Raw genomic sequence first — 1000492 nt, forward strand, 5'->3', positions numbered from 1 at the left:
CCTGTGAGTAATAAATGAGGGTCGGCAGCAGATCATTCCCCTCTTCTTATTGAAATAGACATCTATACTCAGCATATTTATGATGGAACTAGCTGAAGAGCTCGGCGTTGCCTGGGCATAGTAACTAACTGTGGTTAGTTAAAACACCTCACTTCTCTCATTTTCCCATCACGCCCAGGGGCGGATTATCAGAGGGTCAATATGGGCGGTAGCCCAGGGCCCAGTGGTCTGGACCGCGCAAATTGTCTGAATGCCCGCCGGCATTTGTGTGCCCCCGGGCCCGGTGGGCAGAGAGAGGGGGTCCGCATCGGGCCCCTTCTCATCTGCTCACCAGGCCCTTTCCGGCGCTGCGGCGTTTTCCTATTGATGTGCGGGCGCGCACCCGCACGTCAATAGTTAACAACAACAGCCGCCAGCCAATTGGAGGCTGGCAGCTGAAGTCGGCCGCTGCACACACGTCGCCGGCGTCTGACGTCATTGTCAGTCGCCGGCGAGTGTGCGCTGCTGAAGGGAGCTCACTGCCTGGAGCGCGGACAGGTGAGGAGACTGTTTTTTTGTTTTTTTTTATCAGTTAACGGTGGACACACTGGGGGGCAATGCTGGAGGACACACTGGGGGGCAATGCTGGAGGACACACTGGGGCAATGCTGGAGACACTGGGGCAGATTGCTGGAGGACACACTGGGGGCAATGCTGGAGACACTGGGGCAGATTGTTGGAGACAGCGGGGCAATGCTGGAGACAGTGGGGCAGATTGCTGGAGGACACACTGGGGGCAATGCTGGAGACACTGGGGCAGATTGCTGGAGACACTGGGGCAGATTGCTGGAGACAGTGGGGAAATGCTGGAGACAGTGGGGCAATGCTGGAGACAGTGGGGCAGATTGCTGGAGGACACACTGGGAGCAATGCTGGAGACAGTGGGGCAATGCTGGAGACAGTGGGGCAATGCTGGAGACAGTGGGGCAGATTGCTGGAGACAGTGGGGCAATGCTGGAGACAATGGGGCAATGCTGGAGACAGTGGGGCAGATTGCTGGAGGACACACTGGGGGGCAATGCTGGAGACACTGGGGCAGATTGCTGGAGACACTGGGGCAGATTGCTGGAGACACTGGGGCAGATTGCTGGAGACAGTGGGGCAATGCTGGAGACAGTGGGGCAATGCTGGAGACAGTGGGGCAGATTGCTGGAGGACACACTGGGGGCAATGCTGGAGACACTGGGGCAGATTGCTGGAGACACTGGGGCAGATTGCTGGAGACACTGGGGCAGATTGCTGGAGACAGTGGGGCAATGCTGGAGACAGTGGGGCAATGCTGGAGACAGTGGGGCAGATTGCTGGAGGACACACTGGGGGCAATGCTGGAGACAGTGGGGCAGATTGCTGGAGACAGTGGGGCAGATTGCTGGAGACAGTGGGGCAATGCTGGAGACAGTGGGGCAATGCTGGAGACAGTGGGGCAGATTGCTGGAGGACACACTGGGGGCAATGCTGGAGACACTGGGGCAGATTGCTGGAGACACTGGGGCAGATTGCTGGAGACAGTGGGGCAGATTGCTGGAGACAGTGGGGCAGTGCTGGAGACAGTGGGGCAGATTGCTGGAGGACACACTGGGGGCAATGCTGGAGACAGTGGGGCAGATTGCTGGAGACAGTGGGGCAGATTGCTGGAGACAGTGGGGCAGATTGCTGGAGACAGTGGGGCAATGCTGGAGACAGTGGGGCAATGCTGGAGACAGTGGGGCAGATTGCTGGAGGACACACTGGGGGGCAATGCTGGAGACACTGGGGCAGATTGCTGGAGGAGACACTGGGGCAGATTGCTGGAGACACTGGGGCAGATTGCTGGAGACACTGGGGCAGATTGCTGGAGACACTGGGGCAGATTGCTGGACACACTGGGGCAGATTGCTGGAGACAGTGGGGCAGATTGCTGGAGACAGTGGGGCAGATTGCTTTAGACACTGGGGCAATGCTGGAGACACTGGGGCAATGCTGGAGACACTGGGGCAGATTGCTGGACACACTGGGGCAGATTGCTGGACACACTGTCTGGGGGCAATATGCTGGACATACTGCGGCAGATTGCTGGACACACTGGGGGTAATATGCTGGACACACTGGGGGTAATATGCTGGACACACTGGGGGCAGGACTGGAGGCATGGGCAGAATGGAGACACGGGGTAGAATGAAAGACATGGGGCAGGATTGGATCATGGGGCAGGATGGATACGATGGAGACAGATGGGGCAGGATGGGGAGATCATATGGGGTAGAATGGATACTCATGAGTGCAGGATGGGAGAACATATGGCTGGAGCCAGGAATGAGACACACGGGGCCAGGATGGGGAATATTATTACCATAGGGGCTAATTAAGGGATATTATTACTGCAGTGATGTATTTATTTTATTTTTTGAGTGTACTGTTTTAAATGGGGGGGCGGTCCTGTTACTGTGCAGAGTGACACTATATCGCCTTTTTTTCTTCATGTGGTGTAATTTAGAAGTAATGTGTTCTGCAAGCGGAGCTCGAAATAACTGTGTTATTTCCTGCAGAAACGAGTCCTGGCTGGAAGAAATGATGGCAGTCTGTGCTGGATGAAAGATGAAGGACTTCACCTAGAGACGTCACTGGTGAGTCAGTGTTACTTATACACTGACACTATACACTGTATACTATATACAGAGGTCCTGTGTACAATGTCACCAGTGATCACTGTATTACCTCTACACAGACACTGCATACTAAGTACAGATCTCCTGTGAATACTGGCACTAATGGTGATAGTATTGTGTTTTTTTTTTTTTATTACTGATCAGTATTGTAGTATTCAGTCACTATGTGGTGGTAATATGTGGTCTGGAAATGGTGTTGTGGTATTTGTCCCTTGTATGTGCTATTTGGTCACCAAGTGGTAATATGTGGTCTTGACATGGTGCGGTGGTATTTGTTCCTTGTATGTGATATTATTCGATCACTGTGGTTGTAATTTGTGGTCTGGTCATGGTGCGGTGGTATTTGTTCCTTGTATGTGATATTATTCGATCACTGTGGTTGTAATTTGTTGTCTGGTCATGGTGCGGTGGTATTTGTTCCTTGTATGTGATATTATTGGTCAAGATATACCTAAATTGTATTGCAGATTTTAACAAATATTTAATAGGTTACAGTAGAGTAGGGCCCGGCCCTTTTTCTGGAATAATCTGGTTCGGGTATATCATGACCCCCGTCACATGACCCCCGTCACATGACCCCCGTCACATGACCCCCGTCACATGACCCCCGTCACATGACCCCCGTCACATGACCGGGGGGGGGCCCACAGTGTTTGAACAGCCCGGGGCCCTGGCTACCCTTAATCCACCCCTGATCGCGCCTCTCATTTTCCCCCTCACATCTCTCATTTTCCCCCTCAGATCTCTCATTTTCCCCCTCACATCTCTCATTTTCCCCTCACTCCTCTCAGTTTCCCCTGCACACCTCTCATTTCCCCCTAACACCTGTCATTTTGACCTCACACCTGTCATTTTTCCATCACTCCACTATTTTTTCCTCACTCCTCTCATTTTACACTCACACATTTTCATTTTCACCTCGCTCCTTTTGTGTTCACCTCACATTTTCCCCTCAATATATACCTGTATGTCATCTCCTGTATATAGTATATACTTGTATGTCATCTCCTCTGTATATAGTATATAGTAATACCTGTATGTCATCTACCCTGTATATAGTATATACCTGTATGTCATCTCCTCCTGTATATAGTACATACCTGTATGTCATCTCCTGTATATAGTATGTACCTGTGTGTCATCTCCTCTTTTATATAGTACAAGCTTTGTTATACTGAGAATGTCCTTTGTTGCCTATATTAACCAGTCAGAGCTCAGATTAATTAACTGTAGCAAAATAGAAGCTGAGCTCTAATTGGTTGCTATTGGCAGCCTGATAAATCCCCCACCAAGATGCCCTCCCCCTGGCAGTATATATTGGAGCGCACCGTCAGGGCAAGGGGGTTACTTGGTACCGGGTCCTGTGGTTCACAGGGGGATGTCACGGTGGCTGACCCGGTCCGTGGCCCTGGGACGTCCGTATAAAAGGGAAAGGTCTTTAAAGGGATAAGGTTTATGTTCGTGACGCCACCTGTGGTATTCGGTCAGGGTGACCGACGCTGCTTTAAGGGGTCCGCTGGGGTGATCTTATGGCAGCCAGATGGTATACTTTCCCACAGGTAAAGTATATCCCCAGGGCTCCTCAGTGTGTAGATGGTAGAATGTTGAGAGGTGCAGTGAAGAATGAGGACACAGGATTGCAGTCTCTTTACCTTGTTTACTGTTGGTTTTAGCAGCCACAGTCCAGGGCACCAGATCACAGGGCAGGTAGAGTCCGTCCGGCTTGGAGGCAATTCCAGAGTCCCCTTGTTAAGGTGGAAATCAATAGCCTTCCTTCGTGCTGTAATGGTGTAGTCCCTTACTGCATGTTTCAAATAAGGTCCTCACAGATGTTGTCTCTCTCTCTCTCTATGTCTCCCATAGTCGGATAGGACAAAACCCATATGACTGGTGGCTTGAGGCGGTTAATAGGGACTCTAGCATGCCCCAGCCTCTGAGGGGTGCCACTGTGCCTCCTGGGTGTTGGTGCGGACAGGTAACGTGCAATTAGCCATCCTTTCGGTCTATGAAGTAAGGCGTAGAGGTCCTTACTACCTCGGTGTTCTGGCTACCGGCGTTATCTGTGCCTCAGAAGGAGGCAGCCTGCTCGGGGCTGGTCCCCTTCTGGTATCCTCTCCTGTGCTTTGCTTTCCTGCATGCTCACTGCAACATATTCTGCTTTCTGAAATGTCTCCTTCCAGGAGCTGTAGCACTTCAGGCTACACGGCTCCTCTGCTTCCTTTCCCTCTGTCTCTCTGACAGGAACTGAACCCTTTCCCTCCAGATCAGGATGTTCTTATAGGGGAGTTCACCTTAAACAGGCTTAGAGCTCCCCTTTCTGGTCTGGAGTTTGAACATGTTGCATGCATTGTGTTACCTGACAAAGAGTTCTCCTTCGTTGCCTCCAAACGTAACATCACTCTCCCCGTGAGGAAAGCAACATTACTGTGACGACCAGGACGCTGGGCACCACAATATTATCTCACACATACACATAATAGACAGATCATGTGACTGACAGCTGCCGTATTTCCTATATGGTACATTTGTTGCTCTTGTAGTTTGCTTATTAATCAGATTTTTATTTTTGAAGGATAATACCAGACTTGTGTGTATTTTAGGGCGAGTTTCATGTGTCAAGTTGTGTGTGTTGAGTTGCGTGTGGCGACATGCATGTAGCGACTTTTGTGAGATGAGTTTTGTGTGGCGACATGCGTGTAACAACTTTTTGTGTGTCGAGTTGCATGTGACAGGTTAGTGTAGCAAGTTGTGTGCAGCAAGCTTTGCGCATGGCGAGTTTTGCGCGTGGCGAGTTTTATGTGTGGTGCATTTTGAGTAGGTGCAAGTTTTGTGTGAGGCAACTTTTGCATGTGTTGCAACTTTTGTGCATATGGCAAATTTTCCGCATGTGCAAGTTTTGCGTTTGGCGAGTTTTCCATGAGGTGAGTTTTGCACGTTTGGCTAGTTTTGCGTGAGCCTAGATTTGCATGTGGCGAGTTTTGCATGTGGCGAATTTTGCGCGTGGCGAGTTTTGAGTGGCGACTTTTGTGTTTCGACTTTTATGTGGCGAGGTTGGTGTATGTGTGGTGAAATGTGTGCTGAGGGTGGTATATGTATTCAAGCACGTGGTAGTGTGTGGCGCATTTTGTGTGTGTGTTCATATCCCCGTGTGTGGTGAGTATCCCATGTCGGGGCCCCACCTTAGCAACTGTACGGTATATACTCTTTGGCACCATCGCTCTCATTCTTTAAGTCCCCCTTGTTCACATCTGGCAGCTGTCAATTTGCCTCCAACACTTTTCCTTTCACTTTTTCCCCATTATGTAGATAGGGGCAAAATTGTTTGGTGAATTGGAACGCGCGGGGTTAACATTTCGCCTCACAACATAGCCTATGACGCTCTTGGGGTCCAGACGTGTGACTGTGCAAAATTTTGTGGCTGTAGCTGCGACGGTGCAGATGCCAATCCCGGACATACACACACGCATTCAGCTTTATATATTACAGTAGATTAGGAGGAATAGCTGTCAACTGACAGTCATATAATGAGTGCCGGGCCGCTGCTCCCCCCCCCCCAAATAGCAAAAAAAGAATAGTTCATGTTAATATCCAACATGTCTTATCCTTCTCTTGCCTGTCCTTCATCAGGGGATAGACAGGAGGCTTTCAAAACAGATAAGGAAGTTGGTAGATCTCACCGAGATCAGCTAGATCTACTGGCATTGAGTGTTTATTGATACCCTTAAGGTACCTTCACACATAACGATATCGTTAACGATATTGTTGCTTTTTGTGACGTAGCAACGATATCGTTAAGGAAATCGTTATGTGTGACAGCGACCAACGATCAGGCCCCTGCTGGTCCAGAACTTTATTTCGTCGCTGGATCTCCCGTGGACATCGCTGGATCGGCGTGTGTGACCGACGCTCACAGCCAGTACATGACCGCGTATCGCCAAAACAGGGTCTTTCCCGTACTCAATCTTCCTGACCCCCACCCCATCCCCAGGGGGCCATTCTCCCCTTCTCCTGTAAATTTAAATTAAACACCAACACGTAAATTTCTTTGGATAATTTTGGCCACAGCGGCCATTTTATTAAACAAACAATAACATAAATAACAACATATATACCATATGTAAAAACCTGGAGGGGAGGGTTCTTGGGGGTAAGAAATCTGGCTCAAAAATAGGCATAAAGCCACCACCAACTTTAAAACCAAACACTTCTTTACCCTCAGCCGTGACCACCAGCTCAAGGGCACCATGTAACCCATTTCGGGCAAACCAAAACCCCAAAGCTCCCGAGGTAAATTCCCCGTCCAGAGCCCGTAAACAAAAGCCAGATCAACCCCGTAAAAACGTCATCACCACCTCCAAGAACCCCACCCCCCGCCAAAACTGCCACTGTGACAATGATAACGAAAACTCCCCTCTGGCAATAACTGATTAAAAAACCGAGATGAGAAAAAACCCAACTCCCCGGCTACCCCTCCATCAAACTGTTCACTTAAACTAATCCACAATAAAGGGAGGGAGGGTGGGCTTCTCTCCTGATGATTCACCTCACAAGTGATCCTTCCCGCACTTCTCCAGCCCCTGCCTCCTTTCCCCACTAGGTCCACCCCTTATTCAAAAATTTCCACCAATCACCTATAAGATCCCTTTTTTTTTATTCAAAACTCTAAAACTCCCTTCTTGGCAACGCAGTCATGTGGGGGCTTTCATCCAGCTGCGCCCATTACAGCCCCCCTTCTGGAGGAGAGCAGAGAAGCTGAGCGCCAGGGACAGACAGCGGTAGGTAAGTATGAAGTGTTTTTTTTTTTTTACTTTTACGCTGGTAAGCAGGGTAAACATCGGGTTACTAAGCGTGGCCCTGCGCTTAGTTACCCGATGTTTACCCTGGTTACCAGGGGACTTCGGGATCGTTGGTCGCTGGAGAGCTGTCTGTGTGACAGCTCTCCAGCGACCAAACAGGATCGTTGTCGGTATCGCTGCAGCGTCGCTTAATGTGAAGGGGCCTTTACCCATGATCAACCATGTACAGCCGTTTATACAACATTTTATTTTCATATGATAAAGAATCTTATGAGCAAATCTGTAAACACATTGTGGGGTTGTCGGACCAGAAAGCCTGCAATGTGTGCCATCCTTGTATTGTAGTTCTGAGTAGGTCTGTTGTCTAGAAGTCAGGAGGAGGGGGGAAATCGTCCGGATAAGTCGTGCTCTCCATGGTATCGGCTGCAAGATTGGAAAAATAAAGAAACTGATTAGAATAAAATATGAATTGTAAAATAGTTTACCATTGTAACTTTCCATTAGGAAGCAATTTATGGTGGTATTATTTTGGTGGTATGTAGAGGTATTATGTGGACTCTGTGCCATCTCTATTTGCATAGTAAGTACCGTAACTTGTATATCTATGACTGTGTCATGTGTACGCAGCATTATTTGGATATTCCAGAGTGGGATTACATTGTTTGGCCACATTTTGGGATAAACTTTTTTTTTCTCAATTCTTAATGGTGGAGCAGAGAATCGGTGGCTCCCTGCACTACCATTATATCCAACAAAATAGCATGCCAAAGATCCAAATACAGTTTAGCCCGGGCCTTGATGCTGCCGTCCTTGGACAGATGTACAAGCCCCCAAATACAAAAGTGTCCCGCTGGATCTGAGGCATGCTGCAGGATGTTAGCAGAGACCAGTGGGGACAACCAGAGCTGGAAAGCTTAGAAATGAAGAAATAGGTACAGCATTTCTTTAATTTAACCCATTTTCTGCTCTTGGCTATTTTAAACCTTAGAAAAGACTTCACTACTTTATCCAGTGAAACAAAGTTATTACCTTTGCTCAGTGATAAATTATAGATCATGGGGGTCCTACCACTTGGACCATCATAGTTTGCCAGAACATCACACTTTTAGGCCAGCATCACACTTGAGAGGAATACGGACGAGGGAGAGGCGCAAAAACAACGCATTGCACACGGACCAATGTTTCTCTATGGGGCAGCTTCCATCAGCCATATATTTCTCGGTCGTATTTTACGGGCTGAGAAAATCGCAGCATGCTGCGTTTGTCAGCATATTGCGTAAAAAATCCGCCAATAAAAGTCTATGGGGGCGAGAAAAATACGGATTACACACTTGCGGATTACACACTGTGACTTGTGAGAAATACGCATCGGTGTTCTATAGAAAAGCCGGTAATTCAGTGCGGTATACAGTAAAATCACACTGACAGGCTAGAATAGAATAAATTGAATGTCTACACATAGTATAGGTATATATATACAGTACAATCCAAAAGTTTGGACACACCTCATTTAACCCCTTAGCGACCCCCGATACGCCTTTTAACGGCGGCCGCTAAGGGTACTTAAACCACAGCGCCGTCGGATTTTCTCTTGGGGTCTCGGCTGCCGGGGGTAGCCGAGACCCCAGAGAACATGATTTGGGTTTTTTTTTACCGACCCCACTTTTGCGATCGCCGGTAATTAACCGTTTACCGGCGATCGCAAAAAAAAAAAACGCGATTTCTTTTTAATTTCTCTGTCCTCCGATGTGATCGCACATCAGAGGACAGAGAAAAGGGGTCCCCGATCGCCCCCCGATACTCACCTATCTCCCCCGGTGCTCCTCGTGGCTCCCGGTGGGCGCCGCCATCTTCAAAATGGCGGGCGCATGCGCAGTGCGCCCGCCGGCCGGCCCCGGCATGATCGGGGTCTGTTTTACCGACCCCTGTTTTGCGATCGCCGGTAATTAACTGTTTACCGGCGACCGCAAAAAAAAAAAAAAAAGCAAAGTGTAATTCTCTGTCCTCTGATGTGATCGCACATCAAAGGACAGAGAAATAGGGGGATTCGGGGACCTTATTATATTCACCGGTGTCCCTGGTCCTCCTGCTGCTCCTCCTGGCCGCCGGAGTCTTCTGGGGAAAAGAAAATGGCGGGCGCATGCGCAGTGCGCCCGCCATCTGTCTCCATCTGCCGGCCGGCAGGAGAAGAGCAGTTGGGGCTAAAATTAGGGTTAGGGTTAGGGCTAGGGTTCGGGTTAGGGCTAGGGTTAGGGCTAGGGTTAGGGCTAGGGCTAGGGTTAGGGCTAGGGCTAAATTTAGGGTTAGGGTTGGGGCTAAATTTAGGGTTAGGGTTGGCGCTAAATTTAGGGTTAGGCTTCTTTCACACTTACGTCGGTACGGGGCCGTCGCAATGCATCGGCCCGACATACCGACGCACGTTGTGAAAATTGTGCACAACGTGGGCAGCGGATGTAGTTTTTCAACGCATCCGCTGCCCAATCTATGTCCTGGGGAGGAGGGGGTGGAGTTACGGCCACGCATGCACGGTCAGAAATGGCGGATGCGACGTACAAAAAAACGTTACATTGAACGTTTTTTTGTGCTGACGGTCCGCCAAAACACTGATCCAGTGCACGACGGACGCGACATGTGGCCATCCGTCATGATCCGTCGGCAATACAAGTCTATGGGCAAAAAACGCATCCTGCGGGCACATTTGCAGGATCCGTTTCTTGTCCAAAACGACGGATTGCGACGGATGCCAAACGACGCAAGTGTGAAAGTAGCCTTAGGGCTACGGTTAGGGTTGGGGCTAAAGTTAGGGCTAGGGTTGGGGCTAAAGTTAGGGTTAGAGTTGGGATTAGGGTTAGGGTTTGGATTAGGGTTGGTATTAGGGTTAGGGTTGGCATTAGGGTTATGCTTGGGATTAGGGTTAGGTTTGGGAGTAGGGTTAAGGTTAGGGTTGTGATTAGGGGTGTATTGGGATTAGGGTTAGGTTTGAGGTTAGGGTTGAGATTAGGATTAGGGGTGTGTTGGATTTAGGGTTTTGATTAGGGTTATGGTTAGGGTTGACACGGGTTGTTTTGGGGTAAGGGTTGTGATTATCGTTAGGGTTAGTGATTAGGATTATGGATCGGGTTGGGATTAGGGTTAGGGGTGTGTTGGGGTTAGGGTTGGAGCTAGAATTGGGGGGTTTCCACTGTTTAGGTACATCAGGGGGTCTCCAAAAACGACAGCCAATTTTGCGCTCAAAAAGTCAAATGGTGCTCCCTCCCTTCTGAGCTCTGCCGTGCGCCCAAACAGTGGGTTACCCCCACATATGGGTCATCAGCGGACTCGGGATAAATTGGACAACAACTTCTGGGGTCCAATTTCTCCTGTTACCCTTGTGAAAATAAAAACTTGGGGGCTACAAAATCTTTTTTGTGGAAAAATTTTTTATTTTTATTTTTATGACTCTGCATTATAAACTTCTGTGAAGCACTTGGGCATTCAAAGTTCTCACCACACATCTATATAAGTTCCTTGGGGGGTCTAGTTTCCAAAACGGGGTCACTTGTGGGGGGTTACTACTGTTTAGGTACATCAGGGGCTCTGCAAACGCAACATAACGCCCACAGACCATTCTATCAAAGTCTGCATTCCAAAACGGCGCTCCTTCCCTTCCGAGCTCTGCCGTGCGCCCAAACAGTGGTTTACCCCCACATATGGCGCATCAGCGTACTCGGGATAAATTGGACAACAACTATTGTGGTCCAATTTCTCCTGTAACCCTTGTGAAAATAAAAACTTGGGGGCTACAATATCTTTTTTGTGGAAAAAAAAATATTTTTTATTTTCACGACTCTGCATTCTAAACTTCTGTGAAGCACTTGGGCATTCAAAGTTCTCACCACACATCTAGATAAGTTCCATGGGGGGTCTAGTTTCCAAAATGGGGTCACTTGTGGGGGATTTCTACTGTTTAGGCACATCAGGGGCTCTCCAAACGCGACATGGCGTCCGATCTCAATTCCAGACAATTCTACATTGAAAAAGTAAAACGGCACTCCTTCTCTTCCAAGCTCTGCGGTGCGCCCAAACAGTGGTTTACCCACACATATTGGGTATCGACGTACTCAGAAGAAATCGCACAACAACTTTTGTGGTCTAATTTCTCCTGTTACCCTTGTGAAAATAAAAATTTGGGGGCAAAAAGATCATTTTTGTAGAAAAAATGCGATTTTTTATTTTCACGGCTCTACGTTATAAACTTCTGTGAAGCACATGGGGGTTCAAAGTGCTCACCACACATCTAGATAAGTTCCTTAAGGGGTCTAGTTTCCAAAATGGTCTCACTTGTGGGGGGTTTCCACTGTTTAGGCACACCAGGGGCTCTGCAAACGCAACATGGCGTCCGATCTCAATTCCAGACAATTCTACATTGAAAAAGTAAAACGGCACTCCTTCCCTTCCAAGCTCTGCGGTTCGCCCAAACAGTGGTTTACCCTCACATATGGGGTATCGACGTATTCAGGATAAATCGCACAACAGCGTTTGTGGTCTAATTTCTCCTGTTACCCTTGTGAAAATAAGAATTTGTGGGCGAAAAGATCATTTTTGTAGAAAAAATGCGATTTTTTATTTTCACGGCTCTACGTTATAAACTTCCGTGAAGCACTTGGGGGTTCAAAGTGCTCACCACACATCTAGATAAGTTCCTTAAGGGGTCTAGTTTCCAAAATGGTGTCACTTGTGGGGGGTTTCCACTGTTTAGGCACATCAGGGGCTCTCCAAACGCGACATGGCGTCCGATCTCAATTCCAGCCAATTCTGCATTGAAAAAGTCAAACGGCGCTCCTTCACTTCCAAGTTCTGCGGTGCGCCCAAAAAGTGGTTTACCCCCACATATGGGGTATTGGCGTATTCAGGAGAAATTGCATAACAAAATTTATGGTTACATTTCTGTTTTTACACATGTGAAAATAAAAAAAATGGTTCTGAATTAAGATGTTTGCAAAAAAAAGTTAAATGTTCATTTTTTCCTTCCACATTGTTTCAGTTCCTGTGAAGCACGTAAAGGGTTAATAAACTTCTTGAATGTGGTTTTGAGAACCTTGAGGGGTGTAGTTTTTAGAATGGTGTCACACTTCATTATTTTCTATCATATAGACCCCTCAAAATGACTTCAAATGTGATGTGGTCCCTAAAAAAAAATGGTGTTGTAAAAATGAGAAATTGCTTGTCAACTTTTAACCCTTATAACTCCCTAACAAAAAAAAAATTTGTTTCCAAAATTGTGCTGATGTAAAGTAGACATGTGGGAAATGTTATTTATTAACTATTTTTCGTGACATATTTCTCTGATTTAAGGGCATAAAAATACAAAGTTTGAAAATTGCAAAATTTTAAAAATTTTCACCATATTTCTGTTTTTTTCATAAATAATCGCAAGTAATATCGAAGAAATGTTACCACTAACATGAAGTACAATATGTCACGAAAAAACAGTCTCAGAATCAGCGGGATCCGTTGAAGCGTTCCAGAGTTATAACCTCATAAAGTGACAGTGGTCAGAATTGTAAAAATTGGCTCGGTCATTAAGTACCAAATTGGCTCTGTCACTAAGGGGTTAAAGGTTTTTCTGTATTTTCATGACTATGAAAATTGTACATTCACACTGAAGGCTTCAAAACTATGAATAACACATGTGGAATTATATACTTAACAAAAAAGTGTGAAACTACTGAAAATAAGTCTTATAGTCTAGGTTCTTCAAAGTAGCCACCTTTTGCTTTGATGATTGCTTTGCACACTCTTGGCATTCTCTTGATGAGCTTCAAGAGGTAGTCACCGGAAATGGTCTTCCAACAATCTTGAAGGAGTTCCCAGAGATGCTTAGCCCTTGTTGGCCCTTTTGCCTTCACTCTGCTGTCCAGCTCACCCCAAACAATCCTGATTGGGTTCAGGTCTGGTGACTGTGGAGGCCAGGTCATCTGGCGTAGCACCCCATCTCTCTCCTTCTTAGTCAAATAGCCCTTACACAGCCTGGAGGTGTGTTTGGGGTCATTGTCCTGTTGAATAATAAATGATGGTCCAACTAAACGCAAACTGGATGGAATAGCATGCCGCTGCAAGATGCTGTGGTAGCCATGCTGGTTCAGTAAGCCTTCTATTTTGAATAAATCCCCAACAATGTCACCAGCAAAGCACCCCCACACCATCACACCTCCTCCTCCATGCTTCACGGTGGGAACCAGGCACGTAGAGTCCATCCGTTCACCTTTTCTGCGTCGCACAAAGCCACGGTGGTTGGAACCAAAGATCTCAAATTTGGACTCATCAGACCAAAGCACAGATTTCCACTGGTCTAATGTCCATTCCTTGTGTTCTTTAGCCCAAGCAAGTCTCTTCTGCATGTTGCCTGTCCTTAGCAGTGGTTTCCTAGCAGCTATTTTACCATGAAGGCCTGCTGCACAAAGTCTTCTCTTAACAGATGTTGTAGAGATGTGTCTGCTGCTAGAACTCTGTGTGGCATTGACCTGGTCTCTAATCTGAGCTGCTGTTAACCTGCGATTTCTGAGGCTGGTGACTCGGATAAACTTATCCTCAGAAGCAGAGGTGACTCTTGGTCTTCATTTCCTGGGGCGGTCCTCATGTGAGCCAGTTTCTTTGTAGCGCTTGATGGTTTTTGCCACTGCATTTGGGGACACTTTTAAAGTTTTCCCAATTTTTCAGACTAACTGACCTTCATTTCTTAAAGTTATGATGGCCACTCGTTTTTCTTTACTTAGCTGCTCTTTTCTTGCCATAATACAAATTCTAACAGTCTATTCAGTAGGACTATCAGCTGTGTATCCACCAGACTTCTGCACAAAATAACTGATGGTCCCAACACCATTTATAAGGCAAGAAATCCCACTTATTAAACCTGACAGGGCACACCTGTGAAGTGAAAACCATTCCCGCTGACTACCTTTTGAAGCTCATCAAGAGAATGCCAAGAGTATGCAAAGCAGTCATCAATTTTAAAAGATGGCTACTTTGAAGAACATAGAATATAAGACATAATTTCAGTTGTTTCACACTTTTTTGTTAAGTATATAATTCCACATGTGTTAATTCATAGTTTTGATGCCTTCAGTGTGAATGTACAATTTTCATAGTCATGAAAATACAGAAAAATCCGTAAATGAGAAGAAGTGTACAAACTTTTGGTCTGTACCGTTTATGTCACACACACACACACACACACACACACACATATATAATACAGAGCTAGATAACTTAAAAGCCGGTAATTCAATTGCCGGCTTTTGCTATCTCCATATTAAAGGGACACTGTCACCTGGATTTGGAGGGAACAATCTTCAGCCATGGAGGCGGGGTTTTGGGGTTTTTGATTCACCCTTTCCTTACCCGCTGGCTGCATGCTGGCTGCAATATTGGATTGAAGTTCATTCTCTGTCCTCCATAGTACACGCCTGCGCAAGGCAAGATTGCTTTGTGCAGGCATGTACTACGGAGGACAGAGAATGAACTTCAATCCAATATTGCAGCCAGCATGCAGCCAGCGGGTAAGGAAAGGGTGAATCAAAAACCCCAAAACCCCGCCTCCATGGCTGAAGATTGTTCCCTCCAAATCCAGGTGACAGTGTCCCTTTAAACCCGACAGGATATGAGACATGGTTTACATCCAGTAAACCATTGCATATCCGTTATATTTTTACATATTCATCACTAATAATGTTAGAAGTGTCTGTGTGCAAAATGTGGGAGCTCCAGGTGTTAAAATAAAGGGTTAAATCATGGAAAAAAAATGGCGTGGGCTCCCATGCAATTTTCTCCGCCAGAGTGGGAAAGCCAGTGACTGAGGGCAGATATTAATAGCCTGGAGAGGGTCCATGGTTATTGCCCCCCCCGTCCCCCGGTTAAAAACATCTGCCCCCAGACACCCCAGAAAAGGCACATCTGTAAGATGCGCCTTTTCTAGTAGTTAGCCTCTCTCTTCCCACTCCCGAGTAGCAGTGGGATATGGGGTAAAAAAGGGTTAATGTCACCTTGCTAATGTAAGGTGACATTAAGCCTGGTTAATAATAAAGAGATGTCAATAAGACACCTATCCAATAATATTAAAGGGTTAATAATACACACACACATTATGAATAAAGTATGTTAGTGAAATAAATACACATGGGGTTTTAATATCTTTATTGTACGCTCAATCCAACTGTCGACCCTCGTTCTTCTGAAAAAAAAGGAAAAAAAACAAAAAAACAATATCCCTTACCTGTCTGCCGTACAGTCATGTCCCACGATATAAATCCATCTGAAGGGGTTAAATAAATGTACAACCAGGAGCCTACTAATGCAGCCGCCCCTTGCTGTAAAAACTGGGGAATGAATGAAATGCAGCTTCATTGACTTGCGGTGCTGCGCCCCCTGTTGGCATAAACTCATATGAAATCTAGCGTGGGAATATGCGGGAGCCCACGCCAGTTTTTTCCGTGATTTAACCCTATAATTAAACACCTAGAGCTCCCAAATTTTGCACACAGACACTTCTAATATTATTAGTGAGGAATATGTAAAAATATAAGGGATATGATATGGTTTACTTTATGTAAACCATGTCTCATATACTGTCGGGTTTGATAAGTAGATAGCAAAAGCCGGCAATTGAATTACCGGCTTCTATGCTGTCTAGCGCTATATGAAATATAAATACATATATATATATGTATATATATATATATATATATACATATATATATATATATATGTGTGTCTCACTGACATACCGTATATACTCAAGTATAAGCCAAGATTTTCAGCCCACTTTTTTGGGCTCAAAATGTCTCTCTCGGCCTATACTCGAGTTGCTGTCCCAGGGGGTCAGCGGGGGAGGGGGAGCGGCGGCTGTCACATACTCACCTGCTCCTGGCATGGTCCCTGCATGTCCGATGGTCTCTGGGCAGCTCTTCCTGTGTTCAGGGGTCACGTGGTACCGCTCATTAAAGTAATGAATATGAACGCATATTCATTACTTTAATGAGTGGTACGTGACCGATGAACATAGGAAGATGCCGCCAGCTCCAGGAGACCATCTAACAGTGAGACGCTGCCAGGGACTGCGCCGGGAGCAGGTGAGTATAACGGGGGAGGTTGAGCATTGCGCGATATTCACCTCTCTCCATTGCACCGTTGTGTGCCGGTCCGTCTTCTGTCCTCTGGCTGTGACTGTTCAGGTCAGAGGGCGCGATGACAGGGGTGGAACGGGGAGAGGTGAATATCGCAAGTACTGGGGGCCTGAGCGACGAGAGGTGAGTACAGAGGGGCAAAAAAGTATTTAGTCAGTCAGCAATAGTGCAAGTTCCACCACTTAAAAAGATGAGAGGCGTCTGTAATTTACATCATAGGTAGACCTCAACTATGGGAGACAAACTGAGAAAAAAAAATCCAGAAAATCACATTGTCTGTTTTTTTTAACAATTTATTTGCATATTATGGTGGAAAATAAGTATTTGGTCAGAAACAAAATTTCATCTCAATACTTTGTAATATATCCTTTGTTGGCAATGACAGAGGTCAAACGTTTTCTGTAAGTCTTCACAAGGTTGCCACACACTGTTGTTGGTATGTTGGCCCATTCCTCCATGCAGATCTCCTCTAGAGCAGTGATGTTTTTGGCTTTTCGCTTGGCAACACGGACTTTCAACTCCCTCCAAAGGTTTTCTATAGGGTTGAGATCTGGAGAATGGCTAGGCCACTCCAGGACCTTGAAATGCTTCTTACGAAGCCACTCCTTCGTTGCCCTGGCGGTGTGCTTTGGATCATTGTCATGTTGAAAGACCCAGCCACGTTTCATCTTCAATGCCCTTGCTGATGGAAGGAGGTTTGCACTCAAAATCTCACGATACATGGCCCCATTCATTCTTTCATGTACCCGGATCAGTCGTCCTGGCCCCTTTGCAGAGAAACAGCCCCAAAGCATGATGTTTCCACCACCATGCTTTACAGTAGGTATGGTGTTTGATGGATGCAACTCAGTATTCTTTTTCCTCCAAACACGACAAGTTGTGTTTCTACCAAACAGTTCCAGTTTGGTTTCTTCAGACCATAGGACATTCTCCCAAAACTCCTCTGGATCATCCAAATGCTCTCTAGCAAACTTCAGACGGGCCCGGACATGTACTGACTTAAGCAGTGGGACACGTCTGGCACTGCAGGATCTGAGTCCATGGTGGCGTAGTGTGTTACTTATGGTAGGCCTTGTTACATTGGTCCCAGCTCTCTGCAGTTCATTCACTAGGTCCCCCCGCGTGGTTCTGGGATTTTTGCTCACCGTTCTTGTGAACATTCTGACCCCACGGGGTGGGATTTTGCGTGGAGCCCCAGATCGAGGGAGATTATCAGTGGTCTTGTATGTCTTCAATTTTCTAATTATTGCTCCCACTGTTGATTTCTTCACTCCAAGCTGGTTGGCTATTGCAGATTCAGTCTTCCCAGCCTGGTGCAGGGCTACAATTTTGTTTCTGGTGCCCTTTGACAGCTCTTTGGTCTTCACCATAGTGGAGTTTGGAGTCAGACTGTTTGAGGGTGTGCACAGGTGTCTTTTTATACTGATAACAAGTTTAATCAGGTGCCATTACTACAGGTAATGAGTGGAGGAAAGAGGAGACTCTTAAAGAAGAAGTTACAGGTCTGTGAGAGCCAGAAATCTTGATTGTTTGTTTCTGACCAAATACTTATTTTCCACCATAATGTGCAAATAAATTATTAAAAAAACCAGACAATGTGATTTTCTGGATTTTTTTTTCTCAGTTTGTCTCCCATAGTTGAGGTCTACCTATGATGTAAATTACAGACGCCTCTCATCTTTTTAAGTGGTGGAACTTGCACTATTGCTGACTGACTAAATACTTTTTTGCCTCACTGTATGTGATTTTTTTATTTTAATTGCAGCAACATCATATGGGGCATAATGTGTGGAGCATCTTATGGGGCATAATGTGTGGAGCATCTTATGGGGCATAATGTGTGGAGCATCTTATGGGGCATAATGTGTGGAGCATCTTATGGGGCATAATGTGTGGAGCATCTTATGGGGCATAATGTGTGGAGCATCTTATGGGGCATAATGTGTGGAGCATCTTATGGGGCATAAAGTGTGGATCATTTTATGGGGCATAATGTGTGGAGCATCTTATGGGGCATAATGTGTGGAGCATCTTATGGGGCATAATGTATGGAGCATCTTATGGGGCATAATGTGTGGAGCATCCTATGGGGCATAACGTGTGAAGAATCTTACGGGGCATAACGTGTGGAGCATATTATGGGGCATAATGTATGGAGGATCTTATGGGGCTAAATCTATGGAGCATCTTATGGGGCATAATCTATGGAGCATCTTATGGGGCATAATCTATGGAGCATCTTATGGGGCATAATCTATGGAGCATCTTATGGGGCATAATCTAAGGAGCATTTTATGGGACATAATCTATGGAGCATCTTATGGGGCATAATCTATGGGGCATAATCTATGGAGCATCTTATGGGGCCATCAACCTTTATGCAGCATTGTATGGGGCAAATGTTTCTATGGAGCATCTTATGGGGTCATTATTAACCTTTGTGCAGCATTATATGGGGCATATTTTAATATGGAGAATCTTATGGGGCGTATTTTGTGTGGAGCATCTTATGGGGCCCATAATGAACTTTATGGAGCATTATATGGGGCTCCTGATTCAATATGGATATTCAAAAACACTTAACCTACTGAGGTCTCAATTAATTTTACTTTTATTGGTATTTATTTAAATTTTTGAAATTTACTAGTAGCTGCTGCATTTCCCACCCTAGGCTTATACTCGAGTCATTAAGTTTTAACTGTTTTTATGGCAAAATTAGGGGGGTCGGCTTATACTCGGGTATGTATGGTATATATATACATACATATATATATATACTAGATGGTGGCCCGGTTCTAACGCACCGAGTATTCTAGAATATGCATGTAGTTTATTTATGAAGTTTTCAGAATAATGCAATTTATACACAGGATTCGGCCGGCCGGGTGGACTGCGCCTGTCGCTGATTGGTCACGCCCGGCCGTGAACATCAGTGAAGCCAGTGCCGGCTCCAGGTTTTTGAGGGCCCCGGGCGAAAGAGTCTCAGTGGGCCCCCCTCTTTAATACATACCACGATTCATGATGCACAGATACAGCAGAGAAATATAGCACAGCCAAGTAGCGTATAACACAGCCCACATAGTATATAACACAGCCCACGTAGTATATAGCACAGCCACGTAGTATATTGCCCAGTCACGTAGTATATAGCACAGCCCATGTAGTATATATCACAGCCCACGTAGTATGTTGCCCAGCCACGTAGTATATTGCACAGACACGTATTATGTAGCACAGACACATATAATGTAGCACAGACACGTAGTATATAGCACAGACACGTAGTATATTGCCCAGCCACGTAGTATATTGCACAGACACGTATTATGTAGCACAGACACGTATTATGTAGCACAGACACGTATTATGTAGCACAGACACGTAGTATATAGCACAGACACGTAGTATATAGCACAGACACGTAGTATATTGCCCAGCCACGTAGTATATTGCCCAGCCACGTAATATATTGCCCAGCCACGTAATATATTGCACTGCCACGTAGTATATAGCACAGAGACGTAGTATATAGCACAGACATGTAGTATATTGCACAGCCACATAGTATATAGCACAGAGACGTAGTATATAACACTGTCCATGCAGTATATAACACAGGCCACGTAGTATAGAGCACAGCGATGTAGCATATTGCCCAGCCATGTAATATATACCACAGCCACGTAATATATACCACAGCCCACGCAGTATCTAACACAGTCCACGTAGTATATAGCACAGAGATGTAGTATATAACACAGCCCACGCAGTATCTAACAGAGCCCATGCAGTATATAGCAATGTGGGCACCATATCCCTGTTAAAAAAAGAATTAAAATAAAAAATAGTTATATACTCACCCTCCGTTGGCCCCCCGGATCCAGCCAGGCGTTTACCGATGCTCCTAGCGACGCTCCGGTCCCAAGAGTGCATTGCGTTCTCACAAGATGATGACGTAGCGGTCTCGCGAGACTGCTACGTCATCATCTCGCGAGACTGCAATGCATGGACCGGTCACCGGAGCGTCGCGAGGAGCGAGAAAGGCCTCGGTTGGATCCGGGGGCTGACGGAGGGCGAGTATATAATGATTTTTTATTTCTTTAATTATTTTTAACATTAGATCTTTTTAGTATTGATGCTGCATAGGCAGCATCAATAGTAAATAGTTGGTCACACAGGGTTAATAGCAGCGTTAACGGAGTGTGTTACACCGCGGCATAATGCGGTTTAACGCAGCCATTAACCCTGTGTGAGCGCTGACTGGAGGGGAGTATGGAGCGGGCGCTGACGGCAGGGGAGTAGGGAGCGGCTATTTTGCCGCCGGACTGTGCCCGTCCCTGATTGGTGCGGCAAAACGGCCACGACCAATCAGCGACTTGGGATTTCCGTGACAGACAGACAAACAGACAGACAAACAGACGGAAGTACATTTCAAAAACCTGACCTGCACATCCAAACATAGACTGAGTGTGAACAGGTGCTGAACCCAGAGTCGCCAACTCGTATATAGTTAAATAAATAGGGCAGCACACTGCAGCGCCAAAACATGCAAACTTGAAAAAACGAAATTTGAACTGCATTACTGCACTAGAAATATGAAAAATGAGAGCTTTTAGCGCACAAAAATGGCCAATTTTATGTGTACCTCGTAGCCACGTGGCTACGAGGTACACATAAAATTGGCCATTTTTGTGCGCTAAAAGCTCTCATTTTTCATATTTCTAGTGCAGTAATGCAGTTCAAATTTCGTTTTTTCAAGTTTGCATGTTTTGGCGCTGCAGTGTGCTGCCCTATTTATTTAACTATATACGAGTTGGCGACTCTGGGTTCAGCACCTGTTCACACTCAGTCTATGTTTGGATGTGCAGGTCAGGTTTTTGAAATGTATTCTCTAGCCTTCTGATCGTGCACTCCCCGCCTCCTAGCTTCAGGTGTTTTAATTATAGTAGGTCCAATACCCCTCCACATAGAGAGAGAATTTGAGTCCAAGAAGAGGTTTCACATGTACCCGTTCAGATGGAGACGTTTATTCTCAGTGAGGTAGGTCAAACGTAGGACCTCGTAGAAGAGAGATGCCTCACGTGGCTACGAGGTACACATAAAATTGGCCATTTTTGTGCGCTAAAAGCTCTCATTTTTCATATTTCTAGTGCAGTAATGCAGTTCAAATTTCGTTTTTTCAAGTTTGCATGTTTTGGCGCTGCAGTGTGCTGCCCTATTTATTTAACTATATACGAGTTGGCGACTCTGGGTTCAGCACCTGTTCACACTCAGTCTATGTTTGGATGTGCAGGTCAGGTTTTTGAAATGTATTCTCTAGCCTTCTGATCGTGCACTCCCCGCCTCCTAGCTTCAGGTGTTTTAATTATAGTAGGTCCAATACCCCTCCACATAGAGAGAGAATTTGAGTCCAAGAAGAGGTTTCACATGTACCCGTTCAGATGGAGACGTTTATTCTCAGTGAGGTAGGTCAAACGTAGGACCTCGTATAAGAGAGATGCCTTACGTGGCTACGAGGTACACATAAAATTGGCCATTTTTGTGCGCTAAAAGCTCTCATTTTTCATATTTCTAGTGCAGTAATGCAGTTCAAATTTCGTTTTTTCAAGTTTGCATGTTTTGGCGCTGCAGTGTGCTGCCCTATTTATTTAAACAGACGGAAGTGACCCTTAGACAATTATATAGTAGATATACCGTATGTTTTCATGAATATTTGAGCCCATGGATCCATTCTATGTCCGTTTTGCAAGCCTTCTCGCCGTACGGATGCCATACGGAAGACACACGGATAATATTTGGAGAAAAAAATTGCATCCTCGCATTGAATACAGATCACTGTTCAGGAACTTTTCTGCGTATCTCGGCCGTAAAGTAAAATACGTTAGGTATGACGCCGGCCACATCCTCATTAGCAGCAGTGGGCATAAAAGTGCCCATTTGTAGTGAACCTCGTGAATCCCAGTGCTCGTTCCCCCACCGATCGCTTCACTAGATATCCCCTGTGTGTCATTCTCCTCCATTTACATAGTAGGTATAGTAAAAGCTGATTTGCATTGTGAACCCTGTTGCACCCAATTCTGGCATCTTTAATGTCCATCTACCTTTGTGATGAATAATAGTGAATGTAATCTTAAAGGAATGCAAATCTGAAGCAGCTTGCATCTCTCGGATCCATATTTTATTAGATAAAGGGATCTTCCAGTAAGGCAGTAAGTTGTCATCTATGCTTATGATATGTGGTCGCTACTAGATCATTGATGACACTACTGAGACCTTCAACAATGGCAAAAATGGGTGACTTGTGTCCCTGTTAGAATGAAGCAACCATTACGCATGTGCAGGGTTCAGCCATTCATTTTATATGGAACTGCCAAAAAAAGTAGGATACAAGTTCCCTGTACTTTCCATCAGTGGGGGTCTTAGCAGAATCTGTACATTTTAGCAGTTCTCTTACTGCTTCTCTTATACTGACACCTAGTGGTTACAATGCATTTAGCAAGGTGTATGTTTGTATATTTTATATTATTATTATTCATTTATATAGTGCCATTTATTCCATGGCACTTTACACGTGGAAGGGGCAATTATAGACAAGCACAATAAACATGAGAAAAACAAGGCACACACAAGTACAGAGGGAGAGAGGACCCTGCCTGCGAGGGCTCACAGTTTACAGGTTTATTTATATAGTGTTTTTTTTTTACATATACATAATGTAATTTACTGTATAATTTTACATAGTGCTATCTGTGGCAGTATCATGGCTAATGGTGCATTTACAGAGACCGCGTAGGCTGCCATAGTTTCTGATAGTGCAAGTCCTGTTTACACAGGACCATGTACCACTGAGAACAACGATCTTTTATCCTGCACAAGTTGGCAGCCTGTTTATATGGCAAGAAAAATGTGAAGCGAGGGTTTTTAATAACATTTGTTCATGGCCTTTAGGCTGTGTTCCCACAATGAGTTTTTAGTGAGTTGCTGTGTATTTTCGCTACGTCAAAAACGCAACGATCTTACAGCTCCAGCAAAGTGGATGGCATGTATAGAAATCTCACACCCACCGTGCTTTTTTCTTACTCGGCGTAAACTGACCTGCGGTGCGAATTTCAAATCCACAAATGTCAATTTTTCTTAAGTTTTATGTGCGGATTTCCCCAGACACTTGCACTGGATGAGGAAAATCGACAGGGAAATAAACACACTTGTGTTTTTAGTGTGTGTCCGCGGCAGAAGTGCAAAAAAAACCCACATGTAATCCGCACATGACTGTTTCGAAAAAAGGTTTGTTAAAGCCAAATAGCAGGAAGTATAAAGAACAAAGCAGCTTTATTTAAAGCATGACACACCAAAAAGAGAAAAAAGCCACAGCGTCAAAAACAAAATGAAAAATTAAACAGAATTTCCATCATAATGAACGCCCTCCCCTGAGTTTATCTTAGGGGGGTCGCATGAGAACACAGCCCCCTTACAACAGGTTTATTTATTGGTTGTTTATGGTAAACATTAAAGGGTTAATATGGTGGTTTTTCTTCTAAGTAAGCTGTGCAAGGCACGAGCAGGTTTAAACCGGTTTATGCAGGTTCATCTTCTGTGAGTTTCCCGCAATTTTTAAGCATTTTGATTGGTTATCTGATTTTGTGCGGGAAGAATTCGTTGATATATAATCAGCTGTTTTGGGACCGTTTCATCAATCGACCTCAGGAAGATCTGAAGACCGGAAGACGTCAGATGGAAGCACTGATGGAACAGCTGCTGAGGAGGGCCGAAGAGGAGGGCGGCGCCGAGTGGCTACAAAGCTGCCTGGCTATAAAACCTGCTATATTACCTATCTCCGCTCCGGAGGCTATCGCAGCTTGTGGTCCTCGGTCTCCGCTCTCTCCAAGTGTCCCTCCAGCGTCTCCGGCACCTCAACGTTCTTCACGCAGCTCCGCAAGGAACCGACAGCCGAGGAGATCTTTTTCGCCGCCGCCATCTTCGTCAGCTGACCGGACCCGTGACAGTCGGAACAGGAACAGGAAGCCATCGCGTCTGAACTCTCGCAGCCCACTGCGCGACTCTGCCGGAATTCATCAAGCGACGCCCCCGTCATCATCTTCCACGGCCACTTCCGCCTTGGCGGCACGGTGGCGCAGTGGTTAGCACTGCAGCCTTGCAGCACTGGGGTCCTGGGTTCTAATCCCACCCAGGACAACATCTGCAAAGAGTTTGTATGTTCTCTCCGTGTTTGCGTGGGTTTCCTCCGGGCACTCCGGTTTCCTCCCACATTCCAAAGACATACAGATAGGGATTCTAGATTGTGAGCCCCATCGGGGACAGTGATGATAATGTGCAACCTGTAAAGCGCTGCGGAATATGTTAGCGCTATATAAAAATAAAGATTATTATTATTATTATTAACTCACGGTGGAAGCCGGCCGGCAAGCAGAGGACACATCGGCGGGGATCCATCTAGCTATCGCACCCATAAAAGAGGTGCGATAGCCCAGGGAGTGCCGGCGCCTGAACCACAAAGGATGAAAAAAGCCGCTACAAGAAAACCGAGTGCTGCCTGCGCTGCAGCGGCCGCCTGGAGATCCATATCGCCTGGCTCGGATGAAGAGCAGGAGCTCCCTTTGCAGCAGCATTCGCCCTCTGATACGGGCTTGAGTGCTTCTGCTCCCACAGACAAGGACGACATCAGACCGGATAGGGGTGAGATTTTAAATGTGCCCCTGTCTGTCCCCCCTATTGATCTAAAATCGATGGTAAAAGATATTATTAACGAATATTTATCTAAAGGGTCTCCTCAGATCTCTTCAGCACCTGCTGCACAATGTGTTGCAGGTAGGGTTAATCTTATACAAAAACCTGGTCTACCTGAGGTATTTTTAAAGGAGTCCCTTACATGTGAATTGTCACCACTTGGATTCCATCTGAGCTCTGCGTTAAAAGAGCAGATATGGAATAGGGAGTATGTTGATTTATTCTCATTACTGCCATCTGTAAAAGAACTGCAGCATAGATATGAGAGGAAGGATGAGACGGAGGACAAAAGGAAATGTTCTCAAGTTAAATCATTTAACAATTGGCTTCAAGCCTTTTCTATCTATGCTGCAGTTCTTGGAGAAAAATTCCCTAACATATGTTCAGGTCTCTTTCAGCATTTGGATACTATTTTAGAAGCCTATAGGAATTTTGGGGGCATGGCTTGGCTCATCTATGATGAATCTTTTAGGCAAAAGCTAGCCATGCACCCCGATTTATCCTGGGGCAAGAAGGACATAGGACTTTGGATTAACTTGATGCTGCCCCAAAAATTCTCGTCATCTAGACAGGGAGTGGCTGCTCCCGCTAAAAAAGGAGTCTGCTTTGCATTTAATGAAGGCAATTGTAAATGGGCCCTTAATTGCCGTTTTCGGCATGAATGCTCCTTTTGCGGAAACAGCCATTCCATGTCCAAATGTTATAAAAAGCAATTCCAATCTGGTCAACAAGCCCTTAAGGAATCCATTCCAAAGGGCCCCGACTCCGGTGAAGCTACAAAATATGGTGCCGTGGCTAGAGGTATTTCCAGATCGGGAGATTAGCTCAATGATTTTTCAAGGTTTTTACTATGGATTTTTTGTTCCGCAGTTTAAAGGGGTTGGTTGTTCTTTTGTTCGGAACTTACCATCTGCTTCCGAATTCCCTTTAATTGTGAAAGAAAAAATCTTTAAGGAAGTTGAGTCGGGTAGGGCAGCTGGCCCCTTCGATTCTCCTCCCTTTGTTAATTTTAGGATCTCCCCTCTTGGGGTAGTTCCTAAAAAAGAGCAAGGCTCCTTTCGATTGATACACCATTTGTCGTATCCGAAAGTAGCGTCACTTAATGACGAAGTTGACTCATCTTTATGCTCTGTTAGGTATTCTTCTTTTGATGAGGCTTTGGAATTATTACAAAAATTTGGTTCTAATGCTTTGATGGCTAAATCAGACATAAAATCGGCATTTAGACTCTTACCAGTTAATCCAGATGGGTTCAATTCACTTGGTTTTTGTTTTAATAATAAATTCTTTTTTGACAAATGCCTCCCTATGGGTTTTTCGTTATCATGTTATTATTTTGAGTCATTTTCCTCGTTTTTGCATTGGGTGGTCCAATTTTCCCTTTCTGATGGCGGGGTTCTTCACTACCTAGATGACTTCTTGTTTATAGGCCCTAGTAGTTCAAATATATGTAGTTTCCTTCTTGATAGGTTCCTTAAAATTTGTCTCCATTTTGGCGTTCCTATTGCCGTAGAAAAAACAGTCTCTCCCTGCACTTCGTTGGAATTTTTAGGCATTCATATTGATTCCTCCAGCATGACATGTTCTCTCCCTTCTGACAAGATAGATAAAATGTGCTCCTTAATTAATTTATTTTTAACAAGGGAAAGTGTTACCCTTAGGGAGCTTCAATCTCTTTTGGGTATGCTAAATTTTGCGCTTATAATCATACCTATGGGTCGTGCTTTTTCCAAGCGTCTTTATGAACTTACATCCGGTCAGTCTTCTCCTCACTCTCTCATATTTTTGAGTAAAGAGGTTAAGGATGACTTACGGATTTGGCTGCAATTCCTGCGTAACTTTAATGGAAAAAATTTATGGCAAACACCTTTTGCCTCTGATGAGGATCTGGGTTTGTCCATTTTTACTCATGAGCACTTAGGTATGAGCCTTTCATTTTTTTCTTACTGGGCCTTTGAGTCTTGGCCCCAGTCATGGGTGAATGCTAAGGTCACTAAAAACCCATCATTTTTGGACCTGTTTTCCATTTTTTTAGCTATTCAGTTTTGGGGCGCTCATCTTTCCAACAGGCGAATCTTATTTCACTCTGACAAACAAAACTTGGTTTTCATGTTGAATACCCTTTCATCAAAGAATAGGCAGTGTTCCATCATCCTGAGGCATCTTACTCTTATTTGTTTGAAATTCAATATCTGGTTGAAGGCTGTTTTTTCTAGCAATATTAATATTTATAATGCGCAGTTTATTTGTCACCGCCAGGCGTCTCGTTCTTTGGATCAAGTTCCAGAAGAGGTCATGGGAAGATCAATTTGTCCTCGGCAGTTATGGGACTTGATTCAGGTTTAATTCAACATTTTGTGAAAAATTCTTTGGCAGAAAAAACTTGGGCCGAATATTCGGCTGCTTGGAAGTTATGGGTTAATTTCTGTCAATTACACAATTATCTCTTCAACGAGTCAGACCCGGCTGTCGCATTATTTTTTATTGAGCAATTAGTAATAAATGGTTCATCTTATTCTGCCATATATAAGAATTTAGCGGGAATATCGTTTTTTCTTAAGGCCTTAGGTAAGAAACCTTTAACTGAGTATTTTTTAGTTAAGCAGTTTTTAAAGGGTTTTAAGAAAGCTACGTTTTCTGCAGATCGTCGCCGCCCGATATCAGTTAACATTTTAAGAGACATTTGTCTAGCCCTTTTCACAGTATGTGATGATCAATTCGAGGCCTTCCTTTTTTCTGCGGCTTTTTCTCTTTCATTTTTTGCAGCTTTACGGGTGTCTGAAGTTGTTTCTTTAAGTAAATCCTCCCCATCGGGTTTGTTTTTTGAGCATGTACAAATAGTAGATCGCTGCTTGCACTTATTTATTAAAAAATCCAAGACAGATCAATTGGGCAGAGGGTCATCGGTAAAGCTAAATTCTGTGTCAGATTCGATTATTTGCCCAGTTTTTAATGCTACGAGATGGTTGGCTCATCGGCCGAATTTTCTCGGCCCATTTTTCGTACACAGGAATGGGCAACCTGCGACGGTGTTTCAATTTAACTTTATCCTTAAAAAGGCATTAGAGCATTTAAATCTTGGTGGTCAAAATTTTTCTTCCCATTCATTTCGTATTGGTGCGGCTACAGAAGCAGCCAGTTTGGGCCTAAATGAAACCACTATAAAGAGAATTGGTAGATGGGAATCTAACCGCTTTAAGCTGTATGTCCGTCCAAATTTATACTATCATTAACGTGTTATTCATTTCTTAGGTATCATCACAATATGGATCATCGGACATTGCTTTGTTTATTGGGCGGAGAAGAGGGCTACCGTAAGAGGTTATACACAGAACTTATCATTTGATAGTTCCTCGTTACAGATTTTTTGGCATAGCAGGAGGGGTATGGTTTGGCGGGACTTAATTTTGGAAATGCATAGACTAGCAGAAAGAAGCCCTCATCCAAATTTAGTCATTTTTCATTTGGGGGGTAACGATTTGGGGAAAATAGCTACTCTTGACCTTTTAGCATTTATTAAAAAGGATCTTTGCTTGCTAAAAACAGAATTTTTTGATTCAACTTTTGTTTTTTCGGAGATCGTACCAAGACTTTTATGGCTTCAAAATAATACTCGTTTTTTGGAGCGTATAAGGAAGAGGGTTAATAGAGCGGTCCAGAAATTTATGCCTTTGATTCATGGGTTTTCTTTTAGGCACTCTAATCTTGAGGATCCGGTTCCTGGGCTATATAGGAGGGATTGGGTGCATTTGTCGGATGTTGGCCTGGATATCTTCAATTTAGATCTCCAGGCCATTATTGAACTTTGGCTGCGGCGTTTTGGGGGGGCCATCCCTCAATGAGGTCTGGCTTTTGGGAAAATCGCCCTTTTGGGTGGATTTGGACAATTTCATGGTATTTGGTTTTTAAATTCATGGAAAGCTTTTAAAGATTTAGTTAGTTATAATTTATTTAAATTATTATTCTGGTTACTCAAAATAAACGCAACGGCCAAAAAATTATTTATTCCAAACCTATATTTTGTCTCTTTGTTTTTATTTATTAGCAATAAGTGGGGCTTGTGTTACCATGAACGCCCTCCCCTGAGTTTATCTTAGGGGGGTCGCATGAGAACACAGCCCCCTTACAACAGGTTTATTTATTGGTTGTTTATGGTAAACATTAAAGGGTTAATATGGTGGTTTTTCTTCTAAGTAAGCTGTGCAAGGCACGAGCAGGTTTAAACCGGTTTATGCAGGTTCATCTTCTGTGAGTTTCCCGCAATTTTTAAGCATTTTGATTGGTTATCTGATTTTGTGCGGGAAGAATTCGTTGATATATAATCAGCTGTTTTGGGACCGTTTCATCAATCGACCTCAGGAAGATCTGAAGACCCCACCCGCCCTCCCCTTTTGGACTGTTAATTCCCCTTTGCCGTGTTGTTTGTTTGTGGGAAAATCGCCCTTTTGGGTGGATTTGGACAATTTCATGGTATTTGGTTTTTAAATTCATGGAAAGCTTTTAAAGATTTAGTTAGTTATAATTTATTTAAATTATTATTCTGGTTACTCAAAATAAACGCCATGGCCAAAAAATTATTTATTCCAAACCTATATTTTGTCTCTTTGTTTTTATTTATTAGCAATAAGTGGGGCTTGTGTTACCATGTGCAGAAATGTGGAAGGTCTGTGGCATTAAAAACTCACCATAAGCTCATGTGGGAACGTAGCCTAAAGGAGTAGAATTCTACATATATAACGTTAGCATCTGTACCTGACGTACCATCCTCCCCCGGCCATAGCACACTTGTCATTTCAGAGTCTGGAGGTGGTGGAAGGTCATCTGCTGAAGGTCCTGTGCACGCGGGGGATGTGAGGCCTACAAAAACAGATGCCGATAGTCATGACTGCATAGTCAGCTCCATTCTCTGTCCATCTCTGGAGTTGTCAGTTTCCATTGAGATATTCTAATTCTTAAAGTAGTCGAATCAATACATGAAAGTTACACCGAACGGGTAAAAATAAGAAACAAGAGAATATTACTAAACCACAAAGGACTTTTCCTGCATATAGCATCAATGGCATGGCCAGAAATGTAACATGACGCACATAGGAACCAGGGCAAGGTGTGTAACAGCTTTCTCCACCCGCCTTCCATGTACCAACACTTGTGTGTATGAGGCAGGGGAGTCTCAGGACCCCCAACAGAACCTCAACTGCGGCCCATTCATTCACTATCGCTATGCCCTTACACCCATCCACTGGAGGGACCAGAAATAATTGTTGGTGGTCCTGTTGGTAAATAAGAGGACAACGGCATTCCCTTGATCGGTGCCGCTCACATCTATGTTTCGGTGACTGGTACTACAGTTTAGCCACATTAATTGAATGGGTTGAGCTTCCGTAGAAGACACAGTCACACTGACACAAGTGCCAAAGCTTCCCCAGTCATCAGATCGCATTTATATCTCTAAATACATGTGTGGTCAGGTCAAAGGACTAGTATAAGACTTATATTCCTTCTGGAGACCTTACAAAGGACATGGGGCACCCATTATGTGTAGAGAAAAGGCGATTCCAGCAGCTAAATAGGAAAGGGTTCTTTACAGTTAGAGCAGTCAGACTGTGGAATGCCGACCACAAGAGGTAGTAATGGCAGACACTACAGTATATCAAGATTTTAAACAGAGCTGGATGTTTTTGTCATAATAAATGGCAATTCTGTGGATTGATCACATAGAATTAGACTTCCATTGATTCTCAGTTTGCGTATAAAACCAGATACAGTATATCTCTCTTTAGCCCCAACCAAAAGTACAAAGGGATAAGAAAGGTTTTTTTTTTTACCAAATCCAAGATAACATACCATTTCCTATTGGCCAAGGTGAATGATATTCTGCATTGTCAATAATTGGCGGTGGTGGAAAACATTCATCAACACTTTGTGGAGATTTACAAATGGATATTTCGTTGTCTGAAAAAAAGAGCAAAAAAAGTCAACTAAAAGACAAATCAAATAATGGCACATCAGAAACCTGACTGTACTGCCATCTAGTGTTGAAACTATTGATGAGCAGTTTGGACTATTTTTGGCGAATCAGATTATTAGTCTCCGCTCACTAAAATCGAGGTGGGATCTCTTTTGGATCACTTTTTAAATAGGTGTTCACAGGCAGGAGAACGCAATATTTATGTTATAATCACCCAGTCCTGAAGTAGTCAACACCTCGCCCACCTGTCACTAGCCAATTCTAGATGGCCTTTCAAGTTTTTGACTGGTAGTGCAGGCTGGGTGGGTTTCGGTCATATTGGCAACTACACATCGTCATTTTAGGCTACTTTCACACTAGCGTTTTCTGCAATCCGTCACAATGCGTCGTTTTGCAGGAAAAACGCATCCTGCAAAAGTGCTTGCAGGATGCGTTTTTTCCCCATAGACTTGCATTGACGACGCATTTGCGACGGATTGCCACACGTCGCATCCATTGAGCGACGGATGCGTCGTGCTTCTGCGGACCGTCGGGAGCAAAAAACGCTACATGTAACGTTTTTTGCTCCTGATGGACCGCTTTTTCCGACCGCGCATGCGCGGCCGGAACTCCGCCCCCACCTCCCCGCACCTTACAATGGGGCAGCGGATGCGCCGGAGAAATGCATCCGCTGCCTCCATTGTGCAATGCGCTAAACGCTAGCGTCGGAATCTCTCCCCGACGCATTGCGACGGGGAGATTCCGACGCTAGTGTGAAAGAAGCCTTACCCCCAGTGTGATCCATTTATAAAGTGCAAGTTGCTCTCATTGGGCTGGAAGGGGGCTCTCATCGCTCACAAAGGTTCTAACTCATCAAGTTGACTTCATTGCAAACGACCCATCACTAGTTGAAAATGCAAATGTGAATGTTGTTTCCTGAGACATGGTATATTTCAGCTAAGTTGGGATATGCTCACATTGGTCAGATTTGTACATTGCGTATTTTACTGCAAAATTCGGGGCAGAAATCTGAGCGTGACCGGCTGGATTTGTGCTGGGAATAGGGCCATGAAATGGGGAAAATTTGCATCAGACTGATCTGCTTTCCTGATCTGAGCCAGGGCAGTAGCACGCTACATGTTCTTGTATATTTTTTCTCTGAACTGATGTTTTCTCTGAACTAAATGTTTTGTTGGATAGGTATGAGTAGATCCAGGAGAGGGCAAGGTCTTTGATGCCAAGGGAAGAGAGGATTTGTAATAGGAGGGAGTGTCGAAGGTAAAGGACAGGCCTAGAAGGAGGAGTACAAAGAATGGTCTTTTAGCGTTTGCTGCAGATCATTAGTCATTTTGGTGAGGGCATTTTCGGTGAACTGATGGGGCAGAAGATGGATTATAGGTCATCAAAGAGTGAGTTAGATGAAAGATGGGAGGAAAATTCAGCATGGACATAATGTTCAAGAAATTTTAAGGCGAACGGGAGCAGCAATATGGGATGGTAGTTTGACGTAGTGGTCGAGTCAAGGGATGGTTTCTTCAGGATAGATGTGATCATGGCATGTTTGGAAGCACAAGGGAAGTTAACAGAGGTTAGCGATAGGTTGAAAAGATGAGTTACGGCTGGGATATGCGTGGTGGTGAGGTTGGTGAGGAGGTGGGATGAGGTCAAGTGCACAAATGGTGAGGTGCGATTTTGAGAGGAGATGAGTGAGATCTCCTTCAGTGATGGTGGGGAACGAGGTTGTGGGGGAGGGGCAGTGTTCTTGTATACATACAGTATGAGTTGTGGTGGATGGGCAGGTAAGACATGTCTTGCTTGGTCGACTTTATTTTTTAAATACGCAATGTTTTCTGCAGAAATAACAGATGCCAGAGGGGGCAGTGGAGGGCAGAGGAAAGAGAATCTCACTGCTCTGCTGCCCGCCCGCTATGGGGCCCCTGAGCAGGCAGGGGCCCAGTGCCAGCAGTAGGTCCCCCGCCCGTCATTACAGGTTCAACTGCATCGACATCTAGCCGACACTGACAGGGGGTTGCAATGACGTCACTACTCGGCACTCGCGGTCCGGAAACGTGCAGTCGCTCAGAGCAGTAGAGGAGCCAGGAGGAAGAGAGGTGAATAATAGAATTATTCTTACCGTTAATTCGGTTTCTAGGAACCTTCCACGACGGCATACGGAGGTTGCCTCTTTGCCCTAATGGGGAACAGGAAATGGAGAGGTTAAAAGGCCCTCCCACCTCCCTCTCACCAGTGACTTATAACTGAAAACCATAGCACCGATTTACCTTGAATCCCAGATTTTAATCCAGGAGTATATAGGGAGGGAACTAGCGCCGTCGTGGAAGGTTCCTAGAAACCGAATTAACGGTAAGAATAATTCTATTTTCTCTAGTCACCTTCCACGACGGCATGCGGAGGAATACCAACTAATTTTGGCGCTAGGGAGGGACAACGGCCTGGAGTACTTTCCGGCCGAAGGCTAAATCCTTGTTGGACATTACGTCTAGTCTGTAATGTCTGGAGAAAGTATGCAATGAAGACCACGTGGCTGCCCTGCAGATTTGCTCTGTTGATGCACCTGCTCTTCCTGCCCAAGAGACTGAGGTAGATCTAGTCGAATGAGCCTTGATTCCCACTGGAGGAGTTTTATCTTGAGCGAGATATGCTTCTGCTATTGCTTTCTTTATCCAGTTGGCAATAGTGCTTTTTGCTACTTTCTTTCCTTTATTTTGTCCTGATGGATGGACAAACAGATTCTGATCAATTCTGTAAGAGCTGGTCTGCTCTAGGTAAAATAATACAATGCGTCTGACATCCAGAGTATGAAATTTTTCTTCTTTTGGATTTGTTGGATTCTGGCAAAAAGAAGGTAAAATGATTTCCTGAGAGCGGTGGAAATCTGATACGACCTTTGGAAGAAAGGAGGGGTCAAGGCGCAGTATTATAGAGTCATCTCGGATAGACAAGTATGGTTCTCTCATTGAGAGAGCCTGTATTTCTCCTACCCTCCTTGCTGAGGTAATGGCCACTAGAAAAATTGCTTTATAAATCAGATTTTTCTGCGAGCAGGAGGATAATGGTTCAAAGGGTGCACCTGTAAGTCCTTGTAATACCAGATTCAGGTCCCATAAAGGTACTGTTATTTGTTTTTTAGGATTCATCCTAGAGGCTGATATCATGAACCTCTTAATCCAGCGATGATTTGCCAGATCCTGGTCAAATATTGAACTGAGTGCGGAAACTTGGACTTTTAGGGTGCTCGGCCTGAGGCCTATTTCTAAGCCTTTTTGCAAAAAATCTAGAATTTGCGACAGATTCGGATTAAAGGGATCTGGTACTTCGGGAAGACAAAAGGATGAGAATTTCTTCCAGATTTTATTATATATAGCAATGGTCACCGGTTTCCTTGATTTTTGAAGTGTGGAAACCACTGCTTCTGATAGTCCTTTGGCTCTCAACACCTGGGCTTCAGTAGCCATGCCGCCAGATTCCATTTGTGGACGTCTAGGAGATGTATTGGTCCTTGAGAAAGAAGGTTTTCTTCCATCGGAAACTGGAATGGCCCATCCACCTGTAAATCCACTATCAGGTTGTACCAACTCTTCTTTGGCCACAATGGGGCTACCAATATAGTTGGTGTTCGTTCTTCCCGAACTTTCTGCAAGACCTTTGCCAATATCGGAATTGGTGGAAACGCATAGGCCAGTCGAAAATTCCATTCCTGGGCCAATGCATCCACTCCTCTGGAGCCGTCTCTGGGGTTTAGGGAGAAGAAGGCTTCGACTTTCGCATTTTGCCGGGATGCAAAGAGGTCGATTTCTGGAAGACCCCATTTGTTCACCAGCATCTCGAAACTTTGGTTGCTCAAACACCATCCTCCAGGATGTATGTCTTGACGGCTTAGATAATCCGCCTGAGTGTTGGATGAGCCTTTCAGGTGAACTGCCGTCAGGGATAACAGATGTCTTTCTGCCCAGGAACATATTCTGGCAGATATGTTCTTCAGGTTGTTGTTTTTTGAACTGCCCTGATGTCTGATGTGAGCCACCGTGGTCACATTGTCCGAATATATTCGGACATGATGTCCCTTGATAAGATGACCCCCCATCAGAAGGGCTTCTTCTACAGCTTTTAGCTCTCTGTAGTTGGATGATTTCCTGCTCGTCGATTGGTCCCAGAGCCCTTGAAAAGGGGTGCGATTTATCATGGCCCCCCAGCCTCTTTTGCTGGCATCTGTTGTGACCGTAGTCAGAGGAACCTGAGTCCAACTGACTCCCTTTTGTAAATTTTTCGGAGTCATCCACCACGCCAGAGAGGCCTTGACACAGCCCGGTGTGTACAGTCTCCTGTTCAAAGATCTGGGCTGACCATTCCAATTCTGCAGGATATGTGCCTGAAGAATCCTGGAATGGGCTTGGGCCCAGGGTACCGATTGGATGCAAGCTGTCATCGATCCTAGCAGAGACATGCCTTCTCTGATTGTAGGGGATCTGGTATCTCTGAACATCTTGACTTTTGATAGTAGAGTCAGACGATGTTCCAATGGGAGGAAGGACATTTGTCTTGCAGAGTCCAGAAGAACTCCCAGGAATTTCCTGCATTTGGAGGGTCGTAGGTGAGATTTTTCTAAATTCGGCACCCATCCCAGAGATGTCAGAATATCGAGCGTCTTTGATACATGAGACTCCAGAGATTGTTTGGTGGGAGCCACTAACAAAAGGTCGTCTAGGTATGGCACTATACAGACGCCTTGCCTCCGGATGAAGGAGACTACTTCCCCCATTACTTTGGAAAATACTCTTGGAGCAGAGGAGATCCCAAACGGAAGGACGTTGAACTGATAGTGCTCTATCAGACGTCCCTTCTGCACTGCAAACTTGAGATACTGGCGATGTCTCTGATGAATGGGGATGTGAAAGTATGCATCTTTCAAATTGATAGTGGCCGTGTAGGAGTGCGGGCTTATCAAGGGAATCGCATTTTTCACTGATTCCATCTTGAATTTTCGGTATTTGACATGCCGGTTGAGGCCCTTCAGATTTATAATAATACAGGACTCGCCCGATGGTTTGGGAACCAGAAATAGACGAGAGTAGTGACCCCGATCCCTCTCTGATTCCGGAACCTGGGATATCACATTTGACATCTTTAGGGTCCTGAGACCCGACTCTAGAGTGGACTGGTCTTTCACGGAGGGAAGGGAGGTGATTTTTAGACCCCGTGGGGGAGAGGAAATGAGTTCTATTAGAAGACCCTCTTTGATGACTTTGAGGACCCAGGAGCAATTGGTGATTTTTTGCCACTGGAGTATAAATTCTGAGAGTCTCCCCCCCACTGGGTCGAAGTCACCGCTTCTCTTGTTGAGACTGCTGCTGCTGTTGCTGAGGGATAAGGATGTTTCTCCCCCCTCCCTTCGGGTAACTCCACCTCCCAGACTTGCCTTTCCCTCTCTGAGAGGTTTGGCCCTGAAAGGGACGAAAAAACTTCTTTTTGGGAGGTTTTTGCTCTGGGAGGGCTTTCTTTTTATCGGTTGCCTTCTCCAAGATGTCATCCAGGGAAGGCCCGAAGACATAGTTACCTTTAAATGGTATGGCGCATAATTTGGCCTTGGAGGTGATATCACCAGACCACATTTTTAACCAAAGCGCCCTTCTAGCCGAATTGGTCTGTACTGGCAGCAATTCTGATGGTTTCCATAGAAGAGTCTGCTAGGAAACCCGTGGCTCTAAGGAGACTGGGTAGCGATTTCAACAATTCAGCTCTAGATGTACCCTGGGATATATGGGATTCTAGTTCACCTAACCAACGGAAAAGTGCTCTAGCCACGCAGGTTGAAGCAATGTTGGCTTTGAGGGCTACCGAGGAGGTTTCCCACGATTTTTTTAACAGACTTTCAATTTTTCTGTCCATCGGGTCTTTTAATTAAGACGAGTCTTCGAACGGAAAAGCCGGTCTCTTAGCCACTCTTGCCACCTGTGAATCAACTTTCGGAACATCCCATTTGGTCAAATCTCCTTCTAAGGGGAATCTATGCTTCATCTCGGATGGAGTACTGAGACGTTTTTCAGGTAGTTCCCACTCTTGATCGATCATATCGGATATATTTGAGTGGATCGGGAACCCCACCCGTTTACCCTTGGATATACCGCCAAACATCTGGTCCTGTATGGACTGTGGCTCTGGCTCTTCCTCCAGCCCCATAGTACTGCGTACAGCAGCTACTAAATCTTCAACCCATTCTGAAGAGAAAAGATACTTCCTAACTTCAGAGGTTATAGGGGACGTTGGTTCCTCCCGTCTACCCGAGGATGAAGCATAGGAGAGGTCTGATTCAGATTCAGAATCCTCCTCCTGGATTTTCCTTTTTTTAGCTGGGGAGGGTGGCTGAGGGGGTGGGAGGGTAAAGGCCGCTAGGGAGGATTGCACCTCTTGTTTGACCAAAGAGCGTATTTCTTCTAGTAAAGAAGGTTGCTCTGCCCTGACAATCTTGTCAGTACAGGTCTTGCAGAGTTTTTTCTCCCAAGATGGTGGCAGCTTAATGTTACAGATGGCACACTTCTTTTTTGTAGTAGTTTTGGGGGTAGACTTTTCTCCCTGCAATGAGAGGGGAGAGAGAGTCATGCTAATAGTAATACCCCCAAATACTATCTAAGGACCCCTTGTCCCTGCGGCACTTACTGTGGCACGGGCAGCGCTGGGCTCTGCAAGTGCAGGGCAGGTACTGCTCTCCATGATAGGACAGTCTTACCTGAGACGTCTTCTGGCAGGTTTTATGCTCTGTGGCATGTCCCAGCCCCCAGCGATTGTAAAATTCCTCCTCCCCTCCATGGTCCAGGGTGGAGGACGCCGTCCTGCACGAGATACCGCCGGCGGAAGTGCCTCCAGGGCGCCCAGAAAAGACCCGGAAGTGACGCGCGCGATCACTTCCGGGTCGCCAGCGGCATGTGGAGGAGAGGACACCGGAGAGCTCCAGGAGGACTCCGGATAGGAACGCTAGCCTGCTTTGCCCTCACGGGGGCGCGGGAAGGCTAGGACCAGGTCCCGAGGACACCGCAGCGCGGCGCGACGGGAGCAGCATAAGCGGGAAGGGGAGATAAGAAACGACCCCATGCTGCCCGGTTTATAATTAGGCAGAGCCTGTGTAGCAGTAGTTACCGGCCACCACTGCATACGAAGTAAACCTCTCCTGTCCCATGGGGAACAGGAAAGACACTGGTGAGAGGGAGGTGGGAGGGCCTTTTAACCTCTCCATTTCCTGTTCCCCATTAGGGCAAAGAGGCAACCTCCGTATGCCGTCGTGGAAGGTGACTAGAGAAATTGGATTTATTTTTTATGGGGACGCATCATGCTATAGAGGCATAAAGGGGTGCAATATACTATACAGGCTGCCTGTGGGGGTGCAATATACTATACAGGCTGCCTATGGGGGTGCAATATACTATACAGGCTGCCTATGGGGTGCATTACACTATACAGGGTGCCTATGGGGGTGCATTATATTAGGGGCTGCATTATAGTAAGAGTCTGCTTATGGGGAATATATTATACTATAAAGTCTGCCTATGGGGGTTACACTATACTATATGGAGGTCTATGGGAAGTGCAGTATACTATATTGATGATTGTCTTGTGCGTTATACTATATGGAGGCTTACAGGGAGTGCATTATAGTATATTGAGGATTGTCTGGTGCATTTTACTATATGGATGCTATCTAGCGGGCCATGATACAGTGTGGAGATTACAGTGACGGGCCATCATACAGTGTGGAGATTAGTGTTAGAGCTATCAAACAGTTTGGGAGATACTAAGGGGTCAGTATACTGTATATACAGTACAGACCAAAAGTTTGGACACACCTTCTCACTTAATTTTTTTTCTGTATTTTCATGACTATGAAAATTGTAAATTCACACTGAAGGCATCAAAACTATGAATTAACACATGTGGAATTATATACGTAAAAAAAAAAGTGCGAAACAACTAAAAATATGTCTTATATTCTAGATTCCTCAAAGTAGCCACCTTTTGCTTTGATGACTGCTTTGCACACTCTTGGCACATAGCTTTGATGCCTTCAGTGTGAATTTGCAATTTTCATAGTCATGAAAATACATAAAAATCTTTAAATGAGAAGGTGTGTCCAAACTTTTGCTCTGTACTGTATGTAGTGAGGGGGCATTAGACTGTATAAGAGCGCATTATACTGTGTAGAGAGGGGAGACACGGGACATTATTAAATGTAAAGAGGGTACTTATTTTATAGGGGACCTTCAGGTTACTGTGACTGTCAAAGCGGCACACAGGGCATTATTACTTTCTAGGGGAAGAAATGTGGGCTCTGTTTTCTAGGGCACTTGCACCCAGCATTACTATATTATAGAGAGTTGCTTTAGAATTTAGAGGGCACATAGTACCACACAGCAGGCGAAGTAATAGGGACACCTACGGCAGCAACGGCTCAGTATTGGGATATCAGCAGGATGAGCAGTTTGTGCAGGTCGGGAATAGTCCCATTGGAGACAGTGCTGAAAATATGAGACGTGAACTCTGTCTTTGTTGCATTCTCTGTAGATGAGTCCTGGCTGGAAGCAGTTGTCATGTCGGTCTGGGCCAGATGGAAAAGACGGGGAAAGTGAACGATTTCATCAGAAAGAACGTCAGCTGCAAGTCATTATCTGTAACTGTGCTGTGATTTCTAATATGTTCTGTAGGACTGTTATTTACTACTGACCAAATGGCGGTAATATAACTATTGGACTTTATATAGAGATTTTTTTCAGCAACAGCGCGATCATCTACTGAGGTTCTCCTCCACTATTAGGGTGCGTCATCCAGTTATAATCAAGGTTACCTGGTTAGGGGCCCACTCAGAAGTTTTGCCCCCCCCCCCCCGAGCCAAAACCCTAGCCACGCCTCTGCTAGGTGTGCAAGGTTTCTGCTGGGGTGTGCTAATTTATGAAGTTGGAGGGCAGGTGAGAAGGAAAGGGATAAGAAAGTGAGTACATCGTAATCAGAAAGGGGGAGAGGTGAGGTTGTAAGGTTATATAGGGAACAGAGGTGGGTAATGATAAGGTCAAATGTATGTCCCTCTGTGTTGGGTGGCTGCAGAGGACCACTTAGTAAGACTAAAAGATAATTCTAAAAATTATGTTTGTTTGATGCAAAAGCAACACTGTGCATTATCACAAGAGTACCATACCCACAGTGAAGCATGGTGGAGGCAGCATTATGCTTTGGGGATGTTTTTGGCAGCTGGAATTTCACCTTTCAGGATAACAAAGGCACTAAGCATATCTCCAAATCAGCAAAAGAATGACTTGGCCAGAAGATCAAAGTTTTGGGATGGCCCAGCAAGAGTCAAGTCATAAATCCAATTAAAAATCTGTGAATGACCTGAGAGAGGGATCTGTAGATCTGTATGTAGGAGATGTCCAATTTGACAGCTACGGCAAAGATTGCCAATTCTAATCGTGCCATGCTAATGCTAGAGACATGATGGTAATAGAGGTGAACTGCTATACTAAAACCATGAGGAGGTATGGAAGATAATGCAATAAAATTAATAAAGCCAGTCCTGTGGGCAACAGATTTGCCCATGTTAGATTGAACCCAAACACCTACACAGGCCTATATGCTTTTTAGCAGCTTACATACAGACCAGTATATTCAATAGGAATTTATTCTAAAAATGCATAATTTCCAGTTTATAAATAAAGGGCATTACTATTATAGACACTAGCAAAGCTTTGAAAAACTTTCCTTGCAGTACAGTCATCTTTCTGCCTTTGCATGCCGCATCTCCAAGACTTCTGGCTGTGTCCAGGCCTTGAAAGTCACAGTACGCCATAAAGATGCGACTATGCCGTTGCAACCTTATGATGCTCCGTACCCTCCAAGGCCTTGACGTGGCTGTAAGTCCTAATCTATAGTGTCTTCTGTGGCCAAGAGATGCAGAGTGCCCGATGACAGAAGAGGACCATATTGCAGGCTTCGAGCAGTGGGGTGGCTGGAGCAATCAGCAGTGGGGTAAATATTAGTTTTTTCTCTCTTTACTGTCCCAACTTAAATCCATACAGTATATGAGTTAGGAACAAAGCTACAGAAAATATCTAGTTTGCAACCTATATATATATATCTGCATGGCAACCAAAATTGGCAACCATCTCCTCTGTACAGTTCCCTCTTCAGGCCAACCCATAGATTTGCTATTGGAATCACCTCTTAGCCACAACTTTGATCTTCTCATTAAACTGTTCTTGTTATGATTTGGAGGTATGCTTAGGGTCTTTGTCATGCTGAAAATTTGAATTCCTCTTCATCGATAGCTTTTTAGCAGAGGCCTGAAGTTTTCTTTGCAAAATTGATTGACATTTGGAACTGTTCAAAATTTCTTCTACCTTGCCAAAAAAAAAAACAATCTCAAAGCATAATACTGCCTCTGCCATAATTCACTGTGGGCATTGTGTTCTTTTGATAATGCGTGTGTTAGCTTTGCACCAACATACCTTTTGGAATTATTGCCAAAAAGTTCAACCTCAGTGTCATCCTATGATTTCCCATACGTTTTTGGTAAACTTGATGCAAATTTTGGCAAAACATAGCTGGGGCTGTTTTGCTGCCTCAATTTCTAAGTGAGTAAATTTTTTTCAAATTAAATGAAAAAATGTCCAATGCTCAGAATCTGACATGTATTTTCTACAGTGAATAAAATATGGCTATAAGAGATTTCCAAAACATTACACTCTTATTTTCTTTACAGTTTACATAGCATCCCAACTTCATGTACAGAGTGCAAGAGCTAGAAGGACGGCTTCAGTTTTCTTCATTTGGATTTTGTCTGTTATGCATTATTCGCTGCTATATCCCAGTTTTTACAGGGCAAGTGTTTCCAGAACAAGATCAAAATACCTTTCATAAAGGGAGCAGAGAGCCACAGTGAATCATTCTCGACAGATTCAGGAGGAGGAGGGAGGTCACTGCATGGCAAAGAATAGGGGTCAGGGAAGTTGGGACCTGGAAAATAAAGGAAGTGAAAGTCAAAAATAAAATATCGGTGGGAAAATATAGAAATATAGAAAGTTTAAGTGAAAGTAATGTAGCAACAAGCAAAAGTCTTTAAATCCTTTGTGTTTAGAACATTTCTGGCAATGGTGTATTTTCCTGTACTGTAATCAGATGAGAAAAGTATAGTACCAGATGACCAAATTAGTATTAATCAAAAAAATTGCAAAACTAATATATACAATAACTTTATTTCAAAACCAAAAAAATGGGATTAAAAACTAGCACAACGCCCAAAATCCCTATAGCTAGGGAATGGCTAGATAAAAATCTGGCCTATTGGTTAAAGGGCAAACGGGTGGGAGCAGGATAAAAAACCCTATACGTCCCTGATTACTCCCTGCCTGTCAGCGGAGGTTGGCACCCTCTTGGACGCAATATGGCGCCCCCGCTCCTCGACGGCTAACCCTAAAAGCCCACCAGAGTGTTAACAGATATTAGCACATACGAAGTAGGTATAACAATCACCTCCCCCAGGTAAAGTTTTATAAATCTTAAATGCTTATAGCCGCAACACTAACTCAGATAAGGAGATCTAATATTACCAAGGGCGCAATACAACTGGTATATAAACATTCAAGCGGTGCCCCGATTATAAATGTACAAATGGTGAAATACCAAAAAAAACAAACAAATAAAAGACCAGATACACTTATCTGTGTTCAGGTCTCGCCTCTACGCGTTTCCCCCCCATGATATGGTTCTTCAGGAGGCGTATGGGTAAGTCAAAATCCGTGTGCTAAGGACACATCAGAGATAGGTGCTGTGCCTGGTTGTAGGCATCTACATAGTTACAGTTATTATATGGGTTTACTCATCAGGACATAAAAAACATTTGGTCCTTAGAAAAAGGTTTGTAAAGTAGCTAAATATAACTTGAGATGAACAACAAAACATGACAAATTACACCATGTCATTTTATTTATTTACCAAAATCTAGGTCAAAATGCTAAAATATTGTGTAATAAATTAACTACCGTATATACTCGAGTATAAGCCGAGATTTTCAGCCCAAAATTTTGGGCTGAAAGTGCCCCTCTCGGCTTATACTCGAGTCAAGGTGGGTGGCAGGGTCGGCGGGTGAGGGGGTGAGGGCGCTGAGGCATACTTACCTAGTCCCAGCGATCCTCGCGCTGTCCCTGCCGTCCCACGGTCTTCTGTGCTGCAGCTTCTTCCCCTCTTCAGCGGTCACGTGGGACCGCTCATTACAGAAATGAATAAGCGGCTCCACCTCCCATAGGGGTGGAGCCGCCTATTCATTCCTCTAATCAGCGGTGCCGGTGACCGCTGATAGAGAAAGAAGCTGCGGCGCCGAAGACCAGGCAGAGGGACAGCGCGAGGATCGCCAGGACTAGGTAAGTATAGCATATTCACCTGTCCTCGTTCCAGCCGCCGAGCGTCGCTCCATCTTCCCGGCCGGCGCCTCCATCTTCCCGGCGTCTGCGCTCTGACTGTTCAGGCAGAGGGCGCGATGACGCATATAGTGTGCGCGGCGCCCTCTGCCTGATCAGTCAGAGCAGAGACGCCGGGAAGATGGAGGCGCTGGAACGAGACGCCGGGAGCTGCAATCAAGGGAGGTGAGTATGTGTTTTTTTTTTTTATTGCAGCAGCGGCGGCGGCAGAGATTTATGTGGAGCATCTATGGGGCACAGTGAACAGTGCGGAGCACCGTATATGGCACATCTATGGGGCACAGTGAACGGTGCAGGGCACTGTATATGGCACATCTATGGGGCACAGTGAACGGTGCAGGGCACCGTATATGGCACATCTATGGGGCACAGTGAACGGTGCAGAGCACCGTTTATGGCACATCTATGGGGCACAGTGAACGGTGCAGAGCACCGTATATGGCACATCTATGGGGCACAGTGAACGGTGCGGAGCACCGTATATGGCACATCTATGGGGCACAGTGAACGGTGCGGAGCACCGTATATGGCACATCTATGGGGCACAGTGAACGGTGCAGAGCACCGTATATGGCACATCTATGGGGCACAGTGAACGGTGCAGGGCACTGTATATGGCACATCTATGGGGCACAGTGAACGGTGCAGGGCACTGTATATGGCACATCTATGGGGCACAGTGAACGGTGCAGGGCACCGTATATGGCACATCTATGGGGCACAGTGAACGGTGCAGAGCACCGTATATGGCACATCTATGGGGCACAGTGAACGGTGCGGAGCACCGTATATGGCACATCTATGGGGCACAGTGAACGGTGCGGAGCACCGTATATGGCACATCTATGGGGCACAGTGAACGGTGTGGAGCACCGTATATGGCACATCTATGGGGCACAGTGAACGGTGGAGAGCACCGTATATGGCACATCTATGGGGCACAGTGAACGGTGCAGAGCACCGTATATGGCACATCTATGGGGCACAGTGAACGGTGCAGAGCACCGTATATGGCACATCTATGGGGCACAGTGAACGGTGCGGAGCACCGTATATGGCACATCTATGGGGCACAGTGAACGGTGCAGAGCACCGTATATGGCACATCTATGGGGCACAGTGAACGGTGCAGAGCACCGTATATGGGCACAGCTATGGGGCACAATGAACGGTGCAGAGCACCGTATATGGGCACAGCTATGGGGCACAATGAACGGTGCAGAGCACCGTATATGGGCACAGCTATGGGGCACAATGAACGGTGCAGAGCACCGTATATGGGCACAGCTATGGGGCACAGTGAACGGTGCAGAGCACCGTATATGGGAACAGCTATGGGGCACAGTAAACGGTGCAGAGCACCATATATGGCACAGCTATGGGGCACAGTGAACGGTGCAGAGCACCGTATATGGGCACAGCTATGGGGCACAGTGAACGGTGCAGAGCACCGTATATGGCACAGCTATGGGGAAATATGAACGGTGCAGAGCACCGTATATGGCACATCTATGGGGCACAGTGAACGGTGCGGAGCACCGTATATGGCACATCTATGGGGCACAGTGAACGGTGCAGAGCACCGTATATGGCACATCTATGGGGCACAGTGAACGGTGCAGAGCACCGTATATGGCACATCTATGGGGCACAGTGAACGGTGCAGAGCACCGTATATGGCACAGCTATGGGGCACAATGAACGGTGCAGAGCACCGTATATGGCACAGCTATGGGGAAATATGAACGGTGCAGAGCACTGTATGGCACAGCTATGGGAAAATAATGATCTATTTTTATTTTTGAAATTCACCGGTAAATGCTGCATTTCCACCCTAGGCTTATACTCGAGTCAATAAGTTTTCCCAGTTTTTTGTGGCAAAATTAGGGGGGGTCGGCTTATACTCGGGTCGGCTTATACTCGAGTATATACGGTACATCCTTTACAATACTTTCTTAAGAATATAGAGAGAAAGTGGCAACTAGGTTCTGCAAATCAGACGACCTTTAATAATTACAATTATCATTGTTCATCAGCAAGTGTGACCACATCTATAAAAGCAGAAGTTTTGTCAGTTTGCTGGTCTGGAACTGTCACGATACCTGGGTATTAATGCTGCAGGGAAAACTGCACCCAGCAACAACGGAGCTGAACCAGAAACCGGGTAACAAACATGAACACCAACGGGACCTTTCACATGAGACAGAGTGGCCAGGTAAAGCAGAAGGACCTACGATCATGTGACAGAGTGGGAGGCGGTCAGGGGGCGGAGCCAGACGCCGGAGAAACAGAGAAGGAACAAGCATAAAGAATAGTGAAAACAAGCCGAGGTCGTAGCCAGGAGATTACAAGATACCAACAGTGAGAGTCAGAGAATTGTCAGAAGCCAAGCCAAGGGTCAGTAATCCAGGAAAGCAAATAAAGCATGTGACAGCAAGACACAAAGCAAGCCAGCACACACACTACAGAGGTTAAGCATACAGACTGCAGAAAACCTACAGCTAACAAGGATACCAGGTTAGGAGCGAGTATAAATAGCCCTCCCATCTTGAAAGAGAGGCTAAGAACATTAACCCTTGAGAGTGCAAGACATAACATTGTCCTAACCATGACAGGAACATTTGGGTGTGCATTATTGCACTGTCAAGGAGAAGAGACATCATTCTGGTTACAGGACAATTTTTAATAAATTTGGAGTCCATCATTCACGACAGTTGACATCCAGGAGTGGACGTCCCAGCATATTCAAACAATTGCCAGACTGTCAGTCACCGTCATGACTGCAATGCTTGTGCAAAAAACACAAGAGCTAAAGCTCAGACTTAAAAGGCCTCAGCATATAAAATGTTCAAGTTCATGATAGTACATTTAGAAAAAGACTGAACAAGTTTGGCTTGACTGGAAGCTTTGCCAGGAGAAGGCCTCTTCTTCCTAAAAAAACATGGCAGCATGGCTAAGATTTGCAAAGTTGCATGTACAAAGCACAAGACCTCAGGAACAATGAGCCCAAATCATCAAGATCGGTGTTGTTCACGCTGGTCTTGATGAGGGGGTGTGCTGGAGTCAGACCCTCCTGATTCCTGTCAAGGTGCATGCCTCTTCATGTATCTGGAACCTCTGACGATTGGCATGCATATGTGGCACCCCAGGGTCCTGGTCGTCACAATAATGTCGCTTTCCTCATGGGGAGAGTGATGCTACGTTTGGAGGCAAGAAAGGATAACTGTAACCAGGTACCACAAACATGCAACACATTCACACTCCAGGCCGCCAGGGGGAGCTTTTGATCTTATTTACTAGGTGACTCCCTATATATATATATATATATATATACTGGTAGTCTGTGGAGATAGGTGAGAAAAGTTCCAGAGAGCAGTCTGAGGAGGATAGAGGGTTCACAGAGCTGTGCATGCCCCCAGAGTTGCAGCTCCCAAGAAAGAGACATTAAGAAAGCTGGATATGTTGCAGTGAGCGTGCAGGAAAGTAAAGCACAGGAGAGGTACCAGAGGGGGACCAGCCCCGAGCAGGCTGCCTCCTTCTGAGGTGCAGAAATCCGGTAGCCGGAACACTGATGTTGTAAGGACCTCCACGCCTTACATCAGAGATCGGCAGGACAACTTATTGCACATTACCTGTCCACACCCACACCCAGGAGGCACGGTGACACCCCACAGAGCCGGGTCAACTAAGAGACCCTATAAACAGGCTCAAGTCGCCAGTCATACGGGTTTTGTCCTATCCTATCCAGGGGACAGAGAGAGAGAGAGAGAGAGATAACATCTGTGAGGATCTTATGAGAAGCTTCTAGCAGTAAGGGACTACACCACTACAGCGCAAAGGAAGGCTTTTATTTTCCACCTGGATAAGGGGACTCTGGACTCTGGACCTGGAGTACTGGACTCTATTTGTGGTGTCCGGTACTCTAGTGATACTGTCTTACTGCATTGCAGGGATTTCCTGTTGTGTACCCTGTATTTGCCGGGGGATTTATGTTTTATTTCCCTGCATTACTTTTTCAGTATCACCATTACATCGTTTGAGAGGTGCTACAGTGTTTATATATCTTTTATAACATTGTTTTTTTTTTTTCTTTCCTCTCAGAGTACATTTGTAGCTCACAATATATGCCAGTGTATATATATCAGCCTTATTGTGATATTGTTGGTTCTCTAGCCTATAGCAGCACAGGTATTCTACTTTTATCTTCACTTGTTTTGTTGTTCTTTTTCTTGTTTTTTGTGGTGTTATTATTGGTGGTGGCTTCTTTTTGGAGGGATTCCTTTTTAGGGACTTCAGGGTCAGTCTTCGTTGAGCGGGGGCGCCACATCGTATCCCAGGGTGCCAACCTCCGCTGTCAGGTAGGGAATTTTCCAGGGACAGGCACATCTATCTTCCCTAGCCTTTTCATATATATTTGCATATTTTTTCTGGCATCTTTTTTGTATACCAGAGACCCTGCTCTCCTGTAGGATCCCTCTTACTGGTCTATTTGATATTTTTGATATTTTTTCTATATATTTTTAATTACTCAATTAAAATTCATCATTTTAGGTCTTGTGTCAGTTTTTTGGTTTTCTCTGCTTCATAAAGGAACCAGACTTATACCCCGAAGTCTTAGTGACCAGGCGTGATGTAGAGGCACACTTAATGGAGGGACACCCGGACAGGGACCTCTATCCTGGAGACAGTGTTACCTACACTCGATATTGGTGAGACAAGGGGTGGTACGCCCTCCATGTCCATACATGTGAACCCAAGGTCATAAAACCACCATCTCGGGGCCTGGAGCCATAGCCACCACCGGCTCCATACTACCCATCATCGCCCCCACCTGGCCAGGTGACCCCTGCACCAGTCACCATGTGCACAAAGGCCACGCAGACAAGAATTGGACAAACCCCAGTGGGCACCCAGACGCCTGTTCAGAGCGTAGACGAGCTGTATGTAGTACGTGGGGATCACCCAAATCCACAAGTATTGCCACAGCCCAAGTAAAATACGACCATCTTGAAAATGACTGTAAATAGTTAATTTAACTCTTTGCTGTTACCAAAAGTTTATTGAACCCGAACAGGGTTTACACTTAAAGGGGTCCCACGTTAAAAGGGATCCTCTGTTTGCCAAGTTCACTTACTTCACAAGTTTCATTTTGCTTAAAGACACTGGAGTCATGGACAGTGAATGGCTCACAAACTTTGCTCTTAAATAGTTGCACCTTTTTAAAGGTGCTTTCTACTGGTTTCACAAAGGAGCTTTTAAAGAGACTATATCTAATATTGCTTTGAAAGTTGTTTTGTTTTCCAGAGACCTGACGAAAAACCCCTTTTGCGCGGCAGGATTCCAGGTCTGGATACACGCCTTGTAGCCCGCCCAAGTCCAACATTGGGGGTTAATGACGGGTCCCTTGCTTCGTTGCTGCTGTTCTAGAGTTAATGATTTACTTGAATATTAATTGCACTACCTCAGTATTGAAAGAAAAGGGACTTGAATACTATTTGCGCCCTTAAAGGGAATGTTTACTTGTTGCATTTTCTTAAAGTGATAATGTTTGAAAGTTAGATAACATTGCATTATATATAGCAGTTTGTACATATGATAGTGAGCTAGTATAGTGAACCAGAGTAAATTGAAATCTTGAATACTGTATAGTAAATAAAAATAAAACTGAGACTTGAATTTAGACAGATAGCTATGAAGATAACTCATGATGATCTACTTTTGAATAAAATGAACGAGATGCAGTAAACCCGTGGGGGTTAGTCGAAAGTTTTGCACTTGAAGAAGAGTAAAGACAAAATGCTTGTTTTGCACTTTGAATCTGTAAGATAGTATACCAGTAGCGGGTAATAGCAATTCATAGTTAGTTATTGTATTGTTTTCTATTCCCAAAAGTATGCATACCTTGTAAATATGTTCTCGTAACGTTCAAGTGTCCTCACCTCCCATAAAGGGAAGCTCTAGTTTCCATAATATTAACTTGTTTTATAAGTTTACAGCATTCTAAAAATTGTATGTCTTTTTGCTTTAACATGTATTGTTGTTCTTCTTTTCCCAGTCCGGGAGTACTGGATTTAACGGGGGGGTGGGGGTTGTTGTGTGGCGCCCCAGGGTCCTGGTCATCACAGTAATGTTGCTTTCCTCATGGGGAGAGTGATGCTACGTTTGGAGGCAAGAAAGAATAAGTGTAACCAGGTACCACAAACATGCAACACATTCACACTCCAGGCCACCAGGGGGAGCTTATGTGACTCTATATATATATATATATATATATATATATATAGTCACCTAGTAAATAGTAGTAGTAAATAGTAGTATATATATATATATATATATATATATCTGGTAGTCTGTGGGGATAGGTGAGAAAAGTTCCAGAGAGCAGTCTGAGGAGGATAGAGGGTTCACAGAGCTGTGCATGCCCCCAGAGCTGCAGCTCCCAAGAAAGAGACATTAAGAAAGCTGCATATGTTGCAGTAAGCGTGCAGGAAAGTAAAGCACAGGAGAGGTACCAGACCTGAGCAGGCTGCCTTCTGAGATGCAGAAATCCGATAGCCAGAACACCAAGGTTGTAAGGACCTCCACGCCTTACATCAGAGACCGGCAGGACAGCTAATTGCACATTACCTGTCCGCTCCCACACCACACCCAGGAGGCACAGTGACACCCCACAGAACCGAGTCATCTAAGAGACCCTATAAACAGGCTCTACTCACCAGTCATGCGGGTTTTGTCCTATCCTATCCAGGGGACAGGGAGAGAGAGAGAGATACTGTAACATCTGTGAGGACCTTATGTGAAGCTTCTAACAGTAAGGGACTACACCACTACAGCGCAAAGGAAGGCTTCTATTTTCCACCCGGATAAGGGGACTCTGGACTTGCCTCCAAACCGGCCGGATCCTACCTGTCCTGTGATCTGGTGCCCTGGACTGTGGCTGCTGAAACCAACAGTAAACAAGGTAAAGAGACTGCAATCCTGTGTCCTTGTTCTTCTCTACCCCTCTCACCATACCACCATCTACACACTGGGAAGCCCTGGGGATATACTTCAGCTCTGGGAAGTTATTCCATCTAGCTGCCATAACATCACCGCAGCGGACCCCTTAAAGCAGCATCGGCCACCCTCACCGAATACCACAGGTGGCGTCACGAACAATAGACTTTTCCCTTATACATGAGCGACCCCCAGGGTCACGGACTGGGTCGCCACCGTGACATCCCCCTGTGAAGAACACCGGACCCGGTACCGAGTACCCCATGGTCCTGGCGGGGTGACTCACATATCAGTGCAATACGCCAGAAATCTCACTGCAGTCAGGTACTGGAGTGAGATTTCTGGCTTAGAGAATGCCACAGCACATCATGGATTATTGGGCACTTTGTGGTTATTGTGTTGACCATTAATGTCTCTGAATACCAGAAGTATCCTAGAGTCAAATATGAGGCCATCTATTCAAAAGCTAAAGCTTGGTCGCAACTGGGTCAGCAACTCTACATCAAAATGGCTCAAGAAGAAATGAATGAAGGTATTGTAATGGCAGATTCAAATTCCAGACCTTATTCTAATGACATCCTTTGGTTAGATCTTATGAGAGCTGTGCATAAACGAACGCCTAGAACCTCAGTGAGGTAATAAAGAAGATTGGTTAAAATTCCTCCAGAAAGATGTGAGAGACTGATAGTCATACAGAAAACAATTCCTTCAAGTTATTGCTGCTACAGGATGTTCTACAAACAATTGATTCATTGGGTGTACTTAATTTCCACACTCTGATTCTATACTTTGGCCTAGTTGATGGTAAATAAATAATGACACTGTAATTTGGGTCTAAGGGGTATCGTTTCTCCTTATGGAGAGTGACATACCATCTCTGGCTTGTCAAGGTAAGGAGGCTTATTCGCCATGCAATGCTCCTCTGGGAAATATAATATGCAAATTGCCTCTTCTGAGAGAAAGAGAACTTAAACTCTATAGCGCCACCTGTTGGAAATAGCGATCCTACAAGTCACAATCAACCCTTTAACGAGTCGTGCAATATGACTTAGGATAAAAGCCAAATCAATATCTCAATTCGCAGACACGGTGTTTCGGGCTGTTGGCCCTCGTCAGTGCGAAGCATGAGAACTAATTTGGCTAGGTGAGAGGCTCTGGACTGGGGTCTAAGGGGTAACGTTTCTCCTTATGGAGAGTGACATACCATCTCTGGCTTGTCAAGCTTTGTCATGCTTCACACTGACGAGGGCCAACAGCCCGAAACACCGTGTCTGCGAATTGAGATATTGATTTGGCTTTTATCCTAAGTCATATTGCACGACTCGTTAAAGGGTTGATTGTGACTTGTAGGATCGCTATTTCCAACAGGTGGCGCTATAGAGTTTAAGTCCTCTTTCTCTCAAAAGAGGCAATTTGCATACTGTGTAATTTTTCACTTGTTGATTTTCATCTCAGGTTACATTTACCTAATTGTGAGACCTTCTATGGATCAGATGTTTTTTTTTATTATGTCCTCTTAACATATAGAACTATAGAATTCAAAGAGGATGTACTCAGTTTTTCTGAGGACTGTATGCCATAATAGGAATCTGTGAGTTGTGTTATATACTATCTTTCCACTAGATGGTGACATACTACAGCACAATAAATAGGCGGCATGCACGGAGCGCAAAAGCTGGAAGGGTTGGCTTCAGTTTCCATCTTTTGGACTCTGCCTTTATTGCATTATTCATTAAATTACCTGTTATAATGGGAGCGGGGAACCACAGTGACCCATTCACGTCAGATTCTGGAGGAGGAGGAGGGGGAGGGAGGTCATTGCACAGCAAAGAATAAATGTCAGAGAAGTTGGAGCCTGAAAAATGAAGGAAATGAGAGTCAAAACTGAAATAGCGATGGGAAAATATAAAAACTCAAGCATAAGTAAAAGCAAGAAAGAGACATCTTTACATCCATTGTGCTTAGGACAGTTTCGCCAGTGGCGTATGTCGGGGACTGTAATCGGAAACATTTCTATAATAATAATCTTTATTTTTATATATGGCGCTAACATATTCCGCAGCGCTTTACAGTTGGCACACATAATCAGAGATGAAGGACTATAAACAGTATACTCAAGAGATTAGCGGCTGTCAGTCACTGCCATGACTTCAAGGATTAGATAAGAGCATTGTACTGGAACTTAACGGGGTTGTCCATGTATTTAGGATAGGTCATCATTATCAATCCATTGGGGTCTGACACCAAACACCCCCATTAATTGGCTGTTATTAGTGAACAGACAACGTACAATGGTGGTTTGAGTGATCAGTGGGGGATTTCAGCAGAGGTGGACGCTGACAGTGGAAGTTCCCTGTGTAGGATGTCTGTCACCCCCCCCCATGCCCCACCTGTGTATACACACGCACATACAAACACACACACAGCGATATACACATACACGTGCATATTCACATAAGGCACACACCCACATATATATATGACACACACATATATAGACATAGTAACATAGTAACATAGTAACATAGTTAGTAAGGCCGAAAAAAGACATTTGTCCATCCAGTTCAGCCTATATTCCGTCATAATAAATCCCCAGATCTACGTCCTTTTACAGAACCTAATAATTGTATGATACAATATTGTTCTGCTCCAGGAAGACATCCAGGCCTCTCTTGAACCCCTCGACTGAGTTCGCCATCACCACCTCCTCAGGCAAGCAATTCCAGATTCTCACTGCCCTAACAGTAAAGAATCCTCTTCTATGTTGGTGGAAAAACCTTCTCTCCTCCAGACGCAAAGAATGCCCCCTTGTGCCCGTCACCTTCCTTGGTATAAACAGATCCTCAGCGAGATATTTGTATTGTCCCCTTATATACTTATACATGGTTATTAGATCGCCCCTCAGTCGTCTTTTTTCTAGACTAAATAATCCTAATTTCGCTAATCTATCTGGGTATTGTAGTTCTCCCATCCCCTTTATTAATTTTGTTGCCCTCCTTTGTACTCTCTCTAGTTCCATTATATCCTTACTGAGCACCGGTGCCCAAAACTGGACACAGTACTCCATGTGCGGTCTAACTAGGGATTTGTACAGAGGCAGTATAATGCTCTCATCATGTGTATCCAGACCTCTTTTAATGCACCCCATGATCCTGTTTGCCTTGGCAGCTGCTGCCTGGCACTGGCTGCTCCAGGTAAGTTTATCATTAACTAGGATCCCCAAGTCCTTCTCCCTGTCAGATTTACCCAGTGGTTTCCCGTTCAGTGTGTAATGGTGATATTGATTCCCTCTTCCCATGTGTATAACCTTACATTTATCATTGTTAAACCTCATCTGCCACCTTTCAGCCCAAGTTTCCAACTTATCCAGATCCATCTGTAGCAGAATACTATCTTCTCTTGTATTAACTGCTTTACATAGTTTTGTATCATCTGCAAATATCGATATTTTACTGTGTAAACCTTCTACCAGATCATTAATGAATATGTTGAAGAGAACAGGTCCCAATACTGACCCCTGCGGTACCCCACTGGTCACAGCGACCCAGTTAGAGACTATACCATTTATAACCACCCTCTGCTTTCTATCACTAAGCCAGTTACTAACCCATTTACACACATTTTCCCCCAGACCAAGCATTCTCATTTTGTGTACCAACCTCTTGTGCGGCACGGTATCAAACGCTTTGGAAAAATCGAGATATACCACGTCCAATGACTCACCGTGGTCCAGTCTATAGCTTACCTCTTCATAAAAACTGATTAGATTGGTTTGACAGGAGCGATTTCTCATAAACCCATGCTGATATGGAGTTAAACAGTTATTCTCATTGAGATAATCCAGAATAACATCCCTCAGAAACCCTTCAAATATTTTACCAACAATAGAGGTTAGACTTACTGGCCTATAATTTCCAGGTTCACTTTTAGAGCCCTTTTTGAATATTGGCACCACATTTGCTATGCGCCAGTCCTGCGGAACAGACCCTGTCGCTATAGAGTCACTAAAAATAAGAAATAATGGTTTATCTATTACATTACTTAGTTCTCTTAGTACTCGTGGGTGTATGCCATCCGGACCCGGAGATTTATCTATTTTAATCTTATTTAGCCGGTTTCGCACCTCTTCTTGGGTTAGATTGGTGACCCTTAATATAGGGTTTTCATTGTTTCTTGGGATTTCACCTAGCATTTCATTTTCCACCGTGAATACCGTGGAGAAGAAGGTGTTTAATATGTTAGCTTTTTCCTCGTCATCTACAACCATTCTTTCCTCACTATTTTTTAAGGGGCCTACATTTTCAGTTTTTATTCTTTTACTATTGATATAGTTGAAGAACAGTTTGGGATTAGTTTTACTCTCCTTAGCAATGTGCTTCTCTGTTTCCTTTTTGGCAGCTTTAATTAGTTTTTTAGATAAAGTATTTTTCTCCCTATAGTTTTTTAGAGCTTCAATGGTGCCATCCTGCTTTAGTAGTGCAAATGCTTTCTTTTTACTGTTAATTGCCTGTCTTACTTCTTTGTTTAGCCACATTGGGTTTTTCCTATTTCTAGTCCTTTTATTCCCACAAGGTATAAACCGCTTACACTGCCTATTTAGGATGTTCTTAAACATTTCCCATTTATTATCTGTATTCTCATTTCTGAGGATATTGTCCCAGTCTACCAGATTAAGGGCATCTCTAAGCTGGTCAAACTTTGCCTTCCTAAAGTTCAGTGTTTTTGTGACTCCCTGACAAGTCCCCCTAGTGAAAGACAGGTGAAACTGTACAATATTGTGGTCGCTATTTCCTAAATGCCCAACCACCTGCAGATTTGTTATTCTGTCAGGTCTATTAGATAGTATTAGGTCTAAAAGTGCTGCTCCTCTGGTTGGATTCTGCACCAATTGTGAAAGATAATTTTTCTTGGTTATTAGCAGAAACCTGTTGCCTTTATGGGTTTCACAGGTTTCTGTTTCCCAGTTAATATCCGGGTAGTTAAAGTCCCCCATAACCAGGACCTCATTATGGGTTGCAGCTTCATCTATCTGCATTACAGAATCAAATGCATTTACACATTATGAACATGTGCTACATGTATTATGCAGGTATATATGCAGTACATGTGTAAGAGTATGGCAGAACACCCCGTGAAGATGTTATTGATGGAATTTACTAAATTGTTGATTTTTATGTGTTTGATAATAGTTGATGTGAGTGTTAATGTATTATTGCTGCTTCTTATGAAAATATGTTGGGGAAAGTGGAATTAACATTGTAGCTGCAGAGCACAGAGAAGTTGAAGGGAATCTGCCATGTGAAAAAAATGGTATTAGCTTGGATGTATGGGGTTAATCTGCAGGTTAATAGCATTCTGAAGGCATGATGCGGCTGCCACTCTAAGACCATGGCTGCCAGGAAGAAATGACCTTTATTTCACCTGGCAGCCTACAGCTTTCAGTCATAGAGGGGCGGCAGGGTCGACTTCTGTCACCTCTTGGTACATAGTGAGCAGCAGCTATAACCACGCCCTGACACTGACTGACAGCCAACTCAGCGCTGATGCAATGTAGAGCCAGTAGTCAATGTCTAGGATGTGGTTACAGAGGCAACGCACTATGTACCAAGCAGCGGCTGAAACCACACTGGAAATGCCTCTATGACTGAAGCAGCACACTCAGAATGCTATTAACCCCATATCTGCAGGTTTATAGCGTTTTTTCACAACAAGTTCCCTTGAACACTTGGCCTAGCCCTGTACCAGGGAGGAGATTAGGGGTGCAAAGAGGGGATGCTTCACGGTTAGTTAGTGGTTGGTGTAACACGGAGAAGCAAGAAGTGTAGCCGCATACTAGGTGCGTTCAAAGAAGAAGAATTCTGAAGTAGCAAACCTTAAATAGTACCTATATCAGTGGCAGTCTGGATATTAATACGAACATAACATCCAGGATCCTGGAAAGTGGAACAGACAAGGAAGGAGAACTCAGCTGTCGTAAGTACAGCCAAGAACCAAAGATATAGCGGGGAGTTTGTGGGGACCCTGGACAGCTGGAGGAGTGGGGCTAAAGAAGCAACATGCAGGCCGGACTTGGAAGCATTAGTTACAGAAGAACAGACTTCACAGTCTGGGGTATGGCTTCCGCACGGAAGTGGGCTTTGGTCACTAAAGGTCTAATAGAAAGCAGAATGGAGTATTCAAGTCAGGCATGCTGTATTGCAGAAATGTTATTTACAAGTAACGTGCTGCCATATGAAACAGATATGTCTGTACCTCTGTGTATAACAGTAGATGTGAAAGCCAAGCTTTGTACCTGATACCTTCTGTATATATGATACAGCAGTTTCACCAGAAAAGTTAACTTAATTTTCACAAGATGAACAGAATGCTTCATTGCTATTGATTGTTTTACATCATGATTTCCTTTGTCATCTGAGGGTATGTAGTGGAAAACATCTGAAGGGAGTAACATCACACAAAGTCCTAGAGGAACCCATGTCACTGGTGCTTAGGGTCACAATAGAATATATTAGCCTATGCGACCCTTAGGCTAGGTTCATATTGCGTTAGTGCAACCCGTTTAGCGCTAGCGCTAGCGGGTTGCGCTAACGCAATGTTTTTAATGGGGCCGCGTCCCGGGGTCGCGGTAACGTCCCCGCTCTCGCAGATCCCCGATCTGCAAGAGCGGGGAACGGACCGCGGGCGCGCCTCGGACGCTGCAAGCAGCGTCCGCGGCGCGCCAGGAAACACCGGCGCGTCGCATAGCGCGTGCCGAACATGGCACGCGCTAGTGCTGCGCGTTCCCATTGCTGTGAATGGGCGCGCTAACGGACGCGTTGCACGGCGTTAATTTCGCCGTGCAACGCTGTCCGTTAGCGCTTTCCCATTAACGCAATATGAACCCAGCCTTATACATACATATATACACACATATACACAAGCATTTATAAAATATGCATATAACATGCATATATACATATTACACATGCATTTGCACTAAAATTATTTTGGTTTTTACCTTCCATATTCATACCATAACTGTACCAGTCATAGATTTTTATCTTTGAGGTCTAGCTTTTACAGGACAGGCACCAAAAAAATGCACAAAAATGCACAAAAAATGTAAAAACATATATATACAGTTACGTCCATATATATTTGGACAGATACAACATTTTTCTAATTTTGGTTATAGACATTACCACAATGAATTTTAAACAAAACAATTCAGGTGCAGTTGAAGTTCAGACTTTCAGCTTTCATTTGAGGGTATCCACATTAAAATTGGATGAAGGGTTTAGGAGTTTCAGCTCCTTAACATGTGTCACCCTGTTTTTAAAGGGACCAAAAGTAATTGGACAATTGACTCCAAGGCTACTTCATGGACAGGTGTGGACAATCCCTTCGTTATTTCATTCTCAAATAAGCAGATAAAAGGCCTGGAGTTGATTTGAGGTGTGGTGCTTGCATTTGGAAGGTTTTGCTGTCAAGTAAAAATGCGGTCAAAGGAGCTCTCCTTGCAGGTGAAACAAGCCATCCTTAAGCTGCAGAAACAGAAAAAACCCATCCGAGAAATTGCTACAATATTAGGAGTGGCAAAATCTACAGTTTGGTACATCCTGAGAAAGAAAGAAAGCACTGGTGAACTCATCAATGCAAAAAGACCAGTGGTGGATGATCGCAGAATAATCTCCATGGTGAAGAGAAACCCCTTCACAACAGCCAACCAAGTGAACAACACTCTCCAGGAGGTAGGCGTATCAATATCCAAATCTACCATAAAGAGAAGACTGCATGAAAGTAAATACAGAGGGTTCACTGCACGGTCCAAGCCACTCATAAGCATCAAGAATAAAAAGGCTCGACTGGACTTTGCTAAAAAACATCTAAAAAAGCCAGCACAGTTCTGGAAGAACATTCTTTGGACAGATGAAACCAAGATCAACCTCTACCAGAATGATGGAAATAGAAAAGTATAGCGAAGGCGTGGTACAGCTCATGATCCAAAGCATACCACATCATCTGTAAAACACGGCGGAGGCAGTGTGATGGCTTGGACATGCATGGCTACCAGTGGCACTGGGTCACTAGTATCTATTTATGATGTGACACAAGACAGAAGCAGCCGAATGAATTTTGAGGTATTCAGAGCCATACTGAGTGCTCAGATCCAGCCAAATGCAGCCAAACTGATTGGTCGTCGTTTCATACTACAGATGGACAATGACCCAAAACATAAAGCCAAAGCAACCCAGGAGTTTATTAAAGCAAAGAAGTGGAGTGGAATATTGTTGAATGGCCAAGTCAGTCACCTGATCTCAACTCAATTGAGCATGCATTTCACTTGTAAAAGACTAAACTTCAGACAGAAAGGCCCACAAACAAACAGCAACTGAAAACCACCGCAGTGAAGGCCTGGCAGAGCATCAAGAAGGAGGAAACACAACGTCTGGTGATGTCCATGAATTCAAGACTTCAGGCAGTCATTGCCAACCAAGCACTAAAAATGAACATTTTATTCAAAATTATTGAATCTGTCCAATTACTTTTGGTCCCATTAAAAACAGGGTGGCACATGTTAAGGAGCTGAAACTTCTACACCCTTCATCCAATTTTAATGTGGATACCCTCAAATGAAAGCTGAAAGTCTGAACTTCAACTGCATCTGAATTGTTTTGTTTAAGATTCATTGTGGTAATGTCTATAACCAAAATTAGAAAAATGCTGTACATATATCTATAATATAAAGCTGGGAGCATCACTCTGTCTGAAGCCTTTATAGACTGGACCCCACAGAGTGATGTAGCCAAGGAGATCACGGTATGCCTACCCAGCACAGCGAGAGAGATGCGCGCGGCCAAGGAGATCGCGGCATGCGTAAGCACTGAACGCATACCGCAATCTCTCCGGCACCTGCAGCTCTTCCTGTGTTCAGCAGTCACGTGGTACCTCTCATTAAAGTAATGAATATGGACGCGACTCCACTCCCATAGAGGTGGAGCGCATATTCATTATTTTAATGAGCGGCACCATGTGACTGCTCAGCACTGGGAAGGAGCTGTAGGCCCGGGATGACTGAGAAGCAGGGATGTGCCAGGATGGGGTGAGTATGACAAGGGAGGGTGAGCCATGCTATATTCACCTGTCCCCGTTCCACCGCCGCGCTGTGTCTTTCGCATCCTCTGGCTGTGACGTTCAGGTTACAGGGCACGATGACGTGGTTAGTGCGTGCCCTCTGACTGAACAATCACAGCCAGAGGACCTGGAAAACACAGCGGCGTGCGGCGGTGGAATGGGGAAAGGTGAATATCGCAAGTGCCGTGGGCCTGAGCCAGCGGCAACACCGGCACCTGACCCCCATAGCATGCCGGTGTCCCCTCCTGCTCAGGCCCCTGACACTCGGCGCCCAGCGGTGAGAGGTGAGTATGTCTTTTTTTTTTAATCGCAGCAGCATATGGGGCATATTATGCTATGGAGCATCTTATAGGTCCATCAACCTTTATGGAGCAGCATATGGGGCATATCATGCTATGGAGCATCGTATAGGGCCATCAACCTTTATGGAACAGCATATTGATCATCTTATGGGGCAATCAACCTTTATGGAGCAGCATGTGGGGCATATTATGCTATGGAGCATCTTATAGAGCCATCAACCTTTATGGAGCAGCATATGCGGCATATTATTGTATGGAGCATCTTATGGGGCCATCATTAACCTTTGTGCAGCATTACATGGGGCTTTTTTTTTAATATGGAGCATCTTATGGGGCCATTATTAACCTTTGTGCAGCATTATATGGGGCATATTTTTGTATAGAGCATCTTATGGGGCCCATCATGAACTTTATAGAGCATTATATGGAGCATATTTTGTATGGAGCGTGTTATGGGGCCCATCATGAACTATATGGAGCATTATATGGGGCGTATTTTGAATGGAGCATCTTATAGGGCCCATCATGAACTTTATGGAGCATCTTATGGGGCCCATCATGAACTTTATGGAGCATTATATGGGGCGTAATTTGTATGGAGCAACTTATGGGGCTCCTGATTCAATATTCAATTCAAAAACATTTAACCTACTGATGTCCCAATCAATTTCACTTTTATAGGTATCTATTTTTATTTTTGAAATTTACCAGTAGCTGCTACATCACCCACCCTAGGCTTATACTCGAGTAAATAAGTTTTCCTATTTTTTTGTGGCAAAATTAGGGTTCTCGGCTTATACCCGAGTATATACGGTACCTATCTGGTATTGCTGCAGGGTCTCTTCAGGCCGGAGGCCGGGACATGAATCCTCTATCGGAAATGGTGCATGCGTATAGTGCACTTCAGGCGACATTTTGTAAGTTATGCATCCGGGGATGAGGATTGTGGCCCAGGAGGGTTGTGGCGCCGGAATCGGCACCTGCACAGTCTGCACTTTCCGGCGCCATTTTTAGATACTGAATCTATATATAAAATACGTCACAGGAGCAATGCAGCCACTTTCTACTGAATATATATAGAAAATACATCAGCGCAGCAGGCCAGTGACTTTTTGCTGCACATGACGGAATAAGGGCGCAGGATGTGAGCAGCACATTACAGAATGGGGGTGCAGGATGAGAGCAGCACATGACAGAATGGGGGCACATGATGGGAGCAGCACATTACAGAATGGGGGCGCAGGATGGGAACACCACATGACAGGATGGGGGCGTAGGATGAGAGCAGCACATGACAGGATGGGGGCGTAGGATGGGTGCAGCACATGACAGAATGGGGGTGCAGGATGGGAGCAGCACATGACAAGATGGAGGAGCAGGATGGGAGCAGCACATGACAGGGTGTGAGCACCACATGACAGGATGGATGGGGACGCAGGATGAGAGCACCACATGACAGGATGGGGGTGCAGAATTGGAGTAGCACATACCAGAATAGGGGTGCAGGATGGAAGCACCACATGACAGGATGGGGGTGCAGGATGGGAGCATCACATGACAGGATTGGGGTGCAGAAACGGAGCACATGACAGGATTGGGGCACAGGATGGGAGCACATGACAGGATGAGGGCACAGGAAGAGAGTAGCACATGACAAGATGGAGGCACACAAAACAGAATGATGGCGCAGGATGGGGGCTGCACATGACAGGAAGGGGGTGCAGGATGGGAGTAGCATACGACAGGATGGGGGCGCAAAATGGTAGCACATGACAAGATTAGGGCACAGGATGTAAGCAGCACATACCAGGATGGAGACCATATACCAATATAAATGTAGAACGGGTTCAATAGCTAGTATAAATATATATATATATATATATATATGTATATATATATATACACTAGCTATTATAGCTAGTATAAATATATATATATACAGTTAGGGCCAGAAATATTTGGACAGTGACACAATTTTCGCGAGTTGGGCTCTGCATGCCACCACATTGGATTTGAAATGAAACCTCTACAACAGAATTCAAGTGCAGATTGTAACGTTTAATTTGAAGGGTTGAACAAAAATATCTGATAGAAAATGTAGGAATTGTACACATTTCTTTACAAACACTCCACATTTTAGGAGGTCAAAAGTAATTGGACAAATAAACATAACCCAAACAAAATATTTTTATTTTCAATATTTTGTTGCAAATCCTTTGGAGGCAATCACTGCCTTAAGTCTGGAACCCATGGACATCACCAAACGCTGGGTTTCCTCCTTCTTAATGCTTTGCCAGGCCTTTACAGCCGCAGCCTTCAGGTCTTGCTTGTTTGTGGGTCTTTCCGTCTTAAGTCTGGATTTGAGCAAGTGAAATGCATGCTCAATTGGGTTTAGATCTGGAGATTGACTTGGCCATTGCAGAATGTTCCACTTTTTGGCACTCATGAACTCCTGGGTAGCTTTGGCTGTATGCTTGGGGTCATTGTCCATCTGTACTATGAAGCGCCGTCCAATCAACTTTGCAGCATTTGGCTGAATCTGGGCTGAAAGTATATCCCGGTACACTTCAGAATTCATCCAGCTACTCTTGTCTGCTCTTATGTCATCAATAAACACAAGTGACCCAGTGCCATTGAAAGCCATGCATGCCCATGCCATCACGTTGCCTCCACCATGTTTTACAGAGGATGTGGTGTGCCTTGGATCATGTGCCGTTCCCTTTCTTCTCCAAACTTTTTTCTTCCCATCATTCTGGTACAGGTTGATCTTTGTCTCATCTGTCCATAGAATACTTTTCCAGAACTGAGCTGGCTTCTTGAGGTGTTTTTCTGCAAATTTAACTCTGGCCTGTCTATTTTTGGTATTGATGAATGGTTTGCATCTAGATGTGAACCCTTTGTATTTACTGTCATGGAGTCTTCTCTTTACTGATGACTTAGAGACAGATACACCTACTTCACTGAGAGTGTTCTGGACTTCAGTTGATGTTGTGAACGGGTTCTTCTTCACCAAATTAAGTATGCGGCGATCATCCACCACTGTTGTCATCCGTGGACGCCCAGGCCTTTTTGATTTCCCAAGCTCACCAGTCAATTCCTTTTTTCTCAGAATGTACCCAACTGTTGATTTTGCTACTCCAAGCATGTCTGCTATCTCTCTGATGGATTTTTGCTTTTTTTTCAGCCTCAGGATGTTCTGCTTCACCTCAATTGAGAGTTCCTTTGACCGCATGTTGTCTGCTCACAGCAACAGCTTCCAAATGCAAAACCACACACCTGGAATCCACCCCTGACCTTTTAACTACTTCATTGATTACAGGTTAACGAGGGAGACGCCTTCAGAGTTAATTGCAGCCCTTAGAGTCCATTGTCCAATTACTTTTGGTCCCTTGAAAAAGAGGACGCTATGCATTACAGAGCTATGATTCCTAAACCCTTTCTCCGATTTGGATGTGGAAACTATCATATTGCAGCTGGGAGTGTGCACTTTCAGCCCATATTACATATATAATTGTATTTCTGAACATGTTTTTGTAAACAGCTAAAATAACAAAACTTGTGTCACTGTCCAAATATTTCTGGCCCTAACTGTATATATATATATATATATATATATATATACACTAGCTATTGAACCCGTTCTACGCCCGGGTGGTGAGCATTTATATTGGTATATGGTCTCCATCCTGTCATGTGCTGCTCCATCCTGTGTTCCCATCCTGTCATGTGCTGCTCCATCCTGCGTCCCCTTCCTGTCATGTGCTGCTCCATCCTGCGTCCCCATCCTGTCATGTGCTGCTCCATCCTGCGTCCCCATCCTGTCATGTGCTGCTCCATCCTGCGTCCCCATCCTGTCATGTGCTGCTCCATCCTGCGTCCCCATCCTGCCATGAGCTGCTCCATCCTAGGCCCCCATCCTGTCATGTGCTGCTCCATCCTGCGTCCCCATCCTGCCATGAGCTGCTCCATCCTGCGCCCCCATCCTGTCATGTGCTGCTCCATCCTGCGTCCCCATCCTGTCATGTGCTGCGACATCCTGCGTCCCCATCCTGTCATGAGCTGCTCCATCCTGTGCCCCCATCCTGTCATGAGCTGCTCCATCCTGCGTCCCCATCCTGTCATGTGCTGCTCCATCCTGCGCCCCCATCCTGTCATGTGCTGCTCCATCCTGCGTCCCCATCCTGTCATGTGCTGCTCCATCCTGCGTCCCCATCCTGTCATGAGCTGCTCCATCCTGCGCCCCCATCCTGTCATGAGCTGCTCCATCCTGCGTCCCCATCCTGTCATGTGCTGCTCCATCCTGCGTCCCCATCCTGTCATGTGCTGCTCCATCCTGCGTCGCCATCCTGTCATGTGCTGCTCCATCCTGCGTCCCCATCCTGTCATGTGCTGCTTCCATCCTGCACCCCCGTTCTGTCATGTGCGGATCCTGTGCACATGCTACCTGATTCCTTTCCGCCGCCATTTTCTTGGTCCTCCTGCTGCCGGAATCGGCGCCTGCGCAGTCCGCGCTTTCCGGCGCCATTTTGTTGAAGACACATTGCAGTGTGTCTTCAAGAAAATGGCGCCGGAAAGCGCGGACTGTGCAGGCGCCGATTCCGGCAGCAGGAGGACCAAGAAAATGGCGGCGGAAAGTTATCAGGTGGCGTAAGTAACAAATTGCTGTGGCATGAACTGCCACAGCATCATCAGGTGTCCCCACGTCACGGATCATAAATGTCCCCCTGCTCCCGGCAGTCCGCGCTTTCCGGCGCCATTTTTTTTTTCCTGACACTGGCTATAATGTAACGCTAGGAGCATCGCGCCTGCGCAGTCTATAAAGGCTTCAAACAGAGTGACGCTCCCAGCGTTATATTATATATATATATATATATATATACAGTTAGGTCCATATATATTTGGACAGAGACAACATTTTTCTCATTTTGGTTACAGACATTACCACAATGAATTTTAAACAAAACAATTCAGATGCAGTTGAAGTTCAGACTTTCAGCTTTCATTTGAGGGTATCCACATTAAAATTGGATGAAGGGTTTAGGAGTTTCAGCTCCTTAACATGTGCCACCCTGTTTTTAAAGGGACCAAAAGTAATTGGACAATTGACTCCGAGGCTATTTCATGGACAGGTGTGGGCAATCCCTTCGTTATGTCATTCTCAATTAAGCAGATAAAAGGCCTGGAGTTGATTTGAGGTGTGGTGCTTGCATTTGGAAGGTTTTGCTGTGAAGTAAACATGCGGTTAAAGGAGCTATCCATGCAGGTGAAACAAGCCATCCTTAAGCTGCGAAAACAGAAAAAACCCATCCGAGAAATTGCTACAATATTAGGAGTGACAAAATCTACAGTTTGGTACATCCTGAGAAAGAAAGAAAGCACTGGTGAACTCATCAATGCAAAAAGACCTGGGCACCAACGGAATACAACAGAGGTGGATGATCGCAGAATAATCTCCATGGTGAAGAGAAACCCCTTCACAACAGCCAACCAAGTGAACAACACTCTCCAGGAGGTCGGCGTATCAATATCCAAATCTACCATAAAGAGAAGACTGCAGAAAAGTAAATACAGAGGGTTCACTGCACGGTGCAAGCCACTCATAAGCATCAAGAATAAAAAGGCTCGACCGGACTTTGCTAAAAAACATCTAAAAAAGCCAGCACAGTTCTGGAAGAACATTCTTTGGACAGATGAAACCAAGAACAACCTCTACCAGAATGATGGAAAGAGAAAAGTATGGCGAAGGCGTGGTAAAGCTCATGATCCAAAGCATACCACATCATCTGTAAAACATGGCAGAGGCAGTGTGATGGCTTGGGCATGCATGGCTGCCAGTGGCACTGGGTCACTAGTGTTTATTGATGATGTGACACAGGACAGAAGCAGCCGAATGAATTCTGAGGTATTCAGAGCCATACTGTGTGCTCAGATTCAGCCAAATGCAGCCAAACTGATTGGTCGTCATTTCATACTACAGATGGACAATGACCCAAAACATAAAGCCAAAGCAACCCATGAGTTTATTAAAGCAAAGAAGTGGAATATTCTTGAATGGCCAAGTCAGTCACCTGATCTCAACCCAATTGAGCATGCATTTCACTTGTTAAAGACGAAACTTCAGACAGAAAGGCCCACAAACAAACAGCAACTGAAAACCACCGCAGTGGAGGCCTGGCAGAGCATCAAAAAGGAGGAAACACTGTGTCTGGTGATGTCCATGAGTTCAAGACTTCAGGTAGTCATTGCCAACAAAGGGTTTTCAACCAAGTACTAGAAATGAACATTTTATTTAAAATTATTTAATCTGTCCAATTACTTTTGGTCCCTTTAAAAACAGGGTGGCACATGTTAAGGAGCTGAAACTCCTAAACCCTTCATCCAATTTTACTGTGGATACCCTCAAATGAAAGCTGAAAGTCTGAATTTCAACTGCATCTGAATTGTTTTGCTTAAAATTCATTGTGGTAATGTCTATAACAAAAATTTGAAAAATGTGGTCTCTGTCCAAATATATATGGACCTAACTGTATATATATATATATAACACCAAAAACTGATTCAAATAATAGGCAATTTCCTGATGATAGCTTTCCTTTAAGACCAATTTCACCTGGTTGTACAGCAATGTGACATATCGATTATAGATAGTAAACTCATCCCAGATATCACACATCTCCACTTACCTGTCTCTAGTGATCGTTGGCTCTGAAGTGTAGAAGATTCTTGGTACTCAGGTGGGGGCAAAGGTAAGTCACCATTTATTTCAGTAGAATAAGCGAAATTAGGAGAAATTGTATCCGGACTTCTGTATTAATAAAGCAAATAAATACTTGTCACTTAATGTCCTTGTAGAGTAATAGGAGGAGATATAGGGGGTTATTTGGAGTAATAGGAGGAGATATAGGGGAGGTTATATGGAGTAATAGGAGGAGATATAGGGAGGTTATATGGAGTAATAGGAGGAGATATAGGGGGTTATTTGGAGTAATAGGAGGAGATATAGGGGGTTATATGGAGTAATAGGGGGAGATATAGGGGAGGTTATATGGAGTAATAGGAGATATAGGGGTTATATGGAGTAATAGGAGGAGATATAGGGAGGTTATATGGAGTAATAGGAGGAGATATAGGGAGGTTATATGGAGTAATAGGAGGAGATATAGGGAGGTTATATGGAGTAATAGGAGGAGATATAGGGAGATTATATGGAGTAATAGGAGGAGATATAGGGAGGTTATATGGAGTAATAGGAGGAGATATAGGGAGGTTATATGGAGTAATAGGAGGAGATATAGGGAGGTTATATGGAGTAATAGGAGGAGATATAGGGAGGTTATATGGAGAAATAGGAGGAGATATAGAGAGGTTATATGGAGTAATAGAAGGAGATATAGGGAGAGGAAAGGTTAGACACTTTTCCTGAACACTTTGGAGTTACGCTGTGGGACAGCATCACACTGGTATATGTGTATAGTACAAACATATACACACATAGAAAAAGAGAAGCGTCAAGCTATATAAAGGGGACCACCACTTGAATATAAAAGTATACATTTTATTAATCAACTAAGGAAACAACAACACCACTCTATTAAAAACAATTGCAACCAAAACCCAATTTCATTTGGGTTTTGGTTTTAATTGTTTTTAATAGAGTGGTGTTTTTGTTTCCTTAGTTGATTAATAAAATTTATACTTTTATATTCACGTGGTGGTCCCCTTTATATAGCTTGACGCTTCTCTTTTTCTATGTGCATACTCCTTTTAGGTCAAGCTTGGGTTGACCCCCTTATTGCAATTTTTGGCTATTTTGCATTGATGGTGCCCTCCATCTCTTGTTTATACAAACATATACACATGTGGTCAAAATTGTTGGTACCCTCATTTAATGGCAGAAAAACCCACAATGGTCACAGAAATAAATTGAATCTGACAAAAATAAAAATAAATAAAAAAAGTCTATGAAAATGAACAAATGAAAGTCAGACATTGCTTTTCAACCATGCTTCCACAGAATTTAAAAAAAATAAAACTCATGAAATAGGCCAGGACAGAAATGATGGTACCCTTAACTTAATCTTTTGTTGCACAACCTTTCGAGGTCATTACTGCAATCAAATGATTCCTGTAATTGTCAATGAAACTTCTGCACCTCTCGACAGGTATTTTGGCCCACTCCTCAAGAGCAAACTGCTCCAGTTGTCTCGTGTTTGAAGGTTTGCCTTTTCCAGATGGCATGTTTCAGCTCTTTCCAGTGATGCTCAATGGGATTTAGGTCAGGGCTCATAGAAGGCCACTTCAGAATAGTCCATTGTTTTCCTCTTAGCCATTTTTGAGTGTTTTTAGCTTTGTGTTTTGGGTCATTATCCTGTTGCAAGAACCATGACCTGCGACTGAGACCAAGCTTTCTGACACTGGGCAGCACATTTCTCTTTAGAATCCCTTGATAGTCTTGAGATGTACCCTACACAGTTTCTAGACACCCTGTGCCAGATGCTGCCAAGCAGCCCCAGAACATAACAGAGCCTCCTCCATGTTTCACAGTAGGGACAATGTTCTTTTTGCTAGATGAAGCAGCACCTTCTACATGCAGAAAGACCCGACACAGACAAAGGCAGCCCTGGCACACTATGCAAACACGCTTTCTTCAGCTTTGCTCAAGGTGTGCAGAGTGGCAGTGGAGAAAATCTCTCTTAGCAGAAGACTTCATCCACTATAAGTTCATGCTCAAAACCTATAACTCTGCCCTTTATCTGGTCAAACAATCCTACTTCACCACCCTCATCACCTCACTATCCAACAACTCAAAATGACTTTTTGAAACCTTAAACTCCCTCCAGAAACCTAAAGTACAGGCCCCCATCACCAACCTCAGCAGTGAAGATCTGGCCACTTATTTCTCAGAAAAAATCAACCACATCCATCAGAATATCTCAGCGCAATCTCCTCAGTGCCTGGATCCCCTTCCCTGCCGCACCTCAAGCTCACTGGACATCTTTGAGCCTGTTTCAGAAGAAGAAGTTTCCAAGCTCCTCGCTTCTGCTCGGCTTACAACCTGCAACAGTGACCCCATTCCTTCACATATCCTCTCACCAGTGGTCACCACTCACCTGACTAAAATATTTAACCTCTCTCTTTCTTCCGGTATCGTTCCCTCCTCATTTAAACATGCCATCATAACCCCTTTACTTAAAAAGCCATCCCTGGACCAGAACTGCACTGCTAACTACAGACCTGTCTCTAACCTTTCCTTCATCTCTAAACTCCTGGAACGCTTGGTCCACTCCCGTCTGATCCGCTATCTCTCGGATAACTCTCTTCTTGACCCCTTACAATCTGGTTTCCGCTCTTTACACTCCACTGAAACTGCACTCACTAAAGTCTCTAATGACCTAATAACAGCTAAATCCATAGGTCATTGCTCTCTGCTGATTCTCCTTGATCTCTCTGCCACATTTGACACTGTGGATCACCAGTTCCTCCTCACTATGCTCCGCTCCATAGGCCTCAAAGACACAGCCCTCTCCTGGTTCTCCTCCTACCCCTCTCTGTCCGCTCATTCACTGTATCTTTTGCCAGCTGCTCCTCCTCTCCTCGTCTCCTTAGGCTACTTTCACACTAGCGTTAACTGCAATCCGTCACAATGCGTCGTTTTGCAGAAAAAACGCATCCTGCAAAAGTGTTTGCAGGATGCGTTTTTTCTCCATTGACCAACATTACGCGACACATTGCGACGGATTGCCACACGTCGCAACCATCGCGCGACGGTTGCGCCGTGTTTCGGCCGACCGTCGGCCGCAAAAAACGTTCCATGTAAGGGTACGTTCAGACTAGCGTTGTGCTAGTGTGCGTCGGCGCCGCGTCGGGCGACGCAGCGGCGACGCACGCATCATGCGCCCCTATGTTTAACATGGGGGACGCATGCGTTTTTGCTTGTTGCGTTTTGCGACAAATGCGTCTTTTTTGCCGCAAGCGTCGGACCAAGAAAACGCAGCAAGTTGCATTTTTCTTGCGTCCGATTTTCGGCAAAAAACGACGCACGCGTCGCAAAGCGCAGCGTTTTTGCGTGCGTTTTGCCGTGTTTTTCGGTGCGTTGTGCGTCGCGTCGGTGACGCAGCGGCGCACAACGCTAGTCTGAACATAGCCTAACATTTTTTGCAGCCGACGGACCGTCTTTTCCGACCGCGCATGCGCGGCCGGAACTCCTCCCCCACCTCCCCGCACCTCACAATGGGGCAGCGGATGCGCTGAAAAGCAGCATCCGCTGCACCCGTTGTGCGGTGGAGGCAACGCTAGCGTCGGTAACCTCGGCCTGACGCACTGCGACGGGCCGGGCCCGACGCTAGTGTGAAAGAAGCCTTACTATCGGGGTTCCGTAAGGCTCAGTCCTAGGCCCCCTCCTCTTCTCTCTTTACACGGCCCCTATTGGACAAACAATCAGCAGATTTGGGTTCCAGTATCATCTCTATGCTGATGACACCCAATTATACACTTCTTCCCCCGACATCACCCCTACCCTAATTCAAAATACCAAGGATTGTCTGTCTGCTGTCTCTAACATCATGTCCTCCCTCTACCTGAAACTAAATCTCTCCAAAACGGAACTTCTTGTGTTTCTCCCTTCTACTAACCTCACTCTACCCAACATCGAAATTACCCTGGAGGGTTCAACCATAACTCCCAAACAGCATGCCCGCTGTCTTGGGGTCATATTCGACACCAAACTTTCCTTTACTCCCGATATCCGATCACTCACTCGCTCTTGTCACCTGCATCTTAAAAACATCTCCAGAATCCGACATTTTCTCACCATTGAAACTGCTAAGACTCTTACTGTCGCTCTCATTCATTCCCGTCTGGACTACTGCAACTCTCTTCTGATCGGTCTCCCTTTTACCAAACTTTCTCCTCTCCAATCCATCTTGAATGCTGCAGCCAGAGTCATATTTCTGTCCAGCCGCTTCACCGATGCCTCCATCTTGTGCCAGTCATTACACTGGCTACCCATTCGCTACAGGGTCCAGTATAAACTCATCTATCTCACCCACAAAGCTCTCCACAGTTCTGCACCGCCTTATATCTCCTCTCTCATCTCTGTCTATTGCCCTACACATGCCCTCCGTTCTACAAATGACCTAAGACTAACATCCCCTGTAATCCGAACCTCACAGCTCCGTCTCCAAGACTTCTCTCGTGCTGCGCCAGCTCTCTGGAATGCACTTCCCCAGACGATCAGACTGATATCAAGCCCTGACCTATTCAAGCGCGCTTTGAAAACCCATCTCTTCAGACAAGCCTACCACATCAGCTACTCAGTAAACTAACTTTGCCCTGTTCCCTCCTTCCAAATATTACTCTGAATCTGCACCCTACTATTTATCTGTCTCCACACCCTCCATACACATGATAACTGCACTTGATACTTGACTATTGCACTTAAACACACGGGCTGATGACCGGATCATGCAGCTTTGTATGAAAATTCCTATTTATTATAATTGCCAGACCTGAAATAACAAGCACTTTTCACCTATTGTGTCCCCCCATTTCCTTGTAGATTGTAAGCTTGCGAGCAGGGACCTCACTCCTAATGTCACTGTTTAAATTGTCTTAACTAGTACCGAATGTATTGTTTGTACATGTCCCCGCTTAATTGTAAAGTGCTGCGGAATATGTTGACACTATATAAATAAAAATTATTATTATTATTTTCTTGGTATGCTTCATTTTTTCGCCTGTGAACGTAGAGCTGATGTGCTTTGTCAAAAAGTTCCATTTTTGTCTCATTTGTCCATAGGACATTCTCCCAGAAGCTTTGTGGCTTGTCAACATGTAGTTTTTTCAACAATGTCTTCCTTGGTCGTCTCCCATGAAGTCCACTTTGGCTCATACAAGGATGGATGGTGCGATCTGACACTAATGTTCCTTGAGCTTGAAGTTCACCTTTAATCTGTTAAGAAGTTTTTCTGGGCTCTTATGTTACCATTCGTATTATTCGTCTCTTTGATTTGTCATCAATTTTCCTCCTGCGGCCACATCCAGGGAGGTTGGCTACAATCCCATGGATCTTACATTTCTGAATAATATGTTCAACTGTAGTCACAGGAACATCAAGCTGCTTGGAGATGGTCTTATAACTTTTACCTTTAACATGTTTGTCTATAATTTTCTTTCTAATCTCCTGAGACAACTCTTTCCTTTGCTTCCTCTGGTCCATGTTGAGTGTGATACACACCATGTCACCAAACAGCACACTGGGTTTCTGTAACCCTATATACAGGCCCACTCACTGACTCCAAGATTATATACACCTGTGATGTTAGTGGACACACCTTGATTTAACATATCCCTTTTGTCACATTATTTTCAGGGGTACCATCATTTCTGTCCAGGCCTATTTCATGATTTTTTTTTTTTATTCTGTGGAAGCATGAGTGAAAAGCAATGTCTGACTTTCATTTGTTCATTTTCATAGATCTTTTATTTATTATTAGTTTTGTCAGATTCAAGTTATTTCTGTGACCATTGTGAGTTTTTCTGTCATTAAACAAGGGGTACCAACAATTTTGACCACGTGTGTATGTAACACCCCAGTTTCCTTGGAAGCGAGGAAGGATCCCTTTATCAGGTATTCAGCACATACAACACTGTTTTGACTCCAGGCCAGAATGGGGAGCTCTGAACCCAGTTTCCGGGGAGCTTCCCTAGATATATATTCTGGTCTGGAGGAGGAGTTAGCTAGTTAGTGAGAGGAGCCTGTGAGAGACACAGAGGAAAGGAGGGGTCGTGCAGCCACAAGAGGTGCTGCAGCTCCTGTGAGGAAAGCAGGGGCCATGCAGACCGAGTTCTACAGGTCCTGGAAAGCAAAGGATGGAATAAGTTGTAGAGAGCTTGAAGGAGGAAAAGAAGCAAAGGAGAGTGAAAAGCTGGAGAGAGAAGCTGCCACTGAGCCTCCTCCACGTTGAGCGCAGCTATTGGTAGCCAGAAGACCGAGGTTGTGGGGGTAACTCTAAGCCCAACAGAAGAAACCAGCGGACAGCAGATTGCAAGCTACTTGTCCACCACTGACACCCAAAGACACAGTAGCAGATAGAGCCCGGGTCATGATAGAGATCCTGTAAAAAGGCTCGAGTTACCTGTTGTACAGGTAGTGTCTTACCAACAAGGGGGACAGAGAGGAAACGTGAGGACCTTGTGTGAGGCCTAAGGCAGCAAGGGAGTACAACTAATGAGCGAGTATACTTGTTGCTTGGGTTTTCCCGAGCAAGTTTGGGTGGTCTCCGAGTATTTGTGACTGCTCGGAGATTTAGTTTTTGTTGACACAGCTGCATGGTTTACAGCTACTAGCCAGCCTGAGTACATGTGGGGTTGCCTGGTTGCTAGGGAATCCCCACATGTAATCAAGCTGTCTAGTAGCGGAAATCATGCAGCTGCGGCAAGGAAAACTAAATCTCCAAGCAGTCACAAATACTCGAAGACCACCTGAGCAACGAGTATACTCGCTCATCACTAACTACAACGCAGCGCTATTAGGAAGGCTTCAAACCCCACCTGGTAAAGGGGGATTCCAGATTCGCTTCCAAGCCGGCCGGACTATACCTGTACCTGTGATCCCGTACCCTGGACTGTAGCTGCCTGAATTCATCAGTAAAGAGGTAAAGTGTTATGAAAGGCAATTCAGTATCACAATGGACATGGAGGTCAGAGCACATACAGTGATCTGACAATAACCCAAAATAATAGAACGAGCTCTGAGACGTGGGAACTCTGCAGACCGCAATCCCTAATCCTCTCCAAACAACACTAGAGGCAGCCGTGGATTGCGCCTAACTCTGCCTATGCAACTCGGCACAGCCTGAGAAACTAACTAGCCTGAAGATAGAAAATAAGCCTACCTTGCCTCAGAGAAATACCCCAAAGGAAAAGGCAGCCCCCCACATATAATGACTGTGAGTTAAGATGAAAAGACAAACGTAGGGATGAAATAGATTCAGCAAAGTGAGGCCCGACTTTCTTAACAGAGCGAGGATAGGAAAGATAACTTTGCAGTCTACACAAAACCCTAAAGAAAACCACGCAAAGGGGGCAAAAAGACCCTCCGTACCGAACTAACGGCATGGAGGTACACCCTTTGCGTCCCAGAGCTTCCAGCAAAACAATTAGACAAGCTGGACAGAAAAAATAGCAAACAAATAGCAAAGAAGAACTTAGCTATGCAGAGCAGCAGGCCACAGGAATGATCCAGGGAAAAACAAGTCCAACACTGGAACATTGACAGGAAGCCAGGATCAAAGCATTAGGTGGAGTTAAGTAGAGAAGCACCTAACGACCTCACCAGATCACCTGAGGGAGGAAACTCAGAAGCCGCAGTACCACTTTCCTCCACAAACGGAAGCTCCCAGAGAGAATCAGCCGAAGTACCACTTGTGACACAGAAGGGAGCTCTGCCACAGAATTCACAACAGTAAAGAGACTGCAACTTGTGTCCTATGTTTCTTTCTATACCATCTACCATCTGTCCCTACTACACCGGGAGCCAGGTACGGACTAGGGCTGAAATTCAGCCCTGGTATTTCAAGTCACACAGGCCCATGTTGTCTTCGTCCCCAAGCACCAGAACAATATTTCCAATGATAATTGTGGCCTGCTGGGGTAAGTGATGGAATCAGTGACTTTGTGCTCCGATACAACTCTTAACAGTATGTGCATCTTGAGAACACTGATTCTGCTAGCAACATAGCAGACAAGGCAGCCCACAGCCATACAGGCCCTTCTGGCATTTGCCAGAATTGCCAGATGGCCAGTCCGGCCCTGCCGGGAGCCCTGGGGACCCAGCTTCACCTGTGGGAAGCCATACCATCCCTGCTGCCACAACATCACCCCAGAGGACCCCTTTGAGTAGTGTCGGTCACTCCTAACCGAGTACCACAGGTGACGTCACAAACAAACTTTATTTCACAAAGCCCTCTAAAGACCTTTCCTTTAACATGGGTGCCCAGGGCCACGGACCGGGTCACCGCCGCCGTGACTCATCCCTTTAAGTACCGGTCCCAGTACCGAGTACCCCATGGCCCTGGCGGGCATCACATGTACATAGGAGATAATATTCTGTGGATGTTTGTATAGGTTAATACTAATGTTAAAAAAATATTAAAGCCAAGTTCAGTACTTACACTGGACACTGAAACTTTTGTGCTGGGATATATGGAGGAGTTACAGGATCCCTAATTCGAGAATTTCTTCTGTAAAAAAAATGCTATTTACCAAAAACAATTATATTATTGAATCCTACTTTACTCTTTCCTTATCAGTCATCAGTCACATAGTATTGTCCTCAAGGGAACAGAGTTTATTTTTCAAGTGCAGTCCAGGCAGGTTTGCCAACCTACTATTCAATTTTTCTTTGACAACTGGACCAAAATTGACGGACACAGTACAAATAATTTTACAGACATTTGCCAAGTTTCTTAATAAAGCTACGCCCTTGATAAAACCAGACCCACTGATAAAACCATGCCCAGTGCGATGTCCACAGTAATGCAGAGTAAGATCACATACTGAGAATTACACCCAGTATAAAGGATATATAAATACATTTGGGAAAATAAGTATTTGATACACTGCTGATTTTGCAAGTTTTCCCACCTACAAAGAACAGAGAGGTCTGTAATTTTTATCGTAGGTGCACTTTAACTGTCAGAGACAGAATCCAGAAAATCACATTTTATGATTTTTACATAATTAATTTGCACTTTGTTGCATGAAATAAGTATTTGATGTCATGATCTGTTCCAGGGTTTAATCCTGTCTGCCCTTTTTCTGGGCGGATCAAGTCAAGGGTTAACTTTGCTCAGCCTCATTCTGGGTTCAGGTTTGCTATTTAGCTCCTATGCATCCTGCTGACTTTGTCAGCTATAGTTCTGCCTTCGGCGTGTGAACCTGACTCTGGTAGCCCTAGATTTGTCCTGCTGTGATCCCTGACTTGCCCCGTGTCTGTTGACTTTCCTCTGTCTGCCCTTTTCCCAGCGTTTCCCTGTTTGTCGGTTTGATTCTCTGGTTTCAGACTTGGCTTGTGTTCGGACTTGCTTCTGCCTTCTGACTTTGTCTTATCCGCTCATGACCGTTTCTGAACCTCCTGGCTTGTTCCTGACCATGTGTACTTCTGATCCCCTTAGTACTTCTACCTCTGTTTTTTTACTCGGCTTGTCTGACCACTCTCTTGCCACTTGTGGCGCCTGTGCTGCTGCTCTGTGGTTATTCTCTGTGTACGCAGTCTCACTTCCCTCTCAATCTCCCTCTGGTGGAGGATACGCTATACTGCACCGCAGCAGCATGACATTTGATGCAATAGAAAAACAGAACTTAATGTTTGGTACAGAAATCTTTGTTTGCAATTACAGAGGTCATACGTTTCCTTTAGTTCTTGACCAAGTTTGCACACACAGTAGCATTACTCCAGCAAGAAGAAAGACCTCTATTCCAGCCTCCATTGCTGTCTTGCTCTGCACCAGGATAACCTTTGAGATAGGGGTCATCCGGTCAATGGACACCTGTAGCTGGACGTCATGAAAAGACCTTCAAATGGTTTATGTGTAGACTGGATATTGTTTCAAACAATTTTACTTGCAGTACGGAATGGATTAATGGTTGTATGAGTGGTGCGGCCATTTCTCCAAGGTGTCCCAGGATCCATTTCTCAACACAACACAAGGCCGCATGTTGCTTCTGCTACTGTGAGAAGCCATAAAGGGGTTGTCCAGGCTTGGGTGATCTTCTTTCCTCACGCCATCATCATTCTTCTTCTGGTGAGGTCCTGTTTGTACTGCATGTGGCAGCCTCTCTAGCACATGCGCAGTACAAACATTGGAAGAAAAGTGAAAAAATCACAGGCTGTGCATTTTTATGCTGGATGCTACGGACAGCAGGGAAAAGCACCAGGTTTTTACGGGCTGTGCGTAAATTACTGATGGTTAGCAACCCAGAGTCCAGGGAGAGTAGGACTAGTCACATGTGCATGCCCAAGGTGGCATGATGGGGGTGTATAATTGTGCCAACAGCTCATATTAGTGGCAGCTACGGTGCCAAAGCCATATAGACTTTTAGGTATAGTGCCCATAAGTAATGCAATATGGTAATTCCAGTGAATCTTCAATCTTGCAAATAGGAAACTTAAATAGGCCCCATCTCTGTGGTGCCTGTGGTGCCAGTGGTGTTACCCTCTTCCCCATTTCTCCCACAGCACAGAAGTCTCTCTTAGCTTTTAAATGATCCTAGTACTTGAGTATAATACATGTGCATACACTATTACCGCTCTCAGATATGGAGAATTCATGTATTTACCATAGCCTACTTACCCAAGTGACCCGTGTGTCTGGCCCATGGTTTTCACACTAATTCTCCGAGACATCGTTCCAGTTCTAGATAACTGTGAGTCAGAATCCTAAGATATTGGAAACAAATGGAAGTCCCCATCTTATAGTTATTAGTATCCACAGTTAGTTCTAATCTATAGAGCCAACAGTGAGAGCTGAAGCTTCTGGCTGGATGCAAAATATAGCACTGGCTATTGTTATAGGACAGATGGGTTACTTGATTGTCGTTTCTTAGAAAAATTCAAAATCCATGAAAAAGAAATCTGGTCCTAGATCAAAGGGGAATCTGTCAGTAACCGTACATATTGCCCAAACTGTAGATATTGGCATGCAGGTCGTTGACAGCGAAATCTGTCATTTTTTTTACATCTTCTATCTGTTGCTGCATTCCCAATAAATTAATATTTTAATTTATTCTCAAATGAGGCACTAAAGGGGTATTCCCATTTCCAAGATCCTATCCCAATATGTAGTAGGTGTAATAATGATAATAGTGGCAAACACCGCCAATTAGAAATGTATTATAGTTTTTCTGATGCGCTATATCTCTTTCCTCATGGGCAAGCATTGCAGAACCTTATGTATCCATGGTTACGACCACTAGCAACTAGCTAACTAACTGTCACAACATCAGTGGTTGTAACCCTGGATACATAAGGTCCTGCAGTGCCTGCACAAGAGGAAAGAGACATAGCGCATCAGAAAAACTATACTACATTTCTAATTGGAGGTATTTGCTACTATTATCATTATTACACCTACTACATATTGGGATAGGATCTTGGTGATGGAAATATCCCTTTAAGTGCTCTGGGTATGAAGGAGCAGGTAACAAGCCTCTGCCTCCTAAAGTTGTTTCCTCACCTAGCATGAGCCTCTGTAGCTTGTTTCATAGCTCACTATCTAATTTCCTTGCCTGCCTCCTGAGGTTGTTTCCAACTACTACCGGCCTTTCTAGCTTGATTGATAGCTTAATGTCCATTTAAGAGAAGATTTGAGTTCTAGGAAACATGATCAGATATAGGCCGGGGTCACACTTGTGAGTGCAATGCGAGAAACTCGCATCAATACCCGGCACAGCCACTAGTACCCAGGACCGGAGCGTTCAACTGCATAGAAATACATGCAGCCGCACACTCCGATCCCGAGTGCCGGCGCCAGTGCCGTGTATTGATTCGAGTTTCTCGCATTGCACTCGCAAGTGTGACCCCGGCCACAATGTAATTCTCATTGCAAGGACACTTGATCTATACAAAAGGGTACTTCAAGAACATTTGCACCATTGAAGATTGTCTCATGCTCTGGCGGAAGCATCATGTTTGTACATCATATGGGCACCCTATAACAGTAAAGCAGATATGTCACCAGATTTCACACTACAAGCTATATATTTATATATGTACCTTGTATATATTTAATAGATATCATGGACCTGATGAGGCTGATGTACTTACCTTGAAATTCCATATTAAAATGAACCAGATAGATAACTGAGCAATTTCATCTGCACTCATAACATTTTCATTCTTGTATCAAGCAAACAAACTGCCAGGTAGAATTATATATCCATTTTCACATGGATTGTCAAAGTAAGTACACCAGCCTCATCAATTCAAATCAATCAATTCTATTTAACAATGTATGTGGATTATTTTGTCAAATTTGATGGTGGATCAGTTTAAATTTCTCCTGTGGTGCCGCTACTACTGCTGGTTCTTCCACAGAATACATCTCATTACCCTGTGACCTGCTTACTATTAGGTGACTCTTCGATAAATATATATACAGCTCTGGCAAAAATTAATAGACCACTGCAAAATGTTCAGTTTGTCTGATTTTTCTCTTTATAGATATATTTTTGAGTAAAATGTAAATTGTTCTTTTATTCTATAAACAATAACAACATGTCTCCGAAGTTCCAAGCAATACATTTTTATATTTATTTTCTGAAAATGATAAATGGTCAAAATAACAAAAAATGCATTGCTTGCAGACCTCAAATAATGCAAAGAAAACAAGTTCATAATCATTTAGAAGCAACAATACTAATATTTTAACTCAGGAAGAGTTCAGAAATCAATATTTTGTGGAATAACCACGATTTTTAATCACAGCTTTCATGTGTCTTGGCATGCTTTCCACCAGTCTTTCACACTGCTTCTGGGTGACCTTATGCCACTCCTGGTACAAAAATGTAAGCAGTTCTTCTTTGTTTGATGGCTTGTGACTATCCATCTTCCTCTTAATTACATTCCAGAGGTTTTCAATGGGGTTTAGGTCCAGAGATTGGGCTGCTCATGACAGGGATTTGATGTGGTGGTCCTTCATCCACACCTTGATTGACCTAGCTGTGTGGCATGGCACATTGTCCTGCTAGAAAAATCAGTCCTCAGAGTTGGGGAACACTGCCTGAGCAGAAGGAATCAACTGTTTTTCCATGATAACCTTGTATGCGGCTTGATTCATACATCCTTCGCAAAGATTAACCTGCCCAATTCCAGCCTTGCTGAAGCATCCCCAGATCATCACCGATCCTTCACCAAATTTCACAGTGGGTGCAAGACACTGTGGCTTGTATGCCTCTCCAGGTCTCAGTCTAACCATTAGACAACTAAGTGTTGGGCAAAGCTGAAAATTAGACTCATTAGAAGATTACCTTACTTCAGTCCTCTATGGTCCAATCCTTATGGTCTTTGGCAAGGTTCAGCCTGGCTCTCCTTTGCTTCTCATTGATGAAAGGCTTTTTTCTAGCTTTACATGACTTGAGCCCTGCCTCTAGGAGCCTTTTACGAACTGTTCTTGCCGTGCACTTCACCCCAGCTGCCATTTGCCATTCCTTTTGCAGATCACTTGATGTCATCCTGCGATTGCGGAGTGACATTCGAATAAGATGACAGTCATCCTGGTCAGTGGAGAGTCGTTTTTGCCTCCTGCCGGTCTGTAGCTTTGTTGTCCCCAATGTCTGCTGCTTTACCTTGTTGTAATGGACTGCCGTCTTAGAAATTTTAAGCATGGAGGTAACATGACACTCACTGTGTTCATCTGCTAGTAAAGCCAGAATTGAGCCCTTCTTTTCCTCACTCAAGACTTTTCTTTTCAACTCATTTGGCATGGATGTTATTTTTTCATTGCTTTTACTTTTGGGATATTACTAGCACTTGTTTTGCCATCCAGTTTGTCCTATTGCAAAAGGATTGTGAAAACCACAGCAGGTTTTTTTTATACTTTCCTTTGTTAAATAAGATTTGGTTCAGGTGATCACCTAATCAGAAGCACATTAAGTAGAATGAGGTGTACTCTGGTTGGAATTCAACTGACACTGGAATGGAATGGCTGTCAGACATGTAGAGAAGCTGATTTTTATAAAACTGTGCAGTGGTCTCTTAATCTTTGCCAGAGCTGTATATATATATATATATATATATATATATATATATATATATATATATATATATATATACATACATACACACAGTATTATATATATATTTATTTAACCCTTTAATGTAGAAAAAGTTCTTATTCAATGCTGACATTGGCTGAGCCTGTGTCCAGTTGGCTGTGTACAAAAAATTATGCACATTTATAAATTGTGCGCCCCTATAAAAGTGCGCTAGTTGACTGCCTAATTTACTTATGCATGTGTGAAGTACACCGCATGGTGATAAGGACCATTCATTGATCACCTATTTGAACCCATAGACGTATGTCTTTAATCTTGATGCTATTTTAATAAGAATACTGGAATGTTTCTTTCATGCTGTCTCTGCATCTTAGACTCGGTGATGGGAAAAGTTTGCTGCACATTTCTCCCTTTGTATAACCACTTCTCCTTTTGGTTATTACTCAATGCTGCTGTAGTGGTCTGGATGGCGCCTCTCAGTACAGCTGACGTTATTATATCAGTGACGTTGCGTCTGATAGCAGAAAGTAATATCTTGTTATTACATGGTTCAGATCATTTTGTAGAGACTGATTTTTTCATTTATGAAACAACACTGTCTGTCAGAAATAAAGAATGTGTTTACATGAATGGTTATGTTTTGTAATTTCAAACTTCCTGGTTGTCTAGGGTAGAGAAATGATTCATTGTAAATTCCCTGATAATCTAAGGTAGTAAAAGGATTAGTTGCAAATTCCTTGTTGCTTTGGGGTATCCAAAAGATTCATTGTAAAGTCTCTAGTGGTCTAGGGTAGTGAAATGATTCCTTGTAAAGTCCCTGGTGGTCTAGAGTAGTGAAATTATTAATTTTAAATTCCCTGGTGGTCTAGGATAGTGAACGGATTCATTGTAAAGCCCCTTATGGTCCAGGGAAGTGAAATAATCAATTGTAAAGTCCCTAGTAGTCTAGGGTAGTGAAATGATTCATTGTAAATTCCCTGGTGGTCTAGGGTAGTGAAAGGATTCATTGTAAAGTCCCTGGTGGTCTAGGGTAGTGAAAGGATTCATTGTAAAGTCTGTGGTGTTCTAGGGTAGTGAAAGGGATTATTGTAAAGTCCCTGGTGGTCTAGGGTAATAAAATGATTCATTCTCTAGTAGTCTTAAGGCTCCCTAAAGTGGTTTGGACCTGCCAATGTCGTTCAGCCGACAAGCTAACGTGTATGGGAGCACTGGCCAACTGATGGTCAGGAGAGTTGTTGATTACGATTTGTGTTCCAGTACCATCTCTATGCTGACGACACCCAATTATACACTTCTTCTCCTGATATCACACCGACCTTTTTAGAAAACACCAGTGATTGTCTTACTGCTGTCTCTAACATCATGTCCTCTCTCTATCTAAAACTGAACCTGTCAAAAACTGAACTCCTTATGTTCTGTCCCTCTACTAACCTACCTTTGCCTGACATTGCCATCTCTGTGTGCGGTTCCACCATTACTCCCAAGCAACATGCCCGCTGCCTTGGGGTCATACTTGATTCTGACCTTTCATTCACCCCCCACATTCGATCACTGGCTCGCTCTTCTTTTCTGCATCTCAAAAACATTTCTAGAATTCGCCCTTTTCTTACTTTCGACTCTGCAAAAACTCTTACTGTTTCACTTATTCATTCTCGTCTGGACTATTGTAACTCTCTACTAATCGGCCTCCCTCTTACCAAATTCTCCCCTCTCCAATCTGTCCTGAATGCTGCAGCCAGGATCATATTCTTCACCAACCGTTACACCGATGCCTCTACCTTGTGCCAGTCATTACACTGGTTACCCATCCACTCAAGAATCCAGTACAGAACTACTACCCTCATCCGCAAAGCACTCCATGGCTCAGCACCTCCCTACATCTCCTCCCTGGTCTCAGTCTACCACCCTACCCATGCCCTCCGTTCTGCTAATAACCCGAGGTTAGCATCCTCAATAATCAGAACCTCCCACTCCCGTCTCCAAGACTTTACACGTGCTGCGCCGATTCTTTGGAATGCACTACCCAGGTTAATACGATTAATCCCAAATCCCCACAGCTTTAAGCGTGCCCTAAAAACGCACTTGTTCAGACTGGCCTCAACGCATTGACCTAACTTTCCCTGTGTGGCCAATTCAAAAAACTTAAACCATAATCAGGTTCCTCGCATCATGTTCTCACATGCTTTATGCATTTAATAGCCCTCTGTGTCTGTACTGTTACACACTTAGGCCGGCGTCACACTCAGCGTACGAAAATACGGTCCGTTTTTTACGGCCGTAATACACAGTAATTGTCCCAAAACACTGTTCCGTATTCAATGCGAGGATGAGATTTTTACGCACAAATTTATCCGTGTGTCATCCGTATGGCATCCGTATGGCGATTTTTTTCTCGCAGGCTTGCAAAATGGACATATGATGGATCCATCGGCTCAAATGTTATTAAAAACATATATACAGTCATATATATATATATATATATATATATATATATATATATATATATATATCAGTGAGACACATATATATATTTATATTTCATGCAGCGCCAGATAGCAGAAAAGCCGGTAATTCAATTGCCGGCTTTTCCTATTTCCTTCACAAACCCGACATGATAAGAGACCTGGTTTACATACAGTAAACCATCTCATATCCCTTATTGTATTACATATTAGGGGGGTCCTATAACCATGGTCCCTCTCTAGGCTATTAATATCTGCCCTCAGTCACTGGCATTCCCACTCTGGCAGAGAAAATTGCGCGGGAGCCCACGCCAATTTTTTCCGGGATTTAACCCTTTAATTTAATAGCTAGAGACAGGAAATTTTACAAAGAGACACTTGTTACATTAGTAAAGAGGAATATGTAATAAAAGAAGGGATATGAGATGGTTCACTGTTTGTAACCATGTCTCATATCATGTCGGGTTTGTGAAGGAGATAGGAAAAGCCGGCAATTGAATTACCGGCTTTTCTGCTATCTAGCACTGAATTAATATAAATATATATATATATGTCTCACTGACACACACACACACACATATATATATATATATTTATATATATATATATATATATATATATATATAACTATTCTATGTGTACACATTTATTCTACCTATTCTATTCTGTCAGTGTGATTTTACTGTACACCGCACTGAATTGCCGGCTTTTCTAGAGAACACCGCTGTGTATTTCTCGCAAGTCACACTGCTGGTCCATGTGTAATCCGTATTTTTCTCGCCCCCATAGACTTTCATTGGCGTTTTTTTTGCGCAATACGGTGACAAACGCAGCATGCTGCGATTTTCTACGGCCGTACAAGACCGTATAATACGGATCCAAAAAATACGGCAGATAGGAGCTGGACCATAGAGATCATGAGTAAGACTTCATAGTTGAAACGCGTTGATCCTCCTCACTGGTGTGCCAGGTGTTTGCTATGTAAAGATTTTTCTTGTTGAAGAACTTTTTATCGCTTTAGTTGTCTAATAAAGTCTCACAAAGTCTGAACTGCCTCCACCTCCAGCTGGATCATTTCTCTTTTTGTCTTCATTTGCTGTGGGCGCTCACCCCGAACCGTGCTGGGCATTGGTAGGTCTGGGGATTTCATCTAAGACCGGTAAGCTGACTACATTCCTTTTTTCTATAGAGAATCATTGGGCCGTGTGCAATGCGTATTTTCTGGATGTATTTTCTGCGCTCATACGTCCATAAAACTCTCTAGTGTGACGCCGGCCTTAGGCTGATAACCGGTTCATGCAGCTGTACATGAACACCCGATTCTTACCCTATGGCTGGTCCAACCAAGAAAGCAATTGTTACCATCCACCTCTCGTGTCACCCCTATATCCTCATGCGAGCAGGGCCCTCACTCCTCTTGGTATCTGTTTTGGTATGTGTTTCTTGTTTTGCTGTAATGTCTGTACAAGTCCCCTCTATAATGTAAAGCGCTGTGGAATATGTTGGCGCTATATAAAATTATTATTATTATTGCGCATGTCTATTTTGGTCTAACAATCGCATTGATTACCAAGATAAGCCACCAGCCGATATTTCAGCCAGCAGCATTCTTATACAGAGCAGTTCGAGCAAAGGCTCCTGTGTATGGGAGTGTCGGCTGTTGGACAAACGAACGACGCATCAATGCGTTGTTCGGCTGACAGTCATTGTGTATGTATGGCCAGTGTCAGGTACTGACTGAAATAATTTTTAGTTGTAAATTACTTGGTGATCTAGAGTAGTTCAAGAATTCATTGTACGTAAATTCCCTTGTGTTCTTGGATGGTAAAAGAATTAATCCTCATTTCTCTGGTGACCTAGTACTGTGAAATGATTCATTGTAAATTCCCTGATTGCCTTTAGTGGTCAAAGATTTGTTCTTAATTCCCTGGTGGTCTAGGGCACTGAAAGGATTCATCATGTGATTCATTATAAATTTCCTGGCAGTCTAGAGAAGTGAAAGAATTCATAGGCAAATTCCCTGATGGTCGACGGAAGAGAAAGGATTAATTGTAAATTGCCAGGTGGTCTTATAGTAGTGAGATGTTTCATTGTGAGTTCCCTGGTTGTCTAGGATAGGGATAGGATTCATTGTATATTCCACTTTCAAGAAATCTAGATCATTTTGGGGGCTTCCATGCCAGATAAGGTAGTTGCTCAGTGTGCATTTTGGGGGGCTTCCATGCCAGATAAGGTAGTGGCTCAGTGTGCACTCCTCCCTATAAATTCTATTGCAATCCGTCAGTATTACAAGCCCACTAATCGCTAGAAGCATCAATTTGGGTGCTTACTTAGGTCTATTGTTAATGATCTGTCATCTATAGTGACAACATCATAGTGGTCATGTGACCCCGGCCTTATATTAAGTATCTGCCCCCTCTACCCCAGTAATGAGCAGATAGTAGAAGCCTTACCATTATCCCATGACCAGTATTATCAAGAGAAGTGAAGCTAATGGGCATTCTGGAATAAGAGCCCAGAGGTCTGCTGTTCTGTCCACTTTGGATTTTCGGGCTGAGTTGAACTTTTTTGGCTTTTGTTATCTTCCCAATTTTCTGGCGGGCAACTTTTTCCACGTGGATGTCTAGTAACTGCAGATATAAATCATTTGCATTCCCTATGTTACTGAGTAATTTATGCTCTATTTTAAGCAAATATAGCTGGAAAGTATTGCAATATTTCTATGTCCTTACCTTGTTCAAGTTTTCTTCAAAATCAGCATATAGATATCTAAAAACCATGAGGAATTGATACACAAAGTAGATTTCATAATTCAGTACTATTTCTAGGTACTAGCTATATGAAGAAACAGGTCTAGATGTTCTTAGAATTCCTAAATATAGACAAATAGAGATGGGGTAATCCCTGCTTAAAAGTTCAGGGTTCATACTGGACAGTTAGTGTCCGGTGCTAAACTTCCCTCGGAAGTCCGTTTTATTGTTCAGAGTGCTGAGGGAAGTCTGGGAGGAGAGGGAAAGAGAGAGAGAAAATTTTCCTGCTCCAAAGTTCAGGTCTCCATTGTTTTCAATAGGGTTCGGATTTTTGGATCAAGTTCAGGAACAGTTCCGAAACGTACCTTGGACTAAAGTTTGGGTTAGGTATCAGAATCCGAACTTCCACTGGTCCGCTCATCCCTACTTAGGATAAGAAGCCACCTACAAGCTCCTTATTCCGAGAAACATTGCTTGGCCTAGAAGTCTCCCTGTATCAAGTTGGCTCTCTCCACTATGAGAAGCCTTACTTCTTAAAGGGTTTGTCCAGTCATGGGGTACAAGTCTGCAGCTGCTCTATCCACACTCCACGATGTGAGGATTCTCAGGCGCTGAGAATGGGCCATCATGTGACCACAAGGTTGTGATTTGCAATCTTCCGGCCACAATTCAAGACGTGTCTGGCCTGACGAAATACACGCACATTGAGCGTGGCAGCATACATCTAGTCTGCGCATGACTGCTTGTATGCAAATTGCATATACCACGTACCTGCTGATTCTGGCACCAAAGAATCCCCACAGCATGCAGTGCGAGCTCTGTGAGGATTCACAAGGAGTGACTGCAATCTTGTACCCAATGGTCAGACAACCACTTTATATATACAGGCAGACATTTTTTAGCATGACGCAGCAGTATTGTTTGGATCCTCTTGGTAACTGACCTGAGAAACATAGCGGATTCTTACTTCCTCCTTCTGCAGCATTAGGCTCTGTACCTCTAACATTTCCGACACATGGCGGGCAGCCACTCCTACTTGACAGGCCACACTGGCCAGCGTCTGTGTGACTAGAGACATGGTGCTCTCCAGGGCCTTACGCTTGTCAGGAGCCTGAAACACAGCATGGGGAAAAGCAATGAAAGGGTTTTTACCGATATTGCTATAAAATAAATAATAAATAATATTTTAGAAAGTGATATGAAAAATGTCTCTTCAGAGAGAGAGAGATTCCTTGAACTCTAGTACCATCTATTAGAAGCTGCAATCCTAAAAGTTAATATTGACCCCCTGCCACATGACTTAAGATAAAAGCTAAACCACACACTCTATTTGCAGACACATGTTTCAGGTGAGTTTACCCATCATCAGTACAAAGCAGATCTTATTTGGTTGGTTAAGGGGCATTTAAAGAAGATCTAAGGGTAATGTCTTTCCTTGTGCATCAGAGAAACTGGTGTATAGACAACTAGTATGGGTACTATTGAGCTTGATTGTGCCAAATTTGCTGTCAGCTCAATGACAATCTGCTCTGCAGCTGAAAGCCTGAATGATGGGAGACATTGATTCCTAGGTAGCAGCTGCCTATCTATATATATATATAATTGTCTAAGGGTTTAATTGTCTGTCTGTCCTGGAAAAATCACGTCGCTGATTGGTCGAGGCCGCCAGGCCTCGACCAATCAGCGATGGGCACAGTCTCCCGCGAATTCTGGAATCATCATTGTCCTCCACTACGTGGCTGGGCAATATACTATGTAGACATGCATCTTCTAGAATACCCGATGCGTTAGAATCGGGCCACCATCTAGTCTACTATATAATTGTCTATGGGTCACTTCCGTCTTTCTGTCCGTCTGTCTGTCTGTCACGGATATTTATTGGTCGTGGCCTCTGTCTGTCAAGGAAATCCAAGTCGCTGATTGGTCGCGTAAAAAAAGCCACGACCAATCAGCGATGGGCACAGTCTGGAAGAAAATGGCCGCTCCTTACTCCCCGCAGTCACTGCCCGGCGCCCGCATACTCCCCTCCAGCCACCGCTAACACAGGGTTAATGCCGGCGGTAACAGACCGAGTTATGCCACGGGTAACGCACTCCGTTACCGCCGCTATTAACCCTGTGTGTCCTCAACTTTTTACTATTGATGCTGCCTATGCGGCATCAATAGTAAAAAATCTAATGTTAAAAATAGTAAAAAAACAAAAAACCTGCTATGCTCACCCTCCGTTGTCCGCAGAGCTGGCCGCCATCTTCCGTTTCCGGCGATGCATTGCGAAATTACCCAGAAGACTTAGCGGCCTTGCGAGACCGCTAAGTCATCTGGGTAATTTTGAAATGCATCCTGGGAACGGAAGATGGCGGCAGCCACGCGCTCATCGCCTGCCGAAGGGGAGTATGTTAGAACTACAATGGGCCCTCGGATCTGAAGGTGAGTATGTTTATTTTTTATTTTTTAACCTGTGACATACGTGGTTGGGCAATATACTACGTGACTGGGCAATATACTACGTGGCTGGGCAATATACTACGTCACTGTGCAATATACTATGTCACTGGGCAATATACTATGTCGCTGTGCAATATACTACGTGGCTGTGCAATATACTACGTGGCTGGGCAATATACTACGTGGCTGTGCAATATACTACGTGGCTCTGTGCTGTATACTACGTCACTGGGCAATATACTACGTCGTTGTGCAATATACTACGTAGCTGGGCAATATACTACGTGACTGGGCAATATACTACGTGGGCTGAGCAATATACTACGTGACTGGGCAACATACTATGTCACTGGGCAATATACTATGTCACTGGGCAATATGCTACATGGCTGGGCAATATACTACGTGGCTGGCCAATATACTATGTCACTGGGCAATATACTACGTGGCTGGCAATATACTACGTGGCTGGGCAATATACTACGTGGCTGGGCAATATACTACGTGGCTGGGCAATATACTATGTGACTGGGCAATATACTACGTGGATATGCATATTCTAGAATACTCGATGCGTTAGAATCGGGCCACCATCTAGTCTCCTATAAAAGTCTGTAGTTATTATTGGGTCCCTAGAAAAACTTGTGTTCCTCAAATAATGCAGTGCCTACCATTTCAGATCACAGCCTGCATCCGAGTTTTCTGAAAGAAATGTTTAGATGGGAGTTTATTAGAGGTGGCCAGATCCAATAGTTTATGTAGTCTATGGTGCAACTTGTCTTTACACAGTCTTGTTCTCCATCAGTAAAGCACAATGCAGATCAGCTGCACAATATACCTCTTTCTGAAGGACTCCATCTGTAAATGCATGATATGGACAGCCCATTGGTTTTAATGTTAAAAGTGCAATGCTTTATTTCCCCTGTGAATGAGCTACAGAGAAACTTTACACTTACCAAATCCCTGCACATTACAGGGATTCAATAACAGAGCAGACTATCTCCAATAGTAGTTGAGACAATTAGTGAATGATTGGTGACTAGTGATGAGAGAATGTGGTCGGGGATATCCGGATATCATTCGAGTACTTGGGTGCTTGGATGTGCTCGGCACTCACCGAGCATTGGCTGGTGCTCAGATTTAATACTCGAATCCCCTCCTCGTATGTTTGGCGCCTGTTACACAGCCAATAAACAAGCAGGGATTGCCTGTTATTGACTGATCACATTACCTCATCAGAGGTTATAAAAGGACCAGCGTGACCATGCTCAGCACACTTATGCCATTACACCGCTCAGAGACAGTTCTGATAAGAGGGAGAGAGTAGTTGCCCAGGCTACTGTATGCACCGTTTAAGGAATCAGTCCTCTAGTGGTGATACTTTGCGTAACCATCATAATAAAAGTCCTTCTAAGGGCTAACCTTGTGCTTAGCTGTTTCCAGCGTCGGACTGGAGCACCTTGGGCCCACCAGAGAAAATCATTCTTGGGGCCCACTATGTAGCTACATAGAAATAGATACAAGACCACCAATTATGCGGTAAAAAGCGCTAATATCAGGGTATAATATAAGGTAGTTCACGTCTTAATAATGTAGCAAGGGTTGGGGTAGCCTCCTCACAGAATATAATGTAGCCCCCTCATAAAATATAATGCGGTCCCCTCTCATAGAATATAATGCAGCACCCCACAAAATATAATGCAACCCCTTCAGGTATGACAGTCCCCACCATAGAATATAATGTAGCACCCCCATAGGGTATAATGCAGCCCACCTCATATAGTATAGTGCAACCCACCACAGAATATAATGTAGTCCCCTGAGAGAATGCAGTTCCACCACAGAATATAATGCAGCCCCCCCATAGAGTATACTGTAGCCCCCTCATATAGTATGATGTAGCCCCCCATAATATAATGTAGTACCCTGAGTATAATGCAGTCCCCCCACAGAATAGAATGTAGCCCCCAAGGGCCTTATTTAGAGTTTCTGCTGCCCTAGGCACTTTTAGCGCTGCCTCCCCCTTTGGTGAGTATCGGCATAGACTTTGGCAAGAATCGCTGATGTGAAAGTCGCCTTTTGCAGTAGATTGGGCAGTTTTTCCGCATCTGCCGTCTAACGGATCACTTACAGCAATACTGCGTTCGGCCTCATTCATTCCCTATGGGATTTGCGGCACTTGCCGTGATGTGGCAAATGTGGTACCATACCTCCCAACTGTTGAAGAAGGGAAGGAGGTATAAAGTTTGCGGCGCGCTTAGTGCGCTGCGGCAAATTTTGGGCCACGCCTCTTACCACACCCATTTCACAACTAGTCACACCCATATCTACGTCCCAACCACACCCATTTAGCACTGCTGATCACACTGTTTTATACACATTAATTATAAACAAAAAAAAATATGGCCACACATAATGCTCAATACTGTATAATGGCCACACACATGATGCTCCATACTGTATAATGGCCACACAGTGCTCCATACTGTATAATGGCCACACATAATGCTCAATACTGTATAATGGCCACACACATGATGCTCCATACTGTATAATGGCCACACAGTGCTCCATACTGTATAATGGCCACACATAGCGCTCCATACTGTATAACGGCCACACACAGTTCTCCATATTGTATAATGATCCCACATGATGCTCAATCTATATATATAATTGCCTAAGGGTTTTTCCGTCTGTCTGTCTGTCTGTCTGTCTGTCTGTCTGTCTGTCTGTCTGTCCTGGAAATCCCGGCTCTCTGATTGGTCGAGGCCGCCAGGCCTCGACCAATCAGCAACGGGCACAGTGACGATGATGTCATAATGGTTGCCATGGCGACAATGATGTCATAAAGGTTGCCTCGACCAATCAGCGACGGGCACAATCTGCCGCGAATTCTGGAATCATCATTGTCCATATACTACGGGGACATGCATATTCTAGAATACCCGATGCGTTAGAATCGGGCCACAATCTAGTACTGTATAACGGCCACACATGATGCTCAATACTGTACAATGGCCCCACATGATGCTCAACACTGTATAATGGCCACACATGATGCTCAATACTGTATAATGGCCACACATGAGGCTCAATACTGTATAATGATCCCACATGATGCTCAATGCTGTATAATGACCCCCCCTCCTGTATGCATGGCTCATATTCCCCCTCCTGCATGCATGGCTCATATTCCCCCCCCCTGAATGCATGACTCATATCCCCCCCCCTGAATGCATGGCTCATATTCCCCCCTCTATGCTTGGCTCATATTCCCCCCCTGAATGCATGGCTCGTATTCCCCCCCGAATGCATGGATCTTATCCCCCCCTGTATGCATGGCTTATCTCTCAACCCCCCCCGCTCCCATCTTGCATGGCGCGCCGGCTTATGTCCTCCTTCAGAACCCCCATGTGTGTGACAGCACCCCCTCCTTCCCCACAGACCCCCCCATGTGTGTGACAGCACCCCCTCCTTCCCCACAGACCCCCCATGTGTGTGACAGCATCCCCTCCCTCCCCACAGACCCCCACGTGACAGCACCCCCTCCCTCCCCACAGACCCCCACGTGACACCACCCCCTCTTTCCCCACAGACCCCCATGTGACAGCACCCCCTCCTTCCCCACAGACCCCCACGTGACAGCACCCCCTCCTTCCCCACAGACCCCCACCTGACAGCACCCCCTCCTTCCCCAAAGACCCCCACGTGACAGCACCCCCTCCTTCCCCAAAGACCCCCACGTGACAGCACCCCCTCCTTCCCCAAAGACCCCCACGTGACAGCACCCCCTCCTTCCCCAAAGACCCCCACGTGACAGCACCCCCTCCTTCCCCACAGACCCCCATGTGACAGTACCCCCTCCTTCCCCACATTCAAAAGTCACCCTGCTCTCTGTACAGCCCCCATGTAGGAACGTCCGCTTATCTGTGCCCCCACAACCCTCAGATCAGCCCCATAGAGTACTCCTGTCATGTACAGAGCCCCCACCATTACGCTGCTCCTCAGCCTCTCTCCACAGCACAGGAGATCTCCTGCTATCAGCGCCGCACTGGAGGATGCCCCGCCCCCGTCCCTCATACTCACCTGACCTGACCCGTCCCTCAGACTCACCTGTCCTGTCCCACACACCGCGCGGCCGCGTAGACATGGCTCCAGGCTCTGTCCCGACTTCCGGTGCAGCACCTTCTTCCTGCTTGAGCGGTCATGTGATACCGCTAATTAAGGTCATGAATATGCGCATATTCATGACCTTAATGAGCGGTACCACGTGACCGCTCAAGCAGGAGGAGCTGAGCTGCAGACGCCGAGACCAGCCATCGCTGGAGCAGGGTGAGTATCGTCTTCAAGGAAGGAGGGTGGGAGGGAGGTGGGAGGGAGGTGGGGGGGCCCTGGAGCAGTGGGGGCCCACACAGCAGGTGTCAGTGCCTGGGCCCACCAGAGAATCCTCCGGTTCTCCGGTGGGCCAGTCCGAGCCTGGCTGTTTCTAAGCTATACATTCTGCAGTTAGCCTAGGGATAGCTGCCGGAGCATGCAGAGTGGCTGAATACAGCTTCTAGGCAGGGCTTAGGGCTTTGCAGTCCATTGTTAAATATATACGGTAGCTGCTGCACGAGACCACATTTATTTTTTGGGTGAAAATATTGACTATTTTGTCATAGATACATTTTAACGTGCTTTGTGGTAAATTACAGTGGTATGAAACTCCAAAAAAGGATTAAAAATATTTACAGAATGGAATTCATCATCCATACAGTTTAAAATGCTTTGTGTGAAATAACAATGGTTTGAAATAATTTAAAAAAAATGCTTGGCCTGCTACAGGTGACCAATTTTTGTGGTCTAAAAATGAATTATTGTCATCCATACAGTTTAACTTGCTTTGTGTGAAATTACGGTTGTTTGAAATAATAAAAAAAAACGCTTGGCCTGTTACAGGTGACCACATTTTTTTTAATTAAAAAATGTATTTTCAGTTAATCATGTAAACTTAGTTTCCAGAGACCTAGTAATTAGAAAATGCGTAAGGCGTTCGGTAAGGGACGGGGAAGTGGAAGTGCTGATGATGGTGCATGCAGATGGCTAGAATGTGACTAGAACAGTCACACCTGTTGCTGGAGCCTTTATGAGTATAGGAGTACCATAACCATACTTTGCTCACAATATTTGAATGAGATACTACAATTGGTGCCTTCAAGAGTGTATGGGTGACCATGCTTGTAATTTTTGGCAGACTTTGCACTTAGTGCATAGCCTTTATAAGTCTAGGAGTACTACATAACAATTTGAACAGAATGTGTTTGAGGAACTTCTTTATGTCTAATACAGGGTGTTGTCCTTCTGCCATCAAATTTTTGGAAGTTTTTGCCTCCTTCATAAATTTCCATTTTTTAATTAGGATTTTAATTTTGATTTACTTAAATTTTTATTTTTTAAAATCCTTTTAAAATGCTGCCTTATATACCATTCATTATACGGTGGCGCAGTGGTTAGCACTGCAGTCTGTCTTGCAGCGCTCGAGTCCTGGGTTCAAATCCCACCAAGGACAACATCTGCAAGGATTTTGTATGTTCTCTCCGTGTTTGCGTGGGTTTCCTCCCACATTCCAAAGACATACTGATAGGGAATTTAGATTGTGAGCCCCATCGGGGACATAGATGATAATGTGTGCAACCTGTAAAGCGCTGCGGAATATGTTAGCGCTATATAAAAATAAAGATTATTATTATTAAAGAATGTCTCTTAACATATATTTTACTGTAAACTCCAATTTATCTTCAGTTTTGAATGTTTTATTGTCAGTCCTTAAAGTACAGTAAAAGTGTGACGCCATTGTTCTCAGGAGAGATCTGGGAGCCACAGATGCTTCCAGGGGTCTTCCCTATATTGTTCTCCTCCATTCAGCACTTCTTCCATCCATTTCAATATTTTCGCTGTCCCATAGACCTATTTGTAGGGTCTGCCAGAGAAATGCTCAGATTTCCCATTGAGTCCATTATAATCCGAGCATTATGAATTTCATCGGTTCGAGAAACAAGTGTCAGATCATTTTAGTGCTCACCCAACACTACTGGTGACTGCTAGAGATGAGCGAACCCGAAGTTAAAAGTTCGCAGTTTATACGAGACAATTAGTGTCCCGTGCTAAACGCCGAACACAGACTTCTCATCGAAGTCTGTTGCAATGTTCAGAGTTCCGTGGGAAGAGAGAAAGAGTGAGGGAGATATTTTCAATGGGGTTCGGGTTCTGGTTCAAGTTCGGGTACAGTTCTGGTACTTGAACTGAACTTTGGAATAAAGTTTGGGTACCAGAACCTGAACTTCCACAGGTCCGCTGATTCCTGGTGACTGCATAGGGAATGTAGTTGTGGACCTTGCTAAAGCTGATAATGGAGGAGACCTGCTAATACCGCGTTAGTAGCTGTCACATTTAATAGATGTCTTAACAGTATATGGATGGTATGCTAAGCCTATGGATTAATGGCCTCTACATAATGTTATACAGATTGGAAGGGAGATGGAGGATTCATACAGCTAATACCATATATATCTGTATTCTTTAAAATCTTTCCTTTCATGACCATTTGCTATATACTGAGCACATATTGATATTTTACGCTGACATATTTACTTCCAAGATGGAACAAGGGCAAAGGCTAATCTGCATTAAAAAACAATACTATATACTGGGAGTATATAGCAAACAAAACTTTATGTCCTGCATGGTTATTACTCAGTGTCCTGTTTGCAAACAGTATATGTCATGAAGCTATATTTTGTGCTACCAGTCTATTTGTGATGCAATATTTAATTAGCAAAGAATAACATATTATGACCACTAATAAAATTCTGTGATAAAAAGCAGCACTTTATAACATAATAACATATAATACAATTTTCTGACTTTTAGACATATGTTATGTCTTTGTGGCATAGATTATTTGTTGTAGCATGGGATCAAATTTAGCAAATATTGACCTCGGCTCTGAAAAATGTACTTTGGTACAATGGAACCACACAGAGTAGTCTTCTTGAAATGGTTTAGCTATAGCTATAAATACCTCCATGTCTTTCAAGGTTGAATATGGAAACATACTTTAATTACTCCTTCTCCTTTATACCACCCATCAACACCATATGAGTAAAGTTGGTACTCAATGACAAACTTGAGAGATGATCCTACAAGTTGTCCCACCCACACCCAGTAAAACTACTTACGGCTTCTCAAGCCTGGTATCTCAAACACTCCCTTGTCAAACCTGGCTTCATTCTTGGAGTCAGTGGTTTTCTGTTGTCATCTTACCTCCATGTAGTTGTTTTCACAGTAATCAGCAACATCCTGCAGGTTCCGGTAGCTGTCCCTCAAGGCTTGCCTTGCTGTAGACACTTCTCTGTAAATGTCCTTCATTTCGTGTCTTGGTGAAGAGACATCTGGAGTCTTATTCATCAAGTAAGCCATTCTGCGCCTTCAAAGCATCTTAACAGTGACTCTGAGAACAACAGACGGTGCCTCTGAGACACTTCCTCACATGAAACCACAATGTACTGTGTCGCCTGCAGTAGATTCACCAAATGTCATGCTTCTCTGTCATTGCTTCATGCTTTTCTTACATGTTCACAGAGTACAATTTAATAAGTCAGGGGTTTTTGCAGCAGAGAAATAGACCAGATTTAAGACCTACTTCTCTCTTGGATGAATGAAGAAGTGAATGAAGAAGTAAGAGACAAAACCTCCACCAAGAAGAACAACCTATGACAATATTCTGACTCTCATGAAGTTTTTTTTCTACCAGATAACATACTATTTGAGGTTAGAATGTTGTATTTTTCATATTGACGTCCTCTTTTTCTTCATCGGTGGCCCTCTGACACTGATGGCTATCTACATTATAGATGAGATTATTTATTATTTAAGCCCTCTATATAGTAGTTAAAGAAGACCAGAAGTTTTACACTTAAAACTCAGAACATTTTTGGTCAATTGAGTTAAATACAGCGTGAGATGACTTTTTGACTTCTCAGATGCCCATGATTCTCTGTTCTTTGATTACAGCCTTAAACAAGATTCTAGTTTCCTTGTAGATTGTAAGCTTGCGATCAGGGACCTCACTCCTAATGTCACTGTTTAAATTGTCTTAACTCGTACCGAATTTATTGTTTGTACAAGTCCCCGCTTAATTGTAAAGTGCTGCAGAATATGTTGGCGCTATATAAATAAAAATTATTATTATTATTATTATTATTATTATTATTATAGCAGTCCTGAATTTTCCAGGTATGTCCTTACATTTTTTTAAACAATCCTGGTAAGTTCTGGCATGTCCCAAGGCAAACAGGGCTAAGGCTACTCAAACCTTGCTACTCAATATTTCTGCATTGATGCCAATTTATTTTCTTAACCTAAACCACATTTCGGAGGGTTTCAGCTTTCAAAAGAATAATTTACGGTATATACAGTACAGTAACCAATGGATGAATTTAGCGTCAGGTTATAAGCTTTTATTTACATAACATGGATAAGCAGGCTCGGACTGGCCCACCGGGGAACCGGAGAATCCTCCGGTGGGCCCTGGCACTGACACCTGCTGGCAGGGCCTCCCCCCGCTCCAGGGCCCCCTCCCCCGCCGCCGCCGCCCCCCCCCCCCGCCTTGAATACTCACCCTGCCTGCTCCAGCGATGGTCTCAGCTTCTGCACTGCAGCTCGTCCTGAACGAGCGGTCACGTGACACCGCTCATTAAGATCATGAATATGCGCATATTCATGATCTTAATGAACGGTGTCACATGACCGCTCAAGCAGGAAGAAGGTGCTGCGCCAGCGCCGCCGCCAGGAGTCGGGACAGAGCGCGAGGGAGGGATGTCGGCACGGCCGTGCAGTGGGACAGATGAGTATGAGGGACGGGGGGACGGGGGGAGGAAGGAGGACATAAGCCGGCGCGCCGAGCAGGAGCGGGTGCGGAGAGAAAAGCCTGCATACAGGGGGGAATATAAGCCATACAGGGGGGGATATAAGCCATGCAGGGGGGAATATGAGCCATGCAGGGGGGAATATGAGCCATACAGGGGGGAATATGAGCCATGCAGGGGGGAATATGAGCCATGCAGGGGGGAATATGAGCCATACAGGGGGGGATATAAGCCATGCAGGGGGAATATAAGCCATGCAGGGGGGAATATGAGCCATACAGGGGGGATATAAGCCATGCAGGGGGGAATATGAGCCATGCAGGGGTGAATATGAGCCATACAGGGGGGAATATAAGCCATGCATACAGGGGCGGAATATGAGCCATTCATACAGGGGGGGGATATGAGCCATGCATAGGGGGTGGGGAATATGAGCCATGCATACATGGGGAGATATGAGTCATGCATACAGGAGGGGGTAATATGAGCTATGTATATGGGATAGGAGGGAGATGAGCCATGCATACAGGAGGGGGGGGGTCATTATACAGTATTGAGCATCATGTGTGGCCGTTATACAGTATGGAGCATCATGTGTGGCCAATGGACATTATACAGTATGGAGCATCATTTGTGGTCACTATACAGTATTGAGCATCATGTGTGGCCATTATACAGTATGGAGAACTGTGTGGCCGTTATACACTATGGAGCACTATGTGTTGGTGCAGCGTCGGACTGGAGCACCTTGGGCCCACCAGAGAAAATCATTCTTGGGGCCCACTATGTAGCTACATAGAAATAGATACAAGACCACCAATTATGCGGTAAAAAGCGCTAATATCAGGGTATAATATAAGGTAGTTCACGTCTTAATAATGTAGCAAGGGTTGGGGTAGCCTCCTCACAGAATATAATGTAGCCCCCTCATAAAATATAATGCGGTCCCCTCTCATAGAATATAATGCAGCACCCCACAAAATATAATGCAACCCCTTCAGGTATGACAGTCCCCACCATAGAATATAATGTAGCACCCCCATAGGGTATAATGCAGCCCACCTCATATAGTATAGTGCAACCCACCACAGAATATAATGTAGTCCCCTGAGAGAATGCAGTTCCACCACAGAATATAATGCAGCCCCCCCATAGAGTATACTGTAGCCCCTCATATAGTATGATGTAGCCCCCCATAATATAATGTAGTACCCTGAGTATAATGCAGTCCCCCCACAGAATAGAATGTAGCCCCCAAGGGCCTTATTTAGAGTTTCTGCTGCCCTAGGCACTTTTAGTGCTGCCTCCCCCTTTGGTGAGTATCGGCATAGACTTTGGCAAGAATCGCTGATGTGAAAGTCGCCTTTTGCAGTAGATCGGGCAGTTTTTCCGCATCTGCCGTCTAACGGATCACTTACAGCAATACTGCGTTCGGCCTCATTCATTCCCTATGGGATTTGCGGCACTTGCCGTGATGTGGCAAATGTGGTACCATACCTCCCAACTGTTGAAGAAGGGAAGGAGGTATAAAGTTTGCGGCGCGCTTAGTGCGCCGCGGCAAATTTTGGGCCACGCCTCTTACCACACCCATTTCACAACTAGTCACACCCATATCCACGTCCCAACCACACCCATTTAGCACTGCTGATCACACTGTTTTATATACATTAATTATAAACAAAAAAAAAATATGGCCACACATAATGCTCAATACTGTATAATGGCCACACACATGATGCTCCATACTGTATAATGGCCACACAGTGCTCCATACTGTATAATGGCCACACATAATGCTCAATACTGTATAATGGCCACACACATGATGCTCCATACTGTATAATGGCTACACAGTGCTCCATACTGTATAATGGCCACACATAGCGCTCCATACTGTATAACGGCCACACACAGTTCTCCATATTGTATAATGATCCCACATGATGCTCAATACTGTATAACGGCCACACATGATGCTCAATACTGTACAATGGCCCCACATGATGCTCAACACTGTATAATGGCCACACATGATGCTCAATACTGTATAATGGCCACACATGAGGCTCAATACTGTATAATGATCCCACATGATGCTCAATGCTGTATAATGACCCCCCCTCCTGTATGCATGGCTCATATTCCCCCTCCTGTATGCATGGCTCATATTCCCCCCCCCCCCTGAATGCATGACTCATATCCCCCCCCCTGAATGCATGGCTCATATTCCCCCCTCTATGCTTGGCTCATATTCCCCCCCTGAATGCATGGCTCGTATTCCCCCCCGAATGCATGGATCTTATCCCCCCCTGTATGCATGGCTTATCTCTCAACCCCCCCCCCCGCTCCCATCTTGCATGGCGCGCCGGCTTATGTCCTCCTTCAGAACCCCCATGTGTGTGACAGCACCCCCTCCTTCCCCACAGACCCCCCCATGTGTGTGACAGCACCCTCTCCTTCCCCACAGACCCCCCATGTGTGTGACAGCATCCCCTCCCTCCCCACAGACCCCCACGTGACAGCACCCCCTCCCTCCCCACAGACCCCCACGTGACACCACCCCCTCTTTCCCCACAGACCCCCACGTGACAGCACCCCCTCCTTCCCCACAGACCCCCACGTGACAGCACCCCTCCTTCCCCACAGACCCCCACCTGACAGCACCCCCTCGTTCCCCAAAGACCCCCACGTGACAGCACCCCCTCCTTCCCCAAAGACCCCCACGTGACAGCACCCCCTCCTTCTCCACAGACCCCCACGTGACAGCACCCCCTCCTTCCCCACAGACCCCCACGTGACAGCACCCCCTCCTTCCCCACAGACCCCCACCTGACAGCACCCCCTCCTTCCCCACAGACCCCCACCTGACAGCACCCCCTCCTTCCCACAGACCCCCACCTGACAGCACCTCCTCCTTCCCCACAGACCCCCACGTGACAGCACCCCCTCCTTCCCCACAGACCCCCACGTGACAGCACCCCCTCCTTCCCCACAGACCCCCACCTGACAGCACCCCCTCCTTCCCCACAGACCCCCACCTGACAGCACCCCCTCCTTCCCCACAGACCCCCACGTGACAGCACCCCCTCCTTCCCCACAGACCCCCACGTGACAGCACCCCCTCCTTCCCCAAAGACCCCCACGTGACAGCACCCCCTCCTTCCCCAAAGACCCCCACGTGACAGCACCCCCTCCTTCCCCAAAGACCCCCACGTGACAGCACCCCCTCCTTCCCCAAAGACTCCCACGTGACAGCACCCCCTCCTTCCCCACAGACCCCCATGTGACAGTACCCCCTCCTTCCCCACATTCAAAAGTCACCCTGCTCTCTGTACAGCCCCCATGTAGGAACGTCCGCTTATCTGTGCCCCCACAACCCTCAGATCAGCCCCATGGAGTACTCCTGTCATGTACAGAGCCCCCACCATTGCGCTGCTCCTCAGCTTCTCTCCACAGCACAGGAGATCTCCTGCTATCAGCGCCGCACTGGAGGATGCCCCGCCCCCGTCCCTCATACTCACCTGACCTGACCCGTCCCTCAGACTCACCTGTCCTGTCCCACACACCGCGCGGCCGCGTAGACATGGCTCCAGGCTCTGTCCCGACTTCCGGCGCAGCACCTTCTTCCTGCTTGAGCGGTCATGTGATACCGCTAATTAAGGTCATGAATATGCGCATATTCATGACCTTAATGAGCGGTACCACGTGACCGCTCAAGCAGGAGGAGCTGAGCTGCAGACGCCGAGACCAGCCATCGCTGGAGCAGGGTGAGTATCGTCTTCAAGGAAGGAGGGTGGGAGGGAGGTGGGGGGGCCCTGGAGCAGTGGGGGCCCACACAGCAGGTGTCAGTGCCTGGGCCCACCGGAGAATCCTCCGGTTCTCCGGTGGGCCAGTCCGAGCCTGTGTTGGTGGTCATTATACAGTATGGAGCACTGTCTGGCCATTATACAGTATGGAGCAATGTGTGGCCATTATACACTATGGAGCATCATGTGTGGCCATTATACAGTATGGAGAACTATGTGTGGCCATTATACAGTATGGAGCATCATGTGTGGCCATTATACAGTATGAAGCATCATGTGTGCCCATTATACAGTATGGAGCATCATGTGTGGCCGTTATACAGTATGGAGCATCATGTGTGGCCATTATACAGTATGGAGCATCATGTGTGGCCATTATACAGTATGGAGCACTGTGTGGCCATATTTTTGTTTGCTTATAATTATTGTAGTAGCACTGCAGTTGGGACGTGGATATGGGTGTGACTAGTTGTGAAATGGGTCTGGTCAGAGGCGTGGACTAAAATTTGCTGCGGCGCACTACGCGCGCCGCAAACGTTATATGTCTTTGCCTTCAAAAGCTGGGAGGTATGGTACCGCATTTGCCAGATCACGGCAAGTGCCGCAAATCCCATAGGGAATGAATGAGGCCGAAGGCAGTGTTGCTGTAAGTGATCCGTTACGCGGCAGATGGAGAAAAACTGCCCAATATGCTGCAAAATGCGACTTTCGCATCAGCGATTCTTGCCAAAGTCACTGCCAATAGTGTCATACTCACCAAAAGGGGAGGCAGCACTAAAAGTGCCTAGGGCAGCAGAAACTCTAAATACGGCCCTGGGGGGCTACATTATATTCTGTGAGGGGGCTACCCCAACCCTTGCTACATTATTAAGACGTGAACTACCTTATATTATACCCTGATATTAGCGCTTTTTACCGCACAATTGGTGGTCTTGTATCTATTTCTATGAAGCTACATAGTGGGCCCCAAGAATGATTTTCTCTGGTGGGCCCAAGGTGCTCCAGTCCGACGCTGTGGATAAGCGACATAACTTCTGTCAGGGAGTGTACACACAAAAATTGCAAGTTTCATTTTGAATTTGCCAACAGACATGTGGGAAACTCCCCAAATGAATGGAGGAAGGTGCTGTGATCAGATGAGACAAAAATGTTACTTTTTGGCTTCCAAGGTAAACGCTATGTGGCGGAGAAGATTGCTGGTGCACAATACAGGGATATTCTTGTTTCAGTCTGTCAGGGATTTGAGACTGGGTTCACCTTCCAACCAGTGGCGTAGGAAGGGGGGTGCGGGGGGGGCGGTCCGCCCCGGGCGGCACAATGCTGGGGGCGGCCGGCGCTGCAGGAGAAGAAGATAAAAAAAAAAAAAAAAAAAAAGACGCCCCTTTAAATCTTCGGGCGGCGCCGTCCGCCGCCATGACCAGGGCCAGCTCCCCCCACCCCCGGGTCCCGCCCCCGCCCCCGCCCCCCGCTCTATACTCACCTCTCCTGGTTCCTGCGGCGCCGGCAGCTGCAGCGTCCTCTGACTCTGCGACGTCTCAGAGCAGAGGGCGCGATGACGTCACTACTGTGCGCGCCGCTCTGCCTCTCTGTCCTGAGCGTCGCAGAGCCGGAGAGACGCTGACTGCACCGGACCTGCGCTGGGAACGGGAGAGGTGAGGATTTTACTTTTTTTTTTTTTTTCTTTATGTCTGACTGTCTGGGGCTGGGGCAATGCTGGACACACTGGGGCAATACTGGAGACCATGGGGCAGATTGCTGGACACACTGGGGCAGTACTGGAGACCATGGGGCAGAATGCTGGACACACTGGGGCAATACAGGAGACCATGGGGCAGATTGCTGGACACACTGGGGCAATACAGGAGACTATGGGGCAGATTGCTGGACACACTGGGGCAATACAGGAGACCATGGGGCAGATTGCTGGACACACTGGGGCAATACAGGAGACCATGGGGCAGATTGCTGGACACACTGGGGCAATACAGGAGACTATGGGGCAGATTGCTGGTCACACTGGGGCAATACTGGAGACCATGGGGCAGAATGCTGGACACACTGGGGCAATACTGGAGACCATGGGGCAGAATGCTGGACACACTGGGGCAATACTGGAGACCATGGGGCAGAATGCTGGACACACTGGGGCAATACTGGAAACCATGGGGCAGAATGCTGGACATACTGGGGCAATACTGGAGACCATGGGGCAGATTGCTGGACACACCGGGGCAATACTGGAGACCATGGGGCAGAATGCTGGACACACTGGGGCAATACAGGAGACCATGGGGCAGATTGCTGGACACACTGGGGCAATACTGGAGACCATGGGGCAGAATGCTGGACACACTGGGGCAGTACAGGAGACTATGGGGCAGAATGCTGGACACACTGAAAACTGGAGACCATGGGGCAGATTTCAGGACACATTGAGGCAATGCTGGAGACCCTGGGGCAGACTTCTGGACATACTGGGGCAATACTGGAGACCATGGGGCAGATTGCTGGACACACCGGGGCAATACTGGAGACCATGGGGCAGAATGCTGGACATACTGGGGCAATACAGGAGACCATGGGGCAGATTGCTGGACACACTGGGGCAATACTGGAGACCATGGGGCAGAATGCTGGACACACTGGGGCAGTACAGGAGACTATGGGGCAGAATGCTGGACACACTGAATACTGGAGACCATGGGGCAGATTTCAGGACACATTGAGGCAATGCTGGAGACCCTGGGGCAGACTTCTGGACATACTGGGGCAATACTGGAGACCATGGGGCAGATTGCTGGACACACCGGGGCAATACTGGAGACCATGGGGCAGAATGCTGGACACACTGGGGCAATACAGGAGACCATGGGGCAGATTGCTGGACACACTGGGGCAATACTGGAGACCCTGGGGCAGATTGCTGGACACACTGGGGCAATACTGGAGACCCTGGGGCAGATTTCTGGACATACTGGGGCAATACTGGAGACCATGGGGCAGATTGCTGGACACACCGGGGCAATACTGGAGACCATGGGGCAGAATGCTGGACACACTGGGGCAATACAGGAGACCATGGGGCAGATTGCTGGACACACTGGGGCAATACTGGAGACCCTGGGGCAGATTGCTGGACACACTGGGGCAATACTGGAGACCCTGGGGCAGATTTCTGGACACATTGAGGCAATGCTGGAGACCCTGGGGCAGACTTCTGGCCACACTGGGGCAATGCTGGACACTGGGGCAGATTGCTGGACACACTGGGGGTAATATACTGGACACACTGGGGCAATGCTGGACACTGGGGGTAATATGCTGGACACACTGGGGCAGACTGCTGGACACACTGGGGAAAGGCTGGACACTGGGGCAGATTGCTGGACACACTGAGGGCAGATTGCTGGACACACTGGGGGTAATATGCTGGACATACTGGGGCAGATTGCTGGACACACTGGGGGTAATATGCTGGACACACTGGGGCAGATTGCTGGACAACATGGGGGTAATATGCTGGACACACTGGGGCAGATTGCTGGACAACATGGGGGTAATATGCTGGACACACTGGGGGCAGGACTTGAGGCATGGGCAGAATGTAGATACGGGGCATGATTGGAGACACGGGGCAGGATTGGATCATGGGGCAGGACGGATACGATGGAGGCTGGTGGGGCAGGATGGGGAGATCATATGGGGTAGAATGGATACTCATGAGGGCAGGATACGACAACATATGGCTGGAGCCAGGAATGAGATAAACGGGGCCAGGGTGGGGAATATTATTACCATAGGGGATAATTAAGGGATATTATTACTGCAGTGATGTATTTATTTTATTTTTTGAGTATACTGTTTTAAATGGGGGGGCGGTCCTGTTACTGTGCAGAGTGACACTATATCACCTTTTTTTCTTCATGTGGTGTAATGTAGAAGTTGTGAAAAATTAAGTAATGTGTTCTGCAAGCGGAGCTCGAGATAACTGTGTTATTTCCTGCAGAAACGAGTCCTGGCTGGAAGGAATGATGGCGGTCTGTGCTGGATGAAAGATGAAGGACTTCACCTAGAGACGTCACTGGTGAGTCAGTGTTACCTATACACTGACACTATACACTGTATACTATATAGAGGTCCTGTGTATAATGTCACCAGTGATCTCTGTATTACCTCTACACAGACACTGCATACTAAGTACAGATCTCCTGTGAATACTGGCACTTATGGTGATAGTATTGTGGGTTTTTTTTTATTACTGATCAGTATTGTAGTATTCAGTCACTATGTGGTGGTAATATGTGGTCTGGAAATGGTGCGGTGGTATTTGTCCCTTGTATGTAGTATTATTCGGTCACTATGTGGCCTGGTCATGGTGTAGTGGTATTAAGTCACAGGTGTGGCATGTGGGGGTGACACCATTAGGCCCAGTTTAAGTTCTACAAAACAGGAAAACCATTTTTGGTAACCTTTGTGTGTATTGAGCTGGGGGGGGGGGGGGATGGGGGGGGGGATGGGGGGGGGGGGCCGCCAAACTCGGGATCAGCCCCGGGCAGCAAAAGCTCTAGCTACGCCTCTGCTTCCAACACAACAAGGATCCAAACAATACTGCTAAAACAACACTCAAGTGGTTTAAGGGGAAACATGTAAATGTTTTGGAAGGGCCTAGTCAAAGCCCAGACCTTAATCCAATTGAGAATCTGTGGTCAAAACTGAAGATTGCGGTTCACCAGAGGAAACAAACCATCTAAGGCCTCTTTCACACTTCTGTTTTTTCCAATCAGTCACAATCCGTAAAAATGTTGAAAAGACAGATCCTGTGCAGATTGTAAAAAACGGATGCACTGGGTCCATTTTTTTTTACGGATCCGTCGAGGCTATGTGCACATGTTGTGTATGCGCCTTCGCCGCATTTTTCCGCTGCGAAAACGCATACTCAACACAACCCATGTTAAAAATAATAAGATAAATAAAAAATCATGAAATTCTTGCCTTCCGATGTCCCCCACAGCCTTCCCGTGGCCCCCGCAGCCTTCCCGATGCTCACGATGCTGCCAGTATCTCCCATTCCCAGTAATGCCTTGCGAGACAATGACCTGTGATGACATAGTGATCTTGCGAGACCGCTACGTCATCGGGTCATTTCGCAAGGCATCACTGGGAACGGGAGCTGCCGGCATCATCGCGAGCTGCGGGGGCTGCGGGAAGGCTGCGGGGGATGCCAGAATATAGGATTTTTTTTTTTGTATTATTTTTAACATTATGTATTTTTACTATTGATGTTGCATAGGCAGCATCTATAGTAAAAAGAGAGAGAGCGAGAGAGAATTTCCCTGACGTGGAATTCTTCTGTGCATGCTCAGTTTCATAAGACAGTTTCCATCGCTGGATTCCTGCTTTTGACAGTTAGCGATGGATCCTGCGTCCATAGGCTTCCATTCTAGCCAACGACAGACAGTGGAGGATCCGTCGCTGAGCCATTTTCTGACGTACACAATACAGTTTCTATGTGCATTGTCTCTGCACGACAGACAGCAATTTTACGACAGATCCAGCACACAATGGATGAAACAGAAGGCCATACGTCGCAATCCGTCGCTAATACAAGTCTATGAGAAAAAAATGGATCCAGCAAAAACATTTGCTGGATCTGATTTTTTCAGAAAACAACGCATTGTGACGGAAAAAGAAAGATGGAAGTGTGAAAGAGGACTAACTTGAAAGAGCTGGAGCAGTTTTGCCTTGAGGAATGAACAAAAATCTCAGTGGCACGATGTAGAAAGCTCATAGAGACTTATTCAAAGCAACCTTCAGCTGTATTTGCTGCAAAAGGAGGCTCTACAAAGTCCTGACTTTAGGGGGTGAATGTGTGGTATGCAGACACAAGAATACCATGCCAGGGGTATTCTTATTACTGCTTGTGGCTGTGTAGTGCGGTGCGGTGCTGTCGCCACAGGTGAGGCAGTTGTCTCTTTTTTGGACCCAGCGCACCACATACGGTAACACTTTGGCCAGCATTTTTTAAAGCTGGGAAATTTGCATGATAGTGAACAAGATAAAACCCTCACAGGCTAATTAAGGTTTGAAACCTTGGTCAAATTTATCTAAGCACACAAATCTCCAAGGGTGCCCAAACTTTTGCATTGGCCCATTTTCCAGTTTTTTAATGTTTAAAAAGTGAAATATGACTATATATATATATATATATATATATATATATATATATATATATATATATATATATATATTTTTTTTTTTTTTTTTTTTTTGCTTAAAATACAAAGAAAATGTCATTTTTAACATTAGCTCTTTTAGAGATCATTTCATCTTCAACTTCCTTACCATATATTTGAGTATAAGCTGAGATTTTCAGCCCATTTTTTCAGCTGAAAGTGCCCCTCTCGGCTTATATTCGAGTCATTGTCCCAGGGGGTCGGCGGAGCAGGGGGAGCGGCAGCTGTCACATCATACTCACCCCCTCCCCGCACGTCTCTGCACCTCCCTGCTTCTCAGATGGTCCCTGGCGCCCGCAGCTCTTCCTGTGTTCTGCGGTCACGTGGTACCGCTCATTAAAGTAATGAATATGGACGAGACTCCACTCCCATAGGCGTGGAGCGCATATTCATTACTTTAATGAACTTTACCATGTGACCACTGAACACAGGAACAAGCTGCTGACACGCGCCAGAGACCATCGGAGAAGCAGGAACGTGCAGACCGCACCAGGAGGGGGTGAGTATGCCGGGGAGGGTGAGCCATGCGATATTCACCTGTCGCCGTTCCACCGCAGCGCTCTGTCTTCCGCATCCTCTGGCTGTGACGTTCAGGTCAGAGGGCGCGATGACATGGTTAGTGCGCGCCCTCTGCCTGAACAGTCACTGCAGAGACCCGGAAGACACAGCGGCGCGCGGCGGTGGAACGGGGACAGGTGAATATCACAAGTGCCGGAGGCCTGAGCCAGTGGCGACTCCTGCAACTGGCCTCGAACGACGAGAGGTGAATATGTAATTTTTTTTTTAATCGCAGCAGCAGCACATGGGGCGTATTGTTCTATGGAGCATCTTATGGGGCCATCAACCTTTATGGGGCATATTATTCTATGGAGCATCTTATGGGGCCATCAACCTTTATGGGGCATATTATTCTATGGAGCATCTTATGGGGCCATCAACCTTTATGGGGCATATTATTCTATGGCTCATCTTACGGGGCCATCAACCTTTATGGGGCATATTATTCTATGGAGCATCTTATGGGGCCATTATTAACCTTTGTGCAGCATTGTATGGGGCATATTATTCTATGGAGCATCTTATAGGGCCATCAATAATCTTTTATGCAGCATTATATGGGGCATTTTTTAATATGGAGCATCTTATGGGGCCATCATTAACTTTGTGCAGCATTATATGGGGCATATTTTTTATATGGAGCATCTTATGGGGCCCATCATGAACGTTATGAAGCATTATAAGGTGTATTTTGTATGGAGCATCTTGTGGGGCTCATCATCAACTGTATGGCGCATTACACTGTGTTCTAAATTATTTTGCAAATTGGATTTAAGTGTCATAAAGATTTAATTGTTATGTTTTTCAGTTTTGTAGATGGTATTGTGTCTCAGGGCTCAATGGATCACTGAAATCAATCTTAAATACATGTGATAATTATTTTTCAAGGTGATTCTAATTAAAGGAAAACTACTTAAAAATGATGTTCCACATTATTAAGCAGGCCACAGGTTTCAAGCAATATGGGAAATAAAAACGATCTCTCTGCTGCTGAAAAGCATTAAATAGTGCAATGCCTTGGACAAGGTATGAAAAAATTAGATATTTCACGAAAACTTAAGAGTGATCATCATACTGTGAAGAGATTTGTGACTGAAACAGAGCACACACAGAGTTCAAGCAGAGAAAGGCATAATGAGGAAGGTTTCTGCCAAATTCATTGGATTAAAAGAGCAGCTTCCAAAATACCATTGCAAACCAGCAAACAGATATTTGAAGCTGCTGGTGCCTCTGGAGTCCCTCAAACCTCAAGGTGTAGGATCCTTCAACGGCTTGCTTTGGTTCTTAAACCTACAATTCGGCCTCCCCTAAACAGTGTTCACAAGCAGAAACGGTTGCAGTGGGCCCAGACTTACATTAAGACTAATTTCCAAACAGTCTAATTTACTGATGAGTGTTGAGCAACCCTCGATGGTCCAGATGGATGAAGTAGAGGATGGTTGGTGGATGGCCACCATGTCCCAATAGCAAGGAGGTGGAGGAGTCATGTTTTGGGCCGGAATCATGGGGAAACAGCTGGTAGGGCCCTTTAAGGTTCCTGAAGATGTGAAAATGACTTCTGCAAAGTATATAGAGTTTCTGACGACAACTTTCTTCCATGGTATAAAAAGCAGAAACGTGCCTTCAGGAGCAAAATCATGTTCATGCATAACAATGCACTATCTCATGCTGCAAAGAATACCTCTGAGTCATTGGCTGCTATGGGCATAAAAGGAGATAAACTCATGGTGTGGCCCCCATCTTCCCCTGACCTCAACCCTATAGAGAACCTTTGGAGTATCATCAAACAAAAGATCTATGAGGGTGGAAGGCAGTTCACATCAAAACAGCAGCTCTGGGAGGCTATTCTGACTTCATGCAAAGAAATACAAGAAGAAACTCTCCAAAAACTCACAAGTTCAATGGATGCAAGAATTCTGAAGGTGATATCAAAGAAGGGGTCCTATGTTCAGTGGCGTAGGAAGGAGGGTGCGGGGGGGGGGGGCGGGCCGCCTCGGGCGGCACAATGCGGGGGGCGGGCATCTAGCCCTGCTGGCACAAGCATCTTTTCATTCAGTGCAGGGCCAGGCAGTGCAGGCACATCAGGGTTAAGAATGCAGCGTGACTTTGTTTGTGGGCGGAGAGAGCACTTCTCCTGCTCTGCTCTCCCGCCCGCCCCTCGCTGGCTGCTGTGAAGTGAACACTTATTAGGACAGGCAGATTCCGGAGGAGCTCCTTCCTTGCCGCCCTGAGTGAGTGCGATGTATCTTTGTATTCTGACAGTCTGGGTGACCTGGGGCGGCCACAGCTGATATATATATACTTCAGCAGCCGCCCAGGCCCCCAGCACCTGTCCTGTATGTGTATATACTGTATCTGTACAGCCTGCATGACAGTATATATAATATATATACAGGACAGGTGCTGGGGGCCTGGGCTGGGCGGCTATTGAAATATATACACTGCACAGTACCACCACTCCCCTGTATATATACACTGCACAGGACCACTGCCCTGTATATATACACTGCACAGGACCACTGCCCTGTATATATACACTGCACAGGACCACTGCCCTGTATATATACACTGCACAGGACCACTGCCCTGTATATACACTGCACAGCACCACTGCCCTGTATATATACACTGCACAGGACCACTGCCCTGTATATATACACTGCACAGGACCACTGCCCTGTATATATACACTGCACAGGACCACTGCCCTGTATATATACACTGCACAGGACCACTGCCCTGTATATACACTGCACAGCACCACTGCCCTGTATATATACACTGCACAGGACCACTGCCCTGTATATATACACTGCACAGGACCACTGCCCTGTATATATACACTGCACAGGACCACTGCCCTGTATATATACACTGCACAGTACCACTGTCCTGTATATATACCCTGCACAGTACCACTCCTCCTGTATATATACACTGCACAGGACCACTGCCCTGTATATATACACTGCACAGTACCATCACTCCCCTGTATATATACACCGCACTGTACCTCTCCTATCCTGTATATATACACTGTAGAATTTACAATAGCTGTCACTCATGTTAGAAGTGAAATCTGGCATTGTACTATACCTAGATTTCTCTGCCGTATCTGGGCATCATGAATCGTGGTATGTGTTAAAGGGGGGACCCACTGAGACTCTTTTGCCCGGGGCCCTCAAAAACCTGGAGCCAGCCCTGGGGGTGGGTCACTGGGCCGGCGCTGCAGCTGTTTAATGCTATTGACGTGCGGGCCTGCGCCCGCATGTCAATAGTTAACAGCCGCCAGCCAATCTGAGGCTGGCAGCTGACGTCAGTCCCAGTGTACATGTCGCCGGCGTCTGACATCATTGTCAGTCGCCGGCGAGTGGACGTTTCAGCTGCGTGGAAAGAGCAGGAGCGCGGTCAGGTAAGCAGAACTTGTTTTTTTTTTTGCAGTCCCGATCATGTGATGGTAACATTCACCGGCGAAACAATTTAACTTCTCCATCTGAGGTCTTATTCCTGCTGGGGGGGCGCCAAGCTCGGGAACAGCCCCGGGCGGCAAAAGCTCTAGCTACGCCTCTGCCTATGTTAACATGTAACTTGGCCTATTTTGATGTTTTGGAGTTAAATAGCTTTTTTGTTCAGTGAATGTGACCTCCTAATGCTGCAAATTCCACAAATGAGCATTTTCAGTTCTTTAAAACATATCAAATGTTTGGAAATTCTACTGTGCCTAATAATTTGGAACAGTGCATTTTGAGTTTTTATTCATTTTGGAGATTATACTGTTATCATTGGGAGGTTTCTTCAATAAAATTTGATGTATAATCTAACGGGTGATGACTTTTATTAGACTGACTGTCATTTGCACCGACCATTTTGGAAAATCCGAGAAAAATGTCATTTGCATAATAATTTGGAACATGGTGTATATGGGGCTCCTGATTCAATATGGATATTCAAAAACACTTAACCTACTGATGTCTCAATTAATTTTACTTTTATTGTTATCTATTTCTATTTTTGACCCAGTAGCTGCTGCATTTCCCACCCTAGGCTTATACTCGAGTCATTAAGTTTTCCCAGTTTTTTTGTGGCAAAATTAGGGGTCTTGGCTTATACTCCGGTCGACTTATACTCGAGTATATACGGTAACTATTCACAATAACAGTAATTTTCACTAGGGGTGCCCAAACTTTTATATGCCATAGTGTAATGCACCCCATAGTAATCCATAAAGTATAATGCACCCAATAGTCATCCATGTGCTTGTATAGCCACTGATTTTTTAAAACATAAGTACATACTCACCTACCGTGCATGTCCTCTTGTGAAGCCGGCAGCTGACTATGTCGTATGATGTCACTGGCATGGGCCCTGTCACATGTACTCCGATGTCAGCTGCTGGCCTCTCATTGACTGGCAGAATGTATTGTAGCACACGTACTAGATGGGTTTGCGAGAGGCAATACACTTCAACTGGATGTGCACCCAACGATGCACATCTAGTTGAAGTATATACCGGTATCGGCGGGCTCCTGACTTGCCGGGCCTGGTCACAGCAGTCACAGTCATTACACCGTTGGCTACAATCCTGATCAGCAAGTATCCACACTTGCTCCTCAGTTCCGCGCCCTGTTCCTTCCACTTCTGGCACACTTGCATTCGTGACACTCACTAGTCCGTCATACTAAGTCCTGCTTAAGAGTTCATGACTCATCATCCTATCTAAGGACACCTCTGCGGAAGGCCACACTGTTTCATCAGTCACTTCTCTTCAGGATCACACTATCTTGTCCTTAGTCTCCTCTCACTTAGGGTCACCCTTCTATGCAGCTCTGCTCACTTTACTCTCCAAACCCTATCTAAACAATTAAAAGGAACTCCCTCACTTTCCCTAATACTAACTCCATCCTTTGTAGACTAGTCCCAAACTTTATCGTCACTTCCTATAAAAGAGTCAACTATTTACATCTTACACTACCTAACCTACATATTATGCCTGACATTACTATACACTATAATACCTTACATTATCACATCCTACATTACATAATACTTATAGTAAACACTACATTACAACACAATTCATGACACAACATATACAGACATATGATATGACATAACACACATTACAATACAACAAAACGCGATTGGTGTCTTCAGGGGTAGGAACGAGACAGTGCAGTCCACCTTCCTTTTCAGATGTGCCAGTTATTTTACACAGCCAAGAGTGGAAAATAGTTGGGTACTCATTTCCTTGCCACTGTTGTGATATGAATTACCTCAAGATGATAATTATAGCAAATTCTAGGAGAACAGGAGAGCAGCCGGCGTTGAAATCAAACTTTGGTTTGGTTCTTGTTGTGCATAAAGCTTTAGGGTACATTGTTGTACAAATGTATAGGCATAAACGTAACATGACAGCAGGAGATTCTCTGGATAGTGGCATGCTGTAAAACTGTAAAACTAGAAAATTGAGCAGGAGCATAAGTTGTTATACGTGCAATGTGTACGAACACGTTCACACTGTGGCCAGTTCATGGATGACCCAAGAAAACCCAAGAAGAAACAAGGCAGACTGATTTTCTAAAACATAAGTAAATATTCACCTTCCCATAGGCAGGTGTTCGAACAGTCGGGCCCCCGTCCTGCTTTGCCCTTATCTATGATGAGGTGGCTGACACAAGGTAAGGTTTTAATACTAGAGACTAGGGTTTAGCAAAATGGATCGGACAAATTCAAAAATCGCCGACTTTCGGCAAAGTCGGGTTTCAGGAAACCCGACCCGATCCTAGTGTGGGATCGGCCATGAGGTCGGAGATCTTCGCGCCAAAGTCGCGTTTCGTATGACGCTTTCAGCTCCATTTTTCAGCCAATGAAGGAGGACGCAGAGTGTGGGCAGCGTAATGACATAGGTCTCAGTCCCCACCATCTTAGAGAAGGGCATGACAGTGATTAGCTTGCTTTCTGCAGCGTCACAGGGGCTATAAAGGGGCGTGCACGCCGACTGCCATCTTACTTCTGCTTATCTTAGCATAGGGAGAGGTTGCTGCAGCTTCATCAAAAGAAGGGATATAGTTAGGAAGGGAAGATTAACCCCAAAACTGCTTGTGCTGTAGCGATTTCCACTGTCCAACACCACCATTTGTTTGCAGGGACAGTGGAGGCTATATTTTTGTGTATCAGCTCTGTGGCTTCTTAGGCTGCCTTATAAGGCTCCCTGATAGCTGCATTGCTGTTTGTATGCCGCTGTGCAAACCAACTGCTTTTTTAAAAGCAAAAATCCTGTTGCTCCTTTCTGCACAGTTATCTTGTTTATTTGTCCACACTTTTGTGTTCAGCAGTCCTTTTTATTGCTGCCATACTTTTCCTGAGATCATTGTAGGGAGATTAAAATTATACTACAGTCCTGTATTTTTTCATATATCTTCCAGCCACTTTCTGCCACTTACATTGTGTAGTGTTATACACTGGGCCTGAGTTTTAGTTCAGTCTCCCCCCAAAAAAGTGAGATTCAAATTCTCACAAAGTGGATATACTGCAGTCCTGTTAGTTTGTCGTATGTCAGCCAGCCACTTTCTGCCACTTTCATTGTGTTGCATTACAGGAGCTCGCTTGCCCTGCTGCTAGTGTGCTATCAGAAAGAGTCTTCAGTGCTGCTGGTTCAATACTGACCGAAAAAAGGACACATCTAGCTACCCAGAATGTTGATGATCTAACCTTCATTAAAATGAACCAATCATGGATTTCAAATTATTTTGCCCCACCTTCTCCTGCTGACACGTAGCTTGCCTGAAAAATGTCTTGCTTTTGGCCTCCTCTTACTGATTGCTCCAATTCCTCGATTTGCAGCTGCTGAATGTCCACCATAGGCCATTTTTATACCTCCCTAAATGGGCTGACTCCCCCCACAGGGCCGTGGTCACCACCTGGCGCAAGCACCCGTGCGAGTGCCGTTTGCCTGGACAGGTGGGTGAGCCCACTCTTGGGCGACGGCACTGGCACAGGGTCCCTCATAGTACAATGAAGTATCTCTGACGGTGGTGGTGCACAACTAACGTCAGACACACAGTCGTAATATGAAGGGCCCTGTGCCAGTACCGCCGCCCACGAGAGAGTGTTCCCCCCCAGCTCGAACAGTGCTCTACCACTTGCAATACTTACCTCTCCCTGCTCCACCACTGTGTAGTCTGTGCTGTTAAATCCTTCAATGGCACTGCCAATACAAATTTGTTAAAATGATAGATGATAGTTAAAATATACAGGGGCCCTGGCCTCCATTTAGACCAGTTAATACTTTGCGCCTACTACCACTGTCTGCTGCTCAGCAGAGGAGCCCACCCCAGTACCTAGCTATGCCGCCTGTTTAGTCCTGTTACAAATTTTGAACTGCTTTTAGCCTACTTTTGTATTTTGGGCCTACTAACTGTGTCTGCACCACTCGTTACAGTTGTCCTCCACTGAACAAAGCTATGCCGCCTGTTTAGTCCTGTTACCAATTTTGAACTGCATTTAGCCTACTTTATTATTTGGGCCTATATCTATGTTTCCTCCTCATCCTGCCCATTGCCCAGCCACTGCTAGATGAGTCTGCTGGTACATTGACCCAGACCGCTACATTCCCCTTGCACTTTACACAGCCTGAATCTGACCCTGCTGAAAGTCAGGTTCCCCTTCCCGCATATTATACCACCTTACACGGGGACAAAGAGGAAGGTGCAGATGAAAGTGCAGGTTCCTTCATCAGGTGGGGGGGCATACTCGTTGGCGACGTCACTGGCACAGGGCCCCTCATAGTATGCAAAAGTGTCTCTGGCAGTGGGAGGCGCCACCCACCATCAAACACACCACCGTACTATGAAGGGCCCTGTGCCAGTGCCAAGTGCCAACGAGTGGGCCCCCCCTGCTTGCTCAGGATCACAGCACTTGCAAAGTTGAAATATTTACTGTTAGGAGTTGAGTTTCCTCTGCTGCACAGGGGGAATCTCGATCAGTGTCTGCTGCGGTCTCCCATTCTGCATCGGCCGCAGTGCAGCCTGCTCAGCGGAGACGTCGCTCCCAGCGTCTCACTGGGACTGATGCTGTGCATAGGGTTACTGCTGCCTCTCCAGGCTCTGCTGTTGTACCCTGCACTGATCTGCGGCGAGCAGGCTTTTCTGGTTCTAAGTCCTGCTTTGCACACACTGAGCATGCCCAGGGCAAGATCTCTCAGTGGAGATCTAGGGTCACATGCTCAGGTACTGCAGCGACTTCCATTGGTCCTTTTCACGGATGGTCCTGCAGGTGCTAGGACTAAGTTCTGCTTTGCTCTGAGCATGCCCAGGGCAAGATCTCTCAGTGGAGATCTAGGGTCACATGCTCAGGTACTGCAGCAATTCCATTGGTCCTTCTTTAAAGGGTCCTGTACGTGCTGCAGCTATATAAGGCTTGCATGGCCGCACGGCCATGCGCTAATATCATATGTGTTTTGGCTTATGCCAGTGGATACTATACCACTCTGTTCTATGTGGTGTGAAGCTGTTAGCATTGGGACTGTACACTCAGGCAGGCAGCTAGCGTCAGTGGGGGCAATTAGCCTAGTTAGGGCTTTAGCTCCCTGTACAGCGCGACTCTGTGAGACAACAGAGTTCGCTACCAGTTCACACGGGGTAAAGCCTAACCCACGTGTGAGCTCAGAGTCCATCCGCCTTTACTTAGCAGCAGATATCTCTGCACGGTGGATCCCGGGCTGCGAACGCACCTTGTAGCTATCTACCTATTACTCGGTGCGTTCCGCTAGCCCTAACACTTACCTCTCCCTGCTCCACCACCGTGACGTATTCCGCATTCCCTGGGCCCACGAAAATCTTGAGCCAGCCCTACCCTCCCACAACTTTAGCCAAATGACCCCCTGTTTTCAATGCCTAACTATTATTATAAAGTAGTAAATTAAGATTGACAAGCTTAAGAAATAAGAATTGATGTTTTTGGCATTAAAATGGGCACTGCAGGTGTTTTCCTGTCCTCCGCTCTCTGCCGACTTTGATTCCTCATTGACTTGCATTGGGTTTCGTGTTTCGGTCGGCCCCCGACTTTTTGAAATAATCGGCCGATTTCACCCGACCCGACTTTTGTCAAAGTCGGGTTTCGCGAAACCCGACTCGATCCTAAAAAAGTAAAAGTCGCTCAACTCTACTAGAGACAGGATAAGATCATCCCTTTGGGTACACCTTATCGCGGTGGGATGACTTTTAAATTAAAAAAAAAATGAAAATAGTGTTTACCAAGTACCCTATGTTATTTCCATGTACTATTACTACTTACTTATTTACAGGGTTTTTCTCTTAGGTTTTGTTTGTGGTATACTCTGCAAAACTCTTCACGGTTTTGGATCTGTATCTACCTCCTTGGTGTTTAGGCCAACACACTACACTTTACTCCTTGACTCTACAAAGCAGTATTCTCTGCATTGGGCCTCAATATCCAGCTATGCCTGGTAAAATCTCTCTCCTATTTAATATAGCAGAGTAGCCCTCATACTTTACTGTTGCTGCTTCATCCACTTCAATATAGGGCAGCCCCCAAATGAGTGTTCTAACTGTCCACCCTCCTTGAGGGTATGCAGGCTACATGGCGCTAGACTTGTCTACTACTCTTACATCATTATAAGCAGTGGACTCCGACTCTTCTCACCTACCCCATCTGCTCAAAGTAACTGCTCCAAACTTCAACCTGTGTTGTAATCTACATGTAACTTTACTCAATCCCACAAACTAGAAACATTTGTGGTGTGAGCATATCAAATTGGGTAAATTTGCTACTCTGGTTAGGTATCTCATTATCATGTGGGTGTATAAAACTACAAAGTTATGAATTCTCAAAGGCACATGCACAATAATAACATAGATATCATACAAGTGCTTCTCACTAAACTAGAATATCATCAAAAAGTTAATTTATTTCAGTTCTTCAATACAAAAAGTGAAACTCATATATTATATATAGTCATTACAAAATACAAAAACACCTGCAAAGGCTTCCTAAACATTTAAAAAGGTCCCCTGGTCTGTTTCAGTAGGCTCCACAATCATGAGGAAGACTGTTGACTTGGCAGATGTCCAGAAGGCAGTCATTGACACACTCCACAAGGAGGGTAAGCCACAAAAGGTCATTGCTAAAGAAGCTGGCTTCTATTATAATATGTGATGGAGCATTCAGGTCTGGTGTTCTTTCCTTGTTTCCACATCTTTTAACTTTTAAAAAAATGTCTTTTGTATTATGCTTTGTACTGTCATATACACTTGTATTAGAAAAAAAATTGCACTTCTAGTTGCAATTCTTTGTCCTCCAGTTCTTAATTGATTATATGGAGTGAGTCTCTTAGGTGAGTGGCTCTGATGCACCCATAATAGTGCTTTGACCCACATACTGCATGTATCTTGGTTTATGTGTATTCATAATGTTGACTCATGTAGGGAAAAGAGACCTCCTATTTTTACATAGAGCTTAGAATGATTCAGCTATTCAGTTTTTAATCCCATGAAGTCATAGACCTAATGAAAAAGAGAATAATTAACAGGGTAGAAGAGTAAAATGAGTAATTGTAAGTACACAGTGCTGTATAATATGATGATTGCAATATACTAAAGTGGTTGTTTGGTCTAAAATGAAAGTGTACAGTCTATTATGATGCGGTGGTCTAGGAGCAACATGGAACGAGCCCTGAAGGAAGTGGTAACTGTACTGACCGCAGTCCCTAAGCTCAACACAACACTAGAAGTAGCTGTGGAATGCTCCTAACTCTCCCTAGGCATCTCGTCACAGCCTAAGAGCTAACTACCCCTAAAGATAGAAGCAGGAAAGCTATCTTGCCTCAGAGAAAATCCCCAAAGGATAGATTAGCCCCCCACAAATAATGACTGTGAGTGGAGAGGGAAAAGACATACACAGAATGAAACCAGGATGAGCACAGGAGGCCAGTCTAGCTAAATAGATAGGACAGGATGGAATACTGTGCGGTCAGTATTAAACACTACAAAAAATCCACGCAGAGTTTACAAAAATCTCCACACCTGACTAAAGGTGTGGAGGGTAAATCTGCTTCCCAGAGCTTCCAGCAAGACAGAATTAATTCATACAGATAAGCTGGACAAACAAAGAAAGCACAGAACGGATAAGTCCACAATCTATGGACAGAAAAGAGCAAGCAAAAACTTAGCTTTGCTGAACTGGTCAGGATAACAGGGAAATCCAAAGAGATGTGAATCCAACCAGGAACCATTTACAAGTGGCACTGGCTGAAGGAAAGAGCCAGGCCTAAATAGCAGAGCAGAAGAGACGATAAGTGGAGGCAGCTGATGACAGCTAACTCCAAGGAGCAGCCATACCACTTGAAACCACAAGAGGGAGCCCAAGAGCAGAACTCACAAAAGTGCCACTTACAACCACCGGAGGGAGCCCAAGAGCAGAATTCACAACAGTACCCCCCCCTTGAGGAGGGGTCACCGATCCCTCACCAGAGCCCCCCAGCCGATCAGGATGAGCCAAATGAAAAGCACAAACCAAATTGGTGGCATGGACATCGGAGGCAACAACCCAAGAATTATCCTCCTGGCCATAACCCTTCCACTTGACAAGATACTGAAGCCTCCGCCTCGAAAAACGAGAATCCAAAATTCAACCTCATATTCCAACTCTCCCTCAACCAACAGCGGGGCAGGAGGGTCAACCGAGGGAACAACGGGCACCATATATCTCCGCAACAAAGATCTATGGAAAACATTATGAATGGCAAAAGAGGCTGGAAGAGCCAAAACGAAAAGACACCGGATTAATAATTTCAGAAATTTTATAAGGGCCAATAAACCGAGGCTTAAACTTAGGGGAAGAAACCTTCATAGGAACATGACGAGAAGACAACCAAACCAAAACCCCCACACGAAGCCGGGGACCAACACACCGACGGCGGTTAGCAAAACGTTGAGCCCTTTCCTGAGACAACGTCAAATTGTCCACCACATGAGTCCAAATCTGCTGCAGCCTGTCTACCACAGAATCAACACCAGGACAATCAGAAGGCTCAACCTGTCCAGAAGAAAAACGAGGATGAAAACCAAAATTACAAAAGCAAGGTGAAACCAAAGTAGCCGAACTAGCCCGATTATTAAGGGCAAACTCGGCCAACGGCAAGAAAGACACCCAATCATCCTGATCAGCAGACACAAAGCATCTCAAATAGGTCTCCAAGGTCTGATTAGTTCGCTCAGTTTGGCCATTAGTCTGAGGATGAAACGCCGAAGAAAAAGACAAATCAATGCCCATCCTAGCACAAAAGGCCCGCCAAAATCTAGAGACAAACTGAGAACCTCTTTCAGACACAATATTCTCCGGAATGCCATGCAAACGAACCACATGCTGAAAAAATAATGGAACCAGATCTGAGGAGGAAGGCAACTTAGGCAAAGGTACCAGATGGACCATTTTAGAGAACCGTTCACAAACAACCCAGATAACAGACATCTTCTGGGAAACAGGAAGATCCGAAATAAAATCCATGGAAATATGCGTCCAGGGCCTCTCAGGGACCGGCAAAGACAAAAGCAACCCACTAGCGCGGGAACAGCAAGGCTTGGCCCGGGCACAAGTCCCACAGGACTGCACAAAAGCACGCACATCGCGCGACAAGGAAGGCCACCAAAAGGATCTAGCAACCAAATCTCTGGTACCAAAAATCCCAGGATGACCAGCCAACACTGAACAATGAACCTCAGAAATTACCTTACTAGTCCATCTATCAGGAACAAACAGCTTCCCCACTGGACAGCGGTCAGGCCTATCAGCCTGAAATTCCTGAAGCACCCGCCGCAAATCAGGGGAGATAGCAGAAAGAATCACCCCCTCCTTAAGAATGCCAACCGGCTCAAGGAGAATCAGGCGAAAAACTCCTAGAGAGGGCATCAGCCTTAACATTCTTAGATCCCGGAAGATACGAGACCACAAAATCAAAACGGGAGAAAAACAGGGACCATCGAGCCTGTCTAGGATTCAGCCGCTTGGCCGACTCGAGGTAAATCAGATTCCTATGATCGGTCAGGACAACAACGCGGTGTTTAGCTCCCTCAAGCCAATGTCGCCACTCCTCAAACGCCAACTTCATAGCCAACAACTCCCGATTGCCGACATCATAATTGCGTTCCGCAGGCGAAAACTTTCTGGAAAAAAAAGCACACGGTTTCATCAAAGAACCATCAGACTCCCTCTGAGACAAAACGGCCCCTTCCCCAATCTCAGAAGCGTCGACCTCAACCTGAAAAGGAAGAGAAACATCCGGCTGACGTAACACAGGGGCAGAAGTAAATCGGCGTTTAAGCTCCTGAAAGGCCTCAACAGCCTCAGAGGACCAATTCGTCACATCAGCGCCTTTCTTCGTCAAATCAGTAAGGGGCTTAACCACACTGGAAAAGTTGGCAATGAAACGACGATAGAAATTAGCAAAGCCCAAAAATTTTTGAAGGCCTTTCACAGATGTGGGTTGGATCCAGTCATGAATAGCTTGGACCTTAACAGGATCCATTTCTATAGACGAGGGAGAAAAAATAAAACCCAAAAAAGAGACCTTCTGAACTCCGAATAGGCACTTAGACCCCTTCACAAACAAAGCATTATCACGAAGGATCTGGAACACCATCCTGACCTGCTTCACATGAGACTCCCAATCATCGGAAAAAATCAAAATATCATCCAAATATACGACCATGAATTTATCAAGATAATTGCGGAAAATATCATGCATGAAAGACTGGAACACAGATGGAGCATTAGAGAGCCCAAATGGCATCACAAGGTATTCAAAATGGCCTTCGGGCGTATTAAATGCAGTTTTCCATTCATCACCTTGTTTAATACGAACAAGATTATATGCCCCTCGGAGGTCAATCTTAGTAAACCAACTAGCCCCCTTAATGTGAGCAAACAAATCAGTAAGCAAAGGCAAGGGGTATTGGAATTTGACTGTGATTTTATTAAGAATACGATAATCAATACAGGGTCTCAAGGAGCCATCCTTCTTAGCAACAAAAAAGAAACCCGCTCCCAATGGTGACGAAGAGGGCCGAATATGCCCCTTCTCCAAAGACTCCTCAACATAACTCCGCATGGCGGCATGCTCTGGCACAGACAAATTGAAAAGTCGGCCCTTAGGGAACTTGCAACCAGGAATCAAGTTAATAGCACAATCACAGTCCCTGTGCGGAGGAAGGGAACTGGACTTGGGCTCATCAAATACATCCTGGAAATCCGACAAAAACTCAGGGACCTCAGAAGAGGGGGAAGAGGAAATTGAAATCAAAGGAACGTCACTATGTACCCCTTGACAACCCCAACTAGTCACCGACATAGTTTTCCAATCCAGCACCGGATTATGTTCCTGTAACCATGGAAAACCCAGTACAACAACATCATGCAGGTTATGCAACACCAGAAAACGGCAATCTTCCTGATGTGCAGGAGCCATGTACATAGTCATCTGTGTCCAGTACTGAGGTTTATCCTTGGCCAAGGGTGTAGCATCAATACCCCTCAAAGGAATAGGGCTCTGCAAAGGCTGCAAGGAAAAACCACAGCGCCTGGCGAATTCTAAGTCCATTAAGTTCAGGGCAGCGCCTGAATCCACAAATGCCATGACAGAAAAGGACGACAATGAGCAAATCAGGGTCACAGATAAAAGAAATTTAGGCTGTATAGTACTAATGGTAACAGACCTAGCGACTCTCTTAGTACGCTTAGGGCAATCAGAGATAACATGAGCAGAATCACCACAGTATAAACACAGCCTATTCTGACGTCTGAATTCCTGCCGTTCTGTTCTAGTCAAAATCCTATCACCTTGCATAGGTTCAGGACTCTGCTCAGGGGATACTGCCATATGGTGCACAGCTTTGCGCTCGCGCAGACGCCGATCAATCTGAATGGCTAGAGACATCGATTCGCTCAAACCGGCAGGCGTAGGAAAGCCCACCATAACATCTTTAATGGCTTCAGAAAGACCTTTTCTGAAAATAGCAGCCAGAGCCTCTTCATTCCATTTAGTGAGCACAGACCATTTTCTAAATTTCTGGCAGTATAACTCTGCCGCTTCCTGACCTTGACACAAGGCCAACAGGGTTTTTTCTGCATGATCCACAGAATTAGGTTCGTCATACAATAATCCGAGCGCTTTAAAAAATGCATCTACATTCAGGAATTCCGGATCCCCTTATTCAAGGGAGAATGCCCAGTCCTGAGGGTCACCACGCAGCAAGGATATGATGATTTTAACTTGCTGAATGGGATCACCAGAAGAACGGGGTTTCAAATCAAAAAACAATTTGAAGTTATTTTTAAAGTTCAAAAACTTGGATCTGTCCCCAAAAAACAAATCAGGAGTAGGAATTTTAGGCTCCAAAGCCGGAGTCTGGACAACATAATCTTGGATACTCTGTACTCTTTCAGCAAGTTGATCCACACGAGAAAACAAACCCTGAACATCCATGCCAAAGCATATATCCTGAACCACCCAGATATCAAGAGAAAAAAAAAGACAAACCAGAGCACAGAAAAAAAAATGGTTCAGAACTTTCTTTTCCTTCTTTTGAGATGCATTTAATTCATTTTTGGCCACTTGTACTGTTATGATGCGTTGGTCTAGGAGCAACATGGAACGAGCTCTGAAGGAAGTGGTAACTGTACTGACCGCAGTCCCTAAGCTCAACACAACACTAGAAGTAGCCGTGGAATGCTCCTAACTCTCCCTAGGCATCTCATCACAGCCTAAGAGCTAACTACCCCTAAAGATAGAAGCAGGAAAGCTATCTTGCCTCAGAGAAAATCCCCAAAGGATAGATTAGCCCCCCACAAATAATGACTGTGAGTGGAGAGGGAAAAGACATACACAGAATGAAACCAGGATGAGCACAGGAGGCCAGTCTAGCTAAATAGATAGGACAGGATGGAATACTGTGCGGTCAGTATTAAACACTACAAAAAATCCACGCAGAGTTTACAAAAATCTCCACACCTGACTAAAGGTGTGGAGGGTAAATCTGCTTCCCAGAGCTTCCAGCAAGACAGAATTAATTCATACAGATAAGCTGGACAAACAAAGAAAGCACAGAACGGATAAGTCCACAATCTATGGACAGAAAAGAGCAAGCAAAAACTTAGCTTTGCTGAACTGGTCAGGATAACAGGGAAATCCAAAGAGATGTGAATCCAACCAGGAACCATTTACAAGTGGCACTGGCTAAAGGAAAGAGCCAGGCCTAAATAGCAGAGCAGAAGAGACGATAAGTGGAGGCAGCTGATGACAGCTAACTCCAAGGAGCAGCCATACCACTTGAAACCACAAGAGGGAGCCCAAGAGCAGAACTCACAAAAGTGCCACTTACAACCACCGGAGGGAGCCCAAGAGCGGAATTCACAACAACAGTCACTGTGTGTGACTGCAAACTTGTGAATCCTCGCACAGTGCACTGCAAGGATTCGCCATTTTCTGCCCCAATAACGGAGGTCAGGTATGCAATATGCATACACCCACACTTGTATTGAGTGAAGCCATGCCCAATAGATCGGTTCTGCACATGGGATACCTGACCACCTATCCCGGGGCAGAGAATGGCAAATCCTCGAAGAGCACAGCGCGTGCTGGTAGGATTCAAAGGCTTTTCATTTTAGACCGGACACCCCCTTTACGAGGATAAAAACTTTGAAGAGAGTGCTTGGTAAATGGTCTGCAGTGTAAATCTAGTCCATAATGTTATTTTTGTAGTTTATCTTTCCTACCTTTTGCAATTAGTCTCTCTGTACACTTGGTTCCCTTTTGCTGTTACTCATCTTACTCTGGTGTTTGACCCTTATTGGAACCGGCTTTAGTGGCTTTGGTAGAGATGGTCTGTATTGGGGTCTCCATCTTCCGATGCTCCAGCAGTTTCCCCTTGCTATATGTGTAGATAGAATCCAATTGATTCATCCCTCTGTCTCTGCAGCACTGACACTCTACAGTATACAGCCACACAGTGTCGGGGCCAGCATAAGTTACGCGTGTATTTTCTATATGCTCATTGATATGTGTGTATATGTGTATATAGTATTTATATGCCTGTCTAACGTGTGGAATATGTGTGCAAAATGTATATGTATGTGTGTGTATTATACATATACTTGCCTTATGTGAATATTCACGTGTGTATGTACATATGTGCTTGTGTATACTCAGGTAGTGCAACATAGAAGGGTGGTCCAGACATTTATCATACAAAGGGAACCTTCGCGGTTAATGTCTGCCCCTGCATGAAAGGTAGATGCTGCAGTAGCATTTCTGTGTGTTGTAGTGTTAGGCTACATTCACACTAGCGTTTTTTGACGTACGTCGCAATGCGTTGTTTTGGAGTAAAAACGCATCCTGCAAAGTTGCCCGCAGGATGCGTTTTTTCTCCATAGACTTTCATTAGCAACGCATTGCGACGTATCGCCACACGTCGCATCCGTCGTGTGACGGATGCGTCGTGTTTTGGCGGACCGTCGGCACAAAAAAAGTTCCATGTAACATTTTTTGGTGCGTTGAGTCCACCATTTCCGACCACGCATGCCCGGCCGGAATTCTGCCCCCTCCTCCCCGGACCTTACAATGGGGCAGCAGATGCGTTGTAAAACTGCATCCACTGCCCACGTTGTTCTTTTTTTTTCACAGTTTGTGTCGGTACGTCGGGCCGACGCATGGCGTCGGCCCCGTACCGACGCTAGTGTGAAAGTAGCCTTAAGAGTTAAAATGAGGGGTCCTTCATTCATAATCATCATTAAATAATTAGAATGGCTGCAAATTAGATCAGCTATAAAGAGTGATTGTTATTGGGGAGGACGGACCCAGCACATTCTTATAACACTAACGGTATGTGCACACGTAGATATAACCCCTGCGGATTTTTCCGCACCTGTTTTGAGAAATCCGCAGATAAAAAGCACTGCGTTTTACCTGCGGATTTACCGCTGATTTTATGCATTTTTTGTGCGGATTCCATCTGAGGTTTTACACCTTCGGATTCCTATTATGGAGCAGGTGTAAACCGCTGCGGAATCCGCACAAAGAATGAACATGCTGCGGAATAAACAACGCTACGTTTCCGTGCATGTGCACTGCGGATTTTGTTTCCATAGGTTTACATTGTACTGTAAACTCCTGGAAAACTGCTGTGAATCTGCAGCGGCCAATCCCCTGCGGATCCGCAGCCAAATCCGCAGCGTGTGCACATACCCTTACAGCCCATAGATATCAATGTGACTTTTGTAAGGCTTTATTTCCCCTGTGGTGCTGCTGATAAATTAGTGTTAGGCTCCTTCACAGTTACAGCTGTAAAACACCTAATTATCAATTTATTGGAATTATTGGGAATATATAAAAAAAAGTCCCTTAAACCTACATACTAGTTGCAAGTGACTGGCTCCAAATTCAGCCCCGAATAACTTTATCTCTCTTTATGTTGCAGCTGATACAAGTAGTAAAAATCGTTATTTATTTTATTCAATTATACAGTGTATCGCTAACAAATTCAAGAGTGCTGTACAGAAATCGTCATCACTCACTTTATTCCCTGACCCCCTTTGGATTCACAATCTAATTTCCAAAATTTTGTACTGGGGGAAAGTGATTTATGTGTAGGAAATCCATGCAGGCATGCACATTCCATGCAAATACAGGATCATATACTCCCTTCATGAACATGAGGACATCACCATTGTAACATGTATGTCTTTGCATCGCTGTACCTAGAATGGAGCCACATAGTAAAAAATAATTTCTCTTGGTTATGGTCCATGGCATCTCACTCCCTCATTTTTGGGCAACAGAGCCCAGCATTTGTCTACCTCCCTCTCACATAATTTAAGGCTAAATGGTGTGATAGGACCTTTCTTTAAAGAATAAACTTTTTTTTTGTATTGATAACTGCATATGGGATATTCGCTGATGGAGTCTCTCTGTTCTCCACCATGTTACTCCAACAGGAGAATTCCAAAAAACACACTGAATATATTGCACAGATCTCTGCCAAGCAGCAGTTGAAAGTAGCTTCTAAAGGAGCATGAACTGGGGCTTGAAACAGCACTGCAATTTGGGAGTGATAAAAGCAAAATAACGTAATTAAGTGTACAACAAAAATCTATAACTTTTTAATATTTGGAAGATAATTAAATAATATTACAAAAATGTAGCTACTCTTTAATGTTGAGGCTTACAGTATTGAAGAGTAGCTTTGTGCAGCACAATGGGTGCTTAGTCCTTTTCAAATCAATATTGTGACGATTTTGTCAACATATTTCCAAAAACTGAACAGAAAAAGGAACAGATAAGGCAAATTTTCTCCAATAGTCCCCTTATAGGGGACATTCAGGGGAAGGGAAGAACTAAATATCTTGATTTGGGGGATTCCAATGTTGTTAATATACAAACCTTCACTGGATTTCCCCTATCTTGAGCCATATGAGCAACCTCATTGGATAAAGAAATTAATTATATCAGCTTCTATCAATGTTTTAATGACGCACAAGCATTCTAAAATCTCAATCAGTAATCTGCCCATAGCAACAATGGCACACAGAGCCAATATATCTCTTTTAGCCTCCATCTTATTTATTAAAGGGAAAGAGACAATAATACTAAGTGGACTAGACGTGGCTGCAGCTTGTTTAATGAGCAGAGGTTGAGCAGAGACAGCATTAATTATAATGGATAAAGGGATACAAAAAGCCCCCTGTAATTCTAATGATTGCATAATATATTGCATAATATATAATAGAAACGGTCCTATATGTATGGCAACAGTATCTATACTGAATAATTATGCAGTTGCTCTAGACATCATTTTTTTAATTTATCTGCATAGATGTATATACTGTATATCTCGACAGAGCTTTAAGCAGGTTAGATGCTAAGCCCTTTATCAGATTAGGATTAAAGAGGATATTCCATCTGTGGTCTTCAATATCGCCAGTCTCAATGAGAGTGATGAGACATGAGAGGAGATAGAAAGGCCTGGCTCTGTACATAAAGACATCCACGTTCTCTATATGCATTTAGATCAACAGCAACATGCCATCTTCTAAAGAGCTTCCTTGAGTTTTCTTCACAAAAAAGTCCTACTCTTGAAGACCACCATCAAAAAGATCCAGAAAACTAGGGCTGCTATCCCAGTATCTACAAAAGGTGATAATCTCAGGGCGCTGTTGTGAAGACCACTAGTTACCTTCTTTATTTGGGACTATATAATCGGTGGGGTTCATATAAAGTTGTAAAATGGCCCAAGACATGACAGAGAAAGACCTTCTGAAGATGGAGGTTGAGCAGCTACGAAAAGAAACCAAAACAGAAAGGGTGCTGGTAATGTATCAGCCTTTTCCCATCACAATTATTATGTTTATTCATTCGCATCTATGTGTCTCTGTGTAACTGTATGTTTGCTTTTTTCATGTTCTCTTGTGTAGTTGCATGTCCTCTTGTATTATCTTCTGTAGTATAGTTATTAGTGATGAGCGAATATACTCATTACCCGAGATTTCTCGAGCACGCTCGGGGGTCCTCCGAGTATTTTTTAGTGCTCGGAGTTTTAGTTTTTAGCGCTGCAGCTTAATGATTTACATCTGTTAGCCAGCATAAGTACATGTGGGGGTTGCCTGGTTGCTAGGGAATCCCCACATGTAATCAAGCTGGCTAACAGATGTAAATCATTCAGCTGAGGTGAGGAAAACTAAATCTTTGAGCACTAAAAAATACTCGGAGGACCCCCGAGTGTGCTCGAGAAATCTTGAGTAACGAGTATATTCGCTCATCACTAATAGTTATACATTTTCTACTTATATGGTTCTCCATGTAGTCGTATGTTTTTTGTTTGTGTTGTTTTATGTTCTTTAGTGTCGTTGTATATGTTTTAGTTGTAAGGTCCTTCATCTAGTTGATTTTTGTTTGCGATATAATGTGTCCTTTAGTGTAGTTATACATTTTTAGTTGTACGGTCCTCCTTGTAGTTGTATGTTTTTTGTTTGTGTTGTTTAATGTCCTTTAGCATATGTGCACACGTCAGGATTTCTTGCAAAAATTTTCCTGACAAAAACCGGACATTTCTGCCAGAAATTCGCATGCTTTTTTTGTGTTTTTTAATGTGTTTTTGATGCGTTTTTTGTGCGTTTTCTGTGCGTTTTTCCCAAATGCATAGAATAGCACTCCCACTCACACACCACCTCCTCACCTCACCCCCTATCTGTCGGAGTCCCACAAGGTTCAGTCCTAGGGCCCCTGCTCTTCTCCATTTACACCTTTGGCCTGGAACAGCTCATAGAATCTCATGGCTTTCAGTATCATCTCTATGCTGATGACACACAGATCTACATCTCTGGACCAAATATCACCTCCCTACTGACCAGAATCCCTCAATGTCTGTCCACTATTTCATCCTTCTCTTCTCTGAAACTTAACATGGACAAAACAGAATTCATCATCTTTCCCCCATCTAATGTGACCCCCCCAACGAATCTATCCATTACAGTAAATGGCTGCCCACTCTCACCAATCCCACAAGCTCGCTGCCTCGGGGTAATCCTTGATGCTGATCTCTCCTTCAAACTACATATCCAAGCCCTTTCCACTTCCTGCCGACTTCAACTCAAAAATATTTCACGAATCCGTTCATTCCTCAACCAAGAATCTGCAAAAACCCTAGTCCATGCACTCATCATCTCTCGCCTTGACTACTGCAACCTCCTGCTCTGTGGCCTCCCCTCTAACACCCTCGCACCCCTCCAATCTATTCTAAACTCTGCTGCCCGACTAATCCACCTGTCCCCCAGCTATTCCCCGGCCTCTCCCCTCTGTCAATCCCTTCACTGGCTCCCCATTGCCCAGAGACTCTAGTACAAAACCCTAACCATGACGTACAAAGCCATCCACAACCTGTCTCCTCCATACATCTGTGACCTCGTCTCCCAGTACTTACCTACACGCAACCTCCGATCCTCACAAGACCTCCTTCTCTACTCCTCTCTTATCTCCTCTTCCCACAATCGTATACAAGATTTCTCTTGCGTATCACCCCTACTGTGGAACCCTCTACCCCAACATATCAGACTATCACCTACCATCGAAACCTTCAAAAAGAACCTGAAGACCCACCTCTTCCGACAAGCCTATAACCTGCAGTAACCACCGATCGACCAAACCACTGCACGACAAGCTCTATCCTCACCTACTGTATCCTCACCCATCCCTTGTATATTGTGAGCCCTCGCGGGCAGGGTCCCCTCTCCTCCTGTACCAGTTGTGACTTGTATTGTTTAAGATTATTGTACTTGTTTCTATTATGTATACCCCTCCTCACATGTAAAGCGCCATGGAATAAATATTGCTATAACAATAAATAATAATAGCAGGAAAAACGCAGAAAATCCGCAAAACTAATGAACATGCTGCTTTTTTTACCGCGATGCGTTTTTTTTCGCGGAAAAAAAATGCATCATGTGCACAAAACATGCAGAATGCATTCTAAATGATAGGATGCATAATGTATGCATTTTTAATTAATTTTTATAGCGTTTTTACCATGATTAAACGCAAAAAACCTGAACGTGTGCACATAGCCTCAGTGTAGTTGCACATTTTTAGTTGTATGGTCCTCCTTGTAGTTGTATATTTCTTGCTTATCATGTATTGTGTTCTTTGGCGTAGTTGTACATTTTTTAGTTATATGTTCTTCCCTGTAGTTTTATGATTTTTTGTTTGTCTTACATTATATTCTTTAGTGTAGTTGTACATTTTCTTCTTGTTTGGTCCTCCATCTAGTTGGATATTTTTGATGTTATTTTGTGTAGTTGTTTGTAGGTTATCATCTCGTATGTTCTCTTTTCTAGTTGTATGAACCCTTGTGTTCCAGTTCTCGTTACATTTTCTCATTTTTTTTGCGGAAGAGTGCGTTCTTTTGTATTGTGTCATTTTGCATAATTGCATGTATGTTCTCATTTTATTACCAATATATGAATATCCCCATGTGTTTTAAGTTTTCACTTTTTTCTGCAGGTGTGTTATATTCTGTTTTTTTATTTGTATCTTCTTTTGGGTAATTGTATATAATTGTATATTTTTCTTGAGGAACAGTAAGTTCTCTCTATATGTGCATGTAATTGGATATCTCATACATAATATACAGTATACAGAAATTCAGAATCCACCAAACATCTTATTTATTATTACCTTTAGATAAAGTAAATGCATATACAAATGTGTATTTAAAGTAAAAGTCTTTCTATTTTCAAGTGTTTTATATAAAAATACAGAAAATCAAAAAAAGATCTCTATATACTTTATATCACAATCCCTTTAAAGAAAAAGTATCATTAGCATTAAAACTTGATTCAAACAATAGGTCATTATCTTAACATAGTTTTAGTGTTTTTGAATTGTTAATGATATTATCTTTATTATTAAAAAAATCCTGAAGTTGTAGCAATAGCCACTAATCCTAAATTGACACTACCTGTTCTACAGAGATTAGTTCAGTAGTCATTTCTTGATGGCAGGTAGCATAGGACCAGCCATTGACAACTTGTGCTAGACTCTGCTCACCACCTCCCTCCACAGTGACCTATGCACAGGTCAGAGATCATACCAAGAACATACCTAGAAGTCAATCAGATGGGTTGGCTGCCTCATACTCATGTAAGGAAAATAGAATACGGTACATTTATTTATTCCTATAGATAACAATGCTTATATAGATAAAAAAAATCTTCAATTATAAAATAACAGAATAGAATATATTTCACTAATCTATATTCATCTATTTTTTTATTCTCTGAGACAAAGCATTTCTTTTAATCATTGCGTTTCAGAAACAATAACTTCTACCTGTGTGAGGGCTTCGGTATTTTTGTTTTTGGAACAAGAGTTGCATTTTTTTTATGGCACCATTAGGGGGCACATATAATGTACTGTATGCTCTGATTGCCCAATGATTCACTGCAACACTCATTATTGCAGTTTGTAGACATGCAAAGAGAATAGAGTAATACATCCACCATGGAATAAATTTGTCACAAAATGTTATTATAATTAAAACAAAAAAGGCGCTTACATATTACTGGCATAGTTGCTAAGTGACAGAATTATAGCAAGAGAAAACAGGTGCAACAAAAAGTACAACACCACTAAGCAAGTTAAAGGATATTTTTGTTTCCATAGATATGAATATAAAGTGACAGTGCAGTAATCGATCCAATCCATGTCAAAATAAAGTGACAGTGCAGTAATGGACTCGGAAACCCTCATGTGGTCACGTCAGCATAAATGCAGTATAACCTCGAGTGAGTTATTTATCCAAAAACTGAACATCAGGCCACAACCTGTAAGCCCCTGGAAAAAGCCCACGCGAAACGCGCATCGGGGTGGTGTGTGCGCACTCCTTACAGTCATGGGTAAGAGGATTATCATTATGTGACCAGGTTGTGGCCTGATGTTCAGTTTTTGGATAAATAACTCACTCGAGGTTATACTGCATTTATGCTGACGTGACCACACTGGGTTTTCGTATCCATTATTGCACTGTCACTTTATTTTGATATGGATTTGGTGGGAGTATATCCATAGTTATTGTGATGAGTGGTTTGGGCAATTAGCCGATCACCACTGTTTGAACTATGTGGTCTGTGCCTAAGATTTTGTATTCTACTCATTACTGCAGTGTATTATTCACCGTCACTGTTTTACAGATACTTAATGTTCCCTGTATAGGGCATCTAATAAGCAAATACATATGGACAACATGGGACCTTTGCTAGGCCAAAGGTTACCATGACATATCATAGATACAAGACCAATGGGTCACATAATGTGGAAATAGCTATTTGATACAGCAGACATCTGCTGCGCAGAACATTATTGTTGGATGTTCTCAGAACTGAGAATATCTTAATGGTCTATGACCCTTAAGTTACCATTTTGAATATACATGTGGGCATAGAACTATGTAGCAGTCACAACCAGGTCCTGGTGCATTTTGCCTGTAGGCCTCTTTGCAACCTATGAAGACACCAGTAATACACATGGTGCATAATTTATTGGACCACTGTGACAGATTAATAACGGGGGCCTAGGAACCTAAAGTAAAGCCTCAGTATGACAATACATCAGGAAGCCAATACGTTGATTTGACTATTACCAATTGTTCATGACTTTCTGTAGCATTGGCCTACAGTGTACTTTCCAGAAGATAATTCACTTGTGCTGACTATTGGTTGTCACTAATTCATTTAGCAACTTCCTACTTTATTGTGTTCCTTAATCTCCCCTTACAGTAATAAAAACAGAACTTTTACTTGTTTTTCTGCAAATTTCTTTCATTTTCCATGCGAATCTAATTGAAATAAAAAAAATGCCTAAAACTTAAATATTGCAGTTTTTAGACTGACGTGGACACTGGGGTCATATAGCTGTGGATGATCCCAGCAGATGATATTAAACAGCTCCTCCTCCCTCTCCAGGCACAGCGATGTTTGCACATGTCACCAGCATGCCCACAAGCACACTCCCATACAAATAAAAGTAAACACCCATAGGTCTAATCTATAGTTTACGAGATGTTAGTCTTTTTTAGCTAAAAATAAAGGACAACTCCCACATCTTGATAATAAATCGTGGAAATGTATTCTAGTCAGGCCATTTTTGGTTACACATCAGCCTTTTTCAAGTGTTTTCGGTCTGTCGGTATATGTTACTGAAGTTCTGCAGCCCTCGTGTCATGTATTATCCCCTCAGGCCCTGCTTTAGGTATAGCTAATTGGCTATATATGGCTTTTCATCAAATTTTTTTAGTGAACCCTTCCAGTGTCTGTAAGGTATGCAACAGAATTTCATTGACGACTCTCCTGGAATCTTTAGTAGAGTCCCATGGTAAAAAGAAGACCATATGGACACAATGGCCTCCTCAGACTTTTTATGCAGTCAACCACTTTGTAGTCTTTAGGATAGGCATGCAGAAAAGGCACTGGTCTTGGAAAATTATGGTGTAAAACACCTTATGAGGTGACGTGTTTTGTTGCTTGGTGTTCTTGTAAACGTAAACCACTTATGAATCAAGCGTGGTTGGGGCATTTTATGGTCATGGTTTATAGATTAACATAGGCAACATTTATTTTGTTCTCTTTAAAGGTCTCTAAATCTGCCCAGGAAATGAAGACCTATGTGGAATCTCTAGCAACAGAAGATCCCTTGATTAAAGGAGTACCAGAAGATAAAAACCCATTTAAAGAGAAAGGTGGCTGTTCGGTTTCCTGACACTTGCACAAAACCGGATTCCTGGAGCCAAGCAATGAACTTTTCCCATTGTAGCCCATTCATTAGAGTAAATTGTGTTTGCCTGTAAGATTTTGGAAACGAGGCTTCTCCTTTGGCTTTCAGAAGAGGATGATGAGATATGTAGTAGGAATGTCAATCAAACCATATTTCACTTACGATTGGATTTTTCAAAGTATCTGTATTAAAACAGACCAATACCTCAATATATCTGAGAATTTATTATATTTTACATTGATATACAAATATACTGGGTACAATTAATCAGATCTATGAGTCGGTGTCAGGCCTGGTCTATAGTTGGGCATTCCAACTATAGATGTCTGATAGGTGCAGATCCTGTCTTTAGGACCCGACCATACAGCAGGAGATGTAGCTATTCTGGAGATTGGTGGGTTCCAGAAATGGCTTATGCATAACGTACTGAAGTAGGAATGCTTCTTCAACCATAGTGTCTCAATTGTCACCACTTCCATGTAGGACACTTAGACCAGGAGTAAAGCCCTAGTCCTAATCCGAAATATCCCTTCAAAGAGTGAGTGGTTTGTTGCTGTCCATTAGTTCCCAGCACAAGGGTAAATGCCTGCTTTTGCTCACCCTACCGCTCTGATATTCAACATTTGCACTGGGTTAGCCAGTATTAGCGCTTAGTCTCCTGTCACCTATTAATGAAGAAATGATCTGAGGACATGGGTCATGGTCTAATTTGTTAATCAGCTATACTAGGAAGTATGAGCTGATCCCATCTGTTCACACAGATTAGACCACAAAGTAAAGATCACTCCACTCATATGACACTATACGTATACCCTCGACCTAATCACATCACTATATAAAATAAGCACAGTGGGAGTCAAATGGGGTGAGTACATTTTGCAACTGTTATTTGTTCCAGTACATTTGATTTTAAAAATACAGCAACTTTTAAAATAGTCTTTCTTAATAATATCCTACCACATTGTGTATACAGCTCCTATGCAGACCTATGTGTTACCAATTGCAAAGCAGCCCCGTACATAGCCTTATGCTGCTGTGTGTTACTTACCTCCCAACACTTGTGATTTCCGATCAGACTTGTCCCATTCTTCCAGAATGTCAGAGCTTACATGTCTTTCTATTTCTTCTCGTGTCATAGGAGGATTGAACAATCCCTGTCACTAATCACTTGGTTAAGTCGGACTTCTCAGGCTAAGTCCTGATACCCTGATATTAAACTGGAAGTCTTGAGTAATCTTATTGGGGCTTCTTAGTTTGCCTGCCACAGACTTTCAGATTTATGTCAGTCACTGCAGATGGAGTGTGACCTAATGACAATGACACAAGCTAAAAAGAATAAAGATTGTATATAAACACTCCATATACTGTGCACAAGCATTACCTGGATGTGTTATCAAAAAATCATACGGTAATTATCCTAAGGATTTAACAGTGCATGATTACCAGTGTATAATGGGTTAAAAAATGCATTCTATTTTTCTATGTACAAATTGCCTTTTCATACAGGAAGAGGAATAGAACTCTCGTGCCATTTATTGGCAACATTGACTTTATTTTATAAGCCTTGCCACATGACATGATAAAAGGAAACCCTGGCTAAAGCTCTTCTATAAGGACAAGCACTTTGAGTGCCATGGATTTGTCAGAAGATGGCTGTAGCTTGACCTGGGCGTGCAAAAGACTTCTGATAAAATATCAGTATTGTGTTGTATGGAATAATACATAGTAACATAGTTAGTAAGGCCGAAAAAAGACATTTGTCCATCCAGTTCAGCCTATATTCCATCATAATAAATCCCCAGATCTACGTCCTTCTACAGAACCTAATAATTGTATGATACAATATTGTTCTGCTCCAGGAAGACATCCAGGCCTCTCTTGAACCCCTCGACTGAGTTCACCATCACCACCTCCTCAGGCAAGCAATTCCAGATTCTCACTGCCCTAACAGTAAAGAATCCTCTTCTATGTTGGTGGAAAAACCTTCTCTCCTCCAGACGCAAAGAATGCCCCCTTGTGCCCGTCACCTTCCTTGGTATAAACAGATCCTCAGCGAGATATTTGTATTGTCCCCTTATATACTTATACATGGTTATTAGATCGCCCCTCAGTCGTCTTTTTTCTAGACTAAATAATCCTAATTTTGCTAATCTATCTGGGTATTATAGTTCTCCCATCCCCTTTATTAATTTTGTTGCCCTCCTTTGTACTCTCTCTAGTTCCATTATATCCTTCCTGAGCACCGGTGCCCAAAACTGAACACAGTGCTCCATGTGCGGTCTAACTAGAGATTTGTACAGAGGCAGTATAATGCTCTCATCATAAGTATCCAGACCTCTTTTAATGCACCCCATGATCCTGTTTGCCTTGGCAGCTGCTGCCTGGCACTGGCTGCTCCAGATAAGTTTATCATTAACTAGGATCCCCAAGTCCTTCTCCCTGTCAGATTTACCCAGTGGTTTCCCATTCAGTGTGTAATGGTGATATTGATTCCTTCTTCCCATGTGTATAACCTTACATTTATCATTGTTAAACCTCATCTGCCACCTTTCAGCCCAAGTTTCCAACTTATCCAGATCCATCTGTAGCAGAATACTATCTTCTCTTGTATTAACTGCTTTACATAGTTTTGTATCATCTGCAAATATCGATATTTTACTGTGTAAACCTTCTACCAGATCATTAATGAATATGTTGAAGAGAACAGGTCCCAATACTGACCCCTGCGGTACCCCACTGGTCACAGCGACCCAGTTAGAGACTATACCATGTATAACCACCCTCTGCTTTCTATCACTAAGCCAGTTACTAACCCATTTACACACATTTTCCCCCAGACCAAGCATTCTCATTTTGTGTACCAACCTCTTGTGCGGCACGGTATCAAACGCTTTGGAAAAATCGAGATATACCACGTCCAATGACTCACCGTGGTCCAGCCTATAGCTTACCTCTTCATAAAAACTGATTAGATTGGTTTGACAGGAGCGATTTCTCATAAACCCATGCTGATATGGAGTTAAACAGTTATTCTCATTGAGATAATCCAGAATAACATCCCTCAGAAACCCTTCAAATATTTTACCAACAATAGAGGTTAGACTTACTGGCCTATAATTTCCAGGTTCACTTTTAGAGCCCTTTTTGAATATTGGCACCACATTTGCTATGCGCCAGTCCTGCGGAACAGACCCTGTCGCTATAGAGTCCCTAAAAATAAGAAATAATGGTTTATCTATTACATTACTTAGTTCTCTTAGTACTCGTGGGTGTATGCCATCCGGCAGGGCCGCCATCAGGGCATGACAGCCGTGAATGGCGTATGGGGCCCGGTGAGCAGAGGGGGCCCGCATCGGGCCCCGTCTCATCTGCTCACCGGGCCTCCCCTGCAGGCGCTGCGGGCGGCACACTATTGACGTGCGGTTTATTGGCTGGTCGAGAGGGTGCGGAGGAGTTCTTTATGGATTGCAACCAGAAGAAGATTTACTTTTAATAAGCACAAAGGCATTGGAAACTAAAATTTATTCTCTGGCAGAGAGAGAAATTAGACTGTATTGGACAATTAAATCTCTGAAATCCTATGTTGAATGTGGACGAGTCCCATGAGGACTCCGTGTCTATAAGGAGATTTCTCAGTTTTCGGACGATCCCTCCTTTCAGAGGGCATGGGAAGAAATTCATCTACAATGCTCACGCAATTTGTTGACATTAGTTATTGCACAGAACGAAAAGGAATATACCGTCCTTTGTGAACAATTAGATAAAGCAAAGGTTGAGCTTAATTCACGAGTCTCGGAGAATCAAAATAAATTATTTTTTAAAAAATTGGAGAAAAAACTCGTCTTAATTCAGATGGAAACGAAGCAAAAGAAAAAAGACAAATTTTTAAGGGATAAAAATGATTTCGCCACGGCAGACATTTTTTCCTGGAATAAAAATAAGAGAAAAAATTTCCAAAGACAATATCCCCCCAGGAAATCCAACAGACGCAGGTCACAAAGAGATGGATGGGTGACCGATTCAGATTCCAGTGGCATCGAGGAACCAGTGGAGAATGCAACGCCAGCTAGTGTACCATCAAGGGGAATCAGCCCTTTAGAAAAAAGACTCGACGGGGGGGCCGAAAAAAGTACACAGAAAAAACGCAAGCAGGTCTCCTGGAGGAAGTAAGGGCTAATGAACTCCAAATAATAAACCTGTCCAATAAAAGTCTTCTGCGCAAAAGAGGGTGCTATCTTTAGGTTTGAATTTTTGTATGCCAAATGAATTTGACCTCACGGACTTTAAAATCGACCTCTTTAAAGCGACGCGAAAACTACACTTACAAAAACATTATTCCAACAGAAAAAATCAGGCTGATGTGCCTAATGTTATATCTACAGAAAGTCCCGTTGCCATCGGTAACCTGGGGTTTATGGCTTTTCCTCCAGCTGAACCCCACGATATTGAAGATGCCTGGCTACTCGCTAATCTTAGTGATCCACCACAAGAAACTGAGGAATGCAATGTAACTATTAATAAGGATATCAATTTCAGACCCTTTTCAGGTGGTATACGGTCTACGTTTATGCCGCCCGTTTCTCCAGGTAACGCGATTGACTTATTCCAAGATCTTGTAGTAAAAGATGTAGAGGCCATCCTATATCGTAAACCTAGGAAGAACCTAACTGATGAGGAGGAAAAGGCTATACGTGAAATGCAGCGGTGGGATGACGTAGTCATCAGAAAGGCAGACAAGGGGGGTAACCTTGTTATTCTGGACAAAAATTATTATATCAACGAAGCCATGTCTCAATTGAATGATAAAACTACTTATGTCACTCTTGATTCTAATCCCACTGAAAAATTTAAAGAGAAATTAAGGACATTATTAAACAAATATATAGCTAAGGGTACTCTATTGAAAAATAAAGCTGAAAAATTACTTCCTAACCATCCTATTATACCCTGTTGGTACAGTCTACCAAAGATACATAAACATGCTACTTGCCCGCCTGGGCGTCCTATAATAGCTGGCATTGGTTCTTTGACAGAACCCCTTTCCCACTTTCTGGATTGGCTACTGAAACCACTGCTGCAAAATATACCGTCATTTATTAAGGACTCGGGAGATTTTTTGATTGCTTTGCAATCATTAGACTGGCAACCCACGTTCTCTCTGACTTCAATTGACGTGGTCAGTTTATACACCAGGATACCACAGGATAAAGGCATTGAAGCTATAAGAACTGTGTTGCTGAATACTGATAAGGACCGAGACTTCATTGCGTTTATCATAGAGAGTCTGGAATTTGTCTTATCACATAATGCCTTTAAGTTTGGTGAGAAATGGTTCCTTCAACGCACTGGAACTGCGATGGGGACGCCCGTCGCTTGTGTATTCGCTAATCTATTTTTAGCTGTCTTTGAGGAGAAATATATAACGGCCGTGACAAATCCCTTTCTAAAGTTTATACGTTTGTACCTGAGATTCGCGGATGACATTTTTATTGTCTGGGATGGTTCGGAACATGTGTTTAATTCTTTCGTTTCCCATCTTAATACTATAAATGATGACAATATGCAATTTACTGCCTGTTTTGGGGGGAACGAATTAGAGTTTTTGGACGTGAAAATTCAGATATTAGATGGCATGCTCACTACAAAAGTACATAAAAAATCGTCTGCTACTAATAGTCTTCTTCACTTTAATAGTGCCCACCCATTCCATACCAAAAACAGTATACCCTATAGTCAGATGGTGCGATATAGAAAAATCAATAATAACGAGGAATTCTTCGGCCAACAAATTGCAGAGTTAAAGACTAATCTCCTAAAAAGAAACTATCCATCAGATATTTTAGCAAAAGCGGAACGGAGGGTGGTGCAATTAACTCAAAACGATTTATTAAAAAGACGCAAAATAACACCAAACGTCTCCCCTAATAAGCAGCACAGGTTCACATTTACGTTTACCCACAGTCCGATTGACAAAGAGATCTACGCTGCCATCAATAGAAATTGGCACATTTTTCAATCTGATAGAGAATTATCTTCTCTGACTATGAATCGCCCAAGGTTTGGGTATAGGCGCACGAGAAATTTAGGGGATTTACTGATTAAAAATCGTCTCCCCACAATAGAAAATAATTGGCTCACGAAACATCAACCTACGGGTAATCACAAATGTGGCAACTGTAAATTCTGCCATTTAAGACTTCTGAAAAATCCGATTCGCATAGGCTCAGTTTGTCATACAGTTAGAGACTTAATTACGTGCAAAACTCCATATGTGGTCTATTTAATCCTCTGCCCATGCCAGTTTTATTATATTGGTAAAACAATACGTCCCATGGTCACGAGATTTAGTGAGCACTGCAATTCTATAACGTCCGGGAAGGGTCGCCCGCGCTTTATTAAACATATGCGGGATCACCACAATGCGAATCCAAATGTGTTACAATTCGCAGGTCTTGAGGTGGTTAAAAATCCAGTAAAAGGTGGTGACCGCAAGAAAATTCTATTACAGCGCGAGGCACGTTGGATCATGGAGACCAATGCGCAAGGGCCCATTGGTCTCAATGATAAACTGGACATGACAAGATTTTTGTAATATTTTTGTAACATTTTTGTTATATATTTTTGTAGCAATATTGTTGTAATTATCATGTGCTGGCTCCCTCATGTTATGTGGCTCATAATGCCGATTTGTATTTGTGCTTGTTAATCTTGTTTCTTGCACACAAACCAATGTGTTTTTTTTTTTTTTAATCTCACACCTGTTCACATCAAGCTGCCTAGTTCCCTATAAAGGAAATGGTGATTTTAATTGTGCACATGGACCCGTGGAAGCGCACAAGCGCGAAACGATCGTAGTCCTGTTCTTTCTCCCCGCACCGCTGATCTCTCCCAGCCGCCTCTCCTTACTATGTCCGTTGTTACGTTATGATGAATAAAGGACTTTGATTCGCAATCTACCTGGGTGAGTGCCGCATTTTCCTTTTTCTCCTTGGATATTCATTAATGAATATGTTGAAGAGAACAGGTCCCAATACTGACCCCTGCGGTACCCCACTGGTCACAGCGACCCAGTTAGAGACTATACCATTTATAACCACCCTCTGCTTTCTATCACTAAGCCAGTTACTAATCCATTTACACACATTTTCCCCCAGACCAAGCATTCTCATTTTGTGTACCAACCTCTTGTGCGGCACGGTATCAAACGCTTTGGAAAAATCGAGATATACCACGTCCAATGACTCACCGTGGTCCAGCCTATAGCTTACCTCTTCATAAAAACTGATTAGATTGGTTTGACAGGAGCGATTTCTCATAAACCCATGCTGATATGGAGTTAAACAGTTATTCTCATTGAGATAATCCAGAATAACATCCCTCAGAAACCCTTCAAATATTTTACCAACAATAGAGGTTAGACTTACTGGCCTATAATTTCCAGGTTCACTTTTAGAGCCCTTTTTGAATATTGGCACCACATTTGCTATGCGCCAGTCCTGCGGAACAGACCCTGTCGCTATAGAGTCCCTAAAAATAAGAAATAATGGTTTATCTATTACATTACTTAGTTCTCTTAGTACTCGTGGGTGTATGCCATCCGGCAGGGCCGCCATCAGGGCATGACAGCCGTGACTGGCGTATGGGGCCCGGTGAGCAGAGGGGGCCCGCATCGGGCCCCGTCTCATCTGCTCATCGGGCCTCCCCTGCAGGCGCTGCGGGCGGCACACTATTGACGTGCGGGCCCACTGTGTCCAGCATTTCAGTATGGACCATCATGTGTGGCCGTTATACAGTATGGAGCATCATTTGTGGCCATTATACAGTATTGAGCATCATGTGGGATCATTATACAGTATGGAGCATCATGTGTGGCCATTATACAGTATGGAGCGTCATTTGTGGCCATTATACAGTATGGAGCATCATCTGTGGCCATTATACAGTATGGAGCATCATGTGTGGCCATTATACAGTATGGAGCATCATTTGTGGCCATTATACAGTATGGAGCATCATTTGTGGCCATTATACAGTATTGAGCATCATGTGGGATCATTATACAATATGGAGAACTGTGTGTGGCCGTTATACAGTATGGAGCGCTATGTGTGGCCATTATACAGTATGGAGCACTGTGTGGCCATTATACAGTATGGAGCATCATGTGTGTGGCCATTATACAGTATTGAGCATTATGTGTGGCCATATTTTTTTTTGTTTATAATTATTGTATATAAAACAGTGTGATCAGCAGTGCTAAATGGGTGTGGTTGGGACATGGATATGGGTGTGACTAGTTGTGAAATGGGTGTGGTAAGAGGCGTGGCCCAAAATTTGCCGCGGCGCACTAAGCGCGCCGCAAACTTTATACCTCCTTCCCTTCTTCAACAGTTGGGAGGTATGGTACCACATTTGCCACATCACGGCAAGTGCCGCAAATCCCATAGGGAATGAATGAGGCCGAACGCAGTATTGCTGTAAGTGATCCGTTACGCGGCAGATGCAGAAAAACTGCCCGATCTACTGCAAAAGGCGACTTTCACATCAGCGATTCTTGCCAAAGTCTATGCCGATACTCACCAAAGGGGGAGGCAGCACTAAAAGTGCCTAGGGCAGCAGAAACTCTAAATAAGGCCCTTGGGGGCTACATTCTATTCTGTGGGGGGACTGCATTATACTCAGGGTACTACATTATATTATGGGGGGCTACATCATACTATATGAGGGGGCTACAGTATACTCTATGGGGGGGGCTGCATTATATTCTGTGGTGGAACTGCATTCTCTCAGGGGACTACATTATATTCTGTGGTGGGTTGCACTATACTATATGAGGTGGGCTGCATTATACCCTATGGGGGTGCTACATTATATTCTATGGTGGGGACTGTCATACCTGAAGGGGTTGCATTATATTTTGTGGGGTGCTGCATTATATTCTATGAGAGGGGACCGCATTATATTTTATGAGGGGGCTACATTATATTCTGTGAGGGGGCTACCCCAACCCTTGCTACATTATTAAGACGTGAACTACCTTATATTATACCCTGATATTAGCGCTTTTTACCGCACAATTGGTGGTCTTGTATCTATTTTTATGTAGCTACATAGTGGGCCCCAAGAATGATTTTCTCTGGTGGGCCCAAGGTGCTCCAGTCCGACGCTGATCACAGGTCATTGTCTCGCAAGGCATTACTGGGAACGGGAGCTGCCGGCAGCATCGTAGGCATCGGGAAGGCTGCGGGGGCTACGGGAAAGCTGTGGGGGACACTAGAAGGTAAGAATATCACGATTTTTTATTTATCTTATTATTTTTAACATGGGTTGTGTTGTGTATGCGCAGCAGAAAAATGAGGCGAAGACGCATACACAACATGTGCACATAGCCTCGACGGATCCGTCAAAAAAGTGGACCATTTTTTACAATCTGCACAGGATCCGTCTTTTCAACATTTCGATGGATTATAGGGTTAATAGCAGCGTTAACGGACTGCGTTACACCAATCAGCGACACGGGTTTTCCGCTACAGACAAACAGATGGAAGTGGACCTTAGACAATTATATATAGAGATTTTTTTACAACCTCAAACATATACTTGTTCCAGATGTTAGTGTAAATTTGCATTGCGTGTGGTAGAGGAAAATCAATAAACAACATCACATTTCCTTGGATGCGTAATATCAAGGTCTAGCACTCAACTTCAGTAACCGTAGAAACAATTGTAACCGTAGAAACGATTTATTAGTAGCACAAGAAACGTTTCAGTCCCTTGGGACTTTCATCAGTCACGTGCCTACGTAGGCCAGAGAGGCAAATCCAATATATCAAGAAGCAAGCTGGAGAGCGCATGAGATATGGTGGAAAATGTCCACCTGTCGGGTAAATGACCCGTGACTTAAGATGCTGGATGGGGAGGGGAAGAGAAACCACCTCGAGACACGGCGTCCACCGCAAGTCTCCAGCTTGCTTCTTGATACTCCATTTATACTAGGGCGTCACACATATGCGCCATATCTATCCAAATCCTATTCAGTTATATTGGATTTGCCTCTCTGGCCTACGTAGGCACGTGACTGATGAAAGTCCCAAGGGACTGAAACGTTTCTTGTGCTACTAATAAATCGTTTCTACGGTTACAATTGTTTCTACGGTTACTGAAGTTGAGTGCTAGACTTTGATATTACACATATTGACGGTTTGGGAACCTAAGTCTTAGCACCATTTTGTGAGCTGTGCACACGGTGTTTTCTCTTCACGTGTAATTTCCTTGGATGCAGCTTGGTGGATTCCCCATAATGCCTTGCAGTTACCACATCACATCGGTATAGAACAGTTAGGAATGACTGTAGATGGTGAATGTACTGTACAGATAGTGATAGTAAAGGGGAATTTATACTACAAAATAATAGTGAAATGCATGTTGTTAACCCCTTTCTGACATTAGATGTACTATCCCATCGAGGTGAGGTGGGCCCCTATGACCACCGATGGGATAGTACGTCATACGCGATCGGCCGCGCTCACAGGGGGGAGCGCGGCCGATCGCGGCCGGGTGTCAGCTGCCTATCACAGCTGACATCCAGCACTATGTGCCAGGAGCGGTCATGGACTGCTCCCGGCACATTAACCCCCGGCACACCGCGATCAAACATGATTGGGATGTGCCAGCTCAAAGCAGGCACTGTGAAGCCTGCAGTGCTCTGAGACATATCGGTGATCTGACAGAGTGCTGTGCAAACTCTCAGATCACCGATCTGTGATGTCCCCCCCTAAGACATAGTAAAAAAGTAAAAAAAAAAATTTCCAAATATGTAAAAAAAAACAAAAAAACCAATCCTAAATAATGAAAAAAAAAATATATTATTCCCATAAATTCATTTATCTAAATTTAAAAAAACAAACAATAAACGTACACATATTTAGTATTGCCGCATCCGTAACAGCCCGACCTATAAAACTGGCCCACTAGTTAACCCCTTCAGTAAACACCGTAAGAAGAAAAAAAAACGAGGCAAAAAACAACGCTTTATTATCATACCACCGAACAAAAAGTGGAATAACACGCGATCAAAAAGACAGATATAAATTACAATAGTACCACTAAAAACGTCATCTTGTCCCGCAAAAAACGAGCCACCATACAGCATCATCAACAAAAAAATAAAAAAGTTATAGTCCTGAGAATAAAGCGATGCAAAAATAATTATTTTTTCTATAAAATAGTTTTTATCGTATAAAAGCGCCAAAACATAAAAAAAATGATATAAATGAGGTGTCGCTGTAATCGTACTGACCCGAAGAATAAAACTGCTTTATCAATTTTACCAAATGCGGAACGGTATAAACGCCTCCCCCAAAAGAAATTCATGAATAGCTGGTTTTTGGTCATTCTGCCTCACAAAAATCGGAATAAAAAGCGATCAAAAAATGTCACGTGCCCGTAAATGTTACCAATAAAAACGTCAACTCGTCCCTCAAAAAACAAAAATCAAACCCCCCTTCATCACCCCTTAGTTAGGGAAAAATTAAAAAAATGTATTTATTTCCATTTTCCCATTAGGGCTAGGGTTAGGGCTAGGTTAGGGTTAGGGCTAGGGTTGGGGCTAGGGTTAAGGCTACAGTTAGGGTTGGGGCTAAAGTTAGGGTTGGGGCTAAAGTTACGGTTAGGGTTTAGATTACATTTACATTTGGGAATAGGGTTGGGATTAGGGTTAGGGGTGTGTCAGGGTTAGAGGTGTGGCTAGGATTACTGTTGGGATTAGGGTTAGGGGTGTGTTTGGATTAGGGTTTTTAGTTATAATTGGGGGGTTTCCACTGTTTAGGCACATCAGGGGCTCTCCAAATGCGACATGGCGTCCGATCTCAATTCCAGCCAATTCTGCGTTGAAAAAGTAAAACAGTGCTCCTTCCTTCCGAGCTCTCCCGTGTGCCCAAACAGGGGTTTACCCCAACATGTGGGGTATCAGCGTACTCAGGACAAATAGGACAACAACTTTTGGGGTCCAATTTGTCCTGTTACCCTTGGGAAAATACAAAACTTGGGGCTAAAAAATATTTTTTGTGGGAAAAAAAAGATTTTTTATTTTCACGGCTCTGCGTTATAAACTGTAGTGAAAAACTTGGGGGTTCAAAGCTCTCACAACACATCTAGATGAGTGTTCCTTAGGGGATCTAGTTTCCAAAATGGTGTCACTTGTGGGGGGTTTCTACTGTTTAGGTACATTAGGGGCTCTGCAAACGCAATGTGACACCTACAGACGATTCCATCTAAGTCTGCATTCCAAATGGCGCTCCTTCCCTTCCGAGCCCTCCCATGCACCCAAACAGTGGTTCCCCCCACATATGGTGTATCATCGCACTCAGGACAAATTGGACAACAAATTTTGGGGTCCAATTTCTCCTGTTACCCTCGGGAAAATACAAAACTGGGAGCTAAAAAAATAATTTTTGTGGGAAAAAATTTGTGTTTTATTTTTACGGCTCTGCATTATAAACTTCTGTGAAGCCCTTGGTGGGTCAAAGCGCTCAAAACACTGTTATGACCTGGTGGTGAGGACAATAATGGACCTGGTGGTTAAGAGCACACGGAATGACCTGATAGTTACTAATAATACAGGACAAGCTCTGAGACGTGGAAACTCTGCTGACCGCAATCCCTAATCCTGTCACACACACTAGAAATAGCCGTGGATTGCTCCTAACGCTCCCTATGCAACTCGACACAGCCTAAGGAACTAGCTAGCCCTAAAGATAGAAAAATAAAGCCTACCTTGCCTCAGAGAAATTCCCCAAAGGAACAGGCAGCCCCCCACATATAATGACTGTGAGTGAAGATGAAAATTACAAACATAGAGATGAAATAGATTTAGCAAAGTGAGGCCCGACTTACTGAACAGACAGAGGATAGGAAAGGTAACTTTGCGGTCAGCACAAAAAACTACAAAAAGACCACGCAGAGGGCGCAAAAAGACCCTCCGCACTGACTCACGGTGCGGAGGCGCTCCCTCTGCGTCCCAGAGCTTCCAGCAAGCAAGACAAAAATCAAAATAACAAGCTGGACAGAAAAAATAGCAAACAGAGAAAAACAAGCAGGAACTTAGCTTCTGCTGGGAAGACAGGTCACAAGAACGATCCAGGAGCGAACTAGACCAATACTGGAACATTGACAGGTGGCATGGAGCAATGATCTAGGTGGAGTTAAATAGAGCAGCCAGCTAACGAATTAACCTCGTCACCTGTGGAAGGAACCTCAGAAGCCGCAGCCCCACTCACAACCACCAGAGGAAGCCCATGGACAGAACCAGCCGAAGTACCATTCATGACCACAGGAGGGAGCTTAACAACAGAATTCACAACAGTACCCCCCCTTGAGGAGGGGTCACCGAACCCTCACCAGAGCCCCCAGGCCGACCAGGACTAGCCAAATGAAAGGCACGAACCAGATCGGCAGCATGAACATCAGAGGCAAAGACCCAGGAATTATCTTCCTGACCATAACCCTTCCACTTGACCAGGTACTGGAGTTTTCGTCTCGAAATACGAGAATCCAAAATCTTCTCCACCACATACTCCAACTCCCCCTCAACCAACACCGGGGCAGGTGGATCAACAGACGGAACCACAGGCGCCACGTATCTCCGCAACAACGACCTATGGAATACATTATGGATGGCAAAAGAAGCTGGAAGGGTCAAACGAAATGACACAGGATTGAGAACCTCAGAAATCTTATACGGACCAATGAAACGAGGCTTAAACTTAGGAGAGGAAACCTTCATAGGAACATAACGAGACGACAACCAAACCAAATCCCCAACACGAAGTCGGGGACCCACACAGCGCCGGCGGTTAGCGAAACGTTGAGCCTTATCCTGGGACAATGTCAAATTGTCTACCACATGAGTCCAAATCTGCTGCAACCTATCCACCACAGTATCTACACCAGGACAGTCCGAAAACTCAACGTGCCCTGAAGAGAAACGAGGATGGAAACCAGAATTGCAGAAAAACGGGGAAACCAAAGAAGCCGAGCTGGCCCGATTATTAAGGGCGAACTCAGCCAAAGGCAAAAAGGACACCCAATCATCCTGATCAGCAGAAACAAAGCATCTCAGATATGTTTCCAAAGTCTGATTAGTACGTTCGGTTTGGCCATTTGACTGAGGATGGAAAGCCGAGGAAAAAGACAAATCAATGCCCATCCTAGCAAAAAAGGATCACCAAAACCTCGAAACAAACTGGGAACCTCTGTCCGAAACGATGTTCTCCGGAATGCCATGTAAACGAACCACATGCTGGAAAAACAATGGCACCAAATCAGAGGAGGAAGGCAATTTAGACAAGGGTACCAAATGGACCATCTTAGAGAAGCGATCACAAACCACCCAAATGACCGACATCTTTTGAGAGACAGGGAGATCCGAAATAAAATCCATAGAAATATGCATCCAGGGCCTCTTCGGGACCGGCAAGGGCAAAAGCAACCCACTGGCATGAGAACAGCAGGGCTTAGCCCGAGCACAAGTCCCACAGGACTGCACAAAAGTACGCACATCCCGCGACAAAGACGGCCACCAAAAGGATCTAGCCACCAAATCTCTGGTACCAAAGATTCCAGGATGACCAGCCAACATCGAACAATGAACCTCAGAGATAACTCTACTAGTCCATTTATCAGGGACAAACAGTTTCTCCGCTGGGCAACGGTCAGGTCTATCAGCCTGAAATTTTTGCAGCACCCGCCGCAAATCAGGGGAGATGGCAGACAAAATTACCCCCTCTTTGAGAATACCCGCCGGCTCAGGAACACCCGGAGAGTCGGGCACAAAACTCCTTGACAGGGCATCAGCCTTCACATTCTTAGAGCCCGGAAGGTACGAAATCACAAAATCAAAACGGGAGAAAAATAGCGACCAACGAGCCTGTCTAGGATTCAACCGTTTGGCAGACTCGAGATAAGTCAAATTCTTGTGATCCGTCAAGACCACCACGCGATGCTTGGCTCCTTCAAGCCAATGACACCACTCCTCGAATGCCCACTTCATGGCCAACAACTCTCGATTGCCAACATCATAATTGCGCTCAGCAGGCGAAAACTTTCTAGAAAAGAAGGCACATGGTTTCATCACCGAGCCATCAGAACTTCTTTGCGACAAAACAGCTCCTGGTCCAATCTCAGAAGCATCAACCTCGACCTGAAACGGGAGCGAAACATCTGGCTGGCACAACACAGGGGCAGAAGAAAAACGACGCTTCAACTCCTGAAAAGCTTCCACAGCCGCAGAAGACCAATTGACCACATCAGCACCCTTCTTGGTCAAATCAGTCAACGGTTTAGCAACACTAGAAAAATTACCGATGAAGCGACGATAAAAATTAGCAAAGCCCAGGAACTTTTGCAGACTCTTCACAGATGTCGGCTGAGATCAATCATAAATGGCCTGGACTTTAACAGGGTCCATCTCGATAGTAGAAGGGGAAAAAATGAAACCCAAAAATGAAACTTTCTGAACTCCAAAGAGACACTTTGACCCCTTCACAAACAAAGAATTAGCACGAAGGACCTGGAACACCATTCTGACCTGCTTCATGTGAGACTCCCAATCATCCGAGAAGACCAAAATATCATCCAAATATACAATCAGGAATTTATCCAGGTACTCTCGGAAGATGTCATGCATAAAGGACTGAAATACTGATGGAGCATTGGAAAGCCCGAATGGCATAACTAGGTACTCAAAATGGCCCTCGGGCGTATTAAATGCTGTTTTCCATTCATCGCCCTGTTTAATACGCACAAGATTATACGCACCACGAAGATCTATCTTGGTGAACCAACTAGCCCCCTTAATCCGAGCAAATAAATCAGACAGCAGCGGCAAAGGGTACTGAAATTTGACTGTGATCTTATTAAGAAGGCGGTAATCAATACAAGGTCTCAAAGAACTATCCTTCTTGGCCACAAAAATGAACCCTGCTCCCAATGGTGACGACGACGGGCGAATATGACCCTTCTCCAAGGATTCCTTTATATAACTTCGCATAGCGGCGTGTTCTGGCACAGATAAATTGAACAGTCGGCCCTTAGGAAACTTACTACCAGGAATCAAATTGATAGCACAATCGCAATCCCTATGAGGAGGTAGGGCACTGGATTTGGGTTCATCAAATACATCCCGGTAATCCAACAAAAACTCCGGGACTTCAGAAGGGGTGGATGACGAAATAGACAAAAATGGAACATCACCATGTACCCCCTGACAACCCCAGCTGGACACAGACATAGGTTTCCAATCCAATACTGGATTATGGACCTGTAGCCATGGCAACCCCAAAACGACCACATCATGCAGATTATGCAACACCAAAAAGCGAATATCCTCCTGGTGTGCAGGAGCCATGCACATGGTCAATTGGGTCCAGTACTGATGCTTATTCTTGGCCAAAGGCGTAGCATCAATTCCTCTCAATGGAATAGGATACTGCAAGGGCTCCAAGAAAAAACCACAGCGCCTAGCAAACTCCAAGTCCATCAAATTCAGGGCAGCGCCTGAATCCACAAATGCTATAACAGAATAAGATGACAAAGAGCAAATCAAAGTAACGGACAAAAGAAATTTCGACTGTACCGTACCAATGGTGGCAGACCTAGCGAAACGCTTAGTGCGCTTAGGACAATCGGAGATAGCATGAGTGGAATCACCACAGTAAAAACACAGCCCATTCCGAAGTCTGTGTTCTTGCCATTCAGCTCTGGTCAAAGTCCTATCACATTGCATAGGCTCAGGTCTATGCACAGATAATACCGCCAAATGGTGCACAACTTTACGCTCACGCAAGCGTCGATCGATCTGAATGGCCAAAGACAGACTCATTCAGACCAGCAGGCATGGGAAATCCCACCATGACATCCTTAAGGGCTTCAGAAAGACCCTTTCTGAAAATTGCTGCCAGCGCACATTCATTCCACTGAGTGAGTACAGACCACTTCCTAAACTTCTGACAATATATCTCTACCTCATCCTGACCCTGACACAGAGCCAGCAAGATTTTCTCTGCCTGATCCACTGAATTTGGTTCATCATAAAGCAATCCAAGCGCCAGAAAAAACCCATCAACATCACGCAATGCCGGATCTCCTGGCGCAAGGGAAAATGCCCAGTCTTGAGGGTCGCCACGTAACAAAGAAATAATGATTTTCACTTGTTGAACAGGGTCACCTGAGGAGCGAGGTTTCAAAGCAAGAAACAACTGACAATTATTTTTGAAATTCAGAAACTTAGATCTATCCCCAAAAAACAAATCAGGATTTGGAATCCTAGGCTCTAACATCGGATTCTAAACCACAAAATCTTGAATGTTTTGTACCCTTGCAGTGAGATTATCCATACAAGAGAACAGACCTTGAATGTCCATATTTACACCTGTATCCTGAACCACCCAGAGGTAAAGGGGAAAAGAGAGACAAAACACAGTGCAAAGAAAAAAAAATGGTCTCAGAACTTCTCTTATCCCTCTATTGAGATGCATTAGTACTTTGGGCCACCTGTACTGTTATGACCTGGTGGTGAGGACAATAATGGACCTGGTGGTTAAGAGCACACGGAATGACCTGATAGTTACTAATAATACAGGACAAGCTCTGAGACGTGGAAACTGCTGACCGCAATCCCTAATCCTATCACACACACTAGAAATAGCCGTGGATTGCTCCTAACGCTCCCTATGCAACTCGACACAGCCTAAGGAACTAGCTAGCCCTAAAGATAAAAAAATAAAGCCTACCTTGCCTTAGAGAAATTCCCCAAAGGAACAGGCAGCCCCCCACATATAATGACTGTGAGTTAAGATGAAAATTACAAACACAGAGATGAAATAGATTTAGCAAAGTGAGGCCCGACTTACTGAACAGACAGGATAGGAAAGGTAACTTTGCGGTCAGCACAAAAAACTACAAAAAGACCACGCAGAGGGCGCAAAAAGACCCTCCACACCGACTCACGGTGCGGAGGCGCTCCCTCTGCGTCCCAGAGCTTCCAGCAAGCAAGACAAAAATCAAAATAGCAAGCTGGACAGAAAAAATAGCACACAGAGAAAAACAAGCAGGAACTTAGCTTCTGCTGGGAAGACAGGTCACAAGAACGATCCAGGAGCGAACTAGACCAATACTGGAACATTGACAGGTGGCATGGAGCAATGATCTAGGTGGAGTTAAATAGAGCAGCCAGCTAACGAATTAACCTCGTCACCTGTGGAAGGAACCTCAGAAGCCGCAGCCCCACTCACAACCACCAGAGGAAGCCCATGGACAGAACCAGCCGAAGTACCATTCATGACCACAGGAGGGAGCTTAACAACAGAATTCACAACAAAACACATCTAGATAAGTTCCTTAGGGGGTCTACTTTCCAAAATGGTGTCACTTGTGGGGTTTTTTAATGTTTAGGCACATCAGTGGCTCTCCAAACGCAACATGGCGTCCCATCTCAATTCCTGTCAATTTTGCATTGAAAAGTCAAACAGCGCTCCTTCCCTTCCGAGCTCTCCCATGCGCCCAAACAGTGGTTTACCCCCACATATGGGGTATCAGCGTACTCAGGAAAAATTGTACAACAATTTTTGGGGTCTAATTTCTTCTCTTACCCTTGGGAAAATAAAAAATTGGGAGCGAAAATAATTTTTGTGAAAAAATATGATTTTTTATTTTTACAGTTCTGCTTTATAAACTTCTGTGAAGCACTTGGTGGGTCAAAGTGCTCACCACACCTCTAGATAAGTTCCTTAGGGGGTCTACTTTCCAAAATGGTGTCACTTGTGGGGGGTTTTCAATGTTTAGGCACATCAGGGGCTCTCCAAACGCAACATGGTGTCCCATCTCGATTCCAGTCAATTTTGCATTGAAAAGTCAAATGGCGCTCCTTCGCTTCCGAGCTCTGTCATGCGCCCAAACAGTGGTTTACCCCCACATATGGGGTATCGGTGTACTCAGGACAAATTGTAAAACAACTTTTGGCATCTATTTTCTCCTGTTACGCTTGGTAAAATAAAACAAATTGGAGCTGAAGTAAATTTTTTGTGAAAAAAAGTTAAATGTTCATTTTTATTTAAACATTCCAAAAATTCATGTGAAGCACCAGAATGGTTAATAAACTTCTTGAATATGGTTTTGAGCACCTTGAGGGGTGCAGTTTTTAGAATGGTGTCACACTTGGGTATTTTCTGTCATATAGACCCCTCAAAATGACTTCAAATGAGATGTGGGCCCTAAAAAAAAATTGTGTTGTAAAAATGAGAAATTGCTGGTCAACTTTTAACCCTTATAACTCCCTAACAAAAAAAAATGTTGTTTCCAAAATTGTGCTGATGTAAAGTAGACATGTGGGAAATGTTACTTATTAAGTATTTTGTGTGACATATCTCTGTGATTTAATTGCATAAAAATTCAAATTTGGAAAATTGCTAAATTTTCATAATTTTTGCCAAATTTCCGTTTTTTTTCACAAATAAACACAGGCACTATCAAAGAATCACTCAGAATCACTCAGAATGTCAGAATCGCTGGGATCCGTTGAAGCGTTCCAGAGTTATAACCTCATAAAGGGACAGTGGTCAGAATTGTAAAAATTGGCCCGGTCATTAACGTGCAAACCACCTTTTGGGTAAAGGGGTTAAAAATGCTCGCTTCATGATTATATTGCTGTGTAACCAGGCTGCCAACTTGTGCTGCAAAGGGATATCATTGTTTGTTCTTGGTGGTGCATCACTCTAGGTAGACAGGTCTTGTATGCCGGGAACTATGGCAGCCCGTGCACACTGAGCGATCTAGTGTAGAAAGTTCGGTGTGCAATCTTTAATTTTGGTTCTGCTTGTGTCAGCAGACATTCAAATGACTGCTGATTGGTAATAGATTACCGATTGGCAATCGTTCATGTAAGGGGTTGTGGGGCTTGCTCATACAGCATGCATCTATTGCTGCAATTCAATTTGTCTATGCTCCCTATACATTCACTTCAGTGCAATGATTTTCTTCATTCTTGTTTGCATTTTTATTTTTATTTGTCCATTTTGACATTTTTTTGTTGTTTTTTTCCTGTGAATTTCTGTAACAAAGTGTGCATATAACACACAGAACTGATTTCTGTATTTGTTGGTATTATTTTCCATTTACCACCCAATAATTGCTGTAATTGTTTGGGGCTTTATCCAGTAGCTTTTTGTTGCTCCAATTTGGGAGCTGGTAATTAAAAAAAAAAACAACCAATAAGGAGAACTAATAGAATTTTTTTTAACACTGCGACAAAGTGTGTGTATCACATAGACTAATTTTTGCACCTGTTTTGTTGTTGTAATTCGTTTTATGCCACCCCAGTATATTTGCAGCCTGTTGATAGAAAGTTTTTGGAGTTTACCTGCCGGGGATTTTTTATGGACCACAGGTTGTTAAAAATCAATTGCTTTTTCCTTGTAAGCCACTTGTGTATAAACAGTTGTAATTAGAAGCAGTGAAATCCCTGAAGAGCCCTTGCACAATATGCCATTAATGTGGAGATGCTGCCATTTGTTGGCCAGATGAAATCAAGCGGAACCAAATTGTAATGGAAGATTTGCAGAGGGAGTGATTTTGTGTGCTGGACCTGATCAGGTTGTAACGCTCGCGCCGAGACTGGTTGGCGCGGGCGTCTGAGGGTGTGGCCCCCCCTGGACCACAGACCAAACTTCCCTGGAAGGGGCGTAACTAAGTAGCTTCCTAGGTGTTTGCTGGAGCCTCTGATGGTGAGGTCAGACTTGTGCAGTAGGAAGCCACCAGGTGCCACTCCAGGGTGGAGTCTGACTGTGGATGCTGATCCCACCGGGGACGAGACACAGGCAGCCAGGCACGGCTGTGACACTGGTTGACGGATGGGTACGGCAGAGGCCCTGATGGGCAGACTGGCTTGACGGAGATACAGGCAGACAGACGGGCACGGCTGGCACTCAGGCAGACAGGGTTGATACTCTGGTAGGAACTGGTATACAGGCGGGTGTATGGAAACAGGTAAGAACCTGTTCAGACTGGAGAGTATATGGAAACAGGTAGGAACCTGTATGGCAAGTTGCTGAACAGAGGTAGAGCAAGAGCGGATGCGAAGCAGAACCACAGTAGGTGGAGTAAGAGCAGGAAGGAGAAGGCAGAGCTAAGAGCAGAGAAGGAGAAGGCAGAGCTAAGAGCAGAGAAGGAGAAGGCAGAGCTAAGAGCAGAGAAGGAGAAGGCAGAGCCACGTGCAGAAACGCAGGAGGCGGAGCCAAGAGCAAGAAACGTAGAACCGCAAGGAGCAGAGCCTCAGAGCGAAGCCACAGAGTGCAGAGCAAGGTCAGAGTGCAAAGCAAAGTTACAGAGAGCAGAGCTGAGAGCAAAGTCACAGAGTGTAGAGCAAGGTCAGAGTGCGGAGCAAAGTCACAGAGAGCAGAGCTGAGAGCACAGAACCACAGGTTGTGATAGAAATGAGCAGACAGAAGCAGAGCCACAGACAGTGGCGAACAGAGCAGAAAGATAAGGCGGAGGTATACACAGCAGAGTGGGAAATGACTAATGACAAAGAAGGAGCAGGAACGGACATAGAACAGAGTTCAGACAGGAACGGACACAGACCAGAGTTCAGACAGGAACGGACACACAAACAGAACACAGATTAAGGCCTGCTAATTGTAGCCCTCTGAGACAGGAAACAGACACGACCTGGCAGCTCAGTAGCAAGTGCTAACTGAGGGAAATAGTTTGCTCAGGCATCCTCCAATGGGCGAGGATGCCTTAAGTATCAGAGGCCTCAAGGCTATTGGCAAGGGGCACCTTAGGGAGGTGCACAGTCTCAATAAGAAACCAGAGTTGCTGGCACCGCCCCCCTATGCACACAGCCAGGAAGTGTACACAGAGCAAGCGGCCATGAAGCACATGGCATGGTGACGGCAGCAGACAGATCTCACAGCATGGCACAGGGTGAGTGAGTAGATGTAATAGGCAGGTAGGGAATGGAAGGCCATGCAATGATGCCGGCAGGGTTGTTACACAGGTGACACACAGGAAGGACTTCCTTGATATAAAAGCCCTGCTGTCAAACCACAGGCAGATTTGGCACTAGAGAAGAGACTGGAGCAGACATGCTCCAGGGATGTTGCTGAGACCAGCAAAACAGGCCTTAGCAGAGAGTCTACGAAATTAAGTGTTGGCCATCACCTGACAAGGCCCGGATTCTACACAGAATGACTTAGAGTTCTAGAACCAGTAGAGATAGTGAAGCAAGCACACGATCAATTATGATAGAAACAAGGGGTCACTTTATTACTAATATTTCTAGAAAAATACAATAACAATAATAGATAACATACATATATTCAAATACAAATAGTTGCATATAAATAGTTACGACAGAAATGGAATAATAAAACCCTGCCAACCATGGACTATACTGTATAACAACAGAGACACAATACTGGGGCCACCCACTCCTATCTATGCTGGTATTACAAAATTACTGAAGGTAGTATAAATGATGGTTATACTGCAGTAAAATATCCCCTCACATGAAGTTGGAGGTGGGCCATAAAACATGTATACGTCCACTAGTATGGTATCAACGTCCTGCCATAAATAGGCCAATACCCATCAGTCATATGAGAAATACGCCTCCCGTCGCCTGCGGTTGTTCCAGAAGGTCCAATAGGAAAGTGAGGCCATAGTTCAGTATGTTAATGCATTGCAGGAAGTGACAGCCCATATCACCAATAAGACCCAAGACAGGCACCGAGGACTGGGTCCATTGAACGAAGTGCTGCGCGATCACCTAGTTGCTGGACTGAGAGATCCCTCGAGGCAGATCCTGAAAGAGAGACTACACTTGAATCCTGATCTGCGATTCCTTGAGTTCGGGGCTGAAGCTAGAGTACTGTAAAGAGAGGCCCCTGTCCTGATGGTCACGGTCTGGAGTCATGAAGGGAAAGATTCCTTTGCTTTTCCAAGTTTATTGTCATCTTTGTTTGAATGTTAATCTGCCTAGTTACTAACCCTAATTTTTTAGAGTCACTTTAAATCACTGTATGTAAATAGAAATATAATCATCCCTGACTGTTTCCACCTTGTGCCTCTGTGCATTACATCCAGACACCTGCATTACGCAGTGGCAAGGAAGGCATTTGCCTACAAACAAGTTTATTTTTTAAGTGTTTTTTTTTAATTTATTTTTAAAAATGTAAAAAATTCAGAAAGAGAAAGTGTATTATAAAACAAGTGATGTTACCATCTGTGACAATTTGGTTACCTATGAGGTCATTTTTACTTTGACAAGGCTATATTTTTATTTGTTAAAGAGCTTGACAGAGGTTGGATACAGTCCTAGCTAACATAAGAGAGTCATACATGCCTTTTCAGTGGAAGTGGAGTGGAATGCTCTGTTGATGGTATGTGACTGCTGATGTCATGCTGACTTACAGCCGGCTCCCCGTTGCCTAACTGCAGGGAGCCAGCTGTCAATCAGCATGCCATCAGCAGTCATGCCCCTCAATATGGCAGCCTGGAAGAACAGCAGCTCAGTAGAATCGCCGACAGGAGTGGTCTGTTATCATTCTGAGCCGAAGCCATGCAGAACAGGCAGATTAAATTATCCAGGACAACCAATTTAACATTCAAGAACCTTGTGCCAATGCTCAAACGGATTGTTAGGGTTGTTTGTCCAGAAGCAGCACTACTCTCAGGATGTTCTCAGGCTGTGTCTGTTCTTGGAAATTGGCTCTATTAGCAGCTAGGTCAGAACTGCAATTCTTCCCAAAAGACATGAGCGAATCGGTGATATCAGACAATTTTTTTTTAACAACATATCTATTAAATTTGTCATGGACACTGGAGCTATAGGTGTGGGATCTATAGTGGATGTTGTATGCAGCATTTGCTGTTGCATCACCTTCTCGCTCTCTGTCTAACATTATCAGCAAAAATATGGTTTCTGTTCCAGCTCGATCTAGGTTAATTAGACTAATTACTCTGAATAAGATTAATGCCCTGCAAGTCCTGGCTCTGCTCCCATGTTACAGCACAAATGCGGAATGTTTAGGCAAATGTCCAAGCCACAGATAAGCAGCGTGTAGATGACATACTAATAAATAGCATGTAAGAGTATTTTTTGATCAAACACGTATTTTCCTTGTCTCTCATTTGTACATATATTTTTGGGGAGGGGAATGCAAAGGAAAAAAATTGTTAATTCAGAAATATCCTCCAGACACAACTGATGCATAGGAATGAAAATCCACTGAAGTAATGACATATAATGTCCAACTGGCCAGTATGATATTCAGGAGATATTTAAGGACACTCCAGATAACATTAATCCTACACAAGACATGGAATAAATGTCCATACAAAGTAATTAATATCAATAAAGTTTATTCAAACATGAAGGCATAATACAAAAAAATGCAAAAAAGAAAAAAACAGAAAAGGCTCAGGTGTAAAGGCTATCAATTCATCAAATATGTATCAGAGTAGGGAGACTCTGGGCCAGTAGATCACCATAACACCACGATTGTATGGATAATTAAAGTGCTTAGTGTATACATAGTGCAACAATGGTGCCCTGTAATTGTAATACTGTATATGCACACACCCAAATTTTGGGAGTGAACTTAACAGGAGTCAGTGCCAAAGTTAGCAAGGTATAGAACTTAGTAGCTAAGGTGGAAATGCAATAAATGAACCAAAGGAGCGCTCACAGTAGATGTGGTGGGAAAGTAATAAAAGAATATAATAATATACTATAATTTTCCGCGTGGTATAAGATACTAGTGAGCCGGACCAACGTAAAGGAAATGGACAGTCGGAGAATAAAATACTGAAAGCGAAAGAGAATCACAAAATCGACCATAAGTCCAGTATAAAACAATTTTTATTTGTATAAAATTTCAGGTAAAAACAACAATTTATAGGGAAAAAGAAACCAGTGCAAATATAGCTTGTAGGTCACAGTGCCTTAATCTATGTGGTATAAAAATATTGTATTCATAAGAAAATGGGGACGTATATCCAGGAGGCAAGTATTGTATATATAGTCCACAGAATTGTGAGAAAATATTAAGGGATCACACTCAGTAATGCGAGTGAACAGTAAGATATCAGACTAGGGTTGAGCGACCTTGACCTTTTTAGAGTTGAGCCGTGTTTCGCGAAACCCGACTATCTTAAAAGTCGAGTCGAGTGGAATCGGCCGATTATCGCGAAAATTCGGGGATCGACGAAACACGAAACCCAATGCAAGTCAATGGGGGAGCATAGTCGGCAGTGAGTGGAGGCCAGGAAAACACCTACACTGCCCATTTTAATGGCAAAAACATCCATTCTTGTTACAGAAGCTTGTCAATTGTAATTTAGCTTATAATAATTGGAAGGCATTTGAAATTGGGGGTCATTTGGCTAAAGTTGTGGGGGTTAGGGCTGGTTCAAGTAATTAGTGGGCCCAGTAAATCTGGACCACGTCACGGCAGTGGAGCAGGGAGAGGTAAGTATTTCAACTTTGCAAGTGCTGTGATCCTGAGCAAGCAAGGGGGGCCCGCTCGTTGGCATTGGCACTGGCACAGGGCCCCTCAAAGTACAGCGGTGTGTTTGCACGGCGGGGGCGCCTCCCACCGGCAGCAACACTTTTGCGTACTATGAGAGGCCCTGTGCCAGTGACGTCGCCAACAAGTATTCCTCCCCCCACCTGATGAAGGAACCTGCACTTTCATCTGCACCTTCCTCTTTGTCCCCGTGTAAGGTGGTATGGTATGCGGGAAGAGGAACCTGACTTTCAGCAGGGTCATAATCTTGCTGTGTAGCGTGCACGGGGAAAGTTGCGTTATGGGTCAATGTACCAGCAGACTCATCTATCACTGGCTGGGCAATGGGCAGGATGAGGAGGAAACAGATATAGGCCCAAAGAATAAAGTGGGCTAAGTGCAGTTCAAAATTGGTAACAGGACTAACCAGGGGGCATTGCAGTGGAGGACAACTGTAATGAGAGGCTGACACAGAGAGTAGGCCCAAATCAGTAAGTAGTCGAAATGCAGTTCACAATTGGCAACAGTAGTAAACAGGCGGCACAGCTTTGTTCAGTGGAGGAGAACAGCAAGGAGTGGCAGACACCGATAGTAGGCCCCAACCCAACTAGTAGGCCAAATGCAGTCTAACATTAACAACTACTTAACGAGAGCCTGAAAATGGAATTTCAGGACAGGAAACCAGGAGAACAGCAAGGAGCGGCAGACACTGTTAGTAGGCCCCAAACCAACTAGTAGGCCAAATGCAGTTGTTCCATTTAACAACTACTTAACGAGAGCTAGAAGATCGAAGCTATGGAGAGGCAACCTGGAGAACACCTTGGAGCGGAAGACACCGTCTCTATGACCCAGACCCAACTTGTAGGCATAATGTAGTGTTGTTTCAACAACTACTTAACACGAGCATGAAGATTGAAGCAATGGAGAGGCAACCTGGAGAACACCTTGGAGCGGAGGACACCGTCTCTACAACCCAGACCCAACTTGTAGGCCTAATGCAGTGTAGTTTGCAACAACTACTAAACGAGAGTAGGAAGATCGAAGCAATGTGGACGAAACCTGGGGAACACCTTGGAGTGGAACACACCGTCTCTACACCCCATACCCAATTTGTAGGCCTAATGCAGTGTAGTTTGCAACAACTACTAAACGAGAGTAGGAAGATCGAAGCAATGGAGAGGAAACCTGGGGAACACCTTGGAGTGTAACACACCGTCTCTCTACACCCCATACCCAATTTGTAGGCCTAATGCAGTGTAGTTTTCAACAACTACTAAACGAGAGTAGGAAGATCGAAGCAATGTGGACGAAACCTGGGGAACACCTTGGAGTGTAACACACCGTCTCTCTACACCCCATACCCAATTTGTAGGCCTAATGCAGTGTAGTTTTCAACAACTACTAAACGAGAGTAGGAAGATCGAAGCAATGTGGACGAAACCTGGGGAACACCTTGGAGTGTAACACACCGTCTCTCTACACCCCATACCCAATTTGTAGGCCTAATGCAGTGTAGTTTTCAACAACTACTAAACGAGAGTAGGAAGATCGAAGCAATGGAGAGGAAACCTGGGGAACACCTTGGAGTGTAACACACCGTCTCTCTACACCCCATACCCAATTTGTAGGCCTAATGCAGTGTAGTTTTCAACAACTACTAAACGAGAGTAGGAAGATCGAAGCAATGTGGACGAAACCTGGGGAACACCTTGGAGTGTAACACACCGTCTCTCTACACCCCATACCCAATTTGTAGGCCTAATGCAGTGTAGTTTTCAACAACTACTAAACGAGAGTAGGAAGATCGAAGCAATGTGGACGAAACCTGGGGAACACCTTGGAGTGTAACACACCGTCTCTCTACACCCCATACCCAATTTGTAGGCCTAATGCAGTGTAGTTTTCAGCAACTACTAAACGAGAGTAGGAAGATCGAAGCAATGGAGAGGAAACCTGGGGCACACCTTGGGGCGGCAGACACCGTTAGTAGGTCCTATCAAAGTAGTAGCCCCAATGCAGTTTTAAAATTCCTAGAGGCTGAAAACAAGACTATTGACGCTCTGCTTTTTTCAAAGGAGGACAGCTGTATGGAGTGGTGCAGACAGACACAGGTAGTAGGCCTTAAACCAAAAATGTGGCTCACTGCAGTTTAAAAAAGGTTACAGGGGTACACAGGCAGCATTGCTCTGAGCAGTGGAGGACAATTTCAATAGTGGACCGCAGACAGACTTTGTACGCCTACTATTAAAAAAAGGATGCTCTATGCAATTAAAAATAGGTTCCAGGGGTCCACGGGCAGCAGTGGTGTGGTCAGTGGACGAGTATTGGAAGGAAGGACCGCAGACAGGCGTAGTAGGTCTAACATAACAAAATTAGGTTGTAGGCACTTTAAAATTGGTTCCAGGGGTACACGTGCAGCAGTGGTGTGGTCAGCGGAGGACAATTTGAATTAAGGACTGCAGACAGACTTTGTAGGCTGTCCCCTGTGGACCATGCATCCAACACATTAACCCAGTGTGCCGTAATGGACACGTAACTTTTTGTGGACATGCCTACTGGTCCATGCGTCTCTTGTCAGGTGCACCTTTCTACTGTTTGATTGCCTGAGTGCTATGACAATGCAGACTTTTTCATGCCGGTGGAGGGCTGGGATGGATTTTCTCGCAAAAGAAATGTCGACTGGGTAGCTTGAACCGTGGTACATCGTAGTTCATCTGGGCTTTCTAAATATAAAACAAAGAAAAAAAGGAGGCTCCATGCACTTTCAGCTGGGTTCTAGGGGTACACGGCCAGCATTGGTCTGGTCAGTGGAGGCCTAGTGGAAGGAGGGACCGCAGACAGGCTTCGAAGGCCTAACATAATAGATTAGGGCTGTAGGCACTTTAACATTGGTTCCAGGGATACACGGGCAGCAGTAGACTGGTCAGTGGAGGCATAGTGGAAGGAGGGACTGCAGACAGGCTTCGAAGGCCTAACATAATAAATTAGGGCTGTAGGCACTTTAACATTGGTTCTAGGGGTACACGGGCAGCAGTAGACTGGTCAGTGGAGGCCTAGTGGAAGGAGGGACCGCAGACAGGCTTCGAAGGCCTAACATAATAAATTAGGGCTGTAGGCACTTTAACATTGGTTCCAGGGATACACGGGCAGCAGTAGACTGGTCAGTGGAGGCCTAGTGGAAGGAGGGACCGCAGACAGGCTTCGAAGGCCTAACATAATAAATTAGGGCTGTAGGCACTTTAACATTGGTTCTAGGGGTACATGGGCAGCAGTAGACTGGTCAGTGGAGGCCTAGTGGAAGGAGGGACCGCAGACAGGCTTCGAAGGCCTAACATAATAAATTAGGGCTGTAGGCACTTTAACATTGGTTCCAGGGATACACGGGCAGCAGTAGACTGGTCAGTGGAGGCCTAGTGGAAGGAGGGACCGCAGACAGGCTTCGAAGGCCTAACATAATAAATTAGGGCTGTAGGCACTATAACATTGGTTCTAGGGGTACACGGGCAGCAGTAGACTGGTCAGTGGAGGCCTAGTGGAAGGAGGGACCGCAGACAGGCTTCGAAGGCCTAACATAATAAAATTGGGCTGTAGGCACTTTGAATTCTCTTGCAGGGGTACACAGGCAGTGGGCACCATTGGTGTTGTCAGCGGCGGCCGATTGTAATGAGTGTCTGCCAGTTAGTAGTCCCAAAAAATCAATATATGTTAATGTCTCGCATTACAACAAAAAGAAAAACCAAAAGGGTGCAATCATTAGGCACAGGGTTGGGCTCCTCTGCGTAGTTTCAGACCTAGTAATTTGGCACAAAGTATTTACTTGGGTAAATATAGGACACTGCCCCTGACTATGTTAAGTACCATCATACATATCAACACAATGGTATTGTCAGTGGCAGTAATTTACGGATGCCAGCGCATAGACTAAACATAGGTGTAACTGTGAGAGATAATTTTGCAAGTGGTAGAGCAATGTTTGAGCTGGGGGTGGGGGAACTCTCTTGTGGCCGGCGGTACATGCCCAGGGCCCCTCATGTTACAACAGTGTGTCTGACGTTGGGTGCGCACCACCACCGCCAGAGACACTTTATTGTACTATGAGGGACCCAGTGGCAGTGCCGTAGACCAAAAGCGGGCACACCCACCTCTTCAGACAAACAGCACTCTCACGGGTGCTTGCGCCAAGTGGCGATACCACGGCCCCGTGTGGGGAGTTTGGCCATTTAGGGAGGTGTAAACATGTTGTATGCTGGACAATCAGCTGCTGCAAATTACGAGATTGGTAAAGTCATTCAGAGTAGTCCACAGGCAATGCCTTTTCATAGGAAAGCTAGGTGTCGGCCGGGCAAGGTGGGGCAAAAGAATTCGAAATCCAGTTGTGGTTCATTTTAATGAAGGTTAGGTCATCAACATTTTGGGTGGCCAGACGAGTCCTTTTTTCAGTTAATATTGAACCTGCAGCAAGCTCCTGCAATGCATATTCTGCCAATTCTGGCCAGGTGTCTAATTTGGATGCCCAGTAATCAAATGGGAATGACGGTTGAGGTAGAACATCGATAAGTGATGAAAAATAGTTAGTAACCATACTGGACAAATGTTGTCTCCTGTCACTTTGAATTGATGCAGCAGCACCTGTCCTGTCTGCGGTCCTAGCAAAATCACTCCACAACCTGGTCAGAAAACCCCTCTGTCCAACGCCACTTCTGATTTCTGCATCTCTAACACTTCTGTTCTGCTGCCCCCTGCTGCTCGTGTGAGAACGATCACGGGCGCTGTGTGCTGGGAATGCCTGAAGCAAACGGTCAACAAGAGTTGATTGTTTGGTTGCTAATATTAGTTCCAAGTTCTCATGTGGCATAATATTTTGCAATTTGCCTTTATAGCGAGGATCAAGGAGGCAGGCCAACCAGTAATCGTCATCGTTCATCATTTTAGTAATGCGTGTGTCCCTTTTGATGATACGTAAGGCATAATCCGCCATTTGGGCCAAACTTCCAGTTGTCAAATCAGCGGTTGTGCTTGGTTGAGGGGCAGTTTCAGGCAAATCTACGTCACTTGTGTCCCTCAAAAAACCAGAACCCGGCCTTGCCACGCCACCAATTTCCAGTGGCCCCGGAAAAGCTTCCTCATTAAAAATATACTCATCCCCATCATCCTCCTCCTCTTTGCCCGCTACCTCGTCCTGTACACTGCCCTGACCAGACAATGGCTGACTGTCATCAAGGCTTTCCTCTTCCTCTGCTGCAGACGCCTGATTTTTTATGTGCGTCAAACTTTGCATCAGCAGACGCATTAGGGGGATGCTCATGCTTATTATGGCGTTGTCTGCACTAACCAGCCGTGTGCATTCCTCAAAACACTGAAGGACTTGACACATGTCTTGTATCTTCGACCACTGCACACCTGACAACTCCATGTCTGCCATCCTACTGCCTGCCCGTGTATGTGTATCCTCCCACAAAAACATTACAGCCCGCCTCTGTTCGCACAGTCTCTGAAGCATGTGCAGTGTTGAGTTCCACCTTGTTGCAACGTCTATGATTAGGCGATGCTGGGGAAGGTTCAAAGACCGCTGATAGGTCTGCATACGGCTGGAGTGTACGGGCGAACGGCGGATATGTGAGCAAAGTCCGCGCACTTTGAGGAGCAGGTCGGATAACCCCCGATAAGTTTTCAGGAAGCACTGCACCACCAGGTTTAAGGTGTGAGCCAGGCAAGGAATGTGTTTCAGTTGGGAAAGGGAGATGGCAGCCATGAAATTCCTTCCGTTATCACTCACTACCTTGCCTGCCTCAAGATCTACTGTGCCCAGCCACGACTGCGTTTCTTTCTGCAAGAACTCGGACAGAACTTCCGCGGTGTGTCTGTTGTCACCCAAACACTTCATAGCCAATACAGCCTGCTGACGCTTGCCAGTAGCTGCCCCATAATGGGATAACTGGTGTGCAACAGTGGCAGCTGCGGATGGAGTGATTGGGCGACTGCGATCTGTGGACGAGCTCTCGCTTCTGCAGGAGGACGAGGAGGAGGAGGAGGGGGTGTGAACGCCTACAGCCAACTGTTTCCTAGACCGTGGGCTAGGCAGAACGGTCCCGAAATTGCTGTCCCCTGTGGACCCTGCATCCACCACATTCACCCAGTGTGCCGTGATGGACACGTAACGTCCCTGGTCATGCCTACTGGTCCATGCATCTGTTGTCAGGTGCACCTTTGTACTCACAGATTGCCTGAGTGCATAGACGATGCGCTCTTTAACATGCTGGTGGAGGGCTGGGATGGCTTTTCTCGAAAAGAAGTGTCGACTGGGTAGCTCGTAGCGTTGGTACAGCGTAGTCCATCAGGGCTTTGAAAGCTTCACTTTCAACTAACCGGTAGGGCATCATCTCTAACGAGATTAGTCTAGCTATGTGGGCGTTCAAACCCTGTGTACGCGGATGTGAGGATAAGTACTTCCTTTTTCTAACCAGAGTCTCATGTAGGGTGAGCTGGACTGGAGAGCTGGAGATCGTGGAACTAGCGGGTGTGCCGGTGGACATGGCAGACAGAGACGGTTGGAGACGGTATTGTTTCCGCCTGTGCCCTAGATGCAGTGTTTCCTACTACGAAACTGGCGATTCCCTGACCCTGACTGCCTTGGCCTGGCAAAGAAACCTGCACAGATACTGCAGGTGGTGCAGAAAATGGTGGCCTTACACTGACGGAAGGGATGTAGCGTTGGTGACTAGCTTCATTGGCCGAGGGTGCTACAACCTTAAGGGACGTTTGGTAGTTAGTCCAGGCTTGCAAATGCATGGTGGTTAAATGTCTATGCATGCAACTTGTATTCAGACTTTTCAGATTCTGACCTCTGCTTAAGGTAGTTGAACATTTTTGACAGATGACTTTGTGCGGATCAATTGGATGTTGTTTAAAAAAATGCCAGACTGCACTCTTTCGAGCCTCGGATCCCTTTTCAGGCATTGCAGACTGAGCTTTAACCGGATGGACACGCTGTCTTCCAACAGTTTTTGGCTTTGCCACGCGTTTTGTCCCATCTACGGGCCCGGCAGATGGAACCTGTTGCGATGTTGATGCCTGCTGCGGCCCCTCCTCCTCCGCTTCAGAACTACTGCCACCTGCACCCTGTTCCCCCAATGGCTGCCAATCGGGGTCAACAACTGGGTCATCTATAACCTCCTCTTCTAGCTCGTGTGCAACTTCGTCTGTGTCACCGTGTAAGCGTTCGTGACGGGGCAACATAGTCTCATCAGGGTCTGATTCTGGATCAGTACCCTGCGAGGGCAATGTAGTGGTCTGTGTCAAAGGACCAGCATAGTAGTCTGGCTGTGGCTGTGCATCAGTGCACTCCATGTCAGATTCAACTTGTAATGGGCATGGCCTGTTAACTGTTTCACTTTCTAAGCCAGGGACGGTATGTGTAAAGAGCTCCATGGAGTAACCCGTTGTGTCGCCTGCTGCATCCTTCTCTGTTGTTGTTTTTGCTGAAGAGGACAAGGAAGCGACTTGTCCCTGACCGTGAACATCCACTAACGACGCGCTGCTTTTACATTTATCAGTTTCAAAAGAGGAGGCAAAAGAGCTAGAGGCTGAGTCAGCAAGGTAATCCAAAACTTGCTCTTGCTGCTCCGGCTTTAAAAGCGGTTTTCCTACTCCCAGAAAAGGGAGCGTTCGAGGCCTTCTGTAGCCAGATGACGAACCTGGCTCCACAGCTCCAGACTTAGGTGCAATATTTTTTTCCCACGACCACCTGGTGCTCCACTACCACTACCATCATTACCAGCTGACAATGAACGCCCACGGCCACGACCTCTTCCACCAGACTTCCTCATTGTTTTAAAAACGTAACCAAAGTAACGGTATTTGTTGCTGTCAAACAACTTACACGGTGAGCTATAACTTCAGTATGATTTAGATATCCCTTTACAGGTGGGTGAGACCGCAAGGAAAATCAGGCACAATGTTACACACTCTGTTTTCGGTGGCACCAAATGAGAGAGATGCCACACACGCAGGACTGTCACTCAAGCAGAAATGTCAATATTCATCTCCCACTTTTTTTTTTTTTATTTGTTCAGGGAGAATTTAGAAACCAAATAAAAAAAAAATAGGCTTTCTATGGCCCACTATTTGAGAGACAGAGAGATGGCACACACAGGAGTCAAGACTGGCACACAAGCAGAAAGGGCAATATTAATCTCCCACTGTTTTTTTTTTTATTTTTTCAGGGAGACTTTAGAAACAAAATAAAATAAAATGATTTTTTCAGGAAGAATTTAGAAACCAAATAAAATAAAACGATTTTTTCAGTGAGAATTTAGAAACCCAAAAAAAAATAGGCTTTCTATGGCCCACTATTTGAGAGAGAGAGATGGCACACCCAGGAGTCAAGACTGGCACACAAGCAGAAAGGGCAATATTAATCTCCCACTGTTTTTTTTTTATTTTTTCAGGGAGACTTTAGAAACCCAATAAAAAAAAAATAGGCTTTCTATGGCCCACTATTTGAGAGAGAGAGATGGCACACCCAGGAGTCAAGACTGTCACACAAGCAGAAAGGGCAATATTAATCTCCCACTGAATTTTTTTTTATTTTTTCAGGGAGACTTTAGAAACAAAATAAAATAAAATGATTTTTTCAGGAAGAATTTAGAAACCAAATAAAATGATTTTTTCAGGAAGAATTTAGAAACCAAACAAAATAAAATGATTTTTTCAGGGAGAATTTAGAAACCAAATTAAAAAAAAATAGGCTTTCTATGGCCCACTATTTGAGAGAGAGAGAGATGGCACACCCAGGAGTCAGGAGTGGCACACAAGCAGAAAGGGCAATATTAATCTCCCACTGATTTCTTTTTGATTTTTTCAGGGAGAATTTAGAAACACAATAAAAAAAAAAAAATAGGCTTTCTATGGCCCAGTGCCCACTATTTGAGAGAGAGAGATGTCACACCCAGGAGTCAAGACTGGCACACAAGCAGAAAGGGCAATATTAATCTCCCACTGATTTTTTTTTATTTTTTCAGGGAGACTTTAGAAACAAAATAAAATAAAATGATTTTTTCAGGAAGAATTTAGAAACCAAATGAAATAAAATGATTTTTTCAGTGAGAATTTAGAAACCAAATAAAAAAAAATAGGCTTTCTATGGCCCACTATTTGAGAGAGAGAGAGAGAGATGGCACACCCAGGAGTCAGGAGTGGCACACAAGCAGAAAGGGCAATATTAATCTCCCACTGATTTCTTTTTGATTTTTTCAGGGAGAATTTAGAAACACAATAAAAAAAAAATAGGCTTTCTATGGCCCACTATTTGAGAGAGAGAGATGGCACACCCAGTAGTCAGGAGTGGCACACAAGCAGAAAGGGCAATATTAATCTCCCACTGATTTTTTTTTTATTTTTTCAGGGAGAATTTAGAAACCCAATATAAAAAAAAAAATAATAGGCTTTCTATGGCCCACTATTTGAGAGAGAGATGGCACACTCAGGACTGGCACAGAAGCCCAAAGGGCAATATTAATCTCCCACTGTTTTTATTTATCAGGGAGAATTTATAAACCCCACAAAAAAAAACAGAAAAATGAAAAGGCTTTCTATGGCCCACTATGTGAGAGAGATGGCACACACAGGGATGGCACTCTAGCAGAAATGCCAATCTTAATCTCCCACAACTTATTTTTTTAGGGAGAATTAATAAAAAAAAAAAACAGGGACTGTCCTACAATTACTATCTCCCTGCAGTAATCTCAGCCAGGTATGGCAGGCAGCAATAAGGAGTGGACTGATGCACAAATTAAATAAAAAGTGTGGACAAACAAACAAGATAGCTGTGCAGAAAGGAAGGAACAGCAGGATTTGTGCTTTGAAAAAAGCAGTTGGTTTGCACAGCGGCGTACACACAGCAATGCAGCTATCAGGGAGCCTTCTAGGGCAGCCCAATGAGCTACAGCGCTGAGGAAAAAAAAATGTAGCTTCCACTGTCCCTGCAAACAAAAGGTGGTGTAGGACAGTGGAAATCGCTACAGCACAAGCGGTTTGGTGGTTAATGGACCCTGCCTAACGCTATCCCTGCTTCTGACGAAGCGGCAGCAACCTCTCCCTAGGCTCAGATCAGCAGCAGTAAGATGGCGGTCGGCGGGAACGCCCCTTTATAGCCCCTGTGACGCCGCAGACAGCAAGCCAATCACTTCAATACCCTTCTCTAAGATGGTGGGGACCAGGACCTATGTCATCACGCTGCCCACACTCTGCGTCCACCTTCATTGGCTGAGAAATGGAGCTTTTCGCGTCATTGAAACGCGACTTTGGCGCGAAAGTCGCGTACCGCATAGCCGACCCCACACAGGGGTTGGGTCGGGTTTCATGAAACCCGACTTTGCCAAAAGTCGGCGACTTTTAAAAATGAACGATCCGTTTCGCTCAACCCTATATCAGACCATTATGTCTCATTGATAAACAATCAATTATAAAACAACATAAATAAAGTGAGTATAAACCTCCAAAAACATATAAACTATGTGAAATAACCAGTGTCTGTCAGAATCATAAAACCACCATTAATCAACACATACAAAACATTTAGGTGTGATACCTGATCACAAAGTGACAAAAAATAATAGTAATGTAGTGAAGACAATAGGAGATAATAGTGAAGGAGGAAGGATTGGATACCAGTATAAATGTTCACTCACAATCTGTCTATGGATCCCGGGCTCCTGGATGGCGTCCTCCTCAATGCGTGTTTCAGCTCTTTTGCCTTCGTTTTTGACGTTGTATACATTCCAATAAAATAATATGTTGTTAATAACACTGTTTTACAGCCAAATTGGTTTAGTTGGTTCAGAGACGAAAACATATCCCAATATGTAGTATTGGCTGTAATAATAATAATATTAGCAAATACACTATTTGCTTATACACTAACATTAAATGATTCAGAAATACACTCTATACATTGTTAATGTGGTAAATGACTATTCTAGCTGCAAACGTCTGGTTTGTAATGCAATATCTTCATAGGTATATAGAAGCCCATTTCCAACAACCATCACTCCAATGTTCTTATGGTACTTTGTGTTTTCTAACTGGGTAAGAAGGCTAATGGATGGTTAAAATACCCTTGAAATCCCTTGTGCAAGTATGTTAGCACAACTGAAAACAGTTTGGCTGATTAGAGAACATGTAAACCTGATCTTACTTTGAGCTAGTTGAGAATCTAGAGCATTACATTTGTTGGTTCCATTAAACTCTCAAAATGGCCAGAAAAAAAGAACTTTCATGTGAAACTCGACAGTCTATTCTTGTTCTTAGAAATGAAGGCTATTCCTTGCCAGAAATTGCCAAGAAACTGAAGATTTCCTACAATGGTGTGTACTACTCCCTTCATTGGAGAGCACAAACAGGCTATAACCAGAGTAGAAAGAGAAGTGGGAGGCCCCGCTGCACAACTGAGCAACAAGACAAGTACATTAGAGTCTGTAGTTTGAGAAATTGACGCCTCACAGGTCCTCAACTGGCAGCTTCATTAAATAATTCACACAAAACGCCAGTGTCAACATCTACAGTGAAGAGGCGACTCCGGGATGCTGGCCTTCAGGGCAGACTGGCAAAGAAAAGCCATATCTGAGACTGGCTAATAAAAGGAAAAGATTAATATGGGCAAAATAACACAGACATTGGACAGAGGAAGATTGGAAAAAAGTGTTATGAACAGACGAATCCAAGTGTGAGGTGTTTGGATCACACAGAAGAACATTTGTGAGATACAGAACAACTGAAAAGATGCTGGAAGAGTGCCTGACGCCATCTGTCAAGCATGGTGGAGGTAATGTGATGGTCTGGGGTTGATTTGGTGCTGGTAAAGTGGAGGATTTGTGCAAGGTAAAAGGGATTTTGAATAAGGAATGCTATCACTCCATTTTGCAACGACATGCCATACCCTGTGGACAGCACTTGATTGGAGCCAATTTCATCCTACAACAGGACAATGACCCAAAGCACACCTCCAAATTATGCAAAAACTATCTAGGGAAGAAACAAGCAGCTGGTATTCTATCTGTAATGGAGTGGCCAGCGCAGTCACCAGATCTCAACTCAATTGAGCTGTTGTGGGAGAAGCTTGACCGTATGGCAAGCCAAACCAACTTGTTGGAGGGGCTTCTGGAAGCATGGGGTATAATTTCTCCAGATTACGTCAGCAATTTAACTGCTAGAATGCCAACGATCTGCAATGCTGTAATTGCTGCAAAGGGAGCATTCTTTGATTAAAGCAAAGTTAGAAGGAGAAAATTATTATTTCAAATAAAAATCTTTTTTTTGAACCTTGTCAATGTCTGGACTAGATTTTCAATTCATTTGGCAACTCATCTGATTAATAAAAGTATGAGTTTTCATGGAAAACACAAAATTGTCTGGGTGACCCTAAACTTTTGAACAGTAGTGTACCTCCAATTAGAAATGTAGAGTTAGAGTTTTTCTGATTCAGTGTGTCACTTACCCCACATGCAGCACTGTTATGGGTTTACCATGACAAAAAAGGGCCAGATGACTGATTAGAAGCACTTTGCCTTCGTATTAAATGGTGCAGGTTTTTTTTAGCCATGCCTGAGTTAAACCACAAAATGACCCTTTCCACCCCAGAATAAAAATGCTCCCCTTTACGCCGAACTACCATTGGACCAAAAGAACGTGCAGCCCCACACATCTTTATCGATTTCTTGGTCAGGGTTGGACACTGACAGCTTGGGGCCCCTGTGCAAGAAATGTGTCTAGGCCCCCTTCCTTTTATGGCAACAAAGCTAAATATATACAGTACAGACCAAAAGTTTGGACACACCTTCTCATTTTAAGATTTTTCTGTATTTTCATGACTATGAAAATTGTACATTCACACTGAAGGCATCAAAACTATGAATTAACACATGTGGAATTATATACTTAACAAAAAAGTGTGAAACAACTGAAATTATGTCTTAGATTCTAGCTTCTTCAAAGTAGCCACCTTTTGCTTTGATGACTGCTTTGCACACTCTTGGCATTCTCTTGATGAGCTTCAAGAGGTAGTCACCGGGAATGGTTTTCACTTCATAGGTGTGCCCTGTCAGGTTTAATAAGTGGGATTTGTTGCCTTATAAATGGGGTTGGGACCATCAGTTGTGTTGTGCTGAAGTCTGGTGGATACACAGCTGATAGTCCTACTGAATAGACTGTTAGAATTTGTATTATGGCAAGAAAAAAGCAGCTAAGTAAAGAAAAACGAACGATCATCATTACTTTAAGAAATGAAGGTCAGTCAGTTCCACAAATTGGGAAAACTTTGAAAGTGTCCCAAAGTGCAGTGGCCAAAATCATCAAGCGCTACAAATAAACTGTCTCACATGAGGACCGCCCCAGGAGAGGAAGACCAAGAGTCACCTCTGCTTCTGAGGATAAGTATATTCGAGTCACCAGCCTCAGAAATCGCAGGTTAACAGCAGCTCAGATTAGAGACCAGGTCAATGCCCCACAGTTCTAGCAGCAGACACATCTCTACAACAACTGTTAAGAGGAGACTTTGTGCAGCAGGCCTTCATGGTAAAATAGCTGCTAGGAAACCACTGCTAAGGACAGGCAACAAGTAGAATAGACTTGTTTGGGCTAAAGAACACAAGGAATGGACATTAGACCAGTGGAAATCTGTGCTTTGGTCTGATGAGTCCAAATTTGAGATCTTTGATTCCAACCACCGTGTCTTTGTGTGATGCAGAAAAAGTGAACGGATGGACTCTACATGCCTGGTTCCCACCGTGAAGCATGGATGAGGAGGTGTGATGGTGTGGGGGTGCTTTGCTGGTGACACTGTTGGGGATTTAGTCAAAATTGAAGGCATACTGAACCAGCATGGCTATCAAAGCATCTTGCAGCGGCATGCTATTCTATCTGGTTTGCATTTAGTTGGACCATCATTTCTTTTTCAACAGGACAATGACCCCAAACACACCTCCAGGCTGTTTAAGGGCTATTTGACCAAGGGAGAGAGTGATGGGGTGCTACGCCAGATGACCTGGCCTCCAAAGTCACCAGACCTGAACCCAATCGAGATGGTTCAGAGTGAAGGTAAAAGGGCCAACAAGTGCTAAGCATCTCTGGGAACTCCTTCAAGATAGTTGGAAGACTATTCCCGGTGACTACCTCTTGAAGCTCATCAAGAGAATGCCAAGAGTGTGCAAAGCAGTCATCAAAGCATAAGGTGGCTACTTTGAAGAACCTAGAATATAAATCATAATTTCAGTTGTTTCACACTTTTTTGTTAAGTATATAATTCCACATGTGTTAATTCATAGTTTTGATGCCTTCAGTGTGAATGTACAATTTTCATAGTCATGAAAATACAGAAAAATCTTTAAATGAGAAGGTGTGTCCAAACTTTTGGTCTGTACTGTGTACAGTATATATTGCCACACACACACACACATATATATACACAGTCTCCTTTATTATGTATATTGCCGTCCATTATTATACAGGGTCCTCTCTTGTTATGTACAGTCCCTTACATATTGGATTATAATACTGTCCTGTCTTATTAGCTGTATAATGGAATGATGGCTGATGAAGCATGGGAAAGCTTCATTTCTAATGGAGGAGCTGATGGACTGGTTGTCTGGTCACCAGCTCCTCCATCATCAGTCATTTTATATCTAAAAAGAGAGAGGACTATGTAATAAAAGAGGGCACTCTGAATAACAAAATTAACAAGAATACAGTGTGTAAGAGATAGTACTGTACATAACAGCAGAGGAAGCTATATAATAAGGGATGGCACCATATATAACTAGAAAGGATGGTCCGAAATAAGGGACGATGTTATACATAATAAAAGAGGAAACTATGCAACTAAGGATGGTATTATACAGAATTAGTGAGTAGACTATATACTAAGGGACTGTGTTATACATAAGTACGTACACTCTATACTAAGGGACTGTGTTAGACATAATAAGCGATAATAATGTCTTCCACCTCCCCCTGTTCCTAAGCCCATGATAAGCCCCCCTTCCTCTCATCCAAATCCTCAACACACCTCATTGTCCTCCCCCGCATCCCATTATTCTCCTCTCCCCACCCCATCATTGCCCTCTTCACCACCCCATCATTGCCTTCTCACCACCACTATCATTACTTTCTCCCCACCACCCTATATCATTGCCCATTCCATCACCTCTATCATTTCCTCCTCCCCCACCACCCCCATCATTGCCGCCCTTTCCACCACCACCATCAGTTCTTTCCACCACCATCATCATTGCATTCTCCCCCACCACCCATTGTTCTTATCAGGAGAAACCACCAGGTGGCACTCCCCAGTGGTTTATGCTGCCCTGACAGTGAGAACCCAGAGTCTCAGACAGCCTGTGACAGCTATACTCACAGCACCCGAGAGCTGGGCAAGAAAACACCGTAACAGCTGAGCTGGAGTGAGCAGAACGCCAGGTAGTGAATGTACTGAAAGGACCTGTGGTCACGTGACAACAGGGGGCGGGGCTTAGAGTCCTGTAGCAGGAGTATGCAGGATACTACAGAAACAAAGGGTACAGGAGAAGGGAAAGGGAGTCACCGGACACCAGGGAAAGGATGAGGCAGAGGGAGGCGCAATCCAAGACAAGCCGAGGTCAGTAAACGGGAACGGAAACGCAGTACACAAGGAGCAAGGAAATAAAGAATAGTCAGGGACGTGGCAGGAGTCAGAAAACCAGAGAAGCAGATACACAGTACAGAATCAGAAGGCAAAATCACACCAGGGAACAGAACAGAGTCAGAACCATACAAGCAAGCTACAATACTGGCACAAGGCACAAGCAAACAGAGGTCAACACACTCAGCCAATAGCAAAAGTATAACTGACAGAGATTGAAGCTTCCCAGGACTATAAGAAGCTCACCCTGAACCAAAGAGAGGCCAATAACAAGCCCCAGGTGTGCAGGTCAGAGCCTGCACTGATCAACACATTAACCCCTGGCGTGCAGGTGAAACCCAGCACTGGGATCATGACAGTACCCCCCTCTCAACGGGGGCCTCTGGACCCCCAGGCTTCCCTGGGTACCTGGCATGAAAAGCCCAAACCAGACGATCCGCATGTACAGAGTGAGCAGAGACCCATGAACGATCCTCCGGTCCATATCCCTTCCAGTGGACCAGGTACTGCAAGGAGCGGCGCACTCGCCGAGAGTCCACAATATGTCCGACCTCGTACTCCCAGTGACCCTCCACTAACACTGGAGGAACAACAGACTCTGAGTCCTCCTTGACAGACCCCATGGGTTTCAACAAAGATTTCTGGAACACATTAGATATTTTTAAGGACGCGGGAAGATGCAACCTATATGCCACTGGATTGACTATCTCCACAATCTCGTACGGACCGATGAACTTCGGTCCCAATTTAGCTGATGGTACCTTCAAATTGATGTTACGTGTGGAGAGCCAAACTTTCTCCCCCACCTGAAACATGTGTCCCAGGGCTCTCTTCCTGTCCGCAAAATATTTATACCTCCCCTGGGCCCGAGAGATATTACGCTGGACTTCAGCCCAGATATTTTTTAACCGTTGAACAGACCCCTCAGCTCCTGGACAGCCGGAATCCAATCGAGAAAATCCCCCAAAATTGGGATTAAACCCATAATTGATCAGGAATGGGGACATGTTGGTGGATTGACTCACCCGGTTGTTAAAAGCAAATTCCGCCAACGGTAACGCATCACACCAATCCTCCGGTCTGGCGGAGGTCAGACACCTAAGAATCTGTTCCAGGGATTGATTGGTGCGTTCCGTCTGACCATTGCTCTCCGGGTGATACGCTGACGAGAAGGAGAGTGAGATGCCCAATTTCTTACAGAATGCCCTCCAAAATTTGGCCACAAACTGCACCCCTCTGTCAGACACAACATTCAGGGGTACCCCATGCAAATGGACCACATGCAGCACAAACAACCTTGACAAAGTTTCTGCTGAGGGCAATGCTGCCAAGGGAATGAAATGGGCCTGTTTGGAAAACCTGTCCACCACCACCCAGATCACGGTATTACCCCTGGAAGGTGGAAGTCCGGTAATAAAGTCCATGGAGAGATGAGTCCATGGTCTATCAGGAACCGGTAAAGGTATGAGTTCCCCAGCCGGCCGGCTATGCGAGCTTTTGGAACGGGCACAAACACCACAAGCAGAAATGAATCTCTTAACATCAGACCCAAGTGAAGGCCACCAAAACACCCTGGCTACAGCCTCTCTAGTGGCTGTGATACCGGGATGAGCACTGAGCCTAGACCCATGAAACTCCTGCAGAAGTCTAGGCCGCAATAAATCTGGAACAAACAATTTATCCCCTGGTCTAGCTGTCGGAGCTAGGAACTGAGCCCTCAAAATTTCTTGTTCCAACTCAGACGAGATCCCCGCTACTACCACCCCCGGGCGAAGAATGGAGGACGGCGGCTCGGGGGGAGACACCGGGTCAAAACTTCTGGACAGGGCATCCGCTTTAACATTTTTGGACCCCGGTCGAAAAGTAATGGAGAAATCGAATCGTGAAAAAAAAAGTGACCAACGGGCTTGTCTAGGAGTAAGCCTCTTAGCAGATTCAAGGTATGCTAAATTTTTGTGATCCGTGATAATAGTGATAGGGTGAGCCGCCCCTTCCAAAAAGTGCCTCCATTCTTCGAATGCCAGCTTGACCGCAAGAAGTTCTCTATTGCCTACATCATAGTTTCTCTCGGCGGAAGAGAACTTCTTGGAGAAAAAGGCACAGGGTTTGAGATTAGTGAGGGTGACCGGACCCTGGGACAACACTGCCCCCACCCCCACTTCAGAAGCATCCACCTCCACAATAAAAGGTCTGGACGGGTCAGGCTGAACCAACACCGGGGCTGACATGAAACATTTCTTAAGCGCAGAGAAGGACTCCTTAGCAAGTCCCGACCAATTTTTTACGTCTGCACCCTTCCGGGTAAGATCCGTCAGTGGTTTAACCACTTGTGAGAAACCTTTAATAAATCTCCGGTAGTAGTTCGCAAACCCTAAAAAGCGCTGGAGCCCCTTGAGATCTCGAGGCTGAACCCAGTCTGCAATTGCCAGCACCTTCTTAGGATCCATGCGAAACCCCATACTGGACACAATCAGCCCCAAAAAAGACAGTTCTTGAACGAAAAATGAACATTTTTCCAATTTCACAAACAATTGGTTCTCTCTGAGTCTCTGGAGAACTGTCCGTAGATGTTGCAAGTGAGACTGACTGTCCTGGGAATATACCAAAATATCATCCAAATAAATGACAACAAAACGGCCTATCAGGTCTGAAAACACCACATTGATAAAGTTCTGGAAAATAGCAGGGGCGTTAGTTAACCCAAACGGCATAACGAGATTTTCAAAGAGTCCCTCTGATGTGAGGAACGCCGTTTTCCATTCGTCCCCTTCCCGAACCCTTATCAGGTTGTAGTCCCCCCGGAGATCTAATTTGGAGAACCATTGTGCCCCTGATAACTGGTTACATAAGTCTGGAATGAGGGGAAGCGGATAAGTGTTCCTAACTGTTATCTTGTTAAGTTCCCGAAAGTCAAGGCACGGCCGCAAACCACCATCTTTCTTCTTCACGAAGAAGAATCCTGCTGCCACAGATGAAACAGAAGGCCTGATATGCCCTTTGCGGAGACTCTCAGCAATGTACTCCTTCATAGCTTGACGCTCAGGACCAGACAAATTGAACAACCGAGCCTTAGGTAACTTGGCTCCAGGTACTAAATCAATGGCGCAATCGTATGGTCTATGTGGTGGCAGCGCCTCAGCCTCACTTTCGGAAAACACGTCTTTGAAATCCTTCAGGTATTCCGGAATACCCTCCAGACCGACAGACGACACAGATATGGATTTAACAGAGTTAACATGAGGTTTCAGATTACAACATTTATCTTTGCATCCCCATTGAGTGATCTCCCCCATCACCCAATCAATGGTAGGATTACGGTGTTGAAGCCAAGGCATTCCCAGTACCAGTCCCGCAGGCAAATTATCTAACACAAGACAACTTAATTTTTCCACATGAGTGGGGCCCACTCTCAGAGAAAAAGGTTCAGACCTGAAACAGATACCGTCCCGAGTAAGAGGGGATGAGTCAATCGCCACCAGTTTAACAGGATCCTGAAGCCTAACTGTCCCTATCTTATGAAGAGTCATAATCCGGGTGTCAATCAAGTTAACAGCAGAACCACAGTCAACAAAGGTGGTAGTCTGAACAGGACCACCACCAAGTTCCAGTTCCACCTGAAGCACAATTTTTGCAAGTGAGGAAAACCGTACCTGAAGGTCTGGGTAGCCTCCTCGACTACTACCCAGACCTATTCGTTTCCCGCCACCTTGGAGGATGACGGACAGGATGGGCAGTCCTTCCTCCAATGTCCAGATTCCCCACAATAGAAACACAACTGCTTCTCCTGGCGACGTCTTCTTTCCATCTCACAGGTGACCGTGCTCACCTTCATAGCCGCAGGATGAGTCCGGGTCTCACCTCCACTGGAAAATAAGGAAGTTTCGAGTTGCATAACGCCTCTTGCCCGCAGTCTGCGATCCATGCGAACCGCTTGAATCATGGCATCCTCCAGGGAGTCAGGTGGAGGATGAAGTGCCAGGGCGTCCTTCAGACGTTCACACAGGCCTCTACGGAACAACCCCCGAAGGGCGGCATCATTCCAAGAAACTTCGGCTGTCCAACGTCTAAATTCAGAACAGAACCACTCTGCCGAGCGCTTCACCTGACAGACACTCATCACCTTGTCCTCAGCCAAACGCACTCTATCCGGCTCATCATAAATATGCCCTAAGGCCTCAAAAAACACATCCACAGACATTCTCTCTGGGGCAGAAGAGGAAAGAGAAAATTCCCAGGCTTGCGGGGACCCCCTAAGCAGGGACATAACCACCCCCACCCTCTGTTTCTCATCCCCAGAGGAGCGGGGACTCAGAGAAAAGAAAAGCTTACAGCCCTCCTTAAACACTCTAAAATCTCTTTTGTTGCCAGCAAACATATCTGGTAACTTAACCGGGGGTTCGGGTGGGACTAAAAAGACATCTCTAGCCCCCGGCTGCTGAAACCCTGCGGATAGCGCCCCCTGAACCGAGTCCACAACCTGCCGTTGGGACTGGGCCAGAGTTTGGTGCTCCAAATTTAGGTTCTGCAGCAACTGAGTCAAGTGTTTCACCTGCTCAGATAAAGCATGCAGCAGGTCCATGCTGCAGGGAAAAAAAAAAAAAAAAAAGTTTAAGGTCAGTTTTAATGTCAGGAGAAACCACCAGGTGGCACTCCCCAGTGGTTTATGCTGCCCTGACAGTGAGAACCCAGAGTCTCAGACAGCCTGTGACAGCTATACTCACAGCACCCGAGAGCTGGGCAAGAAAACACCGTAACAGCTGAGCTGGAGTGAGCAGAACACCAGGTAGTGAATGTACTGAAAGGACCTGTGGTCACGTGACAACAGGGGGCGGGGCTTAGAGTCCTGTAGCAGGAGTATGCAGGATACTACAGAAACAAAGGGTACAGGAGAAGGGAAAGGGAGTCACCGGACACCAGGGAAAGGATGAGGCAGAGGGAGGCGCAATCCAAGACAAGCCGAGGTCAGTAAACGGGAACGGAAACGCAGTACACAAGGAGCAAGGAAATAAAGAACAGTCAGGGACGTGGCAGGAGTCAAAAAACCAGAGAAGCAGATACACAGTACAGAATCAGAAGGCAAAATCACACCAGGGAACAGAACCGAGTCAGAACCATACAAGCAAGCTACAATACTGGCACAAGGCACAAGCAAACAGAGGTCAACACACTCAGCCAATAGCAAAAGTATAACTGACAGAGATTGAAGCTTCCCAGGACTATAAGAAGCTCACCCCGAACCAAAGAGAGGCCAATAACAAGCCCCAGGTGTGCAGGTCAGAGCCTGCACTGATCAACACATTAACCCCTGGCGTGCAGGTGAAACCCAGCACTGGGATCATGACAGTTCTTTCCACCACCTCCATTTCCTCCTCCCCACCACTCCCATTATTGCCCTTTCCACCACCACAATCATTGTATTATCTCCCACCACCCCATCATAGTTCTTTCCACCACCTCCATCATTGCTTTTTCCCCACCATCCCATCATTGTCCTTTCCACCACCTCCATCATTTCCTCCCTCACCACCCCCATTTTTGACCTTTCCACCACCACCATCATTGTCCTTTCCACCACCATCATTATTGCATTCTCCCCCACCACCCCATCATTGTTCTTTCCACCACCTTCATCGCTGCTTTTTTCCCCGCCACACCATCATTGCACTTTCCACCACCTCCATCATGGCTTTCTCCTCTACCACCCCATCATTGCCCTCTCCATCACCCCCATCATTGCCCTTTCCACCACCTCCATCACAGCCTTCTTCTCCACCACCCCATCGTTGCCTCCTTCTCCACCACTCCCATCATTGTCTTTTCCACTTCCACCATCATTTCCTCCTCTCCCACATCCATCATTTCCTCCTCCCCCACCATTCCCATCATTGCCCTTTCCACCACATCCATCATTTCCTCCTCCCTCACCATCCCCATCATTGCCCTTTCCAGAACATCAATCATTTCCTCCTCCCCCACCATCCCCATCATTGCCCTTTCCACAACATCCATCATTTCCTCCTCTCCCACCATCCCCATCATTGCCCTTTCCACCACCACCATCGTTTCCTCCCACCTCAACCCCCCCATATTGCCCTTTCCACCACCTCCATTATTGCCTTTTCCCCTACCACCATCATTGCCCATTCCACCAGCTCCATCATTTCCTCCTCCCCCACCAACCCCAACATTGCCCTTTCCACCGCATCCATCATTTCCTCCTCCCCCACCATTCCCATCCTTGCCCATTCCACCACTTCCATAATTTCCTCCTCCCCACCATCCGCATCATTGCCCTCTCCATTACCCCATCATTGCCCTCTCCTCCCCTACACACACAGAGACAGCACCATTCACATCTCTGCACATTCCCCCGCAGCGCTACACACACACACAGCACCTCTTACACACACAGCACCTCGGCGCTGCTGTCTGTGTGAGAGGAAGATTGCCCTCATTATTAGCCACTCTGCAGGGGCCCCCCTCCACCTCCGGGCCCCGATGCAGCCGCACAGGCTGCACATGTGTTATGTCTGCCCATGTTCTCGATTCATTCATACCTTGGATCCCTTGATTCTGGGCTCCCTGCAAATTGGAATAGCTCCTTATGTCTCTGATGAAGATGGCAGTCCATGCGGATGGCCAGAAACATGGCCGTCTCAAGGGAGACTGTAGTCTCATGTAGGCACAGGCATAATTTACCTCTATAGATAACCCCTGATAAAACTAGCTATGGAGTGTGGGGTCATTCCACTTTGTATCGGTGGACCACCTCTGAAACTCAGAGTAATGCTCTTCTGCCGGCTGGTCTCCCTGTCAAAGCTGTAGGATACAAAAAATGATTGAAGGTAGGCATCACCAAATATTGTAAGGATCAGCCTAATGCATGCTAAATGCTAAATAGTATAGGCCAAACAAAGAGAATAAAGAAATAGGCAAACCACTAGGATCACCTTTTAAATGTTTATTAATCAAAATATATACATATAAGCCACAAAAACAGATAAAAACAGGTAAAAAAGCATAAAGTCTGTCTAAACAATCAATGATTAACAAAAACTGAAAGAACCATCCATATCTCGTTATTAGGAAAGTGCATGCAAATCGTAATGAGAAATAATATACATTAATCAAAGATACATGATCCTAATATACAAGGATGAAACATCAGAACCAATAAATAGTAAACAGTGTGCTGCCAGACCAATAAGTAGCAATCTGTAAGGCCCAATACTATAAATGACAATAAAATTTAAATACATTGATGTAAATGTGTCATACAACAAAGAGCCTTATAGGTAACTAGATGGTGGCCCGATTCTAACGCATCGGGTATTCTAGAATATGTATGTATGTATATAGCAGCCACATAGTATATAGCACAGGCCACGTACCAAACAGTATATAACACAGTCCACGCAGTATATAACATTGACCACGTAGTATATAACACTGCCCATGTAGTATATAGCAGCCACGTAGTATATAACACTGCCCACGTACTATATACCACAGCCCACACAGTGTATAACACAGCCCACGCAGTATATAGCACAGACCATGCAGTATATACCACAGCCCACGCAGTATAAAACACTGCCCACGCAGTATATAACACAGCCCACACAGTATCTAACACTGGCCACGTAGTATATAACACTGCCCACGTAGTATATAACACTGCCCACGTAGTATATAGCAGCCACGCAGTATATAACACAGCCCACATAGTATATAGCAGTGTGGGCACCATATCCCTGTTAAAAAAAATAATTTAAATAAAAAATAGTTATATACTCACCCTCCGGCATCCAGCTAAGCTGTGTCGATGCGCGCGCGGCTGCCGCCAGCTTCCGTTCCCAGGATGCATTGCGAAATTACCCAGATGACTTAGCGGTCTCGCGAGACCGCTAAGTCTTCTGGGTAATTTCGCAATGCATCCTGGGAACGGAAGCTGGTGGCAGCCGTGCATGCCTCGGAGAAAGACGGAAGGTGAGAATAGCAGGTTTTTTGTGTTTTTTTAAATTATTTTTAACATTAGGTCTTTTTACTATTGATGCTGCATACGCAGCATCAATAGTAAAAAGTTGGTCACACAGGGTTAATAGCAGCGCTAACGGAGTGCGTTTCTTGCGGCATAACGCGGTCCGTTAACGCTGCCATTAACCCTGTGTCAGTGCTGACTGGAAGGGAGTATGGAGCGGGCGCCGGGCACTGACTGGACGGAAGTAGGGAGGGACTAATTCTCGGCCGGGCTGTGGCCGTTGCTGATTGGTCGCGGCAGCCAGGACAGGCAGCAGGCGAGACCAATCAGTGACGCGGGATTTCCGAGACAGAAGTTGCAGACAGACAGACGGAAGTACCCCTTAGACAATTATATATATAGATAGAAGATAACAATACCATATTAAATCTATAATGTAGTAAAGGCTGTTATATATTCCAATCAAATAGATCTAACGTCCCATAAGAAATCTCTGCATAAGTAGCAGACCCACTACCAAGCTACACTGCCAAAAGGGTTGTCTGTGCGAGATAATCAAATGTTCAGCAGCCCATAGAATCACTTGCAAGTGTAAACCTGTATCATGAAGGGGATGGACCCATTTTATTTGTTTGACTCGGCCAGGGAGATGTGGTCAGAGTCATCATATACAGGTCCTTCTCAAAAAATTATCATATAGTGTTAAATTTCATTATTTCCCATAATGTAATGATTACAATTAAACTTTCATATATTATAGATTCATTATCCACCAACTGAAATTTGTCAGGTCTTTTATTGTTTTAATACTGATGATTTTGGCATACAACTCCTGATAACCCAAAAAACCTGTCTCAATAAATTAGCATATTTCACCCATCCAATCAAATAAAAGTGTTTTTTAATAACAAACAAAAAAACCAACAAATAATAATGTTCAGTTATGCACTCAATACTTGGTCGGGAATCCTTTGGCAGAAATGACTGCTTCAATGCGGCGTGGCATGGAGGCAATCAGCCTGTGACACTGCTGAGATGTTATGGAGGCCCAGGATGCTTCAATAGCGGCCTTAAGCTCATCCAGAGTGTTGGGTCTTGCGTCTCTCAACTTTCTCTTCACAATATCCCACAGATTCTCTATGGGGTTCAGGTCAGGAGAGTTGGCAGGCCAATTGAGCACAGTAATACCATGGTCAGTAAACCATTTACCAGTGGTTTTGGCACTGTGAGCAGGTGCCAGGTCGTGCTGAAAAATGAAATCTTCATCTCCATAAAGCATTTCAGCCGATGGAAGCATGAAGTGCTCCAAAATCTCCTGATAGCTAGCTGCATTGACCCTGCCCTTGATGAAACACAGTGGACCAACACCAGCAGCTGACATGGCACCCCACACCATCACTGACTGTGGGTACTTGACACTGGACTTCAGGCATTTTGGCATTTCCTTCTCCCCAGTCTTCCTCCAGACTCTGGCACCTTGATTTCCGAATGACATGCAAAATTTGCTTTCATCAGAAAAAAGTACTTGGGACCACTTAGCAACAGTCCAGTGCTGCTTCTCTGTAGCCCAGGTCAGGCGCCTCTGCCGCTGTTTATGGTTCAAAAGTGGCTTTACCTGGGGAATGCGGCACTTGTAGCCCATTTCCTGCACACGCCTGTGCACGGTGCCTCTGGATGTTTCCACACCAGACTCAGTCCACTGCTTCCTCAGGTTCCCCAAGGTCTGGAATCGGTCCTTCTCCACAATCTTCCTCAGGGTCCGGTCTCCTCTTCTCGTTGTACAGCGTTTTCTGCCACATTGTTTCCTTCCAACAGACTTACCATTGAGGTGCCTTGATACAGCACTCTGGGAACAGCCTATTTGTTGAGAAATTTCTTTCTGGGTCTAACCCTCTTGCTTGAGGGTGTCAATGATGGCCTTCTTGACATCTGTCAGGTCGCTAGTCTTACCCATGATGGGGGTTTTGAGTAATGAACCAGGCAGGGAGTTTATAAAAGCCTCAGGTATCTTTTGCATGTGTTTAGAGTTAATTAGTTGATTCAGAAGATTAGGGTAATAGGTCGTTTAGAGAACCTTTTCTTGATATGCTAATTTATTGAGACAGGTTTTTTGGGTTATCAGGAGTTGTATGCCAAAATCATCAGTATTAAAACAATAAAAGACCTGACAAATTTCAGTTGGTGGATAATGAATCTATAATATATGAAAGTTTAATTGTAATCATTACATTATGGGAAATAATGAAATTTAACACTATATGCTAATTTTTTGAGAAGGACCTGTATAACGGGGAGCTTCTCCATTTGTTGTAGGCTAAAAAAGATAACTATATATCAATGCGTGCAAAATGTAATATCTATTTATGGGTCACTTTTTTCTAGATTGTAATATTTGACCAATACAGTCTTTCCCTTAATTTCCTTACAGCTTCTTTGACTTCTTGGTTCCGTAAACTATAAATCAAGGGGTTCAAAGCTGGAATCATAACTGTATAAAATATAGAGGCTACTCTGTCCTGACCCTCAGAGTAAGATGTTGCTGGTCGTAAGTACATATAGAACAAAGCCCCATAGAACATGCTAACAGCTGTGAAGTGTGAGGCACAGGTGGAAAACACCTTAAGTCTACCTTGGCCAGACCTTATCTTAATGATGGTAGAAATAATGTAACCATATGAGATGAGGATAATCACAAGGGAAAACCAAGATGTAAGTATCCCAAAAATGACAAGTAGAAGCTCATTAATGGTGGTGTCAGAGCAGGAAAGTTTCAGAAGAGGTGGGATGTCACAGTAGAAGTGCTTGATGATATTTGAATGGCAAAATGTCAATGAGAAGGTTTTGGTTGTGTGAACCCAACCATTGGTGATACTGCCAACAGAGGCAGCAGCTACAAGTTTAGCACAAACCTGGGCATTCATGGTAACATGATATATAAGAGGACTAGAGATGAGCAGTGTTCGAGTCGAACTGTTCGACAATTTCTAATTCGAGCTGTTTTGGGCAGTGTTCGAGTCGTTCGACAAACCCAAACAATTTGCTTAAAATTCAGCTGTTCGAGTTTCTGTTCGATAACTGTCCGTTCACCAAAAGCCTAGCTTGATTTGCACATCAAAACTGTTTATCATTGTTAATAGACTGTTTCAGTGTATAATGGCAGGGGGGGGGGCGGGGGATAGATCTGTGCTGAAATAACGCCGATCTCTTTATTTTTCTTTCCCGCATTTACAGTGGGGCGGTGCGGTCTCTCAGCCTATCAGCAGTGCACACACACACAGCAATGTGCATGTGATGTACACAAGCAAGGGCATGTGTCATTGGCTGTGTATGTCACATGCCCTCCTTGCCCTATTTGAACCAGCCATTTGCCCCGTCGCCACCATTTCCTCACTGCTGCAGCTTAGTGTTAGACGGCACCACTGCTGCTGTGGGCGCTATATAGACTAAGAGTGTTTTTTTGGAGTGAATTGTCAGAGAGATAGGTTTATGGAGTCGGAAGGAGTCGGGACTAGTTGTAATATCAGCCCGTTTCAGGGTCGGTTACAGCAGTTCATAGCACTGTTTGCCAAGCAGGTCTGTGCCAGTGCTGTGCAAGTGTTTGTCACAGCATTTGGTGTAATCTAGCTCAGTCAATCCTTTTGGGCTAGTAGCATTGTCTGATAGTCATCTGAGTAGCCCGCCTGTGAAGCTAGCTACACCGCCTGTGTATCTCAATTTTCACTGCATCTAACCCAGTTAATAGTTTAGGGCCTAGGAGCAGTGTCTGCATGTCAGCAGAGTAGCCCGCCTGTGAAACTAACTACACCGCCTGTGTATCTCTATTTTCACTGCATCTAATCCAGTTAATAGTTAAGGGCCTAGGAGCAGTGTCTGCACGTCAGCAGAGTAGCCCGCCTGTGAAACTAACTATACCGCCTGTGTATCTCAATTTTCACTGGATCTAATCCAGTTGATAGTTTTGGGCCTAGGAGCAGTGTCTGCACGTCAGCAGAGTAGCCCGCCTGTGAAGCTAACTATACCGCCTGTGTATCTCATTTTTCACTGCATCTAATCCAGTTGATAGTTTTGGGCCTAGGAGCAGTGTCTGCACGTAAGCAGAGTAGCCCGCCTGTGAAACTAACTATACCGCCTGTCTATCTCTATTTTCACTGCATCTAATCTAGTTGATAGTTTAGGGCCTAGGAGCAGTGTCTGCACGTCAGCAGAGTAGCCCGCCTGTGAAACAAACTATACCGCCTGTGTATCTCTATTTTCACTGCATCTAATCCAGTTAATAGTTTTGGGCCTAGTGCCACAGTTTGGCCACTCAGTTCTGCTCGGTTTTCATTCATCGTTTGTTGTGCCAACAACTACAGATACAGAGTTGCCAATTAGTTAAGCACTAAAATGAGTGGCAAAAGGCCTGCTGCTGGTGGAAAGGGGAATAGGCCTGCTGCTGGTGAAAAGGGAAAAAAAGGCTGTGTCCATGGGGTAGGTGGTAAAGCAACAGTAACATCTGCAGAAGAAAGACCATCTTCCAGCCAAAGTAAGATGTCTACTTATTTTCGTGGACAATCTGATATGATCCCTTTCTTACGACCATCGCTTCAAGAATCGCAAAAAATTCCTGATGAGGCACAAAAACAGCAGATGCTTGAACGGATATCAAGTGCTCGTTCAAGTGGGCCATCCTCTATGTCAACTTCAACATCACAACTACTCCAGTCCTCAGAGTTGTCACCCCAATCGCACTTGCTTCCTCACAGCTCCCAAGTCGCCAGCTGCCCGTCTGAGCATGGGGTAACACACATGGATGAGTCTGTAGAGCTGTTTACGCATACTATAGCCTGGGAATCAGAGGTCTGCTCCAGAGCTTCTGTGAATCCAGATGAGGAAATGATCTGCACTGATGCCCAGAATCTTTGTGAGTCGGATCCAGGCACAGATGAAGAAGGTTCTGAGCATAATGTAGACCCTCATTCTCAAACTGTAAATCCTGTTGGTGGAGACAATGAGGAAGATGATTATAAGACTGAGATACCTGATTGGAACGAAAACTTGACTTTTCGGTCGGGGTAGGAAGAGGTTGGCTCTGAGGACGACAGGTGTGAGAACACACAGGATGATGATGACGAGGTTGTGGACCCCACTTACTGTCAACCCCCAGACCGCCAGTCCATGAGGTCAGCAGAGGAGGTGGAGGAGGATGCTAGTGAAGAGTGTAACGACGAGGTAACGGTGCGCCTTCCTGGACAGAGACGGAGTACTGGAAGCACGTCAACAACTGCATCCTCAACCCCAACTGTGCCTCAGACCAGAAGTCGTGGTGGCTCTTCAGGTCGCACGGGCTCTAAGCCTTGCATAGCCTGGGCATTTTTTGACATTGCACTGGATGACCCAACTCATGTTATCTGTAAGATTTGTCAACAAAATCTCAGTAGAGGCCAAAAAATGACTAGCTTGAGTACTTCATGCATGAACCGTCACATGGATATGACGCATAGGTTGCAGTGGTAAGCTCACTGTGCTACAATGCAGCCTAGTGGGCCGGGTCAACCACCGTCTGCCCCATCAAGTGCATCCGCATCCTCTTCATCCTCTGTGACTGTGGGGACAGCAGTTGCACATGGTTTTGGACGCAGACCTTACACCTTTTTACCCGCAACAGCCAGTGTGATTGGCAGGTTTTCGGGACATTTGCAAGTGGAAACACCTGCTGTTGTTGAGCGCTCTCCGACATTGACACCACCTTTTGATCAAGGCAACATAACATCTCCGCCTGCACCTTCCTCACAGACCAGCAGTTTGCCGGGGACACCCTACTCAACTCCATCTAAGCACGACAGCCAGCCCTCAGTCCCACAGATGTGGACAAGTAAAAGACCATTTCCTCCTAGCCATGACAAAGCTAAGAGGTTGAATTTCTCCATCTGCAAGCTGTTGGCTACAGAAATACTGCCTTTCCGCCTGGTGGACACAGAGGATTTTTGAGACCTTATGTCTGTCGCAGTGCCCCAGTACCAGATGCCCAGTCGCCACTACTTCTCAAAGAAAACTGTGCCTGCGCTACACCAGCATGTCGCTCACAACATCACCGCTTCCTTGAGAAACTCTGTGTGTGACAGGGTGCATTTCATCACAGACACTTGGACGAGTAGACATGGACAGGGGCATTACAGGTCGGTGACTGGGCACTGGGTAACTACGGCAACATCAGGAGAAGGGGCTGCTGTCTAAGTCTTGCCATCCCCACGAGTTGCTCGTCGATCCTCTGTATCTAGAAGTTCCTTCACTGCTTCTGCCTCCTCAACCTCCTCTTGGTCCTCCACTTGCACCCAAAGCCTGTCTGGTAATGCCACCCAAGTTGTAACTGCGCAGAAGGAATCCTGCACACCTCCTCACTATGATGTCACCAGGGCTCAATGGCATCAGGCAGTGTTTACATTGAAATGTCTGGGAAATGTGAGTCACACAGCTGAGGAGTTGTGGTCAGCTCTGGAGACCGAGTTCCATCAATGGTTGTCTCCACTCAACCTGCAGCCAGGGAAAGCTGTGTGCGACAATGCTGCAAACCTGGGTGTGCCCCTTCGCCGGGGCAATGTCACACACGTGCCTTGTATGGCTCACATTTTGAACCTGGTTGTCCAGCAATTTTTATCCCACTATCCCAGACTAGATGGGCTTCTGCAGAGGGCATGGTCGCTGTGTGCTCACTTCCGCCATTCACATCCCGCAGCTCGACGACTTGCATCTCTACAGAAGTCGTTGGGCCTGCCAGTTCACCGGCTGAAATGCGATGTGCCCACACGGTGGAATTCAACTCTCCACATGTTGCAGCGACTGTGGCAGCACTGACGAGCCCTGGTGCAATACGTTATGACATATAGCCTGGGCCAACGAGATCAAGAGTTGGGGCAAATCATGCTGCAGGAGTGGTCTCAGATCAGGGACCTATGCACCCTTCTGCACAGTTTTGCCACTTTTAGCATGACCATTCCGGTGATTTACATGCTGGAGCACACCTTACACAGTGTTTGGAGTCAGGTGGTGGAACAAGAGGAGGAGGAGGAGGAACAGGAGGAGTCGTATGCGGAAGGGATCATATCTCCAGGGTCAAGAAGGTTGGCAGCACCAAGGCGGCTGGCATTGGAGGCTGGGGGAGAGGGATTACCGAGGGCGCATGGTAGCAGCCAAACTGTTGAGGAAGGTGCAGGAGGCGAGGAAGAAGTGGAGGACAAACTGGCGCTGGGCATGGAAGACTCATCAGATGAGGGAGACCTTGATCAAATTTCTGTTGTGCGAGGTTGGGGGGAGAGGGCAGACGAAGGAAGCATGATTCTCACCTCGCCACCACCAAGACAACAAGGACTTGGTCCTCCTGGATGCGCAAGACACATGAGTGCCTTTTTGCTGCACTACCTGCAACATGACCCTCGGATTGTCAGAATCCGAAGTAATGTCGACTACTGGGTTGCCACACTCTTAGATCCCCGGTACAAAAGCAAATTTGGCAAAATAATTCCTGCCATAGTGTGAAGGAACAAATTATGAAAGATTCTCCATTTTGTGCTTTGACTACATTTTCTGGTTGGTTAAAGATAAATTCTGTTATTCCATGAAGTAACTCTGTCCTGTTTCTCATGAACATTTTTGTTATTCAACTAGGCTATGGTTTATAATTGGTACAAAGACCTTGAGTATTCTAACTCGAGCCGAGCCAGATAAGAGACTCGTGGGTGTATCGCTATACAAGACTGAGGCACCTGTTAGGCCACATTCTCACGCTCCTTTTTATCCTGCGGGTTCTCCCGCAGCGGATTTGATAAATCTGCAGGGCAAACCAGCTGCGGTTATCCCTGCAGATTTATCGCGGTTTGTCCTGCGGGTTCCGCTGCGGGATTTACCCCTACTATTGATGCTGCATATGCAGCAATATGCAGTATCAATAGTAGTGTTAAAAATAACACTTCCAGCTAACAGAAATAATCCATACTGACAAGCTGGACAAATATAGAATGCACAGAACAATAAGTCCACAACATGTGGACTGAAATGAGCAAAGCCAGAACTTATCTTTGCAGAACTGGTCAGGAAACCAGGAGAATCCAAGCAGAGATATGAATCCAGCCAGGAAACATTGACAAGTTGCACAGGCTGAAGAAAGAGCCAGACTTAAATAGCCGAGCAGAAGAGACGATAAGTGGATGCAGTTGATGACAGCTAACTCCAAGGAGCAGCCATACCACTAGAAACCACAAGAAACCACAAGATGGAGCCCAAGAGCAGAACTCACAAAAGTGCCACTTACAACCACCGGAGGGAGCCCAAGAGCGGAATTCACAACAGTCATCTTGGGGAGACTAAAAGCTTGATGACTTTTGAAAGTCACCTCACCAACCGTTTTAAAAAACTCTGGCGAAATTGATACCATTTAAGTGGTGTCTGTGGCCGAATTTTTGGAACAAATTGAGACTTTTATTTAGTCCCCTTGCTGAGTTTTACATGATGTTGCCATCGTCAATTCCAGGTGGGTGGGGTCGTCTGCAGAGTTGCTTACTCATACTATGGCCTGGGATTCAGAGGTCTGCTCCAAAGCTTCAGTGTCTGCTAGCCAGTAGAGTAGCCCAGCCACCCACTGCCTGCTTACCTAAGTACTATATTTAATGGCATCTGGCCCAGGAAATCCTTTTGGGCCTAGTAGAATTTGGTGCTAATCAGCAGCGTACCCCACCCATGAAGCAAGCTACACCGCCTGTTTACCTAAGTACTATTTTGCAATGGCATCTAGCCCAGGAAATCCTTTTGGGCCTAGTAGAATTTGGTGCTACTCAGCAGCGTACTTCACCAATGAAGCAAGCTACACCGCCTGTTTACCTAAGTACTATTTTGTAATGGCATCTAGCCCAGGAAATCCTTTTGAGCCTTGTAGAATTTGGTGCTACTCAGCAGCGTACCCCACCCATGAAGCAAGCTACACCACCTGTTTACCTAAGTACTATTTTTTAACGGCATCTGGCCCAGGAAATCCATTTGGGCCTAGTAGCACTTTCTGCTACTCAGCAGAGTACCCCTCCCATGAAGCAAGCTACACCGCCTTCTTTCTTTCTCAATCTAACCCCTTGGCTCTGGGGTGTCCACTCTCCCTCCAGCTCTCTCCTTCTCACAGGTGGACTACCATGTGTTTTCACACTGTGGCGAATCTTTTGGGCCCAGGCATAAGAAGTCATCGAGGTAATGGATAATATGTGCCGCCTTACAAACATCCATGGCGACACATTCGAGGAAGCAACTAAACACTTCAAATAGTGAGCAGGATATGGAGCACCCCATGGGCAAACAGCAATCTATGTAGTATGCTCCTTCACAGAAGCAGCCCAATGGGAGGACACTATTCGGAGGCACAGGTAGCAACCGGAACGCCCCCTCAATGTCTGTTTTGGCCATTAGGGTGCTCCTTACCAACTTCTTGACCCGCCTGATTGCCTCGTCAAAGGAGGTACAGTACATAGTACTGTACTTGGTTCCCACGTCGATGTTGTCGTTTACTGACCTGCCCCTTGGATATGACAAATGGTGGATTAGTCTGAATGTATTGGGTTCATTTTTTGGCACAATTCCCAACGGGGGTACCACTACGTCTTCTAAGGAAATTGTTCTGAATGGACCCGCCGCTAGGGTTGAGCGAAACGGGTCGGCCACTTTCAGAAGTCACCGACTTTTGGCAAAGTCGGGTTTCATGAAACCCGACCCGACCCCTGTGTGGGGTCGGCCATGAAGTCGGCGATCTTCTGAATGTGGTATCGGAATTCCGATCCCGATTTCCGATATGTTTGCAATATCGGAAATCGGTATCGGAATCCATATTTAATGTAAAATAAAGAATTAAAATAAAAAATATCGCTATACTTACCCTCTGACGCGCCCTGGTACTAACCGGGAACCTTCCTTCCTTCGAATCAGCGCTTCCAGGACCTTGCGGTGACGTCGCGGCTTGTGATTGGTCGCGCGGCCGCTTATGTGACCGCTCGCGCGACCAATCACAAGCCGCGACGTCAGGCAAGGTCCTGCAAGCGCTGATTCGAAGGAAGGAAGGCTGCCGGAAAGAAGCAGGGCGCGTCCGAGGGTGAGTATATACCTAATAGGAATATACTCACCCTCGGACGCGCCCTGCTTCTTTCCGGCAGCCTTCCTTCCTAAGAATCAGCGCTTGCAGGACCTTGCGTGACGTCGCAGTGACGTCGCGGCTTGTGATTGGTCGCGCGAGCTGTCACATGGGCGGCCGCGCGACCAATCACATGCCGCGACGTCACCGCGACGTCACCGCAAGGTCCTGGAAGCGCTGATTCGAAGGAAGGAAGGTTCCCGGTTAGTACCAGGGCGCGTCAGAGGGTAAGTATAGCGATATTTTTTATTTTAATTCTTTATTTTACACTTAAATATGGATCCCAGGGCCTGAAGGAGAGTTTCCGCTCCTTCAGACCCTGGGAACCATTGGAAACCCAATGCACTGCATTGGGTTTCGAGTTTCGGCCGACCCCGACCCTGACAATTTTTTATAGGATCGGCCGATTTCACTCGACCCGACTTTTGAAAAAGTCGTGTTTCGTGAAACCCGACCCGATCCTATAAAAGTAAAGGTCGCTCAACCCTACCCGCCGCCATTCTACCTAAAGATATTTCTTTTTTATTTTATTTTTTTAGCGACATATGGGTGTTGGTAGGGTGATTTTAGATTTTTACTCCAGCCTTTCTTGATTTTAGAAGGGCATGACATGCCTATATCTGTCATCTGGCAGATGGCAGAATAAACTTTGGAGCTGTCTTTTCACAATTGCTGTGGTGCTGTCCTTTTCTTCATGTGCTTCTGGATTTACCTACTGGGATGGATCCCCTGGTGAGGACATGCACTCTGCTGTCCATAGAGACATTGCCATTATAGGGTGCGGCTTTACTATTTATATTTGATACATGCCTATATCTGTGTCTCCTCCTCCTTTTACTCCTCCACCTCTTTTCTTTTCGCATGACTATATGTAGTTGTGATTTTTCCATGTGTTTGTTGTGTCTTCTGAGCAGTTTGTTAGCTTTTGGACACATTTTAAGGTGTTTTCTATGTGTTTTCCATGTGTTTGTATGTGTTTGTCTGCCATTGGTTTCAATGGGGTTCGACGGTGTTCGTCGAACGTTCGATGAACAAGTCATCGAACGCGTCCCTGTTCGACTAACCGAACCGAGCCCCAACACTAGGGAGGTAGCTCAACACTAAAGAGGACTACATATGGCATTATACCTATCATATGCCATAATGCCCAAGAGGAAGCACTCTATTGCCACAAATGTCACAAAGATGAACATCTGAACAGAGCAACCAACCAAAGATATGAGACGATATTTATGCAGGGAATTTACCAGCATTTCTGAGGTGATGACCGATGAGTAACAAAGGTCACAGAATGAGAGGTGCTGTAGGAAGATATACATGGGGATATTCAGATTCCGGTCAGTCTTGGTGATGACCATTATGATGACTGTGTTACCCAATACAGTGAAGATGTACACCATCATGAAAAATACAAAAAGCATCATCTGGACATTTAGATTATCGGTGATTCCAGAGAGGACGAAAAATTGTGAGAACTGTGGTTTAATCCAAACATTATCATTCTGTTGTAAAGAAAATAGGTTTCAAGATTCAAAGAAGCTTTATTGGCAGGACCAGATACACATCAGTTTTGCCAAAGCAAGTGTATAAAGGCAATAGGGATAGGGACTGTGGGGATGTTGGGTAGAAGCTGTAGGGAAGGTGGATGGGAGCAGATCCATTGTGGGGGTTATAGTCCATGGCATAGGGGAGGTGGATGGGGCAGATCCATTGTGGGGGCTATAGTCCATGGCATAGGGGAGGTGGATGGGGGCAGATCCAGGGTGGGGGCTATAGTCCATGGCATAGGGGAGGTGGATGGTGCAGATCCATTGTGGGGGGTATAGTCCATGGCATAGGGGAGGTGGATGGGGGCAGATCCAGGGTGGGGGCTATAGTCCATGGTATAGGTATTCATCAACTAAAATATTTAAAAAAGGCAATGGTTCATTGTATTTTTTTTAAAGTTTGTATACTTTTGCAATACTTTTTACTGTAGCAATGTATCTAAAATATAAAACCAAGCAACTTTTTGTTTCAAGGCCTACCTTTATGTAAATACTGCTCCAATGAAAATTAATTCTATTATGCACACAAAACAGTAGAGCCATTGAATCAGTGACAAAACTCTTGTAAAAGTGGAAATACCCTTGAAAACTTTAGCTTGTTTAGTCAGGTACATTTAGTGCTTTGTAAAATGATTCATACCCCATGAACTTTTCCCCACTTTTTCAGGTTACAAACACAAGCGTAAATGTATTTTATTAGGATTGTATGCGATATACCAACTGATATAGCAACACAAAGTAGCAAGTATTTGTGAAGTGTAAAGGAAATGATACAGGGTTTTGTTATTATTTTGCAAATATAATCTGAGAATTGTGACATGCATTTGTTTTAAGCCCCCAAGTCAATAGTTTTGTTGGAAAACCTTTCTCTGCAATTACTGCTGTAAATCTTTTGGGGTATGTCGCTAACAGTTTTGTACATCTAGAGCTGAATTTTTTACCCATTTTTCTTTGCAAACCAGCTCTAGCTCAGTGAGATTGGATGGTGGCGTCTGCGAGCAGAAATTTTCAAGTCTTGCCACAGATTCTCAATGGGAATAAGGTCTGGACTGTAACTGGGCCATTCAAACACAAGTTTTGGAAAAATAATATAATGTAAATACAAAGAAACATAAGAGCAGTAACATGGATTGGTCAGAATAAATATTTCATGCTTTCTCTTTTTGATCACATCATTTACACCCATCTGGTCACCTCTTAAAGATAGATTTTGAGTGTTTTGTATACACCAACTTTCCTAAGCTCTAACAATACACTGCCCCCCCAATGGACATAACTGATCAGAGGACACATTGACCACTGTTGCCTTCTTTCCACTAACTGGCCTGGTGCTTCTATGAAGACTTTCTTAGGTGCCATCCTTAGGCTATGTTCACGTTGGGTTTTTGCATTGTTTTTTTTCCAGTGTATTTTTCATGCAAATTTTCAGCTGTGTTTCACAGTACCAGGAAAGTCAATGAGATTTCAGAAATCTCACGTACACACCATGCTTTTTTCCTGCCTGTTTAGTCATAAGAGCTTGGTTTTTGTAAAATGCGGCATGTCACTTATTTCGGCATTTTTCCAGCGTTTTTCAGCAATTGAAAGCAATGAATAGTGCAAAAACGCTGCAAAAAATAAGCAAAAATGCAGCTATGCTGAAGTTTAACATTTTTCCTGGAAAATGCCTTTAAGCAAAAACACGTAATATATCTATGTCACATACAGATTCTTGATGTGGCTGGTAATAGTAGAGTTAACATGCTTACCACATTGGCATGGTGATCACAGGCACTTACCTTTAGGGCAGTTGTCATAGGGTGTAGTTTGTCAGCACCTTCTTTTATATTAAACAGGTAGGGGTTATCTTTTCTATTGAGTCCTCGTCTCTTGCTCCAACAAATGAGTTCCTTCTCCTGAGGAAGCAATTATTCATCAGATTCTACAAACATGTTACTATTGCATTACTATTATTAATATAGTGTGTTCCCCGTGGCCATGGATACATTGGGAATTGAAAGCATTTGACAATGGACCTTTGACATTGAGATTGTATGATCTGTCGTTTTTGAGTATATGGACGTCATATCACATGGCAACCTAAATATCTATACCATGGCTGCATAAATATTTATCACATGGCAGCCTAAATATCTATACCATGGCTGCCTAAATATTTATCACATGGCAGCCTAAATATCTATACCATGGCTGCCTAAATATTTATTACATGGCAGACTAAATATTTCAATGGTGGCCATATAATAGTGCAATATCTGCTGATCACTGAAGGGTTTCAGGAGTTGTGCCCACAGTAATCATTGAGCATCCTTTAGACAATGGATTGTGGTATTCAGGTATATAGATATCGAGGGGCAGCTGCCCTTACTCAGAGCCCTACTTTATATGAACGAAGAGCCGTTAACAATGTCCCAGTCTATCCATATAATACATTCTGGTCATTTCTTTGAATTGATGATACAGTAGCATATAAAAGTTCAGGGACATCTGGTCAAAATTACTGTTATTGTGAACAGTTAAGCAAGCTGAAGATGAAATGAAATCTAAAAGGCCTAAAGTTAAAGATGACACATTTCCTTTGTATTTTATAGTGATGGGTGAGCACTAAAATGCCCGGATGCTTGTTACTTGGGTCGAGTAAATTGAAATGCTTGGGTGCTCGACCCGAGTACCGAGCCCAATGTAAGTCTATGGGAAACTTGAGCATTTTTCGGGCGGCCCCCCAACGGTCTGCAGAGGGACTAGAAATTGCGGAAATCAATGAGAACAGTGCTCAAATGGCATGGCAACAGCATGGGGAAGACCCCTGGAAGCATTTCTGACTCCCAGGTCACTGCTGTGAACAATATTGTCAGAGTCTTACGCCACGTTTACAGACTCACAAAAACGAAACCAAAATAGATTTTCCTGGGAAATATGTTAAGGAACATTCTCTCCAGGGTAATGACTTGTATATAAGGCAAAATAAATAACCAAAACCAAAAATGCTCCTCCACGCCTTGGGCCATGTTCACACGTAGCATTTTTGATGCGTTTAGCATTGCTTTAAACCAAGACAAATGCATCCACTGGGAAATGTCATTGTAACATTTAACAACCTTATTTGGGCATGTGGTGTGTGACACATAATCAGATATATCCTCTTTCATTTATGAAGGGGGGACTCTGAAAGTCACAAAGCCTATTTTTATAGGGCCATCAGGCAGCCTTTACTATTGTTAAAGGGCCAGCAGTCGTTCTTCACTATTCTTAGAGAGCCATCAGCCGGGCTATTCTTTGTTGTTCCAATTATTAAAGAGTGGGTCTCCTATACTGTTATTGTGTATGCAGTGAGTGGCAGGGCTGCCCAAAATTTGGACACACCCCAATACCCCTTTGAATAGACGTACAGGAGAGCCTCCTGAAAATAACGTTCCCATTATTAGGCAGTGGGTGTCCCATACTGTTTGCCTATGCAGTGAATGCAATGGCTGCCAAAAATTTGGAGGCATCCAATGCCCCTTGGAGGAAACGTGGAGGAGGGCCTCATAAACAATGTTCCCATTAGAAAGGAGCAGGTCTCCTAAACTTGTAATACCCATGCACTAAGTGTATGAGCTGACAAACATTTACCCCTGGGGGGTATACCTGAATATACTGTATACCAATTTTTTTATGGGCATCATAAAGACCCTTTTAAAAAATTATGTGAGTGTTGCATCGTGGACCACAGTCACTCTGGTGATATGGTGGTGGAGGAGGAGGAGAAGGAGGAGGACAACAGCAAACAGCCAAAATAAGGAAGCGTATACCCATGTGTGGGTGTGAAGAGATGCATGGGAATAGACCTCCCAAAAAAGACACTGGATTTCAATTTATGTTATTCTGCTATCATTCAGTAGTGTTGAGAAGTCTGGCCCAATCCAGCCCTTGTTCATTTTTATAAGAGTCAGCCTGTCAGCATTTTCAGTTGACAGGCGGATGCGCTGCTTAGTTATAATTCCACCAGTGGCACTAAAAACTCACTATGACAAAATGCTAGAGGCAGAGCAGGCCAGGACCTCCAAGGCATAGAGAACCAGGTCATGCCATGTGTCCAGCGTGGATATCCAATTATTATAAGGAACAGAGGAATCATGGAGGATGTTGGTACGGTCAGCAAGGTACTCCCTCAGCATCTTTCCAAACTATGCACTCCTTGTGAGATTACCCTACGCACCAGGGCCCGTGAGATGGGAGGGTCTGAGACAGTAGCGTAGCTACCAGGGGAGCAGAGGGTGCGGCCGCCCCGGGCCCACAGCTCACAGGGGCCCACCTGGAGCTACACTTCACTTAATTAGCTCTGTGGTAGATCAGATCTCCCTGCTCTAACTCGGGCAGGGGCTGGAGAAAGGCAGTGAAGCTATGCCCCCTCCCCCCAGTGCTGACACTGTACCTGTGTCCAACAGACACACCCACATTGCAAGCTCAGTGAACGTGTCTGCGGCAGAGAAGTCAGGACCATGGCGCTGGGTCTTCGCTCCAGAGAGGAGCAGGACAGGGGACACAGTGCTGTAAGTAACAGCTCACACTTCTGCCTGTACAGCCAGAGGTGTCTGCACTGTGCAGGGAGGAGGTGACAGGACGCTGCTTCTCTCCTGATAAGTCCCTTCCACATGCTGTATCTGCACTCTCGGAGACACTGTAGATTTATGGTCACTTTGAGTGCAAATCGCCCAAGCATCACCCGATCTGTAAAAAACTTCAGAGCAGCTAATACAAATCTAATGGTTCCTCAGATAGACAAGACTTGACATAGGGTATACGTGAGTTCCGTGACCTGGAAAAAAATTCCCCCAATCCCCTTAAACAGGCCCCATAACCATCTAAAGAATAAACTTCTATCATACACAAAACAGACGTACATATGTTGGATTTAATTGGCCACAGCAGCCATTTTATTAAATAAAAGATAACATAACTTTTATAACAACCCAGAATAGGAGGGGCGGTCCTCGAAGCCCCAAAGTTATAAAACTCAGCATCCCAAAATTCCACAATGTTCAGCCCAGGATGAGTCTTACCCCCAGCCATAAAGCACCAGCTCAGGGATAGCTAACAACCAAACCTGGTCCACCGAACCCACCCCCATGCCAGGGGCCCATAAATCCACCTCACGCGGGATAACCGTACCGCGCCTTGTTAAATTCTCTTATGGGGGGTCCAGGACCTCTCAAGATCCCCCCCATTGAACCACCATTTACCATTTCCACCGACTTCGAAGACCTCCACCCCCACCAAACTGCCGTGACAATAACCTAACAGCATTCACAGAACAAAATAAATACATTTAAACGCCTCTTAAAACAGAACCCAAAACCTCGTGGGTGACTTCCCCCCCATTACCCTAATCAAAAAAGGGAGGGTGGGCGGGAGATTCCTCACTTGTCACGCAGGCACCTAAAATGGATGCCTGCGTGAGGAGCGTGCCCCTTTTTATGTGCCCTGTTGTGAGTTCTGTTGTCGGGCTCCCTCCTGTGGTCATGAATGGTACTTCGGCTGGTTCTGTCCATGGACTTCCTCTGGTGGGTGTTTCTGAGTTTCCTTCCACAGGTGACGAGGTTAATTCGTTAGCTGGCTGCTCTATTTAACTCCACTTAGATCTTTGCTCCATGCCACCTGTCAATGTTCCAGTATTGGTCTAGTTCACTCCTGGATCGTTCTTGTGACCTGTCTTCCCAGCAGAAGCTAAGTTCCAGCTTGTATTTCTTGGGTTTGCTATTTTTCTGTCCAGCTTGCTATTTTTATTGTTGTCTTGCTTGCTGGAAGCTCTGGGACGCAGAGGGAGCACCTCCGCACCGTGAGTCAGTGCGGAGGGTCTTTTTTGCGCCCTCTGCGTGGTCTTTTTGTAGGTTTTTGTGCTGACCGCAAAGTAACCTTTCCTATCCTCGGTCTGTTCAGTAAGTCGGGCCTGACTTTGCTAAATCTATTTCATCTCTGTGTTTGTATTTTCATCTTTACTCACAGTCATTATATGTGGGGGGCTGCCTTTTCCTTTGGGGAATTTCTCTGAGGCAAGGTAGGCTTTATTTTTCTATCTTCAGGGCTAGCTAGTTCCTTAGGCTGTGCCGAGTTACATAGGGAGCGTTAGGCGCAATCCACGGCTATTTCTAGTGTGTTTGATAGGATTAGGGATTGCGGTCAGCAGAGTTCCCACATCCCAGAGCTCGTCCTTTATTATCAGTAACTATCAGGTCATTCCGTGTGCTCTTAACCACCAGGTCCATTATTGTCCTGACCACCAGGTCATAACAGTACAGGTTGCCCAAAGTACTAATGCATCTCAATAGAGGGATAAGAGAAGTTCTGAGACCATTTTTTTTTCTTTGCAGTGTGTTTTGTCTCTCTTTTATCCTTTACATCTGTGTGGTTCAGGACACTGGTGTAAACATGGACATTCAAGGTCTGTCCTCTTGGATGGATAATCTCACTACAAGGGTACAAAACATTCAAGATTTTGTGGTTCAGAATCCGATGTCAGAGCCTAGGATTCCAATTCCTGATTTGTTTTTTGGTGATAGATCTAAGTTCTTGAATTTCAAAAATAATTGTAAATTGTTTCTTGCCTTGAAACCTCGCTCCTCAGGTGACCCTGTTCAACAAGTAAACATCATTATTTCTTTGTTACGTGGCAACCCTCAAGACTGGGCATTTTCCCTTGCGCCAGGAGATCCGGCATTGCGTGATGTTGATGCGTTTTTCCTGGCGCTTGGATTGCTTTATGACGAACCTAATTCAGTGGATCAGGCAGAGAAAATCTTGCTGGCTCTGTGTCAGGGTCAGGATGAAGCGGAGATATATTGTCAGAAGTTTAGAAAGTGGTCTGTGCTCACTCAGTGGAATGAATGTGCCCTGGCAGCAATCTTCAGAAAGGGTCTCTCTGAAGCCCTTAAGGATGTCATGGCGGGATTTCCCATGCCTGCTGGTCTGAATGAGTCTATGTCCTTGGCCATTCAGATCGATCGACGCTTGCGTGAGCGTAAAGCTGTGCACCATTTGGCGGTACTATCTGAGCATGGGCCTGAGCCTATGCAATGTGATAGGACTTTGACCAGAGCTGAACGGCAAGAACACAGACGTCGGAATGGGCTATGTTTTTACTGTGGTGATTCCACTCATGCTATCTCCGATTGTCCTAAGCGCACTAAGCGGTTCGCTAGGTCTGCCACCATTGGTACGGTACAGTTTAAATTTCTATTGTCTGTTACTCTGATTTGCTCTTTGTCATCCTATTCTGTTATGGCATTTGTGGATTCAGGCGCTGCCCTGAATTTGATGGACTTGGAGTATGCTAGGCGCTGTGGTTTTTTATTGGAGCCCTTGCAGTATCCTATTCCATTGAGAGGAATTGATGCTACGCCTTTGGCCAAGAATAAGCCTCAGTACTGGACCCAATTGACCATGTGCATGGCTCCTGCACATCAGGAGGATATCCGCTTTCTGGTGTTGCATAATCTGCATGATGTGGTCGTTTTGGGGTTGCCATGGCTACAGGTTCATAATCCAGTAGTGGACTGGAAATCTATGTCTGTGTCCAGCTGGGGTTGCCAGGGGGTACATGGTGATGTTCCATTTTTGTCTATTTCGTCTTCCACTCCTTCTGAAGTTCCAGAGTTTTTGTCGGATTATCGGGATGATTTTGATGAGCCCAAAGCCAGTGCCCTACCTCCTCATAGGGATTGCGATTGTGCAATTAATTTGATTCCTGGTAGTAAGTTTCCTTAGGGCCGATTGTTCAATTTATCTGTGCCAGAACACGCCGCTATGCGGAATTATATAAAGGAATCCTTGGAGAAAGGCCATATTCGCCCGTTGTCATCACCGTTAGGAGCAGGGTTCTTTTTTGTGGCCAAGAAGGATGGTTCTTTGAGACCTTGTATTGATTACCGCCTTCTTAATAAAATTACAGTCAAATTTCAGTATCCTTTGCCGTTGCTGTCTGATTTGTTTGCTCGTATTAAAGGGGCTAGTTGGTTCACCAAGATAGATCTTCGAGGGGCGTATAATCTTGTGCGTATTAAACAAGGCGATGAATGGAAAACAGCATTTAATACGCCCAAGGGCCATTTTGAGTACCTGGTTATGCCATTCGGGCTTTCCAATGCTCCATCAGTATTTCAGTCCTTTATGCATGACATCTTCCGAGAGTACCTGGATAAATTCCTGATTGTGTATTTGGATGATATTTTGGTCTTTTCGGATGATTGGGAGTCTCATGTGAAGCAGGTCAGAATGGTGTTCCAGGTCCTTCGTGCAAATTCCTTGTTTGTGAAGGGGTCAAAGTGTCTCTTTGGAGTTCAGAAGGTTTCATTTTTGGGGTTCATTTTTTCCCCTTCTACTATCGAGATGGACCCTGTTAAAGTCCAGGCCATTTACGATTGGACTCAGCCAACATCTGTGAAGAGCCTGCAAAAGTTCCTGGGCTTTGCTAATTTTTATCGGCGCTTCATCGCTAATTTTTCTACTGTTGCTAAACCGTTGACTGATTTGACCAAGAAGGGTGCTGATGTGGTCAATTGGTCTTCTGCAGCTGTAGAGGCTTTTCAGGAGTTGAAGCGTCGTTTTTCTTCTGCCCCTGTGTTGTGTCAGCCAGATGTTTCACTCCCGTTTCAGGTTGAGGTTGATGCTTCTGAGTTTGGAGCAGGGTCTGTTTTGTCGCAAAGAAGTTCTGATGGCTCGGTGATGAAGCCATGTGCTTTCTTTTCTAGAAAGTTTTCGCCTGCTGAGCGTAATTATGATGTTGGTAATCGTGAGTTGTTGGCCATGAAGTGGGCATTCGAGGAGTGGCGTCATTGGCTTGAAGGAGCCAAGCATCGCGTGGTGGTCTTGACAGATCACAAGAATTTGACTTATCTTGAGTCTGCCAAACGGTTGAATCTGAGACAGGCTCGATGGTCGTTATTTTTCTCCCGTTTTGATTTTGTGGTTTCGTACCTTCCGGGCTCTAAGAATGTGAAGGCTGATGCCCTGTCAAGGAGTTTTGTGCCTGACTCTCCGGGTGTTCCTGAGCTGGCGGGTATTCTCAAAGAGGGGGTAATTTTGTCTGCCAGAGTTATCTCTGAGATTCATTGTTCAGTGTTGGCTGGGCATCCTGGAATCTTTGGTACCAGAGATTTGGTGGCTAGATCCTTTTGGTGGCCGTCTTTGTCACGGGATGTGCGTTCTTTTGTGCAGTCCTGTGGGACTTGTGCTCGGGCTAAGCCCTGCTGTTCTCATGCCAGTGGGTTGCTTTTGCCCTTGCCGGTCCCGAAGAGGCCCTGGACGCATATTTCTATGGATTTTATTTCGGATCTCCCCGTCTCTCAAAAGATGTCGGTCATTTGGGTGGTTTGTGATCGCTTTTCTAAGATGGTCCATTTGGTACCTTTGTCTAAATTGCCTTCTTCCTCTGATTTGGTGCCATTATTTTTCCAGCATGTGGTTCGTTTACATGGTATCCCGGAGAACATCGTTTCTGACAGAGGTTCCCAGTTTGTTTCGAGGTTTTGGCGATCCTTTTGTGCTAGGATGGGCATTGATTTGTCTTTTTTCTCGGCTTTCCATCCTCAGACAAATGGCCAAACCGAACGAACTAATCAATCTTTGGAAACATATCTGAGATGCTTTGTTTCTGCTGATCAGGATGATTGGGTGTCCTTTTTGCCGTTGGCTGAGTTCGCCCTTAATAATCGGGCCAGCTCGGCTACTTTGGTTTCGCAGTTTTTCTGCAATTCTGGTTTCCATCCTCGTTTCTCTTCAGGGCAGGTTGAGTCTTCGGACTGTCCTGGTGTAGATACTGTGGTGGATAGGTTGCAGCAGATTTGGACTCATGTGGTGGACAATTTGACATTGTCCCAGGAGAAGGCTCAACGTTTCGCTAACCGCCGGCGCTGTGTGGGTCCCCGACTTCGTGTTGGGGATTTGGTTTGGTTGTCGTCTCGTTATGTTCCTATGAAGGTTTCCTCTCCTAAGTTTAAGCCTCGTTTCATTGGTCCATATAAGATTTCTGAGGTTATCAATCCTGTGTCATTTCGTTTGGCCCTTCCTGCTTCTTTTGCCATCCATAATGTGTTCCATAGGTCGTTATTGCGGAGATACGTGGCGCCTGTGGTTCCATCCGTTGATCCTCCTGCCCGGGTGTTGGTTGAGGGGGAGTTGGAGTATGTGGTGGAGAAGATTTTGGATTCTCGTGTTTCGAGACAGAAACTCCAGTACCTGGTCAAGTGGAAGGGTTATGGTCAGGAAGATAATTCCTGGGTTTTTGCCTCTGATGTTCATGCTGCCGATCTGGTTTGTGCCTTTCATTTGGCTCATCCTGGTCGGCCTGGGGGCTCTGGTGAGGGTTCGGTGACCCCTCCTCAAGGGGGGGTACTGTTGTGAATTCTGTTGTCGGGCTCCCTCCTGTGGTCATGAATGGTACTTCGGCTGGTTCTGTCCATGGACTTCCTCTGGTGGGTGTTTCTCAGTTTCCTTCCACAGGTGACGAGGTTAATTCGTTAGCTGGCTGCTCTATTTAACTCCACTTAGATCTTTGCTCCATGCCACCTGTCAATGTTCCAGTATTGGTCTAGTTCACTCCTGGATCGTTCTTGTGACCTGTCTTCCCAGCAGAAGCTAAGTTCCAGCTTGTATTTCTTGGGTTTGCTATTTTTCTGTCCAGCTTGCTATTTTTATTGTTGTTTTGCTTGCTGGAAGCTCTGGGATGCAGAGGGAGCGCCTCCGCACCGTGAGTCAGTGCGGAGGGTCTTTTTTGCGCCCTCTGCATGGTCTTTTTGTAGGTTTTTGTGCTGACCGCAAAGTAACCTTTCCTATCCTCGGTCTGTTCAGTAAGTCGGGCCTCACTTTGCTAAATCTATTTCATCTCTGTGTTTGTATTTTCATCTTTACTCACAGTCATTATATGTGGGGGGCTGCCTTTTCCTTTGGGGAATTTCTCTGAGGCAAGGTAGGCTTTATTTTTCTATCTTCAGGGCTAGCTAGTTCCTTAGGCTGTGCCGAGTTGCATAGGGAGCGTTAGGCGCAATCCACGGCTATTTCTAGTGTGTTTGATAGGATTAGGGATTGCGGTCAGCAGAGTTCCCACGTCCCAGAGCTCGTCCTTTATTATCAGTAACTATCAGGTCATTCCGTGTGCTCTTAACCACCAGGTCCATTATTGTCCTGACCACCAGGTCATAACAGTGCCCCCTCCCCGCAGTCCCGTAGTTCCACCCCCTTCATTCAAAAAATGCCCCTTAAGCCACCCCTCAAATTCCGGTTAACCCTTGCCTCTGTACCCCCTCTAAACTGCTCCAGCTCCCCAGGTCCCACGTAACCCCATCATGGCAGCCTCCCCTTAAGTGCCGTGGGCCCCCCAGTATGGCCTTTCTTGACATAGGGTATACGTGAGTTCCGTGACCTGGAAAAAAATTCCCCCATTCCCCTTGAACAGGCCCCATAACCATCTAAAGAATAAACTTCTGTCATACACAAAACAGACTGAGACATATGTTGGATTGAATTGGCCACAGCAGCCATTTTATTACATAAAAGATAACATAACTTTTATAACAACCCAGAATAGGAGGGGCGGTCCTTGAAGCCCCAAAGTTATAAAACTCAGCATCCCAAAATTCCACAATGTTCAGCCCAGGATGAGTCTTACCCCCAGCCATAAAGCACCAGCTCAGGGATAGCTAACAACCAATCCTGGTCCACCGAACCCACCCCCATGCCAGGGGCCCATAAATCCACCTCACGCGGGATAACCGTACCGCGTCTTGTTAAATTCTCTTATGGGGGGTCCAGGACCTCTCAAGATCACCCCCATTAAACCACCATTTACCATTTCCACCGACTTCGAGGACCTCCACCCCCGCCAAGAACACGAATGGCCTGACACCTTAGCCATTCATGTCCCTCCACACCTTCAAGCTTAATTCAATGCCACTGTGGATAGCCAAACACCCCATATCATTTCCCACCGCGTTCAGGTGTACGCCATCGGCTCTCCAGTAAGTTCCTTGACCCTATTCCAAGTCCACATGTCTCACGGCCAATGCGCCATTCCTCACCATGAACCGAGATATGGCCCTGTTTATTTTGATCCGGGCCCTATTCACCCCCTCATGAGATCTAGCACCTCGCCACCTTTAACGCGGAATGATGTCGGACCACACCAACAACACCTTTGGAAACATGACCCAGAACTTCAGGATATCAAATTCAATATCCTTAATCAGCTCCCTACAAGACCCTTTAGCCAAATCATTCCCCCCTAGGTGAATCACCACAATCTCCGGCACTCTATCCAGTCTAACGAAACGATGGAATTCAGGTAACCATTCCTTCCAGACCATCCCCCTTTTACCGATCCAACGTAATGTCACTGTCTCTCGAGAAAGACCCAATTGACGACCGTCCGGACGAACTGCAGAACGCAACGCAGCCCACACAACAAATGAGTGCCCCATGATCCAGACGAGCACCGGATCAGCCCCTGCAACAAAGAAAGAAAGGCAACAAACAATTAACTCATCACAGCATCTAACTCACAATAGGTTTGGGCGAACATACGACCGTAATCTTGAAGATTCCCACCTCCCAATTCTCCGAACCACATCCTCGCCAAGGCCCAACCTAGCGGCCTCAGTCGCTGCCCCGATCCTGAAGGAGTGACCGCTATATTGTGCTGCAGGTAAGCCCGCTGCCGCCAAACATTTCCTAAATACAGAAATAAACTGAAAACGGGACAAGAAAGACCCATTTTCGTGCACCAAGAATGGCTAGTCTAACACACCGCCCTTGTACTTCTTCACGGATGCCACCGGGCACACCGGGGATCCTTCAACATTGAACAGCACTACTTTGCACCCTTTCCCATACACATCCGTTTTTGAGGCCTTAAGAAACACCACCACCTTGTTCCCCTCAACATCAACGTTTTCTCTTAATAAAGTACCTTTTTTACTAACGGACGGGCTAACCAACTCACCTAACCGAAATGCCCCGAAGAAGGCCAAAGAAAAGGCTGCCTGGAACAAAACTACTTCCCATTCGGAAAAACACACCTCCTGCACCTTCCGCCCAATGGCTGAAAGCACCTCATAAGACACGGGTCGCCGACCGTCCGAAGCCTTCCAGCCTTTCTTCCAACCCCGAACAACTTGCCGACCCAAAAAGGATTTTGTTATATCCTTACACTCCCTGCATTTAAGGGTGAAGGCTAGCTTATTCAAACGTGTAACAGACCAACCTGCCTCCCAATGATGACCTAGGAAAAACAACAAACCATACTCCTCCTCTATATCCTGATCCAAACTTGACATCCAGAATTCCCACAGGCTCCAAGCCTGATTGTAATGAGACCAAGATGAATCCGCGAGCGATTTGGTAAATAACTCCGTTACGGCCCTCGCGGCAGGTTCCACAATTCCACCGGACAATCCAGACCCGCGCTCTCCGCCTGGGGTGCCAAATCCCGGAAAAGCTGCCACTGAAATTGAGAAAGAGCAACAACTATTGGATCAGGCGCTGACAAGCTAACTTCAGATACAATCCATAAGTTAAACATAAGACCCAGGAAAACCAAGTGCTGCAAGACCTTCACTACTGCAGGTGTAGCCGCTGACAACGAGTTTACCGCCGTCACCGTTCCTACATGCTCACAATGAAAAGAAATCTTCAAATTCCTCAATTTGTCGCCCCACAGGGCCAACGCAACTACCCTGGGGAACAAATGCAGCAGTAGCCGATTGTTTGTCAACCCTTCCTCCTTCCATTCTTCTGGCCAAGCCACTGCTGACCAGCTACCACGAAAGAACAGATTAAAGCCACTCATTTCAATGACATGAACCAAAATGCCCAAGGAGGTGGCATCTGCCACAGGCTGAATCCACAGAGATCTGCCATTGTACTCGTCAAGAAAAGCCGCCCACACCTTCAAATCGTCCCAAAACTCTTTCTTTATCCTGATGAAATGCAAAGGGGAATTCACCCCTACTGTTGCCAAGGATAGGCGGCGGCAGAACGCTCAACCCATCTGCATGATCCTACATGCAAAGTTCAGTTTCCCTAACAACGATTGCAAACTGCGCAAATTTATCTTCTTCGAACCAATCGCATTAACCACATCCTGACGCAACGCGGTAAGCTTATCTGCAGGTAGCCTACACTCCATTGCTACCGTGTCAATTTCAATGCCTAGGAAGCTCAACACTGTCACCGGACCAACTGTTTTGTCCTCCGCCAAAGGCACACCGAAGTTTTCTGCCACACTCTCCATTGTGTGCAACAAAATCGAACAATCTGCTGATTCCGCTGGCCCTATAAACAAAAAGTCGTCTAGATAGTGCGAACATGAGCGAATCCCAGACAAATCTTTCACCATCCATTCTAGGAACGTGCTGAAGGCCTCAAAGTAAGCGCATGAAATTGAGCAACCCATGGGAAGGCAATGATCAACAAAGAAGCCGCCATCCCAAAAACAACCTAATAAATGCAAACTGTCGGGATGAACTGGCAACAAGCGAAAGGCCACTTCGATGTCGGTCTTTGCCAACTTAGCCCCCTTTCCACATGCTCGAACCCACTCCATTGCTGAATCGAATGATAAGTACGACACCGAACTCAACTTGGGATCAATACCATCATTGACCGAAGATCCATTCGGAAACGATAGGTGATGGATTAACCTAAATTTATTAGGTTCTTTCTTAGGGACCACGCCAAGAGGTGACACCCTCAGATTTGCAATCGGAGGGGCGACAAACGGGCCTGCCATTCTACCCAGAGCAACTTCCTTATTCAACTTATCCGACACGACCTCCGGGAATTGTAACGCCGATTTCACATTTTTTCTTTTTGAACTAACGTCCTGCTCAACATAAGGAATTTTGAAACCCTCCTTAAAACCATCGCGCAATAAAACTGCAACTGACCTATCAGGGTATCTACTTAAAAAGGCCTCCATCACGACCCACTGCACCAGAGTCACTCCTTTTTTCAGCTGAATCTCCAACTTTTTGCCTGTTACCTCTGAAACATTTTGAGGCACTATGCACCCCCCCGCACGATGAACACTCGTGCCTAAATTTACACTTGCTCCCGAATCTGCATACCCCATCACTGAAGGCGAAACACAGTCCCTTCTGCAAAGCCGCCGAGTGTCCTGACTGTTCCGAACTCCCGGCGCCCCCGTGAAAAGGCTGGCTGGTCTGATCTAAACGGGCCGGGACCATAACTCTCATCCACAACGCTATGTCCTTGTGATCCCACCTGATATTTGGCCTAAAAGCTTTCCACTGACGAAACTGTTCGTCATAGCATAGCCATCCCTGTCCCCCATAGGTCCTGTAAGCCTCACCTATGGCATCTAAGTAACAGAATAACGCCGAGCAATTTTCCGGGGCCTTCTCCCCGATTACGCTAGCTATAATAGCGAAAGCTTGCAGCCAATTTGAAAATGATCTAGGAATCAGCCTATATCTCCGTTTCTCCTCATCTTCTTTTTTATAGTCCTCCCTTCTAAGTCTATCCAAGTTAAATCTCTCTAGGGGTAAAAGAGAAAATATTTCTATGTACTCCCCTTTCCAGATTTTTTCACTAACTTCTTGTTTTAAGTGTGCCCCTAACGGGCCCTCAAAGCAGACATAGACCTCCCCCTAGCCGCATCATCCAGTTGCGAGACGTCTGTTATGATACGGTGACCTTGGAGCAGCATGAAAACTTTCACTGGAGTAGGTGGTAACTATACTGACCGCAAACCTGATCTTAATACCGCAACTAGAAGTAGCTGTGGAGTGTACCTAACAATCCTAGACACCTCGTCACAGGCGGAGGACTAAATACCCTTAAAGATGGAAATAGGAATACTATCTTGCCTCAGAGCAGAACCCCAAAGGATAGACAGCCCCCCACAAATATTGGCGGTGAGTCGGAGAGGAAAAACATACACAGGCAGAAAAACAGGATTTAGCACACGAGGCCACTCTAGCTAAAATAGGACAGGATAGGACAGAGTTCTGTGCGGTCAGTATTAAAACCCTTCAAAAATATCCACAGCAGAATATACAAAAACTTCCTCCATCTAACTAAAGATGTAGGAGCGTAAATCTGCAACTCCAGCGAATCCTACAATCAGAGCAGGAATACAATCAAAAACAAGCACACAGCAGTGTGCCACAGAAAAATAAACATACACTTATCTTTGCTGAAATAGCAGCCTAGCAGGAGAAGCCAGGCAGAGATCACTCATATCCCAAAAGACATTGACAACTGGTAAGGGCCAATGAATCCTGCACACCTAAATATCCCAGTCAGAACTGCAATTAGCAGATACACCTGTCCAAGACAGCAGCCCAGAAACAACTGCCATCTGCTACCACCAGAGGGAGCTCAAAAGCAGAATTCACAACAGACGTCCTCCTTTTCCTTATCCTGCAAAGCTCCTTCACCTGACCCATCAATTCCTGACCCGGGCCCTACGTATAACGCCGGTGCTGCTCCGCTATTCTCCCTTGATGAGCCCCCAGTATTTGATGCAGGACCCACACTGCTAGACGTACCCATAATCTCGATCAACTCTCTGGACCCCTCAAACGATCCCGTATTTCCTAACCAAGCTGTTGACGGCAAAGACCCTCTGCTAAGCCCGGACCCCCACAAGCCTGCTAGCTCCCCTAAACCTCTAAGGATTAAACCCATACCCCCACTAGCAACTCCCGAAGTAATATCAGTATTCCTAGCTTCAGGGGAAACTAAGCCTGGCATATTAATCATAGGGAAAATGTTCTCACCTAGCTGCCTGGGTGCTGTGAGCCCAGCAGCCGAAGATCCAGCTCCCAGCCGAAGGTGTCCTGGATCCAGTCCGGCTTGATCCACGATGTTGACCGCCGAACTCCTGGCGGCTGTATCCGTGTACTGGCGATCCGGTGATGCTGTCGACTGCCCTGGCGCTGCGGATGGGGAATAGGCCGAGCCAGCATCCTGCCACCCGCTGGAAGATGTGTGGCTCCTTGCCACGGATACGTCCCTTGCACTGCCTCCCGAAGCGACGGAATGTTGTCTGCCAGAAACCGGAAAATCCCGGATACCACCAGCAGGGGGCGCTGTTCCAGGAAAATCCCGGCCACCACCAGCAGAGGGCGCTGATCCAAGAAAATCCCGGCCATTACCAGCAGAGGGCGCTGATCCAGGAATATCCCGGCCATTACCAGCAGAGGGCGCTGATCCAGGAAAATCCCAGCCATCACCAGCAGAAGGCGCTGATCCAGGAAAATCCCGGCCATCACCAGCAGAGGGCGCTGATCCAAGAAAATCCCGGCCATTACCAGCAGAGGGCGCTGATCCAGGAGAATCCCGGCCATCACCAGCAGAGGGCGCTGATCCAGGAAAATCCCGGCCATCACCAGCAGAGGGCGCTGATCTTGTCACATCCTGGCCACTACCAGCAGATGGCGCAGCTGCGCTGAAAACTCCGGAGCTGTGCGCTGCAGAGGTCCGCACGCTGATGCCAGAGCCAGCCGACTGCCGCCCGCATTGTCCCTGGCGCTGCGGGGCCACCGCACCTGACCCCCGTCTCCTCGGCTGTCGCTGCCTCCCACGCTGAGCGGCGCCAGCGGACATGCTGGCGGCCGCAGTTCCGGCTCCTGCTCCGGTCGCCCCTCGCCGCCCGGACACAGAAGGAGGGGAGGAAGGATCCGCCCCCGTTGTAGGCCCCGCCGCACTGGAGGATTCCTCCCGGCGCTGCGCTGTGAAGTGCTTACCGGAGGGTCCCCGGAGGGGCTCCTATTTTGGCGCCGGGCCCTGGGGATCACGTCAGGGCTTAGGCGCGCCGGAGGCCTAGTCCTCCGCGGCCGGCGCCCGTCCTGCTGTGCCTGCGATGGAGCATCCGATCTCCCCTGGAGAAGGCTGTTAACAGAAGCATTCAGCCAATCTGTCCGCTGGGAGCTGGCTGCCGCCCGGAGACGCTGGAGGATCGCTTCAACTTCCATGCTGGTAAGTGTGACAGAGATTCCTCACTTATCACGCAGGCACCTAAAATGGATGCCTGCGTGAGGAGCGTGCCCCTTTTTATGTGCCCCCTCCCCGCAGTCCCATAGTTCCACCCCCTTCATTCAAAAAAATGCCCCTTAAGCCACCCCTCAAATTCCGGTTAACCCTTGCCTCTGTACCCCCTCTAAACTGCTCCAGCTCCCCAGGTCCCACGTAACCCCGTCATGGCGGCCTCCCCTTAAGTGCCGTGGGCCCCCCAGTACGGCCTTTCTGGTCAGTAATTTGCACTGATGGACGTGACCCCAGCTGCGGGACCCCACAGATGAGGATATAGGTCTCTTTCATATATATATATATATATATATATATATATATATATATATATATATATATATATATATATATATATATATATATATATATATATATACACACACACACACACGTCTCCTTTTTATATATAGGAAAGAAACCTATATCCTCATCTGTGGGGTCCTGCAGCCGGGGTCACATCTATCAGTGCACATTACTGACCAGTCTTGTCAGTATATATACCTTTCATTTAGGCTTTCACACTAGCGTCGTTCGACGTACGTCACAATGCGTCGTTATGAAGAAAAAGCGCATCCTGCAAAGTTGCCTGCAGGATGCGTTTTTTCTCCATAGACTTTCATTAGCAACGCATTGCAACGGATTGCCACACGTTGCATCCGTCGTGAGACGGATGCAACGTGTTTTTGCAGTCCATCGGGACAAAAAAACGTTGCTTGCGGCAGCGGATGCATTGTAAAACTGCATCCGCTGCCCCTGTTGTGCTTTTACTTCACAGCATGCGTTGGTACGTCGGCCCGACGCACTGCGACGGGCTCATACCGACGCTAGTGTGAAAGTAGCCTTACTTATATGAGATCATACAGACATTGGACTGGTAGGATCCTGACCCCTGCTATAGGAGATATATGTATATATAATGTAATGCAGTCCTATAGCCGGGATCAGGATCTCAGTCCAGTGTCTGTATGATCTCATATCAGTAAATCCAAGGTTATAAACACAAAACCCCATTATAAAACCTTTTATTAAAAAAAAGTTATGGGTGAGTTTATACAGTATGATAAATAGCCAGACAGAAGAAAAAAGCATCACAAGTAAGTGTGTATAGAAAATCACATATGGTTGCGGGCCCCTGAACATATACTCAGTCTAGACAACAAGACCCCAAAGGGGGAGAAGGGAAAAAGAGAGGAGCAGACGAGCCAGGGGGTGTACTTTCTTCTTTAGATTGGTAATATTCTACCTTCCCCTCTTTCTTCTGGTTGCCTCTTTTCCTTTTCCCTCTTTCGAGTCTTGTCCAAACAAAAGTATTTTTTTAGGGTTACCTGGATATATTCAGTGAGCTATACCCATTCACTGGCCTCTATACACACCCACTGGCTGTTTCTATTTTCTTCTATTTAGCTCTTTGACCGTGACGTCATGGAAGGTCCTTCTCGCATAGCATCCTTGGCACCGGAGCCTGCTGCTTGCACTACCGAGGACACCGCGCACGTCGGAGGGTGAGAATAACATTTTTTTTTTATTATTATTATTTGTAACATTAGATCTTTTTACTATTGATGCTGCATATGCATCATCAATAGTAAAAAGTTGGTCCCACAGAGTTAATAGCTGCGTTAATGGAGTGCGTTACACCGCGGCATAACGCTGTTCTTTAAGGCTGCCATTAACCCTGTGTGAGGGCTGACTGGAGGGGAGTATGGATCGGGCACTGACTGCGGGGAGTTAAGAGCGGCCATTTTGCTGCCGGACTGTGCCTGTCGCTGATTTGTCGTGGCAATGGTTGTGGGCATTTTGCCACGACTAATCAGCGACTTGGATTGCCTTGGGCAGGCATGTACTACGGAGGACAGAGAATGAACTTCAATCCAATATTGCAGCCAGCATGAAGCCAGCGGGAAGGAAAGGGTGAATCAAACACCCGAAAACCCCGCCCCTATGGCTGAAGATTGTACCCTCCAAATTCAGGTGACAGAGTCCCTTTAACATGTAGACCCAAAGACCTCTCTAGCGATGTAAGTCAATAACCTGCAGGGTGCAATCATCGGAAGTGAGCACACAGCGACTGTGCTTTCTGCAGCTGTGTATCTGAGTCACCCACCATGGCAATGGGGATACTCGATACCGGGTCCGGTCATTCTTAAAGGTGATGTCACAGTGGCTGCGACCCGGTCCGTGGCCCTGGGTGCTCGCTTAAAAGGGGGAAGGTCTTTAAAGGGATTTTGATATAAAGTCTATTCGTAATGCCACCTGTGGTTCTTGGTCAGTGACCAACACTGCTTAAAGGGGTCCTCTGGGGTGATGTTGTTGCAGCAAGATGGTGACGCTTCCCAGAGGTGAAGCAGGACCCCTAGGGCTCCCAAGGTGTTTGGCAATGAGGGTGTACGCCGTTAAATAAGGACACAGAGTTTGAAAGTCTTTACCTGGTTTACTGGCAGTAACAGTCCACAGCCCAGGGTACCAGGAACGGTGATGGCATGGCCCGGCCGGCCTCGAGGCAAAGGTAGATCCCTGTTATGAAAGGCAATTCAGTATCACAATGGACATGGAGGTCAGAGCACATACAGTGATCTGACAATAACCCAAAATCATAGAACGAGCTCTGAGACGTGGAAACTCTGCAGACCGCAATCCCTAATCCTCTCCAAACAACACTAGAGGCAGCCGTGGATTGCGCCTAACTCTGCCTATGCAACTCGGCACAGCCTGAGAAACTAACTAGCCTGAAGATAGAAAATAAGCCTACCTTGCCTCAGAGAAATACCCCAAAGGAAAAGGCAGCCCCCCACATATAATGACTGTGAGTAAAGATGAAAAGACAAACGTAGGGATGAAATAGATTCAGCAAAGTGAGGCCCGACTTTCTTAACAGAGCGAGGATAGGAAAGATAACTTTGCGGTCTACACAAAACCCTAAAGAAAACCACGCAAAGGGGGCAAAAAGACCCTCCGTACCGAACTAACGGCACGGAGGTGCACCCTCTGCGTCCCAGAGCTTCCAGCAAAACAATAAGACAAGCTGGACAGAAAAAATAGCAAACAAATGGCAAAGAAGAACTTAGCTATGCAGAGCAGCAGGCCACAGGAATGATCCAGGGAAAAACAAGTCCAACACTGGAACATTGACAGGAAGCCAGGAACAAAGCATTAGGTGGAGTTAAGTAGAGAAGCACCTAACGACCTCACCAGATCACCTGAGGGAGGAAACTCAGAAGCCGCAGTACCACTTTCCTCCACAAACGGAAGCTCCCAGAGAGAATCAGCCGAAGTACCACTTGTGACCACAGGAGGGAGCTCTGCCACAGAATTCACAACAGTACCCCCCCCTTGAGGAGGGGTCAACGAACCCTCACCAGAGCCCGCAGGCCGACAAGGATGAGCCACATGAAAGGCACGAACAAGATCGGGAGCATGGACATCAGAGGCAAAAACCCAGGAATTATCTTCCTGAGCATAACCCTTCCATTTAACCAGATACTGGAGTTTCCGTCTAGAAACACGAGAATCCAAAATCTTCTCCACAATATACTCCAATTCCTCCACTACCAAAACAGGGGCAGGAGGGTCAACAGATGGAACCATAGGTGCCACGTATCTCCGCAACAATGACCTATGGAATACGTTATGTATGGAAAAAGAATCTGGGAGGGTCAGACGAAAAGACACAGGATTAAGAACCTCAGAAATCCTATACGGACCAATGAAACAAGGTTTAAACTTAGGAGAGGAAACCTTCATAGGAATATGACGAGAAGATAACCAAACCAGATCCCCAACACGAAGTCGGGGACCCACACGGCGTCTGCGATTAGCGAAACGTTGAGCCTTCTCCTGGGACAAGGTCAAATTGTCCACTACATGAGTCCAAATCTGCTGCAACCTGTCCACCACAGTGTCCACACCAGGACAGTCCGAAGACTCAACCTGTCCTGAAGAGAAACGAGGATGGAACCCAGAATTGCAGAAAAATGGCGAAACCAAGGTAGCCGAGCTGGCCCGATTATTAAGGGCGAACTCAGCCAAAGGCAAAAAGGACACCCAGTCATCCTGATCGGCAGAAACAAAGCATCTCAGATAAGTTTCCAAGGTCTGATTGGTTCGTTCGGTCTGGCCATTAGTCTGAGGATGGAAAGCCGAGGAAAAAGACAAGTCAATGCCCATCCTACCACAAAAGGCTCGCCAAAACCTCGAAACAAACTGGGAACCTCTGTCAGAAACGATATTCTCTGGAATGCCATGTAAACGAACCACATGCTGGAAGAACAATGGCACCAAATCAGAGGAGGAAGGCAATTTAGACAAGGGTACCAGATGGACCATCTTAGAAAAGCGATCACAGACCACCCAAATGACTGACATCTTCTGAGAAACGGGAAGATCTGAAATAAAATCCATAGAGATATGTGTCCAAGGCCTCTTCGGGACCGGCAAGGGCAAAAGCAACCCACTGGCACGAGAACAGCAGGGCTTAGCCCGAGCACAAATCCCACAGGACTGCACAAAAGTACGCACATCCCGCGACAGAGATGGCCACCAAAAGGATCTAGCCACTAACTCTCTGGTACCAAAGATTCCAGGATGACCAGCCAACACCGAACAATGAACATCAGAGATAACTTTATTCGTCCACCTATCAGGGACAAACAGTTTCTCCGCTGGACAACGATCAGGTTTATTAGCCTGAAATTTTTGCAGCACCCACCGCAAATCAGGGGAGATGGCAGACACAATTACTCCTTCCTTGAGGATACCCGCCGGCTCAGACAAACCCGGAGAGTCGGGCACAAAACTCCTAGACAGAGCATCCGCCTTCACATTTTTAGAGCCCGGAAGGTACGAAATCACAAAGTCAAAACGGGCAAAAAACAGCGACCAACGAGCCTGTCTAGGATTCAAACGCTTAGCAGACTCGAGATAAGTCAAGTTCTTATGATCAGTCAATACCACCACGCGATGCTTAGCTCCTTCAAGCCAATGACGCCACTCCTCGAATGCCCACTTCATGGCCAGCAACTCTCGGTTGCCCACATCATAATTTCGCTCAGCAGGCGAAAACTTCCTGGAAAAAAAAGCGCATGGTTTCATCACTGAGCAATCAGAACCTCTCTGCGACAAAACAGCCCCTGCTCCAATCTCAGAAGCATCAACCTCGACCTGGAACGGAAGAGAAACATCTGGCTGACACAACACAGGGGCAGAAGAAAAACGACGCTTCAACTCCTGAAAAGCCTCCACAGCAGCAGAAGACCAATTGACCACATCAGCACCCTTCTTGGTCAAATCGGTCAATGGTTTGGCAATACTAGAAAAATTGCAGATGAAGCGACAATAAAAATTAGCAAAGTCCAGGAACTTTTGCAGACTTTTCAGAGATGTCGGCTGAGTCCAATCATGGATGGCTTGGACCTTAACAGGATCCATCTCGATAGTAGAAGGGGAAAAGATGAACCCCAAAAATGAAACCTTCTGCACACCAAAGAGACACTTTGATCCCTTCACAAACAAAGAATTAGCACGCAGGACCTGAAAAACCGTTCTGACCTGCTTCACATGAGACTCCCAATCATCCGAGAAGATCAAAATGTCATCCAAGTACACAATCAGGAATTTATCCAGGTACTCTCGGAAGATGTCATGCATAAAGGACTGAAACACTGATGGAGCATTGGCAAGTCCGAATGGCATCACTAGATACTCAAAATGACCCTCGGGCGTATTAAATGCAGTTTTCCATTCATTGCCTCGCCTGATTCGCACCAGATTATACGCACCACGAAGATCTATCTTGGTGAACCAACTAGCCCCCTTAATCCGAGCAAACAAATCAGATAACAATGGCAAGGGGTACTGAAATTTAACCGTGATCTTATTTAGAAGGCGGTAATCTATACAAGGTCTCAGCGAACCATCCTTCTTGGCTACAAAAAAGAACCCTGCTCCTAATGGCGACGATGACGGGCGAATATGCCCCTTCTCCAGGGATTCCTTCACATAACTGCGCATAGCGGCGTGCTCTGGCACGGATAAATTAAACAGTCGACCTTTTGGGAATTTACTACCAGGAATCAAATTGATAGAACAATCACAATCCCTATGCGGAGGTAGGGTATCGGACTTGGGCTCATCAAATACATCCCGGTAATCAGACAAGAACTCTGGAACCTCAGAAGGGGTGGATGACGAAATTGACAGAAATGGAACATCACCATGTACCCCCTGACAACCCCAGCTGGACACCGACATGGATTTCCAATCTAATACTGGATTATGGGCTTGTAGCCATGGCAACCCCAACACGACCACATCATGCAGATTATGCAATACCAGAAAGCGAATAACCTCCTGATGTGCAGGAGCCATGCACATGGTCAGCTGGGTCCAGTATTGAGGCTTATTCTTGGCCAAAGGCGTAGCATCAATTCCTCTCAAGGGAATAGGACACTGCAAGGGCTCCAAGAAAAACCCACAACGCTTAGCATATTCCAAGTCCATCAAATTCAGGGCAGCGCCTGAATCCTCAAATGCCATGACAGAATACGATGACAAAGAGCAGATCAAGGTAACGGACAGAAGAAATTTTGACTGTACTGTACCAATGGTGGCAGACCTAGCGAACCGCTTAGTGCGCTTAGGACAATCAGAGATAGCATGAGTGGAATCACCACAGTAGAAACACAGACCATTCAGACGTCTGTGTTCTTGCCGTTCAACTCTGGTCAAAGTCCTATCACACTGCATAGGCTCAGTGTTACGCTCACGCCCTGACTGGTGGGCGTGAGCTCGGGGGTTTTGTGGCCCCACTGTGCCACAAACCAGACTAACCTGGAAGGGCGTGACTATGACAGCTGCCTGGGTTTTCACTGGAGCCTCTGATGGTGAGGACAGGCTTGTGCAGCAGGCAGCTGCCAGGTGCTACTCCAGGGTGGTGTCTGGCTGTGGCTGCTGATCCCACTTGGGAGACAGGAACACCAGGATTGGTGCGGGCATTAGGCAGGACTGGCAGAAGAGCACGGCTGGAACACAGACGAGTAGGCTGGCACGGCTGAGACAGGGCTGGCAGAGACACGGCAGAGAACACAGGGCTGGCAGAGACACGGCAGGAAACAGGACTGGCTAGGACAGCAGGAACACTGGACTGGAAGGCAGGGCAGGAACGGCAGGACTGGCAGGAACACAGGATTGGGAGGCACGGCAGAGAACACAGGACTGGTTGATGTGGTATATGAAGGAACAGGTAAGGGCCTGTTCACACTGGACGTGCAGGTACAGATATGTAGTTTGGAACACAGGGCTGGCAGAGACACGGCAGAGACACTGCAGAGAACACAGGGCTTGCTAGGACGGCAGGAGACACAGGACTGACTTAGGACGGCAGGAGACAGGACTGGCTAGGACGGCAGGAAACACAGGATTAGCTGATGAGATATTAGAATCAGACTGCACTCAGATGACACCCGAGTGCAGTCCAATTTTGAGTGAGATGAAGGAACAGGTAGGGATATATAGTTAGGAGGAACAGGTAGGGACCTGTTCACACAGGAGAGGAGTGCAAGACTGCAGATAGGAATGGAAAAGCAGCAAGCGGTAGCGTAGCGACAAAAGCTGAGCAGAGCCACAAAGAATGTGGAGAGAAGCTGCAGCAAGAGATACTGCAGAAGCTAAGCAAAGTGGAACCGCAAGGATTGCAGAGAGGAACTGCAGCAAGAGGTTTCTGCAGCAACGGGAGCGGAGCAGAGCAAGACGGAGCAGAACCGCAGAAGTGCGGAGCAGCGGCAAAGCCACCAAGATGCAGAGCAGGCAGAGCCGCAAGAGTGCGGAGTGCAAGCAGACCGAGAACACAAGGAAAGACACAGCAGGGAAGGAAGCCACCCACAAGGAGACCGAGACAAGACTAAGGGTACCGTCACACTATACGATTTACCTACGATCACGACCAGCGATATGACCTGGCCGTGATCGTAGGTAAATCGTAGTGTGGTCGCTGGGGAGCTGTCACACAGACAGCTCTCCAGCGACCAACGATGCCGAGGTCCCTGGGTAACCAGGGTAAACATCGGGTAACTAAGCGCAGGACCGCGCTTAGTTACCCGATGTTTACCCTGGTTACAAGTGTAAAACTAAAAAAAAACAAACAGCACATACTTACATCTGGTGTCTGTCACGTCCCTTGCAGTCTCTGCTTCCCGCACTGTGACTGCCGGCCGTAAAGTGAAAGTGAAAGCACAGCCGCTGTGCTCTGCTTTCACTTTACGGCCGGCAGTCACAGTGCTGGAAGCAGAGACGGCAAGGGACCTGACGGACACCAGAATGTAAGTATGTGCTGTTTGGTTTTTTTTAGTTTAACGCTTGTAACCAGGGTAAACATCGGGTAACTAAGCGCGGTCCTGCGCTTAGTTACCCGATGTTTACCCTGGTTACAAGCTAACGCATCGCTGGATCGCATCGCTAGATCGCTAGATCGGTGTCACACACACCGATCTAGCGATGACAGCGGGAGATCCAGCGATGAAAGAAAGTTCTAAACGATCTGCTACGACGTACGATTCTCAGCAGGATCCCTGATCGCTGCTGCGTGTCAGACACAGCGATATCGTAACGATATCGCTGGAACGTCACGAATCGTACCGTCGTAGCGATCGAAATGTTATAGTGTGACGGTACCCTAAGTACAGACAAGGCAATGGAACAAGACACAAGGACAAAGACACAGGGACCAGGATATTCTGCCTCCTGGAGGGCGGACAAAGATAAAGGCAAATGCACAGAGAAAAGCCTCCAGAGAGGGAGCAACACAGAGCTAGACCTGGCAAACTCAGAAGCAAAACACTAACTGAGCAAACACATTGCACAGGCCCAGACCACAGGGTGGAGCTGCACTATATACAGGAGGCCGCTCGGTAATTGGTCAGGAACTGATTGGACAGGTGCACCTGATTCCTATAAGAACCAGAGAGTTCAGGCGCCGGCCCCCTATACACATAGCCATGAGGCATGCACAGAGCAGAGGAACAGACTATGGAGCTGGCCAGAAACAGAAACCACATCATGACCTGGAGCAGTGGGTAAGATTGTGTGAGAGATGTGAGGTCATGCCGTGATGCCAGCAGAGTTGTTACACTCAGGTTTAAGCTCAGGTAATACCGCCAAATGGTGCACAGATTTACGCTCACGCAAGCGTCGACCGATCTGAATGGCCAAAGACATAGACTCATTCAAACCAGCAGGCATAGGAAATCCCACCATGACATCCTTAAGGGCTTCAGAGAGACCCTTTCTGAATATAGCTGCAAGCGCAGATTCATTCCATTGAGTGAGTACAGACCACTTTCTAAATTTCTGACAATATACCTCTATCTCATCCTGAGCCTGACAAAGAGCCAGCAAATTTTTTTCTGCCTGATCCACTGAATTAGGTTCATCGTACAGCAATCCGAGCGCCAGGAAAAACGCATCAATATTACTCAATGCAGGATCTCCTGACGCAAGAGAAAACGCCCAGTCCTGAGGGTCGCCACGCAAAAAAGAAATGACGATCCTAACCTGTTGAACTGGGTCACCAGAGGAGCGAGGTTTCAAAGCCAGAAATAGTTTACAATTATTTTTGAAACTCAGAAATTTAGTTCTATCTCCAAAAAACAAATCTGGAATAGGAATTCTCGGTTCTAGCAAAGAATTCTGAACCACAAAATCTTGAATATTTTGAACTCTTGCCGTGAGCTGATCCACACATGAAGACAGACCTTTAATATCCATTGCTACACCTGTGTCCTGAACCACCCAAATGTCTAGGGGAAAAAAAAGGCAAAACACAGTGCAAAGAAAAAAAAATGGTCTCAGAACTTCTTTTTTCCCTCTATTGACAATCATTAGCACTTTTGGCTTCCTGTACTGTTATGAAAGGCAATTCAGTATCACAATGGACATGGAGGTCAGAGTACATACAGTGATCTGACAATAACCCAAAATCATAGAACGAGCTCTGAGACGTGGAAACTCTGCAGACCGCAATCCCTAATCCTCTCCAAACAACACTAGAGGCAGCCGTGGATTGCGCCTAACTCTGCCTATGCAACTCGGCACAGCCTGAGAAACTAACTAGCCTGAAGATAGAAAATAAGCCTACCTTGCCTCAGAGAAATACCCCAAAGGAAAAGGCAGCCCCCCACATATAATGACTGTGAGTAAAGATGAAAAGACAAACGTAGGGATGAAATAGATTCAGCAAAGTGAGGCCCGACTTTCTTAACAGAGCGAGGATAGGAAAGATAACTTTGCGGTCTACACAAAACCCTAAAGAAAACCACGCAAAGGGGGCAAAAAGACCCTCCGTACCGAACTAACGGCATGGAGGTGCACCCTCTGCGTCCCAGAGCTTCCAGCAAAACAATAAGACAAGCTGGACAGAAAAAATAGCAAACAAATGGCAAAGAAGAACTTAGCTATGCAGAGCAGCAGGCCACAGGAATGATCCAGGGAAAAACAAGTCCAACACTGGAACATTGACAGGAAGCCAGGAACAAAGCATTAGGTGGAGTTAAGTAGAGAAGCACCTAACGACCTCAGCAGATCACCTGAGGGAGGAAACTCAGAAGCCGCAGTACCACTTTCCTCCACAAACGGAAGCTCCCAGAGAGAATCAGCCGAAGTACCACTTGTGACCACAGGAGGGAGCTCTGCCACAGAATTCACAACAGATCCCTCTCCCAGGTGAGGTCCGTAAGCTTTTCCTACTTGCGTTGATGTGCGAGGTCCCTGCTGCCAGAAGCTTGCTGGCAAGGTACCCCTTCCTTCCCCTGTCCTGGGACAGCTACCTGTATGGCGGGCAACTTGAGCCATTTTACAGGGTCTCTACCACGACCTGGGCTCTTCAGGTGCTGCTTCACCTCCAGGTGTGGTGTGGGCAAATCACATACAGTTCTAAGCCCTCCGGTTCTGCTAAGTGTCCTAGAGTCCCACTAAAGCCTCAGGCTCCAAGTGCCTGGTCTCTGCGCATCATCTCTGAGGGTGCCTGGTCACAGTTCCTCTCTGAGGCCTTTTCCACTCCTGTGCTTCTTCCCTCAATTGCTCCACTGCATACAACAACCCCTCGGGTTCTAGTCCTTTCCTGGTCCTGACTGCACGACTCTGTAGTCTGCACTCTGCTCCAGACTTCCTTTCTCCTCAGTGTCTCTCTCCAACTGAACTAACTCCTTCTCCAGACCAGAACACTTAAAGCTGAGTGAAGCTTCCCTGAATCCGGGTCCTGAGCTCCCCCTTCTGGCTTGGATTTAGAATGTGTTGTATGTCGGTGCTCACCTGGTAAAGAGAATCCTCCTTGCCTGCAAGCATGATATCACCCTCCCTGAAAGGAAGTCAACATCACTGTAACAACGGGTTACGTGGGGTGTTACATATCCAGGCCGGGATAGTAGCGGAGAATTTGCTGTATTACCAGGTTGAGGATATGAGCTATGCAAGGCACATGTGTGAGGTTGGCCATCGTTGGGCCACCACCAGGTTTGCACTGCTATCACACACGGTCTTCTCTGGCATCAGGTTCAGTGGAGACAGCCATTGCTGTAACTGGATAGCTGTCCACAACTCTTGAACTCTGTAACTGCGATCTCCAAGGCATATTAATTTTAATTGTGGTGAGCCCTGGTTGAGCAGTGTGGAGGTGGGGAGGATTTGCCCTGCACTGTTGGAATGCGTGCCTCATTAAGGCTACGTTCACACTTGGGTACCGGGGCTTTCCAGATGGCTGCGTACTTCCTCCCTGAAGCTCTGCCCACTTCCGCACTTCTTCTGTTTAGGTCCACCTACTTCTGCATGTGTCCTGGGTTCCCGTGCGGTCGGCGGGCGCATCAAAACGACGCATCCGCATATTCTGCATACCCAATGTTAAAGCCACGTAGTATATTGCCCATCGACGTAGTATATTACCCAGTCACGTAGTATATTGCCCAGCCACGTAGTATATTGCTCAGCCACGTAGTATATTGCCCATTTATGTAGTATATTGCCCAGCCACGTAGTATATTGCACAGCGACGTAGTATATTGTCCAGCCACATAGTATACAGCACAGAGCCACGTAGTATATTGCACAGCGACGTAGTATATTGTCCAGCCACGTAGTATACAGCACAGAGCCACGTAGTATATTGCACAGCGACGTAGTATATTGTCCAGCCACGTAGTATACAGCACAGAGCCACGTAGTATATTGCACAGTGACGTAGTATATTGTCCAGCCTCGTAGTATATAGCACAGAGCCACGTAGTATATTGGCCAGTGACGTAGTATATTAACGAGCCACGTATGAAATCACAAAGTCAAAACGGGCAAAAAACAGCGACCAACGAGCCTGTCTAGGATTCAAACGCTTAGCAGACTCGAGATAAGTCAAGTTCTTATGATCAGTCAATACCACCACGCGATGCTTAGCTCCTTCAAGCCAATGACGCCACTCCTCGAATGCCCACTTCATGGCCAGCAACTCTCGGTTGCCCACATCATAATTTCGCTCAGCAGGCGAAAACTTCCTGGAAAAAAAAGCGCATGGCTTCATCACTGAGCAATCAGAACCTCTCTGCGACAAAACAGCCCCTGCTCCAATCTCAGAAGCATCAACCTCGACCTGGAACGGAAGAGAAACATCTGGCTGACACAACACAGGGGCAGAAGAAAAACGACGCTTCAACTCCTGAAAAGCCTCCACAGCAGCAGAAGACCAATTGACCACATCAGCACCCTTCTTGGTCAAATCGGTCAATGGTTTGGCAATACTAGAAAAATTGCAGATGAAGCGACGATAAAAATTAGCAAAGCCCAGGAACTTTTGCAGACTTTTCAGAGATGTCGACTGAGTCCAATCATGGATGGCTTGGACCTTAACAGGATCCATCTCGATAGTAGAAGGGGAAAAGATGAACCCCAAAAATGAAACCTTCTGCACACCAAAGAGACACTTTGATCCCTTCACAAACAAAGAATTAGCACGCAGGACCTGAAAAACCGTTCTGACCTGCTTCACATGAGACTCCCAATCATCCGAGAAGATCAAAATGTCATCCAAGTACACAATCAGGAATTTATCCAGGTACTCTCGGAAGATGTCATGCATAAAGGACTGAAACACTGATGGAGCATTGGCAAGTCCGAATGGCATCACTAGATACTCAAACCCTCGGGCGTATTAAATGCAGTTTTCCATTCATCGCCTCGCCTGATTCGCACCAGATTATACGCACCACGAAGATCTATCTTGGTGAACCAACTAGCCTCCTTAATCCGAGCAAACAAATCAGATAACAATGGCAAGGGGTACTGAAATTTAACCGTGATCTTATTTAGAAGGCGGTAATCTATACAAGGTCTCAGCGAACCATCCTTCTTGGCTACAAAAAAGAACCCTGCTCCTAATGGCGACGATGACGGGCGAATATGCCCCTTCTCCAGGGATTCCTTCACATAACTGCGCATAGCGGCGTGCTCAGGCACGGATAAATTAAACAGTCGACCTTTTGGGAATTTACTACCAGGAATCAAATTGATAGCACAATCACAATCCCTATGCGGAGGTAGGGTATCGGACTTGGGCTCATCAAATACATCCCGGTAATCAGACAAGAACTCTGGAACCTCAGAAGGGGTGGATGACGAAATTGACAGAAATGGAACATCACCATGTACCCCCTGACAACCCCAGCTGGACACCGACATGGATTTCCAATCTAATACTGGATTATGGGCTTGTAGCCATGGCAACCCCAACACGACCACATCATGCAGATTATGCAATACCAGAAAGCGAATAACCTCCTGATGTGCAGGAGCCATGCACATGGTCAGCTGGGTCCAGTATTGAGGCTTATTCTTGGCCAAAGGCCATGTCACAGGTTAAAAAAATAAAAAATAAACATACTCACCTAATGATCCGAGGGCCCCTTGTAGTTTAACATACTCACCATTCTGGTCGCTGCTCCTCAGCGTCCCGTCTCTCCGCCTCCTGGGATCCAGATGGGCACGCGGCTGCCGCCATCTTGCATTCCCAGGATGCTTTGCGAGACCGCTAGGTCTTCTGGGTAATTTCGCAAAGCATCGCTGGGAAAGGAAGATGGCGGCAGGCACGAGCGCCTCAGCGGACAACAGAGGGTGAGTATAGCAGGTTTTTAGTCTTTTTACTATTTTTAACATTACTTTTTTTTTACTATTGATGCCGCATAGGCAGCATCAATAGTAAAAGGTTGGGGACACACAGGGTTAATAGCGGCGGTAACGGAATGCTTTACCCGCGGCATAACGCAGTCCGTTACCGCCGGCATTAACCCTGTGTTAGCGGTGACCGGAGGGGAGTATGGAGCGGGCGCCAGGGACACTGACTGCGGGGAGTAAGCAGCGGAGCACCGGGGACACTGTCTGCGGGGAGCAGAGTGCCGGGGACACTGACTGCGGGGAGCGGAGCGCTGGGGACACTGACTGCGGGGAGCGGAGCGCCAGGGACACTGACTGCGGGGAGCGGAGCGCTGGGGACACTGACTGCGGGGAGTATGGAGCGGGCGCCGGGGACACTGATCGTGGGGATTATGGAGCGGCCATTTTCTTCCGGACTGTGCCCGTCACTGATTGGTCGTGGCTGTTTTGCGGCGACCAATCAGCGACTTGGATTTCCATGATAGACAGAGGCCACGACCAATGAATATCCGTGACAGACAGACAGACAGAAGGACAGACGGAAGTACCCCTTAGACAATTATATAGTAGATAGTAGAAAATACTGTTTAAAAGAGCACAGTTACATGCAGTCAGATCAGCCAGTGGACATCTAGAACCAACATGTTTCGGCCTGTAACAAGGCCATAGGGCTCATACTCAGGGCCGGCGTCAGCACCGGGCATACCGGGGCAAGTGCCGGGGCCCTGAACAAATGGGGGGCCCACTCGTGGCCGGGATACCAGGGGGCCCGAGCCGCTCCCCCAGCAGCTTTGGCACTACTTGAGCTCAGCCATCACTTAAATAAACATGGCCGCGCACAGTGCACTGTGCAGCGATGTCTCTGCTAGTAATGACGCGGCCGGGCAGACACACAAGCAAAGTTAAAGGCACAGTGTCTGCCTGACCGCATCATTAGAAGCAGACACAGCTGCAGCGTGCACTGTGGGTGGCCATGTCTGTTTAAGTGATGGCCATCGATCAAGCAGCGCTCCCTCCATAGCCACATGCCACAGGACCCTGATTGGTGACAAGCCAGGGGGAGGTGAGTGAGGCTTGTGTCTGTCTGTATGTCTGTGTATGCCTGTATGATGTGCATATCTGTCTATATCAGTGTGTTTGACTGTACATATTTATGTATTTTTGTGAATTTGTCTTCAAATATATGTATGTAAATATTTGCGTATTTTATGCATGCATGTCTGTGTATTGCATGTGTGTGCATGTCTGCATATTGTATGTGTGTGCATGTCTGCATATTGTATGTGTGTGCATGTCTGCATATTGTATGTGTGTACATGTCTGCATATTCTATGTGTGTGCATGTCTGCATATTGTATGTGTGTGCATGTCTGCATAGTGTGTGTGTGCATGTCTGCGTACTGTGTGTGTGTGCATGTCTGCGTATTGTGTGTGCATGTCTGCGTATTGTGTGTGTGTGAGTGCGCATGTCTGCGTACTGCAGATGTGTGTGTATGTCTGCGTATTGTGTGTGTGCATATATGCCTATGTGAAGGATGAGGGGGAAGGCTAGGCCCTGTGTAGTATATCTTTATTTCTCCACCGTATCTGTGCATCATGAATCGTGGTATGTGGGCCCACTGAGACTCTTTTGCCCGGGGCCCACAAAATCCTGGAGCCGGCCCTGCTCATACTCACCTGCGAGAAACTCAGATGAATCTCGCATGTTAATACCTGGCACTGCACCCAGCACTCAGGAGCGGAGCGTGCAGCTTCATGTATTCCTATGCGGCCGCACGCTCCGATCTGAGTGCCGGCAGCAGCGTCGGGTATTAACATGCGAAACTCATCCGAGTTTCTAGATCTGAATCCTACCAAAGTACCGGGCAGGAAATATAACATTTAAGACCAAAAATAAATTTTATTATCCGATCCAATCAAGACCACCCATTCTGGACCAATTTCAGAATGTGGTGGAACAAGAACTTACTAGGTTGGACGTTGATAAAAAAAAAACTCCCTCGAACAATCTAAGTAACAAAGAAAGACTAGCTCTTAGATAAAAATATCATTATATGTAAAGCTGATAAAGGCAGCGCTATAATCATCCTTGATACTGATTTATATCTGAAATGCAATGAGCTGATATTGAGTAATACTGACATCTATGATGTTTTGAGGAGTGATCCAACTGCATTCTTCCAAAAGGATCTATTGGTGTTCTTGAGAAAGGGTCAGGAGAATGGGGTTTTATCACAAAAAAAATCTTTGATTATTTGTATATTGATACACCCATAATTCCTATTCTCCATTCCCTACCCAAGGTACATAAACCGGACTTTCCTCCCAAAATGAGACCAATAATATCGGGCATTGGGTCGGTGAATGAATGACTAGGAGCTTGGATGGATTACATGTTTCAGCCACTTGTAAGGGAGATCCCTGGATACATTAAGGACATATATGGATCAAAGTGTAAAATAGGTATATAGCACGGATAGGTGTCATTTTATTTTTTATTAAGTAATAGTGGATAACATATACTGTATTGCACAGATACATTTACGTTTTGACATTCTACTTAATTTTAAAAATAAATAAAAAATATCAATACATACCGTTCACATACAAAACCATTATATTCCACTAAAATCCCGAATCCCATCATCTGGAATTCTGTGCCCCAACACGTCCGGTTATCCACCACATTTGGATCCTTCAATTGGACCCTGAAAACCCACCTCTTCAAAGAAGCTTAGAACCTGTATTGACCACACGACCACCTCAACATCATCGGAGCTACTGCAACCCCCGACCTACTGTATCCTTCCCCATAATCCGGTAGAATGTAAGCCCGCAAGGGCAAGGTTATCTTCCCTCTGTACCAATCTGCCATTGTTAGTTTTGTTTTCTGCAAGTGATATTTGTATTTTGATGTAACCCAGTCTAAGGTACAGCACCATGGAATTAATGGTGCTATGTAAATAAATAATAATAATAATAATAAAATCTTATTTGCAAATAATACCAGTACAAATGTTCCACAGTCTATTACCGTATATACTCGAGTATAAGCCGAGAATTTCAGCCCATTTTTTTAGGCTGAAATTGCCCCTCTCGGCTTATACTCATTCCCAGGGGTCTTCAGGGAAGGGGGAGCAGCAGCTGTCTAATAATACTCACCTGCTCCTGGCACGGTTCCTGCAGGTCCCTGGTTCTCCGGGCGCTGACAGCTTCTTCCTTTATTGAGCGGTCACATGGTACCGCTCATTACAGTACTGAATATGGACCCGAATCCACTCCCATAGGGGTGGAGCCGCATATTCATTACTGTAATGAGCTGTACAATGTGACCGCTCAATACAGGAAGAAGCTGTCAGCGCCCAGAGAACCAGGGACCTGCAGGGACCGCGCCAGGAGCAGGTGAGTATAATGGGGGCATATTCACCTGTCCCACGTTCCACCGTTGGCGCCGCTCTGTCTTCCACGTCCTCTGCAGTGACGCTAAGGTCAGAGGGTGCGATGACGCGATTAGTGTGTGCGCCGCCCTCTGCCTGAACAGTCAGTGCAGAGGATGCACAAGACGGAGCGGCGCTGACGGTGGAACGGGAAAGGTGAGTATAGCAAGTGCCGGGGGCCTGACCAACGAGAGTTGAGTATGTCATTTTTTAATTTTATCGCAGCAACAGCATATGGGGCAAATATCTCTATGGACCATCTTATGGGGCCATGTGCAGCGTTATATGGGGCAAATATTTCTATGGAGCATCTTATGGGGCCATAATCAGCATTTGTGCAGCATTGTATAGGGCAAATGTCTGTATGGAGCATCTTATGGGGCCATAATCAACATTTGTGCAGCATTATATGTGGCAAATGTGTCTATGGAGCATCTTATGGGGCCATAATCAACATTTGTACAGCATTATATGGGGCAAATGTGTCTATGAAGCATCTTATGGGGCCATAATCAGCATTTGTGCAGCATTATATGGGGCAAATGTCTGTATGGAGCATCTTATGGGGCCATAATCCGCATTTGTGCAGCATTATATGGGGCAAATGTCTGTATGGAGCATCTTATGGGGCCATAATCCGCATTTGTGCAGCATTGTATGGGGAAAATGTCTCTATGGAGCATCTTATGGGGCCATAATCAGCATTTGTGCAGCATTGTATGGAGCAAATGTCTCTATGGAGCATCTTATGGAGTCATAATCAACATTTGTGCAGCATTATATGGGGCATATTTTAGTATGGAGCATCTTATGGGGCTCATCATAAACTGTATGGAGCATTATATGGGGTGTATTTTGTATGGAGCATTATATGGGGCCCATCATGAACTGTATGGAGCATTATATGGGGCTCCTAATTCAATATGGATATTCAAAAACACTTAACCTACTGATGTCTCAATTAATTTTACTTTTATTGGTACCTTTTTTTTTTTTTTGACATTTACCGGTAGCTGCTGCATTTTCCACCCTAGGCTTATACTCGAGTCATTAAGTTTTCCCATTTTTTTGTGGCAAAATTAGGGGTCTCGGCTTATACTCGAGTATATACAGTATATATATTGAATTAATTTGTAGCGTGTATGGAAATATCCTAATATGTGAAATTATATACTTTTTGTAATGTTATTTATATAATATAATATGATTCTATACTATCGTGCTATTATATTTATGTATAGGTTTGTGAAAGGTTAAACTAAGATCAAAACTAAAGGGTCACTTTAGATCCTCCCTCAACAGCTTGGCGCCCGAACGTGGGGAACGCTTCTGCCCCCGGAGGACAACAAGACAAAGGACCCTCGGACCAGACACAGGCACTGGAAAATTGGGACTGATCATCCCCCACAACAACCATGGTAAGTTGGCAGTTATACTGTTCAGACTGACTGGTGTGGTTTTCCTGTGTTTGCTGCTGCAAAGAGGATCTGAGGTTTGTCCCCGATGGTGGGGTGATTCTTGGGTGGAATCATATAGAGATGTAGTTCCGTTGGGGGCCCAGTGCTCGAACTGTACCTCATAAGGGACGGATACCCCAGATTGACCAGTGATGTAATTCTCTTTATAGTCAAAATATCCTGAAATCCTGATCATTGTTAGAATCAGGCGCGGTGAGGTGATCGAAGATTGGTTAGGATGCGTAACTCAGGAATATATAGATATATTTGTATATGTCCAGAGGTGTCCGGAGGGCAAGTCTGAGACGCCCTCCTCCTTTCACCGAGTACCACGTTTTTGGGTTGTCCCAGTGGGGGACAGAGAGACCTGGTGGAACAAATCGTACGGCCGCTCGGTATTGTGCACAACTAAAGTAAGGATATTTAGCTCTAAAGGAGAATCAGTTTCCGTGGAAGAAAAAGAAAACTTTGAATTTGTGTGATGGATCTGATACTGTTAGCCCAAAGACTGGGAAAGAAATCTGTTAGGAATGCAGGAAAGATATTCTCAAAAATGTTTTTTTTAAGGTGGTCTGGCTCATGAATTGTGTGATGAAGGTTTTGTAGAAATAAATTAAGTCTGAGAACTGCTGTATTCTGTTTCTGTGTGAAAGACACTATGTTCTTATCTCTGCTGAATACCTGATGGGAGGGGGGAGTCAAACCGCTGTGGTGATTTGTTTGTGATTTTCTCCTCTGTTCTTATTTCTGTTGAGTCTCTGGTATGGAGGGGGCACGTAGCTGCACTCAAGATTCTCTGTATTTTCTGTCCTTGGTGTAGTACACGCCGGGAGATCTGTGATTTGTTTAAAACAACAGTATTGTACTGAAGTAGAAAGAAATATTGTAAGTTGAAGTTGGAAGTAAACTATGGTGCCTATTTTTAGAGGAAATTTGTGAAAGATGTGGGAACAATATTGAAAAAGGCAAACATGCCAGAGTGTGGATGTTTGGATGTACAAAAAAAGGCACATGAATTATGTGATGAAGGGTATGTGGAGGTAGAAGAGGAAATGAGTTCTGACTGCCTCTGTTATTGCTACGTTGAAAAAGGAGAGCTGTCTACTTCTATGACAAAGTCTGGATGTTTTGTGGTGCAGGAAGGCATTGAGAAAGTGATTGAGAGTAATGTGTCAGAAAGACAAACAATTAAAAATGATGATCTGGAACAGAGGGTCTCCCTGCTAGATTCTAAGGTCCCTCCCCAGGAAATTAAGCCTCTTCTCCTGACTGTAAGCTCCGTGCCCCTCAACCCCAAAGCACCAATATATCCCAGGTTGCCAAAACTCAGTGCACTCCACCCTATGATCCTGCCGGGTGGATTTGTGATGTATGTGGAGTTACTAATTCTCAGTGGAGACAGGTCTGTTACAATTGTGAAGCAAGAAGACCCGGAGTTGTAGCCCCCACCTTTCCCTTGCTAAACGCTGACGGCACTTATTATCAGCCACCACCAGCACCAGTCCCTGCTATGCCTAGCATTGCTAGTGATTATGTGTATCCACCCCCTACTACTTTAGTCACCCGGTCAGAGACAGGATACACAGAGGAGATAGAAGATTTCCAGGAAATGTATTTCAATGTTATTCCTGGACCCAACCCTCATGATGTTCTCTTAAGGATAGGGACAGGGGATCTTACGAAGCAGCAAGTTGGGGCCATAGTAAATGCCGCAAATAATCAACTCCACCATGCTGGAGGACTGGCCGCAACGATTTCACAGAAAGGTGGACCCATGATACAGGAAAAATCTAATTCATATATACAAACGTATGGCCAGGTGGAAACAGGACAGGTCACAGCAACCAGAGCAGGACAGCTGCCGTGTCAATATGTAATACATACAGTGGGGCCACGATATGATCCTACCAACATCCCTAGATCCCAACAATAACTTACCGAGGCTGTCCAGAATGCAATCCTGTATGCCTCCTCTGTCCCCCTGGTATGATGCCTCAATGTACAATGGCCATCCCATTAATCTCTGCCGGTATCTTTCAATATTCCAGGAAGGATGCTGCCATGGTCATAGTATCAGCAATAGAGCAATGTATACAGGAAAACCCCATAAAATTGGAGGAGGTCCGATTTGTACTTGACAGCCGCCTAACAGCCCATCAGGCAATACAATCTCTAACTGTAACAGAGTCTCCTGCCCCACTTCCACTGCAGATGCCTCTTGTGTCCGTACTACCGCCACCTCCTCCCGCCCCCGAGTCAGTAATGTCCGAATTTGAAGAGGATGATGTGGGAACTACTCTTGACAGGCCAAAATATGCCCCCTTTTCTCCATCCCAAATAAACATGCTTTGTAACCAGTTACCCGATCCAGAAACCTCCCCCATGGCCTTCTATAGGCAAATGGCAGCAAATCGAGAGATTTATTCCACTCTCTGAAGAGATTTATTACACTTACTTTGAGTAAAAGCTGGGGAGGGATATTTTCCAATTATTGAGCGTGGCATAACGTATAATGTGAATTTGGATGGGGGAACCTATGAGAGTGCTGTTGATTTCTGCAATGTTTTAAAAGTTTGGGCACAAGATAGACTAGCGGACCAAGCTACCTGTCTCACAGATGTCACACGAGTGCCGAGAAGTTCTATGGGCTTCTTATGGTAGTGTTTAAAGATTTGGGGTTCTCACTATATAGTAAAGCCCATTCACACCTTTTTGGCAGCTTTAATGTCCGGCCTCAAACCTGAACTGAAAGAGGCAATAATGTCGGTCAGACCCAATATTGAAAAAAAAAAAAGTTTTCAGAAGAATTTAACCTGTTTTGCATCAGCAGGGAAATCAAAGGTTAAACCAGTAGCTGCAGCGATTCCTGCTCCAATTCCAGCCCCCACCCCAGCTACAAGCACACAGCTGGTTCCTTATCAGTCGCCGGAACAGCAACAGAGGCAGCGGATTCCTGTTCCTGCCCTCCCACCTTACATGAATCCAGTCCCCTACTCAAATATCTCTTTTAACCCTATGTCTGGGAATCTCGCTCCCCAGCCCTGCCGCACCAGTTCTCGCAGTGTTGGCATTGTGCCCGACCCGGTCACTTTCAGAGAGATTGTCATACCCTAATTACAGACAGCCCTAAAATCCTGATAATCGCCCATACTGAAGGGGTGGCCAACCAGGGTCTGCCATCACAATGTCCTCCTCCCAACCTGGGGCATGCTCATCTGTCACACTTCCTGTCGGGGACACCCTTGTTAAGTTCATGGTAGACACTGGGGGCAGATTTATTATCACAGTTCCGCTCCAGAGTACAATTCCAGGATGATGGTCAGATGGTCCTCATGTTATATAACCCCTATGCAGATAAAGATAGTGAGGAAATCTCTATTTTACACGCCCTTCCCACAGTTATGATGGCCCTGATAGGCCCAGATCCATCCCCAATCATGCCTGTAGAACCAGTAAAAGTGTTTCTCAAACCTGGTGCCCCTTTTCCCAAAGTCCATCAATACCCTTTGAAACATGATCAGGAGCGGAGCCTCAAGGGGCAAATACAAACGTTACTCGATAATGGTGCCCTGGTACCTTGTGTTTCCCCATGTAACATGCCCTTGTTTCCCTTTAAGAAAAAACCCCCACCCGGCCAACCCCCTGTGTACCGGCTGGTACAAGGTCTACGGGCAGTTAATTGTTGTGAATTCCGCTCTTGGGGTCCCTCCGGTGGTTGTAAGTGGCACTTTTGTGAGTTCTGCTCTTGGGCTCCTTCCGGTGGTTTTAAGTGGAATGGCTGCTCCTTGGATTTAGCAGTCTGCAGCTGCTTCCACTGATTATCTTTCTGCTCGACTATTTATGCCTGGCTCTTCCCTTCAGCCAGTGCCACTTGTCAATGGTTCTTGGTTGGATTCACATCTCTCTTGGATTTCCCTGATATCCTGACCAGTTCAGCAAAGATAAGTCCTTTCTTTGCTCTTTTCTGTCCACATGTTGTGGACTTATTCGTTCTGTGCATTCTATGTTTTGTCCAGCTTGTCAGTATGGATTAATTCAGTTAAGCTGGAAGCTCTGGGAAGCAGATTTACCCTCCACACCTTTAGTCAGGTGTGGAGATTATTGTAAACTCTGTGTGGATTTTTGTAGTTTTTAATACTGACCGCACAGTATTCCGTCCTGTCCTATCTATCTAGCTAGACTGGCCTCCTGTGCTACATCCTGGTTTCATTCTACGTATGTCTTTTCCCTCTCCACTCACAGTCATTACATTGTGGGGGGCTATCTATCCTTTGGGGATTTTCTCTGAGGCAAGATAGAAACAGGAAAACTATCTTTAGGGGTAGTTAGTTCTCTGGCTGTGACGAGGTGCCTAGGGAGTGACAGGAGCATCCCACGGCTACTTCTAGTGTTGTGTTGAGCTTAGGGACTGCGGTCAGTACAGGTACCACCTCCTTCAGAGCTCGTCCCATGTTGCTCCTAAACCACCAGTTCATAACAGTACAAGTGGCCCAAAATGAATTAAATGCATCTCAAAAGAAGGAAAAAAAAATTCTGAGCTTTTTTTTTTCTGTGCTCTGTTTTGTCTTTTTTTTCCTCTTGATCTCTGGGTGGTTCAGGATTTATGCTCTGGCATGGATGTTCAGGGTTTGTTTTCTCGTGTGGATCAACTTGCTGCAAGAGTACAGGGTATCCAAGATTATGTTGTTCAGACTCCGGCTTTGGAGCCTAAAATTCCTACTCCTGATTTGTTTTTGGGGACAGATCCAAGTTTTTGAACTTTAAAAATAACTGCAAATTGTTTTTTGCTTTGAAACCCCGTTCTTCTGGTGATCCCATTCAGCAAGTTAAAGTCATCATATCCTTGCTGCGTGGTGACCCTCAGGACTGGGCATTCTCCCTTGAATCAGGGGATCCGGAATTCCTGAATGTAGACGCATTTTTTCAAGCGCTCGGATTATTGTATGACGAACCTAATTCTGTGGATCATGCAGAAAAAACCCTGTTGGCCCTGTGTCAAGGTCAGGAAGCGGCAGAATTATACTGCCAGAAATTTAGGAAATGGTCTGTGCTCACTAAATGGAATGAAGAGGCTCTGGCTGCCATTTTCAGAAAAGGTCTTTCTGAAGCCCTTAAAGATGTTATGGTGGGCTTCCCTATGCCTGCTGGTTTGAGAGAATCTATGTCTCTAGCCATTCAGATTGATCGGCGTCTGCGCGAGCGCAAAGCTGTGCACCATATGGCAGTGTCCTCTGAGCAGAGTCCTGAGCCTATGCAATGTGATAGGATTTTGACTAGAACAGAACGGCAGGAATTCAGACGTCAGAATAGGCTGTGTTTTTACTGTGGTGATTCTGCTCATGTTATTTCTGATTGCCCTAAGCGTACTAGGAGGGTTGCTAGGTCTGTTACCATCAGTACTGTACAGCCTAAATTTCTTTTATCTGTGACCCTGATTTGCTCATTGTCGTCCTTTTGTCATGGCATTTGTCGATTCAGGCGCTGCCCTGAACTTAATGGACTTAGAATTCGCCAGGCGCTGTGGTTTTTCCTTGCAGCCTTTGCAGAGCCCTATTCCTTTGAGGGGCATTGATGTTACACCATTGGCCAAGGATAAACCTCAGTACTGGACGCAGATGACCATGTACATGGCTCCAGCACATCAGGAAGATTGCCGTTTTCTGGTGTTGCATAACCTGCATGATGTTGTTGTACTGGGTTTTCCATGGTTACAGGAACATAATCCGGTGCTGGATTGGAAAACTATGTCTGTGACTAGTTGGGGTTGTCAAGGGGTACATAGTGATGTTCCTTTGATGTCAATTTCCTCTTCCCCCTCTTCTGAGGTCCCTGAGTTTTTGTCGGATTTCCAGGATGTATTTGATGAGCCCAAGTCCAGTTCCCTTCCTCCACATAGGGACTGTGATTGTGCTATTAACTTGATTCCAGGTTGTAAGTTCCCTAAGGGCCGACTTTTCAATCTGTCTGTGCCAGAGCATGCCGCCATGCGGAGTTATGTTAAGGAATCTTTGGAGAAGGGGCATATTCGGCCGTCTTCGTCACCATTGGGAGCGGGTTTCTTTTTTGTTGCTAAGAAGGATGGCTCCTTGAGACCCTGTATAGATTATCGTCTTCTTAATAAGATCACGGTCAAATTCCAATACCCCTTGCCTTTGCTTTCTGATTTGTTTGCTCAGATTAAGGGGGCTAGTTGGTTTACTAAGATTGACCTTCGAGGGACATATAATCTTGTTCGTATTAAACAGGGTGACGAATGGAAAACTGCATTTAATACGCCCGAAGGCCATTTTGAATACCTCGTGATGCCATTCGGGCTCTCTAATGCTCCATCTGTGTTCCAATCTTTCATGCATGATATTTTCCGCAATTATCTTGATAAATTCATGGTTGTATATTTGGATGATATTTTGATTTTTTCTGATGATTGGGAGTCTCATGTGAAGCAGGTCAGGATGGTATTCCAGATCCTTCGTGATAATGCTTTATTTGTGAAGGGGTCTAAGTGCCTATTCGGAGTTCAGAAGGTCTCTTTTTTGGGTTTTATTTTTTCTCCCTCGTCTATGGAAATGGATCCTGTTAAGGTCCAAGCTATTCATGACTGGATTCAACCCACATCTGTGAAGAGCCTTCAAAAATTTTTGGGCTTTGCTAATTTCTATCGCCGTTTCATTGCCAACTTTTCCAGTGTGGTTAAGCCCCTTACTGATTTGACGAAGAAAGGCGCTGATGTGACGAATTGGTCCTCTGTGGCTGTTGAGGCCTTTCGGGAGCTTAAACGCCAATTTACTTCTGCCCCTGTGTTGCGTCAGCCGGATGTTTCTCTTCCTTTTCAGGTTGAGGTTGACGCTTCTGAGATTTGGGCAGGGGCCGTTTTGTCTCAGAGGGATTCTGATGGTTCTTTGATGAAACCGTGTGCTTTTTTTTCCAGAAAGTTTTCGCCTGCGGAACGCAATTATGATGTCGGCAATCGGGAGTTGTTGGCTATGAAGTGGGCGTTTGAGGAGTGGCGATATTGGCTTGAGGGAGCTAAGCACCGCGTTTTGGTCTTGACTGATCATAAGAATCTGATTTACCTCGAGTCGGCCAAGCGGCTGAATCCTAGACAGACTCGATGGTCCCTGTTTTTCTCGCGTTTTGATTTTGTGGTCTCGTATCTTCCGGGATCTAAGAATGTTAAGGCTGATGCCCTCTCTAGGAGTTTTTTGCCTGATTCTCCTGGAGTCCTTGAGCCGGTTGGCATTCTTAAGGAAGGGGTGATTCTTTCTGCCATCTCCCCTGATTTGCGGCGGGTGCTTCGGGAATTTCAGGCTGATAAGCCTGACCGCTGTCCAGTGGGGAAGCTGTTTGTTCCTGATAGATGGACAAGTAAGGTAATTTCTGAGGTTCATTGTTCAGTGTTGGCTGGTCATCCTGGGATTTTTGGTACCAGAGCTTGGTTGCTAGGTCCTTTTGGTGGCCTTCTTTGTCGCGGGATGTGCGTGCTTTTGTGCAGCCCCTGCCGGTCCCTGAGAGGCCCTGGACGCATATTTCCATGGATTTTATTTCGGATCTTCCTGTTTCCCAGAAGATGTCTGTTATCTGCGTTGTTTGTGACCGGTTCTCTAAAATGGTCCATCTGGTACCTTTGCCTAAGTTGCCTTCCTCCTCAGATTTGGTTCCATTGTTTTTTCAGCATGTGGTTCGTTTGCATGGCATTCCGGAGAATATTGTGTCTGACAGAGGTTCTCAGTTTGTCTCTAGGTTTTGGCGGGCCTTTTGTGCTAGGATGGGCATTGATTTGTCTTTTTCTTCGGCGTTTCATCCTCAGACTAATGGCCAAGCTGAGCGAACTAATCAGACCTTGGAAACCTATTTGAGATGCTTTGTGTCTGCTGTTCAGGATGATTGGGTGGCTTTGTTGCCGTTGGCCGAGTTTGCCCTTAATAATAGGGCTAGTTCGGCTACTTTGGTTTCACCTTTCTTTTGTAATTTTGGTTTTCATCCTCGTTTTTCTTCGGGGCAGGTTGAGCCTTCTGATTGTCCTGGTGTGGATTCTGTGGTGGACAGGCTGCAGCAGATATGAACTCATGTGGTGGACAATTTGACGTTGTCTCAGGAAAAGGCTCAACGTTTTGCTAACCGCCGGTGTGTTGGTCCCCGGCTTCGTGTGGGGGATTTGGTTTGGTTGTCTTCTCGTCATGTTCCTATGAAGGTTTCTTCCCCTAAGTTTAAGCCTCGGTTTATTGGTCCTTATAAGATTTCTGAAATTATTAATCCGGTGTCTTTTCATTTGGCTCTTTCAGCCTCTTTTGCCATTCATAATGTTTTCCATAGATCTTTGTTGCGGAGATATGTGGTGCCCGTTGTTCCCTCGGTTGATCCTCCTGCCCCTGTGTTGGTTGAGGGAGAGTTGGAATATGAGGTTGAGAAAATTTTGGATTCTCGTTTTTCGAGGCGGAGGCTTCAGTATCTTGTCAAGTGGAAGGGTTATGGCCAGGAGGATAATTCTTGGGTTGTTGCCTCCGATGTCCATGCCGCCGATTTGGTTCGTGCTTTTCACTTGGCTCGTCCTGATCGGCCTGGGGGCTCTGGTGAGGGTTCGGTGACCCCTCCTCAAGGGGGGGGTACTGTTGTGAATTCCGCTCTTGGGCTCCCTCCGGTGGTTGTAAGTGGCACTTTTGTGAGTTCTGCTCTTGGGCTCCTTCCGGTGGTTTTAAGTGGAATGGCTGCTCCTTGGATTTAGCAGTCTACAGCTGCTTCCACTGATTGTCTTTCTGCTCGGCTATTTATGCCTGGCTTTTCCTTCAGCCAGTGCCACTTGTCAATGGTTCCTGGTTGGATTCACATCTCTCTTGGATTTCCCTGATATCCTGACCAGTTCAGCAAAGATAAGTCCTTTCTTTGCTCTTTTCTGTCCACATGTTGTGGACTTATTCGTTCTGTGCATTCTATGTTTTGTCCAGCTTGTCAGTATGGATTAATTCAGTTAAGCTGGAAGCTCTGGGAAGCAGATTTACCCTCCACACCTTTAGTCAGGTGTGGAGATTTTTGTAAACTCTGTGTGGATTTTTGTAGTTTTTAATACTGACCGCACAGTATTCCGTCCTGTCCTATCTATCTAGCTAGACTGGCCTCCTGTGCTACATCCTGGTTTCTTTCTACGTATGTCTTTTCCCTCTCCACTCACAGTCATTACATTGTGGGGGGCTATCTATCCTTTGGGGATTTTCTCTGAGGCAAGATAGTTTTCCTGTTTCTATCTTTAGGGGTAGTTAGTTTTCTGGCTGTGACGAGGTGCCTAGGGAGTGACAGGAGCATCCCACGGCTACTTCTAGTGTTGTGTTGAGCTTAGGGACTGCGGTCAGTACAGGTACCACCTCCTTCAGAGCTCGTCCCATGTTGCTCCTAAACCACCAGTTCATAACAGTTAATGCAGTTACTGTTCTAGAAACTCCACATACTCTCTTGTCCCAGATACCTCAGGATGCTGCTTGGTTCAAAGTCATCGACCTTGCCAATGCCTTCTTCAGCATTCCATTACACCCAGATTGCCAGTTTCTGTTTGCATTCACTTATCAGGGACGACAATTGACGTGGACAGTTATGCCACAAGGGGTCCAAAACAATCCCAATCAGTTTGCAAAAAATATGGGCCAGTGTCTTTTACCCTGGCAGTTAGAACACCCCTATGTCACGCTGCTTCAGTATGTGGATGATCTTTTGTTGTGTGCACAAACAGAGCAGGAAGCCATTGGTGCCATTGTTAGCCTCCTCAAGTATCTGGCAGATCTGAACTGTCCGGTATCGGCCTCGAAACTTCAGTTCTGCCTTGGTCAAGTGACATTTTTGGGTCACTTTCTCCTTCAGGGTGTCAATAAAGGCACGGATGATTGACCTCGTGGAGACCAAAACATCCAACACCGTGATCCAGAACACTGCCTCCAAATATGCAAATGCATGTAGAGGAGCTGCGGAGACACCATCACGTGTTTCTCAACGCAGGCAGTGAATAGCCAGGCCTTTCCCCGGGAAGGAACAACCAAGGGAAGAGCAGCATCCAATAAAGGAAAACCACCTATGCCAAGCATGGTATCCATCCACAGACAGCTTTTTCGGGGTTTTTGCCCCTCATCAGTGTAGAGTAGGAAACTGGCTATCAGGAGCAGTGCCTAGTAGAAAGTCTATAAAGGCACGGGTGATTGACCTCGTGGAGACCAAAACATCCAACACCGTGGAGACTCCTGTAGTGAGACGAGGACGGTGAGCTGACTAAAATTTTTTCTTTTATAATGTTAACCCCTTCATGACCTTGGGATTTTTCATTTTTCCGTGTTCGTTTTTCACTCTCCTCCTTCCCAGAGCCATAACTTTTTCATTTTTCCGTCAATTTGGCCATGTGAGGGCTTATTTTTTGCGGGACAAGTTGTACTTTTGAACGACATCATTGGTTTTAGCATGTCGTGTACTAGAAAACGGGAAAAAAATTCCAAGTGCGGTGAAATTGCAAAAAAAGTGCAATCCCACACTTGTTTTTTGTTTGGCTTTTTTGCTAGGTTCACTAAATGCTAAAACGTACCTGCCATTATGATTCTCCAGGTCAGTACGAGTTCATAGACACCTAACATGACTAGGTTATTTTTTATCTAAGTGGTGAAAAAATAATCCAAACTTTGCTAAAAAAAAAAAAAAAAAAATTGCACCATTTTCCGATACTCTTAGCGTCTCCATTTTTCGTGATCTGGGGTCAATTGAGGGCTTATTTTTTGCGTGCCGAGATGACGTTTTTAATGATAGCATTTTGGTGCAGATACGTTCTTTTGATCGCCCGTTATTGCATTTTAATGCAATGTTGCGGCGACCTAAAAAACGTAATTCTGGTGTTTCTAATTTTTTTCTCGCTACGCCGTTTAGCGATCAGGTTAATGCTTTTTTTTAATTGATAGATCGGGCGATTCTGAGCGCGGCGATACCAAATATGTGTAGATTTGATTTTTTTTATTGATTTATTTTGATTGGGGCGAAAGGGGGGCGATTTAAACTTTTATATTTTTTTCACATTTTTTAAACTTTTTTTTAAACTTTTGCCATGGGAGGCTAGAAGCAGGCACAACTCGATCGCCTCTGCTACATAGCAGCGATCTGCTGATCGCTGCTATGTAGCAGAAATGGATGTGTGCTGTGAGCGCCGACCACAGGGTGGCGCTCACAGACACCGGTGATCAGTAACCATAGAGGTCTCTAGGACCTCTATGGTTACCATCCTGACGCATCGCCGACTACCGATCATGTGACGGGGGTCGGCGATGACGTCATTTCCGGCCCCCCGGCTGGAAGCGGTAGTTAAATGCTGCTGTCTGCGTCTGACAGCGGCATTTAAGTAGTTAATAGGTGCGGGCAGATCGCGATTCTGCCCGCGCCTATTACGGGCACATGTCAGCTGTTCAAAACAGCTGACATGTCCCGGCTTTGATGCGGGCTCACCGCGGAGCCCTGCATCAAAGCAAGGCTTCTGACCTCGGACGTACTATCCCGTCCGAGGTCAGAAAGGGGTTAAAGATAGATACGCAGGATGCATGCAGAAGTAGGCGGACATAAACAGAAGAAGTGAGGAAGTGGACGGAGCTTCAGGGAGGATGTATGCAGCGTAGCCTAAGAGAAGTTGAGGTTTCAAGTGGAGGACATAGAGGAGGTGTGGAAGCAGTGGAGTAAGTGTTAGATACAGAGGTTTGTCCCTCAAGCCTTGGGGATTCCAAGATTTGAGAAGCAGCTCCTTAACCACCTGCCCCACAGCCAACAGTCAGCCAGTGCCCAGTCGGTGAGATATAGCACCCCTGCAGATTTTTAATCGTCCAGGTGTCAGTGGTGAAATGCACCCTGGCAGAAATACATTTTTTCATGGAACAGGTGATGTTGTCTGTGACATGCTGGTGCAGCGCAGGCACAACTTTCTTAGAGAAATAGTGGCGACTGGGCAACTGCTACTGGGGGAATGCGATGGAGATCAATTTTCGAAAAACGTCTGTATCCACCAGTCGGAAAGGCAGGATTTCTGTGGACAACAGATTGGAGATGGTGGAATTCAAGCTCCTAGATTTGGCATGTGTAAGAGGAAACATTATTTTACATGACCACAACTTCAGGACCGAGGGCTGGCTGCTATGTTCAGAGAGGGTGGAGTAGGGTAAACGGGACAAACTGGACTGTGAGTGAGGTGCAGGCTGAGATGTTATGCTGGATTGAGAAAGATGTGTAATGTTAGGTAACACAAAAACAGCAGGCATATCCACTTCAATAACAGCTGACCGGCTCTCACTCACCCCAACTGTAGGGGGTAAACAAGTGGCGTTTCTGCGGCCGGAGACTTGTGTGACAACACTTGGCATGGTGATGGAGAAGGAGGAAGCAGCAGATGTGTTTGATGGTAAGGTCGGTGGTTGTCGTGACCTGGTAGTTGGCATTTTAGCACAATGAGATTCCAAATCAAAGGCATGTTGATTGCGTATATGCCAGTTCATGCATGTAGTTGTCAAATTATTGCAATTTTTGCCTCTACTGAGGTTTTCTTTAGAATCTGGCAGGCAACATGAGCTGGGTTATTTTTTGCAGTCTCAAAAAAGGCCCAGGCTAGGCAACTCTTGCCGCCCCTGTGAATTGCAGACTTGCAACTGCTGCTCGCCACAGCCAGAGTTGACAGTGTTTGTCATGGTTGCATCACTCCAGGGCTGTGGAGCAAGCCGCAACATAACCTCTTCATCTTCCTCCTCCACTTCCTTTGCTGAACTACTTAGCTGTGTGTCTCTGGGTTCAAACCAAGTGTGATCTACAACCTCATGATTATCCTCTCTGTTCTCCCACTCCTCACCCTGAGAGTCACTCTCTTCCTCTTCCTGCCCTGACATCACAGTACAATCCACGTGGCTTCTGGTATGTGAGTCTCATCAGAATCATCTCCACCCCCCACCAAATAACGTCTGGTGACGAGGGTCTGGATTCTGCTTGGACCCTACTTGGTCTGGCCTCGGATCCAACATGATTAATTTTGGGCATCAGTGCAGATGCTTTCCTTCTCTGGATTTTGTGAATCTTTGGAGCAGACCTTTGATGGCCATGGAATAAAATATGTGAACATCTCTGCAGAATGGCCTACTTGTGGTTCCCCACAGTCAGCTGGGAATTTGGAGATTTGTGGTGTTGGGGGAAACAAGGGTGATTGGGGTGCTTCCTCTTAGGATTATACTGTGTGTGAAGTTAAGGTGGAGGAAGAGGAGGAGAGGCCACTTGATGCAGTGCTTGCCATCCACTGGAGCACATGCTCTTTCTGATCTACAAGGTAGACCGCTGTGCAGCTGCCAAAGAAAGGGAGTGGAGTAGCCCATCCAAACACAAATGTCATCAGGGAGCTTTGGATAGGACAAGACGGTGATTGTTCAGTTAAGCTTTAATAACATTAACACTAGTGATGAGCAAGTATACTCTTTGCTCGGGTTTACCCGAGCACGGTCGGGTGGTCTCCGAGTATTTATAACTGCTCAGAGATTTAGTTTCTGTCTCCTTAGCTGCATGATTTACAGCTGATAGACAACTTGAATCCATGTGGGGATTCCCTAGCAACCAGGCAACCCCCACTTGTACTCAGGCTGGCTAGCAGCCGTAAATCATGCTGCTGCATCAATTAAAACTAAATCTCCAAGCAGTTACAAATACTCAGAGACCACCCGAGCGTGTTTGGGAAAACCCAAGCAATGCGTTCACTCGTTCATCACTAATTAACACCTAATCCATGTACACTTCGACGACCAAGCCTATTCCCCCTTAAACCATGACCTCATGTTGTATGTACCATTGCACTCTTGTAACCTGTTGTTTCACAACCTTAGGACCACTCCTGTCAGTCACCTGTCAGTAAATGACCAATCATTATACCTAATTTGGACGTGTCCGTGTGTCTATGCACATTGAGTCATCCACAGCTAAACAGTAACTTAGGTACCCATAGTTACTATCACTAGCAGCTAACTGCCTGGGCGTAACCATGGATACCTAAGAAGAGGATCTCTCCCTGGTGGCGAGTTAAGGCTTAAGCCTTTTTTGCAACACTCAAGCAACACTGAGGCAACAGTGTGAGGCAACATTGCAAAGATGGATCAAATTGAGCGCGCTGCTGCAAGTAGAGAAGCGAATCGCATACGGATGCGTAACCTGCATCTTAATGAAACAGAAGACAGACAAAATTGTTGAAGAACTGCTGATGAAGCCCGACAGAGGGTAGCCAGAGCAAGAGAAACAAATGAAGTAACTGAATCACGTAGAGCATCTAATGCTGCACGACAATGAGCAACACGCAATGTACAAAGTGATACAAATATTTCACAAAAACGAGAACAAGATAGAATACGTGTCCAAAATGCAAGAGCAACTTGACGACGGCAAGTTACATTTGCCGCTAGAGGACTTCTCAATCAAATTGATGAGACACGTATTGAAGAGCACTATGCTGGCAAACTGACATTTCGATGTAAGTTCTGCCAATATAAAAATTTCAAAGATGAAATGGTGCAGGACAAAACATTCCCTTCTTGCAGCAAGAGAGGGCACATCCAATTACTTCCCATTTGTATGGATGATCAATTAGTCAAGTTGATGAAAGGAGAGCATCAGCACTTCAATAACTTTATGGCTAATATAAGGCAATACAATAGCTCGTTGCTTTGGCATCAATGGGAGCACAAGTAGCGCCACCTCCTGGGCATGGTCCATACTGTTTTTGAATTCATGGACAAATTTACCACAGAACTGCCCCATTGCTTCACGCTGTGGGTAGTACTCCCATGTTGGCCCAGATTTATATCTTGGACAGTGAGGAAGCATTAAGTACAAGAAGTCAAGCAAATAAAAAGTGCCTTCAAGCACTGCCATCATCTCTTGGACTGAAAATGAAAGCAATTAACCCACTCGCAAGAGCCTTTCACAATGATGAGGGAATTTGAAATAGAGGAAGAGAGGATTGCTGAATTAGAAAATCGCTATCCACTCGAAATAACAATGTCAATTATAAATGACTACAATGATGACCAGAGGCGCTACAATGCACCAAGGTGCAATGAAGTAGCTATAATTTATCAAAATGCAATGGGTGAACCCCCACGTAATAGGAACTTCAGAGTTCACCTCAAAAGTGAAAACCAAAATATTCAAATCAGCTTTCTTCACAGAAAGTGTGATGCAATGACATATCCACTACTATTCCCATATGGGGACAGTGGATGGACAATAAATTTGACAACTCCAATTGCCCTAAATGTGCAACATCAAGGAATTGGTGACATTCATCTACCATTCATACCAGAGCATCAAGATTGACAAGAAAAAAATCACCCTGTTGCAGTACTATGCATACAGGCTTGCCATTCGTGACGAGTTCAATCCCCTCTTAAATGCTGGGAAGTTGACGCAACAATTTATCGTTGACAGTTACATCAAAATTGAATCCGACAGGATCGAATATATAAAACAAAATCAAAAGGCATTACGCATCAACAGTTATGCCAGCGTTATGGATCACATCCATAATGCTGCGTTACACCTAGGGCTAAAAGCTGGGACACCAGTAACTTTACGGTCCACTTTCATTGGAAGCCAATCAATGTTGACATATGTGATTCAATAAAAAGTGTTAAACAATATCTTTTCAAATATGTATACAAAGGACATGACTGTGCCAACATCAAGTTTGATACATTAAACTGGAATGAACCAGCCATGTACCTAGATTCTTGGTGTATAAGCGCCCCTGAGGGCATGTGGAGAATCATAAAAAATAAAATGCATGATGCTTCACATACCATTAAAAAGCTTGCTGTTCGCCTTGAAAACATGCAGCAAGTGTTTTTCGAAGATGGTAATGTGGATATGGTTATTTCTTACTCAAAATCCTCTACTCTGCAGGCTTATTTTGAGCTAAACAGAGTTGACGCTTCTGCCCGTCAGAATTTGTACAGTGAAATCCTTGAACACTATGTCTGGGATAGAAAAGCTGTACCAGAAAGATGGAAAAAACGATGGGCTCAATTTGGGAAAACAATTGCCCGAATGTATACAGTCTCTTTAACAGATGGTGAGCTGTATTACCCAAGACTCCTTTTACTTCACATAAGAGGAGCAAAGTTTTATGCTGACTTAAGGACTGTCAATGGAGTCATACATGACACGTATAAAAATGCGTGCATTGATCTTCATCTTTTGGAAGACGATTCCCAATGGGAAGACGATTCCCAATGGGAAGACGGTATAATGGATGCAATCGCTTTCCAAATACCCTACCAAGTTCGTCAATGATTTGCTATAATTTGTGTCTAAGGGGAACCAGCTAAACCATTAGCATTATGGCAAAAATATAAAAACGAATTTACGGAGGATTACATCCGGCGGTATACTCCAGAAATTGCTGAGCAACTGGCTTTTTGTGATATTAATTAAGTGCTCTTAAGCAATAAAAGGTCCTGTACCGACTACGGATTGCCAACTCCAGTAAACGTTCAAGATGAAACACTGGCCCAACTGAATTATGCTGTAATAGAGCAGGAGGCTGAGCAATTGAAAACTATGCCTAATGAAGCTCAGAAATTGGCTGTGATGCAGCATTGACTGCTTGCATAATTGCATTGAAAGCTAGATGACACTAGCTCACACTGTTCTTTTCTGGATGGCCCAGGAGGCAGTGGGAAGACATTTTTGTAAATCTGCTTGCACAAGACACTACAAACAGAAGTCTATTTGCTCAGTAGCCTCCACAGGATTGGCGACTACATTACTGCAAAACGGTAGCACCTACCATTCCAAGTTTGGCCTTGGAGTTACAACAAATGAGACCCCAGTGTCAAAAATTAAACCAACCTCACTTTAAGCAAAGGAGCTTAGGGAGTCATCTGTCATTTGAGACGAAGTAACAATGACTCCCTGTTTTCATATGAACGCGTGGATAATTTGTTACAAGACATATGTGGGGAAAAAAGATCATTTGGTGGAAAAGTTTTCATAAACGGTGGTGACTTTTGTCAAACCCTACCAATAGTGGAAGGTGGAAAAAGTGCCCAAATTGTACAGTCCACCATTAAATGCTCAAAATCCTGGAATCCGTTTTCACGGTTCCAGTTACAACAGAATATGAGGACGTCTCAGGACGAAGTTGAGTACAACTCATGGTTACTGAAACTTGGCAATGGAGAGTTGTCAAATGTATATGGTCTACCAGAAGACACAATTGAAATCTCGAATTCTTTTATTGAAGAGGGTGATTTAATTTCAGCTATTTTTGGCGACTCAACTGAGATACCGATGCAATGGTAGAAGCAATTGTCAATAAAGCAATTCTTACGCCATTGAATCATGACAGTCACACCTTGAACAACAAAATTCTTAGTCAAGTTCAAGGTGAACACTCAACATATCGCTCCTTCGACACAATTGCGGAAGAGGAGGGTGTGATTCTTGCAGATTACCCTGTAGAGTTTCTTATCTCTTTGAATTCCACTGAGATGCTTCCTCATGAACTAAAGCTGAAACCAGGAGCTGTAATTATGCTCCTGCTTAAAGCATGGCCTTTGTAATGACACAAGGCTTTATGTGAAAAGCTTAAAAGCAAACGTTATTCATGCCATTGCTTTAAATGGGAAAGCAAAGGGTCAGACAGTTCTTATTCCAAGAATTGACCTGATTTCCAAAAATAAAACCTTGCCAGCCCAGATGCGACGGCGTCAGTTTCCTGTCATGTTGGCTTTTGCAGTGACTATCAATAAATCTCAGGGACAGTCCTTGGATATTGTAGGAATTTATTTGCCTCTCCCAGGGTTTTCACATGGGCAGTTATATGTGGCTTTCTCCAGGGGAAGGAAAAGCCAGCAAATAAGGGTCAAAATATTTGAGACACAGAAGCAAGGTAAACATTCCTAACGTTGACAAATGGTTTACTGTCAACTGTGTGTACAAAGAAGTCTTATATTAAGCTTTTTAACAATTGTAAAAGCCAAAAAAATGTACACAAAAGCGGGACTAACTCCTAGCCGCAGTCTGCAGACCAAACATTGGGCATGGGCAGGGCCTTCGGGGCAGATCTCAAGTGCACTCAACCATGTGAAATAGCTTACGCTCAGGAACATTGAGGAATAGCACTATTGGATAGCTCTACCCGTTCATTTCCTTTAGGAATAGGGATATGGGATAGCTCTACCCATTCACTTTCTTCATGGATAGTGCGATCGGATAGCGCTACCCGAACAGTATTTTTCGGACTATAAGATGCACCGGACTATAAGGCGCACCCAGGTTTTAGAGGTGGAAAATAGGGAAAAAAAATATTTGAAGCAAAAAAATGTGGTAAAATATTTAATAACATAAATAACATACTATTATATGTGGTGTTATTATATATAATAGTATGTTATTATGTTGGAAGCTGCGGGACCAGTGTGGTGTCTGTACAGTACTATATGAAGATGCTGGACGGTGAGTATAAGAATGGGGGCACAGGGCTTATATTGAAAGCACCACTCCAGCACTGCAAAATAACACTGGAGTGCTGCTTTAAAATCCCATGGGAGAACTATAACTCCCAGCATGTCCTGCAGATCCTATGACATGCTGGGAGTTATAGTTCACCAAAGGAGTGGCAGAGTGCTTTATTGTGTTTTGTAAAGACTAACCTCTTAAATGTGGCAGCCAGCCACACTGTGGTGAGGTAAAAGCATCCCATGACTGCACACAGAGCCTTCCCTCGTTTCCTTTCCACAGCACAGGTTATGAGGAAGCTGCAGATTCTAGTGGAGAGCCTGAAAGACCTGTGATGATGTCAAGAAGAGGGAGGGCTCTGAGCTGCCATGTGATGCTCCAGCCCACCCACTCCTGACATCAAACAGGTCCTGTTTGTGCACAGCACTTGACGTCCAGCCCAGGCATGGCAGGCAGGTATGCAGCGATCTCCTCTCTCCTCTGGCCCCTGCTGCTGCTGCCTCCTCTCCCCCGGACACACAGACCTCCCCAGCTGCTGCAGGAATCAGCGCTGGAGAAGCCATGTGTGTCCCTGCTTAAGTGCAGTATTCATTTGCTGCTCCCATCTCACCGCTCAGCTGATAGGTGGGCGGGGAGCCGCTAATGAATATTCACTGCACTTAATCATCGGGACCACATGGTTTCCCCAGCACTGATTCCGGGCAGCAGGGACATCCTGAAGTGGGACAACAGTGCGATCCCACTCACTGCTGCCCCCCTCCCCACATGCTACATCCGTACCATAAGACGCACCCACACCTTCCTCCCAAATTTGGAGGAAAAAAAGTGCGTCTTATGGTCGGAAAAATACGATAACTACAGAGCTTTTTCATACACAAGGTAGGAGTGGCAGGAGAGGTGCACCAGGTATTTAAGTTTGCTATTAGTCTGTACATATGCCAATCTGGTGCGTGGGTACACCCCATGGCCAGGTCAGTCTGCTGTGTGGTTACACCACATTGCGAGGTTCATAATCAAAGGGCGCGCAATCACTCGTCACTATTTATTTTCTTACATAGTGTGCCTGAACAACACTAATACCGAACGATTTTTAAGTGGAAATGTGGCCTTCTGATTCCTCACTGCAACACAGTTTTATCACAAACTATTTGGATTAGCAAATAGAGCCTACTGGCTGAATTCCTCTATTAGGCCTAATTTTTAAGAGGAAATCTGGCCTAATGATTCATCACCGCAACCCAGCTTTTGCCCAAATGATTTTGATTAGAAAATGGAGCCTCCTGAGATTGCAACACAATTTTTGCACAATGTAGTTAAATGCTGGAAGATCGATTTCACACAGGACAGGATCCTATCTAGCTAACTGACTTTCAGCAGCAGCAGCACTAGCAGGAGCGACGTCTCTGCACCGTTACACTGAAAAAATGGCGCCAGCAAAACATGGCCAGGGACATGTGACTTGGGAAGCCAATCACAGAAGACCCTGTGCCATGACATTGTGGATGGTTTATGTGCCCTGATTGTCTGCCGGAATGTACACACATTAAGTTATTAAAGAAAAAAATGAAAAAAAAAATTACACTCCGCAGCTCCTCTGACTTAGACACCCCCCTCCCTCATTAAATATGTTCCCCCACTCATCATACACCACCACTCTACTAGACAAAGTGAAAACAAAAGCATTAGTGGAAAAGCGATCATTTTTCGATCTGTGACCAAATTTTGCTGGCTTTGAGTAAAGATCCTCGGGAAACCGAACACGAATTCAATTGTGCTACATTAATGCCGAATTTGATATTGGCGAAAGTTTTCCGAACAAGTTTGCTCTTCTCCAGTTACACCTTGTCAATGCTCTGTCACTATAGAAACTAAAATACATGAGTGCACAATGTTGTATGACATACAGGTTATTTAATTTTTTATAAATTTTTAATAAAGGTTATGCTTTAGCATCCCTTTCAGTGAGTCCTATTAGCTTGAGAATTAACACACCCGTCAGTGATCTAGTATCCTTCATAATGCCAGCATTATCTTACTGCTGGTGTAAATTTCACTTTCTAGCACATGGACAGTAAAGAAATTGGACATTCTCAAATAATTTGGCACGTTTTACCATCGGAAGCTATGGTTTTACACTAGTGTATGAAATGCAGGTCTTAATAAATCACCTCCATAGAGGTATCTTTAGAATGGGTCTCGTGTTGTCCTCTCTGGAATGGATTGGTGTCCATATATGTGCAAATCTTTCTACATTGACTTCTATAGGAATTGCAAAAAAATATGGCAGAGCATACTCCATTCTTGAAGTAAGTGCTGGTCCCATTGAGAAAAGTTAGAACGTTGTACAATAAATGTCAAGAATATAGAACATACAGTATATGTTAATAACAGCAATATTACAGTTATCATTAATACCTAGCAATCAAAGTGACCCATCAGATTTAAACATTTCCAGAAAGGAGAGGTAAGAAACAAAAACATATTGGTTCATCGAGAGAAAAAACACAATTCTTCATTGCTACATGGTAATAGCCAGACTCCTATAGAGAATATAGTGTACGATTTTGCTGTCTCTTCATTCCTTGTGCTATAAGAGCTATAAGACAATGATGAAGTATAATGGAGAACAACAAGTAAATTTAAACGTAATCTGTCACCCCCTGGGACGTTTATGACCTATTAATATGGGCACAGAGGTAATAGAAATGTTATACTAGTCCTACCTGTATGCCTCACATTAATGGTCTTGTTGTGGAGAAATGTAGAAATACTACCCCCCTCCGATGCACTTCAGTTATGGCCTGGGAATACTGTGCTTGGGCCCCCTCATGCCCTCAGAAATACATACCTTATCCTCCCTTCTGTGGGCACTGCATTCAGGAACCTTCTGTGCTGTCCCTGGAGAGTCACAGTGACCTCGGTGTGAGCGCCGATAAAGTGCTCTCCCCACTTTCTCCCTGCGTAGTCAGCACTAGGAACCATGTGTACATAGTGAGGATTAAGCAGGGAGGAAGTGGGGAGAGCACTCTGTTGACGTGTAAACTGGAGGTCACTGGAGCGGAAGTCACCGGCGCCTGTGCAGAAGAATCCTGAATGCAGCGCACATAGAAGGGAGGATGCGGTATGTATTTCTGAGGGAGTGCAGGGTGCAGGCGTAGGACTCTGGGGCCATAACTGATGTGCATGAGTGGAGGATAGTATTGTAAGGAGGACAGGAGGCAGGAATTCTCCCAGGCACCTTACACCCCAGAGCATGGAAGAAATCATTAGAATAAAGACAGAATATAACATTTGTCCTAGTACGAGACATACAGTTAGGACTAGTGTAACATTTTTATTACCTGTATGCCCATGTTAATAGGTCATATATGTCCCGGGGGTGACAGATTACCTTTAATAAATTTGATATTTACAAGGGAAATCGCTTCTGTAGGTAGGTTAGTGCTTGACAAAACAGCTCAGCCGATTCTTAAAATAAAGTAGGCCCAGCTTAAACTTCTGTTGGTCTGCAGTATTTTCCCGGAATGAATTGTACTTTTTGAAATCTTCCTCTAATGCTTTATCTTTTGGTGTTTCCTTCTTCTGGTGTCCAATTGAAACATGATTACAGGACCCAACTTTTAAACGTCCCAAAGCATCTATGAAGAACTCTGAAAGTGCAAGAAAAAATATTTTAAAAAGGGAGGCAATAGTGTATAAGACAGAGGCAGATTAAGAATAACAAGGGCCTCGGGAAGTTTAGGGTGCATGAGCCCCCCAGCACCCGATGCATCACATCACATGTCACATGATATTTTTGGGAGGTCATTCAACAGGTCATGTGATGAACACTCAGGTGCTCTGGTACACATCTGTAGACACCAAATATTTTTCATTATGTACAGCGCCAAGCATAACAATAGAGGATACAATGTAATAAAGGATGGGGATATACATAACAAGAGGGGATGCTACAGAATGTGAAATTTTTACAGCCCTGGAAATAACAAGAGAAGACCCTAAGGCAGTGTTCCCCAAGTCCGGAAGTCCGGTTCTCAAGAGCCACCAACAGGTCATGTTTTCATGTTTTGCTTAGTATTGCACAGGTGATAATTGCATCACCTGCACAGGCAATAATTCCATCACCTGTGCAATACTAAGGAAATCCTGAAAACATTACCTGTTGATGGCTCTTGAGAACCGGAGTTGGGGAACACTGCCCTAAGGGAAGGCACTTTAAATAATAAAAGAGTTTCTTTTGCAAACAAAAGTATTACTCCATTCATGTCTCTGCAAATAAAGCTGCATTTACACTGAAATTATGTCCCCTACTCACGCCAGCACATGTCCAAGGCCATTTGAAGTTTGCCAATTACCATTTGGATGATCAAGAGAAGGCATGTGTTGAGATGAGACCAAAATAGAACTTTTTGGTATGAACTCCACTTGCCGTGTTTGGAGGAAGAAGAAGGATGAATACAACCCCAAGAACAATGTCCCAGCAGTGAAGAATGCCAAAAGTACCAATGCCTGCTTTAAAAACAACAGTATCACTATGCTTGATTGGCCAAAAAACTCGCCTGACATTAACCCCATAGAGAATCTATGGGGTATTATCAAGATAAAGATGAGAGACATCAGACCCAACAATGCAGATGAGCTTTAGGCTGCCATCAAAGCAACCTGGGCTTCCATAACACCTCAGCAGTGCCACAGGCTGATCGCCTCCAAGCCATGCTGCATTGATGCACTAATTGATGCAAAAAGAGCCCTGACCAAATATTGAGTGCATTTCCTGAACATATATTTCAGTAGGTCTACATTTCAGATTTTAAAATCATTTTCCAAGCTGTAAGCCATGAATTTTCATTGGCTGTAAGCCATAATCATAAACAGAAATAAATACTTGAAATAGATCACTCTGTTTGTAATGAATCCATATAATATATGAGTTTCACGTTTTGCATTGAAGAACTGAAATAAATGATATTCTAATTTTGTGAGGAGCACCTGTATATTGCCCCAAAACTAATATAACATACTGCCAATTCTTACACCCCACCCCCAATTCATTATAATGTAATATATTTTCATCCATCCTATACCCAAATTCATAATATATTGTGCTCTCACTCATCTTTGTTTCCCATGTGGGAAATGTAACTTATTAAGTATTTTGTGTGACATATCTCTGTGATTTAAGGGCATAAAAATTCAAAGTTGGAAAATTGCAAAATTTTCTACATTTTTGCCAAATTTCCATTTTTTTCAAAAATAAACGCAAGTCATATAAAATAAATTTTTACCACTAACATGAAGTACAATATGTCACAAGAAAACAATGTCAGAATCACAGGGATCCGTGGAAGCGTTCCCCCTTGGGGGTAAAGGGGTTAGTTATAACATACTGTGCTCTCACCCATCCCCCATCCCAATTCATTATAACATACTGTGCTCTCATCCATACTAATTTATTATAACATGCTGTTCTCACATCCATCTTCTAATCCCCTTCCTGGGATAATGTGCCCCATCCAGGTATATATGTCCCCCATCATGGTATATATGTCCCTCAGCCAGGTATATACAGTTGTGCTCAAAAGTTTACATAGGCTTTCTTGGCCTTTTTTTCAGAGAATCTACTATATAATTGTCTAAGGGTCACTTCCGTCTGTCCTTCTGTCTGTCTGGCTCGGATATTCATTGGTTGCGGCCTCTGTCTATCATGGAAACTCAAGTCAATGATTGGTCTCGTCAGCTGCCTGTCATGGCTGCCGCGACCAATCAGCGACGGCCACAGTCCGATTAGTCCCTCCATACGCCCCGCAGTCAGTGCCTGGCTCCTGCTCCATACTCCCCGCAGTCAGTGCCCGGCGCCCGCTCCATACTCCCCTACAGTCACCGCTCAAGTGACCAAATTTTTACTATTTTGATGCTGCCTTTGCAGCATCAATAGTAAAAAGATCTAATGTTAAAAATAATAAAACAAAACAAAAAACCTGCTATTCTCACCTTCCGTAGTCCGACGATGTGCTCGCGCCTGCCGCCAGCTTCCGGTCCCAGAGATGCATTGCGAAATTACCCAGAAGACTTAGCAGTCTTGCGAGACTGCTAAGTGATCTGGGTAATTTTGCAATACATCCTGGGAATGCAAGATGGCAGCAGCCGCATGCGCATCGCCAGAGGTTTGCTGGATCTACGCTGGATCCCGCCGGCGGGTGAGTATATAACTACCGTATATACTCGAGTATAAGCCGACCAGAGTATAAGCCGACCCCCCTAATTTTGCCACAAAAAACTGGGAAAACTTATTGACTCGAGTATAAGCCTAGGGTGGAAATGCAGCATTTACCGGTGAATTTCAAAAATAAAAATAGATCATTATTTCCCCATAGCTGTGCCATATAGTGCTCTGCACCGTTCATATTGCCCCATAGATGCTGCACAGATGCCCCATATATTGCTCTGCACTGTTCATATTGCGCCATAGATGCTCCACATAAATCTGTGCCGCTGCTGCTGCAATAAAAAAAAAAAAAAACACATACTCACCTTTCTTGATTGCAGCTCCCGGCGTCCGGTCCCGGCGCCACCATCTTCCCGGCGTCTCTGCTGACTGATCAGGCAGAGGGCGCCGCGCACACTATATGCGTCATCGCGCCCTCTGCCTGAACAGTCAAAGCGCAGACGCCGGGAAGATGGAGGCGCCGGGAAGATGGAGCGGCGCCTGGCGGCTGGAACGTAGACAGGTAAATATGCCATACTTACCTAGTCCTAGCGATCCTGGCGCTCCCCGCCTTCCTCCCCGTCTTCTGTGCTGCAGCCTCTTCCTGTCAGCGGTCACCGGCACCGCTGATTAGAGAAATCAATAGGCGGCTCCACCCCTATGGGAGGTGGAGCCGCCTATTCATTTCTGTAATGAGCGGTCCCACGTGACCGCTGAAGAGGGGAAGAAGCTGCAGCACAGAACACCGTGGGACGGCAGGGGGAGCGTCAGGATCGCTGGGACTAGGTAAGTATACCTCAGAGCCCTCACCCGCCGACCCCACCGCTACCGTGACTCGAGTATAAGCCGAGAGGGGCACTTTCAGCCCAAAAATTTGGGCTGAAAATCTCGGCTTATACTCGAGTATATACGGTATTTTTTATTGTAATTATTTTTTTTAACAGGGATATGGTGCCCACACTGCTAAATACTACGTGGGCTGTGTTAAATACCGCGTGGCTGCTATATACTACCTGGCCAGTGTTAGATACTATGTGGGCTGTGTTCTATACTGCGTGGGCTGCGTCATTATACTACATGGCTGCTATATACTATGTGAGCAGTGTTATATACTACGTGGCTGTGTTCTATACTGCGTGCTATATACTACGTGGCCACTATTAGATACTATGTGGGCTGTGCTATATATTACGAGGCCAGTGTTACATACTACGTGGGCTGTGTTATATACTGTGTGGCTGGTATATACTGCGTGGCTGCTATATACTGTGTGGGCTGTGTTATATACTACGTGGGCTGTGTTATTTACTGTGTGGTCTATATTAACGCATCGGGTATTCTACAATATGTATGTATGTATATAGCAGCCACATGGTATATACCACAGGCCACATAGTACTCCTATATACTACGTGGCCTGTGCTATATACTATGTGGCTGCTATATACCACCGATCGACCAAACCGCTGCATGACCTGCTCTATCCTCACCTACTGTATTCTCACCCATCCCTTGTAGATTGTGAGCCTTCGCGGGCAGGGTCCTCACTCCTCCTGTACCAGTTGTATTGTTTAAGATTATTGTACTTGTTTTTATTATGTATACCCCTCCTCACATGTAAAGCACCATGGAATAAATGGCGCTATAACAATAAATAATAATAATACCCCATTTCTTAATACCATATATTGCCCCTCTAACATCAATGGCAGCTTGAAGTCTTTTGCGGTAGTTGTGAATTTTCTCAGATGGTAAAGCTGTCCATTCTTCTTGGTAAAAAGCCTCCAGTTCCTGTAAATTCCTGGGCTGTCTAGCATGAACTGCACACTTGAGATCTCCCCAGAGTGGCGCAATAATATTAAGGTCAGGAGACTGAGATGACCACCCCAGAACCTTCACTTTGTTCTGCTGTCAATGACAGGTTGACCTGGTGTTAGGAGTCGAGTTCCTGCCGCTGCACAGGGGGAATCTCGAACCATGTCTGCTGCGGTCTCCCATTCTGCATCGGCCGCAGTGGAGCCTGCTCAGCAGCGATGTCGGTCCCAGTGTCTCACTGAATCTCATACTGTGCAAAAGGTTACTGCTGCCTCTCCAGGCTTTACTATTGTACCCTGCACTGGTCTGCGGCGAGCAGGCTTTTCTGGGACTAAGTCCTGCTTTGCACACACTGAGCATGCCCAGGGTAAGATCTCTCAGTGGAGATCAAGGGTCATGCTCAGGTACTGCAGCAACTTCCATTTGTCCTCCAGGAAGGTCCTGTACCTGATCAAGTTCTGTGGCAGCCTTCCATTGGTCCTTCTTGGAAGGTCCTGTAGGTGCTACAGCTATAAAAGGTTCTCATGACCGCACGGCCATGCGCTAGTATCAAATATGTACGAGCTCAGCGCCAGTGTGGTCGTGTGTGTGGTCAGGGACTCGGCTGAAATAAACCCCTAGAATGCTGGCACCTCCGGCGAGGAGTTTTGTGTATGCAGTCAGGGACCCGGCTGAAATAAGCCATTAGAATTCCGGCTCCACCGGAGAGGAGCTGCGTGTTGGTTGGACTGCATGACCACTGTCGGCTCTACACAGTAGCTGTGTCCCCTGTGAGCTAAACAGGGCACAGCGCTCTCTTTACTACGGGCTCTGTGAAGTAACAGAGTTCATTTGTACTAGTTTGCTTCGCCGCCTTGCTTAGCAGCAGGTTCTTTCCTGCACGGTGGATCCCGGGTTGCGAACCCACCTATCTCAGCTAATAAATATATTCGGTGCGTTCCACCAAACCCTAACACCTGGCCTCATGTTTTGGATCATTGTCATGTTGGAACGTCCAAGTGCGTCCAATGCGCAGCTTCCGGGCTGATCAGTGCAAATTTGCCTCCAATATTTGTTGGTAACGTGCTGCATTCATCTTTCTTTCAACTTTGACCAAGTTTCCTGTGCCTTTGTAGCGCACATATCCCCAAAACATCAGCTATCCACCTCTGTGCTTTACAGTAGGAAAGGTGTTCCTTTTATAATAGGCCTTGTTGACCTCTCTCCAAATGTAACGTTTATGGTTGTGGCCAAAAAGGTCAATTTTGGTCTTATCATTCCAAATTACCTTGTTCCAGGAGTTTTGAGGCTTGTTTCTGTGATGCTTTGTGTATTGTAGGCAAGATACTTTGTGGCATTTGCACAATAATGGCTTTCTTCTGGCGACTTGACCATGCAGCCAATTTTTCTTCAAGTGCCTCCTTATTGTGCATCTTGAAACAGCCACACCACTAGTTTTCAGAGAGTCCTTTATTTCAGCTGATGTTATTTTGAGTTTTTCTTTGCATCGCAAACAATTTTCCTGGCAGTTGTGGACAACATTTTTGTTGGTCTACCTGACCGTGGTTTTAGTTTTACAGAGCCCCTGATTTTCCTTTTGTTAATCACAGTTTGAATGCTGCTGACTGGCATTATCAATTATTTTGTGTATCTTTTTGTATCCCTTTCCTGTTTGATACAGTTCAACTATCTTATCTCATAGATCCGCTGACAATTATTTTGCTTTCCCCATGACTCACAATCCAGAAATGTCAGTGGCTGGATGAAAGATGCAAGAGTCTGTCTGGATCCCAGAAACTCACTCAGCTTTTATGCACACACACTGATTACAATCCAACAGGTCACAGGTGAGGATGTTACCTTTAGTAGCCATACAAACTCATTTGTGTCAACTTCTGTACATGTTATCAGGCCAAAATCACCAGGGTCATTTGGATGTTTTGAGTTTTCATTATGATTTACAAAGAGAAAACATAGCAGTTTGACAATAAATGGCTTCACCCAACCACTAACCATGACTGGAGAAAAACTTTTGGTGTTAGCATTCATATTCTCTGAAAAAAAGCGAAGAAAGCAAAAATTCTGCCAGGGTATGTAAAGTTTTGAGTACAACTCTATGTACTCCATCCAGATATACAGCTCTGGCAAAAATTAAGAGACCACCACATCAAAATCCTGTCATCGGCAGCCCATTCTCCAGACCTGAACCCCATTGAAAACCTGTAGAATGTAATCAAGAGGATGATGGATAGTCACAAGCCATCAAACAAATAACTGCTTAAATTTTGGCGCCAGAAGCAGTGTGAAAAACCGGTGGCAAGCATGACAAGACGCATGAAATATGTGATGAAAAATCATAGTTATTCCACAAAATATTGATTTCTGAACTCTTCCTGAGTTAAAACGTTAGTATTGTTGTTTCTAAATGATTATGAACTTGTTTTCTTTGCATTATTTGAGGCCTGAAAGCACAGTTTTTTTTTAAATTTTGACCATTTCTCATTTTCAGATAAAAATGTTGTCAGAAGTTTGCAGACTAAAAAACAATTTACATTTTTACTCAAAAATATATCTCCAAAAAGAAAAATCAAACAAACTGAACATTTTGCAGTGGTCTCTTAATTTTTGCCAGAGCTGTAAATGTGCCCTATCCAAGTATTTGTATGCTCCATCCTGCTATAATGTGCTCCATCATTGTATAATGTGCCTCATCCAGTTACATACCATATTTTTCGCTTTGTAAGACGCTCCGGATTATAAAACGCACCCTAAATTTTGAGGAGAAAAATAGGAAAAAAAAAACTTTTTTTAATATATTGGTATTGGTGGGGCTTCTTATAATCCATGCGTCTTATTGCTTACCGGGGTTGTGGCTACGGTGAATCAGGGTCCCAGGGTCGCTGCTGGAGGAGGAAGGAGTGGAGCGTTGCTGCAGGCTGGGATGAGGGGGTGTGCAGGTGTCCTGTGCTGCAGGGGGGCTCCTGTGCTGGAGGGGGGCTCCTGTGCTGCAGGGGGTCTCTGGTGCTGCAAGGGTGTTTCCGGTGCTGCGGGTGTGTCTCCAGTTCTGTGGGGGGCTCTGCCAACACTTTGAGAAAGGTCAGAGCCCCCTGGCAGTTCGTCCATGCTTTCCTGTGCGGTGGACTTTGGGAAAATGGCCGCCAGGAGGTGGCGCAAGCGCAGATGGAGATCTTGGGACCAAGATCTCGAGAGATGAGATCTCAGCACTAAAATCTCATCTCCCGAGATTCCGGCGGCCATTTTCCCGGAGTCCGTTGCACAGGAAAGCATGGACGAACTTCCGGGGGGCTCTGGCCTTTCACAAAATGTTGCCAGAGCCCCACGCAGCACCGAAGAGTCCAGCATCACCCTGGGCAGCAGCAGACAAATGCGGCAGTGGCAGTGGACACCCCCTTATCCAAGCCTGTAACGGTAAGCGGTATATCCGCTTTGTAAGACGCACCCCCATTTCCCCCCCAAATTTGGGGGAAATAAAGTGCGTCTTACAAAGCGAAAAATACAGTATGTGCACCTTCCTTGTCTATATGTCCCTCTTCCTGATATAATGTGCCCCGTTCTCGAATAAATGTGCCCCATCCTGGAATAAATGTTCCACATCCTACTAATATGCATGTTTTATGAGACATGGGGAGGCTATGTGGGTCTCCTGCTGATCATGAGGAGGCTATTTGGGTCTCCTGCTGATCATGGAGAGGCTATGTGGGTCTCCTGCTGATCAATAGGTTTCCAAGTGGGTCTCCTGCTGATCATGGGAAGGCTATGTGGGTCTCCTACAGATCATGGTAAGGCTATGTGGATCTCCTGCTGATCATAGGAAGGTTATGTGGGTCTCCTGCCAATCATAGGGAGGTTATGTGGGTCTCCTGCCGATCATTGGGAGGCTATGTGGGTCTCCTGCTGATCGTGGAGAGGCTACATGGGTCTCTTGCTGATCATGGGGAGGCTACATGGGTCTCCTGCTGATCATGGGGAGGTTATGTTGGTATCATGCTAATCATTTGTCGGCTATGTCAGTCTCATGCTGATCATGGGAAGGGTATGTGGGATTTCTTACAGTATATAAGGGGCTGTTATGGTATAAAGGGGCTGTGTGTGAGCTCTTAGGGTATGTAGGGGCTGGGTTCTCATTCAGTATATAAAAGGGGCTGTGCGCCGGCACGAATGATATATAGAAGTGGCTGTGTGTGGGATGAAACGATATATAGGATGTCAGCATATTTAATTCTGCTCAATAGTAAGTGATACAATTAATATGAATATACAATAATTATAATTAATGTGTTAATATTAATAATGAGCAAAATTATTTTCAGCCTATTTGTACGGCCATCCACAACAGTCACAGTCTCTCATGTGGCCCCTCAAAAAAATGAATTACCTGTCCCTGCTCTACACCATGGCTAGATTGTCAAACCTTTAACCCCTTCATGACCCAGCCTATTTTGACCTTAATGACCTGGCCGTTTTTTGCAATTCTGACCAGTGTCCCTTTATGAGGTAATAACTCAGGAACGCTTCAACGGATCCTAGCGGTTCTGAGATTGTTTTTTCATGACATATTGGGCTTCATGATAGTGGTAAATTTAGGTCAATAAATTTTGCGTTTATTTGTGATAAAAACGGAAATTTGGCGAAAAGTTTGAAAATTTCGCAATTTTCACATTTTGAATTTTTATTCTGTTAAACCAGAGAGTTATGTGACACACAATAGTTAATAAATAACATTTCCCACATGTATACTTTACATCAGCACAATTTTGGAAACAAAATTTTTTTTTTGCTAGGAAGTTATAAAGGTTAAAATTTGACCAGCGATTTCTCATTTTTACAACAAAATTTACAAAACCATTTTTTTTAGGGACCACCTCACATTTGAAGTCAGTTTGAGGGGTCTATATGGCTGAAAATACCCAAAAGTGACACCATTCTAAAAACTGCACCCCTCAAGGTGCACAAAACCACATTCAAGAAGTTTATTAACCCTTCAGGTTCACAGCAGCAGAAGCAACATGGAAGGAAAAAATGAACATTTAACTTTTTAGTGACAAAAATGATCTTTTAGCAACAATTTTTTTATTTTTCCAATGGTAAAAGGAGAAACTGAACCACGAAATTTGTCCAATTTGTCCTGAGTACGCTGATACCTCATATGTGGGGGTAAACCACTGTTTGGGCGCACGGCAGGGCTTGGAAGGGAAAGAGCGCCATTTGACTTTTTGAATGAAAAATTGGCTCCACTCTTTAGCGGACACCATGTCACGTTTGGAGAGCCCCCGTGTGCCTAATAATTGGAGCTCCCCCACAAGTGACCCCATTTTGGAAACTAGATGCCCCAAGGAACTTATCTAGATGCATAGTGAGCACTTTAAACCCCCAGGTGCTTCACAAATTGATCCGTAAAAATGAAAAAGTACTTTTTCACAAAAAAAAAATTTTCGCCTCAATTTTTTCATTTTCACAAAGGCAATAGAATAAAATGGATCCTGAAATTTGTTGGGCAATTTCTCCCGAGTACGCTGATACCTCATATGTGGGGGTAAACCACTGTTTGGGCACACGGCAGGGCTCGGAAGGGAAGGCGCGCCATTTGACTTTTTGAATGGAAAATTAGCTCCAATTGTTAGCGGACACCATGTCGCGTTTGGAGAGCCCCTGTGTGCCTAAACATTGGAGCTCCCCCACAAGTGACCCCATTTTGGAAACTAGACCCCCAAGGAACTTATCTAGATGCATATTGAGCACTTTAAACCCCCAGGTGCTTCACATAAGTTTATAACACAGAGCCATGAAAATAAAAAATAATTTTTCAAAAATGATTTTTTAGCCTGGAATTTCCTATTTTGCCAAGGGTAATAGGAGAAATTGGACCCCAAATGTTGTTGTCCAGTTTGTCCTGAGTACGCTGATACCCCATATGTGGGGGTAAACCACTGTTTGGGCGCACGGCAGGGCTCAGAAGGGAAGGCACGCCATTTGGCTTTTTAAATGGAAAATTAGCTCCAATCGTTAGCGGACACCATGTCACGTTTGGAGAGCCCCTGTGTGCCTAAACATTGGAGATCCCCCACAAATTACCCCATTTTGGAAACTAGACCCCCAAAGGAACTAATCTAGATGTGTGGTGAGGACTTTGAACCCTCAAGTGCTTCACAGAAGTTTATAACGCAGAGCCACGAAAATAAAAAAAAAATTTCTTTTCTCAAAAATAAGTTTTTTAGCCCAGAATTTTTTATTTTCCCAAGGGTTACAGGAGAAATTGGACCCCAAAAGTTGTTGTCCAGTTTCTCCTGAGTACGCCGATACCCCATATGTGGGGGTAAACCACTGTTTGGGCACACGTCGGGGCTCAGAAGGGAAGTAGTGACTTTTGAAATGCAGACTTTGATGGAATGGTCTGCGGGCGTCACGTTGCGTTTGCAGAGCCCCTGGTGTGCCTAAACAGTAGAAACCCCCCACAAGTGACCCCATTTTAGAAACTAGACCCCCCCCCAAGGAACTTATCTAGATATGTGGTGAGCACTTTGAACCCCCAAGTGCATCACAGACGTTTACAACGCAGAGCCGTGAAAATAAAAAAACATTTTTCTTTCCTCAATAATGATGTTTTAGCAAGCAATTTTTTATTTTCACAAGGGTAACAGGAGAAATTGGACCCCAATAATTGTTGCGCAGTTTGTCCTGAGTACGCTGATACCCCATATGTGGGGGTAAACCACTGTTTGGGCGCACGTCGGGGCTCGGAAGTGATGGCTGGATTGTAATATTTCACCAGTTTTAATAGGTGAAATATTACAAATCGCTCTGATTGGCAGTTTCACTTTCAACAGCCAATCAGAGCGATCGTAGCCACGGGGGGGGGGTACCCCCCTGGGCTGAAGTACCACTCCCCCTGTCCCTGTAGATCAGGTGAAATTGGAGTTAACTCTTTCACCCGATCTGCAGGGACGCGATCTTTCCATGACGCCACATAGGCGTCATGGGTCGGATTGGCACCGACTCATGACGCCTACGTGGCCTCAAAGGTCGGGAAGGGGGTTAAAAGGTCAACTACAAGAGGCCAAAAGAAAGACAGATCAATGTTTGGTTTGACAGAAAATGTAAAGCCATACGGAAGAACAGCATCAAAGAAGAAACACAGAAGGCAGCCACCAGAAATACAGGTTGCACTGGTTAAACTGTTTAACATTATGCTGAATGTCGGCTAATTCCCTCATAACTGGAACTAAAGGTACCGTCACACAACAATATCGTTAACGATATCGTTGCTTTTTGTGACGTAGCAACGATATCGTTAAGGAAATCGTTATGTGTGACAGCGACCAACGATCAGGCCCCTGCTGGGAGATCGTTGGTCGCTGAGGAAAGTCCAGCACTTTATTTCGTCGATGTCTTCACTGGTAGCCAGGGTAAATATCGGGTTACTAAGCGCAGGGCCGCGCTTAGTAACCCGATGTTTACCCTGGTTACCAGCGTACACGTGAAAAAAAAAAAACCAAACACTACATACTTACATTCCGTGTCTGTGCACTGGCGCTGTGCTTCTCTGCACTGGCTGTGAGCGCCGGCCAGCCGGAAAGCACAGCGGTGATGTCACCGCTCTGCTTTCCGGCTGACCGGCGCTGACAGTGCAGAGGAAAGCACAGCGCCGGAGGACAGACACCGAAATGTAAGTATGTAGTGTTTGTTTTTTTTACGTTTACGCTGGTAACCAGGGTAAACATCGGGTTACTAAGCGCGGCCCTGCGCTTAGTAATCCGATGTTTACCCTGGTTACCAGGGGACTTCAGGATCGTTGGTCGCTGGAGAGCTGTCTGTGTGACAGCTCTCCAGCGACCAAACAGCGACGCTGCAGCGATCGACATCGTTGTTGGTATCGCTGCAGCGTCGCTTAGTGTGACGGTACCTTAAGGCATCATCACACCCATCTACAAGAGTGGGGGGTAGGTATTGTTCTGTCCCCACTTAAGGCGATTGAAGGTATGTAGTATGGCGATGTGTGAGAAGTCTTACCTTCATGTCCTTGAAGAGGGGCACACAGGATCAGGTGTCGTTCCTGGGTGGATGGATTCAAACGTGAGAGCAGAGAGATGAATCAGTGGTGGTTTATTTGAACCATAACCCAAAGACATGAGGTGGTACAATGCAGATGGTACAAGTAACCATTATTGTGTTTGTCTTGTAGGTGTTCACCCCTGGAGCAACTACTGAGCTCAAAAGACTTTGCTTTCTGCAGCCCAAAAAGATGTGTACTTCTCACACAGTATTCTGTCCAGCAACATAATTGCTGTCTAGAGTTTAGTCATTTTTGAGTCTCAGTTATTACACTGTATTTTCTGTTTATATTAATCCTTCCTATATTTTTGTATTGTAAGGTAGCAGCACCATCTGCTGGTGGTTTAATATATACATTCTAGCTTAGTTTGCAATGTATTGTGGGATTTTTCCTGTTGCGTTGTGGTCTTATTATGACACTGTGACGAGAACAGCATCCATTGTTCCTGTATGCTCCTGAGGAGAAAGCACACCTTTCATGTTCTGCATGCTCCTTGTACACAGCCTGCTCTAAGAATAGTTGGTAAGCCACAATCTATGTGTTACAGTCCTGTGTTTATCAGTACGTTTGCTGTATTAAATAGGTAATCATCAGCTTGTATATTACCTCATGTTACTGTGTATTGCATTCTGTATTCTATGCATTGTACAGTTATATAGTCTGAAATGCTCCTGTTATTGCATCTTATAGTTTCACCCTTTCCTGTCACATCTACAATCAATAAAAGAAGGTTACAACTTTACAGACTTTTTTTCTTACAGAAGACGGGGGTTTAGCTACATGTCTCATTACATACCGTGCTAATGTGCATGAGGACAGCACACACGGTGACTGGAAGAAAAAAATGAAAATGGATGCCAGGAAGTGAGTTCATACACAAGTCTGCAGGGCACTCGCATGTGCTAGAAAAAAATTAAAAGGAGTGAGGGAGTGACACAAAGCTTCTGGTCAGTAGGTGGCAGCAGCAGACAAGTATAAAAAACAAGCCAATAATACAACAGTAAATTGAAAGTTATGAAATGGATATGAAGGGAACAGCACACTACCCATCTGAAATTCACTTTGGGGATTTCACTACTACAGTCTATAACAAAACAATCTGTAAAGGAAAAGCATGTTAAAATGCAACATTAAACATAACTCAAGTCCATATCAAGTGGAAGACTCAAAAGGTTCAAAACAGGTACTATTCACCCCACAGGGATACACTCAACAGGCGACAACAGAACAAGTTCGTGGATGGGTCTTGTAAAAGTCTTTGCTTCACCTTTCCTGACTACCTTCAAATCCACCTTCCAAACATTGCCATCCTTGCTTGGGAGTATCTCAGTAATTAGTCCCATAGGCCAGTCAGACCTTTCTATGGGTTGGTATTTCATGAGCACCAGGTCCCCATCTTTGAGGTTCAGCTTGGGGTGTCTACACATCCTTCTCTTTTGAAGAATGACAATATACTCCTTTCTCCAACTGTTCCTGAAATAGTTTGCCAAGTATTGAACACGTTTCCAATGTTTCTGATAGATGTTTGCATGGGTAAATTCTCCGCTAGACATTACTGCGTTGTCGGTCTTTTGAGTAATGAGGATTGCAGGAGTCAATATGGTTGGGCTTCTGCATCCATGCTTACCAGCATGATGGGTCTTGAATTAATGATGGCTGACACTTGAGCTAGAAGGGTGACTAGAGTCCCATGTGTGGGTCTTGAGGAGTTGACGTCAACTAGCATGGAGTTCAGGATGTTGCGTGAAATCCCAATCATTCTTTCCGAAGAGCCTCCCATGTGAGAACTATGGAGGGGTTGAAGATTCAGGAGCAACCCTTTTCTGCCAGCTGATCTTGGATATGCTTGGTGTCAATGTTCAGTTCTCTACATGCTCCAACAAAGTTGCTTCCACGGTCAGACCTCAGCTGTTTTGCAAGTCCCCTGATGGCAAAGAATCTGCTCATTGCATTGATCAGGCTGGAAGTGTCCATGGATTCTATCACCTATCTATTACGATTTCACATAACGGCCTGGATGTCTTCCTGGAGCAGAACAATATTGTATCATACAATTAGGTTCTGTAGAAGGACGTAGATCTGGGGATTTATTATGATGGAATATAGGCTGAACTGGATGGACAAATGTCTTTTTTCGGCCTTACTAACTATGTTACTATGTTACCTTGATGTGAGCAGCCCGTACACTCATGCAGGTGAACAGTACAGCCCAATGCTTACTGTTTGCATGGACAATGTGGGTCCTGCGTGTGGTCACCATCCATGGCCCAAACATGTCTAGACCAACGTAGGTGAAAGCTGGCTCTGTAGATAATATTAATAATAATAATGTAGACCTACTTACAGCCAAAGCTAACGGACAATACTCTGTACTCCTCCATCCAGACCTGTCCTCTGCTTTCGACACAGTTGACCACTGCCTCCTACTACAGATCCTCTCCTCCTTTGGCATCAAAGACCTCGCCCTATCCTGGATCTCCTCATACCTTTCCAACCGCACATTCAGCGTCTCCTACTCCCACACTACCTCCTCATCCCACCCTCTCTCTGTTGGAGTCCCCCCAAGGCTCTGTGCTGGGACCCACACTCAGATCTACCTTTCTGGCCCAGACATCATCTCTCTGCTGTCCAGAATCCCGGGTTGTCTATCAGCCATATCCTCCTTCTCCTCTCACTTCCTCAAACTCAATGTGGACAAATCTGAACTCATCATCTTTCCTCCATCTCATAGATCTTCTATCCAAAAGACAGAGTAAATATGATATAAACTTTATTAAATAGTATAAAGAGAAGAAAATATAGCTGTACAACATAATTTAAAAAGCATGAAAATCATGCTAAACATATAATAAAAACAATATTGAAAAGAGGGGGCATAGCATGCCAAACGGCCAATACAATCAGTCATTGGAAAATGTAATCAGAAATTAGTAATAAGGGTAATGCTGCCAATAACAATTAATACAAAGAGAGTCAATACATATATACTTTACAGTGAAAGTGCATAGTGCATAATATAGGATATTACCATATTGGTAGTAATAATAATGTCCATAGGCAACATACACAAATAGAATATAATATGGTAGGCATTAATCTATGATAAATACTGACCAGTATGTACACGCCGCCCCCTCACTGCACTGCAACCATTATTACCAATTTCTGATTGAATATGCCAATGACTGATTGTACTGGCGGGTTGGCATGCTATGCCCCCTCTTTTCAAAATTGTTTTTATTATATGTTTAGCATGATTTTCATGCTTTTGAAATTATGTTGTAAAACTATGTTTTCTCCTCTTTATACTATTTAATAAAGTTTATATTATATTTACTCTGTCTTTTGGATACTTGTTTTTTTCTTTTTGGATTTCTAGTGTCTTTTGGTGTCCTATTTTGTTACCTTTATTTGTATCATTGGTATTTCTTTTCTATGTAGGCATATATCTTCCATACCTGACCTATCACAATTAACGACATCACGCTTTCCCCCGTACCGGAAGTACGCTGCCTTGGAGTAGCCCTTACTCTGCCCTTTCCTTCAAACCGCACATCCAAGCTCTTTCCATCTCCTGTCGCCTCCAGTTCAAAAATATCTCCAGAATCCATCCTTTCCTCATCCGTCAATCTACTAAAATGCTTGTGCATGCCCTCATCATCTCCCGCTTTGACTACTGCAACATCCTTTTCTGCGGCCTCCCTGTTAACACCCTTGCATCTCTCCAGTCCATCCTTAACTCTGCTGCCTGACTAATTAATCTCTCTCCTCGCTACTCCTCCGCTTCCCCGCTCTGCAAATCTCTTCACTGGCTCCCATTCCCTCAGCGTATCCAGTTCCAATTACTAATACTGACCTACAAAGCCATCCATAACCTATCTCCTCCATATATCTCTGAACTAATCTCCCGATATCTTCCCTCATGTAATCTCCGGTTCTACCAAGACCTCCTTCTTTCCTCCACACTTATCTGCTCCTCACCACACCACCTCCAAGACATCTCCAGAATATCCCCCATCCTCTGGAATTCTTTGTCCCAACACATCCGACTATCAACCACATTCGGATCCTTCAGACGGAACCTGTAAACCCACCTCTTCAGGAAAGCCTACAGCCTGCGTTGACCATGCTGCCTCCTCACTACTACTGAAGCTACCACCTCACCAACACCGGAGCTTCTACAACCCTTAACCTATGGTCTCCATCCCCACCATCCTGCAGAATGTAAGCCCGCAAGGGCAGGGTCGTCACCCCTCTGTATCAGTCTGTAATTTTTAGTTTGCTTACTGTAAGTGATATCTGTAAGGCTACGTTCACACTAGCGTTGCGCCGCCCTGCGTCGGCGACGCAACGCGCGACGCACGAAAAAACGCGCACAAACGCACGCAAAAACGCGCGCGTTTTGCGACGCGTGCTTCGTTTTTTGACGAGAATCGGACGCACAGAAAATGCAACTTGTTGCATTTTCTTGCGTCCGACGCTAGCGTCGTAAACGACGCAAGTGTCAAAAAACGCCACCCAAATAACGCACGCGTCCCCTATGTTAAACATAGGGGCGTGTCGCCGCTGCGTCGCCGCTGCGTCGCCGGCGCAACAGCGACGCACATTGGCGGAACGCCAATGTGAACGTAGCCTTATTTGTATGTAACCCCTTCTCATGTACAGCACCATGGAATCAATGGTTCTATAAAAATAAATAATAATAATATGTCTGCAGGCAAGTCAGCCATTTGTTGGTATAGTTGTCTCCCTCTCGTTTTTCGACAGTGTACGCAGTCATGCAGTAGTTTTGCCACACATTTCTGCATTCCAATAATCCAGAAGCCTGAGGATCGCACCTGACCTCGGTGATTTGTCTGCCTTGATGTTGGGTCATTTCATGATGGTATCGAATCAACAAGACTGTGACATGGTGTTTGCTGGGACTGATGAGAGGATTTTGTTCTGCAACTCCAAGTTGGGCCTTCTTCAAATGAACACCAACTCTCAGTAAGCCAGAACTGTCCATAACTGGGTTTAAATTGGCGAGAGGGCTTCTTATTGGAATCTGCAGTTTATTGTGTTAGCACTTCCATTCTGTGGCAAATTGTCCCTGTTGGAGATGACATATTATGAGGGACTTGCTGTGAGAGATGTCCTCAGCGGAGAGGGGCCTGTGGCAGATATGCCAACCGTGACAATCCTTATCTTCAAGGTTATTACGATAACATCTGGCGATATGCACTAATCTTGCAATGGTCCTGAGGAGTCTTCTCCAGGTGGAGAAACATTCGAAACGCTGGCAACCAAGGCCGGTGACCATGACGTTAACTTCTGCTCGGACTTCTGGGTTGTTATCTGGATCTTGGATGCTGAAGGCTTCCTGTACACGTTCATCTGTCTGTCTCAGCAGAAACTCGGAACCTGTAAGCCAAGAAGGGCTAGCAAAGGAGCCTACCTTGTGGCGTGGTCTGCTGGGTTCAGTTCAGATGGTATGTAATCCCATTGTTCAGTTTTAGAGGCTCTCCTGATCCTTTCAATGTGGTTACCGACGTATACATAAAACCACCTTGTTTGGTTGTAGATGGAACCTAAAACAACCTCACTGTCTGTGTAATATTGGACTTAATCTATGTCGACACTCAGTTCTTGTTGTACTTAGTCGGCGATCTTCACTGCCAACATGGTCCCACACAGTTTGAGTGTGGGAATGGTGTGATTGGGCTTCGGGGCTAGTTTAGCCTTGCCAAAGACAAATCCAACATAGTTTTTCCTGTTGGGTTCTATCACTTTCAAATAAACAACAGCTGCTATTGCCTCTGTGGAAGCATCTGAGAAGACGTGGAGTTCCTTCTTTATACTAAAGGCGAGTGAGGTTTCGACGTAGCGTCTTGGGATATGGATGTTGTTCAAGCTGCACAAAGTCTATTTCCAGGCTTCCCATTTTTGTTCCTTGTCAGGAGGGAGTAGGTCATCCCAGTCCTTGACAGTTTCAGAGAATTGTCTCATCAGGTTTCTGCCTTGTATGGTGATGAGCCCTACGAATCCCAGGGTGTCGAATAAGCTGTTCACTACAGAAAGGACACCACGTTTTGTGAATGGCTTGTCTGAGCAACTTACTTGAAATCCGAATGAGTCAGCAGCAAGATCCAATCTGATGCTCAGGCTCCTCTGCATGGGAGGACTATCTAGCCCCAAGTCGATGTCCTTGAACCGGAGCGCGTGCTCACCTGACTCGATGCCTCTCATTACAACCAGGCTGTTCAAAGCAATTTTGTGTAACCTGAGTTTAGCCTGGAACAGCATACCTTGAGTTCTTTTGAGCAAATTGATTGCTGCTTCTTTGGTGGGTAGTGATTTTAGCCCGTCATCTACATAAAAGTCTTTCTTTACAAAGTCTCTGGCATCTGTTCCGTACTCTGACTCTCCCTCTAATGCAATTCTCCAGAGGCCATAAGTTGCAAGTGCGGGTGAGAGGCTGTTTCCAAATACGTGGTCCCTCATACAATATTCCACCATCTCTTTATTGGTATCATTGTCCTTGTACCACAGAAATCTGAGAAAGTTCCAGTGGTCTTCTCTGACTAGGAAATTGGAACATCAGTTCAATGTCAGCAGTGATGGCAACAAGCTATTCTCTGAACCTCATCAGTACTCCTACCATGTTGTTTGTTAGTTTGGGACCTTTGAGGAGAACATCATTAAGGGATACACTTTGATGCTTGGCACTGGAGTCAAAGACACCCCTGATTTCATTTGATTGGGTTTCTGCGGGTAGTATACTCTGAATAAAAGGCAAATACCATCACTCTTTGCTCTTCTTTAAGGATGGGGCAGGTTCTGTATGTTTTTTTCAGAATATCTTGTCCATAAAAGTGACGATGTGCTCTCTCATTTCAGGCTTGCTGTTCATGGTGCACTGAAGAGGGCTTGTTCCCGATTGTTTGGGAGTCTTACCCTGGTAGCTCGGAAGGGTAATGGAGAAACCCAGTAGTTGGTTTCATCTTTAGGAAGCTCGCAGTCCATTATTTTGATGAATTCTTTGTTCTCTACTGACAGGGCTACCTTATCATCATCATCATTAGTTGTTTGAAAGACTGATATTCCCAAGTTGTTACATAGAGAAGAAGTGCTGCCAGGTATCTGTGTGGGTTCTAGAGACTTCTCTTTCACCCCGTAATGAGGACATGGCTTGATGAAAGTTGTGCGTCCATCTCCACGCACGCAAGTCTTGCAGGAATTAATTCCTGAGCAATCTACACATATATTTAATATGACTACCCACTCCAAGTCCAGTCTTTGGGCGTATGGTGCATAATCCGGCCCATTACACTGTTGATGGAGCAGAATCTCAGTGTTGACGTCCATAGGAGGAACAACACCGGTTAGGTGCCTTAGGTGTGGTTGATGGAATGCGGCTTCAGGAGTAGGAATCTCGTCCCTGTGATTGGGTATCTGGTCACATTCAATATGGGTTGTTAGAGGTATTTTGGTATCTCCATTGATAAGAAAAGCAATGAATCCCTGAGCTTTTTTGCCGCTAGTCTCTAAGCAGCCTGAGCAGGTGTTTAAGGTGTAGGGTTCTGATGGACCTTTAATTCCAACGGCTTCAAAGAACTTGGGTCCTGCTAAGGACCGGTTGCTTTGGTCATATATGATGGCATAAATCTTAACCTCCTTTTCTGAAAGCCCCTCTGGATAGACCTTGATTAGACATATTCGAGCACAACATTTCTCCCTTCAGCCATCACCACACACATCATAGCATGAGACGTCTGTGGCAGTGTTAGTCTGATTCTAGGGCTCCCCATTATGACTTGGAATGGGAGTGGCGGTGGCAACTGCAGCCAATGAATCTCTAATGATTAGGGTTGAATGCATAGCTGAGGCGTGTTTTTCACTGACACTCCTCACACTTAATGACAGCTTTACTGTCCTTGGCCATGTGCTCCAGTGAAGCACAGCATCTGAAACAAACCACAAGTTCGGTGAGGACTTTCTCGCACTCCTGTAGGGTTTTGGATCAAAACCCCCTTCCTCAATTGAAGGATTTGTCTCCCGATGATGTGGTATACTGTTTACTTGTAGGCACTGCAGGTGATGGGAGATTAGGCTTTCTAATACTCACAGTGTTGTTAAAGTCTCTACGTTTCTGTATGACTCCTTCATACTTTGATGATGTTGAAGTTGCAGTGTTGAACTCTAGGAAGTTGAGGCTGGGGTCATTCCTCATCTGGGACTGCTCGTCGGTGAACCTGCAGAAGTAAATAAATGGGGGGAAGGTGACATCATGCACTCTTTTATACTTTGTGAGTGACGTTGCCCACTTCTCCTGCAGACTGTATGGTAGCTTCACCACAATTGGGTTCACTCCATGAGCTGTATCCTGGTAACCCAGGCCAGACAGACGAGGGTTTCTTTTGGTGAGCTCCAGCTCCATGAGAAAATCACTTAGGTCATGAAGCTTGTGGACTTCTTTGAGGTTGATCTTTGGGACGTTCTGAAGTCTCGAATAGGGCTTTCTCTATTGCTTCTGTGCTGCCAAAGGTGCATTCCAGTTACTCCTGCTTGTCCCACATAGACAGTTCTAAGGTTCTTGATACAGTTTGTAGAGTTTAAGCCCAACCATTTGATCATGAGGTCAAGCTCCTGCTCTGTGGTTAGATTGAGATTGGCTGCCTTGAAGGTTGCTTTCCAGTCCCTGTAGCTCTCTTCGTGATCATCGAATTTTGAGAGCCCGGTGTTGATTAGCTCTCTGCTCACCATAGACCTGGCAAACTCCGACATATCGGATTTCTCACTGCTTGTTGCCATGACAAGTTGTGATGTGTATGGGCTGCCTGGTGTGAAAGGGTGAGATGTTCCCAGGTAAAATTATGTTGCTGCAGGTTTGAGCTGTGGCTGAGCCTCTGATTCTGATGACTGCTGCTTGAGCTGTGGAGGTGGGTCAGGAAAGACTTGACAGCCAGTTTGCTGTAGTGACTGTGTTTGAGAAGACACCTCCTGGTGACTTATTAACTTGCTCGGGTGCTGTGGGAAGGACCGGCGCTGCAGGTAGAGCTGACTTGGAGGTCTCAGCGTTGTTGGCTTGGGGGGTGTTGCAACCTGGGGTTGACTCAGGTAACTGGTTCAGCACAAAGTCTCTGGTGATCAACCGGATCATCTATTACTTGTGGTGGCGAGTAAACTGGATCAGGACCTTGGCTCAATGCTTGCTCGAGTAGCTTCACTTCAGCTAGCGCAATTTCTTCTACAATCTGTGAACAAAGAATCCTTATCCGAGCCTCCGCTTCTACTTTTTTTCTGTGAAGGAACGTCTCATCTTGAATTGTTCTGCTTTTATGCGAGCCTCTAGAATTCTATTGCTCAGGGCTAAGCTTCTTGTGGATGATGCTCTGGATGACTAAGAGGAGCATCTAGATGAGGTTGTTTTGTGACATCTAGTTTCTTGCTGGTGACAGATACGGTATCCAGTTTTGTCATTGACATCTTGTACCTTGGCGGCTCTTTCCCTGTACACCGATTCTGCCTTGCTCAGGTCCGAAAGGGCTTCTTCGATATTAGAGCCGTTAAGAAAGGTAGTGTACCTTGCAAACAGCCTCTAGTATTTTTCTTGAGCTGTGTTCAGTTGTTCAACGGCGGCTTATAAGCTTGCAGCGTCACCTGAAGAGGATTGAAGTCTTGACATGTGGCAGGAAACCCTTTCCCATAGCTCTTCCAGGTTATCACATAGCTCATCCTTCATATTACGATTGTTTTCAATAGCCTTTGTTGTTGGTTTGACAGAGTGTCTTTGTCAAACAACTTGGTCTGCTGGAAGCATGGGTTCTGCTTCCTGGTATTCATTGGGTTGTATTTGCTCTGTTTCAGCAGTGGGGAACTGTGCAAGGTCTTTTTCAGCCATTTTGATTTAACCCCTTTCTGACCTCGGACGGGATAGTACGTCCGAGGTCAGATCCCCTGCTTTGATGCAGGGCTCTGCGGTGAGCCCGCATCAAAGCCGGGACATGTCAGCTGTTTTGAACAGCTGACATGTGCCCGTAATAGGCGCGAGCAGAATCGCGATCTGCCCGTGCCTATTAACTAGTTAAATGCCGCTGTCAAACGCAGACAGCGGCATTTAACTACCGCATCTGGCCGGGCGACCGGAAATGACGGCATCGCCGACCCCCGTCACATGATCGGAGGTCGGCGATGCTTCTCCATTGTAACCATAGAGGTCCTTGAGACCTCTATGTTTACTGATCCCCAGCAGCTGTGAGCGCCACCCTGTGGTCGGCGCTCACAGCACACCTGATTTTCAGCTACATAGCATCGATCAGCAGATCGCTGCTATGTAGCAGAGCTGATCGCGTTGTGCCTGCTTCTAGCCTCCTATGGAGGCTACTGAAGCATGGCAAAAGTAAAAAAAAAAGTAAAAAAAAATGTGAAAAAAAATAAAAAAAATATAAAAGTTTGAATCACCCCCCTTTCGCCCCAATCAAAATAAATCAATAAAAAAAATATAAAATCTACACATATTTGGTATCGCCGCGCTCAGAATCGCCCGATCTATCAATGAAAAAAATTTGAAATGCCAGAATTACGTTTTTTTGGTCGCCGCGACATTGCATTAAAATGCAATAACGGGCGATCAAAAGAACGTATCTGCACCAAAATGCTATCATTGAAAACGTCATCTCGGCACGCAAAAAGTAAGCCCTCAACCGACCCCAGATCATGAAAAATGGAGACGCTACAAGTATCGGAAAATGGTGCAATTTTTTTTTTTTTAGCATGTTAGGTGTCTATGAACTCGTACTGACCTGGAGAATCATAATGTCAGGTCAGTTTTAGCATTTAGTGAACCCAGCAAAAAAGCCAAACAAAAAAACAAGTGTGGGATTGCACTTTTTTTGCAATTTCACCACACTTGGAATTTTTTTCCCGTTTTCTAGTACACGACATGCTAAAACCAATGATGTCGTTCAAAAGTACAACTCGTCCCGCAAAAAATAAGCCCTCACATGGCCAAATTGACGGAAAAATAAAAAAGTTATGGCTCTGGGAATGAGGGGAGTGAAAAACGAACACGGAAAAACGAAAAATCCCAAGGTCATGAAGGGGTTAAGGTGCGCTGTTTCTTTAAGAAACTGAACTTTTGAATTGGGGCTGGAAATAGCAGTGCAGCTTCGGTAAGACTCCCTGATAAGATTCCTAAGGTGTTTTTAGAGAATTGTGGGGTTTTGCACTCCCACAATCTTCAGTGATGTGGTATAATATACTGCAAGTCTATGGAAAGAGTATGGATGGCAGGAAACCTCAAGCGCATAGACTATTCCTTTACAATGTAGACAGGTGATTCAGGCCCGGCAGACAAGAAAGCCTCCCTTAGACTTATCCAGGTGCTAGGCAATCTGTTGCTAGATAGATTCCCGAGTGAGGTACTGGGGTCTTAGGGATTCTGAAGCTGGGTATTGGGCTTAAGGCATTCTTTTTACTGTTCTGTCCTCACTTAAGGCGATTGAAGGTATGTAGTATGGCGATGGTGTGAAAAGTCTTACCTTCGGGTCCTTGTAGCGGTGCAGACAGGACCTGGTGTCGCTCCTGGGTGGATGGATTCAAACGTAAGCGCAGAGAGATGAATCAGCGGTGGTTTATTTGAACCATAACCCAAAGACATGAGGTTGTACAATGCAGATGGTACAAGTAACAGTTACTATGGTTGCATTGTGGGTGTTCACCCCTGGAGCCACTACTTAGGTCAAAAGTCTTTGAAAAAAAAAAGAAAATGAATGCCAGGAAGTGAGCTCATGCACAAGGCTGCAGGACACTCCCACATGCTAGAAAAAATGTAAAAGGAGGAGCGAGGGAGTGACAAAAAACTTCTGGTCAGTAGGTGGCAGCAGCAGACAAGCATGATAAACAAGCCAATAATACAACAGTAAATTGAAAGGGATATGAAGGGAACAGCAGAGGTATGACCCTGCCAACTACAAAGGCATATGTCTCAGCAGCAACCTGGGAAAACTGTTCCACAGCATCCTGAACAAAAAGATCCTCAGTTTTCTCACCTTACACAAAAACCTTAGCAAATGCCAAGCAGGGTTCAAGCCAAACCACCGCACTACTGACCACATCCACACCCTGCACAGCCTCGTACAGAGCCATGTCTACAACACAAAACACAGGAAGATATATGTATGTTTTCTGGACTTTAATAAGGCCTTTGACTTAGTGTGGCACTGGGGCCTGTTTCTGAAACTTCTGGAATATGAGGAAACGATCTATGATGTCATCAAAAGCTCATACACCAAGAACTGCTGCAGCAAGAGTGTGAACAGTAGAACGGCTGATTTCCAGCAGAGCCGTGGAATCAGACAGGGCAGCAGCCTAAAGGTACCTTCACACTCAACGATATCGATAGCGATCCGTGACGTTGCAGCGTCCTGGCTAGCGATATCGTTGAGTTTGACACGCAGCAGCGATCTGGATCCTGCTGTGCCATCGTTGGTCGGAGCTAGAAGTCCAGCACTTTATTTCGTCGCTGGATCTCCCGCAGACATCGCTGAATCGGCGTGTGTGACGCCGATTCAGCGATGTCTTCACTGGTAACCAGGGTAAACATCGGGTTACTAAGCGCAGGGCCGCACTTAGTAACCCGATGTTTACCCTGGTTACCAGCGTAAATGTAAAAAAATAAAAAAAAACACTACATACTTACCTTTCGCTGTCTGTCCTCCGGCGCTGTGCTTCCCTGCACTGTCAGCGCCGGCCAGCCGGAAAGCAGATTACAGCGGTGACGTCACCGCTCTGCTTTCCGGCTAACCGGCGCTGACAGTGCAGAGGAAAGCAGAGCGCCGGAGGACAGACACCGAAATGTAAGTATGTAGTGTTTGTTTTTTTTATGTTTACGCTGGTAACCAGGGTAAACATCGGGTTACTAAGCGCGGCCCTGCGCTTGGTAACCCGATGTTTACCCTGGTTACCAGGGGACTTCGGGATCGTTGGTCGCTGGAGAGCGTCTGACCAAACAGCGACGCTGCAGCAATCGACATCGTTGTTGGTATCGCTGCAGCGTCGCTTAGTGTGACGGTACCTTAAGGCATCATCACACCCATCTACAAGAGTGGGGGGTAGGTATTGTTCTGTCCCCACTTAAGGCGATTGAAGGTATGTAGTATGGCGATGTGTAAGAAGTCCTACCTTCATGTCCTTGAAGAAGGGCACCGCTGTGCTTTCCGGCTGGCGCTCACAGTTAGTGCAGAGAAGCAGAGCGCTGGAGGACAGACAGCGGAAGGTAAGTATGTAGTGTTTTTTTTTTTTTTTTTTTTTAACGTTTACGCTGGTAACCAGGGTAAACATCGGGTTACTAAGTGCGGCCCTGCGCTTAGTAACCCGATGTTTACCCTGGTTACCAGGGGACTGGCATCGTTGGTCGCTGGAGAGCTGTCTGTGTGACAGCTCTCCAGCGACCAAACAGCGACGCTGCAGCGATCGGGATCGTTGTCTGGATCGCTGCAGCGTCGCTAAATGTGAAGGTACCTTAAGTCCAATGCTCTTCAACATTTACATCATTGAGCTGGCCACCTCTTTAGAATCTTTCACAGCACCAGGTCCTACACTGCATGATACCCAGGTGAAATTCCTGTTTTATGTAGATGACCTACTGCTGCTTTCACTAACTAACAAAGGCCTCCAAGACAACCTGAAAATCTTGAAGAAATTCAGCTCCACATGGGCACTACCGATCAACCCAAACAAAACCAACAGCATGTTCCAGAGGAGAAAGACAGGACCAGACAAGCACCGATCATTTGTGCTAAACAGCTGTGCTCTTTCACACACAAATGGACAAATACACCTACCTGGGCTTGGAAATTCACTAGTCAGGGAGCTTCAAACAAGCCATATAGACCCTGAAGGACAAGGTTTGCAAAGACTTCTATGCCATGCAAAGGAAACTCTACCATCTGAATCCACCAGTGAGGGTCTGGCTTAAAATCTTCTATGCTATAATCGCCCCAATGCTCTTCTATGGCAGCAAAGTCTGGGGCCCCAAAACATACCAAGACTGATCAAGGTGGGATGTCAGACCAACAGAAATATTACACTTGGAATTCTGTGAGCACCTTCTCCAGGTACATCGGAGTGTAACAAGGTGGCACAGGGTTGTAGTCATGGGCGAGTTCACTACACAACAGTCAGTGAGCACCCCGGCACCTTGTACATGAAAAGATAAAGGCCCTTGCACTGCATGTGCAGCATGCACCACAGCACACTCACAGGCTCTGTCAGATTCCCCTCAGTTGCTGCCATGCTGGCTCCGCATTCATGAGCTCCTCAAATCACTTCAGAGACGAGGTCTTTTTCCAAAACTTAACTTTACTAGACAGCAGCATATTCATCTCACAGACAGCACAATTCAAACACAGCAACATGTTATCTGCATTCTTCACATCAGTAGCACAATTAACACAGGGCAATGTTTCCTGTACTTTCCCTTCCTTTCCCATATGGGCAGACTCTAGTATATCTGTCATTTCTCTCTCTTTACTCTTGGCGTTTACGGTTGTACCTCTAGCCAGACTCTGTCCTGTCTGCGCTTTCCTTTCCTCCGGGCAGCATCTTTGGACAGTTCGTGTCCCATCTATACCTTCAGCATCACCAGCTCCCTGTCAGCCCCTTGTCTGGTTCCAATAGGGAAAGCTTCCAGGAATGCCATCTCAGCTGCTCCCGCCCTGGTCTTAGACCCCAGATCCTTCTTGGGGATGGTCATGTTGAGCTGGTGCCCGACTGCACTATTCTTCAGCTGAGGGGCTCCTTACTGCCATCTGCAGACTTCTACCCCACAGCCTGTAACTGTCTCACTGAATGCGTTCTGCTCCTTGGGCAGACTGCTCGGGTGTCTGACAGAACCAGGAAGTGTCTGTCCTATATCTCCCTGCTCTGTGCTGCTCTGCTCTGTGCCCTTCCCATCTACTTAACTCCATGCTACCTGTGCCTAAACTAATACTCTTATCTATCCTATTTTCTATCTCTAATGTGCCCCCTCTATTCTAATCCCCTATGGTCCTATACTGTACCTAAGCTTACACACAGTATATAACAAATGCATCACATCACATTACAATACATGACACACATTAATGAACATTAGGGAACAATGAATATTACATTAGCATTAGTGAACATGAATAACTCAGGGTGTCGCACTTGACACATGTGCTCAGTGTTCAGGCGAGAGGAAGCACACGAGTGTCTCTGCCACCTCCTTACAGGAGCACCTGCAACAAACTTGCTATCGGGCCGAGCTGGGCAGATTCCCTCTACACCTAGCAGTTCTGAACAGAGTGCTGTCATTCCAGGCTCACCTACATAGTAGCAATCCAAGCTCCCATCACCATAAAGCCCTGCTACATATAGTTGGGCCAACACAAACCAGGACCCCAGAACAGCTCACCAAAACCAAACCAGACCAACACACCATTCACAGCTGCCTGACAAAAGCCAGCATCAGGAAAATGGTAGACAAGGGCGAGAAGAGATATGTCCATGACTGGAGAAACAATATCACCATTTCACAGAAACTGACGATGTACCAGAGTGTATGGAGAGACTACACTCTGGCTCCATAGCTGGAGAAACTCACAACCCAGGGACTGCCAGATCCTGAGCCGGTATAGACAATCTGTCTGGCCAGTAAGTCCGGTCAGCACAGACAGAACTATAAGGGTATGTTCACACTATGCGGTTTTTACTGCGGAACCGCGGCGATTTTGCCGCTGCGGGTCCGCAGCTGTTTTCCATGCAGGGAACAGTACAATGTTACCCTATGGAAAACAAAAACCGCAGTGCACATGATGCGGAAAAACCCGAAAAAAACTGCGCTGAATTGCTGCGGAAAAAAAGAAGGACCATGTCACTTCTTTGTGCAGAATCGCAGCGATTCTGCACCCATAGAAATGCATTGATCCGCTTACTTCCCGCATGGGGCTGTGCACACCATGCGGGAAGTAATGCGGATAATGTGCGGGTTATACCCGGGGTGGAGGAGAGGAGACTCTCCTCCAGGCCCCGGGAACCATATTTGTGTTAAAAAAAAAAAAAGAATTAAAATAAAAAATAATGCTATACTCACCTCTGAAGTCTCAGCGCTGCACGCGGCCGTCCGGTCTCAGGTTTGCTATGCGACCAGGACCTTCGGTGACGTCGCGGTCACATGACCGTGATGTCACCGAAGGTCCTGGTCGCACAGCATCTTTGGAACGGGACCGCCGCCTGCAGCGCCGAGGAGATCGGGACGTCAGAGGGTGAGTATATATATCAGTATTTTATTATTTTTAACATTACTATTGATGCTGCATATTGCTGCATATGCAGCATCAATAGTAGGGGTAAAATCCCGCAGCGGAACCCGCAGGACAAACCGCGATAAATCTGCAGGGATAACCGCAGCGGGTTTGCCCTGCAGATTTATCAAATCCGCTGCGGGAAAACCCGCAGGACAGGACGCAACGTGTGAATGTGGCCTAAGCCCAAGGAGGACAGACTGTGCCCACACTGCGACCTGGAAGCCCTGGAGGATGAGATCCACTTCCAGCTACAGTGCAACAAATACTCAGCAGTGAGAGGCACTAACTTCAGGAGACTCTTCAATCTCTTCTCGGATTTCAGCTCCATGAAAGAGGAAGAGAAAACATTTATCCTGATGGGGAACAATGAGAGCATGGTGGAGTTAGCAGCGCAGTATGAAAGAGCATGCCATAGACTATAAGAGAACTATGATATGCCATGGACTTCCATAGCCTCCACCCTGGATGTGCCCCCATAGATTGTTCATCTAGTTCCCTCCTCTCATCCCCACAGACAGATATAGGATGGATGGATGGATGGATGGATAGATAGATATTTTATAAGCCCATATATGTTTGATGCACAGTTTAAGGAACAGAGCAATGGGACCTGGGGAGTTTATCCAAAGTGTAACAGATGCTGCAGAAGATGGCTGAATGCTTTCCCCGAGTTGAGGAGTAGTGATGGATAGTTTGCGAATGAACCAAGACAAAGAGCTGACTCCCTGCTGTGAACATTGGGAGTCATCCTGGCAATCCAGTGAGGGCCACTGAATTCTCTGATTGGTTCTCACAGAGCGTTAAAGTCCGGTGTTCGGTGAAAGCAACTCCACATACCCGAGCCACACTTCGCTCACTCATCAATTTAATTGGCTGACTGCAAATGGGCGCCCCCTGTTCTTGGACTAAATAGAGACCAATATCATGGAGCGGGCAGCTAGAAATAGCCTGGAGCAGGCCACGCTCTCTGCTATTATCATGAAAGTAGTTATTCCTTACAGAGGGATGCTGCACACTGTGTGATGAAAACTTAGCAACAGTGAAAAAATTAGAGCCAGGGAAGAAAATTAAAGTGTGTAACATGTAATCCCTTTAACGCCTCGATGCGTTTTCCCATCCATGCGGTTCATCAGGAGGCACGTAATGTAGAGCCAGTTATTCAGTAGATGTGAGGTGCCATGATAGAAGGACAGACCCAACTGCAATTTTTTCTTGTATCTTACTTTTCCAATAACCACAAATTGTACTTATGTGTGCTTTTTGCGTACTTATGTGGTTAATTGTTTTTGTTTAATCATGCTGAAAAGCTAGTTTCTTGGCCCCTTGGCCCTTTTTATACAGGTCTGCAGTATTTGTGAAGGGCTCATGAGATACACTCATTGTATATGGGTCCCACAAGATATGTATATGAAAGCACAATGAATTATATTGGAAGACAAGTACAAAGGGTATTGTTAAACTAGGGTGCCAATTTTCACAATAACCTATTGCTTTTTAGATAATAATCACTATCCCTTCATTTCTTTTTATTGCTCATTGTTTTCCCACCTTTAGTATAATAGTAAATCAACAGGACAAGCTGGGGACAGCCGTCGTTGAGTGGGGTCGCCAAAAAATCGTACCTACTAGGGTGCCAACCCCCACTGTTAGGAAGGGACAGTAGGCAATTGTAGGGATAAGCTAGGTTATTGTTAGACCTATTTATTGCTTTGCACTGGGATGGGATTTTTAATCTTTTCTCATTAAAGATATATTTTTAAAGGGATTACATGTTACACACACACTGTGTGATGCAATGTCCCAGAAGGAAGGGGTGAGGGGGCAGTGAGAAGCAAATCGTGTCACACGGCATTACAAGGGTTGTAAAAACAATTAAAGGGAACCTGGCACCCCCAAATTCGAAGGTGAGCTAAGCCCACCGGCATCAGGGGCTTATCTACAGTATTCTGTAATGCTGTAGATAAGCCCCTGATGTATCCTGAAAGATGAGAAAAAGAGGTTAGATTATACGCACCCGGTGGCGGTCCTGCTGCGGTCCGGTACGATGGGCGTCACGGTCCGGTTTGGGGCCTCCCATCTTCTTACTATGATGTCCTCTACTTGTCTTCACGCTGCGACTCTGGCGCAGGCGTACTTTGCCTGACTTGTTGAGGGCAGAGCAAAGTACTGCAGGTGTTGTGCTTCTCTGACCTTTCCAGGCGCCTGCGCACTGCAGTACTTTGCTCTGCCCTCAACAGGGCAGGGAAAGTATGCCTGTATCGGAGCCGCAGCATGAAGACAAGAAGAGGACGTCATGGTAAGAAGATGGGAGGCCCCGGACCGGACCGTGACGCCCATCGGACCAGAACCGTAGCGGCACCGCCCCTGGGTGAGTATAATCTAACCTCTTTTTCTCTTCTTTCAGGATACATCGTGGGCTTATCTACAGCATTCCAGAATGCTGTAGATAAGCTCCTGATGCTGATGGCCTTAGCTCCCCTTCGATTTTGGAGGTGACAGGTTCCCTTTAAAGTGCACTGGGCATCTCATCTTTATAGTATTGGAGTGCCGAAACAGTAATAAAAAATGTGCTTATCTCCCCGGAGTACCCCATTAAAAAAAAAATATTACTCATCTTCCCCTGTACAGCCGGCTTGGTAGACTGTAGCTGACTTCGACGTTCCCGTCATGGTGCATGGCATTAGCTACCAGCCTCTGATTGGCTGGCAGCATGTGTTGCAGCGCAGGGAGTCCGTTCCTGGAGGAAGGCCATTATTGTTTTGATGCTTAAAGCATTTATACTTACCAACTGAGTCAATTGAGGGATGGCTGTCTGGCTATTCGCAGTTGGCTTATTCGCTTATTCGCAGTTGTTTTAATGGCCTGTTCAGTCAGACCGATCAGTATTGTATGGGCATAGAACGATTAATTATTAATACGATTGTTCTGCAAACATAAAAACTCAGTTATCGGCAGCACACCTCTTGTTTACACAGGACAATGTGCTGCTAATAATTAATTCAATGCATTAAGGATCCAATCACCCACTTTTGAGCATTTTGCTCATTTGTCTGGGTAATTGCTGACATGTTTACCCCAACCGATATTGGCTCATCTAAGTGAACCTTTAGGGAAGAGTCCTATGTTTGTGGACTCACTTTATTGGAGAGATCAAGGTACCTGGGCTGTGCTTCTGGAAATGAAGAATTCTCGATGGAATGAAATAAGGATTTTATTAACCTACGTGTTTTGATACTGGACTGGCGCCTTTTTTAAGTTAATCTTTTTTTTTACCTTTAAAAAGGTGCCAATCTGGTGCCAAAATGCATTGGATGATAAAAACCTTAATTCATGCTATCGAGGATTCTTCATTTCCGCAAGCGCATTCCAGGTACCGTTTACAATAACCGCTAAAGTGAATTGCTATCTAGAAGATTTTTTCTTCCAGCCACTGGGCTGCAGCTGCAAATTCTATAGCTTTTAGGTGTGGTGTCCACTACCATCACTCTCACCCTCTCTCATTTCTCTTGTGGTATTGCCTTATTGTGCATTTCTGTCATAACCAAACCTCAGCATGTTTGCAGACTCGTATGAGCCCATCTTCTCACTGAAGGCAGATGGTGAGATTCTGGCTAAAATACTAGCCACTGAATTAAAAAGTGTGATGAAAGATTGGATACTAAAGACCAGGCTGGATTTATGATTGGAGGATCCACATTAAACAACCCAAGGAGATTATTTTTGCACATTCAGTCGTTGCTCTAACTAAGATTGTAAATAAAACTAAGATTCTTTATGTTGTATAGATTTATAAGGCATTTAGAACATTAACCTAATTCTGCAAAGAAACTATCCAGAGAAGTAAACACAGCCAAGATAAATTTGGACCAGTAAAAAAGAACATGATATTTAGCAGTTGCCACCATTCCGAATACGAAGGTCTGTTTCCTAGCTATATAAATTGAAAACATAGTTGAGTTTGATAAAAGGGTCAGCAGGATTGTGCACAGTAACCTACAGACAGTGCCAGGTCAGCACCATTATACTGATTAAAATTGTACCTTGGTTGATGAAATCTGTATTGTAATTGTTGTTTAATCTTTATTTTCAGTTTTGAAGTAACAGTATGCTCGTGCTCTGGGGCGGCCTGTGGAGGGGTCTTCATGTGGTTCTCTGCTTAGCTATTTATACTGATGGCTTCTGACAGGTCACTGATCCCTCACTGACCTGCCCCCTATTTTACATAATGATAATTATATACGAGTGATTGCGCGCCCTTCGGGCGCGTGCGGTGATTACAACCCACGCAATGGGGTATACCCATGCACCAGACTGGTGTATGTGCAGACTAACAGCAAACACAAATACCTGGTGCACCTCTCCTGCCACTCCTACCTTATGTGTGAAAAAGCTCTGTAGTTCATACTGTTCGGGTAGAGCTATCCGATCGCGCTATCCATGAAGAAAGTGAACGGGTAGAGATATCCCCATAGCCCTATTTCTAAAGAAAATGAACGGGTAGAGCTATCCAATAGCGCCATTCCTCAATGTTCCTGAGCGTAAGCTATTTCACATGGTTGAGCGCACTTGGGATCTCCCCCAAGGCCCTGCCCATGCCCAATGTTTGGTCCATAGACCACGGCTAGGAGTTAGTCCCGCTTTTGTGTCAAACATTTTTTGGCTTTTACAATTGTTAAAAAGCTAAATAAAAGACTTCTGTGCATGCACAGTTGACAGTAAACCATTTGTCAACGTTAGGAATAAGTTTACCTAGCTTCTGTGTTTCTAATATTTTGACCTTTATTTGTTGGCTTTTCATTTCCCTGGAGAAAGCCACATATAACTGCCCATGTGAAAACACTGGGAGAGGCAAATAAATTCCAACAATATCCAAGGACTGTTCCTGAGATTTATTGATGGTCATTGCAAAAGCCAACATGACAGGAAACTGACGCCGTCGCATCTGGGCTGGCAAGTTTTTATCTTCGGAAATCAGGGCAATTCTTGGAATAAGAACTGTCTGACCCTTTGCTTTTCCATTTAAAGCAATGGCATGAATAACATTTGCTTTTAAGCTTTTCATATAAAGCCTTGTGCCATTACAAAGGCCATGCTTTACGCAGGAGCATAATTACAGCTCCTGGTTTCAGCTTTAGTTCATGAGGAAGCATCCCAGTAGAATTCAAAGAATTAAGAAACTCTACAGGGTAATCTGTGAGAATCACACCCTCCTCTTCCACAATTGTGTCGACAGAGGGATATGAGTGTTCACCTTGAACTTGACTAAGAATTTTGTCGTTCAAGGCCTGAACGTCATCATTCAATGGCGTAAGTATTGCTTTATTGGCAATTGCTTCTACCGTTGCATCAGTAATCTCAATTGAGTCGCCAAAAATAGCTGTAATTAAATCAGCCTCTTCAATAAAAGAATTTGGGATTTCCAATTGTGTTCTTCTGGTAGACCATATACATTTGACAACTCTCCATTGCCAAGTTTCAGTAACCATGAGTTGTACTCAACTTCGTCCTGAGACGTTCTCATATTCTGTTGTAACTGGAACCGTGAAAACGGATTCCAGGATTTTGAGCATTTAATGGTGGACTGGACAATTTGGGATCTTTTTCCACCTTCCACTATTTGTAGGGTTTGACGAAAGTCACCACCGTTTATGAAAACTTTTTCACCAAATGGTCTTTTTTCCCACATATATCTTGGAACAAATTTTCCACAGTGTTCATATTAAAACAGGGAGTCATTCTTACTTCCTCCCAAATAACGACAGATGACTCCCTAAGCTCCTTTGCTTGAAGTGAGGTTGGCTTAATTTTTGACACTGTGGTCTCATTTGTTGTAATTCCAAGGCCAAACTTGGAATGGTAGGTGCTACTGTTTTGTAGTAATGTAGTCGCCAATCCAGTGGAGGCTACTGCGCAAATAGACTTATTTTCTGCTTGTAGTGTCTTGTGTAAGCAGTTGTACAAAAATGTCCTCCCACTGCCTCCTAGGCCGTCCAGAAAAAAAACAGTGTGAGCTAGTGTCGTCTAGCTGCGATGCAGCATTGACTGCTTGCATAATTGCATCGAAAGCGGATTTCTGAGCTTCATTAAGCATAGCTTTCAATTGCTCAGCCTCCTGCTTTATTACAACATAATTCAGTTGGTCCAGTATTTCATCTGGAATATTTACTGGAGTTGGTAATCCATAGTCAGCACAGGACCTTTTATTGCTTAAGAGCACTTCATTAATATCACGAAGAGCCAGTTGCTCAGCAATTTCTGGAGTATACTGCCTGGTGTAATCCTCCATAAATTCAGTTTTATATGTTTGCCATAATGCCAATGGTTTAGCTGGTTCCCCATATGCACAAATTCTATCAAATAATTTGTGAAGTTGGTAGGGCATTTGGAAAGCGATTGCATCCGTTTAAGGTCTTCCCATTGGGAATTGTCTTCCAAAAGATGAAGATCAATGCATGCATTTTTATACGTGTCATGTACGACTCCATTGACAATCCTTAAGTTAGCATAAGACTTTGCTCCTCCTAAGTGAAATAAAAGGAGTCTAAGGTACCTTCACACTGACCAACTTCACAACGATATCGCTAGCGATCCGTGACGTTGCAGCGTCCTGGCTAGCGATATCGTTGTGTTCGACACGCAGCAGCTATCTGGATCCTCCTGTGACATCGTTGGTCGGAGCAGAAAGTCCAGCACTTTATTTCGTCGCTGGATCTCCCGCAGACATCACTGAATCGGCGTGTGTGACGCCGATTCAGCGATGTTTTCACTGGTAACCAGGGTAAACATTGGGTTACGAAGCGCAGGGCCACGCTTAGTAACCAGATGTTTACCCTGGTTACCAACGTAAACGTAAAAAAAACCCCAAACACTACATACTTACATTCCGGTGTCTGTCCCCCGGTGTTCTGCTTCCCTGCACTGTGTGAGCGCCGGCCGCCGTAAAGCACAGCGGTGATGTCACCGCTGTGCATTATGGCCAGCCGGCGCTCAGTCAGTGCAGGAAAGCACAGCGCCGGGGGACAGACACCGGAATGTAAGTATGTAGTGTTTGGTTTTTTTTATGTTTACGCTGGTAACCAGGGTAAACATCGGGTTACTAAGCGCGGCCCTGCGCTTAGTAACCCGATGTTTACCCTGGTTACCAAGGGACTTCGCATAGTTGGTCGCTGGAGAGCTGTCTGTGTGACAGCTCTCCAACGACCACACAGCGACGCTGCAGCGATCGGGATAGTTGTCTAGATCGCTGCAGCGTCGCTAAATGTGAAGGTACCTTTAGGTAATACAAGTCACCATCTGTTAAAGAGACTGTATGCATTCGGGCAATTGTTTTCCCAAATAGAGCCCGCCGTTTTTTCCATCCTTTTAGTGCAGCTTTTCTATCCCAGACATAGTGTTCAGGGATTTCACTGTACAAATACTGATGTGAAGAATCATGCATTTTATTTTTTCTGATTCTCCACATGCCCGCAGGGACGCTTATATACTGAGAATCTAGGTACATGGCTGGTTCATTCCAGTTTGATGTATCAAACTTGATATTGGCACAGTCATGTCCTTTGTATACATATTTGAAAAGATATTTAACACTTTTTATTGAAGCACATATCTCAACATTGATATGGCAATTGTACTTGAGTAATAAATAGGGGTTGTATGGAACTACCCATCTATTGTCGATTTCTCGCGTTCCTCGTCTGGGTGGCTCTTGCATTTTGGACACATATTCCATCTTGTTCTTTTTTTTTGCTTTTTTGTTACATATGTGTATCACTTTGTGCATTGCGTGTTGCTTGCTGTCGTGCAGCATTAGATGCTGTACGTGATTCAGTTACTTCATTTGTTTCTCTTGCTTTGACTGCCCTCTGTCGGGCTGCATCAGAAGTTCTTCGACAATTTCGTTCATCTTCTGTTTCATTAAGACGCAGGTTACACATCCGTATGTGATTCGCTTCTCTACGTGCAGCAGCGCGCTCAATTTGATCCATCTTTACAATGTTGCCTCACAGGCTAACATTCAAAAAAGGCTTATGCCTTAACTCGCCACCAGGGAGAGCTCCTCTCCTTAGGTATCCATGGTTACGCTCAACTGTGGATGACTCATTGTGCACAGACACACGGACACGTCCAAATTAGGTATATTGATATTTAAAAAAATTATCACCTTCTGCAGGCAGGTGGCGGTGCCTGCCCTGCAGCATGATTGCGTCTATAATGTGTATTTAACCCCTTCCCGACCTGTGACACAGCGTATGCGTCATGAAAGTCGGTGCCAATCCGACCTGTGACGCATATGCTGTGTCACAGAATGATCGCGTCCCTGCAGATCGGGTGAAAGGGTTAACTCGATCTGCAGGGACAGGGGGAGTGGTAGTACAGCCCGAGGGGGTGGCTTCACCCCTCTGTGGCTACGATCGCTCTTATTGGCTGTTGAAAGTGAAACTGCCAATCAGAGCGATTTGTAATATTTCACCTATTAAAACTGGTGAAATATTACATTCCAGCCATGGCCGATGCTGCAATATCATCGGCCATGGCTGGAAACACTGGTCTGCCCCCACCCCACCCCACCGATCGTCCCCCCAAGCCACCGATCTGTCCGGTACACTGCTCCGGCTCCCCTCCGTCCTGTGCTCCGCTCCCCCCCGTGCTCCAATCCCACCCCCCCCGTGCTCCGCTCCAACCCCCTGCACTCCGCTCCACCCCCCGTGCTCCGATCCACCCGCCGTACTCCGATCCACCCCCGTGCTCCGATCCACACCCCGTGCTCCGATCCACCCCCCCCCGCATTCCGGTCCACCCCCCCATGCTCCGATCCACCCCCCGTGCTCCCCCCACCCCATCATACTTACCGTCTTCTCCATGGGTGCCGCCATCTTCCAAAATGGCGGGCGCATGCACAGTGCGCCCGCCGAATCTGCCGGCCGGCAGATTCGTTCCAAAGTGCATTTTGATCACTGAGATATAACCTATCACAGTGATCAAAATAAAAAAAACAGTAAATGAATCCCCCCCCCCCCACCCCTTTGTCACCCCCATAGGTAGGGACAATAATAAAATAAATAATTTTTTTTTTCCACTAAGGTTAGAATAGGGTTAGGGTTAGGGTTTCGGTATGTGCACACGTATTCTGGTCCTCTGCGGATTTTTCCGCAGTGGATTTGATAAATTCACAGTGCTAAACCTCTGCGGATATATGGCGGATTTACCGCGGTTTTTCTGCGCATTTCACTGCGGTTTTACAACTGCAATTTTCTATTGGAGCAGTTGTAAAACCGCTGCGGAATCCGCAGAAAGAATTGACATGCTGCGGAATGTAAACCGCTGCGTTTCCGTGCAGTTTTTCTGCAGCATGTGTACAGCGATTTTTGTTTCCCATAGGTTTACATTGAACTGTAAACTCATGGGAAACTGCAGCGTTTTCCGCATCGTGTGCACATACCTTTAGAATTAGGCTATGTGCACACGGTGCGGATTTGGCTACGGATCCGCAGCGGATTGGCCGCTGCGGATTCGTAGCAGTTTTCCATCAGCTTTACAGTACCATGTAAACCTATGGAAAACCAAATCCGCTGTGCCCATGGTGCGGAAAATACCGCGCGGGAACGCTGTATTGTATTTTCCGCAGCATGTCAATTCTTTGTGTGGATTCCGCAGCGTTTTACACCTGTTCCTCAATAGGAATCCACAGGTGAAATCCGCACAAAAAATACTGGAAATCCGCGGTAAATCCGCAGGTAAAACACAGTGCCTTTTACCCACGGATTTTTCAAAAATAGTGTGGAAAAATCTCACACGAATCCGCAACGTGGGCACATAGCCTTAGGGTTAGGGTTGGAATTAGGGTTGTGGTTAGGGTTGTGATTAGGGTTATGGCTGCAGTTGGGATTAGGGTTAGGGGTGTGTTGGGGTTAGTGTTGGAGGTAGCATTGAGGGGTTTCCACTGTTTAGGCACATCAGGTGTCTCCAAACACAACATGGCGCCACCATTGATTCCAGCCAATCTTGTATTCAAAAAGTCAAATGGTGCTCCCTCACTTCCGAGCCCCGACGTGTGCCCAAACAGTGGTTTACCCCCACATATGGGGTACCAGCATACTCCGGACAAACTGCGCAACAATTACTGGGGTCTAATTTCTCCTGTTACCCTTGTGAAAATAAAAAATTGCTTGCTAAAACATCATTTTTGAGGAAAGAAAAATGATTTTTTTTATTTTCACGGCTCTGCGTTGTAAACGTCTGTGAAGCACTTGGGGGTTCAAAGTTCTCACCACATATCTAGATAAGTTCCTTGGGGGGTCTAGTTTCCAAAAAGGGGTCACTTGTGGGGGGTTTCTACTGTTTAGGCACACCAGGGGCTCTGCAAACGCAACGTGACGCCCGCAGACCATTCCATCAAAGTCTGCATTTCAAAACGTCACTACTTCACTTCTGAGTCCCGGCATGTGCCCAAACAGTGGTTTACCCCCACATATGGGGTATCAGCGTACTCAGGAGAAACTGGACAACAACTTTTGGGGTCAAATTTCTCCTGTTACCCTTGGGAAAATAAAAAATTGCGGGCTAAAAAATCATTTTTGAGAAAAGAAATTTTTTTTTTCATTTTCACTGCTCTGCGTTATAAACTTCTGTGAAGCAGTTGGGGGTTCAAAGTGCTCACCACACATCTAGATTAGTTCCTTTGGGGGTCTAGTTTCCAAAATGGGGTCATTTGTGGGGGATCTCCAATGTTTAGGCACACAGGGGCTCTCCAAACGTGACATGGTGTCCGCTAATGATTGGAGCTAATTTTCCATTTATAAAGCCAAATGGCGTGCCTTCCCTTCCGAGCCCTGCCGTGCGCCCAATCAGTGGTTTACCCCCACATATGGGGTATCAGCGTACTCAGGACAAACTGGACAACAACATTTGGGGTCCAATTTCTCCTATTACCCTTTGCAAAATAGGAAATTCCAGGTTAAAAAATAATTTTTGAGGAATGAAAAATTATTTTTTATTTTCATGGCTCTGCGTTATAAACTTCTGTGAAGCACCTGGGGGTTTAAAGTGCTCACTAGGCATCTATATAAGTTCCTTGGGGGGTCTAGTTTCCAAAATGGGGTCACTTGTGGGGGAGCTCCAATGTTTAGGCACACAGGGGCTCTCCAAACGCGACATGGTGTCCGCTAACAATTGGAGCTAATTTTCCATTCAAAAAGTCAAATGGCGCGCCTTCCCTTCCAAGCCCTGCCATGTGCCCAAACAGTGGTTTACCCCCACATATGAGGTATCAGCGTACTCAGGAGAAATTGCCCAACAAATTTTAGGATCCATTTTATCCTGTTGCCCATGTGAAAATGAAAAAATTGAGGTTAAAATAATTTTTTTGTGAAAAAAGTACTTTTTCATTTTTACGGATCAATTTGTGAAGCACCTGGGGGTTTAAAGTGCTCACTATGCATCTAGATAAGTTCCTTGGGGCGTCTAGTTTCCAAAATGGGGTCACTTGTGGGAGAGCTTCAATTTTTAGGCACACAGGGGCTCTCCAAACGCGACATGGTGTCCGCTAAAGAGTGCAGCCAATTTTTCATTCAAAAAGTCAAATGGCGCTCCTTCCCTTCCAAGCCCTGCCGTGCGCCCAAACAGTGGTTTACCCCCACATGTGAGGTATCATCGTACTCAGGACAAATTGGACAACAACTTTCGTGGTTCAGTTTCTCCTTTTACCATTGGGAAAATAAAAAAATTGTTGCTAAAATATAATTTTTGTGACTAAAAAGTTAAATGTTCATTTTTTCCTTCCATGTTGCTTCTGCTGCTGTGAAGCACTTGAAGGGTTAATAAACTTCTTGAATGTGGTTTTGTGCACCTTGGGGGGTGCAGTTTTTAGAATGGTGTCACTTTTGGGTATTTTCAGCCATATAGACCCCTCAAACGGACTTCAAATGTGAGGTGGTCCCTAAAAAAAATGGTTTTGTAAATTTCGTTGTAAAAATGAGAAATCGCTGGTCAAATTTTAACCCTTATAACTTCCTAGCAAAAAAAAAAATTTTGTTTCTAAAATTGTGCTGATGTAAAGTAGACATGTGGGAAATGTTATTTATTAACTATTTTGTGTCATATAACTCTCTGGTTTAACAGAATAAAAATTCAAAATGTGAAAATTGCGAAATTTTCAAAATTTTCGCCAAATTTCCATTTTTATCACAAATAAACGCAGAATTTATTGACCTAAATTTACCACTAACATGAAGCCCAATATGTCACGAAAAAACAATCTCAGAACCGCTAGGATCCGTTGAAGCGTTCCCGAGTTATTACCTCAAAGGGACACTGGTCAAAATTGCAAAAAACAGCCAGGTCATTAAGGTCAAAATAGGCTGGGTCATGAAGGGGTTAATTATTATTATTTTTTTTTAAATGGCATACATAAATTAGAAAAAAAATAGAAACAGTCTGAAAATGGCACTGGATGCACCTGAGCAGTAGCAGCTATTGGCAATCCGATATATGCTACTCCGCAGACGGCGCCATTTTGGAGGAGGCAATTTTTTCTATAGTGAGATGGCTCAGCCGGCCCTGCGCAGCAGTAGCTTTTGAATCACAGCTGGCACCATTTTCAGACTGATTTTTTTTTTTTAATTTATGTATATCATAACAAAAAATAATTAAATACACATAACGACGATCAAGCTGCAGCGCAGGTTCCGCTGCCTGCCTGCAAAAGGTGATTTTGTTTAAAACTATATAATAATCATTATGTAAAATAGGGGGCAGATCACTGAGGGATCAGTGACCTTTCACAAGCTATACTGATGAATACCTAAGCATAGCACCACATGAAGACCTCCCACAGGCCACCCTGAAGCATGAGCATATCATTAAAGGTACCGTCACACTAGACGATATCGCTAGCGATCCGTGACGTTGCAGCGTCCTCACTAGCGATATCGTCCAGTGTGACAGGCAGCAGCGATCAGGCCCCTGCTGTGCTGTCGCTGGTCGGGGAAGAAAGTCCAGAACTTTATTTGGTCGCTGGACTCCCCGTAGACATCGCTGAATCGGCGTGTGTGACACCGATTCAGCGATGTCTTCGCTGGTAACCAGGGAAAACATCGGGTAACTAAGCGCAGGGCCGCGCTTAGTAACCCGATGTTTACCCTGGTTACTATCGTTAAAGTAAAAAAAACAAACGCTACATACTTACCTTCCGCTGTCTGTCCTCGGCGCTCTGCTTCTCTGGTCTGGCTGTGAGCACAGCGGCCGGAAAGCAGAGCGGTGACGTCACCGCTCTGCTTTCCGGCTGCCCGGCGCTCACAGCCAGACCAGAGAAGCAGAGCGCCGAGGACAGACAGCGGAAGGTAAGTATGTAGCGTTTGTTTTTTTACTTTTAGGATGGTAACCAGGGTAAACATCAGGTTACTAAGCGCGGCCCTGCGCTTAGTTACCTGATGTTTACCCTGGTTACCGGGGACCTCGGGATCGTTGGTCGCTGGAGAGCTGTCTGTGTGACAGCTCTCCAGCGACCCAACAGCGACGCTGCAGCGATCCGGATCGTTGTCGGTATCGCTGCAGCGTTGCTAAGTGTGACGGTACCTTAACTTAAAACTGAAAATAAAGATTAAACAACAACCACAACACTGATTTCATCAACCAAGGTATCATTTTAATCAGTATAACAGCGCCGACCTGACACTGTCTGTTGGTCACTGTGCACAATCCTGCTGACAGGTTCCTTTTAACCCCTCTGTGACCTTAGACGTACTATCCCGTCGAGGTGCCCTGGGCTTATCTGACCCTGGACGGGATAGTACGTCATAGCCGATCGGCCGCGCTCACGGGGGGAGCGCGGCCGATCGCGGCCGGGTGTCAGCTGCTTATCGCAGCTGACATCCGGCACTATGTGCCAGGAGCGGTCACGGACCGCCCCCGGCACATTAACCCCTGGCACACCGCGATCAAAGATGATCGCGATGTGCCGGCGGTACAGGGAAGCACCGCGCAGGGAGGGGGCTCCCTGCGGGCTTCCCTGAGCCCCCCGCAGCAACGCGATGTGATCGCGTTGCTGCGAGGGTCTCCTCACCTCCCTCCCTGCTCGAGCCCCGGATCCAAGATGGCCGCGGATCCGGGTCCTGCAGGGAGGGAGGTGGCTTCACAGAGCCTGCTCAGAGCAGGCACTGTGAAGCAGCCTGCACTCCTATCAGATCAGTGATCTGACAGAGTGCTGTGCAAACTGTCAGATCACTGATCTGTGATGTCCCCCCCTGGGACAAAGTAAAAAAGTAAAAAAAAAAATTTCCAAATGTGTAAAAAAAATAAAAAAAAATATTCCAAAATAATGAAAAAAAAAAAAAAATATTATTCCCATAAATACATTTCTTCATCTAAATAAAAAAAAAAAACCAATAAAAGTACACATATTTAGTATCGCCGCGTCCGTAACGGCCCGACCTATAAAACTGGCCCACTAGTTAACCCCTTCAGTAAACACCGTAAGAAAAAAAAAAAAAAAACGAGGCAAAAAACAACGCTTTATTATCATACCGCCGAACAAAAAGTGGAATAACACGCGATCAAAAGGACAGATATAAATAACCATGGTACCGCTGAAAGCGTCATATTGTCCCGCAAAAAAAGAGCCACCATACAGCATCATCAGCAAAAAAATAAAAAAGTTATAGTCCTGAGAATAAAGCGATGCAAAAATAATTATTTTTTCTGTAAAATAGTTTTTATCGTATAAAAGCACCAAACCATAAAAAAATGATATAAATGAGGTATCGCTGTAATCGTACTGACCCGAAGAATAAAACTGATTTATCAATTTTACCAAACGCGGAACGGTATAAACGCCTCCCCCAATAGAAATTCATGAATAGCTGGCTTTTGGTCATTCTTCCTCACAAAAATCGGAATAAAAAGCGATAAAAAAATGTCACGTGCCCAAAAATGTTTTCAATAAAAACGTCAACTCGTCCCGCAAAAAACAAGACCTCACATGACTCTGTGGACCAAAATATGGAAAAATTATAGCTCTCAAAATGTGGTATTGCAAAAAATATTTTTTGCAATAAAAAGGGTCTTTCAGTGTGTGACGGCTGCCAATCATAAAAATCCGCTAAAAAACTCGCTATAAAAGTAAATCAAACCCCCCTTCATCACCCCCTTAGTTAGGGAAAAATAAAAAAAAATGTATTTATTTCCATTTTCCCATTAGGGCTAGGGTTAGGGCTAGGGTTAGGGCTAGGGCTAGGGTTAGGGCTAGGGTTAGGGCTAGGGTTAGGGTTAGGGTTAGGGCTAGGGTTAGGGCTAGGGTTAGGGCTAGGGTTAGGGCTAGGGTTAGGGCTAGGGCTAGGGTTAGGGCTAGGGTTAGGGCTAGGGTTAGGGCTAGGGTTAGGGCTAGGGTTAGGGTTAGGGCTAGGGTTAGGGCTAGGATTAGGGTTAGGGTTAGGGTTGGGGCTACAGTTAGGGTTGGGGCTAAAGTTAGGGTTAGGGTTTAGATTACATTTACAGTTGGGAATAGGGTTGGGATTAGGGTTAGGGGTGTGTCAGGGTTAGAGGTGTGGTTAGGGTTACCGTTGGAATTAGGGTTAGGGGTGTGTTTAGATTAGGGTTTCAGTTATAATTGGGGGGTTTCCACTGTTTCGGCACATCAGGGGCTCTCCAAACACGACATGGCGTCCGATCTCAATTCCAGCCAATTCTGCGTTGAAAAAGTAAAACAGTGCTCCTTCCCTTCCGAGCTCTCCTGTGTGCCCAAACAGGGGTTTACCCCAACATATGGGGTATCAGCGTACTCAGGACAAATTGGACAACAACTTTTGTGGACCAATTTCTCCTGTTACCCTTGGGAAAATACAAAACTGGGGGCTAAAAAATAATTTTTGTGGGAAAACAAAAAGATTTTTTATTTTCACGGCTCTGCGTTATAAACTGTAGTGAAACACTTGGGGGTTCAAAGTTCTCACAACACATCTAGATAAGTTCATTGAGGGGTCTAGTTTCCAATATGGGGTCACTTGTGGGGGGTTTCTACTGTTTAGGTACATTAGGGGCTCTGCAAACGCAATGTGACGCCTGCAGACCAATCCATCTAAGTCTGCATTCCAAATGATGCTCCTTCCCTTCCGAGCCCTCCCATGCGCCCAAACGGTGGTTCCCCCCCACATATCGGGTATCAGCGTACTCAGGACAAATTGGACAACAACATTTAGGGTCCAATTTCTCCTGCTAACCTTGGAAAAATACAAAACTGGGGGCTAAAATATAATTTTTGTGGAAAAAAAAATATTTTTTATTTGCATGGCTCTGCGTTATAAACTGTAGTGAAATACTTGGGGGTTCAAAGCTCTCACAACACATCAAGATGAGTTCCTTAGGGGGTCTACTTTCCAAAATGGTGTCACTTGTGGGGGGTTTCTACTGTTTAGGTACATTAGGGGCTCTGCAAACGCAATGTGACGCCTGCAGACCATTCCATCTAAGTCTGCATTCCAAATGGCGCTCCTTCCCTTCCGAACCCTCCCATGCGCCCAAACGGTGGTTCCCCCCCACATATGGGGTATCAGCGTACTCAGGACAAATTGGACAACAACTTTTGTGGTCCAATTTCTCCTCTTACCCTAGGGAAAATACAAAACTGGGGGCTAAAAAATAATTTTTGTGGGAAAAAAATTTTGTTTTATTTTTATGGCTCTGCATTATAAACTTCTGTGAAGCCCTTGGTGGGTCAAAGTGCTCACCACACATCCAGATAAGTTCCTTAGGGGGTCTACTTTCCAAAATGGTGTCACTTGTGGGGGGTTTCAATGTTTAGGCACATCAGTGGCTCTCCAAACGCAACATGGCGTCCCATCTCAATTCCTGTCAATTTTGCATTGAAAAGTCAAACGGCGCTCCTTCCCTTCCGAGCTCTCCCATGCGCCCAAACAGTGGTTTACTGCCACATATGGGGTATCAGCGTACTCGGGACAAATTGGACAACAACTTTTGAGGTCCAATTTCTTCTCTTACCCTTGGAAAAATAAAATATTGGGGGCAAAAATATAATTTTTGTGAAAAAATATGATTTTTTATTTTTACGGTTCTGCATTATAAACTTCTGTGAAGCACTTGGTGGGTCAAAGTGCTCACCACACCTCTAGATAAGTTCCTTAGGGGGTCTACTTTCCAAAATGGTGTCACTTGTGGGGGGTTTCAATGTTTAGGCACATCAGTGGCTCTCCAAACGCAACATGGCGTCCCATCTCAATTCCTGTCAATTTTGCATTGAAAAGTCAAACGGCGCTCCTTCCCTTCCGAGCTCTCCCATGCGCCCAAACAGTGGTTTACTGCCACATATGGGGTATCAGCGTACTCGGGACAAATTGGACAACAACTTTTGAGGTCCAATTTCTTCTCTTACCCTTGGAAAAATAAAAAATTGGGGGCAAAAATATAATTTTTGTGAAAAAATATGATTTTTTATTTTTACGGTTCTGCATTATAAACTTCTGTGAAGCACTTGGTGGGTCAAAGTGCTCACCACACCTCTAGATAAGTTCCTTAGGGGGTCTACTTTCCAAAATGGTGTCACTTGTGGGGGGTTTCAATGTTTAGGCACATCAGTGGCTCTCCAAACGCAACATGGCGTCCCATCTCAATTCCTGTCAATTTTGCATTGAAAAGTCAAATAGCGCTCCTTCCCTTCCGAGCTCTCCCATGCGCCCAAACAGTGGTTTACTGCCACATATGGGGTATCAGCGTACTCAGGACAAATTGGACAACAACTTTTTGGGTCCAATTTCTCCTGTTACCCTTGGTAAAATAAAACAAATTGGAGCTGAAGTAAATTTTTTGTGTAAAAAAGTTAAATGTTCATTTTTATTTAAACATTCCAAAAATTCCTATTAAACACCTGAAGGGTTAATAAACTTCTTGAATGTGGTTTTGAGCACCTTGAGGGGTGCAGTTTTTAGAATGGTGTCACACTTGGGCATTTTCTATCATATAGACCCCTCAAAATGACTTCAAATGAGACGTGGTCCCTAAAAAAAAATGGTGTTGTAAAAATGAGAAATTGCTGGTCAACTTTTAACCCTTATAACTCCCTAACAAAAAAAAAAATTGGTTCCAAAATTATGCTGATGTAAAGGAGACATGTGGGAAATGTTACTTATTAAGTATTTTGTGTGACATATCTCTGTGATTTAATTGCATAAAAATTCAAAGTTTGAAAATTGCGAAATTTTCAAAATTTTCGCCAAATTTCCGTTTTTTTCACAAATAAACGCAGGTACTATCAAAGAAATTTTACCACTATCATGAAGTACAATATGTCACGAGAAAACAATGTCAGAATCACCAGGATCCGTTGAAGCGTTTCGGAGTTATAACCTCATAAAGGGACAGTGGTCAGAATTGTAAAAATTGGCCTGGTCATTAACGTGCAAACCACCCTTGGGGGTAAAGGGGTTAAAGGAAATATTTCTATTAGATTACCGTATTTACCCAATATTAGAGGCTGAAAAAAAGAAAAGAAAGCTGTCATTTTTACAATAATGTCCTTCCCTCTTCTGTGCACAAAGCAAGCACTTCTTGGATGTTCACTGAAATGGCAGTGCCATTGTACAGAAAAAAAGACTCTACGATGAATTTGGTTGTAAGGAGAAGTATAATAGGGAGACAAGGAGCAAAATAAGTAACCGGCTACCACTTGCCATGTGACTTTAATATTATTAGCATTCTTTTTTGTGGCATAGAGATTTTGCACCACCTCAGTCACCAGGGCTGAAAGGGACTAAAATTATAGGCAAGCCTATAGCAATTAGGTTGGTGCAGGAATCAGGATACTACAGCTCATCTTATGGGTCTTATAGTACTTAAAGTAATACATGATTGTAGACAGATTGCAATAATTACCAGTATGTGCTACTCGGCTATATTTGGGGTCAAATCCAACACCTAGAATTCGGTCAGTATGGGCCAGAAAGAAGTTGACAACCCCACCAGCCAAGATGCAGTTAGGGAAGCCTGGGATGGTATGGTAACCTCCTGGTGTCCAATGTAAGCAATCGCCATCTTCTCCACCATCCTCCAGCGTGAGCTTGAAACTAAAATGGTTTCCTGCAACATTACCTCCTACCTGTATAAAACAAAAGCCCACAAGGACATCAGTAAATGCAACACATTATACACAAAATTCTGATATATGTAAAATGTTAAAACATAAATTAACAAGGGCCGGGTATATGGCCACACTTGGAAAACTTGTTCATCTTTGGGCTCCCGTGTAGATGGACATGTTTGCACCTGCTCTAATTCAGCTAGGAGTGTCCAAGGTTATTAAGAGAATAGGTGGACTGCAATACCAAGACTGGTTACCCAACTTAAGAGTTATTCTGTTTGAAACAAAATAAGGCTTAGGCCATGTACACATGTAGAGTATTTGGTGAATTTTTACATCAGTATTTGTAAGCCAAAATCAGGAGTGGGTGAAAAATACAGACGTGGTGACGTGTTTCTATGATACATTTAATCTGATTGTTCCTCTCTTGGATTTGGCTTACAAATACTGAAGTAAAAACCTCACCTAATACTCAACATGTGCATGTGGCCTTAAGGACAATCTCATTAGAGCTGAAGGATATATGAGCAGACAGTAAAGAGATACCGTATATACTTGAGTATAAGCTGAGATTTTCAGCCCACTTTTTTGGGCTGAAAGTCCCCCTCTCAGCTTATACTCTAGTCATACCCAGGGGTTGGCAGGGGCTGTCTAATTATACTCACCTGCTCCTGGCTCGGTCCCTGCAGGTCCCTGGCTTCTCCGGCACCCCAGCTTGCTCCTGTAGTGAGCGGTCACATGGTACCGCTCATTACAATAATAAATATGCAGCTCCACCTCCCATAGGAGTGGAGCCGCATATTCATTACTGTAATGAGCGGTAACTGTGACCGCTCAGTACAGGAAGAAGCAGCAGCGTCGGGGAAGCAGGGACTGCACAGCGCCAGGACCAGGTGAGTATACAGGGAGGGGGAGCACTGCGCGATATTCACTTGCTCCTCGTTCCGGCGCCGCTCCGTCTTCAGCGTCTTCTGCAGTGACGCTCAGGTCAGAGGGCGCGATGACGTTGTTAGTGCGCGCCCTCTGCCTAAATGTCAGTGCAGAAGACACTGAAAATGGAGCGGCGCCGGAATGAGGAGCAGGTGAATATTGAAAGTGCCGGGGGCCTGAGCAACGGAGAGGTGAGTATGTGATTTATTATTTTTTTTATTGCAACAACAGCAAATGTGGAAAGTGTCTGTATGGAGCATCTATGGGGCTATAACAAACGTTTGTGCAGCACTATATGGGCAAGTGTCTGTATGGGGCCATAACGTTTGTGCAGCACTATATGGGGCAAGTGTCTGTATGGGGTCATAACGTTTGTGCAGCACTATATGGGGCAAGTGTCTGTATGGAGCATCTATGGGGCCATAATTTTTGTGCAGCACTATATGGGGCAAGTGTCTGTATGGAGCATCTATGGGGCCATAATGTTTGTGCAGCACTATATGGGGCAAGTGTCTGTATGGGGCCATAACGTTTGTCCAGCACTATATGGGGCAAGTGTTTATATGGGGCCATAATGTTTGTGCAGCACTATATGGGGCAAGTGTCTGTATGGGGCCATAAAGTTTGTGCAGCACTATATGGGGCAAGTGTCTGTATGAGGCCATAACATTTGTGCAGCACTATAAGGGGCAAATGCAAGTGTTTATATGGGGCCATAATGTTTGTGCAGCACTATATGGGGTAAGTGTCTGTATGAGGCCATAACGTTTGTGCCGTACTATATGGGGCAAGTGTCTGTATGGGGCCATAACGTTTGTGCAGCACTATATGGGGCAAGTGTTTATATGGGGCCATAATGTTTGTGCAGCACTATATGGGGCAAGTGTCTGTATGGGGCCATAAAGTTTGTGCTGCACTATATGGGGCAAGTGTCTGTATGAGGCCATAACATTTGTGCAGCACTATAAGGGGCAAATATCATTATGGAGCATCTTATGGGGCCATAATCAACATTTGTGCAGCATTAAATTAGGCAAATGTGTCTATGGAGCATCTTATGGGGCCATTATTAACCTTTATGCAGGATTATATGGGGCATATTTTAATATGAAGCATCTTATAAGTCCATCATAAACTTTATGGAGCATTATATGGGGCTCCTGATTCAATATGGATATTCAAAAACACATAACCTACTGATGTTTAATTAATTTTACTTGTATTGGTATCTATTTTTACTTTTGACATTTACCGGTAGCTGCTGCATTTCCCACCATGGGCTTATACTCGAGTCATTAAGTTTTCCCAGTTTTTTGTGGCAAAATTAGGGGGGTCGGCTTATACTCGGGTCGGCTTATACTCAAGTATATACGGTAATTTTAATTATCGTTTTACATCTAGACCTAAAACTATGACAAGAGTGTATCCTCTGCATCTAAAAAAACAGGTTCAAGGAAGGCATGGATACCTTTATAAAAAAATATACTATTACAGGTAATGGATTTAGATGTAAATTCACAGAACTACACTGATTGCTATAATTAGAGTCAAGAAGGAATTTTTTCCCTAATAGGGGCAATTAGCATCTGTGACATGGGGTTTTGGCTTCCTCTGAATCAACAAAACCCCAAGATTATTTATTTGCGAAGGTTAATTATCATTGCTTTTATAACTGTTCTTCTCTGGGGGACATCAGTAACAGAAAGCTGGCATGACCTAAGGTGTAATCGTGCTGTTTTCCCTGTAATACATTGCAGCTATCACATTATATGGTATAACGCAACCAGGAGTGACCATTATAGTCAGGCAGGGAATGAAGCAATCATCTTAGGGTGATTTTAGAATAGTGAGAAAAGCTCATGTCAGACATCCTAGCTTAGCAACAGAGATAGGAAAAGAAAATGAAAGGCCTAAAACATTGGACAAATACTCTAGTCAACAATGTGTTGAATAACTGCAGCACTGAATAAGACAAAAGTAGTAGTCTGTGAAATAAGGACGGGGTCACATTAACTTAGAATACGACGAGTGCTATGCGAGAAAACATCGCATAGCACTCGGACCAGTGTTAATCTATGGGGCAGTTCCCATCACCGTATTTTTTCGCAGGTGTATTCGACATGCGTGTAAAATCACAACATGCTGCGATTGTACGCATATATCGTCCGAGATTCGCCAAGTCTAGTCTATGGGTGCAAGAAAAACTCAGACACCACACGGACCATGCGAGTGACTTGCGAGAAATATGCACACATTTTCCTCATTTTAGTCCATTGAGCCGCTAAATTCAATGAGGAAAAGCAGTGAGAAATGTAAAGCCATACGCATGTCATACGGATGTCATACGGATACATGGGTGTGAGAAAATCGTATCATCGCGTTGCAAACGCATTACACACGGATGACCATACGGAGAACAATTATGCGACTATCGGCAGGGAGATTTGGACCGATTTTTCATATGTTAAGTGTGACCTCCGCCTAATACAGAGATTCAACTGATCGTGGGAGAGAGAGAAATATAAATGTCAGCAGCCTTGCCAGACTTTGTGTGCTTGAGAAGTGATAAGATACAGCTGCCATCTGGCCTCCTTTGCCTCTGGAAAACATATTAGTGGGGAGAAAGTGAATGTCACAATGGAATACATTGCTCATCTCCATCACATCAGGATAATGCTACCACTAGCAGAGACACCGCCAGTTTGAGTCCGTGTTCTGCACAGAATGGTCTGCCTGATGACAAATGGACAGAGGGATAATTTTTGGAACATTTTCTAATGGAAAAAAAAAATACTAAACTAAAAGTCTGTCAGTGAACTGTGCAAGTAAATGAGGTGTTAGTTGTTACTGGGTTACGATTTGTTTCTATTTAGAGATCACTTTGACATTTCTAAGTCAGTGTTTGCATTAAAGGGAATCGGTTAGAATGATTTCAACCCCCAAACTACTTATATGCACATGTAGCTCTTTTAAAGACAAGTCCAGCAATACCTTTACATAGCTAGTCCATTCTTCTGTTACTGAGAAATCAGCATTTGAATTGGTATGCACATGAGATTGAAGAACTATTTGTAGATATGAAGCTTCTGTCACTCCAGCTCTAGTACCGGCACAGCATGGCCATCCCGTGCTGGTCTGACGGAATCTTTGACTGAAGTCACACAACGTAGAGGATGTCTAGCAGGATAAAGCAGCCCTGGACAAGGCAATGTAAGCTTCAGCTGTACAAGTAGTTATTCAGCTACGTTTTCATATAAATATAAATACTGATTTCTTAGTAATGGAGGAATTGCCTGGCCATGTAAATGTATTCCTGGATTTGTTTATGAAAGAGCTACATGTGTATATATGTGTGTATATATATAGCATTAAGCTACTTACTGGTAGCGGCATTTTTCGGAGGCCCATGACAGCACTACGAGAGAGGGGATCCGCCCTTCAGGAACAGGAAACCTACAGATACAAAAGTGCGGTACCTCTCCCCATGCATCAGTTGTATATTAGAGCCTGAGAGGACTACCGCGGTTAGTAGCACACAAATATACATTATATACAGTTACTGTACAAAATAACCAATCATAATGAACTATATACCACACGAGAGACGTGTCTATCTCATTATATACATTATAGGAAGTGCAACCCCCACGTGAATAGGGAGGGAACTAAGGGTGCTGTCATGGGCCTCCGAAAAATGCCGCTACCAGTAAGTAGCTTAATGCTTTATTCGGACTCCCATGACAGCACTACGAGAGAATTACAGAGATGTAAACTACCTTAGGGAGGGACTATAGCCTGTAGCACCCTTAACCCGAAGGTGAGATCAGAAGAGAACCCCAAATCCAACCTATAGTGCTTGAAAAAGGTGGAAGGGGATGACCACGTAGCCGCCTTACATATCTGGTCGATGGAAACTCCAGATCTCTCAGCCCAGGATGCAGCCATGGCCCGAGTGGAATGTGCCCTCAGATTCTGCGGAACAGGACCTCCACCTGCAGTATAAGCCAGAGAGATAGCCTCCCTAATCCACTTTGCTAACGTGCACTTTGACACTCTAAGACCTTTCCTGGGACCTTGGAAGGATAGAAACAACGTCTCCTCTCTCTTCCAAGCATCAGTGACTGATATATATTCTAAGAGACATCTCCTAACATCTAACGTATGGAGTAACTCCTCTTTGGAATTAGAAGGATTAGGGAGAAATGATGGTAGAACTATCTCCTGAGATCTATGAAAATCTGAGGCCACTTTAGGTAAATAAGCTGGATCTGGTCTGAGGACTACTCTGTCCTGTAGAAACTCTGTATAGGGGGAGAGCCTAGAAAGAGCCTGTATGTCTCCTACCCTACGAGCAGATGTAATTGCCACCAAAAATGCTGTTTTGAGGGATAGTAATTTAAGTGAGGCTGAATGTAAAGGCTCAAACGGTTCTTTAGACAAGGCTGAGAGGACTAGGTTGAGATCCCAAGGCATTGACCTATTCCTGTGTATAGGTCTGGATCTACTAGCTGCTTTGATGAACCTTGATACCCAATAATTACCAGCAATGTTACAAGAAAATAGGGCCCCTAGGGCTGAGACTTGTACTTTTAGTGTACTTGTGGATAGATTTAGCTCTAGCCCCCTCTGCAGGAATACTCGCTGAACATTAGCTCCTGACGGGAAGGCTGAGTCTTAGGCTCTTCTAGGCCCATCGTACCTCTGACCGACTTGACTAGTTTATCCACCCGGTCTAGAGGCAGACAGAATCGGCCAGAGTCCTCTTCTGATGACGAGGAAGAGAGAATTGAGCCATAAGAACCCTCCTCTTTATCTTCCTCCGAAGAATCTGAGATCACCGAAGCTCTTTGTTTTGAACTTCCCGCCTGGGACAAAGACCGCAGGGATTCCTTAACTTCCATACGGATCATCTCCTTTAGACTAGCCGTAGAAGCAGATTCTTCCGCTACCTAGGGGAGGACAATAAGGGAGATACCATCTATCTAGCCTGATGTCACTCAACCCCTCCACTCCTGTAGACCTCACCGTCTGATGCATACAGGAGGCACACAATTTTTTAGGGTAGGAATCTGGTAAAGGGACTTCACATAGGGCACACTCCTTATGTTTCGACTTTGCACTTCTCTTCCCCTAGAATGACAAAGTATAAGGGGCCCGCGTCACTGAGTGAACATTCACGTAGATCACTTACCAGTGTACGCCAAAGAAAAAGGTACCGGAACACGAGGGGGCTCCTTGCCAGTCGAAGCTCTAGATCCTTGCCTGGACGAGCTTTTACGGCTGGACTGGTCACTTCTGATATCCTTTCCCACGGCTTCCTGCCGCACTTTATCCAGAAGCTGAGGCTGCTGCTCACCATCATCTGCCATGATGAGACTGTGGCCAAAAGCAGGGTTCTATCGCCAACACCTGCTTATATCCCCTGTATTCCGGTCAGCAGGCCACCTGGCGTGTTCCCCATTGGTTCCTGATGATCAGGCTGTAGCTGGGATGTTAGCGGTGGTAATACAGAAGAACCGGCGACCGGACCATGGGCGCCGCCATTTTGGAAAAGACCGCGCATGCGCAGCCCACCCGCAAACCGGAAGCGCCTGCCGGCTCCACCCCCCAGCGCCCCAGCGTTCCGGAAACGCTCAGTGAGCGATGCAGGACGCCGGGAATGCCCAGCAGTGCTCCGGACGGCGCTCCACTTCCGACGCCGCAACCGCACCTCACCGCAGCCGCCTGACCCAGGGGGGGGAAATGAAACATACCAACGCCGGCTTCCGGAGACAAGGAATCCTCCGGACCCTGCTCCCTGCTGCCAACGCCACTGACGTGCAGTCCAGCCTAGACCACCGTGGCGTCTCCAGGACTTTCCGCACCGGTCGAGGTAGGAGACCCCCCCGCTACCAGATTCGACCGGCCAGCCTGGGCTCCTTACGAGATGAAATCTGTAGGATCCTGTCCCTCCAGGAACAGGAAACCAACTGATGCATGGGGAGAGGTACCGCCCTTTTGTATCTATAGGTTTCCTGTTCCTGAAGGGCGGATCCCCTCTCTCGTAGTGCTGTCATGGGAGTCCGAATAAATAAATATATATATATATATATATATATATATATATATATATATATATATATATATATATATATATATATATATATATATTCAAGATTCAAGAGATCATATATATATATATGTATATGTATATATATATATATATATATATATATATATATATATATATATATATATATATTCAAGATTCATATATATATATATATATATACACACTAGATGGTTGCCTGATTCTAACGCATCGGGTATTCTAGAATATGTATGTCCACGTAGTATATTGCCCAGTCACATAGTATATTGCCCAGCGACGTAGTATATTGCACAGTCACGTAATATATTGCCCAGCCACGTAGTATATTGCCCAGCGACATAGTATATTGCCCAGCCACGTAGTATATTGCCCAGCCACGTAGTATATTGCCCAGCCACGTAGTATATTGCCCAGCCACGTAGTATATTGCCCAGCCACGTAGTATATTGCCCAGCCACGTAGTATATTGCCCAGCCACGTAGTATATTGCCCAGCCACGTAGTATATTGCCCAGCCACGTAGTATATTGCCCAGCCACGTAGTATATTGCCCAGCCACATAGTATATTGCCCAGCAACGTAGAATATTGCACAGTCACGTAATATATTGCCCAGCCACGTAGTATATTGCCCAGCCACGTAGTATATTGCCCAGCCACATAGTATATTGCCCAGCAACGTAGAATATTGCAGTCACGTAATATATTGCCCAGCCACGTAGTATATTGCCCAGCCACGTAGTATATTGCCCAGCCACGTAGTATATTGCCCAGTAATGTAATATATTGCCCAGCCACGTAGTATATTGCTCAGCCATGTAGTATATTGCCCAGTGACGTAGTATATTACCCAGTTACGTAGTATATTGCCCAGTGACATAGTATATTGCCCAGTGACCTAGTATACAGCACAGAGCAACGTAGCATATTGCACAGCCCATGTAGTATATTGCCCAGCTATATAGTATATTGCCCAGCCATGTATGACACAGGTTAAAAAAATTAAAAATAAACATATACTCACCTTCCGCAGGCGCGTTGTAGCACTGTCGCCTGTGTGGGGTGCAGGGGGCATCTTCCGGTCTCAGGGTGTGTTGACATCACGGTCACGTGACCGTGTCGCGGTCACATGACCGTGACGTCACGGCAGGTCCTCTGCGCACAGGCGCACAGGACTTGTGATGACGTCGCGGTCACATGACCTCATGGCAGGTCCTTCTGCCAGACCATCCATGCGACCGGAACGTGCCGGTTGCATCGCGTGGAGCAGGAAAGGCGGCGTAGGTGAGTATATAATCATTTTTTATTTTTTTTATTATTTTTAACATTCGATGTTTTTACTATTGACGCTGCATAGGCTGCGTCAATAGTAAAAAACTTGGTCACACAGGGTTAATAGCAGCGGTAACGGACTGTATTACACCGCGGTCCGTTACCGCTGCCATTAACCCTGTGTGAGGGCAGACTGGAGGGGTGTATGCGGGCGTCGGGCAGTGAGTGCGGGGACTAAAGAGCGGCCATTTTGTTCTGGACTGTGCGCATCGCTGATTGGTTGCGGCAGCCATGACAGGCAGCTGCCGAGACCAATCAGCGAACGAATAACCGTTACAGAAGGACAGACAGACAGACGGAAGTACCCCCTTAGACAATTATGTGTATACATATATATATACATATAGTTTGGGGAGGAGGGAAATCCTGCTGACAGACTCCTATTAAAGAGCTCAAACAATGGCTCAATATACTGTAGTTCTAGGAGACCTTTGGAGTGTTACATATCTTTTCTGGGCAATTAAAGGCTTAGCAGTAATTTTGATTTGTGGGGAATCAATACACTATGAATTATTGCCAAACTTGGTAAAGAGATTGTACACTACTTTTACATTGATGACCTATCCTTAGTATAAGTTATCAATGTCTGATCGGCTGTAGTCCAGCAACTGGCACCCCGGCTGATGAGCTGTTGTTGGTAATGGCCACCGGCAGGAAGTACTCACTTGCCGAGCTGCACCGTCTACTTGTAGTGGCTGGGGCTTGGTGCTGCACATTAGCCTCCTACTCAAACCAATAAAAGGCGGATGTGTAACACCCTGCAGTGGCCACTACAAGTAGACAGAGCAGCTTGGCAAGTGAACATTTCCAGCCGGCAGCCGCCGCCAACACTGATAACTGATGTAAAAGTAGTGGACAACCTTTTTACATTTCAAAAGAATCAGTGATCCCTATTAAAATGCAATTGACTGCTAAGGACAGAAGATATGAACCTTAGTTGTATTAGAGGTATCAGCAATATATCTTGTGGTTCAACAAAAATATGTTTTTGGGTAAAGGAGAGGGGTTTGATCCAATACCTAGCCTATTTTTTGCATGTTGCCTTGCAAATCATATGATGCGAGTCCTGAGTTTCAGCATTCTGACTAGATTTTTTTTTAGGTAAGAATTCATAAAGAGTGTCCCTCCATAGCTGACCACAAGAAGGATAAATGCAATGCAAATAAACACAATAATGTGGTGCCTTTGAAAGTTTGGAGAATTTCACCAGAAAAAGTTCTGGATGTCCTTCGAGTTGGGATAAAAATATTTGTAAGTTTGGATCATCTGAGAGAAGAAACAATTAAGAGAATACATTAGAAGAGTTTCCTGAACATCTTACCAGATCCAGGTCAGTCGCCTCCAACACATCCACAAACTTTTCAATTTTAGTGTCATTTGTGAAGAGGAAGTCATCATCCACCCAAAGGAAATATTTTGTTGTCACCTGAGACACAGCAAGATTCCTGCCTGCAAACCATCCCTACATTGAACAAACATTAATATATTATCACATTTCATTCACAATTTATAAATCCAGTAATATAACTATGTAGAAAATTAGTAAATTATGGTATCTGTATATCTGTGGATCAAGCAATAACAATATTTATCAAGAAATTTGATTTTTAGCCCATGCTGATTTCTATTATAAAGTTTTCAGTGTTAACATACCAGTGCCACCAGTGCCGTTTGAGTACAATATATTTTCCATTACAAAACTATCAGAATGAAGGAGTGACCAGTTTTACCCGTGGGTGGGTATCAGGTGATTGTTAAAAGCTGTAATTGTATTAACAGAAGACCAGAGATGCCAAGTTCTAGTCCATAGACTGTCATTGTGCAACATTTTAAATAGCACAAAAGTTAACTACTGTATATACTCGAGTATAAGCCGAGAATTTCAGGCCATTTTCTTAGGCTGAAAGTCCCCCTCTCGGCTTATACTCGAGTCAACCCAGGGGTCGGCAGGGGAGGGGGAGCAGCAGCTGTGTAATAATACTCACCTGCTCCTGGCGTGCAGTCCCTGGTTCTCCGGCGCTGACAGCTTCTTCCTGTATTGAGTGGTTACATGGTACTGCTCATTACAGTAATGAATATGGACCCGATTCCACTCCCATAGGGGTGGAGCCGCATATTCATTACTGTAATGAGTGGTACCATGTGACTGCTCACTACAGGAAGAAGCTGCCGGCGCCGGAGAACCAGGGACACTGCACCAGGAGCAGGTGAGTATAACGCAGTGCGCGATATTCACCTGCTCCCCGTTCCACCGCCGGCCGCCACTGCATCTTTCCTGTCCTCTGCAGTGACGTTCATGTCAGACGGCGCAATGATGTGTTAGTGTGCGCGCCTCCCTCTGCCTGAATAGTCAGTGCAGAGGACGCGGAAGACACAGCGGCGATGACGGTGGAATGGGAAAGGTGATTATAGCAAGTGCCGGGGGCTTGAGAGGTGAGTATGTCATCTTTTTTTTTTTTTTTTTTTTTATCACAGCAACAGCATATGGGGCAAATGTCTCTATGGAGCATCTTATGGGGCCATAATCAGCATTTGTGGAGCATTATACGGGGAAAATGTGTCTATGGAGCATCTTATGGGGCCATAATCAGCATTTGTGCAGCATTGTATGGGGCAAATGTCTCTATGGAGCATCTTATGGGGCCATAAACAGCATTTGTGCAGCATTTTTTATTTTTGAAATTTACCAGTAGCTACTGCATTTTCCACCCTAGGCTTATACTCGAGTCATTAAGTTTTCCCAGTTTTTTGTGGCAAAATTAGGGGTCTCGGCTTACACTCGGGTCAGCGTATACTCGAGTATATACAGTACTTATATTACATAGACCAGTAAAGCAGTATACAAATGCATACTTCTCAACTTTTAAAGTAGACAAAGAGGTGTAGACTATCCAAAGAGCATAGTGTGCCAATATTTTAGGCCCTGCCCTTAACCATGCCCCATAGTCATACCCATTTACCATTTTATTCTCCCCTGGCCACAAACAAAATTTTTTATAAAGTAATGAATAACCCTTTAAGCCCCAAGGGTGGTTTGCACGTTAATGACCGGGCCAATTTTTACAATTCTGACCACTGTCCATTTATGAGGTTATAACTCTGGAACGCTTCAACGGATCTGGGCGATTCGGACATTGTTTTTTCGTGACATATTGTACTTCATGATAGTGGTCAAATTTCTTTGATATAACTTGCATTTATTTGAGAAAAAATGGAAATTTGGCAAAAATTTTGAAAATTTTGCAATTTTCCACCTTTGAATTTTTATGCCCTTAAATCACAGAGATGTGTCACACAAAATAATTAATAAGTAACATTTCCCACATGTCTACTTTACATCAGCACAATTTTGGAAACAATTTTTTTTGTTAGGGAGTTATAAGGGTTAAAAGTTGACCAGCAATTTCTCATTTTTACAACACCAATATTTTTTAGGGACCACATCACATTTTAAGTCATTTTGAGGGGTCTATATGATAGAAAATAATCAAGTGTGACACCATTCTAAAAACTGCACCCCTCAATGTGCTCAAAACCACATTCAAAAAGTTTATTAACCCTTCAGGTGTTTACAGGAATTCTTGGAATCTTTAAAAAAAATTAACATTTTACTTTTTTTCACAAAAAATTTACTTCAGCTCCAATTTGTTTTATTTTACCAAGGGTAACAGGAGAAAATGGACCCCAAAAGTTGTTGTACAATTTGTTCTGAGTACGCTGATACCCCATATGTGGGGGTAAACCACTGTTTGGGCGCATGGCAGAGCTTGGAAGGGAAGGAGCGCCGTTTGACTTTTCAATACAAAATTGACTGGAATTGAGATGGGATGCCATGTTGCGTCTGGAGAGCCCCTGATGTGCCTAAACATTGAAACCTCCCACAAGTGACACCATTCGGAAAGTAGACCCCCTAAGGAACTTATCTAGATGTGTGGTGAGCACTTTAACCCACCAAGTGCTTCACAGAAGATTATAACGCAGAGCCGTAAAAATAAAAAATCATATTTTTTCACATATATGAACTTTTTGCCCCAATTTTTTATTTTCCCAAGGGTAAAAAAAAAATGGACCCCAAAAGTTGTTGTGCTATTTGTTCTGAGTACGCCGATACCCCACATGTGGGGGTAAACCACTGTTTGGGCGCATGGCAGAGCTCGGAAGGGAAGGAGCGCCGTTTGACTTTTCAATGCAAAATTGACTGGAATTGAGATGGGAAGCCATGTTGCGTTTGGAAAGCCCCTGATGTGCCTAAACATTGAAACCACCCACAAGTAACACCATTTTGGAAAGTAGACCCCCTAAGGAACTTATCTAGCTGTGTATTGAGAGCTTTGATCCCCAAGTGTTTCACTACAGTTTATAATGCAGAGCCGTGAAAATAAAAATTATTTTTTTTTTCACAAAAATAATTTCTTAGGCCCCATTTTCGTATTTTTCCAAGGGTAACAGGAGAAATTGGACCCCAAAAGTTGTTGTCCAATTTGTCCTGAGTACGCCGATACTCCATATGTGGGGGGAACCACCGTTTGGGGGCATGGCAGAGCTCGGAAGGGAAGGAGCACCATTTGGAATGCAGACTTAAATGGATTGGTCTGCAGGCGTCACGTTGCATTTGCAAAGCCCCTGATGCACCTAAACAGTAGAAACCCCCAGAAGTGACACCATTTCGGAAACTAGACCCCCCAAGGAACTTATCTAGATGTGTTTTGACAGCTTTGAACCCTCAAGTGTTTCACTACAGTTTATAACGCAGAGTCGTGAAAATAAAAATTTATTTTTTTTCCCACAAAAATGTTTTTTTAGCCCCCCAAATTTTTATTTTCCCAAGGGTAACAAGAAAAATTGGACCCCAATAGTTGTTGTCCAATTTGTCCTGAGTATGCTGATACCCCATATGTTGGGGTAAACCCCTGTTTGGGCGCACAGGAGAGCTTGGAATGGATGGACCACTGTTTTACTTTTTCAATGCAGAATTGGCTGGAATTGACTGGACGCCATGTCGCATTTGGGGAGCCCTGATGTGCCTAAACAGTGGAAACCCCCAATTCTAACTGAAACCCTATCCCAAACACACCCCTATCCCTAATCCCAACCATAACCCTAATCCCAACCGTAAATGTAATCCAAACCCTAACTTTAGCCACAACCCTAACTGTAGCCCTATCCTTAACTTTAGCCCCAACCCTAACCCTAACTTTAGCCCCAGCCCTAACCCTAACTTTAGCCCCAACCCTAACTGTAGCCCTAACCCTAGCCCCAACCCTAACCCTAGCCCCAACCCTAACCCTAGTCCCAACCCTAACCCAAACCCTAACCCTAGCCCCAACCCCAACCCTAACCCCAACTCTAACGGAAAAATGGAAATAAATACATTTTTTTAATTTTTTTATGTTTCCCTAACTAAGGGGGTGATGAAGGGGTCTTTGATTTACTTTTATAGCGTTTTTTTAGCGTATATTTATGATTGGCAGCTGTCACACACTAAAAGACGCTTTTTATTGCAAAAAATTTTTTTTTGCTTTACCACATTTTGAGACCTATAATTTTTCCATATTTTGGTCCACAGAGTCATGTGAGGTCTTGTTTTTTGCAGGACGAGTTGACATTTTTATTGGTAACATTTTCGGGCATGTGACTTTTTTTGATCGCTTTTTATTCCGATTTTTGTGAGGCAGAATGACCAAAAACCAGCTATTCATGAATTTCTTTTGGGAGGGGGGCGTTTATGCCGTTCCACGTTTGGTAAAATTGATAAAGCAGTTTTATTTTTCGGGTCAGTATGATTACAGCATTACCTCATGTGCATCTTTTTTTATGTTTTGGCGCTTTTATACGATAAAAACTATTTTATAGAAAAAATAATTATTTTTGCATCGCTTTATTCTGAGGACTGTAACTTTTTTATTTTTTTGCTGATGATGCTGTATGGAAGCTCGTTTTTGCGGGACAAGATGACGTTTTAAGTGGTAGCATTGTTATTTATATCTGTCTTTATTTTTTTTTTACGGTGTTCACTGAAGGGGTTAACTAGTGGAACAGTTTTATTGGTCGGGTCGTTACGGACGCGGCGATACTAAATATGTGTACTTTTATTTTTTTTATTTAGATAAAGAAATGTATTTATGGGAACAATATTTTTTTTTTATTATTTATTTAGGAATTTATTTTTTTTAATTTAATTTAATTTTTTTACACATCTAAAAAATTTTTTTTAACTTTTTTTACTTTGTCCCAGGGGGGATATCACTGTATAGTGACAGATCGCTGATCTGACACTTTGCAGAGCACTGTGTCAGATCAGCGATATGGCATGCTTACCAGCGCCTGCTCTGAGCAGGGCATGCCATATCGCAGGACCCGTAAGTAGCCCCACGGCCATTTTGGATCCGGGGCCTGCAGGGAGGAGGCGCTCGGTACAAGGTGAGCACATCGCCTTGTACCGATCGTCTCAGGGAAGCCTGCAGGGAGCCCCCTCCCTTCGCGATGCTTCCCTATGCCCCCGGAAAACTGCGATCATGTTTGATCGCAGTGTGCTGGGGGTTAAGGTGCCGGGGGCGGTCCATGGCCGCTCCTGGCACATAGTGCCGGATGTCAGCTGTGATAGTCAGATCGCATATGACGTACTATCCTATCACTGGGAATTAAGTCCCAGGTCACCTCGACGGGATAGTACTTCATATGGGATTAAGGGGTTAAAGGCTGTGAAGTAGAAAACAACAAGGCACTCAACAAAAATGACTTGTGAATGGTGCTCAAGTAGGGTATCCAACCTGTAATCTAAGCAAAAATAAACCTGGCACTAAAATTGATGAAAGATGAGGAAATGTAATTTATTTTGCATCCAGACAGAAAACAGAAGAAATAACTGAACGTTTGGACCTACATCAGGGTATCTTGCTGGATGCTGCGTGGGGTATCAGAATTCAGTTCAGCATGTCCATTATAGGTAATCACTATCTTTGTGACCAAGTGCTGGTTGCTGTATATGTAGATCAGATTATGTGCAGCGCATCAATGTGGGGCGACTATGGTCGCTGCTTCAAAGTGCTGCGTGTGTGGAGGTCCCGGGTGCTGGACAGGAGGACGTCACTTGGTCACAATGATAGTGATTACCTATAATGGACATGCTGAACTGAATTCTGATTCCCCACGCAGCATCCAGCAATATACTCTGATAAAGGTCCAATGTGAGACCGAAAACGTTCAGTTATTTCTTCTGTTTTTTGTCTGGATGCAAAATAAATGAAATTTTCTCATCTTTCATCAATTTGAGTGCCAAGTTTATTCTTCCTTTAAAGGCTGTGATTACACGGATCCTAAACAATTCCGCTGTGATGTCCCATTATAGGAAAAGAGCAATAGAATGTAGGTTGAGGAGAGATTCATCATTATACACGAACTAGCAGAGCCTAACTGTTCCCATTGACTATAATGAGCTTTTTCAACTTTCAGTCAAGATTTCTATCATATTTTCACCATAAGTTCTTTCAAATGTTTATGCTCAGGGCATTTGCTCAGCGCTCCTCTTTGCCCTCGGATGTTGAGCTTAGCGATTGGCTGAAGCGGTTACTTGCACAGGGTTACTTACAGGGTTACAGTCTGTTTAGAAAGGATCGTAAAAATCGGAGAGGAGGAGGGGTTTGTCTGTATGTAAAGTCTTGTCTAAAGTCCACTTTAAGGGAGGATATTAGCGAAGGGAATGAGGATGTCGAGTCCATATGGGTCGAAATTCATGGAGGGAAAAATGGTAACAAAATTCTCATTGGGGTCTGTTACAAACCCCCAAATATAACAGAAACCATGGAAAGTCTACTTCTAAAGCAGATAGATGAAGCTGCAACCCATAATGAGGTCCTGGTTATGGGGGACTTTAACTACCCGGATATTAACTGGGAAACAGAAACCTGTGAAACCCATAAAGGCAACAGGTTTCTGCTAATAACCAAGAAAAATTATCTTTCACAATTGGTGCAGAATCCAACCAGAGGAGCAGCACTTTTAGACCTAATACTATCTAATAGACCTGACAGAATAACAAATCTGCAGGTGGTTGGGCATTTAGGAAATAGCGACCACAATATTGTGCAGTTTCACCTGTCTTTCACTAGGGGGACTTGTCAGGGAGTCACAAAAACATTGAACTTTAGGAAGGCAAAGTTTGAACAGCTTAGAGATGCCCTTAATCTGGTAGACTGGGACAATATCCTCAGAAATGAGAATACAGATAATAAATGGGAAAGGTTTAAGAACATCCTAAATAGGCAGTGTAAGCGGTTTATACCTTGTGGGAATAAAAGGACTAGAAATAGGAAAAACCCAATGTGGCTAAACAAAGAAGTAAGACAGGCAATTAACAGTAAAAAGAAAGCATTTGCACTACTAAAGCAGGATGGCACCATTGAAGCTCTAAAAAACTATAGGGAGAAAAATACTTTATCTAAAAAACTAATTAAAGCTGCCAAAAAGGAAACAGAGAAGCACATTGCTAAGGAGAGTAAAACTAATCCCAAACTGTTCTTCAACTATATCAATAGTAAAAGAATAAAAACTGAAAATGTAGGCCCCTTAAAAAATAGTGAGGAAAGAATGGTTGTAGATGACGAGGAAAAAGCTAACATATTAAACACCTTCTTCTCCACGGTATTCACGGTGGAAAATGAAATGCTAGGTGAAATCCCAAGAAACAATGAAAACCCTATATTAAGGGTCACCAATCTAACCCAAGAAGAGGTGCGAAACCGGCTAAATAAGATTAAAATAGATAAATCTCCGGGTCCGGATGGCATACACCCACGAGTACTAAGAGAACTAAGTAATGTAATAGATAAACCATTATTTCTTATTTTTAGTGACTCTATAGCAACAGGGTCTGTTCCGCAGGACTGGCGCATAGCAAATGTGGTGCCAATATTCAAAAAGGGCTCTAAAAGTGAACCTGGAAATTATAGGCCAGTAAGTCTAACCTCTATTGTTGGTAAAATATTTGAAGGGTTTCTGAGGGATGTTATTCTGGATTATCTCAATGAGAATAACTGTTTAACTCCATATCAGCATGGGTTTATGAGAAATCGCTCCTGTCAAACCAATCTAATCAGTTTTTATGAAGAGGTAAGCTATAGACTGGACCACGGTGAGTCATTGGACGTGGTATATCTCGATTTTTCCAAAGCGTTTGATACCGTGCCGCACAAGAGGTTGGTACACAAAATGAGAATGCTTGGTCTGGGGGAAAATGTGTGTAAATGGGTTAGTAACTGGCTTAGTGATAGAAAGCAGAGGGTGGTTATAAATGGTATAGTCTCTAACTGGGTCGAAGTGACCAGTGGGGTACCGCAGGGGTCAGTATTGGGACCTGTTCTCTTCAACATATTCATTAATGATCTGGTAGAAGGTTTACACAGTAAAATATCGATATTTGCAGATGATACAAAACTATGTAAAGCAGTTAATACAAGAGAAGATAGTATTCTGCTACAGATGGATCTGGATAAGTTGGAAACTTGGGCTGAAAGGTGGCAGATGAGGTTTAACAATGATAAATGTAAGGTTATACACATGGGAAGAGGGAATCAATATCACCATTACACACTGAATGGGAAACCACTGGGTAAATCTGACAGGGAGAAGGACTTGGGGATCCTAGTTAATGATAAACTTACCTGGAGCAGCCAGTGCCAGGCAGCAGCTGCCAAGGCAAACAGGATCATGGGGTGCATTAAAAGAGGTCTGGATACACATGATGAGAGCATTATACTGCCTCTGTACAAATCCCTAGTTAGACCGCACATGGAGTACTGTGTCCAGTTTTGGGCACCGGTGCTCAGGAAGGATATAATGGAACTAGAGAGAGTACAAAGGAGGGCAACAAAATTAATAAAGGGGATGGGAGAACTACAATACCCAGATAGATTAGCGAAATTAGGATTATTTAGTCTAGAAAAAAGACGACTGAGGGGCGATCTAATAACCATGTATAAGTATATAAGGGGACAATACAAATATCTCGCTGAGGATCTGTTTATACCAAGGAAGGTGACGGGCACAAGGGGGCATTCTTTGCGTCTGGAGGAGAGAAGGTTTTTCCACCAACATAGAAGAGGATTCTTTACTGTTAGGGCAGTGAGAATCTGGAATTGCTTGCCTGAGGAGGTGGTGATGGCGAACTCAGTCGAGGGGTTCAAGAGAGGCCTGGATGTCTTCCTGGAGCAGAACAATATTGTATCATACAATTATTAGGTTCTGTAGAAGGACGTAGATCTGGGTATTTATTATGATGGAATATAGGCTGAACTGGATGGACAAATGTCTTTTTTCGGCCTTACTAACTATGTTACTATGTTACTATGTTACTACTGACATGACATCACCAGGGCTCCATTTATAACAAGGCACATGAAGTTACTTATAAAAATTGTAATCAACCCATCCGCCCCTTAAAAATAAAGGCCTCAAAACATCAACACCACCGTTGTTTGAGTCATGATCATTATTTATAAAGAGGTGTGTCTAAGGAGTGGCGATCACCTTCATGTGCTGTGCCAAAAATTTCACTCTAGTCATGTACTGGATTGATATTTCTAGCATAGGGAATGCTACAACATGTCATGAATAGCACAGACTGTGGCACCCACCCCACCCACATCATTGCAGAGTTAAGACGACAAAAGTTTTTTTATGCCAGAATTCTGATGTGAAAGCTTTGATGAATCAGAACTAAATAAAATATAAATAATACATAAATTTGGTAATGTGACTGTAAAAGTCCAGGTTAAAATATAAAATTAACTATATGGTAAATACAATCAAAGGCAATCAAAAGGCATCAACACTCATCCACACCTCTTTGATGAAAGATCTAAGTACTCTAAATTTATAGCAAAGAAAATCGTCAGCTCATGAAACAAAGAACAAGCCCCCAAAAAACATGGCGGAATTGAATATTTTTTCACCATTCATCGCACTTGGAATATTTTTCCTGTTCAGTGTATGAAAAAACAGAATGTGTCATTGACAACTACAACTTGTCCTGCAAAAATCAAGCCCTCAACAGAAAATTTTACATCTCTTGGAAAAAGGGGAGGAAAAAATGCAGACGTAAAAATGAAAATTTGCTTCAGAGTCATAGGGATAATCATATTTTCTTATTTTTTGAGAGGATCGGGGCACTTTATTTTGTGTTTTCACAATTTTTTTTTTTTTTTTAATTTCCACTGTGTATTTTAGATCAGTACTCGTGTGTGTGTAATATGTACACACACATTGTACAACATTACATACTTTGGGGTGAGATCTGTTTGTCATCTGTAAAACATTACATATGGGACATCCATTTACTGCTTTTCTTGAAGTCTGGTTCTCTCCAAGATTTGAGCTCACAATACGCCTATCAACATAAGCTGCATCATTTAGAAATGTAAGCAGAGAAATTTTTCCCATCCTATATTACTCACAGGTAAAGTTGCTGCCTAACATGTAAGGGGTTGTGAGCTCAAATCCTCCTAGAGAAGACCAGACTTTAAGAACAGCAGAAAATGAAAGTATGCAATGCTGTACAGAGGACAGACAGATGTTGCCCACTCCCCCAAGGTCCCGAGTCTGAGAAAGAGGAGCTGAACAATCACCGCAGTGTCCGAGCCTGCACCGCCAGGAGAGATGGAGATGCCACTGAGCTGCAGACGACTAGTTCTGATCTGAAGTTGGGACATAGCCCTGAGTTCCGAGGACAGTTCACCAGCTGATGGATCTGGGATGGATGGGATATACTGTATACCAATGTATACTGTTGTGACAGAAGGTAACAAAAATTTATACAGCATCAAACACTACTATGCACCAACTGAGTATACGTTTCTGTTTTCACAGGATAGTTGGCAGTTTGCTCTCTCCGGCCTTACACTCCAACACTTGATCAAATCCTAACACTACCGATGTTCATAGGGTTGGGTAGCCTTTCAAATAAATTGAAATCAATTTGAATAAAATGTCACCTAACTGCAAACATTGTATTTGAAAAAAAACATACCCACCTACTGTTAAAAAAATATATTTTTGTTACTGGCTTCCAAGTGTAATTAACAGCTGTATCATTGATTTACTAGCAGGTAGGAAACCTAATGTTGATCCTGTACTGTATATTACTGGAAATATAACTGCCTGCCTATATATACTGTATATGTGTAACGAACCTTTGCGAATGGCATTATATATTGCTCTACGTTGGGGTCATCAATCTTCTCTGGTTTTTCACTGTCATCAGCCACAATAACCTTCATGTCAGGATAATACTGTCGTATGCTATTTATCATTGTCCGCAGTTTGTCATAGCGCAGAAATGTCTTGGTGGTGATGGTGACCAGGTCACTAATTTTTCTTTCTGTGAACATAAAAGCTTTACATTTGATTTAAAGTGGACCCAACAAAAGCTCAAAGTCAGTTTTTGCACCCAATATATTCTTATTCCACCCCTGAGCAATTTTATTTTTTATTTTAATTCACAATACGGTGCCGTTGATGTGGACCTATTAATTTAGCTCTACTTTTTTATGGTCTTTATAAAGAAGGTTTTGTTTTTACAGATTCTCTGGAGGAGTGTCTTTAGGCCATTTTCCATTATTATCCTGTGAGCAACATAAAAAAGTATCATGCTGAGTACAAAAGGCCCATATCTCTGGAACTGTATGCTGCCTATTTTTAAGAAAAGAACTGAATATGCAGGTAATCTGTAGGAATAAAAATATGAACAAAAACTAGATACTTTTGGCCTTGTGATAGGTACTCTCTGAATGGCAATGAGATGCAATTCCAGACACAGCCTGTAGACAAGAGTGCCACTGTTCTAGAAATAAAGTACGGTAGATCTATTATAGAACAATCTTTAAATTGGGGCTGATGTGAACAGTCTTACTTTCAGCCTAAATGTAGAGGAGCAGCAAAGAGAATATCCCTCTTTGGTGAACTTACAGAGCAATTATGTATTACATAGTCTCTCTTTTATTTAAATGCATTCCATGTAGTACCACACTTCATCTGCGGTAGCAGCGGAAAGGGGATTTAAAGCATTTCATAATAACAGTTGCCCACAGGGGGTTTCAGTTGCTAAATCCATGATGATCAACTTACTACTACCAAGTTTACATTTAAATCAAGGGTTGTCCAAAAAACAAAACATATACTGTGGTACTTGAAAGTTTTTGAATACTTCAGATTTTTCATATTTTTGCATAAATTGGACTACATAAGATTTTCACACAAATTCTAAAAGTACAGTCATGGTCAAAAGTATTGACACCCCTGCAATTCTGTCAGATAATACTCATTTTCTTCCTGAAAATGATTGCAAACACAAATTATTTGGTATTATTTTTATTGAAATTGTCTTAAATGAAAAAACACAAAAGAGAATGAAGCAAAAAGCAAAACATTGATCATTTCACACAAAACTCCAAAAATGGGCCAGACAAAAGTATTGGCACCCTCAGCCTAATACTTGGTTGCACAACCTCTATCCAAAATAACTGCGACCAACCGCTTCTGGTAACCATCAATGAGTTTCTTACAATGCTCTGCTGGAATTTTAGACCATTCTTCTCCAAACTGCCATTTTTAGATCTCTCCACAGGTGTTCTATGGGATTCAGGTCTGGACTCATTGCTGGCCACCTTAGAAGTCTCCAGTGCTTTCTCTCAAACCATTTTCTAGTGCTTTTTGAAGTGTGTTTTGGGTCATTGTCCTGCTGGAAGACCTATGACCTCTGAGGGAGACCCAGCTTTCTCACACTGGGCCCTACATTATGCTGCAAAATTTGTTGGTAGTCTTCAGACTTCATAATGCCATGCACACGGTCAAGCAGTCCAGTGCCAGAGGCAGCAAAGCAACCCCAAAACATCAGGAAACCTCCGCTATGTTTGACTGTATGGACTATGTTCTTTTCTTTGAATGCCTCTTTTTTTTTCCTGTAAACTTTATGTTGATGCCTTTGCCCAAAAAGCTCTACTTTTGTCTCATCTGACCAGAGAACATTCTTCGAAAACGTTTTAGGCTTTTTCAGGTAAGTATTGGCAAACTCCAGCCTGGCTTTTTTATGTCTCGGGGTAAGAAGTGGGGTCTTCCTGGGTCTCCTACCATACAGTCCCTTTTCATTCAGATGCCGACGGATAGTACGGGTTGACACTGTTGTACCCTCGGACTGCAGGGCAGCTTGAACTTGTTTGGATGTTAGCAGAGGTTCTTTATCCAACATCCGCACAATCTTGCGTTGAAATCTCTTGTCAATTTTTCTTTTCCGTCCACATCTAGGGAGGTTAGCCACAGTGCCATGGGCTTTAAACTTCTTGATGACACTGCACACGGTAGACACAGGAACATTCAGGTCTTTGGAGATGGACTTGTAGCCTTGAGATTGCTCATGCTTCCTCACAATTTGGTTTCTCAAGTCCTCAGACAGTTCTTTGGTCTTCTTTCTTTTCTCCATGCTCAATGTGGTACACAAAAAGACACAGGACAGAGGCTGAGTCAACTTTAATCCATGTCAACTGGCTGCAAGTGTGATTTAGTTATTGACAACACCTGTTAGGTGCCACAGGTAAGTTACAGGTGCTGTTAATTACACAAATTAGAGAAGCATCACATGATTTTTCGAACAGTGCCAATAATTTTGTCCACCCCCTTTTTTATGTTTAGTGTGGAATTATATCCAATTTGGCTTTAGGACAATTCTTTTTGTGTTTTTTCATTTAAGACAAATTAAATGAAGATAATAATACCAAATAATTTGTGTTTGCAATATTTTTCAGGAAGAAAATGAGTATTATCTGACTGAATTGCAGGGGTGTCAATACTTTTGGCCATGACTGTAGATAAAGAAAACCAAATCAAACAAAGAAGTAAACAAAATATTAGACTTAGTAATTTTTTATGAGGAAAATGATCCAATGTCACATGTCTGTGAGTAGCAAAAGTATGTGAACCTTTGCTTTCAGTATCTGGTGTGATCCGTTGGGTAGCACAACCAACATCTAAAGCTTTCTGGTAAATGTTCATTAGTCCTGAAAATTGGCTTAGAGGAAACAGCTTCAACTCTGTTATGGTGTTGAGCTTTCTCCCATGAACTTCTTCATTCAGGTCACTCCACAACATTCCAATAAGATCAAGGTCAGAACTTTGATTTGGTCATACCAAAACATTAACTTTATTCTTCTTTAACCAGTCTGTTGTAGAAATACTTGAAAGCTTTAGGTCGTTACCTTGCTGCATTAGCCACACTCACTTTTGTTTCAGCTCATGGACAGAATTCTTGACATTTTCCTTTGGACTTGTGGGTATAATTAATAGTTCCATCAATAATGGAAAGCTGTTCTTGACCAGACGCCACAAAGTAGATCATAATCATGATATTACCACCACTTTGTTTCACAGATAGTATAAGGTTTTTGTCACGCTGGTGGACGTGGACCCACTGCGCAGCATACTGGGGAGAGCCTGGAGGAGTGTAACTAAGCGACCACTTGGTTCTTCACTAGAGCTCCTGATTGTGTTAGAATTAAGCCACAGATGGTCGCCAGGTACCACTTCAATACAGACCCTGGACGAAGGTACAGACTTGGAGTAGATGTAGGGCCAGAACAGGATCATAGCCGGAGCAGGATTATAGCCATAACGGATATTGGAGCTGGTTCGGGGTTCGGATTCAGGACAGTAAGACTGGTTCGGGGTTCAGGCAGAACCTAATGGCAGGATCAGACAGGACAGACTCTGGGTATAGATGCAGGTACTGGTTCAGACTAGGCAGGTTAAATTTCTGAGTTACAGAACTGGTTCAGGTTCTGAGTTACAGGGCAGGTACGGGAACAGGGATCTGTCAATGGACATAGCAGCTTGCAGTCTAACTAAATACTAATGTTGCTCAGGAATGGAGGGGTGCCTTAAGAATCTAATGCCTCCCAGTTACTGACTGGGGACATTTCTGGAATGCACACATTGCCACTTTAAGAAATAGGGAGCGGAGCCTAAGCGCACTGACGGAAGACTTGCGCATTGTGCCCAGGCCCTGGGAGGAGAAAACCACAGCATGCACCAGAACAGAGTGGCCTTGGTGGTGAGCATGTCAGCATTCCTGCTAGGAAGAAGAAAGGAGATCATCAGGGACAATGGCGTTGGCATTACAGTACCCCCCTTACCCTCCCTCTTCTTCAAGCCTGCAAGGAATTTCTGCAGAAGAAGTGGGGCATGAATATTCTCCTTGGGCTCCCATGATAACTCTTTGGGGCCAATCCTTTCCAATCCATTAGGAAACAAATGTGACCTCTCACCTTCTTCATGGCCATGATGCTTCCCACCTCAAAGACATATTATATTCGGAGCTGACTGGAGCAGGCGTGGCACCAGAATCATTGAAGAAGAAACTCAAGAAGAAACCGGTTTGAGCAACGATACATGGAAGGAATTAGGCATGCGTAACGAGGCTGGCAGCTTCAATTTGTAAAACAAAGCATTAATTTGCTTGATGACCTTGAAAGGACATATAAAGTGAGGACCAAATTTGTAGGATGGAATATTGAATCTTGAAACAGATGTACTTGGGAGAGTGCCACGCCTTATCCCCAGGCCAAAAGCATGCTGGGTCCAAGTACCTCTTGTCCGAATGCCTCTTCAGATGATTTCTCAAAAGTTACTTTGGTGTCCTCCCAGTTCTTGGAGAAATCTGTAATAAGAGCATCGGCTGAAGGTACGCCAGAAGCGGCCAACAGCGAAAGAGGAATACCAGGCTGTTGATCAAAGGCAATTAAGAATGGGGCTTTGTAGAAGACTCACTTACATGATTATTATAGGAGAACTCTACCCAAGGAAAAAGCTTGACCCAGTTATCATGGTGTTCTGTTATGGCTGGCAATCAGGCAACACAGCGTGCAGTAATCAGCGCACATACAGAGATCTGGCAATAACCAAAAACAATAGGACGAGCTCTGAGACGTGGAATCTCTGTAGACTGCAGTACCTTAACTATCCTCACACAACTGTAAGCAGCAGTGGATTGCGCCTATCAACTACCTATGCAACTCGGCACTGCCTGAGGAGCTGACTAGCCTGAAGATAGAAATACAAGCCTGACTTACCTCAGAGAAATACCCCAAAGGAATAGGCAGCCCCCCACATATAATGACTGTTAGCAAGATGAAAAGACAAACGTAGGAATGAAATAGATTCAGCAAAGTGAGGCCCGATATTCTAGACAGAGCGAGGATAGCAAAGAGAACTATGCAGTCTACAAAAAACCCTAAAACGAAAACCACGCAAAGGGGCAAAAAGACCCACCGTGCCGAACTAACAGCACGGCGGTGCACCCCTTTGCTTCTCAGAGCTTCCAGCAAAAGTTAATAGCAAGCTGGACAGAAAAAACAGAAAACAAACTAGAAGCACTTATCTAGCAGAGCAGCAGGCCCAAGGAAAGATGCAGTAGCTCAGATCCAACACTGGAACATTGACAAGGAGCAAGGAAGACAGACTCAGGTGGAGCTAAATAGCAAGGCAGCCAACGAGCTCACCAAAACACCTGAGGGAGGAAGCCCAGAGACTGCAATACCACTTGTGACCACAGAAGTGAACTCAGCCACAGAATTCACAACAGTGTTCATTCGTGAAATGCCCCAGGTAATTAGACAGAGTCTTATTGATTCTCTCCACCTTGCCGTTGGATTGTGAATGATATGCAGAAGAGAAGTTCAAGACCATGTTCAGGAGTTTGCACATAGCTTTTTAGAATATGTAAGTGAATTGGACTCCCCTGTCAGATATGATGTGAAGAGGAAACCCATGAAGGTGGAAGATGTGCTGAATAAACCTCTCGGCAAGCTCCAAAGCAGATGAAAGACCAGGTCATGGAGTAAAGTGAGCCACCTTCGAGGTAGGTCCGTAATAAAGTCCATGGTGATGTGCTTCCAAGGAGCTGAAGGCACAGGAAGTGGTAGACGTCGCCCTGATGGGACTTGCCTGGGTGTCTTGTTACGTATACTGGAAGGACAGGCAGAAGCAAGTTACATGATATCTTTTTGAATTGTAGGTCAACAATATTAATGACATGAAATAAGTTGCAAAGTCTTTCTCTGCCAGGAATAACTAGTTTCCTTTGAAGACTGCTCCCACAGTAGAACTTGCCTCTTATCTGATACTAAACTTTTCCCTGCAGGAATCTGAGACAAGTTGACTGGAGCCACAGTAACCATCTTGGAAGCCTCAGTGATAAGTTGTGGTTCCTCCTCTTGGTCGGTGGGTAGGAAGGACCTAGAAAACACATCTACCTTGACTTTCTTGTCAGCCATCTGAAAATGCAGGAAAAAGTCAAAACAGGCAAAAAAAAAAAAACAGCAACCACCTAACCTGGTGCAGATTCAGTCTTTTTGCGGACTGCAGGTAAACCACGTTCTTATGGTCGATGTATATGACGACCGGATGGACTGTACTTTCCAGAAGGTAATGTCACCACTGTTCTAGAGCCATCTTGATTGCCAATAACTCTCGGACGCCAATCGAGTAGTTGCATTCAGGAGCAGGGAAGGCTTTGGAAAAAAAATACATGTGACCATTTGATGGGAGGAAGACTTCAGCTTGAGAACTGCCCCTGTCAATGGAGGGAGAAGCGTCTACTTCCAGAAAGTATTGTTTGTTAACTTCTGGTCTATGCAGCACTGGAGCAGTGGAGAAGTCCTGTTTCAGTGAGAGAAATGTGTTCTCAGATTCCGGAGTCCATACCTTTGGATCGGTGCCCTTATGGATCATTACTGAAATAGGGTGGTTCAAGATGAGAAATGGGGAACAAATTGTCGGTAACAGTTAGGGAGTCCTAGGAATCGCTGGACTACCTTAACACCAGCAGGACGCGGCCATTTGAGAATGGAAGACAACTTCTCTCGATCCATCCTCAAACCCGTGTCTAAGATGATACAGTTGAAACCAGAAATTTACATACACTATATAAAAAGACACATATGCATGTTTTTCTCAATATCTGACATGAAATCAGAATAAACCTTTCCCATTTTAGGTCAATTAGGATTACCATAATTCTAAATATTTGCCAAATGCAAGAATAATGAGAGAATGATTTAAGGCAGTTTTTTACTTACTACAAAGTCAAAAGTTTATATACATTTCATTAGTATTTGGTACCATTGCCCTTAAACTGAATGACTTGGGTCAAACATTTGAGATATCCTTCCAAAAGCTTCTCACAATAGTTAGTCGAAATTTGGGCTCATTCCTCCTGACAAAACTGGTGTAACTGATCCAGGTTTGTAGGTCGCCTTGCTCACACCTGTCTTTTCAGCTTTGCCCATAAATTTTCAATAGGATTGAGATCAATGCTTTGTGATGGCCACTTCAAAACATTGACTTTGTTATCCTTAAGCCAATTTGATACTATTTTAGCAATATGCTTCAGGTTATTGTCCATATGGAAGACCTGTTGACGCCCAAGCGTTAACTTCCTGGCTGATGTCTTGAGGTGTTGCTTCAGCACTGCCACATAATCTTCTTTTCTCATGATGCCATCTATTTTGTGGAGTGCACCAGTCCCTCCTGCCCAAAAAGTTCAATTTTAGTTTCATCAGACCACAGGACATGTCTCCAAAAATTAAGGTCTGTGTTAATGTGTGCATTTGCAAACATTAATCCAGCTTTTTAATGTTTCTTTTGGAGTAATGGCTTCTTCCTGGCAGATAGGCCTTTCAGCCCATGTTGATACAGTGCTCATTTCACTGTAGATATTGACAAAATCTTACCAGCTTCCGCCATTATCTTCACAAGGTCTTTTGTCCTTGGGTTGATATGCAAATGTCGGACCAAAGCACGTTCATCTCTGGGACACAGAACCCGTCTCCTTCCTGAGTGGTATGAAGGCTGGACATTCCCATCTTGTTTGTAGTTGCGTATAATTGTTTGTACAGGTGAATAAGGCACCTTCAGGTATCTTGAAATTGTACCCAAGGATTAGCTAGACTTGTGCAAGTCCACAATTCTCTTCGGCTACGTTCACATTAGCGTTGCGCCGCTGTTGCGTCGGCGACGCAGCGGCGACGCAGCGGCGACGCGCCCCTATGTTTAACATAGGGGACGCGTGCGTTTTTTGGGTGGCGTTTTTCGCCACGTGCGTCGTTTCCGACGCTAGCGTCGGACGCAAGAAAATGCAACAAGTTGCATTTTCTGTGCGTCCGATTTTTGTCAAAAACGACGCACGCGTCGCAAAACGCGCGCGTTTTTGCGCGCGTTTGCGCGCGTTTTAACATGCGTCGCGCGTTGCGTCGCCGACGCAGGGCGGCGCAACGCTAATGTGAACGTAGCCTTCCTGATATCTTGGATGATTTCTTGAGACTTTCCCATGTTATTTCACAAAGAAGCAGTGTGTTCCAGGTATACATTAAAATACATCCACATGTGTGTCTCTAATTAACTCAGAAGTTACCTAAAAAACTATCAGAAGCTTCCAAACCCGACATCATCATATGGGCAGTCTAGAATTGCTCAAAGTCATAGTAATCTTAGTGTATGTAAACTTTTGACTTTGCAGTAAGTAATAAAAATGCCTCAAAAATTATCTCTCTCATTATTCTGGCATTTGGCAAATATTAATAATTATGGTAATCCTAAGTGACTTAAAGCAGGAAATATGCCAGATATTGAGAAAAACATGCATATGTGTCTTTTATATAGTGTATGTAACCTTCTGGTTTCAACTGTATATCATAGGAAATGCAGAGAAGACTCATTTTTTCCTTCTCCCTAAGTCTCTCCAAACCTTGACGAACGTTCCTCCTATAAGAGGGCAGATCTGGAGAGAAGACCAGGATATCATCTAGATAAATCACCATGCAATAATAAAGGTGGTCTCGGTAGATGTCGTTCATGAATTCTTGGAAGACTGGTGGGACATTATGGAGCCCAAACGGCATAACTCGGGACTCAGAATGGCCATCCCGTGTGTTAGAACCAGTCTTCCACTCATCTACATGTTGTATAGGGTTAGGTTGTAGAAACCTCTCAGATCCAGCTTGATGAAGATTCTGGCACCTCCAAGACACTCAAAGAATTCTAGGATTAGTGGCAACGGATATTTGTTTTTAATTGTGATCTGGTTGAGACTGCTATAATCTATACATGGCTGGAGAGTTCCATCCTTTTTCTTAACAAAGAAGTAGCCAGCTCCTGCCAGTGAGGAAGACTTCCATATAAATACCCTTGCCAGATTATCTTTTATTTGAACAGACATGGCTGGGGTCTACATCTGTGACAGAGGGTAGATATAACCTTGAGGTGGTGAGGGTTCATGAATACATAGCCACAGAAGGTCAAGGAGAAGTGGATGTAACAGACAAGGAAGCACAAGAAGGCAATCTGTGGACTGGACTGTTTTGTTCCTACCCTTGAAAACACCAATTGCATCATATCAATTATGTCCTGTGTCTATTGTATATATTGTGTCATGTGACATGTCCCTGTGTAATGTTGGTAATGTATATGTAGACCATTGTGTACAGTATAATATAGCATAAGGTAAGATATAGGTTAGGATTTAGGACATAATATAGGTAACAGATAGTGACTAGTTGGATAACGATATTAGGGTAAGATAAAGTTAATGTTCGGGACTAGCCTATGGTGGGAAGGGCTTAGTGTCAGTAAAAGAGACCACTTCCTGCAGTTAGGCAGATGGGGACTAGTTCAAGTTGTAGTAGAAAGTGTCTGTAAGCAGTGCTGCTGTTTGGGTGAACAACAGAAAAGAGACTAAGGAACAGGGGAGTAGCACAACTGACAGAGTTGCCTTCCACCTTAAAAGGGTCTGTAGATAAGATGACATGTCATGAGGAACCCTGAGCTTGAAGGTAGTGGACTTAAATAGGACTGAGTACATGGGACTAGTGGGTGGTCCCAAGCGATAGATCCAGGGTGCCAGTAGTGGAAGAAATAGGATGCAGAACCGCTGAGCAGGTAGAGAGACTTGCTGATCAGAATTGTGCTTCATCGGTCCTTCAAGTGTGCTTCATTGGTCCTGGAGTAGGCATCAGTGGAAGGAAGCTTTGTGTGTGAAACTGTTTTACCCTGTGAAGGAAATATCCATAATAATTTGTACTCGCTACCCCTTTCATATAACCCTTATCAAGTTACCATTCAGTAAAGACCATTTTAGAAAGGGAGTCTCTTTTATTGAACTCTGAAACCTATGGTCCTGGCAGGCCAACACCATCAACTACAGGTGGCCTGCACGGACGCAAGGCCCTCACCGCACCAACACCCAGCTAGGACCCAGGGATTCATGTAGCACACCAGGATGTGACAGGAGATGAGGAGCATCTCGCCTGGCCCATGCCACACTACACTTGGCATAGTTGGAAGGATCGAGTCTTGCATCTGCGAGGACCGTGCAATGTAAAGACGACTCAGGTGACTGGCAAGATGGTGACTGTTGGACGATGTAAAATGGCACCAAACAAGGACTGCAAGATGGCGGTGAGTGGTGCAAAACGGTGAGACGGACTCTCCCATCATGTTAGAGCCAGGGGCAAAGAGGCGCACCCAGTAAGGTGTGGCCAGAGGAAACAGGCAGGGACATTCGAGAAATGGGGTGGTAAGTCAGAATGGACTTCACCCAGTGAGAGGGGGCTATGATGGGTCTCAGGAGGCAGAAGAGACAGTGCCACTCATGGGATGCACATTGGGGAGGAAATAGCAAGTAGCAGATATGGCGGAGTTGCGACTTATGTTGGCGCTGTGTGAGCCGGCTGAATAGAGGTGGCTGGGGATTGCTGCGTCAGCTTATTGAGATGGCGGAAGAGGTAGTGAGACCAGGAGGCCTGCTGAAGAAGAGTCAGGCTGACCCAGAGCCAGAACCATGGACAGCAACCTGGTTAATTGTGGGTGGACAGGCCAAAAGTTTGGGATGCCAGTGAGTCCCCTACCCAAGCTAGGGCACCTAGCTTAGTCCCCAAACATAGGGATTATTCCTTTCTCTACTAAGGTAAAGCGGATAGTGGACGTGGTCCAAAGTAATAAGCAGTGGGAGCAGCGGGACCGGGTCCAGCTAGATAGCCCTGAAGGGTCAAAATTGAAATAGCATATTTCCCGGAGGATTGTGAAGCACTTTAACCATGCACATGGCTACTGTATTCTCATGGAAGAGACCACTGGGTACAAATTTTATGTCAATCCCGGATCACTTTGGCAGGGGCCCGCTTTTCAGGAAGGCAAATATGTAAAGGTTCTGAAGGAAAATGGAATGTGGGTCTGGTCTGAAGTTGCAGTCTCTCAGTGGATAGCCAGCCTTGCCAGGAAGTGGCAGCAACCATGATTGTCACACCCCCAAGGGTCAGGATCAGGAACCCTATAAGAGAAACAGACTCAAGCTCTTGTGAGTCCTCCTCAGAAGGTATGATTTTGGGACTATCAGAGATGGCAGCTAATCCTGCAGTGGTATAAGGGGCCCAGGGAGCGCACTCCGCCTTATATATAAGGAGAATAGAGGCCAGGAAAACCTGGGTTTGAACACTGACACCTGAGCCAGAAAAGAAGAGGAGTTGAATGACGAGTGGATCTAGTTGTGCAAGTTGCACACATGTGCATTGGCCCAGAACTTGTATGGGTTAGGAGACTCACAGGATTCAGGGCCACAGATGGCCAGTTTGTTTTTTCCCTCTTTCCCAATATTTTGTGCTCATTGCACATCCCTCTGCTAGAGTGCAGAGAACCAGCATTTGCTGGAGGGTCCTACACTCTCAGCCAAGAACTGAATTCCTGCAAATGAGAGGGAGGAGGGCTGTGCCCCTCATGGATAGTGTCCTTGCCACAAGGACCAAAGTTTCGGAGGAGGGGGATGAATGACTTGAAGTCCCAACTGGGTTGCAGCCTCGTGGATAGCTCGTGGGCTTTCCGAAGTAGGGCCAATGTTGAACCGGCAGGACTGTTGCTGGGACTAAAGGAGTTAGGTCATGCCTATGAGCTGTTGGGCAGTCATGTTGGCCTATGGACCCAACGAACTTGGACTTGGAACTTACTGCGGAAGAGAGATTGTGTGTTATGCATGTTGGTGTCTTTCAGGATTCAGGATGGCCGAGGACAACCATAGTTAAAGTGGAATCGTGATGTTTGTTGAGCACTTATGGGAAGGTTAATTATGGCTTGAATTTCCTACATTTGTACCCAATCTGACTGTGGATTGGTGGAGTCAACTCTTTAGACATGGCTATGTAACATTTTCCAGCCTCAAAAATCTCCTTTGTGTATGTCATGATATACTTCCACAAACGTGTTTTGTGACAACCCTACTTTGATAGATCACTGTTCATAAAATAAAAACAGGTCACTCACTCATGCCTGCTTGTGATCACTTTGAGCGCTTTACTCCAGCACCCAAATGCATTCACAGTGTGCCACTGGAATTTTCCCCTTTTAACATAGTAACATAGTTAGCAAGGCCGAAAAAAGGCATTTGTCCATCCAATTCAGCCTATATTCCGTCAGAATAAATCCCCAGATCTACGTCCTTCTAAAGAACCTAATAACTGTAAGATACAATATTGTTACGCTCCAGGAAGGCATCCAGGACTCTCTTGATCCCCTCGACTGTGACTGAGTTCGCCATCGCCACCTCCTCAGGCAAGGAATTACAGATTCTCACTGCCCTAAGAGTAAAGAATCCTCTACTATGTTGGTGGCAAAAACCTTCTCTCCTCCAGACGCAGAGAATGCCACCTTGTGACTGTCACCTTCCTTGGTATAAACAGATCCTCAGCGAGATATTTGTATTGTCCCCTTATATACTTATACATGGTTATTAGATCGCCCCTCAGTCATCTTTTTTCTAGACTAAATAATCCTAATTTCGCTAATCTATCTGGGTATTGTAGTTCTCCCATCCCCTTTATTAATTTTGTTGCCCTCCTTTGTACTCTCTCTAGTTCCATTATATCCTTCCTGAGCACCGGTGCCCAAAACTGGACAGAGTACTCCATGTGCGGTCTAACTAGGGATTTGTACAGAGGCAGTATAATGCTCTCATCATGTGTATCCAGACCTCTTTTAATGTACCCCATGATCCTGTTTGCCTTGGCAGCCGCTGCCTGGCACTGGCTGCTCCAGGTAAGTTTATCATCATTAACTAGGGTCCCCAAGTCCTTGTTCATGTCTTTTGTCCTTGCAATTCATGTATGATAAAGGTCTATTGCATGATAGTCCTTTTTTTAAATCTTTTTTTTTTTTTTTTATAGTTGCTATATGGCGACATTCACATTTAGACTGTGATATGCGGAAAATCTGTCAAGTATTAATCAACTTACCCAAAGAGGACAATTCAAGGGTACAGACTGTATATTTTACTGCTTGTCCATTTCTTTTCTTAACTTTATGAAAAGCGAATCTTAGAAACAATCATTCATATTTGTTCAATAAAAGAACTATATCACTGAAATAAAATGAGTACGGTATTTTAGAACAGTGGAAAAGGATCTTTCCAGGGTTCACGTCACAGGGAGTGCAATAAATCTGTCCTATTATAAAGCCTTTTGCCCACACTGATTGTCACTACTAGATTATACCTCCCAGCACAATTTAAAGAAAAACAAAACACATAAGAACCCTTCTAAACTAATCATATCGGATGCATCTCCAGTTACCCTAATAATTACCAAATATTTATTTGTAGGTTCCCATATACTGCAGACATTTCTCCTACTGTCCCATACCTCTGAAATTCATCTACTGTCTGCAGAAACATCCCTATTTTAATGTATTTGTGGCACCCCTGGGGTCCAGTCGCCACAGAGGTACTGCACCTCATCCAGAGGTGTGGCATCCCACTCTCAGGTAAGGAGGGGGCACTACCCAGGACTCTAACACTCACATCCAACACACCAGTTCAGTCGGGGCACCTGGGCGTACCCTTAGGGAGGAAGGCCTCATCCCAGTCTGGAAAGGACTGGGTGGTGGGAGTGGGTGGGGTAGGTAGAAAAAAGCAGGAGGGAGGAGAAGGAATGGAGCAGACATGCTGAGAAGGTGCTCCCTGTCAGAGGCAGCTAGAGAGAGATTGCAAAGACAGTGTGCAGGAGCAGTTGGTCCAGGGAGACCAAAAGGAGAAGGAGTGAAGAACGTGGCTGAGGAGAGAATTGAGAGGGAGAGATAGAAGGAAACTCTCGGGAGGATAGAAGGGGTCCTAGGGGCATGGGAAGAGCAGAAGCCACCCGTGGGGCCCGCATATACGCTGAAGGTAGTCGGGTGGAGGGACCACGTCGTAGTTAGGGGACCAGCCCCAACTTAGTGTAAATCTTCAAGTTCAGCTAAGAAACCGGAGGCTGTGGCTTTTGCAATAGTCACAGCCACATCCACCCATACTTCGCCAAAAAGATAGCCGTATAGAATCCAGAGGACGTCGCCCGACCAGGTTTGTGACTGCTGGCTTGGGACACTGTGGGTAAGGCGCTGGGCAGGAGAAGTGAAAGCCAGTGTTGTGAAATGGGCAGAGAAAGACATATGAAAGGAGCCATGGAAAGGTGCATCCCAATTTACCTGGGAGTTTGCTGGACCACTGACCTGGAGAACACAGCATCCGGCTGGCGTTTGTGAACTGGAGAACTCTGAGTAAAAGTGGAAACTGCACCTTACTGTGTCCTTGCATTATTCCTACAACACCTGCCCAGCATAACCACCACCGTCATCTTACCATACAACATTACATCTGCCCTGGGGTTAGCTCTACCCGTGGAGAGCTGCACCAACTCTGCTGCATCACCATCTGCTCCAGAGGATCTGAACTGTAGCGTCGGCCACCATCCCATTGCCGAATACCACGGGTGGCATCACAAACAAATACCTTTTCCCCATAAACTTTATTTTCCCTTTTATCATCATTTTCATTGGACGCCCAGAACCACAGACCGGGACACTGCTGCCGTGACATCCCTTTAAGAAATGGCCCAGTACCGAGTGTCCCCACGGCCCTGGTGGGCGCTCCATATTGAATTAAAGGGAACTGGCCACATGATTCATGCTGCACAAATCGCGGTCACCATGAATTGGTGCTGGGCTGCATGATTACAGCCAGGTATTTGTTTCTCTGAAGCGCTCTAGAATTTCAGTGAAATTACACTTAAAAAAAAATTGCCTGGGGTCATAACTGGAGACAAGATTAGTCCAACAATGCCCTTGGCCGGCTATTCCCAGTGCCGTTAAAGGTTATTGATAGGTATTTCACTATGTACGTGCAAAATTAAGACCTGCCCATCACCTAGAGTGATGCTTTGAAGAGCCTGCCACGGGCAGCTATGCACTTATGATTACCTTGCTTAAATGAATGATTTCACAAACGAGACTGAATTAGAAAACATACTGATCTACACTCAAATTTACAGTCATTTAGTAAAAATAAGACAAATGCTTTAGAAATGTAGGAGATGATATCACTTTCTAATCCACAAAGTCTATTGCTCAGATTCATCAAGACTGGCATTTTATACACCAGTTTTGATGAAATGTGCGCTGGAGAAAGGGACGTGTACCTCATAATAAAATTTGCGCAGTTGATGTGCACTATTTTAAGAGATGTACTCAAGTCGGGGACTGAAGTACTTTTATGTTGTAATTTACACTATTTTTTAGGTCTTAAAGGGAATCGGTCACTAGAAAAAACACTGTTGGGCTGCAGATTTGGGGTTAATCTGCAGGTTAATAGAAAAAATTGGAGTCCGGCTCAACAGGACTGGATTTTCCTTTTCTTTTTCAAAAGAAAATATAGTGCATACAAAAGAAAAATTTACATGGTCGACATGACTGAGTCATGAGTAATAAAGCCTAGTGCAGTCGAAACGCGTCGACTGGGTCATGTCGACCATCTAAATTTTTCTTTTGTATGCACTATATTTTCTTATGAAAAATAAAAAGAAAAGGAAAATCCAGTCCTGGTGAGCCGGACTCCCAATTTATTCTACTTTCCTTGATGTCAGGCCAGGGCGAGGCTGATGTCTGAGCTCCAGGTGGATGAGCATAGAGCAACCGGGTGAGCTGGAATCAATTTTCTTTAATCTGCAGGTTGGTGGCATTGCTGGCTTGCCCAGTGCCCACACTTGGTCAAGTGCTGCAGGGGAAAAATAAATTTTATCCCACCAGCAGTGGTTGGCTTCCAGTCAGAGCGGTAGCTGTAACTGCGCCCTCGGCCCTGACTGACAGCTGACCCTAGTGCAGAGTGAGTGTCAATCAGTGCTGGGGGTGCAGTTACAGCAGACGCTCGGTATACTCAGAGCGATGACTGAACCGGCACTGTTATGTTTGCTAATGACAGGTGTTATGAAGGCAATCCAGAAACACAGTGTGCTTAGCGATCAGAGCGCACACAGTGATCTGACAAATACCCAAAAATACAAGAACGAGCTCTGAGACGTGGAAACTCTGTAGACTGCACACCTGATCCTATCCTAAACACAACTAAAAGCGGCTGTGGATTGCGCCTAACAACTACCTAGGCAACTCGGCACAGCCTAAGAAACTAGCTAGCCTGAAGATAGAAAAATAGGCCTGACTTGCCCCAGAGAAATTCCCCAAAGGAAAAGGCAGCCCCCCACATATAATGACTGTGAGTAAGATGAAAAGACAAAACGTAGGGATGAAATAGATTCAGCAAAGTGGGGCCCGATATTCTAGGACAGAGCGAGGACAGTAAAGCGAACTTTGCAGTCTACAAAAAACCCTAAAGCAAAACCACGCAAAGGGGGCAAAAAAACCCCACCGTGCCGAACTAACGGCACGGCGGTACACCCTTTGCGTCTCAGAGCTTCCAGCAAAACAAAAGACAAGCTGGACAGAAAAAAAGCAACAAAAAAGCAAAAGGCACTTAGCTATACAGAGCAGCAGGTCACAGGAACAATCAGGAGAAGCTCAGATCCAACACTGAAACATTGACAAGGAGCAAGGATAGCAGCATCAGGCGGAGTTAAGTAATGAAGCAGTTAACGAGCTCACCAGAACACCTGAGGGAGGAAGCTCAGAAGCTGCAGTACCACTTGTGACCACAAGAGTGAATTCAGCCACAGAATTCACAACAGTACCCCCCCCTTGAGGAGGGGTCACCGAACCCTCACCAGAGCCCCCAGGCCGACCAGGATGAGCCGCATGAAAGGCACGAACAAGATCGGAAGCATTAACATCAGAGGCAAAAACCCAGGAATTATCTTCCTGAGCATAACCCTTCCATTTAACCAGATACTGGAGTTTCCGTCTAGAAACACGAGAATCCAAAATCTTCTCCACAATATACTCCAATTCCCCCTCCACCAAAACCGGGGCAGGAGGCTCAACAGATGGAACCATAGGTGCCACGTATCTCCGCAACAACGACCTATGGAATACATTATGTATGGAAAAGGAGTCTGGGAGGGTCAAACGAAAAGACACAGGATTGAGAACCTCAGAAATCCTATACGGACCAATAAAACGAGGTTTAAATTTAGGAGAGGAAACCTTCATAGGAATATGACGAGAAGATAACCAAACCAGATCCCCAACACGAAGTCGGGGACCCACACGGCGTCTGCGATTAGCGAAAAGTTGAGCTTTCTCCTGGGACAAGATCAAATTGTCCACTACCTTAGTCCAGATCTGCTGCAACCTATCCACCACAGAATCCACACCAGGACAGTCCGAAGACTCAACCTGTCCTGAAGAGAAACGAGGATGGAACCCAGAATTGCAAAAAATGGAGAAACCAAGGTAGCCGAGCTGGCCCGATTATTAAGGGCGAACTCAGCCAACGGCAAAAAGGACACCCAATCATCCTGGTCTGCAGAAACAAAACATCTCAGATATGTTTCCAAGGTCTGATTGGTTCGTTCGGTCTGGCCATTAGTCTGAGGATGGAAAGCCGAGGAAAAGGATAGGTCAATGCCCATCCTACCACAAAAGGCTCGCCAAAACCTTGAAACAAACTGGGAACCTCTGTCAGAAACAATATTCTCAGGAATGCCATGCAACCGAACCACATGCTGAAAGAACAAAGGTACCAAATCAGAGGAGGAAGGCAATTTAGCCAAGGGCACCAGATGGACCATTTTAGAAAAGCGATCACAGACCACCCAAATGACTGACATCTTTTGAGAAACGGGAAGGTCAGAAATGAAATCCATCGAAATATGTGTCCAAGGCCTCTTTGGGACCGGCAAGGGCAAAAGCAACCCACTGGCACGAGAACAGCAGGGCTTAGCCCTAGCACAAATCCCACAGGACTGCACAAAAGTACGTACATCCCGTGACAGAGATGGCCACCAGAAGGATCTAGCCACTAACTCTCTGGTACCAAAGATTCCAGGATGACCAGCCAACACCGAACAATGAAGTTCAGAGATAAGTTTATTAGTCCACCTATCAGGGACGAACAGTTTCTCTGCTGGACAACGATCAGGTTTATTCGCCTGAAATTTTTGCAGCACCCGCCGCAAATCAGGGGAGATGGCAGACACAATGACTCCTTCCTTGAGGATACCCGCTGGCTCAGATAAACCCGGAGAGTCGGGCACAAAACTCCTAGACAGAGCATCCGCCTTCACATTTTTAGAGCCCGGAAGGTACGAAATCACAAAGTCGAAGCGGGCAAAAAATAACGACCAACGGGCCTGTCTAGGATTCAAGCGCTTGGCAGACTCGAGATAAGTCAAGTTCTTATGATCAGTCAATACCACCACGCGATGCTTAGCTCCTTCAAGCCAATGACGCCACTCCTCGAATGCCCACTTCATGGCCAGCAACTCTCGATTGCCCACATCATAATTACGCTCAGCGGGCGAAAACTTCCTGGAAAAGAAAGCACATGGTTTCATCACTGAGCAATCAGAACCTCTCTGTGACAAAACCGCCCCTGCTCCAATCTCAGAAGCATCAACCTCGACCTGGAACGGAAGAGAAACATCTGGCTGACAACACAGGGGCAGAACAAAACCGACGCTTCAACTCCTGAAAAGCTTCCACAGCAGCAGAAGACCAATTAACCAAATCAGCACCCTTCTTGGTCAAATCGGTCAATGGTTTGGCAATGCTAGAAAAATTACAGATGAAGCGACGATAAAAATTAGCAAAGCCCAGGAACTTTTGCAGACTTTTCAGAGATGTCGGCTGAATCCAATCCTGGATGGCTTGGACCTTAACTGGATCCATCTCGATAGTAGAAGGGGTAAAGATGAACCCTAAAAATGAAACTTTCTGCACACCGAAGAGACACTTTGATCCCTTCACAAACAAAGAGTTAGCACGCAGGACCTGAAAAACCATTCTGACCTGCTTCACATGAGACTCCCAATTATCTGAGAAGATCAAAATGTCATCCAAGTAAACAATCAGGAATTTATCCAGATACTCACGGAAGATGTCATGCATAAAAGACTGAAACACAGATGGAGCATTGGCAAGTCCGAACGGCATCACTAGATACTCAAAATGACCCTCGGGCTACATTGTGGCCGAAACGTCAATAGTGCCTGTCGCTCATCACCTTTAAATAAAATATTCACTCGAAGCAAATCCACTGGTATGAGTGCAGTGATTATAGAATTTATCAGCAGCGGCACTAGGCCCTTTTGACTCTAAACAGGAATACACTGTCCACTTACCACAGACAGCCCCTCCTACATACAGTAAGTATGTATAATATTGTGCCCCATCTAGTGTCCAACTAATGGTATTACACTTACCCCATCACTATAAACACATAAAATGTGGAATCAATACATATCTAAACATAGCAACATAACGTATTACACAACTACACACTTTTAAAAGGGGGTAGAGGCATGGCACCCACCTACACTGTAATGTCCACACGGTGTAAGGAATTTAAGAGAGAGTAAGCTTTAACTGTATTTTATTCTCCTCTTTTCCTCCAGCACACAACATAACAGCAGCATAAGATTTCCTCCTCAGGCCAGAACTGAAACTGAAACTACACTCAACTCCCGCCCTTGCTTTCTTAAAGAGACAGATCTAATTCTTATACATTACATACACCACCACACAGACATATCCAGGACTTGGGCTACAAGTATTTAATATTAATATATATATATATATATATATATATATATATATATATATATATATATATATATATATATATTAACCTAAAACAAATATTGACAATGTAACAATACGAAAATGTCCAAGAAAAACCATATGTCTGTATTGTCTTATTCCCCCTTTTTTTTAAACTATATCTCTTGAATAAGTCTCGATGGAACCCTTCTTTCCCGTGTAGGGTAATGTCTGGGTTCATTGGGGGTGTCCAGTGCTGACGGATCAGTCACCTCTTGTTGGTCCTCTCCACCGTCGGGTATCAAATCTTCCACTGGTGGGAGTTCATTACCATTGTTCTGCGGTATGATTTTAAAATGTGAGGAATTTCGAGTGATGGAGTGTCCGTCTCGCTCAGCCGTGACCATACTGCCTTTTCTCTCAGTAACATTATATTTTGCAGGACTATATACAGGTGAGGTTTTGTTGGTTGATTTTTGACGCACAACAACCATATCACCTCTTTTGATGGCACATGGCTGTGCTCGTCGCCTTCTGTCTGCATAATGTTTCATGGCTTGCTTGTTAAAGAAATCCGTTGATCGCACTGAAGAGTCATTTGGTAAGGGATGACTGGTCACATCAGGGATCCGTGTACGAAGAGTTCTGCTGAACATTAGATGAGATGGCGCAGCATTAGTGGTGGAATGTGGCGTGTTGCGATAATTGCGCAGGAATTTGTATAGTGACTGTTTCAGTGGGGTGTGCTCCAGGCTAGCTGCCTTGATTCGTTTCCCCATGGTGCGCATGAAACGTTCTACGATTCCATTAGCTTGCGGCCAGCAAGGTGTGATTTTTCTGTGGCTGAACCCCAAGTATTCAGAGAATTGTGCAAACACATGTCCATTGAATGGAGGTCCATTATCTGTTTTGACCACTCTTGGAATGCCATATGCAGAGAATATGTCGTCCAGTTCTGGTATGACACTATTAGCAGACGTTGAAGAGATGAATGAAATGACAGGGTATCTAGAATATTCATCAATTGTTACTAGAATGTATTGGCCATTTGGTAATGGTCCATATATGTCGACTGCCACTTCCTCCCATACAGCAGTGGGTAACAGAGACATTTGTAATGGCTCTAGAGTTGATGATGGAGTAATTAATTGACAAGTAGAGCAATGTCCAATTTTCTCTTCCACCAATTTATCCATATTTGGGAACCACACTTTTTCTCTGAGTAACTTTTTTGTGCCAACAATTCCTAGATGACCTTCGTGTGCTATCTGTATGACTAGGTTGCGCAAGGCCTTAGGTACAACCAGTTTGGTACCACGAAGGATGAGTTGATCTTCAGTGACTGATAATTCCTCACGTACATTTGAAAATAGTTTTAACTCTTTCAGATCAATCCCATCTTCAGGAAATTTTTTCTTTTGAATTTCATGCCACCTTCTATTTTGGATAATTTGTATTAAGGCACAGAGTGTCTTGTCACTTGTTGTCATTCACAAACTGATCAACAGAAAGTGCTTTTGGCACGGCGTGAGCTGCAACAAAGTGGATGTATTCTTCAGTGGAGGAATGCACAGGTAAATCATCATTCGTGGGATGTCTTGAGAGATAATCAGCCGGATTGCTGTATTTTCCAGGTTTGTGAACAATTTTGTAATTATAGTCCTGTAGACGTAGACCCCATCGTTCAATCCGTGCTGGCATTTTAGCTCGGGGATTTCCAAAAATTGTAAGGAGAGCTTGATGATCTGTGACATAGTGAAGGGAGCGCCATAGAGAAATAAGTGAAAGTGTTCACATCCCCAGACGACTGCCAAGCTTTCTTTTTCAGGTTGTGAATACTTTCTTTCAGTGCTTGTTAAGCTTTTACTTGCATAAGAAATGATGTAGGGACTTTGATTGTCATCCTTGTATTGTGCTAAAATTGCACCCAGTCCCACGGGACTAGCATCCATAATCAGTTCGGTTTGAAGAGCTGGATCAAAATAGGCCATGGTGGTTGTAGAGCATAGTTCATTTTTGATTGTTTCAAAAGAGGCCTGACAGTCTTGGCACCATTGAAAAACGCAATTTTGTTTCGTAAGTTCCCTTAATGGAGTGCTGATTGTCGAAAAATTTGGAATATATCTAGCACAGTAACTTGCCATTCCAAGAAAAGAGCGCACTTCACTGGCACCCTGTGGAATTGAAGCTGCTCTGATGGATTCCACTTTCTTGGGATCAGGTCGTACTCCTTCCGCCGAGAAAATGTGACCATAGAACTCCAATGAATTTTTATCAAATTCGCATTTTTCTTTGTTTAAAGTGAGTCCAGCAGAGAGCAGACATTCAAAGATAGCATATAGAGCACGATTATGTTCAGCTTGAGTTTTCCCAAAAACCAGTATGTCATCACTGTAATTAAAGGCATTTGGAATATGTTGAATGACGCTCCTTATCGTATCTTGAAAAATTTCTGCTGCTGAGCAGACCCCAAACGTCAATCTTTTGTATCTTCTGAGAGCCACATGGGTGGAAAATGTTGTTAAGTATCTGGATTCTGGACTCAATTCTAATTGATGATAGCCCTTATTGAGGTCGAGCTTTGAAAAAACAGTTGCTCCATTTAATAAATGAATAATGTCATCAATTGTGGGTGAGATGTGTCTTTCCCTTTGAATAGCAGTGTTGGGCAGGCGCATGTCAACACACAGTCTTACCTGCTCTGGAGTCTTTGGTTTTGGAACTACCACAAGTGGAGAGACCCACGGAGTGGGACCAGAAACAGTTTCAATGACATCATCATCCATGAGTAATTGGAGTTCCTGTTCTACCTTCTTTCTCAGGTGAAATGGAATACGCCTGTGAGCCTGGGCTACTGGACGGACACTGTCATCCACATGAAGATGCACTTGAGAGTCCTTTAATTTTCCTAATCCACTAAATAGGGAGGGAAAACTATTCACCATGGCTTGTACATCCAGGTCCGCAGGGTCGGTTATGGTATGAACAATCTGGATGAGTCCCAGCTTCAAGGCAGTGTGATAGCTGAGAAGACAGCCTCCTGATCCTTGTAATGTGTGAAAAGTGGTTTTCTGCCTATTTTCTTTATAGCTAAGTTCAGCATCAAATTGTCCCATTGTAACTAGAGGTGTTTTAGATCCATATGGAAAGATTTTAGTATGCACTTGCTGTAAGGCTGGCTTTGTTTTCAACTGTTCATAAGTATTGCTGTCTATGATATCCACCGAAGCTCCTGTATCTATGGTAAAGGTGATATCCATGTTGCAGATGGTGAGTGTAATACATGGAGACTGCACTGAGCCAGTGGCAGACGTCGTGAACACATAGTTCTCAGCCACAGACACTTCTCCTATATCCTGATTTACCATTTTTATATTTGCAGGCTTTGTCATTGGCAGAGGAGACTTGTTGGGCGCTGATTTGCAGACAACTGCAAAATGGTTCCCTTTTCCACATTTACTGCAAGTTTGTCCTATAGCTGGACATTTGTTCATGTGGTGAGGGAAATCTTGTCCACATCTATAACATTTCTTCTGTTGCGGGGCCTGCTTGCCTTGTGCACTGTTATGTTTGAGATTATGCACATGTAAATTATCCCCACTCTCCATTGCACTTGCCTGATGATCTGCTATCTCTATAGCACGGGCCATCTTGAGTAAATCATGCAGAGAGAGATCCTGCTGCAGAGCTTTACGCCTTATGGTATTAGACGAGCAGGTGACAATTACTTGAGTTAGGATTTCATCATCTACGTCAGTAAATGCACACCCATGTGCTAGTTCTTTTAGCCGGGTGACATAGGTGTCTATGGATTCTTCTGGAAGCTGCTTAGCAATCCTGAACTTGTATCTTTCATATCTGATGTTTTGTTTAGGGTTGAAGTAGTCAGTGAGAGCTTTGGAGCATTTGCTGTACGAGTCTGTCTCCGCTGCTGGTAATGTGCTGTATATGTCATAGACTCCTGTGCCCGCACAATGCAGGAACACGGCTTTTTTTCTGTTCTCCTCTTTTATATCTATTGCTTCCAGGAAATTCTCAAATCGATTTAACCATTTTCTCCAGTTATGAGAGAGATTAGTGACATCAGTCATATCAAACTGTGGGAACATGTGCAAGTATTCAGCCATGATGGAGTCTCTCAGTGGCGCTGGCGTGTGAAGCAGTAAAGCAGGGGTCAGTACTCACAGAAGCAGGTGATTCAATCCCATCCTTCGTCGCCAGTTGTAATGTCCACACGGTGTAAGGAATTTAAGAGAGAGTAAGCTTTAACTGTATTTTATTCTCCTCTTTTCCTCCAGCACAACATCATAACAGCAGCATAAGATTTCCTCCTCAGGCCAGAACTGAAACTGAAACTACACTCAACTCCCGCCCTCGCTTTCTTAAAGAGACAGATCTAATTCTTATACATTACATACACCACCACACAGACATATCCAGGACTTGGGCTACAAGTGTCACAATCCTTGTGTCAAGCCACTGATGACCAATAGACAACGCCAGGAGCATCTTACCTGGGCCAAGGAGGGAAAGAACAGGACTGTTGCTCAGTGGTCCAAGGTGTTCTTTTCAGATGAAAGCAAATTTTGCATTTCACTTGAAAATCAATGTCCCAGAGTCTGGAGGAAGAGTGGAGAGGCCACAATCCAAGCTGTTTGAGGTCTAGGGTGAAGTTTCCACAATCAGTGATGGTTTGGGGAGCCATGTCATCTGCTGGTTTAGGTCCACTGTGTTTTATCAAGACCAAAGTCAGCCCAGCTGTCTACCAGGAAATTTTATGCTTCATGCTTCCCTCTGCCGACAAGATTTTTGGAGATGGAAATTTAATTCTCCAGCAGGACTTGGCACCTGTCCACACTGCCAAAAGTTCCGATACCTGGTTTACAAACAACAGTATCACTGAGCTTGATTGGCCAGCAAACTCGCCTGACCTTAACCTCATCGAGTCTTTATGAGTATTGTCAAGAGGAAGACGAGAGACACCAGACCCAACAATGCAGATGAGCTGAAGGCTGCTATCTAAGCAACCTGGGCTTCCATAACACCTCAGCAGTGCCACAGGCTGATTGCTTCCATGCCATGCCGCATTGATGCAGTTATTGATGCAAAAGGAACCCCGACCAAGTATGGAGTGCACTTACTGAATATACATTTCAGTAGGCCAACATTTCAGATTTTAAAATTATTTTTCAAGCAGTTGTTATAAAGTATTCTTATTTAATGAGATTGAGATTGGCTTTAAGCTATAATCATCAACATAAACAGAAATAAACACTTGAAATAAATCACTCTGATTGCAATAACTCTATATAATATAGGAATTTCACTTTTTGTATTGAAGAACTGAAATAAATTAACTTTTTGATGATATTCTGTGAGAAGCACCTCTATATAACCAACACTCTATTCACTGACTGGGTTGGGAAATTAATTTTCCCAAAGGGAAACTGTCTCTCACAGTTGAAGTGTACCTACGAGAAAAATTACAGACCTCTCCATTCTTTGTAGGTCGGAAAACCTGCCAAATCGGTAGTCTATCAAATACTTATTTTCCCCACTGTATAAATAACACAAAAATCTTGCAATATTAACAATGGTCACCCGTCCGAAGTTAAGGCTCCTATCTCCAAATTTGGTCACATGGACATTAGCATAAATAGACTGACTGAGGCAGACTTTTTATAAAGAGGCTTTCTGATGTTTATATCTCAGCATACTTTTTTTAAGAGCAAAATAAATTATGACGGGAGGAGGAGGTAAACTGTGGCATCAACCATTGGGTCCTGTGTTATCTACAGATTACTTTGTAATCCTTTCATGATATGACTGCTGAAAAGTCTTCTGTAAAGATAAGGAAGTACGAGTATATTATAAAACATAGAAGACAGTTTGAAAATTGCAATATTTCAATTAAATGCATCCTAAACAATGAAATTACAACATAAAAAAGTAAAGTTGTTGAGTTAATGATAAGCAAATGATGAGGAAAATGAAGCAAACTTCAAAACATCTCAGTTATTAATGGTTGTGGGAGGAATGTTCTGCCATGCTGAATGCAGTTAGTTGCACAAATCCTCAAGGTACCAGTCATCATTCCAGGTACACTAACAGCTGGGCATTTGATTCTCCAAAGCTGTCTCAACATGACAACACCAGGCCGCATGGAGTTCTTGCATGTTTGGCCTAAATGTGTTGCCATAACTTGCAGGGTCTCCAAGTAAGAGAGATTGAGAGAGAAATTCAACTCAAATTGAATCCTCCATGGAACAATCCCCTCATCTATAGAATGGCAGGGCATGTAAGTGTATGCATTTCTCATTCTCAATACTTACTAAATCAACACTTTTTGAAAATTAGATTTCCATTTTTCCTATAGATGAGCAGATCTGACTAGATCCACAAATTGAAGTGCTCCTCTTTTTATTGGCTTTACATGTTGAAACCCTGGGTATATCCATGCTTCACTGGGAATTCCATCCATGACTAGGCTTGGGTCATTCCAAGAGCTGTGATATCCCAGTCCGAGTTGTGGCTGAAGAACCAGCCTAGAGTTCACATGCAAAGGTCACGGCACATTCTATGACATGCTCCGCAACCTTACAACAACCACTGTAGGCTGGGACTGGCAGCAACTTGGCCTTGGATACAAGGCTGCCAACTTGACTTTTTATTTTTTCTGGACAGGTTATAAAAAAACAATAAAAATAATCACAGACAATATTTTTTGGGACACATTAGGAAACTACAAAATACATAAAGTGATTATGATTATCAATCAGTGATCCATGTCTACAGCCCGTTATTCTGATAAGACATCAGCTGCATTCACTGTGGATTGTAAAATGATGATAATTACATTAATAATTATCTGTTGTAACAATGCTAATTAATTGGAAGCAAGATGAGGCACCACATTAACAGTTTCTGGTTTAATTTTACTCCCCATACACCATATCACAGGAAAATGTAAATACAGCCCTTGTCAGGCACAAAGTGAAATATAAAGCAAAAAAGTCCATACAATAGTGTGGGTTCGCCAATTTGGGATAGAGTCCACCTCTGTGATAAATATCTCCCATCCACTATGTGTCTGGTAGCCACCTTACATACCTCCCCCTCTGCCTAAAGCCATGGGGCTTGGCACCTTCTACCACTAGAAACGGGATTCTCGAGACAGTATCGACATTAACATGTAACTTCCCGGCTCTATATTACAAATGATAGCAGAAATCCTGCAGGGCCAGAAACGAGCGGGTAACACGAGCATTTTCCCCTTCTTCTCCCTCATTCATTTGAGTGGAGAATGGTCTGACACCAACTTAAATTTTAGCCCTAACTCATAGTATCACAATGTGTCCACAGCCCACTTTATGGCCTAGAATTCCTTTTCTACAGTGTAATAATTTATCTCACATGCTGACAATTTTATACCCAGTTAGAGAATAGGGTGCTAGTGAGTAAGAACCACTCTTACTTCAACTTCTGAGGTGTCCATTTGGAGTACAATTTCCTTCTTAAAGTTGTGGGCTACCAGGACTGGCTGCTTACAGAGAGCTACATTCAGTTCTTGAAAGGCCATCTCAACCTCTGAAGTCCATTGGGCCATAGCCGATTTTGTCCACTTAAGGAGGTCGGTAAGTTTTGCGGCCATCATGACAAAGTTTGTGATGAACCTCCTGTAGTACCCTCAATTACCAGAAAGGCTTTAACTTGCTTTTTTGAGAGGGAATTCATCCAGTTGTGGATTGTGTCCACTTTATTAATCTTTCACCTTCACCTACTACATATCCAAGGTATTTGGCCTCAACTTTTCCCATGGAACATTTTTTTTATTTTTTATTTATAGAGAACTCTCCCTTCCTGAGAGCATCAAACACTACCTGGACCTTTCCCAAATGACTTCCACACTCCAGGCTGCTGATTATTATGGGGTGCGAGGAAATGGTCCATGGCCCCCTGGAAAGTGGCCAAAGTTCCTTGTAGTCGTCTGAACGGTGTCCGGATGTATTGGAAGCATATCGGGCATAGAGAAAGCAGTCTTCTCCTTGGCTTCTTGTGACATGGGTGTTTACCAATATCCCTTGGTTAGATCCAGGGTAATTATGTACTTTACTGGCTCAAGTCTCTTGATCAGCTCGTGGACACATTGGCCAACTTCGAGACTTCGTTCAGCTTCCGATTATTATCATTACAGAATCCCCATTTGCCATCAGGTTGTGAAACAAGGACAATCGGACTAGACCACTGTCTCAACAGTGGTGTAGTACTAGAGCATTACTCAAGGTATATATCACTGAGGATAGCCACCTCTGAGATACACATTTCATATTTACCATGTGTCCAGTAGCCACCTTACACTGTATAAGCTTCTTAAAAATCACAGACACCATAAACAATTTTACGGACAGGCCAAAAAAAGGGCAATTTCAAAGTTGATTGTAGATAGTAATATGGAAAATTTAAAAATATTTTTTTTTTCAATAATACATTCAACAATACGCAATGTTTTGATGATAGATACGCTGGGTAATTATTTCATCCCTACCTTTTCACTGGTCATGAAAGCTGAAAAAAGTTTACCATTTTACTAAAAATAATTTTTTATTATAAATCAAACATGCAAATCTATATTGTAAAATATATATGTATATATATACGCACGCACGCACGCACGCACACACATTACCTCTTCCTGGGTCATGCAAGCGAGGTATTTGTGGCTGACGGATGGAAATTGGTATATGAGCTATATGTTTACCAAGAGTAAACTTCACTGCAATGGAGACAGGAAAAGAGAACATGAAAACCAGTTTATAAAAAACGCTAGTAAACCTTAACTCTTGTCCTATATATTGTTATCCATTCTTCTCTATGTCAGTATTCTGTAAAGATAAGTTACAAAGAAGAGGTCAAGCACACAAACGGCTATACAATTTGTGGATTCATATAGTTACCTTTTTCGCTTATTTTCATAATTGTGTCATAGAACCTAAATAGATGTAATCACCTCAGTACTACAGTACTATCTGGGCTATTTGTTCTGGATCTAGCAGCACATATCTGTTAGCAGGTTTTTGCTATGTAATCTGAGAGCTGCATGATGATGGTGCAGAGGCCCTGATTCCAGTCTTGGTGTAGCTTTGGCAGAATTCCTGTTTGCTGTAGATATAGCAGTGGTCAGAATAAGGAGTTGTATATAACCCAGCCTACAACAATGACTGGCAGTTTTCTATGTACATTATGCACTGTCAGCAAGCTACCAATCAGTGGTGGGGACACACAGATCAGCTTGCCTGTCCTGCATGTGAAGCCTAGTCAGACATTGATAACCTCCTGCTGATAAAACACTGATTGTATTGAAGCTGCAGCACACAGCCTAATAAGTAACAAATCTCAGGCTCTCAGCCCCTATATTATGCTGCTCTCAACTTAAATGGCAAAAATCTGCTGATAGACTGATCACAAGGAATATTAAAGGATGGGAACAAAAAAGGGAATCTATCTTTTACACCACCAGCCAGTGTAAGACCCAAAGTAGATAAATAGGAGTCAATCAGCTGCCCATAAAATCAAAATCAAGTGAGCATAAATTTATTTAGCAACTTCTTACCAATATCCATGCTGTCTATGCTATATATCGTGCTTGTGTAAGTGATAGACTTCAAAATATTATTTAATACTCTGATGTTCCTGGTCAATAAAGTCAGATTCTTTCCTCCTCTGCCATAGGCTTGACAATCTGAAATTCTGGATATAGTCATTAAAAAGTCAATGGTTCCCAAAGAAGCCTCAAGCGTTACCTGCAATACGAGAAGAGGTTTAGGATGTAAGACAAGATACTGTAGCTACGAGAGATAATCAAATCTTTTGAAACTGCAATTCACCATTTTTGTTGAAATTTGCCAAACATGTTATTGAAAATGAATTGATTGTCATGAATCACAAGTGAAAAACTTTGAAGTGTCCTAGGACTATATTGAACCACTTTCGAGCTTTCTAATGCAAACAGTCTTAGAATAGTCAACGTGATTAATGGATGTTAACTAACAGCCAATTTAACAACACCGTGAACAGGCTGACTTTTTAGACTTTCTAAATTGTAAAAAATGTTTCCCTTTTGGGGCAAATGTCTGCCTTGCCAGTGTTTATACACAGGTGGAGCACGTGGTAGAGCCATGGCTTTTACACAAGGAGTCATGTCATACATTTTTCACAAACCATCTAAAAATTATCCATACTTTGGGGTCAGTAGTAGGATTGTAGTTTGTAAAATTAGGAAACAGTGCCTTTTTACCAAGCCGTGCAAAAATTATCCCTATATTGAGGAAGAAGGTAGAGGTTTGCTATGAAAGTTACGGGTTTCTCAACCAGCTGTGCAAAAATTATCCCTATTTTACGTTCAGCAGCAAACTGAAGAACGGCATTTAACAAAGCTATCCAAAAATTGCGTTAGTCCTTTTTTGGGAGCAGGAAAAAGTTTGCTGTTTTGAAACCTGAAGTCACTGCAAGGCAGTATCAATTGCTAAATGGAGGGGAGTTTGTCCAGCTTGACGCAAATAGGTTAAAATTAGCCCTCTATTTAAAACAATTAAAATTCATAGGAGAATGGAGGAAGGATGCTGATCATCGTAGTGTTTCAAACACTTTGTGTGTTCATAATCCTAGTGAAATACAGTCTAGCAGTGGCTTACAGCCAATGGCGGCAGACCACGCAGCCGCTATGAGGCCCATCAGTTAGCAGTGCCCAGTGTCAGTGCTGCCACTGGGTCCCCCCATCCGTCAGGCTTTGCTGGTACTGTGAAATGCAGCTGATAATATGCATAAAAAATTGCATAAAAAACGCTGAAAAAAACGCCTAGTGTGAACTTAGCCTAGAAAAAATAGTTTGGGTCCCATGGGGGAAATGTAGCTTTGTCATGACTGGATGGGCCAATTTGTGCTCTAAGCACCTTCATTTTATAAGTATACTCTATTTTGCAACAAAAAAATCTTGGCAAAAATTTTTACTTTCTTGTACCATTTAGAACAATATAGTGCAAAGAAAAAAAAACAAATAACAAAGGACAAAACAGTCGCTTCATGAATTGGGACCTAAAGCTGCTTTTACACTGAAATCTAAACATGAATGAGTGTTCTTAAAAGGGAATCTGTCAGGTATTTTTTTTTATGGAATCAGAGCAGCGTGATGTAGTGGCAGAGATACCGACTCCCGAGATGTGTCACTTACTGGGCTGCTTGGTGCAGTTTTAATAGAATTCTTGTTTTCTCTGTTGTAGATGTAGCAGTGCCCAAATTGCTGGGCTCTGTATAACCCGGTCCACATTCCTGACTGACAGCTTCCTGTGTACACTGTACATTGTGAGCAAGCTGTCAATCAGTGGTGGTGCAGGGTTATACAGATTAGCCTGACTTGTCTGCACTCGACATTTATTCCGGCAGTGATAATCTCCTGCTGATAAAACAATGAGTGCATTAAAACTACAGCACACAGCCTAATAAGTGGCACATCCCTGGAATCAAACTCATCACCTAAGTTATGCTGCTGCTTAAAAATATACTGACAGATTACCTTTAAAAACGCTTGTTTCATGATTATGTTGCAGTGTAAATAGGCTTCCGATCACCTGATGAATGAGCAAAACTCTCGCTTATAGGGTGAAATGATCTTTTCTGCAATGCCAAAGATCATTGTTCTTTACGGTGCATCATTTTTGCATAAATAGGACTCGCACTGTTGAGAACCATGGCAGCTTATGTGCACTGAGTGATATATTACAGATTGTTCAGTGCACATTGTTTAATTTGGTCTGACAGTGTACATAGGCTAAAGAACGAAAACCGATCGGTAAAGGCTTGCCGGCCGTATCGAGCAGCCTTTTGGTCATTGTATAAGCAAACCCTTAGGGCATGTTCACATATCACAGTTTTGCCATTTTTTTTTTTTTCAGTGCATTTTTGCCATGAAAACCATAGCATTCTACTATCCCAAAGTGAATGTGATTTCTGAAGTCTAATGCACATGTTGTTTATTGTTTTCCTTGCAGATTTCAAGCAGTTCAAATCTGCAAAATGTCAATTCTTTCGGCACTTTTGCAGCGTTTTTCAACCATTTTAATAAATGGGAAACAAAGCATAAAAAAATATCAAAAACGTATGCAAAAACGTGTTTTCTGCAGTGTTTTTCCTGCCAAGAAGCATCAAATACTTTGAGAACTTATCACTAAAATTGTTATTACTTCATTTAAAAGCAAATGAAATAACATTTGACAAAAAAATTACACTGAATGGGAGAAAACTCCTCTTCTTGGCATGAGCCTCTAATTCCAATTTGCCCACTTCAGCTGAAGAAGTCGCCTCCAAGGGAATTCCCAAGTTCCTCTGCTCTGCTTACAAGATTTTGCCATGATGCATAGCATCAAGGGAAAGCGACCAGCAGTCTGCCGGTCTGAGCCCTGGCTGACACTGTGACTGATACTGGATGTGCTCGTTGTTGTTGACATTTATCTGATGGGTAAGGCCAAGTGCCCACGATCCATAACTGCTGTGGGTTTGGCACTGCGTATTTATAAAACCAAAGCAATACGGAACAAAGGACCACCAGATAGTGTGTAGGCTTGAGAATAATTAAAATATGCCTTTATTTGTAAAAGTGGCAATGATTGCATAAATAAAAATATGTACAAAAGTGCGCAAGAACAGGATTAAATAGGATAATAGATATGATTATTCCCAGCAAAAAAAAAAAAAACAAATACCATAATAAAAAGATTTTAGTTTCAGCTGTGCATATCGAAAGTGCCAAAGAATTTTATATATAAAAAAACCAGGTGTAAGTTTGTGTAAAAAATCAATCTAAAAAATATAATTTCCAAAGATAAAGTGCTAGAGTGCATCAATAAATAACCAAAACCAATTATCAATAACCAAACCAATTATAGTTGGATAAAAAATTAAACACAAGCTGGATAAATAAAGTGCCAGAGTGCAACGACCTAAATTGAGGTCAGACAATGTGCAAGCCACACCAAAAAAGAGGATATTTGCAAAGAAATAGGTATAAGATAGCACAGCAATATATATATACCATATACCTGTGGGGTAAGCCGAGTCCCGTGCCTGCGCACACCCGACGCGCATTTCGGAAAACTTTCCTTCGTCAGGGTGTGGCTATTGCAGGTTCTAGGGGGATTTATATAGTGTGCATATTCCGAGCGCTGTGGCGCGGGTGTAACCGGCGCATGCGCTGTCGGGAGGTCCCGGAAGTTCCGGTCTCCGAGTCACATGACCGGCCGCACAGGAATGGAGTACCTGACGTAACCAAGGATACATGGACGCAGAGAGCCGGGGACTTCAGGACACAGACTGGGCATGCGAACAGCCAGGGGCACAGCGTGGGAGAAAATGTAAATATGGATGACCGTAAATAATTTGCGCATAGCACATGGGAAAATCCCTGTGCTAATCAAGTGAGTAATTGGGATGTAATGTTTAAAATATAGGCACAAAACCCACATATCTACGTGTACATGTACATCTATGGTGTGACCAAGGGTACATGGACATAGGGAGCCGGGACTCCAGCACACAAGCTGGGAATGCACGTAGTCATAAGCACAGCATGGGAGAAGGACCGTGAATATGCAGCCATATAAATAACCGCAAACATATTGCGCTAAGGAAAAATCAATATATTAGTCAAAAATAAAAATAAATGGATCCTGAGCCGAGAGGACGTGTCTGGTATGAGCTCCCCAGACCTAAACTGCTGATTCGGCGCTGAAACCCCATCATAATCGGAGACCGGAGGACCCCCCTCACCTTGTGCCACCCGAGCGCCGTCCCGAGAGAGGTCCGGAGACGGAGGAGCGCGTGCCAGCGCCTGCAGCACCAGGGAGGAGAGACGCCGATGCTGCTCTACTGTGGAGACCCGAAGGAGGACCAGTAGCCTGCGGCAGCGGACAAGCCCACGGAGTCAGCGCTGGGACGTGAGGTAGAGGGGAGACCGTGGCACAACACAGGGAAGCCCCAGTGAGTGCAGGAGTGCCGGCGGTGCAGGGAGAGGACACACGCGGTAGCAGCGGCCATCTTGGTTCACAAGCCGCTGGGAGCCGGCGGGCACGCGGCGTGGCCCGCATGTAGTGCAGCCCTGCTGATCACCCACATCACCCCCTCATGTCCCACCACTCCACATTGTGCCCAACTTACCAGGGAAGAGGACGTAGGACTACCTGGGGCTGTGGTAGCCCTGTCTTAGATTCCTCCTTCCCCTCTCCTTTTGGCGCCAAAAGCAGCGCTCACACAGCAGACTAGCAACAGCAACAACGCTGCTTCCACAGCCCAGCTGAGAGCCCACAAGACCCCGAGCCATATCCCCCATCAAACTGGAGGTCATAACAGGGGAAAGGCACCCGCTGATGGGAGAACTGATTGTCTAATGTAGACATAATCACCTCACTGACCCCTCCGCAGCCGCATTATAGCCACCAGAACCTGCCAGAGTATATGGGCAAATCCCCCCAAAAAATCTGATCTACCCCCAGATTCTAAAACCCACTTTGATAACATGGATCGCTTCTTAAATACAAACAGCCAGCATAGGAACACACGATCCAAGTCATCCAATAAGACCTTGAGCGACAGCTCCTTTATACGTGATTTATCAGCCTCCCAGAGTTCCCCGGATAGAATGACTGATGAGGGGGAAGACAATAATGACCTCTTAGATGATGTGACTGTGAATGATCTAAGTATAATTATCAGAACACACCCCACCAAAAAAGACCTAGAAATTTTTGCATGTCGCATTGAGAACTCCTACAAAAAAGAGCTGCATGCCCTAAAATCGGAATTCACGTCCCGAGTAGAGGATGTAGAGAAGTCTCAGGAAGTCATTTTACAGGAATTAAAAACACACAGAGGTCATAACTAGCCACTCTCTGAGGCTGGAGGAGTTAGCAACGGGAATAGAGGACAAATAAAACCGCAATAGACGAAAAAACATTAGGATACGTGGTCTTCCTGAGTTTGTGAGCCCACCTGATCTAGATTCCACGGTACAAAAACTGTTCCTTGAACGATGAGGAAGCAGGGTCTATAGAATTTGACCGTATACACAGATCACTTGGACCAAAACCCTCATCTGAATCTAGACCCAGAGACATCATTTGTAGAGTTCACTACTATAAAGTCAAAGAGGCCATCATGATGGCTGCCAGACAGAGAGGCACTATCAACTATGGTGGAACCCAGATTCTATTGCTTTCGGACTTATCTAGACGCACCTTGCAGCTCAGGAGAGCACTACGGCCTTTATTATCCCTTCTCAAAGAAAAAGACATCACGTATAGGTGGGGCTTTCCGTTCCAATTGATTGCCTTTAAAGGGGGGGAAGACGGCCGTCTTCCGTAATTTAGGGGACGTGGCTAACTTTTTGGGTACCTTTGAGTTACCAATGACCAACCTTCACTCCCCCCAACTTCCAGATATCCCTCCTAGATTGCTAAAGGCTCAGCGTAACAAACAACATAAGAAGAACGGACCTCCCCCGACTACAACTTGAAAGGGACTTGTTCCTCTTCTGACCTATCTCTGCCTCGCGGCGTGTAATGTTACAAATATACCAATTAAATTATACGGTATAATGTTTAATGTTGTTCAAGGCCCCACATGCATGTGGTCCGCCTTGTGAAACATTTCTTATTGTTATAAGAATCCGGTACCCATAACCGGGATAACCTTTATGAATAGTTGGTTTGCCTCACTGTTTATATTGTTATGCTTAATTCTGAATTTAATCCAGACAGGTTTGGCTGTTAGTTACAAAGTTTGATTTGACTTTTCATTACTTAGGTTGCGGGGATGGCGAATAGAGGCGGGTTCTCACCTTTGGCTTCTTCCCACCCCGATTGCTGTATTTGGTGACTTCCACCAGATGACCGCATTATGACTTCTTACCCTAGGTGTCCATTCACCATGCACTCAGTTTCTTTTCACCACTTTCAGCGCTTTTATTTCTTTTCTTTTCTACACCCTTCTTACCCCAACTCCCTAACCTACCCTCATCCCAACAATCCCTTAGAATCCTCCTCAGGTTCTGGTCCCGGTGTCCACACTATCAATTCATTGGAATCTACATCAGTCATGACTGGAATTAAATTTTGTTCCCATAATGTTAAAGGGTTAAATGTGCCCGAGAAAAGGAGACAGATTATGTACTCCAACCATAAACAACACGTATAAATTCTGATGTTCCAGGAGACACATTTTAAAACAGGAGTGACTCCCAACTGTACCGCCTACCACTTCCCAAAATGGTTCCATAGTACCAATCCTTGCTCTAAATCTAAAGGAGTGTCTATAGGCTTCCATAAATCCTTCCAACCTGAGATTCTTGACTCATCAATAGACATGGAGGGATGGTACATCTTCTTGAAGGTGGCCTGGGGCACATGCACCCTGGTTCTGGCGAATGTATATTTTCCCCAACCAAGGCCAACAGAAATTTGGCTATATATGTAAACGAATCCTTGGAGGTGACTTTAACCTCCCAATGGATCTCCAGGTTGATGTCTCGTCAGGCAGGTCCTCTTACTCTCTATCCTCCATCAAAAAAGTGAAGAAACAGATGTATGACTTACATTTGGTAGACGTGTGGAGGGTCCTTCACCCAGACGCAAGGGACTATAGTTTTTATTCTTCAGTACATTCCACTTATAGTAGAATCAACTACTTTTTTATATCCCATTGCCTGCTAGACTCTGGGGTGAGGGCGGATGTGGGATCTGTGCTATGGTCTGACCACGCGCGCATCTACTTCTCGACTCAGTTAGATCCCTCCATGAGATCTGGCTTCTCGTGGCGGTTAAATGACGGCCTACTACAGGACCAGATTTGCTTGGTGGAGGTGAGACGTGCGATTGAGGGCTTTGTGGCGGATCATGCCGGGGACCCAACATCCCCCTCCATACAATGGGAAGCCCTAAAGAGTGTCCTTCGGAGCGTATTCATCTCTAAAGAGGGAACGCCTGACAGAAATAGCCGACCTTTTGTCACAGATTCACGAACTAGAAAAGCAACATAAAAAGGACCTCTCCCCGCTTACGTTGTCAAACTTGTCCACAGCTAGACAGAAATTACTTACAATCTTAGACCAGAAATCTCACTGCTTTCAAGAAAAAGTCAGAAGCCGTTTCTACTGTCTAGGGAACAAAAGTGGCAAATTCCTAGCACGAGTCTTACACCCACGGGGTCCACAAACATTTATCTCACACATCAAAAATGCTAAGGGTAAAGAGGTTCATAGACCTAGGGATATTCTGTCTAGTTTTCATGATTATTACAGATCTCTCTACAACATAAACGGCCAATTTAAAGATCTCCATGTCCACTCCCTACAAGAAAAAAATCAAATCCTACATCCAACAAAATAAATTACCCACAATCTCTGAGGAGATCCTAGCTAATCTAGAAGACCATTTTACCTTGGAGGAGGTCTCCTCTGTAATACAAAACCTAAAGCTGGGCAAGAGCCCGGGCCCTGACGGCTATACAGCAGGCTTCTATAAGCAGTTCTCGGATTTACTGAGCCCCCCATTCTTATCAACTTGTAACTTTGTCTCCTCTGAGGGTTCTTTCCCTCCACAGGCCCTAATTGCCCATATCACAGTCATTACTAAACCAGCAAAAGATCAGTCCCTCTATTTATTATTAATTTATTAATTACCGCCCCATCTCACTTATAAATTTAGATGTAAAAATCTATGCCAAAATTATCTCAAAGAGACTCAATAGCCTCTTGCCCCACTTGGTTAACCAAGACCAGGTGGGTTTTGTAACCGGAAGGGAAGCAAGGGACAACACTATTAGATCTATCTCTTTGATTGATAGCGCAAATAGAAGAGGTGATCTTCTATGTATTTTATCGATCGATGCAGAAAAAGCATTCAATAGAGTGGGGTGGGAATTCATGTACCAAACGCTCGAGGGAATCGGTTTGCGGAGGAGGGCATTGTGGAGTATCAGGGCCCTCTATGAGTCTCCTTCTGCTCAGGTCACGGTAAACGGCTCGCTGTCAGACCCTTTTCATATTCATAATGGTACAAGACCCTTGTCCCCCCTGCTATACGTACTAACCATGGAGCACTTGTCAACTGCAATCCGTAACAACCCATCTATAGCGGGAGTGAGGATCCAATCGGAAGAACATAATCTGGCACGTACTTATGTATGTCACCTCCCCCATTACCAGTCTACCCAATATCCTCTCAGAATTACATAAATTCGGCTCACTAAGTAATTTCAAAATAATTTCAAAATAAATTCACATAAGTCTGAAATACTAAACATCTCATTACCGCCCTCTCTAGTCTCCCACTTAAGCTCCTCTTTTCCATTCCGATGGCGATCCGACTCTCTTGACTATTTGGGTATAAAATTAACAGCCAAGCCTCTACAATTATATGACGCCAATTATAAAATAGCTCTGAACAAAGCAGAACTCGACCTGGAGAAATGGAACAAATTACATCTATCATGGATGGGAAGAATTAATGTTATTAAGATGGATTTACTTCCACGCCTCCTTTACTTCTTCCAGACAATTCCTCTGTTCCTACCAGCATCGTTCTTCTCTAGACTCAAGACAGCAATAACGAGGTTTGTTTGGTCGGGGAAGCGCCCACGCCTGGCATACCGTCTCCTGAGCAGAACTAAATTAACTGGGGGGTTGGGTCTCCTGGACTTTTCACTTTACAACAACGCATCCCTCGGAACCTGTCTCCTAGATTTATTCCACCACAAATCCAATAAGAAATGGGTTGGTTTAGAAATGAGGCTTACAAGCTATAACCCTCTAGCTCATATCTGGAAGGGGGGAATCACGAACGCCCAGCGAAACGACGTACCTTTTATAACAAGGAACCTAATCCTATTCATTAAACATGGTAATCAAAAGCTTAACACCTCTTCCATTCCAGGCCCCTTAACCCCAATCTCTGATAATTTAGAATTTGCAGTGGGTTTAGACAAAATTAATTTTTTCACACAAACATAAGGATGACTAGCCAATAGTCCATGACTATATAGATCAGGACTCGATAAAACCCCTGAGGATGATTTTTGCGGGAGCTGAGCCACCGCCGGGCTCATGGCTCCTCCACGAACAAATTAAAAGCTACCTCATCAAATTATCCAAACAGACTGACATCTACAGACATCTTACTCCCTTTGAGTCTGCGTGCCTGGGTGGGGACCCTCCGACACACACGGTATCATTATTATACAAAATGTGTCAAGGGCACCAAATAACCCCAGATAACTCCACTATATTCTTTTCAAAATGGGAGAATGAACTAGGTAAACAACGGTCACCAGAGGATCGCCACAAAAGCCTTCTCTTCACCTTTAGATCCTCTCTATGCTCAGACTACCAAGTGAGAAGCTATAGACTCTTGTTTAGGTGGTACAGATGTCCATCAAAAGTGTCCATATTATTTACCCCACCACCCCGGATACTTGCTGGAGGTGCTGGGGGGATGAGGGGACATACTCACATGTCTGGTAGTCCTGTCCACCTATACATGATTTTTGGGTAGACATCTTTGAACTTCACAATAAACTATCCTTCCACAAAATCCAACCTACAATGGAATTAGCCTTATTATCCATTTTTGACCTCTCCATTTCCAAATTCAAGAAAGGCCTGTTGAGACACTTTCTAACGACAGCGCGTAACCTAATTCCCCGCTACTGGAAGCAATCTAAATCTCCTTCGCGCTCTGATTTCATAATGGAACTCAATCACATCTTTAGAATGGAGCAACTGATTGGTCAAGACACTGGAACCTCGGATAGGGTGTTTAGGGTCTGGTCTCCTTGGATCGCCTTTAGGGAAACTGAAGAGCTAAATAACTGGTTACACTAAATAACTAGCCCAGTGCACTAGAAACCCATACTCACCATTTACCCTGATAATGGGACTAATATTGTACCATCATGAAGAACTACAGACTCCAGTTCACTTGGACCAGAAACCGGATTCTTATTCCCTACCTACCACACCCACATCCTCTCCACCCGCCCTACCCCCCCTTTTTTTTCCCTTTTTCTCTCTTTCTCTCTTCATCTTCTCTTCTTTCTTTCGACTACTCGTCTTCTTCTCTTTTCATAACCTAGGTCACTCATAGAATCTCCTTTAGGAGTTTAGTATTATGGAGAACCTAGTCACCACTGCTCCCATTTAATAAATAAATATTATCTTCGTAACTCATAAAAGTGGAGTAGCGGGAGCTCGGGGATTGTAATATCTACAAACCTATATTACAATCATTAACCCCTTTCTGACATCGGACGTACTATCCCGTCGAGGTGGGGTGGGCCACTATGACCACGGACGGGATAGTAGGTCCAGCGCGATCGGCGGCGCTCACGGGGGGAGCGCCGCCGATCGCGGCCGGGTGTCAGCTGTTTATCGCAGCTGACATCCGGCACTATGTGCCAGGAGCGGTCACGGACCACCCCGGCACATTAACCCCCGGCACACCGCGATCAAAGATGATCGCTATGTGCCGGCGGTGCAGGGAAGCATCGCGCAGGGAGGGGGCTCCCTGCGGGCTTCCCTGAGCCCCCCGCAGCAACGCGATGTGATCGCGTTGCTGCGAGGGTCTTACCTCCCTCCCTGCTTGCTCCAGGCCCGGATCCAAGATGGCCACGGATCCGGGTCCTGCAGGGAGGGAGGTGGCTTCACAGAGCCTGCTCAGAGCAGGCACTGTGAAGCAGCCTGCACTGCTATCAGATCGGTGATCTGACAGAGTGCTGTGCAAACTGTCAGATCACCGATCTGTGATGTCCCCCCCGGGACAAAGTAAAAAAGTTAAAAAAAATTTCAAATGTGTAAAAAAAAATAAAAAAAAATATTCCAAAATAATGAAAAAAAAAAAAATATTATTCCCATAAATACATTTCTTTATCTAAATAAAAAAAACAAAACAATAAAAGTACACATATTTAGTATCGCCACGTCCGTAATGACCCGACCTATAAACCTGGCCCACTAGTTAACCCCTTCAGTAAACACCGTAAGAAAAAAAAACGAGGCAAAAAACGCTTTATCATACCGCCAAACAAAAAGTGGAATAACACGCGATCAAAAAGACAGATATAAATAACCATGGTACAGCTGAAAACGTCATCTTGTCCCGCAAAAAACGAGCCACCATACAGCATCATCAGCAAAAAAATAAAAAAGTTATAGGCTTCAGAATAAAGCGATGCAAAAATAATTATTTTTTCTATAAAATAGTTTTTATCGTATAAAAGCGCCAAAACATAAAAAAATGATATAAATGAGGTGACGCTGTAATCGTACTGACCCGAAGAATAAAACTGCTTTATCAATTTTACCAAACGCGGAACGGTATAAACGCCTCCCTCAAAAGAAATTCATGAATAGCTGGTTTTTGGTCATTCTGCCTCACAAAAATCGGAATAAAAAGCGATCAAAAAATGTCACGTGCCCGAAAATGTTACCAATAAAAACGTCAACTCGTCCCGCAAAAAACAAGACCTCACATGACTCTGTGGACCAAAATATGGAAAAATTATAGCTCTCAAAATGTGGTAACGCAAAAAATATTTTTTGCAATAAAAAGCGTCTTTCAGTGTGTGACGGCTGCCAATCATAAAAATCCGCTAAAAAAACCCACTATAAAAGTAAATCAAACCCCCCTTCATCACCCCCTTAGTTAGGGAAAAATTAAAAAAATGTATTTATTTCCATTTTCCCATTAGGGCTAGGGTTAGGGTTAGAGCTAGGGTTAGGGCTAGGGTTAGGGCTAGGGCTACAGTTTGGGTTGGGGCTAAAGTTAGGGTTCGGGTTGGGGCTAGGGTTAGGGCTAGGGTTAGGGCTAGGGTTAGGGCTAGGGTTAGGGCTACATTTTGGGTTGGGGCTAAAGTTAGGGTTCGGGTTGGGGCTAAAGTTACAGTTAGGGTTTAGATTACATTTACAGTTGGGAATAGGGTTAGGGGTGTGTTTGGATTAGGGTTTCAGTTATAATTGTGGGGTTTCCACTGTTTAGGCACATCAGGGGCTCTCCAAAAGCGACATGGCGTCCGATCTCAATTCCAGCCAATTCTGCGTTGAAAAAGTAAAACAGTGCTCCTTCCCTTCCGAGCTCTCCCGTGTGCCCAAACAGGGGTTTACCCCAACATATGGGGTATCAGTGTACTCAGGAGAAATTGGACCCCAAAAGTTGTTGTCCTATTTGTCCTGTTACCCTTGGGAAAATACAAAACTGGGGGCTAAAAAATAATTTTTGTGGGAAAAAAAAAGATTTTTTATTTTCACGGCTCTGCGTTATAAACTGTAGTGAAACACTTGGGGGTTTAAAGCTATCACAACACATCTAGATTAGTTCCCTGGGGGGTCTAGTTTCCAATATGGGGTCACTTGTGGGGGGTTTCTACTGTTTAGGTACATTAGGGGTTTTGCAAACGCAATGTGACGCCTGCAGACCATTCCATCTAAGTCTGCATTCCAAATGGCGCTCCTTCCCTTCCGAGCTCTGCCATGCGCTCAAACGGTGGTTCCCCCCAACATACAGGGTATCAGCGTACTCAGGACAAATTGGACAACAACTTTTGGGGTCAAATTTCTCCTCTTACCCTCGGGAAAATACAAAACTGGGGGCTAGAAAATAATTTTGGGGGGAAAGATTTTTTTAAAAATTTTCACGGCTCTGCGTTACAAACTGTTGTGAAACACTTGGGGGTTTAAAGCTATCACAACACATCTAGATGAGTTCCTTAGGGGGTCTACTTTCCAAAATGGTGTCACTTGTGGGAGGTTTCTACTGTTTAGGTACATTAGGGGCTCTGCAAATGCAATGTGACACCTGCAGACCATTCCATCTAAGTCTGCATTCAAATGGCACCCCTTCCCTTCCGAGCCCTCCCATGTGCCCAAACAGTGGTTCCCCCCACATATGGGGTATCATCGCACTCAGGACAAATTGGGCAACAAATTTTGGGGTAAAATTTCTCCTGTTACCCTCGGGAAAATACAAAACTGGGGGCTACAAAAATAATTTTTGTGGGAAAAAAATTTTGTTTTATTTTTACGGCTCTGCATTATAAACTTCTGTGAAGCACTTGGTGGGTCAAAGTGCTCACCACACCTCTAGATAAGTTCCTTAGGGGGTCTACTTTCCAAAATGGTGTCACTTGTGGGGGGTTTCAATGTTTAGGCACATCAGTGGCTCTCCAAACGAAACATGGCGTCCCATCTCAATTCCTGTCAATTTTGCATTGAAAAGTCAAATGGTGCTCCTTCCCTTCCGAGCTCTCCCATACACCCAAACAGTGGTTTACCCCCACATATGGGCTATCAGCGTACTCAGGACAAATTGTACAACAACTTTTGGGGTCCAATTTCTTCTCTTACCCTTGGGAAAATAAAAAATTGGGGGCGAAAAGATAATTTTTGTGAAAAAATATGATTTTTTATTTTTACGGTTCTACATTATAAACTTCTGTGAAGCACTTGGTGGGTCAAAGTGCTCACCACACCTCTAGATAAGTTCCTTAGGGGGTCTTCTTTCCAAAATGGTGTCACTTGTGGGGGGTTTCAATGTTTAGGCACATCAGTGGCTCTCCAAACGAAACATGGCGTCCCATCTCAATTCCAGTCAATTTTGCATTGAAAAGTCAAATGGCGCTCCTTCGCTTCCGAGCTCTGCCATGCGCCCAAACAGTGGTTTACCCCCACATGTAGGGTATTGGCGTACTCAGGACAAATTGTACAACAATGTTTGGGGTCCATTTTCTCCTGTTACCCTTGGTAAAATAAAACAAATTGGAGCTGAAGTAAATTTTTTGTGAAAAAAAGTTAAATGCTCATTTTTATTTAAACATTCAAAAAATTCCTGTGAAGCACCAGAAGGGTTAATAAACTTCTTGAATATGGTTTTGAGCACCTTGAGCGGTGTAGTTTTTAGAATGGTGTCACACTTGGGTATTTTCTATCATATAGACCCCTCAAAATGACTTCAAATGAGATGTGGTCCCTAAAAAAAAATGGTGTTGTAGAAATGAGAAATTGCTGGTCAACTTTTAACCCTTATAACTCCCTAACAAAAAAAAATTTTGGTTCCAAAATTGTGCTGATGTAAAGTAGACATGTGGAAAATGTTACTTATTAAGTATTTTGTGTGACATATCTCTGTGATTTAATTGCATAAAAATTCAAAGTTGGAAAATTGCAAAATTTTCATAATTTTCGCCAAATTTCCGTTTTTTTCACAAATAAACGCAGGTACTATCAAAGAATTTTTACCATTGTCATGAAGTACAATATGTCATGAGAAAACAATGTCAGAATCACTGGGATCCGTTGAAGCGTTCCAGAGTTATAACCTCATAAAGGAACAGTGGTCAGAATTGTAAAAATTGGCCCGGTCATTAACGTGCAAACCACCCTTGGGGGTAAAGGGGTTAATAAATCCTTAATGTACTAAATGTAGTATGTCCATGTTCATAGGACTAAAACTATGATAATAACCAGTTTACAACACCCCGACTCCCTTTTCTTTTTTTTTCTTATACTCTCTTTGTTGAGACAGTTACATTTTTATTATAATATTGCAAGAGTGACAAATATTAGATATACATTGTGATTTAAATAATGATTATCTTACATCTTTGTACATGTTTATAAATGCAAATTATTACTGTGATTCTCATGTTTTTTCATAAACAACTCAATAAACCTGATTTACAAAAAAAATATATAAAAATAAATATGAAAAAAGAGGGCGAGATGGGATCTGATAGTCGAGATATAAACCTAAATATCCCCCCCAAATTTTTTTCTATATATACATGCAACACATGTATACTTCCCGTAACTAAATAATAGCGCCATATATGTACATCCATGTACACAAATGTGTACCAATATGCGCAGATTATAAACAGGGCCATTATTATAGTGTATAAAAAATAAATACTAAAAAATAAAAAATAAATAAAAAGAAAAAGATAATACATTTTTGGGCAAAAGGAAATAATAAACAGTATATTAATTTTCTTTTCATTTATATGCTCCACAGGATCTTCAGATGTATATCTTGATCCACAGCTTGCGTAGGTCCAAAGTCCATTCACCCAGTGTAACTGGCAGAAGTAATGTGTCCAGGACCCATAGTCCACACAAGGTAAGTAAAGATAAAAACTAAAATCAATAATAAAATAATTAGCCACAATATATTAATTAAAACCACAAAATAGCCAAGTAAAAATAGAATATATAAGAAGATAAAATCTAGGATAAAATAATAAAACGATGGTTTACAAAAAAGGTACAAAGCTCAGATTTTCATTTAATCCTTTTGGCGACACCGTGTCAAGGGTCCAAATCCATTTAGCTATACCTATTTCCCCACCTCTTTCATTAGCCTTGATCATATCTATGCCGGTTACCTTCAGCAAGGATGCATCGCAGTCATGGTACAATTTAAAGTGTTTTGGGATTGTTTTCAATAGGGACGTATCTTTTACTTCCTTTGCAGCTAAAATTCCCAAAACGTGTTCCCGGGCACGAACCTTGAGCTGTCTGGTTGTCATGCCCACATAAACAAGGGAACATGGGCATGTGGCATGGTAAATCACGGCTTTTGATGTGCAAGTTATGACCTGTTTGATTTTATATAAGGTCGTAACATTATGATTACAAAATGTATTGGTTCTTATGATGTTTGGGCATGCAACACATTGGCCGTATGGCTTGCAGCCCGGAACTGCCTTTGTATTCATAAGAAAAGAGGGGATTACTGGATTATAGGTATAACGGCTTTTAACTAGTTGGTCTCTCAAATTTCTAGATCTGCGATAAGTGATATTGGGTGTCTCTCCAATATACTGTGACAGAACTGGATCGGCCTTCAAAATAGCCCATGATTTAGTTAAATAAGATCTCATTAATTCAGTCTGTCCATGGTATTGGGTAATATATCTTACTAACCGATTGGGTTTGGACGGTTTACTCCCATATAGGGCTTGATGTCGTGTTATATGCTTGGCACGGTTATAACCTCTCTTTATTGAACGCCTACTATACCCTCGTTCCAGAAATCTTTCTTTAAGATCTAAGGCTTGTCTCTCAAAATCTGTCTCATTCGTACAAATCCTCCGCAGACGCAAAAATTGACCTATAGGAATGGATTTAATCATTGTTGGGGGATGTGACGAAAAAGCGTGGAGAAGAGAGTTTACTGCTGTAGATTTACGAAAAATATTGGTGTACAGGCATCCGCCATCATCCTTATGTACACCCACATCCATAAACTCCATAAACCTTGCGTCACATTTGTAGGTTAAATGAATATTCAAGGAATTTAGATTTAAATGTTCCATGAAAGTGTGATTTCAAGGGTATAGTAGGCTGTAACGGGGTCTACCAAGCTGGGGCACCTCTTTCAGTACCACCCCGTGTTTCAGGAGGTCCACTCTGCTTTGGCTACCTGAGAGCATATAAAATATCACTGCTTCGCCACGTATTTCCAGTCTGACAACACTTTATTCACAGGACACAGAATATATCACACAGATACAGAGGGCAGGCCAGACATACATTACAATAGCCGCAGGGGACCGGAGCCAGCCGATATTTACTGTGGGAATTACAAAGGTGGGGGGAGGACAGAAGGGGGATATCTTCTCCCCTCTGCCCAGGGGTGCAACCTGTGGGCTGATGCATCGCACATGGAACCTATTATACATGCATATAACTGCACAACATATTCTGAGTGCTGAGTGGTTCCATAACACATAACATAGGCATTCAATAAAGAGAGGTTATAACCGTGCCAAGCATATAACACGACATCAAGCTCTATATGGGACTAAACCGTCCAAACCCAATCGTGTAGTAAGATATATTACCCAATACCATGGACAGACTGAATTAATAAGATCTTATTTAACTAAATCATGGGCTATTTTAAGGCTGATCCAGTTCTGTCACAGTATATTGGACAGACACCCAATATCACTTATCGCAGATCTAGAAGCCATTATACCTATAATCCAGTAATCCCCTCTTTTCTTATGAATATAAAGGCAGTTCTGGGCTGCAAGCCATGCGGCCAATGTGTCGCATGCCCAAACATCATAAGAACCAATACATTTTGTAATTATAATGGCACGACCTTATATAAAATCAAACAGGTCACAACTTGCACATCAAAAGCCGTGATTTACCATGCCACATGCCCATGTTCCGTTGTTTATGTGGGCATGACAACCAGACAGCTCAAGGTTCGTGCCCGGGAACACATTTTGGGAATTTTAGCTGCAAAGGAAGTGAAAGATACGTCCCTATTGAAAACAATCCCAAAACACTTTAAATTGTACCATGACTGCGATGCATCCTTGCTGAAGGTAACCGGCATAGATATGATCAAGGCTAATGAGAGAGGTGGGGAAATAGGTATAGCTTTGGCTAAAAAAGAAACTAAATGGATTTCGACCCTTGATACGGTGTCACCAAAAGGATTAAATGAAAATCTGAGCTTAGTACCTTTTTTTGTAAACCATCGTTTTATTATTTCATCCTAGATTTTATCTTCTTATATATTCTATTTTTACTTGGCTATTTTGTGGTTTTAATTAATATATTGTGGCTAATTATTTTATTATTAATTTTAGTTTTTATCTTTACTTACCTTGTGTGGACTATGGGTCCTGGACACACACATTACTTCTGCCAGTTACACTGGGTGAATGGACTTTGGACCTACGCAAGCTGTGGATCAAGATATACAGTCATGGACAAAAATTTTGAGAATGAGACAAATATTAATTTTTCCAAAGTCTACTGCTTCATTTTTTCTAATGGCAATTTGCGTATACTCTTGAATGTCAGAGTGATCAGCTTAACAGCAATTACTGTAATTGCAAAGTCAATATTTGCCCAGAAAATGAACTTTAACCCCAAAAACACATTTCAACATCATTGCAGTCCTGCCTTAAAAGGAGCAGCTAACATCGTTTTAGTGATTGATCCATTAACACAGGTGTGGGTGTTGTTGAGGACAGGGCTGGCGATCAATCAGTCATGATTAAGTAAGATTGACATCACTGGACACTTTAAAAGGAGGCTGGTGCTTGGTATCATTGTTTCTCTTCAGTTAACCATGGTTATCTCTAAAGAAACACGTGCAGCCATCATTGCACTGCACAAAAATGGCCTAACAGGGAAGAGTATCGCAGCTACAAAGATTGCACCTCAGTCAACAATCTATCGCATCATCAAGAACTTCAAGGAGAGAGCTTCCATTGTTGTCAAAATGGCTCCAGGGGCCAGGGCGCCCAAGAAAGACCAGCAAGCGCCAGGACCGTATCTTAAAACTGTTTCAACTGCGGGATCGGACTACCAGCAGTGCCGAGCTTGCTCAGGAATGGCAGCAGGCTGGTGTGAGTGCTTCTGCACGCACTGTGAGGCGGAGACTCTTTGAGCAAGGCCTGGTTTCAAGGAGGGCAGCAAAGAAGCCACTTCTCTCCAGAAAAAACATCAGGGACCGACTGATATTCTGCAAAAGGTACAGGGAGTGGACTGCTGAGGACTGGGGCAAAGTCATTTTCTCTGATGAATCCCCTTTTCTATTGTTTGGGACATCTGGAAAACAGCTTATTCGGAGAAGAAGAGGTGAGCGCTACCACCAGTCTTGTCTCATGCTAACTGTAAAGCATCCTGAAACCATTCATGTGTGGGGTTGCTTCTCAGCCAAGGGAATTGGCTCATTCACAGTCTTGCCTAAAAACACAGCCATTAATAAAGAATGGTACCAGAATGTCCTCCAAGAGCAACTTCTCCCAACCGTCCAAGAGCAGTTTGGTGCCCAACAATGCCTTTTCCAGCATGATGGAGCACCTTGCCATAAAGCAAAGGTGATAACTAAATGGCTCATGGAACAAAACATAGAGATTTTGGGTCCATGGCCTGGAAACTCCCCAGATCTTAATCCCATTGAGAACTTGTGGTCAATCATCAAGAGACGGGTGAACAAACAAAAACCAACAAATTCTGGCAAAATGCAAGCATTGATTATGCAAGAATGGACTGCTATCAGTCAGGATTTGGTCCAGAAGTTGATTGAGAGCATGCCAGGGAGAATTGCAGAGGTCTTGAAGAAGAAGGGTCAACACTGCAAATATTGACTTGCTGCATTAACTCATTCTAACTGTCAATATAACCTATTGGTACTCATAATATGATTGCAATTATATTTCTGCATGTGATATGAACATCAGACAAACACTAATAAAAACCAGAGGGCAGCAGATCATGTGAAAATATAATTTTGGTGTCATTCTCAAAAATTTTGGCCATGACTGTACATCTGAAGATCCTGTGGAGCATATAAAAGAAAAGAAAATTAATATACTGTTTATGTATTATGTTTTTCTTTTTATTTTTTAGTATTTATTTTTCATACACTATAATAAAGGCCCTGTTTATAATCTGCGCATATAGGTACACATTTGTGTACATGGATGTACATATAAGGTGCTATTATTTAGTTGTGGGCAGTACATCTGTGTTGCATGTACCGTATATATAGAAAATTTTCTTGGAAGGATATTTAGGTTTATATCTCAACTATCAGATCCCATCTCGCCCTCTTTTTTCATATTTATTTTTATATTTATTTTTGATTAATATATTGATTTTTCCTTAGCGCAATATGTTTGCGGTTATTTATATGGCTACATATTCATGGTCCTTCTCCCATGCTGTGCTTATGACTACGTGCATGCCCAGCTTGTGTGCTGAAGTCCCGGCTCCCTATGTCCATGAACCCTTGGTCTCACCATAGATGCATGGTTATACGTATATATGTGGGTTTTTGTGCCTATATTTTAAACATTACGTCCCAATTACTTACTTGATTAGCACAGGAATTTCCCCATGTGCTATGCGCAAATTATTTACAGTCATCCATATTTACATTTTCTCCCACGCTGTGCCCCTGACTGTGCGCATGCCTAGTCTGTGTCCTGAAGTCCCGGCTCTCTGCGTCCATGTATCCTTGGTTACATCAGGTACTCCATTCCTGTGTGGCCAGTCATGTGACTTGGAGACCGGAACTTCCGGGACCTCCCGACTGCGCATGCGCCGGTTACACCCGGGCCACAGCGCTCGGAATATGCACACTATATAAATCCCCCTAGAACCTGCAATAGCCACCCCCTGACAAAGGAAAGTTTTCCGAAATGTGCGTCGGGTGTGCTCAGGCACGGGACTCAGCTTACCCCCCAGGTATATGGTATATATATTGCTGTGCTATCTTATACCTATTTCTTTGCAAATATCCTCTTTTTTGGTGTGGTTTGCACATTGTCTGACCTCAATTTAGGTCGTTGCACTCTGGCACTTTATTTATCCAGCTTGTGTTTAATTTTTTATCCAACTATAATTGGTTTGGTTATTGATAATTGGTTTGGGTTATTTATTGATGCACTCTAGCACTTTATCTTTGGAAATTATATTTTTTAGATTGATTTTTTACACAAACTTACACCTGGCTTTTTTATATATAAAATTCTTTGGCACTTTCGATATGCACAGCTGAAACTAAAATCCTTTTATTATGGTATTTGGGTTTTTTTTTGCTGGGAATAATATCTATTATCCTATTTAATCCTGTTCTTGCGCACTTTTGTATATATTTTTATTTATGTAATCATTGCCACTTTTACAAATAAAGGCATATTTTAATTATTCTCGAGCCTACATACTATCTGGTGGTCCTTTGTTCCGTACAGCTTTGGTTTTAGTCTTCTCTTTGCAGTGGTTCTCACTGTTGGTTTTCACAGCGCACCCTGTTTGTCTGTTTATTTTCTACGATATTGGTGTATGATATATATTGAGATTTGTGTGTATTTCTAGGGTGTGCTGTGTTTCTATTTCACTGCGTATTTATGCAGGGCCAAACCCCCAGCGGACAGCTGTGACAAATCCCATGTCCACTATGTGCGATGCCCGCTAGGGCCGTGGGGTACTCGGGCCGGGTCGGAAGATTCTTAAGGGGGTTGTCATGGCAGCTGTTACCCGGTCCGTGGCCCTGGGCACACAAAAATGATGAGGGACAGTTTGTAGGGGAACCTGTGGTGTTCGGCAATGAGTGGCCGACTCTGCTTAAGGGGACCGCTGGGGCCGATGGTGATGCAGCTGGGATTGTTCTGCTCCCCACAGGTAGAGCGGAGCCACAGGGCTACCGGTATAGTTTGTAAGGGATCGTAGACATTGGGGTACAGAACTGAAGGTGCGGGAAATAACTGGAGGACACAAGGACAGCAGTTTTCTTTACCTTTACTGGTTAGCTGCAGGTGCAGTCCGGGGCATGGGTAACAGGTGATGATGGGGTCCGGACAGCCTGGAAACAACTTGGGATCCACCTAGCCAGGTGGGTTCAGAGGTCTTCCTTCTGCGCTGTTCTCTTAGGTCCTTGCTGCCTGTAGCTAGCTGACGCCGCTGCCTGCATGTTGGCTTAAACCTGTATGGCAGACAGCATGAGCCTATTGTGGGCACTGCCTGTTCACTGGCAGCCCAAGGCTCTTGGCCTTCTGCGGTGCCTCCGGGTGTTCAATTTGATCAGGGGGCATGCAATCCCCTGCCCTCCAGATTCGGCTGTTGGGGTGTGCAGCACCCATACAGTCAAGGACTCTGGCGTCCTACTAGTCAGCGCTCAGCTCTGGGGTGAGTTTGATTGCAGCTCCACTGCCCAGGTTCTCCTCGACTTCTCTCCTCGCTCTCTCTCTCAGACTCAGACTAACTAACCCTGCCTCCAGGCCAGAACTTATAGGGTATGTGCACACGTTGCAGATTTCTGCACTAAATCGGCAGCTCTTGGCAGAAAACGCAGGTTCATTTTTGATGAGTTTTTTTGCTCATTTTTGATGCAGTTTTTGATGCTTTTTTATGCTTTTTTGTATGAGTTTTTGAAAGCTAAATAAAGATGCATTATTGAACATGTTAGGAGTCGAGTTTTCTCTGCTGCACAGGGGGAATCTCGATCCGTGTCTGCTGCGGTCTCCCATTCTGCATCGGCCGCAGTGCAGCCTGCTCAGCGGAGACGTCGCTCCCAGCGTCTCACTGAGACTGATACTGTGCAAAGGCTTACTACTGCCTCTCCAGGCTCTGCTATTGTACCCTGCACTGATCTGCGGCGAGCAGGCTTTTCTGGGACTAAGTCCTGCTTTGCACACACTGAGCATGCCCAGGGCAAGATCTCTCAGTGGAGATCTAGGGTCACATGCTCAGGTATTGCAGCAACTTCCATTGGTCCTTTTTGGAAGGTCCTTGTAGGTGCAAGGACTAAGTCCTGCTTTGCACTCTGAGCATGCCCAGGGCAAGATCTCTCAGTGGAGATTTAGGGTCACATGCTCAGGTATTGCAGCAACTCCATTGGTCCTTCTTTGAAGGCCCTGTACGTGCTGCAACTATTTAAGGCTCGCATGGCCGTACGGCCATCTTCCTAAGTTATGTGCTTTGCGCCAGTGTGGTCATGCGTTTGTATGTGTTCAGGGACCCGGCTGAAATAAGCCCCTAGAATGCTGGCACCTCCGGCGAGGAGTTTTGTGTGCATGCATGACCAGTGACTGCTCTCATTTGGGTAGTTAGCTTGTGCCTCTGTGAAAGTCTAACAGGGCACAGAGCTTTGCTTTCTCGGCTGCTCTGTGAAGCTAACAGAGCTGGTTCATACCGCCATATAGTGCCGCCATTTACTTAGCAGCAGGTTCCTTCCTGCACGGTGGATCCCGGGTTGCGAACGCACCAATCCCATCTAATAAATATATTTGGTGCGTTCCGCCAACCCTAACAGAACAACAACAAAAAAAGATTTGTGATGTAATTTCTTGTCCAACCTCCTCTTTTACATTTGTCCAATCCACACTCCATTACAAACACAGATGGAGAGGTATATTTCTATCTATCTATCTATGCCCAAAATCTTTTTTGCAATAGATATAAATATAGATAGAAAATAGATAGATAGAAGGAATGAGATAGATAGATGACAGATAGATCTATAGATAGATCTATACATAGATTGATAGATAATTATCGATCTATGTATAAATCTATCTATAGATCTATCTGTCTTCTATCTATCGATCTAGCTCATTCCATCTATCTATTATATCTATCTATCTTATTCCTTCTATCGATAGATAGATAGGATAGATAGATAGATAGATAGAAAGAATGAGCTAGATAGATAGATAATATATATAGATCTATATATATTATCTATCTATAGATCTATCTGTCATCTATCTATCGATCTAGCTCATTCCATCTATCTATTATATCTATCTATCTCATTCCTTCTATCGATAGATAGATAGATAGGATAGATAGATAGATAGATAGAATGAGCTAGATAGATAGATCTATACATAGATCTATATATAGATCTATATATATTATCTATCTATAGATCTGTCATCTATCTATCTATCTATCTAGCTCATTCCTTCTATTTATCTATTATATCTATCATCTATCTATCTCATTCCTTCTATCAATAGATAGATAGATAGATAGATAGATAGATAGAAGGAATGAGCTAGCTAGATAGATCTATAGATGTGTATATGTATAGATCTATCTGTTATCTACCTATCTAGCTCATCCCTTCTATTTAAATCTATCTATCATCTATCTCATTCTTTCTATCCCATATCTATCTATCGATCTATCCCATAACTATTTATCGATCTATCCCATTCCTTCTATCTATCTATCGATAGAAGGAATGAGATAAATAGATAGATCTACATATAGATAGAGCTATAGAAATATGAATAGATAGATCTATGTATCTATCTATAGATATATGTATGGATAGATATATCTATGGATAGATGTAGATAGATATATGGATAGTTAGGCTACTTTGACACATCAGTTTTTTTCCGTAAGGCAGAATCCGGTGAATTTTTGAAAAACGGATCCGTTGCAAATAGTGAAAAACTGATGCAGCAGATCAGTTTTTTTGAGAGAGAATGGAAAATGTGCATGATTTGAATGGAAAAATGCATGAAAAAACGGATTCAGAGGTCGGATTCATCATTTCACATCTCAGTTTCATACGTTTTTCGCCGGATCAGTCGCTGGGTGTTTTTTTGCTAGACAGAAAAAATGTTCCTCTGTACTAATTGTATACTACCTTTCTGCCGTAGTCCAATTAATAACGAGTGTCCCACGACGATCTCCCCTATAGAACAGTGACATCGGGTGATGTCACTGCTCTATAGGGCATCCAGTGATGAACTGACAGGAGACAATGGCTCCTGCAGTGCATCACCGAAAAGGTTACCTGGGTTCAGGGTCTCATTTTATGAGAAAGCTGCGTGGGAATTTTCCCACACAGCAGTGCCACAAGTGAGAATAGGGACTATTTCTCTCAGTGGTGCAGGAATACATTGCGGAAGGATACCTTCCGTCATTGTATTGCTGGAGCCCCTGGAGAGTGGTCGCATCATCTGATATGGCTGCTCTCCATGGGAGATCGTCGTGGGACACTCGTATTAATTGGATATCTGCAGACATAGGGAGTATTTTGTTTGTTTATTTTAATATTTTTACAGGTGAACAAGGGCTTTGGGGATCAAGGTGATGGAGAGTATGTACTCTATGTTGTATGTACTGTACGTGTTGTGTATATGTACTGTATGTCTATATGTATGTTGATTGTACTGTATGTTATATGTTGAATGTACTGTTGTATGTTCTGTATGTCATGTTGTATGTACTGTTATATGTACTGTATGTCATATGTTATATGTTGTATGTACTGTTGTATGTTGTATGTATTGTATGTCATATGTTGTATGTACTGTTGTATGTACTGTATGTCATGTTGTATGTACTGTTGTATGTACTATATGTCATATGTTGTATGTTGTATGTACTGTATGTTGTATGTACTGTATGTGTGTATTCTTTTTTTTTTTTACATTCAACACATTAGCCGGATGATGGGACTACTACTGTCCCATCATTGGCTAATGTGTAAATCACTGTCAATGTAGCAGGCATAGCTCGATGGGACTTGTAGTCCCATCAGACGATGCCTGCACGCACACACACACCCCCCCAAAGACCCTCCGACAGCCCCGTCAGACCCCCAACAGCCCGCCCAGACCCCCGGCAGCCCTGCAGACTCCCGACAGCCCCGCACAGACCCCCAACAGCCCTCACAGACCCCCGCAAAAACGCTGCAGATCCGTGGTAAAATCCGCAACGTGTGAACATGGTCAAAGAGAAGCTCCCCTGAAACGAGTTGTTAGAGCTCCCCATTCTGGTCTGGAGTCAGGACAAGTGTTGGATGTTGGTGTTACCTGGTAAGGGGACCCCTCCTTGCTTCCAGGCATGACATCACCCCTTTTGAGGGAGGCAATGCCACTGTGGCAACTGGACTCCTGGGGTACCACAGATGCATGTACCTCATGTTCTGTGAAGATAAAAAGTGTAGTTACTCACCGATAACGGTGTTTCTCTGAGCCCATGACGGCACCACGAAGAGAGGGGATCCGCCCACCAAGGACAGGAAACCTACAGATAAAAAGGCGGTACCTCTCTCCCGCATCAGTTTGTTTACAGAGCATGAAGGGAATATCAGGTTAACAATTAAAGTATTTCAACATTACTAAGTTTTAGTAGAGATACCGCGTGATTATTACTTAGTTACTTAACTAAACACTGTAAAAGTGCGCACATCCACACGTGAATACAGGGAATGTACAGGTGCCGTCATGGGCTCAGAGAAACACTTATCGGTGAGTAACTACACTTTTTTCTGTCCCCCATGACAGCACCACGGAGAGAATTGCAGAGACTGTACATTTTAGGGAGGTACTACCGCTTCCAGAACCCTTTTACCAAAGGTAAGGTCTGAAGAAGAAGTTAAGTCCAACCGATAGTGCTTAAAGAAAGTTGAGGGTGAAGACCAAGTAGCTGCTCTACATATCTGGTCAATTGAAGCACTGGCTCTTTCTGCCCAGGAGGCCGCCATTGCTCTTGTCGAGTGAGCTTTAACTTCCCCTGGATCTGACATCCCGCTTGAGGTATATGAGAGGTTGATGGCATCTTTGATCCATCTTGCCAATGTACCCTTGGAGGCCTTTTTACCTTTCCAAGGGCCCTGATAACACACAAAAAGAGATCTATCCTCTCTACACTAGCTAGTAGCTTCTAGGTAATGAATGAGACACCTTCTAACATCTAATGTATATAAGGTCTTTTCCCCCTCATTTTTAGGGTTTGAGCAGAAGGAGGGAAGGGAAATCTCTTGCGATCTATGAAACCGGGAAGCTGCTTTTGGCAGATAAGCCGTGTCTGCTTTTAAGACCACCCTGTCATCTAAGATTTGCGTAAAGGGTGGGCCAGCTGATAAGGCTTGTATGTCACTAACCCTTCGGGCTGAGGTAAGGGCTACCAAAAGGGAGGTCTTGAAGGACAGGATCTTTAAGGGAGCCTCCTCTAAGGGTTCAAAGGGGGTTTAGTTAAGGCTGTGAGAACTAAATTTAAGTCCCACTGTGGGTCCCTTCGTAAGGGTAGAGGTCTAGATCTTTCGCCGCCTTAATAAACCTGGAAACCCAGTGATTCCTTGCTAGGTTGTAGTTAAACAGTGCTCCTTGTGCTGCAATATAAACTTTAAGGGTGCTTGTAGCTAGACCTTTTTCTGACCCATTTTGTAGGATTTCTAATATGGTTTTAAGTGGGATTCCTTCAGACACTTTAGAGCCTGAGGAAGAAAGGAACTTCTTCCAGATTTTACCATATTGTTTGGTGGTTGTTAATTTCCTACTTTTCAGGAGGGTTGATACTAAACCTTGTGAAAACCCTTTCTCCATTAGCAACCCCCTTTCAAATTCCAAGCTGTCATATGTAGCCTTGCCACCTGCGGATGTGCTACTGGTCCCTGTAATAGGAGATTGGGCAGATCTGAGAGTACCCAAGGATCGGATATGGACATCCTCCTGACCAAAAACAAAATTCTTTTTGGCCAAAAGGGGGCTATTAATATTACTCGGGCTCTGTCTTCCCTTATCTTCCTCAGAACTGCCAGAATTAATGCGATTGGGGGAAACGCATATGCCTGTAATTCCAAGGAAAAGCGTCCAACGCTACAGGGTTCCATGCTGGCTTTATGGAACAAAAGGTAGCCACTTTCCGATTCAGATTGTTCGCGAAAAGATCTATAACAGGAGTCCCCCATTTCTCCGTGATCTGGTTGAATATGGATTGGTTCAACTCCCATTCCCCTTGTCTTAGACAAGACCGACTTAGGTAGTCTGCCCTGAAATTGTCCACCCCTTTTATGTGGATTGCCGACAAGGATGCTAGATTGTTCTCGGCTATCTGTAAGATTGATTGTGTTACTTCCATTAACGGTTGAGAGTGGGTACCTCCTTGGGGATTCAGGTAAGCCACTACCACTCTGTTGTCTGAAAAAATTCTTACATGGTGTGAGCGAAGGGGGTTCAGGAATTCTATGAGCGTGAATTTCACTGCTAGTAGCTCTTTCATATTGGAAGATACTGGTTTCAAGTCGTCTGACCAGGTCCCCTGAGCCACTAAATCATTTAGGTGAGCCCCCAACCCTTGGGACTTGCGTCTGTGGTTACCACCTTTGATATTGGGACTACCCATGGAATACCTCGGCCCAGATTGCTCTCCTTTGTCCACCATTCTAGTGAGAGAGTTGTGTTAGATGAGAAACTGAACTGACTTTCTAAATTTCCTCCTAGATAAATTTCCTCTGACAAGATCTGCCACTGAAGTTCCCTCATATGTTACTGGGTCCATTGGACCGTGGGAATGCAAGCTGTCATAGACCCTAGGAGGGACATTGCTTGTCGTAGAGATATAGAGGGGAGTTCTCTTGCCCGGGACACTAACCCCACCATCTTTCGAATTTTCCCTAGGGGTAGACAGCACTCTTGAGAAATGGAATCTAGCGTAATGCCCAGGTATTCCTGAATTTGACTTGGTATTAACTTGGACTTTTCTAAATTTAGAAGCCAACCCAAGTTTTTTAAAGAGTCCATGGCCATCTCCAGCTGCTTTTTGCAATGTTGGGGAGAGTTGCCGATCACCAGGAAATCGTCTAAGTATGGGACGATTAGGGTGTTTTGTTCTCTCAGATGTGCCATGACTTCTGCTATCAGTTTGGTTAACACCCGGGGGGCTATTGCAAGACTGAAAGGGAGAGCTGCAAACTGAAAATGTCTTACGACCCCCTCGATTTCGATCGCCACCCTGAGGAATTTTTTGGAAGTCTCTTTGAATGGGGACGTGGTTGTATGCGTCCTTTAAATCTAGTACAGCCATGAAATAAAGCGGAAACATCATTTTCACTGATGTTTTTATTGTTTCCATTTTGAATAGTTCTACTATCAGGTGTTTGTTTAGGTTTTTTAAATTGATAATTGTCCTGAAAGACCCATCTGGTTTCTTCCTGAGAAAAACCAGAGAGTAGAACCCTTTCCCCTTACCTTGGGGAGGGACTTCCAGAAGAACCTCTTTGTTTAGCAGTACAGTGACTTCCTGTTCCAGAGCTATTCACTCAAGCGGTGAAGATCTTTGGGATGTTATCAGGAAGGATGACTGAGGAAAAGTGAGGAATTTGAACTTTAGTCTCGATCTTATCAAATCTAGAATCCAGTCGCTGCTGGTTATCTTATCCCAGGTTGAGAAAAAGAGGGACAATCTTCCTCCCACCTGGGGCAAGAGTTCATTGGGAGGGTTTTTTTTAGTATTGGTGGGGCTTTTGTTGAATATAAACCCCTTATTTTTGTTCTTTTGGTCTTCCCATCTGTCTTGCGTTCTAGGTGGTTTCCTACAGGCAAATCTCTTATTCCGAAAGGGACGTTTGTAGGATGGATATGCAAGGATGGGAAGGATTTTTTCTTAGCCCCTGCCTTTTTTAGGATATCATCCAGAGTGGAGCCAAATAGGAATTCTCCTTCACAGGAAACATTACAAAGTTTTGACTTTGTTTGGAGGTCTCCTGGCCAACATTTGAGCCAGAGAGCTCTTCTGGCCGCATTGGAGAAAACTGTTGATCTGGCAGCCAGCTTGATAGAATCTGCTGATGCATCGGCCAGGAAAGCAGCTGCCCCTTTTATTACTGGCAAGGTATTTAATATGCTATCTCTGGATGTTTTCCCCTTAAGCTGAGATTCTAACTGGTCCAGCCACACCATTAGAGAGCGGGAAGTACAAGCAGCGGCTACTGCTGGTTTCAGCACTCCTCCGGCTGCTTCCCAGGAACTTTTTAGAAAAGCATCCGATTTTTGGTCCATGGGGTCCTTTAAAACCCAGATATCCTCAAATGATAGGGCAAACTTTTTTGATGCCTTAGCAATGGCTACATCCAATTTGGGAGCTTTTTCCCAAAAGAGGCATGTTGGGTCCTGGAAAGGATATTTCCTTTTGGGAGTAAGTAAGGCCTTCCTTATGGGCTTTTTCCATTCCTTGTTAATTAAAGCCTGTATTTTGTCATTGAGCGGAAATACTCTCCTTTTTTTCTGCTCCAGCCCCCCAAACATAATATCCTGGACTGATTTTTTGGGATGAGAGTCAGTCAGTCCTATGGTGCTTCTGACAGCCTTTAGCAGGGAATCTGTTTCCTCTAATGGGAAGCAACTACGGCCCCCTGTGAAGAAGATGATGATGAAGACGATGAAGAATTAGAAGAGTCCGAACTAATCTCCCCACTATCTGTGTCACTAGAATCGGAGACAGGGGATTTGTGTCTGATCTTCCTACGTTTTTTACAATCGTGGAGAGATTTAAAGGTATTCTCCACTTGGGTTTTGATTAACGATTTGAGTTCTGTAACAACCCGGGAAGCCCTTCACAGAGTGTTTGCTCTATGCATGATTTACATAGTCTTTTTTCCCATGTGGTAGGTAGATCTTCTTTACAAAGCGCACAGATTCTGTGTTTGGATTTCCCCGAGCTTTTCTTTCCCTAAAGAAGAGACAAGCAAGAGAAAAAAAATTGAGTAGGCTGTATTAGCCGGAGCTTTCCCGGAGATCACTCACCACCTGGTCTACCCCTCAGTACCGGCTGCGGATGATCCATATCTACTATAGGATGCTCCTTTGCTCCGGACGCTGCACTAGAGTCCTTGCTGTGCTGGGATCCTGACCGTGCCCCTGTTCCAAGTTGCTGGCGATGAGGGGCTCCTTTCCCCTGCGGTCGGTGCTTCTGCTGCTGCTGCACTGGCGACCCCTGTGGTTCTGGGTCACTCATTGTTACTGGGGAACACTGGCTGGACTCCATTAGAGCATTCAGTCAGCGTGGCAATCCCTTTAAATAATATGTGACTGGATGTCTGTGCGCGCCCGCTCTGACCGGACCCATCATGCATTCTGGTATGCAACCCACCCTCACGCATGCGCATTGCCTCTTCCCAGAGGGCCTTTGTGCAGGAAACGCCACAAAGCCTTGTGCGCATGCACGCGACCACCCCAGCATGCAGTGTGCTGGGCGGGTCATCCCACGCATGCGCATTACCTCATTCCAGAGGTGCTTTGCGCAAGGAAGCTCATCTTGCCGCCAATCTCCGGCATGATGATACGGCTGCTAGGGCGGTCATTGCACTCGCCGTGTACCTACACCTGGAGGGACCCCTTGTGGTGCTTGCGGAGCTCCTGGCTGGCTACTGAAGATTCTTTTAGGAGCAGCAGCATTCATGTTACTGCTCCCCACGCACCCTAGAAACCTACAGATCCCAGCGGTGGCACTTTGGTTGTCCATGCCAGCCGAGGCACGGAACCCCCGCTGCCTGAAACGGTCTGACTGGCCCCAGAATTCCAACGATGATATGAGGTGAGACTGCTGCAGGTTCCCCATCAAGGACAGGAAATCAACTGATGCGGAAGAGAGGTACCGCTTTTTATCTGTAGGTTTTCTGTCCTTGGTGGGCGGATCCCCTCTCTCCGTGGTGCCGTCATGGGGGACAGAGAAAGTTGAATTACCCTGTATAAACTACTCTCACAAGTATCTTCTGCAACCAAACTGTGCAGCAAGGACAGATGTCTTTTACACAGGTAACGAGTTCAAGCAGATGCACTTGATACAGGTAATCAGTGCAGAGTAGGAGGGCTTCTTAAAGAAAAACTAACAGGTCTGTGAGAGCCAGAATTCTTGCTGGTTGGTAGGTGATCAATACTTATTTCATGCAATAAAACACAAATTAATTATTAATTGTGATGATCGAGTATACTCGTTGCTCGGGTTTTCCCGAGCATGCTTGGGTGGTCTCCGAGTATTTGAGTGCTCGGAGATTTAATTTTTGTTGATACAGCTGCATGATTTACAGCTGCTAGCCAGCCTGAGTACATGTGGGGGTTGCCTGGTTGCTAGGGAATCCCCACATGTAATCAAGCTGTCTAGTAGCCGCAAATCATGCAGCTGTGGCAAGGAAAACTACCGTATATACTCGAGTATAAGCCGAGATTTTCAGCCCAAAATTTTGGGCTGAAAGTGCCCCTCTCGGCTTATACTCGAGTCACGGTGGGCGGCAAGGTCGGCGGGTGAGGGGGAGAGGGCGCTGAGGCATACTCACCTAGTCCCGGCGATCCTGGCGCTCCCCCTGCCCGTCACACGGTCTTCGGCGCTGCAGTTCTTCCCCTCTTCAGCGGTCACGTGGGACCGCTCATTAGAGAAATGAATACGCGGCTCCACCTCCCATAGGGGTGGAGCCGCATATTCATTTCTCTAATCAGAGGTGCCGGTGACCGCTGATAGAGGAAGAGGCTGCGGCACCGAAGACAGTGTGACAGGCAGGGGCAGTGTCAGGAGCGCCGGGAGCAGGTATGTATGTCATATTCACCTGTCCGCGTTCCACACGCCGGGCGCCGCTCTGTTTTCGCGTCCTCTTGCTCTGACTGTTCAGGTCTGAGGGTGCGATGACGCATATAGTGTGCGCGGCGCCCTCTGCCTGATCAGTCAGTGCGGAGAGACGCCGGGACCGGACGCCGGGAGCTGCAAGCAAGAGAGGTGAGTATGGCGGTTTTTTTTTTTATTGCAGCAGCAGCAGCAATGGCACAGCTTTCTATGGCACAGCTATGGGGCAATACTGAACGGCGCAGACCACTATATGGCAGCTATGGGGCAATAGTGAACGGTGCAGTGCACTATATGGCAGCTATGGGGCAATAATGAACGGCGCAGAGCACTATATGGCAGCTATGGGGCAATACTGAACGGCGCAGAGCACTATATGGCAGCTATGGGGCAATACTGAACGGCGCAGGTCACTATATGGCAGCTATGGAGCAATATTGAACGGCGCAGAGCACTATATGGCAGCTATGGGGCAATAATGAACGGCGCAGAGCACTATATGGCACAGCTATGGGGCAATAATGAACGGCGCAGAGCACTATATGGCACAGCTATGGGGCAATAATGAACGGCGCAGAGCACTATATGGCACAGCTATGGGGCAAAAATGAACGGCGCAGAGCACTATATGGCACAGCTATGGGGCAATAATGAACGGCGCAGAGCACTATATGGCACAGCTTTATATGGCACATCTATGGGGCAATAATGAACGGTGCAGAGCACTATATGGCACAGCTATGGGGCAATAATGAACGGTGCAGAGCACTATATGGCACAGCTATGGGGCAATAATGAACGGCGCAGAGCACTATATGGCACAGCTATGGGGCAATAATGAACGGCGCAGAGCACTATATGGCACAGCTTTATATGGCACATCTATGGGGCAATAATGAACGGTGCAAGCACTATATGGCGCATCTATGGGGCAATGATGAACGGTGCAGAGCACTACATGGCACAGCTTTATATGGCACATCTATGGGGCAATAATGAACAGTATGGAGCATTATATGTGGCACAGCTTTATATGGAGCATCTTATGGGGCAATAATGAACGGTATGGAGCATCTATTTTTATTTTTGAAATTCACCGGTAGCTGCTGCATTTTCCACCCTAGGCTTATACTCGAGTCAATAAGTTTTCCCAGTTTTTTGTGGCAAAATTAGGGGGGGTCGGCTTATACTCGAGTATATACGGTAAATCTCCGAGCACTAACAAATATTCGGAGATCACCCGAGCGTGCTTGGAAAAACCCGAGCAACGAGTATACTCGCTCAGAACTATTAATTAATGAAATCATACAATGTGATCTTCTGGTTTTTATTTATAGATCCTGACTCTTAGTTGTACCAGCAATAAAAGATCCAGACCTCTCCATTCTTTGCAGATGGGAAAACTTTAAAAATTGTCAGTGTATCAAATACTTATTTTCTCTAATATATATATATATATATATATATATATATATATATATATATATATATACATACACACACACTGTATATATATAAATATATATCTATAATATAACGCTGGGAGCGTCACTCTGTCCGAAGCCTTTATAGACTGCGCAGGCGCAAGCGCCGGCGCAGTCTGGCCCCCACAGAGTGACGCTCCCAGGAGATCGCGGTATGCGTAAGCCCTGAACGCATACCGCGATCTCCACCGGAGAGTCAGGGACCGTGGACGCGCCAGGAGGGAGGGTAAGTATATTCACCTGTCCTCCGTTCCAGCGCTGCGTGCGGCTCCATCTCCCGGCTCCTCTGCTGTGACAGAGTCCAGTCACAGGCAGAGGAGCTGGAGTGTGTGTTCAAGAAAATGGCGCCGGAAAGCGTGGACTGCGCAGGCGCTGATTCCTGCTGCCGGAATCGGCGCCTGCGCAGTCCGCGCTTTCCGGCGCCATTTTCTTGAAGACACACCTGCAGTGGAGCCGGACGATAGGGGAGTATGGTATTTTTTTTTTTTATATGGCAGCAGCATACAGGGGCATACACACTGGAGCGTCTTATGGGGGGCACATAATACAATAGTGGCGCAGGATGGGAGCAGCACATGACAGAACGGGCGCAGGATGGCAGCAGCGCATGACAGAACGGGCGCAGGATGGCAGCAGCACATGACAGAACGGGCGCAGGATGGCAGCAGCGCATGACAGAACGGGCGCAGGATGGCAGCAGCGCATGACAGAACGGGCGCAGGATGGCAGCAGCACATGACAGAACGGGCGCAGGATGGCAGCAGCACATGACAGAACGGGCGCAGGATGGCAGCAGCACATGACAGAACGGGCGCAGGATGGGAGCAGCACATGACAGAACGGGCGCAGGATGGCAGCAGCGCATGACAGAACGGGCGCAGGATGGCAGCAGCGCATGACAGAACGGGCGCAGGATGGCAGCAGCACATGACAGAACGGGCGCAGGATGGCAGCAGCGCATGACAGAACGGGCGCAGGATGGCAGCAGGATGGCAGCAGCGCATGACAGAACGGGGGCGCAGGATGGGAGCAGCACATGACAGAACGGGCGCAGGATGGGAGCAGCACATGACAGAACGGGCGCAGGATGGCAGCAGCGCATGACAGAACGGGCGCAGGATGGCAGCAGCGCATGACAGAACGGGCGCAGGATGGCAGCAGCACATGACAGAACGGGCGCAGGATGGCAGCAGCACATGACAGAACGGGCGCAGGATGGCAGCAGCACATGACAGAACGGGCGCAGGATGGCAGCAGCACATGACAGAACGGGCGCAGGATGGCAGCAGCACATGATGGAGACCATATACCAATATAAATGCTCGCCACCCGGGCGTAGAACGGGTTCAATAGCTAGTATATATATACACACACACACGCACACACACACACTGTATATGCACACTTTGAGGTAGTCCGTAGCAATTACAATCTTTGGAATTTTTCTTTTGTATTTGTTTAATAGAAACCCCCCTCCATTACAAAAATGAATGCACAATAAAAGTGAAACGTTGTCTCATACCGTGAGGCAGGGTCATAAGATAATAGGCACAAATATTTTTTTTTCTTCTGTGGGAAAAAATAGGAATAAGGAACATTAAGCTGTCTTACTGATTTATTCTGCTTGAAGAATGAATGCAAAAAAATTGTACAATTAAATTCACAGGTACCTGGAAAAAGGTTCCCATTGCCCTAATTGAATATATTGTATTTATTATTGTCTGATCATTTCACAGAGTCTGCTGCTGCTGAGAACCATAGCGCTTTCCCCATCAATTCAAAATGTGCATTATTCACAGACCACCTGTTCTTCCTCTAACCACAATGCTTCATAGCTCCCAATATTTAACCCCTTTACCCCCAAGGGTGGTTTGCACGTTAATGACCAGGCCAATTTTTACAATTCTGACCACTGTCCCTTTATGAGGTTATAACTCCGAAACGCTTTAACGGATCCTGGTGATTCTGACATTGTTTTCTCGTGACATATTGTACTTCATGATAGTGGTAAAATTTCTTTGATAGTACCTGCGTTTATTTGTGAAAAAAACGGAAATTTGGCGAAAATTTTGAAAATTTCGCAATTTTCAAACTTTGAATTTTTATGCAATTAAATCACAGAGATATGTCACACAAAATACTTAATAAGTAACATTTCCCACATGTCTCCTTTACATCAGCATAATTTTGGAACCAATTTTTTTTTTGTTAGGGAGTTATAAGGGTTAAAAGTTGACCAGCAATTTCTCATTTTTACAACACCATTTTTTTTTAGGGACCACGTCTCATTTGAAGTCATTTTGAGGGGTCTATATGATAGAAAATGCCCAAGTGTGACACCATTCTAAAAACTGCACCCCTCAAGGTGCTCAAAACCACATTCAAGAAGTTTATTAACCCTTCAGGTGTTTAATAGGAATTTTTGGAATGTTTAAATAAAAATGAACATTTAACTTTTTTACACAAAAAATTTACTTCAGCTCCAATTTGTTTTATTTTACCAAGGGTAACAGGAGAAATTGGACCCAAAAAGTTGTTGTCCAATTTGTCCTGAGTACGCTGATACCCTATATGTGGCAGTAAACCACTGTTTGGGCGCATGGGAGAGCTCGGAAGGGAAGGAGCGCTATTTGACTTTTCAATGCAAAATTGACAGGAATTGAGATGGGACGCCATGTTGCGTTTGGAGAGCCACTGATGTGCCTAAACATTGAAACCCCCCACAAGTGACACCATTTTGGAAAGTAGACCCCCTAAGGAACTTATCTAGAGGTGTGGTGAGCACTTTGACCCACCAAGTGCTTCACAGAAGTTTATAATGCAGAACCGTAAAAATAAAAAATCATATTTTTTCACAAAAATTATATTTTTGCCCCCAATTTTTTATTTTTCCAAGGGTAAGAGAAGAAATTGGACCTCAAAAGTTGTTGTCCAATTTGTCCCGAGTACGCTGATACCCCATATGTGGCAGTAAACCACTGTTTGGGCGCATGGGAGAGCTCGGAAGGGAAGGAGCGCCGTTTGACTTTTCAATGCAAAATTGACAGAAATTGAGATGGGACGCCATGTTGCGTTTGGAGAGCCACTGATGTGCCTAAACATTGAAACCCCCCACAAGTGACACCATTTTGGAAAGTAGACCCCCTAAGGAACTTATCTGGATGTGTGGTGAGCACTTTGACCCACCAAGGGCTTCACAGAAGTTTATAATGCAGAGCCATAAAAATAAAACAAAATTTTTTTCCCACAAAAATTATTTTTTAGCCCCCAGTTTTGTATTTTCCCTAGGGTAACAGGAGAAATTGGACCCCAAAAGTTGTTGTCCAATTTGTCCTGAGTACGCTGATACCCCATATGTGGGGGGGAACCACCGTTTGGGCGCATGGGAGGGTTCGGAAGGGAAGGAGCGCCATTTGGAATGCAGACTTAGATGGAATGGTCTGCAGGCGTCACATTGCGTTTGCAGAGCCCCTAATGTACCTAAACAGTAGAAACCCCCCACAAGTGACACCATTTTGGAAAGTAGACCCCCTAAGGAACTCATCTTGATGTGTTGTGAGAGCTTTGAACCCCCAAGTATTTCACTACAGTTTATAACGCAGAGCCATGCAAATAAAAAATATTTTTTTTTCCACAAAAATTATATTTTAGCCCCCAGTTTTGTATTTTTCCAAGGTTAGCAGGAGAAATTGGACCCTAAATGTTGTTGTCCAATTTGTCCTGAGTACGCTGATACCCCATATGTGGGGGGGAACCACCGTTTGGGCGCATGGGAGGGTTCGGAAGGGAAGGAGCGCCATTTGGAATGCAGACTTAGATGGAATGGTCTGCAGGCGTCACATTGCGTTTGCAGAGCCCCTAATGTACCTAAACAGTAGAAACCCCCACAAGTGACCCCATATTGGAAACTAGACCCCTCAATGAACTTATCTAGATGTGTTGTGAGAACTTTGAACCCCCAAGTGTTTCACTACAGTTTATAACGCAGAGCCGTGAAAATAAAAAATCTTTTTTTTTCCCACAAAAATTATTTTTTAGCCCCCAGTTTTGTATTTTCCCAAGGGTAACAGGAGAAATTGGTCCACAAAAGTTGTTGTCCAATTTGTCCTGAGTACGCTGATACCCCATATGTTGGGGTAAACCCCTGTTTGGGCACACAGGAGAGCTCGGAAGGGAAGGAGCACTGTTTTACTTTTTCAACGCAGAATTGGCTGGAATTGAGATCGGACGCCATGTCGTGTTTGGAGAGCCCCTGATGTGCCGAAACAGTGGAAACCCCCCAATTATAACTGAAACCCTAATCTAAACACACCCCTAACCCTAATTCCAACGGTAACCCTAACCACACCTCTAACCCTGACACACCCCTAACCCTAATCCCAACCCTATTCCCAACTGTAAATGTAATCTAAACCCTAACCCTAACTTTAGCCCCAACCCTAACTGTAGCCCCAACCCTAACCCTAACCCTAGCCCTAACCCTAGCCCTAACCCTAACCCTAGCCCTAGCCCTAGCCCTAGCCCTAACCCTAGCCCTAACCCTAGCCCTAACCCTAGCCCTAACCCTAGCCCTAACCCTAGCCCTAATGGGAAAATGGAAATAAATACATTTTTTTTTATTTTTCCCTAACTAAGGGGGTGATGAAGGGGGGTTTGATTTACTTTTATAGCGAGTTTTTTAGCGGATTTTTATGATTGGCAGCCGTCACACACTGAAAGACCCTTTTTATTGCAAAAAATATTTTTTGCAATACCACATTTTGAGAGCTATAATTTTTCCATATTTTGGTCCACAGAGTCATGTGAGGTCTTGTTTTTTGCGGGACGAGTTGACGTTTTTATTGAAAACATTTTTGGGCACGTGACTTTTTTTATCGCTTTTTATTCCGATTTTTGTGAGGAAGAATGACCAAAAGCCAGCTATTCATGAATTTCTATTGGGGGAGGCGTTTATACCGTTCCGCGTTTGGTAAAATTGATAAATCAGTTTTATTCTTCGGGTCAGTACGATTACAGCGATACCTCATTTATATCATTTTTTTATGGTTTGGTGCTTTTATACGATAAAAACTATTTTACAGAAAAAATAATTATTTTTGCATCGCTTTATTCTCAGGACTATAACTTTTTTATTTTTTTGCTGATTATGCTGTATGGCGGCTCTTTTTTTGCGGGACAATATGACGCTTTCAGCGGTACCATGGTTATTTATATCTGTCCTTTTGATCGCGTGTTATTCCACTTTTTGTTCGGCGGTATGATAATAAAGCGTTGTTTTTTGCCTCGTTTTTTTTTTTTTTCTTACGGTGTTTACTGAAGGGGTTAACTAGTGGGACAGTTTTATAGGTCGGGTCGTTACGGACGCGGCGATACTAAATATGTGTACTTTTATTGGTTTTTTTTTTATTTAGATGAAGAAATGTATTTATGGGAATAATATTTTTTTTTTTTCATTATTTTGGAATATTTTTTTTTATTTTTTTTACACATTTGGAAATTTTTTTTTTTACTTTTTTACTTTGTCCCAGGGGGGGACATCACAGATCAGTGATCTGACAGTTTGCACAGCACTCTGTCAGATCACTGATCTGACATGCAGCGCTGCAGGCTTCACAGTGCCTGCTCTGAGCAGGCTCTGTGAAGCCACCTCCCTCCCTGCAGGACCCGGATCCGCGGCCATCTTGGATCCGGGGCTGGAGGGAGCAGGGAGGGAGGTGAGACCCTCGCAGCAACGCGATCACATCGCGTTGCTCCGGGGGTCTCAGGGAAGCCCGCAGGGAGCCCCCTCCCTGCGCGGTGCTTCCCTGCACCGCCGGCACATCGCGATCATCTTTGATCGCGGTGTGCCAGGGGTTAATGTGCCGGGGGCGGTCCGTGACCGCTCCTGGCACATAGTGCCGGATGTCAGCTGCGATAAGCAGCTGACACCCGGCCGCGATCGGCCGCGCTCCCCCCGTGAGCGCGGCCGATCGGCTATGACGTACTATCCCGTCCAGGGTCAGATAAGCCCAGGGCACCTCGACGGGATAGTACGTCTAAGGTCACAGAGGGGTTAAAGAACAAAAAGTGGGCCAGAATAAAAATACCGGATTACTCACCGGTAATGCTCTTTTATAGAGCCCACGACAGCACCCACTAGAGAGGGGATCCGCCCCTAGGAACAGGAAACCTACAGAGAGATAAAAGGGGCGGCCCCCCCTCGCTCCTCAGTTGTTTTACAGAGAATAGGAGGAACCGCCGCCAGGTTTTAGTTAACAGGTTCAGGTATATCCATATATATATATATATACATATTTACAACCTTATGCTACTTTCTTCTAATATTTACACCTCACCAAAGAAGCACCACGTGCGACTATATACAGAAAAGGGAGGGATGTGAAAGGGTGCTGTCGTGGGCTCTATAAAAGAGCATTACCGGTGAGTAATCCGGTATTTTCTATTCGCCACGACAGCACCCACTAGAGAGAATTTCAGAGACTATAGACTGGGTGGGTTTACTGAGTCAAGGACCGATACCCCAAAAGTCAGATCAGAAGCAGAAGATAGATCTAATCTATAATGTTTATAGAAGGTATTAGGTGAAGACCAAGTTGCAGCCTTACATATAAGGTCTATTGGCACATCCGCCCTTTCTGCCCAGGAAGTCGACAAGGCTCTTGTAGAGTGTGCTCCTATATGCATTGGAGGATCTCTACCTCCAGCTTTATACGCCAAGATTATGGCCTCTCTGATCCAGCGAGATAATGTGTTCTTTGTCACTCTGGTACCTTTGGTTTTACCCTGGAAAGACACAAAGAGAGCCCTACTCTTCCTCCAGTCCCTGGTTCTCTCTAAATAGGCTAGCACAATCCTTTTTACATCTAGAGTATGAAGTTTTACTTCTTCTGGAGTTGAGTGGTTCTCATAAAAGGTAGGTAACAAGATCTCCTGGGCTCTATGAAAAGTAGTGGCTACTTTAGGAAGATAACAAGGGTCTGTTTTCAAAATTATCCTATCTGATGTTACAGATAAAAAGGGAGGATCTATAGATAATGCATGGAGATCACTCACTCTTCTAGCAGAAACTAATGCCACTAACAATACCGTTTTCAAAGAAATATTTTTTAGTGAGGCTGTTTGGAGAGGCTCAAACGGTGGCTGTGTCAATGCTTCCAGGACTATGGATAAATCCCACTGAGGAACCTGCGGTATGCTAATTGGTCTTGAACGCTCACAGGCAGATATAAATCGGGATATCCACCTATTACCCGCAACATCATAATTAAAAAGAGCTCCTAAAGCTGAAACCTGGACCTTCAGAGTGCTTACGGAGAGTCCTAATTCCAAACCTCTTTGTAGAAATTCCAACACTGGAAATATAGGAACTTCAGATGAAAGTTGTGCAGTATGGAATTGAAGAAATTTTCTCCAAATTCTAACATAAATTCTAGTAGTTGAAGGTTTTCTACTCTTCATAAGAGTGTTAATTAACCCACTAGAAAACCCCCTTATACTTAGTAACTGCCTCTCAAACTCCAGGCAGTCAGGTTCATGCCCTTTGCCTGAGGATGGAGGAATGGTCCCTGAGAGAGCAAGTCCTTGGACTGAGGCAGAATCCACGGGTCTGACACTGACATCGCCCTCAGCCATGAGAACCATGGCCTTTTGGGCCAGAATGGGGCTATTAACAGAACTCTTGCGCCTTCCTCCCTTATTTTTCTTATTACTATAGGTAATAGATTCCATGGGGGGAAAGCATAGGCCAGGTCGAATGTCCATGGTACCTGGAGGGCATCGAGTATGTCCGGCTTGTCCTCCCTGCATAGAGAGGCAAACCTCCTGACCTGACGGTTGGCTCTTGTGGAAAACAAGTCTATTTGAGGAACACCCCATCGAGCTGTTATTAATCTGAAAATCTTCCTGTTCAGCATCCATTCTCCCTGATGAAGAGTGTGACGGCTGAGGAAATCGGCATGAAAATTGTCTATGCCCCTGATGTGCACTGCTGACAAGGATAGCAGATGACCTTCGGCCAACTCCATGATGTCTGAAGCCACTTCTCTGAGTTTGTCCGACCTTGTACCTCCTTGATGGTTCAGATACGCCACCGCAGTGGTGTTGTCGGAGAATACTCTTGTGTGAGAGCCGCCGAGCTGAGGAAGAAAGTGAAGTAGGGAGTAGTATATAGCCCTCAACTCTTTGACATTTGAGGAATTATTAAGTTCTGAACTGGACCAAAGACCCTGGACCCACTGATCCTGAAAATGTGCCCCCCAGCCTTCAGGACTAGCGTCTGTGGTCACTATACTAGAAGGGGTGATTACCCATAGAACCCCTCTCGAAAGATTTTTTCGATTCAACCACCACATATGGGAGTGTACTACTTCTGACGTTAGGAAAACTGTTCTATCCAGACATCCTCTATTTTTAATGTCCTCATCCAATACAAATTTTTGTAGATGCCTAGTATGGAACTGCGCCCACTGGACCGCAGGAATGCACGATGTTAGAGAACCTAGTAGTGACATGACATTCCTTAATGACATACTACGCTTTCTGATCGCTAAGGACACTTTATCGAATATGGAAGTTTTCTTATCCTCAGGAAGCTTGCAAATCTGGTCAACTGAATCTAGAAGGAGCCCAAGGAATTTCTGACACGTTACTGGCTGGAGTCTAGATTTTTCCCAATTAACCAGCCAGCCCAGGTTTTGTAAGGATGACACTACCTCCTGTAACCTCTGCTCACACTGTAGGGAGTTCTTACCTACAATCAATAGGTCATCCAAATACGGAATGACCAAGGTATCTTTTACCCGTAAAAAGGACATTACTTCCGCTAGCAATTTAGTAAAAACCCTTGGGGCCATAGATAAACCGAAGGGCATTGCCCGGTATTGTAGATGACGAATTTGCCCTTCTATACAAACTGCTACCCGAAGAAATTGCTGATGTAAATGGTGTATAGGAATATGGTAATAAGCATCTTTAAGATCCAATACTACCATGTAACAGTTTGGAAATAGATTTTTTATGGCCGAACGTATGGATTCCATTTTAAATGTTTTGGGTCTTATAAAGGAGTTCAGTTTTCTCAAGTTAATTATAGTTCTGAAAGAGCCATCAGGCTTACTAATCAGAAATAAGGGAGAGTAAAATCCCCTCCCTATCTGGGAAGATGGAACCTCTACCAGGACTTGTTTGAGTATGAGGGATTTAACTTCGGTTTCAAGTGCCTCTTGTTGAGGCCTGGATCTTAAGGTGGTAAGGAGGAAGGAGTCCGGAGGCCTTTTAATAAAGTCTAATGTGAGGCCTGAAGATATTAAATCAATGGCCCATGGATTAACCGTTATGTCTTTCCACTGCTTACTAAATTGTTTTAGTCTTCCTCCCACCGGTGAAATATAATCAGCGGAATTTATCTGCTGGCTTGAAGGGGCGCTTATTGAACAAATTTCCTCTTTGTTTGAAATCTTTGTTATTCCATCTGTCCTTGAAGCCTCCCTTCCTTCCGAATGGTGGCTTCTTGAACGCCCTTCTGTAAGAAGGAATAAAGGGATTAGGGAACCCCTTCTTCCTTTCACCTGCCTTAGTGAGAATTTCGTCTAAGACCGTTCCAAAGAGGTACTCACCCTGGCAGGGTATAGTACACAATTTAGCCCTGGACTGGGCATCCCCTTTCCAATTCTTTAACCATAAAGCGCGTCGTGCCGTATTAGTGAGGCTGGCTGTTCTGGCTGCTAGGCGGAGAGAGTCTATAGAGGCATCAGAAATGAAGGCTGCCGCCCCCTTAATCAAAGGAATAGAGGCACGTAGTTTCTCCCTAGATACACCACTCTTAATATTTTGGTCCAACTGCTCCAGCCAGACCAGCATAGATCTACTAGTGGACGTGGCTGAGATCGCCGGTTTAAATGCCGTGACACAAGCTTCCCATGACCTTTTAAGCAGAGCGTCTGATTTTCTATCCATGGGGTCAGGCAAGGAGCCCGCATCCTCTACGGGTAAGGAGGATCGGCGAGAAGTTGATGCCACAGCCGCATCCACTTTAGGAATTTTAGACCAAACTGCCAAGTCCTCATCATCAAAGGGGTACCGCCTCTTACATGATACCGGTACAAAGCCCTTCTGTCCTTTAGCCCATTCTTTTTTAACAAGGTCTTTAATGGCCTGATTCACAGGGAATACTTGGCCCTTTCGCTGCGATAAACCTGCGAACATGATGTCCTGTGGTGTCTGGGGATCTTTAGACTCTGACACCCCCATTGTTCCTCTTACAGCTTTAACCAAATTATTTACATTGTCTGTAGGAAAACAGACAATCTTCCTCCTCCGAGGAATCCAATCTCTGAGAGATGTCTGAGTCCACCTCTCCACTTTCTGCTGATGTGTCGGCAATAGGTGAAAGAGTCCTTCTACTTCTCCTTTCCATATTAACCGCCGGACTACCCCTCAAGGACTGAAGCTCTTCCCGGATCATGAGACGTATGTCATTCATCCTGACCGAACTCTCCTGCTGTAAAGTGTTATCAATCCAATGTTGACATAGCTCCTTAATATATGAGTCAGGTAGGGGCTCATTACATATCTTACACTGCTTATGTTTAGATTTTGACGTCCGCTTAGCCTACAAAAAAGACACAAGCAGAGGAGACTACTGTAAGAGATATGAAGCTATATATACACTTATCCGGAAAAAAAAAAAAAATATACCGGCTGCAGAGTTGTCTGGTCGGCCTGGGGTTTGGAACGGGACGATTTTTTCCCTGATTTATCCGTGGAATCACTCATTTTTGAGTGTCCGCTGATTTTCTTATTAGCATCACCACTAGGCAGGATTACAACCTCCAGTGGGCGCTCAATATCTTCCTGAGACGACATGGTGCGCACAGTGCCATGTGTCTCCAGCCTTATATAGAGCCGTTCTTACAAGGGATACACGCCCCCATCTTTCCTCCCCCCTTTTTTTTTTTTTTTTTTTACCTGACCAACTTTATTAGCCCTCTCCACCGCTGTCCAAGGCGTCCACGCCAGCACGCTCAGCTGACCCCGCATACCCGGAAGTTCCTCTTTACATCCGGGTACGCCGACCATACAGCGCCTGCATGTGCGCTCGCGCGTCTTCCTTCTATGCTGCAGAGGAAGAGAAGCTCCTGCTACCGCGGCCGTTCATGCCCCACTGTGGCCGGAGGGTAAGCGCTTTCCATAGCGACACTTACTTGATGTGCTGACGGGATTCTTTAGGCGGTGGAGCAAAAACCAACGGTCTCCCAACAGGGAGACTGTTGTGATCCCGGCATGCTGCTGATGTATCCAGATGAGGGGGGAACCAACAGGAACACCCGTCTCTGACGCTCGCTCTGGGGCCCCTGTCGCTCAACAGAGACGTACAGGCTGTGTTCCAGGCGAGCTTTTCCTCTTCTTAGCTGCAGAGATTCTCTCTGAGGGTTTCCTCCTTGGGAACAGGAAACCAACTGAGGAGCGAGGGGGGGCCGCCCCTTTTATCTCTCTGTAGGTTTCCTGTTCCTAGGGGCGGATCCCCTCTCTCTAGTGGGTGCTGTCGTGGCGAATAGAAAATGTTGTTCCACCCCCTTAACAACCCCAATTTACTATTTAATTCTCCCCTGGCCACATCAATATAATGCTAGAACCCCTTTAAGGCTTTGTTCACAATACTTCTAAACTCTCACATTGTCCTATTCCATTATAGTCACAGAGCAATGGAAAACAGCTGGGAATGGATTTGTCAGACAGAAAGCAGGGTGTCCCAACTATCCCCCCACTGACTATAATCAGGTTCATCACCTTTCTGTCAGGCTTCACATCATATTTCCAATGAAGTTCTTGTTTTGGCTATCTCCTCAACCCTCTGGTGAAGGCATGTTGCAACGCTGACCATCAGGCCGGTTTCACACGTCAGTGGCTCCGGTACGTGAGGTGACAGTTTCCTCATGTACCGGAGCCACTGACACACGTAGACACAGTGAAATCAATGCATCTGTGCAGATGTCATTGATTTTTTGCGGACCGTGTCTCCGTGTGCCAAACACGGAGACATGTCAGTGTTCGTGGGAGCGCATGGATTACACGGACCCATTAAAGTCAATGGGTCCGTGTAAAACACGTACCGCACATGGACGTTGTCCATGTGCAGTCCGTGTGCCGTGCAGAAGACAGCGCTACTGTAAGCGCTGTCCCCCCCACTGGTGCTGAAGCTGCGATTCATATCTTCCCTGCAGCAGCGTTTGCTGTAGAGAAGATATGAATAATCATGTTTAACCCCTTTACCCCCAAGGGTGGTTTGCACGTTAATGACCGGGCCAATTTTTACAATTCTGACCACTGTCCCTTTATGAGGTTATAACTCTGGAACGCTTCAATGGATCCTGGTGATTCTGACATTGTTTTCTCGTGACATATTGTACTTCATGACAATGGTAAAAATTATTTGATAGTACCTGCGTTTATTTGTGAAAAAAACGGAAATTTGGCGAAAATTATGAAAATTTCGCAATTTTCCAACTTTGAATTTTTATGCAATTAAATCACAGAGATATGTCACACAAAATACTTAATAAGTAACATTTCCCACATGTCTACTTTACATCAGCACAATTTTGGAACCAAAATTTTTTTTTGTTAGGGAGTTATAAGGGTTAAAAGTTGACCAGCAATTTCTCATTTCTACAACACCATTTTATTTTAGGGACCACATCTCATTTGAAGTCATTTTGAGGGGTCTATATGATAGAAAATACCCAAGTGTGACACCATTCTAAAAACTACACCCCTCAAGGTGCTCAAAACCATATTCAAGAAGTTTATTAACCCTTCTGGTGCTTCACAGGAATTTTTTGAATGTTTAAATAAAAATGAACATTTAACTTTTTTTCACAAAAAATGTAATTCAGCTCCAATTTGTTTTATTTTACCAAGGGTAACAGGAGAAAATGGACCCCAAACATTGTTGTACAATTTGTCCTGAGTATGCCAATACCCCACATGTGGGGGTAAACCACTGTTTGGGCGCATGGCAGAGCTCGGAAGCGAAGGAGCGCCATTTGACTTTTCAATGCAAAATTGACTGGAATTGAGATGGGACGCCATGTTTCGTTTGGAGAGCCCCTGATGTGGCTAAACATTGAAACCCCCCACAAGTGACACCATTTTGGAAAGTAGACCCCCTAAGGAACTTATCTAGAGGTGTGGTGAGCACTTTGACCCAACAAGTGCTTCACAGAAGTTTATAATGTAGAACCGTAAAAATAAAAAATCATATTTTTTCACAAAAATTATCTTTTCGCCCCCAATTTTTTATTTTCCCAAGGGTAAGAGAAGAAATTGGACCACAAAAGTTGTTGTACAATTTGTCCTGAGTACGCTGATAGCCCATATGTGGGGGTAAACCACTGTTTGGGCGGATGGGAGAGCTCGGAAGGGAAGGAGCGCCGTTTGACTTTTCAATGCAAAATTGACAGGAATTGAGATGGGACGTCATGTTGCGTTTGAAGAGCCACTGATGTGCCTAAACATTGAAACCCCCCACAAGTGACACCATTTTGGAAAGTAGACCCCCTAAGGAACTTATCTAGAGGTGTGGTGAGCACTTTGACCCACCAAGTGCTTCACAGAAGTTTATAATGTAGAACCGTAAAAATAAAAAATCATATTTTTTCACAAAAATTATCTTTTTGCCCCCAATTTTTTATTTTCCCAAGGGTAAGAGAAGAAATTGGACCCCAAAAGTTGTTGTACAATTTGTCCTGAGTACGCGGATACCCCATATGTGGGGGTAAACCACTGTTTGGGTGGATGGGAGAGCTCGGAAGGGAAGGAGCGCCGTTTGACTTTTCAAAGCTAAATTGACAGGAATTGAGATGGGACGCCATGTTGCGTTTGAAGAGCCACTGATGTGCCTAAACATTGAAACCCCCCACAAATGACACCATTTTGGAAAGTAGACCCCCTAAGGAACTTATCTAGAGGTGTGGTGAGCACTTTGACCCACCAAGTGCTTCACAGAAGTTTATAATGCAGAGCCGTAAAAATAAAACAAAATTTTTTTCCCACAAAAATTATTTTTTTAGCCCCCAGTTTTGTATTTTCCTGAGGGTAACAGGAGAAATTGGACCCCAACATTTGTTGCCCAATTTGTCCTGAGTGCGATGATACACCATATGTGGGGGGAACCACTGTTTGGGCACATGGGAGGGCTCAGAAGGGAAGGAGTGCCATTTGAATGCAGACTTAGATGGAATGGTCTGCAGGTGTCACATTGCGTTTGCAGAGCCCCTAATGTACCTAAACAGTAGAAACCCCCCACAAGTGACACCATTTTGGAAAGTAGACCCCCTTAGGAACTTATCTAGATGTGTGCTGAGCGCTTTGACCCACCAAGGGCTTCACAGAAGTTTATAATGGAGAGCCGTAAAAATTAAAAAAAAATTTTTTCCCACAAAAATTATTTTTTAGCCCCCAGTTTTGTATTTTCCCGAGGGTAAAAGGAGAAATTCGACCCCACAATTTGTTGTCCAATTTGTCCTGAGTGCGCTGATACCCCATATGTGGGGGGGAACCACTGTTTGGGCGCATGGGAGGGCTCGGAAGGGAAGGAGCTCCATTTGGAATGAGGACTTAGATGGAATGGTCTGCAGGTGTCACATTGCATTTGCAGAGCCCCTAATGTACCTAAACAGTAGAAACCTCCCACAAGTGACACCATTTTGGAAACTAGACCCCCTAAGGAACTCATCTAGATGTGTTGTGATATCTTTGAACCCCCAAGTGTTTCACTACAGTTTGTAACGCAGAGCCGTGAAAATTAAAAAAAAAAATCTTTCCCCCCAAAATTATTTTTTAGCCCCCAGTTTTGTATTTTCCCGAGGGTAAGAGGAGAAATTCGACCCCAAAAGTTGTTGTCCAATTTGTCCTGAGTACGCTGATACCCCGTATGTTGGGGGAAACCAACGTTTGAGCGCATGGCAGAGCTCGGAAGGGAAGGAGCGCCATTTGGAATGCAGACTTAGATGGAATGGTCTGCAGACGTCACATTGCGTTTGCAGAACCCCTAATGTACCTAAACAGTAGAAACCCCCCACAAGTGACCCCATATTGGAAACTAGACCCCCCAGGGAACTAATCTAGATGTGTTGTGAGAACTTTGAACCCCCAAGTGTTTCACTACAGTTTATAACGCAGAGCCGTGAAAATAAAAAATCTTTTTTTTCCCCACAAAAAATATGTTTTAGCCCCGAGTTTTGTATTTTCCCAAGGGTAGCAGGAGAAATTGGACCCCAAAAGTTGTTGTCCTATTTGTCCTGAGTACGCTGATACCCCATATGTTGGGGTAAACCCCTGTTTGGGCACACGGGAGAGCTCGGAAGGGAAGAAGCACTGTTTTACTTTTTCAACGCAGAATTGGCTGGAATTGAGATCGGACGCCATGTCGCGTTTGGAGAGCCCCTGATGTGCCTAAACAGTGGAAACCCCCCAATTATAACTGAAACCCTAATCCAAACACATCCCTAACCCTAATCCCAACAGTAACCCTAACAACACCTCTAACCCTGACACACCCCTAACCCTAATCCCAACCCTATTCCCAACCGTAAATGTAATCTAAACCCTAACTGTAACTTTAGCCCCAACCCAAACTGTAGCCCTAGCCCTAACCCTAGCCCTAACCCTAATCCTAACCCTAGCCCTAACCCTAGCCCTAACCCTAGCCCTAACCCTAGCCCTAACCCTAGCCCTAACCCTAGCCCTAACCCTAACCCTAGCCCTAACCCTAACTCTAGCCCTAACCCTAGCCCTAACCCTAGCCCTAGCCCTAACCCTAGCCCTAACTCTAACCCTAGCCCTAATGGGAAAATGGAAATAAATACATTTTTTTAATTTTTCCCTAACTAAGGGGGTGATGAAGGGGGGTTTGATTTACTTTTATAGCGGGTTTTTTAGCGGATTTTTATGATTGGCAGCCGTCACACACTGAAAGACGCTTTTTATTGCAAAAAATATTTTTTGCGTTACCACATTTTGAGAGCTATAATTTTTCTATATTCTGGTCCACAGAGTCATGTGAGGTCTTGGTTTTTGCGGGACGAGTTGATGTTTTTATTGGTAACATTTTCGGGCACGTGACATTTTTTGATCGCTTTTTATTCCGATTTTTGTGAGGCAGAATGACCAAAAACCAGCTATTCATGAATTTCTTTTGGGGGAGGCGTTTATACCGTTCCGCGTTTGGTAAAATTGATGAAGCAGTTTTATTCTTCGGGTCAGTACGATTACAGCGACACCTCATTTATATCATTTTTTTATGTTTTGGCGCTTTTATACGATAAAAACTATTTTATAGAAAAAATAATTATTTTTGCATCGCTTTATTCTCAGGGCTATAACTTTTTTATTTTTTTGCTGATGATGCTGTATGGCGGCTCGTTTTTTGCGGGACAAGATGACGTTTTCAGCGGTACCATGGTTAGTTATATCTGTCTTTTTGATCGCGTGTTATTCCACTTTTTGTTCGGCGGTATGATAATAAAGCGTTGTTTTTTGCCTCGTTTTTTTTTTTTTTTTCTTACGGTGTTTACTGAAGGGGTTAACTAGTGGGCCAGTTTTATAGGTCGGGCCGTTACGGACGCGGCGATACTAAATATGTGTACTTTTATTGTTTTTTTTTTTTTATTTAGATAAAGAAATGTATTTATGGGAATAATATTTTTATTTTTTTTTCATTATTTTGGAATATTTTTTTTAATTTTTTTTTACACATTTGAAATTTTTTTTTTTTACTTTTTTACTTTGTCCCAGGGGGGGACATCACAGATCAGTGATCTGACAGTTTGCACAGCACTCTGTCAGATCACTGATCTGATAGGAGTGCAGGCTGCTTCACAGTGCCTGCTCTGAGCAGGCTCTGTGAAGCCACCTCCCTCCCTGCAGGACCCGGATCCGCGGCCATCTTGGATCCGGGGCTGGAGGGAGCAGGGAGGGAGGTGAGACCCTCGCAGCAACGCGATCACATCGCGTTGCTGCGGGGGGCTCAGGGAAGCCCGCAGGGAGCCCCCTCCCTGCGCGGTGCTTCCCTGTACCGCCGGCACATCGCGATCATCTTTGATCGCGGTGTGCCGGGGGTTAATGTGCCGGGGGCGGTCCGTGACCGCTCCTGGCACATAGTGCCGGATGTCAGCTGCGATAAACAGCTGACACCCGGCCGCGATCGGCGGCGCTCCCCCCGTGAGCGCTGCCGATCGCATATGACGTACTATTGCGTCCTTGGGAAGAAAAGCCCACCCCACATGGACGCAATAGTACGTCTAATGGCAGAAAGGGGTTAAAATAAAGATCCATGAAAGATCCCTATCCATCCCATAGGGGTGGAGCCGCATATTCATTACTGTAAATGAGCGGCCCCATGTGACCGCTCATACAGTAGAAGGTGCGGCCAGGACAGGAAGCAGCGCCAGCCAGCGAGGGAGCCGGGTGAGTATTTTAATAACAGCGGGGGCGTGCGGGTGGGTGCACATGGGGTGGGAGGAGGGTTTCATGGATCTTTATTTTAAACACGATTATTCATATCTTCTCTACAGCAAACGCTGCTGCAGGGAAGATATGAATGGGGCTTCAGCAGGATGCAGGGGACAGCGCTAAACTTTAGCGCTGTCTCCGGCACGGTGCGTGTGGTACCCAGTGGGCACATGGGCGGCACACGTGTGCCACACTGATGTGCCACAGAAACGCACGGGCACACAGACACGGATAATTCCGGTACCGATTTTTCCGGTACTGGAATTATCTGGACGTGCGAGACTGCCCTCAGAATGTGCCACAGATCAAGGGTAGACAGGAGTACCTTAAAATGGGCCACCTTCATTGAAAATGCTTTAGGGAGATTTTCCGCTTTCAACCTGCTTTACACCATCAGCATGCCAGTATTATAATAAGAGCATTGATCACCTTCCCCTGTGCCAGTATCAATTCATTACCACTGGTTCAGAGGCTGCAGTGGCGACATCATGTATGTTGTGCATGTGACTGCTGCAGCCAATCACTGAGCTCAGCAGCTCATGCCTTCTAAGCCAGCATCAGTGATTGGCTGTAGGAGTCACATGCGCTATAGACATGATGTCATCACTGCAGCTTGGAAACAAGGACTGGAGCAGTGGATGCTGCCCAGAATTAGTACAATGAAGATTGTATAATCTTCTATCGGCATGCAGAAGGCTGAAAAGGGGAAACTCTGTTAAAGATCAACGAATATTTTGCAATTTTTCATTTTTTCCTTTCAGCTGCAACAACTTTTTATTTTATTCCGCTGACATGACTGTATCAAGTCTTGTTTTATGTAAAAAGAAATTTTACATTTTTGTGCACCATTTTGGCGTATGAATAAATTGCTGTGCAATAATTTATTAATCTGCGATGCAAATATGGAAAAGCAATTTTGGACTTTTATTTTTACTAGTCAGATCATGTTGCACATTAAATCTGCTAAAATAATGCTTACAGTTATTATAGTTGTGTGGAAGCAGTATATGTTAATGCGTTTTTTGCAATTTATTGCATAATAAAATATTATTATTGCAGTATTACCAGTTTTTTCATGGTGATCCCTCTATACTGATGGGTGAGATAGAGATAGACAGAGGGAGGTAGATAAAGATAGCAAGAGCAATGGGTAGATATTGGCCAATTTAAGAGCTAAGTACCTTTATTTTCTAATATATATATTTTCCACGGTTATTTTCGAATCCCTCCAAGCCTCAGTTACAGGAAAGAAGTCCCTGGCAGAGCTTATCTGGGTGTGCTAGGACTCAGCTGTACTGAAGCTTCTATTCTATTCCATACATACATATTTTGCTTTAATTATTGTTATTTTGTTTTAATTATTGTATTGTTAACATTGTTACTTATGACTGTTGTGTTTGAAACTGTTAAACTGTAAAGCGCTGCGGAATATGTTGGCGCTATATAAATAAAGATTATTATTATTACTATTCTTATACATGAGGCTTGATTCTCTGAATATTATGTGGCTGGATAAAAAAATAAAAAAAGATAAAGGCAATATTAAAGTGTTTCTCACCTCATACCTGCTGGAAGATGCTGGAAGCAGCAGCAGGGTCAACTATATGGCTTTGAAAGCAGAAAACTAATGATAGCAGGGAATGGCAGAGGGAGCAGGGTGGCAGGGCAGGACATTCGTAGACTGCCCGGGACAGAGACTCAAACCAGGGACCGTCACCGCTTTATCCAGATACAATTGTGAGCTTTGTTGAACTGTGGTCTTCTCTCTAGGTTGTAAATCCCTAAAACGGCTGCAGCATTCCCTGTCTCAGCTTTTACACAGACACTTATGTACCCACATAATTGCATGTGCTATACCATATACCATGTGAGATGATAGCTGCAAGGTATTATGGGGAAGCCAATGTGGCCACACTTTTTGTTTGAGGGCCCTCTTTGGCTTTTTGAAATTTGGTGTAAAATGCACCCGGGCGTATTTTGGGATATTCGCACAAATCAAATGACTAATTGTTTTAATACAATGGGACTATCTTAAATAGATACTTAAAAACAGACATATAGAAGGATGAAAGGATGGACAGATTGATATTAAAAAGAAGCAGGCACGACTCCATTGTATGTCACTAGGTTTTAGTGTCCCATCAGTGCAGTAGAGGGTCAAGTTTAATGAGAGAGCACGCAATACTCAAGAAGTGTGCCAGATCAACAGATTTTAAAAATTGATCAGTGCATAATATAAACAGCGATCTGACACATGCATACATTTATAAACATTTTACATAGAAAACAATACTATACAGCAGCACACTGTAAGGGATAAGATGTATGTAAGCATTGAATACATGGAATTTAAACTGCATTACTGCCATGTAGAATGTAGTTCTAAAATGAATGAGTGCATAAATTCATATAAGCCCATCAGCCGCAGCAAGGTGACCTTTCTTTGATGGGACCCTAAACCTGATATTTATTAAATATGTATTTCACAGGCTAAAAGCCTACTTGCCCTTTAAAATTGTAGGCTTTTAGCCAGAGAGAGGCATGTTTGATAATTAATAGGCTTTACAGGGGCGTGATAACATGCCGAGTGGAATGACTTGTGGGAAATAAACGCCCCATCGACTAGTTAAAAGGATATTTGCCTATGAAAAACACATTTTTAAAACTTCTGTCTGCTTAGGTGACAAACAGTATAAAGGGCTTGAGTATTTAGCAAGAGATATGCAAATGCTGGTGGGTGGGAGGACATGGGGACCTTTAAGGGCTGGTGCACCTCTGATTCTTTTATAGATTGTTTTTTTTTTATACTGTACCGTGTATTGTGGGAGATCAGCACTGATCTGCAGCCCTGGAATAATTATATATATAAAAAAAGTTAGATGCAAAAAGATTAAATGCATGTATATTATAACTTTGTATCACTTACATTGATATTGCATCATTTTACAGTTTTATATAGATGAAATGTACAGAAACATGTCTGGCATTGTGAATAAATATCAAGATTTATTGAGCAGATTTTGAGTTACTGCCAGTGTCATAGCCTGAGATAGTAGAAACCACAAGGGCACAGTTCCAGGACTTGTGCGCAATGCAGGCATGTTCTGGGGCTTCCAACACTGTAGATTTAAAGCACCACTCAAGCATTGTTATTTTTTTAATTCAGCACTGTAGTTGTATCACCACCAATTGAAGTTCCCTGCTCCTAGTAACATACATATTCAGCATCCATAGTTCTCTGCTCTTCGCAGTGCCACTCTGGTCCCAATACATGATCTTCTGACCCCACCTGCAGACTAACCGGTTGTCAATGTAAGTCTACGAGAGCCTCGCTTTGGCCTGGTTCTGGCCCTCATAGACTTACATTGACTAGAGACTTCAGGCTCACCCAGCAAACACTAGAGCGATCCCACAGGTCACAGACTGCAGAAAATGACCGCAGCTGCATCAAGAACAGAAGGAAGTCGGCAGCTGGTAAGTATATTACTAGTAACAGAATTTCGATTGGTGACAACTAGTGATGAGCGAGTATGCTCGTTACTCAGATTTCTCCGAGCATGCTCGGGTGATCTCTGAGTATTTTGGCGTGCTTGGAAATTTAGTTTATGTCGATGTAACTGCATGATTTGCGGCTGCTAGACAGCTTGAATACATGCAGGGATTGCCTGTTTGTTAAGCAACCCTCACATGTATTCAAGCTGTCTAGCAGCCGCAAATCATGCAGCTGCATCGACATAAGCTAAATCTACGAGCACGCCAAAATACTTGGAGACCACCCGAGCATGCGCGGAGAAATCCGAGTAACGAGTATACTCACTCATCACTAGTGACAACTCCAGCGTTGAAATCAAAGGGAACCTGTCACCTGAATTTGGCGGGACTGGTTTTGGGTCATATGGGCGGAGTTTTTGGGTGTTTGATTCACCCTTTCCTTACCCGCTGGCTGCATGCTGGCTGCAATATTGGATTGAAGTTCATTCTCTGTCCTCCATAGTACACGCCTGCACAAGGCAAGATTGCTTTGCGCAGGCGTGTACTATGGAGGACAGAGAATGAACTTCAATCCAATATTGCAGCCAGCATGCAGCCAGCGGGTAAGGAAAGGGTGAATCAAACACCCGAAAACTCCGCCCATATGACCCAAAACCAGTCCCCCCAAATTCAGGTGACAGAGTCCCTTTAAAAAAAGGTTACAAAATTGCTGCAGTGGTTCCTTAAAGGGACTGTCAGCACAGAATGAGTGTTCAAACCAAGTACAGGAGCTTGGTATTTCAGGGCATGGACAATAATTTATATACACCTTCCTACCTGCTTGGTTTCTATCTATCTCTGCCCTTCTCTAGCTTAATGAATCCAGGGCTGTCAATCAAAACAGAGGAGGGTGGAGATTGAAGGAAAAAAGGAAGGTGGGAAGGTGTATTTAAATGATTGGCCCTGACGGGAAGCACTGAGCAGCGGTATTCAGTTTAAACAGTCATTCTGTGGTGACAGAGCCCCTTTAAAAAGCCTCCTCAAAAAAGTGTTCCCAGACCATCTCATTTGAACCAAAACCCAGCATACTCGTACCATTATCCAGGCTGTGTGAAACTACAGCATTTCTAAAGTACAGTTACGTCTAGAAATATTTGGACAGTGACTGAATCTGAATCTTTGTGATTTATTTTTATTTAAAGGGAACTTGTCATCCCCTCCTGGCGTTTTTAACTAAAAGAGCCACCTTGTGCAGCACTAATGCTGCATTATGTACAGGTGGCTTTTTTGGGGGGTCCCTTCCAACGCTGCAATATCACTTTTTATAATTTGCCTGCCATACCTTTAATCTGTCCAGGGGGAACATCTTTTCCCCCCAGACACAAACGCTTCCCAGCCATCACTCAGCCCCTCCGTGTGCCGCCTCCTCTGCCTTCATTAACGTCTCCGGCGCCTGTGCTATCAGTTCCTTTTTCGGGCATGTGCAGTTTGCGCTGCCCTTCGACTCACATCACATTATGTAATTATTCTCGCGCCTGCATGTACCCGTGGCCCGAGATCCCGCCCCGCAGTTTGTTCTAATTATTCACACTGTGGGACGGGATCTCGGGCCGCAGGTACACACAGGCACGAGAATAATTATATCATGTGATGTGAGTCGAAGGACAACGCAAACTGCGCATGCCCGAAAAAGGAACCTATAGCGCAGGCGCCAGGGACGTTAATGAAGGCAGAGGAGGCGGCGCACAGAGGGGCTGAGTGATGGCTAGGAGGCGTTTATGTCCGGAGGGAAAACACGTGCCCCCTGGACAGACTAAAAGTATGGCAGGCAAATTATAAAAAGTAATATTGCAGCGTTGGAAGGGACCCCCCCAAAAAAAGCCACCTAAATAGAATGCAGCATTAGTGCTGCACAAGGTGGCTCTTTTAGTTAAAAACGCCAGGGGGGTGACAGGATCCCTTTAAGATGAAACAAATGAGATGCAATTGAAGTGTAGATTTTCAGCTTTAATTAAACGGGTTGAACCAAAATATCCTCTGAAGCGTTTAGGAATTGTAACCATTTTTCTACAAAAAAAGCCTTTTTATTTCAGTGGCTCAAAAAAAACGGATCCGTCGCATCAGTTTTTCACAATCTGTGATGGATCCATTGAGCCAACAGATTGTGACTGACGGCAAAAAACTGATGTGTGAAAAGGGCCTTAGTGCCACTGGAAGCCATGCATACCCATGCCATCACACTGCACTCACCATGTTCTACAGAGGACTTGGTGTGCTTTGGATTATGAGCCGTTTCAAGCCTAAGGCCGGCGTCACACTGGTGTTTTAAACGGCCGAGTGCAATGCGATAAAAAAAAAAAATCGCATTGCACTCGGACCAATGTTAAGCTGTGGGGCAGCTCCTAGCAGCTGACTTTTTGTCGGCCGTTTTCCTCGGTCCGAGACAGTCGCAGCATGCTGCGATTGTCTTGGACCGAGGAAAACTCTCGGCTCACTCGCACCCATATAAGCCTATGGGTGCGAGTGAGACAGCGCACACCACTCGGATATCATCCAAGTGATGTGCGTTATAAGCGGACCCCAGCAATGGAGGAGATGGAGAAATTCATTTGTCCGCCTCCTCCGCAGCTGTGCTCCGATCCTCCCTGTGCAGAGCAGGAGCCGAGGGTTATTAGCATATCGCATCCGATGATCTTGCATCAGATGCAATACGCCAGTGTGACACCGGCCTTATCAAGACTTTCTTCTTCTCTTAACCCCTTCACCCTCGGAACTTTTTTCGGTTTTGGGTTTTCATTTTTCGCTCCCCTTCTTTCCAGAGCCATAACTTTTTATGTTTTCATCAATATGGCCATGTGAGGGCTTGTTTTTTGCCGGACGAGTTATACTTTTGAAAAACACCATTGGTTTTACCATGTCGTGTACTAGAAAACGGGAAAAAAATTCCAAGTGCGGTGAAATTGCAAAAAAAGTGCAATCCCACACTGTTTTTTTTGCTTGGCTTTTTTACTAGGTTTACTAAATGCTAAAAATGACCTGCCATGATGATTCTCCAGGTCATTATGAGTTAGACCCCAAAAATGCCTCGGTTCTTTGTTAAGTGGTGAAAAAAGTTCCAAACTTTGCTAAACCCCCCCAAAATTGTGCTATTTTCTGATACCGGTAGCGTCTCCATTTTTCATGATCTTGTGTTGGGTGAGGGCTTTTTTTTTTGTGTGCCAAGATGATGCTTTTAATAATACCATTTTGGTGCAGATAAGTTCTTTTGATCGCCCGTTATGGCATTTTAATGCAATGTTGCGGTGACCAAAAAAAGTAATTTGGCGTTTTGACTTTTTCTCACTACGCCATTTAGCGATCAGGTTAATCTTTTTTTTAGTTGATAGATCGGGTGATTCTGAACACGGTGATACCAAATATGTGTAGGTTTGATTTTATTTGTATTGCTTTATTTTGAATGGGGCGAAAGGGGGTTGATTTGAGAACAACTTTAGTTTTTTTTATATTTTCAAAAACTTTTTTTTTTTTTTTTTTACTTTTGGCATGCTTCAATAGTCTCCATAGGAGACTAGAATCTGCCATAGCCCAATCGGCTCTGCTACATAGAAGCAATGGTCATATCGCCTCTATGTAGAACAATTGTTGACTTGCTATAAGCGCCGACCACTAGGTGGCGCTCACAGTAATCGGCACTGACAACCATAGAGGTCTCCTGGACACCTCGGGTTGTCATGCCAACACACCGGTGACCTGTGATCATGTGACACAGGTCACCGGTGTGTGTATTTCTGGCTCGATTGCTGGAAGCACAATTTAAATGCCGCTATCAGAGTTTGACAGCGGTATTTAACTAGTTAATAGCCGCGGGTGGATCACGATTCCACCCGCAGCTATTGCTGGCACATGTCAGCTGTTCAAAACAGCTGACATGTCCCCGGAAAGATGTGGGCTCATCGCCGGAGACCACATCAAAGGGAGGGATACGGAGATCGGCGTACTATTATGCCTGATGTCGGTTAGGGGTTAATTCTGGTACAGGTTGATCTTTTCATCTATCCAAGTAATTCTTTCCAATGCGCTGACTTTTTTAGATTTTGGGGGGGCAAAATCTAATATGGCCTCTATTTTTAAGGCAGATTAATGGTTTGCACTTTGTGGGTGCAATCCATTAATAAGCCTTAAAAATAGAAAAGCCAAATTAGACTTTGCCAAAAAAAATCTAAAGAAGCCAGCCCAGGTCTGGAAAAGCATTGTTTGGACAGATTTGGTATTTGCGGTAATGAAGTTTTTCCTTATAGTAGACTTAGATACTGAAATCGCTACTTCATGGAGAGTGTTCTTCACCTGGGTGGATGTTGTGAAAGGGTTTTTCTTCACCATAAAAATGATTCTGGGATCATTCAACAATGTTTTCTCCTGCGGACATCCAGGTCTTTTTGAATTCCCAAGATCACCAGTGTGCTTTTTTTGTGCAGAATGTACCAAACTGTTGAGCTGGCTTCTCTAACATTTCTCTATCTCATCAATACAGTTCTTGTTTTTTTTTGTGGCCTAATAATTGTCTGCTTCTCTTCCATTGAAAGTGCCTTGGCTTTGACCTCATGAGGGTTCACAACAACAGCTTCCAAATGCAAATGCCACACCTGGTATAAACTCCAGACTTTCTTCTTGCTTAATGGATGATTAATTAACAAGGAAATAGCCCATGCATTCCATAAAACAGCCTGTGAGATTACTGTCCAACTGCTTTTGGTCCCTTTAAAAAGAGGCAGCTACATCTTAAAGAGCTGTATATCCTAAATCCTTACTCCAATTAAGATGCGAATATCCTCACATTAAAGCTGAAAGTCTGCACTTTAATCCCACATTGATTATATAGCTGTATCTTGTATATATTTTGGTGAATGGCTACAATTCACAAACTTGTGTCATTGTCGAAAAATTTGTAGCTTTAAATTTTCCAGTTATGCTCCTGGTAATTTGTAAATCAAACTGTGCCACTGTTTTGCATTCCTAAATAAGCAAAGTAGCCAGAAGTGAACACTGAAAAAAATGATGCAAAATACATCTTATATTTAAACATAGTGAATATAAATATACGACAAAGTTAGAAAAAAAAAAACCTCTAGGAACACTGTAAGGTTAAGACCCAAGCTATACAAATTATATTAGCAAAGTGCAAATATGCAGATGCCCGGATACTTTGGTTAGTGTCCAATTTCAGTAATTGATGGTCTTTTTAAGCACTGATACTTTAAGGGAACAGCACAAAATTTAGAGCTATTCCTCGTTGCACGTACTGTATATGCTTTAATTTAATTTAATATACCGGTAATCTGTTTCTAGATAAGGTTGTACCACAATGAATAGGGTTTATTGGTGTATTATTACTTACTATGTCATCTGCATTTTTGCATTTTGCTACTATAATTTATATAGGCTGGGTCTGAACCTCACACCGTTCTTCACACTGGAGGCTTCTGTTTTTATAACATTGTGGTATGTCTATCTTCACTATGATTAAATAAAGGATATATCATTTTTCTCAGTGGTCACTTCTGGTGATTTGGCTTATTTAGGATTGCAAAATAGTGGCACAGTTTGATTTCCAATTTATCTGGTGACACTGTACTGTGATGTGGATCGCCAAGCCTTGATCTAATGCTCCTGGTAATGACTATACTGCTGCTCCCTGGCACATATAATCAATAAGGTACGGTTGGCACTGTTGAAAAGACTAGTGTTGCTCATTGGTATGGAATAGTCCAATAATAGTAAGGTTAAAACCACAGTACTATGATATTTGCAACTGGAGCGTGTGATACATTGTAAAGACGACCACATTTTGGTCTATCCAAGACCTTGGCCACGGCCTAAAGTCTTAGTAGCGTAATAATTGGTACCAGAAAATGACATATCTATCAGTCACATGTACCCATCATTATGCTATTAAGATTCAAAGCCGTAGACATAACCCAGTGTATTTTAGTGAATACTGAAATGTCACCTGGCAGGTTAATGGTGTTGAGTGGTAAAACATGGACTCCATGTGTGGGGTATCCCAAAGGTGAATTTGTAGGTGCAATTAAAATATTTTCAGTCTGTTCCCTGTGAAGAAAGCATTTACAAAGTATCATTATTAAAAATCTGCCTCCTATAAAATGAACAAATTAATATTATTTATTATTATAGCGCCATTTATTCCATGGCGCTTTACATGTGAGAAGGGGTATACATAATAAAAACAGGTGCAATAATCTTGAATAGAGTTGAGCGACTTTTACTTTTTTCGGATCGAGGCGGGTTTCGCGAAACCCGACTTTGTCAAAAGTCGGGTCGGGTGAAATCGGCCGATTATTTTGAGAAGTCGGGGGCCGACTGAAACACGAAACCCAATGCAAGTCAATGGGGAATCAAAGTCGGCAGTGAGTGGAGGACAGGAAAACACCTACAGTGCCCATTTTAATGCCAAAAACATAAATTCTTATTACTTAAGCTTGTCAATCTTAATTTACTTTATAATAATAGTTAGGCATTGAAAACTGGGGGTCATTTGGCTAAAGTTGTGGGGGGGGTAGGGCTGGCTCAAGATTTTCATGGGCCCAGAAAACGCGGAATACGTCATGGCGGCGGAGCAGGGAGAGGTAAGTATTTCAACTTTGCAAGTGCTGTGATCCTGAGCAAGCAGGGGGGGTCCACTCGCTGGCACTGGCACAGGGCCCCTCATAGTACGGAGGTGTGTTTGACGGCGGGTGGCGCCTCATGCTGGCAGAGAGACTTTGGCGTACTATGAGGGGCCCTGTGCCAGTGACGTCGCCAACGAGTATACCCCCCACCTGATGAAGGAACCTGCACTTTCATCTGCACCTTCCTCTTGTCCCCGTGTAAGGTGGTATAGTATGCGGGAAGGGGAACCTGACTTTCTGCAGGGTCAGATTCTGGCTGTGTAGCGTGCAAAGGGAATGTAGTGGTCTGGGTCAATGCACCAGAAGACTCATCTAGCAGTGGCTGGGCAATGGACAGGATGAGGAGGAAACACAGATATAAAGTAGGCTAAATGCAGTTCACAATTGGTAACAGGACTAAACAGGCGACATTGCTTTGCTCAGTGTCGGAAAATTGTAATGAGTAGCAGACTAAGTTAGTAGGCCCAAATAATAAAGTGGGCTAAATGTCTGCCAAAAAATTGTTCATAAATAAACAGGTGGCATAGTAGGTACAGAGGTGGGCTCCTCTGCTCCTCTGCTGAGTAGCAGACAGTGGTAGAAGGCGCAAAGTATTAACTGGTCTAAATGGAGGCCAGGGCCTCTGTATATTTTAACTATCATTATCATTTCAACAAATTTGTATTGGCAATGCCAATGAAGGATTTAACAGCACAGACTACACAGTGGTGGAGCAGGGAGAGGTAAGTATTGCAAATGGTGGAGCACTGTTCGAGCTGGGGGGAAACACCCTCTCGTGGGCGGCGGTACTGGCACAGGGCCCCTCATATTACGACGATGTGTCTGACGTTGGTTGTGCACCACCACCATCAGAGACACTTCATTGTACTATGAGGGACCCTGTGCCAGTGCTGATGCCCAAAAGTGGGCCCACCCATCTGTCCAGGCAAACGACACTCGCACGGGTGCTTGCACCAGGTGGTGACCACGGCCCTGTGGGGGGGTCAGCCCATTTAGGGAGGTATAAAACTAGCCTATGGTGGACATTCAGCAGTTGCAAATGGAGGAATTGGAGAAGTCAGTAAGAGGAGGCCAAAAGCAAGACATTTTTCATGCAAGCTACGTGTCAGCAGGGGAAGGTGGGGCAAAATAATTTGAGATCCATGATTGGTTTATTTAATGAAGGTTAGATCATCAAAACTCTGGGTGGACAGACATGTCCTTTTTTCGGTCAGTATGGAACCAGCAGCCCTGAAGACTCTTTCTGATAGCACACTAGCAGCAGGGCAAGCGAGCTCCTGTAATGCATATTCTGCCAATTCAGGCCAGGTGTCTATTTTAGATGCCCAGTAATCAAAGCGGAATGACCTGTGAGGGAGAACATCGAAAAGGAAGGAAAAGTAGTTCGTAACCATACTGGACAAATGCTGTCTCCTGTCACTTTGAATTGATGCAGCAGTACCTGTCGTGTCAGTGGTCATTGCGAAATCACTCCACAACCTGGTCATAAAACCCCTCTGTTCCACGCCACTTCGGATTTGTGCACCTCTAACACCTCTGCTATGTCGCCCCCTACGGCTCGTGTGAGAACCATCACTGCCGCTGTGTGCTGGGAATGCCTGAACCAAACGGTCTACAAGAGTTGCTTGTTTGGTAGCCAAAATTTGCTCAAGGTTCTCATGTGGCATGATATTTTGTAATTTTCCTTTATATCATGGATCCAGGAGGCAGGCCAACCAGTAATCGGTCATCATTTTGATAATGCGGGGGTCCCTTTTTAGGATACGCAAGGCATACTCAGCCATGTGGGCCAATGTTCCAGGTGTCAATTCACTGCTTGTGCTGGATTGAGGAGCACTTTCTTGCAAATCAACATCACTTGTGTCCCGCAAAAACCCCGTACCTGACCTTGTAACGCCACCAGTTTCTATTGCCCCCTGAGAAGCATCCTCCACCCATAAATATTCATCCCCATCATCCTCCTCCTCCTTTTCGTCCGCCACCTCGTCCAGGAGAGTTCCCTGAGCATACAATGGCTGACTGTCATCAATGCTTCCCTCCTCCTCTGCTGCAGACGCCAGCTCCTTAATGTGGGTCAAACTTTGCATCAACAGACGCATTAGAGGATGCTCATGCTTATGATGGAGTCGTCTGCACTTACCAGCTGTGTGCATTCCTCAAAACACTGAAGGACTTGACAGAGGTCTTCTAGCTTCGACCACTGCACACCAGACAACTCCATGTCTGCCATCCAATTGCCTGCCCGTGTAGGTGTATCCTCCCACAAATTAATTACAGCACGCCTCTGTTTGCAGAGCCTCTAAACCATGTGCAGTGTGGAGTTCCACCTTGTTGCAACGTTGATTATTAGGCGGTGCTGGGGAAGATTCTGCGATCGCTGATGGTTCAGCATACGGCTGGAGTGTATGGGTGACTGGCGGATGTGCGAGCAAAGTCTTCGCACCTTCAGGAGCAGGGCTGGTAACTCCGGATAATTTTTGAGGAAGCACTGCACCACCAGGTTCAAGGTGTGAGCCAAGCAAGGTATGTGTTTCAGTTCTGAAAGGGCTATGGCAGCCATAAAATTCCTTCCGTTATCACTGACTACCTTGCCTGCCTCAAGATGTACACTGCCCAGCCATGACTGAGTTTCTTGCCGCAAGTACTCGGCCAGTACTTCCGCGGTGTGTCTGTCGCCCAAATTCATTTGTAACACAGCCTACTGACGCTTACCACTAGCTGTTCGATAATGGGACACCTCGTGAGCAACACTTGCAGCTGCGGATGGAGTGGTCGTGCGACTGTGCTCTGTGGATGAGCTTTCGGTTCTGGAGGAGGAGGCGGGGTGGCGAACGCCTACAGCCAACTGTTTCCTAGACCGTAGGCTAGGCAGAACTGTCCCACTATGGCTGTCCCTTGTGGACCCTGCATCCACCACATTAACCCATGGTCCATGGGTCTGTTGTGAGGTGCACCTTTCCACTGACTGATTGCCTCAGTGCATGGACAATACGGTCTTTGACATGCTGGTGGAGGGCTGGGATGGCTTGTCTAGCAAATAAGTGCCGACTGGGTAAGTCATAGCGTGGTACTGCGTAGGCCATCAGGTCTTTGAAAGCTTCGCTTTCAACCAACCGGTAGGGCATCATCTCTAACGAGATTAGTCTAGCAATGTGGGCGTTCAAACCCTGTGTACGCGATGAGAGGATGAGTACTTTCTTTTCCTAATGAGAGTCTCTTGTAGGGTGAGCTGGACTGGAGAGCTGCGTATGGTGGAACTAGCGGTGGTGGTGGTGGACATGGCGGATTGAGAGAGGGTTGGTGATGGTATTCTTGATGTTGGCCTACATGCAGTGTTTCCTACCAATAACCTTGTGATTCCTTGACTGCTTTGGCCTTGCGACGATAGCTCCACATTTGCTGCTGGTGGTGTCCTAACCGGTGGGCTTACAGTGAGGGAAGCAATGTAGCATTGCTGACTACCTTCATTCTGAGCAGGTGCACCAACGGTACGGGACGTTTGGTAGTTAGTCCAGGCTTGCAAGTGCATGCTGGTGAAATGTCTAAGCATGCACGTGGTATTTCAATTTTGAAGATTCTTCCCTCTGCTAAAGGTCTTTGAGCATTTCTTACATATAACTTTTGACTGATCATTCGGATCTTGGTTAAAAAATTGTCACACTACACTCTTCCTACTATGGAATACCTTTTCAGGCATTGCACGCTGTGCTACTTTCACCGGATGGCCACGCTGTCCTAAAACTGTTTTTGTTTTTGACAAACGTTTTTAGCCCGATATGGGCCTGCCAGATGACAGCTGTTGCAATGTAGATGGCTGCTGCGGATTATCCTCCTCCACTTCTGAGCTAATGGCAGCAGCACCCTCTTCCCCCAATGGCTGCCAATCTGGGTCAACAACTGGGTCATCTATCACCTCCTCTTCAATGTCATGTGCACCTTCCTCTGTGTCACCATGTAAGGTGCTATAGCGTTCGGACGGGGCACCATAGTCTCATCAGGGTCAGATTCTGGCTCAGTATACTGTGAGGGCAAAGTAGTGATCTGAGTCAATGGAACAGCATAATAATCTAGCTGTGGCTGTGCATCAGTGCACTCCATGTCCGATTCATCTTGTAATGGGCAGTTAATTTCCCTTTCTATCCCAGGCACGGTATGTATAAAGAGCTCCATGGAGTAACCTGTAGTGTCGCCTGATGCATCCTTCACTTATGAAAGACACAAGGAAACGTCTTGTTCCTGACCGGGAGCATCCACTGACGACTCGCTGCTTTTATATTTGGAACTTTCTGAAGAGGAGGTGAAAGAGCTAGAGGCTGAGTCAGCAAGGAAAGCCAAAACTTTTTCCTGCTGCTCCAACTTTAAAAGCTGTTTTCCTACTCCCAGATAAGGGAGCCTTCGAGGCCTTGTGTAGCCATATGATGACGCTGGCTCAACACCTCCAGCCTTAGGTGCTATTGTGCTTTTGCCACTACCACCAGATGCACCACCACCACCATCATCAGTACCAGCTGGCAACCACCGCCCACGGGCTCTTCCACCAGACTTCCTCATTTTTTGGAAAATCTAACCAAAATAACAACCGTTATATGGTACTGTAAAACAAGGTAGAAGGTGTATATAAACTTGTTGAGAATTTAAATCTTCCTTTTTTTTGGGAGACTGAACCAAAAATCAGGTCCAGAGTATAAAACATAATGTAAGTGGCAGAAAGTGGCTGGAAGATATATGAAAAAATACAAGGACTGTAGTAAAATTTCAAACTCCCTACAATGATCTCAGGAAAAGTATGGCAGCAATAAAAAGGACTGCTGCACACAAAAGTGTGGACAAATAAACAAGATAACTGTACAGAAAGGAGTAACAGGATTATTGCGTTTAAAAAAGCAGTTGGTTTGCACAGCAGCGTGCAAACAGCAATGCAGCTATCAGGGAGCCTTATAAGGCAGCCTAATAAGCTACAGAGCTGATGCACAAAAATATAGCCTCCACTGTCCCTGCAAAAAAATGATGGTGTTGGACAGTGGAAATCGCGACAGCACAAGCAATTTGGGGGTTAATCTTCCCTCCCTAACTATATCCCTTCTTCTGATGAAGCTGCAGCAACCTCTCCCTACGCTAAGATCGGCAGAAGTAAGATGGCGGTCGGCGTGCACGCCCCTTTATAGCCCCTGTGATGCCGCAGAGAGCAAGCCAATCACTGTTATGCCCTTCTCTAAGAAGGTGGGGACCAAGACCTATGTCATCACGCTGCCCACACTCTGCGTCCTCCTTCATTGGCTGAAAAATGGCGCTGAAAGCGTCATATGAAACGTGACTTTTGCGCGCAGATCGGTGACCTCATGGCCGATCCCACACTAGGATCGGGTCGGGTTTCATGAAACCTGACTTTGCCGAAAGTCGGCTCAACCCTAATCTTGAACAATACAAGTCACAACTGGTACAGGAGTTGAGAGGACCCTGCCCGCGAGGGCTCACAATCTACAAGGGATGGGTGAGGATACAGTAGGTGAGGATAGAGCTGGTCGTGCAGTGGTTTGTTCGATCGGTGGTTACTGCAGGTTGTAGGCTTGCCGGAAGAGGTAGGTCTTCAGGTTATTTTTGAAGGTTTCGATGGTAGGTGAGAGTCTGATATGTTGTGGTGGAGAGTTCCAAAGTAGGGGTGATGCGCGAGAGAAATCTTGTATGCAATTGTGGGAAGAGGGGAGTAGAGAAGGAGATCTTGTGAGGATCGGAGGTTGCATGCAGGAAAGTACCGGGAGACGAGGACACACATGTATGGAGGAGACAGGTTGTGGATGGCTTTGTATGTCATGATTAGGCTTTTGTACTGGAGTCTCTGGGTAATGGGGAGCCAGTGAAGGGATTGACAGAGGGGAGAGGCCGGGGAATAGCGGGGGGACAGGTGGATTAGTCGGGCAGCAGAGTTTAGAATAGATTGGAGGGGTGCAAGAGTGTTAGAGGGGAGGCCACAGAGCAGGACGTTACAGTAGTCGAGGCGGGAGATGATGAGGGAATGAACTAGGGTTCTTGCAGATTCTTGGTTTAGGAATGTACGGATCCGTGAAATATTTTTGAGTTGAAGGCGGCAGGAAGTGGAAAGGGCTTGGATATGCGGTTTGAAGGAGAGATCAGTGTGAAGGATTACAGCGAGCTTGTGGGACTGGTGAGAGTGGGCAGCCGTTTACTGTAATGGATAGGGGTCACGTGAGATGGGGGAAAGACAATTAATTCTGTTTTGTCCATGTTAAGTTTTAGAAATCTAGTGGAGAAGAAGGATGAAATAGCGGATAGACATTGAGGGAATCTGGTTAGTAGAGTGGTGATATCTGGTCCAGAGATGTAGATCTGTGTGTCATCAGCATAGAGATGATACTGAAAACCGTGAGATTCTATGAGCTGTCTCAGGCCAAAAGTGTAAATGGAGAAGGGGGACCCTAGAACTGAACCTTGCACACCTCCAACAGATAGGGGGAGAGGTGAGGAGGTGGTGTGTGAATGGGAGACTATGAATGTTCGGTCAATTAGGCATGATGAGATCCAGGATAGGGCCAAGTCTGTGATGCCAAGGGATGAGAGGGTCTGTAGTATCATTTAATCATATGAATCATTTAATGTTAGCTTCATTGGAAAAAAACTGTGCTTTTCTTTAAAAAAAATAATGAAATTTCTAAGTGACCCTAAACTTTGGAACGGTAGTGTATGTTATTAAAAAAAACTAATTTTCTTTCAGAAAATTCCAATATAAATTACCATTCATACTCGTGTATAAGACGACCCGAGTATAAGCTGAGTCACCTAATTTTGCCTCGAAAAGCTTGGAAAACATTGATTAGAGTATAAGACAGGTATGCATTGTCCCCTAATCCCTAGTCTGGTATGCATGGCTCCTCATCCCCATCCTTGTATGCATCGCTCATTATCTCCATCCTTGCATGCATGGCTCCTTATTTCCATCCTTGTCTGCATGGTTCTTCATCCCCATCCTTGTAATCATGGCCCCCATGACAAAAGCATAAAAAACAAAACAAAAACATCCTGCTTATCTTCCTTGCGCACCCTCACTGAATCTCATTCCGGTGCCAGCAGCTCCTGCGGCTGAGAGATCAAATTTCTCTGCTCATTAAGGTAATGAATATTCACCTCTCTCCATGCCTTTTGGAATGGAGAGAGGTGAATATTCATTACCTTAATGAGCGGGCACCCGTGAGAGCCCAGCAGCTGCTGGAAGCCGGAGGCTGCGGCTGTAACTGTGTGGGTGCTATAAGAGAAATGAATATTCATTGCCAGTGCAGTGAATATTTATCCTTAGCAGCGGGCACAGGCTTTAGTCACAGCTGCCGGCTCGTGCCTCCTGTAACCCGCTGCTCCTCCACTTCCCCTCCCCGCCGTAAACTGGGACAATGACTCGTGTATAAGCCAAGGGAGCATTTTCAGCATAAATAAAATGCTGAAAAATTCGGCATATACATGAGTATACACGGTAAATGCATAAAAAATATATACTGTATCTCTGTATGAAAAAGATGTCTAAAGACATCAGGGACAAAATTGTAGACCTGCACAAGGCTGGGATGGGCTACAGGACAATAGACAAGAAGCTTGGTGACAAGGCAACAACTGTTGGCGCAATTATTAGAAAATGGAAGAAACACGGTATGACTGTCAATCTTCCTCGGTCTGGGTCTCCATGCAAGATCTCGCCTCGTGAGTAAAGATGATTCTGAGAAATATAAGGAATCAGCGCAGAACTAAGCAGGAAGACCCATGTCAATGACCTGAAGAAAGAGGAGACCACAGACTCAAACATTACTGTTAGCAACACACTAAAATACTACAGGACATGCTGCTCACCCCAGCACATGTCCAAGCCCATTTAAAGTTCACCAATGACCATCTTGATGAATCAGAGCAGGTATGGGAGAAAGTTATGTGTCAGATGAGACCAAAATAGAACTTTTTGGTATCAACTCCACTCGCTGTGTTTGGAGGAAGAAGAACGATGAGTACAATCCCAAGAACACAGTCCCAACCATGAATCATGGTGGGAGAAACATCATAGTTTGGGGGTGCTTTGCAGCAAAGGGGACTGGACGACTGCTTCATATTGAAGGGACGATGGATGGGGTCATGTATCGCAACAAACTCCTTCCCTCCGTAAGCGCATTGAAGATGAGTTGTATGTGGATCTTCCAGCATGAAAATAACCCAAAACACACAGACAGGACAACTAAGGAGTGGCTCCTTAAAGGGAACCTGTCACCCCCGTTTTTGAAAGATGAGATATAAATAGTGTGAAATAGGGGCAGAGCTGGGCTTTACATTAGTGTCCTTTTGGTGCCTTTATTCCCCCGGGATGCTGCTGAAATACCTTTGTGAAGTGTCCGTTTTGTCCTGTCAGTCAAGTTGGTCAGGTCGAATGGGCGTTGTAAAATAGCGGTTCCTCCCCCACCTCATGCGATTCCCTGCGAAGTTTAGTTCCGCCGTTGGCGTTATGTTTAGCGCTTGCGCAGTGAATTTGCCTCCGGCAATCTGTGGGCAAAGCATAATTGACATCATTGCGCATGCGCGGGCCTTCACTTTAGCCGGGGTGCCCCGGAAGTTGTCATATCGGCAAAGTGTTATTCTGGATGCCGTATCTCATCCCACACTGCGAGCGTAAGGCAGGCGAGCGATCTTGGCACAAAACTTACGCTCGCAGTGTGGGATGAGATACGGCATCCAGAATAACACTTTGCCGATATGACAACTTCCGGGGCACCCCGGCTAAAGTGAAGGCCCGCGCATGCGCAATGATGTCAATTATGCTTTGCCCACAGATGGGCAAAACATAATGCGCAGGCGCCGGAGGCAAATTCACTGCGCAGGCGCTAAGAAAAAGCGCGATCTGTGCTATTCACAGATCGCGTTTACGAAAGACAAGCCGAGAATCAGGGGGAGGAACCGCTATTTTACAACGCCCATTCGACCTGACCAACTTGACTGACAGGACAAAACGGACACTTCACAAAGGTATTTCAGCAGCATCCCGGGGGAATAAAGGCACCAAAAGGACACTAATGTAAAGCCCAGCTCTGCCCCTATTTCACACTATTTATATCTCATCTTTCAAAAACGGGGTGACAGGTTCCCTTTAAGAGGCGTTTCAAGGTCCGGGAGTGGCCTAGCCAGTGTCCTGACCGGAACCCAATAGAAAATCTTTGGAGGGAACTGAAACTCAATGTTGCCCAGCAACAGCCATGAAACCTGAAATGTCTGTAGAAGATCTGAATGGGGTAGTGGGCCAAAATTCCTGCTGCACTTCGTCAGACTACGGGAAAGGTCTGACCTCTAAATTGCAAACAAAGGTTTCTGCACCAAATATTACTAGATGGAGGCCCAATGCTATCGCATCGGGAGGGTGGGGACTGCTTTTCCCATCCTGCGCTCCTATCCTGTCATGTGCTGCTCCCATCCAGCGCCCCTGTTCTGTAATGTGCTGCTCCTGTCCTGCACCTCCATTCTGTCATATGCTGCTCCCATCCATATGCCCCATATGCTGCTCCATAAAGGTTGATGGCCCCCATAAAATGCTCCATAGCATAACATGCCCCGTATGCTGCTGCTGCGATTAAAAAAAAAATGACATACTCACCTCTCGTCACTGGGCGCCGAGTGCCTGATCAGGCGGGGACACCGGCGCGCTATGGGGGTCAGGTGCCGGAGTCGCCACTGGCCCAGGCCCCCGGCACTTGCAATATTCACCTGTCCCCGTTTCACCGCTGCGCGTTGCTCTGCCTTCTGGGTCTCTGGCTCTGACTGTTCAGGCAGAGGGCGCACACTAAGTACGTCATCGCGCCCTCTGATCTGAACATCACAGCCAGATGATGTAGAAGACAGAGCGGCGCGCAGAGGTGGAACGGGGACAGGTGAATATAGCCTGGCTCACCCTCCCTGGTCATACTCACCCCATTCTGGCACGGTCCCTGCTTCTCCGTCGGACATCGCAGTATGCGTTCAGTGCTTACGCATACCACGATCTCCGGCGGCCTGGATCACAGTGGTGAGGAGTGGTCCTTGTGGCGTAGGGTTCTTTTGGCGGGGGGAGTCCCAGCAGCGGGGGGGGGGGGGGGTCAGGCGATGACCCACTGGTGGTACTGCGCAAGGGCCTGGTACCACCAGTGGGTGCCATATTGGAATACCCATTACTTGGGCATTCCAGTATGGCGGTCGGCGTACTTCCAATGCGGCGTGGTGGAATGTGGGATTCGAGCACGTCCAGATGGAAGTGGATGACAGACAATTTAAGGTAATTATATAAATAGATGTTTTTCTATTGTATCAAATACTTATTTCAAGCAATAAAATGAAAACTAGTTATGTAAAATCATACAATGTGTTTTTCTGGATTTCTTTTAAAGATTCTGTCTTTTACAGTTGAAGTGTATCTATGATAAAAATTACAGACCTCTACATTCTTTATAGGTGGGAAAACTTGTAAAATCAGCAGGGTATCAAATACTTATTTTCCCCCACTCTATATATAAGTTTATGATTATAAATTACTAGACAGAGGCCCAATGCCATCGCATAATGAGGCGGTAATGTCACGATGAGGGCAGGCTTTGCAGTGTTGAGAATCTCTCCCCTCCATGTGCTCACAGCTCCTGTGCAGGGAGGAAGCAAAAGACAATACTGACATTACAGCAGGAGATCACAGATGATACATTTTGTGAGGTAAAATATTTTTAAAAAACAGTCAGTGAAATATTTTACCTCACAAAATGAATCCACTGTGATCCCTGGTTGTAAGGTCAGTACTATCTTTTGCTTCCTCCCCTGCCCAGGAGATGTGGCATGCTCCGTACACGGTCAGACACAGTCAATTTTTAAAATGAACTTTCGTTTGCGGGAAAACCTCTTTAATGTGACCGGCTTCCTCTGCCTGCAGACAAGTTGCGCATCTGACGCCGGGATTAGCCGAATGATTCACTGCACCTGCTCATAATTTGCGCAGGAAATCAGACCGCCGCCATCTTTGTGCAGACAGATAGAGGCGGCCACATTAAAGCTGCGCATGCACTTCTCCTGTACAAAGATGGCAGCAGTCAGTGAATCATTGGACCTACACCAGCAGATTACATGGCTCCCGAAATCATAATCGATTGTGGATACTTCCCATTAGACCTTGAAAATCAAGGTCCCAGATTCTGGAGGAAGAGTGGAGAGGCATAAAATTCAAGCTGTTTGAGGTCTAGTGTGAAGTTTCCACAATCAGTGATGGTTTTGGGAGTCATGTCATCTGCTGGTATAGGTACACTGTGCTTTATCAAGACCAAAGTCTGCATAGCCATCTACCAGGAAATTTAAGAGCACTTCATGATTCCCTCTGCCAACAAGCTTTTTGGAGAAGGAAATTTAATCCTCCAGCAGGACTTGGCACCTGTCCACACTGCCAAAAGTACCAGTATCTGGCTTAAAAACAACAGTATCACCATGCTTACCACCAAGAGAATTCCTCTATAAATGGATAACAATGATCCTCTACACAAATCAACAACCGGAACCAATAGAGATAGTGAAGCAAACACACGATCAATATATAAAAAACGAAACCAATTTTATTAATAGTATTACCAAAAACATACAATAACAATTACGATAAAGAATCACATATATATATAATCAGATTTAAATAACCACATATAAATGATTACAACAGAGATACAGTACCAAAAACTCTGCTACCCATGGACTATGCTATATAACAACAGAGACACACAATACTGGGGCCACCACCGCCATCCATACTAATGGAACATAATGTCTATAGTGACACAGATAATAATAAAGGTGCGGTAAAAGATCTCCTTAAACATAATAATAGGAGATGGGTCATATCATGTGTAATCAGTCACTAATATAGTAGCAATGTCTAACCTAAAATAGATCAGCATACATCAGTACCATAAAAAAATATACATACGCCAAAAGTAGGCCAGTGACCATAAATAATGTCAAAATAATATGCGCCCATTACCTGCAGCCATCGCATAGATAGATCAGCGGTGCCGCTGATCTATCTATGCGATGGCTGCAGGTAATGGGCGCATATTATTTTGACATTATTTATGGTCACTGGCCTACTTTTGGCGTATGTATATTTTTTTATGGTACTGATGTATGCTGATCTATTTTAGGTTAGACATTGCTACTATATTAGTGACTGATTACACATGATATGACCCATCTCCTATTATTATGTTTAAGGAGATCTTTTACCGCACCTTTATTATTATCTGTGTCACTATAGACATTATGTTCCATTAGTATGGATGGCGGTGGTGGCCCCAGTATTGTGTGTCTCTGTTGTTATATAGCATAGTCCATGGGTAGCAGAGTTTTTGGTACTGTATCTCTGTTGTAATCATTTATATGTGGTTATTTAAATCTGATTATATATATATGTGATTCTTTATCGTAATTGTTATTGTATGTTTTTGGTAATACTATTAATAAAATTGGTTTCGTTTTTTATATATTGATCGTGTGTTTGCTTCACTATCTCTATTGGTTCCGAGTATCACCATGCTTGATTGTCCAGAAAACTCATCTGACCATAACCCCTTAGAGAATCTATGGGGTATTGTCAAGAGGAAGATGAGATACACCAGACCAGGGTCGGACTGGCCCACCGGGACACCGGTGAAATGCCTGGTGGGCCTCGCCCCAGAGAGGAGAAGGAGGAGGAGGAAGGCAAAAAAATAAAAAGAGGACACGGGCCCTTTAAATCTTCCGCCATGACCAGGGGCTCCCCCGCTGCCAGCGCTGGCATCCCGGCCCCCCTTCTAATACTCACCTCTCCTCGCTCCGGCGGCAGCTGCAGACGTCTTCAGCGCCCTATGACTCCGAGACGTCTCAGGGCAGAGGGTGCAGTGACGTCATCACTGCGTGCTCAGCCTCTCTTTTCTGAGCGTTGCAGAGCCGGAGAGACGCTGAAGACACTGCAGCTGCCGCCGGAACGAGGAGAGGTGAGGATTTTACTTTTTTTTTATGTTTTTTTTTTCTATGGGGCCCATAGTAATGTATGGAGGAGCCAGGGGTGGGGGGGCATAATGCTATGTGGAGGAGTGGGGTCCCATAATACTGAATGGAGGACCTGGGGGACATAATACTGTGTGGTGGAGCTGGGGGGGGGCATAATACTGTGTGGAGGAGCTGGGGGGCATAATACTGTATGGGGGTGCTGGGGGGCGTAATACTGTGTGGAGGAGCTGGGGGGCATAATACTGTGTGGAGGAGCTGGGGGCGTAATACTGTGTGGAGGAGCTGGGGAGCATAATACTGTGTGGAGGAGCTGGGGGGGCATAATACTATGTGGAGGAGCTGGGGGGGCATAATACTGTGTGGAGGAGCGGGGGGCTCATAATACTGTGTGGAGGTGCTGGGGGGGCATAATACTGTGTGGAGGAGCGGGGGGCAAAATACTGTATGGAAGAGCTGGGGGGACATAATATTGTGTGGAGGAGCTGGAGGGCATAATACTGTGTGGAGGAGCAGGGGGGCGAAATACTGTGTGGAGGAGCTGGGGGGCATAATAATGTGTGGAGGAGCTGGGGGGGGGCGTAATACTATGCGGAGGAGCAGGGGGCCCATAATACTGTGTGGAGGAGCTGGGGGCCTATAATACTGTGTGGAGGAGCGGGGGCCCATAATACTGTGTTGGAGAGCGGGGGCTCCCATAATACTGTGTGGAGGAGCAGAATGGGGGGCCCATAATACTGTGTGGAGGAGCGGCGTCCCATAATATTGTGTGGAGGAGCAGGGGGCATAATACTGTATGGGGGAGTGGGGATCCCATGATAATGTGTGGAGGAGTGGGCTCCCATGATACTATATGGAGGAGTGGGGGGCCATAATATTGTATGAAGGAGCAGGGGGCATAATACTGTATGGAGGAGCGGGGAGGGGGCATAATACTGTGTGGAGGAGCGGGGGGTATAATACTGTACGGAGGAGTGGGGGGGCATAATACTGTACGGAGGAGTGGGGGGGCATAATACTGTCTGGAGGAGCGGGGGGCATAATACTGTATGGAGGAGCGGGGGGCATAATACTGTATGGGGGAGTGGGGATCCCATGATAATGTGTGGAGGAGTGGGCTCCCATGATACTATATGGAGGAGTGGGGGGCCATAATATTGTATAAAGGAGCAGGGGGCATAATACTGTATGGAGGAGCGGGGAGGGGGCATAATACTGTGTGGAGGAGCAGGGGGGTATAATACTGTACGGAGGAGTGGGGGGGCATAATACTGTATGGAGGAGCGGGGGGCATAATACTGTATGGAGGAGCAGAGGGGGGGCATAATACTGTATGGAGGAGCGGGAGGCATAATACTGTATGGAGGAGTGGGGTCCCATAAAACTGTATGGAGGAGCGGGGGGCATGATACTGCATTGAGGAGCCAGGGGGGGGGGGCATAATACTGTATGGAGGAGCGGGGAGGGGGCATAATACTGTGTGGAGGAGCAGGGGGGTATAATACTGAACGGAGGAGTGGGGGGGCATAATACTGTATGGAGAAGCGGGGGGCATAATACTGTATGGAGGAGCGGGGGGCATAATACTGTATGGAGAAGCGGGGGGCATAATACTGTGTGGGGGAGTGGGGATCCCATGATAATGTGTGGAGGAGTGGGCTCCCATGATACTATATGGAGGAGTGGGGGGCCATAATATTGTATGAAGGAGCAGGGGGCATAATACTGTATGGAGGAGCGGGGAGGGGGCATAATACTGTGTGGAGGAGCTGGGGGGTATAATACTGTACGGAGGAGTGGGGGGGCATAATACTGTGTGGAGGAGCGGGGGGCCCATAATACTGTGTGGAGGTGCTGGGGGGGCATAATACTGTGTGGAGGAGCGGGGGGCAAAATACTGTATGGAAGAGCTGGGGGGACATAATATTGTGTGGAGGAGCTGGGGGGCATAATACTGTGTGGAGGAGCAGGGGGGCGAAATACTGTGTGGAGGAGCTGGGGGGCATAATAATGTGTGGAGGAGCTGGGGGGGGGCGTAATACTATGTGGAGGAGCAGGGGGCCCATAATACTGTGTGGAGGAGCTGGGGGCCTATAATACTGTGTGGAGGAGCGGGGGCCCATAATACTGTGTTGGAGAGCGGGGGCTCCCATAATACTGTGTGGAGGAGCAGAATGGGGGGCCCATAATACTGTGTGGAGGAGCGGCGTCCCATAATATTGTGTGGAGGAGCAGGGGGCATAATACTGTATGGGGGAGTGGGGATCCCATGATAATGTGTGGAGGAGTGGGCTCCCATGATACTATATGGAGGAGTGGGGGGCCATAATATTGTATGAAGGAGCAGGGGGCATAATACTGTATGGAGGAGCAGGGAGGGGGCATAATACTGTGTGGAGGAGCAGGGGTATAATACTGTACGGAGGAGTGGGGGGGGGGCATAATACTGTATGGAGGAGCGGGGGGCATAATACTGTATGGAGGAGCGGGGGGGCATAATACTGTATGGAGGAGCAGAGGGGGGGCATAATACTGTATGGAGGAGCGGGAGGCATAATACTGTATGGAGGAGTGGGGTCCCATAAAACTGTATGGAGTTGCGGGGGGCATGATACTGCATTGAGGAGCCAGGGGGGGGGGGTATAATACTGTACGGAGGAGTGGGGGGCATAATACTGTATGGAGAAGCGGGGGGCATAATACTGTATGGAGGAGCGGGGGGCATAATACTGTATGGAGAAGCGGGGGGCATAATACTGTGTGGGGGAGTGGGGATCCCATGATAATGTGTGGAGGAGTGGGGGGCCATAATATTGTATGAAGGAGCAGGGGGCATAATACTGTATGGAGGAGTGGGGAGGGGGCATAATACTGTATGGAGGAGCAGGGGGGTATAATACTGTATGGAGGAGCAGAGGGGGGGCATAATACTGTATGGAGGAGCGGGAGGCATAATACTGTATGGAGGAGTGGGGTCCCATAAAACTGTATGGAGGAGCGGGGGGCATGATACTGCATTGAGGAGCCGGGGGGGGGGGGCATAATACTGTATGGAGGAGCAGAGGGGGGGCATAATACTGTGTGGAGGAACAAGGTCCCATAATACTGTATGGAGGAGCGGGGATGCATAATACTGTACAGAGGAGCAGGGACCCATAATACTGTATGGAGGAGCGGGGTCCCATAATACTGTATGGAGGAGCGGGGGGCATAATACTGTGTGGAGGAGCATGGGGCACACAATACTGTATGTGTGGAGGAGCAGGGGGCCCATGATGTGCTGTATGGAGGAGCATTATATGGGGCCCATAATACTTTATGGAGGACTATGTGGTTGGCCATAATACTGTATGGAGGACTATGAGGTGCTCATAATACTGTATGAAGAGCATTATATGGGGCCAATAATACTGTATGGAGGAGCATTATATGGGGCAATAATACTGTATGACAGACTATGTGGTTGGCCATAATACTGTATTGAGGACTATGAGGTGCCCGTAATACTGTATGGAGCACTATGTGTTGACCATAATACTGTGTGGCGCACTATGAGGTGCCCATAATACTGTATGGCGGACTACGTGTTGACCATAATACTGTATAGAGGACTATGAGGTGCCTGTAATACTGTATGGAGCACTATGTGTTGACCATAATACTGTATGGCGAACTATGAGGTGCCCGTAATACTGTATGGAGCACTATGTGGTTTCCCATAATACTGTATGGTGCACTATAAGGGGCCCGTAATACTGTATGGCGGACTATGTGCTGACCATAATACTGTATGGAGGACTATGAGGTGCCCATAATACTGTATGGAGCACTATGTGTTGACCATAATACTGTATAGCGGACAATGAGGTGCCCGTAATACTGTATGGAGCACTATGTGGTTGCCCACAATACTGTATGGCGCACTATGAGGTGCCCGTAATACTGTATGGAGCACTATGTGTGGACCATAATACTGTATGGCGCACTGTGTGGTGCCTATATATTGTACTATATCTGTTATTTTATCTGTGCATCAGGAATCGTGGCATGTGTTAAAGGGGCCCACCGATACTCTTTCGCCCGAAGCCCATGAAAACCTGGAGCTGACCCTGGCTACTAGTAAATATATGAAGGATCAGGAGCACTACTGTAAATATTGAATATATAGCAATATTAGATCAGGGTGCTACACAATGCATGAAAAGCTGCATGTACCAAAACGAAAGAAGAAAGCAGCTACATAAATATGTGCACACCTGCTTGATGATGAAGATAAGATCAAATTTATTGTATAAATACACAAAACACACACATGAATATAAAACCAATTAAAACATAACCACAAAACACCCTTCTCCACATAATGTAATTAACCTGGACACAGCAAGCTTGTGGTGAGGACAAACACAATTGCACATGTATATAGATAGCAACTCAAAAAGCTATATAACGATTTGCATATATCTGAGGCAAAGTTCCAGATGCTAATGCAATATATACTGACAATATAAGGGCGTCCCCAAATATGTCATCTGCCAATCACCATAGAGCCTGTGGTATAAAGTAATGCCCAAGTAAAGAAAGAGCCCTGTTGGAGTATACAAAAATATATGCAGCAAAAAAAGGGGGCATTTACAATAGCCTAATGTAGAACAATACCTGGCAAGGTGCCATAAATAAATGTTGTGCAAAGCACAACCTAATACAAGGCCTACCGCACACATGGCTCAGCCATGAAAAGTTCAGACCCCAAAGTAGTTAGAGCCAGTGAAGTTGCTGGGCAAAAGGCTGCAATGAGTAAAGCCCCATAAACAGGTCTGTAAGAGATGGAGACAAGGGTGTGGGAAGATCCCACGCATATCGCTGCCGCTGGGCAGCTTAGTCAGGGAAGGTAGTTCCCCAGTGGAAGGTGTCCGCTATATATTGCAGCGATAACAATCTGAGCAGTTACCGGTGTGTGAGAGTCCAGCCGGCGGACCGGAAGTGGAGGAGAAAATTGGGAGCGCAAGCGCAGAAGAACAAATGAAGGCAGTGAGTGCCACGCATGCGCAGGGCAGAAAGAGCTGTAGCAGGCGCGTTGTGCGGCCGCACAAAGAGGATCTGAAGGAGGAGGGAGAGGAGACGAGGGGAAAGGGGAGGAGTTGCCAAGAGCAAGGAAAAGAGGCATGCAATGGCAGAAATGGGAGGATGATGCGAGAGGAACCTGGAGATAGGATGGATGAAGGGAGAGAAGGATGGCCCATACTAATAAAAGAGGAGAGAAAAAGAATAATAAAAAAAATAAATAAAAAATAAAAAAATGGGCTGCAAAAAAAGAGAGGGAATGGTTAATGATAAATAGTCTATATTACGTACATAGTGCAATCATAGATGAACCCTTGTTTATATATATCTGCATCCATAAATATGAAAATAGACATGCCAAGTGTGTATATAAATATCATAATACGGATACAGACAAAGTTATTATTACATAATAAATGAAGCATATCAAAGATGATGATAATGAAGACGTTGTTTTCGGTTCCCAGGAATTTTGTGATCATGTCAAACATTGGCATCGCTATACAGACGATGTCTTCTTTATTTGGGTAGGCACTGAAGCTGCTTGTTTACTATTCCTAAGGGAACTTAATGATAATTTGCTAAATATATTTTTAGCTCATTCTTGTTCCTTGGATTCAGCAGTCTTCTTGGATCTCCGTGTCCTGACAGATGGGAATAGACTGGTCACAGACTTATTTGGTAAACCCACAGTGACTAATAGCCTTCTACATTATCAGAGCTTTCATCCTTCGCATACTCATATGGGAATTCCAACGGGACAATTTCTTCGGATCCAACGCAACTGTACTACAGATGAATGCTTCAGGCAACAATCCAGGGATTTAACCATGAGGTTCCAACAGCGGGGTTACCCTCAAAGGACAATCTCCAAAGCCTTTCAACGAGCCAAAACCTTCAACCAAGCCTCCCTCTTGACATCACAGCCTCAACCACAAGACTCTACAGTGAGGTTCATCACGGAATATAGCACCAATTGGAACCAGGTGAGATATATTCTTACAAAAAATTGGGACATTCTGACCTCAGATGCCCAAACCTCGACCTGTGTAAGTCCCAGACCCCTGATGACTGCTAAAAGGGCACCAAATTTACGTGACATACTTACCAGAAGTCACTTTACATGACCTGTCACCAAACTGAACAGGGGTATCCGCCTCAGGGGCTCGTTTCCCTGCAGTGATTGCACAATTTGTTCTTACATGCCGCCTACGAGAGACCATTTTAATAACCCTTCGGACAATTTGGACCATCCACTTTACCAATATATTGTATATATATCCTTATGATCTCGCTGTGTCTGACACGCTACTGCGATCAGGGACCCCACTGAGAATCGTACGTCGTAGCAGATCGTTTGAAACTTTCTTTCGTCGCTGGATCTCCCGCTGACATCGCTGAATCGGCGTGTGTGACGCCGATTCAGCGATGTCTTCACTGGTAACCAGGGTAAACATCGGGTTACTAAGCGCAGGGCCGCGCTTAGTAACCCGATGTTTACCCTGGTTACCAGCGTAAACGTAAAAAAACAAACACTACATACTTACATTCCGTGTCTGTCCTCCGGCGCTGTGCTTCTCTGCACTGGCTGTGAGCGTCACCGCTCTGCTTTACGGCTGACCGGCGCTGACAGTGCAGAGGAAAGCACAGCGCCGGAGGACAGACACGGAATGTAAGTATGTAGTGTTTGTTTTTTTTACGTTTACGCTGGTAACCAGGGTTGCCCTTTCCCCTTGTCTCCTCTCCCCCCTCCTTCAGATCCTCTTTGTGCGGCCGCACAACGCGCCTGCTACAGCTCTTTCTGCCCTGCGCATGTGCGGCACTCACTGCCTTCATTTGTGCTTCTGCGCTTGCGTTCCCTATTTTCTCCTCCACTTCCGGTCCGCCGGCTGGATTCTCACACACCAGTAACTGCTCAGATTGTTATCGCTGCAATATATAGCGGACACCTTCCACTGGGGAACTACCTTCCCTGACTAAGCTGCCCAGCGGCAGCGATATGCGTGGGATCTTCCCACACCCTTGTCTCCATCTCTTACAGACCTTTTTATGGGGCTTTACTCATTGCAGCCTTTTGCCCAGCAACTTCACTGGCTCTAACTACCTTGGGGTCTGAACTTTTCATGGCTGAGCCACGTGTGCGGTAGGCCTTGTATTAGGTTGTGCTTTGCACAACATTTATTTATGGCACCTTGCCAGGTATTGTTCTACATTAGGCTATTGTAAATGCCCCCTTTTTTTGCTGCATATATCTTTGTATACTCCAACAGGGCTCTTTCTTTACTTGGGCATTACTTTATACCACAGGCTCTATGGTGATTGGCAGATGACATATTTGGGGACGCCCTTATATTGTCAGTATATATTGCATTAGCATCTGGAACTTTGCCTCAGATATATGCAAATCGTTATATAGCTTTTTGAGTTGCTATCTATATACATGTGCAATTGTGTTTGTCCTCACCACAAGCTTGCTGTGTCCAGGTTAATTACATTATGTGGCGAAGGGTGTTTTGTGGTTATGTTTTAATTGGTTTTATATTCATGTGTGTGTTTTGTATATTTATACAATAAACTTGATATTATCTTCATCATCAAGCAGGTGTGCACATATTTATGTAGTGGCTTTCTTCTTTCGTTTTGGTACTGACCCTGGCTACAACGCACGTCAAGATGAATGCCGGCTGCATCTGTGACAGGGCGCTCTGCTCTGTGACAGGCCATGTGTTTAAGTCACATAGCAGTTTGGTTAAATGACTCCTGCAGCCTTTGATAGGCCAGCGGCCTTTCAATGTTACTGCTATGTGACGTCAGCGTGCGGCCTGTCACGGAGCAGAGCACGCTGTCACAGCTGCAGTCGGCAGCCATTGTAACGACCACACAGAATATAAAGCCAAAAGAGGATGCTGGGGAGAGCAAGAAGGTGAGAAGAATCCCCCCCCCCTCTGTAGTTGGGCAAGGTAGTGGCCATAGGGACGGGCATAGGGGCCCAGGGAGGGTACATTAAATAAAGGGGCCCAGGATGAGGACATGTATTACTGGAAGGGGCCCAGGATAGGGACCTTATTAAGTTGGACATTGGGGTCCAAGATGGAGACATTAAATAAACGGGCCAAGCATCTGGCACCTTATTAAATAAAGGGGTGACATAATTACTGTATTGAGGTCAGGATGAGGAACATACATTATTGGTTTATGGTGGCAAGCGGGGACATAATTACTTTTGGGGCCAACCATGGGGAGAACAAAAGAGGGTCCTGCTACTGTGCAGGGTGGCTCTATGTCTTTTTATTCTTCATCTGACATAGTATAGAAGTAGAGGAAAATAGTGGGGAATATGCTCTGGAAGCTATAGCTAACTGTTATTTTCTGCAGAGACGAGTCTTTGCTGGAAGAAGTAATGGCGGTCTGCACTGGATGAAGAAAAAAGACCAACTACAGATGTCACCGCTGAATCAGTGTGTTGCTTGTACTCTTACACAATATACTGTGTACAGAGCTCCTTTGTATATGGTCACTAGTGATCGCTGTATTATGTGTACAATGACACTATATACAGAGCTCTTGTGTATAATGTCACTGGTGATCCCTGCATTACCTATACACTGACACTATATACAGAGCTCCTGTGTACACCATGTTCCAAATTATTATGCAAATTATATTTTTCTTGGATTTTCCTAAATGGTCGGTGCAAATGACCGTCTGTCTAATAAAAGTCATCACCCGTTAGAGTATACATCGAATTTTATTGAAGAAACCTCCCAATGATAACAGTATAATCTCCAAAATGAATAAAGACTCAAAATGCACTGTTCCAAATTATTAGGCACAGTAGAATTTCTAAACATTTTATATGTTTTAAAGAACTGAAAATGCTCATTTGGGGAATTTGCAACATTAGGAGGCAACATTCACCGAACAAAAAAGCTATTTATCTCCAAAACATCCTAACAGGCCAAGTTACATGTTAACATAGGAACCCTTCTTTGAGATCACCTTCATAATTCTTGCATCCATTGAACTTGTGAGTTTTTGGAGAGTTTCTGCTTGTATTTATTTGCATGAAGTCAGAATAGCCTCCCAGAGCTGCTGTTTTGATGTGAACTGCCTCCCACCCTCATAGATCTTTTGCTTGATGATACTTGAAGGTTCTCTATAGGGTTGAGATCAGGGGAAGATGGTGGTAACATCATGAGTTTATCTCCTTTTATGCCCATAGCAGACAATGACTCAGAGGTATTCTTTGCAGCATGAGATGGTGCATTGTCGTGCATGAAGATGATTTTGCTCCTGATGGCACGTTTCTGCTTTTTATACCATGGAAGAAAGTTGTCAGTCAGAAACTCTATATACTTTGCAGAGGTCATTTTTACACCGTCGGGAACCTTAAAGGGCCCTACCAGCTGTTTCCCCATGATTCCGGCCCAAAACATGACTCCTCCACTTCCTTGCTGATGTTGCAACCTTGTTGGGACATGGTAGCCATCCACCAACCATCCACTACTCCATCCATCTGGACCATTCAGGGTTGCTCGACACTCATCAGTAAACAAGACTGTTTGAAAACTAGTCTTCATGTATGTCTGGGCCCACTGCAACCGTTTCTGCTTGTGAACACTGTTTAGGGGTGGCCAAATAGTAGGTTTATGCACCACAGCAAGCCTTTGAAGGATCCTACACTTTGAGGTTCGAGGGATTCCAGAGGCACCAGCAGCTTCAAATAACTGTTTGTTGCTTTGTAATGGTATTTTAGCAGCTGCTCTCTTAATCCAATGAATTTGTCTGTCAGAAACCTTCCTCATTATGCCTTTATCTGCATGAACTCTGTCTGTGCTCTGTTTCAGTCACAAATCTCTTCACAGCATGATGGTCACTCTTAAGTTTTCGTGAAATATCTAATGTTTTCATACCTTGTCCAAGGCATTGTACTATTTAAAGCTTTTCAGCAGCAGAGAGATCCTTTTTATTTCCCATATTGCTAGAAACCTGTGGCCTGCGTAATAATGTGGAACATAATTTTTAAGTATTTTTTCTTTAATGACAATCACCTGGAAAACTAATTATCACATGTGCTTAAGATTGATTTCAGTGATCCATTGAGCCCTGAGACACAATACAATCCACGAGTTTATTTGAAAACAAAATTAAATTTTTATGACACTTGAATCCAATTTGCATTATAATTTGGAACACAGTGTATAAGGTCACTGGTGATCACTGTATTATCTCTACACTGACACTATATACAGAGCTCCTGTGTATAATGTCACTGGTGATCACTGTATTACCTGTACACTATATACAGAGCTCCTGTGTATAATGTCACTGGTGATTACTGTATTACCGGTACACTATATACAGAGCTCCTGTGTATGTCATTGATCACTGTATTACCTGTACACTGACATTGTATACAGAGCTCCTGTGTATAATGTCATTGGTGATCACTGTATTACCGGTACACTATATACAGAGCTCCTGTATATAATGTCATTGGTGATCACTATATTACCTGTACACTGACACTATATACAGAGCTCCTGTGCATAATGTCACTGGTGGTCACTGTATTACCTGTACACTGACACTATATACAGATCTCCTGTGTATAATGTCACCTGTGATCACTGTATTACCTGTACACTGACACTATATACAGAGGTACTGTGTATATTGTCACTGGTGGTAATAACAGTGTTTTCAGTATTGCGGTTTGTATTCATAATCAATATTGTAGTATTCGGGCACCGTGTTGGTAATTTGTGGTCTGGTCACGGCGTGGCAGTATTTCTCCTTGTATGTGGTATCATTTGGTCCCTATATGCTGGTAATATTTATTTTTATTTATTTTTACTCATTTATATAGCGCTATTAATTTCACAACGCTTTACAGACATTATTGCCACTGTCCACGATGGGGCTCACAATCTAGATTCACTAGCAGTGTCTTTGTAAATGTGGGAGGAAACCAGAGTACCTGGAGGAAACCCGCGCAAACACGCGTAGAACATACAAACATGCAGATGTTGTCCTTTGTGGGATTTGAACCCAGGACCCCAGCGCTCCAAGGCTGCAGTGCGAACCTCTTAACCGTGCTGCTCTAATATGTCATATTATTCGGTCACTATGTGGTGGTAATATGTGATCTGGTCATGGTGTGGCGGTATTTGTCCCTTCTATGTAGTATTATTCGGTCACTATATGGTCTGGTCATGATGTGGCGGTATTTCTTCCTGTATGAGGTAATATTTGTCTTGGTATAGTGGATTATGTTGTGTATGGCGGTCATTTGTTCTCTCTGATATTAATTAGGAGAAGATTCCTTATTTCCATTAAAGAGGTTGTCCACTACTTTCAATTAACCTCCCAATGTATCCCCCCGGGGCCCTTAATGATTTGTGCAATTACCTTCCGTTGCCGTTTTCGCCTGTGAGCGGCGCTATTCTGGCTGCTGAGTCCGGGTCACGTGACCCCCAGGCTGCAGCCGCCGCTCATATCCGCCGACGTCACGTCAATTTCCAGGCTCTGAAAATTGACGTGACGTCAGCAGCAGGCGTGACCCAGCCTCACAGTCAGCAGTCACTCATCAAGAGTGACTGGGCTGTGGGCGGTGCTGGGGGCTGCCTGCAGGGCTGTGCTGGGGGGCGGGCGGGGCTGACTGTGTGTGCTCACTGCTGCTGGGATCTGCGGGCGGGGCTGTGCTTCGGTGAGCAGTCGACAGGGCTCTGGCGCCGGTGTCTGGCGGCCGGCGCCGGCATGTGCCTGCCGGCGCTGGGGTCCGCTGCGGGGTGTGTGTGTGTGCGCGCGCAGGCATCGTCCGATGGGACTACAAGTCCCATCGGGCTCTGCCTGCTACACTGACAGTGAGTGACACATTAGCCAATGATGGGACAGTAGTAGTCCCATCATCCGGCTAATGTGTTGAATATAAAAAAAAAAACACATACACAGTACATACATACATACATACATACAACACACACCATGTGACATCATGCGACGACATGCACCATGCGGCGACATGCACCATGCGGCGACATGCGCCATGCGGCGACATGCGCCATGCGGCGACATGCGCCATGTGGCGACATGCACCATGCGGCGACATGCTACATGCACCATGCGACGACATGCACCATGCGACGACATGCACCATGCGACGACATGCGATGACATGCGACGACATGCACCATGCAACGACATGCACCATGCGACGACATGCACCATGCGACGACATAGTAACATGGTAACATAGTTAGTAAGGCCGAAAAAAGACATTTGTCCATCCAGTTCAGCCTATATTCCATCATAATAAATCCCCAGATCTACGTCCTTCTACAGAACCTAATAATTGTATGATACAATATTGTTCTGCTCCAGGAAGACATCCAGGCCTCTCTTGAACCCCTCGACTGAGTTCGCCATCACCACCTCCTCAGGCAAGCAATTCCAGATTCTCACTGCCCTAACAGTAAAGAATCCTCTTCTATGTTGGTGGAAAAACCTTCTCTCCTCCAGACGCAAAGAATGCCCCCTTGTGCCCGTCACCTTCCTTGGTATAAACAGATCCTCAGCGAGATATTTGTATTGTCCCCTTATATACTTATACATGGTTATTAGATCGCCCCTCAGTCGTCTTTTTTCTAGACTAAATAATCCTAATTTCGCTAATCTATCTGGGTATTGTAGTTCTCCCATCCCCTTTATTAATTTTGTTGCCCTCCTTTGTACTCTCTCTAGTTCCATTATATCCTTCATGAGCACCGGTGCCCAAAACTGGACACAGTACTCCATGTGCGGTCTAACTAGGGATTTGTACAGAGGCAGTATAATGCTCTCATCATGTGTATCCAGACCTCTTTTAATGCACCCCATGATCCTGTTTGCCTTGGCAGCTGCAGCCTGGCACTGGCTGCTCCAGGTAAGTTTATCATTAACTAGGATCCCCAAGTCCTTCTCCCTGTCAGATTTACCCAGTGGTTTCCCATTCAGTGTGTAATGGTGATATTGATTCCTTCTTCCCATGTGTATAACCTTACATTTATCATTGTTAAACCTCATCTGCCACCTTTCAGCCCAAGTTTCCAACTTATCCAGATCCATCTGTAGCAGAATACTATCTTCTCTTGTATTAACTGCTTTACATAGTTTTGTATCATCTGCAAATATCGATATTTTACTGTGTAAACCTTCTACCAGATCATTAATGAATATGTTGAAGAGAACAGGTCCCAATACTGACCCCTGCGGTACCCCACTGGTCACAGCGACCCAGTTAGAGACTATACCATTTATAACCACCCTCTGCTTTCTATCACTAAGCCAGTTACTAACCCATTTACACACATTTTCCCCCACACCAAGCATTCTCATTTTGTGTACCAACCTCTTGTGCGGCACGGTATCAAACGCTTTGGAAAAATCGAGATATACCACGTCCAATGACTCACCGTGGTCCAGCCTATAGCTTACCTCTTCATAAAAACTGATTAGATTGGTTTGACAGGAGCGATTTCTCATAAACCCATGCTGATATGGAGTTAAACAGTTATTCTCATTGAGATAATCCAGAATAACATCCCTCAGAAACCCTTCAAATATTTTACCAACAATAGAGGTTAGACTTACTGGCCTATAATTTCCAGGTTCACTTTTAGAGCCCTTTTTGAATATTGGCACCACATTTGCTATGCGCAAGTCCTGCGGAACAGATCCTGTCGCAATAGAGTCCCTAAAAATAAGAAATAATGGTTTATCTATTACATTACTTAGTTCCCTTAGTACTCGTGGGTGTATGCCATCCGGACCCGGAGATTTATCTATTTTAATCTTATTTAGCCGATTTCGCACCTCTTCTTGGGTTAGATTGGTGACCCTTAATATAGGGTTTTCATTGTTTCTTGGGATTTCACCTAGCATTTCATTTTCCACCATGCACCATGCACGATGCGACGACATGCACCATGCGACGACATGCACCATGCGACGACATGCGATGACATGCAACGACATGTGTTGTGAATTCTGTGGCAGAGCTCCCTCCTGTGGTCACAAGTGGTACTTCGGCTGATTATCTCTGTGAGCTTCCGTTGGTGGAGGAGAGTGGTACTGCGGCTTCTGAGTTTCCTTCCTCAGGTGATGTGGTGAAGTCGTTAGGTGCTGCTCTATTTAACTCCACCTAGTGCTTTGATCCTGGCCTCCAGTCAATGTTCTAGTATTGGACCTGTTTCCTCCTGGATCGTTCCTGTGGCCTGCTGCTCTGCATAGCTAAGTTCCGCTTTTGCTATTTTGTTTGCTGTTTTTTTCTGTCCAGCTTGCTAATTTGTTTTTACTTGCTTGGTGGAAGCTCTGGGACGCAGAGGGTGTACCTCCGTGCCGTTAGTTCGGTACGGAGGGTCTTTTTGCCCCCTTTGCGTGGTTTTTTGTAGGGTTTTGTGTTGACCGCAAAGTTTCCTTTCCTATCCTCGCTCTGTTCAGAAAGTCGGGCCTCACTTTGCTAAATCTATTTCATTTCTACGTTTGTCTTTTCATCTTAACTCACAGTCATTATATGTGGGGGCTGCCTTTTCCTTTGGGGTATTTCTCTGAGGCAAGGTAGGCTTATTTTCTATCTTCAGGCTAGCTAGTTTCTCAGGCTGTGCCGAGTTGCATAGGGAGCGTTAGGCGCAATCCACGGCTGCCTCTAGTGTGGTTGGAGAGGATTAGGGATTGCGGTCAGCAGAGTTCCCACGTCTCAGAGCTCGTTCTATGTTTTTGGGTTATTGTCAGGTCACTCTATGTGCTCTGACTTCTTTGTCCATTGTGGTACTGAATTACCTTATCATAACAGACATGCACCATGCGACGACATGCACCATGCGACGACATGCGACGACATGCACCATGCGACGACATGCACCATGCGGCAACATGCTACATGCACCATGCGACGACATGCACCATGCGACGACATGCACCATGCGGCAACATGCACCATGCGACGACATGCACCATGCGGCGACATGCACCATGCGACATGCACCATGCGACATGCACCATGCGGCGACATGCACCATGCGACGACTTGCGACGACATGCACCATGCGACGACATGCACCATGCGACGACATGCGACATGCACCATGCGACGACATGCACCATGCGACGACATGCACCATGCGACGACATGCACCATGCGGCGACATGCGCCATGCGACGACATGCACCATGCGACGACACGCACCATGCGACGACACGCACCATGCGACGACATGCACCATATGGCAACATGCACCATGCGGCGACATGCTACATGCACCATGCGACGACATGCACCATGCGACATGCACCATGTGGCGACATGCACCATGCGACATGCACCATGCGACGACATGCGATGACATGCGACATGCACCATGCAACGACATGCACCATGCAACGACATGCACCATGCAACGACATGCACCATGCAACGACATGCACCATGCAACGACATGCACCATGCAACGACATGCACCATGCAACGACATGCGATGACATGCGACGACATGTGTTGTGAATTCTGTGGCAGAGCTCCCTCCTGTGGTCACAAGTGGTACTTCGGCTGATTATCTCTGAGCTTCCGTTGGTGGAGGACAGTGGTACTGCGGCTTCTGAGTTTCCTTTCTCAGGTGATGTGGTGAAGTCGTTAGGTGCTGCTCTATTTAACTCCACCTAGTGCTTTGATCCTGGCCTTCAGTCAATGTTCTAGTATTGGACCTGTTTCCTCCTGGATCGTTCCTGTGGCCTGCTGCTCTGCATAGCTAAGTTCCGCTTTTGCTATTTTGTTTGCTGTTTTTTTCTGTCCAGCTTGCTAATTTGTTTTTTCTTGCTTGCTGGAAGCTCTGGGATGCAGAGGGTGTACCTCCATGCCGTTAGTTCGGTACGGAGGGTCTTTTTGCCCCCTTTGCGTGGTTTTTTGTAGGGTTTTGTGTTGACCGCAAAGTTTCCTTTCCTATCCTCGCTCTGTTCAGAAAGTCGGGCCTCACTTTGCTAAATCTATTTCATCTCTACTTTTGTCTTTTCATCTTAACTCACAGTCATTATATGTGGGGGCTGCCTTTTCCTTTAGGGTATTTCTCTGAGGCAAGGTAGGCTTATTTTCTATCTTCAGGCTAGCTAGTTTCTCAGGCTGTGCCGAGTTGCATAGGGAGCGTTAGGCGCAATCCACGACTGCCTCTAGTGTGGTTGGAGAGGATTAGGGATTGCGGTCAGCAGAGTTCCCACGTCTCAGAGCTCGTTCTATATTTTTGGGTTATTGTCAGATCACTGTATGTGCTCTGACTTCTATGTCCATTGTGGTACTGAATTACCTTATCATAACAGACATGCACCATGCGTCGACATGCACCATGCGACGACATGCACCATGCGGCTACATGCAACATGCTACATGCACCATGCGACGACATGCACCATGCGACGACATGCACCATGCAACGACATGCACCATGCAACGACATGCACCATGCGGCGACACGCACCATGCGGCGACACGCACCACGCGACGACACGCACCACGCGACGGCACGCACCACGCGACGGCACGCACCACGCGGCGACATGCACAATGCGACGACATGCACCATGCGACGACATGCACCATGCGACGACATGCGACGACATGCACCATGCGACGACATGCACCATGCGACGACATGCACCATGCGACGACATGCACCATGCGACGACATGCACCATGCGACGACATGCGATGACATGCGACAACATGCACCATGCGGCGACATGCACCATGCGACGACATGCACCATGCGATGACACGCACCATGCGACGACACGCACCATGCGACGACACGCACCATGCGACGACACGCACCACGCGATGACATGCACCATGCGACGACATGCACCATGCGACGACATGCACCATACTCACCATCACTTGTCACTTTGTTCCCCGAAGCCATTGTCACTTGTAAAAAATATTAAAATAATAAACAAACACTATACTCCCTGTCAGCAGAAATCCAATTAAAACGAGTGTCCCACGACGATCTCCCGTGGAGAGCAGGAGCATCAGCTCATGCGACCGCTCTCCAGGGGCTCCAGGAACACAATGATGGAGGGTATCCTTCCATCATGTATTCCTCACAAGGTATTCCTACGCCCCTGTGAGAAAATAGTCCTTAGTCTCACTATTGGCATTGCTGGGTGAGACATTTTCCCACGCAGCAATTGCCATAAAGTGAGACCAGTGAACTAGAGTAACCTCAGTGATGCACTGCAGGAGCCATTGTCTCCTGTCAGTATGACACTGAGGGTCCTATAGAGCAGTGACATCACCTGATGTCACTGTTCTATAGGGGAGATTGTCCTGGGACACTCGTTATTAATTGGACTATGGCGGAAAGGTAGTATACGGTTTATTATTTTACTTTTTTTTCCAGGCACTGAAGTATGGTAAGTATGGTTAAATGAAGAATATTAAAATACTTTTTTCCAAATGTGTGTGTGTTTTATTAACCCTTTCTTACTATTGGATTAATAAGGGATAGGCGTCTTATTGACACCTCTCCGTTATTAACCCGGCTTAATGTCACCTTACAATAGCAAGGTGACATTAACCCCTTATTACCCCATATCCCACCGCTACTCGGGAGTGGGAAGAGAGGGGCTAAGTGCTGGAATTGGCGCATCTTACAGATGGGCCATTTCTGGGGCGGCTGCGGACTGGTATTTGTAGCCGGGTGGGGGGAGGGCAATATCCATGGCCCCTCTCTAGGCTATGAATATCAGCCTGCAGCTGTCTGCGTAGCCTTTCTGGCTATAAAATATAGGGGAACCCCACATCATTTTTTTTTGGGGGGGTCCCCCTATTTTAATAGCCAGTAAAGGCTACGCAGACAGCTGCGGGCTGGTATTCGTAGCAGGCTACATATATTAGCCCCGGCCGTCGGCTTTCTCCCTCTGGCGCAGAAAATTGCGCGGGAGCCCACGCCGTTTTTTTCCGCTTTTTTTTTTTTTTCACTTGAATGTTTTTTCGTGCCGACGGTCCGCCAAAACACGACGGATCCGTAGCACGACGGAGGCGATGTCTGGCCATCTGTCACGATCCGTCGCTAATACAAGTCTATGGGTAAAACGCATCCTGCGAGCACATGTGCAGGATCCGTTTTTTTTGCACCGGATCATTTTTTTCCGCCAGATCCGTTTTTTTCAACTGGATCCATTTTTTTCCACCGGATCCATTTTTTTCCACCGGATGTTTTTTTTTTTCCGCCAGATCTGTTTTTTCTCATAGAGTTGTATTAGCGCCGGATTGCGCCTGATGGCCACACGTTTAATCCGTTTTTGCAGGATCCGTCAAAAAAGCTGTTTCCGCCGGACGGAAAACACATACAGAGGAACGGTTTTTCGGTACGTCGAAAAAATGCACAGCGACGGATCTAGCAAAAAACGGATGAAACATGTGGCCATCAGACGCACTCCGGCGCTAATACAACTCTATGAGAAAAAAACGGATCTGGTGGAAAAAAACGGATACGGCGAAAAAAAAAAAAGATCCGGCGAAAAAAAAACGATCCTGCAAATGTGCTCGCAGGATGCATTTTGTACCCATAGACTTGTATTAGCAACAGATCCGTCGTGTTTTGGCGGACGCGACGCACAAAAAAAGTTCAATGTAACTTTTTTTGTGCGACGTGTCTGCCATTTCCGACCGCGCATGCGTGGCTGGAACTCCGCCCCCTCCTCCACGCTCATCACAATGGGCAGCGGATGCGTTGTAAAACTGTATCCGCTGCCCACGTTGTGCTAAATTTAGCATAACGTTCGTCGGTACGTCTGGCCGAAGGTTTGCGACGGCCCCGTACCGATGCAAGTGTGAAAGTAGCCTTACATCTGAATTTGCTGAGTATAATGCAGCCACCCCAGAGTAGAATGTAACCCCCAAAGAATATAATGCAGCCCCCCATAGAGTATGATGCAATCACCCCTCATAGAATATAAATATAATACAGCCCCCCATAGAATATAATGTAGCCACGAATAGAATAGAATGCAGCCCACCTCCCCATAGAATATAATGCAGCCCCATCAAAGAGTATGATGCAATCATCCCTCATAAAATCTAATACAGCCCCCCATAGACTATAATGCAGCCCATTTCCCCATAATACAGTTAGGTCCATATATATTTGGACAGAGACAACATTTTTCTAATTTTGGTTATAGACATCACCACAATGAATTTTAAACAAAACAATTCAGATGCAGTTGAAGTTCAGACTTTCAGCTTTCATTTGAGGGTATCCACATTAAAATTGAATGAAGGGTTTAGGAGTTTCAGCTCCTTAATATGTGCCACCCTGTTTTTAAAGGGACCAAAAGTAATTGGACAGATTCAATAATTTTAAATAAAATGTTCATTTCTAGTACTTGGTTGAAAACCTTTTGTTGGCAATGACTGCCTGAAATCTTGAACACAAGGACATCACCAGACGCCGTGTTTCCTCATTTTTGACGCTCTGCCAGGCCTTCACTGCGGTGGTTTTCAGTTGCTGTTTGTTTGTGGGCCTTTCTGTCTGAAGTTTAGTCTTTAACAAGTGAAATGCATGCTCAATTGGGTGGAGATCAGGTGACTGACTTGGCCAATCAAGAATATTGCACTTCTTTGCTTTAATAAACTCCTGGGTTGCTTTGGCTTTATGTTTTGGGTCATTGTCCATCTGTAGTATGAAACGACGACCAATCAGTTTGGCTGCATTTGGCTGGATCTGAGCACACAGTATGTCTCTGAATACCTCAGAATTCATTCGGCTGCTTCTGTCCTGTGTCACGCCATCAATAAACACTAGTGACCCAGTGCCACCGGCAGCCATGCATGCCCAAGCCATCACACTGCCTCCACCGTGTTTTACAGATGATGTGGTATGCTTTGGATCATGAGCTGTACCACGCCTTCGCCATACTTTTCTCTTTCCATCATTCTGGTAGAGGTTGATCTTGGTTTCATCTGTCCAAAGAATGTTCTTCCAGAACTTTGCTGGCTTTTTTAGATGTTTTTTAGCAAAGTCCAGTCTAGCCTTTTTATTCTTGATGCTTATGAGTGACTTGCACCGTTCAGTGAACCCTCTGTATTTACTTTCATGCAGTCTTCTCTTTATGGTAGATTTGGATATTGATACGCCGACCCCCTGGAGAGTGTTGTTCACTTGGTTGGCTGTTGTGAAAGGGTTTCTCTTCACCATGGAGATTATTCTGCGATCATCCACCACTGTTGCCTTCCGTGGGCGCCCAGGTCTTTTTGCATTGATGAGTTCACCAGTGCTTTCTTTCTTTCTCAGTATGTATCAAACTGTAGATTTTGCCATTCCTAATATTGTAGCAAATTCTCGGATGGGTTTTTTCTGTTTTCGCAGCTTAAGGATGGCGTGTTTCACCTGCATGGAGAGCTCCTTTGACCTCATGTTTACTTCACAGCAAAACATTCCAAATGCAAGCACCACACCTCAAATCAACTCCAAACCTTTTATCTGCTTAATTGAGAATGAAATAACGAAGGGATTGCCCACACGTGTCCATGAAATAGCCTTGGAGTCAATTGTCCAATTACTTTTGGTCCCTTTAAAAACAGGATGGCACGTGTTAAGGAGCTGATACTCCTAAACCCTTCATCCAATTTTAATGTGGATACCCTCAAATGAAAGCTGAACGTCTGAACTTCAACTGCATCTGAATTGTTTTGTTTAACCCCTTCCCGACCCATGACGCCACGTAGGCGTCATGAAAGTCGGTGCCATTCCGACCCATGACGCCTATGCGGCGTCATGGAAAGATCGCGTCCCTGCAGGCCGGGTGAAAGGGTTAACTCCCATTTCACCCGATCTGCAGGGACAGGGGGAGTGGTAGTTTAGCCCAGGGGGGGTGGCTTCACCCCCTCGTGGCTACGATCGCTCTGATTGGCTGTTGAAAGTGAAACTGCCAATCAGAGCGATTTGTAATATTTCACCCATTATAACGGGTGAAATATTACAATCCAGCCATGGCTGATGCTGAAATATCATCGGCGATGGCTGGAAATACTAATGTGCCCCCACCCCACCCCTCCGATCGCCCCCCCACCCCCCCGATCTGGCCGGTACACTGCTCCGGCTCCCCTCCGTCCTGTGCTCCGCTCCCCCCCGTGCTCGTGTCCGCTCCCCCCGTGCTCCAATCACCCCCCCGTGCTCCAATCACCCCCCCTGCACTCCGATCCACCCCCCCCCCCGTGCTCCGTTCCACCCCCCCGTGCTCCATTCCAGCCCCCCCGTGCTCCGTTCCACGCCCCCCGCGCTCCGTTCCACCCCTCCCGTGCTCCGATTCCCCCCCCCGTGCTCCGATCCCCCCCCCCCGTGGTCCCCCCCCGTGGTCCCCCCCCACCCTATCATACTTACCGATCCAGCCGTGGTCCCGTCCGTCTTCTCCCGGGCGCCGCCATCTTCCAAAATGGCGGGCGCATGCGCAGTGCGCCCGCCGAATCTGCCGGCCGGCAGATTCGTTCCAAAGTGCATTTTGATCACTGAGATATAACCTATCTCAGTGATCAAAATAAAAAAAATAATAAATGACCCCCCCCCTTTGTCACCCCCATAGGTAGGGACAATAAAAAAATAAAGAAATTTTTTTTTTTCCACTAATGTTAGAATAGGGTTAGGGGTAGGGTTAGGGTTAGGGGTAGGGTTAGGGGTAGGGTTAGGGGTAGGGTTAGGGGTAGGGTTAGGGTTAGGGTTAGGAATGTGCACACGTATTCTGGTCCTCTGCGGATTTTTCCGCTGCGGATTTGATAAATCCGCAGTGCTAAACCGCTGCGGATTTATGGCGGATTTACCGCGTTTTTATGCGCATTTCACTGCGGTTTTACAATTGCGATTTTCTATTGGAGCAGTTGTAAAACCGCTGCGGAATCCGCACAAAGAAGTGGCATGCTGCGGAATGTAAACCGCTGCGTTTCCGTGCAGTTTTTCCGCAGCATGTGTACAGCGATTTTTGTTTCCCATAGGTTTACATTGAACTGTACACTCATGGGAAACTGCTGCGGATCCGCAGCGTTTTCCGCAGCGTGTGCACATACCTTTAGAATTAGGCTATGTGCACACGGTGCGGATTTGGCTGCGGATCCGCAGCAGTGTTCCATCAGGTTTACAGTACCATGTAAACATATGAAAAACCAAATCCGCTGTGCCCATGGTGCGGAAAATACCGCGCGGGAACGCTGCGTTGTATTTTCCGCAGCATGTCAATTCTTTGTGCGGATTCCGCAGCGTTTTACACCTGTTCCTCAATAGGAATCCGCAGGTGAAATCCGCACAAAAAACACTGGAAATCCGCGGAAAATCCGCAGGTAAAACACAGTGCCTTTTACCCGCAGATTTTTCAAAAATGGTGCGGAAATATCTCACACGAATCCGCAACGTGGGCACATAGCCTTAGGGTTAGGGTTGGAATTAGGGTTGTGGTTAGGGTTAGGGGTGTGTTGGGGTTAGTGTTGTGGTTAGGGGTGTGTTGGGGTTAGGGTTGTGATTAGGATTATGGCTACAGTTGGGATTAGGGTTAGGGGTGTGTTGGGGTTAGTGTTGGAGTTAGAATTGAGGGGTTACCACTGTTTAGGCACATCAGGGGTCTCCAAACGCAACATGGCGCCACCATTGATTCCAGCCAATCTCGTATTCAAAAAGTCAAATGGTGCTCCCTCACTTCCGAGCCCTGACGTGTGCCCAAACAGTGGTTTACCCCCACATATGGGGTACCAGCATACTCAGGACAAACTGCGCAACAATTACTGGGGTCCAATTTCTCCTGTTACCCTTGTGAATCTAAAAAAATGCTTGCTAAAACATAATTTTTGAGGAAAGAAAAATGATTTTTTATTTTCACGGCTCTGCGTTGTAAACGTCTGTGAAGCACTTGGGGGTTCAAAGTGCTCACCACATATCTAGATAAGTTCCTTGGGGGGTCTAGTTTCTAAAATGGGGTCACTTGTGGGGGGTTTCTACTGTTTAGGCACACCAGGGGCTCTGCAAACGCAACGTGACACCCGCAGACCATTCCATCAAAGTCTGCATTTCAAAAGTCACTACTTCCCTTCTGAGCCCCGACGTGTGCCCAAACAGTGGTTTACCCCCACATATGGGGTATCAGCGTACTCAGGAGAAACTCGACAACAACTTTTGGGGTCCAATTTCGCCTGTAACCCTTGGGAAAATTAAAAAATTCTGGGCTAAATAATTATTTTTGAGGAAAGAAAACGTATTTATTTTCACGGCTCTGCATTATAAACTTCTATGAAGCACTTGGGGGTTCAAAGTGCTCACCACACATCTAGATAAGTTCCTTTGGGGGTCTAGTTTCCAAAATGGGGTCACTTGTGGGGGGTTTCTACTGTTTAGTCACATCAGGGGCTCTGCAAATGGAACATGATGCCAGCAGAACATTCCATCAAAGTCTGCATTCCAAAATGTCACTACTTCCCTTTCGAGCCCCAACGTGTGCCCAAACAGTAGTTCCTCCCCACATATGGGGTATCAGCGTACTCAGGAGAAACTGGACAACAACTTTTGGGGTCAAATTTCTCCTGTTACCCTTGGGAAAATAAAAAATTGCAGGCTAAAAGATCATTTTTGAGAAAATAATTTTTTTTTTTATTTTCATGGCTCTGCGTTATAAACTTCTGTGAAGCACTTGGGGGTTCAAAGTCCTCACCACACATCTAGATTAGTTCCTTTGGGGGTCTAGTTTCTAAAATGGTGTCATTTCTGGGGGATCTCCAATGTTTAGGCACACAGGGGCTCTCCAAACGTGACATGGTGTCCGCTAATGATTGGAGCTAATTTTCCATTTAAAAAGCCAAATGGCGTGCCATCCCTTCCGAGCCCTGCCGTGCGCCCAAACAGTGGTTTACCCCCACATATGGGGTATCAGCGTACTCAGGACAAACTGGACAACAATATTTGGGGTCCAATTTCTCCTATTATCCTTGGCAAAATAGGAAATTCCAGGCTAAAAAATCATTTTTGAGGAAAGAAAAATTATTTTTTATTTTCATGGCTCTGCGTTATAAACTTCTGTGAAGCACCTGGGGGTTTAAAGTGCTCAATATGCATCTAGATAAGTTCCTTGGGGGGTCTAGTTTCCAAAATGGGGTCACTTGTGCGGGAGCTCCAATGTTTAGGCACACAGGGGCTCTCCAAATGCGACATGGTGTCCGCTAACAATTGGAGCTAATTTTCCATTCAAAAAGTCAAATGGCGCGCCTTCTCTTCCGAGCCCTGCCGAGTGCCCAAACAGTGGTTTACCCCCACATATGAGGTATCGGCGTACTCGGGAGAAATTGCCCAACAAATTTTATGATCCATTTTATCCTACTGCCCATGTGAAAATGAAAAAATTGAGGCGAAAAGAATTTTTTTGTGAAAAAAAATTACTTTTTCATTTTTACAGATCAATTTGTGAAGCACCTGAGGGTTTAAAGTGCTCACTAGGCATCTAAATTAGTTCCTTGGGGGGTCTAGTTTCCAAAATGGGGTCACTTGTGGGGGAGCGCCAATGTTTAGGCACACAGGAGCTATCCAAACGCGACATGGTGTCCGCTAACGATGGAAATAATTTTTCATTCAAAAAGTCAAATGGCGCTCCTTCCCTTCCGAGCCTTACCATGTGCCCAAACAGTGGTTTACCTCCACATGTGAGGTATTGGTGTACTCAGGAGAAATTGCCCAACACATTTTAGGATCCATTTTATCCTGTTGCCCATGTGAAAATGAAAAAATTGAGGCTAAAAGAATTTTTTTGTGAAAAAAAAGTACTTTTTCATTTTTACGGATCAATTTGTGAAGCACCTGGGGGTTCAAAGTGCTCACTATGCATCTAGATAAGTTCCTTGGGGCGTCTAGTTTCCAAAATGGGGTCACTTGTGGGGGAGCTCCAATTTTTAGGCACACGGGGGCTCTCCAAACGTGACATGGTGTCCGCTAAAGAGTGGAGCCAATTTTTGATTCAAAAAGTCAAATGGCGCTCCTTCCCTTCCAAGCCCTGCCGTGCGCCAAAACAGTGGTTTACCCCCACATATGAGGTATCAGCGTACTCAGGACAAATTGGACAACAACTTTCGTGGTTCAGTTTCTCCTTTTACCATTGGGAAAATAAAAAAATTGTTGCTAAAAGATAATTTTTGTGACTAAAAAGTTAAATGTTCATTTTTTCCTTCCATGTTGCTTCTGCTGCTGTGAAGCACCTGAAGGGTTAATAAACTTCTTGAATGTGGTTTTGAGTACCTTGAGGGGTGCAGTTTTTAGAATGGTGTCACTTTTGGGTATTTTCAGCCATATAGACCCCTGCCCTGTATGCACACATGGATTTTTCCTCTCTGAACCCTGTTCACACAGGTAATTTACAGATGATCAGGTTTTTAAATACATCAGATAGGGATTGCATACATTAGTTAGGACTGCTCTGATATGGGTATACCGTGAAGATTGGTAGAGCAGCTTAGTATACATTTTTTGCAAAAAACGTATCAACCAAATACCCTGTTATTTACATCTTTTACTAGCACTTGCGGATTACTGCAAACATTTTTTCAAACTGAGTGTTTTTGGTTTTACCATTCTCTTTTGTGTCTTCAGGTTTCTTGGTGGTGTGTGAACATGTTCTTACAGACTTGTTCACTGTGCAAGTAGCCCATGTGTTCCTGTTTCCATGATTGTTCTCTTGTGTCTACAAGACTGGGGAGTTCCACCACTCCTCTTGGGCTAGCTGCACAAAAGCTGTTCTGCCCTGTATGCACACATGGATTTTTCCTCTCTGAACCCTGTTCACACAGGTAATTTACAGATGATCAGGTTTTTAAATACATCAGATAGGGATTGCATACATTAGTTAGGACTGCTCTGATATGGGTATACCGTGAAGATTGGTAGTAGAGCAGCTTAGTATACATTTTTTGCAAAAAACGTATCAACCAAATACCCTGTTACTTACATCTTTTACTAGCACTTGCGGATTACTGCAAACATTTTTTCAAACTGAGTGTTTTTGGTTTTACCATTCTCTTGTGTCTTCAGGTTTCTTGGTGGTGTGTGAACATGTTCTTACAGACTTGTTCACTGTGCAAGTAGCCCATGTGTTCCTGTTTCCATGATTGTTCTCTTGTGTCTACAAGACTGGGGAGTTCCACCACTCCTCTTGGGCTAGCTGCACAAAAGCTGTTCTGCCCTGTATGCACACATGGATTTTTCCTCTCTGCACCCTGTTCACACAGGTAATTTACAGATGATCAGGTTTTTAAATACATCAGATAGGGATTGCATACATTAGTTAGGACTGCTCTGATATGGGTATACCGTGAAGATTGGTAGAGCAGCTTAGTATACATTTTTTGCAAAAAACGTATCAACCAAATACCCTGTTATTTACATCTTTTACTAGCACTTGCGGATTACTGCAAACATTTTTTCAAACTGAGTGTTTTTGGTTTTACCATTCTCTTTTGTGTCTTCAGGTTTCTTGGTGGTGTGTGAACATGTTCTTACAGACTTGTTCACTGTGCAAGTAGCCCATGTGTTCCTGTTTCCAAGATAATTTTTGTGACTAAAAAGTTAAATGTTCATTTTTTCCTTCCATGTTGCTTCTGCTGCTGTGAAGCACCTGAAGGGTTAATAAACTTCTTGAATGTGGTTTTGAGTACCTTGAGGGGTGCAGTTTTTAGAATGGTGTCACTTTTGGGTATTTTCAGCCATATAGACCCCTCAAACTGACTTCAAATGTGAGGTGGTCCCTAAAAAAAATGGTTTTGTAAATTTCGTTGTAAAAATGACAAATCGCTGGTCGAATTTTAACCCTTATAACTTCCTAACAAAAAAAAATTTTGTTTCCAAAATTGTGCTGATGTAAAGTAAACATGTGGGAAATGTTATTTATTAACTATTTTGTGTCACACATCTCTCTGGTTTAACAGAATAAAAATTCAAAATGTGAAAATTGCGAAATTTTCAAAATTTTCGCCAAATTTCCGTGTTTATCACAAATAAATGCAGAATTTATTGACCTAAATTTACCACTAACATGAAGCCCAATATGTCACGAAAAAACAATCTCAGAACCGCTAGGATCCGTTGAAGCGTTCCTGAGTTATTACCTCATAAAGGGACACTGGTCAGAATTGCAAAAAACGGCAAGGTCTTTAAGGTCAAAATAGGCTGGGTCTTGAAGGGGTTAAAATTCATTGTGGTAATGTCTATAACCAAAATTAGAAAAATGTTGTCTCTGTCCAAATATATATGGACCTAACTGTATATAATGTAGCCCCCATTGAATATAATGTAGCCCCCATAGAATATAATGCAGCCCCCCATAGTATATAAGACAGTCTCCCCCATAGAATAGAATATACCCCCCGCAATAGTATATAACACAGCCACATAGTATATAACACGGCCTCCCCCATAGAATATAATATAGCTCCCATAGTATATATCAAAGCCCGCATATAATATAGCACAACTTGCATAGTATATAGCACAGCCTGCATAATATAGCACAGCCCGCGTAGTAGTATACAGCACAGCCCGTGTAGTAGTATACATCACAGCCCGGGTCGTAGTATATACAGCACAGCCTGCATAGTAGTATATACAGCACAGCCCGCGTAGTAGTATACACAGCACAGCCCACACAGTGGTATATACAGCACAATCCACATCTCATCCCCCTGATAATGGCTCCACAGTCCAGTAAAAAAAACAAAAAAAAACAAACACTCTCCTCACCTTTCCTCTCGCCCGCCCTGTTCCTGTCTCCTGTCTCGGCGGCGGCAGTCTGCCCGGGACAAAGCAGGTGTGCGATGATATGACGTCATCGCGCACCCGCAGTGTCAGAGGCAGAGCGGGGAATGATGGGAGAGGGAGCGTCAGCGGACGCTCTCTCCTCCATCATTGCATTGAACTATACCGGCGTCATAGATGCCGGTATAGTTGAATGCGGCGGCGGCACTGGCGGGAGTAGGGGGGAAAGAGTGCAGCGGCCCACTACTGGCACAGGCCCTTCTGGCATTTACCAGAAGTGCCCGATGGCCAGTCCGGCCCTGGTCACCGCCCACACACTTCCCTCCTCCTGAACTGCAGCGTTTCTCGGACCCACATCCGCAGCAAAACTGCAGATATTTTTTACATCTCAATGAAAGTGTAAGGCCGGAGTCCCACTACAGCGAGATACGGCCGAGTCTCGCAGGTTAAATACAAGCTCTGGCACCGGCACTCCGGAGCGGGGCGTGCGGCTCCATGTATTGCTGTGCGGCCGCACGCTCCGCTCCATAGTGCCGGTGCCAGAGCTTGGTTTTAACCTGCGAGACTCGGCCGTATCTCGCTGTGTGTGATCCCGGCGCAAGGGTGCAGAAACGCTGCAGTTCGGCACAAAAGAAGTGACATGCTGCGGAAAAAAAAAAAAGCTGCGTTTCGGTGCAGCCTTTTCCGCAGCATGTGCACAACAAGTCTGCGGCTCCCATAGACTTACATTGGTTGTGCACTACACTGCGGATTTGATGCAATTCCGTACGGCAAAAAACGCTGCGGACCTGCAATCAAATCCGCAACGTGTGCACACAGTCTTAGCATTTAGTGAACCTAGCAAAAAGGCAAGCAAAAAACAAGTGTGGGATTGCACTTTTTAGCAATTTCATCGCACTTTGAATTTTTTTCACATTTTCTGTTACACGACATGGTAAAACCAATGGTGTCGTTCAAAAGTAGAAATTGTCCCGCAAAAGATAAGCCCTCACATGGCCATATTGACGGAAACATTATGGCTCTGGAAAGAAGGGGAGCGATAAACGAAAAAAGCTCCAGGGGTGAAGGGGTTTAGAAACATGGATATGGACATATCTATGGAAATAGATATATAGATATATCTGTATGTATCTATCTATCTATCATCTATCTATCCCATATCTATCTATCTGTCTATCCCATATCTATCTATTTATCTATTATCTATCTAATATCTATCTATCATCTATCTATCTATCCCATATCTATCTATCTAATATCTATCTATCTAATATCTATCTATCTATCTAATATCTATCTAATATCTATCCATCTAATATCTATCCATCTAATATCTATCTATCTAATATCTAATATCGATCTCATATCTATCTAATATCTATCTATCTAATATCTATCTATCTAATATCTATCTATCTAATATCTATCTATCTAATATCTATCTATCTAATATCTATCTATCTATCTAATATCTATCTATCTATCTAATATCTATCTATCTATCTATCTATCTATCTATCTATCTATCTAATATCTATCTATCTATTTAATATCTATCTATCTAATATCTATCTATCTAATATCTATCTATCCATCTGTGTGTAATGGAGTGTGGGTTGGACAAATGTAAAAGAGGAGTTGGACAGAAATGACACCACAAATCTTTTTGAAGAGAGAGGAGGGAAAGGAAGGAGAGGAGGGAGGGGTTTGGGTGTGTTTTGGTGTGGGTGTGCTAGGTTCGGGCTTAGTGGCAGTGCAAAGCATCATGGAACTTGTAGTATTAGAGCACAATAACTCAGGAGAAAGGAAGTTGTCGATTAACCCCATGAGAGCTGAATCCAGCACTGAAGATGTGCTGCTACAGCATGATAACAGCTAATATTGCTAAAATAAACACAGTAGATGTTTTCAGTGGCACATAATAGCAAGATTTATGAAAAAAAACCAAAAAACTTTAAAGTAGTGGACAACTTCTTTAAGGTACCGTCACACTGAACGATATCGCTAGCGATCCGTGACGTTGCAGCGTCCTGGCTAGCGATATCGTTGAGTTTGACAGGCAGCAGCGATCAGGATCCTGCTGTGCCATCGTTGGTCGGAGCAGAAAGTCCAGAACTTTATTTAGTCGCTGGACTCCCGCAGACATCGCTGAATCGGCATGTGTGACGCCGATTCAGCGATGTCTTCACTGGTAACCAGGGTAAACATTGGGTTACTAAGCGCAGGGCCGCGCTTAGTAACCCGATGTTTACCCTGGTTACCAGCGTAAACGTAAAAAAAAAAAAAACAAAACACTACATACTTACATTCCGGTGTCTGTCCCCCGGTGCTGTGCTTCTCTGCACTGTGTAAGCACCGGCCGGAAAGCAGAGCACAGCGGTGACGTCACCGCTGTGCTTTCCGGCTGGCGCTCAGTCAGTGCAGAGAAGCACAGCGCCGGGGGACAGACACCGGAATCTAAGTATGTAGTGTTTTTTAACGTTTACGCTGGTAACCAGGGTAAACATCGGGTTACTAAGCGCGGCCCTGAGCTTAGTAACCCGATGTTTACCCTGGTTATCAGGGGACTTCTGCATCATTGGTCGCTGGAGAGCTGTCTGTGTGACAGCTCTCCAGCGACCACACAGCAACGCTGCAGTGATCGGGATCGTTGTCTAGATCGCTGCAGCGTCGCTAAATGTGACGGTACCTTTAAAGTTTTAATGCTTTGTACACAGCGTCGGAGATGCACTTACAGGGGGTTTCCTGTGGGAAAAAAGCAATCACCTCTCCACAGGATAAGTGACGATAACGTATTGATTGGTGGGGGGGAGGGTCTGACTGCTTGGACCCATTCAGCAATATGTGGAACTTTTTATCCCTATTAGACTGGAGTGGCTTGTCGGACTAGATCACTGATCCATTCATTCACTTTGTGGCTGCACTTGTTTTTTTCTGGAAGCCCCAAAGAGAATGAATGGAGCTGCGGTCAAAAATCCCACCTGCCACTGCATTTTAAAATAGGGATAAAAGTGCCCTGTCAGGGATAAAACTTCCCCATTCTTCCGATCGGTGCCTAAGCGATCACCTATCCTGTGGAGCCCATGGATCCACTTATCCAAGTGATAACTTGTTTTAACCAAGAACCCGATTAATGTAAACTATCGTGATTATACATCCCAGTTATGGGGGCCCACAGTAGCAACAGCCGCCTGTGTTTTACAGCTGATGCTCTGCTATAATGAAAGATATTTGCATATAATGTAAGGAGGTTGCTTTCCCTGCTCCTTACCTGAGACCACTTAGTCGGACTGCTGGGTTGTTGGGGGGAGGACTTTCTGCCCTGGACAGAGGGGACCATGTGACTGCTGGGGGCAGAGAGGAAGAGAGAGGGGTGTGGTCAAAAAAGAATGGGAGAGCAGAGCGCGTGAGACAGAGGGGACAGCGCGCCAGAGAGAGCGCAGGCTGCAGAGCCACGCTCCCCAAGAGAGAGTGCTCCCCGTGAGGGCACTGATGCTGAGATACTAGCTGTAGTGAAGGCTGGATGTGAGAGTGTGGACTTGGAAGCCTCCGTAATCAGAGAAGACGTATCCCCTGACAGTGACTTGAGCGGGCAGACCCGGTGACCGCAGTGACAAGCCAGGACCCCTGAGTGTGACAAAGTAAACTGTTCAGTGTGTGTGTAGTATTGCTGCTGCAGAGAGAGAGACTGCCAGCCTAATATACAGAGACTCGCAGCAGAGTGGCTGTGTTACTTCCTGCTTCCAGCTTCACTGGGAGAAAAGACTGCAAAGACTTAACCCCGGAGTCTCCAGTTCCCAGGAGACAGAGGAGAGACTTCAGGATCTCAAGTGCTGCTGGTGACTGTACCCACTTTGGAATAAGGACCCTCCAGTCAGGACCTCCCTGGACTGAGGTTACAAGAACACTCATTAACCATTTTGATTCCGCTTAACTGTTTACTTTATCTCTATTAACCCCCTGTTTACTCCCTGCGAGGAGAATATTACTCCTGTTAACAAATTCCCCTCAACAGTTGGTCAGTAGCTGTAGGGTGGGCCCCTAGAGTCCATTCCCCTGGTGGGCCCCAGACACCCCAGTCTGACCCTGCACTAGACCCAACAATGCAGACAATATAAAGGCTGATATCTCAGCAGCCTGGGCTTCCATAATACCTCAGCAGTGCAACAGACTGATCGCCTCCATGCCACGCTGCATTGATGCAGTAATTGATGCAAAAGGAGCCCTGACCAAATATTGAGTGGATCTACTGAACATACATTTCAGTAGGAGAATATTTCGGATGTTAAAATCATTTTTTCAAGCTGGTGTTATAAAGTATTCTAATTTACTGAGATAATGACTTTTGGGTTTTCATTGTCTGTAAGCCATAATCATCAACATTAACAGAAATAAACACTTGAAATACATCACTGTATTTGTAATGACGCTATCTAATATACGAGTTTCACTTTTTGCATTGAAGAACTAAAATAAATTAACTTTTTGATGATATTCTAATTTTGTGAGATGCACCTGTAACACCAGTCACTGCCTCACATTGTCATCTTTGTTTCATTGCGTGTATGTGCAACACTAAGCATTAAGAACAAAAGGAGGAGAATAAACCTGAGGACTTGAGAACCAAAATTGTGGAAAAATATCAACAAGTTCAAGGTTGCAAGCCCATTTCCATAGATCTTTAAGTTCCTTTGTCCACAGTGCTCAACATAATCATTAAGTTTACAAATCAAGGCACTGTAGCTAACCTACACAAAACCAAAAACTTATAGACCCCTAAAAGGAATACTGGTTCATCAGGGGATCAAATAGCTAAAACCTATGGCCACATCTAATAATATTTAGCCATTTCATCCCCTAATGAAATCCAGTATTCCTGGGGGAAAACACGTTGGGAATTGACATGTGTGACCTCTGTAAAGGGTCTGGCTGAATAGGAAGTGACATGTGTGACCTTTATTAAGGGTCTATCAATCGTCTGGCTGAATAAGATCTTTTGAGATACACGAAGGCATACTGCTGATCTGGCTGACTTCTTCAAATGCATATACACAGTATGATTATCTGCCCTGATGTCTCTACTTAAAGTTTCTATGATATGAATTGTTATGTATTTGATTGTGAGGCTTGGCAATTATGTTTACATTATACTCCCCCTCTACTTTTGTGATGTTATAATTGTTTATCCTCTATGCACAGAGAATCCATTCCTTGTGTGGACCATAATGAGAAAACATGGATTACTATGCGATATACAACTCATCATCTATTGAAGGAATGAAGGGGTGGCATAAGTGATCTAAAATTCTCATAGTTCCCTTCTATTTTTTCATATTGCTATACATCTCTCAGACATTGGCTATGTGATAAGATGATTTTCAGCATTTTTTGTGGAACTCGTGTTTTGATTATTTAAAGTGTCTATTTTGCCACACATTTATTTACACGTCATCAGAGTGGTATCTGAGTTGACACCAGTACTGCACTTTGTTAGGCATGTATTAAGGTCCTAAGGGAGAGCCGCCGATGAGTGGGGGCACCATACCATGGAAACTAAGGGTGCCAACCTCCACTGATAGGCAGGGAATTAAATCGGGGAATTTCTAGGGCTAATTAGTCCATACACATTGTGATCTAACCTCGTCCTGAGTAAGACTCGTATTGTGCTTATCGTTTGCTGTCTTTGTATCTTTGTAAATGTATAATATATCTGACAAAACATTGACTTGCTAGGTCAATTGCTTTAACTTTATAATAAAGTTATATTTTAGGGGTCTAAAAGTTTTTGGTTTTGTGTTTTGGATTGAGACCTCCACTTGATTAGTTTTCACTGTAACTAATCTCCCTGTCAGTCTCTACTGACAGCTTAAGGACACCCCTATACCAGATTGGACGGTCGAGCTGTCAGTAACTGCATCCCACACTCTAAGGCTATATTCACACTTTGCGGATTTTGCCGCGGATCCGCAGCGGATTTGACCGCTGCGGATCCGCAGCAGTTTCCCATGAGTTTACATTTCAATGTAAACCTATGGGAAAAAAAAAACGCTGTGCACATGCTGCAGAAAAATCCGCGCAGAAACGCTGCGGATTACATTCCGCAGCATGTCACTTCTTTTATGCGGATTTTCACCTGCTCCAATAGAAAACTGCAGGTGAAAATCCGCAGAAGAAAACGCAGTAAAAAACGCGATAAATCCGCAGTAAAAACCGCAAATGGTTTTCACTGCGGATTTTGCAATTCTGCTGCGGAAAAATCCGCAGCAAAATCTGCAAAGTGTGAACATAGCCTAAGGGGTGGAACTGTGAACGCATGCAAAAACGCGTGCAAATGCAGCGTTTTTTTGTCATCATGCATAAGCTGATGTGGATAAAAAACACTGCGTTTGCATGCGTTTTCTGTTACGGATGATATGCTGTGCACATAAACGCAAATGTGAAACTAGCCTAAGACCTCATTCCCATGTACTATGTGAGGTGGTGCTCACCGCGTGTGTTGGGGGACACTCGCTTGGCAACGGGATACACTCAGACAGGCACGGTTTTTCAATTAAACAGTCTATGCGGTTTATTAAAGAATCATAAACCGTATTATGAACAGTCCATTACACACTGTGTCCGGACATCACATTAAGTTGCACATCATTTGTTTGCGGCAACTAAACACGCTGGTCCTCTTCTGACCAGTTGCCGCAGGTTACCACACAGTTCATAATCATAGTACATAACAAGCGCCAACAGTCTGTATAGGTACCTTACGGGCGCTCCTGCTCCTCCTGCTGACTCCTTGTCAGTCCTCTCTCCTTACGGAGTTCACCAACTTGCCTGGCAGGCACACATCAGTCAGTCCAGACCCACCAAAGGACGGTAGGTTCCCCACACAGCAGCCTTCACCGACTCTGCACACACGGCCTCTGTGCGCTATTCAGGACATCCGTCCCCACCTGGGACCATCCAACACATAGGCCCCCAGGTCCAAGCCTCCCTCTACGTGCTATTCAGGAAGTTAGCACTCCCAACACATAGGCTTCCAGGACCTTCCAGCACAGAACCATTCAGGTCCATACTCAGAGACCATGTGAACCACACCCTGGTCATATTATATACTTGTAACCACTCCCATAGATGGGTGGTGTGTGTGTATGGCTAGTTCGACCTGCCCAGCTCTCAGAACTAGCTCTGCCAGCCTCTCTTCACAATTATACCAACAACACAATTACTTGTGGGACTACATGTCCCAGAACATCCTTACTTCAGGCTGACAGTGCAGAGTATTTTCCTCTGCGACACACATACCGGCCATTCACAATAATGCCAGACTTTGACTTCTCACCACAGTTATGCCTGCAATTGCCATGTATTCCTATGGCCTCAATACACCTCCATGCGTATTCTGGGGAGACCATGCAGCGCCCCCTACCTGTAACAGTGGTTACTGCATCACAACTGATGTACACGGTCGCTGTTAATAGCAGGAACGTTACTGCTATTCATAGATGCTGAAGGCGTATTCAGGGAAAAATGGATTACGTTGCACCTGCCTGGAAACATTTTTGCTAATAAATTGGTGAACGAAGGACAGTCTCGTGTGCTTATTTCTCTCTTGTCATGTTTTTCAGGTATCCATTTCTGGACTACATCGCATTCAATGGATTACGGCCAACCTGCGTTGGATTTTCTTTTCTTTATCAATAAATTAGTGAACCAGGGATAGTGTGGGTGAGTCGTTATTCAACTAAAGTGTGTTTGTGTGTGTCACCTCTCGATTACAAACCCCAGGGCTTGATGCCAGCTGTCATTATTAACAAATAACAGCTGATATCAACCCCAACTACCTTTACCCCGATGTCCACCGCACCAGTTCAATCGGGAAGAGCAGGGCAAAACAACAACAGAATTGAAACATCTAATAAATGCGCTGACTCTGGGGTGGTTGCAGGCTGGTATTCTTAAGGTACCGTCACACATAACAATATCGTTGCTTTTTGTGATGTAGCAACGATATCGTTAACTAAATCGTTATGTGTGACAGCGACCAACGATCAGGCCCCTGCTGGGAGATCGTTGGTCGCTGGGGAAAGTCCAGAACTTTATTTCGTCGCTGGATCTCCCTGCAGACATCGCTGAATCGGCGTGTGTGACGCCAATTCAGCGATTTCTTCACTGGTAACCAGGGTAAACATCGGGTTACTAAGCGCAGGGCTTCGCTTAGTAACCCAATGTTTACCCTGGTTACCATTGTAAAAGTAAAAAAAAAAAACACTACATACTTACATTCCTGTTACGTTCCCCCGGCGTCAGCTTCCCTGCGTCCCTCAGTGTCAGCGCCGGCCGGCCGTAAAGCAGAGCACAGCGGTGACGTCACCGCTCTGCTTTCCGGCCAGCGCTTACACACTGCAGGGAAGCTGACGGCGGGGGCGCGACAGGAATGTAAGTATGCAGTGTTTTTTTTTTTTTAACTTTTGCAATGGTAACCAGGGTAAACATCGGGTTACTAAGCGCGGTCCTGCACTTAGTAACCCGATGTTTACCCTGGTTACCCGGGGACTTCGGGATCGTTGGTCGCTGGAGAGTGGTCTGTGTGACAGCTCTCCAGCGACCAAACAGCGACGCTGCAGCTATCGGCATCGTTGTCTAGATCGCTGCAGCGTCGCTAAATGTGACAGTACCTTTAGGATGGGAAGGGCCCCCAAGACCCATGGTCTGGAAAAAAATGGACATTTCAACATGTGGGTTACACGAACACACGGTCCATGTGAACACACAGACTTGTGCACAGCCCCATAGATTATAATGGGTGTGTGGGTGTAAATGTCTTTGGTTCATGAAGCAGGAGAATGGCATTTGTACAAAGGGCGACTGGTGTGGAAGCTGCAGGCCAACTCAGCTCACTGGAGGCTCTGTTATGCGAGTGGTCTTGTGCCACTTACAAAATGTAAGCTCCTTACCCCCGTTTTGGGGACTTTTTGATGAAATGATCTTTTCCACATCTGAGTTAAAGAGATGCGATTAAGCCTTTTTTACTGTATCTTCTGCTGATAAAACATCAATTGTATTGAAACTACAGCACACAGCCTAATAAGGGACACATCCATGGAATCAGGGTTTCAACAACTACATTATGCTGCTTTCAGATTAAATAGCAAAAACCGTATGATAGAAGTCCTGGAAGTGCACCTTCCAACTTAATTTGTAGGTCGGAAGGTGCACTTAATTGTCTGGCCACGCCAAGTGTGGCTCTATTGTGTGGACTTGGTTTGAACAGCTAGTCTGTGCTGACAGACTACCTTTAAGGTCAGTGGAGGGAGCTCAAAGGTAATGATACTGGTTTGTGTAACTGCTAATTATTAGTGATGAGCGAGTGTACTCGTTGCTCGGGTTTTCCTGAGCACGCTCGGGTGACCTCCGAGTATTTGTTAGTGTTCAGAGATTTAGTTTTCATCACGGTAGCTGAATGATTTACATTTATTAGCCAGGCTGAGTACATGTGGGGGTTGCCTGGTTGCTAGGTAATCCCCACATGTAATCAAGCTGGCTAGTAGCTGTAAATCATGCTGCTGAGGCGATGAAAACTTAATCTCTGAGCAGTCATAAATACTCGGAGACCACCCGAGCAACAAGTACACTTGCTCATCACTACTAATTAGTGATGAACAAACGTGCTCGGATAACGTTTTCTCCAAGCATATTCAGGGGTTATCCGAGTATCTTAGGCGTGCTCAGATGTTTTATTCGAATCCTTACCACTGCATGTTTTGGGGTGGTAGACAGCCACAACACATGCGGGGATTGCCAAACAGGCATGTGGTGAAGCTGTCTACCGCCAAAAAATATGCAGCGGCAGTGACTCGAACATATTACCCGAGAACACCCAAGATACTCGGATAACACCCGAGCATGCTTAGAAAACACGTCATCTGAACATGTTGGCTCATCACTACTGATTATCACATCGTTATTACTACAGTCTCTTTATTATAAATTGCAGTGACAATTCCGTGCTCCATGTCTTACCGTTTTTTGTAATGTTTATACTCCTCCTCTCTTCGGTCTGATGCTGATTCTAGGTCACTCGTGGCCAAATAGTCTTTGAGATTATAAACAGTTAATCCATTTTGCTTGGGTGGACATGTACACATACTCTTCTTGGAGGGTATTTCATAGCTGAAACAAATAATTTACATTGGTCAATAAATTGTTATGTTGAATTGATTACTGAAGTTGTTACTTTATCTTTGGAGAATGATCTGTCCCTTCAGAGATGTAAAAGATGTCACCAAGAAAGGTCCACCACGAACTATGGGCATCTTAAAAATGTCCTTAGAATGCAAAACATCAAATCTATGGAAATTCTGGTGCTTATCTCAGCTGGATGTGTGTCCGAGGATGCAAATTCAGCTGAAATGTATTGTGGCACAGCGGACTAGCCGGCTCCCTGTGCCGCAATACATGCCGCTGACAAGATTTGTTTGTTATTGTTAAAATCATAGTGGATATAATGCCGTGGAAGTGCCGGAATCTGGAGATGATTTTTAGTGATGAGTAGAGATGGGAGGAGCCCTGGATACTGGGGTCCGGCGAGTTCAGCCAAACCGTTAAAAAAAAAAAGTTTGGATTCGAGTACCAGAACAGTACCTGGACCCCATTCTCTTGAATAGGGGGCCCAAACATCCAGTGTTTGCCATGCTGTCATGTACATGACAGCGCGGTAAACACTGCTGCTGATTGTCGGTAAAATCACTACCGCCAGTCAGACAGACAGCCACAGTTACGCAAATGACGGCGTGAGCCCGAAGCTGTGATCGGAGGTAAAAAAAGTTTACCACCTGTCACTAGGGTTAGCTGATGGGACTACTGCTACCATCAGCCAACGCCTGCTGCTGTTAATAACAGTAAGAGCAGGCGGCGACTGATGGGAGTATTCATCAGCTGGCACCTGCGCTCTAAATAAATAGTAATAAAAAAAGGCATGAGTTCCCCTGTATTTTTGATAACCAGCCAGACAATACTGACAGCTGTGGGGTGCCACACTGAACCAGCCATGCTGAAGCTGACAGCTATCAAGAATAGATGGGTCCCCGCTGTTTTTTTTTAAATAATTTAAATAAATAATTAAAAAAACAACATGGGCCCCCAACCATTTTTGACAACCAGCCAGCTTAGGTCTGCCCAGAATTGGCACATCTAATAGAAGCGCCTTTTCTGGGTGGCTGTGGGCTGCTATTTTTAGGCAGGAGGCAATATCCATGGTCCCTTACGAGCCTGAGAATACAAGCCCCCAGCTGTCTGGTTTGGGGGGCCGAGACCAAACTGTAACACAGACTTCTTGGTGAAGTCTGTGTTTGTGTCCGTACCCGATATGTGTTTGATACGGACGCCAAACTTTACTGTTCGGATTCGCCCATCTCTAGTGATGAGTGAACCCGTGGATGTTTGAGTTCGCTGAATATACAATAAAAAGTTTGGTTTGGGTTCAAAGTTTACCCCGCACATGAACCAAATAAAAGTCAATGGAGACCAGAACTTCAGTACTTTATAATGGTTGCAAAATGGTCTTAGCCAGGGTTAGGGTATTGCAAAAGGATAATAAATGAGGGTAAGAGCAGGACAATTGCCCTTCAAAACAAATGTGGATAGGGAAATGACAAAGGGATTATGTCAACCATAGCAATCGTGGTAAAATAGGAGAGAATAGTGTGAGCGTAGGGAGAGTGAAAGGAGCATAAGGACAGTGATAGAAAGTTATAGTGAATGTTATTTATTTCAAAAAGCTCTTTTAACTCCTTAGTGACCAAGCCAATTTTTACAATCCTAACCACTATCACTATATGAGGTTAGAGTTTATAGCTCTGGAACGCTTCAACGGATTTCACTGATTCTGAGATTGTTTTTTTCGTGACATATTGTACTTCATGTTCGTGGTAAAAATTTCTTTGATATGACTTGCATTTATTTATGAAAAAAATTCGGCAACAATTTAGAAAATTTTGCAATTTTCAAACTTTTAATTTTTGTGCCCTTAAATCAGAGAGCCCTGTCACACAAAATAGTAAATAAATAACATTTCCCACGTGTCAACTTTACATCAGCACAATATTGGAAGCATCATTTTTTTTGTTATGACGTTATAAGGGATAAAAGTTGACCTGCGATTTCTAATTTTTCCAACAAAATTTACAAAACCACTTCTTTTAGGGACTACCTCACATTTGAAGTGAGTTTGGGGGGTCAATATGACAGAAAACACCTAAAAGTGACAATTCTATCAACTGCTCTGAAAAAATTAACATTTTACTTTTTTCACAAACAATTTACATTAGACCCAAACTTTTTTATTTTCACAAGGGTAATAGGAGAAAATAGACCACTAAATACTCCTGAGTACTCGGACACCCTGTATGTGGGGGGAAAGCCATTGTTTGGACACATGGCAGGGCTCAGAAGGGAGGGAGCACCATTTGACTTTTTGAACACAAAATTGGCTAGAATCAATGGCGGGCGCCATGTCGCGTTAGGAGATGCCCTGATGAACTTAAAGAGTGGAACCCCCCAATTCTAACTCCAAGACTAACACAGTCCTAACCCCAACACACCCCTAACCCTAACCACAACACCACTCTAACCCCAACTCTAACTGTAGCTCAACCCTAACCCTAGCTCTAACCCCAACCCTAAACCTAGCCCCAATCCTAACCCTACCCTAACAGAAAAAAAATAGATTTTTAAAATTGTATTATTTTTACCTAAGAAAGGGGGTGATAAAGGGGGGTTTGAGTTACTTTTTTTTATCTTAATCACTGTAATAGGATCTATCACAGTGATAAAAAAAATAATAGGAAAAATCTATTGTTGCCCGGTGTCTGAAGATCGCGGCAGGAGCACTGTGCATGCACCCGCCATTTTCTTCCGGTAAGATGTTGTGAATGGCCATAGGACGGAGTTAGAAGTACCAGGGAGGGCTTGTGGGACCCATTTCTCTCTCCTCTGGTATGCTAGATCTTCTCAGAGGAGTGTTATGAATAGGTAATTCAGAACCACAATGGACCTTGAAGTTCAGAGCACACAAAGTGACCTGACAATAACCAAAAGACATAGGACGAGCTCTGAGACGTGGGAACTCTGCTGACCGCAATCCCTAATCCTATCCAACCACACTAGAGGCAGCCGTGGATTGCGCCTAACGCTCCCTATACAACTCGGCACAGCCTGAGAAACTAGCTAGGCCTAAGATAGAAAAACAAGCCTACCTTGCCTCAGAGAAATACCCCAAAGGAAAAGGCAGCCCCCCACATATAATGACTGTGAGTAGAGATGAAAATACAAACGCAGAGATGAAATAGATTTAGCAAAGTGAGGCCCAACTTACTGAACAGACCGAAGATAGGAAAGATAACTTTGCGGTCAACACAAAACCCTACAAACAACCACGCAGAGGGGCAAAAAGACCCTCCGCACCGACTAACGGTACGGAGGTGCTCCCTCTGCGTCCCAGAGCTTCCAGCAAGCAAAAAAAAACAATTAAGCAAGCTGGACAGAAAAAATAGCAAAACAAAAATAACACAAGCAAAACTTAGCTTATGCAGAGCAGACGGCCACAGGAACGATCCAGGAGGAAGCAAGACCAATACTAGAACATTGACTGGAGGCCAGGAGCAAAGCACTAGGTGGAGTTAAATAGAGCAGCACCTAACGACTTCACCACATCACCTGAGGAAGGAAACTCAGAAGCCGCAGTACCACTCGTGACCACAGGAGGGAGCTCTGCCACAGAATTCACAACAGTACCCCCCCCTTGAGAAGGGGTCACCGAACCCTCACCAGAGCCCCCAGGCCGACCAGGATGAGCCATATGAAAGGCACGAACAAGATCGGCAGCATGGACATCAGAGGCAAAGACCCAGGAATTATCTTCCTGACCATAACCCTTCCACTTAACCAGATACTGGAGTTTTCGTCTCGAAACACGAGAATGCAAAATCTTCTCCACAATATACTTCAACTCCCCCTCCACCAAAACCGGGGCAGGAGGGTCAACAGATGGAACCATAGGTGCCACGTATCTCCGCAACAATGACCTATGGAATACGTTATGGATGGAAAAAGAATCTGGAAGGGTCAAACGAAAAGACACAGGATTAAGAACCTCAGAAATCCTATACGGACCAATGAAACGAGGCTTAAACTTAGCAGAGGAAACCTTCATAGGAATATGACGAGATGACAACCAAACCAAATCCCCAACACGAAGTCGGGGACCCACACAGCGTCTGCGATTAGCGAAACGTTGAGCCTTCTCCTGGGACAAGGTCAAATTGTCCACTACATGAGTCCAAATCTGCTGTAACCTGTCCACCACCGTATCCACACCAGGACAGTCCGAAGACTCAACCTGCCCTGAAGAGAAACGAGGATGGAACCCAGAGTTGCAGAAAAACGGCAAAACCAAGGTAGCCGAGCTGGCCCGATTATTAAGGGCGAACTCAGCCAAAGGCAAGGACACCCAATCATCCTGATCAGCAGAAACAAAGCATCTCAGATAGGTTTCCAAGGTCTGATTGGTTCGTTCGGTCTGGCCATTAGTCTGAGGATGGAAAGCCGAGGAAAAAGACAAATCAATGCCCATCCTAGCACAAAAAGCTCGCCAAAACCTCGAAACAAACTGGGAACCTCTGTCAGAAACGATGTTCTCTGGAATGCCATGTAAACGAACCACATGCTGGAAGAACAATGGCACCAAATCAGAGGAGGAAGGTAATTTAGACAAGGGTACCAAATGGATCATCTTAGAGAAGCGATCACAAACCACCCAAATGACCGACATTTTTTGAGAGACGGGGAGATCCGAAATAAAATCCATAGAGATATGTGTCCAAGGCCTCTTCGGGACCGGCAAGGGCAAAAGCAACCCACTGGCACGAGAACAGCAGGGCTTAGCCCGAGCACAAATCCCACAGGACTGCACAAAAGAACGCACATCCCGCGACAGAGACGGCCACCAAAAGGATCTAGCCACTAAATCTCTGGTACCAAAGATTCCAGGATGACCAGCCAACACCGAACAATGAACCTCAGAGATAACTTTATTCGTCCACCTATCAGGGACAAACAGTTTCTCCGCTGGGCAATGATCAGGTTTATTAGCCTGAAATTTTTGCAGCACCCGCCGCAAATCAGGGGAGATGGCAGACACAATTACTCCCTCTTTGAGAATACCCGCCGGCTCAGACAAACCCGGAGAGTCGGGCACAAAACTCCTAGACAGGGCATTCGCCTTCACATTTTTAGAGCCCGGAAGGTACGAAACCACAAAGTCAAAACGGGAGAAAAACAGCGACCAACGAGCCTGTCTAGGATTCAACCGTTTGGCAGACTCGAGATAAGTCAAGTTCTTGTGATCAGTCAAGACCACCACGCGATGCTTAGCTCCTTCAAGCCAATGACGCCACTCCTCGAATGCCCACTTCATGGCCAGCAACTCTCGATTGCCAACATCATAATTTCGCTCAGCAGGCGAAAACTTCCTGGAAAAGAAGGCGCATGGTTTCATCACCGAGCAATCAGAACTTCTCTGCGACAAAACAGCCCCCGCTCCAATTTCAGAAGCATCAACCTCGACCTGGAACGGAAGTGAAACATCTGGTTGACACAACACAGGGGCAGAAGAAAAACGATGCTTTAACTCTTGAAAAGCTTCCACAGCAGCAGAAGACCAATTGACCACATCAGCACCCTTCTTGGTCAAATTGGTCAATGGTTTAGCAATACTAGAAAAATTACAGATGAAGCGACGATAAAAATTAGCAAAGCCCAGGAACTTTTGCAGACTCTTCAGAGATGTCGGCTGAGTCCAATCATAGATGGCCTGGACCTTAACAGGGTCCATCTCGATAGTAGAAGGGGAAAAAATGAACCCCAAAAATGAAACCTTCTGAACACCAAAGAGACACTTTGATCCCTTCACAAACAAAGAATTAGCACGCAGGACCTGGAACACCATTCTGACCTGCTTCACATGAGACTCCCAATCATCCGAGAAGACCAAAATATCATCCAAGTATACAATCAGGAATTTATCCAGGTACTCTCGGAAGATGTCATGCATAAAGGACTGAAACACCGATGGAGCATTGGCAAGTCCGAAAGGCATAACTAGGTACTCAAAATGGCCCTCGGGCGTATTAAATTCAGTTTTCCATTCATCGCCCCGCTTAATACGCACAAGATTATACGCACCACGAAGATCTATCTTGGTGAACCAACTAGCCCCCTTGATCCGAGCAAACAAATCAGATAGCAGCGGCAAGGGGTACTGAAATTTGACCGTGATTTTATTTAGAAGGCGGTAATCTATACAAGGTCTCAGCGAACCATCCTTCTTGGCCACAAAAAAGAACCCCGCTCCCAATGGCGACGATGACGGGCGAATATGACCCTTCTCCAAGGACTCCTTCACGTAACTCCGCATAGCGGCGTGCTCAGGTACAGATAAATTAAACAGTCGACCTTTAGGAAACTTACTACCAGGAATCAAATCGATAGCACAATCACAATCCCTATGCGGAGGTAGGGCATTGGACTTGGGCTCATCAAATACATCCCGGTAATCAGACAAGAACTCTGGGACCTCAGAAGGGGTGGATGACGAAATAGACAGAAATGGGACATCACCATGTACCCCCTGACAACCCCAGCTGGACACAGACATAGATTTCCAATCTAATACTGGGTTATGGACTTGTAGCCATGACAACCCCAACACGACCACATCATGCAGATTATGCAACACCAGAAAGCGAATATCCTCCTGATGTGCAGGAGCCATGCACATGGTCAGCTGGGTCCAGTACTGAGGCTTATTGTTGGCCAAAGGCGTAGCATCAATTCCTCTCAATGGAATAGGACACTGCAAGGGCTCCAAGAAAAACCCACAACGCCTAGCATACTCCAAGTCCATCAAATTCAGGGCAGCGCCTGAATCCACAAATGCCATGACAGAATAAGATGACAAAGAGCAGATCAAAGTAACGAACAAAGGAAATTTTGACTGTACCGTACCAATGGTGGCAGACCTAGCGAACCGCTTAGTGCGCTTAGGACAATCGGAGATAGCATGAGTGGAATCACCACAGTAGAAACACAGCCCATTCTGACGTCTGTGTTCTTGCCGTTCAACTCTGGTCAAAGTCCTATCGCACTGCATAGGCTCAGGTTTATGCTCGGATAATACCGCCAAATGGTGCACAGATTTACGCTCACGCAAGCGTCGACCGATCTGAATGGCCAAAGACATAGACTCATTCAGACCAGCAGGCATGGGAAATCCCACCATGACATCCTTAAGGGCTTCAGAGAGACCCTTTCTGAAAATAGCTGCCAGCGCACCTTCATTCCATTGAGTGAGCACGGACCACTTTCTAAACTTCTGACAATAAATCTCTATCTCATCCTGACCCTGACACAGAGCCAGCAAATTTTTCTCTGCCTGATCCACCGAATTAGGTTCATCGTACAGCAATCCGAGCGCCAGGAAAAACGCATCAATATCACACAATGCAGGATCTCCTGGCGCAAGGAAAAATGCCCAGTCTTGAGGGTCGCCACGTAATAAAGAAATAATGATCCTAACTTGTTGAACTGGGTCACCAGAGGAGCGAGGTTTCAAAGCGAGAAACAGTTTACAATTATTTTTGAAACTCAGAAATTTTGCTCTATCTCCAGAAAACAAATCAGGAATAGGAATTCTTGGCTCTAACATAGAATTCTGAACCACAAAGTCTTGAATATTTTGTACTCTTGCAGTGAGATGATCCACACATGAAGACAGACCTTTAATGTCCATCACTACACCTGTGTCCTGAACCACCCAAATGTCTAGGGGAAAAAAAAGGCAAAACACAGTGCAAAGAAAAAAAAATGGTCTCAGAACTTCTTTTTTCCCTCTATTGAGAAGCATTAGTACTTTGGGCCTCCAGTACTGTTATGAATAGGTAATTCAGAACCACAATGGACCTTGAAGTTCAGAGCACACAAAGTGACCTGACAATAACCAAAAGACATAGGACGAGCTCTGAGACGTGGGAACTCTGCTGACCGCAATCCCTAATCCTATCCAACCACACTAGAGGCAGCCGTGGATTGCGCCTAACGCTCCCTATACAACTCGGCACAGCCTGAGAAACTAGCTAGGCCTAAGATAGAAAAACAAGCCTACCTTGCCTCAGAGAAATACCCCAAAGGAAAAGGCAGCCCCCCACATATAATGACTGTGAGTAGAGATGAAAATACAAACGCAGAGATGAAATAGATTTAGCAAAGTGAGGCCCAACTTACTGAACAGACCGAAGATAGGAAAGATAACTTTGCGGTCAACACAAAACCCTACAAACAACCACGCAGAGGGGCAAAAGACCCTCCGCACCGACTAACGGTACGGAGGTGCTCCCTCTGCGTCCCAGAGCTTCCAGCAAGCAAGAAAAACCAATTAAGCAAGCTGGACAGAAAAAATAGCAAAACAAAAATAACACAAGCAAAACTTAGCTTATGCAGAGCAGACGGCCACAGGAACGATCCAGGAGGAAGCAAGACCAATACTAGAACATTGACTGGAGGCCAGGAGCAAAGCACTAGGTGGAGTTAAATAGAGCAGCACCTAACGACTTCACCACATCACCTGAGGAAGGAAACTCAGAAGCCGCAGTACCACTCGTGACCACAGGAGGGAGCTCTGCCACAGAATTCACAACAGAGGAGAGAGAAGTACATGGGAAATCTGACTTTTTTTTTTTGCAGTCACCGTTATTTGGTGAATAATGGTGATCACAATATTGGGGATGGTAAAATCCCAGAGATTTTCCAACGCTGGGGAGCGCTATACCCTTATTTCTCAGTGCTAATGTTTGTCTGGCAGTTGTGCAACTGGTGCAATCCGAATACAGATAATCTTACTTGACAATTTAGCTGGGGCAATAATCTTCATAAGGCTGTGTGCCCACGTTCAGGATTTTTAGAATTTTTCGTTGGTTTTCCACTGCAAAAATGCTAAAAAAAGCTTACATTAAGCATCCCATTATCAGAATGCATTCCACAATTTTTGTGCCCATGCTGCGTTTTTTTCCACACAAAAAACGCATTGTGGAAAAAACGCAGCATATTCATTAATTTTGCAGAAAATCTGCAAAAAAAGCTAGTCTGCTGAAAGCCTGAGATGACTTTCAGAAATGTGTGCGGACATGCCGTACCTTTGCAAGTAGGTCAGGCAAGTCAGGGTATGTTTTTAAGAAGTGCTGTACAACCAAGTTCAGCACGTGGGCCATGACATGGAATGTGTTTACCAGCTTGCTGAGCTTTAACGCCGCCACCAAGTTACATTCATTAACGCACACCACCAGGCTTGGTTGGAGTTCAGCAGGGAGAGCCACTGATCGGTCTGTTCTTTTATCACATTCAACAGCTCGGCTACGTTGTGAGCTTTATCACCTAAACAGATGAGCTTCAGCAGAGTGTGCTGCCGCTTTGCCAACGCAGTGCTGCAAACCTCCCAGCTGGGAAGTGATGGGGAGGCTGCTTTTGGTGAGGAGGAGAGACAGAAACTGTAATACGAGAAGACTGAAACCCTGATGGAAGTTGGGACCGCTATTCTTGGTGTGGGTAAGATGTGTGATGTCCCAGACTCTACAAGGCTCAGCCAGTGTGCCATAAGGGAAATGTAGCATACCTGTCCACAAGAACTTGTCCACATGTCTGCGGTAAAGTAGACCTTCCCTCTGACTGTGTTGGCCAGAATACTGCACACTGGGAAAAATAGTGTTGAATGGTAATCGAGTACTGTGGGGCTGCCACCACCAAGATGTCACGGAAAGACTCAGTTCCCACAAGCCAAAATAGCAACATTTCCAGGGCTACCAATCTGGCTATGTGAGTGTTTAGCGTTTTGGCCAGTGGGTGGGTGGGTCGATATTTCTGCTTTCTGTTAAACATCAGGGGCAGAGACAAATGAACGCTGCGCTGGTAGAACTAACAGGATGTGGTTGCTGACTGAGCAACTGCAGGTTGTGGGCAGGAGGCATCAGTGCCTGCTTCATGGACAGCAGATTGGGAATGCCATTAACACAGGGGAAGGGGCAATGGTTTCACCATTAGACAAAGATTTTGTACCCAGGGGTTCCTCTCACCTACAGTATTTTGTTGCTCGTCTGCCATGCGCTTTTGCATGTTGGTGGTGTTCAGGTTGGCAGTTTTCTTGCCTCTTTTTAGCTTGGTTTGGCAGAAGATGCAAATTACAGTTGTTTTGTCTGATAGAATTTCTGAAAAAACTGCCATACTGGGAAACAACGCACCCTTGGCCTGTTATCTAGCCAAGGGCGGGGGAAGGGGGTCTCTGTGGAATGTAAGCTCACAGGGGCAGGGCCCTCCCTTTTGTATCAGTCTGTCATTGTTAGTTTGTTTACTGTTAGTGATATCTGTAATTTGTATGTAACCCCCTTCTCATGTACAGCACCATGGAATCAATGGTGCTATATTATTATTATTATTATTATTATTATTATTATTTATAACAGTTGACAACTTTCTCCCTCTAGTCAACCACTACCTCTTCTTGCCTGTTTTGTGCTACGGACCAATTCCTGTCTGCACTGCTGTGCTCGCTAAGCATGCCACGTGTCAGATTGGATCAGTGGCCTCATTATCGACCACGTCATTTTACAATTCTTCAATCTGATCCTCCTTCTGAGTTGCAGTTTTATTCTGACCTGATAACAGCTATAAGTCATATTTATCCTCCACCTCTTGAAGCTCATCAAGAGAATGCCAAGAGTGTGCAAAGCAGTCACCAAAGCAAAAGGTGGCTACTTTGAAGAACCTAGAATATAAGACATAATTTCAGTTGTTTCACACTTTTTTGTTAAGTATATAATTCCACATGTGTTAATTCATAGTTTTGATGCCTTCAGTGTGAATTTACAATTTTCATAGTCATGAAAATACTTTTGGTCTGTACTGTATATGCGTTTTCAAGAACATTTCTTTTGAAAACTATGTGTAAATGACATAGAACAATTCTCTATGTAAAAGCTTATGTTAAAATCGCATTGCAATCAGATAGCAATGGCACTGCATTTGAATGCAAATCGGATGCTAGCTGTTAAAGGGAACCTGTCAGCAGGATTGTGCACAGTAACCTACAGACAGTGTCAGGTTGGCGCCGTTATACTGATTAATCCCTTTCCGACATGGGGCATAATAGTATGCCGATGTCAAACTCCCTCCCTTTGATGTGGGCTCCGGCGCCGAGCCCACATATTTTCCGGTACATGTCAGCTGTTTTGAACAGCTGAAGTGTGCCTCTAAGGGTATGTTCACACGTTGCGGATTCGTATGCGGATTTTTTTTACGCAGATTGACAAAAATCTGCAGGTAAAACGCCCTGCATTTTACCTGAGGATTATCTGGGGATTTACCGTGGTTTTTGTGCGGATTTCACCTGCGATTTTACACTTGCGGATTCCTATTAAGGAATATGTGTAAAACGCTGCGGAATCCGCACAAAATTGCCATGCTGCAGAAAATAAATCACAGCAATTCTGCGCGGTATTTTCTGCAGCATGTGCATAGTGGATTTAGTTTTCCATAGCTTTACATGCTACTGTAAAACACATGGTAAACAGCTGCAGATCCGCAGCCAAATCTGCAACTTGTGCACATACCTTAACAGCCACGAGTGGAATAGCGATCCACCAGTGGCTGTAAACTAGTTAAATGCCACTGTAAATCTCTGACAGTGGCATGCGTGCTTCCAGCAAGCGCGCTGGAAGTTCCGCCCAGCAGTGACCCTGTCATGTGATCACGGGTCACCGATGGGTTGGCATGACAACCAGAGGTCTACGGCAGATCTTTATGGTTGTCACTGCCAGATTGCTATGAGCACCACCCAGTGGTCGGCGCTCATAGCAAATGAGCAATTCTGCTACATACAGGTGATCTGATCATCACCTATATGTAGAAGAGCCGATCGGATCATGGTAGCTTCTAGTCTTCCATGGAGACTATTGAAGCACGCCAAAAGTAAAAAAAATATATATATATGTTTTTAAAAATATTAAAAAACCATAAAATTTCAAATCACCCCCCTTTAGCCCCATTCAAAATAAAATAAAAAAATAAAAACATACACATATTTGGTATCGCCGCGTTCAGAATCACCCAATCAATATAAAAAAATTAACCTGTTCGTTAACGTCAAAACGCCAGAATTACTTTTCTTTGGTCGCGGCAACATTGCATTAAAATGCAATAACAGACGTTGAAAAGATTGAAACTGCACCAATATTGTATCATTAAAAACGTCAGCTCGGCATGCAAAAAATAAACCCTAACCCAGCCCAAGATCACGAAAATGGAGACGTCATAGGTATTGTAAAATCGCACACTTTTTTATTTTATATTTGTAAAATGTAAATGTATGTAATGACCTGAAGAATCATAATGGCAGGTCAGTTTTAGCATTTAGTGAACATGGTAAAAAAAACAAAAACAAACCAAAAACAACTGTGGGATTGCACTTTTTTTTTACAATTTCACCGCACTTGGAATTTTTTTCCCGTTTTACAGTGCATGATATATGAAAACCAATGGTGTTGCTCAGAACTACAGCTCATCCCTCAAAACACAAGCCCTGACATAGCCATTTTGACCAAAAAATATAAAAAGTTATGGCTCTGGGAAGGAGAGCAAAAAATGAAAATGCAAAAACAAAAATACCTCTGGTTGTTAAGGGGGTTAAAATGATACCTTGGTTGATGAAATCCATCTTTATTTTCAATTAGAAGTCCATCCAGTAGATGTCTATACAACTGCTACAGATGAATGTAGTCCTAAATCTCCAGAAAGTGTTAAGGTACCTTCACACATAACGATATCGTTAACGATATCGTTGCTTTTTGTGACGTAGCAACGATATCGTTAAGGAAATCGTTATGTGTGACAGCGACCAATGATCAGGCCCCTGCTGGGAGATCGTTGGTCGCTGAGGAAAGTCCAGAACTTTATTTCGTCGCTGGACTCCCTGCAGACATCGCTGAATCGGCGTGTGTGACACCGATTCAGCGATGTCTTCACTGGTAACCAGGGTAAACATCGGGTTACTAAGCGCAGGGCCGCGCTTAGTAACCCAATGTTTACCCTGGTTACCAGCGTAAAAGTAGAAAAAAAAAAAACACTACATACTTACCTACCGCTGTCTGTCCCCGGCGCTGTGCTCTGCACTCCTCCTGTACTGGCTGTGAGCGTCGGTTAGCCGGAAAGCAGAGCGGTGACATCACCGCTCTGCTTTTCGGCCGCTGTGCTCACAGTCAGTGCAGGAGGAGTGCAGAGAAGCAGAGCGCCGGGGACAGACAGCGGTAGGTAAGTATGTAGTGTTTGTTTTTTTTTACTTTTACACTGGTAACCAGGGAAAACATCGGGTTACTAAGCGCGGCCCTGCGCTTAGTAACCCGATGTTTACCCTGGTTACCCGGGGACTTCGGAATCGTTGGTCGCTGGAGAGCTGTCTGTGTGACAGCTCTCCAGCGACCAAACAGTGACACTGCAGCGATCGACATCGTTGTCGGTATCGCTGCAGCGTCGCTGAGTGTGAAGGTACCTTAAAGCAATGAGAAGTTTATCTTAAGTGAATGGTAATTTTGTCTATCCAGGCCAAAGTTTGCGAAATGTATCAGGAGTCTGTTCTATTGACCGTTTAGTTTTCCAATAAGGGTATGTGCCCACGCTGCGGATTTTCCTTCGGATTTTTCCGCAGCGGATTTGGAAAATCCGCAGTGCAAAACCACTGCGGTTTTCACTGCGGATTTTCTTGCGGTTTCTTCTGCGGATTCTTCTGCGGGTTTTCACCAGCACTTTCCTATTGGTACTGGTTGAAACCTGCTGCGGAATCCGCACAAACAATTGACATGCTGCGGAAAATAATCCGCAGCGTTTCCGCGCGGCTTTTTTCACAGCATGTGCACAGCGGGTTTTTTTTTCCCTTAGGTTTACATGGTACTGTAAACTTTGGGAAAACTGCTGCGGATCCGCAGCAAAATCCGCAGCGTGTGCACACAGCCTAAGGCTGAATTAAGGAAATGTTGGTTCTTTGTTGGTTAATAATGTCTCAGTTTTAAAACGGTTATTTGGTTGAAGTAGAGCAGATATCTGAATTTCCCCATCTCTTCATTACATCTCCATCATGTAATGGATTGGTTGGGGTGGATTGTGTTCAGCAGTTTGGGATTCTATAACATCTGATAACCAGTCAATAATGGAGTCTTGAATTCTCCCAGATTGAGAGGTTTTAAAGGCAAAGTTGAACTTGTTCTTGAGATTCACGTTTTCTATTCAGTGCACAAGGCTGGTCTGTAATGCAGAAAATGAAGTGACTTAAGGGGCTAGTCTTAAGAAACGTATTTTGAACCTGAGCTGAGCTCTCCAGATCCATTGTTCCTGTAGATGAGGCCATGTGAATACAGATCCCCCTTCCAGCTGTCCATAAACTCCTGATCTCAAGGCTTAGCAGCGTTTCCCACCCACTGAATTCAGTACTTGTTCTGCAATGTATAAAATCAGCCTAACACTTTCTCTCGTTTACCTTGTAACCTACCACGGGAAATGTTTTACCTGTTGTCAGGGTTTTCACACTATGAACAGCGCAGTGACTGCGGTAGCATACACGTTAGGCATGTTTTTACACAGGGGTATAAAGGTTTGTATTGTTCTTACTTATGTAGTACCCACATGCTTTTGCAGCACTTTATAGACATCATCACTGTCCCCATTGGGGCCCACAATCTACATCCCCTATCAGTATGTCTTGGGAGTGTGGGGGGAAACTGGAGGACCCAGAGGAAACCCGCGCAAACACGGGGAGAACATACAAACTACTTGCAGATGTTGTACTGGTTGGGTTTTGAACTCTGGACCAAGCACTGTAAGGCTGCAGTGCTAACCACTGAGTCACCTTTTTAAAGGAACCTGTCAATAGGGTTTTCCCATAGAAAGTAGGGCCAGCACCTGTAAGCCCTGATATATAGCATTCTGGAATGATGTGTATTTCTCCCCAAACTGCTGTGCATAACACAAAAAAGACCTTTTATTATACCCGCCTACAGGGCAGTCCTGTCCGATGGGTGTCGCTTGTCTTGATCTGGTGCCTCCTCTCTTCTTGTGATCGCCGTCCTTCTTCTTACTTCATGTGGATGACATGTCCTACATCCAGGGCCGGCTCCAGGTTTTTGAGGGCCCCCGGGCGAAAGAGTCTCAGTGGGCCCCCCCTTTAACACATACCCTGATTCATGATCGCATATAAAGACAGCCATGTAGTATATAACACTGCCCACGTAGTATATAGCAGCCCATGTAGTATATAGCAGCCCACGTAGTATATAGCAGCGCAGCCCACGTAGTATATAGCAGCGCAGCCCACGTAGTATATAGCAGTGCCACTCACTCAGGCACTGGTAGGACTAGGAGCTCCTCCTGAATCTGCCTCATAACTTCAGCAGCACTACACCCAGCCAGGGGCGGAGATCAGAGCAGAGAACATGCTCTCTCCGCCCACAAACAATGTCACACTGGCTGCCTTCTCTTAACCCCTATGTGTGCCTGCCTGGCTGCACTGACTGAGTTATGCTTGTGTCAGAGCTGGCACATAGGGGTTAAGAGAACGCAGCCAGCAGTGACTTTGTGGGCGGAGAGAGCATGTTCTCCTGCTCTGCTCTCCCAGCTGTATCTATGACAGTGTGAGTGGGCCCCCCTCTCTCTCTAGGGCCCCGGCATTTGCCCAGGTGCGCCGGGTGCCGACGCCGGCCCTGCCTACATCATCCACACAGTGTTCTCCATGCACTCCTGCGCAAGAGTACTTCTGTCTGCATTGCCGAGGACAGAGCAAAGACTGTAGTGCGCATGCGCGGGGCAAAGGTCGTTGGTGCATGCACACTACAATACTTTACTCAGCCCTCAGCAAGGCAGAGAGAAGTACGCTTGCGCGGGAACGTAATGGAGGACACAGTATGACACAGGACATGTCATCCACATGATGTAAGGAGGATGATGGAGATCATAGGAAGGGAGGAGGCGCCAAATCAAGATCCGTGACTCCCATCGGACCTGACCGCCCAGCCCCTTAGATATAATAAAAGGTCTTTATTGTGGGATGCAGAGCGCATTGGAGGCATACATACATCATACTAGAATGCTGTATATAAGGGCGTACAGTTGCTGGCCCTACTTTATATGGGAAAGTCCAGGGGACAGGTTCCCTTTAAGTCTTTGATGTTGGATGTGATTTTGCAGGGAGACATGGGGGAGGAAAGCTTTGCTTTAATAAAGGGTTCTATCGGCTAGGATAGATGGCATCATTTGGCAGAAAACAACGCTGGAAAACACGTGAATGATGTATTTTATAAAATTATCTAAGATCAGGTGATATCTGTACTTATCAGTGACTTTGGCCTGAGCTGCTGAAGTAAGACGGATCAATAAAAGTATCAGGATTGGAAGTGTTTCTGCACTCTCTTTGGTTGTGACACGAGTTATAGTAGATAAAATTGGAGGTTTATTGTCAACGTGTTTGAGAGTCCACGGACTCCTTCCTCAGGACAACCATACAAAAATACACTATGTTTGTATGGTTGTCCTGAAGGAGTCAGTGGACTCTGAAACTTCTCAACAATAAACCTGCAATTTTATCTACTATTAGCTGAAGAGCCCAGCGTTGCCTGGGCATAGTAAATATCTGTGGTTAGTTATAGCACCTCACTTCTCTTATTTTTCCATCACGCCTCTCATTTTCCCCCTCACATCTCTCATTTTCTCCCTTACACCTCTCATTTTTCCCCTCACTCCTCTCATTCCCCCCTAACACTTGTCATTTCGACCTCACATCTGTCATTTTCCAATCACTCCACTATTTTCCCTCACTCCTCTCATTTTTCACTCACACCTTTTCATTTTCACCTTACACCCCTCATACCTCTCATTTTCCCCTCAGTATATACATGTTTGTCATCTCCCTTATATAGTATACACCTGTGTCATCTCCTGTATATACTATATACCTGTATGTCATCTCCCCTGTAAATAGTATATACCTGCTGTATGTCATCTCCTCCTGTATATTGTATATACCTATGTGTCATCTCCTCCTGTATATAGTATATACCTGTATGTCATCTTTTCTGTATATACTATATACCTGTATGTCATCTCCTCCTATATATAGTATATACCTGTATGTCATCTCCTGTATATAGTATATACCTGTATGTCATCTCCCCTGTATATAGTATATACCTGCTGTATGTCATCTCCTTCTCTATATACCTATGTGTCATCTCCTCTTTTATATAGTATATACCTATATGTCATCTCCTCCTGTATATAGTATATACGTGTGTAATCTTCTCCTGTATATAGTATATACTTGTAAGTCATCTCCTCCTGTCTATAGTATATACCTGTGTCATCTGCTCCTGTATATAGTATATACCTGTGTCATCTCCTCCTGTATATAGTATGTACCTGTATGTCATCTCCTTCTGTATATAGTATATACCTGTGTGTCATCTCTCCTGTATATAGTATATACCTGTGTGTCATCTGCTCCTGTATATAGTATATACCTGTGTGTCATCTGCTCCTGTATATAGTATATATCTGTGTGTCATCTCCTCCTGTATATAGTATATATGTGTGTCATCTCCCCTGCATACAGTATATACCTGTGTGTCATCTCCTCCTGTATATATAGTATATACCTGTGTGTCACCTCCTCCTGTATATAGTATATATCTGTGTGTCATCTCCCCTGTATATAGTATGTACCTGTATGTCATCTCCTGTATATAGTATATACCTGTGTGTCATCTCCTGTATATAGTATATACCTGTGTGTCATCTCCTGTATATAGTATATACCTGTGTGTCATCTCCCCTGTATACAGCATATACCTGTGTGTCATCTCCCCTGTATATAGTATATACCGGTGTGTCATCTCCCCTGTATATAGTATGTACCTGTATGTCATCTCCCCTGTATATAGTATATACCAGAGTGTCATCTCCTCCTGTATAAAGTATATACCTGTGTCATCTCGCCTTTATATAGCATATATGTGTGTGTCATCTCCTCCTGTATATAGTATATACCTGCATGTCATCTCCTCCTGTATATAGTATATACCTGTGTGTCATCTCCCCTGTATATAGTACATACCAGTGTGTCATCTCCTCCTGTATATAGTATATACCTGTGTGTCATCTCCCCTGTATATAGTATATATGTGTGTGTCATCTCCTCCTGTATATAGTATATACCTGTGTGTCATCTCCCCTGTATATAGTATATATGTGTGTGTCATCTCCTCCTGTATATAGTATATACCTGTGTGTCATCTCCCCTGTATATAGTATATATCTGTATGTCATCTCCTCCTGAATTAGACCTCGTTCACACGTTATTTGGTCAGTATTTTTACCTCAGTATTTGTAAGCTAAATTGGCAGCCTGATAAATCCCCAGCCAGCAGGAAGCCCTCCCTCCTGGCAGTATATATTAGCTCACACATACACATAATAGACAGGTCATGTGACTGACAGCTGCCGTGTTTCCTATGTGGTACATTTGTTGCTCTTGTAGTTTGTCTGCTTATTAATCAGATTTTTATTTTTGAAGGATAATACCAGACTTGTGTGTGTTTTAGGGCCAGTTTCATGTGTCAAGTTGTGTGTGTTGAGTTGCGTGTGGCGACATGCATGTAGCGACATTTGTGAGATGAGTTTTGTGTGGCGACATGTGTGTAGCAACTTTTTGTGTGTCGAGTTGCATGTGACAGGTTAGTGTAGCAAGTTGTGTGCAGCAAGTTTTGCGCATGGTGAGTTTTGCGCATGGCGAGTTTTATGTGTGGTGCATTTTGAGTACGTGCAAGTTTTGTGTGAGGCAACTTTTGCATGTGTTGCAACTTTTGTGCATGTGACAATTTTTCTGCGTGTGCAAGTTTTGCGTGTGGCGAGTTTTCCATGAGGTGAGTTTTGCACGTGTGGCGAGTTTTGCGTGAGCCTAGTTTTGCATGTGGCGAGTTTTGAGCGGTGACTTTTGTGTTTCGACTTTTATGTGGCGAGGTTGGTGTATGTGTGGTGAAATGTGTGCTGAGGGTGATATATGTGTTCAAGCACGTGGTAGTGTGTGGCGCATTTTGTGCGTGTGTTCATATCCCCGTGTGTGGTGAGTATCCCATGTCGGGGCCCCACCTTAGCAACTGTATGGTATGTACTATTTGGCGCCATCGCTCTCATTCTTTAAGTCCCCCTTGTTCACATCTGGCAGCTGTCAATTTGCCTCCAACACTTTTCATTTCACTTTTTCCCCATTATGTAGATAGGGGTAAAATTGTTTGGTGAATTAGAACGTGCGGGGTTAAAATTTCACCTCACAACATAGCCTATAGTGTTGAGCGATACCTTCCGATATTTGAAAGTATCGGTATCGGCCGATACCGGCAAAATATCGGATCTCGCCGATACCGATACCTGATACCAATACAAGTCAATGGGACACAAATATCGGAATGTATCCTCGATGGTTCCCAGGGTCTGAAGGAGAGGAAACTCTCCTTCAGGCCCTGGAATCCATATTAATGTAAAAAATAAAGAATAAAAATAAAAAATATGGCTATACTCACCCCTCCGAAAGACCCTGGCTGTCACCGCTGCAAGCGTCCGCCTCCGTTCCTGAGAATTGCAGTGAGTGAAGGACCTACGATGATGTCGCGGTCAGGTGACGGGTCACCTGACGGCTCACGTGACCGCTCACCTGACCGCGACGTCACCGAAGGTCCTTCACTCACTACATTTTCAGGAATGGAGGCGGACGCTTGCAGCGGTGACAGCCAGGGTTCTTCGGAGGGGTGAGTATAGCCATATTTTTTATTTTTATTCTTTATTTTTTACATTAATATGGATTCCAGGGCCTGAAGGAGAGTTTCCTCTCCTCCAGACTTTTGGAACCATACGCACCGCACACGCCGATACAGATTTCCGATATCACAAAAATATCGTAACTCGGTATCGGAATTCCGATACAGCAAGTATCAGCCGATACCCGATACTTGCAGTATCGGAATGCTCAACACTACCTATGACGCTCTCGGGGTCCAGATGTGTGACTGTGCAAAATTTTGTGGCTGTAGCTGCGACGGTGCAGATGCCAATCCCGGACATACACACATACACACACATTCAGCTTTATATATTAGATTTTGAATTAATGATAGGGTCGTGCTTTGGGTGGTCTGTGGGGGGGGTTCTTAATGAGTGATGAGCGAATTTGTTCAGAAAATGATCGCCAATCATACATTCGGCACGAATATGGCACATTCATATTCGTTATCAGAAACATGAGCAAAATTTTCTAAAATCGGTAACAGTGCGGGAAAATATTTGCGTTGCCACAAAAGTATTTTCAGCACTTTTGCAACCATATTAGTTGTGTATCATGAGCATTTTGCATGTGTTTGATGAGGGGAGGAGGTTTGCAGAGCTCAGAGGTGCAACATTCTTGTAAACATTTTTTCCTAACTTTATGTGTACACATTGCGGCTAGCCAATCAGGGCGTAGGAAACATACACAATGTCCTGACACCATGGCTTGTGTCACTGGCTACTGAAATCACATGTCTCTCTCCATATAAAGAGCGGACATCTTGTTTTAGCTCCATTTTGACACTGTAACAGCGCAGAGAGGCTGCTCCTGACGCTGGCACTGTTAGCAGCAAGATTTTAGCTAGTTAGCTTGGTGATTGTATATCAGTCAGATAGTGTAGCAAGCTAGTGTACAGTGTGACTGTTAAATTAACCTCCCAGCATTTTGCTTTTTTTGGCCATTACGGAGGTCCACACACAAAGCCAGCAGGGCAAATGTCCTACAAGTGTGTTGTGCACTGCTTCTATTGTGCTCCATGCACAAGTACCGTATATACTCGAGTACAAGCCGACCGAGTATAAGCCGACCCCCCTAATTTTGCCACAAAAAACTGGGAAAACTTATTGACTCGAATATAAGCCTAGGGTGGAAAATGCAGCAGCTACCGGTGAATTTCAAAAATAAAAATAGATGCTCCATACTGTTCATTATGGCCCCATAGCTTTGCCATATAGTGCTCTGCACCGTTCATTATTGCCCCATAGCTGTGCCATATAGTGCTCTGCACCGTTCATTATTTCCCCATAGATGTACCATAGAAAGCTGTGCCATATAGTGCTCTGCACCGTTCATTATTGCCCCATAGCTGTGCCATATAGTGCTCTGCACCGTTCATTATTGCCCCATAGATGTGCCATATAGTGCTCTGCGCCGTTCATTATTGCCCCATAGCTGTGCCATATAGTGCTCTGCACCATTCATTGTTGCCCCATAGCTTTGCCATATAGTGCTCTGCGCCGTTCATTATTGCCCCATAGCTGTGCCATATAGTGCTCTGCGCCGTTCATTATTGCCCCATAGCTGTGCCATATAGTACTCTACGCCGTTCATTATTGCCCCATAGCTGTGCCATATAGTGCTCTGCACCGTTCATTATTGCCCCATAGCTGTGCCATATAAAGCTCTGCCATTGCTGCTGCAATAAAAAAAAAATGCCATACTCACCTCACTGCTTGCAGCTCCCGGCGTCTCATCCCGGCGTCTCTCTGCACTGACTGATCAGGCAGAGGGCGCCGCGCACACTATATGCGTCATTGCGCCCTCTGACCTGCACAGTCAGAGCAAGAGGACGCAAAGACAGAGCGGCGCCTGGGGTGTGCAACGCGGACAGGTGAATATTACATACTTACCTGCTCCCGGCGGTCCTGACGCTCCCTCTGCCTGTCACACTGTCTTCGGTGCCGCAGCCTCTTCCTCTATCAGCGGTCACCGACACCGCTGATTAGAGAAATTAATATGCGGCTCCACCCCTATGGGAGGTGGAGCCGCATATTCATTTCTCTAATCAGCGGTCCCACGTGACCGCTGAATAGGGGAAGAGCTGCAGCACCGAAGACCGTGTGACAGGCAGAGGGAACGTCAGGACCGCCGGGACTAGGTGAGTATGCCTCAGCACCCTCTCTCCCTCACCCGCCGACTCTGCCGCTCACCGTGACTCGAGTATAAGCCGAGAGGGGCACTTTCAGCCCAATATTTTGGGCTGAAAATCTCGGCTTATACTCGAGTATATACGGTATATCATTCTAAATAATATTTTTTCACCAGCTACATGTGAAAAAGCCTGCTGTATCCCACCCTGTGATTTAGTGCTGTGGTGATATGAAACTGTCTGCAGACCTATAGGCACATAAAAAAAATTATAATTTTTTAGTTGCAAAAAGTTAGACAGCCCACTGTACCACACTGTCTTTTTTTGGGTTAAAATTAAGCTGTCTGCAGATCTTACGCATATTGCCAAAAAAATGTTTCTGTTGCTAAACGTCATACAGTAGGGGACCTGGCTTTAAAATGGTTTGTAGCATCTAGTGTGTTACAGAGGCCTGATCCAGAGGCCACCAAAAATTATTCTATTCCTAGTGTCATACTGTAGGGGAAATCTGACTTTTAAATTGTTTACACCATATCTTCTTTGTCATATTGACCTTATCCGCACTCAAATAATTCTTTCTTCGGTGACTAACACAATACAGCATGCCATATTTCACCTTGGAATTTACTGTAGCTGAAATTCAGCTGTTTGCAGAGGTGGTGCAGAGCTTAAAATCTAATATTTTGTTGCAAATACTCTGCTCCTACCCACAGTATCTGAGCAACATGCCTGGGAAAAAGCAAGGCCGTGGTAGAACGGGAATTAGGCTTGGTGTTCAAGGTGTACGTGTGGTAAGTGGTAAGCAACAGCATCACGTCCTATGCAAAGAGATAGGACAACTTCTGTTACTGGGTGAGCCACTCCACTACCTTTCTTTGGAAGACGCACAGAGGTACGCCTTGTTGATAAGGCCCAGAAAGAGCATGTGCTCGAGTGGATGGCAAGCACCGCTTCAAGTGGCCTCTCCTCCTCTTCCTCCACCTCAACATCACACCCAGTACAGTTCACAGAAGTGGCACCCAAATTCCCCTTGCTTCCCCCCACATCCCAACTCTCCAATCGTACTTCTTACTGTATGGAATCACAGATGGGCGAGTCTGAAGATCTGTTCACACATTCTATGCCATGGTCATCAGAAGTGTACTCAAAAGCTTCACAGAGTCAAGAGGAAAAAATCTGCACTGATGCCCAACATCTTTTTAGCTTGGGTTCGGGACAGGACGAAGTACGGTCCGAGCAGCATCCTGACCCTCGTCATCAGTCGTTAACCCTTGGAGGGAGGTGATCCTGATGATAGGGATTCTTCATGAGGAATCCCTGTCGTACTACGTCTTGGAGGGGATGCCAATTCCCATCGTCCTAGGCCTTCCCTGGCTGAAGAAACACAACCCGGTCATAAATTGGCAGTCCAGGGAAGTAGTCAGTTGGGACCAGTCTTGTAAGGACTGCTAGCTGGGAGATACGATCTCAACCATACTTCTCAAACCTACTCCTTCTACTCTGGTGGGGGCAGCTAAGGTGCTACCAGGGAGTAGGGGCAGGATTAAACCCTCACTACAAGTAAACCCGGAGTCTCGGTGTCCTCTCAGGATGAGGGATCAGGGGAGGGTGGTGGTTCCATCTGTATGTAGCAAGGGTATGAATTTGGTGACACAGAGGGAAGCCTGTGTTGTCGGTTCCACAAAGAGTTCCCCATCATTTGGCAAATGCATGCGTGCAAATAAATGTTCAGGTCCAGACCTGTGTTTGAATGAGTACGTGTGGGTGTCCACCAAAAACATCAGGTGGAAGTACACATCTGGGTGATTGGCGTATCGGGTGTCAGCCATTCTCAGCCTGTATCAGGTGTCAGTCATTCTCAGCCCGGGACTTTCCAGCTGGAGTTACCCCCAGTAATGCACATACATAATGTATTCCACAGGTTGGTGCTCTGGAGATTTGTTGCGCCTTTGGAGACTACATTACTGCCATCTCCACTGGGCTGCATTTTCCATAAACCTGAGGATCGGGTGACTGCAGAGGTAAATCCTAGTGGGTCAAGGTGTCCTCACCGTATGTCGTATCCGGTGAGGTCCGGTGTTAAGGGTCCAGAGCCCACTCATTGAAAGGGGCGTACTTTCATGATATATTTTTGGATTTGTGGCAGCTCTGGTTCCACTATAATTTAAATTTAGCTTTTTCCTTTCAGGCTATCCGGGGTTAAGATCAGTTTTTCTTGCTGGCAGCGTGATGCAGCTGCTGAGTTCCTAGGTCAGCTGATATGGGTGGTGACCACTCCCACTATCCTTTAAATAGTCACCTGATGCATCAGCTGATTGTTGATGAGAGTTATTCTATGGAGACCAGCCTTTCAATGCAGCTTTCTGATGTCAGCGCTGTATCAGCTACTTTTGGAATTTGGGGTTCTGTTTCCGTGTCTTCTATGGTGTGGAGCTTGGCAGCAGAGTCTGGAAGCTAAGTTTTGTGTTTTTACCTTGTCTGTCTCAAGCTTGTCCCCACCCTCTGAGATTGTACCATCTGCAGTGGTGAGGCTAGCGCCCTTTCCGGCCAGTGCACTAGCCAGGGCAGTGTGAGGTGACAGTGAGGGACAAGGTTTGTGATGGCGGTGAAGGGGGAAGGACCCACTTAGGGCATTAGGATAGTGCAGGGACAGGCTCAGGTTGGAGCTCAAGAGGTGTCCCATCCTCATTCCCTATTGGTAGGGCCTTCCATTCCCCTTTACCATCCCATTGAGTATGTGTTATTCTATCTGCTGACCGACTCCCTCTGGGATTGTGACAAATTGTTTCCTCCTACGCATGACAAAGCTAAGAGGTTGAACTGCACCATCTCCAATCTGTTGGCCATGTAAATGCTGCCTTTTCACCTGGTAGATACAGACGGTTTCCAAAAGATGATGGCTGTTGCAGTCCCCCAGTACCAATTGCCCAGTCACCATTACTTTTCTAAGAAAGACATGCCTGCGCTACACTAGCATGTCGCAGACAACAGCACCCATTCCTTGACTAAATCTCTGTCTGCCTGGGTGCATTTCACCACAGACACTTGGACAAGAAAGCATGGCCAAGAGCGTTACGTCCTCAACCTGGTGGTACAGTGTTTTCGCCACCACTATCCTTGCCTGGGTGAACTGCTCCAGAAAAAAATGGAAGCTGTGTGCCCATTTCTGCCATTCTCCCCCCTCAGGTCATTGACTTGTATCGATACAGAGATCCATGCCAGTTAACAGGCTGATATGTGATGTGCGCATGTTGTTGCAGCAGCAACGAGACTAGCCCTGACGCAGTATGTCATGTCGCATAGCCTCTGTCAACGCAGTACGGACATGGTGCATATCACATTTACAGAGTGGGCACAGAGTAAGGACCTCGGCACCCTTCTCCACCCTTTCGAAATGGCTACTAAAATGGTTAGTGTTGATGACGCCATCATCAGCATCACTATTCCGGTCGTCTATATGCTGGAGAAGACTTTGAACAGCCTGTGGGAGGAGATAGTGGTCCCAGAAAAAAAGGAGGAAGCAGAGGAGGAATATGAAGGAATTCCATTGTCTCTAAGTTCCAGACTGTCATCACACAGGCGGGTGCCAAGGGAGGGTGGATTACTGCGATCAAGGGGGGCTGGTGCAAGATCCGAGGAACAAATGGAGGACGAAGGGATGATGGTCGAGTAACTGTCAGATAAAGAGGATAGTCCTCCCATCTCTGTTATTCGTGGTTGGCAGGAGGGGATGGAGGAAAAAAAGCCTCATTATTATTCAGCTACCAACACAGCATAGGCTTGAACCTCGTGGTAGAGCCCAACATATGAGTGCCATCTTGCTGCACTATCTGCAACATGATCCCAGTATAGTTATTATTAGAAACACTGCTGACTACTGGGTTGCCACTCTGTTAGATCCACATTATAAAACCAAATTTTGCCAGATGCTTCCTGCCCTGGAAAGGGACCCTCGAATGCTGGAGTATTGAAACACACTTTTACCCAACCTTAAGAGAGCTTTTCCTCATGACTTTTGGATATGGGATGGACCCCACTCCTTCTTAAAACCGCCATAACTACTGTAAACCTAGGTACTAAAATAAATACACAAAACACATTATTTTGGTTGTCAAAATGGCCACAGCTTTTATTCAAATCACAGGATTAAATAATCACAGTAGGAGTCAGGTGGAGTGCTAGTACATTGGGATTCACAAGTACTGCGATATCCCCAGCTGTCTGACATACAGCACCAGGACAGACAGCCATAAAGGGGCGGCACGCACTGGCTTGCCATTCAAGCAGAGCCAGTAAACTTTCAGGGCACCAATGACCCTATTATCCTCACTCCTGTGCTTAACCACTGTGCCCGCCCCTGATTGATGTTACCATTACAACGTCCTTGAGTCTGGCCACCAAAGCCGAGCCTGCTCCCCACCATGAGGTTTTACATCCTCTATTAATTAAAATGAGTCCACCTTAACTTGTCCGCAACTTCCACCTGACTCCTAAACCGCCACCAGCGAGGCCATTTGACACCTTGAATGGACTCGACCCCCCATCAACCAGTTCTGCATGCTATGGAAAGACTGTGCATATAAAGAACAAAATTCCAGGACTACAACACTACCAAATTATGATCGATAATATGGTAACTACAGCAAAATACCAGCCGCTAAACATCCTGCAATGTGGATCCTATAATGGGGAATGCAGAAACTAAACCATAACAAAGGGGTAGCCACAGTCTGACTACCTGTATAATGACATCTGTGATGCCTCAAAAACTATTATACTGCATGTATTGTAGCCAGCTCTAATAACTTCACAGATTTCAGTTCAAGAAACCACCATTACATACAGTAGCTGGGCTGTGCAGTAACCAATTCTTAAACCCACTTACTATTACTACCCAAAAAGTGATGAGTGTAAATAAAGAGAAAGATTCTATAATTAAAAGACATACACAATATAATATCGACATTATAACCGATCATTAAATAATTTAAATAATTTCTGTAATATTTGGACATAGTAAATGAAATAAGCCTATAGCAGAAAAGTCTACAAAGGCATTATTAATAACCTTGCCACGCCATTGTTAATTGCTTTACAGGCACTTGATCACATATACCATTAACCCTCTCCAACTGGGACAGAGGCATTGGGAATAGGCACATCGCTCTTCGTGTTAATGCACTTGATTTCTTCACCCTTAACCGCTCCCACTGGCTCAAGGGCATCGGGATGCACTTTATTACTTTTCCCTTAGTCACTCCCACTGACTCTAGGGCACCCATATTATTTACATTGCTCTTCAGTTTAATGCCCCAGATTACTGCATTGTCCAGACAACCTTTTTTTTTTTTACCTGTCCAGGTACTATTCATGACCTCGTCCAACAGCCTAGGTATAAGACCTGTCCAGATACTATTCAGGACCTCGTTCAACACCCCAGGCATATAACTTGTCCAGGTACTATTCAGGACCTCGTCCAACACCCAATTTGTAAGCATGTAGAATATGATTACCATGACCACAGGGACTTTACCCCAACAGGGTCTTGTAAGATATAAATGCTTCTGCAGACCAGGGGGCCATACCGTGATGGTCACTCCTCCACACCAGGGGGCCATAACAAAGATGGTTACCCCTCCATACCAGGGGGTCATACTATGATGTACACCCCTCCATCCAGGGGCCACACCCGAGATGTTTACTCCTCCACACAAGGGGTGATACTATGATGAACACCCCCCCTAAACAGAGGGTCCATACCGGAGATGGTTACCCCTACTGACCAAATTATAATTAGCTTCAAGGACCCACTAAAAAAACAAATAAGTGCTTTAAAAAAAAAAAATGCACACCTTTATTAAAACAAACATACAATAACCCAACAAAGCATAAATAACCTTAGCTAGCTGGGAGGAGTCCTTGAAGCTCATAAGATCTGGAGATTACCAAGCATAAAGTAAACATAAAATGTACCAACAGTTACTCCCAGCCGTTACCTCACTAGCTCGGGAGCACCATAACCACAGGGTTCCAATGTTCACTTGAACTTCCTGAGGATCCGACAAACCTTTGTCGAAACTCCCCTCCACATTTCACCAGATCCAGAACCATATTTAATACCAAAAGGAAGAATCCATATCCCAATGGATCCCCCAGGCCAATTTGTAACCAACTTCAAGGACACCCCCAACTGCCCGGCTCCAGGTAATCCACTCAGTCTGTGCTATCCACCATCTTAGGTAGTCTAAAATTAAGCACTCTGCGGATATACACTATTCCTACAAATATATGAAGGGGACAATATAAGAATTTAAACAGCATACAATAAAACATCAAAGCATAAAGAACATTAACATGCTGGGAGGAGGACCAATTTATAACCAACTTCAAGGACCCCCCCCCCCAACTGCACAAGATGTGGGATAAGTGAAGATGAAAACACCATGTAAGTTTACAACCAAGGTATATTACAGGTCGATACTGGAAAATGTCCCATCATAAGGTCAGATACATTCGATGATGGGCAATGCTGTTATATGCTGTAACAATAAAGGAGAAGCCGCCTGCTCCTCTACAGCAGTTACAGACAGGCTCTCTAATCACCAGCTGCACATACATAATAAGAAAATATAATATGTAGGTCTAGTATAAGCTGCCTGCAGCCATAAGTGTATGTGCAGAAAACTGCAAGGTCTGTGTCCCCAGTCAGTCACACTACCTACATACAATAGACGAGAGACAGGGCTGAAAACTGGGCCCATGATGTGTTCTCCAGAGCAAGGTGCAGCATCACACTAGGAGTGCCCACTCACAGCCCGCCATGTGCTGAGTTATTAGTGCCCACTCACTGCCCATCATGACTGCGTTAGTAGTGCCCACTCACTGCCTGCCCTATGCTGCGTTATTAGTGCCCAACTCACCATACCACCATGTGCTGAATTACTCCCCGAATAATTATTGACACCTGATAAAATATATATAGTAAGGCTCCAGGTAATCCACTCAGGCTAATGCTATCCACCATCTTAGGTACAGTTATATGAAAAAGTTTGGGCACCCCTATTAATCTTAAGCTTAATGTTTTATAAAAATTGTTCTTTTTGCAACAGCTATTTCAGTTTCATATGTCTAATAACTGTTGGACACAGTAATGTTTCTGCCTTGAAATGAAGTTTATTGTACTAACAGAAAATGTGCAATCTGCATTCAAACAAAATTTGACAGGTGCATAAGTATGGGCACCCCACCAGAAAAGTGACATTAATATTTAGTAGATCCTCCTTTTGCAAAAATAACAGCCTCTAGTCGCTTCCTGTAGCTTTTAATGAGTTCCTGGATCCTGGATGAAGGTATTTTTGACCATTCCTCTTTACAAAACAATTCCAGTTCAGTTAAGTTTGATGGTCGCCGAGCATGGACAGCCCTCTTCAAATGATCCCACAGATGTTCAATAATATTCAGGTCTGGGGACTGGGATGGCCATTCCAGAACAGTGTAATTGTTCCTCTGTATGAATGCCTGAGTAGATTTGGAGCGGTGTTTTGGATCATTGTCTTGCTGAAAGATCCATCCCCTGCGTAACTTCAACTTTGTCACTGATTCATGAACATTATTGTCAAGAATCTGCTGATACTGAGAGGAATCCATGCGTCCCTCAACTTTAACAAGATTCCCGGTGCCGGGATTGGCCACACAGCCCCAAAGCATGATGGAACCTCCACCAAATTTTACTGTGGGTAGCAAGTGTTTTTCTTGGAATGCTGTGTTTTTTGGCCGCCATGCATAATGCCTTTTTGTATGACCAAACAACTCCATCTTGGTTTCATCAGTCCACAGGACCTTCTTCCAAAAAGAAATTGGCTTCTCCAAATGTGCTTTTGCATACCTCAGCCGACTCGGTTTGTGGCGTGCTTGCAGAAACGGCTTCTTTTGCATCACTCTCCAATACAGCTTCTCTTTGTGCAAAGTGCGTTGTATAGTTGACCGATGCACAGTGACCCCATCTGCAGCAAGTTGATGCTGCAGCTCTCTGGAGGTGGTCTGAGGATTGCCCTTGACTGATCTCACCGTTCTTCTTCTCTGACTTTCTGATGTTTTTCTTGGCCTGCCACTCCTGGCCTTAACAAGAACTCTACCAGTGTTCTTCCATTTCCTTACTATGTCCCTCACAGTGGAAATTGACAGGTTAAATCTCTGAGACAGCTTTTTGTATCCTTCCCCTGAACAACTATGTTGAATAATCTTTGTTTTCAGATCATTAGACAGTTGTTTTTAGGAGCCCACGATGCCACTCTTCAGAGGAGATTCAAACAGGAGAACAACTTGCAAGTGGCCACTTTAAGTAGCTTTTCTCATGATTGCATACACCTGGCTATGAAGTTCAAAGCTCAATGAGGTTAGAAAACCAAAATGCTTTAGTAAGTCAGTAAAAAGTAGGTAGGAGTATTTAAAACAAGAAAATGATAAGGGTGCCCATACTTATGCACCTGTCAAATTTTGTTTGAATACAGATTGCACATTTTCTGTTAGTACAATAAACCTCATTTCAAGGCAGAAACATTACTGTGTCCAACAGTTATTAGATATATGAAACTGAAATAGCTGTTGCAAAAAAAACAATATTTATAAAACATTAACCTTAAGATTAATAGGGGTGCCCAAACTTTTTCATATAACTGTAATATAAAAAAGCGCTCAATGGGTATAACCCGATCCTGCAAACATATGAGGGGGACAATATACAGAAAAAAGGGTGGATATATCAGGAAGGACAGCATGCAACATAATATTACTAAAGGCTGCCATATCTCCAGAAATAAAGCATGGATTTGGAAGTCATGCACAGATTAAATGTGCAACAAGGAAAATAACCTGGAGACCCAGGATCCAACATGCACTCAAAGTCTGTATACATGATAAGCATGCTGCGCAGAGATGGAGCCTTTTCTCATAAATCACATATGTCACGGGTTCCTTCTCCGGTATCAACAAAGCAAGAGAATAGTGAACAATTCCAAGACCTTTACTTAGGCAAAACACGAAAGGTCCATCTATAAGATCCATCACCCTGAGGATTAAAAATGGTCCATATGCTTCCACTTCTCTCTGATGTGCTCTGTTCACCTTATTCCACACAAGACTGATCTGTGTCCCACCTCACTGATATTTACAAGTCTCCCTCCTCCTTCACAGGTCAGGAGGGGGAAGGTCTCAAGGGCTCATTGTTTCAACAAGTTAGGTCAACATGTCATTAGCATACAATACAATACTGTGGGGGCCAGAGGCATAGCTAGGGTTTCACCTTAGGGGGGGGGGTGAAACACCTGAGTGGGCCCCTAACCAGCTAACCCTGATTACAGCTACGGTTTCGCACTCTAATTGTGAATATAGTGGAACCTCAGAATATGACCGCGCTGTTATTGAAAATAAATTTATATACAAAAACAAACATTGATTTTACTGCCATATTGTGATCATATAGTGGTAGATACCGGTTCTGCAGACCATATAAGAGATTATAGTACAGTCATGGATGGAGACTTACAGCTGACGTTTTCTCTGATGGAGTCATTCACTTTCCCATCTTTTCCATCTGGCCCACACTGACATAACAACACATCTGACTCCTCACATTTCCTGCACTGTCCCCATCTTTCCCCAATCTGCACAAACTCCTCATCCTGCTGATATCCCAATACTGAGCCACTGGTGCCATATGTGTCCCTATTACTGCACCTACTGTGTGGTACAATAACGGCTCCTCTTACCGCCCCACATAATAATGCCACCACTGTGCCCCTTACATAGTAATAATGACTCATTTTTGCTCTCTAGAGAGTAAAATTGCCTCCTTGAAAATATTAATGCCCTCTGCTAGTGCCCTCCACATTTTTTACCTAGAAAGTAATAATACCCCATATGCAACTTTGATGGTCACAATACTCTGAGTGCCCCTATAACAATAATGCTTAAGTGCCCACATAACATTTAATAATGTCCCCTAAGTTCCCTCATGTACTGCTCCATTATATACAGCAGTGTTCCCCAAGTCCGGTCCTCAAGAGCCACCAACAGGTCATGTTTTCAGGATTTCCTTAGTATTGCACAGGTGATAATTGCATCACCTTCACAGGTAATAATTCCATCACCTGTGAAATACTAAGGAAATCCTGAAAACATGACCTGTTGGTGGCTCTTGAGGACCGGACTTGGGGAACACTGATATACAGTATGGTGAGCTCAAAGCTTCCATATACACTGTCTAAGGCCCCCACAGCTCTCCTATACACAGTATAAGGCCCCCACAGCTCCCCTATACAAATTATGATTCTACAACTCCCCTATACACCGTATAATGTTCCCACTGCTCCCCTTTACACAGTATGATGTTCCCACTGCTCCCGTATAGAAAGAATAAGCCCAATGCTCCCCTTTACACAGTATAATGCTGACAGAGCCCCACTATATACAGTGTAATGGGCCAACAGCTCCCATATGCACAATTTAATGCCTTCACAGTTCACTATACAAAGTATGGTGGGTCGACAGCTCCCTTATACACAGTATGATTGGCCAGCAGCTCCCTTATACACAGTATGATGGGCCCGCAGCTCCCCAATACACAGTATGATGGGCCCGCAGCTCCCGTATACACAGTATGATTGGCCCGCAGCTTCTTATACACAGTATCATGGGCCCGCAGCTCCCTTATACACAATATGATGGGGCCACAGCTTCCTTATACACAGTATGATGGGCCCGCAGCTCCCTTATACACAGTATGATGGGCCCGCAGCTCCCTTATACATAGTATGATGGGCCCGCAGCTCCCCTATACACAGTATGATTGGCCCGCAGCTCCCCTATACACAGTATGATGGGCCCGCAGCTCCCCTATACACAGTATGATGGGCCCGCAGCTCCCTTATACACAGTATGATTGGCCTGCAGCTCCCTTACACACAGTATGATGGGCCCACAGCTCCCTTATACACAATATGATGGGCCCGCAGCTCACGATCATGATTTGGCAGTCTGCAGTCATATAAAGTGACTGCAGACATTTATTCCAAGCCTTTATCAACTTTATAGTAAAAAATTGCTTATTATTAAATTATTAAATCACCTCTCTAGCAGGGTTTTTTTTCTACCGCTGGAATGGTGCTTTAAGCGCACTATTTTGTGGCACTGCTGCAGTGCCGCGGCTCAAACTTGTGAGCGTAGCTTCTGACTGGCCAGAAGTGAGAAGCCATGTCACAAGCGCTCAATGTAAGACTATGAGAGCGAGGAACATACCAGAATGAGGCTCTCATAGACTTACATGATTAGTGACCTCTGCACCGCTCCATGAAACACTGCAGGAGACAGAGCTGCGGTGAAAACCGATGAAAACCCCTGAAGGTGAGTATTAGACAGGGGGCAGGGGACTTGGATTTTCAGCTCCGCTCCAGCAGGGAAATAAAAAAAAAAAAACTGGAGTGGTGCTGTAAATGTGATACAGCTCTTGGTTACTGTATGGGGCTTCTTATACTAATACTCATAAAAGACCCAAGTGGTACGTATCAAAAGCCCCCTAACCCCCCAGACAGCAAATATTACATGTGATGGAGTACATATAATAAAATAACATAAAACATAATATTCAGCCCCCAGTGCCCTGTCCCCCATTTCAGCCCCAACAATACCCCCATCACCTCACATCCACCCCCTCACTGCCCTGTCCTCACCTCACCTACAACACCTCCATGGTCTCACATTCACCCTCCAGTGCCCTGTCTCCCCTCCCCCACAATACCCCCATGGTCTCACATTCACCCCCCAGTACCCTGTCTCCCCTCCCCCACAATACCCCCATGGTCTCACATTCACCCCCCAGTACCCTGTCTCCCCTCCCCCACAATACCCCCATTGCCTCACATTCACCCCCAGTACCCTGTCTCCCCTCCCCCACAATACCCCCATTGCCTCACATTCACCCCCCAGTACCCTGTCTCCCCTCCCCCACAATACCCCGATGGTCACATTCACCCCCCAGTACCCTGTCTCCCCTCCCCCACAATACCCCATTGCCTCACATTCACCCCCCCAGTGCCCTGTCTCCCCTCCCCCACAATACCCCCATGGTCACATTCACCCCCCAGTGCCCTGTCTCCCCTCCCCCACAATACCCCCATTGCCTCACATTCACCCCCCAGTGCCCTGTCTCCCACAATACCCCATGGTCTCACATTCACCCCCCAGTACCCTGTCTCCCCTCCCCCACAAAACCCCCATTGCCTCACATTCACCCCCCAGTGCCCTGTCTCCCCTCCTCCACAATACCCCCAATGCCTCACATTCACCCCCAAGTACCCTGTCTCCCCTCCCCCACAATACCCCCATTGCCTCACATTCACCCCCCAGTGCCCTGTCTCCCACAATACCCCATGGTCTCACATTCACCCCCCAGTACCCTGTCTCCCCTCCCCCACAAAACCCCCATTGCCTCACATTCACCCCCCAGTGCCCTGTCTCCCCTCCTCCACAATACCCCCAATGCCTCACATTCACCCCCAAGTACCCTGTCTCCCCTCCCCCACAATACCCCCATTGCCTCACATTCACCCCCCAGTACCCTGTCTCCCCTCCCCCACAATACCCCCATTGCCTCACATTCACCCCCCAGTGCCATGTCTCCCCTCCACCACAATACCCCCAATGCCCCACATTCACCCCCAAGTACCCTGTCTCCCCTCCCCCACAATACCCCAATGGTCTCACATTCACCTCACAGTGACATACCTGAATTTAGTAAAGCTAATAAGTTCCATCCCCACTTACTGATGAAGTTTGCAGGCAGCACCAGGAAGTGTCTGTGTCAGTGAAATGGCACTAGGACCCAGCGTGCACACTGCACAGAGTGAAGATTCAGACCTGCAGCCCAGGAAAAGACAGGCAATACCATTCACTGCAGGAGGGAGACTCTGCAGCCGGCCACTGTGCTAGCCAGCTTGCAGAGTCTCTGTCAGACAGGAGAGTGGGCTTGCCCTGGCTCCCAGTGGGCCCCTTCATGTGACAGGGCCCGGGGCGAAGGCCCCCTCTGCCCCCCCAGTAGCTACGCTACTGGTGGGGGCTGATATCAGGTGGCAGCAACAGCCATTCAATTCAATTAGCAAATAACGCCTTCTACAAGAGAACACCATGAAAATAAGTAAAATAGAAATATACACAAAATGATACCCACATAGCATGTCACACCATCACAACATATATATAGTGAGTCACCTGGTTATGCTGGATCTGTACACCCAGCATCATCAGCCTGTACTGTAGCAGAGATGAGGTCACATACAGGTCACCAGACTCCAAAAATGGGAAGGGAGGGAATCAGCACACAGCAGCATGCAATGCACAGACATGAAGTGCAGCCTCTTACCATCTATATACATAATTGTCTAAGGGGTACTTCCGTCTGTCTGTCTGTCCTTCTGTCACGGTTATTCGTTCACTGATTGGTCTCGGCAGCTGCCTGTCATGGCTGCCGCGACCAATCAGCGACGGCCACAGTCCGATTAGTCCCTCCCCTACTCCCCTGCACTCACTGCCCGGCGCCCGCTTCATAACCCCCTCCACTCACACAGGGTTAATGGCAGCAGTAACGGCCCGCGGTGTAACGTGGAGCGCCCCCAGACGCAGGGCCGCGGGTTACTCGGTACCGGTCCTCTCTGTCTCGGTTCTAGGGTTGTCACAGTGGCTGGACCCGGTCCGTGACCCTGCTAAGTGGCGTCCAATGAAAGGGTGGTGTAAGTTTGTCAAGGATTCGTGACGCCACCTGTGGTATTCGGTCAGGGTGACTGATGCTGCTTAGGAGCCCGCTGGGGTGATGGAATGGCAGCTAGATGGAATACATTCCCACAGGTGAAGTATATACCCAGGGCTTCACAGTAGTGTAGGTGGCGATGATGTGAGGCGCAGTTAATAACGAGGACACAGGGTTGCAGTCTATTTACCTTTTTACTGAAGACTTCAGGATTCGCAATCCAGAGCACTGCTAACAGGGCTGGCTGAGTCCGGCCGGTCCAAAGGCACATCCAGAGTTCCCTTTGTAGGTGGAAATCAGTGCCTACCAACTAGCGCCTGTGTGTGTTGTAGTTCTTCCCTGCTGAGCATTCGGGATAGTCCTCACAACTTTCGTATTCGTTCTCTCTCTCCGTCCCCCAAGTATATCTGGCTAGGACGCACCCGTTTGACGGGAAGGCTCGGAGCTATTCTGGGACCCTAGAGACGCCCCTCTCCACGTTTGCCCCCTATGTCTTCTTAGGTGATGTATGGTAGACAGCCAACCTCAAATCAACTGTCCTGCCGCTGTTTGAAGTAATGCTTGGAGTCAGTTACTTCCTCGGCGTTCCGGCCACGCGCCTCAGTAGGATGTTGCCGATCTCGGGGCACGACTCCTACTGGCTCTCCTTTGTACTGTGATCTCGTTTCTCACTTCTCCACAATATCCTTCGCTTCGTGTCCTTCCTTAGGATGCCGCCGCAAGGTAGTGCAGGCACGGATCCTTTGCGTTCTGTCCTTCTGCTAGGTACCTGCCAGGAACCCACCCCTGACAGGTCCTCCCTGGAGCTCTCCCAGGCTGCGTTCCCCCTAACTTCCTATCCAACCCCAAGTTTTACCAGAGTGTGAGGAGTGGCCTAATACATAGTGCCTTTTGCTCCACCTGGTGGCCGGAGTGTGAAGTGTAATGTGTGACTGTGATGCCTGGTCAGGTGAACTCCTTTAGTGCAATCAAACATAACATCACTCCCCTTAGTGGCAGAGTGACATTACTGCAACGACCAGGACTCTGGGGCGCTGCACTCCCCCCGGTTAAATCCAGTACTCCCGGACTGGGAAAAGAAGAACAACAATACATGTTAGAAAAAGACATATACAATTTTGGAATGCTTTGAACAAGTAAATATAACAATGCTTCCCTTTATGGGAGGTGAGGTCACTTGAACGTTACATACAGAAACATTTTAAATAACATTCTAATCTATGGACTATAAATAATTCCTATTACCCAGCCGAGTATTCTACTAAGTGCAAATCTTTGAACAATAATTTAACATCTCCTTTAAGGGCGTATAAGCTGAACCCACTAAAGGCTTACTATCAAAACACTATGGTACAATGCTAACGTTTCTGTATTTCTTCTGACTTCACACACATGCGGGACCGCCTGGCTATTCGTCCGGGCCTACTGCCTTTCTTCTTCTAGGTTCACAGCAACCTTCTATCAACCATCTCTCTATGGTTCTCAGACTCACTAACCCCTACGGGTTCACTTTCTAGCTCTCTAGCTACATGTCATCTACTATGTAAGCATTATTACTATCTTACTACTTAAGGCAACATTTATCAAAGGGCAACAAGTAAACATTCCCTTTAAGAGGAAAAAGCAGTCTTCTCTGAGGTAGTGCGAACAATCAACAAGTTAACAATAAACTTTAAGGCTGGGTTCCCATTGCGTTATGGGACCGCGTTTAACGGACAGCGTTGCACGGCGAAATTAACGCCGTGCAACGCGTCCGTTAACGCGCCCATTGAAGGCAATGGGAACGCGCTTCACTAGCACGTGCCGTGTTCGGCACGCGCTAGCGACGCGCCGGTGATTCCTGGCGCGCCGCGGACGCTGCTTGCAGCGTCCGAGGCGCGCCCGCGGTCCGTTCCCTGCTCTCGCAGATCGGGGATCTGCGAGAGCGGGGACGTTACCGCGACCCCGACCGCAGCCCCATAGAAAACATTGCGTTAGCGCAATCCGCTAGCGCTAGTGCTAAACGGATTGCACTAACGCAATGTGACCCTAGCCTAAGACACAAGAAACTTCCACGTCATCATCAGGAAGAGTTTCTTCGCAAAGTCTTCTTTCCTTGTAAAACCAGTAGAGGACACCTTTAAGAAGGAGCAAACTATTTACAAACCCAGTTTGTGAATCATTCACCATCCATGATTCGGCAGTTTCTGAAAACAATGATGAACTTGTGCAAAGGAAAACATAAAACAATAGGGATCCAATGTCAACAAAGGGATCCTTTTAACCCCTTAAGCCCCGAGGGTGGTTTGCACGTTAATGACCGGGCCAATTTTTACAATTCTGACCACTGTCCCTTTATGAGGTTATAACTCTGGAACGCTTCAACGGATCTTGGCGATTCTGACATTGTTTTCTCGTGACATATTGTACTTCATTTTAGTAGTAACATTTATTCGATATAACTTGCGTTTATTTGTGAAAAAAACGGAAATTTGGCGAAAATTTAGAAAGTTTCGCAATTTTCCAACTTTAAATTTTTATGCCCTTAAATCACAGAGATATCTCACGCAAAATACTTAATAAGTAACATTTCCCACATGTCTACTTTACATCAGCACAATTTTGGAACCAAAATTTTTTTTTGTTAGGGAGTTATAAGGGTTAAAAGTTGACCAGCAATTTCTCATTTTTACAACACCATTTTTTTTTAGGGACCACATCTCATTTGATGTCATTTTGAGGGGTCTATATGATAGAAAATACCCAAGTGTGAGACCATTCTAAAAACTGCACCCCTCAAGGTGCTCAAAACCACATTCAAGAAGTTTATTAACCCTTCAGGGGTTTCACAGGAATTTTTGGAATGTTTAAATAAGAATGAATATTTAACTTTTTTTCACACAAAATTTATTTCAGCTCCAATTTGTTTTATTTTACCAAGGGTAACAGGATAAAATGGATGCCAAACATTGTTGTACAATCTGTACTGAGTACGCTGATAGCCCATATGTGGGAGTAAACCACTGTTTGGGCGCATGGCAGAGCTCGGAAGGGAAGGAGCGCCATTTGACTTTTAAATGCAAAATTGACAGGAATTGAGATGGGACACCATGTTGCGTTTGGAGAGCCACTGATGTGCCTAAACATTGAAACCCCCCCACAAGTGACACCATTTTGGAAAGTAGACACCCTAAGGAACTTATCTAGATGTGTGGTGACCACTTTGACCCACCAATTGCTTCACAGAAGTTTATAATGCAGAGCCGTAAAAATAAAAAATCATATTTTTTCACAAAAATGATCTTTTCGCCCCCAATTTTTTATTTTCCCAAGAGTAAGAGAAGAAATTGGACCTCAAAAATTGTTGGCCAATTTGTCCTGAGTACGCTGATACCCCATATATGGGTGTAAACCATTGTTTGGGCGTATGGCAGAGCTCGGAAGGGAAGGAGCGCCATTTGACTTTTCAATGCAAAATTGACTGGAATTGAGATGGGACGCCATGTTGCGTTTGGAGAGCCCCTGATGTGCCTAAACATTGGAACCCCTCACAAGTGACACCATTTTGAAAAGTAGACCCCTTAAGGAACTTATCTAGATGTGTGGTGAGCACTTTGACCCAACAAGTGCTTCACAGAAGTTTATAATGCAGAGCCGTAAAAATAAAAAATCTTATTTTTTCACAAAAATGATCTTTTCGCCCCCAATTTTTTATTTTCCCAAGGGTAAGAGAAGAAATTAGACCACAAAAGTTGTTGTGCAATTTGTCCTGAGTGCGACGATACCCCATATGTGGGGGTAAACCACTTTTTGGGTGCATAGCAGAGCTCGGAAGGGAAGGAGCGCCATTTGACTTTTCAATGCAAAATTGACTGGAATTAAGTTGGGACGCCATGTTGGTTTGGAGAGCCCCTGATGTGCCTAAACATTAAAACCCCCCACAAGTGACACCATTTTGGAAACTAGACCCCATAAGGAACTTATCTAGATGTGTTTTGAGAGCTTTGAACCCCCAAATGTTTCACTACAGTTTATAACGCAGAGCCGTTAAAATAATTTTTTTTTTTTTTTCGCAAAAATTATTTTTTAGCCCCCAGTTTTGTATTTTCACAAGGGTAACATAATAAATTGGACCCCAAAAGTTGTTGTCCAATTTGTCCTGAGTACGCTGATACCCCATATGTGGGGGGGAACCACTGTTTGGGCGCATGGCAGAGCTCGGAAGGGAAGGAGCGCCATTTGGAATGCAGACTTAGATGGATTGGTCTGCAGGAGTCACGTTGCATTTGCAGAGCCCCTGATGTACCCAAACAGTACAAACCCCCCACAAGTGACCCCATATTAGAAACTAGACCTCCCAAGGAACTTATCTAGATGTGTTGTGAGAACTTTGAACCCCTAAGTGTTTCACTACAGTTTATAACGCAGAGCCGTGAAAATAAAAATTCTTTTTTTTTTTTCACAAAAATGATTTTTTAGCCCCCAGCTTTGTATTTTTACAAGGGTAACAGAATAAATTGGACCCCAAAAGTTGTTGTTCAATTTGTCCTGAGTACGCTGATACCCCGTATGTGGGGGGGAACCACTGTTTGGGCGCATGGCAGAGCTCGGAAGGGAAGGAGCGCCATTTGGAATGCAGACTTAGATGGATTGGTCTGCAGGCGTCACGTTGCATTTGCAGAGCCCCTGATGTACCCAAACAGTAGAAACCACCCACAAGTGACCCCATATTGAAACTAGACCTCCCATGGAACTTATCTAGATGTGTTGTGAAAACTTTGAACCCCCAAGTGTTTCACTACAGTTTACAACGCAGAGCCGTGAAAATAAAAAATCCTTTTTTTTCCCACAAAAATGATTTTTAGCCCCCCAAATTTTTATTTTCCCAAGGATAACAAGAGAACTTGGACCCAAAAAGTTGTTGTCCAATTTGTCTCGAGTACGATGATACCCCATATGTTGGGGTAAACCCCTGTTTGGGCGCACGGGAGAGCTCGGAAGTGAAGGAGCACTGTTTTACTTTTTCAATGCAGAATTGGCTGGAATTGAGATCGGACGCCATGTCGCGTTTGGAGAGCCCCTGATGTGTCTAAACAGTGGAAACCCCCAATTATAACTGAAACCCTAATCCAAACGCACCCCTAACCCTAATCCCAACTGTAACCCTAACCACACACCTAACCCTGACACACCCCTAATTCTAATCCCAACCCTAATCCCAACCGTAAATGTAATACAAACCCTAACCCTAACCCTAGCCCTAACCCTAGCCCTAACCCTAACCCTAATGGGAAAATGGAAATAAATACATTTTTTTTAATTTTATTATTTTTCCCTAAGGCTAGGTTCACATTGCATTAGGGAAATCCGTTTAGCACTAGCGGATTGCGCTAACGCAATGTCTTTTTAGGTGTCGTGTTTAGTGGTCGCGTTAACGTCCCCGCTCTGGAAGATCGGGGATCGGACCTCGGGCGCGCCGCGGACGCTGCAAGCAGCGTCTGAGGCGCGCCACAAAAGAACGGCACCTTGCTAGCGCGAGCCGAAAATGGCACGCTCTAGCGATGCGCTACACCCGAAAATCACATTGCTGTCAATGGTTGTGCTAACGGACCCGTTGCACGGCGTTAATTGTGACATTTTCGCCGTGCAACGCTGTCCGTTAGCGTTAACCCATTAACGCAATGTGAACCTAGCCTAACTAAGGGGGTGATGAAGGGGGGTTTGATTTACTTTTATAGCGAGTTTTTTATATCGGATTTTTATGATTGGCAGCCGTCACACACTAAAAGACGCTTTTTATAGCAAAAAAGTTTTTGCGTCTCCACATTTTGAGACCTATAATTTTTCCATATTTTGGTCCACAGAGTCATGTGAGGTCTTGTTTTTTGCGGGACGAGTTGACGTTTTTATCGGTTACATTTTCGGACATGTGACAGTTTTTGATCGCTTTTTATTCCGATTTTTTGTGAGGCAGAATGACCAAAAACCAGCTATTCATGAATTTCTTTTGGGGGAGGCGTTTATACCGTTCCGCGTTTGGTAAAATTGATGAAGCAGTTTTATTCTTCGGGTCAGTACGATTACAGCGATACCTCATTTATATCATTTTTTTTATGTTTTGGCGCTTTTATACGATAAAAGCTATTTTATAGAAAAAATAATTATTTTGGCATCGCTTTATTCTCAGGACTATAACTTTTTTATTTTTTTGGTTATGATGCTATATGGCGGCTCGTTTTTTGCGGGACAAGATGACGTTTTCAGAGGCACCATGGTTATTTATATCCGTCTTTTTGATCGCGTGTTATTCCACTTTTTGTTCAGCGTTCTGATAATAAAGCGTTGTTTTTTGGCTCGTTTTTTTTTTTTTTTTCTTACGGTGTTCACTGAAGGGGTTAACTAGTGGGCCAGTTTTATAGGTCGGGTCGTTACGGACGCGGCGATACTAAATATGTGTACTTTTATTGTTTTTTTTGTTTTTTTTTATGTAAAGAAATGTATTTATGGGAATAATATTTTTTTTTTTCTGCTTTATTTAGGAATTTTTTTTTTATTTTTTTTTACAAGTGTGGAAATTTTTTTTTTTACTTTTTCACTTTGTCCCAGGGGGGGACATCACAGATCACCGATCTGACAGTGTGCACAGCACTCTGTTAGATCGGTGATCTGACATACAGCCGGGCAGGATTAGAGCTGCAGCTGCAGCCTGATCCTGACCCGGAAGTGCTCCCTGCAGGACCCGGATGCAGCCCGGCGGCCATTTTGGATCCGGGGACTGCAGGGAGAAGACGCTCGGTACACGGTGAGCACATCACCGTGTACCGATCGTCTCAGGGAAGCCCGCAGGGAGCCCCCTCCCTGCGCGATGCTTCCCTGCACCGCCGGCACACCGCGATCATCTTTGATCGCGGTGTGCCGGGGGTTAATGTGCCGGGAGCGGTCCGTGACCGCTCCTGGCACATAGTGCCGGATGTCAGCTGCGATAGGCAGCTGACACCCGGCCGCGATCGGCCGCGCTCCCCCCGTGAGCGCGGCCGATCGCATATGACGTACTATCCCGTCCATGGGAATTAAGTCCCAGGTCACCTGGACGGGATAGTACGTCATATGGGATTAAGGGGTTAAGAAATAACCCAGTACGGGTTTAGCAGCAAAAGAGTAGAAAACAGTTAACTATGTACATATTCGGGGTTTCGAGGTTTATTCTTGCGACGGTAGGTTGCAAGGCATCAGTTGGTAGCGAACACTTCCTGGCCTGGGAAGATCTGTGTTCGACTTCTCATCCGATGCGGTATCAATGTCACTAATCGGTTTTTCAGGTATAATCTGGGTTCGAATGTCAATTTTGGTAGTAGGTTCCGTAGCGGCAATAATGCCCACTGTGGTAGTAGTATTAGGATTTGTCAGTTCAGAGTTAGTCTTAGTCATGGCAGCAGGTGGCTCTGCTACAGAGCCCACCAGTAGGTCTTCTGTCACTGGGACAGGGTCGTTCTTCATACCTGCTTCAGATGCGGTCCCTCCGGTGCCGGCCCGCTCCGTCTCCACTGGGATCTGGAATGCTGGTTGCAGAGCCTTGCGCCGCGGCGTTGTCATCTGTTTGCAGCATCTCGCTTTCCAGCAGGGCCTTGCTTTCTGGCTTCGGAGCGCTGGAACTTCTTTCTTGCTCTGGACCAGACGAGGCTGCTGACAGATGTCGGGTGAGGCCCCCGATGACGGTCTCCTTCCACCCGGCCTCAGTGCTCAGCTGCTTCCGCCGGAGTAGATCGCTGAGCTCGTCCACTCCGGCCTGCAGGAAGTCGGGGCCAACAGGTGACGCCTGGCCGCGGTATCTCTCTGGGTAGCTGGAGGAGTCCTCTGCTCCGACCCCACGCTCCGATCCTGGGCGGCTGGCCATGACGCCTCCCACGTGGCTCACTTCTTCTCCCTCGTCTTTTTCCTGCTCTCTCCTTCGTGGGCGGTTTCATTTTCTTTGTCTCCGCCCGCCATAGAGAATCAGGAGGCGGATCTGGGCTGCTGACGGACACGTCCTCATGGTGCAGAAATATTTAGACTGGGCGGCCATTGCTCTTCGCGCTTCTCCGTTCATTCACGCCCACAACTCCACGCCCTCCTTCTCCTGCGCTCCTCGTGGCGCGGCAATGGTGGCGGTTTTGGCTGCAACGACCAGGACTCTGGGGCGCTGCATAACGCACTCTGTTACCGCTACTATTAACCCTGTGTGTTCCCAACTATTTACTATTGAAGCTGCCAATGCAACATCAATAGTAAAAATATGTCATGTTAAAAATAATAAAAAAAACCTGCTATACTCACCCTCTGCCGCCTTTCTCGCTCCTCTCCACGCTCCCTGGACCGCTCCATTGCAAGCAGCAGCTTCCGCTCCCGTCCCAGGGCTGGTGTGCGACAAGGACCTGCCGTGACGTGACGGTCGGTCATGTGACCGCCACGTCATAATAGGTCCTGCTCACACCATTGCTGGGACGGGAGCGAAAGCTGCCGCTTGCAATGGAGCGGTCCTGGGAGTGTGGAGAGCAGCGAGAAAGGCGGCGGAGGGTTAGTATAGCAGGACTTCAACGGGCTATAGGTGAGTATATGTTTTTTTTTTAATTTTTTCAAGTCTCTATACTACGTGGCTCTGTGCTGGGCAATATACTACGCGACTGGGCAATATACTATGTGGCTCTGCTATATACTATGCGGCTGGGCAATATACTGTACTACGTGGGCTGTGCTATATACTATGTTGCTGGGCAATACGTCGCTGGGCAATATACTACGTGGACTGTGCAATATACTACGAGGACATGCATATTCTAGAATACCCGATGCGTTAGAATCGGGCCACCATCTAGTTATACACACGGTGTATATATACCATCTCGTTACTGCTCCCTCTTACCAGTCCCTGTAACTGCCCAGCTCCACGCTAGCAATAGCAGACACTGTATGTGTCAATGCTCTGACCTATCACACATACAGTATACCCAAAACTAATGAAGACTCTGTATAACGGCTACATGAATTTCTGAGGTAAAATTGATCCCATATATGATGTAGGAGCTGATACTACACTAATACATGATGTGTGAGGTGAATGTACTCCTATCAGCTATAATGTGAAGTGATAACCCCAGTATTATACTCCCTGAAACTGCAGACATGTTTCATCCTGTCCATCCTGTGAGAGAAAGAGGGAGAGCCAGTGTTGCCTCCCCTATATAAGCCCCACCCTCCTCACAGTAATACACCAGGCACAAACATCTAAACTTCCTCTTAACCCCTTAGAGACGGAGCCAAATTTTTTAAATCTGACCAGTGTCACTTTATGTGGTAATAACTCTGCAACGCTTCAACAAATCCCAGTGATTTTGAGATTGTTTTTTCGTGACACATTATACGTTATTATGATAATGGTAAATGTAGGTCAATATGTTTTGTGTTTATTTATAAAAAATATCAAAAATTTGAGAAAAATGTTAAAAAATTAGCAATTTTCAAAGTTTGAATGATTATCCCTTTTAATCCAGATGGTCATACCACAGCAAACCATTAATAAATAACATTTCCCACATGTCAGCTTTACATCAGCATCATTTGTAAAATGTTCTTTTATTTTGTTAGCATTTTAGGAGGTTTAAAAATGTAGCAGTAATTTTTCATTTTTTCAAGGAAATTTACAACATTTATTTTTTTAGGGAACTATCCATGTTTGAATTGACTTTAGGGGTCTCATATATTGGGAAACCCCAAAACATGATACCATTTTAAAGACAGCACCCCCTGACATATTGAAAACTGCTGTCACATAGTTTATTAACCCTTCAGGTGCTTTACAGGAATTAATCATAGTGGTATGACAGAAATGAAAATTTGTATTTTTACCACCTAAATGTCGGTAATTTCTGAACAGGTTACAACAGCCGACAGACTCTAAGACCGCTATTTGGTCATGAATTGCTATCGCAAACATCAGGACCACACAATCATGATCGGAGGACACCGATTGGGATAAAGAGGAAGCCCCCACACTCTGTTAACCATTTATAATAATGTAGTCACTATTGACAGCAGCATCTAAGGGTACCGTCACACTATACGATTTACCTACGATCACGACCAGCGATACGACCTGGCCGTGATCGTAGGTAAATCGTAGTGTGGTCGCTGGGGAGCTGTCACACAGACAGCTCTCCAGCGACCAACGATGCCGAGGTCCCCGGGTAACCAGGGTAAACATCGGGTTACTAAGCGCAGGACCGCGCTTAGTAACCCGATGTTTACCCTAGTTACAAGCGGAAAACTAAAAAAAAACAAACAGCACATACTTACATTCTGGTGTCCGTCAGGTCCCTTGCCGTCTGCTTCCCGCACTCACTGACTGCCGGCCGTAAAGTGAAAGTGAAAGCACAGCCGCTGTGCTCTGCTTTCACTTTACGGCCGGCAGTCACAGTGCGGGAAGCAGACGGCAAGGGACCTGACGGACACCAGAATGTAAGTATGTGCTGTTTGTTTTTTTTTAGTTTTACGCTTGTAACCAGGGTAAACATCGGGTTACTAAGCGCGGCCCTGCGCTTAGTAACCCGATGTTTACCCTGGTTACAAGCGAACGCATCGCTGGATCGCATCGCTAGATCGGTGTCACACACACCGATCTAGCGATGACAGCGGGAGATCCAGCGACGAAACAAAGTTCCAAACGATCTGCTACGACGTACGATTCTCAGCAGGATCCCTGATCGCTGCTGCGTGTCAGACACAGCGATATCGTAACGATATCGCTGGAACGTCACAAATCGTACCGTCGTAGCGATCGAAATGGCAGTGTGTGACGGTACCCTAAGGGGTTAAACAGATATGTACGGTGCCTACACTGATCGTGGCTGATACAGCAAGTTGTCAGCTATAGTGTACAGCCATCAGCTGCTGGATATTCTCCTGTATGGGGAGGATATTCTCTTATATCTCAGGTCAGTTAAAAGACGTATTGACTGTCATTAAGGGGTTGTTTAAAATCTACACCGCAATACAAACAAAAGCTGCAGGAGTTCTCAGTCCACCCATCCCCAAGTCATGTCCACCTCCGTCTAGTCTCCAGTGGTTTCTAGACAGCAGTGAAGTGCACAGTTCCTATCACAAATCTAAATTTCCAACCTCAGGCACATCAATTAATCAATACCAAAACATTAGCCGCAGTAGCAGCGTAAGTGAAAAAGGCAATTTTTGTGACTCCTTTTACACTTTTTTCAGACCAGCTCGTGCACAGCACAACAGAGTCCAAGTTTTACACGTGGTGAACGAATGGAGAGGATGGTGCAGCAGGATCTCAAACAGAATATCAATACCATCAGGGAAGGTTTGGACCCTTTAAAATTTTGTTCTTCCAAAATGTAGGAGTGACCTGAGTTCGCCTCACATGCCTTGGAGGTTGTCATGCTGGTCAGACAGCATATATGTCTTCTCTTCAGCTCTGCTGGCAGTATCCTGACGGATAAGCAGGCGCGGACTGGCCCAGGTGGCAGGAATGCATATGCCCCCCGGGCCGGTGCCTAAGCAGCTGCACAGGGCCGCTGGAGGACTAGCAGTAGCAGTGATTGCAAGACATAGCGCCACCTGTAGTGCGCGGTGGAGTCATCCCGCCAGCAGCCGACATGTAGGCTGCAGGGGTATGTGAGGAGCAGGCTCCTGTGCGGCGCTGCCACTCTGAGGGAGAGAGCCAGCAGCAATCAAGATGAAAGGTCAGACTCAGCATACCGGCCTGTGTGTGCATGGAGCTCCAGCTTCTCCTGCTCTTATCTGTTATCCCGGCAGAGAAGGAGAGACGGGGGAGGTGCCGGACAGTGCAGAGCTGTGAGCAGGGGAAACTGAAGAGCTGCACATGGACATCAGCCGCCCCTGCACCACAGAGGAGAGTGTGTGATGTGTGTATGAGCCTGGTATCTGGTGTGTTGTGTATGTGATGGCTGCATGCATGTGTGTGATGGCTGCATGCATGTGTGTGATGGTTGCATGCATGTGTGTGATGGCTGCATGCATGTGTGTGTGTGATGGCTGCATGCATGTGTGTGATGGCTGCATGCATGTGTGTGATGGCTGCATGCATGTGTGTGATGGCTGCATGCATGTGTGTGATGGCTGCATGCATGTGTGTGATGGCTGCATGCATGTGTGTGATGGCTTCATGCATGTGTGTGATGGCTGCATGCATGTGTGTGATGGCTGCATGCATGTGTGTGATGGCTGCATGCATGTGTGTGTGTGATGGCTGCATGCATGCATGTGTGTGTGATGGCTGCATGCATGTGTGTGATGGCTGCATGCATGTGTGTGATGGCTGCATGCATGTGTGTGATGGCTGCATGCATGTGTGTGATGGCTGCATGCATGTGTGTGTGATGGTTGCATGCATGCATGTGTGTGTGATGGCTGCATGCATGTGTGTGATGGCTGCATGCATGTGTGTGATGGCTGCATGCATGTGTGTGATGGCTGCATGCATGTGTGTGATGGCTTCATGCATGTGTGTGATGGCTGCATGCATGTGTGTGATGTCTGCGTGAACAGGGGCGGATTATAAGAGGGTCAATATAGGCGGTAGCCCAGGGCCAAGTGGTGTGTGTGTGTGGGGGGGGGGGGGCCTGGGCTACCGCACAGATTGCCCGCCACCATCAGGGCATTACTGCCTGTGCCCTGACTGGCGTATCATATATGGGCCCGGTTGGCAGAGAGAGTGGGCCCGCATCGGGCCCCGTCTCATCTGCTCACCGGGCCCCTACCGGCGCTGTGGCGGTTTCCTATTGACGTGCGGGCGCGTGCCCGCACGTCAATAGTTAACAACAACAGCCGCCAGCCAATTGGAGGCTGGCAGCTGAAGTCGGCCGCAGGCGCACGCGCAGCGCACACGTCGCTGGCGTCTGACGTCATTGTCAGTCGCCGGCGAATGCGCGCTGCTGGAGGGAGCTCGCCGCCTGGAGCGCTGGTAAGGTGAGAACTCAGTTTGTTGATTGCTGGACACACTGGGGCAATGCTGGACACACTGGAGCAGATTGCTGGACACACTGGGGGTAATATGCTGGACACACTGGGGCAGATTGCTAGACATACTGGGGCAGATTGCTGGACACACTGGGGGCAATGCTGGACACTGGGGCAGATTGCTGGACACTGGGGCAGATTGCTGGACACTGGGGCAATATGATGGACATACTGGGGCAGATTGCTGGACACACTGGGGGTAATATGCTGGACACACTGGAGCAGATTGCTGGACACACTGGGGCAGATTGCTGGACACACTGGGGCAATATGCTGGACACACTGGAGCAGATTGCTGGACACACTGGGGGTAATATGCTTGACACACTGGGGGCAGATTGCTGGACACACTGGGGGCAATGCTGGACACTGGGGCAGATTGCTGGACACTGGGGCAGATTGCTGGACACTGGGGCAGATTGCTGGACACTGGGGCAGATTGCTGGACACTGGGGCAGATTGCTGGACACTGGGGCAGATTGCTGGACACTGGGGCAATATGATGGACATACTGGGGCAGATTGCTGGACACACTGGGGGTAATATGCTGGACACACTGGGGCAGATTGCTGGACATACTGGGGCAGATTGCTGGACACACTGGGGCAGATTGCTGGACACTGGGGCAGATTGCTGGACACTGGGGCAGATTGCTGGACACTGGGGCAGATTGTTGGACACTGGGGCAATATGATGGACATACTGGGGCAGATTGCTGGACACACTGGGGGTAATATGCTGGACACGCTGGGGCAGATTGCTGGACACACTGGGGGTAATATGCTGGACACACTGGGGCTGATTGCTGGACACACTGGGGCAGATTGCTGGACACACTGGGGCAGATTGCTGGACACACTGGGGCAATATGCTGGACATACTGGGACAGATTGCTGGACACACTGGGGGTAATATGCTGGACACACTGGGGCTGATTGCTGGACACACTGGGGCAGATTGCTGGACACACTGGGGGTAATATGCTGGACACACTGGGGCAGATTGCTGGACACAGTGGGGGCAATGCTGGACACAGTGGGGGCAATGCTGGACACACTGGGGGTAATATGCTGGACACACTGGGGGTAATATGCTGGACACACTGGGGGTAATATGCTGGACACACTGGGGGTAATATGCTGGACACACTGGGGGTAATATGCTGGACACACTGGGGGTAATATGCTGGACACACTGGGGGTAATATGCTGGACACACTGGGGGTAATATGCTGGACACACTGGGGGTAATATGCTGGACACACTGGGGGTAATATGCTGGACACACTGGGGGTAATATGCTGGACACACTGGGGCAGATTGCTGGACACACTTGGGCAGATTGCTGGACACACTGGGGCAGATTGCTGGACACACTGGGGCAGATTGCTGGACACACTGGGGCAGATTGCTGGACACACTGGGGCAGATTGCTGGACACACTGGGGCAGATTGCTGGACACACTGGGGCAGATTGCTGGACACACTGGGGCAGATTGCTGGACACTGGGGTTAATATGCTGGACACACTGGGGTTAATATGCTGGACACACTGGGGGTAATATGCTGGACACACTGGGGGTAATATGCTGGACACACTGGGGTAATATGCTGGACACACTGGGGCAGATTGCTGGACACACTGGGGGCAGGACTGGAGGCATGGGCAGAATGTAGATACGGGGCATGATTGGAGACACGGGGCAGAATGAAAGACATGGGGCAGGATTGGATTATGGGGCAGGATGGGGAGATCATATGGAGTAGAATGGATACTCATGAGGGCAGGATGCGAGAACATATGGCTGGAGCCAGGAATTAGATATACGGGGCCAGGATGGGGATTATTACCATAGGGGCTAATTAAGGGATATTATTACTGCAGTGATGTATTTATTTTTTTTTTTTTAGTATACTGTTTTAAATGGGGGGGGGGGGGGGGCAGGCCTGTTACTGTGCAGAGTGACACTATGTCGCCTTTTTTTCTTCATGTGGTGTTGTGTAGAAGTTGTGAAAAATTAAGTAATGTGTTCTGCAAGCGGAGCTCGAGATAACTGTGTTATTTCTTGCAGAAACGAGTCCTGGCTGGAAGAAATGATGGCAGTCTGTGCTGGATGAAAGATGAAGGAGTTCACCTAGAGACATCACTGGTGAGTCAGTGTTACCTATACACTGACACTATACACTGTATACTATATACAGAGGTCCTGTGTACAATGTCACCAGTGATCACTGTATAACCTACACATTATATACAGAGCTCCTGTGTATAATGTCACCAGTGATCACTGTATTACCTATACATTATATACAGAGCTCCTGTGTATAATGTCACCAGTGATCACTGTATTACCTATACATTATATACAGAGCTCCTGTGTATAATACCACCAGTGATCACTGTATTACCTATACATTATATACAGAGGTCCTGTGTACAATGTCACCAATGATCTCTGTATTACCTCTACACAGACACTGCATACTAAGTACAGATCTCCTGTGAATACTGGCACTTATGGTGATAGTATTATGTTTTTTTGTTTTTTTTATTACTGATCAGTATTGTACTATTCAGTCACTATGTGGTGGTAATATGTGGTCTGGAAATGGTGTTGTGGTATTTGTCCCTTGTGTGTGCTATTTGGTCACCAAGTGGTGGTAATATGTGGTGTTGGCATGGTGCGGTGGTATTTGTTCCTTGTATGTGATATTATTCGATCACTGTGGTTGTAATTTGTGGCCTGGTCATGGTGCAGTGGTATTTGTTCCTTGTATGTGATATTGGTCAAAATATTCCTAAATTGTATTGCATATTTTAACAAAAATTTAATAGGTTACAGTAGAGTAGGGCCCGGCCATTTTCCTGGAATAATCTGGTTCAGGTATATCGTGACCCCCGTCACATGACCCCCGTCACATGACCGAGGGGGCCCACAGTGTCTGAACAGCCCGGGGCCCTGGCTACCCTTAATCCACCCCTGGCTGCCTGTGTGTGTGATGGCTGCCTGTGTATGTGATGGCTGCGTGTGTGTGATGCATTTGTGTCAGAGTTGCGTGTGTGTGTGATGGCTGCGTGTGTGATGCATTTGTGTCAGAGCTGCGTGTGTGTGAGCTGCATGCGTGTGTGTGGGCTGCGTGCGTGTATGTCATTATATAGTGGGGCTGTGTGTGTGTGTGTTATTTTACAGTGGTGCCGTGCGTGTCATACATTATGGCTGTGCGTATGTGTCATTATACAGTGGGGCTGTGTGTGTATGTGTCATTGGTGCATTCACTCTGTGTCATTCTATGTGACTGCAGACTTGTGCATCTCACATTGCTCGCAGAGCTGTGGTTATTTGGCATGTGTCTGGCTGCAAGTTTGTGATTGGCATACATGCGGTCACATGCCGACAAGACTTGCATGGCGAATGCAACTGTATTGAACAAGGCCCAAAACAGTCTAGTCGAAATGTGGCTGGGAATATATATATTGCATGATTGTGGTCACAAGACCACCTGTTGCCGGCACCAGAGAATCCTCATAACGCACAGTGCGCACGATATGAGGATTCACACATAGTGACTGTAGACATGTAGCATTATATCCGACAACCCCTTTAAGGATGAGCCGCTCCTCATGGGCCACTGCTGTGTGCTTGCCCCCCAGGCCAAAATTTGCCAGTCAGCCCCTGCGGATAAGCACAGCTGGCTGTCCACTGAAAGTGTAGACTGCTTAACTTTCATCAAGATGAACAATTTGTGGATCTTCAAGGACTTTTGCACCCCACTCGCAGACTGTACAGACTAGGTGATATTACATTTTTTAGTGTGATGCATTAATGTGAAGAAACTTCACTCTGTGATATCTTTAGTGTGGCTTCTGTGCCTGCTGTGGCTGCTGCTAATGTTAACACAAATTTGTGGAAATGTGAACAGTCATTGTTGGTCTACATCTGTTGGGTTAGCTGGACCTGTCGATTATTTTTTTTAAGGTTACAAATGGGGTATAGAGGGAAATTGTTGGGGAGTGATTTTTGCAAATAAAGCACTTTTCTGTGTGAATTTCTGTCTTTTTACTATAAGGTTAGTAATGGGGATGTCTGACAGATGCCTCTTCTTTACCAGCCCCAGGGCTTGATGTCAACAGACATTACACAGCAACCCCAAAACCATCATACCAATTGCCAATGCACCAGGGCAATTGGAAAGAGACGAAGCTAAGTTCCAGGATTGGTGCATCTAATGGAAGCGCCATTTCTTGGGCTGATGAGAACTTGTCTTATAGGCTGGAAAGGGCCCAATATCCATGGCCCTTCTCAACCTATTAATTTCAGCCCCCAGCTGTCTGCTTTACCTTAGTGGATTATTAAAAATAGAGGAACCCAACACTGTTTTTTTTTTAATTTATGAACAAGTACAGCAAAATACACACACACATAGGGCACTGCTCCACTCCTTCACGTGGACCTCCACCTCTTGGTTCAAGATAATTTTTTTTTAATTCTATGTATTTTAAGTAATTTTCCTATCCACCATTGTTCACATGGCAATTGTCCTGCTTCTACCCCCATTTTGCTTTCTTTTGCAGCCCCTAGCACTTACTAAACCATTTTACAGCACGAAAGTTCAGGTCCCCATTGACTTACATGGGGTTCAGGTACAGGGTCAAGTACAGGTACCCGAACTGAACTTGGACTCAAGTTCGGCCGAATCCAAACTTCCTCAGGTTTGGTCAACCATAGTTGCCATAATCGTAATGACTTGAAGAGCCAAGTCACCAGGGCCACATTGATGATTTTCTATTTTTTTTTTTTTTTTTTTTACAAACATAAGTTATTTGTGTCACTCAAAACTACAAAAAAAAAAGCTTTTGTACAGGTGCGATATGGAGGGAAAAAAATAAAAATTTTTTAGCTATTGGAGGTAGGAGAAGACAAAAGATGAAACTTTGTCTTGGCAGGAAGAAAATAAATAATAGTACTTACTAGTTAAAATGTACTGAGCTTTGTTCTGGTACCAAATTTATGTACTGTATATGGTTCTAGTATGTTTTAAAAATATATGAACATCGTTTCTTTTTAAAGGGAAGGTGCCATCAAAAAATTTTTTTTTTCAGAAATTGTAAAAATGTAAAGAATTAATGATTACATTTTCTTAAAAAATATTATCATTTGTTTATAATTTAGTAAAATATGAAAAATAATTTGAAAAGTTTTGCAATTTCCACTTTTTCACTAGGGGGAGCAGCTGCTGAAATTTCAGAAAAACCTAGTGTACAAATAGCTCACATTACAGCACTGCAGTAAATATGGGCGGAGTCTGCTGACCTGTGTGATGTCTCCTCCCCTTCTGGGTGTTTGCTAAGGGATTAGAGAGGATGATATTCAGGAACCCAGTGAGCAGCCATTTTGTTGGTGACTGCAGAGTATGGCTGCCGTCACACTATCAGTATTTGGTCAGTATTTTACTTCAGTATTTGTAGCCAAAACCAGGAGTGGAACAAATAGAGGAAAAGTATAATAGAAACATATGCACCACTTCTGCATTTATCACCCACTCCTGGTTTTGGCTTACAAATACTGAGGTAAAATACTGACCAAATACTGATAGTGGACGGCAGCCTTAGGCTACTTTCACACTAGCGTTTTTGGCTGTACGTTGCAATGCGTCATTCAGGAGATAAAACGCATCCTGCAAAGTTGTCTGCAGGATGCGTTTTTCCCCATAGACTAACATTACCGACGTATTGCGACGTATTGCCACACGTCAAAACTGTCGTGCGACGGTTGCGTCATGTTTTGGTGGACCGCCGCCACAAAAAAAGTTACATGTAACGTTTGTGCGTCGAGTCCACCATTTTCGACCGCGCATGCACGGCCGAAACTCCGCCCCCTCATGCCCAAACCTTACAATGGGGCAGCGGAAGCATCGTAAGACTGCTTCTGCTGCCCACATCGGACATTTCTTTCACAGCATGCGTCGGTATGACACACTGCGAAAGGCCCGTACCGACGCTAGTGTGAAAGCAGCCTTATACTGACAAGTAGACAGTCACCGAGGATGGCAGGCAGCATGGATTCTGGGAGATAGGTGGTGGAGGGAGCAGGGTGACAGCAGCACAGAGTATTTCAGGAGAGCAGTGTGCTGGTCTATGGGGCCCCCTGTTCGGTGTGCGGAGCAGCCAGGGATTGTACATAGAGCGCTGTCTTTTATACACATGGATGGACCGTCTGCTTGTTTGCTCCACAGAAATCCAGGAAACATTTCTGCGGATTGATGGCCTGTTCTGATCCAGACTTTGCATGCAGACCCCATTCCCCTCCTCAGATCCTGTCTTCTCCATCCTGTCCTGGCGATGTGTGAAAGCAAGGCGACAGGCACAGTCTGGGGTGACGCTGGGGGGAAATGTAGCCATATAGTAACAATAAAAATGAGACGCTTCTCTTCAGCTGCCTCACCAGCCCTGACTGCAGCTAACTGGAGGTCATGCTGCCCCTCTATTACCCCAGACCCGCGTGCAGGTGCTCAGCCAGAACCACCATAGAATGGGTCCGCTTTCTGAAGATAATACTGCCATATAGATCACACACAATACTATCAAATAGATCACACAATACTGTCATACAGTTCTCACATAATACCACCATATAGATCACACATAATACCGCCAGTGTTCTCACATACCGCCATATAGATAACACATAATACTGCCATAGTGTTCTCACATAGTACCGCCATATAGATCACACATAATACCGCCAGTGTTCTCACATACCGCCATATAGATCACACATAATACCGCCAGTGTTCTCACATACCACCATATAGATCACACATAATACTGCCAGTGTTCTCACATACCTGCATATAGATAACACATAATACTGCCATAGTGTTCTCACATAATACCGCCATATAGATCACACATAATGCTGCCAGTGTTCTCACATACCACCATATAGATAACACATAATACTGCCATAGTGTTCTCACATAATACCGCCATATAGATCACACATAATACCGCCAGTGTTCTCACATACCACCATATAGATCACACATAATACTGCCAGTGTTCTCACATACCTGCATATAGATAACACATAATACTGCCATAGTGTTCTCACATAATACCGCCATATAGATCACACATAAAACCGCCAGTGTTCTCACATACCACCATATAGATCACATATAATACCGCCAGTGTTCTCACATACCACCATATAGATCACACATAATACTGCCAGTGTTCTCACATACCACCATATAGATCGCACATAATACTGCCATAGTGTTCTCACATAATACCGCCATATAGATCACACATAATGCTGCCAGTGTTCTCACATACCACCATATAGATCACACACAATTCCACCATATAATTCTCACAATACTGATCAAGCATAATACCACCATACAGATCACATAATACCGTCATATAGATCTCACATAATGCCATAATACAGCATGACGCTCGCAGCTCCTGTTACCGCACGCATTGAGTTGTGTGCGCAATGGGGAAAGATATGCAGGGGGGAGAGGAGTGCATAGAAGTGGATTAGATACACGGTTCACCAGACAGTATCACACAGGAGAGGATTAGATACACGGCTCAGCAGTCAGTATTCCACAGGAGGATTAGATACACGGCTCAGCAGACAGTATCACACAGGAGATGATTAGATACACGGCTCAGCAGACAGTATTCCACAGGAGGATTAGATACACGGCTCAGCAGTCAGTATTCCACAGGAGGATTAGATACACGGCTCAGCAGACAGTATCACACAGGAGAGGATTAGATACACGGCTCAGCAGTCAGTATTCCACAGGAGGATTAGATACACGGCTCAGCAGACAGTATCACACAGGAGAGGATTAGATACACGGCTCAGCAGACAGTATTACACAGGAGAGGATTAGATACTTGGCTCAGCACAGTATAGTGATAGATGCAGGGTCTGATGTCCTGTGAGGAGCTGCAGTGAGGTCGGAGCAGCACAGAGTCTCCCCTATGGCCTCTTTCACACTTCAGTTATTTGGCGTCAGTCTAAAACCGCCATTTTCCTCAAATAACGGATCCGTCATTTTTTTTGACGGATCCGTTATTTTCCCATAGACTTGCATTAGTGACGGATTGTGACGGATGGTCGTCCGTTCCATCCGCCATGCGACGGATCCGTCGACATTTGGCGGACGTTTTCTGAAAATAGACGGACATTGGAACGTTTTTTGTCAACGCCGAAATGGCGGATCGCGACGGATCCGTCGCGTCCGCCATTCCATAGAATGGGCGCCTATGGGCGACGGATCCGCCGCAACCGTTTTTTCGGCGGATCCGTCGCCCCAATCCGTTTTTTCAATTGCGCATGCTCCAAAAAGTAGATACTTCTCCCAGACAACCCCCAAGTAACGGATCCGTCAAAAAAACGGATCCGTTAGAACCGTTTTCGCAACAATTGTGACGGATCCGTCAATCCGTCACTATGTCGGTAGTGACTGACGCCAAAAGACTGAAGTGTGAAAGAGGCCTATCCCGCTCTGTTACCTCTCTGCAGCTCCTGATAAGAGAACATCAGACCGCAGCACTTCACCCTCTCTAGGGATTCTAGAGATTCAGCCACACACAGGGCAGCAGAGGACAGGGAACGGCCGCTGAGTGTGAGGGGAGACAGATGGAGCTGCTCCTCCAACAGCACAGCTCAGTCACAGTGGAGCTCACAGCTACACTCCACTGTAGGCTGAAGCAAGATGACGCCGATCTCCTGCCTCTGCTGTGATGTGGAGACAGCCCAGGGGGCGTGGCCACATCAGAGCAGAGAGCAGACAATGCTAGCTATGGGGTCGCCTCCCGACTACTGATCTCTATGTCCAGGGCAGCCGTATGTGAAGACTGTAAGTGTCGTGCAGCTACACTTACAGTCCTGCAAATGAAAATGGCGGCGCCCAGTGGCAGAAAAAAAAATGAATAAAAAAAAAAAACAATAAATACAATGCACTTGAAAATAACTTATAAAAAAAAAAGGAATTAAAGAGGTTTTTTTTTTTTTTACAATATTAAAACTCGGCACCTTCCCTTTAAGACTGATTTTGCCTGAAAAAAAACACTGCATAACCGTCAGTAAGATTGAATACAGTGCATAGGAATGTAAAAATGACATTGCTGTGCTTATGTTAAAGAAGTTGTTCACTACAATAACTTTATTTTTCTCATAAATCTTGCTATTATGTGCCACTGAAAACATCCACTGTGTTTATTTTAGCAATATTACCTTTTATCATGCTGTAGCAGCACATCTTTAGTGCTGGATCCAGCTCTCATGGGGTTAATCGGCAACTTACTTTCTCCTGACTTATTGTGCTCTAATACTACAAGTTCCATGATGCATTGCACTGGCCTCTAAACCTGAACCTACCACACCCACTCCAAAAACACACCCAAACCCCTCCCTCCTCTCTCTTCAAAAATATTTGTGGTGTCATTTCTGTCCAACTCCTCTTTTACATTTATCCAACCCACACTCCATTACACACAGATAGATAGATAGATAGATAAATAGATATGGGATGGATGGATAGATATAGATATATCTCTGTATGTATCTATCTATTTCCATAGATATGTCCATATCCATGTTTCTAAACTCCTTCACTCCCTGGAGCCTTTTTTTGTTTTTTCGTTTATCGCTCCCCTTCTTTCCAGAGCCATAATGTTTCCGTCAGTATGGCCATGTGAGGGCTTATCTTTTGCGGGACAAGTTCTACTTTTGAACGACACCATTGGTTTTACCATGCCGTGTAACAGAAAATGTGAAAAAAATTCAAAGTGCGATGAAATTGCAAAAAAAGTGCAATCCCACACTTGTTTTTTTGCTTAGCTTTTTTGCTAGGTTCACAAAAAGTTAAGACTGTGTGCACCCGTTGTGGATTTGATTCCAGGTCCGCAGCATTTTTGCTGTACAGAAGTGCATAAAATCCGCAGTGTAGTGCACAACCAATGTAAGTCTATGGGAGCCGCAGACTTGTTGTGCACATGCTGCGGAAAAGGCCGCACTGAAACGCAGCTTTATTTTTTTCCGCAGCATGTCACTTCTTTTGAGCCGAACTGCAGCATTTCTGCACCCTTAGGCCGGCGTGACACTTGGCGTAAGACAATACGGTCCGTATATTACGGCCGTAATACGCTGAAAAGTCCCCAAAACAGTGGTCCGTAGCTCCTCCGTAGGCAGGGTGTGTCAGCGTATTTTGCGCATGGCATCCTCCGTATGTAATCCGTATGGCATCCGTACTGCGTGTTTTTCTCGCAGGCTTGCAAAACCGACATACCGCTATACAAGGGATCCATGTGTAAAAAAAAAAAAAAATTATAATATATACACATATATGTATATATATTATTACTTCATACAGCGCTAGATAGCTTTAAAGCCGGTAATTCAATTACCGGCTTTTGCTTTCTCCTTCCTAAACCCGACATGATATGAGACATGGTTTACATACAATAAACCATCTCATATCCCCATTTTTTTTTTGCATATTCCACACTAATGTTAGTAGTGTGTATATGCAAAATTTGGCCGTTCTAGCTATTAAATTATAGGGTTAAATGGCGGAAAAAATTGGCGTGGGCTCCCGTGCAATTTTCTCCCCCAGAGTAGTAAAGCCAGTGACTGAAGGCAGATATTAATAGCCTAGAGAGGGTCCACGGTTACTGCCCCCCCCCCTGGCTAAAAATACCTGCCCCCAGCCACCCCAGAAAAGGCACATCTGGAAGATGCGCCTATTCTGGCACTTGGCCACTCTCTTCCCATTCCCGTGTAGTGGTGGGATATGGGGTAATGAAGGATTAATGTCACCTTACAATAGCATATATGTGTCTCACTGATATATATATATATATATATATATATATATATATATATATATATATATATATATATATATATATATATATATATATATATATATATATATATATACACACCTATTCTATGTGTACACATTTATTCTACCTATTCTACTGTAAGCTGTCAGTGTGATTTTACTGTACACCGCAATGAATTACCGGCTTTTCTCTCTAACACCGCTGCGTATTTCTCGCAAGTCACACTGCTGGTCCGTGTGTAATCCGTATTTTTGGGGCTTCCATAGACTTTCATTGGCGATTTTTTTTGCGCAATACGCTGACAAAAGCAGCATGCTGCGATTTTGTGCGGCCATAGAACGCCGTATATTACGGATCCGTAATATAGGGCTGATAGGACTAGACCCATTGAGAATCATTGTGCCGTATGTTATGCGAGTTTTACGGACGTAGTTTCTGCGCTCTTACGTACGTAAAACTCGTAAGTGTGACGGCGGCCTTAGACTTGCATTGAGTCGGGCACATCCGCAGCAAAACCGCAGATGTAAAAAAGATCTGCAGTTTTGCTGCGGATGTGGGTCCGAGAAATGCTGCAGTTCGGGAGGAGGGAAGTGTGTGGGCGGTGACTGTGTGCGTGTATGTGTGTGCGGGATGGGTCTGCGAGCTGTTCGGGACTGTTCGGGGTGTGTGCGGGGCGTCTTTTGGGGTGTGTGTGCAGGCATCATCCGATGGGACTACAAGTACGCAGCATCTAATCTGCAGCTAATTCGGATGTAATCCAGACAGTGGACACGCACCCTACACTATCCATACATCTATCAATAGATAGATCTATCTAGATATATCTATAGATAGATATATGAATAGATAGATCTATAGATGCATACATCTATCTATATGTAGATCTGTCTATCCATTTCATCTATCTGTGTGTAATTGAGTGTGGGTTGGACAAATATAAAAGAGGAGGTTGGACAATATTGACATCACAAATCTTTTTTTTTTGTTGTTCAATAGTACATCTTTATTTAGCTTTCAAAAACGCGTACAAAAACGCACAAAACACATATAAACCGCTAAAAAAGCACCAAAAACGAATTAAAAATGTATCAAAACCGCGCAAAAAAACGTACCAAAAACTGCACCAAGAACCGCATCAAAAACTGCACCGAAACTGCATCAATACCGCACCAAAACTGCACCAAAAACTGCATCAAAAACACATCAAAACCGTACAAAAAAAAACACACCAAAAACTGCATAAAAATGCATCAAAACTGCACCAAAAACTGCATCAAAAACACATCAAAACCGAGCAAAAAAACGCACCAAATACTGCAGCAAAATCGCACCAAAACCGTGAAGAAAATGCATAAAAAACGCAGCTGCGTTTTCTGCAAGGAGATGCAGATTTTGTGCAGAAAATTCTGCACCCAAATCTGCAACGTGTGCACACAGCCTAAAACTGACCGGCCATTATGATTCTCCAGGCCATTCCGAGTTCATAGACACCAAACATGTCTAGGTTCTTTTTTATCTAAGTGGTGAAAAAAAATTCCAAATTTGCTAAAAAAAAAAATTAAATAATTGCGCCATTTTACGATACCCATAGCGTCTGTATTTTCTGAGATATCGGGTTGGGTGGGGCCAATTTTTTGCGTGCCGAGCTGACGTTTTTAATTATACCACTTTTGTACAGATACGTTCTTTGGATCGCCCGTTATTGCATTTTAATGCAATGCTGTGGCAACCAAAAAAAGCATAAATTTTGTTTTTTGATTTTTTTCTCGCTACGCCATTTAGCGATCATGTAAATTTTTTTTATTGAAAACAGCTGACATGTTGCGGCTTTGAAGTGGGCTCACGACCGAAGCCCACCTCAAAGCGGGGGATACTGCCAACTGACATACTATTCCGTCAGCTGGCAGAAAGGGGTTAATGAACAATATGTTTCAGTTAAAAAAAAAAATGAAAAAAAAAATGGCGTGCAATTTTCTGCGCCATAGGGGGAAAGCCGACGGCCGGGGGCCAATATTGGTAGCCTGGGAACGGGGGTAATACCCATGGCCCCATCCCAGACTATGAATATCATCCCGCAGCTGCCTGCGTAGCCTTTACTGGCTACTAAAATAGGGGGACCCTAAAAAAAAATAAATGATGTGGGGTCCCCCTATATTTTATAGCCAGAAAGGCTACGCAGACAGCTGCAGGCTGATATTCATAGCCTAGAGAGGGGCCATGGATATTGGCCCCCGGCAACAAATATCAGCCAGCAGCCGCCTCAGAAATGGCGCATCTGTAAGACGTGCCAATCCCGGCACTTAGCCCCTCTCTTCCCACTCCTGAGTAGCGGTGGGATATGGGGTAATAAGGGGTTAATATCACCTTGCTATTGTAAGGTGACATTAAGCCCGGTTAATAATGGAAAGGCGTCAATATGACGCCTAGCCATTATTAATCCTATAGTAGTGAAAGGGTTAAAAAAAAATAAAGACACAGCCAGATAAAAGTATTTTAATATTCTTAATTTAACCATAATTACCATACTTGATCACCTGCAAAATATTAAAAATAATAAACCGTATACTCACTTTCCGCTGTAGTCCAATTAATAACGAGTGTCCCACGACGATCTCCCCTATAGAGTAGTGACATCAGGTGATGTCACTGCTCTATAGGACCTACAGTGACACACTGACAGGAGACAAAGGCTCCTGCAGTGCATCACTGAGGTTACCTCAGTTCAGGGTCTCACTTTATGGCAAAGCTGTGTGAGAAATTTCCCACACATCAGTGCCAGAAATTAAACCAGTGACTATTTTCTCACAGTGGCATAGAAATCCATTGTGGGGAATACATTGTGGAAGGATACCCTCCATCATTCTATTACTGGAGTCCCTGGTGAGCGGTCGCATCAGCTGATGCTGCTGTTCTTTACCAAAGATCGTGGAGGGACACTTGTTTTAATTTGATTTCTGCGGATCAGGGAGTATAGTGTTTATTTTTTTTTTACAGGTGACACTGGCTTCGGGTATCAAGGTAACAAGTGATGGGGAGTATGTACTCAATGTTTAATGTACTGTATATGTGTATGTACTGTATGTGGCATGTTGCATGTTGTATGGTGCATGTCGCATGGTGCATGCCCCATAGTGCATGATGCATGTCGCATGGTGCATGTCACATGGTGCATGTCGCATGGTTTATGTTGTATGTCGCATGGTGCATGTCGCATGGTGCATGTCACATGGTGCATGTCACATGGTGCATGTCACATGGTGCATGTCACATGGTGCATGTCACATGGTGCATGTCACATGCTGCATGGTGCATGTCGCTTGTCGCATGTCACATGGTGCATGTCACATGTTGCATGTTGCATTTCGCATGTTGTATGTCATATGGTGCATTTTGCATGTCGCATGATGCATGTTGTATGTCATATGTTGCATGGCGCATGTTATGTCGCATGTCACATGGTGCACGTTGCATGTCGTATGTTGCATATTGCATGCTGTAGGTCGCATGGTGCATGTCGTATGTTGCATGTCGCATGGTGTATGTTGCATGTTCTGTATGTGTGTAATGTATGTTCTATGAATGTACTGTACATGCGTGTGTGTTTTTTTTTTTTTTTTACATTCAACACATTAGCCGGATGATGGGACTATTACTGTCCCATCATTGGCTAATGTGTCACTCACTGTCACTGTAGCAGGCAGAGCCCGATGGGACTTGTAGTCCCATCGGACGATGCCTGCACACAGAGACACACACACCAATGACCCCCCCATCCAAAGCAGACCCACCGCACATCCCCACAGACCTCCCGCCTTCACACTCCAGCACCTTCCGCAGACCCGCCGTGGAGGCGGCCGCACATCCCAGCACATGAGTACGGCCGGCAAGCAGACCCCAGCACATGGGAACGGCCAGCAGACCCCAGCACTGCCCTCCCGCAGCCCCGCCCCCAGCAGAGCCCCGCCCCCAGCACAGACCTGCAGGCTGACCCCAGCACCGCCCACAGCCCAGTTACTCTTGATGAGTGATCGCTGTCTGTGGAGGCTGGTCACGCCTGCTCATGACGTTAAGTCAATTTCCAGAGTCTGGAAATTGACGTGACGGCAGCGGAAATTAGCGGCGGCTGCAGCCTGGGGTCACATGACCCGGACTCAGCCGCCGCCATAGCGCCGCTCACAGGTGAAAACAGCAACATACGGTATTTAGAAAACTCATTAGGGGCCCTGGGGGGATACATTGGGGGGTTAATTGAAAGTAGTGGACAACTCCTTTAAGTCTTTTGCTACTTTTAACCACTTCAGGATTCGGAAACTGTGAAGCAGTCAAAAGAAAAAGCATGTTAATTCTTCATCACTTTAATAATAATAATCTTTATTTATACAGCGCCAACATATTCCGCAGCACTTTACAGTTTAACAGTTTCAAACACAAAAGTCATAAGTAATAACGTTAACAATACAATAATTAAAGCGAAATAAGACGACCCTGCTCGTGAAAGCTTACAATAAAACACAGAGGAAAAAACACTTCAGAAAAAACACATGTCCACATAAAATGCTGGAAACAAAATCATGGTATATACAGTATGTACTGAACTTGGTTCTGGTGTTATATTCTTTTTACTAGGCTTAGTTCTATACCCTACTGTCACGATTGAAGACGGGACGGGAAGAAAAAAATTAGACTCGAACAAAGACGACCCAGGAAAACATACTCAGAAGGGAGGTAAGAACATTTCTAAAACAATCCACAGTGAGGAGATTGGAACAAAACAAAATCCTCTAAACTGCATGCTCGCAAACGCCAGAAGCCTGACAAACAAGATGGAAGAACTAGAAGCAGAAATATCTACAGGTAACTTTGACATAGTGGGAATAACCGAGACATGGTTAGATGAAAGCTATGACTGGGCAGTTAACTTACAGGGTTACAGTCTGTTTAGAAAGGATCGTAAAAATCGGAGAGGAGGAGGGGTTTGTCTCTATGTAAAGTCTTGTCTAAAGTCCACTTTAAGGGAGGATATTAGCGAAGGGAATGAGGATGTCGAGTCCATATGGGTTGAAATTCATGGAGGGAAAAATGGTAACAAAATTCTCATTGGGGTCTGTTACAAACCCCCAAATATAACAGAAAGCATGGAAAGTCTACTTCTAAAGCAGATAGATGAAGCTGCAACCCATAATGAGGTCCTGGTTATGGGGGACTTTAACTACCCGGATATTAACTGGGAAACAGAAACCTGTGAAACCCATAAAGGCAACAGGTTTCTGCTAATAACCAAGAAAAATTATCTTTCACAATTGGTGCAGAATCCAACCAGAGGAGCAGCACTTTTAGACCTAATACTATCTAATAGACCTGACAGAATAACAAATCTGCAGGTGGTTGGGCATTTAGGAAATAGCGACCACAATATTGTGCAGTTTCACCTGTCTTTCACTAGGGGGACTTGTCAGGGAGTCACAAAAACATTGAACTTTAGGAAGGCAAAGTTTGAACAGCTTAGAGATGCCCTTAATCTGGTAGACTGGGACAATATCCTCAGAAATGAGAATACAGATAATAAATGGGAAATGTTTAAGAACATCCTAAATAGGCAGTGTAAGCGGTTTATACCTTGTGGGAATAAAAGGACTAGAAATAGGAAAAACCCAATGTGGCTAAACAAAGAAGTAAGACAGGCAATTAACAGTAAAAAGAAAGCATTTGCACTACTAAAGCAGGATGGCACCATTGAAGCTCTAAAAAACTATAGGGAGAAAAATACTTTATCTAAAAAACTAATTAAAGCTGCCAAAAAGGAAACAGAGAAGCACATTGCTAAGGAGAGTAAAACTAATCCCAAACTGTTCTTCAACTATATCACTAGTAAAAGAATAAAAACTGAAAATGTAGGCCCCTTAAAAAATAGTGAGGAAAGAATGGTTGTAGATGACGAGGAAAAAGCTAACATATTAAACACCTTCTTCTCCACGGTATTCACGGTGGAAAATGAAATGCTAGGTGAAATCCCAAGAAACAATGAAAACCCTATACTAAGGGTCACCAATCTAACCCAAGAAGAGGTGCGAAACCGGCTAAATAAGATTAAAATAGATAAATCTCCGGGTCCGGATGGCATACACCCACGAGTACTAAGAGAACTAAGTAATGTAATAGATAAACCATTATTTCTTATTTTTAGTGACTATAGCGACAGGGTCTGTTCCGCAGGACTGGCGCATAGCAAATGTGGTGCCAATATTCAAAAAGGGCTCTAAAAGTGAACCTGGAAATTATAGGCCAGTAAGTCTAACCTCTATTGTTGGTAAAATATTTGAAGGGTTTCTGAGGGATGTTATTCTGGATTATCTCAATGAGAATAACTGTTTAACTCCATATCAGCATGGGTTTATGAGAAATCGCTCCTGTCAAACCAATCTAATCAGTTTTTATGAAGAGGTAAGCTATAGGCTGGACCACGGTGAGTCATTGGACGTGGTATATCTCGATTTTTCCAAAGCGTTTGATACCGTGCCGCACAAGAGGTTGGTACACAAAATGAGAATGCTTGGTCTGGGGGAAAATGTGTGTAAATGGGTTAGTAACTGGCTTAGTGATAGAAAGCAGAGGGTGGTTATAAATGGTATAGTCTCTAACTGGGTCGCTGTGACCAGTGGGGTACCGCAGGGGTCAGTATTGGGACCTGTTCTCTTCAACATATTCATTAATGATCTGGTAGAAGGTTTACACAGTAAAATATCGATATTTGCAGATGATACAAAACTATGTAAAGCAGTTAATACAAGAGAAGATAGTATTCTGCTACAGATGGATCTGGATAAGTTGGAAACTTGGGCTGAAAGGTGGCAGATGAGGTTTAACAATGATAAATGTAAGGTTATACACATGGGAAGAGGGAATCAATATCACCATTACACACTGAACGGGAAACCACTGGGTAAATCTGACAGGGAGAAGGACTTGGGGATCCTAGTTAATGATAAACTTACCTGGAGCAGCCAGTGCCAGGCAGCAGCTGCCAAGGCAAACAGGATCATGGGGTGCATTAAAAGAGGTCTGGATACACATGATGAGAGCATTATACTGCCTCTGTACAAATCCCTAGTTAGACCGCACATGGAGTACTGTGTCCAGTTTTGGGCACCGGTGCTCAGGAAGGATATAATGGAACTAGACAGAGTACAAAGGAGGGCAACAAAATTAATAAAGGGGATGGGAGAACTACAATACCCAGATAGATTAGCGAAATTAGGATTATTTAGTCTAGAAAAAAGACGACTGAGGGGCGATCTAATAACCATGTATAAGTATATAAGGGGACAATACAAATATCTCGCTGAGGATCTGTTTATACCAAGGAAGGTGACGGGCACAAGGGGGCATTCTTTGCGTCTGGAGGAGAGAAGGTTTTTCCACCAACATAGAAGAGGATTCTTTACTGTTAGGGCAGTGAGAATCTGGAATTGCTTGCCTGAGGAGGTGGTGATGGCGAACTCAGTCGAGGGGTTCAAGAGAGGCCTGGATGTCTTCCTGGAGCAGAACAATATTGTATCATACAATTATTAGGTTCTGTAGAAGGACGTAGATCTGGGTATTTATTATGATGGAATATAGGCTGAACTGGATGGACAAATGTCTTTTTTCGGCCTTACTAACTATGTTACTATGTTACTATGATTGGACTGGCGGGTAAACTGGGACCAAGGGCACCTTTCCTGGCCCCATCTCTAGGGGCGCCCTAACTCGCCCTGTTCCCCGGGATACCTCAGATGGTGAGGATGCCGGGGCCTCCGCCCTCGCCCTGTCTCCTGACTGCCACCCTGCGTCTGTCACCCTCCCCCACCTAGGGAAGATAGGCGCTACCGTGTACAACAGTACACCAACCCGACAAACGGGAACAAAGACAAGGGTAAAAAGAAAACTCCACTCACACAAAATATGCTCTCACAAATAACAAAACGTATCCACCAGGGTGTGAAGGATGGGGAGGGTAAATAAAGCAGGTAAGGATGATGAATTTTCCAAGCGTACAAACCATACAACTGTCGCACAATACATTTCTCCAGCTCTCCAAACACCAGCTCCTCACTACTCCAGGTCTATCAAGCAAGTGCTATCTCAGACAAAGATCTGACCAGATGGCCTTGCTTTTATAGGAGAGAGGAGTGGCTAACCAAGCACAGCTGAAAGCAGGAATTTCCACATGGCCTATTAACCCCTGTCCTGCTGAAAGAAAACAAAACACCTTTAATACACAGGAGAAGTGCTTCTTCTCAGCGAAGAAGCAGAAGCAATCAGACACCGTGGTCTTCTGGTACTGCTCTGTCGCGGTAACTCCGTGACAGTACTCCCCCTTCTATGAGGGACCTCCGGAACCTCAGCACCAGGTTTATCTGGGTGGGCCGCATGAAAGGCCCGAACCAGTCTGGTCGCAGGAACATCGGAAGCTGGAACCCACATCCTCTCCTCAGGACCGTAACCCTTCCAATGTACCATGAATTGAAGTGACCGACGAACAAGACGAGAATCTAAGACCTTGGCTATCTGGAACTCCAGATTACCATCGACAATAACAGGAGAAGGTGGCAGAGGTGAAGATCCTGCAGATGCCACATACTTTTTGAGAAGAGAACAGTGAAACACATTGTGGATTGTAAAAGTAGGCGGCAGAGCAAGGCGGAATGCTACCGGATTGACTACAGCTAGGATCTTATAGGGACCAATAAACCTGGGACCCAATTTCCAAGATGGAACCTTTAGCTTACTGTTCCTTGAGGACAGCTACACCAAGTCACCAACACTCAGGTCCGGACCCACCAAACGTCTCCGATCAGCCACACTCTTATATTTGGAGCCCATCTTTTGCAAATTATCAATCACCCCCTGCCAAATCGTAGAAATAGAATAAGAGAACCGTTCCTCCTCCGGTAAACCAGAAGGGCGATCACCATTGAACGAACTAAACTGCGGATGAAACCCATATGCCCCCAAAAAATGGGGACTTACCAGTTGATTCCTGACAGCGATTATTAACAGCAAATTCAGCCAACGGTAAGAAGGTCACCCAGTCCTCCTGATTCTCAGATACAAAACATCTAAGATATGTCTCTAAATTCTGATTAACCCGTTCAGTCTGCCCATTAGACTGTGGGTGAAACGCCAAAGAAAAAGACAAATGGATCCCCAGATGGGTGCAAAACGCCCTCCAAAATTTGGAGATAAACTGCACCCCCCGATCAGAAATAATATCCGTAGGAATCCCATGCAGTCTTATTATTTCCCTGACGAAGATTTGCGCCAAAGTTTTGGCATTAGGCAAAGCTGGCAAAGCAATAAAATGAGACATTTTACGGAACCTGTCCACTACCACAAGGATTACAGTGTTCCCTGCAGACACAGGTAGATCCGTAATAAATCGACCGACAAATGACTCCAAGGTCTGCTGGGAATCTCCAAAGGTAGGAGAGCCCCTGACGGACGAGTATGTGAAGTCTTAGAACACGCACAGACATTGCAGGCGGCGACATACTCCTGGACATCCTTATAAGCACCTGGCCACCAAAAAGCCGAGTAAGTAGATCCGTGGTAGCCTTAATCCCTGGATGTCCAGCCAGCACCATATCACGATGTTCACTGAGGATTCTAAGACGGAGATTGACTGGTACAAACAGTTTACCAAGTGGACAGGTAGCAGAGGCATCCCCCTGAGCGTCTGCAACCTCTCTTTCAAGATTGGAGCATATGGATGCCATTACTACCCCTTTTTGTAGTATAGGTACCGGTTTGCACACATCGCCTGCCCCAGGAAAGCAACGAGACAAAGCATCTGCCTTAACATTTTTGCTTCCCGGCCTAAGGGCTCGTCTCCACTTGTGTGAGAAAAAAACGGTCCGATTTACGGACCGAAAAAACTGATGTAACGTGTGCGATTGTCATGCGAGTGTCATGCGAGTGTAATGCGATTTTTAATCGCATCATCCGTTTTTACATCCGTATGCAATCCGTTTTTTTTCTCTGCAAATATTTTTATACAGTCATTTACAGGACTATTTACAGTGTTCTGTGCCACAGAATGGTAAGGTATCCATAAAAAACGGATGGAATACGGATGGTCCGTATTCCATGCGTTTTTTTTCTCGCACCCATTGACTTGCATTGGCGAGTCTCGTCCGAGAATCTCAGCAATACGCAGCATGCTGCGATTTTTTTCTCAGCCGACACAGATTTTTCTCAGTCCGATTTTGGCTGGGAAAAAAAAAAAAAAAAAATCGCAAATGGAGTGTCACCTATTGATTAACATTGGTCCGAGTGCAATCCGATTTTTTATCGGATTGCACTCGTCCGTTTTCCTAGCAAGTGGAGATGAGCCCTAAAAGTGACAAAAAAATTAAATCTGGTAAAGAACAAAGCCCATCTTGCCTGACGAGTAGTGTTGAGCGATACCTTCCGATATTCAAAGGTATCGGTATCGGATGGTATCGGCCGATATCCAAAAAATATCGGATATCGCCGATACCCGATACCAATGCAAGTCAATGGGACACAAATATCGGAAGTGATCCTGGATGGTTCCCAGGGTCTGAAGGAGAGGAAACTCTCCTTCAGGCCCTGGGATCCATATTCATGGAAAAAATAAAGAATAAAAATAAAAAATATGGATATACTCACCCCTCGGACGAACCATGGCTGTCACCGCTGCGAGCGTCTGCCTCCGTTTCTAAGAATGCAGTGAGTGAAGGACCTTTGATGACGTCTCGGTCAGTGACCGGTCACCTGACGTCATCGAAGGTCCTTCACTCACTGCATTCTTAGGAATGGAGGCAAACGCTCGCAGCGGTGACAGCCAGGGTTCGCCGGAGGGGCGAGTATATCCATATTTTTTATTCTTTATTTTTTACAGGAATATGGATCCCAGGACCCGAAGGAGAGTCTCCTCTCCTCCAGACCCTGGGAACCATACGCACCGCACACGCCGAAGATGACTGGGAACTTATAGGAACTTCCGATTCCCGATATCGCAAAAATATCGGAACTCGGTATCGGAATTCCGATACAGCAAATGTCGGCCAATACCCGATATTTGCAGTATCGGAATGCTCAACACTACTGACGAGGTGTAAGATGTTTTGCTGACTCCAGGTAAACCAGATTCTTATGGTCAGTGATCACCATCACAGAATGAACCGCTCCTTCCAAGAAATGACGCCACTCCTCAAATGCCCATTTGATAGCTAAGAGTTCCCTATTACCAATATCATAGTTTCTCTCAGCTGGCGACAGTTTTTCTAGAAATGTAAGCGCATGGTTGCCATTTACCTCGGATGCATCCACCTCCACAATGAATGGCTGAGTGACATCAGGCTGAATAAGAATTGGCGCAGAAGCAAAACACCCCTTCAAAGTGTCAAATGCCTCCCTGGCAGGACTGGACCACTTGGAGAAGTCCATCCCTTTTTTAGTCATATCAGTGAGCGGTTTAGCTACTACTGAAAAGTTCTTTATGAATTTACGCTAATAATTGGCAAAACCCAAAAACCTAAGGCTATGTGCACACGTTCAGGAATTCATGCAGAAAATTCCTGTGAAAATCCGGACATTTCTGGCAGATTTCCGCATGTTTTGACGCGGTTTTTTCCGGACATTTCCCAATGCATTAGACAGTGGGAAAACCGCGAAAAAAACCGCAAAATTAATGAGCAGGTTCATTATTTTTCCGCAATGCGTTTTTCATGCGGAAAAACGCACATCATGTGCACAGAAATTGCGGATTTCATTAAAAATGATAGGATGCTTAATGTATGCAGATTATTTGCGGTTTTATAGCGTTTTTATAGCGCAAAAACACTAGAAAACCGCAAATAATCTGCAACGTGTGCACATAGCCTAAGGCCTTCAAATCCTCAGGACGATCCCATTCCAATACAGCCCGGACTTTCGCCGGATCCATACGAAAACCGGTGGCAGATATTACATATCCAAGGAAAGTGATCTCTTCCACCGAGAACATGTACTTTTCAGGTTTGACATACAATTTATTGTCACGAAGTATCTGTAGGACTTGTCTGACATGTTGCTGGTGTGACTCAAGGTCAAGTGATTACACAAGAATGTCATCCAGGTAGATAACAAACCTGCCTACAAGGTGACTAAAGATGTCATTAATGAATTGCTGGAAGATGGCGGGCGCATTTGTCAACCCAAAAAGGCATCACTAAATTCTCGCAGTGTCCTTAATAATCTTTATTTTTATATAGCGCTAACATATTCCGCAGCGCTTTACAGTTTTGCACACATTATCATCACTGTCCCCAATGGGGCTCACAACCTAAATTCCCTATCAGTATGTTTTTGGAATGTGGGAGGAAACTGGAGTACCCGGAGGAAACCCACGCAAACACAGTGAGAACATACAAACTCCTTGCAGATGTTGTCCAAGGTGGGATTAGAACCGAGGACTCCAGCGCTGCAAGGCTGCTGTGCTAACCACTGAGCCACCGTGCTGTCCTTCTGACATATTGAACGCAGTCTTCCACTCATCACCCTCCTTAATGCGGATGAGATTGTACGCCCTCCTGAGGTCCATTTTAGAGAACCATTTTGCCCCAACAATTTGATTAAAAAGGTCAGGTATAAGAGGTAGCGGATACGGATCACGGACCGTGATAGCATTAAGTTCCCGGAAATCCAGGCAAGGACGTAACCCGCCATCCTTCTTTATGAAAAAGAACCCTGCAGCAAGGGGTGAAGAGGAAGGTCGGATATGGCCCTTAGCCAAACTTTCTGTAGTATAGTCCTTCATGGCCTGCCTTTCTGGACCTGAGATGTTATAGCGTCTGCTCTTGGGCAGCTTGGCACCAGGAACCAGATTGATGGCACAATCATAAGGACGATGTGAGGGAAGCTCTTGGCTCCCCTGCTCAGAAAACACATCCACGAAGTCTGACAGGTAATGGGGCACAGACTGGGTATCCACCCTTGCCAACCGGGTACCCAAACAGTGTCCTTGACAGTATGTACTCCACTTAACCACTTCCTGTGTCTGCCAATCAATTACTGGATTGTGCAGAGTGAGCCAAGGCAGTCCCAGTACCACAGGTGAGGGGAGGCCCTCAAGCACATAACATTTTAACACCTCAGAGTGTATGGCCCCAACCTGTAGCCGTAAGTCATGGACTACCTGCGTGAAGTGCCTCTGTGTTAGAGGACCGGAATCAATAGCTATTATGGGTATAGGTCTGGACAAGGTTTGTGAGACAAGGCCTTGGTCGCGGACGAACCCTGCGTCGACCAAAATTAAACCCTGCCCCACTGTCCAAGAAGGCGGACACATCAACCTTATTTTCACCCACATATAACATAGCTGGAAGGAAAAAAAACGAGTCTTTCCCACAGAGGTTATGAGTACACCCGGGTTGCCTACCTCCCCGCAACCCGGGCTCTCTAGTTTTCTGGCGGTTGTTTAAACAAGTGACGGGTAGGATATGTGCTCAGAAAATGACCTTTCTTGCCACCACAAAAGCACACTCCCCCCTTACGTCAAATTAAAGAAAGTTTTCTAGGTTGGGATGTTGCACCCACTTGCATGGGTTCCACAGTAGAATCAGTACTGGTCACGCTCAAACTTGGACCTCCTACCCCCAAAGGTGTCTCCCTATGCCTCTGGCGAAGACAGCGATCAACCCGGATCGCCAGAGACATGGCCACCTCAAGGGAATCCGGAGCCTCATAGAGAGCTAAAGCATCCTTTACTCTTACGGAGAGACCCTCGCAGAACTGACTACGGAGAGCCGGGTCATTCCACCTAGTGTCAGTGGCCCACCGCCGGAACTCGGAGCAGTATTCCTCCGCCTGACGGTTTCCTTGCTGAAGTTGGCGCATAGTCGACTCAGCCAAGGAGACACGATCAGGGTCATCATACACTAATCCCAAAGCCTGGAAGAAGCCCTCTACTGACTGAAGTGACTGAGTCAGATGAAAGAGAAAATGCCCATGCTTGCGGGTCCCCCTGTAGGAGCGAGATAACAATCCCCACCCATTGCTCCTCCGTACCAGAGGATACTGGATGCAGCCGGAAATAAAGTTTGCAGGCCTCCCGGAACACAACAAACTTGTCCCGCCCTCCGGAGAACCTGTCTGGCAGCGTGACCTTGGGCTCCACAATGGTTTGTTTGGAAAGCGAAGTCCCCACACCAGACGTAACAGAGTGCTGTGAAACCACTATGCGTAAATCCTGTTATGAAAGGCAATTCAGTACTACAATGGACATAGCGGTCAGAGCACATACAGTGATCTGACATAACCCAAAATCATAGAACGAGCTCTGAGACGTGGGAACTCTGCAGACCGCAATCCCTAATCCTCTCCAAACAACACTAGAGGCAGCCGTGGATTGCACCTAACTCTGCCTAGGCAACTCGGCACAGCCTGAGAAACTAACTAGCCTGAAGATAGAAAATAAGTTTACCTTGCCTCAGAGAAATACCCCAAAGGAAAAGGCAGCCCCCCACATATAATGACTGTGAGTTAAGATGAAAAGACAAACGTAGAGATGAAATAGATTCAGCAAAGTGAGGCCCGACTTTCTTAACAGATCGAGGATAGAAAAGGTAACTTTGTGGTCTACACAAAACCCTAAAGAAAACCATGCAAAGGGGGCAAAAAGACCCTCCGTACCGAACTAACGGCACGGAGGTACACCCTTTGCGTCCCAGAGCTTCCAGCAACAAAATAGACAAGCTGGACAGAAAAAATAGCAAACAAATAGCAAAGAAGAACTTAGCTATGCAGAGCAGCAGGCCACAGGAATGATCCAGGGAAAAGCAAGTCCAACACTGGAACATTGACAGGAAGCCAGGATCAAAGCATTAGGTGGAGTTAAGTAGAGAAGCACCTAACGACCTCACCAGATCACCTGAGGGAGGAAACTCAGAAGCCGCAGTACCACTTCCCTCCACCAACAGAAGCTCACAGAGAGAATCAGCCGAAGTACCACTTGTGACCACAGGAGGGAGCTCTGCCACAGAATTCACAACAGTACCCCCCCCTTGAGGAGGGGTCACCGAACCGTCACCAGAGCCCCCAGGCCGACCAGGATGAGCCACATGAAAGGCACGAACAAGATCGGGAGCATGGACATCAGAGGCAAAAACCCAGGAATTATCTTCCGGAGCATAACCCTTCCATTTAACCAGATACTGGAGTTTCCGTCTAGAAACACGAGAATCCAAAATCTTCTCCACAATATACTCCAATTCCCCCTCCACCAAAACCGGGGCAGGAGGATCAACAGATGGAACCATAGGTGCCACGTATCTCCGCAACAATGACCTATGGAATACGTTATGTATGGAAAAAGAATCTGGAAGGGTCAGACGAAAAGACACAGGATTAAGAACCTCAGAAATCCTATACGGACCAATGAAACGAGGTTTAAACTTAGGAGAGGAAACCTTCATAGGAATATGACGAGAAGATAACCAAACCAGGTCCCCAACACGAAGTCGGGGACCCACACGGCGTCTGCGATTAGCGAAACGTTGAGCCTTCTCCTGGGACAAGGTCAAATTGTCCACTACATGAGTCCAAATCTGCTGCAACCTGTCCACCACAGTATCCACACCAGGACAGTCCAAAGACTCAACCTGTCCTGAAGAGAAACGAGGATGGAACCCAGAATTGCAGAAAAATGGCGAAACCAAGGTAGCCGAGCTGGCCCGATTATTAAGGGCGAACTCAGCCAAAGGCAAAAAGGACACCCAGTCATCCTGATCGGCAGAAACAAAGCATCTCAGATATGTTTCCAAGGTCTGATTGGTTCGTTCGGTCTGGCCATTAGTCTGAGGATGGAAAGCCGAGGAAAAAGACAAGTCAATGCCCATCCTACCACAAAAGGCTCGCCAAAACCTTGAAACAAACTGGGAACCTCTGTCAGAAACGATATTCTCTGGAATGCCATGTAAACGAACCACATGCTGGAAGAACAATGGCACCAAATCAGAGGAGGAAGGCAATTTAGACAAGGGTACCAGATGGACCATCTTAGAAAAGCGATCACAGACCACCCAAATGACTGACATCTTTTAAGAAACGGGAAGATCAGAAATAAAATCCATAGAGATATGTGTCCAAGGCCTCTTCGGGACCGGCAAGGGCAAAAGCAACCCACTGGCACGAGAACAGCAGGGCTTAGCCCGAGCACAGATCCCACAGGACTGCACAAAAACACGCACATCCCGCGACAGAGACGGCCACCAAAAGGATCTAGCCACCAACTCTGGTACCAAAGATTCCAGGATGACCAGCCAACACCGAACAATGAACCTTAGAGATAACTTTATTCGTCCACCTATCAGGGACAAACAGTCTCTCCGCTGGACAACGATCAGGTTTATTAGCCTGAAATTTTTGCAGCACCCGCCGCAAATCAGGGGAGATGGCAGACACAATTACTCCTTCCTTGAGGATACCCGCCGACTCAGACAAACCCGGAGAGTCGGGCACAAAACTCCTAGACAGAGCATCCGCCTTCACATTTTTAGAGCCCGGAAGGTACGAAATCACAAAGTCAAAACGGGCAAAAAACAGCGACCAACGAGCCTGTCTAGGATTCAACCGCTTAGCAGACTCAAGATAAGTCAAGTTCTTATGATCAGTCAATACCACCACGCGATGCTTAGCTCCTTCAAGCCAATGATGCCACTCCTCGAATGCCCACTTCATGGCCAGCAACTCTCGGTTGCCCACATCATAATTTCGCTCAGCAGGCGAAAACTTCCTGGAAAAAAAAGCGCATGGTTTCACCACTGAGCAATCAGAACCTCTCTGCGACAAAACAGCCCCTGCTCCAATCTCAGAAGCATCAACCTCGACCTGGAACGGAAGAGAAACATCTGGTTGACAACACAGGGGCAGAAGAAAAACGACGCTTCAAGTCTTGAAAAGCTTCCACAGGAGCAGAAGACCAATTGACCAAATCGGCACCTTTCTTGGCCAAATCGGTCAATGGTTTGGCAATACTAGAAAAATTGCAGATGAAGCGACGATAAAAATTAGCAAAGCCCAAGAACTTTTGCAGACTTTTCAGAGATGTCGGCTGAGTCCAATCATGGATGGCTTGGACCTTAACAGGATCCATCTCGATAGTAGAAGGGGAAAAGATGAACCCCAAAAATGAAACCTTCTGCACACCAAAGAGACACTTTGATCCCTTCACAAACAAAGAATTAGCACGCAGGACCTGAAAAACTGTTCTGACCTGCTTCACATGAGACTCCCAATCATCCGAGAAGATCAAAATGTCATCCAAGTACACAATCAGGAATTTATCCAGGTACTCTCGGAAGATGTCATGCATAAAGGACTGAAACACTGATGGAGCATTGGCAAGTCCGAATGGCATCACTAGATACTCAAAATGACCCTCGGGCGTATTAAATGCAGTTTTCCATTCATTGCCTCGCCTGATTCGCACCAGATTATACGCACCACGAAGATCTATCTTGGTGAACCAACTAGCCCCCTTAATCCGAGCAAACAAATCAGATAACAATGGCAAGGGGTACTGAAATTTAACCGTGATCTTATTTAGAAGGCGGTAATCTATACAAGGTCTCAGCGAACCATCCTTCTTGGCTACAAAAAAGGACCCTGCTCCTAATGGTGACGATGACGGGCGAATATGCCCCTTCTCCAGGGATTCCTTCACATAACTGCGCATAGCGGCATGCTCAGGCACGGATAAATTAAACAGTCGACCTTTTGGGAATTTACTACCAGGAATCAAATTGATAGCACAATCACAATCCCTATGCGGAGGTAGGGCATCGGACTTGGGCTCATCAAATACATCCCGGTAATCAGACAAGAACTCTGGAACCTCAGAAGGGGTGGATGACGAAATTGACAGAAATGGAACATCACCATGTACCCCCTGACAACCCCAGCTGGACACCGACATGGATTTCCAATCTAATACTGGATTATGGGCTTGTAGCCATGGCAACCCCAACACGACCACATCATGCAGATTATGCAACACTAGAAAGCAAATAACTGTTGTGAGTTCTGTTTTTGGGCTCCCTCTGGTGGTTACTGATAGTACTGGGTGATTTGTGTTCTGCTGTCTCTGGTGTCCACCTGTTCTATTAGGATTTGGGAGTTTCCTATTTAACCGGGCTTTCTTGTCATTTCCCCGCCGGCTATCAAGGTTATCAGAGTGTTTTGTTACCTCAGCTTCTGGCTTCAGTAATCTTCAGGACAAGCTAAGTTTTTGATTTTCTTGTTCCACGTTTTGCTTTATTTTTGTCTTGTCCAGATTGCATATAATTGTTTCTTTGCTGCTGGTTGCTCTAGTGGGCTGTAATTGCTCCTCATGTTTCATGAGTTGGAACATGAGTTCAAGTAATTGCAGGATGGTTTTTTGAAGGGTTTTTTGCTGACCGCGCAGTTTACTTTTGTATCCTCTGCTATCTAGTTTTAGCGGGCCTCATTTTGCTGAATCTGTTTTCATACTGTGTATGTGCCTTCCTCTCATTTCACCGTCATTATATGTGGGGGGCTGCTATTTCTGTGGGGGATTTCTCTGGAGGCAAGAGAGGTCTGTGTTTCTTCTAATAGGGGAAGTTAGATCTTCGGCTGGTGCGAGACGTCTAGGATCAACGTAGGCACGTTCCCCGGCTATTGTTATTTGTGTGTTCAGGTTTAGGGCCGCGGTCAGCTCAGGTTCCATCACCCTAGAGCTCGTTGGTGCTTGTCCTTTTGTGATTCCCTGCCATTGGAATCATGACAAATAACCTCCTGATGTGCAGGAGCCATGCACATGGTCAGCTGGGTCCAGTATTGAGGCTTATTCTTGGCCAAAGGCGTGGCATCAATTCCTCTCAATGGAATAGGACACTGCAAGGGCTCTAAGAGAAACCCACAACGCTTAGCATACTCCAAGTCCATCAAATTCAGGGCAGCGCCTGAATCCACAAATGCCATGACAGAAAACGATGACAAAGAGCAGATCAAGGTAACGGACAGAAGAAATTTTGACTGTACCGTACCAATGGTGGCAGACCTAGCGAACCGCTTAGTGCGCTTAGGACAATCAGAGATAGCATGAGTGGAATCACCACAGTAGAAACACAGCCCATTCAGACGTCTGTGTTCTTGCCGTTTAACTCTGGTCAAAGTCCTATCGCACTGCATAGGCTCAGGTTTAAGCTCAGGTAATACCGCCAAATGGTGCACAGATTTACGCTCACGCAAGCGTCGACCGATCTTAATGGCCAAAGACAGACTCATTCAAACCAGCAGGCATAGGAAATCCCACCATGACATCCTTAAGAGCTTCAGAGAGACCCTTTCTGAACATAGCTGCCAGCGCAGATTCATTCCATTGAGTGAGCACGGACCACTTTCTAAATTTCTGACAATATACCTCTATCTCTGTTGTGAATTCTGTGGCTGAATTCACTCCTGTGGTCACAAGTGGTACTGCAGCTTCTGGGCTTCCTCCCTCAGGTGTTCTGGTGAGCTCGTTGGCTGCCTTGTTATTGAACTCCACCTGATTCTGTCTTCCTTGCTCCTTGTCAATGTTCCAGTGTTGGATCTGAGCTTCTGGATCTTTCCTGTGGCCTGCTGCTCTGCTTAGATAAGTGCTTCTTTGCTTTTGTTGCTGTTTTTTCTGTCCAGCTTGTCTTTTCGTTTTTGCTGGAAGCTTTGAGACGCAAAGGGTGTACCGCCGTGCCGTTAGTTCGGCACGGTGGGTCTTTTTGCCCCCTTTGCGTGGTTTTGTGCTTTAGGGTTTTTTGTAGACTGCAAAGTTCTCTTTGCTATCCTCGCTCTATCTAGAATATCGGGCCTCACTTTGCTGAATCTATTTCATCCCTACGTTTTGTCTTTTCATCTTGCTAACAGTCATTATATGTGGGGGGCTGCCTTTTCCTTTGGGGTATTTCTCTGAGGCAAGTCAGGCTTGTATTTCTATCTTCAGGCTAGTCAGTTCCTCAGGCTGTGCCGAGTTGCATAGGTAGTGTTAGGCGCAATCCACAGCTGCCTTTAGTTGTGTTTAGGATAGGTTCAGGTATTGCGGTCTACAGAGATTCCACGTCTCAGAGCTCGTTCTATTGTTTTTGGGTTATTGTCAGATCACTGTATGTGCTCTGATTACTGGCACACTGTGTTACTGGATTGCCTTCATAACATATCTCATCCTGACCCTGACAAAGAGCCAGCAAATTTTTCTCTGCCTGATCCACTGAATTAGGTTCATCGTACAGCAATCCGAGTGCCAGGAAAAGCGCATCGATATTACTCAATGCAGGATCTCCCGGCGCAAGAGAAAATGCCCAGTCCTGAGGGTCGCTGCGCAAAAAAGAAATAACAATCAAAACCTGTTGAACTGGATCACCAGAGGAGCGAGGTTTCAAGGCCAGAAATAATTTACAATTATTTTTGAAACTCAGAAACTTAGTTCTATCTCCAAAAAACAAATCCAGAATAGGAATTCTTGGTTCCAACATAGCTTTCTGATCAATAGTGTCTTGAATCTTTTGTACTCTTACCGAGAGCTGATCCACAAATGAAGACAGACTTCTAATGTCCATCGCTACACCTGTGTACTGAACCACCCAAATGTCTAGGGGAAAAAAAAGGCAAAACACAGTGCAAAGAAAAAAAAAATGGTCTCAGAACTTCTTTTTTCCCTCTATTGAGAATCATTAGTACTTTTGGCTTCCTGTACTGTTATGAAAGGCAATTCAGTACTACAATGGACATAGCGGTCAGAGCACATACAGTGATCTGACAATAACCCAATATCATAGAACGAGCTCTGAGACGTGGGAACTCTGCAGACCGCAATCCCTAATCCTCTCCAAACAACACTAGAGGCAGCCGTGGATTGCACCTAACTCTGCCTAGGCAACTCGGCACAGCCTGAGAAACTAACTAGCCTGAAGATAGAAAATAAGTTTACCTTGCCTCAGAGAAATACCCCAAAGGAAAAGGCAGCCCCCCACATATAATGACTGTGAGTTAAGATGAAAAGACAAACATAGAGATGAAATAGATTCAGCAAAGTGAGGCCCGACTTTCTTAACAGATCGAGGATAGAAAAGGTAACTTTGCGGTCTACACAAAACCCTAAAGAAAACCACGCAAAGGGGGCAAAAAGACCCTCCGTACCGAACTAACGGCACGGAGGTACACCCTTTGCGTCCCAGAGCTTCCAGCAACAAAATAGACAAGCTGGACAGAAAAAATAGCAAACAAATAGCAAAGAAGAACTTAGCTATGCAGAGCAGCAGGCCACAGGAATGATCCAGGGAAAAGCAAGTCCAACACTGGAACATTGACAGGAAGCCAGGATCAAAGCATTAGGTGGAGGTAAGTAGAGAAGCACCTAACGACCTCACCAGATCACCTGAGGGAGGAAACTCAGAAGCCGCAGTACCACTTCCCTCCACCAACAGAAGCTCACAGAGAGAATCAGCCGAAGTACCACTTGTGACCACAGGAGGGAGCTCTGCCACAGAATTCACAACAAAATCCACCACCTCCAGACTGAGCTGCTGCAACTGCCTTCTCAGCACTGTAATAGGATCCATAGCGGATCAGGAAATGCTTTTGGGTCTGAGATAATGTCACGATTGGACTGGTGGGTAAACTGGGACCAGGGGCACCTTTCCTGGCCCTATCTCTAGGGGGTGCCCTAACTCGCCCTGTTCCCCGGGATACCTCAGATGGCGAGAATGCCGGGGCCTCCGCCCTTGCCCTGTCTCCTGACTGCCACCCTGCGTCTGTCCCCCTTCCCACCCGGGGAAGAGAGGCGCTACCGTGTGCAACAGTACACCAACCCAACAAACGGGAACAAAGACAAGGGTAAAAAGAAAACTCCACTCACACAAAATATGCTCTCACAAATAACAAAGGTATCCACCAGGGTGTGAAGGACGGGGAGGGTAAATAAAGCAGGTAAGGATGTGGAATTTTCCAAGCATACAAACCATACAACTGTCGCACAATAAATTCCTCCAGCTCTCCAAACACCAGCTCCTCACTACTCCAGGTCTATCAAGCAAGTGCTATCTCATACAAAGATCTGACCAGAAGGCCCAGCTTTTATAGGAGAGAGTGGCTAACCAAGCACAGCTGAAAGCAGGAATTTCCACATGGCCTATTAACCCTTGTCCTGCTGAAAGAAAACAAAACACCTTTAAGGCCGGCGTCACACTAGCGAGTTTTACGGACGTATGAGCGCATAAAATACGTCCATAAAACTCGCCTAACAAACGTCCCAATTATTCTCTATGCCCTTGCTCCTATCTGCTGTATTTTACTGATCAGTATTATACGGCTTTCTACGGCTGTAGAAAATCGCAGCATGCTGCGTTTGTCACCGTATTGCGCAAAAAAAAAACACCAATGAAAGTCTATGGAAGCCCCAAAAATACGGATTACACACGGACCAGCAGTGTGACTTGCGAGAAATACGCAGCGGTGTTAGCGAGAAAAGCCGGCAATTCTGTGCGGTGTACAGTAAAATCACACTGACAGCTTACAATAGAATAGGTAGAATAAATGTGTACACACACACATATATATATATATATATATATATATATATATATATATATATATATATAATATATATATATATATATATGTGTATATATATATATACACATAGATAGATAGAGATAGATAGATATATATATATATATATATATCAGTGAGACACATATGTATATATATTATTATTTCATACATGATATGAGACATGGTTTACATACAGTAAACCATCTCATATTACCAATTTTTTTTGCATATTCCACACTACTAATGTCAGTAGTGTGTATATGCAAAATTTGGCCATTCTAGCTATTAAATTAAAGGGTTAAATGCGTGGGCTCCCGCGCAATTTTCTCCGCCAGAGTAGTTAAGCCAGTGACTGAGGGCAGATATTAATAGCCTGGAGAGGGTCCATGGTTATTGCCCCCCCCCTGGCTAAAAACATCTGCCCCCAGCCACCCCAGAAAAGGCACATATGGAAGATGCGCCTATTCTGGCACTTGGCCACTCTCTTCCCATTCCCGTGTAGCGGTGGGATATGGGGTAATGAAGGGTTAATGCCACCTTGCTATTGTAAGGTGACATTAAGCCAAATTAATAATGGAGAGGCGTCAATTATGACACCTATCCATTATTAATCCAATACTAGTAAAGGGTTAAAAAAAACACACATTAATAAAAATTATTTTAATAAAATAAAAACAAAGGTTGTTGTAATTTATTCTTCACTCAATCCTTCTGAAGACCCTCGCTCTGTAACAAAGTAAAAATAATAAACCAATATACATACCTTACGAAGATCTGTAACGTCCCACGATGTAAAACCATCTGAAGGGGTTAAAATATTTTGCAGCCAGGAGCTCTGCTAATGCAGCGCTGCTCCTTGCTGCAAAACCCCAAAGAATGAAGGTAAAGTAGGTCAATGACCTATATTTACCTTCATTTGCGGTGAGGCGCCCTCTGCTGGCTGTTCCTGCAGCGTGGGAACTTTCCTAGAAAGCTCCCAGGCTCGAGTTCATATGAGGACAACCAGCAGAGGGCGCCCACATATGAACTCGAGCCTGGGAGCTTTCTAGGAAAGCTCCCACGCTCCAGGAACAGCCAGCAGTGGGCGCCTCACCGCAAATAAAGGTAAATATAGGTCATTGACCTACTTTACCTTCATTCCCCGGGGTTTTGCAGCAAGGAGCAGCGCTGCATTAGCGGAGCTCCTGGCTGCAACATATTTTAACCCCTTCAGATGGATTTACATCGTGGGACGTTACAGATCTTCGGAAGGTATGTATATTGTTGGTTTATTATTTTTACTTTGTTACAGAGCGAGGGTCTTCAGAAGGATTGAGCGTAGAATAAATAACTACAACAACCTTTGTTTTTATTTCATAAACCCCTTAGTGACAGAGCCAATTTGGTACTTAATGACCGAGCCAATTTTTGCAATTCTGACCACTGTCACTTTATGAGGTTATAACTCTGGAACGCTTCAACGGATCCCACTGATTCCGAGACTGTTTTTTCGTGACAAATTGTACTTCATGTTAGTGGTAACATTTCTTCGATATTACTTGCGATTATTTATGAAAAAATGGAAATATGGCGAAAATTTTTAAAATTTTGCAATTTTCAAACTTTGTATTTTTATGCCCTTAAATCAGAGAGATATGTCATAAGAAATAGTTAATAAATAACATTTCCCACATGTCTACTTTACATCAGCACAATTTTGGAATCAAAATTTTTTTTTGTTAGGGAGTTATAAGGGTTAAAAGTTGACCAGCAATTTCTCATTTTTACAACACCATTTTTTTTTAGGGACCACATCACATTTGAAGTCATTTTGAGGGGTCTATATGATAGAAAATAATGAAGTGTGACACCATTCTAAAAACTACACCCCTCAAGGTTCTCAAAACCACATTCAAGAAGTTTATTAACCCTTCACGTGCTTCACAGGGACTGAAACAATGTGGAAGGAAAAAAATGAACATTTAACTTTTTTTTGCAAACATTTTAATTCAGAACCATTTTTTTTATTTTCACAAGTGTAAAAACAGAAATGTAACCATAAATTTTGTTATGCAATTTCTCCTGAATACGCCAATACCCCATATATGGGGGTAAACCACTGTTTGGGCGCACCGCAGAACTTGGAATTGAAGGAGCGCCGTTTGACTTTTTCAATACAGAATTGGCTGGAATTGAGATCGGACGCCATGTCACGTTTAGAGAGCCCCTGATGTGCCTAAACAGTGGAAACCCCCCACAAATGACACCATTTTGTAAACTAGACCCCTTAAGGAACTTATCTAGATGTGTTGTGAGCACTTTGAACCCCCAAAAGCTTCACAGAAGTTTATAACGTAGAGCCGTGAAAATAAAAAATCGCGTTTGTTTACACTAAAATGATCTTTTCGCCCACAAATTCTTATTTTCACAAGGGTAACAGGAGATATTAGACCACAAAAGTTGGTGTGCGACTTCTCCTGAATACGTCGATACCCCATATGTGAGGGTAAACCACTGTTTGGGCGCACCGCAGAGCTTGGAAGTGAAGGAGCGCCGTTTTACTTTTTCAATGTAGAATTGGCAGGAATTGAGATGGGACGCCATGTCGCGTTTGGAGAGCCCCTGATGTGCTTAAACAGTGGAAACCCCCAACAAGTGACCCCATTTTGGAAACTAGACCCCCCATGGAACTTATCTAGATGTGTGGTGAGAACTTTGAATGCCCAAGTGCTTCACAGAAGTTTAGAATGCAGAGTCGTGAAAATAAAAAAAATATTTTTTTTCCACAAAAAAGATATTGTAGCCCCCAAGTTTTTATTTTCACAAGGGTAACAGGAGAAATTGGACCACAATAGTTGTTGTCCAATTTATCCCGAGTACACTGATGTGCCATATGTGGGGGTAAACCACTGTTTGGGCGCACGGCAGAGCTCGGAAAGGAAGGAGCGCTGTTTTGGTATGCAGACTTTGATAGAATGGTCTGTGGGCGTTATGTTGCGATTCCAGAGCCCCTGATGTACCTAAATAGTAGTAACCCCCCACAAGTGACCCCATTTTGGAAACTAGATCCCCCATGGAACTTATCTAGATGTGTGATGAGAACTTTGAATGCCCAAGTGCTTCACAGAAGTTTAGAATGCAGAGTCGTGAAAATAAAAAAAATATTTTTTTTCACAAAAAAGATTTTGTAGCCCCCAAGTTTTGATGTACCTAAACAGTGGAAACCCCCAATTCTAGCTCCAACCCTAACCCCAACACACCCCTAACCCTAATCCCAACCCGATCCATAATCCTAATCACTAACCCTAACGATAATCACAACCCTTACCCCAAAACAACCCTAGTGTCAACCCTAACCATAACCCTAATCAAAACCCTAAATCCAACACACCCCTAATCCTAATCTCAACCCCAACCTCAAACCTAACCCTAATCCCAATACACCCCTAATCACAACCCTAATCCTAATCACAACCCTAACCTTAACCCTAATCCCAAACCTAACCCTAATCCCAAGCGTAACCCTAATGCCAACCCTAACCCTAATACCAACTCTAATCCAAACCCTAACCCCAAATCTAACCCTCTTTAGCCCCAACCCTAGCCCTAACTTTAGCCCCAACCCTAACCCGTCGCAATCTGTCGTTTTGGACAAAAAACGGATCCTCCAAATATGCCCGCAGGATGCGTTTTTTTGCCCATAGACTTGTATTGCCGACGGATCGTGACGGATGGCCACACGTCGCGTCCGTCATGCACTGGATCAGTTGTGTTTTGGCGGACCGTCGGCACAAAAAACGTTCAATGTAACGTTTTTTTGTACGTCGCGTCCGCCATTTCTGACCGCGCATGCGTGGCCGTAACTCCGCCCCCTCCTCCCCAGGACATAGATTGGGCAGCGGATGCGTTGAAAAACTACATCCGCTGCCCACGTTGTGCACAATTTTCAACGGTATGTCGGGCCGACGCATTGCGACAGCACCCTACCGACGTAAGTGTGAAAGAACCCTAACCCTGAATTTAGCCCCAACCCTAACCCTAAATTTAGCCCCAACCCTAACCCTAGCCCTAACCCTATCCTTAACCCTAACCCTAGTCCTAACCCTAGCCCTAACCCTAACCCTAATTTTAGCCCCAACTTCTCTTCTCCTGTCGGCCGGCAGATGGCGATAGATGACGGGCGCACTGCGCATGCGCCCGCCATTTTCTTTTCCCCGGCAACCAGGAGGAGCAGCAGGAGGATCCAGGGACACCGGTAAGTATAATAGGGTCCCCGAATCCCCCTATTTCTCTGTCCTCTGATGTGCGATCACATCAGAGGACAGAGAATTACACTTTGTTTTTGTTTTGCTTTTTTGCGGTTGCCGGTAAACAGTTAATTACCGGCGATCGCAAAACAGGGGTCGGAAAAACCAACCCCGATCATGTTCTTTGGGGTCTCGGCTACCCCCGGCAGCCGAGACCCCAAAGATTCTCCCGATGCCGGCTGGCAGGCGTACTGCGCATGCGCCCGCCATTTTGAAGATGGCGGCGCCCACCGGGAGCCACGAGGAGTACCGGGGGAGATAGGTGAGTATCGGGGGGCGATCGGGGACCCCATTTCTCTGTCCTCTGATGTGCGATCACATCGGAGGACAGAGAAATTAAAAAAAAGAGATCGCGTTTTTTTTTGTTTGTTTTTTTGCGATCGCCGGTAAATGGTTAATTACCGGCGATCGCAAATGCGGGGTTGGTAAAAAAAACCCCGAATCATGTTCTCTGGGGTCTCTGCTACCCCGGCAGCCGAGACCCCAGAGAAAATCCGACTCTGGGGGGCGCTGTTTACTTTTTCCACAGCGCCGTTAATTAACGGCGCTGTGGTTTAAGTACCCTTAGCGGCCGCCGTTAAAAGGCGTATCGGCGGTCGCTAAGGGGTTAAAATAATTTTTATTAATGTGTGTATGTGTTTTTTTTAACCCTTTACTAGTATTGGATTAATAATGGATAGGTGTCATAATTGACGCCTCTCCATTATTAACCCCTTCATGACCTTGGGATTTTTCGTTTTTCCGTGTTCGTTTTTCACTCCTCTCCTTCCCAGAGCTATAACTTTTTTATTTTTCCGTCAATTTGGCCATGTGAGGGCTTATTTTTTGCGGGACGAGTTGTACTTTTGAACGACTTCATTGGTTTTAGCATGTCGTGTACTAGAAAACGGGAAAAAAATTCCAAGTGCGGTGAAATTGCAAAAAAAGTGCAATCCCACACTTGTTTGGCTTTTTTGCTAGGTTCACTAAATGCTAAAACTGACCTGCCATTATGATTCTCCAGGTCAGTACGAGTTCATAGACACCTAACATGACTAGGTTATTTTTTACCTAGGTGGTGAAAAAAAAATCCAAACTTTGATAAAAAAAAACCCATGATCTGGGGTCGGTTGAGGGCTTATTTTTTGCGTGCCGAGATGACGTTTTTAATGATAGCATTTGGTGCTGATACGTTCTTTTGATCGCCCGTTATTGCATTTTAATGCAATGTCGCGGCGAACAAAAAAACGTAATTCTGGCGTTTCGCATTTTTTTCTCGCTACGCCGTTTAGTGATCAGGTTAATACTTTTTTTTAATTGATAGATCGGGCGATTCTGAGCGCAGCAATACCAAATATGTGTATATTTGATTTTTTTTTTATTCATTTATTTTGATTGGGGCGAAAGGGGGGTGATTTAAACTTTTATATTTTTTTATTTTTTTCACATTTTTTTTAACTTTTTTTTTTTACTTTTGCCATGCTTCAATAGCCTCCATGGGAGGCTAGAAGTAGGCACAGCACGATCGCCTCTGCTACATAGCAGCGATCATCAGATCGCTGCTATGTAGCAGAATTGCAGGTGTGCTGTGAGCGCCGACCACAAGGTGGCGCTCACAGCTGCCGAGGATCAGTAACCATAGAGGTCTCAAGGACCTCTATGGTTACTATTCTGAAGCATCGCCGACCCCCGATCATGTGACGGGGGTCGGCGATGACTTCATTTCCGGCCGCCCGGCCGGAAATGGTAGTTAAATGCCGCGGTCTTCAATTGACAGCGGCATTTAACTAGTTAATAGGTGCGGGCAGATCGCGATTCTGCCCGCACCTATTATGGGCACATGTCAGCTGTTCAAAGCAGCTGACATGTCCCGGCTTTGATGCGGGCTCATCGCGGAGCCCTGCATCAAAGCAGGGGATCTGACCTCGGACGTACTATCCCGTCCGAGGTCAGAAAGAGGTTAATTTGGCTTAATGTCACCTTGCAATAGCAAGGTGGCATTAACCCTTCATTACCCCATATCCCACCGCTACACGGGAATGGGAAGAGAGTGGCCAAGTGCCAGAATAGGCGCATCTTCCAGATGTGCCTTTTCTGGGGTGGCTGGGGGCAGATATTTTTAGCCAGGGGGGGGCCAATAACCATGGACCCTCTCCAGGCTATTAATATCTGCCCTCAGTCACTGGCTTAACTACTCTGGCGGAGAAAATTGCGCGGGAGCCCACGCATTTAACCCTTTAATTTAATAGCTAGAATGGCCAAATTTTGCATATACACACTACTAACATTAGTAGTGTGGAATATGCAAAAAAAATGGTGATATGAGATGGTTTACTGTATGTAAACCATGTCTCATATCATGTCGGGTTTAGGAAGGAGAAAGCAAAAGCCGGTAATTGAATTACCGGCTTTAAAGCTATCTAGCGCTGTATGAAGTAATAATATATATACATATATGTCTCTACTGATATATATATATATATATATATATATACATACACATATACACACACACACATACATACAGACAGTATATATGTTTATTTATTTATTTTTTTTTTCACATGGATCCCTTGTATAGCCGTATGTCAGTTTTGCAAGCCTGCGAGAAAAACACGCAGTACGGATGCCATACGGATTACATACAGAGGATGCCATGCGCAAAAAACGCTGAAACACCCTGCCTACGGAGGAGCTACGGACCACTATTTTGGGGACTTTTCAGCGTATTACGGCCGTAATATACGGACTGTATTGTCTTACGCTGAGTGTGACTCCAGCCTAATACACAGGAGAAGTGATTCTTCTCAGCGAAGAAGCAGAAGCCATCAGACGCCGTGGTCTCCTGGTACTGCTCTGTTGTGGTAAACCTACCCTGAATTGAGACTCAGGCCGGCGTCACACTAGGTGTATGAAAATACGGTCCGTTTTTTACGTCCGTAATACGCAGAAATGTTCCCAAAATAGTGATCCATATGTCATCCTTAGGCTGGGATCACAAACAGTGAGATACAGCCGAGTCTCGCAGGTTAAAACCAAGCTCTGGCACTGGCACTCCAGAGCGAAGCATGTGGCCACGTAGCAATACATGGAGCTGCACGCTCCGCTCCGGAGTGCCGGTGCCAGAGTTTGGTTTTAACCTGCGAGACTCGGCCATATCTCACTGTAGTGTGACTCCGGCCGTAGGCAGGGTGTGGCAGCGTATTTTGCGCATGTCATCCTACGTATGTAATCCGTATTGCATCCTTAGGGTTCCTTTCCACTTTTGAGATAAACGTCCGTGTCTCGCATGTGAAAACCCATCTCTGGCGCCGCCACTTGGGAGTGGAGCGTGCGGCTCCATGTGTAGCTATGTAGCCTGTTATGACCTGGTGGTCAGGACAATAATGGACCTGGTGGTTAAGAGCACACGGAATGACCTGATAGTTACTGATAATAAAGGACGAGCTCTGGGACGTGGGAACTCTGCTGACCGCAATCCCTAATCCTATCAAACACACTAGAAATAGCCGTGGATTGCGCCTAACGCTCCCTATGCAACTCAGCACAGCCTAAGGAACTAGCTAGCCCTGAAGATAGAAAAATAAAGCCTACCTTGCCTCAGAGAAATTCCCCAAAGGAAAAGGCAGCCCCCCACATATAATGACTGTGAGTAAAGATGAAAATACAAACACAGATGAAATAGATTTAGCAATGTGAGGCCCGACTTACTGAACAGACAGAGGATAGGAAAGGTTACTTTGCGGTCAGCACAAAAACCTACAAAAAGACCACGCAGAGGGCGCAAAAAGACCCTCCGCACCGACTCACGGTGCGGAGGCGCTCCCTCTGCGTCCCAAAGCTTCCAGCAAGCAAGACAACAATGAAAATAGCAAGCTGGACAGAAAAATAGCAAACCAAAGAAATACAAGCTGGAACTTAGCTTCTGTTGGGAAGACAGGTCACAAGAACAATCCAGGAGTGAACTAGACCAATACTGGAACATTGACAGGTGGCATGGAGCAAAGATCTAAGTGGAGTTAAATAGAGCAGCCAGCTAACGAATTAACCTCGTCACCTGAGGAAGGAAACTCAGAAACACCCACCAGAGGAAGTCCATGGACAGAACCAGCCGAAGTACCATTCATGACCACAGGAGGGAGCCTGTTATGTTTGCTAATGACAGGTGTTATGAAGGCAATCCAGAAACACAGTGTGCTTAGCGATCAGAGCGCACACAGTGATCTGACAAATACCCAAAAATACAAGAACGAGCTCTGAGACGTGGAAACTCTGTAGACTGCACACCTGATCCTATCCTAAACACAACTAAAAGCGGCTGTGGATTGCGCCTAACAACTACCTAGGCAACTCGGCACAGCCTAAGAAACTAGCTAGCCTGAAGATAGAAAAATAGGCCTGACTTGCCCCAGAGAAATTCCCCAAAGGAAAAGGCAGCCCCCCACATATAATGACTGTGAGTAAGATGAAAAGACAAAACGTAGGGATGAAATAGATTCAGCAAAGTGGGGCCCGATATTCTAGGACAGAGCGAGGACAGTAAAGCGAACTTTGCAGTCTACAAAAAACCCTAAAGCAAAACCACGCAAAGGGGGCAAAAAAAAACCACCGTGCCGAACTAACGGCACGGCGGTACACCCTTTGCGTCTCAGAGCTTCCAGCAAAACAAAAGACAAGCTGGACAGAAAAAAAGCAACAAAAAAAAACAAAAAGCACTTAGCTATAAAGAGCAGCAGGTCACAGGAACAATCAGGAGAAGCTCAGATCCAACACTGAAACATTGACAAGGAGCAAGGATAGCAGCATCAGGCGGAGTTAAGTAATGAAGCAGTTAACGAGCTCACCAGAACACCTGAGGGAGGAAGCTCAGAAGCTGCAGTACCACTTGTGACCACAGGAGTGAATTCAGCCACAGAATTCACAACAGGAGCCCGACAACAGAATTCACAAAAGTACCCCCCCCCTTGAGGAGGGGTCACTGAACCCTCACCAGAGCCCCCAGGCCGACCAGGATGAGCCAAATGAAAGGCACGAACCAGATCGGCAGCATTAACATCAGAGGCAAAAACCCAGGAATTATCTTCCTGACCATAACCCTTCCACTTGACCAGGTACTGGAGTTTCCGTCTCGAAACACGAGAATCCAAAATCTTCTCCACCACATACTCCAACTCCCCCTCAACCAACACCGGGGCAGGAGGATCAACGGATGGAACCACAGGCGCCATGTATCTCCGCAACAACGACCTATGGAACACATTATGGATGGCAAAAGAAGCAGGAAGGGCCAAACGAAATGACACAGGATTGATAACCTCAGAAATCTTATATGGACCAATGAAACGAGGCTTAAACTTAGGAGAGGAAACCTTCATAGGAACATAACGAGACGACAACCAAACCAAATCCCCAACACGAAGTCGGGGACCCACACAGCGCCGGCGGTTAGCGAAACGTTGAGCCTTCTCCTGGGACAATGTCAAATTGTCCACCACATGAGTCCAAATCTGCTGCAACCTATCCACCACAGTATCTACACCAGGACAGTCCGAAGACTCAACCTGCCCTGAAGAGAAACGAGGATGGAAACCAGAATTGCAGAAAAACGGCGAAACCAAAGTAGCCGAGCTGGCCCGATTATTAAGGGCGAACTCAGCCAACGGCAAAAAGGACACCCAATCATCCTGATCAGCAGAAACAAAGCATCTCAGATATGTTTCCAAAGTTTGATTAGTTCGTTCGGTTTGGCCATTTGTCTGAGGATGGAAAGCCGAGGAAAAAGACAAATCAATGCCCATCCTATCACAAAAGGATCGCCAAAACCTCGAAACAAACTGGGAACCTCTGTCAGAAACGATGTTCTCCGGGATACCATGTAAACGAACCACATGCTGGAAAAATAATGGCACCAAATCAGAGGAGGAAGGCAATTTAGACAAAGGTACCAAATGGACCATCTTAGAAAAGCGATCACAAACCACCCAAATGACCGACATCCTTTGAGAGACGGGGAGATCCGAAATAAAATCCATAGAAATATGCGTCCAGGGCCTCTTCGGGACCGGCAAGGGCAAAAGCAACCCACTTGCACGAGAACAGCAGGGCTTAGCCCGAGCACAAGTCCCACAGGACTGCACAAAAGAACGCACATCCCGTGACAAAGACGGCCACCAAAAGGATCTAGCCACCAAATCTCTGGTACCAAAGATTCCAGGATGCCCAGCCAACACTGAGCAATGAATCTCAGAGATAACTCTACTAGTCCATCTATCAGGGACAAACAGTTTCTCCGCTGGGCAACGGTCAGGTCTATCAGCCTGAAATTTTTGCAGCACCCACCGCAAATCAGGGGAGATGGCAGACAAAATTACCCCCTCTTTGAGAATACCCGCCGGCTCAGGAACACACGGAGAGTCAGGCACAAAACCCCTTGACAGGGCAGCAGCCTTCACATTCTTAGAGCCCAGAAGGTACGAAACCACAAAATCAAAACGGGAAAAAAAATAACGACCATCGAGCCTGTCTCGGATTCAACCGTTTGGCAGACTCAAGATAAGTCAAATTCTTGTGATCTGTCAAGACCACCACGCGATGCTTGGCTCCTTCAAGCCAATGACGCCACTCCTCGAATGCCCACTTCATGGCCAACAGCTCACGATTACCAACATCATAATTACGCTCAGCAGGCGAAAACTTTCTAGAAAAGAAAGCACATGGCTTCAGCACCGAGCCATCAGAACTTCTTTGCGACAAAACAGCCCCTGCTCCAATCTCAGAAGCATCAACCTCAACCTGAAACGGGAGTGAAACATCTGGCTGGCACAACACAGGGGCAGAAGAAAAACGACGCTTCAACTCCTGAAAAGCCTCTACAGCTGCAGAAGACCAATTGACCACATCAGCACCCTTCTTGGTCAAATCAGTCAACGGTTTAGCAACAGTAGAAAAATTAGCGATGAAGCGACGATAAAAATTAGCAAAGCCCAGGAACTTTTGCAGGCTCTTCACAGATGTCGGCTGAGTCCAATCGTAAATGACCTGGACTTTAACAGGGTCCATCTTTATAGTAGAAGGGGAAAAAAATGAACCCCAAAAATGAAACCTTCTGAACTCCAAAGAGACACTTTGACCCCTTCACAAACAAGGAATTCGCACGAAGGAACTGGAGCACCATTCTGACCTGCTTCACATGAGACTCCCATTCATCCGAAAAGACCAAAATATCATCCAAATACGCAATCAGGAATTTATCCAGGTACTCTCGGAAGATGTCATGCATAAAGAACTGAAATACTGATGGAGCATTGGAAAGCCCGAATGGCATAACCAGGTACTCAAAATGGCCCTCGGGCGTATTAAAGGGACACTGTCACCTGAATTTGGAGGGAACAATCTTCAGCCATGGAGGCGGGGTTTTGGGGTTTTTGATTCACCCTTTCCTTAGCCGCTGGCTGCATGCTGGCTGCAATATTGGATTGAAGTTCATTCTCTGTCCTCCGTAGTACACGCCTGCACAAGGTAATCTTGCCTTCCGCAGGTGTGTACTATGGAGGACAGAGAATGAACTTCAATCCAATATTGCAGCCAGCATGCAGCCAGCGGGTAAGGAAAGGGTGAATCAAAAACCCAAAAACCCCGCCTCCATGGCTGAAGATTGTTCCCTCCAAATTCAGGTGACAGTGTCCCTTTAAATGCTGTTTTCCATTCATCACCTTGTTTAATACTTGCAAGATTATACGCCCCTCGAAGATCTATCTTGGTGAACCAACTAGCCCCTTTAATACGAGCAAACAAATCAGACAGCAACGGCAAAGGATACTGAAATTTGACTGTAATTTTATTAAGAAGGCGGTAATCAATACAAGGTCTCAAAGAACCATCCTTCTTGGCCACAAAAACAGAACCCTGCTCCTAACGGTGATGACAACGGGCGAATATGGCCTTTCTCCAAGGATTCCTTTATATAACTCCGCATAGCGGCGTGCTCTGGCACAGATAAATTGAACAATCGGCCCTTAGGAAACTTACTACCAGGAATCAAATTAATTGCACAATCGCAATCCCTATGAGGAGGTAGGGCACTGGCTTTGGGCTCATCAAATACATCCCGATAATCCGACAAAAACTCTGGAACTTCAGAAGGAGTGGAAGACGAAATAGACAAAAATGGAACATCATCATGTACCCCCTCTGGCAACCCCAGCTGGACACAGACATAGATTTCCAGTCCAATACTGGATTATGAACCTGTAGCCATGGCAACCCCAAAACAACCACATCATGCAGATTATGCAACACCAGAAAGCGGATATCCTCCTGATGTGCAGGAGCCATGCACATGGTCAATTGGGTCCAGTACTGAGGCTTATTCTTGGCCAAAGGCGTAGCATCAATTCCTCTCAATGGAATAGGATACTGCAAGGGCTCCAAGAAAAAAAATCACAGCGCCTAGCCTACTCCAAGTCCATCAAATTCAGGGCAGCGCCTGAATCCACAAATGCCATAACAGAATAGGATGACAAAGAGCAAATCAGAGTAACGGACAATAGAAATTTAGACTGTACCGTACCAATGGTGGCAGACCTAGCGAACCGCTTAGTGCGCTTAGGACAATCGGAGATAGCATGAGTGGAATCACCACAGTAAAAACACAGCCCATTCCGACGTCTGTGTTCTTGCCGTTCAGCTCTGGTCAAAGTCCTATCACATTGCATAGGCTCAGGCCCATGCTCAGATAGCACCGCCAAATGGTGCACAGCTTTACGCTCACGCAAGCGTCGATCGATCTGAATGGCCAAAGACATAGACTCATTCAGACCAGCAGGCATGGGAAATCCCACCATGACATCCTTAAGGGCTTCAGAGAGACCCTTTCTGAAGTTTGCTGCCAGGGCACATTCATTCCACTGAGTGAGCACAGACCACTTTCTAAACTTCTGACAATATATCTCCGCTTCATCCTGACCCTGACACAGAGCCAGCAAGATTTTCTCTGCCTGATCCACTGAATTAGGTTCGTCATAAAGCAATCCAAGCGCCAGGAAAAACGCATCAACCTCACGCAATGCCGGATCTCCTGGCGCAAGAGAAAATGCCCAGTCTTGAGGGTCACCACGTAACAAAGAAATAATGATCTTTAGTTGTTGAACAGGGTCACCTGAGGAGCGAGGTTTCAAGGCAAGAAACAATTTACAATTATTTTTGAAATTCAAGAACTTAGATCTATCACCAAAAAACAAATCAGGAATTGGAATCCTAGGCTCTGACATCGGATTCTGAACCACAAAATCTTGAATGTTTTGTACCCTTGTAGTGAGATTATCCATCCAAGAGGACAGACCTTGAATGGCCATGTTTACACCTGTGTCCTGAACCACCCAGAGGTAAAGGGGAAAAGAGAGACAACACACACTGCAAAGAAAAAAAAATGGTCTCAGAACTTCTCTTTATTAGAGTACTTTGGGCCACCTGTACTGTTATGACCTGGTGGTCAGGACAATAATGGACCTGGTGGTTAAGAGCACATGGAATGACCTGATAGTTACTGATAATAAAGGACGAGCTCTGGGACGTGGGAACTCTGCTGACCGCAATCCCTAATCCTATCAAACACACTAGAAATGTGCGCCTAACGCTCCCTATGCAACTCGGCACAGCCTAAGGAACTAGCTAGCCCTGAAGATAGAAAAATAAAGCCTACCTTGCCTCAGAGAAATTCCCCAAAGGAAAAGCAGCCCCCCACATATAATGACTGTGAGTAAAGATGAAAATACAAACACAGAGATGAAATAGATTTAGCAATGTGAGGCCCGACTTACTGAACAGACCGAGGATAGGAAAGGTTACTTTGCTGTCAGCACAAAAACCTACAAAAAGACCACGCAGAGGGCGCAAAAAGACCCTCCGCACCGACTCACGGTGCGCAGGCGCTCCCTCTGCGTCCCAGAGCTTCCAGCAAGCAAGACAACAATGAAAATAGCAAGCTGGACAGAAAAATAGCAAACCAAAGAAATACAAGCTGGAACTTAGCTTCTGTTGGGAAGAGAGGTCACAAGAACGATCCAGGAGTGAACTAGACCAATACTGGAACATTGACAGGTGGCATGGAGCAAAGATCTAAGTGGAGTTAAATAGAGCAGCCAGCTAACGAATTAACCTCGTCACCTGAGGAAGGAAACTCAGAAACACCCACCAGAGGAAGTCCATGGACAGAACCAGCCGAAGTACCATTCAAGACCACAGGAGGGAGCCCGACAACAGAATTCACAAGAGTAGCCGCACTCTCCGCTCCCAAGTGCCGGCGCCAGAGCTTCATTTTCTCATTCGAGACACGGACGTTTATCTCGCAAGTGGAAAGGAGCCCTTACAGCGAGATTTTCTCGCCGGCTTGCAAAGCGGACATACAACGGATCCATGGGCTCAAATATTCGTTAAAACATATATACAGCCGCCCCTGCCTGTAAAAACTCGGGGAGTGAATGGAAAGCAGGGGAACATAGCTACCTAGACTTGCGGTGCTGCTCCCCTTGCTGGCATAACCTCAGATGAACTCGAGCGTGAGAAAATATTCTGAAAAATTCCCACACTCAAGTTCATCTGAGGTTATACCAGCAGAGGGCGCAGCACCGCAAGTCTAGGTAGCTACATTCCCCTGCTTTCCATTCATTCCCTGGGTTTTTACATGCAGCGGCGGCTGCATTAGCAGGCTCCTGCTTGTAAAATTAGTTAACCCCTTCAGATGGATATACAGCGTGGGACAACACTGAACGATGGAAGGTATGGGATATTGTTGTTTTTTTATTTTAACTGATTCAGGTGACAGGGTCTTCAATTGGATTGAAAGTATAATAAACTATTACAAAACACTGTGTTTTTATTGCTTTAAAATACTTTTTTCCTAATGTATGTGGGTTTTATTAACCATTTACTACTATTGGATTAATAATGGATAGGTGTCTTATTGACGCCTCTCCATTATTAACCTGACTTAATGTCACCTTACAATAGCATGGTGACATTAACCCTTTATTACCCCTTATCCCACCGCTACACGGGAGTGGGAAGAGAGAGGCTAAGTGCCAGAATAGGCGCATCTTACAGATGTGCCTTTTCTGGGGTGGCTGGGGGCAGATGTTTTTAGCCAGGGGGGGCCAATATCCATGGTCCCTCTCTAGGCTATTAACCCTCCGTCAGGGGCAGCTGATCTGACAGGCGCAGCTCACTTAAGGTACCTTCACACTAAACGACACTGCAGCGATCCAGACAACGATCCGGATCGCTGCAGCGTCGCTGTTTGGTCGCTGGTGAGCTGTCACACAGACAGTGTGCCGGTAACCAGGGTAAACTGTTATGTTTGCTAATGACAGGTGTTATGAAGGCAATCCAGAAACACAGTGTGCTTAGCGATCAGAGCGCACACAGTGATCTGACAAATACCCAAAAATACAAGAACGAGCTCTGAGACGTGGAAACTCTGTAGACTGCACACCTGATCCTATCCTAAACACAACTAAAAGCGGCTGTGGATTGCGCCTAACAACTACCTAGGCAACTCGGCACAGCCTAAGAAACTAGCTAGCCTGAAGATAGAAAAATAGGCCTGACTTGCCCCAGAGAAATTCCCCAAAGGAAAAGGCAGCCCCCCACATATAATGACTGTGAGTAAGATGAAAAGACAAAACGTAGGGATGAAATAGATTCAGCAAAGTGGGGCCCGATATTCTAGGACAGAGCGAGGACAGTAAAGCGAACTTTGCAGTCTACAAAAAACCCTAAAGCAAAACCACGCAAAGGGGGCAAAAAAAAACCACCGTGCCGAACTAACGGCATGGCGGTACACCCTTTGCGTCTCAGAGCTTCCAGCAAAAAAAAAGACAAGCTGGACAGAAAAAAAGCAACAAAAAAGCAAAAGCACTTAGCTATACAGAGCAGCAGGTCACAGGAACAATCAGGAGAAGCTCAGATCCAACACTGAAACATTGACAAGGACCAAGGATAGCAGCATCAGGCGGAGTTAAGTAATGAAGCAGTTAACGAGCTCACCAGAACACCTGAGGGAGGAAGCTCAGAGGCTGCAGTACCACTTGTGACCACAGGAGTGAATTCAGCCACAGAATTCACAACAGTACCCCCCCCTTGAGGAGGGGTCACCGAACCCTCACCAGAGCCCCCAGGCCGACCAGGATGAGCCGCATGAAAGGCACGAACAAGATCGGAAGCATGAACATCAGAGGCAAAAACCCAGGAATTATCTTCCTGAGCATAACCCTTCCATTTAACCAGATACTGGAGTTTCCGTCTAGAAACACGAGAATCCAAAATCTTCTCCACAATATACTCCAATTCCCCCTCCACCAAAACCGGGGCAGGAGGCTCAACAGAAGGAACCATAGGTGCCACGTATCTCCGCAACAACGACCTATGGAATACATTATGTATGGAAAAGGAGTCTGGGAGGGTCAAACGAAAAGACACAGGATTGAGAACCTCAGAAATCCTATACGGACCAATAAAACGAGGTTTAAATTTAGGAGAGGAAACCTTCATAGGAATATGACGAGAAGATAACCAAACCAGATCCCCAACACGAAGTCGGGGACCCACACGGCGTCTGCGATTAGCGAAAAGTTGAGCTTTCTCCTGGGACAAGATCAAATTGTCCACTACCTGAGTCCAGATCTGCTGCAACCTATCCACCACAGAATCCACACCAGGACAGTCCGAAGGCTCAACCTGTCCTGAAGAGAAACGAGGATGGAACCCAGAATTGCAAAAAAATGGAGAAACCAAGGTAGCCGAGCTGGCCCGATTATTAAGGGCGAACTCAGCCAACGGCAAAAAGGACACCCAATCATCCTGGTCTGCAGAAACAAAACATCTCAGATATGTTTCCAAGGTCTGATTGGTTCGTTCGGTCTGGCCATTAGTCTGAGGATGGAAAGCCGAGGAAAAGGATAGGTCAATGCCCATCCTACCACAAAAGGCTCGCCAAAACCTTGAAACAAACTGGGAACCTCTGTCAGAAACAATATTCTCAGGAATGCCATGCAACCGAACCACATGCTGAAAGAACAAAGGTACCAAATCAGAGGAGGAAGGCAATTTAGCCAAGGGCACCAGATGGACCATTTTAGAAAAGCGATCACAGACCACCCAAATGACTGACATCTTTTGAGAAACGGGAAGGTCAGAAATGAAATCCATCGAAATATGTGTCCAAGGCCTCTTTGGGACCGGCAAGGGCAAAAGCAACCCACTGGCACGAGAACAGCAGGGCTTAGCCCTAGCACAGATCCCACAGGACTGCACAAAAGTACGTACATCCCGTGACAGAGATGGCCACCAGAAGGATCTAGCCACTAACTCTCTGGTACCAAAGATTCCAGAATGACCAGCCAACACCGAACAATGAAGTTCAGAGATAAGTTTATTAGTCCACCTATCAGGGACGAACAGTTTCTCTGCTGGACAACGATCAGGTTTATTCGCCTGAAATTTTTGCAGCACCCGCCGCAAATCAGGGGAGATGGCAGACACAATGACTCCTTCCTTGAGGATACCCGCTGGCTCAGATAAACCCGGAGAGTCGGGCACAAAACTCCTAGACAGAGCATCCACCTTCACATTTTTAGAGCCCGGAAGGTACGAAATCACAAAGTCGAAGCGGGCAAAAAATAACGACCAACGGGCCTGTCTAGGATTCAAGCGCTTGGCAGACTCGAGATAAGTCAAGTTCTTATGATCAGTCAATACCACCACGCGATGCTTAGCTCCTTCAAGCCAATGACGCCACTCCTCGAATGCCCACTTCATGGCCAGCAACTCTCGATTGCCCACATCATAATTACGCTCAGCGGGCGAAAACTTCCTGGAAAAGAAAGCACATGGTTTCATCACTGAGCAATCAGAACCTCTCTGTGACAAAACCGCCCCTGCTCCAATCTCAGAAGCATCAACCTCGACCTGGAACGGAAGAGAAACATCTGGCTGACACAACACAGGGGCAGAACAAAAACGACGCTTCAACTCCTGAAAAGCTTCCACAGCAGCAGAAGACCAATTAACCAAATCAGCACCCTTCTTGGTCAAATCGGTCAATGGTTTGGCAATGCTAGAAAAGTTACAGATGAAGCGACGATAAAAATTAGCAAAGCCCAGGAACTTTTGCAGACTTTTCAGAGATGTCGGCTGAATCCAATCCTGGATGGCTTGGACCTTAACTGGATCCATCTCGATAGTAGAAGGGGTAAAGATGAACCCCAAAAATGAAACTTTCTGCACACCGAAGAGACACTTTGATCCCTTCACAAACAAAGAGTTAGCACGCAGGACCTGAAAAACCATTCTGACCTGCTTCACATGAGACTCCCAATCATCTGAGAAGATCAAAATGTCATCCAAGTAAACAATCAGGAATTTATCCAGATACTCACGGAAGATGTCATGCATAAAAGACTGAAACACAGATGGAGCATTGGCAAGTCCGAACGGCATCACTAGATACTCAAAATGACCCTCGGGCGTATTGAATGCAGTTTTCCAATCATCTCCTTGCCTGATTCTCACCAGATTATACGCACCACGAAGATCTATCTTAGTGAACCAACTAGCCCCCTTAATCCGAGCAAACAAGTCAGATAACAATGGCAAGGGATACTGAAATTTAACAGTGATCTTATTAAGAAGGCGGTAATCAATACACGGTCTCAGCGAACCATCCTTCTTGGCTACAAAGAAGAACCCTGCTCCCAGTGGTGATGACGATGGGCGAATATGTCCCTTCTCCAGGGATACCTTCACATAACTGCGCATAGCGGCGTGTTCGGGCACGGATAAATTAAATAATCGACCTTTAGGGAATTTACTACCAGGAATCAAATTGATAGCACAATCACAATCCCTATGCGGAGGTAGAGCATCGGACTTGGGCTCTTCAAATACATCCAGATAATCAGACAAGAACTCTGGAACCTCAGAAGGGGTGGATGACGAAATCGACAAAAATGGAACATCACCATGTACCCCCTGACAACCCCAGCTGGATACCGACATGGAATTCCAATCCAGTACTGGATTATGGGTTTGTAGCCATGGCAACCCCAACACGACCACATCATGCAGATTATGCAACACCAGAAAGCGAATAACTTCCTGATGTGCAGGAGCCATGCACATGGTCAGCTGGGCCCAGTATTGAGGTTTATTCTTGGCCAAAGGTGTAGCATCAATTCCTCTCAATGGAATAGGACACCGCAAAGGGTCCAAGAAAAACCCACAACGTTTAGCATAATCCAAATCCATCAGATTCAGGGCAGCGCCTGAATCCACAAACGCCATGACAGAAAACGACGACAAAGAGTATATCAAGGTAATGGACAGAAGGAATTTGGACTGTACAGTACCAATGACGGCAGACCTAGCGGACCGCTTAGTGCGCTTAGGACAATCAGAAATAGCATGGGTGGAATCACCACAGTAGAAACACAGACCATTCAGACGTCTGTATTCCTGCCGTTCAACTCTGGTCATAGTCCTATCGCACTGCATAGGCTCAGGTTTAACCTCAGGCAGTACCGCCAAATGGTGCACAGATTTACGCTCGCGCAAGCGTCGACCGATCTGAATGGCCAAGACAAAGACTCATTCAAACCAGCAGGCATAGGAAATCCCACCATGACATCCTTAAGAGCCTCAGAGAGACCCTTTCTGAACAAAGCTGCCAGCGCAGATTCATTCCACTGAGTGAGTACTGACCATTTCCTAAATTTCTGACAATATACTTCTATATCATCCTGACCCTGGCACAAAGCCAGCAAATTTTTCTCAGCCTGATCCACTGAATTAGGCTCATCGTACAGCAATCCGAGCGCCAGGAAAAACGCATCGACACTACTCAATGCAGGGTCTCCTGGCGCAAGAGAAAACGCCCAGTCTTGACGGTCGCCGCGCAAAAAAGAAATAATCAAAACCTTTTGAATAGGATTACCAGAAGAATGAGGTTTCAAGGCCAGAAATAGCTTACAATTATTTTTGAAACTTAGAAACTTAGTTCTATCTCCAAAAAACAAATCAGGAATAGGAATTCTTGGTTCTAACATAGATTTCTGATCAATAGTATCTTGAATTTTTTGTACATTTATAACGAGATTATCCATTGAAGAGCACAGACCCTGAATATCCATGTCCACACCTGTGTCCAGAATCACCCAAATGTCTAGGGAAAAAAAAAAAAAAAGTGAACACAGAGCAGAAAAAAAAAAAAAAATGATGTCAGAACTTTTTCTTTCCCTCTATTGAGAATCATTAGTTGGGCTCCTTGTACTGTTATGTTTGCTAATGACAGGTGTTATGAAGGCAATCCAGAAACACAGTGTGCTTAGCGATCAGAGCGCACACAGTGATCTGACAAATCCCCAAAAATACAAGAACGAGCTCTGAGACGTGGAAACTCTGTAGACTGCACACCTGATCCTATCCTAAACACAACTAAAAGCGGCTGTGGATTGCGCCTAACAACTACCTAGGCAACTCGGCACAGCCTAAGAAACTAGCTAGCCTGAAGATAGAAAAATAGGCCTGACTTGCCCCAGAGAAATTCACCAAAGGAAAAGGCAGCCCCCCACATATAATGACTGTGAGTAAGATGAAAAGACAAAACGTAGGGATGAAATAGATTCAGCAAAGTGGGGCCCGATATTCTAGGACAGAGCGAGGACAGTAAAGCGAACTTTGCAGTCTACAAAAAACCCTAAAGCAAAACCACGCAAAGGGGGCAAAAAAAAACCACCGTGCCGAACTAACGGCACGGCGGTACACCCTTTGCGTCTCAGAGCTTCCAGCAAAAAAAAAGACAAGCTGGACAGAAAAAAAGCAACAAAAAAGCAAAAGCACTTAGCTATACAGAGCAGCAGGTCACAGGAACAATCAGGAGAAGCTCAGATCCAACACTGAAACATTGACAAGGAGCAAGGATAGCAGCATCAGGCGGAGTTAAGTAATGAAGCAGTTAACGAGCTCACCAGAACACCTGAGGGAGGAAGCTCAGAGATGCAGTACCACTTGTGACCACAGGAGTGAATTCAGCCACAGAATTCACAACAGTAAACATCAGGTTACTAAGCGCAGGGCCGCGCTTAGTAACCCGATGTTTACCCTGGTTACCATCCTAAAAGTAAAAAAAACAAACGCTTCATACTTACCTTCCGCTGTCTGTCCTCGGCGCTGTGCTTCTCTGTACTGGCTGTGAGCACAGCGGCCGGAAAGCACAGCGGTGACGTCACCGCTCTGCTTTCCGGCCGCTGTGCTCACAGTGAGTGCAGGAAAGCACAGCGCCGGAGGACAGACAGTGGAAGGTAAGTATGAAGCGTTTGTTTTTTTTACATTTACAATGGTAACCAGGGTAAACATCGGGTTACTAAGCGCGGCCCTGCGCTTAGTAACCCCCGATGTTTACCCTGGTTACCAGTGAAGACATCGCTGAATCGGTGTCACACACGCCGATTCAGCGATGTCAGCGGGAGAGCTAGCGACCAAATAAAGTTCTGGCCTTCTAGCCCCGACCAACGACATCACAGCAGGATTCTGATCGCTGCTGCGTGTCAAACTGAACGATATCGCTAGCGAGGACGCTGCAACGTCACGGATCGCTAGGGTTATCGTTTAGTGTGAAGGTATCTTTAGTTTCATTTCTCTATTTTAATTGGTTTGTCTGGGAAACACCAGTACCTTCCCATCTTTAAAGGCTGTGTGAAACCTGGGAAGCCTCTTGTGCTGCAGAGCTGCAGGAGATCAGATATCAGTGTTTTGGCTTCTCCGGCTCATTGTCCCTGAATGCGTCACACCTTTGACGGTTAGTATTTGCTGTTTTTATTCATCCCAATTGTTTTTTTAGCTTGTTTTATGAATAGCTAGTGCTAAATTTGTGGATTTGTCATAGCAGGTTTTGTTAGAAATAAGAGTGCGCTTCTCTGGCACATTGCGCCCTAACACATATTCTCTCTCTTGCTTCAGCTTTTCTTCTGAAATGGCGAGGAGAATATTTGACTTGTCAAATGCCCTTTATGTTGAGCAAGTGCAAAATATACTGCTTGATGATCATGAGACAGACCCCTTACAGCTAGAAGATTTAGGGGAAGAAAGTGACATTGATTCAGACGATGATGTGGAAGAATGTCCAGATGTGTCTGATACAGATCAAGATGGAGAGAGTGAGGAGGATGCTCAAGAGTAGACATAGAAACATTATTTGGGCAAAGATAAAACAACAAAATGGATAAAAAAAGCCACCCCTTAAACGTTCTCGCACACGCTCGCATAATTTTTTGACCACCTTCCTGGTGTCATAGGAACTGCAAGGAATGCTAAAAGTAAAATGGAATGCTGGAACTGTTTATTCACTGATGACATTCTGGTCACAATTGTGACATATACAAATCAGTACATGGACACCATTAGGGACAGTTTCATTAGAAAGCGAGATGTCAACCCTATTGATGTAATTGAACTGAGGGCGTTTAATGGTTTGCTATATCTTGCAGGCGCCTATAGGGCAAACCAACAGAGTTTGGAGGAGCTCTGGGGTAGAGATGGGGATGGCATTGAGAAATTTTCCTTAGAAATGAATATAAAGAGATTCAAAATTATAATGCGGTGTCTTCGTTTTGACGACAGAAGTTCCAGAACTGAGCGAAAAAAATATGACCGGCTTGCTGCGATTCGTGAGATGTTTGAAAAATTTGTGCACACCTGTCAAATAAGCGATTGGCTTGGTCAAAATGTCACTATTGATGAAATGCTCCCGGGATTTCGTGGTAGATGTGGCTTTCGGCAATATATCCCATCTAAACCAAACAAATATGGGCTAAAAATGTTTGCCCTTGCTGACTCCAGGATTCCTTATACCTACAATATGGAAGTTTATGCGGGGAAACAGCCAGCAGGTCCATATTGTGTAAGCGACACCGAGTGAGGTGGTAAAGCGAATGGCTGAGCCTTTGTATGGGTCGGGGAGAAAAATGACTGCAGATAACTGGTTTACTGATGTGGGTTTGATTGATTTTTTTGAAATCCAAAAAAATATCATATGTGGGTACTGTGCGAAAAAATAAAACACAATTGCCGCCACAGTTTATCAATGTGAAAGGGAGAGAACAATACCACGGTATGTTTGGATTTAGTGTTGGCAAAGTTTTAGTGTCCTATGTCCCACGCAAGAACAAAAATGTTATTCTTGTATCCTCGCTTCATGATGATGATGCGATCGATCCTCGGTCTGAAGCACAAAATAAGACGGAAATGATAACGTTTTACAACGAAACCAAGGGTGGTGTAGACACTGCAGATCATATGTGTGCTACTTTCAGCGTGTGCAGAAATGTCAGGCGCTGGCCAATGGTCATTTTTTTCACTATGCTAAATGTGTCAGGAATAAATTCTCAAGTTATTTACATAGGCAACCAGCTGGGATCACAGCGTAGAAGACTATCTAAAAACATTGGCTCATGAACTGGTCATCGCAGAGCTTCGCAGAAGAAGTGTGAAAACAATTGGAATACCCTCTAGCATGCAAATGCGGCTGAGAAAATTTCGCACAGAACATGAACACGAAGAATCACCAGCTCCCCCATCTCCCAAAAGAGAGATGCCACGCCTGCGCTGTAGAAACAGGACGCGGGAGACTCTCAAATTATGCATGTAAACATTGCAAAAATGCTATTTGCCTGTCTCATGCAGAAATGATCTGCAAATCCTGCTCATTGCTCTGCAAGTGGACTTTTACAGGTGAACTGCTAACATCTGATTGTACTGTACTCAAAATCAGTCACTATTTCAGCAACCTTATTTATTTTGCTTGTCTAAATTTTATGTTTACTAATAATTTTTGAAGAAAACTGTCGGGTTTTTTTTTTTTGCAAGTAGCAAAATGTGTGCACTTTGAAACATATTACTTTTCTGGTTAGTAAACATTTTTTTCCCACCGGATTATGTGTATTCTCATTTATTACATTCCTATTAAGGTAACTGATCACTTTTAGAGCACTGAAATTTTTAAAAAAGGAAAATATAGCCAATTTCCTTGCCTGTGCCGGACAGGCGCAATGCCCCTAAACTCGTTATGAAACATATTGCCCCTGACGGAGGGTTAATATCTGCCCTCAGTCACTGGCTTTCCAGCTCTGGTGGAGAAAATTGCGCGTGAGCCCACGCCAATTTTTTCCGTGATTTAACCCTTTATTTTAACAGCTAGATCCCCCAAATTTTACACACACACTTATAACATTACTAATGAGGAATATGTAAAAAAAAATAAGGGATATGAAATGGTTTACTGTATGTAACCATGTCTCATATCCTGTCAAGTTTGGGAAGGCGATAAGAAAAGCCGGCAATTGAATTACCGGCTTTTCTGCTATCTAGCGCTGTATCCCTATACTATGTGTAGACATTTATTCTATCTATTCTAATAAAACCTGTCAGTGTGATTTTACTCTACACCGCACTGAATTGCCGGCTTTTCTAGAGAACACTGCTGCGTATTTCTCGCAAGTCACACTGTTGGTCCGTGTGTAATCCGTATTTTTCTCGCGATTTTCTACAGCCGTACAAGACCGTATAATATGGATGCGTAAAATACGGCAGATAGGAGCTGGGCCATAGAGAATCATTGTACCGTGTGCAATTTGTATTTTCTGCGCCTCTCATACGTCCATAAAACTCGCTAGTGTGACGCCGGCCTCAGAGTGATTGATTATGTACTACTCTGGCACCAGGTGCACGCCTCTTAATGAATTTGGCTTATTTTACTCAAACGTGCCCTACATTACGTCTGACGTACAAAACTCCACTATTAATAAAATGCCTACAAGTTAGTAGTACATAAAATTAAGCCTTTTAATGTTGCCTATTGACTATAAAGTTTCTATATGGTAAGTAAAAATAAACCTTTTATCTCCTGTCTGTCAAAAAAAATATTTTCTTTTAAAGCCAAAGCCAGACAGTCTTGTACAGATTTGTGATTGTATTTATCATGATTTTACTGTGGATGATGAATGTTTCTATTGTGTTCGTATCACTATTCTATGCCACAGACATAGCACTTAGTTGTCCAGGACAAAAAAAAAAAAAAAAGAAACAAATACAGTATAATATTCATCGTATCAATCCAGCCTTCTTGTAGCATTCACATGGGAATGCTTTCATTATAACATACTAGTGTATCATTGCTAATAAAACAATTTCTTGATTTATCAATGTCATATTAGTCAAAAGTTTTACATTTAAAATGTCTTTGCTTTATGGTAAGAGACAAAGTATATATATATATATATATATATATATATATATATATATATATATATATATATATATATATATATATATATATATATAGATATATATATATATCTATATATATATATATCTATATATATATATATATATCTATATATAGAGATATATATATATATATATATATATATATATATATATAGATATATATATCTATATATATATAGCGCTCATATATCATGTTAACGAAAGGATATTCAAAAATTCAATCCGTTTCCAAAAATACAGTTGTAAGATACAGTAATATATTATTTCTGCACCTGGCACTCTCCCTCTGGCGGGCTCAGTCTTTGTCCCAACATGACTGTTACGCACCTGTTGTCCTCCACCACAGGTCGCAGCTCCCTCTGCTCCTCATATTCTGGATGACTGTGGGATGGGAATAGCTTCTCTGTAAAACCAAGCAGAAAACTTCCCAGGATGAAGGAAATTAGCAGGATCAAACAGGTATGTGTTCTCCTCAGATAAAACTTTTTACTAACTGCCATCATTCTGATGCTGAAGGAACTCAAGTGTCCTTGTAGTAACTAACGAGCCTGGTATGAATACCTGACAACTACCAGTACACACCCACCTGTCAGGTATGGTCACATAGCTTGTACTACCACTTTCCAATATGAAATCCTGTTTAGCCTGCTTTTGTTTTTCTTCAATGGATTAGGGCAGCTGAGACCCTGCCTTTTTTGGGCTCTTGTTGGAGTGTCATGTTTAAATAATGCTGTTTGGTTTTCATTACTTCCTGGTATTTGGCTTCGAGAAAACATTATTATCCAATGTGGAAATGCACTGAAGATGTGTGTGCGTTTTTTTTTTTTTTTACGACTAATGCAAGTCGGTGTGAGAAAGCTGCACATACTGTAATTGCCACCAATTGTCAGGGAGACGCAACTCCGCTGCCTTCAGACGTCAGGACAAATACGGATTTGACTGACGAGAAATGGAAGAGGTCCCAGCAGCCACCACATAGATATAGATTATATATAATCTATATATATAATTTATATATATATATAATCTATTTATGTGTGTGTGTGTGTGTATTATATATATATATATATATATATATATATATATATATATATATATATATATATATATATATGGTATATATATATATAATGAGAGAGAGAGAGAGAAAAAAAAGAGAAAAAGCTATATATATATATATATATATATATATATATATATATATATTATATAAAATCTATATTGTGTGTTTTGTTTGTTTGTTTTTTTTATAGAGATTTACCTTAAGATTTAACCATGCTGCTATGTGCAAGTGCTGAAAATTGGCATCCGGAAATGCACTAATCATTTATTTGTAAAATTTCCCTAGTAATCAGTTTATAAACTGATTGTGATTAAATGTTGCTATATACATCTGATGTTTGTGCCTATTACTGCTTGTGAAAAGATGGTCACAGCTGAAACATTGCCACACCATATGGGCTAATCAAGTGCTTTTTTCACTCTCGGGTGCAGTGCTGCCTGTTTTTTTTTTTTGTGTGTGGAGCATATTAATTCATTGATGTTCCACAATGTCCAAGTGAAGAACCAAAAATCAAGATCAGGCTCCCAGCTACACGCTGAAAGAGACCGTGAGAAGGGCAACACAATAAAAAAAGTTGTAATAATAAAATATATAGAGATTGAGAGTAGAAATGTGACCATTGCACAATGTACAAAGGTTTACAAAAATTACCCAAAGGGTCTGTATCATAAATGCTTAGGCCATGTGCACATGTTCAGGTTTTTTCGCATTTTTTTCACGTTTTTTCGTGCTAAAAATGCTATAAAAACTCATTAAAAAACACATACATTATGCATTCTATCATTTAGAATGCATTCTGCATGTTTTGTGCACATGGATGCGTTTTTTTCCGCGGTAAAAAAATGAGCATGTTCATTATTTTTGCGGATTTTCTGCGTTTTTCCCGCAATTCTATGCATTTGGGAAAAAACGCACAAAAAACGCATCAAAAACGCGTGCGGATTTCTGGCAGAAATGTCCGGTTTTTGTCAGGAAAATTTCTGCAAGAAATCCTGACGTGTGCACATACCCTTAAAGAGACCGTGATGGGGACCTCACAATAAATTTTTCAGTTATCAAAATATGTGGATATAGGGAGTGCAAGTTTCACTATTCCACAGTGTGGAAGAAAGAGAGGTGTTTCCAGCACGTCCATCCCTTTTTAAATAACATTTCCTTTTTACTAGAACATTTTTAAAAAAATAATTTGTAAAATTGAGAGAGAGACTCTGTGCCTGACATGTTTCTGGCGCACCGCGGCGCCCTTATTCATGGGATCTATTTCACAGTGTAAAAAGTTTAAAAAATGTAAAAACATTACCCATGGTGAGTACTCATACAGCTCAGGCAAAAATTAAGAAACCACTGCAAAATTGTCAGTTTGTCAGATTTTTCTCTATTATAGGTATATTTTTGAGTAAAATGTAAATTGTTCTTTTATTCTATAAACCTCTGACAACATGTCTCCGAATTTCCAAGCAATAAATTTTGTAAAAAAAAATTTCTGACAAAGAAAAATGGTCAAAATGTAAAAACAAACAAAACAAAACCCCCAGTGCTTTCAGACCTCAAATAATGCAAAGAAAATGGAAGATTCTCTAACCTGTAGATTACAGGAGATCAGGTCACGGGGAACAATGTGAGTGAGGATTTAGAACTTTGCAGAAGTATCACTGAATCTTTGATGTATCTATTCAGCATTAGTACAGTACATGCTATACAGTTGTGGGAATTAGCCCTGAGCTTGTAATCAGTAAGCAAAGAGACACATATATCTACCCTGGAGCTGTAGTCATAAAACGAGCTTCATTTTATATTTGAGAAGCAATACAAAAAAACTGAGTAGTAAAAAAAATTAGAAATACCTTTTTAATGAACAAAAGTTGAATGCAAATAAGGCTTAACAAAGTATTTCCATCTCCATGATCCTATCCCAATATGTAGTAGGTGTAGTAATAATAATAATATTAGCAAATGCCTCCAATTAGAAATGTAGTATAGTTCTTCTGATTTACTATTTCGCTTTCCTCATGTGTAGGCATTGCAGGACCTTAGGTAACCATGGTTATGACCACTCATACAGCAACAGTTAGGCCGGCGTCACACACAGCGTATGAAAATACGGTCCGTATATTACGGCCGTAATACGCTGAAAAGTCCCCAAAATAGTGGTCCGTAGCTCCACCGTAGGCAGGGTGTGTCAGCGTTTTTTGCGCATGGCATCCTCCGTATGTAATCCGTATGGCATCCATACTGCGTGTGTTTATCGCAGGCTTGCAAAACCGACATACGGCTATACAAGGGATACAGGTGTAAAAAAAAAAAACATGTATACTGTCTATATATATATATATAATGTCAGTAGACACATATATGTATATATATTAATATTTCATCCAGCGCGATATAGCAGAAAGCTGGTGATTCAATTACCGGCTTTTGCTTTCTCCTTCCTAAACCCGACATGATATGAGACCTGGTTTACATACAGTAAACCATCTCATATCACCATTTTTTTTTGCATATTCCACACTGCTAATGTTAGTAGCGTGTCTATGCAAAATTTGGCCGTTCTAGCTATTAAATTAAAGGGTTAAATGGCGGAAAAAATTGGCGTGGGCTCCCGCGCAATTTTCTCCGCCAGAGTAGTAAAGCCAGTGACTGAGGGCAGATATTAACAGCCTGGAGAGGGTCCACGGTTATTGGCCCCCCCTGGCTAAAAACATCTGCCCCCAGCCACCCCAGAAAAGGCACATCTTGAAGATGCGCCTATTCTGGCACTTGGCCACTCTCTTCCCATTCTCGTGTAGCGGTGGGATATGGGGTAATGAAGGGTTAATGCCACCTTGCTATTGTAAGGTGACATTAAGCCAAATTAATAATGGAGAGGCGTCAATTATGACACCTATCCATTATTAATCCAATACTAGTAAAGGGTTAAAAAAAACACACACACATTAAAAATTAATTTAATTAAAAAATCACAAAGGTTGTTGTATTAATTGATTCTACTCTCAATCCACTCACTGAAGACCCTCGATCTGTAAATAAAAAAAATAATAATAAACCAACAATATACATACCTTCCGAGGATCTGTCACGTCCAACAATATAAATCCATCTGAAGGGGTTAAAATATTTTGCAGCCACGAGCTCTGCTAATGCAGGATGCTCATTTCTGCAAAACCCCGGCGAATGAAGCTAAATATAGGTCAATGACCTATATTTACCTGCATTTGCGGTGAGGCGCCCTCTGCTGGCTGTTCCTAGATCGTGGGAACTTTCCTTGAAAGCTCCCTGGCTCGAGATCATAAGAGGGCGCCCTCTGCTGGTTGTCCTCATATGAACTCGAGCCGGGGAGCTTTCTAGGAAAGTTCCCACGATCTAGGAACAGCCTCACCGCAAATGCAGGTAAATATAGGTCATTGACCTACTTTACCTACATTCTCCGGGGTTTTGCAGACATGAGCAGCTGCATTAGCGGAGCTCTTGGCTGCAAAATATTTTAACCCCTTCAGATGGATTTACATCGTTGGACGTGACAGATCCTCAGAAGGTATGTATATTGTTGGTTTATTTATTTTTTTTTATTTACAGATCGAGGGTCTTCAGTGAGTGGATTGAGAGTAGAATAAATTAATACAACAACCTTTGTGATTTTTTTCATTAAATTAATTTTTAATAATGTGTGTGTTTTTTTTAACCCTTTACTAGTATTGGATTAATAATGGATAGGTGTCATAATTGACGCCTCTCCATTATTAATCTGGCTTAATGTCACCTTACAATAGCAAGGTGGCATTAACCCTTCATTACCCCATATCCCGCCGCTACACGGGAATGGGAAGAGAGTGGCCAAGTGCCAGAATAGGCGCATCTTCCAGATGTGCCTTTTCTGGGGTGGCTGGGGGCAGATGTTTTTAGCCAGGGGGGGCCAATAACCGTGGACCCTCTCCAGGCTATTAATATCTGCCCTCAGTCACTGGCTTTACTACTCTGGCGGAGAAAATTGTGCGGGAGCCCACGCCAATTTTTTTCGCCATTTAACCCTTTAATTTACTAGCTAGAACGACCAAATTTTGCATAGACACACTACTAACATTAGTAGTGTGGAATATGCAAAAAAAATGGGGATATGAGATGGTTTACTGTATGTAAACCAGGTCTCATATCATGTCGGGTTTAGGAAGGAGAAAGCAAAAGCCGGTAATTGAATCACCAGCTTTCTGCTATATCGCGCTGGATGAAATAATAATATATCTATATATATATAATTGTCTAAGGGTTTTTCTGTCTTTCTGTCTGTCTGTCTGTCTGTCTGTCCTGGAAATCCTGCGTCTCTGATTGGTCAAGGCCGCCAGGCCTCGACCAATCAGCGACGGGCACAGCATGGCGACGATGATGTCATAAAGGTTGCCTCGACCAATCAGCGACGAGCACAGTCTGCCGCGAATTCGCCTCGACCAATCAGCGACGGGCACAGTATCTACGTAGATGTCATAATGGACGCCATGGCGACGATGATGTCATAAAGGTTGCCTCGACCAATCAGCGACGGGCACAGTCTGCCGCGAATTCTGGAATCATCATTGTCCATATACTACGGGGACATGCATATTCTAGAATACCCGATGCGCTAGAATCGGGCCACAATCTAGTATACATATATGTGTCTACTGACATATATATATATATATATATATATATATATATACCTATTCTATGTGTACACATTTATTCTACCTATTCTACTGTAAGCTGTCAGTGTGATTTTACTGTACACCGTACTAAATTACCGGCTTTCTGCTATATCGCGCTGGATGAAATATCTATCTATATATATAATTGTCTAAGGGTTTTTCCGTCTGTCTGTCTGTCTGTCTTTCTGTCTGTCTGTCTGTCTGTCTGTCCTGGAAATCCCGGCTCTCTGATTGGTCGAGGCCGCCAGGCCTCGACCAATCAGAGACCGGCACAGCATCGACGTAGAAATCCCGCGTCTCTGATTGGTCGATGCCGCCAGTCTGATTGACACTTCTATATTGATCAGTCCTCCTGACACTTCTATATTGATCAGTCCTCCTGATACCTCTATATTGATCAGTCCTCCTGACAGTTCTATATTGATCAGTCCTCCTGACACTTCTATATTGATCAGTCCTCCTGACACTTCTATATTGATCAGTCCTCCTGACACTTCAATATTGATCAGTCCTCCTGACACTTCAATATTGATCAGTCCTCCTGACACTTCTATATTGATCAGTCCTCCTGGCACTTCTATATTGATCAGTCCTCCTGACACTTCAATATTGATCAGTCCTCCTGATACCTCTATATTGATCAGTCCTCCTGACATTCTACATTGATCAGTTCTCCTGACACCTCTATATTGATCAGTCCTCCTGACATTCTATATTGATCAGTCCTCCTGACACTTCTATATTGATCAGTCCTCCTGACACTTCTATATTGATCAGTTCTCCTGACACTTCTATATTGATCAGTCCTCCTGACACTTCTATATTGATCAGTCCTCCTGACACTTCTATATTGATCAGTCCTCCTGACACTTCTATATTGATCAGTCCTCCTGACACTTCTATATTGATCAGTCCTCCTGACACTTCTGTATTGATCAGTCCTCCTGATACCTCTATATTGATCAGTCCTCCTGACACTTCTATATTGATCAGTCCTCCTGACACTTCTGTATTGATCAGTCCTCCTGATACCTCTATATTGATCAGTCCTCCTGACACTTCTATATTGATCAGTCCTCCTGACACTTCAATATTGATCAGTCCTCCTGACACTTCTATATTGATCAGTCCTCCTGACACTTCTATATTGATCAGTCCTCCTGACACTTCTATATTGATCAGTCCTCCTGACACTTCTGTATTGATCAGTCCTCCTGACACTTCTATATTGATCAGTCCTCCTGACACTTCTATATTGATCATTCCTCCTGACACCTCTATATTGATCAGTCCTCCTGACACTTCTATATTGATCAGTCCTCCTGACATTCTATATTGATCAGTCCTCCTGACACTTCTATATTGATCAGTCCTCCTGATACCTCTATATTGATCAGTCCTCCTGACACTTCTATATTGATCAGTCCTCCTGACACTTCTATATTGATCAGTCCTCCTGACACTTCTATATTGATCATTCCTCCTGACACCTCTATATTGATCAGTCCTCCTGACTCTTCTATATTGATCAGTCCTCCTGACACTTCTATATTGATCAGTCCTCCTGACACCTCTATATTGATCAGTCCTCCTGACACTTCTATATTGATTAGTCCTCCTGACACTTCTATATTGATCAGTCCTCCTGATACCTCTATATTGATCAGTCCTCCTGACACTTCTATATTGATCAGTCCTCCTGACACTTCTATATTGATCAGTCCTCCTGACATTCTATATTGATCAGTCCTCCTGACACTTCTATATTGATCAGTCCTCCTGACACTTCTATATTGATCAGTCCTCCTGACACCTCTATATTGATAAATCCTCCTGACACTTCTATATTGATCAGTGAGACCGGCACAGCATCGACGTAGAAATCCCGCGTCTCTGATTGGTCGAGGCCGCCAGTCTGATTGACACTTCTATATTGATCAGTCCTCCTGACACTTCTGTATTGATCAGTCCTCCTGACACTTCTGTATTGATCAGTCCTTCTGACACTTCTGTATTGATCAGTCCTCCTGACACTTCTATATTGATCAGTCCTCCTGACACTTCTATATTGATCAGTCCTCCTGACACTTCTATATTGATCAGTCCTCCTGACACTTCTATATTGATCAGTCCTCCTGACACTTCAATATTGATCAGTCCTCCTGACACTTCTATATTGATCAGTCCTCCTGACACTTCTATATTGATCAGTCCTCCTGACACTTCTATATTGATCAGTCCTCCTGACACTTCTATATTGATCAGTCCTCCTGACACTTCAATATTGATCAGTCCTCCTGACACTTCTATATTGATCAGTCCTCCTGACACTTCAATATTGATCAGTCCTCCTGACACTTCTATATTGATCAGTCCTCCTGACACTTCTATATTGATCAGTCCTCCTGACACCTCTATATTGATCAGTCCTCCTGACACTTCTATATTGATCAGTCCTCCTGACATTCTATATTGATCAGTCCTCCTGACACTTCTATATTGATCAGTCCTCCTGACACCTCTATATTGATCAGTCCTCCTGATACCTCTATATTGATCAGTCCTCCTGACACTTCTATATTGATCAGTCCTCCTGACACTTCTATATTGATCAGTCCTCCTGACTCTTCTATATTGATCAGTCCTCCTGACACTTCTATATTGATCAGTCCTCCTGACACTTCTATATTGATCAGTCCTCCTGACACTTCTATATTGATCAGTCCTCCTGACACTTCTATATTGATCAGTCCTCCTGACACTTGACGATGATGTCATAAAGGACGTAGATATCCCGCGTCTCTGATTCAGCGACGGGCACAGTATCGACGTAGATGTCATAATGGTTGCCATGGCGACGATGATGTCATAAAGGTTGCCTCGACCAATCAGCGACGGGCACAGTCTGCCGCGAATTCTGGAATCATCATTGTCCATATACTAAGGGGACATGCATATTCTAGAATACCCGATGCGCTAGAATCGGGCCACAATCTAGTATATATATAATTGTCTAAGGGTTTTTCCGTCTGTCTGTCTGTCTGTCTGTCTGTCCTGGAAATCCCGGCTCTCTGATTGGTCGAGGCCTGGCGGCCTCGACCAATCAGAGACCGGCACAGCATCGACGTAGAAATCCCGCATCTCTGATTGGTCGAGGCCGCCAGGCCTCGACCAATCAGCAACGGGCACAGTGACGATGATGTCATAATGGTTGCCATGGCGATGATGATGTCATAAAGGTTGCCTCGACCAATCAGCGACGGGCACAGTCTGCCGCGAATTCTGGAATCATCATTGTCCATATATTACAGGGACATGCATATTCTAGAATACCCGATGCGTTAGAATCGGGCCACAATCTAGTATATATATATGTGTCTCACTGACCTATATATATATATACCTATTCTATGTGTACATATTTATTCTACCTATTCTATTGTAAGCTGTCAGTGTGATTTTACTGTACACCGCACTGAAATACCGGCTTTTCTCTCTAACACCGCTGCGTATTCCTCGCAAGTCACACTGCTGGTCCGTGTGTAATCCGTATTTTTGGGGCTTCCATAGACTTTCATTGACGTTTTATTTGCGCAATACGGTGACAAACGCAGCATGCTGCGATTTTCTACGGCCGTAGAAAGCCGTATAATACTGATCAGTTTAATACGGCAGATAGGAGCAGGGGCATAGAGAATAATTGTGCCGTATGTTTTGCGAGTTTTATGGACGTAGTTTCTGCGCTCTTACGTCCGTAAAACTCGCAAGTGTGACACTGGCCTTAGTAAGTTGCTAATTGCGCCTACTACATATTGGGATAGGATCTTGTAGATGGGAATACCCCTTTAATTAAAGGAGTTGTCCACCACTGGACAACCCCTCCTTAACAGCTCCACAATCATTTCTAAAATAAAAAATGCATATTTACCTCAAAGCTGTGTCCACAGAAAGTAACGTGAATTAATATTATTATCATTATTATAATAATGTCACCGACCAGGGACACAGCACTGAGATTGGAGGAACAATGAAGGTCAGGGAGGTAAGTATGCAGGTCTTTAATGATGAAATGTGGAGCTATTAAGAAGAGGTTGTTTGGTAGTGGACAACCTCTTTAATGTACAGTTTAATTAAATATTATAATTTATTTTGTGTTTAGTTTCCTCTCTGTTTCCAAAATCATCTACTCTGAGTGAATGAGAACATTCTAGATAGCTGCTCAGACTATCCACTGTGCAAATAAAGATGTGGCGTCTCTTTGATTTGAGCTGGACGTTACTTATATAGCTCCCCATGGCGGGGTCTCAGGGTTTCAGTCCTGCTTGGCCCTTATTCACATTTACGTAATTTAACATATGGTAAGGTTTTGATACAAGAGATTAGGACTGTCCCAAGTAGGATCACCTTGATGTGGTGGGAAGGCCTTTACATTTTTTTTTTTAACCAAAAAATGTTAACTATTTACCCTATGTTATTTTCATGCACTATTTTTTTTAAATTAATTTACTGCAGGGTATTTGCTCACTTTGTTTTTATCTTGCGTTTTGTTAGACTATCCTGCGCACATCCATCCAGGCTCATGTATTGTACCTAATAATAATGATAATAATTTTATTTCTATAGAGCCATCATATTCAACAGTACTTTAAGGCTGTGTGCACACGTTGCTGTTTTTTCGCGTTTTTTCCAGATAAAAACGCTATAAAACCGCAAAAAAAAAAAAAACGCATACAGTAAGCATCCCATTATTTAGAATGAATTCCGCATGTTTTGTGCACATGATGCGTATTTTTTTCCGCGAAAAAAACACATCGCGGTAAAAAATGCAGCATGTTCATTAATTTTGCGGGGTATTTTTGCGGATTTCCCACTACAAAATGCATTGGGAAATGTCCGGAAAAAAAACGCATCAAAAATGCATGCAGATTTCTTGCGGATTTCTTGCAGAAAATTTCAGGTTTTTCTCAGGAATTTTCAGCGAGAAATCCTGAACGTGTGCACATAGCCTTAAAGTCAGGGGGGACATGTTCAGACAATATCAGACATTGCAGAGTAGCACATAATTCACCAATTTAAAGGGAACCTGTCACATGAAAAAATAACTGTTAAACTGCTGGTATGGGGTTAATATGCAGGTTAATAGCATTCTGAACCTGCCCAATGCCCACACTGAGCTCTGCTGCCAAGAGGAAATTATCTTTATTCACTCCAATGTTCAATCACAGGGAGGCGCCGACATGGGTTCAGTCATCACTTTCTGTATAGAAAGCAGTAAAAAATGTACCTGAAACCAGCACTGATTGGCAGCACGCCCAGCATTAGAGTCTGTTGTTAGTCAGCATTGGGGGTGGCTGAAATAAGATACAATAGATACCTATGATTAAGGGCAAGTCAGGATCCAATGCATCTGCAAATAATCCCAATATGCATATACGGGGATCTGATAACAATTTCACTCCATACACCCTTTCTATCAAGATTACCTTTTTCAAAAGCGTTTGATACCGTGCCGCACAAGAGGTTGGTACACAAAATGAGAATGCTTGGTCTGGGGGAAAATGTGTGTAAATGGGTTAGTAACTGGCTTAGTGATAGAAAGCAGAGGGTGGTTATAAATGGTATAGTCTCTAACTGGGTCGCTGTGACCAGTGGGGTACCGCAGGGGTCAGTATTGGGACCTGTTCTCTTCAACATATTCATTAATGATCTGGTAGACTGTTTATACAGTAAAATATCGATATTTGCAGATGATACAAAACTATGTAAAGCAGTTAATACAAGAGAAGATAGTATTCTGCTACAGATGGATCTGGATAAGTTGGAAACTTGGGCTGAAAGGTGGCAGATGAGGTTTAACAATGATAAATGTAAGGTTATACACATGGGAAGAAGGAATCAATATCACCATTACACACTGAACGGGAAACCACTGGGTAAATCTGACAGGGAGAAGGACTTGGGGATCCTAGTTAATGATAAACTTACCTGGAGCAGCCAGTGCCAGGCAGCAGCTGCCAAGGCAAACAGGATCATGGGGTGCATTAAAAGAGGTCTGGATACACATGATGAGAGCATTATACTGCCTCTGTACAAATCCCTAGTTAGACCGCACATGGAGTACTGTGTCCAGTTTTGGGCACCGGTGCTCAGGAAGGATATAATGGAACTAGAGAGAGTACAAAGGAGGGCAACAAAATTAATAAAGGGGATGGGAGAACTACAATACCCAGATAGATTAGCGAAATTAGGATTATTTAGTCTAGAAAAAAGACGACTGAGGGGCGATCTAATAACCATGTATAAGTATATAAGGGGACAATACAAATATCTCGCTGAGGATCTGTTTATACCAAGGAAAGTGATGGGCACAAGGGGGCATTCTTTGCGTCTGGAGGAGAGAAGGTTTTTCCACCAACATAGAAGAGGATTCTTTACTGTTAGGGCAGTGAGAATCTGGAATTGCTTGCCTGAGGAGGTGGTGATGGCGAACTCAGTCGAGGGGTTCAAGAGAGGCCTGGATGTCTTCCTGGAGCAGAACAATATTGTATCATACAATTATTAGGTTCTGTAGAAGGACGTAGATCTGGGGATTTATTATGATGGAATATAGGCTGAACTGGATGGACAAATGTCTTTTTTCGGCCTTACTAACTATGTTACTATGTTACTCATTCCAAGATAGGCCTGTCTGTCTGCATTCCCACATCATATGCATCAAATGCGCGTCATCAGTCCCACACTTAGGCTATTGCTATGATGCAAAATTCCCTATATTCAGTAAAAAGCTTGGAGTTTTGTATACTCTGTGAATTAAATATAGTTGAGCGAGCCTTTAGGTCTCATAGGAAGATAATTTGGGACCGTTTCTAGAATTTCTCTCTGTTGCTCCATCGACATAGGGCCTACATCCGCCTCCCATTTAGCTTTAAGCCTATGTGCCCACGTTGCAGAAATGCTGCGGAAATGTCCGCAGCATTTCCGCAACTCCCTGCCGTGGGTAAAACGCATGCAGAATTCACATGCATTTTCCCGCCAAACACTAGCGTTTTGCAAGCGTTTTTAGCTTGCAGAATGCTTGCGATTTTCCAAGCGATTTGAAGCATCGCTTGGAAAAGTGATTGACAGGTCGGTCACACTTGTCAAGCATAGTGCTTGACAAGTGTGACCAACTTTTTACTATTGATACTGCCTATGCAGCATCAATAGTAAAAGATGGAATGTTAAAATATTAAAAAAAATAAAAAATATGGTTATTCTCACCTTCCGACGGCCCCGGATCTCCTCAGCGGCGCTCCCGCTACGTACCGTTCCCAGGGATGCTTTTGCACGAAGGACCTTTGTGACGTCACGGTCGCGTGACCGCAACGTCATCTCAGGTAATTCGTGCAATGCATCCCTGGGAGCAGAAGCCGCCGCGTGCACCGCTGAGAGCCGGGAGGACTCCGGGGGCCATCAGAAGGTAAGTATATCCCTAATTTTAATTTTAATTCTTTCTTTTTTTTACAGGAACATGGTACCCGGCCTGGAGGAAAGTCTCCCCTCCTCCAGACCCTGGGTACCTTCCGCACATGAAGCGCTCACTTTCCGCATGGTGGGCATAGTGAGCGTTTCAATTCAATCCTATGGCGGCAGAATCGCCGCAATTCCCCAGAAATATTGAGCATGCTGTGGATTTTACTGCAATGCGATTCTGCAGCGGGAAAATCCGCAGCGGGAAAATCCGCAGCATGGGCACAGCAACTGCAGAATCCCATAGGATTGCATGGGAATGCAATTTGTAAACATTTATTAAGCGTATCCGATGTGGCAAAAACGCGATGGAAGCGCATAAAAAATGCAACGTGGGCACAAAGCCTAACTGTCAGAGGGTGATTATCCAGTTGGGATGACAATAGGCAGTTATATATGGTAGAAATGAAACCCTTTGTGTGACCTATAGAAGCAGTAGTATCTATTGGGGGATAATGTTGTATGCTTCATCAGACCCGATTGAGCTAAAAGAGCATGTCGGATTTGTAGATATTGGTAAACATTGTTAGGCTTTGTGCACAAGTTGATTATTTGCTTGCAGAAATATCTGGAAGTTCTCTGCATCTCTTGGCAGGAAAAACGCTGCGACAAAAACGTGCATTTTTGCCTCGTTTTTGGTGCCTTTTTGTAAGCATTTTTATACAGCTATTGAATATGTATGTCATTTTACTTTTATTTTTTAACTGTGAGTACAGGTGCCGGCAGATGAGACTACGTCTCCCATCAGCGGCATCCACTGTCACTGTTATCAGTGACTGCAGGTGTAGCCCGATGGGAGCAGTAGTCTCACAAGCCCACTTCTGCAGGTCACAGTCACAGCTGTGGGGTCACACTGACATCTGACAGCATGATCCCGCAGCCCTGTGACCAACAGTACGGGCTATAGCATTACCGCGGGTGACAGTCACAGCTGCGGGGTCACGCTGACATCTGCAGCGTTACCGCCGATAAGAACCACTGCGCCGGTGTTTCCCACGCTGTTACACAGATGAAAGTGTGGGAAACGCCATAGGAAGATAGTAAAACGCCAAACAAAAACTCTGCAAACCCGCAATTTTATACCTACATTTTTTAGGCAGATTTGACTGACTCAATTGAAGTCAATGGGTGTGTAAATGCTGCAGAAACTCAAAAAGAATTGACACACTGCAGAAAAAGACGCACTGCAAATTCGCACGGAAATTTACTGATCATGTGCACAACACTTCAGGATTGTCATTGTATAAGCTTGCAAGGGCATTTTTGTCGCATTTCAGCACAGAAAAAAGCAGCGAAAATGCAAAGGGTCTACGTTTAATATTACATATTCGTTAGGCTTGGTACTGACCGTTATCCCCAAGTATTTAACCCCTTTCTGCCATTAGATATACTATTCCGTCCATGTGACCCGGCCCCTACTTCCCATGGATGGAATAGTACGTCATAGGGTCTCTTACCTCCTCCTCCTTGCAGGCCCTGGATCCAAAATGGCCGCGGGGCTACTTCCGGGTCCTGCAGGGAGGTGGCTTGCAAGCGCCTGCTCAGAGCAGGCTCCAGCAAGCCTCCTGCAGTGCCTGTCAGATTGCTAATCTGACACAGTGCATTGCAAAGTGTCAGATCAGCAATCTGACCCTATAATATGATGTCCCACACTGGGACAAAGTAAAAAAGTAAAAAAAAAATATTTACATGTGTAAAAAAACATAAATAAATAAAATTAATTCTGAGCACTGGTTCACTTGAGCACTTTTTTTGTTGTTTGTGTCTATTTTTGGTGTACAAGATTTTAATTTTATTATTAAAAGCTATGTTTTAATAGTGGATATCCTCCACAGCTGATTCTACTTTGACCCAGAGGGTATGCTTATGGTGTAGTTACTCTACTCTACACCTTAGCTTCTTGTAGTACTTGATTTTTCTTGTTATGGCTGGTTTTCTAGCAACAGGCCCTGATACAGAACTATGGCTCACCGAAGCCAAAGACATTTTCTCAGAAAAGGCTTTCTCGCAAAATAAATATACACCCACATATACTTCTGCATTCAAAGATTTGAATAGAGTGTATAAGGAACAAATAGACTTGTGGTGGGAACCACAAAGCCTAGAGAACTATATAAAAAATGGCATTGTCCCAAGAGGTTTACGTATCTCTCTCATCCCAGCAGCACGGTGCAGAACCCCCCAGCTGATGAGCCTCTGGGAGAAGGAGGCGACTTGCAGTTCTCTGAGATTTATGCAGATCCTGGTTAATGAGGAAAAAACTATTTGGACAGGTTGAATAAAAAACTGAAAGAACAAATCAAAATTACAAAGAAATTTAAATCAGAAAGTGATTTTACTATCAAAGAGAGTCAATTACAGAACTCTATTGAAAAATTTTAGTAAAACCTCAAGGAAAGAAAGCATAAACAATACCTCAGAGACCTGTAAGATTTTAAAGATAATAAAATATATCAGGTGGTGGTGGATAGACCGGACAGAGGAGAGAGAGAGAGACAGATTTGTCCTCTACTGAGACAGACCTCTCAGATACAGAGGCTAGAGGGCCTACTCAAAGTGGTCAACAGAGGGGGAGGGGCAGTGGTTATCGTAGAGGAGACAGATTTCAGTCCTCTATCCTAGGACTGTTTTTTAGATCGGCCGTATCAACTCCGAAGCTGCAATCCCTTCAACAGGGAGGAGAGTCACAAGTTTTAAACCTATCAGACAGACAACTTACGGCGGTCGAAATATCAGTCCTGTCCAAGGGACTGTCATTTGTACCCAGTTATTATTATTATTATTATTTATTGTTATAGCGCCATTTATTCCATGGCACTTTACATGTAAGGAGGGGTATACATAATAAAAACAAGTACAATAATCTTAAACAATACAAGTCATAACTGGTACAGGAGGAGCGAGGACCCTGTCCGCGAAGGCTCACAATCTACAATGTATGGGTGAGAATACAGTAGGCGAGGTTCTGACTTTGTTCTTTTTGGCATGATTAAAGGGAACCTGTCACCCTCGTTTTTTCAGTAGGAGATAAAAATACCGTTAAATAGGGCCTGAGCTATGCTTTACAATAGGGTATTTTTTGTCCCCTGATTCCCTACCTATGCTGCCGAAATACCTTACAAAAGTGTCCTTTTTCGCCTGTCAATCAGGCTGGTCAGGTCAGATGGGCGTGGTCACAGCGCTGTTTCTCCCCCACATCTTGCTTATGTTCCCGTTGGTGGCGTAGTGCTTCTCGCATGCGCAAGTGTCGAATGCACTGCGCAGCTGTAGAAAAAGAGTACGCTCGCCGCGCTGTGACCACGCCCATCTGACCTGACCAGCCTGATTGACAGGCGAAAAAGGCCACTTTTGTAAGGTATTTCGGCAGCATAGGTAGGGAATCAGGGGACAAAAAATACCCTATTGTAAAGCACAGCTCAGGCCCTATTTAACGGTATTTTTATCTCCTACTGAAAAAACGGGGTGACAGGTTCCCTTTAAGGACTTGAACTTGTTCATCAGGAAACTTAAGTTGCATAAGTTTTTTAAACAGAAAGATAAAAAAAAACTTGCAACGAATTGGGTATTCCTTCTGACATGTTACCTGATGTACAACTCCTGGCAGGCCTGGACACCATACTAGCCACAAACGATGGGCATGGCCCCTTTACCCAACTCAAAAATCCCAGTAAAAAGATGGCGCCGGTTGGGGGGGATTTATTTGCTATCGATGTCTTCCTAAATCTCAGCACTAGTGACATAAAAGAACTTGCCCAGAATCCATCCCGACATAACCTCAGTAGGGAACAAATGGAGGCTCTTCGGGGACTGGAAAAGGACAAATCATTGATTTTTTAAACGATCCGATAAGGGTGGGAATGTGGTTGTGATAGGGATCGACAAGTATAGAGATATGTGCTTATCATTACTAAATGACCAGACCACTTATGCCCGTGTGACACAAAATCCAACCACTAAATGTTTGTCAGACTTGAGGACGATTTTATCTAAAGCTAAAACTGAGAAACTAATCAGTGAAGATGAGTTATCATTCCTCTTACCTCTCCATCTGGTCATGCCCACTTTCTATGCCCTCCCAAAGATCCACAAGGGCCTGGATCCGCTCAAAGGTAGACCCATTGTCTTGGGGATAGGGAGTGTTGGACAAAATGTGGGTGTTTACATTGACAGAGTTTTGAGACCATTTGTAACCTCACTCCTTTCCCACGTAAGAGACACTATGGATTTACTGCACAGACTGGAAGGCATCTCCCTGGAACCTGGCACCCTTCTAGCCAGCATTGATGTTGAGGCTTTGTACTCCTCAATTCCACATTACTGTGGTATTGGGGGGTACAACATTTCCTCGACATGAGGGGTTGCCAATATAGGGCTCACAATGAGTTGGTTATTACCCTCCTTGACTTTGCGCTAAATAACAATTATTTCTGTTTTGATAGCAAGGTCCTCCACCAGCTCAGGGGCACCGCCATGGGCAGCCCATGTGCGCCAACTTATGCTAATCTGTTCCTGGGCTGGTGGGAGGACAGCATTGCTTTCTCTGAGACTTATGAGGATTCTCTGGCCCTTATTGACCTATGGGTCAGACATATTGATGATATTTTCATACTCTGGAGGGGCACCAAGGATGCCTTTTGTGAATTTGTTGCATCCCTCAACAGGAATGAGATTGGTCTAAGATTCACCTATGAGATACAAGAGGACAAATTACCCTTCCTGGATATCCTCATCACAAAGTCAGAGAGGGGAAACTGCCTAGAAACCACTGTGTACAGGAAACCTACCGCAACCAATTCTTTACTGAGATGGGATAGCCATCATCCCTACTCCCTGAAAAAGGGAATCCCAAAGGGTCAGTATCTGAGGTTACGCCGCAACTGCTCCAGTCAGGGGGACTTCAAAACTAAGGCGGATGACCTCAGACAGAGGTTCCTTACTAGGGGATATCCAGACTGGATTCTTAGGGAGGCCTTCCGTCATGCCAATGGACTAGAGAGGGGGACTTTGTTTATGCCCCAAAATAGGGAGGCGGACACATCTAAGGAAACCAGATTGATTTGTACCTTTGACAATGGGGCAGAGTCCGTCAGGAACATCCTCAGGAAACACTGGGGGATTTTGGGGATGGATGGGGATTTGGAGGATGTTATTGGTAGAGAACCAAACATTACCTATCGGAGGAGAAGGACTTTGGGGGATAGACTTGTGCATAGTCACTTCACTACACCCAGGAAGGAGACATGGTTACCGAGGAGGCCAGCAGGATTGTTGTGAATTCTGTTTTCGAACTCCCTTTTGTGGTCATGAATGGTACTTCGGCGAGTTCTGTCCATGGACTCCCTCTGGTGGCTGTGAGTGGAGCTGCTGCTTCTGAGGTTCCTTCCACAGGTGACGTAGTTTATTCTTTGGCTGGCTGTTCTATTTAACTCCACTCAGATCGTTACTCCATGCCAGCTGTCAATGTTCTTGTACTGGTTCAGTTCGCTCTTGGATCTTTCTGGTGACCTGTCTACTCCAGCAGAAGCTAAGTCCCTGCTAGTTAATTATTTGTTCATTGTTTCCTTGTCCAGTTGGCTATCATGATTTTGTCTTGCTAGCTGGAAGCTCTGGGATGCAGAGTGGCACCTCCGCACCGTGAGTCGGTGCGGAGGTCTTTTTGCACACTCTGCATGGTCTTTTGTAGTTTTTTGTGCTGACCGCAAAGATACCTTTCCTATCCTCAGTCTGTTTAGTTAGTCTGGCCTCCCTTTGCTGAAACTTGTTTCATTTCTGTGTTTGTGACTTTCATCTTAACTCACAGTCAATATATGTGGGGGGCTGCCTTTTCCTTTGGGGAATTTCTCTGAGGCAAGGTAGGCTTTATTTTCTATCTTTAGGGCTAGTTAGCTCTTAGGCTGTGAAGAGGCGTCTAGGTCGTGTTAGGTACGCTCCACGGCTATTTCTAGTTGTGTGATAGGATTAGGGGTTGCGGTCAGCAGAGCTCCCACTTCCCAGAGCTTGTCCTGTGTTAGTTTAACCATCAGATCGTTCCGGGTGCTCCTAACCACCAAGTCCATAACACAGGATGCTATAAATGTGGGACCTGCGTGGCATGTGACTCCATTAATACTGGAAAGGAATTTTTTGATGACCATACACAACAGACCTTTACCATTAGAGAATTCATCAACTGTAAAATTACGGGTATCATATATAGGGTTACGTGTGTGTGTGTGTGTGTGTGTGTGTGTGTGTGTGTGGCATCACCTACATTGGAAAAACCACCAGGGAATTTAGAAGACGGGTGGGTGAATACCTTGGTGATGTACGCAACAAGAGGGACACCCCGATTGCCAAGCATGTTAATGGCACACGTGGAGGTGACTCCAGTGTCTTGCGGTTCATGGGAATCGACAGAGTACATATGCCTCCTAGGGGGGGTGACCTTGATAAGATGCTCCTGTAGAGAGAGGCAAACTTGATCTTTCTCCTGGATATATGCTAGCCCCGCGGCTTGAATGAGCAACTCAGTTATTGTTGTTTCCTTTAATATATGTCCCCCATCCACATCCCTGTCCCATCCGCCCCATATGAGCAACTCAGTTATTGCTGTTGCCTCTAATGCATGTCCCCTGTTATGGCAGGCAATCAGGCAACACAGCGTGCAGTAATCAGCGCACATACAGAGATCTGGCAATAACCAAAAACAATAGGACGAGCTCTGAGACGTGGAATCTCTGTAGACTGCAGTACCTGATCTATCCTCACACAACTATAAGCAGCAGTGGATTGCGCCTAACAACTACCTATGCAACTCGGCACTGCCTGAGGAGCTGACTAGCCTGAAGATAGAAATACAAGCCTGACTTACCTCAGAGAAATACCCCAAAGGAATAGGCAGCCCCCCACATATAATGACTGTTAGCAAGATGAAAAGACAAACGTAGGAATGAAATAGATTCAGCAAAGTGAGGCCCGATATTCTAGACAGAGCGAGGATAGCAAAGAGAACTATGCAGTCTACAAAAAACCCTAAAACGAAAACCACGCAAAGGGGCAAAAAGACCCACCGTGCCGAACTAACAGCACGGCGGTGCACCCCTCTGCTTCTCAGAGCTTCCAGCAAAAGACAATAGCAAGCTGGACAGAAAAAAACAGAAAACAAACTAGAAGCACTTATCTAGCAGAGCAGCAGGCCCAAGGAAAGATGCAGTAGCTCAGATCCAACACTGGAACATTGACAAGGAGCAAGGAAGACAGACTCAGGTGGAGCTAAATAGCAAGGCAGCCAACGAGCTCACCAAAACACCTGAGGGAGGAAGCCCAGAGACTGCAATACCACTTGTGACCACAGAAGTGAACTCAGCCACAGAATTCACAACAGTACCCCCCCCTTGAGGAGGGGTCACCGAACCCTCACCAGAACCCCCAGGCCGACCAGGATGAGCCACATGAAAGGCACGAACAAGATCTGGGGCATGGACATCAGAGGCAAAAACCCAGGAATTATCTTCCTGAGCATAACCCTTCCATTTGACCAGATACTGGAGTTTCCGTCTAGAGACACGAGAATCCAAAATCTTCTCCACAATATACTCCAATTCCCCCTCCACCAAAACAGGGGCAGGAGGCTCCACAGATGGAACCATAGGTGCCACGTATCTCCTCAACAACGACCTATGGAATACATTATGTATGGAAAAGGAGTCTGGGAGGGTCAGACGAAAAGACACCGGATTGAGAATCTCAGAAATCCTATACGGACCAATAAAACGAGGTTTAAATTTAGGAGAGGAAACCTTCATAGGAATATGACGAGAAGATAACCAAACCAAATCCCCAACACGAAGTCGGGGTCCCACACGGCGTCTGCGATTAGCGAAAAGCTGAGCCTTCTCCTGGGACAAGGTCAAATTGTCCACTACCTGAGTCCAGATCTGCTGCAACCTGTCCACCACAGAATCCACACCAGGACAGTCCGAAGACTCAACCTGTCCTGAAGAGAAACGAGGATGGAACCCAGAATTGCAGAAAAATGGAGAGACCAAGGTAGCCGAGCTGGCCCGATTATTAAGGGCGAACTCAGCCAACGGCAAAAATGACACCCAATCATCCTGGTCAGCGGAAACAAAACATCTCAGATATGTTTCCAAGGTCTGATTGGTTCGTTCGGTCTGGCCATTAGTCTGAGGATGGAAGGCCGAGGAGAAAGATAGGTCAATGCCCATCCTACCACAAAAGGCTCGCCAGAACCTCAAGACAAACTGGGAACCTCTGTCAGAAACAATATTCTCAGGAATGCCATGTAAACGAACCACATGCTGGAAGAACAAAGGCACCAAATCAGAGGAGGAAGGCAATTTAACCAAGGGCACCAGATGGACCATTTTAGAAAAGCGATCACAGACCACCCAAATGACCGACATTTTTTGAGAAACGGGAAGGTCAGAAATGAAATCCATCGAAATATGTGTCCAAGGCCTCTTCGGGACCGGCAAGGGCAAAAGCAACCCACTGGCACGTGAACAGCAGGGCTTAGCCCTAGCACAAATTCCACAGGACTGCACAAAAGCACGCACATCCCGTGACAGAGATGGCCACCAGAAGGATCTAGCAACCAACTCCCTGGTACCAAAGATTCCTGGATGACCGGCCAGCACCGAACAATGAAGTTCAGAGATAACTTTACTAGTCCACCTATCAGGGACGAACAGTTTCTCGGCAGGACAACGATCAGGTTTATTAGCCTGAAATTTCTGCAACACTCTCCGCAAATCAGGGGAGATGGCAGACACAATGACTCCTTCCTTGAGGATACTCGCCGGCTCAGATAACCCCGGAGAGTCGGGCACAAAACTCCTAGACAGAGCATCCGCCTTCACATTTTTAGAGCCCGGAAGGTATGAAATCACAAAATCAAAACGAGCAAAAAATAACGACCAACGGGCCTGTCTAGGATTCAAGCGCTTGGCAGACTCGAGATAAGTCAAGTTCTTATGATCAGTCAATACCACCACGTGATGCTTAGCACCCTCAAGCCAATGACGCCACTCCTCGAATGCCCACTTCATGGCCAGCAACTCTCGGTTGCCCACATCATAATTACGCTCAGCAGCAGAAAATTTCCTGGAAAAGAAAGCACATGGTTTGAACACTGAGCAACCAGAACCTCTCTGTGACAAAACCGCCCCTGCACCAATCTCAGAAGCATCAACCTCGACCTGGAACGGAAGAGAAACATCAGGTTGACACAACACAGGGGCACAGCAAAAACGATGCTTCAACTCCTGAAAAGCTTCCACGGCAGCAGAAGACCAATTAACCAAATCAGCACCCTTCTTGGTCAAATCGGTCAATGGTCTGGCAATGCTAGAAAAATTACAGATGAAGCGACGATAATAATTAGCAAAGCCCAGGAATTTCTGCAGACTTTTTAGAGATGTCGGCTGAGTCCAATCCTGGATGGCCTGAACCTTAACCGGATCCATCTCGATAGTAGAAGGGGAAAAGATGAACCCCAAAAATGAAACTTTCTGCACACCGAAGAGACACTTTGATCCCTTCACGAACAAGGAATTAGCACGCAGTACCTGGAAAACCATTCTGACTTGCTTCACATGAGACTCCCAATCATCTGAGAAGATCAAAATGTCATCCAAGTAAACAATCAAGAATTTATCCAGATACTCACGAAAAATGTCATGCATAAAAGACTGAAAAACAGATGGAGCATTGGCAAGTCCGAACGGCATCACCAGATACTCAAAATGACCCTCGGGCGTATTAAATGCCGTTTTCCATTCATCTCCCTGCCTGATTCTCACCAGATTATACGCACCACGAAGATCAATCTTAGTAAACCAACTAGCCCCCTTAATCCGAGCAAACAAGTCAGAAATCAATGGCAAGGGATACTGAAACTTAACAGTGATCTTATTAAGAAGGCGGTAATCAATACACGGTCTTAGCGAACCATCCTTCTTGGCTACAAAAAAGAACCCTGCTCCCAATGGTGACGACGATGGGCGAATATGTCCCTTCTCCAGGGACTCCTTCACATAACTGCGCATAGCGGTGTATTCAGGTACGGACAAATTAAATAAACGACCCTTAGGGAATTTACTACCAGGAATCAAATCGATAGCACAATCACAATTCCTATGCGGAGGTAGGGCATCAGACTTGGACTCTTCAAATACATCCTGAAAGTCCGACAAGAACTCTGGGATGTCAGAAGGAATGGATGACGAAATAGACAAAAATGGAACATCACCATGTACTCCCTGACAACCCCAGCTGGTTACCGACATAGAGTTCCAATCCAATACTGGATTATGGGTTTGTAGCCATGGCAACCCCAACACGACCACATCATGCAAATTATGCAGTACCAGAAAGCGAATAACTTCCTGATGTGCAGGAGCCATGCACATGGTCAGCTGGGCCCAGTACTGAGGCTTATTCTTGGCCAAAGGTGTAGCATCAATTCCTCTCAACGGAATAGGACACCGCAAAGGCTCCAAGAAAAATCCACAACGTTTAGCATAATCCAAATCCATCAGATTCAGGGCAGCGCCTGAATCCACAAACGCCATGACAGAATACGATGACAAAGAGCACATTAAGGTAATGTACAAAAGGAATTTGGACTGTACAGTACCAATAACGGCAGAGCTATCGAACCGCCTAGTGCGTTTAGGACAATTAGAAATAGCATGAGTAGAATCACCACAATAGAAACACAGTCTGTTCAGACGTCTGTGTTCTTGCCGTTCTACTTTAGTCATAGTCCTGTCACACTGCATAGGCTCAGGTTTACTCTCAGGCAGTACCGCCAGATGGTGCACAGATTTACGCTCGCGCAAGCGACGACCGATCTGAATGGCCAAGGACATAGACTCATTCAAACCAGCAGGCATAGGAAATCCCACCATTACATCCTTAAGAGCTTCAGAGAGACCCTTTCTGAACAAAGCCGCTAGTGCAGATTCATTCCACAGAGTGAGTACTGACCATTTCCTAAATTTCTGACAATATACTTCTACATCATCCTGACCCTGGCATAAAGCCAGCAGATTTTTCTCAGCCTGATCCACTGAATTAGGCTCATCGTAAAGCAATCCGAGCGCCAGGAAAAATGCATCAACATTACTCAATGCAGAATCTCCTGGTGCAAGAGAAAACGCCCAGTCCTGTGGGTCGCCGCGCAAAAAAGAAATAATAATCAAAACCTGTTGAATAGGATTACCAGAAGAATGAGGTTTCAAGGCCAAAAATAGCTTACAATTATTTCTGAAGCTCAGGAACTTAGTTCTGTCACCAAAAAACAAATCAGGAATCGGAATTCTTGGTTCTAGCATCGATTTCTGATCAATAGTATCTTGAATCTTTTGTACATTTACAACGAGATTATCCATTGAGGAGCACAGAGCCTGAATATCCATGTCCACAGCTGTGTCCTGAAGCACTCTAATGTCTAGGGGAAAAAAAAGACTGAAGACAGAGCTAAGAAAAAAAAATGATGTCAGGATTTCTTTTTTCCCTCTATTGGGAATCATTGGTGAGGCTCCTTGTACTGTTATGGCAGGCAATCAGGCAACACAGCGTGCAGTAATCAGCGCACATACAGAGATCTGGCAATAACCAAAAACAATAGGACGAGCTCTGAGACGTGGAATCTCTGTAGACTGCAGTACCTGATCTATCCTCACACAACTATAAGCAGCAGTGGATTGCGCCTAACAACTACCTATGCAACTCGGCACTGCCTGAGGAGCTGACTAGCCTGAAGATAGAAATACAAGCCTGACTTACCTCAGAGAAATACCCCAAAGGAATAGGCAGCCCCCCACATATAATGACTGTTAGCAAGATGAAAAGACAAACGTAGGAATGAAATAGATTCAGCAAAGTGAGGCCCGATATTCTAGACAGAGCGAGGATAGCAAAGAGAACTATGCAGTCTACAAAAAACCCTAAAACGAAAACCACGCAAAGGGGCAAAAAGACCCACCGTGCCGAACTAACAGCACGGCGGTGCACCCCTCTGCTTCTCAGAGCTTCCAGCAAAAGACAATAGCAAGCTGGACAGAAAAAAACAGAAAACAAACTAGAAGCACTTATCTAGCAGAGCAGCAGGCCCAAGGAAAGATGCAGTAGCTCAGATCCAACACTGGAACATTGACAAGGAGCAAGGAAGACAGACTCAGGTGGAGCTAAATAGCAAGGCAGCCAACGAGCTCACCAAAACACCTGAGGGAGGAAGCCCAGAGACTGCAATACCACTTGTGACCACAGAAGTGAACTCAGCCACAGAATTCACAACAGTCCCCCACCCAAATCCCTGTCTCTTCTATTCCCCCCCGTCCGCCCCCTCCCCCTTTCTCCCCTTTCCCTTTTTTTCCCTATATTTCATGCTTATGCCGTTTATACGCAACATGTACGTAATCATATTTGTTTGATGGGTCTTTTGTCAGACCACATAGCCAAAGAATGCAAGAGCTCTGATGGTCTATTATGACCTTTTGAGATTTAGCCAATGCTATTTCTCATTAGCCCTACATACCTTCCGACTAGGTGTCAACCTGATCTCAGTGTGCGACACCGCCACTTGAGTATTGGGCTACTTTATAGCTGGGCACCCAAATTTTACTTTCATTTTGTCTATTCTCTTCATCTATTATTAATATATGTCTCATTGCTTTTGCACTGTATAAGTCCACATTGGGGCAGGTGTCTTTATCTAATTGTGCTGACTGGCGCTTTTATAATTGTTATATGACACCCTTTATCTCATCCCTTGGCTGGCTCTCCATAGTGAGGTCCACTTTGGGGCCTGACCTTGTGAGGACAGGAGTTACACAGGGGCATACAGGGTAGAATGCATTCATAGCCCTGCCTCTATTTCACAACCCCGGACCTCATTCTTACAGCTGGAAGTGTACCATTGTCCGTCATCTCTGGTGAGATCAATCCAAATTTTAATTCTGAGCACTGGTTCACTTGAGCACTTTTTTGTTGTTTGTGTCTATTTTGCATGTAGAAGATTTTAATTTTATTATTAAAAGCTATGTTTTAATAGTGGATATCCTCCACAGCTGATTCTACTCTCAAAATATAGAGACGCAAAAAATAATTTTTGCAATAAAAGGCGTCTTTTAGCTCCCAATCATAAAAATCCATTAAAACACCCGCGATAAAAGTAAATCAAATTCCCCTTCATCACTCCCTTAGTTAGGGAAATATAATAAAATTTAAAAAATGTATTTATTTCCATTTTCCCATTAGGGTTAGGGTTGGGGCTACAGTTAGGGTTGGGGCTATAGTTAGGGTTAGCATTGGGGCTGCGGTTAGGGTTGGGGCTAAAGTTAGGGTTAGGGTTGGGGCTAAAGTTAGGGTTAGGCTACTTTCACATTTCCGTCTTTCTGCTACCGTCGTAATACGTCGTTTTTTTTTGAAAATTCAGGATCCTGCAAAAATATTTGCAGGATCTTGCATTTTCCCATAGACTTCTGTTAGCGACGTATGGACTCACGTTTTGTCTGCCGTGCACTGGATCCTGCAATTTCTGTACGTTGAATCCTGTGTTTCCGACTGTGCATGCCTGGCAGGAAATCTCACTCTCTCTCTCTCTCTTTCCTCCCCAGGACTTTAGACTGGACAGTGGACCCGTTGAAAAACTGCATCCACTGCTCACGATATACACCATTTCACAAACGTCCGTCGGTACGGCGCGCCGAAGCTTTGTGACGGCTGACTACCAACGGAAATGTGAAAGTAGCCTTTGGGTTTGGATTACTTTTACAGTTGGGATTAGGGTTAGGGGTGTGTCAGGGTTAGGTTTTTGGTTGGGATTAAGGATTGGGGTGTGTTGGAGTTAGGGGTGTGATTAGGGTTGGGATTAGGGTTAAGGGTGTGTTGAGGTTAGGGGTGTGGTTGGGATTAGGGTTAGGGGTGTGTTTGGGTTAGGGTTTCAGTTAGAATTGGGGGGCTTCCACTGTTTAGGCACATCAGGGGCTCTCCAAACGCGACATGGCGTTCGATCTCAATTCCAGCCAATTCAGTTCTCCTTCCCTTCCGAGCTCTCCCGTGCGCCCAAACAGGGATTTACCCCAACATATGGGGTATTAGTATACTCAGGACAAATTGAACAACAGCTTTTTGGGTCCAATTTCTCTGGTTACCCTTGGGAAAATAAAAATTTGGGGGGCTAAAAAATCATTTTTGTGGGGAAAAAAATGATTTTTTATTTTCACGGCTCTGCGTAATAAACTGGAATGGGGACCGAAGCAAAACTGTTCTTAAGAAATTTGAATGCGCGCACAGCAGCCTCAGGCCAGGCGGAGAAATTGGTACCCTTTTTCGTCATGTCAGTAAGCGGTTTAGCAATGGTAGAAAAATCTTTGATAAATTTTCTATAATAATTAGAAAATCCAAGGAACCGCTGGAGTGCTTTTAGGTTATCAGGCCGTTCCCAATGCAGCACCGCTTGCACCTTAGCGGCGTCCATTTTAAACCCTGAAGCAGACAAAATATAACCCAAGAAAGGCAACTCCTGAACCAAAAATACACACTTCTCAAATTTTGCATAGAGCTTATTTTCTCTGAGTAGCTGTAACACCTGCCTCACATGCTCTAAATGAGTATCTTGGTGGCATGAATAAATGAGAATGTCATCTAGGTACACAATAACGAATTTCCCCAGTACATGCGAGAACACATCATTTATGAAATGTTGAAATACCGCAGGCGCGTTTGTCAACCCAAATGGCATCACCCAATTTTCATAATAACCCTCAGGAGTATTAAAAGCCGTCTTCCACTCATCACCTTGACGGACTTTTATGAGGTTGTATGGCCCCCTGAGGTCAAGCTTTGAAAACCACTTAGCACTAGCCACCTGGTTGAACAAATCAGGTATCAGTGGCATAGGATATGGATCACGAACCGTAATCTGGTTTACCTCCCTAAAATCCAGACACGGGCGTAGTCCGCCATCTATCTTCTTAACGAAGAAGAACCCCGCTGCCACCGGCGAGGACGAAGGCCTGATGTGCCCTTTGCTCAGACTCTCAGCAATGTAGTCTTAAAGGACCAGAAATGTTAACCCCTTCAAGACCCAGCCTATTTTGACCTTAAAGACCTTGCCGTTTTTTGCAATTCTGACCAGTGTCCCTTTATGAGGTAATAACTCAGGAACGCTTCAACGGATCCTAGCGGTTCTGAGATTGTTTTTTCGTGACATATTGGGCTTCATGTTAGTGGTAAATTTAGGTCAATAAATTCTGCATTTATTTGTGATAAACACGGAAATTTGGCGAAAATTTTGAAAATTTCGCAATTTTCACATTTTGAATTTTTATTCTGTTAAACCAGAGAGATATGTGACACAAAATAGTTAATAAATAACATTTCCCACATGTTTACTTTACATCAGCACAATTTTGGAAACAAAATTTTTTTTTGTTAGGAAGTTATAAGGGTTAAAATTCGACCAGCGATTTGTCATTTTTACAACGAAATTTACAAAACCATTTTTTTTAGGGACCACCTCACATTTGAAGTCAGTTTGAGGGGTCTATATGGCTGAAAATACCCAAAAGTGACACCATTCTAAAAACTGCACCCCTCAAGGTACTCAAAACCACATTCAAGAAGTTTATTAACCCTTCAGGTGCTTCACAGCAGCAGAAGCAACATGGAAGGAAAAAATGAACATTTAACTTTTTAGTCACAAAAATTATCTTTTAGCAACAATTTTTTTATTTTCCCAATGGTAAAAGGAGAAACTGAACCACGAAAGTTGTTGTCCAATTTGTCCTGAGTACGCTGATACTTCATATGTGGGGGTAAACCACTGTTTTGGCGCACGGCAGGGCTTGGAAGGGAAGGAGCGCCATTTGACTTTTTGAATCAAAAATTGGCTCCACTCTTTAGCGGACACCATGTCACGTTTGGAGAGCCCCCGTGTGCCTAAAAATTGGAGCTCCCCCACAAGTGACCCCATTTTGGAAACTAGACGCCCCAAGGAACTTATCTAGATGCATAGTGAGCACTTTGAACCCCCAGGTGCTTCACAAATTGATCCGTAAAAATGAAAAAGTACTTTTTTTTCACAAAAAAATTCTTTTAGCCTCAATTTTTTCATTTTCACATGGGCAACAGGATAAAATGGATCCTAAAATGTGTTGGGCAATTTCTCCTGAGTACACCAATACCTCACATGTGGAGGTAAACCACTGTTTGGGCACATGGTAAGGCTCGGAAGGGAAGGAGCGCCATTTGACTTTTTGAATGAAAAATTATTTCCATCGTTAGCGGACACCATGTCGCGTTTGGATAGCTCCTGTGTGCCTAAACATTGGCGCTCCCCCACAAGTGACCCCATTTTGGAAACTAGACCCCCCAAGGAACTAATTTAGATGCCTAGTGAGCACTTTAAACCCTCAGGTGCTTCACAAATTGATCTGTAAAAATGAAAAAGTACTTTTTTTTCACAAAAAAATTCTTTTCGCCTCAATTTTTTCATTTTCACATGGGCAGTAGGATAAAATGGATCATAAAATTTGTTGGGCAATTTCTCCTGAGTACGCCGATACCTCATATGTGGGGGTAAACCACTGTTTGGGCACTCGGCAGGGCTCGGAAGAGAAGGCGCGCCATTTGACTTTTTGAATGGAAAATTAGCTCCAATTGTTAGCGGACACCATGTCGCGTTTGGAGAGCCCCTGTGTGCCTAAACATTGGAGCTCCCGCACAAGTGACCCCATTTTGGAAACTAGACCCCCCAAGGAACTTATCTAGATGCATATTGAGCACTTTAAACCCCCAGGTGCTTCACAGAAGTTTATAACGCAGAGCCATGAAAATAAAAAATAATTTTTCTTTCCTCAAAAATGATTTTTTAGCCTGGAATTTCCTATTTTGCCAAGGATAATAGGAGAAATTGGACCCCAAATATTGTTGTCCAGTTTGTCCTGAGTACGCTGATACCCCATATGTGGGGGTAAACCACTGTTTGGGCGCACGGCAGGGCTCGGAAGGGATGGCACGCCATTTGGCTTTTTAAATGGAAAATTAGCTCCAATCATTAGCGGACACCATGTCACGTTTGGAGAGCCCCTGTGTGCCTAAACATTGGAGATCCCCCAGAAATGACACCATTTTAGAAACTAGACCCCCAAAGGAACTAATCTAGATGTGTGGTGAGGACTTTGAACCCCCAAGTGCTTCACAGAAGTTTATAACGCAGAGCCATGAAAAAAAAAAAAAAAATTATTTTCTCAAAAATGATCTTTTAGCCTGCAATTTTTTATTTTCCCAAGGGTAACAGGAGAAATTTGACCCCAAAAGTTGTTGTCCAGTTTCTCCTGAGTACGCTGATACCCCATATGTGGGGGTAAATCACTGTTTGGGCACATGCCGGGGCTCGGAAGTGAAGTAGTGACGTTTTGAAATGCAGACTTTGATGGAATGCTCTGTGGGCGTCACGTTGCGTTTGCAGAGCCCCTGATGTGGCTTAACAGTAGAAACCCCCCACAAGTGACCCCATTTTGGAAACTAGACCCCCAAAGGAACTTATCTAGATGTGTGGTGAGCACTTTGAACCCCCAAGTGCTTCATAGAAGTTTATAATGCAGAGCCGTGAAAATAATAAATACGTTTTCTTTCCTCAAAAATAATTATTTAGCCCAGAGTTTTTTAATTTTCCCAAGGGTAACAGGAGAAATTTGACCCCAATATTTGTTGTCCAGTTTCTCCTGAGTACGGTGATACCCCATATGTGGGGGTAAACTACTGTTTGGGCACATGCCGGGGCTTGGAATTGAAGTAGTGACGTTTTGAAATGCAGACTTTGATGGAATGCTCTGCGGGCGTCACGTTGCGTTTGCAGAGCCCCTGATGTGCCTAAACAGTAGAAACCCCCCACAAGTGACCCCATTTTGGAAACTAGACCCTGAAAGGAACTTATCTAGATGTGTGGTGAGCACTTTGAACCCCCAAGTGCTTCATAGAAGTTTATAATGCAGAGCCGTGAAAATAATAAATACGTTTTCTTTCCTCAAAAATAATTATTTAGCCCAGAATTTTTTATTTTCCCAAGGGTTACAGGAGAAATTGGACCCCAAAAGTTGTTGTCCAGTTTCTCCTGAGTACGCTGATACCCCATATGTGGGGGTAAACCACTGTTTGGGCACACGTCGGGGCTCAGAAGGGAAGTAGTGACTTTTGAAATGCAGACTTTGATGGAATGGTCTGCGGGCGTCACGTTGCGTTTGCAGAGCCCCTGGTGTGCCTAAACAGTAGAAACCCCCCACAAGTGACCCCATTTTGGAAACTAGACCCCCCAAGGAACTTATCTAGATATGTGGTGAGCACTTTGAACCCCCAAGTGCTTCACAGACGTTTACAACACAGAGCCGTGAAAATAAAAAATCATTTTTCTTTCCTCAAAAATTATGTTTTAGCAAGCATTTTTTTAGATTCACAAGGGTAACAGGAGAAATTGGACCCCAGTAATTGTTGCGCAGTTTGTCCTGAGTATGCTGGTACCCCATATGTGGGGGTAAACCACTGTTTGGGCGCACGTCGGGGCTCGGAAGTGAGGGAGCACCATTTGAATTTTTGAATACGAGATTGGCTGGAATCAATGGTGGCGCCATGTTGCGTTTGGAGACCCCTGATGTGCCTAAACAGTGGTAACCCCTCAATTCTAACTCCAACACTAACCCCAACACACCCCTAACCCTAATCCCAACTGTAGCCATAATCCTAATCACAACCCTAACCCCAACACACCCCTAACCACAACACTAATTCCAACCCTAACCCTAAGGCTATGTGCCCACGTTGCGGATTCGTGTGAGATATTTCCGCACCATTTTTGAAAAATCTGCGGGTAAAAGGCACTGTGTTTTACCTGCGGATTTTCCGCGGATTTCCAGTGTTTTTTGTGCGGATTTCACCTGCTGATTCCTATTGAGGAACAGGTGTAAAACGCTGCGGAATCCGCACAAAGAATTCACATGCTGCGGAAAATACAACGCAGCGTTCCCGCGCGGTATTTTCCGCATCACGGGCACAGCGGATTTGGTTTTTCTTATGTTTACATGGTACTGTAAACCTGATGGAACACTGCTGCGAATCCGCAGCCAAATCCGCACCGTGTGCACATAGCCTAATTCTAAAGGTATGTGCACACGCTGCGGAAAACGCTGCGGATCCGCAGCAGTTTCCCATGAGTGTACAGTTCAATGTAAACCTATGGGAAACAAAAATCGCTGTACACATGCTGCGGAAAAACTGCACGGAAATGCAGCGGTTTACATTCCGCAGCATGTCACTTCTTTGTGCGGATTCCGCAGCGGTTTTACAACTGCTCCAATAGAAAATCGCAATTGTAAAACCGCAGTGAAATGCGCAGAAAAAAACGCGGTAAATCCGCCATAAATCCGCAGCGGTTTAGCACTGCGGATTTATCAAATCCGCAGCGGAAAAATCCGCAGAGGACCAGAATACGTGTGCACATTCCTAACCCTAACCCTAACCCTAACCCTAGCCCTAACCCTAACCCTACCCCTAACCCTACCCCTACCCCTAACCCTACCCCTACCCCTAACCCTAACCCTACCCCTAACCCTACCCCTAACCCTACCCCTAACCCTACCCCTAACCCTACCCCTAACCCTAACCCTACCCCTAACCCTACCCCTAACCCTATTCTAACATTAGTGGAAAAAAAAAAATTTCTTTATTTTTTTATTGTCCCTACCTATGGGGGTGACAAAGGGGGGGGGTCATTTATTATTTTTTTTATTTTGATCACTGAGATAGATTATATCTCAGTGATCAAAATGCACTTTGGAACGAATCTGCCGGCCGGCAGATTCGGCGGGCGCACTGCACATGCGCCCGCCATTTTGGAAGATGGCGGCGCCCGGGAGAAGACGGACGGGACCACGGCTGGATCGGTAAGTATGATAGGGTGGGGGGGGACCACGGGGGGGGGATCGGAGCACGGGGGGGGGAATCGGAGCGCGGGAGGGGTGGAACGGAGCGCGGGGGGCGTGGAACGGAGCACGGGGGGGCTGGAACGGAGCACGGGGGGGTGGAACGGAGCACGGGGGGGGTGGATCGGAGTGCAGGGGGGGTGATTGGAGCACGGGGGGGTGATTGGAGCACGGGGGGAGCGGACACGAGTACGGGGGGGAGCGGAGCACAGGGCGGAGGGGAGCCGGAGCAGTGTACCGGCCAGATCGGGGGGGTGGGGGGGCGATCGGAGGGGTGGGGTGGGGGCACACTAGTATTTCCAGCCATGGCCGATGATATTTCAGCATCGGCCATGGCTGGATTGTAATATTTCACCCGTTATAATGGGTGAAATATTACAAATCGCTCTGATTGGCAGTTTCACTTTCAACAGCCAATCAGAGCGATCGTAGCCACGAGGGGGTGAAGCCACCCCCCCTGGGCTAAACTACCACTCCCCCTGTCCCTGCAGATCGGGTGAAATGGGAGTTAACCCTTTCACCCGATCTGCAGGGACGCGATCTTTCCATGACGCCGCATAGGCGTCATGGGTCGGATTGGCACCGACTTTCATGACGCCTACGTGGCGTCAAAGGTCGGGAAGGGGTTAAACATCCTTGCTTTCGACAATTTGGCCCCTGATTTAAACCTAATAGTACAGTCATAGGGTCGATGTGGTGGCAATTCTGAGCAACCCTTCTCAGAGAACACATCTGCGAAATCCAGCAGTGACTCAAGAATGCTAGGAGTCATAGCTGACACACATGTGGCCAGGCAATTCTGGCAAAATCCGCTCCACTGAATTATATCCTGAGTTTTCCAGTCAATCACCGGGTTGTGCCAAGACAGCCATGGAAGACCCAGAACCATTTGTGCAGTAAGGTTACTGAGCACCCTACATGTAACTTGCTCAGAATGTAGGACCCCAATGTGGAGTTTAACCTCAGCCACAAACTCAGTAATCTCCCCCTGTGGGAGTGGAGTAGCATTGATGGTGACCAGAATGAGGCAGTTTATCGACCGTTAACCCGCCTTGCAAACTCCTTATCAATGAGATTAGTGGCCGACCCACTATCCACAAAAACAGTGATTGGCAGCTCTCCGCCAGCGACCATAACGGGCAGGGAGCATACATTGAGAGACCCCCATGGAGGATATGCATAAGCTCAGATTGGCCTCCTCCACACCCTATGAGCTTAGAAGTTTTCCACCGTTGTGCTTTTCTTAGAAAACAGAGGACAAGCATTTACATAATGCCCTTTTTTACCACAGCAAAAACAGGCTCCCTGCTTCCTGAGTGAGGAGGCAAGATGATGTGACACCCCTGCGATTTGCATAGACTCCATGGGCTCACCTGCAGCAACCACACGTGCACCTACGCCCTCCCCTATAGGCGGCGTCTCTTGCGCCCCCTGACGCAAATGGCGATCAATGTGGACAACAAGACTCATGGCAGACTCTAGAGAAGCAGGAGTCTCATACATAAGGAGGGCTTGTTTAACCCTTCTCGAAACCCCATATACAAATTGACTCCGCCATTCGCTCCCCCTGGCGGATAGCGCGTATTTTAGACTCTGCTAAAGCCAGTCTGTCAGGATCATCATATGAGTCCAAGATCAGAAAAAAAAATCTCCACTGAGTTAAATGCAGCTGAATCAGATGGTAATGAAAATGCCCATGCTTGGAGGTGTCCATTCAGTAATAACAATACCAGGCCCACACGCTGAGCCTCATTACCTGAGGAAACCGGGCGCATACGAAAATATAATTTGCAAGCTTCATGAAAAACAACAAATTTACTGCGTTCCCCAGCAATCCTCTCAGGTAAAGGGATCTTTGGCTCTGCAACTCTACCTGCAGTTTCAGCTTGTACATTAGATACTACAAGACCCTGTTGCTGAACTGCCCCCTTCAACTCAGTGACCTGTAAGGACAGCGCCTCCAACTGGCGGGTTATGGAAGTCATGGGATCCATGGCATCCAAAGGCCTGACTCTGACTCCTGTTTCAGCCCTATGCTGAAACCTCCACCCGCCACCCAGTGATAAGACCACACACCAACTTACACAGAAAGCACAGACAGGGAAAACTAAAAACGCACCACGCCGCAGACACACAGGAAAACACTATAATGTGCACAGGGCAAAACAAACACAAATATAGGAAGGATAAATGTGACAAAGGATAATACACCAGATACGATACTTCTACTCCTAGACCACCACTCCAGACGCAGTTCAAAATTGGTAACAGGAGTACACAGGCGGCATAGCTTTGTTCAGCGGAGGAAGACAACTGTTATGAGAGGCTCACACAGACTTAGTAGGCCTAAAATAAAAAAGTAGGCTAAATGCAGTTCAAAATAGGTAAGAGGAGCACACAGGCGGCATTACTTTGTTCAGTGAAGGACAACTGTAATAAATGGCTGACAGTTAGTAGGCCAAAATAATAAAGTGGGCAAAATGTCAGCCAAAAAAATGTTCATAAATAAACTGGTGGCATAGCTAGGTACAGGGGTGGGCTCCTCTGCTGAGTAGTAGACAGTGGTAGTTGGCACAAAGTATTAACTGATCTAAATGGAGGCCAGGGCCCCTGTATATTTTTACTAACATCTATCATTTCATCAAATTTGTATTGGCAGTGCCATTGAAGGATTTAACAGCACAGACTACACAGTGGTGGAGCAGGGAGAGGTAAGTTTTGCAAGTGGTAGAGCACTGTTCGAGCTGGGGGGAACACTCTCTCTCGTGGGCGGCGGTACTGGCACAGGGCCCCTCATATTACGACGGGGTGTCTGACATTGGTTGTGCACCACCACCGTCAGAGACACTTCATTGTACTATGAGGGACCCTTTGCCAGTGCCGTCATCCAAGAGTGGGCACACCCACCTGTCCAGGCAAACGGCACTCGTACGGGTGCTTGCGCCAAGTGGTGACCACGGCCATGTGGGGGGGAGTCAGCCCATTTAGGGAGGTATAAAAATGGCCTATGGTGGACATTCAGCAGCTGCAAATGGAGGAATTGGAGCAGTCAGTAAGAGGAGGCCAAAAGCAAGACATTTTTAAGGCAAGCTACGTGTCAGCAGGGGAAGGTGAAGCAAAAATCATTTTAAATCCATGATTGGTTCATTTTAATGAAGGCTAAATCATCAGCATTTTGGGTAGCCAGACGTGTCCTTTTTTTCAGTCAGTATTGATGGAGCGCCCCCAGACACAGGGCCACGAGTTCTCGGTACCGGGCCTCTCTGGTTCGGTTCTGAGGCTGTCACGGTGGCTAGACCCGGTCCGCGGCCCTGCTAAGGGGCGTCCAATAAAGGTGGTGGTACAGTCTATCAGGGGTTCGTGACGCCACCTGTGGTGTTCGGTCAGGGTGACCGACGCTGCTGTGGGGTCCGCTGGGGTGATAGAATGGCAGCCGGATGGTATACCTTCCCACAGGTGAAGTATGTCCCCAGGGTTTCCTAGTAAGGTGGATGGTGATGGTGTGAGGTGCAGTCAATAACGAGGACACAGGGTTGCAGTCTCTTTACCTCTTTACTGCAGACTTCAGGATCCTCAATCCAGAGCACGTTTAACAGGGCTATCTGAGACCGGCCGGTCCAATGGGCACTTCCAGAGTTTCCCTCGCAGATGGAAATCGTTGCCTACCACTAGCGCCTGTGTGTTGTAGTCCTACCCTGCTGAGCATTCGGAATAGTCCTCACAACTGCTGCTCTCGTTCGTCGTTCTATACAGCTCTCTCTCTCTTTTGTTCCAGATGTTGCTAGTTTCTCGTCCCCCAGTATGTTTTGGCTAGGACGCACCCGTATGACGGGAAGGCCTGGAGGTCTTCCGGGACCCTAGAGACGCCCCTCTCCCACTGTTGCCCCCTATGTCTTCTTAGGAAATTTAAGGTAGACAGCCAACCTTGTTGTGAATTCTGTTGTCGGGCTCCCTCCTGTGGTCATGAATGGTACTTCGGCTGGTTCTGTCCATGGACTTCCTCTGGTGGGTGTTTCTGAGTTTCACAGGTGACGAGGTCAATTCGTTAGCTGCTGCTCTATTTAACTCCACTTAGATCTTTGCTCCATGCCACCTGTCAATGTTCCAGTATTGGTCTGTTCACTCCTGGATCGTTCTTGTGACCTGTCTTCCCATCAGAAGCTAAGTTCCAGCTTGTATTTCTTTGGTTTGCTATTTTTCTGTCCAGCTTGCTATTTAATTTGTTGTCTTGCTTGCTGGAAGCTCTGGGACGCAGAGGGAGTGCCTCCGCACCGTGAGTCTTTTTGTAGGTTTTTGTGCTGACCGCAAAGTAACCTTTCCTATCCTCGGTCTGTTCAGTAAGTCGGGCCTCACTTTGCTAAATCTATTTCATCTCTGTGTTTGTATTTTCATCTTTACTCACAGTCATTATATGTGGGGGGCTGCCTTTTCCTTTGGGGAATTTCTCTGAGGCAAGGTAGGCTTTATTTTTCTATCTTCAGGGCTAGCTAGTTTCTTAGGCTGTGCCGAGTTGCATAGGGAGCGTTAGGCGCAATCCACGGCTATTTCTAGTGTGTTTGATAGGTTTAGGGATTGCGGTCAGCAGAGTTCCCACGTCCCAGAGCTCGTCCTTATTATCAGTAACTATCAGGTCATTCCGTGTGCTCTTAACCACCAGGTCCATTATTGTCCTGACCACCAGGTCATAACAGTACAGGTGGCCCAAAGTACTAATGCATCTCAATAGAGGGATAAGAGAAGTTCTGAGACCATTTTTTTTTCTTTGCAGTGTGTTTTGTCTCTATTTTCCCCTTTACCTCTGGGTGGTTCAGGACACTGGTGTAAACATGGACATTCAAGGTCTGTCCTCTTGGATGGATAATTTCTCTACAAGGATACAAAACATTCAAGATTTTGTGGTTCAGAATCCGATGTCAGAGCCTAGGATTCCAATTCCTGATTTGTTTTTTGGTGATAGATCTAAGTTCTTGAATTTCAAAAATAATTGTAAATTGTTTCTTGCCTTGAAACGTCGCTCCTCAGGTGACCCTGTTCAACAAGTAAAGATCATTATTTCTTTGTTACGTGGTGACCCTCAAGACTGGGCATTTTCCCTTACGCCAGGAGATCCGGCATTGCGTGATGTTGATGCGTTTTTCCTGGCGCTTGGATTGCTTTACGACGAACCTAATTCAGTGGATCAGGCAGAGAAAATCTTGCTGGCTCTGTGTCAGGGTCAGGATGAAGCGGAGATATATTGTCAGAAGTTTAGAAAGTGGTCTGTGCTCACTCAGTGGAATGAATGTGCCCTGGCAGCAATCTTCAGAAAGGGTCTCTCTGAAGCCCTTAAGGATGTCATGGTGGGGTTCCCATGCCTGCTGGTCTGAATGAGTCTATGTCCTTGGCCATTCAGATCGATCGACGCTTGCGTGAGCGTAAAGCTGTGCACCATTTGGCGGTACTATCTGAGCGTGGGCCTGAGCCTATGCAATGTGATAGGACTTTGCCCAGAGCTGAACGGCAAGAACACAGACGTCGGAATGGGCTATGTTTTTACTGTGGTGATTCCACTCATGCTATCTCCGATTGTCCTAAGCGCACTAAGCGGTTCGCTAGGTCTGCCACCATTGGTACGGTACAGTCTAAATTTCTATTGTCTGTTACTCTGATTTGCTCTTTGTCATCCTATTCTGTTATGGCATTTGTGGATTCAGGCGCTGCCCTGAATTTGATGGACTTGGAGTATGCTAGGCGCTGTGGTTTTTTCTTGGAGCCCTTGCAGTATCATATTCCATTGAGAGGAATTGATGCTACGCCTTTGGCCAAGAATAAGCCTCAGTATTGGACCCAATTGACCATGTGCATGGCTCCTGCACATCAGGAGGATATCCGCTTTCTGGTGTTGCATAATCTGCATGATGTGGTCGTTTTGGGGTTGCCATGGCTACAGGTTCATAATCCAGTATTGGACTGGAAATCTATGTCTGTGTCCAGCTGGGGTTGCCAGGGGGTACATGGTGATGTTCCATTTTTGTCTATTTCGTCTTCCACTCCTTCTGAAGTTCCAGAGTTTTTGTCGAATTATCGGGATGTATTTGATGAGCCCAAAGCCAGTGCCCTACCTCCACATAGGGATTGCGATTGTGCAATTAATTTGATTCCTGGTAGTAAGTTTCCTAAGGGCCGATTGTTCAATTTATCTGTGCCAGAACACGCCGCTATGTGGAGTTATATAAAGGAATCCTTGGAGAAAGGCCATATTCGCCCGTCGTCATCACCGTTAGGAGCAGGGTTCTTTTTTGTGGCCAAGAAGGATGGTTCTTTGAGACCTTGTATTGATTACCGCCTTCTTAATAAAATTACAGTCAAATTTCAGTATCCTTTGCCGTTGCTGTCTGATTTTTTTGCTCGTATTAAAGGGGCTAGTTGGTTCACGAAGATAGATCTTCGAGGGGCGTATAATCTTGTGCGTATTAAACAAGGCGATGAATGGAAAACAGCATTTAATACGCCCGAGGGCCATTTTGAGTACCTGGTTATGCCATTCGGGCTTTCCAATGCTCCATCAGTATTTCAGTCCTTTATGCATGACATCTTCCGAGAGTACCTGGATAAATTCCTGATTGTGTATTTGGATGATATTTTGGTCTTTTCGAATGATTGGGAGTCTCATGTGAAGCAGGTCAGAATGGTGTTCCAGGTCCTTCGTACGAATTCCTTGTTTGTGAAGGGGTCAAAGTGTATCTTTGGAGTTCAGAAGCTTTCATTTTTGGGGTTCATTTTTTCCCCTTCTACTATCGAGATGGACCCTGTTAAAGTCCAGGCCATTTACGATTGGACTCAGCCGACATCTGTGAAGAGCCTGCAAAAGTTCCTGGGCTTTGCTAATTTTTATCGGCGCTTCATCGCTAATTTTTCTACTGTTGCTAAACCATTGACTGATTTGACCAAGAAGGGTGCTGATGTGGTCAATTGGTCTTCTGCGGCTGTAGAGGCTTTTCAGGAGTTGAAGCGTCGTTTTTCTTCTGCCCCTGTGTTGTGCCAGCCAGATGTTTCGCTTCCATTTCAGGTTGAGGTTGATGCTTCTGAGATTGGAGCAGGGGCTGTTTTGTCGCAAAGAAGTTCTGAGGGCTCGGTGATGAAGCCATGTGCTTTCTTTTCTAGAAAGTTTTCGCCTGCTGAGCGTAACTATGATGTTGGTAATCGTGAATTGTTGGCCATGAAGTGGGCATTCGAGGAGTGGAGTCATTGGCTGGAAGGAGCCAAGCATCGCGTGGTGGTCTTGACAGATCACAAGAATTTGACTTATCTTGAGTCTGCCAAACGGTTGAATCCGAGACAGGCTCGATGGTCATTATTTTTCTCCCGTTTTGATTTTGTGGTTTCGTACCTTCCGTGCTCTAAGAATGTGAAGGCTGATGCCCTGTCAAGGAGTTTTGTGCCTGACTCTCCGTGTGTTCCTGAGCCAGCGGGTATTCTCAAAGAGGGGGTAATTTTGTCTGCCATCTCCCCTGATTTGCGGCGGGTGCTGCAAAAATTTCAGGCTGATAGACCTGACCGTTGCCCAGCGGAGAAACTGTTTGTCCCTGATAGATGGACTTGTAGAGTTATCTCTGAGATTCATTGTTCAGTGTTGGCTGGGCATCCTGGAATCTTTGGTACCAGAGATTTGGTGGCTAGATCCTTCTGGTGGCCGTCTTTGTCGCGGGATGTGCGTTCTTATGTGCTGTCCTGTGGGACTTGTGCTCAGGCTAAGCCTTGCTGTTCTCGTGCCAGTGGGTTGCTTTTGCCCTTGCCGGTCCCGAAGAGGCCCTGGACGCATATTTCTATGGATTTTATTTCGGATCTCCCCGTCTCTCAAAAGATGTCGGTCATTTGGGTGGTTTGTGATCGCTTTTCTAAGATGGTCCATTTGGTACCTTTGTCTAAATTGCCTTCCTCCTCTGATTTGGTGCCATTATTTTTCCAGCATGTGGTTCGTTTACATGGTATCCCGGAGAACATCGTTTCTGACAGAGGTTCCCAGTTTGTTTCAAGGTTTTGGCGATCCTTTTGTGCTAGAATGGGCATTGATTTGTCTTTTTCCTCGGCTTTCCATCCCCAGACAAATGGCCAAACCGAACAAACTAATCAAACTTTGGAAACATATCTGAGATGCTTTGTTTCTGCTGATCAGGATGATTGGGTGTCCTTTTTGCCGTTGGCTGAGTTCGCCCTTAATAATCGGGCCAGCTCGGCTACTTTGGTTTCGCCGTTTTTCTGCAATTCTGGTTTCCATCCTCGTTTCTCTTCAGGGCAGGTTGAGTCTTCAGGCTGTCCTGGTGTAGATACTGTGGTGGATAGGTTGCAGCAGATTTGGACTCATGTGGTGGACAATTTGACATTGTCCCAGGAGAAGGCTCAACGTTTCGCTAACCACCGACGCTGTGTGGGTCCCCGACTTCGTGTTGGGTATTTGGTTTGGTTGTCGTCTCGTTATGTTCCTATGAAGGTTTCCTCTCCTAAGTTTAAGCCTCGTTTCATTGGTCCGTATAAGATTTCTGAGGTTATCAATCCTGTGTCATTTCGTTTGGCCCTTCCTGCTTCTTTTGCCATCCATAATGTGTTCCATAGGTCGTTATTGCGGAGATACGTGGCGCCTGTGGTTCCATCCGTTGATCCTCCTGCCCCGGTGTTAGTTGAGGGGGAGTTGGAGTATGTGGTGGAGAAGATTTTGGATTCTCGTGTTTCGAGACGGAAACTCCAGTACCTGGTCAAGTGGAAGGGTTATGGTCAGGAAGATAATTCCTGGGTTTTTGCCTCTGATGTTCATGCTGCCGATCTGGTTCGTGCCTTTCATTTGGCTCATCCTGGTCGGCCTGGGGGCTCTGGTGAGGATTCGGTGACCCCTCCTCAAGGGGGGTTACTGTTGTGAATTCTGTTGTCGGGCTCCCTCCTGTGGTCATGAATGGTACTTCGGCTGGTTCTGTCCATGGACTTCCTCTGGTGGGTGTTTCTGAGTTTCACAGGTGACGAGGTTAATTCGTTAGCTGCTGCTCTATTTAACTCCACTTAGATCTTTGCTCCATGCCACCTGTCAATGTTCCAGTATTGGTCTGTTCACTCCTGGATCGTTCTTGTGATCTGTCTTCCCATCAGAAGCTAAGTTCCAGCTTGTATTTCTTTGGTTTGCTATTTTTCTGTCCAGCTTGCTATTTAATTTGTTGTCTTGCTTGCTGGAAGCTCTGGGACGCAGAAAGAGCGCCTCCGCACCGTGAGTCGGTGCGGAGGGTCTTTTTGCACCCTCTGCGTGGTCTTTTTGTAGGTTTTTGTGCTGACCGCAAAGTAACCTTTCCTATCCTCGGTCTGTTCAGTAAGTCGGGCCTCACTTTGCTAAATCTATTTCATCTCTGTGTTTGTATTTTCATCTTTACTCACAGTCATATGTGGGGGGCTGCCTTTTCCTTTGGGGAATTTCTCTGAGGCAAGGTAGGCTTTATTTTTCTATCTTCAGGGCTAGCTAGTTTCTTAGGCTGTGCCGAGTTGCATAGGGAGCGTTAGGCGCAATCCACGGCTATTTCTAGTGTGTTTGATAGGTTTAGGGATTGCGGTCAGCAGAGTTCCCACGTCCCAGAGCTCGTCCTTATTATCAGTAACTATCAGGTCATTCCGTGTGCTCTTAACCACCAGGTCCATTATTGTCCTGACCACCAGGTCATAACACAACCTATAATTAACTGTCCTGCGGAGTTCGAAGTAAGGCCTAGAGTCAGTTACTCCCGCGGTGTTCTGGCCACCGGCTACGCGCCTCAGTAGGATGTTGCCTCGGTCTCATGGCACAACTCCTACTGGTACTCCTTTGTGCTTGATCTTGTTTACACTGTTCCACAATATCCTTCCCTTCGTGTCTCTTTCTTAGGATACCGCCGCAAGGTAGTGCAGGCACGGTTCCGTTACATTCTGTTCTGTTCACTAGGCACCTGCCAGGTTCCCACGCCTGACAGGGACCCCCCTGTGTCTTCTCCCTGCAGCACCCCCTGCCACGGGATGTTGCCTAAATCCAACCCAGTCAGCTTCTGACTAACTTCCTCCCCAACCCCTAGTTTTACCAGTGTGAGGAGTGGCCCAATAAATAAAGCCCTTTTCTCCCCCTAGTGGCCGGAGTGTGAAGTGTAATGTGTTCTGGTGATACCTGGTCAGGAGAACTCTTTTAGTGCCATCAGATGTACCATCACTCCCCTTAGTGGCAGAGCGTCATACTGCAACGACCAGGTCTCTGGGGCCCTGCATTGAACCAGCAGCACTGAAGACTCTCTTTCTGATAGCACACTAGCAGCTGGGCAAGTTAGCTCCAGTAATGCATATTCTGCCAATTCAGGCCAGGTGTCTATTTTAGATGCCCAGTAATCAAAGGGGAATGACCTGTGAGGGAGAACATCGATAAAGGAGGAAAAATAGTTGGTAACCATGCTGGACAAATACTGTCTCCTGTCACTTTGAATTGATACAGCAGTACCTGTCGTGTCTGCGGTCATTGTGAAATCACTCCACAACCTGGTCATAAAACCCCTCTGTCCAATGCCACTTCAGATTTGTGCACCTCTAACACCTCTGCCATTTTGCCCCCTACAGCTCGTGTGAGAACCATCACCGCCGCTGTGTGCTGCGAATGCCAGAACCAAACGGTCTACAAGAGTTGCTTGTTTGGTAGCCAATATTTGCTCAAGGTTCTCATGTGGCATGATATTTTGTCATTTTCCTTTGTATCGTGGATCCAGGAGGCAGGCCAACCAGAAACCGTCATCGGTCATCATTTTGATAATGCGGGGGTCCCTTTTTAGGATACACAAGGCATACTCTGCCATGTGGGCCAATGTTCCAGGTGTCAATTCACTGCTTGTGCTGGGTTGAGGAGCAGTTTCTTGCAAATCAACATAACTTGTGGCCTGCAAAAACCCTGTACCTGACCTTGCAACGCCACCAGTTTCTATTGCCCCCTGAGAAGCATCCTCCTCCCATAAATATTCATCCCCATCATCCTCCTCCTCCTCTTCGTCTGCCACCTCGTCCAGGAGAGTTCCCTGACCAGACAATGGCTGACTGTCATCAAGGCTTCCCTCCTCCTCGGCTGCAGATGCCTGCTCCTTGATGTGCGTCAAACTTTGCATCAGCAGATGCATTAGTGGGATGCTCATGCTTATGATGGTGTCGTCTGCACTTACCAGCCGTGTGCATTCCTCAAAACACTGAAGGACTTGACAGAGGTCTTGTAGCTTCGACCACTGCACACCAGACAACTCCATATCTGCCATCCAACTGCCTGCCCGTGTAAGTGTATCCTCCCACAAATAACATGACAGCACGCCTCTGTTCGAACAGCCTCTGAAGCATGAGCAGTGTGGAGTTCCACCTTGTTGCAATGTCGATTTATTAGGCGGTGCTGGGGAAGATTCAGCTGATAGTTCTGCATACGGCTGGAGTGTACGGGCGACCGGCGGATGTGCGAGCAAAGTCTTCGCACCTTCAGGAGCAGGGCTGGTAACTCCGGATAATTTTTAAGGAAGCACTGAACCACCAGGTTCAAGGTGTGAGCCAGGCAAGGAATGTGTTTCAGTTCTGAAGGGGCTATGGCAGCCATAAAATTCCTTCCGTTATCACTGACTACCTTGCTTGCCTCAAGATGTTCACTGCCCAGCCATGACTGAGTTTCTTGCTGCAAGTACTCGGCCAGTACTTCCGCGGTGTGTCTGTTGTCACCCAAAGACTTCATTTGTAGCACAGCCTGCTGACGCTTACCACTAGCTGTTCCATAATGGAACACCTCGTGTACAACATTGGCAGCTGCGGATGGAGTGGTCATGCGACTGCGCTCTGTGGACGAGCTTTCACTTCTGGAGGAGGAGGAGGGGTGGCGAACGCCTACAGCAAAGTGTTTCCTAGACCGTGGGCTAGGCAGAACTGTCCCACTATGACTGTCCCCTGTGGACCCTGCATCCACCACATTAACTCAATGTGCCGTGATGGACACATAACGTCCCTGGCCATGCCTACTGGTCCATGCATCTGTTGTGAGGTGCACCATTCTACTGACTGATTGCCTCAGTGCATGGACAATGCGGTTTTTGACATGCTGGTGGAGGGCTGGGATGGCTTTTCTCGCAAAGAAGTGTCGACTGGGTAGGTCATAGCGTGGTACTGCGCAGGCCATCAGGGCTTTGAAAGCTTCGCTTTCAACCCAACGGTAGGGCATCATCTCTAACAAGATTAGTCTAGCAATGTGGGCGTTCAAACCCTGTGTACGCGGATGACAGGATGAGTACTTTCTTTTCCGAATGAGAGTCTTTTGTAGGGTGATCTGGACTGGAGAGCTGCATATGGTGGAACTAGCGGGGGTGGTGGTAGACATGTCAGATTGAGAGAGGGTTGGTGATGGTATTCTTGATGTTGGCCTACCTACAGTGTTTCCTACCAAGAACCTTGTGATTCTCTGACTGCTTTGGCCTTGCGACGATACCTCCACATTTGCTGCTGGTGGTGTCCTAACCGGTGGGCTTAAGGCCCCATCACACATAGCGACGCTGCAGCGATACCGACAACGATCCGGATCGCTGCAGCGTCGCTGTTTGGTCGCTGGAGAGCTGTCACACAGACAGCTCTCCAGCGACCAACGATCCCGAGGTCCCCGGTAACCAGGGTAAACATCGGGTAACTAAGCGCAGGGCCGCACTTAGTAACCCGATGTTTACCCTGGTTACCATCTTTAAAGTAAAAAAAACAAACGCTACATACTTACCTACCGCTGTCTGTCCCCGGCGCTCTGCTTCTCTGGTCTGGCTGTGAGCACAGCGGCCGGAAAGCAGAGCGGTGATGTCACCGCTCTGCTTTCCGGCTGACTGGCGCTCACAGCCAGACCAGAGAAGCAGAGCGCCGGGGACAGAAGCGGTAGGTAAGTATGTAGCGTTTGTTTTTTTTACTTTAACGATGGTAACCAGGGTAAACATCGGGTTACTAAGCGCGGCCCTGCGCTTAGTTACCCGATGTTTACCCTGGTTACCAGCGAAGACATCGCTGAATCGGCGTCACACACGCCGATTCAGCGATGTCAGCGGGACCTCAACGATCAAAAATGGCCCAGGCCATTCCGACACGACCAGCGATCTCACAGCAGGGGCCTGATCGCTGGTACGTGTCACACATAGCGAGATCGCTACTGAGATCGCTGTTGCGTCACAAAACTTGTGACTCAGCAGCGATCTCGCTAGCGATCTCGCTATGTGTGACGGGGCCTTTACTGTGAGGGAAGCAATGTAGCATTGCTGACTACCTTCATTCTGAGCAGGTGCACCAACGGTACGGGACATTTGGTAGTTAGTCCAGGCTTGCAAGTGCATGCTGGTTAAATGTCTACGCATGCACGTTGTATTTAAATTTAGGAGATTCTTCCCTGTGCTAAAGGTCTTTGAACACTTCTTACAGATATCTTTGCACTGATCATTTGGAACTTGGTTAAAAAATTCCCACACTGCACTCTTCCTACTATGGATTACCTTTTCAGGCATTGCACGCTGTGCTACTTTCACCGGATGGCCATGCTGTCCTAAAACTGTTTTTGGTTTTGACAAACATTTTTGGCCAGATACGGGCCTGCCAGATGAAAGCTGTTGCGATGTAGATGGCTGCTACGGATCATCCTCCTCCGCTTCGGAGCTACTGGCAGCGGCACCCTCTTCCCCCAATGGCTGCCAATCTGGGTCAACAACTGGGTCATCTATCCCCTCCTCTTCAATGTCATGTGCACCTTCCTCTGTGTCACCGTGTAAGGTGCTATAGTGTTTGTGACGGGGCACCATAGTCTCATCAGGGTCAGATTCTGACTCCGTACACTGCGAGGGCAATGTAGTGATCTGAGTCAATGGAACAGCATAATAATCTAGCTGTGGCTGTGCATCTGTGCACTCCATGTCCGATTTTCATCTTGTAATGGGCTTTTAACAATTTCCCTCTCTAACCCAGGCACGGTATGTGTAAAGAGCTCCATCGAGTAAACTGTAGTTCCCCTGCCGCATCCTTCACTTTTGGTTTGGGTGAAGGACACAAGGAAGCGACTTGTTCCTGACCGGGAGCATCCACTGACGACTCGCTGCTTTTAGATTTTTAACCTTCTGAAGAGGATGCAAAAGAGCTAGAGTCAGCAAGGAAAGCCAAAACTTTTTCCTGCTGCTCCGGCTTTATAAAGCTGTTTTCCTACTCCCAGATAAGGGAGCCTTGAGGCCTTGTGTAGCCAGACGATGACGCTGGCTCAACACCTCAAGCCTTTGGTGCTATTTTGCTTTTCCCACTACCACCAGATGCTCCACCACCACCATCAGTACAAGCTGGCAACGCCCGCCCACGGCCTCTTCCACCAGACTTCCTCATTTTTGGAAAAATCTAACCAAAATAACAACCGTTATATTGTACTGTGAAACAAGGTAGAAGGTGTATATAAACTTGTGGAGAATTTAAATCTCCCTTTTTTGGGGGGGCGAAACTGCAACAAAACTCAGGCCCAGTGTATTACACTACACAATGTAAGTGGCAGAACGTGGCTTGGAGATGTACGACAAACTAACAGAACTGTGACGTAGATCCACTTAGTGCCAATTTAAATCTCCCTTTTTGGGGGGGGAGACTGCAACAAAACTCAGGCCCAGTGTATTACACTACACAATCTAAGTGGCAGAACGTGGCTGGAAGATATATAAAAAAAAATACAAGGACTGTAATACAATTTTCAATCTCAGGACAAGTATGGCAGCAATAAAAAGGACTGCTGCACACAAAAAAGTGTGGACAAAGAAACAAGAGAACTGCAGAAAGGAGCAACAGGATTTTTGCTTTTTAAAAAAGCTGTTGGTTTGCACAGCAGCGTATAAACAGCAATGCAGCTATCAGGGAGCCTTATAAGGCAGCCTAATAAGCTACAGAGCTGATGCACAAAAATATAAACTCCACTGTCCCTGCAAAGAAAAGGTGGTGTTGGACAGTGGAAATCGCTACAGCACAAGCAGTTTCGGGGTTAATCTTCCCTCCCTAACTATATCCCTTCTTCTGATGCAGCTGTAGCAACCTCTCCCTATGCTAAGATCGGCAGAAGTAAGATGGCGGTCGGCATGCACACCCCTTTATAGCCCCTGTGATGCCACAGAAAGCAAGCCAATCACTGTAATGCCCTTCTCTAAGATGGTGGGGACCGAGACCTATGTCATCACGCTGCCCACACTCTGCGCCCTCCTTCATTGGATGAGAAATGGCACTGAAAATGTCATACGAAACTCGAGTTTGGCGTGAAGATCGCTGACCTCCTGGCCGATCCCACACTAGGGTCGGGTTTCACGAAACCCGACTTTGCCGAAAGTCGGCGATTTTTTAATTTGTCCGATCCGTTTCGCTCAACCCTAGTCCCGACTGAGTTTGGCAGAGGCTGGTTGGAGTGGGTTCCAGCCAGCTCCAGACTGTGGCCTGCGGAAGACAAGGGTACATGGAGCTGCGCCTGCATCCCATGCGGCAGCATCCCAAGAAAGAGACTTTGAAAGGAATTGTGTTGCAGTGAGTGAGCAACAAAGTCATAGCAAAAGGAGAGGAACATCAGAGGGAGACCAGCTAGAAGCAGGCTGCCTCCTTCTGAAGCGCACTACCGGTAGCCAGAACACCGAGGGAGTAAGGATCGCTATGCCGTTACTTCAGAGACTGGCAGGACAGTTGATTCCACGTTGACTGCCCGACCATATACCCAGGAGGCAGGGTGGCAGCTTGGGGCCGGGGAGTCTCTAGGGTCCCTATAAAAAGCCACAGGCCACCAGTCATACGGGTTTGTCCTATCCGTCAGGGGGACAGAGAGAAGAGACTTAACATCTACAATAGTTGTGAGGACCTTACCGAGTTGCTCAGCATGGAGGTAATACAATGCCCAGTCGCTAGAGGAAGGCTATTGAATTCCACCTGGATAAGGGGACCCTGGATTTGCCTTCAGACCGGCCAGACTCTGCCTACCCCGCGGTCCCTACCCTGGACTGTGGATGCTGAAGCCTTCAGTAAAGGTAAAGAGACTGCAACCTTGTGTCCTCGTTATTCACTGCACCTTACATCATCCACCATCTACACTCTGGGAAGCCCTGGGGATACACTTCACCTGTGGGAAGGTATACGATCTAGCTGCCATAACATCACCCCAGTGGACCCCTAAGCAGCGTCGGTCACCCTGACCAAATACCACAGGTGGCATCACAAACATTATCCCTTTAAAGACCTTTCCCGATTTACAACGGATGTCCCGAGGGCCACGGACCGGGTCAGTCACCGTGACATCCCACTGAGAACCGAAGGACCCGGTACCGAGTACCCCATTGCCCTACTGGGGGCGCTCCACATCTAGAAGACCAGATAGTTCAAGGGCAATGGTCTATTAGTGAGTCAAACGATTCATCTAATGGAAGGGAACTAAAAGCAGTCTATCATGCCATATGTAAATTCGTTCCGCAGTTACACGGAACTCACAAGAATACTATCAGACAACATGACATCTGTCGCATACATAAATCATCAAGGTGGAACGAGATCAGGAGCTCTCATGTCTATAACAGACGACATCCTATCTATAGCCGAGATGCATCTTTTCTCTTTGTCAGCACTGCATGTCAGAGGAGTGGACAATCCAAAGGCAGATTTTCTCAGCCGTCACACTCTCCACCAAGGAGAGTGGGTACTCAGTCGTCGTATCTTCACAATGATAACCAAGAAATGGGGCACTCCCGAAATAAACCTTTTTGCAACAAGAAACAACAGACAAGTCAAAAAGTTCGCTTCATTGTTCCTGTCCGACAACCCCAATATCCTCGATGCCTTCCAAGTTCCGTGGATATTCCGGCAAGCATATACATTTCCTCCATTAATACTCCTTCCAACTGTAATCAGGAAGACCAGGGAGGACAGAGCAAACATAATCCTAATAGCACCATTTTGGTCCAAGAGACCATGGTTTTCCTGGCTCAGAGCCATGTCGGTCTCGGATCCATGGATTCTTCCAGAGGTTCAAGACCTCCTCTCCCAGGGTCCCATCAACCACCCTCATGTGAAGGGCCTATGGATGACAGCCTGGAATTTGAAAGGCAGCTACTAAAGCTAAGAGGCTTTTCAGAAAAATTGATTGATACCCTTCTACTAAGTATAAAAAGAACTACAACAACTATACATGTAAGAGTATGGAAAAAAATTCTTACATTCTACCCAGCAGCTCTGTCATAAGAAATTCTCATTTCCGCTATCTTAGAATTTCTCCAAAGAGGGCGTGACTTAGGCCTATCAGTCAGTACTTTGAAGGTACAGGTTTCTGCTCTAGGAGCCCTATATAGTCACAATATTGCCGGAGACAGGTGGGTAGCCCGATTTATTTCAGCATGCCAAAGGTCAGAACCAGTCCAAATTCCCCATATATCACCGTGGGATCTTAATCTAGTTCTAGAGGCCCTAACAGGGGACCCATTCGAGCCACTACACTCGGCCCACATGAAATCCGTATATTGGTATAGAAGAAGAAGAGCACTCACCCTCCCCAAACTTTTTCAGTCTTTATTCTGGCATCATATAAATAGCAGGAAAATATAGGGAGAACAGTGGATCCAAAAGATGGCCGTTTCGCGCTGCCGCACTTCTACGGGTCTAGGTGGTGCTGATCATCTAGCGCGCTGTTGGTGCAGACTCAATTTTTTCTTTTTTGTTTGCCCCCACATAAAATACGTCTCCCTTATGACAGCTCTTCTTGTTGCTTTAGTATCAGCAAGAAGAGTAGGTGAAATTCAGGCATTATCAATAGATCCTCCCTTTCTGTCAATATTCCAGGATAGAATTGTTCTAAAAACAGACCCTTCTTACTTACCTAAAGTAGGTACCAAATTCCACAGAGCTCAAGAAATCTTCCTTCCTTCTTTCTACAGTAACTGTTATGAACAGGTAATTCAGAACCACAATGGACCTTGAAGTTCTGAGCACACAAAGTGACCTGACAATTACCAAAAACATAGGACGAGCTCTGAGACGTGGGAACTCTGCTGACCGCAATCCCTAATCCTATCCAACCACACTAAAGGTAGCCGTGGAGCGCTCCTGACCAGACCTATGCGCCTCGAGCACAGCCTGAGAAACTAGCTAGCCCTAAGAAAGAAAAATAAGCCTACCTTGCCTCAGAGAAATACCCCAAAGGAAAAGGCAGCCCCCCACATATAATGACTGTGAGTTGAGATGAAAATACAAACGCAGAGATGAAATAGATTTAGCAAAGTGAGGCCCAACTTACTGAACAGACCGAAGATAGGAAAGATTGCTTTGCGGTCAACACAAAACCCTACAAACAACCACGCAGAGGGGGCAAAAAGACCCTCCGCACCGACTAACGGTACGGAGGTGCTCCCTCTGCGTCCCAGTGCTTCCAGCAAGCAAGAAAAACCAATATAGCAAGCTGGACAGAAAAAATAGCAAACAAAAATAACACAAGCAAAACTTAGCTTATGCAGGATAGACAGGCCACAGGAACGATCCAGGAGGAAGCAAGACCAATACTAGAACATTGACAGGAGGCCAGGATCAAAGCACTAGGTGGAGTTAAATAGAGCAGCACATAACGACTTAACCTCATCACCTGAGGAAGGAAACTCAGAAGCCGCAGTACCACTCTCATCCACCAAAGGAAGCTCATAGACAGACCCAGCCGAAGTACCACTCAAGACCACAGGAGGGAGCTTGGCCACAGAATTCACAACAGTACCCCCCCTTGAGGAGGGGTCACCGAACCCTCACCAGAGCCCCCAGGCCGACCAGGATGAGCCACATGAAAGGCACGAACCAGATCGGCAGCATGGACATCAGAGGCAAAGACCCAGGAGTTATCTTCCTGACCATAACCTTTCCACTTAACCAGATACTGGAGTTTCCGTCTCGAAACACGAGAATCCAAAATCTTCTCCACTATATACTCCAACTCCCCTTCAACCAAAACCGGAGCAGGAGGATCAATAGATGGAACCACAGGTGCCACGTATCTTCGCAACAATGACCTATGGAACACGTTATGGATGGAAAAAGAAGCTGGAAGAGTCAAACGAAAAGACACAGGATTAAGAACCTCAGAAATCCTATATGGACCAATGAATCGAGGCTTAAACTTAGGAGAGGAAACCTTCATAGGAATATAACGAGATGACAACCAAACCAAATCCCCAACACGAAGTCGGGGACCCACACAGCGCCTGCAGTTAGCGAAACATTGAGCCTTCTCCTGGGACAAAGTCAAATTGTCCACTACATGAGTCCAAATCTACTGCAACCTATCCACCACAGTATCCACACCAGGACAGTCCGAAGACTCAACCTGCCCTGAAGAGAAACGAGGATTGAAACCAGAATTGCAGAAAAACGGCGAAACCAAGGTAGCCGAGCTGGCCCGATTATTAAGGGCGAACTCAGCCAAAGGCAAAAAGGACACCCAATCATCCTGATCAGCAGAAACAAAACATCTCAGATATGTTTCCAAGGTCTGATTGGTTCGTTCAGTCTGGCCATTTGTCTGAGGATGGAAAGCCGAGGAAAAAGACAAATCAATGCCCATCCTAGCACAAAAGGCTCGCCAAAACCTCGAAACAAACTGGGAACCTCTGTCAGAAACGATGTTCTCTGGAATGCCATGTAAACGAACCACATGCTGGAAAAACAATGGCACCAAATCAGAGGAGGAAGGCAATTTAGACAAGGGCACCAAATGGACCATCTTAGAGAAGCGATCACAAACCACCCAAATGACCGACATTCTTTGAGAGACGGGGAGATCCGAAATAAAATCCATAGAGATATGTGTCCAAGGCCTCTTCGGGATTGGCAAGGGCAAAAGCAACCCACTGGCACGAGAACAGCAGGGCTTAGCCCGAGCACAAATCTCACAGGACTGCACAAAAGAACGCACATCCCGTGACAGAGACGGCCACCAAAAGGATCTAGCCACCAAATCTCTGGTACCAAAGATTCCAGGATGACCAGCCAACACCGAACAATGAACCTCAGAGATAACTTTATTCGTCCACCTATCAGGGACAAACAGTTTCTCCGCTGGGCAACGGTCAGGTCTATTAGCCTGAAATTTTTGCAGCACCCGCCGCAAATCAGGGGAGATGGCAGACAAAATTACCCCCTCTTTGAGAATACCCGCCGGCTCAGGCAAACCCGGAGAATCGGGCACAAAACTCCTAGACAGGGCATCCGCCTTCACATTTTTAGAGCCCGGAAGGTACGAAACCACAAAGTCAAAACGGGAGAAAAACAGCGACCAACGAGCCTGTCTAGGATTCAACCGTTTGGCAGACTCGAGATAAGTCAAGTTCTTGTGATCAGTCAAGACCACCACGCGATGCTTAGCTCCTTCAAGCCAATGACGCCACTCCTCGAATGCCCACTTCATGGCTAGCAACTCTCGATTGCCAACATCATAATTTCGCTCAGCAGGCGAAAATTTCCTGGAAAAGAAGGCACATGGTTTCATCACCGAGCAATCAGAACTTCTCTGCGACAAAACGGCCCCTGCTCCAATTTCAGAAGCATCAACCTCGACCTGGAACGGAAGCGAAACATCTGGTTGGCACAACACAGGGGCAGAAGAAAAACGACGCTTCAACTCCTGAAAAGCTTCCACAGCAGCAGAAGACCAATTGACCACATCAGCACCCTTCTTGGTTAAATCAGTCAATGGTTTAGCAATACTAGAAAAATTATTGATGAAGCGACGATAAAAATTAGCAAAGCCCAGGAACTTCTGCAGACTCTTCAGAGATGTTGGCTGAGTCCAATCATAAATGGCCTGAGCTTTAACAGGGTCCATCTCGATAGTAGAAGGAGAAAAAATGAACCCCAAAAATGAAACCTTCTGAACACCAAAGAGACACTTTGACCCCTTCACAAACAAAGAATTAGCACGCAGGACCTGGAACACCATTCTGACCTGCTTCACATGAGACTCCCAATCATCCGAGAAGACCAAAATATCATCCAAGTATACAATCAGGAATTTATCCAGGTACTCTCGGAAAATGTCATGCATAAAGGACTGAAACACTGATGGAGCATTAGAAAGCCCGAATGGCATAACCAGGTACTCAAAATGGCCTTTGGGCGTATTAAATGCTGTTTTCCATTCATCGCCCCGTTTAATACGCACAAGATTATATGCACCACGAAGATCTATCTTGGTGAACCAACTAGCCCCCTTAATCCGAGCAAACAAATCAGACAGCAGCGGCAAGGGGTACTGAAATTTGACCGTAATTTTATTTAGAAGGCGGTAATCAATACAAGGTCTCAGCGAACCATCCTTCTTGGCCACAAAAAAGAACCCCGCTCCCAATGGCGACGATGACGGGCGAATATGACCCTTCTCCAAAGACTCCTTCACGTAACTCCGCATAGCGGCATGCTCAGGTACAGATAAATTAAACAGTCGACCCTTAGGAAACTTACTACCAGGAATCAAATCGATAGCACAATCACAATCCCTATGCGGAGGTAGGGCATTGGACTTGGGCTCATCGAATACATCCCGGTAATCAGACAAGAACTCTGGGACCTCAGAAGGGGTGGATGATGAGATAGACAGAAATGGAACATCACCATGTACCCCCTGACAACCCCAGCTGGACACAGACATTGATTTCCAATCTAATACTGGGTTATGGACTTGTAGCCATGGCAACCCCAACACGACCACATCATGCAGATTATGCAACACCAGAAAGCGAATATCCTCCTGGTGCGCAGGAGCCATGCACATGGTCAGCTGGGTCCAATACTGAGGCTTATTCTTGGTCAAAGGCGTAGCATCAATTCCTCTCAATGGAATAGGACACTGCAAGGGCTCCAAGACAAACCCACAGCGCCTAGCAAACTCCAAGTCCATCAAATTCAGGGCAGCGCCTGAATCCACAAATGCCATGACAGAATAGGAAGACAAAGAGCAGATCAAAGTAACTGACAAAAGAAATTTCGACTGTACCGTACCAATGGTGGCAGACCTAGCGAACCGCTTAGTGCGCATAGGACAATCGGAGATAGCATGAGTGGAATCACCACAGTAGAAACACAGCCCATTCTGACGTCTGTGTTCTTGCCTTTCAGCTCTGGTCAAAGTCCTATCGCACTGCATAGGCTCAGGTTTATGCTCAGATAATACCGCCAAATGGTGCACAGATTTACGCTCACGCAAGCGTCGACCGATCTGAATGGCCAAAGACATAGACTCATTCAGACCAGCAGGCATAGGAAATCCTACCATGACATCCTTAAGAGCTTCAGAGAGACCCTTTCTGAAAATAGCTGCACGGACCACTTTCTAAACTTCTGACAATAAATCTCTATCTCATCCTGACCCTGACACAGAGCCAGCAAATTTTTCTCTGCCTGATCCACTGAATTAGGTTCATCGTACAGCAATCCGAGCGCCAGAAAAAACGCATCAATATTACATAATGCAGGATCTCCTGGCGCAAGGGAAAATGCCCAGTCTTGAGGGTCGCCACGTAATAAAGAAATAATGATCTTAACTTGTTGAACTGGGTCACCAGAGGAGCGGGGTTTCAAAGCCAGAAATAGTTTACAATTATTTTTAAAATTCAAAAACTTAGTTCTATCTCCAGAAAATAACTCAGGAATAGGAATTTTAGGTTCTAACATAGGATTCTGAACCACTAAATCTTGAATATTCTGTACATTTATAGCGAGATTATCCATCAAAGAGAACAGACCCTGAATGTCCATGTCCACACCTGTGTTCTGAACCACCCTGATGTAAAGGGGAAAAGAAAGACAGAACACAGTGCAAAGAAAAAAAAATGGTCTCAGAACTTCTCTTTTCCCTCTATTGAGAAGCATTAGTACTTTGGGCCTCCAGTACTGTTATGAACAGGTAATTCAGAACCACAATGGACCTTGAAGTTCTGAGCACACAAAGTGACCTGACAATTACCAAAAACATAGGACGAGCTCTGAGACGTGGGAACTCTGCTGATCGCAATCCCTAATCCTATCCAACCACACTAAAGGTAGCCGTGGAGCGCTCCTGACCAGACCTATGCGCCTCGAGCACAGCCTGAGAAACTAGCTAGCCCTAAGAAAGAAAAATAAGCCTACCTTGCCTCAGAGAAATACCCCAAAGGAAAAGGCAGCCCCCCACATATAATGACTGTGAGTTGAGATGAAAATACAAACGCAGAGATGAAATAGATTTAGCAAAGTGAGGCCCAACTTACTGAACAGACCGAAGATAGGAAAGATTGCTTTGCGGTCAACACAAAACCCTACAAACAACCACGCAGAGGGGGCAAAAAGACCCTCAGCACCGACTAACGGTACGGAGGTGCTCCCTCTGCGTCCCAGAGCTTCCAGCAAGCAAGAAAAACCAATATAGCAAGCTGGACAGAAAAAATAGCAAACAAAAATAACACAAGCAAAACTTAGCTTATGCAGGATAGACAGGCCACAGGAACGATCCAGGAGGAAGCAAGACCAATACTAGAACATTGACTGGAGGCCAGGATCAAAGCACTAGGTGGAGTTAAATAGAGCAGCACCTAACGACTTAACCTCATCACCTGAGGAAGGAAACTCAGAAGCCGCAGTACCACTCTCATCCACCAAAGGAAGCTCATAGACAGAACCAGCCGAAGTACCACTCAAGACCACAGGAGGGAGCTTGGCCACAGAATTCACAACAAGTAACCCCGCAAATCAGGAAGAGGAAAGATGCCATACACTAGATGTAAGAATGGCTATAATAGCTTACCTAGACAGAACTAGCCCCTGGAGGAAGAGCAGGGCTCTTTGTTTCCTTTCAGGGCCATAAGAAAGGTTCTGGTGTCACGAAGAACACATTATCCCGGTGGATTCGGGACGCAATTTTCCTGGCTTATTCATCAAAAGGGGAGAACCCGCCTGAAACCGTAATGGTACACTCTGCCCGGGTGATGGCTTCATCCTGGACTGTGAGAGTGGATGTCCCAATAGAACTGATATGTAAGGCCGCAACTTGGTCTACTCCTACTACCTTTTATAGTCACTGTAAATTGGACTTATAGTCCTCATCTGACTTATCTTTCGGTAGATCAGTTCTTAACACAGTGATCCCTCCCAAATGACTATCTCTGAAAGTCTCTCAAGTGGGTGCTGTTATGGCGAAGAGAAAAAAACGGATTACTTACCGGTAATACTCTTTTATAGAGCCATGACGGCACCCCTTCACTTCCCTCCCTAATAGTAATTTTCTCATAATAGCACTGATAAGGGTGAATGGTTCTTGTACTTAGCCATACTTAAATTAACTAAAGATAAATACTGATATTGGATTGCCTACTAATACTGGTGGGCGGTTCCTTGCAATCTCTGTAACCCAACTGTGGGAGCGAGGGGGACCGCCCCTTTTATCTCTCCATAGGGTTTCCTGTTCCTAGGTGCGGATCCCCTCTCTCAAGTGGGTGCTGTTGTGGCTGTATAAAAGAGTATTACCGGTAAGTAATCTTTTTTTTTTTTTTTTAAACATTCCAAAAATTCCTGTGAAATACCTGAAGGATTAATAAACTTCTTGAATGTGGTTTTGAGCACCTTGAGGGGTGCAGTTTTTAGAATGATGTCACACTTGGTTATTTTCTATCATATAGACCCCTCAAAATGACTTCAAATGTGATGTGGTCCCTAAAAAAAAAATGATGTTGTAAAAATGAGAAATTGCTGGTCAACTTTTAACTCTTATAACTCCCTAACAAAAAAAATGTTGGTTCCAAAATTGTGCTGATGTAAAGTAGACATGTGGAAAATGTTACTTATTAAGTATTTTGTGTGACATAACTGTGATTTAAGGGCATAAAAATTCAAAGTTGGAAAATTGCGTCATTTTCTAAATTTCCGCCAAATTTCCATTTTTTTCCACAAATAAACGCAGGTAATATCAAAGAAATGTTACCACTATCATGAAATACAATATGTCAGGAGAAAACAATGTCAGAATCATCAGGATCTGTTGAAGCGTTCCAGAGTTATAACCTCATAAAGGGACAGTGGTCAGAATTGTAAAAATTGGCCCGGTCATTAACGTGCAAACCACCCTTGGGGGTAAAGGGGTTAAACTTGTCTTCAATTTGTAACAGATTGTCCCACTATTGGGGAATGGGATAAAAAATATAGGTAAAACGTAATAAAATGGAGTTTAGAAATAACTGAAAACACCAACAAAGATTAAACTGCCCAAACCAAATTATAATAAAAAAGAATCTTTATAAAAAAGGGATATGTCTGTACAGTGGATAAAGTGGTAATTAGTCACATATATAACCTATTTCATTTCACATTCTAATCATGACAAAACATCAATCAACTCAGTATTACATGAGAAGACACAGTAACAATCTCTTACCAGTTTAGGATATATTTAGTGCACCACTTCTGGTGTATGGAATAACATCTCCACCCAGTGGCCAAAAATTTGCAAAGCAACACACAAGGAAAAAAGCATTTGCCTATAATGTGCTTACAACAAACAGCCAGCCTAATTCACAAAGTACTTGGTGTGTAATAGGCATGTATTTAATAGATATGTAATAGACAGAAAGCAAAAAAAGAATATCCAGCTCAACGAGACAGTGAAAAGTAAAAACTTGGTACTTTATTCACTTCATGTAGAAGCAGAGGATAAAAACATCAGCACAATAAGGAAAAGAACACTATCTATCTACGCGTTTCAGGTGGCAAAGCACCCTTAATCATGATATCACATGATAAACATGATATCATGTAATAGACAGTGCACGGTAATATTAGTACCCTATATTTTTTCTTAAAAAATAATATATTACAAATGATATAAAGTGCAGAAATGCATAGATAGAATGTTCACAGTAAAGATATATAAATAAAGCGCAAATGGCAATGCATCACTAAGCTAACAGCTATGTGACTCAAATAATAAATTAAATGGAATACAATGGAAAACAAAATAATGAGTATACAAGAACTAAGGTAAATTACCACAGGTCCCTATTAAGCATGTGTCGCCAACTGGCTTCTTCAGAAAGGGTCTTGCATCATCTACTTCCTCCAAGTCCAGGGGGTGATCCTTGTAGTTCCAGACAGTCTAGGGAGAGCAATACCATCTAGGTAAGAGGCTAAATCTGACCTGACATTATGATTCTCCACGTCATTACGAGCTCATAGACACCAAACATGTCTAGGTTCTTTTTTTATCTAAGTGGTGAAAAAAATTCCAATTGTTGCTAAAAAAAAATTGTGCAATATTCGATACCCTTAACGTTTCCATTTTTCAGGATCTCGGGTCGAGTGAGGGCTTATTTTTTGCATGCTGAGCTGACGTTTTTAATGATACCACTTTTGTGCAGATACGTTCTTTTGATCGCCCGTTATTGCATTTTAATTCAATATTGCGGTGACCAAAAAAACGTAATTATGGCGTTTTGAATTTTTTTCTCTCTACGCTGTTTTGCGATCAAGTTAGTCCTTTTTTTGTTGATTGGCGATTCTGAACACGGCGATACCAAATTATTATTATTACTATTATTTATTGTTATAGCGCCATTTATTCAATGGCGCTTTACATGTGAGGAGGGGTATACATAATAAAAACAGGTACAATAATCTTGAACAATACAAGTCACAACTGGTACAGGAGGAGAGAGGACCCTGCCCGCGAAGGCTCACAATCTACAAGGGATGGGTGAGAATACTGTAGGCGAGGGTAGAGCTGGTCGTGCAGTGGTTTGGTTGATCGGTGGTCACTGCAGGCTGTAGGCTTGTCGGAAGAGGTGGGTCTTCAGGCTCTTTTTGAAGGTTTCGATGGTAGGCGAGAGTCTGATGTGTTGTGGTAGAGGGTTCCAGAGTAGGGGTGATACGCGAGACAAATTGCAAAATCAATTATTTCTGCAGTTACAGCACCAAGAACTAAAAGAGCCACCTTGTCAGAAGGCAGCATTAGTACTGCACAAGGTGGCTCTTTTAGTTACAAATGCCTGGGGGGGTGACCGGTTCCCTTTAACGTGCCCTGCCAATTTTTCCCGTATGTACAGCACTATACATAATATAGCATTATACAAAATAGAGCAGGGTTGGAGATTACTTTTCCCGAGGTTGGAGATTAATTTTCCCAAGAGATCACATGACAGACTGTGACTATAGTGGAGGCTGAACCAATAGGCTGAAGTTAATTTGGCTCAATATTAATATAATATAAAAAAAAATAATAATTGTATGATTTAATATTGAAAAAAAATCAGGTCTGTCGACATCCCCCTATTACAGTATGGCGTACCACATTGCTCCTTACACACAATATGAGCTATGGGGCATTTATCTTTTTATTTAGTTAGTTTAAAAATCCAATACATAAAGATATAAATGCATACACATTTGCCCCACATAGCTCCCTATATACAGTATGAGCCAACATATAGCTACCTAGATACAGTATGAGCACTCATGTAACTCCTTATATACAGTATAAGCCCCACATAGCTCTCTATATTCAATATGAGCTCCCATCTAGTCTCCTATATACAGTATGAGCACGCACAGAGCTCCCTATATATAGTATGAACTCCCATATAGCCTCCTATATACAGTATGAGTCCCTAAATAGCCTCTTATATACAGTATGAGCCCGTATATAGCCTCCTATACAGTGGGTATGGAAAATATTCATGCCCCTTTACATTTTTCACTCTGTTTCATTGCAGCCATTTGGTAAATTCAAAAAAGTTCTTTTTTTTCTCATTAATGTACACTCTGCACCCCATCCTGACTAAGAAAACAGAAAAGTAGTCATTTTTGCAAATTTATTAAAAAAGAAAAATTGAAATATCACATGGTCATAAGTATTCAGACCCCTTGCTCAGTATTGAGTAGAAGCACCTTTTGAGCTAATACAGCCACAAGTCTTCTTGGGAATGATGCAAAAAGTTTTTTACACCTGGATTTGGGGATCCTTTGCCATTCTTCCTTGCAGATCCTCTCAAGTTCCATCAGGTCGGATGGTGAACGTTGGTGGACAGTCATTTTCAGGTCTCTCCAGAGATGCTCAATTGGGTTTAGGTCTAGGCTCTGCCTGGGCCAGTCAAGAATGGTGACAGAGTTGTTCTGAAGCCACTCCTTTGTTATTTTAGATGTGTGCTTCGGGTCATTGTCTTGTTGGAAGGTGAACCTTTGGCCAAGTCTGAGGTCCAGAGCACTCTGGAAGAGGTTTTCATCCAAGATATCGCTGCACTTGGCCGCATTCATGTTTCCTTCAATAGCAACCAGTCGTCCTGTCCCTGCAGCTGAAAAACATCCCCCATAGCATGATGCTGCCACCACCATGTTTCACTGTTGGGATTGTATTGGGCAGGTGATGAGCAGTACCTGGTTTTCTCCATACATACAGCTTAGAATTATTACCAAAAAGGTCTATCTTCGTCTCAACAGACCAGAGAATCTTATTTCTCATAGTCTGGGAATCCTTCATGTGTTTTTTAGCAAACTGTGTGGGCTTTCATATGTCTTGCACTGAGGAAAAGCTTCCGTCGCGCTACTCTGCCATAAAGGCCCGGCTGGTGGAGGGCTACAGTGAGAGTTGACTTTGTGGAACTTTCTCCCGTCTCTCTACTGCATCTCTGGAGCTCAGTCACAGTGATCTTCGGGTTTTTCTTTACCTCTCTCACCAAGGCTATTCTCCCAATATTGCTCAGTTTGGCTAGACGGCCAGGTCTAGGAAGACTTCTGGTGGTCCCAAACTTCTTCCATTTAAGGATTATGGAGGTCACTGTGCTCTTAGGAACCTTGAGTAGTGCCAAAATTCTGTTGTAACCTTGGCCAGATCTATACCTTGCCACAATTCTGTCTCTGAGCTCCTTGGCCAGTTCCTTTGACCTCATGATTCTCATTTGGTCTGACATGCACTGCAAGCGGTGAGGTCTTGTATAGACAGGTGTGTGCCTTTCCAAATCAAGTCCTATCAGTTTAATTAAGCACCGATGGACTCCAATGAAGGAGTAGAACCATCTCAAGGAGGATCACAAGGAAACTGACAGCATGTGACTTAAATATGAGTGTCTGAACAAAGGGTCTGAATACTTATAACCATGTGATATTTCAATATTTTTTTTTAGCAAATGTGCAAAAAAATTTACATTTGTTTTTTTCAGTCAAGATGGGATACCGAGTGTACATTAATGGGAAAAAAACGTTTTTTTAATTTACCAAATGGCTGCAATGAAACAAAGAGTGAAAAATGTAAAGGGGTCTGAATACTTTCCATACCCACTGCAAGTGATTAGCCAACTTTATTCTTTAGGTTGATGCAATTACAGCGATACCAGATTTATATTAGGGTTTTATGTTGGGCAGCTGTCACACACTAAAAGACGCTTTTTACTGCGAAAAAGTTTTTGCATCACCACATTTTGAGAGCTATAATTTTTCTATATTTTGGCTCACAGAGTCATGTGAGGACTTGTTTTTTGTGTGACAATTTGACGTTTTTATTGGTACCATTTTCAGCACATGACATTTTTCGATCGCTTTCTATTCCGATTTTTGTGAGGAGGCAAAATGAGAAAAACATCAATTCGTGAATTGTTTTGGCATGTGGGGGGTTTATGCCATTCCAGATGTGGTAAAATGCTTTTACGCAATAAAAAACTATTTTATAGAAAAAATAATTATTTTTGCATCGCTTTATTCTGACAGCTATAATTTTTTTATTTTTTCGCTGATGGAGCTGTATGGTGGCTTGTTTTTTGCAGGACAAGATGACGTTTTCAGCAGTACTATGTTTATTTATATCCATCTTATTTTACCAAGTTTTATTCCACTTTTTGTTCATCAGTTTAATGATAAAGTATTGTTTTTTGCCTTGTTTTTTATTTTTTTATGGTGTTCACTAAAGGGGTTAACTAGTAGGACAGTTTTATAGGTGGGTTGTTGCAGATGGGATGATACCAAATATGTGTACTTTTATTGTTTACTAGATGGTGGCCCGATTCTAACGCATCGGGTATTCTAGAATATGCATGTCCACGTAGTATATTGCCTAGTCACGTAGTATTTTGCCCAGTCACGTATTATAATGCACCATGCAGTTATGGCCCCATAGAGGCCGGCTGGCCTCGACCAATCAGCAAGGCGGGATTTCCGAGACAGACAGACAATTAGACCCTTAGGCAACACAATGGCGGCACTTGACAGTAGTGGAGGACAATGATGATTCCAGAATTCGCGGCAGACTGTGCCCGTCGCTGATTGGTCGAGGCCTGGCGGCCTCGACCAAACAGCGACGCGGGATTTCCAGGACAGACAGACAGACAGACAGACAATTAAACCCTTAGACAATTATATATATAGATGGGGTTTTTTCATACAAATATTTATAGATGCAATATATTTTAATATATTGCATACAGAGTATATAGCACAGCCCACGGAGCGTATAACAGCCCACATAGCATATAACACAGCCACGTAGTTTATAACAGCCCACGTAGCATATAACACAGCTCACATAGTATATAACGCCCACGTTGTAGTATATAGCACAGCCCACGTAGTATATAGCACAGCCCACGTAGTATATAGCACAGCCACATAGTATATTGCACAGCCACGTAGTGTATTGCACAGCCCACGTAGTATATTGCACAGCCCACGTAGTATGTAGCAATGTGGGCATCATATCCCTGTTAAAAAAAAAAATTAAAATAAAAATTAGTTATATACTCACCTTTCGTTGGCCCCCGGATCCAGGCGAAGCGTTTACCGATGTTCCTCGCATGGTCCGGTCCCAAGAGTGCATTGCAGTCTCGCGAGATCGCAATGCATGGAGCGGTCACCGGATCATCGCGAGGAACGGGAAAGGCCTGTTCTGGATCCGAGGGGCCGACAAACGGTGAGTATATAACGATTTTTTATTTTTAACATTAGATCTTTTTACTATTGATGCTGCATTGATGCATAGGCAGCATCAATAGTAAAAAGTTGGTCACACATGGTTAATAGCAGCGTTAACGGAGTGCGTTAAACCGCCGCATAACGCGGTCCGCTAATGCTGCCATTAACCCTGTGTGAGCGCTGACTGCGGGGAGTAAGGAGCGGCCATTTTGCCGCCGGACTGTACCCGTTGCTGATTGGTCGTGGCTGTTTTGCCGCGACCAATCAGCGACTAGGGATTTCTGTTACAGACAGACAGATGGAAGTGACCCTTAGACAATTATATAGTAGACTAGAGGGTGGCCCAATTCTAACGCATCGGGTATTCTAGAATATGCATGTCCACGTAGTATATTGCCCAGTCATGTAGTATTTTGCCCAGTCACGTATTATAGTGCTCCATGCAGTTATGGCCCCATAGAGGCCGGCTGGCCTCGACCAATCGGCAAGGTGGGATTTCCGAGACAGACAGACAATTAGACCCTTAGATAACACAATGGCGGCACTTGACAGCAGTGGAGGACAATGTTGATTCCAGAATTCGCGGCAGACTGTGCCTGTCGCTGATTGGTCGAGGCCTGGCGGCCTCAACCAATCAGCGACGCGGGATTTCCAGGACAGATAGACAATTAAACCCATAGACAATTATATATATAGATGGGGTTTTTTCATACAAATATTTATAGATGCAATATATTTAAAAAATTTTATTTTTTATTTTTAAAAAATATTTTTACAATTATTTAAAAAAAATTGACTTTTTTAAAACTTTTTTTATTGTTGTTATTATTATTTATTTATATAGCATCATTGATTCCATGGTGCTGTACATGAGAAGGGGTTACATCAAAATACAAATATCACTTACTGTAAACAAATTAACAATGACGGACTGGTACAGAGGTCACCATGGCAATGATTGGGACCCCGCATCACACCGTGGGATCTCCGATCCAAAGGCAGAGGGGCTGACTGCTCTCTGTTGGCTCCTGGAATGCTGCGATCGCTTGGGTCATGTCGCAGGGTCTCCGATCCAAAGGCAGAGGGGCTGGCGTATTATTACGACAAATGTCAGAAAAGGGTTAAATCTAAATTTTCTAAAATTCTTGTCACGATTCATTAAAGGATACGTGGCATCTCTGGTTTAGCTGAAATGTAAATGTTGCTTTTTCCTTTTTGTCCAGCAAGAGTTAATGACTGTCTCTTACTGGCTGTTCTTTTAGGTTGGTCACCTCATGTTGGTTGGTAACCACTCCCACCTTCCTTTAAATAGTCAAATGACCCATCAGCTGATGTTGGTAATGGAGTTCTTCTATACAGACCAGCTATGGGTTTGGAGCTATCCTGTTTCTGTAGTGTTGCTGCAGATTACTGCTGCCGTATTCTCGGCTGCTTTGAAGCTTAGCAGCAGAGACTGCAGCTGAGTATTTCTTCCTTTTCCTTTCTCATGTTGGTCACTTCCCCTGTGTTGTTTCATCTGCAGGGGTGAGGCTAGCATCCTTGCCGGCCAGTGCACTAGCCAGAGTATATTGAGGTGACAATCAGGAACCAAGCACGTGATGGCAGCAGGGGGAAGGACCATCATAGGGCATTAGGCGTGGTTATAGACAGGCATAGGTTAGTGTTAGGAGGTGTCTCATCCCTCGCTTTCTACCATAAGGGCCTTCCTCTCCCTTTTCCATGCTATCGTTTTTGTATGCTGTGTCGTCTGCTGGACTTACCCGTGTCCGAGCGTGACAATTCTATTATATAGTATGTGGGTTATCATAGTCAGCACTCCCCTAAATTAATTCCTTGTGGGGTTTGGTTTCCTAAACAGGGTCACTTGTGGGAGCTTCAGTTTTTTTGGCTACTCAGAGGCTCTGTAAATTCAACATGGTGTCCAAATTTGTGCTCCATAAATTAAATAGCGCTCTTTGCTTTCCAAGTTTTGCCATGTGTTTTTATTTAAATATATGGTATTACTGCATTCAGGAGAAATGTATTATAGGGTCCATTTTCTTCTATTACTCCTCGTGATAATTAGAAACTTGCGGTTAAAACTACATTTTCTTGAAAAATCTTAATTTTCTTTACCAAATGTTATAAAGTTCCGTGAAGCACCTGTGGCATCGCTCAACACACCCCGAGGTGAATTTCTTCAGGGTTCATTATCCTTGGATTCTCTGATACTCCACAACTTCGGCTTCTCCTGCTCTCATTTTTCCTTATCATTTACATGTCTACATTTACTGGAAATGTTTCTATGGTTATTGCCATTTGCTATAATACCAGTCTACATAAGCCCATGTACTTTTTTCTAGCGAACCTTTCCACCATAGATGTCTGTTATACCACAGTTATTTTCCCGAAATTGCTCCTAATGTTAATAAATGAAAAGCGTTATGTGTCTGACTTATCTTGCTACGCTCAACTTTACTTCTTTGTTGCTTTTGCAAGCATTGAATTCTTCTTGTTGACTGCCATGGCATATGATCGGTACGTAGCTATCTGTCGGCCACTCCATTATTACATCATCATGAACCATAGAATGGCCATCCTCATCACGGTACCAAGATATATTTCTTTCCTGTATCCTCATCACCTCAGCCACGTGGATAGCTGTTTTTTGCAACTCCGCTGTCTTTAGTTCATCCATTGCAAAGCTACCAGTATGCTCTCACCATCAAGTCAGCCACTTCTTCTGCGACATGGCCGCTATACTAAAACTGGCATGTAAAGGAACTCACAATGTTGAATTAATGATCTACATCAAGGGTGTCCTAATAGGACTTACCTCCTCCTTAACCGTCATATTCTATGTCTATATTATCTCCACCATCTTGAAGATCAATTCTGCCAAAGGAAGGAACAAGGCCTTCTCCACCTGTGCTTTTCATCTAACAGTGGTCACTCTGTTCTATGGGACCATCATGTGCATGTATATGAGACCTACATCTTCCTACTCCTTAAATCATGATAAATTATCTTCCTTATTGTATGTTGTTATCACACCCTTGGCAAATCCTTTAATCTACAGCTTAAGGAATAATGAAGTAAAAAATGCTATTAAGAAAGTTTTAGATGTGAAGAAGTTAAAGGGATATATATAGTCAACAGTCCTGGAAGAAGGGATTGTGCTTTTTGAATTGGAAGGAGGTGATTCCACCATGGAATGTCTTAGGCTATGTGCACACGTAGGAAGGGTCCCTGCGGGTTCTCCCACAGCAGATTTGATAAATCTGCAGGGCAAAACCGCTGCTATCCCTGCAGATTTATCACGGTTTGTCTTGCGGTTTCCGCTGCGGATTTTACTCCTGCACTTGTTTTACTATTGATGCTGCATATGCAGCATCAATAGTAATGTTAAAAATAATTTTAAAAAATGGTTATACTCACCCTCTGATGTCCCGGTCTCCTCGGGGCTGCACGCGGCGGTCCGGTTCCAAAGATGCTATGCGGGAAAGACGTCACCGCAGGTCCTGCTCGCATAGCAACCCTGAGACCGGACAGCCGCGTACAGCGCTAGGAGGTGAGTATATCATTATTTTTTATTTTAATTCTTTTTTTAAACACAAATATGGTTCCCAGGGCCTGGAGGAGAGTCTCCTCTCCTCCACCCCGGGTAGCAACCGCACATTATCCGCTTACTTCCCGCATGGTGGGCATAGCCCCATGCACGAAGTAAGCGGATGAATGCATTTCTATGTGTGCAGAATCGCTGCGATTCTGCACAAAAGAAGTGACATGCTGCGGATTGTAAACTGCTGCGTTTCTGCACGGTTTTCCCTTCAGCATGTGCACAGCGGATTGCGGTTTCCATAGGGTTTACATGTTAATTGTAAACACAATGGAAACTGCTGCGGACCCGCAGCATGAAAATCGCTGCGGTTCCGCGGTAAAAACCGCAACGTGTGCACATAGCCTGAACGTTTCATATTTATTTACATACCGTATATACTCGAGTATAAGCCGAGATTTTCAGCCCCAAAAAATAAAATGGGCTGAAAGTGCCCCTCTCGGCTTATACTCAAGTCATAGAAGGCGGGGGGTACCGCACATTAAAGTTATGAATATGGACTCCACTCCTATAGGGGTGGAGCCGCATATTCATTACTGTAATGAGCAGTACCATGTGACCGCTCACTACAGGAAGAAACTGCCGCTCCCGAAGATCGTGGGACATGCAGGGACCGTGCCAGGAGCACCGGGAGCAGGTGAGTATGTCATATTCACCTTTCCGCGTTCCACCACCGCCATGTCTTCCCGTCCTCTTGCTGTGACTGTTCAGGTCAGAGGGCGCGATGACATATTAGTGTGCGCGCCGCCCTCTGCCTGAACAGTCAGTGCAGAGAGACAGGACGCTGAGGAGCAGCGACGAGAAGTGAGTATGTCGTTTTTTTGGTTTTTTTTTAGTGCAGCAGCAGCATTACTTGTGGCACAATGCATAAAGAACTGCATGGAGCATTATATGGGGCATCTATGGGGCCATAAAGAACTGCATGGAGCATTATATGGGGCATCTATGGGGCCATAACTGCATGGAGCATTATATGGGGCATCTATGGGGCCATAAAGAACTGCATGGAGCACTATATGGGGCATCCATGGGGCCATAAAGAACTGCATGGAGCATTATATGGGGCATCTATGGGGCCATAAAGAACTGCATGGAGCATTATATGGAGCATTTATGGGGCCATAAAGAACTGCATGGAGCATTATATGGGGCATCTATGGGACCATAAAGAACTGCATGGAGCATTATATGGGGCATCTATGGGGCCATAAAGAACTGCATGGAGCATTATATGAGGCATCTATGGGGCCATAAAGAACTGCATGGAGCATTATATGGGGCCATAAAGAACTGCATGGAGCATTATATGGGGCAATAAAGAACTGCATGGAGCATTATATGGGGCATCTATGGGGCCATAAAGAACTGAATGTAGCGTTATATGGGGCATCTTATGGGGCCATAAAGAACTGCATGGAGCATTATATGGGGCATATTTGTATATGGAGCATCTTATGGGTCATAATGAACTGTATGGAGCATTATATGGGGCCTATTTTGTAAGGAGCATCTTATGGGGCCATAATGAACTGTATGGAGCACTAGCTGAAGAGCCCAGTGTTGCCTGGGCATAGTAAATATCTGTGGTTAGTTATAGCACCTCTTCTTCTCTTATTTTCCCATCATGCCTCTCATTTTCCCCCTTACATCTCTCATTTTCTCCCTTACACCTCTCATTTTCCCCTTCACTCCTATCATTCCCTGCTAACACTTATCATTTCGACCTCACATCTGTCATTTTCCGATCACTCCACTATTTTCCCTCACTCCTCTCATTTTGCACTCACATCTTTTCTTTTTCACCTCACACCCCTCATTTTCCCCTCAGTATATACATGTTTGTCATCTCCCTTATATATAGTATATACCTGTATGTCATCTCCTGTATATAGTAATATACCTGTATGTCATCTCCCCTGTATATAGTATATACCTGCTGTATGTCATCTCCTCATCTATATACCTATGTGTCATCTCCTCCTGTATATACTTGTGTGTCATCTCCTCATGTATATAGTATATACCTGTGTGTCATCTCCTCCTGTATATAGTATATACGTGTGTCATCTCCCCTGTATATAGTATATACCTGTGTGTCATCTCCCCTGTATATAGTATATAAGTGTGTGTCATCTCCTCCTGTATATAGTATATACCTGTGTGTCATCTCCCCTGTATGTAGTATGTACCTGTATGTCATCTCCCCTGTATATAGTATATACCAGTGTGTCATCTCCTCCTGTATATAGTATATACCTGTGTGTCATCTCCCCTGTATATAGTATATACCTGTATGTCATCTCCCCTGTATATAGTATATAAGTGTGTGTCATCTCCTCCTGTATACAGTATATACCTGTGTGTCATTTCCTCCTGTATATAGTATATACCTGTGTGTCATCTCCTCCTGTATATAGTATATACCTGTGTGTCATCTGTTATGATCTGGTAATTCAGTAACACAATGGACATAGAAGTCAGAGCACATACAGTGACCTGACAATAACCCAAAATATAGAACGAGCTCTGAGACGTGGGAACTCTGCTGACCGCAATCCCTAATCCTCTCCAACCACACTAGAGGCAGCCGTGGATTGCGCCTAACGCTCCCTATGCAACTCGGCACAGCCTGAGAAACTAGCTAGCCTGAAGATAGAAAATAAGCCTACCTTGCCTCAGAGAACTACCCCAAAGGAAAAGGCAGCCCCCACATATAATGACTGTGAGTTAAGATGAAAAGACAAACGTAGAGATGAAATAGATTTAGCAAAGTGAGGCCCGACTTTCTGAACAGAGCGAGGATAGGAAAGGTAACTTAGCGGTCAACACAAAACCCTACAAACAACCACGCAAAGGGGGCAAAAAGACCCTCCGTACCGAACTAACGGCACGGAGGTACACCCTCTGTGTCCCAGAGCTTCCAGCAAGCAAGAAAAAAACAAATAGCAAGCTGGACAGAAAAAAACAGCAAACAAATAGCAAAAGCTGAACTTAGCTATGCAGAGCAGCAGGCCACAGGAACGATCCAGGAGGAAACAGGTCCAATACTAGAACATTGACTGGAGGCCAGGATCAAAGCACTAGGTGGAGTTAAATAGAGCAGCACCTAACGACTTCACCACATCACCTGAGGAAGGAAACTCAGAAGCCGCAGTACCACTCTCCTCCACCAACGGAAGCTCACAGAGAGAATCAGCCGAAGTACCACTTGTGACCACAGGAGGGAGCTCTGCCACAGAATTCACAACAGTCATCTCCTCCTGTATATAGTATATACCTGTGTGTCATCTCCTCCTGTATATAGTATATACCTGTGTCATCTCCTCCTGTATATAGTATATACCTGTGTGTCATCTCCTCCTGTATATAGTATATACGTGTGTCATCTCCTCCTGTATATAGTATATACCTGTGTGTCATCTCCCCTGTATATAGTATATACCTGTGTGTCATCTCTCCTGTATATAGTATATACCTGTATGTCATCTCCTCCTGTATATAGTATATATTTGTGTCATCTCCCCTGTATATAGTATATACCTGTGTGTCATTTCCTCCTGTATATATCTGTATGTCATCTCCTCCTGTATTAGACCGCGTTCACACGTTATTTGGTCAGTATTTTTACCTCCATATTTGTAAGCTAAATTGGCAGCCTGATAAATCCCCAGCCAACAGGAAGCCCTCCCCCCTGGCAGTATATATTAGCTCACACATACACATAATAGACAGGTCATGTGACTGACAGCTGCCGTATTTCCTATATGGCACATTTGTTGCTCTTGTAGTTTGTCTGCTTATTAATCAGATTTTTATTTTTGAAGGATAATACCAGACTTGTGTGTGTTTTAGGGCGAGTTTCATGTGTCAAGTTGTGTGTGTTGAGTTGCGTGTGGCGACATGCATGTAGCGACTTTTGTGAGATGAGTTTTGTGTGGCGACATGCATGTAGCAACTTTTTGTGTCGAGTTGCATGTGACAGGTTAGTGTAGCAAGTTGTGTGCAGCAAGTTTTGCGCATGGCGAGTTTTGCGCGTTGAGAGTTTTATGTGTGGTGCGTTTTGAGTATGTGCAAGTTTTGTGTGAGGCAACTTTTGCATGTGTTACAAGTTTTGTGCATGTGGCAATTTTTCTGCGTGTGGCGAGTTTTCCATGAGGTTAGTTTTGCATGTGTGGCGAGTTTTGCATGAGCCTAGTTTTGCACGTGGCGTGCTTTGCGCGTTGCGAGTTTTGAGCGGCGACTTTTGGGTTTCGACTTTTATGTGGCGAGGTTGGTTTATGTGTGGTGAAATGTGTGCTGAGGGTGGTATATGTGTTCAAGCACGTGGTAGTGTGTGGCGCATTTTGTGTGTGTGTTCATATCCCCGTGTGTGATGAGTATCCCATGTCGGGGCCCCACCTTAGCAACTGTACGGTATATACTCTTTGGCACCATCGCTCTCACTTTTTAACCCCTTTACCCCCAAGGGTGGTTTGTACGTTATGGACGGGGCCAATTTTTACAATTCTGACCACTGTCCCTTTTATGAGGTTATAACTCTGGAACGCTTCAACGGATCCTGGTGTTTCTGACAAAGTTTTCTCGAGACATATTGTACTTCATGATAGTGGTAAAATTTCTTTGATATTACCTGTGTTTATTTGTGAAAAAAATGGAAATTTGGCGAAAATTTTGAAAATTTCACAATTTTCCAACTTTGAATTTTTATGCAATTAAATCACAGTAATATGTCACACAAAATACTTAATAAGTAACATTTCTCACATGTCTACTTTTCATCAGCACAATTTTGGAACCAAAATTTTTTTTTGTTAGGGAGTTATAAGGGTTAAAAGTTGACCAGCAATTTTTCATTTTTTCAACACCATTTTATTTTAGGGACCACATTTCATTTGAAGTCATTTTGAGGGGTCTGTATGATAGAAAATACCCAAGTGTGACACCATTCTAAAAACTGCACCTCTCAAGGTGCTCAAAACCACATTCAAGAAGTTTATTAACCCTTCAGGTGTTTCACAGGAATTTTTGGAATGTTTAAATAAAAATTTACATTTAACTTTTTTTCACAAAAAAATTTACTTCAGCTCCAATTTGTTTTATTTTACCAAGGGTAACAGGAGAAAATGGACCACAAACGTTGTTGTACAATTTGTCCTGAGTACGCCGATACCCCATATGTGGAGGTAAACCACTGTTTGGGCGCATGACAGAGCTTGGAAGTGAAGGAGCGCCATTTGACTTTTCAATGCAAAATTGACTGGATTTGAGATGGGACCCCATGTTGCGTTTGGAGAGCCACTGATGTGCCTAAACATTGAAACCCCCCACAAGTGACACCATTTTGGAAAGTAGACCCCCTAAGGAACTTATCTAGAAGTGTGGTGAGCACTTTGAAACACAAAGGGCTTCACAGAAGTTTATAATGCACAGCCGTAAAAATAAAACAAACATTTTTTCCCACAAAAATTAATTTTTAGCCCCCAGTTTTGTATTTTTCCGAGGGTAACAGGAGAAATTGGACCCAAAAAGTTGTTGTCCAATTTGTCCTGAGTGCGCTGATAACCCATATGTGGGGGGGGGGGAACCACCGTTTGGGCGCATGGGAGGACTCAGAAGGGAAGGAGCGCCATTTGGAATGCAGACTTAGATGGAATGGTCTGCAGGCGTCACATTGCATTTGCAGAGCCCCTAATGTACCTAAACAGTAGAAACCCCCAAGTGACCCCATATTGTAAACTAGACCCCCCAAGGAACTTATCTAGATGTGTTGTGAGAGCTTTGAGCCCCCAAGTGTTTCACTACAGTTTATAACGCAGAGCCGTGAAAATAAAAATTCCTTTTTCTTTCCCCACAAAAATTATTTTTTAGCCCCCAGTTTTGTATTTTCCAAGGGTAACAGGAAAAATTGGACCCCAAAAGTTGTTGTCCAATTTGTCCTGAGTACGCTGATACCCCATATGTTGGGATAAACTCCTGTTTGGGCACACGGGAGAGCTCGGAAGGGAAGGAGCACTGTTTTACTTTTTCAACGCAGAATTGGCTGGAATTGAGATCGGACGCTATGTCGCGTTTGGAGAGCCCCTGATGTGCCTAAACAGTGGAAACCCCCCAATTATAACTGAAACCCTAATCCAAACACACCCCTAACCCTAATCCCAACGGTAACCCTAACCACACCTCTAACCCAGACACAAACCTAACCCTAATCCCAACCCTATTCCCAACCGTAAATGTAATCTAAACCCTAACCCTAACTTTAGCCCCAACCCTAACTGTAGCCTTACTCCTAACCCTAGCCCTAGCCCTAACCCTAACCCTAACACTAGCCCTAACCCTAGCCCTAGCCCTAACCCTAACCCTAGCCCTAACCCTAACCCTAATGGGAAAATGGAAATAAATACATTTTTTTAATTTTTTAATTTTTCCCTAACTAAGGGGGTGATGAAGGGGGGTTTGATTTACTTTTATAGCGGGTTTTTTTTTTTACGGATTTTTATGATTGGCAGCCGTCACACACTGAAAGACGCTTTTTATTGCAAAAAATATTTTTTGTGTTACCACATTTTGAGAGCTATAGTTTTTCGTTATTTTGGTCCACAGAGTCATGTGAGGTCTTGTTTTTTGCGGGACGAGTTGACGTTTTTATTGGTAACATTTTCGTGCACGTGACATTTTTTGATCACTTTTTATTCCGATTTTTGTGAGGCAGAATGACCAAAAACCAGCTATTCATGAAATTCTTTTGGGGGAGGCGTTTATACTGTTCCGCGTTTGGTAAAATTGATAAAGCAGTTTTATTCTACGGGTCAGTACAATTACATCGATACCTCATTTATATCATTTTTTTATGTTTTGGCGCTTTTATATGATAAAAACTATTTTATAGAAAAAATAATTATTTTTGCATCGCTTTATTCTGAGGCCTATAACTTTTTTGTTTTTTTGCTAATGATGCTGTATGGCGGCTAGTTTTTTGCGGGACAAGATGATGCTTTCAGCGGTACTGTGGTTATTTATATCTGTCTTTTGATTGCGTGTTATTCCACTTTTTGTTCGGCGGTATGATAATAAAGCGTTGTTTTTTGCCTCATTTTTTTTTTTCATAAGGTGTTTACTGAAGGGGTTAACTAGTGGGACAGTTTTATAGGTTGGGTCGTTACGGACGCGGCGATACTAAATATGTGTACTTTTATTGTTTGTTTTTTTTATTTAGATAAAGAAATGTATTCAGCGTTGGACTGGAGTACCTTGGGCCCACCAGAGAAAAATCATTCTTGGGGCCCACCATGCCGTTTAAAAAGACCACACAGGATAGATCCTACATACTACACCACACAGGAGAGCTGACAGATCCTCTATATACTACACCACACAGGAGAGCTGACAGATCCTCTATATACTACACCACATGGGACAGCTGACAGATCCTCTATATACTACACCACAAGGGAGAGCTGACAGATCCTCTATATACTACACCACACAGGAGAGCTGACAGATCCTCTATATACTACACCACAAGGGAGAGCTGACAGATCCTCTGTATACTACACCACATGGGAGAGTTGACAGATCCTCTACATACTACACCACACAGGAGAGCTGACAGATCCTCTATATACTACACCACACGGGACAGCTGACAGATCCTCTATATACTACACCGCACAGGAGAGCTGACAGATCCTCTGTATACTACACCACACAGGACACATCCTCTATATACTACACCACACAGGAGAGCTGACAGATCCTCTATATACTACACCACACAGGAGAGCTGACAGATCCTCTGTTGTGAATTCTGTGGCAGAGCTCCCTCCTGTGGTCACAAGTGGTACTTCGGCTGATTCTCTCTATGAGCTTCCGTTGGTGGAGGAAAGTGGTACTGCGGCTTCTGAGTTTCCTTCCTCAGGTGATGTGGTGAAGTCGTTAGGTGCTGCTCTATTTAACTCCACCTAGTGCTTTGATCCTGGCTTCCAGTCAATGTTCTAGTATTGGACTTGCTTCCTCCTGGATCGTTCCTGTGGCCTGCTGCTCTGCATAGCTAAGTTCCGCTTTTGTTATTTTTGTTTGCTGTTTTTTCTGTCCAGCTTGCTTATTTGTTTTTTTCTTGCTTGCTGGAAGCTCTGGGACGCAGAGGGTGTACCTCCGTACCGTTAGTCGGTACGGAGGGTCTTTTTGCCCCCTTTCCGTGGTTGTTTGTAGGGTTTAGTGTTGACCGCAAAGTTACCTTTCCTATCCTCGCTCTGTTCAGAAAGTCGGGCCTCACTTTGCTGAATCTATTTCATCTCTGCGTTTGTCTTTTCATCTTACTCACAGTCATTATATGTGGGGGGCTGCCTTTTCCTTTGGGGTATTTCTCTGAGGCAAGGTAGGCTTATTTTCTATCTTCAGGCTAGCTAGTTTCTCAGGCTGTGCCGAGTTGCATAGGAAGCGTTAGGCGCAATCCACGGCTGCCTTTAGTGTGGTTGGAGAGGATTAGGGATTGCGGTCAGCAGAGTTCCCACGTCTCAGAGCTCGTTCTATGTTTTTGGGTTATTGTCAGGTCACTGTATGTGCTCTGACTTCTATGTCCATTGTGGTACTGAATTACCTAATCATAACAATCCTCTATATACTACACCACATGGGAGAGCTGACAGATCCTCTATATGCTACACCACACGGGAGAGCTGACAGATCCTCTATATACTACACCACACAGGAGAGCTGACAGATCCTCTATATACTACACCACACAGGAGAGCCGACAGATCCTCTATATACTACACCACACAGGAGAGCTGACAGATCCTCTATGTACTACACCACACGGGAGAGCTGACAGATCCTCTATGTACTACACCACACAGAAGAGCTGACAGATCCTCTATATACTACACCACACGGGAGAGCTGACAGATCCTCTATATACTACACCACACAGGAAAGCTGACAGATCCTCTATATACTACACAACACAGGAGAGCTGACAGATCCTCTATATACTACACCACACAGGAGAGCTGACAGATCCTCTTTATACTACACTACACGGGAGAGCTGACAGATCCCCTATATACTACACCACACAGGAGAGCTGACAGATCCTCTATATACTACACCACACAGGAGAGCCGACAGATCCTCTATATACTACACCACACAGGAGAGCTGACAGATCCTCTATGTACTACACCACACGGGAGAGCTGACAGATCCTCTATGTACTACACCACACAGAAGAGCTGACAGATCCTCTATATACTACACCACACGGGAGAGCTGACAGATCCTCTATATACTACACCACACAGGAAAGCTGACAGATCCTCTATATACTACACCACGCGGGAGAGCTGACAGATCCTCTATATACTACACCACACAGGAGAGCTGACAGATCCTCTATATACTACACCACACAGGAAAGCTGACAGATCCTGAATATAATACACCGCACAGGAGAGCTGACAGATCCTCTATATACTACACCACACAGGAGAGCTGACAGATCCTCTTTATACTACACTACACGGGAGAGCTGACAGATCCCCTATATACTACACCACACAGGAGAGCTGACAGATCCTCTATATACTACACCACACAGGAGAGCTGACAGATCTTCTATATACTACACCACACAGGAGAGCTGACAGATCCTCTGTATACTACACCACACAGGAGAGCTGACAGATCCTCTGTATACTACACCACACAGGAGCTGACAGATCCTCTATATACTACACCACACAGGAGCTGACAGATCCTCTATATACTACACCACACAGGAGAGCTGACAGATCCTCTATATACTGCACCACACGGGAGAGCTGACAGATCCTCTATATACTGCACCACACGGGAGAGCCGACAGATCCTCTATATACTACACCACACAGGAGAGCTGACAGATCCTCTATATACTACACCACACGGGAGAGATAACAGAACCTCTATATACTACATTACACAGGAGAGCTGACAGATCCTCTATATACTGCACCACACGGGAGAGCTGACAGATCCTCTATATACTACACCACACGGGAGAGCTGACAGATCCTCTATATACTACACCACACAGGAGAGCTGACAGATCCTCTATATACTACACCACACAGGAGAGCTGACAGATCCTCTATATACTACACCACACGGGAGAGCTGACAGATCCTCTATATACTACACCACACGGGAGAGCTGACAGATCCTCTATATACTACACCACACAGGAGAGCTGACAAATCCTCTATATACTACACCACACAGGAGAGCAGTAATGTAAGTCCACTGTGTGTAATAAAATACTTACCGGTGGCCATATTCCACTGCAATGAAGAAGCCGGCGACTGCTGCGTATTTTATTACACACAGGAAAGCTTTCTGTTGGGGGCGAGACATTGTTTTTATTAGTATGATTTTGGGATAGATGTAATTTTTTTCATCACTTGTTATAGCTTTTTTTGTGGAATTGTGGCGACCCCCCATCGGCGACCCACGATCACATCATGGGTGCCACTGGGTGAGAGAATGATGCGCACGCATGTTGGCATGTGTTATATGCTGCAGTCAGAGATTGACACTGGCATTTAACACGCGCCATATATGTAAGGCTGATGTCGTAAAGGTGTTAAATCACCTGAGGACCCCCGTCACCACTGTGTCACCCAATATCCTGTGGGCCCCCTCCCCCACTGTGCTAACTCTATTTTCCTGTGGGCCCCCTCACCCAGTGTGTCACCTCTATTTTCCTGTGGGCCCCCTCCCCCAGTGTGTCACCTCTATTTTCCTGTGGGCCCCTCCCCCACTGTGTCACCCAATATTCTGTGGGCCCCTCGCCCACTATTTCACCTTTGATTTCCTATGGGCCTAGTCAGAGAGGGAAAGGGGAGCCACAGTAAAATAGAGGTGGATGACACAATGGGGGAGGGGGCCCACAAGAAAATTAGAATATCACTGTGGGCCCCCTCCCCATGTCACCTTTAGGATGCATGGGGCCCGCTCCCCTAACTGCCTCTGTGGCCGGAGAGCTACTCAGGGTGCCGGCATCATACAGTTATGTACTTACAGTCACACTGACTGCAGCCATCAGACTCCTTCTGCTCCACTGCTGCTTGGGCAGGACTGCTGACCAATCACAGCATAGCTCCTTGCCTGAGCTGTGCTGTGAGCTCACACAAAGAAAACTAATGCTGATTGGCTGAATTGCAGCCAATCAGCATTTACACTGCTGCCCAGGGCTTTGTGGATTGTGGAAGAGGAGCAGAGATCATACCCAGCACAAGAAACAGGTGACTGCGGGTCAGCTGCTGTGTGGTGTCTCCTCTCAGACTCAGCCTCACAGTCAGTGGCGTAGGAAGGGGGGTGCGGGGGGGGTGCGGGGGGGGGGGCGGTCCGCCCCGGGCGGCACAATGCGGGGGGCGGCCGGCGCTGCAGGAGAAGAAAAAAAAAAAAAAAAGACGCCCCTTTAAATCTTCGGGCGGCGCCGTCCGCCGCCACGACCAGGGCCAGCTCTCCCCACCACCGGACCCCGCCCCCCGCTCTATACTCACCTCTCCTGGTTCCTGCGGCGCCGGCAGCTGCAGCGTCCTCTGACTCTGCGACGTCTCAGAGCAGAGGGCGCGATGACGTCACTACTGTGCGCGCCGCTCTGCCTCTCTGTCCTGAGCGTCGCAGAGCCGGAGAGACGCTGACTGCACCGGACCTGCGCTAGGAACGGGAGAGGTGAGGATTTTACTTTTTTTTTTTTTTCTTTATGTCTGACTGTCTGGGGCTGGGGCAATGCTGGACACACTGGGGCAATACTGGAGACCATGGGGCAGATTGCTGGACACACTGGGGCAATACTGGAGACCATGGGGCAGAATGCTGGACACACTGGGGCAATACATGAGACCATGGGGCAGATTGCTGGACACACTGGGGCAATACAGGAGACTATGGGGCAGATTGCTGGACACACTGGGGCAATACTGGAGACCATGGGGCAGATTGCTGGACACACTGGGGCAATACATGAGACCATGGGGCAGATTGCTGGACACACTGGGGCAATACATGAGACCATGGGGCAGATTGCTGGACACACTGGGGCAATACAGGAGACTATGGGGCAGATTGCTGGACACACTGGGGCAATACTGGAGACCATGGGGCAGATTGCTGGACACACTGGGGCAATACTGGAGACCATGGGGCAGATTGCTGGACACACTGGGGCAATACAGGAGACCATGTGGCAGAATGCTGGACACACTGGGGCAATACAGGAGACCATGGGGCAGATTGCTGGACACACTGGGGCAATACAGGAGACCATGGGGCAGTGTTGTGAATTCTGTGGCTGAGTTCACTTCTGTGGTCACAAGTGGTATTGCAGTCTCTGGGCTTCCTCCCTCAGGTGTTTTGGTGAGCTCGTTGGCTGCCTTGCTATTTAGCTCCACCTGAGTCTGTCTTCCTTGCTCCTTGTCAATGTTCCAGTGTTGGATCTGAGCTACTGCATCTTTCCTTGGGCCTGCTGCTCTGCTAGATAAGTGCTTCTAGTTTGTTTTCTGTTTTTTCTGTCCAGCTTGCTATTAACTTTTGCTGGAAGCTCTGAGAAGCAAAGGGGTGCACCGCCGTGCTGTTAGTTCGGCACGGTGGGTCTTTTGCCCCTTTGCGTGGTTTTCGTTTTAGGGTTTTTTGTAGACTGCATAGTTCTCTTTGCTATCCTCGCTCTGTCTAGAATATCGGGCCTCACTTTGCTGAATCTATTTCATTCCTACGTTTGTCTTTTCATCTTGCTAACAGTCATTATATGTGGGGGGCTGCCTATTCCTTTGGGGTATTTCTCTGAGGCAGGGGCGGATTATCAGAGGGTCAATATGGGCGGTAGCCCAGGGCCCAGTGGTCTGGGGGGGCCCTGGGCTACCGCACAGATTGACCCTCTGATGATCATCTGTGAATGCCGCCGCCGCCGGCATTTATGTGCCCCTGCCGTAACCGGTGGGCAGAGAGAGGGGGCCCGCATCGGGCCCCGTCTCATCTGCTCACCGGGCCCCTTCCGGCGCTGCGGCGGTTTCCTATTGATGTGCGGGCGCGCGCCTGCACGTCAATAGTTAACAACAGCCGCCAGCCAATTGGAGGCTGGCGGCTGATGTCGGCCGCAGGCGCACACGTCGCCGGCGTCTGACGTCATTGTCAGTCGCCGGCGAGTGTGCTCTGTTGGAGGGAGCTCGTCGCTGGAGCGAGGACAGGTGAGGAGTTTTTTTTTTTTTTTTTATAACGGTAGACACACACTGAGGGCAATGCTGGAGGACACGGGCAATGCTGGAGGACACTGGGGCAGATTGCTGGAGGACACTGGGGCAGATTGCTGGAGGACACTGGGGCAGATTGCTGGAGGACACTGGGGCAGATTGCTGGAGGACACTGGGGCAATGCTGGAGGACACTGGGGCAGATTGCTGGAGGACACTGGGGCAGATTGCTGGAGGACACTGGGGCAATGCTGGAGGACACTGGGGCAGATTGCTGGAGGACACTGGGGCAATGCTGGAGGACACTGGGGCAATGCTGGAGGACACTGGGGCAGATGGCTGGAGGACACTGGGGCAGATGGCTGGAGGACACTGGGGCAGATGGCTGGAGGACACTGGGGCAGATGGCTGGAGGACACTGGGGCAGATGGCTGGAGGACACTGGGGCAGATGGCTGGAGGACACTGGGGCAATGCTGGAGGACACTGGGGCAATGCTGGAGGACACTGGGGCAGATGGCTGGAGGACACTGGGGCAGATGGCTGGAGGACACTGGGGCAGATGGCTGGAGGACACTGGGGCAATGCTGGAGGACACTGAGGCAGATTGCTGGAGACACTGGGGCAATGCTGGATGACACTGGGGCAGATTGCTGGAGGACACTGGGGCAATGCTGGAGGACACTGGGGCAATGCTGGAGGACACTGGGGCAATGCTGGAGGACACTGGGGCAGATTGCTGGAGGACACTGGGGCAATGCTGGAGACACTGGGGGAAATGCTGGACATACTGGGGGAAATTGCTGGACACACTGGTGGTAATATTCTGGACACACTGTCTGGGGGCAATGCTGGACGCACTGGGGCAGATTGCTGGACACACTGGGGGCAATATGCTGGACACACTGGGGGTAATATGCTGGACACACTGGGGGCAATATGCTGGAGACACTGGGGCAGATTGCTGGACACTGGGGCAATATGCTGGACATACTGGGGCAGATTGCTGGACACTATGGGGGCAGGACTGGAGGCATGGGCAGAATGTAGACACGGGGCATGATTGGAGACACGGGGCAGAATTAAAGACATGGGGCAGGATTGGATCATGGGGCAGGATGGATACGATGGAGACATATGGGGCAGGATGTGGAGATCATATGGGGTAGAATGGATACTCATGAGGGCAGGATGCGAGAGCATATGGCTGGAGCCAGGAATGAGACACACAGGGCCAGGATGTGGAATATTATTACCATAGGGGCTAATTAAGGGATATTATTACTGCAGTGATGTATTTATTTTATTTTTTGAGTATACTGTTTTAAATGGGGGTCGGTCCTGTTACTGTGCAGAGTGACACTATATCGCCTTTTTTTCTTCATGTGGTGTAATGTAGAAGTTGTGAAAAATTAAGTAATGTGTTCTGCAAGCGGAGCTCGAGATAACTGTGTTATTTCCTGCAGAAACGAGTCCTGGCTGGAAGAAATGATGGCGGTCTGTGCTGGCTGAAAGATGAAGGACTTCACCTAGAGACGTCACTGGTGAGTCAGTGTTACGTATACACTGACACTATACACTGTATACTATATAGAGCTCCTGTGTATAATACCACCAGTGATCTCTGTATTACCTCTACACAGACACTGCATACTAAGTACAGATCTCCTGTGAATACTGGCACTTATGGTGATATTATTGTGTTGTTGTTTTTTACTGATCAGTATTGTAGTATTCAGTCACTATGTGGTGGTAATATGTGGTCTGGAAATGGTGTTGTGGTATTTGTCCCTTGTATGTGCTATTTGGTCACCAAGTGGTGGTAATATGTGGTCTTGACATGGTGCGGTGGTATTTGTTCCTTGTATGTGATATTATTCGATCACTGTGGTTGTAATTTGTGGTCTGGTCATGGCGCGGTGGTATTTGTTCCTTGTATTGTTATGCTGTGCTATCAGGCAACACAGTGTGCAGTAATCAGCGCACATACAGTGATATGGCAATAACCCAAAAACAATAGAACAAGCTCTGAGACGTGGAATCTCTGCAGACTGCAATACCTGAACCTATCCTCACACAACTAAAAGCAGCAGTGGATTGCGCCTAACACTACCTATGCAACTCGGCACTGCCTGAGGAGCTGACTAGCCTGAAGATAGAAATACAAGCCTGACTTGCCTCAGAGAAACACCCCAAAGGAACAGGCAGCCCCCCACATACAATGACTGCTAGCAAGATGAAAAGACAAAACGTAGGAATGAAATAGATTCAGCAAAGTGAGGCCCGATATTCTAGACAGAGCGAGGATAGCAAAGAGAACTATGCAGTCTACAAAAAACCCTAAAGCAGAACCACGCAAAGGGGGGCAAAAAGACCCACCGTGCCGAACTAATGGCACGGCGGTGCACCCTTTGCGTCTCAGAGCTTCCAGCAAAAGAGAATAGCACAGCTGGACAGAAAAAACGGAAACAAAAACAAAGTAACACTTATCTAGCAGAGCAGCAGGCCACAGGAAAGATGCAGTAGCTCAGATCCAACGCTGGAACATTGACAAGGAGCAAGGAAGACAGACTCAGGTGGAGTTAAATAGCAAGGCAGCCAACGAGCTCACCAAAATACCTGAGGGAGGAAGCCCAGAGGCTGCAATACCACTTGTGACCACAGGAGTGAATTCAGCCACAGAATTCACAACATTGTATGTGATATTATTCGATCACTGTGGTTGTAATATGTGGTCTGGTCATGGCGCGGTGGTATTTGTTCCTTGTATGCGATATTATTCGATCACTGTGGTTGTAATTTGTGGTCTGGTCATGGCGCGGTGGTTTTTGTTCCTTGTATGTGATATTATTCGATCACTGTGGTTGTAATTTGTGGTCTGGTCATGGTGCGGTGGTATTTGTTCCTTGTATGTGATATTATTGGTCAAAATATACCTAAATTGTATTGCAGATTCTAACAAATATTTAATAGGTTACAGTAGAGTAGGGCCCGGCCATTTTTCTGGAATAATCTGGTTCGGGTATATCATGACCCCCGTCACATGACCCCCGTCACATGACCCGGGGGGGGGGCCCACAGTGTCTGAACAGCCCAGGGCCCTGGCTACCCTTAATCCACCCCTGCTCTGAGGTAAGTCAGGCTTGTATTTCTATCTTCAGGCTAGTCAGCTCCTCAGGCAGTGTCGAGTTGCATAGGTAGTGATAGGCGCAATCCACTGCTGCTTATAGTTGTGTGAGGATAGATCAGGTACTGCAGTCTACAGAGATTCCACGTCTCAGAGCTCGTCCTATTGTTTTTGGTTATTGCCAGATCTCTGTATGTGCGCTGATTACTGCACGCTGTGTTGCCTGATTGCCAGCCATAACAGGGCAGATTGCTGGACACACTGGGGCAATACAGGAGACCATGTGGCAGAATGCTGGACACACTGGGGCAATACAGGAGGCCATGGGGCAGATTGCTGGACACACTGGGGCAATACAGGAGACCATGGGGCAGATTGCTGGACACACTGGGGCAATACAGGAGACCATGGGGCAGAATGCTGGACACACTGGGGCAATACAGGAGACCATGGGGCAGATTGCTGGACACACTGGGGCAATACTGGAGACCATGGGGCAGAATGCTGGACACACTGGGGAAATACTGGAGACCATGGGGCAGAATGCTGGACACACTGGGGCAATACAGGAGACTATGGGGCAGATTGCTGGACACACTGAATACTGGAGACCATGGGGCAGATTTCAGGACACATTGAGGCAATGCTGGAGACCCTGGGCAGACTTCTGGACATACTGGGGCAATACTGGAGACCATGGGGCAGAATGCTGGACACACTGGGGCAATACAGGAGACCATGGGGCAGATTGCTGGATACACCAGGGCAATACTGGAGACCATGGGGAAGAATGCTGGACACACTGGGGCAATACAGGAGACCATGGGGCAGATTGCTGGACACACTGGGGCAATACTGGAGACCCTGGGGCAGATTTCTGGACACATTGAGGCAATGCTGGAGACCCTGGGGCAGACTTCTGGACACTGGGGCAGATTGCTGGACACACTGGGGGTAATATGCTGGACACACTGGGGCAATGCTGGACACTGGGGGTAATATGCTGGACACACTGGGGCAGACTGCTGGACACACTGGGGAAAGGCTGGACACTGGGGCAGATTGCTGGACACACTGGGGGCAGTGCTGGACATACTGGGGCAGATTGCTGGACACACTGGGGGTAATATGCTGGACACACTGGGGCAGATTGCTGGACAACATGGGGGTAATATGCTGGACACACTGGGGCAGATTGCTGGACAACATGGGGGTAATATGCTGGACACACTGGGGGCAGGACTTGAGGCATGGGCAGAATGTAGATACGGGGCATGATTGGAGACACGGGGCAGGATTGGATCATGGGGCAGGACGGATACGATGGAGGCTGGTGGGGCAGGATGTGGAGATCATATGGGGTAGAATGGATACTCATGAGGGCAGGATGCGAGAACATATGGCTGGAGCCAGGAATGAGACACATGGGGCCAGGATGTGGAATATTATTACCATAGGGGATAATTAAGGGATATTATTACTGCAGTGATGTATTTATTTTATTTTTTGAGTATACTGTTTTAAATGGGGGGGCGGTCCTGTTACTGTGCAGAGTGACACTATATCACCTTTTTTTCTTCATGTGATGTAATGTAGAAGTTGTGAAAAATTAAGTAATGTGTTCTGCAAGCGGAGCTCGAGATAACTGTGTTATTTCCTGCAGAAACGAGTCCTGGCTGGAAGGAATGATGGCGGTCTGTGCTGGATGAAAGATGAAGGACTTCACCTAGAGACGTCACTGGTGAGTCAGTGTTACCTATACACTGACACTATACACTGTATACTATATAGAGGTCCTGTGTATAATGTCACCAGTGATCTCTGTATTACCTCTACACAGACACTGCATACTAAGTACAGATCTCCTGTGAATACTGGCACTTATGGTGATAGTATTGTGGGTTTTTTTTTATTACTGATCAGTATTGTAGTATTCAGTCACTATGTAGTGGTAATATGTGGTCTGGAAATGGTGTTGTGGTATTTGTCCCTTGTATGTAGTATTATTCGGTCACTATGTGGCCTGGTCATGGTGTGGTGGTATTAAGTCACAGGTGTGGCATGTCGGGGTGACACCATTAGGCCCAGTTTAAGTTCTACAAAACAGGAAAACCGTTTTTGGTAACCTTTGTGTGTATTGAGCCGGGGGGGGGGGGCGCCAAACTCGGGAACAGCCCCGGGCGGCAAAAGCTCTAGCTACGCCTCTGCTCACAGTCAGCTGTTCCTCTGACTTTGCTGGCTGAAGTGAGGGTTGGCAGGCACACACAGCTCTCCTGGCAGAGGAATGGCAGCGGCAGCAGGTGATGTGAAGGAGCTGCTCCTGCACTTCCCATCACCTGTGCAGTCTGCCAGCTGTGCCGACTATACAATAAAGTGCGCACTGCTGTGCGCAAGCTATGAGCATGCAGGGCAGGTACAAATGAGGGAGGCTGGGGGCGGGGCCCACCGGAGGATTCTCCGGTGTCCCGGTGCCCCAGTCCGACCCTGAATGTATTTATGGGAATAATATTTTTTTTTTTCTTTATTTAGGAATTTTTTTTTTTTTTTACACATGTGGAAAATTTTTTTCTTTACTTTGTCCCAGGGGGGGACATCACAGATCGCTGATCTGACAGTTTGCACAGCACCGATCTGTCCCTATAACGCCGTCACACCGCGATCATGTTTGATCGCGGTGTGCCGGGGGTTAATGTGTCGGGGCGGTCCGTGCGATAGGCAGCTGACACCCGGCCGCAATCGGCCGCGCTCCCCCCGTAAGCGCGGCCGATCGCCCTGGACGTACTATTCCATCCTTTGGAATTTAGGCCCACCCCACATGGATGGAATAGTACGTCCAATGACAGAAAGGGGTTAAGTCCCCCTTGTTCACATCTGGCAGCTGTCAATTTGCCTCCAACACTTTTACTTTCACTTTTTCCCCATTATGTAGATAGGGGCAAAATTGTTTGGTGAATTGGAAAGCGCGGGGTTAAAATTTCACCTCACAACATAGCCTATGACGCTCTGGTCCAGACGTGTGACCGAGTATATACGGTATATCTTTATTGCATGTGATTGTTTATGACGGAGCTAAATGTATCAGTAGTTAAAGAAGTTCTTCTTTTTTTTAAGATGGGTTCTCACAAATAAAAACTCTAAAAGGAGCTTTGCGTATTTGACTCTAAGGACAGTTGCAAAGGAGCATATTTTCGATCCACATGGGATCTGACAAAGTATCAGCTTGCACTCGGACCAATGTGAGTCTGAGTCCATGAACATGTCCAAATTTTTTGTTCCTCTGACAGAGACTGTCTGAGGTAAAAAAAAAATTGCTGCATGTCCAAGTTTGATCTCATATTCGGATCGCACTCCGCCATGCAAGTCAATGAATGCGTGGGAAGCATCAGACCGTACTCTGATGACATCTGAGTGCAGTCCGATTTCCAGGACCTTAGAGAATGGAGAAGATTGAGACTTTTTTTTTTCCATCTTTGTGTCATCTGAGAGAATCGGATCACACTATGCTCACACTATGATCGGAGTTTGGTCAGAATGTAATTTGCATAATCATCAAGATCATGCGGCAGTTTATTGTATTGGCAACACATGTATTTATATGGGCGTAGTCAGATGGCCATATAAATTGGAGCAAGATTGAACTGCAATGCATGGACTGACCGGAGGCTCTCCTGACCCCAGCATGACCGCATCATATAATTCTTTATGTTATCATGCTGAGGTTGAGAGAGCCGCTGGCCAGTCCATGCACTGTGGTTTGATCTAGATCCGATTTCTACGGCGTCCTAAATGAGATCTCCTCTGAGCTGAGTTTTTTGTAATCTAAACAAGCCCAACTTTTCTTGAGTGCGCCTATTAATTACTGCATTGGTTCGTACTGCCACATCATTGATAGCTGCGGGGGCGGCAAGTTCAGCCTGCCTGATGCCAGGCGACCCCATTAGTGAAGTATTTTTCCCCACTTCCCAGGTATGCCAACCGTCATCGGTCCAATAGCGGGTGTAGGTGACTATATCTCCCCTACGCGGCTCATAGCCAATACAGTCTACTTCGGTGGGGGGTGGTCCTTCTGGTTCGGTGGTGGAGACCCCTATTGGTGGCTCTATCTCTTGAATGTAGCCCTTCCTATTCTGGAGGGGAGAGGCCACCACCACCCCCATCGCACCGGAAGCGCAGGTGTCGAGCTAGGGCCTGGATATTGAGCGACTGCTAACGTCGGCTCGGTTACCAAGGTGATAGAGTTCTCCATACCTGTACCAGGTATGTTTCCCCCGATGCTGACCCATTCCACTGTCCTGAATACTGGGATCGGTGACCGTACGGATGGCAGTTCCACCTGGGCGTTCTCCTGGTTCAGGATCGGCCTCACAGCCCTCCGTGTCGTAAAGCCGTTATGCCGCGACAATCGACGCAGCTGCTCCACCCATAGCTGCACGAAGTTGACCTCCACCAGCAGTGGAGACTTGAGGTTGTGGTGGATTGGGTCGCCCTCTTCCAGGTACCCGCTGGTAGCCATCTCTGCTCCTGGACCTTCGGTCGCACACACACACACTGCTCCTCCATTTTCTGGGGGCAGAGTTCCTTGGCTGCTGGGCACGTCGTCATCTCGTAGCAGTAGTCGGAGGGGGCGGTCGTTACTTTTGGCGCCGCTTTGGTAGTCTTCTCCCATGTTGGCACGCCCTTCATCTTCTCCTGCGTCCCTCGTGGCGCGGCAATGGCGGCAGTTTTGGTGGGAATTTTGGTGGCAAATGGCAATACACAGTTCTTTCAATAAATCACAGTTCAAATACGATTCTGGCACAGTTCTTAGGCGCACATGACCTGATTTTCAGGCTTAAGTAGATCCTGTTCATGATGCCAAAGTTTGGAGTGTCCCCAGTAGGGCAGTGGGGTACTCGGATCCGGGCCCTTCGGTTCTCAAGGGAGATGTCACAGTGGCTGACCCGGTCCGTGACCCTACGCGACGTCCGTTAATAAATGGGGGGAAAGGTCTTTAAATGGATAGTGTTCGTGACGCCACCTGTGGTATTCGGACAGGGTGACCAACGCTGCTTAAGGGTCCGCTGGGGTGATGTGATGGCAGCTAGATGGTATACCTTCCCATAGGTGAAGTATGTCCCCAGGGCTTCCCAGAGTGTAGATCAGTGGTCCCCAACTCCAGGCCTCGAGGGCCGCCAACAGTGCAGGTTTTCAGGATTTCCTTAGTATTGCATAGGGGTTGGAATCATCACCTGTGCAGATGATCACATTACCACCGATGCAATACTAAAGAAATCCTGAAAACCTGCACTGTTGGCGGCCCTCGAGGCCTGGAGTTGGGGACCCCTGGTGTAGATGGTTGACGGTGTGAGGCGCAGTGAAGAACGAGAACACAAGGTTGCAGTCTCTTTACCTTTTTACTGAAGGCTTCAACGTCCTCTGTCCAGAGCACGGGATCACAGGGCAGGCAGAGTCTGGCTGGTCCGAAGGCAATTCCAGAGTCCCCTTATCCAGGTGGAAATCCATAGCCTTCCTCTAGCACCTGAGTGTTGTAGTCCCTCCCTGCTGAGCTTCTCAGAACTGAACTGTTGCTCAGTGGTCAAAGGTGTTGGTTTCAAATGAAAGTAAATTTTGCATTTCATTTGGAAATCAAGGTCCCAGAGTCTGGAGGAAGAGTGGAGAGGCCACAATCCAAGCTGCTTCAGGTCTAGTGTGAAGTTTCAATCAGTGATGGTTTGGGGAGCCATGTCATCTGCTGGTGTAGGTCCACTGTGTTTTATCAAGACAAAAGTCAGCGCAGCCGTTTACCAGAAAATTTTAGAGCACTTCATGCTTCCCTCTGCCGACAAGCTTTTTGGAGATGGAAATGTCATTCTCCAGCAGGACTTTGCACCTGTCCACACTGCCAAAAGTACCAATACCTGGTGTAAAGACAACAGTATGCCTGTGCTTGATAGGCCAGCAAACTCGCCTAACCTATGGGGTATTGTCAAGAGGAAGATAACAGACACCAGACCCAACAATACAGATAAGCTGAGGGCTGCCATCAAAGCAACCTGGACTTCCATAACACCTCAGCAGTGCCACAGGTTGATCGCCTCCATGCCACGCTGCATTGATGCAGTAATTGATGCAAAAGGAGCCCCGACCAAATATTGAGTGCATTTACTGAACATACATTTCAGTAGGCCAACATTTCTGATTTTAAAATCATTTTTCAAGCCGGTGTTATAAAGTATTCTAACTTACTGAGATAATGGCTGTAAGCCATAATCTTAAACATTAAAGGGAACCTGTCACCCCGTTTTTTGAGATTGAGCTATAAATACTGTTAAATAGGGCCTGCGCTGTGTGTTACTATAGTGTATGTAGTGTACCCCGATTCCCCATGTATGCTGAGAAATAACTTACCAAAGTCGCCGTTTTTGCCTGTCAATCAGGCAGGTCAGGTCGGGAGGGCGTGGTGACATCGCTGGTTCTTCCTCAGCTTTACGTTGGTGGCGTAGTGGCGTAGTGGTGAACAAGCAGCGCGCGATTTGCGCTGTCATCCCTTTCGTCGGTGGGGGCGGCCATCTTCCTGGGGCCGCGCGTGCGCAGATCGAGTGCTCTGCTGCACGGGGCTTCAGGAAAATGGCCGCGGGATGCCGCGCGTGCGCATTAGAGATCGCGGCGGCCATTTTCCCAAAGCCGAGTTTGCATCTCGGCTTTGGGAAAATGGCCGCCGCGATCTCTAATGCGCACGCACGGCATCCCGCGGCCATTTTCCTGAAGCCCCGTGCAGCAGAGCACTCGATCTGCGCACGCGCGGCCCCAGGAAGATGGCCGCCCCCACCGACGAAAGGGATGACAGCGCAGATCGCGCGCTGCTTGTTCACCACTACGCCACCAACGTAAAGCTGAGGAAGAACCAGCGATGTCACCACGCCCTCCCGACCTGACCAGCCTGATTGACAGGCGAAAACGGCGACTTTGGTAAGTTATTTCTCAGCATAGGTGGGGAATCGGGGTACACTACATACACTATAGGAACACACAGCGCAGGCCCTATTTAACAGTATTTATAGCTCAATCTCAAAAAAACGGGGTGACAGGTTCCCTTTAACATAAATAAACACTTGAAATAGATCACTCTATTTGTAATGAAGAACTGATAATAAATTAACTTTCTGATGATATTCTAATTGTGTGAGAAGCACTTGTGTATATATATTATATCACTCCTCTAATTTTGTGAGAAGCACCTGTATATATATTATATCGCTGCTCGGACACCTCTCCCCTCACCTACTGTATCCTCACCTATCGCTTGTAGATTGTGAGCCCTTGCGAGCAGGGTCCTCTTTTTTCCTGTACCAGTCAGTGACCTGTATTGTTCAAGATTACTGTACTTGTTTTTTACTATGTATACCCCTTTCACATGTAAAACGCCATGAAATAAATGGTGCTATAACAATAAATAGTAATATATAATATTTATATTTTATAATGCATATGATATATATATATATATATATATATATATATATATATATATACATATACATATATATGTCCATGTATAGGGTATTTTTATGCTTTTTATGTTGCTTTAATATAAGGAGAAAAAAATGTATATATTGCTAATTTGTGTGTGTGCTCTGAGTGCACTGACTAATCCCATAATGCACAGGGCTAGGTTCTCTGCAATCTGTCAGGCTGGAATGTGTTCTTACTCCCAGTGTCTCAGATAAGAACAGGAATGTGGGAATGGAGGAAACTGAGAACAAAAGGTAAAGTTACTTTTCTCCCTTTTCATATATTACCTTACTGTCGTTATGTTACCTATACCTATATTACCTCCTTATACACTGAGATGACAAAATATTGGGCAATGTTATATTAGGTATAAAACTTGTACTGGTAGTATAGTGAGGTTTATACGCTGGGTTTACGGGGGAAGGGTAAGATGATTTATCTCTTCCGGACTGTTTTTTCTTCTTGAACTTCATGAATGTATATAGAAAAGTGATGTTGGCCACCTTTCTATAAAGCTTTTGATACAATCTTATTTCATTCAAAATATTTTTATATTTTCTCTTTTCATGCTTTTATGTATTGTTATTGAATCAATTTTGATACCGCTCTACTTTAGAATTAGCCCACTTTTTTTAAAATCTTTTTCCAAAAGTTGCAAAATCAGAATAACTTTATTAACAAGTATTCACAGATATGATGTGGTCTATATTGCATTGTAAAATTTGGATAGGGGCTCTTTAAAACCTGTGTGACTAATCCAGCTTGTGTAAAACAGCAGGAATTTTAATCCTCTTACTGACTTTTCTCAATTTTTGTTTTCAATGTTATTTTATTTAGTGTGGAAACGTTGATGGCTAATTGATGTAAATTATACATAATGTAAAACCCTTAAATTGTAATTATAAATTACAAAAATATTATCAAATACTGTATATTAAGGCATCAAGTAGTCCTTGTGATCCTATAAAAACATAAGACTAAAGGTTGAGTATACATGAGATTCAGATTTATACAAAAGTAATGGAAGGGCAACATTTTTTTCTGTCTGTCAAAAACCCTCCTGCAAAAGGTACACTTGGTTGGGCCTCATTCAGACATCTGTGAGTCACGTACATCTTCTATCCGTGCTTTTCATGAATAGAACATGTACAGTTGTGCTAAAAAGTTTTACATAGCCTGGCAGAATTTTTGCTTTCTTGGCATTTTTTCACAGAATATGAATTATAACACCAAAACCTTTTCTCCACTCGTGGTTAGTGGTTGGGTGAAGCCATTTTTGTCAAACTACTGTGATTTATCTTTTTAAATCATAATTACAACCCAAAACATCCAAATGACCCTGACCCTGATCATACCCTGGTGATTTTGGCCTGAAAACATGCACAGAAGTTGACACGAATGGGTTTGAATGGCTACTAAAGGTGACATCCTCACCTGTGACCTGTTTGCTTCTAATCAGTGTGTGTACATAAAAGCTGAGCGAGTTTCTGGGATCCAGACAGACTCTTGCATCTTTCATCCAGCCACTGATGTTTCTGCATTGTTAGTCATGGGGAAAACAAAAGAATTGTGAACAGACCTACGGGAAAAGGTAGTTGAACTGTATAAAACAGGAAAGGGATGCAAAAAGATATCCAAGGAATTGATAATGCCAGTCAGCAGCGGTCAAACTGTGATTAACAACTGTAAAATCAGTGGCTCTATAAAAACAAAACCACAGTCAGATAGACCAACAAAAATGTAGTCCACAACTGCCAGGAAAATTATTCGGGATGCAAAGAAAAACCAACAAATAACATCAGCTGAAATACAGGACTCACTGAAAACCAGTGGTGTGACTGTTTCAAGATGCACAATAAGGAGGCACTTGAAGAAAAATGGGCTGCATAATGGAGATGCCAAAAGAAAGCCATTACTGCACAAATGCCACAAAGCATCTCTCCTACAATTTGCAAAACGGCACAGAGACAAGCCTCAAAACGTCTGGAACAAGGTAATTTGGAGCATTGACACAAAAATTGAACTTTTTGGCCACAACTATAAACGTTTAGATTTGGAGAGAGGTCACCAAGGCATATGATGAAAGGAACACAATTCCTACTGTAAAGCACAGAGGTGGATTGCTGATGTTTTTGGGGATATATAAGCTACAAATGCTTAGGAAACTTGGTCAAAGTTGAAGGAAAGATGAATGCAGCACGTTATCAGCAAATACTGGTGGCAAATTTGCACTCATCAGCCCGGAAGCTGTGCATGGGACGTACTTGGACGTTCCAACATGACAATGACCCCCCAAAAAAGGCAAAGTCGACCTGTCATTGGCTACAGCAGAAAAAAGTGAAGGTTCTGGAGTGGCTGTCATGATCCAGACCGGGTTTTGAGTCCTGTCTGCCTTTTTCCCGGTCTGATCATGTCAGGGATTAAATTCTCAGCCTCACTCTGGTCTCAGCTTTGCTATTTATCTCCACTGCATTCTGCAGGCGGTGTCAGTTAGAACTTCTGCCTATGGCATGAGTAGCTGATTCTGATTATATCCTGATTTGTCCTGCTGCAATTCCTGACTGTTCCCATGTCTGTTCATTCCCTTCCCCCTTTTCCGACTCAGTGTTTCCCCTTTGTGTTTGGACTATCTGGTACTTGACTCGGCTTTGACTCTAACCTGACTCTGTCTTTTGCTCCTGGTACTTCTGATTCCGTCTGGTATTGACCCCCTGGCGAGTCTCTGACTCTGAGTTGGTATTCCCCTTTGTACTACATTACTCTCCTGGTTTTGATGCAGCTTGTTTAACTACCCTGTTGCCACCTGGTGGTGGCCTCGCTGCAGCGCTGCAGGTCTGCTCTGGCAAATGTTGCAGTCTTCCCTCCACTCTACTGCCATCTAGTGGAGCATACATCTACCTGCATAGCTGCGGCGTGACAGTGGCCATCTCACTCTCCTGACCTCAATATCATTGAGCCACTCTGGGGAGATCTCAAGCACGCAGTTCATGCTAGACAGCCCAGAAATTTACAAGAACTGGAGGGTTTTTTGCCAAGAAGAGAGGGAAGCTTTACTATCTGAGAAAATAAAGAACCTCATCCACAAAAGACTTCAAGCTGTCATTGATGTTAGAGGGGGCAATGCACGGTATTAAGAAAGTGGGTATGTAATCTTTTGATCAGGGTCATTTGGATGTTTTGGGTTAATTATGATTTATAAAGAGAAAACACAGTAGTTTGACAATAAATGGCTTTACCCAACCACTAACTATGAGTGGAGAAAAAGTTTTGGTGCTCTCACTCATATTCTCTGAAAAAAAGGCAAGAAAGCAAAAATTCTGCTGGGGTTTTTAAACTTTTGAGCACAACTGTACTTATAGTAGAGTTCACATGTCCAGTTTTTTTGCAGAGAGAGACACATAACTTTTTGATCCAAGACATAGATCAAAATTACCCATGCAAGTCTATGGGTCTGTGAAAATTACGGACAGCACAAGGATGACATCAGTGTGAAGTTGCCGTGTGCTGTCTGTGATTAACAAAGTATTAGGAGAAACTTTGCAATTTTGTTTTGATTTTTTTTTTCCTGATGAAACACTGATGGTAAACACTGACACTGATCAAGGTCCCCCTGCTTATGCCAGCACATGTCCAGTCCTGTTTCAAGTTCACCAATGACCAGAGGAGGCATGGAAGAAGGTCGTGTTCAAATGAAACCAAAATAGAACTTTTTGGTATCAACTCCACTCGCCGTGTTTGGAGGAAAAAGAAGGATGAGTACAACCCCCAAGAACACCGTCCCATCCGTGAAGCATGGTGGGGGAAACATCACAGTTTAAGGGTGATTTTCTGCAAAGGGAACAGGATGACTGCACCATACTGAAGGGAGGATGGATGGGGTCACGTATCATGAGATTTTGGCCAGCAACCCCCTTTCCTCACTAAGAAGATTGAAGATGGGTCATTGAGCCATGACCCATGGCAACCCACTCAGGTCGCTCACTGATATGAATCTCTCTGTTCACAAAGATGACCCCCCAAAATATCCTCTAATTTCTTTATAATCTACTGCTCACATGGGACACACCATTGAAAAGAGCATTTATATCAAAATAGGAGAAAGACTTAGAAATATTGTTCATGGAAATCCAGACCAAACACATCTAAAACTTTTCTCAAGGACCCTCACTCTGTGTTAGAGCTCAAGAAAACATGTATAAAATAGAGGCACAATTGTAAACAACTCCTCTCCAGACTCACAAATGATTCCCAAGCAAAATTAAGGACACTGTAGAGACAAAGGATCCTATCTACATACATAGCGGTCCTTCCCGAGCATTCGGTACTTCTGGAGAGATGTCTCTCAAATCCTAGCAGAACTACTCCATTCTCGCAAAACCCTGACTCCAGAGCAAGTCTTCGTAAACATTCTAGTCAGGCCCAACAACTGATTCATATCTAAGTTAGCCTCATTTTTACAAGTGGCACCAAAGTTCTAATACCCTCATCGTGGTGCACAACCAACAGTCCCCTTAAGAAACAACAGCTCCTCAAAATAGACCAGCTCTACCATTATTGAAGAATTAGCCCTCACCCACCATAATTTAACCCCTTTCCACAGGAATTGGTCGCCATGGCAGAAATACAGTACTTCCTCCCAGTTTGTCTCCCTTACCACTACACACACATAGGGTGTGGTGTCTGGAGTATACCTTATTAACTGGCCAGCTCCATTGCAGTCTTTGCAACATCTTGCTCCAAATTGGAAATAATCTCACCCCTGTCAAAAAATAAGATAGGTGACACCTAAACCCCCTACTCCTTCCTGTACCCTTAGTTACACCTACCCACCTTTCTTATACCCACTAATGTTGTTCTGTTTTTGTCTGTTGATTACATTTAACTAAAAAAGGAAAAGCTTTTCAGCATGCTCTAAAATGCTCTACAAAATTAATAATGAGACCTCCAGGATATGAACGCTGAAGATCTGATTAATCATCATTTCTTCTGTACTCGCAATGTTTTCTATTTCCAAAATTAATTAATTGTACTGGCTTCATTTTATGTATGTTGTACTTGATTTTCCTAATAAATGAAACATTGAAAAGAAAGGAGTTGGGTCTTCCAGCATGATAATTAATGACCCGAAACACATAGCCAGGGAAACTAAGGTGTGGCTCCATAAGAAGCTTTGCAAGGACCTGGAGTGGCTTAGGCAATCTCCAGTCCTGAACCCAATAGAAAATCTTAGAAATCAATAGAAAACCGACACTTGAAAGATCTGGAGATCTGCATGGAGGAGTGGGCCAAAATCCCTGCTGCAGTGTGTGCAAGCTTCGTCAAGAACTACAAGAAACATCTGACCTCTGTAATTGCAAACAAAGGTTTCTGTACCAAATATTACTTTCTGTTTTTCTATTGTATGAAATACCTATTTCATGCAATAAAATGCAAATTACTTGTGTAAAAATCATAGAATGTGATTTTCTGGATTTTTTTTAAAGATTCTGTCTATCATAGTTGAAGTGTACCTACGATAAAAATTACAGACCTTTCCATTGTTTGTCGGTGGGAAAACTTGCAAAATGGGCAGTGTATCAAATAGTTATTTTCCTTACTGTATATGTGGTGGAAAGCTACTGTTTGGTGCACGGCAAGGCTCAGGAAGGAAGGAGTGCCAACTGAATTCTGAAGCTCAGTAATAGCTGAAATACATTGTGGATGCTATGTCACATTTGACATGCCCCTGACATGCCAAAACAAAAACAGAAACACCAACGAGTTTCCTCATTTTGGAAACTGCACCTCTTGCAGAATTCATTTAGGAGTGTAGTGAGGATTTTTAACTTTCAGGCGATTCACAGAATTGTATAACATAATGCTGAGTAAATGGAAAATTACAATTTTTTGCCACTAAAATGTTACTTTGACCACAAGTTTTTATTTTTCAAAAGGGATACTAAGAGAAAATGAGTGGTACAATTTGCTATGCAATTACTTCCGAGAACGCCAAAATGCTACTTGTTATTGGGAACTGCTTTTAAGGCACAGTGGAAGGCTCAGAAGGGAAAGAATGCCATATTATAGTGCAGATTGTACTATTATGGTTTGCAGGTGCCATGACTTACTGGAAGAGCTCCTAAGGTGCCAGAAAATCAGAATCCCCCATCCATAAGTGACACTATTTTACAATTTAAACCTCTTAATGAACTCATCTGGGGGTGCTGTGATCATATTGACACCACAAGTGTGTCACAGAATTTTATACCGTTGGAGAGTGAAGAAAAAATAATTACATTTTACCACAAATTTTGTTTTAGCCCAAGATTTTACATTTTAACATGGGAAAATGGGTAAAAATGGCACCAAGATTTGTTACACAATTTATGCTGAACATGGCAATACCCTATATGTGGCTGTACAGTACTGCTTAGCCACACTGACTCGGGAGGTACAAAGTGCAATTTGACTCCTGGAACACAGCTTTTCCTAGAATAGCTTGCCGACACCATATACAGAGCCCCTAAATGCTAGAAGAGCAGAATCCCCCCCTCAAGTGACCCCATTTTGGAAATACAAAATAAACACCCTTAGGAATTTATCTACAGGTGTAGTGACGATTTGACTCCATAGGTGTTTTTTTTTTTTTTTTTTAGAAATGGGCAGTAGTGGATGTTGCTAGGTGAAAATTGAAAATCTTCACCTGTAGTGCCCATACATTGTAGTGCCCAGTATGTTGTGGTGCCCCTGCGTTGCGCCCAGCTCATGACTCTGGAGACATGGACTCCATAAATTAAGTGGGCTCTCATCGCTACAGAAATGCCAAAGATGTGGACGCTCAATGTGGTTTAGGCACACTGTGGGGCTCAGAAGAGAGATGGACCTTTTGGATTTAGGAATTCAGAATTTGCTGAATGTCTTCTGGGAGGAGCTATTTTGCTTTTCCAGAGCCTTTGTACTACAAAAAACATGGAACCCCCTATATAATAACAGATGATGGACCTGAGTGGGGACGTGCATTTTTTGTGGATTGAGTTGAAGCTTTTATTGGGAACATTTTACATAGCATTTTAGATCAAGTTTATCCTGAGCTTTACGCTGAACACATATATCGGGATTTCTATCTAAATCTCCAAATTATGTGATTCAGATAAAATCCATGAGGGATCTATTCACTATAATGTGGCAGCAGAGTTCCTCTGTACTCCAGTTGGCCTCTATTCAGCGGGGTCCTTTTCAGAAATGCAGAAAACTGTGGTCGACCGCACTTTTATGAACTATTAAAAAGGCATACACCGCTGGTTCATAGGAGTCCACAGTGTCTACATCTGCCTCATTATAGGGAATCTTCCAATGAGTGTTATGTCTGAATCACATATTTCAGAGATTTACATGGAATCACCAGTGTAAGCGCTCAATGTAGAGCGCAGGGTAAATATGAGCCGAGTCTTACTGCAGTTTTGTCAGACAGAGTGAACAAATCAACAGAAGGTCAATAATTGTTTCTATTTATTGTTACACTGTTCCTCGTGCAATATTGCTTAGACAACTTTATTCTTCGAGTCAGTGCAATTACAGCGATACCAGACTTAGAGCTTTTTTTCTGTTTGGCTGCTATCACACACTAAAAGACGCTTTTTTTGCAAAAACAAGTTTTTGCATAAATTTTCCATGTTTCTGCTGACAGTGTTATTTGAAGGCTTCTTTTTTTGTGGGATAAGTTGATGTTTTTATTTTTGATATTTTCGGGCACATCACATTTTTAGCGCACTTTTTATTACAGTTTTTGGGAGACAAAATGAACAAAAACCAGCAATTCAGGAATTGTTTTTTGGGCAGATTTTTTATGCCATTCCACGTATGGTAAAATTGATAAGGCAGCTTTATTCTTCTGGTCAGTACGATTACAGCGATACATTTATATATTTTTATTTTTTTTGCTGCTTTTTCACAAAACTATTTTAAAGAAAAGAGAATTATTTTTGCATCACTGTATTAATAATAATAATAATAATAATAATACCGTATATACTCGAGTATAAGCCGACCCGAGTATAAGCCGACCCCCCCCTAATTTTGCCACAAAAAACTGGGAAAACGTATTGACTCGAGTATAAGCCTAGGGTGGGAAATGAAGCAGCTACCGGTGAATTTCAAAAATAAAAATAGATGCTCCATACCGTTCATTATTGCCCCATAAGATGCTCCATATAAAGCTGTGCCACATATAATGCTCCATACTGTTCATTATTGCCCCATAGATGTGCCATAGAAAGCTCTGCCATATAGTGCTCTGCAACGTTAATTATTGCCCCATAGATGTGCCATATAGTGCTCTGCACCGTTCATTATTGCCCCATAGATGTGCCATATAAAGCTGTGCCATATAGTGCTCTGCACCGTTCATTATTGCCCCATAGATGTGCCATATAGTGCTCTGCGCCGTTCATTATTGCCCCATAGCTGTGCCATATAGTGCTCTGCGCCGTTCATTATTGCCCCATAGCTGCCATATAGTGCTCTGCGCCGTTCAGTATTGCCCCATAGCTGTGCCATATAGTGCTCTGCACTGTTCATTATTGCCCCATAGCTGCCATATAGTGCTCTGCACCGTTCATTATTGCCCCATAGCTGCCATATAGTGCTCTGCGCCGTTCATTATTGCCCCATAGCTGTGCCATATAGTGCTCTGCGCCATTCAGTATTGCCCCATAGCTGAGCCGTATAGTGCTCTGCACCGTTCATTATTGCCCCATAGCTGCCATATAGTGCTCTGCGCCGTTCATTATTGCCCCATAGCTGTGCCATATAGTGCTCTGCGCCATTCAGTATTGCCCCATAGCTGAGCCATATAGTGCTCTGCACCATTCATTATTGCCCCATAGCTGTGCCATATAGTGCTCTGCGCCGTTCAGTATTGCCCCATAGCTGTGCCATATAGTGCTCTGCGCCGTTCATTATTGCCCCATAGCTGCCATATAGTGCTCTGCGCCGTTCATTATTGCCCCATAGCTGCCATATAGTGCTCTGCGCCGTTCAGTATTGCCCCATAGCTGCCATATAGTGCTCTGCACCGTTCAGTATTGCCCCATAGCTGCCATATAGTGCTCTGCGCCGTTCAGTATTGCCCCATAGCTGTGCCATATAGTGCTCTGCACCGTTCATTATTGCCCCATAGCTGCCATATAGTGCTCTGCGCCGTTCAGTATTGCCCCATAGCTGTGCCATAGAAAGCTGTGCCATTGCTGCTGCTGCTGCTGCAATAAAAAAAAAACGCCATACTCACCTCTCTTGCTTGCAGCTCCCAGCGTCCGGTCCCGGCGTCTCTCCGCACTGACTGATCAGGCAGAGGGCGGTGCGCACACTATATGCGTCATCGCGCCCTCTGACCTGCACAGTCAGAGCGGAGAGACGCCGGGAAGATGGAGTGGCGCCCGGCGTGTGGAACGGGGACATGTGAATATGACATACTTACCTGCTCCCGGCGTCCCGCTCCCTCTGCCTGTCACACGGTCTTCGGTGCCGCAACCTCTTCCTCTATCAGTGGTCACCGGCACCGCTGATTAGAGAAATGAATATGCGGCTCCACCCCTATGGGAGGTGGAGCCGCATATTCATTTCTCTAATGAGCGGTCCCACATGACCGCTGAAGAGGAGAACTGCAGCACCGAAGACCGTGTGACGGGCAGGGGGATCGCCAGGATCGCCCGGACTAGGTGAGTATGCCTCAGCGCCCTCTCCCCCTCACCCGCCGCCCCTGCCGCCCACCGTGACTCGAGTATAAGCCGAGAGGGGCACTTTCAGCCCAAAATTTTGGGCTGAAAATCTCGGCTTATACTCGAGTATATACAGGTCCTTCTCAAAAAATTAGCATATAGTGTTAAATTTCATTATTTACCATAATGTAATGATTACAATTAAACTTTCATATATTATAGATTCATTATCCACCAACTGAAATTTGTCAGGTCTTTTATTGTTTTAATACTGATGATTTTGGCATACAACTCCTGATAACCCAAAAAACCTGTCTCAATAAATTAGCATATTTCACCCATCCAATCAAATAAAAGTGTTTTTTAATAACAAACAAAAAAACCATCAAATAATAATGTTCAGTTATGCACTCAATACTTGGTCGGGAATCCTTTGGCAGAAATGACTGCTTCAATGCGGCGTGGCATGGAGGCAATCAGCCTGTGACACTGCTGAGATGTTATGGAGGCCCAGGATGCTTCAATAGCGGCCTTAAGCTCATCCAGAGTGTTGGGTCTTGCGTCTCTCAACTTTCTCTTCACAATATCCCACAGATTCTCTATGGGGTTCAGGTCAGGAGAGTTGGCAGGCCAATTGAGCACAGTAATACCATGGTCAGTAAACCATTTACCAGTGGTTTTGGCACTGTGAGCAGGTGCCAGGTCGTGCTGAAAAATGAAATCTTCATCTCCATAAAGCATTTCAGCCGATGGAAGCATGAAGTGCTCCAAAATCTCCTGATAGCTAGCTGCATTGACCCTGCCCTTGATGAAACACAGTGGACCAACACCAGCAGCTGACATGGCACCCCACACCATCACTGACTGTGGGTACTTGACACTGGACTTCAGGCATTTTGGCATTTCCTTCTCCCCAGTCTTCCTCCAGACTCTGGCACCTTGATTTCCGAATGACATGCAAAATTTGCTTTCATCAGAAAAAAGTACTTGGGACCACTTAGCAACAGTCCAGTGCTGCTTCTCTGTAGCCCAGGTCAGGCGCCTCTGCCGCTGTTTATGGTTCAAAAGTGGCTTTACCTGGGGAATGCGGCACCTGTAGCCCATTTCCTGCACACGCCTGTGCACGGTGCCTCTGGATGTTTCCACACCAGACTCAGTCCACTGCTTCCTCAGGTTCCCCAAGGTCTGGAATCGGTCCTTCTCCACAATCTTCCTCAGGGTCCGGTCTCCTCTTCTCGTTGTACAGCGTTTTCTGCCACATTGTTTCCTTCCAACAGACTTACCATTGAGGTGCCTTGATACAGCACTCTGGGAACAGCCTATTTGTTGAGAAATTTCTTTCTGGGTCTTACCCTCTTGCTTGAGGGTGTCAATGATGGCCTTCTTGACATCTGTCAGGTCGCTAGTCTTACCCATGATGGGGGTTTTGAGTAATGAACCAGGCAGGGAGTTTATAAAAGCCTCAGGTATCTTTTGCATGTGTTTAGAGTTAATTAGTTGATTCAGAAGATTAGGGTAATAGGTCGTTTAGAGAACCTTTTCTTGATATGCTAATTTATTGAGACAGGTTTTTTGGGTTATCAGGAGTTGTATGCCAAAATCATCAGTATTAAAACAATAAAAGACCTGACAAATTTCAGTTGGTGGATAATGAATCTATAATATATGAAAGTTTAATTGTAATCATTACATTATGGTAAATAATGAAATTTAACACTATATGCTAATCTTTTGAGAAGGACCTGTACGGTAATAATTTTTATTTATATAGCGCCAACATATGCCGCAGCGCTTTACAAATTATGGAGGGGACTTGTACAGACAATAGACATTACAGCATAACAGAAATACAGTTCAAAACAGATACCAGGAGGAATGAGGGCCCTGCTCGCAAGCTTACAAACTATGAGGAAAAGGGGAGACACGAGAGGTGGATTGTGAGAGCTACAGTATAGCCTTTATATTTTTCCACTGATGGAGATGTGTGGTGGCTTGTTTTTTTGCGGGACAAGATAGCGTTTTCAGAGATACCATATTTATTTACATGGGTCTTTTTCATCAAATTTCATTCCACTTTTTGCTTGGTTTTAAGCATAGACTTTGCCTCTTTTCTAATTTATTTTATTAACGGTGTTCATTGAAGGGGTTAACTAGTGTGATAGTTTTATAGTTCAGGTCGTTCTGGATGCAGCGATACCAAATATATGTACCTTTTTTTTTTTACATAAATATGAGCATTATATAAGTATAATATACACTGCTCAAAAAAATAAAGGGAACACTTAAATAACAGAATGTAACTCCAAGTAAATCAAACGTCTGTGAAATCAAACTGTCCACTTTGGAAGCAACACTGTTTGACAATCAATTTCACATGCTGTTGTGCAAATGGAATAGACAACAGATAGAAATTATTGGCAATTATCAAGACACACTCAATAAAGGAGTGGTTCTGCAGGTGGGGACCACAGACCACATCTCAGTACCAATGCTTTCTGGCTGATGTTTTGGTCACGTTTGAATGTTGGTTTTGCTTTCACACTCGTGGCAGCATTAGACGGACCCTACAACCCACGCAAGTGGCTCAGGTAGTGCAGCTCACCCAGGATGGCACATCATTACGAGCTGTGGCAAGAAGGATAGCTGTGTCTCTCAGTGTAATGTCCAGAGGCTGGAGGCGCTACCAGGAGATAGGCCAGTACACCAGGAGACGTGGAGAGGGCCGTAGGAGGGCAACAACACAGCAGCAGGACCGCTACCTCAGCCTTTGTGCAAGGAGGAACAGGAGGAGCACTACCAGAGCACTGCAAAATGACCTCCAGCAGGCCACAAATGTGCATGTGTCTGCACAAACTGTTAGAAACCAACTCCATGAGGATGGTCTGAGTGCCAGACGTCCACAGATGGGGGTTGTGCTTACAGCCCAACACCATGCAGGATGCTTGGCATTTGCCACAGAACACCAGGATTGGCAAATTCGCCTCTGGCATCCTGTGCTCTTCACAGATGAAGGCAGGTTCACACTGAGCACATGTGACAGAGTCTGGAGACGCCATGGAGAGCGATCTGCTGCCTGCAACATCCTTCAGCATGACCAGTTTGGCAGTGGGTCAGTAATGGTGTGTGGTGGCATTTCTTTAGATCGCTGCACAGCCCTCCATGTGCTTGCTAGAAGTAGCCTGACTGCCATTAGGTATCGAGATGAGATCCTCAGACGCCTTGTGAGACCATATGTTGGTGCGGTTGGCCGTGGGTTCCTCCTAATGCAGGACAATTCCAGACCTCATGTGGCTAGAGTGTCAGCAGTTCCTGCAAGAAGGCATTGAAGCTATGGACTGGCCCGCCTGTTCCCCAGACCTGAATCTGATTGAACACATCTGGAACATCATGTCTCGCACCATCCACCAACATCACGTTGCACCACAGACTGTCCAGTAGTTGGCGGATGCTTTAGCCCAGGTCTGGGAGGAGATCCCTCAGGAGACCATCCGCCACCTCATCAGGATCATACCTAGGCGTTGTAGGGAGGTCATACAGGCACTTGGTGGCCACACACACTACTGAACATCATTTCCTTGTCTTGAGGCATTTCCACTGAAGTTGGATCAGCCTGTAATTTGATTTTCAACTTTGATTTTGAGTATCATTCCAAATCCAGACCTCCATCAGATATTCATTTTGATTTACATTGATCATTTTTAGGTTTTATTGATCTCAACACATTCCACTATGTAATTAATAAAGATTTGCAACTGAAATATTTCATTTAGTGATATCTAGGATGTGGGATTTTAGTATTCCCTTTATTTTTTTGAGCAGTGTATATTTTTTATTATTATTATTTAGTAAAAAAATAGTTTTACAATTTTTTTTTACTTTTATTAATTAGTCCCTCTATGGGACTTTACCTTTTATTACGCTGATCACTAGTATAATGCAGTGCAATGCACTAGCATTGCAATGCTTTATACCTGTCAGGGCTGCACTGACAGAAGCCTCTTAGACCGAACAGGCTTTCCATAGCTAGGTAACCTGGATGTCGCCATGACGAACTCAGTTCGCCATATCAACGATTTAGTTCTCTTGATGACGTTGATGATGCACTGATCGGATGAGAGAGGAAGCACACTCCCTTTCCCAGCATCCTCAATGTTGCAATCGATATCGATTGCTATATTTAGGGGGTTAAACAGACAGGGGTGGGGTGGGTATATATGGGTACATCCAAGGCCATGAAGTGTCTGAATTAAGAAATATTGTGTTGGCTTGCTGGTTTCTTGTGCACAAAGAATGCGGAAAAAAAATTATTCAAAAGCAGCATCACTGATACTACTAAATCACTATGTGATCATTCACACTCGCACTGTGCTGGAACTTCTTTTTCCATCTATCAATTGCATAGCTGTATTATTCAAACACTAAAACACTCATGTTCTTCATTGCTGCAATTGTACAACAGACACTGTAGTATTTGTCCAGTGTTTTTGGCTTTCCCTGCCTATCTCTATTGCGAAGTTGTGAGCTTTGATGTTCTCTCACTATCCCTAATCATCTTACATTGGCTGCTGAACTCCCTTCCTATGCTTTTATACAGACTGTGATAGTCCTAACTTAATGACTGTGCTATACCATATGCATTATGGGAAAGGCCATGCAGCTGGCCTGAGGTCATATGAGCCTGCGCTGGCTGATGCAATCTTCTGCTCTGTGTACAATTGGGTGAGGTACCTTTCTTTTGATTCTCGCTAATCAACTTGCAATTTGCTTGAAATCCCCGGGTACATTGCCTTTAGTAAAATTCGAGACTAATTAAATTTGCATTTCTTGTAGCAATCCTTTTTTTGCATTCCTTTTCAAATATAGTTTCAATAAACTTCACAAAACTTAAACCTACCTTGATAAAAGTATAAAAAAGTTATGAAAGTTATGGCTCTTGGAGTGCGGCAAAACAAAATTGACCCCAACATTAAAACATTTTTATTGCACTGACTTATAAAATAATATATACAGTATTTATTTGGTTTTATCGCATTCATAAACATAGTATAAAGTTAACTTAAGATTTATACCACACTGTAAACAGAAAATAAATACGTAAATGCAAATAGTAATGCAGTAACTGATGTTTTTTTATAACCTCTCCTATAATGAAGTACATTATCACTAATTTATATGTAACTCAGAATATTGCCATTGCAAAAACACATTGAGGCCGGTTCATTAGAACTGGCATTTCACACTTGATGAATTCAGCGCTTATCCTCTGTAGTGTGTGTCCCTGTGCGCCTCGACAGAAATACGGAGACTGGAGAGACTGCAGTAGCGTTTCTGGTATTAGAAATCCTGGCACTTTTGCTGAATTTTACAGGCGGACATAGCCAAACCTTGGCCCACTGAGGCTTTCTCTAGCTCTGTCCAGTCTGCGGAGCTGCTTCAAATTGGTGGGAAAATGCCAAAAGTTGGAAAACTTTAGTTCAGCTCCACATTGAAAAATCACAACATGTTTAACGCCAATTTTTTTTGTGTGGCAAAAACAGTTTGATTAATCACCCCTTTCTTGTTCTATAAAGAAAAGTAATAAACTACCACTATCTTAGAATGTGATGATGAATAACAAAAATATTGCTTCTGGAGACTCATAGTAAACTACGGTTTATGAGATTTCCAAGATAACGAAAAAAGGTCCTTTTCCCCAAAAGCGCTCTAATCCCGTCCATAGGCTGTGTCTGATTTTGCTTCTCAGTTTTAATCTCTTACACAGAAACTAGCTGCAATACCATGCTTGGCCAATATACAAGGGTGGAGCTGTATAATAAGAAAAAACTGTCATCAAAAGTGCTCAGCATCCAAAAGGTTTTTGCAATATTCGCTCAAAGCACTTGTCTTAAAATAACTGGAGTTACCTTACAAACTCTCACAAGTACCTTAAAAGTGTGTGTGGAATACATTGATTTCTAACAGAATTCAAAAACAGACCTAAGTAAAAAGTAATCACATTTATTCAAGAAAAAAATCTGAAGAACAAATGTACTATCACATACAGTGATTTTCCAGGACTATAAGTCATCATTTTCTAGAGCAGTGAACCTGCCAGCAATATTGCACTGGTATGAGAGCGATTGATAACTGGAAAGAATTACGTGAATGGTAACTGGTCACTCCCCGAGTCTGTTAATGATTTAGAAAAAGACAAACGTAGGCAAGAGATGTTTACCCACTTATGTATCGGTGTGAGGCCTACACGGAAGTCACGGTTTATACAACGCAGCCTCGATGTCTGAATCTAGGTAAGAAAATCAACAAAATTAACACCCACTTAATTGGAGCAGTTAAGTAGCGGAGCAAAAGGGAGCAAAGGGAATTGTGATCTAGTTGTCGGGTGATTAGGGATAGGGACACATGATCTGCCTGGAGGCCTCATAATGATATCGACAGCTTTCCTGTCAGGTTGACTGGAGCATTGTCATCTGATATTTGCCCAATGTTTCAAGACATGGCAGAGCTGCGTACGCAAACATGTATAGTCCCTGTGGTTTCTTGTGTCAGGTACTTCTGTACGACACCATTATTGAGATATTCTCCTCTAGAATCAATGCTTCAAGTGATGGAAAATATCCCATATGCCCACAGTATGTTCCTATAGGCTTTATTGGCACCACGTTAGAGCTTTTGTTGTGTGGCCAAATGCCTTTAAAGGGGTTTTCCATTTTTGGCAATTCATACTTGTTAGGTTCCCTTGACAGTATGTAGCTCAAAAAGTGTCTCGCTGTTGGGACTCCCAGTGAGGAAACCTGGCAGTAAGGCCACGTTCACACGTTCAGCATTTGGTCAGTATTTTACCTCAGTATCTGTAAGCCAAAACCAGGAGTGGGTGATAAATACAGAAGTGGTGCATATGTTTCTATTATACTTTCCTCTGATTGTTCCATTCCTGGTTTTGGCCTACACATACTGAGGTAAAATACTGACCAAATTCTGAATGTGTAAATGTGGCCTAAATGTTAAGTTCCCTCATAGTATGTACCACAGGAAAAATTTAGCATCACAGTGTCCACAGTTTGCAACATAATGAAGAAGTTTACAACCAATGGGCGCTGTAGCTAATCTCCCTGGATGTGGACGGAAGAGAAAAATTGATGAAAGGTGGCAACGCAAGTTAGTCTGGATGGTGGATAAGCAGCCCCAAACTCCAAGATTACTAAAGGATTTTGGTTTGCAATGTAGTGCCCAGTGTCAGCAAAGTATATATAGGGATGGGCATAACAGGGAATATAAAGGGATCAGCCCAATGCATACAGTATAAAAATTGGCAAAAACAATGAAATAAAGAGGTATGCACAAAAAGGGGATCACCTTTTTCAAACCTTTATTTAATCATCAAAATGGGCAAAATATATAGAGAAACCATCAAGATAATCAAGAAATGAGGCATAAATACAGACAAAACAATAATAATGTATAATGCTTGTTAGTGTAAGAAAAAAAATCAATCCCCATTGATGGTGTGCTGCCAGTCAAAGGAACAAATAGTAAACTGAGCTGTTTATGAAACAGTATATACAAAGTATATCAACAAAAATTATCTAGGCATTTCAACACATTAGTAGGTCAATCCATACAACACTGAGTCCTGAAAACAGCCAATGACTAAATAAGGTTCATGTTCCTGAAGGCAAGATAGCGTTAAGCAGCCATGAACATCTTCATGGAAAAAGTAGTGAATGGTGAAATAAGCCCCATGCATATCGACACATATCAAGTGTCTTCCTCAGGGGTAGTCTGACCCCAAACATACTCCAAGAAGCACCCAGAAATGGATGGAAACAAAGCGCTGGAGAGTTCTGAAGTGGCCAGCAATGAGTCCGAATCTAAATCCCATTGAACATCTGTGGAGAGATCTTAAAATTGCTGTTGGGAGAAGGCACGCTTCAAATATGAGAGACCAGGAGCAGTTTGCAAAAGGAGAGTGGTCAAAAATTCCAGTAGAGAGGTGTAAGAAGCTTATTGATGGTTATAGGAAGCGATTGATTGCAGTTATTTATTCCAAAGGGTGTGCAACCAAATATTAAGTTGAGGGTGCCAACAATGTTGACTGGCCTATTTTGGGGTTTTTCTGTGAAATTGTATCCAGTTTGCCTTTTTTTCTCTGTTTTTTTTTTTTTGTGTTGTTCCAATTCACAGAAAGTAAATAAAGATGTGTGATTGCAATAATTTTCCTGGTGAAATACTTCACTTTCTGAAATAATTTCAAAGGTGCCAACACTTTTGTTCATGATTGTATATCCCCAATGCTCTCTGAATAGCACAAAAAATAGATTTTATTATACTCACATATGGTGCGGTCCGAGCCAATGGGAATTACTGGTCTTGATCTGGCGCCTCCTCAGTTCTTGCAATCGCAGTCTTCCTTCTTGCTTTGTGTGGATGACATGTCCTATGTCATCCACACAGTGTCATCTATCATGCTCCTGTGCAAGCATACTTTTTTTGCCCAGCGAAGGACATAGCAAAGTACTGTAAAGTGCATGAGCTAGGCAAGGGCATAGAGCGCTGGCGCATACACACTGGAAGACTTTGCTCTGACCTGGGCAAGGCGGAAAGAAGTACGCCTGCACAGGAGCGCGATGGAGGACACTGTGTGGATCACATAGAATGCGTCATGCATGTGAAGCAAGGAGGAGGACGGCAATCACAAGGAGAGAGGAGGCGCCAGATCAAGACCAGCGATGCCCTTCAGACTGGATAGCCCCATAGGAGAATACAATAAAAGTTACTTTTTGTGTTATGCAAAGTGCATTGGAGACATATATACAGAATTCTAGATTGCTGTGTATGAGGGCTTACAGGTTCAGGCCCTACTTTACCTTTGAAAAACCTGGTGACAGGTTCCCTTTAACACAAAAACCTGGTTCAAACAATAGGTCATTTTATGATGACTAGTTATTTGGTAATTAAAGGGAATGAGTTTTCTAAAATAGCCCCAGTGTTTACCTGTAATTTTTATCATGCCTCTGATGATAATGAAACTGCTGTAAACGCTTCTATTCTAAAATAGCACTAGCCACCATTATGGAAATGACAAGATTTGAATGAGATAAAATGAAAAAAGAAACATTGTCCATTATATTTTAAAAATATATTTAACACAAAAGCTGATTAAAGAAGCACTCCTCTCAATAATTTTTTAGCATCATAATATATTGCAATCATCATATCATATAGCACTATGTACTTACAATTGCTCATTTTACCATTCTACCCAGTTATTCCCTCTCTTTTTAATTTGGTATATGACATCATGTAATTAAAATAGATTAGCTGAATCCTTCCAAGCTCAATACAGAAACAAGAAATATCTTTCCTTTGTGTGAGTCATCACTAGAACTACAATTCTACTCTCTGCAAAATCCATGGCAGGACGGAGGAGTGGAGTAGGTGGGTCAAGGGTTGAAGAGGGGGATGATTCATGCAGTGAAATCAGATTTCCTGTTTCTGCATAGAGCTTAGAAGGATTCAGCTAGTCAGTTTTTAATCACGTGATGTCAGACCTAATGGAAAACAGAAAAATTAGCTGAGTAGATAGACAAAATGAGCAATTGTAAGTACAAAGTCCTATATAATGTCATGAATGCAATATACTAAGAAGATGAAAACTTTTGGAGAGCTTCTTTAAGTCGGTCCTTTTCTCATGACGCGTTCCTTTTAATCACCAAATAACTTGTGTGCACAAATGCAATTAAAAGTGGAATTCCACATATCTGTATAGATGGATGGTGGTACATTACCTCTGAATCATCTCCTCACATGGACACAAGGAACTCAAGTCCTACATTGGACTCCTCGTGACATTTTTTTTTAAGGTTCCACTACTATTCAGCTTCCTTGCCCCTTCTCTAATATTAGTTCACTAGTTAGTTCAGTATAATAACCTTTTCTCACTTTACAGATGATTGAGCTTCATTTCACGTGACTGGCCTGCTCAACCAGTAGAGCGATGGAGACTGTGGTAATCGTAGCTATTGGTGTGCTGGCTACCATCTTCTTGGCTTCCTTTGTGGCCCTGGTTGTGGTCTGCAGGCAACGTTACTGCCGAACAAAAAATCTTCTCACACAATACAACAACAAGTAAGAGCTGAAGTATAAATCAAAGACAACCACTGCTTTGGCCACAGATATCTGTGGCCATACCTATCACATGTTTTGGGGTCATGTCAGGGGCAACCAAATGAATAGGTGATATTATCAGTCCACAACTGGTTGTATATATTGGGTACTATCTACAATGAGTCAACGGGCTTTAGATGTGCGTGATTGGAGACTTCATAATAGAACAGCTTAATAAACATATGCAATATATTATCAAGATATATCTGAATGAGATTTGGTTTGATCATTTGACTGTGGTTACCAAGGTTTACTATACCATTGATTACTATTATTTACTACTAGCTATTGAACCTGTTCTACGCCCGGGTGGCGAGCCTTTATATTGGTATATGGTCTCCATCCTGGTATGTGCTGCTCCATCCTGCGTCCCCATCCTGTCATGTGCTGCTCCATCCTGCGTCCCCATCCTGTCATGTGCTGCTCCATCCTGCGTCCCCATCCTGTCATGTGCTGCACCCATCCTGCCTCCCCATCCTGTCATGTGCTGCACCCATCCTGCGTCCCCATCCTGTCATGTGCTGCACCCATCCTGCGTCCCCATCCTGTCATGTGCTGCACCCATCCTGCGTCCCCATCCTGTCATGTGCTGCACCCATCCTGCGCCCCCATCCTGTCATGTGCTGCACCCATCCTGCGTCCCCATCCTGTCATGTGCTGCACCCATCCTGTGTCCCCATCCTGTCATGTGCTACACCCATCCTGCGTCCCCATCCTGTCATGTGCTGCACCCATCCTGCGACCCCATCCTGTCATTTGCTGCTCCCATCCTGCGCCCCCATCCTGTCATGTGCTGCTCCCATCCTGCGCCCCCATTCTGTCATGTGCTGCTCCCATCCTGCGCCCCCATTCTGTCATGTGCTGCTCCCATCCTGCTCCCCCATTCTGTCATTTGCTGCTGCCATCCTGCACCCCCATTCTGTCATGTGCTGCCCTATTCTGTCATGTGCTGCTCCCATCCTGCGCCCCCGTTCTGTCATGTACTGCTCCCATCCTGCGCCACCGTTCTTTAATTTGCTGCTCCCATCCATATGCCCCATACACTGCTCCATAAAGGTTTATGGCCCCCATAAAATGCTCCATAGTATATGCCCCGTACACTGCTCCATAAAGGTTTATGGCCCCCATAAGATGCTCCATGGTATATGCCCCCGTACACTGCTCCATTATGGTTTATGGCCCCATAAGATGCTCCATAGTATATGCCCCCGTACACTGCTCCATTATGGTTTATGGCCCCCATAAGATGCTCCATAGTGTATGCCCCATACACTGCTCCATTATGGTTTATGGCCCCCTTAACATGCTCCATTCTATATACCCCCGTACACTGCTCCATTATGGTTGATGGCCCCCTTAACATGCTCCATTCTATATGCCCCCGTATGCTGCTGCTGCAATATAAAAAAAAAACAAAAAAAAAAAACATACTCACCTATGGTTGCTGGGGGGCCTGAGCAGGCGGGGACACCGGCGCGCTGTGGGGGTCAGGTGCCGGTATCGCCGCCAGCTCAGGCCCCCCAGCACTTACTATATTCACCTGTCCCCCGTTCCACCGCTGAGCGCCGCCATCTTCTCGGCCTGTGACTGGTCAGTCAGAGGGTGGCACCGGCGCGCATTAAGCGAGTCATCGCGCCCTCTGAACTGAAGGTCACAGGCCGAGGACCGGGAAGATGGCGGCGCTCAGCGGTGGAACGGAGGACAGGTGAATATAAGCGATACTCACCCTCCTGGCGGTCCCTGCTTCTCTGTTGGAGATCGCGGTGTGCGTTCAGTGTGAACGTATACCGCGATCTCCCGGGAGCGTCACTCTGTGAGGCCCAGACTGCGCCTGCGCAGTCTATAAAGGCTTCGGACAGAGTGACGCTCCCAGCGTTATATTATAGATACAATATAACCTTTCAATGGTTGAAATCCACATAAGCTTGCAGAAAACTCAAGTCTGTTGCGATGCATTGTGGTAACAATACATCTTACACTCATGCATTTTTATATGATGGCCACTGGTGTCAATTAGGCTTGGCCTAGAATGTCAAAGACAATCTACTGTCAATTCATTCTTGACAAGCTAACAGGAATGGAGAGTTGGCTTCACATACACAGCTCGCTCCATTCATTTATTGGGATCTCTGAAAATTGGTGGTATCTTCATTCATGACAATTTATAATAGGGCTCCTCTCTCCAGATAGGTGCAGGTTCTAGGGTAGGGACTTATGGGAATATCTAATTGATGTGCCATAAAATCCCCTTCTAAAAGTATTTCCGATGGTCCTTTTATTCAGCTGAAGGTAGAGGGGAAGCTGTAGGAGAGTCCGAACATCCACTGATAACACATCAGAAGACTATTATGAAGATAGGCCATCAATAATACAGTTCATAACATTTTTTTAAGATAAACACATATTCATGTATGTGTCTTTGTGTTCCTAAAAGGCCAACTGTGGATTTAATTGGAGCAATGGAAACTCAGTCTGAGCCTTCGGACCTAGAACTGGACGATGTTGTGATCACGAATCCACATATCGAGGCAATTTTGGAAGATGAAGATTGGATTGAAGATGCATCGTATGTTATAAATCAACACAACTTTAATTATAACATCTCATTTATTTTAGTTTGTATTAACCTCCTTTCTGATATTTAACTCTTTTCTGAAACCACCCCCTTTTTGGAGAATTTTTCAATTTCACTAGGTCATTACAAAGTATTTTCACTGTACATTACATAAAGGCATTTAGGACCTTCATAATTGGACAAACCAAATGGTTTATCTAAAATTGGTGCTCCCCTTGATATTCATTTATCATTGGCATCTAGGAAATGCAACTCAATGTTCTTCCTATATAACCAAATCTTGGATAAATTCTCACTTTATAGCATGAGCAAAACGTGTAAAAAATTCAGATCATCCAGCATTTTAGGACCTCATCTACTTTATCTTTCCTACTTGTGAATGTTTGATGTGTTCTATTATTTGGGTAATATCATGGTAACATTACTTTCCATTATTCAACTTCTCCAATAAATATCACCTCCGCATTCCCGAATTCAGTCCTATCCAAAATATATCATGTACATGTCAGATGCACAAGCTTATTTTTATATTTTTTTTTACACAGAATCACGCACTCAACATTGATTTTCTTGTTTCCGCAGTGGCCTCGTGTCTCATTGCATTTCAATTCTAAAGGTAGGTATAAAAGGGACATTTTCATTTACCCTAATATCGTTGGCACACTGTGACTGTTTTCAGTAAGGAAGGAAGGGGGACCTTCAACTATACCTGGAACCCTAAAGGTACCGTCACACTAGACGATATCGTTAGCGATCCGTGACGTTGCAGCGTCCTCGCTAGCGATATCGTCCAGTGTGACAGGCAGCAGCGATCAGGTCCCTGCTGTGCTGTCGCTGGTCGGGGAAGAAAGTCCAGAACTTTATTTCGTCGCTGGACTCCCCGCAGACATCGCTGAATCGGCGTGTGTGACACCGATTCAGCGATGTCTTCACTGGTAACCAGGGTAAACATCGGGTAACTAAGCGCAGGGCCGCGCTTAGTAACCCGATGTTTACCCTGGTTACCATCCTAAAAGTAAAAAAAACAAACAGTACATACTTACCTACAGCCGTCTGTCCTCCAGCGCTGTGCTGTGCTCTCCTCCTGTACTGGCTGTGAGCGTCGGTCAGCCGGAAAGCAGAGCGGTGACGTCACCGCTCTGCTTTCCGGCCGCTGTGCTCACACAGACAGTACAGGAGGAGTGCAGAGCACAGCGCTGGAGGACAGACGGCTGTAGGTAAGTATGAAGCGTTTGTTTTTTTTACTTTTAGGATGGTAACCAGGGTAAACATCGGGTTACTAAGCGCGGCCCTGCGCTTAGTTACCCGATGTTTACCCTGGTTACCGGCATCGTTGGTCGCTGGAGAGCGGTCTGTGTGACAGCTCTCCAGCGACCAAACAGTGACGCTGCAGCGATCCGGATCGTTGTCGGTATCGCTGCAGCGTCGCTAAGTGTGACGGTACCTTAACTAACCTTGCCCCAGGGGGGGGTCATCTTGATGGTAAATAGACCCGAGTCTCCAACCTTACTATGCTCCTGTTCTACCCTGAGCTGTCGCCTCCCCCAGGAGGCCAGTGACCGATATGTTAGTGTATAAATACATGAGACAAACAGGGGTAACACAAAGCAACTTAAAACACTCACCAAAGATAGGGAGAAGTGTATAGGGAAGGAATGGCAGGTATTAACCAAATGAGAAAATGAATTATGTGGAAAACATACACCCAAAAAACAGCACACAACAAGCTCTAGTAGCCACAATGATCTCCAATTCAGTACAGCATCTCCAAGGAGCTAGGAAGCAAAGATTTCACTTGCAAGACAGAGAGGGTCTGGCCACGTTTTAAAGGGAGAGGTAATGACCCAATCAGAAACAGCTGAAAATGGAGCTTCAAGTTTCTGACCAGCATAGAAATGGCCGATAACCTCTTCAGCACTGAAGGGAACCAAATTCATTTAATATTGGGCCCAAACACACAGGCTAAATGAAAGATATGCAATTCACAATATGCAGTGATAATAATAATAATATAGCGCCAACATATTCCGCAGCGCTTTACAGTTTAGGCTTCTTTCACACTAGCGTCGGAATCTCCCCGTAGCAATGCGTCGGGGAGAGATTCCGATGCTAGCGTTTGCTGCATTGCACAATGGAGGCAGCGGATGCATTTTTCCGGCGCATCCGCTGCTCCATTGTAAGGTGCGGGGAGGTGGGGGCGGAGTTCCGGCCGCGCATGCGCGGTCGGAAAAAGCGGTCCGTCGGGAGAAAAAAAACGTTACATGTAGGGTTTTTTTCTCCCGACGGTCCGCCAAAGCACGACGCATCCGTCGCAAGACGGATGCGAAATGTGCCAATCCGTCGCAAATGCGTCGTCAATAGAAGTCTATGGGGAAAAAACGCATCCTGCAAGCACTTTTGCAGGATGCGTTTTTTCTGCAAAACGACGCATTGTGACGGATTTAAAAAACGCTAGTGTGAAAGTAGCCTTAACAGTTTCAAACACAACAGTCATAGGTAACAACGTCAACAATACAATAAAGCAAAATAAGGCCTCTTTCACACTTCAGTTGTTTGGCGTCAGTCTAAAACCGCCATTTTCCACAAATAACAGATCTGTCATTTTTTTTGACGGATCCGTTATTTTCCCATAGACTTGCATTAGCGACAGATTGTGACGGATGGTCGTCCGTTCCATCTGCCATGCGACGGATCCGTCGAAATTTGGCGGACGTCATCTAGACATGGACGGACATTATAACGTTTTTTGTCAACGCCGAAATGGCGGATCGCGACGGATCCGTCGCGTCCGCCATTCCATAGAATGGCCGCCTATGGGCGACGGATCCATCGTGACCGTCATTTCGGCGGATCAGTCACCCCAATCCGCTTTTTCAATTGCGCATGCTCAAAAAAGTAGATACTTTTCCCAGACAACCCCCAAGTAACGGATCCGTCAAAAAAACGGATCCGTTGGAACCGTTTTCTCAACAATTGTGACAGATCCGTCGATCCGTCACTATGTCGGAAGTGACTGACGCCAAACAACTGAAGTGTGAAAGAAGCCTAAGACAACCCTGCTTGTGAGATCTTACAATCTACAATGAGGTGGGGGAGATACAAAGTACAGGTGTGTATTTACAATGATGTATTTACAATGATGGTCCAGCCATCTTCAGGGGGTGGGGGGTAGATGGAGATAGTGAATGGGCTACACACACACAAACATGAAATGACTCATTAGTTAGCATGGTAGGCCGCTCTGAACAAATGTGTTTTGAGCGAGCGCCTAAAACTATGCAAGTTGTGGATGGTCCTAATATCTTGGGGTAGAGCATTCTAGAGGATTGGTGCAGCACGGGAGAAGTCTTGGAGTCATAGTAACATAGTTAGTAAGGCCGAAAAAAGACATTTGTCCATCCAGTTCAGCCTATATTCCATCATAATAAAGTTGAGTCCAGAGTGGGAGGTACGGATTAGTGCAGAGGTTAGCCGAAAGTCATTTGCAGAGCGCAGCGGTCGGCTAGGCCGATAGACCGAAATGAGGGAGGAGATGTATTGGGGTGCCGCACTGTGGAGAGCTTTGTGGGTGAGAACAAGTACTTTGAATTGTATCCTGTAATGAATGGGCAGCCAGTGTAATGACTGGCGAAGAGTGGATGCGTCTGAGTAACGATTAGCCAGATGGACAACCCTGGCTGCCGCATTAAGGATGGACTGGAGAGAGGAAAGTCGAGTGAGGGGGAGGCCAATTAATAGAGCGTTGCAGTAGTCCAGGCGGGAGTGGATCAGGGCAACAGTGAGGGTTTTTGTTGTCTCCATGGTGAGAAAAGGGTAGATTCTAGAGATGTTCTTTAGGTGTAAGCGGCACGCGCGGGCAAGAGATTGTATGTGGGAGGTGAAGGAGAGATCGGAGTCAAACATAACACCCAGACAGCGCGCCTGCTGCTGGGGTGTTATTATGGTGCCACTGACGGAGAGGGAAATGTCAGATTTAGTGAGGTTAGTAGAAGTTGGGAGCAGAAGAAGTTCAGTTTTGGAGAGGTTGAGTTTCAGATAGAGAGCGGACATGATGCTGGAGACTGCAGAGAGACAGTCAGTGGCGTTCTGTAGTACAGTGGGGGTAAGGTCAGGGGATGACGTGTAGTTGTGTGTCATCAGCATAAAGATGGTACTGAAAGACAAATCTGCTGATGGTCTGTCCAATTGGGGCTGTGTAGAGGGAGAAGAGAAGGGGGCCAAGGACTGAGTCCTGAGGTACCCCAACAGTGAGAGGAAGAGGAGATGAAGTGGAGCCAGAGAACAGAACACTGAAGGAGCGGTCAGAAAGGTAGGAGGAGAACCAGGAGAGAGCAGTGTCCTTCATGCCTAGTGACTGCAGCCTAGAGAGTAGGAAAGGGTGGTCAACCGTGTTGAAAGCTGCAGAAAGGTCGAGGAGAATGAGCAGAGAATGGTCACCTTTACATTTTGCTGTCAGAAGGTCATTGGTCACCTTGATGAGTGCAGTTTCTATCGAATGTAGGGGGCGGAAACTGGACTGTGAAGGGTCTAGGAGGGAATCATTGGAGAGGTAACGGGTAAGGTGGGAGTAGATCAGGCGCTCCAAGAGTTTTGAGATGAAGGGGAGATTGGAGACCGGTCTGTAGTTGTTTGTGCAGGATGAGTCGAGGGTAGGTTTTTTGAGTAATGGAGTAATGATAGAGTGTTTGAAGGAGGAGGGAAAAATGTCAGAGGAGAGGGAGAGATTAAAAATTGTAGTTAGGTGAGTTGTGACGACTGGAGAGAGAGAGACTGGAGGAGGTGTGAGGGAATGGGGTCGGTGGTGCATGTAGTTGGACGAGAAGAGGAGAGGAGCTTGGAGACTTCTTCTTCTGTGATGGGATTGAATGTGGAGAGTGAGCCAGGGGAGATGCAGGGAGGGAAGGGAGTCATTGCACTGGGTGTCTGGGAGCGGATTTCCTGATGGATATTGTCTATTTTCTCTATAAAGTGCAAGGCCAGGTCATCAGCACAAATGTCTGTGATAGGGTCTTGTACTTTTGGCCTGAGGAGGGAGTGAAAGGTGTTAAAAAGTTTCTTGGGGTTGTTGGATAGTGAGGAGATCAGGGTGGTGTAGTAGGTCTGTTTGGCGAGGTGAAGGGCAGAGTTATAGGTCCTTAACATAAATTTGAAGTGTATGAAGTGATCTTCTACCCCCAGGTCTCCCAGGTTGACATGACACACTCGTGACAATCATCTCTAGTAACTTGATCCCTGAGAACAGATCTTGGAATTGGTTCTGTGTTTGCAGAGCAAGAGGAAGTCATGGTCCATTACTACAAAGGAGCCATGTATTTATTGATCTAGAAAATCCCATTAATTTGACTTTTTTCTTTATAGATATGCCATACACTGACTGAAAAGCTGGTAGCAATGACAATGGGATCAGGTGCGAAAATGAAAACTCCATCAAGTTTGAGTGACATCATTGTGGTTGCAAAAAGAATCAGTCCAAGGTAAGAAAGTTTATTAAAGGGAACCAGTCAGCAGGATTGTGCACAGTATCAGGTCAGCACCGTTATACTGATTTAAAATAATACCTTTGTTGATGAAATCCATCTTGTGGTTGTTGTTTAACCTCTATTTTCAGTTTTTAATTAATGACAAGCTTGTGCTCCAGGGCGGCCTTTGAGAGGGTCTTCATGTGGTGCTCTACTTAGGTATTCATAATGCAGACTGGTGACAGGTCACTGATCCCTCACTGACCTGCCCCTAGTTTACATAATGAATACATGTACATACTGGGAAAAAAAAAAAACTTCTGCAGGCAGGTGCCAGCTGTGGCACCTGCGCTGCAGCATAATCGCATGTATAATGTGTTAATAATAAATGTGGTTAAAGTTATCCTGATAGTTCAAAAAATCCATTTGAAAACAGCGCCTGCCGCACCTGCGCAGTGGCAGCTATTGAGCAGGCGCTGGCGGCATCATCTTGCTAGAGAAAAAAAAAATCCTCCTCCAGGATGGCACCTTCACAATAGCAGCTATTAACCCCTTCACACCGAAGTATGTTTCACATTCCTGACCAGTGTCACTTTAGGGGGCTCTGCTGGATCATCTTTGTGCCATCTACCCTACTTATTATTAGCTGTTGGTAAGCGCTATTTCATATATATTTATTTGAAAGACCACATGGTCATATTATGCTTGCATTTTAGTGATAGAACGCCTTCCACTTTTACTTGCTCTTGTCGATAATGGGGTATGTAGCACTAGTGATCTTTTACATCTTCCTTTTTCATCTTTATTATTGTGTGCTTTGCATTTAGTTTTACTATATATGTTAATAATAAAATATTATTTTTTAACCTAATTACTCCTCTTTCTCCAATTTTTTTTCCAGCGTTCCTTTATGTGGTTATTACTCCGGAATGCTTCAACATATTTCAATGATTCTGAGAAACATTGTACTTCATGATAGTAGTAAATTTAGGTCAATATAATAAGCATTTTTTATGACAATATCAAACATTAGCAGAAAGGGAAACATTTTTTTAATTTTTAATTTTTTTTAATGTTTTTTTATTAGGAAGTTAGAATGGTTAAAAATGATTTTTTCATATAAAATTTTCAAATCCTATAGGGTTCGATATGTCAGAAAATCCCCAAACAAGACCCCATTGTTAAAACAGCACCCCTCACAGTATTCAAAACCACATTCAGGAAGTTTGTTAACCCTTGACTAATAACAAATTGGAAAAAAAATAATGAAAATTTATGTTGCAAATTTCCCACGGCGCTTGCGCTGACGTCAGAAAGGTGAAGTGAGTTCATTGGATGTGAACGTGCAGGACCTGTCTGATGGCACCGTGAGCAGAACTTTCTCACGATCGAGGTGCCGTCAGATAGGTAATAGGAGTTCACAGAGAGACACTGACCAAATAGTTCTCAGTGTCTGCTGGATGACAGACTGTATGGTCGCATCATGCAGCCTGCCATCTAAATGTAGCAGAGGTAGACCCGTTGTGGGACAAATGGATTAGCAGCATCTCTGTGAAAAGGTGAGGAATATTGTTGTTTGTTTTTTTTTAACTCTTTTGCAGATGTCGAGGGCATTGGGGGAATGAGCGAGGTCGTAATTATGGTTTAATTAAGATTATTAAAGGAGTCTGTCATTCTTTCAATTAAAGGACTTTTTCTGGGTGTCTGTGTTTTCATACAATGTGACTATGGGGTTAGTAATGGTGGTGTCTTTTTGATGCGTCTCCATTACTAACCTCGGGGCTTGATGTCACCTGACAATACAAAGGTAACATCCATCCCCCAACTATCATCCCATTTGCCAACCCTACAGGGCAAGTGGGAAGAGCGAAACTAAGTACCAGAATTGGCACATCTTAACCCCTTAATCCCATATGACGTACTATCCCATCAAGGTGACCTGGGACTTAATTCCCAGTGACGCGATAGTACGTCATAGTGGATCGACCGCGCTCACGGGGGGAGCGTGGCCGATCGCGGCCGGGTGTCAGCTGACTATCGCAGCTGACATCCGGCACTATGTGCCAGGAGCAGTCACGGACCGCTCCCAGCATATTAACCCCCGGCACACCGCGATCAAACATGATCGCGGTGTGGCGGCAGTATAGGGAAGCATCGCGCAGGGAGGGGGCTCCCTGCGGGCTTCCCTGAGACCCCCGGTATAAGGCGATGTACTCATCTTGTACCGAGCATCTCCTCCCTGCAGGCCCCGGATCCAAAATGGCCGCGGGGCTACTTCCGGGTCCTGCAGGGAGTACTTCCGTCTTCCGGGTCCAGAATAGGCTCTGTTACCTAGCAGCAGGGCACGCCAGATCGCTGATCTGACACAGAGCTCTGCAAAGTGTCAGATCAGTGATCTGTCACTATACAGTGATGTCCCCCCTGGGACAAAGTAAAAAAAAAAATTTTTTAGATGTGTAAAAAAAATAAAAATAAAAATTCCTAAATAAAGAAAAAAAAAAAATATTGTTCCCATAAATATATTTCTTTATCTAAATAATAAAAACACAATAAAAGTACACATATTTAGTATCGCCGCGTCCGTAACGACCCCACCTATAAAACTGTCCCACTAGTTAACCCCTTCAGTGAACACTAAAAAAAAAAGGCAAAAAACCACGCTTTATTATCATACCGCCGAACAAAGAGTGGAATAACACGCGATCAAAAAGACGGATATAAATAACCATGATACCGCTGAAAACGTCATCTTATCTCGCAAAAAATGAGCCGCCATACAGCATCATCAGCGAAAAAATAAAAAAAGTTACAGTCCTCAGAATAAAGCGATGCAAAAATAATTATTTTTTCTATAAAATAGTTTTTATCGTAAAAAAAGTGCCAAAACATAAAAAAAGATATAAATGAGGTATCGCTGTAAACGTACTGACCCGAAGAATAAAACTGCTTTATCCATTTTACCAAACGCAGAACGGTATAAACACCCCCCCCCCCCCCAAAAGAAGTTTATGAATAGCTGGTTTTTGGTCATTCTGCCTCACAAAAAAATCGGAATAAAAAGCGATCAAAAAATGTCACATTCCCGAAAATGTTACCAATAAAAATGTCAACTCGTCCCGCAAAAAACAAGACATCACATGACTCTGTGGACCAAAATATGGAAAAATTATAGGTCTCAAAATGTGGTAACGCAAAAAATATTTTTTGCAATAAAAAGCGTCTTTTAGTGTGTGACGGCTGCCAATCATAAAAATCCGCTAAAAAACCCACTATAAAAGTAAATCAAACCCCCCTTCTTCACCCCCTTAGTTAGGGAAACATAAAAAAAATTAAAAATGTATTTATTTCCATTTTCCCATTAGGGTTAGGGCTAGGGTTAGGGTTAAGGCTAGGGTTAGGGTTGGGGCTAGGGTTGGGGCTCGGGTTAGGGCTAGGGTTAGTGCTAGGGTTAGGGCTTCGGTTGGGGTTAGGGTTAGGGCTAGGGTTAGGGCTGGTGTTAGGGTTATGGTTGGGGTTGGGGCTAAAGTTAGGGTTGGGGCCAAAGTTAGGGTTAGGGTTGGGGCTAAAGTTAGGGTTGAGGCTAAGGTTAGGGTTACATTTACGGTTGGGATTAGGGTTAGCGGTGTGTCAGGGTTAGGGGTGTGGTTAGGGTTATGGTTGGGATTAGGGTTAGAGGTGTGTTGGGGTTAGGGTTTCACTTAGAATTGGGGGTTTCCACTGTTTAGGCACATCAGGGCTCTCCAAACGCGACATGGCGTCCGATCTCAATTCCAGCCAATTCTGCGTTGAAAAAGTAAAACAGTGCTCCTTCCCTTCCGAGCTCTCCCGTGCGCCCAAACAGGGGTTTACCCCAACATATGGGGTATCAGCATACTCAGCACAAATTGGACAACAACTATTGGGCTCCAATTTCTCTTGTTACCCTTGGGAAAATAAAAATTTGGGGGTCTAAAAAAACATTTTTGTGGGAAATATTTTTTTTTATTTTCACGACTCTGCGTTATAAACTGTAGTGAAACACTTGGGGGTTCAAAGCTGTCAAAACACATTATTATTATTATTATTTATTATAGCGCCATTTATTCCATGGCGCTTTACATGTGAGGAGGGGTATACATAATAAACAAGTACAATAATCTTGAACAATACAATTAACAACTGGTACAGGAGGAGAGAGGACCCTGCCCGCGAGGGCTCACAATCACATCTAGATAAGTTCCTTAGGGGGTCTACTTTCCAAAATGGTGTCACTTCTGGGGGATTCTACTGTTTAGGTGCATCAGGGGCTCTGCAAATGCAACGTGATGCCTGCAGACCAATAATAATAATAATAATTTTATTTATATAGCGCCAACATATTCCGCAGCGCTTTACAAATTATAGAGGGGACTTGTACAGACAATAGACATTACAGCATAACAGAAATACAGTTCAAAACAGATACCAGGAGGAGTGAGGGCCCTGCTCGCAAGCTTACAAACTATGGGGATCCATCTAAGTCTGCATTCCAAATGGTTCTCCTTCCCTTCCGAGTTCTGCCATGCGCCCAAACGGTGGTTCTTCCCCACATATGGGGTATCGGCGTACTCAGGACAAATTTGATAACAACTTTTGGGGTCGAATTTCTCCTGTTACCCTTGGAAAAATACAAAACTGGGGGCTAAAAAATAATTTTTGTGAGAAAATTTTTATTTTTTTATTTTCACGGCTCTGCATTATAAACTGTAGTGAAACACTTGGGGGTTCAAAGCTGTCAAATCACAGCTAGACAAGTTCCTTAGGGGGTCTACTTTCCAAAATGGTGTCACTTGTGGGGGGTTTCAATGTTTAGGCCCATCAGGGGCTCTCCAAACGTGACATGGTGTCCCATCTCAATTCCAGTCAATTTTGCATTGAAAAGTCAAATGGCGCTCCTTCCCTTTCGAGCTCTACCATGCGCCCAAACAGTAGTTTACCCCCACATGTGGGGTATCTGCGTACTCAGAACAAATGGCACAACAACTTTTGGGGTCCAATTTCTTCTCTTACCCTTGGGAAAATAAAACAAATTGGAGCTGAAGTAAATTGTTTGTGAAAAAAAAGTTAAGTTAATTTTTTTAAACATTCCAAAAATTCCTGTAAAACACCTGAAGGGTTAATAAACTTCTTTAAATGTGGTTTTGAGCACCTTGAGGGGTGCAGTTTTTAGAATGTTGTCACACTTGGTTATTTTCTATCATATAGACCCTTCAAAATGACTTCAATATTTTTTAGGGACCACATCACATTTGGTGTTGTAAAAAAGAAAAATTGCTGGTCAATTTTAACCCTTATAACTCCCTAACAAAAAAATTTTTGGTTCCTAAATTGTGCTGATGTAAAGTAGACATGTGGGAAATGTTACTTATTAATTATTTTACATGACATATCTCTGTGATTTAAGGGCATAAAAATTCAAAGTTGGAAAATTGCAAAATGTTCAACATTTTTGCCAAATTTCCATTTTTTTCACAAAAAACGCAAGTTATATCGAAGAAATTTTACCACTGTCATGAAGTACAATATGTCACAAGAAAACAATGTCAGAATCGCCAAGATCCGTTGAAGCGTTCCAGAGTTATAACCTCATAAAGGGATAGTGGTAAGAATTGTAAAAATTGGCCTGGTCATTAACGTGCAAACCACCCTTGGGGCTTAAGGGGTTAAAGATGTGCCTTTTCTGGGGCAGTTGAGAGTTGATGTTTTAGCCTATGGAGCCAGTATCCATAGCCCCTTCCTAAGCTATTAATATCAGCGCGCAGCTGTCTGAATAGCCTTTGCTTGTTATTAATTATAAAGGGACCCTACGTCTTTTTTTATGGTCCCTCATTTTGATAGCCAGTAAAGGCTAAGTATACAGTTGTGAGCTGATATTAATAGCCTGGGAAGCTCCATGGGTATTACCCCCTTCCAAGGCTATAAATATCAGCCCCCAGCCGTCGCCTTTCCCTCTGCTGGTTACGAAAATTACATGGAAGCTCACGCTATTTTTTTCAGAAAAATTTTATTTTATTAATTAAATAAATGTACAGTTAGCTGCACACACGGCACTAATTGTATTTGTCACTGACATCTATATATCTGTTCTATATTTACTGTATGTAATCCATCTCTTCTATCCTGTCGGCTCCTGCAGTGATTTTACAGTACATGGCAGATGAATTGCAGGCTTTTCTTCTATCTTGGATGTAATATATATACATATATATATATGTGTGTGTGTGTGTGTGTGTGTGTGTGTGTGTGTGTGTGTCACTGACATCTATATATTTATGTATTCTTTGTGTATATATCTATTCTATTCTAACCTGTCACTCTGATTTTACTGTACGCGGCACATGAATTGCTGGCTTTTATTCTATCTATCTACTGTATGTGTATTTTGACGACTATTTCCTTTGAAAATTATGTGTAAATAACAGAATTGTTCTATGTAAAATCTCATTTTAAAATCGCATTGCAATCAGATAGCAATCGCACTGCATTCGGATGTAAATCGGATGCTAGGTGTGAACAATCAGATTGTAGTCACATGACACAAGCATTACACTTGTGTGACTCTTGGCAGGGAAAGTTGGACAGATTTTTCATACGTTTAGTGTGACTCTGGCCTCAAGTGCGTTCTTTTGTCTGCAGCACAGCCATACATGTTGATGTTAAGTGTGGTTTGGGCACGCTGCGGGGCTCAGAAGAGGTTACCATTCAGTTTTTTGAGTGTCAGTTTTACTGGATTTGTTTTTTTGAGAGACATGCAGCTTTTCTTTGAACTACTTGGAACATGGACAATCTTTATTTTTCTGTTTCCCAGAGGAGCATTGCACGGTGAATAAGCCTCCTTACCTTGACAAGCCAGAGATGGTATGTCACTCTCCATAAGGAGAAACGATACCCCTTAGACCCCAGTCCAGAGCCTCTCACCTAGCCAAATTAGTTCTCATGCTTCGCACTGACGAGGGCCAACAGCCCGAAACACCGTGTCTGCGAATTGAGATACTAATTTGGCTTTTATCCTAAGTCATATTGCACGACTCGTTAAAGGGTTGATTGTGACTTGTAGGATCGCTACTTCCAACAGGTGGCACTATAGAGTTTAAGTTCTCTTTTTCTCAGAAGAGGCAATTTGCATATTTTTCTGTTGACAGACAACAGATCTGAGTAGGGGCTTATTTTTTTGCTGGATGAGATGAAGTGTTTATTGGTTCCATTTGAAGTATATTACATTTTTTATTTGCTTTTTATTCCAATTTTTAAGAAACAGAAAGAAAAAATAAAAAGCCATTCAGCAATTGTCTTTCATTTTTTTTACGCCATTTTACTTTGTTCACCGTGCAGTTAAAGGGACACTGTCACCTGGATTTGGAGGGAACAATCTTCAGCCATGGAGGCGGGGGTTTTGGGTTTTTGATTCACCCTTTCCTTACCCGCTGGCTGCATGCTGGCTGCAATATTGGATTGAAGTTCATTCTCTGTCCTCCGTAGTACATGCCTGCACAAGGCAATCTTGCCTTGCGCAGGCGTGTACTACGGAGGACAGAGAATGAACTTCAATCCAATATTGCAGCCAGCATGCAGCCAGCGGGTAAGGAAAGGGTGAATCAAAAACCCCAAAACCCCACCTCCATGGCTGAAGATTGTTCCCTCCAAATCCAGGTGACAGTGTCCCTTTAAGTTAATTTGACAACTTTATTCTTCAGGTCAGAACAACCACAGCGATGCCAGAGTTACAAAACATTTTCAGAATTCGCCATCTATGTTAGATAAAAACTAATTTACAAAAAAAAAAAAGTAGTATTTATTGCATTGCCGTATTCTGAAAGTTATAACTTTTTTATTTTTCTGCTGAGCAAGCTGTGTGGGAGCTTGATTTTTGCAGGATGAGTTGATGTTCTTATTTGTACCAGTTTGGACTATCTTTTGATTGCTTTTTTTATTTTTAGATTTTTGGGTGGCAGAGTGAGCAAAAAACAGAAATTCATAAATGTTTTTATTATTTAAGGGCTTGTTTTTTGCAGGGCAAGATAAAATGTTTATTGATACGATTTTTTTCTATTAGATTTTTTGATTATATTTTATTAAGTTTTGGTTGTCAGTATGACGAAAAAGCTATATTTTTGTTGGTGTGTTTTGTTTATTTTTTTATGGTGTTCATCAAATCGGTTAAATAATATGACAGGCTATATATTGAGTTGTTCCGGATATGATGATATTAAATGTGTGAACTTTTTTCCTTTACTTCTGTTTTTACATAAAGACAGTATTTTCAGTTGCAAAACATTTTTTTTCCTACTTTCCATTTTTCTCATTTTTAAAAACTTCATATGACTTTTTTTTTTTTTTTTTTACTTTTTCCTAGGATGGGGCATCAACTTTCCATTGCTGATCTAATACTCTATAAAACTTTTGCATTGCAGGGTATTAGAGCTGTCAGTCAGACACAGGCTGGAGGCATGTCCAGACAGGCCACCGTACTTGGGTGACTCAGCGGCGATTATTTGTCCTGGGTTCACTATCGGCCTGAGGCAATCACAAATACGTTATGCCAATTGGATCAAAGAACGAACCACGCTCCTCTACTGAGCAGATTGATGCCATTGTCGCTATGGACAGTGGCATCAGAGGAGTTAAACACCCGCGATCGTCGCTAGCACCAGTTGTGAGCGTTACTGCAGTGTGTCGGTTGACTCTCGCCGATTATTTACTCGACATGTCGTGAAACGATTAAAATACACATCACTTTCCAACTGTGCTTCAGTCATCAGGTGCAGTGAGAAATCGCATTACTCAGTTAAAACAAATTACGTGTAGACTAGATTCCTAAGGGTGCAATAGTGTTGGGAAAGTGTTTTAATGGAGTCGACTGACTGGTGTTTCTGGGCCATCTCATGACCAGTGCAAAGCTTAACACCGGAGTATATTAGTAAGAACATACACATGGCTTTTCTACACAATAGTTTACTCTGGACAAGTATTTTGTCCAAGAGCTAAAAAAAGAGCTGCTGTCGGATCTGTTTGTTACATCATTGAAGTCAATGTGAATGGTTGACTTTCAGTTTCTCATCAGTTTTTTGTCTTTACTGGATCTATTTCAAACCAATGATTATTGGAAACGTGATCTCATCCAAAGGCCGGGATCAGACAAACGTATAAGAAATCGTCTGATTTTCATCCAGAAAAATTGGACGACTGCCCATATTACATCAGTATTTATACATCAACTGTATGAGGCTACAATCATATGTTCAGTATTTGGTCAGTATTTCACATCAATATTTGTAGGCCAAAACCAGGAGTGGGTGATAAATACAGAAGTGGTGCATATGTTTCTATTATACTTTTTCTCTGATTGTTCCACTCCTGATTTTGGCTTACAGATACTGAGGTAAAATAATGACCAAATATTGATCATGTGAATGTGGCATAAAATCAAATGCAATACACATATGCCTATGGGATCTGATTTTATGTTTTTAGTGCATCCATAGACTTAAATAATCGAGTCTGATCATATGAACAGAATAGCTGTGGAAATAAAAATATAGGAATATTCCCTGTGGGAAATGTTAGGGCTGAGAAGGGCGCTAAATCCACTTGTAGTAAGAGAGGCTAAATTTAATTAGAATTATATTTTCAGTAATTGTCTAAGGGTCTGATTGTCTGTAACCGAAATCCCGCATCGCTGATTGGTCGAGGCCGGCCAGGCGCGACCAATCAGCATTCAATAAATAAACTACGTACATATACTAGAACAAGAATAACATGAAGGACAGTCTATGAGGGAGAGAATAACATGGAGGACAGTGTGTGAGGGAGAGAATATCATGGAGGACAGTCTGTGAGGAAGAGAATAACATGGAGGACAGTCTGTGAGGGAAAGAATAACATGGACAGTGTGTGAGAAGAGAATAACATGGAGGACAGTCTGTGAGGGAGAAAATAACATGGAGGACAGTCTGTGAGGGAGAGAATAACATGGAGGACAGTCTGTGAGGGAGAAAATAACGGAGGACAGTGTATGTTTGAGAGAATAACATGGAGGACAGTCTGTGAAAGAAAAAATAACATGGAGGACAGTCTGTGAGGGAGAGAATAACATTGAGGACAGTCTATGAGGGAGAGAATAACATGGAGGACAGTGTATGAGGGAGAGAATAACATGGGGGACAGTGTGTGAGGGAGAAAATAACATGTAGGACAGTCTGTGAGGGAGAGAATAACATGGAGGACAGTCTGTGAGGGAGAGAATAACATGGAAGACAGTCTGTGAGGGAGAGAATAACATGGAGGACAGTGTATGTTTGAGAGAATAACATGGAGGACAGTCTGTGAGGGAGAGAATAACATTGAGGACAGTCTATGAGGGAGAGAATAACATGGAGGACAGTCTGTGAGGGAGAGAATGACATGGAGGACAGTCTGTGAGGGAGAGAATAACATGGAGGACAGTGTGTGAGGGAGAGAAAAACATGGAGGACAGTGTGAGGGAGAGAATAACATGGAGGAAAGTCTGTGAGGGAGAGAATAACATGGAGGACAGTGTGTGAGGGAGATAACATTGAAGACAGTCTGTGAAGGAGAGAATAACATGGAGGGCAGTCTGTGAGGGAGAGAATAACATGGAGGTCAGTCTGTGAGGGAGAGAATAACATGGAAGACATTGTGTGAGGGAGAGAATGACATGGAGGACAGTCTGTGAGGGAGAGAATGACATGGAGGACAGTCTGTGAGGGAGAGAATGACATGGAGGACAGTCTGTGAGGGAGAGAATGACATGGAGGACAGTCTGTGAGGGAGAGAATAACATGGAAGACAGTCTGTGAGGGAGAGAATGACATGGAGGACAGTCTGTGAGGGAGAGAATGACATGGAGGACAGTCTGTGAGGGAGAGAATAACATGGAGGACAGTCTGTGAGGGAGAGAATAACATGGAAGACAGTCTGTGAGGGAGAGAATAACATGGAGGACAGTGTGTGAGGGAGAGAAAAACATGGAGGACAGTCTGAGGGAGAGAATAACATGGAGGAAAGTCTGTGAGGGAGAGAATAACATGGAGGACAGTCTGTGAGGGAGATAACATGGAGGACAGTGTGTGAGGAAGAAAATAACATGGAGGACAGTCTGTGAGGGCGAGAATAATATGGAGGTCAGTCTGTGAGGGTGAGAATAACATGGAGGTCAGTCTGTGAGGGTGAGAGAATAACATGAAGGACAGTCTGAGGGAGAGAATAACATGAAGGACAGTTTTTGAGGGAGAGAATAACATGAAGGACTGTGTGTGAGGGAGAGAAAAATATGGAGGACAGTGTGAGGGAGAAAATAACATTGAAGACAGTCTGTGAAGGAGAGAATAACATGGAGGACAGTGTGAGGGAGAGAATAACATGGAGGTCAGTCTGTGAGGGAGAAAAAAACATGGAAGACAGTCTGTGAAGGAGAGAATAACATGGAGGTCAGTCTGTGAGGGTGAGAATAACAAAGAACAGTCTGTGAGGGCGAGAATAATATGGAGGTCAGTCTGAGGACGAGAATAACATGAAGGACAGTCTGTGAGGGAGAAAATAACATGGAAGACAGTCTGTGGGAGAGAATAACATGGAGGACAGTGTGTGAGGGAGAGAAAAACATGGAGGACAGTGTGAGGGAGAAAATAACATGGAGGACAGTCTGTGAGGGAGAGAATAACATGGAGGAAAGTCTGTGAGGGAGAGAATAACATGGAGGACAGTCTGTGAGGGAGAGAAAAACATGAAGGACAGTCTATGAGGGAGAGAATAACATGGACAATGTGTGAGGGAGAGAATAACATGAAGGACAGTCTATGAGGGAGAGAATAACATGGAGGACAGTCTGTGAGGGAAAGAATAACATGGACAGTGTGTGAGGGAGAGAATAACATGGAGGACAGTCTGTGAGGGAGAAAATAACATGGAGGACAGTCTGTGAGGGAGAGAATAACATGGAGGACAGTCTGTGAGGGTAAGAATAACATGGAGGACAGTCTGTGAGGGAAAGAATAACATGGACAGTCTATGAGGGAGAGAATAACATGGACAGTGTGTGAGGGAGAGAATAACATGAAGGACAGTCTATGAGGGAGAGAATAACATGGGGGACAGTGTGTGAGGGAGAAAATAACATGTAGGACAGTCTGTGAAGGAGAGAATAACATGGAGGACAGTCTGTGAGGGAGAGAATAACATGGAGGACAGTCTGTGAGGGAGAAAATAACATGGAGGACAGTCTGTGAGGGAGAAAATAACATGGAGGACAGTGTATGTTTGAGAGAATAACATGGAAGACAGTCTGTGAGGGAGAGAATAACATAAAGAACAGTCTGTGAGGGCGAGAATAATATGGAGGTCAGTCTGTGAGGGTGAGAATAACATGAAGGACAGTCTGAGGGAGAGAATAACATGAAGGACAGTTTTTGAGGGAGAGAATAACAAAGAACAGTCTGTGAGGGCGAGAATAATATGGAGGTCAGTCTGAGGACGAGAATAACATGAAGGACAGTCTGTGAGGGAGAAAATAACATGGAAGACAGTCTGTGAAGGAGAGAATAACATGGAGGACAGTGTGAGGGAGAGAATAACATGGAAGACAGTCTGTGAGGGAGAAAATAACATGGAAGACAGTCTGTGAAGGAGAGAATAACATGGAGGACAGTCTGTGAAGGAGAGAATAATATGGAGGTCAGTCTGTGAGGGTGAGAATAACAAAGAACAGTGTGAGGGCGAGAATAATATGGAGGACAGTCTGTGAGGACGAGAATAACATGAAGGACAGTCTGTGAGGGAGAAAATAACATGGAAGACAGTCTGTGGGAGAGAATAACATGGAGGACAGTGTGTGAGGGAGAGAAAAACATGGAGGACAGTGTGTGAGGGAGAGAATAACATGGAGGACAGTCTGTGAGGGAGAGAATAACATGGAGGAAAGTCTGTGAGGGAGAGAATAACATGGAGGACAGTCTGTGGGAGAGAATAACATGGAGGACAGTGTGTGAGGGAGAGAAAAACATGGAGGACAGTGTGAGGGAGAGAATAACATGGAGGAAAGTCTGTGAGGGAGAGAATAACATGGAGGACAGTGTGTGAGGGAGATAACATTGAAGACAGTCTGTGAAGGAGAGAATAACATGGAGGGCAGTCTGTGAGGGAGAGAATAACATGGAGGTCAGTCTGTGAGGGAGAGAATAACATGGAAGACAGTCTGTGAGGGAGAGAATAACATGGAAGATAGTCTGTGAGGGAGAGAATAACATAAAGAACAGTCTGTGAGGACGAGAATAACATGAAGGACAGTCTGTGAGGGAGAGAATAACATGGAGGACGATCAGCGATATTAGCGCGGGATTTAAACACGGCTGCACTGATTGGTCGCGTCCGGCCGGGTGCGACCAATCAGCGATATTGGCGCGGGATTTAACCCCTTCATGACCGTGGGATTTTTCGTTTTTCCGTGTTCGTTTTTCACTCCCCTCCTTCCCAGAGCCATAACTTTTTTATTTTTCCGTCAATTTGGCCATGTGAGGGCTTATTTTTTGTGGGACGAGTTGTACTTTTGAACGACATCATTGGTTTTACCATGTCGTGTACTAGAAGACGGGAAAAAAATTCCAACTGCGGTGAAATTGCAAAAAAAGTGCAATCCCACACTTGTTTTTTGCTTGGCTTTTTTGCTAGGTTCACTAAATGCTAAAACTGACCTGCCATTATGATTCTCCAGGTCAGTACGAATTCATAGACACCTAACATGACTAGGTTATTTTTTACATAAGTGGTGAAAAAAAATTCCAAACTTTGCTAAAAAAAAAAAAAAAATTGCGCCATTTTCCGATACTCGTAGCGTCTCCATTTTTCATGATCTGGGGTCGGTTGAGGGCTTATTTTTTGCGTACCGAGCTGGCATTTTTAATGATTCCAATTCGGTGCAGATACGTGCTTTTGATCGCCCGTTATTGCATTTTAATGCAATGTCGCGGCGAACAAAAAAACGTAATTCTGGCGTTTCGATTTTTTTTCTCATTACGCCGTTTAGCAATCAGGTTAATGCTTTTTTTTTTATTGATAGATCGGGCGATTCTGAACGTGGCGATACCAAATGTGTAGATTTGATTTTTTTTTAATTGATTTATTTTGATTGGGGCGAAAGGGGGGTGATTTAAACTTTTATATTTTTTTTATTTTTTTCACATTTTTTTTTTACTTTTTTTTTTTTTAACTTTTGCCATGCTTCAATAGCCTCCATGGGAGGCTAGAAGCAGGCACAACCCGATCCCCTCTGCTACATAGCAGCGATCTGCTGATCGCTGCTATGTAGCAGAAATGGAGGTGTGCTGTGAGCGCCGACCACAGGGTGGCGCTCACAGCCACCGGTGATCAGTAACCATAGAGGTCTCTAGGACCTCTATGGTTACCATGCTGACGCATCGCCGACCCCCGATCATGTGACGGGGGTCGGCGATGACATCATTTCCGGCCGCCCGGCCGGATGCGGTAGTTAAATGCCGCTGTCTGCGTTTGACAGCGGCATTTAATTAGTTAATAGCGGCGGGTGAATCGCGATTTCACCCGCCGCTATTGCGGGCACATGTCAGCTGTTCAAAACAGCTGACATGTCCCGGCTTTGATGCGGGCTCACCGCGGAGCCCTGCATCAAAGCAGGGGAGCTGACATCGGACGTACTATACCGTTCGATGTCAGTAAGGGGTTAAACATCACTTCACTAATCGGCCAGCCGCGACCAATCAGTGACAGGCACAGTCTGGCAGCGAATTAGCGCTAGATTTTTACCACGATTCGCTGATTGGTCTGGTCGCACCCGGCTGGTCACGACCAATCAATCAGCGATATTGGCGCGGGATTTAAACAATTCTTCACTGATAATGTATATATTTTACCCGTAAAATCCTGCGTATTCATTGCATTATTATTAAATCTTCATAAATAAACTACATACATATTCTAGAATACCCGATGCGTTAAAATTGGGCCACCATCTAGTAATAAATATGTATATAGTATACTTATAAAACAAAGAAGTTAAATAACTCTAAGGCTATGTTCCCACGATGAGCTATTGGTGAGCTTTTGATGTTGCACATTTTCTGCAGCTATTGAGTAAAATAGGTTACTTGCTGGATTTTTTCCTGAAAATAAGCAGCATAAAAAACAAACCAAACGCTCATCGTGGGAACGTAGCCATTAGGCTACCTAGAGTTATTCATCATCTTAATTTTATATCTATGTTTCATAATTATGCTACATATATTGCATTAATCCTTTCTCACTACAAGTGGATTTAGTGCCCTTTTTAGCCCTAACATTTCCCACAGGGAATATTCCTATTTCCATACCTATTCCCCAGGTACATTCGTTGCCCTAAGACAAGTTACCTTGACTCAGGGCAACATGACTACTTCTCACTCCTCAGATTTCAGACACCTTAGGCTACGTTCACATTAGCGTTGCGCCGCCGTGCGTCGGCGACGCAACGCGCGACGCACGCTAAAACGCGCGCAAAAACGCGCGCGTTTTGCGACGCGTGCGTCGTTTTCCGACGAAAATCGGACGCACAGAAAATGCTACATGTAGCGTTTTCTTGCGTCCGACGCTAGCGTCGGAAACGACGCACGTGGCGAAAAACGCCACCAAAACGACGCACGCGTCCCCTATGTTAAACATAGGGGCGCGTCGCCGCTGCGTCGCCGCTGCGTCGCCGGCGCAACAGCGACGCACATTGGCGGAACGCCAATGTGAACGTAGCCTAAGCTGGTTAGTTTTTATCCTATGCTTTGGACACAACTCCTTGTAACACTGATTGTTTTTCTTTTCTTTTTTATGTACACAAATTGCCACTTCAAAGAGGAACAGGACTTGAACTCTAGTGCCACCTATTGGAAGTAACAATCCTAAAAGTCAATGTCGACCCTTTAACAAGCCTAGCAAAAAGCCAAACCAGAGTCTCAATTTGTAGACAGTGTTGTCCCTCATCAATGTAAAGATATGATTTGGCTGTAGGAGAGGCTTCTGACTAGGATCTAAGAGGTAGCGTTTATCATTATTGAGAAAGTTTCAAAGAAAACCGTAAAGCCGCACCCTGTAATCATATAGTCTCTGTGGACATTGGGGTGCACGTCCTCACCAGGGGGTCCATCCCAGACAAAACATCCAAATCCAAACTGAAGAAAGGGACAGCGCCACACTGGATAGTGAAAAGCAGCTCACATATTTATTCTGCCTCCTGCGGCAACGTTTCGGTCTGAAGACCTTTGTCAAGCCCTTGACAAAGGTCTTCGGGCCGAAACGTTGCCGCAGGAGGCAGCATAAATATGTGAGCTGCTTTTCACTATCCGGTGTGGCGCTGTCCCTTTCTTCAGTTTGGATTTGGATGTTTTATCCTTATTGAGAGTGACATTCCTGGCATGCCAGTGTAAGCAGCCTTAAAAGGCACCCAATGCCCCTCTGGGAAATTGATTTTCATAATATAAGGCTCATTAAATGGTTAATATTGACCTTTAGGATTGTTACTTCTAATAGGTGGCACTAGAGTTCAAGTCTTCTTCCTCACTAAAATGGCAATTTGCATATTTAATTTTCCAGAGGAACATTGCATGCCTTAAAAGCCTCCTTACACTGGCAAGCCTCTCATGTCACTCTCAACAAAGGGAAACGCTACCCCTAAATCCCTTTTCACTTTTTTTTTCAAATGCGTTATCTACTATATACAGAAAGGAATGGTGCATGTTGAAACTTTTTTTTATTCAGACACTCTGAATATGTGAAAAGAAAAACTCTCATCTGAATAGACTTATTCAATAACATTTCATGTCACTCAACTACTGAACTGAACTACCCTGCATGTCTTTTCACTCCATTTAATGTCAGCAAGCAGCCTGAATGGTAATCATGTCATTCAACTCCTTTTTTAGAATTCATCAGTTACATGGTTCCCAATACTTACTGTTGTAGGTCCAGCTGGAGGATCTCTGTAGATGTTCTCTCAAGAGAGGTGCTATAGTATAGAGATGTAATCATGACTGCGTCTTTGATCAGATTTTCCACACCAGGATGTGTTGAGAAGCTGTGGCTAATTTATAACTAACCAGCTCCCATAATCCCACTCTCCTCTCCCTGTACTGGGGGCCTATAAATTTAGATTCATTCTTAGGGATGCATGCATGTGTGGGGTCGCACGCATTCAGCAAAGCATCGCATTAGCTAGGCATCAAGCTAAAGGCAGTTACTCCATGGCAGTTAGTCAGGGCAGGAGTCAGGTAACTCACACTCTGCTCTCTCTTTTATCCATGTGCTTTATTCCTATCCTCCTATGTTCCCTTGCCATCCACATTCACAGCACCATCCCCCCCTCCATCACGACTCATACACATCAGCCCCTCTATATTTCCCTCTCCCATGTATAGCTCCCATGCACTTCTCACCTTCCAGGAAAAACCTCAGTCCATCTTGCCCAAACACATTGTACAAAGTTTTTTTGTGCAATTTCAAAAACGTCTTGCCTTTTATCTTCCTACTCCTACTGATTTCGGGGGACATCTCCCCCAACCCTGGTCCACGATCCCCCAACCGCTACCCTATCTCATATCAAAACCATACTAACCTTATTAATATTACTTGCACTCCCTCATCTCTCTCTTTCAATTGTGCCCTTTGGAATCCACGGCCTGTATGTAACAAGCTTCCTTTCCTGCACAACTACTTTCTAAACAACTCTCTAAATCTGTTGGCCCTCACTGAAACCTGAATCCAGGACTCTGACACTGTCTCCGCTGCTGCCATTTCTCATGGTGGCCTACAATTTTCCCCATTTCCCGAGACCCACAAACAGACCTGATGGTGGAGTCAGCATACTCCTGTCCCCACAATTCACTTTCCTGCTCATCCCCCCCCAGTTCCGTCATTCTCATTCCCTTCTTTTGAGGTCCACACCATCGGGCTCTTTCGTCCCCTCTCCCTCAGACTAGCTGTCATATATCGGCCCCCAGGCTCACCCACCCACTTCCTGGACCATTTCTCAGCCTGGTTGCCACACTTTATGTCCTCAGAACTCCCAACCCTTATCTTGGGAGACTTCAACATCCCCATCAACAGCCCCACTTCCACATCTGCGTCCCAGCTTCTATCACTAACCACTTCTCTCAGCCTCTCACAGCTCTCAACCTCTGAGACACACAAGGACGGTAACACCCTTGACCTGGTCTTTGTCCAGCTCTGTTCAATCTCCTACCTAAATAACTCACTGCTTCTCCTCTCTGACTACAACATTCTCTCCTCCGCGCTCACAAATCCTCGACCATCCCAGCACACTCCTACCTACCATTCAGTCAGAAATCTACAAGCTATTGACCCTCATACACTTTCAGACTCCCTACACTCATCACTGTCCCCAATCTCCTCTTTTTCCTGTCCTGATCTGGCTGTACACTACTACAATGACACTCTCAGAAGCACCCTGGACCAAGTAGCGCCCCTCACCCTCAGAACCTCCAAACACAGAGTGAGACAGCCCTGGCTCACATTGCAAACTCGATTTCTCCAGCGATGCTGTAGGAGTGCTGTAGGAGTGCTGAACGCTTATGGAGGAAAACTCGCACACCAGAAGACTTCATCCACTTCAAATTTGTTAAAAACCTATAACTCTGCCCTTCACCTCGCCAAACAGACCTACTACAGCACCCTGATCTCCTCATTATCCAACAAACCCAATAAACTTTTTAACACCTTTCACTCCCTCCTCAGGCCAAAGCACAAGCCCCTATGGCTACGTTCACACTAGCGTTCTGCTAGTGTGCGTCGCCTTAGCGTCGGGCGACGCAGTGGCGACGCACGCGTCATGCGCCCCTATGTTTAACATGGGGGACGCATGCGTTTTTGTGTGTTGCTTTTTGCAACACTTGCGTCTTTTTTGCCGCTAGCGTCGGACCAACAAGTTGCATTTTTCTTGCGTCCGATTTTCGGCAAAAAACGACGCACGCATCGCAAAACGCAGCGTTTTTGCGTGCGTTTTGCCGCGTTTTTGTGCACGGCGTGCGTTGCGTCGCCGACGCAGCGGCGCGCAACGCTAGTCTGAACGTAGCCTAATACAGACATTTGTGCTGATGACCTGGCCTCCCACTTTTTAGAGAAAATAGATAACATCCGTCAGGAAATCTGCTCTCAACCACCAAGTTCAGTGATTCCCATCCCCCCCTGCATGTCCCCTGGCTCACTCTCCACATTTGATCCCATCACAGAAGAAGAAGTCTTCAGGCTCCTCTCTTCTTCTCGTCTGACTACATGCACTACTGACCTCATTCCCTCTCATCTCCTCCAGTCTCTCTCCAGTTGTCACAACTCACCTAACTACAATCTTTAATCTCTTCCTCTCCTCGGGCATTTCCCCATCCTCCTTCAAACACTCTATCATTACTCCATTATTAAAGAAACTCTCTCTCGATCAATCCTGCACAAATAACTACAGACCAGTCTCCAATCTCCCCTTCATCTCAAAACTCTTGGAGTGCCTAGTCTACTCCTACCTTACCTGTTACTTCTCCACTCACTCCCTCCTAGACTCTTCACAATCCGGCTTCCGCCCCCTACATTCAACAGAACCTGCACTCAAAGTGACGAATGACCTTCTGACAGCAAAATATAATGGTGACCACTCTCTGCTCATTCTTCTTGACCTTTCGACACTGTTGACCACCATCTCCTACTCTCTAGGCTCCATTCACTAGGCATTAAGGACACTGCTCTCTCCTGGTTCTCTTCCTACCTTTCTGATCGCTCCTTCAGTGTTTTGTTTGCTGGCTCCATTTCATCATCTCTTCCTCTCGCTGTCAGGGTACCTCAGGGCTTAGTCCTTGGCCCCCTTCTCTTCTCTCTCTACATGGCCCCAATTGGACAGACCATCAGCAGATCTGGCTTTCAGTACCATCTTTACGCTGACGACACACAACTATACACATCATCCCCTCACCTTACCCCTGCTGTACTGCAGAACGCCAGTGACTCTGTCCACAGTCTCCAACATCATGTCCGCGCTCTATCTGAAACTCAACCTCTCCAAAACTGAACTTCTTCTGCTCCCGCCATCTACCAACCTCCCTAAATCTGACATTTCCCTCTCAGTCGGTGGCACCATAATAACACCCCGGCAGCAGGCGCACTATCTGGGTGTTAAGTTTGATTCCAATCTCACCTTCACATCCCATATACAATCTCTTGCCCGCTTTTGTCGCTTACACCTATAAAACATCTCTAGAATCCGCCCTTTTCTCACCATGGAAACAACAACAAAAAATGATTGTATTGCTAACGTTGTTGCTTATGACTGTCGTGTTTGAAACTGTTAAACTGTAAAGCGCTCTGGAATATGTTGGCACTATATAAATAAAGATTATTATTATTTATTTGTCAGTGTGCTCTGCTTGTGCTATCCAATGTTAAAATGGACAGAAACTGTATAATCCATTCTTCTGAACCAGTCACATAGGTTTGACTTGGTAGGACAACCCTTTAAAGACTTTTCAGAAGCTTTGCTTTTAGGACAGTTTGGGATTAGGATATCTCACATTACACTGGGTGTTGTAGTGTTTCAACAGCTAGAGATCATTGTTCTGTAGGGTATCTATATAAATGCACCAGGCCAGTATTTACAATGAGGTCTACAATTTGGTGGGCTGAACTAATATGCGTGAACCTTCACAATGAAGGCAGACAAAGGCTCAGAATTCTCATCAGTGACTGGATAATGAATAGGCTGTATTCTTGTGTAGAGTGACTCGGCCTACACTATGTCTGCTTCTTATGTCATTGGGTTTCTAGGTAAAAGAGAATCCTGCCTCCAGGTAAAAAACTACTATAGGGACAGTGGGGTTTTTATGGAGTGAAGCAAGTTGGTTTCAAACTACTGGAGTATAAAAACTATTAAACTGATATACAACAAAAAAGCAAATAACAGATGCCATCCATTTCTCTCCAGCTGTGAGGGTTCTGCAAGAAACAATATGGCTTCCTTGCATGCTGTGTGGTGACCATTGTGAGAAGGTCATAATCCTTCCTTCCCATTGTTGCTGCATTTGCCTAACACTGGGTAAATAAGCTAATATTTGATATTTGGAGGAAAAGTGCAGGCTGTCATCAATGGAGCAATAACCTTCCAACATTAGTTTGGAAGGAACCTATAGACTCCATATTGGTGACCAGTAGATCTTGACATTGTGCAAAAGGAAACCCATCTCCTCATGTACAGTAGGGACATCAGAGTCTTCACCAGTGTTATTAATTGGGGTGAGACAACTCCAAGGCCACACTCACACGTTGAGCATTTAATGTGTTTTTTACCTCAGTATTTCTAAACCAAAACTATGAGTGCGTGAGAAATACGGAAGTGGTGCGCATAATTCAATTTTACTTTTCCTCTGATTCTTCCACTTGTTTTCTTCTTACAAATACTAAGATAAAAACTGATCAAATTGCTCCAAGATCAAAAGGAATCCATTAGAGACCTAAATTGGCATTGTCCATCTTCAGGCTGCGTTCATACGGCTGTATTTTCCTTCCGAGTGGTATCTGTTAAAAAGAACTATTAGCAATTAGACCAGTGTTATTCACTTAGGCTATTCAGATGAACTGTTCACACGGACCAAATACATGGGTGATAAAAAAATCACAACATGCACTTGTCTCTTCTGTATTTTAGATGAGACTCGCCCATTCAAGTCTTTGAAAAAAAAGTCATATCCAATAGGAGTAATAGTCCTATCAATCGCTACCTGCTCTCACTGTTTTCAGTGCTGTAGGCACATATGGCAAACTTTATGTACCGTTGCCTTTCCCATGACCCTCACATTACATTCATCTTGGCAAAAAAAGAGCACTGCTTGTTCACGCTGTTAGACTTCTGCTATAAGGGGAACTTTGCACCTCTCCTTCCTGAGGTGGAGAGGTCTACTAAAATGGTGCAGAGGGCCATTTTGGAAAACATGTTGAAAAAATTTCCATCACACAACGTTAGCAGCAGGGGGCAAGCTTCCGTGCTCAACCAAAGAGGAGAGGCGAGGGAGACACACACCAATTACAGCAGAGGCGCACTGTCAAAGGCCTGGGCCACTTTCATGACACCGTCCCAGCATCCATGCCCTTACAACCTGTTATTTTAGACAATGAGGGCAAGGTTTTTAAAGATTGTCAAGCAATTCCTGGTCAACCAAACCAGCATACTCCTTAATTCCTCTGAGACCTTCAGCTATCTCAATGCCGGACACCTGCCATGAGCTGTCCCTCTATGCCTTGGAGGTCTTGTGCTGCCTTGCTGCTAGTGTCTTGTCAGAGCGGGGTTTTTGAGCCACTGGAGTTGTCATATCAGACAGGCGCTTTTGCCTGCCAACAGAAAGTACTGACAGGCTCACTCTGATAACAATGAACAAAGCCTGGATTAGACCCAACTTTTCCACACCACCAGATCACAGCAGCATATAAAGTTGTTTTAATGTTCAATACTTGAATGAGGTCCACCAGTTGTTGCCTTCTAGGATCTAGGGATGACTGGATGACACTTATAATTTTTTCAGGGCTTTGTACTTTGTGCAAAGCCTTTATGAGTGTAAAAGTACCACAACTACACTATTAATTTTTGTGTGAGGCACTCCAGCTGGTGCCTTTAAGGGTGTATGGATTACCCTGCTTGTAATTATTGGCAGGTTTTGCACTGTGTGCAGAGTCTTTATTAGTGTAGGAGTAACACAACTAAACTTTGTTCACAATATTTGAATGAAGCACTGCAGTTGGTGCCTTCAAGGGTGTATGGATTACCCAGCTTGTTATTTTTGGCAGGATATGCTCTTTGAGCATAAGAGTCACTAATTTTTGCCACTTCTTGATTCCTTCATAAATTTCAACGACATTTCCAATTTTTGAATAAAAATTCAATTTTAGTTTACTTAACTCCTTACTGACATCGGTTTTGAACAGCTGACATGTGTGCTCAATAGGCGCGGGTGGAATCGCGATCCACCTGTGCCTATTAACTAGTTAAAACTCTGACAGCGGCATTTAAATTGCGGTTCCGACCGTCAGGCCAGAAATACGCGCACCTCTGACCCCCGTCACGTGATCGGGGGTCATCGGTTCGTCAGCATGACAACCCGAGGTCTCTCTGAGATCTCTTTGGTTGTCAGTGCTGGATTGCTGTGAACGCCACCCTGTGGTTGGCGCTCATAGCAACTCGGCAATTCTACTACATGGAGGCGATCTGAACATCGCCGCTATGTAGCAGAGCCGATCGAGTTGTGCCAGCTTCTAGCCTCCTATGGACACTATAGAAGCATGGCAAAAGTAAAAAAAAATGTGTTTAACAATGTAAAAAAATATAAAAATTCAAATCACCTCCTTTCAGCCCATTCAAAATAAAAGAATAAAAAAAACCAAAAATACCAAATATGTGTATTGTCGCGTTCAGAATCACCCGATCCATTAATAAAAAAAAGCATTAACCTGATTGCTAAACGGCATAGCGATAAAAAAAAAGTCAAAATTAAGTTTTTTTGGTCATCGCGACATTGCATTAAAATGCAATAACAGGCGATCAAAAGATTGTATCTGCACCAAAATGATATTAAAAACATCAGTTAAGTGCACAAAAAATAAGCCCTCACCCAACCTGAGATCAAGGAAAATGGAGACACTGCGGGTATGAGAAAATTACGCAACTTTTTTTTTTTTTAGCAAAGTTTGGAATTAGATAAAAAAGAACCTAGACATGTTTGGTGTCTATGAACTTGTAATGGCCTGGAGAATAATAATGACTGGTCAGTTTTAGCATTTAGTGAACCTAGCAAAAAAAGCCAAACAAAAAGAAAGTGTGGGATTGCACTTTTTTTTTGCAATTTCACCACACTTGGCCCTTTTCTCCCATTTTCTAGTACACGACATGGTAAAACCAATGGTGTTGTTCAAAAGTACAACTCGTCCTGCAAAAAATTAGCCCTGACATGGCCATATTGACAGAAAAATAAGAAAGTTATGGCTCTGGGAAGGAGGGGAGTGAAAAACAAAAACACAAAACCGGAAAAAGGTCCAGTCATGAAGGGGTTAAATTGAATGGTTTTTTTTGTTTTTGTTTTTTACCCCTTTACCCCAAGGGTGGTTTGCACGTTAATGACCGGGCCAATTTTTACCATTCTGACCACTGTCCCTTTATGAGGTTATAACTCTGGAACGCTTCAACGGATCCCAGTGATTCTGACATTGTTTTCTCGTGACATATTGTACTTCATGATAGTGGTAAAAATTCTTTGATAGTACCTGCGTTTATTTGTGAAAAAAATGGAAATTTGGCGAAAATTATGAAAATTTCGCAATTTTCCAAATTTGAATTTTTATGCAATTAAATCACAGAGATATATCACACAAAATACTTAATAAGTAACATTTCCCACATGTCTACTTTACATCAGCACAATTTTGGAACCAAAATCTTTTTTTGTTAGGGAGTTATAAGGGTTAAAAGTTGACCAGCAATTTCTCATTTTTACAACACCATTTTTTATATTAGGGACCACATCTCATTTGAAGTCATTTTGAGGGGTCTATATGATAGAAAATACCCAAGAGTGACACCATTCTAAAAACTGCACCCCTCATGGTGCTCAAAACCATATTCAAGAAGTTTATTAACCCTTCTGGTGCTTCACAGGAATTTTTGGAATGTATAAATAAAAATGAACATTTAACTTTTTTTCACAAAAAAATTTACTTCAGCTCCAATTTCTTTTATTTTACCAAGGGTAACAGGAGAAAATGGACCACCAAAAGTTGTTGTACAATTTGTCCTGAGTACACCGATACCCCACATGTGGGGGTAAACCACTGTTTGGGCGCATGACAGAGCTCGGAAGCGAAGGAGCGCCATTTGACTTTTCAATGCAAAATTGACTGGAATCGAGATGGGACACCATGTTGCGTTTGGAGAGCCCCTGATGTGCCTAAACATTGAAACCCCCCACAAGTGACACAATTTTGGAAAGTAGACCCCCTAAGAAACTTATCTAGATGTGTGGTGAGCACTTTGACCCACCAAGTGCTTCACAGAAGTTTATAATGCAGAACCGTAAAAATAAAAAAATCATTTTTTCACAAAAATTATCTTTTCGCCCCCAATGTTTTATTTTCCCAAGGGTAAGAGAAGAAATTGGACTGCAAAAGTTGTTGTACAATTTGTCCTGAGTACACTGATACCCCATATGTTGGGGTAAACCCCTGTTTGGGCACACGGGAGAGCTCGGAAGGGAAGGAGCACTGTTTTACTTTTTCAACGCAGAATTGGCTGGAATTGAGATCGGACGCCATGTCATGTTTGGAGAGCCCCTGATGTGCCTAAACAGTGGAAACCCCCCAATTATAACTGAAACCCTAATCCAAACACACCCCTAACCATAATTCCAATGGTAACCCTAACCACACCTCTAACCCTGACACACCCCTAACCCTAATCCCAACCCTATTCCCAACTGTAAATGTAATCTAAACCCTAACCCTAACTTTAGCCCCAACCCTAACCCTAGCCCTAGCTCTAACCCTAGCCCTAACGGGAAAATGGAAATAAATACATTTTTTTTAATTTTTTTATTTTTCCCTAACTAAGGGGGTGATGAAGGGGGGTTTGATTTACTTTTATAGCGGGTTTTTTTAGCGGATTTTTATGATTAGCAGCCGTCACACACTGAAAGACGCTTTTTATAGCAAAAAATATTTTTTTGCATTACCACATTTTGAGAGCTATAATTTTTCCATATTTTGGTCCACAGAGTCATATGAGGTCTTGTTTTTTGCGGGACGAGTTGACGTTTTTATTGGTAACATTTTCGGGCACGTGACATTTTTTGATCGCTTTTTATTCCGATTTTTGTGAGGCAGAATGACCAAAAACCAGCTATTCATGAATTTCTTTTGGGGGAGGCGTTTATACTGTTCCGCGTTTGGTAAAATTGATAAAGCAGTTTTATTCTTCGGGTCAGTACGATTACAGCGACACCTCATTTATATCTTTTTTTATGTTTTGGCGCTTTTATACGATAAAAACTATTTTACAGAAAAAATAATTATTTTTGCATCGCTTTATTCTCAGGACTATAACTTTTTTATTTTTTTGCTGATGATGCTGTGTGGCAGCTCGTTTTTTGCAGGACAAGATGACGTTTTCAGCGGTACCATGGTTATTTATATCTGTCTTTTTGATCGCGTGTTATTCCACTTTTTGTTCGGCGGTATGATAATAACACGTTGTTCTTGCCTCGTTTTTTTTTTCTTACGGTGTTTACTGAAGGGGTTAACTAGTGGGCCAGTTTTATAGGTCGAGTCGTTACGGACGCGGCGATTTTTTTTTTTTTTTTTTTTTTTTTTTACACATTTGGAATTTTTTTTTTAAACTTTTTATTTTGTCCCGGGGGGACATCACAGATTGATGATCTGACAGTTTGCAAAGCACTCTGTCAGATCACCGATCTGCCTGAGAGCACTGCAGGCTTCACAGTGCTTGTTCTGAGCAGGCTCTGTGAAGCCACCTCCCTCCCTGCAGGACCCGGATGCCGCGGCCATATTGGATCCGGGCCTGGAGCAGGGAGGGAGGTACGGAGACCCTCGCAGCAACGCGATCACATCGCGTTGCTGCGGGGGGGCTCAGGGAAGCCCGCAGGGAGCCCCCTCCCTGCGCGATGCTTCCCTGTACCGCCAGCACATCGCAATCATCTTTGATCGCAGTGTGCCGGGGGTTAACGTGCCAGGAGCGGTCACGGACCGCCCCCGGCAAATAGTGCCGGATGTCAGCTGCGATAGGCAGCTGACACCCGGCCGCGCTCCCCCCGTGAGCGCTGCCGATCGCATATGACGTACTATCCCGTCGATGGTCATAGGGGCCCACCCCACCTCGACGGGATAGTACGTCTGTCAGAAAGGGTTTAATTTTGCCTTATATACTACTTTTTTTTTCCTGTAAACTAATTTTTCCTCATTTGAATGATTTATTATCAGTCCTTAAAGTGGAGTAAAAGTGTGACACCATTGTTCTGCAGCGATCTGTGAGTCAGAGATGCTTTCAGGGATATTCTCCATGCTGTTTTCCTTCCATTCAGCACTTTTTTAATCTATTTCAACATTTTCATTGCCCCCCCAGACCTCCTTCTAGTGTCTGCCGGAAAAATTTTCAGATTTCCCTTTGACTCCCATTATACTCATTACTTGAAATGAGAATCCGAGTATTAGGAATTGCTTGGTTCGAGTATTAAGCATCAGAGCATTTTAGTGCTTGCTGATCTCTTGTCATCAGCAATGCTGATACCTAAATATTTGATATGTTTTGAGAGTCATTGAAATGGCCAATGTTTCTGTATACTTATAATGTCATTTTTGGGGCAGAGATATTGAGGGCTTCTGATTTGTCTAGATTGATTTTAAAGTTAGCTAGTTCACAAAACTGTTCACAGATTGCAATGAGCTTGGGGAAGAATCTACTAGGGTTTGAGAGGAAGAGAAGGTCATCTGCAAAAGCTTTGACTTTTTGATCTGTGTGTTTAAATTCTCAGTCCCTGTATATCAGGGTCTTGTCTGATTTTTTTTTTGTACTAGAGTTTCCATAACTAGTATAAAGAGTCGAGGGAGAAAGGAAAACCCTGGGGAGTTCCATTCTGAATCTTGACACTCTGTGAGGAGGAGCCATTCACCCTTATTCTTGCTGAAGGTTAAGAATATAGTAGTAGAATACTGTTGACAAATGCAGTTGGGAAAGCAAATTTTTCGAAAGGGCTTGCCAAAGTTCCAGCTAATTCTATTGAATGCTCTCAGCATCAATTAAAAGGAGTGTCAGGGGGTTCTCTTTTTCAAGGCATAAGAAATTGAGTGCAAAACAGAATTGTCTTTTTCCTTCTTTAACGAAACCAGCTTGATCCGGGTGGATATTTTGTAGGACATTACTAATTCTTCTATCTAAGAGTTTTGACCATAATTTCATGTCAATATGTAGCAGGGACATCTTTACCTACTGTCCACTGGAGCGTTTTTAAACGCATCCTTCCTGTCCTTTAAGGCAGAGTTTTTAGCAGGCTCCTTATCATCAGAGGCAGGATTACAATGGCAGGGGACACTTCAATGCACAGCTGATGGCACATAATCCACAAATAAAAGGCGATATCACAATGACATTTGCACACGCTCAGTAAATGCTTCTATACAAAAGGTATGGTCAGCATTTTTTTTATTGTGGCTAATGTACATGTGTTATTTACTGAAACAACAGGAACACTAAATCCGATTCATCAAAGCTTTTACATTGAATAAGTGGCATATAAGCTTTGAAAAGTAGCAACATTTTGGTACAACTCATAATTGTGCTAAAATGTAGCAACTTTTGACGTTTTGGTGTGGGGTAAGATGGGGGAATGACAGCACAGCTTGTCTGATTTCATAAGAGCTGTGGCATTCTATACAATAAAAAAATCTCTCCAGTAGCACTGACTGAAGTAAGATTTCTGGCGTTGTGAAAAGGAGGCGTATGCCACTGGTCAGATGCTCCAGATTCATGAAGCCAGTATTTACTGGCTTGTCTCTTGGTATCTGCTCCATGTTCTGAACACTGTGCTGACTGACACAGCTACCCTTTTTGACACAGCTTGCAATTCATGTACCATCCTGGATGAGCTGCACTACCTGAGCAACTTCTGTGGGTGGTACTGTAGACACCACCTCATCCTACTGTACCTCTTGGGGTAAAAGCAATGACAAAAGGTAAAAATGACCAAAACAACAGCCAAAAAGGATGAGAACAGAAAAATGGTCTGTGGTCACCACCTTCAGAACCATTCCTTTATAGGGGTTGTCTTGCTAATTACCTATCATTTCTACCTGTTATCTGTTCCATTTGTACAACAGCTGGACAAATTGATTCACAATCGGTGTTGCTTCATAACTGGACATGTTGATGTCACAGAAGTGTGATTGACTTGGAGTTATATTTGTTGTTTAAGTCTTCACTAAATTTTTGAACAGTGTATTTAGATCTAAGACCTGGAGTAGATCCAATGATCAGATCAGGAAAGACTTACCTTATCTCCCATCGAACCATACCAAGGGCATTAAATATATGACTCACTCATGAAATTGTAGTTTGGCAATGTGTACGGAGCCCCACAGGGAAGTCTCACGGTTCAAGTAGTAAACATGTGGAAATACTTTGTACGGTAAGAATATGGATGATCTATCATAATCTGTCATCTAAATGCAGTTTTTTCTATATTTAGGGTTGATGATGTGGTTCGTTCTATGTATCCTCCTCTGGACCCAAAACTACTTGATGCAAGGTATGCGTGTTCTGGTGTTTTAAGGGCTAGTCACTTATCATCTATAAACAGTGCCACGTGTCCTAGGTTGTATGTGGTTTTGTACCTCTGTCTGATTCACTTCAATAAAGCTTAGATGCAATTGCCTGTGGACAGAAGTGCTACACTGTTTCTGAAAAAAAAAAACTATGTTTTTCTTTAACCTTGTACAACCACTTTAAAGTAGAGTTTATCATATGAAAAATATGCCACACTGGAAACAAATGGAAGATCCAACATTGGCACCATTTTTGGTTGCCGCAATCCCCCTCCAAAATGCAATCAAAACGTTGTATGTACCTGTAAGATTACGCTACCTGAGTGTGTTGGGGGACACTCGCTTGGCACAAGATTCAAGCACTCAGGCATGGTACCTCACATGAGTCTGGTTTATTAAACTGCATAAACCATATGATGTACAGTCCATTGCAATACAGCCACAAAACATTAAAGGACATCAGACAGTTCATGTAGCAGATAGGCTTCTCTGCTGTATATTACAATCCCCTTGTCCGGGGTTACCTCTCAGGAGTTCCACTCCTCACACTGACTTCACGTCAGTCCCAGGTCCTCAACACAGACCGTCCAGGTCTACGGTCTCCAGGTGCTTCCAGGACGACTCCACTCCCAGGAGCCTCCAACACCGACCGTCCAGGTCTACGGTCTCCAGGTGCTTCCAGGACGACTCCACTCCCAGGAGCCTCCAACACCGACTGTCCAGGACCTTGCACAGGAACCTCACAGGTACCATTCAGATCCAAACACAGGAACCATGTGACCCACACCCTGGTCACATTACATACCTGTAACCACTCCCCTGGGTGGGAGTGTGGGTGTGTGTGGCTAGTCTGACCCTCCCATCTCTCATGACTAGCCCTGCCAATCTCCCATTAGAACTTACACATTTACATATGGGACTACAGGTCCCAGACTACAACATAACTTTAGACTGACAGCGCAGAGTGTCCTCCTCTGCAACACACATACCGGCCATCTACAATTCTGCCGGACTTTGTCTCATCACAATTATGCCTCCAAGTGCATCTTGAAGTGCACACGCAGCGCCCCCTGGCTGTAACATTGGTCACTGCACCACATACCTCCCCCCTTTGTTCAACCCTATTGGGGTGAACACATGACATAAACATGGGGTTCCGATACCGGGAACCCACGTCACCTTTGACAGACCTCTTCCGGCCCCAACGGTCAATTTGTCGGCCCTGGGCTTCAACCCTTGAGTCACCATCCATTTGTGTCAGCAGACCCTTTTTGGTCAACCCACTTACAGTCGAGCTGACTGTCTGGTCTGAGTCTGACCCTTCGCTACTACGTCTGCTACCAGGTCTCCCACCTCGGTCACTCAGCCCTGAGTTAACAGAGGAGTCACTTCTTTGGACTCTTCTACTCTTTAGGGTGCCTTTTTGTATCTCCATACTCTGGGTTGGAAATGGTCGCCATCTTATATTCTGCAGCTGTTTATTAATCTTCAGACGTTCCAGTCTTAGCTGCTCTATCTCCTTTAGATACGTCACCCGGTATTCAAGAAGTACTCGAATGTTCCTAAGGCTATCTACTGAGCCAATTACAACAAATGGAACCATCTCATCTTCACCAGTTACCTGGACTTCACCTTCATCCGAAATCCTCAGTCTTACCACACCGGATCTATTCACCAGGTCCTGCACCACTTTTCCAAATCTTCCAATGACTTTCCCCACCATACTTCTGGGTACTCGAATGATGTCTTCCACAAAGCCCAGCCGACTTTGCGCTTTCCTGGCATGCTCCAAACGTCGAGCTGCTTCCTTGTTCCTCAACAGGATCATTTGTTTCATGTGAAGACATTGTAGGTGCATATCCTTCAGGATAGCCACCCGCTTCACTGTGACTTCCTTAGTCGACAGTATCACCAACTGTTTCGTCTCTGGATCCCAGTTCACACTATTCGCTTCGACCCCCTTCTTAAAGGCCTCATGCACACCTTCACCGTTACAGGCTTCTTGCACACCTTCAGGTACATCTATCATACACTTGAAGAGTGGGGTCTCACTCTCTTCATGGATAGACGGCTCCCCTTTTGCCATGGACCTTTCCATTAAGACATCTGCCACGACCGGGTGACTGTCTTGTTCTGTTTTTAGTGCCAATTCTTCCTCCGCTTTACACTCTTCCAGATCCTTGGTCAGGATGGGCACTGGCAGCTTCACCTCATTACCACTCTGGTACCGCCGCTGTGAGTCTGTGACCAGCATCTCCTTCTCTTGCAGAAGACCATTTAATGCTTCCCTGAGCACATCCACATCTTCCCTTAAGGCTTTATTCACACTTTGCCACGTTGACAGGTGATGTTTGAGCTCAGAGACTTCCTTCTCCAGTTCATCTACTCTGTGCTCAGCGGCTTGTCTCAGATGCGTTAACTCGGCCTGTAAATCTGTTACCTTTTGCTTCTCATGAGACAATCCTTTAGCAAGTTTCTGGAACCCCTGTGCTTCCTTCGCTACAAACCAGGCCTTGACTGCTGAGAGCTCGGACTCCAGGTAACGCACCTGATCCAGCTGCACTGAGTTGGCGACTTCTATCTCAGGGACATTATCTTTGTTGGCACCTGTCCCTGTCTCCTCTTTAACACTCTTCTCGGAGGGTGCAATTTGTTCAGCCGCTTTCCCTCTTTTACGTCTCTGGCGACGGGAGGAAGCTTTGCTATTTATACCAGAGTCAGTCTTACTGCCTTCTTTTCCGCTTTCATCACTGTCTGAATGGGAGTCACCACCACCCAATCGGTCATCCGGGAACCAGCCGTCCCCATCTAAACAGGTCACATTTTCTGGAATGGCTGCCACCGCTATCATGACTTCAGCCTGTGGAGCCCTGTCATTTCTCTGTGTCAGTACCTCTGATAGCACAGCATCATACTCCGCTCTAGCGCTTGTTACTGGCCATGACATGTCACAGTCACCCCCAGAGTCAGTCTCACCCCCCACAACATGGTGAACCTTCCCGCTGCTCCCTAACCGAGTGTCAGCTTCAGGGGCTTTATTAACCACGTCACTTACAGTCTTCTTGGGGTACACATCAGGTGACATGTCCGTAAGTTGGGCAGACGCTCCCTCCCCACTGGTCAACCTGATATTTGACCCTTCAACTTTGGGAGGAACACATGTTTTAAGGTACGCAACCCCACCAACTGAGAGCCCTCCATTCACCTGTTGTAAAGACACCCCCTTCTCCCACAAGTCTGTGAAGAACTTAGAGTCCCGGCCAATTATCACTGGGCAGGGTAAGGTTGAGACTACGGCCACATCATGGATTGCACGGTCTTTGGCCATCTCTAGGACCACCCTGACTACAGGAAAATTCTTAGTGTGCCCATGGATGCAGGTGACCTTGATTTTCCTACCGGGTATTTCGAGTCCCTCAGGTGCAACCCTCAGTAGAGTCACTGGGCCCCCAGAATCGACCAGTCCATACATTTTCATCTCTTGCATCCACAGGACACACCCCCGTAAACTTTCACGAGGTGGATAGTTCACACAACATACCGGACACACATAACTCACAGGCCCCGGGCACCAATTTGTCTGCGGTACCTCTTTGGGACGCTCCTGCCCCTTTTGGGAAACCACCATTTCTCGAGATTCCACCTCTTTTTTGGCTACTACCCTTCTTCAGGTTACCGCCCCCATTTGGGACTCCACCCCCTTTTGGGCAATCATCCCCATTTGGGTCACCGCCCACTTGTATGGACACTACCCCTTTTAGGGACACCCCGTGGACTTCTGCACGGCACTCAGGCCCCAGTTCGCACAGTACACCCCTATGTCTCTGGGCTTGTACTGGCCCTTTAAGAGTCTGCAAAGAGAAAAAAAAAAAAAAGTAAAAAAATTTTTTTCCTTCTCAATTCTCCAGCTCCTGCTGGTAATCACAAGCTGCTGCTGCTGAACCTCTTGCTGCAACTGCAGCTGCACTCCACAATGCTCTGTACAGCTCCACCGCAGACTTCGTGGACCCGCCGATCCACAGTAAGCCGCTTGTCACCTTCGTAACCCCGCCGAGTTACAGCAAACTTCGTGACATCACTGAGCCACAGCAAGCTGACTTGAGAAAAAAACTTCACAGTCTCTCACTGACCCCAGTCAGCACAGACTCCTGTCTGTTACACCCGATTCTCAGACCGTTTACTCCTCTGGGTCAGATCAGCCAGCGCTGCAACATGTGCTTCTTGGACCGTTGCCCCTCGCATTCTCCACCATATGTAAGATTACGCTACCTGAGTGTGTTGGAGGACACTCGCTTGGCACAAGATTCAAGCACTCAGGCACGGTACCTCACATGAGGCTGGTTTATTAAACTGCATAAACCATATGATGTACAGTCCATTGCAATACAGCCACGAAACATTAAAGGACATCAGACAGTTCATGTAGCAGATAGGCTTCTCTGCTGTATATTACAATCCCCTTGTCCGGGGTTACCTCTCAGGAGTTCCACTCCTCACACTGACTTCACGTCAGTCCCAGGTCCTCAACACATACCGTCCAGGTCTACGGTCTCCAGGTGCTTCCAGGACGACTCCACTCCCAGGAGCCTCCAACACCGACCGTCCAGGTCTACGGTCTCCAGGTGCTTCCAGGACGACTCCACTCCCAGGAGCCTCCAACACCGACTGTCCAGGACCTTGCACAGGAACCTCACAGGTACCATTCAGATCCAAACACAGGAACCATGTGATCCACACCCTGGTCACATTACATACCTGTAACCACTCCCCTGGGTGGGAGTGTGGGTGTGTGTGGCTAGTCTGACCTTCCCATCTCTCATGACTAGCCCTGCCAATCTCCCATTAGAACTTACACATTTACATATGGGACTACAGGTCCCAGACCACAACATAACTTTAGACTGACAGCGCAGAGTGTCCTCCTCTGCGACACACATACCGGCCATCTACAATTCTGCCGGACTTTGTCTCATCACAATTATGCCTCCAAGTGCATCTTGAAGTGCACACGCAGCGCCCCCTGGCTGTAACATTGGTCACTGCACCACAGTACCCCAAAATGGAATTGATAAAATGCAGGTTTACACACAAAAAAGAGCGTTCACACAGATCTATCGATGGAAGAACAAATGTTATGGGTCTCAGAAAGTGGCAAGACAAACCAATTAATTTATTTTTACAAAGTTCTGAATTATTTTTGTGATCGTATAAGCTGAAAAATCATGTTGCCAGGTAATTTTTACTGCCTTTGCAAAAATGAAACCCAAGACACAATGACAGAATTGTGTTTTTACATTATTTTACCTCATCGCATTTTTCTTCTTATTTTACATCACTCTATATGGGAAAAAAGAATTTTGTCTTTCAAATTTACAACTTGTAATGCAAAACATATGCTCATATAGTTATGTCGACAGAAAAATGAAAGTTATAGTAAAAAAAACCTGTTGCAGGGGGTTAATGTTAAAATAAAAATCTTTTAGAAGTTCCCTTTTGAGGGTGCTTAAGAATAAGTTCCCAAAATGAGTTTTTGATGCTGCAGATTTTTATTGCACAAAAAACGCAGCGTTTTACAGTTCCAGCAAAGTAGATGGGGTTTATAGAAATCTCATGCCTTTTTTTTTACCACTGCATAAACTGACTTGTGGTGCACGCTTCAAATCCACATGTCAGTTTCTTTTGGGGTGCTGCTGAGAGTTATGTACAGATTTTCTCCATAGACTTGCATTAGATTCAGAAAATCCGAAGATAAAAAAAAACCAAATATACATTTTTAGAATCATAGAATGTTAAACTTGGAAGGGACCTCAAGGGTCATTGCGTCCAACCCCCTGTTCAATCCAGGATTTACTAAACCATCTCAAACAGATGTCTGTCCAACCTCTGTTTGAAGAACTCACTACCTCTAGTGGCAGCTTGTTCCACTCATTGATCACCCCTACTGTCAAAAATTTTATTGTAATATCTAATCTGTATCTTCTCCGTTTCAGTTTCATTCCATTGCTTCTGGTGCTTCCATGTGCAAATGATAATAAGGATGATCCTTCTACTCTGTAACATTTCTTCAGATGTTTGTAGACAGCTATTAAGTCTCCTGTTAACCTTCTTTTTTGCAAGCTAAACATTCCCAGGTCCTTTGAGCGTTCCTCGTAGGACATAGCTTGCAGTCTGCTTACCATCCTGTTAGCTGTTCTCTGAACTTGCTCCAGTTTTTCAATGTCTTTGTTAAAATCTGGTGCGCAGAACAGGATATATTATTCCAGAGGAGGTATGACCAAGTATGAGTAGAGGGACATAATTACTTCATGTGATTTAGACTCTATGCTTCTCTTAATACACCCCAGAACTGTGTTTACCTTTTTTGCTGCTGCATCACACTGTTGATTCATGTGCAGTCTGTGATCTATTAGTATACACAAGTCGTTTTTCACACGTGCTGTCGCTTAGCTCTATTCCTCCCATTCTGTAGATGTAATTTTCATTTTCCTTGCCCAGCTGTATAATCTTGCATTTCTACCTGTTAAATACCAATCAATTAGTCACTTCCAATTGTTCAAGCTTATCTAGATCCTTCTGAATCTATTCTGTCTTCTCTAGTGTGTTAAGGTACCGTCACACTGAACGATATCGCTAGCGATCCGTGACGTTGCAGCATCCTGGCTAGCGATATCGTTCAGTTTGACACGCAGCAGCGATCAGGATCCTGCTGTGATGTCGTTGGTCGCTGCAGAAAGTCCAGCACTTTATTTCGTCGCTGGACTCCCTGCAGACATCGCTGAATCGGCGTGTGTGACGCCGATTCAGCGATGTCTTCACTGGTAACCTGGGTAAACATCGGGTTACTAAGCGCAGGGCCGCGCTTAGTAACCCGATGTTTACCCTGGTTACCATCGTAAAAGTAAAAAAAAACAAACACTACATACTTACATTCCGGTGTCTGTCCCCGGCGCTGTGCTTCTCTGCACTGGCTGTGAGCGCCGGCCAGCCGGAAAGCACAGCGGTGACGTCACCGCTCTGCTTTCCGGCCGCTGTGCTCACAGTCAGTGCAGGAAAGCACAGCGCCAGGGGACAGACAGGGGAAGGTAAGTACGTAGTGTTTGTTTTTTTTACTTTTACGATGGTAACCAGGGTAAACATCTGGTTACTAAGCGCTGCCCTGCGCTTAGTAACCCGATGTTTACCCTGGTTACCGGCATCGTTGGTCGCTGGAGAGCTGTCTGTGTGACAGCTTTCCAGCGACCAAACAGCGACGCTGCAGCGATCGACATCGTTGTCGGTATCGCTGCAGCGTCGCTGAGTGTGAAGGTACCTTTAGCTATCCCTCCTAGCTTTGCATCATCTGCAATTTTGATTAGCTTACCTTTAGCTCCCTTATCTAGATCATTTATGAAAATGCTGAAAAACTCTGGGGCTAGAACAGAGCCTTGTGGTACCCCACTTGAAACACTCTTCCAATTAGATGTGCAGCCAATTATTACCACTCTTTGAGTATGATCACTGAGCCAGTTATGAATCCACCTAAATGTTGCCTTGTCAATCCCATACTTGGTCATTTTTTCAATAAGGATAATAGGAGATACTTTAGCAAATGCCTTGCTGAAGTCGAGATATTATATCTACCACATTTCACTCATCTACCCAGTGATTCCATCATAGAAGCAAATTAGATTCGGCTGGCATGACTACAAACCCATGCTGGCTCTGGTTAATTATTGTATTATTATCCAAGTATTAACAGACATGAGTTTAATAATTTGTTCAAAGATCTTTCCTGGTATAAAAATAAGGCTCACTGACCTGTAGTTTCCTGGCTCCGTCTTCTTTACTTTTTTGAAGATAGGTGTAACATTTGCCCTTCTCTAATATTCTGGAATTTCTCCTGTTCTCCTAGAATTTTCAAAGATTCTGGCTAGTGGTTCTGCAATTTCTTCTGCTATCTCTTTCAGTACCCTAGGATGTAATTCATCTGGACCAGGATATTTAAATTATTTAAATTAGCTAAGTGCTCCCTCACCATCTCTCTGTATAGATAGTGTGGATTTTTTTATTTTTTCAATAGCACAGTGAAGATCAGTTGATGTTACATGTGGTTTCTTAGAGAACACAGATGCAAAATAGGAATTTCAAAGTTCGGCCTTTTCAACATCATTTTTGACCAGTTCACCATTTTTGTCCTGCAAAAATGATATTGCATCTTTCACTTTTCTTTTGATTTTGACATACCCCCCAAATCTTTTTTTATTGCTTTTGATCTCACTTCATTACTGGCATTAGCTCTTCCAACTCTTGCCCTGCATTCCCTGCAAACAGCATTATATTCTTCTTTAGCTATGCTTTCCATTTAATATAAGAGTACATTTCCTTTTTCCTTTTTTAGCAAGTGTTTAAGTTCTGAGTACTTTTCGGGATTGTTTCTGATTATGCAGTGAGAATTTCATTTATAAAAAATTCCCATCATTCTTGAACATTTCTGTCATTTAGAACATTCAGCCATTGGACCTTTCCTGCCCTCTTTCCGAGTTCATTAAAATCATTCTTTCTGATGCTCAACTTAAAGTCTAAGTCCTCTTTGGCCTTCCTCCTCTTGTAATCCAAAATTTGAGGATAGCATGATCACTGCCTCCTATATTCCCGGTCACCTTTAAGGCCCCTTCACATTAAGCGACGCTGCAGCGATACCGACAACGATCCGGATCGCTGCAGCGTCGCTGTTTAGTCGCTGGAGAGCTGTCACACAGACAGCTCTCCAGCGACCAACGATCCCGAGGTCCCCCGGTAACCAGGGTAAACATCGGGTTACTAAGCGCAGGGCCGCGCTTAGTAACCCGATGTTTACCCTGGTTACCAGTGTAAATGTAAAAAAAACAAACAGTACATACTTACCTACCGCTGTCTGTGCCCGGCGCTCAGCTTCTCTGCACTCCTCCTGTACTGACTGTGAGCACAGCGGCCGGAAAGCAGAGCGGTGACGTCACCGCTCTGCTTTCCGGCTGACCGACGCTCACAGCCAGTACAGGAGGAGTGCAGAGCACAGCGCTGGGGACAGACAGTGGTAGGTAAGTATGTAGTGTTTTTTTTTTTTTACATTTACGCTGGAAACCAGGGTAAACATCGGATTACTAAGCGCGGCCCTGCGCTTAGTTACCCGATGTTTACCCTGGTTACCAGTGAAGACATCGCTGAATCGGTGTCACACACGCCGATCCAGCGATGTCCACGGGAGATCCAGTGACGAAATAAAGTTCTGGACTTTGTTCAGCGACCAACGATCTCCCAGCAGGGGCCTGATCGTTGGTCGCTGTCACACATAACGATTTCCTTAACGATATCGTTGCTACGTCACAAAAAGCAACGATATCGTTAACGATATCGCTATGTGTGAAGGTACCTTTACTTCTTGAATCATTTCCCTGTTGATAAAAATTAAGTCCAAGATGGCAGATCCATGGCAGAAATGCATTAAAATCCGCACAACTGTTTTAATAAAGTTTTGTCAAAGCCAAATACCAGGCAGTATCAAAAACAAAGCTGCTTTATTTTGAATGTGATACCCCAACAAGAGACAAAAACTGCAGCATCAAAAACGTGGTAGAGGCAAATATAAAAGAAACTTGCTGAAAAACGCAATGAAAAAAACACAAGTAACCTAATTTACTATAAAAAAACTCACCAAATACTCATCATGGGAAAATAGTTACCTGTCTACACACCAGTCCAGACACAGCAATAGCATTAGTGGCACAAGTTAACTATAAGTTATGGCTGCTTTTATGTTTTATGGTTCTTCAGGGTGCTTTCACATTGCATTTAGTTACACATTCGTGGGTTCCTTTGGAGCATTACAGTCTATGGCCCAGTCAGAACAAATGTCTAAATCCCATTTTGTGTTTGGACATGTAACGGGGGACAGGGTGGTAGTCATGGCGAGGGGCTTCTGTATTTCCCTCACACCCTGGCGCCCCTCTGCATTAATAAAAGAATGTCAATTTTGTGGTGTGTTGTGTGTCATGTACTTCACCCACCTGGGGGTCAGGGATCGCTTCAGCATACAGAGCTCCAGTCCTTTTCAGACACACACAAATATAATCAGAGTCCTTGTTCTTTTCCAATGAAACTTTACTGAACTCAGGCATTTTCATAACAGTTACAGTCCATTCATTTTCACAATACAAGATGGGGGCTGGAACAAAGCGCAGCTGGGAGGAGGCCCCCCATGACTGCTTTGAGCCGGGCGGTCTTTTTAAATAATGCTGCGGCTGGGATAGGAGAATGGAAAGGGGGGGAAGAGGTTTAGAAGGGGGAGGTAGTAGGGAAAGTGCGGGAAAACCGCCATTCCCTACCTTAATTCAGGAGAAGGAAGACGTGCAGGATGGCGTCGGCGGAGTCCATGATGTCCCAGCTGAGAGAGATGGCCAGGTCCAGGAGAGGGGGCTGGCTTGAGGCCCAGCTGGCCTCCATCATCGGTGCTGCAGGAGGATCCGGGCAGAGCTCACGGGGCAGGAGGACCAGGCCCCCAGAGAGACTATCTCCCGAAGTCCCGGCGCGTGGCAGGCGCAGGCTCCGGAGCCCCTCCAGGGACCCTGCGGGCGGTGAGTCAGGCGGCGCTGCCCCCTCCGGTCGCTCCCGCTCCGGCAGGAATCCAAGTACCCGGCCTGCAGGCGCCGGGAGTCGGGCCCAGGACACCGCCGCTGCTGCCGGGAGCGCCGGACCGGAAGTGCTGCCTGCGCGATCCAGGCAGAGCGCAGCCGCAGCTTCCCCAGCTCCTGTCAGGTCTCCTGCTCCCAGGGGACGCGCGGCCGCCGCTCCACCGGCTTCTCCTGCTGTGCCGGTGTCCAGAGGGAGAGCGGCCGCCGCTCCCCCTGCCCCCAGCAGATCCACAGCGCCCAGGGGGCGCGCAGCGGCAGGAAGAGGAAGAGCAGCGCTGCCAGGAGGAGCAGCACAGCCAGGAAGAGCTGCACAGCCAGGAGGAGCAGCGCGGCTAGGAGGAGCAGCACGGCCAGGAAGAGCAGCAGCAGCAGCAGCCAGGAATCCGGACCCTTTACCGGCGGCAGGCACCCACAGCCCATCACCTCCCAGGGTGCCTGCTGGGATGACCACGAGGAGTACACAGGCGGCGGACGGTCAGCGGTCGGGAGATCTTATACGTCCCGCTTGTACGGAACGGCGCAGCGGAGGGAGAGATGCAGGCAGCAGTGTCAAACTGCCTGCCCGGGAGCGAAGAATGTTACACGACCGGGCGGGCTCGCCCGGGTTGGAACACGGGGATCGGTCGAGGTCGCCCAGGAGGTCTCTGGAGCACAGAGCAGCATTTACCCGTTACCCATCGGACGGTGAGGTGGCGGGGGATATTGACCACGGACGGAGGAGTGGGTCGGTACAGCAGCTACAGCACGCTCGGGTCCCCCCTGGTGACGAGGAGGCCAGGGGCGCGGGCCTGGGGCAGAGAGGGCTAGCGGCGCAGCAGTTCCAACATGCTCGGGTCCCCCCTGGTGACGAGGAGGCCAGGGGCGCGGGCCCAGGGCATCGACGCGGTGAGGAGGTGTCGGAGTCCAGCGGTGATCGTCAAGGGAGGTCGGAGCAACTTTTTGCGTAGATTGGAGGGGGGGTCGGCAACTGGGGTTGCCGCATCGCCGGTGGAGGCATGGTTGGCTGGGCGAGGGGTGGTACCCCCGTCGGGAAGTGGGTTGGTAAGCCCTAGTCGGGTATTGGAGGTGGCATCGGCAGGTGTATCGGTTTCGGTTCAGACAGAGAAGGAGAAAGGCGATACGGTCAAATTAGATGACAGAGCGAAAGGGGAAGTTTATGTGTGCTTTGAAGGGCCGTTGGGAGCGCATTTAAAAAAGGAGGTGAAGGAGAAGATTTGGAGAGACGAGTATGTGGAAATTTTTTCCCTGCTTCCGTTGGAGAAGTTTAACTTGGATAAAGGGAAAAAAGACGATAGCAAAAAGGAGGAGGAAGAAAAGCGGAGGTGGCGGTTAATTCCGCAGACATTTGTGAATTGGTTACAGGCATTCGCAATATTGGCGAGCGTAGTGGGGGAGAAGGCGCCCGAGAATTGCTCGGGTTTGTTTTGCTATCTAGACTCGATTGGGGAGGCGCATCGTACATACGGCTGTCAGACGTGGCTGCGGTATGATGAGCAGTTTAGGCAGAGAAAGGCAGTGAGGCCGGAAATTAGGTGGGACCAGAAGGATATAGGCCTTTGGCTGAAGGTTATGGCCCCAGCTAGACATGGGCAGTCCTTTCATGGGTCCGGGGGTGGTGGCAGCCAGCAGGCGGGACACGGAAGCAGTAGTCAGGGTGCACAGGGAGCAAAGGAGAAGTCTGGAACCTGCTGGCAGTTTAATGACGGGCAGTGTAAATACGGTAACACCTGTAAATTTAAGCATGTGTGTTCCCACTGTAATGGAAGTTCACACGGGGATTCAAAGTGTTTCAGGAAGGGAAAAGGAAAGCCAGTTGTGGGTGCCGGTCAAGGGGGAGAGCCCGGTGAGGCTTCACGAGATGGCCCCCTTTCTAAATAGGTACCCTGATCAGGTGAAGGCAGGTATTATTTTTAATGGTTTTGCGGATGGTTTTAGGATTCCTCCCCCGAGTCACGAGGTTCCTTTTTCGATTAAGAATTTGCGGTCGGCAATGTTGCATGCCGAGGTGGTTGATGTTAAACTCAAGAAAGAAGTGGAGTTGGGAAGGATGTCTGGGCCGTTTTTGAACCCGCCGACTGAGGGTATGGTGGTTTCCCCTTTGGGGGTGGTGCCTAAGAAAGAGCCGAATTAATTTCGGTTGATTCAACATTTGTCATATCCAAAGGGTCGGTCGGTAAATGATGGCATCGCCCAAGAGCTGTGCTCTGTTGAGTATACATCATTCGATGCAGCGGTGCAGTGGGTGAGAAGGCATGGCCCGGGGGCGCTGTTGGCAAAGACGGATATTGAATCGGCCTTCCGTTTGCTTCCGGTGCATCCGGACAGTGTTCCGTTGTTAGGTTGCTTTTGGAATGGTGGTTACTATTTGGACAGATGTTTGCCAATCGGTTGCGCCATTTCTTGTTCATTGTTTGAGACATTTAGTACTTTTCTGGAGTGGGTGGTTAGGGACGTGGCGGGAGTTCAGTCGGTTATCCATTATTTGGATGATTTTTTGTTTATTGGGCCGCCTGATTCCGCAGTGTGTCGTAATACGTTAACGGCTATGTTTTGGGTAGCAGAGCTTTTTGGAGTTCCATTAGCGGCGGATAAGACGGAAGGTCCCACTACGGTGTTGAGTTTTTTGGGAATTTTAATTGACTCCGAGAGAATGGAGTGTCGGTTGCCGGAGGATAAGTTGGCCATGCTGCAGCAGGAGGTTGATAGAGCTAGAAGGAGGAGGAAGCTGACTTTGAAAGAGTTGTCTCTCTTGGGTAGATTGAATTTTGCATGTCGGATCATACCCATGGGCAGGATATTTTGTCGCAGGTTGTCGGTCGCAACAGCAGGTGTGAAAGAGCCGCATCATTTTGTTCGCCTGAGCAAGGAACACAAAGACGACTTGCTAGTGTGGCAACGTTTCTTGTGCAATTACAACGGGCGGTCGTTGATTCAGCAGGAGGTCTTAACAAACTTTGATTGCGAGATTTATACGGATGCAGCCGGTTCGGCTGGTTACGGGGCCTATTGCGGTGGTCGTTGGTGTGCCGGACGGTGGCCGGGCCAGTGGAGGGAGTTGGGCCTTACAAAAAACCTGGTTTTGCTGGAATTGTTTCCTATTGTGGTGGCGGTTTCCATTTGGGGGGAAATGTTTGCTAACAGGAGGATTCATTTTTCATTGCGACAACATGAGCGTCGTGTCGGTGATGAACAGTTTATCGGCCTCATCCCCCCCGGTGATTAAGTTGGTGAGGGAGTTGGTTTTCCGGTGCTTGGAGCTGAACGCTTGTATTTCGGCCGTGCATGTGCCGGGTGTGCAGAACTCAATAGCCGATGCATTGTCTCGTTTCCAGTGGGACCGTTTTCGGGAATTGGCACCGGACGCGGAGATCTCGGGAGAGGAATGCCCTTTGAATCTTTGGAGCGTGATTATGGACGAGCGGGCCGGTTGATTCGGGAGTCTGTTACGAGTCAAACCTGGGCATCATACGAAGCCTCTTGGAGGGTATGGCAAAGTTGGGTGTCGGTGTGGGGTCAGTTGGTGTCTGACGAAGATAGGATGTTGGCGGTGTTATTCTTGATCGGTAAGGCGGCCGAGGAAGGTTGGTCGATTTCGAAGGTAAATAAATTTGTTGCTGGATTGGCTTTTGCTTTTAAGTTGAATGGGTTGGTGGACGCGACAAAGCATTTTTTGGTCAGACAAGCACTTTTTTTAAATTTTTTTTAGGAGAGGCAATCAGTCGATTGACCGTCGCCGCCCCATTTCGTTTAGCCTTTTGGAACGGTTGGGCAGAGTTTTGGAGATTATTTGTGGTTCGAGTTTTGAGTTGGCGTTATTTCGTCTCGCTTTTTCATTAGCATTTTTTGGGGCATTGCACGTTGGGGAGCTGGTGTCGAGTTCCAGAGTTAGAGCAGGGGGTTTGTTGGCAGAGGATGTGGAAGTCTGGATGAGGGGTATCGTTTTTTGGATTCGGCGTTCAAAGACTGACCAAATTGGGAGAGGAAAACGTGTGGTGCTGGGGAGGGTTAACGGGTCTCTGATGTGCCCTAGAGGTTGTCTGGAAGCATACTGGCAGTTATGGTCAGGCAGATCTGGCCCTTTGTTGTGTCACGCAGAGGGGTCCTTTTTGTCACGCTTTCAGTTCATTGCGGTGTTAAGAAGGGGCTTGCGGGAGTTGGGCCTTTCTCCGGATTTGTTTGGGTCGCATTCATTTCGTATCGGGGCGGCATCAGAAGCTGATAGTTTGGGTTTGGGCGCGGAAGACATTTGTAGAATTGGCAGGTGGACTTCCAATCGTTACTTAAGTTACGTCCGTCATTAATTTAGTGGTGTGATTATGATTTTGTATTTGACCCCAGTGTTTTTTCTTCATGCATCTTGTTGCAGGTGTGTCCCCTTACTTAGCCTGGATCTTCGGACATTCGTTCGTTCATTGGGGGGCGCTGCGGGCCGAGGTCAGGCCGGACGGTAGGCAACTGGGGTTTAGTAGGCGTCAAGTTGTCATTCGGTGGTTGGGATATAGGGGGATGGTGTGGAGCAGGGCCCTTTCTGAATTTTCTAAGGCGGTTCGTTTAGATAGACAACCTGACATTTTAATTATGCATTTGGGGGGGAACGACTTGGGTGTGCGGCCTGTCAGGGAGTTGATTAGGGACATACGGTTCGATTTGTTGAGGTTGCAGGTATCATTTCCTGGGGTGTTGATTGTGTGGTCAGATATTGTGCCTAGGAAACAGTGGAGGGGGGCTAGATCTTTGAAGGGTATTAATAGGGCTAGGGTCAAGTTGAATAGGGCAATAGCGGGTTTTGTTTCCAGGAACGGGGGGATTAGTGTTAGACATTTTGAATTGGAGTCAGGGCTTGGTAACTACTGGTTGGAGGACGGAGTCCACTTAAACGCGATTGGGATTGATTTGTGGACTTTAGCATTGCAAGAAAGAGTTGAACGGGCGTTGGTGGCGTTGGGGCACTCACGAGCCTGAGGTGGTCAGGGCTGTTCGTGTGTGGTGGGGGGGTGGGGGTTCTTGGAGTTGACGCTGATTGGTTGGGGGAAGGAATTGGAGCATAATTACAGGCAATTTAAAATGTGGTGGGGTTGGATCTGGCATTTTGGTATGGGCTCTGGACGGGGTTTTACCCTGGGAGCTGTTGGTGGTTTTTTCTCTTCCCGGAACGGGATGTACGATGCCCTCGAGCTGGTTTTCACGGCTGAGGGTAATATGGTGGTCGATCTTCTCTTGTGGGGTTTTGCCAGATCTTTTTAGCTCCAAGAACCCTCCCCTCGAATTTATACTGTTGTATTTATGTTTATATTAATTTTGTTAATAAAAGTTGGCCGCTGTGGCCAAAATATCCAAAATAATAATTGGTTATGTTTTTATTTAAGGAAAAGGTTGGGTCGGTGGGCAGTTTTTGGTGGTTAGGTTACATACGTACAAAAAGACCGTACTCGGCATATGCGGTCAAGATGGGGGCTGGAACAAAGCGCAGCTGGGAGGAGGCCCCCCATGACTGCTTTGAGCCGGGCGGTCTTTTTAAATAATGCTGCGGCTGGGGATAGGAGAATGGAAAGGGGGGGAGGGGTTTAGAAGGGGGAGGTAGTAGGGAAAGTGCGGGAAAACCGCCATTCCCTACCTTAATTCAGGAGAGGGAAGACCCACCCACCCTCCCTTGTTGGCTTGTGCTTGGGGGTTTTTTAATGAGGGGGGGGGGAATTGTTGGGCAGAGTTTATATATTGATATGGCGAGGGAAGTTATATATATATATATATAAAAAAAAAAAAAGACATTTTTGGGTTTGGGATTACACTTTGTATGCGGGTGTTTGGTCATTATTTGCATTTTATTCGTTTATTGTCACAGTGGCAGTGGGGGGGTGGGGGTTCTTGGAGTTGACGCTGATTGGTTGGGGGAAGGAATTGGAGCATAATTACAGGCAATTTAAAATGTGGTGGGGTTGGATCTGGCATTTTGGTATGGGCTCTGGACGGGGTTTTACCCTGGGAGCTGTTGGTGGTTTTTTCTCTTCCCGGAACGGGATGTACGGTGCCCTCGAGCTGGTTTTCACGGCTGAGGGTAATATGGTGGTCGATCTTCTCTTGTGGGGTTTTGCCAGATCTTTTTAGCTCCAAGAACCCTCCCCTCGAATTTATACTGTTGTATTTATGTTTATGTTAATTTTGTTAATAAAAGTTGGGCGCTGTGGCCAAAATATCCAAAAGAATAATTGGTTATGTTTTTATTTAAGGAAAAGGTTGGGTCGGTGGGCGGTTTTTGGTGGTTAGGTTACAAACATACAAAAAGATCGTACTCGGCATATGCGGTCATGGAAACTCCATTTCCTGTGCTTTCCCTGGTCTGCTCCTTCAGCCCATCTTCCTGCATTGTGGCTCCAAGGCCCGCAGTTCCATGAACCATCCAGCTAGCTGATCTGATACTGAGTGCTCCCCATCCACTTTCCCCATCATGGGCGAAACTAAAGGATGCCATTGCCTATCCTCTGACTGTAAAGCTACATTCACACTTGCGTCGGTACGGGGCCGTCGCAAACCGTCGGCCCAACGTACCGATGGACAGTATGCTAAATGTAGCACAACGTGGGCAGCGGATGCAGTTTTACAACGCATCTGCTGCCCATTGCGATGAGCGGGGAGGAGAGGGCGGAGTTTTGGCCACGCATGCGCGGTCGAAAATGGCGGTCACGATGCACAAAAAAACGTTACATTGAACTTTTTTTGTGCGTCGCGTCCGCCAAAACCACGATGCATCCGTCGCACGACGGATGCGACGTGTGGCCATACGTCACAATGCGTCGTTAATGCAAGTCAATGGAGAAAAAACGCATCCTGCAGGCAACTTTGCAGGATGCGTTTTTTTCTCGAAAACGACGCATTGCGACGTACGCCTAACAACGCAAGTGTGAATGTAGCCTAAGGCTACTTTCACACTAGCGTCGGAATTCGGCCCGTCGCATTGTGTCGGGCCGAGATTCCGACGCTAGCATTGCTAGCGCTGCACAATGGGTGCATTCTCCGGCGCATCCGCTGCCCCATTGTGAGGTGCGGGGAGGTGGGGGCGGAGTTCCGGCCGCGCATGCATGGTCGGAAAAAGCGGTCCGTCTGGAGCAAAAAACGTTACACTTAACGTTTTTTGCTCCCGGCGGTCCGCCACAACACGGCGCAACCGTCGCACGACGGTTGCGATGTGTGTCAATACGTCGCAATGCGTCGGTAATGTTACTCTATGGGGCAAAAACGCATCCTGCAAACAACTTTGCAGGATGCGTTTTTTCCCCTAAACGACGCATTGCGACGTATTAAAAAAAACGCCAGTGTGAAAGTACCCTAAGTCCCGGATGTCACGGGAGATAACCCACAGACTAGCCACTGATTCTTCAAGGCTGTCTCGCTTCCCACGTGCTCCAAAATCTAGCATCTCCAGACCTTCTTCCTTCAATCTTCAGTCTCACTCCCTCCCTGTTGCTCTGTTCAGCTCTCTGCCCCATCTCCTAGAACAATTCTCCTCACAGCTTTAGCTCCTCCCACTCACTGAAATTACCTCAGGAAGGCACTCTCTCTGCCACTACACTGGCCCCGCCCCCTTTTTCAGCTCTCACAACTCTGACTGAAACCAGTTCTTATCTCAACCTAATATCTAACTCTATGGTGCCCTCCACTGTCCTAAATCCTAGATAACCCTGACTGAACACTAAACCTAAAGCCGGGGTCACACTAGACCGTAATACGGACGAGTGCAATGTGATAAAAAATCGCATAGCACTCGTCCCAATGTTAATCTATGGGGCAGCTCCCATCATCCGATATTTTCTCGGCCGTATTCAGGATCCGAGTGAAATCGCAGCATGCTGCGATTGTCAGCGTTTTGCGGCCGAGAATCGCCAATGAAAGTCTATGGAAGCCCCAAAAATACGGATCACACACGGACCAGCAGTGTGACTTGCGAGGAATACGCAGCGCTGTTAGAGAGAAAAGCCGGCAATTCAGTGCGGTGTACAGTACTTACCTAGAAAGCTCCCAGGCTTTCTAGGAAAGTTCCCACGATCTATGAACAGCCAGCAGAGGGCGCCTCACCGCAAATGAAGCTAAATATAGATCATTGATCTATATTTAGCCTCATTCCCCGGGGTTTTGCAGCAAGGAGCAGCCTGCATTAGCGGAACTCCTGGCTGCAAAATATTTTAACCCCTTCAGATGGATTTACATCGTTGGACGTTACAGATCTGCGGAGGGTAAGGATATTGGTGGTTTATTATGTTTTTTTACTTACAGAACGAGGGTGACTGGATTGGGCGTAGAATAAAATACTCCAACAACCATTGTTTTTATTTCATTAAAATAATTTTAAACAATGTGTTTGTCTTTTATTTAACCCTTTCATTCAATTGGATTAATAATGGATAGGTGTCATAATTGACGCCTCTCCATTATTAATTAGGCTTAATGTCACCTTACAATAGCAAGGTGGCATTAACCCTTCATTACCCCATATCCCACCGCTACACGGGAATGGGAAGAGAGTGGCCAAGTGCCAGAATAGGCGCATCTTCCAGATGTGCCTTTTCTGGGGTGGCTGGGGGCAGGTGTTTTTAGTCAGGGGGGGGGCAATAACCGTGGACCCTCTCCAGGCTATTAATATCTGCCCTCAGTCACTGGCTTTACTACTCTGGCGGAGAAAATTGTGCGGGAGCCCACGCCAATTTTTTCCGCCATTTAACCCCTTAATTTAATAGCTAGAACGGCCAAATTTTGCATAGACACACTACTGACATTAGTAGTGTGGAATATGCAAAAAAAATGGGGAGAAGACATGGTTTACTGTATGTAAACCAGGTCTCAAATCATGTCGGGTTTTAGGAAGGAGAAAGCAGAAGCCGGCAATTGAATTACCGGCTTTCTGCTATATCGCGCTGGATGAAATATTAATATATATACATATATGTGTCTACTGGCATATATATATATATATATATATATATATATATATATATATATATATATATATATATATATATATATATATATATAGACAGTATATATGTTTGTTTTTTTTGACACATGGATCCCTTGTATTGGCGTATGTTGGTTTTGCAAGCCTGCGATAAAAACACGCAGTACGGATGCCATACGGATGTCACACGGATCATTTGATGCGAGAAAATCGCATCCTCGCACTGCACTCGGATCACTGTTTTCTAAAAATTTTTGCGATTCTCCTCCGTCAAAAACGGACCGTTTTTTTATACGTTGTGTGTGTCCCCGGCCTTACTGTATCACTACATATCCGTACCTCTGTCCCTTACACCTAGAGCCATATAAACATTACTTGCACAATGTATAAACACAAGCACATTGGTCAGCACACTAAAATAGAATCAAATGCTACCATGTTAAACAGTACACATTAAAACATGTATATCGTACCCAGTTTTATTTGACACGTATGCACAGGAATACAGGGCCCAAACCAGCCACTTGCACACCCCTTAGGCTGGGTTCACACTGCGTCTGTGGCGTCCGTTAGACGAACTACGTTACACCGCGGCATAACGCAGTGTAACGCAGTCCGTTAACACCGCAATTAAGTCCTATGTCGGACGCATCTCTAGCGCATGCCCACAATGGGCGTGCGCTAGCGATGTGCCGTCATTGAGTGACGGACCCTGGGACGCAGGCTGCAGCGTTTCCGGGTCCGTCACTGCTAGCGCAGATATAGCATCTGCTAGCTCTATCTGCGCTAGCACGATGGAATGTCGGCATTGGCGTTAACAGCAGACCATTAACAGCAGCCCGTTCAACACATGCGTTAACGGGCTGCTGTTAACGCAATGTGAACCCAGCCTTACAGACGCAAACCCTGAAGGGGCTCACAAACATGTAACTAAACTCAAAGTGAAAGCACCCTAAAGGTGGAGCTTTCCTCTTTGTATTGACTTCATTTTTTCTTATATCGTAAATCACCAATTATGGCAACAGTTTTGATATCTTTTACATAAACCCTTAAGATACTGGAAAATATCTAAATTATTATTTTTTTAATTTTCAGAACTACGGCTCTTCTGCTATCGGTGAGCCATCTTGTTTTGGTAACAAAAAATGCCTGTCACCTGACGGTTGGTATGGATTGGATCGATCAGTCTCTTTCAGCAGCTGAAGAACATATGCAGGTTCTCAGAGAAGCTGCAATGGCCACTGAACCTGAACGTGTGATCACAGGAGCAGAAAACTTTCTACAAGAACAGTCTACGATCTAGAAGCCTGGTCGGCTGCTGGCGATTGAGCAACCCCACAGATGTTTCCCTTTAGTAGCTTTAATTCTCCAGATCTGTCTCTGCAGAGGCCTTTTTTGAAAAACATAGCTGAAGCAGCTCTGGTCTAAATGGGGAAGGGGGATGTAAGGTTATTCATTTTACTTTTATGTACTCTATGCAGGAAGCCACCAGTATGCAAGTATCAGAGGGAGACCAAGGCTGTAAGGGTAGACACAGCAATCCATTTAAAGGGAATCTGTCAGCAGCTTTTCGCTATGTAATCTGAGGATATCATGAGGTAAAGGATGAGACCCTGATTCCAGGAATGTGTCACTTATTAGGCTGTGTGATGTTGTTTTCTTACAATTAATGTTTTTATCAGATCACTGTATATTCTAGCTCCCGTGAGCCAAGTTGTCTGACCGTGCCCCCTCCTCTGATTAGCAGCTCACTGTCAATAGACAACGTACTTCGAAAGCTGAGGTGGGGAGGTGTTAGCTTTCTCAGCTCTACTATAAGTTACATCTAAAAACTGATTGTCACAACTGCTGCACCCAGTAAATTAAGTGATACATCGCTAGATTCAGGGTCTCTTTCCCTACATTATGCTGCTCTCCGATGAGGTAGCAAAAACCTGTTGCCAGATACCCTTCAAAGCAACACCAACACATTGGCAGGGCCTAAGAGTGGAAGCCGTAACTCATGGATTCTCACTCTGGTCTTCTTTAACTCTTGAATTCAGTCTTTCCACAATGAAACATTCCATATGTTGAATGGATACTAGAAAGAGTTAACAGTGTGGGGGTCCGCTTAGGGTCGGCTAATGTAAACATCAGACCATGAACGATCAGATGATTCTCAGCCTGTTATACTGCAAAAGTCTAATGAAACGAGTGTTCCTAGGAAAGTTGGTTCACAATAATCTTCCAGTGTGAATGCATCTTAAGACTTTTACTAGCACCGCGGGATTGTGAGCTGCTGAGATCATAAAAGACATGCTGGGTAGCGACTACCATCATACACTACTGCAGATTTAGTGTTCGACACTGTAAAACGGTATTCAAATTTAGCACAGGACACAAAAGATAAGAAAACAATGCACACGCATGTATGTACCAAGCACATGCATGTACAGTATGTACCAAGCACACGCATGTATGTACCAAGCACACGCATGTACAGTATGTACCAAGCACATGCATGTACAGTATGTACCAAGCACACGCATGTATGTACCAAGCACACGCATGTACAGTATGTACCAAGCACACGCATGTAAAGTATGTACCAAGCACACGCATGTACAGTATGTACCAAGCACACGCATGTACAGTATGTACCAAGCACACGCATGTACAGTATGTACCAAGAACATGCATGTATGTACCAAGCACATCACAAGCCAAGTCAATGTCTCAACTACTCATGTTAGTTTTAATGGGACTCTCCAAAGATGTTGCTGACCTAGTCTCTTGCCAGACATTATTGACTGTTCAGAATCCTGGTCATGTCTCCCATTATGATTGTTAGGCCGGGATCACACATGCGAGAAATACGTCCGAGTCTCGCATGGTAATACCTGGCATTGCCGCCGTCACTCAGGAGCGGAGCGTTGCCCGCATAGCAATACATGCAGCCGCACGCTCCACTCCTGAGTGACAGCGGCAATGCCGGGTATTACCATGCGAGACTCGGACGTATTTCTCGCATGTGTGATCCCGGCCTTAGATTTCTGGTGGGAGATGCGAGTCAGCAGAAAATGACTTTCCACACCACGCACAGGTGCTAAGAGCCCCCATGGCCTTGCAGTTCAGCGTGCAGACTACTTCAAAAGCCGACTCCCTGACTCTGACACAGGCTTGCAATCCGAGCCTGCATCTTTGCCGGCAGGTGATGGCTGATTTAATCGGCCATCATCTGCCTCTAGCAGCTGTTGAAATCATTATGGTGCTCTGAAAATGGTGTCACAAGCTAATTTTTTTTCACCAAAAACTATGCATAGTTGGTATCTCTGTAATTATACTGACATGGAAAATCATATTGCCAGGTCATTTTGACCATAAAATGAACAGTGTAAATAACATCCTCCCCCCAAAGAAAAAAATAAATTGTGGAATAAGGTTTTCTTTTGCTATTTTGCCACACTTGAGGCTTTTCAATACATCAGAAGATAAAACTCTTTAGGTTATGAATCTAAGCATTCATCATTATCAATGTTACAACCTTTACAAAAGATTCTTCATGCAACACATTAAGGGTATGTTCACACGTTCCTGATTTCCATCCTTTTTTTTTCAGGACTGAAACCGCAGCTCTTGGCAGAAAACGCAGGTCCTTTTTTTGGTCCTTTTTTTGTGCTTTTTTGGTGCGTTTTTTGATGCGTTTTTTGATCCTTTTTTTTATGCAGTTTTCTATGCAGAGTCTGTGTGTTTTCTAGGAAGTTTTTTAGGGTTAAAATGGCTGAAAATACCCTAACCCTACCCCTAACCCTACCCCTAACCCTACCCCTAACCCTACCCCTAACCCTACCCCTAACCCTAACCCTAACCCTAACCCTATTCTAACCTTAGTGGAAAAAAAAAAAAAATTCTTAATTTTTTTATTGTCCCTACCTATGGGGGTGACAAAGGGGGGGGGTGTCATTTACTATTTTTTTATTTTGATCACTGAGATAGGTTATATCTCAGTGATCAAAATGCACTTTGGAACGAATCTGCCGGCCGGCAGATTCGGCGGGCGCACTGCGCATGCGCCCGCCATTTTGCAAGATGGCGGCGCCCAGGGAGAAGACGGCCGGACGGACATCGGGAGGCCGGGTAAGTATAAGGGGGGGAGATTAGGGCACGGGGGGGGGGGGGCATCGGAGCACGGGGTGGGGGGCATCGGAGCACGGAGGGGGCATCGGAGCACGGGGGGGGGCATCGGAGCACGGGGGGGGCATCTGAGCATGGGGGGGTGGGATCGGGGCAGCCACACTCCGCCCACGTACTTCCGCCCGCTTCCCCGCACTTCCTGCTGCAGCGGTTCGGCACCACAAACCGCAATAAAACCCGCAGATATATTTTTGATCTGCGGGTTTTACTGCGGGTTTGACCTCACAATGGAGGTCTATGGGTGCAGAACCGCTGCGGCTCTGAAAAAAGAAGTGACATGCTCCTTCTTTTTTCCCGCAGCTATTCAGCGCGGCTTTTTTTTTTTAATTCAGGATCATGTGCACAGCGGTTCCTGTTTTCCATAGGGTACATTGTACTGTACCCTGCATGGAAAACAGCTGCGGAACCGCAGCGGCAAAAACGCTGCGGTTCCGCAGTAAAAAACGCACTGTGTGAACATGGCCTAATCCATCTGGTGGTCGGCAAATACTTTTTTTTTTTTTTTTTAGACGATTTCTACCACACTAATCTGTTCTGAGGATCTCATTGTAAATTTGCTTTTTCCTGGTGACTTAAGGAGGAGCTAAATCTTTGATAAGAAAAAAAAATGTAGAGCATGCCCAGCTCAAGAGACAGGAGTGCACACAGCGCAGAGTACAGATCCAATAGAAAGCATACACTGCTCTGTGCATGCACTCACTCAGAAGCTGCGCACCTGCCAAGCAGAGGCGGGGTGGGAGGGGTTTGTGTGTCCGTGGGGGTCTCGGGACCCAAATCCCTTCCTGCTTATAATTATAGAGATAATTAAAGGAGAAAAAAACAGTACAAATGGTTTGATACTTTAAAAGGGTTGGTCTACAATAAAAAAGCAGGGCCTGCTGTGATTAAAATACTCACCCAGCTCCCGGCTCCCTCGCTGCTTCCTGTCCTGGCCGCACCTTGTACTGTATGAGCGGTCACGTGGGGCCGCTCATTTACAGTAATGAATATGCAGCTCCACCCCTATGGGAGGTGGAGCCGCATATTCATGACTGTAATCGGCGGCCCCACGTGGCCGCATACAGTAGAAGGTGCGGCCAGGAGAGGAAGCAGCGACAGCCAACGAGGGAGCTGGGTGAGTATTTTCAGAACAGCGGTGGGGGGTGGGGGGGTGGCGCACAGGGGGTGGGGACATGGACCTTTATTTTATACACGAAAAACCACAAAAAAATGGATTATTCATATCTTCTCTGCAGCAAACAGAAGATATGAATCGCGGTTTCAGCACCATGTGGGGGGGACAGCGCTTACTGGAGTGCGCACACGGACTGCACACGGACAACGTCCGTGTGCGGTACGTGCTTTACACGGACCCATTGACTTTAATGGGTCCGTGTAATACGTGCGCTCCCACGAACACTGACATGTCTCCGTGTTTGGCACACGGAGACACGGTCCGCAAAAAATCAATGACATCTGCACAGATGCATTGATTTTAATGCGTCTATATGTGTCAGTGGCTCCGGTATGTGAGGAAACTGTCACCTCACGTACCGGAGCCACTGACGTGTGAAACCGGTCTGAGACTGTGATCTGCTAATCAGTGCTAGGATGTGGTTGGACTAGGAGGCACAAGGCCAGCTGTCCTGTAGTGATGATCTCCTCATAATTGAAACAGCAAAACACAGCCTAGTAAGTGACACATTGCTGTAATCGGCCTCTGCGTCTACATTATGGTGCTCTCAGGTAACATAGCAAGAACCTGCGGACAGATTCCCTTTAGCAGGAACTACTTATACCGCTGCTGGTGTCACTTCATGATGGGAAAGTCTGAATCACCATGTAGTTGCTATCATGGCTTGTAAATATGTTGCTGTAATAACCTCTCGTTCCCTGCCACCCTACTACCAAAGGTAAAAAAAAAATCTGAAAAACAGAACATGTATAGAATCTACTTTTTGTATCTGTATATATCAAATCTGCACTTTTCCTCTCCCTGGTATAGCACCTTCTCGTTAGTTTACATTTGCTAGATGTAGACGTTGTCTCCACTGTATATTGTGCTGCATTGTAAGTTATATATTTCTTTAATAAACCTCTGTAATAAATAATACTAGGTGAGCCTTCTTATTACACACTGACTTTGCACATACAGTGGCTTGCAAAAGTATTCACCCCCTGGCTTTTTATCTATTTTGTTAGATTACAACCTGTGTTTAAATATTTTTGTAGTTCAATTTGTGTGTGATGCATCAGCACTAAATAGTCTAACTTGGTGAAGTGAGAAAAATATACACAAATTAAATTTTTGGGATCAAATAACTAAAACTTGGCATGTGCATATGTTTTCACCCCTTTTGCTATGAAACCACTAAAAATTTCCACTGCAATCCCCTTCTTAAGGCTACGTTCACACTAGCGTTGTGCGCCGCTGCGTTGGCGACGCGACGCACAACCATCGTTTTTTGACGAAAATCGGACGCAAGAAAAATGCAACTTGTTGCGTTTTCTTGGTCCGACGCTAGCGTCAAAAAAGACGCACGTGTCGGAAAACGCAACAAGCAAAAACGCATGCGTCCCCCATGTTAAACATAGGGGCGCATGACGCGTGCGTCGCCGCTGCGTCGCCCGACGCTAGCGCGACGCACACTAGCCGAACGCTAGTGTGAACGTAGCCTAAGTCACGTTTAATGAAAGGAAGCCCCCCATCCTCTTGTGCAATGTGTCACCTGGTCTGTCAGTATATACACAGCTTTACTGAAAGGCCACAGACACTTCTTTTGTAACCTTGGCCAGATCTGCGCCTTGCCACAATTCTGTCTCTGAGCTCCTTGGCCAGTTCCTTTGACCTCATGATTCTCATTTGGTCTGACATGCACTGTGAGCTGTGAGGTCTTATATAGACAGGTGTGTGCCTTTCCACATCAAGTCCTATCAGATGACGGTAATTAAACACAGCTGGACTCCAATGAAGGAGTAGAACCATCTCAAGGAGGATCACAAGGAAATGGACAGCAAGTGACTTTAAATATGAGTGTCTGAGCAAAGAGTCTGAATACTTATGACCATGTGATATTTCCGTTTTTCATTTTTATTAAATATACAAAAATTATATATTTGTTTTTTTTCATTCAAGATGGGGTGCAGAGCGTACATTAATGAGAAAAAAAATGAACTTTTTGGAATTTACCAAATGGCTGTAATGAAACAAAGAGTGAAAAAATTAAAGGGGTCTGAAAACTTTCCGTACCCACTGTACATATATGGAACCGCTATTTTAGCTCTGTGATCCGGTCAAGATGGCTGTTCTCATCCCAGCAGTCTGTACAGCTCCCCCGCATCAACGATTGCTGTGATTCGCTGCTCAATTCTGACAAGCCAATCTTAGCAATGTGCCAATAAAGTTGAAGAAACTTGTGACATGTTGTGATTGGTGCCCTGTGACACAGCACCAATCACGGCATTGACACAAGCCCCACACAATACACATGAAAGCACCACTTACACACACATCACACATAAAATAAAAATGGCCCATACGCTTTCCTTGAATCCGACACGGATTCAGCCAGTGAGGAAGATCCCACATTCCTCCTCCTCATCTAGTGAGGAAGGATCCTCAGCAGAGCGCCCTAAGACCCTGGCAACCCTTGCATCAATCGATCCCGTCCCGACTGTGCTGCATGTAGGCATAGTCAGAAAACCAGAGCTTCCTCAATACTGGAGCACTGATATACTCTGTTGTACACCGGTATTCTGTATAGCCGTAACAAGGACATGATTTGAAGCGATACAAAAATTTTGGTATTATAGTGATAATGTGCAGTGTCCTCCCAAAGATAATCCTAACTTTGATAGTCTACATAAAATTTGGCCAGTGGAGTGAGTGGGTGGGAAAGTTGTTTGGGTATTGCTGCACCCACTGTTAGATAAGGGTGATAACTAGAAATGGGCGGACCCCTGAAAGTTCGGGTCCAGCCGAACAGTAACCCGACCGGATTCACTTGGGGGCCTCTGATTAGCGGTAAAATCATTACCACCAGTTAGACAGCTGTGGTTCAGACTCTATCAAATGACAGCGTGAGCCTGCAGCTGCAATAGGAGTTAAAAAGTTTACCTCCGGTCACTGGCATCGGCTGATGGGACTACTATTTCCAACAGCCTACGCCTGCTGATGCTAATAGCAGTGAGAGTAGAAGGGGCTGATGGAAATACTCATTAGCTGGCGCCTGCACTATAAATAACAGAAAAATGGCGTAGATTCCCCTGTATTTTTCATAGGCAACACTCAGCAGCTGTCAGTTAGCAAGGCTTGTTATCATGAAGAGAGGGGTCCCCAGACTGTTTTTTAAAATTATTTAAATTAAAAATAAACAAAAAAAAAAAAAAACGGCATCGGGTCCGCCCGATTTTTAACATCCACCCAAGTTAAAGAAAACATCTGGGGGCTGGTATTCTCAGGCTAGTAAGAGGCCTTGGATATTTGCCCCTTCCAGCCTAAAAACATCAGCCCCCAGAAAAGGCGCATCTATTAGATGCACCAATTCTGTCGCTTTGCCCACCTCTTCCCACTTGCTCTGTAGCGTTGGCAAGTGGGGTTAATATTTGTGGGGTTGATGTCATCTTTGTATTGTCAGGTGACCTCAAGCCCATGGCTTAGTAATGGAGAGGCGTCTAAGGTTGTATTGTAAATAAACACACAGCCAGAATAAAGTCTCATTTGAAATAAAAAAAAAATAAAAATAAAGTTATACTCACCTAACGCAAATTCCTGTAAAGCCATAGTCTCCTGTAAAAATCACAAAATAAAAAACAACGATATCCCTCACCTGTTCGTCATTCTGTCCTATGCCGTAATCCATATCTGGGGGATAAATAATTTTCAACCTGGACAGTGCCAAGATGCAACCGTCCAGACTGAGGAATGAGCTGCTGTGAGTGCTGCCTCAGTTACTAGCAGTGATGCCATCGAGGTTACCGATGGTCACTAAGGCTGCGTTCCCAGCCGGGCCAATGAACTGATGTGACCTCGGTGAGACTTTTGCTTGCAGTTAGTACAGGGTCTCAATTGCGTGTGCAATGCGGGAAACTCCCGCGAGTCTCTTGCATCAACACCCGGCACTGCTGCCAGCACTCGGGGCCGGCGCGTGTGGCTGCATAGAAATATATTGCGTAAGTTTCTCGCATTGCACATGCAAGTGTGACCCCAGCCTTAGAAAAAACCTCAGTGCAGTGGTGAGTTCTCTGTAAGAAATTTACCATTGTGAACTCACCACTGCACAGAGACTTTTTCTCATTGTGCTAGCGGTGATCACTGCAGTTCAGGAGCCTGCTCGCTGCAACTCATTCTTCCCCATTTCTCATCATGAATGGCCGCATGATGCTAACGATCCTGCTGAAGAGCATGTCACACAAATGGATTACACCGTGGGACACTATGTATTCCAGCCATCCCACGCAGTCTCAGTGACCGCCGGTAACCTCAACTACGTCAGCAATGGTCACTGCTGCTGTGTTCGTAGCAGCTCATTATTCAGTGGTTTTCAGCTTGGACAGTCGCATCTAGGAACCGTCCAAGTTGAAAACTTTATTCCCATACATGAACTATAGTGTGGGACAGAACGACGGACAGGGGGGATAATGTTGTTGTGTTATTACAGGAGCCCTTGGCTTCAATGGAATGGCATTAGGAGAGAATAACTGTTTGTTATTTTAAAATAAATGTTTATTTAAAATAAAATACTTTATTCTGGCTGTATGTTTATTCACAATACAACTACAGGATTAGTAATGGAGAGGCGTCTAATAGACGCCTCTCCATTACTAAGCCGAGGGCTTGGTATCACCAGACAATACAAAGGTGACATCAACCCCAACTATGAACCCCACTTGCCACCGCCACAGGGCAAGAGGGAAAAGCACCAGAATTAGTGCATCTAAGGCTTGTTTTACACTTGCCGTGGTTTTGAAGCCCAAAATAATGGCACAGCGCGCCGTATTTACTGCCGTGAAAAAATATCGAGCCTACTCGATATTTTTTACGGATACGGCCCCCAAGGTAAATCAATGGGGCCACAAAAACAACGGAAGGTTGTTTCTGCGGTGCACCGTCACTTCCGATTTGGCAGAACTCCGTTTTTTTTCCAAATACTTTTGCTATAGTATTGGGAAGCTGGAAAACAACGATCCACAAGTGTTTTGCGGTCCGATATTGCAGCAGACCTTGAAAATTGCGGCAATACGGCCCACAAAAAAGACCCGTAATAACGGGCCGCAAAAAATCCAGTAAGTGTAAGGGTATGTGCACACGTTGCAGATTGGCAGCAGTTTTGCATGAGCTTACAGTACTATGTAAACCTATGGAAAACAAAATCCGCAGTGCACTTGCTGCGGAAAAAAAACGCGCGGAAACGTAGTGTTGTTTATTCTGCAGCATGTCAATTCTTTTTGCGGATTCCACACCGGTTTACATCTGCTTCATAATAGGAATCAGCAGGTGTTAAACAGCAGGTGGAATCCGCACAATATCCGCGGTAATTTCACAGTGCGGTTTACCTGCGGATTTACCAAAATCAGTCTGGAAAAATCCGCTGAGGTAATTCCAAGCGTGTGCATATATGCACACGCTGCGGATTACTCTGCGGATTTTTCCGGACTGATTTTGGTAAATCCGCAGGTAAATCGTACTGTGGATTTCCTGCGGAATTACCGCAATTTTTAAACCGCTGCGGAATCTGCACCAAGAATTGACATGCTGTGGAATAAACGCTACGTTTCCGCACGTTTTTTTTCTGCAGCATGTGTACTGCGGATTTTGTTTTCCATAGGTTTACATGGTACTGTAAACTCATGGAAAACTGCTGCAAATCCGCAGCAGCAAAATCCGCTGCGGGGGCGCATACCCTAATAGATGCACTTTTTCTAGACAGCTGCTATTTTTAGGCTGGGAGGGGGTCAATATCCATGGCCTCATACCAGCACCCAGTTGTCTGCTTTAGCTTGGCTGGTTGTCAAAAATGGTGGTAAGGGGAAACACTTTAATTTAAATAAGCAATGTACTTAACCTTCGTCCAGCTGAGTAGGTACAATTGTAAATATTCCGTTTTAAAATTGCAATAACTTTTTTTTTTTTCGAAAAGCCGTAGAGGGCTGAAATTTCGTGACATCTCTGCAGTTTTGGTCCAGAATATATTGGCCAAATTTCAATAAAATATATATGAAGGTACAGTTGTACTTCTGCAGCCTGTTAACGTTGTAAAATTATGCAGCCTGACGAAGGTTAAAGTTGTTTATTTTATGCTTCCATCAACCGCAGCCTGCTCTCGTTATTAACCCCTTCATGACCCAGCCTATTTTGACCTTAATGAACCTAGAAAAAAAATCGCACCAGACACTCAGATAAACCCTAGATCTAGCATGGATCCCACAGGGAAAGGTGAATAACCATAGGTCTGGGCAGATCAAAATAGAGGTACAAGAAAAATGTATATAAACGTAGTCTTTATTAAAGTATCAAATATACACAAAGAATATAATAACGAAAAAATAACAGTACAAGGACAAAATCAGGTAGCAAGGAAGAAGCAGCTAAAAGAAAGCATGTACGAGGTGGTAAATACGATACGATACGATACAATACGATACACTTTATTGATCCCGTGGGAAATTATGGTATCACAGCAGCACGACTTAAAACATAAAAATCATAAAGGAATTACATAGTTGACATGACAGTTTGTTGACAGAAGAACCTGTCAATCCTTTATGATTTTTATGTTTTAAATACTATGCTATATATACTATGCCTAAGACAACATGAAGGGAAAATTGAGCACCCTACACTGACTGCAGACCAAGGATTACTAAATCGTGCACTAGGGAAGTAATCCCGTATGTGCACTGGAGTAATGAGTAACACCGCTGCAAAAAATCCACTAGAGGTATACTGGGTGGCGGCGGATATGCAATAGAGTCACGGCAACATGGTAGTGTATATAAAAGATGTACTTAAATAAGTATAACGTTACCTTGAGACATTATTGCAGCGAAAACCGAGGTGCTGCAGACAGGTGGGGAAGCCTCAACGCGCGTTTCACCTGAATGGCTTCGTCAGGAGGCGTGGCCGTTAAAAGTACAGGCTAGGGTATATGTGGGGAGGCAAAGCACCGATGAGCCAATCGGCGCACAGATCAGGATGATGCAGGAACCGCCAGACAGCTGGGCGAGCCGCGCGCCACAGGACATGGGCGGGAGGACTGACGTCATCTCCGCCCATCCCCATAGCTACGCGGCCCGCCCACAAAGCCACCCGGGGAACAGCAGCGCATACCTGATGTGCGCTCAGGCCAAAGGCAGCTAAGATGGAGGAGACAACGCAACATAGGTGCATAGTAAGTGCAGATAGAATCAGATTATAGTCCGGACCATCGCTGATTGTGGGGTGTATAAGCCCACCAAGTAAAAGGCGACGGTGGCTCGCAGCAGCGCAAGGATGGGACAATACTGAGATCATACCCACTGATAGAGAAATATCGCTAGGTGGAAGTGACATTACCGGGAAGAATATGTTAGGCGCTTACAAAATGTATCGCGCCATAAAAGAATAGACAAACAATCAAAAATATGACATATATTTCAAGGAATAAAGCCAGTAAAGTAGGCGAAGCATCAGGGTCTCCGCACAAGCCCACCGATGCAGAGACCCTCATGCCGGCCGCAAGGGGCACCGTACAGGTGAAAATTGTAAAAAATATACATAATAATAATGTAAACAAATACTACTGGCAGAGAATATTACTACAGGTAAGCCATACAAATGTTAACAGTAATATTCGTATATAGGGAAGCCATAGATATACAATCATATTAGTTATTCAGGGTCGCCAGCACTGCAGTGTCGCTTATCAATTATCATATTCAAGTCCAGAATAGTGCGACGAAAAGAAAAAGAAGGTGCTTCTCAGATAATTTCTGTTCGTTAAACCCCATAGGTGGAGCGAGGGTCCGGAAGAGATAAGGCATGAACATCTCCTCCACAAATGCCTCCCAGTGGACAGGATGAAAAAACGAATATGGTAAGATCTAGATCAAAATAAAGACATATAAGTAACAAAGCAAAACACAAACAAACAATAAATATTGATAAAAAAGAAAATAATGAAAAGATGATTAAATAATAAAATAAAATACCCAGGCCTGAACAAGATAAATTAAAAGAAAGCTCAAAATTACAGAAAAGACTTGAAGCTGATGGCCTCATTAAGGCCAAGTGGTGAGAGGGTATTAAGCGTGACCATCCAATGTGTCTCTTTTTGGAGGAGTCTCTGTTTGGTATTGCCACCCCTAATACCTGTATAGACACGGTCAATCCCGCGAAAACAGAGGCCTTTCGGGTTACTGTTGTGGGCCTCGAAGAAATGCCTTGGAATAGATTTTAGGAGGGCCGGCTCCGGGCATTTCACTGCATTTTGGATGTCCCTGATATGCTCCTGAACTCGGACTTTGAACGCTCTTGTGGTCATGCCGATATAAATCCGCTTACAGGGACATTGGGCATAGTAAATAATGGCCTCTGTATTGCAAGTAATATGATGGACTATCCTATAGGTCTTGTCCCCGGTAGAGTTCGAGAATTCCTTCGTTCTGCAGATGTATTTGCAGGCGGAACAATTCCCACAGGAAAAACAACCCCAAGGGGGGCCCCTCTGGCGGATGCCAAAGGGGTTACCCTTCGGTGGTACATAGTGACTGTCACACAACATGTCTCCCAGTGTACGAGATCTACGCCACGTAATAAGTGGGTGAGGAGTAATCTGACTGGACAGATCCCTGTCCGCAAGCAAGATCGGCCAGTGTTTTCTAAAGATGTTATTAATAGCCGACCAATTCGTATTAAATTTTGTGATGAAACGTGGTGCTGAATTGGCATTCTTGGGAGGTTTTTTAGGCCGACCTGCTAGCAAAGAGGGTCTGTCAAGGTGTGAGGCACGGGAGTAGCCCCTATTGATATCTGCATATTTGTAACCCTGCATTCTGAAGCGCCGTGTGAGATCCGCTGCCTGTTTGTGGAATGCACCATCATCAGAGCAGATGCGACGCATCCGCAGAAATTGGCCCACTGGTATGGAGCTCTTCAGTTTAGGTGGATGTGATGAAGAGAAGTGGAGGAGCGCATTGGTAGATGTACTCTTACGGAAGACATCGGTGGTGATGGACCCATCGCCGGTTTTGGAAATAGATAAGTCCAGAAAACTAACCAAATTTTGGCTATAGGTCCAGGTGAGTTTAATGTTAAGAGGATTGATGTTGAGATGATTTAGAAACGTGTCCAAATGCGACGTGGAGCCCTGCCAAATAAAGAAAATGTCGTTGATATACCTCAGCCACGAGATAACGGAACTGTGACCGGGGGTGTCAAGGACTGTATCCCTCTCCCACAGCCCCAGGAACAAATCAGCATAAGAGGGCGCACAAGACGCCTCCATTGCCGTGCCCTGGAGCTGTAGGAAGGGGCGGTCCTTGAACACGAAAAAATTATGAGTCAATATAAATTGTAGTAGCTCTAGAATAAAATGAATGAGCTCCGGTCCTAAATTGGTCATATCCAAGAAAAACTTGGCAGCCCGTATCCCGTGGCTGTGGTCGATCGACGTGTACAAGGACTCCACGTCGCACGTAACAAGCCACATGTCCTCTTTGAGTACAAGACCGTCAATCCTTCTCAGGACATCGGTCGTGTCCTGCACAAAGGATGGAAGGGTCTCCACACACTTCTGTAAATAAAAGTCAATAAATTGGCACGAAGGTTCACAAAGACCCCCCATGCCCGAGACGATAGGTCTGCCAGGAGGGCATGAGGGGTCTTTGTGAACCTTAGGCAGCAAATAGAACGTGGGAACGATGGAAAAGTCGGGCAAGAGCGCCTCTCTCATTTTATGAGTAATCGCTGAACATTCTACTCCATCATCCAGGAGGTTTTTAAGTTCCCGCTGAAAAGTAGGAAGCGGGATGGATTCAAGCCTCCTATAATGTTCGTGATTCTGAAGTTGACGAAAAGCCTCGGCCTCGTAAAGTGGCACTGGCCAGATTACAACATTACCTCCCTTGTCAGCCCTCTTGATGACAATATCCTTCATGGCTCTAAGTTCTCAAATAGCTCTCCTCAGAGAAGGAGTGAGATTATCATGGATAATATCAGAATTCAAATTATTCAACTCCTCCCAAACTAATTTCACAGAAATTTCCACTGAAGGACAGGCCGACAAGGGAGGAAAAAATTGCGAGCGCCGATGTAAAAATGCAGGTACCGAGGTGGAATTGTTCTGAGCATTCTCAGTCTCCAGACCCTCTAGGTCGGTCAGAACCTGTAGGTCAATTGGAGACAGGGAAGGATCACGTCTGGGAGCAAAAAAATTTTTTAAAATTAATTTTCTAGCGAACAGTTCTAGGTCCTTAATAAGGGTAAAACTATCAGAGCCCTCTGTGGGTGAAAAGGAGAGGCCTAGAGAAAGTACGTCTGATTGAGATTTAGTTAAGGTATGATGTGATAAATTAATTACCTTTAGAATTTCTTGGCTTTCTTGTCTCTCATGTTGTATTGATGTTTTTTCTTTTTGGCAGCTGGAGTAGGGGAAAATCGTGGATGAGGGCCAAGGCCTGATCCGCCGTCTATGGGAGTGGATCCCCTTTCTAAAAAATGATCTCCACATGTCCCTTCTGAGGCTGTAGATAAGCTAGATATTGATTGAGATCTATATTGTTTTTTAGGCAATTTTTGACGCTACCGGTAAACTCGATTGAGTTTATAATCCTCTAGGTCTCGTACGTATTTCTTAGTCTTATTATTTTGAATCTCCACTTCCCACTTAGAGAGTTCCTCTTCTGGAGACAGGTCGAATTTTTTACACTCGTCACCAGAGATGTTAATTTGGATCTGTTCTCGTATGGTTTCGATCTCTTTTTCAAGAGACTCGAGAGATCTTTTGTCGACTCCCACCAGTAGCTCCAACAGCGTCCTAGAGCATTTGGTGAGAGTTTCCTCCCACTTGGACGTAAAGGAAGAATCCTCAACGTCCAGTGTAGGAAAGAGTTGGACGCGCAGACCCCTAGGAATAATATCCTTTTGTAAATAATTTTCTAGGGCTGCTTTGTTCCACCAGATTTTAGTTCTTTTTCTGAGACGATCCCTAATTTTCAGCTTCAAGTCTTTAAGGTCATGTGTATCTTTGTCGTTCAGTTGCTTCTCACCGAATACCGTCCCGAGTTGTGTTACCCTGGTTTTGTCACGCTTCCTAAAATCCATGTAACCTATAAGAGGGTCTGTAGACACAATAAAGAGTCAGAAACAAAAACACCTACATAGAAATGCCCTCACGGCCAGCAGGGGGCATACCTCTAAGCCAAAACTAAATAAACCTAGAAAAAAAATCGCACCAGACACTCAGATAAACCCTAGATCTATACTGGGTATACTGGGTGGCGGCGGATATGCAATAGAGTCACGGCAACATGGTAGTGTATATAAAAGATGTACTTAAATAAGTATAACGTTACCTTGAGACATTATTGCAGCGAAAACCGAGGTGCTGCAGACAGGTGGGGGAAGCCTCAACGCGCGTTTCACCTGAATGGCTTCGTCAGGAGGCGTGGCCGTTAAAAGTACAGGCTAGGGTATATGTGGGGAGGCAAAGCACCGATGAGCCAATCGGCGCACAGATCAGGATGATGCAGGAACCGCCAGACAGCTGGGCAAGCCGCGCGCCACAGGACATGGGCGGGAGGACTGACGTCATCTCCGCCCATCCCCATAGCTACGCGGCCCGCCCACAAAGCCACCCGGGGAACAGCAGCGCATACCTGATGTGCGCTCAGGCCAAAGGCAGCTAAGATGGAGGAGACAACGCAACATAGGTGCATAGTAAGTGCAGATAGAATCAGATTATAGTCCGGACCATCGCTGATTGTGGGGTGTATAAGCCCACCAAGTAAAAGGCGACGGTGGCTCGCAGCAGCGCAAGGATGGGACAATACTGAGATCATACCCACTGATAGAGAAATATCGCTAGGTGGAAGTGACATTACCGGGAAGAATATGTTAGGCGCTTACAAAATGTATCGCGCCATAAAAGAATAAACAAACAATCAAAAATATGACATATATTTCAAGGAATAAAGCCAGAAAAGTAGGCGAAGCATCAGGGTCTCCGCACAAGCCCACCGATGCAGAGACCCTCATGCCGGCCGCAAGGGGGCACCGTACAGGTGAAAATTGTAAAAAATATACATAATAATAATGTAAACAAATACTACTGGCAGAGAATATTACTACAGGTAAGCCATACAAATGTTAACAGTAATATTCGTATATAGGGAAGCCATAGATATACGATCATATTAGTTATTCATGTTGTCTTTAGCATAGTATTTACCACCTCGTACATGCTTTCTTTTAGCTGCTTCTTCCCTGCTACCTGATTTTGTCCTTGTACTGTTATTTTTTCGTTATTATATTCTTTGTGTATATTTGATACTTTAATAAAGACTACGTTTATATACATTTTTCTTGTACCTCTATTTTGATCTGCCCAGACCTATGGTTAATCACCTTTCCCTGTGGGATCCATGCTAGATCTAGGGTTTATCTGAGTGTCTGGTGCGATTTTTTTCTAGGTTTATTTAGTTTTGGCTTAGAGGTATGCCCCCTGCTGGCCGTGAGGGCATTTCTATGTAGGTGTTTTTTTGTTTTTTTTTTATTTTGACCTTAATGACCTGGCCGTTTTTTGCAATTCTGACCAGTGTCCCTTTATGAGGTAATAACTCAGGAACGCTTCAACGGATCCTAGCGGTTCTGAGATTGTTTTTTCGTGACATATTGGGCTTCATGTTAGTGGTAAATTTAGGTCAATAAATTCTGTGTTTATTTGTGATAAAAACGGAAATTTGGCGAAAATTTTTAAAATTTCACATTTTGAATTTTTATTCTGTTAAACCAGAGAGTTATGTGACACAAAATAGTTAATAAATAACATTTCCCACATGTCTACTGTACATCAGCACAATTTTGGAAACAATTTTTTTGCTAGGAAGTTATAAGGGTTAAAATTTGACCAGCGATTTCTCATTTTTACAACGAAATTTACAAAACCATTTCTTTTAGGGACCACCTCACATTTGAAGTCAGTTTGAGGGGTCTATATGGCTGAAAATACCCAAAAGTGACACCATTCTAAAAACTGCACCCCTCAAGGTGCACAAAACCACATTCAAGAAGTTTATTAACCCTTCAGGTGCTTCACAGCAGCAGCAGCAACATGGAAGGAAAAAATGAACATTTAACTTTTTAGCCACAAAAATGATCTTTTAGCAACATTTTTTTTTATTTTCCCAATGGTATAAGGAGAAAGTGAACCACGAAAGTTGTTGTCCAATTTGTCCTAAGTACGCTGATACCTCATATGTGGGGGTAAACCACTGTTTGGGCGCACGGCAGGGCTTGGAAGGGAAGGAGCGCCATTTGACTTTTTGAATGAAAAATTGGATGCACTCTTTAGCGGACACCATGTCGTGTTTGGAGAGCCCCCGTGTGCCTAAAAATTGGAGCTCCCCCACAAGTGACCCCATTTTGGAAACTAGTTGCCACAAGGAACTTATCTAGATGCATAGTGAGCACTTTAAACCCTCAGGTGCTTCACAAATTGATCCGTAAAAATGAAAAAGTACTTTTTATTTTTGGAAAAAAATTCTTTTAGCCTCAATTTTGTTATTTTCACATGGGCAACAGGACAAAATGGATCCTAAAATTTGTTGGGCAATTTTTCCTGAGTACACCGATACCTCACATGTGGGGGTAAACCACTGTTTGGGCGCACGGCAGGGCTTGGAAGGGAAGGAGCGCCATTTGACTTTTTGAATGAAAAATTATCTCCATCGTTAGCGGACACCATGTCACGTTTGGAGAGCCCCTGTGTGCCTAAACATTGGAGCTCCCCCACAAGTGACCCCATTTTGGAAACTAGACCCCCCAAGGAACTTATCTAGATGAATATTGAGCACTTTAAACCCCCAGGTGCTTCACAGAAGTTTATAACGCAGAGCCATGAAAATAAAAAATAATTTTTCTTTCCTCAAAAATTATTTTTTACCTTTGAATTTCCTATTTTGCCAAGGGTAATAGGAGAAATTGGACCCCAAATATTGTTGTCCAGTTTGTCCTGAGTACGCTGATACCCCATATGTGGGGGTAAACCACTGTTTTGGAGCACGGCAGGGCTCGGAAGGGAAGGCACGCCATTTGGCTTTTTAAATGGAAAATTAGCTCCAATCATTAGCGGACACCATGCCGCGTTTGGAGAGCCCCTGTGTGCCTAAACATTGCAGATCCCCCACAAATGACCCCATTTTGGAAACTAGACCCCCAAAGGAACTAATCTAGATGTGTGGTGAGCACTTTGAACCCCCAAGTGCTTCACAGAAGTTTATAACGCAGAACCATGAAAATAAAAAAATAAAAAATTCTTTTCTCAAAAATGATTTTTTAGCCCGCAATTTTTTATTTTCCCAAGGGTAACAGGAGAAATTTGACCCCAAAAGTTGTTGTCCAGTTTCTCCTGAGTACGCGGATACCCCGTATGTGGGGGTAAACCACTGTTTGGGCACACGTCGGGGTTTGGAAGGGAAGTAGTGATGTTTTGAAATGCAGACTTTGATGGAATGCTCTGCGGGCATCACGTTGCGTTTGCAGAGCCCCTGATGTGGCTAAACAGTAGAAACCCCCCACAAGTGACCCCATTTTGGAAACTAGACCCCCAAAGGAACTTATCTAGATGTGTGGTGAGCACTTTGAACCCCCAAGTGCTTCACAGAAGTTTATAACGCAGAGCCGTGAAAATAATACGTTTTCTTTCCTCAAAAATTTCTTAGCCCAGAATTTTTTATTTTCGCAAGGGTTACAGGAGAAATTTGACCCCAAAAGTTGTTGTCCAGTTTCTCCTGAGTATGCTGATACCCCATGTGTGGGGGTAAACCACTGTTTGGGCACACGTCGGGGCTCAGAAGGGAAGTAGTGACTTTTGAAATGCAGACTTTGATGGAATGGTCTGCGGGCGTCACGTTGCGTTTGCAGAGCCCCTGGTGTGCCTAAACAGTAGAAACCCCCCACAAGTGACCCCATTTTGGAAACTAGACCCCCCAAGGAACTTATCTAGATATGTGGTGAGCACTTTGAAACCCCAACTGCTTCACTGACGTTTACAACGCAGAGCCGTGAAAATAAAAAATCATTTTTCTTTCCTCAAAAATGATGTTTTAGCAAGCAATTTTTTATTTTCACAAGGGTAACAGGAGAAATTGGACCCCAATAATTGTTGCGCAGTTTATCCTGAGTATGCTGGTACCCCATATGTGGGGGTAAACCACTGTTTGGGCGCACGTCGGGGCTCGGAAGTGAGGGAGCACCATTTGACTTTTTGAATACAAGATTGGCTGGAATCAATGGTGGCGCCATGTTGCGTTTGGAGACCCCTGATGTGCCTAAACAGTGGAAACCCCTCAATTCTACCTCCAACACGCCCCTAACCCTAATCCCAACTGTAGCCATAACCCTAACCACAACCCTAATTCCAACCCTAACCCTAAGGCTATGTGCCCACGTTGCGGATTCGTGTGAGATTTTTCAGCACCATTTTTGAAAAATCCGTGGGTAAAAGGCACTGCGTTTTACCTGTGGATTTACCGCGGATTTCCAGTGTTTTTTGTGCGGATTTCAACTGCGGATTCCTATTGAGGAAGAGGCGCAAAACGCTGCGGAATCCGCACAAAGAATTGACATGCTGCGGAAAATACAACTTACGCCCCCTTGTTGAGGAAGCCGGTCAGGCGAAACGGCGCTGTCGGGGTCGCTGTGGAACGCACCTGTTTTGGACCACTTGCCCATGTAAGTTCACATCATTGCTTTTTGGTATTAGGAGCCTGTAAGGCCGGCTTCACACTTGCGAGTTTTACGGACGTAAGAGCGCAGAAACTACGTCCGTAAAACTCGCAAAAAATACGGCACAATTATTCTCTATGCCCCTGCTCCTATCTGCTGTATTTTACTGATCAGTATTATACGGCTTTCTACGGCCGTACAAAATCGCAGCATGCTGCGTTTGTCACCGTACTGCGCAAGAAGTACGCCAATGAAAGTCTATGGAAGCGTGAAAAATACGGATTACACACGGACAAGCAGTGTGACTTGCGAGAAATACGCAGCGCTGTTAGAGAGAAAAGCCGGTAATTCAGTGCGGTGTACAGTAAAATCACACTGACAGCTTACAGTCCAATAGGTAGAATAAATGTGTACACATAGAATAGGTATATATATATGTCAGTGAGACACATATATGTATATATATATTAATATTTATTCCAGCGCTATACAGCTTGAAAGCCGGTAATTCAATTACCGGCTTTTTCTTTCTCCTTCCTAAACCCGACATGATTTGAGACATGGTTTACATACAGTAAACCATGTCTTCTCTCCATTTTTTTTGCAGATTCCACACTACTGTCAGTAGTGTGTATCTGCAAAATTTGGCCGTTCTAGCTCTTAAAATAAAGGGTTAAATGGCGGAAAAAATTGGCGTGGGCTCCCGCGCAATTTTCTCCGCCAGAGTAGTAAAGCCAGTGACTGAGGGCAGATATTAATAGCCTGGAGAGGGTCCACGGTTATTGGCCCCCCCCCTGGCTAAAAATATCTGCCCCCAGCCACCCCAGAAAAGGCACATCTGTAAGATGCGCCTATTCTGGCACTTGGCCACTCTCTTCCCATTCCCGTGTAGCGGTGGGATATGGGGTAATGAAGGGTTAATGCCACCTTGCTATTGTAAGATGACATTAAGCCTAATTAATAATGGAGAGGCGTCAATTATGACACCTATCCATTATTAATCCAATTGTAGTAAAGGGTTAAATAAAACACAAACACATTATTTAAAATTATTTTAATGAAATAAAAACAATGGTTGTTGGAGTATTTTATTCTACGCCCAATCCAGTCACTGAAGACCCTCGTTCTGTAAGTAAAAAAACATAATAAACCAACAAAATACTTACCCTCCGCAGATCTGTAACGTCCAACGATGTAAATCCTTCTGAAGGGGTTAAAATATTTTGCAGCAAGGAGTTCCGCTAATGCAGGCTGCTCCTTGCTGCAAAACCCTGGGGAATGAGGCTAAATATAGATCAATGATCTATATTTAGCTTCATTTGCGGTGAGGCGCCCTCTGCTGGATGTTCATAGATCGTGGGAACTTTCCTAGAAAGCCTGGGAGCTTTCTAGGTAAGTTCCCACGATCTATGAACATCCAGCAGAGGGCGCCTCACCGCAAATGAAGCTAAATATAGATCATTGATCTATATTTAGCCTCATTCCCCGGGGTTTTGCAGCAAGGAGCAGCCTGCATTAGCGGAACTCCTGGCTGCAAAATGTTTTAACCCCTTCAGAAGGATTTACATCGTTGGACGTTACAGATCTGCGGAGGGTAAGTATATTGTTGGTTTATTATATTTTTTTACTTACAGAACGAGGGTCTTCAGTGACTGGATTGGGCGTAGAATAAAATACTCCAACAACCATTGTTTTTATTTCATTAAAATAATTTTAAATAATGTGTTTGTGTTTTATTTAACCCTTTACTACAATTGGATTAATAATGGATAGGTGTCATAATTGACGCCTCCCCATTATTAATTAGGCTTAATGTCACCTTACAATAGCAAGGTGGCATTAACCCTTCATTACCCCATATCCCACCGCTACACGGGAATGGGAAGAGAGTGGCCAAGTGCCAGAATAGGCGCATCTTACAGATGTGCCTTTTCTGGGGTGGCTGGGGGCAGATATTTTTAGCCAAGGGGGGGCCAATAACCGTGGACCCTATCCAGGCTATTAATATCTGCCCTCAGTCACTGGCTTTACTACTCTGGCGGAGAAAATTGCGCGGGAGCCCACACCAATTTTTTCCGCCATTTAACCCTTTAAGAGCTAGAACGGCCAAATTTTGCAGATACACACTACTGACATTAGTAGTGTGGAATCTGCAAAAAAAATGGAGAGAAGACATGGTTTACTGTATGTAAACCATGTCTCAAATCATGTCGGGTTTAGGAAGGAGAAAGAAAAAGCCGGTAATTGAATTACCGGCTTTCAAGCTGTATAGCGCTGGAAAAAATATTAATATATATACATATATGTGTCTACTGATAGATAGATAGATATATATATATATATATATATATATATATATATATATATATATATATATATACAGTATATATATATTTTTTTTCTTTTTGGGACACATGGATCACTTCTATAGCGGTATGTTGGTTTTGCAAGCCTGCGAGAAAACCACGCAGTACGGATGCCATACGGATTACATACGGAGGATGCCATGCGCAAAAAACGCTGACACACCCTGCCTACAGAGGAGCTACGGACCACTATTTTCGGGACTTTTCAGCGTATTACGGCCGTAATATACGGACCGTATTTTCATACGCTGAGTGTGAAGCCGGCCTTAGGAGATCCACATATAGACTGGCATATGTAGCTTGGTTTAGTACTTTGTTCCACTTTAAATGGCAGGTGTATGTTGCGCTATGGAGTCCATGAATTTAGAAGGCTTTTTTAGCCCGTCATGATGTTCTTCTAGGCTACAGTTAATTGGACCCATGTTACTTTTTATACTTAGTTGCTACGTACACTGTCATGTGCGGTGATCATCTGGGATTCTCTATGATGACTATTTGTAGCAGTTTTTGCTGTATCATCATTTAGAGTTTAGTTATATATATTTTTTCCAGATATACTTAGCTCTTTGGTCTGTCAGTCAATAATACATTTGTATATTATTGTGGTATTTCACCTATTCTCCGTACCTATATGACCGTATTGGGTTATTTTGCATTATGCTATATATATTTAGTGGTCCAGCTGTGTGTTGTTGCGAGCGTATGTTTTTATATTAGAATTTTTCTGCTGCTGAATTTTTATTTGTCATTAATAAATAGTAATTTATTCTATAATTCTGGCTATAGCCTCTTTTTTCCTATCATATGGTGTGATGGGAAATTAGTTTTGAGAAAATACAACGCAGCGTTTCCGCGCTGTATTTTCCGCACCATGGGCACAGTGAATTTGGTTTTCCATAGGTTTACTTGGTACTGTAAACCTGATGGAACTCTGCTGCGAATCCGCAGCGGCCAATCCGCTGCGGATCCGCAGCCAAATCCGCACCGTGTGCACATAGCCTAATTCTAAAGGTATGTGCACACACTGCGGAAAACGCTGCGAATCCGCAGCAGTTTCCTATGAGTTTACAGTTCAATGTAAACCTATGGGAAACAAAAATCGCTGTACACATGCTGCAGAAAATCTGCAGGGAAACGCAGCGGTTTACATTCCGCAGCATGTCACTTCTTTCTGCGGATTCCGCAGTGGTTTTACAACTGCTCCAATAGTAAACCGCAGTTGTAAAACCGCAGTGAAGTGCGCAGAAAAACCGCGGTAAATCCGCAGCGGTTTAGCACTGCGGATTTATCAAATCCGCTGCAGAAAAATCCGCAGAGGACCAGAATACGTGTGCACATACCGAAACCCTAACCCTAGTTCTAATCCCAACCTTAGTGGAAGAAAAAAATTTTTTTATTTATTTTATTATTGTCCCTACCTATGGGGGTGACAAAGGGGGGGGGGGTCATTTAGTATTTTTTTTTATTTTGACCACTGTGAGGTTTTATCAGTGATCAAAATGCACTTGAAACGAATCTGCCGGCCGGCTGATTCGGTGGGCGCACTGCACATGCGCCCGCCATTTTGGAAGATGGTAGCGCCCAGGAAAGAAGACGGACGGACCCCGGGAGGCTCGGTAAGTATGATGGGGTGGGGGGGGGGTGGATCAGAGCATGGGGGACTACTTCAAAGAGTACCACACGTCCACAAATTAATAAAATTTGTTTTTACCCTGTTAACACAACACAATTTTATAATCTGATGTACTCTGCAGTTTCCAAAATGGGGTCACTTGTGGGGTACTTCCACTGTTTAAGCACATCAAGAGCTCTGCCAACGCGACATGAAGCCCGCAGACCATTTTATCAAAGTCTGAATTCCAAAACTTTCACTCGTTCCCTTCCGAGCCCTGACATTCACCCAAACAGTGATTTTCCTCCACATATGGGGTATCAACGTACTCAGGAGAAATTGCACAACTTTTGGGGTCCCTTTCCTCCTGTTCCCCATGTGAAAATAAAAAAAGGGACTAAAATGTAATTTTTATGATTTTTTTTTTCTTTTAATTTTCTTAGCTCGAAGTTATAAACTTCTTTGAAGCACCTAGGGGTTCAAAGTGCTCGCCCCACATCTAGATATGTTCATTGACTGGACTAGTTTCCAAAATGGTGTCACACGTGAGGGGTGTTTTACGCTGTTTAGACACATCAGGGGCTCTCCAAACGCGATATGGCGTCCACTGTCAATTTCAGACAACTTTGAGTTCAAAAAGTCAAACTGTGCCCCTTCCTTTCCATGCACCAAAACAGTGGATTTCCCCCCCACATATGGGGCATCAGCATACTCAGGAGAAATTGCACAACTTTTGGGGTCCATTTTCTCCTGTTACTCTTGTGAAAATAAAAAAAGTTGGGGCCAAAAAGATAATTTTTGTGACTAAAGTTAAATGTTCATTTTTTCCTTCCATGTTGCCTCAGTTCCTGTGAGGAAGTGTTTTCATGAACTATTTGAATGAGGTTTTGAACAACTTGAAGGGAGCAGTTTTTAGAATGGTGTAATTTGTGGGTATTTTATGTCATATGGACACCTCAAAGTCATTTCAAATATGATGTGGTCCCTAAAACAAAAACGGTTTTGTAAATTATGTTGGAAAAAGGAGAAATCGTTGGTGAATTTTTATCCCTTCTAACTTAAGTTTTCAGTTATTTTATCCCATTTGTTGTTTGCTTCACAATAAAAAGAAAACCAAATGTTAAGTTGTAGGCATGTTCATTACATGAACTGATGCAAACCCTCAAAAACAAAAGTGTATTGCCAGGTTGTGAGGTAGCAGAATACTAAAAATTACAAGGGGGGTGAATTATTTTGCCAGCCACTGGGACTCAATTATTTTTTTTGCACTAGGATATTATGAATTGTGAGTCATCCAACTAGCTGTGAATAGATCTACAAATATTTGGTACAGGACCTGACTCAGCATGAGCCGGCATCCCAATAATTATCCATCTGAGAATAGGAACTAATCCTGATGCAGCATAAAGCGCCTGTTACCGGACTTGAAGGCCAACCCTTACACATTATTTCTCTAATCTTCCTTCTCAAACTATGCTTCAAAGAAGGACCATAGCCAGAGTCTTAAAGCCGTTGTCCACTACTCAGACACCCGTTCTGAGTCCCTATTTCCACCAAATAAAATAAAACCACCTACACTCATCTCCAATGCCAGCGCTGTGTACTGGCTCTTCCAGGGCAAACATGTTATGTCATGCAATCCGTGCCTGCAGATGATCAGTGGCGGCATCACTTGACATCCCTTCTTTGAACATCAGACATTCTGAGGAGGTAACAGCTGCTCTCAGATTTCCTCCAGATGTCCGATTTCTTTGAATGAGGGGAAAGTGAAGCAGCAGAGGGAGAGCCAGTGAGACTGGAAGCAAATAAATATAGGTATTATTTCACTTGGAGAAAGTGATCGAGAAATGGTTGTCCATGTCGTGAACACCACCTTAATTGAAAAGATTCTACGATAAGTCCTGTATGCCTCATATCAGATGCCTTGTTGAGAAATCATCTTTTATTACTTTATGTAAATAACCTCTTCCAGGGAGGATGCCTGGAAAATACAGTAACTCTGCCTCCAGAGCTTATCTTAAATAAAAGGGGAGTTACCAGTATGAGCCAACTAACACAGAACAGAACTGAAGTTTGACTTCTTGCAAAGATTTTTTTTGCAGCGCTGTGAGCTCTGCTGTATTACAACAATATTGCAACCCTGTCTGCATGTGAGATGGAAGCTGAGAGGACATTGCGGGTGTGTCAAGTATAACTCACACCACCTGCATGTGAAAAAAAAAAAGCTCTGGAGGCAGAGTTATCTTGCAGGCAGCATCATCCTCATAGCCAAGAAAGGTTACTTGCATAAAAAAGGATCTCTCAACAAGACATCTGATATGAGACATACAGGGATTAATTTTTTCATCAGTATATAACTGTATGCCATATTAATAGTTAAGGTCAAATATTTTGACAGATTACATTTAAAGCCCAGACACATTAGGTGGCTGACGGCCCAAGGATTTTTTGGGCATCTCTCCCGTTCACAAAGAAATCAATCTAAAACATCTGTGGGCAGCATGGTGGCGCAGTGGTTAGCACAGCAGCCTTGCAGCGCTGAAGTCCTGGGTTCAAACCCCACCAAGGACAACATCTGCAAAGAGTTTGTATGTTCTCTCTGTGTTTGCATGGGTTTCCTCCGGGTTCTCTGGTTTCCTCCCACATTTAAAAATATACTGATAGGGAATTTAGATTGTGAGCCCCATCGGGGACAGTGATGATAATGTGCGCAAACTGTAAAGCGCTGTGGAATATGTTAGCGCTATATAAAAATAAAGATTATCTCTCCCAGAAGCTTATGTCCCCTGATGCCCCTATACACAATGTCAGCTGAACAAATAGCTCTCGGTGGTTACAACAGACATTAGGCTAATGTGTATGAAGGGGGTGGATTTACACAGCAGCAATAATTGGGTATGACTAGCTATGATTTAGGAGCCGTTTTTCAATATATAAATTTATTTGGCCACAAGGACAGCTCAGGCAGTTCTGCTTCAGGATGCTGTTAACAGTAGGACATATCTTCCTGGACCCTCTATAAATTTGACATGATAGGGAAAAAGAAATGCAAGCTTTTTGGGAAATGAGTACACAACAGATTTAGGTTTCTTTCCATCTATCCTTTCTCTCATTTTATATCATTTACCTTCAGCACTGAATAGTCTTGATCACATACAACAATTCTTAGGGAAAATAAATGAAGCCACACAACCAACTCTTGTAAATTTTTTTTTTTATTATAACTTAGGGTCCACAATTCCTGTCCCCTCTCAAAAAAATAAAATAATAAAAAGTTCATGGATTCCCCCCCAAAAAACAACTTGTAAACGTGGAATCCCATCAGCAGAAGATAAATTCATATTTTCTATTTCTTTGTCCAAATTAAAACAAATATATATAAAATAAAAAAATGATAACATATTGCTCGTCCATGCTGCTTCTCTAGTAAAAGCTAAATCAATTAAAAATCTCTCTGTAATTTGGCGCATGTGGACAAAGTTTGGAAACAATAGTAAACGTCATCTATATATATATACCGTATATTTATATCCATATATATATAAAAACAGGGACCGATGTGAGAAATCTCAGATATCTTGTACACTTGCCATTTCTTTTCGATCGTTTAAAAACACACATTGCATTGTTGTAGTGTATAAATAGACCATAAACAGTACATACAAAGGGAGATCATGAAATTACACAGGCAAATAATGATCGTGATAAAAAAGGCAATACTTCATTTTTTTCCCAATATGTATTTTCTACACAAGTTCAGCCCAATGTCTTGAAGTAACATGATTCCATAAAATATTGTACTGTCAAAGGAAAATAAGACTTAAGTCAACACTAATTATCAGAATAAAACAAACAAACAAAAAAAAATGTGAACCCAAGTCGGCTGAAATGAATTCAATTTGCATAAGGCCAAGCTGCTCTTTTTTTTTCTCTAGAAACTCTTAAGAGGACCTTTCGCTAGGTCAAAACATGCAGCATTTGCCCTTAGTTTATTCTGCTGCTCCTGAGTATTCCACAATTCTTTTTTAATTCCGCCATACAGTTCTACACATAATGGCCTTTTTACTTAGTAGTAATTTTCATGTCCCTCAGGGGCGGTGCCCATAGGGCAATAAACGCAGGACAGTAACGACACACCCCCAGGGAATCTTGTGAACCATGACCTCTTTGAAAGGACCATAAAATTTAGCACTAAAAAGTATCTCTAGTCATCGTCATATAATGGTTTACATTATATATATATATACCGTATATATATAGTGTTATGGTTTAGTCAGGGGAACAGCAGGAATAAGAGCAAAGCTGGCTACATTTCACTTGGTGAGAGGTACCCTATTTTTATTTTTTTTTACAGCAACTATGTATGAAAATGTGGCCTGACTTTTCTCAGCAGCAATAATAAAGTATTTTCTTTTTAAACATTAAAATGGCTTTATAAATGTGGCTTTTTTCTGATTTGTAGACCACAGGAAAAGAAATGAAAATTAAAAATTGTGCATACTGTTGCCTGGAGGGGAAAAAAAAATTGAACGGTTTTATTGCACGACCAACCCATATGTCCTTACACGCACATACATACAAAAATACAAATACTCACAATCACCATAATACTGATTTTGAAGCATGTACCCGTTTGAAATGGACAATACAATGAACGTGTATCTGTCACTTACACAATTGTTTTGGTGGAGCTCCTAATACAGTGATTTTTAAAGGGAATCTGCCACCAGGACATAGTGTATAATTACACCTACTAAGCAGCACTCTGCAGTCAGGTGGGCAGAAGTAGCAAGCCCCACATAAAATGTAATGCGTTTCCTTTCAGATTTGGTGAACGACATAAGGTTTAAGAGAAGATTTTTATTAGCCTCCCAGCTTCCAGACCACAGGTGATAACTTGCTGATCACTTGAGAATGGGGGTCCTGAGGTCCTATTTGGAGAAGAGGGCAAGTGGTTCCATTGAAAGAAAAACAAAACAAGAGAATCCATTAAAAACTAGTGATAAGAATAAAAAAGAAAATTCTGAACCACAAGCGGATTTGGGTCCCCCTGCAATCGGCAAGTTGTCACGTGTCCTGCAGAGAGCTGATGACTTGCAATCCTAGCACATTCCCTTTAAGGAGATTGTCTTAGTACAAGATTCTCTTTAAGGTTCAGGGCAACAATCCATATGCATGATGGCAGCAAACACTGTAACTGACAAGTGCACTGTAATACACAATAAACGAGTTTCATGACTATTGGTAAGTTTTCAACTTTCCGATAAAAACGTAACATTTTATTTGGAGAGAAGGAAAAAAAAAAAAAAGGAAAAAGAAAATCTTGTATTTATTTTTCCTTGATACAGTAAGTCTACCCTCCAAATTGGAAAAGATGCAACTCTGCTCCGCTGTTATTCGAACAAGACCCTGCAGGCTGCAGTACCCATCCCAGGCTGTGTCTTTAAAACGTTGGACAGCAGAGATCACACCTTACCTGTTGAGCTCACCGTGCTGCCATACCTCCTCCAGTAGAGCGCATGCATGTGACAGTATTATAAGCTGTATGGAGCCTTAATAAGAGTCTATGAAGTAACGCCATATGCCTTAACATTTCCACAAATCTCAATCAGGCTATTGCTTTTCAGACACAGTTTGCTGTTTACAATTGTTACTAACTCCAGTGACATGTGAAAAAGGAATAAATAGGGAGGAGTGTTTTCTATTTGTACTGGTGAGAAAAGCTTATGTCATTTGTCGCCAGGTGAAAAGGAACCAGTAAGTTGCTTCATGCTGCCAATATCACGATCGCAGCCAAGTGTGTTCTTTCTAACTGTAGAGTGTTTCGGAGAAAATATTTGAAGAGCCAGTCCCAGGATTATAGGGAGAGTCCAGACTAGTCCATTGTTGTCCCGACAGGCATCTCTTTAGCGACAGGTCTCTCCCTACATACACACACGAGAGTGATCTGTCAATCAACTACAGCAGGACAGGAGAAAAAGGCTGTGGGACAGTGACTGTTTATAGTGCCTGGCATGATCTTCACACTAGGTTTTCTCTGAAACGCTCAAGCAGTCATGTAGAGAGGTTCTGACACAAGCTGCCCGTAGTTTGGACAGCATGAATTTGACTGACAGGTTCCTTTAACTCAAACAATAGATTAGGAAAATCATGCCCAGCCCTCTAATAAAGAATAAGGCCTCCATACATGGCTAGAGGGCTCATTTGGTCATCTTTAAAACGACATCCCTGCCAACCTGTTTCGGGACACCAATCTCTTCCAGCCGACATCTTCTTAAACGCCACTCCAGCGGTTTCTTTTATTTCCAGTGCTTTAGTGGTGCTACCAATCGAAGTTCCCTGTTGCTAGTCTTGTACTTATCAGCCGCCATTTTCAGCCATTTCCGATGCCGCTCCGGTCAGTCTCCAGAAGTTTGTGACATACTAGATAACTCCATTGATTGCTGGGCGAGTCGGAGACTCGTAAGTCTACGAGAACCAAAACGAGGTTTTCATACTTGCATTGAAAGCTTGTGACGATTACCTCTGGCTTCCGGTCTAACAGAAGTTATGATCACAAGACGACGGGAGGTGACCGTGGCGGCACACATTACACAGGGGAACAATTTGAAAAACATTTTCTATTGAGTTAGGTTTTTGAGCTGATTTATACTAAAATTGGCATGCTGATTCCAAAAATGTAGTCAGTTTTTTTCTAGCACGTCAAGTTTTTCCTCCACAACTTACCTGCCAGAGAAGCACAATTGCACTGATATCTGTAATAAGACTTGTTATCTGATTACAATTCGACTCATATAGAGCTACGTGGCAACTTGTAAGAGTAGTCCCAACTTTGTCATGCCTATTTCTTATATATTTCATTTTTTGTTCATATTTGTACTATTTAAAAAAAAACAATACTTTTTAGGTACAGTAGTTTACATAGTTTTGAGAAGACAAAAATCCTATAGTTCAAAAACTTGACGTGATGGAGAAAAACTGATGCATCCAAAAATTAATTAAGAACAGTTGTCTGACCTAACACTTAAAAAATTGTGTTCCCCAGTGTTATAGATGAAGACAGCAGCTGGCAATTAGAAGACTATTCTCGGGGACTTTAGAGTAGAAGCACCACTCCAACGCTGAAATTAGAAAAAGAAAAAAAAAAGCTGGAGTGGTGCTTAAAGGGAACCTGTCACCCCCAAAATGGAAGTTGAGCTAAGCCCACCGGCATCAGCCCCTAATATATTCTGAAAGATGAGAAGAGGTTATATTATACTCACCCAGGGGCGGTCCGGTCCGATGGGTGTCGCGGTCCGGTCCGGGGCCTCCCATCTTCTTACGATGACGTCCTCTTCTTGTCTTCACGCTGCGTCTCCGGCGTAGTTTGTCTTCCCTGTTGAGGGCAGAGCAAAGTACTGCAGTGTGCAGGCACCGGGCCTCTCTGACCTTTCCCGGTGCCTGCGCACTGCAGTACTTTGCTCTGCCCTCAACAGGGCAGACAAAGTACGCCTGCACTGGAGTGTGAAGACAAGAAGAGGACGTCATTGTCAGAAGATGGGAGGCTTGTCATCTATCAGGTTACATCGGGGGCTTATCTACAGCATTCCAGAATGTTGTAGATAAGCCCCTGATGGCGGTGGTCTTAGCTCAACTTCCATTTTGGGGGTGACAGGTTCCCTTTAAACGGTAAAGTACACATTTTAGCTGATAGAAGTTATTGCGGATCCAAGTTAGTGATATCCAATGGGGGTGAGCCTTTCTACTGGGCAAAGGTGAGGGCAAATCTTGTGGGTTCAGGTTGCTTCAATTTACAAAATTTGGCAAGCAACTATAAAGGATTCAAAGGAAAGTGTATTTGGTTCTAGATGCAGCCATAATTATGTGACCATAATTTTGTATGCAAAGTTCAGATGCCATGGTTTATGTTCAGACCACCACATTTTGGGCTTGTAAGGGGCAAGCATTATCTGTATTTGCTGATTTATGAAGAAATAAGGACGTCACCATTTAGTATGGAAACATGTCACCGGGTAGTAAAACAACAATTGCTCCCCATTACTGAATGCACATCACTCACTCCAATAAAATAAAAAAGTTGTAAATTAACACTTCCATATACCCACACCAACCCATTAAAAAAAAAAAAAAATTGGTCCTAAACATATTTGACAATAATCTACCCATCATGATGCTCCATAGTAGATATCCGAGGCAGATAACCACAATGCCATATTTACCAGGCTTGAGATGCTTTGGCAGTTTTCTTTTAATCATAAAATCTTGCCCAGCAGCTCCTGTCATTTTACTGCTAATATATACTCTATATATTCCAAAACAAAAGAGGAACGCGCTACTGTTGCTCCCTGTGGCTGCATCTCAACAAAGCAGCAAAGTGAATGGCTGCACATGTACAAGTTCATCTTCATCTTTCAACAAGTGGATCATTCACCGCTAACCAACACTCAAGGTTACAAGGCTGAAATTTACTATAAAAAATAGGGGTGTCCCCTAATTAAAAAAAAAAATAATAATCCGGGCACATTTCAATAAACTTCCATTTTTGTCTGTGGCACCAAAAATGATGTCAGAGAAATGAACGTTCTCCTACGGCTTGTACCTTTTTGCTACAACGTCCGCTACATTTACTGGGCCTTTGTGTGCTGGAAATACAACCGGACTCCACTGGCTCTGAGCTCACAGAATTGCAAGGGTCTTTTAACATTGATGTATGTTTGCATTTCTTGGATGTGCCGTTTGCTCATCTAAAACAAAGGCAAGATAGCTGTATTCAAAATTTATAACATTTTTCACGCTTCTATACAATAATTTGAACACAATGGTTTCTTTTTTATTATTTTCAATGATATTGCAAAATACATGTTCCTGAATGCTGCATGAACAGTAAAAATGAGGTATATCAAAAGGAAAAAAAAATAAAATGAACACTGTACATACATAATTTGTCAAAAAAAAAAAACATGATAGTAAAAAAAAAAAAAATGTTTAAGTCCATTAATTTAAAGCTATTGCCGAGAATATTAAATATAATAGACTGGAATACCGACGTGACCTACTCTGAAGGTTATGACATCGTTACGATGAACAGGAGAAGTGAGCTGCACTGTTTAAAGGGAGGGGTAGGAAAAAAAAATGTAATTTAACTCAATATGTGCCTTCAGCTCAAAATCCCATTCCTGAGTCCGATAATTTACAAGCCATTTTAGATTATTTTTTCCCATAGTCAGCAAACGGCAGTTTTTTTTTTGTTATTCCCCTCTGGAGAAGTTTGCAATTTGAAGAAGAAGAAAAAAAAAAAAATACTCTGCAGTTGCCCCAAAATCGTATTTGGTTACCCTGTTCCCCGGCTCTTCCCTCCCCCCACTATCTATTTTTTTTTAGTAAAAGTTTAGGTACAAGCTCAACTATCACAACACTTTTCATAATAAAGAAAAAAAACATTTTTGCATTGGCAGGGCATAGATTACATAAATCTTATTACGATTGTGTAGAAACATTCTAAGATGGCAGTGTCTTCAAAAATAAAAAATACACCATGATTTAAAAGACATCCAATATCTGGCAAACTCACAGCCTCACCTGAAGCTCTGACTAGTTGACGCCTTAACTCTAGTGCTACCTGTATCATTTACATCAGATAGCAAATTTGTGTACCCTGAGAATTCTGGAGTTGAAGTCCGCAACCTGTGATCCAGTCCCCCATCAGTGCTAGTGTTATATATTGGCACCCTGCTGCCAGGTTTGAATTGAGAACCGAATGCTTGTGCAAAGTTCTCGATCTGGCACGCGTCATGTGGTCGGATGTCTTTGTGTTGTTCTAACGAACTGGCCAAATCCTGAGGTTGAAGGTGATAACCTGAAGAGGACTCAAGGCCCTTTTGCTGATCCTTTTGCCCATTCAATTCCTGAGATGATATCTGGTAACTGGAGGATGTGTCTAAAGTTTTCTGGGACTCGATCTGATCAGCCAGCTCCTGGGAGGGAGTCAACTGTTGAGTCTCCAGTGATAAGGAGAAACCAGCTTGGGGGCCCACCACCATGCCAAAGTGTGACTTTGGCAGAGTGGACGGTAATACTGATGTTACCGACTGATTGAACCCACACTCGAGAGGAGATGTAGTGTAAATCTGTTTGTCGGGAAATAGAGAATGATTGGCGAGAGATGAAGATAGGCTCACAAACTGTAAACTCGGCCCCAGGGGGAATGAAGTCGTATGGCTTGTTCTTTCCAACGCTTGCTGAAGGTACTTTGAATACTCCTGAAACATACTGGCCTTATCATTTGGTGTAGACTGCGAGTCTGAGCAGACATTCTCCTGCACCAAATCATTGTGGTCTCCTGGTGTCTGGAGCTCAACGTGATGATCTGCAATGTTAAAGGAGACGTCGGGATGCCCAACCGATTTGTGTGTGTAGTGATCCAAGATACTCTGGAGAACCTCGTCGGGAATGACAGATTTGTCATGACAATTCTTGATTTCGACATTCAGTGCCTGGGAATCGATAAGAGTTAGTGGGTTGTCCCCATCGATAACACTGGAAACTGCAGAGTGGATGACAGACTGTTGAGCCACCATATGCCCTACATTCACACCATAGGCATTGTTGCTGCCAGAGGCCTGCAGGTACCTCCGCTTTTTCAGGAACTGCATTGCATCATCATAATTGCTACTGGTAGGACCCTTGCTACCTGAACTTTGAAGGAGGTTCATGGCATCTACATTGGTATTTCCTACCAAGTCAAGAGGGTTGTTCTGTTTATCTGAAAGTTTATGTATTCCCATGTTAGCGGACTGGGCCTCCAATGAGAGATCGTGCTTCTCTGCTTGTTTCCGGTTGACCTTCTTGAACAACAATTTTGGCCCCTTGGTATCCAGGTCTTCAATGCCGGTGCTGGACGAACCACTACTGGAAGACACTATTGGAACGTCCACTGCGTAAGTCTGAACGTCAAGACCTGCTCCCATGTGTGCCTCATTCAATTTGTTGCCATGCTTGTGGTCCTTGTGAGAGGAACCGTTTCTTGACTTGCTTTTTTTGCGCCCAGAAAAACTGGAATTTCCCTGAGATAAATCAAAGTTGCCAGACAGATTATCCATATTAGGATTCGATGACCCGGGCTCCAATCCTTTATTCACATTCTCGCCACATGTCCTTTTGTGCTTCAGCAACCTATCTGTTCTCGAGAAGAACTGTCAAAACAAAGTTTAGTGCTGAATTAACACACAGATAAAATCTCCCAGAAAACTAAAATGACCCCAAAAAGCATCGATAAGCGATTGGTATGATTGTCATAATCATGGCACGAGGACAGAAAGGCTATAATGACGCATACAGTTTAATAAGGAAATACTTTTATTTCCCTAACAAAAAATTCTGGAGCACCTTTTCTTAGATCTCTGTGTTGTGCTTTTCCTCCCTAAAACAAATTCATTGACAATTGGGTATTACAATGGCACAATCAACACTGGCAGTGTCAGTCTGTTGAACCATACAGTACTTATTCATACAATTCAAGGAGGAATAACAAGGGAAACAGTACAGGGCAGAGCTCCAAGAAAGCATTCTCCAAGACTGAAATATATATAAGTATTTATAACACAAGAAAGCTGCTTGGTCTTATTTAAGGGGCTGTTCATATTTCAGGGTTATGTTTCAGACACAGGAATAAATGTTCATGCTCCGACCACAAGAGGAGGAACAATGGAGGCAACTGCCCTTGTACAAGTTCTATGTAAGCAAGAGAAACAATGTAACGTATTTTGCGGATTATGAGATGCACCGGATTATAAGACACCCCTAATTTTTAGGGGGGAAAAAAAACCAAAAAACAACAACAGGGATTTTTGTGTACTCACCGTAAAATCCTTTTCTCCAAGCCAATCATTGGGGGACACAGAACCATGGGTGTTATGCTGCTGCCACTAGGAGGCTGTAAATACAAAAAGATTAGCTCCTCCTCTGCAGTATACACCCACACACTGGCTCCAGCCGAACCAGTTCAGTGACAAAGCAGTAGGTGATCATAAGCATCAAATCAGCCATCAGTCCAACAGTGTGGGTGCTGTGTCCCCCAATGAGTGGCTCGGAGAAGAGGATTTTACGATGAGTACACAAAAATCCCTGTTTTTCTTTCGCCTCATTGGGGGACACAGGACCATGGGACGTCCTAAAGCAGTCCCTGGGTGGCGAACAGACAATGGATCAAACCCCACATACCAACTGTCTATAGATGCACTAATGCCACCTGCAAAATTCGCCTGCCCAGGCCCGCATCTGCGGAAGCCTGAGTGTGAAACGTTGTAGTGCTTAGCGAATGTGTGTAGACTGGACCAAGTCGCAGCCTTGCAAACTTGTTCTGCCAACACCTGGTGCCGAATGGACTGAGAAGCACCCACCGACCGAGTGGAGTGCGCCATTATCCCCGCTGGGATAGGCGTTCCCCTGAGATGGTAAGACTCTTGAATAGCCGGCATATCCACCTGGGTATTGTGGATTTTGAAGCGGCAAGTCCCTTCCTGTGACCTTCAGGAAGAATGAATAAAGTGTCCGACTTACGGAAGGATGCCGTCCGTGAGACGTACCTTCAGAGAGCCCTCACCAAATACAGAGCGTGAAGAGCCCTCTCCACCCGTGTACTGGTGCCGGGCAAAATGAGGGAAGGACAACGTCCTCATTAAGGTGAAAGGAGGAGACCACCTTGGGCAGGAAGGATGGGGATGGTGTGAGGACCACCTTGTCCTGGTGGAAAGTTAGGAAAGGAGCTCCGAAACCCGCCTGATTGACATCACCGCAACAAGAAACGTGATCTTCCATGAATTGTGGGTTAAAGAGACAAAAAAAAAAAAAAAAAAAAAAAAACAGTACACAGGCAGAGATGCTTACCTGTCCAAGGCCTCCAACAATTGCACAAACCAAGGTGCAGTGGACCCAAGTAAAAATGGCACCCTGGGCCCTAGATGGCTCTGTATACTGTGGCCTCTGTTCACACAGGATGCATTATGGCTAGCCCGCTATATGGCATCATTAATAGGCTTTGAGCCATATATTTTGCATTCCTGTGTGAACATGCCACATACACACTATTTGTTTGCACAGGTGCCCCAAGTGGCCAATTCCTGATCGTAGGGTGGCTGCCTTATCGGTATTATTGCACCTGTGTATCTGCCATCTTTACTTGGGTCCGCTGCACCTTGGTTAGTGCAATTGTTGGAGGCCTTGGACAGGTAAGCATCTCTGCCTGTGTACTGGTGTTTTTTTTGTCTAGAATAGTGGAGGTTTTTCCTCTTATGGTGTTTTTTGGGGTTAACGAGACATCCTGCAGCAGTTCGAAGGGAGTCTCCTGTAGGACACCCAGGACCAAATTAACCCCTTCAAGTCGCGGCCCTTTTTCATTTTTGCGTGTTCGTTTTTCGCTTCCCTCCTTCCCAGAGCCATAACTTTTTTATTTTTCCGTCAATATGGTCATGTGAGGGCTTATTTTTTGCGGGACAAGTTGTACTTTTGAACGACACCATTGGTTTTACCATGTCTTTTACTAGAAAATGGGGAAAAAATTCCAAGTGCGGTAAAATTGCAAAAAAAGTGCAATCCGACACTTGTTTTTTGTTTGGCTTTTTTGCTAGGTTCACTAAATGGTAAAACTAACCAGCCATTATGATTCTCTAGGTCATTACGTGTTCATAGACAGCCAACATGACTAGGTTATTTTTTCTCTAAGTGGTGAAAAAAAATTACAAACTTTGCTAAAAAAAAAAAAAAAAAAAGTGCCATTTTCCGATACCCGTAGCGTCTCCATTTTTCGCAATCTGGGGTCGGGTGAGGGCTTATTTTTTGCGTGCCGAGCTGATGTTTTTAATGATACCATTTTTGCGCAGATACGTTCTTTTGATCGCCCGTTATTGCATTTTAATGCAATGTCGCGGCGACCAAAAAAACGTAATTCTTTCGTTTCGGATTTTTTTCTCGCTACGCCGTTTAGCGATCAGGTTAATGCTTTTTTTTAATTGATAGATCGGGCTATTCTGAGCGCGGCGATACCAAATACGTGTAGGTTTGTTTTTTTTTTATTGTTTTATTTAGGATGGGGCAAAAGGGGGGTGATTTAAACTTTTATATTTTTTATATTTTTTTCATATTTTTAAAAATAGGGAGGCTAGAAGCTGGCATAGCCTGATCGGCTCTGCTACATAGCAGCGATCATCAGATCGCTGCTATGTAGCAGAAATGCAGGTGTGCTGTGAGCGCCGACCACAGGGGGGCGCTCACAGCAGACCTGCATCAGTAACCATAGAGGTCTCAAGGACCTCTATGGTTACCTTCCTGATGCATCGCCGACCCCCGATCATGTGACGGAGGTCGGCGATGACGTCATATCCGGCCGCCCGGCCGGATGCGGTAGTTAAATGCCGCTGTCTGTGTTTGACAGCGGCATTTAACAGGTTAATAGCGGCGAGTGAATAGCGATTTCACCCGCCGCTATTGCGCGCACATGTCAGCTGTACAAAACAGCTGACATGTCGCGACTTTGATGTGGGCTCACCGCCGGAGCCCACATCAAAGGGGGATTCACGGCATGCGCAGTACTAGTACTAGTAGTAGGGGTTAGGGTCCCAGACTTCCAATGGCGTTCTACAGGGAGGAACCACATGGGAGACTCCCTGAATGAAAGTCCTCATCTACAGCTTGGAAGCGATCCTGCGTTGAAACAAAAACAGATCGGGCAGAGATCTGGCCTCTGAGGGAGCTAAGCGCTAGGACTGAGTATATAGGTCGGTCTGAAGGAACTCCAAAAGAGTGGGGATGGAGAATACGCGAGGAGGACGACCGCAGTCTTTGCACCATGCAAAAAAGGCTTTCCAGGTGCGTTGATAAAAGCGTACCGATACAGGCTTCCGAGCGCTAATCATGGTGGAAACCACCTTTTGGGAGAAACCAGTTTGGGTTAGGACCCAGGATTCAAAGGCAAGGCCGTTAAACACATGGCCCCCGAGTTCTGGTGGCAAATCGGGCCATGGGAGAGCAGATCTGGTCAATCCAGTTACCTCCAGGGAACGTCGACGACGAGCTGCACCAACTCTGCGAAACACTCGGCGTGGTCAGTCCGGAGCGACTAGGATCACTGGGATCCCCTCCGCCTTGATCTTCCTGATGACCCTCGAAGTAACGGAAGTGGGGGAAACACGTACGGTAGACAAAAATGACCCCATGGAAGAATCAGCGCATCCACCCAAATGGCTTCTAGACCCTGGGACTGAGCTTTGAAATCTGGCACCTTGGCGTTGAATCTTCATGCCATCAGATTCACATCTGGAGTCCCCCAGCGATGACAGAACTGTTGGAATACCTCCGGATGAAGTGACCACACTCCCGAGGCGAGGCCCTGATGACTGAGGAAGTCTGCCGCCCAGTTTTCCATGCCCAGGATGTGAACTACTGAGATGACAGTGGTTTTTCTCGGCCCAGCGAAGGATGCGTTCCGCCTCGTGCATTGCCACCCTGCTGTGGATACCCCCTTGATGATTGATATATGCCACTGCCATGGGGCTGTCTGATTGAATTCAGATGGGATGACCAGCCAGGAAATGATGGAACCGCCGAAGGGACAACCACATCGCTTGAATTTCCAGAACTTTTATCGGAAGGCGATACTCCTGAGGTGACCAGCGCCCCTGATCCGTGTGGTAACGGAAGACAGCTCCCCAGCCGAGAAGGCTGGCGTCGATAGTGACCACCAGCAACCGAACTGGGAGAAAGGAATTCCCCTGGGTGAGAGAAGACTGCAACATCCACCACCTGAGTGCCTGCTTGACCCGCAGGGACAAGGGGCACAGCCAGTCGAAGGAGAACGAGTTCCTGTCCCAGGCTGCCAGAAGTGCATGCTGCAGAGGATGGAAGTGTAACTGGGCGAAGGGAGCAGCTTCCATAGCTGCCACCATCTTGCCCAGAACTCCCATGCCGAATCGGATGGACTGAGGACCTGGGTGACAGAGTGCCCGGGTTCTCTGTTGAAGGGCTAAGACCTCGTCCCGGAGAATCAATAACCCTCGGGAGGTGTCCAGGGTCATTCCTAAAAATGAAATCTGCTGAGCTGGAACGGGGTAAGACTTGTTCAAGTTCAGCCCAGGCGAGAAAGTGTATCCAAGGTGATGCACACGCACTCTGCGCAGGCTTGGAATGAAGGCCCCTTGATGAGGTCATTAAGTATGGCAAAACGACCAAGCTCCAAGAACTGGTCAAAGGGCAAGGCTGTGAACTGGAAATGTTCCTCGCGGACAGCAAAGCGCAGGAACTTCTGAGGGATTAAAAAAAAAAAAAAAAAATTGGGATATGAAGGTACGCATCCCGGATGTCGATGGCTCGGTAAAACGACTGTGCCCACACCTTTGCTTTGGGGGGGCAAGAAGGGATAAACCGTGTTGGAGGACGAGAAGAAAATTCTATTTTATACCCGGAAGACAACAGGTCCCTGACCCATTTGTCGTGAACGACAGAGACCAAGGCTTGACGAAACAGGAGTAGGCGACCGCATACTCTGCTGGTGTTGACTGGATAACGCAGAGTCATTTAGAGGAGAATCTATGGGACCTGGATCCCTTGGATCTGGACTGCTTGGGTTGGCTTTTCCATGACTGGTTGGTCTTATACGAAACCTGGGGACCTCTGTCCCCATGAGTTGAGGGCCCCGATCCGGAAAAGGTGGTTGTAGTGGACAAACCAGGATTACTGCGATAGAACCGGAATCGTGTCTGTTACGAGCGGCGATAGGGTCGCCTAATCTTCTGCTGAGGGAGGAATTTACTCTTCCCTCCTGTGGCGACAGATGAGCTGATCCAGGTTCTCACCAAATAAAATGACGGCTCTGGTAAGGCAGAGAGGTTAGGGACTTTTTGGACGCAGGGTCCGCTCTTTATCCCCTGAGCCATAGTGCCCTCCTAATAGTGACATTGTTTGAGCCCGCAAGAGCAGCGCAGTTTGCCGCGTTCAGGGAAGCGTGTACCAAATAGTCCCTGGCTAAGGAAATCTGATTGGCCAGGTCCACTGCCTCCAGGGGAAGATCATTCCCCTGCATGGTCTTGCTCAGAGTATCTGCCCAAGAGACCATAGCTTTGACTATCCCCACAGCGGCAAAAGAGGGAGAGAGTGCTGAACCTGAGGCTTCAAAAACCCCAATGGACAAGGTTCTCTGACGGTCTGTGGGGTCTTTAATCGATCATCCGTCTGGGAAAGATAGGAGGGTTTTGGAGGCCAGTCGAGATACCAATGGATCAATTGGAGAGGACTCCGCCCATTCCTTCAGCAGATCCATTGAAAAAGGATATCTTGCCTCAAGAGGTTTCTGACCTGTGAAGCGTTTGTCCGGCCGCTCTATATGCCGCCGAACTATGTCCTGAAACTTGGGATGGTTGGCAAACACCTTATGAGGGTATTTGGTTCTCTTGAAGGACACCGCGTGATCTGGGGCCGAGGGAGTCCTCGTCAACCTTCAAAGTCTGGTTGACGGCCTCAATGAGATTATCAACCGTCACCTAATAGTCCGGCGATTCTAGGTCGAGGGGCCCATCAGACTTGTACTCAGAGGTTTGGTCGCTGCGAACCCATGGAGAGTGGGAGGAAGAAACGGAACTCACGGATGCCAAGGTGCAAGAAGGCCCGGGAGACGTGCTATGGGTCCGTTTTCTAGATGCCTGTGTATCTTTTGACCGTGAGTAGCCCCTGCAGGCCGATGGTTCCTATGTGGTGGAAGAACCCTCTAAGACAGGCAGACGAATGCCCTGACCCAAGGAGGGGTTTTGGAGGGACACAATCGCTTTAGCTAGTGAAGCCATGGACTGTTACAGTGACGAAGCCCACTCAACGGGACAAGCTACACTGGGTTCGGTAGTGGCAGAGGGCTCCTGAGCGTATTTGGGATCGCAGGCCTTGCAGAGTGGAGTACTCTGTCCCTGTGGCAACGAAGTCTGGCAGGTGGTAGATGAGGTGAAAGACACAGTGTGCGTTTTGTTAGCCCTCTTGGATGTCTTGGGGAGTGACATGTTGTGTCCCAGTATGTCTCTAAGTCTGCCAATATGCCAGTGAAATACTGCAGAGAAAGACCAATGGCTTAGTGTAGCACAGCCTAGATCTTACCCAGGTCCTGACTGCCCTCCAGGTGCCCTGCATTCCTCTGAGCAGGCCACTCAAGAAGAAATCAGGCTAAAGATGTGCATCGGGAACTGCAGGAGTGAAAATGCAGCCCAGGAAAAAGTCACCGTATGCTGTACCGTGTGGAGAGGTGGTCGGTAAGGAAAAATGGCGGCTGGGATTAACATAAGTCAGTCTCGCCTTGAGTGAGAAGCACAAAGTGTGTGGGCGGAGTCGCTAGCGGACGCAAGCTGGTGGGCGAAGCTTTCAGGTTGCGACCTAGGACAGGCCGAAGCCGGGGACTACATTTTTGGCCTGGCCGGAAAGTGCCCTGGGAAGGGGAATCGTCCTGAGGGGATAGCAGTACACGCTACCGCAGCCCTCCTGCTGACTGACCTGTGGTGCCCAGGAAATAAGGGCAGAGCCCATCCCTGCCTGGAATGCTCTTCATAGAGGTTAGCTGCTACCACACGAATGGTGCAGGAACCTTCCATCCACCATCCCCTTTTTAGGGAGGTGGAGAGGGACCGTCTGCCTCCTTCCATTGCCGCTATTTGTCAGTGGTGATGCAGTGGGGGCCACACGGACGCCATAGATGCCTCTGTACATCCTAGGGGTTAACTCCCACCAGGATGGAACAGGGCTGTTGGTCGGCTGTACTAGCATGGTTCCAGAAGAGGGTACATGAAGGCGACACTTCATGTTCCCATCTGTTGCCGGTGTGGTGACAGCGGTGCCCTGAAGGGACCTGTCGCCCCTAAAAGATACATCAAGCACACCTTTTAACGTTGCAGGAGGGAGTACGTGGAGGCGACACTATACCTTCCGGCCTGTTGTTGATTTGGGGAGATCGGAGCCCTGAGGGATCCGTCTCCCCTTGTAATCTTTGAAAGAAAAAAAAAAAAAAAAAAAATCAATAATAAGAGTAAAAAATTAAAAATAAAAAGCAGAAAATAAAAAGATTGTGTTCTGAATATCAGACCCATGTGCTTCCTACAGACACTAAGCATGAACTGGTTTGGCTGGTGCCAGTGTGTGGGTGTATACTGCAGAGGAGGAGCTAATCTTTTTGTATTCACTTAGTGTCAGCCTCCTAGTGGCAGCAGCATAACACCCATGGTCCTGTGTCCCCCAATGAGTAGAATTTTTTTTTTTTTTAAATGGTGGTGCTTCTTTTAATCCATGCATTGTATTGCGGGCAGCACGGTGGCGCAGTGGTTAGCACTGCAGCCTTGCAGCGCTGGGGTTCTGGGTTCTAATCCCACCCAGGACAACATCTGCAAAGAGTTTGTATGTTCTCTCCGTGTTTGCGTGGGTTTCCTCCGGGTACTCCGGTTTTCTCCCACATTCCAAAGATATACTGATAGGGAATTTAGATTGTGAGCCCCATCGGGGACAGTGATGTTAATGTGTGCAAAACTGTAAAGCGCTGCGGAATATGTTAGCGCTATATAAAAATAAAGATTATTATTATTATTGCTGACAGGGAGTGGTGGCTGCGGTGAAGCGGGGTCCCAGGGTCGCTGCTGGAGGAGGCAAGAGTGGAGCGTTACTACAGGCCGCAGGCTGGGATGAGGGGGTGTTCGGTGGGGCGACGGCCTGCAGCAATGCTTCATTCTTGCCTACTCCAGCAGGAACCCTGGGAACGTGCTCCACGGCAGCCAGTAAGGTATATCCGCATTATAAGATGCACGACCATTTCCAAAAAAAAGCATTTTGGGGAAAAAAGTGCACCTAATAATCCGAAAAATATGGTAGCTTGCCTGCTCTTGGCTGTGGCTTCACCTCCAAAGGTGGGAGCTGGACCGAACTATTCCTGTCTCAACCATGAAAGCCTGAAATTCATATAACCCTTTATTTGTGCTCTCATTAAGAAAATGTATTCCAGACACCTCCCCAACACCTGCAGGATTTTATAGTAACAGAAACTCGTCTAGGTGTCAGTTTTCCATGTTTGACACATGATTTGTATTTTAAGCAAAGGGGACAACGTTACATGGGGGGGGGGAAGAGAATAAAAAAAACAAACAAAAAAAACAAAACACAAAAACAACAACATCACCACAACCATGATTCCCATTCTTTACATGGATACAAGTACACATGCGGCAATCTGTGGACAGCACAGAGGAAAAACAATGGGCTGTTTATACACCAGACTCAAATTTATACCTGCTGACAAGTGTCGCATTTGTATGGCTTTTCTCCACTGTGAGTCCTCTTGTGTCGCTCCATGTGATATTTTTGGATAAATTTCATGTTGCATTGGTCACAGTTAAAAGGTTTTTCACCTGAAATATAGAACACCACACAGTTTGAGCGGACGACGCTATCCTGGCTATAAAATTCTCATTAAATGAGAATTTTCCAGTAACAGCGATACAACACGTCACACATAAGCGTCTACGTACCACTGTGAATTTTTTCGTGCCGTTGGAGCAAATACTTTTGTATGAAACTCATATTGCATTGACTGCACTGAAATGGTCTTTCACCTATTAAAAAAGGGAGAAAATCAGTGTATGACAGAATTCTACAAGGATGCCTCAGTGTCAGAACAAGCATTCTGTTTTATTGCCTTAATTTTCTCTAAATATCCTCAGTGATTTGGTGAGGCTGAAATATTCATTAGGGTCAACCCAGAGTATATTTAATAGATAGCCAAGCGGCTTCTTGTACATACTGACAGCTAAGGCCACTATCACCCTTAGCTGTTCATCCGTCTCTATGCGTCGGGCCGACGTACCGACGCACGTTGTGAAATTTGTGCACGACGTGGGCAGCGGATGCAGTTTTTCAACGCATCCGCTGCCCATTTTGAAGTCTGGAAAGGAGGGGGCGGAATTTCAGCCGCGCATGTGCAGTAGAAGTAAATGGCGGACGCGACGGACAAAAAAAAGTTACATTGGACTTTTTTGTGACGATGGTCCGCCAAAACAAGACGGATCAGTCGCACGACGAACGCGACGTGTGGCCATCCGTCACTAATACAAGTCTATGGGCAAAAAACGCATCCTGTGAGCACATTTGCAGGATCCGTTTTTTGCCCAAAACGACGGATTACGACGGATTGCTAAAAACGCAAGTGTGAGAGTAGCCCACTTTCACACTAGCGTTTTTTTCAATACTTCGCAATGCGTCGTTTATGGGAAAAAACGCATCCTGCAAAGTTGTCTTTTTTTGCCCCATAGATTAACGTGCTGTGGCGGACCGCCGGGAGCAAAAAACCTTACATGTAACGTTTTTTGCTGCTGACGGTCCGCCATTTCCGACCGCGCATGCGCGGCAGGAACTCCGCCCCCACCTCTCCATGGGGCAGTGGATGCGCTGGAAAAACGCATCCGCTGCCCCCGTTGTGTGGCGCATTCACTGCTAGTGTCGGAACGTCGGCCCGACGCACTGCGACGGGCCGAGTCCGACACTGGTGTGAAAGTAGCCTAAGCGACTGGCCTGTTAAGTGACCTCTGACATACAGCCCCCCCCACAACTCATCGTCCACCTCAATTGTGGCTACCAAATAAAATCTACATGCAGTGGAACGCAAAGACGATCTATTTTTTATTAGAAACTGCAAAAAGTAATGGTTTTTCTTTCTTAGGATACGTGTGACTTTTTGATCAATATTTATTTTTTTTGAGGCTGGATGGCAAACAATTTTTTTATTTTTGCTAAATGCTGTACATCATGCAGGATAAGTACTGAAATTGTACAGTACGGATTGTCACAGACACGGAGACATGGCAATACCAAATATGTTTTGATTTTTGCTGGGAGTATTTTTTTCTTTACAAATTAAACTTTTTTTTTTTTTTTACGAATTTTTTATTTTATTTACACTTTTTCTTAGCCCCTCTAGCAGACTTGAACATGTAATACTTTACTTACATTATCCAACCTGTAAGTGTTTTACATCCTGTTAGGGTCGGTCTCTGCCAAGGTCTAACAGGCTTTGGTATTTGGCAGCTCATCGCCATACCACATTCACACCAGTGGGAAGGGGTGTAGTATACTGTAGCTTGGTTTGTGATCGGCTGATAGAGGGAATATGAACCAGCTTCAAACCCAGCATCTGGTCTGTAGATTACAGCTGGCCCCTGGTACGGAACGTGTGGGTTATGTTAGAGCTATATATGTAGAAAGTTACACTGTATTAGGACGCAAATATGTCATTTCCCGCTAACGTGTATTTCATGAGCAACTCTACAGTCAGCAGTACCGTCTGGGGAAAAAAAGTAATATAAGGATTTATGGTACCTGTGTGTATGAGCACATGTCTGCGTAGATGGTAGGAGCTTCTAAAAGCAGCACTGCAATGTTCACATATATGAGGTTTCTGATTTGGAGACATGTTAGCAGCTTCACCATCAACACCTAATGACTGAAAAGAAAAAGAGAAAGGCCATTAGATTTGCTCTTGGAATATCCCCATATTTATAAGTTACAGCATCCTCTGAACCCTAAAACTTTACTCTCTGTAAATCTGGCTCAGACTGCAGAAGAGCAGCGGCCGAGAGCTGCATCACTGCCCCACAGAAGACATAATAGCTCCTTATTGCTAGGTAGGACCGGAAAATGTGCATTTTCAATGTATCCCCTAAAAATGATATAGACATGAGTACAAGAGGAAAAAAAAAAAAAAGGCACAGTGGTCATGTATTTGGTTGGGTTGCCACATGTAACATAGAAAAGGGAGGTCACGGAAGAACACCCTTCTGTCTTAGGCTGTGTGCACACGTTGTTGATTTTTCGCTATAAAAACCGCAAAAAAACAGCATACATTATGCATCCCATCATTTAGAATGAATTCCGCAATTTTTGTGCACATGATGCGTTTTTTTCCGCGAAAAAAAACGCATCACAGTAAAAAAACGCAGCATGTTCATTAATTTTGCGGATTTTTTTGCGGATTTCCCACTATATAATGCATTGGGAAATGTCCGGAAAAATCCGCAAAAAAAAACATGCAGTAAAAACGCGCAAAAAACGCATGCAGATTTCTTGCAGAAAATTTCAGGTTTTTCTCAGGAAATTTCTGCAAGAAATCCTGAAAGTGTGCACATAGCCTTAGGGTCTGGCCGCTATAGTCCTACTGCTGTCACTAGTATCGCTGTGTGAATGTAGCTTCATCTGCATTTTAAATAGTGTTCAGTGAACCCTAAGAACAACTTGTCACTGCACAACAGGCTTTGGAGAGTGGATCCAGACAAATGTAATGGAGGACAAGACCAGCTGAATCCGCAGACCTTCCAGAATTCAACGTTGAACAATCACAAGAAGTCTACTCTTCCTGGGGTTCAATAACCTTTGCCGAGGTCTCTGTTCAATTTCCTTCTCCAATGCTTCAGATGTGGAGATTTGAACTGTACAGCCCACTTTCAGAGGTTGAAAAAAAAGGCAACAGACCATCAAGATCAACCAGAGTAAAAAAAAAAAAAAAAAAAAAAAAAAAGAAAATTAACACTCATGGGGTGTATCACAACCAATATGTCCTCCTCTGAACACGGAGTTATAAAAAGCAACCACCTGATTAAACAGAGGCGTGTGCATCATACTCAGACACTGGGCTCCGACCAATGTAAATGTGTTAAAGGGAACCTGTCACCCCCAAAATCGAAGGTGAGCTAAGCCCACTGGCATCAGGGGCTTATCTATAGCATTCTGGAATGCTGTAGAAACGCCCCCGATGTATCCTGAAAGATGAGAAAAAGAGGTTAGATTATACTGATGGTCTGATGGGCGTTGCGATCCGGGTCCAGTGCCTCCCATCTTCTTACAATGACGTCCTCTTTTTGTATTCACGCTGCAGTGCGCAGGCGCTGGGAAAGGTCAGAGAGGGCAGACAAAGTACACCTGCGCCGGAGCGTGAATACAAGAAGAGGACATTGTAAGAAGATGGGAGGTGCTGGACCAGACCGCGACGCCCATCGGACAGGACCGCAGCAGGACCGCCCCTGTGTGAGTATAGTCTCTTTTTCTCACCTTTCAGGATACATCGGGGCTTATCTACAGCACTGCAGAATGCTGTAGATAAGCCCCTGATGCTGGTGGGCTTAGCTCACCTTCGATTTTGGGGGTGACAGGTTCCCTTTAATAACTAGTTTGGATCTTGCTCTAGATTTTACTAATGTCAGAGAGCAAATATTCACCTGGTTCCTGGCCTAACGGTTGAAAGCCTAATCTCTTTTCTACTCTACCTTTTCCATGTACTGTAATTTTATTGGTTGCATCTTATAAAATCAATAAAAACAAAGGAATGAAAAGAAATGAATCAAATAGTTTGTCTTACAAGGCAGGAGAAACTGATTATAGCCGTGACTAGTCATCATTGTAACACTGTCCACATGACTATTCGCAAGGCCCGTGCTAGAATTTCACTTTTCTCGGCCTAGTAAAAGTACCGATTTTTGAGAAGAATGTGCAAAATTATCCACAAGCAGAACTAAAACTCTGAGGGCAGGTTCCCTTCAAAAGGTCTGAAGGCTGAGTGACACTGCCAAGGAAGATAATTTTTAACTTTACAATATACAACTCAAGGACTTTACTGAGGATGTTTTTTCTTTGTAGAGTAAAACAAATATTAGCAGTATATGGGCACCTATGAAACAAATCGAGATCTATCGTGTTGCTGTGGATCGCTGCATAGTCAGCAGCGTCAGTAAGACGACCTTGATGGTTTGGGAATAACCAGAAAACAAACTATATTGGACCTCACGAGGCGGCGCTCCATGCTCCTTGGATACACACATCAGCAGGTATAAATATTGACAGAGCAGCAGATATGTGAGCAGTGAAGCAAGCAGGCAGCCCCTTAGGGGTTTATTCACATGTCTGATTTTTACATGTACGTGATCAGACTTTCTCCACCTTTTCCATTCTGACAGTCTGAAAATCAGACCACACTCTGATGTCATCCAAGTGCAGTCCAATGTTTAACAGACCCATTTACTTGCATTACAGATTTTGATCCGACCCTCAGATATGTTTCCACAGACATGTGAATTGCCCCAAAGACTATCACCGGTACGAATGCTACAGTAGCGGTGAAAAACACGGACAGCACTCAAACTGGATGTCACTGGAAAACTGGATGTCAGAATGAGCCATAATGAGTAGCACTACTGGCTGATAATTTGTAAATTATTAAAAGGGATGTTCAGATAAAAAAATACATAGTGCCAGTATAAAAAAAATTAAAATAAAAATCACAACTTTGGTGACATGCTTTCCCCCCCTCAATTGTAGTCGTCTTATATGATAAAATGACTAAGACTAGGTGGGGGGGGGGGGGGGGGGGGGGAAGAAACAACTCTTATCATAGTTACTCTGATGATGACTATAGTACAAAATACCACAACACTCACTTTAGTATGCAAATATTTTTTTTTAACTGGCAAGGCAGCATATGGAAACAAAAACGACAGCCAACATTTCGCTCTGTCCGTGATCATGCCCAATGTCTAATGGTTCATAGTTGACATTGGGGCTGAATGTTTGTCATAGCCTGTGATCAAGGCATGTGTCAGACCAAAACGCTGGCCATCCTTTTTGTTTTAATTTGCTGATTTAGCAATAAAACTATTAAAATATTAAAAAGTAAGAGCTATGGTGTTTTCCACTACTCTTTGGAGGGACCTCCACTATTAAAGGGCATCAGTTTCCTAGATACGTGTGCCAACCAGACACTTGTTTGAACTGATGATGACTAGACAGCTCTGGCCACACAAAGGAGTTCTCAGTTTAGGCTCAACAAATTATGTATGATCTTTTGGCTTAAATAGGTTTCCCATGAACAAAGTTCATTTTAATCAATAGATGTTGGAATAATAAGTTCCAAAATTGGATATGTTTAAAAAAAAAAAAAAAAATGTTCCTGTGCCGAGATATAAATGTTGCCCCTGCTGTGTGCTGTGTAATGGCTGTGTCTGACCGTACAGGAACATGGTCTGATCATACCACAGCTCCTGGTCATGGTAAGGGTAAGAAGAAAACATTTTACAGACATTAATGCATGGAATTACAAGTTATTTTTTCTTTGAGGTAAAACATTTTTCAAAAAACAGGCAGGGATATGCTTTATCTCTCACAAAAAGGATCAGCTGTGATCCCGTGCTGTCCTGTCTATATACTCTTTTGCTTCCTCCCCTGCCCAGGAGCTGTGGTATGATCAGACCATGTTCCCGTACGGTCAGACACGGCCATTACACAGTACACAGCAGGGGCGCATTTATAAGATTATCTCAGCACAGGAACATTTTATGAAACATCCAATTGTGGAAATTATTATCCCAAGATGTATTGATTAAAATCAAGTGGGCATAATAATCACACCATACTTCCAACAAGTAAAGATGGCACTTCCTCTAGCTGCCCATGTGATTCATTGCTGATGCATCATGGGGCTGAGCGCACAAAACTGATTGCGGTAAAGCAGGAAACCTAAAGTTCAAAATGGGGCAAGGTAAGAGAATATTAGTATGAGAAGGATATAAGAAAAATGGTGCAAAGGAACAGTAGTATAGATCTCATAACACCTACTTTGGGGGGACTTTGGAAGAAAAGTAGCTTCCTAAATGGTTGCCATCTAAATCAGTGAACTTTTCCTTAATGGCCCTAAAAACGAGCAAACAGCATGTGATATATGGTAAAGGGGCTGAGAACACAACTTGTGGACGAACCTCAAACAAGTGGAATTGACAGCGCAATTGGTGGCAGGGCTCACTCAAAACCAATGTCAACATCACAAACTGCATAGATGTCCGGTGTACGATCAAGTGATCGCCGTTATTCACTGAATAACAGCGATCATAGAAAAAGTTTGCTGGCTTTGAAATGATAACCCCCGAAACCTCCTGGTACCTCCGTCAAACTGGTGTAGCGAGCACTTGTGCTCAACACTAATGACGAAGAATTCAATACGATGACCTAGTTTTATAAAATTCTGTGTTGTACCTGTGGGTTCAAAACGCTCACTATACCCCTGAATAAAATAATTGAGGGTGTGGTTTCCAAAATGGGTACTCCACTGTTTAGGCACATCAGGGACGCGCCAAACGCGACATGGTGTCCGATCTCAATTCCAGTCAATTTTGCATTGAAAAGTCAAATGGCGCTCCTTCAATTCCGAGCTCTGCCATGCGCTCAAACAGTGGTTTACCTCCACATATGGGGTATCAGCGTACTCAGGACAAATTGTACAACAACTTTTGGGGTCCAATTTCTCCTGTTAACCTTGGTAAAATAAAACAAATTGGAGCTGAAGTAAAAAAATTTTGAAAAAAGTTAAATGTTCCTCTTTTTTTTTTTAAAAAAAACATTTAAAAAATTCTTGTGAAACACCTGAAGGGTTAATAAACTTCTTGAATGTGGTTTTGAGCACCTTGAGGGGTGCAGTTTTTAGAATGGTGTCACACTTGGTTATTTTCTATCATATAGAGCCCTCAAAGGGACTTCAAATTTGATGTGGTCCCTAAAAACAAATGGTGGTGTAAAAATGAGAAATTGCTGGTCAACTTTTACCCCTTATAACTCCCTAACAAAAAAAAAATGTTGGTTCCAAAATTGTGCTGATGTAACGTAGACATGTGGGAAATGTTATTTATTAAGTATTTTGTGTGACATACAGTACAGACCAAGAGTTTGGACCTGAGATGCCTATTTGACCAGACCGCAGCTGGACCGCCCCTGGGTGAGTATAATCTAACCTCTTTTTCTCCTCTTTCAGGTAAAGGTACCGTCACACTGAACGATATCGCTAGCGATCCGTGACGTTACAGCGTCCTGGATAGCGATATCGTTCAGTTTGACAGGCAGCAGCGATCAGGATCCTGCTGTGACATCGTTGGTCAGAGCAGAAAGTCCAGAACTTTATTTCGTCGCTGGACTCCCACAGACATCGCTGAATCGGTGTGTGCGACGCTGATTCAGCGATGTCTTCACTGGTAACCAGGGTAAACATCGGGTTACTAAGCGCAGGGCCGCGCTTAGTAACCCGATGTTTACACTGGTTACCAGCGTAAACGTAAAAAAAACCAAACACTACATACTTACCGTATTTTTCGGACTACAAGACGCACTTTTTCCCCCCCCAAAAAAAGGGGGGGAAATGGGGGGTGCGTCTAATAGTCGCAATGCAGGCTTACCGTGGCGGCAGAGGGGCGGTGGCAGAGGTGCAGCGGCAGAAGTGCGGTGGCAGAGGAGGCGCAGTAAGCGGGGTCCCTTTCTCCGGTGAGGTGATGCAGCAGCCCGGTATGCAGCAGAGCCGGGTGAATCCTGTTGTTATCGGTGGTGGCGGCCATTTTCCTGAGGCCGCGCGTGCGCAGATGGAGCGCTCTGCTTCCCGAGGCTTCAGGAAAATGGCCGCCGCGATCTCCATCTGCGCACGCGCGGCCTCCGCGGCCATTTTCCTGAAGCCCCGGGAAGCAGAGCGCTTCATCTGCACACGCGCGGCCTCAGGAAGATGGCCGCCCCCACCGAAAACAGGATTCACCCGGCTCTGCTGCTTACCGGGCTGCTGCATCACCATACCGGGGAAAGGGACCCCGCTTACTGCGCCTCCTCTGCCGCTGCACCTCTGCCACCGCACCTCTGCCACCACGGTAAGCCTGCACGGTAAGCCTGGGACCCCTCTCACGCCATACCTCTCACAGCACCTCCTCATCACAGCACCTCCTCATCACAGCATCACCCCACCTCTGCCGACACCTTGCCTCCTGTGACCCTGCTCTGCCACCGCCAGCCCTCAGGTAAGATACTGTAAATTCGGACAATAAGACGGACCCCCATCTTATAAAAAAATCTTTTTTTCTGCAATTTTCACCCCAAATTTGGGGTGCGTCTTATGGTCTGGTGCGTCTTATAGTCCGAAAGATACGGTACATTCCGGTGTCTGTCCTCCGCGCTGTGCTTTCCTGCACTGGCTGTGAGCGCAGCGGCCGGAAAGCAGAGCGGTGACGTCACCGCTCTGCTTTACGGCTGGCCGGCGCTGACAGTGCAGGAAAGCACAGCGCCGGAGGACAGACACCAGAATGTAAGTATGTAGTGTTTTTTTTTTTTTACGTTTACGCTGGTAACCAGGGTAAACATCGGGTTACTAAGCGCGGCCCTGCGCTTAGTAACCCGATGTTTACCCTGGTTACCAGGGGATCGGCATCGTTGGTCGCTGGAGAGCTGTCTGTGTGACAGCTCTACAGCGACCACACAGTGACGCTGCAGCGATCGGGATCGTTGTCTAGATCGCTGCAGCGTCGCTAAATGTGACGGTACCGTAACATCGGCGGCTTATCTACAGCATTACAGAATGCTGTAGATAAGCCCCTGATGACGGTGAGCTTACCTCTATTGATTTTGAGGGGTGACAGGTTCCCTTTAAAACATGTGGAATTAAGTAGTTAACGAAAAACTGTGAAACAACTGAAAACATGTCTTATATTCTAGGTTCTTCAAAGTAGCCACCTTTTGCTTTGCTGACTGCTTTGGATACTCTTGGCATTCTCTTGATGAGTTTCAAGAGATAGTCACCGGGAATGGTCTTCCAACAATCTTGAGGGAGTTCCCAGAGATGCTTAGCACTTGTTGGCCCTTTTGCCTTCACTCTGCGGTCCAGCTCACCCAAACCATCTCGATTGGGTTCAGGTTTGCTCCAGCAAATTTTGCATTCAAAAAGGGAAATGGCGCACCTTCCCTTCTGTGTGCCCTAACAGTGGGCTTCCCCCACATATGGGGTATTGGCATGTTCAGTAAAAATTGCACAGCAAATTTTGGGGTCGATTTTTTTCCTGGTACCCTTGTGAAAACAAAAATTTTGTCTAAATTAATTGTTTTGTGAAAAAAAAAAAAAAAAAAAAAAGTTAAAACGGTCATTTTTTTCCCCACATTCAAAAACATTCTGTGAAGCACCTGAAGGGTTAATAAGCTTCTTGAATGTGTTTTTGAGCACCTTAAGGCTACGTTCACATTTGCGTCTTTGGGCGCAGCGTCGTCGACGGATACCGACGCATGCGTCATGCGCCCCTATATTTAATATGGGGGGGGGGGGGGGGCGCATGGACATGCGCAGGTATGTGTTGTATGACGCATGCGTTTTTTTGCGCACCAGACAGGGCGCGGACGACGCTACAGGTTGCAGTTTTGATGCGTCACATTTCCCAAGAAAAACGCATGCAACGCACCTGCATCGTAAATGCGCCAAAAAAAAACCCAACACATTAGTGTCTATGAAAAACGCGTAGGGCGCAGGTGCCTGTGTTAAGCCGTGTTTTTTGACGCATGCGCCTTTTGACTAAATGTATTTTTTGGGGGGCGTTTTGGATATTCAATTGTATAGCACAACGCATGAGTCAAAAAACGCTGCGTTGTGTATGCGTTTGACATGCGTTGTGTCGACGACACTGCGCCCAACAACGCAAATGTGAACGTAGCCTAAGTGGTGAAGTTTTTAGAATGGTGTCACGTTTGGATATTTTCTATCATATAGGCCCCTCAAAGTCACTTCAAGTGTGAGGTGGTCCCTAAAAACAAATGGTTTTGTAAATTTTGTTGGAAAAATGAAAAATTGCTCGTCAAATTTTAACCCCTATAACTTTTTAACAAAACAAAAAAAATGTAGTTTAAAAAAAATTGCGCTGATGTAAAGTAGACATGTGGGAAATGTTATTTCTTAACTATTTTGCGTGACATATGTCTCTGATTTAAAGGGCGTAAGAATTCAAAGTTTGAAAATTGCTACATTTTCGTAAAATTTCCGTTTTTCCCCCACAAATAAACTTAAGTTATATCGGATAAATTGTACCACTACATGAAGTACAATATGTCATGAAAAAAAAAATTCTCAGAATCACAGATCCGTTGAAGCATTCCAGAGTTACAACCTCAAAGCGACACTGGTCGGAATTGTAAAGTTTGACTTGGTCATTATTGGTCAAGTGTGGCTCAGTCATTGAGGGTTTTTCGTCTAGGTAGCGTACAACTACTCTTTAGCCTGCAGCTGAAAATGTATTCATGCATTTCAGGGAAGAAAAAAAAAGAAAAAAAAAATATCTGAACATAGTAATTATAACTAGGAAGTGTTTAGAAGTCCATAATTATTTGTCCAAAATAGAGAACCAAGATTCCGACTAGTTGTAAGATTGTCAAAGTATCTACAAAAACTTCAAAAGAAGGACGGTATTTGGTGGCCTGGGAGACGGCAATATCCTACCCCAAACATAGGAGGCCAGATCTATGTGCTGCATATAGGGGAGATTGCAATGGGCAAAGCAAATAAAACGTCACTGTGCAGCTGCACTTACACCGTGGCAGCACATAGGCATTCTCCGCTGGCAATCAGCTTTACTTTCCTGTAGCTGTAACTATGTCATGCCCCGTGTTGCTTAGCTGAATGAGCATGTGTAGTAAGGAGAGAAAGAAGCCATCAGTCAATGACTGCTCCCCTCCCTCCCGCCGTCAGCATACTCCGCCAGACAGGAAGCAAAGATATAGAAGGTAGAAGTTCAGATGAGGTCAGGGCCTAGACTTCAAGCAAATAGACAGATCCAAAATAGCATACGGAGCAAAAGCCACCATACCCTGTTAATGCCGCAATTTATGGCCTGTTTAAAAAACAGTGTTAAACTATGCTTACATAAAAGCGGGTTATTTACTGATAAGCTAGAGACAAAGCAAAAAGTTCCTTTCTATCTCCATTCAACAAGAGCCCCCCCCCCCCCCAACCAGCACCTCAGCTTCAGGGTCTCAATAAGGGGAGGTCTAGAATAATGCAGGAGGGATGGCGCCAGCCGGTGGTACCAGTCCATCGTTTACTTCACCTGGGAGCCAGCACTCCTGCATCACCAGACTCGGGATGAACAATGTGGCAGAAGTTAGTGAAGCCCACGTGAGCACATGAAGGCTCTTACTTTAGAGGAGTCACTCCGCCTGCGCTTGGATTTTGCTTCCTGAACTTCTGAGCTTGGACGCCTTGTCTTCTTCATGGATGGACTTGCAAGTTTTGGATCGCAGCCATTTTTTTCAGTTCTTATAAAAAGCTGTGAGAAGATATGGGTACGATTAAGGTTAGGATATGGGGTCACTTTTTAAGGAATATTTTCACTCCTCCGATTTCATGGAAGCTTTCACAGCATGCTGTATTCTTGATGGTATAGATATGTAGCATGCAATGCCTTGTGCGGTGCACGCAGCCATACACAAGTAACCAAAAGCAGGGCTGTGGAGTCGGTAAGCCAAACCTCCGACTTCTCGATTTCCCTGACTACATGGCTCAGATTCCGACTCCACAGCACTGTAGGAGGAGCTTCACTACTGAGCATGTACATAAAGTGCGGCACAGATTCATCCCAACTAAAAGCCTGGATCCATGGAGGAGGAACAGAACAGACATTAATAGTACATTTGATAATTTTTCCAAATTCTGCATTAAAGTACTGTACCCAATTTATCATATATTTTAGGAGTTGGTCCATTATATACCGACTTCACAGCACTGACCAGACAGATACACTTCATTGCCCAGAAGGGAGAGGGGCTGGTAACGCCACATTCACAGATATCTGCAGCTCACGTGCATCTGTTTTCTGGTGACTTAAGCAGGGGTTCGCTATCTGCCAACTTGTGCACAAGCAGTAGGTGTCTGTGGATGTGATATCACCGTACACTCGCCTCTTGATAAAGGAAATGAACAAAGTTAAAATTTCCACTTCACAGGGATTTTCCTGAAACACATTTTTGCCCCAAGTCACTCGTCCTATGAAATGTGCAGAGTTAACAAGAAACCTCAAGGACTGATCAGAACAGTGTACATGCATGGCCTCCACACCATCCACTGCCTATGGGAATGATTTTCTCAGTCTCATAGAAGTGGATGGTGTGGTGCAGGAGCACACTAACTACTGCATCATTTTCACACGGGATGTTGGAATCCCAGTGTTCAGGATCTGTGGATACCAGACATCACCTTGCACAAGGCTGTTTGTGAAAAAATCTATTTTAAAGCAAAAAAAAAAAATAAAAAAAATAAATTTAAAAGATGTATTCCCAAAGGAAGCACGGTCGACTATTGACCCAAAACCCTGTGCCGTAAGCACCTTCAGACGGTGCCATAGGGAATATTTAGCCTCCTCACTGTAGTGACCAATGTAAAGGAGCTTTCTCCTACACCGTCAGTCACTGAATGTGTTTTTTGGGCACACAGACATTTTGGGCCTCCATCCATCTCTACAAGGAGCACAGTGGGAGGCTGCAGACTGGCGAAAATCTGACTGAAAAAGGGATTTATTGACTAAACAAAGCTTTGGGACAGTCACAATGGGCAGGCTGGAGGTGGCCATTGAAATCTTTGTTTCACTTGCTGAAGCCTCAAGAGAGGACGTCTCCATGGAAAGATTTATCTCTGCGCCATTCAATGGCTCCCAAAGCCTCAGATGTCGTCACACCTGCCATTGGCATTTGTGTGTCCCACCACAATGTGAGCAAATTCTTCTGCGTTATTTATACCAGAGCAGCGGCTGACCATTCTACAGATGAAGATAAAAGAAAACGAGACACAACAAGAAAACAGAGTATGAACCTAGAACACTAGAAATGAAGGGACTTTTCATCCACTAGACGCCAGTCACATCTATGGGGTAACTTAGTCACCTGGCTTTAGCTACATATTTTTGGTGTCCAACGCATGGGTGCACACGGCATCTAGGAATATGTGTATGTCTGCTATACACACAGCAAAGCTCCTCGTCCACACAATTTTTAGCTCCAAGTGGATTTCGGGGCATTTTTCCATCAAAACCTTTGTGACAAACACCCACAAAACGCCTTGCGTTCCCTCGCATGACAAATATGGGTTGCTGTTTATATGAAAAGAGATTTCTCTGAAAACTGTTTTATTGCAGATTCCCCCAAGAAATAAAACAGCTTAGCAAGATGTGGATGAGCTGCATAAAGCAGGGTGCTCAGCACGCAGATCCACAACCAGGCTGTGGCAGAAGCTCAATTTTTCCTTCAGAAGCGGTGTGTGAAAAAGAATGATAAGCAAACTCTCAAAATTCAGTTTCTGTACCTCAGTGGCACATCCATCGATAAGTTAGAGGAATGTCTTCACAGAATCTGGGCAGAAATTCTTCCCCTTGATTTTCTATTGTGGATTTACAGTATGAGGGTGTACTAAGCCCACTCCATGGAGACAATCCACGTTTACGTCAAGCAGTATCCACACCAAGTGGTGACATTTTCTGCCCCGGGGATTTCAGCATGCAACCTGCATGGATACGTCCCTGAAAGCTGTAGCTAACAGGGACAAGACCTGAGGTGTGAGAGGTGTACAAGTCACATAATAGTCGTACACGGCGGCAATGGTGACCCATTCAATCACCTGCACAGAGAATATACATCTCTGTGCAGTAACATGGAGGGAGGGTCGCAGTATTTCCCAAACTCCAATCCTCACAGACCCCTACAGGTCATGTTTTCAGGATTTCCATAGTGCTGCACAAGTAGGAGAACTCCTGATACTTCCATCACCTGTGCAATACTAAGGAAATCCTGAAAACATGACCTGTTTGGGTCCGTGAGGACTGGAGTTTGGGAAACACAGGTCTGGAGCACTGAAGAGAATATTTGCATAGGAGGTAAAAATGATTTTGCCCTCTAGTATAAAAGGACACTGCTCTCTGCCATGGAAAGTCCATTTAAGGCAGAAATTACCCACACAGGAACAATAGTCCACTTCAATGGCCTAATACCTTTAAGAAAGGCCAACAATGAGAAGGCATCTGCTACCAAAACTGAAGAGGTGAAGAAAGCCTTAGTGGGTGTCACCCATCCCTAATGAATGTCTGAGCTGCAGCCTCATGAATATTGGTTTATCTCACAAAATGGCTGCCGCCATGTCAGAGGTGACCAATCTCACATATGCAGATCCACCACACAAAATGGAGTACACTAATGAGCATTGGCAAAAGAGTATGACAACACTTGTCTTATGTGAACGTAGTGGAATACAGGTCCTCACATGAGCGTCACTACTACTGAGAGGTGTAACAGCCATATATTACCCATAAAACGTGTGGACAACCTCTGTGCCACAGGTCCAGATCCATGTTTATAACAAGTAATAGCATCCACAGCTCAAAGATGAGCAATATCTAACCATCAGGCATCCGCAGTGAGACATCTGCTTGTTCATGTCTATGGGACATGCATGTGCCACACTTAGGGAGTCAACCCCAACCCACATGGAAATTCTGGTACAAATGCACCTAGCACATTCAGTAGCACCCCTTATCAATTTGTCTTTCATAGAGCTCCTGAAGCTGGTGGCAACCAAATAAATAGGTAAGACCAATGCTATATTCATCAACAGATAGCATGGAGCACTGTGGTTAAGCCACATTAACACCCATGGAGGTGAGCTGCAATACCAGACACAACCAGTGGACAGGTGTGGCGCTATTTTTAGAAGACATTTTTTTCTAATCCTGGACAAACCCTTCAAAGTATAACTGAACAGTGAAAAACACGTCACAAGTCTAGATTGGTGGGGGTCTTGAAGGACATGGTACATGTGGGACGTGGCTGATAAGAAAATGCCAAGGCGATTGCATACAAGATCTACTATATATACAGTGTGTCCGTAAAGTCAGGGTGCACTTTTGACCAGTCACTGGAAAGCAACAAAAACAGAAATGTGAAATCTGCTCCATATAAAAGAAAACCTCTCCCAGTTTCATACCTATTCAGTGCAGTTCAATGTGGGCTACGCACATCAAAACGATAGTGAAGTTCTTGCCACACACCAAACTGCCAGTTTCCTTCAACTGCTTATCCCACCGAGTAATGTTATTCCTATGTGGTGGCGCTTCGTTATAAACACGCAGATATTCACGTAGCACTTTAGTCACAGATTCGAATTTAGCGAGCCACAGAACACACTGAACTTTCTTCTGCACCGTCCACATCTCCACTGGCAAGGAAAACCACACACCTGGCATAAGCGTGTGGTTGCATGATGTCACAGACCTGGCAGTGTATTAATCAGTTCAGTTTATCAGGGGTTAATCTGACTGGGGGCTCAGCAACAGCTTAAATGAGTTTGTGTTTGATTGGTTCTTATCTCTCCTCATGAACAGGTCTGATATGTTTGGGCCATAGAAAGGGCGCCAAAATGTAAGCTATAAATAGATCCTGTGACCGGTCAAAAGTGCACCATGACTTTACGGACACACTGTGGAAGTATTATAGCATCAATCATCGGTCCCTGATATACCCTATGAAGATCCTACGGAGACCTAATAATATTCAGTTGAATTGTGGAGGAGCGGCTCTTACAACCAAAGGGGCACGTTCAGACTGTTTTCTATGTGAGGAAAGCACACAGATCCACTATAGCCAGTGAACATGGGTAATTTTCCATGCAGAGCAACAGTCTATGTGGAAAAAAGATTGGAGCATATTTTATGGGGCAGAATAATACATGCAATGTAAAGGCAACTGCGCAACCTATATGCAATGCGGACGAGCACACTGAGCCAGTCACGTCCAATATTTGCAGACGTGACTGGCACATTTCACCATGCGGTCATCTGAACTTGGCCTTCTATAAACGCTAAAATGAAGCTACAGAAATGTGCCAAAAACAGAAAGGAAGGAGGAGTGTGATCACTTACACACAGACCAGAATGTAATAGCAGCCTCCAACAAAGAGGTCTATGCTACCTGGCATACAGGCACTCCTGGCCCATACACGCTGACAGTAACCTGACAGCATGTGGGGATACAATTTCATGACATAACCAGGGGTGGGGAACCTCCATGACCATTTATCTGGCCCACGAGCAGATTCCAGGGGACTGCAGTGCTTGGGTTGGCAGCTGTATTTTGACGGCCGCCAGTCCTTTAATTTCTTCTTGCTCGTGCAATGTTTACTACTGAACACTGAAGGGCATGCAATGAAAGATTACGTCCCGACACCAGTGCAAGAGTCAGGATGTACTTTGTGGGCGGAGTTTGTGCGACCCCTGAAGGATTGTATGAATATACTAATGGCCCTTGGCAGAGAATAGATTCCCCACGCCTGATGTAAACAATGAAGTTGGTGTAAATAGAGCCTAAATAAGGTACCGTTACACTAAACGACTTACCAACGATCACGACCAGCGATACAACCTGGCCGTGATCGTTGGCAAGTTGTTGTGTGGTCGCTGGGGAGCTGTCACACAGACAGCTCTCTCCAGCGACCAACGATCTCTTCAACGATGCCGAAGTCCCCGGGTAACCAGGGTAAACATCGGGTTACTAAGTGCAGGGCTGCGCTTAGTAACCCGATATTTACCCTGGTTACCATTGTAAAAGTTAAAAAAAAAAAAAAAACAGTACATACTCACATTCCAATGTCTGTCACGTCCCCCGCCGTCAGCTTCCCTGCACTGACTGTGTCAGCGCTAGCTGTAAAGCAGAGCACAGCGGTGACGTCACCGCTGTGCTCTGCTTTACGGCCGGCACTGACAGTCAGTGCAGGGAAGCTGACGGCGGAGGACGTGACAGACATCGAAATGTGAGTATGTACTGGTTTTTTTTTTTTTTTAGTTTTACAATGGTAACCAGGGTAAATATCGGGTTACTAAGCGCGGCCCTGCGCTTAGTAACCCGATATTAACTCTGGTTACAAGTGAACATATCGCTGGATCGGCGTCACACACGCCGATCCAGCGATGACAGCGGGTGATCAGCGACCAAAAAAAGGTCCTGATCATTCCCCAACGACCTCCCAGCAGGGGCCTGATCGTTGGTCGCTGTCACACATAACGAGATCGTTAGCGGGATCGTTGCTATGTCACAAAAAGCGTGACGTTGCAACGATATCGTTAATGAAATCGTTATGTGTGAAGGTACCTTTAGTGAAAAAAGCCTCCACTGCAACGATCCATTCACTCTTATGAAACGGACTATGGGAAAGCATTCATCCTTATTGGAGAAGAGGAGTGTATAGGCATAACAATTGTACAAACCGACAATCAGTGGTTTCATAAAACAAGGCAAAAGCTGTGATTGCCTCTAACCATCATTTCAGCAATCAGGCGGTGAAACTATTTCTTTAAGGCATTTCAATATTGGACATTTGAAGTAGCCCTCCCAGATATACAATAAATGTTCGTGCCATCTGTGGGTGCTGGACCGTAATCTACGTGGTGGAGTTGCCAACACATCCAAGAGGAAAACAGAGGTATATGCGTCTCTCTCAATCCATTTCTCTATAGTAGTCCCAGAATCAGGTCAGCTAACTCTTCTACGAATCGGGTTATTCTCCTGCTGACTCAGACACTCAAACGCCACCCCAGAAACCAGGACCGAACAGTCAGAGGACCACAGTTCTGGAGAGAAGTGTGAGTTCAAAGGTGGCAGACGTGCACAGCATATCAATATAATTTCGAAGATGTGACCACCCATTTTATAACTTGCTCGCTGTGGTGGGTGTCACACATTATGTCGACCGGCCAGGGGGTCTCCTTACCCAAACGAGACAGCTTTATGTAAGGCACATGTAAGGCAGCAGAGGTCTTGACAGGAGACCCCCAGACCGGTCCATTTATTGCCACCTGTATTTTGACTGGGAAACATGGATGTGTGAAACCTTATTCAATCTCAATAATTTACCATGCCCTCGGTGGATAAATGGATATCCATTTATCACTCATCTAGTAAGTTAGAGTGAAATGGTCTGATTGCTGGGACCCCCCAATTAATGCAGTTTCCATAACCCAATTAACCTCTCCTGATGACTAGCAGATCTGCAGGTAGAAAGACCCAGCAGATAATCCCTTCCCCTAAACATAGTTACACGGTGATCCATAAAATGAATGAGTGTCTACGTAATGTATATTTTGGCAAATATACCAATCCGTGGCAGCCTGACACCTTGGTCAGTTAGCACCAGGCTTAGCACACAACTATGAAGGAAAGGTCCTCAGATGGTGACTTTTGTGAGTAGTCCAGCACAGGAGAGAAGATCTGGTATGTGCGTATATTGGTGGAGAGCGGAATAGGATACATCCAGTTAGGCTACGTGCCCACAATCAGGAACAGTAGCGTTTTGGATGCAGCGAAAAGATGCAGAGTCCAAAACGCTACTGTTCTTGATCGTGGGCAGGTAGCCTTAGAGGTTTACTTGCAGCTGGGTGTGATAACAGTGGTGAGTGTGCATGGTGCAAGAATACCCAAAGGCTGTAAAGTGGGAACCTCTGGATGCAAGAATACTGCCTATAAGGAAGGGAGCACAAGGTTTCGGTGTGCTTTCTGTGGGGGTGTCATTACATTGGAAATGTGGTGCTCTCGGGGTCACTGTGGTGTAAGTGGGAGCGGTACTGCTGAACGTGGCTTGTGACCATCTAGCAGAGTTGAATGTGGCTCTCAAGGTAAGAAAGGATGTGCACCGCTGATGTAGACACAGAGACACAGATTCCAGCCTTCTGTAACTTATTGGGCTGCTTGCTGTAGTTTTGATCAAATCAGTTTCATCGGCTAGAGATAATTAAAGGCCTAGTGATGTAGCCCTCCATATTCATAAGCGCTGTATAACTCAGCCCCAGCACTGACTGACAGCTTTCTGCCTATGCAGTGCACACAGAAAGCTGCCAATCAGTGGTGTGAGCGGAGTTATACAGAGCTCAGCATTCAGAAGACTGTTAGATCTGCAGCTGATAAAACAGTGATTTTATGAAAACTGCAGCAAGCAGCCCAGTAACTAGTTTTACTATAGAGAATTGATATAGGGAACCTAGTGCTAAATGCCCTGGACACATTAGTAATAAGGGACTTCCTTTGTTAACTCTTTGCACCCATGGACAACTCTGATTTGTATTAATCTAAATGTGTTAGTGCTAAATCAGTACCAGAATGCAAGGTGAAATTTGGCTAATCTTGGGAGCTCAGTAGCTGTGGTTTCCATGATGTGTACATAAACTGTATGTAACACCATCAAAAAACTAGTTCTAGGGACATTACTACACAAAGGGCTTCACACATGAAAGCAGTCTCAGATATAGTGGGCAGCTAAGACGCCTCAGCTGGTCAAGCATGATAACTTAAAAGTGATGCCATACACCGACGTAACAGAGTCTGAACAGAACGCTGCTACCCCAACGTCTCTCGGCTAAGTGTATGGTTTGCCATATACATTATACAGCGATATCCAAAACTGCCAATCCCATAAACATGGACTTCGGGATCAAGTGAAAACGGGTTTCTTTGAGGAAATGGTGCGGATTTGCTGCAAACAGCATGGCAATGGCCATCCTCCAAAACTGAAATTGACATGCTGGGTGTTTGACAGCCTACTTCAGAAAACTGTCTGAAAACCACTAAAATCCACCGTGTAGGGTATCAATATATAAATAGTTTCAAAATAAATATATTTTGATAGTGGAGGATCTGAACTCTGGGAGTGACAATGATTCTGAGAATAAAACCACTTCAGTGCTGGGTCACCTTTACCGTTTTTCCTCTGGGAGCGCCAGTGTGCAGAGAGTAACCAAAAAGAAGTCACTTTCTTTTCAGAACTGTTGAGGGTCCCAGAGGTCTGTCCACCACTGCTCATTAAAGGGAGAAAAACACTTGATTCATGCTGCCTAAACCACAGACTGAATTAAATTGAGCTGACTACGCAATTGCGGACAATTTTAATTTTTCTCTCTTAGGCTACTTTCACATTAGCATTGTGCACTGCACGTCGCAATGCGTCGTTTAGGAGAAAAAACGCATCCTGCAAAATTGCTTGCAGGATGCGTTTTTCTCCATTGACTAACATTAGCGACGCATTGCAACGCTTTACCACACGTCGCAACCGTCGTGTGACGGTTGCGCCGTGTTGTGGCGGACCGTCGGCAGCAAAAAAAAACGTTTTTTTGCTGCGTTGTGTCCGCCATTTCCGACCGCGCATGCGCGGCTGGAACTCCGCCCCCACAACTCACAATGGGGCAGCGGATGCGCTGGAAAAATGCATCCGCTGCCCCCGTTTTGCGGCGCTTGCACAGTATGCGTCGGTACGACGCAGCGCCAGAGTTTAAAGTGATCAGTTTGAAGTTCTGGCCAGAGACTAGTTTGGCGTCATTCCCAGTCGGCTTCTCCTCACACCTCTCCAGTTGATCAACAGGTGTCTACCATGTATGTACACATGGAGAGACCTGTCAAGCACCTGGAGCAGGGACAAGAAGGCAGGGGCTGCACCAGATTAGTCACATCTTTTCCTATGGTCATCGGCCAGCTTTTTAAACTATGGTCGATTTATCAGGTCCACAGTTTTACAAGTCAGTCTTGGTAAGGGGATGAAGTGCGAGGTGCGTGAGTCATTAAGTAATCAGTCAAGGCTTGAAGTGGTGTGCACCTCACCACAACTCGCAACTATATTTGTCTCGTAAGGAAACCCACTGCCCGTCACCTCCCACCTCTACCCATTTTTTGGAGCTAGGAGAAAATGGCATGAAAGCGCCAAGTGTTACAAAATTTTGGCAAAAACTCATGTTGCGCAAAAAAAAAAAAAAAAAATTGTGCCTTTTAAAATCTTTTTTAAGACAGAAGTCTGACGTAAAAGCTTTGATTAACTGGGCTTTATGTTTCAAGTAAAAATATACCTGGCTGCCGTCTAGCAGTCAGCAACGATTCATGCTGCCCGAAGTTTGAGCAGTATGAATCAAGCGACAGATTCCATTTAAAGAAGATCTTTGACTGGATTTTCTCATTTATATTGGGTCCCTCCTCCAATTGGTGCTGCTCCACTGATGCTGGATTTTTTGTAAACTTAATAGCTTCAACCTAATGGTGCTGCCTCTTGGATTCTGGGACAGCTTTTTTTCTGTGCCCCTCAGTTATGACCCCTTAAAATAAAGTTACAAGTTTTCTCCTTAACCAATTGGGCATAACCTACAGAATGTCACAGAGACGTTCTACGGTCCACACCTAGTTGGGTGAAGGGAAAACCTGTAACTTTAGTTCTGGGGGTCATAACTGAGGAGCACAGAAAAAAAAAATGTCCCAGAATCAAAGGAGCAGCGTCGTTAGGCAAAGTTTACAAAAAAAAATCAGTCAAAGGTCTTCTTTACAAGGTGTAATCCTCTGCAGAAAGGGGCCGGTGACTTCATATCTACAAATATTTGCAGGCTCATGTGTGAGAGCAGCAGATATCTGTAGACATGATGTCACCAGCCTTGCTTACATCCCAAGCAGAAGAGAGTGGGGCCAAGTAACTATCTAAGGGATGACACATCCTTGAGATAAGGAAATATTTACCAGAATGGGAATAGCCATACAGTGATCAAAATGACCAGTCATCATGTGACCGCTCATACGTGATTTGTATATATCTGCACCTCTCAATGGGTAAGGCGGAAAATAAAACTGCTCGAGTATGTCGAAACACATAATATGAGGACAAGCAATATGTGCTGAGAGTGTAGAAACGGTCCTGTAGAATCATGACAGTGATTACAATGCAAACTGTTAGGACTCTGCATGCTACAGTCCCTGCTAAATTATTGAACTGTCCTAGACAACCCCTTTAAGGTATCTATGCACATTAAAGAGTTGTCCAGCATCGATCACTTCCATATTGGGAGGTAAGAAGCAGCGGTAATGTACTGTCTACTGATACCTGATATCTGTAGATGTCACCATAGCCGATCACCTCCCTACAGAGAAGTGTGTGGAGACTGAGTAAGGCTACATTCACACTTGCATCGTTACGGGCCCATCGCAATGTGTCGGGCCGACGTACCGACGCATGTTGTGAAATTTGTGCACGACGTGGGCAGCGGATGCAGTTTTTCGACGCATCCGCTACCCATTCTGAAGTCTGGGGAGGAGGGGGCGGAGTTTCGGCCGCACATGCGTGGTAGAAAATGGCGGACACGACGGACAAAAAAAGTTACATTGAACTTTTTTGTGACGACGATCCGCCAAAACACGACGGATCCGTCGCACGACAGACGCGACGTGTGGCCATCCGTCGCTAATACAAGTATATGGGCAAAGAACGCATCTTGAGAGCACATTTGCAGGATCCGTTTTTTGCCCAAAATGATGGATTGCGACGGATGCCAAACGACAAGTGTGAAAGAGGCCTAAGAGATGCCACAGTCATGCTTGTATTGTCAAGGTGTCGGCTTAGGCTACTTTCACACATCAGGTTTTTTGCATCAGGCACAATCCGGCGGATGTTGGGAAAACCGGATCTGGCGCAGATTGTGAAAAACTGATGCAACGGATCCGTTTTTTCGACGGATCCGGCTAGCATAGCTAGATTGGCTAAAAAAAAAAAAAAAAATTGGAGCATGCTCGGTTTAAAAAACTGGAATCCAGCACCGGAATCCGTCATTTTCCGGATCCGGCACCTTCCACCTCCCATAGGCTTCCATTCTAACAAACAGCCGGAAGCACCAAATCCGGCGCTTCCAGCTTTTTCGCCGGAGACAAAAAACGTTGTTATGGACGTTTTTTCCATAAACGACAGATTTGCCGGATCCGGCGAAAACCGGACGAAACGCAATGTAATCCGTCGCAATCCGGCACTAATACAAGTCTATAGGAAAAAAACGGATCCGGCGGCAACATTCGCCTGATCCGTTTGTTTTTTTCAATTTAGCCTGACAGCGAAAACCTGATGTGTGAAAGTAGCCTAAGTGTGCATGCAGGGAAAAGTTACCAATGTGTATGCTATGGTGCCCTATTAGCGCGTCAGGGGCCAACTGAGTGTCCTTTACACCTCTGTCCAAATACTATGTGTATGGGACAACACAGTACACTACACTGTTCCATACACTGACACCCAGTACCACGTGGTATACTTTTTCTTTTGCAATGGAACGGACGTATACGTCAGGAGCTTTTCTCATATGTGGAGGCCGTGAGGGTTATGTGGCCATAACCTTACATACATCATGACGTTTTTTTGGGGGGTGAGAGACCAGGTGACCTTCCTTCTTGTAATTACTCATTGGGGCCCCGCAGGACTAAACAACTGATGACCAAAAATGGGTGCTGATGTCTGCTCCTGGGCCGGACAGATGTAAGTGGTGTCTGGCCCGATACATAGCCTAGTGGCTACTGCCAAATACTGCGCCTTGTTTGACACTCACCTGAGCGGGAGATGCAGTGCAGCACTCAGCAGACAATGTAGGCGGCTGCTGTGCTTCAGGCATTGCTTCCATCCCGCCAGTAGGCTGATCAGTTGGGTACAGGGGGCGGGGTGGACCCCACTGATCTCTTTAGGACCAATACTACGGCTAGCTCACCAAAGGTTCAGCCCTGGACAGCCCCTATGAACCTAAGGGGCAGAACGCAGGCGCTCCTCCGCCAGGACACTGGGCCAATACATGTCATCAATAAAGTGCATCAAATAATCCACAGTATAAACCATCCGGCGGTGTGGATTTTTACCACGCATTTAACCCTTTCAATGTACGAGTATTTTCTGGAGCGGTGGGAAGTCTATGTCGCTCTGGACTTACCTGGACAGACTTTATCTAAAAAAGACAGCTAAACCCCAGGATCCTTCTCTGAGGCGACCGGTCGATTCTATGAACTTTATTTATACTAGAATGGCGAACAGGACTAACGGAGATGGCGACGGTTGACATTAACCAGTTAGAGGGACAAACGCGGGGTCTAACGGCGGCCGACTACTATGCAGGAAACCCAAACTCTTTGTCTTGGCAGAACCTATTGGCAAACCGGCCGAGAACGGGAGTGAGCCCTGATATGGTGTGATAGGCCACAGGTCGGACAGCCCCCGATATAAGACCCCCGGGCCTAGTTAGAGCACACACTACCTGGTTATGGGCCGTCCTGCCCATTGTTCCCTCCAGAGCCCAGCAGGGTTGGCATAGGGGCACAGTGCACGGCTCACCTCCCTAGTGAGCCCTGATATGGTGTGATAGGCCACAGGTCAGACAGCCCCCCATATAAGACCCCCGGGCCTAGTTTATAGCACACATCACCTGGTTATGGGCCGTCCTGCCCATTGTTCCCTCCAGAGCCCAGCAGGGTTGGCATAGGGGCACAGTGACGGTAGCACGGCTCACCTCTCTAGTGAGCCCTGATATGGTGTGATAGGCCACAGGTCGGACAGCCCCCCATATAAGACCCCCAGGCCTAGTTTATAGCACACAACACCTGGTTATGGGCTGTCCTGCCCATTGTTCCCTCCAGAGCCCAGCAGGGTTGGCATAGGGGCACAGTGCACGGCTCACCTCCCTAATGAGCCCTGATATGGTGTGATAGGCCACAGGTCGGACAGCCCCCCATATAAGACCCCCGGGCCTAGTTTATAGCACACATCACCTGGTTATGGTCCGTCCTGCCCATTGTTCCCTCCAGAGCCCAGCAGGGTTGGCATAGGGGCACAGTGCACGGCTCACCTCCCTAGTGAGCCCTGATATGGTGTGATAGGCCACGGGTCGGACAGCCCCCCATATAAGACCCCCGGGCCTAGTTTATAGCACACATCACCTGGTTATGGGCCGTCCTGCCCATTGTTCCCTCCAGAGCCCAGCAGGGTTGGCATAGGGGCACAGTGCACGGCTCACCTCCCTAGTGAGCCCTGATATGGTGTGATAGGCCACGGGTCAGACAGCCCCCCATATAAGACCCCCGGGCCTAGTTTATAGCACACATCACCTGGTTATGGGCCGTCCTGCCCATTGTTCCCTCCAGAGCCCAGCAGGGTTGGCATAGGGGCACAGTGCACGGCTCACCTCCCTAGTGAGCCCTGATATGGTGTGATAGGCCACGGGTCAGACAGCCCCCCATATAAGACCCCCGGGCCTAGTTTATAGCACACATCACCTGGTTATGGGCCGTCCTGCCCATTGTTCCCTCCAGAGCCCAGCAGGGTTGGCATAGGGGCACAGTGACGGTAGCACGGCTCACCTCTCTATTGAGGCCCAGGTCCGGGATGATCCCCGGGCTTCCCACCGTCACCTCCACGATCTCGGCCTGCCGCTGCCGGTAGTACGGGTGGTACTGCTCGTGCTCCAGGATCTTCTCCTGCTTGATGCCCGTCAGGCTCTGCAGGAAGTCGGCCGGGTGTGGCGGGGGGGAGCCAGGCTCTTTCTTCAGGATCATGTCCCCCTGAGCCGGTAGAAGAGCCGGTGGCGGCGGCGGAGGTGGCTGTAGCAGTTCTGAGCCCAGACGGGCGAAGGTAGTGACCGGCGGGAGGTGGCTGAACATGAGCATGCTGGGGGGGAACGTCGGCTCCATGGCTCGTCGTGTCCCGGGAAGGTGAAGCACAAGAGCGGAGGGGGAGCGGGGCTGCTGAGGTAACGGACCGGGCCAGGCAGCCGACTAGGTCTCGCACATCCTCACAGCATGGCCTTTCCTCCTTCCATCGAGCTCGCTACCGATCGCCGGGGGATCTCGGCGGGAAACAATACAGTCATTGACTGTCGGCCTAGTACTGAAGAAACACGACGCCCGAAAGCTCCACAATAGAAGCAGTTAGAGAGTCGCACTGCGCAAGCGCGGGGATCAGAAAGCATCTCATTGCACTTGCGCAGAACCCAGAAGCCTTCTCGACGCGCACGCGCCTTACTCCACGACGCATGTCCTGTGGTTATTTTGGGTTTATTGCGCAAGCGCGTCCCACCGAATTGTTGCGCTTGCACTATGGGTAGTAGTGATCATTGCGCATGCGTTTTATTCTTTATACTTTTTTTGTGAATGACTTTATTTAAAGGGACACCGCAAAGCTACAATCTGTGTCATCCGTGTTGGCCACAGTTATACATGTCACTAATTACTAGTCCAGGAGGCATCAAGGTGGCGAGCTACTAGAATTAAACTTATTATCTACCCACTTTAGGTGCCTGATCACTGTGAGAACCCAGAGCAGCAAATGGGCACTTACCATTCATTCTGTGTTAGGCCGGGGTCACACTTGCGAGTTCAATGTGAGAAACTCGTGCATCAATACTCGGCACTGGAGTGTGCGGCTGCATAGAAATATAGAAATACATGCTGCCGCAAACTCCGGTCCGAGTGCCGGCGGCAGTGTCGGGTATTGATGCGAGAGACTCGTATGAGCTTCTCACATTGAACTCGCAAGTGTGACCCCGGCCGTAGAGTTACAGCTCTGATTCTAGGATCCCACTATAATATTACCGTGCATTGTACTTCAGGTGGAGCTGCCCTTTAAATATTCCAAGCTACAATGCCCCAAGCACTGTTGTCGGTTGGAGGCACGTAATGAGGCCACGTTCACATTCAGTGTTTGGTCAGTATTTTGCCTTAAGGCTGCCGTCACACTAGCAGTATTTGGTCAGTATTTCTCATCAGTATTTGTAAGCCAAAACCAGGAGTGGGTGATAAATCCAGAAGTGGTGCATATGTTTCTATTATACTTTTCCTCTAATTGTTCCTCACCTGCTTTTGGCTTCCAAATACTGATGTAAAATACTGACCAAATACTGCTAGTGTGACGGCAGCCTAAGGGTACGGTCACACTATCAGTATTTGGTCAGTATTTCAGCAGTATATCTAAGCCAAAACCAGGGCTGGGTGAAAAATGCAGAAGTGACGTGTTTCTATTATACTTTTCCTCTAACTGTTCTTCACCTGGTTTTGTCTTTCACATACTGATGTGAAATACTGATCAAATACTGATAGTGTGACCGTACTCTAATATTACAAATACTGAGGTAAAATACTGACCAAATATTGAACGTGGCCTTAGGCCGGCCTCACACTCAGCGTTGAAAAATACGGTCCGTATTTTACGGCCGTAATACGCTCCAAAATTAGAAATACGGTGGTCCGTAAGAACTCCGTAGGCAAGGTGTGGTCGCGTATTTTGCGCATGTAATGTTGCGTATGTAATCCGTATGCCCACCGTAATGCGTATTTTTCACGCAACCTGACAAAATGGACATATAACAGTTTTTGCGGATGAAATTGATTTAAATTACCCTCAGCAACCCTATTTAAGGCCTCTACAACATGTGTCTCACTCCCATATGGTCATTTTGTGGTTTTGCAACTGTTGGAGTGTTGTTGTAACATTTGGACCATGTCTGACCACCTGCAGTTCACCCCAACGCAGCGTGTTTTGTTTAACTGGCTATTGTCTCGTCGGTTTGGGCACCCATACCCTGTGATTGTGGATCCGCGAAGGAGGAGCAGAAGAATGTGGGTGCATCCTCTTCTGACTAAACGCCTCACTAAAGGCCATTTTCATCGGCTATATACAGCTCTGCGGGAACATCCAGACAAGTTTTATCTGTACTGTCGCATGTCTATACAAACCTTTGACAGATTGTTGGAGATATTACGCCCAGGAATAACATTTCAGGACACAAGGCTGCGCAAAGCCATCTCTGCTGAGGAGCGTCTTCTCCTCACGTTACGGTATGTATTCTCCATCCTCACATACTGTATGTTGATGATCTTTTTTATAAATGTTTCTTATTTTTTAAATTTTTACCCATTATATGTGTACATTAAGGCCAAAGCAGATGTGACAACGTGACGTAACTGTTATATTTCAGCCCCTTAAGGCCATTTTTCCCATTTCAGTGTTAATTTAGTAGGCCACAAATGCAAATATGATTGTGCTTATTCATGTTTTGTGTGCACTCTTGAAACAATGTACCTACAAAGAGGGCAAACAGTATAAATGCTCCACCATCATATAATACAGATAACCAAAAAAGAATGGATACAAGAGCTCAAATATAACAACTTTATTAAAGGTCAATAAACGACAATAAATAGACAACCATAAAAACAATACATATAGGATGCGAGAGTTAAAAATAGAGACGAGCCTAGTGCCACGCACAGAGACACAGGTATTAATACAGGTATGATGCTAAATATATCAAGTAATGACCATAAACTCTAAAAAACCGTATATCAATTGGATATGTTCTATTATTGCATATATATAATTAATTTGATATGGTCATAATATAAGCTATAGTTCTGTGGCAAACAAATACCCGTAGCAGCTACATACAAGGTAAGGATCCAGAGTATTGGGCAGACGGCAGGGACACAACATAAATATATGTATATGGCCAGGTGAAAGGATATCACATTAAGGGCATAGTGCACACAAATCGATCCCACCTGGAGAGTAACGGCTATAGCCAAAGTATAGATACGACAGATCCATCCAATATCTCCTAATTGCTAACTACAGCATACATAGCATATGAATATGGGAAGTCCCAGCCAAAAGAAGGGGAGTATGAGCTAAGCCATATAGGAGTGTATGCCTTACCGACCTGCTGTGGATAGTGCGTGGAAGAGGAGGCCCCGACGCACGTTTCGCACAAGTTGCTTCCTCGGGGGGCGCTAGTGAAGAGTGGAGAGATGAGGGTCCTTAAATATCTAACTAATGACGCCTCCAGGCGGTAATCATGGCGCTGCATCTGGCCAGGAAGCGGCTGGAGGCGGCGGAGGCGGCGTCCAACGTCACACACCCGCGCCCCACACCGACGCGTCAGTGGGAGGGGCCAGCTGTGCGACGCAAAAAGGACGCGTGTCCACGGCAACCAAGCACACGCCCAGCCAGTGAAGCGCACGCCGCCCGGAGGGAAGGAAGACACTGACGGAAGGAGAACAGCCTATAGGAAGATAGTGCATACCGCTCAGATCGCTGTAAAGAAAGTCGAATAGAACTTAAGTGCATGTAAGAGAACCGAGCAGAACCGGAAATAGATTGGTACGCTAACATAGAGGCAATATAAAAAGTGATAGAAAAGCAAGTGAACTGATAATATAGTGCATACATGAAAAAGACTGTATATACAATATAATTGTGTATATATATGTGTGTATACATGTAAGGGTGAGAGCATGGAAAGTTAAAAGATGCAAAGGAGGACTCCTAAGGAGGAGTCAAGATAACAGTGCACAGTGCTATATTGCACAGAGTACTGGGAATACCAAAAATCAGTGCCTACATAAATACTGAAGACATAGTGGTATGACTGAACACAAGTCAGACAATGTGACAAGAAGAACAACACGTAGATAAGGCAGGTACGATACAGACCACATAGGTGGTCGAAAGTGCACCAAACATAGAAAAAATATAAAAATAAAAAATAGAAAAAAATAGATAAAAAATAGAAGAATAAATATAATAATAAAAAAGTAGCCAATACTATGTATAGGTACAAAGATGTATGGAGTAATTCTTGATTGCTTGATAGCTGTGTCCATCAACGCTTCCTGAATATAAGTAAACGTTAGTACAGGACGTAAATGATCTGTAGAATAAGGAAAAGAGAAATGTAAATAACTTGAACAGAAAACACCTGTTAAAAACAATAGAATATACGAAAACCACAAAACACTAGTAAAAAGTTTAAATATGGCCAAAGAATAAAAAAGATAATAAATATAAGGCCATAAGGAAACTATTACAAGAATGGGACAAAACTAAGAACTTCGTTAAGCCCCTTAGGGCGAATGCAGTCTATGCGAACAATCCATTGAGCCTCCAGCTGGGCGAGTCTTTTCCTCATGTCGCCACCTCGTCCGTCCATAAGGACGCGATCTATGCCCCGTACTTTCAGGAGGTGGCTATTACAGCCATGCCTTTCCTTGAAGTGCCTTGGAATAGGTTTCAGGAATTCATCGGCCGATGAATTCAAGGCAGCTTTAATGTCCCTAATATGCTCCCTGATCCTGATACGCAGTTGGCGTGATGTGAGGCCAACGTAGATGAGTCCACAAGGGCATGTGGCATAATAGACCACATGGTCCGTGGAACAGGTTATGTGCTGGGTTATCCTGAATTCTTTGGACCCATCACTAGATAGACATGTGAAGCACCGTTCCAGATTCTTACATGCCGTGCAATCACGACATGGGAAAAAGCCCCATCTAGGGCCTTTAGAGCCAAACGCATTTTTTAATTCTGGGCCCCTGTAATAACTGTGGGTAAGGAGGTCTTTTAGATTTTTATTCCTCCGATAAGTAACAGAAGGTGTATTTGTCAGAAATTTATTCAGTATAGTGTCCTGTTTTATAATGGGCCAATATTTACTTAATATTGCCCTGACCTCCGTCGATTTACTTGAAAAGGTGGCTATAAATCTCACCTCAGTTGGTGTCTGGATATCCTTTTTGGTTGCCCTCTTAGTTACAAGGAGGTTTGCCCTGTCGATTCGTGCAGCCTTCCTCCTACACCGTTTAATGGTCCTCATTGAGTAGCCCCGGTCCATGAATCGATGTGAGATGTCATCAGCCTGTTTCTGATACGAGCTATCCTCCGAACATATGCGTTTTGCTCTAAGTAGTTGTCCATATGGAATGCTGTTTTTTAGATGTTTCGGGTGAGCAGAAGTAGAATGTAGTAGACTATTAACCGATGTTGTTTTCCTGTGTAGATTACTCTGGAGGAAGCCGTCTCCATCCCTCTGGACACACACATCCAAGAAGTCGATCTTCTCACGGCTGTAATGACATGTGAGTTTAATATTCAAATCATTGACATTGAGTTCATCAACAAACTTCAGAAGGTCTTCTTCAGAGCCTTGCCAGATCGCAAACACATCATCAATATATCTGGCCCACATAAGAATGTTGGAAGAGAGAGGGGTGGCATCAGTAATAAAGATTTTCCTCTCCCACAGCCCCAGGAACAGACATGCATAGGACGGCGCAAAGGCCGCCCCCATGGCTGTACCCTGGAGCTGTAGGTAGAGTGCCTCCTTAAAAATAAAAAAATTATGACTCAATGCAAATTCTAGCAAGGATAGCAAAAATCTGCAAAAGTGGTCATCAGTATCAGTGTTGTTTAGAAAGAAGCTCACTGCCTCCATGCCATCTGCATGCCGAATGGACGTATAGAGAGATCCGACGTCTAATGTGACCAGCAGCATATCTGGTTCCAGGTTGATATTGGCAATCTTCGATAGGATATCCCCCGTATCCCTCAAATAGGAAGGAAGTGTTTCCACAATGGGTTTGAGATAAAAATCGAGCATCTTACCCAAATTCTCCGTTAATCCTCCATTTCCGGACACAATGGGTCGACCTGTAGGGCATGTCAAGCTTTTATGCACTTTGGGTAGAAGGTATAGACATGGAATTCGTGGTGAGTCGGGAACCAAGCCATCTCTTAGATCTTTAGTGATCAATCCATCAGTAAAAGCTTCCTCAATTATATCCAGCAGTTCAGCCTGAAAGATAGAGGTGGGGTTGAAGCTTAGCCTCCTATAGGTATTAACGTCACGCAGCTGTCTAAAAGCCTCTTTTTCGTACATCTCAGTTGGCCATAGTACAACGTTGCCGCCTTTGTCGGCAGGTTTGATTACAACTTGATCTATGGATCGTAAATCGGTCAAGGCTCGTCGTTGTTGGCGGGTCAGATTATCATGTTGCAATCCGGTTGGAACTTTCTTTAAATCTTCAGTGACCACTTTGACAAACAGATCAATCTCCGGAAAAAGATTGAGAGGAGGGAAGCGTTTAGGCTTAGGCAGTGTGAACTTACCTTTGGAAACAGCAGATGGGGATTCCTCACAGAGTTCGTTCAAGATGGCGATCGTTTCCTGCTCCTCAATAGTCCACTGGGTATTATCCGAGTTATTCTTCTGATGTACGGTATCTTATGAAGTACCAACTTCCTAGCAAATAGATGAAGATCCTTTATTGCTGCAAATAAATTGAATGATGAGGTAGGGGAGAAAGACAAACCCAAACTCAACACTTCCAACTGTGTGTCAGTGAGAGGAACAGAAGAGAGGTTAATCACCTGTAGTTTGGATGGTCCCGCGGAATTAGTATAAATCCGTTTGGAAGAATTGTATTTCCGATTATAGTTAGTACCTTTTCTTTTATTCCTTCCAATGGAGGAAATACGTTGCGTGTCCAGAGTATCGGTTTTCCCATCCGCCGAAGAGAGAGAGGAAATAGACGAGGAACGTGTTGACATCCGCGGCTTATACCACTTGTATACGGAGTTAGTCTTAAAGTCTTGTACATCTCTCATGAATTTACTGGTTTTTACTTCCTGAATCTCCTTTTCCCAAATAACAAACTGTCCATCAAGGTCCTTCTTGAATGACTCCATATCCGCAGGGCTTACAGATTCAGTGAGTTTCTTCTGTAAAGTTTCAATTTCACTTTCCATAGACTCCAGGCTCTTTTTATTAAGCCCTATGAGTAATTCGATCAAGGATCGGGAGCATATATTGCAGGCTTCCTCCCAACGGGAACGAAAGAAAGTGTCTTCAACGGGAAATGAGGGTAAAATTCTGACTCGAAGACCCCGAGGGATCAAGTTCTTGGACAAATAGCTCTCCAAGGTGGCCTTATTCCACCAGATGCGCATTCTTTTTCTTAACATAAATTTTAAACTAGTTTTAATTTCAGTAATAGTCCCATTCTCGATTTCACCACCAGGTGTCGCCTCACTCTTAAAAATTGCATCAATGTGTGCTAGCCAGGTTTGATCCCGTGCTTTCAGATCCATAGCCCAAGAAAAGGTGTGCAGAACACACCAGCTAGATCAATGTACCTACAAAGAGGGCAAACAGTATAAATGCTCCACCATCATATAATACAGATAACCAAAAAAGAATGGATACAAGAGCTCAAATATAACAACTTTATTAAAGGTCAATAAACGACAATAAATAGACAACCATAAAAACAATACATATAGGATGCGAGAGTTAAAAATAGAGACGAGCCTAGTGCCACGCACAGAGACACAGGTATTAATACAGGTATGATGCTAAATATATCAAGTAATGACCATAAACTCTAAAAAACCGTATATCAATTGGATATGTTCTATTATTGCATATATATAATTAATTTGATATGGTCATAATATAAGCTATAGTTCTGTGGCAAACAAATACCCGTAGCAGCTACATACAAGGTAAGGATCCAGAGTATTGGGCAGACGGCAGGGACACAACATAAATATATGTATATGGCCAGGTGAAAGGATATCACATTAAGGGCATAGTGCACACAAATCGATCCCACCTGGAGAGTAACGGCTATAGCCAAAGTATAGATACGACAGATCCATCCAATATCTCCTAATTGCTAACTACAGCATACATAGCATATGAATATGGGAAGTCCCAGCCAAAAGAAGGGGAGTATGAGCTAAGGCATATAGGAGTGTATGCCTTACCGACCTGCTGTGGATAGTGCGTGGAAGAGGAGGCCCCGACGCGCGTTTCGCACAAGTTGCTTCCTCGGGGGGTGCTAGTGAAGAGTGGAGAGATGAGGGTCCTTAAATATCTAACTAATGACGCCTCCAGGCGGTAATCATGGCGCTGCATCTGGCCAGGAAGCGGCTGGAGGCGGCGGAGGCGGCGTCCAACGTCACACACCCGCGCCCCACACCGACGCGTCAGTGGGAGGGGCCAGCTGTGCGACGCAAAAAGGACGCGTGTCCACGGCAACCAAGCACACGCCCAGCCAGTGAAGCGCACGCCGCCCGGAGGGAAGGAAGACACTGACGGAAGGAGAACAGCCTATAGGAAGATAGTGCATACCGCTCAGATCGCTGTAAAGAAAGTCGAATAGAACTTAAGTGCATGTAAGAGAACCGAGCAGAACCGGAAATAGATTGGTACGCTAACATAGAGGCAATATAAAAAGTGATAGAAAAGCAAGTGAACTGATAATATAGTGCATACATGAAAAAGACTGTATATACAATATAATTGTGTATATATATGTGTGTATACATGTAAGGGTGAGAGCATGGAAAGTTAAAAGATGCAAATGAGGACTCCTAAGGAGGAGTCAAGATAACAGTGCACAGTGCTATATTGCACAGAGTACTGGGAATACCAAAAATCAGTGCCTACATAAATACTGAAGACATAGTGGTATGACTGAACACAAGTCAGACAATGTGACAAGAAGAACAACACGTAGATAAGGCAGGTACGATACAGACCACATAGGTGGTCGAAAGTGCACCAAACATAGAAAAAATATAAAAATAAAAAATAGAAAAAAATAGATAAAAAATAGAAGAATAAATATAATAATAAAAAAGTAGCCAATACTATGTATAGGTACAAAGATGTATGGAGTAATTCTTGATTGCTTGATAGCTGAGTCCATCAACGCTTCCTGAATATAAGTAAACGTTAATACAGGACGTAAATGATCTGTAGAATAAGGAAAAGAGAAATGTAAATAACTTGAACAGAAAACACCTGTTAAAAACAATAGAATATACGAAAACCACAAAACACTAGTAAAAAGTTTAAATATGGCCAAAGAATAAAAAAGATAATAAATATAAGGCCATAAGGAAACTATTACAAGAATGGGACAAAACTAAGAACTTCGTTAAGCCCCTTAGGGCGAATGCAGTCTATGCGAACAATCCATTGAGCCTCCAGCTGTACGGGGCATAGATCGCGTCCTTATGGACGGACGAGGTGGCGACATGAGGAAAAGACTCGCCCAGCTGGAGTTATCTACGTGTTGTTCTTCTTGTCACATTGTCTGACTTGTGTTCAGTCATACCACTATGTCTTCAGTATTTATGTAGGCACTGATTTTTGGTATTCCCAGTACTCTGTGCAATATAGCACTGTGCACTGTTATCTTGACTCCTCCTTAGGAGTCCTCCTTTGCATCTTTTAACTTTCCATGCTCTCACCCTTACATGTATACACACATATATATACACAATTATATTGTATATACAGTCTTTTTCATGTATGCACTATATTATCAGTTCACTTGCTTTTCTATCACTTTTTATATTGCCTCTATGTTAGCGTACCAATCTATTTCCGGTTCTGCTCGGTTCTCTTACATGCACTTAAGTTCTATTCGACTTTCTTTACAGCGATCTGAGCGGTATGCACTATCTTCCTATAGGCTGTTCTCCTTCCGTCAGTGTCTTCCTTCCCTCCGGGCGGCGTGCGCTTCACTGGCTGGGCGTGTGCTTGGTTGCCGTGGACACGCGTCCTTTTTGCGTCGCACAGCTGGCCCCTCCCACTGACGCGTCGGTGTGGGGCGCGGGTGTGTGACGTTGGACGCCGCCTCCGCCGCCTCCAGCCGCTTCCTGGCCAGATGCAGCGCCATGATTACCGCCTGGAGGCGTCATTAGTTAGATATTTAAGGACCCTCATCTCTCCACTCTTCACTAGCGCCCCCCGAGGAAGCAACTTGTGCGAAACGCGCGTCGGGGCCTCCTCTTCCACGCACTATCCACAGCAGGTCGGTAAGGCATACACTCCTATATGCCTTAGCTCATACTCCCCTTCTTTTGGCTGGGACTTCCCATATTCATATGCTATGTATGCTGTAGTTAGCAATTAGGAGATATTGGATGGATCTGTCGTATCTATACTTTGGCTATAGCCGTTACTCTCCAGGTGGGATCGATTTGTGTGCACTATGCCCTTAATGTGATATCCTTTCACCTGGCCATATACATATATTTATGTTGTGTCCCTGCCGTCTGCCCAATACTCTGGATCCTTACCTTGTATGTAGCTGCTACGGGTATTTGTTTGCCACAGAACTATAGCTTATATTATGACCATATCAAATTAATTATATATATGCAATAATAGAACATATCCAATTGATATACGGTTTTTTAGAGTTTATGGTCATTACTTGATATATTTAGCATCATACCTGTATTAATACCTGTGTCTCTGTGCGTGGCACTAGGCTCGTCTCTATTTTTAACTCTCGCATCCTATATGTATTGTTTTTATGGTTGTCTATTTATTGTCGTTTATTGACCTTTAATAAAGTTGTTATATTTGAGCTCTTGTATCCATTCTTTTTTGGTTATCACTCTTGAAACAAACCTAATTTATTGTGTTTGTTTCACTTACAGATTTCTGTCCACTGGATTGTCCTTTGCAGGTCTCCACCTTGAATTTTTGATTGGCCGCTCCACCATTTCTGGCATTGTGCGGTTAACCTGTCGCCAAATATGGGATAGACTTAAGGACCTTGTGATGCCTGAGCCCAAACAGGCTGATTGGCTCCAAATAGCCCGTGGGTTCAAGGTCAATTGTGACTTCCCAAACTGCATTGGAGCGGTGGATGGGAAACATATTAGGGTACGTAAGCCGCCGAACTCTGGCTCCCAATTCTACAACTATAAGCAGTTTTTCTCTGTAGTTCTGTTAGCTGTAGTTGACAGTAACTACAGGTTTATAATTGTAGATATTGGGGCCTATGGACGAACTGGAGACTCTAGGGTCTTCAATTCGTCTATAATGGGTCGGCGGCTAGGTGAAAACCAGTTAGACCTCCCACCACCACAACAACTCCCAGGCTCCACTGCAGAAGCACTGCCTTTTTTTTTTGTTGGAGATGAGGCCTTCCAACTCACCAGACACGTCATGAGGCCTTATCCCCGGCGCAACCTGGACCACCGTCGGAGGATATTTAATTTGCGCCTTTCTAGGGCGCGCAGACTGGTGGAGTGCACCTTTGGTATTCTGGTGGCCAAATGGCGTGTCCTACAGACTGCCATGCAGCTCAGTGAGGCTACAGTCAATGAAGTAATCAAAGCATCTGTAATTTTGCACAACTATACCCGCATACATGATTGCTTCTCAGATGGTAATGATGAACACATGTTGCGTAGTGTCAGTAGTCCAACACCACATGGCCCACCTCCGCGCCGTCCCCTTTCTGGTATCAAAGTTAGGGATGTTTTGACCAATTATTTTGTTTCTCCTCAGGGTTCTACTCCCTGGCAAGATTATGCTGTTTCTCAGTTGTGATTTTTGTTATTTTAAAGATATGTTTTTGTAATATATTATTATCAACCACTGAAAACGTACTGTGTGTGTTTTTTTCCTTAATTACCATATGTTTCTGTTTTCTGAATATGTGTGTGATGCAAAAATGATTAGTCTACAAACATCAATTGTCTTTTTTGTAAACTTTTTACTAACTTTGCAACCCTTTTTTTTTGGTTGTTAACCCCATATTTTTGCCATATGGTTTTGAGAAGCCTTTTTTATGGGTTGCTTTATACCAAGGATCCACAACAAAGTGGAAATGTTTTGAAAACACAACATTAACATGGTAGCCAGCTACCAAAACAAAACACAAAAAACATAACTAAATTACAGATCCCTGTAAGTTGGTGGGGGAGATGTTGGCAGCTCTGGGTCCTGGTCTGGTGGCCTTTGTTGGGCCGATGGCAGTTCATCCTGTGAGGATGCAGTGGCTTGCGGCTCAGAATACTGGCCTTGTCCATATTGGCCAGATGTGTGTTGACCAAAAGCCATTTGGCTCTGGGCATCATGCTGAGGTACAGATTGCCTTGCATCATACCCCAACCCAAAATGGCCATGTTGTCCAAACCCAGGTTGGGACCAGCCAACATCACTGTGTCTGGAGAAGTGGCCATATTGGGATTGGGGGTTGAAGCCTGCCATTTGGTACTCTAATGGCCTTTGTAGATTTTGGGATGGGAGGGGTTGAAGGGGAGGCATACGTGGAGTAGGTGCAGCAAATCCTGATTGATTTGGCTCCTGTTGAGGGAATTGAAGGCGCAAGAGGTTTGTTTAGCCAAGCTGCCTTCGCTCCAGGTATTCAAAAACCTCATAGGGGTTATTTGGAGGGGTGCTTAAATCAATCAGGATTTGCATACACCCTCTGACACGTAGCCTCACCTCACGGGGAAGGGGTCTAAGGTATCGGGCAAGGCTGCGGGCAAAGGCCTCCTCGCCATCATCTGTGGCTGCCCTGGCCAAATAGTTGAGGACCCCAGCATCAACTTCACTTCTTCTGCCTTCAAGCTCTCTCCTTCGCCGGGATCTCCGTAAAGGCCCAGCTGCCTGTGGGGATGACACCAGTGGGCCTGTAGGGCTGCTGCTGTGCCCATGTTCCACAGGCCTTGGTACATGTGCTGCTGAGGGTGATGGTGCAGCATCTTCATCACTTGCTGCTGCCTGCAGTGATGATGCTGCTGATAGGTCCTCAATGATGGATCCTGATGCAGCCACAGATGGTCCTGCAACCTCTTCCTCCACACTTACAGGATCAATGATAGGGTCTGATTCTGATCCGGTTTCCCTCTCTGTGAGGTTTGACTGTGTTCTGTAAAGAAAACAATAAAATAAAATTTTTATTTTGACATTGTTTAATTAGACATCGGTGTGCAATATTAAAATAAAAAAAAAAAAAAAAAAAAACACAACATCTCCTTCTCTACTCCCCTATTATCTCATATTCACACAAGAATATCCAAGATTTGTCTTGTAGAGCCCCACAAATGTAACAAACACTATCACGACACATCATAATGTGGCATACCATTTCAAGCTACACAAAAACCAGGCACAACCACCTCTTCAAACAATAAGATACCATGCAGTAACAACCCATACCACAAAACACTGCCTGAACATCTCTAAACTCGCATACTACATTCTCACCCATCCCTTGTTGAATCTTGGGATGCTTGGCGGCCAGGGTCCTCTCTCCTCCAGGACACTTTTGGAATTTATGCTTGTTTACATTATTGTTGGCACTATATTGACACATCCTTACATGGAACTTGCAATGTCATAACCCTAATCCACAAAAAAAATAAAAATTTAGTTACATTACAAATGTCTAGAGTGGTTTGTACTTACTGCCTAAGATCCATACTGGCATCCAAAAAGGAAAGACGGTCGTAATATATATACTTCCTCTTCTTCAGTGGGGCTGCTGACCCACTCCTAGCCCGCTGCTGTCTTTCCCGCCGGTATTGGTCCCGGATGCTGCGCCATCTTGTCATAACATCATCCACTGCAATTACAAGGGCACAAATAATGTTCTATATCATTCTGAACATAGCTTAGTCCAGTTGTCAGACATATTTGTATTGTTAAAGCAAAAAGTGGCTATAGCACAATAATTTCCATGGTGAGTCAGATGATAAAGGGGTTACATGCAGAGGTCTATATATCGCCCACAGTTAAGAACTTGACAGTATCAGACTGGTAGAGAGGGGAGAGAACCCTGTTCTTGCAAACATACATTAGGTAAGATATGCTAGGATAGGAAAGGAAAATGACTTGTGCTATAATGAGAATAATGCTCAAAAATATCTAAAAATAAGACAAGGGACAACAACCCTCTGGACGGGGTATGAGGCCAAGAAAATATTTAGCAGGGCAAGATCAACATGAACTATGTCCAGAAACACTTTGGCATGTTCCTCAGCTTTAGAAAATGACAAATAAGGCCATAAATGACATATAAAGATAAAAATGATTGCTCAAGTAATCATGTAGGGAAAGCATCTTTTAAAGTTAAATCTTGTGAATACATGAGTGTACTTACATAGACTTGTCTGCTCCGCACGTGGCCGTTGGGCATAATCAGGGAATAGTAGCCCACAGATGGCCCTCCAAGCTGCCTCTTTCCTGGCCCGGTTGGAGTAGTTGGGATCCCTCTGGTCCCATATTTCAGGCCTTTCTTGGACCAGGATGAGGAGCATATCAACATTGATGATGTTTGCCATGCTGCTTGGAACTCTGTGGAGGCGAGCACCAGACTTCCGGGATGTCTGTGTGGCTTTTTGAGCTAATTAGCATGTCTGAGTTTCATGATTGAGGGCTTGGCTCAATTCCTTGCACCTGGCGATGTCTGGAGATGTCTGGCGTATTTTACGCAAGTCACACTGTTGGTCCGTGTGTAATCCGTATATTTCTCGCCCCCATAGACTTTCATTGGCGATTTTTTTGCGCAATACGGTGACAAACGCAGCATGCTGCGATTTTCTACGGCCGTAGAAGACCGTATAATACGGAACCGTAAAATACGGCAGATAGAAGCTTGGCCATAGAGATGCATTGTACCGTGTGCAATCCGTATTTTCTGCACCTCTCTTACGTCCGTAAAACTCGCGAGTGTGAAGCCGGCCTTACAAATACTGAGGTAAAATACTGACCAAATACTGAGTTTGTGAACGTGGCCTTACAAATACTGAGGTAAAATACTGATCAAATACTGTATGTGTGACCGTGGCCTTTCAACTCCTGAGGTAAAATACTGACCAAATGCTGAACGTGTGACTGTGGCCTTACAAATACTGAGGTAAAATGCTGAATGTGTGACTGTGGCCTTACAAATACTGAGGTAAAATGCTGACCAAATGCTGAACGTGTGACTGTGGCCTTACAAATACTGAGGTAAAATGCTGACCAAATGCTGAACGTGTGACTGTGGCCTTACAAATACTGAGGTAAAATGCTGAACGTGTGACTGTGGCCTTACAAATACTGAGGTAAAATGCTGACCAAATGCTGAACGTGTGACTGTGGCCTTACAAATACTGAGGTAAAATGCTGACCAAATGCTGAACGTGTGACTGTGGCCTTACAAATACTGAGGTAAAATGCTGACCAAATGCTGAACGTGTGACTGTGGCCTTACAAATACTGAGGTAAAATGCTGACCAAATGCTGAACGTGTGACCGTGGCCTTACAAATACTGAGGTAAAATGCTGACCAAATGCTGAACGTGTGACCGTGGCCTTACAAATACTGAGGTAAAATACTGACCAAATACTGAACGTGGCCTTACAAATACTGAGGTAAAGTACTGATCAAATACTGAACATGGACTTAGGAGACACCCATACCATCGTTACCCACAATTACAGGCCCATATTGTATAGCACACACTTGGTGGATGGCTCCATATCTGCACAGTTGTAGAAAATGGCTTCTCAGTAGATTTTGCACATTTCCTCATCCATCAGTCAAAATTGGCCATTTGTAATGTATATTGGCCTTGACCATCATGGCTGTTTCTCCAGTTTTCTGGAGTAATTTGCTCCCTTCCAGTGTCTTTAGTATTTGCACCTTATTCGCTATATGTTTGCACCACTTTTTATGTTGTTTTTCTTTTTTAAGTCTTATTTTTCCTCAACAACCTTGCTTATCCAGATGTTTTCAACGGAGTCATGAAATTCGACCTTTATCAATTGTCGCACTTTTTTAGCGCCTCTCACTCCATTACCCTCTGGAGTAAGGTTTTTGGTGAACTTTACAACTTGGCTCATTTTTGTGACTATTGGTGCTAAAAAGTGGCAAAAAACTGGCTGACGACAAAAATAAAAAAGAGCATTTTTGTTTTTGCACACAATTTGTCATCCATGTGCGCTATTGTGAAGAATTTGGTACAAAAAATGTCAGCAGATACCATAAGACAAAAAAGAAAAGTGAGTTTAGGAAATTGCAAATCATGAATTGGGACTCATAGTGTCAGAGCTGATCTTAGCCTGAGACAGTGGCGTAGGAAGGGGGGTGCGGGGGGGGGGGCGGTCCGCCCCGGGCGGCACAATGCTGGGGGCGGCCGGCGCTGCAGGAGAAGAAGATGAAAAAAAAAAAAAAAAAAGACGCCCCTTTAAATCTTCGGGCGGCGCCGTCCGCCGCCACGACCAGGGCCAGCTCCCCCCACCCCCGCCCCCGCCCCCCGCTCTATACTCACCTCTCCTGGTTCCTGCGGCGCCGGCAGCTGCAGCGTCCTCTGACTCTGCGACGTCTCAGAGCAGAGGGCGCGATGACGTCACTACTGTGCGCGCCGCTCAGCCTCTCTGTCCTGAGCGTCGCAGAGCCGGAGAGACGCTGACTGCACCTCCGGACCTGCGCTGGGAACGGGAGAGGTGAGGATTTTACTTTTTTTTTTTTTTTCTTTATGTCTGACTGTCTGGGGCTGGGGCAATGCTGGACACACTGGGGCAATACTGGAGACCATGGGGCAGATTGCTGGACACACTGGGGCAGTACTGGAGACCATGGGGCAGAATGCTGGACACACTGGGGCAATACAGGAGACCATGGGGCAGATTGCTGGACACACTGGGGCAATACAGGAGACTATGGGGCAGATTGCTGGACACACTGGGGCAATACAGGAGACCATGGGGCAGATTGCTGGACACACCGGGGCAATACTGGAGACCATGGGGCAGAATGCTGGACACACTGGGGCAATACAGGAGACCATGGGGCAGATTGCTGGACACACTGGGGCAATACTGGAGACCATGGGGCAGAATGCTGGACACACTGGGGCAGTACAGGAGACTATGGGGCAGAATGCTGGACACACTGAATACTGGAGACCATGGGGCAGATTTCAGGACACATTGAGGCAATGCTGGAGACCCTGGGGCAGACTTCTGGACATACTGGGGCAATACTGGAGACCATGGGGCAGATTGCTGGACACACCGGGGCAATACTGGAGACCATGGGGCAGAATGCTGGACACACTGGGGCAATACAGGAGACCATGGGGCAGATTGCTGGACACACTGGGGCAATACTGGAGACCCTGGGGCAGATTGCTGGACACACTGGGGCAATACTGGAGACCCTGGGGCAGATTTCTGGACATACTGGGGCAAAACTGGAGACCATGGGGCAGATTGCTGGACACACCGGGGCAATACTGGAGACCATGGGGCAGAATGCTGGACACACTGGGGCAATACAGGAGACCATGGGGCAGATTGCTGGACACACTGGGGCAATACTGGAGACCCTGGGGCAGATTGCTGGACACACTGGGGCAATACTGGAGACCCTGGGGCAGATTTCTGGACACATTGAGGCAATGCTGGAGACCCTGGGGCAGACTTCTGGACACACTGGGGCAATGCTGGACACTGGGGCAGATTGCTGGACACACTGGGGGTAATATACTGGACACACTGGGGCAATGCTGGACACTGGGGGTAATATGCTGGACACACTGGGGCAGACTGCTGGACACACTGGGGAAAGGCTGGACACTGGGGCAGATTGCTGGACACACTGAGGGCAGATTGCTGGACACACTGGGGGTAATATGCTGGACATACTGGGGCAGATTGCTGGACACACTGGGGGTAATATGCTGGACACACTGGGGCAGATTGCTGGACAACATGGGGGTAATATGCTGGACACACTGGGGCAGATTGCTGGACAACATGGGGGTAATATGCTGGACACACTGGGGGCAGGACTTGAGGCATGGGCAGAATGTAGATACGGGGCATGATTGGAGACACGGGGCAGGATTGGATCATGGGGCAGGACGGATACGATGGAGGCTGGTGGGGCAGGATGGGGAGATCATATGGGGTAGAATGGATACTCATGAGGGCAGGATACGACAACATATGGCTGGAGCCAGGAATGAGATAAACGGGGCCAGGGTGGGGAATATTATTACCATAGGGGATAATTAAGGGATATTATTACTGCAGTGATGTATTTATTTTATTTTTTGAGTATACTGTTTTAAATGGGGGGGCGGTCCTGTTACTGTGCAGAGTGACACTATATCACCTTTTTTTCTTCATGTGGTGTAATGTAGAAGTTGTGAAAAATTAAGTAATGTGTTCTGCAAGCGGAGCTCGAGATAACTGTGTTATTTCCTGCAGAAACGAGTCCTGGCTGGAAGGAATGATGGCGGTCTGTGCTGGATGAAAGATGAAGGACTTCACCTAGAGACGTCACTGGTGAGTCAGTGTTACCTATACACTGACACTATACACTGTATACTATATAGAGGTCCTGTGTATAATGTCACCAGTGATCTCTGTATTACCTCTACATAGACACTGCATACTAAGTACAGATCTCCTGTGAATACTGGCACTTATGGTGATAGTATTGTGGTTTTTTTTTTATTACTGATCAGTATTGTAGTATTCAGTCACTATGTGGTGGTAATATGTGGTCTGGAAATGGTGCGGTGGTATTTGTCCCTTGTATGTAGTATTATTCGGTCACTATGTGGCCTGGTCATGGTGTGGTGGTATTAAGTCACAGGTGTGGCATGTGGGGGTGACACCATTAGGCCCAGTTTAAGTTCTACAAAACAGGAAAACCATTTTTGGTAACCTTTGTGTGTATTGAGCTGGGGGGGGGGCGCCAAACTCGGGATCAGCCCCGGGCGGCAAAAGCTCTAGCTACGCCTCTGGCCTGAGGCCTGTTACCTTAGGTGACTAACGGTTGCGTACCTTGCTGCAATTATATATAGTTGAGGTGCATTAACACTTGCTGACCATGGATGTTAACCCCTTAGTGACGGAGCCAAATTTTTGAAATCTGACCAGTGTCACTTTATGTGGTAATCACTCTGGAACGCTTCAACAAATCCCAGTGATTTTGAGATTGTTTTTTCGTGACACATTATACTTTATGATAATGGTAAATTTAGATTGTTATGTTTTGTATTTATTTATAAAAAATATCAGCAATTTGAGAAAAATGTTAAAAAATTAGCAATTTTCAAACTTTGAATGATTATCCCTTTAATCCAGATGGTCATACCACAGCAAAACATTAATAAATAACATTTCCCTCATATCTGCTTTACATTAGCATCATTTGCAAAATGTTATTTTATTTTGTTTGCATTTTAGGAGGTTTAATAATGTAGCAGTAATTTTTCGTTTTTTCAAGGAAATTTACAAAATTTATTTTTTAGGGACCTATCCATGTTTGAAGTGACTTTAGGGGTCCCATATATTGGAAACCCTCAAAAGTGATACCATTTTAAAAACAGTACCCCCTGACATACTGAAAACTGCTGTCAGGTAGTTTATTAACCCTTCAGGTGCTTTTCAGGAATTAATGCAAGGTGGCATGACAGAAATGAAAATGTGTATTTTTACCACCTAAATGCCTCTAACTTCTGAACAGGTTACAACAGCCGTCAGACTCTAAGGCCGCTATTTGGTCGTGAATTGCAATGGCAAACATCAGAACCACAAAATCATGATCTGAGGGCACCAGTTGGTATAAAGAGGAAGCCCCCACTCTCTGTTAACCATTTCTAATGATGTAGTCACTATTGACAGCAGCATCTAAGGGGTTAAACAAATTTGGATTGTGCAAACACTGATCATGGCTGATGCAGCAAGTTGTCAGCTATAGTGGACAGCCGACAGCGGATGGATTGTCACCTGTATGGGGAGGCTATTCTCTTTATCTCAGGTCAGTTAAAAGACGCATTGGCGGTCATTAAGGGCACCGATCGGCAGGTGCCTGCAAAGTCAGGACCCAGGTCCTGGTCTGCCCCAATTGATTTTGGCATCTGCTAATACATAGTGAGGTGAACTACAAGAGTTATGGACGATCCCGATTTTGTACACCTTGTCGCCAGAGCCGGTTTTAGATAAAGTGGAGCCCTGGGCAAAAGTTTAAAGTGGGGCCCCAAATGCAAACATATTGCACCATCACACAAAAACATTTCAGTTGTATTTACATGCGCTGAGTTCAGACTGCTAAACGAGTGCAATCTACATTATTGAAGTCGTTCAACGCTTGTTCTCAGGCCTCTTTACACTGGCTGAGGAAGAATGATGGGCACAGAATGATAACTAGTAGATTAATCTGTCCACATACAGTATCATGTTATCAGCAGCATATCTGCAGTTTCCACCGGCAATGTGCTGCTGGGAACAATGATTTTTGTTCCGGCATAAACAATCCAATCATTCTATGAATAGTCAGCAATATGCTGGTTTAGTATGATACGCCTCATATATATGTATGTATATATATATAGTATAATGTGCACCATAGTCCTCCATATGGTATAATACACTCCCCATAGTCCTCCATATAGTATAATAGACTCGTCATAGTCCAATAGAGCATATTGCAGCCCCCCTCACAGTATAATACAGCCACCCTCATAGCATAATGCAGCCACCCCATTGAGTATAATGCAGCCCCCATATAGTATAATGCACCACTTAGATGACGATTGAGTATAATGCAGCCTCCTCACAGTATAATGCTGCCCCCCTCAGAGCATAATGCAGTCTCCCTCAAAGTATAATGCAGCCAACCCATAGAGTATAAGGCAGCCACCCCTAAGAGTATAATGCATCCTGTCATGATCCCAATGGCAGGGGATCACAAAAGGACAAGCACAAAAACAAAACAAGCTCTAGGGTGATGGAACCTGAGCTGACCGCGATCCTGAACCTAAACACACAACTAGCAGTAGCCGGGGAACGTGCCTACGATGATTCCTAGACGTCTCGCGCCAGCCGAAGGATTAACTTCCCCTATCAGAAGAAACACAGACCTCACTTGCCTCCAGAGAAACACCCCACAGAAATAGCAGCCCCCCACATGTAATAACGGTGAAATGAGAGGAAAGCACATACGTAGTTATGAAAATAGAATCAGCAAAAATGAGGCCCGCTAAAGCTAGATAGCAGAGGATACAAAAGCGAACTGCGCGGTCAGCGAAAAACCCTTCAAAAAACCATCCTGAAATTACTTGAACTCATGTGCCAACTCATGGAACATGAGGAGTAATTTCAGCCCACTAGAGCAACCAGCAGCAAGGAATCACATATCTGCAAGCTGGACTAAGACAAAAATTAAGCAAAACGTGGAACAGGAAAAACAAAACTTAGCTTGTCCTGAAGATAACAGACGCAGGGAGCAGAGGTAAAAAGACACGCTGATTACATTGATAGCCGGCGAGGAAATGACAAAAAAGCCAGGTTAAATAGGAAACTCCCATAACCTGATGGAACAGGTGGAGACCAGAGACCGCAGAGAACACAAGTCACCCAGTACCATCAGTAACCACCAGAGGGAGCCCAAAAACAGAACTCACAACAGTACCCCCCTTTGAGGAGGGGTCACCGAACCCTCACGAGAACCACCAGGGCGACCAGGATGAGCCCTATGAAAAGCACGGACCAAATCGGCAGCATGAACATCAGAGGCAATCACCCAAGAATTATCCTCCTGACCATAACCCTTCCACTTGACCAAATACTGGAGTTTCCGTCTGGAAACACGAGAATCCAAGATCTTCTCCACAACATACTCCAATTCACCCTCCACCAGCACCGGAGCAGGAGGCTCAAGCGAAGGAACAACAGGTACCTCATACTTCCGCAACAACGACCGATGGAACACATTATGAATAGCAAACGATGCCGGGAGATCCAAACGAAACAACACAGGGTTAAGAATTTCCAAGATCCTATAGGGACCGATGAACCGAGGCTTGAACTTAGGAGAAGAGACCTTCATAGGAACAAAACGAGAAGACAACCACACCAAGTCCCCAACAAGAAGTCGAGGACCCACGTGGCGACGGCGATTAGCAAACTGCTGAGCCCTCTCCTGGGACAACTTCAAATTGTCCACCACATGACTCCAAATCCGATGCAACCTATCCACCACCATGTCCACTCCAGGACAATCAGAAGGCTCCACCTGACCAGAGGAAAAACGAGGATGAAACCCCGAATTACAAAAGAAAGGAGAAACCAAGGTAGCAGAACTAGCTCGATTATTAAGGGCAAACTCGGCAAGCGGCAAAAAGGAAACCCAGTCATCTTGATCAGCAGAAACAAAACACCTTAAATAAGTTTCTAAAGTCTGATTAGTTCGTTCCGTCTGGCCATTCGTCTGGGGATGGAATGCAGACGAAAAGGACAAATCAATGCCCATCTTAGCACAGAACGTCCGCCAAAATCTAGACACAAACTGGGATCCCCTGTCAGAAACGATGTTCTCCGGAATGCCATGCAAACGAACCACGTTTTGAAAAAACAGAGGGACCAACTCAGAGGAGGAAGGTAACTTAGGCAAGGGTACCAGATGAACCATCTTAGAAAAGCGGTCACACACAACCCATATGACGGACATTTTTTGAGAGACAGGGAGATCCGAAATAAAGTCCATGGAAATATGCGTCCAAGGTCTCTTCGGGATAGGCAAAGGTGACAACAATCCACTGGCCCGAGAACAGCAAGGCTTAGCCCGAGCGCAAACTCCACAAGACTGCACGAAAGAACGCACATCCCTCGACAAGGAAGGCCACCAAAAAGACCTGGCCACCAAGTCTCTAGTACCAAATATTCCAGGATGACCTGCCAAGACAGAAGAATGGACCTCGGAGATGACTCTACTGGTCCAATTATCCGGAACAAACAGTCTTTCCGGCGGACAACGATCAGGTTTATCCGCCTGAAACTCCTGCAAAGCACGTCGCAAGTCTGGGGAGACAGCCGACAAAATCACCCCATCCCTAAGGATACCAGTGGGCTCCGAATTTCCAGGGGAGTCAGGCACAAAACTCCTAGAAAGAGCATCCGCCTTCACATTCTTTGAACCTGGCAGGTACGAAACCACAAAATTGAAACGGGAGAAAAACAGTGACCAACGAGCCTGTCTAGGATTCAGACGCTTGGCAGACTCAAGGTACATCAGATTTTTGTGATCAGTCAAGACCACCACACGATGTCTAACACACTCAAGCCAATGACGCCACTCCTCAAATGCCCACTTCATGGCCAAAAGCTCCCGATTACCAACATCATAATTCCATTCCGCGGGCGAAAATTTTCTAGAAAAGAACGCACATGGCTTCATCACTGAGCCATCGGAGCTTCTCTGTGACAAAACCGCCCCCGCTCCGATCTCGGAAGCATCAACCTCAACCTGAAAAGGAAGCGACGTATCTGGCTGACGCAACACAGGAGCCGAAGAAAACCGGCGCTTAAGTTCCTGAAAGGCCTCCACAGCCGCAGAAGACCAATCAGTAACATCAGCACCCTTTTTAGTCAAATCCGTCAAAGGCTTAACAACACTAGAAAAATTAGTTATGAAGCGACGATAAAAATTAGCAAAGCCTAAGAACTTCTGTAGACTCTTAAGAGATGTAGGCTGCGTCCAGTCACAAATAGCCTGAACCTTGACGGGATCCATCTCAATAGTAGAAGGGGAAAAAATATACCCCAAAAAAGAAATCTTCTGGACTCCAAAGAGACATTTAGAACCTTTTACAAACAAAGAATTGGCCCGCAGGACCTGAAACACCTTCCTGACCTGCTGAACATGGGACTCCCAGTCATCAGAAAAAACCAAAACATCATCCAAATACACGATAATAAATTTATCCAGATATTCACGGAAAATATCGTGCATATCGTGCATAAAAGACTGGAAGACAGAAGGAGCATTAGAAAGTCCAAAAGGCATCACCAAATACTCGAAATGGCCCTCAGGCGTATTAAATGCGGTTTTCCACTCATCACCCTGCCTTATCCGCACAAGATTATACGCACCCCGAAGATCAATCTTAGTGAACCATTTAGCCCCCTTAATGCGAGCGAACAAATCAGTCAACAATGGCAAAGGATACTGATATTTGACTGTAATCTTATTCAAAAGACGATAATCTATGCAAGGCCTCAAGGAACCATCTTTTTTGGCCACAAAAAAAAAACCTGCTCCCAAAGGGGACGAAGATGGACGGATATGTCCCTTTTCCAAGGACTCCTTAACATAATTCCGCATAGCAGTATGCTCTGGCACTGACAGATTGAACAAACGACCTTTAGGGAATTTACTGCCAGGAATCAGATCTATAGCACAATCGCAATCCCTGTGAGGAGGAAGCGAACTGAGCTTAGGCTCCTCAAAAACCTCCCGATAATCAGACAGAAATACCGGAACCTCAGAAGGAGTAGATGAAGCGATAGAAATCGGAGATGCATCATCATGAACCCCCTGACATCCCCAGCTTAACACAGACATTGTTTTCCAGTCCAGGACTGGGTTATGAGTTTGTAACCTAGGCAGACCAAGCACTAAGACATCATGTAAATTATACAGTACCAGGAAGCGAATCACCTCCTGATGAACGGGAGTCATACGCATGGTCACTTGTGTCCAGTACTGAGGTTTATTCATAGCCAAAGGTGTAGAGTCAATTCCTTTCAAAGGAATAGGAACATCCAGAGGTTCCAGACTAAACCCACAGCGATTGGCAAATGACCAATCCATAAGACTCAGGGCAGCGCCTGAATCCACATAGGCATCGACGGAAATGGATGATAATGAACAAATCAGCGTCACAGACAGAATGAACTTAGACTGTAAAGTACCAATGGCAACAGACTTATCAACCTTTTTTGTGCGTTTAGAGCATGCTGATATAACATGAGCTGAATCACCACAATAAAAACACAATCCATTTTTCCGCCTATAATTTTGCCGTTCACTTCTGGACTGAATTCTATCACATTGCATTATCTCAGGTGCCTGTTCAGAAGACACCACCAAATGGTGCACAGGTTTGCGCTCCCGTAAACGCCGATCAATCTGAATAGCCATAGTCATGGACTCATTCAGACCTGTAGGCGCCGGGAACCCCACCATAACATCTTTAATGGCCTCAGAAAGGCCATCTCTGAATTTTGCAGCCAGAGCGCACTCATTCCACTGAGTAAGCACCAACCACTTCCAAAATTTCTGACAATATATCTCTGCTTCATCTTGCCCCTGAGAGAGAGCCAATAAAGATTTTTCAGCCTGAATCTCTAGGTTAGGTTCCTCATAGAGCAAACCCAATGCCAGAAAAAACGCATCCACATTGAGCAACGCAGGATCCCCTGGTGCCAATGCAAATGCCCAATTCTGAGGGTCACCCCGCAGGAAAGATATAACAATCTTGACCTGCTGAGCAGGGTCTCCAGAGGAGCGAGATTTCAAGGAAAGAAACAACTTGCAATTGTTCCTAAAATTCAGAAAACTAGATCTATCTCCAGAAAAAAACTCTGGGATAGGAATTCTAGGTTCAGACATAGGCGTATGTACAACAAAATCTTGTATATTTTGAACCTTAGCAGCAAGATTATTCAGGCTGGAAGCCAAACTCTGGACGTCCATGATAAACAGCTGAGGTCAGAGCCATTCAAGGATTAAGAGGAGGAAAGAAGCAGCCAAGCTGCAATTGAGGCTAGGCAGCAAACACTGAGGAGGGGAAAAAAAAAACAAAAAAAAAAAAAACTTCCTCAGACTACTTTTCCTCCTACTTCAGCCAAAACGATGACCAATTTTTTTCTTTAGGCCGGCTATACTGTCATGATCCCAATGGCAGGGGATCACAAAAGGACAAGCACAAAAACAAAACAAGCTCTAGGGTGATGGAACCTGAGCTAACCGCGATCCTGAACCTAAACACACAACTAGCAGTAGCCGGGGAACGTGCCTACGATGATTCCTAGACGTCTCGCGCCAGCCGAAGGATTAACTTCCCCTATCAGAAGAAACACAGACCTCACTTGCCTCCAGAGAAACACCCCACAGAAATAGCAGCCCCCCACATGTAATAACGGTGAAATGAGAGGAAAGCACATACGTAGTTATGAAAATAGAATCAGCAAAAATGAGGCCCGCTAAAGCTAGATAGCAGAGGATACAAAAGCGAACTGCGCGGTCAGCGAAAAACCCTTCAAAAAACCATCCTGAAATTACTTGAACTCATGTGCCAACTCATGGAACATGAGGAGTAATTTCAGCCCACTAGAGCAACCAGCAGCAAGGAATCACATATCTGCAAGCTGGACTAAGACAAAAATTAAGCAAAACGTGGAACAGGAAAAACAAAACTTAGCTTGTCCTGAAGATAACAGACGCAGGGAGCAGAGGTAAAAAGACACGCTGATTACATTGATAGCCGGCGAGGAAATGACAAAAAAGCCAGGTTAAATAGGAAACTCCCATAACCTGATGGAACAGGTGGAGACCAGAGACCGCAGAGAACACAAGTCACCCAGTACCATCAGTAACCACCAGAGGGAGCCCAAAAACAGAACTCACAACAGCATCCCCCTCATAGAGTATAATGCAATACCCTCATAGAGTACAATGAAGCCCCGTCATAGAGTATAATGCAGACCAAGATGCTGATACAGTTGAATGCGCAGGGGGGATGCTGGCACTGGGCCTCACGGGCCCCATAGCGGCCATGTGGTGTGCCACTATTTGCAGCACGCCACTGGCTGGGTCCACTAAGAGAGCAGGGGGCCCTAAAACAGAGAATTACAGACGTTATTCACTGTGTTACACCAGACATCCTTACCCGTGTGTGCCAAGAACTTCACTATTGTTTGGATGTGTGTAGGGCAAGAAATGGAGCCCACATTGAACTGCACTGAATATACATGAAACTGGGTTTTCTCTTATTTGGAGCAGATTTCACGTTTCTATCGTTTTTTGTTGCTTTCCAGTGACTGGTTAAAAGTACACCATGACTTTACGGACACACTGTATATATCTTGGAAAGAGAAAAAAGCCTCTTCTGCAGGCAGGCGCCGGCGGTGGCACCTGCGCTGCAGCCTGATCGCATGAATATTTGTTTGATGTAATCCTAAAGTTCCTAAAAAAAATCCATTTGAAAATGGCACCGACTGTGCCTGCGCAGTAGCAGCTATCGGTGATCTGATACCTGCTACTGCACAGGCGCTGGCGGCACCATCTTGCTAGAGAACAAAAAAAGATTCCTCCTCCAAGATGGCGCAATCATGCTGACAGGTTCCCTTTAAATATTTTTTTAAAATATCCAATACTCTTTTAGCTATATTTTTCTTTTTCTTTAAGGGAATGTGTTACTTAATTTTTTTAAAAATGACCAATAATATCACATACAAGGGACAAATACAGTCACAGCTTGACCAGACCACATATTACCACCACATGGTGACCGTATAATACCACCGGCAAGGGACAAATACCGCCACATCATGACCAGACTACATATTACCACCTCATACTTACCGAATAATACCACATACCACATACAAGAGACAAATACAGGTAATATAGGAATCACCAGTGACATTATACACAGTAGTTCTGTATATAGTATGCAAGTAGTACAGTGATCACCAGTGACATTACACACTAGCTCTGTTTACAGTATAACAGTAGTACAGTGATCAACAGTGACCTTATATGCAGGAGCTCTGTATATAGTGTATAGTGTACAGGTAATATAGGGATCACCAGTGACATTATACACAGGAGCTATATATATAGTGTATAGTGTACAGGTAATACAATGATCACTAGTGACATTATACACAGGAGAGGAGTTCTGTACACAGTATATAGTGTATAGTGTATAGTGTCAGTGTACAGATTACACACTAACTGGTGACATCTCTAGTTGAAGTCCCTCATCTTTGCTTTTCTTCTTCATCTAGCACAGACCGCCATCACTTCTTCCAGCCATGACTCGTCTCTACATAGCATAACACTCATTTGCTCTCTCCCCACTCCCAATTCGTTATTTGCTTCCCCCCACTCCTAATGTCATTTTCTCTCCCCTCACTCTCCAAATTTGTCAGTTTCTCTTCGCCACTCCAAATTCATTATTTGCTCACCCTCCCAGTCCCAATTCATCATTTGCTCACCCTACTCCCAAATTCGTCATTTGCTCTCCTCACCCCGACATCGACATATGTTCTCCCCACCCTCCACTCCCAATTTGTCATTTAATCTCCCCACCCCCCACTCCCAAATCATCATTTGCTCTCCCCCACTCCCAATTCGTCGTTTACTCTCCCCACCTCCATTACCAATTCATCATTTGCTCTCCCCAACCCCACTGACAATGTATCATTTGCCCTATTCATCCCCCACTCCCAATTGGTCATTTGCTCTTCACACCCCCCACTCCCAATTCACTTGCTGTCCCTCAAGTCCATTTAATTCTATTAAAAAAATATATATATACAGTACAGACCAAAAGTTTGGACACACCTTCTCATTTAAATATTTTTCTGTATTTTCATGACTATGAAAATTGTACATTCAGGCATCAAAACTATGAATTAACACATGTGGAGCTCATCAAGAGAATGCCAAGAGTGTACAAAGCAGTCATCAAAGCAAAAGGTGGCTACTTTGAAGAACCTAGAATATAAGACATAATTTCAGTTGTTTCACACTTTTTTGTTAAAGGGAACCTGTCCCCCCCCCAGGCGTTTGAAACTCAAAGAGCCATCTTGTGCAGCAGTAATGCTGCATTCTGACAAGGTGGCTCTTTTAGTTATTGGTGCTGTATTTGCAGAAATAATCAGTTGTGTAATTTGTCCGAAATACCTGTCTTCAGTCCTGGAGGCAGGCCTTTCCCCTCTTGCTGCAGACGCCACACAGCCGTCACTCAAGTCTTCTTGGCACCGGGCGCCGCCTCCACAGCGCTGTTTTGAAATCTGCCGGCGCCTGCGCTCTTTTGTCATGCCTGGGGCAGGCGCAGTGAGCGCTGCCCGTCTGTCCTCATATGCAGTCTCACTGACTGTGCCTGTGCGGCTGCCCTGCTTGTGAATCCCAGCCCCTCAATGTCTTATGATTTATTCACACTGTGGTGCTGGGATTCCTGGGCATGCACACTGCGACTCACTTCCTATCCAGAACAAAGAAAAGCAGCACATGCGAAAAAAATGGTTGGAACACCACTGTTCAGTAGTTTCAAAATATATCAAATTTTATTAAACACACAAAACAGTACTACACACAGATAAAAACATCTAAAAGGCTACTCTAGCGAGTAGATGTAACCAAAATTCCATGTTCCAATACAGTATATCTGGCCATCAATATTACTTTGCACAACAATAATTATACACATAATCACAATGCTGCATATGTATAAGACAACACAGGGGGTACTGTTTACAGATCGACAATAAATGTGGATATAGGGCAAAGGAGACCACTCACTAAATGACCCAAATTAACCTGTGGTACAGCTGTTTTTATATAGATGCTAGCATATGTCCAAATAGATCTAGCTATAAGTACGCCCTAAGAGAGTGCTCACACATAAACCAACATGATAGATCAAGAGAGCCCCAAGAGGCATTCAAGTATAGAGGCAATAGACACAGAGCTGTATACTTTACCCTAACCGGTCATAAAAGTCGCCCCCTGGTCCCCACAGTAGCGGTGCAGCCAGAACATGGAAGATTAAGAGACCCACGCGTTCCGACACATACAGTGTGTCTTCCTCAAGGTGAGTAACTTCCTATCCAGACCACCAGTTTTACCTAATTGCGAAGAGTGCCCTAATAAATAGGAGCAATAGCTCCCCCTGGTGGACTGGAGTGTGAAGTGCGTTGCATGGTTTGTGATACCTGGTAAAGTGATCTCCTTTATTGCCTTCAGACGTAACATCACTCCCCCCTAGAGGACCCTTGGGCGCTGCACCCCTCCCCCCCTGTAAAATCCACTAGTCCAGGACTGGGAAAAGAAAATACATCAGCAAAAAGATATGCAATTTTTAAATGCTATTAAACAAGCTAATATATATTAAGCTTCCCTTTATGGGAGGTGAGGACACTTGAACGTTGCAAACAATAACATATTTACATTGTGCGCGCGACTTTAAGTCAAGTAGGAAATAGTTATTAACTAACTATGGAACACAATTACCCGTACAGGTATACTATCTACTAAGTGCATGTACCCTCTAAAGGTACAGTTATATAGAACCTCAAAGTGCAAATCAACATTTTTCTTTATTTGTCTACATATGCAGGACCATCTATCAACCCCTTTAAGGGTGAACTCAAGTCTTTCAATGAGGTAGTGCAAACAATCACATCATCAATATTCAAGTCAGTTTTAGCAATATGAGTGACGTGATGAGAGGGACCCATGACGAACCCCCAACGGTGGTCTTGGGTGGGCTACAAGACGTGTATCCTGACCCGGAATTCTGGCACACCAACGGGTTTTTCTTCAGGTCTGTAAAATAAAGCAAATCTTACAACAAGATTAGTAGTGGTCTCTGTTAGAGGCAGTCTCTGTAAAAGCCTCCTTTGTAAAACCAGTAGGAAGCACCTTTAAGAAGGTGCAAACTATATACAAAGGCAGTTTGTGACCATGCACAGTCCATGATTCTGCAGTTCTGTTTGAAATAACTTTGTGCAAACTTGATTCAAAACAAAATATAGGATCCCTTTAACAGGGGACCCTTTTAAGGAAATATCCCTGGACGGGTTCAGTACTTCAGCAGCAAACAGTTAACAGTTAACTATGTAAAATCTTTTCGGCCTTTTTTTTTCCGGACTTTTTCTAGTTAAACAGCTCCAGGGGTAGTACTGACGGGGGCAGTCCCTTTGAATACTGGTGACTACCCGGTACTACATAGAGGACATCCGCACTCCTGATGGGGGTCTGTGTGCTCTGTTGTGACACCAAGATGGATCGCCCCCCTAAGGGCAGTGGGGTACTCGGTACCGGGTCCTTCGGTTCTCAAGGGGGATGCCACGTTGGCTAACCCGGTCCGTGGCCCTAGGGACGTCCGTATTAAAGGGGAAAGATCTTTAACCCCTTCCCGACCTTTGACGCAGCGTATGCGTCATGATAACCTGTGCCAATCCGACCTGTGACGCAGCATATGCGTCATGGTCGGATCGCGTCCCTGCAGGCCGGGTGAAAGGGTTAACTCCAATTTCACCCGACCTGCAGGGACAGGGGGAGTTGTACTACAGCCCAGGGGGGGTGGCTTCGCCCCCCCGTGGCTACGATCGCTCTGATTGGCTGTTGAAAGTGAAACAGCCAATCAGAGCAATCTGTAATATTTCACCTATGAAAATTGGTGAAATATTACAATCCAGCTATGGCTGATGCTGCAATAGCATCGGCCACAGCTGGAGACCCCGATCTGGCCCCCCCACCGACTGACGGCGGCGATCTGCAGCTGCCGTCAGTGTTCTGTACCCCTCCGTCCTGTCCTAAGCCCCTTCCTCTCCCCTCCAACCCTCCCCCGTCCTACCCTCCGCCCCCCCCACCGCTGTCCAACCGCACCCCCCATACTTACCTAGTCCCGGTGTCCTCGGTCTCGCATGGGCGCCACCATCTTGGAAAATGGCGGGCGCATGCACAGTGCGCCCGCCGAATCTACCGGCCGGCAGATTCGTCCCCTGTACATTTTGATCGCTGTGATAGAACCTATCACAGCGATCAAAATAAAAAAATAGTAAATAACCCCTCCCCCTTTATCCCCCCCATAGGTAGGGAAAATAATAAAATACAGAAAATATATTTATTTTTGTTTTTCCGTTAGGGATAGGGGTAGGGGTAGGGTTGCACTTAGGGTTAGCGTTGCACTTAGGGTTAGGGTTGCACTTAGGGTTAGGGTTGCACTTAGGGTTAGGGTTGCACTTAGGGATAGGGTTGCACTTAGGGTTAGGGTTGCACTTAATGTTGCACTTAGGGTTAGGGTTGCACTTAGGGCTAGGGTTGCACTTAGGGCTAGGGTTGCACTTAGGGTTGCACTTAGGGTTAGGTGTTGTGAATTCTGTTGTTAAGCTCCCTCCTGTGATCAAGAATGGTACTTCGGCTGGTTCTGTCAATGGGCTTGATCTGGTGGTTGTGAGTGGGGCTGCGGCTTCTGAGGTTCCTTCCACAGGTGACGAGGTTAATTCGTTAGCTGGCTGCTCTATTTAACTCCACCTAGATCATTGCTCCATGCCACCTGTCAATGTTCCAGTATTGGTCTAGTTCGCTCCTGAATCGTTCTTGTGACCTGTCTTCCCAGCAGAAGCTAAGTTCCTGCTTGTTTTTCTCTGTTTGCTATTTTTTCTGTCCAGCTTGCTATTTTGATTTTTGTCTTGCTTGCTGGAAGCTCTGGGACGCAGAGGGAGCGCCTCCGCACCGTGAGTCGGTGCGGAGGGTCTTTTTGCGCCCTCTGCGTGGTCTTTTTGTAGTTTTTTGTGCTGACCGCAAAGTTACCTTTCCTATCCTCTGTCTGTTCAGTAAGTCGGGCCTCACTTTGCTAAATCTATTTCATCTCTGTGTTTGTAATTTTCATCTTAACTCACAGTCATTATATGTGGGGGGCTGCCTGTTCCTTTGGGGATTTTCTCTGAGGCAAGGTAGGCTTTATTTTTCTATCTTTAGGGCTAGCTAGTTCCTTAGGCTGTGACGAGGCGCCTAGGGAGCGTCAGGAGCGCTCCACGGCTATTTCTAGTGTGTGTGATAGGATTAGGGATTGCGGTCAGCAGAGTTCCCACGTCTCAGAGCTTGTCCTATATTATTAGTAACTATCAGGTCATTCCGTGTGCTCTTAACCACCAGGTCCATTATTGTCCTCACCACCAGGTCATAACAGTTAGGGTTGCACTTAGGGTTAGGGTTGCACTTAGGGATATCGTTGCACTTAGGGTTGCACGTAGGGTTGGGGTTACACTTAGGGTTAGTGTTGCACTTAGGGCTAGAGTTGCACTTAGGTTTAGGGTTGCACTTAGGGATATCGTTGCACTTAGGGTTGCACTTAGGGTTGGGGTTGCACTTAGGGTTAGTGTTGCACTTAGGGTTAGGGTTGCACTTAGGGTTAGGGTTGTACTTAAGGATATCGTTGCACTTAGGGTTGCACTTAGGGTTGGAGTTGCACTTTGGGTTAGTGTTGCACTTAGGGCTAGGGTTGCACTTAGGGCTAGGGTTGCACTTAGGGTTAGGGTTAGAATTAGGGTTAGAATTAGGGTTAGAATTAGGGTTAGGGTTGCAATTAGGGTTAGGGTTGCAATTGGGGTTAGGGTTAGAATTAGGGCTAGGGTTGGAATTAGGGTTAGAATTAGGCTATGTGCACACGGTGCAGATTTGGCTGTGGATCCGCAGCGGATTGGTCGCTGCGGATTCGTAGCAGTTTTCCATCACGTTTACAGTACCACGTAAAACTATGGAAAACCAAATCCGCTGTGCCCATGGTGCGGAAAATACAGCACGGAAACGCTGCCTTGTATTTTCCGCAGCATGTCAATTCTTTGTGCGGATTCCGCAGCGTTTTACACCTGCTCCATAATAGGAATCCGCAGGTGAAATCCACACAAAAAACACTGGAAATCCGCAGGTAAAGCGCAGTGCGTTTTACCTGCAGATTTTTCAAAGACGGTGCGGAAAAATCCGCATACAAATCCACAACGTGGGCACATAGCCTAAGGGTTAGGGCTGGAATTAGAGTTAGGGTTGGAATTAGGGTTAAGACTAGGGTTAGGGTTGTGGTTAGGGTTGGGATTAGGGTTAGGGGTGTGTTGGGGTTAGTGTTGGAGTTAGAATTGAGGGGTTTCCACTTTTTAGGCACATCAGGGGGTCTCCAAACGCGACATGGCGCCACCATTGATTCCAGCCAATCTTGCGTTGAAAAAGTCAAATGGTGCTCTCTCCCTTCCGTTCCCCGACTTCTGTGAAGCACTTGGGGGTTCAAAGTGCTCAACACACATCTAGATAAGTTCCTTTTGGGGTCTGGTTTCCAAAATGGGGTCACTTGTGGGGGGTTTCTACTGTTTAGGCACATCAAGGGCTCTGCAAACGCAACGTGACGCCCACAGAGCATTCCATCAAAGTCTTCATTTCAAAACGTCACAACTTCACTTCCAAGTCCCGGCATGTGCCCAAACAGTGGTTTACTCCCACATATGGGGTATCAGCGTACTCAGGAGAAACTGGACAACAACTTTTGGGGTCCAATTTCTCTTGTTACCCTTGGGAAAATAAAAAATTGCAGGCTAAAAAATTATTTTTGAGGAAAGAAAAATTATTTTTTATTTTCACGGCTCTGCGTTATAAATTTCTGTGAAGCACTTAGGGGTTCAAAGTGCTCACCACACATCTATATAAGTTCCTTTGGGGTCTAGTTTCCAAAATGGGGTCACTTGTGGGGGGTTTCTACTGTTTAGGCACATCAGGGGCTCTGCAAACGCAACGTGACGCCCGCAGAGCATTCCATCAAAGTCTGCCTTTCAAAACGTCACTACTTCACTTCCGAGTCCCGGCATGTGCCCAAACAGTGGTTTACCCCCACATATGGGGTATCAGGGTACTCAGGAGAAACTGGACAACAACTTTTGGGGTCAAATTTCTCCTGTTACCCTTGGGAAAATAAAAAATTCTGGGCTAAAAATTATTTTTGAGGAAAGAAAACTTATTTATTATTTTCACAGCTCTGCGTTATAAACTTCTGTGAAGCACTTGGGGGTTCAAAGTGCTCACTGGTGGGGGAGCTCCAATGTTTAGGCACACAGGGGCTCTCCAAACGTGACATGGTGTCCGCTAATGATTGGAGCTAATTTTCCATTCAAAAAGCCAAATGGCATGCCTTCCCTTCCGAGCCCTGCCGTGCGCCCAAACAGTGGTTTACCCCCACATATAGGGTATCAGCGTACTCAGGACAAACTGGACAACAACATTTGGGGTCCAATTTCTCCTGTTACCCTTGGGAAAATAAAAAATTCCGGGCTAAAAAATTATTTTTGAGGAAAGAAAAATGTGGGGCTCTTATACTGGATGGAACACTTTTTGTGGCCATTATACTGTATGGGCCACTTTTTTCTTGGGCCATTAAACTGTATGGAGTACTATGTGGGGCTATTATACTGTATGCAAGAAAATGCAGGGCCCTGTTATACTGTATGGAGGACTTTGTGGGGCCTATCATACTGTATGGAGCACTATGTGGGGCCATTATACTGTATGGAGCACTTTTTGCAGGGCCATTATACTGTATGGTCTCTATGTGAGGCCATTATACTGTATAGAAGGCAATATAGGGCTCTGTTAGACTGTGGAGGGCTATGTGGGGCTCATTATACTGTATGGAGCACTCTTTGTGGCCATTTTACTGTATGGAGGGCTTTGTGGGGATTACATTTGGATAATCATACTGTGATGCGGTCACCATTCATTGTTGCGTGGATTGAGTGAGGGGGTACAGTAGGGTGCATGTGGAGGGTACTGTGGAGGAATTCACTGTGGGGGTATCATACTGTGCTTGGGGCAATTTTGTTTGCATCTTACTTTATTATCTGTATTATTCAAGGTTTTTTATCCTTTGTTATTATATATTTAAATTAGGCCATTTGGCCATATGCTTTTTGCTGCTCTTACATAATATATTGTATTATTCCAATATTTTATTGTAAAATCTAATAATTAAAAAGTGCTTTGTTCATGGGGAAACTCCTTTGAGCTTGTTTCCATGTAGAAAAGTTCATTATTATATTTGATGATAAGGAAAAACTTTAATTGTAGAAACTTTTTAAAGAAACATCATGGTTGGCCAGCGACTTTGTCTAAGCTTTTAATTTTGTCTTGCTGTATTTGAGTTTGACATCCAGGCCCGGATTGCTAATCTGCTCAGCCGGGCACATGCCCGCTGAGCTGGCGGTTAAGTGGGCTGCAGCCGCCGGCCCTTTAAAACGGGTCAGTGAACCTCCGGCCGCAGGCCACATGCGGCCCGCAGGCAGGTCTCTGCAGTCCACAATTCTCCGAAGGCAGCCGTATCCTGCCAGCTGCCGGCCGTTTAACCCCCAAGTGCATGCAACGTTCATTACAGAACACTGCCTGCACACGAATTATGTCATCGTGGTGGGCGGGGTTAGCACCGAGGTGAGCGGGATTAACACTGAGGTGGGCGGGCTTAATGCTGAGGTGGGCGGGGTTAACCCTAGAACGCATACCTGGGGCCTCGCAGGCCTGCCAGGTTACTTGTTTTCTATTTTCTGTAAAAGTACTTTAGTTAGAATTTTGAAAATCTAGGTAATCCTCAGGTATATAGTTGTTAGTAATTTCCAGTTATTCATATATTTTTATGTTACAGACTTTTCGGTATAACAACCTTTTTTTGGGACTACCCCATATTCATGCACCTGGGGCCTTTTAGGCCTGTACTAGGTTTACATGTGATACTCAGTTTTTTTGTCTGTATTGTTGCTGGGGAAGAACTTTTATGACTCTGCTATTGCTGGGAAGAGTGTGGAACCGATAAATTAGCCCCTATTAGCTATATCTGGAATCTTTTTATCAAGAACTGTACAAAGCTTTACCATTCCAGTGGTAATGTGACACTGGACGAGCAACTTCTTGCCTTTAGGGGACGTTGCAAATTCATTCAGTATATGCCCAGTAAGCCAGCTAAGTATGGCATAAAAATTTTCTGGATGTGCGATTCAGCAAGCTATTATGGGATGAATGGTCTGATTTACTGTGGCAAAGAAGCTGATGCTCCAGTCCAGAAAGACCTATGTTCCGACATAGTAAAAACACTTGCTCTACCAATTTTCAATTCAGGAAAAAATAATAATAAATACAGATTATGGCTGGATGGATTTCTATGCAGCCGCACGCTCAGGTCCCGAGTGCCAGCGGCAGCGCCGGGTGTTGAGGCGAGAGACCCGTGCAATCTTTTCGCATCGCACACGCTAGTGTGAAACCGGCTTTATAAATACAATATATTGGTGATACTGCCCATACATATGTTACATAGGTGATACTGCGACTATACACCCCAGTCACAGTATCACCTGTTATGAAAGGTAATTCAGTACCACAATGGACATAGAGGTCAGCGCACATACAGTGACCTGGCAATAACCCAAAAAACAAGAACGAGCTCTGAGACGTGGGAACTCTGTTGACCACAATCCCTAATCCTCTCCAACCACACTAAAGGCAGCCGTGGATTGCGCCTAACGCTGCCTATGCAACTCGGCACGGCCTGAGAAACTAGCTAGCCTGAAGATAGAAAATAAGCCTACCTTGCCTCAGAGAAATACCCCAAAGGAAAAGGCAGCCCCCACATATAATGACTGTGAGTTAAGATGAAAAGACAAACGTAGAGATGAAATAGATTTAGCAAAGTGAGGCCCAACTTTCTGAACAGAGCGAGGTTAGGAAAGGTAACTTTGCGGTCAACACAAAACCCTACAAAAACCACGCAAAAGGGGGCAAAAAGACCCTCCGTACCGAACTAACGGCACGGAGGTACACCCTCTGCGTCCCAGAGCTTCCAGCAAGCAGTAAACAACAAATTGACAAGCTGGACAGAAAAAAACAGCAAACAAATAGCAAAGAGGAACTTAGCTATGCAGAGCAGCAGGCCACAGGAACGATCCAGGAGGAAACAGGTCCAATACTAGAACATTGACTGGAAGCCAGGATCAAAGCACTAGGTGGAGTTAAATAGAGAAGCACCTAACGACTTCACCACATCACCTGAGGAAGGAAACTCAGAAGCCGCAGTACCACTTTCCTCCACCAACGGAAGCTCACAGAGAGAATCAGCTGAAGTACCACTTGTGACCACAGGAGGGAGCTCTGCCACAGAATTCACAACAGTACCCCCCCCTTGAGGAGGGGTCACCGAACCCTCACCAGAGCTCCCAGGACGACCAGGATGAGCCATATGAAAGGCACGAACAAGATCGGGAGCATGGACATCAGAGGCAAAGACCCAGGAATTATCTTCCTGAGCATAACCCTTCCACTTAACCAGATACTGGAGTTTCCGCCTTGAAACACGAGAATCCAAAATCTTCTCCACAATATACTCCAACTCCCCCTCCACCAAAACCGGGGCAGGAGGATCAACAGATGGAACCATAGGTGCCACGTATCTCCGCAACAATGACCTATGGAATATGTTATGTATGGAAAATGAATCTGGAAGGGTCAGACGAAAAGACACAGGATTAAGAACCTCAGAAATCCTATATGGACCAATAAAACGAGGTTTAAACTTAGGAGAGGAAACCTTCATAGGAATATGACGAGAAGATAACCAAACCAAGTCCCCAACCCGAAGTCGGGGACCCACACAGCGTCTGCGATTAGCGAAACGTTGAGCCTTCTCCTGGGACAAAGTCAAATTGTCCACTACATGAGTCCAAATCTGCTGCAACCTGTCCACCACAGTATCCACACCAGGACAGTCTGAAGACTCAACCTGCCCTGAAGAGAAACGAGGATGGAACCCAGAGTTGCAGAAAAACGGTGAAACCAAGGTAGCCGAGCTGGCCCGATTATTAAGGGCGAACTCAGCCAAAGGGAAAAAGGACACCCAGTCATCCTGATCAGCAGAAACAAAGCATCTCAGATATGTTTCCAAGGTCTGATTGGTTCGTTCGGTCTGGCCATTAGTCTGAGGATGGAAAGCCGAGGAAAAAAAAAAGTCAATGCCCATCCTACCACAAAAGGCTCGCCAAAACCTCGAAACAAACTGGGAACCTCTGTCAGAAACGATATTCTCTGGAATGCCATGTAAACGAACCACATGCTGGAAAAACAATGGCACCAAATCAGAGGAGGAAGGCAATTTAGACAAGGGTACCAAATGGACCATCTTAGAGAAGCGATCACAGACCACCCAAATGACTGACATCTTTTGAGAGACAGGAAGATCTGAAATAAAATCCATAGAGATATGTGTCCAAGGCCTCTTCGGGACCGGCAAGGGCAAAAGCAACCCACTGGCACGAGAACAGCAGGGCTTAGCCCGAGCACAAATCCCACAGGACTGCACAAAAGTACGCACATCCCGCGACAGAGATGGCCACCAAAAGGATCTAGCCACTAACTCTCTGGTACCAAAGATTCCAGGATGACCAGCCAACACCGAACAATGAACCTCAGAGATCAATTTATTTGTCCACCTATCAGGGACAAACAGTTTCTCCGCTGGGCAACGATCAGGTTTATTAGCCTGAAATTTTTGCAGCACTCGCCGCAAATCAGGGGAGATGGCAGACACAATTACTCCCTCTTTGAGGATACCCGCCGGCTCAGATACACCCGGAGAGTCGGGCACAAAACTCCTAGACAGAGCATCCGCCTTCACATTTTTAGAGCCCGGAAGGTATGAAATCACAAAGTCAAAACGGGCAAAAAACAACGACCAACGAGCTTGTCTAGGATTCAACCGCTTGGCGGACTCGAGATAAGTCAAGTTCTTATGATCAGTCAAGACCACCACGCGATGCTTAGCTCCTTCAAGCCAATGACGCCACTCCTCGAATGCCCACTTCATGGCCAGCAACTCTCGATTGCCCACATCATAATTACGCTCAGCAGGCGAAAACTTCCTGGAAAAGAAGGCGCATAGTTTCATCACTGAGCAATCAGAACTTCTCTGCGACAAAACAGCCCCTGCTCCAATCTCAGAAGCATCAACCTCGACCTGGAACGGAAGCGAAACATCTGGTTGACACAACACAGGGGCAGAAGAAAAACGACGCTTCAACTCTTGAAAAGCTTCCACCGCAGCAGAAGACCAATTGACCAAATCAGCACCTTTCTTGGTCAAATCGGTCAATGGTTTAGCAATACTAGAAAAATTGCAGATGAAGCGACGATAAAAATTAGCAAAGCCCAGGAACTTTTGCAGACTTTTCAGAGATGTCGGCTGAGTCCAATTATGGATGGCTTGGACCTTAACAGGATCCATCTCGATAGTAGAAGGGGAAAAGATGAACCCCAAAAATGAAACCTTCTGAACACCAAAGAGACACTTTGATCCCTTCACAAACAAAGAATTAGCACGCAGGACCTGAAACACCGTTCTGACCTGCTTCACATGAGACTCCCAATCATCCGAGAAGATCAAAATGTCATCTAAGTACACAATCAGGAATTTATCCAGGTACTCTCGGAAGATGTGATGCATAAAGGACTGAAACACTGATGGAGCATTGGCAAGTCCGAATGGCATTACTAGATACTCAAAATGGCCCTCGGGCGTATTAAATGCAGTTTTCCACTCATCGCCTCGCTTAATATGCACAAGATTATACGCACCACGAAGATCTATCTTGGTGAACCAACTAGCCCCCTTAATCCGAGCAAACAAATCAGATAACAATGGCAAGGGGTACTGAAATTTAACCGTGATCTTATTTAGAAGGCGGTAATCTATACAAGGTCTCAGTGAACCATCCTTCTTGGCCACAAAAAAGAACCCCGCTCCTAATGGCGACGATGACGGGCGAATATGTCCCTTCTCCAAGGACTCCTTCACGTAACTCCGCATAGCGGCGTGCTCAGGCACAGATAAATTAAACAGTCGACCATTAGGGAATTTACTACCAGGAATCAAATCGATAGCACAATCACAATCCCTATGCGGAGGTAGGGTATCGGACTTGGGCTCATCAAATAAATCCCGGTAAACAGACAAGAACTCAGGAACCTCAGAAGGGGTGGATGACGAAATAGTCAGAAATGGGACATCACCATGTACCCCCTGACAACCCCAGCTGGACACAGACATGGATTTCCAATCTAAAACTGGATTATGGACTTGTAGCCATGGCAACCCCAACACGACCACATCATGCAGATTATGCAACACCAGAAAGCGAATAACCTCCTGATGTGCAGGAGCCATGCACATGGTCAGCTGGGTCCAGTACTGAGGCTTATTCTTGGCCAAAGGCGTAGCATCAATTCCTCTCAATGGAATAGGACACTGCAAGGGCTCCAAGAAAAACCCACAACGCCTAGCATACTCCAAGTCCATCAAATTCAGAGCAGCGCCTGAGTCCACAAATGCCATGACAGAATACGATGACAAAGAGCAGATCAAGGTAACAGATAGAAGAAATTTTGACTGTACCATACCAATGGTGGCAGACCTAGCGAACCGCTTAGTGCGCTTAGGACAATCAGAGATAGCATGAGTGGAATCACCACAGTAGAAACACAGACCATTCAGACGTCTGTGTTCTTGCCGTTCAACTCTGGTCAAAGTCCTATCGCACTGCATAGGCTCAAGTTTAAGCTCAGGTAATACCGCCAAATGGTGCACAGATTTACGCTCGCGCAAGCGTCGACCGATCTGAATGGCCAAAGACATAGACTCATTCAGACCAGCAGGCATAGGAAATCCCACCATGACATCCTTAAGGGCTTCAGAGAGACCTTTTCTGAAAATAGCTGCGAGCGCACCTTCATTCCACTGAGTGAGTACGGACCACTTTCTAAATTTCTGACAATATACCTCTATTTCATCCTGACCCTGACACAGAGCCAGCAAATTCTTCTCTGCCTGATCCACAGAATTAGGCTCATCGTACAGCAATCCGAGCGCCAGGAAAAATGCATCGATATTACTTAATGCAGGATCCCCTGGCGCAAGGGAAAATGCCCAGTCCTAAGGATCGCCACGCAAAAAAGAAATAACGATCCTAACTTGTTGAACTGGGTCACCAGAGGAGCGAGGTTTCAAAGCCAGAAATAGTTTACAATTATTTTTGAAACTCAGAAATTTAGTTCTATCTCCAAAAAACAAATCAGGAATAGGGATTCTCGGTTCTAACATAGAATTCTGAACCACAAAGTCTTGAATACTCTGTACTCTTGCCGTGAGCTGATCCACACATGAAGACAGACCTTTAATGTCCATTGCTACACCTGTGTCCTGAACCACCCAAATGTCTAGGGGAAAAAAAAGGCAAAACACAGTGCAAAGAAAAAAAAATGGTCTCAGAACTTCTTTTTTCCCTCTATTGAGAATCATTAGTACTTTGGGCTTCCAGTACTGTTATGAAAGGTAATTCAGTACCACAATGGACATAGAGGTCAGCGCACATACAGTGACCTGGCAATAACCCAAAAAACAAGAACGAGCTCTGAGACGTGGTAACTCTGTTGACCGCAATCCCTAATCCTCTCCAACCACACTAAAGGCAGCCGTGGATTGCGCCTAACGCTGCCTATGCAACTCGGCACGGCCTGAGAAACTAGCTAGCCTGAAGATAGAAAATAAGCCTTCCTTGCCTCAGAGAAATACCCCAAAGGAAAAGGCAGCCCCCACATATAATGACTGTGAGTTAAGATGAAAAGACAAACGTAGAGATGAAATAGATTTAGCAAAGTGAGGCCCAACTTTCTGAACAGAGCGAGGATAGGAAAGGTAACTTTGCGGTCAACACAAAACCCTACAAAAACCATGCAAAAGGGGGCAAAAAGACCCTCCGTACCGAACTAACGGCACGGAGGTACACCCTCTGCGTCCCAGAGCTTCCAGCAAGCAGTAAAAAACAAATTGACAAGCTGGACAGAAAAAAACAGCAAACAAATAGCAAAGAGGAACTTAGCTATGCAGAGCAGCAGGCCACAGGAACGATCCAGGAGGAAACAGGTCCAATACTAGAACATTGACTGGAAGCCAGGATCAAAGCACTAGGTGGAGTTAAATAGAGAAGCACCTAACGACTTCACCACATCACCTGAGGAAGGAAACTCAGAATCCGCAGTACCACTTTCCTCCACCAACGGAAGCTCACAGAGAGAACCAGCCGAAGTACCACTTGTGACCACAGGAGGGAGCTCTGCCACAGAATTCACAACAATCACCTATATGATGTACAGTGGGGCAAAAAAGTATTTAGTCAGTCAGCAATAGTGCAAGTTCCACCACTTAAAAAGATGAGAGGCGTCTGTAATTTACATCATTGGTAGACCTCAACTATGGGAGACAAACTGAGAAAAAAAAATCCAGAAAATCACATTGTCTGTTTTTTTAACATTTTATTTGCATATTATGGTGGAAAATAAGTATTTGGTCAGAAACAAAATTTCATCTCAATACTTTGTAATATATCCTTTGTTGGCAATGACAGAGGTCAAACGTTTTCTGTAAGTCTTCACAAGGTTGCCACACACTGTTGTTGGTACAGTGGGGCAAAAAAGTATTTAGTCAGTCAGCAATAGTGCAAGTTCCACCACTTAAAAAGATGAGAGGCGTCTGTAATTTACATCATAGGTAGACCTCAACTATGGGAGACAAACTGAGAAAAAAAAATCCAGAAAATCACATTGTCTGTTTTTTTAACATTTTTTTGGCATATTATGGTGGAAAATAAGTATTTGGTCAGAAACAAACAATCAAGATTTCTGGCTCTCACAGACCTGTAACTTCTTCTTTAAGAGTCTCCTCTTTCCTCCACTCATTACCTGTAGTAATGGCACCTGTTTAAACTTGTTATCAGTATAAAAAGACACCTGTGCACACCCTCAAACAGTCTGACTCCAAACTCCACTATGGTGAAGACCAAAGAGCTGTCAAAGGACACCAGAAACAAAATTGTAGCCCTGCACCAGGCTGGGAAGACTGAATCTGCAATAGCCAACCAGCTTGGAGTGAAGAAATCAACAGTGGGAGCAATAATTAGAAAATGGAAGACAAACAAGACCACTGATAATCTCCCTCGATCTGGGGCTCCACGCAAAATCCCACCCCGTGGGGTCAGAATGATCACAAGAACGGTGAGCAAAAATCCCACAACCACGCGGGGGGACCTAGTGAATGAACTGCAGAGAGCTGGGACCAATGTAACAAGGCCTACCATAAGTAACACACTACGCCACCATGGACTCAGATCCTGCAGTGCCAGACGTGTCCCACTGCTTAAGCCAGTACATGTCCGGGCCCGTCTGAAGTTTGCTAGAGAGCATTTGGATGATCCAGAGGAGTTTTGGGAGAATGTCCTATGGTCTGATGAAACCAAACTGGAACTGTTTGGTAGAAACACAACTTGTCGTGTTTGGAGGAAAAAGAATACTGAGTTGCATCCATCAAACACCATACCTACTGTAAAGCATGGTGGTGGAAACATCATGCTTTGGGGCTGTTTCTCTGCAAAGGGGCCAGGACGACTGATCCGGGTACATGAAAGAATGAATGGGGCCATGTGCCGTGAGATTTTGAGTGCAAACCTCCTTCCATCAGCAAGGGCATTGAAGGTGAAACGTGGCTGGGTCTTTCAACATGACAATGATCCAAAGCACACCGCCAGGGCAACGAAGGAGTGGCTTCGTAAGAAGCATTTCAAGGTCCTGGAGTGGCCTAGCCAGTCTCCAGATCTCAACCCTATAGAAAACCTTTGGAGGGAGTTGAAAGTCCGTGTTGCCAAGCGAAAAGCCAAAAACATCACTGCTCTAGAGGAGATCTGCATGGAGGAATGGGCCAACATACAGTGGGGCAAAAAAGTTGGGCCTGGTACCTCTCCCAGCTGAGGACCTCCACTCTCTCTCCCTCCTGCTTTTCGGCCCCGGAGAACCCCATGAAGTCTGACCCAGGGTTCACCCTGCGGTGTACGGTCCGTTCGGCGTGGACTTCACCCGGCAGGGTAGTGGGCTCAATCGGGGCCTCGAGGAACAGCCCCAGGGGTCAAAGCGCTGAAGACGGTGAGTGCCGTAGGGAGGTGGCGCTGTGACCGGGCCCACCAACAGGTCCTCAGTCACCGGGGCAGGATCAGTGTCCTTACCTGCCACCACGGTGTCCTCGGGGTCGGCCGACTCCATCGACGATGGGCTCGGCGACGGGATCAGCATGGTCTCCGGTTGCGGCGCAAGGGGCGACATCAGCGACGATGGATCCTTCACAGGCACCACCGGGTGCGAGGACTTGGTCTCCACCTGCAGCTGCAGGAGTTGATCGATCAGCTCCTCCATTCCAAGTTGCAGGGACTCAGTATCAGCAGTGAAGGTCTTGCCACGATGCTCCTCCGGGTAGCTGGGGGAGTCTCCGGCTTCGACCCCACGCTCCGGCTCCGGGTGGCTTGTCATGGCGTCCTCCACATGGCTGCTGTCCTCTTTGTCCTTTTCCCGCTCCCTTCTTCGTGGGCGGTTTCGTTTCTTTGGTCCCCGCCCCCCATTGAGGATCAGGAGGCGAATCTCGGCTGCTGACGGATACGTCCTCAAGGTACAGAAATATTTAGACTGGGCGGCCATTGCTTTTCGCGCTTCTCAGTTCTTTCACGCCCACAACTCTACGCCCTTCTTCTTCTCCTGCGCTCCTTGTGGCGCTATCATGGCGGCGATTTTGGCGGGAATCCCTGCGGCAATCAGCAATGCACAGTCTTTGCAATAAGTCACAGTTCAAACACAATTCTAACACAGTTCCAAGGCACACATGACCCAATTCTTCAGGCTTAAGTACGATCCTGTTCGTGACGCCAAGTTGGAGCACCCCCAGACGCAGGGCCGCGGGTTACTCGGCACCGGTCCTCTCTTTCTCAGTACTGGGATTGTCACGGTGGCTGGACCCGGTCCGTGACCTTGCTAAGGGGCGCCCAATAAAAGGGATGATGAAAGTCGGCTAAGGTTTCGTGACGCCACCTGTGGTATTCGGTCAAGGTGACCGACGCTGCTTGGGGTCCACTGGGGTGGTGTTATGGCAGCTAGATGGTATGCCTTCCCACAGGTGAAGTATGTCCCCAAGGCTTCCCAGTAGTGTAGGTGGTGATGGTGTGAGGCGCAGTCAATAACGAGGACACAGGGTTGCAGTCTCTTTACCTTTTACTGAAGGCTTCAGGATCCTCAATCCAGAGCACTGTCAACAGGGCTGTCTGAGACCGGCTGGTCCAAAGGCACATCCAGAGTTCCCTTTGCAGTTGGAAATCAGTGCCTACCACTAGCGCCTGTGTGTTGTAGTTCTTCCCTGCTGAGCATTCGGTATAGTCCTCACAACTTCTGTTCTCGTTCTTTCTAGTTGTCTCTCTCTCCGTCCCCCAAGTTTGTTATGGCTAGGACGCACCCGTTTGACGGGAAGGCTCGGAGCTATTCTGGGACCCTAGAGACGCCCCTCTCCACGCTTGCCCCTTATGTCTGCTTAGATGATGTATGGTAGACAGCCAACCTATAATTAACTGTCCTGCGGTATTTGAAGTAAGGCATAAAGTCAGTTACTTCCTCGGTGTTCCGGTCATCAGGCATAGACTAAAACAAATTCTGAAGAATCACATATTTATGCACAACATAGTATAGAAAAAAAAAAAGGGAAAAAAACCATGGATAAGCCAGGTGATATGAAGCAGAATTACCATGGGTGATAAACAGTTACGTCCATAAATATTGGGCTAGCTCTTAGATAAGGATTGTTTTTTTTTCCTTTTTTTTTTTCTTTTTTCTATACTATGTTGTGCATAAATATGTGATTCTTAAGAATTTGTTTTAGTCTTTGCCTGATGAAGAGACGTATGTAGTCTCGAAAGCTTGCAATTTGTTACCATCTTTTCAGTTAGCCATTAAAAGGTATCAACCACTGAGGACTCTCAATTCTAAATATTTTTCTATCTACTGGCTAACACGGTACCAAGATATATTTCTTTCCTGTATCAAGTTTATGTTGATATTTTGGACTTTTCTTATCCCATCAATTGAAAGGATGTTTGGGGATGAGGAAATCATTTTTCAAGAAGATAATGTTAGCCCCCCCGCTTAAATAAGCAAGAAAATACAGCGGGGGTCTCATGGCCTCATAGACCCGACTTTATACACATTGGTATGGTTATTTATGTTTAAATATTTGAGGTGATTAAAAGCTCAAGTTATTTTCTGTCAGGATTAAGAGCTGGTATTTTCCTGTTTTCTTTTCTGGTTTCTGGGCGCCTATTTTAGCGGCTGTCTATTGGCTACTGACGTGTTTGGCGCCATTTTTTGAATTATAAAAACTCCTGCTTTGGGGATTTCTCCTCATTCCGGCGTCGTCAGAAGAAAAGAAGAGACCTACCCTGAGGATGGATAATCTTCTTCAACAGCTCCCATCAAGAGCCGGTGGCGAGGACGGAATGGTCTGGCTGAGGCACTGCCTAGCTATAAAAGCTCCTATGGCAGTTGCCGATGCTATCCTTCCGCCCGCAGAAGAAAGCATTCAGCCCCAGCCGCCGCATCAAGATCTTCCAGTTCAGCTGAACCCTGTCGCCACAGTCAGGTCCAGGAGGCGCAGGACCCCCTACTCTCCGGCGGGATCTCCGCTGACAACCAGCCACAGCGTACAGGAAGGAAGCAGGAAGGTACGGCGCCCGCCCCCTACGAAGTCTCGCAGCCCGGCGCGAGACTTCCGCTGATGTCATCACAAAGCGCCGGCCACGTCAGCGGCAGCTGCCGGGAGGTCCACCGAACACCGCAGCCGTAAAAGCGCTGCGGTGTCATCAGCTACAAGCACCTCGGCAGCCGCTGCAGATGCCGCTCCAGACAACAGACCAGCACAAGGAGACTCACAATCGTCACAGTCGGAGGAAGATGAAGAAGAACGGCAGCGCACAGCGGCTTCACATACGGGCTTGCCCAACATGGAGGGCTCGAGCTCAGGCTGCTCCAGGGATCAGAGTCGGGACCGGGACTTAAAAAACATCATCACGAAGGTGTTAGCTGAGGCGTTTCGGGAGGCTACTTCCCCTCCTGCTACCCTATCTTTACACAGCACTCCAGCCACTGATTTTTCTGTAGCTAACACTACCCCTATTAACCCCTTTAAGGAGGCTCTTACGTGCGAGCTGTACCCATTAGGATTCCATCTAAGCCCTTCAGTAAAGGAGCTTATTTGGAATAATCAATATGTGGACATTTTCTCTCTGTTAGGCTAGGTTCACATTGCGTTAGTGGGTGTCCGCTAACGGACTCCGTAACATGGCGCAATTGTCACAATTAACGCTATGTAACGGATCCGTTAGCGCACCCATTGACCGCAATGTGCTAACGGATCGCTAACGCATCGCTAACATATGCCATTTTTGGCACGCGTCAGCGATGTCCCGTTATTTTCGGACTGACCTCGAACGCTGCTTGCAGCGTTCATGGTCTGTTCTTCGCTGGCGCAGATCGGGCATCTGCGCTAGCTGGATCGCCAAACGCGATCACTTTTTGGACATTGTGTTAGCGCATTCCGTTAGCGTATGCGCTAAACGGATTGCACTAACGCAATGTGAACCTAGCCTTACCTAGAAAAGATCAAATTAGCAAGTCTGAGAAAAAAGAGGAAAAATCAGAATCAGACGAATTTAAACGCAGTAATCCTAAATCGTTTAATAATTGGGTACAAGCATTTTCTATTTTTGCTGCAGTTTTGAGAGAAAAATCCCCCCATCTCTGCAGTAAATTGTTTCAGCATTTGGATATAATCCTCGAGGCGTACCGTAACTTCGGTGGTTTCGCCTGGTTAAATTATGACGAGGCATTTAGACACAAATTATCTGTCCATCCTGAAGTACAATGGGGGGTTAAGGACATTGGTTTATGGATTGTGGTATAGAAAATACTCAGCACAGCCTAGAGGAGGAGGTGCACAGTCATGGGTTCCCAAACCTTAGTATATATAGTGCAATATATATATAGTGGACACCGCGTGTATTCTGTATCCTAGATCAGTGGGCAGATTCCACTGTGCTTTAGCGGCCCGCATTCTTTTTAGGCCAGTTGTTTTAGATGCAATTTTCTCTTAAATTGGGGGCTCTACCAGGTTTACAGCTATCATTAGTACACTGATGAAGGTCCTATATTGACCGAAACGTTTGATTACTGTATGTAAATAAACCCCCGTTTGCATCACAATATTTTGGAGTGTGCTAGTCACTTGCACTATATTGGTTTATGGATTAACCTTATGCTTCCCCAAAGACATAACACTAGCAAACAGCCTACAGCGACTATCAGTAAAAGGGGTGTTTAGTTCGCTTTCAATGAATCCTTTTGCAAGTGGAACAACAATTGTAGATTTTGCCACCAATGCTCGTTCTGTGGAAATCCACACCCGATGTCCAAATGTTTTAGAAAGCAAGCAGCCCATCAGTCTTCCATTAAAGACACTAACTCAAAAAGCTCTGACTCCGGTTAAGCTGGCAAGCATGGTGTTCTGGCTAAACAATTACCCAGATCAGGCGAGCAGTAACCTCTTGTTTGCCGGCTTTCACGAGAGGTTTTTCATTCCAAAATTCAATGGGGTCGGCTGCTTTATCGTTGCTAATTTGCCTTCTTTAAAGCTTCACTCCGAGATTGCTAGGGACAAAATCACCACTGAGATTCAGTTGGGTAGAGTTTCAGGCCCATTTTTATCTCCACCTTTTAAAAATTTTCGCATTTCTCCTTTGGGTATCGTCCCAAAAAAGGATTCAGGTACGTTTCGCTTGATTCACCACTTATCATACCCACAAGGCTTATCATTGAACGATGAAGTAGACAAGGCCTTATGCTCTGTGTCCTATTCGTCGTTCGATGACGCTTTGAATATACTTAGGAGGTTTGGTGGTAATTCCCTAATGTCCAAGTCCGATATTAAGTCCGCTTTCAGACTTCTTCCCGTTCATCCAGACGAGTTTAATTCATTAGGTTTTTATTTTGATGAATGCTTCTTCTTTGACAAATGCTTACCAATGGGTTTTTCTTTGTCCTGTTTTTATTTTTAACACTTTTCTTCCTTTTTGCACTGGGTCTTACAGTCTAATTGTAAAGAAGCAGGCATTCTTCATTACCTAGACGACTTTCTTTTTGTTGGTCCGGCTAGTTCTTCTGTGTGTGGAGATACGCTCAAGAGCTTTATTCAATTGTGTGATAACTTTGGCGTACCTATCGCACATGAGAAGATGGTCGGTCCAACTCATTCCATTGAATTTTTAGGTATCACCCTGGATTCTCAAAAAATGGAATCTAGGCTCCCTGAAGATAAAATCATCAAATTGCGCATGGCTTTATCCAATTTCCTGACCAAAAATAAGGTTACTCTCAGGGAAATTCAATCCCTTCTGGGATTACTGAACTTTGCATCTCGAGTTATCCCAATAGGTCGAGCATTTTCTAGAAGCCTCTATGATGCCACCAAAGGCTTGTCATCACCTAATTCTCTCTTTAGAATTCGTTCTAACTTGAGAGAGGATGCTAGGATTTGGCTTTCTTTTTTGTCAGAATATAATGGTAGATCTTTTTGGCAATCATCTTTTGTATCGGCCGACTCTTTTCCATATCTTTTTTCAGCTGATAGTGAATCTGGCTGCGCTGTTTTATTTTCTCCCCACTGGTCGGCTGCGCGATGACCAGAGAGCTGGGTGTTGAAGAAAATAACTCGCAATTCTTCAATTATGGAACTTTTTTCGAATTTTTTAGGTATTTATCTATAGGGTTCATCGATGCAGAATTTTCGAATTTTAATTTTTTCTTCTAACAAAGCGGTAATCCTTTCCATCAACACTTTATCCTCAAAGAACAATTGGGCTGCGATAATTATAAGGCAATTGGTCCTTATCTGCTTGAAATATAACATTTGGCTTAAAACGAATTTTGGAGTAAGTAAATTGTTTTTCATAACTGATTCTCTACGCACTCGTCAGTGGTCCAATTTTTATCAACAGGTGCCCACTGTGGATTCAGAAGCAACCCCATTCCCCAGCTCGCTTTGGGAAATAATCTCAATTTAATCCCTCATTTTATCGATCATTCGCTATCTAAACGATCATGGGCCGACTACTCGGTCGCATGGAATAATTGGAAATGCTTTTGTAATCTGCATGATTTTGAACCATCAATTTCTAGCTCGGTTTCAGCCCTGAACTTCGCGGAATCACTGGTGAAGAAAGGTATATCATACTCTGCAATAGCAAAATGCTTTGCAGGAGTTTCTTTCTTTCTCAAGCTTTTTGGTGGCTCTGCTTTAACAAGCCTTTTTCCGGTAAAGCAGTTTTTGAAGGGCTTTAGGAAGTCAAACTTTACGCCGAATGCACATCGGCCTATATCCCTCTCACTATTAAGAGACTTGTGCTCCTGTCTTGTTCACGTTTGCACAAATTCAGACGAAGCTTTTTTATTTCGCTCAGTTCTTTCACTCTCCTTTTTTGGAGCACTTCGCATCAGCGAAGTGGTTTCTGCAAAAAAATCTGAGCCTTCTGGGCTCCTGATTTCGGATATCCAAATCCATGATTCATTTTTAATCTTATTTATAAGAATATAAAAAACGGATAAAATGGGGAGGGGATCTCGGCTAAAAATTGATTCCATCCCTGACAAAACCATCTGCCCAGTGAATAATATGGCTAATTGGATTCATTTAAGGCTGGTGGTTCCGGGTCCAGTATTCATTCACAAAGATATTACCCCGGTAACTGTTTTTCAATTTAATTTTATTCTTAAAAAATGTTTGAGTTTTTGGGGAAAAGAGCAACTTAAAATTACATCACATTCATTCAGAATCAGAGCGGCTACAGAGGCCGCTAGGGCTGGGATTTCGGATTCGGGAATCAAGAAATTAGGTAGATGGGAGTCTAAGAGGTTCAAACTTTATGTTAGGCATGAACTATATGATTGCTAATTGTTGATTTTCTTTCAGGTCCATTTTATGTTTGGATCGTTGGACACTCTTTTATCTTCTGGGCCCAGAAAAGAGCCAGCATTCGGTCATATACTGAAAATTTGTCTTTTAAACCCTTCTGATGTTCAGGTTTCCTGGATCGGTATTCGTGGTGTGAGGTGGTCCTCCCTTCTTTTTGAATTGAATAAATGGTCTCTTAGATTTCCTTTACCCGATCTCATTATATTCCACCTAGCTGGGAATGATCTTGGAAGGAATAGGACTCTAGATTTATTGTCGTCTATGAGATCCGATCTGATATGTCTCGGGCAGCGTATGCCTGATTCCTTTTTTGTTTTTTCCGAAATTATCCCCAGACTTTTGTGGCATCAAAATCAATTCTCATTTATGGATAAAATCGTAAGAGGGTTAATAAATCTATGGAAAAATTTTTGCCTTTGGTTTCAGGGTTTTCCTTTAGGCATTCGGACCTGGAAGGTTTTTTACCAGGTCTATTCAGGCCAGATTTGGTCCACCTATCCGAAATTGGACTTGACATTTTTAATTTAGATTTGCAAACTATTATCGAAACATGGCTGTGTGGTTTAGAGGGGAGGGGGGGGGGTTGAGGGGCATGACTCGCTGATTCTTGGCCAGTTGGGAAAATCACCCATTTATGGGTGGATTGGTTCTTTTGGAAATTTTGGAATGTTGGATGGTGAATTGAGGAATTTATTTATGGAGCATTTGATTTAATTTTATGTAACCCTAAATAAACTACACGGCCATTTTTATTCAATAATAAAAGTGTGGTGTCCATTTATTGTATGAATGGGTTTTATGAGGCCATGTTAGCCCCCCCCCCCGCTTAAATAAGCAAGAAAATACAGCAGGGGTCTCTGTTGTGAATTCCGCTCTTGGGCTCCCTCCGGTGGTTGTAAGTGGCACTTTTGTGAGTTCTGCTCTTGGGCTCCCTCCGGTGGTTTTAAGTGGAATGGCTGCTCCTTGAATTTAGCAGTCTTCAGCTGCTTCCACTAATTGTCTTTCTGCTCGGCTTTTATGCCTGGCTCTTCCCTTCAGCCAGTGCCACTTGTCAATGGTTCCTGGTTGGATTCACATCTCTGCTTGGATTTCCCTGATATCCTGACCAGTTCAGCAAAGATAAGTCCTTGCTTTGCTCTTTTCTGTCCACATTTTGTGGACTTAATTGTTCTGTACATTCTATGTTTTTGTCCAGCTTGTCCGTATGGATTTATTCAGTTAAGCTGATAATGTGTGCAAACTGTAAAGCGCTGCGGAATATGTTGGCGCTATATAAAAATAAAGATTATTATTATTATTATTATTAAGCTGGAAGCTCTGGGAAGCAGATTTACCCTCCACACCTTTAGACAGGTGTGGAGATTTTTGTAAACTCTGTGTGGATTTTTCTAGTTTTTAATACTGACCGCACAGTATTCTGTCCTGTTCTATCTATCTAGCTAGACTGGCCTCCTTTGCTACATCCTGGTTTCATTCTACGTATGTCATTTCCCTCTCCACTCACAGTCATTATTTGTGGGGGGCTATCTATTCTTTGGGGATTTTCTCTGAGGCAAGATAGCTTTCCTGTTTCTATCTTTAGGGGTAGTTAGTTCTCAGGCTGTGACGAGGTGTCTAGGGAGTGAAAGGAACATCCCACGGCTACTTCTAGTGTTGTGTTGAGCTTAGGAACTGCGGTCAGTACAGGTACCACCTCCTTCAGAGCTCGTCCCATGTTGCTCCTAAACCACCAGTTCATAACAGGTCTCATGGCCTCATAGACCCAACTTTTTACACATTGGTATGGTTATTTATGTTTAAATATTTGAGGTGATTAAAAGCTCAAGTTATTTTCTGTCAGGATTAAGAGCTGGTATTTTCCTATTTTTTCTGGTTTCTGGGCGCCTATTTTAGCGGCTTTCTATTGGCTACTGACGTGTTTGGCGCCCTTTTTTGAGTTATAAAAACTCCTGTTTGGGGGATTTCTCCTCATTCCGGCGTCGTCAGAAGAAAAGAAGAGCCCACCCACCCTCCCGCTATTTAGTCTATTTTCTGTCGTGTAGTTTGCTTGTGGGAAAATCACCCATTTATGGGTGGATTGGTTCTTTTGGAAATTTTGGAATGTTGGATGGTGAATTGAGGAATTTATTTATGGAGCATTTGAGTTAATTTTATGTAACCCTAAATAAACTACATGGCCATTTTTTATCCAATAATAAAAGTGTGGTGTCTATTTATTGTATGAATGGGTTTTATGAGGCCATACATACTGCCATAGAGCAAAAACTGAAAACATTCCTTGAAAAAAGACACATAAGGTCAATGTCATGGCCTGCAAATAGTCTGGATCTCAATCCACTTGAAAATCGTTGGTGGAAGTTGAAGAAAATGGTCCTGTTGTGAATTCTGTGGCAGAGTTCACTCCTGTGGTCACAAGTGGTACTTCGGCTGATTCTCTCTGGGAGCTTCCATTTGGGAAGGAAAGTGGTACTGCAGCTTCTGAGTTTCCTCCCTCAGGTGATCTGGTGAGGTCGTTAGCTGCTTGTCTACTTAACTCCACCTGATGCTTTGATCCATGCTTCCTGTCAATGTTCCAGTGTTGGACTTGTGTTTCTCTGGATCATTCCTGTGGCCTGCTGCTCTGCATAGCTAAGTGCTTCTTTGCTATTTGTTGCTATTTTTTCTGTCCAGCTTGTCTATTTGTTTTGCTGGAAGCTCTGGGACGCAAAGGGTGTACCTCCGTGCCGTTAGTTTGGTACGGAGGGTCTTTTTGCCCCCTTTGCGTGGTTTTCTTTAGGGTTTTGTGTAGACCGCAAAGTTATCTTTCCTATCCTCGTTCTGTCTAGAATATCGGGCCTCACTTTGCTGAATCTATTTAATCCCTACGTTTGTCTTTTCATCTTACTCACAGTCATTATATGTGGGGGGCTGCCTTTTCCTTTGGGGTATTTCTCTGAGGCAAGGTAGGCTTATTTTTCTATCTTCAGGCTAGTTAGTTTCTCAGGCTGTGCCGAGTTGCATAGGGAGCGTTAGGCGCAATCCACAGCTGCCTCTAGTTGTGTTTGGAGAGGATCAGGAATTGCGGTCTACAGAGTTTCCACGTCTCAGAGCTCGTTCTATTATTTTGGGTTATTGTCAGATCACTGTTTGTGCTCTGATCGCTATGTACATTGTGTTACTGAATTGCCTATCATAACAGTACAGGATGCCAAAAGTACTAATGATTCTCAATAGAGGGAAAAAAGAAGTTCTGAGACCATTTTTTTTCCTTTGCACTGTGATTTGTCTTTTTTTTCCCCTAGACATTTGGGTGGTTCAGGACACAGGTGTTACAATGGACATTAAAGGTCTGTCTTCATGTGTAGATCAGCTCACGGCAAGAGTTCAAGATATTCAAAATTTTGTGGTTCAGAATTCTTTGTTAGAACCGAGAATTCCTATTCCAGATTTGTTTTTTGGAGATAGAACTAAATTTCTGAGTTTCAAGAATAATTGTAAACTGTTTCTGGCTTTGAAACCTCGCTCCTCTGGTGACCCAGCGCAACAGGTTAGGATCGTCATTTCTTTTTTGCGTGGCGACCCTCAGGACTGGGCATTTTCTGTTGTGTCAGGAGTTCCTGCATTGAGTGATATCGATGCGTTTTTCCTGGCGCTTGGATTGCTGTACGATGAGCCTAATTCAGCAGATCAGGCAGAAAAAAATTTGCTGGCTCTTTGTCAGGCTCAGGATGAGATAGAGCTATATTGCCAGAAATTTAGAAAATGGTCCGTGCTCACTCAATGGAATGAATCTGCGCTTGCAGCCATTTTCAGAAAGGGTCTCTCTGAAGCCATTAAGGATGTCATGGTGGGATTTCCTATGCCCGCTGGTTTGAATGAGTCTATGTCTTTGGCCATTCAGATCGGTCGACGCTTGCGTGAGCGTAAATCTGTGTACCATTTGGCGGTATTACCTGAGATTAAACCTGAGCCTATGCAGTGCGATAGGACTATGGCCAGAGTTGAACGGCAAGAACACAGACGTCTGAATGGGCTGTGTTTCTACTGTGGTGATTCCACTCATGCTATCTCTGATTGTCCTAAGCGCACTAAGCGGTTCGCTAGGTCTGCCGCCATTGGTACTGTAGAGTCAAAATTTCTTCTGTCCGTTACCTTGATATGCTCCTTGTTGTCGTATTCTGTCATGGCATTTGTGGATTCAGGCGCTGCTCTGAATTTGATGGACTTGGATTATGCTAAACGTTGTGGGTTTTTATTGGAGCCCTTGCAGTGTCCTATTCCATTGAGAGGAATTGATGCTACACCTTTGGCCAAGAATAAGCCTCAATACTGGACCCAGCTGACCATGTGCATGGCTCCTGCACATCAGGAGGTTATTCGCTTTCTGGTGTTGCATAATCTGCATGATGTGGTCGTGTTAGGGTTGCCATGGCTACAAGCCCATAATCCAGTATTGGATTGGAATTCCATGTTGGTGTCCAGCTGGGGTTGTCAGGGGGTACATGGTGATGTTCCATTTCTGTCAATTTCGTCATCCACCCCTTCTGAGGTTCCAGAGTTCTTGTCTGATTACCAGGATGTATTTGATGAGCCCAAGTCCGATGCCCTGCCTCCGCATAGAGATTGTGATTGTGCTATCAATTTGATTCCTGGTAGTAAATTCCCAAAAGGTCGACTGTTTAATTTATCCGTGCCTGAGCACACCGCTATGCGTAGTTATGTGAAGGAATCCCTGGAGAAGGGGCATATTCGCCCGTCATCGTCGCCATTAGGAGCAGGGTTCTTTTTTGTAGCCAAGAAGGATGGTTCGCTGAGACCGTGTATAGATTACCGCCTTCTTAATAAGATCACTGTTAAATTTCAGTACCCCTTGCCATTGTTATCTGATTTGTTTGTTCGGATTAAGGGGGCTAGTTGGTTCACTAAGATAGATCTTCGTGGTGCGTATAATCTGGTGAGAATCAGGCAAGGCGATGAATGGAAAACTGCATTTAATACGCCCGAGGGTCATTTTGAGTATCTAGTGATGCCGTTCGGACTTGCCAATGCTCCATCAGTGTTTCAATCCTTTATGCATGACATCTTCCGTGAGTACCTGGATAAATTCCTGATTGTGTACTTGGATGACATTTTGATCTTCTCGGATGATTGGGAGTCTCATGTGAAGCAGGTCAGAACGGTTTTTCAGGTCCTGCGTGCTAATTCTTTGTTTGTGAAGGGATCAAAGTGTCTCTTTGGTGTGCAGAAGGTTTCATTTTTGGGGTTCATCTTTTCCCCTTCTACTATCGAGATGGATCCGGTTAAGGTCCAAGCCATCCATGATTGGACTCAGCCGACATCTCTGAAAAGTCTGCAAAAGTTCCTGGGCTTTGCTAATTTTTATCGTCGCTTCATCTGCAATTTTTCTAGTGTTGCCAAACCATTGACCGATTTGACCAAGAAGGGTGCTGATTTGGTCAATTGGTCTTCTGCTGCTGTGGAAGCTTTTCAAGAGTTGAAGCGTCGTTTTCTTCTGCCCCTGTGTTGTGTCAACCAGATGTTTCTCTTCCGTTCCAGGTCGAGGTTGATGCTTCTGAGATTGGAGCAGGGGCTGTTTTGTCACAGAGAGGTTCTGGTTGCTCAGTGATGAAACCATGCGCTTTCTTTTCCAGGAAGTTTTCGCCTGCTGAGCGAAATTATGATGTGGGCAACCGAGAGTTGCTGGCCATAAAGTGGGCATTCGAGGAGTGGCGTCATTGGCTTGAAGGAGCTAAGCATCGCGTGGTGGTATTGACTGATCATAAGAACTTGACTTATCTCGAGTCTGCCAAGCGCTTGAATCCTAGACAAGCTCGTTGGTCGTTGTTTTTTGCCCGTTTTGACTTTGTGATTTCGTACCTTCCGGGCTCTAAAAATGTGAAGGCGGATGCTCTGTCTAGAAGTTTTGTGGCCGACTCTCCGGGTTTATCTGAGCCGGCGGGTATCCTCAAGGAAGGAGTAATTGTGTCTGCCATCTCCCCTGATTTGCGGCGGGTGCTGCAAAAATTTCAGGCTAATAAACCTGATCGTTGCCCAGCGGAGAAACTGTTTGTCCCTGATAGGTGGACGAATAGAGTTATCTCTGAACTTCATTGTTCGGTGTTGGCTGGTCATCCTGGAATCTTTGGTACCAGAGAGTTAGTGGCTAGATCCTTTTGGTGGCCCTCTCTGTCGCGGGATGTGCGTACTTTTGTGCAGTCCTGTGGGATTTGTGCTCGGGCTAAGCCCTGCTGTTCTCGTGCCAGTGGGTTGCTTTTGCCCTTGCCGGTCCCGAAGAGGCCTTGGACACATATCTCTATGGATTTTATTTCTGAGCTTCCCGTTTCTCAAAAGATGTCAGTCATTTGGGTGGTCTGTGATCGCTTTTCTAAGATGGTCCATCTGGTACCCTTGTCTAAATTGCCTTCCTCCTCTGATTTGGTGCCTTTGTTCTTCCAGCATGTGGTTCGTTTGCATGGCATTCCAGAGAATATTGTTTCTGACAGAGGTTCCCAGTTTGTTTCGAGGTTTTGGCGAGCCTTTTGTGGTAGGATGGGCATTGACTTGTCTTTTTCCTCGGCTTTCCATCCTCAGACTAATGGCCAGACCGAACGAACCAATCAGACCTTGGAAACATATCTGAGATGCTTTGTTTCTGCTGATCAGGATGACTGGGTGTCCTTTTTGCCTTTGGCTGAGTTCGCCCTTAATAATCGGGCCAGCTCGGCTACCTTGGTTTCGCCGTTTTTCTGCAATTCTGGGTTCCATCCTCGTTTCTCTTCAGGACAGGTTGAGTCTTCGGACTGTCCTGGTGTGGATACTGTGGTGGACAGGTTGCAGCAGATTTGGACTCAGGTAGTGGACAATTTGACCTTGTCCCAGGAGAAGGCTCAACTTTTCGCTAATCGCAGACGCCGTGTGGGTCCCCGACTTCGTGTTGGGGATCTGGTTTGGTTATCTTCTCGTCATATTCCTATGAAGGTTTCCTCTCCTAAGTTTAAACCTCGTTTTATTGGTCCGTATAGGATTTCTGAGGTTCTTAATCCTGTGTCTTTTCGTCTGACCCTTCCAGATTCTTTTTCCATACATAACGTATTCCATAGGTCATTGTTGCGGAGATACGTGGCACCTATGGTCCCATCTGTTGAGCCTCCTGCCCCGGTTTTGGTGGAGGGGGAATTGGAGTATATTGTGGAGAAGATTTTGGATTCTCGTGTTTCAAGACGGAAACTCCAGTATCTGGTTAAATGGAAGGGTTATGCTCAGGAAGATAATTCCTGGGTTTTTGCCTCTGATGTCCATGCTCCCGATCTTGTTCGTGCCTTTCATGTGGCTCATCCTGGTCGGCCTGGGGGCTCTGGTGAGGGTTCGGTGACCCCTCCTCAAGGGGGGGGGGGTACTGTTGTGAATTCTGTGGCAGAGTTCACTCCTGTGGTCACAAGTGGTACTTCGGCTGATTCTCTCTGGGAGCTTCTGTTTGTGGAGGAAAGTGGTACTGCAGCTTCTGAGTTTCCTCCCTCAGGTGATCTGGTGAGGTCGTTAGCTGCTTCTCTACTTAACTCCACCTGATGCTTTGATCCATGCTTCCTGTCAATGTTCCAGTGTTGGACTTGTGTTTCTCTGGATCATTCCTGTGGCCTGCTGCTCTGCATAGCTAAGTGCTTCTTTGCTATTTGTTGCTATTTTTTCTGTCCAGCTTGTCTATTTGTTTTGCTGGAAGCTCTGGGACGCAAAGGGTGTACCTCCGTGCCGTTAGTTCGGTACGGAGGGTCTTTTTGCCCCCTTTGCGTGGTTTTCTTTAGGGTTTTGTGTAGACCGCAAAGTTATCTTTCCTATCCTCGTTCTGTCTAGAACGGGCCTCACTTTGCTGAATCTATTTCATCCCTACGTTTGTCTTTTCATCTTACTCACAGTCATTATATGTGGGGGGCTGCCTTTTCCTTTGGGGTATTTCTCTGAGGCAAGGTAGGCTTATTTTTCTATCTTCAGGCTAGTTAGTTTCTCAGGCTGTGCCGAGTTGCATAGGGAGCGTTAGGCGCAATCCACAGCTGCCTCTAGTTGTGTTTGGAGAGGATCAGGAATTGCGGTCTACAGAGTTTCCACGTCTCAGAGCTCGTTCTATTATTTTGGGTTATTGTCAGATCACTGTATGTGCTCTAATCGCTATGTACATTGTGTTACTGAATTGCCTATCATAACATGGTCCATGACAAGGCTCCAACCTGCAAAGCTGATCTTGCAACAGCAATCAGAGAAAGTTGGAGCCAGATTGATGAAGATTACTGTTTGACACTCATTAAGTCCATGCCTCAGAGACTGCAAGCTGTTATAAAAGCCAGAGGTGGTGCAACAAAATACTAGTGATGTGTTGGAGTGTTTTTTGTTTCTTTGTTTTTCATGATTCCATAATTTTTTCCTCAGAATTGAGTAACTCCATAATTTTTCCCCTATGCTTGGTTAACTCTTTCCTAACATGCGCCGTACTAGTACTGCACTGTGGGAACTGCGTTCCCGCAAACCACCGTACTAGTATGGCGCTGCTATTTCCAGTCACCGCGCTACATCGCGCGGTGACCGGGTGAGGATGGCTGCTGTTTCTAACAGCAGGCAATCCAGGCACATCACCACGAGGGGCTGATCTGCCCCCCCGCGTCGGCGATCGCTGTGATTGGCTGGTGAACTCTCACCAGCCAATCACAGCAAAGCTGGCAATAAAGTTGCTAAAAAAAAAGCATGTGACAGGCTGTGATTGATGCTGTGTGACATCGCACCAATCACAGCCGTCACAGTAGGTGGGGTGATCGCCACATCACCTCACCTGATTAACCCCTATGGCGCTGATTGGCTGAACAATAGCTTCTAGCCAATCAGCGCAAAGGGGTTAATTTAAAATACTGATCACCTGCCACGCCATCTTTACCTCAGATTTGGCGTGCAGAGCGGTGGTCTAAGCCCCTCTATGTACCTTGAGATAGAGAATCCATTGGTGGCCAGTGTGATCAACCCGGCGATCTCCTGCCCCCCTGTGCTGTGTGCTGCTCCAGCTCTGTGCTCTGTGCTTGTGCTCTGTGCTGCCATCTGCCTGCTGTGTGAGGTGAGGCCTGTGATCACAGCAGCAGCAGCACCTCCCCCACCCCTATACCATCCCCCATCACTGTTCCAGTACCCCCCTCCCCTCCCTCTCCTCCCTCCAATTGATTTTTTTTGTGCACTTTTTTGCGCTTTTTTTCCTGTGCGCGGCGTCCTGCGCAGAGCATTAGTGCTCTTCCTGTGTCCGCAGCGCTTCGATCAGTATCGCTGCTGATCAGAGACTGCACCACGGGAATTTTTCTTAGCTTAGCTAGTTAGTGTAGCGGACTTCGCAGTCTGAGCGAAGTCCGATTTTTTTTTTTTTAGAAAAAATAATAATCGTAGTTAGTACAGTGTAGTTTCAGGCTCAGCAAAGTACCGTAGCCAGCGTCAGTGTTTGACATCCCCTTTCCCATCCCCCCTCCCTGTTCCTGTACCCCCCCCTCTCCTCCCTCCAATTGATTTTTTTGCGCACTTTTTTGTGCTTTTTTTCCTGTGTGCGGCGTCCCGCGCAGAGCATTTGTGCTTTTCCTGTGTCCGCAGCGCTTTGATCAGTATCGTTGATCAGAGACTGCGCCACAGGAATATTTCTTTTTTTAGCTAGTTAGTGTAGCGGACTTCGCAGTCTGAGCGAAGTCCGATTTTTTTTTTTAGTAAAAATAATAATCGTAGTTAGTACAGTGTAGTTTCAGGCTCAGCAAAGAACCGTAGCCAGCGTCAGTGTTTGACATCCCCTTTCCCATCCCCCCTCCCTGTTCCAGTACCCCCCCTCTCCTCCCTCCAATTGATTTTTTGGCGCACTTTTTTGCGCTTTTTTTCCCGTGTGTGGCGTCCCGCGCAGAGCATTTGTGCTTTTCCTGTGTCCGCAGCGCTTTGATCAGTATTGTTGCTGATCAGAGACTGCGCCATGGGAATTTTTCTTTTTTAGCTAGTTAGTGTAAAGGACTTTTAAAAAAAAAAAAATAAATAATCGTAGTTAGTATAGTGTAGTTTTAGATGTAGCAAAGTAGCGTAGCCGGCGTCAGTGTTTGGTGACGTCCCCCCCGTCCAATTGAATTTTTAGCGCACTTTTTTTGCGCTTTTTTTCTGTGCATCCCTCTCAGAGCATTCGTGCTCTTTCTGTGTCCACAGTGCTTTGATCAGTATCGCTGCTGATCAGAGACTGCACCACGGGAATTTTTTTTTTTTAGCTAGTTAGTATAGCGGACTTCGCAGTCTAAGCGACGTCCAAGTTTTTTTTTGGAAAAAAGTAATAGTAGTTAGTACAGCATAGTTTTAGACATAGCAAGGTAGCGTAGCCAGCATCACATCGTTAGTGACGACTAGGGTTGAGCGAAACGGATCGGTCATTTTCAAAAGTCGCCGACTTTTGGCACAGTCGGGTTTCATGAAACCCGACCCGATCCCTGTGTGGGGTCGGCCATGCGGTACGCGACTTTCGCGCCAAAGTCGCGTTTCAATGACGCGAAAAGCGCCATTTCTCAGCCAATGAAGGTGGACGCAGAGTGTGGGCAGCGTGATGACATAGGTCCTGGTCCCCACCATCTTACAGAAGGGCATTGCAGTGATTGGCTTGCTGTCTGCAGCGTCACAGGGGCTATAAAGGGGCGTTCCCGCCGACCGCCATCTTACTGCTGCTGATGTGAGCATAGGGAGAGGTTGCTGCCGCTTCGTCAGAAGCAGGGATAGCATTAGGCAGGGTACATTAACCCCCAAACCGCCTGTGCTGTAGTGATTTCCACTGTCCAACACCACCTTTTGTTTGCAGGGACAGTGGAAGCTACATTTTTTTTTCCTCAGCGCTGTAGCTCATTGGGCTGCCCTAGAAGGCTCCCTGATAGCTGCATTGGTGTGTGTACGCCGCTGTGCAAACCAACTGATTTTTTCAAAGCACAAATCCTGTTGTTCCTTCCTTTCTGCAGAGCTATCTTTTTTGTTTGTCCACACTTTTGATTTAATTTGTGCAGCAGTCCACTCCTTGTTATTGCTGCCTGCCATACCTGGCTGAGATTACTGCAGGGAGATAGTAATTGTAGGACAGTCCCTGTTTTTTTTTTTTTTTTTAATTCTCCCTGAAAAAAAATCAATAGTGGGAGATTAATCTTGGCATTTGTGCTTGAGTGCCAGTCGTGTGTGCCATCTCTCTCCAATTTTGGGGCACAGAAAGCCTAGTGTGTATTACTGGCCCTGATTTCTTGGCATTTCTCCATAACCAAAAAAAGCAGTGGGAGATTAAGATTGGCATTTCTGCTAGAGTGCCAGTCCTGTGTGTGCCATCTCTCTCCAATTTTGGGGCACAGAAAGCCTAGTGTGTAATACTGGCCCTGATTTCTTGGCAATTCTCCCTAACAAAAAAAAGGAGTGGGAGATTAAGATTGGCATTTCTGCTAGAGTGCCAGTCTTGTGTGTGCCATCTCTCTCCAATTTTGGGGCACAGAAAGCCTAGTGTGTAATACTGGCCCTGATTTCTTGGCAATTCTCCCTAACAAAAAAAAAGCAGTGGGAGATTAATATTGGCCTTTGCGCTTGTGTGCCAGTCCTGTGTGCCATCTCTCTCAAATAGTGGGCCACAGAAAGCCTAGTGTCTGTTTTTGATTTTTAAATTCTCCCTGAAAAAAAAAAAACAGTGGGAGATTAATATTGGCCTTTGTGCTTGTGTGCCAGTCCTGTGTGCCATCTCTCTCAAATAGTGGGCCACAGAAAGCCTAGTGTCTGTTTTTGGTTTTTAAATTCTCCCTTAAAAAAATAAACAGTGGGAGATTAATATTGGCCTTTGTGCTTGTGTGCCAGTCCTGTGTGTGCCATCTCTCTCAAATAGTGGGCCACAGAAAGCCTAGTGTCTGTTTTTGGTTTTTAAATTCTCCATGAAAAAAAAAAAATAAACAGTGGGAGATTAATATTGGCCTTTGTGCTTGTGTGCCAGTCCTGTGTGCCATCTCTCTCAAATAGTGGGCCACAGAAAGCCTAGTGTCTGTTTTTGGTTTTTAACCCCTTTACCCCCAAGGGTGGTTTGCACGTTAATGACCGGGCCAATTTTTACAATTCTGACCACTGTCCCTTTATGAGGTTATAACTCTGGAACGCTTCAATGGATCCTGGTGATTCTGACATTGTTTTCTCGTGACATATTGTACTTCATGACAATGGTAAAAATTCTTTGATAGTACCTGCGTTTATTTGTGAAAAAAATTGAAATTTGGCGAAAATTATGAAAATTTTGCAATTTTCCAACTTTGAATTTTTATGCAATTAAATCACAGAGATATGTCACACAAAAAACTTAATAAGTAACATTTCCCACATGTCTACTTTACATCAGCACAATTTTGGAACCAAAATTTTTTTTTGTTAGGGAGTTATAAGGGTTAAAAGTTGACCAGCAATTTCTCATTTCTACAACACCATTTTATTTTAGGGACCACATCTCATTTGAAGTCATTTTGAGGGGTCTATATGATAGAAAATACCCAAGTGTGACACCATTCTAAAAACTACACCCCTCAAGGTGCTCAAAACCATATTCAAGAAGTTTATTAACCCTTCTGGTGCTTCACAGGAATTTTTTGAATGTTTAAATAAAAATGAACATTTAACTTTTTTTCACAAAAAATTTAATTCAGCTCCAATTTGTTTTATTTTACCAAGGGTAACAGGAGAAAATGGACCCCAAACATTGTTGTACAATTTGTCCTGAGTATGCCAATACCCCACATGTGGGGGTAAACCACTGTTTGGGCGCATGGCAGAGCTCGGAAGCGAAGGAGTGCCATTTGACTTTTCAATGCAAAATTGACTGGAATTGAGATGGGACGCCATGTTTCGTTTGGAGAGCCCCTGATGTGGCTAAACATTGAAACCCCACACAAGTGACACCATTTTGGAAAGTAGACCCCCTAAGGAACTTATCTAGAGGTGTGGTGAGCACTTTGACCCACCAAGTGCTTCACAGAAGTTTATAATGTAGAACCGTAAAAATAAAAAATCATATTTTTTCACAAAAATTATCTTTTCGCCCCCAATTTTTTATTTTCCCAAGGGTAAGAGAAGAAATTGGACCCCAAAAGTTGTTGTACAATTTGTCCTGAGTACGCTGATAGCCCATATGTGGGGGTAAACCACTGTTTGGGCGGATGGGAGAGCTCGGAAGGGAAGGAGCGCCGTTTGACTTTTCAATGCAAAATTGACAGGAATTGAGATGGGACGCCATGTTGCGTTTGAAGAGCCACTGATGTGCCTAAACATTGAAACCCCCCACAAGTGACACCATTTTGGAAAGTAGACCCCCTAAGGAACTTATCTAGAGGTGTGGTGAGCACTTTGACCCACCAAGTGCTTCACAGAAGTTTATAATGTAGAACCGTAAAAATAAAAAATCATATTTTTTCACAAAAATTATCTTTTCGCCCCCAATTTTTTATTTTCCCAAGGGTAAGAGAAGAAATTGGACCCCAAAAGTTGTTGTACAATTTGTCCTGAGTACGCTGATACCCCATATGTGGGGGTAAACCACTGTTTGGGCGGATGGGAGAGCTCGGAAGGGAAGGAGCGCCGTTTGACTTTTCAATGCAAAATTGACAGGAATTGAGATGGGACGCCATGTTGCGTTTGAAGAGCCACTGATGTGCCTAAACATTGAAACCCCCCACAAATGACACCATTTTGGAAAGTAGACCCCCTAAGGAACTTATCTAGAGGTGTGGTAAGCACTTTGACCCACCAAGTGCTTCACAGAAGTTTATAATGCAGAGCCGTAAAAATAAAACAAAATTTTTATCCCACAAAAATTATTTTTTTAGCCCCCAGTTTTGTATTTTCCTGAGGGTAACAGGAGAAATTGGACCCCAAAATTTGTTGCCCAATTTGTCCTGAGTGCGATGATACACCATATGTGGGGGGAACCACTGTTTGGGCACATGGGAGGGCTCAGAAGGGAAGGAGTGCCATTTGAATGCAGACTTAGATGGAATGGTCTGCAGGTGTCACATTGCGTTTGCAGAGCCCCTAATGTACCTAAACAGTAGAAACCCCCCACAAGTGACACCATTTTGGAAAGTAGACCCCCTTAGGAACTTATCTAGATGTGTGCTGAGCACTTTGACCCACCAAGGGCTTCACAGAAGTTTATAATGGAGAGCCGTAAAAATAAAACAAAAATCTTTTCCCACAAAAATTATTTTTTAGCCCCCAGTTTTGTATTTTCCCGAGGGTAACAGGAGAAATTCGACCCCACAATTTGTTGTCCAATTTGTCCTGAGTGCGCTGATACCCCATATGTGGGGAACCACTGTTTGGGCGCATGGGAGGGCTCGGAAGGGAAGGAGCTCCATTTGGAATGAGGATTTAGATGGAATGGTCTGCAGGTGTCACATTGCATTTGCAGAGCCCCTAATGTACCTAAACAGTAGAAACCTCCCACAAGTGACACCATTTTGAAACTAGACCCCCTAAGACACTCATCTAGATGTGTTGTGATAGCTTTGAACCCCCAAGTGTTTCACTACAGTTTGTAACGCAGAGGCGTGAAAATTAAAAAAGAAAATCTTTCCCCCCAAAATTATTTTTTAGCCCCCAGTTTTGTATTTTCCCGAGGGTAAGAGGAGAAATTCGACCCCAAAAGTTGTTGTCCAATTTGTCCTGAGTACACTGATACCCCGTATGTTGGGGGAAACCACCGTTTGAGCGCATGGCAGAGCTCGGAAGGGAAGGAGCGCCATTTGGAATGCAGACTTAGATGGAATGGTCTGCAGACGTCACATTGCGTTTGCAGAAGCCCTAATGTACCTAAACAGTAGAAACCCCCCACAAGTGACCCCATATTGGAAACTAGACCCCCCAGGGAACTAATCTAGATGTGTTGTGAGAACTTTGAACCCCCAAGTGTTTCACTACAGTTTATAACGCAGAGCCGTGAAAATAAAAAATCTTTTTTTTTCCCACAAAAAATATGTTTTAGCCCCGAGTTTTGTATTTTCCCAAGGGTAACAGGAGAAATTGGACCCCAAAAGTTGTTGTCCTATTTGTCCTGAGTACGCTGATACCCCATATGTTGGGGTAAACCCCTGTTTGGGCACACGGGAGAGCTCGGAAGGGAAGAAGCACTGTTTTACTTTTTCAACGCAGAATTGGCTGGAATTGAGATCGGACGCCATGTCGCGTTTGGAGAGCCCCTGATGTGCCTAAACAGTGGAAACCCCACAATTATAACTGAAACCCTAATCCAAACACATCCCTAACCCTAATCCCAACAGTAACCCTAACCACACCTCTAACCCAGACACACCCCTAACCCTAATCCCAACCCCATTCCCAACTGTAAAGGTAATCTAAACCCTAACTGTAACTTTAGCCCCAACCCAAACTGTAGCCCTAGCCCTAGCCCTAACTCTAACCCTAGCCCTAACCCTAGCCCTAACCCTAACCCTAACCCTAGCCCTAACCCTAGCCCTAGCCCTAACCCTAGCCCTAACCCTAGCCCTAGCCCTAACCCTAGCCCTAACCCTAACCCTAGCCCTAACCCTAGCCCTAACCCTGGCCCTAACCATAGCCCTAACCCTAACCCTAGCCCTAACCCTAGCCCTAACCCTAACCTTAGCCCTAACCCTAGCCCTAGCCCTAGCCCTAACCCTAACCCTAGCCCTAACCCTAGCCCTAACCCTAGCCCTAACCCTAGCCCTAACTCTAACCCTAGCCCTAATGGGAAAATGGAAATAAATACATTTTTTTAATTTTTCCCTAACTAAGGGGGTGATGAAGGGGGGTTTGATTTACTTTTATAGCGGGTTTTTTAGCGGATTTTTATGATTGGCAGCCGTCACACACTGAAAGACGCTTTTTATTGCAAAAAATATTTTTTGCGTTACCACATTTTGAGAGCTATAATTTTTCTATATTTTGGTCCACAGAGTCATGTGAGGTCTTGTTTTTTGCGGGACGAGTTGACGTTTTTATTGGTAACATTTTCGGGCTCGTGACATTTTTTGATCGCTTTTTATTCCGATTTTTGTGAGGCAGAATGACCAAAAACCAGCTATTCATGAATTTCTTTTGGGGGAGGCGTTTATACCGTTCTGAATTTGGTAAAATTGATAAAGCAGTTTTATTCTTCGGGTCAGTACGATTACAGCGACACCTCATTTATATCATTTTTTTATGTTTTGGCGCTTTTATACGATAAAAACTATTTTATAGAAAAAATAATTATTTTGGCATCGCTTTATTCTCAGGACTATAACTTTTTTATTTTTTTGCTGATGATGCTGTATGGCGGCTCGTTTTTTGCGGGACAAGATGACGTTTTCAGCGGTACCATGGTTACTTATATCTGTCTTTTTGATCGCGTTTTATTCCACTTTTTGTTCAGCGGTATGATAATAAAGCGTTGTTTTTTGCCTCGTTTTTTTCGTTGAGAATAAACGTCAGGTTTTTGAAATGTATTCTCTAGCCTTCTGATCGTGCACTCCCCGCCTCCTAGCTTCAGGTGTTTTAATTATAGTAGGTCCAATACCCCTCCACAGAGAGAGAGAATTTGAGTCCAGGAAGAGGTTTCACATGTACCCATTCAGATGGAGACGTTTATTCTCAGCGAGGTAGGTCTAGCGTAGGACCTCGTATAAGAGAGATGCCGTAAAGTGGCTACGAGGTACACATAAAATTGGCCATTTTTATGCGCTAAAAGCTCTCATTTTTCATGTTTCTAGTGCAGTAATGCAGTTCAAATTTCGTGTTTTCAAGTTTGCATGTTTTGGCGCTGCAGTGTGCTGCCCTGTTTACTTAACTATGTACGAGTTGGCGACTCTGGGTTCAGCACCTGTTCACACTCAGTCTATGTTTGGATGTGCAGGTCAGGTTTTTGAAATGTATTCTCTAGTGTTGTGAATTCTGTGGCTGAATTCACTCCTGTGGTCACAAGTGGTACTGCAGCTTCTGAGCTTCCTCCCTCAGGTGTTCTGGTGAGCTCGTTAGCTGCTTCATTACTTAACTCCGCCTGATGCTGCTATCCTTGCTCCTTGTCAATGTTTCAGTGTTGGATCTGAGCTTCTCCTGATTGTTCCTGTGACCTGCTGCTCTGTATAGCTAAGTGCTTTTTGTTTTTTTGTTGTTTTTTTTCTGTCCAGCTTGTCTTTTGTTTTGCTGGAAGCTCTGAGATGCAAAGGGTGTACCGCCGTGCCGTTAGTTCGGCACGGTGGGTTTTTTTTTGCCCCCTTTGCGTGGTTTTGCTTTAGGGTTTTTTGTAGACTGCAAAGTTCGCTTTACTGTCCTCGCTCTGTCCTAGAATATCGGGCCCCACTTTGCTGAATCTATTTCATCCCTACGTTTTGTCTTTTCATCTTACTCACAGTCATTATATGTGGGGGGCTGCCTTTTCCTTTGGGGAATTTCTCTGGGGCAAGTCAGGCCTATTTTTCTATCTTCAGGCTAGCTAGTTTCTTAGGCTGTGCCGAGTTGCCTAGGTAGTTGTTAGGCGCAATCCACAGCCGCTTTTAGTTGTGTTTAGGATAGGATCAGGTGTGCAGTCTACAGAGTTTCCACGTCTCAGAGCTCGTTCTTGTATTTTTGGGTATTTGTCAGATCACTGTGTGCGCTCTGATCGCTAAGCACACTGTGTTTCTGGATTGCCTTCATAACACCTGTCATTAGCAAACATAACACTCTAGCCTTCTGATCGTGCACTCCCCGCCTCCTAGCTTCAGGTGTTTTAATTATAGTAAGTCCAATACCCCTCCACAGAGAGAGAGAATTTGAGTCCAGGAAGAGGTTTCACATGTACCCATTCAGATGGAGACGTTTATTCTCAGCGAGGTAGGTCTAGCGTAGGACCTCGTATAAGAGAGATGCCGTAAAGTGGCTACGAGGTACACATAAAATTGGCCATTTTTATGCGCTAAAAGCTCTCATTTTTCATGTTTCTAGTGCAGTAATGCAGTTCAAATTTCGTGTTTTCAAGTTTGCATGTTTTGGCGCTGCAGTGTGCTGCCCTGTTTACTTAACTATGTACGAGTTGGCGACTCTGGGTTCAGCACCTGTTCACACTCAGTCTATGTTTGGATGTGCAGGTCAGGTTTTTGAAATGTATTCTCTAGTGTTGTGAATTCTGTGGCTGAATTCACTCCTGTGGTCACAAGTGGTACTGCAGCTTCTGAGCTTCCTCCCTCAGGTGTTCTGGTGAGCTCGTTAGCTGCTTCATTACTTAACTCCGCCTGATGCTGCTATCCTTGCTCCTTGTCAATGTTTCAGTGTTGGATCTGAGCTTCTCCTGATTGTTCCTGTGACCTGCTGCTCTGTATAGCTAAGTGCTTTTTGTTTTTTTGTTGTTTTTTTTCTGTCCAGCTTGTCTTTTGTTTTGCTGGAAGCTCTGAGACGCAAAGGGTGTACCGCCGTGCCGTTAGTTCGGCACGGTGGGTTTTTTTTTGCCCCCTTTGCGTGGTTTTGCTTTAGGGTTTTTTGTAGACTGCAAAGTTCGCTTTACTGTCCTCGCTCTGTCCTAGAATATCGGGCCCCACTTTGCTGAATCTATTTCATCCCTACGTTTTGTCTTTTCATCTTACTCACAGTCATTATATGTGGGGGGCTGCCTTTTCCTTTGGGGAATTTCTCTGGGGCAAGTCAGGCCTATTTTTCTATCTTCAGGCTAGCTAGTTTCTTAGGCTGTGCCGAGTTGCCTAGGTAGTTGTTAGGCGCAATCCACAGCCGCTTTTAGTTGTGTTTAGGATAGGATCAGGTGTGCAGTCTACAGAGTTTCCACGTCTCAGAGCTCGTTCTTGTATTTTTGGGTATTTGTCAGATCACTGTGTGCGCTCTGATCGCTAAGCACACTGTGTTTCTGGATTGCCTTCATAACACCTGTCATTAGCAAACATAACAGTACAAGGAGCCTAACTAATGATTCTCAATAGAGGGAAAGAAAAAGTTCTGACATCATTTTTTTTTTTTTTCTGCTCTGTGTTCACTTTTTTTTTTTTCCCCTAGACATTTGGGTGATTCTGGACACAGGTGTGGACATGGATATTCAGGGTCTGTGCTCTTCAATGGATAATCTCGTTATAAATGTACAAAAAATTCAAGATACTATTGATCAGAAATCTATGTTAGAACCAAGAATTCCTATTCCTGGTTTGTTTTTTGGAGATAGAACTAAGTTTCTAAGTTTCAAAAATAATTGTAAGCTATTTCTGGCCTTGAAACCTCATTCTTCTGGTAATCCTATTCAACAGGTTTTGATTATTATTTCTTTTTTGCGCGGCGACCCTCAAGACTGGGCATTTTCTCTTGCGCCAGGAGACCCTACATTGAGTAGTGTCGATGCGTTTTTCCTGGCGCTCGGATTGCTGTACGATGAGCCTAATTCAGTGGATCAGGCTGAGATAAATTTGCTGGCTTTGTGCCAGGGTCAGGATGATATAGAAGTATATTGTCAGAAATTTAGGAAATGGTCAGTACTCACTCAGTGGAATGAATCTGCGCTGGCAGCTTTGTTCAGAAAGGGTCTCTCTGAGGCTCTTAAGGATGTCATGGTGGGATTTCCTATGCCTGCTGGTTTGAATGAGTCTTTGTCTTTGGCCATTCAGATCGGTCGACGCTTGCGCGAGCGTAAATCTGTGCACCATTTGGCGGTACTGCCTGAGGTTAAACCTGAGCCTATGCAGTGCGATAGGACTATGACTAGAGTTGAACGGCAGGAATACAGACGTCTGAATGGTCTGTGTTTCTACTGTGGTGATTCCACTCATGCTATTTCTGATTGTCCTAAGCGCACTAAGCGGTCCGCTAGGTCTGCCGTCATTGGTACTGTACAGTCCAAATTCCTTCTGTCCATTACCTTGATATGCTCTTTGTCGTCGTTTTCTGTCATGGCGTTTGTGGATTCGGGCGCTGCCCTGAATCTGATGGATTTGGATTATGCTAAACGTTGTGGGTTTTTCTTGGAGCCTTTGCGGTGTCCTATTCCATTGAGAGGAATTGATGCTACACCTTTGGCCAAGAATAAACCTCAATACTGGGCCCAGCTGACCATGTGCATGGCTCCTGCACATCAGGAAGTTATTCGCTTTCTGGTGTTGCATAATCTGCATGATGTGGTCGTGTTGGGGTTGCCATGGCTACAAACCCATAATCCAGTATTGGATTGGAATTCCATGTCGGTATCCAGCTGGGGTTGTCAGGGGGTACATGGTGATGTTCCATTTTTGTCGATTTCGTCATCCACCCCTTCTGAGGTCCCAGAGTTCTTGTCTGATTATCAGGATGTATTTGAAGAGCCCAAGTCCGATGCTCTACCTCCGCATAGGGATTGTGATTGTGCTATCAATTTGATTCCTGGTAGTAAATTCCCTAAAGGTCGTTTATTTAATTTATCCGTGCCCGAACACGCCGCTATGCGCAGTTATGTGAAGGAATCCCTGGAGAAGGGACATATTCGCCCATCGTCATCACCACTGGGAGCAGGGTTCTTCTTTGTAGCCAAGAAGGATGGTTCGCTGAGACCGTGTATTGATTACCGCCTTCTTAATAAGATCACTGTTAAATTTCAGTATCCCTTGCCATTGTTATCTGACTTGTTTGCTCGGATTAACGGGGCTAGTTGGTTCACTAAGATAGATCTTCGTGGTGCGTATAATCTGGTGAGAATCAGGCAAGGAGATGAATGGAAAACTGCATTCAATACGCCCGAGGGTCATTTTGAGTATCTAGTGATGCCGTTCGGACTTGCCAATGCTCCATCTGTGTTTCAGTCTTTTATGCATGACATCTTCCGTGAGTATCTGGATAAATTCCTGATTGTTTACTTGGATGACATTTTGATCTTCTCAGATGATTGGGAGTCTCATGTGAAGCAGGTCAGAATGGTTTTTCAGGTCCTGCGTGCTAACTCTTTGTTTGTGAAGGGATCAAAGTGTCTCTTCGGTGTGCAGAAAGTTTCATTTTTGGGGTTCATCTTTACCCCTTCTACTATCGAGATGGATCCAGTTAAGGTCCAAGCCATCCAGTATTGGATTCAGCCGACATCTCTGAAAAGTCTGCAAAAGTTCCTGGGCTTTGCTAATTTTTATCGTCGCTTCATCTGTAATTTTTCTAGCATTGCCAAACCATTGACCGATTTGACCAAGAAGGGTGCTGATTTGGTTAATTGGTCTTCTGCTGCTGTGGAAGCTTTTCAGGAGTTGAAGCGTCGTTTTTGTTCTGCCCCTGTGTTGTGTCAGCCAGATGTTTCTCTTCCGTTCCAGGTCAAGGTTGATGCTTCTGAGATTGGAGCAGGGGCGGTTTTGTCACAGAGAGGTTCTGATTGCTCAGTGATGAAACCATGTGCTTTCTTTTCCAGGAAGTTTTCGCCCGCTGAGCGTAATTATGATGTGGGCAATCGAGAGTTGCTGGCCATGAAGTGGGCATTCGAGGAGTGGCGTCATTGGCTTGAAGGAGCTAAGCATCGCGTGGTGGTATTGACTGATCATAAGAACTTGACTTATCTCGAGTCTGCCAAGCGCTTGAATCCTAGACAGGCCCGTTGGTCGTTATTTTTTGCCCGCTTCGACTTTGTGATTTCGTACCTTCCGGGCTCTAAAAATGTGAAGGCGGATGCTCTGTCTAGGAGTTTTGTGCCCGACTCTCCGGGTTTATCTGAGCCAGCGGGTATCCTCAAGGAAGGAGTCATTGTGTCTGCCATCTCCCCTGATTTGCAGCGGGTGCTGCAAAAATTTCAGGCGAATAAACCTGATCGTTGTCCAGCAGAGAAACTGTTCGTCCCTGATAGGTGGACTAATAAACTTATCTCTGAACTTCATTGTTCGGTGTTGGCTGGTCATCCTGGAATCTTTGGTACCAGAGAGTTAGTGGCTAGATCCTTCTGGTGGCCATCTCTGTCACGGGATGTACGTACTTTTGTGCAGTCCTGTGGGATTTGTGCTAGGGCTAAGCCCTGCTGTTCTCGTGCCAGTGGGTTGCTTTTGCCCTTGCCGGTCCCAAAGAGGCCCTGGACACATATTTCGATGGATTTCATTTCTGACCTTCCCGTTTCTCAAAAGATGTCAGTCATTTGGGTGGTCTGTGATCGCTTTTCTAAAATGGTCCATCTGGTGCCCTTGGCTAAATTGCCTTCCTCCTCTGATTTGGTACCTTTGTTCTTTCAGCATGTGGTTCGGTTGCATGGCATTCCTGAGAATATTGTTTCTGACAGAGGTTCCCAGTTTGTTTCAAGGTTTTGGCGAGCCTTTTGTGGTAGGATGGGCATTGACCTATCCTTTTCCTCGGCTTTCCATCCTCAGACTAATGGCCAGACCGAACGAACCAATCAGACCTTGGAAACATATCTGAGATGTTTTGTTTCTGCAGACCAGGATGATTGGGTGTCGTTTTTGCCGTTGGCTGAGTTCGCCCTTAATAATCGGGCCAGCTCGGCTACCTTGGTTTCTCCATTTTTTTGCAATTCTGGGTTCCATCCTCGTTTCTCTTCAGGACAGGTTGAGTCTTCGGACTGTCCTGGTGTGGATTCTGTGGTGGATAGGTTGCAGCAGATCTGGACTCAGGTAGTGGACAATTTGATCTTGTCCCAGGAGAAAGCTCAACTTTTCGCTAATCGCAGACGCCGTGTGGGTCCCCGACTTCGTGTTGGGGATCTGGTTTGGTTATCTTCTCGTCATATTCCTATGAAGGTTTCCTCTCCTAAATTTAAACCTCGTTTTATTGGTCCGTATAGGATTTCTGAGGTTCTCAATCCTGTGTCTTTTCGTTTGACCCTCCCAGACTCCTTTTCCATACATAATGTATTCCATAGGTCGTTGTTGCGGAGATACGTGGCACCTATGGTTCCATCTGTTGAGCCTCCTGCCCCGGTTTTGGTGGAGGGGGAATTGGAGTATATTGTGGAGAAGATTTTGGATTCTCGTGTTTCTAGACGGAAACTCCAGTATCTGGTTAAATGGAAGGGTTATGCTCAGGAAGATAATTCCTGGGTTTTTGCCTCTGATGTTCATGCTTCCGATCTTGTTCGTGCCTTTCATGCGGCTCATCCTGGTCGGCCTGGGGGCTCTGGTGAGGGTTCGGTGACCCCTCCTCAAGGGGGGGGTACTGTTGTGAATTCTGTGGCTGAATTCACTCCTGTGGTCACAAGTGGTACTGCAGCTTCTGAGCTTCCTCCCTCAGGTGTTCTGGTGAGCTCGTTAGCTGCTTCATTACTTAACTCCGCCTGATGCTGCTATCCTTGCTCCTTGTCAATGTTTCAGTGTTGGATCTGAGCTTCTCCTGATTGTTCCTGTGACCTGCTGCTCTGTATAGCTAAGTGCTTTTTGCTTTTTTGTTGTTTTTTTTCTGTCCAGCTTGTCTTTTGTTTTGCTGGAAGCTCTGAGACGCAAAGGGTGTACCGCCGTGCCGTTAGTTCGGCATGGTGGGTTTTTTTTTGCCCCCTTTGCGTGGTTTTGCTTTAGGGTTTTTTGTAGACTGCAAAGTTCGCTTTACTGTCCTCGCTCTGTCCTAGAATATCGGGCCCCACTTTGCTGAATCTATTTCATCCCTACGTTTTGTCTTTTCATCTTACTCACAGTCATTATATGTGGGGGGCTGCCTTTTCCTTTGGGGAATTTCTCTGGGGCAAGTCAGGCTTATTTTTCTATCTTCAGGCTAGCTAGTTTCTTAGGCTGTGCCGAGTTGCCTAGGTAGTTGTTAGGCGCAATCCACAGCCGCTTTTAGTTGTGTTTAGGATAGGATCAGGTGTGCAGTCTACAGAGTTTCCACGTCTCAGAGCTCGTTCTTGTATTTTTGGGTATTTGTCAGATCACTGTGTGCGCTCTGATCGCTAAGCACACTGTGTTTCTGGATTGCCTTCATAACACCTGTCATTAGCAAACATAACACTCTAGCCTTCTGATCGTGCACTCCCCGCCTCCTAGCTTCAGGTGTTTTAATTATAGTAGGTCCAATACCCCTCCACAGAGAGAGAGAATTTGAGTCCAGGAAGAGGTTTCACATGTACCCATTCAGATGGAGACGTTTATTCTCAGCGAGGTAGGTCTAGCGTAGGACCTCGTATAAGAGAGATGCCGTAAAGTGGCTACGAGGTACACATAAAATTGGCCATTTTTATGCGCTAAAAGCTCTCATTTTTCATGTTTCTAGTGCAGTAATGCAGTTCAAATTTCGTGTTTTCAAGTTTGCATGTTTTGGCGCTGCAGTGTGCTGCCCTGTTTACTTAACTATGTACGAGTTGGCGACTCTGGGTTCAGCACCTGTTCACACTCAGTCTATGTTTGGATGTGCAGGTCAGGTTTTTGAAATGTATTCTCTAGCCTTCTGATTGTGCACTCCCCGCCTCCTAGCTTCAGGTGTTTTAATTATAGTAGGTCCAATACCCCTCCACAGAGAGAGAGAATTTGAGTCCAGGAAGAGGTTTCACATGTACCCATTCAGATGGAGACGTTTATTCTCAGCGAGGTAGGTCTAGCGTAGGACCTCGTATAAGAGAGATGCCGTAAAGTGGCTACGAGGTACACATAAAATTGGCCATTTTTATGCGCTAAAAGCTCTAATTTTTCATGTTTCTAGTGCAGTAATGCAGTTCAAATTTCATGTTTTCAAGTTTGCATGTTTTGGCGCTGCAGTGTGCTGCCCTGTTTACTTAACTATGTACGAGTTGGCGACTCTGGGTTCAGCACCTGTTCACACTCAGTCTATGTTTGGATGTGCAGGTCAGGTTTTTGAAATGTATTCTCTAGCCTTCTGATCGTGCACTCCCCGCCTCCTAGCTTCAGGTGTTTTAATTATAGTAGGTCCAATACCCCTCCACAGAGAGAGAGAATTTGAGTCCAGGAAGAGGTTTCACATGTACCCATTCAGATGGAGACGTTTATTCTCAGCGAGGTAGGTCTAGCGTAGGACCTCGTATAAGAGAGATGCCGTAAAGTGGCTACGAGGTACACATAAAATTGGCCATTTTTATGTGCTAAAAGCTCTCATTTTTCATGTTTCTAGTGCAGTAATGCAGTTCAAATTTCGTGTTTTCAAGTTTGCATGTTTTGGCGCTGCAGTGTGCTGCCCTGTTTACTTAACTATGTACGAGTTGGCGACTCTGGGTTCAGCACCTGTTCACACTCAGTCTATGTTTGGATGTGCAGGTCAGGTTTTTGAAATGTATTCTCTAGCCTTCTGATCGTGCACTCCCCGCCTCCTAGCTTCAGGTGTTTTAATTATAGTAGGTCCAATACCCCTCCACAGAGAGAGAGAATTTGAGTCCAGGAAGAGGTTTCACATGTACCCATTCAGATGGAGATGTTTATTCTCAGCGAGGTAGGTCTAGCGTAGGACCTCGTATAAGAGAGATGCCGTAAAGTGGCTACGAGGTACACATAAAATTGGCCATTTTTATGCGCTAAAAGCTCTCATTTTTCATGTTTCTAGTGCAGTAATGCAGTTCAAATTTCGTGTTTTCAAGTTTGCATGTTTTGACGCTGCAGTGTGCTGCCCTGTTTACTTAACTATGTACGAGTTGGCGACTCTGGGTTCAGCACCTGTTCACACTCAGTCTATGTTTGGATGTGCAGGTCAGGTTTTTGAAATGTATTCTCTAGCCTTCTGATCGTGCACTCCCCGCCTCCTAGCTTCAGGTGTTTTAATTATAGTAGGTCCAATACCCCTCCACAGAGAGAGAGAATTTGAGTCCAGGAAGAGGTTTCACATGTACCCATTCAGATGGAGACGTTTATTCTCAGCGAGGTAGGTCTAGCGTAGGACCTCGTATAAGAGAGATGCCGTAAAGTGGCTACGAGGTACACATAAAATTGGCCATTTTTATGTGCTAAAAGCTCTCATTTTTCATGTTTCTAGTGCAGTAATGCAGTTCAAATTTCGTGTTTTCAAGTTTGCATGTTTTGGCGCTGCAGTGTGCTGCCCTGTTTACTTAACTATGTACGAGTTGGCGACTCTGGGTTCAGCACCTGTTCACACTCAGTCTATGTTTGGATGTGCAGGTCAGGTTTTTGAAATGCGCTCCTGGCACATAGTGTCGGATGTCAGCTGCGATAGGCAGCTGACACCCGGCCGCGATCGGCGGCGCTCCCCCAGTGAGCGCCGCCGATCGCGCTGGACGTACTATCCCGTCCATGGTCATAGGGGCCCACCCCACATGGACGGGATAGTACGTCCGATGTCAGAAAGGGGTTAAATTCTCCCGTAAAAAAAAAAAAAAAACAGTGGGAGATTAATATTGGCCTTTGTGCTTGTGTGCCAGTCCTGTGTGTGCCATCTCTCTCAAATAGTAAGCCACAGAAAGCCTAGTGTCTGTTTTTTTTTTTTATTTTGGTTTTTAAATTCTCCCTGAAAAAAAAAAATAAACAGTGGGAGATTAATATTGGCCTTTGTGCTTGTGTGCCAGTCCTGTGTGCCATCTCTCTCAAATAGTGGGCCACAGAAAGCCTAGTGTCTGTTTTTTTTTTTATTTTGGCTTTTAAATTCTCCCTGAAAAAAAAAATAAACAGTGGGAGATTAATATTGGCCTTTGTGCTTGTGTGCCAGTCCTGTGTGCCATCTCTCTCAAATAGTGGGCCACAGAAAGCCTAGTGTCTGTTTTTGGTTTTTAAATTCTCCCTGAAAAAAAAAATAAACAGTGGGAGATTAATATTGGCCTTTGTGCTTGTGTGCCAGTCCTGTGTGCCATCTCTCTCAAATAGTGGGCCACAGAAAGCCTAGTGTCTGTTTTTGGTTTTTAAATTCTCCCTTAAAAAAAATAAACAGTGGGAGATTAATATTGGCCTTTGTGCTTGTGTGCCAGTCCTGTGTGTGCCATCTCTCTCAAATAGTGGGCCACAGAAAGCCTAGTGTCTGTTTTTGGTTTTTAAATTCTCCCTGAAAAAAAAAAATAAACAGTGGGAGATTAATATTGGCCTTTGTGCTTGTGTGCCAGTCCTGTGTGTGCCATCTCTCTCAAATAGTGAGCCACAGAAAGCCTAGTGTCTGTTTTTTTTTTTTTTTTGGTTTTTAAATTCTCCCTGAAAAAAAAAATAAACAGTGGGAGATTAATATTGGCCTTTGTGCTTGTGTGCCAGTCCTGTGTGCCATCTCTCTCAAATAGTAGGCCACAGAAAGCCTAGTGTCTGTGTTTGGTTTTTAAATTCTCCCTGAAAAAAAAAAAACAGTGGGAGATTAATATTGGCCTTTGTGCTTGTGTGCCAGTCCTGCGTGCCATCTCTCTCAAATAGTGGGCCACAGAAAGCCTAGTGTCTGTTTTTGGTTTTTAAATTCTCCCTGAAAAAAATAAAAATAAACAGTGGGAGATTAATATTGGCCTTTGTGCTTGTGTGCCAGTCCTGTGTGCCATCTCTCTCAAATAGTGGGCCACAGAAAGCATAGTGTCTGTTTTTGGTTTTTAAATTCTCCCTGAAAAAAAAAATAAACAGTGGGAGATTAATATTGGCATTTGTGCTTGAGTGACAGTCCTGCGTGTGTGGCATCTCTCTCATTTGGTGCCACAGAAAACCGAGTGTGTAACATTGTGCCTGATTTTCCTTGCAGTCTCACCCACCTATAAAGGGATATCTAAATCCTACAGAAGTTTGAGTTCACCTTGTAAGTTGTTTTACAGTAACAAATACCGTTACTTTGGTTACGTTTTTACAACAATGAGGAAGTCTGGTGGAAGAGGTCGTGGCCGTGGGCATTCATTGCCAGCTGGTAATGATGGTAGTGGTGGTGGAGCATCAGGTGGTCATGGGAAAAATAATATAGCACCTAAGTCTCGAGCTGTGGAGCCAGGTTCGTCGTCTGGCTACACAAGGCCTCTAACGCTCCCTTTTCTGGGAGTAGGAAAACCGCTTTTAAAGCCGGAGCAGCAAGAGCAAGTTTTGGCTTACCTTGCTGACTCAGCCTCTAGCTCTTTTGCCTCCTCTTCTGAAACTGGTAAATGTAAAAGCAACGCGTCGTTAGTGGATGTTCACGGTCAGGGACAAGTCGCTTCCTTGTCCTCTTCAGCAAAAACAACAACAGAGAAGGATGCGGCAGGCGACACAACGGGTTACTCCATGGAGCTCTTTACACATATCGTCCCTGGCTTAGAAAGTGAAACAGTTAACAGGCCATGCCCATTACAAGTTGAATCGACATGGAGTGCACTGATGCACAGCCACAGCCAGATTACTATGCTGTTCCTTTGACTCAGACCACAACATTGCCCTCGCAGTGTACTGATCCAGAATCAGACCCTGATGAGACTATGGTGCCCCGTCACGAACGTATACCACCGACTTACACGGTGACACAGACAAAGTTGCACACGAGATAGAAGAGGAGGTTATAGATGACCCAGTTGTTGACCCCGATTGGCAGCCATTGGGGGAACAGGGTGCAGGCGGCAGTAGTTCTGAAGCGGAGGAGGAGGGGCCGCAGCAGGCATCAACATCGCAACAGGTTCCATCTGCTGGGCCCGTATCTGGCCCAAAACGCGTGGCAAAGCCAAAACCTGTTGGAGGACAGCGTGGCCATCCGGTTAAAGCTCAGTCTGCATTGCCTGAAAAGGTATCCGATGCTAGAAAGAGTGCAGTCTGGCATTTTTTTAAACAACATCCAATTGATCAGCGCAAAGTCATCTGTCAAAAATGTTCAACTACCTTAAGCAGAGGTCAGAATCTGATAAGTCTAAATACAAGTTGCATGCATAGACATTTAACCACCATGCATTTGCAAGCCTGGACTAACTACCAAACGTCCCTTAAGTTTGTAGCACCCTCGGCCAATGAAGCTAGTCAGCAACGCAACATCCCTTCTGTCACTGTAAGGCCACCATTTTCCGCACCACCTGCAGTATCTGTGCAGGTTTCGTTGCCAGGCCAAAGCAGTCAGGGTCAGGGAATCACCAGTTTCGTAGTAGGAAACACTGCATCTAGGGCACCGGCGGCAACAATACCGTCTCCAACCGTCTCTCAGTCTGCCATGTCCACCGGCACCCCCGCTAGTTCCACGATCTCCAGCTCTCCAGTCCAGCTCACCCTACATGAGACTCTCGTTAGAAAAAGGAAGCACTTAGCCTCGCATCCGCGTACACAGGGTTTGAACGCCCACATAGCTATACTAATCTCGTTAGAGATGATGCCCTACCGGTTAGTTGAAAGCGAAGCTTTCAAAGCCCTGATGGACTACGCTGTACCACGCTACGAGCTACCCAGTCGACACTTTTCAAGAAAAGCCATCCCAGCCCTCCACCAGCATGTTAAAGAGCGCATCGTCCATGCACTCAGGCAGTCTGTGAGTACAAAGGTGTACCTGACAACAGATGCATGGACCAGTAGGCATGGCCAGGGACGTTACGTGTCCATCACGGCACACTGGGTGAATATGGTGGATGCAGGGTCCACAGGGGACAGCAATTTTGGGACAGTTCTGCCTAGCCCACGGACTAGGAAACAGTTGGCTGTAGCCGTTCGCACCCCCTCCTCCTCGTCCTCCTGCAGAAGCGAGAGCTCGTCCACAGACCGCAGTCGCACAACCACTCCATCCGCAGCTGCCACTGTTGCACACTAGGTGTCCCATTATGGGGCAGCTACTGCCAAGCGTCAGCAGGCTGTATTGGCTATGAAGTGTTTGGGCGACAACAGACACACCGCGGAAGTTCTGTCCGAGTTCTTGCAGAAAGAAACGCAGTCGTGGCTGGGCACTGTAGATCTTGAGGCAGGCAAGGTAGTGAGTGATAACTAGTGTTGAGCATTCCGATACCGCAATTATCGGGTATCGGCCGATACTTGCGGTATCGGAATTCCGATACCGAATTCCGATACTTCCCGCGTATCGGATACCGGAATCGGAAGTTCCCAGAATTCAAACTGCACGCAGCAGCCAATGAGGAATGAATGGAAGTGTGGGCACATCCTGTTTAGCATGGTGGGCATGTAAGTACTGGCAAGGCTGTGATTGGCTGCTGAAATGATGTCACTCTGCACTATAAAAAACGCTGCCGCCATTTTGCGCTCACTCTGCTGTGATTTCAGTTGGGGACAGGACGCTGTGTTCTAACTGAGGGCCAGTTCAGATAGCTAATTGCTTTATTTTGCTTTCCCAAGGCTAATTTAGCAAAACGCTGTGTGTTGTTCACTGTTCACCTTGCTCTTGCCTTGCAGCGCTGTTTTAACAGCGTTCTGCAAGGTCTCTGTGTGTGTGTGCAGCTCACTCTGTAGTCTGTGTGCAGCCATATACCCGGTTGTATTCAGCTCAGGGGGGGTTCACACTGCCTCATACAGTTCTATCCATTGTCCTTTGTTGCTCATAATGCAGCCTGCTGCACATTTTTTCTAAAATTTCCTCTTAGTGTTTTTCCACCCGTCTCCAGCTAAATTGTGGAAAAACACTACGTAGGATAACCTAGAGGGGTTTTTTTGGGCCTTGCAGCGCCGTTTACGGCTGTCTGCACGGTCTCCGTGTGAGCGCACCTCGCCCTGTAGTCTGTGTGCAGCCACAGCCGGTTGTATTCAGCTCAGGGTAAGTCACTGCCTCATACCGTGAAAAAACTTTTCCTTTTTTTCAAATAGTGCAGCCTGCTGAAAATTTTTCCAAAAATTTCCTATTAGTGTCTTTCCACCCGTCTCCAGCTAAATAGTGGAAAAACACTACATAGGATAACCTAGAGGAGGGTTTTTGGGCCTTGCAGCGCCGTTTACGGCTGTCTGCACGGTCTCCGTGTGAGCGCAGCTCGCCCTGTAGTCTGTGTGCAGCCACAGCCGGTTGGATTCAGCTCAGGGTGCGTTACTGCCTCATACCGTTACATAACTTGTCCTTTTTTTCAAATAGTGCAGCCTGTTGAAAATTTTAAAAAAAATTTCCTATTAGTGTCTTTCCACCCGTCTCCAGCTAAATAGTGGAAAAACACTACATAGGATAACCTAGAGGAGGGTTTTTGGGCCTTGCAGCGCCGTTTACGGCTGTCTGCAGGGTCTCCGTGTGAGTGCAGCTCGCCCTGTAGTCTGTGTTCAGCCACAGCCGGTTGGATTCAGCTCAGAGTGCGTTACTGCCTCATACCGTTAAATAACTTGTCCTTTTTTTCAAATAGTGCAGCCTGTTGAAAATTTTTCCAAAAATTTCCTATTAGTGTCTTTCCACCCGTCTCCAGCTAAATAGTGGAAAAACACTACATAGGATAACCTAGAGGAGGGTTTTTGGGCCTTGCAGCGCCGTTTACGGCTGTCTGCACGGTCTCCGTGTGAGCGCAGCTCGCCCTGTAGTCTATGTGCAGCCACAGCTGGTTGGATTCAGCTCAGGGTGCGTTACTGCCTCATACCATTAAATAACTTGTCCTTTTTTTCAAATAGTGCAGTCTGTTGAAATTTTTTTTAAAAATTTCCTATTAGTGTCTTTCCACCCGTCTCCAGCTAAATAGTGGAAAAACACTACATAGGATAACCTAGAGGAGGGTTTTTGGGCCTTGCAGCGCCGTTTACGGCTCTCTGCACGGTCCCCGTGAGAGTTAAACTCGCTCTGTAGCCCGATCTGCAGAAAAAAAAAAAAGTAAAGTTCACCAAACACCACTTAACACTTGTGTAGGCCACATTTTATAAATAATAAAGTCTAGTCCACACTTTACAACATTAGTGTTTCTTACACCTGTTAGGAGGAGCATTTCAGGAATAAGCACACTAAGGCCTTAGTACTTTTCTGCTTATCTTTATCTGTCAACCAAGATGAAGAGGGCAGGGAGTAAGGCACGTGGGCGTGGGCGCGGAGCAGGGAGAGGAGCAGGGAGAGGACGTGGTGATTCTGTGCCTGCTGCGGGCACCGGTGACTCATCATCACTCAGTTTCAGCAGGGAACAGTCCTTCATGCGCAGCTTTGTCAGAGAGCGCCGTTCACCGCTGCTGCGTGAAGATCAAATTGAAGCCGTTGTCGGATGGATGGCAGCTAACGCATCGGCATCAACTTCAATTAGTGCCACATCCTCTCAGGCACAGACCACTGGAGAGCAGCCATCTGTCTCTTCACCACCTGCCAAATTGGCCAGGCAGTCAGAGAGCCCAGGACAGGAGCCGTCTCTACTTCTGTTCTCTGAATCTCTTGGCTTGGAAACAGGGGGCCAGTCAAGCAGCATTGGAGAAATGGAAGAAGAGGCAGTGTGCAGTGATGCCCAACAGCTTTGTCTCTCTGACTCTGAAGAGGCGGGTGGGCCAGTGCCTCCGGTGACCACAGCGCAGTACGCATCTGATGATGAAACTCAGGTGCCGCTTTCTGGTGCGTACTGTGCTGCCGAGACTACCCAGGAGGAGCAGTTGGTGGCAGAGGGTAGTGGAGATGATGAGGTCGTTGACCCATCGTGGCGTGAGGAACAGGAAGGTGGTGGGAGCAGCTCTGAGGAAGAGATTCCCCTTACGGGCCAAAGAGGGAGAGGGAGGGGGAAGACTGCGGAGCCTGTAGCCTCCAGTTTGGCACCCGTTAGGAGCCTGTCTCTTTCAAAAGCCAAAAAGGGCGCTCCCAAGACTTGCAGTGCCTGGTCCTTTTTTGACACAGTTGCAGATGACATTTGTTTTGTCAAATGCAAGCTGTGTCATCAGAAAGTCAAAAGAGGTAAAAGTGTCAGCAACCTCAATACCACAAATATGTGGAAACATGTGCGGACCAGGCACGCGGTGGAGTTACAAAAACACACTGAAGACGTAGGCCAACCAACAGCGGCAGCTACCACCTCTTCAGCTCGTGTTGCCTCTTCCTCCAGCTCACACACAGCTGCTTTGGCTTCCTCCCAGGATCGCCATGGAAGAACCTCTGGCACTGTTGTCCAGAGACCTAGTGTAATTTCACCCACAGCACCACATTCCCAGTCATCCTCACACTCCCAGTCTACTCTACAGCCATCGGTAGTACAGGCATGGGAGAAAAGGCAGGCATTCTCGGCCAACCACCCCCGAGCACAGGCTCTGAATGCAGGCATTGCCAAACTTCTGTCCCTGGAAATGCTCTCATTCAGGCTGGTGGAGACTGACAGCTTCCGTGACTTGATGACATTGGCAGTCCCACAGTACAAGGTGCCCAGCCGCTTTTACTTCAGCAGGCAAGCTGTCCCTGCCCTGCACAAGCATGTGGAGGGACACATAAAACACGCGCTACTGAACGCCGTCAGTAGCAAGGTCCACCTCACCACCGATGTGTGGACCAGTCAACATGGACAGGGGCGATACATTTCCCTCACTGCCCATTGGGTTAATGTTGTTGAGCCAGGTACAGATCGTGCGAGTGGCGCAGGACGTGTCCTGCCCACTCTAAGGATTGCAGGAATCCAGTCTGTACGCATTGACTCCTCCTCATACACAAGTTCCTCAGAATCATCGCTGCAGGAGCCGTCACAGTCCACCTCCACATGGACCCGTGAACGTTTACCTATGACCGACATGAGCACAGCCGTGGCCAAACGTCAACAGGCCGTCTTGAAACTAGTTTCTTTGGGGAATCGAAGCCACACAGCGCAGGAGCTTTGGAATGCCATCAAGCAGGAGAGCGATGTGTGGTTAGTGCCAGCGAATCTCCAGCCAGGCATGGTAGTGTGTGACAATGGCCGAAATCTGGTGGCAGCTTTGGCCATTGGCAACCTCACTCACATCCCATGTCTTCCACATGTGCTCAATTTGGTTGTGCAGAGTTTTCTGAGGGACTATCCGGATCTTGATGCACTGCTGCACAAGGTCCGCCTAGAGTATGCTCACTTGCGGCGTTCCAGCTTGGCAAGATCCCGCATTGCTGCTCTGCAGCGCCGATTCCGCTTTCCGGAACACCGCATCATATGTGACCTACCTACCAGGTGGAATTCCACGTTACATATGTTGGAGCGGTTGTGTGAGCAGCAGCAAGCAGTAATGGAGTACCATCTGCATCAGGCGCAAAAAAGTCGCAGTCAGCGCCGATCAGACTTCACAACCACAGAGTGGGCCACTATGAAGGACGTTTGCCAGGTTTTGCGTCCTTTCGATTATTCCACGCGGATGGCAAGTGCAGATGATGCACTAGTCAGCATGACTGTCCCCCTTATCTGCCTGCTTCAACAAACTTTGCAAGCGTTAAGGGATGATGTTGTGGAAGAGGTGGAGGATGAGGAGTCACCTTTTCCATCAGCTTCTGGAGAGTCAGCGCCACGTGGTTCCTCACAAAGGGGTACGCAGGGGCCACTTTGTGAGGAGGATGAGGAGGAGTCAGAAGAGGAGGAAGAGCTCCGTCCAGAGGAGGGAGTGAGACAATTGTCCAGTGGTCAGTGTGTACAGCGAGGGTGGGGTGATGACGAGCGGGCAGAGATTATGTCTCAAGCAGGGGACAGCGTTTCTGGGCCAGTTGGCAGTCTGCAGCACATGGTGGATTTCATGCTGCAGTGCCTGAGAAACGACCGCCGCATCGACCACATTCTCAACATGCCTGATTATTGGGTGTTCACCCTCCTCGATCCTCGCTACCGGGACAATGTCCAAAACCTCATCCCAGCGTTGACCCGGGAGCGTAAAATGCGGGAGTACCACGACACACTGGTGAATTCCATCATCTTCTCCAGTCCAACTGAGAGGAGTGCTGCTAGTGCTTTACAAAGCAACTCAGTGCGTCGAGGCAGTGGGGGAGGCTCTGCACAAAGAGGGAGCACAAGCAGTGCCTCTGCCCAAGGCAAGCCCAGTATGGCACAACTGTGGCAAACTTTTGTGTGCCCGCCCCAAATGTCTACACCATCACCGGCGGCTCCAGTCAGCAGGAGGCAACGGTTCCGTCAGATGGTGACAGACTACATGGCTTGCCCTCTTACTGTACTCTAAGCTGGATACATGGCCAGAGCTAAGCCAGTATGCATTGGAGGTGCTGGCTTGCCCTGCGGCTAGTGTCTTATCGGAACGTGTCTTTAGTGCCGCAGGTGGTGTACTAACAGACCGTCGCATGCGACTATCCTCCGATAATATTGACCGGCTTACTTTCCTGAAAATGAACCAGGCCTGGATCTCGCAGGAATTTGCCACTCATCTGCCTGATTAAGTAATTGGGTGTCATCCAGGTCTCCTGATGTGTTCATCTTTCTACCACCTGAACTGCTATTCCTGGGCTCCAACACCGCCAGTTGCGGCTCAGAAGTGCAGGCTGCACAGTCAAAACATACGACCCAGTGTTATTGGGTTTCAGTAACGTCAGCTGATCCCCAGCTGTGTAACCGGCAATGTGTCCTGCGACCACCACGCTGGCACAACAACCTAAATGTAAGGGAACCTGTCCCCCCCCCCCGGTGTTTGTTACTGAAAGAGCCACCTTGTGCAGCAGTAATGTTGCACAAGGAAAAGGTAGCTCTTTTAGTTTAGCTCCTTGCACACGCAGAACTTAACACTTATAAAATGTGTTCACTGATACCGTTATACCGTCCCAGAGCTGGGACTTTCCTTCATAATGTGACGCAGCACAGCCGTCATTCCTACCCCCTTGGTGCCATGCGCTGCCTCCTCAGCGTTGTTTTAAGCTGTCATGGAGCCTGCGCTGTTCTGTTATCCCTTGGCCATGCCCAATTTGCGCTGCCTGTCTTCTGACATAATTTGGTGTCAGGCTGGCTGCGCCTGTGCGCCCGCGCTGCCCGAGAACCCGCCTCGCAGTGTCTTCTGATTGAATCACACTGCGAGCCTGGGATCCATGGGCATGCGCAGTGCATATCTTCACCTCGGGCTCTCGCTCATCTCCCTCCGCCTTCTTTAGACTGTGCGCCGTCAGCTGATCCCTAATAGTATGCCACGGCCGTGACGCCGCACAGTCTGAAGAAGAGGGAAGGAGGGGAGTGAGAGGCGAGGATATGCACTGTGCATGCCCATGGATCCAAGGCCCGCAGTGGGATTACATTAGACGACACTGCGAGGTGAGATCTGGAGCAGCGTGGACGCACAGGCACTGACAGCCTGACACCAAATTATGTCAGAAGACAGGCAGCGCAAATTGGGCATGGCCAAGGGATAACAGACCAGCGCAGGCTCCGTGACAGCTTAAAACAACGCTGAGGAGGCAGCGCACGGCACCAAGGGGATAGGAATGACAGCTGTGCTGCGTCCCATTACGAAGGAAATTCCCACCTCCGGGACGGTTTTACGGTATAAGGGGACACATTTTTAGTGTTTACTTCTGTGTTTGCAAGGAGCATAATTAAAAGAGCAACATTTTCCTTTTGCATCCTTAGTGCTGCACAAGATGGCTCTTTCAGCTACAAATGTCTTGGGGGGGGGGGGGGTAAAGGTTCCCTTTCAACTTGCTCCAATCAGGCTTCGGCCTACACTCTGTTCCTCTGCTCCTCCTGCTGTCCCTGGGCTCTAACACCGCCAGTTGATGCCTGGAAGTGCTGTTTGCACAGTCAACAGTCGCTCCTCTGTTATTGGGGTTCAGTAATGTCAGCTGATCCCCAGCTGTGTGTGCGGCAATACCTCCAATCTGCTCCTCCTGCTGTCCCTGGGCTCTAACACCGCCAGTTGGTGTCTGGAAGTGCTGTCTGCACAGTCAACAGTCGCTCCTCTGTTATTGGGGTTCAGTAACGTCAGCTGATCCCTAGCTGTGTGTGCGGCAATACCCCCAATCTGCTCCTCCTGCTGTCCCTGAGCTCTAACACCGCCAGATGGTGCCTGGAAGTGCTGTCTGCACAGTCAACAGTCACTCCTCTGTTATTGGGGTTCAGTAACGTCAGCTGATCCCCAGCTGTGTATCCAGCTACGTGTCATGCGACCGCCACGCTGGCACAACAAAAATGTAAGGGAACCTGTCCCCCCCCCCAGGCGTTTGTTACTGAAAGAGCCACCTTGTGCAGCACTAATACTGCACAAGGAAAAGGTCGCTCTTGAAATTATGCTCCTTGGAAACGCTGAACTACACACTCATGTAATGTGTCCCCTCACACCGTCAAACCGTCCCGGAGGTGGGACTTTCCTTTGTAATGTGACGCAGCACAGCCGTCATTCCTACCCCCTTGGCTCCGTGCGCTGCCTCCTTAGCGTTGTTTGATTCTGTCATGGACCCTGCGCTGTTATGTTATCCCTTGGCCATGCACAGTTTGCGCTGCCCGTCCTCTGACATCATTTGTTGTCGTCCTGGCTGCGCCTGTGCGTCCACGCTGCCCGAAATGCCACCTCGCAGTGTCGTCTAATGTGATCCCACAGTGGGCCTGGTATCCATGGCCATGCGCAGTGCATATACTAGCCTCTCACTCCCCTTCTTCATGCTTCTTCAGACTAGGCGGCGTCAGCTGATCCCTAATAGCATGCCACGGCCGTGACGCCGCACAGTCTGAAGAAGCAGGAAGGAGGTGAGTGAGAGGCGATGATATGCACTGCGCATGCCCATGGATCCCTGGCCCGCAGTGGGATTACATTAGATGACACTGCGAGGTTGGATCTCGGGCAGCTTTGACGCACAGGCACTGCCAGCCTGACACCTAAATGATGTCAGAAGACGGGCACCGCTAACTGTGCATGGCCAAGGGATAAGATTACAGCGCGGGCTCCGTGACAGAACCAAACAACGTTGAGGAGGTGGCGCACGGCACCAAGGGGGTTGGAATGACGGCTGTGCTGTGTCACATTACAAAGGAAAGTCCCACTTCCGGGACGGTTTAAATGGTGTGAGGGGACACATTATATGAGTGTGTACTTCAGCGTTTGCAAGGAGCATAATTTTAGGAGCAAACATTTTCCATGTGCAGTATTACTGCTGTACAAGATGGCTCTTTCAGCAACAAATGCCTGGGGGGGGGGGGAGCTGGGTTAAAGGTTCCCTTTCAACTTGCTCCACTGCAGGCTTCGGCCTACACTCTGCTCCTCTTTGATTCCCTGGGTTTCAACACTGTCAGTTGCCACCTGGAAGTGTTGTCTACGAAGAAAAAACACTAGCTGATGTGTCAGTGGGGTTCAGCACCGCCAGCTGTTCCCCTGCTGTGTAGTCGGCAACGTGTCCAGCACAAGCCACGCTGGCACAACAGACCAAAAGCTGCCACCAGCGCAGGCTTCGGCCTACACTCTGCTCCTCTCCTCCTCCTGCTGACCCTGGGCTCTAACACCGCCAGTTTTTGCCCGGACGTGCTAGCTGCACAGAGAAAAACACCAGTCAATGTGTCAGTGGGGTTCAGCACCGCCAGCTGTTCCCCTGCTGTGTAGCTGGCAACGTGTCCTGCACACGCCATGCAGGCACCTGAACTGAAATTAAAGGGAACCTGCCCCACCCCCCCAGGTGTTTCTATGTATAACAGCCACCTTGTACAGCAGTACTGCTGCATTTGTACAAGGTGGCTGACTTTTTCTCCTTGACAACGTTGAATTTAACACGTACAAAATGTGTCTCATTACAGACCATTACAATGTCCCTGAGGTGTGACTTTCCTTTTTAATGACACGCAGCAACCCCCTTGGTAGCGCTGCCCATCTTCTGACATCATTGGTTGGCTGGCTGTGCCTGTGCGTCCGCCCAGCCCGACACAACGCCCCTCGTTGTCTCATATATTTTGACTGCGAGGGTGTGATTGATGGGCATGTGCAGTGCATATGTTCGCCTGTCTTAACTCATCTCTTTCTGCCTTCTTCAGACTGTGCGGCCTAATGGCCATGGCAGGCGATAAGGGGTCAGCTGAGGCCGCCCAGTCTGAAGCAGGTGTAAGGACATGTGTGAGCGGCGAACATATTTACTGCGCAAGGCCACAAATCCCAGCTCTGCAGTGTGAGTTTATTAAAAGACACTGCGGGTCTGAGATTCATGGCCATTGCTAACCGCACCAGCCAACATGAAATGAGGTGAGAAGACAGGCAGCGCTCACAGCGCATGGCCAAGGGATCACAATAGCGCAGACTCCTGTACAGCAAATAACAACGCTCAGGAGGCTGCGCCCAGCACCAAGGCGTTATTTATGTGCACCTGTGCTGCGTCTCCTTAAAAACACAAGTCAGGCCTCCAATACAGTTCTACTGTACAATGGCCAAAATTGTGTACGTCTTTCATTCTGCGTGTGCAATGAGCAAAATTTAAAGAGCAACCTTTCACTTGTGGAGCATTACTGCTGCACAAGGTGTGGCTCTTCTACATTGTAACACCTGAGGGAGGGTTAAAGGTTACCTTTGAAATTGGTTCAATTAGGCTTCGGCCTACACTCTGCTCCTCCTGCAGACCCTGGGCTCTAACTACGCCAGTTGGGGCCCGGAAGTGCTGGCTGCACAGAGAAAAACACCCGCCATTGTGTCAGTGGGGTTCAGCACCGCCAGCTGTTCCCCTGCTGTGTATCCGGCAACGCGTCCAGCACAAGCCACGCTGGCACAACAGACCAAAAGCTGCCACCAGTGCAGGCTTCGGCCTACACTCTGCTCCTCTTTGATTCATTGGGTTTCAACACTGTCAGTTGTCACCTGGAAGTGTTGTCTACACAGAAAAAACACTCGCTGATGTGTCAGTGGGGTTCAGCACCGCCAGCTGTTACCCTGCTGTGTAGTCGGCAACGTGTCCAGCACAAGCCACGCTGGCACAACAGAACAAAAGATGCCACAAGTGCAGGCTTCGGCCTACACTCTGCTCCTCTCCTCCTCCTGCTGTCCCTGGGCTCTAACACCGCCAGTTTTTGCCCGGACGTGCTAGCTACACAGAGAAAAACACCAGCCAATGTGTCAGTGGGGTTCAGCACCGCCAGCTGTTCCCCTGCTGTGTAGCCGGCAACGTGTCCTGCAAACGCCATGCAGGCACCTGAACTGAAATTAAAGGGAACCTGCCCCCCCCCCAGGTGTTTCTATGTATAACAGCCACCTTGTACAGCAGTACTGCTGCATTTGTACAAGGTGGCTGACTTTTTCTCCTTGCCCACGTGGAACTCAACACGTACAAAATGTGTCTCATTAGAGACCATTACAGTGTCCCTGAGGTGTGACTTTCCTTTTTAATGACATGCAGCACCCCCCTTGGTAGCGCTGCCCGTCTTCTGACATCATTGGTTGGCTGCCTGTGCCTGTGCGTCCGCCCTGCCCGACACAACGCCCTCGTTGTCTCATATATTTTGACTGTGAGGGTGTGATTGATGGGCACGAGCAGTGCATATCTTGGCCTGTCTTCACTCATCTCCTTCCGCCTTTTTCAGACTGTGCGGCCTCATGGCCGTGGCAGGCGATAAGGGATCAGCTGAGGCCGCCCAGTCTGAAGCAGGTGTAAGGACATGTGTGAGCGGCGAACATATTTACTGCACAAGGCCACGAATCCCAGCCCCGCACTGTGACTTTATGAAAAGACACTGCGGGTCTGGGATTCATGGCCATCGTTAACAGCACCAGCCAACATGAAATGAGGTCATAAGACGGGCAGCGCTAACTGGCCATGGCCAAGGGCTAACAAGAGCGCAGACTCCTGTACAGCAAATAACAACGCTCAGGAGGCTGCGCCCAGCACCAAGGCGTTATTTTTGGATACCTGTGCTGCGTCTCCTTAAAAAGACAAGTCATGCCTCCAATACAGTTCTACTGTACATTGGGCAAAATTGTGTACGTCTTTCATTCTGCGTGTGCAATGAGCAAAATTTAAAGAGCAACCTTTCACTTGTGGAGCATTACTGCTGCACAAGGTGTGTCTCTTCTACATTGTAACACCTGAGGGTGGGTTAAAGGTTACCTTTGAAATTGGTTCAATTAGGCTTCGGCCTACACTCTGCTCCTCTCCTCCTTCTGCTGACCCTGGGCTCTAACACCGCCAGTTGGGGCCCGGATGTGCTAGCTGCACAGAGAAAAACACCAGCCAATGTGTTAGTGGGGTTCAGCACCGCCAGCTGTTCCCCTGCTGTGTAGCCGGCATCGTGTCCAGCACAAGCCACACTGGCACAACAGACCAAAAGCTGCCACCAGTGCAGGCTTCGGCCTACACTCTGCTCCTCTCCTCCTCCTGCTGACCCTGGGCTCTAACACCGCCAGTTTTTGCCTGGACGTGCTAGCTGCACAGAGAAAAACACCAGCCAATGTGTTAGTGGGGTTCAGCACCGCCAGCTGTTCCCCTGCTGTGTAGCCGGCATCATGTCCAGCACAAGCCACGCTGGCACAACAGACCAAAAGCTGCCACCAGTGCAGGCTTCGGCCTACACTCTGCTCCTCTCCTCCTCCTGCTGACTCTGGGCTCTAACACCGCCAGTTGGGGCCCGGATGTGCTACCTGCACAGAGAAAAACACCAGCCAATGTGTTAGTGGGGTTCAGCACCGCCAGCTGTTCCCCTGCTGTGTAGCTGGTAACGTGTCCTGCAAACGCCACGCAGGCACCTGAACTAAAATTAAAGGGAACCTGCCCCCCCCAGGTGTTTCTATGTATAACAGCCACCTTGTACAGCAGTACTGCTGCATTTGTACAAGGTGGCTGACTTTTTCTCCTTGCCCACGTGGAACTCAACACGTACAAAATGTGTCTCATTACAGACCATTTCACTGCCCCTGAGGTGTGATTCTCCTTTTTAAATGACACGCAGCACCCCCCTTGGTAGCGCTGCCCGTCTTCTGACATCATTGGTTGGCTGCTTGTGCCTGTGCATCCACCCTGCCCGACACAACGCCCCTCGTCTCATATATTTTGACTGCGAGGGTGTGATTGATGGGCACGAGCAGTGCATATCTTGGCCTGTCTTCACTCATCTCCTTCCGCCTTCTTCAGACTGTGCGGCCTCATGGCCGCGGCATGAGATAAGGGATCAGCTGAGGCCGTCCAGTCTGAAGCAGGTGTAAGGACATGAGTGAGCGGCAAACATATTTACTGCGCGGGGCGTGGCCTGAGAGTCCATGTGAGCGGACGTGCGGCTGTGAGCTCCTGCCGCTGTACATCTTAAAATCCTGCAGAGCCGCTGCTGTGTGGTCCCTGAAGGGGCTTATCGGTGCGGGGAGACCTGTAGAGCCCGGTAGCGCTGAGCGGTAGCGCTTAAACCGGCGAAAATGACAAGGAGACGGCAGAAGGACGCGGGAGCCGGGGAGGCAGGCGCTATCCAAGATGGCGCCGACACAAGGGAGAAGGCAGACAAGGAGAACGCCGCATGCAGAAAGCGCATGGAGGTGGCGGCAAAGCTACAGCAGTTTGCGAGAGCGGAGGCCGCAGAGGAGGGAGCCGGAGCTGATACCGAAGAGGAGGAGGAGGAGGAGAGCCCAGCAGGAGAACATGAGGTACAACAGGGGAGAAAGGAGAGTAAAATGGCGGTGGCAGAAGGGGGACACGAGGAAATGGCGCCAGAAGCTGAGCCTACCCTAAGAGACGTTTTTGCGCTAGTTTCTTCATGTAAACAGTCTCTGACCTTACAGATACAGGAGGTTAAGGGAGACACAGCCCAGATAAACGCAGCCATGCAGAAGATTGACAAACGTGTGGGGGAGGTAGAGGAGAGAGTGAGCACTGCAGAAGACCATATAGTGCAGCTGCAAAAAGCAGAGAAGAAGTTCACTCAAGCTATAGCTGAATTGGCTGCTAAAAATGAGGACCTTGAGAACAGGTCCAGAAGAAACAATATTCGCATAGTGGGCATCCCTGAAAAAGCTGAAGGGAGGAATCCAACTGAGTATATTGAAAACTGGCTGTTAGAGACATTTGGAGATATGGCGCTAACAAAAGTGTTCGCGGTAGAAAGAGCGCATAGGGTCCCACCGAAACCACCTGTCCCTGGAGCGAATCCCCGTACCATGCTTGCCAAAATTCTAAATTATAGAGACAGAGACATTATCCTGAGGAAGGCCAGAGACATGACGGATCTGACAGTTGAAGGCCAAAAGATTGCTATCTACCCAGACTATTCTACTTTGGTGCAGAGACAACGGATGATGTTCACGGGTATCAAGAGACGGCTGAGAGAACTGGGAGTGCAGTATTCCATGATGTTTCCAGCAAGACTGAGGGTGGTGGCGTTTGATAAAATTCATTTTTTTCAGAAGCCGGAGGAAGCTACCCAGTGGATCGATATTAATGCTAAAAAGCTTAAAGGAAAAGGAGACTGAAACTGTGGGAAGAGTCTGATTTTGGTTACTTATTTGTCAGGGGGCATAGAGTCATGTGATTGACAAACCAGGGGGTATGGGTGGTGAAGAAGGGAGGTGGATTGTAATCAGTTAAAGTTAAAGGGATGGTGTAATGGATGCTGGGAAGGAGGGAGGAAGGGTAAGCGGCATATTTTAAGTGTATGCAGGTTTCTTGCGTATGTAAATAATTCTACGTTAAAATACTTTGAGACATGTTATTTTTCAAAATGTCTGAAATCCTGTTATGTACAGTGGTGGGAGGAGGGTTGGGAAGGTAATGCCAAACGGAGTGTTCGCTATGGGCGATGATGCCCCACTCTTGAAAAGAGGTGGAACGGTTAGATGTGAGGGGGGATGGGGGGGAGGGGGAGTTGGGAGGGGGAGGGGGAGGGTAGTTGGACAGCTTGTTCTCAAAAATGATGATACTTTTAGTGAAGATGAGTCAAGTGATGGGGACCCGTTTTAAAATTTTGAGCTGGAATGTGAGAGGCCTAGGGGAGAAATCCAGACGTGCAGCGTGTTTGCAATATGCAAGAGACCAACGGGCCTCAATGATATGCTTGCTGGAGACACATTTGGTAAGGGAGAAGGTGGATGTCCTGAATAGACGGTGGATCCAGAAGGGTTATCATTCTACCTTCTCCACGTACGCAAGAGGAGTCTCAATCTTGGTTCCAGCGGGAGTTCAGTATGAGGAGGTGAAGGTATATGTGGATGTGGAGGGGCAGTACGTACTAATACGGTGTATATTGTATGGAGTGATGCTGTGTGTTGCCGCGATGTATATTCCGCCTCCCTACTCTAGCAGGAAAATCAGAGAAGTAATGGAGCGAGTGGAAAGATGGGGACCGACACCGTTAATAATTATCGGAGATCTAAACAACATCTGTGATGATTATTGGGACAAAAATAAGAATACTCAGAATAGGTCGGAGGGACATATAACAACATTTGGCACCTATATACAGGAGATAGGCATGATTGATCTTTGGAGGGTTAGACACGTTGGAGAGAGAGGGTACTCATGTTATTCACCAGCGCATGCCACGCTCTCTAGGATTGATATGGCTCTGGGTAACAGGATTTTGGACACACTGGTTGGGGAGGTGAGGTATCTGCCAAGGGACTTGTCGGACCATAGTCCAATTGAAGTAGAAGTTAGATTGGAGGGGGCTCGCTCGCTAAGTGGGAGAAAATGGAAGATTCATCCTAATTGGTTACAGAGTATTGAGTTGGAAAGTATAGGAAGGGAGGTGGCGGAATTTTTTCTTTTAAATGATGGAAGTACCGACGCTCTTACAATTTGGGATGCAATGAAGGCGTACCTGAGGGGACTACTGTTTAGAGACATTAGTAGGTGTAAGCGGAGGACGAGAGAGGCAGAAAAAGCGGCAGTTGAGGAGTTGAAGGAAGCAGAAGATGGGATGGCCACACTGGGAACCCCTGAGAATAGGTCGGAGGGACATATAACAACATTTGGCACCTATATACAGGAGATAGGCATGATTGATCTTTGGAGGGTTAGACACGTTGGAGAGAGAGGGTACTCATGTTATTCACCAGCGCATGCCACGCTCTCTAGGATTGATATGGCTCTGGGTAACAGGATTTTGGACACACTGGTTGGGGAGGTGAGGTATCTGCCAAGGGCCTTGTCGGACCATAGTCCAATTGAAGTAGAAGTTAGATTGGAGGGGGCTCGCTCGCTAAGTGGGAGAAAATGGAAGATTCATCCTAATTGGTTACAGAGTATTGAGTTGGAAAGTATAGGAAGGGAGGTGGCGGAATTTTTTCTTTTAAATGATGGAAGTACCGACGCTCTTACAATTTGGGATGCAATGAAGGCGTACCTGAGGGGACTACTGTTTAGAGACATTAGTAGGTGTAAGCGGAGGACGAGAGAGGCAGAAAAAGCGGCAGTTGAGGAGTTGAAGGAAGCAGAAGATGGGATGGCCACACTGGGAACCCCTGAGGCAGAGAGAAGGATGAAAAGCGCACAAAATCATTTGGAAAAAATTCTGCTAGGCAAAGCTGAGAGGAAGCGGGATTTCCAAAGGGTGTTGTTTTATCAGGAGGGAGAAACAGTGGGTCATATGCTGTCGGTAGTGGCTGCTGCTCAGAGAAGTTCTTCATATATACACTCTTTGGAATCTGCAAGTGGAGGTAGAATAACGGAAACGCCTGAAATTTTGAGGGCCTTTGCAGACTTCTATGCAGATTTGTATTCCTCTCGGGCTGGTGAATCGGTCGAGGACACACTGACTTTCTTGGAAGGTCTGGATTTGCCGAGACTGAATGAGGCAGATAGGGAGAGCCTTGAGGCCCCTATCACTGAGGAGAAATTTTGTCGGGCATTGATGTCTATGGCTAATGGGAAGGCGCCTGGGGTCGATGGGCTACCCGCTGAGATCTATAAAGGGTTGGCAGAAGTGTTGATTCCTAGATTAAAAATGGTACTGGAGGAAATAGGTCCTGTGGGTGCTTGCCAGCCTCTATGAGAGAGGCCATAATAGTGGTTATTCCAAAGGAGGATAAGGACTTGGGGAAACCGGAGTCATACCGCCCAATTTCTTTACTAACTATTGATGTCAAGCTTCTGGCCAAAGTGTTGGCTCTCCGACTCTCTAGTGTTATTGCGAGTCTGGTGCATTCGGACCAATCTGGCTTTATGCCTGACAGATCCACGGCGATCAATTTGTGGAGGTTATATGTAAATATGCAGGTAGAGTCTGATAACGGTGGTCGAAGAGTGATTGTATCGCTAGATGCCCATAAGGCGTTTGACAGTGTTGAGTGGGGATATCTCTGGCAGGTGTTGGAATGTATGGGGTTTGGTCCGCAGTTTGTGGCCTGGATACAGCTGCTGTATTCATCACCGTCGGCTAGAATTAGAGTGAACGGGGAGCTGTCTCGACCTATAGGGCTGGCTAGGGGTACTAGGCAGGGATGCCCGCTCTCGCCCCTCCTGTTCGCGCTGGCTATAGAACCTCTTGCTGCTAAGATTCGGCAGTCTGATAGGGTCCTTGGGTTTAGGTATGGGAAAATAGAGGAAAAAATAGCGTTATACGCGGATGATGTCTTGCTGTTCCTGGCAGATCCAGACGATTCACTAAGAGGGGCCATTGAAATTGTGGAGAGATTTGGTACTGTGTCGGGATTGACAATTAATTGGGATAAGTCGGTTCTTTTTAGGGTGGATGACGTAGGAGAGAATGTGAGTGAGGATGTTGGTGATGAAAGGCTACAGGTGGTTTCTAAATTTAAATACCTTGGAATATATGTCTCGGTGCCAATTGCGGAGTACCTACAAAGGAATTTGGCTCCTGTTATGGGGGTACTCAAGGCGAAGGTAGAGGCCTGGAATAAACTACATCTATCGGTCGTCGGTAGGGTAAACCTTATTAAAATGGTCCTGATGCCTAAAATTCTATATGTTCTACATAACGCACCAATTTGGATCCCTCGGGGGAAGTTCAGGCAGATTAATGGCCTCTTTAGAAGTTTGATATGGGGAAGACAATATCCACGTATTAGCCTGGAGACGCTTCAGCGACCCAAGGAGGATGGTGGTTTGGCTTTGCCCAACCCGGAAATATACTTCCTTGCGGCACAGAGCCAGCATTTGAAGGGCTGGGCGCGAGGGGCGTCATCCAGTGCAGTACAACATCTAATGGAAGAGGTGACGGACCGACGACCGGTGGCTAGGTGTTTGGAGGATGGCTCTTTGGGCGCTTTGGGGAAAGTATACCCAACCCTGTTCCTGATTCGTAAACTATGGAATAGACTAAGGCAGATTCGTGGGGTTACAGGGTTGACTAAATTCACACCGATATGGTCTAATAACAATTTAAAGGAATTTGAGGCTTTGGGAGGACTGATGGAATGGCAGAATAAGGGAATTTGTTTTGTTCACCAGATAATTCAGCAGCAAGCATTGAAGTCCTTTTCTCAATTGCAGGTAGAATTTGGGCTGCGATCCACAGGGGAATATCAGTACGCGCAGATGAGACATGCCTTTAGAGCTCAGAATAAGAAGGTTGATATCAGGGTTCAAGATGATATAGTGTTGGAGTATGTGTGTGGTGACGGGACTACAAGGGGAGTTATTTCCACTCTGTATAAGGACCTTATGCACACGTTTTTGCTAGATTTCCCTATAAAGGCGAGAGCTAAGTGGGAGAGGGAAGTAGGGACGATGGAGAATGAAACCTGGGAATCGGTGATGGAGTGGGTTCCGCGACTATCCTTGAGTGAGCCATATAGACTCTCTCAGTTATATATTCTGCATAGAGTATATAAATCTCCGGAAGTGCTATACAAAGCGGGATTGCGTGCTAACCCTGAGTGCCCGAGGTGTGCGAGTGAGAATGCAGGAATATATCACATGATGTGGACGTGTCCTAGGCTGGCTGCTTTTTGGGTGGTGGTTTTGAGCCGGGTTGAAGTAGCGTATAGGTGCAGAGTTCTTAGAGACCCGATAGTATGCGTGCTGGTATATGTGGAAGAAATTGGAGTTGACAATACTTGGAAGATTGCAATTGCTAGGTTACTCTACATGGCAAGGAAAGTAATAGCACGAAATTGGATTAATGCGGAACCACCTGCGAGAAGGGAATTTCTCCAATATGTTCAACATGGTTTAAAATTGGAAAAGGGGGTGTACAAAAAAAAGGGGAGAATAGAAATGTATAATAAGATGTGGTCTCCTTGGCTTGAATTGGATTGAGGAGTATAGAAGTCGAGTTTCTTAAGACCTGGATAAGGATAAACTACACGAGGCAGAGAAGGCCTCAGTGGGGTGTAGATTGGGAATGAGCTGTCTTAGGGGGGGAGGGGGGTAGTTGGGGTAGTGTTGGGGTGTATTGTAATAAGAAAATAAGAAAATGTGTATGTGATTTAATGCAATGTAAATGGCATCCGGATGTTCTTCTTTATATTGTTAATAAAAATCTATTTAAATTAAAAAAAACAAAAACATATTTACTGCGCAAGGCCATGAATCCTAGCCCTGCAGTGTGACTTTATGAAAAGACACTGCGGGTCAGGGATTAATGGCCATCGATAAACGCACCGGCCAACATGAAATGAGGTCATAAGACAGGCAGCGCTCACAGCGCATGGCCAAGGGCTAACAAGAGCGCAGACTCCTGTACAGCAAATAACAACGCTCAGGAGGCTGCGCCCAGCACCAAGGCGTTATTTTTGGACACCTGTGCTGCGTCACCTTAAAAAGACAAGTCACGCCTCCAATACAGTTCTACTGTACAATGGGCAAAATTGTGTACGTCTTTCATTCTGCGTGTGCAATGAGCAAAATTCAAAGAGCAACCTTTCACTTGTGGAGCATTACTGCTGCACAAGGTGTGGCTCTTCTACTTTGTAACACCTGAGGGAGGGTTAAAGGTTACCTTTGAAATTGGTTCAATTAGGCATCGGCCTACACTCTGCTCCTCTCCTCCTCCTGCTGACCCTGGGCTCTAACACCGCCAGTTGGGGCCCGGATGTGCTAGCTGCACAGAGAAAAACACCAGCCAATGTGTTAGTGGGGTTCAGCACCGCCAGCTGTTCCCCTGCTGTGTAGCCGGCATCGTGTCCAGCACAAGCCACGCTGGCACAACAGACCAAAAGCTGCCACCAGTGCAGGCTTCGGCCTACACTCTGCTCCTCTCCTCCTCCTGCTGACCCTGGGCTCTAACAACGCCAGTTTTTGACTGTGAGGGTGTGATTGATGGGCACGAGCAGTGCATATCTTGGCCTGTCTTCAATCCCCTCCTTCCGCCTTCTTCAGACTGTGCGGCCTCATGGCCGTGGCAGGCGATAAGGGATCAGCTGAGGCCGCCCGGTCTGAAGCAGGTGTAAGGACATGTGTGAGCGGCGAACATATTTACTGCACAAGGCCACGAATCCCAGCCCCGCACTGTGACTTTATGAAAAGACACTGCGGGTCTGGGATTCATGGCCATCGTTAACAGCACCAGCCAACATGAAATGAGGTCATAAGACGGGCAGCGCTAACTTGCCATGGCCAAGGGCTAACAAGAGCGCAGACTCCTGTACAGCAAATAACAATGCTCAGGAGGCTGCGCCCAGCACCAAGGCGTTATTTTTGGATACCTGTGCTGCGTCTCCTTAAAAAGACAAGTCACGCCTCCAATACAGTTCTACTGTACAATGGGCAACCTTTCACTTGTGGAGCATTACTGCTGCACAAGGTGTGGCTCTTCTACATTGTAACACCTGAGGGTGGGTTAAAGGTTACCTTTGAAATTGGTTCAATTAGGCTTCGGCCTACACTCTGCTCCTCTCCTCCTCCTGCTGACCCTGGGCTCTAACACCGCCAGTTGGGGCCCGGAAGTGCTAGCTGCACAGAGAAAAACACCAGCCAATGTGTTAGTGGGGTTCAGCACCGCCAGCTGTTCCCTTGCTGTGTAGTCGGCAACGTGTCCAGCACAAGCCACGCTGGCACAACAGAACAAAAGCTGCCACCAGTGCAGGCTTCGGCCTACACTCTGCTCCTCTCCTCCTCCTGCTGACCCTGGGCTCTAACACCGCCAGTTGGGGCCCGGAAGTGCTAGCTGCACAGAGAAAAACACCAGTCAATGTGTCAGTGGGGTTCAGCACCTCCAGCTGTTCCCCTGCTGTGTAGCCGGCAACGTGTCCTGCAAACGCCATGCAGGCACCTGAACTGAAATTAAAGTGTTTCTATGTATAACAGCCACCTTGTACAGCAGTACTGCTGCATTTGTACAAGGTGGCAGACTTTTTCTCCTTGCCCACGTGGAACTCAATACCTACAAAATGTGTCTCATTGGAGACCATTACACTGTCCCAGAGGTGTGACTTTCCTTGTTAAGGATACGCAGCACCACCCTTGTTAGCGCTGCCCATTTTCTGACATCATTGGTTGGCTGCTTGTGCCTGTGCGTCCGCCCTGCACGACACAACGCCCCTTGTTGTCTCATATATTTTGACTGTGAGGGTGTGATTGATGGGCATATGCAGTGCATATGTTCGCCTGTCTTCACTCATCTCCTTCCGCCTTCTTCAGACTGTGCGGCCTCATGGCCGCGGCATGCGATAAGGGATCAGCTGAGGCCGCCCAGTCTGAAGCAGGTGTAAGGACATTTGTGAGCGGCGAACATATTTACTGCACAAGGCCATGAATCCCAGCCCCGCAGGGTGAATTATTGAAAACACACTGGGGGTCTGGGATTCATGGCCATCGATAACCGCACCGGCCAACATAAAATGAGGTCATAAGACAGGCAGCGCTCACAGCGCATGGCCAAGGGATAACAAGAGCACAGACTCCTGTACAGCAAATAACAACGCTCAGGAGGCTGCGCCCAGCACCAAGGCGTTATTTTTGGACACCTGTGCCGCGTCTCCTTAAAAAGACAAGTCACGCCTCCAATACAGTTCTACTGTACAATGGGCAAAATTGTGTATGTCTTTCATTCTGCGTGTGCAATGAGCAAAATTTAAAGAGCAACCTCTCACTTGTGGAGCATTACTGCTGCACAAGGTGTGGCTCTTCTACATTGTAACACCTGAGGGTGGGTTAAAGGTTACCTTTGAAATTGGTTCAATTAGGCTTCGGCCTACACTCTGCTCCTCTCCTCTTCCTGCTGACCCTGGGCTCTAACACCGCCAGTTTTTGCCCGGATGTGCTAGCTGCACAGAGAAAAACACCAGCCAATGTGTCAGTGGGGTTCAGCACCGCCAGCTGTTCCCCCGCTGTGTAGCCGGCATCGTGTCCTGCAAACGCAACGCAGACACAAAGCTGCCTCCAGTGCAGGCTTCAGCCTACACTATGCTCCCCCTGCTTACCCTTTGCTCCAACACCGCTAGTTGGGGCTCTAGGAAGACAATCTTGAATAGGCAACGCATCCGGGTTCCAGCACCGCCAGCTGGTTCTCGGGCAGTGTTTTTGTCACGGGTACTCCCTCGTGCCCAGCCTGGTTCCAGCACCGTCAGCTTTTTCTGGGTAGTGTCAAGCTCACTGAGATGCCTATGCGTTGCCCCGTCGTGTTGCGGTCGGGTTAGCCAACTCCAGGGTGCCTCCAGTTTAGGAGCTTCCTATGTGGGCTGCGTGAATTGGCAGTCAAGGCTGGTTCTGTAGTGCCAGTAGGCCAAGCTCCCCCTGTAGGACTGTTGGGGTTCGGTAACTGAGGCTGCCTCGCTGCCTAGCTGTTCTCTCCTCTCCTGTGGACCTTCTGGTCCACCACCTGGTTCCAGCACCGTCAGCTGGTTCCAGGCAGAGCCTTTGGCTTAGGTGCCTCCTCCTGGGTATCCGAGTTCCTCCAACGCCAGGCGGTCCTTGGTAGTGCTTTTAAGCGCGGGCACCTACAGCTTAGTAACCGGGTTCCAGCACCGTCAGCTGGTCCTCGGTGCCATTGGCTCTTGCACACTGGGGCAACGCATCCGGGTTCCAGCACCGCCAGCTGGTTCTCGGGCAGTGTTTTTGTCACGGGTACTCCCTCGTGCCCAGCCTGGTTCCAGCACCGTCAGCTGTTTCCGGGTAGTGTCAAGCTCACTGAGACGCCTATGCGTTGACCCGTCGTGTTGCGGTCGGGTTAGCCAACTCCAGGGTGCCTCCAGTTTAGGAGCTTCCTATGTGGGCTGCGTGAATTGGCAGTCAAGGCTGGTTCTGTAGTGCCAGTAGGCCAAGCTCCCCCTGTAGGACTGTTGGGGTTCGGTAACTGCGGCTGCCTCGCGGCCTAGCTGTTCTCTCCTCTCCTGTGGACCTTCTGGTCCACCACCTGGTTCCAGCTTCGTCAGCTGGTTCCGGGCAGAGCCTTTGGCTTAGGTGCCTCCTCCTGGGTATCCGAGTTCCGCCAACGCCAGGCGGTCCTTGGTAGTGCTTTTAAGCGCGGGCACCTACAGCTTAGTAACCGGGTTCCAGCACCGTCAGCTGGTCCTCGGTGCCATTGGCTCTTGCACACTGGGGCAACGCATCCGGGTTCCAGCACCGCCAGCTGGTTCTCGGCAGTGTTTTTGTCACGGGTACTCCCTCGTGCCCAGCCTGGTTCCAGCACCGTCAGCTGTTTCTGGGTAGTGTCAAGCTCACTGAGACGCCTATGCATTGACCCGTCGTGTTGCGGTCGGGTTAGCCAACTCCAGGGTGCCTCCAGTTTAGGAGCTTCCTATGTGGGCTGCGTGAATTGGCAGTCAAGGCTGGTTCTGTAGTGCCAGTAGGCCAAGCTCCCCCTGTAGGACTGTTGGGGTTCGGTAACTGCGGCTGCCTCGCGGCCTAGCTGTTCTCTCCTCTCCTGTGGACCTTCAGGTCCACCACCTGGTTCCAGCACCGTCAGCTGTTTCTCGGCAGTGTCTTTTGCTCTTGTACCTTCTGCTCCCCATCCTGGTTCCAGTACAGTCAGCTGGTTCCGGGCAGAGCCTTTGGCTTAGGTGCCTCCTTCTGGGTATCCAAGTTCCACCAACGTCAGGTGCTCCTTGGTAGTGCTTTCAGGCACGGGTACCTCCTGCTTAGTAACCGGGTTCCAGTAACGTCAGCTGGTCCTCGGTAGTTCCATTGGCTCTTGGACCTTCGGCTACCCATCCGGGTTCCAGTACCGTCAGCTGGTTCTCGGCAGTGTCTTTTGCTCTTGTACCTTCTGCTCCCCATCCTGGTTCCAGTAACGTCAGCTGGTTCCGAGCAGAGCCTTTGGCTTAGGTGCCTCCTTCTGGGTATCCGAGTTCCGCCAACGTCAGGCGGTCCTTGGTAGTGCTTTTTAGCACAGGTACCTCCTGCTTAGTAACCGGGTTCCAGTAACGTCAGCTGGTCCTCGGTAGTTCCATTGGCTCTTGGACCTTCGGCTACCCATCCGGGTTCCAGTACCGTCAGCTGGTTCTCGGCAGTGTCTTTTGCTCTTGTACCTTCTGCTCCCCATCCTGGTTCCAGTAACGTCAGCTGGTTCCGGGCAGAGCCTTTGGCTTAGGTGCCTCCTTCTGGGTATCCGAGTTCCGCCAACTTCAGGCGGTCCTTGGTAGTGCTTTTTAGCACGGGTACCTCCTGCTTAGTAACCGGGTTCCAGTAACGTCAGCTGGTCCTTGGTAGTTCCATAGGCTCTTGATTCTTGAACCTTCGGGTAGCTATCCGAGTTCCAGTTCCATCAGCTGGTTCTTGGCATTTTCTCAGCCTTCTTGTACCTTCTGCTACATTTCCAAGTTGAAGACCCTAAAGACGACGACCCGGAAGACCACCCCTAAGATGACGACGACACCAGAGACGACAACCAGTGAGATGACGACGACCCTGGAGATGACGACCCTGAAGACCACCCCGATGACGACGACGACGACGGAGACGACGACGGCAGAGACGACGACGGCGGAGACGACGACCCTGGAGACGACTACCCTGGAGATGACGACATGGAAGACCGAGAAGCAGAAGAACAAGAGGCTGCAGAACAAAGAGCAGAAGAACATTAAGCATAACACTTAATATCAGAGCAAAAGATATTATCTAAATTATATGCAGAAGAAGACTAAGCAGTGTATGGGGGTGAGTCCGTTCCTCCTCGTGGTGCCCCTGGATAAAGCCTGATGCTGCAGGCCAAACTGAACGCGGACAAATGTAACTTTTGTGACAGGCAGAACAGAAGGTGTAATCTTCAAACGTTTATAGATAACAACTACGGCAATGCCTGTCACAAATGAGAATATGATGATGAAGTAGAATAGGAAGAATAATAATAGTTGAATAAAATGAATATGAAGAATGTAATCCAAAAAAATAATAGGTAGAAGATGAAGAAGAAGATGAATACGGTGAAGAAGAAGTTGATGTCAAAGATGCTGATGATGATGAAGATGAAAGTGTGGGAAAAGTAAAAAAAAAGAAGGGGAAGGGCGTGGAATAGTGAAACATCAATATCTGACAAAATAAAAAAAAATTTACATAGTCAATATCTTTGTCACTTCAAACGTCTTTAAAAAAAAATTCTATTCTATTTGATTGGGCTAAACCTCTATGCCTTTAATGTCTCCGCCACCTCCCCAAATACATCCTGCATTATTCTTAGTTGTTTTCCTTCATGTAGAATGAACCTACAAGGAAAGAAAGGGTTTATTTTAATTCCGATATTTTGGTCCCATTGACTTGCATTGGGATCGGGTATCGGTATCGGCGATATCCGATATTTTTTGAATATCGGCCGATCCAATCCGATACCAATACTTTACGATATCGGAAGGTATCGCTCAACACTAGTGATAACGGAAGGAATTTCATGGCTGTCATCTCCCTTTCCCAACTGAAACACATTCCTTGCCTGGCTCACACCTTAAACCTGGTGGTGCAGTGCTTCCTGAAAAGTTATCCGGGGTTATCCGACCTGCTCCTCAAAGTGCACGGACTTTGCTCGCATATCCGCCGTTCGCCCGTACACTCCAGCCGTATGCAGACCTATCAGCGGTCTTTGAACCTTCCCCAGCATCGCCTAATCATCGACGTTGCAACAAGGTGGAACTCAACACTGCACATGCTTCAGAGACTCTGCAAACAGAGGCGTGCTGTTATGTATTTGTGGGAGGATACACATACACGGGCAGGCAGTAGGATGGCAGACATGGAGTTGTCAGGTGTGCAGTGGTCGAAGATACAAGACATGTGTCAAGTCCTTCAGTGTTTTGAGGAATGTACACTGCTGGTTAGTGCAGACAATGCCATAATAAGCATGAGCATCACCCTAATGCGTCTGCTGATGCAAAGTTTGACGCACATAAAGGAGCAGGCGTCTACAGCAGAGGAAGAGGAAAGCCTTGATGACAGTCAGCCATTGTCTGGTCAGGGCAGTGTACAGGACGAGGTAGCGGGCGAACAGGAGGAGGAGGAGGACGAGGAGGATGATGGGGATGATTATTTTTGTAATGAGGAAGCTTCTCCGGGGCCAATAGCAACTGGTGGCGTTGCAAGGCCGGGGTCAGGTTTTTTTAGGGAGACAAGTGACTTAGATGTGCCTGAAACTGCCCCTCAACCCAGCACAACCGCAGATTTGACAACTGGAACTTTGGCCCACATGGCGGATTATGCCTTATGTATCCTGAAAAGGGACACACGTATTTGTAAAATGATGGCCGATGATGATTACTGGTTGGCCTGCCTCCTTGATCCTCGCTATAAAGGCAAATTGCAAAATATTATGCCACATGAAAACCTGGAACAAATATTAGCAACCAAACAATCAACTCTTGTTGACCGATTGATTCAGGCATTCCCAGCACACAGCACCGGTGATCGTTATCACACGAGCTGCAGGGGGCAGCAGGCCAGAGGTGTTAGAGGTGCACAAATCAGAAGTGGCGTTGGACAGAGGGGTTTTCTGACCAGGTTGTGGAAAGATTTTGCTATGACCGCAGACAGGACAGGTACTGCAGCATCAATTCAAAGTGACAGGAGACAACATATGTCCAGTATGGTTACTAACTATTTTTCATCCCTTATCGACGTTCTCCCTCAACCGTCATTCCCATTTGATTACTGGGCATCCAGAATTGGCAGAATATGCATTGCAGGAGCTTGCTTTCCCAGCAGCTAGTGTCCTATCAGAAAAACTATTCAGTGCTGCAGGTTCAATATTAACCGAAAAAAGGACTCGTCTGGCTACCCAAAATGTTGATGATCTAACCTTCATTAAAATGAACCACAACTGGATTTCAAATTCTTTTGCCCCACCTTGCCTGGCTGACACCTAGCTTTCCTATGAAAAGGTCTTCCTTGTGGACTACTCTGACTGACTTTTCCAATCTCGTAATTTGCAGCAGCTGTTTGTCCAGCATACGACATGATTACACCTCCCTAAATGGTCAAACTCCCCCCACGGGGCCGTGGTCTCGCCACTTGGTGGAAGCACCCGTGAGAGTGCCGTTTGTCTGAAGAGGTGGGTGTGCACGCTTTTGGTCGACGGCACTGCCACTGGGTCCCTCATAGTACAATAAAGTGTCTCTGGCGGTGGTGGTGCGCACCCAACGTCAGACACACCGTTTTAACATGAGGGGCCCTGGGCCTGTACCGCCGGCCACAAGAGAGTTCCCCCCCCAGTTCAAACAGTGCTCTACCGCTTGCAAAATTATCTCTCACAGTTCCACCAATGTTTAGTCTATGCGCTGACATCCTTCAATGCCTGGCACTGACAATACCAATGTGTTGACATGTATGATGGTACTTAAAATAGTCAGGGGCAGTGTCCTATATTTACACCAGTAAATACTTAGCGCCAAATTACTAGGTCTGAAACTCAGCAGAGGAGCCCACCCCTGTACCTTATTATTCCACCCTTTTGTGTTTTGGTTTTGTTGTATTGCGAGACATTAACATCTATTTATTTTTTGTGACTACTAACTGTCAGACACTCATTACAATCGGCCTCCGCTGACAACACCAATGCTGCCTGTGTAAGCCTGTCTGCGGTCCCTCCTTCCACTAGTCCTCCACTGACCAGACCACTGCTGCCCGTATACCCCTGGAACCTATTTTAAAGTGCCTACAGCCCACTTTTGTTATGTTAGGCCTACTAAGCCTGTCTGCGGTCCCTCCTTCCACTAGTCCTCCACTGACCAGACCACTGCTGCCCGTGTACCCCTGGAACCTATTTTAAATTGCCTACAGCCCACTTTTGTTATGTTAGGCCTACTAAGCCTGTCTGCAGTCCCTCCTTCCACTAGTCCTCCACTGACCAGACCACTGCTGCCCGTGTACCCCTGGAACCTATTTTAAAGTGCCTACAGCCTAATTTTGTTATCTTAGGCCTACTAAGCCTATCTGCGGTCCCTCCTTCCACTAGTCCTCCACTGACCAGACCACTGCTGCCCGTGTACCCCTGGAACCTATTTTAAAGTGCCTACAGCCCACTTTTGTTATGTTAGGCCTACTAAGCCTGTCTGCGGTCCCTCCTTCCAATAGTCCTCCACTGACCAGACCACTGCTGCCCGTGTACCCCTGGAACCTATTTTAAAGTGCCTACAGCCTAATTTTGTTATGTTAGGCCTACTAAGCCTGTCTGCAGTCCCTCCTTCCACTAGTCCTCCACTGACCAGACCACTGCTGCCCGTGTGTTGTGAATTCTGTGGCAGAGCTCCCTCTTGTGGTCACAAGTGGTACTTCGGCTGATTCTCTCTGTGAGCTTCCGTTGGTGGAGGAAAGTGGTACTGCGGCTTCTGAGTTTCCTTCCTCAGGTGATATGGTGAAGTCGTTAGGTGCTACTCTATTTAACTCCACCTAGTGCTTTGATCCCGGCTTCCAGTCAATGTTCTAGTATTGGACCTGTTTCCTCCTGGATCGTTCCTGTGGCCTGCTGCTCTGCATAGCTAAGTTCCTCTTGCTATTTGTTTGCTGTTTTTTTTCTGTCCAGCTTGTCAATTTGTTTTTTCTGCTTGCTGGAAGCTCTGGGACGCAGAGGGTGTACCTCCGTGCCGTTAGTTCGGTACGGAGGGTCTTTTTGCCCCCTCTGCATGGTTATTTGTAGGGTTTTGTGTTGACCGCAAAGTTACCTTTCCTATCCTCGCTCTGTTCAGAAAGTTGGGCCTCACTTTGCTAAATCTATTTCATCTCTACGTTTGTCTTTTCCTCTTAACTCACAGTCATTATATGTGGGGACTGCCTTTTCCTTTGGGGTATTTCTCTGAGGCAAGGTAGGCTTATTTTCTATCTTCAGGCTAGCTAGTTTCTCAGGCCGTGCCGAGTTGCATAGGCAGCGTTAGGCGCAATCCACGGCTGCCTCTAGTGTGGTTTGAGTGGATTAGGGATTGCGGTCAACAGAGTTCCCACGTCTCAGAGCTCGTTCTTGTTTTTTGGGTTATTGCCAGGTCACTGTATGTGCACTGACCTCTATGTCCATTGTGGTACTGAATTACCTTTCATAACAGTACTGGAAGCCCAAAGTACTAATGATTCTCAATAGAGGGAAAAAAGAAGTTCTGAGACCATTTTTTTTTCTTTGCACTGTGTTTTGCCTTTTTTTTCCCCTAGACATTTGGGTAGTTCAGGACACAGGTGTGGACATGGATATTCAGGGTCTGTGCTCTTCATTGGATAATCTCGTTATAAATGTACAAAAGATTCAAGATTTGGTGGTTCAGAAGCCTATGTTAGAACCAAGAATTCCTATTCCTGATTTGTTTAATGGTGATAGAGCGAAGTTTGTGAATTTCAAAAATAATTGCAAACTGTTTCTGGCCTTGAAACCTCGCTCCTCTGGTGATCCAGTTCAACAAGTGAGAATTGTTATTTCTTTTTTGCGTGGCGATCCTCAGGACTGGGCATTTTCCCTTGCGCCAGGGGATCCTGCATTGAGTAATGTTGATGCGTTTTTTCTGGCGCTCGGATTGCTGTACGATGAGCCTAATTCAGTGGATCAGACAGAGAAGAATTTGCTGGCTCTGTGTCAGGGTCAGGATGAGATAGAGGTATATTGTCAGAAATTTAGAAAATGGTCTGTACTCACTCAGTGGAATGAAGGTGCGCTCGCAGCTATTTTCAGAAGAGGTCTCTCTGAAGCCCTTAAGGATGTCATGGTGGGATTTCCTATGCCTGCTGGTCTGAATGAGTCTATGTCTTTGGCCATTCAGATCGGTCGACGCTTGCGCGAGCGTAAATCTGTGCACCATTTGGCGGTATTACCTGAGCTTAAACCTGAGCCTATGCAGTGCGATAGGACTTGGGTTGCACGGCAAGAACATAGACGTCTGAATGGGCTGTGTTTCTACTGTGGTGATTCCACTCATGCTATCTCTGATTGTCCTAAGCGCACTAAGCGGTTCGCTAGGTCTGCCACCATTGGTATGGTACAGTCAAAATTTCTTCTGTCCGTTACCTTGATCTGCTCTTTGTCATCGTATTCTGTCATGGCATTTGTGGACTCAGGCGCTGCTCTGAATTTGATGGACTTGGAGTATGCTAGGCGTTGTGGGTTTTTCTTGGAGCCCTTGCAGTGTCCTATTCCATTGAGAGGAATTGATGCTACGCCTTTGGCCAAGAATAAGCCTCAGTACTGGACCCAGCTGACCATGTGCATGGCTCCTGCACATCAGGAGTTTATTCGCTTTCTGGTGTTGCATAATCTGCATGATGTGGTCGTGTTGGGGTTGCCATGGCTACAAGTCCATAATCCAGTATTAGATTGGAAATCCATGTCTGTGTCCAGCTGGGGTTGTCAGGGGGTACATGGTGATATCCCATTTCTGACTATTTCGTCATCCACCCCTTCTGAGGTTCCTGAGTTCTTGTCTGATTACCGGGATATATTTGATGAGCCCAAGTCCGATACCCTACCTCCGCACAGGGATTGTGATTTTGCTATCGATTTGATTCCTGGTAGTAAATTCCCAAAAGGTCGACTGTTTAATTTATCTGTGCCTGAGCACGCCGCTATGCGGAGTTATGTGAAGGAGTCTTTGGAGAAGGGGCATATTCGCCTGTCATCGTCGCCATTAGGAGCAGGGTTCTTTTTTATAGCCAAGAAGGATGGTTCACTGAGACCTTGTATAGATTACCGCCTTCTAAATAAGATTACGGTTAAATTTCAGTACCCTTTGCCATTATTATCTGATTTGTTTGCTCGCATTAAGGGGGCTAGTTGGTTCACCAAGATAGATCTTCGTGGTGCGTATAATCTTGTGCGTATTAAGCGAGGCGATGAGTGGAAAACTGCATTTAATACGCCCGAGGGCCATTTTGAGTATCTTGTAATGCCATTCGGACTTGCCAATGCTCCATCAGTGTTTCAGTCCTTTATGCATGACATCTTCCGAGAGTACCTGGATAAATTCCTGATTGTGTACTTGGATGACATTTTGATCTTCTCGGATGATTGGGAGTCTCATGTGAAGCAGGTCAGAACGGTGTTTCAGGTCCTGCGTGCTAATTCTTTGTTTGTGAAGGGATCAAAGTGTCTCTTTGGTGTCCAGAAGGTTTCATTTTTGGGGTTCATCTTTTCCCCTTCTACTATCGAGATGGACCCTGTTAAGGTCCAAGCCATCCATAATTGGACTCAGCCGACATCTCTGAAAAGTCTGCAAAAGTTCCTGGGCTTTGCTAATTTTTATCGTCGCTTCATCTGCAATTTTTCTAGTATTGCTAAACCATTGACCGATTTGACCAAGAAAGGTGCTGATGTGGTCAATTGGTCTTCTGCTGCTGTGGAAGCTTTTCAAGAGTTGAAGCGTCGTTTTTCTTCTGCCCCTGTGTTGTGTCAACCAGATGTTTCACTTCCGTTCCAGGTCGAGGTTGATGCTTCTGAGATTGGAGCAGGGGCCGTTTTGTCGCAGAGAAGTTCTGATTGCTCGGTGATGAAACCATGCGCCTTCTTTTCCAGGAAGTTTTCGCCTGCTGAGCGAAATTATGATGTGGGCAATCGAGAGTTGCTGGCCATGAAGTGGGCATTCGAGGAGTGGCGTCATTGGCTTGAAGGAGCTAATCATCGCGTGGTGGTCTTGACTGATCATAAGAACTTGACTTATCTCGAATCCGCCAAGCGCTTGAATCCTAGACAAGCTCGTTGGTCGTTGTTTTTTGCCCGTTTTGATTTTGTGATTTCATATCTTCCGGGCTCTAAAAATGTGAAGGCGGATGCTCTGTCTAGGAGTTTTGTGCCCGACTCTCCGGGTGTATCTGAGCCGGTGGGTATCCTCAAAGAGGGAGTAATTGTGTCTGCTATCTCCCCTGATTTGCGGCGGATGCTGCAAAAATTTCAGGCTGATAAACCTGATCGTTGCCCAGTGGAGAAACTGTTTGTCCCTGATAGGTGGACGAATAAAGTTATCTCTGAGGTTCATTGTTCGGTGTTGGCTGGTCATCCTAGAATCTTTGGTACCAGAGAGTTAGTGGCTAGATCCTTTTGGTGGCCATCTCTGTCGCGGGATGTGCGTACTTTTGTGCAGTCCTGTGGGATTTGTGCTCGGGCTAAGCCCTGCTGTTCTCGTGCCAGTGGGTTGCTTTTGCCCTTGCCGGTCCCGAAGAGACCTTGGACACATATCTCTATGGATTTTATTTCAGATCTTCCCGTCTCTCAAAAGATGTCAGTCATTTGGGTGGTCTGTGATCGCTTCTCTAAGATGGTCCATTTGGTACCCTTGTCTAAATTGCCTTCCTCCTCTGATTTGGTGCCATTGTTTTTCCAGCATGTGGTTCGTTTACATGGCATTCCAGAGAATATCGTTTCTGACAGAGGTTCCCAGTTTGTTTCGAGGTTTTGGCGAGCCTTTTGTGGTAGGATGGGCATTGACTTGTCTTTTTCCTCGGCTTTCCATCCTCAGACTAATGGCCAGACCGAACGAACCAATCAAACCTTTGAAACATATCTGAGATGCTTTGTTTCTGCTGATCAGGATGACTGGGTGTCCTTTTTGCCTTTGGCTGAGTTCGCCCTTAATAATCGGGCCAGCTCGGCTACCTTGGTTTCACCGTTTTTCTGCAACTCTGGGTTCCATACTCGTTTCTCTTCAGGGCAGGTTGAGTCTTCGGACTGTCCTGGTGTGGATACTGTGGTGGACAGGTTGCAGCAGATTTGGAATCATGTAGTGGACAATTTGACCTTGTCCCAGGAGAGGGCTCAACGTTTCGCTAATCGCAGACGCTGTGTGGGTCCCCGACTTCGGGTTGGGGACTTGGTTTGGTTATCTTCTCGTCATATTCCTATGAAGGTTTCCTCTCCTAAGTTTAAACCTCGTTTTATTGGTCCGTATAGGATTTCTGAGGTTCTTAATCCTGTGTCTTTTCGTCTGACCCTTCCAGATTCTTTTTCCATACATAACGTATTCCATAGGTCATTGTTGCGGAGATACGTGGCACCCGTGGTTCTATCTGTTGATCCTCCTGCCCCGGTTTTGGTGGAGGGGGAGTTGGAGTATATTGTGGAGAAGATTTTGGATTCTCGTGTTTCTAGACGGAAACTCCAGTATCTGGTTAAGTGGAAGGGTTATGCTCAGGAAGATAATTCCTGGGTCTTTGCCTCTGATGTCCATGCTCCCGATCTTGTTCGTGCCTTTCATATGGCTCATCCTGGTCGTCCTGGGAGCTCTGGTGAGGGTTCGGTGACCCCTCCTCAAGGGGGGGTACTGTTGTGAATTCTATGGCAGAGCTCCCTCTTGTGGTCACAAGTGGTACTTCGGCTGATTCTCTCTGTGAGCTTCCGTTGGTGGAGGAAAGTGGTACTGCGGCTTCTGAGTTTCCTTCCTCAGGTGATATGGTGAAGTCGTTAGGTGCTACCCTATTTAACTCCACCTAGTGCTTTGATCCTGGCTTCCAGTCAATGTTCTAGTATTGGACCTGTTTTCTCCTGGATCGTTCCTGTGGCCTGCTGCTCTGCATAGCTAAGTTCCTCTTGCTATTTGTTTGCTGTTTTTTTTCTGTCCAGCTTGTCAATTTGTTTTTTCTGCTTGCTGGAAGCTCTGGGAAGCAGAGGGTGTACCTCCGTGCCGTTAGTTCGGTACGGAGGCTCTTTTTGCCCCCTTTTCGTGGTTTTTGTAGGGTTTTGTGTTGACCGCAAAGTTACCTTTCCTATCCTCGCTCTGTTCAGAAAGTTGGGCCTCACTTTGCTAAATCTATTTCATCTCTACGTTTGTCTTTTCATCTTAACTCACAGTCATTATATGTGGGGGCTGCCTTTTCCTTTGGGGTATTTCTCTGAGGCAAGGTAGGCTTATTTTCTATCTTCAGGCTAGCTAGTTTCTCAGGCCGTGCCGAGTTGCATAGGCAGCTTTAGGCGCAATCCACGGCTGCCTCTAGTGTGGTTTGAGAGGATTAGGGATTGCGGTCAACAGAGTTCCCATGTCTCAGAGCTCGTTCTTGTTTTTTGGGTTATTGCCAGGTCACTGTATGTGCACTGACCTCTATGTCCATTGTGGTACTGAATTACCTTTCATAACACCCGTGTACCCCTGGAACCTATTTTAAAGTGCCTACAGCCTAATTTTGTTATGTTAGGCCTACTAAGCCTGTCTGCGGTCCCTCCTTCCAATAGTCCTCCACTGACCAGACCACTGCTGCCCGTGTACCCCTGGAACCTATTTTAAAGTGCCTACAGCCTAATTTTGTTATGTTAGGCCTACTAAGCCTGTCTGCGGTCCCTCCTTCCAATAGTCCTCCACTGACCAGACCAATGCTGTCCGTGTACCCCTGGAACCTATTTTAAATTGCATATAGCATCCTTTTTTTAATTGAAGGCGTACTAAGCCTGTCTGCGGTCCCTCCTTCCACTAGTCCTCCACTGACCAGACCACTGCTGCCCGTGTACCCCTGGAACCTATTTTAAAGTGCCTACAGCCTAATTTTGTTATGTTAGGCCTACTAAGCCTGTCTGCGGTCCCTCCTTCCACTAGTCCTCCACTGACCAGACCACTGCTGCCCGTGTACCCCTGGAACCTATTTTAAAGTGCCTACAGCCCACTTTTGTTATGTTAGGCCTACTAAGCCTGTCTGCGGTCCCTCCTTCCAATAGTCCTCCATTGACCAGACCACTGCTGCCCGTGTACCCCTGGAACCTATTTTAAATTGCATAGAGCATCCTTTTTTTAATAGTAGGCATACAAACTCTGTCTGCGGTCCATAATTGAAATTGTCCTTCACTGAACAGACCAATGCTGCCTGTGTACCCCTGTAACCTTTTGTAAACTGCATTGAGCCAAATTTTGTGTTTAAGGCCTACTACCTGTGTCTGTCTGCGCCACTTAATACAGCTGTCCTCCTTTTAAAAAAGCTGAGCGTCAATAGTCTAGTTTTCAGCCTATAGGAATTTGAAAACTGCATTGGGGCTACTACTACTACTTCGGTAGGGCCTACTAACGGTGTCTGCCGCTCCAAGGTGTTCCCCAGGTTTCCTCTCCATAGCTTCGAGCTTCTAGCTCTCGTTTAGTAGTTGTTGAAAACAACACTGCATTAGGCCTACAAGTTGGGTCTGGGTTGTAGAGACGGTGTCTTCCACTCCAAGGTGTTCCCCAGGTTTCCTCTCCATAGCTTCGAGCTTCTAGCTCTCGTTTAGTAGTTGTTGAAAACAACACTGCATTAGGCCTACAAGTTGGGTCTGGGTTGTAGAGACGGTGTCTTCCACTCCAAGGTGTTCCCCAGGTTTCCTCTCCATAGCTTCGAGCTTCTAGCTCTCGTTTAGTAGTTGTTGAAACAACACTACATTAGGCCTACAAGTTGGGTCTGGGTCGTAGAGACGGTGTCTTCCGCTCCAAGGTAACATAGTAACATAGTTAGTAAGGCCGAAAAAAGACATTTGTCCATCCAGTTCAGCCTATATTCCATCATAATAAATCCCCAGATCTACGTCCTTCTACAGAACCTAATTGTATGATACAATATTGTTCTGCTCCAGGAAGACATCCAGGCCTCTCTTGAACCCCTCGACTGAGTTCGCCATCACCACCTCCTCAGGCAAACAATTCCAGATTCTCACTGCCCTAACAGTAAAGAATCCTCTTCTATGTTGGTGGAAAAACCTTCTCTCCTCCAGACGCAAAGAATGCCCCCTTGTGCCCGTCACCTTCCTTGGTATAAACAGATCCTCAGCGAGATATTTGTATTGTCCCCTTATATACTTATACATGGTTATTAGATCGCCCCTCAGTCGTCTTTTTCCTAGACTAAATAATCCTAATTTAGCTAATCTATCTGGGTATTGTAGTTCTCCCATCCCCTTTATTAATTTTGTTGCCCTCCTTTGTACTCTCTCTAGTTCCATTATATCCTTCCTGAGCACCTGTGCCCAAAACTGGACACAGTACTCCATGTGCGGTCTAACTAGGGATTTGTACAGAGGCAGTATAATGCTCTCATAGTAACATAGTAACATAGTTAGTAAGGCCGAAAAAAGACATTTGTCCATCCAGTTCAGCCTATATTCCATCATAATAAATCCCCAGATCTACGTCCTTCTACAGAACCTAATAATTGTATGATACAATATTGTTCTGCTCCAGGAAGACATCCAGGCCTCTCTTGAACCCCTCGACTGAGTTCGCCATCACCACCTCCTCAGGCAAGCAATTCCAGATTCTCACTGCCCTAACAGTAAAGAATCCTCTTCTATGTTGGTGGAAAAACCTTCTCTCCTCCAGACGCAAAGAATGCCCCCTTGTGCCCGTCACCTTCCTTGGTATAAACAGATCCTCAGCGAGATATTTGTATTGTCCCCTTATATACTTATACATGGTTATTAGATCGCCCCTCAGTCGTCTTTTTTCTAGACTAAATAATCCTAATTTCGCTAACCTATCTGGGTATTGTAGTTCTCCCATCCCCTTTATTAATTTTGTTGCCCTCCTTTGTACTCTCTCTAGTTCCATTATATCCTTCATGAGCACCGGTGCCCAAAACTGGACACAGTACTCCATGTGCGGTCTAACTAGGGATTTGTACAGAGGCAGTATAATGCTCTCATCATGTGTATCCAGACCTCTTTTAATGCACCCCATGATCCTGTTTGCCTTGGCAGCTGCTGCCTGGCACTGGCTGCTCCAGGTAAGTTTATCATTAACTAGGATCCCCAAGTCCTTCTCCCTGTCAGATTTACCCAGTGGTTTCCCATTCAGTGTGTAATGGTGATATTGATTCCTTCTTCACATGTGTATAACCTTACATTTATCATTGTTAAACCTCATCTGCCACCTTTCAGCCCAAGTTTCCAACTTATCCAGATCCATCTGTAGCAGAATAATATCTTCTCTTGTATTAACTGCTTTACATAGTTTTGTATCATCTGCAAATATCGATATTTTACTGTGTAAACCTTCTACCAGATCATTAATGAATATGTTGAAGAGAACAGGTCCCAATACTGACCCCTGCGGTACCCCACTGGTCACAGCGACCCAGTTAGAGACTATACCATTTATAACCACCCTCTGCTTTCTATCACTAAGCCAGTTACTAACCCATTTACACACATTTTCCCCCAGACCAAGCATTCTCATTTTGTGTACCAACCTCTTGTGCGGCACGGTATCAAACGCTTTGGAAAAATCTAGATATACCACGTCCAATGACTCACCGTGGTCCAGCCTATAGCTTACCTCTTCATAAAAACTGATTAGATTGGTTTGACAGGAGCGATTTCTCATAAACCCATGCTGATATGGAGTTAAACAGTTATTCTCATTGAGATAATCCAGAATAACATCCCTCAGAAACCCTTCGAATATTTTACCAACAATAGAGGTTAGACTTACTGGCCTATAATTTCCAGGTTCACTTTTAGAGCCCTTTTTGAATATTGGCACCACATTTGCTATGCGCCAATCCTGCGGAACAGACCCTGTCGCTATAGAGTCCCTAAAAATAAGAAATAATGGTTTATCTATTACATTACTTAGTTCTCTTAGTACTCGTGGGTGTATGCCATCCGGACCCGGAGATTTATCTATTTTAATCTTATTTAGCCGATTTCGCACCTCTTCTTGGGTTAGATTGGTGACCCTTAATATAGGGTTTTCATTGTTTCTTGGGATTTCACCTAGCATTTCATTTTCCACCGTGAATACCGTGGAGAAGAAGGTGATTAATATGTTAGCTTTTTCCTCGTCATCTACAACCATTCTTTCCTCACTATTTTTTAAGGGGCCTACATTTTCAGTTTTTATTCTTTTACTATTGATATAGTTGAAGAACAGTTTGGGATTAGTTTTACTCTCCTTAGCAATGTGCTTCTCTGTTTCCTTTTTGGCAGCTTTAATTAGTTTTTTAGATAAAGTATTTTTCTCCCTATAGTTTTTTAGAGCTTCAATGGTGCCATTCTGCTTTAGTAGTGCAAATGCTTTCTTTTTACTGTTAATTGCCTGTCTTACTTCTTTGTTTAGCCACATTGGGTTTTTCCTATTTCTAGTCCTTTTATTCCCACAAGGTATAAACCGCTTACACTGCCTATTTAGGATGTTCTTAAACATTTCCCATTTATTATCTGTATTCTTATTTCTGAGGATATTGTCCCAGTCTCCCAGATTAAGGGCATCTCTAAGCTGGTCAAACTTTGCCTTCCTAAAGTTCAGTGTTTTTGTGACTCCCTGACAAGTCCCCCTAGTGAAAGACAGGTGAAACTGTACAATATTGTGGTCGCTATTTCCTAGATGCCCAACCACCTGCAGATTTGTTATTCTGTCAGGTCTATTAGATAGTATTAGGTCTAAAAGTGCTGCTCCTCTGGTTGGATTCTGCACCAATTGTGAAAGATAATTTTTCTTGGTTATTAGCAGAAACCTGTTGCCTTTATGGGTTTCACAGGTTTCACTTTCCCAGTTAATATCCGGGTAGTTAAAGTCCCCCATAACCAGGACCTCATTATAGGTTGCAGCTTCATCTATCTGCTTTAGAAGTAGACTTTCCATGGTTTCTGTTATATTTGGGGGTTTGTAACAGACCCCAATGAGAATTTTGTTACCATTTTTCCCTCCATGAATTTCGACCCATATGGACTCGAAATCCTCATTTCCTTCGCTAATATCCTCCCTTAAACTGGACTTTAGACAAGACTTTACAAAGAGACAAACCCCTCCTCCTCTCCGATTTTTACGATCCTTTCTAAACAGACTGTAACCCTGTAAGTTAACTGCCCAGTCATAGCTTTCATCTAACCATGTCTCGGTTATTCCCACTATGTCAAAGTTACCTGTAGATATTTCTGCTTCTAGTTCTTCCATCTTGTTTGTCAGGCTTCTGGCGTTTGCGAGCATGCAGTTTAGAGGATTTTGTTTTGTTCCAATCTCCTCGCTGTGGATTGTTTTAGAAATGTTCTTACCTCCCTTCTGAGTATGTTTTCCTGGATCTTCTTTGTTCAAGTCTAATGTTTTTCTTCCCGTCCCCTCTTCTTCTAGTTTAACGCCCTCCTGATGAGTGTAGCGAGTCTTCTGGCGAATGTGTGTTTCCCAGGTTTGTTGAGGTGTAGTCCATCTCTGGCGAGGAGTCCATCGTACCAGTAATTCACACCGTGGTCCAGGAATCCGAATCCTTGTTGTCTGCACCATCGTCTTAGCCAGTTGTTTGCATCAAGGATCCTGTTCCATCTCCTGGTGCCATGCCCGTCTACTGGAAGGATAGAAGAAAAAACTACCTGTGCATCCAGTTCCTTTACTTTCTTCCCCAACTCTTCAAAGTCTTTGCAGATTGTCGGTAGGTCTTTCCTTGCCGTGTCATTGGTGCCAACATGTATCAGAAGAAATGGGTGGACGTCCTTGGAGCTGAAGAGCTTTGGTATCCGATCGGTCACATCCTTGATCATCGCACCTGGAAGGCAGCATACTTCTCTTGCAGTTATGTCCGGTCTGCAGATGGCTGCTTCTGTGCCTCTCAGTAGTGAGTCTCCCACCACCACCACTCTTCGTTGCTTCTTGGCTGTACTTTTTGCTGTCACTTGTTGCTGTGTGCCCTTTTCTTTTTTGCTTGCTGGTATTGCTTCATCCTTAGGTGTGCCATCTTCATCCTCTACAAAGATTTGATATCGGTTCTTCAGTTGTGTGGTTGGTGATTTCTCCATGGTCTTCTTGCTTCTTTTGGTCACATGCTTCCACTCATCTGCTTTTGTGTATCCAGACCTCTTTTAATGCACCCCATGATCCTGTTTGCCTTGGCAGCTGCTGCCTGGCACTGGCTGCTCCAGGTAAGTTTATCATTAACTAGGATCCCCAAGTCCTTCTCCCTGTCAGATTTACCCAGTGGTTTCCCGTTCAGTGTGTAATGGTGATATTGATTCCTTCTTCCCATGTGTATAACCTTACATTTATCATTGTTAAACCTCATCTGCCACCTTTCAGCCCAAGTTTCCAACTTATCCAGATCCATCTGTAGCAGAATAATATCTTCTCTTGTATTAACTGCTTTACATAGTTTTGTATCATCTGCAAATATCGATATTTTACTGTGTAAACCTTCTACCAGATCATTAATGAATATGTTGAAGAGAACAGGTCCCAATACTGACCCCTGCGGTACCCCACTGGTCACAGCGACCCAGTTAGAGACTATACCATTTATAACCACCCTCTGCTTTCTATCACTAAGCCAGTTACTAACCCATTTACACACATTTTCCCCCAGACCAAGCATTCTCATTTTGTGTACCAACCTCTTGTGCGGCACGGTATCAAACGCTTTGGAAAAATCTAGATATACCACGTCCAATGACTCACCGTGGTCCAGCCTATAGCTTACCGCTTCATAAAAACTGATTAGATTGGTTTGACAGGAGCGATTTCTCATAAACCCATGCTGATATGGAGTTAAACAGTTATTCTCATTGAGATAATCCAGAATAACATCCCTCAGAAACCCTTCAAATATTTTACCAACAATAGAGGTTAGACTTACTGGCCTATAATTTTCAGGTTCACTTTTAGAGCCCTTTTTGAATATTGGCACCACATTTGCTATGCGCCAATCCTGCGGAACAGACCCTGTCGCTATAGAGTCCCTAAAAATAAGAAATAATGGTTTATCTATTACATTACTTAGTTCTCTTAGTACTCGTGGGTGTATACCATCCGGACCCGGAGATTTATCTATTTTAATCTTATTTAGCCGGTTTCGCACCTCTTCTTGGGTTAGATTGGTGACCCTTAATATAGGGTTTTCATTGTTTCTTGGGATTTCACCTAGCATTTCATTTTCCACCGTGAATACCGTGGAGAAGAAGGTGTTTAATATGTTAGCTTTTTCCTCGTCATCTACAACCATTCTTTCCTCACTATTTTTTAAGGGACCTACATTTTCAGTTTTTATTCTTTTACTATTGATATAGTTGAAGAACAGTTTGGGATTAGTTTTACTCTCCTTAGCAATGTGCTTCTCTGTTTCCTTTTTGGCAGCTTTAATTAGTTTTTTAGATAAAGTATTTTTCTCCCTATAGTTTTTTAGAGCTTCAATGGTGCCATCCTGCTTTAGTAGTGCAAATGCTTTCTTTTTACTGTTAATTGCCTGTCTTACTTCTTTGTTTAGCCACATTGGGTTTTTCCTATTTCTAGTCCTTTTATTCCCACAAGGTATAAACCGCTTACACTGCCTATTTAGGATGTTCTTAAACATTTCCCATTTATTATCTGTATTCTTATTTCTGAGGATATTGTCCCAGTCTCCCAGATTAAGGGCATCTCTAAGCTGGTCAAACTTTGCCTTCCTAAAGTTCAGTGTTTTTGTGACTCCCTGACAAGTCCCCCTAGTGAAAGACAGGTGAAACTGTACAATATTGTGGTCGCTATTTCCTAGATGCCCAACCACCTGCAGATTTGTTATTCTGTCAGGTCTATTAGATAGTATTAGGTCTAAAAGTGCTGCTCCTCTGGTTGGATTCTGCACCAATTGTGAAAGATAATTTTTCTTGGTTATTAGCAGAAACCTGTTGCCTTTATGGGTTTCACAGGTTTCACTTTCCCAGTTAATATCCGGGTAGTTAAAGTCCCCCATAACCAGGACCTCATTATGGGTTGCAGCTTCATCTATCTGCTTTAGAAGTAGACTTTCCATGGTTTCTGTTATATTTGGGGGTTTGTAACAGACCCCAATGAGAATTTTGTTACCATTTTTCCCTCCATGAATTTCGACCCATATGGACTCGATATCCTCATTTCCTTCGCTAATATCCTCCCTTAAACTGGACTTTAGACAAGACTTTGCAAAGAGACAAACCCCTCCTCCTCTCCGATTTTTACGATCCTTTCTAAACAGACTGTAACCCTGTAAGTTAACTGCCCAGTCATAGCTTTCATCTAACCATGTCTCGGTTATTCCCACTATGTCAAAGTTACCTGTAGATATTTCTGCTTCTAGTTCTTCCATCTTGTTTGTCAGGCTTCTGGCGTTTGCGAGCATGCAGTTTAGAGGATTTTGTTTTGTTCCAATCTCCTCGCTGTGGATTGTTTTAGAAATGTTCTTACCTCCCTTCTGAGTATGTTTTCCTGGATCTTCTTTGTTCAAGTCTAATGTTTTTCTTCCCGTCCCCTCTTCTTCTAGTTTAACGCCCTCCTGATGAGTGTAGCGAGTCTTCTGGCGAATGTGTGTTTCCCAGGTTTGTTGAGGTGTAGTCCATCTCTGGCGAGGAGTCCATCGTACCAGTAATTCACACCGTGGTCCAGGAATCCGAATCCTTGTTGTCTGCACCATCGTCTTAGCCAGTTGTTTGCATCAAGGATCCTGTTCCATCTCCTGGTGCCATGCCCGTCTACTGGAAGGATAGAAGAAAAAACTACCTGTGCATCCAGTTCCTTTACTTTCTTCCCCAACTCTTCAAAGTCTTTGCAGATTGTCGGTAGGTCTTTCCTTGCCGTGTCATTGGTGCCAACATGTATCAGAAGAAATGGGTGGACGTCCTTGGAGCTGAAGAGCTTTGGTATCCGATCGGTCACATCCTTGATCATCGCACCTGGAAGGCAGCATACTTCTCTTGCAGTTATGTCCGGTCTGCAGATGGCTGCTTCTGTGCCTCTCAGTAGTGAGTCTCCCACCACCACCACTCTTCGTTGCTTCTTGGCTGTACTTTTTGCTGTCACTTGTTGCTGTGTGCCCTTTTCTTTTTTGCTTGCTGGTATTGCTTCATCCTTAGGTGTGCCATCTTCATCCTCTACAAAGATTTGATATCGGTTCTTCAGTTGTGTGGTTGGTGATTTCTCCATGGTCTTCTTGCTTCTTTTGGTCACATGCTTCCACTCATCTGCTTTTGTGTATCCAGACCTCTTTTAATGCACCCCATGATCCTGTTTGCCTTGGCAGCTGCTGCCTGGCACTGGCTGCTCCAGGTAAGTTTATCATTAACTAGGATCCCCAAGTCCTTCTCCCTGTCAGATTTACCCAGTGGTTTCCCGTTCAGTGTGTAATGGTGATATTGATTCCTTCTTCCCATGTGTATAACCTTACATTTATCATTGTTAAACCTCATCTGCCACCTTTCAGCCCAAGTTTCCAACTTATCCAGATCCATCTGTAGCAGAATAATATCTTCTCTTGTATTAACTGCTTTACATAGTTTTGTATCATCTGCAAATATCGATATTTTACTGTGTAAACCTTCTACCAGATCATTAATGAATATGTTGAAGAGAACAGGTCCCAATACTGACCCCTGCGGTACCCCACTGGTCACAGCGACCCAGTTAGAGACTATACCATTTATAACCACCCTCTGCTTTCTATCACTAAGCCAGTTACTAACCCATTTACACACATTTTCCCCCAGACCAAGCATTCTCATTTTGTGTACCAACCTCTTGTGCGGCACGGTATCAAACGCTTTGGAAAAATCTAGATATACCACGTCCAATGACTCACCGTGGTCCAGCCTATAGCTTACCTCTTCATAAAAACTGATTAGATTGGTTTGACAGGAGCGATTTCTCATAAACCCATGCTGATATGGAGTTAAACAGTTATTCTCATTGAGATAATCCAGAATAACATCCCTCAGAAACCCTTCAAATATTTTACCAACAATAGAGGTTAGACTTACTGGCCTATAATTTCCAGGTTCACTTTTAGAGCCCTTTTTGAATATTGGCACCACATTTGCTATGCGCCAATCCTGCGGAACAGACCCTGTCGCTATAGAGTCCCTAAAAATAAGAAATAATGGTTTATCTATTACATTACTTAGTTCTCTTAGTACTCGTGGGTGTATGCCATCCGGACCCGGAGATTTATCTATTTTAATCTTATTTAGCCGGTTTCGCACCTCTTCTTGGGTTAGATTGGTGACCCTTAATATAGGGTTTTCATTGTTTCTTGGGATTTCACCTAGCATTTCATTTTCCACCGTGAATACTTTGGAGAAGAAGGTGTTCTCCAGGTTTCCTCTCCATTGCTTCAATCTTCATGCTCGTCTTAAGTAGTTGTTGAAAACAACACTGCATTAGGCCTACAAGTTGGATCTGGGTTGTAGAGATGGTGTCTTCCACTCCAAGGTGTTCCCCAGGTTTCCTCTCCATAGCTTCGAGCTTCTAGCTCTCGTTTAGTAGTTGTTGAAAACAACACTGCATTAGGCCTACAAGTTGGGTCTGGGTTGTAGAGACGGTGTCTTCCGCTCCAAGGGGTTCTCCAGGTTTCCTCTCCATTGCTTCAATCTTCATGCTCGTCTTAAGTAGTTGTTGAAAAAAACACTGCATTAGGCCTACAAGTTGGGTCTGGGTTGTAGAGACGGTGTCTTCCACTCCAAGGTGTTCCCCGGGTTTCCTCTCCATAGCTTCGAGCTTCTAGCTCTCGTTTAGTAGTTGTTGAAAACAACACTGCATTAGGCCTACAAGTTGGGTCTGGGTTGTAGAGACGGTGTCTTCCGCTCCAAGGTGTTCTCCAGGTTTCCTCTCCATAGCTTCGAGCTTCTAGCTCTCGTTTAGTAGTTGTTGAAACAACACTACATTAGGCCTACAAGTTGGGTCTGGGTCGTAGAGACGGTGTCTGCCGCTCCAAGGTGTTCTCCAGGTTGCCACATAATCGAAGCTGCATAGAGCCTATTTTGTAATTTTACGCCTACAAAGTCTTTCTGCGGTCCCTCCTTCCAATTGTCCTCCACTGAGCACACCAATGCAGACCATGTACCCATGTAACCTTTTTTAAACCTGCGTCGAGCCAACTTTGTGGTTTAAGGCCTACTTGTAGTGTCTGGCTGCGCCACTCAATACAGCTGTCCTCTTTACAAAAAATTACCTACAATTATCTGGTTTTCAGCCTATCGGAATTTTAAAAATGCAGTGGGCCTACTAGTTGGGTTGGGGCCTTCTATCGGTGTCTGCCGCTCCTTGCTGTTCTCCTCCAGTGAACAAAGCTGTGCCGCCTGTTTACTACTGTTGCCAATTTTGAACTGCATTTAGACTACTTACTGATTTGGGCCTACTCTCTGTGTCAGCCTCTCATTCCAGTTGTCCTCCACTGAACAAATCAATGCCCCCTGGTTAGTCCTGTTACCAATTTTGAACTGCATTTAGCCCACTTTATTCTTTGGGCCCATATCTGTTTCCCCCTCATTCTGCCCATTGCCCAGCCAGTGATAGATGAGTCTGCTGGTACATTGACCCATAACGCAACATTCCACGTGCACGCTACACTTCAAGATTGTGACCCTGCTGAAAGTCAGGTTCCCCTTCCCGCATACCATACCACCTTACACGGGGACAAAGAGGAAGGTGCAGATGAAGGTGCAGGTTCCTTCATCAGGTGGGGGGAGGAATACTCGTTGGCGACGTCACTGGCACAGGGTCCCTCATAGTACGCAAAAGTGTTGCTGCCGGTGGGATGCGCCCCCGCCGTGCAAACACACCGCTGTATTTTGAGGGGCCCTGTGCCAGTGCCAATGCCAACGAGTGGGCCCCCCTGCTTGCTCAGGATCACAGCACTTGCAAAGTTGAAATACTTACCTCTCCCTGCTCCACTGCCGTGACGTGGTCCAGATTTCCTGGGCCCACTAATTACTTGAATCAGCCCTACCCCCCACAACTTTAGCCAAATGACCCCCAATTTCCAATGCCTTACTATTATTATAAGGTAAATTAAGATTGACAAGCTTCAGTAACAAGAATGGATGTTTTTGCCATTAAAATGGGCTCTGTACATGTTTTCCTGGCCTCCACTCACTGCCGACTATGCTCCCCCATTGACTTGCATTGGGTTTCGTGTTTCGGTCGATCCCCGACTTTTTGCGATAATCGGCCGATTTCACTCGACTCGACTTTTGAGATAGTCGGGTTTCGCGAAACCTGACTCGACTCTAAAAAAGTCAAGGTCGCTCAACCCTAGTGACGACCGATCTTCTTTTAGAGAAAAAAAAATTGTACAGCGTAGTTTTAGTGGTAGCGTGTTAGTACAGCCGGCGTCACAGCGTTAGTGACGACCAATCTTGTTTTAGAAAAAAGTACAGAGTAGTTTTATAGGTAGGGAGGTAGCTTTTTTTTTTCTTGAATAAAAAGTGCATTAGGGGAGTGTACGTCACATTGTTGGTGACGTCCTTTTTTCTTTTGTAAAAATAAAAGAATTAGTTGCGTCGATTAACTTTTTAGCGAGTGCATTAGGGGAGCGTACGTCACATTGTTGGTGACGTCCGTTTTTCTATTGTAAAAAAGAATTTTCGTCGGATAAATTTATAGGGAGGGCATTAGTGTAGTGAACGTCTGTTTTTTTTTAATCCAAACTTTTTTTTTAAATCTGATTTTTCTTTACATTTTTTCTTCTACATTTTACCTCTCTACTTCTTTTTTCTCTGTTTTGTTATAATAAAGAGTACCCTATACACAAGCCCCACACATTACACGTGTAAAAGCACCACTTACATACACATTCCCGGGGTTTGGGAAAAAAAATAAAAATGGCTCCTCCGTCAACAAGGCGCTTTTCACCAGAGTAGGCTTACGCCATCCTTGCGTCTGACACGGATACAGCCAGTGAAGAAGATCCCACATTCCTCTATTCCTCCTCCTCATCCTCCTCCTCATCTGGTGAGGAAGGACCCCAACAAGGCGCCCTAGGACCCAGGCAACTCCTGCAGCAATTGATCCCGTATGGATTGCACCCCTGAAAATTTTCAGCCCGTCATTACGGATTTCAGCAGCAGACCAGGAATCCAATTTGACACCACTGGCCTCACTGAAATTGACTTCTTCAAATTCTTTTTCAGTGAGGAAATAATAAATCTTATGGTGGCCCAGACGAACTTTTATGCCCAGCAATTTTTCACCCAAAATCCCACGTCATCATACGCCAGATGGACCCCCATAAATGCAGCAGAGATGATGACATTTTAGGGAATTGTGCTGCATATGGGCATAATAAAAAAAACAGAGATTCGTCAGTACTGGAGTACTGATATTCTCTACAGTACCCCGGTATTCCGCATGGCCATGACAAGGACATGATTTGAAGGGATCCAAAGATTTTTGCATTATAGTGATAATGCGCAGTGTCCTCCCCGAGACGATTGTCTATATAAAATTTGGCCAGTGGTTGAACACTTCAGCAGAAAATTTGCTGAGGCATACATACCCCAGAGGGACATCGCTATTGATGAATCTCTCGTTCATTTCAAAGGGAGGCTAAAATTCCGACAATACCTGCCCAGTAAGAGGTCCAGGTACGGAATAAAGCTGTACAAACTGTGCGAGAGTACCTCAGGGTACACCCACAGATTTAGGGTCTATGAGGGGAAGGACACCCAAATTAACCCCCCTGAATGCCCCCCCATCCTGGGGGTGAGTGGGAAAATTGTGTGGGAATTGCTGCACCCACTGCTAGATAAGGGTTATCACCTCTACATTGACAACTTTTACACCAGCATCCCACTCTTCAAAGCCCTCTCTGCCAGAGGTACAGCTGCATGTGGCACCCTGCGAAAAAATCAGCGAGGCCTCCCTAAGCCGCTAATTGGGCAAATGCTGAGAAAAGGGGAAAGCAGAGCCCAATGCAGCAACAACATGCTGGTGGTCAAGTATAAGGACAAAAGGGATGTCCTTATCCTGACCACCATACACCGTGACAACAGCACCCTTGCCACTGTTCGTGGGACCACAGCACAAGTCCGAAAGCCAGATTGTATCTTGGATTACAATCGGTACATGGGGGTTGTGGATCTTTCAGATCAGGTCCTACAGCCATACAGCGCCATGCAAAAAGCCAAAGTATGGTACAAAAAATTGGCCGTGCACATTGTACAGATAAAGATGTTCAATTCATGTGGATAATTTTACTTAGATAAATGTTCAGGTGAAGCGATAAGTATAAAACGTTTCGGCCAGCCCGTGGCCTTGTTCACTAAATCGCTATAGGTAGTAGATCCTTTCTTTAAAAAAACGTGAGTATTGCTGCTGGAATATCAGCCATGAGAAAGAAGTAAATAACCTTAGTGTTAATGTTGCTGTAGTCGCCGTGATGCAGGGCAGACAGGTGTATATCAATGGCTGTGTGCTTTAAGAGACCAGACAGAGCAACCATAGGATGCCTTGGAAGAGTACAACCAGAAGTATTAGAAAATTCGTGTGGCTTAATGGTAAAGGTGCCGTGGTCGCCGTTGAGCAGGGCAGACAGGTATATATACCAAAAGCTGTGCGCCTTAAGAGACTTGCCAGAGTCAAGATCGGATACCCTGGAACAGTACAATCAGTACTGTGGGGAAATTCGTGTAGCTGCTCGGTTGTGGAGCCAGCCAGAGGCAATGTGTATTGAGCAAAACCACCGGAATAAGGGGATCAATGTCAATCCGTCCTCATATGTCCGTGGAGATAGGTGGCCAGGACCAGCGTTGGTGGGCAAGTGGGAAGAGCAGACACTCACGCAGTGACACCGTGAGTATCTGCTCTTCCCACTTGCCCACCAACGCTGATCCTGGCCACCTATCTCCACGGACATATGAGGACGGATTGACATTGATCCCCTTATTCCGGTGGTTTTGCTCAATACACATTGCCTCTGGCTGGCTCCACAACCGAGCAGCTACACGAATTTCCCCACAGTACTGGTTGTACTGTTCCAGGGTATCCTATCTTGACTCTGGCAAGTCTCTTAAGGCGCACAGCTTTTGGTATCTATACCTGTCTGCCCTGCTCAACGGCGACCACGGCACCTTTACCATTAAGCCACACGAATTTTCTAATACTTCTGGTTGTACTCTTCCAAGGCATCCTATGGTTGCTCTTAAAGCACACAGCCATTGATATACACCTGTCTGCCCTGCATCACGGCGACTACAGCAACATTAACACTAAGGTTATTTACTTCTTTCTCATGGCTGATATTCCAGCAGCAATACTCACGTTTTTTTAAAGGAAGGATCTACTACCTATAGCGATTTAGTGAACAAGGCCACGGGCTGGCCGAAACGTTTTATACTTATCGCTTCACCTGAACATTTATCTAAATAAAATTATCCACATGAATTGAACATCTTCATCGTACGAGTGCAGTGATTTTACATTCTATGATTGAGAGGACCACTGGTTCCGTTCATTTGCACCGTCACCCTCAGAACTGTCGAGTGCTAGCCATCTATACTCTCTACACATTGTACAGATGGCACTGAAAAATGCTTTTGTGCTGTCCCGATCTGCAGGCAATACGGGGACCTTCCTTCAGTTTCAGGAGGAAGTCATCAAGGTCCTAATGTTTGGCACTCGGGGAAGTGAGGGCCCCAGTACTTCTGAATCTGATAATGCCCGTATTGTCCCAGGTTAGCATTTCCCAGGACAGGTTCGCCAAACAGCGAGGACAGGACGATCACAAAAATGGTGCAGAGTATGTTCCAAGAGGGGAATCCGAAAGGACACAATTTACCATTGTGAAACCTGCCCTGAGAAACCTGGCCTTTGCATTAAGGATTGCTTCAAAGCATACCACACGTCCACAAATTAATAAAATTTGTTTATACCCTGTTGACACAACACACTTTTATAAATCTGATGTACCCCGCACATCTTACATATAACACCACATTATAAATTCATACACCAGTAAAACAAAAAGCATTATAATCAATACTATAAAACTATGCCTCTAGATAAATTCATTCAGGGGTTTAGATTCCAAAATGGGGGTCACTTGTGAGGGGTTTCCACTGTTTAGGCACATCAGGGGCTCTGCAAACGCAACATGACGCCTGCAGACCATTCCATCAAAATCTGCAATCCAAAACATCACTCCTTCCATTCTGAGCCCTGCCGTGCGCCCAAACAGTGGTTTTCCCCCACATATGGGGTATCGGCATATTCAGGAGAAAATTTGCAACAACTTTAGTGGTTTATTTTTTTCCCGTTACTTTTGTAAAAATAAAAAAATTGGGGCTAAAAGATCATTTTTGTGGAAAAAATGTAGATTTTTTTTCACGGCTCTACGTTATATACTTCTGTGAAGCACCTGGGGGTTCAAAGTGCTCACCACACAGCTATATAAGTTTTTTAAAGGGTCTAATTTCCAAATTGGGGTCACTTGTGGGGTTTTTCCAATGTTTAGGCACATCAGGGCCTCTTCAAACGCAACATGGTGTCCACTCTCAATTTCAGCCAATTTTGCGTTCAAAAAGTCAAAAGGCGCTCCTTCCCTTCTGAGCCCTGCTGTGCGCCCAAACAGTGGTTTTCCCCCACATATGGGGTATCTGCATATTCAGGAGAAAATGCTCAACAACGTTAGTGGACCATTTTCTCCTTTTATACTTGTGAAAATAAAAAAAATCATTGCTTAAAGATCATTTTTGTGGCAAAAATGTGACTTTTTTTTCACGGCTCTACTTTATAAACTTCTGTGAAGCACCTGGGGGTTCAAAGTGCTCACCACACAGCTACATAAGTTCGCTAAAGGATCTAGTTTCCAAAATGGGGTCGCTTGTGGGTTTTTTCCAATGTTTAGGCACATCAGGGTCTCTTCAAACACGACATGGCGTGTTCCAGCCAATTTTGCGTTCAAAAAGTCAAAAGGTGCTCCTTCCCTTCTGAGCCCTGCTGTGCACCCACACAGTGGTTTTCCCCCACATATGGGGTATCGGCGTATTCAGGAGAAATTGCTCAACAATGTTAGTGGACCATTTTCTCCTTTTACCCTTGTGAAAATAAACAAATTGATGCCGAATGATCATTTTTGTGACTAAAAAGTTAAATGTTCATTTTTTCCTTCCACATTGCTTCCGCTCCTGTGAAGCACCCGAAGGGTTAATAAACTTCTTGAATGTGGTTCTGAGTACATTGAGGGGTGCAGTTTTTGGAATAGTGCCACTTTTAGGTATTTTCTGTTATATAGACCCCTCAAAGTAACTTCAAGTGTGAGGTGGTCCCTAAAAAAATGGTTTCCTAAATTTTATTGAAAAAATGAAAAATCGCAGGTCATATTTTAACCCTTATAACTTCCTGACCAAAAATATTTTGGTTCCAAAATTGTGCTGATGTATAGTACACATGTGGGAAATGTTATTTATGAACACATTTTTGTGACAAAGCTCTCTGATTTAAGGGCCTAAAAAATTCAAAGTTCAAAAATTGCAAAATTTTCAAATTTTCGCCAAATTTCCATTTTTTTCACAAATAAACGCAAGTCAAATCAAAGAAATTTTACCACTATCATAAAGTACAATATGTCACGAGAAAACAATTTCAGAATGACCAGGATCCGTTGAAGCTTTTCAGAGTTATGACCTCATAAAATGACAGTCGTTAGAATTGAAAAAAATGGCCTGGTCAGGAAGTTGAAAACAGGCTTCGGGGTGAAGGGGTTAAAAAAAGTAACCATTACTGACTACCACATTTTTTGTTCTTGATTTCTATTAGTGTTTCTTAAAGCCAGAAAGTTGCCATTTGAAATGATTTAGTTTTGTGCCATGTCTGTGATCTGCTTTTTCTCTACAAAATGAAACAACTGAATGAACATCCTCTAAGGCCGGTGATTCCATAATTTTTGCCAGGGGTTGTACTCACTGGCCCATCTCTATGCTATAAACACAGCTCTACTCTACACTCTTTACCACAGTATATATTGTGTAGCAGTTGTGACAAAACACTCTGGGATCGCCTTTGCTGGGGTCAAAGGACACGTGGTTTGTGCATTGAATCTGAGGCGTACAGCAGGTTTCTGAGCAGGCTGACCTCAGGTCAGATTTATTAACGTGAAAGCAACACAAAAAACAAAACATAAAAATAAATCCTAGCCTGTCCGGCACTAACTAAACAAATACGTTGCTATCTCAACAACTGGGGGGGCTTCTCCCACCCAGCTAACATCACACAATTCTTGAGCAGAGCTCTTCACTCACGTTTGTCTCACACAGGCAGGCAATCTGTGTGCCCCAGGCAGACACTGGAAACACCCAGCTGGTCATCTTTTATTCCTGCAATCATTAACCCATTAGCACCCTGAAGATACTGAGTGGCCTAATTCACATAGGACAAACACCTGGGCGAGATATATCTGCCTCCAACTACCACACCAGCATGAGTCTTACATATCCCCCCCCCCTCGCTCAGACCACTCCGGTCGAGCAAGAACACTTTTGAAACAGTGCACTCGGGATAGGGCATCGGCTGTTGTGAGTTCTGTTTTTGGGCTCCCTCTGGTGGTTACTGATGGTACTGGGTGACTTGTGTTCTCTGCGGTCTCTGGTGTCCACCTGTTCCATCAGGTTATGGGAGTTTCCTATTTAACCTGGCTTTTTTGTCATTTCCTCGCCGGCTATCAATGTAATCAGCGTGTCTTTTTACCTCTGCTCCCTGCTCTGTTATCTTCAGGACAAGCTAAGTTTTGATTTTCCTGTTCCACGTTTTGCTTAATTTTTGTCTTAGTCCAGCTTGCAGAGATGTGATTCCTTGCTGCTGGTTGCTCTAGTGGGCTGAAATTACTCCTCATGTTCCATGAGTTGGCACATGAGTTCAAGTAATTTCAGGATGGTTTTTTGAAGGGTTTTTCGCTGACCGCGCAGTTCACTTTTGTATCCTCTGCTATCTAGCTTTAGCGGGCCTCATTTTTGCTGATTCTATTTTCATAACTACGTATGTGCTTTCCTCTCATTTCACCGTTATTACATGTGGGGGGCTGCTATTTCTGTGGGGTGTTTCTCTGGAGGCAAGTGAGGTCTGTGTTTCTTCTTATAGGGGAAGTTAATCCTTCGGCTGGCGCGAGACGTCTAGGAATCATCGTAGGCACGTTCCCCGGCTACTGCTAGTTGTGTGTTTAGGTTCAGGATCGCGGTCAGCTCAGGTTCCATCACCCTAGAGCTTGTTTTGTTTTTGTGCTTGTCCTTTTGTGATCCCCTGCCATTGGGATCATGACAGTATAGCCGGCCAGAAAAAATTGGTCATCGTTTTGGCTGAAGTAGGAGGAAAAGTAGTCTGAGGAAGTTTTTTTTTTTTTTTTTTTTTTCCCTCAGTGTTTGCTGCCTAGCCTTAATTGCAGCTTGACTGCTTCTTTCCTCCTCTTAATCCTTGAATGGCTCTGACCTCAGCTGTTTATCATGGACGTCCAGAGTTTGGCTTCCAGCCTGAATAATCTTGCTGCTAAGGTTCAAAATATACAAGATTTTGTTGTACATACGCCTATGTCTGAACCTAGAATTCCTGTCCCAGAGTTTTTTTCTGGAGATAGATCTAGTTTTCTGAATTTTAGGAACAATTGCAAGTTGTTTCTTTCCTTGAAATCTCGCTCCTCTGGAGACCCTGCTCAGCAGGTCAAGATTGTTATATCTTTCCTGCGGGGTGACCCTCAGAATTGGGCATTTGCATTGGCACCAGGGAATCCTGCGTTGCTCAATGTGGATGCGTTTTTTCTGGCATTGGGTTTGCTCTATGAGGAACCTAACCTAGAGATTCAGGCTGAAAAAGCTTTATTGGCTCTCTCTCAGGGGCAAGATGAAGCAGAAATATATTGTCAGAAATTTCGGAAGTGGTCGGTGCTTACTCAGTGGAATGAGTGCGCTCTGGCTGCAAAATTCAGAGATGGCCTTTCTGAGGCCATTAAAGATGTTATGGTGGGGTTCCCGGCGCCTACAGGTCTGAATGAGTCCATGACTATGGCTATTCAGATTGATCGGCGTTTACGGGAGCACAAACCTGTGCACCATTTGGCGGTGTCGTCTGAACAGGCACCTGAGATAATGCAATGTGACAGAATTCAGTCCAGAAGTGAACGGCAAAATTATAGGCGGAAAAATGGATTGTGTTTTTATTGTGGTGATTCAGCTCATGTTATATCAGCATGCTCTAAACGCACAAAAAAGGTTGATAAGTCTGTTGCCATTGGTACTTTACAGTCTAAGTTCATTCTGCCTGTGACACTGATTTGTTCATTATCATCCATTTCCGTAGATGCCTATGTAGATTCAGGCGCTGCCCTGAGTCTTATGGATTGGTCATTTGCCAATTGCTGTGGGTTTAGTCTGGAGCCTCTGGAAGTTCCTATTCCTTTGAAAGGAATGACTCTACACCTTTGGCTATGAATAAACCTCAGTACTGGACACAAGTGACCATGCGTATGACTCCCGTTCATCAGGAGGTGATTCGCTTCCTGGTACTGTATAATTTACATGATGTCTTAGTGCTTGGTCTGCCATGGTTACGAACTCATAACCCAGTCCTGGACTGGAAAACAATGTCTGTGTTAAGCTGGGGATGTCAGGGGGTTCATGATGATGCATCTCCGATTTCTATCGCTTCATCTACTCCTTCTGAGGTTCCGGTATTTTTGTCTGATTATCGGGAGGTTTTTGAGGAGCCTAAGCTCAGTTCGCTTCCTCCTCACAGGGATTGCGATTGTGCTATAGATTTGATTCCCGGCAGTAAATTCCCTAAAGGTCGTTTGTTCAATCTGTCAGTGCCAGAGCATACTGCTATGCGGAATTATGTTAAGGAGTCCTTGGAAAAGGGACATATACGTCCATCTTCGTCCCCTTTGGGAGCAGGTTTTTTTTTTGTGGCCAAAAAAGATGGTTCCTTGAGGCCTTGCATAGATTATCGTCTTTTGAATAAGATTACAGTCAAATATCAGTATCCTTTGCCATTGTTGACTGATTTGTTCGCTCGCATTGAGGGGGCTAGGTGGTTCACTAAGATTGATCTTCGGGGTGCGTATAATCTTGTGCGGATAAGGCAGGGTGATGAGTGGAAAACCGCATTTAATACGCCTGAGGGCCATTTCGAGTATTTGGTGATGCCTTTTGGACTTTCTAATGCTCCTTCTGTCTTCCAGTCTTTTATGCACGATATTTTCCGTGAATATCTGGATAAATTTATTATCGTGTATTTGGATGATGTTTTGGTTTTTTCTGATGACTGGGAGTCTCATGTTCAGCAGGTCAGGAAGGTGTTTCAGGTCCTGCGGGCCAATTCTTTGTTTGTAAAGGGTTCTAAATGTCTCTTTGGAGTCCAGAAGATTTCTTTTTTGGGGTATATTCTTTCCCCTTCTACTATTGAGATGGATCCCGTCAAGGTTCAGGCTATTTGTGACTGGACGCAGCCTACATCTCTTAAGAGTCTACAGAAGTTCTTGGGCTTTGCTAATTTTTATCGTCGCTTCATAACTAATTTTTCTAGTGTTGTTAAGCCTTTGACGGATTTGACTAAAAAGGGTGCTGATGTTACTGATTGGTCTCCTGCGGCTGTGGAGGCCTTTCAGGAACTTAAGCGCCGGTTTTCTTCTGCTCCTGTGTTGCGTCAGCCAGATACGTCGCTTCCTTTTCAGGTTGAGGTCGATGCTTCCGAGATCGGAGCGGGGGCGGTTTTGTCACAGAGAAGCTCCGATGGCTCAGTGATGAAGCCATATGCGTTCTTTTCTAGAAAATTTTCGCCCGCTGAACGGAATTATGATGTTGGTAATCGGGAGCTTTTGGCCATGAAGTGGGCATTTGAGGAGTGGCGTCATTGGCTTGAGGGTGCTAGACATCGTGTGGTGGTCTTGACTGATCACAAAAATCTGATGTACCTTGAGTCTGCCAAGCGTCTGAATCCTAGACAGGCTCGTTGGTCACTGTTTTTCTCCCGTTTCAATTTTGTGGTTTCATACCTGCCAGGTTCAAAGAATGTGAAGGCGGATGCTCTTTCTAGGAGTTTTGTGCCTGACTCCCCTGGAAATTCTGAGCCCACTGGTATCCTTAGGGATGGGGTGATTTTGTCGGCTGTCTCCCCAGACTTGCGACGTGCTTTGCAGGAGTTTCAGGCGGATAAACCTGATCGTTGTCCGCCGGAAAGACTGTTTGTTCCGGATAATTGGACCAGTAGAGTCATCTCCGAGGTCCATTCTTCTGTGTTGGCAGGTCATCCTGGAATATTTGGTACTAGAGACTTGGTGGCCAGGTCTTTTTGGTGGCCTTCCTTGTCGAGGGATGTGCGTTCTTTCGTGCAGTCTTGTGGAGTTTGCGCTCGGGCTAAGCCTTGCTGTTCTCGGGCCAGTGGATTGTTGTTACCTTTGCCTATCCCGAAGAGGCCTTGGACGCACATTTCCATGGACTTTATTTCGGATCTCCCTGTCTCTCAAAAAATGTCCGTCATATGGGTTGTGTGTGACCGCTTTTCTAAGATGGTTCATCTGGTACCCTTGCCTAAGTTACCTTCCTCCTCTGAGTTGGTCCGTCTGCATGGCATTCCGGAGAACATCGTTTCTGACAGGGGATCCCAGTTTGTGTCTAGATTTTGGCGGATGTTCTGTGCTAAGATGGGCATTGATTTGTCCTTTTCGTCTGCATTCCATCCTCAGACGAATGGCCAGACGGAACGAACTAATCAGACTTTAGAAACTTATTTAAGGTGTTTTGTTTCTGCTGATCAAGATGACTGGGTTTCCTTTTTGCCGCTTGCCGAGTTTGCCCTTAATAATCGGGCTAGTTCTGCTACCTTGGTGTCTCCTTTCTTTTGTAATTCGGGGTTTCATCCTCGTTTTTCCTCTGGTCAGGTGGAGCCTTCTGATTGTCCTGGAGTGGACATGGTGGTGGATAGGTTGCATCGGATTTGGAGTCATGTGGTGGACAATTTGAAGTTGTCCCAGGAGAGGGCTCAGCAGTTTGCTAATCGCCGTCGCCGCGTGGGTCCTCGACTTCTTGTTGGGGACTTGGTGTGGTTGTCTTCTCGTTTTGTTCCTATGAAGGTCTCTTCTCCTAAGTTCAAGCCTCGGTTCATCGGTCCCTATAGGATCTTGGAAATTCTTAACCCTGTGTCGTTTCGTTTGGATCTCCCGGCATCGTTTGCTATTCATAATGTGTTCCATCGGTCGTTGTTGTGGAAGTATGAGGTACCTGTCGTTCCTTCGCTTTAGCCTCCTGCTCCGGTGCTGGTGGAGGGTGAATTGGAGTATGTTGTGGAGAAGATCTTGGATTCTCGTGTTTCCAGACGGAAACGCCAGTATTTGGTCAAGTGGAAGGGTTATGGTCAGGAGGATAATTCTTGGGTGATTGCCTCTGATGTTCATGCTGCCGATTTGGTCCGTGCTTTTCATAGGGCTCATCCTGGTCGCCCTGGTGGTTCTCATGAGGGTTCAGTGACCCCTCCTCAAGGGGGGGTACTGTTGTGAGTTCTGTTTTTGGGCTCCCTCTGGTGGTTACTGATGGTACTGGGTGACTTGTGTTCTCTGCGGTCTCTGGTGTCCACCTGTTCCATCAGGTTATGGGAGTTTCCTATTTAACCTGGCTTTTTTGTAATTTCCTCGCCGGCTATCAATGTAATCAGCGTGTCTTTTTACCTCTGCTCCCTGCGTCTGTTATCTTCAGGACAAGCTAAGTTTTGATTTTCCTGTTCCACGTTTTGCTTAATTTTTGTCTTAGTCCAGCTTGCAGAGATGGGATTCCTTGCTGCTGGTTGCTCTAGTGGGCTGAAATTACTCCTCATGTTCCATGAGTTGGCACATGAGTTCAAGTAATTTCAGGATGGTTTTTTGAAGGGTTTTTCGCTGACCGCGCAGTTCACTTTTGTATCCTCTGCTATCTAGCTTTAGCGGGCCTCATTTTTGCTGATTCTATTTTCATAACTACGTATGTGCTTTCCTCTCATTTCACCGTTATTACATGTGGGGGGCTGCTATTTCTGTGGGGTGTTTCTCTGGAGGCAAGTGAGGTCTGTGTTTCTTCTTATAGGGGAAGTTAATCCTTCGGCTGGTGCGAGACGTCTAGGAATCATCGTAGGCACGTTCCCCGACTACTGCTAGTTGTGTGTTTAGGTTCAGGATCGCGGTCAGCTCAGGTTCCATCACCCTAGAGCTTGTTTTGTTTCTGTGCTTGTCCTTTTGTGATCCCCTGCCATTGGGATCATGACAATCGGTGTTCCCCATCTGCACCCCAGGTCGGTGCTCCACCGTAAAAGAGTAAGCCTGCAGGGCAAGGAACCACCGGGTTACCCGACTATTACGGTCCTTGTGGAGGTGCATCCACTTGAGAGGGGCATGGTCTGTGACCAGCCTAAACTTCCTACCAGCCAGGTAATACTTGAGGGAGTCGAGAGCCCATTTAATGGCTAGGCACTCTTTTTCAACCACCGCATACCTCTGCTCATGTACATTCAGTTTCCGACTGAGATAGAGGACCGGGTGTTCAACTCCGTCCCTCACCTGGGAAAGTACAGCTCCGACACCAGTATCAGAGGCATCAGTTTGTACCACAAACTCGCTGCTGAAATCAGGAGTCACTAGTACGGGCTGAGAGCACAAAGCCCGTTTCAGGCTGTGGAAGGCCTCTTCAGCAGCTGAGGTCCATTTTACCATGACGGAACCCTTCCCCTTGGTAAGATCCGTCAAGAGAGTAGCCATGGCTGCAAAATTGGGTATGAACCGGCGATAATAGCCGGCAATCCCCAGGAAAGCCTGCACTTGTTTCTTGTTCACTGGTTGTGGCCAGCCCTGAATTGCCTGTATTTTGTCGATCTGGGGTTTAACCACTCCTCGGCCAATCACGTAGCCCAAGTATCGGGCTTCTTCAAGCCCGATGTGGCATTTCTTGGGGTTTGCCGTTAAACCTGCATCTCGCAGGTCATCAATCACCGCTTGTACCTTCTGGAGATGAGTTTCCCAGTCCATGCTGTAAATTACGATGTCATCCAGGTAGGCAGAAGCGTACTGTCTGTGAGGCCTCAAGACTCGATCCATCAATCTCTGGAACGTTGCGGGAGCTCCGTGAAGTCCAAACGGCATATAGACATACTGGAATAGACCTTCCGGTGTAGCAAATGCCGTCTTCTCTCTGGCCGCCTCGGCCAGAGGAATCTGCCAGTACCCCTTTGTTAAATCCAGGGTCGTAATGTATCGGGCTTTACCAAGCCGGTCGATCAACTCATCGACCCGGGGCATAGGGTACGCATCAAATTTAGAAACTGCATTCAGTTTCCTAAAGTCATTACAAAACCGGATGGAGCCATCCGGTTTAGGTGTCAACACAATTGGACTGGACCAGGCGCTGTGTGACTCCTCAATGACTCCTAAGTCCAACATTGCCATCACTTCCCGGGAGACGGCTTCATGGTGGCTTCCGGAATCCGGTAGGGCTTCACATGAACAGTGACGCCAGGCTCTGTGACAATCTCATGTTTCACCAACTTAGTCCGGCCAGGTTTTTCGGAGAAAAACTGTCGGTTCTGTAACAAAAATTGCTTAACCTCAGATTTTTGTCGTTCTGAGAGAGTCTCAGCAACCTGCACCTCTGGTACAGTAGGTGAACAAACCGGACGGGGCAGATCCGCCATTAGGGCAGAGCGGTCTTTCCAGGATTTTATCAGATTCACATGATAAATCTGTTCCGGTTTTCTCTTACCCGGCTGGTACACTTTATAGTTCACTTCACCAACTCTTTCTCGGACCTCAAATGGGCCCTGCCATTTCGCCAGGAATTTACTATCCACCGTAGGGATTAGGACCAACACCCTATCGCTGGGTGCAAATGTACGGACCTTAGCGCCTCTATCATAACTTTGCCTCTGGTCTCCCTGGGCCTGTAACATATGGTCCCTAACAATGGGCATGACAGCGGCAATACGATCCTGCATTTGTGTTACATGGTCGATCACCGTTTTAAAGGGAGTGACTTGACCTTCCCAGGTTTCTTTTGCGACGTCCAGCAGTCCCCGGGGACGACGGGCGTACAACAGTTCGAAAGGCGAAAACCCTGTGGAAGACTGGGGAACTTCCCTAATGGCAAACAGCAAATAGGGTAACAAGTAATCCCAGTTCTTCCCATCTTTGTCTATCGCCTTCCGGAGCATCTGTTTTAAGGTTTTGTTGAAGCGCTCAACCAGGCCATCTGTTTGAGGGTGATAGACAGACGTACGCAACGGGTCTATTTGTAAGAGCCTGCAGAGCTCCTTCATTACCCTCGACATAAAGGGAGTCCCCTGGTCGGTGAGTATCTGTTTTGGAATTCCCACCCAACTAAACACTTGTACCAATTCCTTGGTGATCGTCTTGGTAGCTGTGTTACGCAAAGGGACGGCTTCCGGGTAACGAGTGGCATAGTCCATGATGACGAGGATATGTTGGTGCCCACATGCGGATCGGGGAAGGGGCCCAACCAAATCCATCCCAATTCTCTCAAAAGGGACCCCGATGATAGGAAGGGGTACCAAAGGGCTAAGGAACTGAGATTTAGGGGCCGCGATTTGGCACTCTGGACAGGACTCACAATAGTTACGCACATCACAATGTATTCCAGGCCACACAAAACAATGCAATATCCTTTCTGTGGTTTTCTGTACCCCCAGATGCCCCCCCCATTATATGTCCGTGGGCCAAATCCAGTACCTTCCGCCGATAAGGTTTGGGTACCACTAACCGTTGCACTGTGTCTTCCCCTTTTTTTTCTACCTGGTAGAGCAAATCATTTTCAAGAACCATATACGGGTACGCTAGCCTAGTGTCAGGTTCTACGGGTACCCCATCTATCATTTTTACATTTTTCCTAGCCAGAGTTAGGGTAGGATCTTTCATTTGCTCACTGTGGAAGTCATCCACCTGGACTCCCAAATCTGGCAGGCAGGGTGCCGGATGGCTGTCTGCCTCCGCCTCTCGCTGAGGTTCCTCAGTTTCCTCTGTTTCCCCCGCCATGACGGAGAAGGGGTACTGAAGGTTAGATTCACCAACCTCCCCAGCAACATCTTCCTGTGGGGTCTCCTCTAGGGACTCGGGACCTCCAGATGGCATGGGAGAAGATTCACGGGTACAGCTACCGTGAAGGAGCAACTGATTCTCCCACAACTGCCAGAAATAGGGAAAATCCCTGCCCAGGATTACATCCTGTAACAATGCGGGGACGAGTCCCACTTTGTGCTGCACTGACCCATAGGGAGTAGAAATCCATATGACCGCTGTTAAGTACGAGCGGGTGTCACCATGCACACACGTCACAGAAAACTTGTCAGACGGAAGTGCCACCAGACTAGCTTTCACCAGAGTCACCACACTTCCAGAGTCTAGTAATGCCACAACATTTTTCCCATCAACAGATAATTCACACAGGTGTTTCACTGTGTCATTTTGACCCGCATTCACACTCACTAGCTGTGTAACCAAAGACATGCGTTTTCTAGAGTCTATAATGTCGCACTGCATGGGTTCAGCGGTAACAGGACAGTTCGCAGAAACATGACCCTTCTCATGGCAGCGGAAACACCTAACAGGTCCCCTACTGAGACCACCGTCCAATACTCTTGGTCTCGGAGTGCGAGCAGTCCCGGACTCCTCCCCCACAGTTTTAAGCGATTTTCCTTCACCCGTGGTCCCTGGAACAGTCTTACCGGTTCCACGAGGAGGAGGCACAGACCGGGGGTTGGCGGTGTCGTCGGGAAGTCCTTCTGCCACGGAATAACGCTCGACCAACTCCACAAGTTGATCCGCTGTCGTGGGATTTCCTTGGCTTACCCACCTTTTCAGCGCTGGGGGTAGTACTCTCAGGTACTTGTCCAGGACAACCCGCTGGATTATTTCGGGTATTGTCAGTACCTCGGGTTGCAGCCATTTCTTTGTCAAGTAGATCAGATCGAACATCTGAGACCGCGCCGGTTTATCTTGCTGGTATGTCCACTGATGTACCCTCTGTGCACGGACAGCCGTCGTCACACCCAGCCGGGCCAGGATCTCAGCTTTCAGCTTCTCAAAGTCCTGAGCGACCTCCGGGTCCAAATCATGGTAAGTTTTTTGGGCCTCGCCGGAGAGAAAAGGGGCAATCAAATCGGCCCATCGTGCCTTCGGCCACTTCTCTCGCAATGCCGTCCGCTCAAACGTTGTCAGGTATGCCTCGACGTCATCTTCTGCAGTCAGCTTTTGCCAGTATCGACTCACATGGATCCTTCTGGACTCTGCTTCCGGGTCAGCGTCAGGCATGCTCACCAGGCGCTGCGCCACCTGTTGGAGAAGTTGGCGGTCTGCAACCGTCATGTCCAGTAACTCCTTCAGCTGTGCGGCCATCAAGCGATTAGCTTCGTGCTGTGCGGCAGTGGCCTGCTGCTGTACGGCAGTGGACTGTACTAAGGCTTTCACCACGTCTTCCATGCTGTCGCCTGTGCCACGGTATGCCCGCGTTCTCCACCACAATGTGACAAAACACTCTGGGATCGCCTTTGCTGGGGTCAAAGGACACGTGGTTTGTGCATTGAATCTGAGGCGTACAGCAGGTTTCTGAGCAGGCTGACCTCAGGTCAGATTTATTAACGTGAAAGCAACACAAAAAACAAAACATAAAAATAAATCCTAGCCTGTCCGGCACTAACTAAACAAATACGTTGCTATCTCAACAACTGGGGGGGCTTCTCCCACCCAGCTAACATCACACAATTCTTGAGCAGAGCTCTTCACTCACGTTTGTCTCACACAGGCAGGCAATCTGTGTGCCCCAGGCAGACACTGGAAACACCCAGCTGGTCATCTTTTATTCCTGCAATCATTAACCCATTAGCACCCTGAAGATACTGAGTGGCCTAATTCACATAGGACAAACACCTGGGCGAGATATATCTGCCTCCAACTACCACACCAGCATGAGTCTTACACAGTGTATACCTCTCCTGTCCTGTATACAAGGTGCAATTCTGAGAATCTGCTCTTATTATGTGGGTGTGTGTATCTATCTATCTATCTATCTATCTATCTATCTATCTATCTATCTATCTATCTATCTATCTATCTATCTATCCCATATCTATCTATCTATATACAGTATATAGATATATATACCTATCTATATATATATAGATAGATGTATATATATATATGTATATCTATATATATAATTGTCTAAGGGTCTGTCTGTCTGTCTTTCTGTCCTGGAAATCCCAGCTCTCTGATTGGTCGAGGCCGCCAGGCCTCGACCAATCAGAGACCGGCACAGCATCGACGTAGAAATCCCGCGTCTCTGATTGGTCGAGGCCGCCAGGCCTCGACCAATCAGCGACGAGCACAGCAACGATGATGTCATAAAGGACGTAGATATCCCGCGTCTCTGATTGGTCGAGGGGCGGCCTCGACCAATCAGCAACGGGCACAACGACGATGATGTCATAATGGTTGCCATGGCGACGATGATGTCATAAAGGTCGCCTCGACCAATCAGCGACGGGCACAGTCTGCCGCGAATTCTGGAATCATCATTGTCCATATACTACGGGGACATGCATATTCTAGAATACCCGATGCGTTAGAATCGGGCCACAATCTAGTATATATATATATATATATATATATATATATATATATATATATCAAACCAACAAGTCCTCAGTTAGTAAGAATGCCCCAGGCGGGTGGTTGAGGTCCTGATAGCAACACACACAGCGGTCATTGAGCTCTTCAGGTAATCACTACTTGTGGCATTCTTTTCACTGATTACATCGGCCACTTGTATCTTCTAGTTTGTAGGAGACAAGTTGGATTGATGTTTTACTAAGATGCATTTGATTTGGATTAGTTAGTTTGTCTGCAGATTTGCATTTAAGAACGCTGTGATAGATGTGTTTTGCTTAATTTTTGGCAGTAAATCTATTGTATCTTCTAATTATTTGAGTGGTAGCACCACCTAGTGGCCATTTTTTATAGTTATGGCATCAACTGACAAATATTGCTATAAACCAAAATTCCGAATGCATATTAACAAAATCTGGGAAAGAGGAGAAGTAGTCTCTATAGTAACCACCCAGATTATATATCCGCTCCAAAAACTAATTATAAGGCAAGGAGAAAAATAAGGAGCATATAGTAAAGATATCAATAAAAAATCTTTATTACTACAAAAAGGTAAAAACAGTCATTGGACATCAGTAATTGTACACGATAACCCACAACATAGCACATGAAAAGGGGAGAAAAACCCCCCACATATTATAACAACCCCGACCCACAGTACCAAATACTATCAATATAAAGAACGTCACACAATATGTATACTGAGAGTGGAGGGAAAAACAACCAAAACAGGGCCCAGAAGATAAATGAAAAATCTATAATGGCAGTTGGAGTAACCTCTGTGACCAAAGTGTCACCCTACCCAGAGCGTATGCAGGACCTAGTCAGCAATATGGGGCGGATCGAGAGTAACAGCTGTGCAGCACACCAGGAACCCAACAGGATGGGGGAACAATTGTGAAATGAAAAAGTCACAGCAGGACCAATGTCCAGCACAGAGGCAAAAGCCAACATGTGATGTCGGCTGGGATAACCCCAGCGATCATGGTGGGGCCCAGGAATGATTGCTTACCCGTATAAGTGGAGAGGAGGAAGATGAGGGGGATCCCACCGGTGGAAACGCCCCGACGCGCGTTTCGCGGCGTACACACGCCGCTTCCTCAAGGGGAAGTGTAGTGCAGTGAGATAGGACCTGTCTATAACCTCCCTGACCCTGGTCACATGTCCGGGAACTGCCAATCCGAATAGCGCTATCGGCGCATGCGCATTGCGGCGGTGAAGCCCGACAGGAAGACCCGGCGCCCAGCCGAGTACGGAGGCCGAAAAAGCACCCCGCATCGGACATAAAGGGCACCGGTCCACACGCCGAAGCCAACCACACACAAGGCGATGCGCACGGCCATAAGGAGGCGTGCCAGAAAATCAGGTGACCAAAAAGCATTCAATGAAAAGGGGAATATGCAATAAATGGAAGCAATCCACAAATATGCGTATCATATATGAACAATATATGCATATAGTTACACTAGAGAAACTGAAAAGAAGGTATACATAAGTATCTCTATAACAGTAAAATATCGTAAGTTAGTCCATCATGAAATCAGAATCACGCAACGTATCCTGTAGGTCGCTCCATAGATACTGCAGAGAGACGTGTGAAAAAAGAGAAGTCATTCCAGTGACATCCACACATATAGCTGGCACGGATGATGTTGGCAGAAGGTAACAGTATAGGACGCGGCCACGAGCCAGGAGGGCCACAGAACAGGGCTCACCAGAGGTACCTACTCACCAGAGGTACAGTCTTTTTTCTAGACTAAATAATCCTAATTTTGCTAATCTATCTGGGTATTGTAGTTCTCCCATCCCCCTTAAAACTGTGGGGATTGGGGATTAATCGTATTAACCTAGGTAGTGCATTTCAAAGAATCGGCGCAGCACGTGTAAAGTCTTGGAGACGGGAGTGGGAGGTTCTGATTATTGAGGATGCTAACCTGAGGTCATTAGCAGAGCGGAGGGCACGGGTAGGGTGGTAGACTGAGACCAGAGAGGAGATGTAGGGTGGTGCTGAGCCATGGAGTGCTTTGTGGATGAGGGTAGTAGTTTTGTACTGGATTCTGGAGTGGATGGGTAGCCAGTGTAATGACTGGCACAAGGTAGAGGCATCGGTGTAACGGTTGGTGAGGAATATGATGCTGGCAGCAGCATTCAGGACAGATTGGAGCGGGGAAAGTTTGGTAAGAGGGAGGCCGATTAGTAGAGAGTTACAATAGTCTAGACGAGAATGAATAAGTGAAACAGTAAGAGTTTTTGCAGAGTCGAAAGTAAGAAAAGGGCGAATTCTAGAAATGTTTTTGAGATGCAGATAAGAAGAGCGAGCCAGTGATCGAATGTGGGGGGTGAATGAAAGGTCAGAATCAAGGATGACCCCAAGGCAGCGGGCATGTTGCTTTGGAGTAATGGTGGAACCGCACACGGAGATGGCAATGTCAGGCAAAGGTAGGTTAGTAGAGGGAGAGAACATGAGGAGTTCAGTTTTTGACAGGTTTAGTTTCAGATAGAGGGAGGACATGATGTTAGAGACAGCGGTAAGACAATCCCTGGTGTTTTCTAAAAAGGTCGGCGTGACAACAGGAGAAGAGGTGTATAATTGGGTGTCGTCAGCAATATACTACGTCACGGGGCAATATACTACGAAACTGGGCAATAAACTACGTGGCTGCGCAATATACTACGAAACTGGGCAATATACTACGTGGCTGCGCAATATACTACGGGGCTCTGTGCTGTATACTACGTCACTGGGCAATATACTACGTCACGGGGCAATATACTATGAAACTGAGCAATATACTACGTGGCTGCGCAATATACTACGAAACTGGGCAATATACTACGTGGCTGTGCAATATACTACATCACTAGGCAATACACTACGTAACTGGGCAATATACTACGTGGCTGGGCAATATACTATGTCACTGGGCAATATACTACGTCACTGGGCAATATACTACGTGACTGGGCAATATACTACGTGGCTGGGCAATATACTACGTCACTTGGCAATATACTGTGTTACTGGGCAACATACTACGTCACTGGGCAATATACTACGTCACTGGGCATTATACTACGTGGCTGGGCAATATACTACGTCACTAGGCAATATACTACGTAACTGGGCAATATACTACGTGGCTGGGCAATATACTACGTGGCTGGGCAATATACTACGTGGCTGGGCAATATACTACGTTACTGGGCAATATACTACGTCACTGGGCAATATACTACCTGACTGGGCAATATACTACGTGACTGGGCAACATACTACATCACTGGGCAATATACTACGTCACTAGGCAATATACTACGTAACTGGGCAATATACTATGTGGCTGGGCAATATATTACGTGGCTGGGCAATATACTACGTGGCTGGGCAATATACTACGTCACTGGGCAATATACTACGTCACTGGGCAATATACTACGTAACTGGGCAATATACTACGTCACTGGGCAATATACTATGTCACTGGGCAATATACTATGTCACTGGGCAATATACTACGTGGCTGGACAATATACTACGTCGATGGGCAATATACTACGTGACTGGGCAATATACTACGTGGCTGGGCAATATACTACGTGGGCTGTGCAATATGCTATGTGGACATGCATATTCTAGAACACCCGATGCGTTAGAATCGGGCCACCATCTAGTACTTAATAAGTAACATTATCCACATGTCTACAATTTTGGAACCAACATTTTTTTTGTTAGTGAGTTATAAGGGTTAAAAGTTGACCAGCAATTTCTCATTTTTACAACACAATTTTTTTTACGGACCACATCACATTTAAAGTCACTTTGAGGGCTCTATATTATAGAAAATACCCAAGTGTGACACCATTCTAAAAACTGCACCCCTCAAGGTGCTCAAAACCACATTCAAGAAGTTTATTAACCCTTCAGGTGTTTCACAGGAATTTTTGAAATGTTTAAAAAAAAACAGTTAACTTTTTTTCACAAAAAATTTACTTCAGCTCCAATTTGTTTTATTTTACCAAGGGTAACAGGAGAAATTGGACCCCAAAAGTTGTTGTACAATTTGTCCTGAGTAGGCTGATACCCCATATGTGGAGGTAAACCATTGTTTGGGCGCATGGCAGGGCTCGGAAGGGAAGGAGCGCCATTTGACTTTTCAATGCAAAATTGACTGGAATTGAGATAGGACGCCATGTCGCATTTGGAGAGCCTCTGATGTGCCTAAACATTGAAACCCCCCACAAGTGACACCATTTTGGAAAGTAGACCCCCCTAAGGAACTTATCTAGATGTGTGGTGAGCACTTTGAACCTCCAAGCGTTTCACTACAGTTTAAAATGCAGAGCCGTGAAAATAAAAATTCTTTTTGTTTCCACAAAAATTATTGTTTAGCCCCCAGTTTTGTATTTTCTCAAGGGTAACAGGAAAAATTGGACCCCAAAAGTTGTTGTGCAATTTGTCCTGAGTACGCTGCTACCCCATATGTGGGGGGAACCATCGTTTGGGCGCATGGCAGAGCTCGGAAGGGAAGGAGCGCCGCTTGGAATGCAGACTTAGATGGATTGGTCTGCAGGCGTCACGTTGCATTTGCAAAGCCCCTGATGTACCGAAACAGTAGAAACCCCCCACAAGTGACCCCATATTGGAACTAGACCCCCCAAGAAACTTATCTGGATGTGTTGTGAGAACTTTGAACCCTCAAGCGTTTTACTACAGTTTATAATGCAGAGCCGTGAAGATAAAAAATCTTTTTTTTTCCACAAAAATTATTGTTTAGCCCCCAGTTTTGTATTTTCTCAAGGGTAACAGGAAAAATTGGACCCCAAAAGTTGTTGTCCAATTTGTCCTGAGTGCGCTGCTACTCCATATGTGGGGGGAACCATTGTTTGGGCGAATGGCAGAGCTCGGAAGGGAAGGAGCGCCGCTTGGAATGCAGACTTAGATGGATTGGTCTTTAGGCGTCACGTTGCATTTGCAGAGCCACTGATGTACCTAAACAGTAGAAACCCAGTTTAAACAAAAAGAAAGCATGTGGAGGGCCCCATCTCCAATTCATTGAAGAAGTATTCAAACATATGTAGGAGAATCAGCCTGTCTAAAATAGCGACTAGGATTAAAGAGAAAAAGAGACAGACTATATTCCAGGGACCATCAACAAATACCACTAAATAACAAATTTTATTACAGTCACAAAGCACAAACATTAAAATCAATTAAAACCACAAAAAACAAATACCCCATATAGGAATGAGTACCCCCTGGAATAACACATAAGAAGTATAGTTATGTGACAATGTCCAGTTATACACAAATGATTGCAGAAAATCTGGTCAAAGGTAGGATATAATAAATATATGCACAGGGACACTACAAACCAACCATGAGCAGGAAGGTATAAATGACAAGGTGTCAACAAAGCTTATATACTAGTTACCCGCCATATAGTCCTCTGGGTGACCACACTACATATTTGTGATTCCAAGACCCACACATGAAAGAGAAAAAAACAACACAGAAGTGACCCCATATTAGAACCTAGACCCCCCAAGGAACTCATCTAGATGTGTTGTGAGAGCTTTGAACCCCCAAGTGTTTCACTACAGTTTATAATGCAGAGCCGTGAAAATAAAAAAATCTTTTTTTTTCCACAAAAATTATTTTTTAGCCCCCCGGTTTTGTATTTTCCCAAGGGTAACAGGAAAAATCGAACCCCAAAAGTTGTTCTCCAATTTGTTCTGAGTACGCTATACCCCATATGTTGGGGTAAACCCCTGTTTGGGCGCATGGGAGAGCTTGGAAGGGAAGGAGCACTGTTTTACTTTTTCAACGCAGAATTGGCTGATCGGACGCCATGTCGCGTTTGGAGAGCCCCTGATGTGCCTAAACAGTGGAAACACCCCAATTCTAACTGAAACCCTAACCCAAACACACCCCTAACCCTAAACCAAACCCTAACCATAACCCTAACCACACCCCTAACCCGAACATGCCCCTAACCCTAATTCCAACCACACCCCTAATGCCAACACACCCCTAACCCCAAACACAACCCTAATCCCAACCCTAACCACACCCCTAACTCCAACACACCCTGTTAGGACTGGCGGAACGCACCAAGTACAAGATGAAATGGAACTAGGTGCGTTCGCAGTCCGAGGTCCACCGTTCAGGTAAAAACCCTGCTGCTAGTAAGACAGACAATATGGCGGTACTACAAGTATACACGCACAGGTTAACTGCACCCTGCGTGAAGGAAGCGATCCTGTTGCGTCACAGGACCGCGGTACCGCACATAGAGCGCGAGCAATAAGTCAGCGAACTCAACCCCAACTAGGATTGAAGTCCGATTAGACACTTGCTGGCACAACACCGCAACTGGGTGTGTAAGGAAACTAAATAATAATATAAAGGCACAATAGTGCGTGCGGTGCCGCACAGACGGACGCCACTAACCACCCAGGCTTGGGTCAGGAAAGCGCAGAGCAAGCGCACGGCGCCGTACAGGCGGACACAGCAACTGGTAGCTGTAATGTGTGTTACGTGCTGTTGGATAAGTCGGGCGCTAGATAGCAAACATACACCTTCCGCGAACAGACATTCAATAGGGAGGGTATTTAAAGAGCGACTTTCACTCACAACACACACACATATTTACAAGACAATACTAGCGCATGGCCGTGCGGTCATGCGCAGTTTATATAGCTGCAGCACATGAAACAGCTACAGAAGTTTTGCCCTTTCAGGACCTGCCAAAAGGACCAATGGGATGTGCTGCAGTACCTGAGCATGTGACCCTCGATCTCCAACAGGAGATCTTGCCCTGGGCATGCTCAGTGTGTGCAAATAAGGACTTAGATCCAGAAACGTCCACTCGCCGCTGCCCAGCACTGGCTTCAATGGCAGAAGCAGGAAAAGCAGCAGTAGCTCTTCGCACAGAGTCAGACTGAGCGAGACGCTGGGATCGACGTCCCTGCTGAGCAGACTCCACTGCGGCTGGAGGAGAATGGGAGACCGCAGTGGAGACGGATTGAGATTCCCCCTGTGCAGCAGAGGAAACTCGACTACTAACATTACCCCCCCTCCTAGGGCCCCCCACTCCTTGGGCCTCGCTACGTTCGAAGGCAGCAATGAGCTGCGGGGCCCGAATGTGCTCAACAGACTCCCAGGACCTGTCCTCGGGGCCATAACCCTTCCAGTCTACCAAATAAAATTTTTTGCCACGTACCACCTTGCACCCCAAAATAGCGTTCACCTCATAATCGTCCGTAGACGAACCCGATGTCCCAGCAGATGACTCGGAGAACCGGGACATATACACGGGTTTCAAGAGGGACACATGAAAGGTGTCGGTGATACCCAGGCGTGGCGGAAGGGCCAAACGATAGACCACAGGATTAACCTGCTCGAGGACCTTGAATGGGCCCAAGTAGCGAGGAGCAAATTTAGTGGACTCAACTCGCAGCCTGATGTTACGGGCGGAGAGCCACACCAAGTCGCCAGGAGCAAAGGTCGGAGCGGGGCGCCGATGAGCATCGGCGGAGGACCTCATTCTCTCCTTAGAGGCCCGAATGGCATCCTGAGTGCGGTCCCAAATATCCCGTGCCTTCACAGCTCAGTCTGCCACCCTGGAGTCTGCGGAAGACACGGGCATAGTCACAGGTACCCGTGGATGCTGACCATAGTTGAGGAGGAATGGGGTTTGTCCAGTGGAGTCGGCTATGGCGTTGTTCAGTGCAAACTCTGCCCATGATAGCAAGGATGCCCAGTCATCCTGCCTGGCTGAAACAAAATGTCGCAGGTATGTGACCAAGGTCTGGTTGGCCCTCTCTACCAACCCATTCGTCTCGGGATGATATGCGGAAGAGAGATTTAACTCAATGCTGAGAAGACGACAAAGCTCTCTCCAGAACCGAGACGCAAACTGGGGACCCCGGTCACTGACAATTTTGTCTGGCATGCCGTGTAGGCGGAAGATGTGTCTTATGAACAACGCTGCCAAGGCCCGTGCAGAAGGTAACCGTGGGAGCGGCACCAAATGCACCATTTTCGAGAAATGATCGGTAATAACCCAAATGACGGTACAGCCGCGAGACTTGGGCAAACCCACTACAAAGTCCATCCCGACCATCTCCCAGGGCCTGTCTGCCACCGGCAAGGGATAGAGTAACCCAGATGGCCGTTGTCGAGGAGACTTATTTTTGGCGCATGAGACACATGCCAGAACGTAATCTCTGACATCTCGGACCATATGCGGCCACCAGTACGTCCTCGCCAGTAGCTCAGATGTCCTCTTTGTCCCAAAGTGTCCACCCACCCTGGACGAATGAGCCCAAGAGAGAACCTCCGGTCGCAAATTAATGGGTACAAAAGTCTTGCCCGGAGGCACAGACTCTAGCGAAACCGGCGCTACGGTTCTCAGGCTCTCGGAAGGGACAATATGCCGAGGCTCCTCTTCCTCCTCCTCAGTTGACATAAGGGAGCGAGAGAGAGCGTCAGCACGGATATTCTTCTTCCCGGCGAGAAAATGAAGGGAAAAGTGGAACCGGGAGAAGAATAGGGACCATCTGGCCTGGCGAGAATTTAGCCGCTGGGCTGTCTGCAAATAGACCAAATTTTTGTGGTCCGTGTAAACTTGGAAGGGAAACCGCGCACCTTCCAGAAGGTGTCTCCACTCCGAAAAGGCCAACTTCATTGCTAGCAACTCCCTGTCCCCGATGGAGTAGTTTCTCTCCGATGGCGTGAAGGTCTTAGAGAAGAAGAAGCATGGATGCTTCCGACCTTGAGCATCCTTTTGATAGAGGACTGCTCCAGCACCAACGGACGAGGCATCCACCTCCATTAGGAATGGCTTATCCACATCGGGACGATGTAAGATGGGAGCGCTAGCAAAGTGGGACTTAATAGAAGTGAAGGCCTTGGAGACCTCTTCTGACCACAATTTGGGATTCGCTCCCTTCTTGGTGAGGGCTACCAAGGGAGCTACCAGAGTTGAGAAGTGGGGAATGAACTGGCGGTAATAGTTTATGAACCCCATAAAGCGCTGCACCGCTTTAAGAGAATGGGGCTCTTGCCAGTCCATCACAGCCTGTAGTTTGGCAGGATCCATAGCCAATCCCTGGGCGGAGATGATATAGCCCAGGAAAGGTAAAGCCTCCTGCTCAAACATACACTTCTCCAACTTTGCATAAAGAGAGTTTGCCCGTAGGAGGTCGAAGACTCTGCCAACATCTCTCCGGTGGGAGTCAATATCTGGAGAAAAGATGAGAATATCATCCAGATAGACTACAACTGAGGTGGAAAGCATATCCCGGAAGATGTCGTTGACAAAGTCTTGGAAAATAGCTCGGGCATTACAGAGCCCGAAGGGCATTACCAGATACTCATAGTGCCCATCTCTGGTGTTAAACGCCGTTTTCCATTCGTCCCCCTCACGGATGCGAATCAGGTTGTAAGCACCCCGCAGATCTAGTTTAGTAAACACCCTTGCTCCCCGAAGCCTATCGAAAAGCTCAGATATCAAGGGCAAAGGATACTTGTTCTTAACGGTGATAGCGTTAAGACCCCTGTAGTCTATGTATGGACGTAGTTCCCCATTCTTCTTCTGCACGAAAAAGAACCCTGCCCCAGCAGGTGACACCGACTTCCTGATGAACCCTCTTGCCAGATTCTCTTGAATGTACTGAGACATTGCCTCCGTCTCCGGGAGAGATAATGGATAGACTCGACCCCGGGGAGGCTCAGCACCAGGCAAGAGATCAATAGGACAGTCATAGGGGCGATGGGGCGGAAGGGTCTCCGCCGCCTTTTTGGAGAACACGTCTGCATAAGACCAATATTGCTTGGGGAGAGAGGATAGATCTGCGGGTACCTCTGTAGTAGCAACCTGAACGCACTCTCGGTGACACCTACCCCCACAAGATTCACCCCATCCCAGAATTCTGCCTGAGGACCACTCGATGTGAGGAGAGTGGTACCGTAGCCAAGGTATCCCCAACAGGACCTCATCAATTCCCTCAGGAATGATGAACAGAGATATAATCTCCTGATGGGATGGCGACATGGACAGAGTAAAAGGGATGGTCTGATGTGTTATCTGTGAGGGCAGTGTCGACCCATTCACCACTCGTACCGTTACTGGTTGAGGTAGCATAACCAGGGGTATTGCATGACGTTGGGCGATGGCAGAAGACATAAAATTGCCCTCCACCCCAGAATCCACGCAGAGCTCTACCGAGTGGGAGGATGAGCCTAATGTTATTGTCCCCTTAAAGGACAATTTGGAGGCAAACGTCGCCGTGTCTAGTGTGCCTCCACCTACTACCACTAGACGCTGACGTTTCCTCGTCCGCTGGGAACATCTGGTGGCAAGATGTCCTGACTGCTGGCACACATGACAAACCTGGAGTGCACGAGCAGTCCGGGACTTAGATCCCGCTCGTGACACTACCATAGGCTCATGGGACTCAGGGGCCTGGACTGGAGATTCCAAAGGTTTGGCGAAGGTGGGAGCCAGCCGAAACCTCTGCCTACACTGGGCTCGCTCTAACCTCCGCTCGTGAAAACGGAGGTCAATACGAGAGGATAATGTTATTAATTCCTCCAGTGTGGCGGGAATCTCCCTAGTGGCCAGAGCATCCTTAACGTGGTCAGCCAGCCCCCTCCAAAATATAGGAATAAGGGCTTTATCCGACCACTCCAGCTCAGATGCTAGGGTGCGGAAGTGTACGGCAAAATGGCTGACCAAGGACGAGCCCTGAGTCAATGCCAACAGTTGGAGCGCCGTATCATGGGTGACACGAGGTCCTAAAAAGACCTGTTTCAGAGTGCTCAGGAATAACGGAGCACTCTGCACCACATGATCGCCACGCTCCCACAGCGGCGTAGCCCACTGCAACGCCCTGTCCGACAGGAGAGACACGATAAACCCCACCTTTGCCCGCTCTGTAGGGAAACGAGAGGCCAGAAGCTCGAGATGTATAGAGCACTGACTCACGAAACCCCTACAAGACTTACTGTCACCAGAAAATTTCTCTGGTAGCGGGAGGCGAGATAGAGTCGGAACAGGGGTGGCAGTGGACAAGGTAGCTGCAGCCACGCTAGCAGCCTGAACAGCGACAGCAGTGACATCCACAGCTGAGGTTGAACGCTCTAGAGCCACCAACCTTCCCTCCAGCTGCTGGATGTACCGCTGTAAACGCTGATAGTCCGCCATTTACTAGCCAGACCTTGGCGCTAGTATTATGTTAGGACTGGCGGAACGCACCAAGTACAAGATGAAATGGAACTAGGTGCGTTCGCAGTCCAAGGTCCACCGTGCAGGTAAAAACCCTGCTGCTAGTAAGACGGACTATATGGCGGTACTACAAGTATACACGCACGGGTTAACTGCACCCTGCGTGAAGGAAGCGATCCTGTTGCGTCACAGGACCGCGGTACCGCACATAGAGCGCGAGCAATAAGTCAGCGAACTCAACCCCAACTAGGATTGAAGTCCGATTAGACACTTGCTGGCACAACACCGCAACTGGGTGTGTAAGGAAACTAAATAATAATATAAAGGCACAATAGTGCGTGCGGTGCCGCACAGACGGACGCCACTAACCACCCAGGCTTGGGTCAGGAAAGCGCAGAGCAAGCGCACGGCGCCGTACAGGCGGACACAGCAACTGGTAGCTGTAATGTGTGTTACGTGCTGTTGGATAAGTCGGGCGCTAGATAGCAACATACACCTTCCGCGAACAGACATTCAATAGGGAGGGTATTTAAAGAGCGACTTTCACTCACAACACACACACATATTTACAAGACAATACTAGCGCATGGCCGTGCGGTCATGCGCAGTTTATATAGCTGCAGCACATGAAACAGCTACAGAAGTTTTGCCCTTTCAGGACCTGCCAAAAGGACCAATGGGATGTGCTGCAGTACCTGAGCATGTGATCCTCGATCTCCAACAGGAGATCTTGCCCTGGGCATGCTCAGTGTGTGCAAATAAGGACTTAGATCCAGAAACGTCCACTCGCCGCTGCCCAGCACTGGCTTCAATGGCAGAAGCAGGAAAAGCAGCAGTAACTCTTCGCACAGAGTCAGACTGAGCGAGACGCTGGGATCGACGTCCCTGCTGAGCAGACTCCACTACGGCTGGAGGAGAATGGGAGACCGCAGTGGAGACGGATCGAGATTCCCCCTGTGCAGCAGAGGAAACTCGACTCCTAACACACCCCTAACCCTAGTCCCAACCATAACCCTAACCACACCTCTAACCCTAATCCCAACCCTATTCCCAATCGTAAATGTAATCCAAACCCTAACTTTATCCCCAACCCTAACTGTAGCCCTATCCCTAACTTTAGCCGCAACCCTAACCCTAACTTTAGCCCAAATCCTAACTCTAACTTTAGCCCCAACCCTAACTTTAGCCCCAACCCTAACCCTAACTGTAGCCCCAACGCTAACCCTAACTGTAGCACCAACCCTAGCTGTAGCCCCAACCCTAACTGTAGCCCTAACCCTACCTTTAGCCCCAACCGTAACCCTAACTTTAGCCTCAATCCTAACCCTAACTTTAGCCCCAACCCTAACTGTAGCCATAAACCTAACTTAAGCCCCAATCCTAACCCAAACCCTAATGGGAAAAAGGAAATAAATACATTTTTTAATTTCATTATTTTTTCCTAACTAAAGGGGTGATGAAGAAGGGTTTGATTTACTTTTATAGCGGGTTTTTTAGCGGATTTTTATGATTGACAGCCGTCACACACTAAAAGACGCTAATTAATGCAAAAAATAGTTTTTGCGTTTCCACATTTTGAGAGCTATAATTTTTCTATATTTTGGTCCACAGAGTCATGTGAGGTCTTGTTTTTTGCGGGACGAGTTGACGTTTTTATTGGTAACATTTTCGGGCTCGTGACATTTTTTGATCGCTTTTTATTCCGATTATTGTGAGCCAGAAGACCAAAAACCAGCTATTCATGAATTTCTTTTTTTTTTTTGGGGGGGGGGGCAGGGGGGGGCGTTTATACTATTCCATGTTTGGTAAAATTGATAAAGCAGGTTTATTCTTCAGGTCAGTATGATTACAGTGATACCTCATTTATATCTTTTTTATGTTTTGGTGCTTTTATACGATAAAAACTATTTTATATAAAAAATAATTATTTTTGCATCGCTTTATTCTGAGGACTATAACTTTTTTATTTTTTCACTGATGATGCTGTATGGTGGCTCGTTTTTTTGCGGGACAAGATGACATCTTCAGCGGTACCATGTTTATTTATATCCGTCTTTTTGATCGCGTGTTATTCCACTTTTTGTTTGGCGGTATGATAATAAAGCGTTTTTTGCCTCTTTTTTTTTACGGTGTTCTCTGAAGGGGTTAACTAGTGGGACAGTTTTATAGGTCGGGTCGTTACGGACGCGGCAATACTAAATATGTGTACTTTTATTGTTTTTTTTTTTTAATTTAGATAAAGAAATTTATTTATTGGAACATTTTTGTTTCTTTATTTAGGATTTTTTTTTACACATGTAAATATTATTTTTTTTACTTTTGTACATTGCCCCAGGGGGGGACATCACTATATATTATCAGATCGCTGATCTGACACTTTGCAATGCACTGTGTCAGATCAGCGATCTGACAGGCACTGCAGGAGGCTTGCTGGCGCCTGCTCTGTCAGCTGTAATAATCAGCTGACACCTAGCGACGATCGGCCGTGCTTCCCCTGTGAGCGCGGCCGATCGACTATGACGTACTATCCCATCACTGGGAATTAAGTCCCAGGTCACCTCGACGGGATAGTACGTCATATGGGATTAAGGGGTTAATTTTTCTTTTTTGCACTAAGCACTTTACTAACAATATTTGGATATTGATATTTTGTCAGTGATAAAAATAATTCGCCATTTATATATTGGTTACTAATTGTGGCTACTTTGTTATATTCATTATCTGCCTTACATGCCATCAGTGATCCTTTTTCTAACCTCCATTTTCCAGTATTTTGTCATGTTCCTGAACATTTTTTAATTATGTTTTACATTGATGAATAAACTTTTGTAGTCATAAATTTTGTGTCAGCTTCCAGGATTTTTTCGCTTCGTTTTCTCATTTTTGAACATGGCACATGAGAAATAATGGTGTATATATATATATATATATATATATATATATATATAGTACACAGTATATATACAGTATATATGGCAGACTATTTATTAGCGCATGTCAGATCCATAACATAACCTTTCTCAGCTGTGGAACTGAAATGTTGCCACATGGACTAATAAAGAGTCCACCCCTTCCCGTTTGCTCAGGGCCCCGGCCCTTGCGATACTTTCCTCTTTCCCCTCCTCCACTACGGCATCTTCTGACTGTGACAGGTCAGAGGGTGTGGTGACGTCACTTCTGGGCTCCCTCTGCCCGAACAGTCACAGTGCAGAGAGCCGGAAGACGCCGATGTTGTCGAGTCTGGAGCAGTGCAGCGGCCAGCAAGGAGAGGGGAGGATTTCATTTAAAAAAAAAAAATTTTGAGCAATATATGGGGGCCATCATATACTGGATATAACAGTATAAGCAGGATATAATCCACAGAAAAGAGTAGTAGAATAGCAATGGACCTAAAACTTAACTTTTATTATCTCCAAAAAACAACATATAGAGTGCCCGTTTAAAAACACCTAAGTGAAAAAAATCACGAACATGACACCACAAGACACAAAGAAGGGAGGGAATAAAAATACTGATGACAATGGAATACTGTGCTCCAAAGAGAGCCTATCCCAATGAGTGTGAGAATGTGATTCTAAGCTCAATAGTACATGACCGGTACCATACCTGGAAAAATACATGCCACGCGAGGATCACCACACAAGGCACAATGGGCACAATATCATCCCGTACTAAAAATGTTCACAAGTGCTGTATAGAACTGTACCAGCGTGTAAAAAAGATATCGCTGGGACCTAACCCCAAACAAGGATGACCAAGGGGTATATGAGAAGTGTATATATATATATTTAACACAATACGCTGTTAGATATAGGCAAAGTTATGACCCGTAAAATCTATATAGTTACAGCTATGTGTAAGAAAATGCACTTGTCATTGTATCATGCACTTAGTAAACATACAGCGGAAATGACATGAAGCACACACATGTACATCAGTATGCTAAATAGCAGCAATGCTAAGTAAAAAAATATATGTTTGCGGCTCAGAGTGGCAAATAGCATGCCCAGGTAACCGTATATATAACGGGCTAACAACCCATAATTCGCATACCTTAACCAGGGAAACCTAATGCAATAATGCAAATGGCCACATGCCTAACCCGCGTTGGAAGACCAAACACCCCCTATACATACTCAGATAGCACCAAAACAGGGATAATAAACATATGTGTTTGCTTCCAATTAACATGCGGTGATAAGGTTAGATCTCACCCGATTCCCGGAGAAGTTGTACCATGTCGCTGCAAGGTTACATGTGCTTTCAGTAGTGGGGGGTGGATAAAGAGCCTCCAGAGCGTCTCCCGATATTATATTTCATCATATACTGGAGCATCATATGGGGCCCATTATACTGAAGCATAATATGAGGCCCATTATATACAGTCCCTTGCGAAAGTATTCGGCCCGCCGGAAGTTTTCAACCTTTTCCCACATATCATGCTTCAAACATAAAGATACCAAATGTAAATTTTTGGTGAAGAATCAACATCAAGTGGAACACAATTGTGTAGTTGAATTAAATTTATTATATTAAATTTTTGTGGAAATTCAAAAACTGAAAAGTGGGGGGTGCAATATTATTTGGCCCTTTTACTTTCAGTGGAGCAAACTCACTCCAGAAGTTCATTGTGGATCTCTGAATGATCCAATGTTGTCCTAAATGCCTAATGATGATAAATATAATCCATATGTGTGTAATCAAGTCTCCGCATAAATGCACCTGCTCTGTGATAGTTTCAGGGTTCTGTTTGAAGCACAGAGAGCATCATGAAGACCAAGGAACACAAGGAACACACCAAGGAACAGAACAGGCAGGTCCGTGATACTGTTGTATAGAAGTTTAAAGCTGGATTTTGATACAATATGATTTCCAAAACTTTAGACATCCCAAGGAGCACTGTGCAAGTGATCATATTGAAATTGAAAGTGTATCATACCACTGCAAATCTACCAAGACCCGGCCGTCCCTCTAAAATTTCATCTCAAACAAGGAGATGACTGATCAGAGATGCAGCCAAGAGACCCATGATCACTCTGGATGAACTGCAGAGATCTACAGCTGAGGTGGGACAGTCTGTCCATAGGACAAAAAATCAGTCGTGCACTGCACAAATCTGGCCTTTATGGAAGAGTGGCAAGAAGAAAGAAATTTCTCAAAGATATCCATAAAAGTGTTGTTTAAAGTCTGCAATAAGCCACCTGGGAGACACACCATACATGTGGATGAAGGTGCTCTGTTCAGATGAAACCAAAATCAAAGTTTTTGTCAACAATACCAAACGATATGTTTGGCATAAAGGCAACATAGCTCATCACCCTGAACACACCATCCCCACTGTCAAACATGGTGGTGGCAGCATCATGGTTTGGGCCTGTTTTTCTTCAGCAGGAACAGAGAAGATGGCTAAAATGGATGGGAAGATGGATGGAGTCAAATACAGGACCATTCTTGAAGAAAACCTGTTAGAGTCTGCAAAAGACATGAGACTTTGATGGAGATTTGTCTTCCAACAAGACAATGATTCCAAACATAAAGCAAAATCTACAATGGAATGGTTCACAAATAAAGTATTCAGGTGTTAGAATGGCCAAGTCAAAGTCCAGACCTCAATCCAATCGAGAATCTGTGGAAACAGTTGAAAACTGCTGTTCACAAACTCTTCATCAAACCTCACTGAGCTCGAGCTGTTTGCCAAGAAAGAATGGGCAAGAATGTCAGTCTCTCAATGTACAAAAGTGATAGAGACATACCCCAAGCGACCTGCAGCTGTAATTGCAGCAAAAGGTAGCGCAACAAGGTATTAAGTTAAAGGGGCCAAATAATATTTCACGCCCCACTTTTCAGTTTTTGAATTTCCACAAAAATTTTAAATAACTAATAAATTTTGTTCAACTTTACAATTGTGTTTCACTTGTTGTTGATTCTTCACCAAAAATATTTACATTTGGTATCTTTATGTTTGAAGCATAGATTCAAGCAAAAAACAGGCAGCACTCCATTATATCTTGATCAACTGTGCAGAGTTTAATCAGACCCACATGTCTGTACGACGTTTCGGCTCTGAATGAGCCTTTCTCAAGCCTGCACAGTTGATCAAGATATAATGGAGTGCTGCTTGTTTTTTGCTTGAATCTATGGACTTTGGATAGCCGGTGGATGGGCTTCCTGGAGGCTTTGCACCCAGAGATAAGTGAAAGTGTTGTGCTGTTCCTTTTTTTACTATTATGTTTGAAGCATGATATGTGGGAAAAGGTTGAAAAGTTCCAGAGGGCCGAATACTTTCGCAAGGCACTGTAAGTAGAGTAACAGGTAGGAAAAAAACTGGACTAATGGCCTGAAATGCCCAAACTTGGAGCACGCAGATATATGAGCCTGTCATGGAAATACTACACTGCCAAATATGTGGCCGGTATTTTTTAATTTTTCAATGCAAAATAGTCTTGTATGCAAGTAGAGTAACAGACAGAAAAAAAATTTAAATAACAACCTAAAATGCCCAAACTTCGAACACGCAGATATATGGGGCCTGTCGTGAAAATAACACACTGCCAAATATGTGGCCTGTATTTTTTATTTTTTTCAATGCAAGATAGTACTGTATATAAGTAGTGTAACAGACAGGAAAAAATGGAATAACGGCCTAAAATGCCCAATCTTGGAGCACGCAGATATATGATCCCTGTGATGTTAATACTAGAGTTGAGCGACCTTGACCTTTTTAGAGTCGAGCCGGGTTTCGCGAAACCCGACTATCTCAAAAGTCGGGTCGAGTGAAATCGGCCGATTATGACGTAAAGTCGGGATCGACCGAAACACGAAACCCAATGCAAGTCAATGGGGCAGCATAGTCGGCAGTGAGTGGGGGCCAGGAAAACACCTAGAGTGCCCATTTTAATGTCAAAACCATCCATTCTTCTTAATGAAGCTTGTCAAGCGTAATTTACCTTATAATAATTGGAAGGCATTTGAAATTGGGGGTCATTTGGCTAAAGTTGTGGTGGGTAGGGCTGGTTCAAGTAATTAGTGGGCCCAGGAAATCTGGACCACGTCACGGCAGTGGAGCAGGGAGAGGTAAGTATTTCAACTTTGCAAGTGCTGTGAACCTGAGCAAGCAGGGGGGGCCCACTCGTTGGCATTGGCACTGGCACAGGGCCCCTCAAAGTACAGCGGTGTGTTTGCACGGCGGGGGCGCCTCCCACCGGCAGCAACACTTTTGCGTACTATGAGAGGCCCTGTGCCAGTGACGTCGCCAACTAGTATTCCTCCCCCCCACCTGATGAAGGAACCTGCACTTTCATCTGCACCTTCCTCTTTGTCCCCGTGTAAGGTGGTATGGTATGCGGGAAGAGCAACCTGACTTTCAGCAGGGTCACAATGTTGTTGTGTAGCGTGCACGGGGAATGTTGCGTTATGGGTCAATGTACCAGCAGACTCATCTATCACTGGCTGGGCAATGGGCAGGATGAGGAGGAAACACAGATATAGGCCCAAAGAATAAAGTTGGCTAAATGCAGTTCAAAATTGGTAACACAGGAATAACCAGGGGGCATTGCAGTGGAGGACAACTGGAATGAGAGGCTGACACAGAGAGTAGGCCCAAATCAGTAAGTAGTCGAAATGCAGTTCAAAATTGGCAACCGTAGTAAACAGGCGGCACAGCTTTGTTCAGTGGAGGAGAACAGCAAGGAGTGGCAGACACCGATAGTAGGCCCCAACCCAACTAGTAGGCAAAATGCAGTCTAACATTAACAACTACTTAACGAGCGCCTGAAAACGGAATTTCAGGACAGGAAACCAGGAGAACAGCAAGGAGTGGCAGACACCGATAGTAGGCCCCAAACCAACTAGTACGCCAAATGCAGTTGTTCCGTTTAACCACAATTTAATGAGAGCCTGAAGATAGAAGTTCAGGAAAGGCAACCTGGAGAACACCTTGGAGTGGAACACACCATCTCTCTACACCCCATACCCAATTTGTAGGCCTAATGCAGTGTAGTTTCCAAGAACTACTAAACGAGAGCCGGAAGATCGAAGCTCAGGAAAGGCAACCTGGAAAACACCTTGGAGTGGAACACACCATCTCTCTACACCCCATACCCAATTTGTAGGCCTAATGCAGTGTAGTTTCCAACAACTACTAAACGAGAGCATGAAGATCGAAGCATTGGCGAGGAAACCTGGGGAACACCTTGGAGTGGAACACACCATCTCTCTACACCCCATACCCAATTTGTAGGCCTAATGCAGTGTAGTTTCCAAGAACTACTAAACGAGAGCCGGAAGATCGAAGCTCAGGAAAGGCAACCTGGAAAACACCTTGGAGTGGAACACACCATCTCTCTACACCCCATACCCAATTTGTAGGCCTAATGCAGCGTAGTTTCCAACAACTACTAAACGAGAGCATGATGATCGAAGCATTGGCGAGGAAACCTGGGGAACACCTTGGAGTGGAACACACCATCTCTCTACAGTGGAACACACCATCTCTCTACACCCCATACCCAATTTGTAGGCCTAATGCAGCGTAGTTTCCAACAACTACTAAACGAGAGCCGGAAGATCGAAGCTCAGGAAAGGCAACCTGGGGAACACCTTGGAGTGGAACACACCATCTCTCTACACCCCATACCCAATTTGTAGGCCCAATGCAGCGTAGTTTCCAACAACTACTAAACGAGAGCCGGAAGATCGAAGCTCAGGAAAGGCAACCTGGGGAACACCTTGGAGTGTAACAAACCCTCTCTCTACACCACGGATGGGCTGATTCTTAGGAAGGAAGGCTGTCGGAAAGAAGCAGGGCGCGTCCGAGGGTGATTATATTCTTATTAGGTATATACTCACCCTCGGACGCGCCCTGCTTCTTTATTTGTAATGAATGTTTATTTGCAATGTGGTTTTGACTTACTCTATTTTTTTGGTAAATAATGATTTTATTATTTTCATTGTTTTGCATCTTCTTGGCAATAATATAAAGAAGACGCGACAGGACAACACTCGGTGGATGCCATATCTGTGTTTAAAATTGAAAAAACCTTTCAGTTAACTACTTGCAGGAGAAAGTTATTGTAGCTGGTGGCCATTTTTAGTACTGTACCAGATTTTTGTTGTATGTGTTTGTTTTTAATGTTAAAATGTCTGCATTTGATATCTCTCCAGTATTTTCTTTTTTATAAGCAAAATACTTATTTTTATATTTTCTGATGTTGGTTGCAGGGGTACACGGGCAGCAGTGGTGTGGTCAGTGGAGGCCTAGTGGAAGGAGTGACCGCAGACAGGCATCGAAGGCCTAAAATAATAACACATGGCTGTAGGCAATTTTAAATTGGTTCCAGGGGTACACGGGCAGCAGTGGTGTGGTCAGTGGAGGCCTAGTGGAAGGAGTGACCGCAGACAGGCATCGAAGGCCTAAAATAATAACACATGGCTGTAGGCAATTCTAAATTGGTTCCAGGGGTACACGGGCAGCAGTGCCCTGGTCAGTGTAGTAGTAGTTGAAAGAATGGACCGCAGACAGGCATCGAAGGCCTAAAATAAAAAAATTGGGCTGGCTGTAGGCAATTTTAAATTGGTTCCAGGGGTACACGGGCAGCAGTGGTGTGGTCAGTGGAGGCCTAGTGGAAGGAGTCACCGCAGACAGGCATCGAAGGCCTAAAATAATAACACATGGCTGTAGGCAATTTTAAATTGGTTCCAGGGGTACACGGGCAGCAGTGCCCTGGTCAGTGTAGTAGTAGTTGAAAGAATGGACCGCAGACAGGCATCGAAGGCCTAAAATAAAAAAATTGGGCTGGCTGTAGGCAATTTTAAATTGGTTCCAGGGGTACACGGGCAGCAGTGGTGTGGTCAGTGGAGGCCTAGTGGAAGGAGTGACCGCAGACAGGCATCGAAGGCCTAAAATAATAACACATGGCTGTAGGCAATTTTAAATTGGTTCCAGGGGTACACGGGCAGCAGTGCCCTGGTCAGTGTAGTAGTAGTTGAAAGAATGGACCGCAGACAGGCATCGAAGGCCTAAAATAAAAAAATTGGGCTGGCTGTAGGCAATTTTAAATTGGTTCCAGGGGTACACGGGCAGCAGTGGTGTGGTCAGTGGAGGCCTAGTGGAAGGAGTGACCGCAGACAGGCATCGAAGGCCTAAAATAATAACACATGGCTGTAGGCAATTTTAAATTGGTTCCAGGGGTACACGGGGAGCAGTGCCCTGGTCAGTGTAGTAGTAGTTGAAAGAATGGACCGCAGACAGGCATCGAAGGCCTAAAATAAAAAAATTGGGCTGGCTGTAGGCAATTTTAAATTGGTTCCAGGGGTACACGGGCAGCAGTGGTGTGGTCAGTGGAGGCCTAGTGGAAGGAGTGACCGCAGACAGGCATCGAAGGCCTAAAATAATAACACATGGCTGTAGGCAATTTTAAATTGGTTCCAGGGGTACACGGGCAGCAGTGGTGTGGTCAGTGGAGGCCTAGTGGAAGGAGTGACCGCAGACAGGCATCGAAGGCCTAAAATAATAACACATGGCTGTAGGCAATTTTAAATTGGTTCCAGGGGTACACGGGCAGCAGTGGTGTGGTCAGTGGAGGCCTAGTGGAAGGAGTGACCGCAGACAGGCATCGAAGGCCTAAAATAATAACACATGGCTGTAGGCAATTCTAAATTGGTTACAGGGGTACACGGGCAGCAGTGGTGTGGTCAGTGGAGGCCTAGTGGAAGGAGTGACCGCAGACAGGCATCGAAGGCCTAAAATAATAACACATGGCTGTAGGCAATTCTAAATTGGTTCCAGGGGTACACGGGCAGCAGTGGTGTGGTCAGTGGAGGCCTAGTGGAAGGAGTGACCGCAGACATGCATCGAAGGCCTAAAATAATAACACATGGCTGTAGGCAATTTTAAATTGGTTCCAGGGGTACACGGGCAGCAGTGGTGTGGTCAGTGGAGGCCTAGTGGAAGGAGTGACCGCAGACAGGCATCGAAGGCCTAAAATAATAACACATGGCTGTAGGCAATTTTAAATTGGTTCCAGGGGTACACGGGCAGCAGTGGTGTGGTCAGTGGAGGCCTAGTGGAAGGAGTGACCGCAGACAGGCATCGAAGGCCTAAAATAATAACACATGGCTGTAGGCAATTTTAAATTGGTTCCAGGGGTACACGGGCAGCAGTGCCCTGGTCAGTGTAGTAGTAGTTGAAAGAATGGACCGCAGACAGGCATCGAAGGCCTAAAATAAAAAAATTGGGCTGGCTGTAGGCAATTTTAAATTGGTTCCAGGGGTACACGGGCAGCAGTGGTGTGGTCAGTGGAGGCCTAGTGGAAGGAGTGACCGCAGACAGGCATCGAAGGCCTAAAATAATAACACATGGCTGTAGGCAATTTTAAATTGGTTCCAGGGGTACACGGGCAGCAGTGGTGTGGTCAGTGGAGGCCTAGTGGAAGGAGTGACCGCAGACAGGCATCGAAGGCCTAAAATAATAACACATGGCTGTAGGCAATTTTAAATTGGTTCCAGGGGTACACGGGCAGCAGTGGTGTGGTCAGTGGAGGCCTAGTGGAAGGAGTGACCGCAGACAGGCATCGAAGGCCTAAAATAATAACACATGGCTGTAGGCAATTCTAAATTGGTTACAGGGGTACACGGGCAGCAGTGGTGTGGTCAGTGGAGGCCTAGTGGAAGGAGTGACCGCAGACAGGCATCGAAGGCCTAAAATAATAACACATGGCTGTAGGCAATTTTAAATTGGTTCCAGGGGTACACGGGCAGCAGTGGTGTGGTCAGTGGAGGCCTAGTGGAAGGAGTGACCGCAGACAGGCATCGAAGGCCTAAAATAATAACACATGGCTGTAGGCAATTTTAAATTGGTTCCAGGGGTACACGGGCAGCAGTGCCCTGGTCAGTGTAGTAGTAGTTGAAAGAATGGACCGCAGACAGGCATCGAAGGCCTAAAATAAAAAAATTGGGCTGGCTGTAGGCAATTTTAAATTGGTTCCAGGGGTACACGGGCAGCAGTGGTGTGGTCAGTGGAGGCCTAGTGGAAGGAGTGACCGCAGACAGGCATCGAAGGCCTAAAATAATAACACATGGCTGTAGGCAATTTTAAATTGGTTCCAGGGGTACACGGGCAGCAGTGGTGTGGTCAGTGGAGGCCTAGTGGAAGGAGTGACCGCAGACAGGCATCGAAGGCCTAAAATAATAACACATGGCTGTAGGCAATTTTAAATTGGTTCCAGGGGTACACGGGCAGCAGTGGTGTGGTCAGTGGAGGCCTAGTGGAAGGAGTGACCGCAGACAGGCATCGAAGGCCTAAAATAATAACACATGGCTGTAGGCAATTCTAAATTGGTTACAGGGGTACACGGGCAGCAGTGGTGTGGTCAGTGGAGGCCTAGTGGAAGGAGTGACCGCAGACAGGCATCGAAGGCCTAAAATAATAACACATGGCTGTAGGCAATTTTAAATTGGTTCCAGGGGTACACGGGCAGCAGTGGTGTGGTCAGTGGAGGCCTAGTGGAAGGAGTGACCGCAGACAGGCATCGAAGGCCTAAAATAATAACACATGGCTGTAGGCAATTTTAAATTGGTTCCAGGGGTACACGGGCAGCAGTGCCCTGGTCAGTGTAGTAGTAGTTGAAAGAATGGACCGCAGACAGGCATCGAAGGCCTAAAATAAAAAAATTGGGCTGGCTGTAGGCAATTTTAAATTGGTTCCAGGGGTACACGGGCAGCAGTGGTGTGGTCAGTGGAAGCCTAGTGGAAGGAGTGACCGCAGACAGGCATCGAAGGCCTAAAATAATAACACATGGCTGTAGGCAATTTTAAATTGGTTCCAGGGGTACACGGGCAGCAGTGGTGTGGTCAGTAGAGGCCTAGTGGAAGGAGTCACCGCAGACAGGCATCGAAGGCCTAAAATAATAACACATGGCTGTAGGCAATTTTAGATTGGTTCCAGGGGTACACGGGCAGCAGTGCCCTGGTCAGTGTAGTAGTAGTTGAAAGAATGGACCGCAGACAGGCATCGAAGGCCTAAAATAAAAAAATTGGGCTGGCTGTAGGCAATTTTAAATTGGTTCCAGGGGTACACGGGCAGCAGTGGTGTGGTCAGTGGAGGCCTAGTGGAAGGAGTGACCGCAGACAGGCATCGAAGGCCTAAAATAATAACACATGGCTGTAGGCAATTTTAAATTGGTTCCAGGGGTACACGGGCAGCAGTGGTGTGGTCAGTGGAGGCCTAGTGGAAGGAGTGACCGCAGACAGGCATCGAAGGCCTAAAATAATAACACATGGCTGTAGGCAATTTTAAATTGGTTCCAGGGGTACACGGGCAGCAGTGGTGTGGTCAGTGGAGGCCTAGTGGAAGGAGTGACCGCAGACAGGCATCGAAGGCCTAAAATAATAACACATGGCTGTAGGCAATTCTAAATTGGTTACAGGGGTACACGGGCAGCAGTGGTGTGGTCAGTGGAGGCCTAGTGGAAGGAGTGACCGCAGACAGGCATCGAAGGCCTAAAATAATAACACATGGCTGTAGGCAATTTTAAATTGGTTCCAGGGGTACACGGGCAGCAGTGGTGTGGTCAGTGGAGGCCTAGTGGAAGGAGTGACCGCAGACAGGCATCGAAGGCCTAAAATAATAACACATGGCTGTAGGCAATTTTAAATTGGTTCCAGGGGTACACGGGCAGCAGTGCCCTGGTCAGTGTAGTAGTAGTTGAAAGAATGGACCGCAGACAGGCATCGAAGGCCTAAAATAAAAAAATTGGGCTGGCTGTAGGCAATTTTAAATTGGTTCCAGGGGTACACGGGCAGCAGTGGTGTGGTCAGTGGAGGCCTAGTGGAAGGAGTGACCGCAGACAGGCATCGAAGGCCTAAAATAATAACACATGGCTGTAGGCAATTTTAAATTGGTTCCAGGGGTACACGGGCAGCAGTGGTGTGGTCAGTGGAGGCCTAGTGGAAGGAGTGACCGCAGACAGGCATCGAAGGCCTAAAATAATAACACATGGCTGTAGGCAATTTTAAATTGGTTCCAGGGGTACACGGGCAGCAGTGGTGTGGTCAGTGGAGGCCTAGTGGAAGGAGTGACCGCAGACAGGCATCGAAGGCCTAAAATAATAACACATGGCTGTAGGCAATTCTAAATTGGTTACAGGGGTACACGGGCAGCAGTGGTGTGGTCAGTGGAGGCCTAGTGGAAGGAGTGACCGCAGACAGGCATCGAAGGCCTAAAATAATAACACATGGCTGTAGGCAATTTTAAATTGGTTCCAGGGGTACACGGGCAGCAGTGGTGTGGTCAGTGGAGGCCTAGTGGAAGGAGTGACCGCAGACAGGCATCGAAGGCCTAAAATAATAACACATGGCTGTAGGCAATTTTAAATTGGTTCCAGGGGTACACGGGCAGCAGTGCCCTGGTCAGTGTAGTAGTAGTTGAAAGAATGGACCGCAGACAGGCATCGAAGGCCTAAAATAAAAAAATTGGGCTGGCTGTAGGCAATTTTAAATTGGTTCCAGGGGTACACGGGCAGCAGTGGTGTGGTCAGTGGAAGCCTAGTGGAAGGAGTGACCGCAGACAGGCATCGAAGGCCTAAAATAATAACACATGGCTGTAGGCAATTTTAAATTGGTTCCAGGGGTACACGGGCAGCAGTGGTGTGGTCAGTGGAGGCCTAGTGGAAGGAGTCACCGCAGACAGGCATCGAAGGCCTAAAATAATAACACATGGCTGTAGGCAATTTTAGATTGGTTCCAGGGGTACACGGGCAGCAGTGCCCTGGTCAGTGTAGTAGTAGTTGAAAGAATGGACCGCAGACAGGCATCGAAGGCCTAAAATAAAAAAATTGGGCTGGCTGTAGGCAATTTTAAATTGGTTCCAGGGGTACACGGGCAGCAGTGGTGTGGTCAGTGGAGGCCTAGTGGAAGGAGTGACCGCAGACAGGCATCGAAAGCCTAAAATAATAACACATGGCTGTAGGCAATTTTAAATTGGTTCCAGGGGTACACGGGCAGCAGTGGTGTGGTCAGTGGAGGCCTAGTGGAAGGAGTGACCACAGACAGGCATCGAAGGCCTAAAATAATAACACATAGCTGTAGGCAATTTTAAATTGGTTCCAGGGGTACACGGGCAGCAGTGGTGTGGTCAGTGGAGGCCTAGTGGAAGGAGTGACCACAGACAGGCATCGAAGGCCTAAAATAATAACACATGGCTGTAGGCAATTTTAAATTGGTTCCAGGGGTACACGGGCAGCAGTGCCCTGGTCAGTGTAGTAGTAGTTGAAAGAATGGACCGCAGACAGGCATCGAAGGCCTAAAATAAAAAAATTGGGCTGGCTGTAGGCAATTTTAAATTGGTTCCAGGGGTACACGGGCAGCAGTGGTGTGGTCAGTGGAGGCCTAGTGGAAGGAGTGACCGCAGACAGGCATCGAAGGCCTAAAATAATAACACATGGCTGTAGGCAATTTTAAATTGGTTCCAGGGGTACACGGGCAGCAGTGGTGTGGTCAGTGGAGGCCTAGTGGAAGGAGTGACCGCAGACAGGCATCGGAGGCCTAAAATAATAACACATGGCTGTAGGCAATTTTAAATTGGTTCCAGGGGTACACGGGCAGCAGTGGTGTGGTCAGTGGAGGCCTAGTGGAAGGAGTGACCGCAGACAGGCATCGAAGGCCTAAAATAATAACACATGGCTGTAGGCAATTCTAAATTGGTTACAGGGGTACACGGGCAGCAGTGGTGTGGTCAGTGGAGGCCTAGTGGAAGGAGTGACCGCAGACAGGCATCGAAGGCCTAAAATAATAACACATGGCTGTAGGCAATTTTAAATTGGTTCCAGGGGTACACGGGCAGCAGTGGTGTGGTCAGTGGAGGCCTAGTGGAAGGAGTGACCACAGACAGGCATCGAAGGCCTAACATAACAAAAATGTCAATACAATGGTATTGTCAGTGGCAGGCATTGAAGGATGTCAGCGCATAGACTAAACATTGGTGGAGCTGTGAGATAATTTTGCAAGTGGTAGAGCAGTGTTTGAGCTGGGGTGGGGGGAAACTGTCTTGTGGCCGGCGGTACAGGCCCAGGGCCCCTCATATTACAACGGTGTGTGTTGTGAATTCTGTGGCTGAGTTCACTTCTGTGGTCACAAGTGGTATTGCAGTCTCTGGGCTTCCTCCCTCAGGTGTTTTGGTGAGCTCGTTGGCTGCCTTGCTATTTAGCTCCACCTGAGTCTGTCTTCCTTGCTCCTTGTCAATGTTCCAGTGTTGGATCTGAGCTACTGCATCTTTCCTTGGGCCTGCTGCTCAGCTAGATAAGTGCTTCTAGTTTGTTTTCTGTTTTTTCTGTCCAGCTTGCTATTAACTTTTGCTGGAAGCTCTGAGAAGCAAAGGGGTGCACCGCCGTGCTGTTAGTTCGGCACGGTGGGTCTTTTTGCCCCTTTGCGTGGTTTTCGTTTTAGGGTTTTTTGTAGACTGCATAGTTCTCTTTGCTATCCTCGCTCTGTCTAGAATATCGGGCCTCACTTTGCTGAATCTATTTCATTCCTACGTTTGTCTTTTCATCTTGCTAACAGTCATTATATGTGGGGGGCTGCCTATTCCTTTGGGGTATTTCTCTGAGGTAAGTCAGGCTTGTATTTCTATCTTCAGGCTAGTCAGCTCCTCAGGCAGTGCCGAGTTGCATAGGTAGTTGTTAGGCGCAATCCACTGCTGCTTATAGTTGTGTGAGGATAGATCAGGTACTGCAGTCTACAGAGATTCCACGTCTCAGAGCTCGTCCTATTGTTTTTGGTTATTGCCAGATCTCTGTATGTGCGCTGATTACTGCACGCTGTGTTGCCTGATTGCCAGCCATAACAGTACAAGGAGCCCTCCAATGATTTCCAATAGAGGGAAAAAAGAAATCCTGACATCATTTTTTTTTCTTAGCTCTGTCTTCAGTCTTTTTTTTCCCCTAGACATTAGAGTGCTTCAGGACACAGCTGTGGACATGGATATTCAGGCTTTGTGCTCCTCAATGGATAATCTCGTTGTAAATGTACAAAAGATTCAAGATACTATTGATCAGAAATCGATGCTAGAACCAAGAATTCCGATTCCTGATTTGTTTTTTGGTGACAGAACTAAGTTCCTGAGCTTCAGAAATAATTGTAAGCTATTTTTGGCCTTGAAACCTCATTCTTCTGGTAATCCTATTCAACAGGTTTTGATTATTATTTCTTTTTTGCGCGGCGACCCACAGGACTGGGCGTTTTCTCTTGCACCAGGAGATTCTGCATTGAGTAATGTTGATGCATTTTTCCAGGCGCTGGGATTGCTTTACGATGAGCCTAATTCAGTGGATCAAGCTGAGAAAAATCTGCTGGCTTTATGCCAGGGTCAGGATGATGTAGAAGTATATTGTCAGAAATTTAGGAAATGGTCAGTACTCACTCTGTGGAATGAATCTGCACTAGCGGCTTTGTTCAGAAAGGGTCTCTCTGAAGCTCTTAAGGATGTAATGGTGGGATTTCCTATGCCTGCTGGTTTGAATGAGTCTATGTCCTTGGCCATTCAGATCGGTCGTCGCTTGCGCGAGCGTAAATCTGTGCACCATCTGGCGGTATTGTCTGAGAGTAAGCCTGAGCCTATGCAGTGCGACAGGACTATGACTAAAGTAGAACGGCACGAACACAGACGTCTGAACAGACTGTGTTTCTATTGTGGTGATTCTACTCATGCTATTTCTAATTGTCCTAAACGCACTAGGCGGTTCGATAGCTCTGCCGTTATTGGTACTGTACAGTCCAAATTCCTTTTGTCCATTACCTTAATGTGCTCTTTGTCATCATATTCTGTCATGGCGTTTGTGGATTCAGGCGCTGCCCTGAATCTGATGGATTTGGATTATGCTAAACGTTGTGGATTTTTCTTGGAGCCTTTGCGGTGTCCTATTCCGTTGAGAGGAATTGATGCTACACCTTTGGCCAAGAATAAGCCTCAGTACTGGGCCCAGCTGACCATGTGCATGGCTCCTGCACATCAGGAAGTTATTCGCTTTTTGGTACTGCATAATTTGCATGATGTGGTTGTGTTGGGGTTGCCATGGCTACAAACCCATAATCCAGTATTGGATTGGAACTCTATTTCGGTAACCAGCTGGGGTTGTCAGGGAGTACATGGTGATGTTCCATTTTTGTCTATTTCGTCATCCATTCCTTCTGACATCCCAGAGTTCTTGTCGGACTTTCAGGATGTATTTGAAGAGTCCAAGTCTGATGCCCTACCTCCGCATAGGAATTGTGATTGTGCTATCGATTTGATTCCTGGTAGTAAATTCCCTAAGGGTCGTTTATTTAATTTGTCCGTACCTGAACACACCGCTATGCGCAGTTATGTGAAGGAGTCCCTGGAGAAGGGACATATTCGCCCATCGTCGTCACCATTGGGAGCAGGGTTCTTTTTTGTAGCCAAGAAGGATGGTTCGCTAAGACCGTGTATTGATTACCGCCTTCTTAATAAGATCACTGTTAAGTTTCAGTATCCCTTGCCATTGATTTCTGACTTGTTTGCTCGGATTAAGGGGGCTAGTTGGTTTACTAAGATTGATCTTCGTGGTGCGTATAATCTGGTGAGAATCAGGCAGGGAGATGAATGGAAAACGGCATTTAATACGCCCGAGGGTCATTTTGAGTATCTGGTGATGCCGTTCGGACTTGCCAATGCTCCATCTGTTTTTCAGTCTTTTATGCATGACATTTTCCGTGAGTATCTGGATAAATTCTTGATTGTTTACTTGGATGACATTTTGATCTTCTCAGATGATTGGGAGTCTCATGTGAAGCAAGTCAGAATGGTTTTCCAGGTACTGCGTGCTAATTCCTTGTTCGTGAAGGGATCAAAGTGTCTCTTCGGTGTGCAGAAAGTTTCATTTTTGGGGTTCATCTTTTCCCCTTCTACTATCGAGATGGATCCGGTTAAGGTTCAGGCCATCCAGGATTGGACTCAGCCGACATCTCTAAAAAGTCTGCAGAAATTCCTGGGCTTTGCTAATTTTTATCGTCGCTTCATCTGTAATTTTTCTAGCATTGCCAGACCATTGACCGATTTGACCAAGAAGGGTGCTGATTTGGTTAATTGGTCTTCTGCTGCCGTGGAAGCTTTTCAGGAGTTGAAGCGTCGTTTTTGCTGTGCCCCTGTGTTGTGTCAACCTGATGTTTCTCTTCCGTTCCAGGTCGAGGTTGATGCTTCTGAGATTGGTGCAGGGGCGGTTTTATCACAGAGAGGTTCTGGTTGCTCAGTGTTCAAACCATGTGCTTTCTTTTCCAGGAAATTTTCTGCTGCTGAGCGTAATTATGATGTGGGCAACCGAGAGTTGCTGGCCATGAAGTGGGCATTCGAGGAGTGGCGTCATTGGCTTGAGGGTGCTAAGCATCGCGTGGTGGTTTTGACTGATCATAAGAACCTTACTTATCTTGAGTCTGCCAAGCGCTTGAATCCTAGACAGGCCCGTTGGTCGTTATTTTTTGCTCGTTTTGATTTTGTGATTTCATACCTTCCGGGCTCTAAAAATGTGAAGGCGGATGCTCTGTCTAGGAGTTTTGTGCCCGACTCTCCGGGGTTATCTGAGCCGGCGAGTATCCTCAAGGAAGGAGTCATTGTGTCTGCCATCTCCCCTGATTTGCGGAGAGTGTTGCAGAAATTTCAGGCTAATAAACCTGATCGTTGTCCGGCCGAGAAACTGTTCGTCCCTGATAGGTGGACTAGTAAAGTTATCTCTGAACTTCATTGTTCGGTGCTGGCCGGTCATCCAGGAATCTTTGGTACCAGGGAGTTGGTTGCTAGATCCTTCTGGTGGCCATCTCTGTCACGGGATGTGCGTGCTTTTGTGCAGTCCTGTGGAATTTGTGCTAGGGCTAAGCCCTGCTGTTCACGTGCCAGTGGGTTGCTTTTGCCCTTGCCAGTCCCGAAGAGGCCTTGGACACATATTTCGATGGATTTCATTTCTGACCTTCCCGTTTCTCAAAAAATGTCGGTCATTTGGGTGGTCTGTGATCGCTTTTCTAAAATGGTCCATCTGGTGCCCTTGGTTAAATTGCCTTCCTCCTCTGATTTGGTGCCTTTGTTCTTCCAGCATGTGGTTCGTTTACATGGCATTCCTGAGAATATTATTTCTGACAGAGGTTCCCAGTTTGTCTCGAGGTTCTGGCGAGCCTTTTGTGGTAGGATGGGCATTGACCTATCTTTTTCCTCGGCCTTCCATCCTCTGACTAATGGCCAGACCGAACGAACCAATCAGACCTTGGAAACATATCTGAGATGTTTTGTTTCCGCTGACCAGGATGATTGGGTGTCATTTTTGCCGTTGGCTGAGTTCGCCCTTAATAATCGGGCCAGCTCGGCTACCTTGGTCTCTCCATTTTTCTGCAATTCTGGGTTCTATCCTCGTTTCTCTTCAGGACAGGTTGAGTCTTCGGACTGTCCTGGTGTGGATTATGTGGTGGACAGGTTGCAGCAGATCTGGACTCAGGTAGTGGACAATTTGACCTTGTCCCAGGAGAAGGCTCAGCTTTTCGCTAATCGCAGACGCCGTGTGGGACCCCGACTTCGTGTTGGGGATCTGGTTTGGTTATCTTCTCGTCATATTCCTATGAAGGTTTCCTCTCCTAAATTTAAACCTCGTTTTATTGGTCCGTATAGGATTTCTGAGATTCTCAATCCGGTGTCTTTTCGTCTGACCCTCCCAGACTCCTTTTCCATACATAATGTATTCCATAGGTCGTTGTTGAGGAGATACGTGGCACCTATGGTTCCATCTGTGGAGCCTCCTGCCCCTGTTTTGGTGGAGGGGGAATTGGAGTATATTGTGGAGAAGATTTTGGATTCTCGTGTCTCTAGACGGAAACTCCAGTATCTGGTCAAATGGAAGGGTTATGCTCAGGAAGATAATTCCTGGGTTTTTGCCTCTGATGTCCATGCCCCAGATCTTGTTCGTGCCTTTCATGTGGCTCATCCTGGTCGGCCTGGGGGTTCTGGTGAGGGTTCGGTGACCCCTCCTCAAGGGGGGGGTACTGTTGTGAATTCTGTGGCTGAGTTCACTTCTGTGGTCACAAGTGGTATTGCAGTCTCTGGGCTTCCTCCCTCAGGTGTTTTGGTGAGCTCGTTGGCTGCCTTGCTATTTAGCTCCACCTGAGTCTGTCTTCCTTGCTCCTTGTCAATGTTCCAGTGTTGGATCTGAGCTACTGCATCTTTCCTTGGGCCTGCTGCTCAGCTAGATAAGTGCTTCTAGTTTGTTTTCTGTTTTTTCTGTCCAGCTTGCTATTAACTTTTGCTGGAAGCTCTGAGAAGCAAAGGGGTGCACCGCCGTGCTGTTAGTTCGGCACGGTGGGTCTTTTTGCCCCTTTGCGTGGTTTTCGTTTTAGGGTTTTTTGTAGACTGCATAGTTCTCTTTGCTATCCTCGCTCTGTCTAGAATATCGGGCCTCACTTTGCTGAATCTATTTCATTCCTACGTTTGTCTTTTCATCTTGCTAACAGTCATTATATGTGGGGGGCTGCCTATTCCTTTGGGGTATTTCTCTGAGGTAAGTCAGGCTTGTATTTCTATCTTCAGGCTAGTCAGCTCCTCAGGCAGTGCCGAGTTGCATAGGTAGTTGTTAGGCGCAATCCACTGCTGCTTATAGTTGTGTGAGGATAGATCAGGTACTGCAGTCTACAGAGATTCCACGTCTCAGAGCTCGTCCTATTGTTTTTGGTTATTGCCAGATCTCTGTATGTGCGCTGATTACTGCACGCTGTGTTGCCTGATTGCCAGCCCTAACAGGTGTGTCTGACGTTGGGTGCGCACCACTACCGCCAGAGACACTTTATTGTACTAGGAGGGACCCAGTGGCAGTGCCGTCGACCAAAAGCGGGCTCACCCACCTCTTCAGACAAACTGCACTCTCACGGGTGCTGTTGCCAAGTGTCGATACCACGGCCCCGTGTGGGGAGTTTGGCCATTTAGTGAGGTGTAAACATGTCGTATGCTGGACAATCAGGTGCAGAAAATTACGAGATTGGAAAAGGCATTCAGAATAGTCCACAGGCAAGACCTTTTCATAGGAAAGCTAGGTGTCAGCCGGGCAAGGTGGGGCAAAAGATTTCGAAATCCAGTTGTGGTTCATTTTAATGAAGGTTAGATCATCTACATTTTGGGTAGCCAGACGAGTCCTTTTTTCTGTTAGTATTGAACCTGCAGCACTGAATACTCTTTCTGATAGGACACTAGCTGCCAGGCAAGTAAGCTCCTGCAATGCATATTCTGCCAATTCTGGCCAGGTGTCTAATTTTGATGCCCAGTAATCAAATGGGAATGACGGTTGAGGGAGAACATCGATAAGGGATGAAAAATAGTTTGTAACCATACTGGACAAATGTTGTCTCCTGTCACTTTGAATTGATGCTGCAGTACCTGTCCTGTCTGCGGTCATAGCAAAATCACTCCACAACCTGGTCAGAAAACCCCTCTGGCCAACGCCACTTCTGATTTCTGCCCCTCTAACTCCTCTGGTCTGCTGGCCCCTGCAGCTCGTGTGAGAACGATCACGGGCGCTGTGTGCAGGGAATGCCAGAAGCAAACGGTCAACAAGAGTTGATTGTTTGGTTGCTAATATTAGTTCCAAGTTCTCATGTGGCATTATATTTTGCAATTTGCCTTTATAGCGAGGATCAAGGAGGCAGGCCAACCAGTAATCGTCATCATTCATCATTTTAGTTATGCGTGTGTCCCTTTTGAGGATACGTAAGGCATAATCCGCCATGTGGGCCAAAGTTCCAGTTCTCAAATCTGCGGTTGTGCTTGGTTGAGGGGCAGTTTCAGGCAAATCAACGTCACTTGTGTCCCTCAAAAAACCAAAACCCGGCCTTGCCGCGCCACCAATTTCCAGTGGCCCCGGAAAAGCTTCCTCATTAAAAATATAATCATCCCCATCATCCTCCTCGTCCTCCTACTCCTCTTCGCCCGCTACCTCGTCCTGTACACTGCCCTGGCCAGACAATGGCTGACTGTCATCAAGGCTTTCCTCTTCCTCAGCTGCAGACGCCTGATCCTTTATGTGCGTCAAACTTTGCATCAGCAGACGCATTAGGGGGATGCTCATGCTTATTATGGCGTTGTCTGCACTAACCAGCCGTGTGCATTCCTCAAAACACTGAAGGACTTGACACATGTCTTGAATCTTCGACCACTGCACACCTGACAACTCCATGTCTGCCATCCTACTGCCTGCCCGTGTATGTGTATCCTCCCACAAAAACATAACAGCCCGCCTCTGTTCACACAGTCTCTGAAGCATGTGCAGTGTTGAGTTCCACCTTGTTGCAACGTCTATGATTAGGCGATGCTGGGGAAGGTTCAAAGAACGCTGATAGGTCTGCATACGGCTGGAGTGTACGGGCGAACGGCGGATATGTGAGCAAAGTCCACGCACTTTGAGGAGCAGGTCGGATAACCCCGGATAACTTTTCAGGAAGCACTGCACCACCAGGTTTAAGGTGTGAGCCAGGCAAGGAATGTGTTTCAGTTGGAAAAGGGAGATGGCAGCCATGAAATTCCTTCCGTTATCACTCACTACCTTGCCTGCCTCAAGATCTACAGTGCCCAGCCACGACTGCGTTTCTTTCTGCAAGAACTCGGACAGAACTTCCGCGGTGTGTCTGTTGTCGCCCAAACACTTCATAGCCAAAACAGCCTGCTGACGTTTGCCAGTAGCTGCCCCATAATGGGAGACCTGGTGTGCAACAGTGGCAGCTGCGGATGGAGTGGTTGTGCGACTGCGGTCTGTGGACGAGCTCTCGCTTCTGCAGGAGGACGAAGAGGAGGAGGAGGGGGTGCGAATGGCTACAGCCAATTGTTTCCTAGACCGTGGGCTAGGCAGAACTGTCCCAAACTTGCTGTCCCCTGTGGACCCTGCATCCACCACATTTACCCAGTGTGCCGTGATGGACACGTAACGTCCCTGGCCATGCCTACTGGTCCATGCATCTGTTGTCAGGTGCACCTTTGTGCTCACAGATTGCCTGAGTGCATGGACGATGCGCTCTTTAACATGCTGGTGGAGGGCTGGGATGGCTTTTCTGGAAAAAAAGTGTCGACTGGGTAGCTCGTAGCGTGGTACAGCGTAGTCCATCAGGGCTTTGAAAGCTTCGCTTTCAACTAACCGGTAGGGCATCATCTCTAACGAGATTAGTCTAGCTATGTGTGCGTTCAAACCCTGTGTACGCGGATGCGAGGCTAAGTACTTCCTTTTTCTAACCATAGTCTCATGTAGGGTGAGCTGGACTGGAGAGCTGGAGATCGTGGAACTAGCGGGGGTGCCGGTGGACATGGCAGACTGAGAGACGGTGGGAGATGGTATTGTTGCCACCGGTGCCCTAGATGCAGTGTTTCCTACTACGAAACTGGTGATTCCCTGACCCTGACGGCTTTGGCCTGGCAAAGAAACCTGCACAGATACTGCAGGTGGTGCGGAAAATGGTGGCCCTACACTGCCGGAAGGGATGTTGCGTTGCTGACTAGCTTCATTGGCCGAGGGTGCTACAACCTTAAGGGACGTTTGGTAGTTAGTCCAGGCTTGCAAATGCATGGTGGTTAAATGTCTATGCATGCAACTTGTATTGAGACTTTTCAGATTCTGTCCTCTGCTTAAGGTAGTTGAACATTTTTGACAGATGACTTTGCGCTGATCAATTGGATGTTGTTTAAAAAAATGCCAGACTGCACTCTTTCTAGCATCGGATACCTTTTCAGGCATTGCAGACTGAGCTTTAACCGGATGGCCACGCTGTCCTCCAACAGGTTTTAGCTTTGCCACGCGTTTTGGGAAAGATATGGGCCCAGCAGATGGAACCTGTTGCGATGTTGATGCCTGCTGCGGCCCCTCCTCCTCCGCTTCAGAACTGCTGCCGCCTGCACCCTGTTCCCCCAATGGCTGCCAATCGGGGTCAAGAACTGGGTCATCTATTACCTCTTCTTGTAGCTCGTGTGCAACTTCGTCTGTGTCACCGTGTCGGTCGGTGGTATAGCGTTCGTGATGGGGCAACATAGTCTCATCAGGGTCTGATTCTTGATCAGCACCCTGCGAGGGCAATGTTGTGGTCTGAGTCAAAGGACCAGCATAGTAGTCTGGCTGTGGCTGTGCATCAGTGCACTCCATGTCAGATTCAACTTGTAATGGGCATGGACTGTTAACTGCTTCACTTTCTAAGCCAGGGACGGTATGTGTAAAGAGCTCCATGGAGTAACCCGTTGTGTCGCCTGCTGCATTCTTCTCTCTTGTTGTTTTTGCTGAAGAAGACAAGGAAGCGACTTGTCCCTGACCGTGAACATCCACTAACGACGCGCTGCTTTGACATTTACCAGTTTCACGAGAGGAGGCAAAAGAGCTAGAGGCTGAGTCAGCAAGACAAGCCAAAACTTGCTCTTGCTGCTCCGGCTTTAAAAGCGGTTTTCCTACTCCCAGAAAAGGGAGCGTTCGAGGCCTTGTGTAGCCAGACGACGAACCTGGCTCCACAGCTCCAGACTTAGGTGCAATATTTTTTTTCCCACGACCAGCTGATGCTCCACCACTACCACTACCCTCATTACCAGCTGACAATGAACGCCCCCGGCCACGACCTCTTCCACCATACTTCCTCATTGTTTTAAAAACGTAAACAAACTAACGGTATTTGTTGCTGTCACACAAATTACACGGTGAGCTATAACTTCAGTATGATTTAGCTACCACTTTACAGGTGAGTGAGACCACAACGAAAATCAGGCACAATGTTACACACTCTGTTGTTGGTGGCAACAAATGAGAGAGATGCCACACACGCAGGACTGTCACTGAAGCACAAATGTAAATATTAATCTCCCACTGATTTGATTTTTTTTTTTTTTTCAGGGAGACTTTAGGAAAAAAAATAGAATAAAATGATTTTTTCAGGAAGAATTTAGAAACCAAAGAAAATAAAATGATTTTTTCAGAAAGAATTTAGAAAACAAATAAAACAAAAAAAGGCTTTCTATGGCCCACTGAGTGAGAGATGACGCACACAGGAGTCAGGAGTGGCACACAAGCCCAGAGGCCAATATTTATCTCCCACTGATTGATGTAGTGATTTTTTCAGGTAGATTTTGGAACCCAAATCAAGCTAAAAAAACAATAGGCTTTCTATGGCCCACAATTGGAGAGAGAGAGAGAGATGGCACACCCAGGAGTCAAGACTGGCACACAAGCAGAAAGGGCAATATTAATCTCCCACTGATTTGTTTTTTTTTGTTTTTTTTTCAGGGAGACTTTAGGAAAAAAAAAATAGAATAAAATGATTTTTTCAGGAAGAATTTAGAAACCAAATAAAATAAAATGATTTTTTCAGGGAGAATTTAGAAAACAAATAAAACAAAAAAAGGCTTTCTATGGCCCACTGAGTGAGAGATGACGCACACAGGAGTCAGGAGTGGCACACAAGCCCAGAGGCCAATATTTATCTCCCACTGATTGATGTAGTGATTTTTTCAGGTAGATTTTGGAACCCAAATCAAGCTAAAAAAAATAATAGGCTTTCTATTGCCCACAATTGGAGAGAGAGAGAGAGATGGCACACCCAGGAGTCAAGACTGGCACACAAGCAGAAAGGGCAATATTAATCTCCCACTGATTTTTTTTTTTTTTTTTTTTTTCAGGGAGACTTTAGGAAAAAAAAAAATAGAATAAAATGATTTTTTCAGGAAGAATTTAGAAACCAAATAAAATAAAATGATTTTTTCAGGGAGAATTTAGAAAACAAATAAAACAAAAAAAGGCTTTCTATGGCCCACTGAGTGAGAGATGACGCACACAGGAGTCAGGAGTGGCACACAAGCCCAGAGGCCAATATTTATCTCCCACTGATTGATGTAGTGATTTTTTCAGGTAGATTTTGGAACCCAAATCAAGCTAAAAAAATAATAGGCTTTCTATGGCCCACAATTGGAGAGAGAGAGAGAGATGGCACACCCAGGAGTCAAGACTGGCACACAAGCAGAAAGGGCAATATTAATCTCCCACTGATTTGTTTTTTTTTTTTTTTTTTTCAGGGAGACTTTAGGAAAAAAAAAAAATAGAATAAAATGATTTTTTCAGGAAGAATTTAGAAACCAAAGAAAATAAAATGATTTTTTCAGGGAGAATTTAGAAAACAAATAAAACAAAAAATGGCTTTCTATGGCCCACTGAGTGAGAGATGACGCACACAGGAGTCAGGAGTGGCACACAAGCCCAGAGGCCAATATTTATCTCCCACTGATTGATGTAGTGATTTTTTCAGGTAGATTTTGGAACCCAAATCAAGCTAAAAAAATAATAGGCTTTCTATGGCCCACAATTGGAGAGAGAGAGAGAGAGATGGCACACCCAGGAGTCAAGACTGGCACACAAGCAGAAAGGGCAATATTAATCTCCCACTGATTTTTTTTTTTTTTTTTTTTTTCAGGGAGACTTTAGGAAAAAAAAATAGAATAAAATGATTTTTTCAGGAAGAATTTAGAAACCAAATAAAATAAAATGATTTTTTCAGGGAGAATTTAGAAAACAAATAAAACAAAAAAAGGCTTTCTATGGCCCACTGAGTGAGAGATGACGCACACAGGAGTCAGGAGTGGCACACAAGCCCAGAGGCCAATATTTTTCTCCCACTGATTGATGTAGTGATTTTTTCAGGTAGATTTTGGAACCCAAATCAAGCTAAAAAAATAATAGGCTTTCTATGGCCCACAATTGGAGAGAGAGAGAGAGATGGCACACCCAGGAGTCAAGACTGGCACACAAGCAGAAAGGGCAATATTAATCTCCCACTGATTTGTTTTTTTTTGTTTTTTTTTCAGGGAGACTTTAGGAAAAAAAAAAATAGAATAAAATGATTTTTTCAGGAAGAATTTAGAAACCAAAGAAAATAAAATGATTTTTTCAGGGAGAATTTAGAAAACAAATAAAACAAAAAATGGCTTTCTATGGCCCACTGAGTGAGAGATGACGCACACAGGAGTCAGGAGTGGCACACAAGCCCAGAGGCCAATATTTATCTCACACTTTTTTTTTTTTGTTCCAGGGAAAATTTATAAACCCAATAAAAAAAATAATAAATAGGCTTTCTATGGCCCACTATCTGAGAGACAGAGAGAGATGGCACGCTTAGGACTGGCACACAAGCCCAAAGGCCAATATTAATCTCCCTTTTTTTTTGTAAGGGAGAATTTATAAAACCAAAAAAAAAAAAAATAAATAGGCTTTCTATGGCCCACTATTTGTGAGAGAGATGGCACGCTCAGGACTGGCACACAAGCCCAGAGGCCAATATTAATCTCCCACTTTTTTTTTTTTTTCCAGGGAAAATTTATAAACCCAATAAAAAAATAAATAAATAAATAGGCTTTCTATGGCCCACTATCTGAGAGAGAGAGATGGCACGCTTAGGACTGGCACACAAGCCCATAGGCCAATATTAATCTCCCACTGATTGATTTATTGATTTTTTCAGGTAGAATTTAGAACCCAAATAAAGCACAAAAAAAAAAAAAATGGGCTTTCTATGGCCCACTGAGTGAGTGATGATGCACACAGGAGTCAGGAGTGGCACACAAGCCCTGAGGCCAATATTTTTCTCCCACTGATTGATGTAGTGATTTTTTCAGGTAGATTTTAGAACCAAAATCAAGCAAAAAAATAAATAGGCTTTCTATGGCCCACTGAGTGAGTGATGATGCACACAGGAGTCAAGAGTGGCACACAAGCCCTGAGGCCAATATTTTTCTCCCACTGATTGATGTAGTGATTTTTTCAGGTAGATTTTATAACCCAAATCAAGCAAAAAAATAAATAGGCTTTCTATGGCCCACTGAGTGAGAGATGACACAGACAGGGATGGCACTCTAGCAGAAATGTCAATCTTAATCTCCCACAAAAAAAAAAAAAAACAAAACAGGAACTGTCCTTCAATTACTATCTCCCTGCAGTAATCTCAGCCAGGTATGGCAGGCAGCAATAAGGAGTGGACTGATGCACAAATTAAATAAAAAGTGTGTACAAGCCAAAAAGATAGCTGTGCAGAAAGGAAGGAACAAGAGGATTTGTGCTTTGAAAAAAGCAGTTGGTTTGCACAGCGGCGTACACACAGCTATGCAGCTATCAGGGAGCCTTCTAGGGCAGCCCAATGAGCTACAGCGCTGAGGGGGAAAAAAAAAAAAATGTAGCTTCCACTGTCCCTGCACACCGAAGGTGGTGTTGGGCAGTGGAAATCGCTACAGCACAAGCGGTTTGGTGGTTAATGGACCCTGCCTAACGCTATCCCTGCTTCTGACGAAGCGGCAGCAACCTCTCCCTAAGCTCAGATCAGCAGCAGTAACATGGCGGTCGGCGGGAACTCCCCTTTATAGCCCCTGTGACGCCGCAGACAGCAAGCCAATCACTGCAATGCCCTTCTCTAAGATGGTGGGGACCAGGACCTATGTCATCACGCTGCCCACACTCTGCGTTTACCTTCATTGGCTGAGAAATGGCGCTTTTCGCGTCATTGAAACGCGACTTTGGCGCGAAAGTCGCGTACCGCATGGCCGACCCCGCACAGGGGTCGGATCGGGTTTCATGAAACCCGACTTTGCCAAAAGTCGGCGACTTTTGAAAATGAACGACCCGTTTCGCTCAACCCTAGTTAATACCACATTGCCAAATATGTGGCCTGTATTTTTTTCAATGCAAAATAGTGCTGTATATAAGAATTACAATAGTAACACCAGGATAGCAGCAAAAAAAATAACAGTAAAAAAGAGAATATGACAATAGTAAAATATATTGAAAAAAACCCTGGTGTACTAAAAAGCGAGTAAAAAAAATTACTCATTAAGAGTAAAAGAGCCAACACTATGGATGACCATAAAATACCAGGCAAGATAATACTGATAAAAAATGCCTTTATTTATACATGTAGCAGTAGAGATAATAGATTAAAATGTGCACACAACATAGAACATTTTAAGTATATACCATTATTAAAATCAATCAAAAGGATGGACCAAAAGAATTTAATGTGTATAATTAGACCAAAATGACACTCTGGACACTTATAAGGTACCTCCTACCATACCAACAATTTGATTGTGGTCCTATGGTAAAAAAACTTATATAAAAATATATAAAAAATAAAAAAACGGAAAAAAATTCCTATAATTGTGCATAAATAAAGTGCAAGTAGTGTCACATTACAAAGGAACAAAGGGTGGTCTCCATGTAGGAGCAAAGTGCAATGTTTCAATAAAAAATGTGAAAATAAAAATTAGAGGTTTATACCTTTAAGGTCCACCTGGTCTCTATGGTGTGCGCACTCCTTCGTCAGGGGGCCTGCATTTTTTATATTTTTATTCAATGCAAAATAGTGCTGTACAGTATATAAGTAGAGTAACAGACAGGAAAAAACTGGACTAACGGCCTAAAATGCCAATACATAGAGCACGCAGATATATGAGGCCTGTCACGGAAATACCACACTGCCAAATATGTGGCCTGTATTTTTTCAATGCAAAATAGTGCTGTATATGTTAGGGCTGGCGGAACGCACAAAATAATATAAACGAAGATATGAGGTGCGTTCGCAGCCCGGAGTCCACCGTGCAGAGATGGAACCTGCTGCTAAGTAATGGCACAACAAGATGGCGGATGAACGCTTGTGCACACGTGGGTTAGACTTCACCCAGTGTGAATGGAAGTGAACGCTGTTGCTTCACAGAGTCGCAAAAGGAACGCTGTGCCCTGTTAGCACTCACAGGGTGCAGCTAGTAGACGCTGATCGGATCCCTATGATTCACCCCCACTATACTGGTGATTAGACTCGCTCTGACCCTCGGTGGCTTTTGAGCCCGAGCCCGAGGACGCCCTGAGTCAGATGCTGAGTACAAGCGGGAATTCCCACCCTATACTGACCGGTGGTATAAATGCAGCTGGGACGCCTAGATATGGGGCTGACGGTTTGCTCCACTCACCCTAATACCCAAACAACAACCAAAGGAATGGGAATCATTAAGGAGCTTTCACCAATCACAAACACACAGCACTCACACACCTAGTCAGGTTTATACTAGCGCATGGCCGAGCAGCGATGCGAGTCTTTTATAGATGTAGCCTTCCGGGACCTTCCTAGTGGTCCAATCGGAGCCACTACAGCACATGAGCTTGTGACCTCCAACCAATGAGAGGTCATCCCACAGGCATGCTCAGTAGACAAAAAGCAGGACTTAGTCCCTGGACCGTCTGCTCGCTGCTGATCAATGCTGTTTAAAAAGGTTGAACCTGGGACAGCAGCTGTAACCAGACACATAGTATCAGCTTGAGCCAGATGCTGGGACCGACGTCTATGCTGATCAGACTCCACTGCTGCTGGGGAAGAATGGGAGACCGCAGAGGACATGGTTTGAGATTCCCCCTGTGCAGCAGCAGGAACAAGACACCTAACATGACCTACCCTCCTTGGGCCTCGCTACGCTCAAAGGCAGCAATGAGCTGAGGAGCCCGAATGTTCTCAATAGGCTCCCAGGTGCTGTCCTCTGGGCCATGTTCACTTTGTAATCGTCCGTGGACAAGCCTGATGTCTCGCCAGATGTCTCGGAAGACCGGTACATGTGAATGGGTTTTAGGAGGGACACATGAAAGGTGTCAATGATACCTAGGCGTGGAGAAAGGGCAAACCGATAGACAACAGGGTTTACTTGTTCCAGGACCTTCCAGTCTACCAAATAAATTTTTTTGCCACGTACCACCTTGCACCCCAAAATAGCGTTCACCTCATAATCGTCCGTAGACGAACCCGATGTCCCAGCAGATGACTCGGAGAACCGGGACATATACACGGGTTTCAAGAGGGACACATGAAAGGTGTCGGTGATACCCAGGCGTGGCGGAAGGGCCAAACGATAGACCACAGGATTAACCTGCTCGAGGACCTTGAATGGGCCTACGTAACGAGGCGCAAACTTAGTGGACTCAACTCGCAGCCTTGTGTTATGGGCGGAGAGCCACACTAAGTCGCCAGAAGAAAAGGTCAGAGCGGGGCGCCAGTGTGCATCAGCGGAGACCCTCATTTTCTCCTTGGAGGCCCAGATGGCATCCTGTGTGTGGTCCCAAATGTCACGTGCCTCCACCACCCAGTCTGCTACCCTAGAGTAGAGAAATTTACGCGGCTGGAAAAACGCATGCGGAATTGGCATGTGTTTTCTTGCTAAACACTAGCGGTTTACAAGCGTAATTAGCTTGCAGAATGCGAGCCGTTTCCAAGCGATCTGTAGCATCGCTTGGAAAACTGATTGACAGGTTGGTCACACTTGTCAAACATTGTGTTTGACAAGTGTGACCAACTTTTAACTATTGATGCTGCCTATACAGAATCAATAGTAAAAAGATCTAATGTTAAAAATAATAAAAAAATAAAAAAATCGTGATATTCTCACCTTCCGGCGTCCGCCGCAGCGTTCCCGATGCTCCCGTTCCCAGTAATGCATTGCGAGAATGACCTGTGATGACGTAGTGGAGAGATTAAGAACCGAGAGAGAACCGAAGGTGGTCAGATGGAAGAGTTAGAAGTAGTGACTCCTCAGTTAGTTCAGGGCTCAGTGACCTAAGCGGGAGATCCTATAGCAGACGAGATGACAAGGGGTCCTCGTTGTCAAAGGATGTGATGGAAAGGGATGACGAATGCCGACGAAAGGGTTCAATAACAGGCCCTGACTTAGACAGACCGTTTGACTGTCAGGGACGACTGAGAGGGGTCCCTAGTCGGTTTAGGACAAGTGCCAAGCCCCACGGCTTTGGGCAGAGGGGGGAGGTATGTAGCGTGGCTAAAGGTCATGTGATTAATGGACGGTATGTATCGCAGAGGTGGGTGGCCCTGTGATGGAAGCCTGGGTATGTTTTGCTCAAGCAGATCTACTGCTGAGGGATTTGTTTACATTGGGAAGGCTTCCAGGTGATTGGAGAGATGGGTGGGTTCAGTCACCTACAAACCCACCCTAAGAGGCGTGTTTGAATACCTAAGATGGTTTTCTGTTGAAGGACCTGTGGTGATTTCACACTCACCTGACTGGCCATGTGACAGGTATCTGGGTGTGGTTACACTTATGTAAAGAGGTGTGTGTAGCCCATGTGGTGAGTG

At 45.2% G+C, this 1000492-nt stretch overlaps 6 protein-coding genes across 14 annotated transcripts; 2 read left to right on the forward strand and 4 right to left on the reverse strand.

Moving 5' to 3' along the window:
- Positions 1-7710: 7710 nt before the first annotated feature.
- On the reverse strand, positions 7711-96317 carry ABI3 (ABI family member 3). 6 transcript variants are annotated; one of them, XM_069751504.1, is made up of 11 exons: positions 95956-96314; positions 87149-87316; positions 85909-86085; positions 77573-77658; positions 75392-75460; positions 66902-67023; positions 52544-52657; positions 42242-42346; positions 31231-31338; positions 30148-30243; positions 7711-7903 (listed from the first exon to the last, which is right to left on the reverse strand). In XM_069751504.1, exons 1-11 carry the CDS (start codon positions 96109-96111, stop codon positions 7845-7847), a joined length of 1260 nt encoding a protein of 419 aa, XP_069607605.1. In that variant the 5' UTR covers positions 96112-96314; the 3' UTR covers positions 7711-7844. The 6 variants fall into 6 exon arrangements, with proteins under 6 accessions (XP_069607605.1, XP_069607604.1, XP_069607606.1 ...); XM_069751503.1 differs by having other exon boundaries at positions 30139-30243; XM_069751505.1 differs by lacking the exon at positions 75392-75460 and having other exon boundaries at positions 30139-30243; positions 95956-96316.
- A 31802-nt stretch (positions 96318-128119) lies between these two features.
- Positions 128120-134694, forward strand: GNGT2 (G protein subunit gamma transducin 2). The gene is made up of 2 exons (XM_069751510.1): positions 128120-128533; positions 134345-134694. The coding sequence occupies exons 1-2, from the start codon at positions 128450-128452 to the stop codon at positions 134468-134470; spliced, it is 210 nt and encodes a 69-aa protein (XP_069607611.1). The 5' UTR covers positions 128120-128449; the 3' UTR covers positions 134471-134694.
- A 51293-nt stretch (positions 134695-185987) lies between these two features.
- LOC138664636 (olfactory receptor 5T17-like) lies at positions 185988-195239 on the reverse strand. The gene is made up of 2 exons (XM_069751511.1): positions 194941-195239; positions 185988-186641 (listed from the first exon to the last, which is right to left on the reverse strand). Exons 1-2 carry the CDS (start codon positions 195237-195239, stop codon positions 186077-186079), a joined length of 864 nt encoding a protein of 287 aa, XP_069607612.1. The 3' UTR covers positions 185988-186076.
- A 57617-nt stretch (positions 195240-252856) lies between these two features.
- B4GALNT2 (beta-1,4-N-acetyl-galactosaminyltransferase 2 (SID blood group)) lies at positions 252857-573300 on the reverse strand. The gene is made up of 10 exons (XM_069751512.1): positions 573073-573300; positions 464796-464945; positions 413220-413320; positions 406555-406589; positions 352431-352620; positions 351507-351593; positions 322966-323153; positions 312102-312242; positions 302225-302447; positions 252857-254615 (listed from the first exon to the last, which is right to left on the reverse strand). Exons 1-10 carry the CDS (start codon positions 573246-573248, stop codon positions 254404-254406), a joined length of 1503 nt encoding a protein of 500 aa, XP_069607613.1. The 5' UTR covers positions 573249-573300; the 3' UTR covers positions 252857-254403.
- On the forward strand, positions 573078-743909 carry TMEM98 (transmembrane protein 98). 3 transcript variants are annotated; one of them, XM_069751515.1, is made up of 7 exons: positions 573078-573204; positions 684011-684189; positions 686663-686794; positions 687386-687419; positions 692162-692277; positions 721575-721634; positions 742339-742688. In XM_069751515.1, the coding sequence occupies exons 2-7, from the start codon at positions 684059-684061 to the stop codon at positions 742544-742546; spliced, it is 681 nt and encodes a 226-aa protein (XP_069607616.1). In that variant the 5' UTR covers positions 573078-573204; positions 684011-684058; the 3' UTR covers positions 742547-742688. The 3 variants fall into 3 exon arrangements, with proteins under 3 accessions (XP_069607616.1, XP_069607615.1, XP_069607614.1); XM_069751514.1 differs by lacking the exon at positions 573078-573204 and adding an exon at positions 664520-664623 and having other exon boundaries at positions 742339-743909; XM_069751513.1 differs by lacking the exon at positions 573078-573204 and adding an exon at positions 680264-680351 and having other exon boundaries at positions 742339-743623.
- Positions 743910-775103: 31194 nt separating this feature from the next.
- Positions 775104-812907, reverse strand: ZNF281 (zinc finger protein 281). Of its 2 annotated transcripts, XM_069751516.1 has the most exons (6): positions 812324-812907; positions 798313-798441; positions 788675-788798; positions 786832-786915; positions 786593-786711; positions 775104-777489 (listed from the first exon to the last, which is right to left on the reverse strand). In XM_069751516.1, the coding sequence occupies exons 1-6, from the start codon at positions 812651-812653 to the stop codon at positions 775873-775875; spliced, it is 2403 nt and encodes an 800-aa protein (XP_069607617.1). In that variant the 5' UTR covers positions 812654-812907; the 3' UTR covers positions 775104-775872. The 2 variants fall into 2 exon arrangements, with proteins under 2 accessions (XP_069607617.1, XP_069607618.1); XM_069751517.1 differs by lacking the exon at positions 798313-798441 and having other exon boundaries at positions 775109-777489; positions 812324-812905.
- Between the last annotated feature and the right edge of the window lie 187585 nt (positions 812908-1000492).

Source organism: Ranitomeya imitator, chromosome 2 (assembly GCF_032444005.1).
Source record: "Ranitomeya imitator isolate aRanImi1 chromosome 2, aRanImi1.pri, whole genome shotgun sequence".
Taxonomy (NCBI): Eukaryota; Metazoa; Chordata; class Amphibia; order Anura; family Dendrobatidae; genus Ranitomeya; species Ranitomeya imitator.

Bases quoted from the DNA above. Each gene is read 5' to 3' on its own strand.
- ABI3 (XM_069751503.1), bottom strand. From the start codon at position 96,111: ATGGCTTACTTGATGAATAAGACTCCAGATGTCTCTTCACCAAGACAC. The intron at 67,024-75,391 runs GTAAGTACTGAA...TTATTAATACAG, and splicing joins CAAAAGTTTCAGTGTCCAGT to AAGTCCGGATACAATTTCTC. The intron at 31,339-42,241 runs GTATTTTGATCT...TCTTTTTTTCAG, and splicing joins CTCTGCTCCCTTTATGAAAG to ACAACGAAATATCCATTTGT.
- GNGT2 (XM_069751510.1), top strand. From the start codon at position 128,450: ATGGCCCAAGACATGACAGAGAAAGACCTTCTGAAGATGGAGGTTGAG. The intron at 128,534-134,344 runs GTAATGTATCAG...TTCTCTTTAAAG, and splicing joins CCAAAACAGAAAGGGTGCTG to GTCTCTAAATCTGCCCAGGA.
- LOC138664636 (XM_069751511.1), bottom strand. From the start codon at position 195,239: ATGGTGTACATCTTCACTGTATTGGGTAACACAGTCATCATAATGGTC. The intron at 186,642-194,940 runs GTGTTGAGCTAC...GCTCATCTCTAG, and splicing joins GCCATATGTAGTCCTCTTTA to TCCTCTTATATATCATGTTA.
- B4GALNT2 (XM_069751512.1), bottom strand. From the start codon at position 573,248: ATGATGGCAGTTAGTAAAAAGTTTTATCTGAGGAGAACACATACCTGT. The intron at 464,946-573,072 runs GTGCGTAACAGT...TATTTGTTTCAG, and splicing joins CCTGTGGTGGAGGACAACAG to CTATGAAATACCCTCCAAGA. The intron at 352,621-406,554 runs GTACAGTATAAA...CTCGTATTGCAG, and splicing joins CTGATCTCCCACAATACACG to GTAACGCTTGAGGCTTCTTT.
- TMEM98 (XM_069751515.1), top strand. From the start codon at position 684,059: ATGGAGACTGTGGTAATCGTAGCTATTGGTGTGCTGGCTACCATCTTC. The intron at 684,190-686,662 runs GTAAGAGCTGAA...TGTTCCTAAAAG, and splicing joins CTCACACAATACAACAACAA to GCCAACTGTGGATTTAATTG. The intron at 721,635-742,338 runs GTATGCGTGTTC...TTTAATTTTCAG, and splicing joins CCAAAACTACTTGATGCAAG to AACTACGGCTCTTCTGCTAT.
- ZNF281 (XM_069751516.1), bottom strand. From the start codon at position 812,653: ATGGAGCCGACGTTCCCCCCCAGCATGCTCATGTTCAGCCACCTCCCG. The intron at 786,916-788,674 runs GTACCATAAATC...CTTTTTTAATAG, and splicing joins ACATGTGCTCATACACACAG to GTGAAAGACCATTTCAGTGC. The intron at 786,712-786,831 runs GTACGTAGACGC...TCTATATTTCAG, and splicing joins GCACGAAAAAATTCACAGTG to GTGAAAAACCTTTTAACTGT.